The sequence below is a fragment of the Diorhabda sublineata genome, chromosome 2, assembly GCF_026230105.1.
Source record: "Diorhabda sublineata isolate icDioSubl1.1 chromosome 2, icDioSubl1.1, whole genome shotgun sequence".
NCBI lineage: Eukaryota > Metazoa > Arthropoda > Insecta > Coleoptera > Chrysomelidae > Diorhabda > Diorhabda sublineata.
Genome location: NC_079475.1, coordinates 13,529,188 through 14,682,620, shown reverse-complemented (window position 1 = coordinate 14,682,620; position 1,153,433 = coordinate 13,529,188). Strand labels below are relative to the sequence as shown.

The 1,153,433-nt window shown below is 32.4% G+C and overlaps 14 protein-coding genes and 3 long non-coding RNA genes across 22 annotated transcripts; 8 read left to right on the top strand and 9 right to left on the bottom strand.

Moving 5' to 3' along the window:
• The first annotated feature begins 1,678 nt into the window (after window positions 1–1,678).
• Window positions 1,679–10,193, top strand: LOC130453089 (polyadenylate-binding protein-interacting protein 1). Its single transcript, XM_056792682.1, has 6 exons — window positions 1,679–1,791; window positions 1,867–2,431; window positions 3,994–4,266; window positions 5,385–5,551; window positions 5,825–5,956; window positions 6,910–10,193. Exons 2-6 carry the CDS (start codon window positions 1,892–1,894, stop codon window positions 7,013–7,015), a joined length of 1,218 nt encoding a protein of 405 aa, XP_056648660.1. The 5' UTR covers window positions 1,679–1,791; window positions 1,867–1,891; the 3' UTR covers window positions 7,016–10,193.
• Window positions 10,194–14,901: 4,708 nt separating this feature from the next.
• Window positions 14,902–39,420, top strand: LOC130453468 (locomotion-related protein Hikaru genki). The gene is made up of 10 exons (XM_056793246.1): window positions 14,902–15,124; window positions 22,435–22,641; window positions 25,610–25,701; window positions 27,249–27,411; window positions 27,474–27,647; window positions 27,722–27,856; window positions 29,317–29,460; window positions 31,012–31,233; window positions 32,386–32,577; window positions 36,249–39,420. The coding sequence occupies exons 1-10, from the start codon at window positions 15,040–15,042 to the stop codon at window positions 36,473–36,475; spliced, it is 1,641 nt and encodes a 546-aa protein (XP_056649224.1). The 5' UTR covers window positions 14,902–15,039; the 3' UTR covers window positions 36,476–39,420.
• LOC130453469 (rhythmically expressed gene 2 protein-like) lies at window positions 39,197–42,189 on the bottom strand. The gene is made up of 2 exons (XM_056793247.1): window positions 41,636–42,189; window positions 39,197–41,531 (listed from the first exon to the last, which is right to left on the bottom strand). The coding sequence occupies exons 1-2, from the start codon at window positions 42,015–42,017 to the stop codon at window positions 41,152–41,154; spliced, it is 762 nt and encodes a 253-aa protein (XP_056649225.1). The 5' UTR covers window positions 42,018–42,189; the 3' UTR covers window positions 39,197–41,151.
• Window positions 42,190–46,136: 3,947 nt separating this feature from the next.
• Window positions 46,137–235,454, top strand: LOC130452677 (E3 ubiquitin-protein ligase MYCBP2). 2 transcript variants are annotated; one of them, XM_056792065.1, is made up of 55 exons: window positions 46,137–46,423; window positions 47,579–48,245; window positions 48,300–48,617; window positions 48,674–49,060; window positions 49,116–49,287; window positions 50,301–50,651; window positions 53,736–54,003; window positions 56,601–56,781; window positions 58,979–59,138; window positions 60,807–60,955; window positions 61,022–61,195; window positions 63,565–63,829; window positions 63,883–64,664; window positions 65,341–66,063; window positions 67,243–67,482; window positions 71,056–71,247; window positions 71,306–71,512; window positions 74,180–74,320; window positions 74,493–74,671; window positions 75,243–75,477; window positions 75,588–75,805; window positions 75,892–76,089; window positions 77,308–77,564; window positions 77,929–78,070; window positions 195,224–195,395; window positions 196,361–196,597; window positions 199,621–199,797; window positions 199,855–200,061; window positions 201,086–201,291; window positions 201,576–201,859; window positions 201,911–202,160; window positions 205,245–205,417; window positions 205,474–205,661; window positions 206,129–206,444; window positions 206,503–207,045; window positions 209,314–209,520; window positions 209,575–210,026; window positions 211,503–211,671; window positions 211,724–211,934; window positions 215,685–215,859; window positions 216,291–216,500; window positions 218,773–219,093; window positions 220,787–220,904; window positions 221,015–221,382; window positions 221,438–221,704; window positions 221,758–221,906; window positions 221,959–222,187; window positions 225,626–225,809; window positions 225,872–226,041; window positions 228,390–228,629; window positions 229,487–229,672; window positions 231,413–231,520; window positions 232,412–232,621; window positions 232,675–232,942; window positions 235,045–235,454. In XM_056792065.1, the coding sequence occupies exons 1-55, from the start codon at window positions 46,353–46,355 to the stop codon at window positions 235,158–235,160; spliced, it is 13,788 nt and encodes a 4,595-aa protein (XP_056648043.1). In that variant the 5' UTR covers window positions 46,137–46,352; the 3' UTR covers window positions 235,161–235,454. The 2 variants fall into 2 exon arrangements, with proteins under 2 accessions (XP_056648043.1, XP_056648044.1); XM_056792066.1 differs by having other exon boundaries at window positions 211,503–211,668; window positions 235,045–235,427.
• On the bottom strand, window positions 80,506–111,016 carry LOC130452679 (uncharacterized). 4 transcript variants are annotated; one of them, XM_056792069.1, is made up of 3 exons: window positions 110,752–111,016; window positions 85,285–85,505; window positions 80,506–81,752 (listed from the first exon to the last, which is right to left on the bottom strand). In XM_056792069.1, exons 2-3 carry the CDS (start codon window positions 85,441–85,443, stop codon window positions 80,547–80,549), a joined length of 1,365 nt encoding a protein of 454 aa, XP_056648047.1. In that variant the 5' UTR covers window positions 85,444–85,505; window positions 110,752–111,016; the 3' UTR covers window positions 80,506–80,546. The 4 variants fall into 4 exon arrangements, with proteins under 4 accessions (XP_056648047.1, XP_056648046.1, XP_056648049.1 ...); XM_056792068.1 differs by lacking the exon at window positions 110,752–111,016 and adding an exon at window positions 101,771–102,917; XM_056792071.1 differs by lacking the exon at window positions 110,752–111,016 and adding an exon at window positions 98,100–98,315.
• Window positions 114,227–185,999, bottom strand: LOC130452678 (uncharacterized). The gene is made up of 5 exons (XM_056792067.1): window positions 185,602–185,999; window positions 129,624–129,875; window positions 125,430–125,600; window positions 125,081–125,373; window positions 114,227–122,324 (listed from the first exon to the last, which is right to left on the bottom strand). Exons 1-5 carry the CDS (start codon window positions 185,767–185,769, stop codon window positions 121,073–121,075), a joined length of 2,136 nt encoding a protein of 711 aa, XP_056648045.1. The 5' UTR covers window positions 185,770–185,999; the 3' UTR covers window positions 114,227–121,072.
• A 9,111-nt stretch (window positions 235,455–244,565) lies between the features above and the next one.
• Window positions 244,566–293,019, top strand: LOC130453167 (carbonic anhydrase 2). Of its 2 annotated transcripts, none has more exons than XM_056792775.1 (7): window positions 244,566–244,846; window positions 255,541–255,575; window positions 284,518–284,709; window positions 286,920–287,038; window positions 288,096–288,191; window positions 289,800–290,021; window positions 292,068–293,019. In XM_056792775.1, the coding sequence occupies exons 1-7, from the start codon at window positions 244,812–244,814 to the stop codon at window positions 292,203–292,205; spliced, it is 837 nt and encodes a 278-aa protein (XP_056648753.1). In that variant the 5' UTR covers window positions 244,566–244,811; the 3' UTR covers window positions 292,206–293,019. The 2 variants fall into 2 exon arrangements, with proteins under 2 accessions (XP_056648753.1, XP_056648755.1); XM_056792777.1 differs by lacking the exon at window positions 244,566–244,846 and adding an exon at window positions 250,902–251,036 and having other exon boundaries at window positions 292,068–293,013.
• Window positions 293,020–392,355: 99,336 nt separating this feature from the next.
• On the top strand, window positions 392,356–944,283 carry LOC130452645 (roundabout homolog 2-like). The gene is made up of 7 exons (XM_056792003.1): window positions 392,356–392,657; window positions 852,144–852,452; window positions 928,629–928,910; window positions 936,793–937,059; window positions 938,370–938,647; window positions 938,790–939,006; window positions 942,286–944,283. The coding sequence occupies exons 1-7, from the start codon at window positions 392,591–392,593 to the stop codon at window positions 944,187–944,189; spliced, it is 3,324 nt and encodes a 1,107-aa protein (XP_056647981.1). The 5' UTR covers window positions 392,356–392,590; the 3' UTR covers window positions 944,190–944,283.
• Window positions 554,175–573,880, bottom strand: LOC130452646 (cytochrome P450 4C1-like). Its single transcript, XM_056792004.1, has 8 exons — window positions 573,682–573,880; window positions 572,055–572,164; window positions 567,736–567,826; window positions 564,082–564,261; window positions 558,959–559,329; window positions 556,221–556,289; window positions 555,437–555,785; window positions 554,175–554,357 (listed from the first exon to the last, which is right to left on the bottom strand). The coding sequence occupies exons 1-8, from the start codon at window positions 573,848–573,850 to the stop codon at window positions 554,191–554,193; spliced, it is 1,506 nt and encodes a 501-aa protein (XP_056647982.1). The 5' UTR covers window positions 573,851–573,880; the 3' UTR covers window positions 554,175–554,190.
• Window positions 591,347–669,515, bottom strand: LOC130452647 (uncharacterized). The gene is made up of 3 exons (XR_008910987.1): window positions 669,351–669,515; window positions 609,102–609,411; window positions 591,347–591,513 (listed from the first exon to the last, which is right to left on the bottom strand). It is a non-coding gene; the product is annotated as an uncharacterized LOC130452647 (long non-coding RNA).
• LOC130452648 (uncharacterized) lies at window positions 800,568–807,927 on the bottom strand. The gene is made up of 4 exons (XR_008910988.1): window positions 807,698–807,927; window positions 807,228–807,359; window positions 801,424–801,521; window positions 800,568–800,905 (listed from the first exon to the last, which is right to left on the bottom strand). It is a non-coding gene; the product is annotated as an uncharacterized LOC130452648 (long non-coding RNA).
• A 26,016-nt stretch (window positions 944,284–970,299) lies between the features above and the next one.
• Window positions 970,300–971,477, bottom strand: LOC130453074 (putative cyclin-dependent serine/threonine-protein kinase DDB_G0272797/DDB_G0274007). The gene has a single exon (XM_056792666.1). It carries the CDS (start codon window positions 971,456–971,458, stop codon window positions 970,391–970,393), a length of 1,068 nt encoding a protein of 355 aa, XP_056648644.1. The 5' UTR covers window positions 971,459–971,477; the 3' UTR covers window positions 970,300–970,390.
• Window positions 971,478–1,023,107: 51,630 nt separating this feature from the next.
• Window positions 1,023,108–1,057,550, top strand: LOC130452847 (unconventional myosin-Ia). Its single transcript, XM_056792325.1, has 7 exons — window positions 1,023,108–1,023,335; window positions 1,044,463–1,044,674; window positions 1,046,201–1,046,347; window positions 1,051,093–1,051,264; window positions 1,052,872–1,053,044; window positions 1,053,969–1,054,219; window positions 1,054,389–1,057,550. Exons 1-7 carry the CDS (start codon window positions 1,023,245–1,023,247, stop codon window positions 1,056,421–1,056,423), a joined length of 3,081 nt encoding a protein of 1,026 aa, XP_056648303.1. The 5' UTR covers window positions 1,023,108–1,023,244; the 3' UTR covers window positions 1,056,424–1,057,550.
• A 622-nt stretch (window positions 1,057,551–1,058,172) lies between these two features.
• LOC130440605 (uncharacterized) lies at window positions 1,058,173–1,111,808 on the bottom strand. The gene is made up of 27 exons (XM_056773866.1): window positions 1,111,464–1,111,808; window positions 1,107,580–1,107,816; window positions 1,103,698–1,103,825; window positions 1,102,286–1,102,428; window positions 1,100,232–1,100,398; window positions 1,099,773–1,099,997; window positions 1,097,806–1,097,948; window positions 1,095,513–1,095,691; window positions 1,094,858–1,094,915; window positions 1,090,699–1,090,819; window positions 1,088,768–1,089,007; window positions 1,087,708–1,087,967; window positions 1,079,271–1,079,407; window positions 1,076,615–1,076,781; window positions 1,076,301–1,076,522; window positions 1,074,221–1,074,366; window positions 1,072,397–1,072,575; window positions 1,069,517–1,069,643; window positions 1,069,019–1,069,145; window positions 1,066,766–1,066,912; window positions 1,066,552–1,066,686; window positions 1,066,120–1,066,271; window positions 1,062,837–1,063,037; window positions 1,061,428–1,061,582; window positions 1,060,865–1,061,028; window positions 1,059,960–1,060,232; window positions 1,058,173–1,058,535 (listed from the first exon to the last, which is right to left on the bottom strand). Exons 1-27 carry the CDS (start codon window positions 1,111,576–1,111,578, stop codon window positions 1,058,195–1,058,197), a joined length of 4,689 nt encoding a protein of 1,562 aa, XP_056629844.1. The 5' UTR covers window positions 1,111,579–1,111,808; the 3' UTR covers window positions 1,058,173–1,058,194.
• On the bottom strand, window positions 1,066,032–1,069,736 carry LOC130440581 (uncharacterized). Its single transcript, XR_008909553.1, has 2 exons — window positions 1,069,517–1,069,736; window positions 1,066,032–1,066,926 (listed from the first exon to the last, which is right to left on the bottom strand). It is a non-coding gene; the product is annotated as an uncharacterized LOC130440581 (long non-coding RNA).
• Window positions 1,111,809–1,117,835: 6,027 nt separating the features above from the next.
• LOC130440580 (zinc finger protein 143-like) lies at window positions 1,117,836–1,128,744 on the top strand. The gene is made up of 8 exons (XM_056773834.1): window positions 1,117,836–1,117,981; window positions 1,118,282–1,118,690; window positions 1,120,721–1,120,813; window positions 1,121,805–1,121,914; window positions 1,123,646–1,123,803; window positions 1,125,630–1,125,838; window positions 1,125,898–1,126,074; window positions 1,127,681–1,128,744. The coding sequence occupies exons 2-8, from the start codon at window positions 1,118,372–1,118,374 to the stop codon at window positions 1,127,770–1,127,772; spliced, it is 1,158 nt and encodes a 385-aa protein (XP_056629812.1). The 5' UTR covers window positions 1,117,836–1,117,981; window positions 1,118,282–1,118,371; the 3' UTR covers window positions 1,127,773–1,128,744.
• A 9,749-nt stretch (window positions 1,128,745–1,138,493) lies between these two features.
• LOC130440603 (zinc finger protein 836-like) lies at window positions 1,138,494–1,152,316 on the top strand. The gene is made up of 10 exons (XM_056773865.1): window positions 1,138,494–1,138,558; window positions 1,142,205–1,142,503; window positions 1,145,763–1,145,855; window positions 1,146,034–1,146,216; window positions 1,146,353–1,146,462; window positions 1,148,636–1,148,775; window positions 1,150,096–1,150,320; window positions 1,150,368–1,150,591; window positions 1,151,438–1,151,637; window positions 1,152,305–1,152,316. The coding sequence occupies exons 1-10, from the start codon at window positions 1,138,494–1,138,496 to the stop codon at window positions 1,152,314–1,152,316; spliced, it is 1,551 nt and encodes a 516-aa protein (XP_056629843.1).
• The last annotated feature ends 1,117 nt before the right edge of the window (window positions 1,152,317–1,153,433 follow it).

Sequence of the window (1,153,433 nt, the reverse complement as noted above, 5' to 3'; positions counted from 1 at the left end):
AATTATTTGAAAATCTGATAGCGTACGAGATGTGACCAAAAAATATTATTTTATTAAAACAAAGTGAAAAAGGTAAAATTAATCTCTTTCAAAATATTGCCCTTTGCTAATAGTTTATTTATCCCAGGGTTTAATCAATGACTGGAAGCAACTCTAGGTTTGTTTTTGCAATGACTCTCATCTATTTTGTCATGGCCATAACAATGTATATCGTTCTTACCACTGGTAAACTATCTTCAGTTACTCCATTATCACCATACACATTCCCCGAGCTTCTTTATTAATGTTGTAATTGTAATTCTCCAATAAGATTTTATTATATATTTATTCAAGTGGAGTACAATTACCATTTTTGTTATTTTGTCGACCACTAGGAAGTGCTTCATATATTTGCCGAGTTCTAATGAAATTTCTAAAAATTAAATTTTGTTATTCATATTAATTATTATGTATTATTCAAAAACCCTTCTATTTCAACATAATAAATTTACTTCATTTCACTCACTATTTTTGAAACTATATATAACTATAAATTTTCTTTTCTTTTATAATAAACAATTCTTCAATTTTTCATACATAAGCCTATATCAATTGGTTTTTTTAGAGATATTTTTAAGCATCATGAAAATCATAATTGTGTTTATCGATATTAAGTGAAGTTGTTTCTTTTCCTTAAGATAACTATAAGTGAGTTAAGAATATAATCTCAATTTTAGAATATTTCCTCAGGATGATTGAACACAAATGCATTAGGTATACATATTTCTATGAATTTAAATCTATTTTAATCTCGTTAACTTTTTACGAAAAATTCAACGAAATTAAAATAGTTACTTAAGTCATTTTATGTACAGTGTTTTTAGCTTAGGAGCAAGTATGTTATAATACTACTGTCAACAAATGAAAATATATTACTACTTTAACATGTTTGTTTCATTTATCATTTTCCTCCTTCAAATGAAAATATATTACTATTCTAACATGTTTGTTTCATTTATCACTCTTCTCCTCCAAATGAATCTGAATTCTTACCAATAATAAATGAAGTGAGGATTAAAGAATAATAATTAGTATTACCCTAGAAAATTCTAATCAGAAAAAACGAATCAAATCAAATTCTTGATTATCGGCAAAAAAACAATAGTTACCATTTTGCAAATTATTTATTTCCAATTCATATTAAAAAATCAATACATCGTTTTACATAAAATACAATAAGAACAAACTCAAATCACTACACTGAGAAAACTGAACATTTTTATTCGTTTTTATTTCAAATAAAGTATGAGAGTGAATTTATATATTGTTTAGACCTATTTATTCAGGTAATTTAGTCGATTTTCTTAATGTTAAACAGAAAATTAGGTATTTCCTGTTATCTCATGCTTGAGTTACAAATATACGAATATAAATGTTTTTTTTTTCAGTTAGGATGTTTCTGTAGCTCTCTATCAATGATACCAACAGATTGAAAATCTACCAAATTCGTTTTTTTTATTGATTATATGAAATGGAATGACTAGTGCCTAAAAAAACTTATTAAATGATACTGATAATTATTAAAATCTAATGATTTTGCTAATCACTACATAATTACTGAATTCGAATAAACATACTACGTTTGTTCATCTGATGTCAATAAAATGTAGTGTCAACCCTGATACATGTCAATGTGTAGATTTTAGGTTACCATCTTGAGGTATTGCTTGCAGATAGGTATAAAACAGACTTGAGTTTGTATCATGTTAAATTAGTTGTCATTGTCAACAGCGTTGTTGGTAGGAAGTACAGGTATTTTGTTTATTTCCTTTTTGTGATAAATGTGATATTCTAAACTTTTCAGACATATGTATGAAAATTTTATAGGAAAGGTCTCGCGGTCTATTTAACAATGAGTGAAAAACCAGTATTATGGGAAGAATCTGATAGTAATGCTCCGTCAAAGTTAAGACCACCTAAATTTTTATCCGTACCTAACAATTCTTCGCATCAGTCCACGCAAACAAATTCTACAGTTGTAAATAAAAGCTATTCAAGTAATGCACCATTGCAACAAAATGCTATAGATATTGATGAAATAGTGGCAAAGTCGAAATTAAGTGCTACAGCTAATGAATGGTATCCTAAAAACATGGAACCTATTATGTGTCCTACTAATTCAGTGGGGCAGGTCACTAGTAGCATACAAAATCGTTTGAAAGCTCACAAAGTTCAGCCAGAACCAGTCCCAGTAAGTAATGTATATAACGCAGATGTAAATAATGAATTTCCTTCTGATTTGCATCGAATAAAAAAAGTAATTTCCACACTAACTAAAGATCCTGGACAGTTTCATAATTTATTAGATTTATTTATGGAAACTCTCGAACCTTACCTTATGGAAGAAGATCTAATTGTTTCATCACAAGTTGCAGAGATAATTGTAGAGCAGGTAATGCAATTTAAATATACTAGTGTTTATTACTAGTTTTTTTATATATTTGATGATATATAGAATGTACTTCACAATACTTCTACACTTTTGCATCTATATAGTTTGTATAAGGTCTTTTTAGTACTTGGTTGATAGCAAGAACTGTGCATAGCCAGATATTGTGCAGAAAATATCATTTAAATGCTTCCAAGAATGATTCAGACTAGCAGGTTGGAACAAAACAGTAAATTAAATTCAAAATTTTATTTTTATAATTTTATACTGTTTGCTTGACTTTAATAAAATATGTGTCAAGCTATAGTCTACAAATACATGCAGTGTTGAATATTTTCGTCAGATAGGGACATGTTGGGTACATTTTAAAACCTGTGCACTGTTAATAAAAATGTATGTTTGTATATTTTGGTATTTTCCTATGTTTGGTTTCATCAGTTTTCATTTCGAGGATTTCTTGTCCTAATCACTGCTCAGTTTGTAAAAGTAATTTTTGACATTAGTTATAACTTATTATTTATTATTATCACTACACCAATATTTTCAACTACACTGCTTTGCGCCAGTTTTGGCAATTTTGAATTGATTTTTGTCAATTTAAAAACAACTTCAGATACACATATAGACAAGTCTCTTGGTATTAGTTAATATATGACTTGTTATGAAGAAACCCAGCATGGTTTCAGAATGATAGATTTGTCTTTTTTTCTGGTTAGTATGAGTAAATGCTCAGCTTTGATAGGTTTTTATACGGTATTTCATAATTTTTCAAGCATCTGACAATAAAGGTGGAATCTTCTTTCTTCTTCTTAACACCAAAATGGCAAGACATGACAATTAATATTGACAAAAAATTACCACTTTGAAATTAATATATTTTGAATTAAGTTGATTGATGCATGTTTTAAATATTTATACTGCTAATGACATCAGTGTTACCAAATACCAATTGTATCAGATCTATTTTAAATACACTGCTGAGTATAAAATTAGAGTCACCCCTTTAATTGAAGTTATTTGAAAAATTTTCGTTTCTCGGGGTTTTGAGGTGTATTGAAAGTAATGGAAACTAATAATTTTAATTTATGCTAAATAATGAAAATGAAATTTTCGTTGAAATAAAAAAAAGTTTAATGCCTCCAGTAGCAAGTGTTTCCTTCTCTGGTACTGATAACAGCTTCCAAAGGACGAGGCATGCTTTGGATAAGATTTTGGATCACATTCTGCTGAAGACTGTCCCATACTTGCAAATTTTATGCTCGGCAGTGTAGTTTGAAGTAATTGCTTTTTCTAGAATAGATTTTGTGTTGTAGTGCTAGAGATTACATCTGATGTTTATCAGAATTATAGTTTAAGATGTTGATTTGAAAATAGGCTTCCTAAACTATTTTTATGTAGATTGAGGAAGTTCCATTTTCTTGTGATTTAGAAATGTAGATTGATTAATCCTTGTTGATTTTAGTTACATTGTTTGGTTTGTTCTATTATCATCTCACATTATTAAAACAATCATCTTTTCTATCATGAGTTGACATAATTGTTTCAAAAATTTACTTTACTTGTAGGCTATAAACCACCCAAACTTCAGATATACTGGAGCACGATTATGTTGGTGTATAGAACAAGGCAGTCCAACATTCAGAGCAGAATTACACTTGCGATGTAAAAAACAGATAGAAGAGAATCCAGATACAAAGAACGTGGTACCTCTAATTGCCGAATTATATACACAACTGCCTCATCTCACTGTTTATGGCTCGTTATTAATTGAGGCCTTTAACAAGTTGCTAGAACTTGGTGGCAATGAAAATATTAAATGTATATGTCAATCATTGAAGGTAAGAAAAATTTATGAATAAAAACAACTTTTTGTTCAGAGTAATATCTAAATTCAAGGTATCCAGCTGTACTAATTTGTTGAGTTTTTTCAGAATGTCAAAGTAGCAGTTAGTAATTTGAAAATGGTTTGTTGCTCATTTTATTTTTTATATTCAAAAAAGTTCGACCAAAAAACATTAATTTTAAGAAATTCAGAGTACAGAGATCAACCTTAAGTCCGAAAATATTTTTGTTCTAACATTTCAAATAATGTTATTGTTTAACAGATATTGGTATAAAATATATGCTAAAAAATATTGATTCTTTGGTTTTTCTTGTTTATGATTATTATCTCCTTTTCTTTTTATCATTGATCTTGTCTTTGTCATTTTGTAGAAATAAAAAAGGTTTACGCCTCTTTCCTTCATAAATTTTCTTCTGATTCATTTTTTTTAATCTCTTCCTGTCAACCTCATTTTGAATACTCTGTTATATGTACTCACAAGTTGAGTGTTAGTGATAACTAAACCAATCCAACTAAAGAAAAGAATGTTTTTAAAGAAGAAAATGACAATATAGGTAATAAAATAATTCGAATAATTTCGAAGTTTTTCTATGTAATTTTCAAGTTTTTATAGCTAATTTTTGTGTTTTATAGCCTTTTTATGAGTGTTTCTAGCTAATTTTTGAGATTTTCGAACTACTTGAGTGGTGTGCTTTTTAAATGAAAAAAAAAACACCCCTTATGAACACACACCCGATATGGGTGGCATATACAGCGTGATCTAAAAATAACTAAATTTTTGGTTTTGGAACCAAAAAATAATTTTTCACTGAAAGATTTGTTGATTCTTTTCTTTTAATTTTTCATAATGATCTATTATCATGTTGTTTCTTTCAGGTCCTGAAATTCAGGATTTAGAAATGGTATTATTTTGATAACAAAGCATACTTACAAAAATAATAAAAAAATGACAGCTGATTTCAAAGTAATTTTGTTTGATAAAACGTTTTTATTTTATTGGCATTAATACAATTTAATCACATTAATATTCAAACCAGTCATTTATAATGTTTTAATTTTATTCACGTAATACTAAAAATAACTCGACTTTTTAAATAATTGATCGAATTGCAGTTGACAGGATATTCATTGGAGCAAAGCAACAAACAAAATTTAGATCAAGTTTTCCATCATCTCAAGTCATTGAAAGGAAGAATAGGTGGATCTGCTGCAATTTTATTAGACTCAATATTCCAGTTACGAGCTTCAAATTGGGGTCATTCTACTGAAGAACTCTCAGAGTAAGCACATAAATAATTCATATAAAACATTATTGGAAAGTAGGAATGAAAATAACTAAAGATTAGAATAATAATAAATAAATATTTTGTATCATTTTTCTAGGAAACTAGATCTAATTCAATAAAGTCATTCATTAATTCATCTTCATTGTAAAATATACTTTCGTTTAATATTTTTAAAGTATATATAACAAAAATCAATAATAAAATAATTATATTTTTGCTTAATAATAATTGTTGATTAAATATTAAATTATTATCATGTGACTTTAGTTCAGATCAAGATAACGATGTATTTGATGGATTACCAACTAAAGTTATGTACGACATTGATGGAGGTTCATTAACAACTGAAGAAAGTGAATTTATTGCGTCCCATATCAACTCGAATGAAGATTATGATACGTAAGTATCATATTTACATGGTAAAACTTTTAAGACTGTACTAAAACAGTTATATATAAAGAAAGGATTAATTTGTAGCCACCCTGAATAAATAAGAGTATCACCTACATTAAATACAATACTATTGGTCATATTTTCAATGCTTCTAAATGCTAAATATTTCTGTAATACTAATTATTAAAAAATAACGTAACTTCGTCAATAAACTCTTTTAGAAGTTAGAAAGAGCTTGGATTGGAAACTGCAATAGAAACTGAAGTGTAATCAATATTTTTTAAAAAATTTTTCTTAACTAACTCTACATAACTATTTTAAGCTTTTTTGTAATAATTCCATAAAATTATTAACTAATTGAAGTCAGTGGTATTTTTTTACTAGCTAATTCTACAAAACCATTAACTGGTTGAAACCAGTGGCATTTTCATAATAGCTGAATTTACAAAACTGCTAACTGATTGAAATATGTGGTATTTTTCAATAGCTAATTCTAAAAAGCCATTAACTGATTTAAGTCAATGGTATTTTTTAATAGCAAATTCTGTAAAACCGTTAACTGATTGTAGTCAGTGGAATTTTTTTAATAGCTAATTAACCATTTGCTGGGGAATGTAGTTTAATGCATAATGTTATCATTTCCATTTTTTGAATTCATTTTTGAATTTGAAGTAAAATAATATCACTGCGTATTTGAACCAATTCCATCTCACCCATATTTTTTGAAATAAAAATATATCGTGATTATGGGCCTTTTAAAACCAATATTTATCATTCGTTTTATTCGGAAACTTACTAAATTCTATGAAAATAATATGAAACATTTTATCCAAACTTCAATTACACTTAATGTAAAAGCTTTAACTTTAAACTTAGTTGAATGGTTTCACAGATGGCTTATAAGTAGTTTCGAATGATTTATTTATTTTTTTTATCTAATATTTTTATTCATTTTTTAGAGACGATTTCGATCCTGACGAATTATGTGATCCCGAACCAGAAATGGACGAAGAAATACAAGAGGCTTTCAAGGAATTCCTTAGATTTAGTAGTGGTAAACATTAGTGTGTAATGTTGGCATAGTCTTGTAAAAAATTTGTCTCTGAGTTGTGATTTCATGTTTTTTTTAGAAAGCGTCAATATGCATGTAAGCTGTGAATTTTTTTACTGATACCTACTTATTATTTATAAGTCTATACCTAAATTGATGTATACATCACAATCCCAATAAAATGTTTTTATTTTAAATTGAGATTTATCGAACTAAAACAAAGTTTTAATAATAGTTGCTACAATTTTCTACACTATTATTCGAATATCAATAAAAGATATTTTTATTTTAAATTTGAAGTGGATATTACCTTGAGTAACATCAAGTGATCGCATCATACTTTATACTGAAGTAAATATATATGTTACAGTTAAAAATCATTTTTTGTTAGAACTCGTTTTCCCTGGTTAAAACTAGTTTTTACCTAATGTCTGTTAAAACTCGAAATACCCATTTTAAACTAGAATTTACTACTGATCTACTTGAGTTTCAGATAAAACTAATTGTCACATCGAGTTGTAGTTAAAACTAGCACTAGAAAAATTAATTTGGGATAAAAAACAAGATATAGTTTTTGATATATTTATTGAAAATATTTAAGACACAGAACCAAATAATCTAACACTGGAGGAACATTTTAGGGAACATCGACTTAACCCTTAAAGGACGGAGTTTTTTGTTTATAAATAATGAATATTTGGCAGTTTCGTTTAATATAACCCAAAAAAACCTTAAGATAACAAAATAAATCTTTAGTTTCTTTAAACCAGATGTTACCACATGGCAATGCTAAATTTGATATTTGTCCAATGTAATATTAGAAATATTATTTCTTTGTAAGACAGAAACACAGAAAGTTTAAAATTGGGAAATTAAAATTAATATTACAATTTAAGTAGAGACCTACATTGCATTTAATGCAGATACGCATTATTGAATTCTTTCACTCTTTTAAAGAACTCAATGCACTTCCTAGCATCAGAGTGTTTGAATTTCAGTTTTCATTTTTTGCGATTTCATTCATCTGATGTATTGTTTTCCCTTGTTGTCCCCCTTCCTGTGCTATTTGTTGTAGCCAAGTTTTCATGGGTCTCACTTTCCATCTTTAATTATATCTTTTTGCTTATGTCACTTTTCTTATTATATTTTTGGTGTTTACCTCCTTTTTTATCCTATCCATCCTTCTTGTCCCTGCTATTTTCCTTAGCTGCTTCATCTCCATATGCAAAAGTGGTCACTCTATCTATTCTTTGTCCTTTCATTATAACTACCATTGTTTTGCATTCTCGATATTTACTACCATTCCCAGGTCTTCTATTGTTTTTAGCCATATGTTTACTGTTTTTTCCATTTTCTTGAATGTATCAGCTATGATTACTATATCGTCTGCATATACTAATCCTAGTCTATTTCTACCGGTTCTAGGTTTCTGTAGCTAATTATTGTAACGGTTTTCTAATTTCCGAATTTATTTAAACTATTTTTCAACAATTTGTTCTAAAAAAATAGTTGCTGTTTATAAAAAGCATACTTCAAAGGCAATATCAAAGACGCCGCCGCATTCGCCAAATTTTATAATTCCATTATAGTTTTACTCAACACACTATTTACACTACTATTACATAACAGTCACAATTACACTGTCTAACGCGCGTTTCGATAAGCAACTTAACGTCCTCAGATAATAGTTTTTTGCGTGAACTCACTGCACTGGGGAGATTTATGGGTATATTATATAAAAAGTGCAAACTTAAAAAAGGATTGTTCTATATTGTTAAGAATGTATTTTCTTATTTATTCAGTGAGGTAATTATTTAAACTTTGTTTTAATTTTAATGAACAAACTTGAGGAAGTGATCAGTAATTGTGTATTTTGTCAAGTACCAATATAATTTGTAATTTTGAAAATGGTTTGGATATTTTTCAAATCTCTTAGAACCTCTTAGATATTTGTAAAAAAAATCAAATCAAGTTTAACCACCACCGTTAACAAACCAGTTGATATTGGATTGTTTTTTCGCGTATGCAGACAAAATGAAATGATATTTTGAATTTCTTTGATCTGTTGAGACAAAACGAGGGGGGCCACGACCTCCCCCTGGAGCAGCGAAAATAAAACTTAAATTTGTAAATAAAAAATTAGGGCGAGTGATAATGTTTTTATTAAAAATGAACTAAAAACGTGAATGTAAAGTTTGTTTTATTAGTACATACACAACGGCTTATTGATTCTGTAATGTTGTTCTTATTCATATATACTGGTTCTATTCATATGGTGAATTCATAAACACTGTCTCTGACGTAATTTATTTAAACACTTTACACTACACTTAACTAATTTGAATAATTTAAATTCTACTTTGCTATTGCATTCTGTTCACTATGACTATTTATTATAAACTAAACTAACTGAGTTAAACGAACTTGTTTATATATCCAAATGAAGTGCTCAATATTCTAGAAAAAAAAAGAAACAAGCAAATAAATAAATAGACCTTCCTAGAAATTAGTTCAAAAAAAAACAATGTAAACAGATTGCCTGCTATGATAAACAACTGATATTAAAAACAAACATCAGATGAATTCCGGATATATCAAACGTGTAGTGTGTTCGCCGAATTTTGGAATTCCACTACAACCAGACAGCACCGGCTCCAGGGTTTATATCGCGGACTTGTTCATAACAATGCTAATACTATAAACTATACTGAAATGTATGTATGTAATTTTTTAATTAAATAGCACAAAATTAGTCGCCTTGAAGGATTTTACATTAGTCTAGTTTATATACTGTATGTGGTATTGAATATGAGTTTATTTCAATGATATTTGTTCCAACTTCACATCAATACAAACAGAAAAAGAACAAGTGAAGGTCCAAGAAAAAAAATGGACGTTATAACTAATATAAAAAGGGTGTGATAGAAAATGGTGAAAGAAACTAAGAACAATGATGAAATAAATGAAAATTCACATAAGTCTTAGGTAGAAAGAAATGTGTACTTTATAAAAAATAGAATTTTTTGAGAATTATGTTGGTACCTTATAATGTATTGGTTTTAGTACTTGTTATATTTTTTTTTGTTAATAATTATTTATAATGATTTTTAAATAGATATTAAACACTATTATCGTAATTTGATACTGGACACTGAATATAGATTTACAAAAGTATTTGTGTTTTTTTTTGAAGAAATCCTACTTGCTGTTGAAATTTCCTTCTACCAAATTTTCCAGAAAGATTTAATCACCTCGTTACCATATATATTGAACACAGAATATCGAAGATTTCTACTATGTACCAAAAATTACTCAGAACCATTATAGTGCAGCTTCGAACATAAGAGTTGATTAAAAAATATCAGAAAATTATTTGCAAACTTATGATACAGTAATAAAATAGGAGTGTGGAAGATAAAATAATCATCCCCCGAGTTTGTGGGATATAGAATGTGCAGTAAAGACCTTAAAGATCACAAGGCACCTGGTGGGGACCTGATAACTATTGAAGTATGGGGGAGAGCAGGTCACGCGGTGCGTGCATGATCTCGTGCAGAAAATGTGGCAGCAGGAGCAGATGTCGAGTGAATGGAAGATGGCACTGATTTGCTTTATACATAAAAGAGCGTCAAAGATGGACGGTGCAAGTTACAGGGGGAATGTTCAGTGTGACTTATAATAGCCCTGGGATATTACCAGTGCAGATTCAGGAGAGGTAGATCAACAACTGTTAAAATTTTTACTATTCCTATTCCTTCATAGATTATAGACAAGATTATGACAGTGTTATTCGATCTTACCTCTACAGCACCCTGTGTCTCTTTGGCATTTCTCCAAAACTTATTCGCCCGCTGCGGATGGAGTTGGCTAAGACCAAGAGCAAAGTGAAGATAGCGGGGGAGACCCCACGAGAATTACAAATAGGACGAGGTCTCAGGTAAGAAGACACTCTCTCGTGTACCCTCTCCAACCTGACAGCGGAACGAGTCATCAGAAATAATGAAGTTAATAGACAGAACAGTGCAGTACCTGGCCTACGCTGATGACATTGATCTACTCAGTCGAAAGAAGCGAGAACTGAAAGAAAGCTTTGAGAAGCTGGAGGAGGAATCCTGTAGAGCAAGGATTGTCATTAACGATTACAAAATAAAAACAGAAGAACTCCCTCGGGGGCTTTCGAAGTGAGATTGTATAAGAAATAAGAGAACGCGTTAAAGCGGGAAATAGAGCATACTTCAGTCTCCAACGACTACTAAAGTCACGTTTACTTAATTGGATAACGAAAAAGTGGATTTACCGCACGAGAGTGGGAACGAAAGATCTTATGGCGAATATAAGGCCTAGTATGTGAGCAGAGCGTGTGGCGCAGCCGTACAAACCGAGCTCTGCCGGCTCTATGAAGACCCCAGCCTGGTGACAGAGTGCCAGACTCAGATGGCTAGGCCACTTGAAACCTATGCTTGAGGAGCGGGGGTGCGTAAAGGTAGTCACGCACTTATCGTCATCGGACGGAGCACAGGCACGCATCGGACGGATTTTCCGAGTGTGATTAAAAACGTTGATTTAAATGGATTTACGCGCACAAATTCGTATGTGAATAAATATTTTTAATCACACTCGGAAAATCCGATCCGTCCGATGATGACAAGTGCATGACTACCTTAAAGCGTACCGGCAGAAGTTTGAGGGCCGGCGAATGCCTGGGCGACCGCGCAAACGATGTCTGGATGAGACCAACGCGCTTTGGTGGCCGTAGTGTTCCGGGACTTGATGCAAAAAATTCTGGAGTGAGCAGATGACTTGAAAATAATGGTGTGACGTAAAAAAATTTCTTACTCGACCCCTCGTTTCTGAGTTTAGACTTTCAAAAATTCGAAATCAGAACATCATATCTCGGAACCCCATGTATATTTAGTTTACTTGATTGTTCCTTTTCGTAATAAAAATTTTGCTATCATCAATTTAAGTGTACCCCGAACTAATCAATTTCCTCTATTATATTGTTTATTAATCTACATTAGTTTCCGATACAAATGCTGCCGTTTATTCCAATAATCTCTGCAGCTCAATGAATTATATTAGAATAGTTTACACCCTCTGTTTTATCTCATACTGGTGCTAAGGGATAACAGTATACAGTAAACATTCGATCACAAACAAATCCACCCTCTAGTGACCTATTTATTCAAAACGGTGTGTGTGGAATTACAATTTCTAGTTCGGTTTGTAGGATATTGTTGTCATTTAAATACGTCACGTTAATATGAAAAAAAAAAATTAGAGAATCTAAGATAAATAATTTGAGCTTATCATCTAAGTCCGTGCCCAGGTACCTGACATTTCTTTAACTTGTTGTTCTCTAGTCCATACTACTGTGTTATCATTTACAGTTTGATCAAATTTAACCTGGTACTTTTAAATTGCGCGCGTAAATCGAATTAGTAACTTTTTTCCCTTAAATTAGTACAACTTTTTTTGATGTTCGTGTGAAGTTTGAGCGCCGTGTCTCCATTAGCATGTTTATCTGCTATTTATTTATGAAGCGAAAAGTTTGTTTGGTGATATTGAGTATGGAAAAAGAGTTGAGCAACCAGTTTGCTTGAAATTTGGTATTTCCAATTAAATTTCGGCTATAGAATCGTTGAAATTGTTGCTGAATGGCTTCGTCTACTGTATCGTGAACGAATTTATTTTAGTAGCACAAAGGATTCGGTGAAGATGGTGTAGTAGTCATGCCAGTGGCATATCCACCTTTGTTAACGAAGATAACAGCCAAAAAGTTGTTAGAATCGCGCCAAAAAGATGTGAATCAAGAAGAGGTCGCAAAAGAAATGGTTTACAACGTAGTTAAGGACATCTTATGTATCATTACTGGTGACGAGACGTAGCTTTATGGATTTGACGTCGAAACTACTTAGAGCCAAAACCGGAGAAACTCCGTTAAAGTCGGTTGAAAATCAAAGTGATTTTTATCGTTTTTTTGGATTACCGTGTTATGGGTGTTACTTGAATTGGTTCCAGACAGTCAAACGTCAGTAAGGGGTACTAATTGGTCGTTTTGAGGTGTCCATGTGAAGCAATTCTTCGTAAACGAACAAATATCTGGACAGACAATTCATGGATTTTTAGACCAAGATCAACTAAGAACATTTGATTACTCGAAACCGCCGTATATCTTCATCACCATAGAAAAACCAAAAGGAATTTGTAGCTGTGAAACGTTTAAACGAACAAACCATTGTTACAAAAAAGGAAAAAGTTTTGGTTTCAATCTGACGATGGCCAAGAATCAGGCAGATGTAGACGTTTTTCAAAGTGCAGTTTTCTATTTACAGTCATTTTATGACAACATTTGCCACTATTGAGATATGAATATTGATTTCAACGGCGATAACCTTTTAAAGAAAATATCTTGTCTATCCATGACAGAGGATATCTCTTGTGAAAGCCTCTTAGAAGCTGCCATTGAACTATGTATTGAGAAAATAATCCCTGTACATCATCTATTCAATAATCATCCAACCAGCTTTTTTCTGAATATAGCAAGCGCTTAACTTTGACAGTTTAGAAGAAATGGGGTCAGTTTTTCGTTAGTGCCAAAGATGCGAATTTGAGCGCACTACGTCGAGAGGGTATTGGATGAAATTATTTGAGTAGCACAAAGGATTCGGTGAAGATGGTGAAGTAGTCGAAAACTTACCTCTGTTAACAACGATAACAGCCAAAAAGATGTGAATCAAGAAGAGGTCGCAAAAGAGATGGTTTACAACGTAGCTGATGTCTTACCTCATGACGTCGAAACTACCTAAAAAAGAGCCAAAACCGGAGAAACTACGTTAAAGTCAGTTGAAAATCAAAGTGATTTTTATCGTTTTTTTGGATTGCCCCATTATGGGTGTTAGTTGAATTGGTTCCAGACAGTCAAACGTCAGTAAGGGGTACTAATTGGTCGTTTTGAGGTGTCTATGTGAAGCAATTCTTCGTAAACGAACAGATTTCTGGACAGGCAATTCATGGATTTTTTACCACCATCCCTCACAACAATTGTATGTAAACTCGGATTAAGGCGAAAATAAATATTCCTATTAAATTACGTAAAAACGTTTTTTTGGTCAGTCCAGGTTAAATTTGATGACAGTATGTTTGCCCTATTAGCGCCAAAACCATGAAAATTTCGCAATTCGAAAAGAAGATTATATCGAGTTAATGAAAAATAAACATTTGGATAAAATAAGGTTTCATTATCAAACCGGTTTTTTTGTACTTTTATTTTTTGTGTCCAATACAAGAGATATGATCGAATCGGAATCATCCTTGCCAGATTTTAATATACCATTTGCTATCAAAGCTAATGTTTTAGACAACTTTACCTTGATAGCTTTTTTATTATCAACTAAGCAAGTTCTCACTTAACCAAAGCGTGGCACGATGTCTTTCGTACAACCTGAATCTTGATTGTAATTTGTACTTTTAAGATCCTATTTCAATATCTGATAGTACGAAGCTTCCATAATATATTCAAAACTTTCCTGGATTTAAAATGTTTAGGCAAAAGCAAGATATAATAAGAAATATTCTGCGTGAAAGATCAAGTTGAAAAATTGAAACAAACAATAACCGGAATAATTTTTTTCATTTAATATAATCTTTTTTACTATGTAAGCTTTTATCCCTTTTTAAGAGATAATGTATTAAGAAGAAGGATCATCAGAAGTGGAAATGCGTGTCGATGGCAGGATAATAAAGCACTAGATCGACCGGCCTGTTTTATTTGCCGAGTTATCCTCTCGTTCCTGATCCTGCAGGAAAAAGAAATTACGCTAAGTCGGCGTAAACGCTTGCGTCAATTCGAATCAGCTGTTTAGATACATAGCCTAATGCGATTTCGAGCAAATCAACCCTCCGAAGCAATTCAGAAGTGTGGGCTCGAATATATAGCAGTTCGTAAATGAGAGTTTAGCATCTATTCTGTTTACAGTTGTGATGTATTTACAAATTGAGTGGCTCAAAACGATAGAAAACCGTTGGGGTGTTTGTGATGCGGTTGGTGAAGAATATTTTTTTTATTTGTATTATTTTCAAAATATCCGTATTGCCGGCCTCAACAAAGTTACCTCAAGATGGTGAGTAAATTTCATTGTTTATTACTACATGTGAAAGTTAGTGTGAATGTTAATGTTTACTTTTACATAAAACTATCCGTCGTTAAATCATATCACTAATTAACACTAAATGCCAAATACTTTTCAAAATAGTATATAATTTTTTATTAATAAAGAAATTTCAAAATATACGAAGGCGATTCGGAAACTAAACGCTTTCTGAATCGTACGGCCGGTTCACAAAGCGCTCAATCAAATTTACGAGCAACATGTGAGTGACTAAGTTTCTCATCGGCAAGTGAGGGCATAGTAGGGTCAAATGTTTGATAGTTGTACTCAAAATAAGAGACACAGTAGATATTTGAGGTACGTGAAATTATAAGATTTCTTTGTATAAAAAAACTGTCGTGATTTGTGAGCCTTACACACGACAAACATTGTGATAGTAGAACATGACGAATTATAAAGAGAAAGAAGTGATAATCTCATTAAATAAATCAATGAAAAAAATTCATTTGTGGCGTAATTTCACAATTTCCAAACTTTTAGACTTATTTAGAAATATTTTGTGATATAGTCAAAGAGAAATTAGCCTACCAAAGTTCTGTGCCCGATACTATACTATTGGGAAGGATTGTGAACAGATAAGTGGATAGTGGAAGAACTTGAGAGCATACCAATTCTCGAATCTGACCGAGGAAAGTCTGTGGAACTTTGTCTGCTGAAGGAAGCTGATGGTTATCGTCTTCAGAGATACTCAAGGAATATTTATTATCGAATTCATGATGGGTGGAACGACTTTCTCTCCTGATGTTTACTGTCCGAAAATTGGAGAGGAGAAGTTTTGTACAAATTAAAAATGGTTGTTTCGGAAACAGTATTTTTCTGACGATGTACAAACTTAAAAATGCTGTGCCACTTTGATTGAAATACGGCCATTTTTTATTGAGAGAATTGGTAAAATGATACGACGATAAGAGGGGAGACTGTTGAAAAATCGAGAAGTGTTGTACCTTTTGTATGACATTCATTTTTGCCTATGTACTGAATTGTGTTCTACATTGATCGGAGGCTACTTTTTCTACTTGTTCTCGAATTAGCTGCGATCAAAAAATCGAAAACAACGACGTAATTCCCAACATGAGATGTGAAGTCTTGGTCTAACATTTGCAAAAATCTTACTTTGGCAAACGATAACAGGAAATCAATATTGATATAATAGCAGAAAACTATTATCTAGCGATAAAACAAATTTCGTAATTTGACAAAACTTCGCAAATAAAATCTCAAAATTCACAAATAGTGGGAAAACGGTTGTGGAGATTTTTAAGCGGCAATATAAAAGAACTTTTCGTTATAGTTAATAGTAAGAAGTGGCCATAGATTCCTGGAGGAAAGTACGAGGATGGTCCCAGATGTACCCGGCACAACAAATAAAACACAAAAACTTTTCCTAGCGATATTCAAAAAGTTCCATACCTTTTTTTTTTAAGAATTGACAAGCTCCTCAAAATAGTCAATAACTGTCGATATCACCTCTTCATTGATGGAACATCTTCCACCAACGAGCTATTTTTTCAAGTCTGGGATCAGAAGAAAATCCAACGGGGCTGAAACTGACGAATAGGTTGCAAGAAGCCATTGCAATGATGGATGTATGAGCTGGTGCTTGATTTCTTCGCTAAAACGTTGTATTGATGAAACAACACTTTCTTCTTATCCAAATGCATCCGTTTATCTTTGATTTCTACGCTCAAACTTTGCAATAAGTTCGCATAATACTCGCTACTGATAAAAACCGAGGCCATAACCTTGCCTGCAAATCGAACGGTCATGTCTTCTTTGGAGCCGGCTCTCCCTTTTCACTCCATTGTTTTGATTGTTCCTTTATTTTCGGGCGTGAAGTGATGGATCTACGTTTCATCCATGGTTATGAAAATTTTGTTAAACAAACCAAACATCTTCACGACGTGGTTTTTGTTTCATTGTCTGCAAACGCGCACAGCTTTCTCATGTCCAAATTTTTAGTTAATATACGATGTACCGCACTTTCTGAAATGCCTATTATGTCTACTAACTCGCGCGTTTCCAGTTGACGATTATCCAGTACCGCTTTGTGGATTTTTCTCAACCTTTCTGGAGTCGTTACCTAATTGGTCGACCACTTCAATGCTGGTCTTCGCAGGTTCTAAGGCTTAAAGTCTGCTACTATATTTGATTTTTGATAACGAAGGAGCACTCTCACCCAGAGTAAAATCTTGTTCAGCTTTTATATTGATTGGGCTAATGCCTTTCAAATAAAAGAATTGTATCACATAACGATGACCGAATTTTTACCAAACTCACTAAAAACGTTCACTATTGGCCACCAAACAAATATTAAACAACGTGGCGTCTTCAAATTTGAAACATATGCTATATAGATTGTGTATATTCTAATATTGTGGTACTTTTCAAGCAACTACCGTCATCTCTAAATCAGACGAGGTACTTCTGGAACAATCCTCGTAGCGTGATTTTGCTTAATAAAAAATTTGAGATGATTATGTTGCAATTGAGGCAGAATTAGTGATAAATATCAAAGTACATCGAGAAAATTGCATGCTCGACTGAATAAACGGCTCGTAGATATAATTTTAATTTCGATTACCTTCGACTCACTACGAGCTTTATCGTGTAGAAATTATTTGTAAAAGTGTAGAGCTATTTGGTGTATTACATTGTAATAGTTAAAATTACACACACGGAACGTTTGCTTTTAATTAGGTACTTTGAATAATTTCTTTACCATAAACAGTTTGTGTTAGTGAAATATCAAACATAGTTGGTAATTACTGTCTACCTTCAATTCCAGAAAACGTTAACTTGGTTATAGAAACGTTCGTTAGACAGTGTGATTTGGGTGTTTAGAGGTAGAGTAAAAAGTGTGTTCACTACGAAGATCACCAACGAATACAGAAATTCCAACTTAAGAGCAGAAATTTAAATTTAAAAAAGAAACAAAAGTTTTAGTAATTTTTATACGTATCAATAATGATTAATTTCATTTTGAAATCAATAATTTGAAACTTTAGTTCATATTGTTACGAAATCGTTCACAATATGGACCGTGAAACCTGCCCTGTTTGATTATTTTAATATAATCGAAAATTTGATGGATACGCCGGGTACAAACCTCGTGAATATAGAGCTTTGATATAGTTTTCTTATGACTTATTTACAGGGCCCTTTATTTGTTTGTTTACTTTCTAGAACCGAATGATCTAGAAACTGTTTTTGTATGAATAGACGCTTGTTTATCAGCGAAAAAGTTAGTAAATAATCTGATGTCATCTCAAACACATCGGGATAGACCAGTAGACCAGTGTGTTTAAATAAATTAATATATTAAAAATTATATAAGTGTTTAGTAATAAGTCTTAGTGCATAGTTTAGTAAATAGTGTATTAAGTGTGAAAAGTATAAATAAATTAAATGAGTATGTAATAAATAAACATTGGGTATAAATTAACTCCAGTTTAAATAAATTAGAAACAAAACATTACGATATACAATATATTTTTGAAAGAGAAAATCAATTTATTAAAAAAATTGTAATATTTTTTGTATAGCTAAGGAGTTAGATTAGTCAAGCGAGCGAAAAGTATAAACTAGATTATTTAAATAAAAAGGGCGCTCATCTCTATTTACCCTCGAGCGCGGTTAGTGCAATATTGTGGAAATTTCTGGATCATTTGGAAACGTATATGTGAAATTCGTTTACCACATCAAAGATAAGTTTTAAATTTATGCTTTTGAGTAATCGATATTAGATGGGAAAGCTGGAAAGTTTTGATATCATTAACATACTTTATTATTATTTTTGCCGAGATAATGCATCCTTCTAAATTCCCTTTTAATATCTAAAGTGCATCTATTTCAGTTTTAATCACACTTCATATATATAATCTCGTGGACTTCCAATACCGCGCTTAACAATGCTATGCCCCCGTTATTGCAGTCTGTTATGTCTCTTTTTTTAAATTGTACCTACTTTCCAATGTGTCGGAATTTTTTCTTCCACCCACATATCTGTAGTATTTTTGTTAGCATTTGTTTACTCCTTTCTCCGAAATTTTTTAGGATTTCTGATATTGTCGTAGTCCGATACGATACTCCAACGAAAACTTGACCCTCCCCCCCAAATAGTTTGACTATGAATAAGTCAATACTGCTACTCCTGTAGCTACACGTACGACCGCCAAATTATCTATAACTGTAGGTGACCAAATTATTAGAGCTATTACTTGGATTTTTGCTTTTTTAACAAGTTTACTTGAAGAAAGTATATATCCGCGACTGTTGTTTAATGTACCCATTATAAGTCTGTTTGCTCGACTTTAATAATACCCGTTAACCACGACAGTCATAAATGAAATATTAATCACTACTGTCACAAGCTTTCTTTTCTTATACCAGATTCGAGCCCGGGACCTTGAAGTTGTAAGATATATCTGTTTCTTAACCAAGTTTTTCGCAACAATTTAGAAATAAACCATTAACAAGATTTAGGATCAGCTTTTTTTAATGTGCCACAAATCAAATACTAATACCATGTAGGAGCCCCAGACTTTAACGACAGGGTTTAGCTCGGGAAACCCGGCCTTGGCAAACCAATAATGGTCCAAGCCTAGTTGAAGTCTGGGAAACTTAGCCCTGGCCATTATATAGCCAGCCAAGCCAAGCCATATTCACCCAATCCTGGCTGAAAGAGTCACACCAAGTATGGACCAATAACGGCTGCCAAGCTAGGGCCAGTGTTGTCCATACTTTGCCCAAGTTTGCGCCTATATTGGACCCATCGTAAAATCCTATACGGATAACTTTGTAACCAGTAACACATTTTTTTTCAAATTACCAAACTAGTAACAAAATTTTCCATCAAAAAAACTTCAACAGAAATATTCAGTAGTCGTGAATAAAGTGTAGTGTTCTATACGAGTATAATGAGTTATTGTTCTCGATAAATTTCACCTGGTGAATAATAACTTTCATTAAACACTCGTGAAGAATATACTATTATTTGTGTATAAAAGTAAGATATACATCAACATAAATCTAATAAACTTATTGTTAATATTTAGTTCTGCTACAATTACAGCTTCTACACGAAGCATACTTTACACAGTTTTGCATGTGGTTGAAGTTTCATGTCTTAATTCTATTTTCTAACGAGAGCTTCAATTAACAGTTGCTTGGTGTTGGTCAATTCCCATAGGTCGTTTAGTAATCTCAAACAGGTTCTCTATGGTTTCATATCAGTGAAGCTCCCCGGTTAGGGTAAAACAATTCGATTAATTAAATTGTTCATTGAATTTTCTGTCACATTATACATAGAAGCTGATCATTTTCTATCGATTATATTCAAAAAGGTAAAACAATATCAGGGCAACGCACCATATCACATTTCTTTCAACGTCATGGATAAAATTCACGAATTGCAATTAGAATTAGTTAACCATTCACCAAATTCACCAAATCTGGCCCCCAGCGACTTTTTCCTGTTTCCTAACTTCAAAGTTTTATTTGCGGGAGGAAGATTTTCATCAGATGAATCCATTTTGTGTAAGATTTTTAAGTTTGAAAAGGGTTTTAGGTGTTTAAGTACCTCCAAGTTCGAATTAAGATTTTGAAATAAAATTTTCTTAACTCAAACTTTTTGATTGACATAAAGTTGAACAGGCGAGGAGCATTCGTGTATCATTAAGAGAGATCCCGCCGATATTTTGCAGTTTCGTTTCATACTTAAGTAATAATATATACGAGGTGTGATCTAAAAATGCAATAAAATCTGAATTAATTTCATTAAAAATACTACGTTTGATCAACAATATCTCAATATTAATATTCCTAGAAATCATTCATATGAATGGTTTCTAGGAATGAAACTATTTCTAGAAAGCATTTATCTTGTAATTCAAGGTCTTCTCAATAGTGTGGAAACTTTTCTATTCGAGCACATTTTTTCTTTTCCTGCAAGAAGTCACACGGTGATTGAGTGGATATGGACAGACAAGAAAACTTTAGAGTCCAAAATAGGGTGGACAACTCCGGGCAACAGAAATCCAGGACACTGAATCCACGCTCTTATCAAATCCACGCTACCGTGGTTTCTGGGGTTATTGGATTTCGTCTTTTTGAATAGAAGATCTACGGAGATTATTTTCTCAATACATAGTTCAATGGCAGCTTCTAAAAGGCTTTCACAAGAGATATCCTCTGTCATGGATAGACAAGATATTTTCTTTAAAAGGTTATCGTCGTTGAAATCAATATTCATATCTCAATACTGGTAAATGTTGTCATAAAATGACTGTAAATAGAAAACTGCACTTTGAAAAACGTCTACATCTGCCTGATTCTTGGCCATCGTCAGATCGAAACCAAAACTTTTTCCTTTTTTCTAACAATGGTTTCTCCGTTTAAACGTTTTTCTATGGTGGCGCATATATTAGCATGAAAATGAAGATGTACGGCGGTTTCGAGTAATCAAATGTTCTGGTTGATCTTGGTCCAAAGGCTGGCAGTTGTTTCAACGCATTTGGACAATAATCTTCCAAAGAAAGAAAATATAAAACCAGCTTTTGCCATTGTATTTCGGCTTCCTCCTTTAAACTTTCGTTCCTGAGGGCAGATTGTTGAAAATAATTTCGATTTAGTAGCAAAGAATCAACTATTCTGTTACATTTTCAAAGCTTAACTCCCAAACACGGGATAGTCCGTGTCCCGGGGGCAGACAAGTGGAACACATACACAAGCGAAAGGAAATCGGGACTGTCCCGGGAAATCTGGAACGGTTAGCAACTGTGATTAAAAAGTTCATTGCAATCTAGTTTTTGCATTTTGTGAGGTTCTTCGGCAACTTTTTCGATTTGAAAAGATGCAAACTTGTTCAAATTTCATGTTTCTCTAGAGATATTGTTGAATAATATTTTATTTAAGCGGCTATATTAGCAGATCGATAAGCCTGAGCAGGTTTAAACTTGTCACTGCTTGTTTCATCATATGGGGGTAAATATTTGTAAAAAAAATCACTTGTTATCGGTGGAGATTGAATAGGAAGGTAGTTTTTTGTGTAAAATAAAAATTTTGATTTTCAGAGTTTTTAAGCGATAAAATAAATGATAAAAAGGGCTATCATAACAAGGGAAATGAACGATAGATAAAGTGAAATTTAATTGTTCATTGTTAAGTTCATAGATGTAGGCTAGCAATTTATTCGTGAAGAACGCAGCTTATACGACCAATTATTGTATTTAAAATAGTTTCTAAAACAAAGAGTTTTTTTTCAGATTTTTCATTTGATTCTTGTTCTCCTCCGCAATTGGCAGTAAATGGTTCGGAAACCGAAGCGGGAGAAACCCGTATTAAAAAAGAATATTCACATGTTAGAGAAGTCAAATTTTCCGGATCTATTGGACCGTTAGGCGAACAACGATTATGTAAGATCAAATGTATCGCCGGTCAATGGGTCGGCCCTTTGTGTATTGATCAAACAGGTCAGCTATTATTTTTTCTATTGAAATTATTTTTACTCAAATTTCGTTGTGACAAAACTAAGGCTGTTTTTGTTCCGTTGTGAGCCAACGCGGCACCGATCTTACCCACAGCTTTCTCACGTCGAAATTTTCTTTTAATGTGCGATGTAACTCACTTTTCGAAATGCCTACTAAGTCGGCTAGCTCTCGGATGTCCAGTCGACGATCAGCCAGTACCGCTTTGATTTTCTTCAGAATTTCTGGAGTCGTAACCTTATTAAGTCGACTATTGCGATGTTGGTGTTCGAAGGTCGTACGGCCTTGTTTAAACTCTGCTACCCAGCAGTCTCATCCAGAGTAGAATCTAGTTCAGCTTTTAAATTAGTTGGGCTAATTCACTTAAAACATTCACTATTGACCACCAACCAAATACTAAATAACGTGGCGTCTTCAGACTTGAAACTTCCATTTTTGTGGAAGAAGTAATCACCTGGAGCACTAATGCGGAGTACGTGATTCATTTTGAACTAAAGACTTACATTCAAGGACTACTTAGACGATTCAGTGGATAAGGAGAGGAAGGCAAGGAAAAAACTGGCGAGACTCATCGGAAGACGAACAAAGCTGAATCTGAAGAAGAAGATGTACTTGATAGGACCCATCCTCAACTTCTTAATGCTGTATATATACTGCCATGAGTTATCGAAAAAAGCCCCAGCAAAAAATTAGCCTGTTGATCTAGTTGATCTACCGAAAGATGGCTCAAAAGAAAATATGAGAAATTGCAAAGAAAACTACCAGAAGAAGATTTATATAGCTGTCGGAGTCAGCATCCAATGCTTTTCCTATGGCATTACCCTAAAGAAATCCGAACTCTTCCATTAAAATTAAGTCAGTAGAAAGAATAGCGATCAGTAGAGAAGACTGATGATCCAATCGGACGACATGAGGGGAGTTGATGGATTGAATATATCGTTTTATGACGGCAGTATTTTGAGAAGGTGTTGAAGGTGATTGCATTTTTGGAAAAAGTTTCATTTTCAAAAGACTACCAGACGTATCTATCACAGTACTGAACCAGAGTTTCAGCGAGGCCGTATGAGCTGCGAAGACCAGCATTGAAATGATCGACCAAATGAGGTGACGACTCCAGAAATGTTGAAGAAAATCCACAAAGCGGTATTGGATGATAGTCGACTGAAAGTGTGCGAGTTAACAGACATAATACATTGCAAATTAACTGAAAATTTGGACATGAGAAAGCTGTGCACCAGATGGGAGCTGCGTTCGCTCGCAATAGAACAAAAACAGCGTCGTGAAGATCTTTCCATCGATTTTTGGCAATATTTCGCAGAAATGAAGCCAAACTTTGGCGCCGTTTCAAAACCATGGATTAAACGTGAGTCCATCACTTCACACCCGAAAAAAAAAAAAAAAGAATCAAAACAATGGACTGAAAAGAGAGAGCCGGCTCCAAAGAAGATATGACCGTTCGATCTGCAGTCAGGTCAGGTCGGTTTTTATCAGTAGCGAGTATTATGCGAACTTATTGTAAAGTTTGAGCGAAGAAATCAAAGAAAAAAGGCCGCGTTTGGCTAAGAAAAAAGTGTTTCATGAAGACAATGCAACAAGCTTACATATCCGTTATTGCTTCGGTCCAAATTAATGAATTGAAGTTTTAATTGCTACCTCATGGTCCCTATTCACCAGATTTTCCAACAATGAAGAGATTATATCGGCAGTTAATGACTATTTTGAGAAGCTTGTTGACGATTCTTATTATAATAAGGGCATAGAACCTCGCTGGAAGAAGTGTATGGAGATAAAAGAAGATTACGTTGAAAATCAACATATTATTTTCCAAAATTTTTGTGTTACTTTCTTCAATAAAATGGTTCCAAAGAACGTTTGGATTGGTGAGCTGTATACAGATGGGGATTTTCCAATTTTATTCAATATTATGTGAATAAAATTTTATCTGAAGCACATTTTCCCACCTTAGCCCCTAGCGGTTATGACGGAAACTTTTTTTCTGTACGTTAACAAATAATTTCCCTGTCAAGGTATATAAGTAACTCTCTGAATAAATAAGATGTAACTATGTCAAATTAGGTTCAATCTGATGTAAAAGAGCGATGATATTTGTAATAACTTTGGGAAAGAGAATATAGAAAAAAAATTTGTAACTTTTATGGAAGTTCTTGACTTTTCTTCGTAACTTTTCAAACGTTTTTCACTACTTTCATGTTCGTATAATACGTATCGAGGTAAACTATTTTAAAAAAAATATAAAACACTATAAATTGCAAGCACTGCATCAACTAACGGTATAATACAATAATAATTAAAGTGGTAAAGACATGTGATTCCAGTTCAAATAAAAATCGTATTCAACAATATCGAATAACTTAAACCCAAGAATGGAATAAAAAACCATTATATAGACAATTTATTCAACTAGTGAGTTAAATAACACTACGGGAGCTTTTTAATCTTGGAAAGTTGGTAAGAAAAAATACCAATATTTTTAGAACCAGTATGGCTATGGTACTAACTAGTTTTGTTTAGTACTTAGTCACTGGTTTCCTTTTGCACTAAAATTGTGTATGTTGCATATCAAAATACGCTTGGTAAAAACTCCAGTTAAAGGTTGTATATAGAAATTTTTGTCACTCTTTGCTCTTTATTATAATTTATACACCATAGTGATGTAGTGACTAATATTGCAAAAAAGTTTCTTCGTTTTTTCTATAATGCTTCAAAAAACGACTTATGTCTTTTCAAGTTTACTGGCGTGCATTGGTTAACATCGTAACGACAATTTTTTCAAGTTCAGTTCAGCTTTAAGTAAACTTATAGTACTGATAGTTGAAGATCGATAAATTACGTATAGAGCTTTGTTAAGATTCTTTATTTTTTAATCAAAAATAATTTATATCTTTCTCGAACTCATTAAGGCTTCGAAATATATTGTGTAATTATTTTGCAGATAATGGGAGATTCCAGCCCTTATTTAGAAACTGCAAGCTCGAATATATTAACCCTCATTTGTTAGTGACGTTTAGGAATGTGTCCATACATGTAAGTTATATTTCTTAATAGTTACCGAGCTTAACTTCTACTCTGAGGCAGTATTCAGCGGAACCCTTGAGAAATAAAGATCAATGGAAACATTATAAACAATCTTCGTAACGCAGATGATACCGTGGAAGTGGCCAGTGGCTAAAACTTCAATTTCTTATGGAAGTTATTGTGGAATATAGCGAGCAATTCGGCCTTTATATGAATACGTCCAAGACAAAACTATTGGTTTTTTCAAAAATACAAAGAAACTCCATGGAGAGATAATTGAACAAGTGTCATCTCTAAGATTCCCGAGAACGCTCTTCAACCAATAATGCGACCCAAAACTCGAAATCAGAATTGAGCAAACACGGAAAACTCTGAACAACATAAGGACACTTCTTGCAAATCGCAACCTGAACCTGGAACTCTGGATCAGAATGCTTCGCTGTTACATCTCCCCTTTTCTTCTGTAAGGATGCGAGAATTGGATCGTGGATTCGGCCACAGACAAGAAAATTGATGCGTTCGAAATGTACTGCGGATATCTTGGACGGAACATAAGACAAACAAAGAGGTCCTAAAGCAAATGAGTAACTTCTCACGACAATCAAGGAGAGAAAGTTGAAGTACTTAGGACATATGATGAGGAACGAGCGATATGAGATAATAGGAGGGAAGATCGAAGGAAAATGGTCGGTCGGCCTTAGACAAAATTCATGGCTGAAAGACTTGCGCAAACGGCTCAGACAGAAGTAGGGTGATAGCATCGTAAGAAGAAAACCGCGTTTAATCCTACACCTTTTTTGGTGTTGGAGTTGATTATTGTGTAGACTCCTTTCTCTTTATTTTCTGTCATTTCAATGCCTATGCTTGTAATCCAAATGTCAATATGATTACTTTTTTACAAATTTAGTTTTTTATTTGCTTTTGTATTTTTTTTGTGCTAGACACTGTGCCTTAATTGCGTTGAATAATCTTTTAGTTGCTACAGTCCTCCTTGAGTTAATGTCATGCCAAGATATTTAAACCTTTTGATCTGCTCTATGTTTGATTCTTCTAGTTTTATCTTATAGGTTTTCTGCTTATTATCATCGTCTTAGTTTTCTTCTTCTTCTTCTTAATCTTTCAATAGGAGCAGGTCGTGTTCAATCCTGTACGTTTGGGTCTCTTCTTGGATCTTCCTGAGAGGCTGAACTCCAGCTCTCGTACCACCTCTTTGGTGTATTCGGTCTCTGAGTTTTAGGCCACTTTGCCCATCTCTCTTCTGGTATTCTTTCTACTTGATGCCTCCAGAATCTTTTTCGGTTTATCTGATGAATACCAAGCGCGCTTCCCTGTGGTGCCTCTGATGCAATTGTGAAATAATCGAACGATTATTCAGTTACTTTTCTCTATTGGTTAGCTAGGATTCCAAAATAACGAGTTGTTTTTAATTTCGTATTTTTCATATGCGTCAGTATTTTTGTTTTCGTGTATGAACGGTATCGAGCGGTAGGTAACTTATCTAAAGACAGTTTTGATGTTGTATTAAATTCAATTTCTTATACCACATGCTTTTTTAGAATCCAGGTTGGACATTTCCGCATGGCGCGAAATTACACACTCGATGTAGTGAACTGGGTTTGTATAAGTTATTGGGTACTCCTACGCCGCAATGTCAAAATGGACAATGGTCTTCAAGACTTCCATCTTGTGTACCAACAACAATTTTAACAAACTTCACTGGTAAGATTATTTTTTCTTATCTTCTACATCTCATCCAAACATTTTTTCTCATTTTTTTATAGAAGATGCTCCTCCTTCTATCTTAATTAGAATTCCGTCGGGATCGGCTTCAGCTGAACCTGGCGGAGAACTGGCTGTATTTCCAGGATCAACGCTGCATTTTGAATGCATATTTTCACGCAGATTGGGTTCTCCAGATTGGACTTGGACATCACCACTGGGTCAATATCTTACAGGTAATTATATCCGCAATTACACTTCATTTTGTCTCTCTAAAAAACTTAATTTATTTTTTTATTTGTTTTTAAAGGATGGGCAATTGCTCCCGAAGAACGTGAATGGAAATATAGGTTATCAATATATTATGCGAAACCACAAGATACAGGAACGTTCACATGCGCTACACCTCGAGGAATCACTAATAGTATAAACCTTGTTGTAATAGGTAAGACAAGCTCTAAAGAAGTGGTTCATAGGTATTTTTAACATATCTTCCACCACTGACAATCAATTAAGTGTTGTTTTAACATTATATCTTCTCAATTAATTTTTTTACATATTAACATGGCAACTTCCAGTTCTCATTCCTGAATCGTCTTGGTTAGCAGACAGAGAACCATTTTTCTCGACAACGATGCCAAATTAACAATATGAGATAAATACTTGTCGGTCAGAAGTTGTTTAGAATTCAGTTGAATATAATATAATTGAATATTCGACTTTTTTGCATTAGATGTTCATTAATGCCAAATATGTTTCTTCAAGTTCAGATCAACAGCATTAGAAAACAACATGCACTGGGAGGAGTGGAAGCATATCCATGTCAGACAATCGAAAATTTCTATCGAGCAGCCTTGGTCGACCATCCAATAACATTTGAAGCAGACTGGAAAAAAATAGACTTGGTCAATAATCCGTCCGCAAAGAACAAAGGCGACCCATTACATGCAACATATTGCTTCAATATCTTCACATACAAGCATTTTTTTATCCCTTTGAACGCAAAAGGCTGTGGCTCTCTTCAACTGAATTTCCACGAAGGTCTCCGAAGAAGGCTTTACATGACAAAAACATTTTCTTTGTATATGCGGAATTATTGATAATTGTAATGAAATTGGCAAATGAAATGAGTAATGAAATCTGGATAACTGTTAAAGAAGTTAAATTGGATCGACTGAACCAATCTTTACTTGATAATTGGTGATTGGTGATCTGGTGATTTACAACAGAAAAGGTGTTATTCTGCAGCATGACAATATAGGGCCACACTGTGCAAGAGAAACCGTAGAAAAAATCAATAAATTTGGGTGGGAGATATTACTTCATTCAACACACTCTTCCGATATCGCACATTAGGATTTCCATTTATTTCGATCATTACAAAGTTTTTTTATAGCAAAAAATTTGGAACTTAGTATGTTGCCCAAAATTTCGAGATGTTCTACACAAAATCAATGCATTTTTTAAGTCCAGCATTGAAAATGTTCTCCCCTGGTAGCAAAATGCTGTTAATTAAAAACTTAACTACTTTTTTGACACTTTTTGATGTCAAAAAATTTGAAAATTGAAAAGTTGCCCAAAATCTCGAGATGTCCTACTGAAAATCAATTGATTTTTTAAGCAAAGCATTGAAAATTTGCTCACTTGGTGGCAAAATGTCGTTAATTACGAAGTTGAATACATTGTTGATACTTTTTTAAACTTCATTCGTTGTAATGTTATTTAAAAGAACATTACTTTTCGTTGTTCCTTTTTAATTTAAAGCATGTAATTAAGCAGTTCCTTTTAACCTAGTGACAACAGATATAATTCCAGGAATATATTAGGCTAAAAATCTATTTATTTATCTATTTTTTACTAGAGCCGATAAAAAAATCAGGTGCTATCAGCAATATTTATTTCCAGCCGTTCATTGTGAACCAATCTCAGTGTCGAGAATGCATCTCAGCGTTAGAGTAGAAGGAACAAGATTAGGACATAAAGCCACATTCCAATGCCCCATAGGATTTGTAGTTTCTGGCGAAGCTAATTTAACATGTCAAGCATCAGGTGAGTACTGTATCAATTTAATTTTTTGTTTTTTCTATTTCTTATGTAGCCAAATAGAAAACAAGAAAGTCTAAACAAAATACTAAACTAGTTTGAACACATGAATTCTTTACGATATTAAGTCCAGCTCAAACGTGTAACTTCTGGCTTCAAAGATGGCATACGACCAATTAATACAAGTATATAATTTTTTGTAGCTACAAAGTTTGTGATTATAAAAAATGAAAACGCAATGGATGGTATGTTAGATGCTTTTGAGCAATATATCTCGACAACGAATGAACTTCGCTTGGATAGAAGAAGTTGGTTCTGATGTTTCAAATCGAGTTTGAATATTTACTTCATGTAGTTGCAACATTAAAAATAAAAAAAAAAAATAAATAATTGGAAGTAATTTGACGACTCATAATCACAGAAAACATCCACCATCGACATGGTGAACCATGCACTAATGGTGAATTTATATTTTTTCTCCGTAATTCAGTAGTGATAAATTTTTTGCCTCTCTTTTTGAAAGGAATGACTAAGAACTTAAAACACACAGTACATTTATGTTAGTGCTGTACTTTGCGGTTTGTCACGTGATACTGGTCACATTGACGTAACTTTAGAAGCAAGTAGTGCATGATAACAGAGAACACGTGTCAGAATTGGTATAAAAAATTCCGTTCTGGAGATTCTCCCCTCAAACATAAGCAACACTCTGGTCGGCCTTCTGAAGACCAAATCAAAGTCATAACTGAAGAGTATCATCATATAACTGTTCGAGAGGTTGCGAAGAGGCTACTACATGTATCGTACACAACAATTGGAATGTCTTGGGCTAGTTAAGAAACTTGATATTTGTGTACCTTACGAATTGAAAGAAATTCATTTAATAAAAAGAATCATCACTGCTGATGAAAAATGGGTCCTGTACAGTAACATAGTTCGAAAACGATCATGGAGCAAACACTATGAACCCGCAAAAACCACATCCAAAGTTGAAAAATAACAAAAAAAGCTTATGCTGTCACTTTGGTGGGATTACAAAGATGTTATGTTTTTTGAGCTGCTTCCATGGAACCAAACGATCAATTCTGATATTTACTATCAACAATTAATGAAACTGGATGGAGCAATCAATGAAAAACAACGAGAATTGTTAAATTAGAAAGGCTCATATCTTTGTCAACTGGTGGGAAACTATTGGAGCTTGGCTGGGAAGTGATGCCACATCCCTCATACAGCCCTGATCTGGCAGCATCTGATTACCATTTATTTAGAAGTTTGCAGAATTCTTTGAATGGTCAAACTTTTAGAAATGACGATGATCTTCAATCGCACTTGGTTCAGTTTTTTTGCTGGTAAAAGGTCATCGAGTATTTTATTTTATACTATAAACCAGAAATAACTTTGTCCCATAATATATAGATAATTGCTTAGACAAGGAATCACTGCATGCTACTCTCACAAAAGTGAGATATTTATATGGAAAATTTATGCAAATTTATAACTATTATTTTTTTGTACGTTTATGGCGAAGTCCTACGATTTTATCTTATTTCCAAGGTAAATGGTCTGCTCCTGTTCCGAAATGTGAGCTTGTGAAATGTCCATCTCTAGATTTGCCTGAGCAACTAGGGGAACCCCATTTGCAAATCGAAGAACACGACAATAATTATGGAGGAAAAGCGATATTCAGTTGCGCGTGGGGATATAAATTGATTGGCCCACCGGGAATCGAATGTGAGCTTAGTGGTAATTGGTCCGGGTCTCTACCGAAATGCGTTCGTAAGTAATCTTATTTCCATGGTACCAAAAATCCATTATACGTAGTTAATAATCTTGATACGTGTATTCTAGACACAGAAAGGTAGTGCTGAGGAAGCATCTCAATGTAAATGAAAATTAATATACTGCATTTGGTCTATGTTGAAAATTCTGGAAACCTTGGTTATATTAATAATGAACAAACTGTTTAAGATAACTTGGTTATCGAACGCACATCAGAAATTCTAATAATGACTGTTGTTGTGATAGTGTTGACTGTGTGTTCAGGATGCATTTGGTTTTATTATTCAAATCATGATACTTTTGAAATACTCTTAGGTGAAATCAAAGTTTATTGTTAATTAGAAGTTGAGATCTATAGTAATCGTTGGAAACTTGTGTTAGAGCTGCAAGTGAAGTGTTCTTCTAATAGGAAGTATACGTGTTGCGCCATAAATTAGTTGCATTATTAATAGCGTAGAGGATACTGACTTCTACGTTAGAAAACGTAGTGCAAAAAGGAGGATCAAAATGCAAGAAATGAACATTAAGTCGCTACTACTACAAATATCGGAATTTCTGTAATAACTGCCAGGAGCTAACCACTAGTTGACACTAGATGATCCAGCTTTGGATAACGAATTGCCATACATCATATGGATTAATATGATAAACATAGGAGCATGACGTAGATCCCGAGAAAAGTTCTCTATTTTTGAAAAGTAACCATTTTGTGCTGAGCTAAAGAGAAAAAAATGTATATTGATTCATGTCTAGGATATGGATGCAACTTTATACCTGAAAAACATTGTATAACCTTTTCTATGTTCTAATAGCATACAATTAACAATTCTCTATGATATACCTGATATACGTCTAAGAAACAATCAAGATAACTATGTCTTTCTACCTTCCGCACTGTTTCATAGTACTCCCTCCTATTCCTCAGTTAAACGAATCCAGGTAAGACGTTTTGGAATCGAAGTATTGAGGTTACACTTCCACGGGATTCCAAATTAAATCGCTCTCGAATTCCTAGTCGCCTCTAGCGGAGATACGTTGCTCCTAGAGATTAGGCACGCTCGACTCAGTTTATTTTTACGTTTCGTGTATATATTTTTTTGATATATGTAAGTTTTAAGTAAGTTAACATCAGTTTATAATCCGTTCTAGCAATACAATGTTCGCCACCGGTTTTACCTGCGAATGGTCACTTGATACAATCCGAAGCGCCCGGTATGGATGGTGGTAGATACGCAGTAGGAAGTTTGGTACAATTTGCATGTATTGGAGCCCATCTCTTAGAAGGAGAAGCCAGTATAATTTGTACTGAAACTGGAAACTGGTCACATCCGCCACCATTTTGTAAGTTTTCAGATTCATAAAGTTTGATGACATATATTTATCCATTTAATTGCTATTTCAACCTAAACGCAACTCTTTTCTAAAAGAATAATTTGGTTTAGTTGAAAAAATATGAGAGAAAAATATTATTTAATAAACCATAGTCTTCAAAATTCGTGGGGCAACGCAATCAAGGTATTGACAAATTAGCTTAACACTTCGAAAGAGTTTCAATTGATACTCTGACATAGGAGAACAAATTCTGTCTGGTCTAAGCACTTGATATCAAAGAAACAAATAAGCATTGTTTGGTTGAATGGACGACATTTTTTTTGTATTCTGGGCTATAACTATGGTACCATGACTAATTAACAGTAACAACCTTTGATATAAAATCTAGATCAGCTTTAAGTTTTTCTTTCAAAGTATGACATTTTAAATTACCCATGTAGGAGCCCTCAGACTTGAACGACGGGACTTAGCTTGGGCCAATGTTGGGAAACCTGTTGCCTTGTATAATGGCCCAAGCCTGGTTGAAGTCTGGGTAACTTCCGACCTCGGGCATCCTATAGTCAGCAGGCAGAACTTTGATTAACTATATAAAGTTTTTTCTAATATCTTATCCATAATAGATATCTTTACATTAAAAGTAATAATTTTTTCTACATAAAAGACAATAAAAAAGATTTGTCACAAAACTATAATTTCATTAACAAATATATTAAAAATCTATTTTTACAAGCCACCAGCATGGTCCGGGGTTGAAAGACCAGTCTTGGGTTTATCTAGGCAACCAGGCCTGGTTCAGGCTTGCATACCAAGCAAGGAACATTGTTATCATTCCAGCATCCCACCAACGGCTTCCAAGCTAGGGTCGGAGTTGTACATACTTGACCCAAGTCTGGGCCCATCGTCTGTACGGGTAGATGTTGTCGGTCAGACATTGTATGCATGTCCATATCTTCCGTTAAAATTCTTTGACAAAGCTCCAGGGTAACCCACAACTTACTGAAAGTTTACAATTGTCGCCTAACACAGATGGCACTTTTGTGCATGCCATGAGGACAGTTGGCATATATATCGGTCAGAAAAAAATGATAACTGGCACTAATTTTATAACACCTTTCATTGCATTTTGATACATTAGAAAAACCGGTTACAACAAAACTATATCAAGGTATAAAAAAACTTTCTCAATATTTTTCTTTAGTATGAAAGATTTTGAAACATGGAACAATACACAAACCCACGTTACATTCTTGACACATATATCTGGAGACCTTTCTTTTTCTTTCCTTCTCTTTTGTATGTGAACATACAACACATCTTCTGGAAGCGTTTTTTGTCTTTGCAGTTGCTGGAACCAACGTAGGAAAATGCCTTTCCACTAATCTTGATGTATCGACATTAGTTTGCTGGTTCCGTTTTCGTATCAAAAATTAAAATAAACGCAGTAAAAAGTCATGGGTACTTTCTCAAACAATGCATGTGAATAATCCCCAAAAAAGAAAAACTACCTTCTGAAGATCTGAAGAGCCAATTGAAACTTGCAAGCGATACCGGTGTAGTTTGTTTTATACAAAACATAGCATGGGTATTTAGCACACAGATATCTACTGTGTGGAAAAATACTTTTTTATACCATATACAATCGATGCTACTTATCATCATGTCTGTCCGGCCCACAGCTCCCATTTGTTTATTATACTCAGTCACACATCCGGGTTTTTGTATGGGCTCTTTGGTAATACGATCAATTTTGTCAAGAGTAACCATTCCATTGCAATTCATTGTGGTTATCATCATGACATCTCGTCTATCTTTCCACTTTAGGACCAAACATAAATCAGAACTTCTCCAGTCCACCTCACCTTTCTTAAGTTTTTCTTGTAAAGAAGGCATGTGAATCCTCTTGGCTCTAACAGTCCCTCACGAATTAGTTTTATTATAAAAGAGGAAATTTGACAAGATTGGGCTACTATATAAATTATCTCTAAAACGGGGAATGACCTTTGTTTAGATATGGTTTGATTAGCTGAGCCACAATATTTCCAGTTGCTCTCAATCCTGCAATGTTCTCTTCCCAATATAAACAATAAAGTCTAAGATAAAACCAGTCTCACAGTCACATATGAAGTAAAGTTTTATACCAAAACGGTGACGTTTGGTTCTTATGTATTGTTTAAAAACAAGTCTTCCTTTAAACAAAATCATGCTCTCATCAATAACAAGATTTACGAAAGGATAGAATTGTGACTGAAATCTTTGCTTGATTTTTGTCAAACCTCCTTCACTTTATTCAATCGTTCACCAGTTTTTGCTTCATCTTTATTAGAAAAATGCAAATTTCTAAGAACTTGTGAGTATCTGTCTCGCTACATTTTTTTTAAGGTTGGAGAATATAACAGTGAATTTGTTGACCAATTTTCCTTTATATCGAGTTTTTTGTTTCTGGGCATGATCATTGTCAATCCAAGAAATGTAAAAAATTCTGATAAATTTAATTCTTTCCATTTTTGAACATTTTACTGTGTAGCATACCAAGATTATGTATTGGGCTGTATCTTATGCAAAAAGACTTAAAAAAATCTACTGCCGGGGAATCTTCCGTCAATGCAGCATTCTTTACTCCACTCTTACTATAATCAAATATATGTATCTTTGGTATGAATTCATTTGTTGTTCAGTTGATATGTACATCACTGTAATCTTTTTTTACTATCATTGTGACTATTGTCAGTTAAGTTTTCATTCTGCTCTAAGCTTATATCTTCATCTTCGTCAATTTCTTCTGAAGCGTCGCTCTCTCCATCACTATCTCCACTTGGCAAATATTCCACTATCAAGAAATGGGTCCTCTTCATCGTCCATTAATTTTTGCATAGTCTCTACTTCCCGTGGGGTTAATCCACAATAGTTATTTTTATTTTTGTCGTCCAACTTCACTTTTTTTGTGCAAAGGCCCGGGCTCTTCTCTGCATGACCTTATGAATGCTACTGAAACACGTTGCAACTTGCAATTACACACACAACTTTTTATCTATGCATCAGCAAGTACCGCATGCGTATCATGTTCTCGGCGACTGATATCTTGGACATCGGGCCAAGTTAATAAGTCACGACTTATCTGCCAGTCGCCCTCCTGCCAATTTCATTTTTAAAGAGTGGCATATATATTTTACACTAGTCTCTAGACACTGATAAACCTGGTTGGTGGGTTAACAGCCTGTGAGCACAAGATCTTCAACATTTTCGTCGATTCGGTCAATTGATGGGCGTCAACAATGAGGTTTGTGAGTAATCGGCATGTCGCCATTTTGAAACAGTGTAAAGAACTCATATAAATGAGTATTTTCATAGCGTTATCTTTGTAAACTGTATCTAACAGCAAAATTTTCACCAAGTAGAATATAAAATATCACAGCTGCACGTTGTTTATCTAAACTCAGCAGCATAAAAACGAAACAAGAAGAAAGTAACGCTAGCAGAAAAATCACTGCCTTCGAACAGAACCAACCACATGGATATCGAAGACGACACTAAACTGGCAATGAGTTGCGACATCTGACGTCTCTACCAAGTTCTTCACACGACGATGGTAATCCAGTTATTTTGAGTCCTCGTGGCATACACGTTAATTATGCTGAGAGAGATTATTAATCACAATTAACAAAGATATTTTTTTATTTTAGGTAGACCGAAATGCTCTTATGCTGGAGAACCCGAAAACGGCTTTACCTCTCCTACAAAATTCGCATACGACCCAGGAGATGAATTGCAGATTATTTGCAATGAAGGATTTGCAACGGACTCCGATATAATTCTTACCTGTTTACCAGATGGTAAATGGTCGTCTTCTCTTCCTTCATGCCAAAATATAACATTTACAGAAGATATAATGGAATCTACTAAAGAATGAACAAAATGTTTTATTGAGAGTTTTTATAAGTTGTTTTTGCAGAATTTGATATCTGTATATTATTGCTGCCAGTATTTCATATCAAAAAAAGAGATGGTTTCAAAATGTCTTCGCATATTTTTCGCATATCTATGATTATTATATGATGTGTCTCATAAATAATGGGATAATCGACAAATGCAGATTATCAAGCTAAGTTTTGGATGGATATTTCTCTTAATGTGACTGTTTGTATTCCTATTATCTGATTTTGCATGAGAAATGTACGGGATTAAATCAAAAGTATTTAGCCCCCGATGGCGCCAAAATTTGTCAGAAAATTTATATAGGGTGCTCAGAAATTAGCGTCTTTTTCGGTGCAATTCAAAAATGGTGTGGCTGACTTTGCACATAACAACTTCATTTTTTTCCTTTCTAAAAATATGAGGAATTTATTATTACGATACTATACATTCAAGAAACTCTGTTTTCCCATGGAGATTTTATCTGAATCACCATAAGATATGTAACATAGTAGGCATATATAAACCACGAGATTAAAGTAACGCTTTCCTTCAATTTATACAGGATATTCAGAAACTCTTCTGTCAGATATTAACTACAAATATTAACCTTATAACAAATTATTATTATTAACCGTCAATTATTTTCAAAAGAGCTAGCGCGCTTTAAAGATGGTACTCTCCAGTGTAGAGTACAGGGTGAATCGTGAGGAACTTTATCATATGTTGGGCTTCTGAGGGAGGATATCATATGGCTACTAAAAAGTGTCAACTCTTCTTTTTTATTAATTTACACGGTGATTTGTGAAATTGGCCACAGTGTTTACATATATCATTTGATTTTTTCATGATGGTGAAATACACTACTATCAATTTAGGGATACGTATTGAATATTACACCCTGTATAATATTTTTTTATACATAACCATAACGACGTATCACGTGCGTAGCCAATGGGAGGGTTTTGGGAGTTCAACCCCTCCCCCCGAAATAAGCAAAATATGACCTAATATTATACCGAAAAAATACGAGGAATTAAGAGAGTTAAATTATTACATTTGAATATTTATAGTAACGCCTAGCGCCATCTTTTGACCAGAGACAGACGCAGTTGCAGCCGAACTAGTGGACGTTGCGCACAGTAACGCCATCCCTAGTCGAGTTTCTATGGAAACTTTGCGCTGTTTCTCGATTATTCGCCACACTCCTCGGTCGGAATGAGCGGAGCTTCGTGGAAGTTACTGGATGGCGACTGGGCTGCTATATAAGCGGCGCGTAACCGCGCTTACGGTAGTATTGTTCCATGCGAACTCAAAGCGAATAAAAGTGAAAAATGGTGAACGAATAGTGAAGACAATTAAGTGTAACGTGTAAGTGAGTAATTTTAGTGCAGTGTTATTCGGTGACCGTATTAAGGATAGATACGTGAATCATATTACTGTCGAAAAATGAAGGGGAAAAAGGAAGGATGCAAACCTAAAGATGTGGATTACTTCAAACCAAACCCCCCAAAACTAAACTAAAACCTGAAGCTGAAACCCATAGATTGGAATTTGGTAGATGGATTAACAATCATCGATTAACGCTGTAGACGAGACTATTTATAGATGAAGCCCAATTTACAAGAGACGGGATAATTAATTCACATGTGGGGACAGAAGAAACCCCCATGCTATTCGAGAATGTCGTTCCCAGTTGAGATTTTCGGTGGAATGGTGTCATATATGACCAATTAGTATGTACTCACTTTTTTATGACCGTTTAATTTTCAGCATGGTGGGGCATTCACCCATTTCTTAACTGGCAGTGAGGTAACATCTAAAAAATGTTTATGACAAAAGGTGGATAGGACTTGACCTTTCTAATTAATGGTCTTCAAGTTCTATGTTTCACAAGATTTGATTTGATCGTCGTTTTCGTCTTGACTCACCCTGTAAAAACAATCAATTTAATGTTTACTACAAGTCAGCGTTTCTATTGCCGTTACAAGCGGGGCAACAGATAATTTTACTAAAATGTTTCATGCAACATATTCCAGCAATTTATGTTTCCTCCAAAGCTGCGTACTGACCTGAGCATCCATGCTGTGCCCGTAAACTTGCTCGGGTGAGTACAATGATGTTATACGTGCCTTGTCGGTTTTTCTTGAAACATCTAAAACCTTAATCGCTCATTCTATTTTATTTATACAACTAAACAGTTATGCTCGTAAAAATGGATACGACAAACAGCGGGGTGGCATTACAACTTATTATTAATACGAAAATCTTTCCATATGGTGTAATGTTAAACGCCCACAGCATTTCAAAAGAAACAAAAAGTTAATGTTTGGGATAGCATTGCCTATAACTCAAAAAAGGCGAAGCAGAAACTAAATAGTTTTCTGGGATCTTCCAGAAGACTAGAAAAATAAAGTGCCGGCAATAGAACGAATAGATTTATTTCAAAAATTATGTGGACAATTTTATTGAGGTGTAGTTCAAAATCAATTAATCACATACGAATAAAATCTTGAAAATATCCACTGGCTTCTTGCATTTTGGGATTCGTCGTTAGTTGGACGCTTAACTTCGATAAAGTAACTGATCCACCGTCGCTTCACCTGCTTTTTGTTTGTTTAACAACATTTATTGCCCCCATTTGTATAACATATTGTAATGCTTTTTTTTTTAATTTATTCATACAATTTTTATCAGTGGGGTAAATGTATACACTGTCTCTTACTTACTTAATTTATTTAAACACTAACACTACACTTAACTAACTTATACATACAATAATTAATTATTCACTAATAAATATATAATTTATTTAAATTCTTCGGTTATTTTTGTACTTCGTTCCATTCACTACGACTATTTATTATAAACTAACTTCACTAAACATATAAAAGAATACACATTTCTAGAATTTCATAAAGTAAACAAAAAGAAACAAATAAATGAAAAGACCTTCCTAAAAATTAGTTCAAAAATAAACAATGTAAACTAATCTGCTATGATAAAAACATATAAAAATAAACGAATTTCGCTGTATATCAAACGGGCCGTGGCTTCGCCAAATATTAGAATTTCATTATGACCGGACAGGATCGGCTTCACAGCCTATGTATTGGACATGTTCGTAACAATACTGACTATAAATTTGTAAGAACAACTGGATTGATGATTTTCGCGCACGAACTAGTGTGTTGTGTGTTTTATTTCCCTTTAACACATGAATGCTGAGGTCAGTACACACCTTAAAACTTTTGGATAAAATTACATTAGGTTAGATGGATATAAAATCACATCTAGTACCTGTAATTTGTGTTTTTGGTCATCCTGTATAGAAACTCTCGTTCTGTGCTCATAATAAGGTAGAGGACAAAAATTGGTAGCAGAGCTACGCAAATTGGTGTCTAGAATGAAAACAAATGGGAACGAAGATATTGTAAATGTTATTTTGAATTTAGTATATTAAGACATTTGTAAATTTATGCAATTTTATTGGAATTCCTATCAGGACTCAATTGGTTTGTGAATATTTCTCTGATCAATTAACAAGATTTATGTAGGAAATAATATAAAAAAATTTTTTTTTCAATATAAGCAGGACCAGAAGTTCTATAAATAAAAAACTTTCGATTTTCTCTCTTCTTGTATGAATAAATTTGTGGAGTTGTTGTTGCAACAAAAATGTAGTAGAAGTTGTAAATGTTCAATTACAACGAATTTTTTTATGAATAAAATTAGTACTTTGAAATCGTTATTGTTATAAAATTTTTCATAGTTTTGATTATATTTGTAACTACCTAATAGTTGATTAAATATGTAAACAGTACAGTGCGTTTTTTATTTTGATTACTTCTATCAAAATGATAGAGGCTCATACTTCCCTCATAAAGTGAACAAACCTGCTACATATCTCAGAACAAAATACCGAACAAGTTCAGATTTGAGAAAAAATTTACCTAAAAGCTGAGTTGCAGAAGTAAATGGATTCAAAATCTAATCTAATTAGAATATACAGAGGGTTGTATGTAACACACCCCTTTTTGTAAAAAATCGAATAGTCCAAGCTTTTCCCAACACTCTCCCATTCATTTATTAACGATTTTATTTGACTGTTCCACACTATATATACATACATATAAAATATTGACAATACTATTTTTTCCATAATTTTTTTTTGTGAATGAGAATTTAGTTTGTGTCCATGGAAAAATATCTAATAATGTCAATTTGCCACAATCTTATTAAACAAAGAAACCTCAGTTCCTTATTGAACTTAAAAAAAAGTCCAAAAATGTATGTACAGGTCACTCTACAAGGTATCGGCTAATACATTAGCTAAAAACATCTCTCAAGTTGAAAATTGGCGATTTTCCCATTTTAATGTCTTTCGATGGAGCCAGTTATTGCGTGTTGAATCATTAGTCACATGATATAGGTTTTGAAGACAAGACAATAAATCATGAGCTCCAGTTTTCACAACTATTACACACTATTCTTCCCCGGTGACTTACACTAAATTTTCAACACCCTTATGAACTAGCCAAGAAGGCAAAATACACAACCAACAATTCCCTAATTAGAAATAATAATAGTTTATTTCACTGGAAGTATAGTCCCGAATCAATATTACAATAAAAACTGGATAACTTTATAAGTAAAACAATATATTGATTTGATTTAAAATTTTTGAGAAGATAAAGGTTCCTTAGATGTTTCCATAAAATGTAAATGTAAATCAAATAAACTATTAAATATACAGTTATCACTAATATCAGGATATTTCTTTTTATCGGCATTTATTAAAATAGCGTTCCATCCACATTTTCTTGCTCCATCATAGTCTAAGCATTTTTGATCACCTATATGTAAACATTCTATTGGCTGTAATCCTCTAATATTGGCTTTTGCCATTGCTTCTAGGAAAATATTGGGATCGGGTTTTTCAAATCCTATTTCATAAGAAGTTAATACAAATTGAAAATAATGCCTTAATTTTGTATTAGTTAGTGTAGAGCTTAGTCTAGGATCATAGTTTGATATCACTCCCATAGGTATTCCTAAAACATGTAGCAATTTAAAAAACATTGATTTGGACGATAATACTCACCTAAAAATGAGGGAAAATATTGTTCGTATTTAAAACATGAATTTGTTTACTTACCTTTACTTCTGATATAAGATAAGAGTCCATTTGCTCCATCAGTCAGTTGCCATACTTTGGAAGTTTTGTACATATTAATGAGATGAGATGCAACATCATCTAACTTTTTATCTTCAATATTTAGATCACAGCTTTTAAAAGATTCCTTAACTAATATTTTCCACCAATTCTCCCAACCTAAGCCAGTATTTCGTCCGTACATTGGATGTTCTTTACTCATTTTATAAAAATTATTTTTGAAATTATTTGCCAAAGTCTTATGGTTACAAGAAATTCCATACAAAGCACCAATCTCCCCATATTGTTGTCCAGGTCCTATTTTAAATTTCAACAAAGTATTAGTAAAATCAAAAGTAATTAGACGAAACTGCGATATTAACATATTATATTTCAGAATATATAATGATAAAACATTAGGAACATTTAAGTCTAAAATTTGGTTTGTTTATATTTCAGTATTAATCCATAATTTTTTAGGTTGGGAGTATTTGACATTTCTAATCTAAATCTGATTTGATTTGACATACATTGAACAGATGTACACAGACATTCTCGAAAAACCATTAAGGGGTGCATTCCACTAAGCATTTACGGCGCCTCTTTTGGGTGTTCCACATAGCAACTACGATCGTTCTGATCGACGATCCTCGTCAAGAGATGGGTCGATGTGAGCGTTGAAAGAATTAGCGGTATTTTCAAAATTAAGGCAACGCAGATTGCAACCATGAAAATCTATCTCAAAAATTGATGTGGTATGGGATATTATAAGTAATTTTGAAGTACTCCGCGCACTACCAAATATTTTATTATCATCGCAGAAGATATTTTGATCAGTGTAAATTAGCTGAACACTCCACTAAAAAATTCAATAACTTACAAATTATAACATAATATCTTAAAGCTTTCGCTTTATTTTTTCTGCTTTGTCATTTCTTAAAGATTGATCTCAACGCTCAAAACGTCTCGGAATCCATTCCACTTGGGTTTACGACTAACGCTCTGGACTAAGTGGAACGGGAAAGATCGTAGTTGGGAACGTAATTGCCGTGGGTGCTTAGTGGAATGTACTCTAAGGCAATATAAGAAAATAGCTGATCTACGTCAAACTGGTGGCCGTGGGGTAAATCATGGATTTTTTCGTATATACGCTTGTAAGCTTTTCTTGTTTTTTTCCGATAGTCAGAATTATTTTATGTTGTGGAAAGAAGTCCATAGATAATTTTTTTAGGCAGCCTGCAATTATTTACAAAATTTAGGACATTTTGCATTTGTTTTGTATCTAAATTACTGGAGATTTTTAGACATTAATTTCCATTGTGGCATTCAAGTTTATCTTAAATGAGTAAGTGATAACCCAGTGGCAGCTGAAAGGTACAAGGACAAAGTTAAAGGTTTTGGTAGAGCTCACTTCTTTTCATTAGATGAGCTTTAGTCAGAATCCTGCTCATTTTCTACAGGTTTCCAATATTGTTGTGTTTTAAATTATAATGACCGCTTGTCTACACTGAGCAAAAGACTGCGTAATGGAAAAAATCAACAAAGCCATGTGTCTGAGATGAAATTTCGCACTTCTTTCACAAGCAACTCTCAAGCATTTGTTTACCCCACATCAGCTGATTATGACAATTCGTTAGATTGCTCAATTATAGAGTCGTAGACAATGAAAGAAGAGTCTTTCTTTGTCTCAGCTATGAGTAAGTCAGATGACGTTCACTATCTTTAGGAAACGAAGTAATTCAGATCAGCTAAAGAATGGCTTAGTTTGTTTTTTGAACTTTGAAAGTTATTTCCTACGAATAATTGTACTATAAATAATGAACAACGTGATTTATACATTACTGAGGCTTTTATTTTTTATACTTTTTGACATATTAGTTCTAAAATTTCGTGTAATAATCGCCTGTGCTGATAAACTACTCAATAATAATTATTAAAACCCTTAAGATCCATTACATAACTGAATGAAGGTATATAAATTATGTTTTAGTGGGTTATTATTCATTCGAAATTTGTATTTGAATATAGAGCACAATAAAAACGAAATAACACTAAAAATAGCTGCGAACTCTTCTCGTTCACAAATAACTGTGAGTCTTGTCTTTTTTTCAAGAGGTGGATAACATTTTACTAATCAACTACCAGATTATCAGAAATTTTTTAACAATCTCTAAATTTCTTATGTTAAATAGGTTAGATATCACCAGGTGTTCAGTGAAAGAGAATCTTATTGGTATTCGTTGAATAATAGTATTGCAAATTTCTAATTCTTCCCATTTTTGAGGATATACTATCAATTCGGCGTTTTTTAAGTCTATTGCAATATCCTATGTGAAAATTACGACCCCAATTCTTCAATTATATTATCAATTTATTGTGAATTGTTTTTTTATATTTTTCAAAATTTCCTAAATACTGTTTAGCCTTGATTATATTTTTAGCGCATAACCTCAAATGATATGAATTGACGTAAATCGGCATCAATCAACGTTAATAGGCATTAACCTCAAATGACAATATACGTCAATTGGCTTCAGTGGACGTCTATTCATTTCATAAACCAATTATTATGAGAATTGTCAAGAAAAAATTTTTAAATAGAGGAAATTATTCATATTTTTCTTGTTTTATTTTCATGGAAACTTCGTTTTATAAATTAAGATGATTGCTAAAAACGGTAAAAAATGCGACGAGAGTGCGACGATTTTTTTACTTATTTATATTCTATCGAGATGAGGCATAATTTGTGAGAAATTGTCAACTAAAATATGTGTTTATATTCCGAAAACCTTAAAGAAGCCACAAGGAAACAAATTGGATATTTAAATTTTTAGAACAAATATGAATTTTCTAATGCCGATTACAGCGACTGATAATGAGGTTTTTCTCGATTAAAATACATAAAAACAGTTTCACATCTGATAGAAAAATATGACCAGGGAACTCTAAACTATGAATATTATATTTTTAATTAGACTATTTCTTTATGAAGACCTGATTTCGTATCTAAATAACTTAATAGGGCGGTTAGTTGCAGGCAAGTTTCTTGAAATAACTCCTATTTATAAAATAGACATTTTCAAAAAGAACGTCAATAGTTTGTTCTGCAACCTTAAAAAAGTGCCATATATCGATTGAGAGTATGCCGCAAGAGAGGCTTTAAAAAAATTCATTGAGGTCAAAGATAAGGACATGTTGGTCTTTCTTAAGGATTGTGAACACTGTTCGATGCTGGGAAAATGAGCATACAATTTGTAGCGGAAGAAAATAATCCCCCAAATGTTACCGCAGCTCTAGAACTGATGGACTTACAGCTCACAACTTTTTATGATTTGCAATACTACGGTTTCAGGGGAACACCTCTCGCATGGCTTAAGTCATACCTCACCAACAGAAGTCAGCTTGTAAGGGTTAATACAATGATGTCTTTCTGTAAGCCAATATAACGTCGAGTGCCCCAAGGCTCAGTACTAGGCCCTATTTTGTTTATTCTGTTTATAAACGGCATCGCCTATCTAGACATCAGTGGTAAAATATGTCTATTTGCAGACGATACTAGTATCTCTTGGAGTAACCCTGATCTCACGGCATTTCTTGGTATCTGCACTGGCAGAACTAGTTCAGGAAGTGTACACTAAACGTTCTTTGTAACAGAACCAGTACTAGTGTCGCTGTTTTTAGTTGCAGTGCAAGAGAACTAGTTCACCTAGTTTAGTGTACTGCTTGCAATGTAAAATATCAATAATACTAAATAGTTTTCCATTATTGTTAATACTACAAGGCCTGAATCACATCAAATAACCTCAAATACAACAATATACATTCATGAACTGGCCTGCACTGATCCAGTTCAGTACAGTTCCAGTGCAGCTACCAAGAACAATTCTCCAGTGTATATTGACATTTTATTTTATTTATATCTTTATTTAGTTATTTTTATGTTTGTCTTTTAGTTTTTACAAGCTTTTGCTTACAAATTGTAACAATTTTTTGACAATATAGTATTTCCTTCTCTCTCTTTGGATATTCTTGTCGGGAGCGTTCATAAGCCACTTGGTTATATTATAGTCATTTTAGGACCTCCAATTGTGTGCCAAATAAAATCTTTTTTATCAAAATTTCATCTGAAAAACACTAAGAAGCTTTACTCTTACTTCCTCCCCATGGCTCAACGTAGTATTTGCTCAGCTACAAGGTTTATGGACGTCTCCGTACATATTATTTTTATTATCAAAATAGGATAGTTATACAAAAACTTTTACTTTGTTTTTGAAATCGCTCCAATGATTTGCTCTTTTCGGAAACTTCTTTACTCACAATATAAAGCTTTACTATTGATTGTCTACAGTACGATTGTTCAAATTTGTTCACCCTATATATAAATGCAGTAAAATTCACCCCTGACATAAGATATCGATCCAAATACTCGGAAAGGGGATGAAATATGAATCATTCATGGAATACACGGAACCTAATGTAAGATTGCCGGTTGTTGGTGTACATTTCAAAAATTTTAAACAAAGTAAATCATTAAATTATCAATGAATGATATTAAATTTTCATATATTTGAAATATTTACGTGAGAATTGTTATTACGTGGATTAATTCTGTTTTATCGATTTTATGACAGAAGGAAACTCTTAGTGATACATACGTTCGTAGTTTTCATGAAAATCAATACCTACTGTTATCGAATTGATATAAAACATTTTTTGGAGAATGTTACCGGATTCAGAAGATTTTCATATTATTTTTCACGAGGCATATAAAGTTCTTCCAGAGCATTCCAAGTAAGTTAACATTTTTTTATTACGAGATTGTCGAATGTCTGTTTATAAATACCTCTTTGACATTGACATTGTGTTTATGTAAAATATTTCCCACTTCGATTTAAAAGGTATTTTATCACACATATGTCTTTATTATTATATCATTTAAAGAAATATATACGGTTGCATTTGATGTTTATTAAAGTTTCGTAAAGTTCTGCTTACAAATTCTGCTTTTTAAAAAATGAAAATTGGACTTCAACTAAAAATTTAGTTTTGCGAATAAAACACTCGTGAGTAAAAAATCGATTTAGGGAGATACTCCTGCAATCGCAAGTCACTGGCAAAAAAAATAGTTCCTCCAGTAACTTCCCTTTATATATGCTAGTTTACAATAATGCTAATTAGGGTTATCTCACCCTTATAAACGGTTATCTACCTGACCCACCATAATCAGTTAGCCATAAAACGTCAACCAATACACATTAACAACAAATAACAATTCTACCTGAAAATGGACACAACAAGTGATAAAAATGCTCAAGTGGTCAACCTATTTTGACAAGGTCATAGTCAACATGAATCAGAATGCTGTTTCCAGAATTTAGCGCCGTTATCAAGAGACTAGTAACTTGGAGACGTGGTTCCGTACGAAAAATGTGCACATCCCATAGAGATAACCGATTCAATGTCAGCACAACGCTGAGAAATTTTGCCCTCACTCCTCGTTAACTCCAACAAGAGCTTAGAGAAGCCGGAAGAGTGACTGTAACTACCTGAACAGTCAGATACAGATTTAAGGCAGTTAACCTTGAGCTAAAAAAGCCAGTTATCGGTCCCAAATTAACCCCAGCCCTGTTCTCTCCTCAAACGAAAGCAAAGTATTTGTGCATGGTAGCGGAAGAAGAGGACGAGTCTATAGAAGACCTGGAGAAAGATTCGCACAGTGTTACAGAAAAAAGGCTTTTGGAGGAGATTTATTGATGATTTTGACGATCATTTCAGTGGAAACAAAAACCGCGTTGGCTTTCATTGCAAGTAATCAACTTGCTTCACTTATAACTATCCATTTATTTTTTGTTATAATTTCATTCTTAAAAAGCACAACTGACTTCATAGATCCAATCCTCTTCTTTCAAAATCCCAGAAAAATTGTAAATGAATGAAATATTTTAGGAAACGCCTGGAATGGAAACGTTTGAAGAAGAAATCATCCAAAGCTCGTTACAAACAGAAAAGCAAGTTAGATTCGCCCTGCGAAAACGATCTACAATCGGCGCCAGAAATAGAGCTACCAGGGAATGCATCAGCGTTCGCTGTATTTGCTTCAATCCGTTTAGCTGTTCTAGACAGATGGATGAAACAAGCCAGCCAGGAATACTTGAACAGCAGTTGTAGTGCACCCAGTCAAGATCAGAGCGAAATAGAAAGTGATACTGAGGATAATTCACAAAGCACGTGCTTTACAGCTATTAAAGTCTCAAAAATAGTTGGTTTAGGTTTAAGATCAGTGTTTGAATTGATAAAGGAAAGTCGAATAACACATCCGATGTTATGTACGAAAGCTTTGACTGCTTTGTTAGATGTTTTGCAAGGACAGGTTCCAGAAGCTCTGAAATGCGAACCACCAGATGTAATAGATTCTTTATTTGAGCTGTTATTGGATCTGGCGACTTTGCACGGACCTGAAAGCTCGGTAGCTAATGACGGAAGCCATTTTACAGCTGTAGCTTGTGCTTGTTTGTTATCACTCGTTGTTGTAAAAGGGGATACTGGAAAATATCTATCAGCTTCTGCAGCTCTGTTGATGTGTCCAAGAGCTCTGTCAACACAAAATATCCAGGTGAGTTATGTGTGGAGTTAATAGAGTACTGAGGACTCAATTTTTTATATTTAGATGCCGGCTGTTTTATCAGCTCTTCAAAAAAGTGTACACGGAGTATTATTGGGTAAAACTATAAGACCAGACTGGATAACACATGGTGTTTCAAACGCGGCAAAGATTAATTGTTTTCACATCAAATTTCCTACTGAACTTAACACTAATCTGTTAAAAGTGAAATCATTAGCTTACGATGGTCAATATCTATATCTTTTTACATCTAAAGGTTTGTTTAAAGTTGGTAGTGGCTACGGAGGGACATTAAAAGGTTATGTTGTGCTTTGGAAACCAGATTTTTATCCAAATGAAAACGGTAGTTTGGTATTTTGTAACGTAAGTGGTAAATTGTACGAGTTAATTGAATATTCTTCAGAGCGTGATTTTTCTAGGGAAATTTGTATTTGAAATTATGTGGACGTAGAGGAGGTGAATTTTTGATAGTTGAAAGAACAAATCTTTTGATATCTGGTTCGGTGCCTTTACACAATAGAGATTCTTCGTCCAATGTAGTTTTTTCTGATGGTGATTATTTAGGAGTCATATCACCAGCTAAAGACGATGGATTTGTTGTGAGAATGTTGAATCAGAACATGTCACCAGCGGCATTAGTAAGCGAACTACCGCTAAAATTAGCAAGAAAATGTGTAGATGCGTTTGGGGTGTCTTCATTCGACGAAGAAAATGGTACTTACACAGTTAATACAGGTGGAGAAGAAGAAATTGCTACCATTTGCACGGGAAAAGAGTTTGGTTTAATTCGAACTATTTCTGGAAAGGTACGCAAAGATAAATTTTTATTTCTGACGGTAGACATATTGATTTATTGTTCAGGTTCTGTATTGTGGAAAATCATCAGCACTTGGAATCAAACAGGCCGGAATTAGGACTGGAAAATGGTCCGAATTGATTATAACTAAGGCACCAAAAATTAATCAGATTGCTATTGGACATGACGGACTACACGCAGTGTTATTAACAGATGAGGGATCGGTATTCTTCACAGGTTTGTGTATTTTTGTTAAATTGATTCAAATTTTTTTCAGTAATGAAATACGTGTTAAAGTAGAATCATAACTTTATTTATACAATTACTCATGTATTACAAAATGGTCTTCCTCAAAGTAGTCTCCTTGAGACAAGATGCACTGCTGCCAACATTATTGGAACTCTTCAGTTGTCATGCTGTTCAATTACCATGTCTTTTCTATCTTGATGACTTCCATATCTTCCAAGCGCCGCCCTCGAGGGAGAAGTAACAAGGGGATATATCGGGTAAATAAGCTGGATGGCGATCGAGTTTCTGGCCAGCAACTCACGCTTAACGAGCGACGTGGAAGCGGGCGCATTGTCATGATGAAGGATCCGCCTCTCCTCTTGTACCAAATCCGGTCTTATTTGAGTTCTGAGACGTCTAAAAACTCTTTAGACGAAAGCAAAAAAAAAACAATTAACGTTGTCTTCATATTGGACCTTGATTTTAGCGACATTTTTGTTCTTGGTTATCTTGTTAGCTTCTATACCTTGCTTTGAGATTTGAACCAAAAATAGAATTCCCTCAGTTGAAAAATTTTTGTATCAGAATTTCATGAACGATTGTTTTTGTAATTGACGTATTTAAGAGCACAAGTCCGAATTCGTTTAACATTAGGCGAGAGTCTCCTTCCACTTCTTCTCGGACTTCTCGAAACCTTGTTCGCGGTTGGTTCCTTCAGAGAATTGTCCCCGTAAACTTGTTTCAAACTCTTAAAAATCTCACGTCAATTCTTGCTTACCTCTGCAAAAAACTTGATGTTGATGCGCTGCTCCTCACCAACAGCACATGTAGCCGTTGCTCTGACTCAAACTCAGCATTGATGGGGCTGGCTACAGCAGCAGTGCAACTTGGTCTGCAGCCTGTAAAATGAAGTTATAATTCAACTTCTATATGTATTTTCCGTACCAACCTTTTCCATTGATTCATGATTAATATACGATACGATTTGTTGGTGCTAGTTTTTTACAAATATGTAATTTTAGGTACAGCTCGTCGAGGAGAAGACGGCGATCAAAATAAAATCCGACGTCAACCGAAACCTGTTAAACCGAAGAAAATGATAAAAGTAGACGGACAACATATAGTTTATGTTGCTTGTAATAACGGCACTACGGCTTTAATAAATAAAGAAGGCGAACTTCTTATGTTTGGGAAGGATACAACGCATGCTGATCCGATAACGGGAATCGTCGGACATTTGAAAGGAGAATTCGTAACGCAAGTGTCCTTAGGAAAAGCACACGCTGTATCTTTAACTAATAAAGGACATATTTATACGTTTGGCATTAATAACAAGTTTCAGTGCGGGAGAGAATTTAATATGGCAAAAGAAGGTAAGAAAGAATTACACTGGTCGACAAAAAAAGTTTTTTTTGTAGTAACACAAGAATGAATAGAATATTGTGATGAAATGGACCTATACAAATACGAAAATATAAAAAAATAATTACGTAAAGTTTTTATGTTACATTTATAGAAACATATTCATTGGTAAAATATCTAATATTTATTAAAATTATAATTTCACGTTTTTTCCATCGTATTTATTGACAAAAGTTTGAAAAAAATCACTTTAAATATCAATTAGCTCTACTTTTCCTTTTATTAGCGGTTACACTTTCTCTTTGTAAAAACCAACAGAAATTACTCATCATGGCCGAGTCCCATCGTCCTTGATACCGAATTTCCATTGTTTTCATGTCTTGGTGGAAACTTTCACCCTGCTCATCACTGAGAGCTCCATTTTCGGGAGAAAATGTCAGATGGGAATGGAGGAAATGAATTTTCAATGACATTCGAGCACCAAGGGATTTGTAGACGTATATCAACTAACTGTTGGTAGTTTGGAATCAAATTGTTGCCCAAAAATCCCCTCACTACACTAACAAATTCCTTCCAAGCTCTAAACTCCTTTCTAGTGAGCTTTTTCGCAAAATTGTCATCATTCAGCAATTTTCTTATTATTATTTTATATATTTTTATCATTATCAAGTTCCTTCAATACATCATCAATATCCGTACACGCATACACAAAGAATTTTCTATACTGTAGAATGAAGAAAATGTAGTTTTTCTTTTTCTAAAGGTTGTAATTTTTGTTTCATTCTTTAAGACGGGGAGCAAGAAATTCTGACTATTCCTTTGATAACCCCAAATTACGTGCTAAATCATTTAACTTGAACAATCAAATGTGGTTCGCCGAAACTGGTACTTGGAGTAAAAATTGGGTCGGCGCATTGTTCTTCGGAGCTTCCTGATGATACGTTGTGAGGAATAGGTCATATAGCAGACGGCAAATTTGGATACTCGTGTTTTCCTTTCTTAGAATAACCCTCTGTCTTTGTTAGAGAAAATAGCAGTCGTCAAAATGATTAGTAGGTTCCCACCATGCCATTGGAATTGCAAAAGGCATGCTAAAACTAACACAGCACGCATGAGAGGCCCACTTCTTGTCTTCGTCTCCAATTAAAGTACCAAAATATTTGAAATAGGCTTTTTTCACTTTTTCGGAAAATGGCCTAGTTTGCGTTTCACCATAAATTCGCCACAAATATAGGAAAATTTGTCAGGAGAAGTTTTGAAACTACGGCGCATTTGATTCAACATTTTCGTCTTTATAATCACTTTTTGCTCTACGAAGAGAGAACCAATTACTATGAAACTCAACAGACGACAAATTTTTAATGTTATTTTTATGTTTATTATTCTGAATAATACAGTTCAGGTATTTTTCCGGCCATAAAATTTACCGATATTAACCGCCACTACCTACCTACCTGCTAATGTAAATAGGGATAATTAAGCTATTAAAAAGTGGTACGTGTTTGATCTTAATAAATATTTTTTCTATTATTGACCGGGTATTTCCGTTTTAAAAATAAAGGTCTCGCCCGTTTATGAAAATCTTGTCGGCCACTGTCATTTAAGGTATGGAACGCTTTTAATTGCAAAAAATATTTTTTTGGTTTGTTTGAGGATAACAATTTTAGAGCATCAAAGCAAAAGTTTCGCTCAAATCCAAGGTCAAAATCGATAAAAATTTGAATACCATTAAAGTGGATTATTGGATTTACGAAATTGAATATGCTTCGAAAATATATATTTTTAGAGGCTGATTAAATAAGGTTTAGATCAATTAACGATTTAGATTTAACATCGCCACATAATTTCGATATAACATCGGCTGCAAAGCTCTGTTATATTTATTTACATCGATTTAATGGACCGTCTCGTCTTCGACACCTGCTGGATCAAAGAAGTAGCCAGTGCAGAATGGAAAACATTATATCTTCTTCCAAATGAACAGCAATTTTTGAGATCGAATCATTTCTTATACTTCAAGTAATCATTTGATGAAAAATAATTTTTCAATTCTCGATTTAACGGTTTTATCTTTAACTAATACCATCAATTCTTTCATTAGAGAGCAAACTGCTGGTAATGATGCTCGACTAGATAATGTTTATCGTATCTAACAGTCTCGAGTGGTGCCTTTCCTTAGCCTTAGTGCTCTAAGCAATCGTCGAACGTTATTTGGAACAGGGTGGTTATTGATATTTCTTTTCTATTTTGGTACCATAGTCATTGATGCACCAGGATGCACCAAAGCGAAGGGAAATGAAATAGCTGATAAGCTCGTTAAAGCAGGGGTAGACAAGCCCTTCGTGAGATCTAAACTCTTCTGTGATATCAGCTACAGAGCAATGGAAAAAGCACTGAAAAAGAAGGTAGATCAAAATCAATTATTGAGACAACCTACAGGGGCTGAGACAGGCAAAGATTCTTTTGGGGAGTAAGAACAACTTACTAATACTAACAGGACTTCTATAGGGGCACTGTTGCCTCAACATCTGCCTGAAGACGCTAGGCCTAGTAGATAATGCGTGCAGATTTTGTTGCACAGAGGACGAAACCTCTATCCACATTCTTTCGAAGTGTGGAACTCCAGAGCACTACACCTGGGAGCGTATGAAATAGAAGACGAAGATCTCTGGCAATTAAAGTCATCCCACACTCTACACTTTTTGAAAGGAGTGGGATTGATGGCTGTAAACATAGGGTTCTCCAGTATCGCAGCCAGAAATGGGGACAATGTATACGAGACCCCAAATCCATATATACAGCAGCTTCTGTCAACCCAATAATAGATTTTTTATAGAACCAGTTGCCTCATGAGTAGTTTCCGTGTAGAAATAACATCCCTAATTGTTTCTTAAATATTTAGGAACGAGGAATTTTTATTGACTCACCTCCTCATAACATTAGAAAAATTTTTATAATAAATGAATATTTTCAGTTTCTTTGTTTAATTACAAGTATTATTTGTAGAATCTTTTAGAAGGGATCATATACAGTTAGTGTTCTATATCTTCCTCATTTTATTGTTTTATTAATAATTGTCCCAATAATCATTTTAGAGAATTTGGCTAACGTAGTTGCTATGGATACGTGCGGAGTTCAGGAAGAACAAGACTTGATCGATGAAATGCAATCTGAAAATCAGAAAGAAACTGAAAACATACCTGGTGTGTCTGATGTGAATATGGGTGATTCCCATAATATTTGCCCACCAGGAATGCATGCCTGGCACGACGACATGTGTATGATTTGTACAGTTTGTAGAGAATGTACTGGATATTCCATTAGTTGTTTATCGTCCATTAGCGTCGATCGCAATCCTGGACAGTAAGTAGTTTCTTATTTTTTAACCTTTCCACTGCTAGTATTAATTTATCGATAATTTCTGAGATCCATTAGAATGCGTTTACTGGACTATTTTAGTCAGATGCGGCAATCAGATGCAGAAAATCTTGCGCCCTACTTTAAGGGTGGTCCGCAAGCACGGAACTTTCGTCTAGACCTTCTAAAATAGGGCAAAGCCGGAAAACTTCAAAGGCCCGACAATAAAAGGGCGTCGCACTCAAAAGGTTAGAATAGTCATTAGGGTGATTATTGATTCAATTATAATCAATGATCCGATTCCGTGGTCTCAATCTGCCTACATACTAACATAAAATGATTTAAAAAATGAAAGGTAATAAGCTTACCATAGAGAGCACCGTGGACACTTGCACTATCACTGCTGGTCTTGAGCTACCAGTCGGTTATGGGAAAGTGATGAATCAAGCAGAAACAAAACAATCAAGAAATATAGCCAGGGAGCTTTTAAATATCGGGACCCAATGAAGTGGGAGGCAGATAGTAGATAAGCTTGCAAAAAGTGGGAAGATAGTAGGAGAATGTCGTAGAGACCGTTACTGTGCTGCTAGCGATAGAATTGTTGAAAGATGCTATTGACATAAGAATCAGTACCAAACATCAGGATAAATGGTCGAATAGAAGTTATTATAAACAAAATTCACGTAACATTCAATCTAGTATACCAATAAAGTGATCAATGGATATTGTACTGTTGGCACAAGTCTGTAGAAATGGAAAATAACAACGGACAACAATCGCGAAGAGTTTAACGGAGAAGTAGAGAAGACCGTGGCCTGATTTGATTGAAAAATGACGTCAGATGTTGGGATACGACACCGCATATTAAAAGAAATAATAGAATTACAAATAAATTTAATGAAAAACTCCATTTCGAGTTGGTAGTTCTTAAAAATTAGCTAATAAAGGGAAAAAGATATGTAACACAATGGGCTTCGGACCTTCAAGTGAACTATGACTAATCTAGTTCGAAGTTGCCCTAAACCATTGTAACCATGACTTTATTCATCGAAATAAACGGTGTTTGCCCTCTGGGGAGCTCGTTTCTTGGATAGGGTATTTTGTTTCTAATGTATTTGTGATTCTGGTGCTTAATGATGTACCAAAGTTTCATCTGATGTAACATATCGATAGGAAAAGTACGTTTGTGTAATAAAGAAATATGTGAGAACTATAGAGCCATCACCCTGCTAAATATCACCTACAAAATACTGGCAAATTTAATAAATAAAAGGTTGAAGGAATTAGCAACTAGGGGATTATCAAAACGGTTTTACACAGGAAATTCAACTATAGACACAATCCACACTATAGACTTCAGAAGTGCTTTCGACTCAATAAAAAGAGAGAAAATAACAGAGGACTTAGAAAGACAAGGATATCCAAAAAAATTGAGAAAATTCATAGAAATAATACTAAATAAGAGTGACATTAAAATGAGATTCCAAGGTACAACATCAGATAAAACGCACACAAATAAGGGTGTTAAGCAGGGACACACAATGTCACCAATGCTATTCAATATAATTTTGGAAGGCATCGTGAGAAACGCAGGACTACAAAATAAGAACATTATAACAGATGCAATACAGACAGTAGCAAACGCAGATGATGTAACGATCATAGCAAATGGACAGAGGGAATTAATGAAATCGATCAACAAATTAGAAGAAGAAGCAAGAAATTACGGACTGAAAATTCAATTTTGAAACAGTATCGACCTTTAACTATCTAGGAAAAACGTTGGGACAAACAACTAGAGAGAGGATAAAGGATAGGATACGAAAGGGCTATCAAGTCTATGGAAGAAACAAAAACCTATTAAAAAACAAAAACATAACCAAACAAAACAAAATAAAAATGTACAAAACCCTAATAAGACCAGTAATCACATATGCGATGGAAACAACAGTAATAAACAAAAGAGAAGAAGAAGAACTTAGGAGAGCCGAAAGAAAGATAATGAGAACTATAATAGGCCCAAACATAACACGGGAAGGAGAAAGAAGAGCAAAGAAAAACGAAGAAATAGAGAGAGAACCGAGAAAGGAGAATATAGATACATAAAAGCACAAAGGCTCAACTGGGCCGGGCAAATAATGCGAAGAAAACCAATTGAAATGATCAAAAGAATAACGCATTGGCCCATTGTGGTCAAGGAGAAGGGGCAGGCCGAGAAAAACTTGGAGAAATGAAATAGAGGAGGACATAAGAGCACTCAATATAGAACACTCGAGAGCAAAATGTCACATCCGAAAAGAATGGAAAATAATAACAAAAGGATTTAAGGCGCTAAAAACGATAGTTATAATTCACATGAAATTGAAAGGGTTGATGATGATGATGATGATGATGATGATGATGATGATGATGATGATGATGATGACCCAAAGACGAAAACAACATTTGTATTAAAACTAAATTATCTGTGCGATTTTGACGGATTATATCGAAAATATGGTGGAAAGTAATAATATGATCAACGTAGAGAAAATAATGTCAATGTCTAAAAATTTACTACTTTTGAGTACATTCTTAATATATCATACGTGACGGTTTTTTAGAGAATGTGGTTGTGGAGAAGGGGATAGTGGTTGTAGTATATGTGGTTGCTGTAGAATTTGTGCCAGAGAGGTAGTCGACAATTCAGAATTGGCGGATCTCGCTGGTATGATGCGTTTAGATCTTATATTCAGAGAAAAATCTGTAATACCACCCAGACAAAGAACCAAGCTACAAGAACAGGTAATAACTAATCCAATATTCTTTTAATAATTTGTTCTATAATGAAAAATAGTAACAATTGGAACTGTAGAATATTTGCATACTATACAATATTGAGGTTTTTTTATGAATGTCCTATAAACGCCTACTAGTTAACAATCATTTTAGAATATAATACCCTTCTTAAAAACGTAAAATTACAAATGGAGCATAGAGTTAATATCAAAGATAGAGAGGGCCAGGTATGAGATCTTGGAAAGACAAAGAACATCGGTATACCTTTCTGTATCTCTTTATACCTAAGTATCAGAAATCATTGTAATAGAAATATATCACTATAATAACTTTATTTTATTGTTTGGTTAGTATTATCGATTTTTAAAAATTACTACATACAATGTTACTTCTAGTACCTCCCAGAATATGTGTACAAAGTTTCATTATTATTCGTCAGGTTGTTTTTGCGTGAAAGCATAACAAACATCCACGCTTTCATATTTATAATATTAGTAAGGATGGTCTTAGTACGCGAAATTAGCAAAAACAGTATTAACATATTCAAATAATCAAAACTTTACTCGAATATTTTGCAAAAAACTTAATCTTAACTGCTGAAAAAATTCAGATTCTAAAACATGCACTTGATGTGAGTAATTTATGAAAGATTTTATTTTGTACTGAACATACTGTTTACACTACCACTACACCAAAACTCACAATTACACTATCTGACGCGCGCTTCGATAATCATCTTCAGAGACCGAAGATTTATCCAAGTTATCGTGAAGATAAACCTTCTGTCTCTGAAGACGATACCTTGGTTGTCGAAACGCGGGTCATATAGGGAAATTTTGAGTGTTGGTGTAGTGGTGGTGTAAACAATGTGTTCAATATGAATATCACCAACGGTTAGAGAAACTCGAACTTTTAGATTTTATTTTGGTTTTAATGGTTTAACTATTAGCCTTACAAGGGCATGTCGTTGGGATGAACTCACTCAAAACTTAAAAACTGATGACATAGAAGATTTAAATACGGTCCTTTTCATAAAATTATTCGATTACCAAAGCTCTTGGAAATTTCACAGTCATAGAAGAATTCTACCAAAAAATATGCGAAGCTTCGTCTAGCACGGACGAGAGCTGTTTCTTCTTACATAACTTAAATAAAAAACGTACAAAACAACCCATGAGGATGAATAGTTTTTTCAATTATCTAATCTGGAATTATATATTGCTCCCGAAGTTGATCTACGACTATTTCATTTAATGCAGGAGCAGATTATTCAACTCTAAGACGCCATGAGGGCTAGAAATCCAGCAATACGAAATGTTAAATAACCAAATTAGTGATATAAAATATTTTATTTTGATATTATGTAAATTAAATTATTATCACCTTCAACACATACCTCTCGTATATTCCTACATCATTTCATACCAATCTAAACAGTGCAGAAGGACTTTTTCTGTTTGTTCCTTCAGGACGCGCGCCGCTTTTTCTTTCACAGTTTCAACAGACTCAAATCTTGTTCCTTTTAATGCAAATTTGACTTTAGGAAAGAAGTAGAAGACGTACAGTGCAAGATCTGGTGAATAAGGTGGGTGGTCTAACAGTGTTGTACTAGAAACCTCTTGACGGACATTGCAGAATGAGCCACCAGTTTTACATAATTATATTTCCGCATATAAATATTTTTTAGTAAAATTTCCCGCACACATTTTTTGTCTCAATTCCTATAGATTACACAATCGCACGAATACTTAGCCGAGGGTCTCTAGCAATTCGATTTAGACCGAGAGTTGACTAGAAACTTGGACAGCTTAGAGAGCAGAAGAAATTTTTTCTGTTTTACCTAGAGCAGTATTTGCAAGACCTACTCGACAGGTAGACGCGGCTCATGAGCACTGCAGACGGCTAGAACGTCAGGACTTCTTTATTTGGAGAACTGCAGGCCTGCGAAATCATCTACCACTCGAAGACTATAACCTACAGAAGCTCAAGATCATATCCAAACGGCAGGCACCACTCGAACTACTCCAGCGAAATAGGGTTTATCCTCTTGTGCTTACTTTTTACATAAAAATATTTTTATACATGTGTTTTTGGAAATATGGTCAGATAATACATTAATTAATTATCTTTTGTATCAACTTTATTTCACTTATCATTGGTTCTTATTATTATTATCGAATTATAATGAGTTTTATGTATTTAGTTACAGACTCGCTTGGAAGAAAGGAAAAATAAAAGTAAAAAATCTCTCCAGGGTTGTAGCAAACAACTTCTCAAATCAAAATCTTTAAGACCCACCATCAACACGTCATCAACGCATAGACTCAATAATAGTACAAGGCAAAATAATGTCTTAGCAGCAGGTATATACCATTATATTTCTTTGTTCTATTAAATTAAATTAATTAATTAATAATTAAATTAAATTAAAAATTATTTGTAATCCTGGATGGATACTAATGATGGCAAAGTTAAAAGTATTGTCAATATTAGAAAATCATTTTTTTTGCCATATTTTTTACTGTTTTACCAAAAACCTTGTAGTTTGTAGAAAATAAAAAATTATGCTAATTGGCTGAAGCGGTTAAATCCAATAGTGGCTTAGCTCATCAAAACACTCGATTTCCTGTTTTGTTCAAAAAACCTTCATACGGCTTTCGTAGAAAATCAAATTCTGTACAGAAATATCTCGTTGACCGAAGACTGTAGGACCACTAGTTTCGAAGTTAGCCTGTCATTGAAAAGGTACACATTAAATTCAATTTAATTTTCAATTTATTACTCCCTTTAGCTATGCGACGTAATTTTTCATTTTCTATAAACTACCAGATTTTCTGGTAAAGCAGTAAAAACCATATTACCTGAAAATGACACATCATAGTGAATATATAGATGCAGAAATGTAGAGGAAAGTTGGTCATTTAGTAACTTTTACTTCAAATAATAACTAGTCTTGGGAATCAAGTTGATAGGGCTGGTTATTAGAATATAGAGAACGGTTGAAGTCATTTGTATTGAAAGAGGAAAATGCAACGTTAAAATTAACACTCTGTGTACACTACCACTACACCAACACTCACAACTACACTGTTTGATGTGCATTTCGATAACCAAAATATCATCTTCAGCGACTGAAGATAAACTAAAATCTAATAACTTGACTCACTTGTTTTGTACTGAATTTTCCACCAATAAACCTACTCCCTCGAAAATAAATAGCAGCGGAAAAACCTCCTTGGCGGAAATTTTCATATTGATTACTGAACTATAGAGGAAGCGATAAGGAATTGGCCCTTTGTCCATATTTAAGTTTTTTTCAGATTAAGCAATTTCAATCCTTTCAAATGCATCCAACAATTTACTATTGGATACAATTTTTAAAAATTTTATATCATGATTAGGACAGCGTGATCGGCAATACTCGACCTGTCAAGACCAGAATCGCAGTGGTCGACCAAATGAGCTGAAGACTCCAGGAATATTGAAGAAAATCTGAATGATCGTAGACTGGAAGTCCGAAAGCTAGCAAACATAGTACGCATTTCAAAAAGCGCATATCAACTGAAAATTTTGGCATGAGAACGTGGGTTGACCACTTCATACCTGAAACAAAAGAACAATCAAAACAATGGACTGAAAAGGGAGAACTGGCTCCAAAGAAGCCATGACCATCTACAGATAAGGTCATGGCGTCAATTTTTTGGGATGCGCGAGGGATAATTTTCATTGACTATCTTGAGAAAGAAAAAAGCTATTAACGGCTATTATAATGTGAACTAATTTCAATGTATGAGCGAAAAAATCAAGCAAAAGCAGTCGCTTTTGGCTAAGAAGAAAGTGTAAATGTAAATTGCTAGCTCATGCACTCTATTTATCAGATTTAGCTCTCTCGGATTATTGTATGTTTCCATACTTTAGAAAAATGTATCAATGATCAAGGTAATGTCGACAGTTAATGCCTTTTGGATTTTCTGTATTGGGTTAGATACTTCTGGAACCATCCTCTTACTAATATAATGATTATTTTTCAGTCAAAGAGCAACAAGGCTCCGATGTGGAAAGAGATGCTGCAAGAATTTCATGTTTACCCCCTGCAAAACTGAATTTACCAAGTGACAGTCCAGTGACACAAATTTCGTGTGGATTACACCATAGCATAGTGCTCCTACAAAACGGTCAGGTATGAATACTAATCACACACTATTCTCATCATATCATCGAATATATTTGTGGATGTTAATTACAGGTTTACACATTTGGTTCAAACTTGAATGGACAACTTGGTTGTGGTGATATATTAACTAAAAGTAGTGTGCAACTTGTCAGACTTCCTTGTAGTGCTGTTCAAGTGGCAGCAGGAAGTAATCACTCCGTTGTATTGACGTCAAAGGGGGAAGTTTATACTTTTGGAAATGCTCAGGTGAGAAATACATTAAAGAATATACTTTTATTTTTTTTTTCGGAGTAATTATGCATGGGACAGATAAATAATCAACAAGTCAGTGCGTGTAGTTGTTTCCCAGGAAGATCTCCTGTTAAAGAGAAAATAACCAATATCATCTTCGCTAACTTTGTTACCTTGTAACGTTGCAAATTACTAGAATCCCTAGTACCCTCAAAACTAGTAGAAACCGGAAGATTTTGGATGCAATGGGCTTTCTATATTCAATGGATCTATATAGCCCTCGGCTACCGACGTAATATTTGGTTCTGATTCTGCTAACAAAGAACAGAAGGATCTACGAAAACAATCTGCATATTGCTATAGTACTGACAGTTTAAGAAATTCGACAACAATAGTGGGAATTTTATCAAATGTGTTTATACTATCTGTTTTGGCAGTGCATTTTTTATTCATGTATTCCAGGAAAAACGACGATGTTTGATAACAGAATGACTGTCTTTCGTTTTTGTGTTTGAAAGTTGTATGACCAATGATTTATTTGTTATTTTGATATCTTCTACTAACAAATCACACAATTATTTACGCCGACAGGCTCCAAATAATCCGAAAATAGTTGCAACCTCAACCATCATGGCTGAAATGTTCATTGGGTAGGGCATACTCTTATCTCCTTGGTGCCTTTTTTCTGTGTATTAAGAAATCAGCTGTGTCACACTCTTGTTTACTTACTGCAACCTGTTGATTTGATAACCTATTGTTCTTTTATTATTTGAATGTGTAATTAAGTTGAAAAGAAATTTGAAATGAGTTTCAAATGTTACAAAGAAATCATTTATTTCCATAATGCACTTAATGTATGTTCATTAGTACGAGAAAGATAACATCAAACCAGAGAAGAAATGGGTCTATTCCAAAATGTTTAATGAATACTTATCTTTCCTTTTGCCAGTCAATGACACTTGCGATGTTTGTGACGAACTGGACTGCCAAATTAAAAGTGAAAAAAATGATGCAAAACTTAATAAGCTCAAATTACAAAAAGGAAATCCCCCGAAAGAAGCTTCACTTAGGTATGAACTAAAGAGAGAAGACTAGTGCTACTGAAGACTTTAGAGTTGTTATTTCTGATCTCCAAAAGGGCCTTCCAACTCCAATTTGAATTCCCAAAGCTTTTATTCAAGAAAATTTTGGAGATTAAATAGTACCACCGTGGATAAAACTTGGTGTTTGATCTGAGATGAAATTACAGTCGGTTGAGGAGGAACTGAAATTGCATCATGTTTATTTACTTGGTCAAAATGAAGAACTTAGAAATCCTTATGTATTTATGGCTGCCGGAAAAGGTTCCGGTTCCTGAAAGAAGTCCACCAAGCATGGTGTGATCGAAAGAGTGAAAAAAAAAATTAAAAACCTCACTATCTTTACTACAAATGACTGGGCTAATTTTATTGCTTCATGCTTTAAAAAGAACCCATTTGTTGTGAGATGATGCTTCTCAAAGTCTTTATAATAATTTATAATAATATTTATTTAAAGGAAGAAATATACCGACAATGAGTCATTTTTAATATCACATGCAGTCTGGTTACAGCTTCGTAAAGGAGATATTAAGCTGTATTACAAAACCAGCTTCACTGAGGATATCTTCCAATCTGTTGATCTTAAAAGAAAGCGGAGGGGAAAAGGGATTTTATTACCAGTTTAGATCGCACCAATCAGATTAACTAAAAGTACAGAGACCTCATTAACTTACTGCAATGGGTTCCTGAAGAAGACAGATCGTTCTTTGAAAATATTCCACATAAGGAAAAAGAAGGGAACTTTCCTGAGGATGACTCAACTGCGCTAGATTAAAAGTTTGGTTATCTATGGAATGTAAGCCTTTTAGACCAAAAAACATTTTGTATATTTAATTTTTTAAAAGATTTATTTGAATAAATATTGAAAAGTATGATGTGTGGTATTTATAAACATACCTTGTAATGTAAAGTCCTAAAACGATTTTAAGTACAGTTAAAAAAACTTCCAGTCCTAATTAAATAAGTCGTTGATTCTAAACGAAATACCTATGAATGGGTTAAGTATATACAAATTTAATAATTCCAATAATTATTTTAGTGTGACTTACAGAAGCCAATTACGAGATAAGTCGTAACACCTTTTTTTAAAACAACACACATTTTTTATGCTTTTTATGATAACTATGCACTAGAATTTGAGTTTTTAATAATATAATTTAATTAAATGAAATTCTGAACCTTGCCCTGGCAGCCAACGTGTTAAGAAATGAAAAAAAAATTACAGAAGAAAAATTCGTATCTGTATTTATTCAAACAGTACTTATTAGTATAAATATTAATTAGGTTAATTTTTATAATTTAAAGAAAGGGCAGTTGGGTAGAAGTCCCAACAACTCAATTTCCCAAGACGTAACCCAGCCAGGAAATAGTTCTTCTTTTCGTTTTTCTAATCCGAGAACACCTTGGTTCAGCTTTCCTGGACCAATTCCGAATATAGGCCCCAGACACGGTCGCAGAGCGACTTGGGTAGGAGCTTCAGGAGATCAAACTTTCCTCAAATTGGATGAGAGTTTGATAAATTCCGTCAGTATTGCAAAATCTACAGTAACTGCGAATAAAAATTCCATAGGTGAGTTTGTAGAAGTTTCGGTAGTACTTTGTGCATGAATAATTTGTTTGCAGTACTACTTCCAAACGAAGAAGAAGCCGCGAAGAACTTTAAATGCCTGGTTATCAATAAGCGAGATGGAAACTGCAATTCTTTCAAATCTGCAGATCAAGTCGATTTTAGCAATAGAATAGTTTGTATGGATCCAATTTATAACGTCCTTTGGTCGTACAGCGTCATGAATAACGAATTTACTGCTTATAATGTCATAGCCAGTGAACTACAGACATTAAAAAATGTCAATAGAGCCGAGAAATTCCTTGCTGATATACGACTTACGAAAGATATTAACATCAACGATAAATACTTGCAGCTAAGCTCCATTCTTTCACCAGAATTATCTTTACCCGTCACTACAAACTGTTATGTGACAAGATTCCAAGCTGCTATTAACCTCCTCTGTTGTTTGGATATTTTAACTATTTCACACGATCTACAAATTACTGCTGTTAATGAGGCAATCGATGAAAGATGCCACACATCTGGGAAACAATATTCAAAAGAAGATTTTCAGTCCGTCAATAGGTTCGAGAGTCATGGCGGAGGCTGGGGATATTCCGGACACAGTATCGAAGCTATAAGATTCATGGCGGATACAGATATTCTTCTTGGTGGGTTTGGTTTATTCGGGGGTAGAGGAGAGTACACTGCTAAATTGAAATTATTGGATATTGGACCGGAAGGAGGGGAACAGGAAATAGATGGAGATTTGCTAGCTGAAACCGAAGAAATACCTTACGAATGCGGTCCCAGGCAGAAGTTTCCTATATTGTTTGATGAACCAGTATTGTTGCAGGTGGATAACATTTTCATGAAGTATAAAACTAGTTTATATACAGGGTCTTTCCGAGTTATATCACTGCATTAAGCGAAAAAAATCGATTAAAAATCACCAAACAATCACATGTCTATAACGCATAGATTAATCGCAAATTAACAATAAATTTTAAGAAAATCAAAGCTTGTGGTACGTTTAAGTTCCTCTCTATCGAGCGGTCGAAAGAACTATAAAAGTATTTAGCTGCTGCCGCATATTTGAACTCACATTTGTTACTAAAACGTAATCGAAAGTTTTTCGGCGCATATTATTATCCATCGTTGAGCTGCTGCGCGCGAACAGTGGCAATTCAGTATGAAATGAAAAATAATCTCTAAGACAAATTTATTTGAAAACCCTTTCATTTAAAAAATTCTAAAACATTTATTCTAAGTATTTACATTCAATAATGGCCATTTTATTTTTTACAGGTAAGTTCAAAAATGCGGCAGCAACTAAATACTTTTATGGCTCTCTCCACTGCTCTATAGGGAGGAACTTAAACGTTCCACAAACTTTGATTGGCTAAACCTTATTGTTAATTTGCGATTAATCTATGCGTTATAGACATGTGATTGTGTGGTGATTTTTAATTGATTTTTTTCGCTTAATGCAGTGGGACGTTTTGAAAGACCCTGCATATTTGTTTTTATAGGCGCATCGTTGGTACGTGGCTTGGTGTCGTATAAGCGGTCCCAGTAGTGATTGTGGTTCATCTGGACAAACGATGGTTACCACTGAAGATCAAATTTTATTCTACTTCAAATCATCAAAAAAATCTAATAACGGCACAGACGTTAACGCTGGACAAATTCCGCAATTACTCTATAAAATAATAACACCGGAAAATCAGTCGTCGCCTAGACAGAACGACATCATCGAACCCGTTTATATTCTATCGAAGGATTTCTCCCGCACTGTAACTAAAGAATGTTTTCAGAGTTTATTATCGCTCCTCCAATGGTCGTGGAATACTTTCAAATGGGGCATAATGGAAGGACAAACTCACAAAGTATCTTACACCAGTCTTGAATTGGAACGTCTCGTTTATATAAGCAGAGCTAGTTTGAGGTTAATATGTACTTATACGAATGAAATATATCCCAGACATATAAATAAAAAGATCTCACTGGAAAATGTTCAATTAGCCGAATGTATAGGAGATGTGAGAACATTATTGAAACAGATCTTATCTGATAATATACCTATTGTGATGCAAAATAAGAAGTCTTGTAGAAGCAATAGCATCAGTATCGGTTTAATGAACCAAGTTTTAGATGAGTCCCATAATACTTTCGTATCATGTTTCCACGCCTTTTATCCCACTGCTCATTTGAAATGGACCTGCCTATGTGATTTGCTTAGCGAATGTAATAAGGTAAGAACAGTTTTATTCTTCATAAGACAAACAAAATATATTGGGCTAACAAAGGCCCATTGAACACCTTCTATCTTTAAGAATGATGGCCAACTGATTCTTTTCCGGGTTGGACAGTAATCAGCCAAGCTAGGTCTACTTTAACCTTTGGCCCTTGAGATACGAGAATAGTCTCAGAAGTACCTGACCCAACAATGAAAACACAAAAATTTTGGAAAAAATATGTTTATTATTTCTACGTAATCTTCTTTTGGCTCAATACACTTTTTCCAGCGACATTCAATAAGTTCGATACCATTTTTATAATAAGAATAACATGAAATAATCCGAGGGGGCTAAATCTGGCGAATATAGTGCATGAACTAGCAATTCAAACTTTTATTCATTAATTTTTGCAATTGGAATAACGGATGTGTTAGCTGGTGCATTGTCTTGATGAAACAACACTTTCTTCTTAGCCACTTGTGGCGCCATGACCTTGCCCGCAGATGGAACGGTATTTGCCTTCTTTGGAGCCGGTTCTCCCTTTTCCGTCCATTGTTTTGATTGTTCTTTTGTTTCCGATGTGAGGTGACGGATCCACGTCTCATTCATGGTTATAAAATGGCACAAAAATTCGCCGTCATTTCTGTGAAACATTGCCAAATACTTAATGAAAACATCTACAACCGCGGTACCCATCTTGCGGACTGCTTTCACATGTCCAAATTTTTAGTTAATATGTACCGTACTTTCTGAAATGCCCACTATGTATGCTAGTTCGCGCACTTTCAGTGAACGATCATCCAGTTTTTGGATTGGTTAACATTTCTAGAATCTCCACCTCATTTGGTCGACCACTAGGATATAGGTCTTCGCAGGTCGTACGGCCTTGTTTAAATTCTTTTAAAATCTGCTTACCAATATTTTACTGTTTATAATGAAAGAGCTTTCTCACCCAGAATAGAAATCTAATTCAGCTTTTATATTGGTTGCGCAAAGGCATATCAAATAAATACTGAACAACACGGCGTCTTCAAATTTGAAGTATATGCTGTATAGATTGTGTAACAAATTAAAAATATAGAAAGATATTTGAACTATTTTTGGTCATGACAATGTGCAGGTGCTTTATTCCTTTCATGTATTCCGCAAATTACTGTACAGTGATAAACTTAATGTTTGTTATTTTGTTTGTAGGATGATGGTCAATTTATATACAACAACAGTCAGCGATTATTAAGTGCCGTTCTTTGCGCACTTTGCGCATCAAATGTACGATTAAGAAGTACTTTTCCATTAATCGGTCAAAGCGTTTGTTCTGAGAGCGCTTTGCTGAGAGGATTGAGTCCTTCTGATAACACTGGGTTACCCATGATGAGTACCTCGGATTCGCATCATTATCCAGTTTTAGTTGAACAAATGAGTTATAAGAGTCAAGTTAGTATGAATTTGAATTCATTATTTATTCTAAATGAAATCAACGTTTGAGGGTTATGTTTGGTGGAAACTATTTTAGGTTTTCCTAAACTAAGTCATTTTATTTGAACACTATAACTTTTACTGTAAAGTAAATATGGGAGCTGTACTACTAGAAACTTCAGATTCATATGGCGCCAAGAAATAACAACTATTATTATAACTTGTTCTACACGGTCCAGCTAGTTATACATAACATATAATCTAGGAGAGTTGTATGAGAAGCTTCCGACTTCCAATATGAAGATGTGAGCACTAGGGGTAAAAAATTATTACCCACCCCGTAATCCATTCATTAACTTTCAAAAAAATACACCAACAAATTTGTATTTCATATTATTAAGAGAAGGTTGAAACGTCGTCTTACAAATCAAAAAATCTGTATCCGTTGTTTACTTTATACGATTAGTGTTTAATGTTAATGAGTGCGACACGTTAAAACTTGCAAATACCGACCAAGCCATCTATTTGTGTATACTAATTGTTTTCGTTCTCTCAAGCTAACAGGTTTTAATTTTAAAATGAGTAAACCAAGAAACTATCGGTTGAAACTTGCGCATTAATCGTAAGTGTTCATAGTCTAGGTAGAACGTGGACTACAACGTGAAAAAATATGCATCCACCAGCAGCATTGGCCATAGAAAACGTTCAGCTCGATCTGGAGAAACCACAACCACCGAAGATAAACTTACTATATTGATAAATATGATCAACGACTCAGCGGTCCAGAGATAACAACTCAGTTCAACGAATATGGGAGAACTTCTAAATCTCTAAAGGAGATTGAGAGAAGCTGGCCTTTTTGGAAGGATGATAGTGAAGGAACCTCTTTTAAGACGTCAAAATAAAATTGAGAGGTTGTAGTGGGCCAAAGAGCATATAAATTAGACGCTTGAAGAGTAGGAGAGAGTTGTATAGAGTGATAAGTCAAAGTTTGAAGTTTTTGGGTCTAAGAGAAGAATGTCAATGGAAAAACGGATGTTAAATCTATGTGTAATCCCGATAAGGGCGACTACAGGAAAATTAAGTGTGTTCCGGCCAGGGCTTGATCATCGAAACATTTATCTTGACTGACTTCAACCTTATTAAGATGTTGTGAGGCAAATTTGAGAGGAAAGTTAGAAAGTAGTGTCTTATTTCTACTTCAAATCTTTAGAGTTTTCTTGGAAACCAAATGGAACTATATAGTCGATGATTATTAGTCGAAATTGTAACAGGGAATGTCAAAATTGTGCATGGGAATAATAAAAGCGGAAGATGGTTACATCGAAACTATAGGGTGGATAAAAACTCACTTATTTTTGTTTGACAATCGTATAAGTGAGTAGTTGTGAAGATTTTCAATAATGGCCATCAGAATACAGTTTATAGGAGTCAGATGAGATCAGGGATGAATCGGAAGTAGGTGAAGTAAATGATTATCTCAGCATGAATATGGCAAACATCAACAGTGATAATAACGCGCGAATACCAGAAGATATTGGTAATGGAAACTGGCATCAGGTGGATAGTTCTTCCCTTTATTTGGACATTATGTGCACGGGATCAGAATAGCATATTTACCATCAATGCATATATCGTTAGCATCTAAATGATCACTGATCTTTATCAACGTTTTTTAGATGAGGTAATTGTTGATTGTATAGTTTTGGAGGCAAATAGAAAGGTGATTCAGACCTAGCAAAATATTAGAAGTAAATCACGTTTAATTAAAATTATTCTCACAAATAAGAAATAGATAAAAAAGTTTTCTGGTTTAGTTATAATTAGGGTCTTAGTAAAATATCCGGAAATTTCTGGTTATTTGCGAAACCGCATTTTTCACTTATCCACTTTGCAGATAATGAGACTGTGAACCCGAATGGCAAACTATACAGGGTGTCCCACGACGCGTTAAAACTATCTGTATATGAAAAAATACTTATAGTAAAATATGAAATTGTTTACGTTCGGGTCTTCGGATACGATCTTTATATCTAAAATATTTTCAAAGATAGCCAGCTTTCGGTTCTACCGGAAGTCGGCTAAATAAGTTTGTTATTTTGAATAGAACGCACTGTATACTAATACATTTTTGAAATCTACGTGAAATTTTAGTATACTTTTGTCTAAAAACTTTTTTTGATAAATGCATACTTTTTGAGTTATTAATTTTTTTGTAAAAAATTTAACCGCTGCAGACGCTTATAAATTATTTTTTTACGAGAATACCCTTAAAGATATGAAAATGGTTTTTATTCGGTTGCTTTTAGCAAGATCAGATGTATTTGAATCTATGTTGAAAAATGTTTCATTTTATACAGGGTGTGTATAAAAAGTGTTCAAAGTTTAACTTTATAAATATCAAATTTCTTGTTTTTTTTTAAATAGAATCACTCGGTTTTTTCTACTTTAATGCATTCAGGGATAAAAAATAAGGCAAATTCATGTATACTTTTCTATACCTAAACCTAACCGTCTTCAAGATATTAAATGTTTTTAGAGATGCACGTGTAGTCTAAATTTTATTTAGACCAGTTGATACAAGCACTAAGAAATAAAAAAGTATTTTTCTTTATCTTGTCAATGTATGTAAAAAATAATCATATCAAACTGTGTTTACTAATTCTATTCCAACTTTTATTCGTTTCCGAGATATTTGAGGTTATTGTATTTTTTAACAAGTTTTCATTTTTTATGTATACTTTTAGTAGGCTTTGTAATAAATGACACTTATTAAACTGTCATTACGTTGTAGTGTACATATTCTTGTAACAACTTAGTCACATTCACCATGTATTAAAAGCAAATTGACATAATCTTCCTTATCAAATTGAGAACGAGCCATTTGAACGATTTTCGAAAGTATTAACAATTGACTAATGACAGTTAGATCTAGAACAGGTGGAACCGGAAATAGGCCATCTTTGAAAATATTTCAGTTAAAAAGATCGTATCCGAAAACCCAAACGTAGAAATTTTCATGATTTTACTATAAATATTTTGCCATATATAGATAGATAGTTTTAATTCGTCGTGGGACACCCTGTATAGTTAAGAATATATTAAAGTGTCAGCTGTAACTCCCTCATGAAGTTATTTAGTTATTTCTGGAGCAATTTTAGCTCAACGAAGACAATGATCCTATTCCCAGGTCGTTTCGTCTTCAGGTTATAAGATATTTCAAATAAACGCCATCTGTTACATCTTGATTGGAGAAGAAATACGATAGAAAATTGTGCAAGAATGTCAATTACTTATATCGGAGGTATTTGCGAATATAAGGAAACATATTGTATCATTTTATTGTGTCTTTTCTAATATTTTGTTCATTAATTTGTGTTGAATAAATTACCTTTCAAATGATATGTCACTAGACCAGTGAATTTCTGGGTGCAATCAAATTGTCTTTGAAACACCGTTTATATGATAGGAATATGATTAAAACTCGAGTCGAGAAACTCAGCTTGAAACTTTTGTTGCAAGTAAATCTAAAATCGTTTTTATTAGGAACAATCACTTAACATTTTTGATACTATATGGAAATATTTCCAGATTGAATCACTTTCAAATATTTCATGGCAATGGAGTGACGTTTTGGAATGCTTGATCAATCTAGCATCCAATTCGGTGGTTAGATGTTTGCAAAAGAGTACGATATCTTATTCATCAGACCTGTCTAAATTTTGTTGTCATTTACTTGCGAGAGTTTTAGCTGAGCTTGTGCATCAATGTAGTTCGTCTGAGGTAAGTCTTTATTTTAATGTTGAAATTGATGGTACATTCTATTGATGGTCGTTTTTAGGAAGACCTGCAAGGTACATATGGCCGGACATTACACATGACTCCTTCTCGTTTTACAAGAACAAATCAATCAAGAACTTGGAATACTGGAAACGGCTCCCCCGACGCGATTAGTTTCCAAGTTGACCGGCCAGGAATTTCCATACTTGGAGTTGGGGTTTACGGAGGTATTGGCCATTATGAGTATGAACTGGAACTCTTGGAAGATGTGAGTGAATTTTCAAAAACGTATGTAGTACAAATAACGATAAATTTCACCAGAAAAAGTTTTTGCAGATTTCAAAAAACTCACATTTTTGCCCACATATATTGTGATGTTATGAAGCACTATTTTTATGTGAGGTTTTTTTTTGTAATATTAGATTGATTGCTGAAAAATTATTTCGAAAAAAATATAATATTGTCCAGACGGGATCCAATTATTTTGGAACGAAACTCAAAAGAAATTTTTTTACATAAGTTTTCTCAAATGTTCTGATTCGATGAATGCCTGTACTAAGATAAGATTCATACAAAAGAGCGAAATTTTTACTAAATCACCGAGGAAAACAAAAATGGATATTGCTGGTGTAGATCTTAGAAAAACGAGTTGCAAAAAGAAACAAAGTAAAAGACAGTAAATGCAAAGCGTACTCCAAGGTACACTCAACTGTTGTTAATGATCATGATTTAGATGTAATAAAACGGTCGAGCAGATCGTGGATCCGTTCCTCCAAATACCTTGCAACCTCCTCCAAATTCATTAACTGTTCCCAGCACATCTTTAATGTGAATCAACGTAAACAACTTGGTTTTAGTATGTGATAGAATAGGAGTTTTAGAGAGAGCTGCAGAAGTATTGTCAATGCTCTGGGATAATTACTCAAGAGGAAAAGATCAAAATTATAGAGAGAAGTAATAAGATAAAAATATCAAAACAACTAAGTCAGAAATGATATTGATTGAATTTGTTTTGATTATCGGAAAGAATAAAACCATTACATATGAGACTATTGAATAAAAAAGATGTGATGTAATGTGATTAAGAAGCAAAATATTCAGGACACGTTTATCCAAGAGCTGGAACCTCTGGATATATTATATTATTATTATCTGATTATTTTCCTGGTAGTTATTATTGACTATTTTGAATATAAGACGACAAACCGGAGTAATAGCGCAGCTTGTAAGTAAGTTTTTAGATCATTCAGAAACAGAGCTAAGAGATTTTTCTGGAGAAATTGAAAACCTATTAGAAACATATGAAATATAGCTGGCGGTTAGTTTTCATCCTATAGAATTAGAATCACTTCATGTTGCTTAATCGAGTACCGATCAAATGTATTTATACTAAGAATGCAATGAAATATCTTCTGGGCATTTCTCACTCGATTTATCAAAAAGAAATCCAGGACACTTGGCCCATTCTAGATAAATTACTTGTGCTAATCGAGTTTTGAGTTTGTATGCAGCAACCTTCCATAAATATCAGAAAATCATTTTGTATTAAAATGAAACCATCTTGCTTAAATGGCTCTAATCATTTATTAGGAATGGCTCAGGTATCTAGTTTTTCCAGATAATAGAAAGAAATGGATATTTCTTACACCTGAAGATACAAATTACGCATAAAAGAATTTACTATACCTAAAATACATTTGTTTAATTTTTTATATCTTATTTCTTAAACCTTTTAATATGTTTATGTTTATTATTGATTAGGTACTGCTACATATTGAGATGTAAGGACTAAGGAAAAATTAATTTTTCTTATTAGAACAAAGTTCTAGTTTCATTTTATTCCTATTTCGATATTCATGACGAATGTGATCTATTGATTAATATAAATAAAAAATTGTCAGTGTCTATATCATATTTTGGTAGACTTAAAATTAGTCGAAAATTTTTAGCTATCTTGTAAAAATTATCAAAAAAACTGATTTTGAAACAGAAGAGACTTAAAATCAAGAGCATTTAGAAACTTAAAATAAATTTTGTAGTTACCACATATGATGATTGATTGACAGAATTTTGAATTAAGTGAATAGCCCATTTTAGCAAGCACACAAACGATGTTCAATATGGATTCTGTTTCCATGTCATACACAAGCTATAGAGAGAATGATAGAGAAAGTGTCTTAGGCATCACCTGCTTTTACAGGCAAAATTGAAATCTTCTTCAAAATTTAATGGAGCCATTTAAATGATTTGAGATGGTTAGAGGGGTGATGAAATGTAGAGGGTTCTGGGTAGATCACTATTTCTGTAAATGTTGCGAACTACCAAAAGTTTGATACAATTTAACCGATTTTGAAATGCAAATGACTTACTCTATCGATGTAACTATAAGAAGTAGTGTTTATGAATGGCACATTTTGGTTCGTGGAACATTTTTTCCGTTCTACCCTAGCATATAAGCTGTTGAAATACGCCTTATAAGTACGCTTGGCAAAGCAGGTTTTAGTTTAGTTGATTAAACTCCATTAAAAACTAGAAATGTTCTTATGATAATATCCTTAAGTTATAATCCAACAAATATTTGGGCAGCTATTGGAAAAGAGACGTTGCGCAGCTTCGAGCGTAAACTTTTCACATGCGAACCAAAAATACAAATTTAGATTTGTGCTGGGCATAATTTCAATCTGCGTTCTATGCAAAGTGTACAGACGTTTAAATAGAAACATAGAACGAACAAACAAAACATAGTACCGATAAAATACATACCTTCTCATCTTGACTTATGAAAAAAGTTCTTTTTGAGTTGCGATTGATCAGATAGTGTTTAGAATAATAAGTATAATTCACAAAAAAGCATGGAAATATAAATGAAATATTAATTTCTTGACTATCTCTACCTTAGATGGAAATTCAAAGTGATAATTCATGTTATTTTCAGACAACATCCCTCAATACCGTAGACAGCCATGCTCATTCTCATCGATGGAATAGCTTGGAAATTACCAGGGGATCATTTGGTCCTGAGGATTTTCCTCCAGATATTATTGAAATTAAATTTGATCGCGCCATAGCTATTAAGGTTAGTTACAAATAAACAATTAATATGGATCATTCTGAAACTAAAAATCTTTTGTATTCTAATTCATTCTCGTCTTTTTATCATGAAATGATCAAAATAAAACGTGAATCTAGTTTCTAATATAATGTATAAGTTGTTTTCTTTTGTTATTTTCGATGGTTTTTCCATATAGGAAAATATTAAATATGCTGTCAGACTTAGAAACCATGGTGGAAGAACAAACAATGGAGACGGAGGATTGAATTCAGTGAAAGGATCTGATAATACAATTTTCACATTTTCTACTTGTTCTTTGAGTTTTAATGGCACTACACTCACCAGAGGACAGATTCCCATCATTTTATATTATAGGTAAGTTGAAATCAGTTTATAACTAATTTCGTTTTGAAATTATGTTCCAAAGAAAGTATCATGGTATAGCGTACTCCAAGAAATGCTACGATGCGACAATAAAAGTTATGAATAAAATTAAATTAGAAAAGACAAGAAGAGAGTAGAAGGTGTAGCTTGTATAAATATTTATAACGAAAGGAAAATGCAAAAAGTATAAAAGTCTTCTTAGAAATCGAATAACAGTATTAAGCAAGAGATTTGTCCACTTAGTAAAACAGCTCTCAGAAGTATTGTTACAATTGAGGATGATATTTATTCAGATTTTTCCAAGGCTTTGATCGCTTGGATCATAGCATTTTTCTCACTAAGCTATCCAACATTGTTTTAACCGATTCATTTATCAATTTTTTTATGTCATACTACACGGATAGAAAACAGTTACTTACCTTGGTTTTAAGTTCGTAGCAATTAACGCAACTCCTGGAGTGCTCCAGGGCTCAGCTCTTGGGGCATTATATTTTCAATATTTTCATCTTATTATTATCAATTCTTGTTATAATCCACTCTATAACTATTATTTATTTTTTAGTAATCCTCTCGAAAGTGGGAGAGCTGCTACAACAAAGCTAGAACAGCAGGCACGTGTAGCAGCATTATCGATGACTAGTGCGATCATCCAAAAGGCAAGCAATTTACTTGTAACAGCGAGAGAGAAAGTAGAGGAAGTCCCTTCTGCAGACATTCTTAGTAAATCTTGTATAGTAACTACCTTACTTCCTTTAGTATTGGCACATATAAGTCCCTTGGTAACCAGCGATTCAAAAGTGAGTTATATCTGATTCCTAATCAATTTTTAATAAAACAATCTTAAATTATATTTATTCCGCATAGCAGTGTCGTAATAGTTGAGTAAAAATTACATGTTTCGTTTCAGAGTGCAGTACATATATTGAATTTGATACAAGAGCTGCTTCCCCACGTAGCAGCACTTAATTTGATGGGAACTTCAAGTGTTACAATGAAGTCTGCGTCGACTTTAAGTTCGTCTTCAAATCACGATAGTTTAGACCACAAAATCGAAACTACTAGCCATCATTACACTCTCGTTGAAAGCGAACATCCTTACAAACCAGCTACTGTATCTAATTACAGGTAAATACGATAGTTTGAATATGTACGCTTAATAAAACGTTGACGCATAATTTAGATGTTAAATTTATTGATGATCAAATTTTTAGAGTACTGTTTCCGGATAGCGTTAAATGGATGAGCTTAGAATTCGATCCAGCTTGTTCCACCGTTCAACCCGAAGATTCTCTGCAATTGTTCGTACCTGCTCTGGACTTTCAGAAGGATAAAAATCAAGTTATGTATGTGGAAGACGGTGATTCGCCACCTATGCCGTATTGGCCCGTCCTACATAAGTTCAGTGGAAGGTAAAATTGAAATTACATACTGTAATGTTCATTTATTTTTCTACGTATTCTTTTATAATACATATTTACAATACTACTAGGTGTCCCAAAACCAAGTTCACGATCAAAAAACAATTTTAAGAAAAGAGTTCATTGAAAAAGTTTCCTCGAGAGGTATTCTCCGTGATGACTGCTAATCCGTGACGGATATTTTCTTTCAATTGTGCCAGGAAAGTCGGTTTGTTAGCGTTAACCTTAGATTTGGCATAAATCTACCGAAAAAAGTCCATTGGTGTTAAATTTGGAGTGCGCGGAGACCAATTTGTGTCACCTCTTCTGGAGGTCAATTTGCCAGAACTCGTAGCAGAGATCTAGTGGTGTGCGAAGTTGTTCCGTCATACTCGAATCAAGATCTATATGTCTAGTTTTGCAGTTCAAGCATGAAAAAATCGTCTAGTGACTGTACATCCACTTTCATTTTCAAGAAAGTAAGGCATTACAACTCCTTGCTCTGACATCGCAAACGGTTACTCTTGGTGAACGTAGGGATTTTTGATGTTTGTGTTTCGGATGGGTTGCACTCCAGTACCGGAAACTTTGTTTGTTGACGTGTCCATTAAGATGAAAATGAGCTTCATCCGAAAACAAGATGTTGGTAAACGTTGTAAAGCGCTCAATTATCTGGCTTGCGAAGTCCAGCATTTGAACAGCAAACTGAGGTTTGTACCAATTGAATGTTGTGAAGGTGCAACTCAAAATATTTGTGTAAAATGCACGTTTAGAACCACAGCATGCTTCCGAATAGACAAGTCAGGCTCGTCACGACCACAGGATACGAAAAATGGGGTACCTGACTGCAACAAACAGGTGCAGAATAGAAAGAAATGTAGAATAATAATTGAAGTTACAAAAACATGCCAAAAATTGTGGCGATGAAATGTGTTTTGACCTTCCACAAAATACAGCCTCAAAGTATCCCAATTTGAGCAGCTACAATCAAAAATATACCTTTCAAAAAAGTTGGAGCGAATCTTTGACTATTAGAATCAAGTAAGTTCTTCTATGACCGAAATTTGAATTTTACAAATTAAGTTAATCAAAATGAAGCTTGAAGAAACATTTTAAAACGAAAATCTTCTCAAGAAATGTATTTTCGTAAATTTTTTCGGTATTTCTATGATTTTAAATCAATCCATATTGTTTCTTGATTATAAATATTCACAAGATATTTTGTTTTAGATTGCAGTGGCCTACAAATTCCGTCATACTTCCTGGACACGAAGTCATCTTTTCTCTAGAAACTGCTTCTGATTATCTGAAAGATGAACGTCTGTCTGCTTATGGCTTCAAATGTTTGGTGATCGGTTACGAATGGCACCAGGATAGTAATCAATCCCAGAATGATTTGAAACATTTGGAAGCTGAATTGGCGTTTCTGGGTGGAATGTGTGCTGCCAGTTTGATGAAAAAAGATATTTTGTTTCCCATTAATGGCGGTATGTTGTTGTATTATCTAAAAAAATTTTCATTTTGTGTGGCATTCAGTATTTAAAGATACACAATTTTCAATAGAAGTTCATGTTTTTCCCAATATAATCGCCCTTATTTCTGGATAAAAAATATACTACAATTTCATTCATCTTGTCTTCAATTTTAGAACTTTTTCTGTTTTATAAATATAACAGAAACTGGTAATTTGTGAACGATTTCTTCAGTATTTGCACTTTTATTGAATACGGCGTGTTTCTTCTTCTTTTTCTTCTTCTTCTTCTCTCGTGCCGTATCAAGGGCTGCATCGTTTATATGCATAGCAGTCCACGGTATCTTGAGTATGTCCTAGTGATTAAAATAATTTTACAGACGAAGCTGATGTCGACATAGAGGCAGCAGAAAATGTAGCGATGGAAATATTCTCGCGCCACGGACCATTACTTTCGAAAGGTCTTGCCCTTACTTCGCCACCTACAGTACAACAAGCTTTAGATGGATTGCTGCCATATAGGTAAGTTTTTGAACTATTTTTTTGGGTTTTTTTGTTCTTATGTACATAAACAGTGTATGGTTGGAATGCGCAGAAGTTTTTGACGTGACGTGGCGAAGCAACTCAGCAGATGTTTACAAATGATCTGAAGAAGACTTCCTATATTAAAACAGAGAGTAGGTACGTAATAGAAGAAAAGATAAGATCTTCAACTCTGTATTGAGTTAACCAGACGTATATTACTGTTGCGTACAAAATATCCGTGTATAGTAACCCCAAATTAAACAAGTTCTGAGTTATTCTCACGTTAGCTGTGTTCATCTAAGTTTAAAAAATTATTATATTCCATTTGAATAAACACTGTTGTACAAATCATTTAATCTTAAGCATCCAACGAAAAATGATTTCTTTGGTAATTGGCAAATATTTTTGCAAACTATTCCGCTCGTACCAAAAATAAATTGTGTAATAATTTTGGTGTTTTCAACAACGTAACTACGAATATGATCAGTTAGATAGAGTGACAATTATAAGTTGCGAAGGAGAGATTTTGAAATACTTTGTATTCAATATTAAAAAAATCAATGGTAGTGATTATAAGCAGCGTGTTGTTGAATCTACATTGAACAACACTGCCAAATTTGACCTTCAGAATACAGAATTATGTTTTTGCAATAATTAGAAGACACTCCAGAGAAACTCCAAAAGAAAATTTTTCATATAGTTGCGGTATAGCTTGAAGATGTAGTTTGTTCCATCTTATATTTTTTTAAGGAAAATAGTATGGAACGAATATTATGATCATAATCATTCCTTTTTTATCCTTGCTTCTTCATGACGAAGCTTTGTATTAATTTTCAAAATAGATTGAAATTTATAGAAAATTTGGTCACTACATCAGATATCAGAGGCCGTACACTGTTTCTCATTGTTTAAAAATGATAAAACTTTCTTGAAGAATGTGATGAAAAAAGAAATTTTGTGTGCTTTGTGATTTTCATATGACGATAATAATTATAGTGGAGTTACATTAAAAATTCTAAAGTATTTTATGTTTGGCAGCCCATGACTCAAGATTCGTTCAATGATTGGTGATTTTTTTTGTATTTTGTCTATTTTGTATAAGAAAAATGCAGACTAAACATCTTTTAGAGATGACAAAAACATTGACTTGTTTTGAAATTCGATTAAAGAAGATTATCTACTTTGGGAATGCTGCCTGCTTATAACACACTTTCTTAATATATAGAGTGTCCCATAAATAACTTCGTGTTCTAATGTTCATTTTGTAGTAAATAATCGTACATAAAGAAAGCCTTAATATTCAGCGTTCATCGGTATTGATAGTTTGTTAATCTGAAATGATTTAGAAGTACCCTAAACCTTAATAATTTCACAAGACAAATAAAATTTTCCCCTCGAATCGATCTCTGTTTGTGACGGGCTATGATAATTGTCCTTTGTTTAATCGTCACAAGTAACACTACGTCTAATGAAACGACCATCTTTCGGCGGTGCAAGGAGCTATTTACATACCTTTTCTCGACGTTTCCATTGAATCTTGATTGATTCGTGTGGCTTTTCTTGTAACTTCAATATTCTACGCATTAAGACTATTAGGGTCTTCCCCTTCAATTTCATATATTTGACTTACTGCAACGGCTTCTTTTAATTTCTGTTTCCAATAATTAGTCAACAAATACACGAATTTCATATTTATCGCACTCCATACTATTTATTATAAAAACGTACTGCATTGTCAATTAACAAAAAAAAAAAAAGAATAATTAGAAGAAAGTAAAACTGTTTTACTCTTTATAGAATCAAAAACTTGTCTTAAGTTACAACATGTTTATATTGAGGCGTGAGTAAGAAAAAAGTTGTGATTTTTATGTTTATATGATTATACTTTTGTATAATAATAGGTGAATTGCTTTTTTTAGTGATATTTATTCAGTAAATGTTTCAGACACAACAAAAAATAAAATCATATCAATATATATATGTCAGTTTGTTAACACCACTTTCTCTTAAAATACCGGATCGCCACTAGTCTTAAGTCCTCGCCTCTAGTCCCAAGTCCTTCTTTTCTTAGGATGAAGTATACTTTAGTTATCCAAAACGACCCTTATCACAGTGTAGCACCATTATCAACGACTTATTTATTACTCCGAACTCTAACCTCATTAATCAAGTTTATCATCATTATAAATTGTCTGTATTTCATATTTCTGTCAGTTTTATAGATTGCCAATTTTAACCCCATTAAGGTGTCATCTTTAATTATGTATTATTTAATTATTATTAATTTGACTGATACTTCGTTCATAGTTTTATATTCGCAAAGGACGCCAATCAGATTATTCAAACTAAAATTGTAATTTTAAAAGGCCATTTTAAGTAGGGTTCAGTGCAAAAATTTCTTTCAAGCAATGAGATAATTAAGAAAATAAAAATAGTTGATAATATTTTAATAAATAAATATAATAATGAATATTTACAAATCAGTTGTAAGGAGATCAGTTCTTTCAACAATAACGTGCAATTCTGTTTCTCTATACGTTCTACCATCTGGTACGATAAGACTTAAAGGTCCTTTTTTGGAACTATTCTTATTTCCGTATTTCCTAGTCCTGTAAACGAACTTGTAATACAGTAACAAGCCAGAAACGACGACTATAAGCAAACAACCGATAACGGAAACGATAATTATCATAACAAAATAGTTGCTGACAACCGAGCACATGTGGACTTTGAAATATTCCACCGTCGTATATTGACCGTCGTTCAGACATTGAAGTTCCGCGTAATACTCACTCTCTTTAATTTTTTCTTCGACACCTAAACAATCACAGCTTTCACCGAGATAAATATTTTTAAATTGAACGCCTGGTTCGAATGTTTGCAAAGCAGAACTACTCAAATTTGATAATCTATTGGAATCGAATATAAAAGTCGGATCGCCGGGATGAGTATCTTTTCTTATTTTTACACCAAGAAAAGCACCGTCATCGACAAATCCAAAATCGTTATCTCGAAACAGGACGAAACCTCTCGAAATTACTTTGAAAGCTTCACCGCTTAAATGTTGCACTTTATTGTTCGTAACTTGTAATACTTTCGGATTGTAAATTGTGAATCCTCCGGAACGGATTGTATTGAATACACAATTGTGGATGGTAACGTTTTGGTAAACGGTGATATTAGAAATAGCCCTGCTGGGTAATAAATCGGCTGTGACACTGATTAGTTCGAAATGTTCCGTAGAAAATTTCTTGAAAGCTTGTACTCCCACATTTATCAAAACCGTATTTCTTAGTGATATTTTTTCGGTTTGTAACAAATTAACGAAAGCCAACGGTTCTAAATTTACTATATTCAAATCTTCTAAAGTGATCTCGCTGATACGTCCAGCAAAAGCGTGACTAGATATTCGGGATATGTTGCTTGCGTAAACGTGTATTTTCAAAGATGGGACTGATATGTCGAATCTTTCTTCTTCTAATCGTCCGCTGTAGTCTTTGTATCCATACCAATTGATACTGTCGCTAGAAAAATCTATAGATCCTACGTTACTAAGAGCCAAAGTTCTCAGGTTTCTCATTTGCGATATTGCGTTCGCTTCTATTCTGATCGATTTACAGCCGTTTATGAGGATTTCCGAAGTAGAATAGGAGTCGATAGAGTTGGGTTTTAGGATCATCTGAAACAATAAAATAGGCTAATATTATACCGAACATAATGTTCACAAATATTTATAAAAAACTTTGATTATGAAAAATTGTACTAAAAAATAATAGTAATTTGTCCCATAAGTCTTTTGAAATTTGAACTTCGAATTAAATGCAAACGGTGTAGCAGAGACTGCAGATGCTCAAAACGTCAATTTATCGGGACTTCTTCTTTTAGAGTAGTGTAATCAGCTACCAAGGCACGTTTTCCCCAAAGACTACCAGCTACAGAAGTTCAAGATTAATATCGACAGGCATCTCCACTCGGCAGGCAATCAGCAACTAAGGCACGTCTTTCCAGAAGACTACCAGTTACAAAAGTTCAAGATCAATATCGATAGGCATCTCCACTCGTCAGGCACCACTCGAATTAAGTGTAAAAGGGTTTTCCTCTTGTGCTTGCCTTTTTAATAAATAAATATAAATAATATGAAAACTGTTATTTTAGTAGAGCGACTCACTAAACTGTTGAAATGTGTTGTGATCAGATTGAAAACAAAATAACCTTAGTCCATTGCAACCTTTGAAAGGCAGGTGATTCGGTTTGCCAGCGAATCAACAGATCGAGTTTCTTTAAGCTAGTTGCCAACGCGTTGCCGACTGGTTGACATCCAGTTGCACTGTCTATAATTCCTCAAATAAAAGTTGTTACTATTACAAGTGCAGTGATTTGCGTCAGAAATGAGCTTCTCCGAGTTCATCCGTGTGTATTCGGCCTTAGTGTGCGTAAATTTTTCCGCAACCATGATTCGGCAACCGTTGCGCGGCGTAAGCATCTCAATTCACGCAGATTTAATGACTGCCTTATTGTTCAAACGATTTGGAACTCGACTACCCACTAGAATTAAGATTTCCAATGAAAATATTAATTTCCTGCAGCATCTTGAAATTGCCGGCACTGCACTGGTATGATGTCGGTGAAACTAGTGACGTTAGAAAATAAACACAAAGCAATTCATTAAAATAAAATTCTACAAAAGTATAAATTAAAGTGATGCAATATTTTATGAATGTTTATGATACCTAGTTAAATAATTTTGAAATATGGTTGAATAGTTGAAATATTTTATATATTCGATGAAACTATATCTTGTTTTTATATTCTATACAGTTGGTCAAAACTTTAGGAATTTCTGTAATACGTAGGTATATCTGAGAAGGTAGTAGTTCAATGTCTATTCAGAATTATATTAAAAAAATGATTATTTAAAAAGAAAAGGGTTATTTAGATTTAGAACTACTTGACACCATCATTTTTTAAAAAAATATGAAACTGAATATCATAATGATTTAACGATAGTTGTTTTTTGAAATTATCTGAATCATTGCCCATATTTTCAATTAAAACGTTTAATTTTTCTGTCTTTTTCAAGACGTGTTCCATAATATTCCACATTATGGATTTGTAAAGCTGAATATTTTACTTTTAAATCGCAGTTAACTGATATCAATTACAAATACAATTAGAGAATAGGTCATAGTTCAATTTTTATAAAAAGTTGTCAAACTTCGAAGAAAAAACATTTCTTTGAAGATTGATAACAGCGAAAACCCTGAGGTGGACCGGATGTTTGTATATAGATAAAATAGAAAAAAAAACAGCTTTTAGAAAATGGAGCATTAACCGATGAGTCATCGAAAAGGAAAGACCGAACTTTTAGTAGAAGTAAGAACTTAATTATAACAAAAAATTGTGAAATAGATGTTCGTTTTTGTTGTCTAAACTAGTACATTGGATATTTTGGTATAATATTTCGTGATTTTAGTTAACATAAAAGCATCTCTAACTTTATATCCTGATACTGCTAGTGCGGCTTCGGAGACAATTTTGACACATCTCTCAATCGCCTGGGAATGACAGGGATATCGTGGAAAATCTGTGTCATCCCCTGTCTGAATCATCTTCTTAATTTCTCCATCAATCAATCGTGACTAGATTGGAGATTCAGTGCATTTGCAATCATTTCAATTTATTCAATCTATATATTCAGATGGATCAAAACTAAGAAGAGATACTTCAAAGCACCTAATACTTTCATTAGGTCTTGATCTAGCCGCCATTATCGTTTTAAACCGAAGTTTCCCAATATGCTCCTAGAGTCAGTTATCCTTGCTAGAAGAAATGCATTTTTTTGAATAACTGGATTAACGACTTCTGTTTTGCTTCATCCTTTTATAACGTTTCACTTTGAAGTTGAACCACATTCGACTAAACCTTAATAACAGATTCGGCAAGAACTTCCAGATTTCGAGAAGGAATTTGACATGAGACATATAAATGTAAAATACTATTTGCAACTAACGAGAATGAGCAACGTTTCCTGGTTATCTTTCTGCTAAGTCTTCGGACAATACATCGGTTTATACTGCATGACAAATGTCAATCAATACTTCTGGTCAGCAGTTAAGTCTTCCCAATCAATTTCTGGCAAATTCATTTCAATTTTTTCACAATTTGGAATTGGTAGTTCTTCGCAATTTACCTATTGGGCTAGAAAATCCTCTAGGACCCGTAGTGTGTACATCAAGGTATTGAAATAGGTGCCCCAAAAGAAGTTCATTTGCATGTAGTAGACAAATGATCCATTGCAAGGGTCTTCTCGGCCTAATTTTCAATATTTCGACTACTCCAAGGTCAAACAATTAGGCTGTCTGCCTTCTAAAAATAGAACAATATACTTTGGGAAATGCCTCGAAATATATGGTGAGAATTGACAATAAACTCCGCTGCACAACTTGATTTTATGTTGAAATTGAAACAAAAATATTTTCTTTATATAGATGAAAAAACGACCAAAATTTCCACTATTACAAAACAATATTCGAGATTTCGTTTTCAAGCTCTACCCGTATGCAGTACTCTAAGCAAAGCGCAGAACTCAAGTTAAGCTCCTATATTTGATGCTGAAGATGACAACATATATTGAGGACATGAAAAAAAGATAAACGCCGGGAAAATAAATCTCAAATAAAGGATCAAACACATTAAAATAAGACATGATGAGTTAAGAAGAAGCCAAAAGATATATAGAGACAACGTAAAGAAATAAAAGAGAAATTGAGAAAACATGATATGGAACAAGAAAAAGTGATGAAACCAGGTAATGTAATATAACTGGTTTCAATATTTGTTAAATCTGAAGAGTAGTGAGAATAATATAAATTGAAAAATCTTGAAAATGGGATAATTTATGGATAGGAAAAATAAAGATGAAAGATGGAGAAGAAAGAAGAAATTGCTCAAGAATATCTAGTCTCCCTGTGTAACGAAATATTTTAAAATATGCTATTCTAATATTCCATTAAACGAACTACAATAAAATGCAAATGGTTCAGATTTACTTTATAACCCAACGTTCTTCATTAAATATACAGGGTGTTTCTAAATTCATGTGATTTCTTGTTTAATGGATCCTCCTACCTATAATCAAATTAAAAATTTGTTTTCAGTTACGTTGCTATTTTTATAATTAAGAAAAAATTCTGGAATAAAAATGTTTTTACCTCAGCCCAAGGCTCACAATTGCAAGATAGTTTTGCTACGGAACCTCCATGCCATGTGCAGCCATATTTTCTATCATCGGGTATGCTTTGCGAATATGTCGGACTGTACAGTGCGATAGACAAGAAACTGAGGAGATGGAAATGTTTAAAAATTGTCATTGTCACGTTCCATTTCAGCTACATACTGTTTTCTGGATAATGCCTTTTGTTCCGAAGAAAAACTGCAACAAAATATTAATAATTATCATTTTCATATGTACAATGAAACTAAAACTGTAATACTTATAATAATGGAGCTTCTGCAAATAATGAAAATGATAAAAAAAGTAGTAAATTAATTACTTCAAATTAGCGTCAGAACAGAGCCGCTTGCATTCAGCGCGCGGTGATCGAGGCTTGTCGCCACGGGCTGCAACGTTGAGAAAGCACTTAAAATGTTAATCGCCATAAGTGCCAAACGCCTGATCTGCACTAATATGGAAGTATACCAATTTGTAGAGTAAGGTTCAAAAAACAATTCAATTTTAAAAAATGTTCAGGTGGCCAAATGTTATTAACATCTAAAGTTAGTAAGATTCCTTGATTTTTCGACTTTCAAAAATTAATAAATTTTCAAATATGCATTATACGGAAAAATGACAAGAAACCTTATATTCTTAAAATAGGCCATATTTGCATAAAAAAATTGTCCGAACCGAAAAAACCATTTGTTCATAATTTGTTGAAACAATTGCGTTTTAAACAAAAATAACCAGTTTTTCGCAATAACGCCGGATATATTTGGCCCTATGATTGCACACGGCAGTATTGACCGCTCCGGACTATAAAAGCTTAATATTAAGCCTGATGAGTATTAATTTGTAGGAGAAATATTTATTTTCACGTGAAAACTATAATGTTTATGTTAATTATTTTTGTCAATCAAAATAGTAAACTAAAGTTAAAATAAATGTGAGTTGAGCTATTTGAATATCTTAAAATTCACATCAAAATTGTGACGCAAGATTGCAGAATAATCACGAGGGAGCAAACAACGGAGCAAAGTGAAAAAAATGTGAAAAACGAAATCAGACTCAAGCTAAATAAAATAAAAATCTTCTTTTTATAAATAAATCTATTATATGGAAAATATAGCTGAATAGTAAGGAATCTATAAATATTTTATCGGGTGATACAACTAAAATGTCTACCCCTAAATACCGAGATTTGATCATATTTTGAAGATCGATTCTTACTCTAATTCTTGTTTCAAAATTTTTTTAACGCTCAAAAACACCATAAACCTTAAATTACAAGGGGTATAATATATTCTGAAACTGATATTTTCGATGCAATTCTGATTGATTTTGGAAAAAAAACGAAATTGTGATGTTTCTTGTTATGGATGGACTAAACCAAACATATTGTTTTCAGTTCTTCAAATAACAAAAAAGATTTGAAGGTGGTAGAAAATAAAATTCTCACCGTTCTTATTAATCAATAACATGTTTATTGTTAAAATCACAATTTTTTTTAATTGCAAATTTACAATCTACTCAAAAAAATATAGAGTAACGAGTAAATTATACGGGCGGGCATCATCCACTGATGGATCTCCGTAGATCCCTCTATGAGGTCTTCTGGTCAGCACCTTTCAATCTTCCCTGTTCCATTGGATCAGTGTAAAGCTTGGATATTAATGCATTTTGGTGGTGTGGAATTTTAGATTGAAAAGTTTGCAGTATCTTGGTGTTGGATGGCTTACTGCAACCCCATAGCTCTATGCCATATTGATTTTTGGATTATTTTATACATAAGTAACTTATTTTTCATTGTTAACTGTTTCGTCTGCCGATTAGCCAGTTCATATTTTGAAGTTTTAGCTTTAGTACCGGACCTAATAGATATTGCAGAAACTAAGGGCTTATCAGATATACACTTTCATATTGAAAGCGATTTAAGTCTAGATTCAGATCACACAGCTATTTTAATAACACTAAGTACAAACGTTATCTGGAAAATACCGCTTCCAAAATTATATGGCAAGAGAACTAACTGGGAGCAATTTCAACACATAATAAACACCAATATAAACCTAAAGTACAAAATATATTATTATTATACAAGAAGCAACCTGGAAATCAACGCCAATAATTCAAAATGAAATACACAATATCCCCCTGTAAATGAGGAAACTAGTTAGTGAGAAAAGGAAAACCAGAAGAAAATTGCAAGCAACCAGGGGATAAGACAGTTCTGAACAGATTAATCCACCATATCAAGAATGCCTTAAGTTGAAACAGAAACGATAATTTTAACTACTATATCTCTAACTTATCACCACAAGATAATACACTATGGAAAGCTACCAGAAAATTCAAGAGGCTCACTGTGTCAATCCTCCCTTCAAGAAAACCAGATGGAAACTGGGTTCGCACAAATGATGAAAAAAGCAACACGTTTGCAGAACACTTAGCTAAAGTTTTCACCCCACTTCCATCAAATAATCCAATAATAGATTTCGAGATAGAAACCTACTTAGAATCTGCCAACCAACTATCACCTCCCCTAAGAGCAATCACCCCATCAGAAGTGTACAGAGAAATTCAGTTGTTAAGCCCACACAAAGCTCCAGGATATGCAAGGAAAGCCAACGTACAAACCACCACAATATTCAATAGAATACTACAAATTAATCATTATCCAATACAATGGAAGTATGCACAGATAATCATGTTAGCGAAATTATACTTAAAGAAGAGCTGTTTCCAACGCATCAATTTGGATTCAGGGAGCAACACTCGACAATCCAACAGTATAGATTAGTGAACAGATTATTGTACATGAAAAAAAATTGAAATAACACTGTACTATAAAAATAACGTGTTTAGTGTCACTGTTAGATTAATCAATATACAATATATAGAACATTGAGTTAACTGTTAAAAAGTGGTAAATAAATTAAAAAATTTGAAGAAAATGAAAATTTCAAACAAGGAAACGTCACGAACGGCCTATTAGATAACATGGAGAAAGATCGCTCAAGTTGATGCGAACCGCCGTTTACAGTTTTCCGAAAATATTCCTTAGCAGTCGAATAATTACTCAGTTTTTATTGCTGAATATTTGACCAACTACAAATACTCAAACTTTGTAGAGGACCTTATTGACCATCCAATAAAAAAATCAAGATCACCAAGAAGCTAAATTTTTTGTTCAACCAGATAAAGGGTCCCCATATATTTTCATTGTTTTACCTAATGGATAATCCGAAATCTTGGACAAAGAATCATGGCAGACTATTTATTTAAACTAAACTAGGAATGTGAGAACATGGAGAAGCTTTTAGTAGATGTTGAACCATAACATGGAAATTGGGGTACTTTCCATAGTAATTTAATTCCTTATTTACTGTTTTTTTTTATAATAATATCAGCAATTTTCATAAAATTAGTTGCTTGCAAAAAAATGAGGTTGTATGGTTTGAAACACTTGAAAAATTGATACTCCTCTAATTAAAAATCGACCAATTTAGCATTTGGCACAAATCTGAACATAATCTGATATATTGGAAGGTGCAATAAAATAAACATAGACCAAGAGAATTTTTCATTTTGTTGGACTCTAAATTGAAGGATTTATATCTTGCGCTTCTCATCACTCGATTTTCTGTGTATTACTGTGTATAATTTGTATGAATTATTGTTGGCAAAGTAAAGGACAATCAAAGCAAATACAAAAATTAATAACTGGTTTAAAGAAAAAATAATGATAATAATAACGAATCTAAAACCTTCATAGAATTATAGAGTTAAACTCTGCCACTGTATAGAAAATTACAAGCGTCAATATCTTTGAATCTAAGACCTCCAAACCTTGAATTTAAAACAAAATATAATTAAGAATGTAGTAATTAAACTGCTCAGCTCTTGCTTGAGATCTCCAAAATATCAAAATATATAAAAAGTGTTCTAATCAAATGAGAAAGTTCCAGCCCCTACATGTTATGATAGAGACGTAGAAACAAGAGTTATACAGCTTTCGAGTGAGTACTAAAAGAGGCTGCAATCAAAAAGACATTAATGGATAGTGGCATGTGTATTATAGAAGAGAGAAGACATATAGAAAAAGAACATAACAAAATAAAACAGTTGACCCTAACAAAATGGCAAAAAAGATGAGACAGTAATGAAAGCAAAGACAAAAGGACTAACGAGCTCATTTCCAGAATGGAAGTATTGACCAACTGCGCTGAGCGTAGTCTGGATTGTTTCATGTTTCAAGCATTCACAGGACACGGATCTTTTGCCACATATACTTAAAAAATTGGAAAGGACCACTGCATCTATTGCGGAAAAAGAGGCACACCTAACCTAACCCAACCTTATCCCAATTTCATAATTGAAATAAGATTAGAGAAATGGGAAAACAAAAATAGAAACAACGCTAAATAAAGAAAACTTAATCTTAAACGAAAGGTAAACAAAGACTTCCTGCAGCTGAGGGAGGGTCCACGAGGGCGATCCAGAAAAGTAAAAAAGGGGGCTTTTAGCTGGTAGGTATTGGGACAATTGGATGAATTCAGGACGCCAGGGACCTCTTCACAGGTAGTCTTTTCGAAGATTTTCTCTTTTCACAAAAAAAAGAGGCGTATGTAGACTGCATTGCACTAAATGCAGGAACTACAAGACTAGAAGACGTAAAACTCAGGATGATATGAGAAACTAAGAGAAAAAAACTACAAACCACTAAGAAAATATGAAATAGGGAAAGTGAAGTCTTTTAATTAGTGAACACCATAGTAAATGAAAAGAATGACAGATGAGAAGATGTAGAAGACCGCATCAAATCAAAAAATAAAGTATATTGGAATTTAATAGATTTATGAGAGACAAGACCTCAAGTACTAAAAAATCAAGTTATAAATCTTCAATAGACTTGTTGTCACCTATGCCGCAGAAAATCTCTCGAAGAAAGAAGAAGAAAACTTATTATTCGAATATTCGAAGGGAAAGTACAAAGAAGAATATTAGGAGAGAAAAACATAGATGAGAAAAAATATTGAAGACAAAGAAATTAAAAAAGATAATGGAAGGATAAAATATAGTAAAAAATTGGGAAAAATGGAATAAGTTCGAAAGATCAGGTGAGAGAAGAGGTAAAATTAAATTGAATCTTTAAAACGTTATGCAGAAAATCAACAATACGAGAGAATTAACCAGAATAATTGAAGAACCAACATCTAAAAAAATGTATGAAGTCCCAATGAAAAAGATGAAGTCCCTAAGAAGAGGAGTGAAAAATCGAATGGATATAAGAAATGAGGCGGGCAAATTGTTTATTACTAAATACCTACACATGTATTTGCAAAATTATGTTTACATAGTTCCGAACAATAATTAGTCTTAATTGATTGATATAAAAACTAAATTTGATTTCTAAATTTGATTTGATTATATTTTTATGGCGAGTTTATGTGAGTGATGACAGCCAAATCAATAAAACAAGTAGTGACTAAACAACTAAACGCGATAATTTTCTAAAATTAATCATCAGAAAACATAAATTCATCATGATGTTTCATAAAATGATTAAAATAAAATATTTGCGTTTGGGTATTTTACAATTAGACATGTTAATTGAATCAAGATTAATCAGATTGTCTCAAAAGGTCACAAATATTTCAAAGTATCGTTAAATTATAGATCTCATCATTAAAAACGAATCACAATTTCACAGCAATTATTGTTGATACAAATTTTCACCCGCATTATAAAAATATATTAAAAAAATAGACTAATTCAATACGTTACTGTTAGTAGTAACAGAAATATTACACTATCTATTGTTCATTTAATTACGTACCCAGAATAAATTGATAACTAAGCAAACAAGACAAGAAAAATGTGAGTGACACACCATCAATCAATAATTGTTACATATCGCTTCAATCATAAGACACTTCGTTTGAAAACACACCTTGTACTAAGTTTATTCACTTTTTAAACATTTACCACGACTCTATTTGTCGAATTGGATGATCGAAATGGAACCAGGTGAATTTGTGTACGATAAGATAGATGATTAAATTCTATATACGAGGGATAATGATTTAAATCATAATTATAGTTATATTAGAGGAACTACGAAAACGTTTCGAGGTTATACCAAACACTAGAATATCCCAACCAGGGGTTAAGTTATCTTCGTTAGAGTATGAATCTTTTATTGTTAAAAAATTTATGTAGGACAAAAATTCATAGTTAAGTTAATAGGCATTTAATGTCGATGTCCTTGGAAAAGCTTACCAGAAACGTAGGTTTGAATCTTGATGAACTGTAAAGCTGTGCACAGAATGAACGTGAACATGATGCGCTCTAGACGTTCATAAATTTCAAAGATACAAACCTGTACAGAATGAGCTCGAATATGACGCTGGTTCGCTAGTAAACATAACCTTAAAGATGTATGTATATAAAGAAATTTGAACGATGATGAACAGTCTTGAATTATTTCTAATGTATTATATACTTCGATACTGTATAAAATGTATAGAGAAATATATACAAAGCGACATTTGACACAGCATTAGTGGTTGAGACCCCATCAATTTAAATATCTACAGTTACTAATACAACATATTTTAAAATGAACGTGATCCAGATAAATATTATGATCAATTTTTGAACTTATTGAGGAGAAATTTGACAAAACATTAAGAAAACTCGATTGTCGAGTAAGGTGATATCAGACATAATGATCACTATAGTGAATGTTCTCTTTTTTTACATTCCAGGCTCACAAGACACACACAAAATGAACTTTATTCGCTCATTTCCTCGAATATGTCGTCTGCTGAAGTGAACGTTCTCTTCGTGTTCATACGTTTCATTTTTCGTTCATTCGGATTGCGAATGATTGATGCCGAATGCCGAAATTCAACATCGCTGGATTGGTTCACTAATAAATTCAATTATCACTTTTAATTCATTTAATGCCTAGACGTTTCATTCTTAATGAAATATGATGAATGAAAGATAGAAATGAATAAAAAGTGAGCCGTCTCATATCACCTTTAGATCATGAAGTTTGTCACAAGTCACAAATTTTGTTTTCTTGCCTTCAGTCGACTCGATTCTTTGTTATATAAATACTCAATACTCATAAATCAGCCTTTGATTCAGAGAAGTCATTTGTCAGGGTATCTGGTACTACAAACTGCACTAGAAAAGTGAGGGTAACTTTTGAATGTCCAGCTTCGATCAGCGCGTAAAAAATAGAAAGTTTGTTAAATTCGACGCCAAGAACGCGTACAAGCGCGATCATTGTGTGCGTTATCACAGTTTCTCAACAAGTTGAACTATGTTTGACATTTATGAACGTCTAGAGAACATTATGATCGCGTTTATTTTTTGTACCACCAACAAGTGTTTTATGGTTACTCATAGAAGGACGTAGTCTACAGTTTCTAAGATGGCCATGGCCATGGAAACTTAGATGACCGTGTCTGCTTAAAAGCTCACTCACTAGGCGTACTTCGCGCCTATTTTCAAATAGAATAGTTGATTAGTAAGACAAAAAGAAAGCCCCTAATATATGCCTCAGTTTGTCTCTTACCAGGTATTTCCATCTACATCTGCAGAGTTTGTTTTGCGAGCAGATGTGATAGCTACACATTTAATTACAGGACAATGATCCCTGGGCTCAATGGTTTGCCGATCTAGCGCGCAATTCAGCTGGGTCATTTTTCTTATTTTACAAGTCACGAGCTGGAACTTGCAGCTATAGTTCATCAGTTTATGTAAATATTTTTGCAAGGAAAACCTCGACATAAAATTTACAAAACTCTTGGTTAGACGATATGGTTCAATTGAATGATTATTAGATTAATTCCGTTGGAGATAATTACAAGATAAGTGTAATCCAATCTGAGAAAGAGAATTAGAGTGAAATCAAATCCTTGTAATATATCAATTTGACATTTCCAACGTCAGCTGGGTTAATTCGACCTTTAATAGCACAAAAAAGTATTTTTTAGCTGATCCAAATCCTGCGCGTGATTTAGCTCTATCGTTATCCTTAGTGCGTGAGTGATAAGGTACCTAAACGAGTTGGGCCTTGCTGCTATAGCTCATTAGTTCATGCAGGGCTTTCTCTCGATGAAATATTTATAATTGATGTATTGAATAATACGGTACAATTTAACGGTTAAGAAGATACCAATTACATTACGTTTGTTGGGAATATTTGTAAGACAAGTTTTATTTTCAAGTAGAAGATTAAAGATATTTCCAAGATCAATTATAATAATTCGCCTGTCAATAGCACTAAAAAGTATGTTCCAAAGGGAAAGAAAGGAAAAGAAGATGCGGGGAGACTATTTCATATTTCACAAGATTTTCAACACTTGATATAACTTTACATATGGAGAAAACTTGGGCAGGGATTCAGCTTATTGTATTTTATTGGATATAAATGGGTCGAACATAAGATCAGTTCTCGTGTTTCAGTATTTTTTCACCATCCATTCCAACGGATGGACGACTGCGTGATTGATAGTGTCTTTGATCGTTGATCATTCTTATCATGTATTTTCATACAAATTTGTTTATTGAAAATGTTTTCCATAGATCAATTAATGTAAAAACTGCTTTAATAATTTATATGCTAATACAAAATCGTAGGTCTAATGTCAGTAAGTTAGTGAAAAGTTTAACGAAACTGATGCAGTAAAATTCAATATGGCAGCCATTGGTGAGGAATCGAAGACCGTGCCGGCACGCTCTCCGTATTGAATACGTTTGTGTTATTGTAGAATGATTAGAAAGCCATAATTCTGTTACACCTTTTGATCGTTTTGAAATTTACGTAAACTTAAAAATACACACCAAATTTCTTATCAAGTTGAACCCTTTAAAGGGAATTTTTATGCTGCTTATAGCATAAATATCATTCAAACCCCGTAGTTATATTAGTTTCCACCTTCGCGCAAATCTACTTCTGTTTATTTTATGTTTGCGATAAGAAAGATCTCGATAATTATGACGAATAGAATAAACAATATGATGCAATACGTGAATTGTACAAATAAAATTATGATGTTATGTTATTTCCATCATATTTTTAGCAATCAATGTCTACAGTGTGAGTTTTGAAACGTTGAAATATTCTGAGTGATGTTTAGATAAAAATATGGGGATGGATATCATATTTTTTACTGTGTAATGTTTAAAAATTGGAAAAAACATTTAACACCTCCAACTAAACTAACATGGGTAAATATTTAGAAGTGAAGCTCCGCCCCAAACTTACTCCAACATTTTTTTACTGCATTTCAGTTCCTTTTAGGAGATAAAATATGTTATATCAAGTTGGAGGAGATATTTTTTATTTTCAACATAATTTTAGTTGACTGTTTCATGATTTCTTTATACATCAATAAATATTTATTTGTATGCCAAAGACTGAAAGTACTACTTTGTTGGACGAATCTGACGAGTTCAATAAAGTAGTATTTCAGCCACGGCGAACACAACATTTTTTAGACGACGCATAAGATCCAAAACTTTTTCAATTACACTCAGGAAAGAAAATAAATAATAGAGAATTATAAACATCGAGAATCTAGACCATAAAGTAGAACTTTTCCAGATTTTAGATTTTTCTGAAAAAATAAGCGAGCACTACGTTTCCGTTGGGTTTTTCGCCTTTTTCTGGTGACACCACTTCACAAAGAGCTCGTACTGTTTTTCGGCCGCATTGCTTTCTTCGGTGAGATCAGATGGCGTGGATTCGAGTAACTCTACATCGCTGACGTTTTCTTTTTCATCATCATTCATTGTTATTCATTAATTTAAAAAAAACTTCTGATAAAACAAATAATTTCAGAAAATTAAAAATTCAAGGTTATGCAAAATTATCGAAGTGAAACTGTCAACTGTCAACATTGAAGTGGCCAGAGTCACATTTAAGGAAGTTAAAGTTGTCTACTCCAGAGCGTTCCGAAAGTGTTTTGCAGTATGGAACTGTCACTTTTACTACATGGAACACTCAAAACGCAACTTCCGGTATGTAAATGAATTCAGAACGAACCACTTTCAGATTGCGACGTCTAAAAAAGTTATTTTATTTCTTATTACGAATTTTCAACAATTGCAAAATAATTAAAAATAACATTTAATATAAAAAATGCGAATCGCTGTAGCCAACGCATGCAAACAATTAATGTGGTTACCATAATGGCATCTAAAATGAAATTTCGCGATGGCGGCCATATATACATATTTTCATATATTGAAAAGAAATTGAAACAGTAGTTGATTCAATATAAGTAACACTGATACAAAAGCATATCATGAAAAAAATATGTTAACACTAAGAAATTTGTGATGAAATAAAACTGGAACACTGGAACACTGGAACTACAACGGATTGGTAATATCCAAAATAAGATCAATATTAGAAACTTACAGCGAATTGCAAAAGAATAGGGTGTGGCTAGTATTTGATATATAAACTATAGAGGAACCTACCTGTGGTAGCAGGTAAAAATATCTACGAAATAAATAAACTGAAACAGAGCTGAAGTAGCATACTCACAAACTTAACTCAAACAAACATCTTACACCTATAAAAGTACTGTACTAGTTCTATTAATAGTAAGCAACTAAGAAAAAATTGACTTTTAGAGAAGAAATATTAACTAAATTTGACAACCATCCAATTTATTGATTATCTTCTGCATTTGTTACTTGATCAAAAGATCCCATTTCCTCTGATTTTAACTGATTTTAGCATATCACACTTCTGGAACTGTTGATACATACTCTGCATCAAAATGTTCTTCAACGTATATATCTAAAAATTTGCTTTCGCGACAAGTTTAAGTTGAATGATAAAATTTAGTAAATTTTAAAAAAAAGAGAGAAAGTCATGAATCTTGCAAAATACACTGCCAAATTAAGGGTTAATGTGCACATAAGATGAAGTTTTATATCAACTAAGGATTGCAATGAAGATACAGAAGCAACTAGGAACAGAGATACATGAAGAGGGTTAGGGTTGATCCTTGTAATCACTACATAATGTCACCTCAAAGGATCGAAGAGAAAGATCCACTCGATCCGATACTTGCGTTGATTCATTCTCAAATATTTGCATATTTATTTATTATTTGTTTATAAGCTATAATAAAGTTTCCGAAAAGATCATTTTGAATAGTCTGATCGCTTAATTAACTATTTGTTTACCAACTTTTCATTATTTGAAAAAGTATCTGGCTTTTAACTACGAACACGGTTTACACTTCGAGTTTCGCGAAGAACCACTATACGGAAAATGTTGGAATATGTTATTTTCCTATAAAAATTTACGTATTTGCTTAACGTAAACCAAACAACAGCTGATACTACATCTTTCCATTAAAGTTTACTCGATTGATTTCAAACAGGAATCTTAGTATTTAACGATATTTGGTAGTTTCTTAGTCTAAACATAATAAATTGTAGTTTATCCTTCGGCTTCATACCTTTTAAAGGACTTTCACTTACGTCGCGCGCTTTATTCATTACAGGTGTATTGACTATTATTCTTAACTGGAGTCTTTAATCATTGTTATTTTTAACAAAGGATTTGAATCAGTAGCGGCTCGTAAATTCAACTCTTCTCTGTATTACCCTTTTCATTATTTTAATAGCAAGGATTTTCCAATAACAACAGTAATAGCAAAAAGAATAAGAATTAGATTTGTGATATTTCGAGTAATGTGCAAATTTTTGCCGTATTTGTACTCTAAAAAAAATTTAGGATTAAGAAACAGGAAAAAGTCATTGAAAGCCAGATCTGTTGAATACGAAGGGTGATCAACCAATTTGAAGCGGAATTCCTGAATAAAGGGCCTGACGATCACCGAAGTGTGAAAAGATGCGTTGTCCTTATAAATAAGCACCAAGGTCGCCATCACTTTTCCTGCCGATAAAACCGTCATTCCTTTTTTCACAGCAGAATCGCCCTTTACAGTCCACTGGCATTTTGAAAGAGGTCTATGAAACAATAAACTTTGGGAACCTGTAATCTAAAGTAACGAATGTTCATATTTAGTTGACACTTCAGTCCAATATGTTTCACTATGCGTTCAGGAATCTGTTGGACTCGAGAGCTCATATTAGATCCATAACTTCAAGTCTCACGCACACTGTATACACGGATTTTTTGCCTTTTGTTCACTATCTTATTTCCCCGTTTGGTTTTCCGGTCATTATCCATACTTTCAATTTTTTATTTACTTTTGATAACTACAACTTTTTTTCCGCCTTTTACATAATTTCCAAACGATGGTCACTTTTTAAAATTATGTTAGTTTCTAGCAATTTACAGTTAGACTAATATAGTTTAAATAGTTTATACTAATAAAATGAGAATTATATGTAATTGTTTCTACTGCCTGTCGGTAGGGAGATAAGCCTACATTGCCGCTAGTTGAATATGTTTTTAGTTGAAATTAAAAATTATTTTATCGGACTCAATTAATTACTTAATATGATAAACTAACCATAACCTATAACTTTAATCACTGAATAACTTATCAATATGCGAAATCATAGTTTCATTTAGGTTTGTTAACTTTTTATTAATAGTATCAATCGCTCGTAGAATATTTTTCCAAAAATAAGGTTTCCCTCCTAGAGTAACTTACTATTGACACCTCGTATACTCATAGTTAATAAAGGCCATCAAGTGTTTAAGACTATTTCTTTAGGAACTTGTAATTACATTCGACTTTCAAGAAAATTTCCTACTAAGTCCATAAAAACTGAAATTAGTATCTAGTTACTTGCCTTTTAAGAAAAGTCTGTTTCACATTTCACTCTTTTTCCGCTAGATAAATAAAACAAATACCTACACACGCGTTACTTCTACTAGAAAAAAGCAAGACTAAAACTAAACGTTTACGAATGTACGTTACTTTAAAATCTTACAAAATGAATGTGTCAGCAATTAAAGCTTCCCGGTCTCAACTCACCTCTACCTCAGTATAGGTTAAATGCATCTGTACTGTTGTGCATGAGTGTATGCTTCAATTTTCCAGAAATTCATTGTTTTATTTACGTTATGAGTTATATACGTAAGATATTGGAATCGGTTTTGTTTTCGTTTAACCTCCTGTTAAATGTATTAGATAAACGATTTATTGTAAATATCGTGATTCGCATAATTTCTACGAAAACTTCCTCTTTCGACAGACGTTTCGAAACCCAAACAATATAATATCGGCAGACATCTCAGTATTTAGAAAATAGACTAAAATGTCATCAATATAATAAAAAAAATAAAACTGCATTAAATTAAATTATAAAAATTCTTGGAACGGAATCTAATACACGAAAAAGAATTTTTAGAAGTGGTTCACATTCATAAGAATGAAAAACTATAAATGATAAATAATAATGAATAATTTAAGTAAAAGCTAAAGCTCTATTTTGTAACTTCTATTACAACTACTAACAATTTAATAATTGATGGGAAATCTAAGGAAAAATTTATCTTTTTTGTTGAAAAAAAACTTTTCTATATTGATTTTATTCTTATTTTGATATTCATGATTTTGAGATAATCTATTGATTAATATAAATACGCAAATTATCAGTGTCAATATCATATTTTGATAAAGACTAAGAGAAGTCGAAACGTCAATTTTTATCTGTTTTCAAAAAATTAAAAAGAACTAATTCTAAAACTAGTCAGAGGTCCCACGTGCAAAAAATGATTACCAGCAAGCTGTAACTTTCCACATAGTTTACGTTTGACGAGCCCCCCAAAATTTCACTATTAGGAAAATTCAGCAGTGGAAACTTTTCCGGCAATTTTCAGGGAAACATGTCAATTTGACGTCAACGTGAAGTATTATGACCAGCAACTTTCTTTCAACTTTCAACAAGGAAAGATTTATTTCTTTTAAACACTCGAAAAAATTTGTCCGGCAAAAAATATGGTATTTTTAGCGTGTCCCCCATTCTAAATATGTTGATTGGGTGACGTTGTGTTTGGTGACTACCAGCCGGCTGATTTTTCTGGGAGAGTTTGGTATTACGGTTTGAAAAAAAATTACCGTATAGTCCGACAAATATTTCGAGAAGTTTTCACATTATTTTCGATGTAAAATTTCTCGCTGAATATGATCCTTTGACAAAAAAAATCCGAAAAAGCATGGAAAGACGAAAATGGGAAAAACTTCGAAATTCTTCAAAAATCGAGATCTCAAAAATACCATTATTTTTATCTTTAACACTAATTAGTAAACAAAGTGCATTATTAATACAGAGGAGACCTAAAATCAAGAACATTTATATAATATCGAGTTGATAACTGAAAAAATTTTACTGAATTTTGTGTTTAGTCCAGATAAAAAAAATTAGAGAGCATTAACAATTTATTTTACAGTAGAATTTAGATTCTATCAATTGCATTTATTAAGGCCGCTTGACACGACGCAACGTGCAATGTAATGCAAGACGCAATATTTCTTGATCAAAAGCATGCGCAGATCAATTTCAGCTGATTGTTTCATGCAATATCTCATGCAACTTGCAACATCATCGGTGCGGTGACATTTTTATTGCGTGCAATTGTAGGGAGAAATCTAGTTACTAGCACCAAACCTATGTGATCAGTGATCCACTGACCACTTTTTCACTTCGTTACTTACTTACTTAGTTTTCTTATCGTTATCATTGTTAAACCGGTCACAAAATAATGAATCAAATTTTACGTAAGGTATTTTAACTTTAACTTATTCAGTTTCTATTAGGGGTAGCCATGATGCAAGAGACACGCGACGTGCGATATTCATCCATGCAATATTTCGACCCTGCAAGAAATTGCGTCAAGAATATTAAAATTCTATGTGTAGGTATCTGATTCTTAAAAAAATACGAACGACTTATATATGCCAAATTATGAGACATTTCGATGGAATTTTATTTTTTGCAAGGTCAAAATATTGAATACTGAATCATGCACTTTTTTGACACTATGTAAGGCTATTGTCATTGAATTATGCTGCCACTAACCAAAACTAACGCTTTTCTCTTTCCTGTGGCTGTCAATCCTCCACAAGTAAACGTGAACACTTCTTTTCTTCTTCTATCTTTTCAGGAATTCGCTTCTCCCGTAATTGGTTTGTATTCCAAATCCCTATCACCAATTCTTCATGTTTATTTTTTATTATCTTGCTGCCACGACTTTTTTATTCGATCCTCCTTTTCCTTCCTTTTATTGTGTTTCTTCTGGTATTACTATTATTTTTATTCTCCTTAATACTAAAATTTATGCTTTTATCAACATCAATATTTCATTTATGATTCATCACTTATTCTATTCCTTTAAACATTTTTATCGTATCTACTTCTTGTGAATATTAGCTTCTTGTTCTTTCTTCCATACCCCGTATTTACTTGTAATCCTTTTCTTCATTCTTTCCGTGCTCTTGCTCTTATGATCTTCTACTTCACCTTTGTCAGATCAAATACCATTTGGTCCATAATTTTGTTCAATACGATTTTATTTTGCATTTTCTTACTTTTATCTATTAATCTTTATCTAGGCATGCAGATATTACCAGTTTCTGTCCTGTTTTTATTACTTCTTCTACGTGCTTCTTGATAAGGGTTTCATGATTTCTTATTTCTCTATCATTTTTATATATTTCTAAGCCGTGGACTATAATATTATTCACTAGCCCATCTTTATCTAGTACTTCTAGTTTATCCATTACTCTATGAAGTTTTTTCATGATTATACCATTTTCTATTCTATTTCTTCTTTTGCTTCTTTGATTCTTGTATTTCCATCTATTATTTTGTTAATCTATTGTTCAACTTCTTATCTTCCTTCGCATTTGTCTGTTTTTTCTCTCCTTGATGTCCTCTATATTCCCTAATAACTTTTGTAAGATTCAAGTTCTGAAATGCCGAAAGTATAATAACCTTAGTAATCTATCAATGACGCTGCTCATGAGAATTGATAGTAGACAAGTATTGAAGGGAAATAATAACTTTTAAGGTTAAAAAAAACCATATACAAATGAAACAACCCTTCAGCTGATTCATTTACCCATCGGTCTACCAGGGTAGAACGGATCATAACATATGACAGCAACCCCGATGCACTCGATCAGTTTTCGAACAACAATGAACGTGATCTGAGTTATTTTCCGAACATTCTGATCATGATCGAGGTTAAACCGATCATAGCTTCTGAAAAGTCCTTATGATAAAAAAAAATGTGAGTATTTAATTAAATAATTGTGAGTGAGATCTCCAATTTCTACTGATACTTTTAATAATGTATTTTGAATATTTTCTGGACGAACGAATTATGAATATTTAAAACTAGCTCCGAAAATAAATTGTAAATATAATTACGTAGAAAACCACAAAGGTTAGAGGTTATTTCGTAGTAAATATCACAAAAAGGATGAATGCACATGCGCTAGATCACAAATCCTTACCCATTGGACGTATTCAGAACATGTTTGGACGTAGAAATCTGTACTGCAGAACACAGGATGTTTTATTAGCACCGCGAACGCACGATTTCACTCTGCGCATAATTTGGTGACAGAACATGTTCAGGATATCTACCACGAGCAAAGCTAATAATACATTGTATATACATCCAGAAAAAAAGAGGAATCTGCTTATTTTTAATTGCATACTAATGAAACGAAAAATTTTCTAGTATTATTTATAGATTTTTCCATTTTGGAAACTTGATAATGGTTGAATCATTATATTTGATGGTCCCTAAAATAACAGTTCAGAATTGAATGAATCGCTCGGTATAAAAGTAACGAATATGTCTTTCATTAGCATTATTTATTTTTTAAATAATCAAACTAATGTATTAAATCACGATTTCAGCTAACAGAACATCAAACATTTTATTTTCTTTGTTTAATGCGATTGAAATGAAGTTGGCAAGATGAACGTACTCGTAAACTTTGCAGCATATATACAAGTCATGACCTATTAACTAGTTTACCAATTTCATTACGTGACCATACAACACGGACTATCGTATTTCTATATTGTGTTCTGTTTTTAATCCAGAGATATATGGCAATGTCGGAACAACTATTTAAAATTATTATTTATCATTAAAATATTTGTTAAATGTATGTCGTTAATATCTTATTCAAGATTTTATGGAATGTAAAAAAATTATGAGCACATCGAAAAGTATATGATTAAATGAATTTTTTTAGTGAAGAATCAATTTAACCGCAAAATATAAAATAGTAAGAGGGACTGATACTTCATAACTACATTTTAAAAAATACCACATACTTGTCTTTTTCATCTGTTTACAAGAAATTCGGGAAAAACTGCAAACAAGCTGAGGATTTCTCGTAAACTATGATTGTTGATCGGAAACTGATCTCGAGTTAATCAGGTCGATGACATTTTCATATAATGCAATATTTCTCGACGAAAAGTTTGTTTCAGATGATGATTGTTTCATGCAAAATCTCGCCCTTGCAACTAGGGCCATCGATGTTTTTTTATTTAGTGAACATCGATAGCTGATAATCATCGGAAGAAAATCATCGAAGTTTTGAAACATCGATGTTTTCCTAAAAGAATAAAAAAGGAATAAAAAAACAATTAAGATCATATTTTCATGAAAATATGAAAGAAACGTTGTAAATTTTGATTTTTCTGTTTGTAAATTAACTGATTTTCCGTAAGGGCTGATAGTTAAATACAAGTTTTTGTTTCTCTAAAATTCATTGGTAAAGAAAATCCTGAAATTAATTTTTAAAGTTTAAAACGAAACCCAGTTATTTTTACTGTATATTTAGCTGTATTACTTAATTAAAAATCATCTGTAATTTTTCACTCATTATTACACAAAAATAATTAGGAGAGAAACAAGGTTATGAGCTTCAAAACAAACTTTATTAAAAAGAAATAAATTTTACAATTTAAGTTGTAATAATAATTAGAACCAAAAAAAAACAAGATAGAACAATTGATCAATTAATATTAGAAAGATAAAAATTTTGAAATGAAAATATTGGGTATTAAATTTCCCAAAATTTATCATCTAGTTTCGCAGCCATATCCTCTGAGAGGCGATTTCTGAGAGAGTTCAAAATTAGACCTGCTTGGGAGAATAGACGCTCAGATTGTGGCGACTACAGGCATATTTTTGAATATTACTTGAAAAATAGTAGGGTAAGTGTCCTTCATAATTTTTCAGAAAGCCAGAGGGTTCTGCTGAATCTTCTCGTTTGGGCAATTTAAGTATAACACAAATTCTTCAGGCTTTGATTTATCTAACGATTGTTTCTTTTTTTGCCATACGCTCTGAATTCACTCAAAACGTACATCCGTGTTCTACAACCTTCTTTTTTCATGGGAGGGGATTCAAATAATGAAATAATTAGACTTGGCTAATTTGAAATTTATTAATTGGAAAAGCTTTTCAACAACTACGAATTATTGAAATTACCAAAACATCGATGTTTATTTAAAACCATCGATAACTGCAAAAACTTAGAATTGCAAGTTGCAATTCTAAGAAGAAATGAGTTTCGAATCTGCTAATATTAAGTCTCTCGCTTAAGATTTCTTAGTTATCTTATACTTGAGAGTTTTTCAAATGTTTATTCATCTATTCTAAACTAATTTTTATATATTTTCTCGTCTATTTCTGTAGCTTAACTCATGTTTTCCCGTGATTTATCCAGCCTGTGCTTGGCCCACCATCGCCTGAGTGCTCTTCTCAGACTACAAAAGTAAGACTGCAGTTGACCACTGCACTGCACTGATTACTTCACTGACCTTCGTTATATTCATTTTTGTACCGTCCACAATATATAAAATAAAATTTGAGGTTAGGAAATTGTTTACGTTTTCCTACGGATTTTTGATTGGCAACAGACTTGCGTAATGTCAAGCAACGTGCGATATTCGTTTAAGTGATATTTGCATGTAATTTCTTGCAGGTTATCTTGCATCATGTCCAGCGGTTTTTATAGTATCCACTACGTTGAAAGATGGGTTCATCTGGATTATTTCACTTGTCTTTGGTTTCTTGAACTATAAAAATTATTTTTTCCGATTTAATGACTGTTTATTATTAATTAACATAATCACAGCGTAATTCCCGCATAAAAATAGTTTATTATTATCACATTTGCAGCTCAGTGCGAGTAACTATTACGAAGCGTTATTGGAGCGTTTGAAAGAAGAAATCGCAGGAAAATATCTCAATTTGAAAAAGAAAAACTGCTGTTTCAATAAGTCAGTACACTGTGAAATAAATTGATGTCAAAATTGCATTAAATAGTCTTCGAATTCCTTCCGCATTAACTTTATTCTCCATATCTGTATACAGCGATTTTTTCCTGTCATCAAACCTCAAGAAAATGCTCCCTGGGTAAAAATTTTACTCCGATGAGAAGGTTATCGCCGAAATTGAAGCCCATTTTGAGATTAAAAAGAATTTTAGTATGAAAAAGTATAAAAAAATAATTGTATGACCCCTGTAATCGTTGTAATATAATAAAAAAGCCTACGAACATTTCAGCCCACCTATTAGAGTAAGTTCGGGAGCAGTGGGATAAAATATAAAAAAAACACCCACACTTCATTATATCACTATGTACAATTACTAATAACTATTTTTTCACACATTACAAATATTTCGTAATAATTTTTCATATATTCACAATATAGTTAATTATTCTTGAAGACCAATTGTTCGAATGTTCGCCTCAAAAGTTTTTTTTTTAAAACGAACAGAAAATGAACAGAAAAAATTCTATCAGTGAGACTCATATTTTGATAAACTTTAAAAGTGTGTCGAGAATCTTGTAACTCTCTACGTCCATTACTGGAGACAAAAAGAAAATTGAATTAATGCATTTCTAGACGTTAAGCCGGAGCACTTATCATTATAGATTCGTTAAGAGTCATTTAAAGTATTTCGAGGGTTAGACCGCACAAACTATTTTTTTGAAGGATACATTTGAAAATTGTGGAGTTTAACTTTTATATGTTGTTTATATAGAGACGCATATAAATTCAATATGTATATGTTAGAACTACAACATGTACCTTCCGCTTCATTTGTAGAAGACTCAAAAATCATTGAAATAAACCTGGAGAAATCCAGGTTTATCCAGCTAACAACCAATAGAGCATATTTCTGATGTAATTGATGGTCTCATAAGGGCTTCTTTATTAAATCCACCTTACAAAACTCGAAAAATATCCAATTATGAAGATTTCGTCTATTTCAATTTCTTACTCATTTATTTTATTATTATTATTTCGGTGCATTATCTATAACAGTTTCGACAAATAATCGTTGTCTATTTGGTTCCATTCCATTCATACTTCAATTTATTTTAACATATTTATAGTTTTCTTTCTTCAAAATCCTTTCAATTTTCACCAGATCTCCTGTCGTCCTCCAAAACATTACCGATAAACCTCAAATTTTGACTCATCACTCTCTCCCACTCTTCATGAGTCTAATTTCCATGTTCTACTTTCCACTTCATCTCTTAATTTTATTATGATGTGCTAAAATAAGTTTGTGCACTGCCACCCTTCCAAAAATAGGAGTTTCTATCAATCTCCTGTACACTGTAGAAGTACTCAAATGTAGATTTCTAGATTCATTGGTATGAGCTACTATCTCTGAGCACTTGAGTCGGTTATCTTCAGCGGTTGTGGTTTTTTTAGACAACCCTGAACGTTTTATATTGCCAAAGCTACTGGTGGATACATATTTTTTCACGTTGTAGTCCACGGAACGTCGAGGTATTTTTAATTCGGCGGCGATTGTACGATTAATTTTGCCTAGACTATGAAGACTTGCGATTAATGTACGAGTTTCAACCGATAGTTCCTTGGTTTTACCTCATTTTATAACTTACAAGTCTGAATTTGCTAGTACGAAAACAATTCGTATACGAACTTCACAAATAGATATCTTGATTCAAAAAGTCTAAATCACAGCACGTTCTTGCGTCTCATTGGGACTAAACTACAATCATAACCACCGGAGAAATTATTCACAGTTAAAGAATAATTAACAAATCAGCCAGTGTATTATTTTGAAATTTGAAAAACTTTTGATCAATAGTGTATGCTTTAGTACGATAGAAACAGTTTCTGAAATTTTTTCCAACGTTTTGTTGAGTTTCATATTATTGTACCTGTTCACCCCGTTTTGTGTACGTCTATGTTACTGTGAAGATCTCATATGTACACAGTAGTCTTCTTATTTTTTTAATACTACAAAGTTTGCATAAGTTTAACCTTCAAATATTTAACAGCAACAATTATTATCTTTCATACAATATTGCCTAACGACCTAAAATCTATTTTTATTATTAACTATATTACGTAATATTTAGTTACGAATTTTATGTTTTCACCTTGAAAATTTCGAATGAGGAGCGTGCCAAATGAAAACTAAAATCCATTAGCTAAATTAACTATTAATATTATTGTTGTGTGCACTTTTTTAATTTCTGAAATTCGTAATCATATATATTTATAACATTCAAGAGGCGGCAATGCGTTTACTCAAATACAGCCACAATAGAAATGGTTTCTACAAATTAATACTCGTATTAATAAAATATCAATTTAAAAAAACATTTGTGGGTTACAATTGAAGGAAACAATCTCGGTAACGACAATTGTTGTATGGGTTAGTTGTCAATTTTGACGAAAATGTTATTTCTCTATTTCAAGTATAATGGTTCCAAAGGTAAAAGGAAAAGGGGCACTGAATAAGTATATTATTTCGTAGTAACTCATTAAATTTCATCGGAATTAGTTTGTCCAACCTCCTAATGTCTTCATTCAATATAATCTTGACTTCTGATATTAAATCAATTATATTAATCATAATATGCTTTCAACAAAATAGGTCACTGCTCTAATTGATTGCATCTTGATATTATTACTAGGGTCATTTACAATTAGTGATAAAATCAACAGTGCGTTATGAAAATATTTAATATCGTAAACAGTATCTCAGCGATATTTGAGACGTGAAAGATGAGAATGAATTTATGATACATGGTGGACATTTCCACAACACTAGTTTTGGTTGTTATAACCTTTTTTCTGTAAAAGAGAAAAGCTTATAAGTTTGATGAATTTTGGTAGTATGAAGTTATTATTATCATAAACAATGATGATAACGACTGCTATATAATTTCTTCTCTGTGGTGGTGACGAAACCCTTTTTATTGTGGTATAGATTAACATTCTCTTCAGTGGATTGGGAGGGTTGATTTTAGTCACCATCTTGTGCATTTCGATAACATGGACTCTTTTTTTGGCGGGGAATGATGTCATATCTTCGAAACATGCATTATTCAACACAGACGTCTAATATATCAGTGGGTAAATGCGAACAAAAAACATATTTTTTGAGTAAATCACTAATAACTGCTCAATAACAATTATTATACAACTAGAATCTATCATACAACTGAATACAAATCTATAAATAACTATAGTTAAATAAACTGAAAAATGTGTGATGTGTGATGAAAATCTGGATGAGGATCTTGGACCATACAGTTGTTGCATGGAGTATTATTCCTTCTATCATATACAGCAAAAACAGTGGCTGTACACTAACAGTAACTAGTGGAAATTATTTTCGATTCGTTTTGCTATAAACAGGACATCAATTTGAAAAGCATCCATTCAAATTCACGTACCCTCGCTCATTTTCCGTTTCAATTATCAAAAGAGAACAGAAACATTGCTTTTTAATATTTTTTAGGAATCAATATTCGATTTCGATTCCTTGAAAACCATCCATTGAAAACGCTTTTCGAGTCTTTTAGAATTATTGAAAGGATCTACATACTAGATCGTTTTGACGTTAATCCTTTGAGATGTTTTGCCACGGCCAAACCAGCAGTCTATTTAAATGTATAGTCTAAGTTTAGGATCCGCAAACAGATGATAGTTAATTTATCTAATCCAGGATCGTAGGTTTGAAAAGCTCTGTCTTAACGATATAAGAGAATCTGGAAATTTTGCTTAATACAAAAAGTGGGCATCGAATACAACAAGCATCATAGTAGTTTAAAGTTTTGTTTTTTATTTTATCATAATTTCGGATGTTGAATATTTATTATTATTCAAGTTTAGCTGTTAAAATTTTCTATCGCGCGTTGGTAAACTTAACCGATCCTAACTAATTCAACCCTTTCGTTTATGTTAATAATCTGACTGTATATGATGTTTGACATTTGACATTTCAGATACTTGACTCTACATCAAAGTTTCTAGTGGTACATTCAAATGCGGTAGGCCTCAATGACAGTTTTCTCTAGAATATAACGGAGGCTTTGACTTTGCACAAACTCTAATCTGAAAATTCTAATATCTCCTCAATCGTAAATTTTATCATAAAACTACAGTACGTTTTTATTAATAAGTGAATTCATAAATTTATTATTGAAACTCATATATTAAATAGGTTATAACCGTTAAAGGAAGTACATATAACGATAAAATTATATAGTTCCAATAGAACAACGCAAGATTGGATATTGAATAAATAAAAATAACAGATACAGATGGTGGGATTTATCTTGCAGCAGTTGATTTAGAGAAAGACTTCGATAGTATAAACTGAGAAAATATATGGGAAATAGAGAGATATAAACTTAATTTATGAACAAAGCGACACAATTAGATATAACTATAACATCTTACTTCATACTAAATTGAATTAGTCACTCTATTGAGTCTATGGTAGATTGTGGAATTATGCAATGCACATTTTTTTACAGTGTGAACGGGATTTCAACCCACTACAAGTCCGGAGGTTGACGCCTCAGCTCGCTTGACTTACTAACGTAATTAAAGTAGTGGGATATACTAACAGTAATAAGCCATTTACTCATAAACACACATATAGGTGAAGCTAATATAAGCGTGTTAAAACGTTGAGCCCCGGTGCAGTTCATAGGCCCGCAACTAAACTCTCCCCACAGCCCAGGGTGGTCCTATGGACTGCACGACATATTTTATTCCAAACTCACTCCACGGTCCAATGGACAGTATTTAATGTTTTTCACAGTTTTATTAGACCGTCCTGGGTCCTTGAAACATTACCCCATATGATTTTTTTTCATAATCTTCAGCTCCATTTTTGTTTTCTTCAACATAATTCAAATGATATTTGTTTATAATTTTTGATTTGTGCTACCTTTACATTACCTTGATCTTACCTAGATTATTTTTCAAAACAAATCGTATACTTTTATATACTTCATATAAAAGTAAAAATTATCGTTCAAAGGATAAAAAGAAAACAAAATTTTGTTTTTCCATTCTGCAAGTAGGATGTACCTATAGGAAATGAGAAGATTTATTTCGAATAAAATGTATGTTTTCTATGTACTGTCCATAGGACCTCTCCGGGCCCTGTAGGAAGTGCTAAACTTTACCTCGAGCCCAGAGGGAGCCTTTGGACCACACACAAAGAATATCATTTTCTCGTACTTTTTCTTTCAAATAAATTTTCCCTTGGATCCACATCCCATATGGAGTGTAAAAAAAAATTGGGCCCAGCGGAAAGTTTATCAATTTTGGTTGGGGCCCAACTTGTTAAATCAAGCACTAAACATAAATAGAAAATAATAAGAAAAGAAAATAATAATAAGAAATAATTATAATATGAGTTACAGCATTGTGAATTATTAGTGTCCACAGTCGAAACCAAACAAGATATGTTTTCTAATCTAAATAATGAGGGGGCTTTTTTGAAATTAATAACCGGCTTTTTATCACAACACTCGCATTTTTTGGCGGTTTTATTTATGAGAAAACTAGTACAATTCACTACTTTTGTTGTGCAATGCATATTAAAAAGTTTCTCAAATATTCTATTTTTCAAATAAAACTACAATAAACCACGCAATATGCCATTAAATAGTAGCACAAATTATCATGAATTTAATCTAGAAGTAAAATTTATTGTATGTTTATAGCGGGATACAGATCACCATTCGCAGAGGAAACCAAAAAATTTATCAGCGGATTAAAGATTGCTAAATATCAGCAAGACCAATAGAGATTAAAAAGTATTGGGAATTGTCACATATATTAGAACATTAATATAAGATTAATAAGATGTCGTAGATAATAACAGAGTCTACGAGTTAAAAATTGCTGTTGCCACACGCTCTTAAGAAAAAAATCCTCGGGATTATAACGGTGCTTTCCATTTTATTATTCTTAAATAAAAATAATTCATTCTTAAAGCTTTGCCTGTATATATATATATATATATATATATATATATATATATATATATATATATATATATATATATGGATTTTAGTTAAAAAAATTACACGACCTTGGCTTATACTATAAATTATTATTAAAAGAATAGCCGGAGAATTATATGAACGCAATTTTTACTTGCCTATATATCTTAACAGCTTTTTCCTTTCTCATATTCACTAAAGAATAAACTGCATTATAATGCTATAATCAGTTATATTGAATTAAAAAGATAAGACACAATTCATTTAGAATAATAACAATTACAATCCGAATTAGATGCGCAATCACAGATAAACGCACACGACGTTTCTAGCAAGCACCACAATTTTCTACTAATGTGTCATTGAATAAGCGCTAATGTTTTTTTTTCGTAGCCGGTGATCGTCAACTTATTTGATGAGTGTACGGCGACGACGTTAGTAGTTTGGACGCCGTTTCCATAGGGATAGTATTGGCGTCGACGATAGAGGGAAAAACTTCCGCAATGTTTTTGTTCTTGTGGAAACTGCACAATAATTTTCCGTGACCTATTTCGTATTTGTACCTGCGCCGAACGATATAAATTCTTTGACCCCTTCGATGTTTGTACGGAGCGAACGAGTTTAATAAATTTTATGCAAAACACTTGAACCTTGAGACTGACTTGGAACTTCGTGAAGTTATTTCTAGTATTTGCCGTAATTTTGTTGTAGTAATATACAGAAATTAATATGCCTTTGTCTGCTGTTTTCTTGAACTTGATATCAATTACGGGTTTACTCACACGAAGTTTCTTTCATTATACAAGGCACCAATTTGAAAACGTACTCGTACCGCCCCCTATTTTTCGATCCGATACGGAATTTAAAAATATGCAGAACGATGTCATGCATATTTCTAATGCGAACAATTTTCAGCTTTTTAATTAAATTACACCGACCCCCTACCAGTGTCGAACTCTGTGCTTGTATATGTAAAATACTCAATAAGTAGTGAGACTAACTAAGAAAAACACTATTTCTCCCAAAAATCCATCATCCATCAATATAATCTTCTTCAAGAGCAATATAATCATTCCAACGATTCTGTAACTTTCAGCAGTTGTTTCTTAGTCTTAGTCACTGGAGGAGCAGATCTGGACTATATTGTGGATGAAGAACCAATTCGTGAAACAGTGGTTTTTTCTTCGACATATGAGGCCGTTTTTCTTTTCTTTTTGCATTTAAGCGATCCAATAACTCTATGTAATATTCGCTATTGATTGTGTCTCCCTTTTGAAGATAGTCGATGAATAATATTCCATGCGAATCCCAAAATAATGAAGCCATAACTTTCCCAGCCGACTGTTGTGCCTATTGGACGCTTCGGATGTGGCTCACCGACTGCAGTCCACTCAGATGATAATCGTTTTGATTCCGGAGTGAAGTGATGGATCCATCCTCACAAATCGATGCAAAAAATCTAATTTATTACTTGGAAACATAGCCAAACATTGCTCTGAATCATCAACACGTTGTTTTTCATCGACTGTGAGTAAACGCGGCACTCACTTTGAAAAGAGCTCTTTCATGGTGAAATGTACATGCATAATTGTGAACACACTGTCTTCTGATATCTTCACGGCCTCAGCTCTCTCACGATTAGATAAAACTAATTTGTAGAATTTTTTATGTTTTTTGGAGTAACCACCTCAATTGGACGATCAGAACGTTCACCATCATCGGTGTGTGTAGAACCACATTTAAATTCAGCAAACCAATAACAAATGATTCTTTTGGATTATGGAGCAGAATCTGGAGAAAACTTTTGAAGCCATTGGTGAGCTTGTATAATATTTTTTTTATCAAGAAGTAATGATGAATTAACACACGAAATTGTTTTGAAAATAACAAAAGTAGCTTCACTTAAATGGATGTAACTTTTATCTACCCAATTAAGATGTCATAAAATTTTACACATAGCCCCTTGAAAGTTGGTACTTCATAAATTCCATAAACATATAGATTTGACAATTAGCTGCGGCACTGGGGATGTTCGGTGTTTATAATTCCTTCATCTACAATTTCATATGCTTCCAGATGTAATGCTCTATAATTATCTAGTCCCTCACACTTCGCGAGAATGTAGAGACTTCATCCTCTACGTAACAAAAAAAGTTCCATGCTCTACCTATCGTCTTCAGATATTCATTGAGATGGGAATGCCCCGACAAGATACTTCTACTACTACAAGGAGAATACTTCTTGGTACAGCACTGGTAGATTGGTCTAAAAACTGATTTTTCCCTGTCAACACCCATTTTTATTCTTTTTCTTTTGTCCTGTATCCAATTCCACTGAAAGGCTCAGATCCTAGGTAGGATATATCCACCCCTACTATGACAAATCTGTCTACTATTCATTTCCCTCCACTTCAGTGTGTCTCGGAACACATTCTTTATTTATTCTTCTTGTTTAGCTCAATTAACATGTTTGAATTTTCTCAATCAAACTTGGATCTAATGACATTGCACAAGCTTTCAGAGTGTTTAGTTCTGTTCCCGTATACTCCTCTTCCAGTTTAATCTCTCCAGCTTTAGAGCAATTTAATCTAATAGTTTTAAGTATCAAATAAATAACAAAATAATAAATCAGCAGTTGGAAATATTAGAGGTTATAATGTAGAAAAAGACTCAGTTAATTTGTCTTGCGACTTTTAATTCATTATTGTTGTAATAACAATTATTTTATTGTCCAAAAACAAATATCCATTCACAAGAAAAATCTTTTCTTTGTCTATTAATCTCTCATTAATGTATTTTATTAACAAACCTAATTGAAAATCATTTCTAGTTCCAGCCTTAAATTGTTCTTTGCTTTTACTTTATAAATACTATTTTAAAATGACAAAAATGGAAAAATCGGTTAACGACAAAATTCATACAATAAATTGAACCGATGATGAGTTTTTCAAATTAAATTTGACCTTGGGGCTAGTGGTATCGTTTTTTATGAAAATATAAATCTTCCTGTACAGTGGGTCGAGGGACAGTATGGCAGTTTGTGTATAAAACTTAAATCGAAATAACCCAGAGTAGTTTTAACGCTAAATAAGCCAAATAACCAATCATAGAGAACTCAAAAGTTATAATTTTTTAATGTTTATGTAAAAACGTGTACCATATGTTATTTATTTAAAAATAATCATGCAGATTTTGGCATATAAATTGTCTAATCAGAAAATTTTTTTATTCAGAGAATTTGAAGTAGTCTTATAAAATGAAATAATAAAATGATAATTCGTGTGAAGTTGTTTTAATATTGGATATAAAAAATTTAAGATAACATAGTACAGTATCATTATATTTTCATTTTTAACCTCTCATAAAGCAGCCGAATCTCCAGGAGTCCAGTTAGGATCTTTTCCACCAAGTTGAACACAATTTATTCTCCACAATTCCCTTCTCTAAGTAGCATATCTTCAAACTAACTCCATTCTAATTGTTATATCCAGGAGCATAACACTGTATCTTTAAGCACCATCTGTGAGTGAGATTTTAAATACTACATTATTACATATAATGGTTTTAAAGGAGATAAGATTGTTGATAGATTACAGGTTTTTTAGACAGGTTATTATTGATTAATAAAACAAGATTGTAGTTACAACTTTTATTTAAAAAAATTATGTAGAATCGATAGATAAAATACAAAATATACAACTAACACAACATTATCACAGCAAGGCAAGACGATTCTTGCGATAATTTTAGATGACATTTAAACTTATAAGGAAAATATCCTCATACATATAAATTTTAAGTAACAAATTTATTACATATATTTTTTAAATATATAATATATGCTTAAACTATTACCTAAGCTTGAAGAAGTTTTTTTATATTTGAAGAGACTACCAACATACCCTAATAAGACAGATTTAAGTCTAATAGACAAGTTTTTAAACAATGTGGATTCTAGAATTAATATTAAACAGAACCTGTGGTTAAAATTTTAGTCAAATTCGATATTATTAAAAAACGTATAGCAATTTCGGCAATTTCTTGTTCAAATGAAGCTTCTTATAAAAAAAATAAATATTTCACCAAGTTATGCATACATTATTTAATTATTTTTTATTTAGTGAATTTGCTTATTAATTCTTACATATAGATACATTAATTTAAAACTATATACAGAATAAAAAGGTAGATTAGTTCATTCATTGCATTCTATTTATGAGGATGGATAAAAATAAAGTAATTAGTTGTTGGTCAAAATGCACTAGCAGTACAAAATATTTTGTTAATGATATGTCAATGCTAAATTTGAGACTATGTCGTTAAAAGAATAAGAAGACTGTTTTTATATGAAGATATTTGATTAGAAATAGAAAATATATTAACAATATTGACTTGTAGTCCGGTTAAATTAGACCAAAAAATAAGAGTGAAGCTACATAAATGCTTACCAAGTTGAAAAAATCATTATAATTGTTTAAAATATAATTAAAAATGAGTTTCTCATCATTCCCGTGTATGGAAAAAAAATTATTCATTGTCAAAGGTCAAAAAAAAGGGTTTTTCGCGATTTTAAGCAAAACGGTAATGTTTGTCATAAAAATACATCAGACAAAAATTATAGATCATAAAATTATCTACAAAAAATATATCAATACTCTTTTTCCTACGAGCCACGGTTTCTGAAATAAAATTATTCAAAAAGTTATAATCGCCATAATATGCATGAATACGCCACGGATATGCATCTCTTAGAGTTATAATTTACGAGTATGTTAAAATATTTTGTATCTATCATTTTAACTTATACTTAAAATATACATAAGTTGTAATTATAAGAATATCAGGTAAAATGGTAAAAGTTTACTGTCGAAAATATATTGGTAAAACAAATTAATAAAGATGCTGATTACTGAAACAGCAAGAGAGCAATTCAATTTAACAAATACAACTATTGCTGTTGGTGAAGATGAAGACTTACTCATATCACTTATTGCTTGAACTGAAACTGAAAAAACTATTTTTCTCTTAAAACCAGAAAAAAACACAAAATAAATCGGAAATCTATTCATCAAAAAGTTTATCTACTTTTACAAAGTGTCAAAGTCATCACTATTTTTACGCGTAATAACAGAGAAGTAAAATAACAGTTTTCAAAATGTTTGAAAATCAAAATTTAGTTCAATGTGCTGAAGTTTTTGAAAACAATAATTCAACTCGACAAGGAAGTTATTATCAACGGCATTCGCTTTCTTCTTTCTATGTACGGAGCTCCTAAAAAAACTACCTTTTTAGATAAGTATCGATATGCGTGTTTAGTTAATACTAACAGTAAAAAACAATTTCAATTGGCTTGTCTTCCTTCAACCTCAATTGCTGCTCATCATCTTTTTCGGGTATATTAACAAGTTCAAGTGTAGCTTGGTTATCAGCTAGACCCTACAGACTGGGATTAGAAGTTGGTTAACAATACATTAGAACTCGTTTAAACTTTACTCCTATTTTTTAAAAAAGGGATGCAGTGACAAATGTGGTTGTAAAAAAGTCGGACTGTTTTGTTCTTTGGTATTTAAACCTTGTCAAGGCCGGTCGTGTTGTAATATTTAATCTCCAACAGTGGAGGATCGGTTTGATTCCAACAGGCGACATGCGATACATCGCTAGTGACGCACTCAGAATGAAGATAAAAAAGAAGAAGAACAAGAAAAGGAATTTGAAAATTACGACTCGAACGATTAAATTTCACAATTTTTTTAGTTAAATCGCTTTCATTTTTCAATCTCTGGTAATTTACACCATTTAGTAATAGTTCTAAATTAGTATGATCACAACAGACCTGTTTAAAAGGCCTACTGGAGACACCACGTAAAAAAAATCGCTAAGTACACTACCTTATAGGTGGCATGGAAACGTGTGCATATTCTGACGATTACAACTTTTTGAATCATTATATCTCAAAAACAAGAAAATAATTATCGATCAGTATTTTTATGATAAACCTTACCGTTTTGCCAAACATCGCGAAAATCTCATTTTTTTGACCTTTGAGCTTGATTAATACTTTTCTATACACGGGAATGATGAAAAATTTCCAAATTTTATTTATAATTATGTTTTAAACAATGTTACTGATGTTCAGCTTGGTGGGAATTTACGTAAATTCGAATGTCTAAATTGACCGGACTATTGTATGTTACAAATATTGTTGGATAAAAAAATGGCAAACTTTTTCTACCTCTAATTATAGAATTGATTGGCAAAAAAAATCAACATGTTAAATGGAATGGAATTAAAAATTTTATATTTATTGTTGTAATATATAACAACAGAAAAAAACTCTTGGAGTGTATCAACCGTTTTGACATACAATGAATTGTGGCTTCAAAGGCAATCATACATACATCTTCTCAGAGTTTCTCATTATTTCTTAAACATATATTTCAAAATTCGTTCAATATTATTTTCTTTCCAAGCATTTAAATCATTTATTCCCTTTGTATATTATATTATTCCCTTATTGTTTTAAATATACGAAGTAATTGAATTACATAAGAATAGGTATATAAAATATATAAAAAAAGTCCCTTACTTCTTATATAGGGCACCGTTAAGAACAACAGAACATAACTAAATTTGAGTATTTCAAAAAATTTAATTTGAGTTTTATGAGATTAATTCAAAATAATGGAGAGAAAGGTTTAATAACGTTATTAAAATAAACAATGAATATTCTCAATGAGAAGTACAGAAATATATTTTATAATCCATGTTTTTTATTTAGTCAACACCACCTATTGTTTAAAATTTGAGTTAAATATAGTCATAAATGAGCAGCCTAGATGGCGCGTGCTGTGGTGAAAAAAATTTGCATTGGCTGAAAATAGTAGCAGTTCGTCATTCTTGTGATTATTTCGGATATCATCATAAATAAATTCGTCATTAAAAGAATCAACGTATCAATGTATTCTCGTTTTGTGGAGTGTTGAAAAATGTATATCGATGATGTTTTTCATTCCTTTCTCAACTAACCATGAAAAGAAATATTTGGTCATTTGATTTGGTAATTTGATGAATTAATAGGTTTTCTAAACTATAGTCAAAATGAGTAGTGAAAATTTTCACCAATATTAAATCAAACCCACAGACTTTTGCTTAATACATGCAGAATTGCTTAATCTGAATAGAAAAATCACACAATTCAATTTTGGAACAATTTTTGGTAAATTTTCCATAGAACTATATTTAAAAAAAAAGCTGATGTACTTTTAAAAACTCGTGGTGATTATTTTTTCATTTTGTTTGCTGAATACGAATTATTTATTATGAAATGTTATTACTGGCAGATAATTTGAAAATCTAAAATAACATTGACGAAATTTCACTTGATCATGTGCCAATCATTCATTGTTAATAGCCTTCCCATAAAAGCATTTTATTGGACACCATTCAATGTTTTTCATCTAGTATTACATAATCAGCCCGGTATAAAAATATTCATTATCCAAAAACTTGTTTAACTTTTAAATATGCCTAATGAATATTATATAGAATTATTCAAATTAAAAATATAAAAGTAATATATTTTCATATTAAAATTGTTTTAATTATTGATTTATATTTGATTCAAATTTCGATTTTGAACAATTTTATATAGGTGTGGAGGCCCCAAAGCGAACATTGTGATAGAACGAGGAAGAGGACTGCAGAAAGATTGGCCCTATGTAAAATTAAAAAACAAAATTTCTCGTGTTACTAAGAAAAAAACGACAATATAAACTTACTTGCAGAATATTTTGTTTGTGGCTATGATTTCCTGCCCTTGATTGACAGAAACCAATTAGTATTCTTCAAATACCCTCTAGCTATTGAGCTTTTAAAGTTTATATTAACTACACCTGTCTCAGAGGTTATTTGTGAAAGTTGGGGCTCAGTAATGGCTTCTATAATGCTGAAACGACCAGCAGCCAGAGACACCTCTGACCTAGAGGAGGTAGGCACTACTGACAAACTAGCTTATGTCATGATCAATGAACCTCCAGCTAGCTATAAAGGTAACAAAATATTTTTAAAGTTGGCTTTATGCAGCAAATATGGTACTAGGTTTTATAAAAACTTTGAGCCAGCATATAAACATAAGCAAATGTCAGAAATAGTTACCTCCAATGTTATTGGAAGAATTCAGAATGAGTTGAGTGACACAACCTTGCCAAGTTTTTCATATGTTGCTTGTTATAGTCTAATTTAATCTATTTAATTTTTATGTTACATTCCAATTCGTTTGTAGGCTAAGACCATACATTAAGTATTTGTTTTATGATCATTAAATATTACTTATTTAATTTTATATATGTATTTTTATTTTTTTCCTAATTAATATGTCTTTTAAATGCCTACAAACTTTGGGGAAAAGCCGCAAATCCACAAATAATGCTCAAAAAATAATTTTAATTCCTGCAGAAAGTTTTTAAGGTAGTTTGGGTCTGTCGCAAAAAAACCAAGAACATTTGCTTTGGGGTGAGGAGGGTTATTATCTAAAAATAATCAAGGTAATAATTGGTGTCTAATATACTATTCGCTTTGTTTTATAATTCTTGTAAATATCATGAAACTTTGTACAAATAATAACACTTGAATAATTGCAGAAAATTGTTTGAAAAGGTGGAAAATCTGTAGAACAAAAAACCGTTAGGAAGTTAAAATCTTTTCAGAGCTGATTTATTAGTATGATCTTTAGTTATTACCCCCTCTTTCTTATGAGTGTTTATTGAAACAGAATATTGTATTATCTTGCTTTTTTTCTTTACCGGTTTGATTATATTATAACTGTGCTTTCTTTGAGATAGGTGGAAATATCAATTTTGTCAGTTTAAATTCGATGTGGAATACTATCATAAGATAAAAAAATAAGAAAATTATTGAAAGTGGTGATTGGTAACAATAAATGAGAAATAAGTTATTATTAAATAGTAATAATGTTTATTTGCTATTGCTATTGCAGATTTTGAATTTTTGATTAATTTGATAGAAAAATCATCTTTCTAAGCAGGAAATGTGTGGTATAACTGTTAGAATATGTATGCTGAAATAATTAAGAAGAGCTGAATATTGCGGGATATAACCACAATACGATTTATTTTATATCCATTTCTTCCACACTTAATAGAAGTATAACTTCTAATGAATACTTTATGTATTCAAAAAAGTACATTCACCTTCATCACGCTATCATACAAACGATACTTCAAGACAAAGTTGTCCTAAGTATATTTGACCTTTCCCACTGATTGAGGAATATTTTCATTGCCATTTTTTTATTTTCGCGATGATATATTGGGACTTCTAGTATCATCGTTTTCCTTATTATAATCTACTGAAAACAAAAATAACGATGCGATGTCTGACAATTAATTAATGATTTGTCATTTTTATAATAACTCTGGAATAGGAAAACTTTTACCACTTAATGTAATAACCTTGCTCTAGTCATACATATTTTTCCATCTTCGTGCTCGTCACAAAAAATTGGAAAATCGAAAAATCTACGAGTCAAAAGTTTATGCGAAATTTGACGATTCTGCAACTGAAACTTACGATGAATTATTTTGTTTTGTTGATATAAAAGGAAGGTCATTAAAACGAAGTTCGTGTCGAGGTGCGCACTAACTAAATTGCACCATGTACACTTATGACAATATCGTCTGTTAAAGCTATGAGCCGAAGCAGAAAAATAAATATCAGCCGTGAAACTATCAGGCAGATTATAATTCTAGATTTCGCGATGAGAAAGCTTTGTACAAAAATAGTTCTGCAACAAACTTTCAGAAGGACACCAACGACGTCGATTGTCGATCGTAGACGACAATTATACTGTTATAGGTGAAAACGATACTTATCTGCTTCTTTAACAGCCAAGGGATGGTACATAAGAAGTTAGTTCTTCCTGAAAAGATTATGAATCATGTATTCTGGAGCGATGTATTTCGAGAAAGGGTTAGCGCGCACATCCATCACGAATAACAACTGCATCGTATCAATGCGTGTGGAGGAATTCGCAGTTTTTAGCTTCTAAAAAGGGTCTAGTGTCACCAAAACAGTCGACAGATCTATTGTCCCGTGATTTCTTTCTTTTCCCTACAATCAAAAATGTCGTAAAGGGAACGAACGTTGGAGGTTCCACTGAAATAATAAATTGCTGATACTATACTATTATTGTGGAAGGGATTTACTTTAAAAGGGATCATGTAATTTTTACATAATCCGTTTTGTTATTGTCAGATCTCGTAATACATATTTTGATGAGAAATAATTCGTTTCAGCAGAAAAAGTATAGTTTTGGTTCTATCAACATTTTTAGAAAAGTTATCAAATTAAAAACACGTGAATATTTTCATAATATTAAAATATAATAAAAAGACTAATAAAAATATTTACAACATAAAAATTTACTAATAGAAAAGTTTTTTGAATCACAAGATTAAAATTATTATAATTTAGTTGATGGTCCTGGTTTGGAAAGCCAATCATTTTTCGAATTATTTAATGATTCGTTTGATTTTAAACAGTCTGTACTACCTTTGTTATCTGATTTTTCACCTTTATTTTTTAATTCTGAATAAAGATGTACAGCCGCGTCTGTTGGTTCCGAATAATCACTCATTACGGGTGGTTTTCCATTACCATTATTTACATCTACCTGTTGGGAAAATTTTTCCTCCATTAATTTTAAAATACTTCTCGCTCCTGCTGCCGATTCTCTATCTTCTTCATAAGGTGGAGGTGGGATTTGTAGATTCAAATTTCCAAGTTCTTCATATAGGTGCGCTTCTTCTTCTTGTCTGTTATTGTTTTCGTAACCATCTTCGATTATGAACATCTCATACAATCTTTCAATCATTTCTGAAGCGTCTTGGTGAGTTGCAGGGTCATCTAATCTTTTTGATAGAATTTGAAGGAATTCCAAAGTTAGTTCATCTGGAATTTCTAATTTTTCGTTTTCATCTACTGTGACTACAGTACCTTCTTCTATACTCAAATCATTGTTATTGTAATGGACATTCCTGAAATAACCTTTATCTTTCAACCATCTACCACCTCGTATTAATAATATTATAAAAGTGACAACTATGGCTACTATAAAGAGACTTATGATGGTAATCATGAAAATTAACCAGCTCTGCTTAGCAGAATCGTCTTCTTCTACGAATATTTTACTTGTAGTATCTACTATTCTCGTTTTTCCTTCATAGGGTTCACAAACTGTTAAATTTTTACAAGATTTTTCTGTAAAATTTTGTATATTGATTATACCGATTGGAAGAGAAAAGCAGTTCGATAAATATGCATTAACTGTACAAAAACTGGTTCCTTTAATTAATTTAAGCTGATTGCTATTGGCTATTTTCTCTATCCAAGCATCGATAAAACAATCACATGTTTGATTGAAAAAATTATCGTCAAATGTTAAAATATTAGTATCTACGTTCGATAAGAAACCTAAAGCCGTTTCGTCCATGTTATAAATTTCATTTCCTTTAAATGAAAGCTTCTCGTTATCAGCTCCTTTTAACGGTAATAAGAAGTTAGCATAAAGATGTTTTATTATATTGTTTTCCATATCAATGACGTTCCAATTATTTATAACAATAGCTGTTGGATGGATATTGAATATTTCATTATTGCAGATCTCACTTCTTGCAACTGTAGCGTTTATGGCACCCGATTCTATATCTGTAACACTGAAAACATACTTATTGTTACTTGCAGTAAAAATTAATAGTATATTACTTAATGAACGGTAATGTAGGTCATAACTCACGCAAGCTACTTTAGACATAATAAAGGGATGGAAGGGAGGAAGCAAGAATAGTTGTTTAAATTATGCATACTGATTAGGTACAACATAAAAAGATGTCCACACATATATGCACACACACATACACACACACAACTCACTCAAGTTTGTAGCACAAGACGAAGAAGAGTACTGTGATTCATCTAGCGGGTTATGACCATTACCGCAAGTTGAATTCTAAATTTTATCTACGACAAGTACAGAGAAAAAACTTTATTCACAAATTTTCATAGTTACCTAATACAATCCTACAAGAATTTTAGTTGTGAATACTCATTTTATTTATTAATAAAATTAACTGTAAAATTTGAACAATCATTAAATTGTATATATCAGATTGAATTATACAAGTTTAGTGTTTCTTTATGTGTTTGTTGCCTTAAAAATATGGATTATCAAAATTACTAGAAATGTTCGGTGGTGATTCTATGAACTGGGCACAATTGTTTCGTTTGCCATGATCGTTGATTAACAGTTTGAATGATAGTAGACGAGCTGATTATCAATCGCAAAGCCACGAGGCAAATTTTAACTAAAATTTTGTGCAAATATGATTTAGAAAAACCAGATAAGCAAAAATCACTTTTAATGTTTATCGCGTTTGAAATAAATATGATTCTGGTGGCCTTTACCAAATGATACAATTCGAAAATGATGCTCGGGGCTGATCTATAAAGAGTTCCACCTGGATAGACCACGAATCAAGTGAGGTACTCGATAGACTTTGAAAAAGAGGCAATTCGCATAGATTTCCCGAACAACTAGGTTTTGTATCACGACAATGTACCCTGCCCGTGACTAGAGACACACTTTTCCAAGCGATGTTCAATAAGTTCGATATATTTTTAGAATAAGAATCGTTAAGCTCCTCAAAATAGCCATTAATTGCCAGCATCACCTCTTCTTTTTTCTATAATGAGATTCTTCAATCACCGAACCATTTTTTCAAGTCTGGGAGCAGAAAATAATCCGAGGGGACTGAATCTGATATAAGGCAGCAATTCAAAATTTTACTAATTAATTTTGGCCATTGCAATAACGGATGTGTGAGCTGATATATTGTCTTAATGAAACAATACTTTCTTCTTATCCAGGTGCGGTCGTTTTTGCTTGATTTGTTCGATCAGACGTTATGATACGTTCGCATAATACTCGCGTTCATAGTTTTTCCTTTTTCAAGATAATCAATGAAAATTATCTCACTCGCCTCCCAAAAACAAAACGACGCCATGACGTTGCCTTCAGATGGAACACTCTTTGCATTCTTTGGAGGCTGTTCTTCCATTGTAGTCCATTATTTCGATTGTTCTTTTGTTTCGTCAAACACTCGATGGAAACATCTTCACGAAGCTGTTTTTGATCCATTGTGAACAAACACGGCACTCATCTTGCTTGCACTGTTTTCTCCATGTCCATTTCCAAATTTTCAGTTACTATGCGCATAACAGCGCTTTTTGAAATGCCTACTATGTCTGCTAGCTCGCGCAATTTAAGTACCGCTTTGTGGATTTTCTTCAACATTTATGGAGTCGTCACCTTATTTGGTCTACTACTGCGATGCTGGTCATTGCAGGTCCTACGGTCTAGTTTAAACTCTGCTACCCAATATTTTACTGTTGAAAACGAAAGAGCAGTCCAACCCAGAGTAGAACCATGTTCTGTCTTTTATATAGGTTAGGCTAAGACCTCTGAAATAAAAGTATTGTATCACGATGACCAATTTGTTCCGTATTTCCAAATTCACTGATGGCCAAACAAATTCTAAACAGTGTGGTGTCTTCAAAGTTGAGGTATTTTTCAAGCAACTACCGCCATCTTTAGGTTAGCCAGGTATTACTTCTTACCTCTATTTTAAAATTATTTGTTATGTATCATTTTCTATTTTACGGTATGTCATACGAGGTGTGGCTATTAAATAACGAGACTATCTACCGTGTCTGTAGATAAACCAGTGTAGCCGTTGCCTACAAGCAACGAATTTTTGTCATATTTTACATGAACAACTGAAACTTATATTGTATGGCAATGTTAGTTTGACTAATCCACGTGTTTTTGAGTGGTTTGGACGTTTTCAAGATGGTCAAGAAGAAGTTTAGGTCGCCTTTTCACGTCAAAAACAGATGAATGTAACGAAAATGTTGATAATCTTGTTGGATCTGACCTATGTCGGTTAGGTATTCGTGAGATTGCTGAATCTATAGGAAGAGACAAAAGATTTTTGCGGCAAAATTTACTTGAAAATTCTTACAGGCAAAAAGTGAGATCTTACACCGTGCGACTTCTACCTATTTCCTTAAGTCAAATCTGCATTCAAACGACAATATATGAATCTGTTGAAGCTACGTTAAAGAAAACGACGCGCGTCCTGAGAGAACTGACTGAAAAAGACTCAAGGAAAGAGGGTTAAATAAATATACATAATATCACCAGTCTCGTTACTTAATAGCCACACCTCGTATTGTTCAATTTCTTCAGTCCTCCATTTATCTGAGTCAGTCGATTCGCATTCTTCATTCTATTCTATTTCATTCAACTTTTATTGCATATAAATATATAATCATCCCTGCCTATTCTCCTCTACTGCACTTGTTCCTTTATAACCTATTTATTTAAATAAAATTAGTGATTATTGTTACTCACATGGAATGGCTCAAGGAAAAGTTGCCGACTGCTGCAAGAATGGCGTTCGAATGTAATGTAGATACACTGCAATTGGTAATTTTGAAATCGCAAATGAGAGTTCTTCCAGTAAAAGCTCCTTCGTGGACGTTTTCTATGGTTGTAGCATCCATAATAATTGAAGATATTTGGAATCCCTTGAAAGCATCTTGTAATATCTCGCCAATTTTACAATTATGGAATGAAACACTTGCCAACGGTGTTAAGAATACTTCTGAAGGTATTTTTTGAATTTCGACATTTTCGAATATTATCTAAAAACCAATGAAAACTACAATACGTGGGCAATCTTGATGCGTCTAATACTTACGACAGATACAGGTCCTGTAGCTGCTTTATTTCTTTCGTTTTTGAAGTCAAATGCTCTTTCTTGTAATTTCAATAATCTCACATTTTTAAAAGTACTGTTATATAGTTGACAGAAAGCAGCTGATTCAATGCTTGCAAAATTTACATCAAAAACTTCTGTAGAGACAGAACTCTGAAAAAACAAATAACAAATAAATAGTAACGCATCTAAATGTTCTTGATTTCAGGTCTCTTCTGTTTTAATATTAAATTAAAATTTTTTTTTGATAATTTTTAAAGAAAGATAAATTTTGACGTTTCGACTTATCATATTTTGATAAAGGTTTAAAGAAAAAAAAATTTAAATTTTAAAACAGAAGAGACCTGAAATCAAGAACATTTAGATGCATCGTACAATTGTCTTGCTGTGGTCAACCTTAGACGCACCATGGGCTGCAATTTACTTGTGTTATTGGTAGGTACAAATCTAAGAATCTTTCGTTTTCACGACCTCATATCGCCGTTTTTTTTAACCCACTTGCAAATAAATCAGAAGTCATCAATGTCTTTCTGATCTTTTGATAATTAATACGAAACGTTCTGTACACGTGTCACCCGAACTGTACATAATTTGGGACCATTGCAAGACTGACCTTTGAAAGTAAATGTTTTATTCGGTAGAATACATCATCGTGAATCGTGTAATAAAACTGGAAGGTTCTTAATCCCCTCTTCACATTCGTTATTGTCCTCAGAACTTTCTAGAGCTATAAAGATTCATTTCTGGAATCTTCTAAAGTTAAAGAAACTAAAATGTTTGTAAAAAACTTGTCGAAACCCGTCCTAACATGATAAAGAAATAGAGAAGAAATCTGAGAAATCAAATCTCGTGTAATCAGATCAAAAGTAATTGGTTGAAATATAGAGGAACCTTATTGGAATTCTCAATAATAGATATTTCTCACTCATCCAGATCCCACTGAATTATTCTTTATTTAGCTATAATGAATTTTTGTTTGTTTATGAATGCTGTCGGTAGCTTTTAAGAATTGAAAGAAATATGATTAACATAATAATGCCAGTTTATATTGTACTAATGAAAGAACTTAGTAACCACAAAATGGTGTCCAAGCAAAAATACGTGCTTGTGGTTAATTAGCATTTTCATTAAACATGATTTTCGTACCGCAGAGAAAATAATGTTTTAATAAATACACAATAAAAAAATTAATGCATTCATTTATGACAATGTACTTAAGAAAGAAAGTTATCAAAGCTTATCAGTGCATCGGAGACTATTAATGCCTGCGATTAGCCATATTGTCAACAATGGTTGCTAGAAAATAATAGATAATATATCACAGCACTGGTAATATTGGCATAACTTTGAACTTTCAGTGACAATTTAAATTTTACCCAATCTTTGAAGGGTCTAACAAATGCCCTTCAAGTTCTACTGGATATTGCAGCTTTGAACCTAAAGATAAATTCGCAGCTATGATAATGACCTTAACGAATTACAGATTGTAGTAACTGAATCTGAACGTAGACTGAAAGTGAATACCCAAATATTTTATTGGCAGTGACCAAATATCGCCTGAGATTGTTAATAATAAAGACTTGGAGGCACACATTACAAACAGAGAACAGTGGACGAATCCGCAATACTGAAAAAGCCAATAGTTACACGGTTGCTCCAGGATTCTTAGCTTAGTTGAAGCAGGCTTTTGCGGAAGACATCTCATAGTAAACACTTTCAGCTTATGACTGCAGTGCAAATAAAATCTACAGGAACTGGCGACTCCAAATCTAGCTCGTTCGAGTGTGCGGTCTTACAGGCAATGACGATGCTGGTTTGTTTGTCAGAATGGTAGCATCAAAACCATCCATTGTAGGTGTAGGCAAAAGTATAGCTCTCACATATCTGAGTAGACTGCTCGTAAGACAACCTCTGTGGGGTTGGATGGAATCACATGTTATCTTTGGAGTACCGCTGGAGCAAGAAATTACAGACCATTTCGGCAAGCCTTACATTGAATAGGTTTAAACCAACTTGTCTGAATTTTCGATTAAAAATGCCTAATTGACCACTCGGCTCAGGTCGCAAGCTCGAGGTCAAAAGTCTCTAGCAAAAAGTCTGTAGTTTCTTTCCATTTCTTTCTGATTTTAGCATCTCAAAGCCATTGGTCTTAGTTTTATAATAAGTACTGGAACTGCGTCATAGATGACAGTTATCAGTCTCTTGGTAACGAGGCTCTTTCTCACTGACTTTGGCCTTGTCACAATAGGGTAATCGCTTGAGTAACTTTATCACTTGTTGTGTTCATTTTTAGGTAGAATTCTTGTTTGTTGTTCACGGAGATGTGTATCGATTGACGTTTGATGGCTAACTTTACAATTAGCAATATTGTAAACAATCATAAAAAGGGTGGACTCTGAGAGCAATAAACATTATTTTATATCATTCTGAAGCTGATGCCATTAGCTTCAAGATTTTACTGGGGAAAATACAATGTCATGTATAGTTTTGTTGTCAGTGACTTGCGATTTCAGGAATATCGCCTTAGTCGATTTTTATGTCCACAATATATATTTGGACAAAGATTTAAAGAAAAATTGAAACGTTAAATTTTATCTTCCAAAAATTATTAAAAAAACTAATTTTAAAACAGAGAGACCGAAAATGAAGAACATTTAGTTGAATTAATACATAGAAAATATATGTAATTTGACCATTCAACTATTTTTATAAAAATGTAGGATATTTTGTTTTGAGTTGACACTTATTTCATGCAGTATATGGAATTTTATCATTATTGGGAATTTTATTAGTCTAATACTGTTTATTTCTTTAAATATTTAGAGCGCAGTCTTTTGCACGTTTTAATTTAAAATATTTAAAATACAGTTGGAAACTATTATTAATCACCGCACGTTTTCTCATATCTCAGTTAAAATCGTTTTGAAGCAGAGCATTTTCTTCATTAACATTGATACACAAAGTGTATATTCAAGTCTAAGTGTAGTTTCTTTATTGTTTTTATGTTACTTCCTGGATAAGCAATTTTCGAGATTAAAACTCATCGTCTTCAATAAAAAGCTTATGTTTATTAAATTGAAATCTTGTCGATAAATCAAACGAGCTTGTAGCGATTACGTTTTTAATTGGAAAACTTAATAATCATTGTTATAAAAATCTCTTAATTGGAAAACTGTTCTGGTAAATGCCTTGTCATAAATATATTTAAAATCGTGAATTGGCATTAATTGACATTAATTAGTAGTATGTAGTTATTAAATTAACTCATCACGGGCAGGTTTATTCACCCTACTACAATTAGGGATAGATGATCCATTTTTTGCAATTTAATTTCTCAGGAGAACATATTTTCTTTAACAAAAGTTATCAAATCGAACAAAAAACATATACTTTCAGTTGATTTACGTATTAATTTCAACTTTCTAATTGTTTGCAGTCCGATAAATACTAAGCCTCAATGCTGCGCTATCATAAAAGTAATTTGCTGTCATGTTGTACATTCTTCTAGGATGAAAATGTCGAATTTTTAGCTTTATAGGACTTGTAGTTTTGTTTTGACCACTTATAGAAACAAGCGTGTGCGCGAAATTTAGATGGTGATTTTGGATTAATTTGGATGCGGTGTAGGTGACTTCTTTTCTTTGGTACAAAAATTGGTTTCAACGTTGTTTATTGAGGTGACCCTGAATACGGCCACCACGGATGATAATGTGACAAAATATGAACACGTATTGTAAACCGCAGATTGAGGTAACGCGAGAAAGAGACAGTAGTTCATATCCTGCACGAAATTTTCGGTTTGACAAAGCTGTCGAAGAAAGAGTAAGATAATGAAAACGAAACACAGCTCTGTATTGAACCTAATGGAAGTTTCACAGTTTGCAATCACGTATCAGCCACATATTCAATCAAATAACTCACAAAAGCTAGAAAATAAATAATCTCAAACGATTAGAATTGATATAAGGCGAAAATATGTTTCACGTGTTTATGAATGTTTAAGTCTGACTATTTTTCTTTTACGTCTTCTGACTTGTTTCCTACAGCCTGTTTTTAGCGCTTTTTATAGATAACATGAAAATTTCATGATTTCTATTCAAGACGAAGAGAGTCATTGCGGGTCTATTTTTTAATAACTATTGAAAAGAGAGCAATTTCTTCATCACTGTTTCTTACCTGTAAATAATCGAAAGCACCAGTCTTAATAATTAACTCATCACAGTTTTTTATTTGAATTAGTAGACTAGAAGAGGTAATGTGATAAAATGATTTATTTTCCATAACTATCTTTTGAGTTCCATCTATATAAATTAAAGACAGTCCACGGATTCCGTTGAAAGTTTTCGAGGCAAATGTGATTTCTCGTCCACCTGTGACATAAATTTCGACTGCTTCATTTGGAACTTTGGCGTTTTCAAAGTTTACTATCTGGAAAGAAAATATCATCATTAGATTTTCACATTATTAAGAATAATAAATAATAAATATAATCAAAAACAATATTTATTCTTAAGTAATCATTAGCGGCTTGTGGCATAAAACTATTAAATTTCAAATTTTTGTATGACTGTCAGATGTTTTCGATTAGTCACAAGAAGTGGTCACAAGAATTTGATCCAAATTCTGTACTAAATTTTCGAAATGTGATTGATAATAATTTTTCAGAAGTTGATACCACTTCCGTTACGGTATTCTTTACCTTGAAAAGTAGCTCTATCACTACGGATGATGCTAAATGTCTAGGACCATCATTCACTGTAAATACATACTTCAAAAATGGTACATTAAATCCGTGTCATTAACAATCATCAAATGAAAGTATGTGTACATAAGACAACAGAACGAAATATGTTCCAAAAAAGCTACCTGGTGGGTGCCGCGATTACTTAATGCTGATTATAGTCTCGTTCGTTTTCAAAATCATTTGTTCATATCGTAATATTGGTAGACAACATTTTTTATTTTATATATTTGTATAATTGATGAAATGAAAAGTATATTTTTTATGCACATCTTTTGCTTTATACACAGGGTGTCTCGCATAAGAAACGACTCAGAGCAGAGGCGTATAGAGGCCCCCAACATATGATGATGGTACACTGTATGAGACTGTTAACGACGTTGAGTAATGATAAGTAGAAGGCAATCGAACCATTCTGAGGGTTTAATTAGCGGTATCCTAACGTTTTTTATCTGTCAGTTGATTCGAAACAAATTGATTTCTTACTAATGATAATTTAATTCTAAAACTATTTTTACTCTTGTAATCACTCATAAAACTTTGTCAGTTTCCGAAAATGTTATTTGAAAAGTTACAAAGAAAAATAGTTGGCTATGTTCAAATGGGTGTGCGAGATGAAGAACTTATTTTAGGTACTATTGACGATCAACGCCAAAATAACACTAGAACTTTATCTTGATATATTAGCATATCTATCTAGATCATCTCTACATCGAAATACTTGACTCCATCGATATCACCCCAAAAAATATAAGACTTGGTTCAGCGAGTGAATTTCTTTTACGATATCCACTTTGAAATGAAAATTTGCGTAGTAATTAATACGTTTTAAGCTTAAGGCTCTACTTCGAGGCTCTATAACTCTTCTGGGATTCAGCTTGGTATAGTATAGTTAATTGCCCCCATCCGTCATATTCTGTGCTTCCCTATACGTCTCCGATTGTGTCGATTCTTAAGCGGGACACCCTGTATATAAAAGTGAATGGAGGATATGAATTTTTAATGACATTCGGTCAATAGACAATTGGTATAGATGATTTCAAATTTCTATATTTTTGATATCGATTTTCTGCATGAAACGAATATACATAACCTATTTTCCATATTGTAGAATGTGGTAAACGCGTTTATTTCTCTAAAGGTTGTAATTTTCATTTCTTTGGCAATTTTTTCTAGTATGTGACACTTTATTAGCAGTTCACTACCATCTGTGGTATCGACGTGGCTTGTTACTTTCATTGTTTTTTGCTAATACTACTTGGTTTTGTTTAGTATTTATGATGCTACGCTCTAAACATGCCACTATAACTGTTTTGAAGTTGAAAACAGCTCACAAATATGACGGCAATCAAATTCGATATCTTGTACCTACAGACTGTCAAGTGACAATTGATCAACTGTCAGTATTGGAATTCTCTTTAGATAATTTTAAGAAAAATTATGGTAATGAAAAGAGTTACTGCAAAGTTTGTTCCTCGGGCTCTGACTAATAATGATAAAAAAAAAATCGAATTGGAATATGCCTTGTTTTGAAAAAATAGTTCGAACTGGTCCAGATCTTCTGTCAATGGTCAGTTATATTGAGGTCATGGTAGCTATGGTTTTGACCCAGAATCGAAGCACCCATGGAAGATCCCATCATTAATATTTTTATGCCAAGGCCATAGTTCATACAGAGTTTGTTCCACCAGCTCAGAGCGTCAATCAATCTGCAACGGTGTTCGAAAAAAAGACCCGATTTGAGGTCGACACGAGATTGATTCTTCCACTATGTCTATGCACTTGCACACAGTTATCTCTATTTTTGACTAATAGTGTCATTATTATGCTGCCTTACGGCACCTTGTTCTTCTGATTGAATAAAACGAGGAATGAGCTATCAACCATTTTTACAGATAAGTACAAAAAGTGTAGTGGGAATATTGGTGGAAGAATTTTGTTAATTGTAAGAATATTCTGAAGGGGATGAGGTTGTTTTCTGATAAATTTGATATTTCTTTTGTGTCCAGCTTAGTAAACTACTTGTATCGGAGCTCTCTGTATATTATATCGTTCTCAGTATAGGAGGTCTGGCTATTACTACTATATACTACTATATAACAACGAGACTGGTTAAGAAAAAAGATTTTATTATAAAAATTATTCTACATTCGAATGCTCCTCTTCAATATACTCCCCTCCCCACGCCACACACATTTCCATACGTTTTTTCCATTGATCGAAGCAGTGCTGGAAGTCTTCTTTGGGGAGTGCCTTTAGGAGGTCTGCCGATTTTTGCTTTACCGCTTCCATCGACTCAAACCCTTTCAAAGCAGATTTTATCTTCGGAAACGAAATAAAATCGCACGGTGCGAAATCTGATGAGTTCCGCGGGTGTTCGAGCACTGGAGTGCGCTTATTTGCCAAATACTGTTTCACAGATAGCGCGTTATTTGCAGGTGAGTTGTCCTAGTGCAAAATCGGGCCGTTTTTGTTGTTGTTGTTGTCAAAACTGATAAATAGTAAGTCTGGTTGACAGTCTGACCCTCTGGAACGAATTCAGTCAACACGATACCGTTAAAGTCGAAAAAACTATCAGCATTGCTTTGAATTTTGATTTTCTCTCTCGGCTCTCACTAAAGAGCTTACACCACTCAAAAACACTCAATTTAACGAGAAATTTGAAATTGATACGTTGCTCTCCTGTTTTTCGTCAAACAATGTTTTTGACACGTTCGTTTCAAACCACTTCTGCACGAATACTATAATAGTGACGGAAACATGTTTTGGGACGTGCAAAGACAAGATATCTAGATACCCAACGCACTCCTCGTTTTTTACCCCACCCGTCTAGGGCGCCCTCTAGGCGCGCAGTCTCGTTATTTAATAACCAGACCTCGTACTATCATATTATTAATTATTTAAGGAAAAGTCAAGTGCATTGGCTCTCCAGCGAGCGATAAAATCTCGCTTCGAAAACTGCCAGTTGTAACTGTTACAAATTTCATGGCAAACCAGTTTGACGACAACACGTTTTTATCGCACACGCACTTTAATGCTCTACTGGCATTAAAATATGACTCTTGAAATAAAGTATTACGGATATTGGATTCGTTTTGCAATATGCGACTAAAACCAGAAAGAGTTACGTTTCGATACGTTATTCATTTATATTAACTGTGAAATACGATTCAGTTTGTCAACTTGATTTTACAGTTGCAATAATCTTCGAATGATTCGTTACAGTAAATGCCAATTCTTCCATGACTGCAGTGAGATAAAATGAAGAATTTATCGCTGCATTAACGTTTTCTCCCAATATACGAGTTGTTCTTAACAAACATTTTGAATGAATTTTTATAGCAGAAATTATTTACACTACATCTATTTCAACCATTATGTCGTATATGTAAAGCCATGGAATGTTTCAACCAATTTCGACTGGTTAGTTTGCTACTAGATCTACTTTAGTGGGATCGTGTTTGTAGTATCCATCCTGACAAATAGAATTTGAACAACCCATTGAGGTAAAGCCAAGTCACTGTTCGACCTCGAACATACTGACATCGCCAAAATTCTTTTCGTCGAAAATTTTCAAACGAAATATTTATAATGATGCCTTTTTCATCGTTAGGACTCAACTAAAAATGTTTACAGTTTAATTTGTCATAATTATATATACCAATATTCAAAAAGTGTTTATTGCATGATAAAGGTCTGTCGAATCATCGAATTCCCGCGCACCATTTATCCGATAAAAGTTTTTGCATCAAAAAACTAACAGCTTCAATGGAGACGAGGAACTGGACGTCCTTGGGTAATTCATTCAAGAGAGGATCGGTATGTAGCAGGTTATGTACGTCCGAATCAAACCATGTGGCTTGGTGGAACAAATTTGCGATCTAGGAGACCACTAAGAATTCTAAGGGTGCTTCCCAGATACGAAGTGTATCCACAATATAAGTTCAGTTCTGTTTCTATTTCTGAGCATACGCAGTCGCCACTCTGATACAAGCAGAAGAAATGTGCTCTATTTTCAGATTGCAGCTGCCGACGTGTTCTTTGTAATGCTTCTTTGCGATCTCAACGAGAACCAATTGAAATTTATAATCAAATCTGCGAGGCTTACGTACAGAATTCTATGGGTAAATTTATTATTAAAAGATGGGTCAAACAGTTCAGTAAAGGATGTAATCGAGGGCACGATGAAGAACGATCTTTGGTTACTGGAAACTGGAAGTGCTTAAGCAAATGCGTAAGTTTATAAGTTTGTAATTAGTGCTCTTGCTATCCAAAATTCATATTGAACAACGCAAAAAACAACATATGGACAGTGCACTTCAGTTTTCGACAAGCTACTATGAAAACTGTGATGATTTTCTTTCTTTGATAGTCGCGAAGGATGAAATTTGAGTATCTTACGGCATCCCAGAAACGGCAATCCATGGAATATAGGCACATTTCGTCTCCAACGAAAGTTAAGGTGTTTTGTTGAATAATTTCTTACCACAAACCCAAACAATCAACGCACATGTTTACTTCGAGACCATTGCAATACAGAACAACCTCCGAGGATTACTATTGGTATGTGTGGTTTTTTCTATGATATCGCCCGACTTAAGACTGCGAACGTGATAAAAAACGCCCAGGAATTTGGTAGGCCCGTATTTGTTAATCCACCGTACAGCCCAGTCCACAAATATCATCTCTATTTAAACCTAAAATCTTTCCTTGGTGGTTAACACTTCAACGATAATAACAAGCTGAAAGAACACGTTGGTACATAGTTAAAAGCAGAGGCACTTTCTATGAAGAAGGCCACGCTATAAGAATTGCCTAAAAAATTTCGAAATTTTTGTTTGAAATTAGTTTATTGGTTGTAGATTTTTGTACAGTTAATATTTTTTTCTGCAGCTGTACACATTTTTTGTATATAACCGAGAGGACTTATTTTGTGGATAAACCTTGTAAACCAGATTTGGTTTAGTTGGTGATGTTAGTGAGAAAGATTTTTGAAAAGGTTATGGTGATCAAAACCGTAATATTTCAGGAGGGCATAATGCATAGTCGTCGTACTTTCATTTTCATTCCAGAATACTATCCCGGGGCCTAGATATCTTTGAAAAATTATTGAATCCATAATTTTCAATGTCAAAAATGCTCGAGAGATCCAGATTATTCAAATATCGCCGTCGTTTTCTTATTATTTTTATTATTTTGAAGTTATCGTTTGTAGTTTAAAATATTGTGGATTATCCAGAAATTAAGTGGAATATGGAATAAAACTTTGAAGCGGAATAAAACTTGTCTATGTGTCTGTCTATGCAGCACAAAGTTTAATTGATTATGATAGAGTTTTTACGTAAGTCACAATCAGCTTGAATAATCAAACACGTAATAACTAAAATAAATATATCAAATTTAACATCATTGACTTCGAAGTATCTCAAGGAGATGATTTAATGTTCTCAATTATTTAGTGAGCAGTTAATAAAGGGACGCCTATGAAAACGTCTGTTTATATCGTCTAATTTGTGTGAAAGGTTAACGAGCGTTAACATCAAAAGTAATGACCATCAGTATGTTTCAATTATTCTGAATGAGAAGGTAGGGATAGTGTTATGAGGCTCCTTCTACATGACCTCATCAAATCAAGTATAAATAAATACAATGGTATGTTAAATAACTTAAAACACAACGTTGAAAAAATATTTACTAACATAAAATATAAATAAATAAAGAGGTTGCAATAATCTGACTACTGTTCTCGTTGGATGTCAAGACTATATATAGAACACACTATGAATGTTTATGCTTTTTTAAATACTAATACTATTGTATACAAAACCTATAACTAATTATATTTATGGTCGTCAGAGTCACATCAATACAAAAATAAGGTTAAGTAATTTGAGAAGTGTCTAAGGGACATATGGAACTGCTTAAGTTAGACGTTGAGGACGGTTTACAATAAATTTTAACGAATACAATAGTAAGTAGATAGATTCATGATTCAATATACAACAAAAATTAGTTAATTCGAAACGATACGTTAATGGAGCATAAAATAAGAGACATATTGCTTAACTTGATATATGGTTAACAGATTTGAAATGATTCCAATCAGGAGTGGCGAGATAATTAGTGTGTGGTTGAATTTTGTGTCTGAGATATGTTTATTTATTAATTAATAATGAATTCATGGTTCTCGCTTAAACATGAAATGCATATAACTATTTCATTTATTATCATTTATGACTTATTATACTACATATTGTACAGTTAGTATTTTTACTGCAATATGTAACAGAGTAACTGCTCACCATAACAGCCACCATAATGTTTTTAGCATGGATTGCCCATATAACCACACATTTTTGCAAATGTTCTATCTAGTGCTAAAGTGTGATCATTTGTAAAAATTTCTTTAATAAGATTATGGACTATTGAAATTCACCTACTTACGCCCCAAATTTTGTAAAGTGAAAACCGGATTACTATAATTTGTTCTCACCTTAGAGCATTTTCTTACTTACTTAATCCTGAAGCCTTTCCACCTTTTCATTTTATTCATTCGTCGTTACGTGGACACCCTTTACCACAGCAGTTTCCTTTCTTTCCTATCTATCTATTTAATTTCTTCTGTCCAGTTCTTCCTCGGTCATCCTTTCTTGTTTTTGCAAGTTCGCGCTTCAGATATTTTCCTTATTAATCGTTCTCCTCCCAATCTTATAACATAGCCAAACTAACTGTATTTCCTTCGTCGATTTTGTTTTGAATTGATTCTAGATTCAAATTTTCTTATTTCTTCTTTTGTCGTATTTTGATTTATTCTCAATTTTTCTTAGAAATATCATTTCAGTACTTTATATTGTACTTTTTTTATTTCTGAGTGTCCGTGTCTCTGATAAATAAATCAATGCTACTTTTTATTACATATTTCTGTTTTATTTGTTTGAGTATTACCAATGTGGCTAGAAACTGTGTCTTAATTACGTTGAATAATCTTCCAGCTGCTCCAGTTTTCTCGTTTATCTCATTCCATCTTGTGTTAATGTTATACCAAGGTATTTAAGGATTTTGACCTGCTCTATATTTGATTATTCTTATTTCATCTTGTGTGGCTTCTCCTTTCGGCTTATTATCATCGACTTAGTTTTGGCTGCAGACTATCATTTTATATTTTTAAGTTTGAGTTCAAGGTTTTCTCATCTTCTGTAATTATAACCATGTCATCTGCATATAGTATCTCCGATATTTCAATGTCTTCCATTTTCCAATGTCCAACGTTATCTTTTTAATTTGTCTTTTCACTCTTTTTATTCCTTAATGTAACACTACGGTACCATGCTTTACTCCTTTTGTTGTTTCGAAACTATTTAATATCACTTGCCTAACTTTGGCGTAATTTTTCGTCTGTTTATATACAACATTCACTCCGTTTATTAGTTTTTCTTCTAGACCTCTGTATTCTAGGATTTTTCATACACCATTCCTATTGACTCTGTCGAATGTTTTTCAAAGTCTATAAAACACAGGTATATTTCTGTGTTTAATTATGAAATATTCATCTGTTGTTTCTTTGTTTGTTCTAAATCCTTCTTTGGTTCTTTCTAGATTGTCCTTATTGTGATTACTCTATAATTGTTATAATTCCTTGTTTCTACTTTATTGCATATTGGTGTAATTAAGCTTGCCAATATTTTGGCGTTTCTCCTGTGTCATATATTTTGTTCTGTATGATTTTTAGTTTCTCTGTTATTTCATTTTTTGTCGCTTTTATCATGTCTGTCGTTATTTGGTCGATTTCTGGTGCGGTCTTCAGTTTTATTTTCTGTATTTCCTGTATTTGAATTTCTTTCTTTGCTTGTAAAAGGTCTCTAAAATATTATCTCTATCTTTCCATAATATTATCGTTATTTATTATATCTCCTTTTGTATCTTTTATGTTGATAAGTGAATTCTTATTAATATTATATGTTTTTCTAGTGTTTTTCATGGCTCCAAAGAATAGTTTTTCCTTGTAGGTGTTAGTCTCGGGAGGTCTCGTGGGTCCGTACCCGTTTTAAGGGTCACTTGACGGGCCAGAGATATCTGGAAAGGCTCGAAGTTTATATTGGAAAAGTGGATAAATGAAACACTCGCAAATATCCATAATTTCGTATGCGGGATACCTTATTGTTCATTTTGGAGAATAGATAGGCAGACGAGGATTCGTTGAGTGGCCCATACGGTCAAGTGACCTGACACCCTGTGATTTTTTTCTGTGGCGTTTTTGCAAGAGGACCACGCACCCTTGTCGACCTCCGAAGTGTAATTGAAGGAAAATTTGAAACTCCTCGCGGACATCTTGTCATGCATTGATCAAGATGGCGTCAATTTCAACACCAGTAGAAAATACATGAAAATATGTATTCAGAATGTTTCGGATTTTAAAAAAAACATCTACATATTGTGCTGTATCCTTATTTATTTTCGGTGCCTCGTATCCAAATAAACGATTGTTCTTTTTAAGCAGTGTTGCTATATCTGGAATGTATATACACACATAAGACGTCAGGCAACAGCTGAAAGATAGAATTTAATATGAAATAAGAACAGTATGAACAGATGCTCGGTAAAACGATTGTGTATAATATGTAGTATTACTACGTAAATGGAAGCGGAAGTATGTGTGTATATACAGGGTGTTTCTAAATTCATGCGACAAAATTCAGAAGGTGATTGCTTTCCTATAACAAAATTTCTTCTGCCCAACCCATTCCGAGATATAATCCCTAAAAGATGGTGACTAAAATTGATTTTCCTTTTTATTTCTAAATTCTAAATTTGGGTGTTTGAGATTTTTAGTGCTTTCGGAAAGGGCTAGTCACGGGTATTTTTTCGATATTTACATTAAGCAGAGGTAAAACTAACAACCCTTAATTCATTTTTTATCAAAATATTTTTTTGAGATGGAGTTTTACAAAATAAAATTATAACTTGAAATCTTTGTTTTACTTAAAATATCTTTTATTAAATATTAAATTTTTTCCCAAAACCGATACTTGCAGAGAAAAGAATAAACACCATAAGTCATAATTTTTTCAATAAATTGAGTGAAAAACCACCTCTAGCCAAAATACATGAACTTCTCATGGATTGCCATACACGTTCAAAGATTTGAGGTGTATTTCTTATCATACGTTATTAGAGTAGGACTCATCAAATTGTTGATATCAACTATGGCTGTCGTGTAGACTAATCATTTGAGGTAAGCCCATTAACAGCAATCAGAAGGATTTAACTCTGGAGATCGAGGTAGCTAAAGTTAGGGCCCTCCTCGACCAATCCAATGGTTGGGACTTGTTGCATCTAAATATTGCCTAGCAGTCCGACTGAAGTGTACTGGAGCAGTATCGTGCATAAACCACATCTTTTGTCTGATATGGAAAGCGATGTTTTCAAGCAGTTCAAAGGGATTATTTTCAAGAAAACTGGTGTAAGAAATTCCATTTAATGGCTGAGTTATCCCCTACAATACCAATCCATACTTTCACTGAAAAAACAATATGGAAATTGTGCTGTATAATCTCATGGGAATTCTCGTCTGCCCATACGAGATTGTAATGGAAATTTATGATATATACTCTTTAAAAATGTGCCTCCTCTGTAAATAATAATTATTCGAAAATTTAGTAATTTGTCGCATTTCGTGTGTTAACAATTCACCAAATCTAACTTTTTCAGGAAAATCTCTAGGTAAAAGAGCTTGAACCCGTTGGATGTGTTAAGGATATAACTGCTGCTCTCTTGAAACTCGCCACACAGATGTTCGGCTGATGTTTAGGGCAATTTTTCTAGTGCTAGTTTCCGGGTGTACATAATATTCATCTAAAATTGCTTGTTCTACCATTACATTTAAAACTATTCGGAAACGACCAGTATTGAAAGTAATTTCGGATAAGCGGTTGTGATTACATGCAACTACCGAATGATAAGGCGTCATTCATTGCGGATATTTTCCAGTATAAAGACGTCTAGCTTATAGTGAATTACCAATTACTCAATATTTCTACTAACGTCAATTTGAATATTGAATTTTGAAGCCTATGAATTTGAAATTTTTACAAGAATCAATACGATTCAAAACCACCGAAAATCTTAATTAATTATTGTAAGCAGAAATTTTATTATTATTTTTAAAGATTTCTTACATAGTATTTGACCATAATTTCAGTTCCAGAGAGTTGCTGTTCGTTAGTCTCGCTTAAACTCGAGAACGGCTAGACCGATTTGGTTAATTTTGGTCTTGAATTATTTGTGGAAGTCCAGAGAAGGTTTCAATGGTGATTAAATATGAAAATGCTCAGAATTAAATAAAAACAAATTAAATTGCTGAACGCAACAATAACATTTGACATTTAACAACCAACTAATATGTCGATCCTTTCTCTATGTCGATCGATACCTCAGACAAAGAGCTTATACTTCTATCCTTGTGACTGACGATTACCACTACTGCGCGAAAACTTTCTTTACTTCGGTGATCCTTTGTGATAGTGGCATTTCAAGTTATGTATATGAGAAGACGACATAACTTAGGTAGTTGCAGTCAATCAAATTTGCGTGCCAACCGCACTGATGACCAGAGAGAAACAGATAGTCGTATTGCTATGTCAGAATTGCAAACAATTATAAAGGGAAGATACAAACGAGAGGATGTCTTGATGCCGCGTATACCGATATACCGATATAATTCCAACGGATTTACCATTCGATTTTAAACGGTACGTCTGGCATTTGCGATGACCATAAATAAATCGCAAGGCGAATCGTTGGAAGTTTGCGAAATTAACTTGAAGTTTCCCTGTTACGCTGAGGAAATTTTGTTATAGAAAAGACACATCTTAATTTCATACGAGCAATCACCTCCTGAATTTTATCGCATGATTTTAGAAAACCATGTATGTAAGGATGAAAATTGTGTGCCCGATTGTTGATTTTTGTTTACTTTATAACACCCACTAAATTAAATACTTATAAATTGAAAGGGAAAGTTCCATAACATTCTCACAGTTACACTATAGAAAGTAATAAATTTATGATAACATCAGTGATCTAGTACAAAAAATTTTGTTTTCTTGTTCTATTGATACAATAATCGAACAATTATTACTGTAATTTTAATTATTTATACTATTAAATTTACAATGATTAATATGGTACATTCCCAGAATGTGATTAATCAATTCTTATTAAAAATTTTAATGTGAGTAAACAATAAAATTTCAATAATAAAAACAAACATATGATAAAATAAATATTACTAAGTTCTTTTTTTTTCAACCTGTTCAATATTTCAAATTTTTGAATTTACTGGGTACATTAATGTATAAAACGTAAGATATACAGTGTGTAAATAAACATAGGGCGCTTTCTTTTAAATTGAAGTACGCACGATACAAACATAAATTAATATTTACGCAATTATAGTAAAATGGACAATTTTCACTTTTGTAATCCTCCATCGCACCTTGCGAATCTTCCATTGTTCGAAATAGAGCAGGAAGCCTTTTTTGGTCAGTTCCTTCAAGATGCGCGCAGCTTTCTCTTTCACAGCTTCAACATACCTGTATCTTTTTCCTTTTAATAAATACTTGATACATTACACGTTAACACCTTTTCTAATAAGTTTGAGTCATCTTCTTGTTGTTCAAATATAAAGATTTTGGGCACACTTTTCGTATGTTACAATTTCCATGTAAAATTTGGCGCACACTTTGTTTGTCAATTTCTATAATTAGTGTCAACAATCGCACGAACGTGAATCATCTTCTACATCTTCTCGGCCATCATAAAAACGATTAAATCACTTAAAAGCACGTGGACGCGACAAACAGTTATTGATATTAATAAATTATGAGTTTCAGCTGTATTTTGTCAAAATTTTTTTCAAATTTCACAACAATCCGTTGCTGTTTTCCCCTCGATCATTCTTACGGCAAATTAAAAAAAATCAATCCCTATACAAACGAAGGCTACGGATAAACTGGTTTGTCTACAAACACGGTAGACATTGCATCTGAAAGAGTATGTTATTTAGGCTGACAGTTGTAATCTTCACGCGCATCTGCGCTTTTTCTCTAGCAGCGCTTTGTCTTTACTTAATAGCCATACATCGTACAACTCAGGTTATTGTTTATACTGCGACTTAAATGTTTTATTGGATCTCCTTTTCATAATGTGGTACTAGAGATACTCAATTTTACAGTTAATCTACTAATCTCACTTCTTTGACGAAGTTCGGGAAGTGGAATGGCTGTAGCGATCTGCATTTTTTCTTTCATAAGCCCCAGGTGTATAGCTTAGATATCTATATTTCTCTTATATTTCGAGATAATATGGAAATTCCTTTTTTACGTCGCTTTCTTCGCAAAAACTACCTTCCTTAGGTGTATATCAAGCAAGTTAATACTGAAGAGTAAGAGAAAGCAACATCTAAGTGACAAAGAGTATTCCTTTACCACTAACTTTCTTTCACTCGCATCTAATTGGTGTTTTTTGAATATAAGTAATATTAGAGATCCAATCAAAATGAAGTAGAGAGAGATAAGAGGGTGGTAAACTGATATTCTTTCTCTTCCTATCATCAGTTGGGGCTTGAACTATCTTAATATTAATTCTATGATATTTAGATAGCAATGGCAAATTTTTTTACGTTGATATATCCAGTTTTCTGTCCTGTGGTCGATTATACAGAGGGGTTTGAGTCCAGCAAACAATTTATCCGCTCCTACTTTAGCAAGTCTGAATAATATTTCATTTTCCTCCACTCCAGTGTGTTCAGAAACTCATTAGAGGATAACTTCATTCTTTTTTTATCATTATCATTCATTTATCTAGGTATTACTCAACCAGTTTGGATCTTGCGATTCCTTTCTTTCCAAATTGAAATGGTCAAAATTTTCGATAGCATATATTTCTGCTTGAAGATATCCAGCTTATTGCTGGATATACCAAATTCATCTACGCAACTTACGTCTTAAACGTATATTAAAGTTTGGAGTAAAATATTTCGTACATCCATGGGGTCTACCATGTTAGTTAGCCATTTTGCATATAGTTTCTGAGATAATCTTACAAAAAAATTCGAACTGTGTAAGGTTTGGGGATCTAGATGGCTACTCGTTATTACATCTTCCTACAATGCATTTGTTTTGTACGCTACGACTTAGACCTGTGTTTGCATCAATGGTTGTCTAGCTGCAGCTGCGATGATGAAGACAAGCTTTCATACCATCTTGTAGGTGATCGGGATGTATTCGGTTTGCAATCTTTGCTAGCTTGTCATCTAACATTCTGTCCATGTGGTCTCTCCATTCTGACTTTGCTCTTGGTAGTCACAAATCTACGCCAAATTACATCTGTCAGGTACCCTGATATTAATAACGCCTTTGTTGTTTGAGCTTTCAGTTCATTCTTTAGATTTCTGTTACTTGTTATGTTCGCTCCTAGATATTTGATTGACATCACTTGTTCTACACTCTTATCGTATATTGCGAGTTTACATCTTCTCGGTTCTCTGGATATTGATTTCAACTCTATTCAGTTTATTCATCAATCTTTCCACGGTCTAGACTCTAGATCAACTTCTGCTTGCTTGACATTGAAATTTCTGCGAAATTGAGAGACAATTTCACATTATCTTCATCGGCAAGCGATTTTCTTTGTTTGAAGTATCCATGTTCTCTGATGCATTTTAGAAATCTCGTTTAATATTAGATGACTTGGGTGGCTTTCACATAATATATTCGATTAGAATCAAGTCAATGTTTGTAATTGGATGTAATATAATGTATTTTTCAATCTTTTTCTTCGATATCGTCTCTTGTTTAGAGTTTTTATTTCGAAATCCTATAAAAATTATGGAGTTTGATAATGTTTTTCTAAGTAAAATTTCTTGTTTCACATTAAACTCATTTCATCCATAGATATTTTGTATAATGGATCATAAAAATCAGTAATTTTTTCATGATAAAATGTCCCTGGCGGTTTAGCTCTTTCTACTAATTATCTCTCATTGAATGGTTGTTTATTTATAGCTATAACAAATTAAATACTTTATTAATTATACATTAATTTGTTATGCGAATATAATTATTTTAAAACAATTATGGGAGTTTAATAATTGTATCAAGACAATAAACGATAGGACGTGGGTGTGTATATCCGTTAGAGAAACGCACTTATTTTATTTCTGTTGCACAATGTAATCAAGGTTTGAGCTCGATACTGTTATATAATAATTTTACTTTCTTTTCACTATGGATTAGATTATTAACATTTAATTGTTGGGTAGTGTACTCACAAAAGTTGAAGCTAATTTCATGAAACTAGGACTGAAGGAACTTTCCGGTAATTATTTAGTTTAGATTGCAAACGCCTGATTTCCTCGAAATTTTAGTATGTTGTGGAGAAAATTATGCTAATTGATATATATATATATATATATATATATATATATAATATATATGAATGATTATTGTTAGAAATTAATTTGTGTCATTACATTAGTTGTAACTAATTATAATTAATGTTGGAGAGGATTGGAGGCGGGAAGGAAGGTGTTAAATGATAGTCTAAATGTTCGATAGATCCCTCCCCCCGCCCCTAAACCTCCCCAACATCAAGTATTTGCAAAATATCAACTGTCTAAGATAACGAACATTTTCCAATGTTTGAACCTTAAAAACTATATGAAGGAATGTTTTCCGCGCCAAATAATCGAGCGTATGCAACCTAAATAATTACCAACTTTCCCATTAATTGCACAGAATGGCAAACGTTCTTCTTCTTTCAGTATCTTCTTGCGAATGTTGGCTATTAAATATTTTTATTTTGTTTCCTGCGTTTATAAACAGATGGCACTCCAACCCCTGGCGTAGATTGTGTGGCCATAAATTCCGTCTTCTTGCTGTTCTTCTCTTACTATCCACTTTGTCTTAGACAAGACTTTTCCTTCTCTTTTCCTAGTCTCTGCATAACTTCCATGTTGGTGATATGCTTAGTCCAGGATATTTTCAAAATACGCCGATATATCCACATACCGAAAAATTCCAATCTTTTTCGGTTGTGGTCCATAGAAAAAACCAGAAAATGTGCAGCCTAAGAACCACCTATTTTTTCGAAGCAAAAAAGGATAAGTTATCAACTTTGAATAAATATAAATAATAGTTTAAGAAAGTAAAAACACGCTGCAGTAATGAACAAAATTAGAAATTAGAAAATATTTTGTTCCAACATTTCAAATAATTAATAAAAAAAGATATAATTTTGATATATAAAAACGCTGGGTGCTTTCTAAGATAATGTTATAATGACTTTACGTATCTATCAACATGAAGATAATCAATAAAACACTGATGATGTACAGAAACTTCGCAGAGAAGAATTAGAGCTTAAACCCGAAAATCCTGCTTTTACGTAAACGGCTATAGTGAGACCAATCGTCACATATGGTGTCCAAGAACTTGTCTAAATACCACGAAAATTTCTCTACCGAAGTTGCAAAGATTGGAGTGTATATCTACAATTGGGTCCATTAGAACATGCCCAACTGCTACATAGGAGTGATTCTAAATCTCGCACATATACCACACATAATCATATATGAATCAAAACTGTGGCAGAAAATATTTCACTCAGAATAGTTAGAGGAAGAGTCATCAGGGAAGTGATCAAATTTGGGACATGCCTAAGAATGAAATACCCAAATAATTTGTTTTAAGATAAATAGATAATGAAAGGAAATTAAGCACCCCACTTTTATCAATAACTATACCCTTATTTGGGCTTTATAAAGTTGTTCTATAATTTTTAATTTGGTTTGTAATTAAGGTATGTTATCAATTATCTACCTAAATGCGTTATTACATGCACCAGCTGTTAGGAATTAGGAAGATTATTCAATAATTATTCAATCATAAATTCCATATGTTGCATAAATTTTAGATACTTCAAGAAAATACTAAACAGATCCGACTACCAGATCATATTACGATATCATCCCCCGCTGATATCGAGGAATGCAGGCTGTTGGTACGAAAATTAATAAAAACTATCATAAACTGGCATGTGTATTAAGTCAGTATTTGTAATAAAATATCAAAGATTGTTTGGAATATATAAGACATGCTGGTTCACTCTTTAACGTATAAACAAGTTCAACGTTTTGTTTATATATTTTTTTAAGTTAAAACCTCCAAAATTTCTTAATGTTCTCACGTTATTTCAACGTCATTGTTACATTCTTATACTCACATATAATTATAAACTCGTGGCCATAAAACCCGCACCACCCTTTATTTCAATATCGAAACCTAAAAAGTTAATCTTTTGAGTTAAAGTTAAAGTATCTTAAATATATTTCTTATCAGCAAATAACTGTTTTTGCGGTTTTCAAAAATTTTAATTTGATACATATTTCAATGTTTCTTTCATTCTATTGTTATACCAACTTGTGGACAGCAGTAATTTAAGTCAATCAAGTCAATGTGTTAAAGTCGAGACTAGTTAAACAAAAAATGGATAGAGTTAGGCAGTTAAGTGAACGCGAAGCTGAAAGAATAGCCGAGTTAGTTGGACAGGGACAAAGTTATCGTGAAGTGGAAAATCTGTTTGGCATACACCACACAACCATTGGCAGATTGATGCAAAGATTTCGAGAGGCCGGTTCACATTCTAGGAGGCTTGGACAAGGACGTTCTTCAGTTTTAACTCCTCGAGATGACCGTTTTTTACAATCAAATTCATTAAGAAATGGGTCAATGACAAGTATCGAGCTGAACAGCCTTTTACAAAATGTAAATATCTCTGATAGATCAATAAGACGACACCTTCAGCATGCTGGTCTACACAGCAGAAGAGCTCTCCAAGCACCTTTGCTAACCAGGCATCATCGTGTTGCTAGACTAAGATTTGCAAGGCAACATTTAGATTGGAATTTAGAAAATTAGTGCCAAGTTTTATTTACTGATGAGACAAGAATCAGTCTAAGAGGTCCAGATGGACGTAATCCAGTTCGATGACGGCGAGAAGAAAAATTTGCGCAGTCTTCTATCTTCCAAGGAGGGTCTATCATGTTTTGGAAAGTAATGTGTTTTGATGCCCGCATAGAATTAGTGTCTCTTCCTAGACCCGCCAAGATAAAGATACATAACTGACATTCTTGAAAAACACGTCGATCCGTTTGGGCCATTTATTGGTGATGATTTTCGTTTGATGGATGATAATGCTAGACCACACGTTGCGGCAGATGTTCTGAATTGTCTTAACGAAGTAGGAATTCATACCCTGGACTGGCCACCAAGAAGTCCAGATAAGAATACCATCGAGCATGTCTGGGACATTTTAAAACGCCGCATTCGTCGTCGAAATCCATCTCCTCAAAATTTAAATGAGCTTGAGCAAACGGTATTAGACGAATGGGAGAACATACCTCAAAAAGTGATACAGTACCTAATTAGCAATAATTACAGCCAGAGGCGGAAATACATGGTACTGGCGTTTTAAAAAAAGGAACATTACTGTTTAGAATGCAAGTTTTCTTTTCAAAAAAATTTGGTTTTATTGAAAGGTTTTTATTTTCATTTTTTTACTCATTAAAAATCACTACTAAAAAATTACTACACATTTCTTATTATTGCGTAAAATGATTGAAAAGAAGTTTAATAATAGCAATATTAGTTTTAATTTATTAAACAAAAAAATATTTTCAAAAAGCGGGGTGGTGCGTTATTTTTCACCACAAGTGTACATAACATAATTATTGTTGAGAGTTTGCAGTTATATTTTATTGATAAATAGATTTGGCTTGCGTCCTATTACGAGTATACTGCGACTTTTTCAGATCTATTGTGGTCCTCCAAATCTAGATGGCATCCTCCAGTCTCATTCTTCTAGTGAAACCTATCCACCCAGAGACTGAATCAATTATATAGTTCATTGCTATTAGCTTTTCATAGTTCTTAGTAAATCACGTTTGATAAACCACAATTACTATTAACAGTTCTGGCCTTTTTTAGTCTGTCGCTAATGTTGTCGCATGTTTTAATACAAACTATTTCGCTTGTCTATGACCTGAAGATTTCTTTTTAGTTATTGGTTTTGCATTAACCAGAAAGGTTGTAGCAAAAGCAATAACTAAAAACTAACTGTTGTCATTTTGACCCCACCTTGATTTTATCACGTTCATCGAGAGTTTTTAGAACACAGAGACAATTCCATACTACAGAAATGAGAACCGTCAGTGCTGCTTAGCTGTATGTGAAAATAACAGGAGAAGGTTATGTTATATCCTGCCATTTACTTTATTCCATCCAGCAGTGAAGCGCAGTCTTTAACGTCTGGAAAATTACGGCGTCTTCGGTAAGGCTTACCGAGAAAGCTATCTTTATACACTAAGCTGCAATTTTCTCTCTATTTCCGCTACCTGGTGTTATTAAGCTATATATCGTGATTATGGACTGGCCAACATATCACGATTAGCCTCTGCTTTTGGCTTATGGATTGTAGATAATGTAAGTATTAATCTGTGCATTGGCCTCTCCTTGAATGGACATGTGTAGAGGCGATAGATTTAGCAAGATGGCCAGTTTTGTTTCTTAAAACTAATCCCCAGCGCTCGTGAGTTTGTTCCAGATTGTCAAGACAATCGCCAGCTCACTATCTTTAAAACAACTTAACCTTCATGTAAACTTTCAACGACTCTGTTGTAGAGTTTCAACGTTCTGTATCATTTATTAAATTGGGAAACGTGTGAATCCTACCCTTGACGATTCATAAAAGAGTTTATGTACACTATTGGTCAAAAGTTTTTGCCCATCCCATAATCCATTCATTAAATTTCAAAATTATACACTAAACAAATTTCTTTTCCATATTGTCAAGACAAGGTCCAAACGGTGTCTTACGAACCAAAAATTTATATTCTGTCTATGATCTGATCCGACTACGATCATACAGAACGAAGTTTGTCTGAGAGGGAAATCTTACTAGAGTTTGAACAGCGTAGTCCACACCTTCCTGACACGTGTCTGATTCCACTCCTAGACGACTCTTATCATGCATACGATCCGTGCAAACTATTCGTTTATCGTCTGCAGGACGCGTGTCTGTTGGAATTTATATACATGGAGTGTATGAAATCCCCTGCTTCTATATTGGCCAGACAAATCGACACATTTTCGTCAGAACTTGTTGTCTGTCACTAATTCCGATATTTCCTTGCCCAACATATTTGTGTCAATACCGGACACAAAATCGTTTTCAATAGAACCAAGCCCAGGATTATTCGAGAAGCTATCGAAATAGAGAAACGTTCAAACTCTCTGAACACAATTGCCGGCAACTTGGAAACACCTGCTTCATCCATTTCGTGGACATTTTTTTACTAAATTAGTAAAAATGGGGGATGTAAAGCCGGAAAAGCTTATTGAAGAAGTAAGGAAGTAGCCAGTACTGTATGACCAGAAAAACGAGCAGTACCGAAACGCCGACTACAAAGACTTGATCTGGAAAAAGTTGCAAAGGTATACCACGGTTAAAATATTATCCCTACTTATTACATACAAAGTAAAAACACAAACAAAATTAATTAAAAAAGGGATGAACAATTTTACTAAATAGGATCAGGTAATTAAATAATAAAATGGAAATGTAACCAAAATCTGGATTTTCCTCTGGTCTCCATGAAATGTCTCTGGTTTTCTTCATATTCCTCTTCTGAAATCATGCCACCATGACTATATCGGAGTTGTTGAAATTTTTGCGCACACAAAATTTCGCTATTTTAATTGAATTGAGACGGGAGAGTGGCGATTGTATCGAGCTGGAGCTGGAAATCGAAAGCTTATGTGAACATGTGTGTGCTCGTCCTTTCCAATTTGGCACTGATCCGTTCTTTGGAACAAAATCAGACCGGAGTGGTATATGACAAGTGTGAGCCGGCCTTTAAAAATACCCCAACGTCATCACCAGGAACTTTAGCGATAAAAACATTCAGGGCAGCACCCAAAAACCACAACCGCAATATTTAGTTTAATGTAGCGAAATAAGTTTCTTTTTTAATGTAACTTTTTGTAATTATTCTGTAAATAGTTGAAGATATTGTACATGAATTGTGTCTAGAAGTAAGAATCCAAAAGTTAACTATTGCACATGGGGTTGCGTTTCAAATAAGAAAGTTTTTGGTAACAAAAATACAAATCTACGTGTCTAAGCGTATTTCCCGATTTATTTATTGTATTCGGCTGTTCCATACCGTATTTATGTAGACAAAACCTCATAATGTGTAATAAAAGAAACAAATATACGCAAACTAGATTTCAACTCGAATGTTAGAAAATATTCAGCTGTTGACGATACAAGTACATTTATTTTTAGGCCAGTAGTTTATTACGTTCACTTCTTGTTGAAACGAAATAAAAAATGAAACGCCTTTCTAAAAATATTAGTTCTTCAAACCCATATGACACACGGTTCTTGGTATATACTAGTAAACTAGACATTCTAACAAAGGTATATGACGTTTGGAAAGCGATATGGACAATCAACTTTAACGAACAGTTTAATTTATTTTATCAGGCAGTCGAAATCAGCGTTGCCAGTTTTTTTGTCAAGTTGGAATATTGGAATTTTTTGAGTGCGGGATTCGTTCGTCAAAGGAGGAAAAATTAAAAAAAACGTATATAATAAGAAGTTTTCATTTTTATTTGAATTAAAATTACGTTTACGTGGCAATATATAGTAAAAGTAGCCATAGAAAATGTATTTTAATAAAAATATAATAATTTAAATGGTAAAAAAGTTGAGTCTTATTCGTCTTCAGAATAAACAAAAAGAAATCAAAATCAAAAAAGTTTTATCGAAACTTACAATAAGATAATAATTATTTATAAAAATTACTTATTCATGATTTTGCTGTGAAGATTTAATTTCTTCAATAGTTTTCTTTTTCTCTTTATTAAAGACAAAAAACTCTTCACAGAATAGCTGTAGATTAAACTGGATGAGTAATTCTGATTTCATTAAATTTACCGAGCATTTATTCCTTGCATCCTACCATTTTAAATTCGTCTGCGAAAAAACGCGATCAGGAAAGCAGTTTTATGTTGGAAAACTTAATATGAAAGACACCAGTTTAAACATATTCCTGGTATAATTTTTTGGAAACTGTTGAAACAGCTGGTGCGGTGGTGGCAGTGATGTCTTTGCAATTTCTCATCCGCCGACGTTTTCTAATCACGCTGCACGCACAGTCCAGTTAATCCCGAAAAGCAGGACTTAGTCTGTTCCCCTTATTTGGAATATTTAATTTTGATTTAAAAATCGGGACGTCTCGCCAAAATCGGACGTCTAGCAACGCTAGTCGAAACGCTTCAGGAATTTCCAACAAAAGAGAAAGGAGCTTTTTAAGATTATAAAAGAAAAAAAAACGAAACTAGGAAGCACTATCACGAGAAATAGGATTAACCAAGAAATAAATGAAGGAAAACAGACAAAACATGGAGAAATTTACCAAGGACAAGGAGCAAAACCTGGATTACAAAAGAGTGTGAATTGCTAGGTAGATTTAAAAAGATTTAAAAAAGATCGTACGTATAAATGATATTGCAGCACATAATGATTTATATTTATCCTATAATATAAATCAAGGATTAGCAGAAAATATACTGTTCACTATATATACTATACTATAATGTTTTTTTGTCCACTTTTTATTAATTAATCCTATTTTTTCTTAAAGTTCAACGGTATAGAACGCTCTAGAAAACTCGATTTACGACGAAAAGCGTAAAAGTATGCACAAAGCTGATGTTATAAAGGAAAGAAGAAGAAGGTAGCCAAATGAACAACATATCAAGCTTTATTACAATACCCTCTTCCTAGAACCAATATTTTTGTTTAATGACCACTTATTAAACTCATTCATTTTCATCTCAACCTCATTGCACTCACCCTCTTTTTCCCTTGGAACTCCAACAACATAATTGACCTTGTCTATCCTTTTTTTAACTGCTGATTGGCTCAATGCGAAAACCAGTTTTCTGTCTTCATTGATACTATCGATCTCAACTTGTTTTCTTTTTTTTTCTGTATTTTGCCATCAACTCATTGATAGACAACCTTGCGTCTTGAAAACAACTTAGGCATAAGACACAAAGAGGATTAAAAGGAATCGAAGTTTAGAACTATCTTTTTTTAACGTTTTCCTAAATACTTGTTTGCCATTTTTTATTTTAAAGTAATGCTCAGATGACTATTTAATACAAGATCTCGCACTTGTAATACTACGGAGAATGAGTTGCTGATCTGATATAACGTCTTTCGTCAAAGATTTCTTAGTTATGTTTTATATTCCTTAGGATTTTTCAAATGTGTCTTCATCCATCATAAAATATAATTTTCTTTGTTCCATGATACAATTGCAAGAGTAATGTGAAGCGACGTACAATATTCGTCTATGCATTATGTAGATCTTGCAATGTTGTCTTGCACCATTCAAACTGCCTTTAGAGATAAGACACAGAGAGGATTTAGACAATCGACGTTTAGAACTATTTTTTTGACGTTATCCTAAATAATTATCCTTTGTTTACTTTCTTTTAAATGCTTTTCTCTTACAAATTGTCGTAGGTTTTTTTCAGTGTTTTGCCATCAACAATTCATTGATAGAAAACCTTGCGCTTTGAAAACAACTTAGACATAAGATGGGTTCTTTGAACAATAGTGAATGTAATATAGAATGCATACGACGAATTTTTGATAACTGTATTATCATACAAGACAGGGTTACAGGGAAAAGAAGAATAAACTAACCGAATAATCTATCTAGCTTTGTTGCAATGTCTCTCAAGAATAATGGAACCAGCACTATTACACATTTCACCTTAATTCTGATTAATTATCAAATTTTAAAAATCAGTATTTGATTTCGTCTCAAAAACTTGCATTTTTATATTTGAACATTACGATTTCAAATTTTCTTTGATTTTTTTATCATGTATTGTAATAATTCCTGGCAATAATTCAAACTTTTAGTTAGTTTATTGATATCATCTGTATTGTCTCAACATTGCACTTAATATAGTTGGCATCAACTCTAAAGAAAATCATTCTAGTTTGGATTTCACAGACCTTCAATTAAAAGAATTTTCTGTCCTGTAGATCAAAACAATCACGAAACCCAAGAAGTATTTGATAGCTTTAACTACATCATCTGGCTAAGTTACGAAATTGTCTATTTTTAAAACAAATGTGATAGTTTATTTTGAATATCATAAAAAAAGGAGATTCTTATCTAAAAATAAATTAATACCACTGGTGAATGGCAGTGTATATTTATAAAATAAATTTCATTAACAATGTCAACAAAAATTTTTAAAATATAAATAATTATTAACGCAAAAAGTTATAAGGAACATTAGAATCGATATTATTAGTTTTACAATGGTTTACACGATATAATTTTCATCAAAAATTTCTTGTTTTGGAGTGGTTTTATTCATACCACACTTTATTTAACCCCGTTCCGTTTCATTCACCTTCTATATAAATTTAAGTTTCTTTAAGTTTTTATTTCTAGGACCTCTTATATATGTTTATGTTTTTAGATCGTTTTGATTTTAGGTGTCTTCGGTTAAAAAAAATTAATTTTAAAACAGAAGAGACTTAAAATCAAGACGAATTAGAAACTTGAAAATATTTCTTTAATATCTTATTTCTTAGACCTTTTAAAATATTGATGCATCTAAATGTTCTTGATTGAAGGTGTTTAGAATTTTTCTATATTTATTGTTGTTTTTTTCAGTCATTATGAATGCAGTATAAAAAAATTTTAATTTTTTAGGTTAGATGCTGTTCTTTGTTTTATATCTTCGTTTTTGGTTTCAATTTTTACTTTGTTCTTTTTTTAAAATGTTTCGAAAGCGGAAATTTGATCTAACAAAAAATGGACTGGACGATTTTCGACTGAAAGTGCGGGAGCTAGCAGACAAAGTGCGGTACATCGCAAATTAACCGATAATTTGAACATGAGAAAGCTGTGCACAAGATGCGTTTGCTCACATTGGAACAAAAACAGCACCGTGAAGATTTTTCCATCGAGTGTTTCACAGAATAAAGCCTAATTTTTGCTACTTTTTATAGCCATGAATAAAAAGTGGGTCCATCACTTCACAAACGAAACAAAAGAATAATCAAAACAATGGACTGAAAAGGGACAACCAACTCCAAAGAAGGCAAAGACTGTTCCATCTGTAGGCAAGGTTTTGGCGTCGGTGTTTAGGGAAGCGCGTGGGTTAATTTTGAAAAAGGAAACGCCATCACCGGGTAGTATTATGCAAACTTATTGCAACGTTTGAGAGAAGAAATCAAGCGAAAACGGCCGCAGTTGGTGATGGCGGAAGAGGTGCTGTCGGCAGTTAATCGCTATTTTAAGGAGCTTGACAATACTCTGAAAAAGTTTATGGAGCTAAAAGGAAATTACATGGAAAATGAATATATTTTTTTGGTTTTCTTTGTTGGGCCAGGTACTTCTGAAACCATCTTCGTATGTTGCATGCTCATTTACAAAAATTTAAAACTAACAAGGGAGTATTCAGAGGAGCAAGGATATTTTGAGTTAGTTTCCACATTTTTGACCATTATTTCGATAATAAAACTAAATAAAAATTATAGACATATTTATTCGAATGGTTTTATTTTTAATTAAAATGACAGATTTTTAAAAACTCGTTCAATCTGTTTCCAAAGTACAAAATCAAATGTTGTTGGTCCATGTAATTGTAATTAACATCCTACTTCTCATAAACTATTTGACTACAGTAAGATTATACAAATACAAGAAATTTTCCTTTCCCAGGATAAATTTCATCTCCCTGGTCTGTAGTATATCACGTTGTGCAAAATGATCTACCAACGTCGGTAGACGGAAACTAAAATTAAACTTGCTGTGAAATGCGACCAAATTCCAAAACTACAAAACACACGCCAGAGTTTGTTTTTATTACGAATGTATTTTTGTGACGAAGAAAATATACAGAACTTTGGTTAGCTTCTAAGTACTATAATTAAATAACTCAATTCACCAACTTGCTTCTTAAAAACAATTTATTTAGGAAACACTATTATGACTGGCGTACTAGACGAATATCAAAGTGAATGAACCCCGTATTAGTTTTACAGGTTTCTTTATATATTAGTTCTTATCTTATACAATAATAATTATAAAATTAGATAAATATATTTATAGTTCATTATATTCACACGAATAATAACTAAATAATAAATAATTGAATACCTTAATGGGGTTGAATTTGAGTCTATGAAACTAACAGAAATAGTAAACACAGAAAATTTATAGTAATAATAACTTAATGAGGTTAATAATAAATAAGTAATTGATGATGATGAGCCGTTGTGAAAAAGGTTGTTTTGGACTACTTAACTCTATCATCAAAAATCCTTATTTTCAGAATAATTTAGGATATGGTAATTTCCAGATATTCACAATATTCGTTTATGACGAAGTTCTTTATTTTTAACAGATTCCTTGTTAATGATTTAAATACATCACGTTTAAAATAATGCGTTCAAAACAAATATTTTGTGTTGGATGAATGAATTTCAAGTTCATTCCAATCCACTACACAAAGATAAATCTAAATAATTAAATCAGTTTGTTGTGACGCACAAGTAGTTCCATCTATGACTAGATGTCACACAAGTCATACATTATCTTATTATCTTATCATCAACATTGATTCAAATATTGAGTATTAATTGGTGCCAAGAAAAATGTCTCTTGGACTGAAAACACCCCTTAAATATACAGAGTGTTCCACGACGAGTTAAAACTATCTGTATATGGCAAAATACTTATAATAAATTCATGAAAATTTCTACATTAAGGTTTTCAAATACGATCTTTTTAAATAAAATATTTTCAGAGATGGCCGACTTCCCGTTCTACCGGAAGTCGCCTGTAACTTTCTTATTTTGAATAGAACACCCTGTACATTAATACATTTTTGAAACCTATGTACAATTTTAGTATACTTTTGGCAAAGAACGTTTTTCGAAAAATACATACTTTTTGAGTTATCAATATTTTTGTAAAAAATTTTTTTATGAGGGTACCCTTAAAGAAATGAATATGGTTTATTATCGGTTGCTTTTAACAAAGTCCGAAGTATTTGAATCTATGTCGAAAAATTTTTAATTTTATACAGGGTGCGTAAAAAAAGTATTCAAAATTTAACTTCATAAACCTCAAAATTCTTCATTTTTTTAAATAGAATCCCTAGTTTTTTTCTATTTTAATGCATTCAGGGGTAAAAATAAGGCAAATTCATGTATACTTTCCTATATCTTACCGTTATTATATATATTCCAATTGCATTTATTTTTGAATCTAAAATCATTTCTTTAAACAAACTTTTGGCATCCCGCGTCCGCCAATATTTTTATGAGGCTTTGAAACACTTCCGAAACAAACAGAATTATAGTAGTTCATTGAAATGTTACCGGATATTGCATTTTTTAGAGGACGCAATTTTATTTTTGGAACATGTGTGGGGGGTAATAGAAGCTTTACCTCAAGTTTGCGGGGTCGCCGCCCTTGTACCCCAGCCGCCATCTTGGAAACACCTTTTTCGCGATATCTCGGAAATATCTTTGTAAATGCATAATTTGTTACAAATTGTTTTGCCTACAAATAAGTTTATATAACTTTTTGCCCTATATTTGCTCTATAACTTTTTCTATACATTTTACAAAAAAATTACTTCAAACCAATCTTGTAGATGATCTTTTGAGGAAAATTTTTCTCTGTAATTTTCTTAAATTTCATTCATTTAAAACGCTGTTACGGTGTCCAAAGTTTACCGGGTTCGTCGATGCTCATGAGAATCCGGTCAAAACGAAATGTTCAACTTATTTTTGATTTTTTTTATTGTCAATATATTCTTAAAAAATTTTTGTTAAATTCGTACCACTCTAAAACTAATATAAATTTATTAGTCGTAAATAAAGAATCTATTCATCCAAAATAATTTGCTAAATAGGAAATATTGAATTATTAATGGCGTGTTCGAGAAAGTGAAATCATTTTGAGAATCGTAATTTCATTAATTACAATTTTATACTACCGCAAAGGAAGTTTTTACGATGTCTTTCGGTCTTTTCCGTTATACCGTGTTTGTTTTGAGTTGTTTAAGGTTACTGTACTCGGAATTAATGTTTTAAAAACGATTTCATATCTTCTCTATATGGAAAAATAAGGAAACTTCAATTCAATACAGTATCCTCATGATACATTATTCATGTACATTTTACAGTCTCTTGTCTACTTAACTTTGTATAATTTATTCTATTGTAAATTTTTCGATGCGTAGTAAATGTTTCCTTTCAAAAATTATCTCAAAGGTTCGTAGAAGTTACTGAGCAGTTAATCATTTATTCTCCAAATTATATAGTGCGATCATAAACTAACGTTAACTAATAATAAATTGGTTTCTATGGGGTTTTTTCTAATAATACAATTTTAATAATCAAGACCATCTGCAAAAATAGATTAAATACATATAGGGTGTACCATTACTCCAAAATAATTATCAAGACCACATATCCCTAAATTTAATAATTCCAAAGTAACAATTAGTTTTAAATTATTAAAAAATTTTTTTATATCAAAAAGGAAATAGGTTTTTTGTCACCAATTGGATTTAAATTTAAATGAAATACGCCAGGTCAGTGGAGAACGGTGAAAGATTGAGAACAATTGATGATTTCATCGGAGGAGGAGGTCATCAACATTGTCTTGAGGTTGGATAATACATTTTGGTTCAGAGGTAAGGAGACGATGATGGAATCTCCAACGACTTCCATCCGTTTTGTTTTCTGATCGCAAGAAATCGGGAACAGATGTTCCTCTCACCCAAATCTTCACGGATGATGGTTTGAACCGTTTTAACATTGTCTTGAATTTGGACGATACTTATTGACTTGGAGAGAAGAAGACCGTGATAGCCGTTTGGTATCCGAATCGAACTGGTATCATCAGATATCATCCCCGGTGACGATGGTGACGAAAGAACAGAACATCATTGCTTTTGCTACCAACTAAGATCTTTGGGATACTCTAAGGACCTACCTGAGCTCACGGGAGGTGGCCCTGCTTGCAAACGGTATAGAAAAGCTGGTCTTTCTTTATGAGGTATACCTTAATTTCGTGGTGACTATAAAAATCTCTAATCTAATCTAGTTTTATTTGTATAAATCTCTTATTTAATCCCTTTCTTATTATACATCCCTCGTAACTCGTTCTCTAAATTAATTTAGTACATATTCAAATATTAAATGGAAGTTGCTATCCTTGGTATTAATCGCTGGTAAAATTTAATTGTTCAATCTCTAACATTCTTGCAAGATTTTACAAAAGATATACTGCTTAAGTTTACTATGATCGTTATTTCCCGAGAACCGATATGAATAATCAGTTCTTGGAATGAAACGTTTGCTTTTATTACATGACTGACCTGTGATTATATTGAAAAATAAGGAAACAACTTTTACTTCATTTAAATTATTAACTATATCAAGCGCAATAATGTTTAAATAACTTTCTGCACATAAGTAATTTCATAAATTTCTTAAATGTCAAATTTGACCCGAATTGAACGCAAGAAACAAAATTTTTACGTATTTATCACAAATATTTATGATAGACTTCAAAATAGGCTTCTTTCCAGCTAATGCCAAGCATGTAAAAACGTAATCAAATTTTTCATTAACTTGTAGGCCTTGGATGAGAAGACTTTCAGTACCTTAAGTGAATTGTTTATTATGGCTTCATGAACTCATGCAGCGTTCCCCAAAGCGGATTTTCTAGTTTCAAAAGGAGAAAAAAAAAAAAAAATACAGAGCGCCAAATCTGGCGAATACAATCATGCAGGGATATGACGGCGCATTATTGTAGTGAAACATTCTTGAATTGTCTACCCACAAATCTGATCGTTTAAGATGTATTGCTTCACATAAACGCCTCAAAATAGCAAAAAAGTATTTCTTATTCACCGTTTGAACCTACATAATGAATTCATGGTGAACCACAGCACGGTAATTGTGGAAAACGTGGTGTATTCGGCGTTGTTTTTGCAAAAGATTCACATTTTTCAGTACATGTCTAGCATTGACAGGTGTCATATCCTAATCTTTTATACCGAAGGGATGGTAAGTTTCAAAACGAACGATACCCGTCAGCGCTCACACCTAAATTTGTTTGGCATGAAAAAAAATAATTGCATCAAAATGTTTGGCAAATGTTTTCTAATTAGATTAAATGTGTAATAATTAAATATTGTTTTATAATTTTTAATTCACTTAATCTTCAGTTTTTGCTAATAAAATTATTTAGCCTGTTATAATGTCATTATACGTCTCCAGTTTGGCTTATAATATGTCACACAACGTTTGCAAGTATATTAGGTTTTGATTTGTAAGGATTTGTTTGGTGTTCATTTAAAATTTCATTAGGATCTGAAGGTATATCCGCTCTGTCACGTTTTAGTTTTTCATCCTATTCTTTTCTAATTTGCTGCTTCCTTTATTCCGTCAATTTATTTCTGCAATTATTTGAGTTGTTGTCAAAAAAATTGAGGCAACATTCGAATTTACCAAAATTTTCACAAAAAATTCTTGGCAATCACCACGAAAGATCAATTTGGTAATTAAGCAAGGTTGTTGGAATGTTAGATATTTCAAATAGTGTTTCAACTACAGGAAAACTGGATAATTTGAAGAAACTAAGCTCATTAACGAAATTCGGCGACTTAAACAAGAATTAGGAGCTCTCTTAAGCGTTTACAATACATCTGGTTTTATATGAATATAAAATCATCTTACAACTGAAACCTAATAACCTTGCATGGTAAAGAAAATTATTAGGATAGATTATTGAGCATCAATACGTGAGGGCTCGTTTTTTTCGAGCAAAATCATCTTTAGCGATGGAACCAATATTGATATATTTGGGTTTCGAAGAAAAACGAAGACAAACAAATATATCCATCAAGTGTGCCTGTTTGATGATGTTTTCAGACTTGATCGATATGATACTAGTTTAGCAGTTACTGTTACTAGTGTTCAACCAGTAAAATTATTAATAGTGGTTTTATCAAAACGCGCCACATACTAGTAATTACATGAAACATTTTCTGGTTGTGTATCATCTCGCGGTTGGTGATCAGAACTGTACTGATGCTGTGATTTAGAACCATTAGATTGTTTTTCATACGCATCAAGATAATAGGAACTTCAGTAATAATTATGCAAATTGGTTTTGAAAAATTTTCACAAAAAAGTGCGTATGTACTAGCTAAGAGTTTTTACAAGTAAATCTATTCTACTCATTTCATGATTGTGATGTTCATTCAATTAGAGTTTTGTTCTAATATTGAAACACCGTTTATTTATTCTTTTGATGTTTTTTTTTTCAATTAAATGTTGATTCAACCTATTCGGGAGCTCCTGTTCTTTACAACCATGTTCTAATTTTCTTATAACCATAATAAGTCCAATAATTCAACATTATTAAATCATAAAGTCTAAATGGTAGCATTGGAACCAATTAACCCTCATTATTCTTTAATGACATCGTTGAATAATAAGAACTACGAGCGTTGCTTGTAATCACAATTAAGTTGTACAGGCTACTCTCTTACCATTGTTAAATAGCCATGAATGGAAATTCTGCGGTATAATTCTCTCAGGATTATTTTACGTGAATTATATTAGAAAATTACAAGTCATGGTCAATTTTGGAGTAAACAATGGAAGTAAAAACACGAAATTAAGGCGCGAAAAAATATTGCACTCATTTTCTAATTGAATAACATAAAATATTTGTATGTGTATGTGTCTTGATGAATGACTGGTTTCAAATAGACTACTCAACAATATTGGTGGTAGTTAAGCAAGTTTTTTTTCCTATAGAAAATATTTCTCTTATTCTCATCAAATTATTTACTCGTATATGGTAAAGAATTCTTACTTGACGAATCAAAAATACGGTCAAAGTAAAAAAATAACAAATTTCTCAACTGCGATCCATTGTTAAAATAACTAAATTGTATTGTGATTAGGGTTGCCAACCGTCCTATTTTCCCAGGACATGTCCTAAATTTTATAGTGTCCTGGGACGTCCTGAATAGTTTTTAAGCAGCGTCCTGAGTTTTCAAATTTTAAAATTCGCGCGCATCTTCTCAAATCATGCATGAGACATACAGAGCTAGCTATCCAATCAGATATTATAGTTATATTCTATAACTTACCAAAATTTTGAAAAATTTGTTACAAACTAAAGTGTTTGTTTCATATTTTTATAACTATTTTTCAACTTGTATAAATTTATTCAAATATTTTTATTAAAAAGTGTTATTACTTGCCTTTTATTTCACCTGTTTTCACTAGATATTCAACTATTGCAACTCTATTAATGCGTCCTGTTTTTAAACTGAATGGTCCTGGTTTTTCTAACTTCAAATCCTAGTTTTTTAAATTTGAGGTTGACAACCCTAATTGTGATAGACAACATTTTTTTTTGATTAATTACGCAATTTGGAGAAAAAGTTTTTGCCCATAACAAGGGGGATGCTTTAGTAGAGATTTTATTGAATAACTTTTACACTACAAGTTGGTACTTTTAGAGTTATTAAGGATTGAAACTGGTCATAAGTCATGGAAGAATCGCATATTTTTTACCGTTTTTTTATAAATAACTAAACATTTTATCAGCAAAATCATTAGGATCAATAATGAAACCCCAAAATTGAAAACCTTTAACTCCAAATAACTTGAAATTGATGACATTTTTGGAAAAAACTCAGAAGATATTTTTCAAAGCACAAAGAAAAACGAGCCCAGTTTTTCGCACAAGAGTTGACTTATTTATAACAAAAATAAAGTTTCTTCTTTTTTGAAAAAATGTAATAATTATACCCTCGCCATTACCACCCTAATTGAAATTAATCGTAATCCACTTGCAATTAACTTTATTCATGTATTCTTGACTTGACCGGTTTTGAATACTTATTTTAGAAAGAATAATTGATTAGATTGAACACTGCATTTCCTTGATCTTGAAAAAATCAATTTTTTTTAAATAATTCAAAAACTATTCATGTTATGAGAAAATGTTTCGAATATTAATTGTAGAGTTTTTCTTGTCAAAAATTCTGAGTTTGTTAAAATCAATTTATCATAAAAATTGAACGAGATACATTAGTTGAAAGTTTGTACCAAATGTGGCTTTGAGCTGCACCCTTTTCGAAACTGGAGGGTTGAAAAAATTTTGTTAAATATAACGTTCAATCACTTGAAATCGCTTACAACATGTTGTTTATAAAAGTTTTTAGTTTGAAAATTGAGCGAGTTATTGTCGAAAAACCAACTGCTTTTTTAGTATTGGATGATGCCAGCAGTTTTGAACAGTGACCAGTGACCTGCGTTTATCGAAAAAATTAGTATATAGTAAAGCCTCAATCAAATTTTCATAAAAATCGACGTTGATTAACAAAATTCCACAGTTTTAACATTTTTTACCGCTGGTTCCTGGCTTATATAGCACACATTAGTCAATTGAATCTCATTAAGCACCGGTTGTATCACTAGAATTAAAAACATCGCTATGTTTCTTAAAGTCAAGTTAATGAGAATGGTACTTTTTATCTTTTCTAACCGGACTTCGTAGTGAATGTATAGAAATAGAACAGGTTCTTGGTACTGACTAATTATGATGGTCATGACCCTTCTCTTTATACGCATGACGACTTCTCAAAAGAAATCTATGGTCACTTGTGGGTACTTTTCCTACCTGCTCGAGATGCATTTTTATCTCGAGATGTTAAGTTAGTTATACAGGTTCATTTAGATAATCATCTCGGATAAGGGAGAAAAAAGTCACGACTGAATACTTTTCTAATGATTTAGTAAACTACGAGTTTCTCAGCATATAACAAGAGGTATTTTTTCAGTTAAACAAGTCTTAACAAATGTTTTGAAATATAGTCGGGATAAAAATATACAGTTTTAAAAAGCTAAGAAGAGTAAATGCCATAAAACTTGTGTTACAATATGTCAACTCCTGATCGTGGTTGTTATGCAGATTAGACTACTTGTGACGAAAGATTATGCAGCTCGGGATTTTAATTATATAATGAGTGTATTTCAATGGAAAATATTTTACATTCTAAACATATAACAAAAATTACTTGGACACTATTTAAAAGTACCATCCATTTAAAGTATTGTTGAGTTTTTAAAACAATTTAAATTTATTTCAGATCCACTTTACAAAGTGAATTGGGTACTCAATTCCAGAAAATAATCTTAATGAATCTATCACGAGTTGTATTATGTACTCGGTTCGTTTACTTGAAATATCCCAGTTTCGAGTTAGCACATCATTATCTCTGCGGATTAAAAATCGTCACGAGCTGTAGTGCACCCGTACGTTATTAAAAAACAGTCTGAAATATGTCAAATTCTAATTTCAATTCTTCGGTGGTACTGTTGTTTAGATTCCAATATCCGCGTTGAAGTGAATATAATCAATTTAGAGTTGACGGTATTTTCACGATAGCCTATATTGATTTTTGGAATGACCATTATTGCTAGACCATTTTTAGGAATTGGTCTTTCACCTTACAAATGTTGGAGTAAAAGATTTAATTTTTTTATTTCGTTTTAATGGATATAAAGAGTAAAATATAGAAAATGTGACTAAATTTGGGCTCGGCACAACTTTTAGTAGCCGAAAAACCTCGAAATCTTCGGACATTTTTCAGTTTTTTCGCAATATCTCGAAAAGAAGTGGTTCTAGCGAAAAACAATCCCTATTCAAAGTTGTAGAGCATTAAAGTCCCTACAAATTTCATTTAATTTTTTCTTGTATAACCAATAAGGATCGAGCTACAGCATCAAAAATGGACCATTTTCCTCAAAATGGTAAAAAAGCCAAGTAATGCCTTCTTTTGTGTGTGTTATTGCGACCATGCATTCTTTGATTTTATTTTTGTCGAATAAGGTTCTCCGGACTCCCCCTTCTCCAACCCCCCTGCCCCCCCCCAAGTTGATAACTGACGAAGAATGAGTAGACATATCAATATTCTCATAGTCCAATGCAATGTGAGAAAAAGCACTTCAACCTATTCGCCGAGCTTTCGCATTGCTTTGAAGCTGCATCTGGGCCTAAAGTAAATACAGTGAAATAAAACTATGGTGCTTAGCACAAAATTCGAAATAGGCGTTATTGTTATGAAAATGAAGTAGAATGATCTATAACTTTTCTGTGAGCCCCCCATCATAAAATTAATCACCAACTCTGGAGAACCTTATTCGACAAAAATTTAATTCAAAAATAGAATCACAGAATGCATGGGTTGCAATAACACACACAAAAGAAGGCGTTACTTGGCTTTTTTACCATTTTGAGAAAAATGGTCCGTTTTTAAGATGCTGTAGCTCGCTCCCTATTGGTCGTAGAAGAAAAAGTTAAGTATGAAATTTGTAAGTAATATAATGCTCTATAGGGATTGCTTTTCGCTAGTATCATTCCTTTTCGAGATATTGCGAAAAAAACCGAAAAATGTTCGAAAATTTCGAGGTTTTTCGGCTACCGAAAGTTGTGCTAAGCCCAGATTTAGTTAAATTTTTTATATTTTACTCTTTATATCCATTAAAACGAAATAAAAATGAATAAAGATAAAAACCTTCTACCCCACATTTTGTAAGGTGAAGCCCTTTTTTAGTCTCTGGGAAATGGATTATACGGCGTTAACACTGTCATGTGCTCATTGAGAAGGTTTCCAAAAACTCTTAGTTTAGGTTGTTTGGTGAAAATAAGCAAAGACCTGTGACAAAGCAGCACATTTCAACAGCCCCTAAGGAAATCTCGCTGTTTCGTCTCGGGAATTTTATTATTCAAATTCTCAAATAATCGGTGGCTTGGACTTATGTTGTGTAAATTATTTGTTATGTTTATTTCATTATTTTCAAATTTTGTTGTGAGCACTACCACCCAACAGCGCTAATTGATTCAAGGAAAATAGGGTGAAAATTTTTATCCTAAATAAGATATTGATCATTTATTGGACATTTAATAAATTGGAATTCAAAACATAAAAAAATACGAAACTCAAATTGGCAAACAAAATTTTATGTTACAAATTTCCACCGAAGAAGAGAGTAAATTATTTTTCTGAAAACATTTGCTAAACGCCTCTCCGAATTTTTCTAGCCTACCTACTCACCCATTTATTTTGTTATCTTTTTGAATATATTCGGAAACGTATTTTAAGATCAATGCAAAACGACATTGATCCAAATTATAAGCAGATTATGCCCAGCTGTCATTTTTATTGCAATACTAATAAGAAGCCTAGTTACTTTTGATTCAATCACGAACCAAATATCACTCAGTTTGGTTGATTGAATGAAGGGTGTCGCAAAGATGGCTTGCAGCTGGAATTTACGTACAAGTTGATGTTAAACGAGGGTGAGACAGGGCCTGATCTATGAGGCAGCAGAATTTGATGTCATCCTCGTCAAACACCAACCAGACACGCAATCTTGGCTAAATTACAGCTGTATACAGTTATGTGGTTAAATCAACCTCCTTGTTGATTCCTACTTCTAGTTGCTTGCATTTATTTGGAAGCTCCTATCTGTTTTCTTGTATTACGGACAAGAGTGAATAAATAACTTTGCAAAATTTGAGTAGCACATGACAAGAATGTTATTTTTGCTCATTAACAAATATACAATATTTTAACTTTGCGAGTTGTTTTGCTTTATATCCAGCGGTCTTAACTGATTACGACCATCCGTATCAATAATTAGTACAATAAAAAATCTACTAATATATTAATGTATGTGAGATACATTTTTCTTTCTACGTATACATAATTCTATAACATGAAAATTCTTAGAGAACGCCACTGACATGGTAAATATACCTAGTAAATCCCGTACCGTAAATCACAAACGAAAACTTGTTTGAGCTTGCACGACCCGAGGAAGATATTTTTATCTACCTACTTTTACATATTTACGTGTATTATGATGGTAAACAGACGTGTAGACCTAGTTTTTTGTTCAAAAGATTAAATGATATGTCGATATGTAAAATTTATGACCGAATAATAAATATATTGTTATAATAATAATGTGGTTTTATAGTTCAAATACAAAACCCCAAAACCTGTTCTACAAATGTTGTGGTAAAACTTTTCACTGAGTACCAGGGTACATCGCGAATTTTGTTATTTTTGCCTTTTTTTAGTATTACTAATAAATTTTCAAGCATTCAAGTGTAAGTAAAAACTGTGGTCTATACCAGGCTACAAAATATGTTGATTTTGGTTTTATGAAATGAAATCAACAGCTTTGAAGATAAAATTGAAAATTTGGAAAATATCTATGACTTCAAACTTGTAAACTTATTAAGATCATGTAATACAATCATCTTTAACGCAACAAATTTTAATGTGCTAACCTCCAGTGGTTAATAGTAAATTATCTCACTACTTCTGATGGGAACCATTAATCATCAGGTTAACCGATACAAAGTGTCCCTCCTTTAACATATCGTCTCGGATTACCTGATAATTTTTGTCTTATATTAATGTGACTGTGAAGTGAAATCTACCTACCTAACCTCTAGTTACTATTGCATTCATTGAGATTTGTTGTACACTGATCGCTCCTAAGGGGAGCCAACGGCATAGTTAAGTGATTCCAAATGTCCCTTTAGACACTTAAAGTTCCATTAACGTATCAAATTACTTACCCCAACTTACAATATTTAAGAGAGAATACTCTCAATGGTATTTTCTCTCTAATAATCAGGCATTACAGTATTGGGATTTTAGTTTTCATTCTCTTTTTAGCCATTTTTTTTCACTCTTTCCGATTCTTTGCTACTTCCTACGCTGTCTTGATGCCTCTCCCCTTACTGTGCTACTTGTTGTTGCCGAGTTTATCTAGGTCTTCATTTATATATCTTTTCGCTTCTGTCACCTTTGGGCTTTGTGGTGTTTCTCTTTTTATTGTGTCCGTACCAGTTTCAACAATTTTTAATTATTTTGTTTCTCCTATTGGATTCTGTTTGAGCTTTTCTAAAATTACTTCATTTCTTATCTCATCCAACCTCGTTGTCCCGATTTAGTGATTACAATTCGGAATTAGTTCAATTGCAGTCCACTTTTGGTTCTCTAACAGTAGGCGACCTATGATTTCAATCTCAATTTCAAGAATCTCTGGAGACGCCCGCGAGATGGCAGGAGAGGAGAATGAGTCGACTGAATAAAGTTATTTTATATTCTTTCAAAAAAAAAATAAAAGGCGAATTACTACAACCACCACATCGTATTTACACTCGTTTTTTCTTCTACTATTTTCATCAGTTCCTTCATCTCCTCTGCTACTATTCTACTATGTTATTTTTTTGTTCATTATTCGAATTTCTCTTCCAAATTTTAACGTGGTTTCAGTTATCGAGTTGTACACTTTTGTTTTTATTTCTTCTCCTATTTCTTTGTCCCGAAAATTGTCTTAATAAGAGCATAGTATATTTTATTTGTTTTGCTGACTCTGTCCGTTATCTCTATATCAATTTCTCCATGTTCTGTGTGACTCCCAGATATTCTAAATGGTCACTCTATCTAATCTTTATCCTTTCGTTATTCAATCTTCCCCATGTCCTCTAATTAGATTTACTAACATTCTCAGGTCTTCTATTGACTTTATTCTTATGTCTACTTTTTCTTCCATCTTCTTAAATGTATCAGCTATGATTACTATATCGTTTGCATACACTAATCCGTCTATATTTACCAGTGCTAGGTTTCTTCGAAAAATTCTTTTCGTGCCTCTTATATATTTCCGTGTTTCCTTTTATATTGTTACTTTCATCTCTTATTTTTATATTACCTTCCGTTTTCTTCATCTTATTTTGTTTCAAAACCTTCTGTTATTGTTTTTATAATCATTTGATAATAGCATAGATCTTTTCAAGGCTGACCGGTTCCGAGGTAGCCATGCTGCTGAAATTATCGTTGCTGTTGACCAAGATGTCGAAGAGAACCCGGAACACCAAAAAAACGACGTACCATGCAATTGAACATAAGCCTGCGTATAAATTTGGTGATAGATCCAGCAGAAAGTGCCAACAGTGTATGAGCTAATAGCTATTGATTGCCAATCTCTTGTAACCTATGGTTGAGCCATCTTGGGTTTACGTTAACAATCCTCAAAGTATTGAAGCTCTTATGGAGAATATGTGCTAAAAATGCGAGAGCCTGTAGCCCGAAGTTCTAGAGAAAGTGATGCAAAAAGCTATAAAACCAGCACGTACGATCATAAGCTCTGGCTACTTACTATCCGTAACAATCACTTCATTTCAATCTCTTTCCAAGTATGAATGCAAAAATAAATATAAAAAGGGAGAAAAAGCTGACGGTTAAGTCAAAAAATTTTGAAAATGTGATCTAATTATTAGAATCCTCGTAATCATTTATGATTCCCAGTATCCCCAAGAGTTTTTTCAAAACAAATCCTTAGCCTGTTTAAGACCAATCCAATTAGTCATAGCGAAGTGTCATCTGCAACTTTGTAATATAGAATAATTTTCTTTATTTTAATATTAGTTGCTGATTAATTGATTGAGTAAACAACAAAATATATGTGCTGTTTCAATGAGAACCTTTCATCTATTTTCTTCAAACTATTACATATTATATTAAAATAGTACGCAATCTCGGTAGAAGGGCATCAACTAACCGGAGGCCCAAAAGGTTGTGAAACTGCGAACTAAATACCCTTTCATACCTCGAAAATATTGTTCAAATAATTGATCAAACAATCACTAAGCGTAAAAAATCAGATTATTTGAATTAGAAATGGTTAAGACATGTTCCAATTGTTTATATAGGACCGAACAAACAACGTATGTTTACAGTTAGGGATTGAAAATGACAAACACCATGTGCGTTTGTTTGAAATACAATCGATATATGAATATTTACTTATCCCAAGGAATAAACCGTATCTAGAAATAGTAATAAGTTTAATAAAGAATGAAGTGGCCACATCGTTCATTCAATACATTATCATCGTGGTTTCCAAAATTAATTTGCCGAATAATAGCTATTGGTGTTATTCGATAGACAAAAGATGTTTGGTTTCGATGGTTCTTGCTTTGGAAAAGCCCAAGTGGGGATAAAGCTAAAGTAAGCTTAACCCTCGAAGCGACCACCAAGATTTACAAATCAGCATATGGTTGGAGCTGTCACAAGAAATTTATCGAGCTTAGAAATAAGTTAGACTATTATATCCGTTGTCATTTGAGTTGGTACTTTTCGCTGGGACATATCACAACAAGACAAAACAATTAACATACAACCAATATGGTGATAACTTTAATAAGGTAATATTATGTCTCTAAGGGTGATTTAGTACTATATACGGTTCCAAATGCATTTTGCTTCAAATTCAACTTATGATTCGCAGGGAAAACTACCACACAGCCTGCCTGGAGTTGGTTCATCGATGCCAGAAATAAGAACTTCGACACCGAGACGCAAAATCACCAATCGTATTGGCAAAATGCGCAGCTAAACTAACAATTTCTGTAGATTGGGAACTTGCTTAGGTACAACCCATACCAGAAAAAGGGGGGAAAAAGCTGTTGCGAACAACTACCTTCCGATTTATTTAGTCTCAGACATTACCAAGGTCATGAAGAAAGTCGTTTACCAGCAAATATTGATCCTGCAAACATCATCAGTAACTATCAATATGGCTTTTGTAAACATAGATTAACCGGGAATCTCCTGGCCTATGTCTCCAGCGTATGGACTGAAGCTATAGAGAAATATGGGGGATACAGAGCAATCGCACTAGACATATCGAATGCTTTTGGCAGGGTTTGGCATGCCAACCTTCTAAATGAATTAAGATCCTGCAGTTTATCGTCCTCATCATCCAGGTCGTTGGACATACCTCAGAAAGGTTAAAGGTCAACGCTGGTGTTCCTCAGAGATGCATCTCGTCAGCTTTTCACGTATATATCAACGATCTTCGCCGACAATAGTACACAGTTGTCGTTCAAATAAACCCCCAATTAACTCGGCAAACACCTAAAACTGTAGGCAGTAACAGATCACCACCATCAATACTGATCTTGAAAGCATTCTGGAGTGGGGTAGAAGCAATCTGATGGAGTTTATTGCAGCAAAGTCCCAGGATGCGGTTTTTACAAAGAAGAGTGATACGGTGGCTCAGAATTTGGTTCTGTCTGGCCGAACTAGCTAAGACAGTTTCATAAAAACTTGGCGCCCTCTTTAAGACCAAAATCGTATATACATCCGCTACAGCTTGTAATCCTCTAAAAGGCCAAAATTCGTTCATATCTGGAGTATTGCTCGCACCTTTGGAGTCCGGCTCCCAAACATACTCTGAGTTTGCTCGATTCAATGGAAGAGAGTAATTCGACTTATAAACGATCCAGAGTTGACCACCAGAAACTTGGATAGATTAGAGCATAGAAGAAAGGTCTCTGACCTCAATCTGTTTCACCGATACAACTACGGCAGATGCTCTTCCGACCTGTCCAACATAATTTCAACAAGAGCAGTATTTACAAGACCTACTCAAGAGGGAGATGTGAACAACGAGTTCGCCTGCAGACGCCCAATACGTTGGTTTATCAGGGACACCTTTCTTTGGAAAAGTAAAAGCCTGTGGAATCAGTTACCAAGGCGCGTATTTCGCCTTGGTACACAACCAACAACCAACAGAAGTTCAAGATTGATGTCCACAGGAATCTCCACACGAATGGTGTTTGCTTTTTACATAAAAAAGCGAGCATAGCTTTTCCCTCAATAGAATAATGTGACACGGGACATGCAACGTTTGACATAACATCTTTAGCACATCTTTAAATTTTCTAGAGTATTGGTGGTTAAAAATGTTAGGTGCTCTGCAATATTGCAACGTCTTTACTACTTTATTTTTGTTTTCATAAAGGAAATTCGGAATGTTTCAATTTTCAGAAATGTTAACACCAAGACCAGTCTCGCTCATTACTACCAAACAATACACGTGCCTATTTTGTTAAATTTAACTGGTAGGTAGAGCAATGTACATAGTGAACAAAAGGATACTTATTTCAATTAATGCTTGTACGCCTGCATATTGAACGATCATCACCATTGTTGCATCATATCTTAGTGCCATCAGTTTGTTAGGTAAATTTTTATTTGGCTGCAGGTATTTAGCACTGAATCAGAGTATTTTAAATATGATTCGTGATTTATTGTGTTTACTTTCCAATATATGATTCACTTCATCTACTAGACCTGTTGCTATTCAATCTATAAAATTTAAGAGGCTGCTATTTTAGTCATATTGATAAAATAATAACAATTATAACATGTACTCGATTGACTCATTATATTTCGAACTAATATATATGATATTTACTTTATAAGTTATTCTAATTATTTGTTCAATTATATTACTACAAATAGTTGATTTATTTCAATAATTAATTCATATCAATGTGGGTTTACATCTGGAAGATCAATCATAGACTACAAGGCAAACGCAAATAATGGAGTATGAATACGATCTGCCAGTTTTCTTAGTCTTCAAAAAGCTTATGATACTGTGAACAGAAACCATTTGTACAGCATTATGAAACTCGATCATACAACAACGCAGTTAAGCAAATCAAAGAATATCAAAATTTTTTCCAGAGCAACATAGGATTAAAACAGGATCCTTTATCTACTATGTTGTTTAATATAGTTTGTTTGTTTTAATATAGTTTGAATAACGCAACTACTGGCATACGCATACATGTAGTAATCCTTTCAACATCGGAAAACGAGCTTAAGGAAACCTGCAGAGCCTTTATAGAAATGAAAGAGATAGTAAATCTACGAGTTAACGAAGATAAATTGAAGTTCATGATAATGTCAACACCAAAAAGGAAAAGAGCGATGAGAAGTTTGTCAATACTGAACGAAGTTTAAAGTTATATATATCTTGGACGACGGTGACGAGGGAGAAAATCTGGAAGCGAGGATGACGAGGGGAAGTAAACAGTTGGGAGCACTGAATACGATAATTCCAGAAAGGCGAAGCTACATCTACACAAAACAATAATAAGACCAACAGTGAGCCGAAACGTGGATTCTTAACAAATCGAAGGAAGAGAAGTTAGATATATGGGAAAGAAAAATACTTACTGGGACACTAGGCGGTGAAAAGGACAGAGATCTATGGCTGAGGAGAATAAAAAATGAAATAAGGAGTCTATTTTGAGAAGAAGAACCAAGCAAAATAATAAGATCCAAAAGAACACAGTCGCTAGGTACAAGGAAGACGAAGGAACAGATGGTATGCAGAGGTGATGGAAGACGTAAGAGAGAAAGGAATTCAGGAATTCAGGACTGAAAATCGAAACCAAAAAATAGGAAAGAGTGGAAGGGAATCATAAAAGGCCTGCATGAAGTACCTGTACATATATATATATATATATATATATATATATATATATATATATATATATAATATATATATACATATATATATATATATATATATATATATATATATATATATATATATATATATATATAAATTTTCTCTCAACTATACTGCAACATTGAAATTTAAATTGTTGAACTAATGACTTATTTAAGTCTAAATATCGTTGGACGATAATAATAAGCATTTGTTTACTCTTTAAATTTCCACTGATAACTAAACTGTGATTGTGTTAACAGATGATAAACAACGATTATATTTTCTACAACTTGTTTTAAATTATACAATAACAAAGTACACATTCTCCCAATTACTTATTATTTTGAACTTCCGGCCTTTGTATGTCAAAATAGAAGATGAAAAATTAAAATAATTATTAACATCTTCAACTAAAGTACACACCAAAATTTTATAACTGCTTTTATCTTTCGACTGCAGTTCTGTGATGAATAATAAAATCGTTTCCGTTTATTTGGGATTCATAATTTCCAGGCAGCTAATAGTCCGGGAAATTTTTTGAAGACGAAAAATATAATGTTCCTAATCAAAATTAATGCACCCCAATCATTTTTCTTTATTTTCTCCGACGAAGTTTGCAACACAGCAAAATAAAAAAGATTTCAGCGTAGTAGGGAAAAAATTTTAAATTAAAATTCTAGAACTAATTCTATGCATTTTTTATTTCACAAGGTTACGTCTATCTCTTTATACAAGACGTGGGGGAGAGTGGGAACCTTGTTATAAAAAACATGACTGTAGATCCGATCCGGTTCTCTTTAACCGATTTTTATAAAATTGATGTTGTTCGAACGAGCTTTTGTCTAGCAAAACAAAATATATAAATTTTAAGAAATTAATTTTAGTTAATGGTAGAGGGCGTTGTTTAATATTTTTCAGATATTGTGATTTCTCTTGGTAAAAGTTTCAGAAGTTCTTTTAAAAGTAAACTAGATTATATTAAGAAGTAATATAATCCGTTTCTGAGGTATGATCGATGGTCGTTTTTAGTTGACCACCCGGTAAAACTTAAGAGCTGTGGAAATGTGAATCTTTTACGCTGAAATCTCTTTCATACTTAAAAATCTGTATCCACGGGTACAACTTGCAAATTGGCTTCAACAACCTAAAAAATTGGAGTCAGTACCTAGCTGGTTTTCATTCTCGTTATCTCTCCTTCTAATGATCGTATTACAAAATTATTTTAATCGAAATATATGGTTTTTAAAGACCTATTTTTTGATGATCTAGAAGAGATGTTGAATTTAAATTTTGAGCAACAAATTTAGAATCTAATTTTTTTTGTTTTGCGTTGACAAAATGTAAATAAAATTTTTATCTATATTTTCTATCAAAATATAACTGTTTCTCTGTGTATTGCAATAAAAAGCATCTCGAAATTCGTATTATTTATGAAATGAACAAATATAAATTCATTCGGACATTACAAATTTTTAAAATTTGAAAGCACCAACTTTCCTCTAGATCCCCAATTTCATTTTATATCATTTGATAAACAAATTCTCAAGTTTCAACGGTTGAAATTTTTTTTGGAAATTGAGTTCTATCATATGTCTACAATGTTTTTGTGAGAGAAAAAATTAATGAGATATCAGCGTAAAAGACTCAAATTTCCAGTGTCTTAAGCTGTGTTTGCAACCTGCTTGGCAAGCTTGTGAGGAATTTATTTGAGAATTCTAGAAAATGATTGGGAATCGATATATTTTTAATCAGAGACAAGACATCCTATCTGCGAAAAAATTTAAAGTTTATTTTTCGATGTTAATTTCCTGGACTATAAACACACAAATGAATAATTCATATAATGTTTTGTCTAGTGCTGGTTAGTTATCGGAGTGAATAAAGCAATTATAAAGATTCAATACATATTACTCACTAAAAATATACTGTAATCAAAATAAAAAGTCTTCTCTTAATGTATCTGTGACAGATAGTGAATACTGTCAAATTATGACAAAAACAATTCCGACACCCTCTTTTAATTCAACTGCCTTTTAAGCGGACAAGTGTTATCTAAGACGCCATCTCCATATTATAGATTTCACGGTCAATTCGGGATGCCGTTGATGCGTCATAGGTCAGTGCCCAGCATACACTTTCGTCTAGTAATGTTGAAAGGTTAGAACCAAGGTGCCTAATTAGCTTTTCAAACGACATCAATCTTTGGTAGTGAGACCAGAAGGTCTATGTCCTCACTGTCTACTAACCTAATTATGAACTGAGGTGATCAGCGTGTCTGCTGTCAAGAAATAGATGGGCATCAAGCATCAAGCTTTGAGAAAAAAATCACCCCAAAACTTATATGTATATGTGAACGGGATCAAACACCATATATTCTATCAAATGGTTCCAGAACGGCAGGTACACATTCTATCGAAGTTTGGGAAACTGCGGAGCTCTAATGTAACATATCTTGGGATTTGAGGAATAGAAAATGAAGATCTTTGGCGGCTAGAGCCATTCGACTTCTTTCACGTTTAGAACAGTGTGGTATTGATGGATCAGCTGTAAATACTGAGCATCATCAGTGCCCCAGCCAGCAGAATGGAAACTACAGGCCTATTGGGTCTCAATGTACATGACATCTTAAACTAGACATACATACATAAACCATAAAATTGTTTGGCATCGACTTATTCGGCTTGGTTTAGCCGCTCACACGGAAAGTGAATTACTATTTGACCCAGAGTAGTTCGGCAGTACTTAGAAGAGGTCGAGATACCCAACCTAAATTAACCTGCACATAGCCCGGACTTTAACCCAACTTTTGGTCCTCTGGAGATTAAACTGATATAAAATAAATGTCGCAAAAGGCGTATCTATTGGTGTTTTAATTAATAATAATAATAAAATTCGAAATACAGGCAACACATTTAAAATATTTAAAAAATAATGAGTGATGCGATAATTTTTGCGGGGTGTGTATTTTCTTCAAATTATTTAACAGTTTTAACAGATTCTATTAGACATTTTTCTTCTAAATTGCTTTTACCCCTTACTACAAAACTGTAGTGCTTTTTGCTAAAAGTTATTTGATTTGCAAATGCAGCTTTGTTACAATATTTTGTGCTTAGCAATAGCAGTACTGTCTTCAGCTTCAAACTCTAGAAGCAATTCCTTCATTGCTACCATAAGATTGCTACAATCGGAAATCTTTTATGCTAGTCATACGAACTAAATTCGAATAAATTATTTCAAGTTGTTGCCCAACATTAACTATGTAAAGGGCGGCATCTCATACCATAAGTAAACTTTTTTCAGTAGGAACTACAGTAAATGCAAATTCATACAACATTCATTTACAGATATTGAAATCCGCATCTATTGAACAAAAGAGTTGGAAATTCCCAATTCACTACCTGGAATATTTTATCCCGTTGAGGTGTAAAGCAGCGCAAACTAGCCTGTAATGAGTTGCATTAAGACAACCATATTTTGTGAAGAATTAAGAAAATCTAGTACAAATTTAGTCAGTTTGACACAAATTTGTTCTGCAAGTCTTTTAGAAATATGCGAAAAATTGATAAAATGCTAAATATGCTTGCAAGATACATTCAGGAAAAGAAGGTAGATACGAGCAAAACAAATTATTGAGACAACCTGCAAGTGCTGAGACATGCAGAGACTCTTCAGGGAAGCTATAACCAGAGTAGATTTGAAGAATGTATCAATCTAAGTAAAAACAATCTACGAGTACTAATAGGAGTTCTATCGGGGCACTGTTGCCTCAACAAACACCTGAAGACGCTAGACCTAGCAGATAATGCGACGTGCAGATTTTGTTGCACAGAGAACAAAACCTCTATCCACATTCTCTTGAAGTGTGAAACACTAAGGAACTGAGCACTACACCTGGGAGCGCTTGGAATAGAAAACCTCCGGCAATTGAAGCCATCTCACATTCTAGGCTTTTTAAAACGAGGGGGAGTAATAGATCAGCTGTAAACACTGGGTCCTCCAGTATCGCAGCAAGAAAGGGGGACACAATAGATTCTTTGGGTCGCACTGTATATGAGACCCCAAATCCATACATACAATATATATTCAACATTGAATCTAGTAATAGTCAGTGCTTTTTAATAAAAATATGTTTTTAAATATGAAATCTGCACGCTATTGAAATTTTAATTCATTTAACATATTTTTTGTACAAACTTCAGTACTAATAACTAACTCTCTATTTTGTTAAAATATTTATAAATATGGTGGGTTTGTGTTTAAACCGTTATTCCATTTAAATAACTAATAATATCTATAATTGTGTATATATTAAGGACAAGTCGTTCACTTTGCATATTACAATAATACACACTAATTTATCATGAGATAACCTCAAATTGAACCCAAGTTTATATGGATATGACAACACAATGTTCTAGAATATCTACATAAATATAAAATAAGGAAAAAATGTAATTAATAACACTTGTCAACAAAATTTCTACTATGGTCACCAAACAATAATATATCAATGGGAAAAAATTCATACATCAGGTTTATTTGTGACATCCAGACTTATCTTTTTATAAAAAGTACAAATATCACTAGCCCTTGAATGATTTTCGAGAATGTTTGGCTTCTGGTAGGTCCAACAGTAATCTGCTAGCATTCCTGGACTGTTTTCCCTTGATAGCGCTTTTCTATTAAGGAAATGTCGTGATGAAATATTTCGCCTTTTTCGTCACTCACAGCACCCATATTCTCGGGGAAGAAGTCCAGATTAGACTGCAGGATACGTATTTTTAAAGACATATTACTTCCAAAAGCTTTGCATGATTAGCTCATTGCTTAAGTCTTGTAATTTTCCGCTTTATAATTTCCTAGGAAATTTTGGATAACATTAACATAAATTTCCAGGTCTCGCTGGGTTTGGGAAATTTCTCTTTCAGGTATAAGAATCCACCGTCACCTTTAGGCATAACTTTTACAAAATTTTTCAAAAGGCCGAGCTTTATATACAACGGTGGTGAAAATAGTGCCATCAGGGTTCGCCAAAGGATCATTTTTAACATTATTCTGCCCTGGATTGAATGATCCACGCTTGGGTCATACTTTCTATCTCTGCTGTACCATTCGCAAATGAAACAGCAATATTTTGTGTAATCAAGCTGTAGCCCAAGCAAAAGAGAAATTACTTTAAAATCTTCACAAATGTTCCAAGCATGTTCACTGAATCTAATTTTTTCAATAGGGAACATAAAGTTCCCGTAAGTCTCTTTCCTATAAGAACAATGGACAACGGGTATTTGTTTCCGTTGTATAGCTTTCTAGCTAGTTTTTGAGAAGTTAATGAACAATAGCCAGAGATTTGGATCATATTCAAAATTAAATGAATTCATCACTACAGGAATGTTATTACAAAAGAATAAATCATCTGCTTTAGAAAACTGAATTTTCATTTCATCGTCGCGATGTCGAAAATAAGAAATTTTCGTACCAGGAGAAAATAAATTCCAGTCGTTCAATCTAGACCCAAAAAGCTCAGCTGATTTTTCAGACAAATTCAAATTAAGGACAAATTTCGGACTAGAAACAGAATCCTGAGTTTCTGCTTGATTTGGGGGATTTGGCATAAGCAGTTAGGCATGGGTCTGTTGACGGATAAGTTTGTGCACTGGATGGACTTGGTTGTGACGCCTTTCGTTTGATTCAAACAAAAATAACAATCACTTACATAGTTACAAAACTACAAGTCACTTACAAAACAAAGTTCAAGTTTGACAAAAACAATGTTTACCAGTATATTTGTTTGGTTTCTTCACTACTCAGTAGAAAAGACAGATTTTTAAATTAATGAAATATTGAAAATATAAAAACTATAATATGAACCAAAGAGAACGAGTTCCAAGACAAAACTAAGATTTATTTTACGCTTTTCTTAAATGTTTCTTGTAACAAACACATACCTGTGTATGAATTTTTGCATTGTGTGGGATATTTGTTTAATAAACAATCGCGGATAATGGTTTTCTCTTAGGGTGGTCTATTTTACACGTGCATCGAAGCACTATAGTAGTGAGACATGCTTGAAACTTAAGTCTTGTTGTATTTTTATCAAAGGAAGTAGTAACTTCCTTTTCATACTAAATTACTTTTATGGAGAGGAACGATTCTCAAAAGTGTTTTCGAGACCTCAAAGAATTTTTGAAATAGTTCATCATTTATATCTGTTAAAAGTTTGAGCCCACCCCATAATCCATTCATTAAATTTCAAAAGAGTACACTTCAATTAATTCCTCTCTAATATTTTCAAGCGAAGGTCGAAATGGTGTCATACAAACTAAACATAATAGTGACCCTTATTTGTTTAATTTATACGAGCCCATGTTTATATTTTGTGGATGAGTGCTACAAGTTAAAACTTGCAAGTACCGACTGATTAGTTTATTATTTTTTAACGGTGGATTATTTCTTCAGTGTTTATGATCGTAGTTTAGTCCCAGTGAGCCCTGTGATACGCAAGAACATGCTAAGGTTCAAACTGTTTGCAACAAGACATCTTTTTGTGAAGTTCGTTTACGAATTGTTCTGATTCATGCAAATTAAGATTTAAAATGGGTAAAACCAAGTAACCACAAGAAACACGTGTATTCAAGTCTTTATAGTCTAGGAAAAAGTAATAGTATCATTAGCGCCAAATTAAAAAAACCTCGTGGACTACATTGTGAAAAATATCTATCCACCAGCTTGAAAAACCACAACTACTGAAGATAAACGTATTGTATTTAACAGAAAACGTGATCGACGACTCACAGGCCCAGAGATAACAGCTCAATGAATCTAGAGATCTGCCTATAGTGAAAAGGAGATTGAGAGAAGCTGGTTGTTTTGGGTGGCAGTCAAAGTCCCTTTTAAGACGTCAAAATACAAATAGGAGATTGCAGTAGGCTACAGAACCTAAAAATTGGATGCATGAAGAGTTGGAGATCTAGATTCATGTACAATCTCGACTGTAAAATACGGCGGAGACTCAGTGATGGTTTGTCGATGTTTTGGAGAAGGAAGAGGTGATATATTATTGATTGGGAAAAGCAAGAAGTTGTAAGATGTGGATTAGGTGTGCTAAATGAGTATTGACAAATTACAAACGCCTGCGACAACCACAGAAGGAAAAAAAATAAGAAACAGTGAAAACTATGGAGTTATCAGATAATGAAACAGTTACCAGTGAGAATGAAGACATTAAGATGAATACAATGATTAAATAAAATTACATTTTTCTAGAATAAACTAATCCTAATTTCAAATATTGTGTGTCACCCTAAATATGTACCAGTTCATATAAGGAAATGAACACTATTGATAATTATTAGTTATTTAAAGTCTTTTTTTCTTCCCCGTGATGATCGAATCCATTTAAAAAATTGAACATTACCTCTTCTGAAATCTACGCCACTGAATTTGCATAAGAAACTACCTGAATGAAAATGAAATATATTTATATATAGTATTTTGATTAATTTCCTGGTGAATTTATAAATCTGTTATTTTGTGGGTACATTAACAGTAGAACTATAAAATGAAAATTAAACTTTGACATGTATGTGCTGGGAGGGAATATTGGACAGTTTCATTATGTGAATGATTCCGTAATATTATTATTTGGACAAAATATTGATATTTATAATCTGTTACTCAAGGTCATCTTTACGTAATTTATTAAAAGTTTCAGAAGCTATAAGTAATTCTATTAAATTTTCTTACCATATTGTAAATATTTTATTCATAATTACGTGTTCCAACGACTTTTATCAATTTTTTTGTAATTTAAGTGGAATGGTGACGATCCACATATCCTTTCATTTGTGCCCAAATAAGATCGACCGAATTCAATTTGTGACTCATATGAGGGTAATAAAAACAATTTGACGTTGTTTGGCTACATTCTCAATAGCGTAGTGTTCAAAGTTGCCTATTCAACATTAAAAGTTTTTTCTCAATAAACTACTTTTAGTAGTATAGTTCTTCCAATATCAATTGCAGATTATAGAAGCCCTTGCCGTCAATTTTGTTTGATCTACCATATGCGTAGATACCTCATTTTATAAATTTATTATTTTTATAAATACTTTTAAAAATATGTATGTAATTATTTTATTATATAAAAAAAACCATTATTATACCTCGCTACAACTGAATATTAAATTGCAAAACGTAAATAGAAGAGTGAAATGTGCCTGCATGTAAGGAAGTTTGGTTTAAACAGGGTACCAGACGTGAACTGGGCCCTTTTTGAATCCCATTCTGGGCCCATTAGAATTTCGGTAGTCTTTTATCTGACGCAAATAATCTTGTCGCCATCAAACTATCCTAGACGATTATTGCCATCCGTTTATTCAGTTTTTTGTGTTTGAAATCAAATGCTGACAAAACGCAATGTTTCTGTTGTTCTTTACATGTTTTTCGGTTCTCTGTATTCACTCTTATTAATTCAACAATTCTTATTATGATTGCATTATGAGATTGCTGAATATTTTCCTTTTTTAAACATTCGAATATATTTAAAATAACTTGCTGTGTTTGTATATCTAAATCTTTATTATTAAATTCATACCTGTCTTTATTCTCACTACACTGTGCAATTTCATTGTCTTTATTCGCTCATGGTCTAAAGAACGCCATATTTCTATTTATGTAATGAAATTTATGAATTAAATAAATCTTACCTAGCCACGCCACTGCTTACCGCAGACTGTCTAGCAGGGATATTTCAAAGAAATTGTTTACATACGCCTTCCGATAGCTTCGGCCAATAGAAATGCATTTATGTTTACGATTCCATGTTTTCATTGGTTAATAGTAGAGATGATGAGTCCATGTGGACTGACTGTTTGGTAGATGTTTACCAACTTTTATAGGGAATAAACATTATTTTTCATTTTTTAATTTGGTATGAGTGCCGTGCACATTTATGAAATATTGATTGATGCTCGCATAACTGTCTTCTGCAATTGATATTGGAAGAACTATAATTAATTTTCAATTAACTAGACACATAAGCTAGGACGGATTTATTAACATATGATAGAAATACTCTCCAAAAACATTGACAATCATTTTGTCGAGTTAATCTTCGATAGTGACAAACGAGGGTTTTAAGTTATAATTTCACTCAATAAAACTACATCTAGAAAAAAGTTTTGTTATGAAATAAAGTTAGGGCTGCCAATTTCACCCCCGTATAATGTAAAGAAATCATAATACTGGGAGACCTAAATGCTAGAACTGGCAAAGAAACGAAGCATGAGATAATAGGGCCCTACGGTGAAAATACCAGGAATGATAATGGCTCCAGGTTGATAGATGTCTGTCAACATAACTTACTAAGAATAATGAATGGGTATTTTAAACATAAGGAAATACACACATATACATGGACGCAAATAACTAGAAATCTAAGATCAATAATCGACTATCTTATAATGAAACAAAAAACGAAGATAAAAGTGCACAATGTCAGAGTATATCGATCCGCAGAATGTGGAAGTGACCATCATCTGATAAAAGCTAAGTTAATAATGCCAATAATCAAAGACAACAAACAAAAGAATCAACTGCAAAACAGTAAAGATTTAACAGATATAGATATACCAAACTATAATATAGAAAGCCTTATGAACGAGAGCACAAAATTATTATACCAACAAAGACTGGACCAAAACCTTCCACAGGAGTACGAACAAGAACCAACAGACAATCTTACCAAAGTAGTAATTGACAGCATACGAAAAAGAAATGAAAAAGAGAACACGAAATTATTGGTGGACTGAACAACTGCAAAATTTAAAAGAACAAAAACAACGATTGTATCATACCTGGCTAAGCACTAAAAAAGCAGAACATAAGGAACAATATAGTGAAGCTGTATCAAAATTTAAAACCGCTGCGATAGAGGCCAAAAACCTCAGCTGGGAAAATAAATGCAAGGAATTGGATACCTATTTAGGAGGACGCCAATCCAGGGAATCGTGGAGATTTATAGATAATGTTAGATCTGGCAGAAAAGAAAATATCCCAATAGGCACCATATCACCAAATAAATGGCAAGACTATTACCGCTCATTACTCAGAGAACAGAGATCTGAATATAGTAACATGCCGGCTGAAGACATACGGATTACAGGTGAACCAATAAAAATCAACGTAGAAAAAACAAAGAAAGCTATAACACTACTTAAAAATGGGCGCGCTCCTGGTCCAGAGGGAATACCTGCAGAATTAATAAAAGCAGGAACAAATAGGCTGTTTAATATCCTAACAGAAATTATCAATAGACATCTAAATGGAGAACCAATACCGCAAACGTGGAAAGAAGGATGGATCACGTCCATATACAAGAAAGGAAATAAGGAAGACTGCAATAATTATAGGGGCATTACAGTGACTAGTACGCTCAGTAGGTTATACGGAAAAATAATAAAGGAGATCATTTGTGAAGAATATCACCCATACGAATCCGAGGAACAAAACGGCTTCAGAGCAGGTCGATCGACGATAGATAGTATTTTCTGTCTATCACAAATAATCGAAAAGAGAACCGTAAGATCACAAGAAGTGCACCTACTATTGGTAGACTTGAAAAAAGCGTATGACACAGTACCTGTCTCAAAATTATGGGAGGTCCTGGAAAGAACGAGCATAAATACCACTCTAATAAAGGCTATAAAAGAACTATACAGAGACACAACAGCAAAAATAAAAATAGGTAACAAGGTGACAGACGGCTTCAAAACAACCAAAGGCTTGCGACAAGGGTGTTGTTTATCCCCAACTCTGTTCATCATATACATAGATGAAGCCCTAAGAGTTTGGAAAAAAAAAATGTAAAGGAATGGGACTAACTATTGGGGAGAGCACCTTGTATACACTGCACTATGCCGATGACCAGGTAGTGGTAGCACAGGAAAAAGAAGATCTGGAGTACATGTCTAGAAAACTTATAGAAGAATACCAAAAGTGGGGTCTACAGGTTAACACGGAGAAGACACAATACATATGTATAGGATCAGAAGATTCACCTGGGAATTTAGATCTAGAGGGAAAAATAATTAAAAACTGTAAGGAATGCATATACCTAGGTGTAAAACTAACAACAACAGGACGAAACGAGGAAACAATTAGGGACAGAATAACCAAAGGAAGAAAAGTAATAAGAGCCCTGAACTCAGTGCTGTGGCAAAAGAATATTAGACCAGAAACAAAAAAGAGAATATACAACGCCATTTTACAACCAATAATTACATATAGCTCCGAGGTTTGGCAACTTACAGAAAAGCAAAAAAATAACTTAAATGCAGTGGAAATGGATTTCTGGAGGAGAGCAGCAAGAATATCTAGAACGGAACATATAAGAAACGAGGAAATAAGAAGACAATTGAAAGTAGAAAGAACTTTAGTAGAAGATATAGAAAAGAAACAGTTGATTTGGTACGGACATGTTAAGAGAATGGGAAGAGAACGACTACCAAGAATAATATTAGAATGGACCCCCAAAGAAAAAAGAAAGAGGGGAAGACCACCTAGAACATGGCTACAAGGAATCACTAGAGCAATGTCCGAAAGGAACCTAGCAGTCGACGACTGGCAAGATAGACAGGCCTGGAGATTAGGAACCCAAAGGCGTATAACGCTATAAAAGGGGATATATATATATAATGTAAAGAAATATTAAACAAATACCCGTAGTTAGTTCTATGCAAGTGCATGAAAATGACATAGTTTCAAGTTTCTGAAACTGAAATTTTAGAAAAAAAATGAAAACTCAATTTCAGTCACAATCTTTTAAGGGTGATATCTTGGATAAGGGTGGGTTCAGGAATAAACTATGTTGGTAAAAGTTACCGATTAAAGATAAATAGTAGCAGGACAAATATTATCAGAATAGGTAGTCGTAAAGTGCCGTATATGCACAACTCTTGGCACAAGGTGATTCATTGGAGCGAGTTATACGCTACAAGTATCTCGGAAGTTGTTCCAACGAGGACTAGAAGAATGAAAAAGAGGAAAGTGAGAATTGGCCCGCAATTATTTTCACAAATTCAAAAATTTCCTCACCAACAAAGCTATTAACTTGAAACTGAGAATGTGATTCACTGAATCAGAACTTTTTTTCCTCGTAAACCACATTCAAAATACTTATCACTAGTTTTAGTTGATATATTTACACTAGGCAAAAAATCAGTTCTATGGAAATTCAAGTACACTCCCCAGCAGATCTAAGATTAACTTGGTTTTTTGTTTCTGATAAAAGGGCGTAAGTAGGAATATGTAAAAGTACGAATTATTTTACATCGTGGATAAAAGGAGCCAATACCCCCAAATATTTCGAATATCTGGATCCCCCATTGTATGAAAACAATGCTTGAAAATTCAGAGATCGATAAATTGGAAACATTAGAAATGTGGACCTTCATCGCTCCCAATATGAGCACTAATTAACCTGTTGATGAACCTTCAAATTCAGGATTATGGTTTATTGATTAACCTTATTTTATTGCTTTCAATTAAGTAAAATTGTTAAATCAAAATTCGATATTTTGGAATTGCTGTTGATTCCAAAGCGAGAAAAATCAATATATTTAATTTTTTTTGTCATTTAAACAGAAAGTAATTTTGAATAGGTGACTTCTGAAATTAAAATAAGTTCCTTCACCAGTTCTTACTTTTGTCGTTTGGAATGGTAACAGATATTTAATTATAGCACTATTATAGAGTTCGGGAAATATTTTTCATAATCAAATAACGAAAAAATTGAACACTTGCCTGTCCTTCATGTAAACTGCAATTAACAATTTTCCAAGAAGCTGCTTTAATTGTGCAGTGACACTGTTGGATGTCGCACATGGTGAACTCTTGAGCCGTTACAGATATAAATCTGAGAGTACAGACACAAAAAAACATCCACAACAAGAAAAACCATCGCACACCCATTTTCTTTCATTCTCGCTACCGTAACCCTATTTTAACGACAGAAATTAATGGAATTCAGACGAAATTTCACATTTAAAAAGATCGTTCTCGTTGGTACATGATTTCGTAATTTTTCTATTCGACGACGGATGTTGATTGTTGATACTGAGCCCGTTTGGGAGCGATATAGACACAATAACACAAACACACAATATACCGAACTTGCACAGACTGAGCTTATCTAGTGGACTAAGCCGCTGCCGCTTCCAATCTTTGAATCATAGGCATGACCGACTCATTATACTGAGTACAGAGCCGCATCGGCTGTTAAACCACAAAAATTTATAATATACAAATAAAAAATGAAATAATTGTTAAAACATATCCCATAAGTAAAAATAGCAGCCTGAGAACATTAAACTCAATCAGATTGCTTCCACCCTATTCCAGAATGTATTGATGGTGGTGATCTGTTGCTACCCACGGATTTGTGTAGTAGCCAAGTTTATTGGGGCGGTTGATTTGAACACCAGTGTGCTATGACAGACAACAGAAAGCGGATGAGACAAAAGGCATCCTTTGCCAATTGTAGAATACACTGAAGCGCATATTTAACACTTTGGCTCATTATTGATACAAACCAATTCAAGGAAACGCCTTTTTAATGATGATAATAATTGATGTAATGTTCCATTATGTCTAATGTTAAGTGGATCAAAAATAAAGACCCAAATATTCAATTTATGTGTCTTTTACTTTAATACCTTTCTGTGATCTTACTAAAAAAATAATATATCTTCCTTCGCAGAAAATTTTTGCCTTGCATCCCACCGAATAATTTAATCGATAAAAGTAATCGAAAACATAACAAAATTGATATTTTCTTTTATCTAAATATTTGGAGGAAACTAAGATATTTGTCTATTAAATATAAACCATCAGGGAGAGTACGATTTCCGTGGCGCCATGATTTAACGCTTAATTAGGACAAAAAAAAATCGAATATGAAGAATTAAGTTTTTTAATATCTCGCTTCGTTTTCGAGATATCGATACTTAAAGTTATAATCAAATGTTAGTTCAAAATTCGCTTTAATGAAAAGATGGCGTTCAATACTTCATTTCAAATGAATATTTTATCACTTCAAATTAAATATGAATCTTGTAATTAAATAAACAAAAGATTTTTTATTCAATTTTCATACTATTTACCATGATACTCCAAAATTATATAGAAAAAACAGATTTTTATAACAAAATGAGCCATTTTTGATAACTTTCATCATTCTGTGTTTTTCATTACTTATAAAATAAAAAAAAATTAATAAGTTTGGAGCTCCCGTGGGGCGAGGGGGCGAACCCCCCCCTTAAGAAAAAAAAATAATAATAAAATAAAACTAAAATAGCCCTCACGCGAAGAAAATTTTTGTTTAGACAATTTTGGCTGTAAAAAATTAACGATTTTTGAACTTTTCACACTCAAAGTGCACCACGAGAAGGTTAGGTTAAGATAGGTTGATATATACAAATATTAAATAAAAAGAAATTTTTCCAACTTCAAGTATCGATATCTCAAAAACGAAACAAGATATCGAAAAATCTATATAGTCAAATCTAGGCGCCACGAAAATCGTATTCGTGCCAAAGTATTTTTAAATGTAATGTTTTGTTTATCCATGCTAAAACACCTAGACTCAATAATATACACGTATTTCGTTAGGCGAACTCACTGAGCCTGACGTGTTGTTTTTAGATTTGATTTTGCGCGAAAATTTCTCACAGATGTTCTATTCTGGACAAGTACAGTGATATTCACAGTTTTAATAATAGTAATGCTGCTGGTTTTGAAATGATATTAATCCTAAAAATATTAACCACTCACGAAATCTTCTAAATCTCTAGTTTCAGCTTTATCCTTACGGGTAATTTTTAATGTAAACAATATTTAAATGACGTTTCAAAGATTGGAAATATTGTTCGTCATAGTTCTTCCAATATCAATTGCAGAAGACAGTTATGTGAGGATCAATCAATATTTCATAAATACGCTCGGCACTCATACCAAATTAAGAAATGAAAAATAATGTTTACTCCCCGTACAAAATTCGGTAAATATCTAACAAACCGTCAGTCCACTTGGACTCTGTTTACCAATGAAAACATCGAATCGTAAACATAAATGCATTTATATTGGCTAGAGCTCCACGTAGGACTACATTTAAATGCATCTGTCTAAATAACGAATACATATTTTTAAAAGTATTCATAAAATTAATAAATTTGTAAATATAAGGTATCTGCGCCCATGGTAGGTCAAACAAAATTGTCGTCAAGGGTTTTTATAATCTGCAACTGATATTGGAAGAACTATACATTATATTAGCTTGTTGTTTTGAGATTTTTAAGGTTTTAAATAACATTTTCCGTACGTAATTATTAAAAAAAGTATATAACCTTTTTCGTAGAGCTTTTTGTCTAGATCCAAAATGTTTGGAGATTTTGGTAAAATTATTTTAGCTTTGAAGGGGGCTGAGAGGGCAAATCGAGCTTTCTCGGTAAAAATTCCCTCAGGGACGATCTACTATAAAATGGGGTGCGAGAAGCACACGTGCATCGAGCGCAGAGACACAATTTATAAAAGATTTCGTGCATCCAGCGCACACTGACTGTATCAAATCCGAAATATCGTTCGACGAGCGCACAAAAAAATTTGATCTGCCGTGAGTCTTAGAGATGCGCAAACATATGAACAATAATTATTTCCATTAAGAAAAAACGAAAAACCATCATCAACATCTAAAATTTTCCATAATCAGCAAATTTTCAATATTATATAGAAAATAAAACAAAAATTTATAGAAAAAATTATTTTTTCTAAGAATAAGTGGATTTTTGGTATAAGATTCCAAGTGTGAATACGGTCCTGTCTATTGTGGTGCACTAGCAGTCTATCTTACTCTGATAAACATCGTTCTCGCGTCCTCTCATCATTCTTTGTTATGAGAAAGGGAAGTGCTGCTGTCCTATGCGACTAAAGAAAATAAGTTCAACGTTACAGAAGACCGAAAAAACAAATCACACCCAATGATGGTTAAACCCATCAGACACTTTCTCATTCATAATTATTTCGGTTGTAAACGACACGTCGGTTGTCTAAAAAATTGCCTAATAAATATTTTATTGGTGTGATTCAAATTTACAGAGAGTTTTGAAATTAGATGCAGGAGAGAAGGTGGAGCATGTCTATAAATAGTTTATATGTAACGCATTCCTTTAATATATGTATGTATAATCAAAAAGGTTACATTTTGTAAATAAAGATTATATTATAGTCTCCTCTAGGTCAGTGCACCCCGGCTCTGTTACTTTTGTGAGAAATATTTTTGTGAAAAGAAAATTAAAAATGTTTACGTTAGATGTAGATCAATACTACTAATTTGGTATGACTGAAAATATACTGTGGGATCCAAGGTTTTTATTTCAAGAAAAATTTTGAATGTATGTACAGTAATTTTCTACAATATTTTGTTATAGCTGGTTCTCAATGAACCCATTTCACCATTGATGATCTAACAATGTTAATTAAGAATAATATCAAATAATTCAATTTGGATAAATTTCCGATTATGCTGGAATTTTTGTTCTCGATTGTACAAGATATTCTTTAAGAGAAATTTACGGATAATTTCGCGCGTGCCGAATCTCTAGTAGATCTAAACCTATTCTTTTGGCCGCAGTGGCTCAAAATATTGGAGTGTAATTGACTAACCTAACCTAACCTAATCTCTTCAAAGTTTGTAAGCGAGGTTTAGGCACGCGTCGCTCCACACAAAAAAATAGTTCATTTAATTCTTGTAGTGATATTTTAGTAGTCATCAGCATAGGTTTATGTAAAAAAAGTAGTTGGAGATTTTGGTAAAATTATTCTAGCTTTGAAGATGGCTGAGGGAGCAAATAGAGCTTTCTCGGTAAAAATTCCTTCAGGGACTATCTATTATAAAATGGGGTGCGAGAAGCGCACGTGCATCGAGCGCAGAGGCACATTTAGAAAAGATTTCGTGCATCCAGCGCACACTGACTGTATCAAATCCAATATATCGTTCGAGGAGCGCACAAAAAAATTTGATCTGCCGTGAGTCTTAGAGATGCGCAAACATACGAACTTTTCAATAATTATTTCCATTAAGACAAAACGAAAAACCATCATCATCTAAAATTTTTCATAATCGGCAAATTTTCAATATTATATAGAAAATAAAACAAAAATTTATAGAAAAAATTATTTTTTCCAAGAATAAGTGGATTTTTGGTATAAGATAACATATTATTAAGAAATGTCGTATTTTGAAATATCCACAAAAAAGCCTTTTAATATAAGAATGGTAAGGTTCGGTTACGTTAGGTTAGGTTACGTTAGGTTGGGTTATGCTAGGTTAGGTTAAGAGACTATGACTATAATTGCATATAAGAAAGTAGTAACTCTTTCTTACTCTGTTGTTAACTCTTTTATAATTTTTCTTCTTTTATTTACTTTATTCATTCCTTCTATAATCAAGGACAAACTTTGGCATACATTTTAGTAAAATCGGGGCCACTTTTTCGGAATTACACCCTTTACTTTTACTTCAAAGAAACACTAAACTTCACGTAAAATTGTAAAGGTACAATGTAAAACTATATTTTTTTACTAAATTGGATGTTTGCTTAGTTCCAGCCTCCAGAGTGGAAGGGTGTACTTCGATTTTTCAGCAATGAGGTACCTTAAGCTATATTTCCATTTTAACTTCCATAACGCAATTTCCCGGTGACAGCATAAGTAATATGCTAATAATATAATATAATAATAATTGGAACTATTATTAATAGAACAAGGAAAGATAATTTTGAGAACTCAAAAAATGTTAAAATCCGTTCAGTCAACCCGGAGTAATTTATGTTTAAAGGAAAATGCTTAAAGCTTACACATTTCTTAAGAAATCTCGTAATACGAAAAAGATATCGACATGCGGTTTTCTCTATTCTGTTGCTAATTTGATCTACTTTTATATTCCTCAATTAACACTGCATGTTTCCTTTCTAGCGTATACGTTACTCATTAGGTTGTTTCGAAATTATAACTATTACATTGGTAGAAAGGAGCTCTTTACAAAAAGACTAAGTTTGCATAGATAGATTAAGTAGAACTGGACTTACAGGCGTTTTTTCATAATAAAGTTCCCGCTTCCTCCCACCTCTTATTTGAAGAGATAGACTAAAACTTGTAAAATCAAATATACGCTGAATTTCTTGAAGAATACGATAATCATAAATTAAATGCATCTTAATTAGGCAAAATTTGTAAATTATTCATTTTATAATTTTTGGTATTTAATTACGCCCTCTGGCGGTGGACTTACAACTCTGTAAATAATTTCCAGGTTTTTCTCTAAGTCATTTTTGTTATAAATTTTTTTCCCGAAACTGTACTATAAACGATTCCCGAGATATAGCCGAGAGCCATTCTTATTGGGACACCCAGTACAGTTATTGGACAGTTAAAAGTATGTGAAGATTGTTCGTAATCGCATAATTTTGGTATCAGAAACAGAAATGAACGTACAAAAAGTTTTAACACTAAATGCGTACGCTATTCCAGTTTTTAAATTCACTTAAACTGATTCCATAATATTCGTTTAAGAAACCACAATACTGCGGCTACTCTAATTAATATTTTTTAGTTACTCTATCGGGTTTTTTTCGTGTCATTCAAACACTTAAGCAGCCAATAAAGAAGTCTGGTATGTTAAATGAAATAAGTATATGCTGTGATTTATTTGTTGACGATAAGACACTCTTCCATTTTTAAATGTCATAAGCCTGTAATATATTTCAAATAATATTTTTCTTATTTATAACAGCTTGCGAAATTTCCTCATTTATCCCTGTATAGATATTTTAAAATTGGTTTGAACGTTGTTAAAACAATAAATGAATATGTTTCTTGTAAGAGAATTTTTCTTACAAGGGGCTATAACTCAATTTGTGCGATTTGATAAGAGATGGCGTAACTTGTATAATATTACATCGTTCCAATATTCCGAACTTGCGTTGGAAAGCTGCTGTTATTGTACAGCTTTTCGGCATATGTCGTTCATTTGTGGCGTTAAAAACAATCATTTCTTTTCACTCAAATATGTCGAACTTTGTTTCTGAAAAAGGGTTTTTGCTGGGAGTTCTTCTTCATTACTTTAATATGAAGAAATATGCTGCCGAAAGTCATCGTATTTTTGTGGAAGTTTAAGATGAACATGCTCTAGCTAAGCGAAAGTGCCAAAAGTGGTTTGCACGATTTAAAAGTGGCGATTTTGGCTTGGAAGACGATGAACGTCCTGGGCGGCCAAAAAAGCTAGCAAGCCGAGAAACGTCGAAAAGCGGTTTTGCATATCCAAAATGCTGCTAGAAAGCCACAGAAGGAAGTCATTTTTGGATCAGATTGTTACTGGTTATAAAAAATGGATCGATTTCCACAATCCCAAGGGCAAATAATCATATGTGGAATCCGACCAACAAGCCAATTCAACGGCAAAGCCGAATATTCATGGCGCCAAGGTAATGCTCTCTATTTGGTAAGATCAGAGGGTGTGCTGTATTATGAGCTGCTAAATTCGGGTGAAGTCATCAATGGAGAATGCTACCGAATATAATTAACACGAGGCAATAATTTTCCATTATGACAACGCTCGGCCTCACGTTGCTATTCCGGTTAATAACTATTTGGAAAGCAGTGGATGAGAAGTTTTACCTCACCCGCCTTATAGCCAGACCTTGCCCCTTCTGACTACTATTTGTTTTGGTCGATGCAGAATCCCCTCACTGGAATGCGGTTCACATCAGAGTAAGATATCAAAAATTGGCTTGATTCATTCTTGGCTGCCAAACCGGCGCAGTTGGTGATGGATACATGTTTTTCTAAAATAAACGTTAAAATTTTGAAAAAAGAAAAAAAACCGCACGAATTAAGCTATAGACCACCACAATACATCGATGGTATAGGTATCGGTATTGAGAATCGATATTTTGGTATCGACACATCTCTTCTAATTTATTATTAACCAATAACCTTTGATGGTGTTTTATTAGGTAAACCTAATTTATTTTTACTCTTTATTCATATATTATATTATCAATTATAAATGTTCTAGATTCCATATTTTTCATGGAAGTATGGAAGGAGGGAACAAGCACTTGAATCGCAGAAAGAGGCTTGAAGTATGGTTAACTTTTAGTCCTTTACATCAGGGCTCATTGGTATTGATCACGTATTCGTACAGATCAAATCAATACGTTTCCATATCTTATAAAACTTTCATAAGGTGATCAATGCACATTGCACAGATAGCTTGTTTTCTGATAAAATCAATTCAAGCCTTTTTTTAATATGGATTTCATTCCTTTGAAACATCTCTTAAATTGTTGTATAGGAAATATATAAAGATATATAAATTAACAAACAATTTAATACCAAACTTTTTCTATTTGCACATTAGATTTGGATATTGTTTCTATTTTGTAAATTCGTAAATTAGATTACTTTCCTGATACGAATCACATATCTGGTCTAATGAAAAATCTAAAATCTAAAAACGCATATTAGATATTGAATTCCATTTTCCATTTGAATTTGAAGCAGAAAACGGTTTTATTACAAAATAATTATCTCTAAGGTACATTGGAATTTGGAAGCTTATTTATTTGATATGTCGATGAAAATAAAATAAATGTATTAAAAGTCAGTTCTTATTCTTTATTGAATAATATTGAAAATTCGGTGGACTAATATTCTATCGTGATGTCAAATCTGCTACCTACAAAATCAAAAGAAAAGTATAATATTACATACAAGAATTTTATCTATATTCATTATTTCACAATTCTATTTATTATGAATCACTTCAAAAACTAGAAATTTTTCAATTTTATTCGAAAAATTGCTTTCTATGTAATCAAAAAAGTGTCGATGTCAACAAGTCGAAATCTAAATTGAAGACAAAGACCACTCATTACAACAAGAAAGTTTAACGTAGTTTTGGACTTGCATGAACTATATAAATATGTTCAAATGAAAATAAATGTAGAAAATTATATAAGTGATATTTTTTAGCAGCTACAATTTTTAAAATCAACTCTCCAGTTCCTAATGACCGCTTATGTATAATACTACATCACTTAATAAGTCGTGTGACTGACACACAGATGGCGCTGTCATTGTCAAATCCGTTTGACGTTTATGAAGTACCAACTTTCAAAAGACTATGTGTAAAATTTCATGACATTTCAATTATTTAGAAAAAAGTGACAGCGATTTAAGTGAAGCGAATTTCGTGTTAATTTATCATTGCTTTTTGATGAAAAAAAAACTCTACAAGTTCATCAATGGCTTCAAAAGTGTTATCCGGACTCTGTTCCATCGAAAAGAACAAATTTGTTATTGGTTTGCTGAATTTAAACGTGGTCATATAGATACCGATGATGGTAGTCCAATTAAGGTAGTTACTCCAGAAAACATAAAAAAACTCCACAAATTGGTTATATATTATCGTAAATTGAAATTGTGCGAGATAGCTGAGGCCGTAAATGTATCAGGAGTAGTGTGTTTACAAATATGCATGAACATTTGACCACGAGAAAGCTTTTTTCAAATTGGGTGCCGCGTTTATCATCATCATCAACACCATCAATCATCAACAACAATGTTGATGATTCAGAGAAGTTTTTGGCCATGTTTGCACATAATAAATCAGTTTTTTGCGTCGATATGTGACAATGATTGAAACATGGATCAATCACTTAACTCCGGAATCAAAACGATCATCATCTGGGTGGACAGCAGCCGGTGAACCACGTCCACAACGTCCAAATGCACAACAGTCATTTGGGAAAGTTATGGCTTATAATATTTTGGAATGCACACGGAATATTATTCATAGACTATCTCCAAAATCAAGGAAAATCGTCCTCATATGTCGAAGAAAATACCACTGTTTCACCAAGACAACGCACCGATTCATAATTCGATAGCAACGACGGTTAGATTGAACGAATTACACATCGAATTGTTTTCCCATCTACCGTATAGACTAGATCTGGCCCTCAGTGACTACTGGCTATTCGCTGATCTCAAGAAACTGCTCGACGGTGAGAAATTCAGCCCAAACGAAGAAGCATTTGCTGAAGCCTATTTTGAGGCAAAAAACAAATCCTTCTACAAGCACGGCATCGGGGAGTTAGAGAAGCGTTGGAATAATTATATTGTTCACATTCATGAATAAAATATATTTTTGGCTAAAAATGTGTTTTTCTTAGTTAGTCACTTAATTTATATAGTGATATGTTAGATATATGAGGTATTTTTCTTGTATTTCTACAACCTCAAATAGTTATTAAAGAATGGAGCTTATTTATTGAACAAATGATAAAAATTATTTTATTTGTTATAGTGTCCATTCCAACGAAAAACTTTTCCTGAGGGACTTCGTCAACTGTGTAGCTGGATCAAGTGGTGGTCGTTTGGCTCAGTGGTTGCAACCAGGTAGTAGAGTAGATCCTACAAAATGTCAAGTGGTATATTCCAGAGAAGATTTACGATGTGGTTGGCCAGCGATAATCATGGTATGCCATTTTTCAACATTAAGAAAGTAGAAAACACAGATCTGCACTAAAATTATTTAGTGTTATTTCTATATTATATACCAAAATTCCAGCTTCCATACATAAAATATAAAGAGTAATAATAACAGCTAAGAAACTATGATTTCTGTCAAAATTTGAATATGTAAAAAAAATACTCAAAGTGTAGTTTACTTTTTGAAACTTTTTACCATCGCCCAAGTAATTTCTCACTTGAACAACCTGTCAGTTCATCCATTCTGCTTTGTTTTGTAGTCGGGATCCTTAATATTTCCCCTAAAACTTCAACATAACATTCTTTAAACATGGTCCTAGTTGTTGTTTTCTCTTCATCTATATTTTCCATAACGAGGATGTCAGATAAAAGTCAAATTACTCTATATCTACGTATAAACATGCAACTTACTTAATCTGTTTGTTTGAATTGTTGTTTTGAATAACGGAAATTATTAGGGATGTGAAGCAGAAAAGAAGATCTGAAGCTTGTAAGTAAGATGGACAAAGAAGTAAGATCTCAATTTTTTTGATGAGACATCAGAATTAGGAAGAAAATAAAGGTCTGGTAAATGGATCAAAAAATCATCAACTATTTACAAATTGTAGCAACAGCTTTGGAAACAATATGGTTCTATGTTTGAACAATTTATACTTATAGGAATTTTTTCTCATGTTTCAGAACTTATACGTTATCCTAAATTACTATGGTGAGAAGATAATAATATATAGGATTTACATCTTTGACATATGATTCAAATTCTTTATAATCAATTTTCGTTATTTCTGCCAATCTAATTTGTTCCTATACTCCAGGTCAAATTTTATCTATCTTTTAAAAGTTAGTCCTAAAATCAAGAACATCTAGAAACATAAACATATCTAAAGGTTTTAAAAATAAGAAATTAAAGAAGTTAATAATTTTTATACAATATAAATAAATCATTCAATAGGTACTTACCAGGGATCAATACGGTGATATGGTTTTTGTACCTAATATGAAAGTGGAAGTGAAAGCAATGCCGATAGATAAAAAAGAAATAGGAGATGGTGATGTTGGTAGAAAAATGAGAAGAATAAGCCAGCCAGATTTATTAACATTTGGAGGATTGCCACCACCTCCTTTACATCTTCCATACGAACCGACTATTAGGGACAAAATGTGTTTCCACTCGATTACAGTTATGAAGGTATGTATCCAACAGATAATCGATTATTGAAAATATTTATAGAAAAATTACAGATTTATTTCGATTCAACCTCAATCGCCTTCTAATCAGGGGGTACTTTTTTTCTTCTTCTGTTGAATTCTTTATGCACTTTCCAACTTCATAGTATTGGGATTTTAATTTTAATTCTCCTGTTATCTGTTTTTTCTACTCTTCTCGATATTTTGGTACTTCATTCATATGATTTATAGTTTTCCCTTGTCTTCCCCTTTCCTGTGCTACTTGTTATATCTAAGTTTCCCTGGGTCTTCCTTCTCTTTTTTTATTTTAATCTTTTTGCCTCTGTCACATTTACCATTAGGTTTTATAGTGTTCATTATAAGGTACATTCTCCAATTCTTGGGTAGTAAGGGCTTGTGAACTCTTTGAACCCTTTGTTTGCGAGAATAGTTTCAAGTAGTTGGTGGTCTTCATGTAAGTTTTTTTCTTGTTTTGTTGACTCATGAACTTTCTTGATCCGTCTCTTATTATTTATTCGTTTTGGGTCGCTGAACCTGTTCAATTATTCCTAGTATCCTAGTATCTACTATACTTATTATTTTGTAGACTTTCATATACCCATATTTGCCTTTATAGATCGTCGCTTTTTTCAATAGATGTTTTTTGTTATTATGGTCTGCATCTCTGTATTCTAGCATTTATTTTGCTTTCCTCATTTCCTCTTCAATTCATGTCTACTCTAAAGTATTTAAAATTATCAACCTGATTTAGTGCATCCTTTTTCAGATTAATGTTGACAACCTCATTGGTTTTCCTTATTACTATTATCTTCTTTATTACTATTTCAAGATTTTTGGTCAGTTCCTTTTCGCTTCTATCTAGTAGCAGTACAGCACCATTACCCAAAGCAAATTATGAAAGATGGTTCCGGTTCTTATACCTAACGTACAGTTTTTTTGATAAATTTTTGATTTGTAACTCTACCTCGCCTATTTCTACGGTACTTGGTTGAAAGCTCTTTTTATATCTATAAATGCTTGCTACACTTTGACTTCTGTCTCCTTAGTATTGTATATTATTGTGAAAATGTAGTTTTCTATGTTTCTTCCTTTCATAAACCTTCTCTAAGATTCTTTTAGCTATGTTTCTATTTCTCGTATCAAGATTACTGACTGGCGTCTTCTAAAGAAAACATTTTGGTCAATCTTTTACTTGTGCGCAGTATCTGGTATCCCAAAGTAGGTCAAGACAATTTGAATACTCACTGTTCACTGCTGTCATTATTCCAATAGCCATTTCTGTAATCAAATTATTGTCTATTGTCTATTGTCAGAGAACGATGGCTAGGGTTAGTTTGGTCATCATTAGATGCGACTACACCAATTCTTGAGATGTATAAAAACGTTTGTCACTAGCCCTTAGACTAATGTTATAAACGTCTTTCCAAAGGATTAAATTATAAATAGACAACCCCGTTTATCGTAAACTTATCGATACGTATGGTATTATTTCCTGTAAAGGAGGCGTCAAAACCCACCTACGTTATACCCGATCGAAGATAGGACAGTTATAAAAACACTTCTCTCTCATACGACCCCTCGTTTCTGAGCTATAGGCCTTTAAAGTTGCGAAATCAGAAATTATATTTAAGTATATTTTCTAAATTATACATTCGAACATTATGAATTTTTAAATGAATTTTTAATGGTTGATTACGTATTTCCATGTGTGTTTGACGGAATAAAGAATTCTACACTACTATTTGAAGTTCAGGGGCGCTTCATGCCCAATAGTTAACAATCCGTAATTTTTGCACAGACAACCTGTACAATGTAAAGATAGTAAAATGTAAATGTCATAAAGACATTCTGAAAATTATTATAAATTTTAAGTATTTATTGAACATACTTAAACGAGATATTAAAACACAATCAAACATTTTTAATTGAACTGCATACTGTTGAACATCATGTTACTTAGATAAGGAAAAATCGAAATGTAGTTTAGTTTAGTTTAGTTGCTCCTCATATAAATCGAATTGTAGTTCTCATTTCTACACTAGATCAATATTGTAATGAATTTGAAATTTGAGTGGTACTGAACCGTCTTATCCCTCGTACTTTGTAAATAACTTTTTTATTAAATATTCTATCTGCTACCATTTTGTTGTTTATATGTATAATATACCTCTCAAATTTAAATTACAGTCGTTTCTTAAGAGTACCTTGTATTTTTTGAGTGTAAATTACCCAATACCATCATTAGAACTCATAAGGTCAAATTTACGGAAAAAACGTTTTTTCCATTTTTGGTTATTTGAGGATTGTGAGAGAACCATAAGGCCTAAAGACGTACGGTTTAGCTTAAATAAAAACTAATCAAATTTGATATAACTTCTATTTGTATAACTCCCTTCGTAGAATATGTATTTCCCAGATTTTTAGGTCCAAAGTTGACCAAAAATTTCAATTTCACTTTTTTGGGATAAATTTGAAATTTTTAAAAGGCTATATCTCAAACAATATTAGACCTACAGAGCTACACTTGGTCTCGTTTTGTAGCAAATTTTATCTACTTTAAATAAGTATAGAATATATTTTCACGCCAAATGCATAATTTCAAAGTAATAGCGAGAAAACCAGTATAAAGGCAAAAATTTCGAGGTTTATGGAGTACTACAAAAGAAGCACAAGGTTTTTATTTCTGAAAAATTGGATTTAGACTTCCCTAATAATCCCAAACAATATACCAAAAAATCAGAACTAGCAGTTCACTGGTGATTTTAGGCCTATTTTATATACTATTTTACTGGCCTCCCTGAAAATCCGTACATTACAAGAAGCGCCAACTCTTAGCAATACAAATTCACTTCACAATCTATAGTTTTCAAAAGTAGCGATTAGTAAGTTTTTCTTTGAGAGAAGCAGTAAAATATATATTTCATTTATAAAGTTTTGGAAAAATTAAAACAAATGATAGAACTCAAGTTAGAAATTTATATTTCTGTGGAAGATGTGAAAAAATTATGTTTTTGTTCATTATAGGCATTTCAGAACTATTCATTTGAAGAACTTCGATACACGTCGCCTCCTATTAAACGGTCAGGTGAAAATATGTTGGTAAGATCGAATGCGGATGGTTCTTATAGTGCTACATGGACTCCTGCGTCAGTTGGATGCTATTCTATTCTTGTTAATATAGATGGGTATGATATGGAAGAAGTAGGTTATTTTTCCTCAAAACAAGAATTCAGAATAAGAATAAATTTTTTGTTGCAGATATTTAAAGTTGAAGCTAAAGAACCGCCGCAGGGTATGACACCTCCGAATCAAAATATGTCGAAGAAATCTCAGCATCAGCCGAGCAAATTGAGAAAATTTGTAGCAAAAAATTCAGCTGGATTAAGAATTCGAGCCCATCCATCTTTACAAAGCGAACAAATTGGTATAGTTCACGTCAACGGAACTATTGCTTTTATTGACGAGGTAGAAAAAATGTTTTAAAATTATTGCAATTTCAGATATTAACCAAAAATTTCCCCCCTTTTCTCTTTGGTTCATCTCTTTCCCTCTTCCTGTTTTTTTGACGTCAGTTCATCTCTTTATTTTTTAAGCGGATTATGAAAACTCTGTTGTCGAAAAACAAATTCATCCACAATGTGTCACTATTTGATGTGAATTTTCGGGGGGCTGAGGGCCATTGAAATCGAGGCTGGTCAAGCAGGTGACTGATATGCTACATACCGAATACACTGTTTACATCACCACTACACCAACACTCACAATTACACTGTCTGTCACGCGTTTCGTGACATAACCAAGTTATCGTATTCAGACACTGAAAGTAAGGTTTACCCACATTGGATTTTGTAAAGGGAACTATAGAAATATCGAAGAAGGTTTCTTAATCGCGTGGTTCCTCATAGAAAAACATTTTTTAATGTTGAAGGATTAGTTCGGGAAAGAAGAATGTTTTATAATTTTAATTGACAACGTTCTGTTTAAACGTGTGTGCAAAACTCCATCCATATCGTGCCCAAAAATTTTAAGAGATTTTACCTCAACGATTGGATTTCTGTCGATTTCTTTCAGGCAGGATATTCACTTTTTAAAGAAAATTTAGTCGACTTTTCCATGGAAATTACAAGAGTAAAGAAAGTTTTAGAATCCAATTGTCCCTCATATGAAAATTAACCCCAAAAATTAACCCCCAGAATTTTTCGATTGCCTTGTACCTCAACAGTCTCATACAATATGTACCAATTTTTGTATTTTTAAGTTAAACGATTGCAAAGAAATGAACTTTTTTCAAAATTTTGGATCCTACTTATCCTCAGAGATACAATTTTATATCCTTGAAGATAAATATCTTTCAATTTTCATATTTTGGGCTGATCTACACGCCATTGCTCCATATCAATTCTTAAGCTATATTATTCTCATCAAATACTTATTGATGGCTCTATTTTTTGTCAACATGCAGTAGTCATCAGTATATTTATTGTTCTAGATACATAACGATGATGGGGTGTGGTTGAGGTTGTCCGTGGAAACAATAAAGCAGTATTGCAATTTAACTATAACAGAGGCATGGTGTTTACAATATAATCAACATCTAGGAAAGACCCTACTTCTTCCTGTAGAAGAACCAAAAACTATTCTTGATCAAGTTATTAACGACACGATATTAAGAAAATCTCCAGAAACACAAGAAAGGTAATCAATCAGAATGCAATACAGTTTCTACTTATGAGTTGCTCTCGTCGTAATAAAGGAATTGTTATATCCATTTCAATAATGGTGCTATTTTACATTTGAAATTATTATATTTCAGCTAAAGTAATTGTCAGAAGTGTTAGCATAAATAAACATCAATATAATTTGCTTTGCTTTTTCTACATTAATGTTTTATTAAATAGTCAGCTCCCCATAACATTTTCAGTTCTTCCGCGTACATAAGACTTAAGATAAAACATTTACTTTGGATTCATTTTCTACAGACATAAAACTCCAAACTTCAATATAAATTATCAAGTTATAAAATGTGGTGCTTCTGGACACAACGTACGTAGTCGACCGAGTTTTAAAGCCCCACCTGTTGGAATGCTTGCTTTGGGGAACAAAGTAGGCATTTCCGAATATACGGTTAATTCCGATGGATGTTGGGTCAAACTGGACAGAGCCACCAAAGAAAAATATTGCTTTAGTCCCGAAACAGATGCCTGGTCGTTGGCCGTTGGTCACAATAACGTTCTCTACCTCGGAAATGTCAATGAAGCGGAAGGTAAGCATGATAATTTGGTCTGTCTGTTTATTTTTCATTTATTAATTTCAGGAAGTCCCAAATTAGTTGATGATGGATCACGTAAACAAAAAAGAGGATTCAATTTTTCTCTTAAATCCAACGAAGCAAATTTTTTATTCTCTGCGTCAGGCTCTATAGAATCGGAAGAGCTTCTGCCAACCAACCCTTTCGTTTTCGGAGAAGGTGCTCAACCAGAATACACCAAAACGCCAAAGAAGGAGAAAAAAGATAATAAACTGAGTAGTTTACCTAAATGGTTTAAAGGAGAAGATTCGAAAAGGTGAAATTCCAATTTCTTTATTAAATGGATGATTTTAATCAATAGCAAGACATATGGAGATGCTATCAACCTAGACTGCTTTTGATAATATGGTTTTTCATCAATTTCTTGTTAACCCGGTCTGTTTTGAAACAAATATATTTGTTATCCTTACTATATAATAAAATTGAAACAAATTAAAAATCTAATACGTAGTTAAAATCAGCTTAAATATGTTTTTAAAATTTGAATTAGTAGGGGTTAATACAGTCAAAACATATAGGAACCATAGTATTTGGAAGTATATAATTAGAACATAAAAAAAACAAGAACTAGCGCTTATATGGAGCGAATCATATAAAAAATAGTGAAATGGAAGCTGAACAACGAAAGCTAAAAATGTAAATTAAACAACAAGACGAGGTAATTATTGAATGAGAGAGTGTGGATAGTTTTATACTATAGTATTCTTTCTTCTTCTTCCTGCTCAGTCACCTGGGAGGTTGTCACTCCATCTTTTCCTAGGTCTTCCAATGCTTCTTTGTCCTGCTGGTGATATTATAGTATTAAAATAAAAAAAAAAAGAAAAAATGGCACCAACCCAAAAACTGGAGTGTACGAATATTTATATTGACGAATATTAACCCAGAAAAGTGTAAGAACAATGAAGGCCAATTCTAGTACCGTATGGAAAGACTGGATATTGTATTGACAAACAGGATGTGGCAAGGTAATGAAATGAGCAAGATCTAAATGAGTAACAAGTTAGGAAAAGAATGGATCACAACCATAAAGATTAAGGTATAAATACGTGGAATGCTAGGATAATGTTAATAAAAAGCAAAATGATATAATAGAGAGATGAGTTCAAAAAAAGGAAACAGAGTTGGCTGCAATACACGAAAGTCGTTGAATGAGATACGCAACATTTCGTACTTTAGTATTCAGAAGTCGGAAAACAAGTAAGTAGTAAGTTAAGCGATGAGTAAGAGAATAGGATATATAAAAATTGATAATTTTCTAATAATTGTGAAAAATTCGACTGGAGATTTTCAAAGCATAATACGAGTAGAAAACGATAAAAACACAGTAACGACAAACATGATAGTAAGTTCAACAACAATAAAACTTCCCCAAATGTACAAAGTAACTTGGCCTATATTTGATCAAAGTAGAATCAACTTGATTAAAATCTAATCATAAAAGGAAAACAATCCACAATAAAAGTAAGGAAATTCAAACGAGCGTGTGCAGAGAATATCATTTCAGCAACAACAACAACATCCCTAAATATAAATAAAGACCTAATAAATAGAGATAAGACGAGTTATATAAAGGAAGAACTGGGTACCATGAAAAACAACATTATCTCTGCGACGACATAACCTGAAGATAAATTATAAAACATAACTAGACAAGATTGGAAAATGACAAGTACAAAGAGTAACAGCAGAAAAGAATCGAACTCATATCAAATGTATAAGGACAATCAAAGTAGAAGATAGAGAAAAATATGAAAAAAATTAGTAAATATTCAAAGAACAAAAATATTCAATAATGGGCAAAATATCATATACAAAGGGAGACCGGTAGGTACGATGATGCGTTGATATCTAGTTAACCTAGACCAGTTCCATGTATAAACAAAATATTGCGTTACATTAGAGTATCGAGCCATCATCAACTATCTGTATTTAAGAAGGTTAAGAGGTAAGCGATTTAGGAAATGGTCAATACCCTAGGTGATCAATGTCCTTCGTATGCGATCGTGAAAAATTGGACTGCGAGCTTCAAATGAGGTAAATTTTCCATTGAAGATGATGAACTATCAGGAAGGCCAGTTTCTGTGTCAGTTCCCGAAAATATCGATGTAGTTAATGACATATTTGTAGCACTGAGTATTTCATACGAACGTGTTCATCATATAGTTCTCGTCAATTTGGACATGAGAAAAATTGCTGCAAAATGGATCCCCAAATACTATGAATGAGGTACATTTCCACGATCCAGAAACAAAGCAACAATCGATGGAATGACGACATTCTGATTCTCCAAGATCTAAGAACTTTCCTGTCCAAAAATCTGCTGGAAAAGTTCTTGCTTCAGTTTTTTGGTATTGCCATGGAGTAATCATGATTGATTTTTTGGATAAGGGTAGAACAATAACTGGAGATTACTATTTGACATTACTAACTACTCTAAGGGATAAAATTAAAGGGAAAAGCTATACAAAGGTGTTTTGTTTTTGCCATGCAAAAAAATCATGATTTAGGGTTTCAATAACAAGAAGACTCCCCTTATTCACTAGATTTGGCTCGGTCGACTATGATCTCTTTCCTCAACTGAAAAAAAGTATAAGAGGTCGTAAATTTTCTTCCAACGAGGAGATAATAAAAGCTGTAGAAGTCTGGTTTACAGAGCAAGAAGAAACATTTTTTTTTGAAAGGTCTAGAGACGTTGCAGGTTCGCTGTAATAATTGTATCTCCAATTAAGAGGAAAATATGTTGAGTAATAAAATATTTTGTCATTGAAATTTTGCTTGGATCTATAATGGGCTAAGAATTTTTCAATATCTTCCTAATATCTCTTTTTAAAATAAATTTTTGACAATACTTCGTTATCCAAATCTTTTCAATTAATGTACCGAAAAAAACAAATACAATTCCGCGTATAATCTACCAAATATAATAAATCGCCTTCTGGGATGTAAATCTGGTTTTGCAGTACTCCGTAGTGATTCATTTGGAGACATCCACTACCTTTTGCGTTTTGGATTATCACATAGAACCCAATTTTAGGCTCCAATAAACAAGCAATAAGTTGCATTCGATGGATCAGCTGGTTTTGGTCTCTTCAGATAGGTTATGGAGGGTCCAAACAACGAATCTCATCGTTTTTTCAATATCTTAAAATGTTCTTGTCGAACGAGATTGGTTGAGTTTCAAGAGTTTACCCAATTGTCTGTCATTGTTGATCTTCCTAGTCGCAGAACCCATTACATTAGTGATGTGATAGTACTTTAACAGATTAATTAAAGAGCTGAGAAATAGGCGTAGGCAATGCATTCACATTTCAATTATTACAAATTTCAAAATTATTTATAGTGACATTTCGGAACAGTCGATTGGCCAATCATCTGTGAAACCACATAGTGAAAGTAGCGTAAATGGCAATGGAATTACCCCTCCAGATACTCCAAAGAGATCTCAAAGTCCGAGAGGTGTTATCTCGACCTCGAAACTATCGAGTCGTAGTTTGAGTCCAGTAGCCGCATCAGGTGGGTGCATTTTAATTTTTACAAATTGAATCCCACAAATTTTTTGTTGTTTACAGCCAGCGTAACAATATACGAATCCAGCACCAGACGAGGTTCTAATCAATCTGATACAAGTAGTATACCCAGAGACTTATCACAGTCACCGAGTCAAGCTACACAACAAAGAGAAACGTCACCAACTCCTAGCAGTAGTTCTCTGCATACTAGATCAGGATCTACTCTATCACAACCGAAGGAGTGTTCTGTAAGGCTTTTATAGTTATAGTCAGAAAATTTTGAAAAACGAGTATCAGCTGTTTCGAAATAGAATTAAGAGATAAAGCGCTTAAGTAGTATGATGAACAAATTCGTTACTACATTTAAACCATGTTAGATGCAATTGCCAATTTTAATATATTTTGCTTCATTTTTTCATCCAGATGAACTTACAGATTCTATTTTTCATATTATTAAACATCCCCAAAGCTCAGATATTTGTCGAGCGATAAACCCTTGGTCTTACATTTTAAACTATACAAGTGACAAGCAGCATTCTTGTCATTTGTTCCTTGTCACTTAGTTGGTAAGGATGTTCTTTCATATAATAGCTTAACTGTTTCCTTAAGTTCTACAATAATATTTTTCGTTTTCAATAATCGTATATAAGTATACTATACATGCAATTACCTTTTAACTTTGCATGATAATCGATCTACTAATTTTCATTGATAGGATGGGGAAAAAAGTCCTAAAAAGTTAACACAAACTGGTACCCAAACTTCCCCAGAAAACGATAGCACTGCATCAATGAAAACCAATTTTTCCATTGGTGCAATGGGAAAAGAAGAAAAATTATCACCGAAGATGGCTAGAAAAGACAGAAACATTGCTAAGATAAGACCAAAACGAGCAATTTCACCCGCTAATATACAGCAGTTACCATCTGGTACAAAACCAAGTTATGCTTATGAAAATGTGAAGCAAGCTATGAGTCCGTCGGTGGCAGAATCACTTCGGGCAGTGTTTGCTGCTTTTTTGTGGCACGAAGGTGATTTTTTTTCTTAAAAATATTCTGATTATACTTTTTATTCGGAATTTTATTGCAGGCATAGTTCATGATGCGATGGCATGTGCTTCATTTTTGAAATTCCATCCGACGCTTCCTAAACAAGGTGCTTTAGTAGTAACTCGCCATCAAGATTTTCCCGTTGATAAACGTCAGAAAGAACTGAGCAAAGAAGAAAAAGCTAGACAAAGACATTCCGTGGAAGTTAGCAACGCTGGAAATTATCTGCACATCCAGCCTTCTACTTTGGAATCTCTGACTAGATCTGCAGCTAACGCCAGTGCAAATAGGAATCGAAAAAAAATTAATGAAGAAGTGATTAAAGAAGGAGAAAAATATCCTACCGATAGTTATAGATATCAGACTATTTCCGTTTTACCACCTGCTCTTAAAGCGTTAGTATATTTATGGGAGGAGCTCACTACGAATTGCTTGAAGGCAATGAGTCAACAAATCGATACCGTAAGCCCCACGAAGAATAAAGAGAAAAAGGATATCAAAAGTGAGAGGGAGAAGAATATTCATCTGGAAAAAGAGATAAAAAAGTATAGGAGAAAAAAGATACCACCTAGAAACTACTTAGGTAAAAAATATGTTACAAACTAATCTAAAATCTCAGTTTGTGGTTCTGAAGTTCCTCTTAGTTCAATTTTAATTTATGTATTTTTATTTTCACTTTGAAAAAATTCGTTTTCTAATATTTTTATCGAAATAATTAATTTTCAATTATGAAAAAATAAACTTTCATCGTCATATTATTTTTGTGATAGATTTAGGCGACGATTTATTACATTTGCACAATTGCGGGAAATACTTTTCATATCTTTTCATATATATTACGAATGTTTTCTGAAAAGTTTCGTATCTCAAAATGGTCAGCACTTATCAATATACATTGAGAAATATATATGCGCATGCGTTGAGACATTCTCACTAAAATTCCTGCCATTTTATATGTTTAATTTTTTTCCTCAAAGAGTGAAACGATAAAAGGAGTGTATAATGCATTATTGCTTTATAACGTAAAAAGAGACAGATTTGAAGAGAAAAATTTACAAATTGCATTTCGAATTGATTGACCAATTACCAGATCTTGGTCTCCAGCAACTCTAATCTCAAAGTTACACTTGTGCAAGATATCGTTATCATATAAATAAATAATTGTTATGAAACTGAAATGTGTGTTTTTATGGAAAATTTTTCAGGCACACCTGAGAGATGCACCCAGTGAATATGTGAAGTAAAGAGAGCCTCTAGTATCTCTGCTGGATTTAGGAAAATAGTTTCTAAAATTAGAAAACGAGGTGTGACTATTAAATAACGAGATTGATGATATAAAACATTTTATTTTGATATTCACTTTCAATATATACCTCTCCTCTATCCCTACAGTGCAGAAAATCTTTTTCTGTCAGTTCTCTCAGGATGCGCGACTCTATTTTTTCACAACTCAAACAGACTCAAATCTTATATTGAAGGTTTGATTCGTCGCACGTTATTATCTTATCAAATAAATTCGATTCGTTTTCAATCGCATTCAAAGTGTTAATATAAATATTTTTGCGAGCTTTTTGTTCTAATCTTCAAATGTAAGTACCAGTTTTGTACACACTTTTCTCACGTTAAAAGTTTCGTGTAAAAATTGCAACATACGTTTTCTCGGTCATTTTGAAAACCGTTGCTAAATTTTCACATCGGTTATTTTTACGACAAAAAACAGAGCATTTATTCAAACAAAGGCTACGACTACAGACACAGTAGACATCGCATTCCAAAGAGAAGGCTTCAGGCTTAAAACTTCTAGAGTTGAAAGGAAATTCATTTACTTTAACTTCTTTCAAGATCATTCGAGCTGTATTTCGTTTGATTAATTATATAAAAATTCATGACATATTCATGGTATTTTCTGATTTGTTATGAACAAATAAATTTATGTTTTCAATTCTATTTCTATAAATTCTTAAAAACAGATATTTGTTACTCAGACGAATAGCTAGGAATAACAGCTCTTAGCAATCTCAGCTTCACATCAACGGACAAACCAAGTAATATCCCAAAGTACCTAGGGTATACAAAACAAGTACAAAAAGCTAATCTCTGATTTGTTAATACAATAAACTTTCCACACAAAACCAACTACTTATATACAAACAAATCACAATATCCATTTTAACATACGCAGCCCCAATTTATCACACAGAAACACAATGTCCTGCAGGTGATACAAAACAGTCTCTGTCCGGTTATATCTTCTTTCCAAAACTTCCAAAAACCTTGTGGTTACATGATATAGCCAACACACCCACTGTTAGAGACAATTAACTAACTTCTACAATTAGTGTCTACCAAAAGATCTTCGTGATAAATTCAAGACCTTCAATTGCGCAGGAGATATCGACGATCGTGGATGTAGGCTTCTGCATAGTTCGCAATTCCAAATCTAACATTAAATTATAACTCCTACATACAAATATGAAATATAATCAACCTCTGCCCTGTAGCTTTCTCGAAAACCAAAACCCTGAACGATATTTGGACCCCTGGTTTTCAGCTGCTTTTCAGCTGAAAGATTCTAGGAGCCACATCTATATACCGGGGAAAAAGTTATTTTACTCTCAAGTACATTTCCTGATATACACAAAACATCTAAGGAGCGCTTGAAAACCGGACAACAATACTGTTATGTATACCTTTAGATGATTTGTGATTAGATTGTCCTGAAGTCTCCACTTTAAAATGTTTGATTCTATTTTCTTTAGAATAATTAAGTGTTGACTTAGTTTGAATTTATTTCCATTTAATTTTTAACAATACTCGCAGAATATTAATGTTTTTCTAATTTATGTAATAGAAGATTTAGGAGGCTTGTCCAGTTACTTGCAGTCATCTGGAGCTGAAACGCTTTGCGAACTTTGCGGAGAAAACTTTCCACATCCCGTCACTTATCACATGCATCAGTTGCATCCAGGGTGTGGAGAACATGCAGGTGGGAAAGGGTATAATTCTGGAGGTAGCTACTGTCTCGGATGGGCAGGAAATTGTGGTGATGGAGGTGTCCGTATGTACTTGAATATTATATTTAATTATGTCATAACCATGATGTAATTTTTAGCTGGAAGTTCGTGGTATTTACTCTGCGAAAGTTGTCGAGACAAATACATGAAATTGGGAAAATCTGGAAAGCAAACCAATTGTCGTCACAGATCAGTTGACAATCGAAAAAATATTCCGACAAAATCTTTCACACCTCCATTAGCATCAGCGAACTTAGAACCTCATATTATCATGAAAAATAACGCGATGTTTCTATTGGATTTAGCAAGTTCGGCAGAAACATCTATAACCCATCAAAGACGACCTTCTTCCAGTATTATGCCCTCGGTATCAGAGAACATATCACCTCCAGAATGCTGTGGTCCTTTTCGGGCACCTCCATCATTTCAATGTCTAAGTTCGTTTGGTGCCAATTTTATTTTTGACGAACCAAGGTTTTATAAAGAAATGTTTTATAAACAAGAGTGTCCAGAGAGTTTTTTTCAAGGATCGTCCACTTCCGGCCAAAGGGTAAGTATATTGTAAGGGTGTGCTCAGTTCTATGAACAAAAATTAAGATCTGAAGAAATCGTTTACGGTTAATCACTTTGTAAGAATGGGAATAGGCAGGTATTCCGATTGAAAGAAGGTCAAGATCAGTTAGTAAAGCAAAATAAACTGCCTAAAAAGAAGAGGGAAGCTTTAGTTGCAGCGGCTTATGAAAAACTGGGAGTCAGTTTGAGAAAAGTAGGCAGAAAATACAAAATATATAAGAAATATGTAAGCAACACTCTAAAGGCATAGAATTTAGTAAAAAAATCGAGGAAATCGCACCCAAATATTCTAAAAAGTGAGTTCAGAAGTGTATTTCAAAAGACACAAACAGTTCAAGTCGATAGTGTTGGTATGGTTGGCGATATCTTTTCGTGGTTGTTTCTTAGCATATTTTTGTCCTTCTGGAAATTCTGTAGCCGCCAAAATCTAGCATATAAAGAGTCCTAAAGAAAATTTTGTGTTTTGGTTAGATATTGCCACTGTTCATTATATAAAGGACGTTATAGGGGCTTACGTTAATTGAAAAGTTTAGGAATGTCAAATACCAGACTCAGTGCAATATATAAACCGAAAAATTAGGAAAGCGAGCCGACAGATTTGACCATCTGGAAAATCTATAACCGCCTTAATCTAGCATATAAAGGATCCTGAAGAAAATTTTGTGTTTTGATTAGAAATGGCTACTGTTCATTATGTAAAGCACGTTGTGGGGGATTCCTTTTATTGAAAAGCTTAGGAATGTCAAATGCCAGATTCAGTGCAATATATAAACCGAAAAATTAGGAAAGCGAGCCGACAGATTTGTCCTTCTGGAAAATCTGTAACCGCCAAAATCTAGCATATAAACAATCCTGAAGAAAATTTTGTGTTTTGGTTAGAAATGGTCACTGTTTATTATGTATAGGACGTTGTGGGGCGTTTTTCCCCTGCTATCTATAGACAATAGAGTCGATGTCACTAACAAGTTTTGTGATGAAAGAGTTCTAATATATACAGAGATATATGATACCAGAATTAGTTGTTCATTTAAATAATGCCAGACAAAGCTTGACCCAAATAAGAGAAATTTAAAAAATTAAAATTTACAGTATCCACAGATTTTTTATTACCTACGCCAGCTATTCACGTAAGTGCATATTTGAAAGGTATACTTGCACATTTATATTGTACAAATATACTACTGCTAGAGGACACTTGCACAAGTATTCGAAGAAATTTTCTACTGTATACGCGCAAACGTGACATAGTGAGATGACAACCGATATAGAAAGAAGAATTTATGTGGTGACTGAAGACGAATATATAGATGGGTCACAAATTAACCAACTATACAATGTCGCCGATCAGTTGCACTTGCGCATGTAATTGCGCAAGTATATCATTGAATTGTGCAGTTACTCAAATAGCTGTCTCAAAATTAAATATATTTATCTATTATTTGTTTTTATCAAGCCCCTTTCGGAAATATCGATTAATGACGAAATGGACAATACAAAAGGTATGAGATTTCATCGATCTGTATCCATGGGAACCAACGGAATCCCATGGTCAAAAGCAGGTTATGATGGGAGAATTATCATGATGAGAAAAAGGAATAATAGTAGCTGCGAAATTGCAAGTGGTAAGTATAGAACGAATTGGGTATAATATAAAAATGTCTGTTGAATTTCCAGAAGGAGGTTCTTCATTGTTGTGTAATCCATCAAATGCTCTCCAGAAGTTGATTCCAAAAAGGGATAATCCAGCTTCAGCGATCGTAAGAAATGATACTAACAATGACGTTAATAACGAAGGATTGGCGTTATTAGAAAGACCTGTACTACAATTTTTATTACAGCAACATGACTTGGAATCATTGCATCTGTCAATGAAACAAGCACTAAGGTGAATAATATTCATGATTTATATTTTATTCAAGGTCTCAGTAAACAGTAGATGGAATTGTAAGAGCATGCCGTTTCATTATAAAACGGTTTTGATTGATTTGATTTGGCCAATAAAATTTCAAAGATGATATTCGAGTTGTGTTGGTAATCTGTCTATAAAAAGCTTCTCATACTACGGTTTGTGTTTTGTGTGTTCGTTGACTACTGATTTTAAACTTATGTGGAATGTGAGTTTCATTTGTATTGATGGATGCAATTTAACAGTATGAAGTAGCACTATCTTTATATTAATATGAATATTCTATCGACAATAATAATTGGACTATCCGCAGCTTTTGTACCGCTTCTTATTTACGTAATTAATATATACCCGGGTTGCTATTCATATTTCTGATGTAGAAGTAGAAAAATAATGTCCTGCGTACAAATTAATAACATAAAATAATAGCAATAAGTTTTGAATGATTTTCGAAGCTCTTTTTCTGCTCCGAATGATTTTTGAAAGCATAAACATTTCCACGGATTTTATTTCTGAAGCTCCGGAATAGTGAAAAAATCATTGGACGCCAAAGCAGTCACATCTTGGTCATGTCGTGGCTCATTTCCATTATTTAACAAGTTTAAAATTCAATTTTTTATGTACCGACATGAGAGTTGCATTTTCTTTTTTTGATATTGATTGATGACTTGGAAGTTTTTGAAAAAATTAACTTTTTTCGTCAAACGATAATCTAAAATGAATTCTCTTTCTCCTCAGTGTTCAAGGACTTCCAGAGAAAATTGATTGTACAGACACGTACAGATATTTAATTTTTGTAAAATATACATGGAACAAGAAACGAGTATAACCATCTGACTTCTGCTCATCAACATTTGTAAATCGCGTAGCGTGACATGTGGATATACGAGGGCCATTTTTTTTCAACCTCCGATCGCTCCGTGTAGTCGCTACGCGGGTATAATAAAGCAGTCATGCGCTGTAGGCTCTCGTACTACACACATCGCCATTATTGACATTCAGGTGTCAGTCGGCGTTGTGCTACAGTCACGTAAACATGTCCGCTTTTATTGATGCTCCCACTGAGCGTGAATTGCGAAGTGTGATTCGTTTTCTACCGGCTGAAGGCCATAGTGCTGCAGAAATCCATCGGAAAAAGAGTCGCGTGTATGGGGAAAACTTCATGAGTGATGGTGTGGTGCGTGAATGGTATCGAGAGTTTAAAGATGGCCGTAATGATGAAGGGGACCAAGGACGCAAATCTGTCGGTTTAGATGACCTGGTTCAACAGAATGGTAAAGGAAAAACGCAGTTTCACTAATTTGTCTACGGAATTTCCAGAAGTTTCGAGGTCTGTTTTGTACTCTGAACGATTAGGCTACATACGTGGGAACTTCATTTGAAGAGGGTATTGAAATGCTTGTCCACAGTTATGTCAAATGAGTCAATCTCTTCGGTGATTATGTCGAAAAGTAAGCGTAATTGTACCAATCTTTTGTTGATAAAATTATTATTTTATATGAATTTTTCTTTTATTAATGGCCTATCGAAGGTTGAAAAAAAACGGCAATCGTTGAACAGTAGGATTATCGTTTTTACCAGCGTGTACTAAGACCAGTTTTGCTCGAGTGTTCAATTGAAAGCTATAGATGAGGATTCGTATGCTATTGATAAAAAATCTTTTATTCATATAATGGTTAAGGAAAAAAAATAAAACAATTAATCATTTACTCACAATTCTAGCTTCAATAACAAACAATTGGGCAAACAAAGTGAATGGGAGCGTTGGCTTTGCATGGTTTTAGAAACTTTGGATAAATTTGGTCCATAAGTTTCAAACATGAGACTAAATTTTCATTTGTTAGTTTCTCGCACAAATATATCGATACGAAGATAGTCAGTACTCCAAATGGCAACTTGTTCATATCATTGTAGAAATCTGGCAGATTATCCCATACGTCGATTATAAGAGCCTCAGATTGCGGCATATCTTTCAGAGCTGTTCACTTTTGTTCAATTCAATTCAATATTAGCAGTCTTAGGAGTGTGTTTACGTTTCATGCATTGTCTCTATTTGTATTGAATGTTTGTTTTGTCTTTGTCCGACATCATATAGTCGCTACTACATATGTTGTTTTACTTGTTGTGTTACTTACGTGGATTTCTGGACCTAAAACTCTTCATTCAGCTCTGTAAATCTTCCTCTCCACAGAACTTCACTTTTTACATGGATCAATTACATTTGTAGAGATCCAGTTTCAATGTTGTTTTGTTGGTTTTGCTCAAATCTGTCAGCAAATTCATCTTTAATTCGAGTTAATAGTTACCCTAATTGCAAAATGAAATAATTCACCGCTCTGAATATCTCCGGCATAAAAGTGTAATTTTTCTTCAAAACCAATTCTACTATCAAAACATACCCTGGATTTTCCTTCCCTTTCAATTTTATATTTAGTTCATTTAATATCGCTGTGATATTCACTATGAAGTAAAATTTTCGCAACCATTTGTCGCTCTTTAATTCAAGCTGATTAATGCCTCTTTTATTTAGAAATCTATTTATTTCTTTCAAGCATAAAGCATAACGTTCTAAAAACTTACCTTGGTGAAAGCCATCGCACTTTATTATGAAGAAGGAGCTCGGAATACTGAGTCTCCATTTCGTTTAACAATTAATCAAACTGGCGATAATAGAGTGCTTTTGACAAGATGATGTGAACAATTTTGATTACCAAATTTATAAACTTAACTATTTCGGCCGAAAATGTTTGGGCACAAAGCGCTTTTTGGTGTAGTATGCAGTGAAACTTGCTGAATTTCATAGTTTATTGCTCTATGAAGAATCGTTGTTGCCCCTAGATTTTTCCCTATCATATTTCTGGCTCCTCCAGTGGCCATTGAAACGATTTTATTCAAATTGATCCCATTATCTTCATTGTTTACACGGCTTTCGCTATATCTTTCCTTCTAGATTGTTTCGAAAACGGTAGCAATCCTAGAGGTTCTTTTTTTGGACTTGGAAAAGATACATATCTGACAAAAAGAGCAACTTGTGCCGTGTCTTCTGTCACATAACTCATCGATAGCAAATGTTACATTTGAATATATTTTAGCTATTCTATATTGTGCTATTTTATAGGATAATGGAAAATCTTTAATTCAGTTCAAAATTTTTTGGTTTGTTTTTGAAATCACAAAACAACTCTTCAGATTAAAGTATGGAGTAATCATTGTCGTATGTCACGGGGGAAGAGGCGAAAAAAAGAGAGTACAAATTGCTGAGAGGTAGAATCTAGTCCTCGTTAATAGATTCAGAACGATTTTTGAATATATTTTGTTTGATAAAATATTTGCGTATGGAAGCAAGAGTCGCAGCTTCAAATCCAAAGAGCCGCATGTAGATCACGAGCCGCAGGTTATCGACCCTTCTTCTAAAGTTAATAAGGAACACATTTGGATAAATTGTACTACTTTTCATTGGTACACTTTTGATGAGAAATAATTGGGTGAATCCTATTTTTTAATAGAGACTGCACTTTTCAATTTTACTGCAAACAATTCCAATCACACTTATTGACAAAATATTGTGTTTGAGGTTATAATCGAGAATGTAAAGTTTTTACAGTGATATTCAATCTTGTTAAAGCCAAAAGTACAAACAGGTACCGTCGTATTGCAATATTTCGGTTGAAATAGAATTGAAAATTGTTGATATAAAGATGAATATTTTATAGATCGATTTTATTCCAGAAAAGCAATGTGCAGAGTATATGCCATGCAAGCATTAAATTGGCTCCTACGATCCGTAACTCAACCGATTTGCATACATGATTTGTTATGGTGGTTTGTTACGTCATTAACACCCGTCGAAATTGAAACTGAACAAGAAGATGATAATCATTTACCAAAAAAGGATGATGAGTTGGTAAGCCTCACTAGTCAATTTCGTTATTCACTTTCGATATTTACATTCAAAATTACTTTTAATGGAGACAATAATCAGCTGTCCTATTTCTAATTTGTGTGCTTTTGAATTTGAACAACAACAAATTCTCTAAGAAATTTGTTTGTATAAAACTATCATCTCATAAGTCTATCTGCAGGTTTTCAAGTTGTTACCAAACTCAAATCATGCACTTATTCCTTCAGATAATAAAAAGTAACTCCGGAACCGTAATAAAATAATTCTAAATATAATCGATGCTTCAGAAAAGAATTTTCCTAACGACTTACTTATTATTATCAAGCAACAGCCACTGTAGGGCATTAAATTAATAGAGAATGTTGCGTCTTTTACGATAAAGAAGGTTGTTTTACAGATGAAACCGATTTTCAGCTGAAAATATAATTTTTTAGGAATTGAATATTTGCGAACATCCTTTATCAGATATAACAATTGCTGGTGAAGCTGTTCACCCACTACCGAGCATATTCCACGCTCTTCTACAAACAATCGCCGATCTAATGATTTTACTACCTATGAATTCGTCGCTCCAGCAAATAGCGGTCAAATGTTGGGGTATTAGATTTGCTTCTACGGATCATTCATTTCTTCATCGATCCCAGGTAATATATTTTTTACTAAATTTCCAGTGTGTTACAATCTATCTATACAAACCAAACAATGTTATTGACGTGTCGCAATTTAAAAAGGAAGAAATCCCTTTTAAAGGGATGTCTCCACAGAATGAAGCATTTTAAGAGGGAGAGATGAGATATTCGAAGGGTATTTTTGAGTAGAAAAGGGAAATTTTTTTATATAGGAAACTTTGTTGGAGTTTGCCTTCATATAGGAGCTGCTCCTCTACAGGGCTGAGATTGTGGTGATTGCATTATGGTTGTGGCTGTTCTGGATGAAAAAAGGAGAAAAAATGGACGACCTATGGCTAGAAGAAGACGAAAAGAGAGCTCCAGTCTAGGTAAAAAAGGTTTCCCTCAGTTTGGGGATATATTTAATTTAAATGGTGGCGGGCGGGTACAGCTGCAGCTGCATTATTCTCTATAGTCGGCTATTTGGCTGGTAAACCAACCGGTTCACCAGGTTACAGGAAAACCTCAGAAAAACCGCAATATCGCCGATATGGACTATTTTGGACATAGGGCGTTTTTATGTATTTTTAGCACTAAATAACTAAATCTAACGAGACCTTTAGATTCCACGAAAATACGCGTGGTTTTTCTGAACACATTTGAATGCACTTTTACGATTTTTGTCTGTTTTTCACATACTTCTTTATTTCTTCTTTGACATACGATAGAGTTACTTCCTAAAGAATGGCTTCACTGGCTATGAATGGGACTCCCAGTTTCATTTTTAGGATGTTTGACTGAAATCTCTGTATAATTTTAATATTTGTATTTGTAGGTGTTTCCCATAATTCTAATGTTAAAACTGATTGTGGTTTTGTGAATGAATATTTTATTTTTTCAATTGATAATTCTGATTCCTGAAATAATGGCCTATTTGTTTTTTTATTTGAATTGGGCTTCGTCATCTAGTGGGATTTTTTTGTCTTTCAACTTTACAGGTGGACATGTTTCCTTAATTTTATAAATAATGATTTGTTCTCAATTATTTTTATTCTCCATTATGTCATCCATTGTTTTATTTTGGGCAAGCTCTTTTGCAGAAATTCGAAAGTTATCTTGGAATGTTTATCAGATGCAAGGATTGCATGTGACGAATGTGGTCGTTGCCAAGTTTGTATCTGTTGGTACATCTGCTGTGAATATTATACATAATATGGAGCCCAAATTTGCTGAATGGTTGTGTACTCATTGTTTGTTTTTATCTGGAAGTATCTTTTATTGATACAGGATTCCAAGATTTTATATTAATTTGTTGGAAAGATCTGTTCAGTTTACAAAGAAGGACTTCATGTCAAGAAAGCCGGTTTAAAAATACTGCAGAGTATTATTTCTTACTTTCAAAGTTTTCATTGTTGAAATGCTGGGCTTAAATCCAAATAAATATGATTTTCTTGTTTTCTAGTATGAGCATTGGTTTGCTATGTATCTTCTTCTCGAAAACCTTGGAAATCACTGGAAGAAGAAATTTAGGTCGATGGGACTTCACGCTTTCAGTTCCTTTCTCTCTCTATGACATAGTTGTTATTTGTGATTATTTCCAGTTTTATGGGAAGTAGCGTCAGGACTTGGAAACCTTTTCTGGAACTTTATTAATAAATATAAGTTGAATTCTGTACCTTTTTTGTGTTATTTGATATTCTTGTAATTCTTTTTCTCTGGCGGTTCCAGCTGCTACGGCTGAACAAGTATAGTATAACTGCTTCTTGTAGTGGATTATCCCCAGTATAGGTCTTAAGCACATCTTTCAAATATGTTGCAAAAGTTTATGCTTTTTCTAAAGGACTCTTAGCGCATTTTTCTGTTTCAGTTTTCACAGGTGGTTCTGAATAGTTTGACCCTCATAAGATATCTTTACTGCCTTTCATAATGAGTACTACATTGGCTTTAGTTGCATCCAGTATTCCGGAAAATGTTTTTGTTAATTGCTGTTGTTTTCTGAGCCTTTTATTCTCAATTATTTTTCAATATATATTTATTATTCATGCGTGAGATAAAATAGATAAATAATAATAAAAAGCTTATTGTACTTAACTGAAAATGTTGGTTGTTTATTTTCGTTAACTTCAGATAATCAGTCCAAACTGACTTAAAAGGCTGGACTGAAAGATTAGTGCAAATGCTGCTTATAGAATTACAAAGTATATAATGCTATTTGATTGACTTTGCAAATAATTTGATAAACATAGTTAAAAATAGAAAGAATCACTTTTGTTTTAAAGGAGCTACTAATATTTATATCATATTTCAGGTATTCAGTAATATTAGTAAGATCTTGTCGAGAAGCGAAGAGTTGGAGGATTTTACGGTATCAATGCATGAAAGTCATCAAAGTGTCGTTCACTTAGAGACATCTGTAGTTGAATGTTTAAAAGATTTAACGCCTACTGTAGAAATTAAAGCTTCGAGCAGACAAGCTATGGTTGGAAGTTTAACTGACAATTCGACTGAAACTTTCTGGGAATCTGGAGATGAAGATCGAAATAAAACTAAGAATTTAACTATTCTCTTTCCTCAGGGACATCACCCAGTTTTGATATGTATACATATCGATAATTGTAGGGATTTAGGGGTAAAGTTATATTTTATGAAAAGATTTATTAAATTAGTGGAATACAAACATTTAGGGTGTGAAAATGGTCGATAACTTATAAAGATTACTCAAAAAAGTTATTAACTTAAGTTGTAAATAATTGTAAGTAGTTAATTAAAGTAACATTTTACGTATTTATTTACATTCTTTCTATTAGTGGGATGAATTAATAAACACTGTCTTTTTCGTTAATTTATCTACACACTATACACTATTTATAATAATTCACTTATAAATTTCACTTAAATAATTTCTGCGAATACTAATTCGTTCTACTCACTACGACTGTTTATTTAAAACTAACTTACTAACTGCGCTTACATAATTCAATTATATACCTAAATAAAATTGTAGAAAGTTCTAGAACAAAAAGAAATAAATAAATAGACTTTCCTATTTAGTAGGAATAATAGAAAGTTCTAGAAGAAAACATCAAAGACGCATCCGACATTTAAAAAAAGCAGATGAAAGGCGTCGCGCTAATTCGCTGAATTTTAGAATTCCATTGTAACTAGACAGAGCCGGCTTATATACCTATTTAGTGAACTTTTTTTTGTAGCATCAGGTTGAAGTGTTTGGAATCGTTGATGATATTCATACTGAACACACTACACTCACAATTACACTGTCTGACGCGACCCACTTATAGTCTTCAGAGACTAAAGGTAAACTAAAACCTAATAACTTGACCTACCTGTTTTATACTGAATTTTCCTACCAATAAACCTTCTCCTTCTAAATTTGAAGATTCTCCTCTGGAATTAATTTCCGCGGGAGAAGGTTCATTGGTGGGGAAATTCAATATAAAACAGGTAGGTCAAGTTAATAGGTTTTAGTTTCCCTTCAGTCTCTGTTCAATTATATTTAGAGCGGCCCATGAGCTCTTGGTATAAGAAATGTTTGATTGAAAGAGAAATATGTTGGTAATACTTTCTGATACTTACATAAAATACAGAGATATTCATTTAAAAATATCGAGAAAATAATGTAAATTTCTTTAATTTCTTATTTCTTAGACCTTTTGATATGTTTATGTTTCTAAATGTTCTTGATTTTAGGTCTCTTATGTTTCAAAATTAGTTTTTTTTTAATAATTTCATCCATCTTTTAAAAATTTACATTTAGAAAATAATGTATTAGTATTTTGATTCACCGTGTATCAGATTCAATGGATATTAAAGAAATAAATAATTTTCCAAAAACTTCTACCACTATTCGAATGCTTTGGCCTCAACAGATGTTCATTCTTGAATTTCTCTTACATTGTACAGGGTATTGAACTTGTTACGTTTTTTACGGAAAATTGGTTATAACTTTTTAAATACTCCACAGAACACATCCCAACCTTATATAATGGAATTAGAGAAGTTAAACTGATTTCAATTATGGTATAAAATATAAAGTGTTTTTTTAAATAATTGAAAAATGTGAAGAATAAAGAAATGAAATGAAATTTTCAAATCAATCACCATGTAAATGAATTTAAAAAGTAGAATGTAGATTTATTTTGTCACGAACTATAGATATTGCCATATTTTCCAGATAAGGAACATGTCGTTGCGCACAATTTATATTAATGACTATTTAGTACTCTATAATAAGGGAAAAATCGACCGTCGTCACAATAAAAACTCACTCTTTAATGTGTGTAACTTATGAATAAAATTTTCAGAACAAGATATCATTAATAACTTTTTACTCGGGACAACATACTGATGAATTAATAAAACTACGAACTGTGGAAGTTGAAACTAGGTTGTTAGGTGGATGGGTGAGTTGCCCGTTAACAGGTGAGTATTATCCACAAAAGTTACATAAATAAACCCATCACAGTGTAATAAGTATGTTGAAAATATAACAACCACTGGACATACTTCTTATCTAATGTTGTAAATTGCAGACTACACTAATAATGTAGTGAAATTGGAGCTGAAAGGTCCTGATAATTCAGTTCGAGTACGTCAGATACAAGTGCTCGGTAATGTTGAAGGTGAATCCTTGAAAGTAGGGAAGCAATACACATCAAGTACTCTACAACAGAAATATTGTGAAGCAGAAACTCTACGAGTATTCAGATTAATAACGTCCCAGGTGTTCGGAAAATTATTACAAGGTGAAGATGGTCAAAGTATGATTTGTGGAGATTCAAACAGTGGATCGGGTTCACTTAGTGAGAGCGCTGATCCAAATGAAGAAAGTAATGATCTTCGGGAACACGTGGTTGGAATTTTGTTTAGTAGAAGCAAATTAACTCATCTTCAAAAACAGGTTAGTTTTAAAATAAATTAAAATAAGTTAAATATTGATTTGAATTTTTTTTTAGGTGATTGTTCATATTGTCCAAGCTATTAGAAAAGAAACGGAAAGAGTGCATGATGAATGGGAATCGAATTTATGTACTTCATCAGGTTTTTCGAATCAAAGTCAAGATGGGAATAAAAATTCTGATACTTATTGCTTCGAAATGTTATCAATGGTTTTAGCATTATCGGGTAGTTCAGTTGGAAGAAAATATTTGTCGCACCAAGCAGATCTCTTGGGGGATATATTAACATTGTTGCATGCTGGAAGTGCGAGAGTTCAGAGACAGGTAGGTCATAATTCAAGAGATGAATGTGTCTAACCAACATTTATCATCATTAGGTTACATCGCTCTTACGGAGAATTCTTCCTGAAATAACTCCAGAAGCATTCGCTAGAGTTGTGGGCGTTAAAAAGTTACCAGCCAAAGATTTCAGTATAGTGCACGTCTTAAATAAAGAATCAATTAGCAGTAATTTTGATGTGAACCAGTAAGTTGTTTTATTGTGTTTGTTCTGGGTACATCAGTTATAAATATTGTAGGCTTGGGATATTGGATATATTTTTAAGTATTGTAGCAAAAGCATTAACGCTGCAAGTGAAAGTAAGAGGTAAATCAGGTAATGGTGGAGCTCCAAAAGAAGTTACGACTGTTACTTTAGCCACATCCATACAACCAAGGGACGTACTTGGTGCTAGGTGGTGGTTGAGAGGTTCTGTTAGTAAGAAATTATCTGAAGTTATCATCAATCTCATCAAAGATATGGCAGCTGTGAGTATTGGCATTTTTGTTTCTCCAATATCTAGTATAATATTGTTGAAGTTTTCTACCATTTCAATTGTATAATATCCAAATAGTAAGGCAAGTCTCTCTTTTACATATTGGTCGTTTTCAAAGTCTGTTTCCTATGTTTTAGGTTGTTTAGAACTTATCCTCTTCATTTTTGATTCCTGTTTAAATATTTATGCAAAGTCTTTTGTAATATCGTCTTTTTCTGTCTTAGTTTTTTAGTACGCATTCTTTTTTTATTGATCAATTACTGCCAATTTTTCAAATTAAGTTTCTGCTTGCCGTTGTCGTTGCTAACTACCTGTATTTCCCTCAATAGAAAACAGTGAAATTCTCTGAAGATTTCAAAAATACCTTTGCCATTGTCGTGGAAGCTTGAGTTCTACATAAATAAAGATTGTTTATTATCGTCGGCCGTTTGTAGCAATTGGACTACTATTTTTTGGTATAATTTGACCGGACTACATGAGCAGAAGATTTTGGATCACATCAAGTTAAATACTCAGCAGTACGGCGTAGAATTTAAAGTTTATGAAACATCTCTTTTGACAGAAAATTAGTTTCAAAAAAAGCAGATAAAATCTTGATGTTTCGACCTATTTTGATCGTTAATGTTTACTTGTTTTTTTGAAACTAATTTTCACGATGATTTATTAAAAGAAGCTTATAAAAAGGTCTAAGAAAGTGAAAAGTCTAGAAGTTTATGATATGTAGATTATTGTATCTAAGTCAGTTGTGGCATAGCCGGGGGGATGAACAGCGGAGAAAAAATAAATAAATTCAGTAATTTCCACTCAGCTGAAAATTTGCCAAATTGTATTTAACCTAATATCACGAATAAAGAAAACAATCAGCTGACTATATATGGTGGATTACTCCTCGTTTTCTATTTTTGTTTTCTTTATAGTTTATCGTTTGTCTTGGCTGCTTTTGTTATTATTTCCTTTTCCTTTCGGTTCCTGTACTTTGTTCTCCAGTTCTCTATATTAAATGTTCTTATGTCCACTTCTTCTATTTATTTTCTCTTATGTCCACTTCTATTTATTTTCTCTAAGTCTTTCTCGGCCTGCCTCTTCTCCTTATCCACAATTGGGTGCATTGCGTTATTCTTTTGATCATTTCAGTTGGTTTTCTTCTCATTATATTCCCATCACGGATGAGTCTTTGTGCTAATTATCTTTCTCTTGGTTCTTTTACAATCTTTTTCTTCCCTTTCGTTGATTAATTCAGTTGGGTTAATCTATGGAATACGGAATTATTTCATCTCAACACTCATATTGGAGCAAAATGCCAAATAATTAAGGATAACTCACTTCCTCCCAGATAAAAATTTGTGAGTAAATTGTTAATAAACTGCTGCGATGAATAAGAAGAGCTGCAGTTAAATCATGCTTCATCCAAATCATTCATTACCATAGTACAAAGAATCTTAAATTTTTTAGAATATTACTTTCAAATACAGGTATAAAATAAAAATAATATTCTGAAATTAAATGATAAAAATGTCTAGACTAGATTGCAAATTGTTTTTGATTGCCATAATAATAAAAACGAAGGATGTAATCATGCGAATAACCTTCTTCAACACTAACAATTGGATAAGCATCTTGCAGGTCATTTGTTTTTTTCTCGATCTCTCGATCAGTCGTTGCGTGAAGGTCAAAGTCACACTACACGCTGTTTTTCTGCTTAAAAATCGCGCGTTTGACGAAAAAATAAATACAAATACACCCTCCCTCCCTCTTTGTGCTATTTTCGTGATTTTTCTCAAACTCCTCCACCCTTTTCAAGCCTCACGTGATTAATGGACAATTCCACACTTCCGAATTTTTGTTGTAGATTCGTTTCGCTATTTTATTAAACGACTACTTTCCATTACTGCTTTCTTTTATATTTACTATTTTATACCTAAAATCATGTTTTTTAAAAATCACTCCGAATATATATGGTTAATTGGTTAATGGTTTCACTATTATTTTTTCAGCATTAAACTTTTCTTACAACATTGAAATTAACCGATACTTATTGTGAGTATTTGTAAGAAATTTCTGTTGACTTTTTGGAACTGTCATAAGTCCATCAAATAAATGATCAATTGACGAAGATGTTGCTAAAGTTGTTGTTCTTCAGTTTTGGTATTTCTCGTGACATCATTATAGCCATTAAATACGACAGTAACATTTTGAATTTTACAACTTTTTGAATCGTTATATCTCAGAAACGGTGGCTCGTAGGAAAAAAAGTGTTGGTCATTATTTGTAGATAATTATATGATTTACAATTTTTGTTAAAGGTATTTTTATGATAAAACTTTTGCTGATAATCGTGAAAAAACCATTTTTTGACAGTTGATCTTTTTTCTTGAAATTGTTTCTATACACGGAAATAATGGGGAACATTCAAATTTTACTTTTAACTGTATTTGAAACAATTTCACTGATTTTTAGCGTGATGAGAATTAATGTAGCTTCACTCTTATTTTTTGGTTGGTTTTTTTTTCGATTAGCAACAATTTTACAAATTTTTAACTGATAGGAAATAAGGAAATAAGTGTATTTATTTATTTTTTTTTTCGTTCATGAAGGGATATTGCCACTCATCCCTCCGTTGAGACGCAGTTGACTTTCATATGGCCAAGAAGAAGTAATCAACCAAATTTTTACCTAGAATGGCTGACGGTAGCATACGGAAAGTCTTTTACGAATCGAATCGACCGTTAGTTTTTTGAATAGTTTAGACTATTTTCAAATTTTTCTGTCTATCTAATCTGTTGTGGTCTCTTTTTTCTAATCGTTCCAAGTTTTGTTTGTACTTTCTTGTAGGTGTCACTTTTTGTTGTCCCATTTCTGATTTCTCTACTCATTGATCATAAACTTGTGTCAGCTCTTACATTTTCCTATGAAAGATGTTTTGTTAAGTCCAATAGAAGCTACGTAATTGTTGACTGTTAAAAGAACTTCTCTTACTTCTATCTGTCAAATTCCATTTCTATTAATAACGAATACTCATTATTGTTTGTAGTACTCTCGTGGAAATTTCATTCCGTTTTTTGCACTAAAATTCCCACTACTTTTCTTTTAACTATTCTGATATGGAACGGCCCTTATCCTTTTCCCGTTTAAGCAGTTTTTCCCCTACGAATTCTTTCCGTTACTACCAGATTTATTTTTACATAAAAAAATTGATTCTATGAATAAAGAACTATTGGCCCATTGTAAAGATCGAAGTCATCATTATCCTATTGAGTATGCAGTTTATCGGATCCTCGACATCCAATTCATCCTTTTTATACATATCTATGTTGATATAAATATATTCACTGCCCTATGTCATTTGAATTTCGTTGATCAACTGTATCGTTTTTGTATCGTAACTAATCTATGAATATGTGAAAGAGTTGTCAACAAAATAAGTTTTTAGGGTAAAATGTCGGAATCTTGGGCAAATATAACGAAAGGTGCGATTGCTGAAAACATTCTCCACTTAACTTATTTATCTGAAGAACAGAGAATCCCTTCGGCATGTTTGCGAACGCCTACTCTGTGGCTAGCTTTGGCATCGCTTTGTGTCCTAGACGAAGATCACGTGGAAAGGCTAACATCAGGTAAAAATAGTTAATGATATAGTTGAAATGTATATCGGTTCCAAGTCCTCTTCGTCTTTTAGGACAATGGAATCAACAAGATGGTCAAACAATGCAACCAAGACCAACTTGTTGTAATCACGATGACGGAGAAACTGTTGCTGTGATTCAATGTAATCCTTGTGGAAATTTATGTGCTGATTGTGACAGATATTTGCATTTACATAGAAAAACTAGAAACCATCAGAGACAGGTTTTGATGTTTTTTATAATAATAGGTTATCCAAAAAGTATTTTCTGATATTTACAGTAGATCTTGTTGGTATATCGAGAACCACTTTTACGATTCAGTCCTCTTGATGCACGTTTCACAAGTAAAATTTTGGAAATGGGTAGAATAATGGTACTCTGTCAATATAAAAATGACTATAATGTATTAGAAACTGATCGAGATTCATCAATATTCAAGGTATCAAAATATAGTTGATGTATTGGATAGCAATCATCAAACAGTTTGGAGTTATTCGAAAATGGCTCGATACACAAAAATACCCTATGCGTCGTAATGAAATATGTTATACTTTATTGAAACTTAACGAAATAAAGTCATAACTCTAGAAATCGATGATTGGCGATGAAAAATAAGTAGAATATGAGAATGTGAAATGCCAACGATCTTGATTGAAATGAACTGAAGATCACGAGTTGGCGGCCCTTAAGGGAATTACATTCTGGAACATAGTCAAACGGTGAATTTGGTATTATATTGCCACCAATTGTTCAGATTACAAAAAAGAATTCAAATGACTTACTAGGATATTAATATAATAGCCCCAACCAGAAAATTAGGTTCTGAAAAAAACGTATGGGAAAAGGTATTTTTTTAATATGTTCAGGGGTGTCCCCTGAATGTAAATCCAAGTGATCCTCATGGGGGGGCTTCACTTATTTTATTAAATATCTGGCGAACCGCGCATTGTACGACAAAAATTGTGGAAATCATTATTGTAGATAATAATATTAACAATCTGTTTTATTTGAAACTTTTTCTGTATAACGCATATTATTCCGCTCCAAGCTTTTTTCAACATGGTTTTTGATAAATATTTAGTTAATAGTCAATGATAAATTAAAAATGGTGGTAATTGAATTGTGTAGCATAAAATTTTCTATAAATTTCATTGGAAACTTTTACCCGTAGCATTTATAGTTTAGGAGCTATGTAAATGAGATTATAACGAGATTATAATGCTTCGCTACAAATGCTTCGGGAAATTGGCGAGTAAAACTAAGTTGGATTTGTCTCTTCTACCTCCAACACGAGATACATCACGCTACCATTCTTTCAGAGTCTACCACCAGGTTCAAACTTGGATTGGATTTTATCACGATGCTGAAAAATGGGGTTGCGAGTGAACTGCACAAGGACTTGAACCGATTCGAACTCCTATGGCCCCCGCACTGTCGAGTTTGTTGCAAATAATATCGTGTAAATACACCAAAAATTGCCGAGCTGCCTGCGGATGCCCAAAAACTGGTCTGAAATTATTTGCTCCAATTGCAGTGACAAAACATGCGACAACGTGCCAGACATATTAGATGCCATATTAGATTAGGAAACGAAATCGAAGAAGACCCAACCTTCGATTCGTCTCCTTCGGATATGGCGGAAGCAAAAGAGACAGATTCACACGGCGATGAGTGTCTTTCCGTAAAATAATGCGCTACTTTTAATATTATAACTAATGTCTGAGTCCGTTTTTATAATAACATTCGTTATTCTTTTTCGACATCAATTTTAGACAGAGAAAATAAAGTGCAGACGAATATACACAGTATTTTACAAAATTTGCAACAATTGAAACGGTTTAGCGATTTTTCGAAAAACTCAGAATCACATTAAATTTAAAAAAATAAGAAATTCAAATTGAATACCAACTTTCATATTCTTCTATTAAAAAAGAAATCATTTTTAATATTATAATATACAATATAAAATAATACTGTACAATAAAAAATAGCATAATACAAGCAAAACTAAATATTTAGCAAAAACCATATTGAAGAAAAGTTTGGAACGCTATAATTAAAAAACTATGCATTATACAAAAAAAAGTTTCAAATAAAAAAGATGACAAATATTGTTATCTATAATAATGATTTCCACAATTTTTGTCATACGATGCATGGTTCACAAGATATTTAACAAAACGTGTTCTTCAAGATAGCGGCTGAAGTGAAGCCCCCCCCCCATGACGTCCACTTGGATTTACATTCAGGGGGCACTCCTGAGCATATTAAAAAAATATCAGTTCCTGTATGTTTTTTATAAAAAAAAACGGGTTTTGGCCTATATAATGGATGTTGTTTCATCATTGACTGAATTTGATTGGAAAGTTTTAATGAACCCAGTGTAGATCGCTTATTGTGACGTCTGACTATTTTTTGATTCGGTCTTCAAAATTTTCTTGATGAAACAACAGTTGGACAAATTTTTGTTTTCACATCAGGTAGAAATTGGTAAATACTTTTTATTCGACCATATATTAGCTCCTTTCCTATTAAATTCGATGTATTTTCTATAATATTTTCCATCTTTAGGTATGTAAAGAAGAAGAAGAAGCCATTAAGGTAGAATTACACGAAGGTTGCGGTAGAACAAAGTTATTCTGGCTTCTAGCGTTAGCTGATCCTAGAACTTTGAAAGCTCTAATTGAATTTAGAGAAGGTGGAACAAGAACCAAAGTAATAGGCCTGAGCGGAGTTTGTAGATTTTGTGGAACTACCGGCAATTCCGGGCTTCTTGCTATCGGTAACGTTTGTGCTGATCACGAGTGCCAAGTAAGACTCTCTCGTCATATTTGCTTTTTAATAGAGGGACCGGAAAGTAGTATCTCTGCTTGTCGATATTTGTCATTTCCTATTTAAGATAATATAAGCATTGTATATTTTTAAAATTTTACTTGGATCTTAACAGTAATCAGACGTTATAAATTGCCAAAGCTCAGATTGGGTAATTTTCATCTCTCTGATTCATATTGATCAGAAAAACCAACAATAAAGAAAGACAGGGCAACAAATCTGTGCCAGACAACTCTTAAACATCTTTGCTCTACTAGAAACATTGGCAGTGGATTGGAAAAAATAAGCGGAGCAGATATTTGGATGTCCCATAATTTATTTGAAAATAAAAATGTCAATCGGTTCTTCATAGGCTTCAACAGTATCATTCATAATCGTTGTTTGAAGACAATGATGATAATCCTAAACTAAAAAGTCAGTGGATTTCTCCAAATCAATCTGCACCAAGTGCTGCGAATTCTCATAAAACTTCTTCTGTATGTTTGGTGGTGGTGATGATATACAGTCATTTTGCAGTGATAAAGCCAAGCGAAACTGTTATTGCAGATGTTGATGGTAAAGTATACGCCGATTGTCAACAAAAAGAACTTTGGAAAACATTAATGAATTATGATGATAGAAACTGCATCATACTCGTTCTACATCACACCCTTGGATTTCCTTCAACATTTTCTTGAGAGTTAAAAATTTTCAATCAAGTCGAAAATACTATCAAGAGATATTTTATTCTTGATTAAAACCAAAAATTTATTCATACAAATTCAATTTAAGGAAACGAAAATTCTTTCCGGTTTCCTCTTTGTATTTCTGTTCGGTTTGTAATTTTTGATTTCTAGGAATACGGACGAAATGCATGCAGTAAAATATTGAGCTGCGGACATATGTGTGGAGGTGTTATTGGTGAAACTAAATGTCTACCATGTTTACATGGATGTTCAGGAGACACTTCTCTAAGACAAGATTCTGACGATATGTGTATGATCTGCTTTACCGAAGCATTATCTTGTGCTCCAGCAATTCAAGTAAGACAATAGATTTATTATGTGTTTCCTATTCTATGTATACGTTTCATTCTACTTGTTATATCTGGTCCATCTTGACGTCATTTTCTATTTAACTCAATTAAAATATACCATCATTTTGACAGGATATGTGTCATTAAACAAATCGAATGGTTACGAACTCTATGAAGGTTTGGTGGTTTATTTTATAATCAAAAGGTTTGATTCAAATTATTCGATGATTTAATTGTATCATTGTATAAACTAGTGATTCTCAAAGTGGTCCAGGTGCACCCCTAGGGGCCTACAGAAAGCTCTTCAACAGGAATGTACTTTAATTTCCATAATAATAATGGAATGGAATTGAATTAAGAACGGCTACAGCTGCGCTGTATTATTTGTTTCCTGTTGTCGATAATTTGGCTAATTAATAAGTTCCCAGGCTACAGGGAAACATTAATAAACCCAAAGGTTATAGGGGAATCACAGATGATGTCTAGGAAATGTGGTCTTAACTTTGATATAAGCAAGGCAAAACTAATTCCTTTACAAACAGCTTATATTAAATTACCAAGAGATAGAGTAAAGAGCAGCAAGTATTTAGTCACCAATCAAAATGAACAACAGAGAAATGATAAAAAATCTCATAGAGTAAGCTAGAGAATCCTTTACTCAAAATGAATATGGTTTTGGAGATTCGTGATCCGATAACAGAAAATACATTCTCTACGCCGTTATGTGTCTTTGGTTACACACATTAAAGCGTTGATGATGAAACTGGAAGTCTCTAAGATATGGTGTTATAGGTATATATTGAGAATGTCATGGTAGGACATGATTACCAATTCCGAAGTTCTACAATAACTGCAATAATAAATCATGTGAAATCAATAACAACGTTCAAAAACAAAAATTGGAATATTAGGGTCCACTGCAAATTGATATGGCTTGCTGAAGCTACTTATTTCGTTCCAAATATAGGCACTTACATCAACAGTACCTGACGATTGACATTGTTAGCAAATATAATACCTATAATAAGGTGATTGGTGATTGGGTAAGGTGTAGGAGGCGTTTGCTCTATATTCGATTATGGGTCGGATGTTTGTTATTTTACGTGTGAAGTTAAATTGAGGAGTGAGTTCATCATTTGAGGATCTTCATGAGATTTTTTTTGTGGGTGGGAAAATCTTCGGAAGGCTCCTGGGAAGTGACCTCGAGGACTTCTCCCTCAGCAGCTCTTTTCTCCCTTTTGTTTCCTACTTGATTTTTTGTCGTATACTTTCTTCCTTTTTATTTGTTTTCATATCTTTACTTAACAAAAGGTTTTCTTTATTTATCGTTGTTCCTATTTTTGTTTCTGTTATTTTACTGATTTTATTTCATTTATGATATTGGAATAACGTGTGCTCTGATGTCCTTTGCCTTTCCAATTTTTTTAGTATATAAGGCAAAAGATCTAGACTACGGTGAGGGCGATGAGACTAATTCGGTTCTACGGTTTTCGAAACGCTCTTCTCAAAGTGGCAGGAAAAAATCTCGTGGTTCATGACGATAACTTTCTAGATATTGACAGTTGTACACGTTTAATCCAGAGGTTTTTACATCAAATTACAATTTTGTTGTTGTTGTCGACCACTATTTACAAAATTAAAAACATTCACAATATATCAGACAATAATATATATTTATTTTTTTGTATCGTATTGTTATTTTTCCCATTATTCTGTTTTTTAATAAAAATGTTTGTTAATTTTCCAGCTCGGTTGTGGACACGTCTTTCATTTACATTGTTGTAAAACGGTAATGATGAAGAGATGGGCAGGACCAAGAATTACATTTTCATTTATCCTCTGTCCTATATGCAAAGTAAGTAACTTTATAAAGAATCGTTATCAAATAATAAATGATTCGTTTATTTTCAATAATACGTTAGTTTTGTGACAAAGAAATATGGAAATCTGTTCCACAGTGAAACACTTTTTTAATTTTATTATCCAAAAAGTTTAGTTTATTAAAAATTATAGTTAATTATACATTTATTTTAAAAATTAAATATCAAAAGTGAGTTAAAACATGATGTTTTTGTGGAGCATTTTTTCAAGAAATGTTTTTTGTTTCACTGTGGAACACTTATGTGGTAAAATGAAACAGCATAAGCTAACCATTTTTAAAAAATGGGTTTTCATCTATCATAAAATCAAAAAATAACAAAATGCAATATAAAAACTCACAAACTAGAACTCGAAAAGTATCAATACTCTTAAAAAATATAGCGTTTAGTTGGTAAACGAAACTAAAACCTATTTAATTAAAAAATAAACGCTAATTGCCAATTGACACTACACCTTTTTTTAAACTAACGTTTGTGAAAGATTCCACATTTTCTGAAACCTAATATTATGTTACTTGGCGTAATTGAGTGATTGAAGGCAGTTTCAACGCATTCTGTATTTTGGTAAATGGTTATGGTCCAAAATCGAGAGCGTTTTTGACACTCAATTATTTATCCGATATTGAATGTATGCGAGTGGAACTAATGCCCATGTATGCCACAATCTCACGGTATGCCACACGACGATCCCACAATATCCGATTTTGGACACTTTCACGAAATTCTTCCTGTATCGAAATGCGACCACAATTGAATTCGGAAAACCAGCGTAACATAACTTTGTATAGATCCAAATGAGAAGCTCTAAAAAATATTGATTAAAAAAATTATAAAAAATGATTTTAATTGCTAATTTTAAATTTTAGGAAGAGATGAAGCACGAAATGTTAATTGACATTTTGACACCTATCTTGGATTTATATAGAGATGTTCGTAGAAAAGCCCTTATGAGATTAGAATATGAAGGATTACATACAGCAGAAGCTGTTGTAGCACCAGGAGCAAGATTCTATAGCGATCCAGCCTCTTACGCGATGGATAGATACGCCTATTATGTTTGTTACAAATGCAAAAAGGTACAAAAATGAAAATTTAATAATAATTTGATGTTATTTCGAATATTTTTTAGGCTTATTATGGTGGAGAGGCAAGATGCGATGCAGAAATGGGTGAAAACTATGATCCAAAAGAGCTTGTATGCGGTGCTTGTTCAGATGTAGCTAGAGCTCAGATGTGTCCAAAACATGGAACTGATTTTCTAGAATATAAATGCAGATATTGCTGTTCAGTCGCTGTATTTTTCTGTTTTGGAACAACACATTTTTGTAATCCATGTCATGATGACTTCCAACGAGTTACTAATTTACCAAAGAATGAATTACCCATTTGTCCGGCTGGTAAGATTTTCAAATTCAATGATGGCATTGATTTGTCTGTGTATACTTTTAATTTAAATACTACTTAGAGTTTTTCAAAAAGACTGGTGCGTGAGCTCACGAAAAAAGGTTGTTTAAGTTTCATTTATAAGTATAGTTATTTTGAAAATAATCAACGATAACCAATACTCGTAGATGCTACCTGCCAATTAATACATTCATTAAAATTTCTGATACAACATTCTTCTTCGAAAGTCTCGTTTTTAGTTATACCATAAATGGATATAGTCTAAAGAACAAAGTTTGAAGTTCCTGGGAAACTATGAATCATCATCTGTTACAAACCAGTTGAACTGCAACTTATAAAACTCATTCCATGTAAATGTAATAGAACGTGTGAGGCCACTTGCTATTATAGAGAAGGAATTAATTGTTCTGTTGTTTACCTGCATTATTATTATAGTTAAAATATAGTAATATCGCCAGAGTCGATATTCTATTCATCGACAACGACGACGATGATAATTTTTTGACTATCCTATTAGTATTTACTTTGATTCGACAGCCTCCACAACTTTAAAACTGTAATTTTAACTTTCCTGTTTAGACATTCTTTCTCAGGAAGCTGAAGTTGTTGAGTTCTAAGTTGTTGGAGATGATATTGTTTAGTGGTGCTCCTGATGGTTCCTTGATTGCAGTTAAACTTCATTATGGCAACTGTAGAACTACGGAAAAAATAAAATAAGGAAGGGAATGGGAATACATCAGAAAATAACTAAAGAAGGAATAAGTAGGTAGAAAAGATCTGGATAAAACGTACATTATGTTCTAACATCAACAATCTGCTCTTTTCTATTTGTTTTATTCGCCAAATAGAAAAAAAATTACACTGAAATAAGTATACAAAATTTGATTTAAATGATTTTCAAGGAAATTATAAAAGATAAGAGAGATTTTGTGAAAACTATATATGGAAAGGAAAGTTATGAAGATAAATGATAAAAAATTACAAACGAATATAAGAAATAGTGTCACCACAAATTAACCTTTGGTAGGCGTTCTAGATAGATGACGTTTTGGAATCTACACTGAGATTTTCTTTAATGGAATGGGAGGTCAAAACTAAATAATTTCTTCAAAAACATGAGCTAGCATGGAATTATTTTCTTATTCGAGAATTTTTAGCCCTATTTTTTCTATGCAATAACAATACATGTATTAGACGTATTATTTAAAATAGATATTCTAACTTTACTAGCTCGGGCACTTTCAGTCGACGATCATACAGACGGCTTTTTCAATTTTTTTCAGCATTTCTGGAGTCGTCATCTCATTTCGTCTACCTATGCGATGCTGGTTTTCGCATGTCGTATGGCCTCGTTTAAATCCTGCTACCCAATAGTTTATTGTTGATAACGAGGTAGCAATCTCTCCCAGAGTAGAATCTAATTCAGCTTTTATATTGGTTGCGCTAAGGACTTGCAAATAATCACATTTTTACAAATTCACTGAAAACGTTCATTATTGATGGCTGTCAAACAAATACTAAACAACTTGGCGTCTTCAGACCTGAAGCATAAACTGTATACTAAGTTGGGATTTCTGGAACCGTTGGTGATATTCATATTGAACACACTGTTTACACCAACAATTACACTGTCTGACTCGCGTTACGAAAACCAAGTTATCGTCTTCGGACATTAAAGGTAAGGTTTACCTCTATTGGATTTTGTGAAGGAAACTATAGAAGAAACGTGGACAAATATCGAAGAAGGGTTCTTAATTGCGAGACTTCTCATAGAAAAACATTTTCTAATGTTCTAAGTTATCGTATTATCTTTGAAGACGAAGAAGATTGTGAGTATTGGTGTAGTGGTGATATAAACAGGGTATTAAATATGCTGTATAGATTGTGTACTTTGTCTTCAGTTTCTTTCCATTATTCGACATTGAAATTGTGTATTAGTGGACTCTTCTTCTATTTACGTATAAACATATTTTATTTTGAACAAACTATAAAGTGAAACAATTATCTCTCTAAATAGGTTCAAATTTGTTATTCTGAAAGCACGTGAAAATATCTGCTTTCTATTTCGACATATTTATACATTCGTTTGTTTCAGGTCCCAGAGCTAAACAGCTGGAAGGTGATGAATGTCCGTTACATGTAAAACATCCTCCTACAGGCGAAGAATTTGCTTTGGGTTGTGGAGTATGCAGGAATGCACATACATTTTAAAAAATTACTATTTATTTTAGTGATTCTACGGATAATATATTCAAACACATTTTGGTGCAATATTTATTTATTTATATTTTTCATATAATCGAACAGCAAAAACATATGTTGCATATATGTCTTCGTCACTTAACAATGAACATTAATAACTGGTTAGATTAATTGAAAATCAAATATTTTCAAATGTCTGAGCGTCCATAAAATAAATGTAATAAATATATCGAATCAGGTTAGCTTCGTAATTGTGCTTTTCAACTGAATATATATGAGAAATAAAGTATGTCTTTAAAAAAATGAATTTTTTTATTAAATGATACCAAATCTATAAAAAATGCTCAAAGTCGACTCCATTTAGGTTTATGCTTTCCACATTCGAAAGAAATATATTTGACATCTTTCTTAGGAGTGTTTGATTGATTAATAGCCTATTAAATGAGTAGAAATACCCAAAAAATGACTGTATTACCGTATTTTTTAATGCTTTCTACTTATACTCGTATTTACATCAATTGCATACTATTTCAATCGAAAAACTCTCCGATGGTTAACCTATTTACGATGGAATTGATTAGAACATAAATTTTTGAAGAAAATGAATTGATTGAATTTTTTCTACTGCTTAAAAAAAGTATATTCATAAATTTGACCTTTTATTTATAGTCCACCTCTAGATTTTCGATCGCCGTTCTTCGTCTATACACATAAAACTATAACTAACAATTGTTATTTATGTTAAAAGGTGTATCTAAAGATAGTTCTCCTTTGCATTGCTTATTGCGTAATTAACGTGTCTCGACAACTAAGATCATTAACACATGATGCAGTTATGATACAATTATTAGCTACGAATTATGGCTATTAAATAACGAGACTGCGCGCCTAGAGGGCGCCCTAGACGCATGCGATTAGTGCGTTGGGTACATAGATACCTTGTCTTTTCAATCCCAAAACACGTCTCCGTCACTATTATAGTATTAATGCAGTAGCGGTTTGAAACGAACGTGTTTTTTTCTCGTTCCGAACACCATCTGTGGTGTAAGCGCTTTAGTGAGTGCCGAGAAAACACTGAGGATGATCAGCGCCCAGATCGCCCTGTGACTCCGGAACGGTGACCAAAATCAATCAAATTGTGCGTGTAGATGATTGCCTAGGGTGTAAACACCGATAAAGAAACGGTTAGAGACATTTTACTCGAGGAATTACACATGAAAAAAGTCTGTGCGAAGTTGGTGCCAAAAAATCTGACTCCTGACCAAAAGCTCTTACTTCAACGGGTCTGCTCAGACTTCTTGGAAGGTTAGGAAAATATGTGAAACGGACCTGATTTGAGCAAAGCAAAAAGCGGCACAGCTCCTAAAGGCACTCACCAAAGAAGACTTATAGCACTGCTTCTATCAATGGAAAAAACGTATGGAAAGTTGTGTGGCGAGAGGAGGGCAGTATATTGAAGGGGAGCATTCGAATGTAGAATAGTTTTTATGATAAAACCCTTTTTCCTAACCAGTCTCGTTATTTAATAGCCAATAACTACGATACCTTGAGATTAACATTAACAAACTGTTTGTATATAGATAAATGTCTTTTAAATAATGGACTAGACGTGGTAACTATTTAACGATATTTAAACTTTCTTGGAGCGAGCTTCCTAGCTGGTGGCTACGGCGAGCTTATTAGGCAACTTGTTAGTATGCGGTCGACTGTCTCTACGACTCATGGGAGGTAGGTTTCTAAAGTCGATGGACCGTAACTTAGTGTTGCAGCTTACTCATTGGTTTGCCCATCAGTTGCGTATAGAACCTCTTATGCTAGCTATGACATCATTTTGGATTTGTGTCTAGTCGCTGTGGACGTTAACATTAAAATTAAATCATTTTCTTCCAATTTTTGTACTAATTGTATTTTAGAGAGATGCAGTTTTGAGTCCAACTTCAGTATCGGACCCAAAATTGTTTGTGGTATCGCAAAAGCACTTACATCATCCCACCCAGACTTTACTTGCTCCACGCTTACCTCCGTGTAGTCTTATCAGTTTTTCATTATTAGTTGGTTATTTTCAAGGTTATAAACCATGATGTCATTAAATTGGACACTGTTGAATATTGATTTATTGGTAATACCATCGAAATAGATGGTGAAATAATGATGTAAGAATATATGTTTATGTAAAATTGTTTTACACAGAATGAGCGCGGTTTTTTCTTGAAGTAATCCATTGTAACAAAGTGAGGAACTACGCGAAAGCAGTCCTAATTTCTCCCTTCCGAATGGTTTCTACGCTAAACTAGTTAAAAAAGTTGAAGATGAATGTATTTGAATATCATTGTAATATATAATCACCATCTAGCGATCAGCAAGCTAAAGCAGTTTTAATATTCGAGATGTATAAAAAATGGCGGATTTATTTTAAATTCGACAGATCACTTCAAACAATGTATACTACTTACTGATGATAAATTACCTAACCGCTAGATGTCAGACGTAGTTTAAAAAGAAATATTACTTGAATTTAGTAAAAATAAAGTTTAAAATAGACAAAAAATAATTTATTACTAACAATATATATATATATATATATATATATATATATATATATATATATATATATATTTTATCGAAACATAACATCAATAAAAGTCATAGATCACACAACATATTATCACCTCTATTCACTACACTAAAAAACAAAACTAAAGACACTAAGAAATTAAATGTTATATATTCCATACCATGTCTGAATTGTCTTAAAAATTATATAGAAATGACTACACAATACTTGGAGAACAGAAAAAAAGGTCACAAATTCACCAAAAATGTATCAACTGCTCTAGATAAATATGAAAAAAATCAAGAATTTGATTTTAAAAAAACAAAAATTTTAGCTCAAGATACTACCAATTACCAAAAATTATTAATCAAAGAAATGATATACATAAAACAAGATAAATGTTCTGTGAAAGAAAGACAAGATATAAAAAACCTCAGCTAAATTTACCATAAATTGGTCAATTAGTTTATTTTGATCTACTTGGTATAATATTGTTTTATTCAAATTTTGATGTAAATACATTGATTCTAATACTATGTTTCCAATGATGTTTTTAAGATGCTCCCAAAAAAGGAGCGAAGCGTTAAGTTATATATATCTAAATTAAAAATATGAGTCAGTTTTGAATGAATATCGATTTATTCAACAACGGGTGCAGTTACATAAACTGCACGCCATTGAGTAAGTTGTTTCGTCCAGGCACAGCTCAGGTACCGTTCAGGCGCTGGCTTGACTTATTAGATAATCTAAGATTATTAAGGCATTGAGAATTTTTTCACCACGGATTTATACGAGCAAAATGCGTCTACCCTTGATCTTTTCCATTATCTCAAGATGAGGACTATGATTCCTGAAGAAATATCGTTTCTGAGAATGTTATTGTGTTTTTAGTGATGAAATCCATTTCTATCGCGTATGTGAATGTACCATTTGGATGACACCAATCCTCGAAAGTTGCATGAGAGGCATTTGTATTTACCTAAAGTCTCAGTGTTGTGTACAATTTCCACCTATTGGTGGCTGGTCCTTTTCCCTGGAGGAAAATGTAGTCACAGTGTCTGTAAATTCTGGCCGGTTTGTAAACATGATATAGTAGTTTTCTCCCACATATAAATTAGTTGAAATGGGGGACGCTGCACACCTCAAGAGCATCGATGGCTGTCCAAAATAGGCAGTTTGCAGAACACCTCCATCTCATTCGGGGTCGATTCGATCTCCCTATTTGTATTTTTCTAGTTTTATTGGGTTTTTGAAAATCCTGTTATATGAATAGTCCAAAGCCCAAAAATTTTGAGAACAGCATAAGGGCTCCCACGTTTGGAAGAGTCATAACAAACAAATTGGTAAATGTATTGGCAACGGATCGAGACGTCAACTATATGATTTATTCTTCAAAACCATGTAAAACAAAATTTTTATTTATTATTTATCTACACTGCCACAAATATTTTCAATTCCTTTCTAATGTACTATACTCATTTTTTTGGACGATTGGATATGAATTAATTCCAAATTATATGAGACATATGAATGACGAAATTTGTGCGGAATTCTATTTCAAAACTCTACTTGGTAAACATTTAAATCTGTCTGATAATAAATTATTTTATGATAAACACTAGTAATGAGCAATCCATCAAACATTATTTAAATTTTACAGGAACTAATCCATTAATCCTTCAAAAAAGTATGATATATATTTGCCAGATTTTATATAATTGATTTCACTACAACATACGAGGGCTATTCATAAGGCAAGGGACGTGTTGATTACAAAGAACAATCGCCGAACGTTGTTTCAATGTTCAAATCCGGCCATTGAAAGGTGTGATTTAGGAAAAGTTTTTATTCGCATAATACCTGAACCCTAAGAAAATTCATTCACATGTGGAGTGCACAGTAACAACGTAATAAAAGTCCTTAGGGTGAACGAAACGCCAAACGCCACAAGATGCGTGAAAAAGGGTTTCATAACATTGTTTGAAATTATCGCACACAAGTAGGTTACAACAAATTATGTACAAGATGGGTGCCCCACCCATAGATGAATCATTCATTGGATCGTGCAATATTCATCTATGCAATATTTTGACCTTGCAAAAAAATGAAAAGTTTCTTCGAAGAAAATTACGAAGTAAAAACATATTTAAATCAATTGAACGATGTTTTCGAGAAACTTGGAATTGGTGTGATTAGAATCCACATATTAACAGGGTATCCCATTACTAACACTCATTTAAAGTTACGAAAATTTTTTAACTGAGCATACCCCAAATATTTTCCAGTTTTCTATCTGTCCTAAGGACGGGATCAACTTTTTTTTAAACACCCTGTATAGATATAATCAGTAGACAATTGATTATTTGACCACAAGAGAAATTATGAAATAAGCTAGATATGTGACATCCAGGATGTAGTGAGATGGGCGAGAAATCGGCGAAGGAAATGGAGAGACCACGTGGACAGAATGTCAGATGACAGGTTGGCAAATATTGCAAAGGAAGAAAAATCGAATACCACTAGGACGACCACCTACAAGATGGTATGAAAACTGGTCTTCATCATCCTTGCAGCTACCGTTTCCATGTTCATATTTAGCTGAATGTACAATTAGTTCTGTAAATGGTAAAAGAAGAAACACAGGGTACAGCACTGGAATGTGACATTTTAACACGCCACTGCCTGATACGTAAATGGGTGGGGAAGTTCTGTTTATGACTGATGTGTTTGTTATTGTATGCAGTTTAGTAGCTATGGAGAATCAACGCGTGTTCGCCGTAACTGCTTACATTGAAACGAAGTCTGTTATTACGGTCCAAAGACGATGTCGGTCTGAGTTTAATATCCCAAGACATGGTTGCATTCCATCGCGGAACATTATTTGGCAATGGCTTAAGAAGTGGAAAGCGCATGGAACTGTCTGTGATAGGTTTGCTACTTCTTCCAGTTCTGTGCGAACGCCTGAAAATATTCGAAGAGTTGAAGTAGCAGTAACAGCCAGTCTAACACGTTCAGCGAATAAACATGCAGGGGCTCTAAACTTATCAGATCGTACAGTGCGCCGTATTTTGCATGATGATCTTAAGTTTCATCTGTATAAAATACAGATTGTGCATAAATTATCCCCACAAGATGCACCTAGCAGACTTGCATTTTGCAGGGAATTCATAAGATTGTTGGGCGAAAGAGAAGATCTGATGAATAATTCAATTATGTCGGATGAAGCTCATTTTTATTTATCGGGTTTTGTTGATAAAGAAAACTTTCGATATTGGTGTGCAGAACAACCAATACAGTTGCATGAGAAACCTTTATATGACGGAAAAACTACGGTTTAGTGCGGTATTGCAACCCTTGGGATTATTGGACCGTATTTTTTTGAAGAGAACAATCGACCGTTAACTTCGAAACGTTATTTGCAAATGCTACAAACATTTCTTACTGCAAATTACGCAGATTGAGAATTGATGTTCACGAAATATGTTTTCAACAGGATAGAGCAACTAGTCATACCGTTAGACTAGTTATGCAGTTTTTAAGGAATAAGTTACCTGGGAGATTAATTTCCCGAAATGGAGACCTTGCCTGGCCAGCAGGTTCTTCTGACTTAACGCCTCCAGATTGTTTCTTATGGGCCTACTTAAATTCTAAAGTGTATCTAAGCAAGCTTCGTACACTGGATGAGCTAAAGAACAACATAACTTAGAAGATAAGAAGAATTGATGGAAGACTTCGAGGCGCAATTATGAACCATGAAAATATTGAAAAATGTTTAATGGTGGACACTTAAAACCTTTAAAATTTTTGATGCTCTTAAAAACTGCATTCAATGAGTATTATTTTTCAGAGATTTTACCTCTTTTACAACAAAATTTCTAATCACTACAGTGTAGCAAAAAACGTCACATTCCACTGCCGGACCCTGTATAACACAACGCGAAGACTTCAGATTAAGTAACCAAATTGGAACCTAATATAAAATCTCTATGCAGCAATTATTGAGCATAAGAATCTCAGTAAACTGAAATAATAAGTCAATATATAGGCATTAAATTTCCTTAATTTCTTAGACCTTAATCAAACATTAAAAAAACTAATTTTAAAACAGAAAAGACCCAAAATCAAGAAGATTTAGAAATATAAATATATAGGCATTTCTATTAAAATTATTTGGAATTTGAATTCCAGTTTTTCATGAAATATGGTTGGGAAATAATGATTCTACTGAGGCAATCTTGAATTGATAAAAATATCTTTTCAAAAAACGGCCTAATAACGCGGTCCGCGACTAAGTATTTTGGCAACATTACTTTAGAAATCGCATCTGAAGTTTCGAGACCACCACCGGGTGTGTTAGTTGAAATATTAAAAATTTACTTAATATAAAACGTAATGCAATCCTGAATCAACAGTATCCGGTAAATGTCGTTATTAAAAATATTAAGTGATGTGGAAAACGTGCCATGGATGTAAACAATTTGTAATATTGACGACTTGAAAGTAATGAGTAGAGTTTCTTACAGTGATTGTGACGTGCTCTAACAAATGAGTGAAATAATTTTTTTTTTGTATTAATAATTTATCTAATACTACATTACATTTTATTGATCTTTATACAGCTTAATGTACATATGAATTTACAATTATCGTTGCGAAATTATTTCGATAATCTCCAGCAGTTTGATATAAGTTTATGAATATAATAGTTATTAAATTTATCAGTGAAGAGAATTAACAATAGAAATTACTAGACTGGTGGAGAACAATTCGTCGTTAATTCAGTAACAGGTACACAATTAATAGCCCCACGACGCCACAACCAGCAAGGTCACCAGACCTCAAGGCTGTAGATTTTTACTTATCAAAAATTGAAACTTTATTTCTTGGAATACGGTCAACTAGATAATCTGGAAATATGAAATATAGAATTCGGCGGTTCAAAATAAATAACTAAGTGAAAATCAAAGTAGATTTGATCATTTTTAGGCTCAGTTTAGACAAGACGATTTCAATCCATCTAAGATATGCATACTTTTATAATAACATCAAATCTTGATTTGTTTGAAATGCGAGAAACATGGTAATAAGAAGAAGGAGTATTTTATCGAAGATACAAAAGGAAATAGGGCGTGTGGATTATTGGAAAAATGTATCAGAAACACCACCAAATTCATCGACATACGGCTCCAAAAGTAGTGGGCCCAACAAAGAATACACAAAAATTTTATGATAAGAATCGTCAAGCTCCTCAAAATTGCCATTAACTGCCTACATTACCCCTTCATTGTTGGAAAATCTTTGACCACCGAGTCATTTTTTCAAGTCTAGGAACAGAAAATAATTCGAGGTGGCTAAATCTGGCTATGAGACAGCAATTTATTAATTTTCAGCATTGCAATAACGGATGTGTGAGCTGGTGTATTGTCTTGATGAAACAACAACTTCTTCTTAGTCAAATATGGTCGTTTTTCTTTGAGTTCCTCACTCAAACTTTGCAATAAGTTCGTATAATACTCGCCTCTGGTAGTTTTTCCTTTTTCAACATACTCAATGAAAAGGATTCCAAAAGCATCCCAAAAAACCGACGCCATGACCTTGCCTGCAGATAGAACGATCTCTGCCTTCTTTGGCGGAGCAAAAAATCGGCTTTTTTTGCTGTGAAAAATTGCTAAATATTAGATGGATGCCACTGTAAGCAAATGCGGCATACAGCTTCCGCACAGTTCGTGTCCAAATATGTCTATATGCGATATAATGCACTTTTTGAAATACCTACTATTTCTACTAACTCGTGCACATTCAGTCGACGATCATCCATTACCGCTTTGTGGATTTTCTTCAACATTTCTGGAGTAGTCAGCTCATTTGGTCGACCTCCACGATGCTGGTCTTCGCAGACTGTACGGCCTCGTTTAAATAAAAGTATTTATTATATCACATAACCATAAAAATTTTTTTCAATGTTTACAAATTCACTGAAAACGTACAATATTGATGACTGCCAACCAAATATCTAATAACGTGGCGTCTTCAAATTTGGAACAAATACTGTATAGGTTGTTTACTTTTTAATACAGTGGTATTTTTCCAGCAACTACCGCCATCTCTAGGTGAGGCCAGGAACTTCTGGGACCATTATCGTATCATATTGAATTGAATCATAGTAGGGAAGCAAAAGTGGGGATTTCGGAATTTACTGAAGCGCGGCAGATTAATATACAGGAAGACACCTTGTAACCGGTTAAGTACCTCCACCAAATATAAACCTCATATGAAATGTCACCCTCAAGAATAAATGATCATATTAGTAAAATAAAATGATTATCAGTAATTCTCGAGCGCTGCAAATTAAGTTAGGGTGAACTAATTACATGATAAAACGTGTCTATTCCACTATTCTGACAATTTGAGAGTGAAAAATTCAAGGATAACGAAAAAATTAGGACAATATATGCGTTTCACTATCAGTGTGAATGTAAAGATCTTGACTTTCTGAAAGATTCATTCTGCAAGAAGCTTCATTTTGTGTTACATCATTGTCTCCATATATAAGAATTTCTTATTCTTCTATTTTTCACTCAACTCAAACCAATTATCGGCCGTGATATTTCTCCATGATCCATATATCGAATCTGGATCGCCTTTCTAAAAGAACGTGTCTATTAATCGATACGAATACACGTTTTTTAACCTTCACCTATTTCACGGTTCAACAACCGTAACAAAAATTCTAAATAATATAAGATGTGATGAAAATATTATATATTTTGATACACCTCGTATATCACCACATATATATATATATATATATATATATATATATATATATATATATATATATACAATGATAAAAAAACAATGAACATAATCATGTGGTATTACAACGAAACCCAGTATTGTATATGGCGTATCCGTGATATGTGACATTTCTTAACTAAATTAAATAATCAAAAAAGTAAGAGGCATTAGTTTATCTGATTTGTAATAAATTTCTAAGCTTTGATTAGTGATAAGAGAACATGTGAAAAACAGTTAATAAAAAATATCAACAGGCATCGTTGGGAGTTTAAGTTACCGTAACGTTTTGTTATTCCCAGTATCAACAAATGTCAACGATGGGACCAATCGGAAAAAATTTCTAGTAAGTTACTTTATAAAGTTTCCATTGTGGAGAAATCTGCAGCTGTAGGAAAATATGTGAAATTGAAAAATATTTCTCGTTCGTTTTATTTATTTAATCGTTTTTAATTTTTACTACCAAAAAAATCTGTCATTAAATGTAATGCAAAAACTAAAGTTTGTTGTAGATAATAAAATGTACATTCTAAGGTCGTAGCGTTTGCGCACAACAACAAAAAAATTGAAAAAAGTTCGCGCTTTCACTACGTTATCACATTTTTCTATAGAGAAATGAATTAATCTTTCATTAACAGGTTATTTAATCGGAAATATATTTTTGTTTAGATAATGCGTTCAGACAACAATTTAAATTCAATTTTTTTATCAAAAACGCTACTATTTTTCTCAGTATTATTTTATAAATCTTATAAACCACTAGCAGAACCGGCCACGCGTTGCTGTGGATGAGTGACTTGATTTGAAATAATGCTAATGACAATATAATTGCTCTCTCTTCTGTTTGTTTAATGAAATCGTATTGGCATCGAGTTGTTATACGTTCTTCACAATTGCCCATAAAATAGATCTGAAGTAATTTTGGATCTTCATTTGACATTGGCATCAATTTTATGATATATATAATTATGATATTATAATTTTATTATATTATGATATTATGGAATTTTGAATGTTGTCTCAAAATTACGACCATCATATGATAAATTACAATCTTTGGATGCTCCAAACGACGTCATTTGGAAGCAAGAATGAAATTTTGGTGTCTTACGCAAAAAAAAATTTTATTCATTTGAAATGCCAGAAAGAAGAAATTTCAAAGGTCCAGGTGGAGTAGGAACTGGTGACAATACAACTTTTCCTAATGCGCAACACATGCCAGGTGTTTCATTGCGAAATATTAACGCCTGACAATTGCATATAATTAAATGCAAGACGAACACAAATGATCCACGTGTTAATGCGCGGTTGGTTCGATGATTTTCTCGGTTTTGTTCTCTATATGAATGTATGTGTGTGCCACCATGGTTCTTAATGCATTTTCTTGTCGACGATTATCACACTGTTCTCGTGATTCTCGTGCAAGAATTTCAGCTGTGGGAATTCTTTGAGCTGTATTTCTATTTTTTGGGTGGCATTTTACTAAAGATAAAAATAATAATGAATGAATGAACTTTGCTGTTCTCTGAGTTTGTAGATTATATATTTGGCTGTATTTATATAACTGTAAGTTAGAAGTAAAAGAAATATTCGAAGTGATCTACGAAGACAAAATGAAAAATTATTTGAAAGAAGCGACTTAAGTGGTAGTCTAGTGTGTAATCTAAGAAAATATATCACATTAAAGTGTGGCGCCATCTATGAGGTGCAAAGGACAACGTTTTACAGTTCTCTGTAAAGAAATTCGCCATCTGTTCCAGACATATGGAAACTACGATTAATAATAACAATCAACGTTGATGATCAGTTTGTTATAAATTATTAATTTAAATAATAACTAAAAAATAATAACTATCTCATCATTTGAGTTGGACCAACTTTCATAAATATCAGTTGACTTGTTTTTGATTTCATTCGGAACATTCACACGGACACTGATTTTTTTTATATTAAGATATCATAAATTGAATTTCAGTTATGAAACGCATGTTTGATTTATATATATAATGATTATATTACGTTTTTATCCTCACGAATTAATTCCTATATCATGAAAATCCCATATTAGTCCTATTTTTTGGTATATGATAGAAGTAATTAAGGTCCATACAGACGGTTGCTTAGACCAACGCGGAAACCTCCTTTTTCGATTCACTGCCAAAATCATCAATTAGTACGCTTGATCGATGTAAAATTTTCTCGCGAAAGAAGGACAATATATAATACACATCACCTTATCTATACTTTGATGCTAGGAGCAGCATCAAAAACTGGTCGGAATTAGGCCAAGTCTGCAGAATCCAATTTTTTTTTCTTTTTTCCTGATTGGTTACAGAATTTACACGAAAGAAACAATTCGAAGAAGTCGCTATGGAATTGAAGTATAAAAAGTGGAAATAGCAAATTTTTTAAGTTATTGCTATATTATTTGACCTGTATGAAAATTTTGTCACTTTTTGAGTTTATGGGACAGCCATGCCAGGGTACTTCACTGCAGACAAAGGCTTGCACCGCAGTCACAAGCATTGTATTGTCCACTTCACCGTACAGCAAATATAAAAAAAAAATGTTGGAAATATAAACTTTTTGAAGATGAACATGACAAGAACATTCTTAAATCTGTTGAGAAGTTATCTAGATATTCTTCTGCCAAAAATGCAAAAACTTCCATGGAAATCATAAGACAAAAGACTATGAAAAATCTTCTGCAGTGCTACGAGTGATAGAGTTGTAACATGTCTTCAAAGTTTCACTACTTATATTAACACTTGAATTCTTTAATAAAGATGTGGTGCACTTAGTGAAAAACATGACGTATGTTTCTTCCATAAAAAAATTTCGGATCTGGAAGTAAAATTTTAAGGAAACTGAAGTAAATCAGAGTTAGAAGATCATTTCTAGATATTCATCAGGGAATCAGCAGCAGCTATAGATATATCAGAATTCATAATATGAACCAAAGTTAAAACGACACTTCGGTTTAGCTATGATTTGAATAATTTTCACGTCTCGGTACAAAGCTTATGATGATGAGGAAAGATCAGAAAACAAATAAATTCATCAAATTGTTTTGTGAGGTTTCCTCCTTAGTATGCGCTATCATTGATATACTGTCATGTGATCTACACATATTCGTCACTGGTATGAACATTACCAGTCAAAATTTTTGGCCACTCTATAATCCATTCTTTAAATTTCAAAACAGAGCACTTCAACCAATTCTTCTCTCATATTATCAAGCGAAAATCAAAATGGAGTATTATAAATAATAGTGTATGTTATTTGTTTACTTTATATTTTGTCGGTGACTGCGACAAGTTAAAACTTGTAAGTACTGGCTGATTTGTTTAGTATTCTTTACCTATTTTATTATTTCTTTGGTTTTTATGATTTTAGTTTAGTCTTTATACCTTTATACCTAGTGAAGTTCGTTTCTGAATTGTTTTCGCTCTTGTAAATTCACACTTGTAAGTTTAAAGATGGGTAAAACCAAGGAATTATCGGTTATACTCAGGTACGCATGGATGGTCGTGTTTTTTATTGCAAATATTTTAATGATCTGCAAATAATTATTACCACTAAATAATCTAAGGAAATTCCGTTCAGTTCAGTTTTGAACCCAATACTGGATGTTTTGAATTGTGTCCACCAGAACATAGTTTAAAGTTGGTATTACTGCTATTTTCATAATAATACAAACTTTGGATTGAAACGTATAAAATTGATTGCAATATTTTTCTCAATTCGTTTCCAAAAACTTTAGCTAATGGAAATGTACTCGGATTTGTTAAAATCATCCGCCGGAATGTAACAAATTTTGTTAATTCAATGTGTAAATAATAGGAATAATAATAATGAATATAAACGGCAAATAATCTAAATAGCTTTCTAAATAATACGTCAACTACTAATTGAACTGTTTGTAGGTAAATATTATGCATAGATATATTTGTACATTTTAAAGCTTCAATTTGATATACCATCCAGCAGATGGGAGATAATTTAGAATTTTTCACATTCACACTATTCATAATATCATCGAGGGAAATTGTAGATGCTAATTGAAAAAAATGGTACTAATTTTTTATATAGTCAGAAATAGTTCTTTGTTTCTGTTATAAGTTTGTTAACAATAACTTTGCTATATTATTAGTTTTAACTCAAAAGTTTTTCTAATATATATATGCGAATGCGTTGAGGCATTTTCACTAAAATTCCAGCCATTTGGACGCTCGGTTTCTGATTAAAAATCGTATTAGTGATTCGTTGTGATTTTTAATTCATATTTTATCCAATTTATATCATATTTCTCAATTATTTTCATTATAATTCTTTTGATAATGTTTATAATGAGCAGCTAAACCTTAAGAAAATAGGTCTCTATAGTCAAGATAAGTCAACTAAAGTAGTGTTTTCGTAGCAAAATTAATCACTAAAGTGTACTAACTCTAATATATTTCTCTATGCATCGTCTAGGACTGAAAATATGGTCAAATATAAAATAAAAATATAGGTATATAAAGGTATAACAATAAAAAAAAATATTTACATTAGTTATTTAAGAATTGTGTTGTAAAAAGTAATAGATTCATCAAGTACTACAGAGACAACCTGAATGGTTCAAACAATTTTTGCTTAACACGATAAAATTTATGGCTTAGGAGATATGTTGATTTTTAGATTGTTGTACATACCAAGGAACTGTTCGTCATAAAGAGATATTCTGAAAAAAATTATCATAAATTGTAATTATTTATTGAAAATACTTACAGGAGGTACTAAAATACAATCAAACATTTCTAATTGTCTAATTGAATTGCATACTGTCGAACATCGTGTTACTTAAATAAAGAAAAATTTGAAATTGAAAAATTTAGTTGGTTAGCCTACAACTTTTTCTGTTAATGTGTGGACAGGAATAGTGTTAATGTGTGGGTTGGAATAGTGGTTAATAATTTAATAGATCCATTTTTTTTCTTCATAAAAAACCTGATAATTGAGCAATACTTAGAATTTCTTCATACTTTTCCCGCCCATGTTGTGTGATATTCCTCTAAACATTCGCAGAGATATGTGGTTCATGTACGATGTAAAAAATCATCTTTATATAATTTTTTCTAATAGGTGGATTGATCAGGGAGGTCCGTTGGCAAGGCCACTACGTTCATCTGAATTAAATACAGTGAGATTTCATAAATTGTAGGCTAACCAACAAAGTTTTCTTAAATTCCGATTTTTTCTTATGGAAGTAGCTCGATGTTCGACAGCAGTTCAATTAGAAATGATTGATTGTGTTTCAAAACCTACTGTAAGTATGTGCAATAAATAATTACAATTTAGGATAATTTTCTTTGGAATGTTTCGTTATCGTGAACAGTTTCCTTGTCATGTACAACGATTTAAATATCTATATATCTTCTAAAGCATTAATTTTTTTGAGTTAAACAAACAGTACCTTTTTGTTAGAAAATAGATAGAAAAAATCATTTTTGCTATCTTTAGATTATACTGTTTGTGAAAGTCACGGATTGTTAACAATTAAGCTTGTGCCGTCCCTGTATTTCAGAAAGTAGTTTAGAATTATTTATTCCGTCAAATACTCTAAATGGACATATGTAGTCATCCATCAAAAATTTATCATTTTCGATAGTATAATTTAGAAAATATACTCAAATATAAGATCTGATATCGCAAATTCAAAGGACTATAACTCACAAAAGGAGGGTCATATGAGAAATTTTTTGATGTCACATTATTTTCACGTCATTTACTCACTCTCGAGGTCCCGAAACACCATTTACTATTCAATTATTTTCTCATACATCACACATTAAACAGATCAAAGATTGACTTCTCAAGTTATGTTGAACGATTTTTCAAATTTTTCAGATCATAGTTGATTTTGTTAAGCATCCAGATTATACTGATTTTCCTCGTACTTAATCGAAATTCGTTATTTTCAATCTATTTCATTTATTTTAAAGTGAATGAGAGGAAACGATAAAGCTCGCAATATTCTAAATCAAAATACATATATATTTTAATATCATATATAAAGTAATTATCCGGTTGTTTATAAATCGAATAATCATTTCCAGATTATGTCTTCCTAATTTATTGTTATCGTCATCCTGGCCGTATATACTTCCACAGATAAATTGACAGTTCCGCCGCAACGAGCGGTTAATAACAGCGACGAAAATTACAATATTACAAAACCGTTTCTCTCATTATACAATACTATCAAGTTAAATGAAACTGAGTGCTAGGTACCTCTTATTTCCCCGACTCTTAAGTGATTGTTTTTTTTATATATATATGTGTATATAAGCGAGATATTTCGCGAGAAAGACGCGTTAACTCGTAAATAAAAGTGGGGGGAATAAATTGGTCAGTCCGATAACAAGTAACACACTTTGGAGTTCGATGATATTTTTAAATTTCATCTTCAGCCGGTCAGACATAGAATTGAAGTGCTGTTGCACCTGTCGTTGAAGTCTTCTTGTATAAAAGTGATTTTTTTTCGTGATTGAAAGGTATGTTGATTATTTAATTTCTCTAATTAACCATGTGTTGGAGATATAATTAGAAAAATAATATTATTGAAAGAAACTTTTCCAAATTATTATGTATAAATAATTTCATCAATTATTAAAATTTATTTTTACGAAGCGTACCGGTCATTAAACAGGCATGCGGGGGTAGTTTGGGATAAAAATAAGGATTTAATAATATTATAATGAATAAATAAATAAAAAAAATTAATGCAATAACTATTTGTTCATAAATATATAAAATTCTAAAATAAATATTTTTAAACTAGTAATCATTAATGAAAATAATGGAATTTGGCTACAAGACAAAGGCCTTGGAAAAGTCACTCAAAATTTTGAAAGAATCAGATAAAATATTTAGCAAAATTAAAAAAATTAATAAGTACTATTGAGATTGAAGTTGAGATCAATCCTATCAAAAAAATTAATGAAATAATAATAAAAAACTGAATAATTGAAAACGGACACGAGATATATTTATGAGCCCTTCTACCACTCATTGATGTAGGGCAGTGGTCGGTAAATTTATAGCCAAAGAGCCAAATGTGCAAATTAAAACGATTGAAAAAAAATGAGAGCCAAATCTGTTTGTAAATATAATAAACATTCATTAAATTATGGGTACATTGAATAAAACTTGATTTCTTCTTTAATATGGACTTTATTCATTGATAAAAAATAATATGATATCTAGTAAAGCATCCATATAAATACTACTTAATGCGAAGAATGTTCTTGCATCTTCTTTGAAAGTTTGCTCAAGTCCGGTTTGTAGGTTGTTTTCAATTTTAGGCACATATCCAGGTTCTTATCTATAAGAGGACTTCTTTGTTTGCTTTCAATAAGATTCATACTGGAAAAAGATTGTTAGTATGAATACGTTGAGCCGAAAAGGGAAAGAACAGCAAACGCGAGTTTTTTTAGCTGATCATAAGCATCCGGAATACTATTCCAGGCGTTGGAAATGATCATGTCTTCTTTCTCCAGGTTTTTTAAAGCAATAAATTATTATTGCAAATCATAAAATGAATGCTATATTTTATACTGTTTCGATTAATATGAATAATAATCTATATCAAAACCTTTGGATAGCTTTCCGCGTCTTTTCTCTTTAATTTCTTTTCGTAGAGTAGTCAGTAATGTCGAATAGTAATCTCCAGTGATTGTTCTACCCTTATACAAAAAATTAATCATGATTACTCCATGGCAATCCCATAAAACTGCAGCAAGAACTTTTCCAGCAGATTTTTGGAAAGGAAAGTTCTTAGGTCTTGGAGAACCAGAGTGTCGCCTTTTCATTGATTGTTGCTTTGTTTCTGGATCGTAGAAATGTACCCAAGTCTCATCCATAGTAACAATTCGGTTTAAGAAGTCTACATCGTTTTCAAACCGAGCACAGATCGAACGCGATGCTTCTACCCTTGCACGCTTTTGGTCAACATTCAAACATTTGGGGATAATTTCTCTTAACCCTTTTAAATACAGGTACTTGATGATGGCTCGATACTTCAATTTTTCGATTTTCACAATTTCGGTGGACATCTTTTTTTTTAATTCATTGCGTAGCTCTGGTTTACTTTTTTGACGTCAAACTTTACACTGACACTTCCAATAAGTTATTGTTCGTTGCTATGGTAACGCAATATTTTGTTTATGCATGGAACTGGTCTAGGATAACTAGATATAAATACATCCTTGTAGAAGACGATTCTTATTGCTTTCGATACAATAAAACCGCCATCACATTCCGTTGTCAGCTCGCTGACTAAGTACATTTTCTTTTGAGGTCATTAGTTGGAAAACTTATGCAATAAATTATGATAAAGGGATAAATAATTTCAATTTGCGTGAGTGTGTTAGCTTTTCAAAATCTCAATATATATAAGTTCTATTAGTTTATTGGTTGCTATCCATAAAAACAATGAATTTAAACTCATATCGAATTATCTTATATTGAATACTGCCAGAGAAATGTGTCAAACAAATCGAAGAGAACATAATGTGAAATAACATAGTGGTGGTCGAGAAAAAAAAAGATATAAAACAAAAAAGATGGAGGAAAATAATCAAAGAGCTTCTCAAAGCATCAAAGAATAAAGAATGGCGAAAATTTAGAGAAATAATTTAAGAAGACTCTAAAGTAAATCGAAAAGTCTCCTACCAAACATAAAAAAATATGAGAGCAGGAAACATATTTTGTTGTTAAGAATGGAGTAATATTAAAAAAAAGAGGGAATCAAACAAAGGTAGAAATAATATTATCAATAACTACTTATTAATGAGGCAGAACATAAAAAAAATTGTGCAAAATTACATAATGGATGAATCAAAAATAAATATTGATAAAGAAGAAATAGGACATGCAATCATAGAACTGATGAGCGGATATGACCAAAGTAATTCCAGAAATGATAAAAAATATTGAACAAGATGAAAAAAATCTGGTGTTCTATATTTTCAATAAAGTTATAGATGATGAAACACTGATTAGTACAAGAATGAAAATGATGAAAACAATATTAGAGAAAAGAAACTTGAACAATCTCAGAGTGTATTTCTAATGGGAAGAAACACCTAAGATCATGTATTTACTTTAAAACAGACGAGAGAAAAATCAATAGAAGAAAAGAAAAAAAAAAGTACCTGGCCTTTTTCGAATTGAAAAAGCCTTTGATATAATACCCAGAGAGAAAATATGGAATATATAGATCGAAAAAAGAGTAAACGTGAAAATTATAACGATAATAAAAAATATTCATTGAAACAATACGAATGCAGTAATAAGAAGTAACCAAATATCAAGAGGCTTCACTACAAATATGGGATTAAGACAAGGGGGAAGCGTAAGTCCAATCCTTTTCATCATATTCATAGATGAGATGCACTGTGTCAAGGAAAAAATATGTGTGGCACATTCGCAACTACAAGAATTAACATAAGTGAACAAACATTTGCAGATGATGTTATACTAATAGCAAAGAACCAATCAGGGCTACAAGAGAACATCTAGGTATGGAAAAAAGTAATAATAGACATGGGCAAGAACAAGACAAAAGTAATGGTGACAGGAGAATAAATGACAAAGAAAAATATAAGAATCGATTACGCCATGAATACTCAATTCATAAAAGTTAAATAAATATCTAAAGTCACCAAACCTAGAACAATCAAAATATGAGACCAATTCTAGCACTTGGATGTGTGTCTTGGGTATTGACAGAAAGACAAAAAAGTAAAATTAAAGCCATAGAGATTAAATTTAAAGAAAAAGAGTTACAAGTTACATTTGGATGTGAATTTGGGACAGAACGACAAGAAAGTAATATCAGGCGACATTGATTAAATATTTTGATAAAAACTGAAAGAACAAGAAACGTCAAATTTTATGTTTTTCAAAAATTATATACAAAACTAATTTTGAAACAAAAGAGACCTAAAATCAAAACGTAGTAAAATTGTGGCAAAAAATTAAACACCAAAGTTTACTAACTCTAATACATTCCCGAGCTTTTAAATACTTTGGCTTTCATCATCTGGGAATTAATTACTTAATAATATATCGAATTGTCTTTCTTTTTTCGTCCTTTTATAAATATTATCTAAACAAATATGCCGACTTCTATGTACGTTTATTTATAATTTTGTAACAAAGAAAGAAATTAAACTACAACAATCATCTGATAAACATCTGGATTGATATACCGCTAAAGATACTGTCAGTGTCATCTTCACATAAATTTGACCGCGTTTGACATAGTCTTTCCGGTGGAAAGACGTCATTACAAAATATGGATTCGTATGCGTATCTCATATTCGATGCCTTTCATGAATATGTGATGAGCAGCGACCTTGCATATAATTCAGTTTTCTGGGCACCAGCCTTGCAGAACGCATTCAACGCATAGAAAATGGTAAAAGTCATCATTGTATACCAATTAAAGCATTCTGAGAATTATTTTTTTTTTATTACATATTTTCATTTTCAATTGAAAGATTGTTTGATGATCGGTCAAAATTAGGAGACAGTTATACCTCTTCTCGACCTCATTCCAACGTACTACAACATTGAGACATTAAAATAAATTCAAATTCAAACTCCATATTATATATAGTATCACAGTATACTAAGGATACTTTGTTATATCTATTATAACTGTATATATGACACATGATTTTTCTTGTACATAAACGAGTACATAGTGGTAAAAATATGTTCCAATGATATATCTAGAGAATATATCGTCCATGTTTTAGCGTTGAAATGATTGACCTTGTGGGAATTAATTTCGAAAGTTCACTGTTTAAATTCGATTGTTTTCATTTTATAATCAATTCGATTAGATTTATCCATGCCGGTAAAATGTTTTGTACACTTATATTTCTAAACACCCTTAAAAGTAATGTTTGGAAGGTTTAAGTTCATTCAATTGATGTTCAGTAATTAAAATTTCTATGAAGGCTTAATTCTGTTTTTATTTCATTCTAGCATGTCACTAGATTGGGGATACTGCGAGGTAAACGGTGAGTAAAAATTTTAATTGTAATAAACGTCAAATTATCAAAGTATTTTGTTACGAGATACCATTTTTAATAAACTTTAACTTACTTGATATGAAAAGGAAAGTTAAAAAGATATTTAAAAACGGATATAAAGGATAATATCACCAAAAGTTTCACTCAATTTGATTATATTTATAAATTAACAGTTAGAATATTATTAGATCAGTAATTTCAAAGTTGTACGTTTGAAAAAAGCAACTTCTCATTATCATATTTGCTTTTTTTCCACTGTTCTTTTTTCCTTTTTCTTTCGTATTCGTTTAGTCTCTACAATTCGTGAGCACTATAATATTTTCTTGTTTCTTATCACCATAATCTATTGATTTGGCCTATTATCTTAGACTGATAGAGAGCGATTTAAAATACTGAGGTTCCTCGAATGGAGTGGTCGATAACAAACTAATTTCTTCAAAAACTCGAATGAAATAATTAAAATAGAAGTGAATATTGAGCCAAAATACGTGAACAAATGAAAATTTTGAATATTTGAAGGAACGCCGATTGGCATGTTACGTAATATTATTTATTGTTGCTGTTTAATTTTGAAATTATCACGTACAATGTTCCGTCTACAGCCGTAAAATTCCCAAATAATCTGCACTTTGATGTCTACTATACAATTTATATTTGAACTGTCATTGGAGTCAGTTTCTTAGTTAATATTGTTGGAATTTTCTAATCAAATATCAACTAAATATTATTCGACATTTACTAATAGATCGCACAACAAAAAACACATTTCTAATTTCACCAATAGGATGCGTTTCTAATTTAAAACTGAAAAATAAATTATATTGATAGCCATGGTTGGATTTAAACATTTAGTGACTGTATTTATGTCATTTTATGATAGTTTTTTTTATATGAACCTTTAGCCCAGTGAGGTTTTAAAAAATACGAAATGGATTAATGATTACTCTACACGACTTATGGTTGGTAGATCGAATTTCATTACGGACTTGAATGAAGAAACCTTGGGTTCATATAGCCAAGATTAGAAGTTTATTTTTTTGACAAGGGTGTTCACCATTAAGACAAATGCTTTGGAATAGTTATCAATTTTTACTCCCCATTTCTAGTTTTGTCCCAACAATTCAATCTCCAGTGATGACTCCAATGGTCTTCTGGAATGAGTGTCCCGTAAATTTTATTATCTTTTTTGTATTCTTTATTCACTAATATTTGGTAAAATCGATCTGGATATCCTTTGTTTGAACTGCTTATATGTCTCGGAGTTCCTTTCCATTACATTTTGTCCAGATTCCAGAAGAGGCTTATTGTAGTATCACGAATCCAGGACAGTGAAAAAGTCCATTTTTCTTAAGAAAATTACCAATTTTACCATCTGAATATTTTATATATCACACAACTGTTTGATAATCCAATTTCGCCATAATTTATGTTAGTATCGTGAAAGTGGATTTATTTAATAGCGGATTTTTCAGCTAATTATTCCTATATGAATAGTTCACCATTACATTTCTACCTATTGTTCACAATTTACTTCTTCAAGTGTGATTTTTGAAAATATTTTTTCTATTATATAAATTTTATACCCAACAAAAATTTGAGTATTCGCTTATTAATACATCACTCAAGTTCGAAGCATCTAAAGACACAACAGCGGGGAAGGTTATCGCTTCAGTATTTTGAGAAGCGCATGGACTATTGTTTGATTGACTATCTCCAAAAGGGAGAGACAATCAATAGAAAATATTACATAGAATTGGATCGTTTGAATACAAACATCAAGGAAATACGGCCTCATATGACGGAGAAGAAACCACTGTTTCACCAAGATAATGTACTGATCCACAAGTTGATCGGCATCGATTCCTCATCCACCGTATAGTGCAGATCTGACACCTAGTGACTACTGGCTATTCGCTGATCCAAAATAATGCTCACTGGTAAGAAAATTAGTTCAAATGAATAAGCAATTACTGAATCTGAAGCCTATTTTGAGGCAAAAAACAAATTCTTCCACAACTACGGAATTAAGAAGCGTATGTATGATTGTATTGATCTTGAGGGAGATTATATTGATGAATAAAACGTGTTTCTCACACGATTTATTGAGTGAAGTGTTATATTTAGCAAATATAGTTCTTCGAGTGGATTCAATTAATTAAAATGAATGACTAGAATAAGACTTCGAAGACAAATAAATAAAATTTGTATTTACATGGATGACAGACAGACTTAGAAAGATCAGCAAGGCAAAGAAAATAATTCTGAAAATACTCCTTTCCAATGATTTTCAAAAAACTATATTTTATTATGATATACACCTAGATAATGTAAATTGAAAATAACACTAACTTGTTTTGCAGAGTAATATGCTTTGTAGTACGTCAACAACAATAATGTTTTGATTGGTTTTGTCACGTGACTTAATGCCTATTTTCATCGATAATTTTTATTAAGAAAAGACTATTTTTTTATCTACGTCCCTTCATTTATAATTAGAAACTATAAACCGAGAAATTCGTTAATAGTGGACAACTGGTCTTCCAGAATATTCGATGAACTAATTATTTTTAATAAGACGATACTAGAAGACATATCGTTGTAACGCTAGAAATTTTATCTAATAAAAGCAAGAAATTATTCAATGAAGGAAAAGACAAATAGAATATGGAAACTATAATAACAATGAAAATGATTAAAACTAATCTAGAATTTCGTTGTGAAACCTGATAAGATGATAATAACAAAAAAAGAAAAACAGTGTAGTATAAAAATAAACTAAAAAATGAAAAGAGATGAAGAGAAAAAGGAAATGAAGTGGAAATGGAAAGAAGCTGCGAATAAAATAGAAATAAGCAATATTATCATATTTTTCTATTATTATGCACCATGACGAATAGTTTTGTTGCTTCCAATAAATGCTTTATTCTGTATTGTCTCTTTTATGACGTAAATACAGTTATATATATAGCGAAAATCCTTAATTTTTTGTCAGGTACATCATCATTCAAGTCGTATAGTATATGATATTAATTTTGTTATTTATTACATCAAACAATTTATATTTGATTTTGAATTATTAAGTACGCACGTGACAGACGTAATTTCGTTTGTTTTTTAAAGAAATCTATATAACTGGGATTTCATGGTATTTAAGTTATAAACTTCAAAAGATCAGCTTATTTATTGTAGATATTATAAGCGGCAAATATAAATAAATAAAGATACTGGTATTTTGAATATTTTAATTTATATCAGTCTTTAAAATTTAATCCGTATTGTAGAATCTTTACAACCCACTCATAATCCATTTACTCAACTATAAAGAAAAAATATTGATCTGGAATGTCAGAATATGATTCAATTCTAATTACTGATAAGTATTTTATTGGAATTTTTTTCAAAAATGCATTTTATTAGAATATAAAACGTTTATACTTTATGGTGTTATTTTCATTTTAACTATGATTGCAAGCTCTATCAAAGTGGCAGCGTCAAATCGGCAAAATCCAATAAAAAATTATGCAAAATTTGCAGTTATTTAGTTGCTAAAACCGCAGTTTTGTTGTTTGAGCCGTTCACAAACAATCGCAACTATTACTGCTGGATTCATATGAAGCTAGCATGAAATTTCAATAAAGCAATGAATCTCGAGTTAACTATTGAACCAAAATTTTTTGCTAATTTTTTTGCTTCAAGTAGGTAATAGCAAAAATTAAAAAAAAAACCGGACGAATTTTTGCTCCTAGCAATGATTTTCTTAACACATGCTAGCTTGAACTCGACTTGCTAACCAAAAAATTTGTTACTACAATGTTCGAATGAATCTAAAGAATGAGCTACAGAATAGAAAATAAAAATCGCCTGAACATCACGGTCAGTCACGATTTTTTTTCTCCACATACTAGCTTGAACTTGACTAGCTGCACAATAAATGCTGAAGAAAGTTTATTACTAAAAAGTAATAATCGGCCGCTCCTCACGGTCGCTAACAAATTTTTTCTGCACATGCTAGCTTGAACTTGATTTGCTGCTTAACAAGAAACACTGAATTCAAGTTCAAGCTATCATGGGTAGAAAAAATTTTTGGCCTATTTGAACATTGTTCTATGTAGCAATAAACTTTCTTCAGCATTTATTGTTTAGCAACAAGTCAAGTTCAAGCTAGTATGTATAGATAAAATAGTGACTGACCGTGATGATAAGGCAATTTTAATTTTCTATTCTGTTGTTCATTTTTAGGCTCATTCACACATTGTTCAATGTAGCAACAAACTTTCTTCACAATTTTTTGTTCAGCAAGTCGAGTTCAAGCTCCGTGTGTTAAGAAAATCATTGCTAGAAGCAAAAATTCGTCCGGTCTTAAATTTTTAGTAGTACCTACTGGCAGTAGCTAGCGAACGACTCAATCAACAAAATTGTGGTTTTAGCTACTTCAGAACAACAAACAAAGCTGCGGATTTTACATAATTTTTTATTGAATTTTTCCGATTTGACACTGTTACCTTGATAGAGGTTTGCACACATCACAACCCATTTTTAATAATTCTATCTCTATCACAATATAGGTTAGTATCCATAACTTTACTCAATAGCGGTTTTTTATTTGATTACTGGGAAGAATAAGTTCCTCTATGGTCAACGTTCTTTCACATTTCTATACCTATATTTTCACAATATCCTTTTTCAACTTTGTTATTATCATGGTCAATTATATTGCATGATTCTTGAAAGACTAATTATACCAACATTTATGCGCTATAATATAATTTTTAATTTTCTGTGTAATTTAAACTGAAGTATTTTTCTAAATTAGTGATCTTATTCTTATGAGATCATAAATATTTTTGGCAATTTTATATTTTCGCAGTCCCCTTGTTTTTTGATTCTAGAAAATCGAAAAATCATCCGATTTCGATGATTTTTTTTTAAATTTTCGTTTTTACGGCGGATTTACGAAAAAAATTATGGGGATAAAAAAAGAAAACTTGAAAAAAAAAACATGAAAATGCACTCATTCAGGTATAATTGTTGATAACTTTTTTCCAAATAATCGAATGAATGTGTTATATTTTTTTGTCATATTTTACACAGAAAACGAACAAACTAAAAAAACATTATACAAAAATGTTGATTTATCATGTTTTTACAAATAAAAATAATAACAATTTCTCTTAAAATTGACCTTTTCTCACATATAATCGTTTGTACCTTTTTTCCTTCTTTCATTCTTAAAATCACTTATTGTAATCAAGTGTACAATATTAAGAGTTAACTTTGAAAAATTGAAAATTTTCACCATTAAAAAAATGGTATCTTAGTAAGGTTGACCTAACTAAGGTTGACTGGTAAAGAGAATTGGGAGTAGGGTGAGGGGCAGGGTGGTGTTTGGAAAGCATTTGAACTAATGGTTTATGATTTCAAATATTTTTTCTGGATTTTTTTAACAAAAATTCATTTGTACTTACTGTTCTGTACAATTTATCAAATTATTTATAAATATTTCAGGGTTCAAACATTATTGACCCGTTTTTTATTTTATTAAAAAAATTTTTTCAAGATAATATGAGTAATTAATTTTATTTTTTTAATATAATACACAGTTAGCTTCCTTTATTTTGGTAATTTCAAGATAATTCAATGAAAATTTCATCTATTTCTTGCTTAAAATATAAATAAATTATATTTTTTTGCTATTAAACATGAAAATATTAAATTTTTTCAAAGTCATAAATATTATTTTAAGTTACTTAACATTCAAGAATCATCAGTTGTACATAATTTTTTTGTAAGTATTCATTTTTCTTTGTGTAGACCAAAGAAATAAGTATAATTTGACTATGTACATAAATTTTATTTACCATTATTAACGATAAAAGTTGATTTTGTGAAAAATTAATAAATAAACATTATTATTTGATTCTTATTTTCCAAAATATTCGTTTTTTTTTGTAGATTTACAAAAAAACATATGAACTTCGTTTGATGCTTGGCACAGAACTTATGAACGATTATATCTCAAGAAGAGCATTTATGACCACATTGAAAGTCATAAAACTATATTAAATCTTTAAGTGAGATATTTCCTAAATTTTTATTCCTAAAAAAATTCATCGAAATCGGATGATTTTTCGATTTTCTAGACCGAAAGTATGAAATTACCATATTTTTGGATTGTAGAGTTTTTTTTAATAAATTCATTCTTCTAACTACCATAGAAATGTTAGCCTCACTCACTAAATTTGTTACCTCATATGGCGAAAGGATCGTATAAATGATTTTTAAAAAAAAATTGTTATGAAAACCCGTTCATTCAATTGAAAATACTATTAAACATTTCTCTGTGTAACTTGAGCCCAGGACCATTTGACCTAACCTAACCTAACCACGCAACCGCACTTTCTGTAATAAATTGATGAGCGAGGAAGTTGACATATGAAAACACAGTTAATTCAAAAGATAATAATCAACACACAATAAAAATTAGAATGGATTCAATGCTATTAATATGACTAATCTTTTCATCGTTCCCTTTTCTTGATAAATATAACATTAAAATGAGAAAAGCCACCTTTTGGTCAAATTTTAAATCTTTGTTTTTTCTATCGCCATCTATTGGTGAAATTTTTAAAATTGATTTATAAAGTTCTATAATATTCTGTTTCATATAAAAATTAAGTCAATCTTGAGATATCATTCGATATTTATCATTTTCTTATTGAATCAAATATAAAGTATGTGAAATATATTAACTATTAATAGAAAAGTTGAGACTTTTTGTACACCGTTGGAAAGGTGGCGTCTGAGAGACTTCATTTTGAATATACACCCTCCTCTATATCTTACTAGTATTTCGTCTCTTGTCATTTATTCAAAATAAATGAATTGAAGTTGCAAGTAGATCTAGAATAGGAAAAGAATTTTTGGCACATCATAGCTCAAAACATATCACGTCCGTAAAAATTAATATCCCTAGAAACGCTTTTAGATTTACCATATCACAATCTCTTACATTATTCGTATCCTTTTCACACTTTAGCTGGTCTTGACAAGACCAAGACCAGTCTCGTTCATCGCTACCTATCACTTTTCTGCTATTAATCTCTCTATTTCGAGTGGGAAATTTTTTTTGTTTCACGTTAGCTGTAGCTATTTGGATTAACAGCTAAAATTGAGAGCTAAATAGCTCTGTTGTCCTTTCGATTTGGAATAATAGTAATTGAGTTATAAAACCAAAAATGGATCAAATTTAATTACTTGTAAGTAATCTGTAAAAAGTAAAACATTCATATATTTATATTTCTTTGATAAATAACAATATTGGTAATTTTGTTGATTTATTTCCGGCAATATTCTACAAAAATAAACTAGCTTTAAATTAAACCGATTCGTTACAAATTTATTAAAATTGTATTTATTTACGTATCCAAAGTGCAATTTCACAGATGACATTGTTTTAGTTCATCTAATGTAAACAAAATTACCATAATTTATGGAAACTTATCTCAAATCGCTTAGAATAATTGAAGTGGTTGCGTAAGCCTTTTGCTTAAAGTATTAAAAACACGTGGAGGCTGTTAGAAGACTTGTTATACCGCCATGAGAATACGTGTGGTTTTGTTAATATTTGTAAGTAGGTGTAGTACATAATTTCGTTAAGGAAGTGTCTACGACACACATCCACGTTTTTTTTGTGTTTATTGAAAGCTAATACTAAGAAATGACGAGACATGAGGAAAGATGTCTATGCCTGTTTCATAGACTACGAGAAAACTTTCGATTGAGTTAATCTCCTGACAATACTGCAGGAAAAAGGGGTAAACAAAAAAGACAGCTTATTATAAATCTTTATTCGAACCAAGAAACAACAGTTATAAATGGACAAACGACAGCAGAATCCGTTTGTATAGAAAAGGAGGTACGACAAGGTTGTGTTTTGTCGCCAATATGTACTCTTAGCAAATGATGACGAGGATAGAATAAAAATTAACGGCAGGAAATTAAACAACACACGTTATGCAGACGAAACGGGTAAAAGTAATGGCCATAACAAGACTTCCAAACCCATAACTGACTGACGTTGAAGTCAGTATAGAACAAACCATCTTCCTAAAGGTGAAAGCCCTATTATGTAACGCAATCTTGAACTTACGTACGTGCACTCAGTTTTCTTTTATGTAGCAGAAAAATTGACATTAAAAGTGGATACCATGAACAGACTGGAAGCTTTTGAAATGTGGATCTTCAGTAGACTGTTAAAAATATCATGTACTCAACATATACCAAATGTAGAAGTGCTTAGAGGTATGGGATAGGAAAGAGAGTTATTTACAACAATAAAAAGAAGAAAGACAGCTTATCTGAGCCACATATACCGTGACAAGCATGATATACTAAAATTAATAATAGGAGGAAACATCGAACGAAAACGTGAACAGAAAACATCCATGGTTAAAAAACATACGCGATTGGACATCAACTTTGATTCGCACCACTCAAGAACGCAATAAGTGTGCCGAAATTGTCGCCAACCTTCATTAAATGGAGATGGTAACTGAAAAAGAAGAATAATGTTGACGCCAGTTATAAATAATGCCCACTTCAACCTTATCTTCAACGCAGATTTTAATTTAAACTAGGTATGGAGTGAGTAGTATCATGCGTAATTACACTCGTAACTAGGGACTATTTATTCTGTTGCTATGACAAATTGTTAATTGCTGTCATTAGTATTGCTACATCAAACCTTAATAAATAATTATTAATGTCATAAAAAGTGAAATTAATAACGTACTTTCGACCGGCTATGAAGAAAAATCTTATACATTACACGGGCCGAAAGCCAAAATCTCGATCCAGATCATCATGATGCTTCGCCTCAGGCATCATGACAAGCAGGGCCGAAAATTCAATTTTCGGCATTTGTAGTGTAATATACTAATTACTTAAAACCGGTAGAAATTATAGTATATAGATAAAAGTACCAATATTACATAGAAATAATTAAAACGTATCGTCAAACTAATTAACGTGATCAGAACATTAACCAGAAAGGTATAAACTATTGGAAATGTGGTGTCTGAGAGACTACTATTGTTAGGTGCTAGGACAATAACTACATTTTTGAATGACGATTATGTATATCATAATTTCCATGGCTTCCTGGGCATGAATATTTTAAATCTACACACTCATCTAACTAGTATTTCTTCTATTGTCTCCGATTGTCCCAATCCATATACATTTTGTCCAATTCTCTTATATTATTCGTATCATTTTCATACCTCAGGATTATTTGAATGACCTTGTGGTGTGTCCAGCGCAATAATTCAAGTAAAATCTCTTGAGAAAGTAAAAAACTTCAAACGGAAAGCGGCGGTCACGTGATTTATCTCTGAAAATCGGATTAAGGACGAACTTCCGTTCTTACCATCTAAGTTTGTTTGTGCCATACACGTACATACAGCAGGCTCCTTTCTATTTGTGCTCACAGTGCTCTCTCTTTGTGACATTTCGCATTTTCCTTTTCCATATATTTCGTGGTCCAGGTTTCCACTAGCAGAGTCTTTTTCCTCGTTTTCTAAAATTTCATAGGCAATGTCAATTGCAAATATTCATTTTTCACGATTTCGTATGCATTATTTACGTTAATAACTGTATCACAATTTATTCAATGCTCTAATCTACATAATATACCCTTTTTATGATGGTCCAGCAATTATTTATAATCTGAAAAAACTCGAAAATGGAGGATAAAGAAGCAGCCTAATCACTTAAGGATTACATGGTGTAACTGGGCTCAGATTAAGTATATTTGGTCCAAATAATCATCTTGTATCAATTTTTAACAAAACGTATTGTAATCATTATGAAAATAAATTTCCGTAGCTCCTTCATAGATTTTATATAAATCTTATTGATAAAAATAATAATTTGTGACATTTCTGTCAATGGTAGTTATATTTATTTATTAATGACGGTATACCGCAGTCTAATTTTGTTCAAGTAACCTTGAAAAACTTCCTATACACTCGGCGAAGTATGAAATCTCCTAGAAATACAATTATACGTTGTAGCTCACCATAAAAATCAAAATAAATTGATAATAAAATTGTACGAATTTTTTTTTGAAAAACCACACTTCATTATAAATGTACGAAGCAAAAAAAAATAATTCTTGGTACAATTGGTAATAATGATTTTTAAATAATAGTTCTTGATGACGATGGAGTTCGAAAAGTATGTGGAGAGTACATAAATATAAAGAATAATTGGTTATATGGACATAGATAATAACATACAAAACGATAACACTTTTAAGCTTATTAAATGACTTTTAAAAAAAAATCATCTAAAACTAATTAACAACTAGATTTGAACCCCCAGGTTCAATATATTTCTCTGTATAAGTTGAGAAAATTGATTAATTATCAGAATAAGGCCTTTTTTATTTGTCTTCATAATTCAGGGTTGTAAGCCGCGCTCACGAATTGCAGGTTGGAGTAACTAGTCCTGAAAAAATCTGGACGCAAGCAAAGGGTGAATATCCAATCGTTTTGATGGGTAATAACAATATTGTACCACCTGGTATACGTATGGCTTGCAAATAAATGACTTGACCCGAACAGGCTTTTGCGGAAAATATCTCAAAATGAGTGAATTCCTTTAGCTTGGGGAATATCCTACCGTCTTTCAAATGTGCACTGGCGAACGACGCCATAGAAAGACATCTCTAACTGTGTGTGCTCTAGGCTTGTGCTTGAGTGCAAAGAAGTTCTACGAGAACTGGCGTGATGGCTTCAGTTTTGTGCAAGTTTGGGTGTCTGGTTCGTTGGCAGACTAGGATTAGGGAACCCCCCATTAAATAACGCAATGGACCCCATTATGGCCAAGGATTAGAGGAAGGCCGAGAAAGACTTGGAGAAATGAAATAGAGAAGGACATAAGAGCACTCAATATAGAGAACTGGAGGGCAAAATTCCGGAACCGAAAGGAATGGAAAATAATAACAAAAGGAGCCAACACAAACGATAAACTATAAAGAAGACAAAAATAGAAAACAAGGAGTAATCCATAACAAGAAAAGATTTTAAAGCGCCATAAGTGATAGCCATAATCGAAAGGATTGAAAGGCTAGATGATGATGATGATGATGATGATGATGATGATGATGAGGCAGTCACATACCAGGAAGTGGAAACTGATCATCTTATTGTGAATACTATGAAAAGAATCAGGTGGGATATATCTGAACGTAGCGTTGTTTTTTCCTAAATGTATCAAATTCTAGCGTTGTTGTTAGATACTGAAGTATCTAAAAATGATTTCATAAGAAAACTTTATGGAACATTTCGAATTGAGTTTCAAAATGAAATCTTCTACATTGTTTATAATTGTGATTGTTGGTGTATTAATAATGTAAACAGTTTGTTCAGTATGAAAATAAAATGACTGCGACGGCATCAATGCAAACTGTTTAATTTACGAGTCATGAACAATTTTATTTTAACTTATTTCCACACTGTATAAACAGGAAATTACAGAGAATTTTATTGAGACGACAATTACTTTTCACTTAAAAGTAACGGTGCATTATTTGAGGTTGACATTTTGTAATAATTAATTTATCAGGTATTCAATACGTTTTTTCAAATAATTTATCGCTTCTCGCGCAACATTAGAATCTAATAAACCTTATCCGATTGTGAATTAGTTTTGCAATCTATTCAAAAATATATACAGAGTGTATATATTAATGTAGATAATATATACTTACTTATACCAAGTTAATTAATCCTTATAGGTTTAAGGGATCTTTTCGTAAAACTATCTTTTTTCAAAATCAAAGGGACAATAGGATAAATTTGTTATGGTATCCTCAATATCCTCAACATGGTAATTTTGAAATTAGTTCATTAATCCAACAAAACATTAAAATAGGTAAATCCATAGATAAACTAATAGATTTTTGAATGAATAGAATTTACGAAATTATATGAAACGATTGTGACAAGATGTATGTTGGTTAGTCTTTTAATGTCCGTTTTCAAAAGAACGTAACTTATTTTAATTATGGACGGACACAAAAATTAGATATTGTTTAGCAAGCTGTCAAACATAATTATTATGATTACAAAAATTGCTATTCTCAATAAAAAATTTAGTATTGTTGAAAGAATGCAGAGTGGGTTGTACTTTTGTATATGAATTAAGTATGGAAATTTCTACCTCGTATTAGTAATTATTTTATATTCTGAAGATTTTTCCCGTTTTATAGGAGTTTTTGTGGAAATATGTATGTAAATTAAGTGATTTTAATGCATATTCGACAGTTTAATTCTGAGTGTTCATGTGATAGAAATATGAATATCAGCAACGGTTTCAGAAATTCCATCATCGTGTTGATATCGTAGGTCAAAAGACAAGTTGGGATTTTAGTTAATATCTCAGGATAATAGGCAGTTGGCTGATGGCGCGCCATGCATGCCTATTTTCCCGGAGTATTAGTTAAATGCCGGACAATAGATTATTCGTCGAAAAATGACCAAGCGTTTGTCTATCCTCCTGGGACTTTAACTAAAATTCGGATAACAGACTATTGGGTTTACAGAATAAGATAAAAAAAAAAGGATTTTTTGCATGTCAATCAATCATTTATTGCAACACGTGGAGGCTTGGTGACACTGTGATTTACATTTTATTTTATTTTTAAAACAGGAAAACCGGTTTGTTCCACATTTTTTATAAAACCTAACCTAACCAGTCTGAGCATGAGCTTCTAAAATTTTCTCATAATAATCTTCTACAGGTACCCAGTAAATAACAACATCTGTTATTTTTATTTTGTAATAGTAATATTAAAAATACAACTGTGGATCTTTGAGAAGAAGAAGCTACATTACTATTTGTACTTGAATTGTGATAGTGAACATTTACAATGTTGCTTGAAGTCGAATTAGTTGTCACAAATAACAGTAAATCGACGTTGAACAAGAGTGTTTGTATCAGGTACTGTGATAATTAAAACATTTTTGGTATTATTAATATCGTTATGCTTCTTTTTATTTAATTCCTAGCTCCGCAGAGCTCCTGCGATTCCGAATACTAAAGCAACCCGAAAGTTGTAACAAACTATATCTAAACTTACATTAAAATTTTTTGCTATCATACCTAATGCATGAGATAATGATCGTTCGGAACTTGCAACAGAAACTTATTAATTTATTCACGGGTAAATGTTTTAGATCTTTTAGGTCTATAGCCAAATGATTTATTTTTCAAATATACAATGAATTTCGAGTATTTACTGATGTTTACGTCGTTTTTACCATTAGAGAGCCTTTCAGTTTTGAATAAGTCAACCAAAGTGTTGAAGACTTCCCACAGCTGTTAATGCCCTTTTTAGTACACCCTTCCATAAATTAATTAAATTCCTATAAATATTGTTCCCTGGATTTCGAGGGAGAAGATTCATAGTCGCTGCAGTTGCCGATTCAACAACATCTTCTAATGTGCACAAGACCCAAAACGGATTTTCTTGAACGAATTAACATGAGAAAGAAAGCGTACGCAGCCCACCATTTTGATAAAACAATTTTATAATTGTGTTAAAAAATGATATAGCATTTTTTTAATGCAAAAGCGTACTTTTTACCACGCTTTTTGGCCGATGCAGAAATTATATTCTATATAAATGAATAAAAAAACGTGAATATTATAACGGACGTAGAAAAATATCATTATTCGTTCGATTTTAAAATAAGAAAGATAATACCGATCGCTTTTCGTATATTAGCCTCAATCTTCTTAATTTATTGTCAAAAGTCAATACTTTTATGTATATATTAATGATGATTTGTAATTAAAGAATAAAACAGTAAGTAAATATATTTTTAGAATATTGTCAGAAGTTACAGAATGAATCTCCCTAATAAATCTCTCTGTTAATTTTCAGTAAACATCTAAGTATAGTTATTGTATAATTTTAGGATTGATTTCACCGATTCTTAGATGAAATGACTTTGAAATCATGTTTTTTTTCTCCATCCGAGTATTATCTTTAATTTATTGCTTGTAGCCGGAGGTTGAATTGTTTCTCTTATACTTAATTATCATTGTTTTGGATATTTTACGGATGGAAAAAAGTACCTTGAGATTTTACCTCAATTTAAACACAAAGACAAACACAAAAAAAAATCCAAATTCTTTGGCAAAGATGACGGAATGCAGATTATTTGCCTTTTTATACAACAGTTTCTAAATCATGTAAATAAATTCGGGATATAATTATAGACAATAGTAAAATTCCCTTTATAAATAATATATTTTTTAACTGTAAGTCATAAAAACGTTTTTACTAGCCATTTTTATATGATGGTATTAATTTCAATAAGATTTTAGTGGAAACATATTATGTAACTTTATGCGTTGTATCAGTGAAAAAATATCAAATCAAGGATGATACGAATTCCTTGAACAATATATTTAGATCTTAAATTTGACCACAGTATTGTCAAGGTACTCCAAAGTGATGTTTACCAAATGTGAAATCTAAATCCGTTATAAATGTATTGACGATCCAAATAAACAATGTCACATGTATATTTCAACTTTGATTTACGACGAGTAGTCAGGTTTTATTTATATTTAGTTTATATTAAAATAATACACAATTGAATATAAATGATTGAACACATATTTTAACGACGTTTTCATAAATGAGCAGTCGTATTTCAAGTATCAAAATAAACGAAAATCATAAATTCAATATTTTTAGAAAATTTTTGACAACCTTTCACAAATATACTCGTTGACATTAGAAATGACCAGGAAGGAATCATTTATCGACCTTGATTTGTTAATAATGTGATAGACATCCAAAAATTAAATGAGATCATATTTCATCAACATATATCCAAAATTAATAATACACCACTCCCTAGCAGTATAAAAACCGTTACACGTCTATGCATCAAGAAAAGTAAGCATTCGATGTCTGCTTATGCCACAAGAAATTTCATGAATAACTGCGTCAGAGTTTGTGACAAATATCTTCATATCCCACACATGTTTAATTGCATTCTAACCTAATCACCGACATGCCAACGGCTAAACATCTTGCTGAAAGCGGACTCATGGATAATCATTGGGATAACATAAATACTACCATGAATAGAAGTGCTACAAGATATGTACATATGTTTCTCAGCAGCAACTCAAACATTTACGACAGTGGTCTGCAGTATAAGGAAGCATTAATCGTGGACTATATGAAATGAGACCAGAGTCTCAAATATCATAACAACTCATAGCAACAAGTCAAGCAATTTGATGTAGCCGCTGGGCTAGTTGCCTGACACTAACTTGACACTAAATGGTACGACTCATTTGACTTACTTATGACCAAATATGTGACCTTCAGCATAGGCCTCGGCGAAATTGTTAACATGGTGATAAGTTTGATGTCTTTGAGTTTGAGGCATAATTTTACGTTTACAAGTAAATAGCTTTACATCAACTAACAACATCTATACTATTATATACAGACTTCTTGGAGGAAATATGTTTTGATGAACAGTCTCTATTAGGACTAATACATTTGTCACTGTCGTTGTGCGCGCAATTTTCACATTCACATTTCCAAATAAAAGGTTTGCTAGAGGCTTTGACCTGGTAGAACAAACTATGCATGAACGCCCTTGGCAACAAGAAAGCTAATTTTTATGTTTGAATTGATTGGAGGACATATTTCGGACAAGGTGATGATGGAGTCTTCCATTGACTTAATTGTTGCTTTGATTCTGTCTCATGATACATAACTATTATTGACATTTGAAGGAACGGATCAGATTCAAGCCGTTTATTTCTTAGTGAAAATAATTTGTACAGAACTCCAAGTTATCCACTACTAACTGATAAATTTTCAGAGAATCGAACACATCAAACCATGTAAACCATTTGTTTACATAGAACTCGATATACTTACAGCAGTTGTTTTGGCGGATTTTGGCTAGGAGTTTTTTTTATTATCCAAGCTACAGTCCTGATCTAAATCACAGCGATTTTTACTTTTGTGCACCTCAAGAAATTACTGTTCCTTCTCCTGGTCCTTTTAGTGTTTTAGTCTACCACACGTTTGTTCCATTTACAAGCTCTACGAAAGAGGTACGAAAGTTGTTTTCACGATACGATAGAGTAGCCGAATCCTTGTTGTATTTGTTACCAATAAATATGAAATGAAAGTATGAAATTCTTATTTAATTTTAAATTAATAGTTCTGGGCGTATCTTGTAATTTCACGTTATTTTCAAGGTATAAAAAGCTAAGATCCAAAAATCTTATCAAAACATTTAACTTGATATGGCTCTGGCCGACTTCTAAGTTTATGTTATCATATATATTTGTTTCAAATACCGAATTTACAAATTAAAAGATCTTACTTATCTCATATTGCCAAAAAGGAAAATTAGTCTTTAAATTTACTGTACACTTTCGAAAAATAAATGGACAGATACAACTGTAAATTTTTTCTGCTTATGGGCTTTGCATTTCCCTAATAGTCGATGAACATACACTGTGTTTATTCTAAAATGCAGAGGCCATAACGACCGACTGTAGCGTGTTAGTTCACTTCGGATAACTTTCGCTGGGTTCATTGCACTTATATGCTTGTTTTTTTATTCAGGCGTCTAATATTACAAAAAACTTCAAAATACTTGGTCGAAAATACTACAAACTGTGTCCTTTTGCCACTTTTTGACATCTTGATCGTTGAACATCATGCTTTTCCTGAAGAGTTGCCACAATAGCTGAAAGGCAAGCCTTCACTTCAATGATTCTGTCATTTAAGATATGGCGCCTCAAGTAAATATTTAAATTGTGATCATATTTATCCATTAGACCGGTGGCTTATGGATCGATGTAATAATATATTATCTCTTCATCGCTATTTACAGGTAATAAAATAACAATGGAAGAAACTATAATAAAATATAAAATATTTTATATTGTTAATGCTAAACACGTAGTATTTTTTTAAGATATTATAGAGGTACTTCCTTATACAGAGTTGTTTATTCAACTAGCAATGAAATGTATCCTTTTATGATACGTCATTTAAATCCATTATATAAAAAAATTATTGTATGTGGTGGATGTTGAAATTGTTTTGCATACTTTCATGCTTTACTAATTCATTTACCATTGTTGTTACACCAAAGGACGTCGAGGAGGGGAAGAATACTATGAATTTTACAATTTTATCACAATAATTAACACATTTTATACTTAGTATTCATATTTCAGTTCAGTGGTGACAAATTTGTTGGATTTTAGTTGTTAGATCTGTTATATAAGGGATGGTCCCTTTGCTCATCTCCAGATTCTCGTATAAAGAAAAAATTAAAGATACCTATAGCAAACATATGACTAAGTGCGTTATCCTGATGTTTGATAAAACTTCAGGAAGTTTTTCCTGGCGTTTTTCTTTGATAGCCACGTGAAAACTTGAAACCAAATTGGTTTAATCAGCACATATTTGCAGATAATGTACTAAAAATACACCTCCAACATTTCAATGTAAGGTTATCCCGACCTTCACCATCACCACTAATTTTTTTCGGCGGTGGTGAACCTCGATGTTTCTATCCCTCATGTGTATTTTCACGTATACATCATAATGATGGATTTTGCTAAAAAAATTCTTTGTTGTCTCTTTACTGCATTGAAGAAATGAAAAATCCATCAATATTATGAAACTGTAGGGTATCTTCTATCACATTTTCGAAATGGAAACTTATAGATCTGATTCTCAGTCCAGTCAGTTCCCTTTCCATTATGTCTACGCACTCTATTAGTAAAATTATTCTTAAATACGCTTTACGCTAAAAATTTTATTTTATAATTTGTTTGTATATTCTAAAAATATATGATGTGATAGTCATTTTGAAGTGACATTCGTTTTTCTCACTAATGAATAATTAATACATAACTCGTTGGTAAGTGACTTGAAAAAATAGTTTTTTCAAAACATTATCATCCGTAATTGCTGATAATGATTGGATAATAATAACTGATTTAAATTGTTGAAATTAAACTTGAAGACGTCAAATTCACTCCATGTAAAGTTCGACATTTCCAAGTAAACAAAAATTGAATGATAGCTCTGAAGATCTGTCTCGGTATGACAATCAGCTTTTCACTTTATGTATCTAGCATATAATCTGGTTCAATGAATATTTCTTAGTATACGTTTAATTGATGACAGCTATCATAATTATCTGTATATACCTACATGTGTACATACAAATGCATAAAATTGTCATTTTCTCTTAGTATAATTATTGATACAGGTATTGCAGGTTTCATATACGAATCCATGTTAGCAACCATTTTCAGTATAAGATTTTGAAATTTATTTTTTAATTGCTATTGAAATGCCTGGCTGTTATGAAAAGATTTACAACTGCGTTTTTCCGTATTTACTCAGATATTTTCAGTTTTCACAAAGGGCAGGCCAAGGGACATACTACGAGGTCGCAGAAGTACCTGGTATAACAAATAAAAAGAGTTCGATACGCTTTTTATAATAAGAATCATTTATTATTGGAAAATCTTTGACCACCGAGTCATTTCTTCAAGTCTGGAAACAGAAAATAATCTGGGAGAGCTACATCTAGCGATGAGGTAGCAAATCAAACTTTAATTCATTAATTTTGGCCATTGCAAAAACGGATATGTGAGGTGGTACATTTTCTTAATGAAATAACACTTCCTTCTTAGCCAAATGTGGCCTTTTCTGCTTGATATCTTCGCTCAAAAATCTCAATAAGCTCGCATAATACTCGCCCTTTTTCAAGCTAGTTTATGAAAATGATCTTGCCTGCAAATGGAACTGTCTTTGCCTTATTTGGAATCGGTTCTCTCCTTTCCAGTTCATTGTTCTGATGGTTCTTTTATTTCGAGTGTGAAGTGATGAACCTACGTATCATCCATGGTTATGGAAAGGCTTTGTTTATATAAAATATTGGCAAATACTCGATGGAAAAATCTTGCGCATAGCTTTCGCATGTCCAAATTATCAGTTAATATCCGATGCACCACACATTTTGAAATGCCCACTATGTTTGCTAGCTCGAGCACTGTCAGTCGACAATTATACAGTATCGCTTTTTGGATTTTTTTTCAGCATTTTTAGAATCGTCCCTTCATTTTGTCGACGACTTCGATGCTGGTCTTCGCAGGTCGTACGGCTTCGTTATTATTGATAACGAAGAAGCAGTTTCACCTAGAGTAGATCTAGATCAATTTTTAAATTGATTTTTCTAATGCTTTTTGAATAAAAGTATTGTATCACACAACGATGATTAATTTTTTCAATGTTTACAAAATCACTTTTGACGGCTGCCAGACAAATACTAAACAAACATATGTTAAATAGATTGTGTACTTTCTAAAGCAACTACCGCCATATCTAGGTCTGGCCAGGTACTTCAGGACGGTTAGTATAACTTCTATAACTAAAATGATACCCGAGTTTTTTTAAGAATTCCACAAAAATGCGATTATTCATTTTAAGATATATTTTAGATAAAGCTCTCTCAAGTTTCTTTAGTCCTAGACATTTAAGTATCTGTAGCAGGGCAATAAAGACTATTGTTTTGTCGTTTTATTTCGCTTCCTTTTTGAATGTATCTTGTTACTCGTTTTTTTTACTTGGATAGTATTTTCCCTTAAAACTAGTTTCGATTATTTGTTCGGGACGACAAAAAACTGCGAAAACCACCGATATCACTGAGCAAGTTGATCAAATCGTACACGAGGCAATTGGATATACTCACTGTTATACATGCTTAAGGTAATCGCGACTTGTGTGCTTTATTTGCTCAAGTTGGCCAATAGCACATTCGAATGAAGATATTTAAGGTGTTCACGCGAATCAAATGTTTTTATGGTTTAACCACTACATTCTTGAATCGAAACAAAAGTCATGAGATTCGAAGGCGTAAAGGCAATATAACGAAAAATATTATGATAGTCACGCATTATATTATATTTGGTATAGTCGAATAGAATGACAAAATAACATTAAAGTCGTATACAGAATTTAGCCGCGATGTTAAACAGGCTTCTCACAAAATACACTGTTTACCCCACCACTACACCAACACTCACAATTACACTGTCTGACGCGCGTTTCGATAACCAAGTTAACTTCTTCAGAGACTAAAAAAGTTTAGTTTTCCTTCAGTCTCCGAAGACGTTAACTTGGTTATTATAAACTTTGTTTACCTTCAGTCTTTGAAGACGATATTCAGTCTGAATTCAGTATGAATATTTCCAACGGTTCCAGAATTTCCAACTTAGGCTTCACACAATAAATATATAGGGTGTTCCAAAATTATCTTTACAACTTTAAAAATTGCAAGTATTTCTGCAAATAAAGTTTTTTTTAGTACACTTCAAAATGCGCACCATTGGTGGCCCTAAGCAGTTCCACTCTGTAATCAATTTCAAGCCAGGTAGGCTATAATATGTCGCCTGTGTTTGTAGTAAAAGCTTGTGTAATGCGGCGTTTCAAGTCATCAATGCGATTAACCGGGTTCTGGTATTCAATGTCCTTTGAATAACCCCACAAGAAGAAATCGAAGTGTTATGTCGGGAGACCTTGATAGCAAAGGAATTGGTCCATCCCGTCCAATCCATGGGTTGAGAAAAGTCTCGTTGAGTTGTTCCCGAACTGCTTTCAACCAGTGTGATGGTGTACCATCCTATTGGATGGATGCAACTGTTTATGAAGAACCCTGTGGGTTGTGGTTGTAGGCATTTGGAGTTGCCTTGAAGCCTGACGAATTGAAGTTTTCGGATTATGTTGGAATGTTTGCTGTATTCGCTCCACATTTTCTGGACATGTGCGCCATGCACGGATGAAGGGTCTGGATCATTGAGCTTTCTGTTGTGGTATCCACATCCTCACTTATAACTGTTCAGCCTATTGAAAAAAAACTTTATTAGTTGCAGTAATACATGCAAAAAAAATATAAATATCTTGTTTATGTTCGAAGTTATGAATTTATGAAGTTGTAAAGATAATTTTGGAACACCCTGTATTTACATGATACATCATGCATGGTCGTAGATCGATATTTGGATAGTACTATACAAACAGGATGATCATCCAAAATAATAGAAATCTAATTATATATGCATAAAATTTTTTTGTGAAATTGGAAAGTCAAATGTTTGAAAAATTATATGAACTAAATTATATTTGCCCTAAAAATTTAGCTGTGAGTAAATAGAATCATTCTGTGTACGCACGATAATAGAAATCTAAATATTGTGGTAAAATTATATTAGTTGTTATAATATTGACCTCCAAGTTGTCAAATATTGAGTTATTAATAGTAAAGAGTTTTTCTTTGGTGTGATAAATGGAATTATCAATATCAGATACAATATACTCAAGAATTTTTAATTGACAATAAATTAAGAAACGTAGCAGGTGTGCCAATAACTAATATTTCTTATCAGTCATTTGACTTGTTCTTCTTTCGTGTTATCTATCTTCCACATTTAGGTCTATGTGATTTTCGAACGTTGACCGCATATGTTCTTATTTTTCATCATAATGTTTCCAATATATCAAATAAAAAGGTTTTTGAAATACATTACAGTTGTCTTTGGTTCAATTAGTGGCATATTCATAGTTGGAAAGAATGTTACGCACATACGCCTTCCGATAAGTCCATCGTGCTCCACAACATTACCAAAAACCGATGTCCTATAAGAAGCCGATAAGGCGCATTGGCTAGAATCTTGGGATGTCATAAGACAAGCTCTAACGCTTGCCTAAGTGTTTCAGCCGCGTTCACAGTGATCTGCAGTTTAAAAATTAATACTCTTTCTCCTTGGCCGATCAATATCCCTTCTACCGCCACTTTACTGTGAAAATTTTAAAATTAGAAACTCTCCATACCCCATATAACTCCAGACTTGATGATTATCATCAATTTTACTTCGCATATACAGTTGCAATCCAAACTACTGACAGGGTATGTGCAGACGTGAACAATAAAGGCCACACAGAAACAACTTCAGCATAGCCAATACCTTAAAGTATTCCAAGATCTCTCATAAACATGGATTTTCTTTGCTGAATCGATATGATCAACCACTCGATCGAATAAAACCAAATTATCGCAAATGCAATATATAAATACTTTGTCTCACTTCATTTACTTGTTCGAGAAAATGAAAAAAAAAATCACAAGGACAGACGGTCGTGTTTCGATAGGAAACTAATTATATCATGAGCAAAACGAGAACAGAAGACTATCATTTATGAAACTACGCAAGTTGAAATTGGAAGTAAAACCCTGGTCGCAGTCAATCGGCGAAATATGCCTTGACTAAAATTAAATTAAAATATTACCATTCTTTTTGAGCTACTTCTGAATTACCTACACGGCGCGGCGATAACAATTAATGTTTATTATTTCTATGGTTTATTTAAAACAAAAACATGCGATACCTTTTATGACGTTATGATGTGAAAATTATTTTTGACGATACACTTGAAGGGTACGTTAAATAATTTGTACATTGTATATTATCACCTTTGGTGAAAAGAAATCGATACCATTACATAGTTGGTGTTAATTGTTACCATATTTTTTACCAGGTGTTTAAGAGTTTAACACTTTTTATTAATAGTACTATTTAGTACTTAGACAATATCTGTTATATATACAATACACATGGAGTTAGACTGAATTATGAGTAAAAAATAAACATTCGTCAACACAAGCCAACGTCCATGAATAAACCGTTGTTAAATTAGTTATGACCGTATTATTTAGTACTTTATAAGTAATTGCGATGGGTGTGGTGTGTGAATATGCGGAAAAATATAATAATGATCCTCTTTTTGTTATATTTGTGAGGAATAACTTTTGAAAAACAAAGATTAAGTTGTAATGTAATCTCGAAAAAGGGTCAGCCTAGACCAGTGCCATGCATAAACAAAATATTACGTTACCATAGTAACGAACAATAACTTATTAGAAGTGTCAGTGTAAAGTTTGATGTCACATTTAAGGAAGTTGAAGTTGTCTACATCAGAACTTCCCGAAAGTGTTTTGCAGTACGGAACTGCCATTTTCACTACATGGAGTATTCAAAACGCAACTTTCGGTATGAAATGAATACAGAACGAACAACTTTCCTAAACCACAACTATCAGTACCAAATTAAAGTGAAAATAAAATATTAATTACTTCTAACCAGAAAAAACGCAACCATTGGTAGTGATATATGTATTTACAAATTATAATCAGTCAGTGCTAGGTAAGAAGTACAGTTTAGTCTTTGCAACAAATTTTGAATGTTATGGATCAACGCTGCAACGCGAGCATTATGAACAAATTCCTAACCTCAAATTTTGTTTAATATTTTGTATTCAGTTTGAAAATGAGAATAACAGAAGGTTTCTTTAGATTTTTCGCTAGAATTGCAGCTTGCGCGCAATAAAAATGTCATCAAACCGATAATATTCCAAGTACGAAATCTTGTACGAAATAATTAGCTCCAAAAGTTTGTGCTCAAGCTGCAACGTCTGTAGTTGTTCAAATGATACTGCAGAAAGTGTGATTTTCGTTGGTTAATTTATTCTTCGTTCTCCAATATTCGAGAATATGGTATATCAACCATAATCGTGACCATTTTTTTTGTAATAATCTAATTCAACTTTTCTTGGATTTTCGAATTAAAACATTTTGTTCAAAACTGGAACTTGACGACTCCCATCGTATATAGTATCTAATTTAGTTTTAACTACTTAAACGTAGTTCAAGGTTTTCTAATAGTTTTTATATGTACAGAGTGTTCCGAGAATTGATGCAAAAAAATTTGCAGTGGGTAGATGACGTGGAAATAATGCTGTGACATAAAAAATTTTTCTCATACGACCCATCGATTCTGAACTTATATATATTTAAGTTTATTTTCTTTATATTATTATACACTCGAACATCCGTTTTTGACGGAATAAATAATTCTACACTACTATTGAAGGCCAGAGACGGTCCATGTCCAATGGCTAACAATCCGTAACTAACTAACAGTACAATTTAGAAAAAACAAAATTGAATTTTTCGATCGACTCTTTTACAAAAAGGTACTCTTTGTAGGTACTCTATAGATGTTATTGATTAAAAACACAATCAAATATTTCTTGCAGAACTAATGAATAAATGAATGCATGATAGAGCTTATTCCCACTTCCTAAATGATGTAAAGTAAAAAATAATCTTATAGATATTTTTCCTGATAGGTGGATTGGTTGGGGAGGTTCTTTTGCATGGCCACCACGTTCCCCTTACTTGAATACGATGGATTACTTTTTTTGGGTATTTGAAACACTGATAAATACAAGGAACGAAATGATCGATAGGATAAACTTCCATTATGACGCTATAAAGTAGAATCTTGGAATGCTGTTTCAAGTTCAAAGTAACATCATCTGTCTACTTTGAATATTTATTATAATTTATTTTTATTTGGTAAGTTGTAGGCTAACAAACTAGATTTTTCTACATTTCAATTTTTTCCTTATGTAAGTAACACGATGTTCGACAGTATGCAGTTCAATTAGAAATGTTTGATTGTTTTAATATCTCGTATTCCAATAAATAATCACAATTTATGATAATTTTTTTCAGAATATCTTTTTATGGCGAACGGATTCTTAGGCATGTACAACTATTTAAAAATCAACATTTCTCCTAAACCATAAATTTTATCGAGTTAAGCAAAGATTGTCTTTTTATTAAAAAATTCATTAGATTGTACAGGTTGTCCCTATAAAAGTTACTGATTGTTAACTATTGGACATGAGCCGCCTCTGACGTTCAGATAGTAGTATAGAATTATTATATTCCGTCAAACATGGACATACGTAGTATAATATAAGTATAATTTAGAAAATATTCTTAAATATCATTTCTTATTTTGAGGCTTTAGAAGGGTTATTACTGTTAAAAAAAATTTTCAATGTCACAGCATTACTTTCCCGTCATCTACTCACCGAATTTTTTGCTTCAAGTTTCGGAATACCCTGTATAGAGATATAAAAACATCACTAGTAGTTTATCACGTGACTGTGTCATAGTTGAATATCGTAATTTGCACGTGATATTGCGATTAGCGTACTAGTGATAACATAATTAGCGGAGGTAATTCTGCGATTCTTATTTCATAGTTCAATAGATTTGACTATGGGCATAGGCGTACCAAGCAAGTGGTAAAGGTGGGCAGCTTCATGTACTTATTTCCTTTAATTGTAGGTAAAATCATTCTATGACTGATGAATAAAGTTATATTATTATTATTTGAACACAAATACAGAAGCTCCTAATGAAATAGTTTACCAAGGAAGGAAAATAAGGAGTTCTTGTTAACGAAATTTCATCACCAGAGTCGAATACATAAGTTTTAAATAGAGAGCTCCGAGCACAGCATGTTGAAAAGTTTAAGAATAATTTGAGGCTATTCAGAAAATACACTTTTGGGAATTCAATAAAAGAAGTTACTTTCCATTAATTCTGATTAGAAACCAATCTACAAAATAAATGTCCTCTTAAAGTATTGATTGGGATATTTCTTAATTTTTCATTGAGGCTGAAATATAGGCAGTATATATCGCTACAAAGCGAGTTATCATCCAAAAATTGGACAAAAAGGTGATCAAATCAGTTTTTATATCAAATGAATAAAAAAATCATGAAAACTAATCTAAGAACTGTTACAAAGCTCAAAAAACAATCACAAATATCATGAGAACTAACCTAAGAGTTGCTACAAAATCCACCCTATTCGCCGGACCTAGTACCCTTCAATACCCGACTTTTCCGAAAAAATCGTAATAACTGATGTCGAAGCGTATTTCAAGAATTGTTCAGCTCCTCACCACGAATATTAAATTAATTGATTAGAGCATAACTGTAGCAAATGCATTGAAATTCGGAGAGGGTAGAAAAAATGATAAAATCTTTTTCAAACCACAAAATTGTGTATTTCTTATTCGAAAACAACAATCTATTACTATTTCTAATACTATTGATTGTGATTACTAATGATTCATCCTATATAATATGAAATATATGTTTATATGTGAAATTTCTCGCGAATAAATCAATTTTAGAAAATATTTTCATGTCAAGGACTTGTAAACTGAAAAACGTAGAATTCACTATCATCTTAGTTCTTCATTTGAATAAATATGCCTCACCACAAGTCTTAAAAAACTTATAAAAAGAGAAGTACTTGTCTTTGAAAGTTGATGAGGATACAAATATTCTATTTAAGATATATTAAACGAAGTCATTGAAACAAACAATATTTAACTTTCTTAATTAGCGCACTTAATTAGCGTATTCCACATGACAAAAAACACTGATTATGAAAATTAAAACAAACAATAATTCTTTATTTAAAGTAATTAATTCACAATCGTTACTACTGAAGTTGTTTCCCTGCATTTATAATTATAATTAATAACCTTTGAGTTGATATTTTGCATTTATTGATGATTCATTGAAATAATTATGTTTATTTCATTTGATATTGATCGTTCAAGTTATAAGATATACTTTAATACATTTTTTGTTTTGACTTTTTGAGTGATTTCGATACAAGTTTCCTTTTGAATCAAATTTTACTCATATTCTTTCAGTCAAAATTTGTCTTTTTTATTATGATTTATATTGCTTCAATAAATATTTCTTCATTTTGATATGCTACTCAATTCCCGTTGTCTCCATTTTTACTCATCTACCATTATTTTTCTTGATGTTTCTCATAGTACCTCCTAAATCAGTCTTCTGTTTAAACAAAGGGTCACTGTGTATACTTCAATATTTCACGAAACTAGAAGAGTTAGGTATCGCTGCATTTTAAATATCGTCACTGCTATCACAAATTAGATAAGGGAACAAATGATACACCATCGAAATATGAATTTGTTAAGAATGCATGCTTTGTCTCATGCTTTCGGTTCGTTTGTAATTAATTTTCTTCATTTATTTAATATTAGACATATTTGGAGCAGTAATTCCCGGAGTGGTTCAGGTGCACTTCCAGGGATCCACGGGAAGCTCTACAATAGGAATGTACTTGAATTTCCATCGTTAGATCTGATTTTTTTACTAGTCGGTAATATGGTGTGAATGTATCAACTAAATTGCCCAATTGCATTCCTTCCCACATTATGGAAGATCATAGAAAGATCGGTCAAATTGGTTATCAAGAGGCTTCTATCATTTCTGTTTAAAAATAAAATGATTTAAATGATACCTTAACAACAAAAGACAGCTTGTTGATACGACGATGTCTTTTTGCAAACCGATAGAATGTGAAGTGCTCCAAGGCTCAGTACTAGGCCTATATTGTTTCTCCTAGACATCAGTGGTAAAATATGTCTATTTGCAGACGACACTAGCTTCTCTTGGAGCAACCCTGATCTTACGGCACTTCATACTTCAAATCATGGTACGATTCTAATCTTGTCTGACACCGTCATTGACGTAAAATTCTCATGGCTTGTTATGGACAATTGCTTGAAATGGGAGTTACATATTACCGTGTTATCTAAAAAATTAAGTTCATCCTGTTTTGCGCTGAGATCAGTTTCAAAAGAACTGAGCTCATCCACCTATTTAACAGTTTACCCTTCTGGGGTACGTGTGGTGCTACTCAATTTGAGCGAATCTTTAAACTACAAAAGAGAGCTATTATATTTTTACTCTGACTATACATCATGGCTCTCTTCAGGAATTTCTGACTCTTCCTTCCTTATTTATCTTTGAATCCGTTTGCTTAATTCGTAAGCACGCTTCTCTAATTTCAGAAAGGTCATTGCACGGCTATCCATTTAGAAATGCAGAGCACGACCTTTACCTACCTACTTCACGTTCAGAATTAGTGTAGGGCTCTATATTTAATAATAAAACAAAAATGCACAATCACTTGCCAATTGAGATCAAATCGATATCATCTTTTCCCGCATTCAGCAATAATTTGAGAGCATATTTACTGGAAAGTGCCTTCTATTCTGTAAATGACTTCTATTCTAATAATAATATTTAGTTTCGGGCAAACTGCGTACTGGTTTAATTTTTACTGTGGACTTATAATATGCGAATTATTACCTATAATTTTGTTACTCATTGCGGGCTTCTTCTGTATATTGAAATTTTAGTTTATTTAGTTATTTTTAGGTTTGCTTTGAGTTTTTACAAGCTTTTGTCTACAAATTGTAACAATTTTTTGGCAATAAAGTATTTCTCTGTTAAACTAGTAATAAGTATTTTGAAATTGGTTTACGGGGAAAAAAGTTTTGCAGCTTCTAATTTAGAGAGTTAGACGTATGATTGAAGAAGAACCAGATTGCTTGGGAAAATTTGTTACTCTCTTTAAGTGTCATATATGTTTAAAAATTATAAAATAAGAGCACTGGAAACGTTAGAAATGTTGAATAATGGTAAATATCGAATTTTTACGAAAAGTAAAACTCTACTAGTGAAAGCAATTGATACTGAAGATTAATGTACAGTGGCAACAAACTGAATAAATATTTACTTGAAAACTTGAGTTATAAAGGAATTTTGAACATGAATGAAAATCATCCTAAAAATCACCTATATTATTGTTGTTTATAGAATTTCTTCTTTATTGGTGTTTTGATGTTCTATTCCTATGTCTATCTCTAGTTTCTTATTATCTCTGTTCACTATTACGTAATCCATTACGCATATTTTTTCTCTAATCTGGTGTCTATAGAATGTACTAATTTCACGACAAAGTTCGATATATGTGTTATTTTGGAAAGCGTCAATTTTGTATATGATGGAATAGTATGCAGGTTTTTTTGTTTCAGGACCTCATTCTTGGGTATCCAATTTTCCGGATGCTGCTGGTGAACGGCAAAGTCCAATTGACATCTCACCTGTTAATGTAATGAAAATAACTAGCGATGAAAGATTACAATGGAAATACAAACCGGAATCTTCGACTAAATTACAAAATACTGGATCTGCATGGAAAGTGACAGTAAAAGGAAATGGGTCAAGTAAGATTTATTTTTAATTTGATTTAGGAGTATTGCCAATTTTATTTATGCCTGTTATTTGACCTACACATTTATCTATGGCATCTTTCGAAAATATTTTTCACGGTGTGTTGATAAAGTAATGTAATTAGTTAATATTTCGATTTCTCTTTCACGAAACAAATGTATTTTTTGAAATGGGCACCCTTTATGAATTGCAAATACTCTATCAAAAAAATAAACCTGCTCTTTTTGTAGTTAGTATATTTATAAACAAAAATATTTTAAAGAGTAGGTTATTTATTCTCTTATTCAGTTAATATTTGAGTTTTAATCTGAATGGTTCTGAATGGTCTTACAGGCTGCAGCAAAATTCCTGACAAGTTTTGTTACATTTGTGAAGAATTTTTGGTGAAATCACAACTGAAACCACCTTTTGATAATGTGAAAAAGACTTATCTCATGAATTTTGGTGTTGTAATTTAAGTACAAGACAAACAATGGGCTCCCCATAAGAGTCAGATGTAGCATGTCATTGGTTTAACAGAGAAAAGAAGTAATATGCCTTTTGCAGTTCAAATGATATGATGGGAACCCAATAACCATTTTGATGATGACAATTTTATATGACATATACATAACAAATTCCAAAAAAGACAAGTGTCAGATTGGATAACCAAATTTGCAATCTTTCATCAGACCTTTTCCTCACAATGGACACTTACCAGTATCGATGGCGCCTTTGGATTATCAATATATTGTTTTATGTGAAGAATTGAGATTATAACGGACAGGGAGCTCCGAGAAACTGTATATTAACTCCACGTTCTTCTCTTTGATTGCTTAAAAATAATTAGATGATTTGGTACGTGATCTAAGTGACTGATAATTTTTAGTAAAAGAAATGCTACTTTTTGTACATTTCACAATGTGGACAATTTATTATGTGATTTTTTCATAACGATGACTTGAAGCAGAAAATCGAAGTGAAATTTCAAATTTCCATCTATGCCAGTTGCAAATTCAATGACAATGAAAGAAACCTACAAAACTATAGTTTTTTTGCTAAAAGTGGCAGGAATGTGGTGATTTGAAAGTAATCGCAGTTTCAGTAAGACTAAGTGGGTTTACGATCGCTGTTTTATTTGTTTGTAAAAGCGTCGTATATTGCATGAATACTACGTGGGTCAAATTAGGCCGAAAAGGTCCTATGTTCAACCAGGATTTCAAAATGTTAAATACGTCCCTCTTTTAGAATCAAAAATTTCATTTTACCTCCACTTCACATTGAACAAGGACTGATGAATAACTTCGTGGAGGCTATGTATGAAAAAAGTTAAGAAGACACAAGTCTTTCTCTAATTAAGTGGCGCCAAGTTGAAGAAGGGCGATATTGATTGTATAGATTTATAGAAACGCTTACCATGTCGCTTGAAACTCATTAGTCAGTTTCGCGAGAGGATTTTTGGGCAAGAATAAAAGCAAACTAGAAACATTTAGCTAATGAACTTTTAGATTCCTATGAATTTCGTAGCTGCTCAATATAATTGAAACTTCGTATTCTTCATTTCTATTTAGCGCATTTTTATGAAAATTTGAGGTGTCAGTAACAATCAGGGTGAAAGATTCCATCAAGATATCAGAACAATGGAAATTCGGTACCAAGGGCGATGGGATCCAATCCTTTATGTGTAATTACTGCATTTTTTTAAGAGGAAAGAAATGACCTACTCATACAAGAAAAAAATGAAATGGGTCATAAAGAAATATATTGGATTTGTTGAATTTTATTTTTTCCCTGTATAACTGAGGCCTAAGGCCTTTGTTTGCCATTTTGGGTGTTCGCTACAAGCTTACATCCCTGGTCTTAGTTCGCTAAACTACTAATTCTTCCGATAATTATCAATGTTAATCCTAATGATACAATTCTAACGGTGTAGAAATATGGCTTGTATTTAAAAACTCGATTGCATCTGTTTGGTATTTTCAATATATTAATAAAAAAAACATGAATTATTGTTATTATTTCAATAATTTTCAAAACCAAACATTTTTCGAAACCAAAACAAGTCGCTTAGTCGTCTTGGTTCTAAAATAGATTTTGAATTTATTTAGAATCTGTTTTATTGAGAATATAAATCCGGTAAAATGTATTCTAAAATTATGATCATTAATTTCGACCGACTACGCTATTATAGTCTACAGTGTGATCAATCAAATATTTTTTTTAGTTTTGAAAGGTGGACCTCTTCAAGCAGAATACGTTTTGGACCAATTTCATTGTCACTGGGGTGAAACAAATGAGAAGGGATCTGAACATACTATCAACGGTGAACATTTTGCAGCTGAAGTAAGTTTGTGAGAAGGTTTTAGAAATTACTTTTTTCCCCAGGAACAAAATGAGTACCGTTTTATCGGTGCAACTAGCATTTTTTAAGCCAGTAGCACCCTGCGAGACCACGATGCATGGTCGTGGCACGTGCTAGCGGTAAGGTGAATATTTTTTAATCCTCCCCCTAGTAAATATTTATACCATATTCTTCGGCCATACTTCTACAACATTCTAAAGTATTGCTTGCTGCAGCAACAAATCTTCTTTCATTTCTTGGTTACTTTTCTTTTCAAGGCAATTCCTGACATTAGACAACTTCTGTCAAATAATCTTAGTCCTTGTGTATGTTCCGATTGAACTCAAAAAAAGTCAACTGATATTCATGAAAGCTGGCATTTGTTTGTAATTTGGTCCAACTTAAATGTTAGGATAGTTATTGTTTAAATTAATGGTCTCAATAATTAATAATTAGTTATGAACTGATCATCAACGTTGATTGTTGTTATTAATCGTATTTTCCATAAGTCTGGAACAGATGGGGCCTTAAGCGAATTTCTTTACAGAGAACTGTAAATTTTTGTCCTTTGCACCTCATAGATGTCGCCACACTTTAATGTGATATATTTTCTTAGACAACACACTATATATCCTTTTTAATCACTCAGCCACAGCAACGCGTGGCCGGGTCTGCAAGTAGTTTATATATTTTAACTATAGCTCTTCCTTTTTGCTAAAATCTAAACACATTAAAAATATTATATAACAAGTTGCAGAAATAAAAAAATTCAGTTTCTGACTTAATGAACTGATAGATTGTACTACAAATATGTATAATAAGAAAATAATTGTTTACTTTCCTGAATATGACAATGTATCTTCATTTGTTTTGAGTTTTTTTGTATTTATTTGTATAGTAAATCAAAACAACTATTTAGGTGCCTTCTTAATTTGCTTATTCACATTACAGTTATACTTAGTTATTATATTAACCTGTGATTGAAGTTGTTTTTATTTTCATTATTAAATATTAGTTTTTTACTTATATGACTCAACTAAATCCAAAATTTCATTATAGTTACATTTGGTTCATTGGAATTCAACGAAATATTCCAGTATTCAAGAAGCGGCCAATGACCCTGATGGCCTTTGTGTACTGGGAGTGTTTTTTAAGGTGAGTACATTTATCGATCAAATTACAGAAAGAGTAATAAGTTACCAGCAAAAATTACCATTTAAATTAATTTCAGATAAATCGAAAAGTTAACTATTAGCATTATTCCAAATTAGCATACAAGGTGGCTGAAAATCGATCTAAATATGGAGTTCAAGATAATAATTAGTTAAACAGAAACTGGAAAATGTGATAATGAAATTTTATATAAACCTATAAGTTTGAGTGGTTACTAAATTCAAATTTGGCCAGCTTCGTTCAAACTTAAACTCATCTGTCTTAACATAATATTTTAATACTACGAGTTGACACAACCATTTTTAACTTCGTTTTCCTCAACCCAACAACAACTCTCAACATATTCTTACAACTTCATCTCATTTGTGGATTTCGGGGTCAAGAATGATACTTTGTTTTCTAATAAATACGAGGATTGATTCTTAAGTTTTGATATAATATTTATGATTGAATATGGCTTCATTTTTTTTCCAAAATATTACCCATTAAGATCAATACAACTTTTCTTGCGCTTGAACCAATTGTCGAAGCATTTTTTCCATTCCGATTGAGGTACCTCCAAAACAAGTGATTTAGACGCTTCTTCAGGTGTAGAAAAACGTTGATCTCGCAAAGAATGAATCATTGGGTGCCAAACAAGAACTGTACGGCCATCAATTCGTCTGTTCAAAAACGTTTTTGTTTGAACTGATGTCGCCGCGAATAATGATTCCTCTTTTGCGATTATTTTCCCTGATTTTTTGCGAATAATTCTGGCAAACAAATACTTTTGTACCATTCAGTATTGACCGTTCTACGTTGCTCTAATGTCCAAATATTGCGAAAAAACAGACGACATGTTTCGTGCGCGAACATTTTTTCTTGGATTTACCTCATCTTGAAAGTCGCGTAGAGTTGATTGTTGTTTAGTTTCATGTTTATATGCAAAGATCTATGATTCGTCGTCTATCACGATCTTATAGATGTCACGTCCTTCGACACACCGCGATTGAATTTTTTCATCATTTCTTTTTGTTAGAGTTATTATCAAATTATGCGGTATCCTACGCGAACAAATCTTTTTGATAGTCACATTTTCATGCAATAATGAATTTGTGGAGTGGAACTAATGCGCAAGTATGCCTCAAATTCATAGTATGTCGTATTACGATCTTGATATGTGCACAGCATGTAAGTTTTCTGACCCAACAGCCGATTTCAAAAGAGCTTCACGAAATTCATCCTGTAGTAAAGCACTACCACGATTGAATTCGATAAACAAGCGAAACACGGCGACTCGTGATGGTGCTTCATCACCAAAAGTCGAAAGACATAGAAAATCATCATACGAAAAGCTCGCGACCTCGCGTCCTGAGTACGTTAACCATTAAAAATGTCAAACTTTATGATGGCAATGTCAGATTTGACATATTCACATCAGTGTTGCCATATGTCAAAACCGGATCTATGAGTTACGAAATATTATATTTCGTAACTCTAACGATCATTACCAATTATTTTCTCCATGCGAATTTGATCTTGCCGCTAATAAATGTTCCTATCCATCTATTAGTAGTTTTGAGAATCAATAAAGTTTATTTCTAATTACAGGTGGGAAAAAAGAACGATGAACTAGAAAAAGTTACAAAATATCTGGAACAAGTGCAACATAAAAACGATACTGTTATAATACCAGAAGCTATTGATCCTCAACTTTTTCTTCCTAAAGAAAACGCTTACTACACATACCACGGATCTCTTACTACACCTCCTTGTTCGGAATGTGTCGTTTGGATTGTATTCAAAGAACCTTTGGAAGTTTCTGAAGAACAAGTAAGTGTATCATTTAAAATATTAACTTACTCTACACAAGTGATTTAGAGTGCACGAAAGAGAGAAATTTCAAAAAAAAAAATGAAAACAAACATATAAATAACTAAATAAAGATACAAATGACATAAAATCTAAGTATTAAGTATACACAAGAAAACCACAATGAATAACGTGAAAACTTTCTAAAATATAATTGTGGAAATTTTTATATTTAATATAATATTATAGTACTTCAAGAAGCGGCAGAATTAGTTCAAGTACAAGTAAAATTCAACTATTATACTGAACAATTTCAATTTCCCCTGTATACTATCCTTTTTTTAAGCCCATATTTTCATAACGTCTGGCGGTACCTGCAGGTTTTTATGTGAACTATAATGTACACGTAATTATCTGCGGTATATTGATTTCTCTGTTTCTATTTCTACTACTCTCCAATAGATGATGTTACTACATATATTCACTCGCGTTCGAAATATATATTATATTTAATAATATGAATATAATTGAATAATTGTTTCAAGATGTTAAATCTACATTTTATACAAGGGGTTGAGATATAATCTCGACAATTATTATATCAATAGTAAACAAGTAGTTTTTAAATTTGTTTCTCAGTTTTTGCAAGTGGAGCACGTTTTACGTTTGTCAATATCAAGAATTCAACCGATACATTTCTATTATTTCCCAGTTTCCAACAGAATAGGCTGTCTATTTAAAAGTAATTGAAATTTTTATGGGTAGAGTTTATATTAGATATACGAGGTCTGGCTATTAAATAACGAGACTGCGTGTCTAGAGGGCGCCCTATACGGGTAAGGTAAAAAACGAGTAGTGCGTTGGGTATCTAGATATCTTGTCTACGAACGGGTCTTTTTTCTCGTGCCGAAAACCATGTGTGACGGAAAACAGAAGCAACGCTTCAATCTCAAATTTCTCGTCGAAAAAACTCCGACTGAGCACCATAAATTGTTGCAAAAGGCTTATGGGGACAATTTTCTACCTCGTGCGGGTGTTATTGAGTGATGTAAGAGCTTTAGTGAGGGCCGAGAGAGCACTGAAGATGACCAGCGCCCAGGTCGCACAGTGACTGTTACAACTCCTGAAACAGTGACCAAAATCAACCAAATTGTGCGTGCAGATTCGAATGAGCATCCAGATGTTTGCCTAGGCTTTAAACGTCGATAAAGAAACGGTTAGAAAAATTTTACACGAGGAATTACATTACACATGACAAAAGTCTGTGCGAAATTGGTGCCAAAAAATCTGACTCCCGACCAAAAACTCTTGTGTCAACGGGTCTGCTTAGATTTCCTTGAAAAGTTAGAAAAAGTTCTGCGTCGAAAAGGACCCAATTTGAGTGTCGATAAAAGCCGTAAAAAACGGCAGAGCTCCTAAAGGTCCTCACCAAAGAAGTCTTCCAGCACTGCTTTGATCAATGGAAAAAACGTTTGGAAAGGTGTGTGGCGATCTAGAATCTAAAATAATTTTTATAATAAAAACCTTTTTCGTAACCAGTCTCGTTATTTAATAGCCAAACCTCGTAATTATGGTTCTTTTTGTACTTTGTTTGGTTTACATGCATTTGTAAATAAAATGTGGCATCAACATATTGTTATTTAATCAATTGGAAGATTTGATCTGATTCAAAGAAAACAAAACACAGTTTAGCATAAACGAAGGTTATAAGAAACGTTTCCTACCAATGACTACGCAAATGAAAGAGAAGCTAAACACTGTGTACGGAAATTCTGGATAAACATTATGCTAATACTAATCTAACTAAGTCTCGAAACTGCGCCGTCAACCAAACAAAGGTTGCCCATACCTGCGTTATTTTGTTATCTAGTGATTTTACGTACATTTTCAACATATTAAAAGCTATGTAAACTGTATTGAATCAGTGCATATTCACCGAAAACTGATTGTTCATAAGAGGAAATAACATATTTCATTTTTCTCTACATCTTAAGTAGTTTTTAGTACAAGAAATCATTTTCTAGATATGATAGAATATCACTAACCTCTTTTATTCTTCATTTTCAGTTACACGCTTTTAGACAAATTAAGAAATTTAATAAGGAAGATGGTAAATGTTGTGTCGAAGAATGCGATGGATATATAAAGAAGAACTTCAGACCTACAGTACCATTGGGTCTAAGACAGGTGAAAGAATACCGCTAAGCAGAAATTCAATGAAAGTATGGCAACAAAAGAATATTTCACAAATATTTGAAATATAATAAGAGAAGCAGTAAGCTATGCCTACGAGGATATATATGTATAAGTTTTTTGTTGCTTTTACCATCAAGAAACTTCATTATACAACCTTTTTAAAGAAACACTTGTGTTAGCTGGCGAAGATTGTAGATACTTTGTTCTAATTTGGATTGTCAACAATTTTGGATTTCTACGAATCAAACTTTTTAAAATGGATAAAAAAGTAATAAAATTCTAAATTCAAATTACATCCATGTCAAATATATGTGAAATAACTGGTTTGTATTGTAGCACCGTTTTATATTCTAATTTCGACAATAAATATATATACAAAGTGGTCACTCGACTAACATTTTAGATTTGTGATTGAACAAGATTAAAGAACAGAAAAACACTTTGAGATAGATTTGAATAAATCTTTTGTAGTAACTTTGTATAAGTAGAGATCGAATTTTGCTTATTGTAAGCTATTTATGTAACGAAATGTCTAATAGTGCACTTTGCCTTATGTAATATTGATTTTAATCAGAGATGCAATAAATATATTTATATATCATAGAATTATATTTGGAATAAACAATGTCATTTGTGCTTACTTAAATTAACAAGACTGGATTTACAAAATTTTAAATTATTTGTCAAATAGATTTGCATTAATGACGTTGTTGCTATTGATATTAGGGTGAATTATGAATATTTCATGATATTATCACCAAAAATTGTTATCCTTCTTGTGAAGATTATATAGAAAATTAATAATAAAAATATGAGATTATTATATGACTTTTAATTTGTTCCGGATCCGCATATCTCCTGTTAAAAAAATGTTAGAAATGCAATAATAATATTTCTATGTAATACAATCTCAAAAATAAAAAAAAACGGAAAGTCGTACGCTTCAGTTCATAAAAGAAGATACAAGCTGAATTTTGTCAAAATCAATATTTAGTACTCCCTTCCCTGACCCAAATAGCTTCCAATGACTTTTTCATGGATCGAAAAAGTTTCTTTACTCGCCGTTTTTAGGTAGGATTTCGTGGTTGGTGCAGGATTTCTACAACGAACTTTTCTCTTTAATTCATATTATAAATGCTGGATGGGATTTAATTCCGGACTAGGCGCTGGCCAACACTTAGCGGCAATTTTGACATTCTGTAAATTCTGCCATACAGAACCAAAAATATATGGACGGGTATTGCCCTGAATTATGATGAATTGACGGAGGGAATGACGTGATCCCCAAAATTTGTTCGTCGATCCTCCCGCTCCACGGCCACCACTCAATGAAAACCAATTCAGTTTTCTACTACAATTGAGATCCCTTCCCTACTAATCCAGGAACATCCTCCACAAGCCACTTTTTCTTTTATGCAGCATCACGCAAATATTCCTCAAGGTCTTTTGTAGGATCCTCCTCTTCTATCGCTACCATGCAAACACACTTTGCTTTCGTTTGAGAAGATAAAGGAGCCCCATTGTTCTGTATTCTAATAAACGTGTTCTTTGGTAACTCGTAAATAGGCTGCTTGGTGGGCTGAGAATAATTTGGGTGAGTATCTGGATTTTTTGACTGCCTAAAGTCTTCTTCTTACTGTACAGCCATTCCTCTCATTTCTTTGAGCTCTTGTTGGTAATCTCTTTTCGATGTGCATATTTTTCTTCCGGAACTGTGTCTTCGAGAGAATGAGGAAGAATTTGGTGAATTAAAGAAAAATTATGATAGGGGAGTTTGCTGGAGTGCGCCGTGATATATGAATTGCTCCTCTGGAGGGCTGGGGTTGTGATGGTTGCTAGGGGATGTGTTTACTTATTTTTTTGGAGGAGGAAAAGCGGAAATTTAGGATTTTTTGCTAGAAGAAAATGAAAAGAGAGCTTGCAAGTAAAAACGGCTCTTTTCATTTTGAGGTTTCGGCAGAAAACCTGCAACAACGACGATTGACGAAGTGTGTAGAGTTTTATCTGATGGATATGTGAGAATTATCAAGAAAGAATGAGAAATACCAGTCTCTTGGTAACGATGGTAAACTATGGAAACAACAGACTGACTCATGTTCAGCACATTATCCACTTCTCGCTGACTTTGGCCTTGTTGCAATAGAATTCTTGTTTTTTGTTAACACAGATGTGTATTGGTTTACGCTTGATGGCTAACTGATAGTGGTGGGTCAGATATATAATCTTTTATAAGAGTCAGTTATCCCTAGTTAGAACTTTTGTCATAAAAATGTTGGTTACCAATCTTAACATCAGCTATTTGTAGTGACCGGTCGAAAACAAAAAAGCTCTTGTCTCTTGTTAGAATCTTTCAAGCAACGATATATTCCATTTGAACCTGCGCAGAATAGGGAATTAACCAAAATCACAGAGAAAAATGCATCTATATCTGCTGCGATAGCTAACAAGCCCTCGAGTCTCTTGGAACTAAATATGTCCATTTTGTGTGGGCTCCTTGATGCGAGAATGTCCAAAAAAATGAAATGAAAGAGGAGAATACCGTTTTCTGAACAGGTATCTAGAAACCACTGGCATGTGAAAAACCAAAACTCTCTTTGAAGGGGATCCAAGGTATTGGCATGGCATGGTATTGTATACAGCAAAGTATCTCAAGCATCACGCTCAATGTCCGAGTATAAAGGCGAGAAGGAAATTCTAGTGTTCAACCACGCTCTTCTTCGGTGTGCTCGAGGGGATACCTTAGAAAAAAGTGCGAAATCAAGGAGACATATATCTATAGACTTATTCGCTAAGCACTCGAAGTAAATTATAATTTGTACTCCTCGCTGAGTGCCCCGAGAAATTGATTCCAATTCCTATTTATCGATTAGCAATATAAATGAAGGACCAATCCCATTATATAATACTTTAGTTTCTAAACAAGGAGATTTTCCAGCGTGTTGGTTATGTTTTTGTAATTTAGCGATACTGAAATATATGGAGGCAACTATATAAATGAGTTGTTTAGAAACACCTATTCGAATTTCCGAAACTCAAACAGAAATTCCAGCAGAAAATATATTATAAGCAAGTTAAAACGTTAAACTAACCAATTAATTCATTTAGTTAGACACAACAAAGGAAACAACCTACTTTAATAAAACAATTTAAATATTCACGTGAAGCGCTTCAAGATAAGACGCCTGTATAAAATCTTCGAGGCGTCTGAAGGAAATTACATTTTCGCTGCGACCCTCGGTAATGCAATTTCCATCACTTGATGGCTTACGCCTCAGTCTTCGCGATCCTGATACACTTTCTAGGAAATAGAAATCTGCATTTCGAGATTTCGTTTTTATACAATAGATAACCTACTCCGAAGTTGAAGTTATTGCTGCAGCGGGTCATGAAGTTATCTCCAAAATCCACGGTCTAAAAAAATTGCAAAAATAAATGCAAGAGAAAACGAAAATGAATTTTAAAATAATAGAAATTGAATATAAAAATATATTTTATGACTATATTACATACATGCTTTTCGTGTGATTTCCTGACAGGCAAATGTGTTGTCAAAGCTTCCGGTATATCCTGGAAGGCGCATATCACGAAGAAAAATGCTTTATTTAAAAAAAATATTCACAATTTTTAGAAAGTGTTTTGATGACTTCAGTAATCTGACGCAGAGCATTTTTAGTTGTTTTCTTCTTCATATTCTTTGTTCAATTATTATTATCTCCTTTTCGATGGTTTTTAGAGAGAAAAAGGTTAAAATAGATCTGAACGATCAGATTAAACCCCATACTCACTTTATAATTTTTGTATGGAAGTTCCTTGAGCCCTCTTTATCTATAGAGTTATTCATCTGGTGCTAGACTGCTTAAGGTGATCTTTACCTTTCCAGCAAATAACGAAGATTCATCTTCATTCAATCCTGCATAATTGTTAACCATCTGTACCAGGCGATTTGTACGGTAGTAGTCTATTGTTCATTCCAACCCCTATATTGTGATTTTTTTAGCAATGTTTAAGACCTCCTTGGTGTTGTTAGTTCATCAGAAGTAATGTAGATAAAGTGCTTCAAATTTCTACTATACTTAGTAGTTAGTTGTTTAAATACGCTACGAATAATTATAATGAGTTGACAAATGATTATTTATTAATTTCCAATTCATGAGAACTGGTTTCAGAAGTGCTGTTAGTACCATCGACAACGACCACACGCTCAGTGATAATAGAACAAAAGAATACAAGCCTCTATTCGCACTAGTTTTTGAGATAGCATCAAAATGTATGCAGAAACTCTGGCCACCGTTTATAAAGAGACTAGGTACATGGAACCCCAGAATTTGTCACAAGCAGAGAAATTGAAATGGAACAAAGCAGGTCTAAAAGTAAATGTAGAATATCTGAGCCATCGAAGATTTACTGACGAAATTGTACTAATTACAAACAGCCCTGGAAAATTAGTACTTCTCCTAAATAATAGAACGTTCGATGAGTTGATATTGCCATCACGTAAATCTGTAAATCCTGAAAATTGAATCTTGAGTTCATAAAGAAGCTCCACGCTAGACAAAACAAATATATATCGTCATCGTGACTTTACTCTGAGAGTATTTATTGTGAGAGATCCCCTGGCCATATTTTCTTCAATCTTCTCTTTGCTAGGACCTGGTTGAATAGATTACTAATTACTTCATTGTTCTTGTCATTGGGTCTATTTTTGTATCCCGTGGAAGAGTTCTTTATTACATCTTTGATTAGTTGGATGTTCAGATCGTTATGAATTGTTTGGTTAGTTAGGTACAGGGGGCTTCACTCAACATACGGAATGTTTTGGATTGGAATGTTTGGAGTATCTTTGTATTTGAAGGCTTACTGCAGCCCCATAGTTCTATTCCATACTACCAGATTGGTATGAGTATATATTTGTAGATTAATGAGCTATTTTCAAGTCTTAGTTAAGTCCTTTTGTTCAGTAGCCAGTGAATATTTTTTAATTTCAACTCTAACTGTTTTCTCTTGTTTTTGTTTTGTGTTTTCCATGTAGGTTTTCCGTACAAATGCAACCTCAAGTACTTTTAACGGAATGGTGATATTATTGATGAACAGTTGTGGAGAAACAAATTTTCTTGTTGTAATTATTATTTGCTCTGATTTACTGGCATTGACGATAATTTTCCACTGAGGAGCCAGTTTTGTTTTGTACTTTTTCTGCAGCTACAGTTGAGTCTACAGTTATTGCAATAATTGCCGAGTCGTCTGTAAAGGTTACTAGGAAGTTTATGGAACGTCTGCTGTGAATATCAGGTACAGAAATGGGTGTAGTACGCTACCCTGAGGTACTCCAGATCCTATCGTATGGTAATTTGAGTATATATCTATGTTTCTTTAAGTTTGTAGAGGAGACCATGATGCCAAACTCTGTCGAACGCCTGTTGTATATCGAGAAATACTCCAGCACACACTTTTTTCTTCTAGGGTTGTTTTAATTATGTTAACTATTCTGTGGCATTGTTGAATTGTGGAGTGTTCCCATCTGAAACCGAATTGGTGCTGTTGTATGAGTTCGTTTATGGGAACAACTGTTTGGATTTTCTAGTACTTTTGATAATATCGGAAGATAGAGCGATATGAACTAGCTTCTGTTGCGGGTTTGCTAGGTTTTGGAATCGTAATAACCTATGCGTACTTCTATTATATTGGATAGTATCGGAGGCGTAATATACTATTGCAGATTACTGTTAACAGCCCCACTGTTTTTCATGGTAGCTCCTGTAGTAGTTCCCCTGTTATTGGATCATACCCAGGAGCTTTCTTGGGATTTAGAAATGTTATTTGTTGTTGAACCTCTGACGGGGTAATGTCATCAATGGTAGAGGTATTTGGCATGGTGATTCAAGATAACTTTTTATATTTTCATCGTTATTATTATTTGGAGCCGAGAATAAATTTGATTCGTGTTCTGCAAAAACTGTGGCTTTTTCTAAGTTTGTATGAGCCCATGTGATATCTGATTTAAGTATTGGTGAATTGCTTATTGTGATAATGAGCACGGCATCTACCACGAACGACCAATAAGCAATAACAGACAGGCGTAAAGACAGATGTAAGAGGGAATCATTATATCAGGAAAAAAGCAAGAAAGAATTGGTATTAAACTACTAAATAACGCAATGCAGCCATGGAAGAGAGTCAATTTTTTAAATGAATTACTTTGAATTTCATTTATATTCCACTTAGTGGATTCTGATATGTTCAAATTTATTTCAGTTGTTGATTAAAATCAATTCATTACATCTTGATTCTATTCATGCCTAATTGAACTGTACTGATTGGATTTTTGTAAAACCCATGAAATTATTCCCTAATTAAACTAATTGGCTAAATTGCCATTGGCAATTTTATACCTTAGGAATAATTATTCTTTAATTAAAGATGGTTAATTGGAAATTAACGTCCAGTTATTAAGATAAATAAGTGACTTGAAATAAATTCAATACAATGTGAAAAAAATTATTTAGCTCGTTATAAAATGTTTTTATTTATTCAGCTTACATTCGTCAACATCGTTTCGTCCTACTTATATTTTATACCAGAGGCAGGAACTTAAAATTGCAACAAAACTAGCTCAACGAAGAAGGTACAACATAAGAGAACGACGTTTCCCGATAGGATTATGTTCGAAACGAGGCTCATCTCCAGCTTGATGAAAATCCCGTGTGCTCGTTAGAGATTGATCTCCTGCTGCTAGGCAACAACAACGGAATGAAAATTAAAAACATTTCTTTGATGTAGCGATTCCAAGACGTCACTTTAATTAGGTCGTCATCAAATAAACTACGATAAATATCGCGAAATAAATTGATGGCGTTGAGCACAGTATCACTTTTATGATTAACTTAATACATTATTAGAATAAAATGTTTAACATTAGAATCTTCCTAAATCGCCATGTGGTTCAACCAGAATGTTATTATTTATGATCATTAGCTGATATAAAATAAAAGTAAATATAATAAAATAAAAATAAGAGTTTGTACAAAGAAAATCTTTGACCACTAATCCATTTTTTCAACTCCGGGAACAGAAAATAATCTGGCGAATGCGGTGAATAAGGTAGCAATTCAAACTTGAATTACTTAATTTTGGCCATTGCAATAACGGATGTGTGAGCTGGTGCATTGACTCAATGAAACAACACTTTCTTCTTATCCAAAAGCGGCCGTTTTTGTTTGATTTCTTCGCTCAAACGTTGTAATAAGTTCGCATAATACTCGCCGTTGATAGTTTTTCCTTTTTCGGAATGCAAATTATCCCAAGCGCATCCCAGAAAACCGATGCCGTGGCATTGGCTGCAGATGGAATGGTCTTTTTCATTTTTGGAAATGCCTTCGAGACGCTACTTTTGTTCTATTGTGAGTAAATGAATTTTGCGTATAGCTTTCTCATTTTCAGTTAATATGCGATGTAGTGCACTTACTACTTATGGATTTTCTTCAACATTTTTGGAGTCGTCACCTCATTTGGCCAACAACTATGATGCTGGTCTTACGGCCTGCAACTATCACCATCGCTAGCTTAGGCCCAGTACTTAAGGACCCATTCTCGTTCGCTTGGAGACAGCCAAATTTCTTAAAAAATTTATAGTCAAAATAGTTTAAAAAGTGAATCAATTTAATTTTTTTTGCCGCAGTAATACGTTTGGAAGAAGTTTTCGGCATGCTGTTAAGAGCGGAAAGATGAATGTTTCAAAGACTTATAAAGAACATTTAGAAGGTATTCTTAAAGACATGAGTTATGATAACGATGTTTTCGCGGAGATTCTTTTGTAACACCAAAATTACAATATGAAAATAGATTTCGTTCTAGAGGATATCAAGAGTAAAAAAATCCAGCTCTACAATTCTGACAACTGAAATGATCAGCAAGATTATGGAAAACTATGATAGAAACTCACTTCATGGCTTACAGAAAAAGTTCTTCTGTCGAGCTTGGATAACATGGCAACGAAGCAACCTCATGCCTTTTAGATATTTTCAAATACGAAGTCGAAATGTATGTCCAACATACTCTATCATTCTCTATTGAATAAAAGACAATATTTTACATATATCGAAAAAAAAATTGCATTCAAATGGTTAATTCGAAAAAGATTGTCCAGACAATATGTTAAAGAAACGAACATCGAATATTAGAATGAATCGATTTCACTTAACTCTAAACCCGTATTGGAAGAGTACAGGAATTTGGTACAAAAATTGTCCAATAGGGGATAACCGGTTTAGTGAATGGACACGTATAGGGGCGCAGAGTACTGGGTTTGATGTCAAGAAGGCCTAAATAACCAATAATTCCAATCGCTCGTCCTCTGCTGTAAATAAATGGACAAATCTTGATCCAATTTATGAGAAATTATTGAAATAACTTGTCATTCTTCAACTGAGTGCTTCAGTCAATACCTAAGGTAGTAAATATCGTTAAAAAAACTACCAAAAAATAAAATAAGCTCTAATAAATGCGTATTATGAAAATTCAAAGATGTAGCTTTTATAACTAGTCGAATCGCAGCCACTTAAAGCGTGTAATGTTTGCAAAATACGACAAATATTTTCGCAACGGCATTGAGTAGCGAAATAACATCCTGTAATTTGATCGTCGAAACATAGACGTTAACGACAACAAAAATAAATTCCTAGGATGAAAGCATCCGTATCAGGGTTGAGGATTATGATGTGAGCAATTTAACATTTCTCTTCATCGTATATGTGACAAAATATCTTTATATAAGCTTCTAAATTAGATGAATACTAGTATTTCATGCGGTTAATGCGTTCAAATTACATATTTTGGAGGTACCTCAATTGGTTCAAACGCATGCAAACGTGTATCGATCTTAATGAAGGATACTTTGAAATACAATAAAGCCATATCCGATCATAAATATTTGTTTATAATAAACTTAAGTAGCAATCCTTGTAATAATAATCCAACGTTAGAAGAAAAAATCATAAAAACACTGTATATCCAACGTCAATTTTGAACATCCAATAGAAAAGAATTAGTCATCTAAACTATATTGGGTAGTGACCAAAATACCTAATGACCTGGAAAACGAAGTTGTAGCAATTGCGAGTTGAACAAATTAAAAAAAAAAGAATCCTTTTGTCCCTTTTACGTCAGTAGATAATTTTCAGTGTGTCTGGCAGAGAAAATGACATAGAAAACATCTTATCCAATAAATCAAGGGCTTTGTTTTTCCGCACGTCCAGTTCCAATTTCTCCATCGATGCTTCCGGTGACGGCAATCTCCAGTTTGGCTCCGTGATCGGCCTCCAGAGGACCATGAGATATATTCTAGAAATACTATTTCAGACAACGAGGTTTCTGACGATGTCTCGAAGTAGAATAAAGGAGAAGAGTTATATTTAAAGCAATCTCGAAGATTTACGAGTTTAACAAATGTTTCAAATAAAACGACAAACTCAACATCATTACTAATAATGTTATTATACATGGGATATTTTAGGATTACGAAAAAAGTTTTATCATTATTATTTTCTGAACATTATTAAGGAGGAAATAATTTTTCACGGTGGATTTTACTGTATTGCAAAGTATTGATGCGTTTGTAGCTGATCATTATTATCTATGTACTTTGAGACTAGTTTGAGGGTTCAATAAAATGTAGTGCGTCGTATATGTCTACAGATATTTTTATTTTGAAACTGCTTGTACTTCTACATTTTCTTGCATATACAGTAAATGCGAGTTTTCTTACATTTTCTGTTGAAGCACTTTCAATTTTTAGAAGAACTTTTCATCTTTTCCAATTTTTTTAATTTTAAACTCTATTGAAAAGCTGGTAGCGTTCAGCTTTATTTCGAATGAAGTTGCCGGTTGAGGACTCAAAATAATACTGTCTAAGAGTTTTTTGTAGTGCCAACGCTCACTTTAATATCAATTGTTCACTTTATTTGAATACCAGTTGAATATACTTGAGGTCTAATACCAATTCCTGAGGATGTCTCCAGCCGAGGGAGCTACAACTTTGAAAAACTGATATTTCCAAAATTGTCATTTTTTTATCAACGTGAGAATTTAATCATTCCATTTTTTAAATTAGTTATCGATCAAATTTGCTGAAGGTATGATATATTTATTTACTAATAAGCCTTAAAAGCATGGAATCTTATTCGTTTATCAATCTACGAGTGCGCGTTTATGAGCCGTTCGCTCTGTGCATATACCTCCTGTCCGATGTCCGATGTCTTTGGAAAAACTAATTAGGCACCTTGGCTTAAATCTTTTAACGTACTGTGCAATCTCTTACGTGAAAGTACTGGAGTTTCACCTATTGCGTAGTCCACCGCTTTTACTCCATGCACAAGTGGCATTTGTAGATCATCTGTGATACCCTATAGCATGGAGATGATAATCGAATTTGGTGAAAATGCTAGTCACTAGTTGTAAGTGGAGCAAGCGGAAGGCCTATCTATGTGTACCTTAGTTTATCACACCAGGTATTTCCACCTACATCCGTAGAAACTGTTAGGTGTTAGCTACAAATTGGGATGCAACAAGAATGGAAATTCGGTTCATTGTGGATTTCACTGATATCACTCGGGCGAGCGAATCAACCTCGTAGTTGCGCTATTTGACCGAGTGACCAGACATCATCTACAAGAGTTTTTTACTCCAGTATAAACCTAGAGAACATAATTTAAGGCGTTTAGAACAGCTCTTATGTTTGATTAGATCCAAATTGCTTTCTTTCTATGCTGCAGGCATAAATATCAACCGGTAAAAGTGGTTAGCGTGCTTCACAAGATAATAAGTATGCTTATTGTGGGATGTCATCCTAAAAACCTGTTCTAACCCTGTCTTTATCCAGGGACACATGTGTACCAGACGTATATTATTTAGTATTGCGCATCCGTGCTTCTGATAGTAATGTATGGCTTCAAGCCCTTATTATTGTAGATCGTGGACGCCGTTTAGCTACTGCCATTAAAATGATATTCACCTACAGCTTATGTAGATGTTTTTGCATTACCAGCATATTCAGCCTGCAAGCAATTAAAGATATACAGCTTACATACTATTTTCATAGCTTCGATTCTATCCTGAGATCCAAAGACGGAAGATTCAGTAAGACCTGAAGGATCCTTGCTTGGTCCATATGTAATGAACCTGTGATACCAAGACACGCGAGAAGCTGAGCTCTGTACCGTTGCACTACTTTTTCCATTCAGGAGCAACCCACGAAGGTTCCTTATGTGAGAAGAGGTTTAATAACCGACGTGTATATCCACTAAAGATAAAGTGCTAATATAGCGCCTTCTAATAAAAAGAAAGTGGATGGTTCTTTTAGGGTTTACCTTAAAAATAGAACCATAAGAGTACAAGTCAAAAGACTTTTGATATGGGACCTCGAAGAAGAGCAGCGGCCTTTTCCAAAATAACCAAATCGTCATCATTCAGATTTGAAGTTGAATAGTCAACGATTAGACACTACAGGACAGTCTATAGAACCTCGTGAGCAAACTTTGATAACCGCTGTCTCGACAACTTTTCTAGTTAAATCGCACTGACTGAGCATTACCCCTATCCATCTTATTAGACATAACTCAGTGCCACATTTTTGGTGTGTACGGCAAAATGAGTTTTGTTAAATGCTTCTCTAATGTCAATAAATGACGATAGACCAGCCTTTCCATTAGCTAAGGGCCCCGCAACCATTCTAGTTTGAGAAATTGAATAAGCTGATCAAATGGAAGGGCGATTTTATAGCACCACAATGTTGGGGGTTCTATGGAGTTCTGTTTTCAACCTATTTTAGTCGCCGTATGTACAAAGTGAGCGAATCACGTTTTGTTATTGTTAATAGTTAATAGCAAGGACAAAATGAATGTTACTGGTTATAGTGTAGTAGACAGACATCTTCCGTTCTCCATTTCTAACATCGGACTTAACTTCTGTCGTCAGAGTTCGAATTGCACTGTGGACAAACGTTCTAAGACCCTAGATCTGAAATAATCGAAAAGATGTCTTTTTTATTTTACCAATTGGACCTTTCATGAAGCGGAACCGAGTTTAGGAGAGTTAATGGTTTGCTAACTGGACACTGTTCAGGGCATTACCACCTTAACAGAAACGGTAAAATTCACGACAGCTCTTGTTGTTTTTGCATGAAAAAAAAGTAAATAACCGAGCAGCTCCGATGTGAATGCGATGCTGTTCAGCTACGATACTGACATTCACTGTTCTTAAAACCAGAGGAGGTAAGCCCCAGGTAGGTAGCTGACTTTGAAGAATCGTTTTTACCTGATTGGTAAATAGCAACCCATTCAATACATCAAAGTGTAAGTAAAGTCGATCCTTAGACTTCATATACTAGCTCATATAAATCTAAAACAAAATAATTAACCGAAATACGAAATTAAGAGATCCGCGGAACATAATTAGAAATATGGTGAATTCAAAATACACTTCGACTGGTATCTCATGACTTGAAAACGAAATTAGATATACGAAACCACAGTCTTGTTTTCTTTCATTAAATTAAATTGGAAGCTTTCATAATGAGAATATCGTTGTCTTTTCAAGTAATGTTTCCAAGCATAGTTTATGAGAACGAAAAGAGATTCTCTTTGCAATCAGGTGATAAGCATTGACACGGTATAAAATACTAACAAAACGTTAAAGTAATTGAAAGTTCTTATTAGAAAGTAAGATGTCGCTAACGTTTCTGTAATCACCGTGGAAAATGTATTCTTTGTTGCGGAAAATAAGTATTCACGGTTCGGTGCGCACGAACCTTTTGTAATTGGCTACCAGAAAAGGAAAGACTGGAAAACTTCTAGGTATGAGTTTTTCCTGGAAAATGAAATTATGTTTGCTATTTTTCAAATGGAAACGTCTCGAAACGTAAATCAAAACGTGAAATTTACGTATAAAATCGAGAATTTATAGAGAAGAGAAAAATATTGTTTTTAACAATTGATCTTGATGGGTGGGATGAATTTAAATGCACAGTATATTCTCGTACCTTCAATTTATTGATGTTTTGAAAAATTTGAAAATGAGGAAGTTATATTAAAACACACAGACATTTATTGAAACGTAATCGCTACAAATATTGTTGTTATTATTATGAGCAACTTCAAATTTGATGTGTGTATGATATGATTCAATTATCCCGATTTTTTTCGTCTAAATTGCAGATACTGGAACAAGGATGACTGAAGGTCATACTCAATACTATCAGAAAATAAATGTTTGCTTTTGCTATATTTAATGACATAATTATAATTCCTCATTTACTGAAGGAGATCGTACAGGAAAATGTTATTTGCAATTCTGCCGATAGAAGTTATACCAGCTCTTCCAAATATGTTTCCAACCGCAAAGTAAGTGACCAGATGAAAATACATGGTTGAAACAAAGCTGTGCATCTCCACATTAATCCAACAAGAAAAGTTTAGGATCTCAATTATTTTTGTTTGTTATTTGAATATCTAGAATATTTTGTTTTGTCTACAAGTCCTTTTTCAGCAAGAGAACGGACATTCACATGCTTCAGGTTGAATGGAGATTCACCAAGTCCGTAAAGTTAATGCTGTATCCACCTCGGTCATCATATTACAATTCAATTGCTAATGAATGGTATATAATGGAGATGAGACTGTCCAATTTGTGTAGTTAAAGATGCTTTAAAATAGGTACAAATTTTTTGTGGTGAAAAAATTTTGCGCTATTCTCTTTTCTGCAATATTTGACTACGTAGCACTGAGACATTGACATTTCATACTCATAACGACCCAACTCCTTTAGTTGGAAAAAATGCATTATACCTACTTATTTTTGTACTTATGTATTTATTAGTATGAATGAGAAAGATGAGAAACCAAATTTCATACTTTTTAATCACGACATTGCTTAAATGACGGCCATCACGTTGACGGCACTCCTCAAATCGTTTGCGTACATTTTCAAAAACTTTTTGGAGAAGTGATCGAGGAATAGTTCTGATCTTTTTTTCTATATTGTTTCTCAAATCTGTTATATTTCGTGGATTATTTTCATAGACCACGCTCTTAAAATAACCCCATAAGATCAGGTGAGGTCAAGTCAAGGCTCTGAGTCGTCCATTCAATATCACCTCTTCGTGATATCATCTTTTTCAACCCGTACATCCAGTTAAAGAGTTGTTAATGGTATGCAATGTGGCCCCATCCTGTTGGAACCATGTCAGCCGGTTATGATGCTCATATTGTTACAGTTGAGGCTCGAACAAACTGGATATAAAGACGGGATAGCGTGCAGAAGTTACAGTTGTTATCTTCATAAAAGTATGGCCCGATAACGCAGTTCCCCGACATAGCGACCACACGGTGACTTTTGGACTATGCAAAGGGCGTTTATGTAAAGTCTCTGGATTCTTTTCTCCCCAAAAACGACAATTTTGGCGATTTACGCATCCATCCAAATGAAAAATTTCCTCATTGCTAAAGAATATGTTTCTGAAATTTCAAATCTCTCTAACATTACTTATATAACGTAATCATTTTCATGTAGAGCTTGCACAATTATGGACCTTTAGATGTAAATGTCGCTCTTGATAATCCCAATTGACACTCACGCTTTCTGACGCTGAGTCAAGGCTTATAGAATCTGTTACTGACTGAATGTTTCCAGACATTTTTGCTGTCCTTGGCCGGTGATGAATTTAACCAATGGTGTTTGCAGTAGGATTGAATGTCTATATCCAAACTAAATTGTTGCATTGCTTGGAGCTTCCGAAATGTTGCGTAATTGTTAATTTCATCGATACAACCGTCGAGCTCGAATAAGTGATCGATTGTTCTAGAAATGCGCCCGCACGGAAAATTAAAGTTGCATTCCAGTGTAAGGCATGTTGTCGTTTTGAGTCGTTTTGAGACACCCGTTATTAGATTATGTTTTACTATATAACAAGTGAATGAACTGACAAATTTCACATTAGTGTGAAAGAAAGTTTTGCAATGCGGAATAAAAAAATTCAAGTATGAAAATGAAAAAGTTAATTTTTATATGTTTTATATATTTATATGTTAATTTTTATATGTATTTTTATATGTATTTTTCTTAGAAACACCACCAGCAACACTTATTTTTCTAAAAATTGGCTTATAGTTTAGTACAAAATGGTTTGATAGAGCTTTTCCTTATATATGATAAAACGTTATTCACCATACGTATCCGGAAAATATGGTGACAGTTAACTTCTTCTTTACATTCCAAAATCAACATCCAGCTTAGTAGAAAGCAATTTGAGATGGATTCCTACACGCACTTCATCTCAATAATATTTTATTAATTATTTTGTTTGTGTTTACAAATTTTCAAAATAAAAATATTCTAATAATTAGGTATGAAAGATCCCCATTTTCTTCTTGGCCATAGTTAAATTAGGTGAGATGAAATTTTCTTTTAGGTATTGGTGAAACGAAATGTTGAACTGATTTTTTTTTATTAATAGTTATTTATATGCCAAGGACTGGAAGTGCAACTTTATTGGACGACATTTTTTAGACGTCGCATAAGATCCAAAACTAAATTCTAAAAAAAACTAAGATCCAAAATTAAATAATTTCAAAAAATTAAAAATTTAAGGTTAAGCAAAATCATCGAAGTAAAACTGTCAACTGTCAACATTGAAGTGGCTAGAGTCACATTTAAGGAAGTTAAAGTTGTCTACTCCAGAGCGTCCCGAAAGTGTATTGCAGTACGGAACTGTCACTTTCACTACATGGAACATTCAAAACGCAACTTTCGGTATGTAAATGAATACAGAACGAACAGCTTTCAGATGGCGTCATCTAATTGCCAGTTTAATTTTATGTCTATTTCTTTGGTTTAAAATTTGACTTTATAATTTTAACGTCAACCATTTGTCTATGAGTAATTTATGTATAGAGTGGTCCTCTGTAGTTATAGGTCTTGCTCTAAACTTTTTCCGTATCTTCTTCATTTACAAACTTTCTCAACCAGTTTCTCACTCTTCACAGGTCTTCACTAATAATAATCTACTACGAAAATCGATCGCATATATGAAATTTCAAATTATAGCTGCAAATATACCAAAAACAGGGTACACGCATTTAGAATGTTGTCGTTTATATATTTTGAAACTTAAATCAGTTTCTGAAACCTTGAAAAAGCTTGGCCACAAAAATAACTTCTCTTATTGGATGCCCCAAAAACGTAGTTTCAAATTGTTTTGTTTATATTATTTAGAGAAACTAATCACGGTAAAAAGCACGCGAAACTATGCGTTATTTTAAGTTTGTCAGGCTGCAGGTATAAGCAGAGTTGCCAATTCCGGGAGTCGGAAATATGGGGCAGTATAAAGCTCTCATCAAATCGACGCTGCAGTGGTTTCTGGATTTCCTCTGATACTCTGTATGCAGTTCACAACGGTTTTTAGCGCGTCCAAATGTTCTTTTTTTGGCATTCACAATTGAATGATTATTGACTAGATGCTCCACGGAGATAGTTTCCTCAATGTCCAGTGCAGTGGCAGCTTCTAGATGGGGTATCCTCTGTGGTGTAGTAGATGGAAACCCAAAAATATTTTTTCTTGCTAACAATAATTTGTTCCTTTAAACGTTTCATGGTTGAGTTTCCTCCGGTAGCGAATATATTAGCATGAAAATAAAGATATACAGCGGTTTTGAGTGATCAAACGTTTCTGGTTGATTTTGGACGAAATCTTGTAAGCGCGGTAGTTCTTTTAACGCATTTACGTAATCATCTTCCAAAGAACAAGATCAGGATAAAATTTCAAACCTTTTCAAGGATCCAATGACAACCACTTGATTGGTAAATCTTTGAGAAGCTCTTTTGATTGTATTTCGGTTTCCTCCATGACCTCTTTCAAACACGCCCTCTAGAGGGTTGATTGTTCAAAATTATTTCGATTTTTCTGCCCCGGGGGCAAACAAGGTGGGACACGAGACAAGCAAATGTTAATCGGGTATAAGTGAGGTTATGTGAAATGCATCGTGTTCATGTGTAGTCGTCGGAAATAGATACAGGATGTTTTTATATTCGACAGACAATGCTCTATCATAGAGAAATCTCATTGTAGAAACACCCTGTATAATATACTTAACTTTCGCAGACAAATTCTCATTTCCACTAAAACGAAGTGACAAAAGTGTTATTATTTCCGACGCGACCCTAAATCGTTCAATAAATACCAACTCGACACTTTGAAGAATATCTCGAGAATCATTAATTTCAAACATCACAAAAATTACGAAATAAAAAGGCAACAATGCCCTATCTGGACGAATCTCGTCGCCTTTTTTTATTATCTCCAAACAAAAGTGTTGTACCCATAGAATAAATAAATGCCAACACAAGAGATTCGGGATCCGGACATGACAATCCAGGTCTCTGGAGTCTGGGGAAAGTGGAGAGTAACCATAGCAACACCTTCGCTTAGTGCATAGCATTATTCCTACTGCAACTCTCACTCGATGTGCGTATATAACCGAGGCCGTTTCAGACCGTTTTAATCTGTTTTAACATCCCCATTTTAGATAGATAATGAAAAATCAAAGTAGGTAATTTGGTAGTAAATCCGGTGAAATTGAGTTTTCAATATCTTCAACATTTTGCCGTTCGATATGTACCTACAAATTTTTCACGTTTAATTCAAAAAACGACAATAAGCAACTTGTCGATCGATATTAGTCAACTACTTACTTCAAGTTTTAATCAAATTTTGTAAAGTTTCTTACCGACGAAAAGATCTCGTCTCACTATTTCTAGTTCAATAAATTTTTACATATTATTTCATTTATGAGACTAGATATATCTAATATAATAGTGGTCTATTTTTCATAGACAACATTAGAAGTTTATTTTAATTTCTTATTTCTTAGACCTTTTATATATGTTTATGCTTCTTTTTAAAATTTTTGAAAGGCTGAAAGTAGTTGGAGCGTCAAGATTCAACCAACATTTATTGGAATAAATAAGAACTGATAATACCATTACAAATAGATTAATGAGAAATGATGTAAGTATATACCAAATGAATGTAGCAGTACAAAAAAAGAAAATCTTTAAATATGTTGAGGAAGACGGCAAATAGGAAGCGGAATTCGGAGAAAGTGGACGGAAATATTGCATTACTCGATGAGGGATTCCAGAAATTAAAAACCTCTGCAGATGTTAAAAAATAATTTTAAATCGTACTATTGGATGTTTTAATAATTTCTCTAAAACAGAGCAGCATTTTTTAATAACGGTACTTTCCTGTATACTCAAAAACTCAAAGAGTAATAAAATATGTTTATATTCTCTACAAACTTATCCGTCCCTCGGCTTCGAGATCTCTTCAGCTCTTTCCACGAGGATGTATTGATATCTAGTTAGCCTTGACCAGTTTCATGCATAAACAAAATATTGCGTTACCATAGCAACGAACAATAAATTATTAGAAGTGTCAGTGTGAAGTTTGACGTCAAAAAAGTAAACGAGAATTACGCAATAAAATGAAAGAAACAAAATGTCCACCAAAATTGTGAAAATCAAAAAAATCAAAAGTACCTGTAGTAAAAAGGGTAATAAGTAAGCAGATATACGAAGATATGCTTTGGTGATCAATGTCCTTCGTATGCGACCGTGAAAAATTGGACTGCAAGCTTCAAAGACTTGGTTACATTTCTACGATTTCCATGCAAAAAATTCGTGATCTAGGGTTTGAATTACTAGAACACCCTTTTATTCAACAGATTTGGCTCCGTCCTGTTTCCTCAACTGGGAAAAAGTTTAAAAGGTCATAAATTTTCTTCCAACGAGGAGGTAATGATAGCTGTGGAAGTCTGGTTTGCAGAGCAAAAAGAAACATTTTTTTTGAAAGGTCTAGAGACGTTGCAGGTTCGCTGTAATAAATGTATTCATTTAAAAGGAGAATATGTTGAGTAATAAAATTTTTTTACATTGAAATTTTGTTTGGTTCTAGAGTAGGCTAAGATTTTTTCAATAGATCCTCGTATTTTTGTGCCTCATTTTGCTAGTTTCTCACTTCCAGTGTTCTCGAATACTCTCTTTACTACCACCAATTATTTCTTCTTGTCCTTTCCTTCTTTTTTCCAATCTTCTCTACCTTTAATACTCGTTTCACTCACATATCTTCTGCTCTATCATCTCGCTCTCTCTGCTTTATATGGGTTATACTTGGGTGCTTACACAATTATTTGTTTATTCTTCTTCTTTATATTCCATATTCATCAATTTCTAAATCTCTCTGAGCGTTGTACGTTACCATATTTCTAGTTTTTTTTTGTTCATTGTTCAGGTGTCATATGCGTAGGTAACTTATTATTGTTAAGAACGTTCAAGATCATGTATTTACATTGAGGCAGATAATAGAAAACAATAGCAAGGGTAATTAGGTTAAGTGTATAAGAAAACGGCGAATTAGCCTTTCCTGATGAAGGTCCTGTAAAGTTAATATAAGGGCGTCGAACCATTATAAACAGTCATGGGAATGTGAAGTGATTTACCGAATATCCACAAATTAATTGTAGCATTTCATGATAATAATCAATCTGATTTCAATAAAAAGTGTTAGAAAACAGGAACTTCTAAGAAATAACTTTCAAAATCACAGTAATATTAAGACATTTTCAGATATCCTAAACTTAATATATTTGGTCCATTTTGTAATGTTGACTTCGATAGTTGTGGAAAGCTTCAGGATTTTCTAGGTTGTCAGTATGTTCAAGCCTTTAATTTGCATTTGTTTTTTTCTATAATAACTCACTATTATTCACCATGTCGTTCTTTCTTTCTTCCAGTTTCGTACGAGTATGCTATGGTCGATATATTTTATTTACATACATTTTTGTTGTCGAACACAGTTTCAATCATCAATAAAATATGCCATTTGGAAAGAGCAATTCAATGAATACGATCTGTGTAATCAACATAATCTGAAATATTGTATAAAAATCCCTGACTTGCCAATAAATCTGCATTCTTTGAATCACCGTTGTGAGTCGAACCCATTATATTAGAAAGAACTCGCTCGAGTGTGGCCCGGAAATAGCAATCGCAAATCTGATCGCAAATTTAAATTCAAAATTGAATTTCGTAAAATACATGAGTAAAATGGTATATCGAAGAAATTGAGTGAGATTTCAATGATCCTAAGTTAATGAAATGTGTCTCAAACAGAAATTCAGATGCGCACTTGAATACCGTCACTTACTCGACCGTTCTTTTTAATATTTACTGATTTAGGCCCGTTCCAGAATTTCATCCACAGCTATTTGAAGCGGAGGTAAAAAGAAAACAAACGTTTCAGTTACACTGTAGAGAGAATAAGTTGCGGATGTCAAATGATAATACGAGGCCTTCTACATTCGAATGCTCCCCTTCGATATACTCTTTCCACGCCACATATCTTTCCATACGTTATTTCCATTATTCGAAGCAGTACTGGAAGTCTTCTTTGGTAAGTGCCTTTAGAAGCTCTACCGTTTTTTGCTTTACCGCTTGCATCGACTCAAATCAAAGCAGCTTTTATCTTCGGAAACAATAAAAATCGCACAGTACCCAATCTGGTGAGTAAGGGGGGTGTTAGAGAACTGGATTGCGCTCACTGGCCAAATACTGCTTCACAGATAGATTTTTATGAGCGTGTGCGTTGTCTTGAATGACAAATAGTAAGTCTGGTTGACAGTGTGACCCTCTGGAACCCATTCAGTCATCACAATACCGTTAATGTCGAAAAAAACGATAAACATTGCCTTGAATTTTGATTTGTTCCCTCGGCACTCACTAAAATACTTACACCACTCAATAACACGCGCAATATATAGAGAATGGTCCCCATAGATCTCTTGCAACAATTTATAGCACTCATTCGGAGTTTTTTTCAATTTAACGAGTAATTTGAGATTGATACGTTGGACCTGTTTTTCGTCGTACATGGTTTTCGCCACGAGAAAAGAAACACGTTCGTTTTAAACCTCTACCGTACATCATAGCGTTACTAAAATAGTAATGGAAACGTGTTTTGGGACGAACATAGATAAGATATCTAGATACCTAACTCACTATTTGTTTCATACCCCACCCGTCTAGGCCGGCCTCTATACAAGAGGTGTCGTTATTTAATAGCCAGACCTCGTATGAAACTAAAGTGAGGACAAAATGGAAGTAAAGTATCGAGTAACGAATTATTTTAAAAATTGAAATGACATGCTAAAAACAGAAAGATAATACAAACATTTGAAATACTTAGTTGAGAGGGCTGGATTTACTTGTGAATCAGAAAAATGATGCTATAAAATTGTGAGTGGATCTTCATAATGAATATTGAAAAAATTTTAAAGACTACAGAAATGAAAATAATTTCTGAACAAGGAAGCAGTCAGGGATGCAAAAAATATCCAGAAATTGGTATATTATAAAATAATCATAATCATAATCCCAGTAAAACTGAAATTTATATAACTATCTCATTATCTGGCAAGTAGCATTAGTACAAAGAGACTTCAATTCGAACATGCGATAAAATAAAAATAATGGCATCAAAAATGTATTTTGCAAAGCAGCAGTGGCGCATTTAAATATGCTATAAAATCAATATGCTGACGGTGTTGTATTAGTCTGAATATAAGTGTATTCGCGATAAAAAAAATTGTATGAAAAATACATTTTCATTAAAAATTTGTTAAAATCGTTCATTAAATCAATAGAAACTTGTATCTTTGATGGACGTTGTCAATTTGTACTGTTTTCGAGAATGAGATAATATTCTGAGAAACTCTGAAAAGATCAATTGCCAATTGAAACCAAATCTATAATATTTTTATCAGCATTTCGCAAGAATTTTAAGGTTGGAAATTGTCTTCCACGCTGTGAACGACTTTTATTGTGATACTAATATTCACTTCTGACCATTATATACATTGGTTTAACATTAATATCAATTTCTGATACAAATCTTACATATTTTAGGATTGTCGATTATCCATATTATCTAGTTTACACACATAATTAAATTCGTTTTATTCTGAATACACTGTTTACACCAACACTGACGATCACACTGTCTGACACGCGTTTCGATAACCAAGTTATCGTCTTCAGAGACTGAAGTTTATCCAGTTGTGTGTCGGTATGAATTCTCCCAGATAAATAATGATACGGAAACAATTTTTTTATAGAAGAATGAAGTGTTGTTATTAGCAGTTCTTAAGCATTAAGTACCTTTACTAGCCTCATTAGTTTGAGTGGATTTCTATTCCAATTGAGATACCTTCTTTAATTGTATAAAAACGTTGACCTCGCAATTATTTTTAATGTGCCGGAATAAGAATAAATCATTGGGTGCCAAACTAGGTCTGTACTTGATTGTTCAAAAAAGTTTTTATATCAATTGTGTGGGAGATCTCGCATTGTCTTGGTGGAGAATGATTCTTCTTCTGGGGTTGGTTTCCCTGATTTTTTCGAACAGTTCCGGCAAACAAATACTGGTGTATTATTCAGAGTTGACTGTTCTACGTTGTTCGGATGGACCGATTTCCAGTTATTTGTCACGATCTTGTTAGAGTTATTGTCAAATTAAGCGATTGAGTTCCTAAAACCAGCCAAACCTGATGGCTCAAGATGGTGTTTTATCACTAATAGCCGAAGAGAATTGATCGGCAAACTACTTTTTATTTGATCAATGTAATAGAAAATCGTATGGAAAAATGAAGAGTGATACAACAAAAAAAAAGGAATTTGAAGTTCTGCTAGCTCTTACGAAGAATCCCCACATTGATACTACTGAAATATTGAGCAAAAATGATATTATAGTGAACAATCAGTGAAAATCCTCTACAAATATCAAATGCTTTCGTTATATATTCGATAAAATCGATCATCAACTTCTTCTTCTTATGCGGATCTTCTCATTGAAGGTTAGCGACAATTTTTTTTAAATGCGTCTCTGTCTGTCTGATTTATTCTTCTTCCTTTCCCTCTATTCTGCCTTACATTATGTTCTGTAGCAGTAGGTATTTGTCGTTGCGTAAGATGTGTCCCATGTAAGATGTTTTTCTTATCTTAATAGTTGTCAACAGCTTTCTTTTGTAACCAATGCGTCTTAGAACTTTTGTCAGTCCAGGATAGTATCTTCAGGATACTTTTATAGAGCCACAACTCAAATGCCTCAAGTTTTTTGATCATTTGAGCTTTCAAATTTCAAGTTTCCATTCCGTACAGCAGAAGTGACCACATGGAACATTCCATGATTCCTATTCTGACGTGGAGGTTTAGATTTCTGTTTACAATGAGGTGTACTTGACAAATGCCTTTCGAACCATTTCAATTATTATCATCATTAATAGACAATGATAATTCTAACAGGTTAGCTATTTGTGAATGGGCTTAACTCCAAATCTGTACTGATAGATTTTTTTGTTTTCGTGTTTTTCACGTCAATACCACGTTTTACAAAAATGAAACGTTGAGCAGATTAAATTTTTATTATTACTCAACAATAATTTGTTCTCAGCGTTTAGCTGAACATAATACTCCAAGAAAAGTTTTGCAAAACGAATACTTCATCTTGACCCGCATATGTATTTAACTTAATTAGTTTTGACTGGCCTAGTATATTTTCCCGAATTTGATTTATTTTTCATTAGGACGGCGTCGGCGGCGCTTATTTCGTAAAGAGAACGAATGGAATACTGATCTCCACCTTGCATTATTATTTCGCAGCTTTTGTTGGAATTTATGAATGTTTTATTGAGAAGAAATGCTATGATATTCAAATTGGAGTTGATTAGTGTCTGCGATCAGTTTGATTAGCTTCCTAATTATACTTTTCAGACAACCGTTAATTGTTTGGAAGCAACTTGGCGGATAAATAGAGGCAGCGGATTGTTGCTGAGCTGATAGCACGAATAAAACTTGGGTAATAAAAGGGATTGTCAATTTAGCTTTGTTTCTTTCAGGTAAACAGATAAAATACTATAAATTCAATATTAGGCTAGTAGATATTGAGAAAATAGATAAAATAGCAGAAAAATATGAAAGAAAGAAAGATGAAATTTTATTTTATACTATTGACTACAAAGAGTATGTCTTACTGTCCATTGAGTCTAATGTGAAGATAAAATTACTTAGACACGACCAAATTTTACTACAACAAATGAGGTGTTGCTATGAAGTTCCATGAATTTATAAATAACAAAGTAAGGTAGACGATAGTCTTCATCCTAATGCTCAAAACGCTAACATAGAATTGTCCAGTCACTATTTGGCCGACAGATGTTAATTCATAAGGAACGATGCTGTGGATATAGAACGAAATGATGAATATTGCGTTCAGTTGTGACTTGAGCATATTCGTCATACTGAAAGCGACACGAGCTTTTAGATCGCTTTTCGCACTTGTTTTGTACAGAGGTGGGAACCATTTGTATATAAATCTTGCAGGTTTAAATCATCGTAAAACGTCGCAGAAGGCTCCTTTTTCGATATTCAACTCATCGGAGTCTACCTTGGCTTTGGTAGGAGTGGCAGTGGAAGCTCCTGCACGTGGATCATATTTTACTGAGCTGCACGTGTTTTCGATATTCTTCATAAGCCAACTACCATTCGCGAAGGAATACCATTGTATCCATAGACTTTTTTAGAAATACGAATAACTAATTTTGACGACACGACTCAAACCCTTTCTTTACAAAAAATAGGCATAAAACAACAAACATGCTATCGACTTTAAGCTTGAAGTAAAACGAAAAGAAAGAATCCTTTTGCTAGGCTGATGTGAATGAAGTGGAAGATTGTTTGATACCAAACTATGACTCAATTACTAACAAAAAGTCTTCTGAATATTCAACTATAAACCAACAGCGCTCTATAGGAATAAATAATGGAAATTTGTTAATATTGATAGCTAATTGATACATTTAGAACTCTGAGTTGGAAAAAATGTTTTATCTATGGGTGATATAAGAATTTACCCTTTTCCCACCGCGTTTGCTTTATTGGAACAATCAATTCCTCTAGAAATTCTTCTCATCATTCTGATTTAAACACTTGAGGGTAGATAAGTAGAGGAAGATTTAGAATACATTCCGAGGTTTTATTGTATTTCTCGATTGGAGTAGGAGGTCGATAGGAAATTAGTTTTTTCATGAGCAGGAATGTTAAAATTAAAATAGAAGTGACTACTGAACTACAATACGTAATCAAAGGAATATTCAAAATATTTGAAGAAAAACTTAACAAGCCTATCGACATGTTACATTGTTACTGAGCTTGAAGAAAAAAACTGGTAAATTCTTATATTATATGATCTTATATTGCATTATGCTTAGACTAGATGAGATCAGATCTAATGAACCTGTATTTTTTCAATTAATTCTCTATTTCTCTCGCCTTAGTCACCCTGTAAGAATATTTTATTTTATCGTTTTAGCATTCAAATAATTTTTACGGTTAAATAAATATATTTGCTTACCTAAGAAACCACTCAATAAACGCAAATAACGTCCTGCTTTTTGTTATTTCTGTTTATGTTTTCAAACAACCACACAATCGGTGTACTCCAGAAACTTCTTGATAAAATCTATTAATCGTTTATAAATGCAGCTAGGAGCGCTGTGAATGACCACTTATCTCTAGTGGCGACCTCTTCAGTCTTTTGTCTTGGCACAGCTGCCGAGCAATTATAACATAACCAGGAGGCTTCAGAGACCTCTAATGATATGAACTCTATAAGAAAAGTACATTCTGAACAATGTTACAGAAGTAGTTGTATAACTGAGTTGGTAACGGTTCAGATATATTGCGGTAGTACATTGTGAAATTTTTATTAAAATCGAACGCTAAGGGCGGTTGTTTCTCTATTTATTTTCGATTAAAATTGAGATGTTATCTTTTGTTTATTAATACTTGACATGCAATTGTTATTTTTTGTTTAAATAATATTATTTATCTATTTCTATAAAAGTATATATATATGTTAAATATTCAACTGCTTTTGAGTGTTTAATAATAGCTACACTGGCAAGCAATTATTAAGATCACCATAAAATTTTATTTTCTTTGAAATTTTACGTTTTCAGATAGTATTTGCAAACTGTACATCATTGCATGTGCTTTTGTAAGCTGAATGTGATAATCTATACTAAAGAAAAATGCATTTTGGGCGAAATTCAACATTTTATTGTTAGGGAAGATTTGGAATGAACAAAATAAAAAAACTTGACACTAATAACATGTATTCCCTTCTTGTGCATTGATGACTGCTTGAAGTCGACGCGGCATATTTTGAATTAAATTGCGGATCACAATTTGGTGCTGGTATATGTCTGCGGATCAGTCGTCCTAATTCGTTTTAGACATGTTCTATGGGATTCATGTCTGGGCTGGCCAGTCAAACCGCCTAATTTTTACCTCATCCAGATACTCCCTGACAATTCTGGCTGTATGTGGTCTCGAATTATTTTGCATAAAAATACCACTTTTCCCTATAGTCACCATGAAAGGTATAATATGATCTTCTATCACCTCCGTAATGTACCTGCGAGAGGTTAGGAAGCCATTTTCTATGAAGACCAACTTGTGCAGTGATTCCCGCCCAAACCATAACTGCCCCACCACCAAACGTGATCTCTGGCAAATGACAATCTTGCAGTCCGATGCTGGCGTTGCAACGGGGGACTTGTAGCCATTCTTCTGCATGACAGTCCAGCAGCATGAAGTCTTCTTCTAACGGTCCATTCACTAACGTTGACATTTCTCAATTCCTTCAACTGATTTCGCAATGAAACCGCAGTAGCTGTCCGATTCCGCAAAACTTGTAGACATCAAAAAATGGTCATCTCGTTGAGTGGTAACTCTTTTTCGCCCAGACCCTGGTCTTCTAGTGATCAGGGCTTTGCACACCACAAAGACTAGCACCCACAATTCTTGCAGTTTCACGTTGTCCCCAGTCATCTTGTAACAGCTCAACAATTCTTGCCACAAAAATCAGATCTAAAGGCATTATGGGCCTGTTAAATCACTACACTTTGCAATCGTTAGGTTTTACACAAAGAATTAACAGTAAACTGGACAACAGGCAAGGGAAATGTGAATGTTCAATTAGCGCAAAGGTACATTTTTCATCAAAGTCGTACTCTAATACATCGAATGACAGCTAATGACAGCTGTCAAGTCTCGGAAAAAATTTGCTTTGTAGTCACTTGACTTATTTTGAAGCTTTCATATTAATACCTTATTATGTGAATTTTGTGCTAAAAAAAACTAGTTCAATCTACACTTTACTTAAGCGATTTAAATAGTTTATTTATTTTTTTCAAACGATTCTATGTACCTTGTAGAAATACGAGAAATATCAACAAATGGAAATGTCACAATAGGTTCAGAAAAAAATATACAAATGACGCGAAATTAACAGGGAAGAAAAGGAATAAGAGACAGTCTTGAGAGCATGTATGCATGTATGACTATCATGTAACTAAAATGTTGAAGCGAGAAAGTAACCATACACACCATTATGTGAAATTTGAACCCAGGAGAATGATCCGCTGAATAAGAGAAATTGATAATAAATTGCAGTAGGGAACCGGCGAGTCTCCCAAAAAAAGAAGAGGAATAAAATCCGCTTTTTTTCCATTAACAAGAATATGAAGATATATTGTCTTAGATTCACAAACCTCAATCTATATATTCTCTTGAGCTCACCTCAAAAAATGTGCTTTTCTCATAGCTGACTAGTATAACATGGGCTTGTTACTTATTGTAAAGCAATAATCACTTCTAGTTAGCCAATCTATTCGAGAAATTTAATGAAATCACAGTCTCGATTTTAAATTGCTTACCTTATCTACAATTTTTTGCTGATCTGCAACTGCCGGGCTGAAGTATGATCAAAGAGGAAAATAATTGTTCAAATTCTACCATATTACAACACCATCATCTCTACAACTTGGACCACAGTTGAGGAATACTACCATCATGGTATGCTATATATAAATTCCAGTCCTTATCTTTGCCATATTACAAATATGAGTCTTGTTCAAAATGAGAATATTTTGACGAGACCGCAGCCAATTTGGATGCCCGATCACTCTGGCAACGAGAGCCACGACGAGGCTGATTCGTTCGTTAGAATGAGACCAGTGAAACAACTAGTGTGCCCAGAATCGATTCCTCTTTCTTGATGTAATTATCTACCAAATCGCTAATAAGCTCGCTCAAGAATCAGTCTCTTTGGTGGAGAATGGAAATATCGCATAGAACTAAGCACCTCATACGACTGGTTATTGGTATTTTATTTTTTAAACGGACAAGGTAATCAAGACGCCATATAAAAAATATAAGCACCACGGATGATCTATGATATCATTTGTATTTTGATGAGGAAGAAAATGTAGACCACGTCATCGGTAAGTGCTTAGCATCAGTAGAGTATGTTTCTAGTATCTATTTTTTGAACAATTGTTTTATTTCGTTTGGATTAGACTGTTTGAGTCCTTTACACCCGTTCTGTACCTGTACCTCAAAAGCTATCTTGAACATGACTCTGCCTTTGAAAATATGAAAAGTCCTCTCAAAAGAAACTATTATTGTCTTATTTCCTAATGTGTTGGCAGTAATTTCTCGAAGTAACTAAGTCATTTGCTGAAATGCTTGGTAAATTCATAGAATAGATGCGCTGTAGTCTCCATGTCTTGCTCACAGAGTTGGTAGTTGTTGTCCTTTACCATATCTATCATTTTAAGGTAGTATTGTATAGGACAGTACCTGCCAGAATTAAAACTACTGGATTAATGTCATTTCTGAACATCTTGAGAGGTTCCACAGACTTTTTAGCGGATACGTGATATCTCATGAGACAAGAATAGTAATCTGAGCTAATATATAGAATCGTTCCCCTTATTATGGCAAAGTTATCTGCTTCCTTATTGTCTGCTGTATCTTGGAGGCCTGGTAGCTACATTAAGGTTACTTTATTTCTAATGCTTTTGGTTAACACTGTCACGTTAGCTTAGATGTGCACGCAATAGCCATCAGTGCCTTAAAGGCGGATATTTATTTTCGAAAACTCAATTACTAGGAGCTCCGTCTGAAATGTAGTGAGTGCTATTCCAAGTAGTATGGAAAGCTTGTATTTTAGTACAAGCATACTCAAACCAGCTCCTTGTCTAGATTGTTGTTCAAAGGATATCTTTGGTACTTTCTTCCATTGGAATATATCAGCTAAGTTCTGCCAAGGGTAGGTGGACTCCTTGTAAGTGAGTCCAGTATTGTTTTAGCGGGATTGTAGAAAATTGCTCTTAATTATCCCAATTTTGAAGTGTATTTAGCTCTCTTTGCATCACAACAGGGTTTATGCTTTCATGCTCATCCCTTACTATCAGTAGCAGATTATTGGCGTAGTCCAGCACTGTAATCCCACAGTCAACTTCTAATTCAGTTCACTGGCAGTAACTACAGAAAGGGTGATACCCTATTATGTCACATATTTTCTTCTTTTATTTCTGGCAGTGTTTTGATTCCTTTTCCTTCATTTTCGTCTTCAATTTTCACATTTTTTCTTATTTAATCTTCCACTTTTTGTACAATATCTCGTCCGTACTTCCACCACTGATGTTTATTGCGTACAAAAAACGATGTTTGCAGTTACTTCAATTTCCATATAATTATCATCTTATATTTTTATAAAGCTAAAAAAGCAATTTTCCGTAACCTGCGAAAGAGATATGAATAGTTATGAGAATTAGAATAAACAGACGTCTGTTTCTACCAGAGCCGTCTGTACAATAGTCATACTATTCCCTAATTCAAATATAATAACATTCCCATTAGCGAAAGCAATATCAGCATCGGAGTCAGATATTATCGTAACCCGGGCATCATCAAAATTCACCTATTTGCTATAGCAACAATAGCCAGCTGTTACTACCTTGATCCTGGAATAAATAGGTTCGCATCCTTCCTTAGTTTCTCTCAAACTTCCTGTTCCAGCCCCATTCCGAATGCGATCCCTTATCACGGCTTGATTTACGTTTCGGATGTACCTGCGTAATGATCATATACAGGATGTGTTCACAAAAGCCCGAATAGTAAATACTATTATCAAGACTACGTTCTATTGCAAAAAAGAAATATGATAAGTTTTGTTTTCTTTGTATGTTTTCCAACAATCTCCCTAATAGTATCAATGAAAGCTTCTTACTCGCTTTATTCTTGGAGACTGTCCCAATCTATATTTTTCAGTTGCTCTTTCAATTTCTTGTGATGTACATAAATTTTAAATGTATGATGTCTGTTTTTTGTTTTGTTTTGTTTAGAGGTAAATCAAGAATAGTTGCCGATTGATCCATTACGTTTAAATCAAATATTAATCAAGTAGATATCAAGAAGTTCATCTGAATGTTTTTGGAAGGATATGATCAAGACAACTGCTGTTTATTCCTTACATTTGTTTATTATTGGGACATAGTTATGTTCATTAAGTATATTTGTGAAGGTATTGACATTTTGTAATATATTAATTGCAAAAATACGTAGGTTTGATTTATTGTTTTTTATACGTTCAAAATAAGTCGGAAGGTTTAGTATAAACGTTTCTGGGTTTGTTGACGAAGGTCTGTATACAGAAGAAATGAGCATGGGTTTTCTGTTATTTATTGTTATTTTGACTTCCGTAAAGTTATAGATTCCAATAAGTACTATATGATATTGAGATTCCAGGTTTTTTTTCTCATAAAAAGTACTACTCCATCATTTCTATTTATTTTATCCTCATTATACACAGAATAATAAAAATTCCTGTTAGAATTATGCATTCGAAGTTAGTATTTATTTGCTCAAGTAGAATGTTCTTTTCATCAAAATTTTTTTTCATTGAGTCATTGAGTTGTTTTATGCTTTCGACTTCAACAGTGTTAAAGGGTGTAAATTCAGAATCGTACAAATACATAAATATGTCCACATATACAGAAATACATATATTTGCCTTCGTTCTTTTTTATACAGTTAAGGCCGCCTGACATGAGCAATACAACGTGCAATGCAATGCAAGACGCAATATTTCTTGATCAAAAGCATTCGCTGATGAGTTCATCTGATTGTTTCATGCAAGATCTTGACATTAACGGTTTTTCGTGCAAGTTGCAATCTAGTTACTTTTTGCTTTACAGATCTGCTGACTTTCGTAAAACTTTGTTATGTTCATTGTAAAATTAGATACTAAATATTAGATAAAATCTAAGGTTAGGAATTTGTTTATTTCTTGCAGGTTGTATGTCAAGCGGCTTTCAGAAATATATTTCTAGTTCAAGTAAATTAAATAGAAATATATGGAACATATATTATAATATTATTTTTTGTTATACTCATTAATACATAGTTGGTCATGGCCCAATTCGGGAAATACTGAGATGGTTTTACTGAGGTGTTTGAAAAGTGAAAATTATTGTGTCAAAAATATAGCCTATACTATCTTAGAGGTGCTCATATTTATAAAGGAGTTGCGAGATAATTTTTTGAGTTCACCAAATACAAAATAATATAGGCGAACCAACTGGAATTGGTTCGCTTTGGTATTTTAATAGTCCTTCAAAGGAGAATCAATGAAATATACCATTAACACACTAAAATATACAGTTTATAGAGAACTAAAGATCGCATGCATTTAGAAAAATATGTACGAATAGAGCACATTAAGCGGTAGAAGCTTTGTTGTATTAATATCGCCAAAGAAGCGGCAAAAACAGTTCCGTCACTTAATTATCAGACCTCGTAACTCATATATATTAACAATAAAAATTTTTAGCATAGTTTTTTTGTCGCATAGTAGGCCAATAAAATTGATTTAATTTGATGGAATAATTTCCATCAAACTGGAAATGATTTTAAAACCTCTATTTGGTCCTTATTGCGTGTAATCTGAGTTTGCACTATTCTACGTGGTGACCTTACCTTTTGGTAGCCAAATTTTTACTTTATTTTAAGTTTTTTGTTTATAGTTGGGAAAAGGTGCGTTAAACGAAACATATCATTGCATTCAAAAATACAGAGAACTAAATTCTGAGTTGATTGATATCAAACTCCGAATTAGGTTAAGCGATATAGCCGAAATCGAGGTTAAAACGAAAAAAAAAATTGCATTTTGAGGCTTTCCAAAACCACATATTATCTTGAAACTCCTATTGAAAAAACACGTGGAAGAAAAAGTTTAGAGAATAAAATTCTGTAAATTTTGGAACATTGGAGTGTGCATCAATTTAAAGTCTGTTTTTTGTTGTTGATTATACGGCGTGTTCAATATCTAGAAAAATGAATGATCCGAAGTGTTCAATTTGTGATAAATTATTACATGATGATATCTCAACTACAAAATAAAAAGATAAAGGAACATTGATAAAAAGAAGTATAGCAAGGAAGAATGAGAAGCATCTTCAACTTCAAGATCTTGCTCCAATTTTGAATCACGAAAGATGCAGGAAAATATATTCGAAGGAGAAGAGATGAGACGAAGAAAACCCCAAGAGGCGTTGAGAAAGGCTTCCAACTTTTGATTATTAATTGTACTACTTGAATTTCTATTCAGGTTATGTATATTGTAAAACAATAAGAACTGATATTTTGCCACATTTCGAATTTTAAACGTATTCATTTGATATCTTGGTTATTTATGTATCGTGTATTTTCAAATAGTATGACTTTTACCGACCGTCTCAGCGTTTTCCAGCTACAAACAGAAAACCGGGAAGAGTGCAATAATTTGGCGGTTTTTTTTTTGGCTACCAAAAGGTAAGCAAACCACCTGGAATGGCACAAATTGAGATTACACGAATAGAGAGGTTTTAAAATGATTTCCAGATTGCTGGAAACTAAATCCTGAAAACAAATTTCATATATTCAATTCTATTGGCATATTAGGCAAATAACACTGATCATGAAAAGAAAGAGAAAGTTTGTTGGAGTAGCATTTACAAGTGTGTTATAACTAGTTAATCTGGAGTTATCAGAAAATTTAGAAGGAAACTTTTATTGGAAGATCAATCAGATTTTTCATTACCCTAAAGATATTATTGAATTACTGTGAAATTCCATTTTATAGTTTCAATAATACTTCACACTTCCAGTTCTTAATCAAATGAAGACTTAATTTAAATTCGAGGTGTCAAACTTCAAAATTAGTTCCATTAAATCGTAAACTTCATTTGAGTGAATTATAAAGTCTAATGAGACTATGTTATACGGTAGGAATAATGAATTACTTTAGTTTAAAACATTTGCATTGCATTTGCATGAGAAATCGGTAAAGAGGCGATTAGTTATTCAATTCCTTTTCTTTTGGAGCATACAATTCGATTTTTTCTGAATTTGTCAACAAAAGTAACAGTTCACAAATTGAAAGTGTCATTTTATTATATAATACTGAACTATTAGACACAAGGAATAAGTTGAAAATGGGAAAGCATCAAGATATTGCAATGACGCTAAATTACATTGTCAGTTGAAACAGTGAGTTGCTATCTAACGTAGCTCAAAAGCTAAGTATTCAAAAGGAAAACGCCCGAGACCTGGACTTTGAAAATTATTGTTTTAATTTATAAAGAGCGAAATAATGAAGGAGATCACTACACACTGACTGGAACGGTGTTTTAAGTTTGCGCTTGAATTATGGAGAAATAAATGATTTAAGAAATTGTGCAAACACAAGGCTTAGTCTTAAGAGAATAGCAATTGATAGAATTTTTAATCGTCAGACCACCAAAAAAAGGAGTCAAAAATTGAGACATAAATATGCACAGCTTCAAGAAACTTTCGACTAAGCAGCGAGAGCTTTCGTAAGTAGGGTTCTAGAATTAGAACAAATAATATAAAAATATTTTAGTGTGAGTTAGGTATTGATGTACATAGATAGCTTCTCTAGCGGTTCAAAATGCACACAACTTTTATTTCTGAAAAACATAATAGTACTAGTATAACAAAATTTGGTCAATTCTAATAAGAAAATGGATATAAACTTTGAAAAACAAAAATTTGAGAATGATCAGTAACACCATCACCTTCCGGTAGTGATTGCCATTGGAAAATTACTTAGGTATGCTCAATACTTGCCTTTTGTTGTCAATTTTTCTACACTTTCAACAGAAGCCACCAGCCTACCCTCCTCTTTGTCTGTGTATAGTTTTTTCCTCACCCGACGCATAAATGCCAAAATCTTCGGTTACACTTTTAATCACAATTAATTCTTCATCTTCAATGCATGGAAATTACATTTTTCATTTCTTTATTATCTTGTACCCTTTTTTATATTTTTTTGCACCTTTTTTGTTTTCAGCCCATTTCTCTTTCTCTTGGGCCGTTCTGGAGAAGTTAAAATAATCGCTACTTGTCTATCTCATTTTCTAACTGCATTTATTTTTTCTGTCGTAGATGGCGACAATCTTTTCTATGTGTTTGAATTATTATTTATGGTTTCAGAAAATTATAGCTATACTTTCAAATTACCGTTTGGTTGGTTTGTAATGTCTGCAGTTTTTTAAGGAAACAGGCAGAATGTCCGTCACTTTTGAAGCTAGACGCTTTTATTGATTTAAAAAAGCTTATGTGGTGTGGTTGTGCTAGCCTAATATGATGATGTCATTAGATTCTGCAAACTACAACATTTAGACAGAATTTATATTAGAAGAATGATCGTAGATCGTAGGGTACGAATAAGATGTTTCCTAGGTACAAAATGTTAACGCATCTACTGACAAAAAATAGTGACATTGATGTAGGCAAATTATTGTACCATAACATTTTTTCCTCCATTATTACTGCGTTAATTAGAAAGTTCCTGTCAACATTGCAGCAAACTACCAAACTGTCTGTTTCTCTCTTTTCGGTGAATGTTACCGTCGACACAGCTTTGGACCCCTTTCTGGGAAGCACTTCGCCCGGTTTACTGTTGAGTTTGAGACCTACTTCATCATTATTGAATACGTTTGCAGATTCATCAAATAATGCTTTAGTTTTTTAAAGAAAATCAAAACAGTCTCCCATTTTCTTTCGGTTCTAGCTATAGAGATACCTTCTGATAACAAATTAAGCCGTTCGTAACCAGCTTTTCCAATTATATTATTTGTTGTTTTATTCTTAGCTGTTCTAGGCAGACTATGTTATGATAGCCGATCGTCATTATCTCTTCCAAAGGCGCTGCTAAAGCACATGCTTCCTTTTTGACAATTTTATCTTGTGAACACGTACCAAGTTTACAAAAACTCACCATTTATTTAGAGGTTAATTATGGTCATCCTTCCTCTAAAAAAGGATGCCATCTCTCCCGATTGTCAGGTGGAGATGGCCACAGCGACTTTCATAACCCCACGTTTTGAATAGAAACGTTATATGAGGTTATGTAGAATCCGCATAATTGCAATAACCAATCCGTAGGTTTTAAAAACACAATAGAAGATTATAAAATTTAATTTGAAGAATACTCCACAAATATTACCTGTTGTGGAATCTCATAAAATTTGATAGCTGATTTAATCATAAACTCATATGAACAAAGATTTTGCAAAATTGCAATAAATCTGGGGTTTGCCGCAATCATAAGGAAAAATGAAAAAAAACTGAATTCAAAAGATAATTGAAGGAAACACAAAGAATGGCACATGGAGTGCAAATGAAAATTGGATACTACAAATATGTGAATACTCGACATCAATATGGAAACAAAAAGATATGAAGCAGAATGCATGAGATTCATGAACAAAATACAAGAATAATTGAATCAAACATTGATTGTTGTGTTCCATACAATAAAATGCGGAACGAAGTCTCAAGGTAAAAAGAGATATAATGTGGAAATATGGAAAAGAAATGCAAGAGAATAATGCGATAATATGAAGTAGGATATAAATGCGAAATGAGTGGAAAAGGTAAAATACTCAGGAGAGATAAATGATTCTTAAGGTACATCAACGTTGTATTAGATGGTAGATACTGAATTATTCGCTTTGAAAATTATGAAATACATCCAACGCATTCTAGGAGAGGCTGACATTAACAATTTTTTTGGTAATTCAATAAAACCGTTTTTCAGAAAGTGATAACTGAGAGGGATGAAAAACGAGTCACTACAACCGCTGGGTTTTGTCTGTTTTGTCGGATTATAAAGGGAGAGGTGAAGGAGAGGTGAAGAAAGATTCATGACTAGATGAAACTTTGCGAATTACTCATATCCTTTAGTTATGTTACAGATTCTACAATAAATCGATTCATCGTCATATGTTATATTTAGAGATAAAATGGTGGTAGATAATTTACATAGATAAATATTGAGATATAAATGCTTCTAAATGCTAAATGCTTCTGTTTTGAATTAATAATTTTTTAAAGGCAGATGAAAAGTTGACGTTTCGCCTTAATTTTTGATCTGTTTCAAGTCGAAACGTTAAATTTTTAACAATTTTTAAAAAATTATAGAAGAAACTAATATTAAAACAGAAGAGACCTAAAATCATGAGCATTTATAAGCATTTATTAATCAAAAAGTCTTAGAAATAAGAAATTAAACAAATATTGATATATTTACAACTTCTTCATATATTTTTTCATGCAATATTTCAATATATTCTCTATTTTTATATAAAATTTCCAAATTAATATCAACTCAGAAAGTACAGTTCTCAATCTTCAGAATTTTAGTGAAGAAATAATAAAGAAATAGGCTGGTCATACTTCCCGTTGATTTAGGCTTCTGGGGTTGTCTCATCGGTTTACGTAAAGTCCTGTTTTTGTGCCAGTAATAGGAAAATTTGAATTATTCAAGTTTTATAAAATAAGTGAAAACTGTTCCATGTTGATAGTCAAAGTGAATTTCGATAATTTTTTATTTTTTAGCCTAATTTTTTTATTTGCAATCTGTAAAATTTTATAATGAGCAAATAGAAGCAATATAAACAGTCTTGGAGAATCACCCAGTGGCAGTCTCCCTTCATTAAAAAAATCATTTCATTGAGGGATAACCACACACATCACTAAAATCAGGCAAGTCACACGGAAGATGCCTTCTAAACCTTCGCTGGGTGGGAGGTCTCATTAGAAACCCATCCCAATGTGTAGGGATGGGTTTCCATACGGTAAGAATATGTTTGGAAGATATTTCTTCTTTAACTAATTTGGAGGTCACAAGCGATAACCTTGTTGCAGTGCCGGATTAAGCTAGGGGCTTGGGGGGCTATAGCCCCGGGCCCCAGGTCCAAGAGGGTCCCATCATTTGGAAATCATTCTGTATTTTTTGATGTGTTGATACGAGAAATCTACCGTATTGATATTATTTTGTGAATTTTTCCGGGTTTTCGAATTCCTTAAGGGGGCCCCGTCATTATTTTAGCCCCGGGCCTTATAAATCTTAATCCGACCCAGCGTTGTTGGGTACATACCATGTTTTTCAGGGAGTTCTTCTTTATTACTTTATATGAAAAAAATGCTGCCGAAAGTCATCGTATTTTGTTGGAAGTTTATGGTGAACATGCTCTAGCTGAGCGAACGTGCCAAAAGTAGTTTGCTCGATTTAAAAGTGGTGATTTTGGCTTGGAAGACGATGAACGTCCTGGGCAGCCAAAAAAGTTTGAAGTTAAAGAACTGGAAGAATTGCTCGATGAAGATTGTTGCCAAACACAAGAAGAGCTAACAGAATCTTTGGGTGTCACTCAAGCAGCCATTTTAAAACGTTTAGAAGCAGCTGGATATATCAACAGCAAGGAAAGTGGGTTCCACATGAACTCAAGCCGAGAGACGTCGAAAGGAGGTTTTGCATGTCCGAAATGTTGCTGGAACGCTACTGAAAGTGATTTTTGCATCGTATTGTTACTTGTGATGAAAAATGGATCCATTACGACCACCCCAAGCGCAAAAAATCATATGTGAAATCCGGCCTACCAGCCAATTCAACGGCAAAGCCGAATATCCATGTCGCGAAGGTAATGCTCTTTATTTGATTGGATCAAAAGGGTGTACTGTATTATGAGCTGTTGAATCCGGGTGAAACCATCAATGGAGAACGCTACCGAACACAATTAATCCGTTTGAAGAGAGCGGTAGCCGAAAAACGCCCGGAATATGGAATAATTTTCCATCATGAATCGACATCGGCCCCACGTTGCTATTCCGGTTAAGAACTATTTGGAAAACAGTGGATGGGAAGTTTTACCTCACCCGCCTTATAGCCCAGACCTTACCCCTTCTGACTACCATTTGTTTCGGTCGATGCAGAACCCCCTCACTGGAATATGGCTCACATCAGAGCAATATATCATAAATTGGCTTGATTCATTCTTGGCTGTCAAACCGGCGCAGTTCTTTTGGGACGGGATCCACAAATTGTCAGGGAAAAGGTCAAAGCTTCAAATAACCAAAACTTTGAATAATACTATTGTACATGTTTTTCTTAAATATCTTAAAACTTTTTAGCATAAAACCTCATCCTTATGATGAATTTTACGAACTGCTCGTGACAAACAAACGTGTATTGAAAAAAATAAGAAATATTTTTGCAACAAAGAAAAAGAAACTACACAAAAAACAGGACAATCAAGTACAAATGTTGATTGAAGAGAGTTTGTTTTATTTTAAGAAACAAATTTTGTGAAAGCATTTTTTGAAATTTGTAAATAAAATTTCATAAACATAATGAGTGTTTTGCATAAACATGCTCAACTACGATTTTCATTTTGTTTTAGTTTAGGCCAGTATTAAACAAGGCTTTGAAATTTAAATGCAAAATAAATGTTGGAATTTCCGGTACATTTGAGTTCTTTCCTATACCCTATACCTCAACCGCAAAAATAATCTGACTGTCCCGTTTTTGAACGAAGTTTTTATGGCTCGCCTACTTAAACATCAATAGCCAGATAAAAAGGTTCAATTTCTACGAAAACTCACATAAATTATATAATGGCTGCCTCCCTTAGCTTGGCTTTTAAATTAGTTTCATTAAATCCAAGTCCCTGCTTAGCTACATTATCAGTTCGAAGAGATATTTTCGGAGCAGACTACTAACAACTTCATAAAATCGCACAGGAGTGGGGTTGCTCGAGATTCGTGGTGTATTTTTCTAGAGAGAATTTTTTATTGTTCGTATCAAGTTGCCCAATTGAGGCGGCTAAGAGACAGCCGTTAACTAATAAATATCGTCACATGAATATCATACTGTTAATAACAGACTGATTAATAATCTGTTCTATTTCTATTTCAATTATACACATAGAATTTGTAATTCTTTTTATTTTTTTTGTTTGACGAATATTATTAATATGGTAGTGAAATATTTTATTGTGAAAATTGGTACAAGAGCTTCAATGGAATGTTCGCTTCTAAACCTCAATGTATAAATGGTGAGGTGACGATTCATCATGACCATAATTATCTATTTCGCTTCATCCTCCACGAAGTTTGGGAATACTGTCTCTGGAACTAATAGTTCTTCTGTTCCTGATCCTCTATGTTCAGTTTCCGGTTCAGAATTCTGTGAATAGACGTTTCGTTTAATCATACACAAAGCCTACAGTTTACTTTCTTCACCAATCAAATTTTTTTTACAGAACTGTCCTTTATTCTGGCACATTTACTCTTCTAATCTTTTTTGTAGTTTCCCAGTAGCCTCTTCGCTTATCTCAGCTCTACTGTACTGTCTTATTATTCTGTTTTCTCTCAATTTCTTCCAATACTCAATCAGTACTGATACCACGGAAGAACTCCCAATGTTATTTGGTCCCTTTTTTCCAATTCCTGTAGTTCATTTTATCCTGACACCAACAAAATTATGTTAGTCTTGCCTAGTTCGTTGAGTTTATTTAACCATTCTCAAATAGTTTTTGAAGTGATTACGTACTGATTTAGTATCTTATTGCTTATTTAATATAGTTATTATCCTCTGAATTCAGTACTTCTTATTTCTATTGAGCTGACTACATTTCTTGATGGCGTAAATTACCGCTGGAAGTTTTTTCCAAACTTTCATAGTGTTCAGTTTCAGGCCTATAATATGCTCTTATCCCAGTATTGTTCTTTGTTTTCGAACCGTAATTTAATTTGATTTCAAATGCCATGATGTGATAAAAACATCACTAGATAAATCGATGTTTTTGTTGAACTTGATGAATTGAATTGATCGGCTTGAACAGACTTGCCCTAATACGCCGAAATGGATGGATCTGAACGTAAATAATATGGGCTGCTTAGGACGTAGAAAGAGTTAAAAGCTTAGAAAGGATAGATCCTGTTAAGGTATTTTAAGAAAATTTTTGATAACGATGTTTTTTCTTTAATTTCTAAGACTGATATTAGAGTTTTATTGGGAATTCTGCTAATCTTTGGATCTCATAAGTTGTCCCGAGAAAGGATATGTTGAATGAAACCTTGTTCAAGATCTTCATCTTCCACTTGTTTCTAAATTAAGGTCAAGGAATACATTTTAAATATAGAGAGTACATCCATAACATAATTTCTAGCAATGGAGGATTTTCCAGGACAAGCTGTAGATTAGTGGAGCAATGGTCTCTAACAATTTATAAAAAGTAAGTTGACCGCTCGGATGTTGTACGAGGATATATTGAAAAATTCTTAGCCTACTATAGAACCAAACAAAATTTCAATGTCAAAATATTTTATTACTCAACATATTCTCCTCTTGATTGGATACATTTTATTACAGCGAACCTGCAACATCTCTAGACCTTTCAAAAAAAAATGTTTCTTCTTGCTCTGCAAACCAGATCTCCACAGCTTTTATTACCTCCTCGTTGGAAGAAAATTTACGACCTTTTGAACTTTTTTTCAATTAAGGAAGGAGATAATAGTCAGACTGAGCCAAATCTGGCGAATAAGGAGAGTGTTCTAGTAATTCAAACCCTGAATCACGAATTTTTTGCATGGCAATATGAGATTTGTGTACAGGGGTATTTTCCTGCAAAAATAAAACAACTTTGGATAACTGTCCGCGTCTTTTCTCTCAATTTTTTTCCCTTAGAGTGGTCAGTAATGTCGAATAGTAATCTCCAGTGATTGTTCTATCCTTATCCAAAAAATCAATCATGATTACTTCTTGGCAATCCCAAAAAACTTAAGCAAGAACTTTTCCAGTAGATTTTTGAACACGAAGCTAGGTCTTGGAGAACCAGAATGTCGCCATTTCATCGATTGTTCCTTTGTTTCAGGATTCGTAGATATGTACCCAAGTCTCATCCATAGTAACAATTCGGTTTAAGAAGTCTACATTCAAACATTTGGGGATCCATTTTGCAGCAATTTTTCTCATGTCCAAACTGACGTGAACTATATGATGAACGCATTCGTTTGAAATATTCAGTGCTTCAGATATCCGTTTTAGCCCACTGCATCGATATTATCGGGGACTGACACAGAAACTGGCCTTCACAATCGGTCATCATCTTCAATGGAAAATTTACCTCTTTCGAAGCTTGCAGTCCAATTTTTCACGGTCGCATACGAAGGACATTGACCAATGGTATTAAGCATATCTTTGTGAATCTACTTATCTCTTAACCCTTTTATATTCAGGTACTTGACGATGGCTCAATACTCCAATTTTTCGATTTTCACAATTTCGGTGGACATCTGTTTTTCTAATTTATTGCGTAACTCTGGTTTACTTTTTTGACGTGAAACTTTACACTGACACTTCTAATAAGTTATTTTTCGTTGCTATGGTAACGCAATATTTTGTTTATGCATGAAACTGGTCTAGGCTAACTAGATATCAATACATTCTCGTACACCGCTTCCAGTCACTGCCGCTGGTACAGTCATAATTGGGGAATTGAAGTCTTTGTATTTGAAGTTTAATATCCTTCTACTAGATGGCCTTGTAGTGTTTTCGGATCGAAATGATTTCTTTGACACATTTTTCACCAGTTATGAATTATTGTTTCTTTCTCACTGGATAAAATAAGAAGGTGGTTCTCATGGAATAAAATAAGATGACAACTGCAAACTACTATTTGTTTCTTGAAAATATAAAGTTGTCGATACTATAGGGCCTGATTGTGATAAGGTAGAGCATTTGGGAAAGGTAAAATGTTAAGCTAGAGCATTGGTAATATACTAAACACATTGTTTTACACAACCACTACATCAACACTCACAACTACTCTGTCTGACGGGTGTTTAGATAACCAATTTATAGTCTTCAGAGACTGGAGGTAAACTAACACTTATTTACCTGACTTACATATTTTATACTAGTGGGAAAATTTAGTATAATCACTTTATATGGGGCTAATACGATATAACGTCAGGTAGCAGAAACCGACAAAATAAGAAATGTAGAAATATGATACTGCAATGATATGATCACGTTCAAAAGATCCCAGAACAAAGATGGCCAAGACAAATACTGAAGTGGAAGCATCTAGGGAGAAAACGTAGAGGACGACCAACTCTAAGATGGGAAACATACGATGAACTTTTAAAGGAAAATGTCGGATAGCACAGAGAAAATTTTACGTTATATCTAATCCTAACCACAAAAATCTGAAATTTTAAATTTTGAATTTTTTGAGCAGCTGGAATGATAGGGAAAGAACTACGTAAGAGAAAATGACGAGTGAGAAGAAAAAATTCAACTACAATGAAATTTATTAGCAAATTTAAGTTTATTTTTTCTATGGTTAAGAAAGACATTAGAGAAAATGACGTAGAAGGAAAAATTGCACTACAGGGAAATTTTGAGTCAATCATACGTTTTTTTTTACCTCAACTATCTAAAGAATGAAAAGCTCTAGAATCTTATCGTAGAACATTGATTCATAGACCCTACAACGGAGGTAGTATACGAGGTTTGTGAGAAAGGATCGGTATCTATCTCCCAGTTTCCTCTACGTATAGCTTAAACGTTATTGATAATAGTTTCATTAGTTGTTTTTGCTTATTAAGACGATCAAAGAAGATCAAAGTGCTGCTAAACTGATAGGTAGGTTCAAAAGCAAACGAGTTTTAGTCCAGAAAGTGGATTTTTTGGTCAATATATTACAGCAGATGAAAACTTGGTTATACCATTATCTTTAGAATTCAAAACAGTCGAAATAATCAACTTCAACTGAGAAATGTGAAAAAAACCAGATTTTCGGCCAATAAGTTCATGGCCACAATTGGAATTGGAGATTATTGATGCTTTTTTGTATCAGAAAAATTTCAATCAGGAATAAGTCAAAAAGTATTGATTTTTCGAAAAATCTTCCCAGACTAATTTATGCTTAGAATCCGGTTTTCTATCATGTTCTTTGATTAGCTTTAATAAAAACATTACCATCCCTTGGTCGTGGTGGTATTCAGTCCCAGGGTTAAAGCACATATCAGCATAGGGTAGACTTTTCTTTTTAATGTATTTACCAGCTAATGTTATAATTCCAAGCAAATCGATGCGTCTTTATGGAAATCTGAGGTAAAATCCTTCGTTCACTGGACTAATAATCGATTAAAGAACATAAAATCTTTCTTTATAGTGAAGTATATGCTCATTAAAAAGTTACTTTCACGTCAAACTTTCCTTGTATCTCGTTTAATTATAAACATAATCGGCTTCGTCACAGATGTTGTACACATTTACAAATTTGCAGTTTTAATTTGTTCCTATTGTTATTTTCATGAATAATTATCAAATACTGTAAATCTGTATCGTAATTCTCTTGCGAGTTACCACATTTCCTCAATATATTTCACTAGACCATTTTCTCAGTATCAAATGACCCGTAGTGTGAAGAAATGGATTTCCTTTTTCTTGTAGTAGTTTTTAACTCGCCTATAGCGGTTCTAGGAAAATAGGAAGTAGGTCGAAACGACCGGATCGTTTCTAGGGAATTCTTTTTCTAGCTGACACATCCTTTATTTTTACTCTTGTGTGATATTGTGCATAATCAAAAAGTTCTTGTAACAGTAGAAGGACTTTTTTAACCAAAGAATATATCTGATACTTTATTATGTATTCGAAACGAATTCCATTTTGAGAACCTTTTTTTTTGGAGTCAAGTACTATTGGAATGAAATATTGTTCCATCTCTACAAAATATTAGATTGTCTTAAAAATCTTATTAAGTAAAATATTCAGCAATAAAGTGAAAAGATAAAAATGGATCAAGATGATATGAATTAATTAACTACAAGTGATATCTTTGAGCTCCAATGTAATAATATCCATATTGGTTTTGGACAAAAAGGTTAAGCTAAATGAGCTAGGAAAAACATTAATGTTTCCCTCTAATGAGTTACGAGACTGGACTGGAGAGAAATGAAAAAGCAGATAGTTATGCCAAAGCAGAGGCGGAAAACCTTTCATAAGACCTGAACGTTTAGATGAATTTAGCTACGGGGCAAAAAAATACCTAAAAAAAAGGTAGGTAAGGAAATAACCTGTTTGTAGAATAGTTTACAGGAGTTGAGACAGACGACGATACTCCTGGTAAGCTATAACTGAAGAAGATCTGTTGAATTGATCAATCTAAAACAGCAATTCATGAATAATAATGGACACCTGAACATGGTAGGTTCACCAGAGAATGCAGCATGCAGATCCTGCAACGTAGAGGAGAGAATCTATATCTTTATTAAGGCAATTATTAAATGTGATCAGCTTCTACAAATATTACGTAGTGTAGGTATATTTATGAGTTGTAGATATAGAAGCAAAGTTGAAACTAAAGGGACCAAGTTATATGAATTTAATTAATAAACTAAATATCTTGAATCTAAAATGACCTTTGTCGAATTTCTGTTGATTTGAAAAGTGATATCGAAAAAGAAAACTTGTTTTATAGTAAAAGTTAGATAGGGTTCCTTCCAGGATAATAAACACAGAAAAGTTTTATATAATAAAAGGACCGTGAAGCTTTCTCTAACTTTTGAAATTCCTTGTCATCCTGTCGATATTGCCCAATTTATCTGGAAACTTTTATATTATCAAATTATTTGGAAGAGAATAAAATATAACGAAGTTGTTTTTTTGTCACATCATAAATATTGTCTTTTGACGAGTTGTTAAGAAACAAATCCGAGAAAGTTATAATTGAGTAACTCAACTGAATGGTTTGGTTAATAGAACCAACATTTTCATTATAAATACGCCCGTGGGTGCTATAATTATTTTATATTGATGAATAATACTCGACGACGTCTTATTTTGAAGAAACTTCGTTGTGTATATAATAAATTTGATTTTATAGCTGCGGGATTGTTTGAGAACATTTCCCTAAATTGAAATAAACCTGAAAACTCTAGATAAGTTTTTCCCTATGCGCGTTATATAATCTAATTAGATTATTATAGTTTCAACAAAGATAACGGGAGCCACGAATTACCATTATTATTTATAATTCCTTAAAAGATATATATTTTTTATGTCTTACTTAATTTTTGGATTAAATTAAGTTTCTATGGTCAAGAGTGTTCTTTCGAGGTCTGACTCATTATTTTAAATAGAACACCCTGTATATTAATATGTTTTTGAAATCTACGTAAAAATTTAGTATACTTTTGATCAAGAACTTTTTTCCGGAAAATGCATACTTTTTGAGTAATTAATTTTTTTGTAAAAAATTTGGCCGTTGCAGACCCTTATAAATTAATTTTTTACGAGAGTACCCTTAAAGATATGGAAATGGTTTCTGTTCGATTGCTTTAAGCAAGGTTAGACGTATTTGAAACTATGTTGAAAAAATTTTCATTTTGTACAGGGTGTGTATAAAAAGTGTTCAAATTTAATTTAATAAATATCAAATTTCTTAATTTTTTTAAATAGAACCACTCAGTTTTTTTATTTTAATGCATTCAGGGGTAAAAAATAAGACAAATTCATGTATACTTTCCTATACCTAAGCCTCACTGTTTTCCGAAAATTTTTATACAAGACAAAATGTTATTTCGACCCATTGATACAAGACTAAGAAATAAAAAAGTATTTTTCTTTAATTTGTCAAGGTCTGTGAAAAAAATCAAATCAAATTGTATTTATTTCCTCCTACTCCAACTTTTAGTCGTTTCCGAGATATTTGAGGTTTTAAATTATTATTGAATTTTTTAACAAGTTTCAATTTTTTACGAATACTTTTAGTAGGCTTTGTAATAAATTATTTAACTGTCATTAGTCAACTCAAAAAGTATGCATTTTTCGAAAAAAGTTTTTCGACAAAACCATACTAAAATTTTACGTATATTTCAAAAATGTATTAATATACAGGATGCTATATTTAAAATAACAAACTTACAGTCGACTTCCGGTAGAACCGGGAGTAAGCCATCTTTGAAAATATTTTAGTTAAAAATACCGTATCCGAAAACCCAAACGTAGAAATTTTCATGATTTTACTATAAGTATTTTGCCATATACATAATATGGTTTTAACTCGTCGTGGGACACCCTGTATAGCTAAAAGTTCCAACTAGTAATTTTTAATGGAATGTAGAATTTATCATATTGTTTACCTGGTACCTGGCAAGTTTGTTTGCAAATACATTTTTGGTTTAGTTCATTATGTAATTTTGAAGCCCCCAATTTTTGAGATATCATAAGGGGGTTTACGGAAAACTCCATTAGAATGTAGAAGATAACTAGTATTATACATTGAAAAAATATAGTGCTCATATGAGGGTTGCTACCCAATTGAGATATGGCAACACTGATTTGAATATGTCAAATCTGACATTGCCATCATGAAGATTTTTCTTTTTATTATTTATTTAAAATGGTGAACGTGACGTTGGAAACGTCAATGCAGCAATTTGTTGAATGTTGAAGTAAAAAATTTTGTATCGAATCTAGTTTGAATTAATCGTGAATAATTTTTCGGTAGAGAAATTTCACGATAAATTTTCAAAACGTTCGTACAATTTTTGAATGTGATCTCTGTCTGCGAAATAATTAATGTTAGAGTCATTTTTCGACTTTATTTTCCCCAACAATACATAGTAATCAAAAATTCGGTATGGAAATTTGAAATAAAAAAGCAGGACATATTTTCCGAATCACTTATTTCCACGAAACCAAACAAAATTTACATTATTCATTCACCCACCTTTTTTTACCAAATTTCAACTGAAAACAACTCTTCGAAATCTATGATTAGAAGTGGCTGGAGTTTTCACATATCGTGAAAATAAATCAGCAATTCAACCAACAACGGGAAACTTTCCAGATTGATCGTTTACGTAAAAGGCTCCTTTACTGACATCGGTAAATAATGAGTCGTTTTCTGAATCGCAATTCAGATCTTCTAAAGAAATCTTTGAAAGAGGGAAACTCTTTGAGCGTGTCTTACATACGCAATAATTTAAACTAGTTCGAATCTGGATATTTGCATGGAATGCTCGTAGCAGTTTGGTTTTCTTTTTGTTTTGAGACTGTTTTACCGAGTATCCACGTTACTTTTATTGCTAAGAGTTCATGAGAGATACATACCTAACTTTTAAATTACCTTTATAGTTAAAAACAGGCCCGAACAGAGATAATTAGGGTCTCAGCTAAAATTTCTACCCCAAAAAGTTCTGCAGATCAAAAATATATTGCGAGGTTAACGATCTTCTACATCTGAAGAAACGGTTGATGCGTTCATATCGCATGTACTCATTGGGAATGCTAAGACAATTGGTTTTATTGACACATCGATTTAATTTAATATCTAAAATATCGGAATCACTCCTTTCGAAGTCTATATAAATTTGACAGCTCCTCTCAAGAGAGGGAGTTTTGAGATTAAGAGAATGAGTTTTCATGTAGAAAATGATTTTACCCAGTTGGGTAACATAAAAATTACAAAAAGCAAAAACTGTATTGGAAGAACATAAATATCCGGAAAAAATGATGAACAACATAATAAAGAAAAGGATGAACAGATACCACAATCGATTTAAAAACAAAACAGAAACGAAATATCAAAGTATAAAACATTTTTCCTTATTATGAGTACAAGAATTTTTACAACAACTATTGAATTATTCCATTATTTCTGTCTATATAGGGCAAACATTTCAATATTCAGAAAATAGACTAAAAGGTCATCAATACAATAAGTATTTCAAAAATTATGAAAAAAAGCTAATTTTAAAACAGAAGAGACCTAAAATCAAGAACATTTAGAAACATATATATCTTCTTTTTTAAGAGTAATTGATCATTTTCAATGTTCGCATTGGAATATAAAACCAATTTAAATGAACCCAGCTGAGAATGTAACGGCGGCTATAAAAGCAAATGCTTAACGAGATGTTTACGAATAGAACAGAATAGAGAAAACTCACACTGCATTCTGTACTTCGTTCATCTTAATTTTCAAAAGGCACATAAAAAAAATCACACAAATATCTTTCACCCATTATTGCCATTATCTCATCACTATCTTCGCCATAAGATGTTGAAGTTTTTGGCAGAGTTGTTTATCCCGGTTTAGTAAGAAAAATGGTCATTGGAAGACTTTTATTTTTTTCTAGATGTATGAATATCGTCGTTTACGGCTTAAGAAGATCAAAGCGATTTTGCATCCCACAAAGGAAAATGTTTCATAAATTGAACCGTATTTTTAAATTGCTTTGTCTATTTTGACAAAACAACGATAATTTTAAATATCGTTCTAAATTATCACATTTTATCATGCTTGATAGCATAATATTAATTAAAAAAAAATTTGATATAAGTATATAACATGATTAATTTCTCAAATTTAAATAAATCGAAAAAAAGATATAATGACACTGAATCAATTAAGATTTAAAAAATATCAATTGGCTAAAATCTTTTATATTGGAAAATGTCCCATCCACAGAAAGGGGAGCAAAACAATAAATTATTTTGGGCATTTTAACAGCTTTAAACTTGGTTGTGTAACGATCTGATAGCAACAATTCCAGAAATATTGCTGAAAACTATTTGAAACTGTGAAACTGAATGTTCAAAGTTTAAAATGTGTTTGCCAAAAACATGGTTTATAATGCATTTTATGCTCAAAATCAAATTGAAATTTGATCATTTCTGAAAAATGATCCAATATGATAGAAAAAATCTACAAGGAAGTTGATGATTAAGATGAAATTGTGGATGAAGAGCCAATACAAACTGGAAATAATATTGAAAATGAAGAAAATGCTGGTCTTGAAAATCCGAAGAACTAATAAAATCGGGAAGGTTTGTCGAATCTAATGATGATGGAACGCTATCAAAGAGACAAAAACTGATGGAGAAGATATTTATTAATAACAATATTAATATATTTTAATATAGAATAATGCATAACGTGGACATTCAGTAGCACGATGTAAATGTATAATTATCTATTATGACATAAATTAGATAATAATTCAATTACCTAATCAAATTTTTTTTCAAAAAATGCAACAGTCACATTTTTTAAATTGTATATAATGATTGAAACGAATTTCGGATTGGAATTTTTTTCGTTTCTTTGCATTTACTATAGTAATATATTTTTCCTTTTTCCCATTAGAAAGAAGATATATCAACAAACCAAAATGCCGAATACTTCGTAAAAGAAGCTAATAATTTGACGATTGAAAACTAGAATGGTTTACGATATTCTGTTAAAAATAAGACTAACAAATCAACTGAATTTCAATGTATTTGGGTGAATTTTTAGTCAATTTTGTGAAAAAAGTTAAAAATAAAAATCTAAATTTGTTTATTTAAATTTTTCACATGCATTGTGAGTTTAAGTGAGAAAAGTGTAAAAACAAAAGATGTAGATTTTTTTATTGGCTACAGTTTTGTTTTTTAAAACTTTTCTATAGGATTTTTAGTTTTACTTAAAATCGTTTTTTACCCTTAAAAACACTTCCCAACCTCAGATGGCTCAAAATTAATTTTTCTTCCATTTTTATCATATTCTCTTCCTTGTCCCACTATATTCACTTCTTACCCTTTTTAAAGACTTCAGCCCTGGTCTAATCTGATTACTTAACCAAGGCTATACAAAAAACTGTAATTCTCCAAACTTGCCAATTAACAAGAAAATTTTTGAATGTTTTGAGATCAGATGAATTTTTCCTTGCTATTAGAAACTATACCAAAAAAACAGACCGAACTTTGAAATTTCAGCTGACTTTGGATATATTTTCAACCCATAATTTTAACGCACTGTATATACTTCTAAGGTAGCTATAGTGAATAATTTTGATATGCATGAAATAGAACAAGAATAACTCATAAAAAAGCAAATATTCTAAATTATTCCAAGAACATAGTAAATTCAAATTAGATTTTGTTTTTGAATCTAGTTCATTTAGAACATTACCATAAGTTAATCATTTCTTAACAATACTTCTAACGATTTATCATAACTTTGACACATTACTGTTTGTCGAGTTAAGAATCTGATTAAGATTAATGCGTTGTTTTTCATTCATACGAGACATTTTCATATTTGTACTCGAGTTTTTCATACAGAGTAATTGGTAGTTAAATAAGTGATGAATTACCATCACAAAAGACGATGAGATGACAAATATTAATAGGATGGTGAGAGGCAAGAAATTACAGAATTGTCATCCGTATCAGTTATGATGAGAACTACTTAAACACTTTCAATATAGCAGAAAAAACTCACTAGAAAAGAAGACGTTTATATGAGGATGGTCCCAGAAGTCTCTTTTACGCACTTTTCTCAGCGATACTCTTTTAATAATAAGAATCGTCAAGCTCCTCAAAATAGCCATCAACTGCCGACAACACCTCTTCATTGTTGGAAAATCTTTGACCACCCATTCATTTTGGTAAGTCTGAGAATAGAAAATGGTTCAAGAGAGATAAATCTGAGGAATGGGGTACATAAGATGCCAATACAAACTTTAATTCATTGATTTTGGTCATTGCAATAACGGATGTATGAACCGGTGCATTATCTTGATGAAACAACACTTTCTTTTCATCCGTTTTTGCTTGATTACTTTGCTCAAACGTTGCAATAAGTTCGCATAATACTCGCCGTTAATAATTTTTTCTTTTTCAAGATATTCAATGGAAATTATCCCACGCGTATATTAAAAAACCGACACCATGATCTTACCTGCAAATGGAACGGTCTTTGCATTCTTTAAAGCTTGTACTTTCTAATACTGTGGTATTTTTCAAACAATTACCGCCATCTCTATGTCAGGCCATGTACATCAGGAACCATCCACGTATTCTTCATGTTGTGTGATAATAATAAAGAGGTTACACTCCATATTAGCTATACAGCTGGAATTAGTAGTATAAAGGCAATAGCTGAAGATTCTGTATAAGACAAGCATCCGTATTGTCCAAGCTAAGTTGACAACAATTATTTTATGAGACATGAGACAATACCATGAGGAAGGTCTAGTTATCATCTAAGTGGACGAAACGTCATCAAAAAGTTTGGTTTGATAACAGTAAGGAACGGCTACAAAATGAATGTCGAAGGGGCAAAGGTTTTTATTAGTAATGCTAAAATGGATTGAAACCAAATATTCAGTTTTAAGTCAAAATATTTGTCTGGTGATCGCATTAAGAGAATATAGAATGTAACAGTAATCAAAGTATAAGAATATCTCATTTTCAGATGATATGAAAAAAAATTTTCTGTAATATAAGAAAGTTTTAGCTAAGATTCAAGAAATATGGAGTTGTTAAAATTCAAATGCAACATATAACTGTTAACTTATCATCCTGATCTTAATCTTAATTTCTGAACTCATTTCGGGGTCTCTTAAACAATACATTGCAAATTCGAATACCACATTAGATGATGAAAATAATATGCAAAGAATTTCCCCACAATTTTTAACAATTGTAATGGCAAAGGCACTGCTTTCAAATATGAAAAAGATTTTTTTAAATTGCACCGAGCTGTTTATACATAGCAATAAATCAAATTATTAATCTTGAAGGAGATGGCATTTTTATTCATCATGCATTGGTTGAGATTATGTACAATAAAGTTTTCATTTTGGTTCAATCCATTGATTTTTTTTTTATTTTGCAATCATAATTATTCAAAAAAAAAATAGACATCGTCGCCGAGGAATGCATTTTCTTGAAACATGTCTTTGGATATAGTCGGTCGACTGATTGTCTCGGAAAATTTCCCGCCTGAAATGCACGCAATCCGTCGAGAATGTATAAATCTTAAGGGCGATTGTGTGCGAGGGTCGCGGTTTCCTTGGTAACGAAGTTATTTCCGCTTGCACCACGCCGGCATCGGACGTCCCGTACGGTTCTTCAATATTATCAGTCGACTCGGCAGGTGCCGCAAAAGATATCTATTTATGTTTTATCGATTATTATAAAGCATTTACTATCGAATTAACATAAACTTCTTCAATTTTTTATTTCTTAGCCCTTTTGATATGTTTATGTTTCTAAATGTTCTTGATTTTAGGTCTCTTCTGTTTCAAAATTAGTTTTTTTTAATAATAAAATTGACGTTTCGACTTTTCTTTAAGTCTTTTTCAAAATATGATATTGACACTGACAATTTGCATATTTATATTGATCAATAGATCACCTTCATCATGAATATCAAAATAAGAATAAAATCAAACTAGAACTTTGTTCTAATAAGAGAAATTTATTTTTCCGTAGTCCTTATATCTCAAATATGTGGCATTAGTCAATTAAATTATTTGTAGTTTTTTTAGAATTAACAAAATAGAGCTTTAAATTTTACTTGAATTATTTTGGTTTGTTTAATCATTTATAGCTTTTTCGTTCTTATGAATGTGAACCATTTCTAAAAATGTTTTTTTTCATGTATTCCGTTTCAAGATTTTTGAATCTTTATAAGTGAATTTATGTTTTTTTGATTTTTCGTGGTTTGTTAATACAGTTCTATTTTTTTATCGTATTGATGACCTCTTAGTCTATTTTCTAAATACTGAGTTGTTTGCCCTATGTAGACAGCGTCTCAATTAGTACAAGGCACTTGATATATAACATTACTTAGTTAAATATTTGGAAAATGTATTATGTCCTTTATGACTTATACTAATATCATATTTATTGAAACAATTGGATAATTGTTGGGAAAGTCCTTGTACATATGGTAAGGAAAAATGTTTTATGTTTTGATGTTTCGTGTCTGTTTTGTTTTTCATTTGATTTTAGTATTTGTTTATCCTTTTATTGAATATATTTTTTATCATTTCTTCAATGTAGTTTTTCCTTTTTGATTAGCTAAGCATCTAAATTCAGGATCTGATAGTTGTAGCTGTAAATAGATCTCTCAGTCAAACTTATTATCACTGATCTTTTTTGTGACATAGGATGACACGAATTGAAGTTTAAAAATCTGGAGGACCAAATTGATCAATATAAATACTTAACTTGTCAGGGTCAATATAATATTTCAATCATAGTCAAGAAGATTTAGGTTTAGATTAACATTATGATGAGAAACAAAACCGTGATAAGAATAGCATATAAGGCAACATTGAAGTAAAAAGAGTTTTATCTGTTTAATCAACTAGATGAAACCTTTGTCGCCAGATATTTCTAATCAGGAGCTCCGTTTATGAAATTATGTTCTGGTGGAAAAGTTTTCGCCTTTTCAGCTACTTTTTTCTCTGATTGATATTTAATAAACGGACGTAAGTGTTAACTTTCAGTTCTGAAATTTATCTTTTTATTTGTTTTTGAATTTTTCGAGCAATAATTTCTGTATGGTAATATAAGCTACTTGTCTTTTTTTAAGAGGTGTAAATAATAATTAATCTCACTATATAAATTTATCTTTTCTAGTACAAAATTCACGTACAAATCAATTTAGGTATTATTTTAAAAACGTCAAAATTATTACACCCCCTAATTAACAATGATGTAGTGTTTCTCTCCGACCAATCGATTTGTACCAAAGCATACTTGACATTCTCTTGATTAATAATTAATATATAATTTAACACACAGATGATTTTGAATATACTCAGAGCATCACCTATTTTTTTTTTTCGAAAAATAGTTTTTTTGGTTAAAATAAGTACCAGTCAGCATCTTCAAGAGCAATTTTGATTGTTTTTACTGCAAAATATCGAGTGTCTGTTATTAAAGTCCCTAAACATTAAAATTTTGTGTGTTCAAGGACACACGACTGCTATTGAAGACATGTATAGTATTGTAATGTTTTTCTTCTTCATTAGTACGATTTCGTGGGGTTAATTAATAAACACTATCTCCTTCGTTCTTAATTTATTTAAATACTGTACACTACACTTAACAAACTTATAATAATTCACTTACACTATGTAAACTGCCCGACAAAACTCCTTACATATCATTATAAAGTACCCCAAAATAATTCTCCAAACTTCGAGAACATGAAGAAACAAAACAAAGAAATTAATAGACTTTCCTAGAAATTATATGAAAGAAACAATGTATGAAAAAAATGAGATCAAACGAATTCCACAATATATAAAAAATATGCACCTTCGCCGAAATTTAAAATTACATGGTAGCACCGTAGCAGAAAAGCTACGGACGTTTTTATAATTCTTTTCATAGAACTTATAATGTAAATAAATAAGGTACATTTTCTTTGAAAATCTTAAGACATACAATCCAAATAAAACGTCAACTAATACAGAAAGAAATAACCTGACAAAAACTATTTACGAGGAAAAATTTGCAAAGCAAGTTGCAACGCATAACGGTGGCTTAATTTCGTATGCAAAACACTGCCATGATGTCTGTTTCCTTTTTGCGTTTCTTGAGCATTGGTGACATTCCAAAAAGTAACTTTTCATGTTGTAACCTTCAGGCAAGGAAATTTTCTCCAAAACAAGATTGGCTAAGATGAGGGATGGTTCCGACCTTTTTCGGGGATTTTTTCCGCCCCCCTTCTATCTTCTATCTTCTATTTCGCCCATCTTTTATATTTGGTAAAATTTCAAGTAGACCCTTTTTGGACAGCCTATCAAAAACTAAGGAGGCTCATTTTCGATTGAGTAATTTCCTGATAAAGAACGAAACTGTTGACATCTATCAAATGAAATTTTATTTTCTTGTACCAGCTAATCGATTTTCATGGAAAGCGGTAATAAGAAGTCAACTGGTCACCTCTGTCGACCCCGGCCATGTTTAGGTTGTATTCAGAGACATCTATTGATTTAAATTTAGTGTGATTATAAAAATTAATCGTCTGAATCAAACTCGCTCTGCATACGGTTCGGGGCGGCTAACTGTTTTCACAGACGTGACGCGTACAGTGCGAAAGTAAGGGGGGCACCACAGGTGTCTGAAGGTCAATCAAATTCATTCATGGGACACCTCCCTGATAACAAACTCGATATATTACTTATGGGCATTGCGACTGCTATACCAAACGGGGAATTTTTGGTTGTTTAGAAGCTTCCGCAATCCTGTCTCTCCGCATGTACATGTTTCTGTGCTATACGTCCATCAATATGTTAATAGAAGTAAATAAAAATAAGTTTCTTCTATTTTAATTTCCCCTATTCAATATTTTCTAATAGTTAAATTTTGCGTTACCTTTTGTAGCATTGCATGAATTCAACAAATAATTCTAACAGCGAAGACGTTGGCCGACGAGGTGATCAACCGAGGATTAGACCTGTAGGTACAACTACGGAATTGTCACCGGATAATTGACCAGAACGTTGACGAAAGTCAATAAGGGAAACGTTATAAATGGTAGTGGCGTGTTGCTGGACCCAAAATAAGATTAGACTTAGTCGTCCGTTTCTGTTTTCTCTCTGTTTGTAAGATGATGAAGCTAACCATATACTATTAACTAATTATATAGAGAAAGTAATTTGTGGCGGTCAATTGAATAAATAACTTAATTTAATATATATGGAGTTTAGTACTATTTCCATTCGATATCATAATAACAATACAAGGTGTATGAAATAAGTTATGAGACTAAAGTAATGTGGCTACTAGCATAAGCTATAGTAGTTTATTTATCTCTTCTGTAACGCTTCTAGAGAAACTAGTATCGTCCGCAACGAGACATATTTTTTTATTGTTGTGTGTATAGGCAATGTCATTTATAAACAGAAAAAATAAAATAGGGCCTAGTACTGAGCCTTGGAATCCTCGACATTCTATTGGCTTGAAGTAAGGAATCGTTGTATCAACCCTTATCAGCTGACTGTTGGTGAGGTATGACTTAAGCTATGCAAGAGGTGTTCCCTTGAAGGACGTCATTATTTATCTCAGAATAGCAGTTCAAAGACTGTAACCGACCAGTCAAAACAATACCAGTTGAGCAATTTCTGCAACGAAGAGTGGAAACATCGATTCATAGTATGCGCGCCATTGAAGGCAGCTATCAACTTAGTCTTCCTACCATGATATGATTAATCAAGGTCATCCTTTTGAGGCCCTCCTGAGCATCTAACAGAGATAAATAATAAAATGGGTTTCATCTATTCTAATCTAAACACGGAATCGAAACTTATCCTGGGATGCTAAAAGGTAGATCTGTTTAACCACTGACAGGACTCGATTCTGTCATGAAAATCCGTTATTCATTTATCAAATAACACCTTAAGCTGTGGGAAGACTCTGGCAGATTTAATCACAGGACATATGGATACTGGTTAACCTAGTTGAATAATCTGGCTTCCAAGTCCACAACTTCTGGTGGATTTTCTAATTCTACAGAGTATACATGGAGACTGTAAACAGTCTACCCAAAATATTTGCACTGAGAAATCCCCATGCTTAGTCTAGTCTTAGTCAGTGAAATTTCGTGATTGGATTGAAATTATAATCAGACTATTTTATTTAGATAGAAATTATCTAAAAATTCTCAAGTTGTCCTTTTTTTATAATCAGCAAAGGTCTTCTTTTGTGTTACTTAAGGGGGGCAATTTAAAAATGGATTCGATACGAGTGTAACCCTTTTGCTCCGGACCAATCATGCAAAGCTAAATTTCGGTCCCAAGTTTGAATAAATTGATGAATAAGTGAATTCAGAAATTATTATGTGCATTGATTTATCCATGGGAAAAACTTTGTAGCTAAACACATCTCGTCTGTTCTAAATACGTCTTCAGGTTTCAGGTTATTTTGTGAAAAAGAAAATGGAGACCATGTTGGTCTTTTACTTTCTACTAAAGGAAGATTGTTATTGGAACGGTAAGGATTTGAAAATATGGAACTTTCAGACGGTTTTCAAGCAACAAACCTGAAATGAAACATTTGTTAAAAATTATTTAAGATAAAAGGAACGAAGGCATAGCTTTATGAAGAAACAGAAATCACATACCCAAATTAATTCAAGCGACTTTTTAATAAGAAAAATTATGAATATTACATAAGGGAGACATAAGAATCTCAGAAAGGTTAAGGTGGGGCATCGCACTAAAAAGTTTAGAAAACTCTGCTCTAAATGGTTCGAATGATAGCAACCGAACTAAATATCCAGCGAATGTGTAAATCGGTTTCGAACTGAAGAGGCTTTCTAAAAAATTGATTCCAAAAAACATTTCAGCAGAGTAGAAACTTCATCGAATTTCAATCGTATAAGACCGTAATGAACAGGCTGCTGCTGCTCGATCGCTTCATTATTGGTGATCGCAGTTGGTTTTTTCAGTTCAAAACGAAGCGACTATTATCTAAGATCAAACAGAACTTGCATACAAATAGAACGTGAGAACGTTTTGCTTGAACAGAGTGTGAATAAAATATTATATACTTACGTACTTGATAGATTTCGGAGTCGGAGGAATTACAATCGGAAATAATTGGGTGCTGGCTGCATCATGACAATGCAAAGATCCGAACCTCAATCTAAATAACAAGTTAATATCAAGAGCCATCGGAATTTTTTTTCTTGAAGATATAATATGGTATAAAACGTGATATATAACTCGTGATGTATGCGAATCTGCATTTAATATACGACTATTTTTTAATTTGAAAATAGTTGAAACAAATATATTATCCAAAACAATGCATTTAACTGTGAGTTTATCATTTTAATAGTCTGTTCATTTCCTAGAAAACCTCTTTCAAAATAAACCACTGTCGTTGCCAATACAGAAAAAGTCTCGAATAACACATAAACTTTGTAAGAGTATCGCCCATTTATTTATTTCTTTTCGTTTCCAATTTCATTATTAGAGTTTAAAAAGGGCCTTTGTTAATACTAACGAACGAACTAATGTCGGCCCCCGATGTGTAACTGATATATTCAACATTGCTCATAGCCAGAGAGAAAGTGAGTGGTTCAAAATGTGACAGGGAAGTCGTGTTTTTATTTACTTAGGGTATTTGTTTAAGAGAGACCTTTCGAAAGTGTATATTTATAAATATTTAAAGTGAATCATACCGGCATATAGCGAGAAAGTGAAATATGAAAAATTTTTATCTTCTTATAAGTTAAAATATAAGGTTGGCAACTAAGTACTTTCGCTTTTAAATGATTTTTACATTGACGTAACTTTAAAAGCAAGTAGTGCATGATTTTTATTAGAGCTATTAGTGGTGGGTTAATATCGAATTGAGTGCAGAAACGGACATTTTAATTTTTTATTTCCGTAACGGAAAGAAAGCTGCCAAGGGTCACAAAATAATATGTGAAGTTTATGGTGATGATACTTAAAAGAGCACACATATCAAATTCTGTTCTGGAGATTTTTCCCTCAAAGAAGAATAACGTTATGGTCGGCCTACTAAAGTTTATGATGACCAAATCAAAGTCATAATTGAAGAGGATCATCATATAATATATATATATATATATATATATATATATATATATATATATATATATATATATATATATATATACAATTGAAAAACACTTAAAATATCTTTGCCTATTTGGGTACGAAAGCTGGAAAACAACAAAAAAAGCTTATGCTGTCAGTTTAGTGAGATTTCAAAGGTGTTGTGGTGCTTCCAATGAACCAAATGATCAATTCTGATGTTTACTGTCAACAATTAATGAAGCTGGATAACGCAATCAAAGACATACGACAAGAATTGTCAAATCGGAAAGGTTTAGTTTTCCAACATGATAATACAAGGCCTCATACATCTTTGACAACTCGTGGGAAACTATTGGAGCTTGGCTGGGCTGGTATCATCTGATTATCGTTTATTTCGAAGTTTGCAGAATCGTCAAACAAATGACTCTGACCTTCAATCGCATCTGGTTCAGCTTTTTGCTGATAAGGATCAGAAATTTTATGAGCGCGGTATCATGAAGCTGATAAGAAGATGGAAAAGTTCATTGAGCAAAATAGAAATTATATAATTGATTAAAAACTATTCTTTGTTAAAATAAAGTGTAAAACAAAACCGAAATTACTTCATCACCAACCGAAAACATTTTCAAAAATTTAATTACATAATTTAGACTCGAAAATTATATTTTATAAATAGAAATAGGTAAATGCATATTTATAAATTTTTATACTGTTCTCATTCTCGTTTGTACAGGATGAGTCACCTGTATTTATAAGGAGTATACGGCTACAACTAAAATTTTTTTCTGCCATTAAATAGGTCCCAAGAGCAGATCAACAAATCACAACTACAATTTTTTAAATGGAACGTTATCTATTTCATCACATTTGATTTCATATTCAACATTAGATCAGCTTTTTTGTGTAAATGGAGAGTTGGCGTAGAAGTTGAAAATTTTTTTGTTAATAGATAATAATATTTCAATCAATCCAACTAATTTAGATAAGTGAAGTTTATAGGATACCTCAAAATATCAATCGTGATATTTGTTGGCGTTAAAACAAAGGAGATCAAATCCAAACAACAGATATTCCATTAGTAACAAATATTGTAATAGACGAGTCGAAAGCAATATCATTTCAGCACTTTTAATGCTGCAAGTAAGAGTGAAAGCAACGATTTCTTCTGTGTATAGCTCCCAAGAAGACTAGTCTGAAGAAGTCTGTTAATATCATGTTTCGGCTACGGCGGACCATCACAAGTAGCTGGATCTTCAGTCCTTCTACCATGAAATCGATATTGGAACTTGCCCTTAAATTCAGACGATGTCTGTTAGATCTCTACAGATCATAGGAGTGCAGGTGAACCCTCGGGTAGAAGATGTATACAGTATAAAACTGTCATGGCGCTCTGGGCTAGAAAAACGGAATGCGGAGGAAATGCCACTCCATGACAATATAATGGGATTAATATGTTGATGTTGGTATTGATAAAGAGGTGAATGAACATCACGATCTTCGGAGGAGAAGTAATTCAATATTCGTCGAGGCTTTAGCCAGGAAAGTAGTTGTCTTCTCGTTTGAAGAACGGCAGATTATATTCTCGAAATATTAAATTTCGAAATAATTTTCAGTGTTGAATTATAGAAATCATATATTTTGATTTATATATTTGACACACCTCGTAAACCATCAAACTGTAATCTACGTTATCGGCGGTTACACTTGATTTTTTACCTGACCGGTGATTCGCAGGGGAATGTTTAACTACTTGAACCAAATAGCGGCGCTCCCTGATTATGTCTTCAGTCCGAGTCTCTATTTAGGACGAGAGATAATTCTAATGAGACGTAATAATGTCGAAACTAGTCAGTGGTTACAAAATTCTCTCATTAAATATGTTGATATAAGCGAAGAGGTACAAGATTTATGTACTATACGCCAGGAACTATACGTATATGCGCAGCTCATTGCGCAAAAGTCAACTTCAATGCAACTATATTTATTCTATTAGAAAGCAGAGGAGCTCTACAAACACAAGACTTTTGTCAAATAAACAACATAATTACTATGAGAACAAGCCCATCACTTAGCTAATAAGGGAGAAGGATTTCCTTTTATAGGACCGCACTAGTTTCTCAAATAATAATCAAGCCATGATCATAAAAAGTGGAAAATAAGAGAAAATGAGAAACAGTAGGAGTCAAAATGTGAAAAAACATTCTTATTCTACATGTGGTCCCAAAAAGTCCTTTCAGTAAGCAAAAAAGAAATAAGGAGGGTTAGTGGTATGCTTACTGGTCACTGTTTGGTAAATTACCACCCAAAGAACATCAAAAACACTCCCTATAGCTCTTGTCATTCCTGAAAAGAAACAAAGAGGACCATCGAGCTTCTTCTCTAGAAATCGACAAAGGCTTCGGTACTTTCAATGACTATTATCTAAACCAGAAGAAGTAAGGCTTTCAGGCTACAGATAGCTCACTTTGTGAAGTCGTTGATTCCTGATTGGTTAACAGTCAGAAATAAATAATAAATAAATAAGTCAAAGTGTTAACAAGATCCGGTTTCCGGCCTTTACGTCATAGGTCATATAATTAAGTTTAATCTACGTACCATCGCACTGCAAGACGCCACTGGTTTGAACTGATAGAGTTAAACCACTATAGTAGACTACAATTCGCTACTTTTGTTGTTTCGTTATCACTAACACCTGAAGCAAGTTCCAGGTAATCTTATCAACAACGGAAACATAGCCAGTAATGCTTTTTTATTCAAAATTGTTGTGGTTTGAAAGATATACATATATGTTATTGAGAAGTAAATTAGCAAAGAACTAAAAACGTTAAAGCAAGGTTTTCATATCTCATTCGTAACTCAACGTCATCATCGTAACTTCAGAGTTTTGTTTGTTTGTACTTAGAATTTCAAATAGTTGATAATGATATTAATATTATTATGTAATTAACGAACGAAACAGATTTTGCACATAAAAATGTGAATCAGAATGCATAATAGAGGATATAATAAATTATCAAAGTGGTTTTGTAATCTTAAGTCATCTTTTCTGGTCTCTCTTGATCCCATCTCTTCTAATCTTTTCTCTTTCTCTTCAGATATTACTCCGAAACTTCATTCACATAAAGTGTGACTCGCTTGAATAGAAAACGCACATATGAAACTTAAGTAGTCGTGTGGTAAGTTGTACAAAGTTGAGGAAATATTCAATGAAATTACAATTATTGTTCAGCGACTATGGTGTTTGGGAAGTTGTTACTTAGTCTTTCGTTTTTGTACTTTTGACAATTCAACAATAAGTGTTTCACGTTGTTCCGTACGATTTTTGAAGCTGTTTTTCCATGGTTGGACGGATGGTTTTATAGATTTTAATATCGACTGCGATCTGTTCCACTCATTTTGCCACTGGCACTGTACTTCTGTTTTGATTGTCCCTGTATAGTGGTTTGCTATAACTTCCCCTACAATTGTTGATTCGTTGTTATCCGCTGCTTCTTTGGCACATATGTCTGTAAGTCTGGAGTCTGTAATTATAGGTATTCTATTGTATTGATTTCTTCTAGCGACGATTAGTGACTGTAATATGGTAAAGAGTTCTCCAGTGTGAATGTTGTTATCTGAAGATAGTTTAAATGTTTGTATTTCGTTTTCCATTACTACTGCAGCTGCTAGGCTATTAGGTGTTTTGGAAGCGACGGTGTACAGAAAATGGTATTCTTTGAAGCTTTTCTCCGAAAAACTACGAAACGATTGTGTTATTGTAGAGAACGGTTTGTTTCTTCTTTTTTAAAGGAGTTCATGTTGTCGTTGATGTTCAAGGGTTCCTTAAGGTCACGTTATATCTTCCTTTATTTAAGTAATCAAATACTATATCAAATTTCATCTTATTTTGGGTATATTAAATTTGATATGTCCAGGATAACCAGGTGGACTACCGAGATAAGTAGCGCAAGCATAACATTAAAGAGAAGACAATATCTCTAACTCTATCTATGCAGCCAGTCTTCATGGATCTTTCCTTTATCATAGATGGAGTGAAGTCATAATATCGTATGTTTCGTAGATTAATTTCAATATTTTATCCTGTATGTTATCACGACGCTGTTTTTTGTCGTGCTGTCTTTACCTCGAATCTTAGAATTGAAGGCCGAGTGACGCTATCTTCGTGTGTGTATTTATTGGTACGTTCATTTTCAAACAGTTGTTCTGTGTAAGTCTTTCACATCTTTATAAGCTCTGTGCTTTCGGATATTAGGTTTTCATTGGCGTTCAGCAAGCCTGAATGTAGGTCATTAAGTTTTGGTAATCGTAGCTTCCTTTATGTTCGATTTCGTTGAATTTCATCGACATCCAATTTTCCTTGGTCGCCTTTATTTTTCTTCATAAATTATTATGGATTTCTTTATACTTTATTTCATCTTTGATTTTGTAACTACTTATAGAAAATGATAATTATTCAAGCGCTCTGATGGCCCATCAAAATGACTAATTAACATTACTGTTATAATTATATAAAAATGTTTCCTCATTACGTGTTATAAAAAATTGATTGAGATGATGATCTCAATTTACATACCTCTTATTGAAAATGTTTATTCAGTACAATATGAGTAAAAATTCATGTTTATCAAGTGAACAGTTGGGTGCAACTTCCTGATCCAATATAAAGATAATTTACTATCGATTTTAAATTTCAAATGCTTTGTATCTTTATGTAAATTGTCTTTAAAGCTTTAAGATTTCTATCTTCGAATATATAGAGGTTAATAATAGCATTAACCACTGAATTTTTTAGTTTTCTTGTTGTGACATTCATAAAATTAATACTATCATTCAACCATTTCATTAATTAAATCATTACTGGAATTCACTTTCGCTTCTACAGTTAGATATATATATATATATATATATATATATATATATATATATATATATATATATATATATATATATGGGACGTAAAATAAAGCGGGAATGCGCTGTAGGCGACTGCGAAGCTCAAGCACTACACACTCCGCCATTTTTGAAATTCACGCTTCAGTCGGCGTTGTGCTGCAGCCATGTAAACATTTGGAGCTCAGCATACCCTGCTCGACTCAATACAGAAGAGAGCAATTTGACTTACAGGCAATCTGGAGATGACCAAAAACTGAGATGACAGCATAGAGCATAGAAGAAAGGTCGCCGATCCCACTTAGAGCAATATTTGCAAGATCTATTCGATAGTCAGACGTGGCTCAGGAACACCGAGTTCGTCTGCAGACGCCCAGAACCCTCAATTTATTGGGACTTATTTCTTTGGAAAAGTGTGAACCTATGGAATCAGCTACCAAGACACTTTTTTCCCGAGTACTACAATCTACAGAAACTCAAGATCAATATCCACACGTACGGCACCACTTAAATTATTCGTTTTTTAAAAGGTTCACCCACTTGAGCTTACTTTTTACATAAAAAACAACATGGATGAAAACAACAGAAGATCCAAGAATGGAATGTAACCAAATTCCAATGGATATGTGGAAGTAAAACCTGTATAATGAATAAAAAGATAGAGAGTGTAACAACAGAAGCAAAAAAAATAACAGGGGAAATAAGAATGGACATAATGTGAGGGGTAATAGAATAGGAATTAATACAGAAAAAGTTGAAACTTGTTCAAGCTGGTACGAACACATAAAGAGAAGAGCACTACAAAGTTCAATAAAAAAAAGTACTAGAAGCCAAAAGTCGTGGGGACAAAAGGAATGGAAGACCTAGAAAAACTTGGGTAGAATAAGTAACCAAGAAAGAGGATGAAATCGAAAACCAATACGGCGAATTAAGGAAGTAGCAAAGGACCGGAAAAACTTGTGAAAATGAATATATGGAATATTATAACGCTTGAAACGGCATAAACGAAGAAGGAACCGATTTTTATTTAATGTTTCTTAACATTTTAACTTTTGATGTGTAGGAAATTGACCATGTCGTTGAGTCCCAATGGAAATTATAGATCAATCTAACAAACCCACCACGGGGTAACGAAATGCATTTTCACTAACAGGAATAATCTCTTAAATGCATTCATGTACCTGAGCAATGCTTTCTCAGTGCATTTGACCTTCTACCGCGTCTAAAGGAGTGTTAGACCCTTCGGATAGGTCTAGCCTTTTGAATAATGAATAGTCATTTGAACACTCTGTGTAAATTTCAGCTTCTATAATTTAACGTGAGAGAGCTCAGGTACTACGCACCTTGATTACCTTATACCTACCGAAGGCACCGTTACTCAAGGTTTGTAACCACTAACCATTGTTCCCTACACCAGTGAGAATACACAAAAAAAATTTCAGTTTTTATACTTTAACGTATGTCTAGCAGGTACTGGCTCTCACTGTATAAGTTTTTGTGTGGTTTGTGAACTTATTTGTTCGATTTTAGACCTTATCATTTCCAGTTTTATTGCGAAATTACTTCTTAAAGAATTGATACTAAAATAAGTGCAATATTTTCTCCTGGAAACGTGACTTACTCGTCTTTTTTCCTCTATGCATTTTTTTAAATGTAGGTGAATGAAGTATGTTGGATTCTTGTGGAAAATGAGAAGGATTTTGATTCATTATTTTCATCTAATGAAAACGGTTAATTCCAACTTAATTTGTTTTAACTGTCACTGTGTTGATTGTTGTTGGAACCTTAAAAAATATTCACTTATGTTTGATAAACATGAACCCAACAGTTTAAGTAAATGTCCTAAATTATTTAAATTGCTTGAAGAGATTACTTGCCAACCGAGTAAAAAACCTGCAAAAATACTCAGCTTCAGTTGTCTAAGTTTCACTGAAACAGATCTAAATAGTATGCAGTCTTTTTAACACCTTGAAACAAAAACAATTTAAAACAACTAATACTAGCGGAAAAATAGAGAAAAGCTAACAAACATACATTCATAGGAGAAACTCAATTGTCGGCATTGATCCCAATCACCTCGCAAATCATCTGTCATATATATACAGCCGCTAATATTCTGTTTTCAAATTTCATTAATTTATGTTCAACTTTTCGATTGATATAAGCAAAAAGGTAACTTATAAGGAGAATTGTAAATCTTCTATATTCATATAAGAAAAATATTGCGTCGTCTACTGTTTTTATTTATGTGCGTCCTGCAAATTATTACGTTAGGAGCATTTTATTGTTCACGAGAAAATAATAACTGTCCCGTAATTTACAGCATTCTGAAAAATGTGTTCACATTAACACTATACTCGTATAATATAAAGAAAGGCGCTCTAGGCCCACTCTTACACCCTCAACAAAAGTTTAACAGTAGCGTAGAACCGAATAAAATCTCAATGACCAATTTATTCTTTGTAAAATATGAAATTGGTACATGCAGCGAAAATTAAAACTAAATTAAAATTAACATCAAACTAAACTTTCTTGGCGTTAATTTTTTGGTTTATGCAGGGAATTGAGGCATTTTGTTTTCTCATTTTATTTTCGTGAAATGGATACTTTTTGTCATACAAATGTGGAAAGCTCCTTACACTGTCTATCGGTGTCTAAAAGTCATTTCTAACTTTCATACCTTAGAGAAAGGATGATTTAAAGAATAAATACCACCAATAAGACTGACTGTACTCATAACCTCACAAAATTAAGGTATCAGTTAAAAGTTGTCGAACTTTTAGTATAATTTTAACCTAAATTCAGAGTAAATTTTCTGCAGGTACCGTTTCAGCGTATCTGAATTAGTGATTTAATTAGTTAGCTTAATGTTAATTTTCAATTTCGGTTGCATAAACCAAGCTTTAAGTGGCCCCTAGACAATCAATTTTATTGCGCAATATTACGAATTGTGCAATATTATTGACCGTTTAGGGTTAATATTGAAGATTGCACAATGATTGAACAAAAGTAAGTTTAATTCTGAATGCACCATATTTTTCCATTGCATTTTGTAGGGTCAGTAATGCACAATATTTTTTAGTCTGTGTTTCGTCTTGACGAGGAGTGCCACCTGAGCAACTGCCAAATAATCAGCAGTACTTCCAACAAGATAATCACCAGAACATGAACAATTTTCAACATGAAAATGATGCTAATTATTCAGTGGCAAACGAACATTCATTATCTCAATATATACTTATATACATAATTTAATAAAGAAATGAAAGTGTTTATTTATCTTGATTAATTCCTCAAAACTTGTATTATTGCATCACAGGTTTCCATAATTATTAAAGAAATACTTTGTGGGGAAATAGCAAAATAGCATTATGTAACTTCGAATCTTCCAAAGTATTTCTAGTCGCTGGATACTGTAATGTTATTGAAAGCCGCTGAAAAGTGGTATTGCTTCCCTCATGATGTATTTTTTTTCTCAATCAATAGCGTGACCAATTCTAGTAGATTTTGAAACTGTTCCAGATTCAGTGGTACAAAATTTTTGAAGTATGCTTCCTCAGATATCATCAAATCTTCTAAAAGATTTTCGTGAGTGTATTTTTGCCTTTCCTTGTACCAATCTTTCAACCACCGACGTGTTCGTTTATGTTTACGTTTAGCCACAAGCAACACAACTAAAGCAGCAGCCTAGGATACGCCTTAGAGTCAGAATAATGCAATATGTGCAACAACTTATGAATGCTGCGTTACTAGTGTAGTTTTAGAAATCCAATCCAATAGCTTTCTTTCTTCTTTCTCAAGTTTCTGGTATTCACGGCTAAATAATAGAAATGATGGAAACGGTTTAGTGAGTTTTCGATGCTCTTCATAAAGAAATAGAGTCGTGAGTATTGAGTAAAATGGAAAAGTATTAATCGTATGTTAAATTAATAAATCAGTTGGTTTTTAAATTCGGATTTAAAGGTTTTTCATACTCAATTTTTACATTCTTCTCACTTATTATGTGATCATAATTTTTTATATTTGACTTGAATAGAAATTTGGTAGATCTAACATCAAAAATGACGAATTTGAAGATGAAAATTCCAAAAATACTTTTATTGGAAGATTTCGTTGAATAAAGAAACTCTTGTCCAAATATCATGGTAGTAGTTGGTCAGCAAGTCAGTCCTAATATATTCTTTTGTATATTTAGATAATTTAGAAATAATTCATTATTTATTTAGCTCGTATGAATGTGGTAAAAAGCTTGTAAAATGTGTAGAATACAAGTTTTTGAACTAAATTTTATATACGAGGATTTATTGAAAACTTCTTAGCCCCCTATAGAACCAAACAAAATTTCAATGTCAAATATTTTATTACTCAACATATTCTCCTCTTAATTGGATAAATTTATTACAGCGAACCTGCAACGTCTCTAGACCTTTCAAAATAAAAATGTTTCTTCTTGGTCTGCAAACCAGACTTCCACAGCTTTCATTACCTCCTCGTTGGAAGAAAATTTATGATCTTTTAAACTTGAGGACAGAGATGATAGTTGGACGGAGCCAAATCTGGTGAATAAGGGGGGTGTTCTAGTAACTCAAACCCTATATCAAGAAAACATGAGATGTATGTGCAAGGGCGTTATCCTTGGTCAGTAATGTCGAACAGTAATCTCCAGTTATTGTTGTACCCTTATGCAAAAAATCAATTATGATTAGGTACTCCATGGCAATCCCAAAAAACAACAGATTTTTGGACTCGAAATTTCTTAAGTCTTGGAGAACCATAGTGTCGCCATTCCATCGATTGCTGCTTTGTTTCTGGATCGTAGAAATGTACCCAAGTCTCATCCATAGTACCAATTCGGATTAAGAAGTCCACATCATCTCCCAATCGAGCACGGATCGAACGCGATGCTTATACCCTTGCACGCTTTTGGTCAACATTCAAACATTTGGGGACTTTTGAAGCTTTCATGGGGGACTTTTTATATTATCATTGATTGTGTCTTGTTGGCTGAGATGCTCATATTAAATTTTTCGGCAGAAATTCTCATTTTATATAGTAAACCTTGTAAGTCGTCTTCATTTTCTGCTACGGAAATACCATAGTCTGAATAAAACAATACCTTTAAGGAGCAGTGACCCAGTATGTATCCTGCATTGACTTTATTGACTTTATTGACTTCCTCGATAATTTGATCCATTATAATGTAGAATAGTGTTGGGCTAAGACTGTCTCCCTGCCAAACATCAGTATTAATTTGATCTTCTTCAGAGAGTCCTACCTTAGTTTTAATTCTTGTTCTGATTCCGGTATAAAGTTCTTTGATAACTCGTTGGTACTTAAAGTCTATGTTGTTTTTCTCAACACTCTCAAGACTTAATGTATTTTGATTCAACTAATTCACTGTTGTTGATTTCTTAGACTTAGACTTAGTTAATTCAAGTAGCAGTCCAAAGTTTATTGATTATTGCAATTGTTTGTTGAACAGCATTTTTGGTTCTTAGTGAACCGTATCGTTTGTTACTTCCATAATATCATGATTATCGCCTATTTTTCACTTATATACACCTAAATAACTTTAAAAGAATCGTACTTTTTTGAGGTTATGTTATTGTTCACGTGCAAATGTGAAATTACCTCGTTCGTGTGTTTTGACAACCTGATATACGGCAAATTGTAAAATGCTCGAAACTGAGTAAACATCGTTTTTATATTTCCAATAGCGAACCAAGATTACAAGTGGGAACCACATATAATATCTGAAGAATTCTGCACTAAAATAGCTTACTGTAAATAACGTATATCTTCCATTTAGTCGATAATGTTATGGAAAGAACTCAACAATCATGATTTTAGGTACAGTCATGAGATCTTTCATATCCAATTTGTTCCTTAAATTTCGGTGTTGATCTAGTTCCTATAACTTTACTATTAATCTTCATCCGGGCGCTTCCCTCATTGAAGGCATCTGACGTTTACCGACTCGTAAATAATTAAATTGTTTACATCATTTGGTGCGTCTAGTGATATTGAGTAAAACCGAAAATATATACTAATGAAGTACGTGAACCAAAAGTACAAAATATAATACATAATTATAATGTAGAATAAAGTGTAACCTTCAAATAACAAAACCTACATTCAAAAATTAATAATAGTTTATACAAACGAGAAACCAAAAGTAATCCAAAAAGTATGAGCAGTCACTTCAATCTAATAATTTTTGTTTTCGTCTTCTTTCTCGTCTCTTATATAGATTGATACTGCGCATTTGCCACATATATGTTTTTGACAAACGCTATTATCACGAGATTGACAAGATTCACAAATGAAGCAAAAACGATTTATTTGGAAGGACCTTGGTACTGCTTCTTATGTATTTTTTTAGGTATGAGGATGTATTGATATCTAGTTAGCCTAGACCAGGTCCATGTATGAACAAAATATTGCGTTACCATAGCAACGAACAATAACTTATTAGAAGTGTCAGTGTAAAGTTTGACGTCAAAAAAGTAAACCAGAGCTACGCAATAAATTAAAAGATAAAAGATGTCCACCGGAAGTTGTGAAAATCGAAAAATTTGAGTATCGAGCCATCATCAAGTACCTGAATTTAAAAGGGTTAAGAGGTAAGCAGATTCACGAAAATATGCTTAATACCCTTGGTGATCAATGTTCGTCGTATGCGACCGTGAAAAATTGGACTGCAAGCTTCGAAAGAGGTAAATTTTCCATTGAAGATGAAGACCGATCAGAAGCACTGAATATTTCATGAGAATGCGTTCATCATATAGTTAACGTTAATTTGGACAATTTCTGCAAAATGGATCCCCAAATGTTTGAATGTTGACAAAAAGCGTGCAAGGATAGACGCAGCGCGTTCGATCTGTGCTCGATTTGAAAACGATGTAGACTTCTTAAACCGAATTGTTACTATGGATGAGACTTGGGTACATTTCTACGATCCAGAAACAAATCGACAATCGATGGAATGGCGACCCTCTGATTCTCCAAGACCTAAGAAGTTTCGTGTCCAAAAATCTGCTGGAAAAGTTTTTGCTAGAGTTTACTAATCGACTACTCTACGGGAAAAAATTAAATAGAAAAGATCCGGAAAGCTATCCAAAGGTGTTTTGTTTTTGCAGGACAACGCCCCTACACACAAATCTCAAGTTGCCATGCAAAAAATTCGTGATTAAGGGTTTGAATTACTAGAACAGCCCCCTTATTCACCAGATTTGGCTTCATCTAACTACAATCTTTCTGCTTAGATGGAAAAAAAGTTTAGAAGGTCGTAAATATTCTTCCAACGAATAGGTAATAAAAACTGTGGAGGTCTGGTTTGCAGATTTCTCAAGAAAATTGTAATTGGCCACCTATTACATTTTTTGAAAGTGGACTTTTTCTGATAAAAATTATTTATTACTTGTAAAAACTAGGGTTTTCTCACTAATTTTCACATCTTCTAAAATATTGATACGATCACCCGATTTTTAGACACTAAGTCAGTTTGGATAGCTATACTCTTTAGCATCTTATTAGCGTGAATTTCATCCAGATAGAAAAAGTTGTACTAATTCCTTTTAATCCTTTGTCAAATACAATTTTTGTTCGTAAAATTAAAATATTGCTCACAGTGCCCAATGAAAGTCCTTAAGATCTTACTTGAGTAATCGACGGTCTTGCAAGCACACCTTCTATATTTTTACCATTGTGTTTTCTGGGATAGATGCAGTTTCCATGGATCGTCTTTTATATTCTCAAACTGAAAATTTGGTTTCACCAGTTATAGAATTTTTTCTTATATAATAATATAAATGAGCTGACCTATCTAGATAGAACTCAACACTTATCCAAAAAGATGGTGTCAAACGGAATGTATATTATGCTACGCATCTTCACCAAACTCTATTTTTGAATTATGTCGTAATAAAAGTAGTTTTATAATGAAAAAAAATAATTGAGCTTAAGACATACAATAATATGGACTAAAATTCTTCAATAAGACTTTTATTCAAATATTATTATGTTTTTCCATTTTTTCCTGTTCTAGCGTAGAAGCAACTAAGAATTGTTCTTTGCTTTTCTCCATAATGTGAAGGACACATTTGGTACATACCCTTACTACGAGAATACGAAGTGGCGTCTAGATCCAATTGATGATAGTTGCAGCTGCAAATGTGATCGCTGCTGATGAGGTTCACGCATTATGAAAAAGGCCTAAAACGATGAACGCGCCATCTCTCATTAAATAGCCTCCGGTCCATTTTCGTGGTTTTTTAAAGATTAGTGTCCAGAATTTTCCATTTCATTATGGTTAGAACGAATACTGCAAATTTATTGAGAGTATGAGAATTTAGGGGATACAATAGGAATAACATAAAACCGAAAGTTCAGCCATGGTATCGAATAATCATACAGTAGAGTTACATTCGTGACAAGTAAACGGAAATGTTCGATCTTCCCTGACGTTACGCTTCTGATGGAAACCCCCACGTATTTTAAAAGGGTGCACGAAATACACGCGACACGCGAAGATAAGACCGTTCCGAAAGATTGATATCTAGACACTCTCCGCTTTGTATGGGTTGGTTAACGTGAAAATATCAACTAGTCTGTATCTTGTTACGATTTTTGCTAACTTGATATGGAAAGCTAGTAAATTTTATTTAAACGTTTGTCGACATTATATCGTAAAACAGTACAATTGTGATTTTAAATGATACTTAAGTTAAATTATTCGATTGTATCCAAGGAATTATACGGGATGATTATACGAAAATGGAGAAACACTATCTGAAAGGTGAAACCCGATTATTATAATTTAACTTTTTGATTTTCTGTTCCTCTTCATGGTGCTAATCCTTGGAACACAAAAACAGAATGAGTGCTGTAGAACAACAACGGTTACGGTGGGTTTATCAAGACCATTCCAAACAATTTACGAAGTTTGACCATTAAGTAATAAAACTAACATTGTAAAATAGTCTATTTTAAATTCACTCATTTTTAAATTGAATACATACGAGGATGATCAAAGAAGTACCTGGTCTGACTTAGAGATTAAAAAATACCACTTTTTATAAAGTACACAACATATACAAAATATATTTCAAGTTTGAAGATGTCACGTTGCTCAGTATTTGCTTGGCAGTCAATATTGTCGGCCGTTATATAATAATGGATGAAACATGGGTACATCACTTCTCACTCGAAGCAAAAGAACAATCAAAACAATGGACTGAAAACGAAGAACTAGCTCCAAAGAAAACAAAAAGCGTTCCATCTGCAGGCAAGATCGTGGCGTTGGTTTTTCGGGATGTACGTGTGATAATTTTAATTGACTATCTTGAAACGGGGAAAACTATCAACGGCGAGTATTGAGCAAGTTAAATGAAATGTTTAATCGAAGAAATAAAGCAAAAACGGCCGCATTTGGCTAAGAAGAAAGTGTTGTTTCATCAAGATAATGCACCAGCTCACACTTCCGTTATTGCATGTTCGTGATTTAGGGTTTGAATTACTAGAACACCCCCCTTATTCACCAGATTTGGCTCCGTCCGACTATCATCTCTTTCCTCAAGCGGTAAAATTTTCTTCCAACGAGGAGTTCTGGCAAGAAGAAACATTTTTTTTTGAAAGGTCTAGAGACGTTGCAGGTTCGCTGTAATAAATGTATCCAATTAAGAGGAGAATATGTTGAGTAATAAAATATTTTGATGGAAATTTTATTTGGTTCTATAGTAGGCTAAGAATTTTTCAATATATCCTAATATTGTTAGTAGAGAAACAAACTCTATATTTTTACTTAACAAATGGATCAGGAAACGTGTACATATCATTCATCATCATCATCCTCAATGATTTCTTAATAGTTCTTCATTAATACAAACAGTACTTTCTCATTATTTTATCTATTTTGTTATGGCGAATTGATTGGTAAATACGCTGGTTAAGTGGACGGCTTGTATTTGTTAAAAACAGATCAAAAATAAAAATAATAAGACAGGGATCGAATGAGGGAATGATTGATAAGCTTGATTACAATCAAGAATGCCACAATAACTATAGATACAACGGATCTCTCTCACTAGATACCTTGTAGCTCCTGCGACTTTGAGGAATGCCAAACAAAATTGGTGGTAGACGACTGTCGTATTTTCTGTGTTAACCTCTAGGAATTGGCACCCTGAGCGACCAAAGTTGATTGATGTGTCGCTTCAGCACACGTCCAGCATCTAGTTACACCATGTAATCGCACGTACTAAGACTCAGCTACCACGCCAAATTGCCAAGTCTCTTTATTATTGATGTAATGGCGCACCTGATAAGGAACGTTCAGGCATTGTAGCTGATGAGGATTTTGACTCCTTCGTCGGAAAAATAGCATTCAGTTCGGTTCGTAATTTCCTACTAAGAAAAGATTCGGCTGGAGAAATTCCAAACGCAGTGGAGGTGGATTTAGAACAGAATGCAACTTTCCTGACCTCCTCAGCTAGTGAAAATTTGTATGCAGACATCGCCACCAACTTTTCCCTGATCGTTTGGAAGCCGTTGATAACTGGGTACAGTAGTATATACATAGTAGAACCAGAACTCGGCGAATCCTTCAGCATCCTCACCTCCAGCCATTTAGATTTTGCAACAATAACAATAAGAAAATAGTTATCTTCAAACGGTCCAGCATAATTCGTTTCCAATTAGCGGCAGGGATATCCCAGAATAATTGTAGATTCATCGTTTTATTGATACTGGCTGTGTATAGATTTTATCAGATTGCGATCGATTTGAGTTCCAATAAATATGAGATTTATACATTCTTTTAGCTATTTCTTACTCATTTTTATTTATACGTCTGTGAATATTGAAATGAATCGATAAACTCTTCTTTTTACCAATCATCAACTTTGACTGACCGAAAATCGTATCGAATAAGAAATAATCCATCACCCCATCAGGGGTCTTTGAACAAGAAACGTTACCTCCAAGAGTCCAGTCATGTTTTAATCAATTATGTCAATAGCATAATTCTTCAGCTTCATACTTAATTGGTTGGGCTTTGAAGATCAAAGAAAGTCTGTATTGAAATGTCAGGGTTGGTCTGGTGAATAATTCGAGAATCAATTTTTTATTTATAATCAATTTAGAACGATTGGATTGTACGTGATTTTTCAATCGCCATTTCGAAGAATAATTCGGTTAAACGAATATTAGTAGTGGAAATCAGAAATTATTGACAATTCAAATAATATGAGATTATGTTTATATCTGAGAAAAGAAAGAAGAGAATGTGAAAGGAAAAATATTATTGCACCAAAGTCTACTTTGTTTAATATACATTCATTCCGAGCTTTCGAATACTTATGCATCCATCATCGGGGATACGGTAATAAAATGAGCAGATTTAATGTCATTATAATATTGGCACTCAAATTGATTATAGATCGACTGCATCTCAAAAAGAAGATTCATTTGAGACTCCTTACCGAATAATGAGCTCTCATTAAATCGTAAACGTTGTCCAAGTGTTACTTAAAGGTAAAAAATTTATACGCAGCCTATGATATAATTCTGAATGATGGTAGAAATAAAAATTTTGGTAGATTATCATATTATTTTCGCGATAATCATTTTTGTACTTGTTCAGGACTAGCCAATTCTCGGGAAAGTTGTCATTGATGCTGAGGAAGGTTAGTAACAGCATAAAAAATTTATTTAATTATTTTCTAGATGAATAGTTGACTTTGTTCACATTCAACGGAGGCTCGTCTTGTTGGAAAATATCTGATAAATTTGGGTGAAAGAATGATCTTTAACATTTCATAAACAATATTGGCAATCGAGAAAAAATAACAACGTTTTCGAATATTATATTATTCACAGCCTCAGTAGCAAACAAAGCGATTGTAGCTTCTTTTCTGGACGCTTACAGTACTCCTAATATTTTACTTTCTTTCTTAACTCTCTGACTTTGTTATCTTCAAATCTTCAGAGTTATTTAGGGTTATTATCTATGGGATATTTTGTGTGTGCCGCCCTTTCAATATTTCTACTATATACATTCTGAAATTGTGGTTTTTGTTTCGATCAAAATCCGTGAGAGTATGTTCAGGAATGCAAACTTTCGTGCTGTATTCTTCTGAACTTTCATTCATAGTAAAAAGCATATTGTTCAATTCATTCTATTTCTCTTAGCGCTAGTGTTCTACATTCTCCATCTTTATTAACAAATTGAGAGCTCATATTATCAGTTCACATAAAGTAGCTCTTGTCTAAAGCACAACCTGCAGAAAACAGAAATTTTATCTATGGACCATAAAGACTTAATCTTATGGACCCCAATTTTTTGTCACGCCCAACGGTAGATCCCCGTCGAGTCTCCCGTGAAGCCCTAGTGGTTCACCTCGATCTCTTTGGGAATCATAGGGCTGAGGTATACAAAATTTAAATATAGTTACTTGATAAAACGTGAAGAAAACCCAATATTGTGATCTATGTGAATGTACCACATCGAAAGAAACTGTGAACAATTTAACAAATTTGGAGGGCTATTTCAAGATAATAATTATCATAAACTGATAATGCTTTTAAAAATGTATTTAATTAGGGTATTAATGTATTTAATTAATTCTGTGGTTTATGCGACTTTTTTATAAATAAAAAAAAGATATTTTACCACCACTTTTCGTCTATTTCACTGATAATAAAAAATATAGGATCAATATCTATTAAATGTGCTGTTTCATTTTATCCAAATGTTCCATTAGATTTTCAGTACAGCTCTGTATAACCTGCTGAATCGACGAGTTCGCCCAAGGACCTATTCCCTTGTTCAAATAGAAAATAAACGTAGAAAACAAAGAAAGTCTTGTTATTTCAAATTCCAATTACTTATTTATCGATCGTGAAATTAAAACAGTGTTTCTACTAATCCATAGATTGATATAAACTATGAATAAAAAAAGTAGAATGTGGTTGTTTCTGATTGCGCAGGTACTCGTAATTTTTTTCTCATTTCTGATGAACTTTTGGATGCAAAATCCGAAGTAACATATAGGTTATAAAACAAAAAACAACTTTTGAGTCAAAAAATTCATCAACATACATCGAAAACCATACAATCATTCCAATGAGATTGATATTTCTTTCTTTTGTAATCTAAAAAAATCCAGTAATTATTGAACTACATCTGGTGAATACGATGAGTGATAATTCATAATAAAACGGATTCGATACATCCGATCATCATTTTTATCGACATGAATAGGCTCTAGTCCTAGGGTCGAGGATAGTGAAGAGGTAACAGAATAATCAAAGCTCGACGATTACTCAAATTCAATATATACACAAAAAGTAAAATTAAATTCAGTTGTGCGTGCCTACTCTCTAGGAGCAGCGTAGCTCCGGTAAGATCTTCGAGAGGTGTTCACTTCGTTGTCACAAGAAAGATTGAAGTTCCCTTCGATCCAAAACATCTCGAGTGGATTCATGTAAAAAAGGGAAAGAAGGAGGACCATGAAACAATGTAGAAGGAAAGGATTGAGTTAATTGCATGGTATTAGGACGTTTAGGAGGTTGTAAGAGAAAGTTAACTTAACCGGGGTTCAAAGATTATTGTTTTATTGAAGAAGTTGCTCACGGATTCCGGTCGAATGGTGAAATATGTCGTGAATATATTATGTATTGTTAAATGCGAAGGCGTGATCACCACAAGTTGTTTTGTGATTTTACATATTTAATTGACCACGTTTTTTGAGTACTATAGTAGTATTTCTAAAACATTTTCTCTCTAGTTTACTATACTTGAACTTGAACAATAATTAACAACTTTTTGGGTCATGAAAACTGCGTAAATTAGTATTATAGGCCTTATTTGAGGACTATAAAATTTACCGACTTTCATTATTTCTGTGCTAATTAGACAAAATTTACACAATTTTCATCTCTGTTCGAAGCTTCCATAAATTGCTTCATCAGACCCAATTTATTATGCGAAGTAATATTATTCATCTCGCAAGCAAAGCTTCGTTGATTACGTTTTGTTTTTCTGGAATCATGACAGTTTCCATTAATATTCGTTTTCATGCTGTCGCAAAGGCATGAGAATCGAGGAAATTTTGTATATTCATTCATCCTAAGGTGGGAATGGGTAATTTGATTTTTTTCGATACTAGTATATATGAATTGGAACGAAGTCAACCAGATAGTTTATGAGCGTTTTCGTAGTGGGATTGTGGCAACATTAAACACCGAAATGTACCAATTATAATATATTTTCGAGCTTTCGAATATACGATATAATGTATTCATCGTCTGGGACTAAAATGATGATTTAATACAAAAAATATTTTTATAAACACCGCAATAGATCGAAACGTCAAATGTTTACATGATTATAATTTTCTTCAGAGTTTTACTTCTTGGATCTTTTCATATGTTCTTCGTGATAATTTGTCTTTTCTATAAAAATCAATTTGAAATAGCATGAAAAAATCGACTTACCTCGGTCTTTATCAAAATACTTCAATAGGACACCGATCATACAATCCCGACCTAGCACCTAGTGATTTTCATTTTTTCCCGAACCGTAGCAGTGGTTTGGAGAACAGCGCTTCCAAACTCATGTGAAGATCAAAGACACCGGCACAACTTACTTCCAATCATTGGCATTTTATGAAGAAGGTAATGCTAAGCTTTTTCTGATATTACAAATGCCCCAATCATCAAGGTGATTGACCCGTCTTTTCTTTACATTACCAATCTCAGGGCCATTCTGAGGTTTCTCAGCCAAGCATCAACCGATGGATGTTAAGAAAAGGGATAAAACATAGATTTGATCCTGTTAAATGATTTTGGAGCAATTTCGAACTATCTCTTGGAGTGATGAAACCCATTTTCGTTTGAATGGAAGTTTGAGCAAGCAAAATTGTCGTTATTGGTCCCCTAAAAGATAAAACGCCCGCTTGAAACATTAACAGCCACTGCACAGACGGTTTGGTATGCGTTGTCAAGCAAGGGAATAATTGGACCCTATTTTTTTGAAAATCGCAACTTTGTTGATTTTAAATAGCTATTTTTATTTTGACTTAATATCGAAAATCGTCACGTCAAAATGTCTCCTCTTTTCAAGTTTGATAAAAAGTCAAAATAAAATAAAAAATATTTTAAATTAAAAATATTACAGTGGGTAATGTAAGTTTTCACCGAATTTTTCACAAAAAATTTGTTTTCAAAAATGTAAATACTAAAGTGGTGGATCTTTTTATTTCTTACAACTTCTCCTCAAGATTTTACCGCAAATCTTGATAAACCCTTCCTCTTCCAGTTCCCGACTCCCGACAAATTTCCCGTAATTTATTTTTTTCCTCCATTTTTGTTATATTATTTTCCTTTTCCAATGGGTTTCATCTTTCTACTATTAAAAATTATTGACTGGCCTATAGGAAGCATACATACCGCAAATTGTTTACCTTTTTGTTCATTTGTAAATATATTGATGTATTGAATTCTTACGATTCTGAAAGTCAGATGTATATATTTTTTGATTGTTTTATAAATCAAACTAACTTACTTACTTCCATGTTTTTATTAAATAAATTAATTTATAAATGTATAATTATTATTTTTGTTCCCGTTTACCAATTTCCCCGGTATATTGGGCACGTATTGGAAGAGGAAGTTTCAAAATTTCTAATAAACAGCAATAAATAATAAAAATTTCCATAAAAATTCCACGAGATTTTTTTTAAGGTAAGTTTTGATATCGTATTTTCAAAAATAAACAACGTTGATTTATTAAACTAATTTTGCACATCTCAATGAGTTTTAATGATTTCACATGAGCTATTTGACATAACTAACTAACTGCTCTACTGAGAGCGCCTCATATATACTTTTTTAATAATTCCAGAGCATTGTAGACACTTCTAGTTACAAGCTAAATAGTTTAACAGATAATAGATGGAGGCGCCCACCACTTTATGTAGTTTCCACTGCATTAAATTACTACCACCTCCATTAAAAAGGGTGCGACTATGTATTTGTTGCAGTATAATTTCAACTACTTCAAGCTATGACATGCGCCGTCAGATGGCGTGAGGTTGTGTACCTGTTACAATATTCACATTAACATCAAGATTGGTATCAGGTTCTAAATTAATACACAAAAATATCCTAAGAAGATAACTTAGTTGTTATTCAGTGGAAATAACATGTCGGATTGCCTATACCAGTGCCCTCTATGGTAGGTAACATAACAAAACTATTTTCGCGGTTCATTTAAATTTACAATCCAGTTTCATGAATCCACAATAAAAAACAGTAGTTAATAGAGAAATGAATAAACAATATTAATTTTTCACAGTTGAAATAAAAGCTTGTAGAGACTTCTTTTGTACATAGAAGGAACAAAAGTTTTATCCTGTATAGTCTATCGTTTTGCTGTACCTTGTCTATGAATATTTCGTAACTGTAATTAATTAATTCTTTCGTTATATTCACTTATATATTTCAATTTTAAACATTTATTCTTCACACTGTTTTTCAATTTTGATATTTGAACTGCTGCAATTTTCGTCGACGGTGTTGCTTATAGGCGAATGCTTAACCAACTATTTTCACTTCACGGACATGCCACGCCACACACTGCTAGGGAGACCATGGGGCTGCTTCGTGACTTCTTCTCTAGCAAATTGATAAGCCGTTTCGGTAACTTCCTTGGTCACCCAGGTCCCCGGATCTTATCCTCATGGATTTTTTCAAAAGTAAAGTGTACGAAACAATCTCTGGAATGAAAGAAAATATCGTTCGTGAAGTCAATAGCATCTCGGCGGCACTTCTCCAACTAATGGCAAGAAATACCGAAGCCAAGATCCAAAAATGTGTCGATGTGCTTTTAAAAAAATAAAACCCGCATTTGTCTACCTTATATTGATTAAAACTATAAACGCATATGCTCTGTAGTTTTTTTGGTATATAGATTTTGAATTCTAATTTTGCCACCGTACCTTTTGTGGATGGTATATTTATATATTTGTTTGAATAATATAATTTTCAAAATCGTCTAAACTTATAATACATTAATATATCTCGACACGCCAATTTAAATTTGGATGACAAGTCTGATTATTATATAACAATTTATATCAAATCCTTTAGGATGATGATAAATTCAGAGAAAGTACATTGTACGTACAGAACGTTCTAAAATGCTAGTAATCCAAAGGATTAATAGTCTTACAAGTTATTCAAACTATTCAGATTTGGCTGATTTGGGCGAATTAAAACCGGTTCAGTGAATGTGTGATATGGTGGTTAAAACGGTGAATATATTGAATGAATTTCCTGTTCCGCAATGATTGTGGCGCAGACATTTCAACAGAAGATGATATAATGAGGTCTACTATTATAACAATGTAGTATCTGCACTTCCCTATTGTTGAATCGTTAATTTTGGTATATATTATACAAAGTGAATTCTAAAACTGAAGTTTGTTCAATCGTCCATGAATAAACAAAACATGAAGTTTCTATAGATAGTAAAAATGAACTGTGGACACATTGGAAGAAGATAAAATGCTTGATATAATAATTTGTGATAGAGAACATGAATTGTACTTAAATTTGATTCGGTTAGAACATCTTCTTCTTTTTATTTTTCCTTTTCTCGTTTCTAGTACTCCATATCTTTCTGACGTGTACTAGTATCATCATTTGATTCATTGTCTGATGCCTTCATTTTCGTAATTCTGCTATGTGTTTATTCTATGTGTCTTATCCTTCTTTCTTCTTGCTTTCCATATTCGTTTTGTTGTTTTATTTATCCATCCTAGTTTCTTGATTGCGATTCTTCTTATTGAACACTGTTTTAATCAATATTTTTGTTGCTTTTTTATTCTGTTTGTAACCTTCGCTCCTATTTTGTTGTCATCTATTATTACTGTTCTAAGATATTCTAAATGTGTGACTTGTTCTATTTGTTCTTTCTTTATCACGCTGACTGTGTTTCCGTTATTATCGTTCATTATTATTGTTTTGTATTTTTCTATGTTAATTTCTTTTTGCAATTTGTCTATCTAAATTTTGGTCAGTGCTTCCATCTTTCTGTGATTTGCTGCCATAATTACGATGTCGTCTGCCTTCTAAATTTATTGGGATTATGTTGAGGTATCCTATGTTCCTTTGTATGTAAGGAGTATTTTCCACATATATATATATATATATATATATATATATATATATATATACAAAGTTTCCAATACTCCAATACTTATCTGAAAATTCAGTTTCTAGCATTGGGAAGAGTTTAGTGTACAAAGCACATGAAAAATCAGTCAGATCAGATTACACAACGGAACTCTTACTAAATGGAACAAATTTGGAAAGTGTATAAACTATTAGTAAAGTAAGCGGAGAAATAGTAAAAAGAGAAGATCGAGAATAGCACAAAATAAACAAAGAAGAAAAACAAGCTGCAAAAAATGAAAACAAGAACGAGAAGAGTTTATAGAGAAGATGGTTTTACTTCAAGAATGATCAAATGTAGAGATAGAGGCAGAATTAATAAATGTACTACATACCAAACAGGAGCATACTAGAAATATTCACAGAGAAATGAAGATCCGCAAAACGATAACGAAATGGGCTGAATTTAGAAATTAAATAACTATTAAATAGCTAATAGTAAGAAAAATAAAATCAGAGAGATTTACAAGAAAAATCATGGAAGTAAGTTTTTTCAAGAAAAGAAAGTTGATAGACCAAATGAAGGAGGTAGAAGATAGGGAAGTAAAAATCCTGGAATCCTCCTTCGATCCCTGAAAACTAGGAAGAAACAAAGAAGAAGAATACAAAAATATAATTGAAAATGATTAGGTTTCAGATAAATTGTCACAACTTAGAACATAGAACAGTAAAAAACTGACATAATGAATTTATACGTGGCCTATACAAAACAAACCAAATATGTGTCAAAATGTCTAACAGATCGTATAGAGGTGAATGGATGCGGGTAGATTTGACATTTCAGTGTGCATATATGAGACTTAGTTTTTCATTATTCAATTAAATAGTAACTGGAACTGAGACTTTCGATTCCATCAAACTTTCCAAAAAATAGAGTAGGAGACACGAGCTCCTCCCACAACACAAAAAAAACAAGAAGATTAAATAGTGCTTCTGATGAATTTTCCGAGCGTGCTGCTTCAAATTCGGAAAGGGATTGTTAAGCTTTTAAAAATTTCTGAGAAGCATTTTAATCCTAAAATTCAATCGAATGGGACCTTATTATTCCGATTTTGTATCTAGTGTTTTTCACCTATTCCCACGTATCTAGTACTGGCTTAGTGCTTTTTCGATGACAAGCTTCTGGTACCACTGAGTATCTGAACTCGTAGATAGTAGAACTTTATGACCAAGGAAATATTTTCTCGTTTTTATACTTACTTAAACTTAGCCCACTTGCAGAACAACCATTAAGGAATAAAACAAGATTCTTTATCTAACAAATTGTATTGGCAATTATTCTCCATATTCACGCCATAAAGAAAATGGATATCGGATAGGTTGTATTGAGATATTAGAGCCATAATTTTCAAGATTCCCTTACGGAAGAGTTAAAAAGCATCATTTATAAGAAGAGCTGAATTATTAAGAGCTATTTAGGTGAATGAAAACAACCCTGCCTCTGTCTAAGAAACACAAACAATTCTCTCAATTCTTATAAATGATTAGGTCAGTTTCCTTGGCGGCCGATTTTAATTTCAGGAAGGACTTTCTCAAAATGAATAAATTATTGAGACACTCCTGTTATTTCTCCAATAGATATGCTTCCAGAATGCTTTTTATTGCTACTTGTTTTCAATCAAAGTAAAAGTCTCCGAAATACCGGTTTCCTTTGTTTCCACGTTTAAATCTAAATAAGAAATAAATTAGCATAAATATTTTCTTGCAGGAATTCGTTTAGGGGAAAATGTTTTTCATTCGAATTGAACTCAGATTTTGGATGTTTTCTTTATGTCTATATATATAACCTCGAATCTATACTGTAAGAAAAAATGGACTGTAACTATTTTTAGTCCCAGAAAATTCGGAAGGATGATATAAAAAAGGCGAGAAAAAAATCCAAATATCTTACTTTATTTTTTTATTAGAATTATTGACACATGGTACAGATAAAATTATTAATTACGACACGATTAGGCGTGGTAACTGTTCAGCGTTATTTCAATTTTCTTGGAGTGAATTCCCTAGCTAGTGTTTACGGTGTTTATTGGAGTATTCAGTCTCCACGACTCATGAGAGGTAGAAGGTCATTCATCCATGTTGTATCTAAATATAATAGATTTCTTCTTGGGTTTCTAATTTCTGTTATAGTCCTTGGGTAATTTCTTCTTCCTACTATAATATCGTTTCTTTCTATTAAAATAGACATTCTGGAATGCATTTCTTTCAGAAGATTTCATTGTGGGATGCGTTACAACTCGTGTCGATTTTTAATCCGTTGATATAAAGATACGCCAACTTAGAACGGGGATATTCCAGGTAAATGAAAAGGTAATCCGAGTACATAATATAACTCGTGAAGGATTCATTGAGAGCATTATCTGGAATTTAATACCTAATCCACTTTGTAAAGCTGAAAAATCCAAAAATTGAAACCTAGAATTTCTAAATCCTCTAAATTGCATCATTACTTCGGGAAGGCAGTAAACAATGTATAAAAGAGAAATTTTCGGGTGCCGTAATTTGTAAACTTCCATATAACATAATAATGCACAATTGCGATTGGTTACGTTAGGTAATTCAAATAAAATAACTGAATACGAATTTGGGAAACAGGAAAATATTTTTAACTGAGATATACTATAAATATATATTTGATTTTTGTTTCTATTTTATTAAAATGTTCAGCTGCTTATTATTCCGTCGTTGTTTAATCTTCATGACAACCACGATTATGTTGGCACATTGTAACAGAAGCTAGAATTTTAATGCGGGTATTGAAATAACGAATTGGCGAATGCCTTCAAAGAACTACAGTTTACCAGTCTACATTCGGAAATTATTTTCTGAAGAAGAGCGCATGTACTTTCCCTCTAGTTTTTCTTTCAAATGATTTTTTATTAGAAATTTTGGTTTTCCACACTACAATTCACAATAAACTGCACTTTTCAAGTTACAACTAAACTATTAAGAATCAAGTTTTCGATAAGTAAGTAGGTTTTATTGCTTTCCATTATTTAAAAATTTTAACTTCAGCGCACTGTAGTATATAGTAGATTTTTCACCTAATTACCATTTATTAGCTCGTATATTAACTTTTTATTTAGAAGTTTCTAGTGAATTTTAAATAAAATGTGTTTGGTAGAGCTCACTTAATTTTTTTATTTTTGGTTTCAAACTTTAATTTATTCATATTTTGAAAAAAGCTGGTGGTTTTCGAGCCAATGAGTTTGTGGAAGGTGACCATTATGTGAATAATTTAGTTTTCGTGTTGAAACGAATCAGATGGTAATAAAAATTTGGCATCTTGATATTTTGCAAAACAGGTATTAAAGATAAAATCTTGGAATTATAGGGTGAAAATTATAGAACGTCAAGGCGATAATTCTTTCAAATGTGCTGTTAAAAATGACTGGACTCAAGGAAACATAAAATTTATGATTTAATCACTATTGGAGATAATATAAGGTTAAGATGAAAAGTTGTAGTTCAGATACATTTGAAAAATATAAAACCATCAGTAACTTTTTACATTACCTAAAAAATTGGAAACTTTTTTGGTATCGTCCTCATCTCAGTTTCACGAGACCGTACGAAATATTTTTAAATATTCCTTAGATTATATTAAGTGTCTGAACTGTCTTTATAATATCTTTATCAGAGATATAAAATTGTTAGTTCTATAGGTACTTCCAATAGATGATATAATGATGCAACTCTCTTGAGATTGTTTAGGATGTGGAATGACTTTAGCTCTCAAAGATATTCTATTTCAAACGCTCCCAGGTATGAGAGTGTGTTCTAGGAGTGGTGTAATCTTTTAAGATTACAGTGTACATCCTCGTTAGATGTCTTCTTTACGCTCTTAAACACATGGATGAATTGTGCGGAAGACGAAGAAACATCGTACAAGGATGTTTTGATATCTAATTAGCCTAGACCAGTTCCATGGATAATCAAAATATTGCGTTACTATAGCAACGAACAATAACTTATTAGAAGTGTCAGTGTAAAGTAAACCAGAGTTACACAATAAATTTAAAAAAAAAGTTGTCCACCGAAATTGTGAAAATCGAAAAATTGGAGTATCGAGCCATCATCAAGTACCTGTATTTAAAAGGGTTAAGAGATAAGCAGATTTACGAAGATATGCTTAATACCCTTGATAATCAATGTCCTTCGCATGCGACCGTGAAAAATTGGATTGCAAACTTCAAAAGAGGTAAATTTTCCATTGAAGATTATGACCGATCGGGAAGGCCAGTTTCTGTGTCAGCCCCCGAAAATATCGATGCAGCTCATGATATGATTTTATCAGACCGTGGAATTGGGCTGAAACGGATATCTGAAGCATTAAAATATCTCATACGCGAGCGTTAATCATATAGTTCACATCAATTTTGACATGAGAAAAATTTCTGCAAAATGGATTCCCAAATGTTTGAATGTTGACCGGCAAGGGTAGAAGCATAGCGTTCGATCTGTGCTCGATTTGAAAACGATGTAGACTTTTGGTGTCCAAATATCTGCTGAAAAACTTCTTGCTTCAGTTTTTTGGGATTGCCATGAAGTAATCATCATTGATTTTTTGAATAAGGGTAGAACAATAACTGGCGATTACTATTCGACATTACTGACCACTCTACGAGAAATAATTAAAGAGAAAAGATACGGAAAGCAATCCACCGTCCGACTATCTTCTCTTTGCTCAACTGAAACAAAGTTTAAAAGGTCGTTAATTTTCTTCCAACGAGGAGATAATAAAAGCTGTAGAGGTCTGGTTTGCAGAGCAAGAAGAAACATTTTTTTGAAAGATCTAGAGATGTTGCAGGTTCGTTGTAATAAGTGTATTCAATCAAGAGGAGAATATGTTGAGTAATAAAATATTTTGACATTGGTTCTATAATAGTCTAAGAATTTTTCAATATATTCTCGTATGTCTCTAATCAATTCGTACCACTTAAGGACTGTTTTATATCAGTACCACCTTCAATGACAGAAACTGAAGAGTCAAAATTAAACAACCACCTTATTTTCATGTTATAGTCCTAGTGGCTTTTCCTCATCTCTAAACCAAATCACTTACTTACTCACTTGAGTTTCTTTTTTCATGAAGCCTTTTTTCCAAAATTCTTTTCATTTCTTTTATTCTTTTGTTTGCGGTAGCACCTCATGTAGATTCTTGTCTCTGTTCTCTATCGCTTTGTTGATTTCGTTTATCCAGATCGTCCGTTATTTCTCACTTTTACTGATCTGGCTTCTCGTATTTTTCTAGTAACTTTTTCTCATCGATCTTTGCAAATTTCCTAACTATCTTAGTTGGGTTTCTTGTCTCTTCGGTCGTTGTCGATGTTTCGCTATAGATTTCCACTCTTATTTCCTAGAGGTATTTCAAATAAGATATCCTTTTGCTGTACTTTCTGTTATTTCTTTCTCCAATTTTCTATCTCCAGCTATCACTGAGCCGAAGTATTTGAAATGTTCTATTGGTCTATTCAGATGGGCAATTCGAGATTTTGGCTTAGTGTTTTTTCATCTTTTGCAAATATCACCACGTCATTAGCGTAGCATATTTCTTGTAACTTTGCCCAATTTCCAAAGCTCTAAATTAAAGCTGTTTAGATTATTCTGGATAGCAGTGGACTTAATATGCAACCTTGTCTTACTTAATTGTTCGAATATTCTTGATTTCTGATGTTGCACTCTGACGTAATTCTTGGTGTTGCTATACAAACTTCTAATGCGTGTAATTAGGTTTTGGTTGACTCCTCTCCGTTCTGTATTTTCCATAGGTCTTCTCTATTTATTGTATCGAAAGCTTTCTCAAGATTGATGAAACTCAAGTGTATTTTCTTTTTTTTATTGCTTCCTCCGCTGTTTATCTAAGTATGGATATCACCTCTTGTGTCGGAATCCAAATTGAGGTTGTTTAAAGTTCTCCCCATAATTCCTTTTCTATAATTCTAGCAAAAATTTTAGTGAAAAATTTAATATTTTGTTCCACGTAAAATTTCAATTTATTGCCTCAATCATTTATTTGGTTTTCCGCATCCCATAATACATTCCTTTAACTAAACCATCGTGAAAAAACATCTTGTGTGGCATATTTGATATCCATTTCTTCGACATAAATTGCTCAAAGTTTATTACTACAGTTAAACAGAATCGAAGTTCGTCTTAAATCTCTCAATCTCGCCCTGAGATAGTGTGAAGCCGAATGTGCCGAATAATTAAAGATTTAATGGGATACCAAAGGGGGTAACGGTCATGGGCTATCAATTTGCTAATAGTCGGTGCTCTCACAGGTATATAATACAGGTAGTGACTGTGAGTCCATCAGTCGGATGGTTAATTTTGTGATTGTTAAATCAATTTCAACTATAATCATTTGTTTTCTTCTTTACATGATTTACAAACAGTAAATGGAAAATCATTTTTTAAAAATAATTATGTTTAATCAATAATGTAATCATCTTTGTTAACAACAAAATTTAGTCATTTAATGTGCAAATTTTCTATGCCAGTTTGTTAAAAATCAAGTGATTTTGAGTAATATACCTCGAGAGGGCATTGTAGACCAATTTTTTTGCCTCAAAGCAATGATATATAATAATAATTGTGCAGTTTAAAGGTAGTGGAAATCGAGCAGAGCTATGAAGAATACTGACGCAGAACACAATTTTACGTTTGAAATAAGATCCTACTAATAACTTGACGTGCTCTCGTTCCGTCTAAGAATATTCCAATACTGCGGTGATATTCGTTTCGTTTTAGTCAATTTTGATATTTTTAGTAATCATTACTTTTGTCAATTTGATTCAGTGAACTTTTGTAGAATAATTTTTGAAAATATTTTGTGTAGGCATTGGATCGCCCCTAACAAGAATTATTACATAAGAAAAGTTTACTGGCAATAGATTCTTTTTGGGGTTTGGTAGAAAATGAAATTCATGTGGAAAAAAGCTAACAGTTTCAATATAGATATAAAATCACAAAGAATTGAAAATACAAAAAAGGATGTAGCCAATTACATAAACCGATTAAACCTATATTCACAGTTCGTATAAGGTACCAAAAGCATGGGACGATTGCAAAAATTAATGCTTAAAAGCACCTTTTGCAAAGGTCTAAGGCTTATTTATTTTACACTTTTTAAATCACGGCGACATGAACAATACTAATTTCGTTGAGTGATTGAAAGAAAAATTCATTCCCAATGCTCAAAAAAATGCATTTTCGTATTAGACAAAGCATCTTATCACAATGCACATTTATACTGTAATTGTTATAATTTTTGAGCTTTTTTCCTTTTTAAATATATTTGATTTTTGATTTTGTACGCCATTTTGTATTTTGAGGGATTTTCTATGCATTAAATAGATAAAAATTTATTGATTATTTACAATATAATTGTGACTACGGCTAGATCCTTGTTCAGTCTTCAGTTCAGTTCAGTTTTGAGTTCTGGATTCAACAATGGTTAATTTTTTTTTATAAATTAAGTGCATTTGATTAATACATTTGAATTATACTTATTATAATGAAATTTCCTAAATCTGGATATTTTTGTTATACTAATTTTAATTAATTAAATTATTTAAATGTGAAGATTTACATATTTTACCAATGCCTTGACTATATACTTCTAAACTGATGATAATGAATTAAATTTTAACATTGAAATGATATACAGTGGTTCAATCTAAATCAAAATTTTAAGGTAGTTATCACACATACTTCATATGTACCAAAGTCCACTAACCTTTAGTTCATTTTTCTTTTTTAATTGTAGAATTGGTAAATCCCCCGTTTTTCCTTTTATGAAAACAAACACACAAACTGCACAAAATACGTAAGAGGACGTCAGAGAACGTAATCAGAAAATTCCAAGTTTTTTTTGTAAATATAAGTATTTTGGAATTACTGTCTATTTCAATAGTTCATGTTAATTTGACTATATTCTAAATATTCCTTTGATTCATAATTTATTATTTTTTCTACGTCCATGTCTGTAAACGTCAAAAATCGCACTGTCAACATTCCTTGTAAATAACATTCAACAATAACATTCACGTAATGAGATCTCACAAAGTACACGTGCGTTTTGAGGAGAAAACTTAAATTTCTTGGTTTAATTATATTACAATCAAATTTTTTTCTACGTAAGACTTTATTTGGTCTATTTACAAGAATTTAGTCAATTGAAAAACATAAAAACTTTTAGCATTAGCGAGATATATTTAAGATTGAAAGAGTGATGCCCCTAAATGTACGCAGCACATTATGCAAAATAGGACACGTACAAGTAGCATACATGAATGGGCGTAGAAAAAGTATAGTACGTTACGCGCGGCTTCGGGCATAAAATTTTTCACTTCGTGTGTAATGGGTTACTCTTGTTACGTAATATACTATTAACTAACTCATAGTCTATGATACTTGTGAATTTTAACACCAGCTTTAAATCTATTTTTACAACCTAAATTCTAAATTTAACATATGTAATCCTACATGTTTATATTTTTTAAACTGAATTTACTGTGAATAAACTCCTTTTTAATTATTTTCTTTGAAATAATAAAAATGTCTTATTCTATAACCATTTGAAATGTATACAGGCTTCTTAACGTCAGTTCTCTATTCCTATAATTCCAAGATATTCTATAAATATTTCTATCCAATATTCCCTTTTCCCAAAATTTTGAATATTTTTTACTGATTTTTATAGATATAGTGTAATATTGGTGCTAAAGTTTTTTGGGTAAATAAAACAATGTTTAAAATTTTTAAATAATTTTTAATCAACTTCTCCTCGGTTATGTGAAACTAACCCATTTTATGGTTCTACCATCAAACGGATTTTTCCATGTCTCACTTTAATAATTCTGAGAATCGTAGCCGTTTAGTTCTATGTAAATATTTTCAAGGTCATAGCTCAAGACGTTTTCCGCAACTTCTACAGTGAGATATTTTGCCATGAGAACGGCATAAATTGCTAACTGCGTGAAAAATTATCTGTTTTGAACGTATGAAAGCGATAAGAAACATTTTGTATAATCCATATCAAAAAAAATTTTGTTATTCAACTTTTTTTGCAAATAAAGATATCCAACACGACTTAGTTTTGTATTTCAATTGTATTTGATATATTTAGAATCCTCCAGTTGTAGCCATAGTCACTACTATGAATTTATATCTAGCCTGGTGTTGGTTTCGGGAGTTGGCGTTAAAGGTGTGGTCTCCGGGGTAAGGCAACCCACGTGGAACCTCCCGCAGTGCTCATTTATACTCCATTTAAAAGTTTTACTTAAAATATAGAGAAAAGGTCGGAAAGTTTATGCGAAAACAGTAGTGGCAGCCACTATTCTATGGTAATGAGAACAATTATTTCCTATCTTGTTAGGTAGCGTTGCCTCGTTTTCATAATGTGTAGGCATAGCGCGTGTTTATGAATTTTCTTTTATTCCCCACTTTCCTAAAAGCGGAATAATATTTTATGTAATTCATCACTGATCAATTGTGTGATATTTGTACGTGTTGTCCTTGGTGCAGCTTAAGCCGGTACTACACGATACGTCCAACGTTTCCGCTAACCACAACGTTTCAACGTATGGCTGAACATTGGACGAATGCTGCAGACAAGCGTGAAAAATTATATAGTATGTGTGAGTTGCCGATATTGATCTCGCGTTTCTCCTATATCTAATAAACTAGCAAAAACTAGTAACAAATAGTTTTTTATATAAAACACATAGTATTCACGCGTAAGAGGACAAAAAATGTATGTAGTTGTACCACAAGTGTTGGTTCAAGCTTCGTTTCAGTATTGGGTTGACTTTTTCAAAAGAACCGACTTTCCATAGCCAAGATTGGAAGCAAAACATTCATCGAATGACATGCGGACTACGACCACACTTGTAATCTCACTACTTTCTTTATTTACTTTTGAGTTGAATGGAGTATGAGATGAAATAAGAGAAGTTAATAAAACCAACACTCAAGAACTTATAATTATCGTTAATTTTATTGGATGGCTAGCAAATCGATCCTCTAAAGCAAATTCCGAAGACAAAAAGTTGTTAATCGAAAATTTAGCTAGAATGGAGATCTAGAGACTGAACGAAAACCTATGGCTATGAACATATGAGCTAAGAATTATATTTAATGGTGTGACCTATTGAAAATATTGCTAATACATTTTCTGCAAAATTACATCTTCTTCATTAAATTTGAATTTTAATTAACAAAATACACTTTCTATAATGTCTGACTACAGCTTCGTACGCCGCCTCTTTAATTTCATCGTCGCTGTTAAATCTTTTATCCCTTAACTCAGCCTTCAACTTTGCGAACAAAAAATAGTAGGAAGGAGTCAGATTTATGCTATATGGTGATTATTTAAAGTAAGTAAGTTTGTAAAGCCACATTCATGTACAGCAGCCTTGGATAGCGAAGTATTGTGGTCAGAAGCATTATCACGAAGCAAGCGCATACCTCGGCTGATTTTGTCGCATTTGTCTCGATACTTTTTGAAGAAACTGCCTTAGTAAGTCAGAGAGATATGCTGTTTTCAAGCTTGCATTTGATTCCTTATTGTAGCAATTACTTTATTGGTACGTTTCGTGACCTTTGCTTTTTTTGGTACGGGCTGGGCTGTCCTTTCCGATGCCACTTCATGGAATCTCTTTTAGATCATAGTAAAAGACAATTGTTCCTTCACCTTGCACTAATTTACGTCATATTTAATTGCTGATGTAGGATCCTTGAAGCACTTGTTTTAGAAATTCCGGTCTGTGCTGCAATTTCTCTTGTTTTAAGGCATCGGACACTTCTTATACTAATTCGATGTTTTCTGGAGTAGTCACCATCACAGACTCTCGCGTACGTGGGTCATCTTCTAATGATTCTCGTCCCCAACAAAACAACTAACACCAATTTTTAATTGTCGAAAATGATAGGCACTACAATTAACAAAAATTTAAAAGTTAACAGCACGAAACTCAATTTGAGACATTTTTCAAAATTCAACTCGGTTGTCGTTCGAGCTCTACTAAATAATAATGGATCAAAGCAGCAAGTTTTGTTTGGAGTTTGTTGAGACTTGTCACTGATGCATGCATAAAGATAGGCAGAAAAATATGAAAGCCGCTGTTCTCTACACCTAGTATCAGTTCACATTGGCGACGCCTAAGCAGTGAGCGTCGAACGATTCCGCTTTTGCGATGTTGTCCTGTTCAAATTGGTTAAGCGTCGTTTTAGTTACTTTCTAGCTTTCGAACCAAAAGTATTTAGTGAATTTGGTATTCAAACGATTATAACTTATAGAAAATACACGATTGCGAAGGCTAATTTTGAAGAAAAGCAAGAAATACAAGGCGTTCATGAATATTTTTTCAGATTTTAAGAATGTCAGTGGAAACGTTTGATTACATTCTGGGAAAAATCAAGCATCGACTTCAAAAGAAAACAACTAATTTTAAAAAGCCTATTTCTCCGCCAGAGAGGTTCTATTTTATATTAAGGTAAGAGTTATGCATTTTTATTTGCATGTTTATGATACGTTTATAGTAAATACAATAAAACGAAAAAAAAGAATTATATATATATGTATATTCTTGTTGGTTTTGTTGAGAATTTGTTCTTAAAGCATATCGTGGAGACACTGAATACCCTTGCTGGTTTTGTTGAGGACCAATATTTCCCTGTTTTTTTTTTTGGAGAGCATCCATAATAACATTTTGAAGACGTGCCCTCACTTGAAGCTTTTCTAAGTAACAAGCTCACCAGAAAATGATAATCCGGATTATTCATTAAATCGTCATTTTTATGTTGATCATTCTTTAATAGTTCCAATTTTTCTTTTTCAATTTCTAAGTAAGTTTCGATTTCAGTTTGTTCTTTGTTTGTTCTCTAACCTAACCAATGTTTTGGGAAGAAGAACGTGAACATGTAGGTTCCGTATTTCGAAAAGTTGTAGAAGAATCCGCAGGGGAAACTGCTGATGTAAGAGTAACATCAGTATCAGTTTCTGTATAGTTGTTTTCAGTTGCTAGCGCTGAATTATCCAAATTTCCCTGCATAATATTTGGAGCTAAAACCCCATATATCTTGCATGATAATAACGAGCATACTGAAAATTAATTTACTTTAGATTAAAGTGACAAAAATTATGTTTTAAAATTTATCAACTATATTTAAAAAAGTTGATTTTTGAGAAAGTTTATGGTAGTTATAACAAATAGGACCAAAAACAGAATGAGCGGTCTTTTTGTTGACCAGTTGAAGAAATCACACAGTATTTAGTTATTTTAAATATAATGGGTATGCCATACAACAAAACGTTTAGGTAATATAAATATATTTTTAATGCATCCGAATTTTCTTGATTTTAGGTCTCGTCTGTTTTGAAAATTAGTTTTTTTTTATAGTTTTTAAAAGAAACCTAAATTTTGACGTTTCGTCTTTATCAAAATATGATAGACTCATAGTAGTCATTTTCATCTTCATCTTCCTTTTGAAAACTATAAAAAAAAACTAATTTGAAAACAGAAGAGACCTAAAATCAAGAACATTTAGAAACATAAATATATAAATATGTCTAAGAAATATGAAATTGACGAAATATATTTTTATTTACCTGGAACTCCTACAATTTGTGATACTTCATTCCATAATTTTGCTACCATTTTCCTGTCTTTGTAGGAACGGTATCTATCGTTCCAAAGGGCTGGTCTGGTTTGAATTTCCGATATTAATAACTCACGATCAATAATCTCATTTTGCGACGTATACATTGATCGCACTTCGACTCCATACTGAGTAAAAATATAAAAATGAGCGCACCACAAAGCCGCTCAAAAAAACGAACAAGATCGAAGCTCGAGAGTTGCATCGTACGACGTTGAGCGGTGGTCTTTTGCAATGGGAACAGCGGCATCGCTCGACGCTCACCGCTTGAGCGTTGCCAAAGTGAACGCACACCTAGAGTCTCCGCTGCATTCACTGAAATATGGTACCTCTTTTTTGTGTCTTCATATTGTATACACTCAATTAGTATATATTTAACACTTAAGTTCTACATCACAGGTTTCGTATTTTGGTAACAAGCCCGTGTTAGAACATTTTTGCACTTAAGCACTTAGAATTAATTTGACATTTCATGTCTTAAAAAGAAACTTTGTCTATTTGGATTGTATCTGCATTTTTGCTCTGATATATTTTTCTAAAAAAACTATATAAATCGACATTTATTACGAGAGATAGAATTAATATAAAATTATTACTGCCTTCTTCATGATTTATGTAGATAATCAAGAAAAGTATGAAGATACAAAAATAAAAGCCGTAATTTCCAGCCTTCCTTTTACAATATGAATAAAGTCATACTCGTGGTAGCTACAAGGCATAACTGCTGCTTTTTCCTGCACATAAAACCGTGTAAAATTCAGTTCGAAGGATAGACAGCCACAAAACCAAAAAGACTATGGGGATACACTTCAATGCGGATGTAATCTTGAAAACTGTGAAAGTAATTTATCTATAGTGCCAGTTTTCGTTATCGTAGTAAATACGAGGGCAGAAAATTAAATTCTTTATTGTTCAATCAATTACTACATATATAACATTTCTCAATTTATTATATAAAACTTCTTTATTATAAAGTAATGATAAATTGTTTACGATTAACTGTCTTTACTGCAATCAATAGTACTTATATAATTCTTCCGGATATCTTATTAATTCCCATATAATAACAACTGAAATTCTTGTCGCGTCGATCAAAGCTCAAAGAAAACTACTGAAGAAACTGGAATAAAATACATACAAGGTATAATTTTTTAGTGACTTTCGAATCGCAATAGATTTATATAGATATATATTTTGATCAAATATTGTTTACATTGTGTGTAAAACTGACAAGAAAATCTTTTTGGACTGTTTCTAGCAATGGAAGATTCACCTGCAGCGATGTAGGGATAGGGGAGGAGTGTATATTGAAGGTAATAATAAATCAATATACCGAATATCAAAATAAAATACTTTATACATATCACCAATCGCTTTATTCAATAGTAGCTTGTTGTTATAGTTCAATATCAATTGCAGAAGTTATACGTTCGGCACTCATACCAAATTAAGAAATGAAAAATAATGGTTACTCCCCGTATAAAATTCGATAACAATCTAACAAACCGTCGGTCCACATGGACTTATCATCTCAACTTTTTCCCAATGAAAACATCGAATCGTAAATATAAATCGATTTCTATTGAACGAAGCTGTCGGATGGGGTATGTACAAAATTTCTTCGAAATATTTCTACCAGAGACCGTCTGCCATAAACAGTGGCGTAGCTAGGTGAGATTTAGTCAATTCATAAATTTATTTAAATAAATATAAATTTGGAGTTCTTAGTTCTCTAGGTGGATGAAGCCAATGAAATTGTACAGTGTAGTGAGAGTAAAGACAGGTATGAATTTAGATTCACCCACCAGTGGTTCTAGGGGTGCAAGTGGGTAATACGAGTTATGAGGACTGCTACTTTATATTGAGATAGTCAAATAGAATCAAAAATTTTTAGTTGGATATGGATTTATGTATTTCATCACCAAACGTCGAAACGAGTTGATCGGCATACTGGTTTAATCTACGTCGAAAAACATAAAAAATCATCGCACTAAATGGTTCACGATGTAATACCATTTTTTGACCAAGATGAATGTTTCAAGTATCTGTACGCAACTCAAATGGCACTCGTACACGTTCTGAATACGTTCACCATTAAAAATGTCAAACTTTATGAGGATAATGTTAGATTTGACATATTCATATCAGTGTTGCCATATCTCAAAACTTTATTAGCAATCCTCATACGAATAATTGTATGTTCTGTGATGTGAGAATTGTTTCACTTTCCAATTTTTTTTGTTACATATAAATGACGGAAAAATGTGTCATATGTAAAAGAAAAGGATATTTAATATCCCTGCCAAGAATGAATCTTTGTCTCTTTTTTTAAATACTGTATTTTTGTCTCTTTGTTAGTTTACGTTTCACATGAACTTCCTTTCTTCTCCTGGACAGGTGTGTATTATTGAATAGTTATTCAAACATACACCTTTTTATTCAATAATAATAATATACTAATAATTCTTAAATAATAATATGAAAACATTATTCAAACACCCTTTCGATTTTTCGAATAACAAAAGTCATCGTAATTGATATAATGGTCTATTTACAACTTTAAATAGCATTCCCACACCATCAAAAATTCAAAAAGTCATTCTACAGATGTCTAAAAGGACTTAATGTTTTTATTGTCCTTTCCTAAATATACCTGTGAAGATGAGGGTTGTAAATATTTACAAACCTTTAAAATAGTGTAGGTGTCGATGAATATAACTGATTTATTTCTAAATGGATATATCTAGAGAATAAAAAAAAACGAATTATTCTCAGACACTGAAAAGAAAAAAAAATAATAGGATTTAACTAAACAAGCCTTGATAACACGTAATTATTTGTTCCGGGGCTTGATGCGAAAATGTCGGGAGTACGTATACGATATGAAAATAATGGTGGACATAGAAAAAATTCTCATACGACCCCTCGTTTCTGAGTTATAGGCATTTAAAGTTAGTTAAGTTAAAGATAGGAAATCACAAGTGATGTTTCTAAATTATACATTCGAATATTATGAATTACGTACGAGTATGTCCATTTTGTGTGTTGACGGAATATAATAATTCTAATCTACTACCTGAAGGACAGGAGCGGCTCAAGCCCAATGGTTTATCAATACTTTTACAGCGACAGCCTAGCTTGTACAATCTAAAGATAGCTAAAATTAATTTTTCAATCGATTTTTTAACAAAAGGATACTCTTCGTTTAACTTGATCAAATTTATTGTTTACGAGATATGTAGATTTTTAGATCGTTGTACATTTAAAGGAGTCCGATAATCTATACTAATATTATAAAGATGAAGAGTTTGATAGTTCCTTTGTTTGAAGGCGCTAATCTCAGTAACTACTGTTTCGAATTGAAAAATTCTTTATGTGTTGTATAGTTCATTTATAGAGGAAGGCTAAAGGCTATATAACATCACGCTGCGACCTATATGAGCGAAGCATCAATGAAAAATGTTGCAAAAACGGGGAATATCTTAACGATATATATAGTTAACGAACTTCTCCGAAACGGCTTGACGGATTATTATGAAATTTATATACATATTCAGTAGGTCTGAAAATCGGTCATCTTTTTTTCATACTCCTCATTGTTAAGGGTGGTAAACCCCTTGATTTTTATTTTCCAAAAAGAGATATTTTTGGTTTTCATGTAAACATATATTTTACACTCCTGCGATCACCCTTATTATTTATTTGATAATTATAAATTTTTCATTCATATTTCTCTTACTTTTTCGTCCTTTTATGATCGACCCTCATTTTTCCAACGGGATTTTCACTTTTTTTAATTTCATCTACAGATCGACAAAAGGCGTTTTTTTTTCTCAATTTAATTTGATATTTCACTCTCGCCGGTCGATAACTGATCAACTATCAATCGATCTCCACTAGATGTCTACCTTTCTTACCTCTCATCCAGCAAACCTCATGGAATAGGGATGAAAACGAAGCCGGTCTTCTGTCTTACTCACTATACAGTTTTCAGCCATTTTTTTAGTTTTATTTGTCTATAGATCATTATAGTGTTTGTTATACGTATCATTTTGATTTTTATGTGCAACTCTCATGTTAATTTTACTCTCATCATAAATTTATCATAAAACAATTATTTATTCACAAATTAATAACTCTAATGTGAATAAACACGTGTTGTAAGCTACCGCCAACAACGGCCATTATCGTACCTGTACATATTGTACTTAACATTTATTTATTGGTTATATGTACAGTCAGCAATGCCAGCAAGATTTAAAGGGACCAATTTGAGTCGTCGAACCATCAAATCTAAATTCATACAAGATATAAGAGCACGAAGATCAGGCGAGTTACGTGAATCACAATTGCAAGAGGCACGAGATGGACAAAATCAACAGAGACAATTAGAACGAAGGGAAACACGCAGATTCATAGTCAACAGACGTTGAGGAATTGATCACCAACACCAATAAGTTTTTCCAGCATTTCCATCAGATTTATTTCTACGACTAGCATTCCAGTATGAGCCTGATGTTACATTACAAAGTGGACAACTATAGGTGGCATGTTGTCGCATAATTATTAGTAAATATTTGAATAATTATAAAATAATTATAAAAAAGTCAATAGTCAATTCTTTAGATGGTAAAAGGCAGTTTCCAGTAAATTTGCCCTCAAATTATTTCGGAACGTCGAAAAAGATTATATCGATTTGATTTCAATCGGCAAGTGATTGTGCATTTTTTTGCATCGTAAAATATTGAGCCCTTTACTAATTCTGAACGTGAACGAATTAGGCAAATGGATTCAAAGATGAATAAGGTAGGAAGACTCAGAATTTTTAATCTTTTAAAGAAGTCGTGAACAGTGAGCTCTGTTGTCTAGTCCGAGTAAATATCTAACAGCTCTCCATTGTAGTTTGAGGATTCGCTTAAGTTGAGTCGCACCACACGTACCCCAGAAGGGAAGGACATATCGGAGATGAGACTGGGGGCATAATGAACTGTTAACTTCAAATATTTGGAAACTGATCTCAGCGCAAAACAGGAGAAACTTAATTTTTTAGATAAGGCGGCAATATGTAACTCGAATTTCGAGAAATTGTCTACAAGCCCTAAGAATTTTACAGATTCAGACAGATTAGAATTGTACCACGATTTAAGGGTGATTAGGTCACTAGTTTTGGTCCTATGAAGTGCCGTGAGATTAGGATTGCTTCAAGAAAAACTCGTATCGTCTGCAAAAAGACGTATTCTGAACTATTAAAATATTTCCTAGATATAATTTATATGGCAAACCAACACATGTCGGGTCAGCTAGTATTGAATATCGAAAGAACACATCATCCTGCGAAAACTTTTATTCAGTGTTTCAAAGATAAAAAAGCATTTATTTGTAACAAACAATTCAATGATTTTTGATGGCACTAAATAAATAATGTTTTATGTAGTGATTGTTAACCCTCGTGGACTAATCAAATTCATTTGAAAACATTTAAATGAATTCCAGTTACCCGATAAATATAAATAAATCAGAACCAGTTGATATTTTTCTTTTGAACTAGATTTCATCCTACGGCCTATCGGCCGTACAAGAGAATATTCAACTGCGCTGCAGCGCGAGTGGGACAGATGGCTCGAGAGACTCAAGTTCACTCAGTTGTATGTTAACTTTTCGATGCAGGGAGTCGTTGCGTTTGTGTACGGGAAAACATCGTCGATTCATTGAATTTTAGCGGTGTGATTTCAAATATATACAATACACGAATATCGATAAGGATTATATGTAAATGTGTTAAAAGTGACAATTTTTTTAGTGTGAAGTGGATGAATTTATTCTTTGAGTGAAAGAATTTTGAAAATGTGTTGTGCTTAGTGGTAATATAATTGGAGATGGCACATATGGATTTTATACATTTTATTCTACTGGTTTCGTTTACCGCATATTCTTCTGTTAAAGGTAAATTAATTATATATTTATTATTATGAATGGAATGATTTCTGGGATTGGAATAATTTTTGGTAATAGAATATATATTTAGTTCAATTTTGCAACATCTTTTCAAATTAATTATTGTACATTCATATATTCTTTGTTTCTATCATATCGTTAGAAGTCCTCTATCTTTTCGATACATTCCTATCTGCAATAGTTTAACGTGGATTTTATCGGATGCATGACATTCCAAAACACCCACATTTCAAACTTACTACCAAATACTTTTTACATTTCCACGGGTCAGGACAAGAAATATTAGTTTCTATTCCTGAGCGTGATAATAAAATTATTTGATTGATACTCAATGAATTAGAGCTGATAAAACAAAAATAAATAAGGAAAATAAATTTTTTGCCAAAAATCGATTTTATTCATCAATGTATTCTCTTTCAACAGCAATACAATAATTCCAACGCTTCTCCAACTTATCGATGCCGTGCTTGTAGGAGGATTTGTCTTTAGCCTCATAATAAATGAAATAATCTTTAGTTTCACCAATTGCTGAACCGACGACCATTTTTTTGAGATCCGCAAACAGCCAGAAGTCACTGAGGCCAAATCTAGACTATACTGTGGATCGGAAACAATTCGAGGTGTAATTGGTTCAATTTCACTATCGTTGCTATATTGAATTGGTGAATTTTATTGCGTTTTTTTTTTCGAAATTTGAGGCCTTTTTCAATAATTTTTTCATTCTAACAATCCAACATGTCTATATAGTATTCGCTATTGATTGTCTGTCCCTTTATTACCCAAAATATTGAAGCCATAACTTTCCCAGCTGACTGTTGTTCCTTTGGACGCTTCGTACATAGTTCACCGGCTGCAGTCCACTCAGATCATAATTGTTTTGATTCCGAAGTTTCATCCATTGTCACATATCGAGGCAAAAAATCTGATTTATTACTTGTAAACATAGCCAAATACTGCTCTGAATCATCAACACGTTGTTGTTTTGATCGACTGTTAGTAAACGCGGCACCTACTTTGAAAAAAGCTTTCTCGTGTTCAAATGTTCATGCATAATTGTAAACACACTGCCTTCTGATACCTTTACAGCCTCAGCTATCTCACGTATTCACTAATTTGTGGACTACTCATGTTTTCTGAAGTAACCACATCCATTGGACGACCAGAATGTTCATCACCATCGGTGTCACAACTTTTAAATTCGGCAAACCAATGACAAATGGTTCTTTTGGATGGAAAAGAGCCCGGATAACACTTTTGAAGCCATTACTAAGCTGGTACACAATTTTTTGTTACATCAAGAAGCAATAATAAATTAACACACATTGCTTTGAAAATAACAAAGGTAGCTTCACTTAAATTGCTGTCACTTTTTTCTAACTAATCGAAATTTCATGAAGTTGGTACTTCATAACCGTCATATGGATTTGATAATGACAGTGCCATCTTTGTGTCAGTCATACGACTTATTGAATGATGTAATATCTGAATACTTCGGAACTATTTCAAAAACGAATTATATAGATCTTAATCTAAAATGAGAAAGCTGTTATTGGAATATTTGTTGTGTATTACAATAAACGAATGACCAATTTAAAATAAACCAAATGAAATGTGTAAACATTATAATGGTACATTTGATAATAAATGGTTGTATTAACTTGATAATAATAAACAGAGATAGCTTTGGCAAATGATAATGACCGATCATATAAAAATCTTGATAATAAATAGCTCTTTTTGTTATAAAAAAGTAGATTTGTTCTCATTTGATGTTTTCATAGGGCAACTGGCTCGAATTTTCATATATAGGTTTTTCCTGCTATTAACAACCTTAATAATAGAGGAAATATAGAATTTAAATTGTTTGCATTCACATTTTGTTTAACGCGTTAAGTACATCACTTTATTGCTTTAAATTAAAGTGGCAAGCGCTCATTAAGCGATAAGTTTCATATATATAATTTCTTTTTCACACTATACTTTATTATATAGGAGGACCGTTTTTTTCAACCTCCAATAGGCTATAAATAAGAAACAAGTTCATATAAAACAATAATTTTACTACCAATTAGTACACTTACGTTTACTTTTTGACACAATCACCGAAGAGATTAGGAAATGGGTGTAGCAAAACGCCGACTGATGCCTGAATATCAACAATGGCGGAGTATTTAGAGTATTTAGTGCAAGAGCTTCGCAGTCGCCTACAGCGCATGCCCGTTCCTTCTGCTCTCGTAGCATCTGCGCGGAGCGATCGGAGTAAATCGGAGTAAAAAAATGGCCCTCGTAGATCTTTTCTACATATTAAAAATAAAAGCAAACCAACCTATTAATGTGGAAAGCAAGACTCTTGGGAACTGGAATCGTCAAGATTTGTGATAAATATTTTTCATTTTACTACTTCATTATTTGTTCAACATAAAGTTTCATACACTAAAAGTCAAAAGTGTTGACCCACCCTATACACAATCTATAATTGTTACATATTCAAAATTTTGATGCATCTATGTAACCGCATTTTGCTTTTATTATTTCGGCAAATAATCGTCTTTTGATATCTCTAGATATAACATCCGTTTTTCATTTCAACCTGCGCAAAAACACTCTTCTCTTGGTCTAAAAAAAAACTCATTCAAAAACTTTGACTCATTCCTGTATAAAACTCTCTCTCAATATTCAAGCGTTCAATTTTACTTAGCCCACTGCAAATCTTAATTTTATTTTGACATCTTGAATGAAGTTTCTTCACTGCCAGTTTTCCAGAAAGGCAGCTTCTCTCAATCTCCTTTTTACTGTAAAAGTACTGAGAGGCAGATCACTAGATTCATTGATTTGACCTGCTATCTCTGGGTCTGCGAATCGTCGATCACGTTTACTGATCAATAGATTACGTTTATCTTCAGTGGTTGTAGTTTTCCGTTTTCTATCTCCACGTCGATATATTTTTGAATGCTTCTAAATGTTCTTGATTTTAGATCTCTTCTGTTTTAAAATTAGTTTTTTTGATAATTTTAAACGACGAAACGTCAAGTTTTCATTAATCTTTCTAAAATTATTGAAAAAAACTAATTTTAAAATAGAAGATACCTAAAATTAAGAACATTTAGAAGCATTAATGTATCAAAAGGTCTAAGAAATAAGAAATTAAAGAAATTTATAATTTGGAACAGGCATAAATGGAAATTTGAAAACTTACAAGTCTGAATTTGCGGAAACGAAAACAAATCGTATACAAAAAATGTTTTGGTCCAAAAAGTATAAATAATAGGACGTTGTCGCGTCTCGAAGGCTAACTAGGACTAAACTACAATCATCAAAATATCAAAAAAATAATTCATATTTAAAGAATGATGAACAAATCAGCCGGTACTTGCAAGTTTTAACTTGTTTTCAATTACTAGCTCACTTGAACAACTACATTGGCGTATTTTTCCTTCTAATATACTCAATACCATTTCTATGCTATAAATAACGTACATATAGTTCATTGCTCAATCCATTTAATAATAGACTGATCTTCATGTTGTCGTCTTAGGCACTGAAACATTTAAAATAACCCTTTTATATTGGACGTCTACATCTTTATGTCCAAATTCTCGACTTACTTTCTCATTTTTCGACCTTGTATCGTCTACCTCAAATGACAGCCAAGAAGTGAATTTAAATAATTGATAAAAAGAAACACAAAACAATGTAATAAATACAAAAACCGTCAACTAAACTTACATCTAAAAAATTATTTAGAATAGTTGTTATTTTGGTGGTGTTCTTTAGCGAGATACTTTCTTACCGAGTTTATTAAGAATAAAAAATTAGTGAAATTTACAGCCTTTGTCTTGCGGATGGATATTATCAGCGCTTCTTTAAAACTGGATTCAAGCATCGAGCTTGATCGAATTTATTTAGCTCGAAATGTTTATTACCGTAAATAAAAGAAGAAAAATTATAAAAGAGTTAACAACAGAGTAAGAAAGAGTTAATACTTTCTTATCAATGCGATCGTAGTCATAGTCTCCTAACCTAACGTAACCTACCTATTCTAAAATTAAAAGGCTCGTCGAACGATCTTTTGGATTCGACACAGGCTCGTTGTACGTGCGATCCTCGCACCCCACCTTAAAACTCATCCTGGTCGGAAATCGTTGATACTTTTCACAGTAATTTATTCAGATAATATTGAATAATTATAGCCGTAAACCGTTATATTTTTTTATCTATTCTTCTTCCTTTCCCCAAGTAAGCCAAAGATTAAATGTGCCCAAAAATCGTCAAAAAGTTTAACAAAAATAAAAAGTATTCAATAATCTCTACAATTTGTAGTAGCAAAGCTATAAGAATTTGATGAAAATTTTTCTAAATAATAAGATTGCTGCCAGAGTAATCAAATTAGATAAACATCAACGTTGAGTTATCACAATAGTGGTACGGTCAATTTATACATTCGAAGTTACATAAATTTCCGTGAAGCTGAAAATCAGTAAAATTGTTTAAAATACAATTGAACATAGAATTTGAAGGTCACAGGTGAAAAAAATTAGTTTTATCATAACAATACCCCAAACGAAAAATGTAGATTATAAAATTATCTACAAAAAACGTAACAATACTTTTTTTCCTACGAGCCACTGTTTCTGAGATATAATGATGTCGTACTTAATGGTTTCACCAATATATTTTCAGCAGTAAACTTTTCTTATAACATTCCAATCAACCGTGAGTATTTGTAAGAAATTTCTGTTAACTGGTGGGAACCGTCATAAGTTCATCAAATAAATAATAAATTGACGCTTGTGGCTAAAGTACGACGATGTTGTTCTACAGCTTTGGGATTTCTTGTGCAATATAGCCATTAAATACGACAGTAACTCTGAAACATTATAATTTTTAAACTTTTTGAATGGTTATATCTCAGAAAAGATGGCGCGTAGGTAAAGAAGTATTGATACTTTTTTTGTAGATAATTTTATGATCTACAATTTTTGTCTGAGGTATTTTTATGATAGAATTTACCGTTCTGCTAATAAAACTCACCATTTTGCTGAATATTGCGAAAAACCCAAACTTTGACCTGGAATATAATTTTTTCCATACACGGAAATGATGGAGAACATTCAAATTTTATTTTCAATTGTATTTTAACAATTTTACTGATTTTCAGCTTGATGGGAATTTATGTAACTTCTCTTATTTTTTGGTCCAATTTGACTTTAGAATTAATTAAGCTGCAGTAACAGTACCTACTGTACTGTACTGCTAGATTGAATAATTATTAGTAAAGTAATCAAGAAAAATATCCAAATAATTTCTGATTTTACACCAATTTATAATGTTATAACTCTTGTCGAGTATAAATGATCTGCATATATTAGATTACCAATTATTATGGATTTCAAGCTGCTATATTTATTGTATTAACAATACCCACAATTTCAAAGAATAGAAACAGTAGTGAACTTTGTTTAATTGGCATATTCCTAACCGATTTCCTTATCTATATCCGTTTATTTTAATTTTTTCTCTAGGTATTGCATAAACATATGAATTATATCACTTTGCCCTAACCCTCGAAAATTGCTTTTGAATGTTCAAATTTAAGAGATATTTATTCACTATTTTATCTCCCCACTAGTTTTCTCAGGGTGAACATTTTGTGTCTGAGCGATATACATAATATTGTTTCTTATATTATTAATAGTTTTGAACTATTTTTTTGGTAAATTAATGTCTAGTGTTTCTACATGAGATTTAAATAAGATTATTTTCTTTTTATTTAACGTTAACGCCTGATGTTGAAGAATTTTTAACGTTTGGTATTGATACTGAAAAAACTATTTACATATAATTATTAACGACAATGTTTGTTATCAAATAACATATTAATAATACCGTCCAAAATGATTGTTTGCAATATTCATCAACATTAATGAACGTATTTATTATGATTTCTTTCAATCTTAAAATTTTATCGCACTGTTTAGATATTATAATTAATTCAGCTTCCAATATTTTGTGAGATATTCATTGTTTATTCAACTGGTTTAAAATTTGGTATGGGTAGAGGTTACACCATGAAGATAATTGAGAGAGTTGTGAAGTAACAGCTGTAGTCAGGTAGACAAGACCCTAATATATTAGCTAAAATATCAATAACAAGGGACAAAAACTGACAATATTGATTAACAAGCAGGATATTCAAGAATAGAACTGAAACATATATAGAAGGGCTATGGAATAACTGCGAACCTTTTTAATGATGAAAAAAACCTGAAACTGAAGGGTAATATCAGAAAAATTTATATTTTATGTAATATTTTTTTGTCCATTATTTTCAGATGTTTTACTCAATTAATTATCGTTTGTTCGTTTCATAGAGTTTCTGTGATTTTGGGTATATAATATTTTTTTTTGGGATGTCTGGGTTACCAAGTTTTCATTTTTTTTTTACTCCGCCATTTCTAGTGTTGACCTCTATTTTCTTCTAAGCGTTTCTTTAATAGCTATATATTTCAAATTATATGAGTTACAACTTCTATTACTTTGTCTCAATTAATTTTCTCTTGTTGTGTTATGTCTATTCTCAATCATTTCTAAAAACATATCATCTCAATTTTGTACTTGTTGTTACCGTTATTTTGTTAATATTCCGTTTTCAACCTCTTTGAACTCTTGGTGTATCACAATCATATTTTTACTATGTTCGTAGGAGCACAACATTTTATAGGTCTCACAAAAATTGTGAAAAAAATAAGAAATCAAGAACATGAAGTAACACCTCATATCTGAAACAAATGAATAGATTTTTTTCTTATTCTATCAACTGATTCCGAAAGGCAATTTCAGAAGTGTAATTAGTATACTTACTACCCAGTGAATTACCTTCTAAAGAAGAGAAAGAGAGAAACTCCCGACAGCTCTGGTCAATTTTTGAAAAGAATCAAAGGAAATAGTCGAGCACCTCCTCTGTGAATACGAGGCTACCCATAGACAAAGGGTATGGTACTTACATTCAAGTTTCTGGAAATCAGAAGATGTAAGCTTCCAGATACTCAGTAAAATCTTCGATTTTTGACTGTTTATCAGCTGGAAGTACACGAGGTACAGTTTTAGCGGAGTATATTTACGTTCTTCATGCTCTAGTTCATCTAATCTAATCACATTTTCATTTTATACGAATTTTATTTATATACTAAGGTTCCCCAAAAATATGCTCATGTTAACTTTACGAACAAATGAAACCAAAATATCCTAGTGGCAATAAACAGTGCTTAAATTCCTTATACTAATAACGGAAAGTATTTGGAGAATACACTTCGCTAGAGAGTACACGTTAAAATAAAACGCGAAGAGTTAGGTATAAAATATAAAAAGTTGTTTGGATTCCAAGAAGGAACTTCAAATTGTGCACACACTGTTTCTCTACAAACAGATATTGAAACCTGTCTGAACATAAAACACACAACTTTTTGGCCTGTGCCAGAAAAGTTACATTCAAGTCATACAACGTTTACAAAATAAAGTATTAAGGTACATCGTTAATACATCTTGGTACTGCCGTAATAGTAGGGACCTCAATTAGAAACTGTTAAAACCAGACAATAAGCAAATTAGCCAGTAGCCATCAACAACGGAACGTTGAGGCGATGCAGTTTCTCAACAATACCAATTTAGTGAGGCTTAATAGAATCAAGCCGAGCTAGTTCGAAAAATTACTTGATCTTGATCAGATTTGTAATGACCCTATTCATTTTTCCGATTCTTTTCCCATCAGAATAATTATTCAATTTTATTTCAATTCATTATTTTTATTTTCGACACATGCACGGATCACACAAATTTTGTTATTAAAAATAACCAATTTGTTAAGTATTTATTTAGTAAATTGTGATTATATGACTCACACTTTTAGCTGCTTCGTCATCCTTGACTGTTGGAATCGTTGCAATTATCTAAAATACTATAATCAACACGTTCTCGCTTGTGTAGTACATCGTAATTTTTGGTTCAATTCATAAAACTAAAATGCATGTAAAGAAAATTACTAGTTATAACATAGAAATTAATCATAAAAACATCTTGATTTGTTATAACGAAATGTGGGTAGATTATTTTGAGAATAACCAATTCAATTATTGTAAAATAACTATTTTTGGAATCTATGCGAACCGTATCAGTACAGCAATCAGTGTGGTAGTTTAAACATATGCGAATGCACATGTTTCGGAACTTATTTCTTAGAATACCAGTTGTTGCTTACTGGAAGTTAGTACATGGTTCTTGAGGTATTTTACGACTTTGATTCGTAAAAAAAAGAAGAAGAAAAGATCACATTCACTTACAGGTATCATAAAAACAACTATAATGAAATTAAGGCGAATAAAAATGATTAAAGAACCTGATAAAAATTCTGTAAGGGCAACGTGAATTTCAATAGGAGATTTTTTGAACAATAATTATTTATTTAAGCAGACTAACTGGGGTAGGTTTATACACATAGTGTATCTTAAATAGCTGATATACACATACAATAAATTATTCATATTCCATTAAACTATGCTCTAAGATTTATTACTAAGCACTTATCTAATTATCAACATACTAATTTATTTGAATACACCGTTCACGTTTTAGTGTTTCGATGTATTCACTACGACATCTGATTATTTACTGACTACTGCAGCTGTTAGAGACTTGTTTTTATATGCTATGATCTCTAAGTTGTCGCAACCCAATAAAAATGCATGCTTGGAAATTGTCTTTATACAAACGGCCACAACATATTGTGAACATTATAAAAAACAATATAAATAAACTGTCACCGAATATAAAATAAAACATAATGTACATGGAATTGTATCCGGCGCATCCGCCAAACTCTAGATTGTATTAACATAAGATGACAGGACCGGTTTCACGGTCTATGTCAGTGGATGAAGTTTTAACATTAAATTCATATTTTTTCAATTGAGATCATACTTGCAATAAAATATAAGCTCTTGATGTGGACTAATAAACAATTTTAATTATTTTAAGAAAAGAGCATTTGGGTAGTTTTGACTAAGCAGAAGTGCGTGGAGCTCTGCGGCTGTATTAATCCTTACCGTCGGCTTCATAAGCCCACACGAAAACCACGGAAAATTTGTCACCTCAACAAAAAGGAAAGTTCGACGACGAAATTTTAGTAAATGAATGGTTTCTATGATTGGTTTCCCTGATTTTATCGAACACTTCTGGCAAACAAATGTTGATGTACCATTCAGAGGTGACTGCTCTAATGGAGAGGTGATGACATGTCAATTTATTAGAAAGAAATAAGCGACCATTTGCTTCGTGCGCAAACAATTGTTGTAGAATTATCCATGATCCATAATTTGTTTCCTGTAGGGATCTCATAGACGTCTTTTGATACAGCGGGATTGGATTTTTTCAACATTTCTTTGCACCAATCGACACGAGCTTTTTTTAAGCAATTGTCAAGTTATGCGGTATCCAATGGGAACAAATCTTTTTGACAGCCAAATGTTCATGCATTATATGGGAGTGGAACTAACGCCCAAGCATGCCTTAATCTCACGGTAGGTGACTAGACTATCATGCGATATCAGTTTACGCACATTATCGATGTTTTCTGGCACAACAGCAGATTTTGGACGACCTACACGAAATTCATCCACGAAAATATTCACGAATTAATTCCATTTTTTAATCAAGATGAATGTATCAAGTATCTGTAAACAACAATAGCTTAACTTTATTATGCAAATTTATTTTTGATCTCGTCTATTATCTATTGTATAGCAAAAACCTTTAAGTTCAATGCTGGCAACGTTTCATTCGGCATTGAATGCTTTACCGCCTAAAAATAAATTTCTTTAGTTCAAAAATGATTGGTCTACAAAATCGCTCTATTATATGAGTCATTATCTACAATTGTGGAATTCAACTAAACAGATGTGTTTCTTCTTAATCCTCGTTCAATGTTCGAAATTAATAAAACATTTTGTTGTCCACTTAGTTCGTTTGTATTCAAAAAATATTTCATACGTAAACGTTTTCATACTTTTGGGACCTTTGGGCAAGCGAAATCATTTTTATTAGCGAACTTATGAATAATTTTAGAATTTTTCCCATTGTTACACAAACTAATTGGCTTCAACCGTCATACTATATTCCATTTGCTTTGTAAAATTTATGTTTTTATTGAAATGTTATTACAAACATGCGCGTATCATTTTAAAAGTCATTAACTCGATATCGATGTGGAAAGTTCAAAAACCCGTGAATAAAATAATACGAACGTACTTGTTTCGCTAGATACGTTTTAAATTGGATCACAATTACCTAACCGGCGTTGCACCCAAAAATTTGAATAACAAAAATTTCTATGTCAATTTCAAACTGACCAAAGTTGATCTGAAAAGACAGGTTTAAATGAGGCTTCACTAGGGCGTGAACTTATTAAATGTAACCATTTAATGTAGTGATTTTTTAAATAAATTTGTAATAAGATTCTTGGAAGTGGATTAGATAATTTCTTATCTAGTCTAGTTAACAAGTTCAAAAACGTGAAAAATGGAGATAAAGGTCTTAAAAATATGAGCGATAGCTCATTCAATTTGGAATCACCTCGAGAAAAATGTTTTTGAAGGATTTTTGGTGCAGGTCAAAAATTGTTATCAACAAAATCAAATGAAAAAAATGGTTAGACACCCGAAAATCTATCTCAATCATCCAAAATTCTAATTTGACGTTGAAAATAGGGCTCCGCGAGAGAGTTCTTCAGATAAAATGATGTTTTCATAACATAAAATGGCAATTTGAAAATTTGAAAAAATTTTTGTACCTTTCTAAAACTTTACAAAACTTATGCAATTGAATCCATCGACTGCAAACATTTTTTTTTAATATCTCATTTCTTTCTCAACAAATTTATTACAAAAAAAGCTAATACAGGTTGAAAGGTTAAAAAAATTGAATATAATTTTATACAATCAAAGAATAAAAAAGCAATACTATTGAAATATAAATAATCATTTATAGCATTATTTTTGCATACAATCCACATGTATTCGAACATTACACTTTTGGCACTATTTTCTTGCATTTTTTTTACATACATTTTCTTTGCTTGCCCCCTTCAGTTCTTTCAATAAAATGTCCATCGCGGATATATTCCGGCACACGTTTACTGGTTATTTTATGAACGCTTGGTCTGCCTAACCTCTTAGGATCAGAAACTGAAGACGTTGGCAAATAGGTTCTTGCTTTGGCCATCTTGAAGTCAAGGAATGGGATACTCCCATTAGCTATTTCATAAAGTACATGGGCGTTTACAGCAATAATGTCTATCAAATTTGTTATAAGAGGAAAATACAGTTTCTCACCTCGAATTTCTATTCTATATTTGTTCATCAACCTATCTAGTTTATCCACACCGCCCGATTGGATCAAGTCCTTGATGATTTGATAATACTTCGACTATATTATTGTCTTTCCAAGTTACTGCAAATATATCATTGTTTTTATCAAATCTATAATTAAATGTGCCTCGAATTTCTTTTTTCATTTCTGCATCCTTATTGAATGGGTAGTTTTTGATTCTGTTGTAACGAATCGTTCCTTTAGTTCTGATTTTCTTTTCTCCTAAAGTTTACATTGGTGAAAAAATTATCAAAATAAAAAACATGTGCTTTAGAATAACAGAGGCTCCAAGACCTTCAACTGGGAAAGCTTGGCTCTGCTTTTCCTCATGAAGTTCTGCATGAAAACAGAATCCGGTTTCAGCACAGTACATTGTCCATTACTTGAATCCCAACCGCGTATAAATTGCTTCAAAAAGTAATGCCTTTAATAAGTGATCAAAAATTTTTCAATCGTTATATTTTTGGTGCAAAAACCAATCTGTGAGAACTGATTGTTCATTTTTTCTAACAAAGGAGGAATTTTGAAACTTTTTTGGCTGGTTTCTATTTTCGAATTATCTTCAGTTGTAGATTTCTCTTTATTTCTAAATACCTGTTTAAACAAGGTAAATTTATGTCTTCATCCTCGCACCAATACATTTGCTCCTGTAGGAGAGAATTGTATCCAGTCCACCGACAATGTGAATGAGTGGAGATTATTTTGGGTAGCATACGGGACACTTTGCTTAACATATAACATAATGTCTCAAATCCATCCCCCAAGACTTTAGTGAAATCACGTTTGGTTTTCTCCCAACTTAATACAAGTTCTTTCTTGGAACTGGTTTGAGGAGCTTGAGGACTTGAAGGACCTGTTTTGTTCATGTCTTCTTCCAAGAGATTGGACTGAATCTCAAGAGTTCCAGGAACATCTGAGGTATTGTGTATTCCAATTCGTTTTCATCGAAATCTTCTTCATCGAAAACGACATCGACTTTGTCGATATATATATATATATATATATATATATATATATATATATATATATATATATATATAATAAAAAAATGAATAGAAATAATAATAAAATTGATAAAATAAATCAATAATAATATTTGTACCTATACCTTCCGTAATCCCCAAATGGGGATCGTCAAAGAAACGTCTGTTATACCACTAGAAATATTTATTTGAAATCGAAAATTATTTGAATTGGAAGGTAAAAGTATATAGAAAATTGGGTGAAAAAATGAAACTCCCAACAAAATAAAAAATAACATTTTTTAAATTATGAATATTATTGCATAAATTGTATTCACTTATTTCGGACTTGAAGATTTCAAAATTGAATATCAAATATTCACAGTAAAAAAGTAGAATCATCAGATACACTAACTCTTCACAAACTGTGTTTTAATTAATGAGAGGTTACTGTAACCGAATAAACAATGCTGCCAACTGCCAATTCAAAGGTTTTGAATTCTTTCACCCAACTAAAAATATCAACTATTTTAGCAATTTTGAAAATATGTATTTATTTTTTTAATAAATCTATCTATCTATAAAACGTTTTTGTCCAATGTTATTTTCAGTCTTAGTTTCACTATACAAAACGATTCCCCCAAATTTATTTCAACAAAATTCAAGATAACAAACTGTGGTCTAGTTCAAAGTTGATTGTGGTACTCATGGAAGATTAAATTATAAATCGTGAACGCACAAACGCAGGAAAACATTCTGATATGAATATTCATCAACCTTCCATTCAACTAACAACTTTTAAAATTATTACCCCAATTTGATAATTCAAGCAGCGTCGACTTTCCAGTTTCATAGCTTCTCATCGTTGTTATACGAATGGCAGTTCCTAGTAAGAATTTCTTATTGAATTAACTATTCATACCTTCTTTTTCTTTAAATAAATTTTCTCAACTACTACGTTCAACAGTATATAATGTCTCACTGATTTCACTTTATTATTTATGATTATTGTTGATTATATTTCAATCTAAGAATAATAGTAAATGAATCTAGTATTAATTGATAATAGAATAACTCAAATACGAATTGAGAATTTGTTTTTGCTGCAAAAGCAACTCAACCTGCATCGAAGAGGATAATCTCGTGACTACTGACACTCACCATGTTCGATGTTCGACCGGCTCGTAAGATTTTCCAATTATTCTTAGTGTCTTGCACTTCTAGATTACAAAGGTTACTGTTTAGAGCAAGAATTCTCTGTAAATAAGTATATATTTATTCAAGTAATACAAAGAAAAATAAAAAAAAACGAATTCATTATAACTATTGTGAAAGAAATATTTGACGAAAACAATAAAATCAACTCAATAATATGAAATAGAAATATAACTCACTACTGGGAGATAAAAGAGACTCTGCGGATGCTGCCTTATTCGGCTGGTTGAAGGGAACAAATAATGACTTAATGCTTCCTCGTCCTCCTCTAACGTTGCCAACTTATCTAAAACTGGATCCATATTCCACGTGGATACGTACTTGGGTAAGCTAGGTCTTATCTTTAAAGATCCTTTGATGAATCAACGTATCAGTTGATTATTTGTAATATCCTCCATTGTTATTGACGACAGTGCCGCTTTCGCAAAATTGGCATACTATATCCAACACCATCAACAAATCTTCCCGAAAGAAACTTCAAAAACTGTTCCGCCGACACAACATATTCCTTATTCCATTCATACCATCGCCACCAGAATTTTAGAGTCCCATTATAATTTTTCAATGTTAACTCTGTTAAAAAAACGATTAAATCATCAATTTCTTCTCTAGTTGTACCATTTACCAATAATGCTTGGCAGATAACTTGGCCATAACCAGGATAAGCTCTTTTCCTACAGGATGCTGGTGTGATCTAAAAAGAGAAACCAATATGTTGGGATCTGCTTCAAACAGAACCCACTTTACTACGGATAATTTTTGGAAGGTTCTGAACCAGACCTGAGTGGACCAGTGAGGTACCGCCAGTACCTCTTTGGCCTTGTCATCCTTATCCTAGTTCTTATTACCCGGGTTATAAGAGAAATAGGAGGAAAGACGTAAAACATCCTATCAGATTAACTGATTGTGATTGCATCGAAAGGAAATGTCCCTACTTTTGTTTATTGCTTGGATCCGCTTTTCCAAATAATCTGCGATGTAAAGAGCAGTATTCAACTGCTAGAGAATAAGCTACTAATGACCCAACAACTTTCGCACAATCATTTATTTTCGTACGCTCTTTCTTCTTAAAAATATCAATCTGGCTTAGGTTTTTTTTGTGGAAGGTCTACCTTCATAGAAACCGAAAAATACCCCAACTACTCACATTACCTTTTTTATACCAATATGAACATTTCATAATTTATAATAAATTTTAATTTTTCCAGCAAGATAATAGTTTGAGTCAAATTTTTGATGAATTTCAAAAACTTGCAATGTGGTCTCCATACAGGAATCAGGGAGAAAACGTCTTTTAAATAAATCATTCCCATAGAAATACCTTTTTCTAGAAGGTCTAAGATCCTCAAGTTTCAAATTCCTTGCAACAATAAAAGTATTTGCCTTTTTCAAATTCAGGATTGATCTCTACTGAGCATCTGATTCAGGAACTAATAAGAAATTGACCTGGAACTTCCTCAGCCACAATCGCTCCTATTGAAAGTAGTCTGTCAATTTCTAATTGAATGTATGCTGATTCTTCCTTCGACCAATTTCAGGACAGTGGAGGATTTGAAAGGGGGTTTAATCAAAAGTCTTTCACAGTCTGGCGTGTGGTTTCTCTTTCACCAAAAAAAAACAAGAAAACATAAGAGTATCATAGTAACTTAGAAGCGCTTGCGTTTTATTTTTTAGCTCTGAACTCTTCGTGAATTACATAGAAGTAGTGATAATACGTTTGTTATCTCAAAGTGAGCTATACGAAGAATAATTTCTATGAATTATTCAAATAACAGCAAAAGAAATAAACACTTCTACATGTTACGATGGTTAATTTAGAGAAAAAATGACTGAAATTCAAACAAAATGCACATTACACATTGCAAGAATCTTCTAATACAGTTATATCTCGAGAATTTCTTTTAATAGTTGTCTTTATCGTTTGACTATTAAGACAACGCGCTAGGCTATGTTCGTGGAATAACAACACGCCAAATCTATAGCTTCTTAAGAGAGAATCGCTGTTAGAAGATGAAAAACATGAAACGGCTCTCCTTTATCTCGGAAATAATAAAATACTAGTTTCGTCCATGGATATACAACTTCTCACAAAAATTCCAATACCGTCGTCTTGAAACTTCTATTATAGATATTTTTTATATAATATAATTATATTGATTACAATAATCGATTTTGCTTTCATTAAATTTCAAGTAAATGATGTTTTCGACATTATTGAATACTATTTTTGATTTTTATTGAATTGCTTAGTTAACATAAAAATGATAGAACGAGAACTGATTTGAATATTAAAAAGTTATCGTAAGCAAACAGGAATGACAAAGAAGAAAATAACACCATAAAAAATGAATTTTTGAACATTATTTTCTTTCGATACTACAGTTAAATTAATTAACTTTGCTTATTTTTTATTGATTACGCAGATCAACATGATTTTGACATGAATTCTTACTGGAATCATAAGTGAGTATGAAATATAAAAGATCAATCGATATATATATATATATATATATATATATATATATATATATATATATATGCTGAAAAATTTGCTTTTGTATCCAAGAGAATGGTCGATCAATATTTTAGAAAATTTATAGTTTAAATGTTTGTAATTAATTATGCAGGTGTAACTTTTTTGGCAGTTTTTTATATCTTATCAAATTTTAAAATAGTAGAAAAAAATTTAAAAGTGACTCTATTACATTTTTTTTCACGTTCATAGGAAGTTTGTATCACGAAACGTATTCCCCCATAATATTTTCGTTGTATTGGTCCTGAAAACGGCGTTCGAAGTCCATGATGTCTTCTCTTTGTTCTTCCGAATAAAATCCGTAACTTTCACAAGGACAACCTGTACAAACTAAAGATACCAAAAATTGATTTTCCAATCGAATTTTCAACAAGAATTTACTCTTTGTTTAACGCGATAAAATTTATGCTTCTGAAGATGTATAGATATTTAGATCGTTCTACATGACAAGGAAACTGTTCACGATAACGAAACATTCTGAAGAAAATTATCATAAATTTTAATTATTCATTGAAAATGTTCACAGAATGTATTAAAACACAATAAACCTTCGTGTTAATACGTGGACAGTGATGATGGGTAATAATTTATTAGTAGTCCTGGAACACCCTGTATAATAATGTGTAGTGAATGTTTGAGGTTAGCGGTTGAAGCACATACAAAAAAAAAGGATTTTATTGTGGACCAACAAAAATTCCAGCTTCAATCATTGCTTCTGAAAACTTTGGAATGAAGTTTGTTAAAAATGTAAAAAAAAAACTTTTATATAGAGTTTTAACTAATTGCTTTATAAGGCCTAACTAGATGTGTAAAGGTATTTCAACTATAAAAATCGAATTAAAACAATATTTTCTAATTGTATTCTCTTTTTGGCAGCTAATAAACAATCTCTACTTTTTGGAAAGATTGAAATAATCGCTGATTCTTCTAAAATAATTGGAATGGTATCCAAAATCGAATCGGAAAAGCTTCGATTCATTAAAAGAAACTAAGAAAATATAGAATGTTTCATAGTCGTGCAGTATCGTTTTGACTTTGGTCCTTATAGATGTGTCACTTTCTTGTTGAAAATAGTTAATACCTGTAAGATATTGAAGATATTATTTAGTTTGAAAAAGAAATTACCTCGAATTGATACTTGAAGTCATTAGTGTATTGGTGGTAGAAGAAGGTTATTTTTTCGAGTATATTATTCAATAAATTTCTATACATTACATGTTAACTTGATCTGTTTCCTGTATTATTTTTTGAGATAGTACTAAATACATGATTGGTTTTTTGGTCCTGATATTTCCATAATATTTTTACCGATTATATTCTTCATTCAGCTTTTATTACCAAGAAAATTATAATTCATTGAAAATGAATTATATACGCATGATGTTGAAATAATTTCCAATATAATTTCATTACCACTTATGCATAATGCATCATACATTTATTAAATAATAGATCCTAGCGTTAACAACACGCAACATTTCTTAAACATTTCCTTTTCAGGCCTATAAATATATCTGTTAGCATCATTATTTTATGAATCAACATACAAACACAGTTTACGACTATGTAGATAACGTTGTTATTTTTGAAAACAAGAGATCAAAGATATTCTTTCAAGTTATTTTTACTACGTATACATAAATGTTCGTAGGTATTCAAGGGATTGCTAATAAGTCTATAGCGGAATTATCTATGTTAATATTAGTGAATACTGCTTGTTCTACGTCTCTTTTTAATAATCATATTCAAATTAAATTTTCACAAAGTCTACATAGGCCAGTCATTTTAGGTAGATTTAGGCAAGAATTTTGGAAAATCGAGTAACCAAGCTATAAAGTCGTTTAGACTTGTTCATTTGACATCCTAAAACTCCTCTCTAAACTCATATATAATTCCATGTGAGCAACTTTAAAAATCGGGGGTCAAAAGTAAAAAAATCGATTTTTTGCAAATTCTTTACAAAAAACTCGTTTCCTTTCAGAAATTGTTAGATGCGGTGAATCGTTTCTGAGATAGAGGGCAGAGCGCGGGCGGCCAGAGTTCAAATTTTTAAACGAAATGTTGTACTAAATTATTTTCTATTTAAAATGTAATTAGCATGAACGAGACTACAATTAAAATGTATTTAAAGTATCTCCCTTAGTGATTGTTCAATGACAGAAATAAATTACAAGTATTTTTAAATTCATAGATAAGTTCATTACTGAAAAACATATTTAAATATAATATAATTGTCAATGAAAATTGAAAATTATTTATAATTATATATTTAGCAATAATTTATAAACTATAAAAATAAAAGATTATTTTGATCGGGACTACCAGTTGATTTCAAACTGGATTCTAACCGCATGCTTTCTGCCCTCTATCTCAGAAACGATTCACCGTATGAAAAAATTTTTCAAACAAAAGTTGTACAAAATTTAATACTCTACAATATTGATAATAGATACCAATAGCGTAAAACCTATAGGAAACGAGTTATTTGCAAACAATCGATTTTTTTTAATTTCGACCACCGATTTTTAAAGTTGTTCACATCGAATTATATGTGAGTTTTGAGCGGGGTTAAATGAACAAGTTTAAACGACTCTATACCTGGGTATCTCGATTTTCCTGGGTGAACTAACTCAAATGACTGGACTAACAGTAAAACTTTAAGATTTGAAGACCCTACTGCAAATAATAGTTGCTATTTTTTTAGTACACAAATAAATTGGATTGAATTTTATGGCCTGAAAATTAGAAAAGTAAACCAGAAAAACCTTTCTCAGAATTATTATTTACGATGAACCATAATCGTAATATGTATATAAAATTATTTATTTAGCAATATTTTGTATATTTTGAACATTAAAAGTATATATAATCAATTTTTTTCCGTTTTATATTATAATAGCAAAGTCTTCTGGAATAAAAAGAAGTTGTCCCTGGATATTGTCATATTTTTTATGTGATAGCTTTGCATTTCTAAATGTGTACTAAAAAACCTCAGTTTTGAGAGGAGACCTGATTATCTTTCCGTTTTTCCTTATGTCAATAATATCCCAAGCCTAAGCCACATCAGATGAATATTGGTTTTCCCAAATTTTTCAACTTGAAGTCACCGAACTTCTCTGAATTGTACATTTCCCCTCTTTCCCTTTTATCGAGTTAGTTTTCTTCATAATTTCATTACTTAATGTCAATAAAGATTAGTCAAGAGGTTCAGTATATTCTCAGGGTATGGTACATAAAAAGGCAAATTTAAAGGATTTCCTTTTGAAGCTTAATTCAAAATAATGGATACATGAGTGATTGAGAATTTCATGTAAAACATCACTCAATAAGTCGTATGACTAACTAAAATCTCAAAATAGGCTTTAGTTTCAGCAATTGTTTCTTCATTTGAGCTCAATTTCTTACCGGCGAGCATTTTTTGAGATCAGCGAATAGCCAGTAGTCACTGGGGGCCAGATCTGGACTATACGGTGGATGAAGAAGCAATTCGTTGAATTAAACCATCGTTGCCATCGACTTGTGAATCGGTACACTGTCTTAGCGAAACAGTGGTTTTATCTTCTATAAATGAGGCGTTTTTTTCTTGATTTTTGTGTTAAAACGATCCAACAACTCTATGTAGTATTCGCTATTGATTATCTTTCCCTTTTTGATACAGACGATGAACAATATTCCATGTGTATCCCAAAATACTGAAACCATAACTTTTCCAACTGACTGTTGTGACTTTGGACGCTTTGGACGTGGTTCTCCGGCTGCAGTTCACTTAGATGATGATGGTTTTGATTCCAGAGTAAAGTGATGGATCCATGTTTCTTACATTGACACATATTGATGCAAAAAATCTGATTTATTACGTGTAAACATGGTCCAACACTGCTCTGTATTATTACACGTTGTTGGTTTTGATCGGATGTGATTAAACGCGGCACCGAATTTTATAAAAGCTTTCTCATTATCAAATGTTTGCGCATAATTGTAAACACACTGCCATCTGATATCTTTACGGCGTCAGCCATCTCTCGCAATTCCAATTTACGATTAGATATAACCAATTTGTGGACTTTTTTGATGTTTTCAAGTAACCACCTCAATTGGTCGACCAGAACGTTCACCCTCGACCACTTTTAAATTCAGCAAACCAATGAGAATTGGTCCTTTTCGATGGAGCAGACTCCGGATAATACTTTTGAAGCCATTACCAAGCTAGGAATTTTTTGTTATATCAAGAAGCAATGACAAATTAATACACATTGCTTTGAAAATAACAAAAGTAGCTTCACTTAAATGGCTGTCTGTTGTCTGACCAATCAAAATGTCATGAAATTTCACACTAACAGCGCCATCTGTGTGTCATTCACACGACTTACTGAGTGATGTTATATTTAGCTTTTTTACTGTTCGAAAACAGGCGTGAAAGTTGCAATTCCATGCAAGAATACGAAAGTAGACGTCGAGTATCATAAATTTTATAGGAAGGTTGAAAATAGATATGGAAAACAATGGGAAAATGTGTAATTCCTCGATAAAACTTGAAAAGGTTGAGGAAAAACAGATTTTTGGGGGTTTTCCAAGAAGTAAGTGAAAATAGAAATGTTGTGCGACGTAACTAAATACGAAAATATCTATTTACAAAATAAAAGATGTTTAGTTAGGATGGTATTAAATGCCTGTGTATTATTTGTTAAGTTTCCCGACGTAATAAATATAGATAATCTGAAAGGTACTGAAAAGGTGAGAAAACTAGAGAGTATTTATATTTATTAATAGCAAATAAGTTGTATCAATATTTAACAACAAAATTTTTCGGGTATTGTTAAAATTTCCATCTCTGGTCATAAACTTGGTGCTCATTCAACAAAAGTGTTTAGATTTCATGTAAAGATAAATTATCTCAACAGAAAGTCTGGGTACCTGGGCAAATAAACATATTTTCTGTCTCTGTAAATTAGCTTCTCGTATTTCTTAATAAGCGTACATTTTTAAACAAACCATAGATGAATATCTAAATTATGGTTTAAAAATGTGTACTTTCTAATGTTTATCTTCATTTCAAAATCTATGTCCGTACAAATTTTTTTTAAATTTTTCAGCGGACTCTATATTTTTCAAAATAATATAGTCATTATCATCGAATTCACTTTTAGGACCTCTATCGATTTTAAGACACGAAACTCTTTTGAGCGGCTTGGTTGGCTGAACCTTCTGATATCCAGGAAACTGGAAAAGCAGACGAGAGGATGGAAAATGCTTTCCACTAGTAAGAAAATGCTCTCTTCAATTTCTGTAACTGATGGTTTCATCTTTCTGAACAGGTGACTGTAAACAACCGGCATGTACCACATCAAATCTCTCTTCAAGGTACTGGGAGACAATCTCATCAGACTCGAAAGATATCAACTAATCATCGATGTAACTACTGAACAATAATATGCGGCAAAGCACATCAAGCATCGTGCAAGATATTCAATGTTCTAGTTGAAAAGGTGGAAAAGAAACTCCTGTCCATTGTGTTTAAGAGAGCATCTTATGAAGGAGTGTGGGAGAATACATAGAGGAGACAGATATGTGCAGACTTCTTTAATTAACACACGAAGTAGATCTCTATTATCTGCAGTGAAACCCATGAATTATCCTCCATAGGATCAATGCAAAAATTGCTAAGCGCTCAGCTCAATCAGAAATTATTCTCTGTATCAAACCAGAACTGGTGCTTTGCACTACTAATTAGAGATTCGGAATAAAAGGTATCCAGGGTCGTGTAAGGGCAATACGGTGATAATTAGGAATAATTCTTGATAGCTTCAATCAAAACTATACACGCGCAATTCAATAATTAAAAAAAATTTAATCAGTATTTGGAAATACTCAAGAATAGCTGATAAAAATGAGCCCAGTAGAAAAATAAGTTTAGAGTTAATATTGTTAACATAGTTATATTAATACTTTCATTCTTTTAATCAAATTTTTCATTGTATTAACAGTATGCTTTATTTGATTCCAAACTCGTTGTTTGTAACGAAATTCTTTTTTTATTCGTTTTATCCTTGGTATAATCCCCAATGATTACTGTTTTTTCTATCTGCTTTATTTTTGGGTTTTCTCATTACATATTTTAAATATAGTTTGTCTCTTCCCCAATGCTTTAATTTCTTTAAAATATTCGTTTTCAAAACATCTTTTTGTCTAAACAAACTTAGATTTTTCGTTTTCATAATTTAGATATTTTCTCCCTATATAATTTTTATATTTCGCTGGATTAAATAAAATTACTTCGTTTTATCAATTCTCTTATTTATTTCATCATCTAAAATAGTGTTAATAAACTTTACAGATACAGATATTGAATTTCTATCTTTTTTACCTATTTCTTGTTCATACATCGACTGCTTAAAAATATATTTATCTTAATTGATATTTCCATTTTACAAAATAACTCTTCATAGTTCTTAATATGAGAACTGGCAGTGCCCCCGCCAAGGAGAGCAAAAAAAGCGGCACGGCCGTACCATCCTTTTTTCAAAGCAGTTCAGACCATTTTCGTCTCCCTATAATTTTGTTGTGGAATAAAGTAGAAGCCTGTATTTCCAATAACCAAGCAAGCATTGTATAAACACAGTATATTTCAAATTTTATTCAATTTGAACTAATAGTTTAAGAATTATAACTAGTAAAAGTTTTTAATTTTGTCACTCACTGTCTGACCTATCCTCAAAACTCTAAGGTACATAGGCATAGAAGATTCAAATTTTGAATACAATTATTGTTTGATGTATACGAGGTCTGGCTATGAAAAAACGAGCCTGCGCGCCTAGAGGGCGCTTTAGACAGGTGGGGTAAAAAACGAGTAGTGCGTCTCAAATTTCTAGTTAAATTGAAAAAACTTCAACTGGCGGCTATAAATCTCTATGCTCTTTCTCGTGCGCGTGTTTTTGAGTGGTGTAAGCGCTTTAGTGAGTGCTGAGAGAGCACTGAAGATTACCAATGCTCAGGTTGCCCTGTGACTGTTTCAACTCCAGAAACAGTTAACAAAACTAACCAAATTGTGCGTGCATATCATTGAATGAACATCCGAATGATTGCCGATGCTGTAAACGCCTATAAAGAAACGGTTAGAACAATTTTACACGAGGAATTACACATGACAAAAGTCTGTGCATAGTTGGTGGTGAAAAATCTGACTCCTTACCAAAAGCTCTTGCGTCAACGGGTCTGCTCAGATTTCCTTGAAAGGTTAGAAAAAGATTTGCTTTGAAAGGGACCCGATTTGAGTCACTTGCCAAAGAAGACTACTTCGATCAATCAATTTTCGTAACCAGTCTCGTTATAATAGCCAGACGAAGATGTTGTTAGATTAGCGAATTATGTAGTAACTCAAGATAGAAGTCCCTTAAGAAGAGAATGAGTTAATCAACCGATTTGGTATTATATGAATCCTACAACTGTTTACGGTAGAAGAACCGAGTTGCGAGACTTGGTTTTGTATTTGATGGCATCATTCTTTCAGCTTTGTTCATCAGTTCATCCATTTATAATAACTAATTCGACTGAACAAATGATTTAAATATTTCGTATTTTTATTTATATTTTATTTATACTCTGTGGTATGAATAAAATCGAAGTACTTACTAATACTAAAAGTATTAGCATGTTCTACTACGTTATAAGTAGGTATCTATATTTTCTCCGGAAGCTACTACACCATGGAGCACTCTCGTAAAATGTCGTTTCATACAGAAATTGTAGTATTTGCATGTTGTTAGCGGAGTGGGTCTTATAGAAGCTTCACTGAGCATTCTATGGTTGGTTTTGTTGAAAATGGATGGAATACGTAAAAGAGAAATCACAGAGCAAGACGGCATATCAGTAATTATAATTTGTATTCAGAAAGGTAACTGAAAATGAGTTATAACATCATGTTTTAATTTCATGATATACTGTGTTCGATAAAAAAAAGTTTCCTTCCTAGATGATACTTGATAATGATAAAAATTATCAAATTTCTTCAATATCACAGGAGAACAGTATCTGACTGACTGCATGGGTATCAAAATTGCCCATTAGATGAAAATTAGAATTAGATGGACAAATAATATTACAGAGAATGAAATACAAGTACCATGTGTAAGCATTTTTGAATTTATTCTGGCCATCCAAGAAAAATGTTTACACATGGAATTGACATAACCAGTTATGGAGACGTAGAAAACAAGGTAAGAGGACAAGTATCTAGAGCGAATAAGATCGCAGGATGTCTTCAGAACGTTTTGTGGTAGAACAAATACCTAACAAAAAAAACAAAGAAAATAATTTATAAAGCGACAATCAGACCTATACATCAGAAATAAGACTAGAAAAATCAAAACCGAAACAACTCATGGAGACCACAGTAATAAAAAATTGTCATTGAAACACTATTAGACCAAGAAAGTAGCACTAACGACTAGGTGACGTAGATAACATTAATGAATGGGTATCACAGAGAAAAAAATAATTGAATCAACATATAAATATAAATAAGTGGATAAAGAGATAAATCTTTAATTGGAACACGAAAGAAGTGAAGTGAGAATCTAGAGCCAGGATGTGGAAAGATACCGAAGAAGGAACCGGCGCTAGATCTATTACGGAAGAAAGAAGAAGAAGATATTAACATACGGTATTTTCAGTTATTTAATTATATTATTTGATTATATTTTTTGTTTATCTAATGTGGTATCCATATGTCTCCCAATTTTCCTGTCAAATATCGAAATAAATTATATTGATTGACTCACTCTGTAGATATTTCACACCTGTATAGAATTCCTCCAACAGTTCGTGATGCGTTTTCCATTATAATTTTATCAATACCATTATTTTTACAATGGCGCTGTTTATATAACAACAAAAAAATTCCAAGTATCTAAACGAAAGCAAAACAAAGCAGGACTCTATCACGACTCGTAAGCTTTTTAAAGTGGTATCTTTTACTTTACAAGTAAATTATATTTTTTATGCTACCCTGCCGAGTACCTGTTCCATTGTTCTACTAACTGATCTTATCTCGCAGTATCTGTTCATGTATCTCTTGTAGCTTAAGTGAACTACAATTTCAGCGAATATCCTGATTGTTTCTTAAGGGTATCAACCAATCACATTTATCTCTATAACATATCTTGATTAAATGTAACGAATTATATTTACGCTAAAAGGAATGTTTTCATTAAAAAAAATATGCGATTGATATCGTGATTTTATTCCCTATAGTTTATATTCACACTGTATGCATCCAACAATCAACGACACACATCGATCTTTCTGATCTCATTGAACGCATTAGTTTAATCATCACATTTGCTGGTTGAGTTACTTGATCAACCATCGTTATTAATATTGCACGAGATCAACCAGTCTTTTATGTAGCCGAGTATGCGAACATCTGCAGCGGATTGAATCTGATGGATTTGTGTTGTTGGTACCGAAATTTATTTGTTCCCTTTATGCAGAAACGGTTTAATGTAGAGTGGGTATGGATTTATTCATTTGCCGCAACTCTCTTAACGTAAACTCCGAATAAAACTAAATAAGTATTTGAGGAAAAAAACAATGAAACATGACTACGGAATATAATAATTTGTGCATAGTTGTGGCTAATGAAATTTTTGTTGTCAATGACATGCTTCTGAAATTTTTTTTTTACTTAGCGAAATAAAACTGAATTATTTTAAATAAAAAAAAAATTGAAATTTTGCGTATTTTCTCCCTTTTAATAACTATACAGCCTGTTCTGGGTATTTCTGAGTTATAGGCGTTTAAAGTTGTCAAGTCAGAACTCATATTTAAGTATATTTTCTAAATTATACATTCGATCATTATGAATTTTTAATGGATAATTACGTATGTCTATCTGGTGTGTTTGATGGAATAAATAATTTTACACTACTATCTGAATGCCAGGAGCGGCTCATACCCAATGGTTGAGAATCCGTAACATTTACAGGGACAACCTGTACAATCTAAAGATTGATTATTCAATCAATTTTTCATTAGAAACGTACTCTTTGTTTAACTTGATAAAATTTATGGTTTGGGAGGTATATCAAAAATTGTAATTATTCATTGAAAATACTTACAGGACATATTGAAACACAATCAAACATTTCTATTTAAATTGTATACTGTCTAATATCATGATAATTAAATAAGGAAAAAATTGAAATGTAGAAAAATTATGTTGGTTAGCCTACAACTAATCAGATAAAAACAAAAAAAATTGATAAACGTTGGAAATAGGCACCTTGGAGTGCACAGAGGATATTTCTTTGAACTTGAAAGAGCATTCCAAGATTCTGCCTAAATGCGTCACAATGGAAGTTTATTCTATCGATTATTTCATTTTTTCTATTTGCCAGAGTTGCATATACCAAAAAAAATGAATCAATTTTATTCAATTAAGGGGAACATGATGTCTATACAAATGGAAAAATGTTATTAACATAATTTTTTACATCATTTAGTGAGTGTGGAGGGAGAGGAATATCACATTAAAAAGGGTGGGAAATCATTTTGGAGAAACTCCAAGTATCGCTGACCATTCATGTTATTATTAAAAAAATATGGATCTAAATATTTATTCACTATTCCTGTCCACACATTAACACAAAATCGACCTTAATTCTTTGTTTGATTTGAACCGTGAAGATTTTCATCTGCTCATGAATGTAAATTATGGCTATTAATAAATCAGTTTCGTGTGAAACCAGCTTCATCAGTAAACAGTAGTTTTCCAACAATTATATTATCAACTCGTTATTTATCTAGAAACCAATGAACGTAGGCCAGTCTTGATGGATAATCCTCCACTTCCAAGGCGTGCTCTTTCTGGATGTGAAAGGGGTGAAGAAGTTGCTCTTGTAGAATCGTTGTCGTTGATACGTTAACTTGTAGTGAAATTTTTCTCTAAAGCTGGTGTTCGTATAGTTTGTTGTTGCCCTTCGCCATCTTTTTTGGTAGGAAACTTCCTAAAATATCATTTTACGGAAAATAACGGAAACTATTTTACATCATTTATGTAGATAAACCTGTTTCTGGTAAGCTGTGATCAACTCTAGTAAAAATTCTACAGTCGGGGAGAAATATTTAACAATATCGCGCCAACTTGATTTTTGTTTGAAAGATTATTCCATTACTCATGTTTTTCATTTTATAATATTATTTTCAATTGACTTAACTAGATTTTTAAAATGTCTTAACGATTATTGTGGAACGAATCATTCATAATCATTCATTTTTGAGTATAATGCTCATATGGGAGGCATCGATTTTTGCGATCCATCACTATCCACATATAGGATTGAAATAAGATCCAAAAAATGGTAGTGGTTCTTATTGTTCCTGGACCACTATTGCTTTAATGATCCAAGAATGGTTATTGCATAGGCGGTTAGTGTCAAACATAAATCTTCTGCAATTCCAGGAGGAATGTGTTCTGTACATTTTGCTGCATTATGGAATAAAATCATCTGGTCTCGGACCATGCCCAGCTCGTTCAGGCAAAGATGAGCGTCGCTTGGATCGTTTAGATCATTTCATAGTAAAAGGGGTTTTTTGACGTTTACAGAAAAATTAGGTGGATTATATTAATAAAAAGCTTGGTATGTGATTCATAGTGTAGATTAATATTTTGTTAATAACATTTTTGATGAATAAACATAATTTATTCAATACTATTTGAAACTAATTTAAATCCTCATTGAACTAAATTTGTTTGGCCGAGACTGCTTAGTAGGAGTGATTCCTCAACTTGGACGTAACTCCATATTGATAATGATGGAATTTTCATTTTTATTCCTTCAAGTAATATTAACTAACAAATAGTTGATTTTATTAGAAGGTAGCAGTCCTTATCTGACCAACTTTCTCAACATATGTATACCTATTATCTTTATCAGTATCTAATTCAAAGTAAAGACTAATCGTATCAATATTTAAGCCTAGAATTTTATCTTGAATGCGTTTTGAATAAAGTGTGTTGTTTTAAAAATCATTTCACTCAATGCTTTTTGAAATATTTTCCTAGTATATAATGTTATTTTAATTTTTTAAATATTCTTCCAATTTTTCATAACAAAAATAACTCTGTGCAGATATATTATATAATTCTATAATCATGTTGTGAATAAGAGGTTCAAAATACTCAAGACTATAATTTGCTGTATACGATAAACAACAATATAAGTAAAGCTTATAAACAAAAAAATATTATTTAGTGAAGATATAAAGTATTTTTGAATATAAGAATATTGTCTCTTTGAACATTTCTACACGGAATTTTTGATAAATTCATTCGAAAATATTTCCATAAGAATATTTATTTCCATAAGAGTGATTTTTATATGAAATGGAAAAATTAAAATTAACATATTTTTTGATCTCAAAGATTTAAACATCCATAAAGTCTGTTTATAAAATCCAAATAAACAATTTGAATTTTTTAAAATTATTGTAAAACTTCTATTCCTCAATACTGGATACGGTCCTGCCCAGAATTAAACAGTGTTGTTCAATTCACCCTCATAGTTCAATAATTTGTGCATTTGCTTAAATAAGTTAATTATGGAATAGATAACGGGTTTTATCAGTTTTGACTTCAGAAAAATAAAATATCTCCGACCTAAGTAAACATATTTTGTGCTATGACTGAAACCACAAATCAATGGAATATTATTTATAAACAATTTAATTTTAGTTACACTAATTCTCCCCTGACTATAAGTTCATATCTCAATGCATCATTGTATTATGAAATTCCGGCAAACTATTAACTTTGATATTCTGGTTCGATTGTTTGAAGAGGGTTGCTACTTGAGTTTTAAGATAGACAGATACAAACAAATATTTATGATTGTAATGACCCATTAAATCAATGTTCATTCTAAACGGAGGCGACATATCCAGTTCTTCCGAACATTTGCTCGGTGCGAAGAACTTGGATTTGTTGGATTTGGCTCGTCTTGAAAGACTCGATCTTGCAATCTCAGTTTACGTACAGCATCGATGTTTTCTGGCATAACAGACGATTTTGGACGACCTTCACGAAATTTATTCTGTAGCTAAGTATGATCATGATTGAATTCGGACAATTAGCGAATCACGGTGGTTTGATATGGCTGTTGTTCATTTGATCCACGTCTAAAATCATAGAAAATTTGAATTCAATACTTTTTTTTGCACTGATAAATGTTTAAGTATCTAAAAAAACTCAAATAGCACTCGTATGACAACACGTACTGAATACGTTTACCATTAAAAATGTCAAACTTTATGAAAGTAATGTCAGATTTGACATATTCACATTATGTTGTATGCTGTATCTCGCAACTTAAGTAACAACCCTCGTATTTGCATAAAACTTGTATTTCTAATAAAATTAGTAGAGAACATTTCGAGCTAAAGTAAATGTAATTTATATCAAAAACAATTGCTTTTCTACGTTGTGTGGCAGGGTTATTTATTTTTTATTTGAACCATCGCTTTGTATGTGTTTTCTCGTTTCATCTTTCCTTTATACAATCGCCCTAGGTAACATCCATAGTTCTTTTATGAGGATTGTAAAATCTTGTTTAGTTAACTTATAAAACGATCTTTGACCAATAAATTTTGGTGTATGCCTAAGGGATTAGACTTGTAAGGTTACGCTCTTTGTTGTACCGATGAAGCTTTTGTATTTTATAATTGAATATGAATATACAACTTCCAATAGTAATATATCAGATACAATTTTTTGTCATTTATTTAAAGTAAATAGTATACAGGGTATATAGTAGCAATATCAATTGCAGATTATAAAAACCGTTGCCGACAATTTTGTTTGATCTACCATAGGCGTAGATACCTCATTTTTTAAATTTATTATTTTTATAAATACTTTCGAAAATGTGTCTATCTTATACGAGCAATTATTCAGTCCTACTTGGAACTGGAAGTACTGGAAAAAATTATTACTTTACCTCTTTAACTTGCTACAATTGAATATTAAATTGTAAAACGTAAATAGACAAGTAAAATGAACCTGCCTTTAAAGGAGTTTGGTTTAAAAAGGGGTACCAGATGTGAACTGAGCCATTTTTATACCCCATTCTTCTATAGGAACATTTAAACCGCATGCTGACAAAACATGACACGATGTTTCTAAACTGGTATAATCGTATTCTGGATAATCTGCCACCTTTTGCTGTATTATTTCTAAATTGTCCTATGTATAAAATCTTGAGTAGCTTTGTCAACTGATTTCAGTTTTTCTTTACATGTTTTTCGATTCTGTGAATGATCTACAACAACCCCTTTCGTGACTACTCAATAAATAGAAAATTTATTTACTCTAGTTAATTCAGCAATCCTTATTATGATTGCATTATCAGATTGCTGATTATTTTCCTTTTTTAAACATTCAAATATAATCAAAATAGCTCGCTGTGTTTTTATACTAAATCTTTATTATTAAATTCATTCCTGTCTTTATTCTCACTACACTGTGCAATTTCATTGTCTCCATTTGCCATGGTCTAAAGAACGCCATGTTTCTATTTATTTAAAGGAATTTACCCATTCAATAAATCTCATCTAGCCACACCACTGCTTATCGCAGACTGTCTAGTAGGGATATTTCAAAGAAATTGTGTACATACGCCTTCCGATAGCTTCGTTCAATAGAAATGCATTTATGTTTACGATTCGATGTTTTCATTGGTAAACAGTGGAGATGATGAGTCCACGTGAACTGACGGATTATTAGATGTTGTAAAAATAATTTTTCATTTCCGTTAATTTCATTTGGTATGAGTGCCGTGAGTATTTATGAAATATTGATTTTTCCTCGCATAACTGTCTTCTGCAATCTGATATTGGAAGAACTATAATTTATCAGGTACAATTTTTTGTCGTTTATTCAAAGTAAATAGTATACAGCGTGTACCATTTTTAGAACAAATTTTAATGAGGCAGAAGGCATCATAATGTTTCAAATTTGACAGCTAGTAATTCTGCTTTCTGCTTGTCTATATTTTTTGTACATGTCACTGTCACTGTCACAGGGGTTAGGAAGACCCCATCAATTTTTTGCAGCCGAGATTTCATGTCTCCTTGTCATTTTCCTGAATTTCCATGAAGATTGAGACGCAGCTTGGAAGTAAGCTTATGCCACTAGAAATTTGAAGATTTACGTTGATATCTTTATATTATATTTTTGCTCGTATAAAAAATTATAAATGTCAAAATTATAACAAATTTTGTGCTCTATGACAAGATATATTCCGAAATTTGACCTTACTTTTTCGAAAATTGTTTATGTCTGCGGCAAGTATAAGAAAAATAACAAAATTGAAAAGTGTCCACAAAAAGGGTTTTTTCAAATTTTGTAAATCAAAATGGCGGCCATGGGATCTGAATTTATATATATATTTTCAATCGCTGTTCACGGATGCGGTTTGCTGCAATCTACAGAAGAAGAGTTATAGTTTGATGGACAATATCAAAATTTTTTTAAAAATTTTCCAATTTTTAATCAACTCTCGAAAAATTGGGGGTTATAAATATAGAAGATAAAATTTTCCACAACTTTCATTATTACTTTTTGTACGATCAAAAACGGATTTTATTGGAGAATTTAGGGGTCATATGGTTGTCTATAAAATAAGATTCCCAAGAGCTACAGACGCTAGGACTTCCAGCTCCCGCCCTGGTGAACGTTCATTCCCAACTTTGTGAGGGCTATGGAAAAGAGTGTGCAACATGTGGAAAAATGGTGCTATGAAATCTAAGACGGACGTAAAGACGTCTATGATGAACAACGTTCTGGCCGGGCATAATTTTCGGACAAAATAATTTCGAAAGTGGAAGTAGCAATGCTGGAAGATCGAAAGGTGGCTGTTTGGGTCCTCAGCAAGATGTTTCCTGATGTCAGCAAGTCCTACATTCAGAAAATTTTGAGAGTAATAGCTTATGAACTATTTTCGCGGCGCGGCGGCAGATTTCTATGACTCAGGTATAAAGAAGATGGTACACCACAAAATATAGGGATGTCTAAGCTTTCCAACATATATTATTCACTGCCAGGGACACACTGTGTAAATTATGCGTCAGGGTAATAAATCTTACTGACTCTTGCATAATTTAAACAGGATGAATCAGTAATATCAACAATTACCGTGAATTTTTTAAGGACTTTCATATTACCAATGGATTCGAAATTAAGTTTTTATGGAAATAAGTGACGTAGGCTGAAAATGCAATAATGGTTTTGAATAGTAATTGATTGGTCTTTTTTTAGTTTATTTTATGTAAGCAACTTGATACGCCAAATTTTTATTTCGATATTGAACATCAACTTATATTGAGTAATAGTTAAACTTAAACGTAAACGAAACGCGGATTCTTAAATTTTAACTATATTACAAAAAAGTCACAATTTGAATGACTCATTTATTTAATATGATAGTACAAAGATGGTTTGCAAATATGCAAAGTTTATAAATGATTCTATTATGACGCAAGTAGTAATAACAATGAGTAACAAAATAAATTCTCAATAGAAATAGTTGCTTAAGTAATATGATCTTAATAAGGTACTGAAAAGGTTAATCTATATTAAGAGGAACAATTATTGAGGTTAATAACAACTGGTTGAATAACACTTGTGCGCAAAAAAATCGACTCAGGCGATTCCTCTGCAAACGCAAGTCACTGGCCTAACAACTGAACACAAAACTGTATTTTTTAAATGCAATTTCAAAGCTAACAGTATTAGCTTCAAAATGATATAAATATTGTAATATATTATGATCAGTAACCACAATTTTCATGCTCAATAATAACATACAACATTTTATAGCTAAGACAATGACTTTGAAATGCTGAAATCAGAAAAACAATGAAAGCTACAAATTTTTTGCTAGAGACTTTTTACCGCGAGCGATATTTTTGGTCACAGTGTAGTTCATCACATTGCCTTTATCGTCCACATAGACGATTTTTCTATGATGACATACTCGAAACATTTCATAGAGTTGTCGCTTGTCATGTCATCCATAGTTTCAGATCCCAATAGAACGGTAGCAGTCAAAATACAACTGTACCACGAAAAATTAGCATTTTGTCTACATGATACCTTCCAAATCTATCTTCATTGATCTTTATATTTTTGGAATTTACGCCAAGTACTTCTTGGTGTTTCATTTAAACTTGAATTACGACTTGCGAAATACAAATCCTCCCTTGAAAACTCACTTTTTTTAAACTACGAGTTAATAAAATTAGGAATCTCTTTATTCTAAAATCTAATGTAAAGAAATACTGATATATTCCTTCTTAAAGAGGTTCATAACTTGCGTAATTCACGACATTTATGGTATTTTCATGAATAAGATATAATATAAACTTTAATCCGTAGGTTTAAAACAAATATCAGTGGTCCACCATGAACAAAACCCGAATTTCTGAAATAGAATGAAATTTCTCTTATCATTCTTGAATTCAAATTAAATAAGTAATGAAATGTAGTTAATTTATATATTCACGCGTGAATTGAAGTTACCAATTCCTCGGTTATTGACAGTAAATTAATCCATGGAATGTGATCTCGATGAGTACTAAACCGATATAGATTAGTTCTAGCCAATATGAACAATCAAATTCCATTTGCTTCGTGTAGATATAGATTGAACAAATTTCTAATTATTTTTGAAATATCTTGACAACCTAATAAAATATAATAACTGCAATTACAAGGAAACGCAATTTAAGTATCTGTTTAGATTGATATTCTGTTGTCGCAATAGAACTGGTTTTTTAAGTATGTGTTAGAGTTATTCAATTGGAATATATCCGAAAAATATAATCTTCATTTCCAAATATAGAATCTCTAACTGTTTAGTTAATAGTATGCTTTTATGTAGTTAATACATTTTTAGATAGTTTCTTCATTGCACATTCTACAGTGGAATCAATGCGGATATGATTATTATTCAATTAAATTAAAAAAGAAAGAATCTTTCAGATCATATTAATTATTACATTTACACAACGTCGGTTTTAATTTGTAATAAACTCAATTCTACAAATCTGTACATATAGTGATTTCAATTACAATCTTTCTCATACGATAGTAACATTAATAGAGTGTTCCAATTTAGGAATTGCAGATTTGTAAATTATTTTGAGAATCGTTTTGTTTTTCCACCCGCTCCGCATCTATACATAAATCGATTTTTTGTGCTTGATTATGCATCTCCAAATTCTCCTTTCAGAGGAAGCTTTTCTTCAGGTTGTGGCGACCACTTCATGTTACCTTGCATTTAAAAATACTTAATACATTTCTTCGAATAAATTTTCTCTATAAAACGATAATCCGTCCACACCTGACTAACCGACACCCGACCCATAAATTCCAAATCTAAATGTCCAAATAGCATACAATAAAATTAATCCTTCCCCACATAGCTAGCCTAATACCGGCTACATGCTTATTGGTCCAAACTCACAAGAACCCAGGCGAGGAGTTTGGAATCGAGTAGAAATTCATTCTGGATCGAGATCTGGAGCGATCGGATCTAGAAGGTCGAGATCGCAGCGGTGCTGATCCGTTTCCAAAGTCTTATATCGCTCGACGTAGTTTAATTATTCGTTATTTATAGTTTTGTTGATGTATGATAATGAGTTTAAATTATCGAACTTTGTTTATTGCGCAATCTCTCTACTATCATCTACACTAGGATCAGCGCCCATAATGTTTTTTGTTCCATTTCCAAAATGTTAAAATACTTCTTTGAGGTACTTAAGCCTTTCGCTGAAATGGTCAAGGCATTCCCAGAATATAATATACTTTGCTGTTTCTTCAGCTTGCTTGCAGAATCTGTAGCTGTTGTTCTCTGTCATGCCTTTCGCATTAAGGTGGTATTTTTGTTCCATTTTCTAAGGTGTCATTACTCAGTTGGGGTACCAAAGCATTTTGATGAAATTGGCAGGGCATTTGTAGAGTAGCTTCTTCGCAGAGATGGCATTTTTGTTCTTTGTCTATCGCTTTATGATGGTATTTTACATTACAGTGTTCTGCAACAGACCACCAGGTAACTGTCGTCTTTGGAAGTCTCGAGTTCCTCATAATCCAGTGTATTTAGATAAAGCGGCCTCCAAAAGTCTACATGTAGTATTTTCGCTGTTTTGTGAAAATTATATTCTGGTGCAATAAAAGCAGTTTTTAGTTACATAATTCCTACAACAATAAACGGAAAAGTCGCTACAAATCATTTCTAGGGGATTTTCGGATATTTTGAATCCAAATTTGGTATTGAAATGTCTGCTTGGTGATTACAAATTATTATATATATGTAAAAGTTCAATCTTGAAATTTTAATATAAAATTAGATTCTAGAAAGAGCTACTGTAAGTTTTCATGTTGATCAATGCATTTACGGCAAAGTTTTTCGACGGAGTGGCTGGTCGGGCGAAGCATGTCAATATGTCCGCGAAGAGTTTCATATTCTTCTTCAACTGCACTGCGGAAGTCGATAAAGATGCGTGGTACTCTTGCAAAAACGCGGAGAAGGACCCACTGGAAGAAATTAAAGGGTGTCAGATCACATTAACGTGCGGGCCATCTGCCTATTCATTCTCCAAAATGAACCATAAGTAACTATGAGCAATTTGTAATTTGTATTAGTAATTTTTATCATGAACTATACGTGGTATAAATATCAAGTAACGAGACTAGTGCTGCTATAGAAAAAGTAAGCAAAGGTTAGCGTCTGTCAACTGCTTAGCCCGAATGCTGTGTCTGGTGAGAAACCAATGTAGCCGTAGTTTGTATATTTGTTTTGAAATTTCACATGAAAATTGGAAAAACTACAACAGAAATTTTTTATAATTTATCGAAACAAGTGTATTGCAATAAATATTTGTCGTGTGGTTTAAGCCTTTTCAGGATGGCTGAGATGTTGAATTTATAGAAATTGACTAAGAATGTGTGGCGCAAATTTTACATTGAAATTTTAACATGCAAATAGTGTGTGCAATCTGGTGCCTTATTCCACATTGTACTTCAAGATATTTCTAGTTGAGTACAATCACCCACCTTATTGGCCGAATCTTGCACCGTGCGACTTCTACTTCTTTTCTATGTCCAAATGTACATTAAAAGGAACAAGATTTGAGTCCGTTGAAGATGTGAACGAAAAAGCGACGCGTATCCTGAATGCTCTTGCAACGTTTCGAAAAATGAAAGATTATTCCGTAATTGATAGAATAGCCAGTAATTATCGACTGATATAAATTCTTCATAATAAAATATTTCTACATAAAAAACCATCTACGTTTATAGTAATTGAATGCTAAATATTTTAGTATATTATGATTTATTACTTTACGTAAGTGAAGCAAGAAAAAACGTCAAGGGTTTTAGTCGGTTAAATATCAATTTCCGAAACAAAAATGGTATTGAATTCTGCTTCCGTTGAAATTGAACCACCCACACAATCCGTTTCAGCTTAAACAATGGACACAGGCTACCGTTTATATTATTCACTAGCCGGTAATCCAATATGGTCGTATCTTTGATCTGCTCCGCTCCGTTTTCCATATAACTCGCCGTCTCCATAATTAATTAGTGCTTTAGTTGTATAGTCGATAAGTATAATACTCGGTATACTGCAGGTACAACAAGCCTTTGTTTCTCAGACTCGAGAACTTGATATCAGTACAGTTTAGAAGCTTTAAAGCCAAGTTAACAATACTTACATGTATAGAAGAGAGTAAACATAAACTTATGGTTTTGTGTGCCCGTTGGGGGCAAAAATATGACAACGGGACTCAAGTACTATAAAGTTTTATTTAAAAGATCATAACTTTGTTATTTCAACAAAAAACATCATTTCTAATTGCTCTATTTCCAACACGAACCATACAGCTTTTCAATAAAGGCGAGATGTATACAGCTCTAACGAAATTAAAGATATTTCTTATTCTTCAGAACTAAATCGGTCTATTTGAAGTTATTAATTGAAATTTGCTTTTGTTAGAGAAAAAATTATAAATACTTATTTGTATGAATATATTGAACGGCTGTACAAAATTTTTAAACAATTTGGTTAATTTTCATAATACTCAAATGAAACTTAACTTTCTAATAGTTTTTTTTTGGTCTGTTGGATTGGTCGAGGCGAGTTCAACCTTGACAGAAGTGTCATTTCGAAGATTCTGAATCGGTTCTAGGACACTACGTTTATTGTCGCAAGACTAGGAGCTGCAAGAACCAGTGTAACAACTGCCATTGATCTTCATGATACCATCTGAATCTTGATAACCACAGTTTTCAATGATAGAGGTGATTTTATATCGATCTTAACAGAGAAAACAACGGCAGGCCACTTTTAAAGAAAATATCATCGATACTTGCGCATAGGCAACAGTTTTCATACTGTTAAGCTGCTTTATGTCCTCCAGTTCATCTTTACTGATGATAACGCCATACCAAGATGCGGTGGTTTTAGAAGAAATAAAAAACTAACTTTATAATCCACCATGTTATTATCAGATGACTTCGTTTGAGCTTCAAAATGTTAATTTAAATATAATCTAACCAATTTTGAAATTGTAGTAAATGGCTAAAACTTTTTTCTTCATACGTGAGAGGCTGTCACTGCCCGCCCCACCCTCGGAGTCTCAGCTGATGGTCGTAGGTATTAATAGTAAAAGTCCAAAATACAATTCCAAGTTTCGCTCGAGAATAAATGATTGACCGAACTTTTACTTGTGCATTCTGTTGATTGTTTTTAATCCAGCTAGCGTTTCTATTTTTGATAGGTGGATTCTGGATGATCGCTCTCTTAAATAGTCGCCTTCCATAGATTTGGGTCGTGAAGATGTTTCGATCTATTGTTTGGCTATGTTTCACAAGAATAAAGCCGAATTTCGCATCCTTTTTAATAAACATGGATGAAACGTTAATCCACCACTTCACGCTCCAAACAAAAGAATAATCAAAACAATTGATTGAAGAGGGTCAACCGACTCCAAACATGGTAAAGACGATTCTATTTGCAGGCAAAGTCGTGGCGACGGTTTTTCGGCGACGGGATATTCATGGAATAATATTATTGAAAAAGTAAAAACTATCAACGAAAATGACCGCATTTGTCTAAGAAGAAAGTGTTGTTTCATCAAGACAATGCCACTAGCTCAAAAATCCGTTATTGCAATGGCCAAAATTAATGAATTGAGTTTGAGTTGCTACCTCATATATCCTATTGGCCAGATTTAGCTCCCTTGGATTATTTCCTGTTCCCAGGCTTTAAAAAATGGCTTGTTGTTTGAAGATTTTCCAGGTATGAAGGGATAATGTCAGCAGTTAATGGCTTGAGTCTTCTTTTTTGGCCAGGTTCATCTGGGACCATCCTCGTATGTGCGTTTTGTTGATTGTTTTTAATCCAGTTACCGTTTCCATTTTTGCTAGGTGGATTCTGGATGATATTTCAATGTTTCTATGTTGATGATACTTTCCACAAAAACATTTTCATTATTTTTGAACTATTACCCAACTATAAAAGTTGTATAACGTTCCATTCTATAAATCAAAAGCAATTAACAACATGATATTTTTAGTTGGTTGCCTGTATTTGTGGCAATTTCAAGTATTGCGTTGTCTTTCAAAAGTTTTCAATGCAAAGGTTCACCAATACGTACCAAAAATTATGAACATTGTTTGTATTTCGTCTAAAAGGAATCCCAGTAATTGTTTATATTGCTAAATTATGTGCGCTTTCATGTTTATTCGTCTAAACACGCTTGTTGTATTCAGATTAAGTAGCAATAAACCCAAAAAACTTGTAGTTTCGTAAATGTGGGAATAATTTAAATTAGAAGTGGTCGTAAAAACGGTCGTTAAAAAGATTTGTTCCATCTGATTTGTTGGTGCGTTCCTACCGCGTTTCTCTTTGACTATCCGAGCAGCAGCTTCTTATTGCGTATATAATTCAAGATTGTTATTTATATGTGTGATTACTACATGTAAGGATCATAAAATTTCTAATTTAGTAACAAATTTAGGTACATAAATATGTGTTTGTTCAATTTAATGCAATATTATATGAAATTATTTATTTACAGTTCACGAGTTGAATTTTTAGTTGTTTTTATAATTAAAGAAATCAAAACACGTGTCTGAATGATTCAAATTATTATTTTAAGTAGAATATCCTTTTATAAATATCTTAGTTTACAGATTGATAAAAAAAAATGAATGAGGGAAAATTTCATAATAGGTGCAGAATGCAAAAAGATGGAAAAAGCGCAAGCCTAAATGAGAAAATGAGATATAATCGAATGATAAACAAGTTAAAAATGTATGTCGAAGCACTATTAGGAGTTAACGAAGAAGAGCAACACGAAAAGTTCGAATAAGAGAGGGAAAAGAAGGAAATGAAGAATTGTCACCAGGATTGAATAGAATGATTGGAGAATTATCAAAATACTGAGAGAACCACATGTAGAGTTAACTCAGCAGCTGAAAAAAAGATGCCAATGAAGAGGTTAATCGTAATAGATGTGACAAAGTTCAAGATTCATAGGAAAAGTAGCCTCAAAAATGCCGCGAGAACACATTTCAATCTTTACCAGACATTGTCTTGTAATTTAGATTGGATGTTTTTGCCTTTATAGAAGGTTTTTCGACCGACGACGAATTAGGACATCTACAAAACCGGTTTCCACACTTGAATCCCAATTTCGCATACAATTTAACCGTGTCGCTTCACTACGTCTATAGCGAACACCCCTAACACACATATTACACAAAAGAAAACTAACCATCCTAAGTAGCTGGACGTGGGCTAAATAATCGACTTTCTCGTTTGTGTTAGCTTCTCTTAATTTTTTCCTGTAGTTCGGTTGTCTTATTTTGATGTTAATAAGACTCCATAGATACTTTTCGTAACTCTTTCAGTGAAATTAATATAGCTAAAACGAAGTTTTGCTGTCTTTCGGGTCAGTAAGCTTTCAAAATTTAGAATACATTTTTTAAATTCCAAAGTTGCGTCCAAGTTTATCAAACATGAGTGAGAACTTTTTACGGCTGTAAAGTGATAATCTAGTAGCAGCTTAAAGGTACAAGGATGAACTTGAATCTTTTAGTACAGTTTTCATTAAATAAAAAGAAATTTAGTCAGAATTCTGCTTGTTTCCTGTCAGTTTTCAATAGACTTGCTTTCAGACTATATTTATCGCTTATCTACACTAAGTACAACACTGCATAGTAAAAAAACAACCAAACCACGTTTCAAGGAGGAAATTTCGAACTTCTTTATGTAGCAACTCTTCAAAGAGACATTTCGCAATCAATCTGGTAATAATAAGGTTTTAAATCGAACAAAAAGTTCACAAACCATATAGAAACTTCGAAAAATATGGTTGTTTACCCCACGGTAGCCATTTTCAATAGACAGAATTTCGACAAATCGTTAGATTGCTCAATGTACAGATAGAGCAACGCTGGGGTTTCGATTGTATCTCTCTTATCTCTAAAACCTGCAAAAGTTACAACAACAAGCAACGATGCATAAAATGAAGGTACTGATGATGTTTCTACCAATCAATGTTTGTGTGAAAGATTCGGATTTGCGTTTTAAGAAAGCAACTATTAGAACTTTCAGTTTAAACGAAGTAGAAGTTTCTTTACAAATGAACTAGATCTTATACATAAGATTAAATTCAATAGTATGAAAAGTATGATAAATCAATTCAGAGAACAGAGCTAAAATCAATTTTTCTAGCTAGGCAAATATACTTAATTTAAAAGATTTCTCAACTTCACGGTTCGTGATTCATTCGTCTAAAGACCAAAATGTATAATATCATCCTTCATACATGATAATGGTAATAATTTCAACTGAAACTAACTTAGTAATGAAGTCGTTACAAACATAAACAACAAGATACCCCGAGAAATATTTATATTTATTGGAAAAATTATTCTAGAATTAGAAATCGTGCAGTGACTTTACTTTTTCAAGAATCCCGAAGTGATCGTGTTTTATCCTTCCCTAGTCGTTTAAATGAGCCTTACCAAATGGGGCAATGCATGCTCTGAATGAGGCGATGCGAGCTATCTGGTCGACAATAGAAAAAAAAAAAAAAATTGGTCTGTAAAATAAGAAAATCGTTATTTGAAAACAATGGTTTCTTAATATGGGTTATGGAAAAGAGAAAAAGGAATTTCATGATTCTACAATCGCAAGAGTTTGGAATTAAATTAACCAAAAATGTTGCTTTCGATTGTTTTTCACTCTAATATAAAACCTATTCAATTATTAACAAAACAAAATTTGAGTTATTTCAATAAATGCCAATTAAAATCTGGTCTAGTATAGTCTATTTTTGGTCTATTAATGACAGAGTAATAAAATTATGAAGCATTCGTTATCCATAGGCGCAGTCTTTTAGTGGACAGTTCGTATGATATTTGTAATAATTTTTAAAGGTTTAAAAGTACATTTTTTTGCAAAAAGTTTTATTTTTTCAAACAGTATATTAAGAATATTGTATCATACTGGTTATATAGGTATAAGAGTTCAAAATTTCACTTTTAAACAAAGTTATGTTCATAAAGAATAATTTTAATAAAAGAAGTTGAACTGTAGCAACCAATATTCACAATAATTTTTCAGTGATATTGTCCAACGTTCACAATTTCTCTTCTTTAATCCGCGGAAGTCTACCAAAAATATTTTTTCAATAAAATAAACTAAACTTTTGCGAAAAAATGTTAGTAGAGGAAACATATGATGACAGAAACTTAACGTTTAAGTGCTTTCGCGTATCGTTCGCTTTTAAATCGAAACCCCAAGATTTTGTCAACTTTTTTCAACTAATAGAAAATGCACTTAAATATCGAATAAAACTCCTTATCCAATGGTGTGGGTTATCTGCTACAACAATATTTAGATATCTAGTGACAGTGCGAAACGCTAAAATTGCTACATCATGCACCCTATTCCCCAGATTTAGCCCCCTCGTATTATTTTCTTGACGATTCTTATTATAAAAGGGTATCGAACTTATTGAACATCACTGGGAAATGTGTATGGAGGTAAAAGGAGATTAAGTTGAAAGATAAATATATTTTTCCAAAATTCTAGAGTTTTGGACCAGATACTTCTGGGACTATCCTCGTATATCGATTATTCTCACCATCTGATAGCCTCAATATGGCAAAAGCAATTATTTACTATCGTGTAGTATTCTCATAGACTTTGGAAACTCCAGCCGAAACAGGCATTAGTTTCGACCACATATAGAAGCGGACAGAAGCGGAGAAAGATAAATATCTGTCGATGATTTGATATTTCATTCTGGAAAATACATCTTGCAGTTGAATCAAACACCGTTTTGATGCTGTGTTTTGTTACTTTTCGATGGTGACCGTCAAAATTTGATCAAACGGCCACCAAGGATGATAGTGATACAAAAATCCACGATATCGTATTGGAAGACCGTTGATTGATGATGCGCGAAATAGCTGAGACATTAGGGATTTCAGAAGATCGTGCCGGTCATATTCTAGTCTATTTTTGGCTGTCGATGTGTTGGATGCGTCGTTTGTTAGTTCCGAACAACAAGCACATCCGTGAAACCACTTCAGAGCAGGGTTTGCTCTGTTTAAGCGCCTTCTGAAGGAATTTCTGCATCGTGTCGTGATAATGGATGGATGGATTCACTAGTATTCATCAAAAAGTAAGTAATAGTGGATTTCCCCAGATAAACGTACTTAAGAGAAGAGAACAGAAGAGAAGAGAAAGAAGAGAAAGAAGAAGAGAAGAGAAGAGAAGAGAAGAGAAGAAAAGAAAAGAAAAGAAAAGAAAAGAGAAGAGAAGAGAAGAGAAGAGAAGAGAAGAGAAGAGAAGAGAAGAGAAGAGAAGAGAAGAGAAGAGAAGAGAAGAGAAGAGAAGAGAAGAGAAGAGAAGAGAAGAGAAGAGAAGAGAAGAGAAGAGAAGAGAAGAGAAGAGAAGAGAAAAGAAGAGAAGAGAAGAGAAGAGAAAAGAAAAGAAAAGAAAAGAAGAGAAGAGAAGAAAAGAAAAGAAAAGAAAAGAAAAGAAAAGAAAAGAGAAGAGAAGAGAAGAGAAGAGAAGAGAAGAGAAGAGAAGAGAAGAGAAGAGAAGAGAAGAGAAGAGAAGAGAAGAGAGAGAAGAGAAGAGAAGAGAAGAGAAGAGAAGAGAAGAGAAGAGAAGAGAAGAGAAGAGAAGAGAAGAGAAGAGAAGAGAAGAGAAGAGAAGTCTGTCTTATCTGGTGGGTAGTTGATAAATACATTTTGTGGAATTCCCAAAATGTGATCATCGACTACCTGGAGAAGAGCAAAATTGTTATAGAACTGTAATATGTCTAGTAATTGGACAGATTCGAGACTCTAAATTAAATTGGAACTTTCTTTTCTCTTATAGTTTTTTAAAATATCAAATACCTACTTTGCTATTTTTTCTTCTAGGTGTAGATGAAGAACATTTTCCCTTCATATTTCGACTCAAGAATTTCTACCCTAGAATTAAGAGCAATGTATGAACAAATGGAAATTGTGAAAAAAAAGTCTTCTACTGCTCAGTCTTGGTCTTTCGCATGTTAAGTTGGTCTTGGTCTGTGTGTTTTTGCAAGACTAAGAGCAGTGGCGCTCATCACTAGCGATATGAAAATGTAAATGATTCAGCTCAAGATATATATTCATTGACTTTAAAAAACAAATAAATTATTGAAAATGCAGAAGCTTATCCATTCCAACAGAATATTTCGAAAGAAGCTTTTCAGAAATGCTTGTAGAATGATAGTAAGATTAAAAAATGTGTAGAAAATATTCGAAAAATTAACTGCGGTGTTTACAAGCAGGGCCCCCGCTACAATATGTGCAAAGTGTGCAATGCACATGGCGCCATCTTTTAGCGGCGTCAGAACCTAGGGCCCAAAAAACATTTGAAAAAAAAAACAAAAATAATTCTAAAATAAAAGTTGAGAAATTGAATAGGATTAGGTATAAGTACACACGAAATTTTATTAGTATATCATCCAGTTACTGTTGATTTCTATGTTGCGAGATTATGTCAGGTTTTGTTGTATAATACAAAATTTTGTTAACTACATTTTTTCTAATAAATTAAGTGCTGAATACCTTGTGGCTGAAATTTCAACGGTTTCATAAAATGGTAGTGTTCCCTACTTTAAAACGTTGTTCTGTTCTTGAAGAACGACTGACAAATCAGGATAATAAGGATATAGACTCCAATGATTTGTTTTAAATTAAAGCGTTAAAGTTGTTTTCATTACCTTATGATACTTATCGTGATCTAACCTCCACCCTTCTAAACGTAAGCTCCTTCCAAACGTAAGCATTTCACTAAGAATTCTTCTGACATTGCCGGTATCTGTAGCTTCTGGCGAGCGATTTTTTTCAAAATTAAAAATTATTAAACATTGTTTAAGGTCAACAATGCTTCAAAAAATATTGTCTGGGCTAGCAATATTAGCAATTGAACAAGAAATTTTTCATGATATTAATATTAGCGATGTAATTAACGAATTTGCCACAGTAAAGTCTCGGAAAATATCGCTTCACTAGCGAGATTATTGTAGTAACGACGCTACTACAACTGTTATTTTGCTATTATACCTAGATATCATTTTTAATTTTACAACGAAGTTACCTAGGCATTGGTTATTAGAAGTATCTGCATATTTTTTAAAATAATATAGTATAAGTAGCATGGTGCAAATACATTAAAAAAATGTTCGATGACAACCGCGCAGACAGGCAGGATGTGGATGAGCTGGAGGGCTCAGAAATTATTATGTCAGAACTTAACAATGCACTACGTCTGACCAAAAAAGGAAAGCTACTGGTTCAGATGATCTCCACATAGAATTTAAAAAACTTATTCATGATGAACATTTTACATTACTTCTCAGAATCTTAAACAAAATATACGAGACTGGTAATATTCTCGAAGAATGGCTTTTATCACCCTACCCAAGAAGTCAAATTCAAAACGTTGTAATGAATATCGCCTTATAAGTCTCATGTGTCACGTGTTAAAGGCATTTTTGAGGATTATACACACCCGTATATGAAGAAGATTGGATGCTAATATTGGCGAAACTCAGTTTGGATTTAGGAATGGCTTCGGGATACGTGAGGCCCTTTTTGCAGTACAAGTCTTAATACATATCTAGATCATCAGACAACCATAATAGCTTGCTTCATAGATTACGAAAGGGCTTTTGACAATGTGAAACATGATATCCTGATTAACTTATTAAACGAACTGGGACTCGATAGTAGAGACATCACTATAATTGAACAACTGTATTGGAATCAAGTGGCCCAGATAAAGTGCGATAACCGTCTCCCAGAAAAAATCAAAATTAAAATTAATGGGAAAATCTTAAACAATATTAGGTTTGCAGATGACACTGTAATACTAGTCCACACCATTCAAGATATTCAACAGCTATTAGTGAGAATTACGGACTTAAAATGAACTACTTTAAAACGAAATTCATGGTAATATCGAAAACTAGTATAAATAATGTGTCGCTATTAATAACCAACCCATAGAGAGAGTACACCGTTTTAATTATTTGGGAAGCTAGCTGAATGACGAGTGGGACCCAGATGAAGAAATTAAGACAAGGAGCACGTTTTTTAAATTAAAGTCGCTTCTTACAAATAATGACCTTAACCTGAGAATACGCTGGAGAATAACACAATGCTATGTTTTGACTATCCTACTTTATGGTGTTGAGAGTTGTGTGAGAACAAGAACTATTAACCATTGTAAAGAGAAGGAAGGAAGCTTCCTACTTTTTGGCCACATTTCTAGAAATCAAAAATATGCCTTGTCACAGCTGATCATGGAAGGAAAGATAGAAAGCAGGCGCGGCCTGGATAGAAAAAGATTTTCATGGTTGAAAAAGGATGATTGCCAACCTTCATTATAATGAAGCAGGCACTTGAAGAAGAAGAACTATAAGTAGAAAGTAGTACTTACATACGTGTTAATGAAAAAGCGCGAAACCTAAGACAACCCAACTTATTTTTATTATAAAAGAATTAGGAATATTATTTTGATTCAAATTTAATCCCTATTTTTTATTAGTGGAATCGATTCTACTCACGATTCTGAACAAACTAATTTCTCTTTCGCTTTCTCTATATATAGACATGAGGCAATATTTCTGTTATTTGTTCCTAAAAAATGTGATACTTAGTTTCCCAATATTTTCTATTATTTATGAACAACGTTCAGTACCCAATTAATTAACTAAATGCTTTAAAATTAGTGTGGAGAAGAATTTATTATCATTATTTCATTTTGATATTTTAGTCTACAAATAAATATGACTTTTAAAGTTCAGTTCTTTGCTTTATTTCAAGCACATCCCTACTATTAAAAAAGATAATTCTATGTGCTTAAGGGGCGCCAAAATCCTTTTTTGCACACAGGCGCCAGTAGCCCTTACGGGGGCCCTGTTTACAAAGCTACTAAAAAGTTGTTGATTAGGTATATGTTATCATGGACTATACTCGCAAATTAGAAAAACTAGAAATATCAAATTATGTACAAAAAGGGCGTTGCACTATTTATTGAAAGTTGGTTCTATCTATCAAAGATGAAATTAGTTAAATTTATATGGTTTCAAAATTGTTCAGTACGTTTACATCGAATCACAGCTCTTTGAAATTAATGTTTCAAAAAGATTTGCATGAATCAACTTATAGTTCCGCTATATTCGTTAGTGAATGTACTTTTATTTAAAATACTAACGATAATTGACAAACTCTATTAACATAACATGTGATGTATCTCAATAAATGTGCTTATCTTACCATGTTAGCAGCATATTTACATCCGTTATAACCATTAACTCCAATGGTTATACACTTACAGCTTTCGAATCATAATTTTGTATCTTTAAAGCTCAAAACAGTTTATCCAACATTATCCATAAAATAGAACTTATAATTAACATTCTCTTTAATACATTTAAGCAGAAGTATTATTATGTATAGTTATTTCATCAATCATCGGCGACAGAAGAAAAAATTCAGAAATCGTGTTATTAAGTTTATGAGTGGAGATTTTCATAATAAGTATTTTGAAGGAAGTTGTTCACAGTTAGTGTTGATATATGTAGAACTAGGAGCATAAACATTAGCCTTAAGCAACAATGTGTTAGGAAGAGGTAGACATAATTCTAATGAACGTCATGTCGTAATGGGAATTTTTTCATGGCTTTATATGTCGACTCTATTTAACTCAAAAATATATGAGGATGAAAACAATTTTAAAAATAAATGAAACGCTGAATGTCATCTTTTACATTCTGTAATATTTTGTGTGGAAGTGAGTGTAGATGTAATAATCGCACAACTCACGAAACAAAATTCTCCTTCAAGTAGATTCAACTTAAGGCGGTGTTAATGTAACAAAAGACCAATTATACAAACAATGTATATTGATAAAATAATAGTCATCAGGTAAAAATTAATTACTTCCAGAATTTTACTTCTTTGTTATAACTTGTTATTTATGTTATCATCGATAAACCATCGCCAACTGTCTTTGTTTTGGTGACGTAAAAATTGACTATTGGAGCTGCGATCTAATCTTCTATGAACATATTCAATTTTCATGGGATGTGCGGCTCATTAAACACCAATAAAATATTTCAAAATTAGTTTTTGTGCCAGTGTGAGAATGAAAAAACAATACGATACCGAAGACACAGGCGACGGTTTTAAAGAAGATAATAAAGTATGATTGCACAACCCGACGAGGAGAAAGGGATTTTCTCCAAAACAACGTAAATCCTGAGAAGTTGAATGATGTCATCTATCGCAAAGATTTCCAAGAAAAAATCGAGAGTAGTCCATAAAATGGATACAATGAAAATAATCAGCTGGGATGTATCTGCACGTAGCGGTATTTTTTTTAAATACATCAAATTGTAACCTATTACTATTCTTAATTACTAAAGTATCTAAAAATGGTAACTGTGCATTATTTTTCATTTCATAGATGAACTTTATAGATGAATATTTTGAATTAAGTCCCAAAATGAGCCCGTATTGAATATGGCGAAAATATCATCCACATAACTGTATCATACCCTGAGAAAATACTGAAACTCTTGACTGATTTGCTTTTCAAAATGACTTGCTTGTAGAATTCGTTATTGTACTGGAAATAGTTCTGTTCCATACATATTTTTGTTAATTGTAAATATTCTTCTATTACATCAGCTCCCAAATTATTAGATCTCAGTAAGTCCTCAAGGTACTCGAAGGTCTGCGGGATCTGCACGCTGGGAAATAATAGACTTACCACAAAGGAGAATTTTCAATTTCTGTAGTCTTCACTTTATTGATAAACTTTAACGAATTCTTCACTTAAAAACTCTTAGAGGTAAGCAAAGTTATTAGAGTTTAGTTTACCTTCAGTCTCTGAAGACGATAACTTGGTTTGTTATTATAATAATTTCATTTGTTTAATAATTTTATCGTCATTATTTCTTGGCAATTCTGATAATAACTGCTTCAAGAAATGAAAAATATGATTCATAAATAAAAATTTCAATTTCGTGTGTCTTAATTTTACTAAGACTCCATCGATTGTTGTGTTTGCGTTTGTTGCAGCTTCTATTGAAGATACTAAATAGATATTATACGTTGCTTTCAAGAAATTTTCAAATTCAGTGGATATTGAAAGATTTTGTTTGAGAAAAATCACATTTTGGTTAATTTCATTTATTTATTATGAAATTTGATTTTGAAATTAGTAGACTATGTTGTACTTATAGCAACAATTAGATCTGAGTCGCTAAGGAAACTTTCAAAATAGTCAAAGAGCTGTCAATTTAAGTTAGTGATTTGATTAAAGAATTGTGAATCAAAATTTCCCCATATTCAATTTCTGTAGTATTCAATTTGTTGATAAATTCTAACGAATTCTACACTGTAAAACTCTTAGAGGTAAGTCAAGTTATTAGATTTCAGTTTACCTCAGTCTTTGAAGACGATAACTCGGTTATCGAATCGCGCGTCAGACAGTGTAATTATGAGTGTTGGTGTAATGGTGGTGTTTATGCTTGCTTTATCGATTACGAGAAAGCATTTGACACTATTAAACACGACGAACTTATAGAACTATTATATCGTTCAGGAATCGACATCAAAGATATTCAGATTATGAAAAATATATATTGGAATCAAACAACACATAACCAATATGGGGAGATGAAAAGTCAGGACATAGGCATTGCTAGGGGGTTAGGCAGGGTTGCATTCTATCGCCGTTGCTGTTCAACTTGTACTCGGAGCAAATATTTATAAAGGCACTGGAATAATGTGATAGAGACACCAAAATTAGTACTGTACCTATCAATAATCTCCGCTATGCAGATGATATTGTCTTATTGATAGGTAACGTCGAAGATCTATAGATGATTCTCAATAGAGCAACTACAATAGGCGACAAAGCTGGTCTTGATATCAACAAAAAGAAAACCAAAATTATGGTGATTAGTAAGAGAAAAATACAAAATGTAGATCTGTTCATAGAAACGGATCCCATTAAGAGAGTAAATCGCTTCAAATACTTGGGATATACAATAAATGATTGATGGAACCCTGATTTAGCAACCGCAACCTGAGCATTGGTATCCGATAGCGAACCACGAAATGTTAAGCTCTCTTCACGGTGCTTTACGGTGTGGAAGGGTGGACACTAAAAGTAACAACAATGCGAAAATTAGAAACTTTTAAAATGTGGCTGTATAGACGCATTTTAATAATACCTTCAACTCATAGAGTAACCAATAAGAAGGTATTGAGAAAAATGACTAAAGATTTAGAATTGCTTGCAACTACATATTAAAATAAAAGAAAGCGTCCTATTTAGGCCATATGGTTTCATACAGCTTATCGTGGAAAGCAAGATAGCAGGTAAGAGAGTGTTAAGTAGAAAGAAAAAATCCTGTATGTGAAACCAACGCGAATGGTTCCAGATACTAGAAGCTTCGAATATAAATCATGCGGCGCAAAATAGAGAAGTCGATCAAATGATGGTAGCAACCATCGGTAGAAGACGGCACTGAGAAGAAGAACACATTGATCTCAAGCAAATAAAAAAAGTAAATGTGCGTTTTGTTCGAAATTAATCTGTAATTCATGATGGACGTTGTACATCCTTACCTGGCGCACAATTTCATTGTTCATTATCTTTTAATCACCACAATACCGCAAGTGATTCTCGTTGACCTTCGGTAAAGTGTAAGACGGTAATTTCACAAACACTTGAATGTATCCATGGAATATTCATTTGATCATCCCACTTCAGCAATCCAGTAGGTATGATTTGTTGCTTAATAATCGCTCATAATAAATACTTTGTAATGTAACAGCTTCTGAAAATTTTAGTAACGGTTTACATCATTATACAGAGTAGCTCGTAAATATCATTAAAGTTGCCTCAATTACAACAAATTACACGAATTTTTCGTATATCGGCTTCGACATCATGCAAATGACACAGCAGTGTCGGTGATTTTCATGCAAAATAATATCCAGTAGAAATAAAATTAACGATTATGCGTTGAATGTGTTACGAAAAAGAAGGTTTACATATTTTAAAGCAATTAATTTCGACTTTTCCGCATGCATCATGCAAAATATGTAAATGGTTGATAAATGGGTTATTAATTATATGGTTCGGCATATGAAGGCGGTAGTAAATGGTACATGACATTTTTTGTAATTACCCATAGGATATTCACAAGAGCTTTGATCTTCTCAGTCAAAGAGAAAATTAAAAATTGAGGCAAATAGTTTTCTTCAAAACTATAAGTGCAAAATACAACACTTTTCAATGTATTCAATGAAGAATGTACCAAATAATCGAAATTTATTCATAGTTTTCGAATACAAAATCGAGTTTCATTAAACTGTTAACAAGTCAAACCTTAAATCGTTACTTTTTAGTAACATTTTTGGTATAGTGTCTCGATGAAACATCAATTTCTTTTTAGCCACAAGCGACCGTTTCTGCTTCATTCCTTTTTCAAGAATGTTAAAGGAGAAAGCCATGTCTGCAGATGGAACGATCCTCAAGTTCTTTAAAGCCGATTTTCTTTTTGATCGCTCTTTCTTCTCAAGTAAGAAGTGATAGATCCATGTTTCATAGTTATAAAATGACGTCTGAATACCCATAGGGTATTCACAAGAGCTTTGATCTTTTGAGTCATCGAGGAAATTGAAAATTGAGGCAAATAGTTCTCTTCAAAACTATTCAGATATTCATTCACAAATAGTAGTGCAAAATACAACATTTTTCAATGTATTCAATAAAGAATGTACCAAATAATCGAAATCTTTTCATAGTTCATCAATACAAAATAGAGTTTGATTACACTGTTAGCAAGTGAAACCTTAAATCGTTACTTTTTAGTAACATTTCTGGTATAGTGTCCCGATGAGACAGCAATTTCTTTTTAGCCAAAAGCGACTGTTTCTGCTTCATTCCTTTTTCAAGAATGTTAAAGGAGAAAACCATGTTTGCAGATGGAACGATCATCAAGTTCTTTAAAGCCGATTCTCTTTTTGATAGCTCTTTCATCTTAAGTCAGAAGTGATAGACTCATGTTACATAGTTATAAAATGACCTCTTATTACTTCTTTGTTGTTGTGAAACTTAGCTAAATACTGAATTGAAATATACATTATTGTTGTTCTTGTTTAATAATTTCTATTACACCCAGTTTTTACACAGACCGTAAGGAGGTATTTTCAGAAAATAATTTCCGTGAGCTAAATAAAAAAAATACAATTGAAATTAATTATAAGAAGAAACAACTATTTATCTATTACACTTTTTTGAAAACATAAAGTCTATTTCATTCGAAATTTCATTCTTTAGAACTAAAAATGTTGAAGCAAACGTTGCCCTTTCAGAGTGAACAAATCAGCGTCACTTTGCACTAACATAGTTGCCGAAGAAAGCTTTAGCCCATGTCCGGTTTATTCTTCGGGACTTTTCAGGTTTCAGGTATTTCGCAACCAATTTCGGAACAGCTCTGATAGTGTGGCATCCAACATTTGAGCACAATACCTACGATTTTGGTGCGCATGTACATCCCTCAGTGGTAATAATAAAACTTCTTGATATTATATGTTTTTTTTTCATCTCGAAAAAATACAACAATGAAACGCTGATTATCTTCCACATCGTTTAAACGTATTAAATCAACTCCAAGACATGCGCTAAAGATCCCAAAAACTAAAAGCTTTCAATAAAAATGTGATTAATTTTTCTGCCGTTAGTACACTGGATTTTTTTGGTATACAGCCCACAGCCTGACGCTTTAACAAAGCAATAGTTTTTGAATATTTTGTGTTGCCTGAAATTTATTTTATAGCTAAACAACCATTGAGATTGATTGAGAACCGTACCATATTTTTTTGAGATCTCGCCATTCCATAGAATTGATGTTAATTACTTTTTTGATTTTAAAAGTTTATTTTTAAAATACAAACTTATTTGAAAGTGAAAAATTACAAAATGGGCCCTCTATATCGGATTCACTACTACAGACTTAACTTTTACTTTATTTCTTTTTTCTAATTATTTTCTGTGATACTTAAATTTAAAACTATTGAACTATCTGCTAAAAGGTCACTGGGATTGGGAGCAGAAGAATCTGAGGAAAATGCAAAATATGAAGATCAATTGAATTCTTCATTGCTGGGAAAGATGAACGTTTAGTGTTGTCCTTCCAGGAAGAATTCGTCGAACAATCTGGAAGATTAGCCTATCACCAGGAATACTTTTGACTTTTTTTCACTTCTTCTCACTGAAGTTTTGATCGCGAATTAATGTTTCAAAACGATTACGCGGACTTTTTCACGATACTACTGACTGCGCCAAATACGTCTTTGATTTTTAGAAGCGGAAATTTATTTAAAAGTGAAAAGGTGACCTCTATATCAGATTTAATACTAAAGACTTAACTTTTAGTATACTTTGTTCGCGGTAGATATCTTATGTCGCCAGATTCATGCGCAGTTTGAAATTATACGGTTCGTAGTGCTTATAAAACATGTTCAAGGTTTAAATACTTATTTTCGTGAATTATTTCTAATTCCGACCATGCTCTGAATACGTCCAATGTATCCTGGGACATGGTGAGGATTTCCAATCTGGCGCATGTGCATTCATCTACCACGAAACAACCTCTTACCTAGGTTTTTACAAAACAGGGTAGTTGCGTTCTAAATAAATATCACTAATTACGTATTAAATAAATATAATAAAAATATTATAATGTAATTTGTTCATATTCCAACCTGGATCTTGCTGGTAAGAAATCAGCACTGGCTTATGCTGATAGCTCTGATATATTTTTAGGAATATCTGGATTTTCTCCCAAGTAAATTTTTTTAAATTAACATGAATTAAACTGACAAAGAATAAAACAATGTCGATAATGAATATATTGTTGCTATGGAAATGTTAATCATGTTTGATGATATTACTATGATTACTTTGAAAATAAAATGTTCGAAATTTAATTCTTATATTTTCGCGTTGTTTTCAGATAAGTATAATGAAAATTATTGTTCATTACACGTCCAGAAATGGATTTTTTTGTGCTTGTATGACTTTCCGAGAATTGTAGTATTGTTTTAATACGCGATGAATATTAGCTATATAAAGTAGGTTGATTTTACTAGTTTATGATATTTTAATCTCAGTTCTGAATCTTTTTCTATACTAACCGATTAAACTAGCATCTCATTTCATTTTAAAAACTTTTTAGCACATAACGAACTCCAGTTTTGCAATTAAAACTTTGTCTTTACCGTAGTAGTTTTGTACCCTTTCAAGCGGAAGCAATTGCAGTAGACAACTTGCTTTTTATATTGCTTATGAAATAAAAATCCATTCTCAAAGTTTTCCGCTCATAACTTATAGTTTTTTTCTGAGAGTATTGGAATCCAAAAGTTTCACAAATTATGATGCCAATGAATGTTTTTTTCTTATTCTTGTACTTTTATGTGGCTTTGAAATTAAATCTAAACTTGAACTTTGGAATTTTCTAGGAAATAGGAAAGTTGACTAGAGTTTTATGTTAATACTTTCCGTTTCGTTGAACTGAATCAAGATTTAATTTTGGATTTTACGGTGTCTCATGCTACCCAACGAATTAATTTTAACTTTGAACTGAATTTAGATGACAAGAAGACTTTGAATGCATTCAATCAGGTGAATTGAGGTATAAAAAAAACTGTAATTTATATAGATATAAAATGGAGGTACTTTCAAGTATACTACAAACGAGGTTGAGATGATAATTACTAGCTTATGGAAATTTATATTAATCTATGGATATGGATTGGGAACGAGAATTCTATTTACTATAAGATGTACGTTTTAGTAAAAAGTAACGAGAATGATAAAGATTACATAGAAATAGTCTTAAATAAGAGTTTTCTAGAGTGCTTCAAAATTAACACATAAATTAGTGGTTGTGAATTGTGATGGTAGCATGTTAAATTTTTTCTTCTTTAGATTTTTGTATGTGTTTGAATTCCCTATAAGTAGTACCGTATTTTTTAACGGTGTTTCATAATTCTTCTTCTATTATGATTGCTGAAATCTTCTTCTGGTAGGTAAAACTATATGGAACCGAATGAGGTAGAGAAAAGGAAATAACAACATAAAGAAGAAGTAATAGTGGTATTGAGAAAATGTGTAACAGTGTATGGTAACTAGACTCGGCAGATAATCATCTTGGAGAGTTTAAATAAGTATTTGTCATTCATTTCATGCCCTAGATTATCAACAATAACTTAAACCCAGTGAAAAATTGTGTCTAAGCTGGAATTTCTGGAACCGTTGGTGATATTAGTACTAAACATAGTGTTAACAATACTTCTAAACCAACACTCATAATTACACTGTATGAAACGCATTTCGATAACGAACCTGTCGTCTTCAGAGACTGTTTTATACTGAATTTTCCCACCAATAAACCTTCTCCCGCAAAAAATTCCAGTAGGAAAATTCTTTGCCAGAAATTTTCGCATTCATTCCTTGAGTACTAAGCCATAGTGTGGGCTGTAAGGAATTGGCAATTTCACTGCCTTCAAATGCATCCAATAATTTATTATTGGGTACATTTTTTAAAACAATTTTACATTATTAATATTTATGTTATGATTATGATAGACAATACTCGTTTTTCTGGTCTGTGCATATTTTAAATTAGCTATGTGCTCTTTGAATCGGACAATAACGGATCTTTTAGTCTACCCAATATACTTTCCGTCACTATCACATAGCTAATTCCATAATACCTGTCTTTTCCAAATTTGATATTTCATCCTTAGGATTACCCAACAATTGTTTGTGAGATTTATAAACCAATTTAAAACCCACTCTGTTAAATATTCCTCCCAATTCCTTTGTATAAACACGATTGAAAGGTACCAAAGCAAATTTTTCTTGTTTTTCATTTCGAATTACAGAAAAAATTGTTTCCCTTAGAGATTTCTTAAGACTGTGACGGTTAAATAACCTATTTACAAATCTTTTATCATAACCGTTGAGTTAAGTTAGATGAGTGGAAAGTTAATTTAATTTACCCGGAAATGGTAACTGGACATCTTATACAATGAAAGCAATCAGCCGGGATGTACCTGCACGTAGCGGTGTTTTTCTAAATACATCAAATCCTAGCCTATCATTATTCTTGTTTATAGAAGTATCTAAAAATGGCAACTGTACATTATTTTCCATTTCATAGGTGACGGATACTTTGAATTGAGTTCCATAATGAATTCATTTGCGTTTCAAAATTACTCATGAAGAGCTTAGCCATAAACGGTGATAGGCAATTCGTTATTGTACTAAAAATAGTTTTGCTCCACACATATTTTTGTTAACTGTAAATATTTTTTGATTGCATCAGCTCCCAAATTATTAGATCTCATTAAGTCCCCAAGATACTACAACTTACATCGAAGGAGATTAAAATTTCCCCATCTTCAATTTCTCTAGTTGCCACTTCTTCGTTAACCATCAGGAAATTTTATAACTAGGTGTACAATGTGATGAAACAATAGGTCTAATCGCCTTCCCAGGTTTGTGAATTTCGGGAAGGCAACAGAGCTTTGACTATGTTGGGTTACTTACGAATAACTTGATTGCACCGGTGGCAAGGTTCTTACAAATTTACAAAGTGTTTATTCCACATTTGTGATTATTTTATTTTGTACATTTTGTAAAGAGTGGTATATTTGAAATTAGCTCTGGTGATTGCGACGGGAAGCATATTGGACAGACTAAAAGATCCGTTAATATCTGATAAAGAGCCCATGACATAAATATTAATAACGTAAAGTTGTTCAAAAGTGTATCCAATAATGAATTATTGGATGCATTTTGAAGCATTGAAATTGTTAAATGTAAGAACAGCTTGAATAGTGACATAAGGCTAATTCCTTACAGCCCACTCTATAGTTTACTAGTCAAGGAATAAATCTGAAGATTCTCGCTAAACAGGTTTTTCCGCTGGAATCAATTTTCGCGGGTGTAGGTTTATTGGTAGGAAAATATAGTATCAAACAGGTTACCAAGTTAATAGGTTTAAGTGTACCTTCAGTGCCTGAAGACGATAAATTGGTTGTCGAAACGCGCGTTAGAGAGTGTAATTGCGAATATTGCTGTAGTGGTAGTGTAAACAGTATGTTCAGTATAAAAAATTGTTAAATGGATAAAAAAGGAGGATATATGAAAACTGAACCTCGACCATATTGCTTACTTGTTTCATTTCATGTTGACAGAATATTTACTAATTTTGTTTTGGGATTTAAATTCGATTGGAATTAAATGGATAAAAGTTGATTAATTGTGGCTCAGCAAGACATGCATTCTCAATAAAATTCCAATTATCGAACCACACACATCACACACCTAAAATTTTTAGGGAGAATAAAAGGTCATTTTTTGACGTTTCGATTCATTCGCTATAAAAGTTCCCCCTATTCGATTTCACCCTCATTGATGCTTTGGTGCCGAAAGTCACGCAATAATTTATCCAAAAGACAATAAAAACTAGAATCTACCGGATATATTTTGGATATTTTATAGCCTAAAGCATTAGTCCGCCCTCCTTTCTATGATTTGTAGTCCATTAAACGATTTTCATTTTCAGTTTGAAAGTGTTTTACTGCATTATATTTCTTCTTCAATCTTCTTCAAGGACTTAAAAATGAGTAACTGCTCAAGACTGATATCAGATTATCAGTTCGGCATCAAAAAAATTATTCAACCATCTAATAAATACAAATTATGAGGGATCTTACATTTTCTGTTCAGCAATTTCGCCAACTCACTCTTATCCCTCGAATAAATATCGATAAGGCAATTTGAGGCACCCGTAAAAACGTTGTATCACTAGAAATCAATTGAAAAAATATTACAAAATCCAACATAATTCAATTTTAACTGTTGCTAATGCGTCATCGACAATAATCAATACAATATTTTGTGATTATTCAAAAGAATCAAGCTATTTGAGTTTGTGTAATAATTATTTTGTGAGTGAACGTTATGATATTAAAATAAAAAAACTGAATAGGATATCAGATACTAATAAATAGAGCAACATCGAAGTTAGTCTTACAGAATAGTTCTAATATGTAACTAAATAATTTTAGTGTCTTCTATCATTGTGTGAACGCAGTTAATTCAGTTTATAATAAATAGACGTAGAGAACAGAACGAATTAGCAAAGTAGTCAAAGTAGTCACAGAGTTCAAATAAATCACTTAAGTGATAATGACTAGTGTATTTTTTTAAGTATGTGTTGAAAATTATATTAGTAATAATAAAAACGAATTTTTCAATTTCAGAACTACGTACCATGAGAAAATTCTACTGCTTTTTTTGGTACCCTCGTTTAGTTTTCTTTTAGAAATATTGTAATACAAAGTTATAATGTTCAAGTTGAAGTAACAGAAATGTCATTAGAAATCGGAAGATTCATTCCGCACTTTTCTGTCCAATATTACGTCATTTAAAGGAGCTATACGTGACAGCTGACATGAACAGATGATGGATGACACATGACATGAAATATATATATATATATATATATATATATATATATATATATATATATACATAGAAACATAGAACACTAGGTAATTGACAGATGACACAGAACACGTGAAAGATGATTTGGACCGCGTGGCAGTTAACATCGAAACCGTGACAGATAATATATAGTACATGTTAGTTTGCGCCGGACAGATGATATTTACAGCGCTCCAAATTCGATGTATGAGCACAGTAAAAGTGTTTCAAATGGTCCTTATATTCATGAAAATTCAATTTACATTGATGGAGGATATATAAGATTTATCTGAACAATTTGAATCACTGGCTTTGTTCGAAATTTATATCTAATCCTTGCGACAACTTTTGAAATACAAAAGATGAATAATTAAATTTTATTTATCACGTCCGATGAATAATTTCCTTCCTGAATAGTAATTTGGTAACATGTACGTGCACATAGAGTAAATTGCGATGAATTTGTATTGTTGTACATACAATATATATTCAATGACATAAGAAATGTTTGGCAATATCATGACTATATAAGAAGGAAGCTTCGATAATATCATCGTTTTTATCATCATCATCGTTGTTAACCGTGTTTAAAAAAAACCAAATCAAATATTATACATAGTATGAGCTATTGCGATTTCGCTTACATGTGTTAAGAGTAACAAAATTCCACAAAATATTGACATTATCACCATATTAGCAACTTTAATAGAGGTAGAAGAAGCCTATGAAGGTTTATTCTGTAGCTAAACTTCTTGTGAATTATTTACCTAAAAGACACCCTGTATTCATTAGGTTGCAACTTCAAACATAGGAAAAACTTTTATGTCATCAGCAATAACTAACAATGATCTATAAAAAGTAACAATACAATTTTTAGAACTATGAATATTAGTTACAAAATTTGAATAAATGTTTTGCGGTAGCAATCTTTGTTTGGTCCTATTTTTGAACTATTGATATCTGCTTATTTTTCTATATCCATTCGGCTGTTATAGATACCAATTAATAATTTTATAATAATAATAAACTGTTAGCTTGACGTTGATGATGAAATAACAATACATGTGATGCTATAGAAACAGGTCTGGTGAAAAGTATTAAATCAAATTCTAACTCGAGCGCAAAGTAGTTCTTTACTAGTAAATTTTACTTAATCCTCATATATATTATAAATAAATAATTGAATGTCCTATTCCCGTTTGTCACAAACGTCAAAAAATTCAAGTCATGGTACAATATTTTAGGAAATTCAGGTTTCCAGAATTTGTTGTACATTCAACAAAATTTGAACAGTCCAAGTTGTTCAATTGTACAAGGGTAACTTCGATAATCACACAAGTGTGTGTTTTATAATGAATTATCAAATACCTGTTTATTTTATAGGTGATTACACATCATTACTTCGTTCTGAGAGTTATTGTACTGTATGGAAACCCAAGGACAACTGTCTATAATCATTTTTTTAAGCATTCCATGCATCTTTTCACAAAAGCTTATATAATTTAAGTTCGTTACAAATACAGTGTCTCCCGCTACACTTACCAAATCAGTTTAGCAATAGCTTTGATCCTTATCAAAGTTTTGTGTTCCACTGGAAAAATATACAACCACGAATTGTTACTAAATTTTATGTTTAATTTGAATAAGCCGAAATTGATTACATACTTCATTGAATCAAGTGTGAAGCATTGAATATTTATGGCGAGCACGTGTTTTTCAATGGCTTAACTATTTCAGAGGTAGCAGTCAAGACGTTCTAAATAATTTGCATCCAGACCGTCCTTTTACGTCAATAACGAATCACAATATCTGATTGGTTGATTATAAGTGATTGCTGAAGAAATTGATAAGTTTGTATAGATAGATCAGTTATGGGGTCTCAACCAAGACAACCTGCAGATTTTTTTCTGTGGAATGATATTTCTGATTCAAAGTGTCATTTTTGCGCCATACGCATTGTTCGTCGAATTTTACTCCCTGTGATTTCTATCTGTTTCCTAAGATAAAATACACTGAAAAAAATTATAAGATGTCGGTAAATTGAAACTGTGAAAAAGAAAGCAGCAAAAGTCTTCAAGGAGCTAACAGAAACCAGTACTATTTGAAATAATGCAAAAAATGTGGGTGAAGTGACAAATAAGACAAATAGTCAAACGAGGCGTACATTCGAGCATCAAGATAGGCGCTACATGCACCTAGCTTTGAGAGATCGTTTTGCTACTATACATCAAATTTCTGATCAATAGTTTGAAGAAGAATGTAGACCTGTTACTTGGCATACATTGTATAAAAGATTGGTGCTTTTTTCAATTCCACATACGTTGTGAACGAAAAATATTGTTTCCATACGCGGATAATGAACGTAGATCGGCAATATTCGTGGATAGTGACTGAATATTTCGTCTGCTATTTAAAGGCATGTGACTGATATAATAATTTTGTGGGCTATTGCCTATATTCGCCTATAATTACATCTATATTGGCGTACACAATTTCCAGTGTCTGTCCAAGAAATTTGTGTTCACCCCAGTCCTCAAATTCAAATTCTATTGAACGGACTTTGATTGCAGTTGACTAACCAAATTGAGGTAGCTTGGACTGATATCTCACGAGTAGACACCGCTAACCTCCTTTGGTCAATGCTTAAACGTGTACAGGTGTGTATTTAGCTAGTCGCAAATCACATACTATTTTATTTTTATGATTTCATTTTGATTTGTCAAATGAAATATAAAATATATGAAACAACGCACTCTAGCATTCACGTTGGGTGAGGTCTGAACTATCTACACATCACTAAGAATTACATCTATCTCTAAATTTTTGAATCATAAAATTTCAAGCAATTACTTTCAATTTATTCCCATCCACCAAAACGGTTAATTAGAATTCAATATTTAAATATCTATAATTAGTGGGTCTTCGGAACGCTATTCATATACGACCCGGATTAAAATTTGATCGCCAGTTATAACTCGTATGTAACCGGGGCTACTTTTATCACAATTTTTTCCCCTGAAGCTGAATTATAATCCGTTCCTGAGATATGTTTTACGAACTTTCTTGGTTGCCTACCCGGTAAATAACAACAGTTCTATAATAAGAAATAATTTTGCTACAATTATTTAAACTTTCTTTTTTGTTTGGAACCATAAAGAAATTTTGTTACTTAATTGAATTGATTAATTTTCTTTACTTAAAGAACTTGCTTTCGAAGCGCGCCCAACCTAATGATTTATAAATAATGAAGGTGCACGTCTAGGAATTGCTAGCAATTCCTAGCCTTCAGCAATTTTTTTCTTCTTCAACCATCACAAATGTTTAAACTTCATCATCTATAAGCGAAAAACCAAACACTATTCTTTTAAGTTTTTTTTTTTATTTATACTTTTTGTAGTCTCTAACGAGCCGGTTAACTTTTTAGAATATATCATTTCGGTTCGAATGAGCCAATCCAAATAATTTTTGCTATAATATTTTGAATCAACATTTGTTTCCAGATTAAACGATTTAATCCCAAAAACTGCATGTGATCAATCAACAATAATGACATTATTAATTATTGCATCTTGGTACATTTGAAATATTTTTGTGACAAGTTGAACTTTCCTATATTTTCGAATATGAGTCATCATTTATCGCTATAAATAGCTAAATATACAAAACTACTACTTCATATTATTAAAAAAAAGGTTCTATCCCACAATTATCACCAAATGACGTATATTAAAGCCATCATTATATATTTGATTACGTTTAATTCTAACTCTTGTCTCCGTTAAACCCATCATTAATTTAGGAACTGAAATTTAGAGACTTGATATATAATTAAGGGTGTAATAAAAACACCCTCATAGCTCGTTATATTCTACTCGTTTAATAAACTAACTGATAATCTCATGATTAATGATAATTTTCTATTTTGTTCTAGGTAAGTTCAACTTTTTCATAAATTGTTTTGGGTAAGTTTTATTTGTTCAAATTCTCTGTCTCTCTTTTCGAATATTGAAACTTACGTTACAAGGAAATAGTATGTTGTATTGAATCGAAGTTTTAACACGTGTTCCATCCGATATTTTATCGACAACCACAAAAAAACAGTTAGTATTAATTTTTTCATATAAAGTTTAAGGTTGTTGACGGTTGTTGACCATTTTATGTTTACAATTAATACAAAATGTTGAATTTTATGTGTATCGGATTCACAATTCTTCCCTGGTGCTGCAAGTGTGGTTTTACAAAATGGGAGCAGTTGGATTGGGGGAGATACATCAGAGGATCCTACAGCTTCTACAATATGTTTAGAGATTTTTTTCTTCTTACTGATCGAATCGTTCACATAAGCTTCAGCTGTTACGTTGGATTTCCATCCACCATGGCGTTTTAGAGCTTTAGTGATTACCTGTTTTGTTGGTGGTAATTACTGAGTTCTTCTGTACGAGTACCATGTGTAAGTTTAGAGGTTAGAAAGCTTCAAAAACTTAGCAATGTCTAGAACCAATCTAGTATTTATTGATGCATAAAAATTGCTTTATTAAATTTTCCTTTTCATTAGTTGATGAATAATTATTATAATCTTTCATCTCCATCAGATATATCGTGGATTGATATATTTTTCACAAATGGTTGAGGTTTTATGGTTTTAGTAGAAGGAACATCGACAATTAATGCTGATATCACTAAAAATAAGAGCGGTCCTAAAATTCTAATTAGAAGAATTGAAGTTGCATGTCATGTTTACAAACATTTGTTATCAGAAGCTGTTTCAAGAAATGTTGTCACTGATTTTTGCGATGTAATTAACTGATTTTTTTTACAAAAGAGATCTTAATTTGTTATAAGTAGCAATGTTAACAATATGTTTTGTTATTAGCATTCCCCGGAGTATACCGCAGGGCACTGGATTTGTATTTGGTACAGAACTCGCAAAAATGAGTAAAATATTCTTAAATGAGTTAATATCATTCCCTCGACATCTCCACTAATTTGTGTGGCTTTTTCTACTATTTTAGGGGGAGTTAGGTTCACCTGGTCGAAATCCATTCTTTTGGAACTTTCCAAATTTGACAGCAATGGATTAATATGTTTAATTATTCAAAATATAAGTTACTATATCTCAACTTACAAAAAATCCTATAATTATCTCGAATTCGGTCTGTATCTTGCCAAATCAAATTTAAAATGACATTCGGCAACGCATTCTAACTGTGGACAAAGTAATTATGTGAGGAAATGGAGACATCGATAATAATTATTGACCTGTGTAAAAAATAAAAAACCACAGTGTCGAGTCAATCAGATTTCCCAAATTATTCACAGTGGTATGATGTTCGTTCGTTTCCGTGTAGAAATTGTTTGCAAAACAATTATTATTAGAACAAATATCGATCGAGTAATGATGATTTTGATGGTCTATAACTCAATTCGTGCGTTTTTTTTTTAAAATTTTAACGTTTATTTAAGAAAAACATGTGAAATAGTATTATTGAAAGTATTGCCCATCTGAAGCTATGACCTTTTCCCATCTTTCTGGCAATTTGTGGATCTCATCCCAAAAGAACTGCGCCGGCTTGTCAGCCAAGAATGAATCTAGCCAATTCTTGATATCTTGTTATTATTGCCTCGTGTTTTTCGGCTACTGCTCTTTTCAAATGGATTAATTGTGTTTGGTAGCGTTCTTCATTGATGGCTTCACCCGGACTTAGCAGCTCATAATACAGCACACCTTTCTGATCCCACCAAATAGAGAGCATTACCTTCGCGCCATGGATATCCGGCTTTGCCGTTGAATTAGCTGATTGGCCGTATTTTACATATGATTTTTTGGGCTAGGGATTGTCGTAATGGAGCCATTTTTCATCACCAGTAACAATCCGATGCAAAAATGACTCCCTTCTGTTGCTTTCCAGCAGCATTTAGGACATGCAAAACCGCCTTTCGACGTCTCTCGGTTAATGTGGAACCCAATTTCCTTGCTTTTGAATGTATCCAGGTGCTTTTAAATGGCTTTTTGAAATGGCTATTTGAGTGACACCCAAAGATTCTGTGAGCTTTTCTTGTGTTTGGCAACAATCTTCATGGTGTAATGCTTCCTGTTCTTCATCTTCAAACTTTTTAGAGCATGTTTACCATAAACTTCCACCAAAATACGATGACTTTCGGCATCATTTTTTGTTCGATATATTTGAGTGAAAAAAAATTATTGTTGTTAACGCTTCAAATGAATGACATGTACTGAAAAGACGTACAATAACAGTAGCTTTCCAACGCAGGTTCGGAATATTGGAACGATGTAATATTATATAATTTGCCATCTCTTATCAAACCGCACGAATTAAGTTATAGACATAGATAAATATGAAAATTTGTCTGAAAAATGCTTTTATATCAGATTTAAACAATCCCGCAGTAAAATCGGAAGAGTGGCTTCACGGTCCATATCGTGGACGAGTTTCTAACAATATGTACTTGTTACTGAAAATTTTAATATTTTATAATTTATGACTTTAACGATTGTTTTCTCGAGGTCAATAAAACCTACTTTGGTGTACATGAAGACAACTATGCATACGTACATTTAAATTAGAATAGAATAAAATGGAGATAACCTTACTGTCCCAAATATTTTTCTTTTCTCCCTTTCAATTTTCTAAGATAATATCATTTTTCATATATCATGATAAATTTGGTCTAAAGACTTGGAAATATTGTGATATATCTTGTATATTCAAGAAATGTTTGCCTAAGTAAAGAAGCTAATCTATGATTTGTCAAGACCGATAAGATATATCCAAAGTTTCAACCCACATCAGATTTTCCGAAAAGAAATACTTCTTACCCGCACTAATATTTCACAAATTTAATTTCTACCATTCGCCCATAAAGACGTGACGTGGGCGCTTACAGAACCGGGATCGTTTGAAAAAAAATGTTATATAATAAAATTTCCCATTGTTCGAATGGTACAACAAAACTTTGAAAGCTGTAGGGCTTGATTTATTTGAGAAGTAATGTGTGGAACATAGTGTCATAAGTTTTGTACGGTCCAAACGGCGCGTGAATAAGTTGTGACCTTTGTTGACCCGGTCGGTCGACCACAGAAGTTTTCTGAACCGTTGGTTGTTAGTCGGTGATCTCGTGTTTTTATTCCTATTCGTTCAATTAATTATAAAAATTTATGTGACGTGTGGCGAATTGACTATATAGTATAACATGAAATAAGTATTAACTAATATAGAATCAACTTTAATTAACCGAATGTAAAATAATATAATATTTTTTTAATTAAAGTTTTTTAATAACTAAATATCAAAACTTTTATTGATACTATCTTTGCTATGTTTATTTTTGACTATAGCGCATTTTTTATTTTTAGCAATCAGTAAATATTAACAAAAATATTAATTATTAATATAATTAATATTAAGTTATTTGATGTTGATCGATGTCTCATGATTAATGTCGAATCACGTCAATTCTCCCCATTTGGCCAATGGGATCACATTTTGGTTTATTTAATTAATTTTGTCCTAATAATTTCTTTCGCTTTGGCATATCTACAACTACACAGAAATTAAATGCAAAGCAACCCGAGCTCCTTGGATAATTCCTGCTACAGACAGATGGACGAACGATCAAGACGACAGTACAAGGATTGCTAGTTACGTTTTGAGTATGCCGAATAAAACCAAATATTTATAATTGGATATGGCTTCATTGTTTTCTAATTTAGTATACGTTTGAAGCAATTGTCGAAGCGGATTGGAAAAAATGTGATTTGAACGCATTTTTCAGGTGTAAAAAAACGTATTAAGAAGTAAGAAGAAGAATCATTGGGTGAAAACCAAGGAATGTACCGTGTGTGATCCATCAATTCGATGTTTTGACTATTCAAAAACATTTTTGTTTGAAGTGACGTGTGAGAGCTTGCATTGTCGTGGTGGAGAATGATTCGTCTTCTGAAATTAAATTCCCGGATTTTTTCGAATATTTTTAGCAAATAGGCTTTTCGTGCGCGAACCACTTTTGTTGGATTTGGCTCGTCTTGGAGACCCACCCAATCAACACGAGCTTTTTTGAGCGATTGTTCTATTTTGCGGAATCCAACGCGAAGAAATATTTTTGACAACCAAATTTTCATGGAATATTGAGTATATGCGAGTGGAATTAATGCCCAAGTATGCCTTAAAATCACGGTATTTCACATGATGATCTTGCAATATCAGTTTACGCACAGCATCGATGTTTTCTAGCACATCAGCCGTTTTGGACGATCTTAACGAAATATATCCTGTAGCAAAGTGCGACCACGATTGATTGATACCAAGTAAGGTTTGTATGATGGATAGCCCATCGACTCAATCTTCTAGGTTAAAAATTTGTTTGAGAAACCATGTAACTGCTTGTATTGACAGAATGAGGAATAATTCGTTTCTTATTTGGAGTTTTCTGAATTCTCCTAACGACTTCTGGCTAACAAATGGTGCTATGTCTTTTTAATTTGACCATATTACGAGGATATAATGCCATGATTGATAGTACCACATAACCAGCAACCAATTATCGAGAACCGTTTTTTTTTTTGGATTTTGCTCGTCGAAAGTACTGTAAAGGTTTTAATGTGGTTTGCCTAGAGATGCAAATGACTCGTTTTCTGTAAAGATATTTCATTGCATTTTCAAGTTGATATGAAGCACAGATATGCTGGTTTGTTATATTCTACATATTTCTCAACTGCTTGTCTCAATAACAAAATTAAAAAATGAATTTGCTCCAGTGGCGTAAAAATAGGGAGATAAAAGTGACAATTAACCCTGACAGCGCGACACTGGTTAAAGTTTGATAATGTCAATATTTTACTTTATTAAGGAGTATGTTGGTCACCAAATTTGAAAAAAAAATTTAGAGGCGTTCTTGATTTATGGCAAATTTTTGGTTTTGATTTAAAATTTTGAACACCCTATATATCAGCAACTAGGCCCCGTTAGGGGTTCGTATTCCTATATCAAAATGAATCATTTATTGAAATCCCTCTGTGGTAGAGCGTTGTCGGTCGAATATAGAAACACCCTGTATGAGTATTTTCATTTTAATGTTTATAAAATATTCTTGTGCTATAATTTCAATTATATTCGATTCTTAATTTTATCTTGTGTTTTAATATCTTTCAATTTAAATGGTAACTGTTAATGTAAATTCCTACCTGTAACATTTTATCGATATGATATTTTAGATTTAATTGTTGTGTAAATATGCCACAATCAGATAGTGTTTGTAAAATATTTTTATTTCTTCTAGCTAGACAACTTTACGATATTATAAATAACACTTAATGACCAATTTAAAATACCTATATACATACATATATAGCATTTGTTTTTATATTTATATATGAATAAGAAAAGAAACCACCCCAAGAAATACAAGGCTCATTTATGTGTATTTATTACTATGAAAATCCTCCTACTCACCTTACCGACGCGATAATAATTCAAGAAATTTATTTATAGAGCCAGAAACAGAAAACAAAAGCAATTCAGTTGCGAACCTACCGGTGCCACGAGAAAGAATTTATGTATTTCTTTGGTGTTTCCACCTACTTTCTTCTCCTTTATATTCGAAATTATTCTAGTGGAATATTATAATTTGTTTGTTACATATGAAGGGTCTATTCATTGTAAACGATGCTTCAACCGGTAAGGAACTAAATATATTATTATTTTTATTAGTAAAAAAATTTCTACATCCTTCATTATCCTCTGGAAACAATTTCTAGTCGTAGCTACTTCAGAGTAGCTTAATAATCCGGTAAATTTAGACATTATAAGTTACATAAATTCCTATCAAGCTAAAAATTAGTTTAAAATACAATTGAAGATAGAATTTGAATTTTGCTCATCATTTCCCTGTGCGGAAAAAATGTTATTCAAGGTCAAATGTGAAAAAATTATCTACACAAAAAAGTATCAATGCGTTTCTTGTAAATAATTTTATTATCTACAATTTTTGTCCGAGGTTTTTTCATGATTAAACGTACCATCTTGCTGATAATCGCGTAAAACTAATTTTTTTCACCTTTGACCGTGAATAAAATTTTTTCCATACACGGAAATGATGGGGAACATTGAAATTTTATTTTCAATTGTATTTCAAACAATTTTACTGATTTTCGGCTTGATGGGGATTTATGTAGCTTCACTCTTATTTTTTATTCTAATTTGACCGGACTATAAGTAGAATGTAATGTTTATAACTATGCACTAAACTGAGATAATGAAATCCAATGATTTTGTTAACGAATTTTTGAATAGCTAAATTTAAAAAATATGATAGAAGAAATCTTAGAATGTGTAGACCTGCTAACCCAAATTCTTAGGAGAAAAATAAAATTTAATAAATTTGAATTTTGAAGTTTTAGGTTAAAACCAAAAATATATTTGGTGTATTTTTAGATATTTAGACATTATTAGAAACTAATTACATAGTAATTTTTTATTTTGTTAATAAGTTATAAGTGTTTTTATGACTAAGCAAGTTTTTTTTGGGAGCACTCGCTTTATTTTCCGGACTTTTCACTAAAGATATTAAGAGTAAGTGAAATGACTTCAATTATTTCGTTGATCAGTCTATTTATTTCTTATAATCATCACAGTAACATATTTGGCTAATTATTTAATAAACTAATCTGTATTTTGATAAAAATCTTTGACAAAAAAAAATGGAACAGAAAACAACATAAACATCTTAAATCCTCTTTTTATAAAATTATAAGTAAGTTTAAAATCACTATTATTCTTCTTTTCTTTAAAATTAATTAATTATTTATTATTAATAATTTATTTTAAGTTTTAATCATGAGGTAAGTTGTGGTAGTGAAAGCGATAATGTTCAGGTAGGGTATTTTTTAAATATTTTAGGTTTTCGAACTTTATCGCGGTAATTTTTGACCTGCTACTGTATACATTTTGTAGAGCAGTAAATGGCACAGGTGTCACTAATGAAGATTTTCTTTGTGGAACAATGGCTTTGCAGAGAAAACTGAAGACTTCTTCCACTACGCTAGAACAGTTGTGTTCCTCAGGAGGTTATCACTTAAAAGCATTACTGCAGATAATAGAACACATCAGTCAAGTATTCTTGTATACAAATACAGAGTTAAAACGAGCTATTTTAATTTTGGTAGGAAATTAATTTCTCGAACACCAATTCTATTTGTACTTTGACCACAATTATACTTTTTAATAATATAGACATTTTTTGAACAATGTAAAAGGTGAATATAATTTATTTTTCTGACATATTGGAAGAAAAGAATGTTTAAAAATTCATTTTCATATGTAGTTATTACAAAGAATATAGTACAAATGGTATAAATTCTATATTTCACGTTTTTTAGAAAAAAAATAGTAGTTTCAAAGACTTATTAACCATTCAGAAGTCACGCCGTAAAATTACAAATTATGACCACCTATTGTTTGAATGCTTCGGTGATTCTTTACGATTTGTACTATTATTAAATATGTTATGACTCGAAAGCGGAAGATTTATTATAGTATACACTATGTTTACAATATTAATATTTCTTTATTTGTCTTGTGCAGGAATCATCAACATGAATTCTTTTAAGAATTCAAATGACAGAGATACAAGTATGGTCGAGAATTGTATATGTAACCCGTAGGTGTTTACCAGGTAAATGGAATACCACCACAAAAAATTAATTTTAAAAATCTTTTTCTTTCAACACGTTGTTACAAAATTTATTGATTATTGTATATTATTTACTAATTTACCCCGATATACAGATCTTCGTGTTAATTAAACTATAAATAGAACGTAAATGTACTGAACACATTGTTTAAATCACTAACACTCACAACCACACTGTGTTGACATTTCGAGCCTTTACGAAGAAAATAATCTAAACTTCCCAGGCAATTCCACCATCTCCATGAGGAAACTCTTTTCTGAATTCCACCTCATCGATCGTCGATGTTGCAGATCATCTGCGGTTTTTCTGTAACCTGCAGGTGAACTAATTCACCAGCTAAGTAATGCTGTTGCAACTGTACCCGCCCACCCAATTACTCCCATACCTAAACAAACAAAAAGAATACAAACAATAGAATAGATACAAAAACAAGATAGAAAAGAACAGAAGAAAACCACAAAATAATAGTAAAGTATAAATAATAGTAAAGTATAGCTGAAAAGTAGTATGAAACAAATAAATCAAAATAATTATTTATCATTACGTCATATTGCAATTTATTCTATACAGACTCACACTAAAAATATGTCTGAACCTATTGAAGCCTGAATTCTAGAGGGTCACATCTCGAGTGTTTTATTTAGATAATAAATAATTTTCGATGCGATTGTTCTATTTTTTGGATATTACTTTAAAAAAAACGACAGAAGATAAATCTAATGAACTAGCTAATATAAGTTTGTGGAATACGGAATTCCAATTTGGATGAAATATTGAGTTTCTTCCGTTTGCCTAGAGCTCCCTTGTTGAACTCCTAACCTTGCAGCTTTTTTCCTGCAGTTCTACAGCTGCCAGATTGGGGGTTCAACGAAAGATTTAATCGGTGCACCATCACAAGCAACAAATACATCAGCTGTAGCATCTGGGAATCCAGTTGAGGGTTGCCACCATCCGGGATTTCCTTTGTTAAAACTCCCAACATGGCAGCTGTAGAACTGCGGGAAAAAATAAAATTAGGAAAGAAACGGGATGTCGAATAAATCATCGTTTCTAAGCACTTACTATTTTCCTTCAAATTTATTGTCGGGACAGTATTATATTGCAGTTTTTTTGTACTCAACTTGCTTCAGGGAAATTTAACTCGCACACCATTAATTTATAACTAAATTATTCAGGGGTTATATTGGTACAAATATGACTGTTTATAAATCCCAAAGCCTACTATATTAGTTACAACTTCACCTCTGGATGGTCACACCATTTTCTTGCAATAGAAAACTTAAAACACCGAGTGAACGATTAGTTTAGTTTGAAAAAGAATTGTTATCTGCAAGTAAGGACAAACGGTGTATTTATGCACTTTACGAAACGATGTATTAATGCATGGTGAGTGATCGAAAAAGAGTTAATTTTCGATGATTGAAAGCAGTATATCAGTCATAATAAAAATTTAAATATAAATAAGCAAGTTTAATGATTTAGGACCAAAACCAAAGATACCTTATTATTTCTTCCCGTAAATCGATAAAAATTTGAGTGTGGTTCTTGAAATATTTTTTCTATCAAACACAATCTATCAATCAATATTATTTATAATGCAAACAATATTATTTATAATGCAAAACCATCCTGTAGGGTCGTTTTAAACAGCAATTTATCATTGTTTTTTGTCATGAAATATTCAAAATATTCTCCGTAAATAATAAAACGGTATCCTTCTCGTAATAGAAAGGTGGCGAAAACACCCCTATTTGTACAGGTCGTTGTAAATAACGGGAGTCTATAAAGAATTGAAGAGTCTTCCCGCAACAGAATACGTGCCTTGACTTTGATGTCTACAATCTATGAATATGATAATGTAGTGTTTTCAACTGATGTCGTACGGCAATGGCGTATCGGGAGGAATTGAATAGGATCATATTTAATTTATGGAAAAAGTTCTTTGAACAAAATTGGTGAGGAACTGTAAACGTATAAAATGAAATAGTGAGTCTAGTTGACTTGAAATTTTAAAAATTTCAATTTATATTCCAATTTTGAGGTGTTTTATAGAATTATCTACAGTATTTTTCCGTTTGTTCACACTATATATATACAGGATGTCCCACGACGAGTTAAAACTATTTTTATATGGCAAATTAATACTTATAGTAAAATCTTGAAAATTTCTACGTTTGGATTTTCGGATACGATCTTTTTTAACTAAAATATTTTTAAAGATTGCCACCTTACGACTATACCTTTGTTATTCTAGATGGAACACCCTATATATTGATACTTTTTTAAAATTTAGACCACACCTGCATCTCTAAAAATTTACAGAAAACATTTAATATCTGGATAGCGGTAAGGTTCAGTATACATAAATTTAAATTAAATTTAAAATAGAAAAAACCGGGTAGTTTAATTTAAAAAAAATGAAGAAATTTGATATTTATGAAGTTAAACTTTGAACATTTTTTATACAAACCCTGTATAAAATGAAAATTATTTCAACATAGTTTCAAATATTTCTGACCTTGCTAAAAGCAACCTAATAAAAACCATTTTCATATCTTTAAGGGTATTTTCGTAAAAAAATAATTCAAAAGGGTCTGTAAGGGTCAAATTTTTCGAAAAAAGTTTCTTGACAAAAGTATACTAAAATTTCACGGAGATTTAAAAAATGTATGAATATACAGAGTGTTCTATTTAAAATAACAAAGTTACAGTCGATTTTCGGTAGAATCGGAACCATTTTTGAAAATATTTTAGTAAAAAATACCGTATCCGAAAACCCGAACGTAAAAATTTTCATTATTTTGCTATAAGTATTTTGTCATATACAGATAGTTTTAAGTCGTCGTGGGACATCCTGTATAATATATTTATATAATACACACAGAATTCTTATTTTTACTGAGTTATTTTTTCTTATAGTAGTTGATTTCTATGGATTAATGTGTGATTTGATCTACCTTCAATATACGATGGAGTAGATATACCAGAGCTCAAACGTCAAGCGGATGGAAATCGTCGATAGTAGCGGAAGGATACGTAGAGCAATCACTTGCAAAGAAATGTTACAAAATAAATATTTCAAGCTGAAGAAAATGACAATGTATACGAAGTCCTAGTACATTTAGAGAAATCACAAATCAAGAAGTAGAATTAAAAAATAATTAACTAAGAAATATTATCATTGATTCTACATTAACTTTTATTATTAATGGTACAAATAATGTTTAAGTTAAATTATTCCTAATTACTAATTCCTAACTTTCAAAATGTTAACCGATAAGGTTAATTAATTATTGAATTGCTTTTTATTTTTTTACACCTGAATGAAAATTTTTTTTCATGAAGGTAGAAATAATATTGTATGTAACTCGTCAAAAAGTGTTTATTGCACTCGACGTGTCAAACTCGGCCTCGTTAGACAAATTCACGTCGCGTGCGATAAATACTTACTTTTTGCACTTGTTGCATAAATAACTAAGTGTAATAATTTCTCATATTTATTCAAAAAAAATCAACCTCAAACGTGCCATACATGATGTTGAAAGATCAGATTGTCCTAAAAAGAAGGTGACACCTGAACCATTTTAAATGAAAAAGATAGTTTCCAAATGGATGCCCCAATTACCTTACAATTCTAGCCCAAAATTTTTTCATCAATATGTTGGATTGAATCTTGATATATCTGAGTGAATTGGAAAGGGCGAAAGTCATCAGAAACGAACGCAAATATGACTTAACACTAAATATTATTGTACATTACAGAAGGCATGGAAGAAGAAACTGCCCCACATGTAAATTAGAATGTTGGCCAAAAATTAACTTACCATATTCTCTAGATTTTGCCCCTAGTGATTCGTAGGTGTTTTCAGACCTGATAGAAATGCTCAAAGAAATACCAATCAAATGATCAATTTATTGCGCAAACAAAAGGAGATCAATTGAAATAATTATATGAAATAAGAATTACAAAGGTTTTTTATGGCTCTGGAATTATGCATCAATATTAGAACTAACGCTTTTCTGTCAAAGATATTAAATCCATTCAAATTTGTTTATATATAAACAACTTATGCTACTACCTACATCTTGTTGATAATGCAAATTTCGTTTGCTGATAGTAGATGATATTGCAACTCCAAAGAGGCAGTGAATTCTCCTCGGTATTATGTTTTTTTTCATTTTCCACCTTCTTACTCATTACCTGTTTAATCCATTATTTCTTTTTCTGTGTGAATTCTTTCCAAATTTTCTTAGTTACGTCTCTGAACACAAGGTATTTAAACCAAAGATGGTTTTTATGTTTATTTTTTTGTTTGATCTACAGCAGACCGACTTTCAATTATGTATAATTTTGCATTTTTTAGCATGTCATTCACACACTTTCCTTCCACAGGATTTGTAACTGGACGATTTGCATTATTCGAAGGCCAATTTTTTTTACAAAACTCTTGCTTGTCGCTGGTCACGACAGTTGCCCCTTTTGTTTGTTCCTACAATAGTTCTTTATGTTTTTTTCCGTATCGAAATAGGAATGTTACTTTCATACTTGTTATGGTGTGTATCATTATGCTTATAAGGTGTTATCTATACAGGGTGTCCCACAACGAGTTAAAACTGTCTGAATATGGCAAAATACTTATAGTAAAATCATGAAAATTTTTACGTTTGAGTTTTCGGATACGATCTTCTTAAGTGAATTATTTTCAAAGATGGCAGACTTCCGGTTCTATCAGAAGTTAACTGTAACTTTGTTATTTTAAATAAAACACCCTGTATATCAATACATTTTTGAAATCTTCGTGAAATTTTGGTGTACTTGTGTTTAAAAACTTGTCACGAAAAATGCATACTTTTTGAGTTATTAATTTTTTTGTTAAAAATTTTACCATTATAAATACCCTTATAAATTATTTTTTTACGAAGATACCCTTAAAGATATGAAAATGGTTTCTGTTCGGTTGCGTTTAGCAAGGTTAGACTTGTTTGAATCTATGTTCAAAAATTTTTAATTTTATACAGGGTGTGTATAAAAAGTGTTCAAAGTTTAACTTTTAACGATTTTCAAAAGTATCAACATTTGACTAATGAAAGTTAAATAGGTGTCATTTATTACTAAGCCTACTAAAAATATACATAAAAAAATGAAACTTGTTAAAAAATACAATAATAATTTAAAACCTCAAATATCTCGGAAACGACTAAATGTTGGAATAGGATTAGTAAATACAATTTGATTTGATTTTTTTTTTAAGACATTGACAAGATAAATAAAAATACTTTTTTATTTCTTAGTGCTTGTATCAACGGGTCAAAATAAAATTTAGACCACTCCTACATCTCTAAAAATTTTCAGAAAACATTTAATATCTGGATAACGATAAGAATTAGGTATAAGAAAGTATACATGAATGTTCCTTATTTTTTATCCCTAAATGCATTAAAACAGAAAAAAACGTGTGGTTCCATTTAAAAAAATAAAGAAATTTGATTTTTATGAAGTTAAACTTTGAAAACATACCCTGGATAAAATGGAAAAATTTTCAACGTAGATTCAAATACGTCTGACTTGCTAAAAGCAACCGAATAGAAAACATTTTCATATCTTTAAGGGTGTCCTCGTAAAAAAATAATTTATAAGGGTCTGCAACGGTCAAATTTTTTACAAAAAAGTTAATAACTCAAAAATTATGCATTTTTAGAAAAAATTTTCTAGACAAAAGTATACTAAAATTTTACGTAGATTTCAAAAATGTATCAATATACACGGTGTTCTATTCAAAATAACAAAGTTACAGTCGATTTCGGTAAGAACCGAAAGTCTGCCATTTTTAAAAATATTCTAGTTAAAAATACCGTATCCGAAAACCCAAACTTAAAAATTTTCATGATTTTACTATAAATATTTTCTCATATACAGTCGTGGGACTGTATAGAGAGTAAATAAGGAAAAATTATAATAATTCCATAAAAATGAATATGTCGTGATTTTAACATAATTAATTAGAAAACACAAAATGCTTCAAGTTCCTGGATATAGACGCCATAGTGAATAATCTCAGTGAAATGCATGTCGAATTAACTTAAGTCTAATCTGAAAAATTATTCTCTCTTCTCTTTTTTATCTGTACCTACTATGAACAATCCACTTTGAGTTTTGGAAAAATCGAGTATATACAAAATATTTCAATAGCTTTCATAACGCCCTATCCTAATAGGTCAAAAAATCTAACTGAATTCTAAAGCATATTATTCAATGAGGTGTTATGACACATGTAGGTCATAACTCACGCAAATAAAGTAGAATAAACTGTAAAATTTCAACAAATAGTGAACTGAATATCTGGGATGGAATTATGTTATAAGTTAATTGTTTCTTCTAGTGTTTGTTATATTCATTACATAGTTTGCTTGATACACGAAAAAGAGACAAATAAAAACAATGCGATTGATGTTGATATTCATATTTCGAAATACATATAAAGATGAGAGTATAGTAATAATAAAACTGTAAATATTCACGTATTTGAATTTTTGAATCATCGATGTAATTTCCTTTAACTTTCTTTATTTCGATGCAAAATTTTGGCATTATCTCTCACAATTTCGACAAATACTTGTCCTCTATCGGGTTCTATTCGTTTATCAGGATATTCCTTTTGAATTCCATTCCCAATTTATCCCATAACGACTCAATCGGGTTAAAGTTGGACGATTGTGATGGGCGAATCATTACTTTACGTTTCTATAGCCGACTGCAACCTCTTAATCATTTTTTAACGTCTCAAAAGAGGTGTCGACTTACAGCAGCTCCTATATTCATTCTATGTAAAAGCTAAAACCTTTAACAAGCAAGTATCCACCGCAAAAACTGAAACCCTAATGTTATTTGACTACTAAGGCATACAAATTTTGAAGTTGAAATATACAAAACCTGCGTTAAACCCATATTGACATATACTATAGAAACAAGAGCGGACAATAAAAGAACTAAAAACATCATTCGAACAACAGAAATGAAAATACTCAGAAACTAACCTAACCTAACTCAGAAAGATATACGGATACACACTAAGAGACAGAAAAAGAAACACAGACATAAGACACGAATGTGAAGTGGAAGACATAGTCAGATAGGGACGTAAACGTGGACAGGATAACCAGAGAAATATTAGCAAAGTTCACACGAGACGGTAAACCAGGGACACGACGACCTCCAAAAAGATGGATGGATTCATGGATATCAACATCTCAAGGATGACAAGTTGGAAACTACAGGCATAAGGCCTATAATACGTTGAAGAAGAAGAAAAGAGGTGTTCTTACTGCCACCATTACAAAGAGGCCATTTTCTCTCAATCTCCTATTCACTGTAAAAGTACTTAAGGCAGATCCCTAGATGCATTGATCGGAGCTGCTATTTTCAGCAGTTGTGATTTTTCGATGCCGCTCTGAATCTTTTCTATCAGCAAAGATGCATATTTTTTCACGTTGGCGCCTACTACGGTATGTCAAAGTATTTTCAATTCGACGACAATAGTACTCTTACCTTTGCGTAGACTATGAAGACTTGCAATTAATGTACGAGTTTCAATCCATAGTTCCATGCTTTTACCCATTTGAAATCTTATATCTATAAGTATACGAAAAAGCGAGTTTACACGTTCCTAGCTGTTCTCTACACTTCGTTTATTCTAAAATCCCTTTTTATATTCGAAATACCCCGGTGATTGATAAAAATCAATTTACGATTAATGTATAAATTAATAGAAGATAAAACTATTTATTTTAATCTGGATTGAAATCGATTGACAAAAAATATTCAATACAACAATATTCACAGCGCATCTGCTGATGTCAAAAAACTGCATTACAGAAACTACAATTCAAACTACCCGTACGACGGAGACCTTTATCAGTAGACTTTTTGCCCTACTGCATAAACACCCCGGGCGCCATTATAGTAATCAAATTGTTTAACGAATTCGGAGGGTCCATGCCATCGCCGTCGACTCAAAAGAACCACACAGTACGATAAAACTTCTCATGACGAAATTGATCTAGAGATATCTTCGAATAGTCCTGGAAACAGAGTTCTCTTAAAAGAAATTGATGCATATAATTTTTTTTTCCAATTTTACCTATAAGATCATTTCCAAAGCATACTATTATTTTGAAGCTTTTTATTTCTCGTAATTAGCTATATGGTAACTGTTGTTATGATGAAAGGTTAATTTGAAAATACAATATCTACATATATAAATAGTACCGGAAAGTAATATCGTTTCGGCATGTGATATTTGACTTTGACAGCTTAGTGTCTACTTCGTCGTATCAAATATATTATAAATAGTTTTTATCCAACAAGTGAATGAAGTGACACTTTTATTCACGAGAAGGACGGTTTGACCAGCAATTCCTACGAGTGAAAAAAAGTTACTTTGTTCACGAGTTTCATACAAAATTTTTTCTATATCCGTAGACTTTAAAAAATCGACAAAACTTTTATTAATTTTTATTTTGTAATAGTAATATTAGAAGTACAACTGTGAGCGTCATTAATTTAAGGTTACATTAATATTGGTACGTGATTTGGCAACATTTAACGAGTTCAAAGAAAAAACATCGTTTATAGTTGTATTAGTACTTATTGCTTTGGATGTTGGACTGGTCTATTACGAAATATAGAGAATAGCCGGGACCGCGTAACTTCGCTTTTTAGTGTACTTATAGCCATAATTGAGAAGGATATACCAGTGTTAAAAATTACTCGAGCGATTCGGGGATGAGTGCCTCTCCGAGACTTGAGTATATGAATGGTGTTCGGCTTTCCGAAAAGGCAAACTTTCCACATGCGAGTCGGCCCAAAACAAGTGTTACCGTTGAAAACGTTAGCGCTGTAGAAAAACTCATTTTGGAAAATCGAGGCAGTACTGTACGCAATATGACTGAAAAATTGGGCATTAGCGTAGCAAATAAATCATGAACTGCTCAGTTATCGCCAAATTTTAGCCAGATTTTATCCAGATGTGTGCCTGACTTTTAAGCAAAAATTTACACGCTGGGAAGTTTGCACCCATCTCCTGCAGCGGTATAGATTTATTGTATCGGATATTCACCACATACGAGACTTGGGTAAACCACTAAAGGTTTTTTTACCATTAGGCATTAGAAGTTAGTAAATGTCAAAGATTGTTTGTTCTCAAATAGAAAAATAACTTATTTTAGTTCTTTTATGTTTCAACTAAATTTGAGAACCGGCAACGCCGCTTACTTTTCAACCAGCGCTTCGTTGTGATAAAAACAACTCCCCGATATAGAAAGTTATGCTAAGGTTTTTAAAAGGTTGATCAGTGAAGAAAAAAAAATGGTTCCTATAAAATAATATTTGAAAACGCAAAATGCAGTAGCTATTTCCACATTATTCACCAAACACAGAGACAAAGCAGGACTTTCATATTAATAATGCTCTTTTTTATTATATTCACTTATTATTCATCACAAACAGTTGTGCACCTAAAGTATGATCCTTGTTAGTAATTTTTTTAATTGCCGGCAACATTGCAAGTGACGAGCGTAACCACTTGAATCAAGTATACCTGATGGACTGTTGTTTTGAAAAAGCTTAGATATTGAGCATAATATGTAATATTCAGTATAATAAAAATAATTATTATAAAATTCCCTGAACTAAAAATCCCTGATTTTACTGATAAGAGATCTGAGAGATTTTTTATTATAGTATCTTCCTTGTTTTTCATACAATGGATATTTATTTACATCGTACTTTAAAGAAAAAAAAATTTAAAAATCGATTCGTCAGGTTACGATTCAAATCGATTTAAAAATCGATCTTCCTTGGATCGTAAGATTTTCGGCCTAGAGATAATGAAGTTGACATTTAAACATTACTCCCATACAAAGCAAATATTTCCCACTTGAAAATGTCGCTTGGACCGAAATAATTAATGTTTTTAATGAATTTTCATATGAAATTAATGAAATATAATAATTGTTAACAAGTTATTTCTACCCCCTATCACTTACGGCCTCCAGATGTATATTCTAAATATACGGTGGTGGTTCAACTGCGAGTCGATATGAATGAGTCAGGGAAATGAATAAAACAATAAACAAAAAGTTGATACTTGATTTTAAAGTCTTATCACCACGCAATTATAGATTCTCATTTTTGCGTTTTGATAATATTTACTGGACTAAAACGTAACGATATCTGTGAGCACGGGTGAGAGATAACGTAACAAAACCGGAAATGAGAAAGTGATAAGACGTAGATCCACCACCACAGCAAATGGACCATAGATTAAATTACGCAGGGGTTAGTTGTGTCTGCCAAATGAGAAGGATGTTACCCTAATCGCGTCTTGTCTTCTTACGAGAATGTGTTGACTATGGCATTTTTTTATTTGTCAAACACAGCGGCCATTTAATTAAATAGAACGTTAAAATGTTTACTTTTGACATCACTGCATTTACCTTTTTTTTCCTGTTTCACGAATATATGCATTTGGAAACTTTGTCTATTTCCTGAAATGTATATAATTTAATTCAATAACGATTTGTCAAAGGTTTCCATAGGATCTTATTGTAACAAAACCAGCTCTTCTAATCTTTAACTGTGTATTAGAAATTGAGAATATCGTAGGCAAATTTGTTTCTCAATTCAGTATTTTTAACATATAAGCTTTTTGAAATTTATTCCTCACCTTTTTCTATTTTGAAATTAAAAAACTCAGATAATAATTGCTTCTAAAAGTTCTTGATATTAGATATTTTCTGTTTTAAATTTAGTTTTTTTTTAATAATTTTTGAAAGATTGATCAAAAATTGACGTATTTATATTAATCAATAGATCATCTACATCATCTAAATCAAAATAGAAATTTGTTCTAATGAGAAAAATTGATTTTTCCTCAGTCCTTACATCTCAAATTTGTAGCAGTACTTAATCAATTAGATTATTTGTAGTTTTATTAGAATTTGGGAAATAGAGCTTTAAATTGAATTATTCAGATCTTTTTATCATTTATAGCTTTTTCATTCTTATGAATTTCTAAAAATTCTCTTTTTCGTATATCCCGTTCCAAGAATTTTTGAATAATTAATTTCATTAATTTTTGATATTTCATGGTTCGTTAACGCAGTTTTATTTTTTTTTATCGTATTGATGACCTTTTAGTCTATTTTCTAAATACTGAGATGTCTGCCCTATGTAGACAGCATCACAATTAGTACAAAGCACTTTATATACAATATTAATTCTTTTATGTTTTGATGTTTTAGATTTTATTTTAGTGAAATATTTGGATAACGTATTATGTCCTTTATGACTCATACTAATATCATATTTATTAAAATAATTCGATAGTTGTTCTTTGGAAAATTCTTGTACATATGGTAAGGAAAAATGTTTTATGTTTTGTTTTTTAATTGATTGTAGTAGTTTATCATTTTTTGGGGATCATTATGTTCTTTTAATGCGATTTTTGCATTTTGAAAAGCCAAACACCTAAATTCAGGATATGGTAACCTTACCCTCTAAAATATATGTCTTACCAAAGAGTGACATTCCCCTTCGACCGATTGTTTCAGGTATTCGAATTTCTCTTACCCCATTCACTATTTATTTGAAAAACTCACATTTACAACAACGTACTTTAAATATGAAAATGGAATATACAAACAAATTGTTGGTTGTGCTAGTTCAAAACCCTTATCACGATCAAAATTTGAGCATATACCTAGACAAATTAAATCTACAATATGGAATATTTATTGAACTAATTCGAATTAATTCGAACGTTAATTATACTTTATTTCCGGCTGTCTACATTTACTGTCAGTGCCGAATCTCTTGCACTTGAGAAAATCATGACCTAAGCCCTCTGCTGACATATTTGCGGCAGTTCGTATAGAAATTTTCATGTTATTATTGCGAAATGAAATACAAATCAGCTTGAAGAAGCTCATTTCTGAAAAATAATCGGTTTAGCGACCCATTTTCAGTGTTCAATATGTATACTCGTCATTATTGATTTTGGTTACGATGACCAATTCATTTTTTAGAATAACGCGGCCTCTATTAACATCTGGAATTTAAACTGAGATATTAGTACCTTTTGACAAAGGACACAAACGTTCATTTGATTCCTGTAACATTTTAGTAGCTTCAATTTCCATCTTTTTATACGATTCTTGCCAGTAATTCAAAATTCTGCTGCTTTGTGGATATTTCGCACTATCCATAAAGCGCTTATGCTCTTTGCTATCGTACTCAAAACACTATGTAAGAAGTGCGTTCCGGTCAATAGCCCAAATAATGCTGATAAATTTACCCATATTGCGATCTGAGTATATAGCTCGTTCTGAATATTAATTGCGGCCATTGGACGAATTCGCAGATTGACTTATGAACATATGCCAACAAAAACATATATATAAAACGTAATTTTGAACTTGCCGCGCGTGTTTAATCTCTAGGAGCAACGTAGCTCCGCTAGAGGTGACTAGACGTTTGAGATCTGCTTGATCTACCGTCCCGAGAAAGAATGGCCTTAAAACTTTGATTCAAAACGTCTCATGTGGGTTCGTATGCGTAACGAATAGAAAGGGGTATTATTGAACAGTGTGGAAAGTAGAAGGACATTGCTATCTTGGTTTATATTAAAACGTGCTACCAGGTATATTAGAGAGGATTACATTAATTGCATGCTGTTAGGACATAAGGAAGGTTATATATAAAACGTTGTGAAATGTACCTGCTTTATGTATTTTTAAATGCGACGGCTTATAGTGTAATCTTCACAGATGCCAAAATAGAAGTCAACTCTTCGAGCAGCAGATTTCAACTCCTTCAGCCTTTCCAGCAATCTCATAGATTTCTACATTCCTTTCCTGGAAACTGTAGCTAAAAAAACTTACTTACAGTTGCAAGGAAACGAAATATAATATTATACCTTCTAATTAGCTTCTAAGTTATAGAGTTTTGTAATTATTATGCGGCTTGTTATATGTCACACAAATCTAAACCATCGAAGGGAACTATAATATGTTCTACAAGCATATTTTCAGTGTATTTATCCTTCGTTTCTGTTCAGCTTTCCCTTCTAGACATTCAACGCCCCTTACGTTAATGCCTGTTGGTAAAAGTCCAGCTGTTGCTGATTGGCACGTGTTATGAAGGGACAAATTGTTCGCTACCTGGTGATGAGAGAATCACACCCCCATATATATATATATCGATTTGTCATTCGGTTTCTGAACCGTATCACTTTCATCTGTGCAATGTTGTTTCTGTTGAATTCGCCAGTTGGCGGGTATTAATTTCCTTGAATATTCAATCGAGCTGGAAAGGAACGACGGTATAATAAATAACCCGTTATTCCAAGTAGACAGAAAGGAGGGAGATTTTTATAATTTATGCTTATAAAATTTGTATTTAATAAATAGGGTAAAGGAATTCTTGAAGTATGGGGTATGGATGAGATGTGATGTTAAACGTTTAAATCGATATTAATAGCTATTAATATTTCAAAATGGAAATAATTGAAGAATACAAAAGTAAAAACTAATTTACTTGTGTCATTGAATCGAAAAACTGCACATAAGGACTATTATTAACCTAGGGCAACCCTAGGGCACGCGGATTCTGAATCCGCAATAAAAAAAAACTTTTTAATTAAAAAAGGTAGCAGATAACTTTATTAATAATAATAAACTCATATAAAGTAAAATTATAAATAAACCATTTTAGTGCACAAAACAGACAAATTTCTTACAATTTACACAATAAAATCATATTTGTCCATTTTTCTTCCTGTCACAAAAGGCACAGTATCCACGTATCCTGTATCGGAGGACGAGGAGGTGCTTGTAGTTCTAAGACTCGCCTAATTTGTTGGTTTATATACATTTAGTATATTCTCAGTAATCCGACGTTGAAGATAATCTTCAATTAGTTGAAATCCCAGTCTGTAAAAACTTCCTTCTTCGAATATTCCAGATGTATTTGTTTGTTGCATTGACATCAACAGTGTAAATGCCACCAACGTTAACCAACTAATAAAAAATTATCATTAAGTATCTGCGATTTTTACTTGACACATCATATGCCGCCTACAGTTTATTAACACATCAACTCCTCTTTTGGTCTCATTTTAAGCTATAATTGTTTGTTTTTCATTGAGATTGTCATTGTAATTAATACCAGATACTAGTAGAACATTCCTGCCTTTCTTTGGTACATATGATACTAACATAGCACTTTATTGATAAGCAAACATGCTAGACAGTGAAGGTCGATTTGTTGGTCGAGAAAATTCAATAGGTAACTTTGTTTTTTCTTTTTGTACATAGAAGAGTTAGATTAAAATTTGTTTCCAGATTATCAGGTAGCTGCGTACTAGTAAACCAATCGTCGAACGTAATTTATTTTTCTTCCAGAGTTACGTAATGGTTCACAAAATCTGGTAACGACGTCTGAGTTGCTTACTGAGATAGGGCCATCGGGCTATTTGCTAAAGTATACCTCCAAATTAACGATATAAAATGTCTTTGCGTCCACCAATGCAAACACCAGTAGGATAATTTGGTAGAGTATGGTTGATTCAGCAGTGAACATCGTCTCTACAACTAATACGTATATGGTCTAAAAGAACAGACTTAAACCGCTATTCTCATAGCAAACCACATCAAGAAGTTGCTCAATAGAGCGCTTCTACTTTATCAACATAAAATCACATACCACAAATGAAAGTGCAAGAAAGTGTTTCTAAAACTACAGTCAAAAGAAAAATTGATTCCACAAATATGGATTAAGAATTAAAAAATAAAAAAAATTTCCCGGCAGGAATACCATTGATTAAAAGATTTGAGTGCCTTATGGACAACAACAGTCAAGGTGATGGTGAAGAAGACATTCCTTAAACAAATGAAACAATTGATGCAACTACAACTTCAACCAAGAAGAACAAAGTCCTACCAATAGTTGTTGACATAACAACTATTGATCTGAATTACACGCAAGCTTTAATTCAAAAAGTGTCAGAATTAATGTCAGAGACACATATGAAGTGTACACCAACACAACTCACACTCTACACAAAAAAAAATAATGATTATCAAGCACTTATTAATCACTTGAATAAAAATAGAATCTGTTATCATAGTAGTAGTAAAGAAGAACTGGATAAAAAATTTGTCATCAAAGGCTTCCACCAGTTGATATAGAAGAATTTACTGACACCACAGAAGGCTTTGCTACATAATACCTAGCCCACCAGAAGCAAAAACACCCAGCATCTTTAATATCAAATACCTTTGTGGACTGAAAATCAAAAACAGGTTACGCAATATTATATTATAATTGCCAGAGATTTGGTCATGCCACTGCAAATTGTCACCTACCACCATCGATGTGTCAAATGTGCTAGAAATCATTCAACAAAAGACTGTACAAAGAAGACAGAAGACAAACCCAAATGTGCCAACTGTCAAGGTGTACATACAGCCAATTCTCGCAATGTGTATCATACCTGAAGCAGCTGAATAACATTGAAATGCAACGACATAAGAATACATCTAAGAAGTCACCACCGCTAGAGGTCAACGATAAGAGCTTCCCACGTCTACCAGAGAGATCTCGTCCTAGCAACGAGCATCAACGAGGCCGTTCAGCACCATCAGTAACGCGAACTACGGTAATTTGAACTTTAGTTCTAAGTTAAAAAATGCATCAGATATAAACCAGTTTAAAGAAAATATTCAAGACACCAATGATCTTATGGATAAAGTTAATAAACTCAATGTGATGTACAACATTAAAACTATATTAGCAATGATGAGAAATCTTAATGATCTAATGAAAGATAAAAAAAGTCTTTCAGAACGATCCTTAGCATTATTTAGCTTCTTAGAAACAATTAACAATGACAAACAAAAATAATCCTTTATAAATTACCCCATTACCCCATAATTTACCTGTAGAATACTTGTACATAGCTTTAATTAGATATGAGTTGTATATATGAGGTTTTAAGTAGCTGTAAGAAAATATCTAAAGGGTTTTTTATCTCTAATTTTTTACCCAGAAAACAATACAAAAATACACATCAATATATAAACTAGATAATATAAATAAAAATTATACTGCGTAAATTGTTATTGAACAAATTGATACAGAAAAAGATAAATGTAACACACATGTAACTATTTATTTGTAAAACTGAGAGATAAATAAAGAGACTTTCAAAATCAATCAAATTAATGCAAACACCTTTTTACCATATTCAACAGTTTTGCTTGGAAAATATTGTTTCTAGTTTCTAGTTTTTAGTCTATGGTTAGGTACTCAAAAGAAAGGTATGCATAGCATGCGTTCTTGGCGTGATGTCAAACCTTTTTGTTCTAAAGTTTATCAAGATTGAGCCGATTAAATTTTAGAACACCTGCTAAATATAGAAGACCAATCCCAGCTTTGGTTTCAAGTAAATTCGTGGTTTTGGCATCTCTTTCTCTCTGATAATTTTCCTGTTTCGCTTGTATGTGTTGATTAATTTATGTAACAATAATATTTGAAAAAGTACCTGGAAAAAAGTAGGCCCAAATATCTAATTCTTTTGTTAAATTTTTGCTGGAGGAAAATATTTGTAATAATTTTTTGGTGTTCTGCACGTTTGGGAATTTTATATTCAGACCAAGTTCTTTGGTTCGCCAAACCGATATTAGGTTAAGTTTTATCTGCATCGTCTACATTATCTTCTGTATCATCCGAATCAACATCATCAAAATCAGAACCCTTATCTGTTTCATCATTAGCTCATCTAAGTATCTTAAGAACTAATAATTTTAGGTATAGGGTATAAAAAAGTATGTTGGTACTACTTTTTGATACATCAAAAACAGGATGATTCCTTTGAGGAACCCGAAAAAATAACGTATTATGATTCACCCTGTATCAAATTCAAATATATTAACGAAATAAATCATTTTCCAGAATTTGTACTACTATTTTAATGCTTTTTTCCGCAACAGATCTTCATTCCTGAATTTCTTTTTCATTATACATGATATTGAACTCATTACGATTTTCATGGAAAATTGATAATAACTTTTGAATTACCTCGTCGAGTACGTAACAACCCTACATCATTGTAATGGGGAAGTCAAGATGATTCCGAATATGTAACTTTGATATGGCACAGCAATTTGAACGACCCTGTGAGATTGTAAATAATATTAAAATGTGAAAACTAATAATGGTTATAATCCCTCAAATTTGCAAATTGACATCTCAAAGGATAAACTTTATCACACTAATTAATCACCGTATATAACGTTTCTGTCGTGTTTCTTATTTATTTGTTTCACATATTTTTTGGTGAACTTTATAATATTGAAGCTGCATTTGTTTTCCCAATATCATTTTCGTATCGTGGTAATTCGTTTCTTGTTGCCTATTCAATTGATATTACCTGCAAATAATTCCAAATATTTGTGTAGTTGAGTTTTCTTTACAGTTATATCACCTATACGTTCAATGATACTAATTAGTTTTGGATTATATCTGAAGCATTAAACCAAAGTGTTTCATAATATTCTCTTCCTCTGAGGAGTTTGCCTTTCCAGTGAGAATTTTCATTTTGCTTCTATGAAACGATTCTATCTAACCCACCTACCCGTTCGACCTTATTCGTCCTGATTTAATATTGGAGGGAAAATTAATCGCAAAATTAATAGTCCGCAACTGTTGAACTACGAAATTTCAACTATTTGCTCGTTCATACATTTATTGAGAAAGTTATATGGAGCTTTTCAGCTCATTTTCTACACATAACTTATTGTAATAAAGCACGTTATATCATATAATTTCATCATTTCAGATATTTCTTCAAAGTTCTAAACTAATTTTGAAATAAATATATGTCACACGGTATTTTGACGATATAATTTTTCTGCAATGGTTCACATACTATGTTTGAAGCGGCAGCTATAATGCATATTTATTAAAAAGTTTAGAAACAAATGATAATATATTTGTTATCTATTCTGCATTAATTTTGGTAAAAACTTTTCATTCTTGCAAAATATATTGAAGGAATATTTTGAACCGATAAATTATGCTCTTTTGAAACAAAAGGAATATGTACTACCAAGCATAAAATCAGGATCAACCTTTTTTGTTCAGTTGTACCATAGTTTCCTAATTGTTTCCTTGAACCGAGAAAAAATTTTTGTTGTTTTCATTAACATTTGTCAAAAAAGATCCGTCATCTAGATTTCTAAAAACCATGAGCATAAATTGTTGAAGCAGCTTTAGAAGATGGCCCCGGTCAATGCGAAACGGCGAGAAACATTGATGCGAAGATCTGGTCCTGGACGAAACAGAACTACAACAACTAGAGACGACCGCTTTCTAGTTTCTAGTGCTATGAGAAACCAAATGATCAAGACAGTTTTCCTTCGAAATAATCTGCAAGAACTGAGAAATGTAAACATAAGTGAGTGGACTAATTACAGCTGGTGAATCGCCGCTTACTAGTGATCATTGGATTGGCAGGTTTAATATTGCACGAGTCGCTTCCGATGAATCGCGATTCTGTCTTACGGGATGAGATAGACATGTAAGAGTGTAGCGACGATAAAGCAAGAGATATGCTCAAGCGTGTGGGAAGGCATATCTTTTGACGCTCGCACGAAGTTAGTTTTTATCGAGATTGTGACGTTGACTGTACACAGTTTCCTTACAGATGTTCTAGAATACAATGCTGTACCATTTATGGTTATTCTTGGAGTCGACTAGTGTCTTGATGAGGTTCAAATCATGAAATATGTTTGGATAACTTCTAGTCTAGGCTTAAATCCCATTGAACAAATTTGCGATAAGATGGGGAGATATTCTGTCCTTCAGAAATTCCAGAGAGCTTCTCGACATACTGGGGCAGGAATGGGACAGTCTTTCGCAGTAAATGATACAAAATCTCATCCATAGTATGCTGGAGGCATGCAAGAGAAAATACTAATTTTTATTCTATTCTCATCACGTGAACAAATCCAAATCCACATGTCATGGTACACCATGTATACATATACATATTTTAGACTTGCGAGTTGCAGTTTTTCAATTCCATAGCCTCAACTATTTTGGTGGGAAACTTTCAAAATTTTGATAAAGGGGTGAGGTTGTAACTATTTTGAAACATTCCATTGAGTTTGTTTAAAATTTCACTTCAATATTTTCACTAACAAGTGAATGACTTTGATATGCATTATTGTTATGTCAATAGAAATAACAAATAATAAAGCATGCGTGCATCGAGCGCATCTGAGTCGAGTGCACGGTGGTTCGAGCGCACATTTGCAGGTATAAAGACGGTATCTTCAATCCCTGTATTTAGCTTGAAATGTTTATTACCATAAATAAACGAAGAAAAATCATAACCAACAAAGTAACAAAGAGTTAATGCTTTCTCATCAATGCGATTATAGTCCTAACCTAACCTAACCATTTTTAAATTAAAAGGCTTTTCTGTGGTAAATTGAAAATACGAAATTTTAAAATTATTTTATTAATATCAAAAATACACTCAATTTGCTCATTTTGGCAAATCTTAGATGTTGCCGATGGTTTTTCGTTTTGTCTTAATGATAATATTTATTCAAAAGCTGGTATGTTTGCCCATCTCTAAGACTCACTTCGGCAGATAAAATTTTCTTATGCGCTCGTCGAACAATCTTCTGGATTCTATACAGCAGATGCACGAAGTGTTTTCTAAATGTGACTGTGCGCTATTCGCAACCCACCATAAGAAATATTATAGATTTATCAATAAATTATATATATCTAGCAGAATGCATATTAATTGTTTTTTCAACAAGATGAAGATCCACTGAACTATGCGGCACCATCGGGAAATTTCTAAACGACATTTTTAGGAGACGCTGAATTTGTGGAGAATCTGTTCTGTTCTTTTTACTCTAGATGCACTACCACCCTACCTTCTTACCTACCATTCTATTAGTTTCTATTATATCTAATATCATTATCTTTTTTTTGTATAGAGTGTGTAACTAGCACCATTTACCTTGATCTGTTGTTGCTTTTCCACTCGCTTTTCCTATTTTTGTGTTCTGTATGACCTTTTTACTTCTTCTCTCGTCTATTTCATGTAGTAGTAGTTTCTTCTGAATTTACATGTAGAGATTTCTACGTAGTAGTATTTCCGTATGCATATTTCTTCTTCTACTCTCTACTCTACTTCTTCTACTCTACTTGTAGATTTTTTTTATGTTAATCATATGTATTTCGGTTTCTTTCATTTTTGTCCTAGTTCGTTCTTATTCTAATTTTCTAGTTTCTAACGAGTGATTTTTTTGCTGGTATTTTTTTGTCAAACTTGTTCAGTTTCAGTTTCAGTGTCAAGCAACGCTTACAAATTATTGAATTTTACAATGAAAATTCATGCTCGGTTAAGTGCATCGCGCACTTCTTCCAATTTATGGGCCTGTTTGGTCGGCCTACTGAGGGAACTATTCGGAAGCTTGTGACTAAATTTCGAACCCAGTTTACACAATTGGACATTAAACCACTAACACGCTAACGTACAGTGTGGACCGAAGAAAATATTGCGGTTGTATCCGCCTGATGACCGTGAAATGTCGATTCACAGCCGTTCGCAGCAATTGGATCTCTGTTACTCTACTACGTGGAAAATTTCGCGAGGATTGTAAAAGAGTATAAAGATACGGCTAATGCAACATTTGGTGAATGGGCGCTTTTTTATAGAAAAAGCAAAATTGCTGCATCTGGAGTGAAGACCAGCCAGAAGCATTGCAATGCATCTCGAAAAAGTCACTGTTTGGTGTGGATTATGGGCCGGTGGAATCATCGTACTTCCTCAAAAGCGACGATGTCCGGAACATTACTACGAGCGCTACTGTGTGATGATTGACGAAATTTTTTGATCCAAATAGAAGAATTGGATATGCCTTACATGTGGTTTCAACAATACGGTGCCACATGCCACACGGCATGCAAAAAAATGGCCAAATTGAAAGCCGCCTTCGGTGCACAGTTCATCTCACGTTTGGGGCCCGTCAATTGGCCACCTAGATCGTGTGATTTAACGCCTTTGGACTATTTCTTGTCAGGCCATGTTAAGGGATATGCTAATGTCTTTAGGGATAAACCAGCAACGATTGATGCACTGGAAGCCAATATTGAAGCATTTATTCGTGAAATACGGGCCGATATGTTGGAGAAATTGTGCTAAAATCGGACCTTGCACATGGACTATTTAAACCGGAGCCACGGCCAACATTGCAAATCATCTTCAAATATTAAGTTATTCTGATCGTTCTATCGATTCCAATAAAGATTTCATCAGTATTTCCAATTTTTTTTGTGTTTTGTTTTTTAAATCAAATCCTATACCTCTTAAAAAAATCACTGATTATATTCGGTCACTTTCCTGGTTATATTACTATGAAAAAGTTTCAGATTTCTTCATTTTATCTGATCCTATTTGTACTTTTATTAACCATACTTAAATTTCTTGTGTTTACAGTTATTGCAGCCACTTTTTTGGATATCGATACAAATTTATTTGTTTTGTTTCCGGCCGCTAAACTTTGACAAACAATATTTGTTTAAGATAGCGATATTCCTAGTCAGCAATTGAACAAACAGCGGTTTCCTATACAGTTTTCTTTTTGAACTAACAATATAAAATGTTCACAAAGGATTTTCTTGAATGTAACGTATAAACCGAGTTGCACAACCAAATCTATTAAACCAATTAAGAGGTCTTCTAGACATACAGTCGCGGTACATTAGATTAGCTTTAGTGTTCTGTTTACTGTTGTCGACACCACTGCCGTGCCTCTGCGTAATAAAACTTTACAGTACTATTGCACTTTAGCACACCGCCGGCAACTTAACGGCTGGATTTTATGTTTTATATTCTCTTTTTATATCGGGGTTATTTAGAAAACAAAATAAGCAATCCTCTCAACGCTGTGTAAACTATCTTAATTTGAATTCAATTTAATAGCCTCGTTTATAACACCAATAAACTAAATTTATTAAAAAATGGTATAATACATATATTGAGTGAACCAAAGAAAACAATCCGACATATCCGGCAGTAGTAATTTGTTAACCCTAGAAAACAAATTACAATTTATAGACAAAGAACAGGTTTTTTTTTGAAAAACGTACAGGAACGGGTATATTTTTTTAATATGTTCAGGGGTGTCCCCTGAATGTAAATGCAAGTGGTCGTCATGGGAGGAGGGCTTCACTTCATCCGCCACCTTGAAAAACATGTTTTATTAAATATCTCGCGAACCGCGCATCGTATGACAAAAATTCTGGAGAACATTATTGTGGATAATAATATTTTCCATCTTTTTTATCTGAAACTTTTTTGTATAATGCATAGGTTTTTAATTATAGCGCTCCAAACTTTTTTCAATATGGTTTTTGCTAAATATTTAGTTACATAAGTAAGAATTGTTATTCTCAATATTATTATTATTGATTAACGTTATGCTGGTATTATGCTATTCTATATTGTACAGTATCATTTTATGTATATTATAATATATTGTAATATTAATAGAAAAATATGAAGGTTGGTATTCAATTTCTATTTTTTTAAATTTAGCGAAAAATCGATAAACCGTTTCAATTGTTGCAAATTTTGTAAAATACTGTTTATATTCGTCTGCACTTTATTTTCTCTGTCTAAAATTGTTGTCGAAATCACTAAAAGAAAAAGAATTTTACGAATATTACTCCAAAAAACGGACACGGACATTTGTTATAATATAAAAAGTTCTAATTCTAAAAATAATTCTACGGAGCAAATCTTATTTTTTCAATGTTGACGGAAGATAATCATCGCCTTACCACCATTTTTATAGCAAATATTATTATTTACAATAATGATCTTCTCATTTTTTGTCGTACGATGCGCAGTTCGTGAGATATTTAATAGAACGTGTTTTTCAAGAAGGCGGCTGAAGTGAAGCACCCCCTCCCCATGATCCACTTGCATTTACATTCAAGGAACACCCCTGAACATATTCAAAAAATATTTGTGTAGATTTAAACGGCAACGATGCAATGACAAATTTATTTCTTTATTAACTTAAATCTTATAGTTAAAATAGGGAGTAACTACTCAGTCACAAGTTATAAATGGAGAAGTATTTCAACGTATAGTTCTTCCAATATCAATTGCAAAAGACAGTTATGCGAAGAACAATCAATATTTCATAAATACGCACGGCGTTCATACCAAATTAATAAATGAAAAGTAATGTTTACTCCCCATATAAAATTCGCTGAATATCTAACAAACTGTCTGTCCACGTGGACTCATCATCTCTACTGTTTACCAATGAAAACATCGAATCATAAACATAAATACATTTCTATTGGCCGAAGTTGTATGTATGTACACAATTTCTTTGAAATATTCCTGCTAGACAGTCTGCGATAAGCAGTAACGTGGCTATGTGAGATTTATTCAATTCGTAAATTTCTTTAAATAAATGAGTGTAATGAGAATAAAGCCAGGTATGAATTTAATAATGAAGAATTAGATATACAGACATAGCAAGTTATTTTAAATATATTCAAATATTTTAAAAAGGAAATATCCAGCAATCTGATAATAATCAATAAAAATTAACTAGAGTAAATAAATTTTTCATTTACCGAGTAGTCACGAAAGGGGTTGCTGTGGATCATTCACAGAAACGAAGAACATGAAAAATTGAAATCAGTAACTCAAGATTTTATACGTAGGACAATTTATACTTTATATAAGGAGAGTTGCTACATTAGAAGTAACACAGTAAAAGGTAGCAGATTATCCAGAATACAATTATACCAGTTTAGAAACATTGCATCAAGTTTTGTCAGCATGTGGTTTTGAACACAAAAACTTGAATAAACGGATGGCAATAGCCGTTGCTGTTTGAATGGGCCATGTTCTAAAGGGAAATGCATTATAATAGTACACGCTGGAAGCAAGGACTGTTTCATGTCTATTGCTTTATTAATATCTGTTAAAAAAATTGAAAACTGTGCAGCTGATTATCATGAAGATATGACTGCAGAATTATTCGAAAAGTGGTTTATTGAACAGCTTTTACCTAACATTCATCGTTATGGACAACGCATCCTACCACTCGCGGGAACTCCTGAAGATACCAAATAATAGTATTATCAAAGATAAAATTTTAGCATTTATGTATGAGAAAAATTTTCTTATTTCTGTCAGCGATCGTGAGAAAAGCCCAACAGATAATGAATTGCTTACTGTTATTAAAGATCTAAAGTTAGAGGTAATTTATTATGTTGACAAGCTGTGCAAAGAACAAAAACAACGACAACAAGACAAAAACAACAAAAACAATAAATTTATAAAATGAGGTATCTACGCCTATGGTAGATCAAACAAAATTATCGGCAGGGATTTTTGTAATCTGCAATTGATATTGGAAGCACTATAACAAGCCGCATGGTTACAAGTATCTGTTGTTTCTGTCATTCTTTCAATAAACAAAACATGTTCTATTAGGAAAATAGATTCTCACCATACCAAATTAAATTCAATATAATTCATAAAAAACAATGGTTTCAAAATTTGAACAGAATACCTTCTAAAATCAAATCATATACAAAAAATCATCGTCTCAAATGAGGTTTTTGAAAACTGTTTATATTTAGAAATTTACTATTCGGGACTTGATGCAAAACATTCGGGAGTAAGTAGATGACGTAGAAGTAATGCTTGAAGAAAATTTTCTCGTACGACCTCTCGTTTCTTGTTTATTTAAGTATATTTTCTAGATCGAATTATCAATTTTAAATTGATGATTACGTATATCCATTTTGTGTGTTTAAAGGAAAAATAATTCTCATGGTTAAGAATAAACCGCTGATGCCAAATGGTTAATAATAAAACATTTACAGGGACAAACTGTACAATCTAAAGATAACAAAAATGAATTTCTCAATTGATTTTTTAACAAGAAGTTTGTTTAACTCGCTAGAATTTATGGTTTAGAAGATATGTAGATTTTTAAATCGTTGTACCCGAGAGACATTCTGAAGAAAATAATAATCGTAATCAACTAATAAAAATTCATTTTGTTCGAAAGTATGATTTAGAAAATATTAGATCTGATTTCCCCTATAACCGGGGGTCGTATGAGATTTTTTTTTATGTCACAGCATTATTTTCACGTCATCTAGTCACTCCCGAACTCCCTGAACACCAATTTTTGTTTGACGTGGAAGATACTTTCAAATAGCTCCCGTATATAATATCCAAGTTTCCCTTTTTATTGGTTCTCGATAAGATATCAAGCTATAACAGTTTTTTTGGATTTGCGGACACAATGCCATTCAATATAATAAGTTCAATTGCTTTATGCTGAAATCGCTGTCTGGAAGTTTTCGAAATTGCACGCGATCAAGCTAAGTAAGTGTTATATAGGTGGAATGGATATTGGATGAAAGTCGATTCTTAATAAATCCAACAGCATTTCCGTTTACGTTTACCGTTAAAATAAAAGTATATCGTTATTCACATTATACAGTGTGTAAGAACCAAATGGAACAAATTAATTATTTTGATTATTATACATATTTATGTAAGAAGCCAAATTAAAATTATAAAATGAGATTCGTGTGAATACGATCGCTACCTTTAACCCCTTTCAACGAGTGGTATAACTCCAAATGTTTTAAATGGGAAGTGATATATCGTTTGAAGGATTTTTTTCCTAAAACTGCGAATGAGAATGCTGAAATTTGTATACACATAGTTTTGAGTGTACTGAATACGAAAAAAGAAATCAATTCTGAGGGTTGACCGTGAAAACTAACCCTAAAATTTTAAATCAATTTTTATGAGTTCTTGTGTGATTTTTTTTTTAAAATAACCATGCCAAATTTTGGTTTTGATTTTCAAAAATTGTTATTTTTAGACGAACTTTTTCGCTTTTAACTCTTGCGTATTTAATGAATAGTTAATACTAAAAATTATACAAAATTTCATTTTCTCGCCGGCAAGAAAAAATTATATAAATTTATACCACTTCGGGGTACCGTGCTCCACATTTCTCTTATTCCCATATCTAAAACTTACCTTGAAAATTACTACAGCAATTTCGCGATCTAACAGGGCTACTCCAGAAATGTCAAAATGTATTTCATTTTTATATAAAATTGATTTATAGTCCCAATTTGTAAATGTAAGTGTTTAAATTCTGGTGCAAAGTAGACTATAGGCTGCTGTTACTTTGCACAGGTAGATAGGGAACTGATTTTCTACAATCAAAATCCGTTTGGAATAAACTAAACCCACACCATAGTAAATTTGAAGCAATTATCGTTCTTTTGATCTAATTTTTTTGATTTTCTAGTAAATTTGATGTAAATTATAACCTTTTTCAATATTGTAGTCGTTTATTCCTTACAAAATATATAAACGTTAATAATAACCTTGAACCTCTTCTTGAAAAAATTAGTCTTCAAAGTTATTTAAGTTTGAAAAATGAATTCCACCACAGTTCTCGTTCGGTATAAAAGCCACGTTTTCTCATCTGCTTCGGTGGGTCTATTGAACTAAGTATTTGATCCCATGTGTACCAAATTTCATCACGTATGAAGGCCACTTCCAAAATTTTAATGCTCTGACCATTTTAAATGTTACTAACATTTCTAAGTTCATATTCTTTAATTTTCTGAAGCAGTGGTTTTACTCAAGTAGTCAAAGTTTAGTTGTTTGTTAGAATCATTATCTTCCTCCTTTTCTCTTATTTCATCTATGTCGTCATCAGACTCTCCGAATGTCAGAAGTGAACCAGAAAGCGGCCAGTCTTCTTCAGAAACATAGTCAGTGGCTTGGTCCTTTTCTTTTGAAGTTCCGGAAATTCCCGCAGACAGGCCAGTGGAACTTATTTTGCTGTGTGCAATACTTTTTCAAGCTGGAACTATCAACTTTTTTTTCTTGTTCCTTGTTTGAAACTGTGTAGCAGTCTGCCTTTTTCTTTCTAAAAAGGTAATAAATGAATTTTCAATTTCGTTTTTATTCTTATCATTTTCATTCCCAGGTTTGTTCAAATGGCAAGCACATATTTTTTGTCATTTCTGACAAACTCCTCTGCCTGTCCTCTTTTCATCTCTGAATCTTTTTTGAAAACGCATCCTTTCATTCTGTTGGACATTATCGTCCCTGTACCTTCTACTTTTAACTCCAATAAATTATGAAGCAAAGGTAATTTTGAAAAGTATCTATCAAAAAAAAACTGAGCTTCCTTGTGGCAAAGTTTTTACTAAACGCAAAACGACTGATGGCCCTAAACCAAGCTCTTTGTTTTCCAATGGTGTCAAGGACCTTTGATAAATCTCAAAATCTAGTATCAGATCATGCGATGTTGTTAGAACAAAGTTTTCAATGCCAACAGGTCTTGGCTTATTCTTTACAAACTGCCGCACTGGACAGCGTCCTAAAAATGGGATCATTTGCTAATCAATTTATAAAGATTCCCCAATTGGCCTGTCAATATCATTACTTGTGTATCTGACTCGATTAATCATCGGTTATCTACTACATGAAAATTTGTAAGTTTATAGAATCTGTCCCGATTCAATACGCATCGGCAATAATTGGTAGCCGATACTTAATGCTCCAGTAAAGATGAATTCTAGGAAATTTAAAACACTCCATGATAGTATGCATGCCAAAAAATTGTTTGATCTCTTCTAGAGTAATTTTTGGTTTCAACTTTCTGCCAAATTTTTTGCTCCAAATTCGGAAAAATCGTCATTTAAATATTTGCTGAAGTAACTCCAAGGACTTAAAACATCGGCTACATTGTCATTTGTGATATTTTTTGGCAGGTGTTGGAGGTTCACAAATATCGTCATCCTCATCACTGTAGACCTCAAAATCGGATCCAATTTCGTCAAACAGATCACAGATTTTATCTGGATCTGCAGAAAACTCATCCAAGCTGATATTTTCTTAGTTCCTGTAATGAAAGAAAACATACCAGCGTTAGGTACTCTCATTTTCCTCCACTTTGTATTTGTTAACTCCTTGACGTTACAAATATGACACTCATTCCAAATAACAACATTAAAATCTCAGAGAGTTTTTAGCATTTTTATTGTAAAATCTTTAGTACTCTGCCCATTTTAAATAATTATGCATGCAAAGCTTCATTTAATAACATTTGGACAAATACTTACGATTTTTTGCCATTGTGAGACTCAAACATTGAGAAGAGAACTAAATTCGTTACTACAACCTTCAATCACAAGACAAAAACGCCGCCAAATACAAACTTTTCGTTTTAACCAGTTAAAATGGGTGTAGCACAGATGTGTCGCATGGAAATCAACAGAGTAAAAACTGTTTATTTTCAAACATTTTCGTGGTCGTTTTTTGCCGATGTGAATTTTCAATTCTTAAAGATGATTTAGGCTCAATCAATTTGGTTACAAAAGAGCTTTTATATAGGTGGGGATTACCTCAAATATAAATAAAATCCTTTTCCTAAAAAGACTTGTCTTTTTGTCCTCAAGTATTTTTTAATTTGTATGGCTCATTCTTTTCCTATTATTCATTCCTTCACCTTCAATTCTTGACTGTTATTTATCTTCGCCAATTTCCTGTACGGCTTTTCATTTATATATTTCTGCATCTCTAAATTTGTACTGGTTGTCTTTTCTCCCTTTATTCAAAAGCTTTATCCCAATATCCTAAGATCGCTCTTTAATTCTTTCTAATATTGTATACCTTATGTTTACCTGCATTCGTTTATTTTTCCAGAGAATGAGTACAAGTTTCAAACTTCGCGTACGTAACAGCATTGATTAAAATCAATGTTGAAACGATGAATTCTGTCTATAAAATATGAAGAACGAAAGCCTTCCTTTATTACCTGAGCAGTTGATTTAATAGTATCGATTCCTTTTAAAAAAATAATGACCGAGTATCTCACGCACTGTCTCGCTGCACTGTTGCCAAATAAAAAAAATAACATTAAATGTTTATGATTATTGAAAATAAACTCAAAAAATTTCTCAGAAACTAGAAATATTATAAATGTTATAAATTTAGTCTTAGCGGTAAATGAAGTTTAAAATCTTATGCTTTTTTTTAATCTAGGCCATAAAAACTGAGAAAACCAATCATCAAATGTCTGGGCTTCAAACCACTCTAATTACTAGGGATCCCAGTGTTGACAGCTGACCTATTAATCAAGACCTCTCAGAAATTTAGAAATTTCTTAATTTGTAATGGCTCTAGCTGATCTAAGTCTTCTATTTCATACTCTCCCAGGTGTACTGGATTCTGGAGTTCCTTAATGTTTCACACTCCGAGAGAATGTGTATAGAGGTTTCGTCCTTTCCACAGCAGAGTCTGCGGGCTGTATTCTTTGCATTCTAGCTTGAACTAAACAAATTTTTAATTCCATATATTTCTTCTTGATAAATCTTCGTGTTTCTCCAGGCTTTCTGAGTGTTTGGGTCCTATACTCCTATTCCAATTCTGTCTACTGCTTTAGACTAATCCGTGTACCATTTGATGGTAGTGATAGTTTAAAATCTTATGCTTTCTTCTTTCTTTTGCTTTAATAGTTTATGAGTCACTGTTTTCAATTGTTTCATGCATCGATATATGAAACAGGTTTAACTTGCTACAAAAACCGGCAACAATGTTTTACAGTTTAATAATTAATGTCTATCGCGTGAGCGTGGTCAACATATTAGACCGAGAGGGACAAAGTCTCATACACTCCTAATGTGTACTAATGCTTCTATAATCAGCAGGCTACTACTTTTATTGGAAGCGTAATTAAGATGAGAGATAAGCATATTGTTCTGTATTAAAACACGTTTTTTCAACCAACGATATACCAATTTTTACTTCGTTTCAGGAGACGTTGTAGTGATTTTCCACATGCTATTGACCAAACATGTATAAAAACGGAACACGCTAAGTCATGGTATATATTTCGAAAGTTTCAGACTTGAGCGAGGTTTACATCAGAAGGGAGAATTTGTTTGTAAGAAAGTTTTCTAATTATGGTCAGAAAAGAGCAATTTATATGGAAATTGTTTATTTTTTTTCGTAAAAGGTTCATTGTTCTCACAAATTGAATTAGTTAAGTGAAAAACTTCCGCCAGATCATACATTTTAGAGGAAAACAACACCTCTCTTATAATTATAAGATATAGGGGAGACTGCGGGCACCTTTGAATTTTTTAACAAGTCACTTCTATTTGAAAATTAAATTCTCAAGTACCTGTGACTGAAATAAATATTAATCAAAGCTATCAATCACTTTCAGGTGGTCGAAGTTTTAATTTATAATAAAGCTTACACTGTGTCAAAATGTCTCTCGTCATTTTCAACAACTTCAAATATAGCAAGGAAATCAAATTTATTTTATTATCAACATATCAAGAAATTACTATATCTTTTCAAATTATAAAATAAGAAAACACATTTCATTAGGTTTTTACGTCGTACGCTACATAATTTTTTTCTTGAATTGAAGACTAATCCACTGGAAATGTCATGGCAGAAAAGGCCCGAGCAGTGATTTTTGGTTGGGGAACTTTTTCTTGCAATAACGTTGATGTCTTCATTTTCAAAAAAGTAAAATTTTCGTAAATCATCATTTTCTCTTAATAACTTCACAGTGCAATCTTCTTCTTCAACTTATTCTATTTGTCTCTCGTATATAACAACTTCTCCTTTCTCCTACCCTTATCTCCTAGTTTTATCTTCTCCATTTTTGTCTGATTTTTGCGCTGTTTAGACTTCTGTAATAGAGACTTCCTTTCTTGTAATTGGAAAACTTTCTACGTAGTTTTCAAGAAGTTGATCTGATAATTTCTCAGATTTATGTGATTTATAGAAAAATAGTAGATCGTTATCACTAAAAGCAAGGCGATTAAAGTGCTAAGCACCGATTTTTTCAAACGCTATAATGATTTTTTTGTAAGTGAACGATGTAACGTTTACGGTATTCGTCAGTGCAGCAAGATTGTGGATATTGACTGTTTTAACTGGGTTTGAAATCATCCAGTCATTCTGAGCTAGTTTTAGCTTTGACTGGAGGACCCCAATATCCAAAGGCTGAAGCCTATGTGAGCAAAGTGGTCGAAATTCTCCTTGGCATACACTACAGTATCAAGTAAACGTTCATCGCGCTTTCAGAACCTCCAAGACCTTTGAGGCTGCGATTACCTGCTCATTCGAGTCAAATTTTTGCCCAGCAAGTGATTTTCCAAAGTTTCGGAACAAAAATAATTAGGAATGGGCCAAATCTGGAGAATACGGTGGATGGGGAAGCAGTTTGATTCAATACACTCGACATAGCGATGATACAACTCCTTAAACCTATCTGAAAATATATTTTCTTGTCGTTTAAAAAGTAGACATTCGTGGCAGCGATGACCTGCTCATTCGAGTCAAATTTATGCCCAGCAAGTGATTTTTCCAAGTTTCGGAACAAAAATAATTAGCAATGGGCCAAATCTGGAGAATACGGTGGATGGGGAAGCAGTTTGATTCAATACACTCGACATAGCGATGATACAACTCCTTAAACCTATCTGAAAATATATTTTCTTGTCGTTTAAAAAGTAGACATTCGTGGCAGCGATGACCTGCTCATTCGAGTCAAATTTATGCCCAGCAAGTGATTTTTCCAAGTTTCGGAACAAAAATAATTAGCAATGGGCCAAATCTGGAGAATACGGTGGATGGGGAAGCAGTTTGTAGCCCAACTAGACTCATTCAACCGTAACGATGATGGAGGTGTTATTCGGTGCGATGTAATGATGGAAAAACATATTTTTCCTCGCCAAATGATATCGTTTATAGTTACTGTAGGTAATAGATGTAGATCACATTTTAATCGATCGGATTCTACTGTATCGAGTGTTTCTGGGTTTTTGAATGAATCAAACGATGCAGAAACTACTTCAGATTACGCTTAGACAGCGTCATACACTGTTCCTGAGAGGTCTTACGGTTAGTGAACGTCCGGAGTAAGCAGTAAGAGTATCCATAGCGCTGGCACTTTTCTGTTTTATGCAGGGAATGACCATCTCGATCTTTCGATATTCCTACTGTCTCAGCTATCTCGCGCATCTTCAATCGGAGGTCTGCCTACAAGAAATCGTGGATATATGTCACTTTATTTTCCGTGGTAGCCTTTTCCGCGGCACTTAGATGAGGATAATCAAATACTACGTGCGACCACAATGAAACTCGTTAAACATATTTTTCTAAGAAGATGAATCATGAATATCATCATACATAGCATCCCAACGATCATAATTTTTTTCTCTAAAAAGAACAATAAGTTTTCATAAAATCAGTGCAATGCACTCTAAAACATATTTACCGGTCCAATCCGGCTGAAATTTCGACATTAGCCGTCTACGAGATTATCCTAAACGATAGTAAATTGATTTTGCGAAACAGGTGACATCAGGCGGTGAGGCTAAGTACTTATCGGAATGCTCTTCATTTCATTATTACTATCTATAATCCTAACCCTCTAAACTTTGTTGTATACTTTCCTCCAATTCCTTTAATCAAATAAACTTCTGGTTTATCAATTCATAGACTATTGGAATCAATTCTTGACAAAAAAAGAATTTAATAACAAGTGAATTAGTCATAATGTATCGATTTGTATTTCTTACAGCAGTAAAAAATAAATCAGTTGGTTATTAATTAGATTAACTGCATAATAAATATCTATTGAAGCAATTTATGTCTGTAGAAGAATAATTCAAGTAATTATTTTTGAAATACAAAGAAATATACGGAAAACAAAGTAGAAACCATGCCAATAATCAGTGAATATAAAATTAGTTGCTCGTAGTTTTTCACATTCATCCGCCAAACAAATTTCTTTTGAAGTCGCCTTGAAATTTACTGCCGTTCTTGTCATCTTATTCGCTTTGTCGTCGTTACCAATATGTTGGTAGTGACAAAATAATTGATAGCTATTTTACTGTCCATAAAGTGCCAACAAATATATGACAACGAGCGGAAGACACAGTTGTGGATATCTATTAAAATATTTCTAAGGATGCCACCCCAGGATCGTATCGGCGCTTTGGATGTCATCCGATTTGTGTGGTATTCTTTGAAATTTTTAAAAATAATATTGAATATATTTTTATTCTTGATATTTACTATACACAGTTGTTTAAAATAGCTTCGTATATACAATCAAATGATACAGGGTTAGTTAAATATGTGGAAATATCATACAATGAAACAAAGTGTAAGATAGATTATGTTCAAACAGAAAACCTTTTACGAGTTGACAGTATCCAAGACTTTGAAATTGAGTCAACACAATGTTACCTATCATTCCTAAATAAATATTAGCTGACTGTGTCATTTATTTAATATCTAATCACTTCAAACAATAGATTGAGTATTCAAGCGATTTAATTCAATTTTTGAAGTTTTGTTGGTGATAGGACTTTGAAATTTGGGTACTAGTAAATATATCTTATATCTTATTCATCATTCGAGCTTAATTGATACTTTTATAGACCTTCAAGTGCGAATGAATAGAGTTTGAACGTATTTTTACTGAAATTGATTTTTGCCATGTTATTAACACTTTTATTGGATCAGCGACATCATGCATATTCTAATTTTTATCGTCATTAACAGCTTCAGTCAGTCGATTGAAGATGTGCGAGATAACTGAGCCAGTAGGAATATCGAAAGATCGCTAGCGCTATAGATACAGCGTTTGCTTACTACGGACGTTCGCTAACCGTAACACCACTCAGGAACATTGTCTGACGCTGTTTAAGCGCATTCTGAAGTAGTTTCTGTATCGTTTCGTGACAATAGATACATTGATTCACTAAAAGACCCAGAAACACTAAATACAGTAGAATCCGATCGACCAAAAAGATGTGATCAACATCTATTACCTACAGTAACAATAAACGATTTCATTTGGCGAGGAAAAATGTGTTTTTCCATAATAACATCGCACCGAATTACATCTTCATAATCGTTACGGCTAAATGAGTGGCTACATACTGCTACCCTCGGGGGCTCAATGTACATTGACGATAGTGTAACATCCATAACTAACATAGAACAAGTTCATTCGTTCCATATTTTTTTATCCGGAAACAATATTTCATTATATGAATCTACGGTGCTTTGGCGAATATGTTTGATATTCAGATAGAATGTAAATAATCAGATAATAGATTTTCATATAACCTCATGGCACAATTTAGAAAACTTTGGTACAAAGTAAGGCTCTACAAACAGATTTGAATGAATCAATTGAGCATTTTTGTGAAAAAATGTCAAATTATACTTTAATCTTCTACTGTAGCTTTTGATTAGTTATTCTTCTTCTTCTTCTTCTTCTTCTTATTATTATTATTATTATTATTATTATTATTATTATTATTATTATTATTATTATTATTATTATTATTATTACTATTAATCATTATTATTCTTATTTTATGCCCATTTTATTTTCCACGACTACTTCGTAATATGTGTTAAATGGTTTCTATATGTTTCTATTCCTTAGATCTTCGTTAGTATAGAATTTAAACACATAATACCCCATCAATCAATGCAGTCACTACGCTTTTCAAGACTATCCTTTATGTTTGGTTTTAACGGAAAAATATACTCCAATAGCAACCATGCAACATTTTTTGAATACCTTTTTGTTTTGTGTGACATTCAAATATTTCCATAATTTGAACCCTAATATTAAATTTAATCTTGGAACAGCTGCATAAACGCAATTCAAGGTTTAGTGGCTACAAAGTTGTTTTGTTATTTTCTTTAGCATTATCTATCTCTTAATATTTCTTCTTAAAGAATATCGAGTATAGTTCGAAGACAAAAACAACTGAAAAAAAAACAGTATCTACTACGTAAATCTAGTACGAATCAGGTCAAAATTGGATGATCATATCGATTGTAAGACGGACCAGTTTGTACCAATCTTATCTGGTTTATTTTGTTGCTATAATTTTTTATAGAAGTTAATTTCTGTTTTAAAAATAATTTATCTTAAAAATTCGTACATTTTTTGATTCCGTCTAATTCATCTCTGTTCTGCTCAGAAACTCAATATTTGAATACATTTGTATTTGTCATTTTTACAAAAATGATTGCGGATGAATTCGGTATCTGAATTCAACCGGAATGTAGATGTCAACGTAACACTGATAGGTTAGATGAAATATTTGGGTCTTTAATTTTGGATATCTGACACTCCGAAAAGAGTTTTGTTGGTGGTTTTTTGCGTTAGGGTGGCATGCGCTCAACATTGAATCGAGTCGTTCTTTGATGTAATACGATCCGAGTTTCTACGCCACATGCGAAACATTTGATTCGTTATTTCCCGTTGTTAGAAAGTACAGGATAATTCCCAAAGTACTAAGGCATTATATATTTTGAATAATATTCATTTGGATATCAATTATATCATCTAAAAAAATTCTTAGTGCAACACTGGATTTATTTTTGCAGTGGACTTTCTAAGGATTTAGTACTCTACCACAAAATCTTCACCTTGTTCTTAATATGAAATTTTATGATAGAACAATGATATGTTATTTATTTAAAATTTTCAAAAATCACTTTGAAAACGAATATAACAAATTTCGGTAAAACTCCGCCAAAGCAGATAAATAAAATAAACATATATCCCGCACGTGCTTCAAGTTTTGAATTCTTATCACGAAACTAAGCTCAATAAGTAAATAAAAATGGACACATTTCCGTCTTTTGTACATCAGTATCTATAAATCGCATTCACAGATGAACCTAAATCAACCCATTCAATTTTTAAATGAGTTATCCACTGGAAAATGAAACTAACTGATACCAACTATGAAAATTTTTATTTTACATTAACAGTTTATAGAAACCGAAAAGTTTTGACTCTGTTCAAAGCAAGAATGTAATTTTTCTTACAATATTTTCGTTTGTTTCTTCCTGTATCTTAATTGACCTCTATTTTTTGTTTTTAATTCGAATATTTTTTTATTTCGAGATGTAGGTTAAGTTTGTCAAACTCCCCAAGTCTACTAATATTTCATCACTTAATAAGTCGTGTAAGTTACAAGCAAGTGGCGCTGCCATTATGAAGTATGAACTTTTAAAAGACTATGTGTAAAATTTCATGACATTTCGATTGGTCATAAAAAAGTGACAGACATTTAAGTGAAGCTAATTTTGTTATTTTCAAAACAATGAATTAAAAACAATTTCGTATGTTCATTTATTTATCATTGCTTCTTGATGAAAAAAAAAGCAATGGCTTCAAAAGTGTTATCCGGATTTTGCTTCATCGAAAAGAACCATTTGTCATGGGTTTGCTGAATTTAAACGTGGTCGTATAGACACCGATGATAGTGAACGTTCTGATCGTCCAATTGAGGTGGCTCCAAAAAACATCAAAAAAGTCCATAAATTGCTTATATCACTATCGTAAATTGAATTTGCGGGAGATAGCTGAGGCTGTAAAGTTATCAGAAATTCAGCTCAAATGTAGAAGCAACTGCTGAAACTGAAGCCTATTTTGAAGGAAAAAACAAATTATTCTACAAACACACGAGAACAGTTGGTATGATTGTATTGAAGGAGATTACATTGATGAATAAAATCGACTTCTTGCAAAAAATTTTTCTTAGTTGTATTGATTCATGTGTTATATCATTTTAGGAGTTTAAAACTGACATCTTATTGAGATTTCCTTATCTATTTATATATTTAACCGAATATTCAGAATCCAATCTTCCAATTATCGATTCTTCACAAGTTTGTATTGTATTCCTAATTTATATAATTCTCATATTTTTGTTTTCTCTTCAATGATCTGTTTGCTATATCGTATGCTTATACATTTCTCATTTAATATTGTGTTCAAGAGCAATTATAAAGATTTTTTTATTGTTTCGCCTTCTCGTATTTCTTCAAACAAAACTACATTCACATTTCGTTCCTATACTTTTCTATATCATCTATTCGCACTGTTTTTCTTTGTTTCTTATGTCCGAGTCACACGATGCTACGAATTCTCCCAACTTTGGAGGTTGATAGTTCTTTGAATCATATAGATGATTTTCGATTGTACGAAGTATACAACTTTTCCAGTTACACACCTTCCTCTTCCACCTAATAGATTTAAATACATATTCCTTCCATTATATTAATATTAATTACTATCAAGTTTTTTATACTTATTTTGCTTCTAGTCTTAATCTTACCTGTATTTTCCCGCATATTGTTAATTGTTCATCCAATTATGTATTTCATTTTTTTGAAAATTAATTAAAATTGCTTGGAAAGTGATCCCAGCAATTGGAAGCGGATTTTCATTCAATCATCACTTCTCTAAACCCTTTTTTCGAATGTCTACTGTAAACAGGTTTTCTTAAAATAAACGTTCTTAATAATTTCTTATGCGCTCGGCAATTATTTTTAGTAAGTGACATGACGTATGTTCTGTATCTGAAAGAGGAAATATCGAAAAAGTAAACAGTTCGGACAAACAAACACCGAAACCCCTCTGTTTACATTGGCCATTTGCTCTTTATTTCGACTAATAAAGTCCTTTGTAATGAGTTAAATATTTACTCTTATGAAAGGAAAATATTACTTAATATTGGAAATTACATGAGTTCGTTCAACTTAATATTATTGTTATCATATGATTCTTTATTACGTATCATAAACACGATTAAAATAACTTTCATTCACGAAAAAAACTGTATTCGGGATCATTCTTATGAAATATTATGTATGTAATGTACATTTTCTCATTATTTTGCACGAAAAAACTATGCTAACTCTTTATAAACATATAAAAAGGTAATCAATAAAAAAAACTGATTATTTCCGAAACGCCTGACTAAAGCTTCTATGTCTATAAAAATATGAAGCATCTTTAGTTTCCAAATGTTCGTACACCGCTTGTTTAATCACATCATAGCTGTTAAATCTTCTACCGCTTAACTCGATCTTCAACTTTAGGAATAAAAAATAGTCTGATGGAGCCATATCAGCTCTATGGGGTGGATATTCAACTTCTGTGAAGCCATATTCGTTTACAGTTGTCTTGGAAAGCGAAGTAGTAGTGACTTGAAGCAAGCAAACACCTTCGCAGATTTTGCTACGCATTTTTTCCATAATGTTTTGACGTAACTGCCTCAGCAAACTCTAAGGAAGTGTTCAGTACACCCCTCAAATATCTGAGAAATTCAGAATTTTCGCAATTTTGCTTGGAATTGAAAAAACATAATACTCAAGCATTTTTCATTTTGATATCCAAAAAAAAGTGAGTATTTAAATTGTATAAAAATAAAGAAACAAAACAAACAAATGAACCTTCCGGTCCGGCACCAGGACCTATATCCTTGTTCGTACCAGTAATTTCGAACTACTTTGAAATAACAAACCTTTTTGTTAGGAAGTTGGGATTAACTAGATTAATAATAATGACTTCATGTTGATTCAATATTGTCCATTTTTATTGCACATATTTCACTAGAACGGCACTATCCATCAATTCCCATTATCTATACAGTTTTCATCATTAATCAAATATCATCGGGGGCTTCGAACAGGAAATTATTTACGTCTTCCCTGTTGAACAAATTATATTTTTTGTTGCTGCCAATGTAGCCTAACCGTTCAGAATACAAAACAGACCTCGAAACTTCTGGAATTTCCGTAGACAAAGCAGTAATGGTGAATCTACGGTTTTCTTCAACAATTTGCGTCCTTGGCCCCCTTCATCATGCACATCATTACGGCCATCTTTAAACTTTCGACAACATTCACACACAACACCATCACTCATGAAGTTTTCCCCATACACACGACTCATTCTCCGATGTACTTCTACAGCACTATGGCCTTCAACCAACGAATCACATTTCACAATTCTCACTCGTCGGGAGCATCAACAATTGCGGACACGTTTACTTGGCTGTAGCACAACGCCGACTGACGCCAACAATGGCGGATTGTGTAGTGCGAGAGCTTCGCAGTCACCTACAGCACATGTCCCCTTCCTTTTGCACCCGTAGAGTCTCCACGGAGCGATCGGAGATTGAAAAAAAAAACGGCCCTCATATATCTCATTTTATTGGAAAAGTTTGACTTTAACGTTGCTCTGTAAAATGTTTTGCAATGCTTAAATGTTTGACCCATGAACCCCATCATTCAAGTTCAATACATGTTTTATTTCAATTAAATGATGTCAAACTTGTATGTTGATAATATCAAGGAAAATTTCTGAATGTATTTATTTAATTGACCACTATTTATTGCAACTATCTCCTATTGCTGTATTATCACTATAACACCCACATTCGTTTGATTAGATAAATCACGACATAAATTTCTCCTTAACTCAAAGGCTTGCAAGGTATATATGGATAAGACATGAAGACTCGAAAGTAGTCTTTTATAATTTCATTTATCATATATGGGTTAGATATTCTGATCATTTATATTGCAACAAAATCGGTAGTTGTTTGAAAACTACCACTGTATTAAAAAGTACACAATCTATACAGCATATGTTTCAAGTTTGAAGACGCCGCGTTGTTTAATATTTGTTTGGCAGCCATCAATAATGAACGTGCATATTAACTGAAAATTTGAACATGAGGAAGTTGTGGGTGCTGCGTTTGCTCACAATGGAAAAAAACACCGTCATGAAAATATAACCATCGAGTGTTTGGCAATGTTTTTCAAAAATCACTTAACACCAGAAATAAAAAAAAAAACAATCAGAACAATGAATTGGAAAGGGAGAACTGGCTCCAAAGAAGGCAAAGATTGTTCTATCTGCAGGCGACGTCATGTTTTCGGTTTTTTGGGATGCCCTTGGGATAATTTCCATTGATTATCTTGAAAAAAGAAAAACTATCTACTGCGAGAATTAGGTGAACTCATTGCAACGTTTGAGCAAATGAATCAAGCAAAATAAACGGCATTTAGCTAAGAATAAAAAGTTGTTTCATCAAGACAATGCATCAGCTCACACATTCGTTAATGCAATTGTCAAAAGTAATGAATTAAAGTTCGCATTGCAACCCGTTCAGATTATGTTTTCCCAGACTTGAGAAAAGGGTTCTGTGGTCAAAGATTTCCCAAGAATGAAGAGGTGATGTAGTATTTAATGGCTTTTTGAGGAGCTAAGCAGTGTATGAAGATAAAAGGAGATTACGTTGAGATATAATTATATTTTTTACAAAACTTCTATCTTCTATGTTGGTACATGTACTTTTGGAACCATCCTCCTAATATATGTAACAAAGTGTCAAAGAAGTTAAGACGATAACAATTTTCATTTCAAAAATTATGACCTGCAAAATGTTCATTTCTAATTAAAAATGACACAATTCCAAAACTTAGTAAGAATCTATTCTTGCCCTGTAATTTACCACATTAAAATCCATTTCGTTTCTAATACCATGATTCATTAAATGTTTGGGTCACATGCAACGGAATTCAAACTAATAGTACAAACATTATTGCCAGCCTATTACAATGGGAGACACATTTTTGCCTGATAAAATTGTATTGTAAAATTTGCTAAACCGATATTTTTTCAAATTTCTCAATACCAGCAGTAGCAATTATATTCATCCGATTGTAAAATCGAAATACATTACGATTTTTTCTTCTTCTCATCCAACTTAAAAACTCTTGAAATACTAAAAAACACGTGCACGAAATAAAAATTTACTAAAGTACAATTCTTCAAATGAATTATAAATTTCAGTTGAGGTCTTTTCAGATTTCACGTGAAATGTCATAAAACTGTTACACTCAACATTTATCCGGTGAAAATAAGGATGCGGCTATACTGATTTGCTTATAGTAGTGAGAGGCACTGCATCGGTAGCAGAAGGTTACACACGTGTCCGCTTCTTCTCTAGCCCTGTCTTTATCATTATTCAATAACTATTCTGCGTATTTTTGCATGCTTTTGTCCTTTATGTAAATGTAAATTTATTTTTCAACATGAATATATATATACCAATAGTTTACTAATTAACATAACTTTATGATAATATTGATACAAGTATAATATTTGAACATTTTATTAGTAAAAAATCAAAAACCGGTCACGCATTCTCCGCTTAACTTTAGATAAAATATTTGCGTAAGTCTACTTTGTAGTCTACTGAATAAATTTGCATGAATAATATTTATGATATGGTATAACTGATCGATGTATTCTGTAGAAAGTTATATTTGTCAGCAGATGTCTTAACCACTCTTTCTCAAGACCCGAACCGAGATATAGTTCTGAAGATAATGGCTTCTGTCTCGACTTGTGTGGATTGTATTAATCCTACGCAAAATGTCATTTATGCACTTACGATCCAACATAAATATTCCTTCAAGATAGAGTAAAAATGTGGATTGTTTCTAAACATCTGTTGCATGCCAAATATTATATATAGATATTTTTCACCAAAACTACAATTATGAGATAAATAAAAATTTTAAAATATCTCAATATCGAATCATTGAAACTTTTCCTATTCATTTCTAACAGAATATCCATTGTTTTCACATTTACAAGGAATTGGATACATTTTAGTTTTGTTCAACCGAAGTTTCAAAGAGATCGTTTTTCCAATTTCAATTGAAAAAGACAGTTATGCGAGGAACAATCAATTTTTCACAAATACGCACGACACTCATATCAAATTAAGAAATGAAAAATAGTGTTCACTCCCCGTACAAAATTCGGTGAATATCTAAACAAACCGTCAGTCCACGTTGGCTCATCATCTTCACTGTTCACCAATGAAAACATAAATGCATTTTTATTGGCCGAAGCTGTCGGAAGGCGTATGTACACAATTTCTTTGAAACATTCCTGTCAAACAGCTTGCGATAAGTATTGGCGTTCATAAATTTCTTGAAATAAATAGAAATATGTCGTTTTTTATACCATGGGCGAATGAGAACAATGAAATTACAAAGTGTAGTGAATTGCAATTCATTTAAACTCCCGTAACCCCATTTCACGATTTTTACGCAACTGAATAATTTATTTCACGGTTATGATAGAAGCATTCTTGTCATTTAGTTATGGTTTAACAAAAAGTAGAGAAATAAGTGGAACTCAAACCATGAAATAACAAGAGTGCACGACCCTTCCAAGAACATTTGAGAAACTAAAATGCTCATAATTTATCGAGAAAATTAAAATAAATAAAAAATTACTAATATCTACAAACTGAAAACTTTTGTTACCACCAGTTTTAAACATTCTTATAAAAATGAAAAAAACTTTATGTTGAAATTGAAATTAAGACAGGCGTTAATTCAACCATTTATTCCGAATCCTATGAAGGATAATTCATAGGATGCAGGGCACCTAATTCGTGTGTGAAGCAAAGAATCTGCATATCAGCGTTGCGTCTCGAACTTTGACTCTATTGTGTGATGCCCATGATTTTTAGATGCTTTTTAGAAACTTGCCAACGGTTCCCAGTCACTCGTTCAGAAACCTGTCTCCAGTTTATCTATTCATTAGATCAGGGATGGGGAAACTTTTTTCTTCGCGTGCCAATTTTTGTTAACGAAATATATAGCGGACCAAGTTGTAGCATTACATTATTGACTAATAGAAAAGTATTATTTCAATTTTTCTGAACTAATTTATTGTGCAATATTAAAAAATAACATTTTTAATTGCAATTAATTGAACTCAAGTTAGTCGCGAAGTAAAAGGTTGAGGAGCGCTGGTCTTTGTGGGAACTTGTGACATGTGGAACTGTTTTTGTTTCTGCATGACTTCATCATAAGCCGGCCCCATTGTGATGCTGAATTGCTAACAAAGAAAAAATGAGGTCATCCGAAAGCCTATTATGAAGACAATTTTTTCTTAGTTTCATTATTGAAAACGTATGTCCGCACAAATAGCTTTCACCAAACATAGCTATTATTTTCTGGACGTGGGCAACTATATGTGGGTATTGTGTCCTAGATAAGGACTTATAAAATTCCAATTTGCTGGTGTTCAGAAATAGTTGCTTCAAATGGATAGTGCGTTCGACGACAGACGCACCTACTCGAGCTTCATTTTCGGTTTTCGCTCATATCCCCGTCCGCGCTCGCACATGTTGTTTTATGTGCGACGAGCTCTGCCATTACTGCCAATTGATAATAATGTAATTTTTGTTTGATGGTCGCAGGCCGGATTTCAACACTTTGGGGCCGGAGACGGCCCGCGGGCCATAGTTTCCCTATCCCTGCATTAGACTGCTAGGACGACCAGTAGATTTTCCCCTAATATGCCTATCCGGTCATTTTTCTAGAGTTTTTTCTAGTGTTCAGGACTCACACACAGTTATTCATCGAGAGCTCCTCAAGCAGTTCAATACAATCTTGTATCACCCTAGATGTGATAGACGCTGCCATGACTGGAGAAATTGTCGGTTATGGCAGCTTTTTTTAAATGTGAATTGTTTGAATCTCAGGATAAAATATTGTGGTTTTATTGTATGAGCTATTCTGAACAAGTCGTTACAAAAACTGCTAATAATACTAATTGGGTTTTAGATCTAAATATGTACCGAACAGGTCATTTTACGTATGGAAAATTCCGAAGGACAACTTCCCAATTAATCTAGAAAGAAGACTCCAAATTTCGTTCCGAAACTGTAGCAGATGAGACGATGGTTATATCCTAATGTTAGAACCTTTCTGAGCTGTTTTTTAGTTTAGTAGCATGTGGGTTATTTCAATTGCCCTCTGTAATGCGGACCAACTATAGTGATAGACCTTAACAACAGCTTTGAACATCACAACTGGTTTTAGGCTCCACTTCTTGGCCCATTCTTCTGCAAGTCCAGAAAGTGGCAGTTGCTTTTCGGACCTGATTGAAAATTGTTATTTATTAGATAAAAAATTGTTTTCAATAAAAATCTCTACATACTATGAAAATCAAACCAGTTTCCAAATGATGAAAGGTGAAAGGTGAAATAAAAATAACATCGGCTGATCTTTGAAGGTTCTTGGAATCCAATTAGCCATCGATTAAAGCTTGCGTGCACTTATTGTATTTCTATTTTGTAAAACGTTTTTGACCGCATGTCCTATGTATGTTTTGGCCATACACTAAAATTTTGTTCGTAGTTCGAAATCCGGAAATTTTTAAGAGATAACAAATTGTTTATTCGAATGTTATATACAAGGTGTTGAATTATTTTATTTTGATATTATGTTTATGTATAATTATTTATTATCACCTTCCTCTATCTTTACATCCATCCATGTGAATATTCCATTGTTGCAAACACTAAGTCTTTTTCTGTCAGTACCATCAGTATGCGCGCTGCTTATTTTTCGCAGCTTCAATTCTTCAAATCTTGACGTAGACTTGTTGCAATGAAGTTTCATTTGCAGTTTTTCCAAGTTTCATGTGAAATTTCACAAAATCTTTCGCTATATTTTTATGTAGATCAATTTTACGACAAAACAGAAAAAAACAGTCTATATAAAAAAAGGACACGGATATACTGATTTGTCTACAGAAACGGAAGGCATCGCATTCGAAAGAGTAGGTTTTAGGCTAAACAACTGGCAGACACTAACCTTTGTGGCATGTATACTTTTTCTGTAGCAGCGCTAGTCTCGATACTCATAGCCACACCTCGTATGTATTAAAAATAATTGAAAAATGGAAACTCATTTCTTTAGATTAATGAAATTCACGTATAAGAAAATGAAAAGAAATTCTTCCAGGAATGAATCTCTAGTAACAGTTCCTTTGGAGGGTGTATATTGAAAATCTCAGGAATATCTGGATCTGAGTAGAAATACAACCCTTCTTTGTTTTTCTAATAGTAAACTGTTTTATAAAGCAATTGAAAGGTTCTTTTCAACCCATCAAAAAACCGACCTTGGTACGGTGACGACTCTGCCCAATAGAGATTACGTGTTCCAACCGGGCGGTTACCGTTATACGAACGATTCTTAAATGTACTCCAATCGACTTAGGTATCCTTTGTGAAACGTTTCCGGGACGGTCTTTTCGATATTTGGTTGATAGCAAGTACTGTCACAAGAACCGTGCATGGCTAGAGAATGCGCAGAAAATATATATAAACGCTTCCAATAACCATTCGAAGAACGGTCTAGACTAGCAGGTTGGAACAAACCCAATGAGACTAGATCCAGCTGGTCATGGGGAATGCTGGTTTTGAGCGGTGAAACACCAAGTTACCCTGCCACCTCCAGTCATTATAGAAAATGGTGGTTGTTGTGTTACCATTTTATTTCCTTATCTCCAAAAAAAATAAAATCTTCATTTGTTGTAATTGCCCTTAAAATAGCCATGACTACTACTTCCAGAACTTAGTTATTTGAAATTTGGTGCATCTGTCATCTGACAATTGGCAGAAAACTGGATTCTGATCGATTAATTGCTATTTGGTTATTGTGTATTTCTTCAGCTACTTTTGTAATTAAAATATTTGGTGAGTTACCTATTATATTGAACTTAACTGATAATCATCATTAATTAAAAATAATTTAATAATAGTAACCCATCCCTGAATTTGAAGATTTTTATTTAAAGTAGGTCCTCGCATTTAAAATCGATCTAATTCAGGATTTTTCTAAAGAGTAAATATTTTGTATTGGGATTATGAATTAGATGACGGAGTATTTATAAAAAAAATCTTAAATACCTCATCAATCGGAACAATAATTCATTTCTATTAGAGTTTCGGAGCTATGTCCTTACAATGTTGAGGATCGGAGAGAACCAACTACTTACTACTTAACCTAACGTAAAGTTTAATATCTATAAGGATTTTTGCATTCAATATTCACACATTTTGCATAATAATTAATTTGTTCTGTTCTTTATATAGGTCTATATAGAAGCTTGGTAATACCGAAAGGAAATACAAGACTTTGAAACAAAAAAACTTCTTAACCCTAAATAATTTTCTATTAGAGACGCATATATATCGCGTAGTCTCAAATATAATCGGGGAAGTAGCATTTTGTGCTGATTATACTAGAAACAGTTTTTACGACTCTTTTGTACGTCTAATAAAGATATTTTCAGACTAGAAAAAACGTTAGTATGTCTGTTATGGAAACATTTCTGTTTTTATTGTCTACCTGCAGCCATATTTTTAAATTAAAAGAAATGGAAATGGAAACAAGTTTGCGAGACAACTTTAATCAAATGATATGTCGGAGCCTTCGGTAAACGGAAATATGAACTAGAAATCTAATTTAATGTCCTTGGTATACAGAACAATACGATGATTGTATTTATTAATAACAACATTCATACCTTTCTTATTAGTCTGGTCAAATTAGGCTGAAAAGTAATGGTCTGAAAATCAAAATTCTCATGTAGCTGAATTATGGTAAAGACTGGATTTAAATTCAGAAATGAGTCAGTTAATTATTCAAGATTAAAGTTAAAATTTTATGGTAAACAGCGAGTTTTATGAAGTGTAGATCAGAGAATTATCTACACAACTGTCTATATTCTTTTTTTGCTAACAATTACCATTTCTGTGATATCACAAATAAAATTAATAACAATATATTGGAGATGAGTTCGGAAGCTGTGGAATAAGCTTCCGAAAATAATTTTCAACGATATAAATTCCATTTAATATATGAGATGCAATAGAATAGACTCTAACAGAGTCCCAGCGCCTTTATCTGTGTTAGTTCATTTCCAGTCATGAAACAATGTCTATTATAAAGTTAGGCAGTATCTTAAAATGTGCCCGTTAAGGTAAAAATGATAGTTTACTTTTGAACGAGCCTTCAGCTTTAATGAGAATCTCTGAAATTATCGTTTGGAAAGTTGTGAATAATTCGATAGCTCCTCGGAAAAGACGAGGAGACAAAGCTTTGTGGCGTACTCTATGTCCAGGTCTGGCAACGGTTTTCGTTCTTTAATTAAATAATATTAGACAACAATTAAGAAAAATTTAAACCGATCCAGTACTTACTGCTAATGTAAGAAATTTTCTAACCTCAAACTTTATTTAATATTTTTTGGGCAGTTTGAAAATGGAAATAACAAAACTATAAAAAAGTAGTCAATGTATTACTGGTAATAATTATATCTGCTCCTACCTTTATTTTTAGTGTCCGATGGACAGTTTAGGCGAAAAATTGGATGGGAAAACATAGAAAAATTACTAGAGAATGGATGAGGAAACATATAACAAATAGCAAAATACAACGTAATATCTGAGAAGAAGACCGCTTTACAGATGCAATAAAACGTGCAATGCCATGCAAGACGCAATATTTCTTGATTTAAAGCATGCGGAGAGAAGTTCAACTGATTGTTTCATGCAAGATATCCAATTTGCAACATTATTGGTTTGTGCAATTTTTATTATAAGCTGAAATTTTGGGGAGAAAATAAGTTTCTGATCCACTGGTATTATGTATCTCGCCAAAGATTTCGAAGTTATCTTATGTTTCAGTTTCCTTAGGAGTGTTTCAAATGTTTCTTCATCAGTTCTTGAATTATTTTTGATTTTTTCTCGTTTAATTCATAGCTAAAATTATGTTTTCCTTGTTCTATCTAGCCAGAGCCTGGCCTACTATCGCCTGGGTGCTATTTGCTACTCATTAGACACCAAAAGCAAGGCAGCAACAGATATAATTATTGCTAGTGATGTAGTGACCTCTTTTTTCTCTTTCTCTCTTTGAGAACCTCTTTGAGGTTAGGAAAATGTTTGCTTTGACACATAAGGAGTTTTGATTAATGGCAAGAGAGTTGCATAATGTCAAGCAACGTGCAATATTCCTCTTAATTATATTTTGATCTTGCAAGAAATTGTATTATAAATAATTATATTTCTTAGACATTTTGATAAGTTCACGTTTCTAAATCTTCTCGATTTTAGGTCTCTAATTTCAAATTTCATTGATGAAAAATTGAAGTTTCGAAATATTTTGACTTAAAGAAGGTCTAAACGTCAATTTTATGTTTCTTTCAAAAATTATTAAAAAGTCTAGACTAGACTTAAAATCGAGAATATTTAGAGACCTAAAAATAATTATATTTATATTATATAAATAATAAATTTTGAATTATAGATAATGGGAAATTCTTCATCAGATTTTTATATACTGAAATCTTGACAGGCAATGTTATTAGATAATTTTCTTCATTAATACTTGGCACATTGGAAATATTTTTGTTATTTTTGATATTAATCATAAACAGATTTATTTATCCCCTTAAATATATGCGAGAAGGAAGTACCTGGTTGGTTTAACTCAACACCCTCTTTTGTAAACAATAGTTATATATTTTTATATCAAATTACCTCGTTGACATTATGTGTATATTTATGATACATTGTGTATATTAATTTTTTTAACATATATATAACGTATTGCGTTGAGAGTTAATTTACCTTATCATGATACAAAACTAACCACATGGCTTAAAATGAAAGCGTGATTGATACAATGAGGACCTAATAAAAATATATATTTTTTCTTTTCATTTTCCAAAATCGCGGAAACACAGTTGGTTATTAGCGATATAAAATTACACGTCTCACCAAAAGTTTCAGTTAAATTCGAAGGTAAATTATATTCCAGATTATATAGGACAGTTAATCGTTAAACGTGTAACAGTTAATTTTGTAATATACGGTGGATGGCCAAATTAATAGCAACTCATATTTTTGTATTTTCAAAGCTAAAAAAATTATTGGTTATCGACACCTTCTAGTATTTTTTTATTTGTAAGAGTATACGTATAAAACTAAAATATAAATTGACACAAATTCAATAAAACTATTCTTAATACAATCGAAACTTTTAGGAATCGAGGCGCTATTCTATGCATGTTATTGGAGTTCCAAGTTGTTATATCTTTCTCTGAGAGTTTGAACTATTGCTTTGAACTTTGAACTAAACTTTTAGGCGTCGAAGCAAAGCTCTTCTAAGCTTATTATTGGAGCTCCAAGTTGTTATATCTTTCTCTGAGAGTTTGAACTATTGCTTGGTGCTGATCAACCCCATTAACTCGACTTCCACAGATTCTCTACAGGGTTCTTAGAAGGGGACTTCCCCCGGATAGAGATAATTATCTGAGTACTGAAAAAGCTACTGTGACATCGCCTGTTTTTCACAGATGCCTTATTTATCCTTTCAACAATATTTTCCCCCTCAAGTTCTTCTTTATTTCATAATTCATACATTGTCTGTATTTTCATTTCATGGTTTGGTTCTCATATTGTTCTCATTATATTTTCGCTACTCTCAACCATTTGTTCCTTTTGTCATTGTTTCTGCTTCGAACATTAGTATCATTTTTCTCATTGTTTTGTGAATATTCATTTCACGCTTTTTATTTACTATTTTGCTTTTCAATATGTTCTTATCTGCGTTATATGCTCAATGACGTAAATAGGGTGGTGCCCAGGCACAGGGCGTAGACTCTGGGGGGCGCAAGAATGGCCAGACTAGGCAGGACTATTATTTTTTTGGTTTGTTTTTGAGTATCATCATCATTATCATCATCATCATCATCATCATCATCATCATCGAAAACGTCTGTTAAATTCGACAAACCATCGCGCTCATTTTTTTTGGCAGCGCACGAGCGTGTTTTTGTTTAATATTTATCGGAGTTAAGCGGTGCGAGTTTATGCGGATACACCCACCCGCGGACATCGATCCGCACACGATTGTTAGTGGATGTTTAGATCAAATATCTGTGTGACGGCTTTCTTAAGTAGCTAAAGATAATGAGCACCTTAGTTATAGGGTTTAAGTACCATTCTATGTTGTAATAATCTTATAGTTTTCACTTAAGAACAGCATTCTACATAAAAAAGACGTCAACGGAAAATTAATTCGAAATGTAAAAAGAACTGCCAAAATTCTACTTGCTGTTGATGCGTAAAACAAAGTCTTTTTGAAAATTTACTATCTTCTATGTAATCAAAATACATAATTTAGTTTTAATCACAAACCACTAATAGTTTGATTACATTATCTACATCGTATGCCGTCAATTTGACGGTCGTGGACTTTGGAGATATGACATCCTCACCCACCCTTCTAGTGTTAATAAATATTCACTATCTGAACTGATTCGTTTGTGGTCTCATTCATTTATGTATTATGTGAATAATCTTTGCAAATACCTAAACGCAATTCATATTATGCTTCCTTCCTTATTCAAAACTACCATAACAAGCAGGGAGTTATTTTATGATAGACGTGTGAAGACCAAAGTGGCCCAAAAATTAAATCTTAAGCATCAGGGTGGGTAACGCATTTGCACTAGTGAACTTGCGTTTGAGTTTTAGTGTTTGAGATTCAGTAGGTGGTATAAGAAGCGGAGGGTTCACTTAAATAGCTCGACTGCTTGTTTGCTCACATCAGTTCTGGTTCTTTGAAAAAAAAATAGATATTTCTTCCAAAATATTAGATAATTGGTCCACCAACATCAAGGTCCTTTGGCTTTATTTTATCACCCTGAATGAAATAAGGCCTATACATAGCATTGCTCTAGCTAGGGACCTATAATTTCTAACAAAATAAGGGCGCACTTATAGAAGCTCGCACAGGGCATAGAAACGGTAATTTACGACACTGTATATGCTCTGATCTTCTTCTCTCATTTCTAAATCATTATTCTTAAATATTTAAATGTTGCTTCGTATTCAAATTCATATTTTTTATTGTTTCCTTTTTAGATTGTTTGACATACCTCATCATTATTGTTATAATTTCATTTATTCAACCACATTTTTCCTTTCTCTGTTGTCAGTTTGTTAGTAATTAGAATTATGTCGTCTGCAAATGCTATTACTTTCTTCCTTCACTTTCCTTAGTATGTGATATAGAGGCATTGTCGCCTCAATGGACACCTGAAGATCCTAGATTTAGCGGAGAATCAAACCTGCAGTTTCTGTTATGCAGACGACGAAACCTCGAAGTGCGAGAAACTACGGAACTCCTTGGAGGGTATAAAATCGAAGACCAAGATATCTGGTGGTCACACCCAAATTCTGAATTTTCCAAGAAGTAGTTTCCCAGTTTTAGAGCAATAGATCCTTTGGGTTGTGGTGTACATGGTACATATATTACATACATACTATATTATTGTCGATAATGACCCTTGTTTTATTGCTTTATATATAAGGAATTCTTCAGCTTCTCCTCTTTATAGTCAATACGATAATTCGTCTTAATTTCGTCCCTAATCCTCGATCTTTCAGAACCTTCATCATCTTTTTTATTGATTGAGTTAAACGCTTGTTAGAAATCTTTGATATCTATATATTTCTGTTTCCTTAGGGCTGTTGGCTTGTTTTGCTTTGTTTCCTACACTCGCTGGTTATTTAGGGTAATTAGAAAGAGAGAAATTCAAGATAACGTGCTAAACAAGATAACTATCGAATGGGTTCAATGGGATTCAATCTAGATTCCAAATATGTAACATCCAAAAATCAAAATATTTTTTTCTAAGTAGGTGAATTCGTTTAGGCGTTGTGGTTAACCATAATGGTTACCACTGAGCTATAAAAATTTCACACCCCTCAAAATTCGAGATACTGGTCATCTACTTTCAATTTATGGTCGATCGGTCGATTTTAAATTCCTTGGATGCACAAGGTAGTACGAGAATTGAAATTCGTCATCGGCTTTATTGGATTTATAGACCGAAAAGGCTGTTATTGAGCTTGGGCGTCGGCGAATAGGGGAGAACTGTCGCTTCAAAATTATGGAGGTAAACAAACAAAAATCCTGACACCCGAACACAAAATTCTTAGGCTAAGCTTAAGAGCAGGAAGCGTATAGTGCGAATATGTTTATAAAACAAGCACGGGAATTTCTATTAGTTTGAAAACAAACAGTATCCTTGAAATTAGATATATTAAAACTGTGAATTCTGTCATTAAAATCGTTTCAAATTTAGAAAGAACTCACTATTGAAAAACTCAAATCAAAATTTCTTCAAACGAGAAAAATTTCAATTGTTTTGATCTTAAATGTAACCCACCATATAATTGGTAAATAGACAAATAATCTAAATTGTTAGCTCTATTCAATTTAAAAGTTCTTTATGAAAAATGCTTGTTATTTCATCGCACAACCATTTTATTTTTGTACGCAGCAATTTGTTTGTAGATAAATTACTCTGTTTGAATGTACAAAATCATTTTACGATTGAAAGTATTCCCTTTGACCTGACTGATGGTCATAAATGGAACAATGTATGTTATTTGCATTGACCTTTTTCCAAATAAAAACATCTGCTTCAAATAACCGTATACGAACACAACAATTTTATATTGTATTGGGCCTGTATGTATAGGGTGCGCATAAAAGTATTTTTTTATGTTTAAAACCTAATAAAAAACCTTTATGAGATGAAATGAATAATATGATTGTTAGTATACAATCAGAATATATTTTTGACGTGGAAAATATTCAATATAACTGTTTTTCACTCCTGTAAGCAAATTCAAAGTGATCAAATCAAATATTTAGTCATTGGTTCCTATAATGGAAACCTATTATACAAATAATGGTTATAAGAGTGGTAATCGATACATCGTAATAAGTAAAAATTATGTCATCAAGACCCACTTTTCCATAACAGACTGTTTTCTAATTATTTCGACATAAATCATATCGGTTGAAATATTGAACCAATATAAGCACACTAAATTTTAACAGTGTGTTCACAAAGTAACATAATTCGATAATATTATCATTTCTATTATGTTCTTTCAAAAATAGATAAGAATAATTTCTTTTCAATAATCCTGACCATCTTCGTAAGTAGTTTAGAAGGATACAGATGCACCATTCACCACAACTCTACATGACGATTCCAAAGTTGCTGGGATTATCCCGTTTAGATCCACTATGATGAGTCATTTGGAAACGAAAAGTCGTATAAGACAATATGTAGGGTTCTATAGGGAGGGCGCTTTATCAATGGAATTAATTTTTGCAAAAAACATTTGCACATTGAGTGTCCTTATCCTTTCCAAGACATTGACATAGGAATATCCAGTTATTGTTTATCCGGTAGGAAGATAAGAATATAATCACTAGTAACAATGATATGAATATAGAGAAAAAAAGCAGCAATATGTGCAGTCTCGACATGAACGCTTGTTAGAAGTTTCCCACCAATTTTCAGAACTATTTAGCTTGGTTACGGTTTTCGGGGTTATACCCAAGCAGGTCTAATCTCCAGTGATTTTCTGATTCACTAGCTCCTATTATCCTTTTGAATGCAGCGGATGACCTTTAAAATACGTTTCTATTAAAGTGACTTTTGGCACCATATTGAGCATGTTCAAAACATCTTGTAAAATCTTGCGGAACTAGCTAGATTCGTTCAGCGCGCAGTCGACATACTTGTCTTCATACATATATTACAATTTGTGAATACTTTAGAAGGTTTTTTTATCAGGTTTCACTAAAAATATAAACACGACACGTTGGTTGTAATAATAAGTAAACCATTTTAACGAAATACTCTAATTATAACTAAATTTTTGTACCTTCTGCCCAGAAAACCAACTAATACTTATTTACATAACCTCTACAAGAAAACTTCGTGGTATAATTTCCAATAAATTTATAGAGATCATTGGATGTTGTATGCCCATAACATATCAGTCCTTGTGCAATTCGTAGCGAAAAGTTATTACATATTTTTCTTCATCTTAAGAATGCCCTTATGTCTACCTCCCGACGTGATTAGTAAATTCGGGTTCAAAACTTCCTACGACGTTGTCCGATGTCTAATTGCCATTACTGTCGCTGCAAATTTTATCCTTCAAATTCCGTAAACAATTTATTCTACAATTACAATTTATTTTCCACGTTTCCGTTCCGATCCATATCAACGTTATCAACTATATTGTGTCTTTTCTACGTTCATCTGTAGTCCCAATTTTTCGTATTCTTCCTTTAGCTTTCGTAACAGTTATTCTAAGTCATCTCTATCGTTTGCACATATTACCTGACCATCTGCAAATTGGAGGTGTTATCGTCATCGTGTATTTCTTCTTCCAAATTGTTAGTACTTTTGAAACATATATTTCGAGCAGTATTGGTGATCTGTAGCAACCTTGCTTCAGGTCTCTGTTAACTTTGAAGGATTCCGATTTATACTGCTGTAAATAAAAAAAAGATCTCAGTGATTTTCTCATTTATCCATAATTGTGTTGCCGTCTTGCAAATTCTAAGCTTAAGTAGGTGTGGTCAGTAGATTGATTCTAGCTGGACCAGATGAAGAATATTAGGTACGAAATTGTTCATCTCCGTCTGCCTACGAAAAGATATTTTCCTATTTATAGCGTTCGTAATCTCGTTTTTATTTTTATCATAATCATTAACTGTATCATAATCATTCGCAATTATTTCGGCATCCGAAAAATCCTCGTAAGTATCCAGGTCAGTCAAAGGTTTCTTCTGATTATTCATATTTGCCATAACGTTCAAATACTTAACGATATTATCATTAACGGTTTTGTAAAGTCAAATGTGATCCTATTACTAAAGTTTAAACTGTATAAGTCGAATCACGCAGCTCAGGCGACTAAATTAAATGCTGTCGGTATTAAGGATTGATAGGATACGGCGATGGCATATGTACGAGATTGTTTATGATTGAAATTTAATTTTTATAGGATTAATATTGACCCAGTCATATGACTTCATGTTTCAATATTCGACTTCTTTACATTGTACATTTCAACAGAATTCAGCTCTAACAAAACTTTTGTTCATACTCTTAAGAAACGTACAGTTTCTCAGTTGCAATGTTTATTCTACTATGCAAAATGACCTTAAGTTGTACAATTTGCATGATGGAAAGTTCTTTTAGAATATCCTCTAATGGAATGATTTTTGTGGAACAAGAGTATAGAGGAACATAAAATACATGACGCATAGATCCTTTTATGCAAGTTAATAAAACCTTAATATCACAAATGTCACTTTACTTGTTTAGTCAATAATATAAGTCATGTATCTTTGCTGGAACATATTTCCGTAACTGTTTTGTAATCAGTGGTGACATCTGGTTTTGTGTATCTTCAAAACGGCTTCAGATATACGAATAAGCTTTTTATCTCCACGAAAAGATTCAGCAACTCAGTCATTCATCTGTTGTTCTATAGTTAGGATGATCCTCATTTTTTTAATAAAACTCTGGTAGTACTGAACAAAATATTATAAATCTTTTTCCATCAAAATCTGTTTCCTCAATTTCTTCTTAATTTGTTCGTTATTTGAACTGCCAAAGCATCAACTTCGTCCATATCGATTGAACGCGCGAACTCTATTTTGTACACAATTTTGAAATGGAGCTAAAGGAAGTTCCCACGTGTTTAATCGCCGCGATTCACAAGTACAAAATTGCGCATGAATGTTGAATGAATTTTCATACTAATATTGACAGAAGTATAAATTTTTTTGTTATGTATTCTTTTAGGAACATATCAAATGATACTTACCATTCGAAAGTCTCTTTCATTTTGTTATACGACGAAATAATGAACAATTCCAAAATAGTTTTGGCTTGAAGCAAAATAAATCATATTACTTCTAACAAAGAATCCACCGGTATTGGCGTGGAATTAGTTCAAGCAAATTACAATGCTTTTATCGACCACCAGATGACAAAACAAAATATTTTCATGTCTCGTTCAATGTAACGAAAAAGGAATAAAATGGTTTATTGATCGGACATAAATTTTTTGTATTCGTTTGTCGCTATGTTTTGTTCCCACTAGAAATTTAAATAGCCGAGAGAAGTGGGTAAATCATAGATTTTACTCTCGTACAGACAACTTAAAATGTATGATTTTAGAATTAATGATATATTGAACGGTTTGTTACGGCCATTGGAAGTCGATTTTTTTACAAATATAAGATATAAATCAGTAAATATGAAAATGTATTTTATATTTTTGTAAATATTTTTGTATTTAATTTAATTGCCAATTTACAATCTATACAAAAAAATACAAAGTAATAAGTAAATGAGAGAACAAACCATACTCGGCAATCAAAACAAAACTATTACCAATCTTATCGAAGATAATCGAAAAACTAATGAAAAACCATCTATTACCTTCACTTTTTTAAATATAAAATCTAGGAAACTCAGGAAAGTCTATCTACCCATCTATTTATCATTTTAAAAGTTGTTTTTTGATTTTTTTTATTGCTACAACAATCAACTGTCACCTGGAATAAATTTCTGTTTTAAAAAGAATTGTGATGATTTTTTTCGACTGAAATCCTACTAGTTACGAGGATGTATTGATATCTAGTTAGCCCAGAACAGTTCCATGCATAAACAAAATATTGCGTTACCATAGCAACGAACAATAACTTATTAGAAGTGTCTGTGTAAATTTTGACGTCAAATAAGTAAACCAGAGTTACGAAATAAATTAAAAGAAAAAATATGTCCACCGAAATTGTGAAAATCGAAAAATTGGAGTATCGAGCTATCATCAAGTACCTGTATTTAAAAGGGTTAAGAGGTAAGCACATTTTCGAAGATATGCTTAATACCCTTAGTGATCAATGTCCTTTGTATGAGACTGTGAAAAATTGGACTGCAAGCATCAAAAGAGGTAAATTTTCTATTGAAGATGATGACCGATCGGGATGGCCAGTTTCTGTGTCAGTCTCCGAAAATATCGAGGCAGTTCATGACATGATTTTATCAGACCATCGAATTGGGCTGAAACGAATATCTGAAGCATTAAATATTTCATACACGCGCGTTCAATCTGTGCTGGATTTGAAAATGATGTAGACTTCTTAAACCGAATTGTTACTATGGAATCGCGACACTCTGGTTCTCGAAGTCTTAAGAAGTTTCGTTTTCAAAAATTTGCTGCTCTTGCTTCAACCCTATTATTCACCAGATCTGGCTCCATCCGACTATCATCTCTTTCCTCAACTGAAAAAAAGTTTAAAAGGTCGTAAATTTTCTTCCAACGAGGAGGTAATAAAAGATGTGGAGGTCTGGTTTGCAGAGCAAGAAGAAACATTTTTTTAAAGGTCTAGAGACGTTGCAGGTTCGCTGTAATAAATGTATCCAATTAAGAGGAGAATATGTTGAGTAATAGAATATTTTGACATTGAAATTTTGTTTGTTTCTATAGTAGGCTAAGTATTTTTCAGTATATCCTCGTAACATCGATATTCGATCTTAAATTTTTTGTGCAATAAGCTAATTCCTAAATAGGTTGCAAAACGATCCGAATCCTATCCAAAATTTTGAATTTTTTCTTCCTGCACCTTCCTCCAAATTCTATAATGGCGTTTCAAAGCCTACTACCATAGTGAAACATGTACAACAAGAGATTTGGATCCTATTTGAATGTGCGACACACACTCTTATGGTGCAACCAAACGACATATTTTCAAAATCATTTCACAATTAATATACGATAGTAAGCCTATCATTTTGGATTGAAAAAAAATTAATTGGCATTATTGACGAATATTTTAATAAATTACTGGTATTTTTAGATCTATTCTGATCTCACCCCATTAATTTGCCTATCAGAGGTAATTGGATTTCTATCTATGTTCCAAACATTTCTTGTGTTGTTTTTCCAGATGCCCACATCCACCCTTGTTACTTTGTATTTCTAACAATATCTTCTTGCCATTTTACCAAAGATATTCTATTAATTCCATTGCAGTTTATAACAATTTTAAAAATATATCATTTCACGGTACCGAATATTATTTAGTTGTTTTCTCATAATATTTGCTTATTTTGAAGAAGTATTTGAACGTATAACTCCCGCTAACATTTAAGATTTCAGGAGCTGAATCTACTCCCGTAGAAGAGTGCTTTGATTGAAAACCAATCTCAAAATGTAATGTAGCCTCGCATGTTTTCAAATTGACACCTAATAGAATAATGCAAATGGACTGAAAAAATAGTTCAATCTGATAAATAGAAATATAATCAACTTATTGAAGTATATCGATTGTATTTTCTAATCGAGCACGACATTCATAACTTTTTTCAAACTCAAAAACGTTCCATTGTTCTCATCATGCTTTCAAGTTTCAATTATAATATGAACTCCCCCGTGCACTTTTATAAAATTAAATATGTTAATGAAATTACATATATGAAACCGTTGAAATACTGTTATTGTATTAGAGTACATTGTAATCGTATAATTCACTGAATCATGCTTTTATAATTTATTATTAATATACTGTTACCTCGAAATAAATTTGCAAAATTATTGTATAGTGAAACAGTTGGAAAAAACATTTGATTTTCCGCTTCATCATAAAAGAAAACAAACGTTCATCATACTGTCTTTGACTCTCATTGACATTGTAAACTGTAAAAATATTTGGGTACAAACCACATCGAAAGCTGGAAAACAACAAAAAAGCTAATGCTATCAGTTTGGTGGTATTCCAAAGGTGATGTGATTTTGGAGCTGCTTTGATAGTTACTATCAACAATTAATGAAACTGGATGAAGTAATCAAAGAAAAACGGCCAGAATTATCAAATCTGAAAGGTTTAATCTTTCAACATAATAATGCAAGGCCTCACACATCTGTGGGAACTCGTGAGAAGCTATCGAAGCTTGACTGGGAAGCCACATTCATAATCTGATTAACATTCAATTCGAAGTTTGCAGAATTTTTCGAATGGATGACATTGAATCACACCTGGTTTAGTTTCTTGCTAATAAAGACCAGAAATTTTATGAGCACGGAATCAGGAAGCTGAAAGAAAGAGGATGAAGGTCATTGAGCTAAATGAAAAATATATAATTAATTAAAAACTATTCTTGAAAAAAAAGTATTTTATTTTATACTTCAAAACCAAATTACTTTGTCGCTAAACTCAATAATAAATTTTCACTAACAATTTTAGCATGCATCCATATAATACAAATTTGATATATTTTCCTTTCAAATCCCAGTGGTCAACTTCCTCACTTAAAATTTATTCACAATATATAATGAATTATTCCAAAAATAATGGAAAAGCGAACTATTTCGAAATCTCTCATCCAACTGTTTAATTAGTTAAAAATAAATTTTACATCTGTTTTTATAGAGAAATAACAAAATAACATTTGATGATAATTAGTCTATTTCGTTTAGATATAAAGCCGGCGTCGTCTTTGTACATACTTAAACTGTTAGTTTTACATAGAATTGTTATCCTCAATCAGAATCTCTCGCTTCTTAAACCGGAAATTCACCTCAAAACAACACATCCGTTCCAACATTTTAATTGAAGCATGTAGCACAAGACGACGCAGTGTTAAATATATAAATAAACTCGCTGTATACAACATTTCATACTTAGCCACACCTGTTGCAATATATATTCAGTATGTGTGTTTTTTTGTTCTTATCTCGCGACCAACGCTAGGACTTCAAAACTATTTGCAGAGGATATGTATGTAATTAAACAGTATTCGAAATCGTTAATTTTCCGCAAATAAATAACCAAACAACCGTCATAAAAAGTCAATATAAAATAAGCAAATTTTCCTCTTATTTTTAGTATAGAGATCTGAATTTATATTTAAACTGCTTCAATAATGGCTTAAAACGGATATCTCTATATTTTTAAATTATAAATCTACATAAAAATGTCTAAAACATAGAACAAGTAGTTTCCAATTTTGTGTTTCAGTAGTGAAGCTATACATACCTTATCTCCAAAACTTAATTTCTGCTTCAATTATTTTTTTTAATTCCTTCAGTAGACATAAATAGAAAAAATCTTGAGGAACTGTCTCAAGTAAACATTTCCGCTATATAGATGACTGCATTCCCTATTTATCAAAAAATGAAATTGAAAACATAAATCAAAATTTCAATTCATACCATGAAAACCGAAATTGAACAAAATCATAAAATTAATTTTCTTAGTCTCACACAATTAATAAAATGAACATTAACGTAAAAACAGAATGGTTTAATAAATCAATTTTGACCTCGAAAGTAATCTCAACCTTTGTTTAGTTCACCTTCAGTCTTTGAAAAACAATTCACCTTCAGTGTCTGAAGACGATCACTTGGTTACCTTCAGTCTCTGAAGATTAGTTCCCCTCAGTCTCTGAAGACGATTACTTGGTTATAGAAACGCGCGTCAGAGAGTGTAATTGTGAGTTTTAGTGTAGTGGCAGTGAATTCATTAAGAATATCACCAACGGTATTAAAAAGTCCATCTTGTATCTCATCCTGTGGCACAAAAAAACAATGGTTATAGCTTTTATTTTATATTGGAACTTCTCAAAATGATTTTAAACATTATTTCACTTTCACTCCTTTCTTTGTTACCAATTCCTTCCTGAAAATGATGAAAGAGATAGAGATAGGCCGACAGACATATAAGATTATTCAGATGAACCAATGATATCACACTGAAGAGCTTTGATACAAACAAGCGAAATCTTTCATAGTTTACAACATGTATTCTGATCAAAATAATGACCTCAGCTTTCTTTGCGAAAATCAGGAACTCTAGGTTGTGTTCTAAAAGTGGAAACTCTGAAATGTTCATGATGTATGGTCAGAAATTTTTTAAAATCGATCAGCTGCGAATACCTAAAGCAATTATTTCGATTTCTTTACCTTCTTAACTTGACTTTCTGATCTGCAACGAACATAGGTACTCAAAAATACTTATTTGATGTTCTTATTACTATAACACGTACTTTAATTAAGTAACCTCATAAAAAAAACTGACTTATTTTTTTTATGTTGAATTATAGAGTTTTCTACAATTTTTTCATGAAATTCTTGTATATTGAGTCAATCCAATAATTAATATCTACTACTAATATCGTTTATGTTATAAAAATATTTCCCACTATATAGTTAAAGTAATTTGAAACGAAACGATTTCGAAACCGTTATTCTAAAATCGCTAATTATACATAATGACATGAAAGCTTCTGGTTTATATTAAGTTGTCATTTAGTCGATGGTTCTCCTCCTCTAATATGGCATTCGAAGTTCGGAGGCCGATGAGTAATACTGGCGTCTGGTGACCGACTAAGATAGTGTCAAGTTGTTTTATGGGTACAGATAGCAAACAGAAACGATTCATTAATTTACCTCTTTAATTATATTACCAGAGAAAAAACAGGGATTTTTTTCGTGTTGTTTTCTCAAAGGATCGATTTATTATTGGCGGTTCCGTTTTGGGGTTTCTAAACTTCGGTGTACGAATTGATTCAGTTTAAAAGATACATTTATAGAGCACTAAAGCACTATGTTTAATTTGTTTGATATTTATTATTTCACTAAAAAAAATTTTTTTTGCAAGCAGTTCGCATCTACCACTGGGTAATTAGAGACATAAATTATAGGAGGGCTATATTTGTATTAATTTATTTTATATTATTACTAATACTACTATTACTACTACTACTACTTTGATCACTGAAATACAGTTGATTTTTGACCTCGCCTACAAGTCTCCTTACATCTTCACCTACTTGGTCATTCCATCTTGCTCTTGGATTTCCCAAAGGGTACTTCCCTTCTGGATAAGCTTTTCGCACTCTTCTTTATGTCATCTCTACTTCTTACATGGCCCAGCTCCCTAATTCTTCTACTTCTTATCACAGCCACAATATCTGGTCGTCTGTACCGGTTCCTGAGTTCTCTGTTTTTCAGTATTCTCTTTCGAAAACTGGTCCATATATCCTCCTTAATATTTTATTTTCAAATGTTAACTTCTTCTGGATGTGTTTTTTCTTAGTGTCCACACCTCACATCCATACAATAAAACTGGCTGTTTGCTTTTACGTAATTTCGGCATCAAAAACATCTACTGGCTGTATTTAACCTCATCTGTATTGCTTCTTCTATTTTATTGCTGCTGTTTATAGTAAATCCTAGGCACTTGAATTCTTCAGTAATCTTAAATCTGTATTCCATACCGTCCAGCGTTAATTGATACCACTTTCATATATTCAGTCTTATCTTCATTTACCTCCAATCCTACTTTCCGTGCTTCTTCTAAAAAGATTTGTGACAGTATTTTCAGAACTCTTACTGTCCGCTGTTAAAGCTACATCATCAACATAAGCTAAAAGATTTATTTTCGCTCCAATATTTGCTCCTCTTGGAACAGCTTCAATTGCTTTCCAAGCTTTTTCTAGAGCAAGATTGAATAGAAGGGAGGACAACCCGTCTCTTTGTGTTTTGTGTTACTCCTGTGGTGTATCGAAGGTATCTGTGTATTTTCCCTTCTAAGCCTTCAACACACATCTTGCAAATCTTATTTTTTCTTCTTTGAGCACATCCCATATTTTTGATCTTATTAGGCTATCATAAGCCTTTCTAAAGTCAATAAATAGTATATATATATATATATATATATATATATATATATATATATTCCCAGTATTTTGAGGTATAAATACAGTTCAGTAGAGATATCCCCTTGTAGTTTGAGCATTCTAATTCCTCTTTTTCAACAATGGAGACTATCACTGCTTCATACTATATTCTTTGAGCATAATTTCCAGGTTCCAGACCCTAACTTTATGTTATGTCGTAAATATTGTCGATATTACAATTTTTGCCAAGTGTTCGTTCTATAATGTTATTATGGTTAGTGTCTTGCATAGTTCATATTGAGGGGTTTCACTTTTAGTAATATATAAATAACTATAGGTAAACTTTGTGTGGCCTACTATCAACCTAATTAATTTAACTTGGAGTGATCTTTCGCTGATTGACGGCGAGGATTTCACACCGTGTAGCTTCGGTTTCGATGCCACAGTTTTTGCAATTTTGAGCTATTTTGTAATTTTATATCTTTGTAAACTATAGTATGCAATTCACGTTCGCGTTTGAGATGTATTGAACGTTGACGTTGTGCCAGACGTCTATCAGAACGTTTACGCTCAATTCGGACACCGCATAGAATTTGATATGAGACAGAAACCTAAGAACCTCACGATTCTGTTCTAAGTAAAACAAAAAAGCTAGCCACTACACAAAATATTGAAATACTTTAAATAGAAAAGAACCAGATTAAGGGAGTCGTCTCCTACAAGTTGATTCAACCAACTAAAATAGCATGAATTAACCTGCACGCGGTATAATGATTAGAAATATTCAAAATAGTCCGAGAGCCGGCATTCTCAAAAGACCCGTGACCGCGGAATTGAATTTTTTTTATATAAATCGACAGCTATTAATTAGAGGAACAAAATGCACTCGGTAAGCATCGATTTATTTGGCCGAAAGTATGAAAAAAAAATAATTATTTAAAAAAAAGCAAAAATGTTTCGCCGTCATCGCGGATATCGATAAAAAACGGTCTATTCGATAGGAAATTTTGTGAAGTAATTTGGCTTACCTATTTAAAGGGTGTGATTGGGGGATAAAATTTCCCTATCATTCCGGAAAACTTTTTTAATTTGCTTATTTTTATGGAAATTTTAAGAATATCATGATATTCGTGCTTAAAAATGGCCGGAAATATGACGCATACCAATTTTATTGTATACGGACCCGATTCTCATCAATAGCAATAAGCCTTCAATTAGATCATTTCACTTTGTATAAGCGTCCATATAACAATAAAAAATGTTATTTATATCTTAAATTTAAAGTTGTAAAAGGACAAATAGAATTGAAGGAAATTTAGGAAATTTCAGTTGATTAAAATATTGTAATCAATTTATTAATTTAAGAGAATGTAATAAACAATTGTTTATACTAAAACAGAACATAATTATTATCATTCATCTAAACTGTCATCATCACAATTATAATATTTTTCATCCTCTGATTCAGTATTTTCATGTTGACTCAATATTTCTTCAACTTTTAATGGGGGCGCTGGGCCGTTATACCACAATGGTTCGAGTTTATGATTTTGCCAGCCACATTCGGTTAGATCATATGAACCATAAAATTTATTGATACAAAATGAAGAGTATCAAAATATATTTATTATTCCGCGATCACGGGTCTTTTGTGAGTGTCTACAGTCAAGAAGACACCAAGAAAACTATTTATTAGATTATAAATATTTCTCGGATAAGAATGCTTGGTAACCCCTCCGATTTCGTTAAAATTTTAGTATGTTATAGAAAAAATTATGCTGAAAAATTTGATTATTGGTAGATTTACTAATCATAGTGGTATGTAAACAATCTAGACTAAATTCTCTGCAAATTTTTTGATATAAGAGTCATCATTAAGTAATGAAGACATGCGAAGCTAAACTATGATGTATAAATGATTTTTCTTTCAAAGTTGAAAAACTATGTGAAGGGATGATTTCCGCGCCCTACATATATATCAAAATATTCAGCATAATTTTCTGTTAAACATTCTAAAAATTCCTCCGAAATCGGAGGGGGGGGGGGTGTCACCTAATCTAGTTAATTACCGAATGTTTTTTAATTCTCAAAAAGTATGTGGAAAAGTACATCTTAATAAATTTATTTATTTTTTGTAGGTAATAAATTCAACTTATGCTATATATATATATATATATATATATATATATATATATATATATATATATATATATATATATATATATATATATATATATATATATGTACATTACTGTGAATCGTGGTACTTCAACGAAAATGACGAACTGTTAATTTTTTTATTAGACAGTATCTAATTTAAATATTATCTTTGTCAGAAAGTTTTTTGTATCTTTTCTTTATACTCGGCTTGTGTTTAAGAAAAAACTCAATTTATTCAGTGAAACTCCTTTAAGTTTCTTGAAGTAACTGAAGCTTCTCCCAATTCCTCTCCTAACACGATGTAAATTTATCTCAGTCGGAAGAGGTTCTTATCTCGGAATACTTTATTAATGTAAAACAAAGTGGAATATCAACGAATATACAGTGACGTGATGATCCTTTTTTTATACGAGGGTGTCACTTAAGTTTTAATATAGACAAACAAAAACAAATAATCCAAATTTGAGATGGCTTTATTGTTTTCAAAATATTTTCTATTAAGTTCAATGCGTCTGAAGCAATTGTCAAAGCATACTTTCCTTTCCGATCGAGATATTTTCAAAACATGTGATTTTAATGCATCAACCACTACTTCAGGTGAGAAATACGTTGACCTTGCAACTTATTTTTGATCTGCGGAAATTAGAAGAAATCACTGGATGTCAAACAAGGATTGTACCGCGGATGGCACATCAATGTTTTGACTGTTCAAAAATGTTTTGGTTGGAAATGATGTGTGAGAGCTCTTATTGTCGTACAGGAGAGTGATTCGTCTTCAAGGGATTAGTCGCACAAAAATGTATTTTATTTAATTCCATTTTTGACCAATATGAATGTTCTATAAGTATCTATGAACAACTCAAATAGCACTCTTATAACAATACGTTCTGATTGCGTTCCTCATTAAAAATGTCAGACTTTATGATGAAAAGGTCAGATTTGACATATTCGCATTAGTATTGTCATATCTCAATACTTTATTAAAAACCCTCGTATTGCTTATAATTAATACGTAGAAGTAGACAGTAAGTCGGGTGTTTCTGCTTTTATTCTTATGTGGATATAATCTTGATCCATTAATTTATTGTAGCTTGCTGATACAATGTATGGTGAATATGAAATGTAAATTGTGGATAATCGAAATCATACAAAGAAATGGATAGGATAAACGAAGAGCCCAAGAAATGCAAAAAATTAAAGAATCTGGAGACGAGATCTGGATTTTAGAATTCAGATAAGTTATATCAAAAATTTTTAAGAGTAAATATTACCCAGAAAATATCTACAAAAAAAATTTGTTCCTCGTCCTTTTACGGTTAATTATACAGAACAACAAAAATAAAATACTTTCTTTTGGGAATAAAGTTTGTTTTTCTGATAGTAGTAACAATATTTAGTTTCAAATCTTTCAATGATGTTTATAAATTCTAATATACTCAAATACAGCGCATGATTTCAGGGGGCTCTTTTATTGCAGTCATTGAAGCGTTATTGCTTCGAATTTTGTTACTGTGAACCGATTTGAATTATTGATTTGACAATTGACAATTGTGAATTCGGAATTTTTTCACGTTCTTCATCGGTTTTCTGCAAATATCTCCAAATTATGCAATTTAACGAAAATTTTAATATGAAATAAATGTGTGTAGTGTTCTAAGTACAATATTAAGCGAGATATGAAAGTTTAAAGCCGTTTTTCATTTTATCTGAAATTTAATCGATGTATTCAATGTCATCTAGCGGCGAGCAGATACATCTTATGCATTCTATTGAAATAGAGTTTTGTAGTGCCTGAAATAAGCTTCAAAATGACCACTGTTAAAAGTCATTTGCACGTAAAATGAGTGAGCTGAAATGCAAACAAGAGGAACGAACATCTAATAGTTTTTTCATTAAAATCAATGGGTTTCATAAGTGCCATTTCCACCAAAATTAAAATTAATCGTATTTCGTCTAAAATTAACTTTAATATAAATAGTTTGATGAAGCAGTTTGGCTGCTTTAGGACACATATTTTTGAAAAAAATCACGATTTTAAGAAAAAAAATTCCATTTTTCATAGAAACCACAACCTTTTCATAATATCTCAGAAATGATGAAATTTACGTATAAAAGTATGATGAAAAATGTAGATATTTTCTTACAAAAACTTTGTTTTTTTTTCTGTTACACAAAAAATTGAGGGAAATATGTAAGTGTGATAGGATGACAGCAAAATGAGCCTAATTCCAAAATTTCATGTAAATCTCGCTTCATAGTAAAAATATTCAGATGTAAGACCCTGTTTTTCGCTTCAATTACTGCACTATTTATGTTCTCTGTGAATCCTACGCATATTTTAAACATCACGATAAGCCATAGACTCCACAAATTGCTTGTAATTTTTGTGATAGATGCTTGAAAGGGAAGCAATTTTTAATTGAGCATTAAATCAATAATAATAGACAAATTAATATGTATTTCTGTATTTTCGATTGGTACGAAATTAACAAAATCAAGGATTGGGCATAAACCAAAAGACTATATCAATAAACGCTACTTTTGCATTGTGAATATTAATGAAATATGCACAAGTAAAAATGCAAAATTATTCCCTTATTCACTGAAAAAAGTATCACCAAAAAGTGGCAGTCGCAATAAAAGTAATTCCGATAAGAAATTTTGATCTATACCAACCACAACACTTATTACAACAGATTTATTCATCATCATCATCAAGCCTTCCAAGTCTTTCAATCCTTTGGATTATAGCTATCACTTATAGCGCTTTAAAATCCTTTTTTTTAGGTGGATTACTCCTCGTTTTCTGTTTTTGTTTTTTTTTATATTTTGTCATTTATCTTGGCTGCTTTCTAATCCGGCATTTTGCCATCCAGTTCTCTATGTTATGTACTCTTATGTCCTCCTCTATTTCGGTTCTCCTAGACTTTCTCGGCTTGGTTCTTCTCTTTGGCCACAATGGGGTTCATTGCGTTATTCTTTTGATCATTTCAATTGGTTTTTTTCTCATTATATGCCCATCACGGTTGAGCTTTTTCTCTATTTCTTCGTTTTTCTTTGCTCTTCCTCCTGTGTTATATTTGGATCTGTCATAGTTCTCATTATCTTTCTCTAGGTTCTTTTAACGATTTGAAACAAGATTTAAATTTGCTGAAAGATAAAGCATCGCGTTTAGACATTGAGATACCCAATATGTTCTCACTTCTTTCCCTGTCCAGTAGGGTTTGCGGCTATCCTGCATATCACTTTCATCTCTTCTGTTTCCAGCATTCTTTTGGTTATCGCATTATATTCAACGCTTATAATTGCTTATAATTTGTGAGACGAAACGTAAAATTTGATAGGATTGTTGAAACGGAGAAACTCCAGAAGCTTTTGGTTGCTTGATAAAGCATTTTCCGAAGATACCAAAAGCAAAAGTTTGTACTCAAAGCGAATTGGGACAATTTCAAACCAGTAGTGTCTGGATTTTTAGGAAATAACAAAGCTTAAAATGAGAATTAGTTTGGGAAATGCTAAAAAATTTCAAGAACATGGGCTACATAATGTTATAAAATTACAAATGCTACATGCTCATTTAGACAAATTAGGAACGTATTCATAAAAACGTTTTCATCAAGACATTATAGCTGCGAACAACTTAATAAGTGCCAATAGAATGAAAATATAATGAGAGACGATATTCGGGATTTTAAGTCTTGAGAGGACATACAACAAAAAGTAAAAATCTACTATATTTAATTATTTTCCACGTTTTTGTTTAAATAAATTGGAATTATTGGAACCATTGGTGACATTAATACAGAAAAAACTGTTCACACTACCACCACACCAACATTCAAAATTTCACTGTCTGATGCATGTTTCGATAACCAACTTATCGTCTTCAGAGACAGAAGGTACACAGTTTACATTCAATCTCTGAAGACTATAAATTGGTTATCTTTTATGTTCGAAATAATAAATATATTTCATTTTCAATTAAAAATTAAAATCACAGATTTATCAAATTTTGTATTGACAAATAATTAAAAATTGAAATTCAGGGTAAAAAAGTCGTATTAAAAATTTCATTTCTTATCAATTGGATTTTATTATATTTTTCTCTCTTTAAAATTTAAATAAAATTTAATTCAAATATCCTCGAACTAGAAATGTTTCACTGTAAGCAAAATTTGTTTATTTTAGAATGTATCCTTAAGGTATTGTAAACATTACATGAATTATTCAAAATAGGTCACGAACCGAAGCTGAACTGTGCTGACGTTCGTTGGTATTGACTGTTAGAGATGGGCTGAAATATTATCATTCGATCAAAAAACTATTCACGTATTTGGTTCAAGTTTTTGTTAACATCTCTTTCGGCTTTTCTCAATCTCTTTGTCTGTTTATATGTCAGTTTTCTTTGTGTAAAAGATCAATCGATCTATTTGTACAGGAGATTTCAATATTTCCATACTTTTTTCAATATCAAATAAATGTTTATGTTTATTATAGGAAGAGATGGTCGGTTATTTATCAGCAGTGTCTACTCATTTTTTGATTTAAATATATTAGACCAATTGAACAATTATTACTCGTATGTCGATTATTCGTATAAATGCGGTGCAATATGTAAATACATACATTTTCTATGACCTTATGAACGTTTACACCACAAGTAGATGAAAAAATCTACACTTTATTCTGAGCTACTTTGGTTTGTATTTCTTATCCCTATATGACTTATAATTCTTTTCTTAGAAGTCTCATCATTAATGTAATTATTCTGGTTTAATTTCTTCCTGATATCATCCATTATTTGTTGTCATATATGATAATCTGGTAAATTATTTAGTTTAGGTTGCATACGCCCGATTTCCTTGAAATTCTAGTATGTTATACAGTTTTTTTATGCTGAAAAAGATGATATATCTTGAATAGTTTATACTTTGCAAAAACTTGATACTGGAGAGGATTAGGGGCGGGAGGTGGGGTCTGTTAAAAATCTTTTAACAAACACCCTCAATCCTCCCCAACAATAAATATAATTAGTTACGCCTAATGTAATGATACAAATCAATTTCTAACAATAGTCATTTACATTGTCATTTCACGTACAAATAATCATCACTTTCTTTTGGATACAGTCGTGACATTTCTTCAATAAATGATTCAATTCTATTTGAATATGAATAATGTCTTTTAAATAGAAATTCCCCATAATACTGACGATATTGAGATCTAGTTCTCACATAACGAGGTATGTTATCATGAATATCTCTCCAAAGTCGCCCAATATTTTGAGTATGAGCCTAACCTAACATTACCTAACTTAACCTAACCTAACCTAACCTATCCTAAACTAACCTAACCTAACCTAACCTAACCTAACCTAACCTAACCTAACCTAACCTAACCTAACCTAGCCTAACCTAACCTAACCTAACCTAACGTATCTATTTTCATTAATTCTGTTTGTATTGTCCACTGTTCTTAGGAATTTTGACTATCTATTCTTTGTTCATTCTTGTTTTCATTTTTTCTTCAATTTTTGATACACTCTTATGTTTGTCACTAATAATCGAAATCTTACATCTGTTGATATTATCTCGTTTATTTCAATGTGTTTCCTTCTTTATGTATGAGTATGGTCCCATAAGTACCTGGCCTGACCTAGAGATGTCAATAGTTGCTTGAAAAATACCACTATATTAGAAAGTAGAATTTTATAGCCATGGACGGAACGTGGATCCATCACTTCACATCCGAAACAAAAAAACAATCAAAACAATGGAGCAGAAATAGATTACGTTGGAAAATAAATGTATTTTTGCCCAAAATTTTTGTGGTTTCTTTGTTGGGCCAGGTACTTCTAGAACCATCCAAGTATGTTACCAGTATTATATTGTTTGCTGAATCTTGTTCAGAGTCAAGTGTAGAATCTGGAATTTTTTTAGAGCTACAAATAATTCTCCAGCCTTCACAAGAAGTAACCTGTTTCTATAATAATAGGTCTGAAAACATAATCCCTTTCAAAGTAATTTCCTTCAGCACTAATATTCAGACTCCAGCGATTTTTGCGGTGTTAGTGATTGTAAAAGTTTTTGTCTTGAACCCCCGACAACACCTTCTTCGCAGCTGTTTGGGCGTCCTCAATCATTTTATAATACTTTTTTACGACTGTTAGTTTTGGTGAAAAAAAATAAGTCGCAGATTGATCCAGTAAATAGATTGGTGTCCAAATTGTTTTTGGAAGCTATAAAATGCGTCACACTCGCATTATCTTATTTCAGAACCACTATATTTACCCTTTTTTCAGGTTTTTCAAGTTTGTCAGGTACTTCGCGATAGAAAACTTGTTTCACCATTTGTTTAAATGAAAATAGCTCTTCAAGCATCCCCTCTTGGTTCTCAAAGATTCAAGTTATTATCATTATTATTTTCTTCATGCTCTGACGTTACTTTTGGGGGTGATATTAAAAAAAATTATTTTTCTTAATAATGCGATCGAGCATTAGCATCGAAGGATAACTTTGGAGAAGAAACTCGGTAGTAAGAGACTGATATGTCTCATTCCAACGATGGGGAAGATACTATGCAAACTCACCGCAAAACGACACAAGAATTTCTTGAAAATTATTGGTCAGATCTTTATTGCTGAAAGTAATCAACTGAATTTTTTTGATAGTTTTTCCAAACTTTTATATTAATTGTAGCACTTGACATTTATTTGCTGACAATATTGATATAAGATGAAACGTCATACCAAATAATAATTCCATAAAAAAAATTTGTACATACGTTAAAAGGGAACTCGCTTTATATTTTGCATCAATGTGAAAGATATATTCAGCTACTTCTTAAAGTTTTTCGTAAACCTTTTTTTTTCTTATAACATGAGACCTTTTTCTGGATGAATGATATAACTCTTCCACGACATTAAAGAAGTTTATTGTAGCATCTGACACCTTAGAAACGTCATTTACTGTTAAGTTCAAAGTATGAACTGCACAAGGTATAAAAAGGGCTCGCGGATTCGCATCAAGAATGCATTTTTTAAGCCTCTTCATGTTGATCCCATTGTAATAACCATGCATCACTTTTATAGCACTCCAGGCATTATTCAAGTCTGAAAAAATTAAGAAACTACCGTATGACATTCTCAATTATATCTAATCCTATTCATCCTATTTAGTTTTTAAAAATACATTTTTGATTTTTGTTTTTTTTTTGCAAATTTTGCATATGCCCTGACCATAGGCATTTACATAACTACAAAAGACTACAAGAGATTTCAATAAAAAATAAAAAGTAGAGACGACTCTAGATATATATCATACAGATTCTGATTCTGATTCGGATCCACAACCCAAACGACATCATTGCAATGAAAACCAAGACAGATATAAAAAAAAACATGAGGACAGAGACAAAATGGTGGCCTGGCAGAAGAAATGGGACAACGATATGAAAGAGAGGAAAAGATATGGATTGATAAAGAGAGTACGAAGTATTGAAACAAGAAAGTCATGGAAAACGACTCAGTTAACAACGGGAGACGGATACATGAATGAATACTACAGAAGATAAACTATGTTTCATAATTCTATTTTTCTTTTTTTTTCCCCTTTGTTTGTAGTGCCTTGAGATTTTGATAGAATTATAATATTTTGTATTATTCCTTAGCTTTATAAATGTATATTCTCTGTTAATTTATATTAGATTAAAAGGAAGGGTGTGTTTCTCCGTTACTTTTTAAAGTGTTGCTATAGGGATGGGTTATTCTTGGCAGTGGTCTCGTTAAATATTGTATAGCTACCAACAACTACATACGAGACTTCACACTGTTAACGCAAGATAAAGTGGACAAAGAACTTTCACTCCTGTTCCAAAAAGTCCATGGAAGATTTGAACTAAGAAATACTAACGCAAAATACAATGAATGCAAACTGACGGAAGACTGAAGATACATAATTAACGGATGTATCTGCCATAAAGACAAACTGCTGCAATAATATTAATAAATAGATACCATACCCACCTAGAAACATTGACATAACTGATATAAAACTGATAGTGTGACTTGACGAATGAGGTGAAAAAATTTTTTCATCCCTATCTTTCATTACTTAGATATTCTTCAATAGTATATTGTCATAATTTCATCTATTTCTTCTTGTTTTTGTTACCTTCCTCAGAATTGTACATTCAATATTTTTCTTCGGAATCTCAACTTAACGACCTTTATAATGTTAAGGAATGTTGTAGAAACCATACATTTTTAACGTATCTTTCTATTTCGGATCAAAACTCTTTAGTTGAACAGTAGATTATAATTTCCAATTGAAAAAGTTCAAGTTTTAATTTCAATTCAACTGAATTTTAATGAAAACTAACACAAACCGAATGGTCTCGTATCTACTTAAACCGAACATATCACAGTCCAGCAATCTCATTAATGTAATTAATCAAAATGTGGAAATAACCGTTTTCTATCTCTTCTGAATAGGCATTAAATTTTATACAGGGTTATTCTTCAATATTTACGCAATACTATTTAAAATTATATATAGGACAAGATCGTATGTGTGCAAAATTGAATGTATTTTTCAGAGTACTAAATCACCGAGAAAATCTAGAGGTTTTTATTTTGGCCTCCGCGCAGACACAGAAATTTGCTTTCTCTGCCAATGACAAGATGTGAAAAAGGGTCTTGTTTACTTGGTACTATAGATAAATCCAAAAAAAATAATACTATGTGGTTAATTAATAAATAATTAAACCAGTAGTTCGACTATTCTTTTACCTAAAGTTTTTTTGAGTAAATTAAAAGTTGAAATCACATTTTATTAAGATTAATGCAAGATACCTGGAAAAATTTCTGATTATATCACTATATCGTTTATCATTAAACTTCTGAACATTATCGTTATTGAAGACATGGCCCATAAAAAATGTTTTGTAGACAGTACTAAGTGACTAATTCATACCTAGCTGTTTTTAAGGGTTACTTAGTCTAGTTTGATTCTGGGTTGAATTTTCCATAGTCCTCACACTCACAACAGAAGTAGATCAAGTATAGAGTAATGTTTCGTAGACCTCAGATGGTCCAACCAAATTATAAAACACATACTATTGGGCCGTGTAAGTTTGAAATTTGTTAATATGAATAACTTCACTCGTTCACCTAATTTGTGATGCAAAAGGTTTTAATTGTTAAATGTCGAACGAAAATAAACAAAAAGCAACTATCAGTTGTTGACTGGGTTGTCAAATTGTATTACGTTGTGAAAGTCCAAAAAAATTACGTTGTTTAATATCAATTCCGTAAGTATGATAGAAAAATATCCAATATTGTTGAATAAATCAATTTATATCCCCGTATTTTAAAAACGGTATATATTAAGTGCTTTAAGTCCTGTATATTTCAAACTTACAATTTTCTATGTCTAATATATTTACAATTATGAACGAATCACCCAGTAGAAACATTATACTGATACTAATACATGGGCTCATGCGTTTCAAAAGCAATTTTCCGGTTAAATGATGGGATATAATATACTTTCGAATTTAGCCATTCCCCATATCAACCAACACATTTTTCCACTTAACACTTGCAGTTAAATAAACGATTCCAAGTCCCACATCTGTATTACTAAATAATGTATAACTATCTCTATCGGCGAAGGAATAAAAGAATTTATTTTTTTTTAAATGTTTATTTACATTGTTTGGTGATTGGAGCGTTTTACGGGTTTATATAACTCTTTCGTTCAAAGTATATATTTTTCATTTTAAACATTAGAACCAAAAATATTCTCAATTTTTTTCTCTCAAATATGTAAAAGCTAAGAATATTGAACTGATATTACCAGTGGCGTCTCATGGTAAAAATTCTAGGTTTTCCAACTAAAACTCATAAGGTAAGAAAAATATGAAAAAGGCATAATCAACTAGAGCTTAAAGCTGTATTTTCAGTAACTATGTTGAGAGATTGCTTACTAAATCAATATATACTTCGAAACTCAAGATACAATATATGTAGCGATGTTTTTTATATAAATAGATATATTTTTCGTTCTTTTATGTCACCGAATGTCTAAGAGATGTTTTGATTCGATTTACCGTTGAAAAAAACATTTTCTCCACTCTGTTGTCTCTCAGTATATTAGCTAGATGGTTTTTCATTGCAAATTTTGAAAGCGTTGGTGCTTCATTCAAAGCCCTGTAATCATTTCTTGAATAAATTACAGGTATATTAGTCCGTATTTATTCATAAACAAGTATGGAATTCTAGGAGCATGCAAAATTGAGTTCATTCACGGAAAAATGGTCTTCAAAGTATTTCGAATAGTGATACAGCTACTAGATGCTGTTCAAAATTGAATCCAGTTGAAACTTAGATAACTTCCTCTTCTATCGTTTAATTAGTTTTCTATTTGACAACAAAAAAGTATTTCACAAAAATATTAACATATAATAAAGTCTAACTGGCAACTGTGCTGCCAATTCAGATAATATTTTGTATTTAAGTTCAAAATCAGTTTCTAATAAGCAACAATCAAAATATGCCGGATTTTTTGGTACATGTTGGAAATTTTTTAGCTGGGAGCGTTGGCAGGCATTAACAACGAAGCAAACTGATAATTTTTATATAGAATGGGCAATTTATTTGTGTCTAATTGTATAATTACGATCTGACTTCTTTGAGAAGAATTATTCTGTTAAATAATACACAATTATCAACAAGTACTTTAACAACGAAGCATTTATTGATTCAACTAATGTATTAAAAGAATGTAAAAATTCATTTCTATATGGTAGCAGCATTTGTAGAAAGAGAAGAGTCTCTAGAACAAGAATAATGCTATGTGCAATTTCCATGCAAAAAAATCAGTAACTAAATTGAAATTTGCTTTATCACTTGACCTATTCTCGAAATTTAGCGCTTCAGTGACTATTTTTCGTTTCCAAACAGCGGAAATAAATAAAATAATAAACATACAATAACAAACACAAACAATAAATAAAACAAAAATTTGATTTTGATGAACATGACAAAAATTTGGAGTTACAAAATTGAAAAAACGTTGGATGTGTTGTATAGAGATCAAAGGAAACTACAAGCGAAAATTGAATCATTTTTTATTGAAAAACAAGCAAATTTTTGAAACTAAGTTGAAGTTTGAGGTACTTGAATATTTCAGCGTATATATTTTTTTAAAAATATGTAAAACTTTTCTGGTTGAGAATAGTTTTAACTAATAATTGGGGTTTTTGGGCAATAAGAAATCAATATTTGAAAAACATTTTGAAATATATTAGATATATTAGCTTTTCCTGTGGAGGCTTTGCCCAATATTAATTTTTCAATATTATTAGATTATTAGATTATCTAGAACGTTTTTATCCAAATCCTTTGAACAATTTATACATAGAAATAGAAAAGAATATATAAAAAATAAAAAAAATCCTATATGTTGTTCCAGATCATATATAATTGCATAGATTCATTTAAATCAGTTCAGCCGTTTAAGCGTGATTGAGTCCCAAACATCCAAACATTCAAACCTCCCCACTGCTACGCGACGAACTAAAATAAATTTGAAGGAAAGTCACTAAAAAAATATTCAATTCTTTCTGAGTAAATTCATTAATTTTGTTCTTTCGAAAAAATTGTGACATTGCAGCGTTTCGTTTCTATTCGATTTTAATTGCTGCGGGATACACATTATTTCCTGTTTTTACATCTGGTACGTTAACTAATAAATCAGATAGTTTTCCTACGCGGGAGCAGACCACATAAAGCTACCATGTGAGAAGCATGGATTTAATCCTTGCAATTATTGTCCTTGCGCTTTGTTGATAGTCACTGCGAAAGCGATTCAAGAACTTCAAACGTTTGAATGTTAATGGCATATCTGCCAAGATCATTGGAATTCGGGGAAACGGTACGTCTTCACCTTTGAATTTTCCAGTCAAAATCGTTACCTCGATTGTTTATTGTTCATCATTTTCTTGACTGGAATTTAGCATAGGTTATGTTTCGAAATTGTCGTACCCATCATTCTTTTTCGAAACATAAATACACCTTCGCTGGCTTTTGTACAACACCTTTGTTCACATCACACGGTCAAATGTATCGTTTACGGTTTTATAAAAGACAGACAAAGATTTATTTCCATATATACAGATATAGGTTTCTTCATAACAAATATCAGAGTACTTAGTGATAGTTGAGGTACATTTCTTAAGAATAAATCAAAATTTCGGCGTTACAGTTCACATGTGAATAATTTAGTCACGGACCGTTAGCACTTTATATTCTTATATGTTATTTATCTTTGGTAACTTCTCAACGCTTCAAGAAAGTACTAAATTTTGCTTAAATATGGTGATATCTATACGACTGGAATGTAAAGTAACATCTGCGCCTTGCAACTTTTCGTGAGCATTTGGTAAGGTGATAATTTATATCAACTTAACTGTCATCGCTTCAGGCAGTTTACATGTTTTCTTCATGAGCGTTATATCGGCACTCCTGCGTCTAAAAATAGAGCGACAAATTATTTCACTTTTAAAACTAAAAGCTTTCGTTTTGCATTAAGGAAATATTCCTTATGAGAGGTATTTCTGGAGCCAAATGTGTATCTGTCGAAAGTCTTTTTTGTTTTGTCTGGCAAATGAAAGAATTCGGTCTCGTTTTCTGTTAAAGAGACTGTTTGTTGTCTGTGTTAAGAATAAATAATTAGACGATTATTCTGTTTTTAAAAATTAACTAATCTAGAAGATCAAACAGAGCTTATGTTTTTTTAAAACTTATTTTTTCGTTTAATGAAAAACAAAGAGTGTTATAATGAGTGAAAGTGAATATCTATGTGAATATAAATGATTTTTTTGATAATTATCTTCAAACTAAATTGGTATTTTGTTTTGTAATAGTGTGATAAAACATACGTTTCCAAATTTAATGGTGCTTTGTGCGCTTGTCTACCTATATCTCAGGAATAAAGTCGATTTTATTAAAATCTCCATTCCGATAATTCCCTAATAATTAGCTCATGGCTCTGCTTGAAAGATTTGAATACCAGAAAAGAAGAAAAGAGGACGCTAAAACAAATCTTCACAAAAACAATTGCTGAAATTTGAAGAGAAAAAAGAATAACATGGAGAGAGGCCATAAGGAAAGCTAGAAAAAGAAAAGAGAGGCGGAAATTTGTTCTTGATTAAAAAGACACACACCCCACATTGACAGTGCCTAACTTCATTTATAACGAATATAAACTGTTCACCTTCCGTCTCTGAAGACGATAAATTGTTTATCGAAACGAGCGTCAGATAGACTGAATTTAATAGGTGAGGAATTGAATAAATTGATGCCATATTATTAAATATTTCAATAACAGGTTTTTAAAAATTAGTGAAACTTTCTAATTAAAGACAAACATGACGTTACTTGCTTTGAGAATACCACTATATTAGAAAGTACACAATTTATACAACTTATGTTTGAATACGCCAGTTTAGTATTTGTTTGGCAGCCATCAATATTGAATATTTTTAGTGAAACCATAGAAAACATTGATGTTATGTGATACAATACAATGTTGAAGAAAATCCACAAAGCGGTACCGGATGATTCTCGACTGGAAGTGCACGAGCTAGCAGATATATTAGGCATTTCAAAAAATGCGGTACATCGTTTATTAAATAAAAATTTGGATATGAAAAAGCTGTGCGCAAGATGAGCGCCGCGTTTGCTCACAATGGAATAAAAACAACGTCGTGAAGATATTTCTATCGATTGTTTGGGCTGAAAAGGGACAACCAACTCCAAAGAAGGCAAAGACTGTTCCATCTGCAGGCAAGGTCATGGAGTCGTATTTTTGAGATACTCGGGGAATAATTTCCGGCGTATATTACGCAAAATTAATGCAATGTTTAAACAAAGAAATCTTGCATTTGGCTAAGAAGAAAGTATTTAATCAGAACAATGCACACATCCGTTATTGCAATGGAAAAAATTAACGAATTTAAGTTTGAATTGCAACCTCATGCACCCTATTCACCAGATTTAGCTGCTTCGCATTATTTTCTGTTACCAAACTTGAAGAAATGTCTTGGAATTCAAATATTTTCCAACAGGGATGAACTGATTACTTGCCAACTTAGTAGATGATATCTTCGAGATCTTTGTGATCAGGAGAAAAATTACAAAAAAATATGGAAAAATATACAGGGTATTCATTTACTAAGAGATCTAGCAATTCATATTTTCCCGAATCTGCATACCCATTACATTTAACTTTCCAGAATTTTTTGTATCTTTTTCAGTTTAATAAGTAACGAGGCAGTTCAAATTATAATGCAAAACCCGGTAGGTATAATGAAACTGAAACAATACCCAATTTTACCCTGATTAAACGATAGGGAGTGGACGTCTCTATACTTTCTTAACAACATGTAGATTAGATATCTCCTAATTATATGTAAAACGTTAATAAAAAAGTAGAAGATAACCTACAAAGATAAACGTATATTACACAGTGCTCATTCTATTCAAACATGTAGTAAGCCGTGTAACCGTAATTGCAGCTTTATCTTTTTTCATATTAATATGTCCGTTTTGTTTGAATACATCATAGATATGTATTATTCAGTTTATTTGCATAATCAATCATATATAATAGAGTAACTAATAAAAAACTTAGATGGGTATTCAAGATAGATATACTGTACTTAAGTAGCAACTGGATTATTTTTATTATATTGAATGTATCAATTATTACATGTCTAACTGGTTTTCAGGATTTGATATCAATTTTTGAAACTAAATCTTCGAGCTTAGTAGTGGTTGACTGGTGGGATTCTTGTGCCTACGGTAAAGTTTGATTTTGATTTATTTGTTCATGCTTTCCTTGAATATTACATTTGAACAAATTCAGAAAAAATCTTAATTAATATACGAAATTGAACTAAAGAAAAATTCATATTTTACCTCAAGTGAGCACAGAAGTTTGTAAGACGAGTGCAGCAATTTAAGTGGAAGAGAAAAATGATATTTCCTCACGTATTATACATTATACTTTTTTTTCGGATGCCTAGCTTTAACACATTTTTTGTGAGTAGCCATCTCATTCTTCCACCTTCAAAATACGTAGATTCCAAAATTTTACTGGGGTTTTTACGACCACTACCCAAAGTGTTCATACAAGGGTCACTTCTAAAGTTTTCTTCTTCTATATTTGTGAATATTTCTATAAGTCTACAATTAGTTTTCAGAATTTCGTCATGAATGTGCGTTCGTCAGTGATGCATTTCAAGAAAGTCGGCCAAAATCGGTTGTTCAAGAAACATCGTTGCCGTCCGTAACATAATTAAAGAAGATCAGCATGTGACTTACTGACAGATACAGGCGCCTCTTAGAATATGGCAAATTGCAATTCAATAGATTTCGCATGAATATTTAGGTGTGACAAAGATATGGATTCTGCAAGCCAGTTCCCACCCCTAAAGCAGAATTTTTGAGGAAGCGATTTTCATCAGCTTAAGAGGTTGTTGTAAACTTTCCAAACCATGCTTCTATATCAGCTTCAGAGTGCATAAATGTTTTCAGAATTGGTTTGAGCGTGTGCAAAAATGTGTAGACCTTAAGGGCGAGTATGTCGAAAAACTGTTCCTTTCTGTTTCAGTTTTTGTCAAAACTTAAAAAGCAACCCTATTATTTCCATAGCATTCACATACAAACAAATAAAACTAAGGAAATAAAAGAATGTAAAAATATGAAAAAATTATTAAACATAGTTAAAAACTTTGAACCACGAATTATAATTATTATAAGTTAACTATATCCCTTAAGTAAGATTATTTTAACGAACTCGTTCTCGAAATGGGCCGTGAAGCTATTCCTGTTCGGTTATAATGGAATTCTAAAATTTCCATACGCAGCGGCGAGTTGCCGTATAGAACCAATTTCTAGGAAGTTCTTTTTATTTATTTGTGTTTATTTTCCAGAATTTTTGAGAAATTCGTTTTGTGTATATAAAGGAGTTTGTTTAGCGGAGTTAGTTATTTTATAATAGTCATAGATAATGGAGTGAAATAGAAAACTAACCGGTGACACAAAATAAATGATATAAGTTTGTCAAGTATTAGTGAATAATTGATGACTATATAAGTAAGTTAAGTCTAGTGTAAATGTTTGAATAAATTAAGTACGTAAAAGACAGTGTATAGAAATATTATAAATAAGTAAGAAAAACATTACAGTATGGAGCCCCATTTTCCCAGCTTTTATTTTGTATGAATTATAATTTTTTATTAAAACTCATTTAATTATTAGTTTGTATGTTTTTAATAAAAAATAATTCAATCTACAAGTCTCGTGTTATAAACCACTTCATTACTAACACATCAAAACTTTACGAATCTCATTAAAAGTTTCGTTTCAATTCTCATTTTAAACTGGTTCTATTTAGATATTAGATTATGAAGTCTATTATTATAGAGGCCCATTTCTGCTTTTAGTTCGTAGAATTTGATATCCCAAAGTAACTTTATATTCAAAATATTTGATAGATTTCTGTATAATAGTCAATTTAATTTATTGGTGAACCAAAACACACATTCTTAAGGCTGCTTCAAGAGTTTCATATAATCAAAAATTTACATAGAAACGAGAAAATATAGTGAAAACTATTTTATATTGGTACTATATATACTGTTATAATGGATTATTCGTCTAAGCTTACTCGTGAACAGTTGATGAATATCTTTTTTGCGACATCTTATTCCATGGACCTTCTGTCTGCCATCGATGAGCTATCATTGTGTGAGAAGAAGGCTCTAAAAACTTTCTATTGATTGTATTATACATAGATACTCAATTGTAGAGATAAATTTGTGTAAAGTAGAAATAGTGCAAGGTTTGTTGTTCCATAAATGGCCGAGAGTGGACTAGAGGAAGTGCCTCGAGGTACATAATAAGATTCCAATATTCTGAATTCGATTTCTTGGATGAGCGGACTGGAATAAGTAAAAAAAATCTGTTCCATCCTTAAACATTTCCAAATGCACTTCCTTGTTCTCCAAACCCATGAGTGGCTACTGCCCTTGTTGATGAAATCCGAATTCTTACATTGGTAATTTGTATTTCTTTCAAATCTAAGTTAGTAAAAACAGTAAACTATTATGAGTTTCTTCTCCTTCTTTTCTAGTGATCATATAGTCCCTTTATTTGAGCTATCCTTATTCTTGTAACTCCTATTTCACCCATCTATCTGCATCCTCTTCTACCATGGCTGTAGAAGTGCAAGATAGTTAGTGCCTAGCCCACAAAAATTATAGAAAAAAATATATTTATTTCATGTATAGCTCGATATCTTTTTATAATAAAAATCGTCAAGCTTCTCAAAATAGCCATTAACTTCCGATATCAGAACAAAATAAAATCTAATGCCGTTAAATCTGGCGAATACGTAGGAATTTAATTTTAGCCATTGTATAAAGGATGTGTGAGCTGGTGCATTGATTTCTTAGTGAAATACTTCCTTTTTTACTTGATTACTTTGCTCAAACGTTGCAATAAGTTTTCATTTTACTCGCTGTTGATAGTTTTTCCTTTTTCAAGATAGTCAATGGAAATTATCCAAAGCGCATCCCGAAAAACCGACATCACGACCTTGCCTTTAGATGGAACGGTCTTTGACTTCTTTGGAGCCGGTTCTCCCTTTCCAGTCCATTGTTTTGATTGTTATTTTGTTTCGGATGTGACATTTACAAATTCATTGAAAACGTTCACTATTGATGACTGCCAAACAAATACTAAACAACATGGCGTCTTCAAACTGGAAGCAAATGCTGCAGAGATTTTGTACTTTCCAAGCCACCTCCATCTCTAGGTCAACCCAGGTACTTCTGGGACCATTCCAGTATATAAGCTGCAGTCTCAGTATTGCTTCTGGTGCGGCTTATGCAGTACTTCACATAGATCTGGTGATTTCTCGTGCTGATAGCCTCTGAACTTTCGTGAATTTCTTATTGTTTATTTTTCTTTCTACAGATTTCTATCATACTACTGAATCGAAGATTATAATAATATGCAACTAATAGCACTCAAATTCTAATCCTTTATTGAGACTATTATTATAAATATGCATTAGATATAAACTCATTGAATGTATTTCTGTTTACCTACTAATTTATTTTAAATCAATAATGAGTCATATTATAGAATGTGGGAAACAAAATGAAGTACTCAAAGGGTTTAAATTACTAAATTAATTGAAGTAACATGAGAGTTGGGATACATTAGTATCCATTTGGAATTAACCCATCCTCTATTATCATTCATGAATCATCAAAAAGAAGAATTAATTTAGATAGTGCTTTCAAAATCAATATTGGCTATAACACGTGTAGACTTCAGAATAAAAAAGATCAGCTTGAAGCAGCATTAAGAAACGAAGTGAACGAAGAGATAAAAATGTTTGAACTGAACATGGATCAAGACCATACGAATTCTTTACAATAAGATAACAAACCAAGTAATTTTGAAGATTTATCAAAAACTTTGACAGACACTATGCGTTTTGAACATGATGACAAATATATTATTAATGAAAATATGATGAAACACAACGAAAAATCTATTAATATAAATGTTGTTGATATTAGTTAATATTAATAATAAATGATATACAATTGATGATAAAATTAAATCATTATACTTCACACCCCTAGTGGAGGTACTTTGTACTTCAATCATAAAGTCAATTAGTTTGTTTGAGGTTTAGAGTGAAATAAAACCCTCAATGAGAATAGAAGTAAAGTTTTAGATGTACTCATTTGAATTCGAAATTTAAAAAACCAATCAGGCGCTAACTTGAGCTCATGCAAGAAATGATTTTTTATAGCTTCTGGATTTTTAGATTTCCTCTGAAAATTGTTTTCTAATTGAAAATTTCCTGTTCCAGAAACTTTGTGAAAAGAAAGTTCGGGTTTACATTTTGATTTTCTCGCAAAAATTCTAAATTGTAATTGGTGAATTTTTTCTCAGATAATAAAAAATTATTTGCCTTTCTACTGTATAAAACGCTCAAAGAATAAGTAATCGGAATAAGTAATCGATTATATTAGCTTTCCATTGTTTGAATATTTATGATTGTAACTTAAAAACTGGACAGATTACAACCAAATGATAAAAAGCCATATAGGAGAATATGAATCCGTCCTAGAAATTGTATTGAATCTTGTAGCTTGCAAATAATTTTCACCTACTATTTAATAAATATTTCTAGCAAATATGGAAAATATTCCTCATCTATTTGTAAAATATTACGCGGAAGTAATGAGAGTAACAGCGTTTGAATGGAAATATGTAACGAAACAACGTGCGTTTGTTGCTTCTTGAAATTAAAGACTCCAAAGAAACCATATGCGACTGATTCGATGCTAAACCTAAACCCAAATGTGACAATTGCAAGATAACCATAGAAGTCTCGGAACTTTTAGACAATATAACCAACCTCAAAAATTACCTCAATGTATTTGAACTGAAAGGTGTAACTAAAATAATAATGCAATAAAAACATCACCACCTTCAAAAAATATCAAAATGTTTCTACCCTCCAAAAAGGACTGAACTGACCGCTTCAATACCTATCGAACTTGCGATTATTTTGTGTAATTCGATGAGAACATTCTAATTTAACAGACGCCACGAGCATTTCGATAGAGATCTTCAAAAACCATTTTTTCCGCAATTAGCAGTACAAAAGTTCTGATTTAATCACCTTACATGGTTTTTCTGAGAATCCGTGAAGAGATTTAGAATGTTTTGCGAATATTTGCGTGTATCCGGCTCTGTACAAAGGCGTGTAGGAAGATATTATTGTGTGTAGGAATAATATTATTTTCTGAACTATTTTACATGGTTAAATTTTTCATCAACCGAGTAATAATTTATTTCTAGTAAGGAATCCTTTCCGGGCAACCTGTATGAGATTTATCATCAAAAGGTGGTGCTCTCATCATTTGAAATCAGGATTATAAACACCAGGGAGTAATTGTAAATTTCTGATATGTGGACTCACGTTCAAGAGCTTGAGGAACTGAGTGCTTGCGAGCTTGAAGAATGAGAGAATACGAATGTGCGCCAGGAAAGATTTAATACAGATGAATTTTGAAATTATGATTTTTGAATTGAAGTACGTGCGATACTTAACAATGTAATTGCAACATATATTGTACATTTTGCACATCAATTGAGAAGTATGTTTTCATCTGTTTTTACAGAGACGTGAAGGAAGATCTTCGATTTTTTTCCGTGCACTAAATAAAATGATACAATTAAAAACAATTATTTATTTATAACACTTTTCTGAGAACAACAACAACAACATAATTTGTATATTTAGAAATTATTGATATCAATAGTATCATTTATTGTATCTTCGATATTTCCTTCTTAAGAATTAATGATGCTAGAGCAGACGGTGTGCAGATGTTTTGATTTTCCTGATTAAATGTCGCAATTTGTCTTTGTAGGGATTCTTCTATGTATCCTTCTGCTACATTGAAAGAACGTCATCTTCTGTGTCTTTTCAGAGTGCGCAAATTAGCGTCGCTATCCACCAACATGATTGCCGAAGAAAGCCTTAACCTATGTGTATGCTTTGGGATTTTCCAGTTTCAGGTATTTGGCCAGAAGTTTTCGGAAAACTTTGATGGTAGTGCATCCAACATGGTGGGCATAATTACGATTTCGCTATGAAACAAATAATCTAGTGCTGTTCATATTTTTATGCCATAGATCTGCATATTTACGCTAAAGTGTTCAAAGCTAAAATGTATATCTTTCATTGGTAGGTAATGGTAAAATTGCTTGGCGTATGATTTGTCTTATCTCACAAAAACACAATGAATCCCCTAGAGAAGTATGATAAAATATAGTTCAGTACAAGTCCAGAAATAGACGTGTTTTTACGACATGTTGAGAAAAATTCTCATTTCCAGATTATATACATATTTTTCCAAGCTTATCACTTCCAAATTTCCACAACTTTAATTGATGAGTTATTTATGATACAAAAGTCATATTCTGTGGAAAAAACTAGACCCAAAATGATTTTTTACGACCCTAGAACAAAACGATGTTGTTCTAAAACAGTTGATTAATAGAAAACCAAATAAAAATTGCATCAAATCAATTCGACGAATTGTGTATCATTTGTATGTGCGGATTACATGAGCGAAAAGAAACGCGAGAAATCATCAACCATGCTTGATAACTGAGAAGGGGCGGTAACCGCAAACGAAGATAACGTTCGGTAAAGATATTTATGACTTGGGGCTCTTGCAAACTTAATTTGAACGTCCGTTGTTTCACATTCAATCTCATTTTAAAACCAAATCAGGACCCAGATTAAGTTAGAATATGTACAAAAAGAAGGGATCTGTTTGGTATTTCGCTATACATCGGGTTACAGTAGATAAAAGGATTAAAAAACAGCTTGTAGGGTAATTTTTAAGTCGTATATTTTATTACCTATCTGATTATACAGTTTTACTTGACGTCAGATTATCAGAAACATGGGTTGTATACAAAAGATTTAAAAAAGTGAGAGATTTTATATAATTTTTGACATTCGGTTTATGTAACGAAGAAAATTGTGTTTCTCTGCCACGTGGACATATGCATTATAGTTTGAAATTTGTACTCACTTAGAACGAACAAGGAAAACCTTTACGACTTCAACGTCTTCAACATAGATATAGGATTAAGTAAAATTCTTAATGATTATTTATAGGGTTCACGCCAGCATGGCGACATAGCGACAATTGTCGCCAAATCATCAAGAAATGTCGCCAAAATCATACTACACATCGACGAAAAATTTGTCGCCCAAAATATTTTAAAAAAAAACTATGTTTTATATTTACTGTGCTGTTTTTGCATAAAAGAATTTATATATGCCGTAAAAATATGTATAAAAGCGTGTGTAGCATGCATATGTTAATTTTTTTACTTTTGTCTACCACGTTATATTTTTGGACCACTTAATCATAACTTGGGTGGTCCTTTTGGACCACTAAATTTTCATTGCTGGTGTGAACCCTAATTATTTATCTACGTTTGTGAGCCAATTGGGGTTTAACTAAGTGAGCACATCTGTGATAAAATTTTTGCTATTTGATGTCCGCCATTGATTCTCTCACTGGATTCTCTCTTTCATCTTGTAGAGGAAAGCCATTGATCAATTTCTGGTGGTCATTCAAAAGTCACTAAAGTTTCTCAAGTAAATCCTCTTTACGTACTGAAAAAGTGGCTTTTCATTTTCAGTAGGTGTAGAGGATTTACTATAGAAAGTTTCGTAGCTTTTGATATGACCTAAAATTGGTCACTGGCTCTTGGTCTATTGCCACTACCTTACTAGCAGTTTGGAATTACCTACGGCTTGGTGCTTACAGGTGTTGAGAAGTATGACCTACAAATATCTTCTTCCAATAATCATATCACTTTCTACTCCGTTCGTTGCACTAATATTTATTTTAAATAATAAAATACTGACTATAAATGGCACTGGATTCATATTTTTGATCTATTTCAATAATTTTTGTTGTTGTTTTAACGCAGTAAATCCTGGGAATACGCCCAATCCACTACAATCTTAATATTCGACACTATTTCCTTTTTGATTATTTTATTCGTGACATTTCAATGAATTGTTACCTAAAGAATGTTCCAAAAAAAAAATTCTAGTTATTTTTAACAAGAGAAGAAATCGTTCTCTTCAACATATGATTTAATGTTTGTACCGTATTGATTATAACTTTAAAAAATTGAAAAAAACTGTTATATTCCTTTTTTTGTTACAGGTGGGTGCAAGAAGTATTTATTTTTATTTACACTTTCGAAACTGGTGAGTTTGACAAAATGATTGTTCGTTAGTTGTAGTTTATCCAAAAAACACAATTACGGTGTTTCTAAATTTATGAGATAAAATTTATTAGGTGATTGCTCGTTTGACATTAAGATGGGTTTTTCCTATAACAAAAGTTCCTCAGCTCATGCACTTCCGAGATAACACCCTCAAGGTTTGGTTTTTATTTATTTCTAAAAATTCAGTAATGCTAGGAACTTGAAATCCTGTTTTTTGCACTCGTTAATGACGAACTACGCGGTAAAATTAACAACCCGTATTTTATTTCATATCACAACTATTTTTTAAGATTTAGTCTTTGTCCTTGTTTTACTTAGGCATATCAAAAAAAAAACGCGGAGGTGGTTATTTCCAGCATTTATTATAAATCGTATTACTTTTTACATCTTTACTATTTTCTATCTAATTAATATTAAAATTATAAATTATGTTGTGCATTTTTTTTCTCTGGAGCTATTGGCTTTGGGGAAAAAGTTTAAGTATAAAAAAAATTTTTAAATAAAACAAAGATTCCAAGTTATAATTTTAATTCATGAAACTTCATCTTAAAAAACTTTTGGTATAAAATAAGCTAAGGGTTGCTTGTATAATGTAAAAGAAATGTAGAAACATACCCGTAGTTAATCCTTCGATCTAGTTTTAGAAAAAATAAATAAATAAAAACTTAATTTTAGTCCCCATTTTTTGAGGGTGATATCTGGGAGAAGGGTGAGCTGAGGAAATTTTGTTATAGGAAAGACCCATCTCAATTTCATACGAGCAATCGACTGAACTTTGTCCTATGAATTTAGAATCACCCTCACTTTGTTTATATTGTTTGCCTGCATTATATTTAAAAGACAATTTTGTTTTGAAAACAAAAATTGCATAAACCAGCATCTCTACTAAACCAGCTTCACGAATTAATTCCTAAGGCTATGGTCTCCTATAAACGCCGTCGGCCGCGTACAGCGTTACACCGTACGCCGCGTCTCTAGTTATTTAGAACCATTTCCGCGTAAACGTCGTATCTGGCGTTAGCACAAAATGTCGAAATTCGATAAATAAAAAGACGAGTTATTGATTGAATCAGTCCAATTGTGCATTTGACAATAAGTGACAAGCAACTTTTTCATCATATCATCATCATGATATGAGCTTAGGATGCCATTTTGATGGCAGTTTTATTATATATTCCCGCACAAGTTCCACATTATGTTTGAATAATTTTTGATTGACACGAAAAAATTCAATAAATACAATATTGTTATCTTTTAAGTGTATCATTATCAAGATCTGGAAACATCTTTCTTTTTCTTTATAAATAATCTGTGACTTGTTGCCTTCGTATACGGTCCTCTTGTGCATCCTCTTCAATTGACATAAGTATCGCCAAAAATGTCAAATTTATATCCATTTTATATCATACGCTAACACCGTTTGTCGATTACTGTTGATTGCTGTCGCCGTGCATAGCGTTCAGACGTCGATCGGTACGTTTACGCTCAATCGGACGCCGCATACAGCCTTTAATAGAAGATCGAGTTCCAACTGAATTTCAACAAGCATCATAATGAATATATTTCAAAATGAATGAATGAAAAATCTTATTTTCAGATATAAAATGAATTATAAAATGCTAAATATGATCGGAGGATTGTTAAGGAATTCATTTTGTTTATCTAGTTTATCTACCGATGTTATGAAATGTTCAACTATTCTCAGTGTTTCCATACCTTCAAGACGATGTCAACTTTCCGTATTATTGTGAAAAAAGTGTCTAGATGTACGAGAAATATGGATCAAAGCGCCCTAAGCAATACTAGTATTTTTTATTCATAATTGTTTTAGACTTATTTTAAAAATTATTTCTGACTTTCTAGTTTGTTGGGCTTTAAAAGCTTTAGTTTGATGAATTATCAAAAATATTCATTTTACGATCTAGTTATTAGTTAATATCCAACAAAGGATGTAAAGGATGTGCAAGGATGTAAAATTCTTCTCAAACAACCTAATAAAATTCAATTTGTTAAGTAAGTAATACTGATGCAGATAGTACAGTAAACCTCCGACATAGAATTTTTTTCCAGCATGAACGGGATTTGAGCCCACGACCGGCGACGTTCACGCCTTAACCCACTCGGCTAACGAACGACATTAAAGTAGTGGGATATACTAACAGTAATAAGTCACAAAAGAGAATTACAAGCAAACATATCGCTTAACTCCCGGAGGAATTCAGGAATTTCCTAAAGATGAAGATATGTTCAAAAAATATTTTATTAATTTAATTTCGGGCTGTATTTGTTATTATTACAAGTCATGCCGTTGTGAGTACCCTTGAAAATTGAAAATTGATGACATAGGAGACCGATATTAAAACCAAAGTTTATAGAAATGTTTAATCCACAAAAGAACTAACCTAATCAAATTAGAAAATATTTTACAAAAGTTCGAACACGAATGACCGTGATATGCTTTTTTCAAATTACCATTTACATATACCAATTTGGCACGAAAGCAAAAGATATAGTTGGAAACAGTCCCCTGTTTCCAAAGGTCATCTGCGACTACTCACTTAATGCTTAGGCTATCTCTTAAATCTACAGTACCATGGGTTTTTGAAATGCAGTAATGTTACTAAAACTTTATGGGTAAAAAATGAAAATATCTAAAAGTAGATTAGACTCGATTCAACTTCCAACGCCCCTGAAACCTGTATATCAAAATAGCGTGGAAGCTCAATATTTCGGTTTAAAACCGTTTTCCGATTTTCAACCATCTATATCTGTCTTGCCATATTAGATCTCTCTATCTTATCTACCATATCGATACTCTCCCTCCAGCTTCTTCATGGTATCCCTCTTCTTCTATTCCTTGTGATGTCTACTTTAGAATCTGTTGTTGGTTTCTTCTCTGTTGTTTGGTATTCTTTGTACAAGACCGTAGCAGATTAGTTGTTTGGTTTTGATGTCAGATATTGATGTGTATTTGACTACTATTCTATACTACCACCTGAATTTGCTCGCTACTCTTGCGATCGTTATTAGCATCTTCTCCGTTTTTGTTTGTTTCATCCACCACATTTCGTCACCATATGCTACAATGCTTTTCAGGATACTGTTATATATTCGTTGGTTGTCGGCTTTTTCAATTTTGTACGTTTTCTGTCCTTTCCTTCTTTGATTGCTGTGTCGAGTGTTATTTTCATTCTTCAGTACTTGTATTCCTCTCAGTGTTTTATTTGCGTTCCGTAAGTATGTACGTTTGCTCCGAAGCACATACATTTAGTTATTTTACGTTTACTTCAAGACCTTATTTCTTGTATTCTTCTATTAGTTTTCTATTCATATATCTCAAATCGTCATGATCCTATGTTATTACTAATTGATTGTTTGCGAAGCAAAGCGTGTATAGCGTTGTCACTTGTGTTTCCATCCCTCAGTGTTTCCGCTTCCACATTTTGAGCGCTTGCTCCAAGTACTCGTAGATCTTAAATAGAGTTAGGGACAGGATCTTTCAGGAAGTACTTGATTCATATAATATTAATATAAAAAATTAGAGTTTAATAATTACAAAACAACTCTAGTTTTATAAAAAACGTAATATATTGAAATAGGTTATAGATTTAAATGTTTTAGTACAAAACATGTTGTGAAAGTGGGTTTGTCGTACATTTTGTTTAAGTTCACATGTAAATAAACAAAATAAGAAAACTTTGTCACGTATCACGCATAATTTCATCCTAAATCAGACTTGATCCATCAACTTACATAAAATAAATTGCATACACTCATCAAGGAGCTTTTTGGATGGCTTTCTAGACTCTCAAATATTCTGTTTGAAATAGATACTATGATTTTTTAAATTCATCAAATAAAAGTAGAGAATACATTAACAAAACTTGTGTAAGTAATCATTTATTCATTTTTTCTTTGTGTAAATATCAAATTAATCTGATTCGCAGGTCTTAATACCATATCGGTCAATATGTCAACTTTATCATCTTTATTTGCAGCTTCTAAAGTGAAATTCCTCAAAATTTGACAAAGAACTGCCTTTATTTCCAACATCGCAAATTTCTGACCTAAAATATATATTAATAGTAATATTGATATTAGAATTTCCTCTCAGACATAACAAAAATAAATTTTATATCAGAAGTAGTCATAAGGCCAGCAAAAATACGTGAAACACATTAAATATCACCAGAAATGAAAATAAATGGAATGGAAAAACCTTATTTACAAACAAACTTTTATTATTTGTTATAGAATCAACTAAATATTTGAAAATAAACTAATTGTAATAAGAACTATGGCACTTTAAACTTTATAATTGTATATTTTCAAACTAAAACTTCACGCCTTGATTATTGGTTCTTCCATTTATTATCAAGCAAGCCCGTACTCAATGTGATTGCGTCGGAGTTCCTACGGCAATCTTTCTTATCATAAGATACTGGTTACCATCTAGTAAGAAAGTACTCGACAAGAAGAATCCAGTAAGCCCAAACTCGATGAAGTTGCGTCGTTTATTCAATTACGGATTTCCTATGACAATTTTCCCCATCATAAGATCCTGGTTAACATCTTATAACAAATTATTCGACATGACGAATCCAATAAGCCCAAACATGATGGACTTGCATCGTTTATTTAATGAAAGAGCTCCTGGCACTCTTCCCCATAATAAAACTCGGAAGTGAATCAAATTTAACTTGCAAGATTTGATTACACACAGCGGGACAGGTAAAACTAAATAAAAGCTTGTAAAAAGGGGGGATTAGAAAATATAATAAACCTGACGGTAGAAGCGATTAAGATGAATTGCATAAAAAGCATAACTTAGTAGTGAGAATAAATTTAACAATACATTTGTAAAGAAATAATATAAATATGAAGAACAGGAGCTTTGGAACCATAAAGGATAAATCAAGGATGTATAAGTGTTTGTAAAAAGCGATCATTACAATGATGATATCTAAAGAATCCTGGATCAATGAAAATGAAAGATCTAGTAAAGTGAGAATATAAACTTTTAGCATAATTCCAGATTACAGCAGAAGGAATGAAGTGTTGTAGTGTGGTATAAGAAAATCAACACCACAGAATAAATTGATATAACAAGGACCAAACCGCTAGACTACGCTACGTTGATACGTACCAATACAATTTCTGGGTCCAGCGCTGAAAGGAACATAAGCAAAGGGGTGTCTGTTGACACAATTTTCCGGCAAAAACCTATCAGGATCAAACTTTTCCGGGTCAGTCCAATATTTTGGATTTCTATGTATGTCGTAAATCCAAATGTCTATTGATGCTTCTTTTGGAACTGTGTATCCGTTAAGTACTACGTCTTCGTCTAAAAATCTGGATATAACTGGTACACTTGGGTATAAGCGTAATGTTTCTTTTATGAACCTTTCTAAAATTTTCAGTTCATTGAGATCTTGAAGTTCTGGTTGTTTTCCATCCTCACCAAGAACCTCAATAATTTCTTGATATAATATATCCTAAAAATGATTAATCGCAAGGATTTTGACACAACTAAATACAGCAGTTGTTTAGTAGATACAATTTAGGAATAGGCTCTAAATGAGGAAGCGCCAATCTCTAAAGATGTACTACTTCTAGTATAAAACTAGAAAACTATATATATATATATATATATATATATATATATATATATATATATATATATATATATATATATATATATATAAAGGAACATAATACGCAGAAACGATAAAAACACCTAAAATAATGACTATAGGTAAGGTTAGGTGGATTCGGACAAACATCATGGATTTCTAGGAGGTCTGATGCCTTTTGAATTACCATGATTTCTTATTAAATATTCGAACCGATAACTTTTTGACTGACATTTATTGGTACAACTTCATGAATAAATTAGATGATTAAAAATTTGGTTAAAATATGTATATTACCTGATATTGGGAGTATATTGTTAATTGCCGCAATATCCATGAGATAGCTGTAGCTGTGGTGTCGTGCCCCTAAAGAATAATCAAATTTTAGAGATTATTCATTTAATTCATTTGTAGTATTATTGTTTCCGATATCAAATAGTGTATACCAAAGTTGGGTTGATTAACTTAAGCTGCCTGAACAAATAACTATGTAGATTGACCAAATTATTGATGGAATTATTATTTAGAAAACGGAAATATTTCTGCTAAAACTAAAAACCAACCGATTTTGTATTACAAAATTACAATATTCTACTTTCCATTTCATATGGATTATACCACAAATTATGATGCTATTCACTTAATGTTTGATTTTTAAATAGAAATATGATATGATATACCATTTTGAAAGAGTTTTGACCAATGGAAAACTTCTTTCTTGAGTAAAAACTTGGCTTCACTTAGTGAAAATGAGATTTTGTGTCGTACTGAATTTAAATACTATAAGTAAGTAGTTGAGGACAAATAATTTTTTCTCCTGAAGATATAATTTCTTTTTTACATTCAATTGTCCTATAACTCAAATACACAATAGAAACAGTCAAAAATATTATTTTTATACCGATAAATATGAAGGCTAAATCTAGAGGAATTGGATTGATGAAGTCCTGGAATGTTCGGATTGGCTGCGATTGCCTATTGAGGAAATGAAATCATCTGGCTTCCCATTTTTATTGTTTCTTTGTTGGTTATCTTTGTCGTGTCTATAATAATTTTTCAACAAGTCAAAATGTTAATTCAGTGTGTGCAGACTAAGTTAATAACTTCTTTTAACTGGCAGATTATCATGTTAAAGTTGTTGTTCCGTGGTGGATAGACAATCCAAGGTGTATCTAATCTCTTAAATAATGATTTAAGTATTGACACTTGATGACAAGTAGGAGTAGCTTTTAGGTCCAATATTGGAATTTCGCACGGATTTTCATCATTAATTTTCTCCAGACTGGTTTCGTCACAAATATATTCTGGCATAATCGTTATCATGCATGATTTTCTTCAAGTTTCTGGTATAATGTTTCTAAAAGTAATAACACATATTTCTTATTTATTATACTGGATTGCGTGGTAACCACTTTCTCTAAATAAATTATCATTATTTCGTATTCAGTACTTCTTCATTGATAGGAGGGTTGCTACTTAATTTTTGAGATATGGCAACATTGATGTGATTATGTCAAATCTAACGTTGCCATCATAAACTTTTTGTGCGGTGATTTTTTATGACGTTTGACTTGGGTTAACTGCCACCGTTTCATTGAAGCAACTTAGAACGCTCAATTCCGGATGGCACAGCAGCATTTGCTTGCTGGATGTGTTCGAAAAAAGAAGGGAAACTACGATGTGAGCTCTCACATATTAATTGAAACAAAAACGTTTTTGAACAGTCAAAACATTGAATTGATAGGTCATCCTTCGTACGGCCCTTGTTTGGCATCCATTGATTTCTTTGTTATTACAAATTAACTTCCACCTGATACCAACCTGATAAAGCGGTTCATGCGGTCAAATCACATGTTCTGGAGGTATCTCAATCTGAATGGAATCGACAAGTATATTCATATTAATGGAAAATATTTTGAAAAAGAATAAAGCCATATCCAATTATTTATATTTGTTTTTATTTGTCGTCTTTCTCAAAACTTAAAAAGCAACCCTCGTATAACTCTTATTTTAGTCAAAATAAATATACTTTTGATATTGCTTTTGTTTTCTAATAATCTTCCGTTATTATTTTTTGGATAGATCGAATTGAATTGTCGATTGAAGAAACAGCTATGGTGTTTTATGTTCTGGCTGTGTATGGTGAAAAATTTTGACTTTGTTGCATTAACATGAGTTTCTCACAACTTTCGCCATCATTGACGTTAACAGCGTTGAAGTATGAATAAAACTCAATGATTAAATAATGCTCTGTTCACCTTTGATTCTAATATTGTTTTACTTTTGTGTTGACTTAGTTGGTGTTATCTTGAATATTCTGTAGAGTAACATTTTTTGAAATCCGAAAATTCCTAGTACTAATATAATTAATACTAATTTGATCATGATTCTTATATTATAAGGAACAGTTAATCTCTCAGAATTCAGACAAAGTGATTACTAATTTTTTAGAATTGGAATGAAATGGATCTGTTGCACTATGTCAAAAATATAGCACTTCAATGTACACAGGCTGTTGATATAGCTCAGAATATTTCTTTGTATTGGTAAATTGTTTAAACAAATATCGGTTGTTGAAACACACGTCCTGAACAACCCTTCTAAATGTGTCAAGTGGGTTACTGCTTATTTAGTCAGTTTTTGTTAGAACGTCATCTTTTTCTGAAAAATTTTTTAACGTCAGGATGACATAAGTGTTGAAACTATTAAGACGAAGACTTAAGAAATTTTGAAACGAATTTATTACAAAATAAATGTTTAAAATGATATGATTTGTTTTTTTAATATTCTGCATTGTTGTGACTTTCAAAATTTCAAAGTTGACACTTATTTCATATTACCAATGAAAAATATCCAATCCATTCTCGGGTTTTTATCGCTGGAAAGTAGTTAATTCAAAACAATTGTATAAAGAACTGAGACCTCCGAGTTAGTGATTAGGAAATATCAACTTACTTCAGAGTTTTTGATACTATACAACAATTTTTATATTATACAAGTATTATTGACGATCTCGACGAAACCAATAAACTTACCTCAAACATAAAAGTATTAACTTCATCTTTAATTCCTTCATCATCAATAAGATTTTTGGTAATTTTCGCATTGAGAAGTATATCTAAAAATGCTAACTTTTTTCTTTTCGACACATCATCGTTTCTATTTACTTCAAATGTTTCGAAATGCCGTTCACGTTTTGCTATAATACGATTAGTGAAATTTTTCAAAATATCAATTGTATTGCTATATTGTACACTTTTAAATGAAAGCAAATTGAATAATATCGATTTGTGAAGCCACGGTCTAATTATCCGATATACAAGCAGTTGGCCCATTTCGTGTATGGCGGATACATAACTTTTATCGGCTTTATTTTCCATATCCAATTTCGTACCAAAAGAAGTTTCTAGAATTAAATATTTGAATCTTATTAGAAATATGCAGCACATTTAGTATTTGTATCATAGAAGAAAATTGATGGCCAGAGGCGGTTCTTGTCTAATAGCTAACAATCCGTAACTTTTACAGGGACAGCCTGTACTATCTAAAGTAGCAAAAATAAATTTTCCAATCTATTTTCTAACAAAAAGATACTCCTTTTTTAACTCGATAAAATTTATGGTTTAGAAGATATATAGATTTTTAAATCGTTGTACATGCCAAGTATACCGTTCGCCATAAAGAGACATTGTTAAGAAAATTATCATAAACTGTAATAATTATTTATTGAAAATTAACATTAGCGTTATTTTCATAAGGAAAAAAAATATAAAAATTTTTCGAAGTGGATACCTTGTATATCTATACAATTCCAGAGTCAACGGAGGAAATTTCTTTGCATTTGGAAGAGCATTCCAAGACTCTACCTTATAGCGTCACAAGTTTATTCTATCGATCATTTCGTACCTTACTTCAAGATGTTCTTAGAAGAAAAATCAATTGTATTTCAGGAGAACGTGATGGGCGTGCAAATGGTCCTCCCGTACCAATCCACATATTAGAAAAAATGTTATTAAGATGTTTTTTCACATCATTTATGAAGTGGAAAGGGGCTCCATCGTGCACGAACCACATGTCTCTGCGAATGGTTAGAAGAATATCACATAACATTTATGGAAAATCGTTTATCCAGAAACCAACGAGGACAAACCTCTACTTCCATGGCACGCACTTTCTGTCGTTGATAGGTTAAATTGTAGTGACATTTTGGGTACGCTAGTTGTAGAATCAAATGCATCTAAAACATTTTGCTTCAAAGCTGGTGTTCGTATGGTTCGTTGTTGACCTTCGCCACCTTTTTTTAATAGGACACTTCCTAAAATATCATTTTATGTAAAGTAATGGAAACTAGTTCACTCAATTTATGTAGACAAACCTATTTATTGTCTATTGCGATTAACCCTAACAAGTCGGGTATAATTCTGCCTGGAATGCATTCAGTATACAACCTTCCGGTTTCTAAAGAGTTACCAGAAACCAAATAATACATCAAATGCATCATCTATTCATTCCAATTTTTAATTGAATATCATATCAACTTATTTGACAGTGGCGTACTAGAAGAAATATAATTATTAATTTATTTCCTTATGCCAGTAATATGATTTTAGAGAGTATATAGTACGAATGTTTATTTATTTATTCATTAATTCTCCAAAAAAGAATTTTCGATAAATATTTACAATGTCTATTTATGGCGAACGGTATCCTTATCATCTGAAACGATCTAAAAATCTACATATCCCCCATACCATCAAAAAATGGATATGGAAATTTATTTTTTGCTATCTTTAGATTGTACAGTTTGTCCCTGTAAAAGTTACGGATTGTTAACCATTGGGCATGAGCCGCCCCTGGCCTTGAGATAGTAGTGTAGAATGATTTATTCCGTCAAACGCACTACATGGACATACAATCATCCATTAAAAATGTATAATGTTCGAATGAATAATTTAGAAAACGAAAGGTCATAAGTATAAAATTTTCAACAAGCATTACTTTCACGTCATATACTTACTGAATTTTTTACCGAAATATTCGTATAGGTATGGATAGTTATGTTTATCTGATATTTGGGGATAATTTGCCCATAAGTCAATAGAAAACCAAACTGTTTTGAAATTGAAAATTCACTCACGCATGTAAAATTATCAATATTTATATTGAGAACCGCGATTGAAAGACAGTGCCTAGAGAATATTGAAATTGAATGAATAAGAGGAAATGAAAAATTGAGGCTTAAGGCGATGGAATGACGAGAATATCATAAATAAAAAAGAAAAAAAGTGCACAAATTTTGATATAAATTGATGAAGATAGGAATTTTATGAAAACATTTGCAGGAAAATTAGAGAAAAAAAATTCAAGAGAGCATCTAAGACACTAATAGTTCATTTATATAGAACAATATGTTCATATGGTACAGAAGTTACAACAGAAATGAGATATTATGGAGATCAAATACTAATTATTATTTGACACGTTGTAGACATGATATATACAGAGTGTCTCAACTTAGGGATAGGATTTCATAGTTGATTTTGTTGAAAGGTAATACTGTGAGAAGTACAGAGAGAGAAATTAATTTGAAGAATCTCATATCTTGATAACTGAATAAATTGTATATATTCTCATTATTTCTGGTCGAATAATTTGTTGCCCACTCTTGATATCTACAAATATATGTTTTTATATTTACTATGGAAAAATTGCACTATTAGGTACCAAATCAAAAGTTGCTTAAACAAAATTTGATACAAAATAAGTGATAAATGAAAATTTTTAGTAGGGTGTTCCAACAATAAATTTGGCTTCATTTTCAGTTACAATTGTATGATATTTAGCTATTGGTAGTACCAGTATAACGAAAAACAAACATTGTTATGATTTTTTGGGATGGGATTGAGAAACAAAATTTTTTATTAACTAATCACCTAAAAATTTTGACCATATTTTCTAAAATAGTTGTCCGTTTTGCACTTAATTTTATAGATCTCTATAAACCCGATTTTCGACCACTGCCCCACTCATTATCTCATAATTTTCACTTTTTAGTCTGTTGAACTAACAGAAGAAATACATATGAATTACCAATACTAGCAGAAAAGGTAGTGGGGATTCGAGTAAATGGAGTCCCAATTAGTAGGATGATATGCTGAAGACACTGCGACTGAAGAGTCAGCGAGCAGTATGGTACACATGAATTTACGAGGATATATTGAAAAAGTCTTAGCCTACCATGAAACCAAACAAAATTTCAAGGTCAAAATATTTTATCACTCTACACATTCTCCTCGTAATTGGGTACATTTATTACAGCGAACTTGCAACGTCTCTAGACCTTTCAAAAGAAATGTTTCTTCTTAGTCTGCAAAGCCGACCTCCACAGCTTTTATTACCTCCTCGTTGAATGAAAATTTACTACCTTTTAAACTTTTTTTCAGTTGAGGAAAGAGACGATAGTCGGACGGAGCCAAATCAGGTGAATAAGGGGGGTGTTGAATGACAATATGAGATTTGTGTGCAGAGGCGTTGTCCTGCAAAAACAAAACATCTTTGGATAGCTTTCCACGTCTTTTCTCTTTAATTTTTTCCCGTAGAGTGGTCAGTAATGTTGAATAGTAATCTCCAGTTATTGTTCTACCTTTATCCAAAAAATCAAACATGATCACTTCATGGCAATCCCAAAAAACTGAAGCAAGAACTTTTCCAGCAGATTTTTGGACGCGAAACTTCTTAGTTCTTGGAGAACCAGAGTGTCGCCATTCCATCGATTGTTGCTTTGTTTCTGGATCGTAGAAATGTACCCAAGTCTCATCCATAGTAACAATTCGGTTTAAGAGGTCCACATCGTTTTGAAATCGAGCACAGATCGAACGCGATGCTTGTACCCTTGCACGCTTTTGAAGCATGCAGTCCATTTTTTCACGATCGCATACGAAGGACATTGATCACCAAGGGTATTAAGCATATCTTCGTAAATCTGCTTACCTCTTAACCCTCTTAAATACAGGTACTTGATGATGGCTCCATACTCCAATTTCGATTTCGATTTTCACAATTTCGGTGGACATCTTTTTTCTTTTAATTTATTGCGTAACTCTGATTCACTTTTTTGACATCAAAATTTACACTGACACTTCTAATAAGTTATTGTTCATTGCTATGGTAACGCAATATTTTGTTTTGCGTGGAACTGGTCTAGGCTAACTAGATATCAATACATCCTCGTAAATAAAACTAAATACATGCACTTCTTGAGAATACAAGATTAGAATGCGCAGTTACAAATTGGAAATAACCACATTGAAAAGGTACAGGAATACAAATATCTAGGGAGTTGGATTAATTCGAGAAATGACAGCATTGAAGAGATAAAAGTAAGAATGGAAATTGCTCGTAATGCATTTTACAAAATGAAAAACTTCTTTCGATGTGAAAACTTGAATTGAAATAGAGAATGATAAAATGTTACATATACTCGATCCTTCTTTACGGAATGGAGGCACCTACTTTAAACAAAGCAATAATGAAAAAACTGGAAGCCTTTGAAGAGTGGATATCGAGAAGAATACTATGAATGTCATGGACAGATAGAATCGAAAATGAAGTCCGCGAATTAGAGTACTTCGATCATGTAATGAGGGGACAACGATACGAATTCCATAAATTAATTATGCTGCGAAACTTAAGGGGAGTGGTTTAACTGTACAACAAAACAATTGTTTAGAGCTGCTGTGAATAAAATACAAATAGTCATGATCGTCGCCAACCTGTGTCCGAAGATGGCACTTTAAGAAGAAGAAGTTTTTTGAACTATGGAAGCGTGTTCTTTAGTAGTTTTTTAACAATAATTTATTAGTTTTTTGCTAAACCTACCCTTGAATAAACCAAATGAAGTCATAAATTGATTTATTTCTAAAAGGTACAGAAATCTAATCCGTCGTAGCTTACATGTTATACGCATCATGTATTTGTAGAGTTTATGCGTATCATTATTAATAACATAATTATTTGTATATATATGATATAAATAATATTACGTTAATTGACCTCTCCAATTTTTACGCAAACTGCAAAAATGTCAAAGGTCAAACCAAAAATTTGAAATATGAATAAATATTAGATGAGTCAAAGTATAATAAGAAAACATAATGACCTGCTATAATAGCCAGAGTTGAATGAGATATTAGAGGCACAATGTTCACAGGTTTGGTAGATGTTTTCAATGTATTCACAAGTGCTTCTGTTTCCTTGTTAAACACTTTGATAAACTCTTGTAAGATGGTAAAGTGGAAGGCTGGTGTAAGAATTTTTCTACGTTGTTGCCATTGTTCACCTGAAAGAAAATAGTCGTAAAAATTAATTTCACAGAAATGGTTTTCCCCGTTACCGTTGATGTTATCAAAATAATTAATGAATCTAGATAAGGAATATAAATATTCCATTGGAAATTAATGACGAAATTTACCATAACATAACAACAGTAATTTCAATTAGCGGTTGTTGATATGATGTTTTATGCATGAATGAATATTCCTGAAAGATTTTCATTCTTTTGTCCTTTACATAAACTATTGAGAAAAATTGAGAAATTATCTCGGCTGAGCTAATGTGATTGAATTTTTGGTCTATTTCAAGTCAGTCTTAAGTAAAATTTGAGATTAAATAATTTAGTTGCACTAAACTCGTGGCCATAAATAACGCACCACTCTTTATTTCAATATCAAAACCGAAAATATTAATCTTTTGGGTTTCTTTTTTTCTGGTTTTATGGTTATTTACAATTTTAATTTTATGCTTATTTTAATATTTCTTATATATTATATTGTTGTACCAACTTGTGGACAGCAGTAATTTAAGTCAATCAAGTGTGTTAAAGTCGAGACTATTTAAACAAAAAATGAATGAAGTGAACGCGAAGCTGAAAGAATAGCCGAGTTAGTTGGACAGGGACAAGGACAGGGAAGTTATCGTGAAGTGGCAAATCTGTTTGGCGTACACCACACAAATTGGCAGATTGATGCGAAGATTTCGAGAGACCAGTTCACATTCTAGGAGGCCTGGACATGACCGTTTTTTGCAATTAAATTCATTAAGAAAGTGTCGAGTTCAGCAGCCTATTACGAGAAGACGAAATGTAAATATCTCTGATAGATCAATAAGACGACACCTTCAGAATGCTGGTCTAAACAGTAGAAGAGCTCTCCAGGCACCTTCGCTAACCAGGCAGCATCGTGTTGCTAGATTAAAATTTGCAAGGCAACATTTAGATTGGAATTTAGAAAATTGGTGCCAAGTTTTATTTACTGATGAAACAAGAATCAGTCTTAGAGGTCCACATTGACGTAATCAAATTCGAAGACTGCGAGGAGTAAGATTAGTGCAGTCTTGTATCATCCCCAGCGAGTCGTTCCAAATAGATCTATCATGTTTTGTTCTGATGTCCGGACAGATTTAGTGTCTCTTCCTAGATCCGCCCTTAATGCAGCAGGATACATAACTGACATTCTTGAAAATCACGTCGTTGCGTTTGGGCCATTTATTGGTGATGATTTTCGTTTAATGCATGATAATGCTAGACTACACGTTGCGGCGGATGTTCTGAATTACTCAAACGAAGTAGGAATTCATACCTTGGACTGGCTACCAAGAAGTCCAGATATGAATCCTATCGAGCATATCTGGGACATTTTAAAACGCCGCATTCGTCGTCGAAATCCATCTCCTCAAAATTTAAATGAGCTTGAGCAAGCGGCATTAGAGGAATAGGAGAACATACCTCAAAAAATGATACAGCACGTAATTGAAAGTATGCCCAGGAGAATGTTAGCAACAATTACATCCAGAGGCACTACTAGCGTTTTAAAAAAAGGAACAATTTTTATTTTTAAGAAAATTTGGTTTTATTTTTATTTTTTTACTCAGTAAAAATCACTCAAAATAACTACACATTTCTTATTATTGCGTCAAAATGATTGAAAAGAAGTTAAGCAACAGCAATATCAATTTATATTAATTAAACAAAAAAATATTTTCAGAAATCGGGGTGGTAGGCTATTTTTTACCACTAGGGTATCTGGATTAAAGATCTAAACCTTTTCTGTATCACTGTCACTTTTTAAATTTAGCACACAGTGAGAAAAATCCATAATCCATAATCCATGCATACTTCATTTCAAATTTATAAATTGATATGGTTTTTTCCAAGTTGACGACGAAACGCTGACGATTAGCACGTAATATAATCTGTTACGAACTCGTCCGCGACCTGCACCGTGAAACAGGTGAAGCTGGTCCTCTTCGGTTATTAACGAGACTCTAAATTGTGGAGGATGCGGATGTTATTGGAAATTTTTGATATCGTTCTTGACGTCAGCGGCAATGTCAGTATTCAATGATAAAAAATCGGTAGAAATATCGTTTTTCAAAGTTGAAATCTTCTCGTTCATGATAGCCGTAATATAGTTGTCTAATGTTGGAATATCGTCCTTCATGGTGGAAATCTTCTCGTCCATATAAACCAAAATATCGTTCTTAAAATTCGACAAACCATTTTTCATGGTAAAAATAACATCCTTCATGGTAGAAATCGAAGATATTAAGGTGGAAATCTTGTTTTTGAATAGAAATGTATCTGGATTGAATCTGTCACTTATCAGTTTCCACCTCGCGATTTTCTAATTCCGATTCAAGCTCCGTCATTTTCTGGTCACTTGGCATCTTAGCCACTTTTATTTATTTAAACAACCCCACACCAGACACCAAAGTAACATTTTTCATCTAGTTAATTCAAATTTACCTGCTAGACCACTCACTATTTATAATAATTATACACTAATATTTAACTATTCATCAACTTATATAATTCATTCTTTCTTGTTGTACCAGTATTTGAACCAAAAAGAATTATGAAGAGTTATCAAAAAAAAAAAAATTGAAATGTTCAACATAATGGTTCAAGCTGCGCATTTTTGAATCGAAAAAACATTTCAAAATAGTAAAAAACTTAACTCATAAAGCAATTCTAACATAAAAGTATTTGCTGATAAAATATGTTTGCAAAATAAACATACACGTGCCATGATCGAAAATCGAAAATTGACGACATGAAAAATTCAATTCGGCCTTACAATGTAATTATCCACAACTAAAACCAACAATTCGATTACATAAATAAATTTGGCAACGGAGAAACGCAAATACCAAATCCCGAATCAAATAGGGGTCATCTGCAACTACTTTAGTTAATGTAGAAACAAATTTTTTGCTTCTTAATGCCATTGGGGTTGGAAATAGCTAATAAAATAAGATATCAAAAAGTGTTAAAGAATCGGATACGTCTTTATCACCAATAAAACCTCGGCTGATATTTCAATTACCAATTTTTTTTAATATTGTTTGAAAAAACTGTGAGTAATATAATTTTAATAGTAAAAGAGTAGAAATGAGATTAAGCATTATAATTATGAACCTCAACCGTTGACGTATTGATTTGCTGGACAAAATAAGTCATTTTAAATAAATATTCATCCAATCAAAAATTCATCAGAAATGGTGGTAATTAGAGCATTAATGAATTGATGAAGAATCCATCCATGATGAATTGGGTACTTAACTTCAATCTAAATCTTATGAAACAAACACTAATTGATCAGAATTTCTAAATAATTGTTAAATCTAAATCCCTTTCTGATGATATGCCATACATGGTGTATTCCTTATTTAATAATAAGATAAATTTTTTACAGTATTTCCTTAAACTTTGCGGACTGATGTTAAATATGTTTTCTTTTATTTGAAATGAATTTACCTGAACTAGTCAATAATCCTTTACCCAACCATGGTTCTATTAGTCCATAGTTTAAACCTTTCTGAAGATGCTTTGTTCCAGAGGAGATTATCTGTAACGATAAATTGCTTTTAGAATAAATAAGTAGAAATTTTTTTAAAACATTGGATTAATATATAGATCAATTTATTTTTTTTTTATCTAATCTTTCGAATAGATTATAAAGCATAAAGCAGTGCTAGACAAAAAGTTATAATTTACGTCAATACGTCTTCATAGACTTTACAAAAACATGCCAGAGTTGAAGAATTTTCTAAACCAGTATATCAATAAAATCCATATCTGCACATGTAACTAAACTAAAAATTCATCATATACATGACAAATTAATTTAAAGTTGAGAGAATTGTGGACGTTTGGTTGAAGAGAAACTATAGAATGACCACCACGATCACCCGACTTGGTTCTACTAGATTACTATCTAAGCTCATAAAACTAGAGGTTAAGATTCAGACATTTCAAATTTCCAAGAAAACGTTTTATGGTATTATAGGTAGTAGTTTAGTACAAAATTTTGGCAATTTAATGAGACATAAGTTTGTCTATACAGTGGATGAAGTATTTCCATTATTCCACTTAACTTCATAAAAGTATTTGTAATATAGTTTAACGACCCACAAAGTAAGATATCAGCTACAACTTCCATTTGAGATTATAAGGGTCGTAATCACACCTTGATAGAAAACCATACCAAGTATGACGTGTCTTTTTTATATGCTAATTTTGGATCAACAATCCACATATGGTGGGTGGTATTTTTCAAATTCTCACCCTGTACGAAACTTTTGCACACATACATGTTTCCATGTCTTCAAACGAAGAATTTCTTAGAGACCCAGCAGGAATTACTTTTCAAAATTGTTCAAATAGAACTGTACAAAATGATATTTCAATATCTTACTAAAGAAATTAACGTTTCCTCTAAATTCTCTATATCCTTGATTCATAGTAATACACTGCTCAAATGTTTAAAGGGGTGCGCTTCAACTTGTGACGATTTTTAATTCGTTGAGATAATGATGTGTCTATATCTTCAAAACGAAGAATTTCTTAGAGACCTAGCGGGAATTACCTTCCAAAATTGTTCAAATAGAACTGTACAAGATGATATTACAATATTATACAAAAGAAATTAACGTTTGCTCGAAATTCTCTATATCAATGATTCATAGTAATAAGACTGTTTAAATGTTCAAAGGGGTGCGCTTCAACTCGTGACGATTTTTAATTCGTTCAGATGAGGATGCGCCAACTCGCGACGGGGATATTTCAGATAAATAAAAAATTAATCCGAGTATTCAATACAACTCGTGACGGATTTATTAATAGTATTACCTAGAATTTCGTATCCAATCCACTTTGTAAATTTGAAAAATCCAAAAATTGAAACCTAGAATTTCTAAATCCTTTCAGTTGCATTTTTAAGTTAGGTGGGTACTCGATATATATAATAGAAAAATGAATTTTTGAAATTGGCTGAAGCCATATAACTTAATAATAATAACATAACAATTGGTTAAAATTCTACCCCCAATATTGTCACCACCCTTTGTCAAATTAAAATAATAAATTTGTTGCCCCGTTCTTCATTCTTCAAATAGATAACATAGTGTGGGTGTTTGTGACAAGTTCGAATGGTATTAGTAGTAAATTTCATGATATGTCTAAGGGGTGGAACCAAATACTTGTGATTAATGATTTTGCATTTAAAAAACAGAGATTACAAAAAAGTGACGAGGTCAGGTTAGTTGAAATACACTGTAAATTTATATTTTATTTTTGTTTTTTATTCCATAATCAAAATCTTCAGCTGCACAACTTTCCGTCAGGAGTTGTCTAATCTTCATGACAGCCACGATCACGAGTTGGCGCATTGTAATAGAAGTTACACAAAAAATTTTATGGAGGGTATTGAAATCACACATTGACGTATGCCCATTTAAAGGAATGTTTTTGATATTATCGTTTAATTTACAATTGAAGAGCTTAGTGGATGAACATGTTAAGTGACATTTTTGAGGAAATCGAGATTTTCATGTGGATGAACATGTTATTCTCTCCTTTAAACATAGCATGTTTCCCCTTTTCGCTAACCCTTCTACTAAAGCTATTTTCAGTGGATGAAGTTGTTATGTGCACAGGTCGATGCCAAGTTGGTAATGAAAGAACATGCTATGGGTACAAGACATCTTCTTCCACTTTAAAAGTTACGACCTTGAGTATCATGGCATGTTCTTCCACTAACGAACATGAGGTCTTAGTTGCATGGATAACCTCTAGGTAGTTTATAAATATCTTCTCTAATGTGTAACGTGTTTCTTGATAGTTTCTTTCTCAAAAAATAATATTCAGAAAATAGTTTTAATAACTACAATGGAATCAAGAGGAAAACGTATGGTTAGAGAAGCTCTTAAGAGATTGAAAAGTGATTCTTGTGACAACAGGAACTCAAGCGGTGAGTGCAAACAAATTAAATTTGATAAACAAAATTAAATATATGAAATTGTATGCAACAGGTTATACTTTGTGTTTATTAGTTAATAATAGAGTACATCCTTGCTTTTCCTAACTAGTAATTTCAATCAATCGGTTTACAGTCGGATTACCGGTAACGTAAATTAAAATAACATTAGTTTACAAATGAAGTTTTTATGAAAAGTGTTTTAGTTCTAACAAAACAACTACTTAAAATAGTGTAAGATTATCTTATTTAATTAGATAGAAACATTTTTTAGAGAATAATCTTTGGTATTGTTCTTTTGCCAATATCGGATTCCCGCAAGATAACGTAGAAGGTACTTTTTCAACGTTTTCTTTTGAGAATATAGGGGAGCTTCCAGACCACAACACTTGTCGGCTTTTCGGTTTGTTTGAGGGTATTAGATATTATACAGAACAGTGGAAGAAACAACCATGTTACTGATATGACTTCTCACTTCAGAAATTTTAAAAACCTCCCGAAACAACTGAAGCTCATCAATCGAAAAAAGAACATTCTCACTGAAAAAGTAGCTTTCAAAGATGAGGTAAAATGGATAAGAGTTAAAGAATTTGGCTCATACCTATACAAGGATTGCTATGATCTGTATACTCTTTTCAAAAAAGTCAACTTGTTGAAACAGAATCGTTGTTGAAGAAGTTGACTTGGAAAGGACCACTGAAACCGGAGCTAGCTTGACTTCAGAAAAAATTCAAAACTTACAACAGCAACTTCCTTACATCAAAAATGAATATAAATATTTTTACGAATCGGTGATCAATAAGGAAAATGAAAAAAATCTCTTGCCATGATTATAATTTTGCATTAATTTTTTTGTCATGTTTTTACAGATCTGTTCAATAAATATTTTTCTTATATTTGTTTGATTTCAATAAATCTATTCCTATTCCTTAAATGTAAATTATTTAGTTTAATGTTGATGTTGAACATGGACAAGTTTTTCAACTAATACGTATTCATGTCTTGGAAATATGTAGGTGAAAGAAGATGTCATGTGCTATAAATTTTGAAAATTCTCTTTTATTTGAAAAGTTACAACTAAGTCAATAAGGCACAAATATTTTGAATAATCAAACTACAACAACATGCAAAAAAACTGCGGATTGTGTTATGTAGAGAAAAAGAGCAGGTTAAAAACTTTAAAGCTGATTATCTCGAATCCACTTATTTGCCTCATAACATCTTCATCCACTAAGCTCTTCAATTATTTCTATAAGTTATATAAAAAACTTCATACATATTTCTTGTTCTTTTTTAACGAATATGATCGAAACTAGTTATTTATGTATCAAGGCATTAAAGTCATACTTAAACATATTATATTTTTTTCGAAATTCTGCAGATTCAAAAATACTTGGAATTGTGGCGAGCAAAATAGGTTAAGACTTCCGCGTTTAGTTATACAGCTGAATAATACGATTATTTTTCAAAAATTGGTATGCAAATCTTATTTTTTTTTTTTTCATTTATTTAGATTAATGTCTAGTATCACTTTGTCTTGAACAAAAAGCGGATGATAGTTCTGTTACTTCAATGCCTAGGCACTAAAAACTGATTTCATTGCTGATTTCTATCCACCAATCGGCATTAATGTTTCACTTTTTTGCCGATTTATATGTCAATGATAAATGACAATAACATATATCTTTAAAATAATATAAATTGCTACAGAATAAAAAAAAATTAAAAATCGAAGAGTTTTTATGGGCTCCCGAATATTGCACGAATGCTACCAAAATAATATAAAAAGTCCAAATTTTAACATTTGAATTGTATTCACCTCAAATTCTTCTGGTCCAGATATCACAACTACGGGAACTCCTAAAACTACAAATGAATAAACTGATCCATATTTTCGACACCATTCTCGAAATTTTTCAAAAAGTTGCACTGAAAAAAATATTTTAATACAATATTGTTAAAGTAGATGGTGAAACGTAAATTAGCTCTGGCAATCCAAATATATTGTCTGGTATAAGGAAATAAAAATGAATACATAATTGGTTTGTTCTAATCACTATTATCTAGTAGGTAGTAGACCTTGATAGAATTGACTAAATTACTACTAAATATACGAGTACATATCAATGAAGCTCATTAGCGATTAAAATTAATTTTATGTTAATGGTTAAACGTTGTACAAAAAATTATAATAACGCTGTATATATTTCAAGAATATTCATTACAAAGTTACATTATTCTACAATTATTACTCAATTACAAGTAAAAGAATAGTAGATTGTTTAACGAGCAGATCATTTCCTACGAGAATTATACGAAAGAGTTATATACTATATTTTTTCTACGGCTTTAATAGATAATACCGAAATGATGTCATTCGAAATTTCCATTTAGATGCAATGAAATATCAAACAACGAATAACGAAGAAACGGTACTGTGATTCTTTTTTGAAAATTTAACATTCATTTTCCTTGCTCATTGTGGGATTTTTTTCCAACGTTTCACAACTACACAATTATAAGTAAATACATCTGTCATTGCTTGAAATTTGACATTCCATAGCAGACCTGATTTATTGTGTGGTAATAACTCCAACTGCGTTCTAGTTAGAAGTTGTACTACCGACAGTTTTATTAAGGTTTACCAACGATTTTAATTCTAATATGTATCTTCGAACCGATTCTGATGATCTGATCTGATGATCCGTGAATGATCTGTGGGAATAAGAAGAAATCATTGGGTGCCAAACAAGAACAGATGACCCATCAATCCGATGTTTTGACTGCTAACAAACGTTACAGTTTGAACTGATGCGTGAGAACTCGCATTGTCGTGGTGAAGAACGCTTGATTTCAATGATTTTTTCCAACACTTCTGGCAAACATATAATGGCCTACTATTCAGAACTGACCGTACTACTTTGTTCTAATGGAAACGTGACGACATGTCCAGTCTTTCCAAAATAACAGACGACCAAGTGCTTTGTACGAAAACAACTTTTGTTTGATTTGGCTCGTCTTGGAAGACCCATACAGTCGTTTATTGTTGTTTTAGGTTTATATGCATAGATCCATGATTTGTCGTCTGCCAGGGTCTCAAAGACGTCTTTTTCAGCATTTATTTCCACAAATCAACACGAGACTTTTTTGAACGATTTTCGAATTATGCTGGTGGCGTAAGCAAGCGATAGCCGCGTTGCAAAAAGAAATGAGGTCGATATAAAAATATTACACGTCTAAAAATTTATATCAGCTCTATTATAATTTGCCCAATTATCTAAAAATTTAAACCCGACATCGTTTTCAAATTCATTATACTACATTAAATTATTGCACTATGATTTTCGTCTATATAAAATAAATCAGTTCCATGTAGTATGCCATAATAATCGAAAAATAAAACTTGTCACCTTATATAATATAAAGCATATCATTAAAATATTTACCTGAATCACATTTCAATATCTCTACTAAATTTCCTACAAGGGGAAGTCGTGTGGGTCCAGGTATTTTGTTCACTCTCTGTATAACTCTGTAATGTTTTAAAGCTACATTTGAAATAAAAATTACGACAGCAGTTATCAACACTGAGAGTAATGTCAAAAATAAATCCATCACTTTATATAAAATTATACTCACTTAACATACAGACCAGTTCCAAATTTATAGGAAATAATTCGATAACTGCACACAACGTTGCCAAACTTAAAATATCGCATTTTGTTGAATTTAAATAATAATAAATATCAATTGAAATTTATCTGTGAGATGAAGTCTTAAGATTCAGTTATTGAAATCTGGGTTTATCGACATCGAGATAACATTTATTAGTTTTTAAAATTTTTAGTTATGGCTTAATTTTAACTAACACTTAAATCAGATCTAAAGTTCACATACAATTGAACAGAAATTTAAGGACTGGCATCTGATTCCGAATATTATGTTCTGTGAATTATATTTGGCTCTCGTGTTACTTTCTTTTGAGAGTGAGATTATTATGAAAAAAAATCGAGAGTACTAATACTGTATTGTGTAATGTAAATTTATGATATAAATTCCTTTTCTTTTTTATTCTAGTTTTTATAATGAATCTGAAAACACTAAATACTTCCGAAACAGTTTAAGATATGTACATGAATTACGTCTAGAATTTTCTGAAAAATCCAATAAATAAATAATATACAGGGAGCTTCATTTGAAACAAGAAAGTTGGTATTGGCAACTGTCACATGATAAATCCTGCAAATATTTTTTTGAAAAAAATGCGCATTTAAATATAAATCTCGACGTATTCAAAGCGTTGTTTCCAATATGCCCTCATTTATGCATCAATAAATTAATTCCATTTGACTGATCCACACCGTATTTGTTTTACTTTTTCCTTTGATCTCTTGTCATGAAGCCTCAACACAATTAAAAATAATAAATTGATGATATTTGATTGAGATATTCAATTCAGAAGACTAATTTTCTATGAATTGAGATATGTAGATCATTATGAATATAATTGCGTCACCTTAGAAGTTTTTCTTTCACTATTTTCAAAGAAATAGCTAACGTATTACCTCAAGCAGTTTGTCTCAAATTATATTTTTCATCTTGTCTCACCAAATGAAAAGTTTTAATGTTAGTTATTTGTATATATACACTCAGCATATCCTCAGAATATATCTAACGAGATTACATAATAACTAAGATATACATATTATTTTTTGTACCAGTCGAACTGTGTGTTAACAATGCCCGACAATCAGATTCGAGAGATACGACGATGTTTATTGGCAATATACGTAATGTGGGTAATTTCAACGAAAAGGTACCATTTTTGACTTTGAAGGTAGTCATTTTGTTGAGAAACATCAGTTCATACATAGTGATTCGAAAAATGGTTTTTTGGAAATATTGATGATAAATATTGATAATATAATGATTATTTTCTGTTGACAACAGAATATTTTTCGATTAAAGATTAAAGATTGGTTGATTGGACTGCACCAAAGACACATATTTTTAAATTTAAATCCAGCTTTGCAATAATTAATAAAGACGGTTAGTACATTATTAGAGTATATAATAGTTTACAAGATATTTTCTGATATTTGGAAGATCGTACCACCTCTCTTAGCAACTTTCGATCCATTTTACAGATACTTGCAACCGAGCAAATCATCTGGCAACTTTTTTATATCCAAAATTGTGTAATTACAAATATACCCGACAGCCAGTTTTGTGAAGATCATTTTTTCAAATAAAAAACAGTGGATATTGTTGCAACCGCGCTAACCCTGCCAGAAATTGATTTTTCTAGTTTAAATATATTAAATATAAAAAGTTTCAGCTTTATGAAAGTACTTTAGTCGAAATGCGACTAGCTCTTAGACTATTTTATTTGGAGAGAGTCACTGCTCTTTGCGTTTTGGATTATCACGTTGAATCCACGCTTTTATTAGCTTCACCTGTATGTGGGTTTGGTTGTTTGTCCGTGAGCTTGTTTGGTTGTAACTCTCTTTTGGACCGAAGATGGATTTAAACTCTTAAGATCGCGCCAGCGCTGACGCTCTTGTTGGCGTTACGTTCGACTTGGCTAGGTGTTGGAACGCGAGCGCAGGCATTTGTGATTACATATAAATCATATTCCGTAATCTGTTTAATGCGAACGAGGGCACCAACGTGGGCGCGAACTTAAAAATTTATAAATTGACTTTTAGAACAAGTGGCGTATTTAATGAGAATTTCGTCGACAGAGTACTCGAACCTTCGATATCCATGTTGGAATTTAAGCATATTAAGCACGAAAACGTCACTATCAACCTCGTTACGGGTCGATACAAGTTTCGACGAGATTTTGGTATATAAGCAGCAAAACCGTTACGCAAGGGTGATATTGAATAAAAAACTAAAAATAAAAAATATAGTTTAAAAGAACATCGAGCGCCCGACACTTTTTTCACAATAATACCAGCATTTTTTATTTATTATTGTTCTAAGCTTATTCTAAAAATTATTATCAAGTTTTTAGTTTGATGTGCTTTATTTTTGTCTATAATCATCAAGCGATGATAGACGACGTACGCGAAAGCCCTGTAACATCGAAAGAAAATTTTACGATGTACTAATTTCAGGTTATTTTGCTGGCTATTACTCTAAACCAGAGAAAAAAAAGCGAAAACTAGGAAGGAATTAATAATATAGGCGAGGAAATTGCCTTCATCCTCTTAATATTTAAACATATATTGCTTGATATTTCTTTGAGAGTGATATGGAACTGCTATAATAATAAAACTATTCATGCTACTGCTAATTCCCAATAAAAATTCTTTTTCATTTACTTCGATATTTTCAATCGCATAGACAAACACTTTTTTGGTATGAGAAGCAAATCCTTTTACCCTCGAGTGCCTGCCGTGTGAGGATGCTGTGGATATTGAACTTCTATAGGATGTAGTGCTCGGAAAAGACGTGCCTTGGTAGCTGATTACACAAAACTTGAAAGGAGTCCTGATAAATTGGAGTTCTGGGCGACTACAAGCGAACTCGGTGTTCATGAGCCACGTCTGCCTGGCGAGTAGGTCATGTAAAAACTGCTGTAAGCGGGATTATGTCTAACTGCTTTCTTCTGTATTGAGTCGAGCATCTTTAGGGTATGCTTGGGGGGCTATCTCCAAATGTGGAAGCAATATTCTAAAAATGGATAAACCTGGGTCCTGTAGACGACTAGAAGCTGCTGGTATACAGCTTTTTGGTTTTATACAGAGCTCTTAGTTTTTGCTAATCCGGCCACGTAAATATGCCAGGACAAATTTCTTCAAATCTCAACATCCAGCAAGGTAATGGTAATATTTTATGTGCAGACCGGACCAAATCCTGAACTGCAGTTGTGAAAATAGCAGCCTTGGTCTTTGCTACATTAAACAATCTGATTGCTTCCACTCCATTACAGAATATTTTTAAGATCGGGATTGATGGTCCTGATCTATCGCTGCCTGCTGATTTTGGTAGTAGCTGATATTCATTGACATCACTTAAGATCCTTTGGCGTGAGATGAGTTCTGAGATCTTCTAATTTCTCTATTTCAATATAGCTTCGATAAGGTAGATGCGCAATTTCACTGGGATATCTTATATCAATATCAAACTGTAGTGTTAAGTTTTGTCTAATTACGAAAGAGATATTCGGCTGGATCCCTCAATAGTTTCCAAATTTTAAATAATAAAATTCCGGCAACATTATTCGATTGTTAATAATTCATTGTGAAGTAATTCTCATTTTACGGTAACCAGAATTTACAGTTACAAATATAAATTAATACTCTTTAAACCTTATACATAATTTAATGGTTCGATCATTTCACTGATTAGTAGTAACCTTTCTTTTATCTAAAGATAAAAGGAAAACAAATATTTTGAGATAACTCGAACACTTGAAAGATTATTACATCTTTAATTTCGAAAATTGCTAGCATTATCTTTGATAACAAAGCGATGTTGTCAAACTTACAGTGTTACATTAATTGAATGATTTATGTGGGATTTTGAGTGAGTCATATTATTACAGTTTTGAGTTAACCATCGTTATTTAAGCAAGTGTCATTGTTGTCATTCTTTGATATGGATGGTTGGTGTAGGAAGGACTTAAATCAATTCAGTAGAGGTTGTGTAGTCTATTATTTTCTTTCGTCTCAATTCAATTTTAAATTGGGTAAAAGAAGTTAAAATAACGAAACCGGCGCTACAGACGTTGTGGATAATATCAACTAAGTATTGTATCAACTTACTCTGCAAGTTTTTTGATAATCTAGCAATTTTGCCAATTCTCTAGGAATTCACTAACCAGGTGATGATACAGAATGATAAGGTTCATACACTCATTTTGTAACCATTAAACAAAATGAGATCAAAATCTGCTAGAATGCATTGCTTATCCTACACGTTTTGAGAAAATACAAGTAAAAAAGCGCATTTTTTTACTTTTGCAATCAGTAAATATTAACAAAAATCTTAATTTAGTAAAGAAAGCATCCATGAAAAATTAAACAAGAAAAATATCTATAATTTCATTTATTTAATAAAATTATTGCTTGATTAATCTCATAATAATTGATGTTTGAAATGAGAAATGACCTAAAATCACATGAATTGAGGTCAATAGACGTCTACTGTCATTTGATGTTGATCGATGTCTATTGATAGCGATTCACGTCAATTCATGTTATTTGAGGTCATTTGGAAAATAGGATCAGTGATTTAATATTTTGATCAAATTAATCAATCTTTTCCTCATAATGCCCAAAATTTCTTTCGTTTTGGTACATCTACAACTCTATAGGAGTTAAATGCAAAAAACCTGAGCTCGCTACATACTTCCTGTGAGGAGATATCGCTGCTACTTTAAAGGTACTAATAAAAAGCTAGTACCTAAAGTAGAGTTTATACGAAGCCAGTACTGCACACAAACCAGAGTTGGCCTGGCCCCTGTTTTTAGACGAGGTCATTTATTCACAAATTTTTTCCAATATATACACGTTTGAAGTTAAAAATTAATCGTTTCGTGGCAAAGTCTGTTGAAAAAGAAATGTTTAAAGAACATTTCTACACAATTCCGGAAATAGTTGATTGATATATTAGAAAAAAAAGCGCAACGACTTTGAATAAGGAAATGTTTAAGAGATACATCAATTCCAAAGCTCTGTTCTCGCCAGCGTTGGCAGCCAATACTGGCTTGGCTTGATAAACTATTTACTTGAGACAAATACCAAGCCAGCGCCGACTGAGAGTAAGACCAGCAGCTAGCGATGGCCTGGTGTAAACTATGCTTAATTAGGATCTGTTGTAAGAAAATGTAGCTTTTACAGATAAACAAGATACTAATTCGGAACCTACGATATCAGAACACCAAAATATTCTTATTCATGAAGACATTTCGCAGTATAACTGAATCATTACTCTGGTAAAGAGTACAACTACTTAGATTCTAGATTAAACGCGTAAAAATAATTACTACTAATTTTTTTGTGAAAGTTTTGATTTAAAATTCGGGCAGCCTCAGGTTGATAGAAATGAACTAAATTTGAAGAGTTTTGTCTGTGTGGAGAAAGCTGGTATTGCTTATAGAAGGCAAATAATATAATATATACAAATAATTTGGTACCACCCTGAATGAAACTTATTACGCGACGAGGATTGTTTTACATTGACCTTTGATTATATACATAATCTTTAACTACTAGATATTCTCGTGTGCAAAAAGTATGTACAAAACATTACGTTACACCTTTTTTTTTATTTAGTAAAAAGTTACCATTACCCCTGCAAGAATGAAGTTCATTCGTCATTTTTCACAGTTCCGCGTTCTTCTCATTAGTTTAATGTTGTGTCTGTGCGATATTTTTTTTGGGCTCAGATTTTAAATTGCAGCTCCGATGATTGTATTCATTTAAAAAAAATTTTATGAAGCCTATAGCTATCTAACAACTTGGTATTGAATAGTATTTCTCAGTTAATTGAATTACTGAAACTTTTAAACGTCAAAAGTGTGATGAGTCACATTTGAGTAGAGAGGATGACTGTGCCATCAACAAAAGTTCCTGTTATTGTATACTATGGTATACAACTTTCTAGTATATCTGATGTATACAGTATGTAAAATAGCGGGCCTAGTACGCTACCCTGTGGCACCCCTGCTGCTATAGTGAAATCTTCGGACTTTTCCTCTTTAACTATTGTTTGGAAAGTTCTGTTGGTTAAGTAATATTTCAGAAATTGGTAGTAGTTTGGTGGAAAAGTTCTTTTAATTTTGTATAGCAGTCCTGATATCAAGGGAAACAGCAGAGCAGTATTCATTGTTTTCCAGGGCTTTATTTATTTTATGCGTGAGTAGGTGGACTTGTGGCACTGTCGAATGTTCATGTCGGAATCCAAATTGATGGCATTCCTGTGGAGCTAAGTCTTCACTTATTCTATGAAGGAGTAATTTTTCATGATAAAGAGAAGTGAAAGAAATTATAAATAGAATAAAGAAGTTTGTCGTCGTATGCTTATTGTATGAAACCACGGTGTCAATAAACCTACCAACACTCTTCTTACTTTCTATCTTTTAAATTTTTAAACAATCAATTCAAGTTTTCTAACACGGTAATAGCTTTAAATAATTCAGATATACATTCGCGCTTAAAGATTTTAAGTAGGCTTTATTTATACAAAAGGGACTAAAAATCGTTGAAAAGGGTTAACATTAACAATTATTGGTACTTTCCTTTTATACTCAACATCACCTAAGTTTCTAAAGCTTTCTCTACCTTTACACGCAACATAAAATATTCGTTAGGAATCCACAAGAGAAAATCTCGAGATTCGCATTTTCTTTATTTAGAACGCTTCGGTAGTTTGAATTTTTTAACAGCTTCAATTATTGATAACCATGAATAGGTCCTTGTGCTACTGAAAAAAATTGAATGAGGATCAGACACGATAACATGAATGTAATTCATATGAAAAAAGAAATCAAGATGACACTTATATCTTATAATCGAAAATTGTCATTATATAATTTCCAAAATACTTTCCATTGGTTGTTACAGTTTTGGAAGACTTTTTCTCTGCTTAACTTTTTCAAAGCTTTTCTTTGATATCTTCAACAACCTCTTTTTATATAATCGACGATGAGATCAAACCAGATTACCGATTTTTTGGACATTGTCATCTCCTCTTCACGTGTAATGGTGAACATTTTATAAAACATTTTATCTTGAAAATGCTTTAAAACTAAAAAACATGTACACGGGATATATTTCCACCGCCAAACTGTTCTTTCAATAAATTACAAGTTTCAGTTGATGTTTTTTTAAGTTCAGGGAAATAAAAATCTGTGGCTATACTGATTTAATTTACAAGAACGAGATGCAGTGCATTAACAAAGGTTTTATGGTAGTTTCTGTTAGATGCTGACTTTTAGCGCTTACACATTACTCGTATAGCCTATGAGTCTTCTTATTTAATGGTCAGGCACGTATGTTATATATAGTGTGTTCAGGAAAAGTGGGTTTAGAACTAGTGGCAAAATTAGTGGGTAATAATTTTGTAGGTCCATATTTTTTCAATAATTGTATGGTTATAAATACTTCATATTTTTCAGTTGAATTTATTCATATAACCGATCACAAATTGAAGTTGATTCATTATTTAACTGTATTTACATAGAACTGGCAATTCTGGAAGGGTACGCTGAAAGGTAATTTTCCTGCAGCAAAGGTTGACTGTAGTATTAATAAGTCTATGAAGGTTCTATAATCCTTTTGAGGATTACCTGTCCATCCTTTATTGATTGTAATATTCTTCTATCTTTTATGATGCTTCATGTCACTCATACTTGCTCTAAAGTCTGCTAAAATTTACCGTTGTTCATCGTAAAAAGTGACCAGTATACTTTTCGAAGTTATTCAAATGCAAATATTCTGCATTAATACAGAAAATTTTCTCAAAAGTGCACTGGTCTGGTTTGTAGGTTAAACAAAGTCTCTTTTTCTGAGCAAAGGAAAATAATGATTTTCGAAAAAGTTCTTGTCGACAACATCCACAAAATATATCAAATACTAATGCGACCGTGATCATTGACATCGTTACGTGTGCTGCTTTATGAATAAATTTCCTCACTGATTTTTTTTAGTTGATACTTTGACTTTTGCCAAAAATACTAACAAATTGCAAATATTAATATTCTTCTTTATCATTAACGTCTTCCTTATCATCAAATGTTCAGCCTACAGAGAATTTTTGGGATAGATAACTATTACAATAGGAAACTTTTGTTAATATTTTCTGATATCTTTTAAAAGATATTCTGGGCAACCGGTTTTGTGTTAACTTTTCAGCAGTTTTTGTAACGTCGAAAATTTCAAGACCTTCGGAACATTAAATGTTCCCCAGACAACATTCAAGGATGGATACTAAGCAATACATTTCACCACTCCCTGTCATTTCGTTCTTGGTCTTCCCTAGTTCTGTAGGAGATTCCAGGAGGACTCCGATGGGTATACACACTTGTCGTAGTCCTTCACCTTCTCTAGAACTGTCTCTCTACTTGCTTATGAAATATGGATCGGGGGGAGTCCTCTTATAGGTTGACTTCAGTCCTGGATCTTTGATTTTCCTACTTTTGAGTTTTTATAGGTGTATTCTTTGTGATAAAAAAAATTCCTCCAACCTAACTCAACCTATCGATCCTATAGTATTTCCTGTAGTCTTCTCTGGTGTACTTCGTAAGCTCTCACTATTCCTGCTTCGGATGTAAATGTGGCAGGTGGAAATAAAAAATTGTAAAATCAAATTATATTTAACAAAAATATCTGTCATTGAAAAGGAACTGGTATGAAATTAATTTTTCTCTTAAATATATATTCCTACTGAATTTGAAGATTCGATCTCCAATCTTTCAAATTTCTTCTTCTTAGTAAAAACAAGCTTCCTCTGAAGTTTTGTCAACCAAAAGCATTAATGTATACCTTCAGGAACTTGATGTACGTATTCAATTACTGAAATTAGTTTTCCATTCCATTCATTATTTCGACCTCTATGTTTTGAATGCAATCTTTAGTAGCTAATCGTTCTTTCCAGAATTTCTAAAGAACATCATCAAAATAACAAATTACTTAATAGTTGAAGAAATTGTATCAAAATTTAGTATATGGTAGGAAGGAAGTATACAGTCTTACCAAAAAGGAAGCAATGACTCCATGTTTAGGTTCAGAGCCCTGCTGTGGCCTCATGAAATGCAACATCAATAAAAAACTGATCGTATGACTGAACAAATATCTAGAGATTTATAACCATATCAGCTAAGAAGTCTAAAGAACTTCTCGCGTGACTAGAAACGATATCAAACTGGGAGTGGGTTTTCTGACAGGTCAATGCCCTGTCATATAACACCTTAATATGATAGGTATAGATGAGAACGGTAGCTACAGATTCTGCTAGTCTACGTATTTTAGAATCAGAAAAATGAGATGTAGAGTTTTCTACAAAATATCTTCTAAGTAAAGATGCTAAAAAGCCATCACCAAAATTTTATTACAATTTACAATCTAGTCTATAGTATATTTCGATCAATATGTTCCTAGTCTCATGGACTCATCACATTTTCATATTTTTTACATTTGTATCATGAGCTCCTTTCACCCTACCTCAAATTTTTTTAATCAATAGAATGACAGAATTTCCTGTATTCATTGAGAATATTTTTTATGAATTCAAAGAATTACTATGAAGCAATTCAGTAAACATCGATTGACAAGTATTTTTGGGATACGCACGACAAATTTTTATCTAATATTTGAGAAAGGAAATCACCAATAAGAAGCCCATATAGAAGAACAATTTATCTTTCAAAAATAATGAGAACAATGTTCAGATTAAATTAGTTCAACTTTGAATTGCTTCCTCGTCAACCATATTCCATAAATCTGGATACCAGCCGTTATTGACCCTAAGATAGATTCAAGACAAGTAATAACAATCATATATAGAAGTCATCGCTGCAGCTGAAACATTTTTGAGCACAATGGAATATTGTTCTATAGAAATGATATAAAAATGTTGGAAGAGTGTTAAATTGATCATTAACATTTCAATTATCTCATCGGAATAGAATGAAAATTATCAAAAAAATGTTGCAAATGAATGGTACTACGTTTTATAATTGTATAATTTATCTTCAAACTACAAAAAATATTGTTGCAACTGAACATTCCTTGATGCCAATCATTCAATCTTATATTTCTCGATGAATAGTTATAAGGAAACTGCTCTCGGTTCATATAACAAAGATGAATGTTGTGGATTTTAGAATATTGGGTATATTCGTGCGTTTACCAATATATAATCGTAAAGCCGCTATCCTACATCAAAGAGAGTAATTAATTACAGTAACATATTAGATGAATAGCGCCGGTTAACGAAGATTTACAGACTAACCGGTTGAACGATGAGGCAGGAACGAAATTGAAATTGTTCAGTGCACGCTCTGGAGATTATTCCATTTTGGTTTTAACGCGAGGTTGTCGAATACTTGGCCCAAGGAAGCAGATAAACATAAATCAAACAACAAACAATTCTAGGCCTCATGGTTTTAGCTACGAGATAATCCTGCTAAAACCCATCGGTCATAGCATTATTCCGTGTAAATAGTATTTAGTGGTAATGAATCAATATTGAGGCATCTCCTGTTTGACTGAGTCGGTCTGAAATAGATCATATGTCAGGAAATAATTTTGATTTAATACATATTAATGTGGAATTTGGTGAAAATTATTCTATGCGTAAATTAATGAGATAAACTAGAACCGAATCTACTAATAAGAAAATATTCAATAGGATCTATTGTTCTTGTATACTTTCCATATTATTGATAATAAACTATACTTTTTTTTAAAGTTTTTCCGTCTCTCGTAATTAAATATGCTTTTGGGACCTGTCATATTGACATGCGTTTTAATAGTATGTCTCTTTTCAGACTGTCGAAAGCTTGTTTAAAGTCTATAAAATATATGTGGATATTCATATTTTTGATTTTCGGGGTCTAAATCTATATTGATATTCTTCAAGATGAGTTTTCGTATTTAGTAGGGTGCCAGATCTGTAATTTGAGCACATTTTTGGATTTCCTTTTTCGAATATATGCTATATTGCTCCAAAATTCCAACCGTCTAGCGTTTGTTTGTTTCTGATTCAATCCGCTCCTCCTGCTTTGTTCAGTTTCCGTTTTTAACACGTTCAGCACCATCCAAAAATAATAAATTTTTCTCTGTACTAAGTTTTCTTATGTCTTTATACTCCATATGGAGTGTGGATCCTAGGAAAAATAAATTTAAAATCCAATTGAAATAAAAACTGTAAAATTTTCTATGTTTATTTTGTGTTGAAACATTTAGAAATAAGAGACTCCGACAAAACACATGTTTTACCTTGGCGAGAAGGTTTGGAATAAAATACGTCGTGTGGTCTGTTTTAGGCTGTGGGGAAACTTCAGTTGCGGACCTACGCAACTGGGGCTCAACCTGTTAATGGTATCATCTTCATCATCATCATCATCATCGTCATCATCATCATCATCATCATCATCATCTACATGGTTGTTCTTCTCCGCTAAATACGTTTACAAGAACCCTTTCTGTATTCAAATCATTTTCTCCTAATACATTTTTAATATTGTTTCCACGCCCCGCTATCTGCCAGAACTATAGCTGTTTTCCTATTATAATATTCAATGTATTGGTAATCGTATTATTTCTATTGTCTCTTCTTCTTTCTTGCTTTTGTGCAATTTCTCGCCTTCAGTTCTATATTTTTTATATCTTTTTTTGTCACTAGCTACTTATAGTTTATAAATATACTTAATTTCATTCTCTTGAACAAAACATTATTTTGCTTTCTAGTGTTGATGAAATAATTAATCCAAACTCAATTAAAATCTAAACTGCCTCAAGTTAGAGTCGCTATAACGATGTTTCTACTAGTAAAAAATTGAGACATCCAGTAATAGAATGCAAAGACGTCTTTATATACAATCACCCGAGGGAATTACTCAGTTTCAACAAAATAACGGTTGGAGAACTACGGGGGATAATTTTAAGACACGGGTTTGCATTTCCGGTGTGTTACTTTGTTGGACCGTCGGGATTTTGAATTTTATGTTGAGGAAAATCAGTTTATTTAAATAATGTAGAAAATATGACGGGAAGAAAGTAATGCATTTATTTATTATAGAATACTATTAGATAATAAATAATGGTACACCGAGGGAACTGAGCGAATTTGCATAATACGGATTTAACAAGAACACGGAACATTGTAGGTAAAATGTAACATCTCAAAAACAGGGTTATTATACTACTAAGATTTTACAGAGTTCTTATCCCTAAGTGGCGAACACTAAAGTTTTGTTTATAACACCGTTTTTTTCCTCTGATTGATATCCTCCACTCTTGCCCCGCTCTATGTTTGAGCAAATTAGCCACGTCAATATCTTCGTTCATATTCTGCTGCAATATTTTCAATTATTTCCAATTCTATTCACTCACAAACAATATAAGTTGCTCGCATCTTTACTTCCTTTGACCTCACCAATTCCTCTGCTTTTTTTACCTTCTTGAACCAAAGATATTCCTACAATCAACATCTTATACACCCTCTTAAAAAGTAAAGTAAAAGTATTATAAAACTCCTTCATAAAAAATCCTTCAACCTTTACATTGATTTCTCTTAAACTGACTTCGTTGTTGGATGCGCAGCCTCTGTAAACTACAAAATGTGATTATCATTTTTGAAAACATTCTCCATTGAGATCAATACATTGAGGCGTCTCCACAACTTGTGAGTTGGATGCATCAACCTCTTCATTAGGTGTCAAACAAGGACTGTAGGGCATCAATTCAATGTTTTGACTGTTCAAAAACATTTTCATTTGAATTTTTGTGGTGCAGAGTGATTGGTTTCACTTATTTTTTGGCAAACAACTGTTGATGTACCACTAAAAGTCGATTAAATCAACGGCACACTGTACACACTCCTTGTAGAAAATCGTAGAAAAAGATCACAAGAAAATGTTTGTCATTTGATTCCATTTTTTTACAAAGATGAATGTTTCAAGTATTTGTAAGCAATTTAAATCGCATTCATATAACACACGTACAGAGTACGTTCACCATTAAAAATGTCAAAATTTATAATGACAATGTCAGATTTTGCATATTCACATCAGCGTTGCCACATCTTTAAACTCGCCCTCGTATTCACCCAAAAACTGCACGGTACTAAAAATCCAATTAAAAAATTCTAATTGTGGATTCTATTGATTAAATTACAGTGAAAATTTGGAGCCTATGATGTGAAATTTGATTCAAAACTCATTATTCACGTCTCAAAGCAAAACGTGCTAAAAATAGTCTTAGAAAAAAAACTTTCCTGCGGCATCGTCTTATTATTCTCATTCCTTGCTTTTGTTGCGTTCCTATATCAATGTGTCGTAAAAAATTGCGGTAGATTCGTAGAATTATCAAGGTTAAACAGGTGCCTTCAACATTAATATATTAGTTGATTGATCTATACATGTATTCAGTCACACAATTTCCATATGATTTCGATAAATTTATCTGATTAAATCAATAATATTTCAGTATCTCTTTCTGTACGTTTCCTTAGTTATGACGGTATTAACCTCTTTGGAAAGTCTCTATTCCATATTTTCTTAACTTTAGCCTGGTATTACGATATGTGAAGTGGTTGGCCTGTGGCTTGTTTGATTTGATCAGATCATCCCATAAGATATAATATTTTCCAAAATGAGCAAAAAAGCGTTTTAATTTAAGAACTACCGTGCGCTCGCCTCACATGCGCTCGATGCGTGCATTCCAAATGAAATATTTGGCTTTTATGGCGATACAAATCTTTGAGTTAAATTTCAAATTAAATTTATCAAATTCATTAATAATAGTCAGTCAGTTCTCAACTGTCTCAAACCTTCTAATATAGTTATTAAAATTTCTTCATGCTTTTCTTTATTGTTAAAATTCATGCTGCGTATGCAGGTGTCCATGTCAAACTGACAAATAATATTCAGGATTTTATTACCCTTTCCGTGTACAAAGTAGACTGTTACGAATTCGCGTCAAGTGATTATTAATCGGTATGAACTAGATGTAAAACTTGACATCAAGGTTGGCACCAATCTATGTAAATTAAAAGGGAAATAATAAAAAAGTGCATAAAATTATACTGATCGTGTGTCTAGATCTTTTACATCTTGTAATATTTAAAATAGGTGTGGGCTTAATAACTGCGAGACCACCCAAAACTCGAATGTGTTTCAGATGTGTGTTCAGTGTGAATTTTTTACTTTTTCGTTTACTAGAACGAGATCTGTGTTCGGCAAATTGTTGATGGGTTTTAAATTACCTGGTGTGGCTAGTTGTCTGTTGCCCTGTAATTTTTTTACGTGGCGTATAAATGTTAAATAATATACATTAGCAAACTGTTAAAACAAAACAAACTAAACTTAAGAATACTTTCACCTAAATATTTATTCTCTTTAACAAATATTTCAAAAGGGTGGTTTGATAGTTAGTTTTGATATAATAATTAATGTTCAACATATTGTAAAACATTTACGCATTTATATCTTTTGATCTAGGATAATTTAATTTTATCGATATTATCGGCAGTTTATTAGCACCTTTTAAAATTTAGAATCGGTAAAAGTGAACACGAAAGTTTGCGTTATGATGTTTCTATTATGACTGTTGAAAAAATTGGATAAGAATCTGTCAAATTACATTTTGACAAAGATTGGAATGAGTTTAAACGTCCATAATATTTTCTATTAGAAAATAAATTATTCATTAAAAAAGATCTATCACTGTTCGACAAAAAAACATGTAAGGTTTAAATTTTATATTTATAGAACCATATTTTTTGATAAAATAATTAATATTTATTAAAAAAATAATTCCACGTTTTTTATATCGTTTAAATTGTCAATATTTATAAGTTTACATCTAATAAATATGCCTCACATCTAGTGAAAACGAAAACTTGAAAAAAATCCCTTTTAATGTTAATTAGCTCTACTTTTTCCTTTTATGAGGGGGTGCAATTTCTCTTTTTAAAAACCAACAGTAATCACCCATCATGGCCGAATCCCAACGTCTTTGATATCTAATTTCCATTGTTCTAATATCTTGGTGAAATTTTTCACCCTGCTCATCACTAACAGCTCTCAAATTTTCGGGAAAAACTGTCAGATGGGAATGAAGGAAATGAATTTTCTATGACATGCGAGCATCAAAGGATTTATAGGCGTCTAGAAGTTCATTAACTAACTGTTGGTAATTTGAATCCATATTGTTGCCCAAAAATCCCCTCACTACACTAACAAATGCCTTCCATGCTCTAAGTTCCTGTCTGGTGAGTTTTTTTCGTAAAATGGACATCGTCCAGAAATTTTCTTATTTGTGGCCCAATAAAAATACCTTCCTCTAATTTGACATCACTCAACGTGAGAAAGACTTCTCTAAGGTATTTGAATCCATCACCCTCTTTATCCATAACCTTTACAAAGTTCTTTATCAATCCAAGTTTAAGGGGGGCAAAAGGACATTTTTGGGATCTACAAGAGGTATGAACTTTTACAATTTACAATTTTTTTACATGGTGTTGATCTACTTCCCGACTGTCCAATAAACAAAGAAAACAGCAATGTTTCGTTAACCCCTCCCTGAAGTACCATTAAAAATCTAATCACCTTCAGATCCCCACATATCTGCTACTTATACTTGTTGTGGTTAATTTTGTTTAAAAGCAAGGGAATATTTTCTCAAGTTTCTTTCATTTTCACAGAATGAGCAACTGATATAGACGGTTTTGAATTTCCATTTTGTAATAACACTGCTTTCAAACTGTATTTAGACTCTCACTGGATTAAGCTCAATATCAAGTTCCTTCATTAGACCATCAATATCCGTATATGTACACAACGAATTTTCCATACTGTACAATGCAGAAATGTAGCATTTCTTTTTCTAAATGTTGTGATTTATGTCTCTTTGACTAACAAGTTCCATTCTTTAAGACGGGATGCAAGAAGTTCAGACTGTTGCTTTGATAACCCCAAATCACGTGCTTTGAACAATAAAATGTGACTCACCGGAACTATTAACTGATACTTGGAGAAAAAATAGGGTCGGTGCATTGTTCTTCGGAGCGTCCTGATGATCCGTTGTCTCCGGTATCTTCTAAAATTATATTTTGCGGATCTAAAAGCAAAATCGGTACTGGTAAATCTTCGTTATGGGGAACAGGTCGTATAGCAAACGGCAAATTTGGATACTCGATCTTGTGCTTTCCTTTCTTAGAATAACCTTCAGTCTTTGTTAGACAAAATAGCAGTCGTCAAAATGGTTAGTAGGTTCCCGCCGTACCATTAGAATTGCAAAAGGCATGCTTTTTTCTTTCCATTCATCCACTGCACCAATGACACGCTACAACTAACACAGCACGCGTGGGGGGGCACTGCTTGTCTTGGTCTCTAAAATATTTGAAATAGACTTTTTTCACTTTTTCAGAAAATGGCCTGGCTTGCGTTTCACCATAAATTCTATACAAATATAGTAAAATTTTGAAACAGGAGAGACCTAAAATCAAGAACATTTAGAAACATAAAATGACTATCAGTGTATTAACCATCCTGCTAAAACTAGAGGTCATTAGAATTGCTCTCAACTGATAAATCTGATTCCTGAACAAAAGTAGGTAACTTTGATCAAATTGCATCATACAAAGAATGATTTAGTTGTGTCTACAAGGGTTGTTTGGAATATATTTGAGAATTCATTAAGACATTCTCACAGAAATTTCAGTGATTTCAGATGTTTAGTTTCTGTTTGACAATTTTGTGAGTCGGTTTGAGAATTTTCCTAAAAATGGAAAATATCGAATATAGACCCCCCATTAGATATTTGGTATTAAAAGGTCAAAAGCATAACCAAATGAAACAGGAGGTTAATTGTCCTTCAAAGCTCTGATTGTTTATTATTATTTTTTAATTAAAAAATTCAAAGTTTACTAGTAACTTACAACTTTATACATAAAAAAACCCAATAAAAAGTCAATATCGTCAGTAATAAAAATAAACTATGACCTTATATCTCTACATTTGTACACACTGTATACAGTGTTTTGAAGCGAAAAATAACGATTGTAAATATTAAACAGTTCAATAGAAATTATTTCAATGATTTATTTGAAGTACTAAAATAAATTACGGGCTTGATGTGAATTTTTCAGTAGCGAAAAACTTGAAACCAACATCAAAATCACATTAAAGAGTCACTAAAAATTAGTTGAAACGCAAAGCGTTATATTATGTTTTAATTCATCTCTAAAACCTTAATTAATTAAGAGAATTTGGAGCGTGCAAGAAGACTAAAGAGAAGTCAATAGGATGTATAATTAATTTTACTTTATTCTGACAGATTCTCTAACAAAAAGGTCTCTTTTCGGACGTATATTAAATTCACTCAGATTACTATTAACTTAAGACATGAAGAATTGAATAAAACAACAAGATTTTATTTGAACCATTTATTCATTCCAAAAGTGGAGTTAAAAATAATAGTTTCTTACAAATTTAGTCAGATAAATGACGTTGTTTTATCCAAACGAAACAATATTGATAATTGCTTCTTTTTCCTTGCAGGTGAGTTGAAAAAATTCCATTTCCAAACTGGTAAGTTCTAAAAAAGTCTTTAGTGTTATGTTTTCATCACAGAATTAAATACTTCTAAAGTATTCACTTGAATACATGTACCGTAATGAATTAAACTAATTTTTATTTGTACGAATAATTAAATTTTATTTTCACATTATTTTCTTCACTTCTTATAGTCTAGTCCTCACTTTTCTTAATTGTTTTTTGTAAGTGGATTCGCATTCTAGCGACATAATTTTGATTTAAATTTTTTTTACTTACAAACTTGAGAATTTTATCCATGGCAAACGTCAAAATATGTGAAGATGCGTTGTTCTGATGAGAAAGCAATTCCTTATGCTTCAAATGCGGTAGTTTCCATCGTCATCACTTTCCCTGGCCGATGAAATTGTCTTGCCTTCTTAGGAGCAGATTCGCCTACTATTGTTAACTATTTTTTCGTTTCAGTAGTTTAATTGTGAATCCAGAATTCATCATCAGTTATAAACTACCCATACAGGAAACCCCAGAGTTGATAAAGGGGCCAAGCCCGGGCCAGTCCTAGGAAGCCTAGCTTTGGCGTACCTTGATTTTCCCATGCACGGGCCAGGCTACTTAACTCAGCTTCGGCCATACCCATACCATACCCATAATAACCCAAGCTCGGGCCAAGGATGGGATACACAGATGGCGTGCATTGAATAGAGAAAAAAAATTGTGATCGGCCATAGCTTGAACAATTTAAGTGTGAACATCAGCTTTGTGAGTGAGGTTAACGATAGTGGTACAGACTTGTGCAATCTTCAAGCGTTTAATAATTATAATTTGGATAATGATGATAATAATATTAATGATTATATAAATTCTAGTGTTAGCGATTTTGACAGCAGGAGTAATAATAATTTCGAAAGTAATAGCAGTAATCATATTGAATAAGAAATAAATAAAAAAATAAAATAAAGATAAAGAAGAAAAAGTTTTGTAATTAACAAGTCTTGATATTTAACCTTGGCATTTAAGCATGGCCCAGTCTTGGCGACCAAGCTTGACCTACAGTTCTACATAGTTGGGCCAAGCCCGGGCCAAGCTTGGGTCCTTGGAACTTTCCTTTATGGATAATATTGCTTAATGGCAAGTGAAACTGTGAAATTTTCATTGATAATTTCCTCTCAAAATCAAATATTTAATGTTGGCTCAATAATAAATTTCTGCATTTACAGAAAGATCTCAACAACTTATATACGTCAAACAGAAACTGAGCGTCCAAACTGTCGGTGAGAATTTCTCGATACTTGGGTTCGTTCGATATATTAATTTCATCACTCCACTATTCTGTTTTGTAGCTCTTCTTTTGTGTTGTGAATGATATTATTAGAGAGATGGTCGGGGAGCTTAGTTCTCCACTTTCGATCAAATAAAACCGTCTCGGTGCATACAGAAATTAAGTGTTCAGATATTTTCCATTCTCAACAGAACCTGCAGTAGCCGGAAATTTGACTGCGGCTTTATAGTTTTTTTGGCTCTAATTTCATTTATTTTCTCCTTGGAAAACAGGGAGGTTAGGTCCACGTTTGTCAGATTACATTACATTACATACATTGTCTTCGTTTTCCAGTTCATTTAATGTTTCTAAATATTTCATGATAAATGATGAGATAATCTTTTTTTAGACGCTTAACTGTCGTAGATGATTCATATATCTTTTTTCCGATGTTACTTTTCAAATTGTCCATAACTATCGCTTGGAAGGTGCTAGGATGGGTTCCTATTGGTTCGGAGTATTTTGTTATGGTTGTTATAGTACGATTTTTGATGGAGTGAATCGTCTTTGCCAATCTTTTTAACAAACAATAATACTGAGAACTTCTTTTTTCGCCTGTTTTAAGCAATTGCACGAATTGCCGAAATCAAACCAACTAAAATAAATATACAGAAGTTGATTTAAATAAAGAAAGATGTTTCTATAAATGTGATAGTTAGTTATTTATACCTTACCTAACTTTTTTGCCACCGTTTTCGTCTGGTAAATTATACTTACATTTCTTAATAGTATAAATTATTACACTAATAAAAATAGTGCAGACAACCTTCATAAATGTCTTTTGGGATGTCAAAATTTGGTATTTTTGGTTTCGCTGTTTCAGACTATTTTTGATTCACTCGCTTGGTACCGCAATGCTTTCAATCTCTCAAATTTCTGGAGAAACTTCTTCAGTTTGTATTGTTAATGATAACAAACTATATGACAAACTGGAAATTTGGATATTACCAACGTTCCAGATAAGAGACCATCGAATAATAGTTTTCAGAAACAACAAATTTCTACTTTTAGTCAATAAATGAGGGTTAAATTTCCCTCAAACATTACGTAACTCTCTACTAAGAAAACTTAAACTGCATTCAATATGAATATTTAATGAATACAAACGAAATCAGGATAATTACTAACAAATTTTAAAATTCCTATATGTCAAAAATTTTCATGAAAAATATATTCTTAAACAAAATGTTCCTTTCAGAAATATTCAGATTCAAATTAGATTTTCTTTTATTTAGTTTTTCTGAAATCCTCAACTTCTTATTTTCTTAATAATATGAAAATGTTTCTTTCATATACTTACATATTATAGTCCGTCTAGACTTCGTATTGCCTCCCTGGCACCACGAATGTTCAATATTCAAACACGTTATAAAGATCTACTTCAGCAGAAAATCGGCTTTCACCGCTAGACCTGGTATTACCATAATAGGCCAGTAGTAATAATAGCCACGTACGCAACATGAAGTGATTCGGAACTAAATAATAGTAAGCAAGTTTATTTACATTACATTTCTTTCTGTTTTTTCAATTACATTCCTTGAGTTGATGTTGATGATTGTAAAATTCTGATAATCATATTATTTTCACTTACTTAGATCAGCAGTAAGAATACTATACTTGCTAATCATTTACAGAATAAATGATGTGATTAGGATCTTCTACTAAAGTTTTCCAGTCATTAGCTTGTTTTTGGTTTCCTACCATGTCTTATCACCGGATAAATGGTAAACCATCACTCAATAACTCGTTTTACTAACTAAGAGAAGCATTTTTTTGCCAAAAATCGATTCTATTCATTAATGTAATCTCCTCCAAGAGCAATACAATCATTCCAACGATTCTCCAACTTCTCAATGCCGTGCTTGTAGAAGGATTTGTCTTTTTTCTCAAAATAAGCTTCAGTTTCAGCAATTGCTTCTTCATTTGCACTGAATTCTTACCGACTAGCATTTTCATGTCGTTTCTAGTAATCACAAGAAGTTCTTCGGACTTTTTGGTTGATCTAGTTATGAATCTTTTATCTTAGGCATGACATTTTTCTCCAGTAAGATCATTCTTTGTTACTGATGTGGCATCTTGTGAAGCAACAGTAGATCCAAGTACTTTGTTTTTGTTAGTTCGTGCTTCAAGATTTTCTTTGAACTCGCACACAAGTTTGGATTCAATAGCTTTCAGGACCTTCAAGCCGCTTAGCTATATGAGAGAATGTAGTTTTGTTTTTTAGATAAGTTTCTATCCAAACCTAGATATGTACAAAATACCCGGTAATACCCCTTTGTTAGCTTCTAATCGTCTGTGTATCAGAAATATACATTCAGAGCTTACAGAAGATCACCACTTCGATCGGGCTATCTTTGTCCAACATGTTATGCATTTGGTCCATTGGTTTATCACGGCTTTCTAGCTTTATTAACACTAAAGTTCTAAGGAGATCTACCAGTTTGTCGGGCTTCAGTTTTACTGTCTGTATTAGCCTGTGAGAGTCGCTAAATATCTTTTCCTTCGCTATGAGATGAAGAGGAGACACGTTCAGTAGTGCTTCTAAGGCTGTGGTAGGGTAGGTTGACATTGCTTCAAATTATCCTTAGAATATTGTTTAGTTTCTTTGTGTTGTTGTTTTTCGACCACCAAACCAGCGTTGCGTAGGTGATCATGGGATTGATGATAGTTTGGTATATTCTGAATACCAGAATGTCTTGCCAACAAGCTTGCGACAGATTCATACTGTCGCAATAGCTTTAGCAATTACCTTGTCGAGGTGATTGTTCCAACTAAGTTTTTTATCCAAGATGTTTCTTAGATAATTTGCTTTATTGATATGTATTAATTTAGTTCCATTAAGTATATTTACGCTTTTATTTGCATTCCTCCTTGTAAATTGTACTAGTTATGTTTTACTGTGGTTTTGTAACCATTAATTGCAGTAAGTTTACTGTGAATGCTTCATGTTGTATATTAGAAATATTTTATGCTGAAATTTTTTTGATTTCCATATAATTCTATCGTTTAGGACAAATATGAAAGAATAGTGGAATTGAAATGTATTTTCTCCTGGCCTAATAGTCGGTTTAAACGAAAATGAACTCAAAATCCAACAAAATTATATAAAGGTGACCGGAAGCCAGTCCCATAAATTAGACTGCGGCTTGTTATTACTACTTTTTCAGCAAATTTCAAAGCCATCGTATTTTTCTCGAATCATTTACTCTAGAGATGGAAGCCTACTTTTTGTTCCTTTTGTTGGTTATCAAATTGTGTGCATTTATGTATATACAGTAGCAAACAAAATATTAAAAAAAACAATGTCTTTATCCAAGTACTTTACATAGAAATGCAATATTTTAAAAATTTCATTATAAAGGTTGTTGAATGATGCATGTTCAGCTACAGATGTAGTTAATTTTAGTGATGCAGTATGCATGACTACCTAGGATAATTGGGATGAGATGTACAGAAAAATAACAATGACAAATTTATTAAGCACAATTCACACTCAAATGATTTGCTTTTTATATTATTCCTAGAATTTTTTTTTGTGATTCATTGCTCGAGATACTGTGAAGTAATTTTTTTAATCATAAATTTTGAGTATCAAATAAATCCAACGGCCAAAATCATCCTCGCTGACTATTAGATTTGAATTTTAAATTAGATATTTCCAGTGTCCAGCCGACATCAAAATAACGAGGGAATTTTCATTTGTGAAAGAGATCTCAGTATTTATTTATCTATCTTCTTGTTTCCCTTAATCTTTTTATAAAAATTGTCAAAATAGATTTTTATTGGTATGGACTGACTTACCTTTCATGATTTTTGAAGCTCGGAGATGGGTCATCCAGTTAGGACTAAAATTTCAGACTGGCTTCTGTGGATGGCCAAATATTTAGAATAAAAAATTTGGACAGCTGTGATTTAATGAGTGGGTGTTATGGAGATTTGAGTTTTTTCCGTGTAAAGAGGATAAAACGAACTACAGTATCTTTAACTACGGTAATTTGCCAAAATTTCACATTAATCCGATGAATAAGCCAGATTCCATATTTGTAAAAATAAATAAGAATTTAGGATTCCTTGAGTTGTTAATGCTGATGACTGTTATTTTCACTATCTGCTTTCATATTTTCAAATTAGTTCGATTTCTCTTCTACAATAAAAGTATGAAAAAGTTTCGTACATTGTAGAAGAATCATCAGTTTTAAATATTATAACAATTTAGTCTTTCCCATCTCTAAAAGACAGCTTGCAGACAGTTTCTTTTTATATAAATGTGAGATTTGCTTCTCACTTGGACAGAATGAAATATATGTTACAGTCGGATTACACGACTTAACTGTCAAATACGGCGTTATTCTTTCGTTTTTGTTGAGATTTAGTTGAAACTCGACCAAAAATTCTTTTCTTTGTATTCATTTTCAGTGGTCGGGCCCTAAAAATATCTTGTATCTTATTGCACAGTCTATTTTTTGTTAATGGAGTTAAAAGCAGTTTATATTTGTGGTCTTATCTTATAGGCGACTACCTGCCTATTGTTAAGCTAATAAACTATGTTTTGTTTCGAGACTATTATAAATAATATAAATAATGTATTAAGCAACAATATATATTTCCGATTCTTGTGAAAAATATATTTAAATATGTTTTTTCTATTAATAGCCCAACGTCACAAGTTACAATCAAACCATCTCTAATTCCACAAACTTGCAGCGTTCATACAAGCAGATTGCAATATGTACAGACTCACTCGCTTCAATTTCATCTATTAAAAATATATTTACTAATCACCATATTGTCCGATCTATACATGACTCCAATCAATCTCTCACATTCCAAAAAATAACAGTTACCATCATTTGGATACCTTCCCACGTTGGAATCGTAGGTAATGAAGTAGCAGACCCACAAGCAAAAAGTGTTTCAATTCATACTATCACCGACAATATAACTATCAATAAACCAGAACAACGTGACAGCAAAACTTGAACACTTTATACATCACCCTCAACCAACTAACTTCACAGGCTTCTCCAGAGAAGACTTAGCCATTGTAAGAAGGATAACAATCGGAGACTCAAGACTGACCCATGGTTATCTAATGTCTTCTACCGTCAGATCCTTTTACATCATCTGTAGTTCCAATTTGACGGTAAAACACATGTCACAAATATGCTACCCAACGATTGCAGTTCCAGCTCAAGACCAATAGCTAATCTTCTGCAGAACTTTTATATCTGATAAAGTGATCGATATACCACGAAACATTTCTTTTTTAAATCGATCTTATGCTGAACTGTAAGAATTTTAAAAAGTAATAATGAAAATAATAATGAAATAATATGAAATTTAATATTTCGAAAAAAGAGAGAACAACTACTTTCCTGGCTAATGCCTTGACGCATATTGAATTACATCTCCTCTGAAGAGCGTGATGTCAATATTAACATCCCCAACGGCTCGCAGTTGCAAAGAGGGGTTTGCAACCACTGACTAGTTTCGACTTCTCATCAACCTTAACAACCCTCGTTCGTGCTTGAGACCCGAACTGAAGACAACGCTGTTTGATTCATATAGTTAAACAAATCTTATTTGTGTCTTTATCATAATATTTTGATAAAGGCTTAAATAAGTCAAAACATCAATTTTTATCTGTCTATAAAACAAGAAGAGACCTACCTACATTTTGGTGTTTAATTTTGCCACAATCCCACTTCAAAAACGCTCATAAATTAGCTGGAAATGAAATACTGACCCATTCTGTTTTGTTGTGTTTCAGTTTGTTGATTGAGTCATTACATTCCACTTTCGTCGGGTTTTCTGCATTTTCTAGTATTTTACCATTATCATCTTCTTCTTACTCACCTGTCTTCTTTCGTTAATAATTTTTTGAAATACTGACTTCATTTCTTTTCCTTAATATTTGTTGTAATTCATTTTCTATTTTGTTTTTTTTTTCATATGTTGATATAATTCCACATTATTTTTATTATCGTTTTCCAAATTGTCCATACTGTCATTAAATCATTTGATTCTCTTTGTTTTTATTATCTTTGTGCTCTCGTTTCTTATTTTTCTATAATTAACATAATCATCTTATTTCTTAGTACGTGTAGATCTCAACCTAGCTTCTTTCTCTGCAATATTTGTTGTTTTATTTATTTAACAGTTTACTTGAGGTCAATTTTTAAATTTTTACGCTCATGCTGACGTTGGCGCCCTCGTTCGCGTCCAACAAAAACTCAAAATATTGTTGAGTAATCATGAGTGTGTGATTTATTAACACAAACATCCGCGCTTTAATTTCTTCCCATTGCTCATCAATAGTATCTTCTTCATTGCTATTTGATATGAACCAATTAACTAATTTCTGATTTATTAAAAAATAATCTATTCTCATATCTTTATTTTCAGTCCAAATAGTTTTTTAGTTGTTTTTTATTGTGGCTGCGGCCTCTCTAATTGTAATCTTCAATGATTAGTATTCCGGTCAATAACAACCAAAAATACAGAAAACAGTTCACGAGACTATATCAAAAGAATATATCGGTGCCGTTATCGCATTTTATGGAATTTACACTGGCATCTTCCACTTGATCGGATGAGTTTGCACATTTTTTTGGTACCTACATGTTAACAAAGCTCCATTTCAGGTTCTCCTCGGGCAGACCAAATATAGAATACATTAAAAAAAAGTAGCAGAGAGCTTAAGCTTTTGAAAACCAGTCGAGTCTAATCATTATGCAATTAGAGTTAGATTTATTAACACACCGTCGTTTTCAGAGACGTACTCAGAAACTTTCATATCTTATTTTCAGAATCATCTTATTTTGCATTCTTTTTTCTTCACTAATTCCCACAATAATTAATTTTCCCGTTGCATCATTTTCTCATTTGTTGTGAAAATTTACACGTAGAGAATGAACAGCACCGAGTTAATTAGATTGAAAGATTCCAAAAAGAAAAAAAAAACAATAGAATTCTCTTTCCGTGGAAATATTTTCAATCTTTCGAAACATCGTGTTGGATGTTTTCTGTTGGCATCAGTAATGTTTTTCACGTCATCTGTCAAAATTTCATATAAATCAGTTTTAATACTTAAGTTGAATTTATACGTGCTAGACACTCTCGATCGTGTTATGTTTATGAAACTATTTATGAAGTTTTTGAGTTTGAATTCTAGTTGAAGAAAAGTCATTTCACATAACCACAAAATGTGTTTCGTATTTAGACATTTCATATGTATGGTAGAAGTATAATCTTTGTTCTTCAATTTGTATCAAAATTCGTAATTTTGAATAATTATTTATAATATTATTAATTTCTCTTCTCTTTAGAGAAGGGCACATTATAATTTCAAAATATTAAACCATCCATTCATTTGAGGTTATTTCTTCAATATGGATTTGTATATTTTGTTCATATTTCAGGATTACATTTACTTGGTCTAAATCTCACAGGGGCACGAACTCAATACCAAAAATCGTTGTTCTAATACCGAAACAGAGAAAATATATTTTTCGCTCCATTCTTTGGTCAACTCGTCCTCATACAAACTAATTATTGGACATGTATAGACTCTCATTGTTGATCTTTGGGGCTGTGCCAATTAGTCCAAGAGCCCAACCAAAAAAGTAGGTTCTGAATGAAACGTATGGGAACAGGTATTTTTTTAATATGTTCAGGGGGCCCCCTGAATGTAAATCCAAGTGGGCGTCATGGGATGGGCTTCACTTCAGCTGCCATCTTGAAAAACACGTTTTATTAAATAGCTGAAAGGGACATCCCTGAACATACATACTAAAAAATACCCGTTCTCGTACGTTTTTTACAAAAAAAAACGGCCTAAATAGAAGCAACATTATTTACATTTTCCAAGTCAAACTACAGAAAATATCGTTAATGATCATACAATACCTGCAGCATATCAACAACATGAACATTCAGTTTCTAAAAATCATTATTTGAACACTGAATGCCATTTATTTTAGATCACATTGGGGATATTGCACCACGGCGTAGGTTGATTTTAGGATTTATTATGAGTAAAATATCCAAGGTCCAAAATTAGATTGAATTTAAATTCCAGAGAACCCCAAATTATTTAAGAGTGATAAGTTAACTTTCATATTTTATATATTGAAGTCTGTTTGCTACGAACATCATTATTAATATAAACTGTTAAAGATTTTAACAAAATCAGAGAAAAAAAGACAAAACAATTGACTTTAAAATTCGAAATAAATAGTACGAGCTGATACGTCTGATTGAAGACATTAAGTTTTTATTACGATTGAAAATGATAATATATCCCCACGGGGTCAAAGGAATAGCTTAATACGAACCTGTTTCCTCGAAGCCTGCTTGTAGGGCACGCCCGGAGTACTACTGTTGTATTTATTGACAAATGAAATCGATTTTATAATTAATCAGTTAAATTAATAATATGAAATATGCTGTAGCGTTCTTGTTTGATAGCAGATAATTATCCATATAATTAATTATTCCGTTCAGAACAACTCGTATTAAACACAATAAAAGAAATCTTGGGCTATAATGATGCCAGTATAAGTGGTATATTAGTATTTAATAATGCATTTTTTCATTTTCCAATTATTTTTAGAACTAGTAGTCTTAGTAACGCCTTATTTTGCAACGATTTTGCAATTTGACTGTTAATTTCTTTCACATAAAACAACTTGACGATTTTGAACAATTCAGAGGATATTTCCGAATCTGTGCCTAATAAATAGTGTGTCCCCAGATAGGTCAAACGAATCTTGAAAGATACAAAAGTTTCGAGGTTAAGGTCTACTAGACAAAAGACCAATTTTCTTACATAATAATAAGTATGTCTCGGAAATTTTCCAAAAAACTTAGTTTTCTTCAGAATAAAGTCTTTCATCTATTTATCTATAATTTTCAATTTTAATTATGAAGAAAATTCAAACTAGGCAGTAATTTAGTTCATTGCACTATTCGGATACCTTTCACCGAACTAAGCAATCACCATATTTGTCGATCTTTCACTAATCTTTAACACTGAATCATATTAACTTTTTCCTCTAATGTTAAAATTGTTTTCGTAAATATTGATATATATGTTACGGACCATTTAAAAAAAAGACCATATAAAAGGACTTGTCGGTATAGAAAAGGACTAAGGATATTAGTCTATATGTGTAAAAAGCTTGTCTTTTTTAATGCACTGTCTAGTCTGTTTGTCTTTTTATATACGGCCTAGCTGTACAATTTTTTTATTTATTATAGAAATGAGTTATACATAAAAATACGCGCGTAAAGAATATAAATCAGGACATCTCATTTTTTTTTATTTGCTTGTACAACTTAAGCTATTATGGCGTTTAGACTTAAATAATACAATACGTCTTCGACAAACATATTTCTTTGATTGAGATTTACCCTTACAATTACATTTTTAAAAACATTGCCCATGTTATGTCGATTGAGCAGTAGCCACCGATCTAAAAGGGATTTCCCTGTCTATGGAAACTTCTTCAATTTTCAAAATATTTGCAGCTTACGTACTAAATTTTAAACGGGTATAGTATTTTGAAATCACTTACAGTTGATCCGATTTTCGGTTTTGGATGGGTGCTATCTGATATTACTTCCATTCGTTTTGCCTGTAGCTGTAATCCATCATGAGCAGCTTTTCTTGCCATTGCTATGTCTCTGCATATCGAACATGAAATTTCTTGACTATTATCATGATTTTCCGCTAATACTCCTTCCAGCTGTTCTTCTATGACCTCTTCCGATTTTGTAACAATTTCTTTCTCCGATTGATGCGATTGCTCGGTTTCTGCATTGCCAGCAATGTCAGCATGAATGGAATTAATCACATTTTCCAAGTCTTCTTCAGTTGTTAACTCGTTGAAATATCACAAATCGGGTTATGTTCAGATAAAATACTCTGTAAACAATAGCAAAAAAGCGGTGAATTGTCCACGTGCTTGGAAACACTGCCATCGAGTATACGTCCTGAATCACAATAGTCCGTATATAAATGGTCTATGAAATACCATATTTTTTACATACTGTCTGCACAATTTATGCCGTATGTTTACGACCTAGGCCATATACATACGGTCTCTGATTTTATATGTGGTCTGTAACATACATAATGATAATTGTACATTTTCAACTTCTCAAATTTTTTATAATTAAAATTTACACGTTTTTTCATATGAGACTTCCAAAAAAGATATCAGTTTTAAGTAGTAATAACTTAAGGACGTTGTAATTGTTCGAAAAAGCTTTATAACAGATTTCTAAAGATGATTGCTGGGAAACAGACCGATCCCGGAGGAGTATTTCTTCAAATGGTTTTATTATCTTACCAGTGATAATTTTCGAATTTCCAGTGACGATTAATTGTTAAGTATAATCAGTTTATTTCAATATTTGTGCGCTACATCGCATATTAGCTTAAAATTTGTACAAGAGGAAGTTGTGCGCCAGATTGGTGCCGCGTTTGCTCACAATGGATGTGGGGATGTTTCCATCGAGTGTTTGGCAATGTTTCACAGAATTATTGCACCGTTTCATAACCATGGATGAAACGTTGGTCAATCACTTCACACCCGATACAAAAGAACAATGAAAACAATAGACTGAAAAGGGGGAACCAAAGAAGGCAAAGATCGTTCCATCTGCAGGCAAGGTCATGGCGTCGTTTTCTTTTTAATGCGCATAGAATAGTTTGTATTAAATATCTTGAAAAAGGAAAAACGGCGGAAGAAGTATTATGCAATCATGTAAAAACGGCTGGTTTGGATAGGAAAAAAATGTTTTATCAAGACAATGCACCAAAAGACACATCCGTTATTGCAATTATCAAAATTAATGAATTTGAATTGCTACCTCATGCACCCTATTCGCTAAATTTAACACCTCAGATTATTTTTTGTTCCCAGACTTGAAATAATGACTCGAAGGTGAAAGGTTTTCCAACAATGAAGAGGTGATGTCGGCAATTAATTGGTATTTTGAGGATTGAGGATTCTAATTATGAAACGGGCATCGATACCGCTCAGAAAAGTGTATGGCGCTAAAAGAGGAAAATAAATATATTTTTTTCCAAAATTTTCGTGCTTTCTTTGGTAGTCCAGGTACTTCTGGGATCATCCTCGTATTATACATGCATCTCAAGTGAAGTCCTGAGTAGATGTTTATGTGAAGTACTCATCCATTCATTTTTTATTTTCCATATCCTCGGTTAATTTTATCTGTTTTTCTATATAAATATTCAAATTAATAATCAATAATACCAATTTCAAAATTATTCAGTTATTTTCATAGTGTATATTTTTTCAAGTCAGAAATAATTTATAACCCACTCGCGCTGGCTTTTCTACTGTAAATTCAATTGGTAGAGACAACGTTGATACGTTGATATCAGTATTGTATCCAATTTCAGTCATAAATTAGTCGAACTACATGCAGTATCTACATAAATTGTTTCTAAACACATTTGTATGGTAACATGAAGTTGAGCATCCAGTGGTAGCGTCAATTTCCAAATTAAACACTAAATTCATGAAATTCTGAAATAAGAAAAATATTTTAATCTCATTATGATCTTTTCTTATCGCCTTCACATACTTCTACTTAAGTTGGAACCACATGGAAAACTTTTTTATTAGTGGTTTTCAAAAAAAAAGTTATTCTTGATAAAACGTTTGTTAAATAATTTGACTTTAGTGTAGAGAGTAGAGTAAAGTATCTTTATTCAGAAAAATGTTATAAAGGAAAGTTCTCTTGATTTAAAAGTTATATTTTTAATAATAAAAACAGTAGGCATTCAACAGTTACAAAAATTTTAAATAAATTTAAACGGGTTGCAAGTGAAGACACTGAATTTGAAGTAATACTTTCTGTCGTAGACCCAACAAGTCATTAATAAAAAGGGCTTCTGCAGTCCAAATTTCTTCAGTAAATAAAGATAGAGTGACAAATATTTTAATAAATATAATGCATACAAACTGCAATTTGTTCACACGTTACTACCAAGGGATTACGATATTCGTTTTGAATTCTACGCTCTGATCGAAGGAAGGTTGGATGAACACCCGTTTTTACAAAAACTCTAATATTTTCCATTTTCTTCAAACGGAACCGTCTCATCACAAAATTGTCGCTGTGTAGTGTGTACAAAAATAAATTAGTTGAACCTTTTTTTTTTCTTAAATTTCACACAATACTTACAGTCATTAGAAAATCAAGTAGGTGATTTTTTGCATGACTTTTCGTAGAGCGTATGACAATTTGGTTCCAACAAGACGGTGCTTCCATCCATAATACATTAAACGTTAGAGTACTCCTTGGAAATATGTTCAATGCTGATTTGACTCCCCTTGATTTTTTTATGGGGTTACATAAAACAGCAACCTTGTATACTGCTTTAAATATTGATATCTATTGATCTATCTATTGATGATATTGAACCATGCAAAACTTTTTATCAAGAATAACTTCTTTTTATAAAACTACTATTAAAAAAGGGTAATTATCTAAATTAGGTTACACCCCTCCGATTTCGTAAGTTAAAATTTTAGTAAGTTATAGAGAAAATATATATATATATATATATATATATATATATATATATATATATATTCTTGTTCAACGTAATTTTCTTTATAACAAACTAAAATTTTAACGAAATCGAAGGGGTGTAACCTAATCAAGAGAATTACCTAAAAAAGTTTTCCATATGGTTCCAACTTAAGTAGACACACTGTATATTATGAATTCTAAAAGATTGATTTTTTTATTTTCATTTATTTTATGTCAACAGGATAGGAGATTAAGATGTAGAATCTATGTCTTTGTCAACTTTTTTCTATTTTAGATGCAAGATAAAGATCATTGCTCAAATGATCAATAGTTGATAATAAACATTCTACTGAGGTACGATTATACCTATTTTAAATAACAAATCTGGAAATTGATTTTATTGATAGAGTAGAGTACAGGACAGAGTAGAGGGAAGGAAAGGCATCGGCAGTAAAAAGAAATTATGGTACATAAGGGAATAAACAAATCTCAGCGTCGAAGAACTGTTTCATGTCTTGAGGGACAGAGACGCATTTAAAAACGTGGTCGTCAAGCTTCAATGAGAAGATAGCATGAGAAAAATATAATTTGTATTTTCATTGTTCTCTTCTATGAATTCGTCCAGTTAATTTCCAATTTTTTTATTTATTATATTGCCAAGTTATACTTTTGATATATATTCAATTCTGATTACTACTTGCTCTTAATTGGATTTATGAGAGCGTTCTTTGCCGACTCATTATTTCTGCTTGCTTTACATCTATTTTGTTGACAAATTATGATTTCCGCTTTGATGGACATACAACTACCAAGGGCTTGATATTATTTAATCCATATTATCAAAATTTTAATTCCTTGGAGGATGCAGATAGAGATAGTGAATGCATTAACAGGAAACGTTACTTCAAAGAAACGTGAAAGTTTAGCAACGAATACGTCATTCGAGGAAATTGTCAAAGAGATTAGCATTATTTGGACTCGATATGCACACGTAACCACATTACGATTCGATGCTTTACATGTTCTTCTTTCTGAAATTCATGCTTTGTTTCCATAAGTTTATAGACTTTTCAAAATTTTATGTTTGTGGTAATACTCCAAGTAGTCGGAATTTTATGTAAGAACGGAATTATCTGAGTTCGTATAAGCAATAAAAGTGTCTTTGTCACGTATATACATTGGTATGTTAGGATTATCTATCAATTTTTGCTATTACTGTTATTATAACATCCTCAGTTATTGTCTTTCTCAGTTATTTTATACGTTTTCACTATGTCAAGAAATGTGATCCTCTTTATACTCTTATAAAGTTTTGTTATTTCTGATTAACATTCGTTAAGTATTATCCTTCATATTAGTAATCATTCGTTTGCATAAAATATTCCTCCAGAGGTATTTTCCCACCTTGAAGTCAGTATTCGCATTATCCTCATAGTTTACGATACATCATTTTCAACCGTGTTTTGTCATCACATCGGTGTCCTTTGTGCGGCATTTTTCAGTTAAGATGGAGCAAAAAAGTCATCGATGTATGATTGGAGAAGCGTATGTTCTGGTAATTTGTTATATTTTTGTTTTCGATGAATAGCTAATCACCGTTTGTTCTAAGATGTATATGTCCAATATCACGTTTTCCATTATTTTGTTATCCTCATAGCATACGATAAATCAATTTCAACCGTCTTTTGTCATCATACTGGTGTCCTTTGAGCGGAATTTTTAAGTTAAGATGAAGCTAAATATGTCAGCGATGTACAATTGGGATGATTTGGGAATAGTTTTGTGTTCGATGAACACGTGATGATGCAGCTAATCACCGTTTGTTCTAAGATGTAACCGTTTTCTTCTGATTGGTGTTCAATAGAAACTGAATTTAAATTCAATGATGACCCAAGAATATTAAAGCTTAGTTGTATGCTATTATTAATTTTGAAATATTTTTTTCGTAAAAATTATTATTAAATTTAGGAGAAACGAAAGGTTTCTTAATGAAATGAATCCTAAACATTTGATATATATCAAATGTGAAAGTCTTGATATGTATCAAGCCTTAAAAGTATGTACTTTTACAAGCATGTCAAAAGTAGGCGTGCAAGTCTGTAGCGCATTTTTTGCCGTTACCAATCAGTAAATATTAAAAAGTTTTCATGAAAAATGTGACGTTTCGACCTGTGGTCTTTATCAAAATATTACTCGACACTGACAACTTATAAAATCATATTGATTAATAGATCATTTTCAACATGAATATCAATGCAACTACAAAAATTCCATTGATGGCTTACTTATTTTTGAAAAATAAGAACTGAAAACAAAAGAAGAAAAAGTCATTATGGTCAAAACAGATTTTTATGTTGATATTCATATTGTAGGTGATCTATTAATCAATATAATTTTGCAAGGTATCTATGTCAAGTAATATTTTGATAGAACAATTCGAAACGTGGGTTTTTTACTTGTCTTTAAAATCATATTTTGTTCAATTTAATAAATTTGTCCAAAATTTCTTCCGTTCCAGTTTAACTACAGTTGTACAGAAATTAAATGCAAAAAAAAACAAGTTCACTATATGCCTCGTTGAAGTCTGGGTAACTTAGCCCTGGCCATCCCATATTCACCCAAGTCGGGCTGAACTCTGGGTAACCCGACCTCGGCTCGGGTTGCAGACCAGTCTTGGGTTTATCTAGGCAATCAGGCCTGATCGAGGGCTGCAAACCAAGCGAGGAACATTGTTATCCTCCCAGTGTCTAACCAAGTTTGGGCAATAACGACTTCCAAGCTAAGACCAGAGTGGTACATACTTGGTCCAAGTATGTACCACTCAGGCCGTTTACTGGGCCCATCGTAAAATCCTATATGGGATCGCTGCTACAGATAGAAGGTCGGACAATACGCTAGTAGTAGCGCATTTTTTGTAAACAATGCTCAGAAAATATTTCATTTCCACATGGAAATTATAGTGTTTAATTTGATTGATCATTGTCGCTGAAGTGAACTTGTGAAATTTCGCGGATTCACTTACAAACAAATCAACAACGCCGCTGGTTACGATTACCTTGAGTTTCTGAAAGCCAATACCGAAGCTAAGTGAAGAAAAGAATGTGAAAAGCGTAATACTTCTAAAATATTTAATTTATTCTAATTTCTATAGAATAGGACAAAGCGGGGTCACTTTTTGTTCAAATCATTATGAGGCGCTTTAAAAAGAATAATAACAAAAAAAATTCAAATCAGTTGTTTACTTATTGACCGTTATATTGAGACAAAACAAAACTTTAACAAATTCTTCATTTACTATAATATATTTACTTTATATTGAAAACAGTCTCATTAGACCCCACAGACGGGGTATTTTGTATCACAATACGGGGTCACTAGAGCCATTGGGTTATTATACAAACTTTATCACATTATAACATATAAAACATAGAAACAAAAACATAGTCAAGATTCCTTTTAAAAACAAAAACAAACATGAATATCGTATCGAAAAAAATTAACTCTAGTTAACTTAACTTAGTTACTGCCACAGTTCATGCAAACATAAAATGCATTGACACCACAAGTGCACTTATTATGAGGTGAATCTTGGCAACTAGTGATCTATTTGTATTAAAATAGTGTTTAAACTTCTTCCGAGGAAATATAAACATCAAAGGAACCGAGTTTACAGTTGCTAATTCGACCTTAATTAACAGAATCAACGAATCAACAGTATGCTTTCCTTCAGCTGCTATTACCTGATTTTAAGACTATTGGAACATCAGTTTCGTCGATATTTCATATTCTGGTAGCTGGGAATTGATACATGTCCATAACTGGACCCAGATTGTGATAAAACAAAAAAAAGGTAGTCTTTTAATGTTTTTTCTTGTTCAAACTTGGCGTGTGTTTGAGCACATCAGATTTAGGGTTAGCTTTCAACTGATTAACATACCTTGAAACAGTATTTCTATCTTTTTTGTTATCTTCAGGAATCTTTGCGGATGTTTTAACCTTTAAGGACTTGTAATATTAACACGTTCCCCCTTTGATTAGTGAATTGGCATCCTAAAATGAAAACAACATTAATGTAAAAACATTCAAGCGTAGCGTGACTGAATATTAGGGGTTATTTGAAATTGGATCATTCAACCCCAAATGTTTTGTTTCAAATGCCCCTTCCCTGAATTCCATCTAATATATTAAATAATTGAAAAGTTATTCGAAATAATTTGTTTATGAAACTTAAAACATTAACAGTAATCATGCTAACGTCAAAATACTTTTACTTGATGACCGTATGTTTTTAAACAAACTTGCTGTTAGTCAAAACGAACGCCGGCGACTAATGCAACATTAGCGCGGGTCCCTCAACCCCCTTTCGTCTTATACCACCCTCTCGTAGATATACACCGTGGGCCAAAAACTATATGTGGAGTATTAGACCGCCTGTCTCAAGGTTCGAAAACTATGAGTCTATAATTTTCTTTTGGGCGATTTTTAATTCAAAATACCTTTGAAAGAGCATATTTTCGCCATTCAAAACATCCCTTTTGACATTATTGATTTATTACGTCGTATTCAGTTTTGGAAATAAGTCAATGTTATTCAAAGTTGCAAAAATTCTCGTTATAATTATGTTTATTCAGGTGACGGTTAGATCTCCGACACTGATCTCCCTTTCTCACTAAATCCCGTCGGTTCCGGTGGTAATAAAGAGGACCAACCTTTTTATAGTTAGTCATGATGACCACCATTTCATTTATGGCTTCGAAAACAATTTGGAAGTGTGTATGTATAAATGAAGATAACCACTCGACTATCGCCCTAAAAGTCGAGCCGAAAGCTATTTCTTTCACATGGTTTAACTATTAAGGGTGTTTTAAATTGGTGGATGGAACGACATCTGCGATAAGTGTTGAATTAATTTATTTTATGGTACAATTTCTGGAATTTACGATTATAATAGAATCAAATATAGTGAATTATTGAGAAAAAATTGTTTTATTTTTAAATATTAAGAATATTATTTTGGCGCTGGTATCATTTGAAAAGAAATTTCTTTGTTAAACGTCACAATGGAGATGTTTGTGTTATTCGTTCCAAGTTACCAACTGTAGCTTACAAAATCTCTTGAACAGCATATGAATAACATCTGATGGTTGTATAAAACAATACTCCACACTAGTTAGATATATGTTAATATGTATAAAAACCGCTTTTCAAATTGGTTGTGTGATGATCAACTAGTAGTAGATGGGAGAAACAAGCAGGCAGAGTCGTATTACGACTTAGTTTATATTGCCACCATTTTGTCAGAAATAGCACTTCATAGACAATAATCATTTCTTTTGTCAACACTATTTAAATATAGCTTCACAACTAAGGCACTGAACACTACACTACACTACAACACTAACACTCACAATTACACTGCCTGAAACAGTTCAATTTGAATCGAATTAACTTGTATAGAATCTGTATAAATCAAAGTATTTGCACAATTTATTAGAATTTGTACTACTCAAACATTATGTATAAGGCAAATTTATATTATAGGGAAAATATTGAAAATAGAAAGAACGAGTTCAAGTAGATCCGAACGGCTGCTAGAGAGAGAAAGAACATCGGTATACCACTTTCTACTTCTCTCAATTATGATTGGATCGAAATGACGTCAAAGTTTCGAGAGATAGTAATGGCAAAAGAGTAAAATAACAAGTTTTGAATTTATTAGTGATTAGAGGTAGATAGAAAGTGGTACACCGATGTTCTTTCTCTCTCATCCAATAATACAATTCCATATATATTGCACTCTCTCTATCTTTATTAATATTTTCTTTATTATCTATAAGGATGAATTGAATCCATATAAATGGAATTACTATCAATCGAATCCATAACAATCGATTATACATCTTCATTACTGGTATCAATACGAATCCAAAAAATACGAATGGATTAATTCGATCGAATCTATTTGAATCGAGTTGGAATGAATATATATGGATTGAGTCTACTCTAAATCGATTTCAAATTTTTCGATTCTCATGAAACGAATTAAGGACAATTGCATATATATACATAAGCATCGGATCTCTATGAATGAAATCTTTATATATAGAGAGAATCGATTTAAACAGAATCGACCCGACCTCCTCAATTCAAATGGATTAAATATTTCAGTTACAAAAATCAAAGCGTTTTGATTTATATAGATTCGATTCATGAATATTTAATTCATATTGATTTAATTATCAATCAAAATAATTTAAGTAGTCGTTTTGAATCGAAATTCATTGGCTTGTACAAGTTAACATCTGTTTAATATAATAATTAATATTTTTAAATATTGCTTGAGAGGAGAATGTCTGCATTGTTAAGAAATTCTTTGCAATGGCAATACTGTTATCTATCGCTATGCATTTATGCTAATTGTAAAAGGAAGATAATTGTAATGTAATATTTATCTACAATATTTTTATATGAATTTCAAATAGATACATACATACCTAGGCGTGGTATATCAAGAGATAATAGTACAAGTTAACACGAATACAGACAATGCCTTGTTACAAACAACTGTACTATCTATAACAAGAATTTAACACCATATGTTGCTCACAATTATAATTTTTGTAAATAAGTAGATAAGTGAGTTTCATTAAACTGATCATTTGTATCAGCAATTAACTTACAAGAAGAATATACAGAAAACCCAACAAGTTACTGTGATAAGTCAAATATTGCGGAATTGTGAAAACTTCTTTAGTGGTAGTAGAGGCTCAAATGAGATGGATTGTTAGTATCTGCAAACAGATTGACTACTCCCCTTCAAAGTAATACTAATACATGGACATCATCCTAAATTAATTCAAAATGCCTTCTTTTTTATTCTGGAAAAGAGAAAAAGTAGCAGAGGACTAAATAAAGATAAAATATACAGAAGAAAGCAACAATAAATAAGAGAATTTTAGGTAATAATTAGTATATAAGTCTACAGCAAAACGAAACCAGTATGCAGCATGCACGAAATTATGATTAGATAGAAGTCGTTTACAGAGTTGAAGGAAGTTTCCTGTAAATATGCCCTCAAATTATTGTAGAATGCGGGAAAAGATGATATCGATTTGATTTCAACTGGCAAGTGATTGTGCATTTTTTTTAATTGTAAAATATTGAGCCTTTAACTGATTCTGAACGTAGAGTAGGTTGGTAAAGGTCGTACTCCGCGATCCGTGCAAGGACCTTTCTGAAATTGGAGAAGCGTGCTTACGAATTAGGCAAACAGATTCTTAGATTAATAAGGAAGGAAGAGTCAGAAGGCATTGAGCCTAGCTGTTAAGTTCGAGTAAATATCTAACAGCTCTCTTGTAGTTTGAGATTCGATTAAATTGAGTTGCATCATACGTACCCCAAGAGGGAAAGGGCATATTGAAGATGCGACTAAATAAGGGCATAATAAACTGTTAAGAAGGTAGATAAGTTCAGGACTCCAAAACAGAAAGAATTTTTTACATAAGGTGGCAAATTTCAAGGAAGTGTCCACAACAAGTCCCGAGAATTGACGTAAATGACGTCAATGGTGGTGTGGTTCAATAAAATAGGCGGCAATGTATTTTTATATGATAAAATTTTTAGAAACTTTGAGAAGAGCAGAAGCAGTTTTTACTTTCGACTTACACATGTACACTTTTTTTGGTTTTAAGTCCACTATTGAATTCCCTAGCCTCACGACAGTAGGAAGGCTAGCTTAAAAAGAACTTTTACAAGAATATACAGCAATGTAAAAAAAGGTTATAAGTTTACTTATTCACATTGAACGTGAACAGATGGTTTAAATGTTACTTCTATGTTTTTTGTAGTTACTGTAATTTTGAATGATTTTTATTTATACTCTCAATTCGTATCTTTACTCACTTTATATATGAGGTGTATTCAATATATACAGTTGATGATTTTCTATAATAGCATGCTGAAAAATGCATTTACATTAAGTTTTGTTTTTAGTCGAAAAATTGTTCAAAGAAGCTTATGAAATGTTAAAATCTGTCTATACTATCAGACTGTTTATTTATGATATGACTTATTCAAAAGTGGAAATAAGTCAGTTGGAGACCGAGACATTCTGAATCTTGACTTGGTTATTGGTGAATCTTGACATGGTTAATATTGATAGGTCATGTTTATTCCTTAAAACTTGGAAATTCAAGTGAACACTACGATAAATCTCACCAAGAAGTAGAAATCCTAATAGTGCCCTAATTTTATGTCCATCCTTCTTAAAGGCTGCTCGTTTCCTTTTAAAGTTCAATCACTTCATTGGTATCATCAATTTCATCAATGTTTTTATATTCGGATTTCACCCCTGGAAATTTTGTCTTCTATTCGTGTGCGGGGAAATGAGTAAACAGGATCTTTATACCATTAAATTTGTTCGTCCTTCGATAAAAAATAATTTTGCATACCAGGTGTGGTTTCATATTGATCATTACTTTCCGCCCTTAAAGTAAAATTACTCTCGTGGTCACTTTGATGAACTACGTCCGTCTTTTCTTTCTTTCTCCAATATATTTCTCTTCTTCTCATTTTTGCCTCTCGAAATTCGCCAATATTTACTCACGAGTACAAAATAATTCAAATTTAGCCAATTTCTTCAATACCTAGTATAACTTTGAATTTAGTTTCACAGAAACATTTATTATTACGGATGATATAGATGAGACAGGTAGAAGATCTCGTCCCATTATAATTATATCAACTGCTACTAAAAGATGAATTATTTCATTCATTTGCTGAATAACAACAAAATTTATTTGCAATCATCAAATTTGATGTAAAACGTATCTAATGATGTAAAATCGACTACGCAAAGGAATAATCAGTTAATGGATTCATATCGTAGCACGTGTCTCTAATTGTTTAAAAATTGATGACTCATAATTACACTCAGTATTACCATAATTTGAAGCTGCCTATAGACCGAAAACTACATCGACCAATTTTGAATTGATGTAAAGATAAACCGGATCACCATAACAGATTACAGAAAGAAAACAAAACAAGAATAAACCACCATCGTAAAATTATACCGTAAAGATGACTATCAAAACATGACAAAGCAAACATTTGTTTCAATTAATTACCAAATGCCCTTCATACATGATATCTCTTTTACAAATCGAAAAAAAAACTGTTGGATTGTAACTAAATCGCGAGTGAGTTTCTGAAAGGGAGACGAAATCCCTAAATACCAAATTGTATTTGAACTGTGGAGTAATCTTAAATGCGTTAAGCCAAGTCAATATAATGTATGCACCCCGCGTTTCTAGTTTAAATATTCAAAATGGCGACGAGTTTACAACTATCTCGGTCTTTGTACACCAGAAATGATAAAGTAATTTCTGCACAATCACTATGAACCAGTCTTAACAATGGAATATCATCACGTTTGCTGTTTTATGTTAACAAGTTAATTAGTTGTAGCTTGTTAACTGAATTAAGGGTACATAAAACTAACGATTTTTTGAAATTGTTTCCAAAGTTTTATTGAATTAATCAGTTATTTAAAAAGGTTTTTTTCGCATTTAAATTGTCGTCTATAACTTTAGAAGCATAGCTATTGCAAATCATTTTGCAATAGCTCTATATATCTATGGCACTTTACAAAATACGAGGATGGTTCCAGGAGTAGTACATGGCCTGACCTAAAGATGGCGGTCATTGCTTGAAAAATACCATTGTATTAGAAAGTACACAATCTATACTGAACACAATTTAGAAATCATAAGATATGATATGCTTAAGTTATGTCGATTTATTAACAACATTTAAACATTTTTGTATCCTTCATCACAGTTTTAAATGACATAATTAGCTGAATATTTCCAAAACTATTTCATTTGTAAACCATGCGTAATACTCTCCAGTTATTATTTTACTTTTTTGAACGAAGCCGATTAACGCAATACCATGACTAACCCAAAACAACGTTCGCCATAACTTTTTTAGTCTTTGCCTTTTTTGGAGTAGATTCGCACTTGGCAAACGAATGTTTTGACTGTTTTTCCGATTTAAAAGTATAGTGGTGGATCTGTGTTTCATCTACAGTTGAAAATTGATGCAAAAAATCCAATTCAGGTTGCTCAAACCGTATCAATAAGGCCTGGGATTCACTTATATCATTGTCAAACAGAAACTAAGCGTCCCAACTCATATTCAAAACTTATCAGCAGTTGAGGTCAAAAGCTTTTCAGACAACCCTCGTACTATTTTCAAAGGTCGTTATTTGCAGTTGACGGTATGTAGTTTAATATAACCCTTCAATAGTTAATTTCACCTATCACAGAATTTCATTTTATTTGTTCGAAATCAAATTATTAATATCAATGAAAATAGAAAATCGTTTTTTCATTATACTTGCTTTATATCGAATTTATTTTTTTAAACCAATCAATCATCAAATATTATGATATGTAAATTGGTTTTGGATATATTTGGAAATATGATTTTAATTTCGTATTTTATGCATGTAATTATATTAATAATTAATCGATTATAAAATTATATACGAACAGATGAATTTTATGTTCTAAACAACGTTTATATTGAGCTGAGTTGCATGGTACAGGAAAAACGGGAAAACGCCGAATTTTTGTTAAATATATTGATATTAAAACAAAGCATATCAAAAATGTTACCAAAAACACCCAAAGGGTGTTGGGTATTCTATATCCATCCCTAAGAGTACTGACGTTGTATTTGCAACCAACTAGAGCCTCGTGAGATGCGAATGCAGATACATTCCTATTCCAAGACCTTATCAAACTTTCACTATTCACATTCAGTTGACTTGGGATTGGTATGAGTCGTATATCTATTGGTTTAGAAACCTCTTCTTGCGAAACAATCTTGTGAAATCCCCAACAATCCCATGTGTGGTAAAGTCAAGTTAACAAAAATACTTTTTCGCAATTGTCAGCAAACTTATAAGTTTTATCATAAAAATAACTTCAAACAAAAATTATAGATCATAAAATTATCTGTGAAAAATGTATTTGTACTTTTTTTCTACATGCTACCGTTTCTAAGATGATTCAGAAAATTTTAAAAATTATAATCCTTATCATAAGCATGTATTTCTTCACTGCTCGAACTCCAAATCAAAAACTATTTATTTCTTAAAACGGGAGCTCAACATCAATCGGAAATACATTTTTCAAAATCTACTTTCGCAAAAAGTCAAAGCCATGTACATTTTACACGCAATAACTCTCTGTGATACAGCATCTGGATTCTATAGGACAACTAAAGCAACAGTTTTCGAATTGATGGAAAAAAACTAATAAGTTCAAGGTGTTCAAGTTTTTAAAAACAGTAATTAGACTTAACAAGAAGTCATCACCAACGACATTCGCTTTCCTCTGTAAATCTACTTGAAAAAATTACCTGCTTAGATAAGTATCGATATACATGCTGTGATCGGTTGGGTTAAACGTCAATCCGAACAACAATTTCCTTCACTAAGAAGAAAAAACTCAACAATCTAGAGGGATAAAAAATCGAGTGGAAAACAGATGGGAAGTATTTGGGACTCACACTAAATAGTAAACTTCTCTGGAACAAACATGGAAAAGAGATAATCTCAAAAGCCACAAAAGCCCTGATGGCGTGCAGAAATTGGGGTTGTAACCCAAAGATCCAACGGTGGATGTATATGGCAATTGAGAAACGAATCATAACATTTGGGGTAATAGTTTTGGGTACTAGAACTAGTCTGAATACCACGAGGAACAAAGGTACAAAGACTGGCTTGCTTGTGTGCAACAGGGGACATGAAATCGTGCTCACCAGCTACACTTGAAAAAGCACTGGAAAAGAAGGTAGGTAGGAGCAAAACAAATAATTGGAACTACCTAGAAGAGCTGAGACAGGCAAAGACTCTTTTGGGAAACCATAACCAGAGAAGATCTGCTGAATGTATCAACCTAAGTAAGAACAATCTTCGAATACTTACAGGAGTTCTATAGGGGCACTGTCGCCTTAAGAAACACCTGAAGATGCTAGACCTAGAATATAATGCGGCGTGCAGGTTTTGTTGCACAGGGGACGAAACCTCTATCCACATTCCCTCGATGTGTGAAGTACTACACCTGTTAGCGTATGAAATAGAAGACGGAGATCTCTGACAATTAAAGCTATCCCACATTCTAGACTTTTTAAAAGTAGTGGGTTCTATAGTATCGCAGCAAGGAGTTCAATTATTTCATCTTCTTCCAATCTTAGTTGCTGGTCATTAACACCTTTTTCGTGAATATTACTAAAAGTGCTTTGGTTATCAGCTAGACCCTACAGAGTGAGGCTGGAAGTTGATTATTAGTTATTAATATCAATAGAAACTATTCCGTTTATTTCTTAGAATGACACTACACACATACGGTCTAAAGAACATACTGATGAGGATAAGCAAGCCTCTAAGAAAAAAAACGCAGTTGAAAGTACACACTATCCAAAGAAAATCTCCAACGTTCAAACAAGTACAAAGAAACATTAGATAGTCAAAAATCATCATAATAAATGAAGTTTTGTGAATGTTAAGTTTAAGTTGTGGCCTTTCAAAGTCATTGTAGATAAAGAGGACGTTTTGAAATCGAAAATAAGATTTCATTAAAATTTGCGAATGGACTGAGAGACAACAAGTTAATTTCATTTAGGATTTGGGAGTTACTATAAAACATGACTACAAGACGAAATAGGAAAATTATTTGACGACAAACTCAACATACCTATGGCATGTTGTAATAAAAATATAACTTTTACATTGAAATTGTACACTATAGTCTAACGTCGATGCCAAAATTGATAAATTACTTCACATCAATTTTCCTGATATCGGATGAACTTGATTTGCATAAAGACCGTGTTGACCATCGAAAGGGCACATGTATAGTTACGTCTATATGAAGCAATTATTGCATTTGGGCATTACGTGATCTGTGTATGTGAAATTAAACGATCCAGATGGATCGATATACCAGAATATTATGTAAATATCCCATTGTTATTTCAGTCTATACCGTTTCCAATTACGACAGAGACAAACTTTTTAATATTAAAATGATATATGGGTAACTAGATTATTTGATTTACATGCTGCTGTTGACCTAAGACAATTTCAATCATCACTATTTTCATATTCGACTGCCAAATCGTTTGAGAAATTTATTTTTTTATTCATTCATTTACAAATTTCTCAGTATTAGAGCTATAATACTCGCAGAAATATCTCATATAATTAATGAATATGATACTGAACACTTTTCAGACTACCACTACACCAACACTCACGATTATAGTATCTGACGCGCGTTTCGATAACCAAGTTATCGTCTTCAGAGACTTCAGTCAGTTGGTTATCGAAACGCGCGTCAGACATTATAGTCGTGAGTGTTAGTGTAATGATGGGGTGAATAGTGTGTTCACTATGAATATTACCAACGGTTCCAGAAATTTCAACTTAGTAATTGATATGAGAAATTACGTGACATTAATGGGAAACATTCAAAACTAGTTTACTGCGTTAAAGTGACAAAAAGTACAATAATAATGTATACAGGATGAACCATTATAGAGATATATCATCGTCGATTTTGTTAAATTGTAACACTCTTTTTGTATTTTTATATAGTAGTAAAGATATACAGGGTGGGCAACTAAGAACGACCGTCGGCAATATCTCAGGAATGGGTCATATTACAGCTTCAAGTAATAAAAAAATTATAACAAAAGCTGCACCAAGAAACACGTGGAAACTATTTTCAGAATTTTTGGGTCCACCACTAGAGGGCGTATTACAAATTTCAGAATTAAGAACGCAATTTTTTTAAAATTTCACCCAATTAAGTGAAATGTAAGAATTTTTTAACCAGATTAGCTTTTTATTTCCGTTTGTGTCAACCTAACCTTGTGGACGTTTGGAAAAAATTCCCGCGTTTTACACATTTCTCAAGATATCTCGGGACAGGACAAAGATATCGACATGCGGGTTTCACTATTTCAATGTTAATTTAGTTTAGTTTTAAAAAACCTGTTGTAACTTTCATGATTCTATTTAAATTTTTCAAATGAAATCACAATAAAATAAATGAAACAACGCCCTCTCTCATTCGCTTTGCTAATGAATTGCCTTAGAATTTAAATATTTTGTTTAACTGGATCAAAGTATTTAAAACAAAAGATAAGAAACATAAACATAATCTTTCATAGAAAAACTGTACGATTAGGTCAAAATCTGTTAAGCATTCAGTGAAGTGCGAATAATTATATAAAATGATTTTACTTTCTAATTTATGTAACAAGCCACGTACATACTGAACACCCTGTTTACACTACCACTACATCAACACTCACGATTTCACTCTCTGACGCCCGTTTCGATAATCAAGTAATCTTCCTCAGAGATAGTTTACCTTCACTCTCTGAAGACGATAATTTGGTTACCGAAACTGCGTTAGTCAATGTAATTGTGAGTGTTGGTGTAGTGGTAATTTAAACAGGGTGTTCGGTATTAATGTCACCAAAGGTTCCAAAAATCCCAACTTAGTAAGCCACGTACAACATTTTTTCATCCGTCCAAATCTTCTATTATAATATTGGAAATATACTTTAACTATTAGTTGTAATTAGGTATTAGCTAGTAACTTCAATGGGTACGTCTTAAATATTTTTTATTCTCCTATGCCACTACTCTTTTATATCCTTGGCATTACCTAACCTTCTCCTTATTGACTTCTCTTCTTTTATTATCATTTTTGTTCGAAGTAACACCTGTGGCATTTTGCATTGTATCGGAATTCTTTATCTACCTTATTCATTGGCCTTGGGGTATCGTAGTCACTTGTTACTCTTTTTCAATTCGTTATTTAGCCTGTAGATAATCAAAGTTGATTCTTGGACGATAGTGACATCATAAGTGAGACGTGGCGCCCGCTAACTGTCACTAGAGTCAATTATGACCAAGTCATTTGATCTATTATGTATTTTAAGATCTTAGGTGAGTCATCTGCCTCAACCATCTGCGTCAACCATGTCATAAGTATTGACGTGACATATGAAATTAAATTAAATTAAAATTCTATTTGATTGGAAATTTAAACGCTAGTCTTTTATATTTGGTAGATATTATCGTTATTTTTTTATTTAATAATTTGTTTTCAATATTTTTTTCTGTTATTGTTCGATATTTCTCTTCACTCTCAATCTGAGACAGGCAAAGACTATTGTGGGGAACTATAACCAGAATAGACCTGCGGAATGTATCAACCCAAGTAAGAACAATCTACGAATACTTACGGGAGTTCTATCGGGGCACGTTCGCCTCAATGGACACCTGAAGACGCAAGACCTAGAAGAATATGTGGCATGCAAGCTTTGTTGCACAGAGGACGAAATCTCTATCCACATTCTCTTGAAGTGTGAAATACTAAGGAACTCCACTAAGGAACTGGGAGGGTATGAAATAGAAGACGAAGATATCTGGCAATTAAAGCCATATTCTAGACTTGTTAAAAGGATTGGGATTGATGGATCAGCTGTAAACACAGGATTCTTCAGTATCGGAACAAGAAAGGGGGTCAAAATAGATCCTTTGGGTTGCAGTGTATAGACGTTAGACTCCAAATCCATATATACGAGGATATATTGAAAAATTCTTAGCCTACTGTAGAAACAAAATTTCAAAATATTTTATTACTCAACATATTCTCCTCTTAATTGGATAAATTTATTACAGCAAACCTGCAACGTCTCTAGACCTTTCAAAAAAAATGTTTCTCCTTGCTCTGCAAACCAGACCTCCACAGCTATTATTACTTGTTGGGCGGAGCCAAATCTGGTGAATAAGGAGGGTGTTATATCACGAATTTTTTGCATGGCAACATGAGATTGGTGCGCAGGGGCGTTGTCCTGCAAAAAAAAAACACCTTTTCTCTTTAATTTTTTCCCGTAGAGTGGCCAGTAATGTCGAATAGTAATCTCCAGTTATTGTTCTACCTTTATCCAAAATATCAATCATGATTACTCCATGGCAATCCCAAAAAACTGAAGCAAGAACTTTTACAGCAGACACGAAACTTCTTAGGTCTTGGAGAACCAGAGTGTCGCCATTCCATAAATTGTTGCTTTTTTTCTGAATTGTAGAAATGTACCAAGTCTAATCCATAGTAACAATTCGGTTTAAGAAGTCTACATTGTTTTCAAATCGAGCACAGATCGAACGCGATGCTTCTATTCTTGCATGTTTTTAGTCAACATTCAAACATTTGGGGATCCATTTTGCGGCAATATTTCTCATGCCCAAATTGACGTGAATTATATGATGAACGCGTTCGTATATATTCATCGCTTCAGATATCCGTTTTAGCCCAATTCGACGGTCTGATAAAATCATGTCATGAACTGCATCGATATTTTCGGAGGTTCACAGGAACTGGCATTCCAGATCGATCTTCATCTTCAATAAAAAATTCACCTCATTTGAAGCTTGCAGTCCAATTTTTCACGGTCGCATACGAAGGACATTGATCACCAATGGTATTAACCATATCTTCGTAAATCTGCTTACCTCTTTACCCTTTTAAATATGTACTTGATGATGGTTGGCTACTCCAATTTTTCGATTTTCACAATTTCGGTGGAGATCTTTTTTCTTTTAATTTATTGCGTGGCTCTGGTTTACTTTTTTCACGATACATCAATACATCCTCGTACATACATGTTTAAAATTTTGTTTTTCCTATTATAACCTATTTTTAATTTAAAATAAGATCGGATAGACTCATAGAAGATCCTACCAAAGGATCAAAACTTGAAATAACTAAAATATTTATTCATCGTATTTCTTACGATTCAAAATAAAAAATTTCTCCCATATCTACAAGATGGAAAGTTACAGAGAATTTATCATTATCTTTATTAATGACATTCATTTCTTTTTTAATAAAACTACTTCATATTTTGGATGCGTTTCATATATTTATTGCTAATCTTAGTAGACTCTGCATATTGTTGTTTATTTCGACATTAAGCTTTTCTTTTGATTTTATATGCGAAAAGACGTATATCTATCATCAGAAAGAGACTACTCAAATTCAAAAATTTATCAAAAAATGCCTTTGGCTTTTGTTTTCGAATGTAGAGCGATTCTGTTTAGTGGAAGAACGCTTTATATATATATATATATATATATATATATATATATATATATATATATATATATATATATATATATATATATATAAAATGATTGCTTGGTCTTTCATGGAGAATTTATGCGTTACTGAAAGAGATTTCTTTATCAAAAAGATTCGTCCCCTTTATATATGTCCAATTAACTTTATGGAAGTAATATGAAGAATTGTTGAATATCAAATTTTTCCCTCACTACGTTCAAACTTATACCGGAAAAAGAAGTTTAATTAAAAAATATATTCCACCAAATATAAGCTAAAACGAGGGTTTTCAACAACGAAACATTCCAATATTTATCATCAAGTCAATTTCAATGTAAGTTTTATGTTGCATACGGATTAATTACCAGGTGGCAAATTTTGAACACGTCGAATCTGATACTATTGACGATAAAACATTGAGAACTGTTTTTGTTAATTTTCCCTAGATATTTGTCAATTAAACTAGTTTACACATTTTAACTTTTTTCATACACCCCAAAACAAATGTTTATATAGGGTAAGTCCGGGACAGATGGCCCAACGTGTAAGATGACCCATTCCAATATTTCCGCAAATTTTAACTTTACGTTTAGCGTTACTTTAGCCACCTTCTAATATTCATGTCGTGCATACCGTGCTCCATTTTTGAATAAATTTAGTGAGTTTTTGGGTAAGTTATTACAAAAATTTTATTTTGCATGCCTTAAAAATAATTAAGGTCCGTTTTAAGAATAATTGTTAACTCCAACATAGTTTTTTTCCGACTTATTTATGGCAAATCTTAAGTTTGGGATTGTTTGAGGTTATGTTAAGATGACGAAAGTTTCTTCATATCCTAGCACATGCGAGATATAAAGTGGGCCATCACTCCCATGCATTTGGGACAGATGGCCCAATGGACATTCGGGTTAGTTGGCTCACGGGCCATCTATCCCGAAGTGTGTAGGTACTTATTACAGTGCTTATAATTTATTGCAGATTTTAGAATCATGCCAACAAAATATATTAGAAAAGGGACAGTGCAAAGGGGAAAATGGACTGAAGCCGACCTACTCCGGGCTGCAGAAGCAGTTAAAAACGGTGTGATGGGCTTGAGAGAAGCATGCCGCACTTTCAACAACATTCCTCCTCCAACACTTAGAAGGCGACTTAAAAATAATGACTTTATCAAAAGAACTCTTGCACCGCCTTGTGTCCTTGGCATCCAGAATGAATTAAAAATTAGGTTTCATATACAAAAGCTACAAAAACACGGTTTTGCGCCAACTCGTGAAAATGTCAGAGCAATGGCGTTTCACCTGGCAGATCAGCTTAAAATTAAACACCCTTTTAATAGAGACAGTAAACTTGCTGGTTATGACTGGTTACATATGTTTTTACAACGACATCCAGACTTGAGTGTTAGAAAAGCTGAGGGTGTATCACTAGCCCGATGCAACGTACTTTAATCTGTTAGAAACAACATTAATGGAGGCCGGTTTAGTAAACAAGCCTGGTCATATATTTAATATGGATGAGACGGGTCTCCTCCAACTTAATAATAAGCCAGGTTATGTTATTGCTCAGAAAGGCTCAAAAAACGTTGCCGCAATAACATCATCAGAAAAGGGAGAAACAATTACAGTAATCTCATGTTGTAATGCAGGTTTTTACATACCACCAGCTTGCATTTTTAATGACAAAAATAAAAAAAAACCGAGTTTGAGGATGGTATGCCTCCGGGTTCTGTGGTTTACATGAACGAAAAATCCGCTTATATTAATACGGATTTGATGTTTACCTGGTTAAAAGAACATTTTGTTCCACGTAAACCAGACGGAAAAATTCTACTTTTACTGGATGGTCATGCCAGTCATTGTAATTCGGTAGAAATGCTGGAATATGCCGATGAACATAAGTTATTCTGTTTTGTCTACCTGGTCATACTACTCAGTTCCTTCAACTCTTGGACAGGTGTTTCTTTAAAAGGCTGAAAGCCTTTTGGAATAAATCTTGCAATACATTTGTGAAAGCAAATCCTGGTAGGAAAATTTCTCCTATGCAATTTGGTCAATTGTTGTCGTAGGCGTGGTCAAAAGCAGCAACTGTTAATAACGCTGTGTCGGCTTTTAAATCTACAGGAATCTGCCCATTTAATCCTGGTGCTATACCAGAGTATGCCTACTTGGATTCTGAAGATGAAAAATTAGATCCCAATACTTCTGCAGGTTAGTGTAAATTTAGAGATCTCTCTTTAAACAAATTTTTTACCTTTTAGTTTACGCTACTGAATCTAATAATACCACTCAAACAAAAGACGATAAAATGCCCTCTACTTCAGCCTTAGAGTCAGAACCTGAACCGGAGCTGATAAATACCGGTAAAAACACTCCCGAAACACTTCTTAACAAATTCTTTCCGGTGCCCAGCTCCTCATCAGCTAGCATTCAGAAAGTACGAAAGAAGGCAGAGCAAGTGGCAGCCGTTTTAACATCCCCAAGTCACATTGATAAAAAAAAGATCTGCTTTTAAACAGAAGAAGATCAGAGAAAAACATCAAAGAGGAAGGCTCTGCATGAAAAAAAGAATAAAAGAAAAAATCAAAAAATTGGGCAAGGTATCTTATCTCCAGCATTATACCCATGATCAAGAAGTAATGTAGGGTTATACCTCTTCAATTTGAAAAAATATGTCTCGACTTCCAACACATTTTCATCTGTTTTTGATATCGAAGTAATATTAGTCATCATCAACTGTCCAATTTAAAGTCGCGTACATCACATGTCAACAGTTTTTAAAAGTAACTACGTTATAGCCATAGAATTTTAATATTTTATGAATTTCTATATATAATAAGTGTCCCTCCTCTACATAGAGTTCAAGTAAAGTTGAGACGATGAACTTCGTTTGTCAATATCACATCTGTCTGTTATAAAATCTTTGACATTAGTTGTAGCACCTATATAAAATAGAGAATCCAAAATACAATTTTTCAGAGTAACTACATTATCACCAAAGACAAATTCTAATAATTTATGAATTTACTTGGCTCTTGTTTGTATAAGTATTTGCTTCTATAAAATTTAAGTCACTTTTCTTATCAAATCTCTTATAGTCTCAACTGCGCTTTATTAAAACACTCATATAACAAATACTAAAACTTAACCTCTAATCTACAGATGTATTTGTTTTTAATTAGGTGAGTATAACTGATTCTTCAGTTTTTGTTGAAATTTGTATACTATTATTCCACATATTATGAATTCAATGATCACTTAATCAAATAATCCATTTATTAGTATAAGGATTCATATTAACATTCAAAATTGAAATGTTTCATGGTACATATCGTAGAGTATCGAAATGTAAACTCAACATGGTTATCTTAAAATTCAAATTACTATTTGTGTTAGCTTATACCGATTTCTAGTTTCTACTGCAAATAGGATTTGTTGAATTTAATTCGTTCATGTTACTGACTTTCAAATATATATTAATCAATTTCACTGTTCTCAGTCTAATTTCCGATATTTCTAATGGAACAGTGACGGTTATAGTGTGGCGAACTTCAAATGGATTCGAATTTCAATTCATAGATATGAGACAGTGGTACCATAAAAAATTAAAACGATTATAATTGGAGTTGGATGTATTCCGAGCTTTCGAATACATTTGCATTCATCATCGGCGAGTTCACCCGTGTGAAGTTATCCATATTTTTTTTCAAAATATACTAAACTTCTTCGAAAAATGTCTGTACACGAGACATATAAAAACATTATAATTTTACTACAAAACATTAAAGATTAAGTGGATATAACATTTTAAGCAAGCACTTTTGAACATATTTCACGATTGTGAACCGAAAGCCCAAAATTTTTTCAAATTATATTTAATAATTGCAAAGAACACTAAATAAGGAATCTATTAACAAAAAATTGTGTGGTGAGTATTTTTTATAACGTCAAAAACATCATAAAGTTTACTTTTGAACGCTGACGCGAATAATAATTTTTGGTATGGAAACCCCAAACTTTTTTCAAAATTTATTCAACTATTGCAGAGGATAATAAATAAGATCTACGGATAAATAAAACCCAGAAATGGAATTTTATGTACATATTGCAAAGGATACTTAATAAGGAACCTATTAACAAAAAATTATGATGTGAGTATTTTTTATAACTTTAAAAACATCATAAAGTTTACGTTTGAGCGCTGACGTGACTAATAATTTTTGGTATGGAAACCCCAAACTTTTTTCAAAGTTTATTCAACTATTGCAGAGGATACTAAATAAGATCTACGGATAAATAAAACCCAGAAATGGAATTTTATGTACATATTGCAAAGGATACTTAATAAGGAACCTATTAACAAAAAATTATGATGTGAGTATTTTTTATAACTTTAAAAACATCATAAAGTTTACGTTTGAGCGCTGACGTGACTAATAATTTTTGGTATGGAAACCCCAAACTTTTTTCAAAGTTTATTCAACTATTGCAGAGGATACTAAATAAGATCTACGGATAAATAAAACCCAGAAATGGAATTTTATGTACATATTGCAAAGGATACTTAATAAGGAACCTATTAACAAAAAATTATGATGTGAGTATTTTTTATAACTTTAAAAACATCATAAAGTTTACGTTTGAGCGCTGACGTGAATAATTATTTTTGATATGTAAACCCCAAATTTTTTTCAAAATTTATTCAACTATTGCAGAGGATACTAAATACGATCTACGGATAAATACAACCTACAGATGGAATTTTATGTACCTATTGCAAAGGGCACTTAATAAGGAACCTATTAACAAAAACTTATGATGTGAGTAATTTTTAAAACGTAAAAAAGTTGATAAAGTTTACGTTTGAGCGCTGACGCGCATCGTTCGTTTCGATATTGAAGCCCCAAAATTTTTCTAGCTACAAGGCTATATATATATATATATATATATATATATATATATATATATATATATATATATATATAGAAGAGAATGTGGTTAATTTTTTTGATCCTTTGGTCAATTGCAGTAGAAAGGCAAAATATTACTTTGAAAGGATAATAACACATATTCGACGGATATATCAATTTAGAAGTAATACATTTTAATTATATTATTCACAAAGACGCCTGGAATTTTAGAGTATATTCACGCGGATATTATTATTAATAACATTAATGTAGATATGGATTTTAGCTTGATTGATTACCGTCAATACTTTGAATATATCATTAATTTGACAAAAGAAGATATATCAAAGAAAATACGTATAGAGTGGGGAAACAAAACAAAGAAATCAAATGTTTCTTGTAACAGGTATAATTACAACATATGTGGTAATATCAAAGACAAGACGTTGTGTACACATATATGTGAATTATGTAATGCTTACATCACATTTTTTTGTTAATCGGTGCTGCTATTGGCAATCTCCATGGAAATTTCCGTATTTTTAAGTCATACCGCGTGATCGGAAATCGCCACCCTCCACGGAAAAATCCGTGGACATCATTTTAACCTCATAAATCCGGAAATTATTAAAAAAACGGATCAGAATGAAGATTTTTTCTGTGTCTTTAAATCTTACCATATGATCCACAATCACCACCCTCCACGGCAAAAAACCGTGGTCTAAGAAACACGGAAATTTTATAACTAACCTAACCTAACCCAACCTAGATCAATCAAACCTAACCTAATCTAACCTCGCCTAACCTAACCTAATCATCCAATTGCCACGGATATTAGTCACCGATGTGCAGTATCAGCAAGTTTACAATAAGAGTCAGAGGATAAATTACGAGATATACATAGCACCATCATCAATAAATTTTTTGTATAATTTGTTTTAAATAAATGAAAAAAATATACTGAGACTAGAAATGGCATATATGTCTGATTTATCCGTGGTTGATGTTTGTCCGTGGATGGTATTTATCCGTGGACAGTATTTATCAGTTATGTTCATGGCTGAAATTAGAGACACGGATAAACCTTTATTCTGCTCTTTTCTTTAAAAATGTCCGTGTCTCTATGGTTGAAATTAGAGGTGCGGATTTTTCCTTCGGTTGTTAATAGGTTCCTTATTAGGGATCGTTTGCAATAAATTAAATTATATAATTAAATAAAACTTGAAAGAAATTTGGGGCTTCGATACTAAAACGACCGATACCCATCACCGCTCTAACGTAAAATTTATGAATTTTTTTTGACGCTATAAAAAATAATCACATCACAAGTTTTTATTAATAGGTTCCTTATGAATTGTCCTTTGCAATAGTTAAATGAAATTTGAAAAAATTGTGGGACTTCGGTTCACAGTTGTGAAATATGTTCTAAAACGCATGTTTCGAAATGTTTTATCCACTCAATCTTTAATTTTTTCCAGTAAAATTATGTCACCTTATGTCTCCCCTATTGACATATTATTATATGTAATAAATGCATGGAAATTTATACATTTGTTATTATCAAATTGTGAAGTTGATCATAAATTTTAATTGGCTATAATGTGTTAAGCTCATTTTATTTTTCAAATTTGTTTATGATGGATAGTTCACTATTATCAACAATTCGACTGGTAAGCTAAACATAGAAATTCCAGGACCGGCTTTAGAAAAATCAAATTAGGGATCCGTTTCGAATATTGCACCCTTTATAATATTTATATCTTATTTGTTATAATATCGATTGTATTTTTCGTTTTTATATCATCTACCATAATAACAAGCGTTTCTATAGATTTATCAATTTTTGTATGCAAATTAATTACAATTGTCGTACATATTAACAATTTGAGTCTTTCTGTTTGACTAGTACTACACCTTATTGCAGTTTCTGTGGAATTCTGTTGCGCAATCATTAGTAAACTTGTTCCACATCAAATTACTATCAATTGTCAGTTACAGCTGCATAAATCACATTGTTCATAGTTACAGTGTTTAATTTTACAAACTGAATTATTCATACACGTCACTTACCACAAGTATTAGATGTTAAATGATTAATATACTTGTACCCATCAGTCATTGTTATGCGATAGCTTGTTAATTGAAAAAGTAGAAACACATAATTACGGTGGTGTTCAAATTATTTGCTGACATTACGATGATAGTCCACATAATCAAATAATGTTATTGGTTTAGACTGGAATAGAAGATTGGTATTTTGAAATTAGAATACGATCGAAATATATCGATCTAGTAGTTTGAAAGTTCCAAATCTATTCAGTATGTATTACGTATGCAAACTCAATTCCATTTTAATCTTTAATAACATGTTATACGATCAAAAGAAGAAGGATCAAATATCGAGAAGGTAACCCTAGTTGTTGAGTGGTTCTTTCGACTACAGTTGTAAAGAAGTTCAAAATTCGTTTCAGAATTAAAAGAAATAGTAGAAGATCTACAACTACATGAATTTTATGTCATTATTTCATATTTATACAATACCCAAATTACTTCACGCATGCTTGTTGTTACTTATCATATATTTTCCTAGTAACTTTATGTTTTTGTTGCCTCTAATCATCTTTGACGATAAATATTTCTCCTATTCATTTATCTTTCTAATTATGTCCTGTAAATCCATCGATCCATCCTATTTTTGTAAAACTTGTTCTTGGCTTTATAAAGGTCAATAATTCAGTCTCCTTAACATCAATTTATATTATTTTCCAACCCTTGATAATCGTAATCATACACCATTAGATGAGTAGGCTGTAGCCTAAAGCGGCAGATTTCGAGGGGCAACAAGTTTTGTTAGAAAATTTCTCATTTCGATTTACAAATTTAGAAAAAATCTTGTACACAAGGAAAAGGCGAGTTTTGGAATTTTGGAACTGAAAGTAATTTAATAAAAATTTAAATATGTGCAGTTTACTAGTACTTATAAGTATTATAATTGAAATTGATAATTACTCCATAAATATTATTAAATCTACCCACACAATCCATTCATCATTCAATATCGATGTCCTAATTAGCAAATCATCAAATTCGATTTATATTTTTTTATTCGTGCTTAATAAAGAAAAAATGTGAATGTTCAAATTCAAACCAGTCCGTGAATATTTCATAGTTCATCGGAAGAATGTTAGTCCAGTGAACAACGATTTTTACTCAGATTTCTATCTGGATACTATCTAGATAGTAAATACCATAAAAAGTTAAGTCCATTCTTATATGTGCTTTCCTTTAGTCTGAGGGGAATACCCTAATTAGGAGGTGGTAATTTTTATGTTGAAACTAACCATAGAAATCTACAGGAAAAAACATTCTAAGCACAAATTATTCTATGGAGTTTTTTCAAAAAATCAATACTTTTTGACTTATTCGTGAATGAAATTTTGAATTTTTGATCTATTTTTTACAAATAACTCAAATGTTTGCGATTTTTCCGAATAAACTGTTAAGAGATTGAATGTACCTCTAAAAAATAAGAAGGATGTTATAGATCTAATACAAAGTTAAGATTTTGAAAAATTGAAAATTGAATAAGTAGAAAACTTTAAAAAACCATTCAAATGAGACTTTATAAGACTTTCTTATACATAAAATAAGGAAGTTACGACGAAAATAAGATAGAATCCCTTCATTTCATGAAAATAAACTTCATTTCTACCCTTGATATTGCCACCCTAATTAAAATAAAATTATGAATTTGCAAATCCCTTTAAGTGAATAAAATTAATAGTATCAAGAAGTTTGAATGGTGTATAGAGCTTGATTCTAAAAAGAATATGGTTACAATGGAGAAACCATTTTTTTAATTGTTTAACAAAATTGTCTTGGATATGCACATGGATATAATTTGGGTTGGAATACATTGATTAAGGGTAGAAAAACATAAATAGTATCCTGAAACATCATGTGATCTTTATTTTAATTTTACAAATGTTTTTTCAACTTTCTAAATGCTGTAACTTTTATATGATAGAGTTTTGACAATAAGGAGTAGTTTTCACTCTTTACAATAATTTGCACTAATTAGTATGGGGTAGATTTTAAAACGAAGTGAAGAGAACTAAACTATTTTAAGTATTTCGATGAGAATGAGATGAAATGAAGTGGATCGAAAAAATTTACTATAGAAATGTAAGAAAGACAACCAAAAAAATGAAGAAGATTTGAGAAATACCTGATGACGATATTAGAATAGCCGCAAGTGATTGATCAAACACGTTTCTAGTTCTCATGGATATAGCAACAGGCCTTTAACAGATGTAGCAAGAAATGTGTTACAAAATTGAATTCCGCCCTTCTAGTTGTTCCAGAGTAATTACGTCACCACTGGATATTCCAGATCTTTCAATAGCAGTTAACTTATTCATTCCAACTTTTTGTATGGTGCAATTACCAATATACTGATCTAAAAATAAAGAGTCAAACTCCATAAAATCTACTTGACATTATATAATTGTCTTCTGACTATAAGGGTTCCGTTGTAATCTCCCATATTGTAAATATCATGAAATGTAATTCGTTCTTGATGCTGGCTTTCTATGAATCCATGATTAATGCAAATTTATTCAGTTCCTGTCATTACTCGTCAATATTCTCTTGGTAATCCATAGATTATGTGATAGTTGTAAATAAAGTTTATTATTTCAACCACATAAAGCCATTTCTCAGTTCACATTTATGTGTCTTTTTGTCTTTGATACGTATTCTACTTGAGACCTCACGGTTTCAGCGACTACAATCCAGTTAGATTAAAGCAATGTCGTTTCATCCGACCCAGAAACCACAAATTCACCCTCTCTTAAATTACAACACAGTTGTGCCCCTATACTGTCTGTTTTAATGACAGGATGATACTTGAAAGCGACTGAACTTTCTCTAAATTGGAAATTCGGAACTTACGAGGAGTAGCAAACGATAATTTGCAGTTGGGATATTAGTTTCGAATCTTGATGATATGATAAGATTTAATGTAGCAACTACTCATTTTAGTTTCATTTATTCATGTTGAATTTACAAAATAGCGGGTTAATGAGAGGTACAGTATCATAATTTACCTCCAGTTAATGACATTATTGAACACAACACAAAAGGGACTAGCAATCGAAACGTAAATATCAAAGCATATTCATGAGGGTAGATAACACGTTGTTGGAATAGCATATTATGACATCGAAATAGAAATATTATTTTTTGTATCAAACTTTGCCGAGAATTACACTTATGAAAGGACGAAAGGAAAAATTCGTAAGCTGAGGAAATTCATTATGTTTAACATATGCATTAGCTCTAATGAGGAAAACTGTTTTCGTTGTTGGATAGCTGTGGATTCTCAGTTAAACTTTGAACAAGAAACCGAGAGAAATGTTTGTAAATATTATCCTAGAAGCATCCGTTCCATGGAATGATTTGTGACCGTTTTTTGCTTCTAAAGTGCCCGATATTTTGATGTCTAGATGAATTTGGTGGAAAACTTCAAGAAGTTACTTCACAGAGTGAAGACAGTGTATCAAATGCTAGCCATTGACCACCAAAAACTATACACAATTTTATAGATCATCGTTTTCAAAATTTCGTCTTAATCTGTAAATGGAGACAACTGAATTTTTCCCCAAAATTATCTTTATTATTAATTACATGAGAATATCCCACCAAAACATTTGGTGGTTCATATATGAACTCTTTTTTTTGAAATTTCTTGTTTGGACGTCCTCGTTTCCTCTTTTTCATTTCTCTAACTTATCAAATCCTTTTTGTGGAACTATTATTTTCCATTATTTGGATGATCAAAGTTAAGATGTTTTTTATTTGTCTGATTTACAGGTTCTATGTATCTTATTGTTTTTTTCTCATTAGATCCTTTCTGGTGACACTTCTGACTCTCAAAAGTACCTCATTTCTGCTGCTTGAATTTTGCTTTTGAGTGAGTTTGTAAGTACCCAGCTGTTTTCATACTATGAGAAACTATTGAATCATTTACATCCATTTTTGTTATATATTTTTTTCCAGAAAATTTCTGTTTAACCCATAAAAAAATTTATTCACCTTTCCTTCTTAATTTATATCGCTCTATGTATCGATGCGACACCTAAATACTTGGAACTCTTCACTTAATATACAGGGTTATTCTAAATGATGGACTAATTCTTGAAAATTCGTATTTATTAAAGTACAAATGCTACATGAATAATTTTTATACCAATGAAAGAAGCAAGTTTCAAAGTTTTCTATCCGTTTGACACACGCGGTCGGCCTATGCTTCTTCCTTTACACACACTTCCAGTCTCTTTAAATTGATTAAATGCCCGCTGCACTACAATTTACGAACACAGAACCCCTTGTGCTCCACAGTCGCCATCTTACTTACAATTGGCAGTGACAGGAAATGGCGGCCTATTGCTGCGAGAACTCTAGCGGACGCTTCTGTAACCATCACCTCCTGCTTACACTTGTAATACATAAAAAAAATTAAACTTCCCTTTTTCATTGGTATAAAAATTATTCATGTAGCATTTGTAATTTAATAAATATGAATTTTAAAAAATGGGTCCTTCATATATAATAACCCTGTAATATCGTTCAATTCCTTTTCATTTTTAAAGAATAGTACTAAATCGTCGGGAAAATACATTCAGAGATTCCAATTATTTCCATATTTTTGTATTTGTATTTGTTTCTCTTTCACTTGTATTTTCAGTTCTTTTTCTAACCTCGTTCGTTGTTGTTTTATGTATTCATTTGATATTGGTTCTCAATGTGATTGAAACTCCTTTTTTTGTGTGAACTTTTCCATACTTTTTTCCTTCTGACTCTTTCAAATACTTTTCAAACCTCTATGAAACCGAGCTATATTGTTGATTCCGTTTCAAACTTTTCTCCATTATCTGTCTCAATGTAATGCTCTGGGGTACTGCTCCTAAATCCGCTTTGCCATTTCTCTATTTAGTTGTCTATCAAAATTTTCTCAGTCTGTTCCATAAACTACTTTTGTTTCTCCCAAATTTTGTAACATTTCTGATGTAATATCATCTTCTTTGTGTTCTCACCATTTTGTAGTAAGATACCAACTGTTGCAAAGGTCCTGGACAGTGGACACAGTTTCCATATTTATATTGTGATATTTGGTTTTGGAACTACCTTAAATCAGTAATATAAACACTATTACTTGATATTAGCAATTTGAAGAATCGTATTCGTATAAGAAATAAGCCTCAAATATTGGAATGTGTTTGATATTTGATGAGACGTTCACTACTTTATGTATCTTGTTTACAGGCTGACATTTCAAAAATTTTTCTTCATCCTTCATCTTCACTTTAGCTACTCGCAGTATGAATTTTACCAGCACTCGCCAATCTTTAGAAAAAGAAATAAATCGTTTCTCATTTATTAATTTTATGGAGAATTTCATATATTTATTTTTTATATTATCATACAATACTCGTAATTAATTTTCCGAATTTAACATTACATGGAATTGGTTAAATCCTTCAGTAACATATTTATACCAATAATTACAGCAGCGTCTTATGTAAACACAGTATAAGTTGATTATTTTCTCCTTTCAACGAAGCTGAAATCTTCAAAGAATTTTTCATTCTCGTATTCATTAAATTGAATGAACAAGACAGCACAGGAAAAATGAAAATTTAAAAAGGAAAATACACAAACATTTACTAACGTAAGTGGATTAGTCTGTGCCAACATTTTTACTTTAATGGTTGTCATAAAATGTAGATTCGTTCATTTCCTCTCATAAAACGCAGTATAATCAGATTACTTTTTATCTCTGTATTACAGTAATTAATTTCAGGTAATTTTTATGTTGTGATTCAACTAACATTTCAGAGAGTCGTTACAAGCGTCCCCTCTTTGATTCATAATTGAATATTAGTAAAATTGAGTTGACGTTGAAGTTGAATGCTTTCTTTCGTTTACTTTCCAACGAAATAAATTTGTTCAACTTCGTGGCTTTGCTTATTTGATGAAAGAACGATGTTTTTGATCTTTTCAGTCACTATATTCGTCATTTTTAGTATTAATTAGGAAGTGTTTGCTCATATAAGACCATAAAGCTATATGGGTATGAGTAGTAAATAAACAAGTCTGACTTGAATGTCGTTGTTTGGGCTTTAACTTGAATTTTCGACTAATCTAGGAGAGACCAATTTGAAAAAGTAAGCTTATGAGGATGATACCTGGCCTTACCTAGAGATGGCGGTAGTTGCTTTAAATTTCACCAGAGTATACACATTGTATATGTATAAAGTTTGAAGATGCTGAAGAAACATTGGTAAACTTTATGTGATGAAATACTTTTATTTGAAAGGCTTTAGACCAACCAATATAAAAGCTGAACTAGATTCTACTCTGCTTCTTCGTTACCAACAGTGAAATATTTCCAAGCAGATTTTAAACGAGGCCGTACGACCTGTAAATACCAGGATCGTAGTGGTACACCAAATGATGTGACGACTCAAGAAATGTGGTACTGGATGACAGTACGTGGAAGGACTCCAAATGATAAAATTATTTACTTTTTAATACCTAGAAAAGGTCAACTGCAATCAACAATATATTCATCACAAAGTCTGACTGCATATCCGAAATTTCAAGCTCATATTTTATTTTTACATGCAATAACTGGTTGCGATACTAGATACATCAGCAATTTTTAAAAGAGGTAAATCATCAGTATTTAAATTGTTTGAGAAACGTAATGATTTAATTCATTGAGCAGAAGTTACGAATGGAATTCGTTTCCTTTTTGCAATATATAATTTTTTGCCGAAGTAGGATCGAAGGGGACTTTTGACATTTCATTTATAATGATGTATTCAACGTCTTTGCCAATTTTCAGCTCTATGCGAATGTTGGCTAAGTTATGACTTATTTTTATCTATTATGACTGGATTATAACTCCAAATTCACCCAACATAGTTTCCTTTTTGGATATTAAAAATAATCTGTGATATTTAGGTTAAATTCTGATATATGACATCAAAGAAATGAAAAAACAAAAAATATATCACACGTAGGGAAAGTGTTGTCAACATCTGAAAAGTCGAACCACCTTAGTGTAATATTGATGTCATTTGTTATTGATATACGTAATAAATTTTGTGAGAACGTTTTAAGTACGTAGACGACAATTTATATGGTTGAAAAAATGATAAAATATAATTTACAGTCATGAATTTCATAAAAGAACTTAATATAATAATTTATTTGCTATTAACTAGTAGTTATAAATAATATTCCGTTTATGTGTCTCATCAACATCGCTGTACGAGTATTTTTTACATCTTAAACATTATCAGAATGAACAAAAGTTTTATTGATAAGTGTAGTTCTACTGAAACTTACAAAAAGTTTTTATTCCCATACAAAAGTGGCATTTCGACCCTCATCAGCTCGACTGGACATTAGCGGCATCGTCTTTGGTGAGAAACCAAAAATTAATTCGATGTTATGCCAAAAGGGAAGACCCGTATGTAACGGCATTTATTAATGGGTTGTATTATAACAGATACCCATGAAAAGGCGTTTTAAATTATTAATTTCTTTGTTATATCCACAAAACAATGGATAGATTCATTGTTGGAAAAACTTTTGTGTGGTGATATATGAAATCAAATGTTATCTGTATAATTTTTCATTATCGTTTTTACATACTAAAAACTGTCAAATATATTGTATATTGTATTGTATAGTTCACATTTTTATACAATGTTCTAGATTTCAATAATTCACTTAATTTTTCATGTGGTAGGAAGAGGAACACGATATTATTAAAAAAAATCTTCTTTGAGAAATCTAATGAAGCAGCTATTTCACGATAATGTAGAGATTAAATCATATTTGACTTTTTAATATAAATATTTGTCAAATATTGACATCAATATTTCCTGATTTGAATATAGGATATTTGATGTGAAAATTTTTCGAATCTCGATACCGATACCATCGATGTATAATAGTCCCTTGTAAAAAAAATCCCTTACTAGAAACATATTCATAATTTGTTTGAAATGAAGCAATTTCGCGAATAAAGAACAAACATTGGTTTAATTAACATGCAAAGTATATTGATCTCAATGTAGAATATTTTGGTAAACAATAAATCCATATCCAATTATAAATATTTGTTTTCATTCGTCTATCTAAAAACTTAAATAACAACCCTCCTATAACTCACAACACAGATTTTTCAGGCTTAAGTCTTTCAGTTATTGTTTTATCTTCGAAAGAAATAAAAGAAAAATGTATCAAAATTCTTATTTTTACACAGATTATTATATTCACGAGCTGCAAGTGCACTGATTTCGTGTGCACCCCAATATAAACTTCGTACTATACTGCAGCAGTGTTGGGTCAGGGGATTAACCAATCCTATTTGCAGGGTACAAGATATCACGATTTACGCCTGGCAAAGCGAACAGCTGCAGTTCTCACTTTACTCATAATAAACGAATTGCGATTCTGTTTTTTGTTCACGAAAGTATCAATCATGTTTTGAATATATAGAATTATTAAAATTATGACAGAACATAATTTGATTGGTGTTTTTTTTTTGTTTCAAAATGGGGCAATAAGTTTGGGAGTGGGAGTGCAGATGTGCACTTATTAGGAAGCTATTTATTATAAGGTTTAGAGTAGTGCTAAGTAGACTTGTATCTATACAATTTGTAAGTAAATTCTCATCTTCCTTTTTTACTTGTAAGGATAATGTTAGCTGTTATGCTAGACCTCCATATTTGATTAATTCCTTCAGTATGCAATCTTATTCATTGCACTTTTTATTCTTTATCTGTATTTAAATCCGTCAATTTGTTTGCTACTTTTTGGAGGGTATTCAATTTGACCATAAATAATTCTAATCCATATAAATTCTCTAAGATAATTCACCCAGGTTTTCTTTGATATCTGATTTGTCTGGGAAAGCTTAAAGTAAATAAATATATAACGAAACACGCTTAGATAAAACTGATTTAATTACAGAATTATATGTATACTTTCGGTATACTCGTAAAATTTATTGATGGCGAGTAAACCGGTAATTATCTTTCATTAAGTAGGCACATATGGATACATTAATCGTTCCTTGAACAAATTATTAATTAAGTAATGATGGACGCGTATAGTCACGCGGATGTAGTTATACATTTTTGGGTAATGCTTTGTAGGCCAGGTACCAGCCGATTCGCCGTCGAATTTTGATAAACAAGCTCGATTTCCTAACTTCAATTTCCCCGGCCTAAGAATCTTCCTCAGGAAGTGGTATTCGGCCTCAGTTAAAGTATATAAAAACTGGTACTCAGATGGGATGAACAATTAATATTGAATTGGACGCCACCAGCTTTTTAATGAACACTTTATGAATTAAATTGAAAATAAATTCCAAAACTGAATTTTACTCAAATACATTTTAAAATCAAAGATTTTAAAATTTTTACGATGAGGGGTAGTTTTATGTCTAAAAAATGACACAAGGCACAGGGTAGATTTTGAATAAGGGGGTAAGTGGACTTAAATCCTAAATTTTATAAATTTCGACACTGATTTACAAAATTCCATATTTTCAACGTTTATTACCGCTAGTTCCTGGCCTATAGAAAAATTTTCACGAAATGATTTACGGTTGGTAATAAAACAATAATGGTGGCAACAAATAGGTACTCCAAACAACATTATACGAATTTTACGTTTGTCTATGATAAATGCCATATTAAAAATTACCCTACGCAATAATGTGAACATCTTTACAATTTTACGATCAATGAACACTAATTATTATTATGTGTATTCATTTAATAAATCATTCATTTTCATGTGTATAATAAAATTAATATTCTGAGAGGTTGATCTCCTCCAGAAATAAAGGGTAGACTGTCTCGTATTTTCTCTGAGATAAGTCAAAAGGCATAAATAGCGATTCAGTGTAGAGGCCATTCAACTTCTCAAAAATATATTAGTTTAAACTCTTAAAAAAACCAAAACGTGTGAGTTTAGTATTCGTACCAAAGCACAGTTACGTATACAAAAATTAAACTACATATTTCGTGAAAGTGTCAAAATTTTTTAGACGTAATTTCAATTGGATTTCAATTTATCAAACAAAAACTAACAATTTTTTTTATTATGAACCCAAAATTTGAAAGATTGTTTAGTTTATAGTTATCATTAACTATTTTGAAACGATTCGATCCCTTGCAAAATTATACCATACAACAACAATATCTATTATCAAACATCCAGTTTCTCCTCTTCATTTAAATGTTCATATAATTTGTCAAAAAGCAGTTCGGTTTAGGAAAGTGTTATTGCTTTTGCTTCAATTCATATGAAAGTTTTTTTTTCTAGAAACTTTTTGTTTTATAAGTTGAAAAATTAAAGATATTGATTGAATTCGATTGTAAAAGCTAGAACAAAAAATTGGTGTTATTTCTCACAAACTCCCGAGAAACTATATTTTGATTATTTCAACCTAGGTGAAAACAATTCACTAACAAAGGTCTTGTTAAGGTATCGGTTCAATGGATATCTAAAGATGCTAAGTTTAGCAGAGAAATGCAACGTGTGTTTTCTGTTGTGTAGAAGAGACTACGGAACTCCAAATCACTACACCTTAGAGCGTATGGAATAGAAGACATGGTGGCAGCTGGAGCCATTCAACGTACTGAACATCCTAAAAGGAATGCGATGAATAAATGAGTATCAGGGGCGCAATAGATTATTTGCATCTCAGTGTATATGACACACCTCGTACATTAAATTATATTAAGTGCTAATATAGAATAATGAAAAAAATCATCAAGGAATTTAGGATAAAAGAATGTTTGAACAACATCCAATTTGAACGTATCAGAGCAGCACATCGTTTGGTTCCAATTATGATCGTCGCTGGCTTTTTGTAACTAATCTTTATGGGATTCAGATCAGGCGACCTAGATTGAAACACTACATGAAGAAATTGGCGGTTTAATATTTCCCCTAAAATTACCGCGGCTCAATGTAGTTTCATATTATCGTGAATAAAAATGATCTGGACGCCTATTAAGTTATGACAGTGGTTTGACTATCAATTGATCCCTATATACTTGTACAGTTTCCATCCATTACCATACACATCTGTGAATATCCTGCTTCTACATTCATTATACTAGTGTTGTTGGTCCAATTCCCAAGTTAATCTTTGTATGACTAAAACACCTATAAATCACTTCTACTGCTTTAAGAAACCGAACGATCATAGCAGTTCTCCTTCATCTACAAGAAGTGAAAATGTAAACATAAGTGAGTGGACAGTTAGGAGGCGACTTCATACTGCTGGTTTACGTTCTCGAAGTAGAGTTACTGGACAGTCGCTTTCCCTTGAACACCTGATTATCAGGTTGAATTATACATGCGAACACCTTACTTGGACAATAGATATTAGTATGTCATAATATAAATGACATAATACATTATAGAAATATTATACTGAACTAAAATCTAAAACTCCCATATCAAGTATATGCTCTCTACATAGGACAGACATGTCGGTATTTGGAAAATAGATTAAAATGTCACTTATACGATAAAAAACAAAACTGCATTATCGAACCACGGTATATCAAAAAACATACATTCAATTATGAAGATTCAAACATTCTTGAATTGAGATCATATACACATCTATTGATTAATATAATTAAGAAAATTATCAGTGTGAAGTTATTTTGATGAAGACGTAAATTTTTACATATTATTTTAAACTGATTTTCATAGAAAAAAGATCTAAAATCAAGAGAAATTATCCCAAAAATTATCTTAACTATTAAGCTTATTCTCATGTACACTATATCATTAACATTACATCTGAGTATATTATTGCTTATGTATACTATCAAACTCAGTTCAGTTGTTAACTTTATGTATGTATTTCTCACCCATCAATTGGCCCTTGAGCCTAAATAAATAAATAAAGATTTATAGTGTTTGCCATCAAATATTACTTTGCAATTATCACCTCCGTGAATAAATGGAGCACTGTACCCAAACTAAATAACAGATGACCACCAAAATCATAATATAGAGAAAACTGGCTTCCATATACATTCACGCATTAACCATTCATTTTCAACTCCTGTTTCTTCATTGGTCACGACCTTAGAGTGTAAAACATTTCTATAAACTTTATTGATTTAATTTTCGCTAAAAAGAGGGACACAGGAAATAATAAATAATTCAGAAAAATTATTTATTCTGTGATTTATAGAAAGTCTGGTATTTTCACAGGTTTGTAGAAATATTGATTTTATATCTGTATGTTGTTGGAGAATTGTTATGACTGAAAGATATTGTTCGATTACACTGTTCGATATAGAATAATATAATGTGTGAATGACTTTTTTCGACAAAAGTAAGTAATAGGAGAGTTAAACATTTGTTGCCACCGCACCGGTCTTGATTCATAATTTGACTGCTTTCCTCTGCGAGTATCTTCACTATAGAGCTATCCTACGAGCTCCGTCTCTAGTATTCTTTCCTTAAAAAATTTTTTCCCGTGCCTCTCAACCTTCATCTCTCGTAAATGGTTGTACCAACTCAATTTTTCCTAGTATGTTTGGTGTTTAGCCACTTTCTTTTAACTCATTTGCGTATTTTTGCAACTCCAAGGATTTTTTTTAGTGCTCCATTTCCGCTACTTTATTTGACAATAAAAAGCTAGGATCGGTCCGTACACCCTTCATTGATTTTAAAGATCTTACATAAACCTACCTCTTCAATAAAAATGTATTTTTGATACTGTTATTCACTAGCTGTCTTTTATATCCGAAGCTTTTAACTTGTTCCAGTGAATGACTAATGTTGAGTTAATTCAAGTTAATCAATTGGCACAGGCGGTTCAATTCAAGAAGCATCAGTAAAAATCACATGAGATTTCTGTATTTTATCCTTTCTCTTATAAGTGACATTCGAGAAGTTCCTACAGTGTTAATCTGTAACTATCCTTCAAACCATAGTAAGATTTGGGAGGCCTTTGTATTTTCTTTTTTTGTGTTTGTGTTTTCTTTGTCGAACACTAAACCTCTCCTATTTGACTATTTTGGCCATTTTTCTTTGATTGCTTCATCCAATTTCATTGATTGTTTGTAGTAAACATCGGAATTGGGAACACTTCAAAAGCAAGACCCATTATTAATCATCAGTTATGATTGTCGGTTTCATTTCGTTTAAAGTGCATATCACAAATGTTGATTCTTTTTGTTAAATGGATTTCTTTCAATTCGTGAGGTACCCAAATATCAAGCTACTTAACTAGCCCAAGACATTTGAAGTGTTTTTCAATTGTTGTGTACATGTAGCCTCTTCGCAACCTCTGGAACAGTTAAATGACTATCCTCTTCAATTATGACTTGAATGTAGTCGTCATCAACTTCAGTAGGCCTACCAGAACGTTGCTCATCTTTGAGGGAAAAATCTCCACAATGGATACCAATTCTAACACTTGGGTTATATCAAGCAATCAGCACCATAAACTTCACATATTTCTTTGTAAGCCGCAACAGCTTCCTTTCCTTTACGAAAATAAAAGAGTAACAAACGGCAAAGTAAGGCACTATCATAAGTTATTCAAAAAATAAAGCATCGCTCTCTGTCAGTAAAAAGCGGAAGTACTTAGTTGCCAACCTTAAGTTTTAATAGTCGCCTCTGTTAGAAAGAAATATTCTTCTATTATTTTTTATTAAATGGCAAGCAAAAATTCATCAAATTTTATGTTTGTAGCTCTGAAACAATTTGTAACTAAAATCGTTTCACCCCCAAAGTGACAACTAGCTCAAACTGCAATAAATTCTAATTAGTTCGATCTGACATCAATTGAATTTCATGACTCCTTTTATCCCTTAAAACCGCAGGCCTTACATAGACCCTCGAAGTATTAAAAGGGAATGTCAAATGATTTATTAATGCTATATATATATATATATATATATATATATATATATATATATATATATATATATATAGTTAGTATGATTTGCTCAGATTTATCATAATATAAGATGTAGTGTTCTCAGCTCACACCCAGATGTAATAACTTCTTAGTCTGGTTAAAGAAACTACCTTATTTTTATTAAAATTTATTTGACTTACTCTGTTAGTTTGTCTATATATTCAGATGTAATTTTCTAATAAAATTTTCAGTTTTTATTACTAGTAACTTTATTCTTTATTCTTCATTAAGAATAAACAAGGAAATGGACACAACAAGTGATAAAGCTGATCAGGCGGTCATCCTATTGCTGCAAGGCCAGGGTAAGCGAGAAGTATGCAGTGCGCTAAACATTAGTCGGTCTACTGTTTCCCAAATTTACCGTCGTTACCAAGAGAGTGATAACATTAATCGACGACGCTGTTCCGGAAGAAAAAAAAAAGAGATGACCCATTCATTGTAAGCACATCGCTGATTAATCGGGCTCACATGTGCTCGCGTCCAACAAGACTTCAAAAAACGCTAGTAGTAGCTGTGAGTGGCTTTACAGAACTTGAGGCGTTTAGCTGTGAGCTAAAAAGCTCAGCAGCTGGTCCAAAACTAACCTCAGCCCACCGAGTAGCCCGTCTACCATTGACGAAAAATGAAGAAGACAAGTCCACAGCAGACTTTAACAAAGATTTGCGCGATGTTGCATAAAATAAAACGTGGCTATTGGAGGAGGAAGAAGCTAAAACTAAGTTGGTTTCTATTGAATCTAGTGGTGGAGCATGAGGAACAAGGGCGACCTGATACATAAAAGAAATTTTAGGAGTTCACGTCGTTCTCTACACCAGTTTCGTTATCAGAAACTTCATCCTAATACAGGATAATGCCAGTCCACATTATGTAGATTCCGAACGGCAATGTTTACAGGAAGGTGAAATTGCCGCTATGGATTAGCCAGCGAGCAGCCCGGACTTAAATCCTATAGATTATTTATGGCATGATGAGTTCGGACTACAAAACCTGAACCAAAATGGCGCTCACTGAAGAATGCTATAACATAGAACAAGATCGAAAAATGAAACTTATTTGATCCCTAAAAAGAATGAAAACTACAGATTTTTTGCTAGACTTTTGACCGCCAGCGTAGCTAGATACGGAAAATTAGTCATTTAGAAACCATTACGTTTTTTATTTTTCCATTGCATTATTCACACCTGTCTTTAGAAGTCCCAGTTCTGTAACAAAGTCTTGAGGATTCTTTAGAATGTATTATCCAATCAAAACACCTTATACAAGAATTTCTAAACCTGGTATTGAACACTCAGTTAACCTTTATTGAGTGCATTTCAATGAGTTCACTTTATATTCATTGGTGATAACAGAATGTTGTTGGTGACATTTTTGTATATCGTCATCATATTGCTCTAGTGATTATCCCAATTCTTGAATTGCTTTTCCTTGTACTTATAATCTAAAAAAAGATAAGTTATAAAATCGGCACGTTATTTCATGTAAAAATTATAATTTACTAGATAATATAAAGATAATTAGCATATTGAATGACTAGCGAATAATATAGTTTCTTACCCACCAGAAAAGGCTTGAAAATCAATCGGATTGAATTTTATATAAGATGTAACACATTCCAAATATCTAATAACAAACCGTGGGAGTCACATTTACATCTTACAAACAGAAAGATTTTAAGCATTGTTTAGTAACTATGGGAACTATTGAAACATTTCACGTCTCACGATTTTACGGTCCAGATAAATGTCAAGTAGAATGGTAATTATTGATAACTTATGTTTTAGATTAGATTCTAAAATCGAATTAATTCAATTGAATCTCCTATTAAGAAGTTAGGATATAACAAAAATGCAAAATTTAAGTTTTCAAGACAGACCTGAATCTGCAATCCGACGACCTAACAAAGCTCTCATCGACAGATTCTCATTTTAAAACGTTCAGCAACAAAATTCACTGAAGCGAATCAGGAACCATCCAAAAGTATTTATTGTGGAAGATCTTCTGACCATATTCTCTTTAATTTTATCATTGCTAGTGACTGGTTGATTAGATTATTAATTAATTCATTGTTCTTGTCATTGGATCGATTTTGTATCTTGTGGAAAAGTTTTTCCCACATCTTTGATTAGTGGTATCTTCAGATCGTTATGAATTGTTTGGTTATTAACGTACCAGGGGGCTCTACTCAACATACGGAGTGTTTTGAATTGGAATATTTGACGTTTTTTCGTTTTTGAAGATTTACTGCAGCCCCATAGTTCTATTCCATATGATCAGATTGGTATGAAAATAGCTTTTAAATGTTACACAGCTAATTTCATTAATAAGATCAATCAGTTAATATGAATTTTAACTGAGCTAATGCTTTTGATATAATTATTTTTTCATCGTTTCCATTTTCGTTCGTTTGAAATTGGTAACGGTATTTTTTGGTGAAATTATATAATCTCCTTCGTTTCTTTTAGCAAATTGATTAGAAAGCCATCGGTTGGTCTGCCTGTGGGTTGTGTAACTAATCAACATTTATATAATTATAACGACCTTGTATGTTGTTATAATAATAAACAATTTCTATTCTTTATCTTCTCCTATTTTCCAAAGTTAATATTCTCCAGGAAATACGATAGTTGTACGACAAGACTTACTGGGTTCGTCATCAAATATTATTCCTCAATTATCATCTTCGTGAATCAATAGAGTACAGTACACAAACTAAATTATAGATAAGTGATTAAAATATAAATTGATTGTAATGTGTTACTTTCTATGGCATAGGCTTTCGTCTTGTCCTATTGGTTTACTCGTATTCCTGCTAAGAGACTCCAACTTATCAAAAATATTTCCTCAGTCTTACGACTTTTTATTCCATAACGTGAAACCATCAGTATGCATAATGAGCCCGATACACTGTCCAAAAGTGTTCAGAAATGCCTCAAAATTTGCGAATTATGCAAAAGGGATTTGGATCCATAACGGAATGCAAACAAATATACATAAGGTCGACCACTATTTTTATACTGAATACTCAAAAAACCATACACAAACGAAACAACCAGTCAGTTGATCTCATTTACCCACTGATCTACTAGGAAAGGAAGGATCGTATCGTATGACTACGACCCTATCAAGTCGTGATCAGGGTTAGTTACCGAACATTCAGATCATGATCGGGTTAACCTGATCTTAGTTTCCCTATTGACAAGTATAGTTGAAATAAGATCCTAGGCGCGTTTATTATCATAAGACTAATAGTGCAATTGTTGTTTTATCACCGCAAATGTTTTTGTTATTTTCATTTCATGATAGCAACTTTAATTTTAAATGTGGTATTTATTTTCGTATATATATATAAGAAAAATAATAAAGAATTGTTTACTTGATGGTTACTGATACAGAATTAAAATATATCTACCATTACAATTTAATTATCCTAGAATATAAAACAGCCACCAAGAAAGGATTATTTCAAAATATGGCCGCAATTATGGCAATTAAATAACCCTCATGAGCACAAATTGCAAATGAGGTCGCTCAAGTGGGCGGAAGGATTTCAGTAATTGATACAATTGGTTCTTCTGTTTAATTGACCGCAACTGGTACGGTACAGGGTGGATTTTTTAACATCTCCTTTTATGTGGTATTCGTGAAGCTTAATTGTTCATGTAATTGAATAGTAGTTGTTGATAAATATCAGAGGTGTTCTGAGATAACACGACTTTTGTAAGACTGCTTCTACAATTGCTTTCGTGACTTCTAAATAATTTGAAAATATTTATAAAGCCCCAATAATTCTCAGTATATTCTCTTTCTTCGCAAGTAGTAATTTTTATGAGAGCTTGCATTCATATGCGGATAGATTTCACAGAGTGGTTTATTCATTTTCTTATTCAGTTCACATTTATGGTTCTCTGTAGTTGAAAAAATAACCAAATAAATAGCAGTACTTTCTTTATTCATCATCAAATATGGGAGGGGGAATATGGAACAAAGCGCCCCCCAAAATACTAGCATTTTTCATTCATCATTATTTGGTTTAAACAAAAACAAATACTTTTTAGTTTGATGTGACTTGAAAGCGTGTTTTTCAGTTTCTTTAAACTATATTTCCACTTTTTTGGTTGATTAGTCATTAGTATTGTGAATTTACAACAGATGATTAAAAATAATTCTCGAACAACATAATAAAGTTTAACGTATTGAATAGTAATACTGACGCTGGTAGTATAGTAAATCTCCAACAGAGTGCAGACAGTTTTAAAATTTGTTTCGATGTAAAGAGAAAAATTTGCAGTGATTATTCCGAAAAAAAAATTGCGTTAAAACAAATTTTTCTGACAACGTGAAAGGGATTTGAACCCACGACCGGCAAATTCGGGGGTTGACGCTTTAGCCCGCTCGGCTAACGAACACAATTAAAGTTATGTGTTATACTAACACAAACAAACTCTCATACAGATGAAACTAAATCGTGTTTAAAAAGTTCATTTATTTAGAAACATTTCTTAATTTAAAGTTTTCTCTAGAACCAATAGATTTGGAGACAAAATGAGCGAAATATCTATAGATAACTGCTTACAATTCTCAATTTAACATTTGAAAAAGACAAAGATTGAAAACTTACTTTGAAATAAAAAAAATATTTTTGGAAAATGCAGGCCAATATTTTATCAAAAAAATTATTTAATAATAAAAGAAGGATCGTTCATTTTACTCCCTCATGATGTAACGAGAATATTGGAATAAATACCAGTAGATAGTCCTTTGGGAGTGCACGAAAGTTACAGAATTCCAAAGTTTTAGCTTTACTGAAATTTACGAAAATAGAAACGAATACTCAATTCTTCTAACCACCTTTCTCCGAAAAAGTTGGGTTGAAAAAACTTTATTACGTGACATAATCTTACTTGAATGTATTTTTGTAGCAATAGCTGCATTAGAAATAATTATAAATATCTCACCACTCCACACAGTTCTGGAAAGCGTGGCATTGAAAACATCACTTATAATGTTCAGAGACGGAATCATCAAAGAAAACCCATACCTAGATAATGATGAACCCTGGGACATACCTCAGAACGAGAAATCTAAAAAATTTAGCAAATTGGAATAAAAATATCCAAATGTCCTGCAAAGGTTCATAAGTAAAGGAAAAAACTTAAATTTGGGAAAGTCACTGGAATTTTCATCCCGTTCTAGTGTATAATTTTGAAAACCAACCATTACTCTCCCAATTAATAAACGGAAATCACTAATACAACAAAAGATAGGTTCAAAATTCTATTGGTCATTGGTTTGGGTTATTGCCAAATAGAGGAGAGCTTTGGTTTAGGAAAAGTGCTGCTTGACAGGAGTTGCGGGTATCATTTTTCAAAGTTTACAAAAATTTTAACACATTTCTTGTATTACTTAAAAATTAATTCAATACTTTTAATGATACGGTCTTCCCCACATTGCGATTGAGTAACATCTGGATCTAAAAATGTGACAAAACTAAAAGTTTGGGAAAGTTTCGGAATGAAGACATCAGTAACTTTTACAAATTTGGTGAAATAGTCTCTTAAATCATCAGTTGTCAAATCTTCCGTGCACCTACCAATAAATACTCTGCGTGGGAGTTCCTGAATACCTCTCTCCTGTAATAACAACATCTGTTATAACAAAAATATGAAATTCCTTCCAAATCTGTTCCATTGCATGTCCTATGTTCCTTGAGAGGAATAACAAATCGATTTTCAGCCCAGTTTTTTAATAATAATATTGTAGGGCACATAGATATGAAGATATAACCACCATTCGTAGAAAATCTTCATTTTTAAACAAGAAAAACATCGGGTACACTATACAGAACAACACATCAAAAACCTTTCAAACTTAAAGCACTTGTTACATTCAACTCTTTATATTTACCCAAACTTTTGAAACAAAAAGGTGAATAATATAATGAACTTAAATTGAATAGATCTATGAAGAGAAATATTATTAAATGGTATACGAATGGATCAAAAACAGTAGATGGGTGTAAGGGCCCAGAACCAAGCTCTCTGAAAGTTTGGGCAGGGCAACAAGAATTTTTCAAGCAGAAATTTATTCAATTGAAAAAGGTGTTTGGGGTTCAATCTAGAGAGGAACTATCGCAAACAGGAGATCATCATTCTGTCCGATAGTCAAACAGATCTAAGCTCCAATATCATAAGATCCGAACTCGTTTAGGATTGCATAGAAAACTTAAACGATCAAGGCAAGAAAAATGAAATTAACCTATTATGGATTCCAGGACACACTGGAGCGAAAGAAAACGAAATAGCTGATAAGCTCGCTAAAGCGAGGGCAGACAAGCTCTTCATGGGATCTGAACCCATCTAAGGCATCAGCTACAGAGCAATGGAAAAAGCACTGGAAAAGAAGGTAGATAGGAGCCAAACCAATTATTGGGACTGATGACAATACAGGGACTGAGACAGGCAAACACTCTCCTGAGAAACTATAATACGAGTAGATCTACTGAATGTATTAACCTAAGTAAGAACAATCTATGAACACTAACACCTGAAGACGCTAGGCCTAGGTCCTTGGGTTCGAGACCCCAAATCCATATATACATATATGTTTGTCGCATATATTCAAAAATAGTGCATACGAGCAGTACCTTTGAAAGCCACTGTATTTACAAAAAAAAATCCAGTAATGTTTCTCAAGCTCCTCCCCAGTTCTAAATAAATAATTGATAAGATATAAATTAACTGCAGTTGCTACCAGGAATATTCATAAAAAATGAAGGAAGTTGAGCTAAACTTTGTCCAAAGTAAGATGAGACAAATTATGTACCATTAAGGAGTTTAGTTTGATATAAATGATGTTGGTTCAAAAGTTCTAAAAACACATTAAATTAACCATGATTATTTATATTTAAATATGATTTTAAATTAAGTTTTGTTTTATTAACTTTGAATGTAAAAAGATATATGTCATACGTTTTATTGTTAATGAATAATAAAATCAGTACATTTTGCCATATAGTGTGCAAATTTATAATAAGGAAGTATGTAAGCATTTAAATTTATTTTTAAATTTTCAATATTAATGTCCCGAGTGCATGTCAAATTGTCGATAATTTAATTTTCTCGAGTGCGCGAATGCGCACGAGAGGAAATTATGAGACAATTTGACATGCACGAGAGGGCATTTTGGCAGACTATTTCCTGAGAAAAATTTAATTTAAAATAAACAATAATTGTTCCTTTTCTTAAAATATAAAATTAAAACCAAATGATGTTTATTAATCCTAGACGAAAATTTGGCACTAGTGCAAATTATCGATAATTTGCACTAGTGCAGTATTATCGCTGAAATTTGATCGTTGCTAGGTAAACATAAAATATTACAGCTTTTTGGTTGGCTTAAATTTTTCGAAGGAAATAGTCATTATTATCAACGTCAAGCTGACAGTTTCTTAACACTAATTAAGAGAAATCAAAATTATTCATTTCTCTGACAGCCAGGATATGAAAAAATCAGCAAATATTGCTTTTCTGTTGATGATGCTAGAGATATTCGGAGTAGAGGTATGAAGCAACGTATTAACACTTGAAAATATGGTTTCAAACAAAAACCGCTACTGTAGTTACAAAATCCGTGTAAAATCTATTATATTAGAGTCTTCATCAAGCTTATAATGTAAACATTCCATGCCAAACTCCTCTCTTCTCATGAAATAAAAAAATTTATTGGCATAGCATTTTGGATATGATTCAAATTCTCATTTTGTCGTTATCACATCGGATAATCCGAGGGTAGGATATAGGACCAGTATGTGAGGCAGTACTTCCAAACCTAATTAATTGATTGTTTAACAAACAAAAAGAACAATTTCAGATATAAACCACCAAACACACAAAGGAATATAAATCAGTACTTCGTGGTGATTAAGTTGAATAGCCATCGTCCATCGCGATTTAGATATAGAACCAATTTTTCATCTACAGTTACTACAATTTAAGTTTCCTAAAAACTCTACAGTAATCAAAGTTACTCAGTTAAATAAAAGTTCATAATTATTTTCTTGTTATGGCCCAAAGTGTCTCAACCAACGTCAAAATAAGATATGGACATGATTAGACATGAACATTTAGGGTGCTAGAGGCAGCTTTACCAATCGAACCAATTCCTTACATGCACTCAATAATAAAAAATGAAAATATAGTTTTTTGTATAGGTCCTCACTAGTGTACCATGTTTTCTTATGAATAGCAGAGATATAATGATTTTAACGGAACCTGAAGAAGTCTATTGCCAAACTTATCTCCTTCGAAAGTGAAAATTTATAATGGAAAATATTGGAGTCCATGTTTTTGCCATTAATTCAGAAAAGTACTCATTTGGAGGTATATTTATGTCATACACCAAAATTAAGGAATGCTTTTTCTAAAAAATACGTATGAAAGTTGAATAATAACTATATTTTTAGATTTATTCAGGTATTACAATATGAAATTCTTCAAATAAGTCTTCAGTTATGATGCTGTTCAGTTCTGCTTTGATGGCTTCCACATCTCCCAAGTCCGCCCCTCCCCAAGCATCATTTTGCATTTCAGGAATAAGAAATCCCAATGGTCTAAATTGGGTGGTCTGTCTTAGAGATTGAGCTTTAGGTAAACAACGAGTGAGTGTGCGCGGGCGCATTGTAATTATGGAGATTCTGCCCCCCGGTCGAACTCTGACCACACGAGCTCTGAAACGTATCAAAACTTCCATTCATTCTCTGGCTAAAACAGACAAATTCCTTGTGAACAACGTCCCTAGAATCAAAGAAAACAATCAACATTGTCTTCACATTATACCTTAATTTTTTCGACTTTTTGCTCTCGGTTTTTTAGTAGCTTCCATTCTTTGCTTTGAGATTTGAGCTCCACATCGAATTTGTAAAACCAGGACCCGTCTCCAGTGATGACTCGCTTGAGTAAGTCTCCTCTTTCCTCTGCTTCAAACCAATGTTCACAAGAATCTATGCTCTCTGTTCTGGAATCAAAAGCAGAAAATTTCATGTTTTTGTTTCGCAATTTCGAGAACGATTGTTTCGGCGATTGACAGCCATCATCTTGACCATCAATCTACGGTCTTTAAGAACACAATTCGATCAATATTATGATCACAAATTGATGTCGATGGGCGCCTTTCCGGAACCTCAATCTCTTTTTTACTGTTGGATCCTTTAGAGAATTGTTTCCGTATTCACTCAAATATCTTACGACTATTCTTGCCTAGTTTTGCAAGAAACTTGACGTTGATATGCTTGTAGTCAAAAAAAAAGTTCTCCACGCCGAAAGCTGGTAAAGAAGTGCATCCGCTCACTCCTATTCACACGATTATTTAATAGTGCAACAATTAAAAAAACGTACAACTTGATGCCTTTCATTTGTTATAGAACATCCTGCCACCAATCAGAACATAATTATTTGATAGTATATTCGTGACAACTTTAACACATCTACGGAGTATTCAATGACCTTACAACTGCCAATTGACTATCGACATGCACAGCAAAGACATTCCATAAAATTATTTTTCTTGCTTTGAAAAGTATTTTCATTTCATGTGAATACACTCCAATTCAATAAGTTGCGGTATGCGCTTAGCGCTAACTATCTAATTACTTTTTAAATACGAATGTGGAGAAACCAAAGTAAATAAAGTTTTAAATGAATCACTGCTCGCGACAAGGTTCTTAAACACTTTAGTAAATTGCGTTGTCATCTTTACTCTTCCATAAAATTAATAACCATTGATAAATATAAGGTTATCGTAATTCTACCATAAATTTCAACTGGTTGTAAGAATATTTTACAAGCGCAATATATCGCAACAAAACCTATCAGTATGAACTTGTCCATTCCAATAATTTATGCAAATAGAAAATAAACAACTAAATTGAGAACAAATATATTTGGTATGGAACTCGCTGGATAATCTAAAAAGCAATTTATTTGTTATACCAATTTTCATATAACACGCCCACGGTGAAGAAATGAACGGTATTTTCATCAGAACCGGGTTTAGAGAATTGGAAGAAGAAATCATAATCTTTCTTTGCAACATCAAATTACATATAGAAATTCTCTGTCATCAAATCATTCTTTCGAAATGTGGGAAAAGATGTTATCAATTTGATTTTAATTGGCAAATGATTATGCATTTTTTTCGCATTGTACAAGATTGATCCTTTAACGGGGAACGGGGAGTAGGTAGATTAAGATAGTGCTTCAAGTTGATAGTTGTGCAGTGAACTTTGCTTGTTTACGTGCGAGGCAAACGTAAGCAAATACAAATAAGAAAGAAATATTTTGTGGTCTTTTAAAGAAGTCCTGGCAGTGAGTCTTACTGTTTAGTTTCAATAAGTAACTAACATTATTCTTGTACAGTAACAGTACAAAAGACTGTAACGTATATGACAAGACTTAGAAATGTTCGTAAAAGGACTTATTTTACTGCTGATGTATAAGTAGGTGTCGTTGTCAAACAGAAAAAAGAGAATACAGCCTAGTACTGAGCCTTAGGCACTCCACAAAAAGATATCCATCGAAATTGTGAAAATCGAAAAATTGGAGTATCGAGCCATCGTCAAGTACCTGTATTTAAAAGGTATGCCGATACTCTGGTTCTCCTAGATCTAAGAAATTTCATGTTCAAAAATCTGCTGGAAGAGTTCTTGCTAATTTTTTTTGGGATTGCCATGGAGTAATCGTGATTTATTTTTTGGATAAGGGTAGAACAATAACTGGAGATTACTATTCGACATTATTGACCACTCTACGGGGAAAAATTAAAGAGAAGACACGCGGAAAGCTATCCAAAGGTGTTTTGTTTTTGCAGGACAAAGCTCCTGCTCATAAATCTCATATTGCCATGCAAAAAATTCGTGATTTAAGGTTTGAATTACTAGAATACCCCCCTTATTCACCAGATCTGGCTTCGTCCGACTATCACCTTTTTCCTCAACTGAGGAAATCTGGTTTGCAGAGCAAAAAAAATATTTTGTAATCAATGTATTATTAATTAATTAAGAGGAGAATATGTTGATCAATAAAATATTTTGACATTGAAATTTTGTTTGGTTCTATAGTAGGCTAAGAATTTTTCAATATATCCTCGTACGAGGAAGAATATAGCGAGATTTGTGCCTTATCTCAAAATCCAAATCGGTATTTTATCTGTCTGCGTCTTTCCTTCCATATTATTAAAATAAAATCAAAAAACGTAAAAGCGTGTCAACACGTGTCCAGACATCATTTTATGACAGATTTAATAGGAGTTTCAGTTTATTTTCTATAGATTTTATAATGCAGTATCAGCAGGTTCATCGACTAAAATTGACCAACGTTGCCTTCGAGACTCGATATAGCAAAATATCACCAACTGAACCTAGTCACAACGAATCTCGATTTAAAATAATCCTCGATATAAATTTTGTTTCGATTCCTTGAGATTTGTTATATCGATGTTTGGCTGTATATGACACCTTCCATGACTTTCCTGACAACTCTAGTTCTGAGCTTTAGGCACTACACGTTCTAATTGGTGAGTAAGTATTTTCTATTTAAAAAGAAATGATAAAAGCCTTTTTTTCACCAATTTTTCAATAATCTTAGATTATTCTTCTTCTTCTTCTATGAGCATTTGACCGGGTTCAGTTAGAGGATGTTGTACATTTACTCTACGACAGACCATATCTTAAACAAGGTTATAGTGAATCCAAGTCAAGATCGATGGATAGCTCACTGAACCAATCCCTGTGGAAAGAGGAATACGACAGGGCGATTCACTGAGTCCACTCCTTTTCAACATAATTATTGATGAAATAATAAAGCAAGTACGCAGATTGAACTGATACAAAATGGTTGACCGCAATATTACAATCCTGTGCTATGCTGAAGATGCTGTGCTGGTTGCAGTAAACGAAGATGACCTCCAAAGGCTGCTATATCGCTTCAATTGCTCAGCAAAATATCTAAATATGATGGTTTCTGCCTCCAAAAAAAAGTCTGACAACATCAAAAATACCTCTTGGATACAAGCTGGTCGTAGACGACAAAATAATCCAGCAAGAATTGAAATTCAAATATCTGGGTATAGAACTATCCAGATATGGCGATATTGAGACAGAGGTAAGGCAGCAAACAATAAAAGCAGCAATAGCAGCGATACTATATGGAAAAACAAATACATAAGTATTGAGGCCAAATCAAGAACCTACAAAACTGTAATCAAACCCATAATGACAACGTACACAGCAGAAACTCGGCCTGATACAGCAAAAACAAATGGAAGTGGAAAATATTAACGAATGGGTACTAAGCAGAAAGCGCGAATGGAAGGAATACATAAGTAGAATGCGCGAGGAAAGAATATTAAGGATAGCAAGAGACAACTCACCACTGGGGAGAAGAAGTATGAGAAGGCCACGAAAAAGATGGCGTGATAATCTTACCATCAATTGAGGCAATAGGCATGCTGCGAAGAATGAACAGGCAATCTGCCTAAAATGGAGTAGGAAGAAGAAGAGGAAGGAAGAACGTGGAATAGGTACTGATAAAAAATAATTTTTTCTTATTGTAGATGTCCAATTTCCCTTTAGACTAGCGAATGAATGCACAAATTTCTTATTTTTCAAGTACTGGCTGTAATTTGTTCATTATTTTGAGTCAACGCATGAAATACATTTAGTTCCTATATAATAATATATGCAGATCATTCATTGTCTAAAGAACTAATTTCTGACCACTTACGAAACATAAATTTGTCACTTTATTTATATTTATAAACAAATATGACACTCTAGTTATCTAGTATTAAAAACTAGTCACATATTCAAACACCCGTCAATTAATTTGAATTATAGTGTGACACTCGCGACCATTAATTTGTCATTCAGTTTATTTTATGCACCGGTTAAACATTTTAGCTCACCCGTTTCTTAAAACGTTTCCTAGCGATATCTAAAGGCGCGTCATAAAAATGTCATAATTCAACGAAGACAAAAAAAAAATAAATTAATTACTGTTTCCAGAATGATGAATAATAGAATATATATCGCACCTTACCTACTGTCAACTCTATCTTATTGCCGCACTTCATTTTATTAGATCAATAATTACAATATAATTATTAAGAAATGTTGGTAAACGTGAAAAGTCAAAAAACAAATATGCTAGTTCAAAAATCAATTTCGTCTATCATGTAAAGATGAATTTGGGACTGCAGACTTTTAATTGCAAGTCCAAATGGAAATGGAAGTTCGTTATTCATCGCAGATTTATATCATACTGAACTGCTACATAAGTAAAAAATTAGAGCAGCTATGAAACCTAATCATTCACCTCACATTTCATTCCTCACCACAAGCATAAAAAAACTTTTCGTAAAAATTACTTCCCATTCACCCAAATACGATTTTTATTAATATATTTGTGTCGTAGTGGAACCAGAAAAACGTTAAGTGAATGTCTATGACATACGAGTATTTATTTAACATCTCCTTATTTCCGAAAATTCTTAAACAATTACAATTGCTGTGTGTGTGTGCCAAAAAACATGTTTTAATGAGCGAAACGTGTTTAAAATATCGATCCACGTGAGGGAGCTCCCGTTACCACTCTTTAAATAACCGAAAGAGTTGCTAAAAGTTCTCATCCATAAATTAAAACAATGTCGAGAATCGGCCTGTAAGAAAATAATGTGACTTATCCAGAACTGATTGAGTAAAGGTGTCCAAGTCGCGACTGAAAGCAATGTTGATTGTTTTTTTTCCAGTATCCATCCCTCATCCATTGTAGTGATATTGGTGAGAAATATATTTCGAGGAACTCATCGCGTAGAGGACAAGCTGTAACTATAATTCTAAGCGTCCTTACTTCAGAGCCAGTGATCCCCAGGGGTCCACGAGGAAGATCTACAACAGGAGTGTACTAGAATTTCCATAGTTAGATCTTTTTTTTTCTTTTTTTTTGCCCAGAGGTGGAAGCTTATGCCTTCCTCACAACGGACGGGTGCAAATGCTGTGAGTTTGTGTGGGACTCTCACCCACTAAACCACCCTCCTCAATCCTCGGGAGTGTCGTACGCCGGGAGGACAACGAATTGTCATTGCATCAGCGTACAACACTCAATCCTTTGGATTTTTGAGCTGTTTCTTAGCTTCACTCCTCTCCAGCAGTCCATCAAGACGGCACAAGAAGAGACAAAGTTACTGAGCCACTCCACCAACTTCAAGGTCTTACAGCTCCCAGGAGTTGAACCATAGTTAGATCTGATTTTTTGACGAGTTGATAATATGGTGTAAACTATAAACTAAAACTAGTAATAAGTATTTTGAAAGTGGTTGACGAGGTAACAAAGTTTGGAAATTCTGCTTCAGACGATTACAAAGGATTGAAAGAAACGAATAATTGCGTAGAGTTGAGTTGAATGAAGACTATCCTTCTACAAAACAGAAAAATGCTATAAATAAAGATGATCCTTTTTAACTGTTCCTTGTAGCTATGGTGAATACTGATGTACAATTTGTAGATAAGAGCTTGTGAATTACTATAAACAAAAACATATTCGCAAAACAAAACAAATTCAACGATGTGAATAAAGGAGATAATAAAATTAAATAAACGGCAGTTTTAAAATTTAAAAATTTGTGTTAAAAATTAATATTAATTTCAAATCAGTCGACCACAGCACTTTCCAGTAAATTTACTCTCAAATTTTTGCCGAATGCGGGAAAAGATGTGAAAGATTTGATTTAAATTGGAAAATGTTTATGCACTTTTTTCGCATTGTACAAAATTGAACCATTGATCAATTCTGATAGATAAAGTCCCGGTAGTCAATTTTACTGATTAGAGATATCCAACAGCTCCCTTTTGTAGTTTGAAGATTCCCTCAATTTGAGTCGCACCACACGTACCCCAGAAGGGAAAGGCATATCGGAGATGCGACTCAAAAAGGACATAATTAACTGTTACAGAGGTTGATAAGAGTAGTTCCTTGGGCAAAAGCGCAAAATAAAGCCACGAAATGTAACCCAAATTATCCACAACAAGCCCAAAGAATTCTATAGATTCAGCGGCATCAATGTTGGTGATATTTAGTACGAAAGGCTGTAAGGTATTTTTATATGATAAAACTAGTTTTAGAAACGTTGACGTACAGAAAATTGGAATCACACCATATTTTAACGGTGATTGGGTCACTAGATATGCTCCTATGAAGATCCGTGACATCTATGTTGTTCTAAGAGAAACTAGTATGGTCTTCAAAGAGATAGACAATGCCGTTGATAAACAGAAGAAACAAAATATGGCCTAGTATCGAGCCTTCAGGCACTCCACATGCTATTGGCTTGCAAGAAGACATCGTTGTACCTTACAAGCTGACTTCTGTTGGTAAGGTATGACTTGAATCATCCGAGAGGAGTTGCCCTGAAACTGTAGTACTGCAATTTGATAATTGAAATATTAACAATTTGTTAGTTAAAAACTGATTGGTAGTATTTTATATTTAAACACAACTGATAAAAGCCTCTTTTTCTTTGATCTTGGATAACGTGGGAGGAGTGCAATTGTGTGATAAATCAAAGCCTGATCTTTTTTTGCAAAGGTTAAATTATTGCCGTCTTAAGTCAATTTGGAATAGAGCCAATTTGTATCAAAATTATTATTGAAGAGGTAAGGTAATTTAATTTCGGTAGACTTATTTTTTTTGAGTATTTGAAGCATGGCATAGTTATTTCATGATTGTTTCGTAGAATCTCGTCTCAGTGATCGTTTTATCTATACTTTTTGCAGAATGACCTTTGCTGTGATTGTCTCTGCAGAAATAACATTTAATGAATCAAAAATTCTTGACACTCTTTGTAATATGTTCCCTTCCATTAGTTGAAGGTTGTGAAATATGTGGATTTTATTATGAAGACAATCTTGCCTTGGATGCCAGTGGAGAATAAAATGCTGACACGATTTATTATCGAAGTTGAGAAGAAAAGTAATCAAGCAGTTTCCTAGAACTAACTAAAATAAGTCGCAATCCCCACAGATCGGTAGGAAGATTCAATGATTACTTGCAATGAAAATTATTGTTTTCTATTTTTCTTTATATTGTAATAAATAGTTACAATTTTAATTATAGGTTTCATGGCATGGTCCATTTTTAAATGTTTGAATGCCAATGATTCCTGATGAATTATACAGTGAAATCCCATAAAATTCCCTGATGTTTTCTGTTTTAATTTAGATACAACGTGCGAATGTTTGCCAGCCATGGCTGGAGCACCCTCCGTAGTTGTACTGCTAAGTCGAATTTATATTCCGCTATCAAATTCTCAATTGAAGAATAAATATCATTTGCTGTTGTACTACCTGTCAATGGTACGCACTTTAATAGTTCTTCAGTTATTTCAAAGTTACTGTTAATGCCTCGTATAACAACAGCAATTTGAGCTGTATCAACAGTATCAGTGCTCTCATCAACAGCCAGTGAAAAGTTTGTAAATTCTATGACTATCTGTCGATAATTTTTTCAATGTAACAATCGAATTTTGACTTAGTGTCTCTTCAAATTAAACTCCTTACAAACAGCAACTGTTCGATTACAAATCAAACACAGTGGTTTACCTTTCGATTCTATGAAAAAATATGCAAATTCCCATTTAGACTGAAAAATTCTACATTCACTATCAACGTGACATTATGCCAAAATCACGTAGTGCCAACGCACTCGTTTTCTATGTTTAAGGAAGGTTCTAGTCTAGACTCGAATCACGTGGAAGATTCTATCGTTCTCGACAAAAATAATAGGATATTTCCGCTTGCTGTTGATAGATGGCGATACCGTTTTTTCCCTCGCTTTTCTAGGCAAGCGCCGCCCTTTAAATTGATAAACATCCGTAGACTTGAGAGTACGAGTATTTAAAACATCTGTAGAAGAATCGAATGAAGTCTAAAGCTCTAAAACATATGATTCTTCTTTGTGTGCCATATTGCGGTCGCGGGCCTTATTGATACGGCCCAGGGGCCGAAAGCGGCCCACGGGCTGTATCTTTGACATGACTGCCGTAGATAGTAGCCTGCTTTTCTATTATTCCTTCTACTACATAAAATTGAAAACCCCAGTAACTGAATTATTTTCAACTCATGAATCCATGAAGCAAATTATCAGTTGAAGATTTACGACACCGAAAATATTCTTGTTATATCCGATCGAAACCAATATTCTTCATGAATCATATCGCTTTGTGTGTCGTATATGGTAGTGGCAAGCAGTGCGCAAACAAATGGATTAAAATTTACAGTTCGAGTCCGTTGCTTTTAGCCCACACGTGTTGTATGGAAATTAGTAAGCATCGTTCACTCTCATTTCTATTTTATTCTACACCCAAGGGTTTTAATCTCTGTTTTTTTAGCTAAATTGAATCCATACGAGGTGTGATCAATAAGTACGGCGAGATAAGCGTGACAAGTTTGAAGCCATTCTGTCTGCTATAATAGCCGTCTTTGTAAGAACAATTTAAAAATAGAAATGTCTCTACCTCAAAAATTGAAAATTTGAAAACACTTGTTCATTCAAACCAATTCACAACGTAAAAGTCTGTACGAAGCACTTGATTTTTAATTAAATGTGAGTGCCAAGTTTGTTACAACAATTTTAAATAACGAGCAAAAAGATAATTATATTTAACTTGCAGTTCCAGATTTTATTGCCATAATTATTAGTCAAACAGACAAAAACTCCGAGTTCTAAATTAGTGACTTACCTTCCTCTAAAAAGGCCAATCACTCAAAGTCGAAAATCACGGTAATATTTTCGATTGTATGAACGATCAAATTTCAAAGTGGAACAACAGTGTCCTCCGAAAATACTGAAATGTTTGTATAACAGTATACGTCTTGTCAGTGCGCTATACTACAAGTCGCTTCTGATTTGCAAGTGTCGACTGTGGAAACTTTTCCTGCCCATGAACACCTGGTTATTTATTTATCACTGAGCTAAATACATTGCTAGACAATGCCGTAATCTTATGAAGTTCATCGCTGGTGAATTTTGCACTAAAATCTACAGTTGTACTCTATTCAGCCAATGATGGTACTTTAAAGAAGATTAATACAATTTTCTTGTCATATTTCCACTTTATTAAGTATATAATATTCCATTTATAACGGCTAAAGTAATCAGTTAAATCATTACGTCAGTTGGTTGAATTAAATGATAAATTACTTGTTGGGTAATCCTAAGGATTAAATATAAAATTTTTAAAAAAATGATATTTATGAAATCAGGTGTATTGATTATGACAGAAAGTATATTGGACAGACAAAGAGATCCGTTATTGTCAGTTTCAAAGAGCACATACTTCATTTAAAATATGGACTGACCGAAAAATCGAGTAAAATTGTGAAATGCATTTGATGTATCTGAAAGCATTTAGATTGTTGAATGTAAGAACAGTTCAAATATGGGCAAGGGGCTTATTCCATTCAGCCCACTCTACAGTTTAGTTGCTAAGGAATGAATATGAAATTTGCCGCCGAAGAGCCTTTCCCGCTGGAATGATTTTTCGCGAGTGGCTGCTCATTGGTGAGAAATTAAGTAGGTCATGTTAATAGACTCTATTTTACCTTCAGTCTCTGAAGACTATAACTTGTTTATGGGAACGCACGTGTAATTTGAGTATTGATAAAATGGTACAGGAAGCAGTGTGTTCAGAATGAATATCACCCACGGTCCCACAAAGAATATCACCAACGTTTCCACAAATTGCAACTTAGTGTTTATTATAAAAGAAAATCTAGTCAAGATAATAATTATCTCCTATACAAACTAAAATATCAGATAATAAGTATGCAATAACATAGTAATTGCGCAATTTATATAAAAATTATTATCAATCTGTTTCTTTTCAGTTTCGTAGTCAGAAGAAAGTAGATTGAATTTAGTGTGATTAAAGTGAGATTTTTTAATATAAATGAAATATTAAGAACAAAAATGATATCCATTTTAATTAAATGTTTTCAGTTTGAAAAGGATTTGAGGTATCCAATTACATTAAAATCCAAATAAAAATTGTATCACGAGATTGCGAATTCCCTCAGAAACAAACAAACAACGAAGCAAAGTAAACAAACGAGTGTAAAAAATAATGCAACTAAGGAACCACAATACAAATACTACTAGTGTTTGAAAAACTGGAGAGTGATATTGGGAAAACCTCGAAAATTTTTCTTTCTGTTTAAAAAATCGTAGTGAATTGTAGAAGATTCAATGGAAATTAGGTTTTGTTCGATTTTTCTGATACTTGGCACGATGATAGTTTGAAGCAAACTTTGAATGGGAACGAAACTCCAAAACCCCCCAACCACCTCGAAACTACCCCTGAAGTGTTTGAAGGTCTCCGGAAGGAATTGGTTTTGGCCAATTGGTTTGAAACTTGAATCAAAGTTTTTATGGGCTCGAGACCTCAAAACCTCCCCAACGCACTTAAATCGTACCTCTGATGTGTCCGAGCTTACCCTGGAAGGACGGGTATTGATACTGGTACATTTTTTTGGAAATTTGACACAATAATTCAATGAAAGCTGTCTTAAAATTCTTAAAAGGCGCCAAGCTCCGAAACCACATCCCACTATAGAAAATAAGACAATGAGGTACACAAGTTAAAGTGGCAGCACTAGTGATAATAATAAATTCAATTTGCTTAGATTTTTGACATTTTTTTGATAAATTAGTTGATTATTAAAAATAGCGAATCGCTTAGGTATTTGTCTATTAAAGCGATTCGCCACAAAAAACGACGAATTGATGGTGACTAAAATATTGAGATATTGTCCTATTTAGGGGTAGTTTTGAGGTTTCGCGCTCAAGAAATGAGCAGAATCTTTTGGAGATTGGTTTTTATATCATCGACATACAACTACTTAGTTTATTCAGTGTCATCTGCTTCGTGAAGGCGGTTTTTATAGTTTTCCTGAGCCACGAAGAAACTGTAGCAACTCCGAGAACAATAAAAAAGGGCTTTTTAAAATTTTTATATCTGTTACAATATAATTACTGATTTGACACTGATAGAATTGTATCGTTCGCTGTCAATAATTAGAAAACTATTTCTTTTTAATTCTTCAATTTTGTTTTAGTAATTTTATAATATCTAATTATCAAATGCATAGCTCAAATTTGAAATTTATAGAAGAATCGGTCAACTTTTTCAATATTAACGGTAACATTCACCTAATAAGCTGAAATGTACTCATGAAGATTAATTACACGCATACGGGATACAACAATAACATCACCATTACTCTTTCTGTTTCATTAAGGTTGACGTTCATAAAAATAATTAAATATTAATTTATTCAGTTAGTAGACCTTTGAACAACGTGCCTCCGTTGACGCGACGTCAGAAAAATATAAAGAAATATTTATTTCCCCTTCAAAAGTTTATCTCATAAATAAAAAACAAAATAGAGATAATTAAAATTATTATTAATTGAAAAGTGAATAGTTTCTCATCAATATTAAATAGAAAATGTTGATTTCATGACGGATTTATGGAACGAATGGGTTTCATCTACTGTATCATTCCCTTCTAAATATAAAAAATGTAGAAGTATGGCCTTTTATAACTTTTTTGTTTTCTAGAGAACACACTAATCTGGTGAGAGTGGATGAAAACATATAGAACAAGACTTTAGTCATCATAAAGAAGAAACCTATTTACCCATTTTTGATACATTTGCTTTCCTCTTCTACGGAATATTTAGTGGACTTTTCTCTCGTATCAATGGATAGAAGAAACAAATATATAAATACATATAAATTTTGGAATAAACAGTGCCCTCTCATAGTTAATTTTACACACTTATGGTTGCGATACCTTCACCATCAAGGGCGTTTGAATTGGAATGTTTTTATGTACCAATGATGTAGCAGACTCATTTTTTTTTAGCTTTTTACATCTAATACGATCTCACTTACTCCTTGGTACTTCGAGATCTTAACCTCTTTTATCACACAGCTCTCTTTGTTCAAATACCTGCCCTCCTAATTTTTAAACTTTATTCATTCGAAGTCTTGCTGCTCTTAGACTCCTATTTAATATATTGTTCACAAGAATGTGATTTTAACTACAACAAACGTTTTGTTGGTAATTCTATTAGAATAGACTCTATGGAAGATAGAGAAAGTATAAATATGGCATTTACAGCTTTGATATTTTAGGTGAATTGTTCTTATTTGAAATTGGTATATATGTAAAAAAAGTTTCACTGCGTAAAATGTACTAAGATATAAGATATTAATTTAGCATTTTTGAGTACACATATTAGTCCCAAACGAGGTCCTACGACCTGCGATGACCAGCATCGTAGTGGTCGATCAAATCATAAACGTTAAAGAAAATTCACAAAGCAGTAATGCTTCATAAAAATAGAGCCGAATTTGAAATGAAACATGGATCCATCATTTCAAACTCGAAACAAAAGAACAATCAGAACAATGGACTGAAAAGGAATAAACGCCTCCAAACAAGGCGTTCTAAGAATAGGCAAGGTCATAGCGTCGATTTTTTAGGATATGAGTTTTCATTGACTATCTTAGAAAAGTTGAAACTATCAACGGCGAGTATTATGCGAACTTATTGCAACCTTTGATCGAAGAAATTAAGCAAAACGGCTGAATTTGGCTAAGATGAAAGTGTTGTTTCATTAAGACAATGCATCAGATCACATATCCGTTATAGCAATGGCTAAAATTACTGAATTAAAGTTTGAATTGCTACCTTATGCACTCTATTCGCCAGATTCAGCCCACTTGGATTCTTTTGTGATCCTAAACTTCAAAAAATGACTCAGTCGACAAAGATTTTCCAACAATGAAGAGGTGATGTCGGCAGTTAATGGCTGATTTGAGGAACTTGACGATTCTTTTTTCCAAAATTTTTGGAATACACTTCAAAATTTTTCTTTCAAAAATAAGTATGTTTGCTGATTATGGAATTACACTGTAGTAATAATACTAAATACGAAATAATAAATACTCTGAACAGGTAAATGAATTTAACGATGATGTATAAACGTTCTTTTTTGTGTAATTATTTGAAACATCTTTATCTTCTAATCTAAAAGAATGGGAATGTAGGAACAAACATACATTCTTTTATCTATCATTGTAAAGTAATTATAATCGACTAATTATGAATGAATAATGACTTGTTAAACTGACAGCAACATCGTTATATCGGAGGGTATCAGCAGTCTTAGAGGTGCCAATGATGGTTCTTCTTTGTTATTATACTAGTGGAGTGGGTGGTAACATTTACGAGCTTATATACTTGGAACTACATGAAAATTTACATGAAGTTCAAAATATATGAATTAATTAGTTCTCACGGCTTCTACAAGAAAGTCTTTTTATTATCCTCACTATGAAAATTGATTGGAAGACGACGTCAATAGTAAATAAACCTCCAAACCAACATTAAAACCGAAAGCTCATTTAAAAAGCATTATGTAAAAATAAAGTTATCTAGAATTTTTTTCGTATTTATGTTTGGACAGATTCCTTCTGCTTCTGTGTCATATCCATGATGAGACGTGGAAAACCTTTCACTATGTTCTGCTTTCCATTTACCACAGACACTTACTATCAGAAGGTGGTTAGGGCATAACGTTACGTGAAAGAAGAATTGAGATATATTTTGGAACGGATATGAGGGTAGTTAGAATACTGAAGAGAATCGCACAATGATACAACATCAACTCTGTTGAAATTGGCAAAATAAAAATATTCGTGAATTTTTCAGTTAAATCTCGCAAATGAAACTATAAAATTAGTAAATTAAAGATCGCAGATATAGTGAACACAGAATGTTGTTGTTGGTTTCAAACGCTTCTCTCCAATTTCTCCCTCTACCCTATTAAACAAAGAAGCTCAGTACTCTCATGGTATTGTGGTGGTTTTTCTACAGTAGGTTCTCCCTTTGCAATTCACTTTGCAATTAACTGTTTTTCCGTTTTAGGAGTATAATGGTGGATCCAGGTTTCATCTATAGTTATGAATCGACGCAGAAAATCCGACTTTTTGCATAAATCACGTAAATTAGGAAACTTTCTTTCGAATACGGTTTTGACACAAAATGAACAAATGCGAAACTTAATGCTCGGATAACTTCGGCATTCATAATTCTTCAATTAGTATATGGTAAATGGTTCTTTTGATTCCAAGAGCCTCTTTTATCTCTCTAACTTTAATCCGACGGTCGTTCAGTACCATTTGGTGTACTTTTTTGATTATAACTCAGGTTTTTAGCCGTCGAAAATGCTCGTCGTTAGTGAAGCTGATACAGCACGTTTGGATTCTGCTGTTGATTATTTTACGATCGTATATGATCGTGCAATGTCTGTGTTTGATCCTCTTTTGTTTGCATATACGTATTGACTTTCAAAAACAAATATTCAATTCTCATTACTCAATTCTCTTCATTTTCAGAAAAATCATTACAACGACTCATTTATACGATTAGGGTAAAACAGGCAAATGTGCCCCACTATTCGAAAAATCGAAATAAAAATCATTTTTTGTTTAGAACATGTTTATTAAAGTAATCAGTCTTAACCTCTGACTTAATTGGCATAAAAAAACTAAAAAATCTTCTAAAATATAATTGAATATAACTGAGATCAACAATTTTGTGAAACTTAGGGTGGGGCACATTACAAGGATAGATCCGTCTTATGTGCCCCAGCAAAACCTCTCATTTAGAGGTTCTTTTTCCTTTCCCTTTTCCTTTTTCTTTGGTACCGCAGTTATTGCATTTCTCTCTATAACTTGTACAGTCTTCATGTAACCAGCCAGAACACTGCAAACATCGAATCCATTCGCTCTTCTTCTTGGTACGGTAGTAATTCTCGTGACATTCTACACATGTGTTTTCATTTTCATCAGAACATTCTTCGCTAGATTCACTAAGCTGCAACTCTACTTCACTTTCTGATGACTATGATAAATCCCTCACAACAGTTTTCTTACGTTTTTTCTCCTGTTTTTTTTGTCTTCAAACAGTTTACGAGTTGTCAAATGAATTTTTGATGTCAAAACCTTAACAGATTGCTTCCTTTAACTTACTTTTTGTTGAATAATAGGCAATGGACTAATTATTTGTAAGGTCTTAGATGGTGTTAATTCTTTTGCAGTCTCAGAAGATTCTGATGTAGACATTTGAATGGCTTGATTATTATTATTACTAATCAGAGATGTGGATGTACTTGGCAAGGAAAGAGCAATAATGTTCTGAGTTTGCTGTGAATGATTATTAATTGCTTGCGAATCATCATTATTCTGAATACTTCCCATTGATGCATCAGAAATTCTGAAGAAATATTCAGGCACAGCATTGGGATCATAAATCCCTGTCGCTTTAAATCCTGAAACGCCTAGCCAATTGCTGGTATAGCGGACTTGAACCAGGCATCACCAATCATTTTTGAAATGTGGTATCGATTGAAAGGTCGGCCTTTTTTGTTGATAAACCAAGTGGAAACTTCTTTAGACAAGTAACACTTTTGAATGGCTTAAAAAAACTTCTATCCAATGGTTGAAGAGCCTGAGTAGTATGACTTGGTAGACAGAGGATAATCACATCGTTTTCAGATGCCAATTGTAGCATTTCATATGAATTGGAATGCGAAGAATGCCCATCCAAAATCAGAAGAACCTTGCCATCTTGCTTGTAAGATGATTTCTGATTCATGTATACATTTGAGCCAGGTGGTAGACCCTCACAAAATTCCGGTTTTTTGTATTTACCCTTCAGTATCAAAATAGGCGGAAGGAAAGTACCTTCCGCATTGCAGCACGCAATCAAAGATATATTTTCACCTTTTTCGGTACTGGTTACAGTATTTACACATTTCGCACCCTTGCTAGCAATTACGTGTCCATTTTTATTGCTAACTTGTATTCCGCTTTCGTCCATGTTGTAGATTCTTTCTGGTTTACTAATCAAATTGTTATCAGTCAATACCTTCAACAACATTTCAAAATATTTATCGACATCCTATCTATTCATACCACTAGCTCTTGCCAATGACAGGCCTTCTGCTTTACGTTTACTCTGGTCTGGATGACGCTTCATAAATCCTTGAAACCAATCCCAGCCTGCTGACTTCTTCTCATTATTGAATCGATGTGGCAATCGAAGATTTTCAGCAAAGTCGTAAGCTATAGACTGCAGTCTCGATGGCTCCAAGGGAAATCCGATGGATTCAAGCTTTTTAATGTGAGCTACAAGTTTTAGCTCGTTCTCATATCCCAATTCAGAAGGTCTTCCAATTCTCTGCTTAGACCTCCAACCCTTGAGGATGTGTCTTCGCAATGTGCGCGAAGGTATTTCATATAAACGACTCGCTTCATTTACTCCCATTTTCTTATTTATTACATCCTCCACCGCCTTCCGCATATTTTTTTCCGTCCATTTTCTTGGATCAACAGCTTTAACCTTTCCCATTATTAACCTTTCCCAATATTAAAAAGTAATCAAAATAAGAATTCAGGAATTATCTCCAAATGGGGCACATTAGCCGAAAAAAATCGGGGCGCATTAGACGATGTACAGTGTAATGTGCCCCACTTAAATAATTCTGATGTTTGTTACGAAAAACGGAACGTAATTATAGGCAAATAAAAGTTAAATGAGGTTAGTTTTCGATAAAAACTTTAAAAACACGAAATAATATGGAGCAAATACTTTTAATCAACGTGAAAATAGATATAAAACTAATTTATGTAGTCATACAAACCTTTTAATCACTTTTTCTCACTAAAACTAAATAAAAACCAGCACAGTGTTGTTTACATCGCGGCCATACTTGGAACACTGACCAGCTAGGATCAAGTAAGCGCCAAATTTAAAATGTTTCACTGAGTTTCGCGAGTGGGGCACATATCCGACTGGGGCACGTTTGCCTGGTTTACCCTATCGAACAGCAACTAAGCATTCAAAATAGATGACATTTTAGTGAAAACCCCTCAATATTAATCCTAGCTAATATTGGTGAGTGCCGACACCTTAAGATATACTGTATTCCATCTATTAACTATTATTATTGATTTATTATCTATATACATATTATCATAATGTATTTCGGAGAAAATTCTTGCAATAAATCAAATAAAAATCTTTGTTCTTATTGCTGCTTCGATGTGATGTTGAATTAATGAAAACATTGTCACTTAATATCTCCCACAAATAATAATTCGTGATACCTAAAATCATTTCTGGAAGAATCACCACTGTCATTGTTGATGTATAAATTAAATAAATTCATCATCTACATTTTTTATCATATGTTGAAGTAATAAATCCGTGATTTTTTATTGGTCAGCAAACTTAAATACTTGCCCACGTATTTAAACCTCGCCCCTTTGAAGTTCTGAGTATTCACCGATGACATGGTCTACAACCCCTCCCTCTTTCATGCACCTGCGATATTTCGGATTGTTCGTGTTGTTATAGCATGAAGATGACATCTTAAATGACAAGTTACCGGTGGTATTATGAGATATATCAAAAATCTCTTCAATTAGATTAAAGGCCAAAATGATTCACGTTTTCCAATGTCAATTTGTTGTTAACTACGTTGTTGTTTACATTGTCACATAGTTTAAAGCGTGATATTTAAAGTGGTAAAGAGTTATTTGATAAATAAAGACCAAGTCTAAAAGACATATACGTTTATTACATAAGATACCCAAAAAAGAAGTGCGGTTCATGAGTTTTTACTTAAGGTTATCAATAAAAAACTGATTCTACCGTCAGTCTGTTTAATTTCAGCATTGCGAACAAAAAACAGTCAGACGAGACCAGATTATGGTTATATGGTGGGTTTTTAATCTCTATAAGACCACATTAATGTACAGTAGTTTTGGAAAGAGAAGGAGTGTGTTAAAATGATAACCTAGTAGTCCCAAAATATTAGAATCGTTAAACACTTGCTGACTCCTGTACGTGGGTCATCTTATCATACTCGTCCCCACCGAAACAACTTAGAAAACGATGGACACATATCTATGGTCCTTCTGTTAGTTAATTTTTTACGCGAAACTCAATTTGAGACATTTTTCAAAATGATCTTTCAAGCTCTACTATAATAAAATGGATCGAAGTAGCAAGTTGGAATTTTTTGTAAATATTATTGAGGCTTGTCATTCACGTGTTCATAAACATTTTTGCGAGAACATTCTATTCACTATATGATATATATGTTTCAACTTTTTTTATTATGAGAACATTTCTGTCATCGGAATTTTAGTTGCTGTTTTCTCAATCGCTGCAAAGAACTGTATAATTGTAGAGTCGATAATTCATGTTTTTATGATTTCTGAACCAAAAAAGTTGTTATATAAAATACAAAAAGCACATTTTGATTACACTGTTAACACCACCACTAAACCAACACTCCCAATTACACTATCTGACACACCAAGTTATCGTCTCTAGAGACTGAAAATTAACAGTTTGTTAAGTACATATTAACATCCTCAACCTTTCTAGAAATTTCAGCTTATTTACAAAGTACGTGACTGAATAATAAGTCATTTCTCAAATTCACGTATCTAATAATGGATTATATTTCTTGAATTTCTTATTTCTTAGACCTCATGATATATTAATGCATCTAAATGCTCTTAATTTTAGGTCTCTTCTGTCTCAAAACTAGTTTTTTTAATAATTTTTGGAACATAAAATTTGACGTTCCGACTTTTCTTAAGTCTTTATTAAAATATGATATTAACACTGACAATTTGTGTATTTATATTAATTATTAATAATGGATTATCTGAATATCCACAGTTTGGGACACAATTTTGTGCACACGTTTTCAATGATTATACATATATTAGCTATGTCTAGTTTAAAATTCTGAATTTATATTGTACTATTTTCCCCTGAATAAAAAAAAAAAAACATTCAATTATCATAATATCGAAAAATAATACACCAAACCTTCGACAGTAACGAATTTAATAATATACTTCACCACTGAAGATGGGTTTTAAACTAGAAATAATTTTTGTGTAAATATATATTACCATTGCCTTAAGTCCAGTATTTCCCAACTTTTTTTGTGTCATGCTCTACCCAACCCTTTATAAAAGTATTGTGCCCCCCTATGTAACATATACCTAATTTTTAATATCAAGAAATAACTAGAAAATTGTTAACGGAATACAGTAAGTAAATTTTCAAAACAAAGAATGAAAAACTAAAATTTAAATTCGAAATAATTTTAATAAAGATTTAAATTAAAAGCAAAATCTACTGTTTCAATCTCGTAAAAATGATAACATTAATTAAAAAACACAGGCTAAATTAATCCAAAATCTACGACTAAATACACACGTGGCTGTGAAGAAAAAAAATGCTTCTCAGACTAAGTTGGCGTCGGTCATCAGACCCGCGATGTTTGACACTGATCCTTGCCTACAATGCTACATGTTTGACTCAACTACTTCCTAGTCGGGTAGTGCTTTTATTTTGCTATGCTTGATATCATCAAACTAGATTTTTTATTAGTTGCTGCTTATCTTGATAAATTGAAATTCTTTTATTCGGGTGCCAACAACTGCGTTGTTTAAAGAGATAAAGCGTCTGGGGATCCACGTGAAGCCTGCCGTCTACCACAGGGAGGTTAACTCGACACCAAAAACCCATTTCATATTTTGGTCTCGCCAAAAGAATTTATATAATATTTATTGGTCGCAATTATTTACAATTTCATTTTTTCTTCTTCTCATTTTCTAATATTGCATTCAAATCACCCAGAGCTGAGGCGTTAAACTCGTATCTAGTCCATTTTCGAATTGTCCCTCTTTATAATCGAATTGCCCCCTTGTGAGGCGTGGGAGTCACGTTGGGAAGTACGGCTTTAAACAGTTTAAATTAAACGTAGACCAATTAGTCTTACTTAATGCATATTCTTCAGTAGATAATATTTAAATTCCACTTTAACTAAGTAAACCTGATTCTACTCTAATCAAGTATCGATGAAATATTCAATAAACCGCATGAGGCGTAGTTAAAATATTAACCGAAATTGCTACTTCATCCAACCCACAACATATCGATAAAGACATAAAAAATTAATCCGATCAATTTATTATACTTTATGAACTTCTTTAATTAACTCGGAGGTGAACATGTGTTTTCGCAGCAGTATAACCTTTTTAGCTGTCGCCTGCTCTATCGTAAAATGGCGTTCAGGTGACATCTTATCGCCCTCTCTACTCGCATTGACAGGTTTTATGAATACTTCAAGATAAAATCTTGCAGAGAATGTAGATAAGAATGAGTGCCGTTGAATTATTTTCGAGATTACTAACCAGTATGATGAGTTATTTTCACGTGGAGTATCTCATAAAAATTCAGTCAGTCTTCTTAAAATGCAATAAGAGATGTTTCTATAGGATTTCTCAATATTAGCGTAATGAATTATTTCGAATTTAAAGTTTTTAGGAAAGTTGAGTGTGACATATTACTATAATGTTAGAAAATTTAGGAGTAAATTGAATTTAAAAAAAAAAGTATTGCATGAAGTAAGGAATCCAGGACTTGCTCGAAGATGAAAAGTTGATTATGATAATCGACATCATCCCCCGAAATTTTACAGTAATGATTCATCTGATACTCTGGTTACTATCTTTCCTTTACAATTCATCTTTTTGAATCTATATAATATTGGAACTACACGTGGAAACTTCAAACAAAACTATACTTTGACTGACACACTTTCCCCGACAAATGTCAGTTCAATCAAATTTTTCAGCTTAAAGCTCCGATTTGTCAACGGATGGTTATAATACCGAACCGATGCTAACCATCGCTGGAGTTTCGACTGGCTCTTAAATAACGTCCGGCCTTAAATAACAAAACTTTTATATTTTAAATATATTATAAGCACAGAATTTTATTATTTATATTGTGTTGCTACCAGTTTTGGAGGGTGATCTGTAGACGAATAATAAAAACTTATTACATCACAATACATCACAAACTAATTTTTAAAGAATTTTTAAAGAAGGTTATCCATCCATTTTAAAATTAATGAAAGTCGTGTGCAAACGACTGTCATTCAAAGAAATGATCATCAGAAATAATATATTCATTCGAAATTCCAAAAGCTGAAGGGGAAAAAAATTAATAAATAAAGTATATTACATAAAATATTCAGTAGCGATACCTCTTCCAAACATTGCTCACAGTTTCTAAATTACGCTGGATTTCACTGATTGCTACCTTGATATAGTGTGCATAGTATAGATTTACAGTCTTGTAAGCATACAAAACACATTTTCTTTTGTATTCGTGTTCATAATTTCATGGAATCTATCAAATCTATATTGAATTCAGAAACTCTACTAAACTTTCCTATTTCTTGAACCGTAACTCACACACAAAACTTCTTAAGCTTTTGAGCATGAAGTTTTCAACTCGAGAGAAAGTTGGAAGTGTGTTGTAAGTACGTTTTAATATTCATAATAACTCCTTTTCTCTATGTAGTACAGAAGTGGAAAAAATTACGGCGGAGAGCTAAAATTAAGTAATTATATCCAAAATTACTTTTATTTTGTCGACGTACCTTGATTGAAGATATTTCATATTTTATCAATATTTTCTTGTTACAATAAACAAATATATGTTTCAAAAAATACTTGAGAATGTACGAGTTATGAAAATTAAGTAAGGAGACTGATGCTGTGAAAATTATTCGTTGAAGAAATACACTTTTTACAGTAATACATTGTTTACAGCGATTCTGAGGAGGATTTTAATAAAAACTTTAAAAACAGACTCAAGATTCTTCTTCTTCATTGTGGTATCATCAAAAGTGACTAAAGCAAATATTGATTTGAGAACATTTTGTAAATGTTACATACTAGGATGCGTTATAACTTATTTCTCCCCATATTATTCGTTTAGGGTTGACGATTTTCTGAGATGAACTGCTCATCTAGAGAATAATTCTTCTCTGATTTGTATTCGCTGTATATGTGACGAAGTGAGGATTTCGGTGCTTACAATAAGATCTTGATGATCGCGAACCACTCGACACACACCTTTCACTCAGTGAAGTGGGAACCCCTTTCAAAAGTTCCTTCTATTTTGTGCTGAGATCAGTTTCCAAAGAACTGGACTTATTTACCTACTTAACAGTTTATTATGGCCTTATTGAGTCGCATCTCAATTTGAGCAAACCTTCAACCTAGAAAAGAGAGCTGTTAAATATTTGCTCGGACTAAACAGCAGGGCTCACTGCAGGTACGTATTTAAAAGATTCAAAATTCTGACTCTTTCTTCCTTATTTATCTTTGAATCCGTTTGCCTAATTCGTAAGCACACTTCTCCAATTTCAGAAAGGTCGTTTCACGGCTAGCCACTTAGGAACGTAGAGCACGACCTTTACTTACCTACTCCACGTTCACAATTAGTTAAGGATTCAAAAATTTACAATGCGAATGAAATGCACAATCACTTTCCAATTGAAATCAAATCGATATCATCTTTTTCCGCATTTCGCAATAATTTGAGGGCATATTTACTGGAAAGTGCTTTCAACTCTGTAATCGACTTCTATCTAATTATAATAGTTAATTCGGGGCATGTTGCATGATGGTTTAATTTTTGCTATAGACTTATATACTAATTATTACATATAATTTTGTTACTCATTGTGGTTGTCTTCTGTGTATTGAATTTTTTTTTATTTGCACTTTTATTTTCTTATTATTATGTTTGCTTTATAGTTTTTAAAAGTTTTTGTCTAAAAATTGTTACAATAAAACATTTATATCTCTCTACCTTCACATCACTCTATAATCAATTCAAACGATTTCGTTGCATTTGTATATGAAATTCAAGAATTGAAACATTGACAATTCTGAAATTAGAACTTCATCCAAATTAAACAGAATGATAATAATCATTCTCTTTAGGTTGCGCACTATAATTGTTGTAGAAAAAATACGAGGTACACAGCACTGTTTTACCAAGATGAACCTCTAACGATGAAGACAAATCTAATTTTATACTTTATTCCCATGAATCCCTTATTTCATAGTTTGAATTATATATCGATATCCACGAGTTAATAGTAAAAATCGTAACAAACACATCATAAATAGTTCAACAAAATACAAAAAGGGTTATTGCTTGCTCTATGTATTGTATTATAGTACAAATATTGATTATCGCCTTTAAAATATATTCCGTTCGAATCTATACATGCAAGATAACTTTTGATTTAAATTCCATACACTTGTTGTAAGCCTCGTCTGAAATCGCTTCCAGTACCTTAAGCGTCTAACCTTAAAGTAATATTATATATGCCTTGTACTAATTGTGACGCTGTCTACATAGGGCAAACATCTCAGTATTTAGAAAATAGACTAAAGGGTCATCAATACGATAAAAAAATAAAACTTCGTTAACGAACCATGAAATATCAAAAAAACATAAATTAAATTATAAATATTCAAAAAGTGAGGAAAAATTAATCGAAGGCCACAATACATGAACACAGAAATATCGGAAATGTTTGAAGAAAAACGCCGAATGGCGTTTATGGCATCAACATACCCATGGCACGTTTCCCGAAGTGGTTTTTGACGAAAAAAAGTTACTTGGAGCCAAATATGATGAATACTCTTAAGCCATTTCGTGTTTGACTTAAAAATAAATTAAAGTCATGCTGAAATGTGCCTACAAATCTGGTCCCTAGCGACGAATTGCTTGACGTAGTTATCTCTAAATGATGATCAAGTACTAATATTATCATATTCATAAACCTGATTGATGTGTTTGATGAATGTATGGTCCTCGCCTACGATACCAAGCATCTCTTTTACGACTTTTATTTGACGTAATTTTTTCAGAAGTTTCTGGCCTTTCTGGTACGAGCCTAGTATTGACACGCCTCATATCCAAAGTATTTCCCAAAATATGTTCGATCAGCAAGCTATTTCTCGGAAGCTGACAGGACAATATACGAGAAGCCTTTCCTAAAATTTTGATATTATCGTCGTTAACAGAGGTCGACAGGAGACTCGCATAACGCAAGTTTCCGATGACTTCTCGACTCTAACTCAAATATTTCGTGATAAACTAGATGCCTCAAAACACTTCTGCAACATAATCAACCTTTCCGTAGCCATAATTACATGTGAAACACTATATTTCAAATACATCCGTTGAACTGTTTTTTCCAGAGTCATAACTTTTGCACCGTGAACAAACAACTGACATAATGTTTTCTTGAGCTTTTTTACTTTATCCGTTGTTCTCTTTCAAAAATATAGTCTTCAATAGTTTGAATTCTATGGTTTTGGTTCTACAGTATTTCATTCTTATATATAGTTTTACTCAATATTGAATCAGTCTATTTCTTGTACAGCCTTTGTCATAATTTGAGTCCGACTCACCGAAAACTGATGATTCTCACTCATCATCCATTTCAAATATAAATGGTTTATTTCTGTCTCTAGCTCTTTAGTAATCAAGGAATTGTGTTGAAATATTCGACTATCGAAATATAACGATATTGTAGTGAGAGAAATTAGCTGAATTTACACGACGTTGCCAGCTGGTTTCAGAAATATGAAAATTGGTTAATGCTATTTTGAAACTATCGGCTGCCTGTGATAATTGCGTTCTGAATGGGTGGCGGCCTTGCTTGCGACATTCAGTGCTGTCAGTAACTTATTTCTACTTCACATATTCCGATTCGCTTGTATTTGAGTATTCAAAACTCTATAAGAACATAAATCGTATCGGTATGAGTTCATTAATTAGATTAGAACATGATAATAACATCAGATCCCAGTGTGAATAGAGAGAGTTATAACACAAATGAATCGATTTCAACAAAATAAATGAACAATACATATTACTGAAGGAATGATTATTTCATATTTGAATGGAAGCAAATTGAAAAGATGCAATCACCATTAAAATCAGATATACGTTATATTAGAGGTAGTTTCCGTAAATCATCATTGGAATTTTCAAAGTTTTCACCTAATTTAATGCATTACTCTCCTCCTATAGAATGAATTGACAGCCTAAGCGATTCCAAAAAAGTTTAAAATTTCATTTATGAAAAAGGAGTTTTCTCGCAAACTTGTAAAATATGTTCCTCATGATGAGCCATCGTTTTCTTGGGTTATTCTCAAATTTTTCAGGCTTAAATTACGCCGAATTCAACTGAAAATTTATCCTCTTGAATAATAGGGAATATGATTTTTTTAAATGATATCATTCCGGTCCAAACACGGGTAAAGTAAATGTAATTTTTTGTCTTGATAAATGTCTTTGTTTGTGAGATTGGATATTAGTAATGAAAATGGCAAATTTAAATTGATGCCAGAAATGAATTGAACAGAAATTTACACCTTAAAATGAACGTTAAGTTGTATATATGTATGTATATACATGGATATTGGGGTAGCATATACACTGCGACTCAAAGGATCCATTTAGTCCCCCTTTCTTGCTGCGGTGCTGGGGAACACAGTATTTAAAGCTGATCTGTCAATTCCACTCCTTTTAAAAAGTCTAGAATGTGGGATGGATTTCATTGCTAGAGATCTTCGTCTTCTATTTTATAGGCACTCAGGTGTAATGCTCTGGAGTTTGGGTTTCATACTTCGAGAGAATGTGAATAGAGGTTTGCTATTTGCAGCGTCTTCAGGTGTCCATTGAGGCAACAGTGCCCCGATAGAATTCCTGTTGGTATTCTTAGATTGTTCTTACTTAGATTAATACATACTCCAGTTATAGTTTCTCAGAAGAGTATTTGTCTGTCTACTCCCCTGTAGGTTGTCCCATTAATTGATTTTGCTCGTATCTACTTTCTTTTCCTGAGCTTTTTCCATTGTTTTGTAGCTGATAACACAGAAGTGTTTAGGGCCCTTAAAGGGCTTGTCTGCCACCACATCCTTGTTTTATTGTGTTCATAAGGATATGGTTTCCATATTTTCATAAAATAGTGATTACTCAAAGATATAATTGCTATACTTTAAACTACACCAAAAAGGATGTTCACATTGTTTCGATATCACCTCCAGACTGCTGTGTTTTAAATCTAAACGAATTAATTTAGTTCCAACTAAAAAGAGAGACAAGTACCAATAATATTTCACCCAAAAATTCTTCCTTCGCTTGTGGATCTGAGAAAGAATGTTCACACATTAACAGCGAGATCTGGAGAAATATGCGATCTTGAAATTGATTCAAACGATAGTGATCCTGAGGAAGATGAATGTGATGCAAGTAATTAAGAATAATTGTATTGTAATATATGTTTTATGAATGCACATCACAGTGGAAAACTAGGTAAGTCACAAGATTATAATTTTCCAGGAAATTGACATAGCTACGAAGTTAAAAAGTTATTACACAGTATGATTCTACTGTTATAAAATAATCACATTAGTGTTCATGCCGTTACTTTACATATTACCTCTAGTTTGTTACATGAATTTTTAATTGTTTCTTATAAAAACAATTTCTGCGAATGTAAATGTAGAAATTATATCAATTTTTGCACCAGCTGCACACATTTTATACAAAAAATCAAGCTATTTCTGGTATCTCGGAGCTAGGTAATTTTTATATAGTCGACATACCAGAAGCAAATCTTTCAATCGATAACAAAAGATATTGCTCTCAGGTAAATACTTACCTTAATGGAAGCCATTTTCGTAAGAGTTAATAACACCATTTGTGAAAGACAACAAAGACTCGATACCTATAAGGATGTTAAACATTCTTATAATACTATAGAAGAAATACGCTGTACACGCAACATTTCAAGTATGTTTTTCAAACGCGATAATGGTATATATTAATTATTTTCATCTGCGTTAGTTATAGTTAATTATAATTAGCTATGTACTTTCACTTTCTTTACGTATCGGAAGAGGAGAATACATTTGCAAACAATAGGAGAATAAATCAATGCCTTAAAAGGATAACAAGTCTTTTTATGAACAGTGGAATATTGATGCATAGGATTTTTAGACGATTTCGTAATATTTTTTTGGAATTAAGTACCTTTGTCTTTATACAACACAAATTTTTTAGAATTCGTTATGTCGTCTGACTAATCGAATAAAACAAAAATGAAATAAAAAAAGAACAAAGCAGATGGATGAATTGTGACTATTTAACATAATGAAAATTATCTAAAATGCCATCTTCGGACATGACTATTCGTATTTTATTCACAACTGTTCTAAACAATTTGTTTCATGTGCAGTTAAACCACTTCCTTAAGCTTCGAAGCCATTATATTCTTCGTCGTCCTATTCCTCTGTTTCCCTCTATCTTTCCCCGCATAATCAATCTATCTAATTCGTATCGTTGTCCCCTCATTAAATGAGTGAAGTACTTTAATTTACGGACTTATATAATAGTCAATTGGTGTTGCCATTTTGCGTAAAATTTCTTCATTCGCGATTTCATCTTTCATGATATTTGTAGTATTCTTCTCAATATACACACTTCAAAGGCTTCCAGTTTCTTCATTATTGCTTTGTTTAAACTAGCTACTTCCATTCCGTACAGAAGGATCAAGTTCTTTCTCTATATTCATCTTGGCTGTCTCGTTATGATAAAGTATTTCTATCATTTTGAGGTCTCTGTAATCTATTCGTTTTTCTTTCAGTATCTGTATCAATTCTTCCTGCCTGACTCTATCAAAAGCTTTTCCGTAATCAATAAAGCTCGTATTAACTTCTCTGTTAACATCATGGCAGCGTTGGATTAATACATTAAAACTGAAAAGGGTATTCCGCATTTTCGAGCATTTGTCTTCTCGGGGATTGTTATGAAAACGGATATTAGACTAACTGATGGAATAGCGCCTGTTTTATAAATAGTATTGAATATATTTACGAGTATTTGTAATTGGTCTTCCTCAAACAGTTTATGTAGTTCTATTGGTACTTCATTAGTTCATCATCCACTTTCCAAATTCCTTGTTTCTGATGTTGATCTTGCTACTCCGTTTTCATCAAAAAGTTGTATATATTTTGTCCATCTTTCTAATTTCCTTTGAGTGTCTATGATTATTTTGCCAACTTTATCAACTAATAAGCTGTTCGATCTTTGCTTCATAATTCCTACTATTTCTCCAACTTTCTTATGAATGTTGAAATTGTCATATTTTCGTTCTAATTCTTCTATCTCTACACATTACTCATTGAGCCATTTGTTGCCTCTATAATTTTCTTTCATATTGTTGTACTTGTTTCGATAGACACTCTTGAATTATCTTCTCTCATTCATCAAATTAAATCTAGGACCAATAAAAGTTATATAAATATACTTATATTAGTATGGTTTTAAGAATTATTATTTTCTTATCGGTCTTCAATTGCTGTTACAATTTCACAGGTTGTGATTATGAACTTTTGAACTCCAATTCAGTACTACATTACTAATATCTTCCAACACTTCATCCAACCATTTTACTTTGTTCTTCCTCTTCTTCTCTTACCTCCATACCCTTATTCAGTTTTTGATTAATTCATGCCCTCGAAAGTCTTTCATTTGTTTTTATTTTCCCAAATATTTTCCTCAACACTTTCATTTTCCCTATAAAGAGTTTTGTTTGTTGTGCCTTTGTTAAAACCCATATTTCACTTCAGTATGTTACAGTTTGGTAATATAATATTTCAATATATTTTTATTCTGACTGCTTTACATCCTGTGATATTATTAACTTAGTTCATAATCCTACATCTTTCCCCACTTTCGCTATTCTTCTATTTATCACAGCTCTTCTTCTCTTCTTTCATTTGCCTTGTCCGATCTTCCTCCCGTTAGAGATCACCATGACAAAAGTTTTACGGTCTTCTGCCAAGCGAAAAAGTACACCAGCCCTTCTTATGCCGATCCAGTCTCGTATATCTCTGACTTAGTATGTTCTGTAATGGACGTTATTCATCACCTACCATAAAAAAATCAAGATATTATGTCCTTCGACATTCTACGAAGCATTCTTCTGTGAAATCATAGTCCGATGGCTCCGGATGGTTCATGTAGTTACCTTTAAAATCTTTATTTTCTAATCCGTACAGTATTTTCGACCATACATAGCATTTAATCATGCGTTGATGAGGATCTCAGATTATTAAAAGTTGCCCGAACAATCTCTATTTGGCACTTTACCTCGCAGCCAGGGTTTAGATCTTTTGTAATAATACCAACTCGCAAGGTATTTAAACTTAGAGACCCTATCAATTTGATGGAGGCCATTAAGCTCTAAGGTAGTGCCAATTCCTGCTGAATATCACATACAGGGTTATTCTAAATGATGGACCCATTTTTACAAATTCGTATTTATTAAAGTACCAATGCTCCATGAATAAATTTTATACCAATGAAAAGGGGAAGTTTCAAAGTTTTTTTGTAAGTATTACAAGTGTGGGCAGGCGGTGATGGTTCCAGAAGCAGCCGCTAGAGTTCTCGCAGCAATAGACCGCCATTCTCTGTCACTGCCAGTTGTGGGTGAGATGGCGACTGTGAAGCACAAGGTGTTCTGTGTTATTGAGTTTCAAATTATAGTGTAGCGGGCATTTCGTGCTGAATTTGTTATGGAATCACCACATTGAAAAAGCATTACTCGTTGATTTAATCAGTTTGAGGAGACTGGAAATGTGTGTAAAGTAAAAATCACAGGCCGATCGCGTGTGTCAGAAGATGATGTCAGACGAATAGAAGAGAACTTGGTATAACCCAACAAACTGTATGGAAAGTTCTGAGACGGCGTTTGCTGTACAAGTCCTACCGTTTTGAACTAGTGCAGGCTCTCAACCCTAATGACAAAGAGAAGTGTCGGTCGAATTTTGCGGTAATGTGCTAGAAGTTATGGAGGATGATGCATTTCTACAACGTATCATTTTTAGCGATGAAGCAACTTTCCACTCCAGTGGAAATGTCAGCAGACACATTGTTCGCATATGGGGTTTGCAAAATCCACATACAACATTGCAACACGAAAGAGACTCACCGAAGATAAACGTGATCTGTGCCTTATCGCGTACAAAGGTTTATGGACCATTTTTTTACGGAAAGAACTTTGACTGTAATAACCTATCTAGACTTGTTGGAACAATGGCTCACCCGATGGGACTATTTCTTATGGGGTTGTGTTAAGTAAGCTATTTTCGTCCCGCCTCCAACAACAACTCTGCACGATCTGCGGAATTGTATCTCTGATGCCGTGCACTCAGTAAAAGCAGATACACTTGATCGTGCGTGGGATGAGTTTGGCTACCGCGTAGATATTTACCGTACAGCAGCTGGTGACCACATTGAACACATTGAAACTTCCTTTCATTAGTATAAAATTATTATAAATGGGCTCATAATTTAGAATAACCCTGTATTTTGTTCCTGCTTTATTGATTTTTAGACCTTGTGTCTCTTTTAGGTCACCGATTTTGCTTTTACCCAACTGTAGTCCCTCGATTGTGTTCGTTAAAATCAATGAGCATATCTAATTGCTGATATTGATTCTCCATGTATCGATGCTGAGATGTCTTTTTCTTCTAATGTTTCCTTAAATCATGATATAGGTTGAAAAGAAAAGGTAACAGTATTGAACTGTCTTATTCCATCAATATTACAAGTTCCTGTAATATATCAATCAGTTTGTCATGATGTATGTGGCCAAAAGTTTTTTTGTATTCGATGAAGTATGAAAAAACATCTTTTCGCTGATCGCGACATTATTGGAGGAGAAGGTTCATTTCAAAAAGTGATTCACGTACTTCAAAACTGTTTCTGAATCATCAAGATCTTCCTCACATCTAATGCGAGGATGTATGATTCGTAAGAATGTTTTAAGTACGTGGGAAACGAGACTGATTAAGCGGTTATCGCCATATTTTTTTGACTGATGTTATTAAACAGTATAACTAACAAGCCAATATTTTCCTGTGTCGAAATTAAGAATAGTTGATTCCGTACCCTCATGCACATATACCATATTCTGGATCAGCTCCATACACTTTGTTTTCTCTTAGTTCATTCTTAGTCTATAATTTTTGCAGCTTCCTCTATTTTACAGAATTCTTTTTATATTTCTTTCTTTGTTCGGTTTATCCAAGTTAAATCATCTGCGTATGAAATTAATTGCTGTTTATGGTGATAAATAAGCCCTGTTGTTTGTATCTTACTATTTTGTATGAGTTTCTTCAAACGTAGATTAAAAGCCACTGTGGATATAAGATATATGTTTTGTCATATTTTGATTTCTAAATTTCTCTGAAATAGTTGTTTTGACTGACTCCATAACTTCATTTGTAGTAGTTTAATGTAAAATACATTTTATATTTATCCACGAGAATATATTGAAAAATTCTTGTTCTGCAAACCAAACCTTCACAGCTTTTATTACCTTACGACCTTTTAAACTTTTTCCTAGTTCACGAAAGACATAAGGGGAGTGTTCTAGTAATTCAAACCGTAAATCACAAATCTTTTGCTTGACAAGATGAGATTTGTGTGCAGGGGCCTTGTCCTGGAAAAACAAAACACCTTTGGATAGCTTTCCGCGTCTGTTCTTTTCAATTTTTTCCCGTAGGGGGTCAGTAATGTCGAATAGTAATCTCCAGTTATTGTTCGATCCTAGCAGATTTTAGGACTCGAAATTTCTTAGGTCTTGGAGGACCAGAGTGTCGGCATTCCATCGATTGTTGCTTTGTTTCTGGATCATAGAAATGTACCCAAGTCTCACTTCAATTTAATATGATATGTTAAGGATTAATTTGTTTTGGTTCCCACCTTTTTACACTAATTTCGATTAATTTTTTTTTATTACAAAAACTGTTTGAAAACTCATTTTCATATAGTGTTATTTTTAAACAGAAACATTGTTCTATTTCAACATTTTTAATGATCTAGAAAAGAAATGAAAAGGAAGAATCCCCGCGGCCTTGTTTCTCGCCACACCGAAAATCATTTGTCGTTTCGGTTTGTCTCGTTAGCAGTAATAGTTGTAAAAATAACCGGGAACTGACATCTCCTCATTTTTAACGATCGCACGGCTAATAACTAAGTCATATTTTTGAGGAAATCATACATCATTCGCGATTTTTCCACAAACAGATGTTCTGACTGTACCTTCGCCACCTCGCTATTTATTACTTCGAGATAGTAAATGAATTACTAAGCAAAGCAACTAATATATTTTCTCACGCACATACCGCCGTATTCCTTTCATGTTTTCCAGTTCTTCTAACTATAGGCCAGGCATTGGAAAATGCTCATAATACTGGTAATTTGATATATGAGTTGAAATAAACTCAAAATCGTCGATTATTGTTCCCCATCTCCATTTTTTCATACAATCATACATGTCTAGAGATATATCGATATTTTTCAAATGAAAACACTCATTTTGGTTGCTAGTTTTGTAGTAGAATATCTAGAATAGGCTAGTTGACAAAACTTGGAAATTAGCTTAAAACTATAGCTTAGTATCCATTCCACCAAAATAATATATTATTTTTTAAAAAATTCGTCTTTAACATTATTATTTTGAGTTTTTAGGAATGGAAATTGACCGCGAAAAAGGCCAAGACTGTCATGGCGTCTTGAATGATGTCAGTGAATTGTTTTTTTTAATAAATAATGATTTCCTCGTATTATAAATACTGTATAGTGCCACAATGTAAAAGTACAACAATAAAAACGCCAAAAAACTATTCATATATGTTCCAAACAAAAATGGCAATGAGACAAGATGCTCTTACTTCATCACCTGATTCCACAATTTATTTCTGTGATCATTTTGATGTAATAATCAAACACAACTTGTATCTATTTATAAATGTATAGAATAAAAAAATGAATTTTGTTAAATCTACCATAATATACCACACTTAACCTATAAAATTTTATGACTCAAGTTAAAGTTATTAAAACTTTGTATTCGCTAACCTCAAAATCAGTTAATTCCACAGTAGGTGAATGCGACTCTCTGACTGGTAACTGCTAATTAGATGAGACTTTGTTCTTCACATAATACTTACATATGAGTTTTAACATTGGGGAATTCCGATGAACAAAAGTCGGTGTTAATGCAAAAAGTATTTTGAGCAAATTACTTCTGTTTGCTATGTTAAATCCAGATTCCATAGCAAATTATACCTTTCAAAACATAAACTTAAAACAAACTTAACAATAATCGCTGAAAGCTCGTAATAACCTGTTCACGAAAATGACAGCTACAACATGGCGGTTTGCGAGGTGTGACGTAATGCATCAACGCTTCTCTGATTGGTGTTTAATATTACGTGATGAAACGTCTCATTTTTTGGATTCTATTTTTCAAAAATATTATCAATCTTTTATTATTTTAATAGAAAATTTGTTTCTTTGTTTTTACTAATTATCATTGTCAATCATTGGAAACTCTAAGCCATCCTATTTATTCTTAGTGGAAACATTTGAAACTATGAAATTGCTGAAAACTCGAAATAACCGGTTCACTTCATACGAAAATGACAGCTACAATATGGCATTTCTTGAGGTGTGACGTCACGCTTTCACGCGCTTTTCTGATTGTTGTATAATATTACGTTATTAAACGTCTCATTTTCAAGATTTTATTTTTGAAAAATATTATCAATCTTTTAAAATTTTAATAAAAAAGTTTTGTTTTTACGAATTATCATTGGATTAGCATTAGAAACTTTAAAACATCCGATTTATTCTTAGTGGAAACAAGCCTATTGTGAAATTTTTATTCCTTTACAATTCCAATCAATGAAAAATAAAATTGAAATATCACTTTTAATTGTAGATGGAGATATTACAAGAACACTCATATAGCAAGATACTAGGTAAAACACAAATACAGTTTTATCCTGTATTATCTAAGACGTACGATTGTTACTACATAAGTTTTTAGATATGGCAACACTGCTGCGAATATGTCTAATCTGCAATTGCCATCATAAACTTTGGCATTTTTATTGGTTGACGTACTCAGAACCTGCTGTCGTCCAAGTGCTATTTGAGTTGTTTACAGATTCTTGAAACATTCATCCTGGTCAAAAAATGAATTCAAATAGCGGCTTTTGACGTGAATTAAACCTACAGCAGGGTGCCGATCAACTCGCCGAGATTTTTGGTGATGAAGCACCATCTTTGCATATACTGATATTGCAAGATCGTCATGTGATATACGTAGAGATTGAGACATACTTGCACATTAATTCCACTCACATACATCCAATATTGTTTGAACATTTGGATGTGGTCGATCAAATCGATTTCTCCCATATAAAGTAGAGTCATTTGAATCCAGATTATTCTTAAAATATCTTTTCGCAGATTTTGAGACCCTAAAACACAATTTATCAAAACTGTAACATCAGACCATATCAAATTTCCCACTGGAAATTATTTGGAATCTACTTCTCAAGAAAAAAAATTTTTATTCTGTAGAGATAGTTTTCTATAATTTCCATGTAATGTACCTATTGAAACAGGACTTTCTTTTTCACTACTTTAGTGGTAGAATTGATTTCGGCCTGTAAATAATAGAAATATAACAAAATACACAAAAATTTTTCAGGTTTTCCTGAGCAGTAACTTAGTTTGCATCAAAATTTTATCATAATTTTTCTACTATAATATTAGAAATGGTTTATGGATATAAAAAAAATATATTTGTTGAAAAGAAAATAAATTTTTTCCACAAAAAAGTTTAACAGGTAACTGGCAAAAAAAGAGATCAACCAATTGATCAATTTTTACTTTTACCCTTAAAAGTTCCTCTTAAAGCTGAAAATTTTTTATTAGAAAATCGTCATGCAACTTTAGTTCCAGTTGGTCACTAATGAGTTAAAATTCTACCAAATGATAATTTCATAGTATAAATGAAGCAAAAATCATACATAAATAAAAATATGAACAACTGATGATGAATTTAAAAGTAAATGAGATATAAAAGAACATGTCATAAAATACTAAAAAATATCAAATGTTAAGAATTATAAAACAGAAATAATTTTAAAATATTATTGTCTTTTTAGAAAAAAGAAAACAATGGAATGTTCGATGATAGAAATGAAGATTTTGAAAAGAAATGTGATTAAGTTGACTTTTCCAATCTAATTTTCTCCATTCGCAAGCAGAATACTTCTTCTCTAGTCGCTTTATGACATAAAATCACCCGACATAAATATTGATAGTCTCAACTTATGACATATTCCTCCATCCATTCTAAAAATTAAATAATTATAATAACTTATATATGAGAAATCTTCATTATTTCATTATATTATCTACGAATCATGCTTCGTCCGCGACAAATTAGCTCCAACATCTGCAATATTTTATGTACGATTCACACAGTTGGCCCATACTATGGTTATCGCTTATACTAAAGTTCAGCTATAAATTTTGTTGTTGATGAAATTCTTAATTCGCAAATCCATTTTCTCCCATCTGAAGGTCGTAAATTCCCAGACTAAATTGTATTTACAGCAATAAAGTGACATTATGGATTGATATCTATATCGATAAAATAATTTATTTGTAATATAACTTTTACTTCTTTTTTAAATGTTCGCATCTTTGTATATAATTTAATTGCATAAAAGTCTATTAAATGTGATTTTTTAAATGACGAGATTCGCAACAAAAAGCGTTGTTAAGAAATATTATCTATGTCATGTGTCCCTTTTTTCTGTAATTAACTGTTTACATTATTTCATATTTTTTTTGTTCATTTCACATCTCATAATATATCTGTCATTTTTTGGCTCTATATGCTGTCTGGGTATCATCTATTGTGTTATCTACTTCCTGCCTCTAATTATTGCAATCGTTATAATTTCTTTTTTTGTCCATAGATCCTAAGTACTTTTACATTTCCATCTTTATTTCATCTATACTCTGTGCTTTACCTATTTTTAGTTTTTCTATCGCCTTTATTAACTCGCTCCTTCTTTTTTATCTCTGGTCCTGGCTCTACACATATTGCGCTTGCTCCTATTGTATATTCGTCTTCTCGACTGTTTTTCTTCTCTTTCAGCTTCTATATGTCTCTCATCTTCGAAGTGTTCCTTCCATCTGTCTAATTTTCATTTAAATCAATTATTATTACCATTTGTAGTTTTTGGGTTGTTTATTGGATGTTCCTAATCTTTTCTGATTGATATCAGTATATGATACAGAATTTTTGCATTTACATCTGCGTTTTTTTCCATCTTTTCTTCAAACTCCTTCCAAAACATAGCCTTACCTTCTTTTAGTAGGTTTTTCACTTTGTCTCACCATTTTTTGTCTTATTATTTAATTCATGCTTTCTGTATTATCCACATTTCATGTTATAATCACAATCTATTCTATTATTAGCCGGTATCTGCTTTTCAGTTTATAGTGCGTGAATGGTTAATGTCCTCATCAGTTCAATCATTACTATTATGAACAATGTAGTACTCGAAATACTATTTTTATTGCTCTGTATATATTATATGTGTTACGACCCAATACCAAAAAGGGACAATGGCCGTTTTAAACAACCACAGCGTTTCGTGGATCTTTCTCAACATCCACAACGCTACGTGGCCATTAGTGAAGAGCCACAACGCGTTCTGAGAGTTCAATATTTGCCTGAATTCGGTGTAACTGTTTTAGAAGAATCTCGAGACGAATTATATGAATTGAAATTGGCATAAAATATTAGCTACTACCTAATCTGACCAATTGTCAATAATTTCAATCCATAAATTCTTGGTGTGGTTTTCCTAAGACAGTTACACCAGATTCTGGCGAATATTAAACGGTCAGAATGCATTGTGGCTATTACATAACGACCACGACGCAACGTGGTCATTCAGGTCGCGTTGTAGATGTTCTGAAAGATCCACAAGCCGTTTTCGATCTTCAGTAGTAACATTTATACATCACCAATTACCTCTACTAATCTACTCGGTACATTCATTTCCTTCCAACGATTTCGATTAGATATTCCATATCAATTCAGTTAACTGCTCCTCTAAACTGTCAATATCATCTAGCTCAAAAATAAACGAAAATTTCTACAATTTTCTCTTCAAAATACTCCTCTTTACAATGAACGACAGATTCTTCTATGTCTCTTATGATGCGGAGAAATATGAAAAAGTCATCTTAACAATCCTATTATAGCCAACAACTGTTCGATGGAGATAGCTTTGTGTGTAGGTACCTTATTATCATAAAAGAACTAGTCTCAAAAATAGGTTTTTTTTTCGATGAACAATCTTCTTAACGTTTCCAAATCAAAGACTCAGAGGGTACTATGACCTGGGGAAACAAATTCTGTATGAACTACGCCCTCGGTATCAAAAAAGCAGATCAGCATTGTTGTGATGTTTGATTTGGTTAGACGCAATTGTTTTGGGCTGGGTGACGATGACATCATTTATTGACTTAAATGTTACTTTGATTTTACGTCATAACTACAGCAAAATGACTTATCACCAGTAATTACCTTCACAATAGAAGTTACGAACTACTCTTCCAAAGCACCACATGTTTTAACTCGATCTTTTCTCTGATAGTGAGTCATATCTCGAGGAATTAGCTTCGCAGCAACGTTTTGCATTTTCAAATTTCGTGATCTGACTGTATGATCGTAGTCGGATCGATTTTTCGATAGCACTGAGCATTGCTTCACGGAGTGTTCCACTTCACGAAACTTGTATAACGACATTACTTATTCTATCTTCTTAGAACTAAATGATCATTTTCTTTTTTCCTGAATAGAATTCATCTCAATAATTTGTTTAATACCTCTTCATATTCTTTTACCTCGTTTGGGTACAGAAATTCTTCCAAATTCAGACTTCCACTTCCTCATTCGATCAACAAATATTGATTGTAGATACTTTCAATTCCACATTCTTTCATGTTAGTATTTGTAAAAATGTCTTTCTCCAAATATCCAAGCTTCTTATCAGTTTTCTAACTGTTTCATTCACTTTCCTTACAATATTTGTAGTATTATTTCATTCTGCTTTATTTTTTGGCTTCTTCTGTTTATCGGAAGCTATAGGATTGTTGATATGGAGAAGTTAAAATGAATTTTTACATAAAATTTCTTTGAAAACTACTGACATTCGTTATAAAATTGTTGTAATATCCTGTTAACTTCAATTACCAACTAAATATTCATTTTATTCTCATTTGAATGGTTTTAACAGCAATGGATGGTTACATAATATAACTTAATTTTTTATTGAACTATGTAATAAAGTATTATATAAACTGGCCTACGATCGTATTCGTTTCGAGTTGTGAGGTCCCTATAATAACGCGATGTGCATTCTAAATGGGCTCCTACAATCGGACATACGAGATATTCGTAGTCTTCAGAGGTTTTATTTGTTGATCTAATAAATCTCAACAGAAACCGTTGGTTTTCCAACATACAACATTGGTGACAATATTTGAATGAAAAAATTGGCGCTCACTTACAAAACTTGTTTATATAAGTATAAGTCGTTTATTTTAAAAGTGGCCTAAATCCATTTTTCTTCAAATCGAGATATTGAAGGGTGTGCCTTTCAATGAATTTAAACATATATTCATAGGATACAAATAAGTCATACTGCTTTAGGGTATCTAAGGATGTTAAATTAAAATAAGATTTATTCTAGAATTTGAAAGTGCGCAAGTCCATTTAACATCAAAATAATGCTGAATTTAGTTTACATACCATTAAAACACTTGGAAAAGATAATGCGATTCAAAACATTTTCTGTCTACATAAACGTACAAAGTTACAAACAATTTATGTTTTAGATCAGGATGTAGTTAGTTTCTATTAAGATTAGAAGCAAACTGGAACTTTTCCGATTTTAAAATTCAATAAAAATCTGTCCAACACCTTTTTCATTTGTTGAACATTTTGCGCTCAACAGCTTCGTATAGCAACTTATTTTGTTTGTTAAAATCTACCAAGACTTAAAAATTCTCAAAAATTTCATTCTTTCTTCTTCGTAGAAATTTTTTGAGCAAGCACTCCGACAACCGCAAATTTTGTTTAAAAAATTTTCCTGGTACTATATATTAAATTTTTATTTGTATCTTCATTTAGTTGTTTTTATGTTGTATTGTAATCATTTTTTGATAATAAAGCATTTCTCTCTAGAACCTACGGTTTTTTTCTTAAATTCCGCTTCATTTTTCCCACTTTTTTGTATGTATGATTCATCGATCTAGTCAGACTAATATTTTTCAATAATTCTTTATCATTTCGATTTTTTCATCAATCATTGGTTACTATTTTTTCTTCACTATCTGAAAATCTGAACCAAATTCTGTTCTTATTCTGTTCTTGTACATGGGTGAAATTATTAGCAAATTTTAATTTTTTCCTATAAGCAAAAAAATATCATATCAGTGATGATTTTCGCATTTCCAGTAACGGTTTATTCTTAGGATTGTTGATTAAGATTCTTTGAATAAATTTTTTAAATAATCTGACAGGACAAACGTTGCTGTCGATGTTTTCTATTAAATATTTGCTTTCATAAAACATTATTGATCCACCTCGGCATGTCTTGGTGAATACAATGTTATATTCAACTCAATCTGTTACAAAACCATCGGTTTTCGATTCGATACAAGAAAAGTTAAGAAAAGTCAAGCAAGCAGCAGATTCCCCACCTCGCGTAGCCATGTTATAGAATTTCCATTACAGCATTTCAGGGGTATTTTCATTCAATAAATTTATCATTTTCGTATGGAATTCGTATTTGTATGGAACTTGATTCTGTCGAAACTCTGTACCGTTATTTCATGTTATGTTCACGGCCCAATCCTTCAAAATGAAAGCCAATTCTTACACCGTCCGATTTTCAACTAATTAATACTTGTAGTTTTTAAATGTTTTCCATACAAATTGTTTATTGTAAACGGTATTTTTTGGTATGTTTGATTCTATAATTTTATTATTAATTTCATCAGTATTGCAACCAAATCGTGACATTTTGAAATATTAAATATTTGAAAAGTAAAAATTGAAATAAATCGATATATATATATATATATATATATATATATATATATATATATATATATATATACATATTTAGATGACTTCAAATTAATTGATCCCATTGGGTTTCTACTAGAGCAAAGGATTTTCATCATTTATTTTTACAATCATACTGATTTTTCTCTCACTTTAAAAATATCTTTCAGCACAAGCTTCGCGAAAATATTCCGAACTTTTCTTCCTTATTATTGGTGCAATTACTACGCTTCGTCTATTTTTATATTTTTCTCAATCATTTTTTGAAGTAAAAATTGGAAATTAATTTACGTATAATTAAATGCATATAATTTTATATTCAAAGCGTATGGTGGAACATAGTTACGGACAGTTTCATATTTGAACAGAAAAATGGAAACGGTTTCCAGGGACACCGGAAAATATGCAGATTGACCAGACGTATTCAATTTTGTATGGAAGTGTCTAGTTACAGTTTTAGAATGCCTTTCAAGTTTCTGTGTATCTGACAATTCGAGTTGAATATTTATTTCGCTAGAGAGTCATTGTACAGGTGAAATTTGAGATGGAAACTTAAATTTTTCATGCTAAACATAAAAAACTAGGAAGAGGAACATTTTCTGTAAAATAAAAAATTACAGACATTAGTCAATTAACACAGAGTCGTATTTTAATTATACTGAGATAAAAAACAGTTAGGACTTGAATTTGAATTAATACGAAGATTGTCTCTAAAGTTATGAAATTAGCAACAACGAGTGTATTTCCGACAGTCGTCCGAAATTTCCGGTGAAAATTTTACTTTATTCAACACCATTTCAACCATAATACTAACGAACAATGGAAATGCTTCCTGTACATCTGGAGCAATCACTTTTACTATAGTTCAAATCTGTCTTCAAGTGTGAGAACAACAGATCTTTATGTGAGAAAAGGTGAAATTTAAGTTTTTTTGATCATTAATATAACCATCATTAAGAAGAGACTACATTCAGCCGCAATATTCTAAAAAGGCTCGCGTGTACTGGTGCTTTGAAATCCTAGAGAAATTGCTATAAATAAATCAAAATCTGTGTATGGATTAAGAAGCAATAATCTACGCTTATGACCCGGAATTACTAGTAGTAGTACTTAACTATATGAGTATTTAAAGACGATAACGCTGATTGTTTCTTTGATATTACCCGTCAAATAACATTTTTGATAGAAACTGTTGAGACTACCACGTGGTTACTACGGAATAGCCACGTAGATATAACGAAATTGTACTTTTTGGGTGGCCACCATCTTCCAATCGCTTCTTAGGTACTTATAACATAATGATACAGCCATGTATCACCCACGTAGCTGAAATGTGGCAGAAGGTATCAGTGTCAGCCATTTAGTGTAACAACGTTGTCATTTTCTCGTTCGATCTCCATCTTTATAATTGATAATAATGAATCTGCCGTTTTCATTAACCATTCTGTCAACTCGTTGAAATGACACATTTGCGACCTTGACCACCTTCATCATGCACATCATACGGCCATCTTCAAACTTTCGACACTATTCAACATCACTCATGAAGTTTTCCCCATACACACGACTCATTCTCCGATGGATTTCTACAGACTGTATAAAACGAATCACTCTTCGCAATTCACACTTAGCGGAAGCATCAATAATGGCGGACATGTTTACGTGGCCTTAGCACAACGCCGACTGATGCCTGAATGTCAAAAATGGCGGAGTGTGTAGTGCGCGAGCTTTGCAGGCGTCTACAGCGCATCCCCGTTTTCTTCTGCCCGCATAGCGTCTGCAATGAGCCATCACATCCCTCGTATTTGACTTAACTAAATACAGCTTATTAATTGAGAGAAAATTTAGGACGGTCAACCTTTGTTCCTTTACAACCATTTATTGGTTATTGTGTTTATTTAGAATTCGAGTATTTGCATTTAATTTCCTTAAATTACTTCCTTATTCTCAAATCCTACCTTCAATATCCGTATTTCATGGTTAAGTACCAAAACAAATATTCAACCATTCATGTAATGAACGCAGGTTTTCAAAAATTACAAAAAGAAAATAATATTTATCCATAGCTATAATTTATCGAACTTTTCACATCGAAAATCTTGGTTTTTGTTTAGTTTTCGTAGGAAATATACGTAATACTCTTAAAAAACTGAGTTTTAATTAAAGATTCTTCTGATTCCAAACCATCATTTCACAACCATATCGTTGTTAAGTGTTAATTATTTTATACTCATGACCCAACAGCTCAACATTCCGTAAGAAACACTGTCGAACACAAAAAACTTCTTGTTTTGTTTCAGGTGAGTTTTGATGCTGTTTAAAGAACGTGATGTCTGCCACTTTCTGCAAATTGTAAGTACAGACTAAGTTTCAACCTTATGTTGGTATGTTCATAATGGTATTTTCGTTTTTTACTCAACAGAGACGTACTTTGTTAACATCCCAACACAAAAATGACATCTGAGTGACTCATCAGATTAATTATTTACACTATACCATTCGAATATTCGATTCTGTCTGAAATTACTCAAAGAAAAGTGAAAGTTTAATGTTTGAGTATCAAACAACGAAACTCATGCTGCGAAATATTTTAATCTCAATGAATACGTGGCTGATTCAATATGTACTCCGCATCTATTACTACAACGCTTCACACGAATCTGCCATTATTTGAAACAGTACTGGAAATCTTCTTCTGTAAGTTCATTTATTCTAAATCTCCAAGTTATATAGGGTGCAACTTTGCAACACGATCGCCCAGAATGCAGCATAGAATAAATTCTGTTATAGACTAGATGATAAAACCGGTTGGATTATTGTGAGATATAATTTATCTAATCTATATATTTACCTAATTTATCACTTCACTTCACATCAGTGGCTTCGTTTTTGCAATTGCTGGCTTTTTAGTTGAATTTTTGGTTAGAAACATACGTTATTTTATATAATTCTTCCTATTGAGGTGGTGGAAGCAATTTGATTGAGTTTAATTCAGCAGACTCATGCTGCAGTTTTAGTTTTTACAAAGAAGGCTGATATTGCAGCTTAGGTTCTAGGTCCTGTCTAGACATAAAATATCACCGTTACCGCAAATTTGTTTATAGGATGTTGAGGTTGACCCAATTAGCTAAGGCAATTCCGGAAAAACTTCTTCTTTAAGACCAAAAAGCTATATACTCTGCAAAGGCTTCCAATCCTTTAGAAGGTCCAGATTTGTCAGAGTATTCCGCGCACATTTAGAGCTCGGTTCCCAAACATACCCTTAGGATGCTCGGCTCAAAACAGAAGAGAGCAGTTAGACTTATAGGCGATACAGAGTTGACTGGATACTTGGATAGCTTAGAGCATAGAGAAAAGGTCTCATACCAGATTGTGCAACATAATTGCGCTTGGAGCAGTTTTTACAAGACTTGCTCGACGGGCAGACGTGGTTCATGAACAACGAGTTCGCCCACAGACTTCCAGAACGTCAATTTATCGGGATTCATCTTTTGGAGGAGTGCAAACTTGTGGAATCATCAACCAAGGCACACAGGTATCACTCGAACAACTCGAGTGTAATAGAGTTCACCCTCTTATGCTTACATTTTACATTAAAAAAAAATGATTTCATATTGACTGTGGTTTTTAGCATGGAGTACAAATCCATGGAGACGAAAATCTTTTTGGTGTTACTTTAGTTAAAATATGCTAAAAGTACAACGTTCGTACTACTACCAATTATGAAAATTTCTACACCTCTTCATATTTTCATGCACAATTCTGTTCAGTAACATATGTTATTTGTCTTATTCTTGGATGTATTCATTGAGAAAGGGCCTCCGTGGTGGTAACGATTTCTCCATTCCACTCAAATTTCTTTCTTTCTTTCCGAAGTTTATGAATCTAGAAAATACGGTGGATTGTGCAGTAATTCGACCATTTATCGTGACAAGATCAGGGGATAAGCTGGTACGTTATCATGGTTAGGTTAGTTCATCGACTGTTACGAAACGACGTCGAAACTTCTTTGGATTGCATCAAATCAACACCAACTACGGGTTAGAAATAGCATAATTTGCCTTTGTTGTCCGGAATCAGTAAACGCGACAATCATCGCCTCGATAACTTTCTTATACTCAAAATTGACGCAGGGTATAAATCATGAAATCTTCTGAAAAGCCTACAATCTCAACTATCTCACGCACATTCAGTCGGAGGTCTGTCAATACGAGATCATATACATTTCTAACGTTATCCACCGTGGTAACCGTTTTCTGGACACGTGGCTAATCAAACATTAACTTCTGATGGTCATCATCGAAGATTCACCATACACAGCTTTCAAAAGTTCTTTGATTTATTTGATTTCGCTGCGAGACTCCTCTTTCAAAACAAGAATCAGATCAATTTATTGCTCAAAGGCAGTTGAATAATCATTATATAAATTATTAGTAGTATTCAAATAATAAATTTATTTAAATGAGGTACTTCAGAAATGCGTCGTTCTCCAGGTAATTTGATTATTTTTTTTATTCTTCATACAAATTCTACTCACAAATAGAGACCACTAGTCGCATTAATTAGTAGGCCACATCAAACAAGAGGTTAATTTGGATTACGAGTGTATAATTCAATGGCGCTTCTATTTTAACTTGGCAACATTTGCAGCTTTTTATAATGAATGATACGAATAGTATTGATTTTAACGTCAAGCGGGAACAAGATTTATTTCCAGTTAAAATTGTAGGATTTTGCAAGCTGGTGTTTCCCTGGCATATAATAAATTCATTAGGCTCATAATAATTTTTTATTATCATTACTAAAGTGTCAAATATTGAGTTTGAGAAATGTTCTTCTTTTATATAACTAATTCGTTTGGACAAAAACTGTAAATAACTAATTGAGGATTAGAATCAGGAAGGTTTTTTAATCGATATATGATTTACATCTGTTTTACCACAGGTAAACATGTTTTTCATGAAAGATTTTGCAAAGTGAGGTAACGGATCAAAACTACTAATTAAAGTTCCAGTGAAAATGTTTTTATATATGGTTGGGAAAGCTGAGTTCTCAATAAATTACTCATGAGTAAACTATAGCAATGGAAAGATACCAAATTTGTCTAAGTGTAGGACGAAACATAGACAAATTAACACAAACATAATATAAAAGGCTTATTGTCATTCAGTGATTTGTAACATTAGTCTTTAGAAAATGAGAGATTATGGAGAAAACCTCGAATGCCTGAGAAGTATTTTGAATCTTTATACATCATATACTAATTTGCAAAGATGTAAGAACTGAGAACAGTACAATCGTCTACCATATGGATATGGTAAGATTTGTTCAAAAAATAATACAAATTTGTTATCCTTGGTTATCATATCACAAAAAAGAGGCAATCTCCAATTCAAATTATTCATAGTTATATTAAAATTTATTGAAGAAAATTCTAAATTTCACTTAAATTGTTCAGGTCTTTTATCATTGATACCTTCCTCTTTTCTATATATAGTGGCTATCAAATAACGGAATTATGAAGTATTTGATTTTAATATTTATATATAATCACCTTCAATATATATCCTTGGTCTATTCCTACATCGATTTCCATGATTCTAAACAGTGCAAGAAGTTTTTTTCTGTCAGCTCATTCAGGACTCTCGTCGCTTTTCCTTTCACAGCTTCAACAGACTCGAATTTTGCTCCTTTTAATACAGATTTAATTACCTTTCCTAATAAGTTTGAATCGGATTCAATACAAATATATTCACGAATGTCTTGTTGTTCAATTGTGAGGATTAAGCTGTAGTTTTGCACACATTCTCATGTCAATTCCTATACATTCAGCAATCGCATGAATCATCTTCAACATCTCCTCGGCCATGTTGAAAACGCTTAAGCCACTCTAAATCACGTGGACGCTACAAACATTCATCGCCACAAACTCGATTCAATAAATTTTATTTGAAGTTTTGATTATATTATAATAATATGAGGTCCGTGTAATGGTTATGATGCTGTGTACATAGGACAAACATTTCCATATTCAAAAAATAGGTTAAAAAATCATCCCTACGATAAAAAATTAAAACTGAATTAAAAAAACCATGAATTATTGGAAAATATACATTTGAAAATCTTTGAAGCAAAGACAAACACAAAAAAGAAACTTTTTAGGAAATCAGGAAGCTACTTAATAGTGAAAAATATCTAAATAATTTGTGTGAGGTAATTTCCATTTTATAAATTTCAATGTAATTGTAAATAATTTGTATAGAGGGTTATGATGTAACAACAAAGAAAATCATATCATCATATATCATTTATCAGCAAAAAATTTAGAAATTTTTGTAGAGATTGTTACTAAAGTGAAAACTACATTTTCAAATATCGATAGAGAGAATTATTAATCAATTTTTTTTCGCAGTTTGAAATAAAAAAGTTCCACATCTTCAAAATACTGCTATGTCATTGTATATATTCGCCGTCTACCATTGTTGTTCAAGTATTTTTCATTTTGACAAAACAAATCCTCCACAGCTTAGACTAGTATAAACATGACAAACAAAACATGAAACGTACTGAATCACACAAAGTAGAGTGCATTTTAGTCTCTGGTGTTCTTTGGTGAAAGCAAATACTTTGCGAACGAACGATGTAGCCTGTGTATATGTTAGAATTTTCTCGTTGTCGAGCTAAAATAGCCAAGAAAGACGAGAGGCTGTCATCACTCGGGCAGCAAAGTAAATATATTCATTTGAACAATGAGATCAAACTCTAATACGAAATTCATTTTTTCTGTCGTTGTTTATAGTATTTGTCGTATTTTTATTTGAATTGCAAATGGCTTCTTAAAAATCACGACTAGCTACAAATTTTAGATGTGCTGTTGAAAAATGTGTGTATCTATAAATAATCTGTTTGTAGAACGAAGATAAAAAGAAATCAACGTTATATTGAGCAAATAGATATATACGAGGATGGCTCCGAACAACAAAAATTTTGGAAGAAAATATATTTTTCAACGTAATCTCCTTTTATTTCCATACACTTTTCTCATCGACTTTCAATAAATTTGATACCCTCTTTATAATAATAGGAACCGTCAATGTCAAAATAGCCATTAACTGCCTTTATCATCTCTTCATTGTTGGAAAATATTTGACCACCGAATCATTTTGTCAAGTTTGGGACAGAAAATGATCCGAGGGGACTTAAATCTGGCGAATAGGGTGTATGGGGTAGCAATTCAAACTTTAATTCATTAATTTTGGTCATCGCAATAGCGAATGTGTGAGCTGGTGCATTCTTTTGATAAAACAAAACTTTCTTCTTAGCCAAATGCGACCGGTTTTGCTCGATTTCTTCGCTCAAACATTGCAATAAGTTCGCATAATACCTGCCGTTGATGGTTTTCCATTTTCAAGGTAGACAATGAATATTATCCCGCGCGCAACCCAAAACAGCGACCTCTGAAAGGTGCCTGCAGATGAAACGGTCTTTGACTTCATTGAAGTCGGTTCTTCCTTTTCAGTCCAATGTTTTGATTTTTTTTTGTTTTTAGGTGTGATGATCAGAAAGCTTTAAATTGATTAACAGGCTGTATCATAGCTGTGTGTTTATTTTATACAAAAGTCTTTTATTTATCGATTTTAGCAGTACGAAGTCTGCTTGGTCAGTTAGTCTAATTTAAAATTGTGTCTCTCTGTTCATAAAATTGTTCAATTTTTTCTTATGACAATAGAACTTATCTCTCTATCCCTTTCTGTTTCCATGAATGGAAGTAAAACAGGTCCAGATCAGGTAAATAAGATGCGTAAATCCAATAATGTTATACGGAAGTGGCTGTATCTGGCTATCTACTACAAATCCAAACTGTTTTGGCCAACTACTCACGGTCATGTGATGAATTGTCATTCGATGGTCTGTTAGCTAGCATAAGATCTCGAATTTTTTGTCATTAATTGACAAGTCAAGTCGCCTTTTCAAAACCGTGTAAACTATTCATGCACATGAATTTTTTCTTCATCATCATTTTTCATTTCATTTTTTCATTTCTGTGAGAGAGAGAGTCATTGGTCATTGGAAAATTTTTTCAATTTTATGGATATAATTACATATTACATAATAGAAAAATACAAAATAATGATTGAAATCAATAGTAGTAATTATAATGTATATAATATCTTACATCACAAATTGAATTATGCCAGTCTCTGGAGTCTATGGTAAATTGGTAGAATTCAGCCACAGAATACTAAGATCTTTCAAGCAGAAATGCCTTTGTCAAACCTCGAAATTTATCAAAAGTTTTGGCCCAACAAAAAAACTACAAGCCACGTCAAATAACACAAACAGTAAATGGAACGCTCTTCTGGTTAATAAAACTTTTTAGTCTTTTGCTTATCAACGTTTTCAGTTTATGATATGAATAATATTCCGATTGATGATTTAAATTTATAAAGTTAGTATCACCTACACACGTAAATAATTATTCTTAATGTTAACATAAAAGCTTTGAGCGCTATTTTAGCTACGGCCACGGTCGACTCCGATTGCAAATCTTCTCAGATTACGTTTCCTTATACATCTTTAATTGTATTTAATTCCATTCATTTGCAATTCTTATGAACGTCTCTCCCTTGATGGTATAATTAGAAGTTGTGGACAAACGCCACAGCAAGACAGGCTATCCCATTTACTTATTTGGGAACATCATTTTCAACGAGAATGACTCATTCTGCAACTGCCCCAGTGGTATTACAAACTTCTCTCAATAATAGGAGAGTCAATATTCTGAACTGAAATAATAGAAAGTGTGAATTTGCGTGGAAAATCATGAGAAAATAACTGTTATTTTTTACTTTAATCATTTATTTTAAAGGGACTTCACTGTAATATAATTAATAATCTTAGAATCACTGTACTCAATAGTTTGAAATATTTAAACATGTAGGTGTGTAGGGTTTAACAACCTTACAAATATTAAATATAAAAAAATCAATACAGCTGTTCTTATGTCGGCATTTACTTTTTAACTTTTATAGTTTCATAAAAACTGGATATTTATTAGTTATTAGATGATAGTGAAGTATTTTTATTTTCAAATAATATTTATTTTGGATTTTCTCTGTTTTTTCATTGGATATTCAATTTTCAAGTCCACTTATCTTAAATTACAACAAATCAAACCGTGAGGCTAAATTGAATAAAAAGATTTTTTTAAGTCAATTGTATTTTCATGAAAGCAATACCTTAGATTTGACTTTGTTAAATCCCATCTCAGAAATAAATTTGCTGAATTATATTCATATAATATAAGAATCCCATAGGGGTTGCTATTTTTTGCAAAATTGCTGTTGGAAAATTCACTATACCCAACCTGCAGAATCTAATTGATCCAAATCGAACCATATATACCCGTAGAATTCAAATACATCCTTATACAAGCCCTGCAGTGGTAGCAAATCGAATTTAGTAGTAAAATTATCATTCCACCTTACTTTTTCAACATATTGAAGTTTTTTTTCGAAGACAATGTTCTATTCTCCTCTCTTTCTCAATCTTAGAGGAAATCATCTTGTCAAATGTTATACGAGCCCTTGACAAGGTGAATGAGCTAGACAAAAACAATGAAGTCACCCTCCAATAGTTTCCACTACTTGAGGGAAGGAAACTGAAACGGCAGACAGATTACTATTCACCACTACTGGAGTAACGACGCATAAACCGTTTGAAGGTTACCCCTGGGAACCTATAAATAAGAGAATCCATTAAATGTATCAACCTAACTATGAACAATCTACAAATATCAACAGAAGACGCTAGATCTAGCAGATAATGCGAAGTGCAGAACTCCAGTGCACTACACCAGGAGGCGTAGGATATTTAAGATAAAGATTTTTAGCAGTTAAACATACATCGTATTATTTCAGCTCCCACTGTTGTACAAAGAGAATTTCTGCCAAGATTCTGCCTGTTTGTCCTAAGCTACAGGTCGTAGAAATGAAATAATTACATATGTATAATTAGTATAAAAAAATGGTTCACAAAAACGTTTTGGTCAATGGCAGTTCTGATTAATAGAACTTCCAGATTGGAATTTCAGTATTTATGAGGTCTTCAATACCTAAAACCGATTAAACTTCAAAAACCGAGCGAAAAGAACTGTCACATAACAATGTGACTACTTCTAGTTCTAGAGATAATGAAGACAAATCTTTTTCAAATTAAGTCTCTTTCGTAAATTTTCAATAATCACTAAGTCAAGGCTTGGTGAAATCGTTAGTGGTTGATAAATGATAAAATTGATAAAAGGTGTCTCCCTAATAATTCATCAAAAAATAAAGCTCCAATGTCTGGTTTGAATTGGTATAAAATGAATATAGACACCATCGTAAAGGAAAGGTTTCCACAATATTAAGAATCCATCAAGTTGTTTCAAATTTGACTCCTATTGATCCTTTTCCATAGTTACCTGCAAGTTATCTGTTTCCAGTAACGCCATTTGAAGGAATGATCATTCACAAGCTAATGCGATTCATTTGGGCTCCTCAAATCATGTCAACTACTAAATGTTGCAAATCCAAGAACACAAATAGTCGACTTGATTTAATTGAGATTAAGATTCAAAAACTGCCAATGCTATATTCGTAAAACCAATCGAAGATTTATACAAGGAGTTTTCGCGTCAAAGTAACAGACGCCATCAATCTATTCCAACAGCAACAACTAGATGGATAATTGACCACAATTTTCTACAAACACATGTTGATGTTGATATTTTTCTAATCGAATTGAATTGAATCTTGATTTTATGTGAGAAGCTCCACTTCGACACTATTCCCCAACCGCTTCTATCAATAGGAAAGTAGATCAATTAGCATTTCTAGATTTACAGTCAACTCTACTCATTTTATTTCAGTTTCATGCAGTTCAAATTACTCTTTCTTCTAGTAGGACTAGGTGACGTATTCATTAAACTTTCAAAGAGAAATTGGGTGATTTCAACGTTGATTTCGTAAACTTAGAACTGTGCCAACAAGATTGTGAATTATTAATAACGAACGATCTTATCCTAAGTATTCCGTTCCAACATTCTTGCAAAGATGATATCTTTACTAACTGGAGACCACAGATCTATGACAAGTTATCACAAAGCCATTTGAATGAAAGTTCATCTTGATCCATAGTGAATATTTTGAAACATGTATAAATTGTAACCAATTTATACGTTGTAATGTGTAAATTCATCCCTTTTTCCGTACATCATACAGGACAGCTTCTAAAACTAATTTTTTGATAATCGATGTTTAAAAACTTCCATAGTGAATATTATATTCTATGTTGTCATTTAAAAAAGTCCATGGCAACGAGTTGTGGTAAGTTTGACATTTATGTATAAGGCGTCTCATGCACATTCACGAAATAATTGATAAATCGATTTTCGTCTGAAAGGTCTGACATGTATCTTTTATAACTTATACGTCGATTTGTCAATTAGGCTTTATTCATCATCAGTAAACCGGTATTATTAGCCCAGGAGATTAAATCGGCAAATAATTCCGATTTCCTTTGGAATCATTATTGAGTATTGTCGATTTGGTATGACAATAGCAGGCATTTTAATTCATTCATCATTAATTTGAGAAAATTTATTCTTTGCAAAAGTTTTCAACAAAAAATTCAAAATATGGTATCCATGAACGATAAATATTTTAAGTAAGAAATAATCTCCCGGCTAGGGCTAGTTTGGACATAGGTAAACTTGCATTTTGATAAGCTGCTTCATCTTATCAAGAAACCGTCTATCGTATTAAATGTAGATAAAGACGAAGACGTACCACCGACTGTGAAGATAGATGATCAAGGAACTACTTCTGCGAGAGCGTTTATCAAACGTAAATTACACAGAAGCTCAAACAATTGAAATATTCTCACTTTATTTGAAGAATAATGAAACAAGGAAGAAAATGTAAAACATTAAATATTTACAACCGTTTGAAAGTATCTAGAAGTTTTGCGAGAAAGCGTAGTGTCCTCGGGAATGAAAATCAAAAACATTACATTTAAAGATAATAAAATGTTGAGAATTGAACGTTATTTTATTTCAATACCACCTCAAAATTCCACGAACATTTTTGTGAATAATTCGAAAAATGATTTCAAGAAAGTTGTGAACTTGTTCAAGGTTCCACTTACATGAAACTGAAAATGATAATTGGGGGATTTATTCAGTTTCATAATGTGGACACAAACTATATTGTTTCCCATACCAAAAATATTCAAATGAAATAAGAAATTATTATTATTTAATAGTTCAATATAATCAATCTTGAGATGAAATTACGAGCATTTAAAGTGTTTTACTGAGTTTGTCTCACTGGGATTTACTAGGTGTTGTTTTGTCCTGGCTATTTCACTACACAACAAGTATTATGGCCTTCTTTTTTTTCACTACACTAACTATTTCTTCTCACTATTCCATATGTTTATAAAACCGTTCTCCATGCTTCGTTTGCTATTATTTCAATTCCTGGATCTCTATGGAGATCGACGATTCTTACATACAAATTGGCGTTAACAATACGTTGGAATCTTTGTATGATTTCTATCTTGATTGAACTGTCAAAGACCCAAAGTTGTATGTCGTAAATTCACACTCTTTGTATAAATCATCAACTTTTAGAATTGATAGTTTAGAGTTTTCACTTCTATAGTTTTCTATATTTGAAATTTAGTTCCTCCCTTTTCATCTGGATATATTCTTTCCATGGTTTGCATATGTGATAATAGAATTATTAATGATTGTAAGTGTTTATCAATTGAGTTTATTTGTAAGATGTACTCACACTGAATTATTAACTTGATCTATCACCTGTAGTGTTACATTATCCTTGTATTCAGTTCCAACAGTACAAATGTATCGTTTACAAATTTTGCTACTGTAGTTTATTCTATTTTAGAAAGTATCAGTAGTAACAGAGGTGTCAGTCTGTAGGATATGACCCAATTCATACGTTAAGTAATAGTTATTATCCAGTATCGAGGCCCGAATTTTAGTCTAAAAATTGTATTAGGTTGCATACAGCTGGAATTTAGCGAAGATTCCGTACCAGCTTGGTGTGGTGACAAGTGTGACAGGTGAAGAAAACGTACACCACCAAGAATCACACCGAACTATTGATTAGAAACATTTGACGTAAACAAAAAATCAGTTCCAACTAATTGTATATAACTAACTAACTATATTAAGTAGTATAACTAACAACTAATACTTATACTAGTTATAACTTTAAATAATGTATAGCTCCCAAATCTTGTTAAATCAAAATAGTATTACGAACAAGTCCGCGAAATGTCCGGCCCTGTCCAACTACTTAAAAATTTTGAAATTCGGGAATTCGCGCGGCGCCTTTTCATCTGCTTTTCATAAATGGACGCGCCTTTGATGCTTCCTTTTAGAACTTGTGATTATAGTAGGCGGTTCATTTACAGTATTTCTCTTAAATAATTTATAGAAAAGTCTATTTATTTGGTTGTTGTGTTTTTTATTTGTTCTAGAAGTTTGTAAAATTCTACTTAGGATATATAAGAAGTTGTGTAAGCGCAGTTTGTTCAGTTTATAATAAATACTCGTAGTGATAGAACGAATTAGTAAAAGAAATGGCAGAAATTATTTAAGTGATATTTATAAGTAAATTATTATAAATTGAGTGTATTGTATTGTGTGTAAATAAATAAAGAACGTAAGAAACAGTATGGCGGGCTGTAAACAAGATTTGCTGAATTCCAGCTGTACGCAATTTGTGTGTATTCATTTGACTTTATTTAGTCTGCTAGTTTCTTCGGTGTTAATTTTTCTATTCTTTTTTCTGTGATGGGAAGAAAGTTTGACATTCTATCTCTATTGACAGTTAACAAAATGTGTCTTTTCTGGATTTTTTCTCAGAGAAAAAATTTAGTAATTTTACCTTGATTTGTTGCAATTAATTTCTTCTTGCCATCACAATAAATATACTTAGTCGCAAATACGGTACTATTCAAGTAATACCACACATATTCAACACTTTATTAGCTATTTCTGTCCTGTGTGTTACCGATTCATAAACATACCTTTCAGCGACCGTTGATAACTTCCAACCGCCATGTTTCTTCAATGTCATGAAGTCTCCCCCAGATTAAACTGAAAGTGTAGCAGATGATCTTTAGAATAAATGTTATGACTTAGCAAGTTGAAGACCTTATTATTTTATCCATAACCTGAATGATACATTTTCCATTGTGATGTGAATAAAACAGGCGGCGATCCTTTGCAGCTGCTGGACGAAGGGCTATGTACATTCGATGAAATTTGACATACGTTTCGGTAACTACAAATCTCCCGTTTACCTTCTTGTTTGTTTTCTTTGATTTCACAATTCCCAAATTTTCATTATCATCTAATGTTACTTCTACTTGGCGGATTTCACAAATTTCTGCAATCCCAAATACAACGAAGGATTAAATAAACTTTATCGGGATCATAAACAAATTTGTGTACTTTCGAAACTTTCCCATTTTATTTCAGAAATGTAATTAGTTGTTTTGAAACGTCTACATCATTATTGAATCGTAATATACTCAATTCGTCCACACTGTCGATGACTTTTGTTGTGCCAATTTCGAAAAATAAGCTAATAACACCGTCTCTGAGAGAAAACTGCATATTTCTCTCACCTTCCTTTTCATGATTTTCCGCAATTTAATTGTTAACTTCTCCTAATTCCATTAGAGTCAAAGGAAACTCGTAATCAGACATTTTTTACTTCAAAGTATTGAAAATAGTTTCTAAACAATCAATTTTCTATAATGAAATCAAAATATAATTAAATTGACGCTGGGCATCGGGAGTCACAACCTCTAGCTAAAATCTAATACTTTTTTCCTTGGTGGGTTAGTTTATTTATTATTAGTAAGATTTTGACATTTTCTATTGCATTTGAATTAAAATTATTCTCGAAATGACCATGAAATTGCTTCTTTTTGATTACTCCTAGCCCATTTTATTTCCTAAAATGCATATTATCTGTTTTTAAGCACTTTCTTCCTTTTGCGGCATTCCTTAGAGAATAATCAGTAGCTTTATCATAAGAAAGCTTCTAAAGGAAAAAATTTATTGTTTAATCTTTTTTTTTATTTTTTCTTTTCTTATAGTTTGAGTGTATGCTCCATTTTTATTTATTGATGTTTTATTTATTGTCGTTGTCTTCTCACCACGCTCGATTACCACATTTAGCCCTATAAGAGTTATACAAACATGAAATTAAAAGTAAATAAATCAATAAATCCACTAATTACATGTACTGTAAATATTTCTAGCAATAGATCGAATCAAACGAAAAAAAAAGTATAAATAAAGATAAATTCCTCCCTTAATTGCCCATCAAAATGTTTTTTACACCTAATTAACTTTAAACTATTTAATTAGGCGAATGTCAGCATGGTAAGATAAGGCGTGGAGAAAAAGCGACACAGCTTGCGGGGGTATGCAAATGAACTGTAATGAACAACTATTATATTCTAATGATCAACTATCGTTAACTAGAATCATCGTGCATGTGGCGTCTAATAAGTTTTCAATATAATGTGGCAATTGCCAGTTACTTATTTGTAGATAATTTCATATTGCCGAAGCTGTGAAACGTGCAAATAAAATTTTTATACAATGCTGCACATATGTATGGAATAAATTCAATTTTATTGTTATTTTGTAAATAAAAAAACCTGAAACAAGGCGCGATTTGTATCTTTAAATTTACAATTTAGAGTATGAAAATATTATCCCTCTCCATCACCCCCTCTGAATTATAAGGAGGTCCTGTGGCAACTTGTTGGAAAGAGATTTTAATCCCCTGTTCAACAATATAAGATTTTTTCAAATTTTTTGCAATCATAACTGAGATAATTAATTTTTGAGATGTAAAACTTGTACAACATTTTTTATGACCTCAAGGGTTATTTTGTTAATTTTTTCCGTTACCCTAACTTCTAAATCAGCAATATTGTCTGGTCTATTGAAATATACTTTAGATTTCAAATAATCCCAAAAGAAGTAATCGAGAGGAGTCAAATTCGGAGGTCTAGCCGGTCATTCGATCGTTCCACGTCTTCCAATCCACCTATTAGGAAAAGCCTCATTCAAATAATTTCTAACTGTACGTGCAAAAAGCGGTTGAGTTCCGTCTTGTTGGTAGTATCGATCTCATTTGTATAATTAACACCAGAAAAAAATCTTTGTAATGTAGGCAATAAAAAGTTAATTAGAAAATTTAGATAAACCTCATTATTAAATGTGCCCTGAAAAAATGAGAGCCAATAATTTTATTGTTAATGATAATGAGTGTTAATGATAATGAGTGTTAATGTTAATGAGTGTTAGCCTCTGCTTAAATGGAATTTCGCTTCATCACAAAAAGTTTTGTGATAGAGAATTTATCAAAGTTTTACATCTTTTCATTAACATTAATTTTTTCAGTTAAGATTGCGCCAAATTTAAAAAACTTTATATTGGTTTTAAGAATATCAGACCATCGCCAAATCAGCTTCTTTTTGAGATAAATCTATTCCTACAGGAAGCAAAAGGTCAATAATTGGAACCCCTTCTGTCTTGTCGTCCGTATTTTTTTTAAATACTCAGGTTATTATAGAGAAAGATGAAAGGCTCAAAACATTCAACCTGCCAACTGATTGTGATTACATCAGAAGCAAATACCCTAAAGTATCTTTTCCATGAGCAATAGACTGCGCACTTAGTGTTAATTGACGACAAGAATGACTTGGGGAACCTATAAAGAGTCCTCGATCCAGTTATGAGTTAGTAATACCCTCAAGAGTAGAGTTTGTAAGAAACGGATGTCCTTTGAACCAGTTTTGATAAATTATCCAATCAAATCTCAAATCTCAAGCCGTTTATTTGTGATCTTGTTGACAATGATTATTATAACAGTCAGAACTCAATACTCCAAATTAAAAATCTACATTACTATAATAAAATCTGTGAACATGTATCGAGAAAAAACAATAAAAATATCAGAAAAGGGGGGAAGAACTAATGCTAGTTGAACTACAATTCTTGTGTTAATAAAAATGGATAATGTATTTGGAGAGAATTTAACGGTACTGATAAAGTGATAAGTATAGAGGGACAATATATAAAATGGAGAATGTAAGGAGAAACCAATAACGCGAAATCGTTCATACAGTAAGAAACAGGAGCTAAGAAAAGACGAGAAACACCTAATTCTAAGTAGCTGAAAGATGCAGAGGGGTAGATAAGAATGATAGTAATTGTTAGATGGAAAGAAAAAAATGAGGACATGGAAAATGGGCAAAGAAATATTTGATCTAGAAAGCACCGACTAAAAAATTACTACGCCTTTAGAATAGCATAATTTGACATCGGAACCTGCGTCCAGAATAAATATATTTAACTAAATTTATTCAATATTCTGATGACTTGATTTTACTTCTTTACCCAAAGATATATAAGTCTTTCAGTATTCTTTCACAAAGTGATTTGATGGTTAATCTTCGTGAGCGTTTTCCAATGGTCGTTCCTTTCAATTGCCTCAGAATATATTCATATTTTTCTTTGCGCTCTCAACTACCGGTCGGGAAAAAAGAAAACTCTCTCTATGTATATCTATTGAGTCAATGCACATTAAATATGGGACCAAAAAGAAACAGAAAACTGGAACATAGAATAGTATCTAAAAAAATATATGCAAATAATACCGGTATAAAATTATTTCTCCAATTTTGAACGAATCAATTAATATTTCAATTCGTTACTTAGTTTTTATTTTACTAGTATTAGCATATTATATGTTTCATTTCATTTAGTAGAATTAATTTTTGACCGTTAATAAACAACTGCAATGGAAGCAACAAAAACTAGATGTGAGCAAAAATGTACTCCAGCGTATCTAAAAGTATTTTCAAATTGTTAACGTTCGTTCGTTACAGAATTATAATTGTGGATGTGAAAATATGTTACGCTTTAGAAATTCAGAGCTGCCAGAACAGGTAAAACATCAAAAACACTCGCGACAATGTAATATTTCAACTGAACGAGTTCGTTGAAAAAGTTTAAATTTAAATCTGAGTTTGGCGCTGGTTCATCAGGACAGAATGTTTCAAAATGAACCATTGATTTGGTTTATGTTAATGACATTTGAAATTATTAGTAATTTGAATATAAATATTGTCCATTCCAATTAATTTTTATAATTTGTCATATTTTTATTACATGAGAAGAAAAAATTATAAAATTGCAAGAAAAAAAAACATTGAAAGTTTGCAATAAAAAATCTATAGAATCCATTCTTTTTTCAATTTTAGTATCTCAAATCCTTCACTGTTGCCTCCACTGGCCCTAATAACAGCTTCCAATCGCTTTTTCATGGATGGACTTAGTTTTTTTCACTTCTTCTTATTCTATGCTATCCCATTCTTCAATGAGCGCCAAATAATCCCATAAATGCTCGCGAGTATTAAGTCTGCACCAATTAATGAGGCAATTTCGACATCCTGCTAATATTTCCGTACGGAACCTGTATTATATGGAAAGGCATTGTTCTGCATTATGATTAAGTTTTTGCCGATGAAACTGGTAGAGAGAACGACGTGATCGCCAGTTTCAATAAAAACCGGCTCGGTTTCTGCCGGTTGGAATGTCCGCCCAAATTATCCAAGAATCTCCTTCAAAAGCCACTTTTTTATGCAGCACTGCGCGAATCTTTCTTCAGATCTCCTGTAGACTGGTCTTCTTCTGCGGCTTACTATGCAGGCACATTCGCAGTCCAATTAACGTGTTTTCTGGTAAATTTCAGATGGGCTGGGGCCAGTAGCTGACACTTTTGGCTCAAAGTTAGCTGCCTAAAGTCCTTTTCTGACTGCCCAGGCATCCATAGTCACTCCCTTTTTCTATGACCTCTTGTTTGCCTTGGATATCAGTGAGGGACTGTTTAGGCTCTTAGAAACAACCTGAGTTTACTTAAGAAATTTCTGGAATTTTCAACTGCGAATTGAAATAAATCGCTGAAAATTATTGCTATAACAATATAAAAACACAAATTTTCACTATCCTATATATTTTAAATTTGACCAAAATTATTTTTTCATGGAGAATGTATAGTTTTCCAGTCATGATTGAAAAAAGTTTGAAAACTATTTATTTTTTGGAGATTTATTATTGAATATTGACGTACCATTGGCATATAAAATTTTTAGCTATAAATTGACGAATTCCGAGGTTTTATTAATTGCATTGCATTTATTAATTTTCACTTCAAGAAAACTGAACTTTTGCGAAAAAATGTCAAATGGGGCTGATATAATAAGCTACATAATTTTACCAACAAAAATTGAAGAGTAATTGGAAAAAATGTGTTTTTGTACATATTTCTGTACGATTCTGAACGACCCAAAGAAAAGAAAAATTATTTAACTATTACAAAGTTCATCTAATTAGAAAACAATTGACCAAAAATTGTAATGTAAGTTTCTTTAAAACGCCCTAAAATATTCATCAAATTACGTTTAAGTGTTGACGCACATTGTTCGTTTTGAAATCGAAGGCCCAAAACTTTTCCAAATTTCCTTCAACTATTGCAAAGGATATTTAATAATGAGCCTATTAACAAAAAAAGTGATGTATTGATCATACACTTTTTAAAATTCTTGATTTAACAAAAATTCGACAAATCAGTGTCTAATTGTTTATCTGTAATTAATTGCGAAGTAACAGGTTTATTTACGAAAAAAATATCTACGAAATATCTTTCTATGAGGATATTAAAATCTTAATAGGACTATCAGTGTATTATCATTGAAAATTATCAGGAATATTTGTTTCAATAAATTCATTATATGAGAAAACTTTTTGATATCATGTTTAAAATTACCTTTGAAATTATAAATTGAAAAAATTAATGATGAAAAGTTGAACCTCTTTGAACGTATTAATTTCTTGGTCGTGTTTATTAAAATTTTGTTGAAAGATAAATTCCCAACTTCCTCAATTTTCAATCTGAAGAAGCGCCAGGTGAATATTAACATCCTGAAAATATTTGATCTTTATACTCTGGTGCGGCTTAAACATCAAACCGTTTACCGGCTTCTAAGTTTAACTTTCATGTTTTAGATCAATTTCTCGGGAAAATTCAAAACTTGTTATAAACGAGAGTATTGCCTATCACTTCAATATCTACTTTGATAACTGATTTTCATAAAGTATTACCTATTTATTGGTAATATCACTTTTACATAAAAAGAAACATAGAAATCGAAAAAGAAATCAAAAACAAAGCGCATAGATTATACTAAGGAACAGAAACCTGGAAAACAAGCAGATATACATTTAACCAAAAGTATAGAAACAAACTCTGTGACGACCCAGTCACTCTGAGTGGTGGTTATCACCTGGTAGATAGTACAGAGGTTTATCAAGTGCCATCAAAATCTATCTAAGAATAACTATGTGAAGCTTGTGTTGATCCCTGGACATTCTGATATCCGCAAAAACGAAAGGGCATAAGGCTTAGCAAAAAATACTGTCACAAGTAAGCTGCAAGTTTCTTCAATTTCGAATTTAAAGAATAGAAAAGCGGCAAACCTTGTTCAAAAGAAGAGGAAACAGACTTCCTGGAAAATAGCGCGGGAAGGTGACAGTTGACTTTTTCGTTCAGTATAATTGGAATAAACTAAATTCTCCGTTTTGGTCTCTCTCAAACATGATAAAATAGTAATCATCAAAGTAATAAGAGAGTAATCTTTCTATTCGAGAAAGGATAAGAAAAACTTCGTAAATACCACATTATTTCGAATACTGTATTCATATTTTCAACTTAAACAACAGCATATAATGTTTTTTGTAACAATCCATCTTCATCATTAATAATTTGTATTGAAATGCAGTTACTGGATGTGCCTCCATATTTCTGTCTTCTTAATATAACTAAGTTTTGATAAAACAACGAAAAATAAAAAATGTCTGTGATCAATCAAGGCGATTAATACGAAAAAGAACGATATGAAGAAGATAAATATACACTAGGAAACTTTCTTATATCTCCTCTTATTATTGACTAACTATCGAAAAACTAAAAGCGCAGATCGTGAGGTATTTTCTGTGATGAAAATATTAGTCCTAGTCACCTAGGTTCACCAACGCATGATAGATAGTCTGAAGAATATTTTTAGAAATTATTAAGTTGTTTTCAAAAGAATTTTCTCCCATTTCATTTCATTCGTAAAAGTCTCTAAGCACGATATTCTAAAACGAAAGTTGTAGCCAAAGGTTTGAAAGATAACATTTAATTTTATTGTCACTAACTATGTCAAGTTACTGATTGATTGTTAGTAATTTTGAAGCACCTTGGTATGTATCATAGTTTATCATATAATAATGTATTAAAACTTCAGAAGATATTTCGAGAGTTTGCTGATCTGTTTGTACTCCAAAACCAAGTTCGACGTGAATAATTTCACTCATAAAATGAGATAACATTCTCTTTCCGTTTTATCGTTTACGAAATGAAAGTCCATTGACTCGAACATATTTTCTTAGATGTTTATTGCTCTATTGCATCCAATAAAATCACTCTGTCATATTTACGATTGGTGGTGGATCCAAAACCAACAACTCAAAGATATTTTATGTTATTCCTCTTCATGATTCGTATACGTAATGCCTCAGTTATATTCCCAAATTATTCATGAATATTTTAGATAAAACAAACTGCTGTTGGAAAATAGGCCAGTTCATGGTTTTTATAGCAACAAATGTCTTTATCATTTAAGAGACATTTTCTTTATTCTTCTATTTATTGTGGCAATCAATATATTTTTGCAGAAAAGAACAATTTATGTTAGATTGCGTTTGAATCAATTCGAAAATAATTTCAACATAAGACTTACTTATGTATAATCGCTAAGTGTGCATTCGAATGTCAAAATTAGTAAAAATCCTAGGAAAATAAGGTCGAAAAATAGATCCTAGGCTCTGTACAGGATGCAGCAAAGTTGACCATTTTCTCATCTTAAGGCTAAGTTTAGGTTAAATTAGGTCATAAAATTTCAAACAATTACCAAGAATATATCTCCATCCATGGTAGTAATCCCAACATGAGAGAAGGTGATATGATTAATAAGCTGGTAATATCTATTTTACTTAATCCTCAGGTAAGAAAATGGTTAACCAGAATCATTATTTAGATATTGATAATTCTAGGAATGATAATTAGTATTCAGTACCATGTTTTTTGGAAGGTCTTTGGGACGCAATTCATATGTGACCCTTACAGTAACCCGGATTAAAATTTGACCACGGGACGCAACTAGTATGCAATCATTCCAGGGTATCGGCCGCCCACTGCAAGGGCTGCGCTCTCGAGAATATTCGTAATACTGACTATTGACATAAACTCATTTACCCGTCCAACAACAAAGTAAAATATTAGTCAAAATGCAAATAACATATGAAAACGAAATAGTTATTAATTATACAATTTCATAAACGATTTATATTTGGTCGCAAAATTTTTTAGATCATGACGAGCGCAGCGAAGATGTGAAGTACCGAGTGCCATATAGTTAGTTGTCTTATAAAATAAAACAAGTGTGATACAAAATTCTTTAAGTAATTGTTTACTTACCTAAACTTTCTAAGCCATAGGCTACATAGACATATAAAGTTAAAATATTCTCAATGCCAGAGAAAAACATTTTTTAATAATCAGTAATTTTTTAAGATATATAGGATTTGATTTTGAAAAAAACCACCAAAAATTTGAAAAAAATTATGAAAATTTTTATTGGAATAGATAGAACGATCAGTATAATTTGATGTTTGAAGATAATTTCATACAAATGTTGGTCCTCCGCGGCTTCGCTCTAGATAGCTCATACGCAATTTTGGCTCACTCTCTCCAATATATCGGCCGGTATTTCACGAATAAATGCTTCAATATTGGCTTCCAGTACGTCAATCATTGCTAGTTTATCCCTGTAGACATTGACCTTAACATCGCTCCACAAGAAATAGTCCAAAGGCGTTAAATCAGACGATCTATGCGGCCAAACTGTTCACTTAAGGCGGCTCTCAATTTGGCCATTGTTTCGCGTGTCGTGTGGCATGTAGCACCGTCTAGCATGTCCAATTCTTCCATTTTGGGTAAAAAAAAATCGTCAACCATCACGGTAGCGCTCGCCATACACAGTAACGTTTGGGCCATCGTCGCTTGTGAAGAAATACGGCTCGATGATGCTATAGGCCCATAATCCACACCAAGCAGTGACTTTTTCGGGATACATTGGTAGCTTTTACAAAGCTTCTTGCTGGTCTTCACTCTAGATGTGAAAATTTTGCTTTCAACCAGAAATGAGTTTTGTCGCTGAACACAATTTTTCGATAAAAAAGTGGATTATGATTAAATTATAGACCAATCTGAAGAAGTTTATCGATTCATGCGTTGTCTGTCAGTTAGTAGAGAATTGATTATTACTCAGATTTATTATCTGAGTTTCAAATGAAAAGAAGAAAGTAGTCTTGTACTGTTGAGAGAAACATGAAACTAGTTTAACATAATCACATGAATCGGTCTTTTTCTTAAACTTGGGGGAAGGTGGGAAATTCAGAATAAATTCCTAAATCTCTATATAGTGTTGTTGCTGATTTGTCAAATTTCCAAATTATCATCAGATCTTCCGGATTCTAAAAGATTATATAAGTCCTTTGAAGCGTTTTACTTAAGATATCAATATTTGACCATAACTTATACCAATTTTGAACTTAACTCAAAAATTTGAACTTTTCTAGATTCCTAATTAATGATTTAGCACCCATTTTGGTGTTTGCGTCTCTGATGGTTCTGCTCTTGCTTGTATAATAGTTTTTATAAAACTTTCCTATGGGGTTCAAAGTTTTCCCACGTGTTTGTTGTGAATCCCATCGATATAGGAACGCAGATAAATCATTATAAATCAGAAATTTCTCCAATTGAGTTGGTAACGTCATTAACGATATTTATTGTATAATCTGCACACTGCATATATATAATTCTCTAGGAGTGATATCATTAGTGCGCTTTGATATAATGTTTGTAAAGAGTAGGCAATTTTGCACTACACTATATATTTTTTGAACTATGTTGTCGAAAAAATAGAAGTTGGGTATTTTGATTTTTCAATAACTATTAAGAATATTCGATGTAAGTAATTTTCTTTTTGCTTGATTGATAATCAATTCGACTTAATTTATGGGCTTTAATGAGTAATAGTGGTTTTCCAATAGAAAGATAGTAATCACTGGATTCTTGTCGATCATGCCGAATGAATTGTATTACACAATTTACCTGCAATCATAATTATTACAGATTGCAAATAAATCTGTTCTAGGCATTCGTAGTCCATTGTTCAACTTTCTATATATTTGTAGGATAAATTAATTTCGTATTATGATTATTCATTGTCATGCGATTCAAAAGGATATCAAAGAACCAAGTTTTCGCCTTCTCTTCCAATAATTACATCATAACCACACATTTGGGGAATATTTAGTACGTGCTATTCCTCAGTCTGTCCAGTAGTGTTCGTTATTTTGTATGAACTTCATATTCCAATGGGAGTATTTCGTATAGGGATAATTCCGCACAGCTAGGACCCGTTTGCAGGGAATTGCTTCTGTTACGAATTTATTTCATTAGAAGACCGCATCGCTTCACGTTTAGTCCACTATCTATGCATTCATTATCATAGATGGTACACTGTAAAATTTCAATACAAAATTCGGTCTGCTATTTGTCGAAATATAATGATCCTGTAAAGGGTTGAATTTTGAAGTTTTATGAGAAAATTGTATTACTAAAGTTTCACTGTAAGTAAGTAAGACTCCTAAAATATCATAATTGGACCCAATTATATAAAGATTTCATATTCACCAGCCACAAAGGAAAATAATGCGGTAATGATAATAAAAAAATGATAAATCTTTTAGGATATGAAAATAAGAAATAGGTAAAAATGGAGATCAATAGCTAACGAATCGGAAGTACAAGAAAATCTCCTACAGAGGAAGTGAAAATTTGGTTTGATCTCTCAATTAAATCAGAACCATTTCAATAAATATATAGAATATAGAATATTAGAACCCAATGATAGAATCCGAAAGATTCTGAAGTGCTAGTTATGTTCAGTAAGCCTAGAAAAAATGACTTATTAGCGGGACATGTCTTCAACGTTATATCAAACATATCTGTATGTCTTACAAATTTTGTTTATAGAGTATTATAAGTAGTATACAGAATAGTATCACCAATTACTTAGTAGCTCAATTGAGTTATTAAACTCGACTAGAGAAACTTCTAATCAGAATTGTTTCGACAGTTAATCACTGGCATATCCTCAATAAATATTTGTCGAAAAAATATTGAGTGCGCACAAAAGATCTAAAATAATTCCAAGTAATGGTTTTTAGAGATTGTTTTCATCTGTATCAAACCAACCGAAAACCTCTGCTGCTAATAAATTTTTTAGTGATAGCGAAACATTCACTTTCTTTAAACTGCACGGGATTGTGTGTACCTTTTACTGACTAAAAAAAAAACAGAAAATAAACATTTTTCCTTACCATATGCACAAAAACTTTTGAAAGAACTATCAAAATAATTCTATAAATATGATACTAGTGAAAGTCGCAAAGGACATAATACTTTAACCAAATATTTCACTAAAATAAAATTTGAAACACTCAAATAAAAATAAGTATTATATAGTAATAATAATAGGACAAACATCTCAATCTTTTGAATATAGACTAAAGGCTCATCAATGTGATAACTGCATCAGCGAAACACGAAATATTAAAAAAAACATACACTAAATTATAAAGAGTCAAAAATTCTTGAGACGGAATGACATATATAGAAAGGAGAATTTTTAGAATTAGTTCACATACATGAATACGAGAAATGATAGAAAATAGTTTAAGTAAAAGTTATATTCTGAAATGAAATGCAACTACGAATAATTTGATATATGTCTGCTACATATTTTTGATATGTAAAAACCAAGGAAAAATAAATTTTTGTTTTTAAAACATATCTCTATTTTGACTTTTTTTAAATTTATGATGTATATATGTAGGTGATCAATTGATTAATAGAAATATGCAAATTGCCGGTGTCAAATCATATTGTGATAAAGTCTGAAATTAGTCGAAACGTCAATATTATATGCTTTTGATTGATCAAAAAAACCATAATAAAGGAGTCTAACAAACTAGAAATTTACCAAATTTATATATCTTTATATATATAAGAGTTTTCTTGGTGGGATTGTGACAAAATTGTATACTAAAGTGTACTGACTCTAATATATTTCCGGGCTTCCCAATATTTACGTATTCATCATCGAGGAATTTATTAGTTAACAATTGCGGTTTGTCAAATTATGCGATATCTTTTAAAAAACATAAGATAGCTTAAAAGAAAATAGAAAAGTAGATCAGATAGCCCGATCAGCAACAAACAACTTCGGATTCTATCAAAATAGACAAAGTTTCTTTTCATTGCATGGAATGTGAAATTAAGTCTATGCAGTTGAGTGGAAAATGTATGAAGTGCAATACCATATAATCTCAAAAAAATCAACAGCCATAATCAACATCAAATAGTATACAATAATTAAGAATATCGAGTGTACGACGCCATAGGAATTTAAACTATAAAAATATCATCACACGAACTATGTTACCAAAATACTAAGTGCTCAGAATATGAGTCACGAGAAAATACGTGCAACTTTTCAGTGAATATAGCGGATGAAAACATAAACCTAGAAAATATATTTGATTATTTAAAGGGCACCGGTATGTGAAATATACCGTGTGACTTTTGTCGCTATTGACAGAAATAATTAAAACTTATTTAATCATAGTAATAAAAAACAGCTTCAGTTTTCAATATATAATATGTTGAATATACACAAATGTATTGAATAATTGTTTCTATATTCATATATTATACAAAATCTATTGAGCTTTTTGACCGAATATATATCGGAAACCTATTGTTACATTGGGACATACCAAACCGAACAGTAATTTTCTTAAGCTTAATTTAGGAAAAAACTCTTTCAACAGTTTCAAATTAGAATCCAATATTGTAATTGTTGTACCAAAAGACTCGAAATTCTTTATATTTAATTCAAATCTTGAATGAAATGAAGTTTTTATCAATAGAACAACACATTATTCCGCAATGTCTATTAAATTATATGATATTACCAACATAATTTTTTCTCGGGTTTTCTATAAACTAGAAATCAAAATGTTAGTCTTTGAGAGAAAAATTGGGGGGCGGAGGCAACAATTAAAAAAATGTCGTGGTCGTATGAGGTTTTTAGATCACAATGCAGGCCTTGCCTTAATTTTTCTTTCGCCAAATATATTTATTTCGTTTTGTAAATATCCGTATGTTCGGAAAATCCAAGATTCGATAAAATGAATATTCGAATGTTTCCAAAATATTTATAGTGTACCGTTGCGTCGGTCGCCATATTAATGTCTGGTGGTAACAAGAAGTACGCGAGAGAGAAAGACATGGTGAGTTCTAGGTAACGACTCAACTTGTAACTAGAACTACAGATTATTAATCCGGAGAGGCTCATTTGGATAGAACCATTGTTGTAGAGTTGAGAAAATCGTGAAATGTGAAGAGTCGCTACTCATTTGTCTGGAATTTCAAAGAGCAGCTGCAACTATTCCTATAATCTGGATTAGAGGGATAATTCAATTAAATTGGAGTCAACCCATGGTGTAGAAGATAATAATTATAGTATTTCCTTGTAAATCAGATACAAATACTGAGTTTTTTACAAAATTGTATATAGTAAATACAGCAAATATAATAAAGTCAACAAAAAAAGTTGTATTTCGATACTTTATATAATTTGGAACAGTGAATTTTTGTAAATAGACCTTTTTTCCTATATGCTTGAAAGCGAACTACCTCCAAGAGAAATAAGGGTTTTTTCTACATTCATGCGACAAAATTCAGGATGTAATTGTTCGCTGGAAAGTAAGAAAGATCTTTCCTATAAAAAATTTCTCAGCCCACCCCTTTGCAAGTTATCAACCCTAAAAGTGGTGAGTAAAATTGAGTGTTTCTTCTAAAATTTCAGTAATGCTAGAAGAAGACATCGCACTCAGACACAACATTATGGAGGGTAGAGGTAAGGAGAACCATCTCTGTGCTACAGAAAGTGTCCATCAAATCCTTTACGTTATGAAGGCGCTACTATAGCATGAGTGTAAATCGATATTATAATTACTTGCAAAAATTCTTACAAATTTACTACAATTAATTAACATTAAGCGTTATCTCACAATAACTTTTCCAGGTTATGTTTACAAAATTATTTTAGACTACGTGAATAGTTTAGATTTTGTGTACCAATATTCATTTAAGGACTCTAGTCATTTGAAATGCTAAATTTTCTAAAATAACCAAGTTCATATGATATCTCGTCCGACAGGAGCGCCAATCTGGTCCAATTTTGAATTATAGTTTACCGTCTACAAGCGGACAGTTTTTAAGTTAAGCCCCCATATGAGATGTTCCTCCGTATCTCTATCCTCCATACAAAACATGTGGTTCATGCACGATGGTGCTCCAGTACAATTCAGTCAAATACTAGCCAACATTTAGATGTAACGTCTCCCAATCGTTGGATTAGTCGAGGAGGACCCCAGCATTCCTTTGAATTCCTTTGAAAGTAGCTAGCAACCCAATGTTTAATTCATGACTGGAAGCATTTCATTCCCTTATCGCGGTTTTCTCAATATCAGGGGGTGGGATGAGGAAATTTTGTTATAAGAAAGGCTCATCACAATTTCATAGGGGCAATCACCTCCTGAATTATGAAACAACCTTTAAGTTTTTTATGTATTAAATGGAGTAGCTAAGATCGCATCCGTTTCAGGTGGTTTCGAGATTTGCGACGATTTATTTTTGTTGAAACTGAAAATATAACATAAAATTTCAAATAATTCCTTCGAAAGTAATTAGGAACCCACTGTTTAGTTCATTACTGGAACTTATCGTGGTCTTCTGAATATCAAGGGGCGGGATGAAGAAATAGAATAATTCAAAGAAATTGTATACACACGCCTTCCGACAGATTCGGCCAATATAAATGCATTTATGATTACGATTCGATGTTTTCATTGGTAAATAGTGGAGATGATGAGTCCACGTGGACTGACGGTTTGTTAGATGTGTACTGAATTTTATACAGTAAACATTCTTTTTCATTCCTTAATGTGGTTAATGAGTGCCGTTTGTGTCCGTAATGGTGACCGACTACTACTCTGCTAATTGATACAGTTTTCATCAATTAGTCCAGTCTGCGATCAGAACACTGTTTATTCATTTTATTGGATATATATTTATTATTTTTAATTCATTTGTTCAAGTTAATGGATTAATCAATAGTTTTTTCTTGAAAAGACAAAGGTCTTTATTAAATGTTTTTGTTGAAAACTGAAAAATCTGAATAGATTCAACATGTTTGATCTGAAAATTTCGAGATGCATAAGATTAGTATTAACAAACTTACAAAGTTTAGAAGTTTGAATATATTTTATACCGCAAGAGATCCGTTCCAAATATGTATTATGCCTGTTTGACAAAATGCTAAATGCTTTTTTGACGATAAAGAATTAACTTTTTGTTAATAATTTAGTAGGGGATCTTTAGACAATTTGTACTTGATAAAACAATATCCCTTTTACTGTTCCTTTCCATTTCACACCATTTTTTCGGTCATTTCCTCCCTAAGGGATGGTTGAATAAACCTTATTTGGTGCACTGGTGTTGCTACATTTTGGAACAATACAATATTTATAACGAACCTTTGTCAATGTAAGTTTTGACATCGTAACAAAAAATACAACTAATACGACGAGATGGGATGGTAAACAAAAAAACGTTGTGTGGATGCTGCTGTAGCCTTGTCGGCGCTGGTGACGTAAGCAAGTGATTGGCGCGTTACAATAAGGGATGAGGGCGGAGTAAGAATATTACACTTTTAAAAATTTATATTAGCCCTATTTTGCGTGCTAGAAATGACAAAATTCATGTTACGGCGTCCCAATTATTTAAAAATTTCAACCCGACATCTTTTTCAGACCCAATATAATTTCTTAATACTACTTTTTTCAACCATGATGTACAGTTTATACCACAACTACACCGACACTCACGATTACACTGTCTGTCGCGCGTCTCTATAACCAAGTTATCGTCTTCAGAGACTGAAGGTAAACTAAAATCTAAGGCATCCAATAATAAATTGTTGGATTCATTTTAAAGCGTTGAAATTACTAGATGAAAGAGTAGATTAAATAGAGACAAAGGGCCAGTTCCTTACAGCCCACTCTATAGTTTAGTAGTCAAAGATTGAATGTGAGGATTCCCGCCAAAGTTTTCCTGCTGGAATTAATAATTTTAGCGGGAGAAATTATACTGGTAGGAAAATTTGGTATAAAATAGTTATGTCAAGCATAGATTTCAGTTTAACTTTGGTCTCTAAAGACGATAACTTGGTTATCGAAATGCGCGTCTCTCAAGGTAAACTCAGTCTCCGAAGACGATAACTTGGTTATTAAAACGCGCGTCCCTTAAGATAAACTCAGTTTCTGAAGACGGTAACTTGGTTATCGACATGCGCGTCTCTTAAGGTAAACTCAGTCTCCGAAGCCGATAACTTGGTTATCCATACGCGCGTCCCTTAATATAAACTCAGTTTCTGAAGACGATAACTTGGTTATCGACATGCGCGTCAGACAGTGTATTTGTGAGTGTTGGTGTGGTAGTGGTGTAAACAGTGTATTTATAAATCTATAATTTTATACTAGACGTTAAACAGCGGAATATAAGTTTCAATATAAATAATAAATTTAATAGAAAAAAAATTCGTTTCGCTTCCATATTTCTGTGATAGAAAATTCCATCTTAATTCCAAATAATGTCTAAATGATGCTATTTAAACATGAGCGTAGAAATAAAAATGAAATATTATCGGAATGGGATTGAAAAGGTTCCGTCTACTTTACGGAAGTTCCCATTTGAATACATCTCATTTCAAAAAAATTATTATTCCCGCATTGAAATATCTGAATATAAATGATGGAAAATTGAGATGAGAATGAATTGAAAAGAGGATTAAAGAGCAAAAATGAGACTGGAAATGTCAAAATGATTTCCCAACTTAGAAAGATGAATTAGAAATTCAAAATAAGTAAGTTTAGAAACTTCTAAGTATATTAATGAGCTGGCATCTTAACTTTACATGAATTACCTCAAAATTTAGGGTTAGTAGAAAATCTGTTTTAAATGACGTCTGAATGTGTATAATTGTAAATTCTTAGATCGAAAATGGTTTTTCAAATTCTTTAATGTACGAGGTGTGTCTTTTGTGTAACAAGACTAGCGTTGCTACAGAAAAAGTACGCTTACGTCGAAGGTTAACGACAGTCAGCTGTCAACTCTTTCGAATGTGATGCCTATGGGTCTGCAGACAAACCAGTGTAGCCGTTGCCTTCGTTTGTATAGGGGCTGTTTTATTTACCAAAACGAGTGTATGATAATTAATATTTGTTGCGTATACGTCAAAAAAGGTGTGTGTTGTGATGATTGTTTTTCTTTTGATATTCATAGAATGATATACCTTTACTGGGTTCACGAAGGTGAAACTTTTCATAGACATTATTATCTTCACGTTTTTACTGAACTCTCTGAACGAATAAGAAAAAAACGACCCTAATGATGGTAAGAGTAGTCATGGTTTCCCATAAAATGTTCAAGAATTAAAACGTTACTGAAATTTACGTTACCTAATCTAGACAGTGGAAATATTAATGTTTCATAAGAGTTGAAGTAGAAAAGAAACCGTCATTTCTAATTCTCCTGCTTTTTTGTTTTGAAAAAATTAATTTTCTCTTTTATAAAGTAGAAATACGAAGAGATGGTTTTCAAGCCTGGCAGTTTTAATATACAGTTACCAGACGCAGCTGCGAAGTATTGATAAAATCATCCAGTTCTAATCCACAAATTAATTTTCGTATAAACGAGGACTATAATCCAGTAACTTGAGCTCCGATAACAATGAATTCAAAACAAAAATCAAATTTTTGTATTGGGTATCCATAAATGGATTATGATTATATGTGTAACTTTAATAATATTGTTTTTATGGAATTCCAAAAAAAAAAAAACTTATTAATAGTGTTCAGAAATACACGAATTTCTAAATTGAAACAATAGATTGTAACATAATTTAGCTAATTTAGCATTGTCATGATAGAACATATTCATGTCTTCAAAAATGATGCCGTTTTTTCAGGACGTGCCCACTGTGAGATCTTTTGACCCTGTAGTTTTGTGAGTGGTCAACATATCACATATTTTTGAAGCATGCATTATTGTTCTATTCATTCATTATTCTATCCATTTTTCTCTGTCCTACATCTCTTTGTTCCAGTCGCGTACTCCCAGATTTTTCATATCTTGCACAATCTGATCTCCTCATCTATTTGTTGGTTTCCAACTTTCACTGGTCCATGAATTTTTCTAATTATTCTCCTTTCATCTCCAATAGAAGTGAGCTTGATGTGTTGATACAAAGATGTCTTCTTGTAAGCCAATAGAATGTGGAGTGCTCCAAGGCTCAGTACTATGCCCTATTTTGTTTCTTCTGTTTATAAGTGGAAAAAATATGTCTATTTGCAATCTTGGAGCAGCCCTGATCTCAGGGCACTACATAGGACCATATCTAGTCACTTAAACACCTTCGAATCATGTTACGATTCTCTGTCTTAACGTTTCTAAAACCAAAGTTCTATCGTATAAAAATATATTGAGCCATTTTAATTAAATACTACCACCACTGATGTCAATGAATTTCTACAATTCTTAGGGATTTTTGTAGACAATTCCTTGAAATGCTTACATACTGCCGCCTTATCTATTTAAATCCAGATACGGTTGTCGAAAATTCTTGTCATGGTGCGAAAATTATTTATTGTTGTTTTGCTGTTTTATACATTTCCCATTTTGGTAATTTAAAAAAAAAGCGTGTCTAACTTTATATATTTTTTGTAAATTTTGTATATTTCTTCTGTGACTGTGAAATCCTTCCAATCTTAATTTCTTATTTTTTCTTCTCTGAATTTAATAAATTGGAATATATTTCTAAGATTTCCGTTCAAAAAATGCATAGAGTCCTCGTATTTCGCTATATCATCATAGTTTTTATTAATTTTGATTCTTGATTCACTCCTCAAAATTAGCTAACAAAGTATTTTCAGAAAAGAAATCCCCCTCAGCTTGCATTCTTCTTTAATAAATTACTGTAAGCTATTTCATATTTTGTGTTGTTGAATTGCCTGCAATTTATTACAAACATTAAACAAAATCTGTAGGTGTATTCATACAAACTCTGAATGGTATTCCACAATAAGAATTATTCCTGTTTGGAAAGTTGACGCCAATAATAACTTCGCCGGGTATTGATGGGTTGTGAAAAATGCTTTCCTGACTTAAATAAATATTGAGCCCTTATCATCGGCGTTTAGTTACCAACATGCAAAACGTGCCGTATCAATTTGAAATGTAACAATTTATGGTTGACTCATAACAGAGAAAAATTATTTCCCACACCGAAAAAAAGTATTAAAATTTGATTTCCTGAAACGAATGTACGAATGAAATGAAATGAAAGAAACGAAGTAATCATATTAGCCAAGTATTTAGAATTATCTGGATTATTTGTTCTCGAATTTTTATGTTCGCATAAGTTTTATTCAAATTCAAGAGTTATTGTAGATGAGTGTATATAGCGTCGGAGTTATGAGGCACCTTTAGCGTCGAATACGTCGCGTGTTAACCATTTCCTTGTCCCGGGAAAAACATAAATCAGACTATATCTCGCTGTTATCTTTATACAAATAATAAACAGTTCTATAACCGAGGGCTATGAATTTTCAACGTTCATTTTGACAAAAAACCTACGAAACGGTTATATCGTGTTATAAATTGTATAATTTCATTAAACATGGTTACTTAAGATACGAGATGCGTGACTGACTGAATACAATGATTATGATATTATGGTAGCTGCTTATCGAGAAGTTTATGGTAAGTACATTATTTTTCTAGGACGTTTATTACCACAGGTCGATATTCAAAATATTTCCTTATTAATAAACTCGTTTATGACCGTAATTATATTGAAATATTAGTATCAGAATCATCATCAAAATTTGATATGATTGTGACTTAACGGTTATTATATAGCAGTTTTATAGCATGTGACTACACTCTAGGTCAAAAGTTTGAGTCCTCATTAATTAAGAATAGTAAGAAAATCAAATAAAACTCTAGTAGAATATTAATTAGACTATTAAATTTTCAAATGAAACACTTTTTGACAATCAGTATACTTGAAAAGCGTGAAGGAATTTTTAAAATCCATGCTAAAAAAGGCTAAACCGATTTTTCTTGAAAAAATCTTCGTCGGCATATGGGTTATCAATTTTTTTGACAGTGTTTTGTATAAAGCATATCACATCTTTTCTCGCGAGGATGGACTACAATTACGGACGTTTCTATCAAGCTATTCCTACAAAAGTTCAATGGGATTAAAATCCGCGCTCTGTTGAAGCCATATATCTTCTGCATAAGTTGTAATTATGATTCGGATCATTGTCCTGTAGGAAAATGAATCTATTTCCAATAAATGAAAACACGGATGAATTAGATTTTGTTCTTAAATTTTTTGGTACTGCTCCTTTTCTATAATTCCGTAAATTTTGATCACATCGTCAGTTTGAAGGTAAATTTTATCCCCACAAACCTATTTGTTATTGTCTGCCAAAACATTTTCGTGGAAAACTCATAGCCACAAATCACGCGCGAGATATCCACGACAGTGGGTGTAGACTCTTGGTTCGCTGATTGATTTCTGAAACAGTGTTTTTCAGCTACCTTCCAGGGGCAACTCAGCCGAAAGATTCAGGGAGTCACAACAATATAACGAGGGTAGAGTTATTGTTAACTTGTGGATAATGCCCCATACGCAAGAAGCCACAAGATCATCTATAGATATACGCAAATCATCGCCAAAATACCGGCCTATAATACTAGTCTGTATATCTACTAGTTAATTTGTTATTAGTGAATAAAACAGCGAATAAAGACATTTGTTGATATAATAAGTTTGACTTCAGTCTCTGAAGACGATAACTTGGTTATCGAAACGCGCGTCAGACAGTGTAATTATGAGTGTGGTGTAGTGTTGGTGTAAACAGTGTATTCAGTACTTCAATCCTGTACCATTTTCATATGTTCTGCAGAGATAACATTTCCTGAATCACCAAATACATTGTAACAAACATTTCCTCTGTTGACCAACAGGTTTTTTTCTCGGCTTTCTTCACTCCATACTCGGACGCATAAATTCGTTGGTGTAGGCATGCGTATCAACGGTAAATTTTTGCTCAACAAACCTATTTGTTATTGTCTGTCAAAAGATTTTCCACGACAGTGGGTGTAGACTTCAGGTTCGCTGATTGATTTTTGAGCTGCCTTCCAGGGGCAACTCAGCCGAAAGTTTCAGGGAGTCACAACTATATAACGAGGGTAAAGTTATTGTAAACTTGTGGATAATGCCCCATACTCAAAGAGCCACAAGATCATCTATAGATACACGCAAATCATCGCCAAAATATCGGCCTATAATACTAGTCGGTATATCTACTAGTTAATTTGTTATTAGTGAATAAAACAGTGAATAAAGACATTTGTTGATATAATAATAATAACTTGGTTATCAAAATGCGCGGAAGACAGTGTAATTATGAGTGTTGGTGTAAACAATGTATTCAGTATATGTGATGTAATTACTGTTGAGAAAAACCTGTAGCATTTTCATATGTTCTACAGAGATAAAATTTCCTGAATCACCACATACATTGTAAAAAACGTACGAGCCAATTATATTACTCTGCCCAAGTCGTCACTTTTGAAGAATATAAAGATCTTTGATGTTTTTTTCTACAATTTTATTTCTTGACATGGCCATTTAAATGAAATTATGCTCCTTTCGAAAAGAAAATGTTATTAAAGTTGTCAAAAAGCTCTAACATCGTATCGGAAAAAAATTAGCTTGAAATTAAATAATTTTCCTCGCGTTTCATGCAATACTTTCATATGTAAAGACTGTAATGTTATTTGGGATATTGCCAAAGCATTTGAAAGTTTGTGCATAGACAATCTTGTATCGTCCCGCGCAGACTCGTTTACTTTCGTCACATCTTTTCGCTTCTTCTATGAGACGATCAAAACAGAAACTGTAAAAAATTATTCTATTTTTATTTACTTATTATTTATTTATTATTTATTACTTATCTAGTATTAGAAATATAAGATAGTAGTCTGTGTAAGCTAATTTTTTCATTTCATATATTGTTGTTTTGAGACAATATTCTTATTATGAGTTGTTTTTAATGAAAACAAGTATCATAATTTCAATAATAGACTAATTTCCAATAACGCGGAGTTCTGAGCAAAGCTTTTCACAAGAATCGAGAAGAAGAAATAAGTTTACAAGGGTTAAACGCAGTTTTAACGGTAGTGGGTCCTGAGGGATGATTCTAAGTAAAGTATTATGGCTAATACTGCTCCAAGTAATGGAAATAGCCTTTGCGAACAGAATACTCTTTCCACTTCTTTGTATTTTCGTGTGGGAATAAATGGATGCAAACAGGACATCAATCTGATGCGGGTTACTTAACATCGAGTAACTTATTAAATATCATTAAAGTAAGATTGCATTTTATGAACGTTTTATATTTTTCACACCACTTTTTATAAAGAGGTGTATGATTTATACAGTAAAAAGTTTGATCTGATACAGAATTTAATTCGATAAAAAGCAATAATCGGCTCCCTCGTTGCAAAAACAAATTATAGAATAAAAATCATAATTACAGATACTTTAACCCAAATTTTCTTTATCAATTTTCATTGACACATTGACATTCCTTTCTGTCTGATAAACATAGAGGAAAATCACAATATAACGTAGCACATAAAATATAGGAGACTAGCGAAACTTTTTTATTTCATCTATCGGAACTGAAAATTACCTTGTTTGCTATCGTAAAAGAGATGCGACCTTCCTAAAACCCCAAATAAGTTGAAAAATTTTTAAACAAACATACCAAACGGCACGTTTAACTTTATTATGGAAACCAACTCTCCCTATGCTAAATGAACATTCGGTCAGTCTCCGGTGGATCGGTTAATTAATTGGTATGCCGTAGGAGTGACATTATACGACTCTATATCGTACAAAATGTGTGCTATAAAAATTTAATTATTTTTAAGAGTTCAAATAAAAGTACCTTCTTCATTGTATGCTTCAATTTTAATAGAAAAATTAATCACACAATGTACCAGGTAACGAAGACTGACTATTTTATGTTGTTCGGGATTTTCCAATAGGGACTTGACAATTTTGAATTTAGTTTGTGAACGCACCTTTTCCCTAAACATCGAACTGTCACTGTCAGTTTATTCACTAGACATAAACTTTTCATCATGGTGAAGTACACGAACAAACAACGTCTGTAAATCTTAAAAATTTACTGCAGAAATATCGGAGTCCGTGGCCGCTACTTTAAGAGAGTTAACTCCGATTGTCGGTCGTAATTCTCGACCTAATAGACAGTCAGTAACAAGTTTAGTGAAAAAGTTTGAGCCTACATATTCGTTGTGTAATGTTGCCGTGCGAGTGATACTACGGGTTGGTCAAAGTGTCGAAAATATCGCTGCCGTTGAAACGTCCGTAGGAAATGATCCAAATCAGCAACTCCATGGCGTGCTCAAGAGTTGGGCATCGCCAAGACCACTTTATGGCTAGTTTTGCGTAAGGCTCTTACTTTACACCCATACAGGATCAGGCTCACATCAAGCCGATGGACCATTCGAAGCGACGTACTTTCTCCGATTGGGCTATGGAAAAGATGCGCCAAGATGATCAATTTCATCCCAAAATCATCTTCAGTGACGAAGCTCATTTCTGGCCCAATGGGTTTGTCAATAAAAAAAATATGCGATATGGGGCGGATGAAAATCCACATTTGCTTAATAAAAACATTTTATCCATAAAAGATAACTGTTTGGTGCGGCTTGCATGCCCGCGGCGTCATAGGGCCATATTTTTTCGTCGACGATATTAGTCGCTACGTTACTGTGAATGATGATCGTTATCGCGCCATGATTATCGATTATTTTCGGCCCGAATTGGAATATATGGACTTGGACATTCTGTATTTTCTACAGGACGGCGCCACAAGCCACACAGCACACGTTACAATCGATTTATTGAAGAGCGTGTTATCTTAAGAAATGGACCAATCGATTGGCCGCCTCGTTTGTGCGTTTTAAGTTTTTTTCTTTGGTCTATGCCAATAAGCCGACGACGTTGAAAGGGCTCAAAGCCAATATTGAAATAGCTGCCGTTTTGGGCCGAAATGTGTGACCGAGTCATGGAAAATTGGCATCCAACGAATCAACTGTTGCAAGCGTGCCCGCGGTGGCCATATGAGCGAAGTTGAGTACCATTCATAAATGTTTTGAATGGTACTCGATAATAAAGTTATATCTCAAATGGTTTTCATTTTACTTTGAAAAAAGTCCTTATTGGAAAACTTTATATAACGAAAAAACAACAGAGCTATAATAATAATGAACAATGGAAACATTTGAAGAAAACCATATAAGATGGCGGCAAGTAAAATAACACCACAGAAAATGAAGCAGGGAAAAAGGAACGAATAGTTCTATGCCAAATGTAAAGAAGGAATTGAGAAGATGAAAGGAGCTAAACAAAAAAATTAATATAAAAAACTGTATGAAGAGCAAAGAAGAACAACGAAGAAGATATATAGAGCAAAGAAACGCAAAGGAATGGAGGTCATAATTAGACGCATTGAAACAAGTTTTCTAAACAAAGAAATGAGGAATTTCTATAAAGAAATAAAATACTATAAAGGGAAAGCTTAGCAAAACACGGTTTATGTAAAAAATAAGAAAGGGGACATAATACTACATGAGACCGAAATGATCGAAGGATGGGAAGAGTATTTCAAAGAAACATTAAAATGAAGGTGGACAATGGGAGGAGCTACAACCCAAAATTGAAATAATATCGATAATATATTGCCACCAACAAAGGAGGAAATACTAGGAATAATTCAGGTGCCAGAAAAAGGTAAGTCCTCGGGTGAAGACGAAATAGAGCGAGAAATAATCAACTGAACACGACAATATATCATTTAATAAGCAGTATATGGTAACAAGAGACCATACTAGAAACGTAACAATACACAAGAAAAGAAAAAGAAATAAATGCAGAAAGTACAGAGGTATAGAGCGCTACTAGGTACAACCTACAAAATTTTTACTAAGGCCATAGATAAAAGTTTGAGATTGTATGGAGAAAACTTGTTCAGAGATCACCAATGCGGGTTTAGATCTGGTAGGTCAGTCACTGACCACATTTTCACCCTGAGGCAAACGCAAAGAATAAGGTATGAATACGATTTACCAATTGACTCAGTCTTTAGAGATTTCCTAAAAGTTTACGTTATTGTGGACAGAAACCATTTGTATAGCATTATGAATTATCTTAGTATTCCAAAAAAGTCTTACGAAAATGACACTCGAACATACAAAATGAAGGTAAGGCAAAAAATATCAAAATATTTCAAGAGCAACACAGAACTTAAACAGGGAGATCCTTTATCCACTACGCTTTTCAATATGGTATTAGAGTAGATAGTACGTGAAATCGGTTTGATTAGAACAGGGACACTAAAAACAAAAACAACGCAACTTTTAGCATACGCAGATGATTAGTAATCCTTTCATCATCGGAAAACGAACTTAAGGAAACCTGCAGAGCATTCATATAGACAGTGAATGTTACAGTCAACGAAGATAAATCGAAGTTTGTTGTGTGGGTGTCTGCTAGTGTTCCTTGTCCATTAGTCTCTTCGTTTTCCGCCTCGTTTCTATCCTTTCCTTCTGAAATATATATATCGATTATTGTATCCACAATTCCATGATATCGTCTTCGATTGTTACTTTATAATGTTTTGCGTCTTTTATGTTCATGAGCGAGTTATTATTATTATTACTTGTTTTTTCTCGCGTTTTTTCAACAGAAGTTTATTGTGCTTCGAAAACAATTAGTTTTATTTAAATGAAATTATTTCAAAAGTGTCTTACCAAAAATAATAACAACCCAAACCGGTTGATTTGCTTTGCTGAAAGCAAACTCATGAATATTTTTGTATTATTATATAAATTATTTCTACACATATAAATTATATCCTGAGGTATATTTCAAACACACGACTTCTCCACTAACTGACACAGAGTTTTAAAGAAAATAAAACGTCTAGACAACTTACCTTTAGGGCTAAGAAGAAGTTGGGAACAAAAATAATAATATGAAAGCGCGGAGATAAAACTTGGAACAAAAAATTTTTAAATTTATAAATATATACAGGTGATCGTAAAAGTACTTAATAATGTGGTTTTTGAATGATACCTATCCAAATCACAACCAAATTATTAAAACTGCAGTGTAAAAGTTTGTGGAACTTTAGGCGGAAGTGATCTAAAAAAAAATCAATGTTAGCGTTGTCAGTTAGTCAGTCTTCTTCAGAAAGCCCCGTTAAAATCAGTTATTCGTTACAATTGTAGATATCCGATCAATTATATTTTGAAATAAACAGGGTACACATAAAATTGACACCAATGATATTCGATCATTTTGTATCAGAAGATAATAGACAAACCTCAGTAGTCAGAACTCAGAACTCATTTAGTGAAAATTCTAATCTCTCTTCCACTTCAATATTTGTTTTAGTTAGTGTTCTATTTCGTCAAAATAAACGATTCCTACTATTTAGCACATTTAATATTTCGAATATTAAAATTCTGCTATTCTCCAAAGAAAAAAACAACTATTCGACCTGATTGTCTATATTGACAACCCCGATGACTAGTTTCGACGTTATTACGTGTCACCAGAGTGGTTTAACAGCCTTCGTTCGGGCTTGAGGCACGAACTGAAGACAAACTCAAAGATCGTTGCTATTTGGTTGATGTAGTTGAAAATTCCCCAACGAACGCTAACTGGTGCCCTCCTCACTTCCAACTGAGATCCACTGGTAGAAATCTAGCGTAGTAGAATATATTTTAGAAATATTAAATTTCGAAATTATTTCAGATGTGTATAGTACGAATCGTATCACTTCTTATCAATGAACAAATAACCCATCTTTCTCTTGATGATGGCTAAGCTTGATAAGCCATTATCAAGAGAGTGCTGTGTTATTCGTTCATTGGTAACAAGTGATACGATCACCTCTTTGATTGATTCCAAAGTTTCCATCTGCCTACTTCTTGGAATGTCTCTGAGGAAATAACAAGCTGAAATAAAAAAATATAAAATGATGAAAATAGAAATAATACGCTTACCATCAAGAACACTATGACTGCTAACTATCTTGACCTAACTGGTGAGCTAGCTCCCTGAACCTTCTAATTATAGGAAATCTATTGGCGGTTGATAAATTTGTGGAATCATATCAATTGAGTCTAACTCGTGATTTTCATTCTATATTGTAGTTTTGTATGGATTCTCCAAAGTTTGCTGCAATCTCCAAAATTCTAGCTCTTGGTCTAACTAGTCAGCTATGACTTCTTGTCTTGGTATATCTATGCATCAAAATCAGCTGGTTGCATACAGACCAATTTGAACCTAGTATTTTTTATCTCCAATTTTTATTGTATATTCCTGTATATTTTGTACCAATAACTTCCAGAGCTGAATTTACAACACTTTTCTCAAACTCTTCAGATTGCTTAACAATAGCTTTTCTGTATTCGTTCACACTCCGTTTTCAGCTTCTGCACATTCTATTTTCTACTTTTCATCGTTTGTCCACTATATTTATCTTTTATTCATTATATTTTTATTTTATTTTACTTGTTGTATAATCTGTGATCTCACATGGTTGTCCTTGGTACCATCCACGTTATTTTATGATTTCTCTCATTAGTACTACTAATATACATGTTGATCCTTGGCTAAATTACATATTCGCTCACCATTAATTTCTCCACCACTATTAAGTATTTTCTTTCTCCTATTTTTGAGTATCTCCAATGATAATCACAGCATTATACCTGGCGACTTCCTGGTATGCCTTAACCTTAAATTAATGAAATTCATCGTTGTCATATTTGCTATACTATTTTTAGTCTTAGTTTATTTTTGTCTTTGTTTCTGTTTTGTATTCTATTCTCATTTCTTTTAAATTTTTCTGAATTATCCTTTTACAACGAAAATTTAAATTCCGTTTATTAGAATATAATACTTTCTGTCGAATATTTTTGTGATATATTGGATTTATTTTTTTCAGGTAAGAAACGTGGCATTTCACTTAAATGACTTAAAACAGTAAGTAGAATCAATTAACAATTAATTTCCTTAAGAGTGCTATTAGGTGTAATAGGTTTTGCTCAGTCCAAATCTCTCTGATATCTCATCTAAATCCATTGAACAATGAACGATAATAACAAGAATATAAAAAAGGGCGTCGATATAGCAACAACCAATTTGTATTACCATAAAAACCTTCGAGTCCATTTATCACAGCGTGAGACGCAATTAGTCTTTTTGGAGGAAATTAAAGAATTTTTCGGAGGAGAAAAAAGCTGAAAAGAATCCCTTGGTAGAGGGAAACGCGAAACGTATTTTAAGAGGTGCCAAGAGCATTAGAGAAGATAAATAATAGCTCAGTGCTAATCTACTTTGTACGTGTCTGCAAGAGGGACTAGTGATTCACTGCTAAGGTAATGTTATTTTTTTGAAATTTCCTCGAAACATTTGTCTGGCATTTTGTCTCCGTCCGGAAATCGGAATTTTAATCCCTTATGAAAAAACTACCTTCTAATATTATTTGAATATTCTAAAAGGCTTATGAAAATATTTGAGTTAAAAAACCAAATTCAGAAATTGAAATAAACATATCGGTGGTGTATAAACTTTCATAATATTTATTGCTACATATTCTATCCAGAACATTTGAGTGACATGTGCCAAAACTTCCTGACGTGTAGATTGAACGTTAGAATAGTCATTTTACTTGGTTTAAAACAAAATAAAAGAGGATTGCTTTTGTGGAACGGCAACGCTTTCAATGAGATAAATACTTTTCACAATACGCTGTTTAAACGTTAAGTTGTTGGGAATACGACCACTCGCAGAAAATAAAAAAGGTTCATGGACGATTAAAAAGGGTTTAAAACAATTTCGATGGAACAAACAAGATTTCCGTAAATCCTGGTGTCACTTAACAAAAAATATATATCCTACACTAAACGCCGAGATTAGCACTTATGTGCTTAACCTTTAGAAAACTAATAAAATCAAAAGTTAAACGTTGATGATTTTCGTATTTTGATATGCGCAATATTGGATCAAACGAAAAATGAAGATATAACGTCTGAAAAGTAAAAAATTGTAACAAGTCAAGTGGGCTACGATAAACCCCAATCAACACAATATTATTCAAAAAGCAAACAAAAAAACATTTTGTGTTAAAAAAAGTTTACTCAAAAAGATTTTTATTCTCTTCAAACATTACTAATTAATATCAACACAAAAAGCATGGGATTTAGAATTTGCAAAAACTCAGTTTTCTTTTTCAATAAGAAAATTTGGGATTATTTTCTGTTAAAAGTACTATCAATGGCCAGTGTAAGGAACGTAAAACAAGGTAGACCTGCAATGATAAGTTTGTCAGATATTAAACTGAAATAACGTCTGTAAAGTGAAAAATTGTTACAAGAATAGTCGAGTGAGGTACGATAAACCTCAATCAACACAATATTATTCAAAAAGCAAATAAAAAAAAACCATTTTGTTTTTAGAAAAATGACAGATATTAAATACAACTGAAGGTAACAGTTGACATTCAATCTCTGAAGACGATAACTTTATCATCGAAACGTGGGTCATATACTGTAACTGTGAGTAACTGTGTAGTGATAGTTAAACTGGAATGATTATAAAAATAACTGTATAAATACAATATTACTCATCTAAAAATTCAATCTCTATCTAAAGCGTCAACAGCTACATTTAGTTGATTATAAAATGCATGAAAGGCGGACAGAATATGTTCATACATTTCTTTTACTGCAATTTTTAGGTGTATTTAGTATGAATATTATCAACGCAACGGTTCCAGAAATTCCAACTCAGTTTAGTTTTGGCAAAAAATAACAGTTGCTAATATTTTTCTCTTGTTGACATTATATACTAATAAAATTTCACATATGTTGAAATTTTATACAGCTTTTTTCAAAACTTTAAACTGAAATATCACAACTTTTGGATTTTGAAGTTCATCATTGTATCGCTCTAAGGTCTTCATATATAAAACAAGTTAATTAGTGTTGTAAAGTGTCTCGGTTAACGTTCTTGGATAAACTTTTACAAACTAATTCTCACTCAGAAGTTTATTACAATCGCACGGTCCTTTTAGCACTTTAATAACTGACATGTCATCCCATCATCGCCCGGATTGTTCATGTTTTCAATATTCAACTAACTGAACTTCTATGAGCTCCTGTCTTATATATACTTTTGCAATTATTCATCGTAAAACTTTCTACGTTTCCAGTCATATTCAACGTAGGGCTTTCTATATCTCACACTATAGTTCCCACTACATTAAAATATAAGCGGCATCTTTAAAAGGCGTGCGGCTGTGTAATCGTCACCGTATTATTTAGATTGATTTTTTGAACGAAAGGAATAATACATATATGTAAACGATCAAATTTAGAAGTTATTTTTGGTGAAAACTAACCATGACATGCTAAAATAATAAGTAATTATAATATTTTATGACATATGGGTAGCTTCGCATGTATCGCATATTTGATTGACTGTTTCTCGCATACAAATCTGTGGTACATTGTAAAAATCCATGCGCTCCTTACTCCTTGAACAAATGTGTTATCTTCGACTGTAAGTGCAATTATTTCAGTAACTTTGTAACCATATTACACCTAGTATACCTTCAATTTCACTAGTCGTAAAACCACGTACACTCGTTTATTGCTTACCAGAAATGGACTTTTAGGAAGCTGTCCTACGTACACCTATAAATTTAAAATAGAAAACGTTTTTGTATCTAAAAGGACGAAATTTTATTATGGTATTTTGCCGGTTTACTTGGTACGTTGTGGCGTAAACTAAATTACCACTAAAATCTCATTTTTCAGTGTCAAATATTATGATAGATCATAATCTAATTGGTACTTCTATTAAGCCTGCCATCTGTAGTGGCTTTATGGTTGGATCTCAAACATCAAAGCAAAAATTTGGAGATAGTCGTAGAAGTAACCCTCCCGAAAAAGTCGTAATGATTCAAAACACTGGCCTATTCTATCCCGTTTTAGATGGAGTAATTACAATTAACCAAGACTTCTCTCTTGAACGTTGACTGATATTTTAAGCTCTAATGACGGAAAAGTAATTTGGCTTCTTCAAGATTAATATGAACTGGAAAACTTTTCAATTTATTTTAATGAATGTTGATATGGCGAAAACGCTCTTATATATCAACTTCATCTTTATTAAATTGCGAAAACAAATTTCAACGTCAAACTTCATTTGATCTTATTGTTTCTAAATCATAACTTTCACGTCAGTTGAAAACTGACTTTTGATTTTCTTTGAAATTCGAAAACTTCTCAAACATTTCTCAATTCTTGAATGTGTGATTTTCATTTGAAATAATTTCTCAAAATTCATTTCGTTTATCGCAATTGTCCCCTACGTGAATCAATGTTTCAACGTCAACAGAAATATCTAACAATATAGTCTTTATTCCGTTTAACTGTCGTAATAGCAGGTCAAAAATATTGAAAAATGTGTTATTTATAGTCGGCAATTATATATGGGATTCAATATCAGATAAATATCCGCCTCTATCAGCCTCACAAATGCAAGCCCTTTTGAGCACAATTTTCTTTAAATTTTCACACATTTCACGCGGTATTTCATTAATTTCATCACAATTATTTTGTTTGAGTTGCTCCAGCGTTTCTGGTTTGTTTGCTTAAACATTGCTTTTCAGATATCCCCACAAAAAGAAGCTCGGAGCAGTCAAATCAAGCGACCGTGGATGCCAATCAATATCACCATTTCCTGAAATAACTTGTTGTGGAAAGAGGTCTCGCAGTACTTCCATTATAATCCTGACTGTATGCGATGTGGCACTGTCTTGTTGATACCACATGTTAATCAAGCCTAAAGCTTTTATTTTCAAAGAAGTAAGGTCCAATGATTCCTCCTGACCAAATTACACTCCAGACAGTCACTTTTAATGGATGCGAAGGTGAATGATGTATAATTTGAGGATTCAAATGAAATGTGCCTCATCACACATTACGATTCATGAAAATGGTATTCTGGAAGAAGCTCTTGTATCAACTGAATCTTAAATGGAAACAAATGCAAATCCTCGTGCAAAATTGTGGCCAAAGTTGTTCTTTGAAGACCAAGCTCCTGAGCACGGCGTCGAATTGAGCTTAATGCATTGTTTTGAACACTTTCTTGAACAGCAGATCTTTCAGTATGTTGTGGTCCATGCTTGGGCCTATCAGCTACAGTTCCTCTTTCCTCGAAATCATTCACTACACGATAAATAGTGCGTCTTATTGGCACGTTGTTTCACATAACTTTCTCATCGTCACAGTAATCGATGATTGATTTTGATAAAATGTTTTAACGATTAAAACACGTTGGTTTACCGAATAGTTTTCCATAATAAATTTGCCACGTCTCTACTTCACGACTACTAAATATGAACTGTCAGCACTAATGTTCAGCAAAACGGCGGCAGAACAAAGTACTATACATTCGCGGCGGACACCTTGTATATGTCTAATATTAAATAGATGAGTTGTTACTTCCAACGTTTATATTAATATCTAATCATCATTTGAAAGTTATTGACCACCCTAATAAATTTATGAACCCCTTTCGAACCACCAACAACTTCCGTGCCATAAACTTTACTAAACTTTATCGATCTCATTCAGAACGTTGTAAAATCAAAATGTATTTGATGAAGTTATAAAATTGAATCAAGCAATAAAACAGAATGTATATTCCAATCATAAAACTACAAAGTATTGATATGTTATTTTGATTAAGACATCTAGTGGCGAAATAAAATAATTTGAGTTTTATACGTAAACGACTTTATAATTTAAAATAAATTATATAAATACAAATAAAAAGTTAATGAGCACATTTTTATGTTCGTAGTTTTATAAAAATGTGACAGTTACGAATGAATTTCAACGTAGTCGTTTAGCCACGGATTGTTTTCACATGAAACTTAGAAAAACTACAAATGAAACTTATAATTTATTGAAAGAAATGTATGACAATGAATGTTTGTCGTCTATATGCGTTTTCAAGATGACCGAGAAGATGTTGAAAATGATTCACGTTCGGGTCACATCAAAAACGGATGAAAAGATCTAAAAAGTCTGTATCTTATTCGATCTGACTATCGGTTAAGTATTTCTGACATTGCTGAATCTATAGGATATGACAAAGAATGTGTGCGGCAAGTTTGAAATGGAAATTTTAACATGCGAAAAGTGTGTGCAAGAGATGGGCCTAAAATCCTCACATTTGTACAAGAAGCTCACAAATTTTTTTTTTCTTGGTACTTTTAATTCGAAAATGACGAGTATAACTTGCATTATAAGGTGCAAGACTTAAGTTTGAAGAGGCGCGCGTTTCGAAGGAACAGGCAGAAATAGACTTGTTTTGAACAGTGGAAGATTGACATGGAGCTATGTACGAATAGAGAAGGAGTAAATATTGAGAGTTATAATAAATAAATATACACAATATCGAAATAAAATATTTTTTGTTGATAAATTACCTTCAATTTAGGTCTCTATCAATTAAAACTTCGTTCAAAAGCTTATAATATTTTGATAAAGACTGAAAGTAGTCGTAACGTCAGTATTATATGCTTTTAAATGAAATTTTAATTGATAGAAACCTGAAATCAAGATAATTTAGCAAAAAAAAACATATAAAGGAATTGTGAGAAATTAAAGATATTAAATATTTTAAATCACCAGTCACGTTATTCATATAGTCACATTCGTATACATATTTATACTTTGACCTAAAAATATTTCCTGTTTAATTTCGCGTCACTGATTTTGGAAGACCACCTTTTGGACCAATTTTTCTCAAACAAATGATTTTCTATATCCACTGTCCCATTTATAAATAAAATAGTGGAACTTTGTATTCCCAAGTTGCAATCCTAGAAGAATAGCAACTTTTAAATGTCCAAAAATTCTCATAGATGTTTTTATTATTATATATTATAGTTTATAACTATTCTCATACGATACTTTCATTTTAGCAGCGTCAACTATCGGTAATGGATAGAGTTAGATTACGATTTGCGTAGACTTGTTTGATTTAATCCTAAAATATCTCCAACAACTGAAGAAATAATAATTACAAATGTTAAAAACTGCATCATTTTTAAGTTATACATATATACATATACTAAAATTATCGGGGGTTAATTTAAAACTTCTATTACTTCAGGAAACCAGGACTGAAAGGGAGCTGATCCTAGTATAGTTAATAATGCTTATAATTATTATCAAGCAGGTATCGGAATTACTGGGGATATAATCTGAAGAAATTAATGGTATAATTACAACAAATAAAATAATAGTAAGCTGAATTCTGAGTAATAAAGTATCCTAGGGATGCTTTCTATTTTTCTAATATTTCTAAGCCAATTCATATATTAAAAATCATGAATAAGCTGAAATTGATAAGAAGGTTTCAGTCAGTATTGAATTGAAAAATATGATTTTATTATTAGAAAGGAACGAAACCTTTATAAATGGGGTATGAACCCAGTAGCTAAAATTTGGTCCACCCTTATTTCACTTTAATACAAGATGTACATCAATTTGTTAAAAGAATGTTAAAAGAAATAGTTCAATCTATCAAGTGTAATTTTAGGGGAAAGTTAATAAAGGTGGATAACGCATAGTTAATTATATCAAACATCCATGAATAAATTCCATCCTATTAATCTAGACTCCAATAGTTTTTCCTGTTGTTTCGACAATCATAAAATTAACTGAATCATTTAGATCTCCTTGAGACAGTAGGTGTGTTTTTTCTTCTTCATTAAGACAAATCTACTAATGAATATCCGAATTGATACTGGCTTTACCTGTATCATCTAATTTGTCTAATAGAGTAAAACTTTCATTCAACGCAAATAATAGTACGGTTTGTGTGAAATAACCAGACCTCTTTTCCTTTCTTTGCATGGGGTACTCATAAACGTAAACTAGTAGAATTTAAGAATAGATAAAGTGATGCCTAGAATCAAAGTCCGCCTCAAGAAATTTTCGGAAAAGTGGAAAAAACTGTCAAAAACAAACCAATCCTAAGAAATTATGAATTTTTTTTATGAAAGAATCAATAATTTTCACTTTATAATGGAGATAATGTATGATCGATATCCCCAAAATAGTATAAATATTTAGAAAAATTTGAAAACAATATTTGGACTCGTCTGATTTTTAAACTAAGATTGGGATTAGTTAGGATTTGAAAGAAAAATGAGCTTAGGCTGCAAAGGGGCAAATTATAGTAATTGTATTTTTTCTTCATACTTTAATTACGTATAGGCTTAGTAGACCAAATTTTTAGTAAAAAATCTTGACTTTAATTATTGCAAAAATTGCAAAGTATCATAAAATAAAATTTTTTATTTTGTAAAAAGTCTTGATTGTTATACTACATCACACAACATCTGTATCAATTTCCTCATCAATAATAATCTTTTTCATTATTGACATCTTCGGCTTATTCGGTTTACCAAATCTCGATAAAATTTTAGCGTCTCGTGGTTTCTTTACCCTTGTCCAAAGTGCTTTGTTTCACAATATCCTTTATTTTTGCAGTATTAAAGCTAACCCACTTGTTGATGGCTTTTGGAGTTATGTGAGACATATTAAACTTTTGTGACATATTCTGCTTGACAAGTTTCAGTTCTATAAAAGACTTAACCCTGGACTAGAATGCTATTTTTCTTCCTTTTCTTTTTAATCATAATCCTTTTAGATGGATTGAACTTGAATTGTCACGAGTTCGGTTCATTTTTGCACTTTTTCAGATTCAGACTTCCAGTCTTTAACCGGGACAGTGTCTCTAACATGATGAACGGTTCCATGTTTCCCCAGAACTTCTTCATACTCTTCTGGCTTAAGAATAATGTCTTTATTCCACCCTGTGGTGGCAGAGAATCATAGGTTTGAGTTTGAAACTGAAAATGGCGTAACCGCTTATGGACTTAACGGATATTGCAACTAAACCTCAACTCTGACCTCAAGATACACTAGGATGTGGTGGGATTTGCTACAAAATAAGAATTGTAATGAAATCAGCTTCGGAAAATCTATAAGAAACAATATCAAACTCGACTTATGGACTTTGCGATTTTTGATTCTAGACACCTCAAGTATGAGTATTTTGTTGTTACAAAAATTTTGCTGTATAGTCAACGTTATAACCAAAAATTGATCAAGAAATGTAAATGAATAGAAATCAATCAGAAGAGTATTTAAATGGATGTCAAAACTTTCGACTATTCCATTATTTTACAGAGCCGTTGTATATAAATCAAATTCCTAAACCATTAACTAATTCGAGCGGTAATTTTATTATAAACTCAATGCATTATTCACTGTTTATTTACACTTTTATGACGCTATTAATAGTTGAAAGATTATTGTGTTATTGACACATTGACCGTAAAGCAAATTAAATTGTTGAATGGTATGGGACATTTATGGTTTAATAACTTGATTGTTGTGTTATTGAGTGAAAAAGGAATGTCGTTTTGTTAAACAATATCCAGATAAGAGTTGTTGTGATATGTTGGAATTGACAGTGATTAAAAATATTAACTGTTTCAGTCTTTTTATACTGGCATAGTTGCGCATCTAGCCTGAAGATGATTGGACTCCGTATATCTTGAAAACGCGAACACGACTAGAAAATTGAATGTTTAAAAAGCAAAAGTAGTCATCCCTACGTTAATATCACTTATTTTCATAATGATACTGATTATTTTCAATACAAATTTTTACCAAAATAAAATGAAAATATAAAGAAGAAGCTCGTTTTTCAGAACATAGAATTTCCTATATAGTCAGTTTGTGGACATACGAAAAGTTGGTTTTGATTCCAGTCTCCACAAAGTAAAAAAATGCAAATCAAGTAATACGCGTATCTATTTTTGGTAATTTTATACTTTCAAATTTATGAAAAAAAATATCGGTATCATCCAATACTAAAAATGCTTCTTACAGTTTATGCCATATCTTTTCGGAAAAAAAAATTCAAAACTTCAAGCACCGTTGTCAAACAACTGGAACATGCTCTCGAGTGATGTGGACTTTGAATTTTCTAGATTCATAAAAACTATCCAATTATTTTCTCCTTGGGAGTATTAAAAATAAGCAAAATAAACCCTGGTCCACTAAAGGTTTATATATATCTGCGATCTTTATATCATCTAGGATAGTGTCTTTTTCAAAAATTACGAGAAACTATACAGAAACATTCATCATAAGACAATAAAAGCTGCCAAACATTTTAATTATAATAGGAGACTCGCCAATGCTGGTGCAGTTTCTAAAGAAACAAGCTCCATTGTGGATGAACTAAGAAATAATCCTTCTTCATCTCTATTTCACCTGATGACCTCAATAATTACTTTGTGAATAGATTGAAACAGTCTGAAGCAGACTCTTTATTTTTAGTAAAATGCTTTGCTTTGTATTGATGAAACTGAATTGAACAACTGAACCAACTAATTTTCAACAACCCTCTTTCTCAATGTTTACGAGTCACTTATGTATATAAGGTCTTTGGTTGTCGTGATGGAAGAAAATACTTTTCCGGTCGATCATTTTTTAACCCTCCAAACTCATAAGCTTCATTCGCAACTGTTTGTGAAGCTTTTGCATACTTTAACCACGAATTATGTAGCACATGATTAAGGTACGTGATCTACATCTCATCATTGTAATCATTTGTGTGAAAAATTGCTCGATTTCGTTTCGTTTTTATACTAAAAAATTTTAAACTATGATCACAACGATTAAGAATCACTATCGTTCATTTGATAATGCATGATAGTACAATTTATGTGTCGGAAGAGGTGAAGAACATATAACATCTTAAAGCAGTGAAATTTCTGTTCTTTCCTCCTCAAATTTCTTCGGAATTGCCATTATTTTCATTGATTATAGGACCCAAATCTATTTTACAGTCACACATTCTGTGCTTCTGTTATTTTTTTTTCTCATTTTAATGTACATATTTACAGGCGTCTGCGAAGCTCTCGCACTACACACTCCGCCATAGTTGATGTCAGCCGGCGTTGTGCTACAGCAACGTAAACATGTCCTCCATTAATGATGCTCCCGCCAAGTGTGATTCGTTTTCTACAGGCTGAAAGCTATAGAGATGCAGAAATCCATTGGATAATGAGTTGTATTTATGTGGAAAACTTCATAAGCTATGTAGTTGTGCGTGAATGGTGTCGAAAGTTTAAAGATGGCCGTGCATGATGGGGACCAAGGACGCAAATCTGTCGTTACAGAGGACCGGGTTCAACGAGTTGACAGAATGGTTCAAGAAAACCGCAGATTCGCCATTACTACTTTGTCTATGGAGTCTAAGAAGTTTTAATGTCTGTTTTGTACTCTGTTGTCACTGAACGGTTAAGCTACATTTGCGGCAACTGTCTTTGAAGAGGTTATTGAAAAGCTTGTCCACATATATGACAAATTTATCAATCTCTTCGGTTATTGTGTCGAAAAGGAACCGTAAGTGTACCAAGCTTTTGGTAATAAAATTATTCTGTTTTATGACCTGGTCTTTTATTTATAGTCTATCGGATTAACTACTAGAAGTTTTGATATTCCAACTACTGATTGTTGCTAATATTTAGGATGTCTGGATAACGAAATCCCTACAAACATTATATATAACTAGATAAGCAACCAATCGGCTCGTTTTCCTAATTTTTAAATGCTGCTTTAAATTAGGAAATACTGAATCTACCGTTTGCCAAAGCTTGTTCAAAACTCTCTTTAATTCGTAATTTATGCGTATTTGCTCAAAACCTTCAGAATATACGTTTCGTTTCAAATTTCGCAAAAAACGTTCAATTGGCCTCAGTTGAGGTACATTAGAACGTTTCTAGATTTTTTAATAAAAAAAATATTCAACTCAGGAAAAGCTGCCACAAAGTCCTTGGCAAATTTCCTTTGGAATGATTTACATTAATCTAGATCTAACACATTCTTTTCCATATATATTTCTGTTGGTTACAGAAAATGCAGTGGAACTTCATTTTTGTATTATTTTGTTGCTTCTCAAAATATTCGAGTGCAGACTTTTTTGTTTTTAGAACTACATTCTAATCCTGTAGAATGCTGCTTACATATTTCTGATAGATTTTCGCAAACCGAATCAGAGTTTTACGCTTTAACCACTTTCCTCTTCTTTTATGGCATATTTTGCTTTTCGGTCTGATTCTGACTTTCTTTATATCGGAATACCTGTTTCAATACGCCGACAACTAGCTTTTGAATATGATTTATTATCGGTTTACTTGATAAAGAGATGAACTTCAAAATTTGTTCAACTAACTTCGAAAATATGTTTGACAAGCTTGCTTTTTTATGTCTTCACATTGACTTTAGATAAACTATATTAGATATGGAGAGAAGTATTCCAGTTACGTTATGTGAACGAAAAATTCTATTTCAAGTTCAATATATATAATTAATAATAAAAATGTGTCAAAATTTGCATCAAAATTTATTTTCATATATTCATAAATACGAATTGTTCAAACTCCATCTTGCGTTCACGTTCCATAAAGTTGATAAGCTCAGTCATCTCGAATTACAAATTATTCCGGCAATAAAAGTTTCATCCACACCTTCATACAATATTATCTGGTATCTTTACATTCCTCTTCTGTTAAACCTGTTAAGTTTCCAAACCTGCCGTTCCGCCGTAAAAATATATATCATTTCGTCCGTCGTAAAATTCCCCCCATTTCCTGATAATATCCGAATAAAGTAAAACACTAGAAAGCGGATACATTTTGTATACTGTAAATAATTTTATTTTGATGCAAATAAAAAATTTCTAAGTATCATCGTGAGAATGATGAGGATTTGAAAATGGTCTGAAAAAAATTCCATTTTGAAGTTTGCTCATTGCAAACAGATTTCTGAAATTTATAATATACGCATAAAGCTTAATATAAAAGATATTTCGAATCCATTTATGACTTCACAAATAAATGAAATCGATTTAAAACCGAAGAAATATTCCCGAAGACATTTTTTTTCTTACCTAATACCTAACAGTTATTGTGCTGTTCCCAATTCTCTGATTGTATCGAACAGCAAGGGGAGGAAGAATTATAACTGTCCCGTGAGTACAATGAGCCCTTGGCGTGTACCTACCTGCGTGAAAATAAATTAAAAGTCACCCTTGCGGAGTTCGCGACCGGAGGGCTTATTTCAGGCGTACACGCGCTGCAGAAAAGCGCCCATTCGCTTTGAACGCAACTTAGAAGGTATATTTTCTACATTTAATTCCACTTTTATGGAAATGAAGTGCAAAGCCCAAACAAAATGATGCAATTCAATGCTCTACGTAATATATTTAATTGTGATGTAGATACCGCTTCTCCAAAGACGTTTCGTGGTATCACAAAGAAATATTAAATAAGAAAGAACTCAGCCTTTATGAGAAAAAAATTCTCAAAAGGGAATATTACAAAACTTGTTTCATTAAAAAGTGGATTAATTTGTTGATAAAAATATTTTTCTCGTGTTATAAGTATACAGAATTTGATTTATCTCACAATAATTAATACATTTCATCGATTCACTATTTTTTTGAGGAGTATATTTTTCTGGGTATGTGTGGCTTCCTAATTTGTAAAAAACTGATAACTTCGATTAGAGTAAGTAATAAAGAAAATGTCTGTAATGTATTCGTTGATTATTTTGTTGATTGAACACTTAAAACTTGCTTATTTGTCTTTTTCAAGAGCTTCCGATGTGTTACATCCAAATTTCTTTCATGTACGCACTAAAAATTACAAAGATTATTTTGAATCAAAACATTCTAAATATCAATTCAGTTATTTTTTAGTACCCATAAATGCTATTTCGAAATATTTATTTTACTTCTGTACAAGTGGAAATTGAGCAGAGGAAAAATAAATTGAAATCTGAAAGAAGCATCTGAATCGATTTTGAGAATTCACAATTCTTTGTTGAAGGAAATACTACGAGCTAAAGTTAGCTTTGATATTAATTTATAATAAATGAAACAATATTTCAGCACATACAAATTTTTTCACAAGATGGACAAGTTCGTAGAATTTTTTAATTTTTTAAACGACGCATATTACAATTACACTGAGGAAAGAAAATAAATAATAGAGAATTATAAACATTTTATTTATTGAAGAATATAATATACTTAATGATATTTGCAATGTCAATATTAATATATTAATTATTTGCAAAAAGTAATGTTGATTGTACCTACAGGACAATTACTAATATTTATTGGATTGGATGCAGATGGAATATACATATTCCATCTCTACTAGATGTTGATGGAATCTCTGTAGATGTATTTGTGATTTCAATACAATTTGTAGATGTGTCTGTGTCTTCGATAGAATTTGTTGATTGATATGTATTCGTGGTGAAAGAAAGTATTCTGTTAGCAATTTCAATCTTTGTTATTGAGTTATCTATATAAGCTTCCATTACGGAGGAATAAGTCCACCCACCATACCTTTTTAAGGTCTGCGCCAATATCAGCTAAAAGATCTAAAACTGGCTCGTATAATCTTCTGGATAATGTAAATGTAGATATTTAGCAATATTATATGGTATCTGACTAAAAGTATGAAATACCACAACTTCAGTTGAACACTTGCCTTTATGATAGTTGAGAAAGAAACTTCAATGATTTGTGTGTGGAGGTCTTAATACTAAATATTTACGAAACAATTCGATGGGATTTATACCAAGACAAATTTTGTTTGTTACAGTAAAGAATACGTTGTTTGCCAGTTTTGGTTTCTGGTAATGTTATAATTAAAACATCATTTTTATCTTGAATATCATACAATTTTAATTTTCCTAATTAATCCCGTCGTAATTTACCTGTCACAGCTATTATTAGACAAGTTTTTGATTTTTTTGCAGTGTTTTCTTCAGGAAATTGATGAGTTTTGAGTATTTGTTGATGTGAACATCTTGTTTTATTGCGATAGTACTTTTAATTATCAAGAATGTAGACCATAAAGTAGAACTTTTCCAGATTTTACATTTTTTTGAAAAATAAGCGAGACCTACGTTATCCGTTGAGTTTTTCACCTTTTTCTGGTGACACCACTTCATAAAGAGCTCGTATTGTTTTTCGTACCTTGCACGAGATTTATCCGGCAATGAATGAAGAACGGCCGCATTGCTTTCTTCGGTGAGATTGGAGTGGATTCGAGTAACTCTTCGTCGCTGATGTTTTCTTTTTCAACATCTTTCATTTTTATTCATTAATTTAGACAAAACTTCGGATAAAACAAATAATTTCAGAAAATTAAAAATTTAAGGTTATGCAAAATCATTGAATTTAAAATGTCAACTGTCAACATTGAAGTGGTTAGAGTCACATTCAAGGAAGTTAAAGTTGTCTATTCCAGAGCGTCCCGAAAGTGTTTTACAGTACGGAACTGTCACTTTCACAACATGGAACACTCAAAACGAACTTATGTATGTAAATGAATACAGAACGAACAGCTTTCAGATGGCGTCGTCTTAAAACATATTTGTATCATAGTTAGTTAGTATTTATTAAACCCTAATCGTATAAAGACGTATAAATTACGAGAACCGTTTTTTCTTCAACCTCCGATAGGCTATCAATAAAAGAAAAATTCATATAAAACAATAATTTTATTACCAAAAAATTGGTACCTTTAAGGAAACTTTACGACACAATCACCAAAGAGATTGATACAATTGCCATATCTGTGAACAAGCTTTTCAATACTCTCTTCAAAGAAAGTTTCCACCAATGTACCCTAAACGTTTAGAGTACAAAACAGACCTCTAAACTTCTGGAAAATCCGTAGTAATGGTAAACCTGCGGTTTTCTTCAACCATTCTGTCAACTCGTTGCACCAGGTCATCTGAAACGACAGAGTTGCGTCCTTGTCTCCCTTCATCAAGCACCATCTTTAAACTTTCGACAGCATTCAGGCACAACACCATCGCTCATGAAGTTTTCCCCATACACACGATTCATTCTCCGATGGATTTCTACACTATGGCTTTCATTCAAAAATGGATTAACTCCACAAATCAAAAAAGTTTCTCTTTATATTTCTTTGTATTGAAAGGTAACATTTAAGTTGAATTTCCATTTTTTTTATAATCTAGGTCTCAAATAATATCACAGCTCACAATTTCGGTATTTTAAAATCAATGGAGCATGTTTTTTATACTTTCGTGTCTTACTACGTTCAAAAGGAACATAATTCATGTTGGAACTCTAGGATATTTGAAGAAATGTACACATCATTTGAATTACCAACTAAAAGATTGTAAAAATAGCGGAACATTGACCGTAACGATACATTACTTGACCCTACAAGTAATGAAACAGACAAAAAGCATCCGAGTTTAGAAAAAGAAAAGGTTGTCGTAGTGGAATGCTTTTAGTAGCGAACATAAAATAATGTGCCATCTCAAATACCCATTCTAACAGAGGAAAATGTGAAATTGCGCTTTTATTTATGGTTGTTCAGGTGTATAGTTAGACTCATATGGCATACGTACATTTATACGCTTTCTAAAATTAGATTCACAAAAATGTTAATTCTTTTGTTATTTGTAAATGAGGAGAATGAATGAAATAACGTGAGATACACTGTTAAACATTGATGTCTAATATTATACGATAGTTAAATGAAATTATTGGTTTTGCTGTTTTATGTTACACTTGTTGTATAAGGGCTATTCGGGAAGAAAGGATCATTTAGAAGTTGAAAAAAATACCGAGGACAACAAAAATATACGAGCTGAAAAATTTTACTTTTCTACATAGTCACCGAACAACTTGGGGCACGCAATTACTGCTGGCAGTTATAAAAAATTCAAGAGTTGGCTTCGAATTTATACATCAAATTTGATAATTTGATACTGTTTTTATGAGTGAAAAAGTGGGTTATTGTGACTCCTTCAACGCTCTCAAAAGCAACTAATTGATGTTCAGTGAGCGGGAAGGCAAATATTGAGGACAATTATTCTCTCGTCCACTTATTAAGATATTGGTGGTTTAATACGTCTCTTACATTGGCACTCAAATTTGGTATTATTCCCTCACAATTAAATGCTCTAATTTGAAATAGTCCAGTAGCTATCAATCTAAGAAGTCCTCTCATACAGTGCATGTAATTTTTTTTATTAAAAATTATAGTTCAAAACTATAGGAATTGGAAACGCGAGATTTGCGTGGATTTTCGAAGCTGCAAAAATTAATTATTTAAAAATTTCATAAATGTTTCTCTGTCATTGTATGAAATGGTTTGCCTGAAGTGTATTCGATAAAAAATTTCAGGCTCTCCAAAAAACAAATTACGCAAAATTTTTTTGGCTGGTAGAGTCAGTCAACCTTTTTTTTAAAATTTGCAATGTGAGAAGAAATTTTTCCCTCTTTACGTAACATGAATTGTTTCATTTTTTTCATTTTTATGTCTACTTAAAGATTATCTTGGTTTGCGGGCTCAGATATGGCCGGATATATCCAGCAAACTAACTTAAAATCCATTGACTCCGAACTCATTTTCGTTAAATAGAATTGAGGCCGCAAGCGCAGAAGTGACCTAAACTAGAAGATAATGATGTGGAAAAATTAATATATCATAAAATACCATCTTTTAAACTTACTTGTCCAATTACTTACTAACTTTAAGATTATTTTAGAAACAAAAAGTGTAATATTTATTTACTTATTGTGAATTGGAGGCACTTTAGGATTATGGTTTATGATATCTCTATTATTATTATTTATAAGGTTAGGTAATTTTTGCCAGGAATAAAAATCAATATTACCATTAATATCTTAATTTTCATTACACCATACATCAATAAAAATTGAAAAACAATTATTCATTTTGGTCATAGAGGTTGTCAAAGAAAATCCCATCAATAGCTGTTGGGAATGTTTTCAAATTGCTGTGAAAATTATGATGAATTAGGAGTATGTAAGACAATAACTCCATTAAACCTTTTTTTTTCTTTTCACTGACTGGGTGAGTAGTAGGATAAAAAATTTCCATTGATAATAGAACTCCTCTTTTTAACGTCAACTTCTCGGAAAAGAACATCATTATTATTTATATATATATATATATATATATATATATATATATATATATATATATTTGAAATAAAATTTAAAAGGATGCACTTCACAAAACATTAGCCATTACATCTTTAACCATTCAACTTTGCCTATATATCCACATAGTTTACGATTCGTAATATTTTTTCTAGATATTTGCAAGAAAAAAATGAATCTGTTGCCATAGGAATTATTTTGAAAGGTTTAATCTTTATAGCCGCTAAAATTACTTGCTTCCAGTCTTCAGGCACATAGATGTTTTTGAAGAAATCTGGCGACATCTATTTGCGGTTTATTATCTTATAAATGGAGTAATGTCACTGTCAACCTATCCCGCCAAATTACAGAGTTGCCGCTTTTGCGTTTTTTTCACAAGATGTTACTGCTATAGAAAAAGATATTTAGTGGCGCTATCTCTTAGTTACATGAGAAACTGAGATTACGCCATTTTTGCATCGAAATATTGACACTACTGAATTAGTTTATGTACTGAACTTCAATATAGGGAAATTGTTGGTTAAGCTACTTTTGTATGGTTCCATAATGATTATAATTTTTACTATTGGTTTGCGCCCAAGACTCAGATTTTTCTCGATTATGAATTTTTAGATTGACATCTCCAGGAGTAAAATGTAATGGCCACTTGTCAAATAAATCCATCAAATAATGATTCATAACCGACCCAAACATGTTAAAATCACGTTGGAAATGTCATGACAATTGCAAATGCATTTTTAAATAACCCCACGATTAAAGCAAGCATTATCAATAAAAATAATTTTCTTTTGAAAGTGAATATTGAATTGAATAATCTGAAATGAAAGGAATTCATGTCCAAAGGACACTTTTACGCTGCTAAATCGGCAACTGGCAACTACCTACCTCTGGACTTCTTTCTCAGTTACTCATTGACAAGTACTTTCCGTGACAATTCTTTTGAACTACTCTCCTAGTGTTGAGTTTCACAGTACTACTCATAATTTATTGTGCCACAATATTCGAGAAAATCAAAAATTTTCTGAATTTGTTCTATATTTAGAGAACTTGTGAGATCCATGCCGTAAACTGTAATTTTTTCTCATATTCCACGTTTCATCACCCGTCACTACTCGATCTAGTGATGAATCACAATGTTTGTTAGAACTAGAATTATCAACGCTTTCCTTTATAGTGATCTATGAGCAATTTTTTCAACCATACTCTAAAACAATTGTCATAGTTTGTAATTAGTTTCACAATTTGTAACAAGAAATCCGTAAAAAAGTCTCTTAGGAACGGCAGTTTTAACGTATCATTCCATCAATTTCATAGGACAGTTTCTCAGTAACAGTGAACGTTAGTTGAATCATTTTTAATCTAAAACCACAATTTCCAGAGGGAATTTTCTTTCAACGCGTATATATCCAACACTTGTTGATGAATTTTTCGAAATTTTAATTTTTGTCTAACAGCAACTACCGCAACATGTTAGCACACATTGTTTTCAGATTAAAAATAAATTTCAATTGTTGAAAATGATGAAGTCATCGTTAACAAACTCTATTCTGTTCTAGATTTTTGTTGTTGTTAATCCTTCTTTAGTAAAACACTCTATAACATCTATCTATAACAATTTAAACTTGAGACAAATTATTGGAAAATGAAACTTCTTTATTTTTTAAATTTATACATAATAGGTATTCACGTGTGCGATAACTTCCTCTCCTGATGAAAATATTCCTCTTATAAGTGAAATTTAGATGTAACAAAACAGGTAGTCACTAGAGACCATATCTGCTGAATACAATGGATGGTGAACCAATTCGTAAATTTTAGCTGAAGCGATTACCAGAGTTTAATAAGGACTTTATTACTTTATCTTTTTGAAGATATTCGGCCATATGACTATCCAAAAAAAACGGTAGTCATCATTTTCTCAGCCGATAAAATCGATTTTTTTTTTATTTCAGGAGTGTAGTGATGGATTCAGATTTCATCTACTTTAATTGCATTGCGGATCACTTACGCATAAGATGAGAAGATAGAATATTCGTTCTTATGATATGGCGATAGCTTCTTCTATCTCTACTGCCACGTTTTAATTCAGCTGCCCATAATTTCATGATCGTGATAGTGCAAAATCTTGTCTAACTCCTCATTTATTTAAAAGCAATCTCTTTTCAGAAAAATCTTCACGTCGACTCAATTATAAAATTGTCAAACAGAAACTAAGTAACAAAAATAACTGAAATTTAAGTGAGAAACTTTAAACGCATGCTGTTATATATTTTCTAACAGCATTTATAAGATTTGACATCTTCAAATGAAGGTCGGAAGCTTTTCAGACCATCTTCGTACGTTATAGATTTGATCACATCCGATCTTGTGTGTGTGTTAATTGTGAATATGTCCCAAAATCTTCCATAAAACCGTTCGAAGTAAAAGCATGGGTATCGAGGAATCAGATAATTTCAATTTTAATAGAATAGAATGTTGGAAAGAGGAAATCCATCCATGACACTCTAGAACTCTTTTGGTAGAATGCGGATACAACATATTTTAAAATACTTTCATATGCTTAGATGTTTTATCAAGTTTAATAGAAAAACTTCGAATGGTCTTAATTTTTATATTTTTTCTTAAAACACCCTGTAATTTATAGCAGATAACATATTTTATTAAGTTTTTTTGTCTTAAATCGTCGCTTGGAAAAGTTTTCAAACAATTCCTTTCATTTTTAGTACCCGATGTGTATCAACCTAACCACCGAATATAAACTATTAATAAATTACAGTCAGAAACTAAACTCGTTACTCCACAGAAGCCATTAATTGCCGACATATCAATATGTCATCTTGGTATGTACTAATTTCCATGAAAATAGTCGACTAATTCGAGTTTGTTTGACCAGCTGAGCACACTTCTTAGCGTAAATACCAACCAGCACGTCTCTCGGTGTGTGCTTTCGACTATTCTATGTCAACAACGTCTGATATAAACACAGCTGAACCGCTACATTATGTTCTAATAGTTTCCACAATTCCGTCTATCCGTAAAATCGTTTTGTCTCTATTATTACCACATAAATTTACGGTTTGGTATTTGGGAGTTTCAACGCTTCTGTCAACTACCAAAACAAAAAATTCACCATCCGATGATTTAATAAAAAATATTAATTTCATTGTAGTAGAAAATATTGAAGGTGGTCAGATACTCTTGGATATTAATTTTTTTCTATTATATTCACAAATTATTCACATTGGTGATTAATTGCATTTAGTCACTTTACTATTGAAAATTCTCATTTTTTAAAGAACAAACTCATGCTATTTAGCAGCCAAATGGTGCGGTAAATGTACAATTAATACAACGAGACACTCGCGGACGTGTCTAACGTTCGCTGGCAAACCGATTTTGATTCTTGTCAGTTTTTCACATATTGATAGCTTTTTATTCAGTTTATTCAAAATCCATGAACTTAACGAGTGTTACATTATGTGATAGTACTTTGTCTAGTTCCTTTTTAATGAATTGTGATATTTTCCCAGCACTCACCCACTTTTATATGTATAGAGAACGGACCTTGAAATTATAATACCATTAGGATGTTCGACTCGATACAGAAGAGAGGAATATAGGCGACCCAGAGTTGACCAGAATCTTAAACAGTTTATAAAATAGAAGAAAGGTCGTTGACATGACTTTGTTTTACTGTTACTGCTACGGTAGATGATTTCAGCATAATCACATCTAGAGTAGTATTTGCAAGACCTACTTGTTAGGCAAAGGCGGCTCATGAACACCGAGCTTGCTTTCAGACATCAGAACGACAATTTATTTTAACTTCTTTCGTTGGAGAAGTGTAAGTGTTAATCTATTGTGAATACAAAGTCAGATGAATATTTATGTGTAAAAGTCTCCAAGAGAAAACTAAAAACTTAATCATTCTTAGAAGAGTATAATCAATAATCCGCGACGCAAGATACCGATCCAAAAAAAGCAGAAGATGTTGACCTTCCTTAGCTGCTCCCCACGGAAGCTGAAACCACAGGATGGAGGAATTATTGCACCCATTTTCAACCTCATATAAAAGAAGCTGACGACACTATAAAATTTCGTTTAATAAAACGTAAATTTTATTGTCGGGAAGTGTACAAGAAAAAGTGAAGCAAAAAAGTTATGAACGTAGTGATGACCAAACTCTGGCACACCACAAAATGTTTACATGCAATTCTTCTGTAATTCAAAGCAAACATAATGTAAAGATCATGAAACATCCACCTTATTCGCGTGATTTGGCCATGTGTGATTTGTGATTATTCTTTAACCTAGAGAAACGTTTAGATTTTCGATGTTCCTCGACAGAATATGAGATGGATATCATTTTTTCGGGTGAATTCTAAAATATACATGCTTTCAAGTTTTTTCCAAAAAAAAAATTGTGATTTTTTTGTGTAACAAAATATATAGCGTCAACTAATTATTTAAAAATGCCTGACATATGTTCAATTTCACGAAATATTGTGTCTAAACAAATCATTGTTGGTACTCGTTAGATAAATATGTATGTTAGTCGTTAGTATTTACATAAGATTCGGTTTTATCCATAAATCAAACATTGTGTCTTCTTGACAAGACGCAGATTACAATCGCAACTGTATTTCATGTGATTTCTCTTTATTCGGTTCACAAGAAAATAAATAGAGTTTGAAGTAGTAATATTTCCAAATATCATATTTTCATCATAATTAATAGTTTCTTCGAACTGAGCATCATTCCACCTAAAGCTTTTACTTTCAAATATCTAATTTGTTTTACTTCTTCTTTAGATATATCCATTATGAACATCAACAAGAAGAAGTTGATTGTACTTAAGGTCTATATAACAACCTACCAGATGATATAAAATAAGAAAATACGCTCAAAAAATTCAAGACTGAACTAAAAAATTATGCAAGGAATAAACTTAAAAAAGATATTCATGAATCGATTGGCAGTCTTGATGTAAAATTAACTTAAACGATAATGTTTTTATGTTTTATGACATAACTTTTTTGTTTCATTTCTTATAAGTTTAGGAATGAGTACTTAATTGCTTTTAAATATATTCATTTAGTTTTTATTAAATGAATTGTCCCACCACGTACTTACTATAGTACAAATAGTTTCTCTGGTTACTTATGTGTTTAATGAGTTGACCATTTCTTTATCTACAGGATAAGGTTACGTTAGATCATAAAATTGCAACAAATTACTTTAAATTTATTCCCATACATGCTAGTTATTCCAACATGAGAGGGTGTGTTATGATTAATAAGTTTGTAATATATATTTTACTTACCAGGTAAGAAAATAGTTGAACAGAATTCAATATTTAGATATGGATAATCCTGGGAAGTATGATTAGTTTACAGAAGTATTCAGTACAACATTTCTTTGAAGGTCTTAGGGACGCAATTTATGTACGACTTAAAATTTGACCCCTAGGCGCAACCCGTTTGCAATCAGTAGATTACAATTGTTGCCAGTTATTAGTTTTGTTGTTGATAGTTAATTGTAACAGTTAACAAAAGTCCAGTATTGTTTGTCATTTGATAGTTATAATCTATTCAGAAATGAATTGACGCCTAGGCCCGCGAGGCCTGGCTTTAGACCTGCATGTTTTGAGGGACGGTAAAATTTTTGAAATTTCAAAGTCTTAGAAACGGAAAAAATCTTATTTTTTGTAAAGAATTTTCTATAACTATATCCATCACTTGTTGGGAACTCTTGTAGCGCACAACTGTATTAATTGATTCACTGGAATTTATTGCATAGATGAGGAACCGACTAAACGATCTGAAGCTACGGGATTGCGGCGAAAGTTGCATCATTTAGAAACAGCAATTCTAGTCTTTGTTTGGAATGTGATTTTAGATTGATTTAATGTTGCTAGTAATAAGCTTCAAAAATCTCAAGCTAATTTATCATCTGTTGTGCAGATTTATGGTTCTCTGGCTCTATTCGTTAAGACATGAGAGACCGATAAAAAATTTTAATTTCTGGAAAAAATCTTGTAAAAACTCAAAAACAAACATAAAAATAACTGAATAAAGATATAAATGAAATAAAATTTCAGTATACAGAAAAAAATCACAATAAGTAACAAAATTAAACCAATATGCAACATGTCCGGAATTAGATATTATTATTAGAATAAAAGTCGTTTACAGACGGGCAAAGATAATATCGATTTGATTTCAATTGGCAAGTCATTGTGCATTTTTTTGCATTGTAAAATATAGAGCCCTTACCTAATTCTGAACGTGGAGTAGGTAGGTAATGGTCATGCTCAGCGTTCCTAAATAAATAGCCGTGCAAGATCCTTTCTGAAATTAGGGAATTCAATCTATCACGGCGATTGTTGATATCTCTGTATATTCCATATTATCTCAATTGCAATAAGTTCCGGATACATAAAAAGTACACGGTAAAAAAAAATCCATGAAATCGTTTTGACTCACTATAAAGTAGAATTAGATGACAATACAGGGTTGTAGGTGACAGCAGTTACTTAAAAACGTCTTCAAATTTATTTTTATTATCACTTAACAGTTTTTCTGATCAACTTCTCCATAAAAATCCACTTTTAGTGTAATTATCGCTATAGAAACTAAAATGTGTTAAGCGAGCCGTAACGATAGACAGGCTCTTGTAAATAAGCATAATAAAATAATAGTCAATTTAGTTCTAAGTGCCGTTCGTAATAGTTTCTCCTATTATTACGTGAACACAAAGGCACCGCATTTGAAGAGTCACATTAAAAACTTTAATGAATGCCGTTTTGCGTTTTGTTCACTCATCATTTGCGTATGAATATTTTCAAGCGATATAATCTTGATAATGTATAAAGATAAAGTATATTCACTATATCAGAAATCGGGCAATCAAACATCCAAAATCAACTAAGTCCCGGGACTAGAATATGGATGATACCGTCAGTGCGATGTCACTTTCTTAATTTTATGTAGTGTGAAGCTCTGAAAGATTCCTATAAAAATTTAGTAACATATGGATTGAGATTTTGAAGGTGAAGTAACCAATATGAAAATGACTTTCGGGTATCAATTGAACACATTTTCTGACGAGGAAAGGTACTCTAATAACAAAGCAATGGCTCTATAGGCATCACCTGTTAAAACGTGATATGTTGAATTGTGATAAATAAACTATCGACGATTCTAAACACCCTATTCCACAGAAAATACAGAAAAGCTCGCAAAATTGTTTTTACAAATAGCAAATTGTGTAAGAGAGAGTTATAGAAAATCTTTTTGAGTACATATAGCCATCAGCGAGAAGGATAGACTATTGTCTGTTGCGCTTTATTGGTCATTGATATAAAATCTTTCCTCTGTAAGTCTTAAGTGGATGAATGTTGTTCCGCTTCCCGAAACGGCAAAGAAGTGGTGTCAAACTTGCCAAATGTGCGACGTATTACCGATGAGAACGAAAGGGCAATATGAAGAATTAATCGGCTTGGATACCACTGAATTTCAGCTGGATGCGTGTCAAGAATTTTGGGGAAAATTTCAAAAGCGCCTCCTGTAGCGGTATAAAGAAGAAGGAGAAAATATATTGCACCGAATATTCACCACAAAACGATAGCTAGATACAGCTTTATATTCTAGAAAAATGCGCCTTTACGGAGTGGAGAATTAAAGACGAAGGCGCGCTAAATAAAGTAGGGAATCTGATGTGTACCGTGTTGTTCGAGGAGTAATTGCGTTTGATTTTCTCACTGAACAACGACCTTTGAATGCGTAGTACCATCGTAGCCTCCTAAAAAAACACGATGAAACCTGTCTGCAAATCAAAATAACGCAATATTCCATTACGTAGTGCGATATTGCTGCAAGACAACGCCAAATTTCATACATAATCCAGTCATCTTAGGCCAAATTAGGTGAATATCTCCATATCACCTAATTTGGCATCACATATCCAGTATATTAGCACGTGAAAACTTTTATTTTGGCATCCTACAACTATTCTCATAATTCACATATAATTGGATGATTGCAAGATTGAAAATCAGGGGTCAAAGGTCACAACAATAGATTTTTTTACATTTTTTGCAAATATGTCGTATTCTATGGGTTTTACGCTATTATCAATGTTGTAGAGAATTTAATTTTCTACAAGTTTTGTATTCAACATTTTCTTATACCTTGAACAGTTTTCTCTTCTTCTTTTTCTCGATCTTAATCATTTTCTTCTTCTTCGTCGTTATCGTCCCTCTGACGCAGAATTTCAAGTTTCTCTTCTTCTTTTTCATCGACATTTGTCTCCAAGTCATTCATGATTTCTGGGTTAAAGATTCTATGATCATTAATATCGGTCTGATATAGTACAGCATTGAAACGAGCTTGTCCATTACACTGGTCGCAAGCCAAAGAGCACTGTAACCCACCTATCCTGCATCCACATCTTGAGTGACAGCCACTTTTGGAATTAGAGAATATTTTATTCAGTAATTCATCTAGTGCAGGTGGTAAAATAGTCATGGTAGGTTCCAGGAATTCGTTACGCATTGTCCAAACCCATTTCTGGGGTTCTGAATCATGCCCGAACAAAGTTTGAATTTGATAATAAACGCGATTGAAATATAGATGAACTGCTTCACTCGTTGGTGGAATATTTGATAACTGAACTTGAGGTATCGATACTTTCCACAGATTTCGGAGCATTATAAACTGCTAATAAGATTTGCAATCCACTTTCAAATAATCTTCGAACTGAACAATTTTCTTCTTTAAACGTTGCAGGAAGTTTACTGATTTTCAATAAGATGTATTTAATTATCTTCTACTTTAAATACTATTAGTGTAAATGAGAATATAATTATATTGTAATAAAGTATATCCCTTTCAGTAATTTTTCAATTACAGAAAAATTTCGAATTATTTGAAAGAAAGATTGAATTTAATCTAAAATTTAATGAAATTATACATTAAGCAAGTAATTATAACATTAATATTTGTTTTTAATCGGGACTACCAGTTGACCTTAGGTAGGTTCAAGTTTTTACGTGGTAATATACTGGGTATGTTGAAAGAATTGGGTTGGGAAACATAGTACCTCCGTTGCAATGCGGAGGTGTATTTATTTTCACAAAAAAAGTATCCGTAAGATTCCGTAAAAGTGGCAAAAATATGTAAAGTTTGATGGAGACTATCTAGCTCTGTAACTTGAGAATAAAATTTTTTAAGGCAATATTTCAGTTTATTTTTGAACTCGTATCTCGTATCAAGATACAAACAAACAGGCACATTGGTCTCTATGTATACAAAAGAAGTAAACCACAAAAAAACTACCAACATCAAAAAGAATAGACTGGAACTTTGAAGTAAACAAAAAAAATGTTCTTATATCCAATAGGAAGCTATTAATAAATCAATTTAATCTAATCAGAATAAAATAAATGAAATCAAATTTTAAAATGCAAAATCTAAAACGTGAGTCTTTTGCTAGAAAAACAAAGAATCAAATGATACACATATATATGAATCTAGTACTGGTAGGTATTTCAATTCCTATGAAATTTATATCAACCAAACTAGATATAATACAAATTTTTTGATTGCATAAATTCCGTTACAATATTTTTATAATCTGCTAAACAAACTAAACTTGTTTCCTTTCTAAAAATCAAGAGAGTTCCCCAACCCTATGAAGCAATAAAAAATCCCGAAAGTCGGAAGCCGTATCTCTATATATTTTTAGAGTTTCCAGTAGAAGCAACGCCCTTATGTACATATATTTCCTAAAATATTATTGACGTATTTGAATAAATGCAGCCCCTGTCGAATAAATTGCCTCTCAACAGAACGTCTATCCAAAAATATAACTTTTCCTCTCCATAAACTCCATAAGTTATCAATATTTTCCCGTTTCCGAGATGTTAGGGCTATCGCATTATGCATATCCGGTCTGAAAATATGAAAAATTCGAATTTTATTTAGCAAATTTCATTCGATTGCCTAATATACATACATTTATATATATATATATATATATATATATATATATATATATATATATATATATATATCAGATAACGTGGAAAATATCTTATACTTTCCAAATAGCAAAGTAGTTTATGCTGGAAAGTTTTCTTGTTTTGCAAACAACGATATTCAAAGTCACAAATATGTGGAACGTGAAATCTTGGAGACATTCACAACCAGAAATGTTTCAAATAAGATACCGAATTCTTAGTTGGAACGGAACATATCTACTTACGCTTCATTTATGTCTGATTTACCACGCATATAAATAAAAATATTCGAGGTAACTACATGCATAACTACAATGCTTGAACACTGTGAAAACTTTATGTAAAATCACCATTGTTTAAACATAAGAATAATTACTAAATCAATGTGTACGAATTCAAATTATACAAGTGAATTTTTGTGAGGTCCCAACCTCACTGACATGGATCTGATGCAGAGGTTCACACAAGCAATGATTATTCATAAGTACATTCTATTAATCATAGAAACTCAATCTACCATATAAATTTAATTTGAAAAATTCATATCACTACAAACATTTAATAACGCAATAAACATCACTTTGATAACATTTTGAGATAAACATAATAAACAAATCTTAAACACTGTATTTTTTTCCAAAATTTCAATTTATAAAGTTGTAAGCTTACCAACTAAATTTTTCTATACGATGTTGTGTTTCAATAACTTAATTTCGTGCGGTTTGATAAGAGATGGCGTAACTTGTATAATATTATATCGTTCCAATATTCCGAACCTGCGCATTCATTTGAAGCATTTACAGCAATAATATTTTGTCACTCAAATATGTCAAACTTTGTTCCTGAAAAAGTGTTTTTGAGGGGAGTTCTTTACTTTTATATGAATAAAAATGCTGCCGAAAGTCATCCTATTTTGGTGTAAGTTTATGGTGAGCATGCTCTAGTTGAGCGTACGTGCCAAAAGTGGTTTGCATGATTTAAAAGTGATGATTTTGGCGTGGAAGACGATGAACGTCCTGGGTAGCCAAAAAAATTTGAAGAAGAAGAACTGGAAGCATTACTAGATGAAGATTGTTGCCAAACAAAGGAAGAGCTCGTATAATCTTTGGGTGTCACTCAGTCAGCCATTTGAAAACATTTAAAAGCATATGGATATATTCAAAAGCAAGGAAATTAGGTTCCACCTGAACTGAAGCCGAGAGACGTCGAAAAGCGGTTTTGCATGTCCGAAATGCTGCTGCAACGCGACAGAAGGAAGTCATTTTTGCATCGGATTGTTACTGATGATGGAAAATGGATCCATTACAATAACCCTAAGGGCAAAAAATCATATGTGAAATCCGGCCAATCAGCCAATTCAACGGAAAAGCCGAGTATCCTTGGGGCGAAGGTAATGCTCTCTATTTTGTGGGATTAGAAGGGTGTGCGGTATTATGAGCTGCTCAATCCGGGTGAAACCATCAATGGAGAATGCTACGTAATACAATTAATACGTTTGAAGAGAGTAGTAGCCGAAAAACGCCCGGAATATGCGACCAGACAAGAGGCAATAATTTCCCATCATGACAACGCTTGGCCCCACGTTGCTATTCCAGTTAAGAACTATTTGGAAAACAGTGGATGGAAAGCTTTACCTCATCCGCCTTATAGCCTAGATCTTGCCCCTTCTGATTATTATTTGTTCGGGTCGATGCAGAACGCCCTCAAAGGAAAACGGTTCACATTAGAGCAAGATAACAAAAATTGGCTTGATTCATTCTTGACTGCCAAGCCGGCGCAGTTCTTTTGGGATGGGATCCACAAATTGCCAGAGAGATGGGAAAAGGTCATAGCATGAGAAATACTTAATACTGAATAATACTATTGTATATGTTTTTTTTTAATAAACTTTCCAATTTTGGAAAAAACCACACGAATTGAGTTATAGACCTTATCAATAAGGTGATCCTGACCGAACCTAACCTAAGCTAATGTGATCGTAGTGTGGATCTCGTCAGGATAACCTGATAAGGAATATTTTACTTATCAATAAGGTGATCCTGAAAGGTTCCTTATATGGACATGATTAGGGAAACGAGATGTATAATTAATTTATTTTAAATAGAGTTATCCTGATGCGCTCCTAGCGTGGACCTCGTTAGGTTTTCCCTAATAATTCCCTAATGTTTCAAGAAAATGAGGAAAAAATTCTAGGCGGAAAGTTGAGGTGTCCTTTTACGATCTTTATAAATAAATACTATAAATCTTAATTGGATCGTAATTATAAAGAAGTGTTTAGAATTTTTCAATAACAATCTTTAATATTTACAAAAACTCTTAGAATTTGGATTCACTCTATTTTTTATAAAAGTATTAAAAACATTGTGATTTGACTAAATTTAAATTGAATAGATGGCACTAGCTACGCCGTTTACATTAAGTCTCTTAAGTTTTAAATAAATTTGGTGAAATTTTACTTCAGAGAGATAAGGGAAAAATGAAACTGAAATGAATCACAACAAGATCGTTTAACTTAAAACATAATAGCTTACAGAGAACGATACTTTTTCCATTATTTTGACAAAACCTACCCCTTTCAATGAAAAGAAAAACTGGGAAATCTTCATACAATCACTATAAAACAATATTAATGTAAAAGTACCATTGCAAACACCAAAACAGATTGACAGTTTTATTAAATAAGAATAAGCTGCACTAAAATAAGAAAGAAAAAACAACAAATAGATCTTCCCCAGTAATTGAAGATGAAATAGCAGAGGAAAGAAGTAGCAGAAAACTTTGATAAACTACACAATCTCCATAACATAGAAAATTACTTAATAAAGTAACTAAAGAGCTTGAAAAAATCATGAACGAGCTAGGGATTGAACAATTTAGTTAGATTATGTTACTCATTCGTTTACCGTCGTAACTTCACTGGTGTTCAAGTCCAACAAAAGCTTAGAGAGACACGAGGAGAGGATGTGAGTGAGGAGAAGACTTAATGGAACCAAGCTTGAGCCAAAAAGCCCAGCTCCTAGCCCCAAATTATCACCAGTCCTCCGAGTAACCCGTCCACAATTTGCGAGAGAACATGTTAATTGGACCTCCGATCTTTTCTAAACGAAAATATAGTGTACCTGTTTGTAAAGAAAACGTGGATTTTGCCGGAGGAGGAGGAGAAGAAGCAAAATCAAGATGGCTTTTACTGAAACTAACGTTAGAGCAGTGGGATTAACATCTGATATATAGAAGATGTTATAGCATAACTTAACAGAAAAGTTCATGGCTAAATCGGACCCCAAAATGGTGTCACTGAAGAATGGGATAGCATTGAACGAAATTACTTTTATTAGGAACAGTGGAGGTAATCTATTATTAGGACGAATTTAAGCTTGTATTTTCTTTACTGTTTATTATAATCCTTTTTCATTGTTGAAGATTGCTTCTCGTTGATATTTTTTCTTCACCAAATAAATAACCAAATAATAACATAGACCACTCATCATTAAGCTAAATCTAATGGTCTTCTTCTCCTTCTTCTTCTTCTTCAAGGTATTGTAGGTCTTAGGTCCTAAAGGTCGTCGTACCCCTGGTTTACCGTCTTGTGCGATCTTTGCTAATCTTTCCCTGGTCATCCTGCCCAAGTGTTCGTTCCAAGCTCTTCTGAGTTTACGTGAGGTTGGTCAGGTGAGGCCAGCAACATTCCGGACGTAAAAAGAATTTATCTGCTCACAGATCCAATGATAAGCCTCTGAATAATGGATTTGAGATGCTAAAATCGGAAAAAGATTGGAAGCTATAGATTTTTTACAAAACACTTTTGACGACATGAGTCGATATTGTGCTCACGAGTGTAGTTTAGATTTTGTGCGTGCAGAGATAAAAAAAATATGAAAAATAGTGTCTACAGTGTCTACCCTTAAAATTTTATCATTTTTTGCTACTAGTATTTTGTTTGCTATAATAAATTACGTGGGAAAATTCCTTTCTCATGTTTCCATATTTTTTTTTTCTATAAATAAACATAATTTACAGGACTAAATAAAATATTTCGTTTTAGCTGTTAACTGAAATAAATAGGTGTATTCAACATATTGAAAGTTCAAAAGTTTCAGCAATCTGATCTTCAAGTGAGCCGTTATCTCAACCGATATATTACACACGCTGGATACGATTTATTATCAATTTCCGATTCAATTGAACACTGTTTCAATGCTATTCAAATAGTATAGTATAGGTGCGGCTTTATTTCAATACCGCATTTCCATAGGGTTGACGTTTCGCCACTGATGTATTAATTCAGGAAATACGAGCTTACAATAGAGACCGGGTGATAGTTTGAAATAAATTTTCGTACGAAAAGTACTTTGAGAACGTGAATAAATCTAATATACCAAGTTGTATGTACTATTTGGAAACTTTGTGTTCTATAAGTATAACTATGAGATGTGCATATTAAAAAGAAGAGATACCATGATTTTGTATATCATATCTAGTCCAAACTAAGCAAACAGAAATTAACATGATTTTGATATAAGAACACGACAAAAAATGTAGGTATATGGACTCGACAAACAATAATAGGACGCTTTTTAGGAAAATGGTTTCATTGAATTTTAAAAAGAACGGAAACTTCCACAACTTGGAAGCTGGAAGTCAGTCATCTTTTGGTAACCTCTCAGTAAATTGATGAATAATTTGTTAGGAAAACGGTTTCATTGAATTTAGAAAACAACCGAAGCTTCCACAGCTTGAAGTAAATCATCTTTTGGAAAGTTCTCAGTAAAACAATGATGAATTACTTTTTAGGAGAAGCTTAGACAGCTTAAACACTTCAAGTCAGTCATCTTTTGCAAAGCTCTACTGACATTCCTGAATTACTGACATTCTAGAAATTTTATTTCGACATCATCCGTCCTTTCAACATGAAAATTTACGTATTAATATCTATATCCATCACATTTTTTATTCTGCAATTATTTTCCAGAACAATATTCGTGGTCTCTTCACCAATGTAGAGATATTATGACCCATATTTGATTTCTGAATAATGTAGAACATTTTATTTTAGATATTCTCCACCAATTATAATGAAGTTTACGATCTGGGTAATAAAAATTTTGTTATCACTCATTTTCCAATAGTAAATCTCTCCGGATAAGTTCTGTACGTCACTCTGCAAACATGTTGAAACTATCTTGTATCCGTCATATTTCAAATTTTATTTGTATTTGTTCTTCGAAAAGGGACATTCTTAGAAGGTTTTTATGATCAGAGCGTGACAAACTCCAGTCTAAAGTGGGTAATTAATAGTACGCTGACCGTTAACTCAACATGGAGTTTGTAATGTAAATTATTTTTGCTGCTGAATCCTCTTATACTCATTATGTGAACCCATTAAATATGGTAAAGTCTTCATGAATTTCTCATTAATTAACAACAAGGCAACGGGACCTGAGGAACGTATTAGATTAGTCATTTTACGATGTCTTAATCCATATTAGGAACAAATTACTCTAATTGTACCATTTTTCAACACATAAAATACAAGATTTTCCATTTTATTGGTTTTAAGACTTCAAGTAAGGATATAAATTCAATAATTTATATTTTGTTGTATATGGCTATGGGCTTTTGAAGAAAATTTATGCAATAATGAGGCGAAGAAATATTTATTACATTCTTTAGCAACACCATCGATTCTTTTAAGGTTATACAAAGTGAATTTTAAGTATTGGATACTTTAAATACCTCGGAAACAGCTAAACATGTTTTATAAATTTCGATTTGTGCGGCGGGGTCTTCGTATTATCGTCGATTAAAATGATGTTTACATTGTTATTTCAATCCATTCCAATTTTTGTTATATTGAAAGTTGAAATAATACATTAAGATGACGAGGGCACCTCAATAAAATTTAGATGTTTATCAACAATGTATATCCTAACCGAAATTGGAAACTGAAAATAAGCGTGAAATTATTGCATCTAGTGAAAACAATGTTTTTGTGATGTTAGAAAATTCACACTTATGTATGAGTTCCGACCTATTCCAATTGGTGAAGCTCTAACTTACTAAACTCAAAAATCATATTCATAAGTTTTTATCATTTTCAACAAGCATTATTAGTAATTAAATATAAATAATTTTACAACGCACAATCTTGTAAAAATATTAACTCAACGTTTCCATTGCTTTCCATCACCTTTAAATTTGATATTGGTATGGAGACTCTTGGGCTTTAAATTAAGAAGTTCTTTGACGTCAATACATGCCCGGCCTTAAATTATCTCACTGATATTGCAAGAGATGCGCGTATGGTATGCTCTAGGTCTACTTGAGACACATTTTGAAAATGAAATCATTTTCATGCTGGTTTTGACGCATGTCAAGCTTATTAGTCTTGATTATGAAATCAAATCTTTCCCCGAGTTCAAAATTCGTTCTAATGAGAGTAACAAATATTCATCAAAAGCGATAAATATTTTTCGTATTTAGAATATCATGAAGTGTCGGATACACATGGTCTGGACGAACGTCCATATTTTTCCCGAATTCTGAAAACATTTTCAATGCTAAACACCCGACCCCGACCAACGCCTCTAGTACTAGGTTCCAATTAAGCAGCAATAGTCTATCAACTTTTTTTTAAAACTAGCTATTTTTTGTTTACTTTGCTATCGAACGAAAAAAAGGCGGTTAAGAAGTATTTGGATTCATCCTATTTTAGAAAGACGACAGACAACTTCATGGCACATTCTCTTAATTATTATTTTTAGTGTTGCAGAAGGATAATAATAAGGTTTTCAACTATACTGGAATGTCTGTGGTGCCATTGGACGAACTTCTGCAGAAAACAAAGGTACACATTCAAAGTCGAAATGATTTCTTTGAGTAGAATACTGAGTTTGTAAATTCATTTTAAACAACTTAAAAGGCATTAATATATTAAGTTGTCCATAAAAAAAACATCTCAATTTTAAACGGTTCATTCTTAAACTAACATAATGTACGCTTATGGAATTTGACAAATTTTTATATTTATCGATCTACTTTACAAATATAATTATTGGAATTCAATTCCACCAATTTCCTTGTTCACAATTTTTGTTATTAATATAACTAATTAGATTTTACCATCACATAAAATGTCTGCTAATAAAAGTCACGTAATGTTTTATTTCTTATTTTAATTTTTATGCTTTTTAAGAATTGATAAGACATTTTTACATATGAGAGAAATACGTGAGTTCTCTACCTATGGTGAAACTAATCCATCAATAAAGAACATAGATGAGGAAACTCAGAATATTCAAAAAGTTGGATAAATCATGGTGACATGAGGAAATATGGTTCTGAAATGGCCTATGTGTAAATGGTATGTGTTGTATTGTGAGCGGGTCGCTCGTAAAATATGAGATACATTTCTCATTTCTTAGGGAAATGTAAATCACATGAAAATATTTGACAGTGTGCTTTTTCTGTCAATACAAATAAAATGGCCTTTATGATTATTTTGATTTCTTTTCTAGATTTGTGAAATATCAAAATCATTTTCGCATAAATTGATAATACAACATCGGGTGTTTTAAACCAATAGCCAGAAATCGAAGAAAAGTGAACTTAACTATTAAATTATCAAAACGCAGCCAATATATAGAGTGAGTTTTATGTATACCTCAATTATCTCAGAAACGGATGGTACGATTTTCATGAATCTTTGTTTGCAACTCTGTGTATGGTGATAAAACATACCAAATCTTAATTCTGTTCCAGAGAAAAATCGAACAAAATCGAATGGGTTGAGAAGTTCAATTAAATGAGAGTAACGGTAACGCTGATAAAGAGAAATACATAAAAGAATAATGGAAGATCGTAGAGCCGTAGGTAGTCCAAATAAATTGGCGTAGTCGAATAGGATGTGCAAAGCTCTAGAAAATTTATAGAACTACAATTGGTTGGAAGTACTAAAAAACGGATTAATAAATTGAAAGACATGGATTGGTGTTACTTCGTGATCCATTAGTTCTAATTAACAAAATGATAACAAATAGTTTGGAAAGTTAATGGTCTTTGATTCAAATAAAAAATTTGTTTAGAATGCCATAAAAATAGAAAATAAATTTCATGGTGTGATCTTGAGACAATTGTCTTTTGAAACTATATTGTAAACGTATATGTGAAGAGATATATTGGAAAATTGGGGCGCGCTACAACTGGTGACGAGGATATTTCATTATTTTATATTAATTGCCTGAAAAATATCTTACTGACTTAAGTAAAAATTCATTGTCATGAATATTAACGTATAATAAAATAAAATTAAAAATATAAAAAAAATTGGTATTGGTATTCTGAATTTTATCCCACTGCTTGCTAACTCATTCTATACATCAAACGCCCACACTTTATGGTGGTATCATCATTATCACAATACAACCATTTTTAAATGTTTTTAATTTTATATTATTGAACCTAAATATCTATTTCTTCACATATATAACTATTTTTGTATATTTTCAACTTCATCACATTGTATATATTTTATGCTTATGGAGTTCAATTCACCATCCGTGAAACGCATTTTTGTTATAAATATATCAATAGTGTAAACGAAATAAAATAATCGTACAATATTTTCAAATATTTCAATCTCTACGTATCAACTCTTTCTCTATAGTATTGAAGTGTTTCGTGGATCAAGTTAAGAATGTTTCGCCATTCTTAAGCATCAACCTCGTCGCAATTTTCTTCTTGTATTTTATGAATTCTTTTTCCTCCTCAACTAGTTTGTTTGGGCAATTTGGTAGTTATAATCCCTTGTCTTCACGAATGTTCGTTTCTTCGTTGAAATTGTATTTGCCTCAAATAGAAATTTTTGCTCCTCCTTCAGTAAGAGCAGGTTAAGCTGAGTGCTCCATCGCTATTATGGACGTGCAGTGTGGTTTCCTTGATTCTAATTTTGTTTAATTTACTCTTATTTTTTGCTTCTCTTGGGTCTTTTATGCGAGGTTTGTTGAATGCTCCACCTTTGATTCTTCAAAGTAAGCCGTCGTGTCGTATTCGATCTAAAGCTTTATTTATATGGAATAAACTTATTTTCATCATTTAAGATTGTTCCATTAGAATCCTTGGCTATAATTATTTATCAGCATGATTACATCCGCTTGTTTACATCTTTTTGGTGAGTTTATCATCCTTATCATGCCATTTATGATGTTTGTTGGTATGTTATATATTTGTTTCGGCACTCTGTATGCTGTTGGATGCAGCATATAAAAAATTCATTGAAATACAACTCCGTAAAGTGATTTTAATATCTGATAAAACTGATCATGACACAAAATACTTTTCTAAAATGCGCTGTAATTCAATGAACACGAATAATTATCTATTGTGTTATTGTCAGCCTGAAGGTCTGTTTAACTTGGTAAATTACCAGAGGAAATGAAACATACATATATAATGGATGATGGTAGTATTTGTTTTTAAAGTTAGCTAAAATTGTGTATTGTTTTCAAACTCTGGTGAATATTTAAATAGTGTAATTCCAGGTAGTGTTGTAATACATCCAATACATCCAACTTTTTTAATTAAAAACAAATACGGAGATATTAATATAATATTGAATTCAATGAGGTTACACGTTATTAATGTTATATAATCTACTGAAATATCATTTCTTAATTAGTAAAAGTAGATCGAATGGTGCCTACCGTACGTAGATGCCTGAGGTTACTGATCTTGAGCTTCTTTTTATATTCTGGAAAGACGTGCCTTGGTAACTGATTCCATAGACTTTTCCAAATAAAGTCCAATTAAATTCAGCTTCTGGATGTCTGCAATCGAACTCAGTATACATAAAACACGTCTGCCTGTCTAGTAGATCTTGCAAATATTGCGATTATGTTGGACAGCTCGGAAGAAAATCTATCGTGGTAATATTTATAAAACAGAGGCAGATCAGCGACCTTTCTTCTATACTCTGAGCTTAGTTTCTGATGTACTCTGGATCTCCTTTAAGTCGAATTGCTATCTTCTTCATCTGTCGAGAATCCTCAGGATGTGCTTGAGAACCGAGCTCCAAATGTGCGATTAATACTGCAAAGGACGAATCTATGCTTTTAGTGGATCAGATGCTTTCTGGTCATGAAGAGAGCTCCAAGTTTATGTGAAGCTGCATCAGCTAATTCGGTCAGGATGCCAGGACATATTGCTCTAAACCTCAATACCCAACAAACGAATTTGCTGTGATGGTGGTTTTTATGTCCAGACAGGGTCCAATCCTGAGTAGCAATGTTAGTCTTCTTTATAAAAACAACAACCTGGGTATTTGCTGCATTAAACTCAATCAATTTGCTTTCACTCTACTTCACTCTTTCAAGACCCGCATCTGTTGCTGCCTAAAGATTTGTGGGACGGTGATAAGATGCATCACTGGGGAACACCAGCATTGACCTCAAATCTTCCTAAGGTGTGACCATCGAAGGCGACCTGGATGAAATATTGTTTGAGAAAGTTACTTAACCAGTCGATAAGTGGGGATGTAAAACCGTACGATCAAAATTAATGAGTTTGTTGGCATGCCAAATCCTTTCAAAAACCTTCGATATGTCCTGTTTAATTGTTCGGGATTTCTCATATTTCTCTATATCTTCAGTCCATACGTTGGTGACTTTACTAACTTTCTAACTGTCTAACTACTAACTTCAATTCCTAAGTGCAAAAACTCCAAATGTGGAGGTGCTTATTCTTTTGCTTTTGTTGGAAACGTTGCTCTACTGAAGAATTACAAAAAAGCTACAAGTATATAAAAGAAATGATGATTTTGTTTAAATTGTACGATTAGTCTAAAGGTAATTTTTCTTTTTCATCTTCCACTTAAAGAATGTTGTTTCTCCATTGCAAGTAGTTCAACTTGTTCAGGATTAAAAATATATGAGATACATTTTCTGCGATAAAGAAAAATCTAAATTCTTTCAATTCTTGAGCATATTTATTGACCCTGCTTTGATAATTCATAAATAAGACTGCGAACATGTTCCCATAGACCACTAGGCTGCTCTATGCTCCAGAAAAGCTTAAAATTCATTTGTCATCTCCGTCTGTATTGCGTCATATCGATTTTGTAACAGTTTTCTATGATAATTATCTTATGTGCTAGTCAAAATGTTACTTAGCTACTAAAAAACACTACAATAGTACTTTGTACTTGTACCGCATTCTAACCAAAACGCAAAAACTTTTTTTTAATATCTATCGTTATTCGCTGATGTGATTGAAACATCTTTTCAAAACTTTCTACCTCAAAAGTTTCTCTTGGAGCAACCCTGATCTCACGCCACTAAGATCATATCTAGTGACCTAATCACTATTAAATCATGGTGCGATTCTAATCTTCTCTGTCTCAACGTTTCTAAAACCAAAGTTTTATCATATGAAAATATATTGCTGACTTTTTTATTAAATAACACCACCATTGACGTCGTTGAATTTATAAAATTCTTAGGGCTTAGTGTGGACAATACCTTGAAATAGGAGTTACATATTGCCGCCTTATGTAAAGAATTGTTAAAAGTTCATTATGCCCTTATTGAGTCGCATATCCGATATGCTCTTCCCTTCTAGGGTACGTGCAGTGCGACTCAATTTGAGCGAATCTTCAAAATACAAATTAAAGCTGGGCTCACTGCAGGGACTTCTTTAAAGATTAAAAATTCTGATTTACCCTTCCTTATTGAATTTTGAATTCGTTTGCCTAATTCGTAAGCACGCTTCTCCTATTTTAGAAAGTTCGTTACACGAAACGTGGAGCACGACCTTTACCTACCTACTCTACGTTCAGAATTAGTTAAGGGCTCTATATTTTACAATGCAAAAAAATACACAATCACTTGCCAATTGAAATCAAATCGATATCATTTCTTCCCGCATTTCGCAATAATTTGAGGGCATATTCATTGGAATGTGCCTTCTTTAATAATAGTAATATTTAATTCCGGACATACTGCACACTGGTTTAATTTTGCTATGGACTTATATACTAATTATTACCTATAATTTTGTTATTCATTGTGGTTTTCCTCTGAATATTGAAATCTTATTTTATTTGAATCTTTCCAAAGTTATTTTTTTGTTCGTTTTTTAATTTTTACACGTCTTCATATTGTAACAATTTTTTGACAATAAAGCATTTCTGTCTCTTCTATCTCTTAAAAGAGAATACTCAATGAGTGTTGAAGTTGATTACTAAAAATATTGACGAATTGGATAAGCGCATTACTCTAAAAAAGCCCTTTTTAAGGACGATACAATGCATTTGTATGAATAATACATATTCTGTGTTCATTGACTCATTTCCGACTCTTCTTTAATTACTAATGCATTTGAATAATTCATTGGTTTACTTGAAAGCGAATAAGTTGATTACAAATTATACGCTTCACAAATTTACATGTTTAAATTGTCGGTATGCGGTAATTTTTCATTACAGTTTTTAAAAGAGATCAAAAACTGTATATTTAATTTACTATTTGATGTTTCTCCTCGTAATGAACCAAACTTGATGCGGTATTAGTCATTCAGTGATACATTTCCAGCTTTTAAATCCTTGCCAAAAAAATGTGGAAAAATCCCCGTACCGAAGGCACTTACTCTCGAATTTCGAATGGATGGGTATTCTAAAAGGAAAGGCAGAAAGCGCCGTATTTTTATATGAAATTAATGAAAATGGGGGAGGTAGGAATAGGGATATTAAATTTAAAAAGGGTATTTTCGTTATGTAGCTTTGCTCATTAAAACAAACTGAATGTTTTCCAAGGAAATCTTGTTTTAATAAAGGATGTAACATTTCGAAACTGGAAATCTCGTAATCTCCAGCTGAAATACTCGAGAGCTCTTTATAAGAATTTCTGTTAGATTTTTCAACAAATTCATTTATAAAATTGTACTTTGAGTACATTACTGGCAAATATAAACAAATCTAAGGAAATGATATCAAATTGAGATATACTTGAATATAATTTCTTTTGAAAGGCGCCTCGTAGTACTCTGAGAAAATCCATCGGAAATCATTTTGCACAATTGATCCTTAATTTATCAAATGTCTAATCTAACGTCGATACTACTATACTAGGTGTATGAATATTAGAGAATCTCCCTTGTAGTCTAACGAATAAGAACCATCGATTCTGAAGCTTCTAACGCTAAAAATAAGTATACGAGCACAGGTCAAATAGTTGCGATCATTTACGATCTGAACAGGTTCGCCACTTGCAATCCTCTGTAGTTTTATATCAGAAGTATAGTGGTGCATTCTAGTTTCATCTGTATTTATGAATCGACGCAAAAAAATGTGACTCATTTTGCCCAAACCGTGTCAAGTTAAGGGCTGGCAAATGTTCATTCGAATGCGCTTTCGGTTCAATGTGAGCAAACACGGCGCGGATAGCTACGCATGCAGAAATCTGCACTCAGCACTTGGCAAATGCGTTCTTGATATACCGATATCCTTTTCTATTTATATAACCTCAATCCGACGGTCCCTCAGTACCATTACGTGAATTTTTTCGATTGTCTTAAATGCTCTTCGTCAATCGACGTTTGGACACAACTGCTCATAATATAACGATGATAAGTGATGATGCAGAATATTCACAACGACTCATTTATACGAACAGAAACTAATGGCTGAATGTTTTTTGAGAATTTCAACGCGTATGCAAATATATTTCCCAACTTTATTGATAAGTGCTGAAATCTTCAGGTTGAGATCGGAAACTTTTCAGACAACCCTCGTACGATTAGACATGTGAAGACGGCTACTTGAACGATCTCTGATAAAAATTATAAAAACAAAATTCATATTTGCTAGTAACGAGGAAGATTAAATAAAATTGGAGGTACAAGAAATTCACGAATATCGATTTTCCTTACACAATGTCCTTCGAATTTTATGTACTTGTTTTTTACTTGAACCTAACCATCAAACTGATACAGCGAGCTAAAACTTGAAAGCACTAGTCATCCAATATAAAACTTTTCCCATGTATAATCCCATTTTTGATATATGCGTTATATTTCTACATTTGCTATATGTATATACCGAAGTTCCTTGAAGAATAAAGTATTTCTTTATAAATGTGCAATATGGGGAATTTTCTTTAGCTTTGACGTACTTGATACTTCAAAATGAACATGTTATGTTGGAATATCAGTTTGATTGGCGTTTTATATCGTTCCCTCACGCAAAGAATAATATAAGGTATCAGTTTGAAAACTTACTACTTATATTTCAGCCTCTAAGGAATATTAAAGTAAAACATCCTACTACAGACAACTGCGGACTTAATCACTGAAATTTTAAATGGAAAGATAGGTTGACTTATACCTTATAAGGAAAGTCATGTAAGTAATGACTAAAATGTTATACGATTCGAACCCGCGATCATTTGATTGCAAGGCAACGACCTAACCACGCGACCATCAATGATTTTGTTATAAATCTTTGAATAACAAATAAAAAATTATATTTGAATCAACCAATGATATTCAGCAATTCAAATCGAATTATCGTTATTAATATAATTAATTCTTCTTATCCTTTTCATTTTATTAATAAATATTACTTGGGAATTAGAAACGCCATCTCCTGGTGAGATTATATAATTTGCATTTGCATTGTTCTTTGTAGTGTCATCTATTAGTGAAATAGTGAATAGTAAAATTAATTTAAAAACTTCGTAATTCCATATAAAAAATTGATCAACTGGTTCACGTCAAACTTACTTAATCCTGAAGCCTTCCTACCTTTTCATGTGTAACGAATGCTGGAATTGAGTCATTCTTTCATTCAGTTTCTATTCTTTCTTATCCTATGTCTTTTATTTTATTTCCTGACATATTATTTTTTATTTTGAGTTTGTGTTGTGATTTATACTCTATCACCATGTGACCATGTTTCTGATCCGTATGTCAAGGTAGGCGTTGACAACTTTTCTCATATATTTGGTGTTTTCTTTTTGGCTAGGAAACTATGTCTTAATTGCATTGTATACTATTTCAGTTGCTCCAGTTCTCTCGTTTATCTCTTGATCCAATCTTCCATCATGTTTGGTGTCATGCCAAGGTATTTGAAGTTTTTCACTATATATTTGATCCTCCTAATTTTATCTCATCTGTCTTCGACTTATTATCATCAACGTAGTCTAGGTTTCGTTTCATTTTCATATTCATTACTTGTAAATCTATCTCTATGATAAATTAATAATAATGGACTTTATGCTTTACTTTTTTTGTTGTTTCGAACCCATTTGACACCTCTTGCCTACCTGTGTCATAGTTTTTTGTCAGTTTTTTTAAAGAATTTTTCCGTGTATCAGAGTTTTTTAGATACCTCTGTATTCTAGGATTCTTCACATAATTACGTAATTTCTATTTCTGTCAAAGGCTTTTTCAGCATCTATAAAACATAGATGTCTCTTTGCTCTGTTGCTCCTCTGTTTGTTCTGAATCCTTTTTAGTCTGTTTTCTTTAATAATTACATTAAAGTAAGTAAATTTCAAAACAATTTTCATTATTTCATGTGTTAAGGTTAATCTACTTTGAAACAAATTAATAATAAAATAAGCAATTATAGTAAGTTTTATAGCTCTTAATCTATAATATAAACAAATACTAATTTTAAATAAACTCGTTAAAATGTAAATGATTCGACAGTTCCTTGAAATTCTACAAGTGTTTGTTTTTATTGCAATTCAACGATTTCTAGTGCGTGTGGTCGTTTAATAAAATTATGTTATTCAGAAAGAAATATAGATCGCATATCTAACCTTAAAAAAAATGGTCCAGATGTGCATGATGGAAGATTGAACATGTCGCCGTTTGTTTAGACTATTCAAAACGAACACGTGTTCGTGGAGTGAGACGTTCATATTATATGCCTAAAAACGGATACTCAACTCCCTTTTTCGTTCAAGTTTACAAATAAATATACAAGTTAGGAACAGCATATATTTTGCGGTCAGAGTTAACTAGAGGATGAGGTAGAGGTTCTCTCTTAAACTATTCCACATCAAAAGATTTTTTATTACCATGTACCGGGTGGGCTCCACGGTTACTTGTACTTGTGAAAAATCAGACATTTTGAATTTCTTGTTGCATTAAAACAAAGAATATGTTATACATTATTAAATTCTTCAATCCAAAATAGTACTAGCATTATAATTGTTGTTTTGTCAGAATAATAATTTTTTTCTTCATTTGTTTTAGTTTGTCTTATTATCTTATTATCAACTCTATCATTTTTATTGTCTTCATTATGTTTAATTCTCTCTACAAAACGTGACATTTGTTTTCTCCCAAATTACACAACCATGAACCTAACTTACCGTAATGAATTTTCTAGTGCAACTACACTTTTTATTTTACTAACAAGATGATGAGAAACAGTCATATACAGGGTATTTGTAACAATTGAAGATTAAAATTTTTCTTCGAGATATATCTATAAGTAAGTTCAGCTTGGTCATTTATAAAAATGTGTACACATAAAGAAAAAAATATTTATTGTACAAAAAACTACAACTGTTGAACTAATTTTTTACATAGATTCCGAAATGTTTCTTGCATTTTTCATTGTTCAGTTCAGTTTTGTATTAATACAGCCAAATTAGACGATTTTGAGTTAAAGCTTTAAATTAAATTGGGCTGCTTCAATTTTCTACATTCTGGGAGGTTTTGGGAGTCTACCAACTCTTAACATAATAACGGGCACGGATTTTCGAAATTTTGGGACTTGAAACTCAAAAATATTTTGAATCACGAATAACTCGAAAACTACGAGGAATTCGAAAAAAAAGTGCTGAGGAAAAAAATGTACACCACAGAATTTTCTACCGATTGGTGTTAAAGCATTTTTTCCTAAACTCAAAATTTTGACCGTAAAATGGGTTCATGTACTCAAAAACATTTTGAGCTGCGGATAACTCGAAAACTATGAGGATTTCGGCAGAAATTGCCGGGACAAAGAATATGGAGCAGAACGTTCTGTACAAAAAAGATTTTCGAAAAAAATTACTGAAGATTTTTTTGTGCTCTACATTTTCTGTTCGAATTCTTCTTAGTTTTCGAGTTATTTGCGTTTCAAATTTTTTGCTAGGCTTATTCAGAAATCGAAAACACTGAGAATCTAGAAAATCAGAAGCGCCCAATTTAATTTCGGATTTAATCCTATTTCACTTTTCTATATGTCTTCTACAAATAAGATTTCCCCCTCTATTTTCAAACCAAATTTTTTCTGCTCGTCATCAACGCTGAAATGTTGACAACGACAAAAAGATTCTAGGTGTAAGAACAGATGAGAGTCACTAGGAGCGAGGTTGTGGCTGTACGGAAGATGATCAAAGACGTTCTAGCCAAATACCTGTGAGAGTTACAAAGTTTTCGAAATTTCAGCTTTTTAGTAACAATTTCATTAAGTAGAGATAGTGAAATTTGCGGCACTACAAAGAACACGTTGATCCGATACTTAATTTGCAGCGCTGCCGCTAATAGAAATGGAAACGGAACTTACATTATAATAATAAAAAGCTAAATAACATGTAATTGGAAAGAAGAATTGAATAAACTGAAAAAAATATATATATATACAAAATTCTTCTTTGGTGAGTACAAACTAGAAATATCAACTAATAAAAAAAGCTTTATGATGCCTGCAAAAGGATTTTCTTAATCTGATGTTACAAATGTGGTTGGGAAACAAGCAACAAACCAATGGTTTGGATTAATGAACGCATTTCATTATGTGTTTTTCAAATGTAATTTTGGTTAAATTTACACGTAATAGATAGCTAGCTAAAAGTGATCTAATATTACCAGTGGATTCTGGTTCTGGTAGGTCTGATAACTATTCCACGGTTTTGAAAAAATAGCTGTACCCTGTAATAGAGCTAAATTTTTGGGAAGACCTTGGAAACATCAGACAAAACTTTCGAATCTTCTAAATTTTTCTCAAAACCGGTAAGTTTTAACAAATATCATCTATCTATCATAAAATAATCTACTATAAGTGAAATGAGTTGCATTCTACATAATACGCATACTTTCCACACCACATGTGAGGAGGTACTTCAAATTGTAGTTTTTAATATAATATTTTGATCCCACGCATATTCTTCAAGTACAACTTTGACTGTCGTATCTTCTTCGAACTAATCTTCTTCTTCTTTCCACTGGAAGTGCATAAATTCTACTGAGAATGAGTCTACTATATCTTCATCGACGTCACAAAAATCTTCATCTATAGAATTCAATTGAACATTCAAAACAGACTGACCTTGGCAAATAGTAAACGCGTATGACAACCTTCAAACGATAGTTTGAATCAATTTCAAAATATTGTCAGTTAGTTTCGAATCCCAGTATACGGGATTTATTTTATTGCATAGCCATGTAATATTCTGTACAAGTAATGATTTACTGAAGCCAATTTTGGAAAAAGATAATATAGTACGTTTTTTTTGTTCAATGTACTTTATTATAAAAGCTAACTATCGATAACTGTGATTATCGACTGATAAAGTTGATAAATTTCTGCCATTACTTTAGCGTGAACAATTGAATCCTTTATTTCAAATAATTTTAACACTGATTTCTACCTTTTCTGAACTATTAAAAAAGTACTAAAAAATCAGCATTTCCATCAACCACAACTATTGTATTTCTGGCATGGAGTGCAGTTCTTTTCGAATGTGTATCTTCAAAATTGTATGGTTTGAAAATAAAAGAGATGCAAATACATGCATACATTTTTGCTTATATTATTATTCGACCATGGAAAAGGTTGAGTGACAACCTAGAGGCAGGATGAAGAAAGGTATTGAAGAAAGGACAGGCGATAAACCTATGGTGATATTTAGGAAAGATAATATTAAGAACTTTTCATTTTCGAGAAAAATTAGAAAATTTCGACTTTTACTTTCATTATTTTGTTAGCTTAAATAGGATCATTGATATTCAACACTTCATTTCTACCGATGTACGCAAGAAAATTCAACTCTGTTTTTGGTATTTAATCACTAGAAGTATGTGGAATCTGACCGAAAAACATCTGGTTCGTGATTTAAAAGATGTTAACTAATTATATGGTTAACACCTGCCAAAATCAGACGACTGTGTATATGAGTACTGATTTCATATTCTAAGATCACCATGCATGAAATCAATCCATTGATCCAAGTTGATGTACTGTAATGTAGTGATTACGGTTATTTAAGAATTGAACCGTGTTATCTGATGAATAAATAAATCACAAACACTAGTCTACTTCTTAAGACGTTATGTAATAATATGAATCAATGTCTTGTATGAAATTATTTATGTGAACTTACCCTTCCGACGTTAGATACCCATTAATGTCTCGTAGTGTCATAAGTCTTTCTTAATAATCTGAAAATGTCAGTAGCTTGGTCTCTTAATACGATTCGAGATTGTACACAACTATAATATGTCGTGTTTTATGAGGCTTTTACTGACTTTTCCACATCTTTCTTAGGCCCTTACCATGTCACGAAAAGCTATGAAATACGTTATGGCTAGACTTTTAGAGGCATGTATGTTAAACTGTAGACACGCATGACAAAAATTCCAAGTTTTAACAGAATTAGTAGAAATCAGCATATAATCACAATACACTACACTTCATACTTCAACTTTTGACTAAGTAAATTTAATTGAGGGAGATTACTGGATGTGAATTTTCCGTAGGATTAATTCGAGCGTTTGATTCATGTTGATCAAACTAAAACCTTATGCTAAATATTGCTCCAGCTAAATAGGCATGAAATCAGGCTAGTAACCGAACCCTACCATCTAAGACGTCACTTCCACACCATGGGCATCAAGGATGATCCGGAGTGTCGTTGGTACATGGAGGAGGACGAAACTGCATACGACGTTATCTGTAAGTGCCCTGCACTCACACCTGGGCAAAACCCACAACCTGCCTAACGGCATCAAAGGATTCAAGCCAAAGCGCTTGAACAGCTTCTCAAAGGACATCGGTTTCACGGCTGCCCACAACTATGAACTATGAACATCAGATATTAAATTCCTAACAAAAGCCACAATCCTTATTAGGATTTTTTGTCTATAATTGGTAACAGGACATTATTGATGAATGAATTGATGAATGTCAAGATAAGTTCATGAAAAGTATTCTGAGCTTTGAGCTATAACTCTAGATATTGCTACTGTTCCTTAATCTACTGAAAGGGAACATAATTATTTCTATTATATCGGAGCGACTTATTCTGCAGAACGTGTCAGAAAAAATGATTAACTATAAATTATGAAAAATTTTACGGAAAAATTGAGATATCACGGTCATAATTGCCTATGGACACCTTTACAGACAATACCAAAAATTAAATTGTTAATTTAATCAAAGCAAATAAGAATCTCGCCAGAGAACGAGGAACATATCAAGATGATTTTTTATTCGGCTTACACGGCCATTTTTTCGAATCTGGGAAAAGAAAATAATCAGAGGGGGTCAAATCTGGCGCGTAGAGTGCATGAGGTAGCAATTCAAACTTTAATTCATTAATTTTGGCCCTAGCAATACCGGATATGTGAGCTGGTGCATTTTCTTGATAAAACAACACTGTTTTCTTATCCAAATCCAAACATTTCTGGAGTCGTCTCCTGATTTTATTGACCTCTACGATGCTGGTCTTCGCAGGTCGTAAGGCCTCGTTTAAACTTTGCTACCCAATATTTTACTATAGATTACGAAACAGCAATCTCTCCCAGATTAGAATCTAGTGGAGCTTGTATATTGGTAGGGCTAAAGCATTTCGAATAAAAGTATTGTATCGCATAACGATGACCATTTTTTTCGTGTTTACAAATTCACTGAAAACGTTCACTATTGATATCTGCCAAACAAATATTAAACATCGTGGCGTCTTGAAACTTCAAGCTAAAGCTGCATAGATTGTCTACTTTCTAATGCAGTCTTATTTTTCGATCAACTACCGCCATCTCTTCGGCAACGCCAGATACTTCTGGGACCATCCTCGTATTTAGATGTAACAAACAAGAATTTAGTTGTTAATGTAACAGAGCTTTAAGTAATTTTTGTATTGGATATTTAAACCAAGAGTAAATAAAATAATTATGGACTTCTAGGTAGAAAGAAACATTGCCAAGCCATTGCTGTAATTTCAGTTTCTTCCAATTCTTTTCAATCACCCAATTAATTATTAAACTGAAAAACACAATGCTAGATTTTGCTTATTATGAGGATTACAAAGTATCCCATCCAATTTATTCTCCAACGTTTTATAACTTCATTCTCAGTTATAAAATCAACTCATCATTTTGTTGGAATTGCTATATTTGTTCACGACTAGACTTTGAAATGAAGTTTAAATAGAATTATGTAGTTTTAACGATGTGCTTCATAATACTTCATCATAAATTTAAAAAATTACGACTATGGGGAATTTTCAGTTTTCAGATAAAGTACTATACTTTAATATTAATAATTACATATAGCGCCCCGAGATCCGAGTCGAGTCTTTACTTATACTCTCAATTGAATAGACGGTTTAGTTGGAGACAACTTTGGACCTCATACTTATAAACTATACATCCTAATCATGAGAGAATGAAAAGCAAGCGTCTGCTGTACCATTCACAATCATCTTCTAAAAAGGATCTTACCTTCCAAGCAGTGAATCTGATACTACTTTTGAACCAGATGCATGTATACTTCTATGATAGAAAAGGTCTCATATAGTCCTAACACCTACCTCACATTTAAGGTTGACAATAATATTTTGGACATATTTTCTCGTATTATCCAATATCTATTAATTGGAAAATTGTTGTTCCTACCCCTAACAGAATTGACATATCTAAGTTATATCATAACCATGAATTAGGTGCTCATTTGGACATATCTTAAACCATTTCTCGTGTCTTTGAATTTTACTATTGACCAAAACTCAGTAGTTCTAAATATCGCTACCTGAACAAAGGAATATTCAAAATGTGAAAAAAACGTAACGCCTCCTTTTTTTGATGCAATTCAAACAAGCCCCAAACCTTATAAAAACATTGATAAATAGCAGTAATTCAAATAGATCTTCGTTGTTCATCCCTAACAAACTCGATAGAAAAAATTCCAACTTAATTTCACAGTCGCGTGATTTCACACCGTTACCGGGATATTAAAGTCTCATATAATGTAAATTTAGCAGCTGCAAACAGCAGTGGACCTGTTCTGGACTAATTAAGTCATCGACTCGTAAATTCATTACGAACTAACGCGCTCAATAGACCATACAATAGTAATGAGAGATAAGCAGTAACTGAAGTACTATGTAAATATCCAAACTATTAGTCATTTAGTTTCAATAGGGGTTTATGTGCTACAAACGTTATTCAAGTTACACAATTCGATACACTTTATATCGAATTGATTCGATTTTTTTATTTTTTAGAATCGAAATCACGCTTATTTGTTTTTATATTGAGTGAAAACGAGCCCAAAGACACAATCAACATGAAAATTTTTATACCAAATCTTGAATTAATGCGTACATTAGTTTAGGAGGACGCATCGAGCGCGCTTTTTCGGGTATAAAGACTTGAAATGTTTATTACCGTAAATAAAAGTAGAGAAATTATAAAAGAGTTAACAAAAAGGAACAAAGAGTTAATACTTTCTCATCAATGCGATTACAGTCATAGTCTCCTAGCCTAACCTAACCTAACCTAACCTAACCTAACCTAACCTTACTTAACCTAACCTAACCTAACTTGACTTAACTTAACCTAACTCAACCTAACCATTCTAAAATTAAAAGGCTTTTTTGTGGAAAATTCAATATACTCATTTTTCTAATTATTTTGAACCCGATACCACTCATTTGAGAAAAAATTATTTTTTGCTTATTTTGAGAAATCTTAGATGTTGCTAATGGTTTTTAGTTTTGTCTTTGTAAATAATTATTCACAAGTTCGTATGTTTGCCATATAATTTTTGAAAATAAAAATGGAATTCAAAGAATTAGCTTTATTATTTATCCTGATAAGCATTGCACCACCAGCGCCCTCTTAACTGTTAATAAATTTTATACAAAAAAAGGTGAAGTATATAATAAAATAACAATTTTTTCAAATAACCATTTATTTAGAATTTGACTTTTCTAACATTTCTCTTTAATTAAGATATATCAAACTCAATATTTTCAGGGATTACATTTTTAATTAACAACTTCACTTGTTTGCGATTGCTCGATCTCCTTTCTATCTACATTTCTGAATTTACTTCTTGTTATATTTTTTCTTCTCCCGACATGTTGCCTTTACATATTTCCGCCTTATTAAGTTTCTCCTGCTTTGCGCTGAGATCAGTTTCCTAAGAACTCAACTTATTCACCTCCTCAACATTTTATTCTGCTCTTATTGAATCGTATCTCCGATATGCCCTTCCCTTCTCGGGTACGTGTGGTGCCATACGAATCTTCAAGCTACAAAAGAGAACTAAATACTCGGACTAAATAGCAGGACTCACTGCAAGGACTTTAAAAAATTCAAAATTCTGACTCTTTCTTCCTTATTCATCTTCGTTGCACTTAGGAACGCGGAGCACGACTTTTATCTACCTACTCCTCGTTCAGAATTAGTTAAGTGCTGAATAGTTTACAACCCAAGAAAAATCCACAATCACTTGCCAATTGAAATCAAATCGATATCATCTTTTCCCGAATTCCGCAATAATTAGAGGGCATATTTACTGTGAAGTGCCTTCTACTCTGTGAACAACTTCTATTCGAATAATATTTAATTCCGGGCATGCTGCATACTGGTTTAATTTTGCTATGGACTTATATACTAATTATTACCTATTATTTTGTGATTTTCTTCTGTATATTGAAATTTTATTTTATTTGCATCTTTATTTAGTTTTTTTTAATGTTTGTTTTTTAGTTTTCACAAGCTTTTGTCTACAAATTGTAATAATTATTTGACAATAAAGCATTTTTCTCTGAATCTATTTTCATTTAAAGTTTTATTCCTAACTAAACTTAAAATATCATTAGGGTGCTCAAATTTATTAAAATTTTGAGCTGTTCACACTTTCAATTATATCTAATTCGTTCAAATATTTATTAACTCGCTGAAGATTCTCTCCTCGCTCTTTAAGTTCTTTCCTAATGTTACTCTTTTATTTTACAACAATTTCTGCCAATTCTTTAAATTCCGAAGTGAAGAGACTTTTAGGTAGTCCACACCATCTTCTCATATCTCCACTGGGTACTATTATTACATTAGGTAAATAATTTTTTTCGAACACTTCATTTCCTCCCTATGTTCTCTATTTGTAACATATCAGATACCTCATATTCTTAGTACACAGTTGAGCCCTCTATTTTCCTTGAAAAGTACCAAAAGTTTTTTGGAAAAGTGTTCATAGGTAATCAACTTGAAGATTACTGCCCAATATTGAATTTAAATAAAATATTTAAATAAAAACGATGATGTATTGGAGTATCGAGCCATTACAAAGATATGCTTAATACCTTTGGTGATCAATGTCCTTCGCATGCGACCGTGAAAAATTGAACTGCAAGCTTCAAAAGAGGTAAATTTTTCCATTGAACATGATGACCGATCGGGAAAGCCAGTTTCTGTGTCAGTCCCGGAAAATATCGATGCAGTTCAAGAAATGATTTTATCAGACCGTCGAATTGGGCTAAAACAGATATCTGAAGCAATGAATATTTCATACGAAAGCGTTCATCATATAGTTCACGTCAATTTGGACATGAGAAAAATGGATCCCCAAATGTTTGAATGTTGACCAAAAGCGTGCAAGGGTAGAAGCATCGCGTTCTATCTGTGCTCGATTTGAAAACGATGTAGACTTCTTAAACCGAATTGTTAATATGGATGAGACTTGGGTACATTTCTACTATCCAGAAACAAAGCAACAATCGATGGAATGGCGACACTCTGGTTCTCCAAGACCTAAGAAATTTCGTGTCTAAAAATCGACATTACTAACCACTCTACGGGAGAAAATTGAAGAGAAAAGACGCGGAACGCTATCAAAAGGTGTTTTGTTTTAACAGGACAACGCCGCTGCAGACAAATCTCATATTACTATGCAAAATTCGTGATTTAGAGTTTGAATTACTAGAACATCCACGTTAATCACCAGATTTGTCTCCGTCCGACCATGATCTCTTTCCTTAACGGAAAAAAAGTTTAAAAGGTCGTAAATTTTCTTCCAACGAGGAGGTAATGATAGCTGTGGAGGTCTGGTTTGCAGAACAAGAAGAAACATTTTTTTTGAAAGTTCTAGAGACGTTGCAGGTTCGCTGTAATAAATGTATCCAATTAAGAATATGTTGAGCAATAAAATAAAATATTTTGACATCCAAATTTTATTTGATTCTATAGTAGGCTAAGAATTTTTCAATATATCCTCGTAATTATCAAGATGATATTTTTTGTAATAATATATCTGTATAAGTTCCATATGTTCTACCGGTGTCCGTTTATTTCATGAAATTCGATCATACGAAAATAACTAAGGGAGGAATTGCTCAAAATCTCAATTTATTTGTTGGCAATATGTTCTTGAACTTCATTATTCTTCTACGTTTTCGTTAAAAACCCAATTTCGATACTCCAAGATTATCTATACGAGCAAATCGATCAACGAACGTATTATTATTTTTCTGATTAAATTCTTATATCTAAAACGTATCAGATAAGGCGATGGAAAGGCAACGAGATTTATGATATCCAATCTATAGGGTTCATTCGTCTTGAAAATTTAGATAAACATGGGCGATTTTCATCTTCTATCCCATGCCAAACGATCCCATATAGAATCATTTATCATCAACGTGGGATAACACATGAAATTTCATTTCTTTACTGAAATAACCAGAGACAGACAAATAATGCCCCGTTTATTGTTGACATTATTAATGTGTTTTTTTTTCTCCATTTTCGCTCTTCTTATGTTCATTTGGCGCGATATGCTATTCACATGATTCATCAAACTTTCGGATAAACCATAGATAAGTTGAAATTGATTGAATACTGGCATTAATATAAAATGTATTACATTCCACTGGAGCAATTTACATATATAAGTAACGATTTGTTATTTTCGTTCCACAAATTTTATAAACTAATTCATTTTATCATATGTAAGTATTTGTGAAGTGTATTTGAACTGAACTGAAAAATGAAGAAAGAATCCAATAGTAATCGTACAAAAGCCGAAAAAAATGTTCGGCGAGGAATGTGCAAACATTGGAAAAGCGGTTTAGAGAAGGTCGTGGGTCTGTAAAAGATTACACAGCAGCCTGATCTATGACACGGCTGGATTATTAATTACGACAACAAATCAGCGCATTCCTTATAAAGAGCTCAGCATTTTTTGGCTAGTAGACACTACATCATCCAGATATAGCACCAGCGTACTTCTGGCGATTCCCTAAATTGAATGCCCGAATGAGACAGAATTGGTATATGTCGATCGAGTCCATTCACCAGCACACGACAGCAGCTTTAGGAATGTTCACTTCAATAGACTTCCCGACTTGCTAATAGAAATGATGAGAACTATGGAGAAAATCGTTCTGTAAATACAACGTTAATAAAAAATGCTAGTTATTTAATTTCTTTGCTTCGTACAGCATTAGATATCATCTTAAAAGAGGCTGCAACCCTTTTATTGTAGATTTTAGATTTATTACCGCCCGATAAATCTCACTTCCTGGTTTTTAAAAACTATGGAGAATACCGTCTTACAAGCATAGCACTCACAAAAATGTCTTTTCACATTAAAAAATTCACTTATCAAAAAGGCAAGTCCACAACAACTGCACAACATTTCCTAGCTGAAGACATAGAAAAGGTTAACGACAGCAAAGATGTTTCTCTAGCATCCTTCATCGACATATATTGAGTTTTTGACAACACTTCACGTTAGAAGAACGGGAATCGGAAATCCATATTCTAAATTAGACCGAGGCGATGCTACAACATCGTATAGTAACCATAGATTTAAACGGAAACACTTCCACTATAACTACAGTGGAGGGCTGACCGTAAGGCGAAATCCCATCACCCCTACTATGGTCACTAAACATATCAGCGCTAGATTAACAGTTCTAGGCTACGCGGAGAATCTGCTGGGGATGGTAAGAATCAAATATGAAGGCATAATCTCTGCCAGGGTGCAAAAAGCCCTAAGCGCAGTTAAAAACTGGGGTGATGACGAAGAGCTCTCGATCAACCCCAGTAGAACAACATTAGTCCCATTTACAAGGACAATAATTTATTAGTTGCGGCTATATGAACTTGTCGCAAGCTTGTAAACAAGGTATGGAGATTTAAGCCTAAGATAGGTATCAATCCCCGACGCATCGCTTGTTTGGTGGTCGAAAACTAAACCTACAATAGCTTAAAAAACTGAACAATGTTTAAATGGTGAGGCATTTAGCAAGACAGAATAATTAAAGCCGGGATATGACCACCCAAGAATTCTAGAATTGATAAAGCTAGATAGCAGTGACAAATCATTCAACCAAGTGCACAGTATTATGGACATAGATATCTCATTCAAAAGGGTAACCAATAACCACTAATTATGGGTCAATAAAGGACTCGAAATGTATATTTATGGTACACAGATGGTTCGAAGCTAGCTCAAGGAGCTCGATTGGGCAATAGTCCAAGTTGCGAGCTCTCCCTATCATCAGGAAAATAACTCAAACTTTTCATACCCTAATACTCTCCCAGTTAGCCAAGCATCCTTGAAGATGCTGAAAGCTTTTGCGTGGGAGTGCAAAGTAAGTTTAAAATGCCACCAGGGTTTATCAGGAAATGAGGAAATAGAGAGCCTTGCTAGAAAGGGAGCAACAAGTAAATACTTAGAAGCAGAGCCGTACTGTAGCCTCATGAAAAGCCATATGAATAACGAACTGGACGGATAGCTAAATAATTGGATGGAAGAAGAACTGATGACCAGAAAGGACATCAAACTTGTGATAAATCTACTTTGCGAATGTCCTGCTCATTGAACAATGACTCAAATACACTCATACAGTCCAATCGTAAAACACCCCAATACTATAACACGTGCACGAGTGTATGTGTGTAAGTTTTGCGGTTCAGTGGCCCTGCACACATGCGCACCGGTGTAGTTGTAGTGGAGTAATGCTTGAGTGGTGTCAGAGTGCTCAAACATTGTTGTTCAGTTGAATTTATTGCGTGTTTGAGTTTTTATATGTCACAGTTTTTGGTTGCTTAGTGATTGCACTACAACCATATCATTCTAACCTCAACGATAACCCTAACATTCAAACATCCAACTACCCATACAATCAAAACTCAAACCATTCAACACTTAAACATTTAGTTTACTAACACGAATTTTAACTTTGTTATTAACATTGGAGTTACTGTTTATTTGTACTATTGAACGTAGTTCAATTTTTAATTTTTACGTATGATACTTTCCAACAGAGGAATAAGTGAAAAAATTCTTGAGATTCTGTAAGTAATGAGAACAGATAGTGAAAACAGTAGGTATATGGAGAAAAATAAATGATAGAAGATGTGCGATAAAGATATTCGATAAAATGAATGAATCAAAGAAAAACGAAATAAATATAGTAGGATTTAAGTCATCATTATCTATAGACAGAAAATTATAAAACATTCTGTATTTATTAATAACTTTCAACTTTCAGTGATAGAGAATATTAAAACTTAATTCACTTTTGATCGTTTCCCTTTTTATATGCTGTACTTGAAATTTAATTCTCATTAATTCAATAAATCACAAAATATGAAAGTTTTCATCTCATATTCTCATAAAAGTCTCTAATAATTAATTCAACTCTAATTACAACGAAAGGAAACATTTAAACTTGAACTTTTTCTAATTCCCTCACTGTCCTCGGGTTACGAAGCGACTCACGGTTCCGAAACTCCAAAATGATTTATTTACTTTCATTAGGGAAGTTACTTATTTTGTACTTCAACAGAAGTGAATTAAGATCAGTTCAAAAGTACGAAAAGTGACTTTTAAACTACTAAATTTTAAATATATGCAGGTAGAAGCCTAATTGTAAGGTATTTTCGTATGTTTTTTCTGTTTAAATAGTCACCACGTATCTAAATTTTGATTACTCTCGATTGTAATTTATTTTCATATTTCCTATTATAATAAATTTTTGAATATTATGATAACCCAAATATAGCTATAGCTTCGGAATTATGGCATTCAGGTATAAGGAACATTTCGAAAAGTGAAAAATATACAGGGTATTCTATTTCAAATAACAAAGTTCATTATTTTTCCGGGAAAAGGGAAGATCTGACAACAATGTAAATATCATCATAATTCCGAGATAATTGAGGCGTTCCGTACATAAAACTCACTCTGTATATGTCAAAGCTAGTAACATGGAATTTCGTTGTACTCAAATCAAATCGACATCGACTATCTCACCATAACGGATTCCGGAAAATTAAAGTTTTCTTACAGACAATAAAAAAAGATAATTGTCGCATTTTAAACGATTGGAGTGGAATTCAAAAGTTTAGTGAGAGATCTAAAGGAAACGTGAAGGGACTCGTATATCCAAAAAACAATAAACTGTTTCAAAACATTATGCATATCGTGTTTTTATTGAGATCAGGCGTCATAACATCTAAAAACTTCTAATATATGGAATAAAGAAATAGGACAACAATGGCAAAATAAAAACCTGTGGATAGTTAATTACATAGTGAACTAAAAAGTGGAGTCGTCCAGACAAAAATATAAAACGATTAAGTTTATAAGAATGTGAATTTTTTGAGAAGGTATGTTAATGTTTTCTACGTAAACGAAGAATAACTAATTCAATTTTTTACAAGAAGTTATCAACGGAAATTGAACGAATATTGAGACGCAAATCTAAATGCATAATTTATACTTTCAGGAAATTGGTATGGAAACTTGTCTCGAATATCCTGTATACTAGATACTAAATAAATTGTCACCGTCGTATAGTCATTTCCGTGATTGATGTTGTCGTCCTATATTCGTTTTCTTTGAGCCTATTTTTTTCGCACTCGAACTCTATCTCTTTCCTAACAGAAATATGAATAATTATGTACCCTTAGGATATAGAGGTGTATCGTTATTTTAATGTGTTATCTTGTAGGGTGAAATAAACATCCTATTGAAATGAAAATGATTTCGGCCATCATGAAATGATTCAAATGGAAAAACAGAATTGAGTGATTGTGCAATCAGTACTAATAATTTAGAAATTGGAAAATTATGATGCCCAATAAAAACAACAAAAATGAAAGTGATACTTGTTGATGAATTTGACGTGCATATATGCATCATCCATGATTTATAGTGAAGTTTGATGATTTGGTACCTAAGGTAATAATAAAACTAAAAAGCTCAGATTATAAGAAGAAAAAAAATTATACCTTTTCATCGGTGGGAGGAATGGCTGTAGATTTTCAAATATGTAAGGATCATTGACATATCTTTTATAATGTCCAAAGAAATCTCTATTTTGGAATAAACAAGATAAATATGGTTTGTATTTATGTCCTAGACGTGCTCTCACATAATTTGACGCTTATCTGGAGGCATTCACCGAATTTGACCAATAACATTATTTTTAATTCTTTAAATCATTCAACTTCATTAATTGAATAGCTCGCAGATAAAAAATTGTATGTTTTTTAAGTAGAATAGTTGTATTTATGGGAAAATAATTTTAAAAGAATACTCTAAAAAAATTTAATTTTTCATCATCTTCTTCAGTAGAATAAATTTTCTCTTCGGCTAGATTTCATCCTCAGATTCTGGAACACCCTCAAGAATATCCGTGTTCTGACTATATCTTCATACGATTTCAGTCTTTTTTTCCTTTCATAGTCCGTTGTTAGAAGATCGATAATTTGTGCAGATAATGAAGGGAATATACAGGGTCCTTCACGACGAGCTGAATCGATACGCATATGGGAAAGTACTGAGACTAGTGTTCTGAAAATTTGCTTGCATGGGTTTTCCGAAATGCTCGTTTTAGCTAAAATAATTTCAGTTTTCTGAAACTTCCGGTTATACCGGAAGTGGATCCAAACTTCGTTATTTGAAAAGAAATGCCATGGTTTTTATAAAATGTTTTGAATCTACACAAAAAGTAAAAATGAGTCAGGTCTAAAATTTTTGGGATATGGACCAATAACACTTACAGTTTTCAAAATATGTGAAAACCTTGACAAAAATTTCAGTGTTCAGAAACTGGTGCCGAATTTCGCTATGGCAACCCTCCTTTTTCTCTTTACCATTGGATTCTACGCTTCAAATTGAGGGAAAATTTATATAGTTTTTGGATAGTAAATTCGGCACCAATTTCTGAACACTCAATTTTTGTCAAGGTTTTCACAGATTTTGAAAGCTGTAAGTGTTATTTCTCCAAATCCCAAAAATATTAGACCTAACTCATTTAAAAATTATTTTTTTAGTGGTGGGCTGCATGTGGGGTCCCAGGACCTAGTACATCACGTAGTTGCACCCATTGATTTTATCAAATTTCTGTTAATTAGTTATCCTTAAATTATTTTCTTCAAAATAGAGCTTGAAAATGTCGAAATGACGTTTTTCTTACTACTTAGTTGCCCTTCCTTTCTTTATATCGATCTCAAATTTTCAGATTTATGGAATTTACACTTTTTAGCATGTAATTAACTCACCCTACCATAATTTGGCGCGCTCTGGAATTTCTGATGATCAATTTTTTATAATAATCTGATCTTTTGATCTTGACGAGCGGCCTTATATATGGGGATCAAATTTGATAAACGCACTTAACCGGGTTCAAGGTATCCCCCTGTATATTAATCTGCCGCGATTTATTAAATCCCGAGATCTAAATTTGAACTTTCCTACCATAAGTAGATGATTATGACTTTCTGATACAGTGATTTCGTTTATAATTATCATTTATCTGCTCATTGTTTACCTTGAAGTGGCGTCAAAGACATTTGAAGGTCCACTTCTGAATAACTAAATCAAATACCAGTAGTGCATACCCGGCATTTTATGTGTTTTGTATTTCGAGATTTACGAAGTTTATCCAGTCAATCAGACGTTCTTAAATGCCAAGGATGGTTCTCTAATGTGAGATCCAGTAATTTTGCTCATTCTCAATCAAATCTAGTCTGTTTATTTTTACTGGACTACTTTAATATATTTCGTTCTCAAAGAACCCTTTCATATTAAACTACTAAACTATATATATATATGAATATCTCAACAGTTGTCAGTACTAACTCTATTTTTGTTGGATTAAAAAATATTTTTGTTAATATAAGTTTATTTATCATAAATTTATTGGTATTTGGATTATACAAACCATCATCTCTAACTCCTATGTATTTTCTGGTAACATGCAATCCCAAGCATCGTTTAATGTGTTCCATGTCAATCATCTTAATGATATTTCGGAGAACCCTTTTCATTTGGCAGCTCGTCTGACGACGTAGCGCGAACGCGACTATGGCGCCGGCTGTTTCCATTCATATATGAAAACTTCCCCTTCGTTTTTCTCTTCTCTCAAAAAACCGTTCATAAACGACACGACAAAAAAAGATTGACACATAGACAGTTCTTCATAGGAGGCAGTCGGTAAATTTTTCACAGTAAAATTTTTAATCACTTATCTAATATTAAAAAAAAAGTATATCATGAATAATTTGATATTTTACATGAATAATAAATTTGGTAGCTCGAATCAACTTTTTAAAAACATTAAATACCAAAATTATGAAAAATTTAGAAACAAATACAAACAAGAATGTGTTATCGATTTAAAAGCTTGTATAAGACTAAATTTTTATATTACTACTCTTGAGAACATCGGCAATCTTGCTTTCTGAATTGGTTCAGAAAAATCGACTGTCAGATGTATGCCATCAGCATCTTCTTATCGCAACATATATTAACGACATAATTCATTTTACAAAGTTTTATTAAGGAACAATTATTCAAGATGAAACGACTTTATTTTTTAGTTTATCTAATCATCTTGTTATAATAATAACAAAAAAACACTTTGTACTAAAAATTTTCCAATATACCTTTCAGATTATATGATTGATTCTCATGAAGTAGTTTAGTACGTAAAATCATTTAATTACACTGGCTCATGCTCATAATGATTAAAGACAATTTGTAAAAAGACTAAGTGATCATAAATAATTGTACAAACGTTTTGTCTCATTTTGTGAAACAAAATATTTTAAGATATTATTCCATATTATTCACATATTTACCTAAACTTTTGATTGACACATATTTATATATCAAGAATACATCGAAAGTCAAAAGGGTCATAACCAAACAATCTCATAAGAAACTGGCAAAAATTTGAGACCCAGATCATGAATTCTGATTCAACCTCTTTTGCCAGAAATTTAGCTATCAGTGAAATTCCAATCTTATGTAAATATTTCCAAAAAAAATATAATATTTTGTTATTTTTTTAATGAAGGATGAATCTTTTTCAACATAACTACTACAACACCAGCAAAACATATATATAAACAGTAATATGTCGAATATTTCGAATATGTTAACAGTATACTGTTAAAATATTCGATATCTTAGCGTAGTGTCTTTTAACTTTTTGGCGATTTGTTTGTAAATGTTGCATCTGACAGTTGATAGTGCGTATTTATATTTAGGTACTTTATATTCATCAGGTACATTACTTTTTCACGAAATCATAATCAACCACCTTAGAAAGACTTTGTAAAAGACTTTAGTTGTTAGAAGTTGTTAGAAGTTATATTGTACTCTAGAGATTTTTCTTCTGGTTATTTTAGTATAGACATCGCGTCAGAGTACCTCGGAACTCCTCGGGAGTAAAATTAAAAGCTCCGAGTTCCTTGAAGCTGAAGTGAACTGATCAAGCCTTATCGGACAGAGCATAGAAGCTTTCCGAAATTTTAGAATACCTCAGGCGTCATTGCCTTTGAAGCAAGGCTTTTTCACTAATTCCAATACCATCTTCTTTCTACATGAAAATGGCAGACGATATGTATTATAGTCTCGTCCTCCATTTCATAGAACCGGCCATTACAATATTGAATCTACCCTTTCTGCACTGCACCTCAAAGCCATCTCACATTCGAGACTTTTTAAGAAGACTGGGATTAATGGATCAGCTGTAAACACTGGGTTCTAGATCCTTTGGTTCGCAGTGTATACGAGACCCCAAATTTTCACCGTCCGGTGTTTGTCTCTCATTTGAAGGTTTTGTCCTATTTACTTCCATAAGAATGTAAGAACTAAAACGTATTCACATTAGCTGTCACTCAAAGAAATAGAGTCAGGGGATGTTTCAAAGACACAATTGAGAGTTAAAGATAATGCTCCAGCTGGATAGAATGAGTCTGGACAGACTGGCAATAATCACAAGAACTATCAAACTTCACGAACGCAAATACAAGTTCACGTTTCAAGAAATATTTTTTTGTTAGTCATATCTGTGTTCGATGCGAGTTACGAAACTATGTTTAACGAATTTCAACAATAATTTTTGAACTCGACGCTACTACATCGATCAACAATGTGGATAATGTATCAGAAAAACGGGCTCTGTTGCCGACGCGCCACATTTTGGTCGACCTGTATCTGTAACAATCAACGAAATTATGGGAACAGTGGCGCTGGCGATGGTTGAGCAGCCATACTAATCTGCAATGAGGCTATCGAGAGAACATCAAATATTGATCGTTCTTTACGACGCACTTAACGAGGATGATTCTGATGGTACGATCAATCGGCATAAATGCCTGTGCTAGAACGACCAGACTCCTCACGTCTTCATCGAAGAAGAATTAAACCTGCCAGACAGGTACTCATGCGGAAGGTCTCATGGGATCGTACTTTTGTAATGGTGTCACGTTGTCGTAAATGCATTAAACTGGATGGGCATCAATTTGAACATTTATATCCCTCTTTCGAATCCCTTTAATAATTTCATTTAATTAATTAATTTTGACGCTGCATTTGTGCCTGACTCAAGCAATCAACATTCTTAGAAACATATCTAAAATTGATCTGAATATATTTGCAATAATATTAGACAAATTTATCTGTTGCTATTTTTCCCACGATTTTTTTATTTGAAAAAAGAACTTCGTATGAAACGTCACTGAAAATATTAACGTGGTAAAAACCAACGATGTCTCATATCAAAAACAGTTTTTCCTCGACGGCTTTCGCTTTCCCAAGATCAAAAGCTACATTAAATGTAACGCTGATGGAATATTTTTTTGAAAGATTCTTACCATTACTTTAACGAGATATGCAATTTGAACCTCTTCCATTAGCCGAATGAAAGAGATTAATGGACAAATACCACCAACTTTTCAACTGAAAGAATATTGGAAACTTTTTTCAATATACACTAAAAGATGTTTAAAGCTATATCAGTATCTCAGAAATTTCCGCAGCATACAATTTAAAACATTCTTCAACGGACCAGATAAACCGAAACAATCTAATATTTCGAAAAGAGTATCCGTCTAAAGCTGTAATTAATTATCTCTCACTCAATCCCTCGAAACATCCAACTGTATTATATTCTCGGCCTAATTACAATACAAAATCTAATTTGTACCAGGGATCCCCACAACGTAGTCACAGTAAAGACCCCAACAAATTACAATTTCAGGAAGGGCGGAAACAATTTAAGATTACTCTCTTTCCGTACTGGAACTTCCGGTTATGGACAAATAGCATTGTAGAAATAACAATCAATTTAGTAGAAGGGATAGTTGAACATTTTTTATTTAAAAGTTATAATGTAAACAATTCGAAAGGAAGAAACTTTCCATTTAACTTCTAATGGATTAAATAAAATTGTAAGATGCATGCAAGTTCTCCAAGTAGAAAGACTCCATGAATGTTTTATTTACTGACAACATAGATATTCAAGCTCTTCGAATAGACGTCAACTTGGAGTATTTGCGAGACATCGTACAATTTTCAGATTAATTGAATTCTTAAATTTGAAATCAAGTTGTTGCTAGAGAACATTGGAGGAATAATGGGGCTCCGTTCTCTTTTGACACAAAAGCAGAACGTGTCTACATTGTAGTTTACAAATGACCTGGAGAAATATTTATGCAGTGTTGCATAAAAGTAAGCGGACCTTTTGGAGAATATTCCTGGATGTTTAAGACGGATAGTACAATGGAAAGAAGAACTGGTTTTTATTGAAACTGGAGGTGGGGTGGTGGGATTAACGGCGAACCAATACTTTATTTTATGAGTCACGTCGTTGCCTACGTTAGTTTCATCGGTGAAACCTTCATCCTAATATAGGACAATGCACGCCCGCAAACTGCGACAGTATTAACAGGATGTCAAAATTGCCGCTATGGATTCGTCAGCGCGTAGTCCGGACTCAAATCCTATCGAGCATTTATGAGATGAATTTAAAAGAAAAGGTACCAGCCACGAAATCGAACTTTAAAATGGCGCTCACTGAAGATCACTGAAGATTGGGAGAGCATCAAACAAATAATTTATTATTTAGATGAAGTCGCGCTTGTATTTTCTGTTAATTTGGCTTTGAGATGCTAAAATTAGAAAAAAAATGGAAGCAACATATTTATTACTAGAGAATCTTTACCACAAACGTGCCACTGTTCATAATTCTTTCGTGGATGGATCTCTCATACTACAATTTGGTGGGTAAATGAATGTAAATATTCATTGGGTCGTGGGTAAACGGCCACGTGTCATGTGAATAACTAAGTAAAGTATATACAATACACCCCAAATATATTAGACCTTTTGTCTGACACGATGTTAATAGCTACACAAGCTGACGTATCTTATTGATGGTCCTAATTAAGGAACTACCGCCTAACTATTCTCAAAGGGCTATTAAAAGTCTAGAATTGATTATTTACACTTAAAAATGGAACAGCTGATGGAAACCACAATCATTTAATTTTCATTTTTAGTTAGAAATATCTTTTTTATAATTTTATATACTTTAGAAACAATTTTTTCATAACTATACTATTTAAAAATAGAAACCAAGCTAAAGCTAGAGCTAATTTTGTATCAAGAATAAAGCTAAAGATCAATTGTGAAAAATTGCGAGCGAGGAAAATCTGAAAATAAATGCAGTGGTAACTAGTCCTAAGCGGGAAAAACATGATGGATTAAAATTTAAAAATCGGAATAAAAAAATCCAAATAACCAACACAATGTGTACAATATATCATTTAAATATTAAATTTCCAGTTTTCATGCAGATGCATTTGCTTACATCTGCCCTATGACATGACATATTTATGTGTGGTTTTCATTACGTAAGCAATCGATGTCTATAATAGAAATTCACACTAGACTTTTCCATCTTTTTCGCAAATGTAACCTATATTAGTCCTAAAACTGGTGTTTTTAGATATAGTAGTCTCAATTAATGTCCGCATATGTTTCTTCATTGTGTCCATCTTGTTTATACCAATTTATACCAACAATATTTGGGTAGATATACATTCTTCTTAACACTGCACACACAATTATATCGTCTCCATATTTTAGGCAGTAAAAATTATCCGTGAATAATTTTATGAAGCTCGAACAAAAAATCTACTTTACAGTTTCTAATTGTGGACACTTGTTTTTGCTTTGCTGGTGTCTTCAGCCTCTATTCATATCCAAAAAAAAAACAGTAGATGAGCTTTGTTTACTTATAGCGTTAATCTTTGAAATATTGAGAGCTCCTTCAACACACATGTACGTGACGTTGTCCACTTTCTTGTCTACTATTAACTCCACGATAATTCTCTTTAGATCGACCAGTGCAGTAGGTTTACCTAGTTTGTTTGTTAGGTGATTAGCAGGTAGTGTTCAAGAATCTTATCACTAATATACATTACCAGTCAAATATTTTTGCGACATACCTAATAAATAAAAATAATACGATTGATTTTATATTTATATTTAGAAGAATGTATATAGATAAGGATACAGTTATAATGAAAGTACACTCTGTAATTATTATATATTTAAATTATTAATTTATTGATATAACCCTCTTCTGCTTTTATTATTTTAATGCACATTGTTTTTCTGACTTCCCTGTTTAATTTGTACCACAACAACTCAAACGGGTTGAGGTCAGGCGACTACAACGATCAAATAATTACTTTCACCACATCCTTCCTTTCCAATTCTTTCAAATACTCTTTGCACTGCTTCGGATGAATACTTGGGATCGTTGTCATACTGGAAAAGATAAATTTTCTGCCGATCAATCGCCCTTCCTCCAAAACATGCCATAATCATCATTGAGCCTCCACCATGTGTTCTGCTTTTGACCTGCGAACATATACTCTTAGAATCAAAAACTTCAAACATCACTCAATTTTTATGTAGAAGTACTCAAAGCAGATACTTAGATTTATTGATCTAAGCTTCTATCTCTAGAATCGTGAGTAGTCGATCACGTTTACTGATACGTTGTGGTTGTGGGTTTCCGAAGCCGCTCTGAACATTTTCTATCGCTAAAGCTCCTGGTGGATGCATTTTAGCCCGTGATACATCGAGGTATTTCTTATTCACTGGGTTACTTTTGCTTAGACCATAAAGACTAAAGATTATTGCACCAGCTTCTTGGAACCCATTTTAAAACTTACAAGTCTGAATTGGAGGGAGAACGGAATCAATTCCTGTACAAATACTACAAAAATAAGTCTCCAAAAAGTGACATCAGTTCGTTATTGAGGGTGTTTGTAAGTGGACTGTAATTATTGAAACGAAACGAAATGACTCACTCACTATATTATTATTAAATATTAGAATTGTACAAATTATAAAATTGTCACATGTTTACTCACCAAACTGAAAAACGAATGTCACCTCTCAACCGTTCTCAACGCAAATCTTAAACTCTGGTTGTTCGTAAGCTAGAGTGTGGATAGCAGGAGGCTGTAATCTGAATTAATACTCAGAACAGGGGTTGACAGAGTTAACTGGGACTAAACTACAATCATTATTACCGAACAAATAATTCACACACAATTGAAGAAAAATGAAAAAATCATCCTTAGTAGTAGACAAATAACGTACAATATTATTTTTAATTTGTAAGACATCGATCTTAGCTTGACAATATGAAAGGGAAATTTATTTCAAAATGTACTAATAAAAAACTTAGTAGAATGTTACATGCAGTTTCAACCTCATTTTAAATGTTGATTATTGTTTTAATAGTTACAAATACGATGGACTTTCTATCATGCCTGTATATATTCAAATAATATAGAAAAACTGTTTTCTATAAAATACCATATATTATTCTAAAACATACAATAACTATGAATTTCAATTTTCGTACCTCAATTACAATTTTTGATTAGATATTTGGCTAGAACAAATTATTTTCACGAGACCGCCTTTTTTATTTCTTCAATTAATAAGGGATGTTGTAGAATTAACAGTGAATATCGAACAGCTTCCCTTTATTCTTTATACAAATTTAGTTTGTAATTACTTGCCTTTTTCAAAACAGATTGCAACTTCAAAGGAATTTCTGTATGGTATGAATGAGGGGAAAATTCAATATAAAACAGCAGCTGAACTTTGTTTACAATACGGTATGTATCACGAATACAGGTCTCAATTTCTCCTCATTTCAATTTTAAAATACGCCGTATTTCAACCATACATTTCAATTCCATATTTTCTTTTACACTTTACACGTATAGAAAATAAAATACTACACTGTTTCCGAATAAAGCTCAAAGCTACCAAATGGTAATTTTTAAAACATTGTCAGTAGATTTCAAGAAAAAGTTTTGATAAAACATAACAGTGTAAACGAAAAGCATTCTCAATATTATATTTCAAATGTGAGATAAGCTTCAATATTTCATATACATTGTAAATTTTTTTTGGAAAATAACCTTTGAGTTGCAAAACATATGATGGCTAAAATTACTAATCAGTGTGTGTGAGTTCAAATTATAATACAATTTGAGTAATTTCCTTGGATAATAGAGAAAATTTACTGAGACATTTTATGATTTTTTTGTATACATCTTACTTGGAAAGTAATTATACTTAACTGTTTATTATTTTCAATAACAATGTTTGAAGTTTAAAGATTATAGATTTTGATTTACTATGTTTTATTTTCGAATTACCAAACATTTGATAGATGGTCGTTTGCATTTATGCTTTTATCTAAAATACTTAATCCTATTATTATCAAATAAATTTTATCAGTTTCTTATTTAGAAGAAGACGCGGATTTCATGTAAAAATAAAACTTGGAGAGAGAGAGATTCGTTGTACAAAATTTGGCAGGATAAGTTCCTCCTCTGCAGGGCTGGGGTTGTAGTAGTTGCGTGGGGTTGTGTTTTTTGAAGAGGAAAAGCGGAGATTTTGGCCAGAAGAAAAAGGGAGCTTGCAAGCAAAACTATTCTTCTCGAATTGTTTTCTTTCTATTTTTGAAAAAAGTTTAAAAAGGAACGGGCGGGTACAGCTACAGCTGCGTTATCGTGGGCCATTTGGCTCAGCCACCAGTTCACCAGCTTGCAGGAAAACCACTGAAGACCAGCAACACCGACGATCACCGAAGAGTGATTTATCTGATTGACATGAAAGAATTATCAAGGAAGTTTAGGTGTATTTTAGAGAGGTCATCGTACGCTGTTGCTAGCATTCGAAGAGGAGGATAAGGGAGTTTTCTGTTGACGTTTGAGGGGCCGCATATTGTTGACCAAGGGGATTACAAGGTTTTCTTTTGCAGTGGAATTGATTGATTCGATAACAAAGCGGGCCTGAAGGTCATTGAGGTGGCTTGAAATGAGAGTTATGTTGCTATTGACATAAACCATGGTGCTAGGTCTGAAACTTGTATTGGCGTTATCTGAGAATGGACTGCTCGGAGGTCAGGAGTTTTTTGAGAATATATTCGGGTGAAGTGTTGAAGACGTTTTTATATGTGTGAAGTTGGGTGAGAGGGTGGTAAGCCCTTGATGAGACAGACTTGTTTCCGTACTCTGCTCAAATTTTTATAAATGAAACCTGGAATAAATCACAACTATATCAATAATAACTTTTCAAAAACAGATTGTTTGTTGTATAGTGATTAGAAAATATTATTTGTTTTCAAACTAAGCTCAAGTTAATTGAGTGATACAGTTACAACACTGAATAGTAAATTTACTGAGTATCATTATGAAAAATCTTCGATTGAAATTACAAAATTATATAGTAAAACTGCTAATCAAATTTTATATTACCGCTTAGTAAATTTTATAGAATGTTATTTTTTAACTTCGAATTGAATTATTTTGTTTTGTAAATTTACGAAATTTTTGAGTGTTAAAATTTCCCGCACATTTTCGTAAAATTAAAACTGAAAAAATGAATTGAAGCAACATTATTAGAACAGCAAATCGAATAATTGATATTAAACATTCTTTTTACTCCACAGTTTCACTTATTCTTATTCATATTCAAATTCTTAAGTCGACATAATGAGAAAAAGTTAATTTTTTTGTTGTTTTGTTACTCAAAATTGTAGTCACTTTCTTCAATTTCTTATTTTGTATCTAAATGTTCTTGATTTTAGGTCTCGTCTGTTTTAAAATTAGTTTTTTTGTTAGTTTTTGAAAGAAAGATAAATTTTGACGTTTGATTTTTTTTCAATCAAGAACATTTAGTTGCATTAATTGTAGTCAATAGAAAGTGAAATACTGTGAGGGCTAAGAACTTTTTTTGATCTATATACTCCCAAATTGAATTGCCCCGGAACACACTGTATAAAATATTTTCTGTTCTCATCTATCAAAACTTTTGAAATATTAAATTAAACATTTTAATTTACTGAAGTGTCAAAACAATATATTAGCTATTTCACCACTGTAGGAACGTGATAGTTTCGTTTGTACTAAAATTAAATAACTCAATTCAACAACTTCCTTTTTTAAAAACAATTTTTTTAGCAAACTGAGGATTCAATAATTTAAAGTTACAAGTGGTTACACTAATCTGACTAGCGTACTAGACGAATATCAAATTGAATTAATTCAGTATTAGTTTTACAGGCTCCTTTATATAGTAGTTCTTATCTTATACAATAATAATTATAAAATTAGATAAATATATTTATAGTTCATTATATTCATATTAATAATAACTAAATAATAAATAATTGTATACCTTAATGGGATTGAAGTTGAATATATAAATCTGACAAAAATACTAAACACAGAAAATTTATAGTAACGATAACTTAATGAGGCTAGAGTTCATAATAACGAATAAGTAATATATGATGATGCGCCGTTGTGAAAAGGATTGTTTTGGATTACATTTAACTCTAGCATAGTTATAGCATAGTTTCTTAATTATTAATTAATTAGTTATATTATGAAAGATATTATCCATTGTGAAATTTTTTCAGAATAAATGAATTGAGACCATACATGCATCTCATTTTTATTGTTTCTATTTACAGGTCTAATTTGCAATTAAATATTAACCTACATTTATTGATATCCACATTCCCCTAATTTATTTACGGTTAATGTCTCCTTTTAATAATTCTTCAACATCACCATCTGTGTCTTTCGATCTTATTCTTTCTACACACACCAGTTTTGTAAATCTTGGTGTTTATTGATCTGATTCTCGGAACATCAAATATTAAATTTCCTTCCGCTATCATTTCCTATGATGGTAGTTAAATTAAATATTTGATGTCTACTATTTATTCTTCCACATTTACTATAAGCGTTGGTGTAGTCTTATTAAGTTATATTTTGATATAAACACACGCGGCTGAATTATGTTTCATAATACCACCTTCAAAACATGTGTAAATATTACCTTATTTTTAACTGATTTTGGAATGAAACAGAATAAAAAAATCCTCAAAAGAATATCTTCAGTTGCTAAAGACCTATTTCCGAAACAAGTTTCCGGAGTAAGAAAAAACACTATCCCGGTGGTGTGGGAATGTCAAAATTGTCTAGATTAACGGTCTTGAACGTAGTTGAAAAAAATGTCTACGAGACTCACTCAAGCCACAATTTTTTGTGACTATCAGTGGTATCACAGTTGTCACTTTGTGTTTACGTTTTTCACACATGACACGTGAATCAGTCATAGGGGTTAAAATGTGTCGAGAAGATCGTATTAGAATTATATAAGAAATTGATTAGAATATTTAGTCTAAGAATATTTCATTAAAGGAAAGAAATTAAAAAAATTTTATAGTCTTTTTTTATATTATCGAACTTTTTGATATTTTTCTTATCATTGAATGGTTTTTTGTCATAATTAATGTTTGTCATAGAGGGTTCATTTTAAATATTTGCGTTCAAGGGATGAAATAAAACACGTCTCAATTAATTCACGTTTCTCCATATAATCTCTTGATATTTAAATATTTGTTATGAAATTAATATACAAGTTAAAGAGAAGGCGTTGAAACATAGTTATACAAAAAAACGATAATATGATATTGAAACATTAATTTTGTCATTTTCAATATTATAAGGTACAAAATGTCTGATTCAGAGATTTCTTTAGCTGCACCGAAAAGTAGCCAAAGTAGCGTCACAAAAATTATTACCAGCTAATTTGCGGAAAATTTACGAAACCGCGTATTTGAGATTCGTGGAATGGAAGACAGAAAAACATGCAGTTCTATCTAATCAACAGTGTTGTCGATTTATTCAATGACTAAAAATATTGCAACGTTTTGCGTATTTATTTACACTCTTTCTATTCGTGGGGTGAATTTATAAACACTGTCTCTTACAATCTCAATTAATTTACACACTATACGATTCATTTAACTTATAATACTTTACTAATAAAAATCATTTACTAATTCGTTCTATTCACTACGTCTATTCATTTGAAACTAAACTTAATGCGCTACATAAACTTATTTATATACCACAAATAGATTTTTACAAAATTCTAGAAAAAAAGAAACATAGGCAATAAATAAATAGAATTTCCTAGAGATTATTTAAAAGAAATAATGTCATAAACCGCCTTCTATAATGAAAAGTCCGCTATTTATAAAAAACATATTAAAGGCGCCGCGCGAATTCGCCGAATTTTAAATTTCCATAGTAGCTGGATAGGGCCGGCCTAGGGACCCATTTCGCGAGCTTGTTCGTAACAACATATTACTTTTCAATAATTATTTAAGGTACTAATTTAGATCGTGTTGTTTAGGGTATTATTTATTATAAATAACGATATTAAGTTTACAGAAAAAGAAATAACAATGAAAATATAAAAGTAACGAAATAAAATAATGGTTTATCCACACTTCCTAGCCTGTAATTTAATCCGTCGTCGTCGTCGATCCGTCGTCTTTACGTCGTTTAAGTCATTAAATGAGATAACACATTCTGGAAACCGTAAGCCTTTCGGATGCACAAAATATCGTAAACAGTCAGTGCTCAAGTCTTCTAAGAAACTATCTAACTGTCTCGCATTTTTCGTCTAATCATTATATTAAGTCTCACCTCTTAAAAATGACACAAAAACTACTTTGGTACTTAGTTAAAGTTAAAGATTAGAGTTGGGAAAAAAACTAAAAGCGATAATTGTATGAAAAAGCAACGAAACTAGACATTTAAAATATTTGGATAAAAGATGTAATTACCTACAATAATGTAGACATTCCAAAATATTCCAAACTAATTCTGATTGCAGGAGCTTGTTGAATTTGTGAATTCAGTCAGGTAAAACGTTAGATGATGATCTTGAAGAATTAGAAATGTTATTAATTGTGGAACTAAAAGACACAAAGAAAGATGTAAACAGGAGATTTGTAGTTACTGAAAAATATGTTTAATCCTACCGAATATTACAAGGGAAAACTTAAAATGCTAACTAATATACAGGTATCATTTGTAAAATCGTCTGCTACACTTTTAGTTGAATCTAAGGGAGACTTAATGTCACTAGAGACAACATGGCGGCTGGAGGCAAGTAAAAAAATAATTTCAATACAAGGAAATTCGACGTGTGTATCGAATAGCTTAAGGAACGTGTCACTCATGAAATGTACTTTTGATATAAAGGAATTGCAACTTTATTGAATAACCAAATATTCTTAAATTAAATATTTACCTTTGCTTATTCGTACACACTGCTCACGTCGTCTGGTCTTTTTCCTGGCATTTTGTCTTTCATATTCTCTTGAACTTCCTTGAACATTTTATATACTTTAGTGGAAGTTCAATTACTATTTTTTTCCAAATATAGTGGAATATAAAATTCACTGAACGTTCTATTACAACAGAATAAACCAAACAAGTTCATTTACATGCTACACTAACGAAAATATATTTTTTATGGATAAAATTAATTGAAGTCTAGACTATATAAGCTGCAATAAATGGGTTTGTTGATTATTCACGATGCCTTAATGACGAGGAAAATTGCGGTTTGCGTGAAAGTTACGATTTAATCTAAAGTGATTGACATTATTTATTTATGTATACAGTTTAATGGTAATCCCTAGAATGTGTATGTTTGTATCGAATCTTGATTTTATTTATGGCATTATTAACGCTTGCCAATGTTTTTTAACCATAAAATTAACTATTTATGAAAATGCAACTATATTGATACTCGTTATATATAAAATTATGTCTAAATATAACCATGCAACGATTACCATTTTAATAAGTTGTTATTAAAAAACTTATAACACATTAAAGAGTTATTGGAAATATTGATAGCACTTAAATATTTATATTTATTCCAAACCTACTGAGATACACGTTAACTACTTTCTGAATCCACTTACGAAGATATATTGCAAATATTTATCTCATTTTTTTCTAAAAAGTCCGACTTCTTCCAACAATTAAGTCACTTTCAAAAGCTACACATGTCTATATGTCTTTTACAACAATTTATCTTTATTTTAAAAATAGATTCAAACAGCAGCAATCACTTCTTAATCTGACTCAATATCTCTCATTTCAATTTGATTAGAGATACGCCATGAGCCTCACTTCATTAAGTTTGACCATGGTATTCGTCTATTTGTGATACCAATCATTATCTTGAAGAAATATAATTTTCTTGCTAATGCATTTCAGGACGTTTTTTACTTTTTTGTGACTAAATGGTTTTACCTCTAACAAAACCAACTCACGACCAAAATATGCTTATTGTAACTTCAATCAATTGATTTATAAAATTAGAAATACAGCGATGAATACATGTTACATCAATTATCTCATATCTTCGCAAACATTCCTGACTATTCCGTTCGAACAGCTTCAAATAGCGCTTGTGTTCTTATTCTCACACAACGGCGAGCAAGCGTCGCATTTATTTCGAGTAAATATTTTTTGTAGACAAATACATCATTATACTTTTAAGTCCAGTACCATCCCACGCAACTCAACTGTCGCTCAAAACCGTTTTGAGGCTTTCATATCTTCTCAAGCGATTGGGACATTCAGGCCATCACAACTCAGATAAAATAATTTTCGAGAAAAAAAGAAATGGGAGAAGACATAAAAACAAAATTATTCAATTCGATAACTTTAGCAGCTGAGGAGAAATGCAGGGAAAAAGAGGATGGTTAGGTTAAAATATGAGGTAATATCAGAAAAAGCTTCACAGGAAAGAAACCAACAACAGAAAACTAAATAGTTAGAAGATGTTCAAACTGGTACGTACTGAATACACTTTACATCACCATTACACCAACACGCGCGTTTCGAAAACCAAATTATCGTCTTCAGAGACTAAAGGTTCCAGAAATTTCAATTTTGATACCCTCGTCCGGATACCTAAAGAAAGGAAGCTTAATAAAAGAAGTGACAGAAGCTAAACGATGGGTATAAGAAAGGAAGACCCTGGAAAACTTACAACAAGTATCATAGGAGGGGGAAGACAAAGGAAAACGTTACAATACATGAAAGAAATAGCAAATGTTCAAAAAGATAGGAAATTAATGAAAGTAAAATGGAAAAAAATCCCAATATTCTGACGTTATAAAGGGCACAAAGGGTTACAGAGATGGAGAAGTTTTTTTTTTCGCCTCTCGTGTCAGCTCCATCCGAAAATTTCTTGAAATTATAGTATTGGTCTCTCCCTCATTTGCAGTTTATTCTTTGTCAATTCTTCGTCTGTAATACCAAAATTCACACAACTTTTTCTAATTTCTAATCACAGAAAAACTAAACCCCTCACCTCACTTTACTAAGGAAAAAAACGCAAACACCAAAGAAATTGAAGTCCGTTTCCTCATTCATTCAACGGAGTACTTTTTACGCACACCACAACTTGCACACCGTTTATTATTATAATTATAATCATCATTATTTCGTTCAATCTCTTGGATCATCATTGGGGTTCTTTGTTATAGTTTTTCATTGGTCCAGGCTTCGTTTGTCAGCTTTCTGCATTCTTTTCTGTTTACGCATTTTGCTTTCCAGTCTTCTATTTGTAAGCTGGTATCTTTTCCACTTTGGTTTCTCCAGGTATTTCTTGGTCAGCCGCTGCTTCTTGAACATAAAATCCAATTTAGTCTTTGTGCTTTTATATATCTTTCCTATTCAATTTCTTTATTTTTATCACTAGTCTTATTGATGTTTATATATTTTTATTTTGTACTTTTCACTAATATTCTAGCTTTTGGTTAACTTATTCTTTCTTTAGACGTGTGTCCTTTAATAAGTCCTAGATAATTGAAAAAGTTAAAGTTTCAAATATATATTCCTGTGTCCTTAGATAGTCCATTTCTCTTTTGTCTTGTTTTTCTTTCTTGATGTATTTGTTTCTTTTTGGTTTATTTCTAGACCGACTTTTTCTGTTTCTACTTTCAGTTTGTTGATTGCCTTTATTAGTTCTTCTCCTATATTATCCAATATTGTTACATAGTCTGAGTCTGCTACAGCGTGTACTTGATTCGCTATAATATTTTCATTATTCAATTTTCCTTTTCCCATTCATTATAATTATATTACTGATAATGAAAAATTTATATTACTGATAAAGAAAAACTGAAACTGCTTGTTGAAAAAGATAAAAATAGAAAATCTTAATAAAGATTGTCACACAATCATAAATTTTCAATTATTTGGTTGATGATAATAGACCTTATTTACTTTATTCAATAAAAAACTATGTATTTCAGTGATTGGATGGTAATATGTCATTATATTCTATTTAGTATATACACTGCTCATCTAATTCCAATGCAATTACCATAATCTGTATACAACAACATTATACATTTTAGATGTGTATCTACCAGAACATTAAATTGCTTTGTAGTTGTTTATGTAACAAAACAAACCCGCAATACAGTCTCGTTACAATATAATTTAATAACATTTCTGCTAGAGATGAAATCATGCAAGAAAGATATTAAAACATTTTGTAATTACTTTCTTTATAATTGTTCGTGTTGTCGTTTTAATAATATTTCCAATATTTCACGTCAAGGATTAATTTTCTGTAAACACTCTTCTTAACCGAAATCAAACATGATCTCGTTATTGATTATCGTTTAATGGTACAATAAATGAGTACATACTTATTTTTTTTTGTTTTTGAAGGCATTTGATGTGGATAATTTTCCTCCCAAACTGACACTTTTTTTTTGAAATCACTAAAATTCGTAATTTGAGAAAATAATGGAAATTGTGACTATACAGGGTGTCGCACGACGAGTTAAAACTATCTGTATCTGTAAAATCATGAATATTTCTACGAGTTTGGGTTTTCGGATATTTTTAACTAAAATATTGTCTACCGGAAGTCGACTGTAACTTTGTTATTTTAAATGGAACACCCTCTATATTAATACGTCGTTGAAATCAACGTAAAACTTTTGTATAATTGATTTGACTGATATTCCAGCCTTTTATGAATTAGTTATTAAAAAAGAAACTTATTTAGTTGTTTGTATTTTATTTATATGAATACCATCGACATATTTAGCAAAACTCTTGAAGAAAAATTGATCTAAAGTTAATAAAGAAATTAAATTAGTTTATGTTTATATTAGAAAGACTTTTTTTGTAATAAAATATAGGTCTTGAATAGAAGATTTCTGCTCAGCTGGAAAATAAAACGTTTTGATAAATATATTGCGATCGTCAGGGTAACCCACAAATAAAAATATCCATAACAGACGTCTGATATAAAATTAACACACATGTAAGCACTAGAAACCGAAACATCACAGACGAACTTCTAGCTGGAAGTCTTTTATATCTAAGTAGTACCTGGTAGTTTACAGCAGCATAAATTAGTAAAAATTCACAGATAATACTCAACTTTTTTTATATCAGATATTTAGTATTGCTTTTTGGGTTCCCTTGGGTAGATCCTCTGCTTTTAGTTTTAATCGTGGTATGCGACTCAGTGATGCTGGAAAAGTTGGATTTTCCTTACTTTTTTTCACGGAACATACCGTTGCCACTCTCCTGAATATTTGATAAAAATAGAAATATTCTCAAATAGATAAACAAATAGATAAAAACTTTAGTATAATAGATCCTGAACAGATGAAAGAGGCTGAAAAGGTACGCCGTTATTTTTTCATCTCAAAATATCTCATAATTTTTTATAACAAATTCCCGTGCTTATGTCTGCCATTTTCTGAAAATAATCTGGAGTATAATCTGGCACTTGATCCAGGAAAATACTATTAACACTAATAAATAGTAAATAAGCATTGTAATTAATTTTCACGTTTCCCTGGATTTTAAATATTATAAAATGTCAAACGTCCACAAGTTTTTATTATTCGTACTTACCTATGTAAAATTATATAAAAAGTCAAATTAATTCTTACAACAACTGATTTTAACAATAAATACACGTTAAAGCCAAAAATTCGCTAAAAACATGACAGTAAACAAAGCTTACCTTAAATTATTCATTATTCATTAAATTATTATCATTATCATCATATTCATTAAATTATTCATTATTCACGTTACGTCAATTGTATCGTTGTCTCTTTTCACGATTTCTACTATCAATTAAAAAAATCTATAACGTATATCTTGTAGTTGGTCTTGTGAAGAACATAATCGATTTTATCGATTATTATGAATGATATTTATTAATAGAACCAGATAGATTGTAGAAAATATGTATTCGATAAATCGTAGCCGTTTCTTCCTTACATAATACGAAGAAATGAGAAGGAAACAATATTCGAAAGAAAAATTCTGAGAACATTATTGGGGCTAAAAAAGAGAGAAAAATTAATATATAAGACCAATGGAGTAAAGAATGAAATAACAAAACGACAACAGGGATAAAGCAGTCGAACGTAGACCAAGAATAAGTTGAGAAAAATGGTAACACCATTATTTTTACATATTGGTTATGCATGTGAATTCCGTTTTAATATAAATTGTAATGTAATTTATTTTATCTTCATAATCCATTTCTATTCACCCAATGGATCACTATGAATTAAAGTATGTTACAAATTATCGAAACTAGATAAGAGCTTCAAGATCTTTACTTAATTCTGTTCATTTTTGAAATTATTTATTATTCATCAATTTTTTATTTCTTTCTTTGCTTCGAGTAAGGTTTCATTCGATAGTTTTTCATTTTTCAATGGAAATGCTGTGTACTAAAAATATCACTCTAAATCTTAATCATACAAAAATATATTGAGAAATCATTCGTAAGAATTTATATGTGAGCATTAGCGGAAAGATAAAGCACTTCAATTTCTTTGTCTAAAATTGAAAACGTTATCTTCGCCTTGGAGTCATATTTCTTTTTGTTTGTGACTATAAGGTCACATCGTTAAATTTGTTCTCTAAAAAAACCGGGTGAAATATGGTGTCAATTTATTTATTTGAACCAATTTTGTTAGAAAGTTCACGTCATAAACATATGCGAACAACTTAATACGAGGGTTGCTACTTAAGTTTTGAAATGGAAAAATAAAAAGAAATAGTGGGATATGGCTTTAATGTTTTTCAAAATATTTTCCATTTTTCTATTCCAATTGAGGTATAGATTCTTCAGATGTAGGTAAACGTTGATCTCGCAATAAGAAGAAATCATCAATTTGATGTTTTGACTATTCAAAAGACAAATAGACAGAAAGAAAGATAGAAAGAAATATAGAAAGAAAGATAGAAAGAAAGATAGAAAGAAAGATGGAAAGAAAGATAGAAAGAAAGATAGAAAGAAAGATAGAAAGAAAGATAGAAAGAAAGATAGAAAGAAAGATAGAAAGAAAGATAGAAAGAAAGACAGAAAGAAAGATAGAATGAAATATAGAAAGAAAGATAGAATGAAAGATAGAAAGAAAGATAGAAAGAAAGATAGAAAGAAAGAAAAATAGAAAGATCTTGAAAGATACAGTCGATTGTTGTTGAGTTTCGAATTCAAATACGTAGATCTATGATTTGTTACTCATCACGATATTATGAATCATTTTTTGAACGATTTTCATGTAATCTTGAATGTATGTGAGTGGAACTAATGCCCAATTATGCTTCAAATTCACATCATATTTCTTTTGAAAAGCAATAAGCCTCAAGAATTAAAAGAGGAGAATACTGTGTACTGAAACTCTCCAACGTTATGACTGTAAAATTTCAGGCAGCTGCAAGCGGTTAAATCAAAATCAGTCAAATGAAACCTGCATCCACTATTTAACTCCTGAAACGAAAAAACAATCAAGATAGCAGATTGAAAAGGGCGAATCTGCTTTGATAAAGGTAAAAACGGTTTCATCCGCTCGAAAAGCGAAGCGAGAGTCAAGAGATTGTTATCATCGGCCATAATCGAAAAGGTAGAACAGTTTCATGCATCATTTCTTGATAAAATTAATGGATGAAGTGAAAAAACTGACCGCATTCGAAGAAAAATATTGTGCTTTTCATGCCAGCTAATTGAAGTGCGAAAAAGTTTTTAATAATATTTTCATACCATTTACCATTTACATTTTATCGTTATTGAAAACACTTGAACCAATGACCTCGCCAGCGCAAAAAGTACACCAAAAAATAAATTTGTTCACTATGGTCGTACGGCTTTAATTTCTGCACAAGTTAAATCTTGTAACCAGATATTCTCGTAAAAGCTTACATAAAGCTGAATGCAACGAATTGATTGATTTGAATGTTCTTCAATACTTTCCTGTACAAAAACTACAGTTTCTACACTGTGTACTGCTCTGCATCTCACGGGATGCATTATTACTGAAAGTAAACGTGAAGGAGGATGATTTTGACGAACTGAACCATTATTTTGACAAAATATTTCAATTCAATTCAAATAAGAATTGATTGGGTTATCAAATTAAGCAATGCTGCCAATTTAAAGTTGCGTACCTCTAAAAATAACCTTATATATGAACTTTAGTGTTGAGCGGCACAGATATTTTCATTCTACGGCAAATACAATAAAATATTCATAAATGTTCTTGAACCTATTTATTAAACTAATTTCTATGCAGAATAAAGATCGCTTTGTAAACTAAACGAAAATTAAATAAAACTTAATTATACCGTAATTGGGTCATTATAATGCGAGTATAATATCAACATCAACCCTCCTGTGTGAGTTTCGTACCAACCAGTATCACGCGTAACATTTTGTTAATGATACAGGCAACAATCTTAATAAGGGGGAAGTCGACGGGGATCGTTATTATTGCTGCGTATAATTATCCATTGTCTTAAGGTGAACAGTGGGGAGTACCACATTTTATACATACCAGCATTCTGGGATTATTCGATCTGACAAATCTTATCTCAACAAATAAACATATAAATGTGGGTTTCTCGGAATCATTTGGGGAATTGTGATTTCTTTAGTTGATAATAGATATGTTAATGAGACAATTAAAAAAGCAAACCAAAAGCCTTTATTTCCACATAATCGAATTGTCTATATGTGTTCTATCCCCTTATGACAAATTAATATACTAATACTAAGCACCAAACACTTAAGTGCTTATATGCGAATGCATTTATATGTATTGATGTTTCTATAGCATTTTCGTGATCTTCATCTTGAATAAGTGTCAAATAAACTAATAATTATTTTATTGATTTACCGAAATTTTCAAATGATTGCCCACTTGATAATATATCTACAGATTTTTTGATTATAGACCAAGGCATTTTCGAAATTACGTGACAAAATTAATAGTAGGATAAAAACAACGCCATCGTCTTCTAGGGGTTGAATAAAAGTTATGTGCATAAAATTCAACAATTTTTGTCTATGCGCTATTTTTTTAAATAATAAAAACTCCAAAAAATCAGTACAAATTTTGTTTTTTGCGTTTTGCGCTGAACTTATGCAAGATTCGTCTTTGTTACTATGGGCAATATTGTAGAGAATTGAAAAATCTTCAAAATAAGTTTGAATATTGATAATTTGTTGCTTAGATAATTTAACCGAAAGGAGAAAAGTTTAAATTTTCAAAATTGTTTATAATTTTTTAATTTTAAATATAAAGGTTTCTTATTTATTGAAAACCGAGATCTCGATGTACTCAATCAAGGCTCTAAAGATGAGTCCTGTGGCCTTTTTGCAACATGACAATTGAACCATAGGAGTTCCTTTTCTTCAAAGGGCCATTCTTGCTCACGACATGTCCCTTTCATCATTTGTAAAGTCGCGTTGGAAAGAAGAAGAGTTCAACCAGAAATCTCTCATCTCAGTTTCTTGAATTTTTTTTTGACCTCAAAAAAGTGTATTTTTAAATTTTTTTCTATGAAACCTATAAATGCGTAAAAGCAGTAAATACGAAATATTTTCCCATAAAATTAGTATAATCACCTAAAATGCAAAATGTTTTATGCCACTATGAATAACTGTTTATTTAATTAGTAAATAAATCTTACAAAAAATTGGAAAATTTTGAGAAAATTATTAATTTTAGCAAAAAACTAATGTGACAGCTAATTTTAGCTGAACGAGTTAGTCCAGTTTAAAAAAAAAAGATCAAAATCGGCCCTATAGTTACTGAGATAATTAATACTTTTCATCACTCCGCAGAGTCTATCGGAGCATTTTTGAGCGCGCCGTCTTTGCTTCTTTTCATTATTCCCTCTTCTCCGCTGTCGCGGAGCAGCGGAGAAAAACAGTGTCTCTCAAACTGTTACTAAATCCACATTTTCAACAATAGATTATCGAAACTTTTATTGACAAAAATTTCAAGCTTCCCCTACAAAATGACACAAAAAACATTCCTTAATATTGAAAACCAAAGCCGCAGTGAATTTAAACTGCCAGCTTTCCGAATATGATATTGGTATCACGATATTTTCATAAAATGTTTAAAAAACAATAAATTGTTTACAATTTTTTCCCCCATTTTTTGGACACTTTTTTGGGGTAAAAAAAAATCAAAAAACTGAGATGAGGGATTTTTAGTTCAACTCTTCTTTTTTCCAACGCGACTTTACAAATGATGATAGGACTATCCACTGAGCAAGAATGGCCCTTTGAAAAAAGGGTCTCCTATGGTTTAATTGCCATTTTGCAAAAAGTATTGGGGCCACAGGACCCATCTTCAGAGCATTGATTAAGTACATCGAGATCTTGGTTTTCAGTGAATAAGAAACCTCTATATTTAAAATTAAGCAAATTATAAACAATTTAAAAAATTAAAAATTTCTCCTTTCGGTGAAATTATCTAAGCAACAAATTATCGAAATTTAATTTATAAGAGCTTATTTTGAAGATTTTTCAATTCTCTACAATACTGCCCGAGTAACAAAGACGAATCTTGCATAGGTTTAGCGCAAAACAAAAAATTTGTACCGATTTTTTGGTATTTTTATTGTCTAAAAAAATAACGCATAAACAAAAAATGCTGAATTTTATGCACATAACTTCATAATTCAATTTTCAAAACAGAGCTATCAAATAGTTAAAACTTAATAAACTGAAGAAGATTCTGAAGACTTATGGATAGGTATTTTTTTATAAACAAAAAAGAGAGAGAGATTGGTTGGAAGTTGCGTGGGGTTGTGATTGCTGTCCTGGTTGGAAGGAGGAAAGGCGAACGACCATTGGCAAGAAGAAATCGAAAAGAGAATTCTAGTGACTAAAAACGGATCTTCTCGGATTGGGAATTTTATCGTCTGCCATTTGGCTGGTGAACCGATTCTCCAGGTTACAGGGAATCAAAAGAAAACCTGCAACACCGACGCTCGATAAAGTGATGAGAAAGGGTTTTATTTTATGGATATGAGGGAGTTGCCAAGGAAATAGAGGTAGATTTCAGGGAGTTCTTCGTGTGCTGTCGATAGCAGCCGAAGCCGAGCCGAGGAACCCACAATACGGAACCAGGGTTGATGGTACGTACGTGAAAAGTACAAATGATAAGAAGGCAGTGATTTGGGAGAAATTTAAATTTCTAGAAGATTGTGGTCCTTAGAAACACTAGTAGTAGATATTCAATTTCTAATATTTAAATTTCAATATATCTATGAACAAGTGTAAAAGAAATATCTCCACCGTTTAATCTTCTCAATGTTGGCTTTGCATTGATCTCTTTTTCTCCATTGTAGACACTTTCACTAAATCTAATTCAAAATTGCCGTAATAAATTTATATAAAATACCTCACTGGATTACATTCTTGACATTTCTCGAAATCAACAAAACAAATTACGATTTATCTACGTATCAGAGAAGTTATTATGTAATATACCGGTTAATATCATAATGCCAGTAATATTAGTACAAATGTTCTAGAATCTTCGAATGGGAAGCTTACCGCAGTCTACGTGGTATTTAGTAATCTCTTAAATAAGCTCTGGAGTTGCTGGTTACGAGTTGCGTTCGCAAATAAACTTCAAAACTTAAGGCAGATGTTTACTAAATTCGAATCGTGGATAATGTTTCACTAAATAAGTTTTTTGCATGTTGCTTTTTTAGTACAGTAGATGAGTTTCACCAAAACCTTTCGATTATTTCAATTCAACATCTCAACTGATTTATGAAACAAAGTTTTTGTCTAAGAGAAATTTGATGTATACAGTGGAACAGTGAATTCGTGTGTAGTGGGAAAAACGATGAAATTTACACACTTTGTCATATTTTTTTTTCATTTTAACTATTTTTCCACATGTCACAACCATTTTTAAGCAATTTTTACTCACATGATACTTTAGTATCACTCACTAGTGATTTTTTATCATATTTCGTATATAAAAAACTTTCCCTTACATTTCTTCACCTATATATTTATTATTTACTTTTTAACATTTCCATCATTAGCATTATTATCTAGATATCTTATAAAGACCAAGATTTACACTAAAACTCAAATTTTTCATTATTAAATAGTTTTTTAATTTTAAATATTAAATAATATCAATATTAATAGCCGAAAGTAGTAACTAAACGTTTATGGCTCTGAGATCAAAACGTACACATCTTCTTACATCATTTTACTTTCTCAAAGTTTTTCTTGTAACCAATGTTATCAATAGCTTGGCATTTTTTGTTTTTGTGCCCAGTCCTTTCATGTGGTCCACCAATTTCTTGGTTTTCCCTTGTTTACTATCAACCCAGAGAAAGTCAAAAAGCACTGCAGTCACAAGATATGAATCAAAATCTGATCTAGAACATGTCTCGCTGTATCACCATAATATTACTATTACATTGTAGTTCAACGAAACATCACAAAAACAATGTTTCTTATTTGCTTCTTGCGAATACAGTACATGGCGAAGCAGAACTAATTCTCCAATAAGACAAGAAAACGAAGGAAAAACATCAATATAAAATTAGATAGGTTTCTTCTGAAAGCAAATTCTAACTGGAGAAAACGCAAACATACTCAACTGGTACAGAATTAGAGATTTTCAATTCATTCTTATCCAGCTACTGTTGTTCCAAAATTGGTTAAAGCAGGTGTATCAGTACTTAGCTGAATATGAGTACATCATACAAATTCAATCATATTTCTATTGAATCCTAGCTACAATCACAACATAAAAACTCAAATTTTAAAAACCCGGTTTGTTTAAGTAATGACTCCTTCAGTGTTACCAGTACTTCAATGGGCAGTAACGACGTTTTCAGCGCAAGAAAATTCTTCACACAAGGCGAGTTATAATCTGAGGTATATTCCACAGGTTTTCAATCAATTTGCTTGCAATGACATTCCCCTATTGAAGATAGTCAGATCGGGTGAATATGGAGGAATGAATTTACTTGAAAATTTACATTTGAATTTTCAACGCAATCATATTTTTGATCAGAGATATTAATTGTGGCATTCATCTATTATATATTTTTCAAATATTACTTATTTCTTCAATAGCTTTCTCACGTAGTTTTGGTCGATGATTACTGAGTACTTAACACATCCCAATAAACATTTTTTTTTATATAACAGTTGCCGTAAATATTATATCACCTCATTAAATAACTTAAATGTATATATGGTAGTAACCGTAATATTTCTGTTACTCGTATAAACCCCATAAAGAGCTTAAATGGGAAGTATATAAAGGTTACGGAAAACTTAGGTTAGTAACGCCATATAAACTTAGGTGTTTTAACCAAAAGTAACGAAAACATTTTGGCAACCACTATATAACTACTTAAAAATCCACGGTTGGAGCCTTTTAGTGGTCAAATATAGCTTTATATATGTTACTGTTACCCTTATAAACATTGCCTATAATGGTTTTGATAATATTTCTGTTAGCAATTTCTGTTACTCTTCTCCCTATCAAATATATGTTTTCTCTCACTTGGACACACATTTTCATTGTTAACTTTATTACATCGCTCTTTTTCTTATTGCGTTATGTTCGATTATTATCAGCAAAATTAAAATTTATAAGATGACAGATAAATATATATATATATATATATATATATATATATATATATATATATATACACGTTACCTACAATGCCGTATAACATTTATCTTAATTAGGCGTTTTTTGCATTGCAGTGACTTAAATTTCAGGAGGGAAACGGTTTTACTGCTAACATGGACAAGATGCCTTGAAAAAACGCACGGGCCTTTCAAATATCCAACAATAAATAATTTTATTTCATAAAAAAATTATTTTTTATTTTATTTTTAACATCGACGCTAAATAATGTGGCCAAAGATATTCGTATAACCACTATTTAACAGGGTGATATTAATTTTGGATTCCATGTTGTTCAAATAAGTTTAATTTTCGTTTTTTGAATGCATAATGAATCGTCCTTTTTCATTTGAGTAAACAATCATGGCGAAATCATTGTATAGTAATTTTATAAATAATGGAAACCTAAAAATCACTTTTTGTGATCTTGTATAACCAATAGTAATGATATATAACTTTGTGGGTTATATAGTAGTGTTTAGAGTTACTAGTAGTGTTAAAATAAAACTTAAAGCCTCCAAGGATTTGGTATATAATTAAAAGTAACATACGTTACTGAAAGTGTTGTTATATACTTAAAGTTAGGCAACCCGCGCATCCGTTTTCAATAACTGACGTGCAAGCAGCTGAGTTTTAAAGAACATTTCAAGTTTGACAATGGTTTAACACATGTTTGATATAAAACATAACCTTAATTTAACTAAAAATAAAACGTTTGCTATTAAGAGTATTAAGTATAAGTTTTAAATATTTTAAAAGACATTCAAATGTCTTTTAAAATTGTGCAAACTAAAGAGCCGGGGCACAAGTTGCCATCTTTAACAATTGTGCCTGCAGCTTGGTAAAAGGATGGCACTCTTTTCTGGCCCCCTGTCCAAAAGAAAAGGCTTATTCCCAAATTAATATGTGATGGCAATTCGAGGCCCCAATCAGATTGGGTGCCTCAGCCCTGTATCAGAAAAAGGAATTTCAGTAATGTTGAATAAAATGGGCCAAAATTCGTCCCTTGAACTTTTGTAAATTGTCAAACCATTCATACTTAAGTTGATTGAAATATCTGAAAAAGTCTCTGATAACACTGCTTGGTTAAACAATATTCAAGACCTTGATGCCAGTAGTAACCATCGCCCACTGGTTGTAGTAGAATATTTGTAGGAGTCTCCAGTAATGTTCTCGGATCCACCGGTAAAATGTTTGGTAAACGATTATTAATTATTCTTATCACTTCCTTCAAAACAAAGATGTTTTATGTTAAATTCGCAACCCCATTTTTTTAAATCATATCTTAACTGTTCATTTTTTGTGCATTCTAAATCCTCCTCGGAGAGAGGAGACAAATCATCATCCTCAGCAAGTTCTGTCAACCACTTATTAAGTCTGCATTTGGCGGTAGTGCAGTCATTCAAGGGCCGAAGATCATTTTCTGCCGTCGTTGGCTTTGGACTGCTATCATTTTGTTCTGTAATTTGAGGAATATCTGGTGGCGGGAAAAATTCATTATTTATCTGTCTAACAGTAGCAGTAACCGGTACACAATCTACGATTCGTTTAAAATTTTTTGTCACTTTCCGCCGAAACGCAGAGCTGTGCTTTATTTTTTTCCAATTTCGTAACATAGCGATATTTTACAATAATAAATTAATGTTTATTACACTGCTGCTGCTCACTGCTCACAAACAACTGGTGTTAGTACTGTTAGTATTAACTTTGTATCTTAATAATATATTCTTCAATTGATTTTACTTAAGGTAAAACCGATGTATATAAAAGAAATGGTTGTCCCTAACTTGGTTACCAAAAGTTGTTTAATAGGATATACAAACACTAATAATCCCCAATTTTTTTAATTGTGTTTAGAAACACTATTATATAACTCAGAGTCTATATAGTTATATAATTTAGGTAAAGGAAAACCTTATATAAATTTGTTTTAAACACATTGGTAACAGTTACTACATGTTTTATTAAATGGTGATGGAAACAGTTATACCACTTCTTTATATACCCACAAGTTACAGAAATTTTATAAAACCGTAATATAACTGTTTTACTAAAAGGTGATCTTACAAAACTTTGTAACTTTTTTATATAATTTCATTACCTTTATATAGTCTTTATATAACTAGGAATCACCATAAGTTACAAAAAATGTTTATTGGGACAAGAGGGCGATTTATATTATTAATTTCTGGGACTTTCCAAAGCAAATAGTCACTTACAGATCTATTCCTGGAATCGACCTCTTTGAGGATGATATTTGGGTAACTTTTACTGGGTTTTTGTACGCGAAGACGATATTTAGTTCTTTCTACATCTTATTTACACAAGAAAGAAAACAGCATCTTCATTCGTCATCTGTTAGATTGATGGGAAACAGGAAGAGCAGAAAAGTCTAGCTATCCTAGGTTATAAGAAGTTTGTTCCAACATACCTTTTTGTATGTTGTATTTCGTTAGCAGGCTAAAAAATTGCAGGGTTTCGTTTCCGTTAGGTAAAAACGTGTTGAAGCGGATTTTGAACCAGTCTCATGCATCGAAATGTGTCGTCATAACCTGATGGTTGGTAAGTTTTTTAAATGGAAAGTAATAAGTCACGTACTAATAAATATAATTCTTATAAATATTCCAAGAAACCAATTGAAACATTTTAAAAGGATACTCAATGACTGAAGTTTGCAACTGACAAGAAATGAGGTAATATGCAAAAGATACAAATAAATTTTAATAGTACATACTTCGACGAAGAATCGAAATGACCGTTTTGGCGATTAATTCTTGGATTATCTCTATCATGTTGGAAAGGCGCGACGTCCGATAAACCGTCGCCAGTTCTAGGGAGAAAAAATCTACCTGCGATTAGCAATATTTGTACAAAACGTACCAGCGATTAGCAACAACCAATGAAAGACCTTAATTTATAGCCTATTGCTAATCAATGGTAGATTCTGCCTAAATGCGTACCAGACAGGGCAATGATCATCTCATTTTGAGTATTAGGAATGTATGCGAAATCATAGAGCCTCAAACTATTATTGAAGTTTTATGAGTACATTCTTATTCTCGCCTGATTGGAGCAAATTATTCATATAACGAGAACTTCATGACATCTTAGTTTATTAAATAAGTTTTATTGGGCGTTCTACTGAAAAAAATATTGAAAAATAACGGAGATGCCAAAAAAAATGAAATTCTCAACCAATCAAAAAGATCGTAGGTCTTGTATAGTAGATCGGTCAGTTTCTCTTTGAGTTATGATGTCGCGTATAAAGTTTCGACTATCTATTTGTGCTAGATACAATTTCTTACACATGATATTTTTGAAACTATCGATAAGCCAAAAAAATTGGTTTTTTAAAACTGTCACAACGGTATAGCGTCTGAAATAATAATTTTCATGTCAAATCAAAAGATTATGGTGTAGTACTATACTATGATTACTAATAATTCCAGCTGTCATTGTTTTTTGATTGGTTGGATAATGTGAACATTTTTATATGAATCCAACTAGTCTCGGTTAGTTTTTTTTGTATTATTAGTTTCGTGACTTTTTCTATTTAGATGTTTTGTATAGATTGTTTTTCTTCCTTTTCAGGACAGTCTATCAATATTTCTAATAATTATTCTTTTATGTAAACAACCTAAGAACTTATTTGCTGAACTTGATGAAAGTTCGAAATTTTCCATCATAGATGCATGGATCTGTACATTTCTCTTAAATTCTTTTGTAAATTTAATCTCTCCTAATATCTATGTTAAAAATCTCGGAAGTTACAATTGTCGCATAAATTTAAACGTATTAGGATTACTTTGAGAGTATAGTTAAACTCGTTATAAATATTTATCTATTTTAAACTTCTAGTAAAGTATTTTCGTGAGACTCGAGTAGCGGCGGCGACGTCTGGATTCTGTCTTGGACTGATGCCTGTAATTCGACGAATGTTTTATCGTTCAAATCGTATATTTATGCTCGGTAGAGATTCTATCTGAACATTTATCTTCGGCCTGCCAAACTGTAAAAGACGGTTGCACATCCATCAATTACTTCCTCGTTGGAACTGAATCAAAATGTTTTGCTGGTGAAGATAATTTTTTATAAGCTATGTATCTAAAAGTTCGAGTTTCATGGTTCTGCAGAAATCTTAGGTCAATTATACTTGGGTATAGACATAATTAATTTCCATAAAAAGGAGATAATGTTGAATAGTTATAGCGAGGATAAACGCAGGGAATGTTGATGAAAATCAATTGAAATAATTTCCATTCTAATATTTTTATCCAGATTATGATTTTTGTCCTTCAATATATTTTTTTATTTGCATTAATCCGATATTCTTGAATGGGTCTTGAATATAATCTATCTATGAATCACTTTTGATCAAATTTCTAGTAAGTAAATAACCAGTGATTTTCTATTATTTCACTCGTTGACTCATGATCTATATTGAATCTTATAAGTCAATGAGTTTTATATTCATTATACAAAAGAAATGTAACGCTTTTTCGTCCCCACGTGACAGTTTTGACGCCAAAGCGTATCGGATTACCTCGGACGCCAGTTTTTTATAATTCTATACTCCACTTGCTTCGGTCAGCGTCACTGAAGAAAATAAAATTCTCCAGGGGTCAGTATGGTGATGTTATACACGCTGAAGCCAGTTGAACAGATTTTACTAGCCCTCATGGATTTTTAACCTGGGTATTTGCTGCTAAAGTTATTTACGAAGCTTTTGAAATACGGCTGTTGGTTCTTCGAGAACTGTCTTTTATCTTCCAAATATTTAGACAACTACCGGTACTTCGTTTCTACCATTTTGCTGGACCTCTGCGAATACCATATGGGACTTAGAAGAGTATTTCTACTTACAACGGTATTCCTTGGTTGGGATCTTGCTATGAACGACATCTCTTTTCGACAGAGATATGATGGTGAGGAATGGTGGAATTGGCCGTGATATAGGAGCTGCGCCTCTGTAGAACTTGGGTTCTGGTTATTTGTTTGTGATCGCACTGTTTCAAGCCGAAATAAGAACAAAAACGAACAAACAAACAGGGTTTGAAGAAAGAAGAAAAAAAAAGGAAAAAAGGAAACCTCTAGCGTTGCAAAAAAAGAAAAACGATTCTTTCCACGATTAGGGATATATTTTTGAATTTTAATTCTTCTAAATGTTCTTGATTTTAGGAATCTTCTGAAATTTCGACTTCAGTCGTTATCAAAACTTAAGTCGAAATGTCAATTTTTTATCAATTTTTCAAAAATTATTTAAAAAATACTAATTTTAAAACACAATAGACCTAAAATCAAGAACATTTAGATCCATTAATATATCAAAAGGTGTAAGAAATAAGAAATTATAGAAATTTATACCGGCATGGATGAAATAATACTTACCATCATATTTTCATAAAGACTGAAGTTAAGTCGAAACAACAATTTTTTATCAATCTCTCAAAAGGTCTAAGAAATTAGGGAAATTTTGCTTTTTAATTTATGAACCATTTCACTAGGTCTTGTTTCGACTTCAATTTCTGTAAGCACTGCCCTTTCTCTAACGATTCGAAAAGTAGAGTCGTCTTACTTCTTGAGTTCCGGATCGCGAGGAGAATACAACCCTTGTAATTTTTGTAGTTATATTCAAAAAAGAATTATATTTACTAGAAAATAATAACGCCTTGTTCAATCAAATTCAATTTTAATCGATAATATAATCACCAGCAGTTTCAAACATTTTCAAAAAAATCTCGAGAAGGCATTTTGTATGATGGATGACCAATACTTCCCATTAATTTTTCTATTAACTCGTTAAATTTTCCCAAGGTTTGTCTTGCACGGTGCGATCTTGTGTTCTCGATTTACGGAATAACGTTTTTCCTGTTAACAGTCGCCGGATACGTTCGAATGATTGATTCACTCGATTCTTATTGATAGGAAAGTTCTGTATTATCAGTTTCACAGGTTCTTCAAAATGCACAATACGTATACTCCAGAAAAAATTCTTATACTCCAGCAAACTCACAGAAACACCTTTTAAGGACGTCAATTTGCCTTTTTAATACCTCGTTAAGACTCATTTGGTTAAAGCCACTGATTTTTGCATTTTGGCAGTGATCGACCAATAAGCTGCACGTGATGCATTGGTTAGTTTTGTTATCTTCGGATAGATTATGGGGACGCACATCTGCTCAGTTTATTTTTCTATGAGTACGTTAATTGGAACGAAATGTTTGCCAGCTAGATTAGGAGAGTTTTCGTAGTAGGATTGTGACAAAATTAAACATCGGTGTGTACTAACTCTAATATATTTCAGAGCTTTCGAATACTAATGTATTTATAGTTTGGGAATTGGATATTTAGGAATTGCGGCGTTTTAAATTTCTTTGATTTTTTAAATGAAATATTTATCGATTTCAAATCAACAAAACCCCCGTATTATTTGTCTCTTTCGCATATATTTTAATAATACAATGTCCAACATTAAGTTTTTCTCAATATATTTCAAACTCTTATTTATGTCTTTTACGTGTTAAAAGGCGTTATTGTATTAGTTTCCTGAGACAGTTGATGTGGGCTTTATGATTCCACTACTATTGTTATCTCTTAAGTGATGAACATTATTTATCTGTTGGGTGTTTATTTTCATGTACTTCCGTGATTAATGATTTTGTTATTAAAAACATGCCTAGCTGCGCGCAAATGGATATTTTTTGTTGTTCGACTGGAACACACAAGACGATAACGTTGCTAAGTAGGCAATTTATAAAACAACAAATGTATTTAGAAATTATATTGAATAAATTGTAAGTAAAGAGAAATAGACAGAATTGATTTACTCCTATAATAAAAATTCATAATCACAGATTCAATTATTATCGAATAAGACTAGGAAGTCGTCTTAATGAGCAGCTTTGGAATATGAAATGAAAATAATGACATAGATATCTGAACACGAACATATTCACATTTTTACATTTGTTTATGAGCTGAGAGAACTTGAATGATAGATCTTTGGGCAGTAAGCAGCATGAATATCGTAAGTTTGAGGTTATGGTATGATGTGCTTTTGTTGATAACTCTAGGACACCTTCGAGATCACTGCTTAAAGTTATCAGATTGGAGAGGCGGTATTCCGTAGAATATGGATCTTAAGAATGTGAAGTGAAGATCAGAGAATTTTAATTTTCATCATACCAGCTTCAGCTGGCGTTACTTTGACTTTTATGGCGCCAACAACGACTAGCCTGGAATTATTTATGCAATAAAAATGTCTTCAGCTTATATATGAATGAAAATCGAGTGAGGATGTGAAGGAAACGAGAAGAATGGCAGTTTTGTATGTTTGGGGTTATGGCATGGCGTGCTTATGTTCATGACTCGAGGAAACCTTTATCAGTGAATGAATGCACATCTATATAAATATTGGAATACTAACTAATTCCTTACTGCCAGATTCTTGCACAAGATCCACGGATTGGTTTCTAATTGAATAGATTCAGGGGATAAATGGTAGAAGCTTAAGAAATTCACAACTTCCTCCTCAAACTCTTGTAGTTCTTCAACATTAGATAAAAGTGGCATTGAATGAGTTATTCCAATAAATTATTCATGACCTTATTATGAATATATTTGGATGTAGGAAGTGTTAAATCATGGGGCCTTAAACCAACATTGAAGTTTATTGACCACATCCTTATTCTTGCCCGATTAGAGCAAATTTCTAAATATTTAGATAACGGGAACTCCCTGACAACTTAGCTTATGACATTAGTTTTATTGGGTGTTCCTATATCTTTTTGCGTACGATGATATTAATGAAATGTGCCCATATTAGTTTATTAAACAACTAGCTAATCAATAATATAAACAAACCTAAGGTGTAATTCATTTGAGAATATCATAAGCTTACTAAATAGGGAATTCCATTATGTCAGAATGAGCTATGAAAGGTTCGACATGCTAGAAGCTAGACAAATATGCATCATAATTTCATTCCATTGTACACAAAATTATAATATGAGACCCAAAGAATATAAAAGATATTATTGAAGTTCATGAAATTACGATTATACGAGGTTTGGTAGTTAAGTTTTTATTCTAATAGGGAACGATTCATCTTCCGTGATTAGTTTCTCTGATATTTCCGAACACTTATGGCAAACAATTAATTCCGAAAAAACAGGTGACGATTTGTTTTGTGCGCTAACAACTTTTGTTGGAATTGGATCGTCTTGAAAGAACCAGATTGTTGTTCAGTTTCGGGATAATATACATAGATCCATGATTCGTTGCCTGTAAGGATCTCATAGACATCTTTTGAAATACCGTGGTGGAATTTTTTTATCATTTCTTTCTATCAATCGACAGGAGCTTTTTAGAGACTGTCATATTATACGGTATACAACGCAGACTTCCAAATTTTTATGCTAGATTGGAGGTATGCAAGTGGAACTAATGACCAAGTATACCTCAATGTCAAATGACGATCTTGCAATATTAGTTTACGCTCAGAATCGGCGTTTTCGGACATACAAGAGAAGATTTGGACGACCTTCAAGAAATTTATCCTATAACGAAGTGCGACTACGATTGAATCCACGTAAAGTCATGAAAAATCATCGCACGAGAATGTTTAATTCAATCTTTTCACCAAGATGAATGTTCCAAGTATTTGAGGACAACTCAAATGGCACTCGTACGAAAACATGTTCTGAGTAGGTGTCAAACTTTATGTTGGCAATATTAGATTGGACATATCCACAATAGTGTCACATTTCAAATCTATAGAAGCAAACCTCATATTTGTTGAAAAATTCTGAAACAAAATTTTAACTGTAAATTAACATTAACATATTTAAATTGTGGCCGTACATCGATAATAAACTTGATTATTATAATTTGACTGTATTTTCGTTCTAAAAAATATTTTTTCGTTCTTCTTGGGAATTTCTATACCTTCAAAATTCTGAAAAATCTTGTAACTTGAAATAATTTATGGACATTTTAGGAGCTTCTGACCACATTTTAACCGAAAACTTTTTATGTACATTTGGTACTCTATTCAAATAATTAATATTGTTACAACCAATTGTGAATCTACATGTATCTGTCCGAAAAAAAATTCTGAGTCACCATGGATCATCAAAATAGAAATGCAATAATTAAGGCTGATGTCCATTCTTTTAGATGGATCAGTTCTGTACTTCTGTGTTGTGAAAATGATATTCATTTTTCGTATTAATGAAAGACCATTAACTTTGCTGATAAACGAAGATGTTGGATATTCATATTATGCAGGTCTTCAAATATTTCATCACAATCATCACAATAATCTGCTGTCCGGTACCCATGGGTTTTGAATCTTTTTCTGATATATTTGTGAGAATTCAATTCCTATCTTTTGTTCTATACATGAATGGTATATCTCAATATTTACTATTCGTGAGTTTCGTACATTTGATAAGCAAAGTATAAATACTTTTATCAAACTAAAAAATGAAAATCAAATATCCTTTTTCATTATACACCCACATATAAATTTCAGTCTTACTAATCTACGTTCTGTTACATGAGCATACATTATCAGTTTTAATCATCAAGCTTCATTTCATTGCTGGGATGATTGATTGAAAGTGTTGTTTTCTAGTCATAAAGACCTATAAAAACGGGAGTTTTCCTCCAAGGCAAATTAAATGACCCGTGAAGATAGTATCATTTAAAAAAAAGTCATAATTCATGCTTGGTAAACAAAAATATACGTATTTTTTAATGGTGTCGTTAGAGAAAGTCTTTATCACTAAAATTATGACATCTATCACTTCTGACTGTTGTGTTAAGCTCGGATGAAATAAGATTTCAAAAATGAATAGAATTTATTTTCCCAAATTAGTTGGTGATTAGTAGAGTCTGTTAAAAAATACTTACGTAAAATCACATATAAAATTATACAAGATATCGCTTCCCACATGTACAGGGGATGTCAAGTAAAAATAGAAACTAGATACCGTTCATTTCATATAAATAAACTTACTTCTTGTTATTATTTCTATTCTTTATTAAGATTTATTGATATTATAGAAAAATTTGGAACATTTTTCAACATAACTTCACATGGTTGAGTGAGATTTTTAATGGTGAACGTTCTCAGACCATGTTGTCATACGAGGGCTATTTCAGTTATTTACTTGGAATTAAATTTTCGTGCGATGATTTTCTATGAGTTTCAACGCATGCCAAATTATATTGATCTCATTAGAGAATATTTAGAAAAACAATAAAGCCATATCTAATTATGAATTTTTGGTTTTTTCGTCTATTTCAAAATTTAAATAGCAACCCTCGTATTTAAAAACATTTTAGTTCTCAGATGATTTATGTCTGTATACTCTTAATTAAAAGAAATGTTAAAATGTTGTTGTATTGTCATTTGAGGCCTCACAATAACGTTTTTGATCAGTCAAAACATCGAATTGATACCGTACAGTCCTTGTTTGCCACCCATTGACATCTTTTTATTCCCGCAAATCAAAAATAAATTGCGAGGTCAACGTCTACACTTGGAGTAGCAATCTGAATGGAAAAGATACTTCGACAATTGATTCAAACGCATGGAAAAATTATATTGATCTTAATAGAGAATATTTTGAAAAATTATAAAGCCATATCCAATTAGAGATATTTGTTTTATTCGTCTATTTCAAAACCCTCGTATTTAAAAACATTTTTGTTCTTAGATGATTTATATCTGTATACTCTTAATTGGATGAAATATTATTGGTGTACTGTCATTTGAAAAAAATGTAGTTGCAGTTTTGTTATAGCCTTGAGTGAATTTATACACTTTTTAGATTTTTTATTTAACTTTTAATTGTAAATTCCTTGGCCGGAGGATGAAACACTGAAATGAAAAAAGTGGAAACGCCCGAAACACCTTCGAAATTGTTGAATTATTTAACATAAAATGAAACAATCCCAAATATTGTACTCCAAATTGATAAAAATTGCAGTAAACAGATAAAAAAAGTGTTAGCAATTAAATAAATTTAATCAAAAGATAATAAAATTAGAATTAACTCTATATCAAGAGAAGTACATCGAATACAATACAGTTATAAATATAAAATATCTCAAACTTAAAATAACTTGTAATAAAATGAGGAAGTTCCAACTAAATAAAACAAAAGAACATTAAAAATTAACAAAATTAAAATTCAGTCAAGTAGCGTTTCAAGTAATTTGTTAAAGATATTCGATTTTTTTCATTCAAAAACCAAAATAAATGTAATTTCCTAGCGTTTAATAAAATAACATTAAGAAGATGAAAAATTATCAACAAAAGAAATTGTTATTTAATATATGAACATTGAAATACAGGTAGAAAGACTGACCCGAAAAGGTCGGCGGTCGACCGCCCCCCGGAGCGAAAAGGGTCTGGGCTCGCTGGAAGGCGATCTGGAATTAACATGGAGTTTAATGGGATTTCCTATGGCCGGTTTCTTCAGAAACATATGGTATAGGTCAGATATAAAAACTAGAACTTAAGAAAAACCGGGATGCTTGCAGCCCTCTGCTGGTTTCCAAGTTATGAAGATAACTTATTTGGTGTTGTGGTGGTGTAGAAGAAATTGGAAGCTTTGTTTTCTGCTTTGTGTACCCTCCTAGTTAGCAGATGCTAACATATATTGAAATTAAAGTTGTACCTTTAGCATTGTAGATAAAGGGAGTTTTGAAATTAAGACATTTTTATTATACTTTTCGAATGAAGTGGAAAGTCAACAACAAATTAGCTTCTTTAAAGTAGCAGTAACACAGGATCAAGTACTGCACCACCTTTTTGTTAGATTAAAACTGAAAGTTGATCTGAAAAAACTAGTTATAGTTATAATTAAGAACACATAATCCTAATTATGTATTATTATAATGTTAATATTTTGATATTATGAAACATATATACATGCATAATGATACAATTTTTCATAAACTTTTCTCGTGGCAATGCACATAAATCATTTATCTATTTTTGAGTAATTATCTTGAATAATTAAGCTTTCAACAGGTGCTGAATAGACAATGACATAATTATTTGACTATAGAAGCCGTAGTATTCGACACGTTCTACTTTTTCAGTCTCAATTACTGTTTGAAATACAAATTGGAAGCTCCATGCACAGAACAAATGAATAATATATACTCAAATTTCATTGCGATGTTTCTGACATTGATTAATTTATTCCTTCGATAGTCACATTCACGAACAAGCTTTTCAACCTCTTCAATCTTTTTTTTCCTTTTTTTTCCTCATTTGTTATTTAAAAGTCAAGAACATTTCACCAATCTGACAATGTTCATTTGAACAGTTGATCTAGTAACATTTAACACTTTGTTATTAAGTTTGTGCTGCTATCCTGAATATTTTTAGTAGAAAGCAACTAAGTGAGATAAGACTGATGTACAGAGAAAACGTCTTGTTTGTGGTACAAAATTTGGAAACATAACACATTCCTTTCTTTCTGATTTGTGTTTTGGATATAACAATGAGTGAAAACTCCTAATTTCTCGATTTTATTGATAGGTATTCGAAAATATATCAAACAACAGCCCATAAGTCTTCCTTACAGAAGCCAATAGTGCATATGTGATGCAATACATTAAATTACAATTAAGCACTAAAAAAATAATAGCGAAACGCTGGCCAACATTGTTCTGTAAAGTCGAGAAGTCGAATAATCTACTTACTTTCCGATTCACGCGGTTGCAGCATAACCACTGTCGCTTGATTTATGATATAGACCCAGTGACATAAATCGTGACGTATTTAACTGGGGTAGTTCGCTGCATTTTTTCCAGCGCAACGCTTGCTGACTAAATAGCTTTTTCGCGATATTCTGAATTTTCTAGGTCAATTTGAAATGATTAACAATATAGTATAAAAGAGTGTGAAATATGGAAGTAGGCTTATCATAATACCAAGACATTTTATAAATATTCCTACTAGTAGAATATGGAAATAATGAGGAAAGGTTGAGAATATATTCACATTATAAACTACAAGTTGTACAAACAAAATAACTATATATATCCGTAATCAATTATAAATGGTGAAAAAAAATAAGTTTTGGTCGCTAGTACTTTAGGTACTATCGGTTCGAGGTTTTGGAAAATATAGGATGTTTATTACCTAAAATCGATTTAGCTCTAAAAACGAAACATCAGATTACTTTTGCTGAGCTCTTAAACATTTTAGTAGTTTTATTACTTTTGATTAAAAATTTGTTGGAAAGTGCTCTCCAATTAATTATCTGAACATAGAAGTAGGATATTTTAAGTACCTTGGCTAGTTCCTAGCTTTTACCGGAAATGTATGAAATCTAGGAATTTAGGAAATGTAAAATATTGTTTCAAAACTATTTAATACATAAATGTCCTAGGGAATGGAATGTGCACAATTCCTAGGAATTGTATATAATTCCAATAACGTATTAGGAAATGTATAAAAATAATTCTTTCTGTAATAAAACACGTTGTTGAAATGAGAATAATAATTTTTATTAAAGAACTCGTTGAGACAACAACGTTCAGGTAACAGTCAAATCGTAAAATATAATAATTTTCATATTAAAGCTTCGAAAATCAAGTATCTAGGAACTTTTAAAATGTATTTATCTCAAAATCAATATTTTTTGGTAAGTAATCAGTCTGTTAATTAAGTAATTATAAAAGTCACAATATCAAAGAAAGTCTTTATTATGTTAAATGTAAACGAGTCAGTCCATACGGCTATTTATTTTTGCAGGGTAAGACGGAAGTACACAATAATTACTGTAGTATAGTTTCTATTGCAAAGGCACTTTTTAAATCCCTGGCCGTTTCCAGTAGATTGTAGGTTAACAACTGACCGTACTGCCATCTCAAATATTTACATTTAAGATTGCTAATTAGACAATGCATAGATTTCCTAGGAAATGTGTCTAATATAATTTATTTTACACATTTTCGTGCGAAGTTTTGTTCATTAATAGACTTAAAATTTAAAAGCCGATCCTGTTCTATGAGTCAACGACTACCAGTCGGCTATCGCCACCAATGTTAATATTTTCAAAGCGATTTGGGGATATGGGAGCCTTCAATATCAATACTTGCCGGTAGAATAATTAATTTACATTCAGTGGTCATTAAATACAGTCTACAATTATTATTTACAAACTATACATTACTTTGATAACTTCAATAATAGTCCGGTTCCCAGAGTATTTCACGTTACAAAAGGTGGGTAGAAAATTTTATTTTTTATTTCATTTAAAAAGTAAAACATATCAAAAATGTGACTAAATCTGGGCTTTGCTCAACTTTTGGCAGCCTGAAAACCTCGATATTTTCGGATATTTTTCGATTTTCTCGCAATATCTCCCAATTATAAATTGGGGGGAGGGGGATATTTGGAGAGTTTGGGTCTTTATTCGACAAAAATCAAAGTCAAAAACAGAATCAAAGAGTGCATGTGTCGCAATAACACACACAAAAGAAAGCGTTACTTGGCTTTTTTACCATTTTAAGAAAAATGGTCCATTTTGAGATGATGTAACTAGCGCCCTATTAGTCATAGGAGAAAAAGTTGAGTATGAAATTTATAGGCAATTTAATTCTCTACCACTTTGTAAAATGACTGTTTTTGCTAGAATCACTCCTTTTCGAGATATTGCGAAAAAACCGAAAAATGTCCGAAAATTTCGAAGTTTTCCGGCTACGAAAAGTTGTATCAAGCCCATATTTAGTCACATTTTTTATATTTACTCTTTATATCCATTGAAACGAAATAAAACCTTCTACCCAACTGAGTGAGATAAACCTCTTTTTTGGTCTCTGGGAACTGGACTATACTAAGAATGAATCTGCTTTAGTAAGAGGAGGAAACCTCTATTCACATTCCCTCGAAGTGGAACATTTCGGAACTTTAGAGCATTAGACTTGGGAATATATGGAATGGAAGACGAAAATCTACAGCTACCCCATATACAGAACTTACTAAAAGCTCCCTAAAGGTATTGTTTTATGCAGACGATGATTGCCGTAGCAGAAAATGAAGACGACTTACAACGTCTTCTATATAAAATGAAAATTTCTGCAGAAAAATTTAACATGGGCATCTTAGTCAACAAGACACAATCAATGGTAATATAAAAAAATCCTATTAGATGCAAAATGTGCAGTCGATAGCGGAATAATACAGCAGGTAACAAGATTCAATTACCTCAGGCTGTCTGAGAGATATAGTGTGTAGAAACAAAGCGATGAGCTCACAGAGCAAGACCAGAATCTATAAAACGGGTGTGAGACCTATTCTCACATATGCCTCATCAACAACGAAAAGAATAATGAGAACTACAGATATGAAAATACTGCGAACCATCAAGGGAGTCACCTTCAGGGACCGAATAAGGAGTGATGACATAAGAGAAGATTTGGGCGTACAGGATGTGGTCAGATGGATTAGGGCACGAAAAAGATTCTGGAGGGATCACGTAGGAAGAATGCCAGAACACAGATGGGCAAATTGAGGGTCAAACGTACAGGATTTAACAGGACCTGATCCTATTGAAAGAGGAAGAGTAAGAAGACTACTAAAAGGAGTGGGATTGATCAGCCGTAAATACCAGGCTCTCCAGTATCGTTCAAAGAAAAGGGACTAAATAGATTCTTTGGGTCACGGTGTACATGGTATCCCAATATACTTGGTACACTCAATGTCTCCATCAAAATTCAGCTCTGTAGGAATATTTTTTCACCCCTATTTTTTGGTCTAATTAGACCGGACTTTAGAACTTTATTTTTAGTAACTGTACACATGATAAATATAAATATTGTGTATATAATACACGAGGCAAGATCGCCATTATTCAAACCTGATTATTTAAAAAAATATATTGTTAGTTACTAGCACAAGCCATATTCTACATGGTATTGTTTCTTCTATTAAATCAATTCTATCAACAATACAGTTACGTCATATTTGCTTGTCCAATCTATGCGGTTGAATGGAGCATTTCAAGATAACATTTACATAACTTTTTCTCGGTTTCTTGAATTTAAACTAGTCTTTTTGTGCAGAATTTTGACAGGGCGGAAACTATAATTATAATCAGTAAAAGTATCCTTAATATTCGGTAAGTCAATCAAAAAGCTTTCGTGTATTTAATAATTAATGTTTCAACTTTTTGTTAATGGAAAAAATAAGTGTAATGGTAAACAGATACATCAGATTGCTTTCATTCGGTATTCTATAATCACATTCTCTTGTCATGTTTCCCACTGACCGCACACGGAATAATCAATTACAGATTGTGCGTCGAGGATTTCGGAGTCCGGCGACAACTTGTAAATCATTAATTTATATTTCAAATAAGACTTTATTGAACAATGCTCTTATTTGTATTTCTATACGTATTCTGACAGTTAAGAGTTCGATTATTCAGAAGAAACATTATAACATAAAAATATTTCGCAAACTGTCTATTAAGGCTACAAGGCTATTCTTATTATGTTTCTAAACAGATCAAGAGGTGACAAATTAAACCACTGAAGTAGTTTGTGCAACCATGAATTCCGTCTTCTCCCTGGTCTCATCTTACTGCCCACATTGACTTGGGCAATCAATTTTAAAGGACGATATTTGTCATGTCTTAGTATGTGGCTAAAATACTCCAGTTTCCGTTTTTTTTTTACTGCAAAGACGACTTTTTTCTCTTTCCCTAGTCTCTGCATAGGTCCGTCCACGATATTTTCAAAATACAATAATGTATCCACATTTTTGAAACTTTTTAAAGTAGCCCCAGTTGTGGTCCAAGCGTCTATACCAGTCGTCGTCACAATTTTTTGGTTAAGAACCACATAGGACAATGTGAAGTATCGCTGCGGGCCATGGATTTTTAGAGTGTTCACTTGACTATCAGTCAATGGACAGATGTAATATGAAGTATCAAAAAGCCATTCTATCATAGATAAATCAATTATAATTATTATTTATGCAAAGTAAGTAGCATAATAATTAGGAATAGATATTAAAATATATCTGTAATGAAAAAGATTGTAGAAATATTATATCAGAATTTTTATTTTTTAACATAAACAAACATGTCATTAATATTTAGGTATTTTGTACAACAAGGGCCTACACGCTATTTTCATTGTGTCTTCTAAATGACTGGAAAGGCGATTGGATGTTTATTTTTCAAGAAGTTCATTTTGGGAAATGAAGCTTCACGCTTCATTCATCAACTTCGTTTTATAAAATCGAAACTTAGTTAATGTAATCATATCTTTGTTTTCAAAATGCCGAGATCTTCTACAAAGGATTAAATATCACAGAACGGGAAGATTTGTGGTTATTCCTTATAAAACTCAAGCCAAATATTATTTATTGATATTTCTGTGAAGCCATCAAGTACATCCCTTTCCATAAACCTTAATTTTTTTAATTAATTACCATTGTAAAAGTTATATTACGTTATAAGTGTTTCATTTTAATTGTATTACAATTCCTAATGGGTTTTTCAAGTTTTTTAAATAAAATTTGTTGGGGTCTTGGGCTGTGGGTCAGTGTAGATTTGTTGGATAGAGTCACGTTTTCGATTGGCCAGCTTTGCTTCTTTGATATCCACTCACAACACAATCAATTAAAATTGATTTGGAAATTTGTCCACCGTATTCAGCAAAATTGGTTGTTGAAAGTGGTTAATGAAACAAAAAGTTCAAGAACCAATGCTCTAACTTTTTCCTCGAACGGTGCTGACTTATAGACCTGGAAATTTTTATAGAAACAGATCAGAATGAAGCTTTTTTCCGTGTCTCTAAATCTTACCATATGATCCAAAATCAGCACCCTCCAAATTTGAAAACTAACCTAACCCAACCTAATCTAACCTCACCTAACCCAACCTAATCATCCGTATCCAATTGCCACGGATATTAGCAAGCTTAGAATGAGAGTCAGAGAATAAATTACGAGATATACGAGTTATTCTTACAATCAAATTATTTATTAATAATTTTTTTGTATAATTCCTTCTAAATGAATAAAAAAAATTTATTGGGATTAGAAATGACATATATGTCAGATTTCATCTGTATTGGTGGTATTTATCCGTGGATGATATTTGTCCGTGGATGGTATTTATCCGTGGACAGTATTCATCCGCGGACAGTATTTATCGGCTGAAATTAGAGACACGGATAAAGCTTCATTCGGCTCATTTCTTTAAAAATGTCCGTGTCTCTATGGTTGAAATTAGAGTCACGGATTTTTCCATGGAGAGTGTCAATAAACTCATCGTTCCTCAAAATAGACATTTGCGCAAGTAAAAGTTTAATGTGAGGAAAGAGGAAAAAGCTGCTGTATATGGGCTTTTACAAGTTAGTATTTAATGAAATACTGACAATAGTAGAATTATGCGAAACTATAGATTGTTTTTAAGGAAACTAAAGTTATATTTAGTTGGAAAGAAATCATTTATGTGATTTTCTCGATTACTGTGAAATAATTCTCCAGAAATAAATGGTATTTTCAAAAAAACATCTATTGTCAAGTCGTTTGTGGATGTTGAACAATTGTCTGTATACATAAAAAATTCTATAACACCAATGAAAAAATGTGTCAACCTTGATAGACACTAAATTGTTATTTCCTGATTTCAGTATAAGGTGCAGATACAAATTAAATCAAGTGGTGAATGAAATTTACATCACAATGATTTATCAAAACTTAACATAATGTTAAAAATCAATAAATAAACCCACAATACGGATCTGATTCAAGAGGAATAATTTACTTCATTTGAATCTACTTGGGTAACTTTTTAATTCGGTCAATTTGGACATTGGAAAAATAAGTTTTCCGCAATTTTCAGCAGAACGGTGAGTTTGATCATAAAAATACCTCAAACGAAAATTGTAGATCATAAAATTATCTACACAAAACGTATTATTACTTTTTTTCTACAAGCCACTGTTTCTGAGATATAATGATTCAAAAAGTTGTCGTATTTAATGGTTTCACCAATATATTTTAGCACTAAACTTTTCTTACAGCATTGAAATGAACCGAGACTTGTGAGTATTTGTAAGAAATTTCTGTTGATTGGTTGGAACTGTCATAAAATCATCAAATAAATTATCAATTAACGAAGATGTTGCTAAAGTTCGACGATGTTGTTCTGCAGCTTTGTTATTCCTCGTGCAATCATTATAGCCATTAAATACTACAGTAAGTCTGAGAACGTTATAACTCTTAGAACGTTTTGAATCGTTATATCTCAGAAACGGTGGCTCGTAGGAAAAAAAATATTGATACGTTTTTTGTAGATAATTTTATGATCTACAATTTTTGTATTTTCATGATAAAACGTACTGTCTTGCTGATAATCGCGTAAAACTAAGTTTTTTGACCTTGAATAAAATTTTTTCCATACACGGAAATGATGGGGGACATTAAAATTTTATTTTCAATTGTATTTTAAAAAATTTTACAGATTTTTAGCTTGATGGGAATTTATGTAGCTTCACTCTTATTTTTCGGGCTAATTGGATCGAACTATTTACCACAAATTTATTTTATTTGGTTAGTTTGTTCAGATGTAATTTTTTGATAAAATTCTTACACCTTCGAATCAACTTATTAATTTTAAATTTCGTATACGTTCTCGCTTTGGATGACAATACACTATTCGATAAAAAGGTGTTAAAATATTTAATAATATTGAGTGATTTAATTCACTCCATTTTCATGTGATTTCATGTTAATATCGAGTTGTTAGGTAGTTCATCATAAATGCAAACAACGCAATGGGAAATATTAAACTTGCATAATTAGTTTACTAATTATTCAAACTTCATAATTAATTTTATTAATAAACAAATTTTTGTAATATGGTCAGTCGTGGATAAAGTACAGTATTCAACTGGCGGTAATATCCATAACTTACTTGATGAATTACAACATTCGCTGTTTGACTCTTGCTGCAAACTTTATTTGCGTGAGTTATGACCCACATTACCACTCGTTAATTAATATACTATCATTTCTTTTCATTATAATCTCTCTAATTTTGAAATATAATAGATAAGTAGTTTGATTATCTCAAGATTATGGTTCTGATTTGTTGCGCGTTCTTATTTTTAAAAAGTTACGTCGATCTACCCTGTAGCTACAATTCCGACTAACGGGAATATATTTAGACCAAGAAGAAAAAGTTCGAATAGCTACCAAGAATAGAAAAATAAAACAAAAATAAATGTTGATCACGACAAAGCACCCAAAGGGCATTTCTTATACATAGAAATATTTATAGTCCACTTAATTTCCTATTGTTTACTAGAGAAACAACGCTTCAGTAAGCTTTTGGAGAGAGAAACGTTGTTTTCTGAAGGTATGATTTGTTTTCTGCGAACAATAATATTTGTAATAAGAAGTTTACACCAACAATTGTTGTTCGCATCTGCTGTTTCGAATTCTTAATTGTTCGCGACTTGGACTTGGTTTTGATGTGTCGTAACTTTTACTTTAACACTTAGCACTTTGTTTATCTCCTCAAAAGTTTTCTATGAATATCCTTGAAGTACATACCGAAAGTATTTAGTATATTTCGTCTTTTTGAACGAGAAATATTATTTCAATGTAGGAATCGAAGCACTTTATGCCTCTTTATGATGTCCTAACCCAGGATAAGTCGTAACTAACTTCACAACAAAGCTCCATCGCTTTCGAACTGTCTCAGTGTTCATTATTTCATTGTTGTGTAGGGATTTAAACGAGTTTTTTGTCGTTCATTTCCGAAGGTAAAGCACTGCATATGTATTAGATAATTGCAGATTTCATATTGTGATGACTCGAGGTTCCTTGCCATCCAACATTATTATCACCAGGATATTTCGATTGCAGGTGGCATGTATACAGCTTCCAACTTCCCTAGTTTTTATTTAAGTGTCCCTGCTGGAAACTATATCTCAAGAGCAGGCAATGTCTTATTAAGGAAGGACATTTTCCCAAACCGATCCATCGTCAAACCTTCGTCGTTAATATTGATTTGCTCCCAGAATCCGCTTGGTAGTATTGTCAATGTTTTAGACATACTCCCAGATTAGCACTGCTTCTGTGACAGGATTAATTTTAGGACTAAATATCAACCGACTTCTTTTGGCGCTCATCGAATCACCTCGTACTGATATTTTGTCAGAATAGCCACCTTATCGATGTAGTATTTGCGTTAATTAGGCTTTGTTGAAACGATGCTTCAAAGCTGCGTATTTTATTCTTCTTTCTTCTTTCACCACATTCATCAATATCTTCACTTGGTCTCCCAACAACTCCTGTGGATATCCGTTCTGGTAAGCATGTTGAATATATTGATGGGTACAAAGTAATTTAGTTTTTGTAGTAAAATATAAAACAATCAATAGTTTTTAATCAATCACATATTTTCCATTTTGCTCAATGACCTTTTGCAATCTTTCTTTCAGCTTTATGATTCCGCGCTCATAAAATTTCTGGTCCTTATCAGCAATAAACTTAACCAGGTGCGATTGAAGGCCATCGTCATTTTCGAAGGTATGACCATTCAAAGAATTCTGCAAACTACCAAATTAATGGTAATCAGATGGCACCAAATCAGATCTGTATAGGGGATGTGGTATCACTTCCCAGCCAAGCTCCAATAGTTTCCCACGCGTTGCCAAAGATGTGTGAGGCCTCTTATTATCATAGTGGAACACTAAACCTTCCCGATTTAACAATTCTGGCCGTTTTTCTATGATTGCTTCATCCAGTTAAAATTAATTGTTGACAGTAAACATCAGAATTGATCGTTTGGTTCCTTGGAAGCAGCTTAAAAATCACAACACTTTTGTAATTCAACCAAACTGACAGCATGAGCTGGTTTTCAGGTTTCAATGCGGTTTGTGTAGGTTCATCGTGTTAATCGCATCGCTCCATGATCGTTTTCGAACTATGTTACTGTACAGGACCCATTTTTCATCATCAATGTTAATTGATTTGGTCATCAACTTCAGTAGACCGACGAAAACGTCGCTCATCTTTGAGGGAAAAATCTCCAGAACGGAATTTTTTGTACGAATTCTGACACGTGTGGTCTGCTAAGTTACGTCATTGTGACCAGTATCACGTGACAAACGGCAAAGTAAAGCACTAAGTTATTGAAAAACGCAACGCTCGGTAACAGTGAAAAGCGAAAGTACTTTTTTGCTAACTTTTTATATTCATTTGCCATCCTCTAGCTGAATATTTTATAAAACCTCGCCTGTTCCTGATTTACCTTATCTGTTTCTTAATATAATGAAAGAAACTCTTCAATTCGTAAATTTCAGGATGATATGTTAACAAATTGTTCCAACCTAATGATTAATTACAATATTAAGTAAACTATATGAATGATTTAAAATAATGTATTGAGCATTTTAATGTTGAACCTCGTTCTGGACACATATAAAAAACACATCCGTAGGAAAAATAAAGTAAACGACACGTAATAAAATAACATATTTCTCTCTTGACTCGCACTAGGTAGGAATATTATTGTACAATATGTTACTGCTCTAAATTGTTTTATATATTTTGTACATTCTAGTTTATTTAATGTTTTCCACTTTCCTAGTTGTATCCTTTGGTATACTTTTCTTTGTTACTGCTTCACACCACTTGTAAGTTTATTAAAAGTTTCTCTGCTCCTTAGTACTCGTTCTGGTACCATGCATTCGCCCCAACATTTTCTATTCGTGCTATGCGTCGTATTCTCCACAAGAACTTCTGTTCATTGTTCAACTTTCGCAATGGTACTAGTGCATGTTAAACTTGTAGTAGTTGACTTTCCTCATGACTTTGTATATTGTTTGGTCACGAGGTACAGATTTACATGACAGGAGTTGTAACTAAGTAGAATATGCATTACTGGTTTCATGGAAACAGTCACAATTTTATGTGTTTTTAACAGTAAAGGTTTAATTGATCCTTATGTCTTTGTATAGACCTACATTACAATCAATTCTTTCTGTAATTGCAACAAAATAATTTTGATTGTGGTTTTGGAAGGATAGGAGCTTACTAGGAGGTTTATCCGTTGGTGTGGTGCAATTCCATGGCCCGCTCATTTACCGGATTCAACTTTTCGTCAGGCTACTTCCCGATTGACGTATTTTAGCATTGACTCATGGAATCCTTAAAATGGAATTTGAAGAACGTAAAAACCATCTCACGGTAATGATTTTACATGTGAAACAGCGTATTGGAATACTAAAATTAATTTAGTAAACTCAACTTCCAGCTGTACCTTTTTGACGCCGCAATAACTCGTTCAAACATTTGTGCCTGACTCACCCAGTATTTTATTTTGTGATCTCGTTGGTTGAGTATCAGTTGCACCTACATCATTCAATTCCATCTGACTAATTTACCATTAGGAATTGAATTTCCTGCTGAGCACGCGGAATATCGAAAATAAGTTTCGTTCCCGGTCCTTTCGTTGATTCCTTATACTAAAGTTTGTCTATTATTTGTTTTATGTCGTTACGTATTTGGAGCATATTTTCATTGAATATTCGATATCAAAAAGATTTGATTTGAGAATATTATCGACCGATTGATATTTGTCAACATTAACTAGGGTTAAATTGATATCATATTCAAAGAGAGAAAAATTGTTTGGGACAAATATAAAATACATTTTAAAAAAATACATTGAGGTCACGACATAGATAACATTAATGAATGGGTATCCCATCGTAAAAATTAAGAGAACCAACATAAAAGTCGAATGACAGCCCATAGATTGGTAAAAATAGCAGGGGATAAATCTCCAGTTGGAGGAGTGCTAGACGACGAAAGAGGTGAAGAAGAAATCTGGAGCCAGAACGAGGAAAGATATCGAAAAAGGAACAGGTGTTAGACGTATTATGTGAGAAAGAAGAAGTACCTAGCTTGCGGATTTCTTGCGCCATTTTGCATCGCGCAAACCGGAAAATATTTGTATGGACATAAAAGGAGATACCATGCAAAGAATAAAAATTTGTCTTGTTGTTTTGTTATATCGGAAACTTTTCAGATAATCCTGGTATATATCTTATAAATAATATTTTTTTGGTGAATTTCAAGTGGAGTGTAGTTTATTGAGGATTTTTCTACTTAATTTTTTGTTTTTCATCTCTAATCTAACCTAAACTACCCCTGTGAGTTCAAGTCTTTTATTGAAGACAAACAAATAAAAATTTGGACCAAAATCTACTATTAATTATTGTTTGAATAATGAAAATGTTTCACAGAGTAAAATACGAAATAAGCAGTACACAATCTTCTCCAGAACCAATTAATTTGGATTTGCTACTGCAAACGAGATCATTAATTATAAATGTAAATTTAAATCATTAGTAACTTGTATATTGAACAATTCAGTGAATCCACGATATCTGAAAATCAGATGTTGTTCGTATAAATGTTATAGGGAAGCGTATATGTTGATAACATATAAATTGGTATATTTAGTAATTTGATAAATGATATTCACGAGGGTTGATGTACATAAATATAGAATACAATGAAAAATCAAATAATTTCTTTGGAATAGATTGTTTTCTGAATATATTCGTTTGTGAAACATTTCAGAACATTTTATTATGGAAGTAACAATGCACCTAATCTTACAATTAACCGACATTTTATATTTACTCTAATCTTCTAAGTATTTTACTGCCGTGGGTATTCTCAATGGTTCACCTAAGAAACTAACGTTTAAGCGCATCACACTTTTCTGGCCACTTAAGACCAATTTTACAACCAATTAGAAATTAAACTAAAGCTTAAACTATGGTTTGACCTCTAGTTTAAACAAACGTTCCTCTACAAGTTGTCATAAACACAACCCATATTTGTTTCAAAGTTAAATTGTTTGAGAAAGTTTCATGAAGAAAGAAAAATCGTGTAATTTCTATTCGGTGCTTTTGGCTAACCTTGTGAAGAACTATGAAGAAACATTCGAATTAAAAAAAAAGTGATACGGTAATTTGGAAAAGAAAAGGAAAAAATTGGGAGGAGTTGGCTAGAGAAGTTAATGATGAAAATAACAAAAACGGACATGTTTTCAATAGAAATACAAGAAATTTAAAAAATGTGAGACAATTTAGAGATTCGCTCTACCACAAATAACAAAATTGATAATTTCTTCATCATCATCGTCGATTTCATCAAATATAGAGTGCAGATCTTGCAACACCCTTTATAATATTGTAATAATGCGAACAATTTGTAAAAGTGAGGTTAGGATCCTCTTTCATGTTGAACTTAAGTTTAAACTACCTCCAAGACCGCCGGTAACCCTAAACCGAAGTTTATCAGTAAACACCATCAGTAGTTTAAACCGGCAATTAAACTTCAATCTTCACTTGTAAAATTAGGCTGTATTGAGTTTTAACTATCACTATTCAGAAAAGTTTCGTTCGGTTCTTTTGAGCTTGCTCAAACAATATTTCATTGTTTCCATTGTTGTGGAGTTAATGTTCGTAATCTTCTTTCTGTTTTCTCCGACTTTCTAATATGGAGCTCCTTTCCCGGTATAGATCTTTGTTGTAGACATACCACAGAATGTTACCTAAATTCCTCTGTATTCTTTTTTGTACACTTTGAAGGTAAACATTGATACAATTTCGTAGTTATGAACAATACCTGCTTGAGTCGTGAGCCAATATAGTCTTTTATATTCAAGTTTCAGTTGTTTCGTTTCCTTTTTGATAGGTTCCTATCGCTTTAGTTGACTATCCATTGATTACATCTGAAATATTGTTCATCTTTTTTTAAATAAAGTTGATATAGACAAATTTTGATATGCCATTTGTTAGTCTAGATATCTATTTAGTCGCGACTCCAATTGATTTTCTTATAGCTGTTATTTCAGTGTTATCTGATAATGTAACCATATTAACAACGCAGGAAAGATATTATATAATAGGTACAGTGATGGCGCCCAATCACTGTTTGGAGAGACCCCTACTGTAATCAAATAGTTTGAGTTTCAGTTTAACTCTAAATCTAACTATTTTCTGTTCCAACTTATCACTGTATCGATTGGCATTACCTTAAAGATGTGCCATGATAGAATTTAGAATCACTGCTAAATTAAATATTTTTTGATATGCTGTCAAGATCACAAAGTTCATTATTTACTTATATTATATGAAGTTTTTCAATAAGTTATGGTGTACCTATATCAGGATAAAGTCTACTGATTCAGTTAATCTCGTTGCATCCATCCTGGCACTAGTCAATCCTGATGGATTCCCTTTAGATCTTCAATAATACGATAATTGACCTCGAGATCTTTTCAAAGCTTTCCATCGACTTTAGCAGTATATTTATATGGATTGTAACAAAACACCTGGGAAATTGTCACCTTATCTCAATACAGAACAAGTGTCTGAGTTCAAGACATGTCCAACTAAATATCCACCGGGTTTTCCATAGTAGTTCCAATGCTTCTTACATCCGACAAAGAAACAGTCAGGCTTCAGTGTCAAATCAACCGAATATTTTTCCTGAAACCGTCAACACTGTTGTTTCTCATCAAACAGTCTTCATCGTAAACTCTACCAATAGAGCTTGAAAAGTGACGTCTTTACTGTGCATCCAGTAATTATCCAAGCAGTTGTCGGTGTTGATCGCTAACTTCGGTCAATAATTAATAGATGACCAACTATTTGTTTATATTTTTATATTTCTTGGCTCTTTTCAGAGTTCTGCCATAAACCGCGTAATCATAGAAAGAAAAGTTGATTATGTTAGTTAAAATTTCCGATATTCGAAGCGTGTAACACATTTGAGCACGTTAAAATACAATAAAATGTTTGACGTTGCTAAATATTGTATTTATTGAAACTTTCAAAAGGTAATTGATTGAAATTAGTTATTACATTTTACATGAAAACATCCATTAGCGAGTTTGTATGAACAACTGCATTGGCCAGGTACAAACATTTTCGCTAATTAAAATGATTTGTTGAACACATTCATTATGTTATAAAAAGTGTTTGTTCAATGAAATAGTAAATGTGAAAGCCAATCAATTTGCTTATTGATTCTGAACTAAAATTTATTCAACGAAAAACATGTATAAATATAGAAAAATAGATGTAACTAATTTTTTTCTATTTCTATGTTACAAACAATCTGCATAAGCCGATTAGAAGTAAACTGGATGCAAATCCACAAATTTAGGGGGGAAACTGTGGTAGGGGATGTTTTTACGGGTTATATAGTGTTTTAAACAGTGTCGTCGTGAAAATATGAGTATTAGTGGAACATTGTCTCAAGAAAAAGTTTATGGGGAAAGTGCAAGTGTAAATTTTGTAATTTGCAACAAATTGACAAGAGAAAAACTGATAGATAAAACTCTAACTTGCAAAGATGATAAATGTCATTGTAGAAAGCATAGCAAAGAACTTTTAACAATTTTACTTGCTGCAAAAATGATAGTTACACAAAAACTCTCGTATGTACTTATCGAGGAATCAAAAAAACCTCGCTGTTTTTCAAAATGTAAATCGCTGCCATTAAAATATGAAGCAAATACTAAAACATTGATGACGTTTCGAATGAACTCATGGACATCCATAAAAAATGACTGAAGATTGATAATTTTACGGTACACAACGCCAACGATTTACCATCAATAAAATCAATAAAACCACATCAAAATTCTAAATATTTCGTTGTCGATGGCATAAGGTTATTCCTGGGAAAATTGGCGGTGAAACAAGACTGGATTGGTGATCCTAGTTTTTCCTGTAACGTGTGATTATATTACTATGCAGTTAGCAAACATTCTGGAGGGTTCTTAAGTATTGTTCATTATTCCGAAATTATTCTGAATAACGTCTGAGCTGAATTGGCACCAAAAGACAAGCAATACTTGCTGATTCTTCTATATCCATTTGTATGTCAGTTTATTGATAAAATAACAATGCTTATGATGCTATAGAAACTGGTTGAAACTGTCCATAATTTCATGCGCAAAGCATTGAATCATATTAATAAAAATCCAAAAATAAATTCTGTGGATAGAAAAAAATCTTTTTATTTCTCACAATTAAGTTACAGAGGTGAAAATACAGTTTTTCTGGATAGTTTCCGTCACACTCTACATACTTTTGTTACCTCTCCTAAAGCTTTCGGATCATAAAAATCTCTCGACTTGTCACGTAACCTTCTGAACAGAAAGGATTCTACATCTGCATTGCTTTCGAATCGCATTATAGCAAGTGCATGTTCCAATCAATCACATAAATGATTCTCATGGCGACAAATCGGGAGTATAAGGAGGACGTTACATAGGTCACACTATAAGTACATTAAAAAGCGGGGTGACGAGGTCTCGTCTATTCTCTACGTTTCGTAACAGACCCGTCTAACATCCATCTTACGACACTAAATTTTCGGCGCGTTTATTCGAAAATTCCGGTTCACATTTGAACTACCCTCGTACTAATCTTGAACTTTATGAACAGATGTCTTGTGGTATAAATAACTATTAAGTACAATCACCGATGGTCGTGAACAGTTTGGTGAGAACGATACGATTTCTATCGAAAACCATTACTACACCCTTTGTACCGAAAATTAGTAATTGTTGCAAGAGAAAATACGACAACGGCCATTTTAATGATAAACTATACAAATGATTGACTTCCATCAAGGTTCGCTTATTAAACGCTAAAGACGGATTAATCTGAAAGGTGAAAGAAAATTGTTGATGGTGCTATTAATGCATCAAAAGACTCCTGAAAATTACTTTTTGATAAGGAGTGCAAATGCTTTAATCGGAGTTTGTTAATACGGGAGCATGAATGAGGATGATATATACATGTTGACAGACTGTTAATGAGATATTTATCTATATGAAAAAAATTACGTATGGTAAAACCGGTTAACAATAAAGTAGTTAAATTAAAGTGGTGTGGATCGGTCTAAAATATTTTTATTATATAATTTCAAAGAAAACATGAATAAATAATAGTACAGAGTTAATTATTTATTGTATAAATGTTCAAAGCACACGTGTAACTTACAACGTTTTATCCAGAATCACTCTTATTATGAATCTCATCCTAGTTACATTACGTTAGAGTTAAGTAATCCAAATCAACCCTTTACATAGCGGCGCATCATCAATTACTTATTTATTGAGTTATCGTTGCTATAAATTGTCTGTGTTTACTATTTCTGTCAGTTTTAGAGATTCAACTTCAACCCCATAAGGGTATCGACTTCAATTATTTATTATTTAATTATTATTAATGTGACTATAATCAGCCATAAATATATTTATCTAATTTTATAATTATTATTGTAAAAGATAACAGCTAATATATAAAGAAGCCTGTAAAACTAATCCTGGATTCATTCAATTTGATATTCGTCTTTAAATTATTAAATCCTCAGTTTGCTAAATTAATTGTTTTTAAAAAGCAAGTTGGTGAATTGAGTTATTTAATTTTAGTACGAGCCTAGATTGGTTGTGGTTCACTGACTTTGATACATATTTTCTCAATAGTAGTTCTATGTCCTTGATTCTTGGTTATTCTTGATTAATCCGAGTGCGTCTTTTAGGTACACATAATTCCATAATCTACAGGTATAGAAATGCTTCTATTGCTGTTTGTGTAGTACTCTGTGAGCCCCAGTTCTGTAATTCTTCCGATGTTCGTGATATTCTTTTAGTTTGCTTTCTATCTTATGTGGAAACTGATTTGACATTTTTTTTGGACCGAAAAGCACCCAACGATTGCACTTATTCAATTCATGCTATTAATTTCATATAAAACCTCCATGATATTGAAGTTAAAGAAAAATAAATATTCTCTGCTGTCAATCCAACTGACATGCTATCAATTTCGATTTAATAATTTGTAAGAGCCATTTACATATTTTTTAAGAGAACTTTTGCTGAAAATCGAAAACAAGTCCATCATTTCTTTGTTGGCATTGTTATCACTGTTGCTTAACAGCAAATAATGAGAAAATTCTAATAAGTAATCGACTATGAGGTGAGCTGAGAAGTTGGTAGATTGATACATAGATGACACTACTAGTATTAAATCCATATAATTTTCAGTTAACCGTAGCATTGTATATTCCTTATACAATGATCGTAGACATGTGTACAAATTTAACCGCTGTGGTACTATTAGATTTTGAGTGAGCATTTTGATTTAAGCAAATTTTATTGGCTTAAAAAATTGGTGAAAAAGAATTTCCTTTTGTTAATAAAGCATCGCTTTTTTGACAAAAAATTTTTTCGAAGCGAAGACTTGACGCAAACATTACTTGGACTTTATCCGGCTCCAAAGCTCAATATTTCAAGATTTAGATGATATAATATTAATTAACTCCCTTAAAACAACCCCATTTTAAGAAGAAGAAAGTGCTACTTCATCAATACAATGCAAAATGTCACATATCAATGAAAACTAAAGCAAAATTGGGATTCGAGCTGCTTTCGCTTCCAATAAATTTTCCAGATCTTGTCCCCAGTTACTTCTTTTTTCTGTTCTCATAGTTTAAGAAGATGCTGGCAGGACAGAATTTTCACGCCGATCAACAGATAGTCTTTGAAACGGAAGCTTATTTTAGGGTAAAAACAAATCGTACTCTAAAAATGGAATCGAAAAATGGTATGACAGCTTTAATTATTGTATCGCCCTGTTGGCAGGTGGATCGATCAGTAAAGTAAAAAAATTATTTTTTTGATAATAACCTACCAAATTTTCTGTTATATGTACAGCAGATAAGCAATCACCAGCAATCTAGCGCTAAGCTTGCCACTAGTATAAGAAAAGCTGCAGGGAAATGACACTCTACTGAAAGCAGCGCTAGATCCTGATTCATCAATTGCCATGTTGAATATCTATCTTTCTAAGAATAGAAAGACTGTTAGAACTAGCCCATGGATGCTCTCAAGGATTGGAAAATTCTCTTTCAATAGTACCTCCTTTCGTAGTTAATAAGACTTCGACTTATATCCTTGATCATATGCTTTTTTATCCTGTATCAAAACAAATATCAAAATCAATAAATTGAAACTTGAATAAAATTAAATAAAAAAGCATTCCACTATTAGATCAATATATTCAGAAGAATTCTATAACACATTGATAGGAATTTTCTTGACGAAATTGACTTCCTTTCTCAAATCCTCACGGACAACTTTGGAATATTCTATACACTTCAAACGATTAAAATGCCGGATATTGGGTGATAAGGGGATCGCTAAAAAAGGCCCGAAAAACCTGAAAAAAGGAAAACAGGGTTATTGATGTAGGAAAAGGGAATGTGAGAATTGATATCTTGTCAATTCCTTTGTTGGTAAAAGGATTCTCTTTGAGTAGGGTAATGAGATGTATACGAAGTTTGAATGTTGAAATCGTTCGGTGCTGGAGATGTGTACGCTTCGGGCAATTCTTTTCCAAATTTTTATAGCGTACATAAACGGACAAGAGAATTGAATATATATTGACAATGACTTCTGGTATCGTTCGAGAAATCGGATAAAAATATTTCTTTTACGTGTAGAAATAAATAACTATACAATTTGCCATGTAAAAAATATTATATTTTCAATTTTCTTACAGAATTAAATTTGTTAATTATGATAAATGTTTTTTTTTCAGGACAATTTCGATCTCCACGTATCACGGAACACCCCTCGGACATAATTGTGGCTAAAAATGAGCCGGTGACCTTAAATTGCAAAGCCGAAGGTCGACCGGAACCGACCATAGAATGGTACAAGGATGGCGAGCTCGTTAAAACATCCCCTACTGATAATAAATCGCACAGAGTGCTCTTGCCGGCGGGATCGTTATTTTTTCTCAGGACGATGAACAGTAAAAAAGAACAGGACGCCGGAGTCTATTGGTGTGTTGCTAGAAATGTAGCCGGTGTTGCTAACAGCAGAAATGCAACGTTGCAAGTAGCTGGTGAGTATCATTTTTTCAATTAATTTAGACCAAATTACCGTTTGTAGTGGTTTTAAAAACAATTAAAAGATAGAGAAGAATAGGGTGAAAATTAGACTAATCAAAATAAATGAATTGTTGAAAACAGTAATTTAAATTTTTTATCCCCAGAGAATAGCCACGTGTTCCTTGTTTAAACTGAACTTGCAGTTATAACTACGACTGTCGGTTTTTACTATGGGTTCGTTTGATTCTATTATTGTTCCCTTTTGTTGGTTGTCGAAGAAGCGTTAATTATGAAATTTATTCCATTATTGGAATTAGGATTTCTAGGAAAATCATTTTTTTGATTGGAGGAAAGGGAGCACTCCATTATTGATATGAAGAAAATGCCACTTGAATAATTTTAACGCGTGGCTGAGTGTTACATAGATGGTTCCCAAAACAATGAGATATTAGAAGTAAAGCGTGAAGTTCTATAAAATAATAAACTCAATAACATATGGAACAATCAAACATAAACTATAAACTTATACAGCAAAAGCAAAATATTCACCAAATAGTTAAGCTGGGTATGTAACCCCTTGAAGCTGGAGTTGTACTTGTTTGTAATTTATTCACACGAATTGAGCTGCAAAGTAGAAAATATAGTAGCAAGAAGCCATATTTGCAGTAATAAATTGTCAAAATTAAAAGTAGAAATGAGGAAACTTTTGAGGATCCTTCGGTAACTGACAGTTGGACATCTCCAAACTTACAAAGTACAATTGAGAGACGAGGAATTCAAAAACATTCTATCATTCTGCAACATCTTCACCACTACTAATCAAGCAGATGCACTACAAACGAAATGATGGCTGAAAATGAGCTAATATCAACTGGTAACATATCAGACACTTTCCAGGTAGCGTACCAATAAATACTTGTGGAACTATCTCCGATCCATTCCATTTACATCAAGAGGGACGTGGTCGGAGAAGTAATAAATGTGAATAAACTCAAATTTTTCAAGTAATGTCCCGAGGTTGAGAACTACGCTAGCACCATACCCAGAATCCTCATTAAAATTTTCAGTGGATTGAAAATCTCACTGTCCAACAAAAAACTATGCGTAAAAATTTAGAAAAAGGTACAAATTTCTAAGTTTGAAAAATTCCGTTACGAAAAATTAACTTTTTAAAATTATCTTATAAAAAACATAATTACTTCCCATGTATTCAGTTTGCAAGTCTCTATGAACAGCCTAGCTCCGCAGAAGGAGACTAGACACTTGAAAAATGCTCACCATGCTGACCCAATGGAGAGTTTCCTTAACACTTTGATACAAAACGTCTTGCCTGGGTTCGTGTGAATAAACAATAGGAGGTGGTGGCATGAAACCGTATGGAAGGTATAGAGATGTACGTATGCTGGTTTTTCTTGCAACGTACTACCAGGTATATAGGAGAGGATTAAGTTAATTGCATGTTGTTAGAACCTTAAGAAAGTTAGATCCTTTTAGAGGCGCACTATCCACACTCTCGCATTCTCATTCCCTCGTGCAGCCTCTTGGAGAGACTGGATCGGGTTTTACAGTTACTTTCATATAAAAGCTAAGTAATTACAATTAAATGTTTTTCATAGCATTGTAGTAGCTACGAAAATTTATATCTTCAATTTTCAATCAATGCAAACCAGAATCATAAACTGAATAGACACAACATCAATAACAAAATAGATGAAATGGTTAAATTAGCAAATTGATTAGTACTATTCAGGTGGCATAATTTTTAGACTAATTACGAGTATATATCAAAAAATTAATCAACTTATTGATATTTTTTTTATAAATTTATTGTCGCATCAACTTTAATGATACAGTTGGGTATCTTTTAGATATTTGGTTAAGTTTATGGTATTGCAATAATTGTTAAGTAGAGAAATTATGGTGTTTGGAAAGTCGTTAGTTAGTTTTTCGTTTAAAAAGTTTAACATATTAGTGGGTTTTCTCGATTAGATAGATATGAGTGTGTCACTTTAGTATGCATTAAATTTATTTGATCAGTACGATTTTGAAAACTGGTTTCCCATGGTTGGACGGATGGTTTTATATATTTTGATATCGACTTTCCCACTGGCACTGAACTTCTGTTTTGATTGTCCCTTTATAGTCGTTTGCTATTACTTCCCGTACAATTGTTGCTTCGTTGTTATCTGCTGCTTCTTTGGCCCATTCGTTTGCTTTTTCGTTTTCTGGGATGCTAGTGTGTAAAGGGACCCAAATCATCGATACGTTTGCCTTGGATTAGTGGATAAGGTTTAATTGGATTTTAATAAGGATACCTATTGGGTGTTTGTTGTTGTTGAATGGGTTAGTATTGAGCTGGAATTATGGCTGTTTTATTATATTGATGTTTTATATCGATTATTAGGGCCTGTAATATAGCATAGAGTTCTCCAGTGTTAATGTTATTATGTGAATATAGTTTAAATGTAAGAATTTCGTTTTTCTAGTACTACTGTAGGTTATAGGCCATTAATTGTTTTGGATGCGTCGGTGTAGAAATTGATATTCTTTTAAATATACCTCCGTAAGAGTAAGGAACAATTAGACAACGGTTCGTTTCTTCTTTTTTAACCTTTTCACTGCGATGGCTACCTATAGTCGGGCCAATGAACTTTTTCGGCCTTGCTCCATTTTAGTAGGTCTAGACGAAGTTTCCGTGATTGCCCACCACCCCTGAAACTGGGCTCAAGACTTTTAACTGCTGCAACCGTCTAAAATAGGCCCACACGGATTTTAATAAATTTCAGATATTATCGATAAAATGATATTAGCAGTGAAAAGGTTAAATGTTGACGTTGATGGTGGGAATAGGGATTAACTTATCAATATGATTAAACTCAAAAACAATTTTCCAGAATTAGTTTGTCTTAGTAATAAATAAGCACTTAAAGCAAGTTATGAATCTCTTTAATAATATAGAATATATTAGTATCTCTTTACGTTAAAATGAAAAAATTATATCGGATGCTATCTTTGCTAACTCGGCAATTAAAAAAAATATTATTAGAGTACATTAAACTAAACAAATTACATCTAATCATAATCAAAAAACATTCATGACCGATTCTTCAATATTTTTTATAAAAATTAACGAAACCAAAATTAGATAACTTAGTTTGACTTTAGTCTAAGTTTCGTCGTATTGTTAATTGTGGGTACTTTCAAATTTCTTGTAAAATTCGTAGTTAAATCTTTATAAAAAAGTGAGTTATCAAGAAACGATTCATATTTAGCATAAAAAAGATTGAGTCAACTAATATCAACGAATTCATAAACTCACACATGTGACATTAACCCAAACACGTTTTTCAACAGATGAATTTTTCTACATTTGCCATCCGAATATTGAATTCCGCTTGGCAAAATATGGACCGAACACGTATTAATGCCCGTTAACAATTTATCGATATTAAATTAATAGTTCGAAGCTCAGAAGTATATATGCCTGATCTTGGTGCTTCTATTGATAGCAGGTAATCGATGGCGTGCCTTGCATTTATCACTATCTGTCAGAATATGATCGAGGAGTTTGCCGACATAAACCGTGTTTACCGGCTATTGTTAGACTGTTATATTGATGGATGGTTACGAGGAATTTCAAAAAGTAAAATCAGATTTAAAAGAAGACTCTCCACGAATCTCGAACTATTGAATAAGGAAAATTAATGGTCTTGCGAATTAATGGTTATAAAATTTATAATCAATTCTGTTTATATATAGATACAGTATTAATCATAAAACAGTTTCTGCTTATCATTATTAATAAAAATATATAAAAACCAAGAGCATAATCTAAATAAACCGATAATGTTTTTATTGTGAATCCGTACATTCAGGTGCTAGACCAGATCTCCAATTTTACCGGCCAAAATTGAATTCTAAAATACAGAGTGAGTTTTATGTATGGAACGCTTCAGTTATCTCGGAAACGGCTTGTACGATGTTTAGAAATTTTTGTTCGCAAAGGTCTTGTGATACGCCTGGTATTATGGTGGTATTTACATTGTTGTTGGATCTTCCCGTTTTCATCTAATGTTCCCTATATCTAAATACCATAATTTCGGAGTTATAACAACATTTGTGTTATGTCCGCCGTAGTTAAAATAATACATTTAGGTGGTTATGACTGCTACAATAATACTTTTGACGTTTCAATAAATTGTTATTGTTGAAGTTTATTAAAAATCACAATGGATCGGTCAACAAGAAACGAGTAATATCTATAATAAGTATATCCTAATTGAAATTACATAACAAGATCAACTGTCAGTAAATTAGTAAAAAAGTTTAAAGAAATTGGTACAATAAAAGATTTATACACTTGAGTACTAGACAAATCCAGGGAACTTGATATTTCGCAAACATTCGTAATGAAAATTTTATGTGATTATGATGGAAGTCTTCATTGAATCCTAATTAATTGCTACAGTATGCAATTTTTTGTTAACTTTAGTAAAAGAATAGTGGAGCAATGCAAATTAAATGATTTTGAAAATTCTTTGTCAATGATAGTGTCCTGCAGAGAGAACTCGGAAACAGTCATTTTTCTTTCGTTAACGTCTAAAAAAATTCATTTTTTTCGCAGCAATTAATTAGCATTAGTCTATTATACAGACCAAAACGAGGCCACGCGAGTTTATAAGTTTTCATCTTTTCTGCGGAATTTGCAAGAATAGGGAAGTTTTTGCTTACAAAAAATGTCTTCCTATCATTGAAAAACGGAGCATTTAATCATCATTAAATTATGAAAACATTCTACTCCAATTATTTAGTGATTTTGCACATTTAACGTACATTGCTTTGCTGAAGTTAGCAAAACAACCAATTTCTCAAAAACTTTTACATCGGAAAATTTAGTAATATAGCACTTGATTAGCATTTAATCAATGCTCAATTTTCCGCTTATGGTTTTTTTCTATCTTCTCACATTTCTCTTCTAAACTTAGTGATATCAAAAATTTTCTATTGTCACCTGTTTGTACATATTCACAATAAACAAAATATCAATTTATTTAGATGATGTTCATTATTTATGTAGATGGAAACAATTAAATAGTAGTCTTTATTTATTTTATCGTGCTCTTAGTCTTTATATATTTTTTAAATTTCTTTAATAATGTTAATCAGGAGCTGATTTATAATCAATTCAAGTACAGAACTTGATTAATATTCACATCTATATGATGTCATAGATATTTAGAACTGCTTGAAGCAAATTTGGAGCCAGTTTAGATTAAGTTGCAACATGTTTGTGACAGATGTAGGATCACTGTGGAATGATATTATAGCAGTGTCATCAGCGAGTGTTACCCCTGTTGTTACTTTAGTTTCTGGTAAATCAGTTGTGAAGATTAAGTACAGAACTTAATTCAGTACACATCTTTGGTAAATGTTTACACAAATTTCTACTGAAAACAAATTGTTCTGATTACTAATTATATTATACACATTTTTTTTAATAAACGACTGAACAAAATCAGATTTTATGCGTTTAGTTCGTAATTTGTTGAAAGTGTTTATTATTCTGTAGATATATGTTTTTTTTTTTCAATATTCTGGTCGTTTATGTATAGACAATGCGTAGGGGCAATTAAAACTAATATTTTATTTTCAATACTCTACCAGCATTCATAATCAAGTGTTGAAAAATCAATGATATTCATAATGTAAATAGAAACTGGCGTCAAAATAGTTAAACGTCAAAAAAAACCGTTAGTGTGCATATAATTTTATTAACTATAGTTAATAATTATTGTTTAAGGTTTTAAATTTACCCATGTCCAATTTCCTCGACGCCATTAAATTATTATAGTTTTAAAAGATATTCATTCGCCTCAGGAATCTATAATTATCTTTTAGGTTTGTAAATTGGAAAAAAAATTGACAAATTTATTGGTTTTTATGAACAAACGAAGGAGTTTTTAATTGTGGGAAAGATGTTTACTTAGCAAATTTCGAGAAAAAAGTATTAGAAAGGATTTTTAAATCTTTTCATTGAGAGATGAGTGTGGATACATTTTTTGAAATCCTGTTGATGATTCTGTATTATTAATAAGAATAACTTTGGTCATACGACGAAATAAATTGCTATTCAAGTGATTAATCCCCTATTCAAACTAAAACATCAGGCATTTACATATTCGATATAATGAAATGCTCTAATTATTGTAAACTTAATTATTTTATTTTAGTGTACAGCTTAAACTGGTAGCAATTTTACCAGGAAGACAAGAAAACTGTGCATTTTCTGTTATTATTTTCAATAAGAAATATTTTTTGCTTATTTATTGGAAAACAAAGGTATTTAAGTGATAATAGTGTTTTATTTAATTAATGTTGCTAGAGTGAGCATTTTTTATAAAATAGTATATTACGAACAAAAACTATATTCATACAAATCAAAATTATGTCGCGTGCTTGCAGCTTCGCTTACAAAAACGAACAATGATGTAAAGTGAGGAAAATAATGTGATGGTAGGTAAACTAAGAAAATGGACTTGGTCAACGAGACAATTGGATATTACCCGCGCAGAGGTTCGAAGATTGTTCCAGCGTCATGAAGAGACTGAATTCTTTCATAGGCGACTTTTGCATCTCATTGAACGTTTGAAATTCGAAGATCAAGAGAACGATTTACAGATTTCGGCTTTGAAGAGTGGAGGTACCTCCTGCACGAATTGGTGTGCAAATTCTATAGGAACACGCACCGACTCGTATGCATTTGTAGGGGTGTTCATGGTAGAAGAGGTTCAACGGCTGATAGATATATCAAGGAGATTTTAGAAATTCATACCTTTATGCATGACACTCCAAGGTCGCATACCGCCAGAATCGTGCAAAATTACATTGCAGAAATCGGTTTTCGGGTTATGGAGTGGCCAGCATATAGTCCTCACCTAAATCCTATATAAAATTTATGGTATGAGATAAAAAGAAGAATTCGAGCTGGACTTCCTACCCCTAACTCGATGCCAGCTTATTGTTGAAGTAGAAGAAAAATGGCTTAACATCCTACAAGAAACAATTGCTAAGTTGATTAGATAGATCTATGCCGAATCGTATGAGAAATGTTATTAATGCAAAAAGAGGTAATACCCATTATAAAGAAATTAATCGTTTAGCTTTAAATTGATATTGAAATCTTATTTATGTTAATAATAAAAAAGCTAAATTTGCTTAATGCATTACTATCTTAAACATAGTCGAAATAAATTTTCATAAATTTATACTCACATTAAAACCTATTACATTGTGTTTCTAACGGCATATTCTTTCGATATAACGAATTATTTAAAAAAATAAATAGTTAAATTCCAAAATTCACAGTGAACTGATTTCTAAGCACCCAAGTATATGTGTGAAGACTATATTTTATGAAGTGTACTATTTTTGTATGATTCCTAATCATTATGAGCCTTATTGAGGCAAATAAAAATTAATTATTATTCTAAAAATTGCTCTTCTCATATTTTGTTTACTTGCACCATATATTTCGAACAAAATTTTGGTGTTCGATAGTTGTAAAACACATTTCTTCCAAAAACAGATCTACAACTTTGAAAAAAGTTTTGGAGAAAAACAAATTGGTATATGTTAATATTACGAAAGAAGAAGAAGAACAATCACAAAATGTGATAGAAGGTTTCCCAAGAAACTGTATTCGTAATAAAATTTATTTTATATCCAATGTGTCCGTTTTGTCTAGACTCCTGCTGATATTTCCATTTCAGTGAGGATTTTCTTCTCTTATATCCTATTTCATTCAATTGGTCTATCCACTTTATTCTCGATCTACCTTTTCTACTCTCCTGCTTCATACAATTTTTCTTATAATTCTTATTTCAATATGAGGATATGTCTATACCATCTTAACTATTTTCTGAGTAATTTTCTCATTATTGTCAGTAATTCTATTATTTCTTTCATTTCCTCATTTCTACATTTGTCTAACTTCAATATAACCTCCACTATTAGGGGATACGTAGTGCGGTCATTGAAACCTTGGCCTCATATAATAAATAAAGCTCAATACAAGCTTAACACATGCTGCTTCGATTGGTCTCAATATCTCAAATTGAGCAATGTTAAGAAATTTTTGATCATAGAAGGATTAACACCAACACAAATCCAAAACAGTGTCAATTATATATTGATAATTCGCTGTGTTCTCGTCCCAATTATTATTGGTAATGATAAAACTTTCAAATTTTGTTAGACTTAATTGATATATCCAAAATAGAATAGAGGCCGCTTACGATGTCCTTCATTATCAATAATTGAATTGGTCGTTAACTTGTTTCCCTTAGAATGAGAATCATTAGGTGATGACCCACGTGCGGAAGGTCTTGCGACAGTGACCACTCCAGAAAAAATTGATTTAGTGGACGAAATTGTAAGTGAGTAGCACCGAAAAATAGAAAAAATTGCACCACAAAGCGGTATTTCCTAAACAAGCGTACTAAGGATTCTAAATAAGCTTTTAAATAAATATAACAAAATGTATGGTGTATGGAGGGTGCCTCGAATTCTAAGCACACTGTAAAAGCAGCGTCGAGTGGAATGTTATGAGCGATTTTTAGAACTTTACGCGAGGACCACAAAAGGTTAATCCAATCAATTCTAATGGGTGATGAAAAGAGATACCATGGAGTGTTATCGGTAAAGAAAGGCCGTGCCAAAAAAAAACAAAGATCACTTTTGAATGAATTGAATCAATATGAATCTAATCAATAGTAAACGCAGCCTATTATACTCTGAAACACTAAGGCTTGTTTGCTTGTTTCAAAACAGTGCTCCAGATCATACTGCTTGACTTTCTAGTACTACAGTACACGAATGTAACTTCAGAAAGAATGATCACCCAACATATAGCCCTGATCTGGCCCCGTGCAACTACTTCTTGTTTGAAAAGGTCTAAAAGAGTAATAGATTTAACAGCGACGGTGAAATTAAACAGGTGTACGAACATTTTGACTTTAAATAGGCATCAAATGTTTATCGTGGCATTAAAGCATTAGACAGACCTTCTGAAAAGTATGTGGAAACATAGGAAGAAAATATCGGAAAATAATTACAGTTTTAATTTCGATAATTGATAGTATTCGAACTATCCGTACATAAAAATCGAGTGAATTTTGATTAAACCTCACTGGTCACTTCGTAACGTTGTTATACATTGAGTTCGTCGTTTCAATTTCAGTTATAATTTCCGCGGGGTGATAGAACATTTAGGATGAATGTGCTGAACAGAATTTAACCCATGCAAAATTAATGAAGGTATTTGTCATCCCTTCGAGGGCTTATCTTATTAGCGAACAATTCATTATTCTCATTAATCATCCCAGTTTTGCAATACCCTATTATAAATTGTCCGGGAAAATCGAGCGCCACGAGAACAATCGATAGGCACTAACAGGTATTGTCTGCATAATGAAATTTGGAAATGGAGGCGAATTTGTAATACTGCAGAAGAAAGTTACAGTTCATTTTGTAGGCCAGTAATCAAATCTAATGTCTGTAATCTGTATGCTCTCTTGGAAAATTGAAAACTATCATTTCAATGATAAGAATTTTCACTCAACTTTGATATTATCCCTGCCGAAAAGTGCCTTGAGTTACTTTTTCCCAATCATTGCAAAGGTAAAAATCACTAGCTTAAGTAAAAATAAATATTCGCTCGGAAGATTACCATACAGGAGATTAAAAATATCTTCTCGCTATTATTTAAAGAAATTCACATAACATGGCAAGGTTGTCATATAATATTCTCACGAATATTCTATTGATATAACACTATATGCCAGGATCGCCTTCGGAGGGGTGACAATTATATGTTGATAATTATTATTTATCATTACCAATTATTATTGGTAATGATAAAACTTTCACATTTGATATTATTGTATAGACTAAATTGATATGTAGAACAAAATGTAACAGTATTGAAAAGGTTTAATCCCATTTATAAAAGTAGCTTCATATTTGGATGTGTTGTCAAATTCTTTATTGCAAATAAGATCCCCTGTAGTTATTCATCAAAAAGTTTGCTCTTTCCTAAACATCCATATCAAAAAAAATGTCCCTATCCAATGCACATAGCACTTCTCGGAAATATCAACATTACACCACTTTTTTAAATGTTTTTGTAAAAATCAATTACAGTTTTTTGAAAGGATTTCTATCAACAACTTTGAACTTTCTTGGCCTATTTTTATAGATATGGAGCTTTCCAAATATAACAAAACCTCTTTACTGCAAATTGAGTTCAATAGAAAATAAAAATATCTCTAATGGATTTAATAAATAAAACTTTAGAACAAATCCAAATAAAATTACAATACCTAAAAGTCATAAAACTATATGGTAATATTTAGTTAATATTAGGTAAAAACAACTTAGTATATACAAGGGTTGTTTTTTTCAACTTTCGATGGATTGTAAAGAAAAGACGGTGAATGTACAGAAGATATTTTATCACCAAAAGTAAGGTACAATACAGATCATACCACTAGATGATTACCTTGTACAATTAAAGGATTTGTCAATCTGCGAACAAGCTTTGCAACTCCCACACATAAAATGTAGACGCTAATAATTGGTGCGAAGGGAATTGTGACGGTTTTTTGATCTCAACGTCAGTTTGGAAGCGCCGCCCTCCAATACACTGCTATGCAGCAATGACTCGGTGCAATGCGGGACTGTATGGTGTGTTATCCCATGAAGGGTTAATTGAGCGCTGTGAGGACGTAAGCGCTGCAAAGTTTCATAATATGAATCTGAATTAATTGTTTTCCAGACTTCGTACACTCCATAAGCAGCATACATTTTTGCTTCCAATATGTGTTGAATAGGCTGTTGAAGATTGGTTTAACACGTTGAGACCTGGTGCAGTCCATAGGCCCGTAACTGAACTCTCCCCACAACCCAGAACGATTCTGTGGACCGTACGACATATTTTATTCCAAATCTCCTTCAAGACCCAAGGGACCATATTTAAATATATTTTACAGTTATTTGCACCGTCCTGTGTCCTTGGAACATAACCCTATACTTGGTTCATTTAATTTTGTGTTAGTTTTCATATTTTTTTTTTGTTTTCTTCGACATAATTCAAATAATATTTGATCACATTTTGTAACTTGTGGTAGGCTTCACATTACCTGTACTTATTTTTGTTAATTTTGTTTTTAAGGGTATGAAAAACATGATGAAAATCATATTACAATATAAATATTACATTAAAAAAATTGTATTATTTACCTTTTTCGCAAAACAATGATTACAATAATGTAGTTATCCAAAACAAAAACTGCAGTAAGTAATCACTTTTTTACTTTGAATTTCACAATATTTTTTTTCACTGTACCCTTCACCATCTCTTCTCATATTAGACATTCTTTATTCCCTAAGTAACGGGATGTTTTGGTTTTGGCGTCTTCATCAGCAAAACATCTCTAGTTTCTTTCTTCGATAACTTCTTTGCTACACTGATACAAAAATCAGTAATAGCTATATTTTTTTGTTATTCTGTTATAAAGTATATGGGCATTTACCAATGCTGTACCAAATAACAGCTCAATAGCAATTTTCCTACACTACATCATCGTCCTTCTTAAAAAAGTGTTGTAACTTGCCATTAGGTCAGATAGATGTATAGGAGATTTGCCTAGTCGACCACGGTTTGAGGTTTTACAACCACTCTTGATCGTCTGTCAATGCTTACTGTCCTAGCATCTTTTGTAGAAAGCATCAACATCTCGCACTCTGGGCCGTGGGGTAAACTATACTTCGGGCCCAAAGCGGGGCCTATGAACCGTGCACAAAAAACATCATGTTTTCGCACTTCCAAATAAATTTCTTCTCTATTTTCCCATGGATCTACACCGCATATGGAGTGTGCAAACACAAAAGAATTTTTTGGGCCTATAGAAAAGTTTATCAATTCTGGTTGGGACAAAACGTGTTAAATTTAGTGGGATTTCTTGGAGAATTTGTGTGCTACCATTGTTTCAATTTTCGTTTCATTTCAGGCGTGTCATACAGAATCTATATTTCAAAGTTGGTATTTCGGAAAGCTTGGTATATATTTCTTGATGTTTCCTATTTTTCATGAATTAAACCACTCTTCCAGATCTAAATTTATTTCCAAATAGTTCTTTATACACACAGTGTATTTTGTTTACGTATTGCTCATTATCACTTTGTCACTAAATACAAAAAAAGTTTCAAGTCCAATGAAAATGTATACGATTACACTGGTTTATTTTCTTTAGGAATGAGCTCCAATTCATTCGTCAATATTATGTGCCAATTCTATTTATTCCAGTGAATTATTTTAAGACGGAGTGAGAATACGTTATTTTCGTCAGGTGCTAAAAAGAGCTTAAAGACAAGATTAAATTCAAGATGTTCGTATTCGAAGAGATTTGGGATTTCCTTCGGAGCATTTGGGGTTGAAAAGGCAGTGAGAGATAACCAGCTGGACAGTTTTCGACATGAGATTTCAAATCCATTTATTTTTAAAATCTTATATCTAAACTATCGGATTACATAAGGTAGAAATTTCATTATTTATGAAATATTCTATGAAAAAATGTATAATTAAGAATTATGTAAATTGTCAAAATTTTGCTGAAGCTCCAAAAAGCTTAAAACTGATAAATTAACATTTAATTTGATTAGGATCAGAATGAAAAATGGCGAGGTTCTGAGAGAATAGAAATGATAACAACGAATTAATATCTCGAGGAAATAAGGATGAGAAAGTTTGGGAACAAAATTTACTGCATCGTTGCATTTAAAATATGCCGCATAGAAACTCTCAAATTTTGTGATGAAAAAAACAAGTAACGATGTCTAAAATTTTTGTTACATTCAAAATGAGGAGTACACTCAACGTCAATCCATTCACATTTCCCCTCGCGGTTCCGGATGTTATTCAAATGATTGGTTGCATTTTAATACAAATTAAACTAATACCGAGCTCTTCTTTTGGCAACTTTGGAATAGCCAACGAATTGTAGGCAAATAAAAACCTAATTTATACGTCTCCAGTATTTAGTTCAGTGTTTGCTTTCAATACTTTGTTTTAAGGATGCTATTGGAAGGATACGCATCGAAAACACATCTGATAGTTGCATGAAATCATGCTCGATAGTATAACGTACAGGTATGTTAGATCCGTTTAAAAACTAATAAATTTATATGTACTACCAAACACTGTGATCTTATTTTTAAAGTTCAAAGAGTTATTATGATGTACAAAGAAAATATAAAGAATGTTACGAATTCGTCCACTGACCTAGACCGTGAAGTTACGTTGGTATAAATGAAAATAATAGTTAACTTAGTGGATTTTTCAGCTAATTATTAGGAACTAATAGTTCCTCTATGACCAGCTTTGTCATTTACTATGTCATCAACATTATTTATTATTTAATACTAATTTTCCAAGAATCATGCCAAATGCTTTGTATTTTTCAGTGCATTATAAATAGATGAAACAAACAAACATTTTGTTCTTGATAATCATTTAATTCTTCGTCTATAACAAATATTTTTTAAGGTTGATTAATGTTAGTTGTTATTATTGTAACAATGTATTGATATTTAGTGATGTTCGACAACATAATAATCCTAAAAATCGAGATCCGGAAATTGATACATAATAACTTGCATTGCAGAAACGCTAGGTCATCTAAAACACAATTAAGCGATCGCTAATGTCTTTCATAATATTCCCAAAATCCTAAATACTTTCCTGGAAAATATTTATTTATCGAACTAGAATCGATTTAAATTCATTTAATTCCAATTTTATCTTGTTTCATTCCATTATCCCAATTTTATCATGATTGATTCAATCCTTCCTTAATCTAATCTTTCAATAGTCCAGTATGAAGTCTATCAATGATTTCCAATCAATTTACTCCACTTATTCCTGTCTTGATGCAATCTATTTAATTGCCAAAAAACGTCGATCGTTGTGTTTGGTAATATTGATGTTGAATAGGATACACTCGCAAAAAATGGTTCGATTAATTTCCTTTCAGCATCGGCTAAAATATTTTCTACTAAATTTTCAAAATAAAACTGAGAATAATACTTATGAATAAAATAAAAGGAAACGTAATAAAAAACTCATGCACTACTCAGCTTAGAGCTGGTATCATTCACCTATCCCACATAGGAAGGATCAAAAGGATTAGGCTCAGTCCACATATTTAACTTGCGCATGGTGTTGCAAGGATTCAATATCACAGTTCTATGGATATCGGAGAAGATGTCTCTTGGTAATCTCAGTTTGGCGATACCATCGTGCAGTGTATGACAGATTACTGACAGAATAACTGAGACTCTTTCCACATTGTCACTGTGCCATATCTAAATTCACTCTTCTATCAATCACCACGATGCCAGATCTGTTATTCCGCACCTATCTATCGGCGTAGTACAGTGTTAAGAATTAAGAAGACCGAACTTACTGGCTAGGTTTTAGTGAATGATGTTGCGCACTTCAAGCAGATGTTATATGTTATGTTTGTTAACATTTTCTGCATTACATCCTTCCTGTAGTTGTTAATGTTGATGACTTGCTCCTGGATAGCTACCATAAAACCTATAGTGGTAGTAAGTCAACTGTTTGAAGTTTCTTTATTAATATGGGGCTGGTTGAGGACTATGTATCGCCTTTTGTCACTATTGTTCCAGCTTATCTGTGTCTAACTGGAAGTCAGATTCGGGTGATACGAGGTTCAGGGATGGTTAATCATTATCTGTCTTGGTCATAATCCGATAAAGGGGGCTCAGGTTTCTGATTTTCTATAAGAGAAATCACGTGGTTGTTGCCGGACTTCATTACTTCAGTGATTTTACTCTTTTTGTATATTGAGTTTAGATTCTACTTTTTTTGCTTGTGGTCCTGCTAAATGTTTAGTTATTTGTAGCTATTTTCGTATGTAGTTCACTAGAAGTTTTTATGAGTACTTAATGATCTCGTTGAAATTGTGTGTGAAAGTTCTTTATTTGTTTCTTTAAAGTTAAACAGCTTTCCATTATGACATCAAACGTATTCTAAAATATATGGAGAAACTTTTGAGATCCCACAAACAGTTGCCCCTTTGTTGTGGATCAGAAGTAACATGACGAAATTGTCCAGATCGCATGCGTCAATGGCAATACTTGACAACGTTGCGATGACGTAACATGCTCCATGTTGTCAATTGTCTCATTGGTGTAGTTCCGGCTTTATTCTTGTTATGTGATATACCATAATTTTGGTTTGTCTTCATCAGTTGCCGTATTTCTAACAATTTATCGTGACTAAACTCTCTTCTGAAAGTAGACTTGTATAAACCTTTTTGCCTCGATTTTTTTGCTTAATCACTCCGACTTGGGACAGATTTCAAAGTTTCGATTAGAATCCTTTTGCTTTAGAATGAAGTTTCTGACGGTTGTACAGTTTATGGGCCTCAATATAATCAACTTTCTAGCAGGAACACAACTCCTAAAGTCTCATATGGAAATGGAGCTCAAGGAATAACCACATGAGTATATGATATATATATATTTTATATAAAATATTAATAAAAAGTAATGTTTCTTTGGTTAAATATTCGAAATATTGTTCTTTGTTTTATAAAAAGTGACATTTTGGTCTAAAACTCCTCTATAACATTTTGAAAAAGCTCTGACTGGAGTTTATTACATTTTAGATGTCTAGTTTGTCTCTACTATCATGTAGCTATCAAATATATGGGAAAAATTGATGTGCTAGAGCTAGATTTTGTTGAAAGTGTATAAGACTTTCTTGGCATCGTATGAATCTGATTTTCCAAAATAGTTGTTGATAAGAGGTCGATTATATTTTTATCAAATTCTTAATTTCCTTGTTTGTTTTAGAGATAATACGCAGTTTCACGTTACAATTTTGGTTTTTGATATTAAGCCTGTTACATTTCATATAAATCAATTGTTTACGGTTAATTTTACCATTTTCCATTTTCTTTTGACTGCGAAAAAAATATTTCAGAATAAATAACAAAAACAAACAACAAATTTTTCAAAAAGTTCAATTAATTAAGTTTTAATACAAAAGTGAAATCAGTTTTTAATTTAATCACTAAGTGGAATGTGTAATAGTGAAAATTAATGAAAATTTGTGTATTTTTAATAATACGTTATAAAAAAAATTAAATATATTTAAAAAAAATTCAATTGAAGCGCACCTGCTAGATTCTCTTGTTTGGCAAAAATCAATATTTTAAAAATCGTCCTTAAAAACCTGTTTAACAATTTAGTTATCTTGACTGTTTCAACTCCGGAAACAGTGCCCAAAATTAACCCAATTGTGTGTGCAGATTCTTTCAAGGCACGATGACAATTTCTTTTCTTTTACTTTTGCTAAACTAATAATATTAGTCAATAAATCGTATTCTATCTTCTAATAATCATAAGAAGCAGCAAAAAATACGGCAGATTGAATCCAATTTGAAAAAATTCTTAAGAATAATGTATTGCGATCTATATTAAGAACTATCAATTACAACACAAAGCTCAAGACGTTAATCAATGTTCCGAAGCAACTGGAAAATACTGTTAGCTGACGGTGGCAGTTTTAGGAAAGAATTCTTTGATTTATTTTGGATCATACTGAACCGAATAAACTTCTGTTATACGTTAAGAGATCGAACTGAATTGATTATGGGGGTTTGCGGGTTGGATGCTACCAATTAATTACATAGTTATTTGGAAGGGTCAAAACCAAAATCGGATATGCTTACACAACTTCATCCCTTCGAGTCTTCCCTTGACAACGTTATTAATTGTTTGTAATTTTGAAACAAAACTAGGTCGATGAAGTTCACTTCCATGACAACATGAGAAAGTAACTGTGAATATACTCAAGTTTTTATGTTGTATTTTCAATTAGATTTTGAGAAATTTAATTGGTAATAATTTCAAGTTTATTATTCTCGACAATTTCCTACATGTATTTTCAAAAGAAATCTGTTAAAAATGTAGTTGAATTTCTAAAAACACATTTATGAAAAATTCAGAACAAATTAAGTGGCTTTGTATTTTATATAATGTATATTATATAATGTATATTATATAATGAGATAGCATGTTTATGAATGAAACCATAATCTAGTATGTACAAATCAACTAATTTCCTAAAACAGATTTTATTGTGCAAGATACATTAACTGGCGCAGTCAATAAGATCGCTGCGACGAAATTAATTCAGCAAGTAAAGTAGTTGTCTAAAATATAGTACTCAGGGTTTCAATGTCATTTCATCAGTTTTTTATCAACTTATCTCACAGTATCATACTTTTACTATTATTTAATCACATGCGAGTTATTCTGAAACGTTTATCCTTTGTACGTCTCTATGGTTTTCTCATCAATAATATTTGTACTTGTATTATCTCCAAAATATATATCATATGTGCTCCTTCCAATCCATTATCCTGTGTCAGTCATAGTATTTGCGAATTTTCCTCTTCTTATACGGAATTATACATGTTATATTAATAGTACCTAAACGCTGATAAGGTGATATTTGTTGTTTCATGACTTGATAATAAGTATCCATAAAACCTTAACTGCAGTCATAAAACTGAAATTTACTATTCCTGTGGGAATTACAATGTACCGCCATAAACTATAATTGCTACTCTGATATTTGATATATCAAAATATGATTATTCTTCTATGTATGGGGAAAATAAATTGCAGAGTTCAATATTACAATTTTATTGTAATCAAATTCAAGATATCAAGTATGGGTCTCATCATTCAAATTAATCCCGATTCCTTTGGAAACACGTGCTCAGTAGTGTACACTAGTTCCTGAAGAGGTCCTGACGATCAGTTTTCGATATTACGTTCAATGTAATTTTCATATTAATTTATGTTATCAAACCGGTATTCCTAAAATAACTATTTTGATCTGGGAAATAATCAGCAGTCGCACAGAATTAACTGGTGGCTATAAAAGGCTGACCAATTTGGACGACGTGAGTTTTGTTAAACATTACTGCATAAGGTTCAATGAATTCATTGGCGTATTCTCATGATAGGGTAACCAATAAGTTATAACATTATCCTTCATGCCCCCATCACCTAACAAATCTAATATTTGATAGTTTTTACCTTGCATTTTGCTGGTTTTTGGATTTGGATACCCAAAAAAAATTGTTCTGCACGCGAGCGGCTACGGAAACTGGGAAAAATTAGTATTTTGTCAATAACATAGAAAGGGTAAAAATTTAAATACAATGTATATGAACGAACTCATAGAAGGTAAAAATCTGCACAAAAAAGGTCTCCACATATTTTAGCGAGATCATGAACTCGTAATACTATTAGACTTGCCGTGACGATCGACTAAAATCTCTACAACTCTCTTCTTTTTGGGTGAAAAGTTTCAAACTAAACGGGTTTTTGGAGGAAAATCCTTCAACAATTGTTTACAGTTGACAAGTACCGTCATATGTGCTTTCTATTTATTATTTGAAGCTAAAATAATTTTGTTCAATGAAGAAATAATGTAATTTTACTAATTTTTAATATTTTTCTACTGAAAAAGTTTCGACTAGGAGAGTTTGTTCCAAGACTCACTGGCTCAAAATTGGAGAAAATTAGATGTAACATTAATTATTACCTTGTATTTTGCCAAATCTGATCATATTTTCCTAAACACGTTGTTTTATAGTTTATTCATGTTTTTTGGTCGATTTCTTTACGATTAACTTAAAATATCAAAGTTCGGATTCCTTAAAAAGACTCATTCCAGTTCCAAAACCCTGATCTTTCAGGATATGCGTCTAAATGGTACGATATGAAAGTTTCCATTGGTGGTTTCTTTGAACTTTCCGGAAATTTTCCAACACACATGGAAATTCTTCTGATAAGGCTAGTAAGTCTATCTTATCGACTATAGTTTTATCAATGTAAGAATCTGAATTTCAGAACCTGTTCTTTTGTGCAGTGACCATCATTTTTTTCTTAATAATCTCAGGTTTTATTTTAAAACCCCAAGCAACGATGTCTCACACGGTGAACGGGTAGAAAGGAAAATCCGCGGGGGCCTCTTTGAATAATTGAATAAAAAAGATGTACTTCAGATGATTACTTACCTTAATTTAATAAATGAACACATTTTCAGTTATTCTGGTTTGTACTAGTAATTTTTTTCCTTCTTTTCCACTTATTCCAGTTCGAATATTCCAATTTATTACTCGATTCTTTACCCGATCTATATGATTTCATCGTTTTTACCACTTTCAAGAAATTGATATTAATTGATGTGGAACTATAGATAATAAAAGATTATGCTGCAGTCGATCTGTCAAAGCTGTTTTCAGAATCGGAGAGCGAATCCACAAATATCAATCGTGTATAACCGACCAATCAACTTTATAACAATTATTTTGAGCATCTGATTTCAGTTTAGTTAAATCATGAATCTATACAGTTACAGCCCAATTAATTTGAGGATGCGCGTCATAACTCTCGCACCAGGGATCCTTTAGTGAAAAACAACACTTCAAGGCTCTGCACATCTCTACATGCTCCTACATTCCCTTGGGTGCTTTTAATGACTTCTAAATATTGGAGATACATTTTCAATGCTCCTGGGGGTCGATTTTTTCACAAAAATTGAAATTAATTTCTCTAAGAATCAAAAATGATTGATATATTTTTCAAATAATCAAGATCGAGAATTGATTCCTCAAACAAATAATCGAAAACGTTTCAATTATCTCTGGAATAAGAATGCATGAATTGGAATCGAATTCAATTCCCGTTACATAGACTTTAAATTAAAAATCGTCACTTGTCGAGGTTTTGACACCTTCTTTATGGTGGGAAAAATAGGAGTAGCAGTCCATGTAACTGCATTGGTTTAAATGGCATCAATTCTTTATTCGTATACCACTTGCACATGATAGAAATAGCAGCCACTGTATAATTTTGCAATAGCGAGCTCTTGCATGAAACAATTAGCTGAACTTCATTTGCTCATGCTTTTGATCAAGAAATATTGCGTCTTGCATTGCACTTTGTCTTGCGTCATGTTAAGCAACCTTTAGGTTACATTTCCAAAAAAAAAGGGTTGAAACTGATCAGGATAATGGAACGAAATTATTATATTGTCATAAATCCTTGATAAGTTATAGGATTCCGTAATGTACTAGCCTAGTAAATCTGCAAGCAAAATGACAAGAGTTTATCAAATTATTTCATTGTCATAGTGAAAGTAAACAGTTTCCTACCCTCAGATTTAATTTATAGACAAAGCGCATCACTCGCATTGATTATATCTGTTGCTGCCTTGCTTTCTCAATATCATGGACAGAAATAGCACTGACGCGATGGTAGGATAAGCTCTGGAGTTAGTAGATGAGAAAAAATAAAAAATTTTTCGAGAATGGATGAAGAAACATTCGATAAAACTCCTAATGAAAATGAAACATAAGATAACTAAGAAATAATTGCCTTGAGACGTAATATCAGCAGATTAGAAAGACATTTTTATCTAAAATTCCAACTTGCACGTGTTAAAAACGGCACCCACCGGATAATGTTGCTAAGCTTCATCTGCACATGCTTTTGATCAAGAAGTTTTGTGTCTTACATTGAATTGCCTTTAGATTGCATTTCGGAAAAAAAACTTGTTGAAACTGATAAGGATAATGGAACGAAATTATTAAGTTATTATATTATCATGAATCCTTGATAAGTTATACGATTCCATAATATACTAGCCTAGTAAAGCTGCAAGCAAAATCTCATAGAGTTTCGAGAAGTATGTAAATTCCAAATGTAAGTTTCCAATTAGTAATTATTATCTTGGTTATCCATAGAAAATGGATATGAATAGTAGTGGTAATTTTCATAACAGAATTATAAATATTCCTAAGTATGAATAATAGTGTGTTATGCACATGTCCAAAAAGAAAACAATGTTCTTGGAAATATTTTCTCTGTGTAACGGACATATCATTAAATATGTTGTCTACAACTGCATTTGCCAATAGTTACGGCCGGAAAAAGGAAAATTTAACAACATTTTCGGTTGAAAGCGTTGTACTATAATGGCCTATTAGGAACATTGCCAATGGAACGGCAGCCAGTAGACTGTTAATTTTATTTATCGTTTTACACTTTTATCAATAAATTTTATCTACGTTCACTGCATTAGAGTGCTCCTGTTAATTGAAAACAAATTAACACTATTTTTAAAATTTAATTAACAATTATTTACTCATACGTACAATTATTTTTCTTTCCGTAACAAAGCTTAGAAATTGTATTAAATTATTTATAACGGGTGTATTTTCAAGAGAACACAAATATCACTTGTAGACGCAAAAAAAATTGTGGTATAACATATTGTAGTAGGAAGAAAGAAAATGGTTAAAAACAGGATTTTTTGTTACAACCACAGTACAGTTATTCTTAATATCTAATTAAGAATAACTTTACAGTTTTTGAAATGTCGAGGAACAACTTGATTTATAGAATTGTTATTGGACTAGAGTTCCGAAAACCAAAATCATCTGCAATTTCACATATACAGCTAAATATATGTAACATAAATGTGTCTGAAAGAATTTTTGCTATCTTGCAATGGCTATAACTATTTTTCAGTACTTTTTTTACTACTTTTTTCTTTTATAGACAAAATAAATAAACTATATAGGTTCGTTCCAGCCCATCAAAAAACCGTCCTTGGTACGGTGACGATTCTGTGCAATAAAGATTACGTGTTCCAACCGGGCGGTTACCATTATACGAACGATTCTGTTTTGTGTTCCAGCCGATTTGTTAACCGTTTCCGGGACGGTCTTTTCGATAATGGGTTGATAGCAAGTACTGTTACAAGAGCCGTGCATGGTTGGAGATTGCGCAGAAAATATCATTTAAACGCTTCCAATAACCGTTCCAAGAACGGTCCAGACTAGCAGGTTGGAACAAACCTTCTAAAAACAACACAAAATAATAAAAGTCATACAAAAAACGACTTAATGGAATACAAAGTATATCATTTCGGTTAGAAACAACAATTTCGAGCAATTTATTTCCAAAATTAATAGAATTATGTACAGTAATCCCGAAATCCAAGAATTTTGTTTATATAAACCAGTATCCAGTAAGAGAGGATCATTACTATAATCTCTAAATAACCTTAATAATGTTAGAAAGGCATCTGTGAACCTACAATGCCAAATTTTGGTTGGTATTATCAATACCAGATGTTTCACTTTGGTCACAATGAAACTAATTATACCTGAAATTTGATAGAAATAATAAAAACCGTGTGTCTACCCAAATGATTATTTGGTTCTGAACTTTATGATGATATCTATCTTATCACCCCTTCCACTTCTCATTTTGTCCTAACCCTATTAGTGTCCCATTCATGATGAAAAAATTAAGGATTCGTAATACCGACAATTGAACTATAATGATAAAATTATTTAATTTTGCAAAAAGGCATAGATAAAGGTTGCAAATAAAACAAATTTGATTTTTGTAGTTGAATATTTATGTGTCATACAAAATATTATTTGTATACATTTTTTTAAAGCGTTAACATTATCTAGTGTGTGATCGTAACTCCTGCTTGATATTGAACTACCATATATAACAGATCAAAAATATTTATCCATATTCATCTCATACTTTTCCTCCTCCTAGCGCCCTTGCTACCTATTTTTTATTGTTTCAATATCTGTCATTTTCTCGGAAAAAAATGATAAATGGTAATGGAGGAAATTAACTTTTAATAACATTTGGCAGCCAAGCGATTTATAGGAATTTAAAACATTAACAAGTTGTTCGTAGTTTGCATCTAAATTATTGCCCAAAAATCCTCTCATAACACTTACGAATAAGTTCCAAGGTTCAAGCTCATGCGAGGAAAGCTTTCCTGTAAAATGAAAATCGCCCAGCAACTTTCTAATTTGTGTCTCAATTAAAAGAGCCTTCTTCAACTTTGCTTGTTAAAAAGGAAGAAATTTACGATAAAGAGTTATAACTCTCGGAACTCCATTTCCATTATCTTTAATTTGGCGGCTACATTTTGGTATCTCTTTTGTTATAAAATTAGGTTTTCTTATAATTTCTTAAAGACAAATAAAAATTTACTTTCAGTCTTAAGAACACAAACTTATACAAGAGGTCTAAAAAATAACAAATTAAATAAATATATTGGGGTTGCAGCAATTTGAGAAATGAACTATTATTGAACTAATTCCAAACTTTCTGAAAGTGTTGTTCCCATCATCAGGGAAACTACAATATAAGTGGAAAAGTAAAAAGTAAGTTGAAAAATCAAACCAAGTGTGAAAAACTTTTCTTTTAGTTTCTAATACTTACTGACTTTTAATAATAATGCAAATGTGTTTGATGGACCTTAGGTGAGGAATTTTATGCTCTTCGAAATGGCTTTAGAGTTTTTTTTGTGTAACTTCACTGGTTAACCAATAGGAGAAAAATTTTTTCCCCACAAGGTCAATCAAGCTAATTTGCATTTTTGTAAAAGTGAGTGAGGATCAGAAATTTAAAAAAATAATGTTTATATTCATTTTAAATGGTAAAACTTTATATTTAAATCATATGTACTTAAAATTGATATGACAGTAATTAACACAGGTTATGAATTTTTCACGTAATTGGTCAAAATCATGTCAATTCCAATTTTTAATTGCTTAAAATCAATTTTCTTACACTTTGATTGTTCAAATTCAAAGTTTTTGGGAAGTAATTAAAAATCATAACTAATACTTTTAAATAGTATAAAAATGTTAGTGAACTTAGATGTAAAGCTATGGATAATTATAATTATTCCTAATAATTATTAAAAACGTTGTTTAAATTAGTCTCAAGTTGTTGTAATAAAAGTTCAAATCTACATGCGATCTATTATTCGCCTACGCTACATAATAAGAATTTTATTATTTTCTTTCCCATTTCATAACAGTATATTCCTAATTAATTTTACAAATAAATCAATTTTTAGTCAAATGTGACGTTGAAAATAGTTATTTAATTATTTCCCTATCAATTAAATTTAACAATATTAATCATTTTCTCCCCATTAAATTACTAAAATGAATAAAAGACGATAAATAATATAAGTGTTATATCAAATAGCGACGCATCCAAATTAAGCGTACAAAATAATTCATTTCTATGCCGTAATATATTGCTGTACTTAATCGGCTTCTTACGAATGTTGAAGACCACACATGGACATTTTTATATTAACTCACTGAAAAAAATTGTTTACTTAGATAAAATAATATCACATCATAATTATTGAACCAGTTTACATGGGTCTAATACTTCAGTGGAAAGCTATTTATATTTCGGTAATAACAAGAAAAAATAATAAAAAATTTCTGTCATATCTGGTTTCATAAATACTTTGTTATTTAGCTGAAACTTGGTTAACTTTTGGCCACCTTTTCATAGTTTCAGATGTGACTGCAGGAAATGAATCTTCAAAAATATTCATTTCGCAAAAATTCTTCGACAACCTCTTTGTATGACATCAGCCTGATATTAACAGATGAGAGACTCTCCATCTGAAGATCTCAAATATTTCCTCCTATAGCCCCTCTTGTGTTATGTTGGGAAATATTGTTTGCAAATACCAAAATGCTTCACAATTTTTTATACAAAGACTGACTTGCATATGTGCAACCGGGGCGATGAGATCATGTCCAACAGTTGCATTAGAAATGATTCTAAATCTCCCTCAGATAATACTGGAAAACGTGGAGAGAAAAACGAATTAACAAGGAAAAAGCGTCCTTAAAAAATAGCCACATCTGGGACTTACTCCATGACGAAATGCCGAAAAAGTTTAGCATTGAGAAATACTAAGCTGCGAAAGCAATTGGAATCAAAATAACATATGAGAAATAAACACACCAAGCATTATACAAGTAGAAATATACGAAATTGAAAAGTGTGTCCAATTCATTCTAAAAAGGAATGATCTCAAACAGGAGATCATCCTGTCCGATAATCAAGCAGTTATTCTGCATTTGATTCCAGGTCACACTGAAATAAAGGAACACGATGTTTTTGTTCTATTGTGAGCAAACGTGGCACCCGTCTTGCATACAGCGAAATGCACACTAGGTCTGCTAGCTTGCGCACTTCCAGTAGACGTCATCCACTATCGCTTTATGGATTTTCTTTATTTCTGGAGTCATCGCCCGAATTGGTCGACCACTGCGATTCTGGTCTTCGCAGGACGTATGAGCTCTTTTAAAATCTGCTACCATATTGTTCAGCTTTTATATTAGTTCGCCTTATGCCTTTCAAATACAACAAATCTCAAATTTCTAGTTCTAGTTCTAGAAAAAACTCGACTGAATGCTATAAATTGTTGCAAGAGGCCTATGGGGACAATTCTCTATCTCGTGCGCTTGTTTTTGAGTGGAGTAAGCGGTTTAGTGAGGGCCGAGAGAGTACTGAAGATGACCAGCGCCCAGGTCGCACTGTGACTGTTTCAACCCCGGAAACAGTGACCAAAATCAACCAAATGCGTGCAGATATTCGAATGAGCATCCGGATGATTGCTGAGGCTGTAAAAGCCGATAAAGAAATGGTTAGAAAAATTTTACACATTTCCTTGAAAGGTTAGAAAAATATCTGCTTAGAAAGGGACCTGATTTGAGTCGATGGAACCGGTAAAGCAAAAAACGGCAGAGCTCCTAAAGTCTCTCACCAAAATAAACTTTCAGCACTGCATCGATCAATGGAAAAAACGCATGGGAAGTTGTGTGGTGAGGGATGAGAAGTATATTGAAGGGAGAATTCGAATTTAGAATAATTGTTATAATAAATTGTCGGTGAATCCAAAATCTAATATATATAAAAACATAAATCAAATGGAAATTGATGTTCGACAAACTCTAGTTATAACAATGAACATTAGAGCATGTAAACCATTTTTTTCTCGCTGAGGAACGTCACTATCCCTTATTTATATTGCAGGTATGACATGTAAAGTAATGTCGAACTATTTTTATAATTTCGTAGTTTTGTCACTATGAGAAAAACACAATTACATGTATTCATTGATTATATCTAGTAATTATCTCAGGCAATTCCTAAAACTAATTGCTACCAATAAATAACAAAACAATATGATATGTAACAATATCCAGAGAAAATTCAAAATCCAGCACACGTGTTACACTGGATATTAAAATATTATTCAATAACGAAACCCGATAATGTAACAACCAGATGCTTCCACTATAAATTTTGACCCATGACAGGTCGGTCCTTTTTACGTGAATCGTTTTACCCCTTCGCTAATAATAAAGGTGACGCAAGCCCTTGCCCAATTCGTTACACCAAAATCCATTGTTTCGATGTAAAAAATTGAGTCGATTTTTATCCAGTCAACCCTACATCGGATCTGAAACATGCTATATTTGGAAACGGCGAACCGAGAAATCAATTTTAAACTTGTCCATCAGATATTCAACAAATTTGAAACTCACTATTTTTTGCTGTATCACTTTGTCGTTTTAAATCAGTAAGAGAGTTTTATTTTTTGGAAACACATTGACCATTTCGATTTGGTACTTTATAATTTCTTTTGTTCATTGATACAAATTAAATATTTTCCTACAGTATTTATTCAGGACTATCGTATAGTACCATGGAAGTAGAAGGTGTTATTCATATTTGGTGCATTCTCGGATTCTCAAAGACGGCTGCTATCCAAATAACAGGCGAATTGCAATTTTAATTTTGTTTTTTCCGTGTGTGAAAAGAGCTTTTCTACCATCAAATAATTGGTTTGAAGAGTTTCAACTGTGGCGACGATGCCACGTTACCTCGCATCTGAAAAATTCAATACAGATAGATATATATTTCAACAACTTCCCTCAATAAAACGATAATCCTTCCACACCTGACTGACCGAAATCTAACCTAAGGAATTCCAAGTAACTTACTCAATGTCTAAATAGCATACAATTAAATCAATTCCCCCCAATATACCCGATTTAGGTTAAAATACTTGTTTGTCCCTCGATCTTTAACAAAAAGTCGGCGCGAGATTCGGTTGTTGTCCACCGCCATAAATGACACCCGTGTACGTTACCTGTAAACTTGCAAAGTACGTTCTGGCTTTGGCCTCTTTTATGCTCGCGTTTTTTGTCGCGGGGCGACAAGAAACGCGGCGTTATTTTATGAAACAATATCAAAGCGTTTCTTGTAGCGTGCCGCTTTCAAATTTGTGTTGAAAGAGGCAGTGATTAAAAGTGGATATGTGTGTTCACAACATTGTCGCTCGGCGGTTTTTGGTACACAAAATCGGCTACCACGGAGGATAAAGTGACGAAAATTTGCATCTCGTATTGGTATACCGCCGATTGGAAATGAACGAGATAACTGAGACACTAAGCATGTCAACAGATCGCTTTCATCATAACCTGCATAAAATTTTTGAATTGAGGAGTGTGTGAGATCACTTGATGCAGTTTAAGCACAATACAAAATAATTCCAATACATAGATCGATTGATACATATCAGAGTCATAAAAAGAATCGAAACCGTCTGAACGTTTTCCAAAAATGACCAATGTCCTATCGCTATCGGCTCGCAAGGTGATGTCACCATTTTCTGAGATATATAAGATCTATATCGACTATCTAGAGAGGCAAAACGATCCACTTTCTTCCCTTTCCACCTAGTATTTCTGCTATATTTTCGACTCATGTTTGCTTAAGTTTTCATCTCATCGTAACGTTCTTTATTCTAAAACAATTTTCATTATAGTTTTTGGAAATAATTCATCTCCATTGAATTGATCTTACTTTGTTATCTTTTATTTAATTTCGTAAATTTCAAGATTACTCTGTATAGACTTTTCATGGAGGTTTATTTTCTATTTTAGCCTTTTATGTCTGCAATATTCATACAATTCAAATATTTCTATTTGTTGTATATTTATATATCTGTTATTGTCATTATTGACTGTCGTTCTCTGGTCTTCTCGTAATTGACTTCGTACTTCCGGATTGTAAATACATAATAATGAATTTAATTTAATTTAATTTAATAACTGAAAAATATATAAAATTTGTGTTCAAAAATAAAAAAAGTATTTGTTGTAACAATTATCTTCAAGTGTCTTTCCCAGAAACCCGATCGCCGAACAAGTATCATACTTCTCTCAATTAAAAGTATTATTTCAATTGAAACATCCGACAAGGCAATCGTTTTAATTGAATAATCAGTCGCTACAGCTACCAATCAACTTTGTCTCTAATAAAATCATTATCTCAGATGAAAAACGAATTCCTGTAAAATAGTTAATCATCTAAGCGATTGCAAAACAAATAACTTTAATGGAATACACATTTTCTAAACTTCGATTTACTATAATTATCATTTAATATCGAGTTTCTTTAGCGGTGTTGATAAAAAACTCTACATAGTGGATAATAGAGGATTTCATCAAAATGGAATGAGTTTGTTTAAAATGCTATAACCTTTTTTATTAATGCAAAACTACAAGATTTTGCGACCGTTTTAAGAGGTAAAGTTTGCGAAATAACATAATTTATATTAAGACATGAAAGGAAAATACACGAAAATACATCGATTCCTAAAGTAAGTCATCAATTTCCTATCACAATAAACACAAAAATATGAAAAAATAACACAGTGAAGTGAAAAAACAAATATTGAAGAAAGAATCACCAAAAAATTATATGACATCGCATTATATGAGTACGCTATCAGAAACATATGAAAATATATTATCCAGTCAAATTAGTCCTTAAAATAGAAGTAAGGTTACAAAAATTCCCATAGTGCTAATAATTGGTATGAATATTCAGAATACTATTATAAATGAAAAGTCCCCATCAATCCCCCTTGTGCAAAAAATTTTATTGATAGTGAAAGTTTACAAAAGGTTTTTCGTATTTTTCAGCTGAACGGTGAGTTTTACAGCAAAAATAGTTCAGACAAAAATTGTAGATCATCTGATTCTCAACAAAAAATGTATCCACACTTTTTTTATAAGTATTGCTATTTCTGTGATATAGCGGTTAAAAGAATTGAAAAAAACATCCTATTCATAATATTCACACGTTTCCACACCACATATGAGTGTCCTTGGTGCTTTTTTTTAACGTGGTTTCCCTGGTAGGCCTATTCCACAATCTATTGTGATCCTATTGAATTCAAAGTAGTATAGAAAATGATGAAAGTCGTGTAAATTATGTAATATATAAATGAAAAAATAATTTGAAAAAATTATTCGTCGGATTCATAATAATCCGATGGAACTTCTAGTGAACTGTCTTCGTTTTAATGGTTCTGTTTTCTATTGTTGATTTTTTACAAATACTTTTCAATTCGTCTAATGTGAATTGACAATCATCGTTATTTTCAATATACTTAAATATTTCTCTAATCGCAATATTTGTAGCTTTATCTTGAGGACCACCGACTTTACCCCCAGTGGTCGTTTTCAAAAAAGAATTGTAGCAATCGTTAGGATACTTAACCTTGGAGGCGACTAAATCATACTCAAATTCAATTCGAGCAGCAACAGCTTTGGCTACATCATCACAACGAATTTTAGCTGGACGGGATTCTATTTGTAACAACGAGGTGTTAGAATTGTTTTCTACGTTGTATATTTGATCAAAATGTCAGTTCTTGTAAACCTTCTTGCCTCGTCCTATACATCGCATCTAAACATTGAATTCTAGCCTGGAGTTCGGCCAATTGTTGAACTAAGATTTCCTACGAAGTCATATCTGTAAAATGAAGAAACGGTACAATGAAGTGGCCTAGATTCAAAACGGGCTAAATTCATTCGTCCAAATCCAAATCCAAAAAAACTAAAAAAACTTTTCGAAAAGCTCAATATCGTTCATATTACTGCTTATGCTATACTAGAGATATATGAGAAGTTACTGGAGGTTATTGATATTATTTATAACCGAGAATTCAATTCAAAATTAAACAAAATAGAAGCTTTCTTCGACGAAAATACCGAATAATTGTCATTGGCGGGCGATAAACGATAATTTTAAAAAAGCGCATGCTATATGAGGATGAGATTCAGCTATGGTTGGATCTGGTGTAAAGTTCCGACTTGGTTCTTGTAGATGGAGTTTCTATGTCACAAGCAAAGTACATAACAACCATTGACGCACCGTATAAATTGGTTAGCTTCTAGGCCCGACCTGGATTCAATTCGAGTGAAAACAACATATTGAGTTTTGTGCGATGCTTCAGTTAATTTGGAGCGAATCAGCTTCATTTATTCTTGACTATCACAAAACCAAGACGTATTCATGATGTCATAAAGATCCTTATCAATAAATAGAATAGAAGACATTTAAGTAAAGAAATAATGAGCAGTAAAAACATATCTAACGTTGAAATATTGAAATGCTCGCCTAAACCGTCCAGAAACCTCCTCCAAAAGCCACGTTCTCTTTAATGAAAACCTACGCGAATCTTTCTTCAGGTCATCCGTAGACTCGTCCACTTCTATAGCTACCAGAAAGACAGACTCTGCTTTCGTATAAGAGAACGAAGCCCCATTGTTCATTAGTCGAAATAACGTGTGATAAATTGGGGTCAGTAGCTGGTCATTATTCGGCTCAAGGTTAGCTGTCTTCTTGTGACTGCCCAGCCATTCCTCGCTTCTTGTCGAACTTTAACACCAGTAAGGGACCGATTTCTTAGCGATGTGCTGACAGTGAATCTTCTGGAACCGCGTTTTTGAAGACTCTTGATAACAACAGTAAATTCTGTAAACAGCTCAAACCTTGTCGCAATGTAGTGACCGTTTGTGTAGATTTGTCACTTGTGTCCATTTTCAGGTAGAACTCTTGTTTTTTGTTAACGGAGATATGTATCGGTTGAAGTTTGATAGCGAACTCATAGTGGTGCAAGCATAAAAAGGGTAGTTACCTATCATAATATATTGTTGTGAGAGCCAGAAAAATTTTTCTAAGAAAACTACAATTTCGTGATCCATTTTTTTTATCAGAAACTTAAGCATATTTGCGAGAAATCATATAGAAATAGAAATATATCCACATAGGTCACCATAAAATGGAAATATTAAGAACAATGAAGACCAGAATTCACTACAGAATATAATAAGTCTATTAATAGGTGATATAGGTCTTACTGAAATTGAACATGTCGCTTGAACACACTGTCATAATCACAAGTCCTTTTTGTCAGGACTCGTAAGATTAAAACACGTAGAAAAATTTCGAAAATTCTAAAATCAAATTTAAATTACTGACAAAATTGTCTACATTCCATTTTTTACTTATAGTAAACTGTTGTAATAATTGTTTTAGACTACACATTTCCAGCTTCATCAGGGTTGCATCAATTTCTTTTTATATGCGTCATAACAAGAGAACATCTCAAAAGTTGATATATTACATTCCCACGTGTATATTTTATCACAGAGGTGCTTCGTTCTACTCAAAATATTGTAAGCACTACGAACAATAAACTACGAATTTTCTGTTGGTTGTAAAACAGGTATGAAAAATTTATTGTTGAAAAACACGTCAGGAAAATAATATCAACATTTTTTCCTTTAGAGCATATTTAGGCCAGAACAAGATTTGGGATAGAAATAAAAAAAGTAAAAAAAAGTTAATTTATCTGAAAATGTCAGTTATTATCAAATTGATACCTTCTTATCCCATATGGGATAGAGGAACCCTCAATTTTCTTGGTTGCTCTGTGAAACTAGAAAGAAAAGCCATTCCAGTGCATCTTTGGTTCGTAAATAGGTTTTATTCCTTCACAAAATTTTTTTTAGAAGAATTTGTTCCTATTCGTATCAATGAAACGAGATTTACTTATTCCTAAATAAGAATCACAAATTAATGTTTCTATTTCCTTTTTACAATAATTGAAATACAAAAAAATGGGAATGCATGAATTGGAATTTTCAAAAATTAAATTCCCGTTTTTATTGAAATCGAAAATCCCCACTGGTTGAGGTTAGTCCTAATAGATATTTCTCTGATGTTGATAGGCAGTAAGTCATGTAATTATACCATGGATTAAGATAATAGAGATCTTTAGATCTGTTATATTCTTTTCTCTTCATTTTACATATTAGAATATTTTTCACTTCATTCTATTATTATTGCCATTTATTATCACAACAGTGATGCTTTTGTTAGAATAAATTCCAACGTTCTCCTTCATGCAGATGATCTGAAGATACATCATTCCATAATGAATATTCGTTCTTTTCACTTCGACTATTTAATTAAATACTAACTGACTGCGTTTACACAAATCATTTATATAACTAAATGAAAATCTACAAAGTTCTAGAACAAAAAGAAACAAAGGAATAAATGAAAAGGCTTTCCTAGAAATTATTTCGAAGAAATACTGTAACTAAACGGCCTGCTACTAAAAAAATTATATACAAATAAACATCAAAGGAGTTTATTATTAGCCATTTATAAAAAATGTGAAAGACGCCGCCCGAAAATCGACACGCGAATTCGCCGAATTTTTAAAATTCAATAGTAGGTGGACAGGGCCGGCTTAAGGAACCATTTTGCGAGCTTGTTCGTAAAAATACATTATTTTTCACCTACTCATTCTAATTATCGCAAAGATATTGGTGTTAAATTTGATAGTAAATTAAATTAAGTTGAACTCATTAATATTATTCTTGGTGGAGCCTCTAGAAACCTTGGTTTCGTACTGAAAAAATCTAAGGATTTCACCGAACTCATGACGATATTTCCACTTTTCAATGCATTCGCTTATTAAACTATATTCTTTTATATGGGACCCATGTTACCAGCTTCATATTAATAAAATAAATAATATTCACAGTAATTTCATATATAAGGGGTTCAAGTCTAACAATATGTATTGGAATACATCAAAAAATAAAGCTAGCTGTCCAGAATTGCTAAGAATATATTCTTCGAAATATTACTCGATTCCACTTTTCCAGTTGTTAGAATTAATGTGCTCAAGTTTTCCCCTTTATATAGAATGAATCAATATCCCTGTCATATGCAAAATTTCTTCCAGCGTTATTCCTAACATGAAAAGAAAAATTTTTACCGCTCTATAATTTCCTCATTATTTGTATTCGACAAATTTAGAAATTTTAGAACCGTTTTACTTACTTTTTTTTCCTATCTTTCTGTGTATATTAACATGTCATCTAAATATACTTCTATTTATTTGTGCTAATCAACTTTGATTGTTCCATTATTAAATCTTAGTAGAGTGAATAAATAAATAAATAAAAAATATATAAATTTACTAACATTGGAATTTCAACGTTTCAATGCTGGATAAAGCGTTTTATATTTAATTTTCTCCTAGTTTTATTTAAAAAAAAAATTCAATGGTGAATCGAGTCAGTTTATAATACCATCATGACTTTAAATATTTTAGGTAAGCATTTTTTGACACCGTATATTTGTCAACTTTTGTAAAACTATTCATATTAAGCACTATGGTCTCCAGCCTTTAGAAAACAAATCAGAATCACAGTTCGCATTTCACGCTTGGCGAGAGCATCAATAATCGCAGACATGTTTACGTGGCTGTAGCACAACGCCGACTGGAGCCTGAATGTCAACAATGTGGAGTGTGTAGTACGAGAGCTTCTTTCCTTTGCCTGCGTAGCGTCTGCACGGAGCGATCGGAGGTTGGAAAAAACGGCTCCCAAATCAATTTGTATTCATGGCAACCTGATAAAGTGAATACATCCCATTGTATCTGTCAATTAATCGATTTCTTTGAATTTCAACTGTAGCAAAATATTTTCATTAAAAATATATAAATTACTAGCTCAGATTTTTCAAGCATTGAGCAATTCGTCGTGAAGACATTCTAACAAATAAAGTTCTTCCACTTCAAACATAAATTCCAACGAAAACACTGGCCTAAAATAAGAAAAAACATGGCACACTCAGCTTGTTTCATCCCCTTGGATATTTTTTCAGTGAAAGTATAACCTGTTCGGCATAACAATCACGCGCCGCGGCTACAGGAGTTCATAAACTTGATCGGCAATTTTATTGATTTTGTCATGATGTAGATAAAAGTGGGATATGATAAAAATCGTCGAAAGCATAATATTATAGATTGCTGTCATTTCTAGTAAAACAGTCCCATCTTTTTATGTAACGTTTCATTTCGTAGAGTGCATGTCAACGGTATAAACTCTAAACCGAGCTAATGAAAATGGCGGTGGTCTGTTTTTACTCGTACCTGAAATATTAGAGATGATACGTTTTGTTATTGGTGTTTTTTATTCTGTAATTCCATTACAGCAGACTTTAATCTGTTTTTAACATGCCTCACTATCTTTATCCATAACAGAAATACGAGAAATAACGAGATTGGTAATGTAAAAGTTGAAGTAGTGAATGAGTCGCATGCGAAAAAAGTCGAAAAAAGGCCTCTACACACGAATTACATAAAATATTACTTTTACTATCGGAAATTTTATCGAAAAACAGAAGTTTAATAGCAATTCTCTTTACGTACTACTGCCTATTTATTAATATATTAATATTTATTTTGATAAAGGATAAAATAAGTCGAAACGTCAAATTTTCATATGTCTTTAAAAAAATTATAAAATAAACTAATATTTATTCAGAAGAAACCTAAAATCAAGAACATTTACAAGCGTAAACATATCAAAAGGTCTAAGAAAAACGAAATTGAGGAAATTTATTAATATATTGAACATTTTAATCAAGAATTGGAACAAATTAACAAAACATCAGATAAATTCAGTTAGTAACTATACTAAAATTAAAGGTGCACTTTATGCAGTTATTAAATTTGTCATTTTTTCTCTTCGGCATGCATAAATGCCACCTAAAATAATTATTACTAGATAAGTAGAAAAATAAAACAGTGGACTTGAACCTGGGACCTCACATATGTAAGTCTCATACTGTATCCCTTACATCGCTCCGTGCGAACCTACCATTGTTCTAAGAAGTGCAGAAATCCATAAAACCTCTCAATGTACAAATCATTCTATATCCAATCGGTAAAATTATTAGGGAGATTACCTAGTGGCAATTTCATTTCAGTTATTACTGTGATTGAAATATTCTATTCATTTAACCGAAACATCACTATAATATCACCAAACGAAAAAGTTACAATTTTGAATGTTTCTACAATAATATCATATAATTTTGTCACAAAATATGTTGGAAACTTAGCATGTAACATTTCAACATTCTCATATCATAATTATTTTTTGGTGTAATAGTCCAGTTATATTAGGTAGAGTTAGGCAAGAATTTCGGAAAATCGAGATACCCAGCTATAAAGTCGTTTTAACTTGTTCATTTGACATTCCAAAACTCCTCTCAAAACTCATATATAATTCTATGTGAGCAACTTGAAAAATTGGGGCTAAAAAGTCTAAAAAAATCGATTTCTTGGACATTTTTTTGCAAATAACTCGTTTTCCATGAGTTTTACGCTATTCGTATTTAGCATCAATATTATAGAGTTTTAAATTTTCTACAACTTTATCATTACCATAATTAAGATTTGAATTATAATATCATTAAAATTTTTCTCTCTACGATTTTGAAATTACAAGGACAGGTAAGTGCTATTAAATGATTTTGTACTTGATTGGAAATAAATAATTAAGCAAAAAATATATAAATATAATGTAATTGTTGAAAAAAAAAAGAAATTATATATTTAGCAATAATTTATAAACTTTATAAGAGATTATTTTGATCGGGACTATCAGTTAATTTCAAACGGGATTCTAACCGCACACGCTCTGCCCTCTATCCATCACGATTCACCGTATGAAAAAATTTTTCTAAACAGAAGCTATAGAGAATTTAATTTTCCACAATATTGTTAAGAAATACAAATAGCGTAAAACCAATAGAAAACGAGTTATTTGCAAAAAATCGAATTTTTTTAATTTTGACCCCCGATTTTTAAAGTTGCTCACATCTAATTATATGTGAGTTTTGAAAGGAGTTTTAGGATGTCAAATGAACAAATTTAAGCAAATTTATAGCTGGGTATCTCGATTTTCCTAAGTGAACTACCTTAAATGACTGGACTATAATGTCTCTATCTGTAGTCGACTCGTGCTGATGATAAACCTTAAAATTTTGTGATACAATTCATTCTATTCTCGTTTATTACCACTAATAAGTTCTTTCACCTTTCTTTTTGTCGTGAATTAATTATGCCTATAACTCTCTTTTTAGATATTTTGTATCATTTTTCCTCGGTTTGAGGTATGCGCCTTAAGCAGGGAGCAGTTGTGATTATTTTTACAATGCTCTAAATATAGAGCATTGTTTTTCGAGATTACTTAGGCAGGGTAAACTTAGAAACAACCATTTGACAAAGATTATTCATCTATCGAATTGATAGGAAATAAATATTAGATGTAAAAACATATGAAATTTATGTAATGAAAAAAATTTTTCATGCTAATTTTGCGTATTGTATCTTCCAACTGAATGTTATCATATTTATATTTTCGTAAGCTCCTGTAATAAGGAATTGATTTCAAAATAATTTCAAGAAACATCTGAAAGAAAATTTTTAACCATAGATCTTTGATTTGAAAGACCAACTAGAAGCAAACAGAAACAATTTGAAGCGATAAGAAACAAACAATAAAAACTATTATCTGGAGATTAGAGACACCTAGGTCCGAAAAGAATGAAAAATTCGCATTTACAACTGAAACTAGATAAAAAATAAATACAAAATATCGAAATAAGAAGAAGGAGTAGTGAATGAATGCAATAAGAAATGAGGCAGGAATAAAATTGAAATATTAATTAAGACATTAATATCTTCAAAGAAGCTGAACGACTGAGAGAATTGCAAAACAATAGGCACATAAATTCCATACAATGGATATGGATAATAGACGAAAGGTATAATAGAGAAGAATAAGTACGGAAAACATTTTCAATAGTAATTCAATCCAAAAATTTATCAGTGAATACTACAATAACTCATGAAATATTTCTTGCAGAAACAGGTGAAAATGACATAAAAGTTTTCAAAATAAAATACATAATGCTTAATTATATGGGGATGTAAGTATGGAAAAGCATTCAATATCGTAAATTGCCCCACGAAAATAAATCAGGGATAAGCCATGTGAAAATTTGCTAGAATGCATATGCAATTGAACCTTACCGGACCTGGAAAGTCAAGAAATTCATTAGTGCAACGATTAACTATTGAAATTTGTTTACGTTGAATATCATACCATTTTTAATATGGTGTAATATCCATTGTGATAATCTCGATGATGTAATTGTTGATATACCTACGAAAAAGTACCCAGCTCCTGTAGAATACTTTGAAATAAAGGTTTTGGTGAACCGATTATCTCTTTACTTGCCTCTGTCTGTTAAAAAACATGTTGGCTCACCACCCGTCATTATTTTTCATTTACACGTTGATACTAGATTTTCAAACTATTATCATTGAAACTATACTACACCACTGTACTCTACAAAACACCATTTTAATAAATTGGGATCTTAACGTTAACTTAACAGGCCTTTACTAGCTAATTGGTTACGATACGATGGGGAATTTGAGAGGTATACCTATAACTGCGGTCTATAGAGATGATAGTATATTCCTTACGTTGCATGAGATGAATCAGTTGACCTTATTTCTTTTTAACAGATTATGGAGAACCCAAACACCTGCTATAATTATTTTCATCAGTTGCAAATGCTCTTGGATGGTCGACCGAGGATGATTTAGAGTTTCTCGATTGCCTCACGTGTCTCACTACTGTCGCTAGCATGTCGTTGTCTAATATTGTTGGTCTTCCTTATCGCCAGTATCCAATTGAGTAAATATCGCAAAAAATTTTGATCACAACTGTTTTGCTACTATTTTTAGAAATTTATATAGCATACAATACCGGATATGTTCTTCTGGTATCTAATTATACAAAAGTTAACGAATATAAGTATCAATAAATAATTTTGTTTATTAATAAACATAACATTTGCAGTATCGTCCTCATTCTTTTCTAAATCATTAACGTAACTCTACATCTGCTAAGAAAGTTGCCGACGAGTGGTGGGAACAAGGCCCTGTTTATAAGTCACAGTATGTTAATTTTAAAGACTTAATAAGATTTTTCTTCTTTGCTCCACATTTATTAATATCAATTATTTGTTAGTGTTGTTTCATAAAGACAATGCTTCAGTTCACACGTCCGTTATTGCAATGGCCAAAATTAATGATCTAAACTGCTACCTCGTGCACCTCATTCGCCAGATGTATCCCTCTCGAATAATTTTTTTCCCTAGATTTGAAAAAATGGCTCGGTGAACATATGTTTTTCAACAAGGTAGAGGTGATGTCTTATTTATAAGGCATAAATTCACCTTCTCGAATTGTACCAGACTATTATTTTGTTTAGTGCCACATTCTTTGAATTAAGCCGCCCCTTGTATCGATGCGACGAAACTACACATTTTTATATCTGCTACTTCATCTAGATGAAATTTCTTGATACAAATACAGTCACACGAAAGAGCATCTTTATTCATTGACGTAGTTTACAAGGGACAACAATGATATGGCCACTACTTTGTAATAATATACGATGTATCTCCTTAGATAGGAAATTGTCGTTTGTTCTTCTAAAGGTTTTATTTTTATATCAATTATAAACGGATGAAAATACTTTTAATCGTTGCTACAAGATGATTCATCACATCCATCATGTATATTTATTTCCATGTTTTCAACCTATAACCTGAAATTCATTCGGTAATTTTCATATGATTTTAGTACTAATTTTTTTATTCTTCAATAACTTTCATATTATGTCTGTCTATTCTTTTCTCTATCTACTACTTTTCTTTTGACCAGTTTCCTTTTATTCTTCAGTATTCCCGTTTTTCTAAAGTTCTCCCTACCTATATCAACTTTCCTCTCAATTCTTCCTAAATAAATATATATACTGTTTATTGGCATAAAAATACATTGTATAATTGATTAGATTGACTTGAAATATTTAAATATACATTTACTTCAATATACACATGAATAACCACAGAAACTATCTGTACGTTGTGGGATATTTCGTTAAATAAAAACTAAATAAATACATAAGAGCCATTTAATACCTATTCTTAAACTTATTCAAGTTAACTGTTACATATAAGAAATGAAAAAAATATATACGTGTTATTCTTGTTCAGGAGTAATTTCAAAAATTTTATTTTGCGAAACTTCTAATGCCTTATAGTGTGTTTTTGAAACAGCTCCCAGTCCATGATTTCCATAAATTAAATGCGTTTCTACTAAACTCTGATAAACCATAGTTCTCTTTTATATTCAAAAATTCGACAATTTTTTTAAAAATTATTCCCATATAGTTAATTGCATTTGCTGGTTTTATTGTGAATTTTGTATTTTTATATCAAATTTTGGAAGAGATGTCTCGAGGCTACTGAATGGTAGATGAACTGTTTTTTTGAAATTCACCGATAATCTATAGTCCAACCAAATTTTAATGTCCTCAAAATCCCTTTCAATTTAAAGTAGTACTAATTTGTGCCTTTATATACGATAAGCAAAGCTGATGATTTTTCCCATGTTTTCCAATAAAAATATATTTTTCACGTAAATAGTGAATAACAATGGGCCCAAGACCGTTCCTTGAGGCACTCTACAAGTCACTTTTTTTGTTATGATTACTTTGTCTTTTATTTTGACCTGTTGTTTTCGATTTTCCAGATAACTAACAGATTCTAAAAAACTATATGCTGGATCTCTTATTCCAAGGTTCTCTAAGATTTCTAGTAAAATGGAGTTATTTACGATATCGAAAGCCTTTGCAAAGTCAAGAAATATCCCTATTAATGGTTTATCTTTATCTACGCATTCGTAAATAGTGTTTGTTAATAAGTGTATTGCCTCTTGAGTTGACTTATGATTTCTGAATCCAAATTGAGTAGTACTAATTTGTGCCTTTATATACGATCTCAATATCATTAGCAAAGCTGATGATTTTTCCCATGTTCTCCAATAAAAATATATTATTTATATTGAGGCACTCGACATGTCACTTCTTTTTTATGCTTACTTTGCCCTTTATTTTGACCTGTTGTTTTCGATTTTCCAGATAACTAACAGATTAAAAAAACTATATGCTGGATCTCTTATTCCTAGATCCTCTAAGATTTCTAGTGAAATAGAGTGATTTACGGTATCGAAAGCCTTTGCCAAATCAAGAAAAATCCCTATTACTGGTTTATCTTTATCTACGCATTCGTAAATTCGTAAAAATTGAGAATTTGAAATTAGATTTTTCCAAGAATTTGTTTACTCTAATTTTTACGATCTTTTCTAATACTTTGGCTAAGCTTGTTATCATTGAGATTGGACGATAATTTGCCACATCAAAACTGTCTCCAGATGCAAAAAATTGATAATACAACACTGCTTTTGAATGCTTTTGGAAAGTGCCCTGTTTCTAGTGAACTGTTAATTATTACAGTGAGTGGATCACTTATATAATCTACTATCAGCGTTTCAGCACTGATATCATCATAATCAGATGTTACTTTGGGGTTTAAGTCATTATTAATTATTTATTTTACCTCACTCTCAGTTGCTGGATACAGATATAACGAGTGGCAACCAACAATCTTCTTTTCTTTATATTTAATAAGATAAAATACTTATTGAATATATTGGCCATTTGTTCAATGTCATGGATTATTTGGTTATTGTCTCTGATACTTTGAATCTCTTTTCTTTCTGTTTCAATACAACTTCATGGAATAGTTACCTATTCTATAATAGTTGTATTATAATTTTTTTTTGTTTTCTTTAACAATCTTTCTGTTTCATTTGTACAATCCAAATATTTTTTTATTCATATTGTTGTTAGGATCTTTTTCAATTCTAAATATAATTTATTTTTTTTGTTATCAGTTTTCACCAGTGAAGAAGTATTTCATGCTTTTTTTAAATTATTGTTCTTGTGTCTATTCTACTGCTTCTATTTTTTTTCACTCAATATTCTGATATAAGTTGCAGTGCTCATTAGTTTATACTACGGAATGTGTGTAGTTACTCTAAAAATGAATCGAACTAAATAATCAAGTTTGGTAGAGCTCTATTTTATTTTTTGATGACTACAAATAGCTTTATTTTAATAAAAATGGCTAATTTAAAACCAATTCAAATCTCTTATTGATGAAATGAACTCTGCGTTTCTTGAGACTTCTTTTTAAAATTCTCATGTGCTGTTACTTTGTTAAATTTTATTTTCCATTCCATTCTAATCTTTATCATTCACTCTTACCAACTTGTCTGATTTAAATGCTGCAAGGTTATTCTATTTTTTTTTAATTTCCTGTTGCTTTTTGAAAAAAGTAGTTTTGTTATACAAAGAAATAAGTCTGACAATTATCTCACTCTTTAACTTTAAATTCTATTCCTAACACATTACACGCGGCACTGTTTCACATGTCGAGCTTCTTGTGAATTCGAGGAAAATAGCTGTTCATGAATTTGTAACTAAATGTACTAATTAGAAGGTCTACAGGCAGTAAAACTTGTGTAACTGCAAAACTTACTCTCTAAAATAACAGTCTCAACTTTGTTTATTGTTTTTTGAAGTGGTTTTCGTTTGTCGAATTGGTTTGTTTGTATAACATTATCGAATATTTTCGTACAATGTTGCATTTAGTAATAAACTTCGTATTGAATTTCTGTTTTACTGCTTATTTACTATAGTCCTGGTTCTAATATTACATTTCTGCGTTGCGTGGGTAGAGTTTTGATATGATATTGAATTAAATATTTTTATTAGGAGTTGTTTACAGAGTAGAAGGCACTTTCCAGTAAATATGCCCTCAAATTGATTTCTAATTGATTTCAATTGGCAAGTGATTGTGCATTTTTTTGGATTGTAAAATATCGAGCCCTTAACTAATTCTGAACGTGGAGTTAGTAGGTAAAGGTCGTGTTCCGCGTTTCTAAGTGGATAGCAGTGCAAAACCTTCATTTAATTGAACAATCTTAATCTGAAAATTACCAAACTTTTTATTTGCAACAATAGTTTTTATCTACACACTAATGACTACATTTATTCCACACATATTAGAGTGATTGAATTAAAAAACATACACAGTAAAGTTAAATTCAATAGAAAAATTGCTTCCAGTAGTTTATGTTCTTTTTCATTCAGTACATTCTCATTCCCTGCTAACATTAAACGATGTTCCTTACACATTGCAGCCTTACAAGATAAACAGCGAAATTTTGATTTGTATCGTTTCCTCGAGGACACGAAGAGCAACGCCGTTTCCCTGGTGGCTCGTCGCCAACTGGACTGTCTGCAGAAATTTGCTGATTAGATTTTAGCGAGCATATGCAAATACCTTCTTTTAGAGACTTTTCTCCATTGAATGAGAAAAGTCTCACTGGCTAACGCTTTGTTCTCCTACAGACGCTGTATCCATGGCGCACTTTATGGTACCTCCTTTGGTAGAGTTATGAAAGAGGACATAGACATATCTTAAGTCTATGTAATGTGGATAGTATTATGATATCTCTAGCATCTTTCCATTTAAATACAACTATCCCATCATTAGTTTTTGTCCAATGTATTCATGTTTTCCGTCGTGACATCTTTTGGTAGGTGTTCTTGATCGTATAAGCCTACTTATCAAATGTGTACTTTTGGTGAGAAAAATCTTAGCTAATGGGCAACTTTTGTCCACGTTGTCCACGTAGTGGGTTCTGCCTTCATCCAATAATCTTTCAGTTAATACCAGTACGACAGTTTCGCCTATTCTATTCTATTCTATTCTAAGTCCTGCAGGGCTCTGTTCCTCAGTCCGTCCAGTATATATTTGGCATTCCCATGTATAGCCTCCTGGACTGCACATCTCTTCTTCGGATAGGGTTTCCTCTTCTTCTTGAGACAGGGGCTTTCTCAAATTCCACTTCCAATGAAAAAAATGTGAACACACCAACAAAATATAATCAGAAAAAACAAATGTAAATAAAAAGTTACGTGTAGGTCTACGCTGTGTCAGTTGTTTTTGCAAACACTTGGTATGCATGATTCGATGAATTTCTGTACCTTTGGCACCGAAAAAAGATCAACAGACATTTTAGGTTCAATGTTTGGAGTCCCTATACTCATGCTAGTTCTCTATTCATAATCTTTCTACATCTTCTCTACATGATTTTATCCATTTTTTTTTCCATGAACTCCCTGTTTTTCTCTCTGTTGCTTTTCTACTTGATAAGAATCTGTCCTACCAACTATCTTTGTCCATTCTGGCTATATACCTCATACAAGGGAATCTTTTTGCTCTGACCACATTTCCAATCTCAGATTGACCATAAAATGATTTAATCTCTGGGTTATTTGTTCTCCTTCACTCGTTTTGCTTCCACACTTCTTAGTGCCTTTCTCTCCCATATATTTATTTTGTTTTCTTCAAATGCGTAACTTAGCTGGCCCTGAAATATAGTTTGATGTTGATAGTCCTCTTAGGGCTACAAATGTTTTGTTCCATCTCGCCAGACTTTTGTTTTGATTTTCCTGGTTTCATCTTCTGCTTTTGTCACTGCGACTCCAAGGTATTCGAACTCCTGGAGTTTATCAAATTTATACTTTATCGTCACTTTTAACTTCACTCTCGTCAGTCCACCCAATATTAGGGCATACATACTACAATTCCACTTGCAGGTAGCAAATTATAATCGAGATTACCTTGTATAACTTTGAAGCTTCGATTGCAATATATCTAATTCACTTCTCCATCAAAACTTTTATCACAAAACATATTTTCGCAATATCCAATCGACTAAAATAACGTAGAATCCACTTAGAGTTTTTATATTTCATTTTAAACTTTTGGGAATTTTCTTTTCTCGAAAGTTTCCAACGATTTTTTTATCGGATCGAGAGCGAGAAAGGAAAGTATAAAACGCGAATTAGCGTCATTGGTTTTGACAGAAAAACATGATTTACGGACCAACCACTTTCAGAGATCAAAAAGTAATTAATACGGGTTATAGTGGATTTTGGGAAAAAGCGATCGCGGTCAAAACCGATTTACTATGACATTGCAATAAATATCGATCAATTGGGTTAAGAGCGAATAGTGAAGTGTTCATTCACTGTAACACGAATTATTCCACATTAATACATCTTTTTTTATATAATTATTTTGTATAATGTTGAGATCATTTCAATTAATCAGTTACATAAATTATAGTCCCCTCAAAGTGAAATTAATCAAAAACAAATGAGGGTTGTCTGAAAAGTTTCGGACCCACAAAACACAAGATATTTTTTTCCTTAATCATTTTTATTTTCAATATGGTCTCCTTTTAAGTCAATACACTTATCTTATAACATCAGCGATGCTCTCAAAATGGGCATTTACGTTTACGGTAGCATCCTTGTCTGATAAAAATCTTCAAGGTTAGAAACCAAGAAAAACACACTAGGGGCCAGATCTGGTAAATAGATAGTTGGGTAAATTTCAAACAACTCTTGATATATTAAGTGTCAAATGTCATTTTCACGTAGAAATTAGTGCCTAATTTAATAATTTATTGAGGTTAATAACAATCAATTATGATTGTATTAGAAATAATAAAGCTGTCGGCTGATATTGCGACGTTGATGTTTACGTTTATATATTGTTGAACAAGTTTTTTGATTTCGATGAATTTCGACTGATAATTATTTTACCGCCGTAAATGTCTTTTAACATTATTTGTGATAGCCTGAATCATAAAGTTCACTGGATAAAATGATGGACTTGTATTCCAGTTTGTGATACTTCTGAATACTCTTTTATAGTTTCATCGGTTTCATCCGTTTTTTTCGTGGCACAATACACATCCATTTCATTTGATATAATGCTTTAAGAGAATATCAACACGTCGGAACATCCCTAACAACACTATTCGTAACATCTTTCTTAAACTTTCTTAGAAGAGATCATTATAATTTCCAATATCTTCTGGTCTCTTTCAAGGGTTTATCTGCAAAAGAACAATTAGTCTTCATTGTGCATCTATCTACTGTCTGCTGTCAAAGCAAGTGTACAATCAACTGGATGAATCATTTTTGAAATATTCATCTGCAGGAGATGCAAATCGTGATGTTACTGGTGATAATTAGCAGGGTGCCTCACATCAAACAATTTGATTCCTATGAATAGAAAATTTAGGACGCGCTGAACTAATACATTTTACATTCACTTCAATATAAGTCAAATAGAAATAAACTTTTTACACTTATGGACTAATACTTCAACACAAACTTATAAATTCCTCATTAATAAATTGAAATCATAAATAAACTTTTGAAATTTTAATCTTGAATCTTTGAATCACGTGCAATAAAATTTCTTGGCTCATCAATAAGATTTGTAGTCCATTGAAATATTACAATGTAAGGACCGAATATTCCATTTTTTAGAAAACGCATTTTATTTTTGGGACATATGTGGGGGTCAATAGAAGCTTATCATCAAGTTTGTGGGGTCGTCCCCATCGTCTCCTGGCCTTTTTCGCGATATCTCGGGAACTATGCGTCTTACAAAAAATTCGTAGAAACATAATTTCTTGTAAATTGTTCTGTCTACAAATATGTTCATAGAACTTTTTGCCCTCAATTTAAAATTGAAGAAGTTATAAGTAAAAAAGTGAGAAAATTGTTATAAAAATAACTTTTTTTTATACATTTTACAAAAAAATTACCTCAGTCAAATTCCTTGTACAGTTTTATTTGTATTTTGATCAGAATTATCCAGTTAAATAAAACAGAAATCCCAATAAATTTTGTAACAATATAGAAGTCGAATTGAACCTATTGAAAGAAAATTAATTTTTATATATCCTAAGACAAAAGGAAACTGAACCGAAACTAAAAAAGATTAGTTACTACTTGAAAATTAAGAAGAAAATGTACAGGCAAACTACATCATAAGCTTCAATAAACCCAACCACATTAATTTTCCCACCCCTTGCTCAATACTTTCTGATAAGAACCCACAAAATTCTAGGATTTTACGCTTGTGTTATAGACACGTGGGTGGTTTTTGTTCGAATATCTTCGCATTCTAGCCACGTGCATATAAATCGTGTGTAAAATGCTAGTCTTTAGATATCGATGAATGATGGGTCCCTCGGTAGCTATTACAAGAGTATTAGAGCGGCATCACGATACGACAGCTATCTATTACTTTGACAAATGTCCTAAGTCTGGTGGGTGGATTAAATTAATACTAACAAGGGTATATTATTGTATACAGCTATTAAAAGCTGAAGCTCCGATGTAGTGTATTTCGATTCAGATTTTCGGACAAATCAATAAACGAAATAGATTCATGAAATAATTAATCGATAAACCAATGCTAAACGTAAAATTTGGAGACAAATAACTAACCAATCAACTGATTCGTTCGTACGATGCTAACAACAATAGATATAACACGCTCAAGTCCATGACCCAGTAACTTATTTACGTGACCATGTTTCTCTTAAATGGTAATTAGTAGAATGAATAAGGAAGTTGTATAATTAGGGGTAACCAGCCATTTGACAGACCACTATCAGTTAGCCATCAAAGTCAACAGATACACATCTCCGTTAACAAAAAAAAGGACACAACAAATGATAAAGCAACTCAAGCGGTCACCCTACTTCAACAAAGCTAGAAGTGAGTAGTGAGCTCAACATTCAGCCTGCCGTTTCCAGAGATTATCGTGATTACCAAGAAACTAGTAACTTTTATCGAAGACTCGGCTAAAGAAGAAAAAGGTTCACATCCGAAACAGAAGTCTGATCATCACTGGTGTTCAACTTCAACAAGAGATCTCACAGAAACGCAGATAATCTTGAGCTAAAAAGGTCAACTACTGGCTCCAAATTAACCCCGGCAGCTCGTCTACTATATCCGAGTGTACTTGCATGGAAGCCACAGAAGAGGTCGAGACTGCAGGAGAAGATTCTCGCTGTGATGCATAAGGTAAACGTGGCTTTTGGAGGAAGTTCCTGGATGGTTTGGGTGGTCAAAAAACGAGATGGTTGTTATTGAAACTAGTGGTGGAGCGAGGGAATTAACGGCGAATCGATAGATAGAGAAATTTTAGGGGATCACGTCATTCCCTACGCCATCGATAAAAACTTCTAGAGCTGGACAATACTCATCTACATACGATAGGTTCTGTACGGCTGTATTAACAGGATATCAGAGTTACCGCTATGGATTGGTTAACGCGTAGCCGGGCTTAAATCGAGTATTTATGGGATGAACTTAAGAGGCTGGAAATCCTGCACCAGCCCAGAAATCTAATCGGGGATGGGATAGCATCGAACGAGATCTAGTAAACAAACGTCGATCCATGAATAAGCAATCGGAAGCTATTGGAATATTGAAAGGTCAATTTGAAATACATTATTATTTTGATTTGATTCTCGTATTTTCTTTATTGTTAATTATAACCATATTTCATTGTTTAAGATTGTTATTCGTTTAATATTTTTTCTTTATCAAAAAAATAACTCAACAAAAACATATACCACTCATTTTGAAGCTAAGACTAATGACTTTGAGAAGGTAAAATAAAAAAGAAAAATGGAAGCTACGGATTTATTGCTAGAAACTTTTAATGTTAGTAGATTTTTTGATTACGAGTGTATTACAATAAGTTAATAAATATATACTCAATAATATGGTGTTTGTTTATAATCAGAAAGTCGTTCTCATATCCTTTTGGAAGTACTCTACTCAGTTTTTATCACTAGTGTTGTATAGAGTTATAAAATATATATCCACTATTTTTTTTGTGTAAATTTTCATTTCTCCGTAAACCCAACAAATTCCAAAAACTTTATACGCTTCGCCTGTTTCTGTAACGATAAATTTATTTTGATATGTTACTGTTTCACGAGAATACTGTTATTTGAATCGTGTAATTAAATCAGTTGAACAAAAACAGCATGTAAATTGCGGATTTGTTGGGAAATAGAAATAGCTCACTAAGTAATTATAACGGGAAAGGTAAACATTACTCAGAAAGTTAACGTCTAAATTAATGAGAAAGTTGACAAACCTAATTATGTTCTGGATAATTTTGGAATTTGCAAATAAGAATTTTGTACAGTGTGGAATAAAATTCTATTTTCCTATTTTATAGAGAATCATAAAAAATGTTTGTCGCAACTACAACATACGGGGGTAGTATTAATTTATTGAAACATTATGGATATATTATATACATATTTAATTCAGAAGCTCTTTAAAAACTAACTTAAAGGACATATATACTATATAACAAAAGGAGAAAATAATAAGTTATACATGACGCTTCAAAAATATTACTTTAGGGAAATTCACGAAAATAATAATAACATTATTCATTTATTTATTAGACTTTTATTTCATTTTGCTAGTGGAGTTGAAAGGAGGAAGTTGCTGAATTTTACTCTTAAAAATCTTAATGCAAACCGGTTTCATCTGCATTGAAAATGTTTTCAGGCTTGTGGTCACGTAAAAACCTACCAGTTTCTAGCATGTTCATTTGTTGCAAGATTTTCACTTGCACTTTCCCCACAAACCTTACTGGAAATAAAACTTTTCCAGCCGTCCATTGCTTGCTCTAAAATCATAAAGTCCTAAAGACTTTTCATAACGACACTGTTGAAACCACTTTAAAAAGCTCTCTTCCAAGCCAGGATACTGGGAAATTCGTCCTCTTTTAAAAAAAGTGATGTAAATTACCGTAAATCTCAACCAAGACTTAATTTTACAGAAAACTTGAAATCAGCTACAAATTCAATTACCATTCCATAGAATTGATAATCCAAATGAGATACTTATATACGGTAATTATTTTATATTCAATAAAGAGAGTTCCGCGTTAGAGAGAAAAAAAACGTTTCAAGTTTTTGATGCTTGAATGGGAAAGATAAGAAGAAATATTTCTTCGATTTTAGGTTGGGCTAGGTTTTGCACTTATCGAGGTTCGACGTACGGAGGTTATATTATATTAACACTATTTAGAGAAGTATACAAGAAAAATTATTGGAAGTGGCGCAATCAGTCGGATCAAATTGGGTTAAAAAAAAATTGTTTTCGAAAAAGAGAGCTTTATCAAGCATGAAGTTTCTTCTTTTCTACTACCTACGTAAATGATTAAACATGTACTTTAAAGTAATTTGTCAAATATTCTTGGCAATCAAACAGTCTTCTATGCAATCCTTCTTAAACGTTGTTCAAAGTTTGAAATTCAATATTTCGGATTTCTCTACCTATTTTTTTTTAATGTGCTGCATACACTTTGTTCGTGGGATAAACTCGCAGAAAATAATCCAACGGCGTAAGGTCTGATGAAACAGCCATCTTTTTTAGTACTTCTTACAATCTCCGATCTACTTGAACGAGACATTCTGATTGGATGACTACGGATCTTTTTGCTGGATTTTAGGTTTCACCAACTGGGGGAAAACTAAATCTGACAGAAGACAATATACCCCATTAAATGTAAGCAAATTCAACAATTCATATAATTCTTACAAAATAAAGAGATATTAAAAAGTTTTATAACATTATGACTTTCATCAGTATAAATGATAATTCTAAAGAAGACGACACCCCATTATATTTACTTAAATAGGTTAGTTCTCTTCAAGATAATTCCAATTAAGACGATACCCCATTGAAAGTAAGCAAATTCTTTCAAAAGAGAAGTTTTTATGACATTAATGAGACTGGTGCTTTAAAAATTGATTAATATAAAATAATTTGGTGACATGATCCCCTACAAAGTAGCTTTCTATCTTACCATTATACCAATTTCAACTATATTCTTTTGTAGAAAATCTTTAACTGAATCCTTCGTGAGTAACCACGTTACAGTTATTTGGTTACTCTCAATTAAACCGAAATACCTATCATTTACTACGCTTTTTATTTGAGTGTGATAGATTTGGCGAATAATTTGGATGAGGTAATATTAGAATTAAAGCTTAGTGGCAGGATGTATTGTAGTGATACAACACTCAATTGTTGGGCGTAATCTGTTGATCATTTTTGGAAGTCTATCGAATACTTGATTCAAGATTTTTTCAGCTGGGATGAACTTCTTATGGACCCAACCCGCAGTTGACAAGACTTTCCATGTGTCCATACGAACTTTGTTTGTTCTTTGATCATCATCATAGATTCTGGCACTTTTGAGATCACACTGAAAATAGCAACTTTCATCATATGTAATAATTCGATTAAAGGATGATTTCCTGTATCATTTTAGAAGGGACCAATATGGTGCTAAACGCAGGCCTTTTAAGTCCATAGCATGGAAGTGATTACTATCTAGGGTTCCCTATTTTTGCTTATGTTTTCCAGTCCTGAATTTATCTCTTTTTTAGTGATTCCATCACCTCTGTGTACCATCTTTTCCTTGGTTTTCCTTTTTTTTGTGATTTCTGCCTGTTCAATGTCAATCATTTTCTTAGTTGCTCTGCTTCTACAAATGGAATCCGTGAAATCCTCCCGAGTATTTTCCTTCCCCATATATCTAACTTCTTTTTCTCTGCTTTGTTAAGAAACCACGCTTCGATTCCGTACCTCAATATAGGTCTTATTAATGGTTTGAATGGATGTAGCTTCGTCTTTCTGGAGTTGTTTACTTTCCTTCATCATCTTTGCTCGTCGTTACCGTTATCATTGATAATCATCCCAAGATATACATAACTTTGAACTTGTTCTAAGGTCGTTAGATAATAGATAATCAAGAGATAATAGGTAATAGATAATAGGAGATTCATACAAGTACAAGTTTAATCCAAAACAATGAATTTTGTCAATGCTGTATTAGTTACACATTTTTATACTGGAATGACTTGGATCTTTTTATGGTTTATTCCATTCAACATCTAAGACAGTCTAATTTTACAAATCAAAATTTTTCCTGTCACCTTTTTGAGTATTCATCTTTGTTTAGAGTCGAATTGTTGTAGGGAAATAAGTCAACCCTAATTAAACTTTAAACTCCAAAGACCCACTTCAGTACTGTTCGTTAAATCACACCCATCTTTCTTCACTAGTGATTCTAAATTTAATTTCTCTGAAATAAAACGGTTGAAGGCATTCCTTTTATAACTGATTAGTAATTTTTATTTAATTATTAGAATTTTTCATATCTCTCTAAATAAAATTTAATAATGCAAAATGTGAAAATTGTTATTTGTACCTACTTGTGGTAAAAATCAAAATACAATTCATCGATTTTCAAAATATAAATAAAATACTCCCTATGATTTTCCTTATGATTTTAGATATGTTTTTCAGTTATAATTACAGCATATCTTTGAGAAAATGTTGATGTTTGAAACGTTTGTAATATCTCTAATAAAACGTCCATCTAACAAAACTAGACTAACTAACTTAAATTTTCTATTCACTTTTTCCTGAAAGATGGTATTTAATAAAAAATCTAAATAAGGAGTCATACATGATAATGAAATTTAATGCAAAATAAAAGAAAATGTATATAATTGTGTAGCTCCACCGTATACGGAAAAACGAATTAGTACTTTTAACTTAATGAAAGGAAAATTTTACAACTATATACTAGTGAAATTTAAAAGAACTACATATACGAGGACTTTCTCATTAATTTCTGACCTCAACTTGATGATGTCAGCACACATAATATGTTTTGAGAAATATATTTTCTCATGTATTAAGAGATACTTCCTACAATTCTAGCCATTTTATGACGTTTATTATCTATTTGAAAATTGTATGAATATTTTTTTGAAAACGGAAAAAAATTAGTATCGAACTGTCATTAATTTGTTTTTGAAAGAAAATTTGCAAATGAGATAACCAATTGTATCCGGAGAATCAGTTTAATCGTTTATGACTGTAAAATTTTGTGCAGCCAAATTCTAACTTGATTGTATCGCTTGACTCTCTCAACGAGTGTTCGGAATGACCAAAAATTGTGACAACACGCGATATCATTGAAAAGGTGCACAAAATGGTACAGAACATCGACTGATGGAAGAGGCTATCGGCATGCCAAAAAAAACGGTTTTGTCCTTTACTAACTGCAGAATTGTGCTCATTTTGGACTAAAAGTGAAGTAAGTGAAAACTGTTCCGAAAAAAGTAAAGATGGTTACATGGGTCGGAAAAGTAATGGCGAACTTTTTTTGGAATCTTCATAAGATGGTGTTCGTTGCCTCAAAAAGTAAATACAATAATAGGACAGTATTTTAAGCATTTTGCTTAATAAATTAAAGTGGGAAATTGCAAAAAAGCGACTGATTTTAACAAAAAAAAAATGCTGCTCCATCAGGACAACGCATGTTCCACACTTCTGTGATCGACATGGTAGAAATTCTAGCATTGCCCTTTGAATTGGTTAACCACACATCCTATACTAAGTTTATCGTTTTTGGTTTACGAAAGAAATGTCTCTTTTTTAGAGAAATAAACTTTCCAGAGAGCTCTCGTATAAAATAGGGTTCATAAAAACTTGCTCAAGATAGTTACTTTCATGAACTCATGATTAAATCTTAACATAAATAAAAACTAAAGTACTCTGAGAAATGAAGAGATTAAACAACACATTATCCTCCAATCATTCATAAAAACCACAGTCATTCGGTATAGCAAAAAAATTGGAAAATCCTCTTCTGATAAAGAGAAGGACAACTCGTAAAAAGGGAAGCGTATTTCAAGAGTAATCAGTCAGAAGAGAAGCCTCTTATTAACTAATTCCGGCAACCGCCAAGAAACGAGTCAGAATAAAAATAATACCAACAATTAGGTGGTTCTCCAATAAGAGATGGCGAAACATGCCGAAATTAGAGTCCTTTTTAATCTCTAATAAAGTTTTCGAATAAAATTTTCCACAAAATATCCGTTATTTAGTCTAGATTACTTCGTTCATAAGGATGGCTTACTCCTCTTTCAAAAAACGCCACAATGCACAAAACATTCCACATATAAGACGAAAAAAAAAGTTTTTCTAATCCTTTTTTCGACAGAGAATTACCAACAACAAATAACACCAATGTCTACCTCCAAGCTATGTAAGAAGTAAACACTATTTTTTTTAATTTTCATGCGATGTATCCGGACTACACCATGTTCTTTCCAAGCCCTACTACTCCTAATTTGTTATATATCAATAATGTGTACGTATTTGAGGAAAGTCAAATGAGAATCGAAAATAAAAAAGATTAAACATCCTACTCTGTGAATATAAAGATACACTTCATCACTCATTTTCCAAATATTTAAACGAATAAAACATCAAAAATTCCAAATTCCAAATTAGAGCAAATGGATGTTAACTGAAAGAATGGCTTATTAAATACCTTCACGTCTAAACTCCGATGGGGTCAAAAGAGCTCTCAAAATAATAATTAGTAAATTACTCGAAAATATGAGTTTGATATATTTAGTATTTATAAAAATATGTAGAGATATATTACATGTTCTATGTCGAATGAATAGTTTCCACTACATCATTTGCATGTCGACCCTTGTTCAATAATAATACCAAGGAATTCCTTTTAATTATGTTAATGTCCTAGTATAGTCATTATATATTCCCGAGAAAATGCCTGCACACCATTTGATAATTTGATTTAATACTAGACCCGGTCACAACAGAAGGCTTTCGTTGATCAAGGAGTCGATAAATTTATCGCGTGTTAATTAGACTATGTTGTTATCTTGAGGATTAGAGAGGAATGAGAAGTATTTATAAAAAGGATTATGTTCTAAATCTGACTTAAAGCTATGAAGTCTTTGTTGTGATAATATTTAATGATAAAGAAAACGCTGTTATATTCACGGAAAAAGGGATTTTGTTGTAAGTTATGAGATAAAAAATTAAAAAGTTTTGTTCACTAATTTTTGATTTATTGATAGGATATTGTCAAAGTTAACAGACATGGATTCATAATTCCAAAATGGAAAGTTCATAGATAAAAACCGATTTGTTGAAATCGCAATAACATACTGATGTGAATAGAATTTTTTTATAAAGATAGGCAACGGAGACAACTGATTTTTGTTATAGAAATAGTCACAATTGTTAATGAAACCTTATGCTGCCTAACAATCAAACTTTTTTCTGAATCACTAATCCAATTCTAAGCCCTTCCTTTTTTAATATAAGGTCCGGCTATTAAATTATGAGAATGACGCTGTAAAATATTTTATACATTGATTTTGGAATTCTCGTACAACATTTTATATGACCTCAGAGATCATTTTGTTAATTAACTCACTTGGCGACGGGTTAGCAACGTTGCCACTTTGTTAACATAGTCACGGTGACTATAGATCAACCACATTCTTCATATATAATCAACTCTAGTTTCAACGCCATCTCTTGGTTCATTAGTAGTACTAACGTACATGGAAACAACATTTCCCTTCCTACTTTGACGGTATATTCCAAATTAAAATCTTTCGTCCAGTTGTTTTTCGAAATAATTCAATGAAGTTATAAGTATCAATCAAAACGATCAGGACACTTTTTCACATCCATTTCAGTTGTTAAAATAACACTGTAAACGCTTCTTTCCGACTGAACACGTGCTACAATGAGATCAAAGTTGTTGTTGGTAGGCATCCGCCCCAGTTGAACTACGCATCACTATATTACGTCAAATGTCAATGTTGTTCTGTGATTGGCTGGACATCGTAGTCCCTTGATCTACCTACCGTCAAATCTATAAACGTATTAGTTATACTAATGAACTAAGAGGATGCGCTACGTTTAATTTCTCCCTCCCGTACATTGCTGGCGACCTGGCGACGTCACCAGTAAAATGTACAAGAGAAAAATGCGTATCACTCACTCAATGTCCAACCGACCGCCAAGACGGACGCATAATGAGTGTAGATATAGAAAGATATAGATGTTCATAATCGACTATATGTTTATGGGATACCACAATGAAAGATTATTCTGTTGTCATTAATTGAAACATTTAAAAAAGTCCCTTAACTCCAAAATTAAAATTATGTTTGTTCTCGATGCACTTTGCCCACTGATGATACACGAAACTACTGGTCGTAACCACCAAATCGAAACTATAATAACGTGTATTCCAAGAGTAGCGAACGTTCAGAAAATCTATTCACCATGAGCTACGATGTAGTATCCGACTTCAAGTCATGAACCACAGTCTCGCAGCTACTGCCATAGATATTCCACTCGTAGAGGACAATCTGAAATTCCATCCATGGACTATGTCGAATCACAAATATATTTTTTTTTTGGACTTTCTTAAAGCTATATCTTAATTTGTCAGACTTAGAAGGATGTTTTCATCAATATTCATTTATTTTAGGAAAAATATCATTTTGGCTTCGGTCTGATACGAAAGAATGGAATTTTTTTTAACTTTTACTGACACACATAATAAATAAGTAGGATTTCTCCTATGCATAACGCGTCTATCCTCGATACGAGGACTGACAGAACTGACTGACAGATGGTCTCCTCTGGCTATTCCATTTGGCTACCGTAGGCTACATAACTGGCCAAGTCGCTATAGCATCTCAGTGAGCTATGGCCCTAAATCTCACGAATTGATTAAATTACATAGAATATGTATATGCAGTGTCAATTTGATGAATATGCACGTTTACTCTTTATACTTATATTTATATAAAAACATTGATTGAATTCAAGTTTTCTAAGATTATTAGTAAATATTTTGTGGAAAAAATAATAAATCTGCTCCGCCAAATGTACAAAACTAATTCCATCACATCCTAAATAGGATAACCTCAGTTTTTTACGAACCTAGAACGTCGGATAGTGATAAACAATGTGTTTATTTTATTTCTTCAAGTTATATGAGCATGAATTGCACAATTTGTATCTTCTGCAGTTACCGCAAATCTCAATAAACAATATGTAATGTCCAGTGCTTTAAAAAAAAACAACCGCTTGAATACAGATGAATTTTGGGAGCATGATTATTGCTAATACAGCGTGACTTTCATGTATGGAAAACTTTGTTATTTTAAATGGACCACCCTGTTTATTTTTCGCTTATCGAAATCCTTAAGAAATGCTTGTTATTTTTTATCTAATGTTCCCTATACCTAACGCCGAAGTTAAAATAACACATTTAGGGGTTGTGGCTGCTCTAATAACAAATTTAACGTTTCAATAAATTATTATTGTTGTATATTAGGATATAGTGATAGGCGTAGAAGTCAACAAGAAACGTGTAATATCTTTAATAATTTATATCCTAATCGAAATCCCCTAAGAAGATCTACTATCAGTAAATTAATAAAAAAGTTTAACGAAACTGGTACAATAAAAGATTTATACATATCAGGGCGCAGAAAAACTATATCAACTGAAAACAAATCTTTAGATGATTGTGTTCTGCTAGAAGACAATCCACATTTGATTACTAGAGAAATATCCAACTTCGCGCACATCCGCAATGAAAATTTTACGTGATTATAAATTTCATCCATACAAAGTAACGTTGTTTCAAGAGTTGCCAGATGACGATTTTGATAGACGTGAAGAGTTTACAGACCTAATGATGGAAAAATGTTAAAATCGGCATAATTGTAGATACTTGTCACGTAACAATCCTTGATGGATACGTGAATCCCACACCCAATATCCCAAAAAACTGAATGTATGGGCTGGAATAATAGGCGACAAAATAATTAAATTATGGCAACTAAATGGTCCGGCGAATTTAGATTTATTGGAAAATAGTATTATACCTGACAATATTTGGCTACAACAAGATGGTACTCTACCTCACTATGCATGTATGGTGAGGCAATACCTAAATAATGTGTTTCCCAGAAGATGGATTGGAAGGTGTGGTTTTATCGAATGGCCCCTGCGATCACCCGAAATGAATCCTTAATACTATTTCCTGTGGAGTCACTTAAAAAACATCGCTTACAAAACAAAACCTGCCAACATTCAGGAATTAAAATATAAGATTACCACACAGATCAGAAGAATTGAGCAGTTAGGGATGTTGCAAAATGTATTGCAGAGTCGCATATCTTGTTGTATTGAAGTAAATGGACAACATTTTAGGTATCTGCTGTAATCGCCTTTACTGTATGTTTTCTAAAATTCCCAACACAAAATTTATTTGAAAATTTATCTTCCGTTGTTTTCTGCGCCATGAATTGGATAAATATTTTACAGCAACAGTTTCGTTAAACTTCTTACTATCTTTCTGACACTAGACCTTGTTACGACATTTGTATTAGCCCATAATTTATTAAAGAATATTCAAATTAAACGAATTTATTCAATGTAACTGTGAATGTAGCTTTAACCCTGAAATTATGACATTTAGGTATAGATAGGGTGATTCATTTGAAATAACAAGTTCATTATTTTTCCGGAAAAAGAAAAGATCTGACAATAATGTAGATACCACCATAATAGCGGCCGTATCACAAGACTTTTGTATACAAGCCGTTTCCGAGATAATTGAGAAGTTCCATACATAAAACTCACTCTGTATAAGTATTCATGATTTTAAAATAGGTGCTAATAAAAAAAATAGCGTTGTTCATTGAAACTCTAGCTCTATTTAGAAAATTCGCACATATTTCTAAAAATAAATTGATACTTTCACATCCTATTTTCCCTATCTGATTTGGTTTTGAAGGATAAGTGACATTGCAGCTTTTGATTACTCCAAAAATGTGATTTTCATAGTGTACTTGATTCATACTTGAAATATTTCCTTAATAAGCATTAAAATATTAAAACGGGTATTTCATGTATTTCAATTAAACATGCAAATATATATTATGTTCCGTCTTTATTGTGTGGCACAGCGGTAAACTATAATTTTCTTGGTGGAACATGTTTAATAACAATCTGTTGTTGAAACATTTTAGAATAATGTCAGCTTAGAAGCAGTAAAACTGAAAATAAAACTTTATGATGTACTAAAGTTGCACTTTCGTGTAATTTCTTTTAGTATCTGAATTTACGATTCGGAATAAAAACGACAATTATAATTCCAAGTTTTTTTTAGACAAATAAACCGTGAAGTTAATATAGTTTTTTTGAAAAGCGTAACTTATTGTTAATAGAAAACAAATCGGAAATAAAAAGGAAACGTCGTAAAAAACTTTATTGGAAGATCATGCTAAAGCACATGGATTGTGGCTATAAATAAGAAAAAACAATGGTATCTATATTATTACACATGAAAAAATTATTCATATAAAAGCAGGAAAATATGAGTTTTTCTCTGAAAATTTACAGATTTTCCTTGGTGTTCATCTAAAACACCGTTTTTAAATCTGAAGTAAGAACTTGAATTCTTTTGTTCAAATGTTCTTGAACTCATTTTCCTTTTTGTTTCTTTTCTTTTTTGTCGTGGTCACAATATGAAATGTTTTCTTCTCAAAATTCTCAGTGGAATTGTTGGTCGCATACAGAAACACTCTGTATTTTGAAACACAAAGAAAGCTTAGATCATTATTGATCATAAATCATAAGATTTGTAGATATTTTTGTAGAATTCCTTCATCTAGAGGTCTTGGTAAGGGCTGGTTTTTTCAGCATAGTCGTCAGGGGACTTATAAAGGGAGTCCATGGCCATGGGACTTTTTGTATTCATTCATATATCTTGTAACATTTTGGAACTATTATCACTTTCGAAATAGTTGCCGCGATTTCACATTGGCAATGGAATTCTGACAGTTCTTAGTAAAGAACGTTACTGTAGATTCAACAAAATGTTATATCGATTTAGAAAAATTCGAAAGTGACGGATAGATCAATTTCATACACGCATAAGTGAAATAATACCAACACTCCACATTTAAAAAAATTGATTCAAACCAACAAACAAACAAACAAACAGAAATGAAACCTAAAAATATATAGAATTTTTTGAACGCCTTTGGTAAAAGTTAATAAATTTGGTTGTGTTAAAATAGTTATTTGTATGCCAAGGACTGAAAGTGCTACTTTGTTGGACGAGTCTGAAAATTGCGAGACGAGCAAAGCGAGACGAGCAGCAGACAAGTCCAACAAAGTAGTATTTCAGACGCAACTTTCGGTATGTAAATGAATACAGAACCAACAACTTTCAGATAGCGTCGTCTAAAAAAGTTTTTTGCAGAATTTTGATATTTTTTTGTCTTTTAATTTCGCGAGTTGCGAGAGGAATTAGTATAGTATTATTTTTTCAGAATTTTATATCCAATAGCAATTCAATGTGGTGAAAGAATGAGGAAATATATGTTTAAAATTCATCATATCCTGTTCGTGTTTTTCATCACAAACATTCCCATGGATATTTATAATTTGTTTCACTTGATAGCAATTTGACGGTTATTTGTAGAACAAACAATCCTTCATAATCTTCTTAACGTTTAAAACAAACACAAAATAAAATTGTTTTGGCGGATTTGATTTTCGCTTTAGTACGATTATTCAACGTCTCTCTTGAATTTTATGGAAATACTCCCTGTTGTTTATTGTTAGCTTACTGGAGACGTACAATTCTAGGAACACACGTAAATATTATTTCAAGGATTACTTTTTCACTTTTTTATAATAATCTCCCTTTTCATTAAAAATTCAAACCGGTTTTGTGTTTGGACGACTATTTTCAAATTTTCGAGATGCGAATTGTTGTGTATGTGAAAATTTCGAATATAAACATATGTTGATAGAGCGGAAATGGATTAAATCAAAATTTGCAAATTCAGAGAAAATTAAATATCACTATTAGTACTTCTGGTTAATTTGATACAAATAGGAAAAAAAGCTTGACGTATAGTAAAGACAATGTAACCAAACTAAAGAAGAAAAGCTACCAAAGAACGATTGCTCAGTACGATAAAGTTAGGCAGCTGGTTGAGAAGTTCAAATCCAAAAATTAAAGTTTGGCTCAATAATAAACACAAATTTACAAATTAACACGCGACACAACTATTCACAGGGTACAGATGATTCATGAATTAGGAGCTTACTATACCTAGAAAATATTTTTCACAAGATGATAGCTAGCGAGAAACCCTATCTGATACGTTGACAAAAATGGTATTAGATCCAAAATGATATAAAACATTGTAATTTTTCTTGCTCTCATAGTCCAATATTATGTTATGGACGGTAAAAACCGTTTTTACGCATGCTTACAATTGCATATAAGCATAACCTTATAAAATGTTAATTACCTGACCTACCACTATCAGTTTACCATCACTCGTCAATCCATACAAATCTTCGTTTACAACAAATGAAAATTCTACCTAAAAATGGACAGAACAAGTGATAAAGCAGCCAAGCTTACAAGAAACTGGTAACTTTCATGGAATATGCGAATCCGAAAGAAAGAAAGACTTATCGCTGAGAAATCGTGCTCTCACTGGTGTTCAAGTCAAACCAGAGAAACTCAGTGAAACGCGAGGAATAGCAATTAGTGGATGGACAGTCAAAAGAACACTTAAGGCAGCTAACCTTGAGCCAAAAAGGCCAGCTACTGGCCCCAAATTAATTCCACCGCACCGACCAGTTCTTCTACGATTTGCCAGACAAGAAGTTGATTGGACTGACCAACAATGGACATCATTTCTTTTCTTAGACGAAAACAGAGTGTGCCTGCATGGAAGCAATAGAAGAAATCGAGTCGAGTGTAGAAGAAGAAAAATATTCACGCAGTTTTGCGTAGGAGTAGGATTTTGTATGGTTTAGGCGAAAATTTCAATGGAAGCTAAAACAGAGTGGGTTTTTTTAAAACTGGCGGAGGAGAGTGGTTTAACGGGGAACCGATACATAGAAAAAATTCAGAGGATCAATTTCATCGGCGTGAACTTCATCCTAATGCAGGACAATGCCCGTATACATACTGCAGGTTCCGTACGGCAGTATTAACAATGAGGAGGTTGAGAAGAGGAAAGCATTGAAAGTCTGATGAATAGTTTATAGAATTACTGTTCTTCCATTGTTTGGAACCATTTTATAGTTCGAACAAAGGCTATTGTGGCACGATTTTGAGTACTATTAAAAAACTAATCATTGGGGATAAAACTAGACGTCTATCAAGTTGATATCAGACGGTTCACTTTTTATTCATTTCTGTGTTTCATTCAGCATTAAGAATGAAACGTCTAGCTATTAAATGAATAAAAAGTGATTATTGAACTTATTAGTGAACCAATCCAGCGATGTTGGATTTCGGCATTCGGCATCAATCACTCGCACTCCAAATGAACGGAAAATGAAACGTATGAATACGAAGAGAACGTTCACTCGAGTTCGTTCGTCGACATATTTGAGAAAATGAGCGAATAAAGTTCATTTTTTGTCATTTTGTGGGTGTCTTGTGAGCGTGAAGTGAAAAAAAGAGAACAGTCACTTGAGTGATCATTCATTGGAATGAACTGAAAAGTGAACCGTCTGATATCACCTTTAGGATGGATGAAACATTTGAATTTCTAGAAAATAGCAATGATTGGTAGTTTACATGGGATGAACAAAAGAATATGTGCAACAATTGAATCACTATAATTTTTTCATCTCAATAATATGAATGTAGTAAAGAAATATTAACCGTTAAGCTCCTGCGAGAACTGATAATATGTCTTTTTCTATAAAACTTTGACTTTAAGTAGCTTTCTTAGTACACATCTGATCGGTTGAGACTTTTGAAAACTTATTTCTAATAGTATACGCAAAGTCTTTACCTAATTTAGGTCTGTGAATTTAAATATGTATTTTGGTCGAACATTATATTAAACATGATAATTATTTCAAGTAAGGCATCTAAAATAACAAAGTAATGTTAAATAATTTACATTCTTTTACATTCTATTACATTCTTCAATTATAAAAAAACCAAAGTTGAATCAGCTTTATTCAATTTCTTGCTCGAAAAGTTCATACTGACATTGGTAAATGAATCTAAATTTGTGGATTTAGATGGTGAGTTTTAGTGAAAAACTTTTGTGGTCATGGAGACATTGTGTTTCATCATTAGACAAACATTCCTGATATTTCACGGTATTCACTGTACAAGATTATGACCATCGAACTACGATACAGATAGGTAACTGTTCGGTTGTTCGGTCTTATGAACAAAATGAAGCGAATGGCGTCAGCGTTGATGTTTTTTAGACATCAATGAGAGAAACACTCTCTTAACTACTATTGGTACTAAGTTTGAAACTTGCAATGATCCAGAGATCAAAGAACAGTTAAAGATAGATAGATAGATGCAAATGCACTCCAACAACAACAAATTCAAACTGAATTTGATTAAAAGGAAAAAAATGGGCCCTTTCAGATCCTACTTCGTCTCTGGATAGCGATACAAAATGATTGCAATCAAAATTCTAAGCAATAATTTCTAAATATCTACATAGCTGTAAATAGGTTAGTATCAAACTGTTACATTATAAAAACCAAATTTTAGGCAACTATCTTCAAGCTCTTACATTATTAAAAATTCTCAAAGCGCACATAATATGTAGTTCAGAATTGCGAAAATGTTATACAAGGGCTGCTAATTAAATTTTGAAATATACAAATAAAAACGAATATTTATAATTGAATATGGCTTTATTGTTTTTCAAAATATTCTCCATTAAGATTAACATTTTCGAACCGTTCTACGTTGCTCTAATTTTGTTAGATTAGACCCATACAGTCGATTGTTGTTTAGATCCATGATTCGTCGCCTTCAACGATCTTAAAGACTTAAAGTCTTTTGAAGCACCCCAATTGAATATTTTCAGCATTTTTTGCATCAATCCACACGAGCTTTTTAAGAAGGATTGTATCCAACAGGAATAAATCTTTTCGACGGCTAAATATTCATGCAATTCTGATGGTATCCAAGTGGAACTAATGCTCAAGTATGCCTCAATCTCACTGTATGTCATATGACGATATTTCAATATCAGTTTAGGCAAAGCATCGTTGTTTTCTGGTAAACATCCGATTTTGGACGACAGTAAGGAAATTCATTCTGCAGTGAAGTACCACCACGATTGAATTCGGAAAATCAGCTAAATTCTGTAGCGCTTTATTATCAAATATCGAGGCGAGTGGATGGACGGTTAAAAGCAAAATATCGACAAAACTGTTTGATATTTAATTCCATTTTTTGAGCAAAATTAATATTTGAAGTTTTTATAATACAACTCAAATACCCCTCGTGTGACAAAGATCTGTGTACATTCACTTTTAAAAACGTCAAACTTCATGAGATGTCAATGGCATATTTGATATATTCATATCAGTGTTGCCATATCTCAAAAGTAGCAAGTCTCGTAATAATGAAATCATTTTATCAATCCATCATTTTATACTTGTATGTTTTTTTTCAGCTGAGTCACGAATTATATGTGGTATTATTCTCAAATACCAAACACAATAACCATATATAGAGGAGAGTAGTAAGAGGAGAGAGATATTACATTGATGTATGGGGTGGTATTATGGCATTAAACTCTCAAATCACCGAAATTCATTTCACTAAAATCGCTTTAGGGGCTCAACTATATTAAAGCACTATTATTATGACTATGTTCGATATTGCCGTATCAATACGAGTGTTTTTATTGTTTGGGGTAGAAAATATACCAGGGATTTAGAATATATAAAATGGGAAAAGCAAATGGGAATTATTTTAGTGTTTGATTTGGAAAGCTCCAAGTGTTGATACGATTCTTATTATTTTATCTAATACACTTTTCATAATTTGATGATGAAAATCCTTACTAATATTATAAATATGAAAGCATGAATGTTTGTTACGCTTTTACCCTAAAACTACTTAGCATAGTATACATTTTATTAAAAAAAAATATTTTTTACAACAGTAAAAATAATTTGTCAACAAATATCAACATTTTGCTACTTCAGCGTCATCTAACATACAGTTATGAAGCTCAAGCCCTAAATACTATATTATTGACGTACGATATTACCGACGATCAAGTCAACATCTATTTAATCTATACATCCAATTCAATTGACTATAGTTTCAGCTGTTTGGAAGTTTTGAGGCAAGGTATAATGATACTGTCACCGAAAGCGTATGTCTAAAAAATGCATCGGAAGCGTAAATCTACATTATCTAAAAATTCGTCACGGGCCCGTGAAGCAAAAGTTGCACGAAATCAAGAAACTTCGGTTCATGCAGAGCTGAAAAGACAACTGCAAGCAAGGCGACAAAGTGATATGAGAGCTGCTGAAACGCCTTATCAGACCTAACGTCGTTTAGAAAGACTTGCTCAGCAGCGGGTAGCTAGAAGAGCGATAGAAACGCCAGAGCAATCACAGGCTAGGAGAATTGTTCGAGAAGAAATAGATACGACGCGCCGTCGAAATTTTATGTGTAAGGAGTGGTCCCTATTTAATGATATTGCATTTCAATATTACCCTACAATGGAATATCACAATCATCCTCTAATTGTTATAAATAAAAAATGTCAATATTGCAATGCACTCAAATGGAACGATGAAACTCCTGGAATTTGCTGTTCCAGTGGTAAAGTTTCACTACCATTGCTTGGTGAAGCAGAAGAACCGTTGAAAACTTTGTTGTTTTGAATAAAATTAGAAGATACAACTCTTGCTTTCAAATGACATCCTTTGGAGTGGATAAAGTTTTAAGAATGCCCGGGTTTTCACCAATTTTTACAGTTCAAGGACAAATATATCATCAAATTGGATCACTTTTTCCGGGTGATAATGAACAGCATTAATTTTTACAGGTTTATTTTATGGGTGACGAATAAAATGATGTAAACCGTCGTTGTCATACTGTATTGAAAATTCCACGAATGTTACTCAGCTACAATTTGTTGGTGAAGATCTTAACCAAGTAATAAAATAAAGTTATCATATTGATATATTTCTATTATAATTATTTCTGATACTTATTTAATGGATTCGAGGCGAGCGAAGCCGCGGGTAAAATCTGGTTAGATATAGTAGCAAAAACTAGTAATTTTGAAAAACTACTTCCGTTTTCGATTGTCACATGAATATAAAAAAATTCTTTGAGCCACATCTCAACAAGAATCTGATGTCATAATTGCTTCATCAAGTCCCAGTTTTTGTTAATACGGAAAATGTAAAAAACGGTTTTTTCGTGGTTTTTAATGTACTTGTGAATTCACCACAATCGTCATTCCTGCAGCTCTCTATCTCGAAGAAACTAGACTGCTAGAGTGTATGAAGCTACAAAAAGAATTATGAGAAGTAGTGGTCTATCATTACGTATGTTAGAAAAAAATTCTTCTCTCGTTTACGAAGATTGTGTAGTAGGTGAATTACGTAGATTCATATATGATCATAGTTTCACTCATTCGGAATCATATAATCTAAATAGATTTGCAATTATTGTCCTTTGGAGCTGGATCCTTGGAACAGGAAATTTGTTGTTATTTCAATAAAATAGTAGCAACTGGATTCAATAAAAACAAATAAATCAATTATTAAATATGCATTCTATGATGAACAAAAGGAAGCTTGTTGTTCTCCAGATAACGGACCCCCTTCCTTATCAAATAATATATACCATATTTTTCAAATTTATGCATGTATTTAAAAATAATTGAGAGAAAGCAGCTATTTTAATTTTTTTCTTATACTTTCATTCAATAATCTAATCAAATCAACATACAATTTTCTAGATAACAAAAAAATGCAAACCTCTAGTTAAAATAATAAATCCCTAATTTAATTGTTACAATTCTGTGATACGTTTTTCAAAACAGCAAATATGTTTACTATAATTAGCAAATTGAAATTTTCCGATTTTTACGGTGATATTTTTCCATTTAAAGAAAACCTTTAAGTGTTAAGTGGAATTTGATATAGAATTCGAATTCAGTAACTAAAAATATGTGGAAAAAACATATTTCGGTTCCATAATCTGTTGGTGATTTTAGTACATTTTCAGCCAATTTCTATAATTTAAACAAAATGGTGGGTGAAGGAGCAATTCTAATGCTAGATGGTTGCATGGTTGGTGACGGAATAATTTCGGTTTGTAGTAAAAAATAAGACACTTTTTAATAAAGAATAGTTTTTATTCAATTATATCTTTTATATTTTGCTCAATAACCTTTTGCCATCTATCTTTCAGCTTCATGAATCTGCGCTCATAAAATTTCTGGTCTATGTCAACAAAAAACTGAGCCAGATGCGATTGAAAGTCATTGTCATTTTTGAAAGTATGACCAAAGAATTCTGCAAACCTCAAAATTAATAGTAATCAGTATTGGACGTCAGAGCATTCGCTTGCATTCAATTAACAGGATAGCAGGAGATGTGAACTCAAAATGTTCGACCGAGAGTTGCCGAATGGATCTCAAACACAAAATATATAAGAAAATTATATTTATTTAGCACTTAATATAAATAAATGTTTCAAATTTCAATTATGTTCCTTGTTGATTTCTTTAAAAACTTCATGTATGTCTAATAATTACATGGAAATTGTAGTTCTTAAATTTAGATGAAGTGTGGAACTACATAAGAAAAAAATGAGGTTGCTATTTGGAGAAAGTAAGCTACAAATGATTCTTTCAAACACTTTTCAGTTTTGAGGTGCTCAAAACTAGAAACCTTTGAATATATGAATTGAGTCATATTGAAATTCAACAATTCAACAAACAAAAAATTACAAACAAAATAAATTTTAAATTAGCTTTTGACAAAGTAATTTCGGTTTTATAGTATGAAATAAGAATATATTTTTAATATAGAATAGTTTTTATTCAATTATATATTTTATATTTTGCTCAATGCCCTTTTGCCATCTTTCTTTCAGCTTCATGATTCCGCGCTCATAAAATTTCTGGTCCTTATCAACAAAAAACTGAACCAGGTGCGATTGAAGGTCATCGTCATTTGACCATTCAAAGAATTCTGCAAATATCGAAATAAATGATAATCAGATGGTGCCAGATCAGGGCTGTATGGGGGATGTGGCATCACTTCCCAGATAAGCTCCAATAGTTGCCAAAGATATATGAAACCTTGCATTATCATGGTGGAACACAAAATTTTTACGATTTGATAATTCTGGTCGTTTTTCGTTGATTGCTTCATCCAGTTGCATTTATTGTTAATAGTAAACATCAGAATTGATCGTTTGGTTCGTTGGAAGCAGCTCAAAAAACATACCACCTTTGTGGTTTGTGCTGGTTCATCGTGTTTCACTTTCGAACTGCGTGACTGATCAACGTCTTGTCTTTAATTTAGAATGGCTTTAATACATTATTATTGTATGTGAAAAATCGCATCGAAACCTTTTTTTCTATGAAAATCTATATATTGAAACATAATATTGGTTGAAATTTGTGGTTTGTATTTGTATTTTCCCTAACTTTAAATAATGTCAGTCAAATTATTGAAAAATTGTTCTGTTAGTATTGGTACTTCCCCCGTATTTAAAAAATCCTATCAAAGTATAATGAGATTACAAAAGAATAAATTGATTTTGGATTCATGGCCTCATAAAAAATAATCTAAATGTGAATTCAAATAATGCTGGAATTCATGTTAACTGGATTAACACGGTCTGTTGATATAGATATAACCGTAAAAATATACTGATAAAAGTATAATGGTTTCCCTAACACATTTTTTTATAAGGCGTAGCTAATTAACGCACTAGTCAAGTGGCCATTTGGTGATTTTCTCTTACTTTTCGTTTCTTAGACATGATGTTCGTTAACATTGTTTAGACAACTTCTTAATTTTGTTTGCCCTCAATCACAGTTTCTATAAGACTATCAGGTGTTATCACGCGATTTAGTTCTCGGCATCCTTCATTTCTGTTCCTTTCCCACTTTCTTCAATTGAAGATATAATGTAATCCACGGTGTTTATTAATCGGCAGAATATACAGTTTTCTGTCTCGCTTTTTCCAAATCTTTTGTTATATACGCGGAACACTCCATGGAGTTTCTAACTTCTTAAAATAACAAAGTGTAGTGTCAGTGGGAGGTATATTGATCGACCATGAAGGAAGATATTTAATTCTGTTGGGAAGGAAGTTTGACCATTCAATTTGGAGTTCTGCAAAAATTTGACTGGCTCTTTTTGATATGAAATGAAGAGGAACTGGTTTCACATTTCAAGCTTTTTAATGGTCTGAAACGGAATGCTCTTGTTGCTTTTCTTAGTGCTGTTTTGGTTCTTGTTGGTTTAAGTTGGTTTTCTTGGCAATTGCATATACTATAGAGCCGAAGTCTTTCTTTGAGCGAATAAGTGCTTTATATATGTGCATTAAACACTTATAGTCTAGATGGATCGTAATCCATCTAGAAGCTATTTGGTTATGTTTATATCTTCGGTGTTTTTCTAAATTTTATCAAATAAATCGATTTATACAATAAATTTTATGATATTTTTGGCTAATGTCAAGTTTGGAGACTCTGAATAAGGTAAATTGGATAACCGATAGCAATTCCTTCTAATTGTAGTGTACAGGAAAATCATATGAAGAAGTGATTTTGGTTTCCAGATTTGGTTTCGCCAAATATATAAAGAATATTAACTGGAAGTACTGATTTTTATCAAAACAGAAAAGAAAACTATCTTAATAATTGAATAAAACTTCTATAATATGACAGATGTGATAACTTTGTATATAAAGCTGAACAGTAACCAATTAAATATCTGTCGAATTTTGTTGATTTTCCATATAAATGTATGTGTGAAGTACGTATCAAGCTTTTAATATGAAGTAAGCTACTTTTCAAAGTTGTAGAAAGAATACGTTTTGACACGTGCAGAAAAATTTCTGCACGAGACTGAGATGTTATGTTTTGTAAGGATGCGAGTCGTGTGAAATTTTTATGTAACGAATTTATATGATTAGATTATTCCAGAATCATTATTATCATTATTATTATTATCGATTTAAACCTTAAGAGACTTTTTGATTTTACCTCATTTACACCAAAATTGAACGGATGTTTAACTAATCGTATCAACTTAATTTATGAAGTGAAACGAAACTTGAACTTTCACATCATCTTTTTCAATTTATGTTTGGCTATCATAGTTAATTAATTCATATTTTTTCTAATCGTAATCTTATCTTTGAGCGTGTAAACGATACTTTGTCATTAATAAAAACAAAAATACGATAATGGGTTTAACTAAACCGATGGATATAGTGACGGGGTATTAAATATCTTCAGTATGTGCAACATAGATGCCAATTACACAGACAACGTTCGCAACATAATGACCATTGCATCTGGCATTTGTAGTAATGGGAGTGACTGCCAGACCAGATAGTACGTCTAATAGTGCTAATACAGAGGGTTTTGAGGGATAAAGGATAGGGCGTTCAGCCCTACGACCACCCTAAGGACGTGTAAGCTCTATTTGCTAACACTGCATGCCCTAATATTGTCCTAAGGGATTTAGCGAACATTTTATCTAATATATTACCGGCAGAAGTAAATGTATCATAAATAATTTGTGCGGTGCATTTACGAAGTCTCGAACTGATAAGAGAAAGAGAAAATATTTTCTTGGGCGAAGGGAAAAAAATAGCCTATAATAATTTTATATGGTTTGTGAGTCAACTTTCTATTAAAACATATAGTGTGTTGTTAAACTATTATTGTTTATCATTATATTTTTTAACAAGATTCAATTTCCAACAAACATTTATTAAAAATGTTATTGATCAAACATGACTCTTGATCTTTGACGATACTGGACAGTAAGTGAAACCCTCTTGTGAATAAATCTTATTATTAAACATTATAAGAACTACATATAATTGATATGTTTTTGTTTTTGAGAATGAATTAATTTAAATGTTTCCTTTTACGTAATGTGGTCCATGAATTTTTAGCTTAACATAGAAAGAAAGGTCATAAAAATAAAAAAAAACTGTGATTATTTTTCAATATATCCTCCCTTTATTTCCACACACATTTTATAATGTCTGACTGGAGCTTCTAACTAGAGCTTCTGTGTCAATTCTAAATATGATGCGTCTTTAGCGTCAACATGTTCGTACATCGCCTTTTTAATTTCATCGTCGCTGTTAAATACTTTATCCCTAAATTCGACCTTCAGCTTTGCGAACAAAAAGTAGTCGAACGTCAGATCCGGGCTATATGATGGGTATTCAATGTCTGTGAAACCACATTCGTGTACCTTGTAACCTTGGAAAGCGAAGTAGTGTGGACAGAAGCATTATCATGAAACAAGCTCACACGTGAGCTGATTTTGCCGTACCTTTTTTCGATAATCATTTGATACAATTGCCTAAGTAAGTCAGAGGTCACAATCAAAAGAATACTCCAGCAATCCCAATAATCGTTGCTCTAATTTTTTGGTGCTTTTGATGATCAAAATTACTGCTAGACGTTTGATCAAGAGATTCATTACAAAAAGAAATATATTATAAGAAAAAGATACAAAAACTTGTGACGAAAATTATGCAGGTACTTAATTTACTCTACATTCAATAGATCCCAAAATGACATGTATCTACAAACATAATTAAAACTCATTTACAGAGAATATAGACAGCATGAAAGTTATCAAAACAATGTTAAAATTTATCACACTTTAGAAGAAGGTGATGAAGCAAGACGGTTGTAGCTATATCTTGCTCATTATATACAACTGACTTCGAAATATGGTATATGGGCCTAGATTTTAACACTTTATTTTACAGAAAAATTGACATTTCCAATGAATACTCCATTTTTCAAAACTTAAACGAATGTTATTCAATAGTCCTTCCATTCTCCGTATATAAAAAGGATCAGTCTGCTTCATTTTTGTAGACTAAGGAAAATTAATTTAATTCAGTGGGAAAAAAGGTAAAGTAAAATAAATCATGTACATATGATATATTTTTAGTGTCAGATGTAAGAAGCTTATTATCAAGCCTCAAAACTACGTATTTGTGCAAAAAACATTTAATTTCTCGACGAAATTAAAGTGAACTTATTTGATAGAAATTTGATACTAGGAACACAAAATAATTTTCGTTTTAAGTAATTTGTTTAAGTTTGTAAACGATTAAGATGTTTAAGTATTTTAACAAGTAAATCAAAACTGTTGCGCAGGATTGCAAATTCACTGACAAATAATGAATAAAATGAAAAAACCAATGCAATAAGAGAACCCAACACTATACAATTTGATGCAAATTCCCAGTAAGCGATACATTTAACTTAATTCTTCGTCTCGCGGATTTGCGGTTAACACACTGAAAAGAACAGGTAAAAAAACTGGGAGACAAGTCCAAGCAATATTCTTGATGCAAACTTCTCATAATTCTTATTCATGCGCTCGTAAAATCTCATAACTATTAATATTATTTTCTTGAAAACATTCACTACCATCGAAAGCACTTCAGACAAATGCTTGGGCAATATTACTAAAAGATAAACGACGCGATTTCGTGGAGAAGTACGACTTACCGCACGTTAGAAGAATGTTCTTTAAAAAAGGAAAGTCTTGAATTTTTCTAGCGGAACTTTCGTTTCGATGTACAAACAGACAATATATTAAAATTATTGAAGTATTTGCTATTAAAAAAAACCGTAGATTCCAGATTGTTTGGAGAGTCGTTTTGGCTTCACAACTACTCTACACTTATACCTACATGACTCTATATCTCATTGTTCTACTTTTAAAATACCTAGACTCCTCCCAAAGGAGGCTATTTTTAGGGTCTTAGTGTCCCACTAGTACTACTCCATCAAGGTACAAGACCGACAACCAGTTTAATATCGTTTCTGGTGATCACGACAAAATCATGCTTCTTAGCTTTTGGATTGTCTTAGGCTTGAAGTGTTTTACCAGTGAGATTTCAACTGATTCTTTAGCAATCCAATGATGTAGTATCTGGCCCTAGGTATGGAGTCATTGCTCCTTTTTTGGCAAGATTGTACTGCTTCCGTTTATTACCGATGTCGTAGCTATACGATTGCCACTCCTCTTTCTTATTATGTCCTTTTGATGTGAAATGTTGTCAAAAGCTCCTTATATGTCGATGAAGGTTGTTAGAGCACTATCTCTGCTGACAAGACTCCTTTTTATATCTTTAGCTAGGTAATGAAGGGCACTTTTGGTTGACTTGCCTTTTAATAAGCAAATTTTTTAATGTGAAGAGGTTTACTACGTAGTTTTTTAAAACAACGAGGTGAGGTATATAGGAGTTTTGTTGAACTTCTGGTTTACTGCATGTTTTTGGTATGAACACTACTTTTACCTCTCGCCATATTTTGGCTATGTAGCCTAGAATCAGAATGGCTTCAAAACGCTTATTAATAAATAAGACTTTCTGTCACAAAGCCTGCAAAACGCTGTCTTTGTCAAGTAATTTGTATCCTTTTATTCAACGTAGAATATGCTCTACAATGAAATTGTGTTCTACTTTCCTCTAATTTAGGTAGACTTACTATACTCTTAAACAAATTTGCAGTAACATAGATATTCATCACTTTCTATATGATTTTTGGAAAATCCTTCCTATTTTATCTTGATTTATTAATTACTTGTTAAAACTTTATTCTATAAACTGAGTGACTTAAATTTAATTTTACCGAGAAAAGTTTCAAAGTAAATATTATTTCGTGCAACCAACTACTATTCTAACTACAAAATCTTAATTCAATTTATTAAATGGTACGTGAACATTAAACAGATTCAACATAGCTACCAGAAATGCACAAAACTTTCTTATTTTTAACTCGAGCGCGGAGAATAATTTTTCTTAATTCCAACTTCTTTCTATTGAAATAATGCTATTAGTGGAATTTATCTCATCAAAAGTTAGTGCGTCAACTTTCATTTGAAAAAACTTCATTATACCTATTTATTAATTTAACAAAAGCAAATATTATAACATTCCAAAATAAATTACCATCCTTCGTGTGAAACCAAATGGATCAAGTTCTAATTTAGAATATTGAACATGAAAGTATGGTGTATGGTTACGTTGAAGGATAACGCTTACGTCTTACATCGACATGGGAGATTAAAGTAAAGACTTACCCAATCAGGAATACAGGGTGGAAAATAAACGACATCTTCTTAATCACCTGGTATACAATTACACACTAAATAACAATTTTCGGTCAAGTTCAATACGTAAAAACATATTAAACAAAATTATCAACTATATACGTTACTTCTATATACAACTTTATATAAAACTATACTATTATTTTACATTATGAATAAATAAGTATCTGTATATATTTTCTTTCATTGCATCTGTCTGACACTAGTAATAAACAATTTACGATTTGTTTAGTTATACATATTGTTTGTTTACATGAATTCTCAAACTAACTTGTAAATTTTGAAGTAATTTTAGGTTTCTATCAACCTTGTCCTCACCAAGGTTCAACTTACTTCATATTGACTTTTTATTACCTTCGGGGTCAATAATCACCACATCACACTCTCTTGTAAGAAAAAATTACATGTTTCGGATTTGTCATTTATATCCAGATTAAGTTCCCAATTTACCTCATCTGTTTTTATGTTTGGAAATGGACCTAAAAATTCGCGTTTCGTCCCATCCTCTCTTTAATAAATTCTACAATTTACTATAGAATCAATAAAATGTAATAATTCAATTTAGTATAAAGTAAGATATTATATGTATTATTATTATTATTATTATTATTATTATTATTATTATTATTATTAAACCAAACTTTTATTTAATACTATCTTATATAAAATTGTGCCGATTTGTTTATAAAATTGTGGAATTTTCTGTTAACAATAAAGCTTATCTCTCTCTCTTTTTAGTACCCAACTTAAAGTCATACGTTAAGGGGGTGGAAGTGGTCCTAAAATTCGTGACGTCATATTTCAAAATCTATTATAATCTAAATGTTGAAACACGAACTTTAAACTATTACCACAAACCACAAAAACTATATGTGTGTAAATATAAGATACCAATTGTTTTATCAACCACTCGCCACAATAGTGTTACTTGTCGACCGCCTAAATGCCCTTTGATAGATTCCGTAAATTATATTTTGCATCATAAAATCACTAATCATCACAGGCAATTACATAAGAGACAACAAGAATTTTTACCTATCGCGAAGTTTCGTCCTGCTGCTAGACGTACCAGGAAACTTATTTGTGTATATGATGACGATGATGCCGTATGGTTGAATGAAAAAGATTTTGACACACCTAATGTTTCTGACATTTACAACCCAAACGAACACCAGTTAGCTGCTATGCTAGTTATAAATGATTTAAACGAGTAGATTCAAAGTTCATGGTCTCAAGATTATTAAGTTTATATCTTTAACTGATATAATTCTATTAATATTTTTTGTTTTGTTAATTTCTTCAATTAATATAATCAATCGCTTTTTGTTTTGTTAATTGTTTGATTTGATATTAATTTTATTAAGAAATAATTTAAATAGAAATAGAATTGATTTCGGAACCGCTGTTTTCAGTCAATAATTTCTAAATGTAATTTGGAAAATATGTTATCTAGGGAGGGAGAAAGTCTCACAAATGTGAATAGCTGTGACAAAGACAGGGGTAGGGTCAAAAAATCATGAAATTAGTAGATGAACCCTTATGCTTTGGTAAAAACTGTCTATCATGGATCTGTGCATATTGGAGTTTGTACTTTAATTCGTTTTGATACATCTCAAAGTTTTATTTTTATTATCATATTAAACTATTCTGAGTAAGCAAAAATTCTAGCATATTCGCATCCATCGTTTCATTTATAATTTTTTTAGAATACTAGTTAAATGTTCTGAATTTTTTCTCAACTCCTATCGATTCTGTAATTTTTTCATAATTTTGTTTTTTATTCCGATCCCTGGTCCATTTTTATCTCTTTCTTCAAACCATATGTTGGTATGAAACATACTCTGTGAACTCACATAATATCGTTATAAGATTTTCTTTACTACTCTCAATAAACGGTTCTAATGTGTGTCTATAATATCAGATGTTGTTATGACCGTGTCCGTTATGACAAATTTTTCTTTATCGCCTGACTTCGCTTTGTTTACCACGTCGTTTTCCATGTTTCTCCAACTTAAGCTCGCTCCAACTTTCTTCAGCAATCTACGTAACCTCCAAACATATGGTCATTATGGTTTTTATCAAAGATTCCTCTCTTGATACGTTGCAAACACATATTTGTCTATTTTTTAAAACTTTGTCACATTCTTTAATAAATTCTCTTAAAACTCTGATCATTTCCATATATCTTCATTCATTTTACTTCGTTTTGTACCGTCAGTTTATCTAACCTATTCAACGTTCGTCCAAAGTCGAAGTTTTTTAGTTCGGTATCAAGTTTTACTAAATTTTGATCTGAAAGCTCATCCTTAGTGAGACACGGTTAACATTAAAATGTAAAATTGGTAATTAACGAACCTCTAAATTATTCAAAACTGCCCGGTAACTCAAGACATATGGTTTTTTATGTGGAAAACTATAATTCTCAAAGAAATGTAGTGGAAAATTTTCCTATTTCACCTATTGTTGAATCCAGAACTTTCCTCTATTAACATTTCGCTTGCTTTTAATTTCATTATCAGACTTTATATGATCTTCCTAGACCATGAATTATAGATGAAACAAAAGTTATTGCGCGAGGTCGTCATAAGGAATCAATTTTTCATGATGAAACAACACTTTTTGGGTAGACTACGACAGAAACTTCAGCAAAACTGTGTTTCCTGTGTATATTCTTTCGTTTCTTGCGCTCTATCTTTGGGTGTCTGTGTTCTTGGAATTGCTAAAATGTGCATATTATCTATGTATAAATAGTTGTGTCGTCCTATCGATATTTTTGAAACACTATCTGCATAATTGGACTTTCCTTATTCTCGTAAGTTCCAAATTTGGATCTGTCATTGTAAATAAAAGCGTTGAAGCTTTGTGGTTGATTTCTACTATGAATTGTGGAGTGCCGTATAAATAACATTAAACATAGATTTCCGACAAATAAAGTTTCATTTCTTATTTCAGTTCTTCGCGACGAATTCAAGATAATGCCAACAGATACTCATGTAGCAGCAGGAGAAACGGCCTTACTTCAATGTGGTGCTCCAAGAGGCCATCCGGAACCTACTCTTATTTGGAAGAAAGACGGTAAAAACTTGGACACAGATGGTAGAAGAATCCGAATAGTAGATGGAGGGAATCTCATGATATCTGATGTGAGACAACACGACGAGGGAAGATATCAATGCGTAGCTCATAATTTGGTAGGATCTAGAGAAACACCTGTGGCAACGTTGAAAGTACATGGTGAGTAGTCTTCCGCAACTTTATAGTTAATTTTTCAAAGTTTAGTACATGATTATTATTGAGTCTCTAAAGTCACTTATCGCTTTATTTTGAAATAATTGCACACTTTCCATTGAAGAGGAAGATAAATGGACTGAGACTAGCAGCGATAAAGCTGCTTGAAAAACATTTGGAGACATTTAAAGACCATGGATGGATCCAGTGGAAAACAGTGATGTTGAAATTACCTACAATCTCCTTCCAGATAGAACTTTCTGTTTGAAAAATTTATAAAACAAGTTACTAATTCTATCTGGACAAAGATAAATCTACGTGAATCCGCAGGATATGATTTTATATCAGCTAGAATAATACAAGAGTTGAGTTTCAAAGTTATAATAAACCCAATTTATAGCTATAAAGCTACCTTACCAAAAATTTTTGGAAAATCAGTACCAGAACTTTTTTCTTTTCTTTTAAAAGATTTCAAGTGAAGCTAACGGGTCATCTTTTCAACAAAACATTTAAAAAGAATTTTAGATGATGCTGGAATATCTTATGATGAAACAGCTCTCAATTGAACACACCACAAGATATACCACTATACCAACACGCACAATTACTCTGTCTGACATACTTTTCGATAACAAAGTTATCGTCTTCAGAACTGTTCTCATGCCTTCATGTTCTGTTCCCTGTGTGCCTTTATTGCTTCACTTCCTATGAAGGTTTTTCAAAGGAAGCAATTCTAGAATGCCTTATAGTGCCGCCGTGAAACATGACCGTATCGCACATGTTATCACCCTTTGCAACTCAATTAGAGTTGTTTCCCCAATTTTGGTTTTTGTTCTTGACCACCATATGAAAGCTACATAGCTTATGATAGGTCGCAGCACAACCAGTTGATAATTTTGGTTTCTATGCCCCATGTTCTTCCAATCATTCTGCAGCAGTTGTATGAAGTACTTCGGGCCTTTGGCTTACTGCTTGAAATCACCACGAGATATTAATTATGTGACTTAAGAACTAGCTCAACCCCGTATATTATGAGGGGTTTTGGAACATATTTATTCATAGTTTTAATGAATCTAGTGAAACGCCATTTGTCACCATATTTTCTAGTATTTTTTATTACAATTTCGCGTTTCAATAAATCTCTACTACGTACCCTATACGTTCAAATTTTTCTGTCAACACGAAAATATCTAAAAGTTTCCAATGGGTATTCGCTTTCAATTTAATTACACATATACTTCACCATCCGAGGTTGATCGTAAGAGGGAGACGTAATTTGAGATACTCTAATTAACTGTCGTAGACACCTGCGGTTTTACTGATCTATTAGTTCCTATTCTATTTCGATGCACATTGTAGTAAATTTGTCACGCACGACTAAATAATACTGATACAGAAAGATATTATGTTCATTGATAATGAAAACCAATCAGTCAGTGATCAATCGATTGTATTTATATTTTTTAAATGAATTTTATCAACAAATTCTTGTTTATTAATAATTTATTTCGTCAAATATACGTTGAATTTCAAAAAGAATATAATTGATAAACAATTCTTATAATATCTTTCCGATCAAATAAATCTCATTGTGAAAATGAAATAAATAGTATTGTTTGGGACTTTTACGACTACTTGAAGTACATAAATAAAAACCAATATAAAAAATACAATTGTCACAAAACATTTTTTACATTCCGATTGAGTTACCTCCAATTCATGTGTAGAAAAACGTTTATTTTTGATCCGCGGTAATGAAAGGAAACCATTGGGTACCAAACAAGACCTGTACTGATGTGCGAGAATGATGGAGAATGATTTGTCTTTGCGATTAGATTTTTTCAAACACTTCTGGCAAACAAATGCTGATGTACCAGAATTGATTGTCTACATGGCTCTAATGGAACTTTTACGACATGTCCAATTATTCCAAAAAAAGAGGCGACCATTTGCTTCGAAGTGCTTCGTGCGCGAACGGCTTTTGTTGGATTTGGTTTATCTTGGAAGACCCATACAGTCGATTGATGTAAAGTTTCGGATTCATGTTAACTGTCCTCATCTTATAGTCATCTTTTGAAGCATCGCGATTGATTTTGGTTTAATCCACGTCGGCAGTGATAGAAAATTATCGCACTAAACTGTTTGCGATTATATTCAATTTTTTGACCAAAATGAATGTTTCTAGTATTAATAAACTCAAATAGCACTCGTGTCACAACACGTTCAGAGTACAGTCACCATTAAAAATATCAATAATCAGTGTTGCCATATCTCAAAACTTCAGTAGCAACCCTCGTACAACTCTTATTGCAGGTGAGCTAAACAAGTGACGAAGGAAACAAAATACCCAGTAGAAATAAATATATTTTATTTATTTGCTGTAAATGTCCATGAAAAAAAAATATAGAAAGTTAAGATTAATAAATTTCTTTTATTTCCCAATTGCCAATTCAAGTACCAATAGTAATAAAACTTCTTCTTCACTTCAAATTGATAATGCTCACAGTTGTACTTTCAATATTACTATTACAAAATAAAAGTTTTGTGGAATTTTTTCAAGTCTACGGACGTAGAAAAAATTTTGTATGAAATTCCTGAGTGAAGTAACTTTTTTAACTCGTAAACTCGTGCGTTCAAACCGTCAAAAAAGTATTACTTTACTCACTTGTTGCAAAAATAACTATTAATCTATTGTTTTCAATCACTAATTGTCAAGTAATAATAGAAATAAATACATTAATCATATAAAAACTAAACTCCCTATAAAAAATAGAATAGCGATGTGTGCAGGAAACCCAACATAGTGCACGACGAAACTTTCATTCACGTATTTCACGGAAGGCTAAATACTGAATTTTCTGATTTTTCTTCATGCTAAAATGTACGAAATAAAATCAATATTTTTTGTATAATTTTTTTTTAACTTCCAGACCAACTATGTAATTAATACACGATAAAATAACAAACAGATCTTTTATCGAGAAAGCGCCAAAAGGTTTTTGATGACATGCAGATGTCACCATTTTTTACCCGGTAATATTTTTTCAGTGCGTTCTCCCGGTAAACGTAGAAGCCATGATTTGCTAGATCCTAAAACCGCACTTTTATTTTCGTCTTTTCATATTTACGTTTCGATGGGTCTGAACAAACGGTTTCTATGCCTAATATAAGTCACTTTCAGATGTTTCAGACACTGACGGTGACTTTTATTTTTTTTTTTCGGGGAAAAATTTATCTGCCGATTGCTGACAGCAATATGCTACATGACGCCATTCGTCAATTGTCTACCACGAATCTGTTGGTTTTTGTGGAATCGTTATGCGGCATTCGTTGTCACAGATTAAAAATTCCGATTTAGCTTTTACAAATTTGCATATCTGTATGAGCATATGTACACTGCAAAAAATACAACCATAAATTTGATTTGAGATTAATAATTATAACAAATATAAATAAAAATATTCAGATACATAATATATAAAAAGTATGAAAGTATACGAGGTTTGACAAGGAAACTTATACCTCATAATGAAATAATTCTGCTTTAAGTGTAGAGAAGCAAAATCTCAAACAACGCGCCGCCCTCAAATTTTGTGGGAAATTGGATTATTCGTTTGAGTTAAACTTTGCGTTGAGTGTGACGCAGTTCTTCACTTCCAGAAAGATTTCAGTGCTACCACAGCCACTCTATTTGCCAGATCTATCACGTGGAGACTTCTCTTTCTTCCCCACAATAAGAAACGTCCTAAAAGAAGCTGTTGAATTGATCGAGAATCTGGAGGATACTAGATGGGACGAAGATTAATAAAAATATACGCTGACGACACAATTTTCATAGCCGATTACGAAGTTGATCTGCAGCGTTTGCTCTATCGGTTCCAAACAACAGCCGAAAATCTTGATATGCAGATATCTGCATAATTCTCAGAAGAGGCGACTGTGACCGACAACCCCATTCATCAGTGTATGTATATACTTATATACATTATATATACGATAGTAGAAGCATTTACAAAACAATCGTGATACCTATTACTTACATATGCAGGGTAAACTCGAGTGGACCCAACAAAAACGAAGAACATGATTAGGGTATAGTGAACCTAAGAGATAAAATAAGACGAAAAACTATTAGAGAAAATATAAAAAATCCGGATATAGTACGATTCACGAGATCAGGACGACGATATTGGAGAGACCACCTCAACAGATTGGTATAAAATCGATGGTCTAAATGGGCCAAGAATGAAAACCAGCGTATCTTCCAAGAGATGACGTGAAAGATTAACAAGTACTTCTCGAGAGATTGAATAATAAAAGAAACAAGACTAAGTCTTAAGATAAGAAAAAGAAGAAGAAGAATTACTACAACGGTTGAAAAAAGAGCTGATGTATTGGTGCGGAATAGAACCATGTTATAACCAAATAATTTTATTATAAATGAGTTTCACATCAGTTATTCTGCTTAATTCTCTTAACACAGGTGTACCATTATCTATCATTTATAGTATTGTACGTTAGAAAGACTAATGTGAGGAGATTAGGGTACCGCAAATACATCTAAGAGGACAAATGAATAAAAAATTTTATGTGATTAAGAAGAGAGAACATCAAATAATTTTTTATATTCAAAGGTAACGACATAAGACCTAAAACCAAGCGCAAACATTTGCACAAATTCTACTTCATCTTTATTGAGCATAACAGGTAATAGACATGATAGAAAGACAGGAAATAATCGTCTGGAGTTTGAAAAAATTCACTATTGAACGAGATTTGGTTAAATTCAACGAGATTAAAAACTACTATCCCAAGCAAGTGAAAAGGTGTTCATGGTTTATAGCCAGGGTATTTATAGAAGAAAAATCCAAATATTCTTTATTAAACTAGACCCAATTGAATACTAGATATGCAAAATTATAGGCTGGCAGAACTATCCTAAACAGTCTGTTATTGGTTTATCGACAGAATTTCAAACGTTAACAGGCGCCTAAAATAGTTAGAAAGTACCTCAAACCAGACTAAACCACAACTTCTCGATAGCTTATTTGCATTAATTCATCAATGAACTACTATAGACTAGAGATAATATCAAATTTTGGTTTTATTCTGACTTATGAACATGCCACACATCTCTATAATTCATTTCGCAACGTTGAAATGGCATTCAAACTAGTACATAACCACAACTAAATGTTATACAGGGTCTTTCACGACGAACTGAATCGATATGTATATGAGAAAGTACAGCGACTAGTATTCTGAAAAATTGCTTGCATTGGTTTTCTAAAATGCTCGTTTCAGCTAGAATAATTTCAGTTTTCCGAAATTTCCAGTTATTCCCAAACTCCGTTACTCTAAACGGAATGCTATGGTTTTTATTGAATATTTGGAATCTACGCAAAATTTCAATATAACTTTATATAGGGCATCCTACGTCTAAAGTCCACCATTTTCTAATTATTTCACATTTTCGAAATTTTTGGACACATGCAGCGCTCCACTAAAAAACATATATTTCTTAGTTTAAGTGAGCCAGGTCTAATATTTTTGAGATTTGGACAAATAATACTTACAGCTTTCAAAATCTCTGAAAACCCTTAACAAAAATTGATATAGGTTGTTCAGAAAATGGTGGCGAATTTCGCTATATAAAAACTTCGAAAAATTAGTTTTTTCAAAAGCAGCCTCCATTTTTCCCTTTACCATTGGATTCTACGCTTTAAATTAGGGGGACTTTGTTAGTAAATTCACATATCTCAAATTAACGGTTTTTGTAGAAACTTGAAAAAAATGAAATCTTCATTGTTTTCAATTGTCGGCTGCCGATGGCGAACAACGTATGACAAAAGTTATCGTATGAAAAATTAACATGCTCTAGTCAATTGAAAAATATTTAAAAACACTACACTAAGAGAAGAAGGAACAACTCTGCACGAATTTTTAAGAAGAATCCATAAATATTTGGAAGTTGGGGGCAACCATTTCGTTTAATTTTTTAGTTTTGTTCGTCTCCCCTTAGTGTAGTGTTTTTAAGCATTTTTTAATTGACTAATTCTAATTTTTGATACGTTAACTTTTGTTATTCGTTGTTCGCCATCGGCAGGTGACAATTAAAAACAATGAAAATTTCAGTTTTTTTCAATTTTCTACAAAAATCGTTAATTTAAGATTTGTCAATTTACATACGAAGTCCCTTAATTTAAAGCGTAGAATCCAATGGTATAGAGAAAAATGCTATTTGAAAAAATTAAGTTTTTAGATAACGAAATTTGACACCATTTTCTGAACACCCTATATAAATATTTCACACAGGTTTTCACAGATTTTAAAAGCTGTAAGTGTTATTTGTCCAAATCTCAAAAATATTACACCCGACTCTCTCAAACTTAGAAATATTATTTTTTTGGTGGAGCATATGTTCAAAAATTTTAAAAATGTGAAATAATTGAAAAATGGGAGACTATAGGCATACGACGCCTTATAAAAAGTTATATAGAAATTTCGCGTAGATTCCAGAAATTCAATAAAAACCATAGCATTCTGTTGAAAATAACGAAGTTTGGGTATAACCGGAAGTTTCAGAAAACTGAAATTATTTTAGCTGAAATGAGCATTTTAGAAACCGATGCAAGCAAATTTTCAGAAAACTAGTCCCAGTACTTTCCCATATGCATATCGATTCAGCTCGTCGTAAAGGACCCCGTACATCCAGACCACATTATATGGTTTAATTTCAAAGCGATATAAATTATGCATACAGTTAAAATTTAGTAATGCAAATCGATAATTGCAAATACGAAAAAACGCGTTTCTAGAAAAGAAACAATATGTTAAAAATTGTAGAAACATTTTAACTAATCAATTCACAATTTTGCTTATATAGTCCTCCTCTTCTAGTCAAGATCAATTTACATTTCATAGAAGATGTTTCAAAACACAATGTCCTGAAGATTTTCTACGATTTGGGCTGTTTTATGTTACGTCAGCCAGGTTTTCAGTTGATTTTTATATATGTTAGTAGCTTATAATTGCATCATGATATATCAGCTTTCTATTACTACAATAAACACTGTTAGTTTGTCAGTTTGTGATGAAAATATTCAAATTTTCATTAACTTACTGAATCAACTTATTGACTTGGAATTCAACCAAAACATTCAATTTACTCGATGTTTAACAGAGTGTATTAGACGTCCGTAGATCCTTAGTATGGTTCTTAAGTTCAGATACGATGATTTTGATTTCTCTGACTCCTATAGATCAAGTAGACCAACAACATTATACAACGACATGTTAAGTGAAACAAATGCATGTCAGACAATCAACCAACCTTGGTCGGCCATCGAAGGACATTTGCAGCAAATTGTAAAATTAAGCAGAGCATTTGATTGGGTCCTTTCATTTTGATGTACTTAAACCTAGAGAAATTGTGGATACAAAACTTTATCGTGAACAATTGGATCGACGGGATCAATCTTTAATCTAAAAGGACACGATGAATGTCATCCAAGTAGAATTATTCTGCAAAATAACAAGACTGTACTGACCAAGACGAACCTTGTAAACCATAGCACCTTCAAATTTTCATTTATTTCAAATCATTATAACATTTTCTCATTAGCAAATATTATAAAATTTATAGGAAGTCCAACATAACATTACTTTCCTGTGCCCTTTTTAAATACATATATCACAATTACTCCTTATGTCCAAATCATGATTTTCACGATTTAAATTGCCAATAAAAAAGTTAATACACACAAATATTCGTGGAATTTCAATATTTGATATCACTCAAATTTTAATTGTATACGGGATATCCCTATATACAAGATAAATGTCTCGTTATTTACACACATGTCTGACAAATCATTTTTTTTTTCAGTAAAACCCCTATTTAATAAGGAACCTCAGGATATAGTGGCTTTAACCGGTCAAAAGGTGATATTTGAATGCACAGTCGAAGGGGATCCGACCCCAAACGTATTGTGGCGCAGAGAAGATGGAAAAATGCCTATAGGAAGAGCAAGGATTATGGATGACAAATCTCTGCTTATCGACAACGTACAAACAAGCGACGAAGGGCTGTACATTTGCGATGCCGAGAATTTAGTTGGAGCAATATCTGCCAGAGCGTCTTTGGTTGTCAATTGTGAGTATATCATATGGACATAATGAAATTTTGGTATTATATATCTTATATAAAAAAAAGTTATCTTTTAAGCGAAATTACGTAAAAAATTTGTCGATAGTTTTCATATTTCAAACTCAAGGAGTAAATAGATATCAAACAGTTAAAAAATTGATAGTAATATTTTTTAACCCTTACGTAGTCGCACCCTGTTTTTAGCCAGGTATGATCGCGCTGGGTACGATAGTATTTTTGAGTAATTTTAAGCAAAAATCAAGTGCAAAGTTAATTGGTAAATCAAAAAACATATTGTTACTATTTATCTAAATATAAAATACAGACAAAACACAGATAACACGAAACAACATCAAAAAACAGTCTGGATTAATCTGTATCTTTAAAAAATTTAATATTATACCTACAGTATAGCTTAGTTTTATTATGTGAACAAAAAGATTCTTGACGTCGCTTTCGTTTACTAGGTACAGGAAGTCCATGTTCTTCACAAATATTTAGAGCATGTTGTCGACGCTTTCTTATTACACGTGTAACATTTTTTAATGTTTCACTGTGACTCTAATAATGAGCTCACGCGATTACCAAATCTTACCAAATCTATGTTTCCATTTTTTACTGAAAAAATATAATACTTTAATAGGCTAGCGTCTGGTATTTCTCCCACAATTTTAAATAACTGCTTTCCTAGCTTCCTCATCAACTCTTTGCTTGTTTCCATTCTAGAAAGTTACGATACAAGGTTTGGTTTTCTATTTCGTGACTGAATCTATTTCGTCATCATGGTACATTCTTGGAATCACATTTTTATTCTTTCTTGGTACACAGAACACCATTTTCTTTTGTTTTTAATGCCAAGAAGCATCAGTATATAATCTAGAAACAAAACATCCACGAATTCGCAGCTGGTAAACCGGTTATCAGTCGTAATATGTCTTCCCGTTTCAGAAACAGGTTAATCATTTGTAGGGCTAGGTTGAAATTTCTGGAACCGCGATATTCATACTGAATACACTGTTTACACTACGCTGAAGGTGAACTGTTTATCTTTAGTCTCTGAAGACGATAACTTGGTTATCGAAACGAGCGTCAGACAATGTTATTGTGGATGTTGGTGTAGTGGTAGTGTAAACAGTGTATTCAGTATTCATAGGACGATACTCCTTATGTCATTACTTGGCCAGTAGGGACCCTCGAGTTGTTGTCCCTTAAAATGGGACAGCGTACGGTCAAATTAGCCCTGAAGTAATTTGACAGCTTCCTGCCGTTACAACTAGATTTATCACTAATTTCCATCATATATTCGATTTTTTTAGCTCCCCCGACGTTTGTGGATCGACCCAAAGATCAGAAAGTCAGCTTGAATGGTGTAGTAGAATTCCATTGTTCTGCTACTGGAAATCCTCCACCTTCGGTATTTTGGAGCAAAGAGGGCTCCCAAATTTTAATGTTCTCAGATAATTCGAATGGACATATGCACGTTAACGCCCACGGGACCCTAAGGATCCAAGGTGTTCAAAGAGAAGATGCCGGATTTCTTGTTTGTAATGCTCTTAGTGTAGCTGGATCAAATAGTGTCAGAGCATTCCTTCAGGTGAGTACAACCATTACTTTCTTATCTATATGATAGTTATTGAAAAATAAATTTGGCATGATTTCACATTTAACTACACTCTAACCTCTCTTTTAGGTAATAGTATTTAATTTTCTTGATCATTAATTATGATCAATTCTAGGTAACATCGGTTGCTGATTTGCCGCCTCCTATCATACAGATCGGACCAGCTAACCAAACTTTACCTTTGCACAGTATGGTAACCCTACATTGTAGAGCATCAAATCCAGAGGGCGATCCGCCTAAAATTCGCTGGCTTAAAGACGGAGAAACATTAGTTCCACATTCATCACCCAGTAGATATATGTTTAGTGACAAAGGAACGCTAGATATTGATGGTAAGTGTATTTTTATGTATTTAGTAATAGTCTAACCAAACTATAACTTCCAGTTTTAAGTATTTGACTTGTTCAAATCCGTTTTTACAAGCGATTTCAAATGTTTAAACTCGAACTTTCATTTGATGTAAGAGGAACTTTTAAACCCTCTTGAAACACTGAACTTCTCTTTGTTTCATTGTTGAAACATTTTAAATTTTAATAACCTTTAAACATAGTAGTGACTCTCGTGTCAAAATGTCAAACCAAACAACAAAACTGACACAACTGCAACATCTATGTCCGCCATGTTTGCTTGTACACATTAACGCACTTGCGCAATTGAAAGCGTGTAAATGTCGTCGCATTTGTGAAGTCAAAGTGTGTAAAATTAGCTTTATAAACTAATGCAAAGTTGTATTCATTTCCGCCGAAGATAATTCCAAGAGATACCACCCCTTTAATTGCGAAACCTCGTCTCACTTTCGAGTTAACGTGAGTGTAAATTACAAGTAAATACTTTGTTAAAAAAAACAATGTTTTTTATTCGTCATTATCTTCGCATATCATTATCTAATATGCAAATTTACAAATCTTGTTTGAATTCCATGTTAACAAACGCTTATTAAATCATAAACGGCTGGACGCAAAATAGTGTGTTTCTTTTTTTACTAGCTTTATGTTTCACTTACCAATACCATTTGAATAATTACAAGCACGTTTCCACGCAAGTTAGTCTAGTCATATATTATATGTAAAGCCAATAACACACAATGCCTTCAATGCTACCAACTTTATACGCTGATATGATCGTGTGGTCATTGTGCGCATGTCAATCGACGAATGTTTTGCTTTCGTTGAAACTAACTAACCTAACCTAACTTTTCATGATTGACAATAATATCATGATAAAATTTTTTCATTGGATTTCTCTGCAGAAAAATTACTTTGCAAATTAAGAAAAATGTTGTGTGCTCATAACTCGATTTGTGATAAAAGAATGGAATAATTTAAATTTTTAATAAGAAGTGTCTGGAATTCCAATTTGAGTATTTTTTTTCTTCATAATAATCTTTGATTGAAAGGGAAGATAGAATTTTAAATCCTCGAATCCACATTATATTTCACTCATTTCGTCCAATAATTAAAACAACTGTTCCATTTTGTATCCTCTAACTCAAATGATCGCCAAAAAGCCATTACCCTCAAGGGATTAGAATAGTTAATAGCAATAGAAATCCAAACATTAAAATTATATACAGGAATTGCAACTGCGCATCGTCAATGTTAACAGTTTTTTTTTTTTTTTTTCTAAACGCTTCCAAGCACTCGAAGCTCTTGGCGGCATTTTTATTTCTTACCATGCATTTATAGATCCTAGGGACAATTAGAAAATTAGAAAATGATATACGACCCCTCGTTTCTGACTAAAGGCTTTTAAAGTTGCGAGATCAGAACTCATATTTAAGTATATTTTCTAAATTATACATTCGAACATAATGAATTTTTGATGGATAATTACGTATGTGCCTGTAGTATGTTTGACAGAATAAAAGATTCGACACTATTATCTAAGGGCCAGGGGCGGCTCATACCTATAATATGTATGTAATAGAAATGTTTATTTGTTTTATTTTTCTTCAGAATGTCTCTTTATGGCGAACGGTTTCCCTGTAAAAGTTACGGATTGTTAACCATTGGGCATGGGACGGTTGAGCTAGCGACATCCTGGATTTTTTCCTCTTATATCTTATCATTATTAAGACTTCTCTAGAATTTCAGCTTATTGCTGCAATTATTTTGGTAGATATGATGTTTTGAACATGGGTATGATTTACATACCCATACATACGATATTTGTTGATACGTAATTTCAATACCGGATGAGCTGGCATTCAGATAGTAGTGTAGAATCATTTATAAACACTACATGGACTGCACTGTTTGAAAAGTACAGGGTTATTTTAAATGATGGACCCATTTTTAAAAATTCGTATTTATTAAAGTACAAATGCTACATAAATAATTTTTTTACCAATGAAAAGAGAAAGTTTCAAAGTTTTTTTAATGTATTACAAGTGTTCAATGTGGCCTCCAGTTGCTGCACGGCAAACATCTACGCGTCATATATATATGTGTGTGTGTGTGTGTGTGTGTCATCCTCCATTATTTCTAGCACGTTACCGCAAAATTCGAGACGCTTCTCTTTGTCATTAGGGTTTAGAACCTGCACGACTTCTAAACGGTAGCAAACGCTGTCTTAGAACTTTCCATACAATCGGTTGGGTTATACAAAGTTCTCTACTAGTTCTATTGGTAGACTTACTTGGGCTGCGAATAAAACTGTCTTGTATACGTCGAAATCATCTTCTGACACACGCGATCGGTCTGTGCTTTTTGTTTTACACACATTTCCAGTTTCTTTAAATTGATTAAACCAACGAGTAATGCTTTTTTTAGTTGGCGGTTTAATAACAAATTCGGCACGAAATGCCCGCTGCACTACATTTTGCGAACTCAATAACACAGAACACCTTGTGCTCCACAGTCACCATCTTACAACTGGCAGTGACAGAGATGGCGGTCTATTTCCGCGAGAGCTCTAGCGGCCGCTTCTGGAAACATCACTGTCTGCTTACACTTGTAATACGTTTAAAAACACTTTGAAACTTCCCCTTTTTCATTGATATAAAAATTATTCATGAAGCATTTGAACTTTCATAAACATTAAAAATGGTTCCATATTTTAGAATAACCCTGTATTATATACAGTGCAGATTTTACCTCTACGTATCATGTTTTGCCCCATTGATTTTTTAAATTAACTTCTTGCTACCATAAGAAATTGAGATTTACTTTAAATTTCGCTTGGTAAAAAAATATATTCATCTGTCAAAATAAAGACAAACAATTACATGACAATTTTATTTATAATTTGAATTATTCAAAAAAATTTAATAGATTGATCTATATCAATATATTAATGTCGTAATTAATATATAAAATATTCAGCTGAAGCGGTTTCATTACATTGTTATATTCATACAAGTTCATTTGAAAACAAAGTAGATCTAAATTATTCACATTCGAACATAAATTTGACTAATGCTCTAGGGTGTTTGCGATAATAATCTCATAACTGCAGTTAAAATGAGTATATATGTTTCCAGGACGCTAATCGAAACTTGTGGAATAATTTGCATTGTTATAAGCATCATACATTATAAAACTAATAAACAAATAATGTTATTTGAGCATATGATTATATATATTAAAGTTTTCATTTAATTTTTTTTACAGATTTGCAGTTTGATGATTCCGGACAGTACACGTGTTCTGCAACCTCAGAAAGCGGAGAAAGTTCCTGGTCAGCGTCTCTCAACGTCGTCGAAGGTACATCGGTACCGTTGCATCGAAGTCCAGACCCTTCAACTTTCCCGAAAGCTCCTAGCGCTCCGAGAATTCTAAACTCCACCGAATCTAGTATAAGTCTTTCATGGGATAGCGATGAAGATGAAAATAGTTTAGTCGGATACACTGTCGAATATTGGAGTCCAGATTTACAAACCGGCTGGGTGATAGCAGCACATCGAATCCAAAATCCTTACATGGTAGTGCACGAGTTGAAACCAGATAGTTCATATGTTTTTATAGTTAGAGCGGAAAATGCTCATGGACTATCTCCTGCTAGTCCTGTGTCGAAAATTGCAAGAACTTTAGCTAACTCACGAGCTCTACCAAGCTCTGAACTAGATACCGCTCGAGCAATTTTGAGTACCAAGCTAATAGAACTGAAAGAAGCTAAACCGCAATCATCTAGTTCGGTTAAATTGATTTGGAATTTTTCTGATAACGATTACGTAGAAGGTCATTATATTAGGTTTAGAGAACTCTCTGGAGGATCGCATAATTATAATATATTAACTGTATTAGATGTAGATGCCAAATCTTATGTGGTAACAAATTTGAAAAAATTCACAAAATATGAATTTTTCATCTCACCTTTTTATAAATCAGTAGAAGGTCAGCCTTCAAATTCTAGAATAGCTCAAACTTTGGAAGATGTACCTTCAGCTCCTCCCGATAGTATAACTGCAGGTGTTTTTAATGAAACTGCAGGCTGGGTAAGATGGTCACCACCGCCGCCACAACATTGTAACGGCATAATAACTGGGTATAAGATCCAAATAAAAGGCAACATAATTCGATCAATGACTATGAACGCCACAACTACTTCTATTTTAATAAGTAATCTTACAGCTGGAGGTTCTTACACTGCTAAAGTAGCGGCACTTACAATTGCCGGACAAGGTCCATACTCCAGCCCAGTACCTTTACTCACATCTCCAAGAGCTCAAAGTCCTAGAACTCTAGGACCAATAGTACCTTTAGTACGACAAACTTGGTTTGTAATTTTACTAGCAGTAATTGTATTATTATTACTAGCAGGTATAGGAGGATTGTTATACTTGAAAAGAAGACAATCATTAAGCAAACAGCTGGGACATTTGAACGTACCAGTTGTTAATGCTTCCCAGTTGAATGCCAAGGAAAGTTTATGGATAGATCGAGGCTGGAAAGCTACCGATTGTGATAAAGATTCATCAATACCATTAGCACAACCAGCTGATTACGCTGAAGTTGATACTAAAAATTTATCTACCTTCTACAATTGTAAAAAGAATTTAGAAAGTCCCACACCTTATGCTACTACTATGATATTACCGCCACCTAACTGGTCTGAGATTATTCCTCCTCCACCTGATCATCCCCCACCAGACTGTCCTCGTGAAAATCCCCCAGTACCTCCACCGAGAAGCGGCGGTAGTACTTGTGGAAGTGCTGGGGGGTATGGTTGTTATTCAGTCCACGTCCCGACTCAATGTGGGAAAATGCATACCAGAGCACGATCTTGTACTAACTGCGACGCTCACTGTTCCCTAGCTAGTGGTAGCTCAGGTAATAGATCCGGAAGTAGAGGATACTGTAATAACGTCCCACACAATTGCGATACGAAAATTTGGTTCAATCAACACAATTGGGATAATGAAGATGCTGATTGCGAAGATAGGCATTCTTGTACCAGTAGTCACGATACCACGTGTTCTTGTAGTGAGTCTTCTTGTTTATATGCCGAAGCTGGACCTTCCAATAACCCAAGACCATTGACTCATAATCCGCAAATGAGTAAACGGGTGAAGTGAGGGTACGCCGACTTTAGCCTTTATTTTTAGTTATTCGAGCATATCGTTATGTCAAAATGACGCGTGTGTAATTCATATCATTATCAATGCTTCATTTACTAGTCTTAGTTTTAGAAATTGACATGCTCAGAAGGTGTATGGTCATAATAGTAAACATTTTTTTAATAAATAGACACTCGCATTTTCTCCATCAAGTATAATTCGGGAAGATCTAGTAAAATATTGTAATAGATGGATGGATTATACTATTGTATGTTTTAATACTAATATGAAAATAAAATCTGACTGTTTGAAGAAAAAAACAATTCCTTTCCTGACTATATGCTTCGACGAATATTGAATCACATCTTTCTCAAAAAACGTCACGCCGATCAATTTAGATTTGGGACGAATTTCATGTGGTGTCTTAAGGCCAAACAGGAAAGACACTTTGTTCTATTAGTTTCAAAGCATACGACCATTTTGACTCTGGATATGATGAATTGATGATACACACGTATTTTCTGACTGTTTTCATTACTTGCTTTCCATCAAAAGGTCCATACAACTATTAAACATATATGGCTGGAGGTCTAACATCATTCATCTCCAAGGTGCCTAACAGCTACAAAAATGTGTATATCTCCTAATAACACATAATTCAAATATTGTAATATGGTACTTTTATTTACATTATCCTCCATGTACCCATAACATGAAGCTGATTATGTAACTGCGGATTTTTCAAGCCTTCTAGGCTCTCAGAATAAGTTCAACTTGCATTTTTTTGGGATTTAAATGACCGCATTTTTGTTTACCAACAATTTCTTAACAGGAATTTACTGTTTGTTAAAATAAGTTCAATGCTTTCAACTTACTAGTTGATCATTAAAAGATATCAAATGTTATTATTTCCTGAGCAAATCAGTGACCAAGAATATCAGTTTTGGTCTCAAACGTCGAGGAATTCGTCCACAAAATAACACAATTTATAAATACTGTATTGAAGAAATATTATCATGAATACCTTTCTCACAATTCATATGAATCATTGAAATATACTAGTAACCATTTATAAACAATGTCACGCTGAATTATTTTAGTCTTAGGATTCTTCTCTAAATGCTAAAAAATGTCTAAAAATTGGCATTCATCATCTTGTTTACCAATATTAATTCCGTTGACGTAATCTTCATCCGTATATTCACTTTACATTGTCTAATTCACCTTTCATTCACTAGTACATAGTAGCTACAATATGACCTATTTTATGTATGTCCCTTATATTTTTAAGATGATCCACATGGATGGTACAGATTGAAATATTTGATTTCTCACTTTCTAAACATACGTTATATGAACCTTAAGAGACGTTCTAGAGCTGTGTACAATGCTCTTGGGTATGAAATATTATTTCCCATAGAGTTAACTAGTTTTATAGATTTTCTTCTACAATTTTCATCTGTTTTATAATGTATTTTAGTTAAAAATGTTTAATAATTTTCATTTTTTCATAAAAATATATATGAGGGTGATATATATTTCATTGTCATCCTTTTAAATAATATTTTTGAAGCTTGAAGAGAAGCCCGCAGTAGAACTGAAATTAGAATCTTTTTAATATTATGCAATGGAAAAAATTCAAGTTAAACACTTATCATTATACTTAACTCATCACTCAACAAGTCATGTGACTAACTAACAAATTTTTTTGACAATAATCGATTCTATTCATCAATTTAATCTCCTTCAAGAGCAATACAATCATTACAACGCTCATTTAACTTCTCGATACCGTGCTTGTAGAAGGATATGTCTTTTGCTTAAATATAGGCTTCAGTAATTACTTTTTCATTTGCGTTACATTTCTTACCAGTGAGCATTTGTTTGATATCAGCGAATGGCCAGTAGTCACTGGGAGCCAGATATGTGGTGGATTTGGAAGCAACTCGAAGTGTAACTCGTTCAATTTAACCATCGTCGCTATTGACTTGTTTTGGTGAAACATTGGTTTTTTTCTTCGACATCTGAGGCTGTTTGTCCTTGATTCTTGCATTAAAACGAGCCAACAACTCTATGTAGTATTCGCTATTGATTGCCTCTCTCTTTTAGAGATAATCGATGCACAATATTTCATGCACATCCCAAAATACTGAAGCTATAACCTTCTCAGCTGACTGTTCACCAGCTACAGTCCAATCAGATAATGATCTATATCTTTACGGCCTCGGGTATCTCCCGCAATACAATTTATGATTATATATAACCAATTTGTAGACTTTTTTCATGATTTCTGGAGTAACCACCCCAATTGGACGACCAGAACGTTCATCATAATCGGTGTCTATACGACCACGCTCAAATTTTCATTTGGTTGGTTCTTCATAAACGTCATATGGATTTGACAGTGGTAGCGCCATCTGTGTGTCAGTCACACGACTTATTGAGTAATGTAATATTTAACTCACCTATACAATCAATACAATACGTAATAAAAATTTATGTACAAAACTATGTGAAAAAAACTGTAACATCTATTTTTGTGCTTACTCTATGAACATAAAAATTTAAAATTTGTTTTTAAAACTACATATAAAAATACATAAGTTCATTGACTAATAATTTTATACATTTGAACTTTCAGAAATATGAATACATTTCACCTAATAGTTAAGTAGTAAATAGACTAAGTCTTCCTACTTCTCTTTTTGATTGGCACACCTAACCGCATGGAGAAAAAGTTTTAAAACTAAAAAATCAGAGTTAATCAGGTAGAAAACGTCCCTGAAGACCATTAGACACTTTTCTAATACTGACCTGATATAGAACTATTTTTATTTTAAACTGTTTCCATAATGATATTTGTTGCCAGCTGGAAAGAAAATTTACTAGTGTCTAGATATAGAAAATGTGTAATAACCTATGAAAAATCATATTTTCTTTTCAATGGTGCTTTTTGATCTCATATTATAACTTTCAGTTACATGTACAAGTTTTTTCCTTTAGTTTTTTATATACAAATGTCATTTATAAAAATAATATGAAATTGCATCAAAGGATTTGGTTTTTCAAACTTATATCAAGTGATCTGTAATAATCACAGTATAGGTGGAAGTCATTTGAGTATTGAACAATAAATATCAACAGCAGTAAAAATGTTGGCTTCTCGTAAATCTTAGTAAAATTTCCATCAACGATTATTTCTGAACTACATACCCAATGCACTTATAGTCAATACCTTCCTTCTAATTGAATATCTGAAACTTATTTCTGTTAATATATTCCTTGTTATATTAAAAAGGTCTAAAAATTGAAAAAGCAACGAAATTTATTCTTATAGTGTGAGGATTTATCTAAATTATTGTAAAGCAATAATGTCCTGGAAGGATTATTTTCTTACTTATTGAAAATACTCTCTACTTTAAATTTGTTTACTATTGCCATTCAAAAATTGAAGGAAGTAAGGGCTTGCGTGTGTATAGTGATAAAATCATCCATATAATATAATTAATCGGAAGTGTCCACAATTTTTCATTAAACTATATTTTTTTCACATATTGTGAGAATGATATGCCACGGTTATGTATAGAAAGGCATCGAAGTAGAATAATTGTATTATCAGTGTGTTTTATAATTTTTTAAAACTTGTAAAAATAATGGTAGAATAATAATTGATTGTGATCAAATGACGATAGATTTTCATCTCTTATCAGTTTTGTTAAAACAATAAAATGCTGAGTGTTGTACATAATGATCAATGTTAACTTTTTATTGTACTATTTCAATTGTATTACTAGCTTTCAGTATTTGTATCAAAAAGCTGGTTGTAAAGAAGGATGTAAATCATTTAAGGGTTCACTAAAGACAATATAGACCACTTTAAATGATTTAGGGCCGGTTTTTTCACATTATAACAAAGTGACAAATAATTATTAGCCACATAAATTTAGTAGAAACTTCTAATTGTCTAATAAATGTTTACCGTTTCTTTACCCTAGTTGGTTTAACTCCGAACTAACTAATAAGTATTTGTACGTATTATGTACCCAACAAATAGTCCACTGTTGATAACACTATGAAATATTTCGAAAAATGAACTAATCAAATATAGGTATGATCATATATGTAATGAATGTAAGGAAGACAGAATGGCAATGATTTCTCTAACCTCCGAGGTTCCAGCTCGGTTCTGCGCCTTTTCAAGCACGCGCAGTATAAATAAAATGTTTCTAACTTTTTGTCCCATACCAACTGTCCATATAGGAAAATTACATATATGACTAATCTCTTTAATTGACAGTTGTGCCTGCCTAATAAATTATTTGGCAAATAACTCGATTTGTTCGGAGGTTTTATTTATTAGAAGGTGAAGAAACCGAATTTTCGGTTATTCGCTACATAATAGTTAGTAGGGACTTTATTAGGAAGTGAAGAAACCCGGCCTTAGAAGAATAATTATCCTGAAATATGATAATGCATATAGTCCAGTCAATGTAGCTGTTTTTTCAATAAAAACTCTCATTATTCCGAGCGCTAGTCAAGACCATAAGTTTCCATATATTTTGAGATGCTCTTTTCAATGGAATAAAAATAGGACTCTCCAATAAAGTGCCCAAAGTAAAAAAAATGGTCATTTTCGTCAGAAAATCGCAAACTAACGGGAGAAAAGGATTCTTATATATTGCTATTAATGCTTTAAAAAAATACAGGCTGTTCTCATACGCAAAAGCAAGAACGTATGTAACGTATAAAAAAGACTGACGCTGAAGATTTGACCCTCTTAGGCTTGTCACAAGTAAATAAAATTTTAGGAGAGTTTAACCAATATAAGTGATTCACAAAGAGTGAATTTTCAGTCTAAAGTATCGAAAATTGTGAAGTGAAAACTATGAAACTGGCTATGGCCACTTTTAATCTTTAATATCACTACGCACGAGCGAAAAAATCGAAATTATGCACAATGTCGTATGCGCTCGAAACAAAATGAGGGAAAAAAGCATATATTGACTGGAAAATACTAAAAACGCACAATCGAGACTCAAATAGGTATGTTAATCAGCAGTTTTGTCATAGGTATAGATTAGTTGAAATATCAATTTATTTACAAATTGGCAAATAAAAGATACTTACAAATAGTGCGAAATTTTATATTTATCAACTTTTGCATAAATTTTATATATAGTATCCAAAGTAAGGAACACAAAAATAAAATAAATATTGTTTTTCATATAAATCAGCGAAATTTGTATAAGTATGGTTCAGATAGTCCAACAGCTGATGACGATATTTAAGAAGGTTCTTTGGGCAGGTTGAATTGGCAAATAATTACAATTTCTTCAATTGGCGAACTCAATCCTGGGAGTCTTTTAGCGATTATTACTCCACAGCATAAAACGTTTACAAAAAAATTCAAAAAAATATATTTTAGACAATTTGTTTTTTTTTTTTCTTGTTAATTATTATTCCTAGAATTTGAGAAAATTCCCAAAAAATATCTTCTAGGTAATCTGAAATTTATATAATGTATTTATTAAGTAATTTCAATAATACCTGTATATTGCCATATGATTTTGCCAGTTATAAATAATTCCCAGACGAAATTTTAAGGTTATGTACAGATTAATTACGATGAATAAAACCAATTTAAAATAATTTATTTGTAAAAAAGGTATTACAAAGATCATTGCTTTTAGTGACGACACATTTCAGAATGTAAAAAACTTTTAAAAATTCACCTAAACAAAATTTACAATATAGTGATATGGAATTTCCAGAAAATGTAACTCAAACAGATGGTTATCATTTGCAATGTTATACGCGTTTTTAAGAATTTAAAATAAATAATTTTGAAGTCGCCTGGAAATACTTAATAACCGACAAAAATGTCTTGGATTTTTTTCATTCTAGAAATAATAAATTAGAAGATAAAACAAATTCAAGTTGCCTTAAACAGATACTTGCATAGAAATCGACCCACTGTAAACTTTTGATTTTTTAATTAATAGATAAATTTCTTTCGACTTCCTATATTTAACATAGTAAAATTAATGCTTTAAGCAAATCAAGCTTTTTTATTATTAAAATAAATAGGGATTTTGACAATTTAAAACTTGACACTTGATTTCTTAGTAATAGGTATGACCTCCTCTTGCATCTCTTCTACAATTGAGCATAGTTAGAATCAACTCAGCTATTGTTTCTTGTGGGATGTTGAGCAACTTTGTTGCAGCAATAACCTCATTCTATAAATGTTCTATCGTACTTGCTGAAATTAGGATAGAATACAGGATCGATTCGTACTCTTATAGAAATTGCATCCCAAATCACGCAGGAACCGCCTCCATAAGAACTCCGCTCTTCAAAGTAACAATCGGCAAATCGCTCTTTTGGTCATTGGTACGCTTGCCTTTTTCTGCCGCTACAATGGACAAGAGAACAGATTAGATGCCCATTGTTTCAGCGTCCAATTCAGATAATCTTGTGCAAAACCCAAGCGAGCTTGTCGATGATCTGTGAAAAGTTTTGGACCAATCGCAGGTGTTTTAGACTTTAGGTTATTTCCTAGCAGTCTTCTTCTTACTGTTCACTGACTAATAGTCACTTATCGCATCTCATGAAGCTGTCGTTTCACTTGCAAAAGGGGACGATTTCTTAATATTGTTGACATAATAAAGCGGTTATCGCGAGCGGTTTTAAATCGGCTCCTGCCTGTTATAGGAAGCCTATGAAAGGATCTAGTTTCCTCATAATGCTGGAACAATCTGGATAGCTACGCATCGGTGTATTTTATAGCACATTTAAGCATTTAAAAAAAGTTCACAGTAGGCCGATTATTATGCACGCAAGTCCCATTATTGGATTCGCCAATTGACGAAATTGCAATTTTTCGCAATTTCTGCTTGCCTAAAGAAATATAAATAAAATTTATGAATTGTTTGATTCAAATATATTCTTAGCATTAGCCTTTTTATATTTTACTCCAACAAGTTCCAGTTGGTCATATCTGACTATGACTAATTGAACCTATGCCAAAAATATATTGAGCTAAATAATTATGTTATTCATCTACCAATATGTTATAAATGTATCTTGTTGCTTCCTATACCGAATTTGTTTTATTGTAATATATGTACAGTGTAGAGATATTAATAAGATTTTTTTGATAGTATTGAAAGCAGTATGTAGCATTCCTATTTTACACTAATGATTTTATAAATTTGAGTATATGACATTGATGTTACATAAACTTTTGAAACTAACAGAAAAAATGCATTTAGCCAATTGCAATCGTGTCTTTTGGGTTAATACATGACTTTCTGGTTTAAATCAACATCACTATTCCTGATTGTTATGAAATTATAATTTCAGACACATTTGAGGTATATTTTAATAACCTATAACTCTATTTTAAGATAATATTTCTTTTAATTAGTACCAACATTTTTTATTCAATACCTACAGAATGAAAATATAATTACATACATATACATCTCTTCAATAGAACATCTTACATAGAACTGACTTGTTAAGGTGCGCATGAGCTCTTCCACACATATAAGAGATCATGCGCTCACCGTACAACGATATATAGGTGTACAATTATAAATGTAATACCCTCAAATCCTCACATCGCTTAATTTTTAACTTTCTTTTTTTATTTATGCTATAAAACTATTTTTTTTCTCATTCGTATCTCTATAAAATATAATTTCATGTAATCAACTTTATCAATAACGAAAAAGACACGTTTCTATTGGACTGAATCTAGATATTAATATGTTTTTAAAGGCTATAAGAAAACCATGTGTATATATTGTATTTTTAGACTGAGTACCTTTGGTTGTTGTATTTAAGACGAAGGTAATAACTTAATAAGACTTTCTGTACTTCATTGTTAATTGTTTCTAATATTGTGATACTGAATATTATCAAAATACTAATATTCCCACTCTTTTGCTTTAATTCATTGATTCCCAGATTGGTCCAAGTGCACCTCCAGGAATCCACGGGGAGCTCTACAACTGAAATGTAGTTGAATTTCCATAGTTAGATCTGATTTTTTTATTTAGTAATACGGAGTAAATGTGTTTTCATATTGATGAGTTTTTCAATCAATTTCACTGGTCGTCTTTTCTCGAAATGGTTCGGAAAGTTCAGGTGCACAAAGTACGACAAACTGTACAGTGAACTACTATTTTTTTATTGGTATATCTGCCTCATTCTGGAAATAAAAACGTTTGATAAACTGTTTGCTTTATTGGGATTAACTTACTACCAAAACATATACTTATGACAAAAAAATGTCATGTGGTTCACTGAGTGTGAACTGTGGACACACTCATCCTAGTATTATATAACTAAAGAAAGAATTTTTCGAAATATGAATTAGCTAAGATCAACATACGTTGTTGGAAGATATACCAATTGAATTGAAAACATAAGTTTCAGTTTACAGTACTTCCCTTGACATTAATTTGAGTTTGAGATAAAAAAACATAATCCGAAAACTTTTTTCTTAAAAGGGATACGGAAAATTCGTTAACATTTCCCTTGAGTTCTTTAGTCACGTAATAGACAAATGATTTATTTGTACTAAATTCTATCATTACATAATTTCCAGGTTCCGGATGTCTCTTTACTTTGGAAACGAAACCTCATTGACCTTGCTTTCTAATACATCACTCACTTCATCTAGAATACAATAAAACTTTCGGTCTAAATAGATTGTAGGGCAATTCGTAGGGTCTTATTTGGGACACAGTTTTTCTGCGCTTCTTTTTTTATAGCCAGATGATTTTTTCTAAGACTTTGCTGGGATCTGCTTACAAGTCTTTCCTCTATAAAGTTTTCTGATTAATTAATATCCTCTACTGTAGCATCCATCAGAGTATCATCATTATTGGAACAATTTTTGGATGTACTCGTATTATCAAATAATATATACAAAGTTTATTCCTCTGGATTTTTTCTGTACGTGATGGAACTTGACAAAAAGTTAGTTTCTATCAGAAATATATAATATCCCCGACATCTCGTGGCCAGTGGAGGGATTGGTAAATATGGTCACGTGATTGTCGAGAAGTTATAGTCTATGATTTTCTTTGGACAATGAAGAGTTCTTACCAAAATGTCTCATTACATCAACAAAATTTTCTGCATTCATCCAGCACCAGGGGGCAGCAAAGCCTAACGTTCCAGATGATACCCTGCTTAACATATAAACCTTAAAAACTAAAGAGGGAGGTAAACTTTGTCTATTTTGTTCACTCCTTTTTTACTGCTTGCAATTTTCCATAGGCATCTAATGTACTTAGTAACAAGAACATGTTGATAGCGTTGCAGCGTTGTCGTGAAAGTTTCGTCGAGATTGAATATGAGACAGCAAAAGATGAATGCCTCTGCAAAAAAATGCTTCCATATTAGCACGATTAAATGAAGTTGCTCTTGCTAAGCTACAAAGTCTAGTAGGAAATGATATCAGGAAAGAAATGGGGATCTTAATATTATTCTTGGCATTTTCGCATTTGCGCACATCGAACTGTGTAATTAATTAAGGACATTTCCTTCCTTTTTTTACTAAGCTAAGCAAGATCCGTCCTTTGCGCTCCTTTCCTTAAACTGAGACCATTACATGTTAGATCAAGCGCATCTCTCATTTGTTCCTTGGAACTATACTGAAATAATAGAAAAAATATGATAATCAAAGTAGTAAGTACTGAACAAGTACACAATAAACCAGTTAACCAGTTCGAGGTGTACTAGTTCAATGCGGAATAGTTTACCCTACTTATAAGTATCCTTAGAGATGAAGATGAGCTCTGTGTCTTAATCAGAATTGATTATAGCTCTATAGCAAACACGCAAAATTGAATTCTATTCTTTTTTTTATTTAATTAAGAAAGTGAATTAGACTTTAGTCCTAATAGATGTTTTGTTATTTCCCTTTTGCTTGGGAAAAGAATAATACCAAAAATATTTTTCATAAAGGCCTATACTTTCTACCAAATCTTCAAATACAGTTAATTAGGGGAGTATTTATTTAGAAATTTATATTTGAAAACTTATTGGGTATAAAATGATTGTAGAGTGTAGAATAAACATCATAAAAAGTTTCCAATTGACGCAAGCATCTTTATAATAATGCCCTATATAATAACTTCATTATCGAAAACATTTGCTCTGAAATATTTATGGATTTTGTAAATATTTAATCAAAAATCTTGATAGATACACCGTCCAGGAATATTTCTATAACATATATGAAAGTGCTTGTTTTAACAATCAACAATGAAAAATGAATGGTCGATTTGTCAATATAGACTATTCGGTTTTTATATTATTATTAGACTGAAATGACTGAATCCTACCCTCTTAGCAATACTTTTAACTTGTATTGAGTAGATGTTTAAACATTGTGATTTGTTAAAAATTACTTGAAATTGTAAATAGTGGTGTAAACTTGTAAATAATTTGTTATATATATACTGCGTATCAGTAAAGTTTTTGTAGAAATGATTCTCTGTAAAAATTGATGTAGATATTTATTATTTCCCTCTGTTATTTATCGATAAATAAACAGTACTTATATTGTAACATGTTGTTTTTTGTCAACTAATTATTTCAACTCAAACAAAAAAACTCTATTTAAAAAAAAATAACTAAGAGGGATTTGATATCTAGTTAGCCTAGACTAGTTCCATGCATAAACAAAATATTGCGTTACCATAGCAACGAACAATAACTTATTGAAAGTGTCAGTGTGAATTTTGACGTCAAAAAAGTGAACCAGAACGCAATAAATTAAAAGAAAAAACAGATCCACCGAAATTGTGAAAATCTAAAAATTGGAGTATTGAACAATCATCAAGTACTTGTATTTAAAAGAGTTAAGAGGTAAGCAGACTTACGAAGATATGCTTAATATCCTTGGAAAATATCGATGCAGTTCATGACATGATTTTATCAGACCGTCTAATTGGGCTAAAACGGATATTTAAAGCACTGAATATTTCATACGAACGCGTTCATCATATAGTTCACGTCAATTTGGACATGAGAAAAATAGCTGCAAAATGGATCCCCAAATGTTTGAATGTTGACCAAAAGCGTGCAAGGGTAGAATCGTCGCATTCGATCTGTGCTCGATTTGAAAACGATGTAGACTTCTTAAACCGAATTGTTAATATGGATGAGACTTGGGTACATTTCTACGATCCAGAAACAAAACAACAATCGATGAAATGGCGACACTCTGGTTCTCCAAGAACTAAGAAGTTTCGTGTCCCAAAAGCTGCGGTAAAAGTTCTTGTTTTAGTTTTTTGGGATTGCCATGGATTAATCGTGACTGATTTTTTGGATAAGGGTAGAACAATAACTGGAGATTACTATTCGACATCACTGATCACTCTTTCATTGTCGTGTTATAAAATAACACCTTCTCAGTTAACAATCGTCGAATACTTTTCGAATAACGATTGGTTCACTCGATCCAATTGTTCACAATAAAAATCTTTATTAACAGATTGACAAAGTTTTAGGACTTTTCATTTGGGGACAGCCATTTTGTTTTGAGTTTTAAATTATCATTAACTACTAATGTTTCATCTCCAGTAATTAAACAATGAAAAAAAAACTGTTCTGTAATGTGCTGTCAAAACAAACAAGTTGAAACTGATGAATCTATTGACTGTACGGACAGTTTATAATTATTTTTCCAATATGTCCGACATGGATTTTCACCTACTTCTGTTCTTAGCACGTCGTTAGCGTTCCTTATTGATAAGTATAAGATATATGAGATAAACATGCTTTTCGTTGCAACAGGTACTTTACTATCCTTGTCAAACTCAAAAAGGATACGACGTCGCTTATGCTCTTTTGGTATTTGGCTGTTCATTTCATGGCAAAATGCAAAAAAGTCTAAAATAGTTAGAAGCAAAAAATTCACAACAAACTTAAAATGTTCTTGACACGACGTAGTATACAATGGTCTGAATATGACAATGAAAGATCGATATGCGTAGAAACGACGTATAGATTATGAGTTACATTGCATTGCAACTTGTTTATTACACATATATGGCTCACCTTCCAGTTCCAAAGTTCTAATTAGCTCAAGTATCTGTGTTGGCTACAAGGTAGTAAGATCTACATGGTTCCTATCAGAAGCATTCTATACACATTCTTATAGAAGAAAATTCTTCCTGAGGTGACAATACTAAAGAAGATGGCTCAGGGACATGTAAATAATCATTTGTAAGTATATGTGTGTATGGCAGTGCAAAGAACGTTTTACTGTTTTAATGTGTTCGAAGGTATAAAAAAATTGGAGGAATGGAAAAAAAATTAATCCTACTTATACGTATAGAAAGGGTAGTTATTATACAACTACAATCCTAATATGGAATCCTAATATTATATGAAAGTTGAAAAAGGTCAAGGATAAAAATGGTTCATTCGTAAGTATGTACTACGGTGACTCAATAATAACTGGAATAGAAAAATTCTCACAAGGGGGACTTTTATAGCACGTATGTCTTCCACAAGACCTTAAATATCGCAGTTCATTTGTCGTCGGCGCTGAAGTTTTTCTGCGGTTTGCTTGTAACCTAATGAACTGGTTCACCAGCCAAATGGCCGATGATAGGCAATAATACAGCTGCAGCAGAACGCTCCCGCCCCCCAATTATCCTCTTTTCTATTAAATAATTGAAGAAAATGGAAACATCATAAAAAAACAAAGGAACAAACAAAAAACTACAACAAAAGCGACAATAAGCAAAAAACTTACAGAAGATATGCTCACACCTTGAAAGAAGTTGTTATAAGTCCAATTATATAACTGTTCTGCTCAATTTCAATTTTTGGAAATTTGGGGCAACTCATTTCTTGCGTATAGTTTTTCTAAACTACCAGTTGTACCAAGTTGATACAAATCCTCATTCTCTGATAATGTAACAGTCAAAACATTACGAGGAGCCAAACGTCCTCTATCTACATCAGGAATTTTTACCAAAACGTTCTGTCCAGTTTCAATTTTTGGAAATTTGGAGCAACTTTGTTGTAACATTTCCGCTGCCTGCTTTTTTTAAGCTGTGAACACCTTCAGAGCGATGCTGATTTATTGCTTTTAAGCGAGTTTCATTCTCTTTAAACTAGAAAATTTTATTATTGAGGGCATAAGGGGTAAGTATTCAGTATTACAGCCTTTTGGATGTCGGCGAAAGTGTTTTTTGGTAATCCCAGTTTGGCGATGCTATCGTGCAGGGTCTTAGGCACGACGCCAGTCGCTGACATAATAACTGGGACTATTTCCACATTTTCGCTGTGCCACATCTGTTTAATCTCAATTGCGAGATCCGCCTATTTGGCCAGCTTCTCCTGGTGTTTGTTGATAACGTTATGAGTGTTCTGTATAGCTATATCGACAAGAAGGACTGAATTGACACTTCTATCAACCACCACGATGTCAGGTCTGTTATTCTGTCATTTTCGAGCACTTTCTGTGGGTGGTACTTGTAATACGGTGTATACGTATTGAGAAGACCGAAATTGTTGGCCAATTTCTGGTGGATTATGCTGCACACTTGGTTATGCCGGTGTAGATAGTCAGTATTAGCTAACACACTACAAGCAGATGTTATATGTTGTATGGTCTCTGATGTTTGTTGGCACTTGTCTGCATTTGTCAGATTGAGTGTTCAGATCCTTAATAATATTTTTCTTGTAGTTATTGGTATTAATAACTTGATCTTGGATAGCCACCATGAAGCCTTCAGTCTCTGGAAAGAGATTGCCGCTAGTAAGCCCTCTGTTTAAAGCCTCCTTGTCAACATGCTATATTTAAGTCAGATTCTGGCGATGCGAGGTTGAGAGCTGAATAATTCTTATCCGCTTTGGATATAATCCGGTGCAGAGTTGAGACTTCCGATTTAATATGAAAGAATTCACGTAGTAGGTATCAACCTGTCGAGTGCAGGTTGATAAGGTCGATCAAGCCCCTTCTACCCTCCTTTCGGGGTAATGTTGTTCTAACAGTGGATAACTTCGGGTGGAGGTTGTTGTTCTTCGTCATCTTTGTTCGTGAACAACCTCTGAATACCCTCTAGCTCTGTTTTCCACTTCAGGATTCCAAAAGAGTACGTTAAAACAGGTATGGCATAGGTGTTGATGGCCTGGACTAAGTTGCCTGCATTTAATTCGGATTGCATAAGTGACTTCACTCTTTTGGTGTATTGATCCTGGATTCTAGCTTTTGCCTGCTTGTGGTCCAGCAACTGAGCCTATTGAAATCCTAGGTATTTGTAGGTTTCTCCATTTTCCATTGCCTATACGATATCTCCAATGGGAAGTTGCACATCTCCGTTCAAGATAATCCTTTCTCGATATGTAGAGTCTTGCACTTAGACAGTCCAAACTCCATAGGTATATCGGTGGAGAATCGATGTGTTATACATATCTAGAAGGTGATTGATTTGATGCTTATTTGCTGCGTATAGCTAGATATCGTCCATATAGAGAAAATGGGAGATAATACAATTGGTGTATCTGTTCGCTTTAATGTTGAATCCGTACTTTGTATCATTGAGCATGGTAGAGAGGGGATTCATTGCAAGGCAGAACCACAACGGACTCGGGGAGTCGCCCTAGTATATTCCCCTACGAATGGGTATTTCGTCAGTACTGAGGAAATTTGTACCGATTTGAAGATGTAGATTCGTTCGCCATTTCCTCATCGTTGTTGAAAGGAAGCTCACAATAGTTGGGTGAACTTTGTAAATCCGCAAGACCTCCACAAGCCAGGAACGAGGTACACTATCAAACGTTTTCTTATAGTCCTCGAAAGCAGTGTGTATATTCCGGTGATCTTTCTGTGCTTGCGGAAGTATTACAGAGTCCATGATAAGCTGTTCTTTGCATCCTTGATGATCTCTTCTGCAACCTTTCTGTTCCTCGGCTAAGATGTTATATTCCTTGACGTGCCTATAAATTCTGTTAGTGATACAAGCTGTGAGTATTTTATATAAAGTGGGTAGGCATGTGATAGGTCTGTACTGAGTGGGGTCATCCGTCTGGGAGCCCTTTGGAAGCAAATGAGTGGAACCCAGTGCTAAAAACATTGGAATATCTTCTGGGTTATGTAGGAGGTGAGAACATTTCTTCGCTAATTCCTTGTGTACGCTTGGGAATTTCTTATACCAGAAGTTTTGGATATTATCAACTCCCGGTACTTTCCAGTTGTTAGTATTTTGGATTACGTCAGTGATTTCTTTCAGTGTGAAATCATCAAACTGTATCGGAGCAATATTTAATCACATCTCTTCGGCTGCTATACAGTCGGCATTTCTTTTGTGGATTTTGGAAGTTGACCACAATGAGAACCAATACTTTTCCAATGTCGGTTTCGATGGTAGCTATAAGTTTCCTGTAAAATACTTTTGGGTTGCTATGGAAAGCATTATTCTGTAGCTTCTTCTTTGTACACTTATTGTATCTTGATAAACGTTTCGACTTCGCTTTCAACTTCTGCTGAAGCAGATCAATATACTCACTCAAATGATGTTGATGTTCTGGATGCTGTGTTTGAGTACTTATTTTCTTGAATATTTCTCTGATATGGTTACTCAAGCGTTTAGAGGGCTGTGCATAATTCTTGTACTCCGTTAGGTGTCCTAGCTCACTTCTAATGGTATCGATGGAACGTTCCAGGCGGCGTTGCCACCAGGGTTTTTTGGTGGTGTTATTGGTACGGATATTTGTCACGTATATTTGCTGATTTTGTAGACGAAGTAAATACGTGAATGAATCCGCTCGAGCGTATTATACTCGGCGCAGATGCCTCCCATTAATGAATCGACTCCTGCAATGATGTTCTTAGAGTTTTTGTTGTTATTATTGTTATTATTATTATTATTATTATTATTATTATTATTATGCGAAACAATTATGCACTACTCAGCTTAGAACCGGTGTTATTTAGCCAGGTACAAAGTACCAAAAGGATTAGGTTCCATTCACTTAATGAACTTGCGCATTGTTTGGCAAGTATTCAATATTACAGCCTTTTTGATGTCGGCGAAGGCGTTTTTTGGTAATCCCAGTTTGGCGATGCTAATCAACGGCATATTCAATGGACCATATTACCATATTAAGTTAGTCATAAAGCGAATTTCTGCATCTGGCATCGGCATATGTCCAATTATTTCGGCCGCGGGCCGAATTCGCCATCTGCCTCCAATGAAAAAAATCGTCTTGAAAGCTTAATAACAAAGCAGTTTACTCAACTCATTGCAGTTTTTCCTAACAAGTCATAAAATCTTGACTATTTTGTTAAAATTGTGTAAAACAAGAAAATTGAGGTTTTCGTTATAAATTCTAGCTGGATGATTTGTATAAACAACTTTGTTATTTAATTGCGAAATATTCATCAATTATCTGTAGTTTTAATTTAATTATGTGAACAGAACAATATTCTTTTGATCGCATACCATTTTTTTTAATTCACCATTCATAAATATTGATTTTTCAAATAAAACAGAATGGTTCAGTTACCTCCACAATCCAATCGTAATTATATGTTAGCGTATAAAATGCGCCCTTATTGATGTGTAAAATCTTGACCAAACTTGACAAAACTATAGTCAGGGAGTCATAAGGAACTGATTCATATAAATGCTTGTCAGTTTTTCATCAACCCAAGTTTAATGTGAAGGTGGGGCAGAAGGACATTTTTGCGATCTACGAGGGGTATTATAAACTTAACATTTTGAGATCCCTGATAAAACTCACTTCTTGCTTGCCATTTGGTTTACATAGTGTTGATCTGCTACCCGACTGTCCCATAGACAAAGGAAACAGCAATGATTCGTAAACCCTTCATGAAGTCCCATTAAAATTCTAATCACCTTCAGGTCCCCACATATCTTCCGCTTGTACTTGTAGTTAATTTTGTCTAAAATATTTACATAAGTTTCTTTCATCTTCATAGAATGGGCAACTGGTATAGATGGTTTTAAATTTCCGTTGTGTAATAAAATTACTATTAAACTGTATTTAGACGAGTCAATAAATAGGCGCCACTCAATAGAATTATGCTCAATATCAAGTTCCTTCATTAGACCATCAATATCCGTACAAGCACACATCGAATTTTCCATACTGTAGTATGGAGAAAACGTAGCATTGCTTTTTCTAAATATCGTAATTTTTGTTTCTTTGGCTAACAAGTTCCATTCCTTAAGACGGGAAGCAAGAAGTTCAGACTGTTGCTTTCATAATCCCAAATCACGTGCTAAATCATTCAACTCTCTTTGAACAATCAAATTTGGTTCGCCCGAACTAGTAATTGGAGTAAAAATAGGGTCGGTGAATTATTCTTCGGAGCTTCCTGATGATACGTTGTTTCCAGTATCTTCTAAAACAATATTTTGCGGATCCAAAAGCAGAATCGGCACTGGTATGTCTTTGTTATGGGGAATAAGTCGTATAGCAGACGGCAAATTTGGATACTCGATCTTGAGCTTTCCTTTTTTAGAACTACCTTCTGTCTTTGTTAGACAGTCGTCAAAATGATTAGTAGGTTCCCGTCATACCATTGGAATTGCAAAAGGCATGCTTTTTTCTTCCCATTCATCCACTGCACTAACTAAACTGCTACAACTAAAACAGCACGCATGGGGGGCCCACTGCTTGTCTTGGTCTCCAGTTAAAGTAACAAAATATTTGAAATAGGATTTTTTCACATTTTCGGAAAATGGTCTATCTTCCAATTTCACCATAAACTCTCCACAGATATAGCAAAATTTGTCAGGAGAAGTTTTGCAGCCGTAGCGCGTTTAACTGGACATTTTCGTCTTTATAATCACTTTTTGCACTATGAAGAGACAACCACTTACTATAAAACTCAACAGAATACTAATTTTTGAATGCTATTTTCATGTTTATTATTCTAAATAATACTGTTCAGGTATTTTTTCCGCCATAAAATTTACAGATATTAACCGCCCCTTTATAAAATTACCTACATGCTAGGGATAATTAAGCTATTGAAAAGTGGTACGTGCTAGGACTTGATAAATAATATTAACAAATAAAGGTCTCACCTGTGTTACGAAAATCTTGTCGGTCAGTGTAATTGGCGTCGGATTAGTAATTTTGATAGTACGTTTGATGTATTTACAATGTTGTAAGCGCCAAAGAATGGATTGTCCAGGTGAAGTATAAAATAGTTTTGTTAGGTTAGGTTTTGTTTGCTTTTAACATAATAATATATTGGAAATGGATTACTTAAAATCTGTCAAGGTCAGGTCAGATTTTCGAGCATTGTTTTATGTACCCTTCAAAAATAATCTTAGATAACGCAAGATCTCAGAATATTGGCCAAATTTCTCTTTGAGCATTTGGACGCTGTTTATGGTGTATCCGTACACCACCCCGTGACAAAAATTCACAATCCCAAGACCGCCGCCGCCATTGGAAAGTACGCGAGATAGTTGCGACATAAGTCATTTAAATAAGTTACGTGTACTATAACTTTCACGAAATTTTGGGCATGAGAAAGTTGTTGAAACATAAACGTAACCGTAAGAACATTTTAGAGCACTGTTTGACGCTATTTATGTACAAATTGATTGAATTTTTGCGCAATTTCTGGACAGTAGACGAAACATGGACCCACTGGTACAGATCAAGGAACAGTTAAAACTGTAGACTTTTTCAGGTGAATATACTCCAAAGAAAACGCAGCCAGAATGGTAATGAACACCTTTTTCTGGGATTCATAAGCTGTAGGCTACATAAACACCTACAGAAGGACAAATGGTCACACGGCTGTACATTGATCATTTATTGGGCAAGAAACTCACCCTATTTGACAAATAAATAAGTGATCTTTCTTTTTGGTAGCTCCCCAGCTAAATCAATTGGTCCGTATATCTTATTTTATAGATTTGATCCGTGCGTTTCACCAAGCGTGGATTTCAATCGTATAAAGACGATATCGCCACCAGGGAGGTCTATTTTGCAAGCGACAAAGCGTATTTTTTAGACGAGTTAAAGAAATTGGAGCAGCGCTAGATTAAATGTATCCAACTAAAAGGAAGCTACAGTTCAACATTTCCAGTCTTCTCATTTTTAATTTGTAGTACTTATCGGATCACCCCAAGTGAAGAAACAGAAATAATGGGAATCCCGTGTTTAGTGGTGGACGACTTGAGTCTAAATGAATATCAAATAATATGGTAACAATTATCAATACGTGCCCACGTACTAATACTATTGCAGAGATGTTGCTTTCGTTCCGCGGGTCTATAAAGTGTAGAGAAGACTCGAGTTCTCACACAGGTATGGGGGCGTGCAACTACACGCCGTGCTTGACCCAAGTAATTAGAGCCCTATGTACCTGCGCCTCGGAGGTCAACAACGATTCACATGTCTATTGCCTAATTACCGAACAGAATCTCGGCGGATAAGTTTACTTAGTTTCACGTCAGTACACAATACATTACTTGTTCAATTATATTTTAATAACGAATAGAGAGTACGTCACTACCAATCAGCTTTATGAAATTATAGAATGTTGAATCCAATTATAAAGTATTATTTAGAAAAATAGTACCCACTCATTTGTAGATTTGTATAAAATTATTGAAAGAATGCATGTAATGGAATGTTTGTATGAGAAGATAAACTACTCTAGTTTATCAACTTGAATTAGTGTTAAAGTACAGATGAATATCTATGGAAAATCTTAGAGTATTACACTGTGTCAATGCTTCCATAATCCCCACTTTGGCTGTACAGAAGTCTTTCTCAATGTAGACGATACGCCGGCTGTTCAGGAAAGGAGGAAATAAATAAATGAATAGCGTTTGCCTGGTATAAGATAGCGATTGTGGATTTGTAAGTTCATTTGATTATATGTAATAAGTTTAAGATGTCATTAACGGTCATTAAAAATAAATGAATAAGTTGAGGAATTATAAAATGATGAAAAAATATTATTTCCAATGCGTTATTTTGCATTTGATCGGTTAATGTGTTATTAATTTCTCAGATAATTCATTCGCATACCATACAATTCAATATTGAATTGAGTTAGTTCATGTTTTATTCAAATGATATTATTATAAATACTTATTTCTTCTTCTGCTTCTTTTTTTCATAAAGATACGAACTTTTGCGACGATCTGTTAAGGTAAAGATTGGCCCAAAAGTATCTGGCACAACAAAGAAAACACAACAGTTTTGAAAAAAAAATATATTTATTTTTCAAGGTAATTTCCTTTTAGCTCCATACACTTTTCCAACAATCTTCAATAAGTTTGGTACCTTTAATAAGAAACGTCAAGCCAGTCAATAGCCATTAACTGTCGACAAAAAATAATCCGAAGGGCCTGAATCTGGTGAATAGGGTACATGAGGTAGCAATCCAAACTTTAATTCATTAATTTTGACCGATGCAATGAAATTTTTGTACTATTTTCTGTATTATGTAATACAACACAATTGAAGAAAAAAAAATCGATTTATACTAACGTCATTTTTCATTTTGGTACAGCTGAGCTGGTAGCAATTTATATTTCTCTTTTCCTTAAACATAGTTGGTGTCGAAATTTGGAGTCTGGTTATTAAGTTAATTAACGACGGACGATGCGTGGCACTCGCTTGTTATCTCTGAGGCATGCGCGTACGTATCGTAACTGTCATTGAAAAGAAATGAATAAGTTGAAGAATTATAAAATTTTGAAAAAATATTATTTTGAATTTGGTCAGGTAATGTGTTGTTGAGTTCTAAAATAATTCATTCGCATACCATACATTTCAATACTGAATTGAGTTAGTTCATGTTTTGTTCAAATGATATTATTATGACTACTTATTTCATCTTCTGCTTCTTTTTTTCATGAAGGCACGGACTTTTGAGACGATACGTTGTCCTTGACTATGAATAAACAGACCCTTCTTTCCAACTTTTTGCGTTGTGGTCTTAAAAAATGGTGAATCAATTTAAATACATTCAAAATAATGTATATTGTACAGAGAAATCCGATCCAGAAGTGTCTGGCCCAACAAAGAAAAACAACAGTTTGGAAAAAAAATTTCAACGTAATTACCTTTTAGCTCCTTACACTTTTCTAGCGATCTTCAATAATTTCGTTAGCTTTAATAAGAAACGTCAAGCCAGTCAATAGCCATTAACTGTCGACAAAAAATAATCCGAAGGGCCTAAATCTGGCGAATAGGAGGCATGAGGTAGCAATTAAAGTTTTAATTTATTAATTTTGACCGATGCAATGAAATTTTGTACTATTTTCTGTATAATGCAATAAAACGTATAAAAATTTAATGTTTTGAACCTGTAGTTATAATCCTTCATGATCTAGCCACCTAAACTTTGTAAGTATTAATTATAGCGAAAAAAATCCTCAACAAATGTTAGGTTAGGTTTGTTAAGGTTAGGTTCGGTTAGGTGTATTTCGAAAAGTTCAAATTAACTTATATTGAAAATTCAGGTACAATAATTCGCAATTGATGAAATATTTTTTTGGACTAATTTGGCTTCATTTAAATTCTATATCTATAATCAAAATTTTTGGAACTTTTATGCTCATTAAATCTTCGGATCTAAATGGATGAATTGAATTATATTTTATATATTTCTACCACGTTTTGTACCTGTTTTATCCGTTCAACTTCCTCAATTTATGAAGTAATACTAGCAGCTGTTTACACAATCCTTTTTTGTTAACTTAGTCCTAACTTGATTGAATGAAAGCCGAAAAACAAGTTAAGCATTATAAAGTTTGATTTGGCCGTTTTTTTAAACTGCATTTTGCCAAGACGTTTTTGTCTGTAAAGGTAGCTAACCAGCTAAATTAGGAAAAAATAAGTATGGACTTCCTATACATATATGTATCAATGATCAGAAATCCAACTTCGATTTGTATCATGCACTCATAAAAATAATATCTTAGCAAAACGGACTGATCAGAAAATTAACAATACAGCTAGAAATGGACTTACTCTTTTTTATTTTTGGTAATCACAAATAAATTGATGACTGAAACATTTGTTTTTATTAATATACGAAATTAGTTTATAAGAGCGATTCTAAAACTTCGGCATTAAGAATTGTTCAAACAAGTATAGCCTCAAATGGAATCATTGAAGAATAGGACAAATAAGAATAAAAGTTCTCCTAGCTTAGTCCTCGGAATATATGTTAACGAGGATAGTCCCAGAAGTATCTGGTCCAACAAAAAAACACAAACTCTTCAAATTAACCATTAACTGCCGACACGACCTCTTCTTTCTTTGATCACCGAGTAAGGGAACAGAAAATGATCAGATGGGGCTAAACCTGCTGAATAGGGTGCATATAGGGTTTGTGAGGAGGTTTATTGTCTCGATGAAACAACACTCGCATAATACTCGCCGTTAATAGTTTTTATTTTTGATCTTGCCTGCAGATGGAACGGTCTTTGTCTTCTTTGCAGCCGGTTCTCCTTTTCCAGTCCATTGTTTTGATTGTTCTTTTGTTTCAGATGTGGAGTGATGAAGCTTCATCCATGGTTATGAAACGACGCAAAAATCGGCTCTATTTTTGTAAAACATTGCCAAACACTCGATGAAAACATCTTCATGGTGCTGTTTTTGTTCTAATGTCAGCAAACGCGGCACCCATCGTTAGCACAGCTCTCTCATGAACAAATTCTCAGTTAATATGTACTTTTTCAAATGCGTGCTAAGTCAAGCACTTCAAGCCGACGATCATCCACTATCCAGTACTAGGTTTTCTTCAACATTTCTAAAGTCGTTACCTCATTAGATTTTGCGGTTTTACACAGGTCGTACGCTTTCGTTTGAACTTTGCTACCCAATATTTTACTGTTGATAATGAAGTAGCAGTCTCACCAGAAGAAGAATGTAGTTTAGCTTTTATAATGGTTGTGCTGAAGCCTTTCAAATAAAAGTAATGTATCAAATAATGATGACCCATATTTTCCATGTTTACAAATTCACTGAAACTATTGAAGACTGTTAAACAAACACTAAACAACGTGGTTACTTCAAACTTGAAAAATATGCTGTACAGATTGTGTACTTACTAATAGTGGTATTTTTCAAGAAACTACTGCCATCTCTAGTTCAGGCCAGGTAGTACCATCCTTATATATGTATTTTCAAGGAAACAGGACGTACATAAATCCTACATATCTTTCAAGCAGTAATTTACGCAATAGAGAGGCCTGCCAAACTGGAGAAATGGTATCAAATAGAATCATAATTTACACAATTGATCAGACTGTCTAAAAAATTATAATTCCAAAAACAACACTGACACTACAGTGAGCCTCTGCTGGGTGAAAAGAAAAACTAGAGCATTTAGGTTTGCAAAATTCGAGACGAGGGAAGAACATACCGTGGAAACAGCTACAGTGCTATCATAAGATTTAAGCAACGATTAATCCAGAAGACCAATGAAGTAATTACTGTTGGCACAAAACTCAAATTGGAACAGACATGTATTGTAAGGATTCCGCAGACACCCAGTACATCAATTTATCGGGATTAATTTCTTTAGAGAAGTTCAAGCCTGGTGGAATCAGCTACCAAGGCACGTCTTTTCCGAGCACTACAACAAACAGAAATTCAAGATCAATATCCACAGGCATCTTTTGGTCTCAAAGAAGGCTCCTACTTTTTGCGAAGCTGCCTCGGTCATGTAACTATTCCAGGATACATTTCTTCTAACCTCAACACCCAACTGATACTTTATGTCCAGACAGGACTCAATCCTAAGCTGCACTGCTAGCCTTTGTAAAAACAGAATCCTGGGTATTGTCAATAAGACAAGATTTGAGAATTTAGATTGGACTGAACAATAAAATAAATCATTAATCTGAACAATATATAATAATGCATCTAAATGTTCCTGATTTTAGATGTCTTCTGTTTTAAAATTAGTTTTTTGTTTATAATTTTTGGAAGATAAAATTTGACATTTCGACTTTTCTTTGTCTTTATCAAGGATGATGAGGAAATAGAAAAAAGTCAAGGAAGAATAAGATAAGATCTCCCGAATGATTGTTCTATATAATTCGATGACAACGATAAACTAGGAACACTTAACACGTGTACAACATATGGATTCAAATATTATGTTGGTTTTTTTATGAATAGAAAATAGTAGGTTTTATGGCAGTGATGAATTTCCTGTATATTTCACTAATAGATACATTTGGAAGAAAACGCGATGAAAACAGAGATTAATTTACTATTGACTAGGAACGTATACTTAACAAGATAATAATCTATTATTTAGTCGCGATAAATTATTTTTATGTGTGTATTAATGTCAAAATTGCCAATGAGCCGTCGAGCACCTACCGCGTGCTCTTTCTCAACAAAACGCATGCGTTCAAGAACACGTTGCTTTTGAATTCTTCAATTCTTCGTCGTTCTTCTTCACTAGACGCACATGTCGACTCCTGGTGATATAAGGTGAATCTCGATTGTGATGTGACAGTAACGTTGGATTTGAAGTGAACGAACGTGACAATTTTTTGTGCATGTGTCAATCTTTATAAAAAAAGGATTTCGTTCGCGGGATATTATTAAATTTGCAGGTATTTCAAATATAAATTGTATATCAACTTATATTGAATCTTTAATAATTTTTATCAAGTTTCTTTGTCGATTTTTATATAACTGCTACAATGAAACACCAAGCTGGACTAACTTTAATATATTTTCCGAGCTTTCGAATACTTACGCATTCATCGTCTGGAAAATAATTAATTGAGATTTTCGGTGGTTTTGTATCGTATTCTTGTGAAAAATTTTAAAATTCATAGGTTTCAAAATCAATATTCAAATTGACGTTGATAGAATAAATGTGTTGTCCAGTATTTAACGGTACCTTCTCCAAACGCGTATAAATTGCTCCATTTAATTTATTTGGTAAAATGTAAGGCCCCATTAAGCAATCTCTAACCATAACCATCCACACATCAACCGAATATTAGCCGAATATTTTCTTCACCCCAAACGCGACTATTTCTGGAGTTGAAAATTCTTTCCATAGTAAATCTAACCTTGTCCGTATACAATAGATATTTTGGAAAATTTCGACTTTCACGACACTTTTATAAATACAAGTTTGAAAATTCCATAAGCACTTGAAAATCTCTAGGTTCTAATGCTTGAGCACTGGCCAATTTGTTTGGATGTTTTAAAACTTTCCATATATTAGAATGGTCCACTCTTAAAGCGCGACCTACAGTTCAAGAGTTCAAGTACTTGAAGATGGCCTTTCAAAAATATTTTTTAATATTTCTTCTTCCAGATACACAGTCCTTGTTGTACGTGGATTTACAGCATTGTTTCTTTCAATTAACAAGTTTCCGGTTTCATTCAACCTTCTTTCAATACTTGCAAATGTAGAATGATGTAGAATTCGACGATTGCGAAATATTTATTGGTATAAACGAACTGTAGTCTACCATTTTTTCGAGCTTCCCCGTAAATCATTAACATATCGGTCAACTCTTCAAACGAAAAATTCATTTCATAACAACAAAATAATGTAAAAACTAATTTAAAATTCTATGATTTTAATCTACCAAGATCGTGTCAAATACATAAAGTGTCACGAACTATCAAAAATATGACACATGTCTACTGATTATAGTTTCGTTCATTTCAGCTCCATAAAAGGTTATTCGTTTTTTAACTAAAAATTTAAAACAAAATTTAAAAAAAAATTTGCACCAGTGGCGTAAAAAATAGGGGTATAAAAGTGATAACTAACCCTGACAGCGCGCCACTGGTTGAATTTTTCCAATGTTTGTTTATCTCAAATTATTACCTTATTAAGTAGTATATTAGTCACCAAATTTGAAAAGAAAATTTTAGGGCGTTCTTGATTTATGGCAAATTTTTTATTTTGATTTAAAATTTTGAACACCCTATACCTCAGCAACTAGGCCACGTAAGGGTTCGTATTCTCATATCAAAATGAATCATTTATTGAGATCTCTTTGTGGTAGAGCGTTGTGAGTCGAATATAGAAACACCCTGTATTACAGTTATTTGTTTCTAAAAATGAGTTTGTTGTTTATATAATGAATAACTATTTCAATACTCAATTTATTAATAAATCGTGAAAAATATAATCAACATCGTAGCATATGATCAATCTAATGGCAAAAAATCAAATTTCAATAATCGACATATCGACGGTTTCCGAATATATCGGTAAATCTATTGGAATCATGCCAGAATTGACGATCAACATCTCTTGGAACCGCTGATTGCCTATAGTCGTTTACGTGTCCAGGATGATAGGTATTTTCATATTCCTGTTGCCTTTCACGTGTCGCTGGGTGTTCTTGTTGTCGTTGAGAATATTCATGATTCCGTTCTTCCTTAGATGGTTCTCTTTGATGTTCCAATGAATGATCCCTATCACTTTCATGACTATGTTGCATATGTTGCCTCTCCCATGGATACTGTTCAAATTGCAGCTGATGTAGTGCTTGAACCAAATTATTGAATTCTTCATGTGTCAGATTATTCTCTTCAAAATGTCTTTTAATAAAATATCTGATGTTTTCATGACTCAAGGTTGAAGATTCATGGCGTTCCAAATCTCTCAGCATATCATTCAAAACTTGCTTAAAACTATCCATTGATCTTTGCTCCAAGAAATGTTCTGGAAGATAAGTCTGCATGATACGATGTAAAGATTCATCTTGATGTACTTGATAATCTTCGACTTTTCTTTGGAGCCATTTTACGCGATCAATGGGAGTTCTTGCTCTTTCTTCTCCTTCTTCTTGGCGTCTATTATCTCGAGTACTCTCGTTATCAATGAGTATTTCTTGGTCTACATGTTCTGAAAAAAGATGATGATCTAAAAATTGTAAGATGCTATGAGCTTTTGGATGTATAGCTCCAGCGCGGTATAACATATGCACTTCTTCAGATAATCTCCTGTAAGTTTTTTCTTCCATTAGATTCTCATATTTCGAGAATAATTGAATAAACGTATTCATTTCATCGGCATTCACTTGTAAAACCACGTGTTTTTGGAACATACCATATGGATAACTCAAAATTACATCGTACTTGTTCAAATCTTGTCTATTTCTGTGCACTGTTATCTGTCTCCCATTTTCTCCTTGGATTGTAATTGTTCCGTCTATATCAACGCTACATTTTCTGGTCAAATACGTTGGAAACGAATAGCAAACGGTAACCAACGAGATGAGAAGTAAAAGCTTCATCTTGGCTGTACTTGAAGTGAATCTGATTGCTGTGAATCCATCTTTCTCTTTTATATGAAAATAATCAACAGTTATCTTCCTTGGTAACATTCCTTTTGCACAATTATAGATGTTTTTGTTGTTGAATCAAAAAATTAAATTAAATTTAATCTGGATAATAACATTTGTATACATTATTTTTTTAATTCATTATAAACAATTTCAGAATGTCGCAATAATTATCGGAGTATTTGTGGAATATCCGGTTATTGTTAAATGGAAATTAACGTATATGATTCTAAAATTCAATCAAAATATTAAAATAAAGTCTTAAAAATATTATAACATCATATCATTAATACTTATACTCATTTATACAAAATTAGATCCGAAAGTCGCAAATTTTTGCTATTTATTGTGAGGACATTGTGCAGAGTCGCACTATTTTAGTTTAACACCTTATTTTTTCCTTACTGTAAGTTTTTTTACGGTTTTTTGCATACATATGTATATGAGTTCTCTATTTTTTTTCAAATGTTGAATACAGTATCTACAATTTTCAGTGATTAAATTTTTAACTTTCTGCCGTATCAACCCGATCGGATTAAAAATTCAATAATATGTTGGAAGCCGAAATTCCAATTCTCAAACGTATTTCTTTTAAAAGTTATAACTTTTCACAGTTTCTAAAAATTGTTGAACATCATAACTGAAAAATATATGTCACGTTCGCACAAAAAGTCTTTTATTTCACTTTTTCTATTACTGTAACCTGGTATCTTATTGTTTTAGCGACTATGGTAGAATGAATTATCCATCGATATTTTTGTAAACTATCAACCCATCCTTTAATGGTTTCATCATGGGTGTTGTACCAAGTCTCATCTAGATGGATTCTCGTTTGGGTTTCCCATTTAGCTTTATTTATTTGTTCGAGATACTTTATACTGAGTTTGTGCAAGCGCTGTTACTCTAATATAACTTCCCTTTTGTCTATTATGTGAAATAAACGACGTAGAGTACACCATAAAGTTGTAGTGGAACAATTATCCTCAACAGTAGTTTCCTTGAATACTCTTAGTGAAAGTGACGATATTTTTTGATATACATATATCCCATTCCATTCCAGATTGCGAAAGAAAGAAAAAAAAACAATGCATATCGGTACACCATTGTCTTCTAGTGTTCTTCAGGTACTATTCCAAACTTCACTTCTCTTTCAATGAAAAGTATTTATGGTGTCCTCAGGCAAACCTTTGCACTGATTGGTAGGCACTTTCAAAGACCCTATACACTGTTTTATTGATCGAAATGAACTGACACAGGCAAAAGCGTTGATACCATATATAATTCGGCTCTTTTGGAGTCAGTCATAAATATAAGGGTAACATTCACTCTATTGCTTTTGATATTTTAACTGGAGGCTAGTCACTTTCTTAGATCGTGTGAAATTCTATAAACTATATTAGGGACAAAAACGTATACACTTGACTGACAAATGTCGGTTATACGATACCAGACAGTGTTATTAGCGAAGGAAAGAAAAAACCCCCACAGGGAAAGAGTCGACCTCCATTCGAATAAATGATTCTTACATGTAGATCATCAAAAGTTGATATAACTCTCCTGAAAAAGTTGAAAAACTTATAATAATCGTTTTGCACATAAAGAAGAACGCCCCAACCTCTCATCTCAATTGATTGATTGGATGGAACCAGAGAATTCTGTTTTCTCCTCATCTTCAACCGCCTGTACAGTATCATTAACGCTTTAAACTTATTGCGACCCATCACTCAACACGAATCTGTACCGAATTAATCTGGTATCACTAAATCGATAAGCGATATCCAGGTGAATTGAATATATTATTTATATAAATTATAATAACACTGAATGGCTCTGATTTTTCGAAATATTGTAAATTGTAAAGAGAGCTATGAATCAATGCATACGTTAAGGAAATTGATAAAGTAAAAAGTGCGTCAATGGAAATTGTACAATGACTGTTAACTAATAATCAGTTTGTTATTGGGTTTACAAAGTGGGTCTACCAAATATTCTGTGGAGAAGTAGATCATAAGAGCATCATTATACAAGAAAAGAATTACTTTTCCCAAATGAACTGGGCGCAATGAATAACAAATATAAGTAGTCCATAAAACATTATTTTACCCTCTTAATACATTATACCGGGAATTGCGGAAAACTTCGTGAAGACGCTAAACAAAAGTATTCCGATAGTTGAAAAAAGCATTTGTTGGCCTAGAGATCCTCAGTTTGATAACGTTTTTTATGTCAATGTTCATTAAGTAATTCAAGAATATTGGTGAAAAAATTTTCGGAAAGAAAAATAGTAAAAATTATGAAGATGAATTTGAATTATTTCCCTAACAACTTGGGAGGTATGAGTAATAACAAGGAGAAAGTTATTCATTAAGATTAAAAGGTTTTTGCAGAACGTTGTTAGGGATTTTTAGATGAAAATAATATGGATAAGTTAAAAATTTGTCATTTTCAATTATTTTATTATTGTTTATACTAAGTAACCAAATTATGAAAGGGATGAAGTAGTTATAAAACAAGATGTGAAGGTATAATATTTAATAACCAAAACAAATCAAATCGACATCCAGGTGAATTGAATATATTATTTATATAAATTATAATAACACTGAATGGCTTTGATTCTCGAAATACAGTCTGAAAGCTATTTTATTGCACTATATTGTACTCAATTTTTTGTTTGTCGATAATTTTTGAAACCAAAAAAATAGTAGGATGAAACTCATTGGAAAGGAGAAGAATTTAATAAAAACGGAATGTGGCGTGGAAGGGAAAGGGGGCGAGTTTTTAAGAAAACGGTTTATCTCGACTTCCGGCAAATTTTAAAATCCCAAAGTTCTTTCAAATAACATCGAAATTCATGTAAAAAATTGAAACCAAGTCCTTGGTTTTTTGTTTTTATCCTTTTACATTATTTTTCACGAAATTCGGGAAATACTTCCTTTTTATGCCCCAAATGTGATTTATTTGATTTGAAATATAAATTATTGAGCCTTATTTTGACTTAATATCGAAAACGCACCTTAATGATCATAAAAAATTCTCCCCTTAAAATATCAGTTTTTTTAAGAAAATCGATTAGTTTTTTGTTTTTTTGAAGTCTCTACTTTCCGATGGCGTGAAAAAATTATAACCAGCATCATGGTAAATTTTTTTAGAAACGACAAAAAAAAATGAAAAAAAATCGCATCCAACAATTACACATAATGCTTAAAAGAATTTTCGGATGCGAGTTTTATTACTGCTTTTTTAGCCTCTTCTGAGAAAATCTACCATAATAATGGCGATATTTTCTCAAATCATCAGAAAGGAAAGATTCCAAATAACAAAAAAATCACCCACTTTCTTGCAAAAGGTGATATTTTGAAGGACGAATTATTGATTGAAAATTAGGGTGCTTTTTATGGTAGTATTTAGGACAAAAAAATTTTTCTAAGAGATATAAATAAAATCCAAAAACTGGATTAATCAGTTTTTTACTTAAATTTTAGGGTTACTTAAAAAATGTGAATATAGAAGTTGTTGTTCAGCTTTGCACTTAAAATTCTCTCTTGTAATTTTGCTGGAATTCAGGATAAACCATTTTGTACCCTTAAAAACTCACCACCTTCCATTCCATACCTCAGATCGTCCTAAATTATTTTTTATTTCATTTTTATCTTGTTCTCCTCCTTTTTCAATAAGTTTAATCCTACTAATATTCTTTTTTTCTCTTTTCATCATTTTTAAAGGTATCTCCCCTGGTCTACTGAAATTCCATTCTAATATTACTTGTAGCCCCATCTATAAGTGTAATTATAGTTTTATTTAGTTGTAAAGCATTCTGTTCAATTTCTCTATTTTATGTTAATTACTTCACGCTATATAATTGACTATTTCATTAATTTTTTATTGAATAATATATTGTTATAGAGAGCTACAAAATATGCAAAATATCAAGTCAAGAGGTTATTTAAAAGTTAATTAAAATTTGATTAGAAAATTCCATCTTAACAGACAAACAGAGTAAGTTAAATAAATTGTAGTGAAAAACGAGGAATATGAAACGTAGATGAAATATATTGTTTAAAAATATGTTTAATTTTCCAAACATTTGTTGCGGTTTTAAAATGTGTTACCATGACTTCCAATTTATTTTAAAATTAACAACAACCTTTTTTAGAAGTATCAACGATCTTTTTGTTTCAGACTTAAAAACTGGATGTAAGTTTAATATTTTTACTGTCGTATTAGGTATAATTACAACTTCGATGTGATATTTTACAATTTAATAGTCATTTTATTGAAGCAAATGGATAAATAAATTAATGTAATCGTAACAAATTACTTAAGAGCATGTGGCATTCTAGGGATAAAGCAATTAGCAACAACAAGTCCCATAAATTAAAATGTGATACCAGAATAGTTAACGAGTTCGATGTCAATAAAATATGTTATATCTTTTGCTTTTAATTTATGGAATCGCTAATTTGTATAATAGTTTTATATTTCAAATGTAAAATTTATTGTTACCTTTTGCTAATAATTGACAAATAAACAAAGATTTATCACGAGATGGATATGCGTTTTTTTTTCAATAATGTGATACCCACTTATTATTCGAAGATGGTCCCAGAAGTACCGGGCCTCACCTAGAGATGGCGGTAGATAGTACACATTAATAATGAACAATTTCAATGAATTTGAAAACTAAACTAGATTCTACTCTGGGTGAGACTGCTCCGTCGTTATTAACAGTAAAATATTGGGTATCAGAATTTAAATGAGGCCGTACGACCTGCGGCACTGGATAATCGTAGATTGAAAGTGAGTGAGCTAGCAGACATAGTAGGCATTTCAAAAAGTAAGGTACACCGTTTATTTACTGAAAATTTGGACATAAGCAAGCTGTGCGAAGGATAGTTGCTGCGTTTGCTCAAAATGAATCCAAAACAGTGTCTAGAGTCTATCACTTCGCATTGGAAACAAAAGAACATTCAAATTAATGGACTGAAAAGGAAGAATCGGCTCCAAAGACGACTGTTCCGTTTGCAGCAAGGTCATGGCGTCGATTTTTTGGGATGCGCGTGGAGTAATTTCCATTGACTATCTTAAAAATGAAAAACTATCAATGGCTACTATTATGCGAACTTATTGCCACGTTTCAGCGATGAAATCTAACATTTGGCTAAGAAGAAAGTGTTGTTTCATCAAAACTATGCACCAGTTTACACATCCGTTATTGACGTGGCCAAAGTTAATAAATTAAAGTTTGAATTGCTACCTAATGTACCATATTTGCCAGATTTAGCCCCCTTGGATTATTTCATTTTCCCAGACTTGAAAAAATGACTCGGGGGGCAAAAATATTCCAACAATGAAGAAGTTATGTCGGCAGTTAAAGGCTATTTCGTTAGGCCAGGTATAACTCACCAATTTGGGTGACGTCTTTTGAGTAGAGTAGAAAATTGGAATAATTTAAATATATGAAAATATTAAAATATTCACGTATACCGGCATTTTCTTAATCTATGATCCCTATGATCGGGTTAAATTTTATGACGAGGAATGGCAAGATCAAGATCAGATTAGTCTTTGTGATTAGGTCAGGATCAAGCAATGTAAAAAATAGTCTTTGTCTGGTAGGATCTAGTCTTTCTAATGGTCTTGGTTTTGCATCAAAAGTCTTGCAATTCTTGAACTTTTATGGTACATTTCTATTAAAGGAAATTTGAAAATAAATGCTTTTCGAGTAATTCTAAGTAAATAATCAAGTAAGAAGAAATAGACAATATATGTCAACACGGAAATTTTCGTTTGCAAACATTAGGTATTCTAGATTCATAAATTCAGAGTAGTGGTTTTAGGGTTTTGATGAGAATAAGAAAATAAGAAAAATAACTGGCACAAAACGTGAATGTCATAAATGAAATTTGAACAATCTCCATAATGAAAAAACACGAAATGAATATATAGAGAGTTTACAATATACGAGTACGAGTATAAAGAAGTTTGCACACTACCTTAACAATCCTCTGGGTGGAACAAAGAAAAGAATGGTTCAATGAGTGTAGTAGAAATAAAAGTCGAAGTAAGAGTAAAATGGATGAAAACGAACCGAATTGAAGACAGAAAATGATACGAACTAATTTGAATGGTTAGTAATAAGATGGAAAAGAAAAGTAAAGAAAATATTGGTACAGAAATAGAAATTAAGAGATAGAATAGAAATACAGAGAGTTCCTACAAAAAAGTATACGAATCTAATAAAACAAACAAAGATAATATCAAAAGAATAAAGAAGACAAGAAGACAGAAGAAGACCATCATTATAAACAAATATGGGTAAATTCTCTTAAGAATTTACTTACCGAATCAAGCACAGAAGAGGAAGAGGAATAGAAGGAGACTGATCAAAGAGCTATATCCGAAGAAATCCTCAAAAAAAATGTACTAATAAGGAAAATATGGTTTGCGTCAAAAGAATAGGAAATCGGAAAAATTATCATTATACACAAAAATGATGATCAACACCAATGCAGTAATTATAAAGGGATTTCCGTGAAGAACGTTGCATATAAGATTCTATTAACAGTAATCCAAACACTGCCATCTATTAACAGCACTAAAATAAAAGGGTGTTAGTGCAAAAATGCGCAGATTAATTGAGATGACAATGAGTAAAACTATTTTCCCATTTTTTTATCTAGCTAACGATCTGTTTGAGCGTTTATAAGTTACTATTCACTATCTGTGAACTTGTTTTTAGACTGTTTTATTTTTTAATTTTCAGAATATAACAATGCCTGCACCATGCTGTTACCCGATGAAACCTATGAGCAAAATGCTGTATTCACCGGTCACATTTTGGCGATTCTTAGGATGTACGACGATTTTCTTTCACATTACAGGATACGGCCTGATTTTTTTTGCAGGTACTTATTCATATATTACGATCTAAATAATTATCCTCCTCTATACTGAGTAAGGAAATTCCTATTCTCAAAAAAATAAGTAACCTACGTCTCAAAACAAACAAACAAACATTTTTTGCTCATATATTCTGGATTCCATAAATAAGTGTTTCTTGACAAAAATATCTTTTACTCGATTTGATAAAAAGCTTTGACAATATTTCGATTAACACCATTTTAAAGAGAAACCTTACAAATATTAATTATTCCATTCAATTAGAGACTCTAATTGATATTTTTCTTTTCAGATATCGGGAGAAGCAGGCGTTACAAAAAAAACTGACCAGAGTCTTATTTGCTACACAATCTAAGCCAACCCATCGAACTTTCAAACTGAAAGGTTAGTAACTAGTGAACTAAAGTCTAAAAGAAGTAAAAATGAAATTAGTCAGATACATTATCTTTACCTATCTAAAATTCGAATTGAAGCACCTACGGAAGACAGATCGTTACTACAGTAACACCCCATTTTACGTGAATTCCGAGATTCGCGGTTTTTCATTATGATTGCCGCGCGCATCGACTTCTCGCTCCGCCCTCTTAGTGTTCATATTGCGACAGGTTTAAACGTGTTCTGCGTGGAATTGTTTTACGTGCGCAGTGCGTTTTACTTATAATCTCTAATAATGTCATCTAAAAAAACAAAAAATGAGTCATTTGAGCCTAACAAGAAATGAAAAGCATTGTCTTTGAAGTTTAAACTGAATATAATCAAAGACTTTGAAGCAAAAATTAAAATTTGTGAATTAGTAAAGAAATTTGACCTACCGGAATCAACAGTCGGAACAGTTATAAAAGTTAAAGAAAAAATTATCGATGGTGTGAAAGACTCCAATCTTTGAATTCAAGTATCATCCGTAAGCGTCACGGTATTATCGCACAGATGGAAACAATGCTACAGTCATGATGTGATAATCAAGTAAGGGTGAAAAATTGTCCTGTTGATCAAAATACATGGTGCTTTCAAACAAAGCAGATTTTTGGAAAACTAAAAGAAGAAGCTGGGGAGGCGGTTTAAAATGAAGTGTTTAAAGCTAATAACGGCTGGTTCAGTCAATTTAAGAGTCGTTGTAATTGACATAGCATCGCAAAGAGTGGAGAAGCGACAAGCGCTGATAAAGAAGCTGCATCTTTCTATACAGAAAAACTCAAAACAATTATTGATGAAGGTGGCTACACTAGCCAAACAATTTAAACGTAGATGAAACTGGTCTTTTTTGGAAGAAAATGCCTAAAAGAACTTTTATTGCGCGTGAAGAGAAAACTTTTCCAGGTTTTAAAGCCGCTAAGGATCGATTGACAGTAGTGGTTGGTGCGAATGCAGCTGGAGATTGTAAATTGAAACCTCTCTTAGTTTATCGCTCATAAAATCCAAGAACCTTAAAAAATAAATCCAAAGCTGATTTGCCTGTCATTTGGAAGTCTAATGCGAAAGCTTGGGTGATAGCTTCTCTGTTTGAAGACTGGTTTGGCCATCATTTTATTCCCGAAGTCGAACTTTACTGCCAATTGAAATAGATCTCATTTAAAGTGATGCTACTAATTGACAATGCACCAGGTCATCCTCCCGCAACACTAATTAATTTTGATCAACGCGTGGAAATTATATTTTTGCCCCCAAACACTACCAGCTTGCTTCAACCAATAGACCAGGGAGTCATTAAAACATTTAAAGCTTACTACACAAGACGACCATTTGCACATCTACATGAAGGTATGAGATAAAACGATGAGCTTTCTGTTAAAGACTTTTTGAAGCAATTCAATGTTTTACATGCTGTAAGAATTATTGAATAATCTTGGAATGGGGTTTCACAGAAAACTCTCCATGGTGACTTGAAAAACTGTGTTTTTTTACTACTGAAACCCAAGGAGAATCAGTTTCAGATCCTGAAGAAATAGATAGAATATTAGAAGAAGTGGTCTATTACGCCAAATAATAAATTTAGAGGTCGATAATGATGACGTTCAAAAATTGTTAGATTCACGCAATCAATAGTTAACAATTAACGAGAGGTTATAGAAATACGTAAGTCTGAGCAAGACATTGACAAACTGATTCGCTAGAACCAGTTGAATCGGTAAATCAAAGGACAATTGCAAACTTAACAGAATTCAATTGAAAAGGTGTTACAAATTTTGTAATGTAGAACGTGTTTCTACTACAAAACGATGAATAAAAAAATTACTGGTACGTTACGAGGAAATTTTGCGTGAGAAGAAGAAAAACTTAACTCGTCAGGCAACATTGTTAGATTATATGAAGCCTTCAACATCAAAATAACTTTACTTTATTCATAACAACGTAAATTTTTTTATTATATTATATTTTATTTTTAAATTATTGTTTTCTTTAAACTCTGGTCCCGATTAAATATACTTTATATGTATTTATATGCAAAGTTAAACCCCGAGAATTCGACTTACACGGCAATCGCTTGGACCCACCTACCGCGTAAATTCGGGGCTTTACTGTATTAGTATTTATTATAAACTACAAAAGATCTATTCGTTTATGATTCATTAATATTTTAATATGAGTTGTTTGAGTTTTATTAGCTTATTGTTTGAGTTTTATAAGCTTAAATCTAATTCCTATAACGAGAAAAAAAAACAATAATTATATTTTTCCTCCTATTTATATTGTTAGCAACACATTTTTTGAATGTTTTGATTTCCGAAACTACAGTAGCAATCTTTGTTCGATACAATTTCTTGAAACATTGCTGCGTTGCTTCAAACCTCTCCTTCGATTTTTTTCACAGCAGCGCTATACAAAAGATATATTTGCTTAGTCTTTTTCACGTCAATATTTAGACAATCTTATACGTCATATGTAGGAAAAAATTATGTCCTGGTGACCTAAAAATAACGTGAACATGTTCCAGCGAAGCGACGTCATTTTTCAACGTTCTATTGACATGGATGATTACATATATCCATGTAGTATGTTTGACGAAATATATAATTCTGAAGGCCAGAGGGGACTTACCCAATGGTTAACAATCCGTAACTACAGTGACAACCTGTACAATCTACAGATAGCAAAAATGAATTTTTCAATCGATTTTTCAACAATAAGTTACTCTTTGTTTAACACGATAAAAATTATGGTTTAGGAGATATGTAGATTTTTAGATCGTTGTAGAAGGAAACTGTTCATCATAAAGAGACATTCTGAAGTAAATTATAATTATTTATTAGAAATAGGAAATACCACATCGGTTATTTTTCCCTTAACTCTGAGACAAAAATAGCTCACAACTTCCAGCACCTGAACTTCCTACAAAATTGTATGAACCAAGCTCATCTTAGTGTTTGATTGAAAACATTGAGGATGAAGAGTTTATACTGTCACAAGAACCACCAAAGCCTCATTTTCTTACTTAATAAGACATTTGAATTTGCATAATAATGAGGCAGAGCTTGTGGGTTCCCATCCCATGAAATTCGCTTATTAATGTGAAAATAACAGTCCAAAGAAGTCGGCATGAAATGTTTTGTACGTTCTTCACTAAAGAAGATTGACTTTGTTGATGTAACTACGTAATACGTTTGTTTGAAGTGTTTCCAGTGAGTAGTGTTTATTTGTTGACACATCGACAAAAACTTGAAAGCAGCTTTATCACATAACGGTGATGAATATCCATCTCTTCCAGTCCTTCATTCTGTACATCTGGAAAAAATAGAAAAATCTCTTGACGGGGCTACGGATGGATCTACAAAAGATCCGTGTTATCTCTGTATAGTAGAGCGGATGCTCAATACTATATTGAACGATCATGGTCACTAAGAAGTGAATTTGGTATTCAGAAACAAAATGTTAAATGTAAACTTATTGTCGAATCTGAAAACGTATAAATGCAGCCTTTACTCATTAAGTTAAGCCACACAGTTCGAAAGAAAACTAGGTGAACTGGAATTTTCATATTTTAAGAAAAAAACTGTTTTTCAAAATTGTCGAAAGCAAAAATTTAAGCTCGAAATTTTGTTGGTTGAAAAAAAATTTTTGCTAATGAATAATTTCCAAAAGTACTTACTTACTTACAGTGGTCAACAAAAAGAAAGTTTGAAGAAGTAGTTTCTGGAATTTTAGGAAATAAAAAAGTTCAAAATTACCGAGAAGTAGTTGATTTTGAAACTATGGGCTGCAGAATGTCAGAATACCTCATGCTTATTTAAATAAATTGTGAAACAACATGGAGGCATATTTTGAAGAACTTATTCATTATGACATCATGGATACCGTTATCTGTGGCAAATTATGTTGGAAGATTATTTGGAGTTCATTGAGACAAAGTTCCAGTGGTGGATTTACCAGTTAGCTGACTAGGCTGTAGCCTAAAGCGGCAATTTTGAAGAGGCGGCAAAGTTTGGTACAAAAATTTTTAATTTCGACTTCCCATACAGGAAACCCCAGGGTTGACAAAGGGGCCAAGCCTGGGCCAGTCCTGGGAAGCCTAGCTTTGGCGTACCTTGATTGGCCCATGCGTGGGTCAGGCTACTTAAGTCAGCTTCGGCCATATCAATGATTATCCAAGCTCGGTCCAAGGCTGGGAAACCCAGGCCGGGCTAAGGTTGGTTGACCCAGCCTTGGCCATCACAATTTATTGTCAACCCAGCCTTGGCCATACGAATGATTACCCAAGCTTGAAAACCCAGGCTTGGACAAAGGTTGGACAAATCCTGGTTAACCCAGCCTTGGCCATTCATTGGGAACTCAAGTTTCGGCTGTTCGGTCACATACGGCGTGGTTCGAGTATTTTCGCTCACCCTCACCCCGTCGGCAGCCATACTTTTTTTTATTATTACTAAAAGTAAGCTTGTCTCATGCGTATGTTGCAGTTCAAAGATGGCGTGCATTAAATAGAGAAAAAAACTGACTAAATTGTTAACGGGCAAAGCTTAAATAATTTTATTTTGAATATCAGCTCTGTGAGTTAAGTTTTACGATGGTGGTACAAACTTGTGCAATCTACAAGCGTTTGATAATCATAATTTGGATAATTATGATAATAATATTATTATTATGTTGTTAATTAGAGTAATAGAAGGATTAAATATAAAAATTTTTGTTTGTTTATTTTTAAAATCAAAAAAGTCGTAATGAATGAAAAATAAATAGAAAAGTGAAATAAAGGTAAAGAAGAAAAAGTTATGTAATGAATAAGTCTTGGTATTTAACTTTGGCCCGGTCCTGGCATTTAAGCGTGGCCCAGCTTTAAAAATTCTCCAGAAAAAGTGAATTAATAAAAATTGAAATAAAGTATTATATACATTATACTAAATACTTAAACGTCTCTAATTGTAAAATATGGTATTGGACTTCTTCAGATGCAAAAGATGAATAGCGACAAATCTGTAAATCTGCCACTACAAACTCCGTATGAACATGAAATAAAAAGTAAAGAGGGTTGATTTTCAACCTTTTTTCTATTATTTTATAATTTGATATGATTAGAAAAGGTGGTGTATATATATATATATATATATATATATATATATATATATATATATATATATATATATATATATATGCACTGAGTAGTTGAAAACGAGATAACTGAAATCTAAGTGACACACCTTATAAAACAAGCCGTGTAAATATTCAAATACCCTGTTATTTCTAATCAATAAAAATCATCGAAATCGACAAACACCGCGACTGATGTGGAAAGACAAGTTCCGATTTAAGTCGAGAATTATTCCATGGAATTGGCTGGCGTGCAGATAAAACCAAATTGATAAAAATCAACGAGTACAAGCCATTCAAGAAAATTATTTTTTTTATGTATATGATAAAGATGATTTATGAAAATGATTTACAACTGTCACCTTTCTAAGTGCATTTTTGATGATAGTACGTAAGTTTGGAATAATATTATAATATGTCTTAATATGTACTCAAGATGAATACTTTTTATCACAAGAAGACATCGTTAAAGGCATTGAAATTATTAACAGGCAAACTGAAGAAGAGAGAAATAGCTTGTTTACGTTTTCTCGAGAAAATATTTGGACTATAGAATTACTATCTAATTGACTTTTCACTCTGCGGCGCCTTATTTATGAATTAGAAGGTTTTGTACAAAGAAATAGTCTTGGATTCAGTTTGCAAGTATTTCTATCTAGTATGTTTCTTACATTAGCAATGTACTGCAACTGTATTGTATATTTTAATTATTGATGTTCACAGTACATAGCTACTCTTCTCTCCAATTCAAGTCACAGAGAAAAAACAGAAAGTCTGAAAATTTTCCCGACATATTCTACTCAGAAAGCTTTTGAAGATCGCATATATTATTGTATGGAAGTAAACAGTGGTCACTTTGAACATTTAATAAAATAGTTATCTAAAGTTTTTAATTCTTTCTTATTTTTTGTGAGTTATATTTGTATAATTTGTTTATTTTGAGTTTTTTACATACCTTAATTATTTTATTACAGTTTTGATAGGTATAAAATTTTTGGTTTGATTTTGTCACAAAACACTAGAAGTATTTTGAACGTCACATTCAGTGTTTACTTGTTAAAAAGGTGAATATTTTTAAATCATTAACTAAGAATGCAATTTTCTTAAAAACAGTCAATTTTAGAGTTACCAGACATAATTTGAAGGGATAAAATAGTTTCATAAAATGGTAAAATAATATGCAGGATGTTTCATTTAAGAAAATTAAGTTTTACCAACAATGAATTTCCTTAAAGCCCACTCTCTGTCTTATGAGATTTTCTTATTTTTGTGGGTAGTCTTTTCCTCTTTTTCTTTTCCGGTACCACTTCTTGAGCTTCAACTACAGTTTATCCCAAAGGCCACTCCCTGTCTCTATGGGTAATTTTTGGAGGCTTTGTACGGGATCCTTCACGACGAGCTGAATCGATATGTATATGGGAAAGTACTGGCACTACTGTTGTGAAATTTTGAAGTTTTCCAAAATGCTCGTTTTAGCTAAAATAATTTCAGTTTTCTGAAACTTCCGGTTATACCTAAAGTGGACCCAAAATTCGTTATTTTTTCACGGCATTTAACGTTTGCCTAAAGTCCACCATTTTTTAATTATTTCACATTTTCGAAATTTTTGATCACATGCAGCTCTCCACTAAAAAAATTATATTTCTAAGTTTAAGTGAGTCAGGTCTAATATTTTTGGGATTTGGACAAATAACACAACTTTTAAAATCTGTGAAAACCTTGACAAACATTTATATAGGGTGTTCAGAAAATGGTGTCGAATTTCTCTATCTAAAAACTTCGAAAACTTATTTTTTTTCAAATGACTACCCCCAATTGGCTTCCCAATCGTTCATCGTAAATTCACATATCTCAAATTAACGGTTTTTGTAGACACTTGAAAAAACTGGAATCTTCATGATTTTTAATTGTCGTTTGTCTGGAGCGACCGAAAACAAACTAACATATCAACAAACGAACAAACGTTTAAGCGTTGCAAATTTAATTTTTGATAAGTTACCTTTTGTTATTCGTTGTATACCATCGGCAGGTGACAATTAAAAATAATGAAAATTTAAATTTTTTCAAGTTTCTACAAAAATCGTTAATTACATGATTTAATAACAATGTCTCCTTGATATAAAGCGTAGAATCCAATGGTAAAGAGAAAAATGGGGGTTGCCATTTGAAAAAATTGAGTTTTCGAAGTTTTTAGATAGATTCGGTACCATTTTCTGAACACCCTATATAAATTTTGACAAGGTTTTCACAGATTTTGAAAGCTGTAAGTGTTATTTGTCCAAATCTCAAAAATATTAGACCTAACTCACGTAAAATTAGAATTATAATTTCGAAAATGTGAAATAATTAAAATATGGTGGACTTTAAGAATACGATGCTTTATAAAGTTATGTTGAAATTTTGCGTAAATTCCAAAAACTTAATAAAAACAGTAGCATTTCGTTTAAAATAATGAAGTTTGGGTTTACTTCCGGTATAACCGGAAGTTTTAGAAAATTGAAAATATTTTAGCTGAAACGAGCATTTCGAAAAACTAATGCCAGCAAATTTTCAGAACACTAGTCGCAGTACTTTCAGTATACATATCGATTCAGTTCGTCGTGAAGGATCCCGTATATACAAATTAAGGATTCCTTCGCTTTAATACTTCCAAAGTTGACATTAATTAAATGTAACCCGCCCAGACTTGTAACTCTTGAAAGTGCCACGTGACCGGATGTGAATACAGGAGATCCGGATCCATCAACGCATTATTGAGACTCAAGCTTTGACTTTGGTGTATAGTTATAGCATATGCTATACATAGGGGAAACTTTTCGTGATGAACATAAGCTCTATTAATAATTTTAAATTCAGTTTTCACCACACCAAGCTCGTAAACATGTTCTTTATTAATTGTATTGTATATTTTCTTAATTATTTTTTACTTTTCCGGATCAACCTTTACTCTTTACATTATATCGTTAGAACCATTAACATTTAACAATTAATTTTATTTGTTGATATATCATATGTGATTACGAAGCTATTTATGCATTATTTACACAGTAAGCACTAACTGTATTTGAAATTTGAAGCTTCTATGTCTACTAGAAGTGCCTTAGAGTTTTGATTGACTTGAATTGAATAAAATTTGAAATATACAGTTTTTATGATTGCTTGGTTACTAGAAAAACAGGCTTCTAGTTTAATCTATAAAGTAATAAGGGGTGGAAAATGGCCTTAACTGCTTCGAGAAAAGGATGGTACGGCCGTGCCGCGTTTGTTTTGCTCCACTTGGCTGGGGCATCTTTTTACGTTAAAATAAACAAATTATATTAGATGGTGTCTTTGTCAATTTGTCAATTATTTCTAATGCTGTTATTTTTAATGCAGCAAAATGAAAGATCTATCGATAGACAAAACTTTCAATGCAACGTTGGGTTTTTACCTGCGGCAAAGGAGTACTCAACATTGGAACGAAGCTGGAACCAACATTTTTGGTACAACAACACACACTTTTGGTCTTCTTGTGCGTTTTGTATGAAGTACCAGTTTGTTCAATCAACGTTGGAAGGTAAATGTTGGCGCACACGTTGGACGCATCGTGTGGTACCGGCTTTAGTTTTGTTATATTGTTAATTTTCTATATTTTAACATTTCATTGCATTCGTTAAAAAAGAATGTTTTATTCAATAATCGATAATAATTTGAGCTAGCTATGATTGAATGAAAGGTAACGCTTTTCACAACTAATAGTTTCGGATGTATCAAATTAACTTTTACAACTCGTCAAAATATTTATGAAAGAGAATTAATCATCCGTCTATGTAGAGACAAGAAACTAGTCTCAAAGTAAACATGGTCCCTTCAAGTTTATCATCATTAAGTTGATTTTTTATACAAACTAATACTAAGGTTACATAATAATGTCTCTATTAAAATTATGATGGGTACTGTTAACACAATTTTAATTTGAGTCAGAAGTTTGATTAGGGTGAGGAATTTGAAAGAAATCGTTTGGAAACTTTTGATTGAAATAATGAAATAAACTTTTCCAATTATTTTTTGTTTAAGTAGACAAGATTTCTTGCGGCCTTTGTGAATTATTTACTTCATAAATTTTTTACATATCACTAAAATATTGATTGGCGACAAAGTAATTTCGGTTTTGTAGTATAAAATCACAGATTATCTTGCAAACATCTTTTTTTTTTTTAATCTGATAAGTAATTAAAAAATTTCTATTTACGCAAACTTGAATAAATCCGAAGGAAACTTCAATCTCTCGATTTGGTATGCTTCACTATATTGTTAACAATTCTATGATTGTTAATGTACTGTTTCAATAATCTGGGAAATATTTCACGCTTCTCTTATTATATATTTCTTTTTGTAGGTTTCCTCGTATTTTTTCTGTAATACGTAATGCAGTTCATGAGTTCTTGGTCTGATATAGCAGAGCGCGTTCGCAAAGTCTTCATGCAAGCGTCAGTGACAAGTCTCTATAAGCATACAACCGTAACCCGACTTACTAAGACAATTGCTTTAAAAAATTATCGAAAAAAGGCGGTCGTCCATACTGCTTCGCTTTCCAAGGCTACTATACACGTTTGTGAATTCACAGAAATTGAGCATCCACCATATAGCCCTGATCTGGCCCATCCGACTATTTTTTGTTGGCAAAGACGAACGTTTTGACTATAAAGATGGATCATATCTTTATAGTTGCATAAAAGCTTCTAGTCCAGTCATTTAAGGTAGTTCACCTAGGAAAATCGAGATACCCAGCTATAAAGTCGTTTAAACTTGTTTATTTGACATCCTAAAACTCCTCTCAAAACTCACACATAATTCCATGTGATGAAATTTAAAAATTGGGGGTCAAAACTCAAAAAAATCGATTTTTTGCAATTTTTTGCAAATAACACACTTCTTTTAATAAAGAATACTTTTTAATCAATTATATATTTTCCATTCTGCTTAATGACTTTTCGCCACCTTACTTTCAGCTTCATGATTCCGTACTTATGAAATTTCTGGTCCTTATCAGCAAAAAACTGAACCGGGTGCGATTAAAGGTCATCGTGAATTGTGAAAGTTTGATCATTCGAAGAGTTCTGCAAACTTCGAAATTAATGGTAGTCAGATCATACCAGATTAGGTATGTGGCATCACTTCCCAATTAAGCACCAAAAGTTTCTCACTATTTGCTAAAGATGGGTGAGGCCTTGTTGTTGATAGTAAATATCAGCATTGATCGTTTGGTTCCTTGGAAGCGGATCAAAAAACACAACACCTTTGGAATCCCACCAAACTGATAGCATGAGCTTTTTTATTGTTTTTCAGCTTTCGATGTGGTTTGTGCAGGTTCATCGTGTTTGCTCCATGATTGTTTTTAAACTATGTTCCCGTTTATCATCACCAGAATGATTCTTTACAAGAAAGGGTCAGTTTCATTTCTTTTAAGGTGCATATCGTTAATGTGTTTCTTTCAATTCGTGAGGTAACCGAATATGTAGCTTTTCTACTAGCCCAAGGTATTTAAAGTGTTTTTCAATTGTTTATATGACGATCCTCTTAATTTATGACATTGATTTGGTCAGAACGTTGCTAATCTTTGGGGGAAAAATATCCAGAACGGTGATTATTTGGTGCTTGCTTCCAGCTACCAGCTACCAGCATGCTTGTATTCCACTTCCTAGAAAATCTCTTCTCCATCTAAAGGATGTCTTAATGGATCCGTTCCCCGTGTTCATCGCAGACCGCTTCTAAATTTTCAGGGAAGAAGTCCAGTTGAGGTCTCGGGCTCGGCTGTACCATTAACAAAGGAAGTAGCGATATTTTGTGAATCCTGATTACAGACCTATAACTAGAGCAACAAGTTTTAAGTAACTTCCTTCGCGGACCTGTGCGCGTGTGGTATTGAGAGCGCCAACGTGCAGTAAATATGTATATCTGTTTCTTCGTATTTTAATTAATGTTCATAAATATTTTATTATAGATCATATATACTTTTAAATATATAGGTAACAATACAATTTACTATACATTTTATTACTAGCTTTCTGTAAGAAGTTGAAACATGGAAAATATGTAGGGAATGTCCCGCACAAACGAAAGAATGATGGAAAATTTAGGTCATTCAATTTAGGATGTATTCAGATAATTTTACTAGAATAATAATACCAGAAAAATATTGTTTTGTTTGTTTTCTGTTAATAAATATTCGATAAAAAAACATTCAACTCTGTTATGCCGCTGAGGGTAATGATTTCAAACGAAACAGAAAGTTTAATAATCTCGAAATCAAAATAACTATTATCCGCTTCCTTTAATAAAAATATGAGTGATAATCACCTATTTCTTCATACAAACGAAGAAAATGAAATGAGAAAAGTTATGTTTTATAGCCAATCATCAACCAAGAAATAAATCTCTAAAATTTATTTCAAATATTGAATGAAGAAATGAAGGTTATTGTTCATCTAGCATATATAAATGAATATAATTAGAGAATCGCTTTATGTTTAATTTGATAGAAGGTCAGTTTAATTTGGTCTGAAATTAGCTTCTACAAGTAGAATTTAATCAAAAAGAAACTTCACTAATGACCACTTGCACCATAATCTCTAATCTACTGTTAAAAATAACAGTCTGCTGAAATTCAAACAGCGGTTTTTATTACGTTAAGTTAAAGTAATGTTATCTGGGAAGATTTTCTTAAAAATTAAATGAATTGGGTCAAACATCTATCTTCAAATCATACATTTTAAGGATATACAGGAAGTTTTTTCGTGTTTCGAGTTACTTCTGAAATTTCTTCTGATGAAAAAAAAAATCTAATTAATATCATAGGAGAATTCAAAACATTATCGAAAACAAAGAAACATATAAATAAAGAAAAAAACTTGTCACAGGAGACTTCACTTTCTAAACACACCTTGGCAGAAGTAGAACTCACAACATAAACCAAAGAAGAAAAACAAAAAACCCACATAATCTAGGCAAATTATAAGAAATAAGATTAATTTTCAACTATTTTTCATATAGGTTATTTTATTCTATTTTTTGCTGCATAAACCCAGAATGAGCCTCCCTTATACAGTTTTTCGACGATAATATCCAATGCAAACTTACAAGTCCTTAAGAAACTCGAGACTATCTTTAATTAGTTCTAAAACGTTAATAACTATTGGCTTCAAAGTTCTGAACCTTATACAAAGGTAAAATGATCCATATTTGCAAAATGGTGAGCTCTATTATACCCTATCCTGGAAAATTCCATAACTAAAATCTCCACAAAATCAAGATCATCTTCATATATGTCGCCTGCAGCTTAGCTTAGCTTAGCTTGTGCCAACGCTGAGAAATCCGGCCTTGGCAAACCAATAATGGCCTATGTCTGGTTGAAGTCTAGATAACTTAGCCCCAGTCATTTCATAGTCAGCCATGCCTGGATGAACTCTGGGTAACGCGACCTCGGCCATCCTATAGTCAGCCAGGCCTGGCAGAACTCAAAATCTTATATATAAAATTCTCGTGTCACAATGTTAGTTACCATACCTCCGAAACGGCTCGATCGATGTTTATCAAATTTTATATGCAGATTTAGTAGATCTGAGAATCGGCTACTATCTATTTTTCATACCCCTTACATTTTATTTTTATTTTTTGGAGAAAATTTTAATTTTCAATTATTTTATAATGTGCCATTGAAAAATACATACAACCCTAAATTTTCACCTTTCTATCACCAACCCCTATTTTTTACTAGTAATATTAGTAATTTAATCATTTTTCATCCCGCTTTCATCAATTATCACTAGCGGGGATAACTTACGCTCAACAGCTATCACTAAATATTCAAAATAACCCTGACGCAGTGTGCAACATAAAAAACAATCATCCATGGCCACAGTGCTGAAACAGTGTAAAATTATCATCTGGGATGAATGTGCTATGGCACACACACATTTGAGGCGTTGAACAGGACATTGAAAGATATTAAAAATAACGACAAACTATTTGGCGACACACTGTTAGTCCTTTTAGATGATTGCCGACAAACACTTCCCACTTGCTTAAAATTACCGCCTTTGTGGCGTAATGTTGAAAAAGTTCAGCTGAAAGTAAATATGCGCGTTCAAATGCTTCAAGTTCCGTCCGCTGAAACATTCTCAAAACAACCCTTAGATATCGGTGATGGAAAAGTTACTATAGATGAATCTGCAGTTTTAGCGGCAAAAAATGTGGACGTTGACGATTTAAATCTGAAGATACAACAGTTGTTCCCAGGGAACTTGGTTTCATACAAATCTACTGATACAGTTTGCGATGTCAGCGAAGCTGTACATTTTCCAACAGAATTTTTGAACTCACTGGAATTGTTAGTCATGCCACCGCATAATTTACAATTGAAGGTTGGATCTCCGATTATTTTGCTTCGTAATTTGAATCCGCCCCGGCTGTGCAACGGTATGCGATTGGTCATTCAAAAATTAATCAAAAACGTTATCGAAGCCACATTTTAAATGGCAAGTTCCAAGGTGAAAATATATTAATACCACGATTGTCTATTATACCTACAGATGTGCCAATTCAATTTAAACGTATTCAGCTTCCGATTAGGTTGGCATTTGCAATGACTATCAATAAGTCCCAAGGCCAAACAATGTCTGTTTGTGGCATAGATTTGAGCACAAGTTACAAGGAGAAAATTCCAGAAGATTATTTAAATAAAACGCTATGGGATTAAATATCATAAACACTTTGTCAGCAATTATTTTATTATAACTATTTTATTGTAACTATGATTGTAAACAACTATGAATATATGTATCGTTCTTGAATATATAGTTCATTCAATAAATTATAGTTGATTCGCTTGTGAAGTTAATTGTAATTTTGAGTTAAATAAATTTTTAAAAACATATTTTCGGCCAACCAAAATATAATTCACACCATGTTTATCACACGGACAATTATACGTGGCATGCTCTCGAGTGGGTAAACCATCCTGTTTGTTTGTGTTAGCTAAAGATGGGATAACAAAAGATATTATTCATGCTATAGCATTAAGAGATTGATATTGTTTGTTAGTGTTACTGTCATAATTAATTAATGATATATATATATATATATATATATATATATATATATATATAATTTTAAGGAATAAATTATAAAAAATGTTACGTGTTTTATTATTTTTATATTAGGTAACTCATCGCTCACAGCGCTCCATGCCTCTTTCACTCAATATACCACATCCTTACACACTTACAATAGGTTAGTTATTTTTTTTCTATACTAGAAATTCCCTAGAAATAATTTATGTGGCAAAAGAACGTTTGCCGGGTCACCTAGTAACTATATAAAGTTTTGTGCTAATATCTTATCCTTGATTGATATCTTAACATTAAAAGTAATAATTTTTAATGAATAAAATTCTTTTATGCATAAAAAACAATAAAGCATGGATAATAAAAAATAGTATCATTTCTTTATATGTTTAATCATTTAACTGAAACTTTTATGTACATTAATATGTAGAATGCATTAAAAGAAATCTATAGTTTTAACAATTATTATTAACAATATATTTTTACAATTAACCAGCCTGTCCCACGGCTGTAGATCAGTCATGGGTTTATCTGGACAACCAGGCCTGGTCCAGGCTTGCAAACCAAGCTAGGTACATTGTTATCATCCCAGAGTCCCACCAAGTCTGGGCCAATAACGGCTTACAAGCTATGGCCAGAGTTGTCCTAAGTCTGGGCTTATAATGGGCCCATCGTAAAGTCCTATATGGGCTATTGTAAATCTGTTTGATCAAGAATTGACTTTCATTTAATTTAAGAATTGTAATTTTGTCAGAAATCAATTTTTTGAATTCAAGTTGATAAAAAACTAGTTTCCTTATACCACTTTGATGAAAAATGTTGGTATATATCAAATCGGCTTTAAAAAGTCTTAAAAAACCTGAAAATTCCGCGTACGTTTTACGAGTCATAATTTAATAACTGTTTCATTTTAATGCACACATATTTTTTAATATCGCATGTTAATAGATTTTTAGTCTTCCTTCGCTCTTTCACGGCATTTTAAGATCATTTAAATACAAAAGTCTTGCGTGAAAGAACGTCTTTATTGTTGCAGCTCGATAAGGACTATGCTTAATGCATCGCTATAGAATTGGTATTTTAATTGATTTCTTTTTTCAGTAAGTAGGTACACTAAAGTGACGCTCAATTCAATTTATCTCATCTCATGATTTATGTTTGTATATACAGACCATTATTATGAAAAATACACCGTCAACATTAAAGCCCCCAACATAATACACAATTAAGAATAACAAACCATTAAATTTTTAGGTTGTACAGTAACGATAGGGAATCTATCTACTGATCAATATAAAAAAATAACTAAACCTAAATAGCATCCGGATAAACCCCGTATATTGAGATAGAACTAAATGGATTCAATAATTTTCTCAACCACCTCTGGATATATAATAGTAGATGATAATCAAGTCGAAGAAAAAATGCGGTGACTTGATTCAAGTAGAGAACATCTGTCACAATGGGTACGAAATGACAGAATCTTCTCATTACCGAGCATTGACGAATCACGATAGGAAAATGCGGCTTGCAGGCAGATGTCCGATCGAAAACAGTGAATACTTGACAGCAAAAAACAGTAAAAATGTGATGCGGTTCAGTATTACATCGTAGTTGCACTATTAAAGTATTTATATTCTTCGTTACCAACTACAGGGTCGTTCATTTCGATTTGATATTAAAAAAATGATAAACTGCAATCATTCGAAAGAGTTCGTGCCTCTACACAACTTCAGTGATGACATCATATCACCAATTTCATTGATCGATGATTAATGATCAAATTATCCTTAAAAAGAGGCTCTATTTATCGCTCACTTTTAAAAATACCATAATTCTAAGTATCGGAAGGCAATTTTAGTGCTAATTACTTGTTCAATGATGGTAGTAGCCTCATCATTGAACAATTCTTCGAGCGTCAATAGCTTTGAAGCAAGGCTCTGCCATTTGATAGAATCTTAGTATTTTATTTCATCTGTAAATGAGAGGTTTTCCCCTTTATTTCATGAAATGTTCATTCTGGATCAGCAGTTCTGTCGGTGTTGTATTTATCATAGCTTTACCTCTACATAGTTGCAGGATTTTCGCTGCTAGTCTGAAGGATTTTGTGAAAATTTTGACCTATCTGCAACATTTGACTGGAATCACGCCCCTTTGTTTTTCTCTTTCCAACTGCCTAAAATAATTAATCGAGTAAGGGATTTCCACCAAAAATTCGGGCCGTGTAGAGGATATAGTGCCTTCAAGCTCATCGGCAATTTCATTACCATCAAGTTGGGATCAATTACAACTCTACAGTCTCTTTCCCAGCCATTCAGTGCCTTGTACCATTGCAGAAATACCTTTGATTCGGTTGTCATGCTTTCCATTACTATCAGTGCCGCTACGCTTTCTATGCAGATGAATATAATTATTCAGTTGTCATTGTTATCAGCAATCAGGGCCTTCGCGAAAATGGGCACTAGCTCTGAATGATTAACAAACGCGTATTTAGGGAAAGAATGTACTCTTCACCTTGCTCTGGCCAGCTCGCCTTTTTTGGATCTATCCATTCAGTAATTGTCACCATCTGAGGGCAGGCTTTGGTTGTATTCCTCCCAGCTGAAAGGCTTGAGTGTGAAATAACTGTAAATAAGCAGTATACTACCACAGTACGTTTCTTTCCTATACATGTTATAACTGTCTCTTCTATACCCATTTGTTCCTTAATTCCCCCATTATTCCCTCTTTCCAATCTTCATGTCCCGTATACCCTTATCATTGTGTCCATTTCTTTAGCTTGAAGTAAATGGTGATACCACATACTCATCTTCTTCTTTGATAACATGTTCAACACAGTTTCTCGAAAGCTCTTCGCGGTCTGCTGCTAGAACTTTCTTTCCGAGTTCTATTAGACTGATTACATTTTCGTAATTCTGATTTTACGTTTGCCCATATTAACTCTATATGTTTAAATATGCAATAGTAAGGAGGTAGTCTGAGAAAAGTATGAGTATTGCACAGCTTGTCAATATAATAAACTTTAGACCTTTAATAACAGTAAGCAATTCTTTGTTTGTTGGCCTCTTTTTTACGATCGCTGACAAGAATAGGAATATTTTTTCAGACTTAAAGAAATTTTGTACATACACGGTCCACAGCTTCGTCCAATAAAAATGCATTTATGCTTACGATTCGATGTTTTCATTGGTAAACAGTGGAGATGTTGAATCCACGTGGACTGACCTTTGATAATAGTAAGCAATTCTTTTTTTGTTGGGCCTTTTTTACGACAGGAATAGTAATATTTTTTTCAGACATAAATGATAAAATTTGAGATTTGGTACTACTTCTATTTGGTATCTTAAAGAGTTGCCGCAAGTGGTATGATGCGTTGTCCATAACTATTACTGATTGTAGTGGAATGTTAGGTGAAAGCTGTCCATTAAATCACTTTTCAAATAATTCTGCTGTCATATCTTCATGATAATTAGCTGCACATTTTTTAAATTTATTAGCAGATATTAATAAAGCATTAGACAAGAAACCGTCTTTGCTTCCAGCGTGTAATTATAAGGCGTTTCCCTTTAGAACATGACCAATTCTAACAGCAATTTGTACTATTGTCAACCCAACCGAAATTTACTACATCGTGACTGTCAAACCATATTTTATCTATATAAAATGTTCATAAGAACTTCGGTAGTCTTTTATCTGACGCAAATAATCTTGTCGCCATCGAACGATCTTTTAGGATTCGGTTATTGCCATCCGTTTATTCAGTTTTTTTGTTTAAAACCACATAATGACAAAACTTGACGCAAAGTTTCTGAACTGGTATAATGGTATTCTGGATAATCTGCTACTTTTTGCTGTATTACTTCTATTATCACAACTCCTCATATAAACTATAATTTGTCCCACGTATAAAATCTTGAGTAGCTTTGTCAACTGATTTCAGTTTTTCTTTACATGTTTTGCGGTTCTGTGAATAATCTACAGCAACTCCTTTCGTGACTAATACATAAATGAAAAATTTATTCACTAAAGTTAACTCAGCAATTCTCAGTTATTTAAAATAACTCGCTGTGTTTGTATATAGAAATTCAAGAATAAGGAAACAGAAGACGGTTGCCGGCCGACATGCTTAATCAGCAGATGAGTTATTATAAAATAACAAAACACATGTTTTTCACGACTTTTTTATAGTAAGATCTTTATTGTAACCTTTGTTGTAGTAAAATCTATTTAAGTACTATTCAAAATCCAAAGAGTTTGTAATAAGTTTTTTTTTTTTGAAAATAAAATATTTTTAAAAAGAGACAAGTGCTGCAAACGACATTTCTATACCTAAACCTTTATTATCAAATTCTGTATTCTCTCTACACAATTTCATTGTCTTCATTAGACCATATGATATTTCGAAATTTCTATTCATTTAAAGAAATTTATTAATTAAATAAATCTCACCAAGCGACGTCACTGGAGATGATGAATTTTAACACACATTCGTCAAGTCCACGTGGACTGACGGTTTGTTATTTTATACGGGGAATAAACATTATTTTTCATTGTTTCATTTGGTATGAGTGCCGTGCGTATATATGAAATATTGATTGTTTATTGATATTGATATATTATTGATTATATTGATATTGTTGACTGTCTTCTGCAATTGATATTGGAAAAACTATATGAAGTTATAGCTGCTTCTTATCACACTTACTACAACCTTATCAACAGTTTTGAAAAATATATCACTATATTTTAGTCATTGGGTGAAACTACGTTTTTTTGTTAATATCGGTGTCAATTCGTCTGATAGTATTTAAAGTACAAATGGCTTCACATATTTGTTTCAATGTAAAAGCTATTGAATATTTTCTTGCTAGCTATGTCTTCATTGATGCGTAATGGTAACACAAAAAGATGAACCCTTTGGTAAACAAAAATAATCGAATCCCTCACTTGTTGTTAATTAATTAATTTTTTATTTTTTCTCTCACACACACATAATCACGTTACTCATGTTTATGATCTCTGTGTCTAGAAGTCTGAAAATATGATCATTAGCATAATTCGTCACACCAAGAATATTAGTTGCAAAAACATTTTATTACTAGAAGAAATGAATAGAGTTTTCCTTTTACTGGGATTTCAACCACATTTACTACCACTCACGTAGCGGGAAATTTCATTATTACATACGATAAAAAACGATGTACACTGTACAAATAATTAACTGTTGTGTATAGAGCTCAATCCGCTTGTATGTAAAATGCGTTATTGGATATTTTGGAATCAGCTTGAAAAGTAAATCGTCCACTTTATATTGTTACATCACAAATTAGTCCATAAAATATCTTAAAACACTGATAGTTAATTTAGATTTCAATTTTTTCAAGAATAAATAACTACAGAAGTAATTATCACCAATGAGACAATGCTGCAACACCTAATCTTGCTGAATCCGTTTGTCAATTTCTTCGTTAATTAATTTGAAGAACAATAATTATGGTTAGACCGATCCCTAGATACTGTAGATTTATTTCTGCGGGGACATTTTAAAACGAAGGTATTTGCAACCCAATTTTGTACCCTTAAACTCAGCGATGGAAAATTTCCTCGGGAGGTGATATTTGGCATCAGTTAAAGATTATATAAATAATCAGATGGAGTGAACAATTAACATTAAATTTAATTTGGATGTCACCAGAAAAAGCTGGAAACACTCTCGAAATAATTGAATTGGTTAAAACGAAATAAAATAATAATAAAACACGATTCTCAAATTGGTTTTCGTATTCGAATATACTTCACCCTGGCAGTTTGAAAGCTGTGAGAAAAAAATAAACGAATATGTAGAATAGAAAACAGCTTTTTCTGGGGTGGGGGTGGTCAATTTAGAAATAGACCATAAATTGAAAAAAATAACTAACGATGTAAGATAACTTGGTACCAAATAGACAGTTACACACATACACTATTAGTCAAAATTTTTTGCCCAGCCCAGCCTTTTTTAATTGCAAAATAATACAATAATAAATTTCTCTTTCATATTGTCAAATGAAGGTCGAAACGGTGACTTACAAATTTTAGTGTCCGTTATTTGTTTAATTTAAGGCTGTCGGACATAGTGCAAGACAACGCACAAGAAATTGCATGCAAAATATTGCATAGATGAATATTTCTCGTCGTTTTACATTATGACATTGCATCATGGTTGCCACTAATCAACATTTCATAAGGAAAAGCAGTAAAAATCCAGTAGTAAAAGTAAGCAAATTCCTAACCTCAATTTTTTAGTTTAATATTTTGTGTCCAATTTAAAAAAGAAAATAACAAAACTAAGTAAGTAACGGAGTGAAAAGGTGGTCACTGGATTACTGTGAATAATTATATATGTTACTACCTTACTTTTGAAGTCCTAATGTTAGTAAACTAAAAGTAATTAGATTCCTCCCTAAAATTGCAGCTTGTACGCAACAAAAATAGCACCAAATTGAGAATGTTGCCAGTGAGAGATCTTGCTGGAAACAACCAACTGAACTTCATCTGCCCAAGCTTTTCATCATTTATATCTTGTCGGTAGGTGTGACAAGTTAAAACTTGCAAGTATCGGTTGATTTGTTTATTATTCTTTAGCTGTGAATGATTTGTTTAGTTGGTCCTACGAGATACGAGAACGTGCTGTAATTTATACTTTTTGGAACAAGACAGTGGAGTTTGTATACGAATTGTTTTCGTTCTCGCAAATTCAGACTTGCAAGTCTTCATAGTCTAGGGAAAAGTAATCTTACCATTGTGGCCGAATTACAAATACCTTAACATGCCGTGGACTACAATATGAAAAAGCTTCAGGGATAGAAAACGCTCAGGCCGTGTTAGAAAAATCACAACCACTGAAGATAAACTTATTGTATGGAACAGTTAATGTAATCGACGACTTACGGGCCCAGAGATAGCAGCTCAATGAATCTAGGGATCTGCCATTGAGTACTTCTACAGTGAAAAGCAAATTAAGAGAAGCTGGTGTGTTTGGAAGGGCGCAAGTGACGAAACCTCTTTTAAAACATCATAATAAAGTTAAGAGGTTTCAGTGGATTAAAGAACCAAAAAATTGGACGTATGAAGAGTGGGAGTGACTTTTATGGAGTGATGAGTTAAAGTTTAAAAATTTTGGTTCTGAGATGAATTTGTGCGCAGGTCAAAGGAAGAACGGAAGGTACATCCATGTGTAAAACCGATTGTAAAACTTGGCGAAGACTCGGTGATGGATTTTGTGGAAGGGCTACTGGAAACTTTATAAAAATTGAAGGAATATTTAAAAAAATGTAGTACATTCTAGCCAGCACTTGATTTGCAAAAAATTTATCTTCCAGAATGACAACCATTCCAAGTATTCCTCGAAGCGTATTTGAAAGAATTGAAAATTAAAATTGTACCTACTGCCAGAAACTGTATTTATTCGCTTAGAAAATATTTAGAATTTGTCAATATCAGCCTATTGTTGAAATTAACAAGATCATTAATTAACTTAGATGTCGGATTTTTGTGGGAGCTCTCTCATCAATCAAGGAAATGAAGAGGCTGACATACACGCAAAAGACGCTGCGGTTTACAGTGATGTACATAATATAATGAATAGTGCGGTATATAGTGACGTGCATAAATAAAAGCATAAATCAAAATGACAATTACATCTACAGTGGCAATCTGAGTGCTAAAGATAATTTTAAAAACTAATACAAATAAAGGAAAGTGTTGAACAATGGCCGCGAATATGAAGTATTCCCATGAACCTGCATCGCTTTGCATGAAAATGTGGAATTAAGCTTGACTTACCCTTCTCTTCAAAAACTACCTTATGCCGAAATGTGCTTATTACTCTTGGGGTTGAAAACTACCCCTTATTTCAAAAAATCGATAAAATTATGAGTAAAAGCATTTAATCAATAGAAAAAACTGCTGCTTATTTAATTACTTTTTGGTAGCTTATTTATATTAAGTGACTATTTTTGTTTGGGTTTGTTTGTGTGTGTGTTTGTGTTTCAACTCAAATATGTTTCATCCCAAATCTTCAACCCTTATGAATCAATCCTTATTTCGAAACCTATAACCCCTATAAATCATTCCCTATTTCCAAAAAAATTGAAAAAAATATCTACAGACGTACTTATACAATTGATACATTTATTTCAAATTGACATTTTTTATCTCTTTTTATATTTATTTAAAAGTTTCTACCTGTATAGACACAAAAATTAAAAAATTAACAAGATTAGCACAATATCATACTTATACATCCCTTAGGAATTATGTGTAATGGGGACAAATTTAATTACACTGGAAATTTGTTGAATTTAAAAGGAAAATTAGATTGTATTTATTTTTTTGGTCATATCTCCGTTAATTTTCATGGAAATTAGTTAATCAAAACGTAGATTTATAGAGAATTTCATAGCCTATAAATTTATCAACGTTTTAAATTTCTTTATCCCTTTATTTTTACAAGGGTAACGTTTAAAAGGCTCAAAAATTGTATCAGTCATACATTAGAGTACGATTTGTAAGGTCATAACTCAGTTATTTTAGAAGTTATAAAAAATTTGAGGAAAGAAAAATATTTGATAGAAAAAATACTAACTTTTTATTTCTTATCAATTTTTATTTATATCCTATATTCTTTAAAATTTTGAAAAATAAGAGAAATTTTTAAAAATTTCAGAATTGATTTTTCAACTTTAGACATAATTTTTTTCGAAACTATTCATTCTAAATCGTTGAAACGTCCAAAAATTATTATTAATACGTGAATGAAATAAATCATCACTGGATTATATTTTTATTGCAATTTGGATACTAGTGGTAAAGTTAACATTGGGTTTTTTTTTCTACAATAAAAATATAAATCGATTTTTTATAGCTATAACTTTCTTAGTTTTCATGCTAACGAGTTTGACTAACTCTCAGTTCAAAGCATTTTGAAAGTACTTTGAAAAAGATTATATGCAGTTACTTCGAAAAATTGACCGTTTTTACGTTACTCCACGTTGAATTTTAAAACATTGTCGTTCAATAAAAATATTTTAATTTTCAATAAATCATAACTCGATTTGTATTATGCCTGAAGCAAATTTAAAGAAAATCTTTGCTGTAAGCTCTATTTTTGGTTTTGGTTTTTCTGATAAAATCAGAAGTATTTGAGTTATTCATGAAAAATCGATAAAATACATGGTTTTTTCAAGAAAAAATTTTCAAAGTTTTCAATCGCGCATAACTAAAAAACTATGTATTTTTGTAAAATAATGGTAAGAACATTTTTTGCTTAAAATTTAATCTTCTTTTAATTTCCGTGGTTATTTTTAAAATAAAAATTTTCACCTAGGTTGGGGTGGAATTCTAGTGCAAAAGCACACATATCTATAAGTATTTGTTAAATACGTTTTTAATTAACAACTTGTGACTATATTACCAAATCCATCGTTAATAATTAACATGGTTGATGCGAAATACTTGAAAAAAAAAACATTAATTTAACTGTAAATGTTATTACATTTGAAATCATCCACATTTATTTGTAAACTACTTTGTAGATGCTCCATATAACATAAAAATGGACTTGCAAAAATTTCAGTTTAGTAGAAACCTTTTTAAAGTCACCAAATATATCGCTGAAGTGATTTTCTTTGGTTCAATGGATTTTTAAATGGAAATTAATTTCTGCTTCTGCCACTGCCTTTGCACAATTCGGAAAAAGTTTAAATTTATTTTTGTGGATTTTTTCCTTGAAGATTTTCATCTTCATTTGAAATATGTTAAAGTTAATAAACATATCGGATTTATTCCATTGATTATAGTATCAAACTTTATCCATTAGTTAGGCAACTACAATAACGAATATAGAACAACTATAATAATCGACAGATTTCTCGAATCGAAGTTTGTGCGTACTTGAATAGATGGCGCGCATAGTGTTCTCATGAAATATTTGCTATATATAACTTTTGGAAAATTCTACAATTAATTTCATTGAAATACATAGAATGGACAAAACTTGAATAATCTCTACAAGAATATTTCATCAAGGTAAGTATAGTTGTGGGTTTCCAAAATACCCCAATTGCCTTTTGGATGATTTTTGGGATTCTCACTTTTCGTGTGGTAGTCGCTAACCGTGTGTATAATACCAACAAACAGTAAGTTCTGGTTTAGAAATAGGTTTCACCTAATAGCAATAGGGTAATTATAGTTATAAGGGAGTTATATTTCTGGTAATAAAGTCGAATTCGATTTCCAGAAATTAGGATCTTCAGTTGAAGTGAAGACAGCTTGTTAATAAATAATTTATTAGTCTACTCTCGCTGTTTCATCACTACTTGTATAGTTCTTCCAATATTAATTGCAGATTATAAAAACTATTGCCTTCAATTTAGTTTGATCTACCATCAGCGAGAAAGTATTCTTGAAAAGGCAATCGAATCATTATAAATGAGACGGTGATGCACTTAATTTTAGTCCTACTTGGAACTTAGGAAAAATTTACTTGCTACAACTAAACATTAAATTATAAAACGTGAATAGACGAGTAAAATATACCTGCTTGTAAAGGCGTTTGGTTTAAACTGGGTACCAGACTTGAACTGAGCCGATTTTGAGCTCCATTCGTTTTTTTCTGGTAAACGAAATTTCAAAGCAAAAACCATAAAGGAAAATAAATTCTCTACAAATAGAACAAAAGGAGAAAAACATTTCAATTCCAAAGTATCTTTATACATAATAATGGTAGTCAGAATTGTCTCAACTAGATTCATCATTTAATTGCATTATGAAGGGTTGTGAAGAGGGTGAACACATACTCATCTTCTTCTAAATAACATGTTCAGTTTTTCTAAAGTTCTTGATGGTATGCTGCTAAAACTTTATTTACGAGTTCTATTCTATTCGCCTATGGTCGAAAAATGCCATATATCTATTTTTTAAGAGAAATTTATGAATTAAATGAATTTCACCAAACTTCCACTGCTTATCGCAGACTATCTGCCAGGAATATTTCGAAGAAATTGTGTACATACACCTTCCGACAGCTTCGTCCAATAGAAATGAATTTATGTTTATGATTCGATGTTTTCATTGGTAAAAAGTGGAGTCCACGTGGACTGACGGTTTGTTAAATGTTTACCGAATTATATACGAGGAGTAAACATGATGCGGTGCGTATTTATGAAATATTGATTGATCCTCGCATAAAGATCTTCTGCAATTGATATTGTAAGAACTACAACAGCTCTAAAACGACTATATCACAATATTGAAAAATTTGGAATATTGGAATGCTGATGTACACCAAAATTACTAGGCTTAAATTTATAATAAAGTGCTTTACATAGAACGATCATTGAATTAATTATTGATATTATTAATAAATATAAATCATTATTAGAATTTTGATTACTACGGTAAATATTGAGAGAGCTCAATTGCTTAATATTTTTAGTTCTATGTCTATTCAAGAACCTCAAATTGACCAACAGTGACATACGATAAGTTAATGAAAAATCTCTGATGATGATAATTTTTACCCTTTTGTATCATAAACTATAAATTAGAGCTTAAGCTCACGCATCCAATGAAGCGGTATAAACAGCTAAGTGTTCATTCTTTCTCTAAGATATACCGGCATGAAATTATTTATTAACTCAGATTTCTTCAGACCAGTCGCATTAATCCACGCGTTCACGTCCTCGAGAATTTCCAAGAATCTCACCCATCGACAAATAAATATTTATTTAATGTGGCTATTCTACGCCCCTTATATATCATGTAAATTAAAGTTTACTTAACATTTCTCACGCTTTTAGAGAAATCTTTAGACAAAACAAGGTAATGCAACGGTTTTGTAATAATATCAGGGGGACCTGAAAGTAATGTAAAAGTTTATTGTGACTAGATAACTAATAGTGAAACTAAATAATTGAATATTAAATTATTTTGCGATTTGGTGTAAACTGGCCAGCCAAATCTACGAGAAGCATATTCAACATTTTCGGTATTGTGCTCTTCTAGTTTCGCAAGGGCAGTAATGCAACAGTTGGAAACAAAAACATTTTTGATATTTCTTCAAGTACATTGAACGATAGTTCTCTCTGACTTCTATCAAAAAAATCAACAACAGTGAAGACTAAGACCAGCTAAAGGCTTGAAAGATCAAGACTAAGACCAAGTGCGCTAGACTTATTTAAGATCAAGACTTGCTTTTTCTACATTTATTCAATAATATTACAAATTTTGAATACGTATAGCTAATCAAATGAATGTACCGTTCTAAAACGAAGATCTGAAATGAAGGGCTGCCGATTGATTTATGGGGTGGAATTGAGAGATAAATTTTATGTATCATATTAAGACATGATTTTTGATTTAAATAAAAATTGTTGAGTTGCGGTTTTTTGACAATATGTACCTCATTATTAGAGTTTTCTGGTATGGTTTATGCGACAAAAATATGAAAAATAACATCAATTTCTCACAAACGGAACTTTCTGAATATAACCTATGACCTATTTTATGATAAATCAGAAACTAATTTCACCATAGATTCCAGCGAGATTCGACTACGAATAAAAATGTTTTTGATTTCATTTCAAAAACAGTTTTCCTTTTATGAAAAATCAGTTACCTGCCATTCCAAAAATACATATTTCACATCCCGTACGGACGCCATTGATGCAGATTCTAGTTTCTAGTTCTAGATTTTGATATATTTCAAACTGCTTTTATGAGATGGTTTTGTATACTTTTGTATACTCTTTAGGACCAATTACAAAATACATGACTTGCAAGACTCTTGCAGCAAGACCAAGACCAAAACCGGACTTTGCAAGACCAAGATCAAGACCATATATCACGCGGCACGGGCAAGACCAAGACCACAAGAGGCTGCAGGACTAGACTGGTCTTGGTCTTGCATTTGCTCATCAAAACATTGAGCAACAACATGCTAAAGGTAGAATAGGAAACAAATCCATGTCAGATAATCAAGAAATTCCTTAATTCTTAACCAACCGCGGGCAACTATCCAAAACCATTTGCAGCTGATTGGGAGAATAATCAGAGCTGTTGTTTGGGTGGTTGATTATTGCGCGCTTGATCACTGGAGATGAATAACAAGTCCTATAAGATAACCCAAAACGTAGAAGGAGGAATATCTCTCCATAGTGATCACCACAAATTATTGCGAAGCAGTGTTTACATCCGAAAAAAAGCTACTGCGTGTTTGGTGGATTAGGCTCTCAATTGTTTATTTCAAAGTGCTCATACATACACAAACTGTTAATACAAATCTTTATTTCGAACAATTGGATTGAGTGAACCAATCTTTGATTGGAACTATAATGATAAACTATTTTTTTGAGTTTCATAATACTAACTTTCGCTTGGACTGTTGTTGATCGCATCTTCACATAGCCCTTATTCACAACCACTTATAATTATCCAGGAAAGTGGATAGACAGAGAATCATCAATTTCATCAAAGATACGATAATAGTTTTAATAGAATTAACATACAAATATCAAGACTGACTGGCTTTGACGACAGAGTAGGTTTTTGCTTGTAGGATTTTGATCGAGTTGGAGAGGAAGAAGAATTTTCAAAATTTATTTTATTCAAAGACGAATCTATTTTCCAAACTAGTGAATAGACATAACTTTCTTTATAATGATATTGAAAATATGCACTATTTGCATACTGGAGACCGTCAGAACCGATGGATGGATAAATAAATTTGTTTGGTGGAGAATCACAAAATAAGTTAACTCTAAAAGCACGAACTAACAAAAGCAAAGTAACTCTAATGTGGCTTCCAGGCCAGCAGGATATACCAGGAAATGAGGAAGCAGACAGACTTGCTAAAAATCGGGCAACGATTCCATACCTTGAACCAGAAATCTATTGTGGTCTCCACATCAATAACGAACTGAACGAATGGCTGAAGAATTACATGTCACAGGGGTTGAATAAAATTTTGTGATTGATTACCATACTAATTATCCTGATTAACTAGAATTCAAGTATATTTATAATATCTGGACATAAAGCACCTTGATGGACATTAATAATTGAAAAAATACATTATTTTTGTTTATGTTTATAACTTTAGTACGATTGGAAATAGTTGTATGCGAACCTCATACTCGGAGTGATATTCAATCTTCGAATTTGACCAAAGTGACCTTCAATAATTAAACAATTCATAACGGAACAAAAAAATCACTATTGGTATTTCAAGTCCCAAATCACTGTTGGAAATTCCAAATTTGTTAATTAGATGGATTCATCGGGATTAAATACTCTTCATTTCCATCGAAAATGAAATAAACCTACCCAGAATACGTGTTTTTATATGACTTTTCCTTTTTTTTTGATTGGTATTGAAAAAAAATTTTATATTTTACGATCACGCACAACTTTAGAAACCCTATAAAATAAAAATATAGTAAATTTTATGTAACCACTTTTGTTTGGAAATCGTCGGCAGCTCTTGAATGGAGCTGAAGAAGAAAATAACGAAGGGTATAAAGAGAGGCGAGAAGAATGGCGTGTATGGTGTTAGGTCAATGGCTGCTTTAAGATTAAAATTCAATGTGGGTCGAATATCAGTGGCGTGTTCAATATATCTGTTCGCAAATACAAACAAAAACGTGTTCTCACAAGTTTGAAAACCGAACTCATAATAGAAAATATTCTATATATTTTTATTCATATACAGATATATTTGATTAATTCACTAGACCTCCAAGTCTGTTTTTAATGCTTATCTTCTATCTTTAGTTATCATTCATCATTTGCAACATAGCAAATAATATTGATAATAAAGATGTCCAATTGTCACTTCGCTTTCTCTGATATTCTTCTTCATCAGATTTTTTCCAAAACTTTCACCTGGCCTAACCTAGAGATGGCAGTAAATTCTTTAAAAATACCACTGTATTAGAAAGTCTATACAAGTTTGAAGACGCCACGTTGTTTAATATTTGTTTGGCAGCCATCAATACAGAACGTTTTCAATTAATTTGTAAACATAGAAAAACTTGGTCACCGTTATTTGACAAAATACTTTTATTTGAAAGGCATTAGCCCAACCAATATAAAAGCTGAACTAGATTCTACTCTATATGAGACTGCTTCTTCCTTATCAACAGTAAAATATTGGGTAGCAGAGTTTAAACAAGGTCATACGACCAGCGAAGACCAGCATCACAGTGGTCGACCAAATGAAGTGACGATTCTAGAAATATTGAAGAAACTCAACAAAGTGGTACTGGATTATCGTCGACTGGAAGTACATGAGCTAGCAAACATAGTAGACATTTCAAAAAGTTCTATACATCGAAAATTTGTACATGAGGAAGCTGTGCATGAGTTGGGTGCTGCGTTTGCTCACAATGGAAATAAACATTGTCGTGGGTCCATCACTTCACATCCAAAACAAAATAACAATAAAAAAAATGAACTGAAAAGCGAGAACTGGCTCCAAAGAAGTAGACAAGGTCATGGCGTCGAGATATTAGAAAAATCGCCCGAATTTTGATGAATCTATCGTTTTTAATTAGCTGAGAAAGAATTAATTTTTATCACTTCTTGTACTTCCTTTTATGAAACCACAAAGCTGATATTCATAGTTCGTGTTTCGAAGTAGGTTAAGAGCTTTATACTATTATGTTTTTAGAGTAGAATTCACCAGGCGTCTGACTTAAGTGCTCAAAAAGTGTCCACAAATCGACAAGACTAACTAATGCCTTTGGATGTTGTACATCTGTTCATCTCAGTAGTTTGAAGACTATGGAAAGATGACTGATATGCGTATATTAGTAGTATATCGTCAAATACTTTCTTTTTAATTTCTTATCATTTGCTTTGATTTAGAGAAAATTCCAATGGAATCAGGTACACCAAGGCAATGTTATGCTACATATTACCAAGTGAACCTATAGCCTTTATCGATCATCATTTGTTTACCGTGTACCTAATTGAACATATTTTAGGTATGATTGGTAGCAGACTATTGAAGTTTCATACTTTAGCAACGCTTTTTCATGAAACTGAAGTGGGTTCGAATTGAATACCTCGAAAAAATATGGAACATCTTATTAGTAGTGATAACATATTTATCAGCTAGTTTTGTCATTAAGCTCTCCAAGAAATATGACAATCATATGATTTAAGTGAGAAGCATATTTCTATGAAAAATTTAATGAGAAATGAGAATTTTTTTTCCTCCAAATCTCAAAACAAGTTTGGCGATTTCTTAAAGAGTACAATAAACATTATAATTTGCAGCTGTAGCCACTTAACATCTAATTAACCTATAAACATAGTATTGGTAATAAAATCTATTGAAATATATAAAGAAGTAACTAGTTTGCCCAATTAAGTCAAAATTTATTACGGATTTGGAGATTTTGATTGACCTTAAATGGAAGACTCTTAAGAACAGAAATATTAGTTTCAATTATTTTGCACGATACATAGATTTTTCAAAATAATTTCATGTAAATGAATGTATAACATACTATCAGTTTCTAATTTATTAGAATCTCCACTGCACTACACATTGATATACAGGGTATTCCGAGACTTGATGCTAAAAATTCGAGAGTGAGTAAATGCTATGACATAACAAAACTTTTCCTATGACATGACCCCTTGTTTCTGAATTATAGATGTAGATTTTCAGAGCGTTGAACATTCCAAAGAAACCGTTCGCGATAAAGAGAGATTCTGAAGAAAATTATCATAAATTGTAATTATCTATTGAAAATATTTACTGGAGGTATTGAAACAGAATCAAAATTTTCTGGAGAACTAATGAATAAATAAATATGTACTACATACTATCGAAGATCATATTACTGGCATAAGAAAAAGCTTAAAAGAGATTAATAATTGTTTTTCATCCAGTAAGCTACTGTCAAATAAGCTATTACATGATATTCAATTAAATATTCCAAAAGACTTGTTCATGTCAATACGAATTCCAACTTTAGAGCAAGATGCATTAGATGCAGTTGATCCCACAACTAATGTAGGTACCCAAAATGTCACTACAATTTAACTTAACTATTCATAAGATTCTCCAAGAGACAACTTACCTTTTTCACATGTAGAAGGTGCATTCCATGGATGTAGAGGATTATCCAGCAAAACTAGCTCGTTGATTTCTAAATAAATAATGAGTTGATAATACATTTGTTGAAACAGTAGTATTTACTGATAGTTTTAGGCTAACCAACTAAATTTTTCTACGTTTCAATTGTTTCCTTAAGTAAAAAACACGATGTTCGACAGTAGACGAGGATATATTGATATCTAGTTAGCCTAGACCAGTTCCATGCATAAACAAAATATTGCGTTACCATAGCAACGAACAATAATTTATTAGAAGTGTGAGTGTAAAGTTTGACGTCAAAGAAGTAAACCAGAGTTACGCAATTAATTAAAACAAATAGATGTGCACCGAAATTGTGAAAATCGAAAAATTGGAGTATCGGGCCATCATCAAGTACCTGTATTTAAAAGAGTTAAGAGGTAAGCAGATTTACAAAGATATGCTTAATACCCTTGGTGATCAATGCCCTTCGTATGCGACCGTGAAAAATTGGACTGCAAGCTTCAAAAGAGGTCAATTTTCCATTGAAGATGATGACCGATCGGCAAGGCGGCCAGTTTTTGTGAAAATCCCCGAAAATATCGATGCAGTTCATGACATGATTATATCAGACTGTCGAATTGGCTTAAAGCGGATAAATGAAGCACTGAATATTTCATACCAACGCGTTCATCATATAGTTCACGTCAAATTGGACATGAGAAAAATTGCTGAAAAACGGATCCCCAAATGTTTGAATGTTGACAAAAAACGTGCAAGGGTAGAAGCATCGCGTTCGATCTGTGCTCGATATGAAAACGAAGACTTCTTAAACCGAATTGTTACTATGGATTGGACTTGGTTACATTTCTACGATCCAGAAACAAATCAACAATCGATGGAATGGCGATAGTCTGGTTTTCCAAAACCTAAGAAGTTTCGTGTCTACTGGAAGAATTCTTGCTTCATTTTTCTGGGAGTGCCATGGAATAATCATGATTGATTTCTTGGATAGGGGTAGAACAATCACTGGAGATTACTATTCGACATTACTGACCACTCTACGAGAAAATTGAATAAAAAAGACGCAGAAAGCTATCCAAAGGTGTTTTGTTTTTGCCCCTGTGCACAAATCTCATGTTGCCATGCAAAAAATTTAGGGTTTGAATTACTAAAACACCCCCCTTATTCACCAGATTTGGCTCCGTCTGACTATCATTTCTTTTCTCGACTGGAAAAAAGTTTATAAGGTCGTAAATTTTCTACCAACGAGGAGGTAATAGAAGCTGTGGAAATCTGGTTTGCAGAGCTAGAAGAAACCTTTTTTTTGAAAGCTCTAGAGACGTCGCAGGTTCGCTGTAATAAATGTATCCAATTAAGAGGAGAATATGTTGAGTAATAGAATATTTTATTTGGTTCTATAGTAGGTTAAGAATTTTTCAATATAACCTCGTATAGTTCAATTGGAAATGTTTGATTGCGTTTTTATACCGCCTGTAAGGTACAAATAATTGCAATTTATGATAATTTTCTTTAGAATGTCTCTTTATGGCGAACTCTAAAAATCCACATATCTCCTAAACCATAAATTTTATCGAGTTAAGTAAAGAGTATTTATTTGTCGAAAAATCGATGGAAAAATTCATTTTTGCTATCTTTAAATTGTACAGTTTGCCCCTGTAAAAGCTACAAATTGTTAACCATTGTTCTGATTTCGCAACTTTCAAGGCCTATAACTCAGAAACGAGGGGTCGTATGAGAAATTTTGTGTATTCGAAATTCTCTTTTCAAGTACGAAATACAATTCCTATTATTCTATCGTAGAACAAAATAATCTTTTATTGAATGTATAATAAATTGTATAATTTCTTCATTAATGAAACAAAACAAGTCAAGTTTTAATATAAATGAAGACAGAAGAGACCACACACACAGAGATAATATATTCGTACGTTTTTAACCAGCAGCTATCAAGCATGTTTCTTTTTGTAGCAATATCTAAAGGAACTTTATCTCGATAGTGTAAATTGCTCTCCGAACACGTATATCAGCCTTACTATTATAATAATATATTTCTCGATTGTTACAGTTATGTAATATGTACGAGGGCAAATCAACTTTTCAAAGGTTGAAAATACATTCAGTATTGTGATTCTATTTTTATTTTTTACATAAGTTCTAAAGATGGATTAGATTTAATAATCATGTTTTTTATACGTTATCAAAACAATGGATTGAAAAGAACCGGCTCCAAAGAAGACAAAGACCGTTCCATCAACAGGCAAGGTCATGGCTTCAGTTTTTTAAGATGCGGGTGGGATAGTTTCCATTGACTATCTTGAAAAAGGAAAAACTATCAACTGCGAACTTATTACAACGTTTGAGCGCAGAAATCTAGCAAAAACGGCCATATTTTGCTCATACATCCGTTATTGCAATGGCCAAAATTAATGAATTAAAGTTTGAATCGCTACCTCATACACCTTTTGCCAGATTTAGGTTTAATTCTGTTTCCAGACTTGGTGGTCAAAGATTTTGGTGATATCGGCAGTTAATGGCTATATAGAGGATCTTGAAGATTCGTATTATAAAAAGGTTATCGAACTTATTGAACATCGTTGGGAAAAGTGTATGGAGCTAAAAGAAGATTACGTTTATTTTTTCCAAACTTTTTATGTCTTTTTTGTTGGTATTAATTAAGCAAAAAATCACGATTGTAAAATTTATAATAATTCATAATAACATAAAAAAAATTCAATTAGAGTAGGTGTTCAAAATTTCTTCCGTTTTCAGGAATACACAAGTAATCCATTAATCTTCTAAATGGTTGGGAGTGACATTGAATTCTGTCTTACAATTCTTGAGGTGAATTTACCTCTGTAATATAAACTTTTTCTTTGAGATACGACCAAACTATGCAATCCAAGGGATTAAAATCGCATGACCGAGGAGGTCAATGAATCTGAGCTTCTGCACCTCTAGTAATCCATCGATTCGGAAAATGGTTACTCAACTAATTACGAAACCTATCAAAGTACAATCGTGCATAAAAACTAGAGATCTTCATTTGATTAGTGTTAAATCTTCTAAATGATTGTTAGTAATGTTATAACCTTGACATGTAGATTCTCATCACACCAGTAAAAAGAATACATTTAAGAAAATTTCGATTGAGGGCTGTCCTTTCTTGTAATGTTTGCCAAAAATCCACTCTACCCTGTAGATTGTTTGACAAGAGCTCTTGGACTTGTCTGTGATGATAAGGATGTAGCTATTGCTCTTTAAGTATCCTCCAAGGCTTGAAGAAGACGTATTTGTTTCTCTTGTCACCACTATTGGATTTTGATCAACTACATTTAAAATCATATTTTCTTTATTAATGGTTCTTGTTGTTCTTGGCCTACTGGAATTTATTTTTTTAGGTCTCACTTTCCCAGTTTCTCGAGAACGTCGTTTAATGACTCGAAATGTATTTTCATTTGGTAAGTTTCTTAGAGGAAACTTTTCTGCATAACGCGTAACAGCCGCACTAGAGTTTTCTAAACACTCGCCTAAGGTTAATAACATGTCAGTGTATTCAAAATTTGAGTACATTTTTATTAACAATATATTTTAGTTAACAAATAACAAGGTTTCATAAATGTATGAATGACAATTTTCCAAACAACAGTTTGAGTTCCAGAACCGCAATACATGGTCATCGAATTGTTGTTTGGTTGATACTAAGGTCATCAATAGCTTAGTGCCCATACTTATTTAACTTTGAAAAACAAGATCCAATACTGATTAGACTGGATTTTTGTGACACGTTACAAGCAACGAAAGACCTAAGTCCCAATTTTTTAAGTGTATCCGTTTTATGGGATCTCTTTATGCGAAAAAATATTCATATCACATAATGCTTACTAATTAATAATAATAATAATAATAATTAATAACTTTATCAATACTTTATACCAGCATCGGTTATTACTCTCGAATTTTATCAAAAGTACCTCATTGATGTAAAATTAAACGATATGAAAGTTCACTCGAAATTTTGCTTAATAAATCTAATATTGAAAAAATTATGTTGAATACTACGAACCATATAACTAGCGCCATCTATGAGAGTGAGACATAAAAACAATTTCATAGTATATATCAATTTCCAAAAGATATTTGTACCAAATTTCATACTTTTGCGGTCCTCTCGTTTTTTGGCTCTAGAAAATCGAAAAATCATCCGATTTCCATGAATTTTTTGCTTAATATCTTCTTTTGTACGGCGGATTTATGGAAAATATCTCAACTGGGGATTTCATATAGTTTTATGACTTTAAATTTGATCATGAACGAACTTCTTCGCATATAATCGTTCATAACTTTTTTACAGAGCATCAAACGCAGTTCATATATTTTTTTTTGTTAATCTACACAAAACAAAACGAAAATTTTGGGAAAAAAAGTTGAAAAATGTTTGTTTATTCATTTTTTATCTCTAACAGTCAACATTAGTAAGATACCATTTTTTTAATGGTGAAAATTTTCAATTTTTCAATGTTAACTCTCAATATTGTACACTTGATTACAATAAGTGATTTTAAGAATATTTTTCATTTCATATAACTTTAATTATTAGTTAATAAAAAAGGTACAAACGATTATATGTGAGGAAAGGTCAATTTTAAGAGAAATTGTTATTATTTTTAATTATAAATCAACATTTTTGTTTAAGTTTTTTTCAATTTGTTCGTTTTTTTTGTAGATTACGAAAAAAATATATCAAATTCATTTGAGTATTTGGAAAAAAGTTATCAACAATTATACGTGAATGAGTGAATTTCCATTTAAAGCTCTGAAACCAATATAAGTTTTCATTTTTTTTTTATTCCCATATTTTTTTTCGTAAATCCACCGTAAAAACGAAGATTTAAAAAAACATTCATCGAAATAAACGAGGGGACCGCAAAAGTACAAAATTACCAAAATTTCAATACAGTGTTGCCAGTAGTTGTGGCAAAATCGTGAAAAATGTGTATAATTGTTTTTTCTTCAACACCTTTAACTTCAATAAATATGGCTTTACGATAGTTTTTTACTGAGTAAATCCCAAATATTTTTCAGTTTTCTATCTATTCTAGAGATGGGATCACCTTTTTTTGAAACACCTTGTTTAATATTTTTGAATAGTCGTAATTTTTCAGAATGAAATTCCATCCAAATGGCTTCGTTATAACTATTCGAAACCGGAAGTGTCAAATCTTATTTTTCCTGAACGAGCTTTTTATGATGAGTTTTATTATGTCCTGTCCTGTGACTTTTACTTTCAGTACTTTAAGCTGTGGATATAATCATTGCGTAACCTCTTTTTCCTGTAAAATAAGAATAAATGCGTAGATTTGTATCAAATGTATTATTTCAAATAATATATTCTTACACATAAATTACTCAACTTTACTGAAACAGTTATACGAGACACATACTAAAAATATGAGCACAAACAAATGTAGTTTTTATTTATTCTTTTTGTATATCGTTAAAATATTCACATCTCATTTTTATTTAGTGTTTTCGTACATGTAAATGGCAACTATAATGTTTGCCTACCTATACGCACACGATACCAGTATCTTTTAACGGCCACTGATATAATCAAATAGTTTTATTAAGCCGGTTTCTTGCTGTACCTTTCCTGGAATACCGAGTTGTTGACCACTCAGTTGGATGAATATATTAGATATGTAGGTACAATACTTAATATCCTGCAACTTAACGACCGTCAAAAGTACGTGACAAGACTATCACATTCAAAATAATAATAATTATTATTATATAAATACTGCATTTATTATTAAAAAATTTCGAAATACTCGTACATACGAGGTCTGGCTAATAAATAACGAAGCTGCGCGCCTAGAGGGCGCACTAGTCGGATGGCGTGAAAAACGAGTACTGCGTTGGGTATCAAGATATCTTCTCTATGCACGTACCAAAACGTTTGACCGTCACTATTATAGAATTTGTGCAGTAGCGGTTTGAAACGAACGTGTTTTTTTTCTCGTGCCGAAAACCGCGTGTGACGAAAAACAGGAGCAACGTATCAATATCAAATTTCGCGTTAAATTGAAAAAAACTCCGACTTAGTACTATAAATTGTTGCAAAAGGCCTATGGGGACAATTCTCTTTCTCGTGCGCGTGTTTTTGAGTGGAGTAAGCGCTTTAGTGAGGGCCGAGAGAGCAAATCAAAATTCAAGGCAGTTTTTATCGTTTTTTTCGACAATAACGGTATCGTGATGACTGAATGACTTACTATTTGTCAGTTTTGGCAGCTTGGGACAACGAGTTCGTAAAAAACGACCCGAGTTGTGGAAGTACAACTCGTGGATTTTGCACCAGGACAACGCACCTGCCCATAAAACGCTATCTGAGAAGCAGTACGTGTATTTGATCAGTAAGCGCACTTCAGAGCTCGAACACTCTCCGTACTCATCAGATTTGGCACCGTGCGACTTTTTTTTGTTTCAGAAGACAAAAACTGCTTCGAAAGGGACTCGATTTGAGTCGATGGAAGGGTTATAATAAAACCCTTCTTCGTAACCAGTCACGTTATTTAATATCCAGACCTCGTATACGTCACTCATGATTTGTTATTTTCTAAAACTTATAAGCAACTGTAGAGATTCTTTACTTCAATTACTTGTTTGTTTTATATTAGCTGTGTAGTCAAATTTTGAATCATTTTAAAATCATTTTGTTTCTGCTCAACTTTTTTGGGGCCCAGCAAACAGTTTTCGGTATCCTAGTTCGATAGACTGGAAATTTTCTGTTCTAATTGTAAATCTTACGGTACAAGTACGCTACATATTCGCATGATTGACCAACGTCGTCATGGACATCTCTTCGGCCTTCGTCAATTCCTTCACCATTATCACTCAGACAGTGTTAACTGTCTAACGCAATCATTGTACGATGAATGTGAATAGAATTGCATACTTCAGCTTGTAAATAACAAATATATCTTCATAATCAAAAATTAGAGCGGAATTCAATTGTTATTTGCCCATAATCCCACAGTTGAGGCTAAGGCATTTGAGACAGCACTCGCAACAGTTGTAGCAAGTAAGTATCGTGCAACGCGCAGATCCGCTTCCTGTTGCAACACGGCTGATTGCTGTCGTTCATCATCGGAAAAACCGCTGTTTCAATGCATAAGAAAATTGAAACTATGTATGATATTTGATAAAATATTTATATAAAATCTCTGTGATTTCATACATCGTGTAAAATAATGTAGAAATTGTGTTACTGAATAAAACAATGATATAAGTATTGCGAACTGTTCGAGATAATAGGTTTGGTTGCAGGATGAAATTCCGAATCAGTTTAGGAACGATCGCATGCGCACTTAAAATTATCGTCCCGAACGAGAATTTTCAAATTGCGCATGCGATCGATCCTAAACTGATTCAGAATTGTTTTTAGAATAGTTTCTCCATTTTCGAGATATAAGCAAAATTAAAACAGTAATCTATTAATTAACTTTTTAATGCATCTAAATGCTCTGAATTATAAGTCTCTTCTGTTTTAAAATTAGTTTTTTCAATAATTTTTGGAAGATAAAATCAAAATATTTTGATAAAGACTTAAAGAAAAGTCGAAAAGTCAAACTTTATCTCCCAAAAATTATTAAAAAACTAATTTCAAGACAGAAGAGACCTAAAATTAAGAACATTTAGATGCATTAATATATCAAAAGGTGTAAGAAATAAGAAATTAACTTTTTCACGACCATACCCACGACATTCCTAAAAGTGGGAATTTTCTTAACAATTTTTATAATAATTGGTTTATGAATTGGGCAATGACCTCAAATTACATGAATTGACTTATTTCTTATGATGTCTATTGATGTGGATTCAAGTCAAATAATTTCATCTGAGATCATTTGGCCAATGGGATCAATGGAATCACATTTTAGTTAATTTAATAAATTTTTTTCTAATCGGTCCCAAAATTTCTTTCGTTTCTACACATCTATAGCTATACAGGGATTAAACGCAAAAACCCTCGCTACATGCTTCCTGTGAGGAGATATCGCTGCTACTTCAAACGTACGGATAACATTTCCTTCTAAATAAATATGTTCACAGTAAAATCAAATCACGTGATTCACTTTATTTCAAACAGTGCTTCCGAACTTCCGCAAAAAACTCTGTAAGCGAGGCCACATATTTATCTTTAGAATTACTCGTATATATTACTGCAACTCCTTTGCTCGTGTTATTTGCATTTAAATTTCAGTTTGTCAACGTTTCGTTTTCATAATAATTATCTCAAACTATGGTTGAAATTGTACAAATCAGAAATTAGATTGTAGATAGTTTTGCGGAAACGATATTTTGAACAAGACTCTACATCTTATTATTGTCGTCCTTTACCATTCCCATCATCTTAAGATGGTATTTGTCAGGACAATGACCTATCAATGGTCATCCCGAGAAGTTCTTCAGACTTAACTGATATGGTTATTAATCTTTTGGAGTTTCTTAGGTTTGGAGTGTTTTTCCAGTAAAACTCCATCTGATTCTTCAGCCATGCCAAGGTATGGAACCGTTGCCCGTTTTTTGGTAAGGCTGTCTACCTCCTTATTTTCTGGTATACCCTGGTGGTCTGGAAGCCACATTAGGGTTATTTTGTTTTTGTTAGTTAGTGGAGGAATTGAAATTTACGTTGAGAGAATAAAATAAAACAAAATTCAAATGAAAATATCAACCTTCTAGCTCAAGGAGTAAATAAAAAAAACTATATCCAAAAGGTTGAAGGAAACAATTAAATTTATAATATCTAGTTATGGGTATTTTGTCTATTTTGAACTCTAGACTCGAATGAGGTAAAACATATTTTGATTTTTAATACCAGATTTGATACATATGTATAAGTACGATAAACCGTTATAGCCGCTTCAACAGGTGTGAGATTAGAACCCGTAGAAAACTAAATTTCAATGTTAACTGGAAAATACCAATAAAACAAGTAGATTTGAAATTATCAAATCACTTTCAATTAATTTCTCCTGTTACCATCAAGGATAATATAGACCACATTCTCAAGGACCGGGCCAGACGATCAAAATATAAATACGAAACGAGAATTTTAGTCTGAGCTGTTCACCTAGAGATGGACGATTCCAGTTCTTTAAATTCAAACTTTATAGCGGTTATCTTTTATTACATCATTTAACCGTTATATATTTTTGTAGATTTAAAACGAACCGTATGATTGGTTTTCTTTCATTGGAGAACCAAATATAGGAACTAAAGAATTTTAACAACCACATCCACTATGGTTTTCAATAAATATTTTCAACAAAAGAATTCAATAACGTATTATTCAAACAATCTAGAATTCGGCAACTACTTTAAGTCCCATTGAAATATTGTTAAGATTATTGAATCAAAATTTGAAAACGAGATGAGTATTTGGAATTGAAAGTATTGAAACTTCAACGCAAACAATTCTTGGATCAAAACTTCTGACAGAACAGAGATAGACATGTTATAAAAGATTTTGCAGTGCGTTATGATAGCTTTCTTGGCAAATAGATTGGGCATATTGAAAGTTTCATTCATTTTCTCTGATACTAAGGTAATCCTCGTGAGGCATGCAGAAGTCAGACATCAAATATATGTCTAATATGGGCGAAAATTTGCCATTAAAGGAAAAATATTTGTTGCTTGTATTCCAAAGGCCGATTAAAATTATAAGGACTGTATTTAATTTTTATCTATAACTATAACCAGAGTAAAACTAGCACAAGTTTTATTAGCTCAACAAACACCTGAAGACGCTAGTCCTAGCAAATAATACGGCGTGCAGATATTGTTGCAAAGAGGACAAAGCCTCTATCCACATACACCAGGAAGGGTTTGAAATAAAAGATATCTGGCAATGACGGCTATCCCATTTTTCAGACTTTTTAAAAGGAGTGGGATTAATGGATCAGCTGTAAACACGGGATTCTCCAGTATCGCAGCAAGAAAGAGGGGCACAAGGGATCCTTTGGGTCAAAGTATATACGACTATTATACATATATATCTAAGGGTAGGAGATGCAATCCCCACTTGTTATATACTCGTATTACAAACGGCAAACGGAAAATCAAGTTTATTAATCGGCTTCAAAAAAAAAACGTTATCTGTTAGTAATTTAAAAATGTCAAAGTTCTTTTGCCCTCAATAAATACTAAAAATTTAGAGGGGGGTAAAATAAAAAAAAAGCAAAAATATCACGATAACAAAAAGCAGTACACACGTCAAAGAGAATGTTAACGTCAAGTTTATGAATAGGGTCAATAGACGTCAAACGGCAATGGTCATCTGCAAACGGCAAACGGAAAGTCAAATTTATGAATCGGTCTTAAAGGAAACGTTATCTGTTAGTAACTTAGGAAAGTCAAATTTCTTTTGATCTCATGAAATTTGAAAGAGAATCAGACGAATTGTTTCAAAAATTTGTACATCTAATTATAATATTTAAAATTGTTCATTAAGGGAATTTGAGAATGACCCATCAACTAGATAGTTTTTTAATGAAGAATCCTTTAGAATTTATTGGTAAACTGACGATTACAGGAATTGCAAGTGGAAATATTCAAATTTTCAATATTTCTTAGCACACCTTGAGAACTTACTTAACATATATACGTATAGGCAAACACTATTGCCAATAAAAAAAGTTTACCAATAAGTTGAAGGCACAGCTATAGGTAATTTGAATCACTTTGAGGATCAGCAGATGATGATGATGATTTAATTTCAGACATCAATCTATTTGTAAAATTTACTTATTCAATTGAAAATAATGGACAGTTACCATTTTTTGTTACCTTACCAATTAAAAATAAGAATTATTATTTCCGTTGTATCTAAAATAAAATGGGCCGTGTCCATTTCGTAGTAGCTCGTTTTATTAATCCTCCCACTAAACATAAAAAGAAAAAGACATGGTTATGGATGTAGTTCGACTCAATAGAAAGTTATAGAAAAGATAATTAATCGTAAAATTTTTCATGTCTCTACCAGACCAGACGAAAAACAGCAATAAATATTTCTAATAACTCTCAATCTTGTTTATATAACATCACTCAAAAAGTCGTGGGAGTCACACACAGATGGCGCTGCCATGGTCAAATACATATGACGTTTATGAAGTACCAGCTTTTAAAAGACTGTGTGAAATTTCATGACATTTTGATTAGTCAGAAAAAAGAAAAGAAAGAAAGAAGTGAGAGCCATTTAAGTGAAGCTACTTTTGTTATTTTCAAAACAATTTCGTGTGTTCATTTATCATCGCTTCTCGATGGGAAAAAAACTGTACAAGCGCAGTGATGGCTGCAAAAGTGTTACCCGGACTCTGCTCCATCGAAAAGAACCATTTGTTTTTGGTTTGATGAGTTTAAACGTGGTCGTAAAGACACCGATGACGATGAACGTTCTGGTGGTCCAATAGAGGTAGTTATTCCAGTAAACATAAAAAAGTCCACAAATTGGTTATATCTAATCGTAAATTGAAATTGTGTCCAATCGCAGAAACCGTAAAGATATCAGAATACAGAATGTTTACAATTATGCATTAACATTTGACCATGAGAAACCCTTTTCCAAAGTGGGTACTGGGTTTACTCACAGTTGATCAAAAACAACAACTTGTTGATAATTTAGAGCCATGTTTAAACGTGATATATCAGATTTTTTACGTCGATATGTGACAATGGATGAAACATTGATCCACCACTATGGAATCAAAACGATCATCATCTGTGTGGACTGCAGCCGGTGAACCACGTCCGAAGCGTCTAAACGCACAACAGTCAGCTTGTATTTGAATCGTTTGAATGCAAAAATCAAGGAAAAACGGTCACATTTGTCGAAGAAAAAACCATGGTTTTCCCACGACAGAGCACCGCTTCACAAGTCGATGGCAACGATGATTGAATTGAACGAATTACACTTCGAATTGCTTCATCATCTACTGTATAGTCCGGACCTGGCTTCCAGTGAGTACTGGCTATTCGCTGATCTCAAAAAAAGCTCACCGGTAAGAAATTAAGCTCAGATGAAAAAGCAATTGCTGAAACTGAAGCATATAAAATATGAAGAGACAGAAAAATAGGATATTGCTGATCATGCTAGTCAAAATCATGTAATAACAAATTCAACAAGAGATTGTCTGGTCTTCACTTTCTGAATTCATCGTTTGCAACACAAAATTTACAACAATTAGATGTTAAAACGGACCGTAAAGCCGATCTTGTCCGGTAATAATAAAAGTCTAAAATTTGGCAAAAGCAGAATCCGTTTGAGGTTTGTTTTTATATATGTTTTTATCATAGCGGTGAATTTTTTACTTTTTTTTCAACTAATTTCTTCATATTAATTTGTTTATTTTCGAGAATTTTTCAGAAATTCGCTTTGGGTATTTAAACGAGTTTGTTTAACGTAGATTAGTTAGTATATAACTTGTTTATAAATTCACTCCATAAATAGGAATAGTATAAATAAATAAGAAAAACAATAGAGTGAGTTATACTAGTGAATTATACCAAAGTCAATTTGTTTGTCTACTGATATTAATTGTTCGAATGTAATTTAATAATTAATATATAAATCAATAAGAGTGTAGATAAAGTGTATCTTTGGAGCTCATATTTATTGATGAGTGATCCATAACTTGAAACTGTAATTTCTTTGTGGATTTATTATTATTATTATATTTTTATTATTATTATTATATTTAATTTTCGGTTAAAAAAATAGTTACAGTTACATTACAATAAGCAGGATTGTCCCAACTCCACAATCCTATGATATCCCGAATTTTCTACTCTACGGCCGCACAGGTGTAGTACAGGTGAGAGCGGGGAGGGTCACATGACCGGGTCGCAGGTAGAGCCGCCTTACAGAGTCAGTGCGTCTTAAGCCATCGTTAAGTGATTATTATAAGTTCGTCGTTTTCACGTTCGTTTGAGATTAGTGTTGTTTGTGTTCTGTGATATGTCCGGAATATGGCCACCGGTCATCCCTACGGGTGTTGACACTGTAACATGGCTACCCTAGGCCTATCGAAAGTCTTCATTTTAGACAAGTACTTCACGGAATTGCAAAAGTTCTGGGAGACCGAGAAGAAGCTGCAAGGTGTGTTGTCTTATTATAAGCCTTTGTTTAGGTACAAGTCGTCTGGCGACCACCGAGATTTTGCGGGTTGTATACCGATCGATGAATAAATTACTTCTACATTGTTTGGCTATTGATATCTTGTAGTCATTAAAAAAGAAAATGAGTTCTTGCAACGCTTTCTATAGTTTCTTAAGATATTACGACCAACAACAACTTTTAAGGTAAAATTATGAATCAGTTCAGTTCTATTAGGGTGGCCGTCTGCCTAATTTTTTTTAAAATAACAGTTTGGTTATTTACTTAAGTAGAAATAGAGAACAAATATTTCTATTCATATTTTTTAGCACGTTTTAGGGTATAATCCAAAAAAAATTAACTGCTATCTTAAAACTCAATACAAAATGAAATTTTTAGCTCTTTTAGACATCAGAGAAAAGGTTCAAGTTTATGAAATCAAGTCGAAAATTATCAAGCTAATCTATTAGTATCAAACCTTTGTACGTCTCATAAGTAGAAGCACTTTTGGAAAAAGGTAGTAATATACTTTAAAAATTAACCATGAAAATAATTCTGGTCTATTAAATTAACTGATGTAAAGCAATAAACAATCCAGTGCGATCGTCGTTCCGTATCTTAATGAATAACTTCCATAAGCGGATGTAAAAGAAAGCTGAAATGTTTTAATCTAGGATCTTGCTGTAAAACCCTTGCTGTCATAAAGTATGTAATTACTGAATTATTAAAAGCAGATATAATAAAGGCACATTTTGATCACACACTCAGTTTATTTTCAGTCTCTGAAGACGATAACTTGGTTATCGAAACGCACGTCAAACAGTGTAATCATGAGTGTTGGTGAAATGGTGATGTAAACAGTGTATTCAGTATTTGGCCTCTAAATCACTTCATCAGCCAAATTGTTCAAGAAATAAATAACTTCTCAAATTAACGAAATAAACTGTTAATTGTTATGATCGGCAAACCAATGAAAAATATTACTTCTGGCACTAATAACAACGTAACATGTTGTTTCCTGTATTTAATTTCTCTTCGTCTTACTAGAACCTGGTAAACCTCGATAATGACCTAAAATATATGTTGACATGTGCGAACCCAAATGTTAATTTATTAAAAACATTTTTGCTCGTCTCGAACTACTACTGAAAAAGTTCATTTTGTTACTGGAACGTGAAACTTTTTGTTCGTTATTTGGAAATGAACTGTTGGAATGCAATTTTCATATCAAATAGTTCCGAACACATTGCTGGAACAAACCTTGTAAGTTGCACGGATTTGACCAGGCCGAAACATTGCGAATAAACGTAAAATTTGTTTCTCTAAGCATATATTTCATAATGACAGCGATTTTCACGAGTCGTGTCGGTAATTTGAATTAGAAAATTTTGATATATCAAAATAAAAGCTATAATTTCATTAAGTTTGGACTAAATAGACTAACATGCATAAATGTAAAAAGCAATTGGATTTTTATGTATCGCAATCATATGCATGCATATGCCTCATTCGTTTTATTGTGGTCGAAATAGATAAATCCAATCCACCAATAAATACAGAGGTTTCAATATTGTTCTGAGTGAAAAAACTGGTTTTACTGGAAATAGGAAATTAAGAACTCCAACAAGAAATTATAGTATTAAAATATCGTTTGTCTGAAGCAAATATACAACTATTTACAATTTAAAACTTACAAAATGCACCGGACAGCGCGTTCACGGAATGCCAATAAGTTTTGATTATAAGGTGTACTAACTGGTTTTCTGATGATATAGTCAGAGCCGCAACCAAGCGTATTATATCATGTAAGGTACCGAATTTGTGAAAAAGTCTTTCCTCTAAGGAAATCGAAGTCAATTTACTGAGCCTAGACATAAATGTAAATATTATTATAACATTGAATTTATCTGTTGAATTATATATAACTTTGCTGCTAAATTTAGGTCCCTAATGATTGAAAATTGGATTATAAAACTGACATTTCACTTAATTTATTTCCTATATACTGAGGTTTATATCCTATGTTGGATTTTAGTTCAGTGAAATATTTCCATTACGTGTCTAAAACGTCGTATAAGTCAAATAAAAATTTCCGACAATTCAGTAGAAATCAGGGCTTGGTGTTCAGACTAGTACGTTGGGGAATATTTCTCATATCGACTAAGAAACCTCCTCCACCTCTTGCGTTTGTTTCCTCGCTGTTAATGTTAGGTATACAGTTCTTTCACCGATTTCTCAATTCCTCTTACTCCTTTTTTATCTTTAGAACTAAATATCTTCAGCGCGAATTTGCCAGTTGCTGTCAGCAAGTCTCTATTCACAGCGGAAATTCCAACATACTACCAGGTATTAGGGATTTCCCAAAAAACTTTCGTATCCTGAATCTCAAGGATAATGATAAATGATTTTTTTCACGATTAATTGTCTTGATGCTAGGTTCCCTTTATATAAAAATTAATTTAAAATAGCAAGGTAAAATTTAACGTTTCGATATACTTCAGTCTTTATCAAAATATGTAGGTCGAAATGTCGAATTTTACATATTATTTTATACTTATTTTCATAGCAAAGAGATCTAAAGTCAAGATAAATCATCACGAAAAATATATAAAAAGGTGTAAGAACTAAAAAGTTTAAGAAAATGAAAATTGATTTATATTCAATATTGAAAATAGGGTCCCTGGCAAACGTTACATATTAGATTTTTTACTACGGAAAAATTGCAAGTTAAGCTGAGATGATTGTGCAAATTTTGTTTAAAAAATTTTTTTTGTAATGTCTTCCTGCAAATTATCAAAAACTTTTGATGTATTTTAAGTTTCGATTCTCTGATATTTAACTATTTCAATTTCCAGTTGAATGTCGATTATTTTGGAACAGATTGAACAAATTTAGCAACAAATTTTGTGTTTTTTTTACTTCTAAACCATTTTTATGTCCAATTTTATAGAGCTTATGTGTACTTTACGATATAATCAAACATGTTTTGAAGAAAGATCTCCTCAATTTTCTAAGAGAATCGACGTATTCCACCCTATCAAACAATAGTTCCATCATTTATGTGGTTCTATCTTGGTTCAATGATCACGATCTTGTATTTTGTTTAATAAAACTCATTTAGTCATATCCTGTCAATATTTTAAGTTATGAAATTGTTACATAATGGTAAATATCTGCTATTATTACCAACTTTAAATCAATACTTTTATTAGATCGTGTTCCCACGTATTAATTGCAGCTCTACTGATAAGTATCTAGAAAAATTCTGTACATTTTACAATAACAGAGTGCACTCATGTATGAATCAACAAGTATTGTATACAGCGAATGCTATTTATATCTTCTTGTTTAACGGAATCGATTAGTTTCACTCCGGTTTTGTTCAAATCTCACAATTAATTTCTTGTGAACAATGGAAAGGTACTTGACTTCATAACGTATAATCTGAATGAAATGTTACCGATTCACGAAAAATCGATTAGCAACTAGCGATAGATTCAAAAATCTACAGTTCATCTACAACATATAATTGAGTAATTTACTGTAAAAATCCTAAATAAAGTTGACTAAAATTGGTGTAATCTCGTAATCTTTCGTTAGCAGATTGATAAATAACTGTACAAATTTTCAAAATAATCAAAGTTAAAGTTAAAAAAATAAATACAACATGAAGGGAGGATCCAAAAATAAACGAAATTATGTTTACAACATAGATAATTCCATATTTTCCACAATAAGCTTATAACTAAGTTAGAGTAACTATTATTTTTACTCAATAACTGTTTAACATAGATGTGGTATGTGTGCTAAAAATCCGATCTTTTCTGACCAACACCACTGCTCAATATTTTCGACATTTGATTGACGCTCTTACTTGGAGAATAAACTCTGTTTGCAGCAAATCAGCATTGATTTGATGTTTGATTTAACTTGACGACATTTTTTTAACGATAGCATGTTTCATTGACATGACAGTTGGTTTTATTCTGATTACAATCATAGCACTATGAATAATCACTAGTTCCGACCTTCTAGAGAAAATTCGTATCAGATTCAATCTGTTTTTTCAAAGCCTCATATCTCAATATTTTTTCTCATTGACAGTTATTCCCAAATCTTCTGTTAAAATTTTCTGATAGAGGTCCAAGATAACCTAGTACTCACAGTTAAAAAATAATTAATCAACAAAATGTGAACGTAAGATCTTGAAATTTCGTCGATTCGAAGAGTTGAAAAGGGTCAAGAACGATCAACATAACCTAACCTAACTAAACAACGAGGTTAGGTCATTTCCAAATCGCGCAAACCATTCGTATTCTCATATCATCATCTATGTAAGTTATTTTCAGTGACAGTGACACTATTTATTGTATCTCGGAAGAAAGGTGTCATACTACAAACGCTCCGCCCACGGCAATGCTATTCCGGTTACTATTGAGTCTCCGTAGTATTTGTTCTTTTGATATTGTAGTATTATAGAAATAATATCATTCAAATACCCGCCGACATTAAATATTAATATAAATATTATTTATTTGGTGTATTACGACTTCCGGTACATGTTGTAATTAATTCCCTCTCTGCACGTCAAATAGCACACATTCTTGACTTTATGCGGAACCAGTAACATTGGAATCACGTGGTCGAAGACATCACCGATCTATTTGAAAACATTAATGAAACAATTATCAATTGACGTTGCCTCACTTTATGAGCTGAACTCACTGGTTACTAAAGTTTATCTAATATCAGTTGCAGTTTATAAAATAGACAAGTAAAATATACCAGCCTGTAAGGGAGTTTGGTTTAAACAGTGTACCATACGTTACTGAGCCCTTTTTGTACCATATCTGACGCAAATAATCTTGTCGCCATCGAAAAATCCTTCACGATTCGGTTAATGCCATCCGTTTATTCAGTTTTTTTTGTTTAAAACCATATACTGACAAAACTGACATGCTACATTTTGCTGTATTATTTCTAATGGCGCAACCCAGATCTCCTTATATAAACTATAATTTTCCTACGGATAAAATCTTGAGTAGCATTGTCAATTGATTTCAGTTTTTCATTACATGTTTTTCACCTCAGTGAATGATCCACAGCAATCCCTTTCGTGACTACTCGATAAATAGAAAATGTATTTACTCTAGTTAATGCATCAATCCTTATCATCAGATTGCTGAATATTTTCCTTTTTAAGCATTAAAATTATTTTAAATAACTTTAAATAACTGTGTTTGTATATCTAAATCTTTATTATTAAATTCATCTCGCTACACTGTGCAATTTCATTGTCTTCATTCGCATATGGTCTAAATAATACTCATATTTATATTTATTTAAAGAAATTTATGAATTAAATAAATCTCATCTAGCCATGTCACTGCTTATAGCAGACTATCTAGTAGGAATATTTCAAAAAAATTGTGTACACATGCCTTCCGACAACTTCAACCAATAGAAATGGAAAACAGTTGAGATGATGAGTCCACGTGGACTGACGGTTTGTTAGATGTTTACCGAATTTTATACGGGGAGTAAACATTATTTTTCATTTCTTAATTTGGTATGAGCGCCGTGCGTATTTATGAAATATTGATTGCTCCATGCATAACTGTCTTCTGCAATTGATATGCACACACCGATAATCAAATTAAACTGTCTAATGTGCGTTTTTATAACCAAATTTTCGTCTTCAGCGACCGAGAAGAGGCGTTGGTGTATATTTTGGAAATTTCTTGTCTAATTTTACTGTTAGTTTAAGGCCGCTTAATATGATGCAATGCAATATTTCTTGATGAAAAGTATACGTAGATGAAGTTCAACTGATTATTTCATGCAAGATCTCGCACTCGCGCCATTTTTATAGCGTGCAAGTTGCATTTCTAGGAAGAAATGAGTTTTTGATCTGCTCTGATATCACGTTTCTTGCTAGGGATTTTTTATTATGTTATATTTTATTTTTCTTGGCAGTTTGTCAAATGTTTCTTCATGTAATGTTTTGTATATTTTTTCGTCTAATTCCATAGATAAATTCATGTTTTTCATTATTTTCTCTTGGCTTGGCTCGCCATCGCCTAGTTGCTGTTTTCTGCCCTTTAGACTCCAAAAGCAAGGCAGCAGCCTATAAACCTACCACAAAATATAAATTAAAATTTGAGGTTTATTTTTTTATGGAATTTTGATTAGTGGCCACTATGATGCAATGGAAATATTTTGATCTTTCAAGAAATTGTATGCAATTTCTTGTACGTTGTCTTGCCTCATGTCAAGCGGCCTTTATCGATTCGATGTTTTTTTTATTGCGTGCAAGTTGCAGTTCTACGGAGAATTCTAGTTACTTTTCGCGTAACAACCAACAGCAGTAATTCACTGACCACTTTTTTCTTTTCTTTTCACTTAGTTTTGTTATTTCCATTTCTAAATAGGTTCCAAAATATTAAAACAATTTTGTTTAATTTACTTGAAATATTTATTGGGGCAGCCATGATGCAGTGGTAAGAGATTTGCATAATATCAAACGATGTGCAATATTAAATTCATGCAATTTCTTGCACGTTGTCTTGCACCATGCAAAGATGTTGACATTGTTTTATATAATCACGATGTGATTGTAGTTGTCCCTGAAAAAGTTACTAATTGTTACTTTGGTATATCAGAAACTTGTTTTATTTCCCCAAAATATTGACACTCAATATTTTATCTATTTGTAATTTCACGTTACTAGTAAATATTTTCACGCGCTTATTGAATCGTTTTTCTAAAAGTCCAAGAAAGTAAACTTTCGGAAAACTAAGAAAAACTATTTAAATCATAATATTTCACCTAAAATATTTATAAAAAATGTCAACATGAAATTCAATTCACAACAAGATTCAAAATTTTGCACTTGTATATTTATCCATAATTTAGTTATATAGCTCTAAAAATGTGGAACTATCCCCCCTTTAAGTTGCAAGGAGATAAAAAAAACCATTAAATTTCAAGTACATCAATTTTTACAAGTTACTAAAAAGATAGCAAAATTACTTAAATGAGTTTAAAAGAGGAAAAAAATCAAAGATATAGATTTGAGGCCATATTTCTGATATATGGTTCATCGTTGGGTTCTTCAACCTGGAAATCGCTGGTAATTTCTTGAGATCTATCATCAGTTGGCCAGTTACAAATTTCTTTGGAAAATCCCCGATGCCATATCCTCCGTATTTGCAGTTTTTATTGGCACTCGACCTTGGAAGTCCTTAAAAGAAGGTGGGGTGAGAGTATCTGCTCTTGTCTTAGCCAGTAAAAAGTTGTGGTGAATAATACTATTCATTGTAGGGTAGGTTTTAACACATCCTTTTAACTTAGACTCACAAACGAACATAAAGAGAGTATTACTGTATACTATTTTGCCATTTCTTGAAATCTGAAATTATGTCAGATGATAAAACCTCATAAACAATGAATGTATTAAACCGTGATGAGTTTTGCAAAATTATGTCAGTTATTTCGTGAACATCAAAAATGCAGTCATGTATCTTTAAAGCCTTAGATATTATTCCGAAATTAAAATGCTGATTTCACCCATTTACATTCGTAATAAAATCTCTTTTTTAACAAAAATCGATGTATTCTGATATTTAAACTACAAAACTTGAAAATCGAAAAAAAATGGACGTTTGAAAATACTGATTCAATTTTGATAAATAATGCAAAACTTAATTTACGGGTATTCGTGAAAATTATGTTTTCAACCAAGTGTCTTGTACTTATGAAACATCATGTATAATATGAGATTAGTTCTACCTATTGGTACAAACTTTATTGTATTGTAGGATCAGCATTTCAATATAAATTTTCAACGTAAAATTATGTCACGTATCTGCAGGTTATAAGTAACTGTTTTATTCTCAAAATTTCGTAGAAGTAATTATGAATATTAATGTTTTCGATCTATGTTATTCATGATAATTTACGATTTAAATATTTTTTGTCCAACCATTTATTAAATTAATAACAGGTTGTTCAATAACAAGCCTAAATCAAATTTTGCATTAATTTTCTGATAATGTGTACCTTGTCCATAACATGAATTGAGTGATTCAAAGCTCGCTTTAACAACTAGATTGAGTGCACTGCTAATGCACAAGATGGTATTCTATCGATATTAATTGTGAAACTCAATAATGTATTGAAGTAAAAGTGTGTGTTGTCGCTAATGAGTTCAATGAATTACTTTCCTCGAGATATTATGTGAAATTGATCCGAACAAAATCATTTTCGTCACAAGAAAGCTGCTGATTAGAACAATGAAAATATTTTTTAAAAATCAACAATCATTACTCATGCCCTTATTGATTATATAAATAGAAACAAAAATAAAACACGCTTCGAAAACACATGAAACTAAAAATTTGAAAATATTTTTTCTTAAATTAAACTTAAAACAATAATAAATTAAAAATACTATTATTGTCAAAAAAGCGTCGGGGACTCGATGTAGGAGAAATATGAGACAAATTGTCCTATATTTATCTACTTATTTTTCAGTTTTTAGTTTCATATGCTATAAAATCATGTTTTTTTTTTGTTATTGAAACCATATTGATATTGATATTGATACTTTCTCCGAATAATTGCTTATCTGCTTATATATCTACATCTCGTCGAAACTTTTATTGAACCTCAAGTGCTTAATTTCCAACATGGAGAACTGAGGTTCGAATCTTCTCTCCAATGAAATTTTTATTAAATAAGCAATAAGCAAGCATTTTTATATGATAATATTTTATTGTAAATATCACCAAGATACAAAGAATCTGAATGGTATGGGATGTTTCACATTATGTACGTATACAATAATAGACCCAAAAGTCAACATAAATCTTATTCGGAGTAAAAAGTGCTGAAACATTTGTATAATCGTACGCGAATCGAGCAGTGACATCGAAATAAGGTAAATTGCCAAACTATACCGAACAGTCATGAGTCATCCGAACGCAGCAAATCTTAAAACTTGATATAAATAACGTTGTATATAAGTCAAATAAAAAATCACTCCAAATGACTTTTGACTTATCATTCGAAAGGTAACTTTGACATCTGACAATTGGCGGATGATTTTTTACTCAGTCACTGTTCTTTTGTCTCCTCTGTAGATTCCAAATAATAGTTTCTCTTTGTAGTCAGATATTTTAGAGTTAATTTTAGATCAAACAGTTACTTTTAGGAAATATAAGATGGCACTAAGTAACGTTAAATAGTGGAGATTTTTTATTGGTGTTAACGCTGTGTTCCATATTTCCATAACGCTGTACAGTTCGTCAAATATAGGAGTGACAAACGTAAGAGAGTTAAAATGACCTGCTTGAGGGACCGTACTAATCCCTACTACCATACTCTAGTCATTCACATTCATTCCTGTATTTGTCAAAGTGTAGTTAGTAAGGTTATCGAAGTGCTTAATTTCCTTTCAACATGGAAATCGGAGGTTCGAATCCTCTGAGGAACGAAATTTTTCTTTAATAAGTCACTTGCTGTTAGTCCAAAGGAGAGTTTCAAATAAACAAACCCTATTGTCAACAAAGGCAATGCAGGACACATAATGGGTCACCGCTCCCTAAAGGTATTGTTTTATACAGAAAATGAAGACGACTTACAACGTCTACTATATAAAATGAAAATTTCTGCCGAAAAATTTAATATGAGCATCTCAGTCAACAAGACACAATCAATGGTAATATCAAAAGATCCCATTAGATGCAAATTGGCAGACGATAGCGGAATAATACGGCAGGTATCAAGATTCAATTACCTGGGAATGAATATATCTAGTGAAAGAAACCTGACAGACAAAGTCGGCGGCTGTCTGAGAGATATAGTGTGGAGAAACAAAGCGATTAGCTCACAAAACAAGACCAGAATCTATAAAACGTGTGTGAGACCTATTCTCACATATACCTTAGAATCCCGAGCCGAGACGTCAACAGCAAAAATAATAATGAGAACCATAGAGATGAAAATAATGCGAACCATCAAGAATAAGAAAAGAATTGGGCGTACAGGATGTGGTGACATGGGTCAGGACACGAAAAACATTCTGGAGGGATCACATAGAAAGAATGCCAGAAGACAGATGGGCAAACACACGATGACCTGTAGGCAGACCACTAAAGAGGTGGTACTAGAGCAGGAGTTCAGCTTTCCAGGAAGATCCAGAAAGAGGGCTAAACGTACAGGATTGAATAGGACCTGGTCCTATTGAAAGAGGAAGAAAAAGAAGAAGAAGAAACCCTATTGCTGGAACCTTATTCTTTTGGCGAGTATGGTAGGATGTATTTTCCATGCTAACGTTGCCTGACTTATGCCCATTTCTTTATGTTGAAATAGACGAAAAATTCATTGAATAAATTATAAATCTTGATAGAAAAAAAAGTTTTTTTGTTCAAATCTTTGACTGGTTTAGAAACACCTGTAAAATATGATAAAGTTCGCATTAAATGACACTTTATCCAGTCATAATATTTTTCCCAGTTGGTGCGTACTATATATATATATATATATATATATATATTGTGAGTCAGTCGCTAAAAACATTGGGCCATAATAGCATGAACAGTAAATTTTCACATTCATAACCTTTTTCAATGTATGATAAATAGCTTCTCATGAAAAATCATTTTTTTTTAAAAACTCCAATGTATATAAATGATTTTTCAAAAAATAATGGTACCTAAAAATGCCTTCGAATATATAACAGCATATCTTTTGTTCAGACTGAAAGAAACCTTGGTCAACAATTCTTTCAGATAAATACTTTACAATGTAAACTATATATATACCACTTCTTGTGGGATCACTATACATATTGATATTCTCTTTCCACACAAACATTTGGTCTTTTTATATCACCGAAACTACCTGCATGTAAGCGGAACCTGTTACAGGTAATTTTTATCAGTTTTGACATTTTTTAAGGACCCTGAACTCAATCCTTGGAATTCGAGGCAGTTAAATAGTGTTACTGTGTTGAAAAATATATTATAATATAGAAAGATATGATTTTTACACTTTGTTTCAAGATGACAACGCTCTACCACAACTCAATAAATGATTCATTTTGATATAGGAATACGAACCCTTACGGGGCCTAGTTGCTGAGATATAGGATGTTTTGAATCAAAATCAAACATTTACCATAAATCAAGAACGACTTTATTTTTTTTTCAAATTTAGTGACTAATATGCTCCTTAATAAAGTAACATTTTGACATAAAAAAACTTTAACCAGTGGTGCGCTGTCTGGGTTAGTTGTCACTTTTATCGCCCTATTTTTTACACCACTGAAGCAAAATAATGATTTAAATGGATGTCGGGGTAGACCCAATTGTTGGCCTCCTTAAATCTTATAGATTTTTTATATGGGGCTATCTGAACAAAAATTCAAGATGCGGCAGAAATCATTCAATCCCATCCAGATTTATTCTCAAAGACACGTTTTTCAATTACAAAACGGTTTAATAAGTGTATTGAAGTAAGCCGCCAACAGTTTGAAAACTTGAGATTATGAATAATTTTTATTTGTTTTGAACTAATTACGCTTAATCATTATTCGAAATTAAATGAATAATTGATTAATTCGTAATTACTTACGTGCTTGCAGACTTTTTAGATGCAAATTTCTAAAACACCGCTCATTTTAGCTCCATAAAAGGTTATTAGTTTTTCAACTAAAAATAATCAGGCAATTTAAAACAAAACTAAAAAAAGAATTTGCTCCAGTGGTGTAAAAAATAGCGGGATAAAAGTGACAACTAACCCCGAGAGCGCGCCACTGGTTAAATTTTTCCAAAGTTTGTTTATGTCATTATATTACTTTATTAACGAGCGTATTGGTAACCAAAGTTGAAAAAAAAAATTTGAAGACGTTCTTGATTTATGGCAAATTTTTGATTTTGATTTAAAATTTTGAACACCCTATATCTCAGCAACTAGGCCTCGTGAGGGTTCACAACTGGTAGGTTTCTGTTTTCTAAGAAATACGTTCAAACAACACGAAGAAGAACTCAATCAGAACAAGAGATGAAAGCGATGCTTAAGAACCGTCGTTTTAAAAATAAACGCCGGAGGCTTGGGTGGATCAATTGTTCGTTATACAAAATGAGCTACAGGAACCAGATTAAAGTTATAGGGAGGGTCAGAAATAATTATTATCTCTTACAGAAACTAAAGCAAAAAAAATCAATAATTAACATAACAGTACTAGACTTACTTCTTTCCATTTATACATCATGTGCCTAATCTTACGTTGAGTCATTAAGTAAAAAATCTTTTAAACCGTCCAAAAACCTATTCGGGAATATTTTCAGTCACTTTGAAATGTAATATTGGTGATGATGTAGGAGGTCTCTTCTGAATGTATTTGGGCAAACCAAATTCTCATTGGGAATCAATATAATATTTGAATTCTTTCTAAGTTCATTATCCAGTGTTATTTTCATCACAAATTAATCTTAGAGTATATAGAGTATGAAACACAATCGATCAGTTTTATTTTAAAAATTTTAATCCTGAAGTATCATATTTATGCAAAAATACAAAATACGACCTGAAGAAAAACATGAGGAGTTAATAGAAAAGATAAAGTGAGAAATACAGAAATCAGAGAAGAATAAGAAATATAACCTACTAAAACTAAGCTTGTGGCAATATAAGCAAAAATTTGATGTACAATTGGACAGTTGTGGCATGATAGACAATGTCAATGATGAATATAGTCAAATAAATATAAATTTCAAAAACTAGACAAAACGTTAGTATGAAAAATTCGTCACTTTTGGGTATAAAAATATATGATTATATTGTGGTTTGGAAGGAAGACTTCTTATTGGAATCAATTGGATAGTGTCCTTTCCATTAGATTCAAATTAGTAAAAAAATTGATCAGAACTTTGAATGAATTGTCTAGAAAATTGGCGCACAACTGGACGTGATTCAACTGACCGCATTAGCTACTTTATGTGCCTTGAGTTTATATCTCGAAACTAAAAAAGAAAGACAAAACAAAGAAGTTGATGGATTGTTCTCCACAAGAAGTAGTGCCTATATTTAATCCTTCACTTATCAGATCCTATGAGGCATACACTTTATTTTTATCCTTGTGTTAAGAATTTTTTTAATTCCAAATGATTCATACCGAAAAACCGCGGTGAAGCGGATCATATTCGTATTTCCTTATGTAGCCTCGTGAAAAGTTTGGAGTGGCCATAATACCTATATAATATAATCGGTTGTACACTCTAATAGGAATAATAACCGCTTAATCAGCTCTTTGACTCATTTTAAGTGGTTTCTAACATGATTTGGCTTTCGTTATTTTTCTCAATTTAACCTGTCCTGGGTATTATTCCAAGATCCGCCGACTCTTCAGATTATTTACTCAACTTTCCCATTTGCTTTTTGCTGTTCCTTTGATTCAGTTTCCTAAGGGATTCCATTCTATTATTTTTTCAACTCCACTATTTTGTTTTATGCGTCCTCACCACCGTATAAATCTAGTAATAGTCTCTTCACTTAAGATTTCTCTAATTTCATCTTTGGTCATATTCTTCTCATCAGTTTTCTTTCGAAGCTGTTAAGTTTTTCTTCATCAGCTTTCGTTTGATTCATCGTTTCTCATCAATAGGTTATTGTTGATCTTATTGCTGTTTGTAGATTATCATTTCGGTACGTCTACTGATTTTTTTGCATAACATAAGAGGCTGGAATTTATGGTAAGCCCGGTGGTCTGCCTGGATCGTTTGAGTAATTTCCTCTCTTCGCTCATTTTGGTTGTTAACTGTTATTCCCGATTATTTTAAATTGTTAACCGAATACATTCTGTTTTCTTTTCTACTCCATATACTTAGTCTTCTCTTCATTTAGTTCTATACCCCATTCACCAGTTTCCTGCTCGATCTTAAAGAATGTTTCCTTTAAGTTCCTTATAGCTTTCGTTATTATCGCCAGATTATCTGCTTGAACTTATATTTAGACATCTTTGTATATCTTGTTCGATATAATTGGAACAAATGAAAAAACTCATTTTTCTCTAAAACCTCAGCTTTCATTCATAATTTACTATAGTCTGATTAAAGAATGTATATATTAGTATAAAGTATGTCCCTCTCGAGCAAAAATGATCTCAACAACACATCTTGGTATTGATTCAACTAATTTAGCGAACATATTTTGACTTCATCATCGTGAAATCACACTTTTCAAAATTTTTTCCTATTTAGTGCAATACATCTTAGCTACTCGTTGAGTTATGAATTGGGTTTAGATCTGGTGAATTACCAAGCCAATCAAGCAGTTTTATTTTATATTTCCGCATAAAAGTCACGCCAATTTCGTAATATGACAAGAGGCAAAGTTAAATTAAAAAAAAAAGGAATAAACATTTGTTTATAGTGGTATTTGTCAGTCTGTTGGATACGATCTAGTCACTTAACTTCTACTAACAACATTGATACACATTTTTGACCCATGCCAAGTACTTGTCACCATTTCCTTAATAAGAAATTGTTTTTTCCTTGGTTCTATGGCTTCTCGATATAGTTGATGTATTCACTTTAACATCATAACCAAGCAGGTCGTTATTTCTTAGAAAAATTTTATCAATTCATGTAGTTTTTCTCCGTTTGCAACCACATCTATCTATTACTTTGTGATACAATGATCCAAATCATTGGAAAGTTTCATAGTTATATGAAGCACTAGATTTTCTCACTATTAACTATTTCTTGTATAAGTGTTCATCAAAAGTTATTATTTAAACAGGCTTTTTAGGAGAAATATCTATCTTGTAAATAAGCAAAAGTGGCAGTTGTTACATGGAAAACATTCTAACCATAAACCGATACGATGATACAATTAATAATCAAATATCGACATTGTAAAATGGCAAACGAATTTTTAATTTTCAAAATTTATTCTGAATACTGTCTTTAATTATATAAAACCGATTTGACGCGGTTTAGGACGTAATCGTCAGCTAAAACAGACACCAGATAAACATGTTTTGTCCCAATAAATTTGGATAAACACGTTTAGGAATAATGTATTAATTTCAAACAAATGTTATAAACATAAATACTGACAATTCGAGCTCAATACGATACTGCTTCCATTTTAGAAATTCTTAGAATGTTCTTTAATTTTTTCACCAATCATTATGCGATATTTCTATACGATAACCACGTGCTGTCGATTGCAGAATGGTTATTGTTGGATTATTGCTGCAAATTAACAGTAACACGTCGATTTGATTTAGATTTATCACAGTTAATCAACTGCTTACAACTTGAATAACTCGTTTTTCCAAGTGAATATTCACAACAATCTATAGATTGTCAATATGAGTACCGGAATTTTCCCAAATTCGGTTACATCAATTTTCGACATGGAAAATATTCGAAATTTTACAACAAAAATAAGAAAGTTGCATTGTATTTATCTTGCGATATGTCAGGAAGTTGAAATATTGTTCTGTTAATTTGGTATACTATCTCTGTTTTTTTGAAGGGGCAGAAAATTCGGTCAAATATAACAAAAAGACTCCGCCGCCTTCATCTCATTGTTGGAAAGTTTCGATATAGTAAATAAAAATATTTTAATAGAATTTTTATAACGCTTCAAGAAAGGGTCCTACGACCCAAAGATCCTTTGGGTCGTGTTGTATATGACTACATACACAAATATTACACATTAATTTCGTATATAAAATTTCTGTTTCACAACATAATCTAATATAAAGAGATAGAGACCGAGAGAAATGCTTTATTGTCAAAACATTGTTACAATATGTAGACAAAAGCTTGTAAAAATTCAAAAACAAAAAGATTTGATTTCAATTGGCAAATGATTCTGCATTTTTTTACATTGTAAAGTATTGAGCCCTCAACTAATTCTGAACGTGGCGTAGGTAGATAAAGATCGTGCTACGCGTTCTGAAATTAGAGCAGCGTGGTTACGAATTGGGCAAACTGATTCAAAGATGAATAAGGAAGGAATAGTCAGAATCTTTCTCCAGAAGGTCATAATAAACTGTTAACGAGGTGGATAAGTTCATTTCTTCGGAAACTGATCACAGCGCAAAACAGGAGGAAATTAATTCCTTAGATAAGGCGGCAATATGTAAGTTCCATTTCAAGAAATTGTCCACAATAAGCCTTAAGAATTTTACAGATTTAACGAAGTCAATGGTGTTGAGATACAGAAAATTAGAATCGTACCATGATTGAAGGTTGATTAGGTCAGAAATGGTCCCATGGACATATTTTACAACTAATGTCTAGATAGGCGATGTCGTTAATAAACATAAGAAACAAAATAGGGATTAGTATTGAGCCTTGGGGCACTCCACATTCTATTGGCTTGCGGGAAGACATCGTTGTATCAATCCTTTCAAACAGTAGGTCGAGATGATTTCTTCAATGAGATAAAATACGTGGCAAATGAATTACTGAATTGACTACACCAAAGATAATATGGAAAAACAAATGCCAGACGGATGGAATAGTGGAGCCGTATATTGCATATTCAAAAAAGGAAACCCAAAAACGTGCTCTATGCACTCTACTAAATATGCCAGTAAAAGTAAAGAACTAAATGGTGGCGCTAATCATAAGAATGAAGCGATAGGTATATATACCCGAGGAAGTTAACAATTTTAAATACCTGGCAATAATAATTAACAAACATAATGAACGAGGAGAGGAAATTACTCAAAGGATCTAAGCAGGCTGTCGAGTATATAATAAGTTACTATGGATGAGGAACGATGAATCTAACAAAAACTGATGAAGAAGAACTTAAAAGTCAAATAACAAATGATCTGAAGAAAATGGGAGTCAGCAAATGGTGGTGGAATATTGCCAAAACAAGCAAGAAACTTAAAAAAAATGGTTGGAATGGGGATTGACTACCCCAGAAGAAATAAGTCAAAGAAAACTTAATCTCTTACTACTCCTAAAGGAATGTACAACCGATTATATATAGGTATTATGGCCACTCTAAACTTTTCATTATACGACACGAGAAAATGCGATTACGATTCGCTTCACGTCGGTTTTCCGGATGCGAGTCACAGAAAGCGAGACGAGATAATCTACCAAACTCGTGCGCGCTCACTTATTTTTTTACTGCTGCTTAGTAAGAACTCCCTACAAGAAATGAGTTGAAGAGCTATTGATTGGGCGGTTACTATTCCTATTCCTATTGGAATGTACAACTGATTATATATATTTTCTATAATGCATCAATGATATGCAGTTGATTTTATTTGAAAATAAATTCGAGGTCATTCACTATCAAGATCTGCAGCTTCTCATCAAAAATTTATGTATGTCTATTTAATTCAATGCTGTTAGAGGCATGAAATTGCGTGAAACTAATTTATACAATTTCTCGTTTTTCATCTTGACACTGAATTAGTTAGTTTTAATTAAGATCCATTTAATACAAAGTTATTTATAATTTGCGTATGTTTGCAATGTTTTTATGAATTTAAACTGGTTTAATATATAAATCATGACATTGAAAATACAATTTTTTTTCTCTTTCAACTACCTTTTAAATGTTAATTTCCTTAATTCAATAATTTTATTGGAAAGTAAGGAATGTCAATCAATTTAAAAAGGAGAGTACAGAATAATACCTTAGAATTTTTTTCAAGAATTAGATTTGTAAGAACGTGTGGTTGGACCAAATATATATTCATTCTGTCTTTGACCTAAAATATTTAACATTCTAGCATGAGCTCAACACTATACTCTTTCGATAATACTGTTATCTTCCATTTTATACCCATAATATCATGGTACTTATTCATTATTATATTCAATATTTCCTTTTTTTAACATATTTGATTCAACTAATTTATATTTTTTAGTTTTGTTTTTCCTTTTTGTTCCTATGACTCCGAAAAGTAATTTCATACCACCATTAAAAACGTTATTAAGATGTAATGATTAACGGGACCAGGATATTCTTTGTAAAAATAACAACAAATTTGATCATAACGCATTCTCCAAGATCTCGACTTTCTATGGTCCTTACTTGGATTTTTCGATCTTGATCAATTCATACATTCATATTCAGTAATTTGGGAATTCCAATCAGAATTTCACCCTGTAACTTTATATTCAGATCAGTCAAGTGTTCATTCATATCTACCAAAAAGGCACAATCAATCAACAAGTCATAATCAATTGGTTTGCCTTTTTTTAACATGAAAGCTTGAATTGAGTCACGTACTGCAAAAAAACTGTCTAAATCTACTCCTCGATTGAGCCAACGAACTTCGATGAAATAAGAAAAAACTTTTCGTCTAAATCTTGTAAAAATTGCCTGAACTATCGGTGATTTAGTCCTCTGATCCTCTTAAAATTTACAATTTTAATTATAGGTTGCATGACATGGTCTATTTTTAAATATTTGGATGCCAATGATTCCTGATGAATTATACAGTGAAATCTCACAAAATTCTCTGATGATTTCTGTTTTAATTCGGTTACAACGCCCGAATGTTTACCAGCCATGGAAGGAACGCCATCCGTAGTTGTGTTCCTAAGTATATTCCAGTCGAATTCATATTATGCTGTCAAACGGTCAATTACATAATAAATAAAATTTGCTGTTGTAGTACCTGTCAATGGAACGCACTTTAATAGTTCTTCAGTTATTTTATAGTTGCTGTTAATGCCTGGTGTAAAAACAGCAAGTTGAGCTGTTTCAACAGTATCAGTGCTCTCGTCAACAGCCAGTGAGAAGTTTGAAAAATTCCTTAATTTTCTACTTCATTTGAAGAACCAAATTTTGGGATAATCAATTTATTCTTGAAGCAACAGTGTTTCTTTAGAACTGAATATTTTGAATTATTGACTTTTGAGATGGAAATGAAATATCGGCAATTTTCAATATACAGTCTTTAATAAAATCACCATCAGTAAAAAGTTTTGATCTTTTCGCGATTTATAATGCAATAATAAAACATGGCATCTTCGCTCGCTGTATTAGCTTTAGTAAACATCGATTGTTGATCTTGAAGTTTAGATTTTAAAGATGACAATGTGTCGTTTAAACTCCTTACAATCAGCAACTGTTCGATTACAAATCAAACATTTAGGCTGAAAAACTCTGCACTCACTATCAACTTTTGTGACATTCTACCAAAAATCGTAACAATTATGGAACTCGACACAACAATAAAGGATAGCACACGCGCACGACACAATCAACTGCACAATACCTTCACAATCACTACTTGGCAGTACAATTAAAATCCTTCTCCAGCCGTATCGCTTCGATTACTCGACTCAACTGACTCACGTTGCACCGACGCAATCGTTTTATATGATTGAGGAAGGCTATAGTCTAGACTCGAAGCGCAAAGATTCTATCGTTCTCGACAAAAATAATAGGATATATCCGCTTGCTGCTAAAAGATGGCGATACAGTTTCTTTCCCTTGCTTGTCTAGACACGCGCTGCCTTTGAAATTATTTATAAACATCCGTAGAGACATCAATGAAGTCTAAAAGCTCTAAAAAACATGATTCTTCTTTCTGTGACACATTGCTATCACGGGCATTATTGATACCGCCCAGGATCTGGAAGCGGACCGTGGGCCGTATCTTTGACGTGACTGACGACGTAATGGATTCATTTTCTGGGGGTCATTAACGAAACTAAGTTGAATGAAATGATCGTTGATATTATTTTAAGAATACTCCGTCATCCAAACGCTGTTTGCGTTTCCACTTGGTTTGCTTGTTTACTTTCGTTAATTTCTGTATACTTTCCAAACGATTATGCTTATAACTGGGAAATTATCTTGACTGTCACCATTTTACATAACGATATATAAATATACCTACACGATCTAGAACAATAATATAGTTAAGCCTACGATTTCACCTTAATGCGTTGGAGTAAGTGTTGCTTTCAATCAATATTACCAACAACAAAAATAGTCGAAAGACTCAATTTCATTTCATAGTATACTCCATTCAAAACTGGTTTTCTAACCGATAATTTACTTAAATCACCTTATGGATTTATTCACAATTTCAATGGAATAGAATAAATAGAGAAGTACAAGAAATATACTCGGTCAAATCATTTCTTATTTTCAGTTGCAGAGAGGAAACAACAATAATATCAGTTTTATTTTTTCTCGTAGAGCAAAATATGATTTCTTGTTTATACCTGTTATTATTAAATCAATAATAAATGTGTACTCTATATCAAGAAAATGAGTTCTACGATCTTGAATACATAGATATCTATAGGTTAAGGAACTAAATTGATTTTAGATTTGTATGTGTTGAAAAAGTTACTTAAAGGTCAACTTTACCCTCAGTGGTCGATTTTAGGAAGACTTTGTAACAATTTTCATTATATTTAACATCAGCAGCAACTGGACCGTACTCAAATCTCGGCCTTTGTGGTGTAATATTATGTAGCATACTCCACCGAACGTTTTTATTTTTATGTTGTTAGACAGAAGCAACCATCGTAACACAATCAAACATTTCTTGGAGAACATATTTGCAGAATAATTAACTAAATTTCTCTACATTTCATTCTTTTCCTTATGTAAGTAACACGATATTCCACAGTATACAGTTTAATTAGAAATATTCGATTGTGGTTTCAATGAATAATTACAATTTATGATAATTTTTTCAAAATGTCCATGGCGAACGGTTTCCTTGGCATGTACAACGATCTAAAAATCCACATATCTGCTAAACCTTAAATTTGATCGAGTTAAACAAAGAGTAACTTTTTATTAAAAAATCGATTGAAAATTACTTTTTGATATTATTAGATTGTACAGGTTGTCCCTGTAGAAGTTATGGATTGTTAACCATTGGGCACGAGTCAAAACATCAAAAACACTACATGGACATACGTGATCATCCTTTAAAAATTGTTCGAATGTTCAATTTAGAAGATGTACTTAAATATTAAGTTCTGATTTCTAATTCAGAAACGGGGGATCGTAAGTGAAAGTCACAGCATTATTATCACTCCTGAATTTTTTTGCATCAAGTCCCGAAACACCAATTATTGTTGATTAAAGTTTATTTGATTTTCAGATGCATCATCCTCGAATGAGGCTGTTCATCTTCAGCAGCGCCTTCGAAGTCTAAGCACTGAACTTGTAACGCTAAGAAATCGCCTCCATGTCCAAGGAGGACAATCGACCACCCTAAAAGGTGGAGGTGGATCTGTTCCTTTAGTACCTGTTGCTGCAACTCCCCAACCTGTCGTTCCGCCGAGATCTGCGCTTAATGTACCTGCACCATTGGTAAGATATAAGAATTATCATAATTTTCTTCATTCCTAACCTAAAAAATAGATTAGGAAAAAACCAGTGGAAGAATACGAATCATAGTTGCCAACGAGATGAGAAAATATTGAATGAATTTGTCGAATTGGAAAATGGCTAGATTATATACTAATCTGGAAAAACATTTTAATATTTTTGTAATTTTTCGATGCCTTACATAAAATTACATTTCGATTGGGAGTCATTTGCATCTATGAGTATAATCTAAGCATCAGAACCAAAAATTTGTGAGACTTTTTTTCCTCCAATTGGAGAGTTGCGGTAAAAAATGAAAGGAGTAGGGGGATCTGGATTTTAGTGAAAGGTCTAATACAAAATAATTCCTTTTTGAACTTGTTAGTGGATAATAAAACAACAGTGACTCTCATAATATTTTAATCAGCAAAATGCAGTACTAAGGTTTCAGGGGAACACCTCTCGCATGGTTCAAGTCATACCTTACCAACAGAAATCAGCTTGTAAGGATTGATGCAACGAAGTCATCTTGTAAACCAATAGAATGTGGAGTCCCCCAAGGCTCAGTACTAGGCCCTATTTTGTTTCTTCTGTTTATAAACGACATCGCCTATCTAGACATCAGTGTTAAAATATGTCCACTGGACCACATCTAGTGACCTAATCACCCTTCTGTGTCTCAACGTTTCTAAAACCAAAGTTTTATCATATAAAAATACATTGCAAACCTTTTTAAATAACACCTCTTGACGTCGTTGAATCTGTAAAATTTTTAGGGCTTGTTGTAATCAATTTCCATCTTATATATCTCGTTAACAGTTTATTATGCCCTTATTGAGTCCCATCTTCAATATGTCCTCCCTTTTGGGGTACGTGCGGTACGACTCAATTTGAGCGAATGTTCAAACTACAACAGAGAGGTGTTAGATATTTACTCGGAATAAACAGTGGGTCTCACGGCAGGGATTTCTTTAAAAGATTAAAAATTCTGACTTTTTTTCTTGTTTATCTTTGCCTAATTCGTAAACACACTTCTCCAATTTCAGAAAGATCGTTTCACGGATGTCCACTTAGGAAGGTAGACCACAATTTTTACCTACCTACTCCACGATCAGAATTAGTTAAGGGCTCAATAGTTTACAATGCAATAAGATGCATAATCACTTGCCAATTGAAATCAAATCGATATTATCTTGTCCCGCATTCCGCAATAATTTGAGGGCATATTTACTGGAAAGTGACTTCTACTCTGTAAACGAAAATTCTAATAATATTTCATTCCGCGCATGCTGTATACTGATTTATTTTATTCTTATCTTCATTTAGTTAGTTTTATGTTTGATTTTTCAGTTTTTACAAGCTTTTGTGTAGAAGTTGTAACAATTTTTAACAATAAAGCATCTCCCTCTCTCTCTAATAATGATAGTGTGAATTATGTAAACATGCTCAAAATTTATCAGTTAAGTTTTGCTCAAACTTGTCATAATTTTGATTTAGTGAGAAATTACAACCTATTTACATATGCATAGGGTACCGTAACACAGCAACAACGACCGCAAGCGCCCACTACAGGGTCTTCGTCCAACCTCGAGGATCTAATTCATCTTCATGGACCGCTTACCGAAGATGCAGTCATGAAATGTTTACAGGCGCGATTTCAAGCGTCCAACTTTTACGTGAGTACTCACTTTATTTCCACTAGTTATTGGTCATTGAACACGACTGACCTTAGGGGACACCTGCCTCAACGCCTAAGGCCGACTCTGAATTCTATCGATGATATCGCGCTGTTGCCAGTTATATATTTAAATGAATTTTTATATCCTTACGAATCTATTCCTTTTTTAGTATAACAAATACGTACTTTATAAGAATAAGAAAGTTTTAAAGACTATAATGGAAATAATAATAGGTTATACTGGTTGTTTAACTGTAAACTTTCGGTTCCTTATGCGTAACTTACACTTACAGAACTTTGAAATGTAAGTCAATATTCTGAAGTTGTCAGAATACTACAAAATAGTTACCAAGCAGTTTCCTAGAAAACCTTGAATTAAAATGGGTAGTAATGTTTCTAGTTTTTAAGAATTGTTTTTAAAAAAGCAACTGACTAAACTTTTCCATTGTTCATTTTACTTTAAGATAGAACAAAAATGAGTTCTCCGGCAACGCAAAATTAGCTAAACTGTTATTTTCTGATGCCATTCAGATGATGACATGAGAATAAAGGCAAACATTTCCGTTGTTACATTTGGGTTGCTAATGAAACTACTTTTATATAACATTATCTAATATATTAGAAAATAAATGGGTACTAATGATTTTTTTCTGCTCCACACAACGCATTTTGACAGTGTTTTGAGGGACGTGAGGTATCAACTGTCCTTGGCAACAAATTCCAATTCATAGAAAATAAGTATCAGTATATATCAAAATCATATGTTTACAAAAACAGTTAAGAGACACTCCACCTCGTATTGAATAGTAAACAATTTGTCCAGGTCCGCACTACAATATTTGATTTTCAAAATCAGTGAATCATTTAAAAGTATAGATAAACAACATTACACAAAAAACAATACCTTGAAATTCTTAAATAAAGCCAGTTTCTTAATCGAAAAATAGTGAGATTGATAACTTATGTAGTAGAGAAGAATCGCAATTAATGTGCGAAAAACACAAAATACAACAGGTACAGATTGAGCTAATTATACATGCTTACCTACAGAATATATGAAAAACACCACTCAGCCCAAAAAATAAACGAGTCGATAAAAAATCTTCTAAATGTAAAGGGAAGGACAGTTTGTGGAAGATTTTAATTGATGTAATTATATGACATTATATTTCAGGAGCTGTCATTCTAAAAGTTCAGTTCAAAACTATAGGAATTGAATTGCAAAGCCGAAAAAATATATTATAAAAAAAAAATCGATAAATATTTCTCCTTCATATGGTTTGTGTAACATTTTGCCAGCATTGAAAATCCACGCATACTTTGCGTTTTCAATTCCTATATTTTTGAACTATCAATTTTTATAAAAAAAATACATCCACGGTATTAGGGAACTTATAAGTTGAAGTTTAGGCCCCTGGATTATTACGTATTCATGTTTGAAGTTTTATATTTGACTATTGTAATACAAATTTTGCAAATTACGCATATATAGCATAAAAGAAGAAAGTAGTGGGTTTGTTGACGCAGTACTTATCATTATGTTCTCAAAAGATATCAATCTTCTGCAAATTAAATTCGCCACTATTATGTCGAGATAGGACTAAAATCTTCAGATGTAACGTTGAAGACAATATAAGTAATAAGAATAAATTTTCAATAATCATTGGAAGTACCATTACAGATACTACAACTTCATTGAGTAACAAAAATTCAAAAAACAAAGTATAAATAGTATCAACTGTACTTTTCACATTTATTCAAAAAATTATTATTGAATATTTGAAAGTTTTTGGAACATCTGTTTATAATATTATTTGAAAGCTGAACTACACACGCTGCTATGCAGTACTATAATTTTCAAAATAAATGACTAATAAAATAACTATTTACAAAATAACCGATGGAATCGTTAAAATATTTTGTATGAAATTATAATATTTATAATCAAGCAATTTTCAATAACCAGGTAGTACGAAATACTTTTATTTCAAAATATAAAAATCAGCTGAAGAAATATTTGAAGAAGCAATTATTAAGTCGAGAAAGTAACTTTTGAATATATAAATGAAAATATTGATGATTACTTATTACTAAAATTTTTTTTGTTGATAATTAACAAACAAAAATTATCTTTAAGATGGTAACATATTTATATTTAGTTGATAATTAATGAAACTCATTCTTTTAAGAACCTCCAAGCGGAACAACTGTTTTGAGTGACACTTGGCAACAATGTAATTATACACCAAATAGGTTACCAGTAGAAGGTAGAAGAGTAACTGTTCAAAAGAATTTTAATTTCATTTTAATTTATTTTTAATAGAGTTTGAAAAGGATAGATGATTTTAAATGGATTTTTTAATGTGAATATTCAGGTGCTGTATAAAAAAGTATTACTCGGTTCGTTTTTTCCCCTTTCTTCACGAATCAAGCATAATACCGGTCCCATAGTATCCACCAATATACAATGCGGTCCATATATATGAAATAAATTCAATTTTTGCGTACTATGTGAAAAAAACCTACAACCCTCGACTTTTATGGTTAAATTGACAATTTTCAGTATCAAAATATAAGCACCCCCTCAAAAATTTTAACTCAGAAAGAGGGTCGTGTGGCACCTGGGCTGGTATCACTTCCAATAAAATTATCGGCTTTTATTTTTTTGAGGGTACAGTTAATGATGAGGTTTATCTAGATAGATCGACCTATTTACCAACAAGACGGAGCTCCACCGCAATTTGCACGAACAGTTATAAATTATTTGAACGAGATTTTTCCAAATAGGTGGATTGGAAGAGATGGAACGATGAAATGACCAGCTAGATCCCCTGGTTTAACTGCTCTCGATTACTTCGTATGGGATTATCAAAAATCCAAAGTATAAGTATATTTTAATAGAACATACAATATTGTTGATTTTAAACTTAAGATAACGGAAGAAATTAACAACATAACCCCTAACACAAAATGTTGTAAGAGAATTCCAAAATCGCCTTTTGTCAAGAAGTGATTCAGGATTATTTTTAAAATTTAATTTAATTGTAAAGTACATTGAACAATAAATTCTAAATATTATAAATATATTATATTATATATAATATATTATAAATTATAGAGACATTATTAGAATTTTACCTTTTAAAAATTAATTTTCTCAGTTATGATTGCCTCATATTCAAAAAATTAAAATATCTTTCCAACAAGGTGCCACCCCTTTCTTACACAAAATTTTCGAGGGGGTCAAGGAGGTGCGCGTTTTTTAACGTTGTGTCCCGTACTACAGTTAATAACAGGTTTGCTCAAAGTTCCTAATATTTAATTACATAGATCAAATGAGCGCTAGAAATGCCTTAACACGAAACTGAATTTGAAATCGAAACTCTAAAGAATGGACAGTTATAACGATGAATCAGTTATATATACTCGGTTATAGTGCATCATCTTAATTCAATGCGATCCAAGAATAAGCTAAGGGTTCCAAGATCTCGCAAGAGTCTTTACAACTAACATGAGAATATCAGGTTACGGTAAGAGCAGCAAAATTCTGACATGTGCTTTGGATTTAAAAAAATACAGGTACTGTTTCTCTCAACAACTTCCAAAGATCGTAAAGCGCGAAAAACTCAGTGGGCTTACAATAGTCGATGGTTTCGATTTTCAAAAGTTGCTGTAAGCTTTCTTCCAGCGATGGATCAAACATAATATCGTCCACTTTGTCATAGTATATCGGGTCTAGTACCACGATTGTATAACTGAATTTCTCTATTTTTGTCGCTGCATACAATGTAACGATCAAAGAAAAAAAATATACAGTGCCAAATTTGTATTTGTAATTTTAGACTGTCCACTTCACAAGACGAAGTTAATCCGTCGTTTAAGTCAATCGCAGGAAGAAAACATACCACAACTTTTGGAAATAGAAACTATCAGCGATCGAAATATTTCTCTGTTTTTGCGCAGCTTACGATGGAAGCCTAGATGAACGTACTGTCGTGAAGGTGGGTCTTAACAAAAAAAAACACATAAATATTTCTGAAAGGATGATATTAAGGAAAATATTTGTTCCGAAATATGTGAATAAAGCATGGAGATCGAGGTATAATCATGAGTTATATCAAAAATGATTTGTAAGAGTACAGATATTGCGATGAGCTGGCCATATAGTGCAAATGGTGGATGAACAGAGAATACCATGAAAAGTACTTGAATCCAATTTTGAAGCGGCGTAAACCAACTGGAAGACCTGAGCTGGAGAAGTTGGCAGGAAAAATAGCGAAGATGTAATCAGTTTTCCAAGGATACGTAACTGAAAGAGAGCAGCTTTAGACAGAAACCATTGGGAGAAAAAAATAAGGGAGTCCATGGCTTGCAGCAGCCTATAGCATCATAGAAAAATAATTAAGATTATACACTATAGACATATGTCCACAATGTTTTATCTAAACTTCAATTGCTACATTAATAACAAGAAACAGGTTCTTTTGGTACGTGAAAAATTTTTATGTTTGTGAACTTCTGATAGGATTTTTTCTAATGCTTAATTTCATTTATTTCTTCAGAAAAAATTAAATATTTGCGACCGGTAATCTCTTGAGGAACTAGGTGACCCATTGTGTTTGATGATTCGCAATAGGTTGTTCGAAAAATAACCTACGTATATAAAATACCAGAGTCAAAATGGAACAAAATTGTTATTATAAGCTGGTAAATTTTTAATTGAACTTTTCTTCTTTTTTCCAGACTAACGTGGGTCCAATTTTACTCTGCGTGAACCCATATAGAGATGTAGGAAATCCTTTAACTTTGAGTAGCACGCGGGGTATAGCGCTAAGTCCACAGCTAAATAAAGTAGTACAGGAGGCAGTTCGGCAACAATCTGAAACTGGATACCCTCAAGCCATAATATTATCGGGTAGGTTTTAATTTTAAGTTTTAGACCACAATATACCTGAGTCTGTTGGTAACACCTAAGGAATTACATTGATATTTTCAAAATTAAAACAATCACGAACACTTGGGTTCAAACGAGACTAATATTGATTTTTAAATTGTTTTTTACTATCACCTTGGCACGAGGAATTAAGACGAGTAAAAATAATAATACAAAATTCGAAACTTTGAGCCCTTCCTTTAATGATCGTCGCCCAATTGTTTGGCCACCTAGAGAACCTACCCTTAAATTAGGGTCCATCCGTCAATCGTGAATCAAAATTTACGTCTCGTTTGCTTCTGAAAAACGCTGTTAGTATTTATTTTTAGTTACTAGAATTTTAAAAATAAATTGATGCTTGTAGACGGTTGTTGACTATTTTATGTTCCTCAGTTGATAGAAAATTTTGATTATATGCTCATCAGAATGACATTTCTTTTCTGGTGGCGGCGGTTGGATTGGGGAAGATACATGAAAGGATTCTACAGCTTCTACATTATGTGTGTAGATTTCTATATATTAATGCATCTAAATGTTCTTGATTTAAGATCTCTTCTGTATTAAAATTAGTTTTTTTTATAATTTTTAAAAGAAAGATAGAATTAAAGTTTCGACTTTTCTTCAAGTCTTTATCAAAATATGATATTGACACTGACAATTTGCGTATCTTCTTATATATTAAAAAAATTGATGATTTACATTCCGAGTCCGTTCAGGCGTTCTACCCAACCGATTTGCTTAATTTTTTTTTCAATGAAAGGTATTGATGCACAGATCAGCCATGAACCATCGGATTTCATCTAATTTTCACCATTCTCAAGTTATACTCAAATGCGATTTCCCCCTGTACATTACTTATGGGAGTTTTTCACATACACACGTTCTATCCTCAATATCTCAGGTTCCATTCAGGATAGAGACATCGTTTTGGTTTAAGAACACTCGCTGAAACACCTTCTTTCTTTTGAGTTTTTGAACACTTAAATCGGTTGAGTTGGAGAGGAGCTAGGCGCGGACATTCAATGTGGAGTTATGGATTTTTGAAGGTTTTTGGCAATTTTTCCACATTTTCTATTATAATGATTTCTGATACTCATTTAATGGATTCAATGCGAGCGAAGCCGCGGGTAAAAGCTGGTATATATTAATTTGAGAGAGACGTAAATTCTAATTCACGATTGACAGATGGACCTTAATTTAAGGGTAGGTCCTCTAGCTCCTAAAAAAACTAATTTTTTAACAGAAGAGAACTAAAATCAAAAACATTTAGATGCATTAATATATCAAAAGGTCTAAGAAATAAGGAATTAAAGAGATTTCCATATATATAATGCTGAGTTCACGTCCTTTATTTCACCAAGTTTAACATTGTAAAGTTAACATCATGTTTTGCTACTAGCGTTTCACAAAGCATGTAATTACAACGTGGCAACTTCAAACTTGAAACTATGAAATATGCTGTATAGATTGTGTACTTTCTAATCTCTTGATTATGCCAGGTACTTCTGTGACCATCCTCGTATACTGAATTATCAAATCTTTCAATTGTTTTTTAATATACAACTATCTATTAATCATTCGTGCTTCAGGAACCAGTGGTTCGGGTAAAAGTCATGTTTCGATGCTTCTTCTTCGTCAACTTTTTGCCGTGGCCGGTGGAGGACCAGAAACTGATGCTTTCAAGCATTTAGCAGCCGCCTTTACAGTATTACGTTCTTTAGGTTCCGCTAAAACCATAACCAATTCGGAATCGAGTAGAATTGTGAGTATAATATGAAATACATTTAGTGATTTATTTGTCTTACTTTCAATTTATTTATTGTATTCTCGTTTAATTCTCTACTTAATCTAATTTTTAATTCTGAAAGATGTTTAATTACACCTGTTATACTCTGCACTTCATTTGACGTTGAATATCACGTGTCATAGCTCAAAAAAATAGAACATTACCTCAAAATATCTCTCTAATTGACTTGACTAAAATGAGTTTAAATTCTGTCTCTGAAGACGATAACTTGGTTATCGAAGCGCATATCAATTAGTGTTGGTGTAGTGGTAGAGTGAACAATGTTTTAACTATGAATATTACCAACGATTGCAGAAATTACAACCATAATCGATGAGAACTATTTTTATGTATTTCTCATTGAGCTGTTTTGCTCCGAACGACTGTCGCTAGAATCGTTCACGTGATCGTATATCTTGAATAGTCGTTCAGGAAACGATCGCTATTAAAAGCTTTGAAATCGGAAGATGTCGTGATCCAAGGTAAAGTAGCCCCCTTGGCGTTAGCTTGGATCAAACTTTCGTTGATGAAGGTTTTTTATCGAAAAATGTCTCTTACCATTAATCTTTATTACAACCCGATCGCAAAGAGCGTTACCTTGGAGCACATCATTATTATTGTATACTCGTAGTGTAAAGCTGCAACGGCGGCCTCAAAAAATGCTCCAAAGCAACGGGGCTTAGGTTAGAAAGTTGAGTTGATGTTCAAGGGCAGTACTTTAAGATTTCAAATAATGTTTTTACTTTGTTTTGGATAAAGTAATTCATCGAATAATTCACTTCGTTTGTAATGATAATCGTTTTTTCGGCTGCGAATCGAGAAAGTAATAGAAATAGTGTTATGACTGTAAATTCATCTAGAAGTATTTCATCAATTAAAATAAATGTATTTATTTTCAAGGGACAATTCATCGAAGTACAAGTAACTGATGGAGCTCTATACCGAACAAAGATCCATTGTTATTTTTTGGATCAAACGCGAGTGATAAGACCATTACCAGGTGAAAAAAATTACCACATATTTTACCAAATGCTTGCCGGATTATCGACGGAAGAAAGAACCAAATTAAATTTAGAAGCTCAAACAATAAATACGTTGAGATATCTTCAGTACGGCGATACGAGGCAAGATGCAACTGAAGATTCAAACAGGTAAAAATTGTTTAATATTCTCACGCAAATTGGAATTAAAATTTTTTTATGTCGACGAGAATAGGTCTCGACGTAAAAAAATAGTATTCTGACAATTTATAACATTACATTTGAACATGGAATTTTCTATATTTAATCATTGCTTATTTCTGATTCCCTGCTTTTATAGGTTTCAGGCATGGAAGAATTGCTTAGGAATTCTTGGTATACCATTCTTAGATGTAGTACGAGTTCTTGCAGCGGTTCTCCTACTGGGAAATGTGCAATTCATGGACAGTAAAGGACTGGACGTTGACGTTAAAGGCGAAGCCGAATTGAATGCTGTCGCAGGTCTACTGGGAGTATCCGGTGGAGCTCTTTTCCGTGGTCTCACTTCCCGTACCCACAACGCTCGTGGCCAGCTGGTGAAATCTGTGTGTGATGCAAATATGTCTAGTATGACGCGTGACTGTCTTGCTAAAGCTTTATATTGCCGTACTGTTGCTACCATAGTTCGTAGAGCTAATAGTCTTAAGAGATTAGGATCAACATTAGGTACTTTAAGTTCTGATTCGAATGAATCGGTACATAATCAAGCTGAAGTTACGAGTCAGCATGCTTCCACTATTGGAGGAAGTACTAACGCCGGAAGTAAATCGATGGCGGCTTTAAATAATGCTGTCAGACACGCGACCGATGGATTTATCGGGATTCTCGATATGTTTGGTTTCGAAGATCCAAAACCCAGTCAATTGGAACATCTTTGTATCAATTTATGTGCTGAAACGATGCAACATTTTTATAATACCCACATATTTAAATCTAGTATAGAATCTTGCAGAGATGAGGGAATCAATTGCGAAGTAGAGGTAGATTATGTCGACAATGTACCCTGTATCGATTTAGTGTCGTCTTTAAGAACTGGATTATTAAGTATGTTGGATGTCGAGTGTTCAATTAGAGGCACAGCTGATTCTTACGTGTCTAAAATCAAAGTACAACATAAAAATAATTCTAGACTTTTTGATCCTAAGCCGGTAGATCCGCGTCTGTTTGGTATACAACATTTCGCAGGGAGAGTTGTATATGACGCCACAGACTTTCTAGATACGAATAAAGATGTTATTCCTGATGACCTAGTTGCAGTATTTTATAAACACAGTTGTAATTTTGGTTTCGCTACTCATTTATTCGGTAGTGAACTTAAAGCTTTATATTCATCAGAAACAGTACCGAGAGGTGTTAGTTTCAGAATATCTCCAACATCTCATACGGATATTTTAAACGGCGACGAACCGGTTTCTACGTTAACTCAAGACTTTCACACTCGTTTGGACAATTTATTGAGAACATTAGTACACGCTCGTCCACATTTTGTTCGATGCATCTGTAGCAACTCTCAGGAAGCTGCTAATAGATTTGAAAGAGGAACAGTTGTACGACAAATAAGATCTTTGCAGGTACTAGAAACTGTTAATCTTATGGCAGGTGGATATCCTCACAGAATGCGTTTTAAAGCGTTCAATATGAGATACCGGTGTTTAGCACCTTTTGCTAAACTCAACAGAAGCGATGACAAAGTTACAGATGATTGTCATTTGATTTTACAACATGTAATGGATTCTATAGGTAAACAGCAAAGTTTTGTTTCAACGAGTTATGCTATGGGAAAGAGACATATATTTCTTAGCGAAGGTATCAGACAGCAATTGGAGAAGCTTAGAGCGAAGACGAGGACGAAAGCTGCAACGTTAATACAAGCTTCATGGAGGGGTTGGCATTGCAGGTATAGACTGTCGACTCTTCGAAGAGAAAAGAATTTAAATCCACCACCTGTATCTAGAACCGCTATAGGTGGCACAAGACCGAGACCTCAACCTATCGCCGGAACTCCACCACCGGATCCAAACGAAAAATGTGATGCAAAAATTATTCAGCAAACTTGTAATTTATTCGGATTAGATTTAGAAAGACCTCCACCTGTACCACCTAGTCGATCGTATACTGTCACGGGTAATACCAAATTGGGTTATCCACAAACAAGAGTTATGAAAATGACTTATCCTGAAGATAATAGCGGAGACGGTTCCGTATTACTCAAAGGAGAGACTGTATTAGTTGTAGGTGCTTCGCATCGCAGAGGTCATTTGATCGTTGAACATAAACATTGTACGCTTCATGTGCCGTTTCAATTTTTAGAATTAAAACAAAGTGTGAATATTTAATCTTGCCATCGTCTTCCACTGTTGATTACCAACAGGTACTGATATTTGCCTCTAAGGTTTATTTTTAGTTATAAGGCGGATGTAAATTTCCCTACCTACATGTACTGAACAGTATTTTTTATATACGAATTAAAATAAATTTTCCACCATCCACTTTTGTTGTAAAAAGTACATTCTCGGCCTATGATAAAGAGCAATCAGTGAGTTATTGATAAGAATCTAACTAATGTACGAATTATTTTAGAAAATTGAATATCACAGAGATAAAAACATTCTGAAAACAAAATCATGATAAAGTTCTTTTACTTTTTTCGAGACATGCTTCTATTTTGGTCTCAGCCTATTACCTAACACACGAAGGTGTAGCTTTCATATAATCTCTTTGGTGGTCTGTCTTGATTTTATTGATAAAAATGTCTTCGGTTATCCGATTCTGAAAGATTCTACCAACATAATCCCTCCAGTTTCTCTTTTTACCTTTGACCCATCTGACAACAATATTTCACTCGAGAAATTTGTCTTGTTATTGCTCCAGGTTATCCCGTAAGGTATGCCTGTCCATAATATTCTCATCCCAGCATAGTAAGAGTTTTAAAGTGCTTGTCTGGCTCATCCATCTTCTACTATAATAGGCTTTGTTATGGTAGATAATAAAATAAGAATGAAATAAGGTTAAAGTAGCGATTAACTAAACAAGTCACGTTGATATCACTGAACTGATAATAAGTTGCTCTATCAAATGTCTTTCGGAAGAAACCTGTACTGAAAAAACTCCTCCCACCGCAATGCTTATCGGCTTCCAGTAGTATATACTCAAGGCAGTGACTGTTTTTTTATTGTAAGTGATAACGGAATTGAGAATTTGAGGTATAAAATCAACCTCAAACGTATTAACATGACTTCGCGTTGTCCATTCGAGAATTACAGTTAATTATGACTATTTAGCCCGAATGTTCATAGAGCATTTCACGCATTTGAAACATTCAATACAAATTTTATTTTCTTTTCAAAATATACTGTTTCTTTATTATGCTATTATTTTAAGCAATATTATATTTTCAAGATACTGTATATATACAAATAATTCTTTGATTACGTTAAGTAATATATCTTGCCTACTGTAAAAATTGTTTTAATCTACATTTCATACCCGTCTTCTATTTTATCTGCCCACGATGGTTTATAAATGGATATATTTTCGGTCTCCATTGAGATCAATAACTTTTTGGTGCTTTTAAATCAATTGCCGAGGCATTTTTTCCATCTCGATTGAGGTACCTCCAAAAAATGGGATTTGAACACATCAACATCTTCTTCGAGGGTATAAAAACGTCGAACTCGAATTTATTTTTGAACTGCGAGAATAAAACGAAATCATCGGTTGAAGAATAAAAACTGTACGGCGGATAACCCATCAATTCGATGTTTGGAATGTTCAAAATTGAAAATCATCGAACGAAGATGTTTTGAGCAAGATAAATATTTCTAGTATCTCTAAACTCAAATAGCACTCATATGACATTGAAAATGTCAAACTTTATGACTGCAATGTCTGATATGACATATTCACATCATTATTGCCACATTTCAAAACTTAAGTAACAATCCTGGAACTAAACTTGGATATAAATGTTAATGGAAAAAAAAATTGTAAGATTATATTTGTTAAAAATGATTGTTTTTCCAAAGAAAAACTGGAAACATCGTCGATCAAACCAGTAGTACATTATGTGAAATACTATATAAGTCTTATGTATAAAACCTACTTATATTACAAAGCCCATACTCTAACATAATCCACTTTCAAATTAATATCATCGTTTTTAAGATTATTCCATGTTGATAACCACTGTTCTCTACCCTCCCAAAAATCTGTAGCAGCTTTCGGAGAGGTATTCGCCCACGGCTTTCCACCTGGTGTATTTGTAGCATCATCCGGGAAAAAGGAAACTCCACCAACGGCAACATTCAAAATTATGTAAAACTCTTGATCAAAAGGAGCCATTTTACTGTCTCTTTTCCATGGATTATCTAATCCGGTAGACGCTAAATTACCTAGTTCCCAGAATCCACCACCAGGAGGAGTAACTCTACCAATTTCCTCATCGTCAACTGTAATTTGAAATAAATAAGAGAGTTATTAAACTTACTTACTAATCCAAAACTAGAATAAATGTACCTGAGCTAGTACAGGTTTGACTGATCAAAAATACAAATGCTTCATCATTCTATTACTCTATATGATAGAAAAATACGCAGCAGGACAAAATGGAGATGGAAGATGACCTAGCTAGAGTAGCATAAACTGACTAGAAATGACAGGAAATGGGAAGTTGTGATGGGAAATAAGCAACAAGATGTAGACACGAACTATGAAGATTGATCCATGTCAAACAAGAGGATGTTTGCGGCGATTATAATGAAGGATGAGGTATTTTAGAATGTAAAACTTTCAATGTGCTGGGTAAAAACGGGGAAAAAAAAGGAGAGCATCAACGATATCGTCATAATATATGATGTTAACATTATCTGAAACCAAATTTCGATCATCAATTCAAGAGTGATATAGAGCTTAAACGTAAATAATATAATAAATTACGGTAGGATCAAAGTTTAATTCAAATAGGGATTTGATTTTCCAGCAAACATATCAGTTTCAAACTTTCCAGTTCAAACTAGATAGGAACTACCGCAAACACAAGATCGTCATGCTGTCTTAATAGTCACCTGAAGATAGTGAAAATTCTGTTAGACAGAGGATGAAACCTATGAAACGTATGAAATAGGAGACGAAAATCTGTAGCATCTATAACCATCCTACAATTTGGACTTTTTGAAAGGAGTGGGATTAATAGATCAGCTGATAACCCTGGGTTTTTCCAGTATTTCAGGAAGAAAGAAAGACACAATAGATCCTTTGAGTCGTGGTGTACATGGTACCCTAATATACACATAAGTACATACCCACTGCTCTACCAGTGTAGAAAGAATAAATAAGATCCGGGTTAGTTTCCAAGCATTCATATCGTAATCAGGTTAAACCGTTCATAGTTCTTATGTTTGTCACTAATGTGGACACTTTTCCCAGTACATTTTATGAGCCGAAGAACATCTGATTAATCGGAGACCTCAAAATCAATCATTTTTAAAAAGCTTTTCATAAAACATCTGAAAAATATTGCAAAAAAATAGCTTATGGTGTGTTGCTTCCAGAGAAGAATTTAATTTTTTTGTAACTGATCATTTCAACAATTGGCTGAAGGAATATAAATGAAACATGTTTCGGATATTTTCAAACACAAATCCAACAATAAGAAACCTCGTTTGAACGCGGCAAAGTCTATTGCACTGAATCGAAATGTCTGATCACAGTAGGAACGGTTCAGTATAATTAGGGAGGGACCAAAAACAAAAATTATGGAGAAAACAGCAAAATCTAGTCGTATCTTATATACTGGGGAGAATTCAACACCCAATTATAAGCAGGGTAGAAGGTAAAATGATACCTACAAGACAATGATAGAGGAAAATCTCACCAGCGAATTTTATGTATTCTGTTGTCCATTCCAGCTGATATCTATGGAAATCTACATCGAATCCCGTTGCTAGATTTTTTTCGTAATGTGTTAGGGAATATTTGTTATAATTATAGTTTGGACCCCAATGAAGAGTACTTCCTACTTGTTGCACTCCTATATTCACTCCATTGGTATTGACTAATTTTTTGTTGCCACGCGACTCCATTATATCTATTTCTCCAGATGATGGCCAACCAGAATATTGATTCCATCTGGGTAGTAACCAAATCGCTGAAATTAAGAGCTCATTGAAATATAAAAACTATGAATTAGTTGTAAAAAATTGGAAGTCAAGGAGCTATAATTTTTGACCCTGCGCGAAGTCAAGGATGTGATGACGCGCAGGATCGGGATTTCAAGACTTGGTCCGTGTAGTGTATACGATTTTTCTTCATAGCCGGTACTTTGGTCCGAGGTATGGAGAAAATAAACTTTCCTTGCGAGTTTTCAGAAAGATAAAAGGTGAAATACTGTTTTGCGTTTATTTAAATAAATATAAATCGTGAACGCGACTTGAATGGACACGAATTGAACGAAGTGAGTACTGTATAAACAATCGAACAACAACAGTTAAGACGGTTTGGACACCTAGAAAAAAAAAAGAACAGTTAAGGTGAAACTTGAACCAACCAAATGAAGAGAAGAGGCAGATCCAGGAAGAAATGGAATACAGAAATAACAGATAACCTAGAAAAGAGAGGACTACCTGGAGACGGGTTAAACAGGGAAAATATTACCTCTATACCTGGTAGAAGATATTGCGAAAAAGTATAAATTATAAAGCAGATATTGGTAACTATAAATTCTTACACTATTAAAATTCAATAAACTACAATTATAATATCTTTTTAGAAATACTTTACCTGGCCACAGCCAGTCTCCAGCGGGAATTTTAGCTCTAACTTCCACTTTACCGTATTTGAATGCAAATGAATCGATGGTACGCATTCGGGCACTTTTAATGGGATTTACTATGTTAGTTGGTGTGCCAGTACGTGAACATCCATACCATTGTGGATTTGTGCACCTATGGAAAAATTCAATATTAAAGAAATCTCTATAAACATTATTATTATATAAATAATATTGAGTCCTGAATCAAAAATATATCGACCAACCATCATTTTCCAAAATTTTCCAATACATTCCGCTGGAGGTTGAAACGTGGATTAAACTCAAAAATCTAAACTTTTACGCAAGTTCGTGATGGCCTGTTTAACGAAATAATTTGATACAAGGAAAATTTTTTCCGCTCTTCATGAAGTGAATTTATATTTGATGAATGGCGTTCAAACTGGATACGATTGGTGCAACTCGTTAGCGAAGTAAAAATATTTGGGATAATTGACAACTGGGCGTCAAGCTTCCCAAAGAAACCATATCTTCTGTAAACTAACTGCATCCTAACAAACGTATACGAACTTACTGATCTGCCGGAGAGCCCCCGTTAATATCTAGAGTACCAGAATATAAGAAGTCATTTCCAAATTCATCAGCAACAAGAGTAGGTCGTATATTTAGATAACCATTTTCAACGTAACTATTACTTCTGTTATTGGTGTACCATTGGAATTCCCAATTCTGAGAAAAGAAAACAACGATTTTAAATAATTCAAATGCCGAATGTATAATACAATTTACATATTCAACTCATTTTGCATTTCTTATTTTTCAATTTTTATATTGTAATACTGTAATTTATTAATCTTATATTGTGTTTAAATCCCTTTAAATTTTTTCTATTCATATTATATTCCCCCAAATTTGTTACGAAATTATTAGAATTAGTGCTAAAATTTGAACCCCTTTTGTTGTCTGGTCTCCTTATATAAACTATGAAGTGTCCTACGTATAAAATCTTGAATACCTTTGTCAACTGACTTCAGTTTTTCTTTACATGTTTTTCGGTTCTGTGAATGATCCAAAGCAACCACTTTCGTGACTACTCGATAAATGGAAAATTTATTCACTCTAGTTAATTTTTATTATTATTGCATTATCAGATTGCTGAATATTTTCCTTTTTTAAACATTCGAATATATTTAAAAGAACTTGTGTTTTTATTCCTAAATCATTATTATTAAATCCATACATGTCTTTATTCTCACTACACTGTGCAATTTCATTATGAATTAAATGAACTCTCACCAAACAACGCCACTGCTTATCGCAGACTGTCGCTGGCAGGAATATTTCGAAGAAATTGTGTACAGACAGCTTCGGCCAATAGAAATGCATTTATGTTCACGATTCGATGTTTTCATTGGTAAACAGTGGAGATAATGAGTCCACGTGGACTGACGGTTTGTTAGACTTTTACGGAATTTTATACATTCATCAACATACTTGATGACTTCCAACGTTATGTTTCTTTAATGTCATCAAGTCTTATCCTTATTCAACTAAAAGTATAGCAGACTATGTTTGAAATGAATAACCCGTATATGAGTTTGAATTTTCAACCCAACGGGAACCTTATTATTTTACTCCAACATTTTCTATTGTTATATGCATGAAACAGGTGTGGAATATTTACTGCTGCTGGACGAAGGACTATGTACACTATGTGTATCATCCACGGGAAATATACCACATTTTGGGATTTTTTTCTGAAACTTCAAGCTAAAATCTTTTTTCTTTGTCAATTCTCCAATCTTTTGTAGTACTTAATTTGTCGTTTAAAGCCTCCTCAAGTGTTTCTTTATAATCTGAGCAATAGATTGAATTTTAGTTATTGTATTGTATTAATTAGAAAGAAAATATATCAGATACAAATTTGACAATAATTTTTCTCAAAGTGCCTTTTTATTTATAATATTCGATTAAAGAACTTACCCCACCCCCTCCAAGTGTTTGCTCATGCTGCCATTTTGTCAAGTCTAGTTTACTGAAGTTATCTTCAAAAATCAAATCTCCAGAACAAACTGTAGCTGCAGCATGAGTTCCACTCACGGTTGTTATTGATTCCACGCAACTATGGACATTATATACTAACAAATTTATTATTAATGTAGTTAGAATCATTTTCGCTTGTACCTAAGTACTTGGCTTGGTTTTTACTGTGATAATAAATAACTCCCACCATCTATGTATCAGCGTCGGACTTAGGGAGGGTCTAAGGGGAGCTGAAGCCCTAGGTTCGGAGCCTGGGGCCCCGCAAAATTACTAATTTTATCATTTATTTTAGAAGCAATATTGGATATACAAAATTTAGTCCAAAAATTCTTTAGAAATTTTGATGAATGAATTAGTGTAATTTAACCCACACACTAATTTTTTACTCTAAATAATAATAAATTCTATATTCCATGATATACATCATGAATTATTTTGCGAATTATAGTAATTCATTCCTCTTATCAAACTTCAACACGAATTGATTAATAATTCAAATAATTTTTCAATACAATTGGAAATGTTTAATTAAATCGTTGAATCAGATATGATAGAAACTTTTACGATTGCTCGTGACGAAACCTGTAACGAATTGGTTCATACAACGATGTCATTTTACAAGCCAATAGAATGTGGAGTACCCCAAGGCTCAATATTAGACTCTATTTTGTTTCTTCTGTTTATAAACAGACATCATTGGTGTAAAATGTGTTTCTGCAGACAACATTAATTTCTCTTGGAGCAACCCTGATCTCAAGACACCTCATAGAAACTTATCTAGTAACTTAATCACCCTAAATCATGGTGCGATTCTAGTCTTCTTTGTCTGAGCGATTGTCGTCATTAACAGAACTATACATTGAATATAAGTTACAGAATATGAATTTTGTTAAGATTAATTGAAAATTTTGCCACAACTAAATCGTGAAAGACGTTTATTAAATATAAATTCTATATACTCGTAGATTTTGATTTCCTTAAGTGGGCCCCGGGTCGATTTTATCCCCGGGCCTTACTTCTTAATCCGACGCTGTTAAGTATTAACGATAATGCAAAAGTGAAGCATAAATAAACACTTAGGATTTCAATGTGATGATATAAAATTATGAAATACTCGATTGAAATGTGATGATATCATCCGATGGATATGGTGCAAAGATAGCGAGTGAATTAAGATAATTAGTATGATCAAATTAATTTTCTATAGATAATTACCAATAATAATATTTTTTTACATCGATATTTTAATAATTCTAAATCTTAAACATGTATATTTATTTTTTAAATATCCTTTTTCAATTTTTTAACTATTTAGACTATTGATGTTACATCAAATTTTAGATAACTCTTTTATAAAACGAGAAAACGCAAAAAAACAGATGATAGTAATTTAGTATAGCCACATACAATCCTTTTAATACAATGATAACAGTTTGCAACTTTTTACGAAACGGCTACTATCATCTTTCTGTCGAGTCGTTGAAAATAGGTCGACAGAGATTGACGAATCGGCTCATCTTCTCATTGACTTCCTTTTGTCCCTTCTCATTCCTCTGTTCATACTTCAGTTCTGTCTATGTTGTTTTAACACTTCTTTTCACTATCTGTGATGTGGATTTTTTTGAATGGCAGAACGGAAAGTTCAGAACTTACAAGATAAACTTGATTTGGAAAATGCTCTGAAAGGGAGCTCGATACCCCGCATGGATTGTTACCACAATTTTTTATTCAAGTTATCTCAACAGAAATTCAAAGCAGTAACGTCGAGGACTTAGGGAACCACAAGATGTAGAAGAAGCTTTACTAAAGTGGTTTCAAGATTAAAGGGTTCGGCCTCGTGAAAAATCATACTTTATGAAAAAACAGAAGAATTTGCAGAACATTTCGAAATTTAAAACTTTCCTGCAACGCAACGGTAGAGACATTCATTCTGTTGTTTTTATTTGATAAGAAGATAAATGCCACTGCTGGAATGGCGCTGATATAGGAAATCTTTTCTCCTGCTGGAAATGTGGTGGTTTGTAGAAAGGGTCTGTTTTGGTGTATTATCTGCATTGCACGTGTATCCGCATGTCATTAGGTAAAGGATATGAAAAAAAGTATTGGTGACAAAAAAGTAGTTCTACGAACCAAACAGCTTTTTTAAAGTGTATTAGTTTGTTATAATCGAGCGTGGGCACAGCTTCGGCTGTATTATTCACTGGCGATTTGACTGGTAAACAGTTTCACCAGGTTACAGGAAAACCGCAGAGAAAAACATGTAAGACCGACGATTGAAGTGGAGTGAACATTTTTGGTCTAATTTGGATGAAAGTGACGTTAAGGTTATTTGGAAAGATATTGGAAAGAGGTATTGAGTTCAATGGAATTTTTAGGTTATAGGTGTTGCTCCGGACGCACAAAATCTTTCTGATTTTCCAGACATTATATGGTGACTACTACTTGTGTTTGAAAGCATTTTTAAAATTGTAGAATGTGGTATTATAGAATACTAATATAAATAGACAACAGGCGCTTCTTCTACAACCAGTACAAGTAAAACAAAAGGTTCATGACTTGGTTTGGTGTGGAGTGGAGGGCAATTTCTTAATCGGATAGTGAATTTAACTCTTAAGCTCTTTACTTGAAGATATCCCCCAAGATCAATGCATCCAACGAAAAATATATACCAATGATTACATTTTCAGAGAAGAGAGATAAGACCTTCGCTTTTTATTGCTTACAAGAAGGAAGCGGAGGTGAATAAACATAATAAAAACCGCTTATGTGATACTTGAACGGTCTCTATGGACTTCTATTCTAGCAAAATGTAAGAAGACTGTACCTTTTATACCTGCTTCTTATTACTCTGACTTAAAGTATCCTTACTTCCGTTACCGCTCACACAAGTAAATCTTGTAACGAAAGAAACATCCGTTTCGAGGATCATCTGCAACTCAACATTTGGCGTTAGCGCGTACGGTGACATTTCAGCAGTAAGTAAATACAAAATATTTCTCATGTGACACATTTTTTATACATCATAAATGGATTAATATAATCGTTGCATATAAAAGATAGTATTCAACACGCGCATAATGGATATTACCAATAGCTATCTATCCTCATACGCTTGTTAAATTAAACACTCTCAGCTATTATTGATGTAATATTATTAGTACAATTCTATTATCAAACAAAAAAGTAAAAAGAGTTTTTTCAATTAAATCGCCCAAACTTTTACATAATCAATTTTGAAATGAGATTGTTCACTACTTAAATTCCAAGTAGGCTCCCATTGTTTTCTGCCCCACCAAAACTGGCTCATAGGATTAGGAGATGAATTCTGCCAAGGTTTCCAACCATATCCATCGGGAAAGAAATTACCTCCGATCGCTAGATTTAAAAGTAAGTGAAACTGTTCATCGAATGGTGCTATTTTAGTACCATTACTCCATGGATTAGATTATCCCGACTCCTCTAAATCTCCCAACTCCCAGAAACCACCATATGCTGGTACTGTTCTACCGATTTCTTCATCATCGATGAAAAATTTCAAATAATCAGCCGTCCATTCTAATTGATATCTATGAAAAGTCGCGTCGTAGCCTTCAGTATTTCGTTGCTCGTAGTGAGTGCTGATTCATCTCTGGATTGGGGCCCCAATGAAGCGTACTAGCTGCAAGGCAAGCTCCGATATCGTCATTTCCTCCAACTACTAAATGCTTGTTGCCTCTAGTTTCCATAATATCTATTTCACCTAAAGTCGGCCAGCTGCCGTATTTCCATTCACTTGGTAATAACCAAATAGCTAAAAAAAAGGTAATACTGATACTAAATTTATTCACAAAATTTATAGGAGAACTTAATTTTATAAAAGTTTCACAAACCAGGCCATAACCAATCTCCAGAAGGTGTTTGTGCTCGTACTTCTACTCTACCATCAAATGAGAACGCTTTCAAAGTTCTCATTCGAGCACTTTTGATTGGATTGAGGATATTGGTGGCATTTCTAGTCCGACGGTATCCGTTGTTGTCTGCATTTGTAGAACTGTAAAAGTAATGGATCATTTCAAAACATCACAGATATTTGAAAATGTTCGTGCTCCACCAACATGATGATCAATAAATGTATATTCATTGAATATGAGAAATTCCAGAATAAAGGAACTCTTCACCAAATTCATCAGCTACTAATGTTGGTTTGATATGCAGCATACCATTTTTGGTAAAACTGTTATCTGTTATCGTCGGTATACCACTCGAACTCATTATTCTGAAAGCGAAGTGAATATGAATAATTCAATCGGATTCACCAGCTATAGTAAATTTTTAATGGAAGTGTTGTTAAAATTATCTAAACCGAAGTGACAATAAATAATTTGTGGCTGAGAAACAAATACGTGTACAATGATACATTGATCCTAACCAATCAAGCAATGTGGAAAGGTACTCAATACTCAACCACCCAATGAAACGAAACTGGGGAAGACTGGAAAAGATGCATTTAATTTGCAAAAGACTCTCGTCAGACCAGCGGTACTATATGTGAAGCCTGGTCTCTAAAGTCAAAAAGCAAAAAAACGCAATTCTAGGGGGCTGTAATGGAAAACGGAAATCCAAATTTACGATGCAAGACACTCACTGTACGATGTTTCAGATATACTGACTGATCTGAGAGCCGAACGCGTCCAGTGGTTAGGCGCTGTGCACAGAAATGTCTGGTATGAGACACGAACCTCAACGAGTTAAGACACCTCCCAGGGAGGCCTAAGGGAAGATAAGCCGATCAAATTAGCGAAGACCGGCGACCCGTAGGCCTCACATATGATTCATGGAGAAGTGCAGAAAACAAAATGCAGTTGTAAGATTTTGTAAGAATGGCTAGAAGTCTCTAAAGGCTGATCGCAGTTAATTGGCAAATTTCTTTTTTCAACCTACCCACTGGACTACTGCATATTTTTGTCATATAGATAAAACGAAACAATTGGGCTATAAAGCTCGATATCGAAGAAACTTGAGCCTTATAACCATATCTATTCCATCTAATATGTCTCATACTCTATGTTAAGAGAAGAAATTACATTTTAAACGCATTTAAACATGGGATTTTGCCAGTATAGGATCTTCATTAAGTTCGTCTTTGCTTATCTTTAAAACATGAATTTTAAACACAAAAAAGTGCTAGAAAAATTTGAAATATATCTATGGTGATTTAATAGTAACTTGGACAACTGTTTTAGAAGATTCCAAGAGATTTAAAAATGGAAATTAATCAATAAAGGACGAGACGAGGAAGATCTCGTGACGTAATTCGCCTTCGAAATTATTTAAGAGCTTATGTATTGACTAAAATTTATTTTGGATACACACAAAGCATTCCAACAAAAAATGAGCTGAATGCAAATTTGCTACCAGTTTTCATACTCCAATCGAGACATCGCCATAAGAACGTTATTCTCAAAATTGAAAATAGAGATAAAAACTATAACTATCACAACAACGTTGACCATTGAAATGATGGTGAATGTTTCGATCGATTGTGAGAGCATATTGTCGTCGTTTCAATGAGAACAACTCTAAATCACAAACTTAACTAACGTTCACGAAATTAAGTATAAAGAAAAAGAAATGAAAAATGAGCGAATGACTTCCTCCTTTATCCAGAGTTCGATTTAGATTCTCGAGATTTTGGCTGCTGAAAGCCTGTGCCGCGATTTGTGGCTCTTTCCGAAAAAAATTTACCAAAAAAAACACATTATCATCATGCAGCATTCAGAAAGGAACCTTTAAAAAATTCTTGCTGCTATAGATTCAATTATAGGTTCAATTCAATTCAATTATTATAATTTGTCTTTATTATTATTATTGGGCTATTTATAATAATACTAAGAGAAATCAAGAGTAACTTAAACTTATTACATACTAGCTGTTACCCGCTTTCACCATTTTTAAAAGCTCTTCTGGTTCACAAAGTTATGAAAGTGAAACTTTACCACTGGAACATTCCAACAGTTTCATCTTTACATTTGAAAGCATCGCAATAGTGACATTTTTTATTCATTGTGCCAATAACAATCAAAGGTTGATTATGATATTAAACTGAAGGATCATATTGAAACTTAGTACCATTGAACATCTACCAATCCTCATGCATGAAATTCTTCTCGCCTGCGATTGTTCTGGGGTTTCTATGGCTATTCTAGCTGCCTGTAGCGTAGCTTGTCTTTCTAAAAGAGCTCTTACTTGAAGAGAAGTTTCAGGTACCCACTAAACAATTTTTCGCTATGTTTGCTGTTGTCTTCTCATCTCTGCGTGAAGCGAAGATTATTCATTTCGTGCAGTTTTTTGCCGCAAGGGGCTTTTGCTTCCGAAAATAATGAATAGTATGTAACCAACAAAATGACACCTAACCTCAAATAGTTGGTTGTATAGTGGAACGGTATTTCAGTATTCAGTGCAGGAACTCGATGCTAGATGGCGTTGAAGAAACTATATTTTGAGATTTTTGACAAAAAGTAACAAAGTATTCAAATACGAGCAACTACAAAGTGATTTTGTCAAAGTTAGCAAATAAACAAATGTAATATCAATAACTTGTTTGTTCATCCGGGTTGATGCGCTATTTTAAAAAGTCTTACCCCGCCTCCTCCAAGTGTTTGCTCGTGATCCCATTTACTCGAATCCAGTTTATCAAAATTATCTTGGAATATCAAATCACCGGAACATATTTTTTGCGGCGCAATTGGTCCACTTTCTGTTGTGATACTGATACATTCAGCATTTATATTTTGAACCCACAATAATATAAAACTTGCTATTATTCTCAGCATTATTATCAGTTATTAAATCTGAACATTCACAGCGAAAAACTTGAATAAATCTGATAGCCTAGTTGTTTTTTTAGAGTGTGGAATACCGACATATTTATGCAGTGTTTTACATGAATATTTTAATATTGATTGATTTGATAGGTTTTTTATCATTAAAAATAAAGTAGTTTCCATTCAAATATTTGGAAATATGGAAATTACAACAGAAGAATGTTAGAAATATGCTATTTATAATTTACAACTCTGATGTCCGTACATGGTACACTTCTTTTGAATTCTCATCTATTCCTATGCCATGCTTTATGATAGAGCATTTACATATGTTTTTCTTTTTTTTTTGTCAGATATGTTTTCACAAGTATACCTTTTCTTCTTTTAGTTGTCAATGTCAAAGTGATATCAATATCAATAAGGCCCGCGATCGCAATCTGTCACAGAAAGTAGAATCATGTTTTTTAAAGCTTCTAGACTTCATTCGATTCCTCTACGGACAAGCGAGAGAGAGAGAGAAAAATTATCGCCATCTATTAGCAGCATTCAGAAATATCCTACTATTTTTGTGGGGAACAATAGAATCTTCCACGCGCTGCGACTCCAGACAAGAACCTTCTTTAACCATATAAAACGAGTTCGTCGGTGCGACGTGAGTCAGTTGAGTCGAGTAATCGAAGCGATACGTGCGATATCCATAATTGTTGTGTTGAGTTCCATAATTTGCGTATTTTTTAATAGAATGGGAAGGTAAACCACTGTGTTTGATTTGTAATTGAACACTTGTTGTTTGTAGGGAGTTCAATTTGAAGAGACACTATGATACGAATCATAAAACAAAATTCGACAAAATGTCTTCCTTAAAATCTAAACTCGAAGGTCAACAATCGATGTTTACTATATCTAATACAAAGAGCGAAGATGTCCTGAAATAAAGTTTTATTATTGCATTAGAAATCGCGAAAAGATCAAAACCTTTCACTGATAGTGATTTTATTAAAGACTGTATGTTGAAAATATTTCGCTCTCAAGAAACACTGTTACTTCAAGAATAAATGATTTATCTTGGTTCTTCAACTGAATGAGAAACTTAATGAATTTACAAACTTTTCACAAGCTGTTGACGAGAGCACTGACACTGTTGATACAACTCAACTTTCTGTTTTTATACGAGGCATTAACAGTAACTTTAAAACAACTGAAGAACTATTAAAATGCGTTCCATTGACAGGAGCTACAACTACGGATTGCGCTCCTGCCATGGCTGGCAAATATTCGGGTGTTGTAAATAAATTAAAACAGAAAACATGAGAGAATTTCCATATCCAAGGTTTTATGCTACGCAAACCAATTGATTATGACAATGACTTATTGATTAATTGTGCCTTTTTGGTAGATATGAATAAACACTTGGCTTATCTGAATATAAAGTTATAGTGTAAAAATATGATTGCCATTAAAATGTATTCTTATATTCAAGTCTATGAAATAAAGTTGAGGCTGTGGGAAAATCAGGTAAAAAATCAAACTTTTGGACCATTTCCCTCATTATAAATATTGGGAACAGTGAACCAATAATATTGGATGAATATTTTCAACTTCTGCAAATTTTATTACGGAATTCAACAATCGTTTTGACTTCCACAGAAGTAATGAAATAGAATTCCCAATTTTCAACAATCAATTTACTTTTGAAGCTTCACAGACACCAGTTCATTTGCAAATGGAGTTGATAGATCTTCATTCGGACAGTATTTTTAAAGAAAAATTTAATGAAATAAACGCTCTTACATTTTATACACAATATTTCAAGAGTTTGGATATTCTCTGCATGTTTGGTAGCAGGTAGCACCTATTTATGTGAGTAGATGTTTTACGTCATGAAAATAAATAAGTACATACATCTAACAAGAATTACGAATGAACATCTCTAATCAGTTTTTAAAATAAATACAACGAATATGATATCTGACATAAATGAGCTTGTCAAAAACAAGAGACGTCAGGTATCTGGATCCTCGAGCCCAACATAATTACCTACCATCTTTTATAACTTTGATATGATTCTTAACAACCGTGTATTATAAACTTATATAATTTTATAAATAAAATGTTATATAATTCAGTACATTCTATTTTATTTTCAATCTGGCCCACTTACGAATTCAAAATTCAATATATGGCCCTCTGCAAAATTGACTTTGACATCTCTGGTTTAGCATAACAGCCTTCCGCGTTGTGTATATACCTACCTTGTGGAAAGTCTGAAGTCATAATGATTCTCAAACCAGGAAAATCACCAAACGTTAGTATTCTCAAACTCATTCTTTCAAAATTATTTTTTGTGTAATGAAACTTTTTAATGTGCAAGTTTCGTTTTTACTTTTATTGTACATGAAAAATATCAGCAAATGGAGTATATGAGAATGTTCCTCTTCTTCTCAAATATTTCTTCCTCCTGACCAAAGTACGAGTTTGTTGCGGGAAGGACAAAAATTAAGGAATTGGAAATAAAACAAATTTCACTGTATAAAAATATGTTTAGTTACAATTTATACCAAAAATAAATAGATGACATGACAATTATAAGTTCAAAAAATGTGAGTTTTATCTACAGTCCCGTAGTGAGATAATATTAAATAGAATACCAATTTCAATTGTTAAATATAAATGTTACAGATCTGTATTTATAGGGACCATACTTTAATAGATGTCACTAACAGCGCACTGTACTTGTTCCAAGTACTACTCCAGATAGGTTGTGCCATATGGAATTTTTTAGTACTCAAGCGTTCACCATTTTTCCAAGGTTTGGTACCGTCTGCTCTATCATCAAAAATAAATCCTCCTGCTCCTACTCCAACACTAATATACATCTGGAAATCATAATATTAGAAATAATCATAAAGTGGTTGAAAACTATGATAATATTAAAATTTATACAAAATAATTTTTGTCGGGTTTAAAAAAACGTTAAAAAAGGGTTTTTAAAACAAGTCGATTATTAGTGTACAAGTCATATTGTATCCAAAAAAACCTATCCAATATTCCATCATGTATGAAATTTTTAGTAGAACTGTCAAGACCGCATAATATTCTTTAATTATTGGCTAAAATTTCCTTTTCAGCATAATCAATATACACATTATGGTAAGATAATTGCAGAAATCGAAGTTTTGAAATTTTTGAAACATTTTTTCCTACGAAATTAAAAAAATTGCAAATTTTCATGCTTTCTAATGGTTTAAATTTCTTTCTTATATTCAAAAATAGGGAAAAAATTTTCAAACAAAAGTGTAGTCAAAAATCGTAGTTACAAATTTATGAATAGTTTTTCAAAACAGCATGTAATTTTGACCTTAAGTGTACAACTGCCTTTTCAGAGTCTTTATGTATATTGCCAATGATATTTTATTTAAAGTAAACAATAATTCAATTAAAAATACTACCAGTCACATTTCAATTGGCAATCTGGTACTTATATATTCTCCTAATCATAAACATACGTAAGAATTTTCAAAATACCTAATTACACTAAATAGATCACAGTAATTGTAAGTACTTGTGCCATTGTGTGGAGAATAAGCTTATACGAGTGCACATCCAAATTTACAGGGACGACGTGGAGCCTCCATGTTGGTATTTGCAAAGGTTACAGCGTTGTCAAGTGTCAATGATCAGATTTTCACAAAAATTATGTTAAGGCAGATATTTCATACCAAAAAGAACTTGTTTAATTTCTCTTGTTTACTAAATCGTGGTCACAAATTACGCAGTGTCAGTTAGTGAGTGGTGTAGTTGTCATTTTCTGTTTATTCAATGAGAACGATCCCGTTTTTGGTAAAAACATGTGAAAACACTAAAATTTTTAAAGTATTTCCTTTCACCAGTAAACATGCTTTTCCAATTTCAGAAATTTAGGGTTCTTTCCGATTTGCAGTTAAGGCTTGATACAGTTTGATCTCACAAAATGTTGAAAAATTTCGGCAACGGCGATTTAACCATAATGGCTTGTACAATTTCATTCAAAAAGCCTATAGATTTCGGCCGGGGCTAAGATCAAAATGGCAGCATACGGTATGTTTGACGTTAATAAACAAGAAGCCATTTAAATTACAATTTATGTAATTACGAGTTCGATTGAAGCTCACATCTTAGATAAAAACATAGTAAATAAGCAGATCTGGGATACATTTCTGGAATAAATTTTATGTTATCAAATATCTGCCAATGATTTTCTCGAATACAAGCAATTTTTTACTTTGTTCTTGAAATAATCTCAAAAAACACTCGTAGTTATAATTGTCTCATTGTCAAAATTAAACTCTTGGACATGCATGATTATTGCATAACTCGGTCTTCGTCTCGGTCTTGTGCGCTCGGTTTTGGTCTTGGTCTTGCAATAATTGCAAGACCAAGACAAGACAAAGACAAGATCAAGATCAATCTCGCTTATGACTAATAGGGAATAATTTATATGAAAAGTTGAAGAAATTGTATGTAATAATTAAAATTTCCTACCTCTTTATCGAAAGGTGCCAGCACTGATCCGTATTTCAATCGATCGCCATTTTTAATTTCCAACATTGAAGCTAGTGTTGAAAATCCACCAGCAGGGGGAACTATAGTCCCATAAATTTTGTCGTTTACCGTCAATATTATTTCATCTAAAACTCGATATTTTTTAAAATTGAGTTAGATTTAAGTTTTTTTTATTGATGTATAACTTTACAAAATGCCAAAAATCTTCGAGTTGACATTTATAAGGCTATCTAGATTAGCATGTGGAACTTTCTAATATAAGAAAACTTTTATTCTCGGAGTAGTAATAACCGGGCACGGGTGTCTGCTGTCCTGCTACATACAGAAATTATGTGTTCTCTTGAAAACCTATAGTTGTCGAGGCAACTATCACAAGAGATATTCATGTGGCAGTGTACAAACATACTGTATTCACTGTTTACACCACCACTACACCAACTCTCAAAACTACACTACACAGGTTATCGAAACGCTCGACAAACACGCGTTTTGATAACCAAGTTATCATCTTCAGAGAGGTTATCGAAACTCTCGTCAAACACGCGTTTCGATAACCAAGTTATCGTCTTCAGAGAGGTCATCGCAACGCTCGTCAGACAGTGTAATTGTGATTGTTGGTGTAGTGATGGTGTAAACAGGTATTCAATACGAATATCGGTTCCAGAAATTCCAAATTAGTGTACAGACAGACATATAATATGAAGATTATTTCTATTTAGTGTCCTGTCAGAAGCGAATGTGAAGATACATTCTCAATTCCACTCGAGTGTTCTCGGATGAGGTTTTATATTTTTTTCAGCTTTCAATTTTAATTCTGTAAAAGAAATGTTCGACAAATTTTTACTTTCAAGGGTGAACAAGGTAAGAGCCCCGAATACCCCTGGGTGATGCAGATTGTGAAAACGTTGTGGTCTTTTGTCTTGTTTATTGGAGTGTTCATAGACATTTCATTAACAACGAGTTTAATTTGTTAATCGCTTTTATGTCGGAAAGAATTTACAAATCTTTTTTCCCATGTTTCTTGTCCAAATTGAATTTTGCATATCTGCTGTTGACTATAGTTTCCTTCTGAAAGGTACTAGGAAGGGTTTTTATTCATTGGAAGCATGTGGTTCTTTGCCCATATACATTTGCCGTTCATATATGTGCGGATTAAAGATTCAATAAATTATAAATGAATGTTTAGGCACACGCAATGCAATTGATTTTTCCCGTCGATTTTCCACATCAAGAAACTTGGATACTTTAGAAAAAACAATGAACTTGCTCCCAAGAAAGTACGTATCATATTCTTTGGAAATCTTGATAACAACTTTAACGAAAAAGATTCATTGACTGGAAGGAATCATAATCATTTTTCAAGTTTGCGTAGCGTTAAAAATCAAATTATTCGAAAAGAAGGGAATGATCGCAAACAAGATATTATCATCTTGTCTGGTAGCCAAGCAGCCATTAATGCTCGGAGCTCCAATGTCATAAGATCCAAGCTGATTTGGTGATACTTGGGGTTAAATGAGTAAGAGAAAAAGAATAAAGTTGCCTTCTAATGAATTCCGGGACACACTAGAGTAGAGGAAACGAAAATATCATACAAACTATAAGTTGGGGCGGATAAAGCTGCCATAGGACCTGATACCTGCTATAGGACAATAGAAAAAAAAATACTACAAAAGGCGATAGGTAAGAGAAAACCACTCACAAAATATAGTCAACCGAAGAATCAAGGTTTAGCGGTGAGTGCAGATTCTATTTCGCAGAGGATGAGACCTCTATCCACATTAGTTGGAAGTGTAACTAAGGCAACACGTGATACCTAGGAGCGTATGAGGATATTTGGCATTCCACATCCTGAACTTCCTAAAAAGAATGGGTTGAAAAAATATTTCCCCAATTTGTATTCTAAACCAAAAATATAATAAAAAATGTCAGTATTGAAACTTGACATTCGATGATTTCATATCTTATTTTCAAAAATATTTTTTTATTGAACTTAAACGAATCATTAAACTAGATAGTAGAGGGATAAAACGATATTTTGAAGATAAAATATTGTTTTCACCTTCTTTCCAAGTTACTCCAAATCTATGGAACTCGTTAGACCACCCCATATTTCTAGTGGTTTGTCGCATACCATAATCTCGAGCACTGATAGTGGGACCCAAAACGACTCCTCCATACAAAAGTTCATTATAATTTTCATTTCCTGGACTGAAGGCTATCCTAATTTGACCCGACTCGTAATCAGGACCGTATTCTTCATAAACTGGATTGAGGGTCAATACTATAAAATAATTTCGATGGAAAAGCTAATGAAAATAAAATTGTACTAGAAATAATATACCGCTTAAGAATTAATTAATGAGGGTAACATACTTGGGTATAACCAATCTCCTTTCGGTAGTTTTGCTCTTACTTCTATCTTGCCGTATTTAAAGGAGAATTTATTAAGGGTAGTCATCTTTGCCGATAGTACCGGTGGCAGAATAAATCCGGCGTCAGGTTTATAACGACATTCTAAGCTTCCCACGATACCGGTACATCTGAAAATGGAAACAATCAAGTAGAATTTAATCCCTCACACTAAGACAGGTCTCATTCACAATAAGGCAGGAAAAGATTATGCAGTTTCACCAATTTCATTCAACCGAGAAATCATATGATAAACAGGGCATTTATTAATGTTATTATTTGAAGAGGATTCAGAGAGGTTGATTATCCGCTTTGGATCTCGTTATACCAAACATCTTCCTGTCGAGCACATCTTGCAAATACTACTCTAGAAGAGATGTTGGACAGCTCGGATGAGAATCAGTTAATTATGGATCACCTGGATGTGGAATTGCTCTTTTCTGTATTGAGTCGAGTATCCTCGGAATATTCTTAGAAGCTGAACTACAAAAGTATGTGCAATACTCCAAGGTTAGACCAATCTGGATCTTGTGAAGAATTGGAAGCTGTTTCGGAGTACACAGATTCTATAATCGTATTTTACCTGAAAATCTTTAACTCGTTCAACCTAAAAATCCTAAGACAAACAGGACATTTATAAATGTTATTATTTGAAAAGGATTCAGAGAGGTTGATTATCCGCTTTCGATCTCAATGGACCAGATATCTTCCTGTCGAGTACATCTTTCAAATACTACTCTAGAAGAGATTATGTTGGACAAATGGGATAAGTATCAGCAGTGGTAGTATTGATAAAAACTGCTCAGGTCAGCAGCTTGCTCTAAAGTTAATTCTGGATCACCTAGATGTGCAATTGCTCTTTTCTGTATTGAGTCGAGTTTCCTCGGAATATTCTTGGAAGCTGAACTCCAAAAGTGTGTGCCATACTCCAAGATTACACCAATCTGGATCTTGTGAAGAATTGGAAGCTGTTTCGGAGTATACAGATTCTACAATCGAATTTTACCTGAAAATCTTGAACTTTATTCTTATTTCTTAGAATATGTTTCTTTCGGAAATATGTTTTGAAAGACCCAGGCTGTAAACTAAACTGAAATGAATCAACGAAATCAAAAAAGCATGAAAGACCCCTAACTGCGACAATAAAGGAAGCTGATCGAGAAAGGGTAGTCCATAAATAAAGCTACCCCTGTCTTTAACATATCTACGTCCCAATAAATGGAGATTCCTCATAAATGGAGAATCCTCACAAGGTTAGTAAATATTGAAAGGATTTATGAGCCGTTACAAAATATTATTTGCCAGAAAAGGAAGTATTTGATTTTCCGAAGCAAATAAAACGACTATAAGTGAACAATTAAGGATACTGTTGTCCTTATAAGATTCATTTCTCCTGCGCTCACGATATTTGATGCAAATTGAATAGGCTGCAAGATTATAACCAATTCTCCCAATGTTGTAGCTAAAAATGGATAAAAACAAATCCGAATAGTAACATCAGGTGAAGTTAAATACCAACTTTGTCAACTACAAAGATGTTACGTTAATTAATGATCCACGATGTGGTTTTGGATTTGAATATATTTCTGGGCGTATGAATGCGGAATGTTTCTTAAAAACTCTTGAACATTTTATCGTTCATGTGAAGATCTATTGATCTATGTACAGTATAGGAAAAAAAGAACTAAATAATTGATAACTTGGTAAATTCAAATTGAGTGTATGGAAGAGAACATGGTTTTGAAGGTCATTCAAGGAGTTTACTTTCATTGAATTAGTTGCCAGATGCTTATGCCCCGGGCTACCTCAACATCCGTAGTGCTTTATTTTTGTCAGAAAAACACAACGAAGCAAATTTCAGTTGTGCTAGAAACTTGAAATTCTGTAATTTCCGTGCACTTGCAAAGGACTAACCACGGGTAGTGATTCAATACTACTGTTAAATTATACGGGAATGAAATTAGCAACCCGTACTTTATTTCATATCAAAGTTTAATGATATATAATTATAAATTGGAATCAATGTTTTATTTAAATATATTTTTTACTGCAATTCTGAAATTTTAGAAGAAATAAAATGAAAACTTAATTTCAGTCACCACCATTTAAGGGTGTTATCTCGAAAAGAGCTGGGCTGAGGAAATTTTGTTATAAGAAAGACTCATCTGAATTTCATTCGAGCAATCATCTCCTGAAATTTGTCACGTGAATTTCAAGTGGAAAAAGATGGAAATAATCAAAGTTATTACCTTCAATTATGTTAATTCACTATTGAAATTCAATGTTTGTTAACGGTTATTAGTTGAAAAGACAAGTTATTTGAAGAAACCATAATTACAAATAAAAAAATTTTGTTTGATTCGAATTATTATTATTAATAATATTGTTGGAATAAAATTTTAGTTAAATAGAGTTTAATGGATATTCATTGTATATCTATTGTTGAAAATTCATCAAGTTGTTTATTCAAGAACTGCTTTTTCAATATGAGATCCAATCCAACAAAAGTATATTTAGTAAAATCTACATTTTTAAATTATTCTTACGTAATCTTGAAGGTCAGCGTAGTCAAGCAGATAAATAAAATTATGAGTGACTACAACAATGTATAATAACTTACCGTTCTTTAAAATCAAAAGATTGCTCCACAAAATTTGGACCGTATACATCATCAGCTAATTCTGGCTTTATAACTAACGTATGATTAGCAACAAAAATTGTTTCTGGTCTATCAGAATAGATCACGAATTCATAATCCTAGAATATAATAAATATCATATACATATATAAATTATTTTATACGGCAGTTTTATTATTTGCCAAAATAGCAAGAAAAAAATAGTTTTTTTTTCTTTCAGCTCTTCAAATTATCATTGACATTGTGTACATACGGGAATATATTTTTTTGTTATTACATCATGAAACAAATGCGGAGCTTTATCAACGTGTACATAAAAAAATCATTATATACTGGGTGACATCACACGAAAACAGGCAGACGTCCGCTAACAGCATCTCGTTCCAAATAACTGTTATTTTGTAGATTAATTGAATCAGACTCAGTTGAGGATGGTACAAATTGGTCGGTGAGACATATAGTAACAAAAGTCTTGAAGAGCTAGTTTGTTTATTTTATTATAAGTATTTTATTCATTTTTTTATTTAACGTCTATCTTCTTGTGCCTATGCACGACACACACCATTATAGGATAAAGCAACAGCCACAATTCAAACTGTATTATTCGGCTTTTGTAAATAGAAAAACATAAAGATAAAACTTTGACATTCCTATTATGATAATGATTTGATGAAGAATCAAGGTCCATAAATTAGAAGAACGACATTTAAATAACGAACCCTACACTAAAGAAATATGAATATTTTTCATTAGATGTTGAGGTTTTCATAGATGTTGTACTAACAATACGATTGGTTGCTACTTGAATTATGAATTTGATAAATAAAAGCAAACCTTAATAATTGGATATAGTTACATTGTTTTTCAATACATTCTCCATTAAGATCAATACACTTTTGCATGCTTTTGAACCAATTTTCGAAGCATTTTTTTCCATTCCGATTGAGATACCTCCAAAACATGTGATTTGAACGAAATCATTGGGTTCCAAACAAAGACTGTAGCGTGAATGACCCATCAAATCGACGTTTTGACAGTCCAAAAACGTTTTTGTTTGATGTGTGAGAGTCTTCTGCGAATGATTTTAAAACACTTTGGGCAAACAAATGCTGGTGCACCATTTAGAATTGATAATTCTACGTTGCTTTAATAGAACGATGGCAACATGTCCAATTATTCCGAAAAATAGGCAACCATTTGCTTTAAAATGGTTCGAGGGCGAACAACTTTTGTTGGACTTGGCTTGTCTTAAAGACCCATACAGTCGTTGTTTCGTTTTGGGTCCATATACATAGAACCATTATTCGTCGTCTGTTGAGGCACCGCATTTCTTTGCACCAATGGACACGAGCTTTTTTTAAGGTATGTCAAATTAGGCGAACTCCAACACGAACAAATATTTTTAGCAACCCTCGTAGCTATCACAATTTATAAATTTTTTTGCCATTAATAAGTGCAGAACGCATTCAGATTCACTATTGAGAGATAGTTAGATACAGTAGTCTCAAATTCAATCTCAACATCCCCTCAATGTTAAATTCACCAGTTTACTAATAACCGTTGTTGTTAATTTCTTTATTGGGTGAGCTTGAAATGTATAATATAAATGTCACTGTATCCCATAGTGAACACACTGTTTATATTACCACTTCACCAATACTCACAATCACACTGCCTGACACGCGTTTAGATAACCAAGTTATAGTCTTCAGAGACCGAAGATTGCATCAATAATTATTTCATTAATTCTTCCCACCCAGACATTGTATTTCTAACGATGGATTAGTGAAAGCAGCCATAATTTATTTCTAAAAACTTTTTCCTGAAAATGTCATGTAATTAACTTAATACCAGGTGCGTAATCTAAAATATTGAACCTAAATAGCCCACTTTTACTAAATTTCAACAGTAGTAGCTAACTGAGACAAATTTTTCTTCTTTCCTTTGAAATAATAATTGATCAACTATAATATCACTGAATACAGCAATAAAACAACTTTCAATTGCTCGTTTCAATTGACAAAAATTAGAAATTAACGATCGCCATTTGAAATTAAAAATCGATTTTCTTATAAATAGTAATAGTTCAGTGATCACAGCTCCTGACCCATGAAAATTAGTTATGTCGCTGATTTTCTGGATTTAGCTATTTCTCAGGGTGCTTTATCGATACAGTGAAGAGATAAAAATGTAGTTCAAAAGATTTCCTACAAAAAAGCTTCCCTGTGATCTTTTCCTAATCTCAAAATTACTCTTACAAAAAACGAATTTCGTGTTACTGGATTGAACTTTGGACAGTTCATGGCTTCTGCGGAGTTTTGTTTTAGGAGGACTATATGAAAATGCAGGTTATTTGGGCATCATATCCGAGAAATTCAATTCACAATTTGGTCTTTTTAAAGTGTTTTTCCTACGAAACTCTGCGTGCCTGCCAAATGGAAGAGTTATTTTCGAAAAGAATTAGTGATGGTTCCCACCTCTCTTCTTAGTGGCTGCTATCAAGGTATCCAATCCTTTGGAACCGATATTAACTGATTCTGAGGAATGGATGCTGGAGTTACAGACCCAACAATTGGCATCTGAAGGTGTAAATCTATTATTAATCTAAAAATAAACAAGAATTATAAGGAAAATAAAAAAATTGACCATATTATATCTGATACTGAAACCGAAATTGATAATTTAAATGATGTAGCAAAATATTTTAATAGCTATTTTTGTGAGAAATTAAGTTACAAGATAAGAAATGTATATAATCATGAGGTCATAATGCCAAATTTGAATCAAAATAGTATTTTTATACATCCAACTAATATGGATGAAGTTAAAACTATAATATATAAACTAAAAGACAAAGCATGAGGAATTGATGGTATACATTCTAGAATATTAAAAACAATTTCTGATTATATTGATGAGCCCCTAGCATTCATTTTCAATCAATGTATGAAGTTATCCATTCGGCCAGATTCTCTAAAGATAGCTGAAGTTGTTCCAATATTTAAATCCAAAGATAGAATTAAAGTAGAAAATTATAGACCTATATCATTGATTTAAAATGTTGCAAAGATACTCTAAAAAATTGTGTATGATAGATTATTTAATTTTCTAAAAAAAAAATACTATTTTGTCCAAAAAACAGTTTGGTTTTATCAAAGGATTGTGAACCAAAGCTGCACCAGCATATATTACTGATGTGATATATAAACGTTTAGACAAAAGTAAACCAATTATAGTTACTTTTCTCGATTTAGCTAAAGCATTTGACGCTGTCAATCATAAAATCTTACTAGATAAATTATATAGTTATGGAATAAGAGGTAGTGCCCATGGTCTATTAAATAGCTATCTCTCTAATAGGATGCAAAGAATAAAAATTGATAATGTTTATAGTGATTATAAAGAAATCAAAACTGGGCCACTTTTATTTATTATTTACTTAAATGATCTCTAAATAAAACAGGCATAAATGTAAGCTTAAACGTAGAGGCAAGTGAAATAAGAAAAATAGGAAACTTTGCTGGAAATAAGAATAGACCTGTACTTGTAAAAATGAATAGAGGAGAAAGGAAAATGGAAATATTACAAAGCGCAAAAAAACTTGAGGGTACGAATATATGAATCAACGAGGACTATACCAAGAATGTACAACAAAGTAGGAAAGTACTAATACCCTACCTTAAGAAGGCGAGGCAAGAAGGAAAAAGAGCGCATATCAAATACGATAAGCTGCACGTGGAAGGAAATGTTTAAGATATGTATAGTTTTCAAAAAGATCAGATGGACATGGAAAGGAACCTACCAAAAAACAGTGGGAAAAGAGCGACAAGTGAACGATCACCTGGAATGGAGACAGCGCACTTAAATAAAATCTCAAGAGACGAAAAAAACAATACCGAAAATAGCAAAAAACAAGAATAAAATGGGAAATAGAACTAAAAATAAAAAAAATAAAAGAATAAATAAAAAAGGAAATTAAAATTAGTACATGGAATGTTAGAACTATGCTGGCTCCAGGAAAAATGGAAGAAATAGCAGCTGAACTAAGAAAATATGAGGTGGATGTAGCAGCCATACAAGAAATTAGATGGAAAGAACAGGGAATTATAAACAAAAAAGAATACACCCTCTTATACTCAGGAAACGAGAAACAAGGGCAAGGTGGGACAGGTTTTATAGTAAGCAAAAAACTAAAAGACAATATAATAGACTTTAGGGCGGTAAACGGGAGAATAGCGTATTTACGAATAAAAGCAACCTCCTTTAACCTATCAGTCTTAAACGTGTATGCACCAACAGAAAATGCTGAAGAAGAAGAAAAAGAAAAACTATATGAGAATCTGGAGAAGGAAATCGAAGGAATACCCAAGGAAGATACAACCATAGTACTGGGGGAATTTAACGCGCAGATAGGTCAAGAAGATTACATAAAACAAGTTGCAGGAAAACATACAGTACACAATGTAACAAATGATAATGGAACAAGATTGTGCAATTTAGCTATAAGTACGAATATGGTCATTAGCAGCACCAAATTCCAGCATCCGTACCACCACAAAGTGACTTGGAGTGCCCCGGACAACAAAACATTCACGCAAATAGACCGTATATTAATAACAAGAAGGAAACAAAGCTCTGTAAAGGATGTCCGAACATTTAGGGGAGCTTGCGCAGATACGGACCACTTTCTAGTTACAGCAACTATAAAGCAGAAGGTTAAAAGATGTAGAAGAGATGCTAAAAAAAGAAATGGAACATTGAAAAATTGAACCACACAAATGCAAGAAAAAAATACAGAGATACTTTAACAAAAAAAATTAAGAGAACAGACAAAGTCAAATGATATACAAACGGAGTGGGTACAAATCAAAGACTGTATAAAAGAAGCAGCAGCAGAACATGTCGGAAAAAAAGAGAAAACAACAAATAAAGGCTGGTATAATGAAAATTGTCATGAAATACTAAATAAAAAAAACGGGGCAAGACTAAAATGGGTCCAAACTGGCAAGCAACAGGACTTACAAAAATATAATGAGTTAAGAAAAGAATCAAAAAGCGTTAATACAAGAGCAAAAAGAAATTGGATAGACAGCAAAATAAAGGAAATAGAAAGGGAAAATATAAATATAAACTCGAAGAAGTTCTATAAGAGCATAAATGAACAAAATAAGGTAAATAAAGGGAAGATAAAAGGCATAAAGTATAGCAACGGAAAAGTTACGGAAGATGAACACCAGTACAAAATGACATGGACGAAATATTTTAAGGAAATACTTACAGATAAAGAAGTACTCCAAGATGAAGAATATCAACAAATAGAAGATCTAGAAAATGCAACCGAAAATACGGATGAACCAACAAGAGAGGAAATCTATGAAATAATCAATAAAAGCCGTAATGGAAAAGCACCTGGATTAGATGGCATTAATATGGAGCTAATAAAATATGGAGGCTTTGACCTCCAATATCGGCTATATGAATTGATCAAAAAGATATGGATCGAAGAAAAAATGCTTGAGGATTGGGAAACTGGTGAAATTATTACTATACACAAAAAAGGGGATCAACAGATATGTAAGAATTACAGAGGACTCACGCTGCTAAACACCGCATACAAAATACTGTCAACACTCATACAAAAAAGAATTTCAAAACAAACCAAAACCATAATTGGACAGTACCAAACCGGGTTTACATCTGGAAAATCTACAATAGATGCTATCCATACGGTCAAGCAGATAATGGAGAAAGCGCATGAGTATAAAATGGAAGTGGAAATACTCTTCATAGATTTTGAACAAGCGTTTGACTCGATAAAAAGAAGTAAGCTCATGGTGGCACTAAAAGAACTGGGAATACACCCCAAACTAAGAAAACTAATACAGTGTACAATGAAGAAAACAACAGTCACAGTAAGGACACAAGTGGGGAACACAGAAGAATTTGAAATAAATCAGGGTGTAAGACAGGGGGATGCTTTATCAACGACGCTGTTCAATTTGGCACTGGAATATGTGATGCGTAAAATAGACAAGAGAACAATAAAAACTAGAAGTGGACAAATAGTAGCATATGCAGACGACATAGCACTTATCACAAGAAGTCGAAACACAATGGAAGAAATGCTAAAGGAAATAGTACTAGAAGGAAGTAAAATGGGTCTCAAAATAAATGAAAAGAAAACAAAAATAATGAGGCTAGATAAACGTATTATAGGAGGTAAACAGAAAATAAAAATTGGAAATTTTGATTTTGAGGAAGTAGATACATTCAAGTACTTAGGAACAACCTTAAGTAGTGACGGAAATAAAGAGGCAGAAGTCAAAGAAAAAATAACAGCAGCTAACAGGGCATATTACGCTAACAAAAAACTACTGCAAAACAAAATACTAGGAAAAAGTACAAAAATGAGAATATATAAAACAGTTATTAGACCGGTTATGATGTATGCTGCAGAAACTATGACTATGACAAAAAAGCAAGAAGAAGACTTAATAATTGTTGAGAGAAAAATATTAAGAACAATATTAGGACCAGTAAAACTAACAGAAAATGAGTACCGAAGAAGAATGAACCATGAAATAGCACAAGAAATTGGGATGTGGAACTGGCAAGAAAAAACGAAAGATAGACGAGCCTAGCAGGATATGTGACACAAGATATAAACAGAAGAGAATGGGGACTGATCTACCCCGAAACAAAGAAAAAAAAAAGATCTAGAAAGCTCGTAAGAGCGGCGTTACCGCATCTGGGGTGTTTAGCCACCATATATATATATATATAAATGATCTTCTTACTAAAATAACTGATAACAGCTATGATACAGCTGCGATAGCTGAAAGAAAGACATGGGAAGAAACTATAAATAAAATGAATGAATTATTGGATAAAATAGATGTTTGGCTTACTGCTAACAAATTAACGTTAAATATTGACAAAACGGTCTATATTACTTTTGGAAATTATTATGATAGTGTTCCTATTTACTTGGAAATAAATATTAAAGAAAAACTACGAACTGGAGTTGAATGCTGTAAATACCTTGGAATTATAATTGATTCATTTAAAATGGAATAAGCATATTGAATATTTATTCAATAAAACTAAGTATCTCTCTTTTGTCTTCTATAATTTATCTAAATTTATGGAAAATAAAACTCTTATGGTAATTTATTAGGCATTTTTTCAAAGTATTATAGGTTAGGGAATCATTGCACGGGGTGGTGCGTATTCTAATAATTCAAATCTGATATAGACGCTTTCAACAAATAATTAAAAATTATTAACAAATACAATTTTACTAATAGCGCTTATCCATGAAATATGGAGCAATTATTTTGCTTGGAAGCTGTTGAATATTACTATAAAGAACTAAATAATAAATATGGGTCATCAACAAGTAAAACTAGAAGTAAAAGTATTCTAATACCAAAAATGTTTAAAACTGAATTGAAACTTGGGATTGTAAAAAATGTTTAAGCCAAAAGTACTATATTTTATTAATGTTAATTATTGTATACTAATTTTATTATCATTTTAATATACTGGGGTTGGGATGACACATTTCTTATTAAAAAGCATGTATTATCTGTTTTATTATTTTATTTTTAGTAAGTAATGCACCAGTTCCTACGTACAGGTATTGTATACCTCTGTAGGAATTATAAATTATTGTTAATGCTTGTAATTTTTTACTGGTTATAAATAAAAAATAAATAACATAAATAACTAATGTTCGTAGGTTTTGGCTCTAATTGGGCTGTGCCTACTCATTGGACTATAAATTAATCGTAAGATAGTTAACTTGTTTCATGATTTATCCGCTCTTGTATAGTTAGTTGCCTGGATCATACACTAAAGTTCGGTTATTACAATTTCATTTCATGTAATCACTATTTCAAGTGCTCTCATTTCCGCAAGTGCTGACGGCAAGCTTTACAGTTGTTCTCTCAAAAATATATTTTATGTCAAGGAAGACTACCAGATGGATCATACATTCAATTTCTTTCCAGATGATGTTATGATAACCATCACGATAAAAAGAAACACACAGGACCTTCTTGAAGACAATTATATTATATTATAAACTTGATGATCACTGTTTGGTTAACAAATAGTTTAACTCAGTATTGTGACAACAATGGAATAAGTAATTTAAGAATTCCATTTAAATTAAATTGATGAAAATCTACAACGTAAGATGGATTTATGAATTGAATGATATTATAGATAATAAAGAAGTGCCCACTGTTTCTTGACACCCCTTCAAATGGATATGCAAACAAACGAAAAACATTTAGTTTAAACGCATCTGATTTGCAACCCCCGATACAGGAAAAATAGTAACCACCACACGAAATAATGATTCTTGTTAGAGGACTAACACTATCATTAAATTAATAACCCATGAATAACTTACTGGTTTTCCTGCCAATCTATTTTCTATGTTCCAATATTTTGATGTGATCTGATTATTGAAAGGCTCATCAAAGATCAGTCTCTCTTTACATGTACTGAGTCCTCCATTTATAGTAGTAACTGTGGGCTCACAGATATCATTATTATCAGTAAGTTCTACATCTGGTAACGATGTAGTTGTTGTCGATGTTGAGCTTGATTTCGAAAATGCTGAACCACCACCTGGTATTCTATCTCTACCAGGAGGCTTATGAATTAGTTCTAAAAACATGAATTTCTATTTCCACAACTCATTTCAAAAATACAAGTGGGAAAGTAGGCAAGTTTTGTGACAATTTCATAGTGTTTGTATTCTAGAGATTCCTACAATATTCATGAAAGTAAATATGACGTATAATGTACGAGCATAGCATAGTATAGATACGAGGATATCAATTTCATGAAAAATTTTGTCAAAAGCCCTCCTCATGGCTGTAATGTAACTGAATAGCTGTTTTGGTACCTTATACAATAAAAACGCAGTTAAGTAGAATCAGTGACCGTCGAATGATGCCATTTTGTACCAATGTCGCGGTGGTTCGTATAACATAGATTTTCATATCGATAAAATCTCTTTTCAATGAAGCTTACATACAGAATTTTATTAGGAGCATAAAAGTTCAAAATCTGATTGCCACACGATACTTTCTTGGGTAATTACTAAAATTATTTTGCCATATAGAGATAGTTTTAACTCGTCGCGGGACACCCTCTATATTTGCGTACCATTTCATCATTATTTTCACCTTCACTATAATATTGAATAACCTGCCGGTGGGATGATTAGAACGAATGGTTTTGTACTTGTACAAAAAGGCCAATAACTATCCACTTTAATCGTACAACCCACATCGTAAAATGTAATAGCGAATATTATCACTTGACATGATGCATTGATAAGACATGCAATCGTTCGTAATTTAAAAACTAGTCTCGTACATAAAGAATTCCAATTATAGACCGGATAATATGTTTAGGGATTTAAAACTTTTTCTTTGCGTATTTCATATACAGAACCTTACCTGTTACAGTAAATATCTGATCGTCCTTGGGGTATCCCAGTTTGGACTGTCCGTTAAAATATTCAACGTAAGTCCAAAAATAAATTCGGTCTCCAATCTTCAGTTTCGTCGATGAATCACTAAAAGTCCAAAATCCATACTTAGGTTTCAAGATATCTCTAGAAAAAGTTCCTGCTTCTCTATAATTCATTTCTTGATTAATTTTTCCATGGAATGCAAACAGTTTTATACCTTCTTCATCTAAAATCCAATGGTAATATTATGGCGCTTAGAACGTTCGATCTATTTTAAAGCTAGGAGTTCAATAAAGAAATTTTCTGTGCGTACTTCTTACAAAATTTGATATTTTTATGAATAAGTAACGCGAGTTCATACGAGAAATATGCAAATGTCAATTCAATTCATATAAAATATATTTTAGAAACAGGAAGATATTGAAGTTTGCTGCAATTTGGATATCAGAATTCATGACTTATTTTTCTTCCTTCGATCTTAAGCTGCTTCTAAAATTGTTTTTCGCAGGTAGCGATTCTTGAAATTGTCCTTCAATTCGAATATATCTCTTTTATATTCAAATACCGGTACCATTTTTTTCTTTGGCCTCTTCTTTCTTCTACTTCTCCAGTCACTTTTTTTGTAAATCTATTTTCCGGCATCCTTTTAGTATACCCCACAAACTCTCACTCTTTGAGCTTTTATAGAACTTGTTATTGATGCGTATTTATACAGATTCATACAAATGAACTATTCTTTTATCCCCCCAGAGATGTTCTTCAACATTTTCGTTTTCCTTATAACCAGTTGTATTTCTTCTACGTTTGTTAACTCATATTTTACTTCCGTACGTAATGTTGATCGTATTATTGCTGAATATATTGTTATTTTGAGTGTTCCAGATAATTCCTATGATCTTATAAACTTAGATGAAGTGTTCTTATTCTCAAATTCTTTTAAACCTCAATATCTTGCTAGTTATAGTTCTAATTAGTCAACAACGACTACCCGTCTCTTAATATATTATATATAATTAGAAATATTGTGGAACTTTCTGTGTCTAGTTACACATAACTTCTTTTTCCAAGAGCTTCTAGAGCATAGAACGCCCACCCACCATCTTTTATAATTTTGATTACATTAAGTTATAACCAGCGTCATCAGAAGGCGTGCGGCTGTATACCCGTCACTGGAATCAATGAATTTATGTCTCAAAAATAAACCTGTTTGTCCACAGACTTCATGTTGGAACAAACAGGTCGTTGCAATTCCAAATAGAGCGGCACTGTATCAAGTATTTGTGGACTTGTTAATGGACAAGCTGTGGTGTCATGGAGGTAGAAGGTGACTCCGGATTTGCTTTAGCATAATTGCGGAAGTTTCACTCTATTCTACTAGGTACTATTAGCATAAAATTATATCTCCAGAGTACGGAATTACGAAAAATCATTCTTAATTATAAAGAAATGTGCACTTGTCACATGTTCATCTGTTGATTTTAAGTAGTAATAAACAATATTTACATGGTTACGGGATTTCAAAACACAAATCAAATGAATATAAACCGATTTCATTAAATTAATGTTCTCCTTTTTTAATAGTTTTTGATTTTTTTTCATCCAAATTTTTATCTCTGTAAAAGGTTTGTTGAACAACAAGTATAAATTATTAATTATTAATTATATGTATTCATTCAATCCAGACTGTTGATTTTTTTGTATGATAATATTTTAATGTGTCAAATTCCAAATTTCACAGTTTTCTATATGCTGATTAGTCCTCTCTTTCCAGCGCCTCAATTTTTATTTCATCAACAAACTGTTTTAATAACTCAATCAATACAATCCCCGACATATTCATACCAAATATACGAATATAATTCTTAGCCTATAATGAAAATCCAGTAGTCTAACCACAATTAAACAAAACAAACATACCTGGTATAGATACAGAAAAACCTTTGGGATGATAGGCTTCTACTATAGCTTCAGGCACTTCATATTGTGCCATCAGAAAACCAAAATTACAGAAAATCAAGAATATATATAACATTTCTATCTATTCACTTTATTTGTTGGATTAGAACATTCTATAATAATAGTTTGGTATACACTAAACCGGTTCTCTATTTATTAACTACTAAAATAAAAATTGTTAGCAAAATATTCTCAACTTATTATAATCAGTCTCCTGCGAGGTCGAGGTAATGAAAATACTACAAACCGGATTTTTATTATTTCTTATATTTTGGATTTAAACTATTTTCTGAAATCGTTGCCCTCAATTTTTAATAAATATTCCAATTATCACTTGTGTAGTCATTTTTATTTTTCAACATAGATTTAATCTAAATACTTTTCCAGTGATACTCCAAGTGAAACTTTTAAGTTAGGAATCAGGTAGAGGTCGCTGAAGGCAGATCTAATAAATACTGTAATTTTTTTCTTATTTATTTATACGATTTCTATTCGTGGGGTTAATCAATAAACATTCTCTCTTACGTTATTTCTTCAATTGAATCCTATACACTACACTTAACTAACTTACAATAATTCAGTTATCACTATCACTCAACTAACTTAAATAGTTTATTTAATTCTTCGATTATTTTGCTAATTCGTTCTGTTCACTACGACTATTTATTATTGAACTTCACTGCAATACAAAACTCCTTATATATAGCTAAAAAATATCCCAAAAGAATTCTCCAAACTTCTAGAGCATAAAGAAACAAAGTAAATAAATAAATAGACCTTACTAGAATTTATTCAAAAGAAACAATGTAGATAAACCGCTTGCTATAAAGAAACTTGAGATCATACGAATTTCATATTATCAAGCAATGATGTCTAATAATCTCCCGTCATTGTTTTACCATTTTAAATACAGTTGATGAACACAATCTCATGTCTTATCACAAAAAACGATAGCCATCAGTTTTCCAGTCGATGAAATCGTCTAGGTCTTCCTCGGAACTTTTGTTAGTTAATAAGCAAACGCGGTAGTCAGTGCTCGAATGATTCCGAGAGCCTCTTTTATCTCTCTAACCTCAATCCGACAGTCTTCTAGTACCAACTGGTGAATTGTTTCGATGACATCACTGATTGTCGTAGTTTTTGGCCACGTTTGAATTCAACCGCCCGAAATTTTATGTTCGTAAACGATTGTGCAGAGTCTCTGTACAGTGTCTAGCTGCTCCTCTTTCATTTGCCAGGCGTATTTGACTTTCAAATACAAATTTCTAATGACAGCTCGATACTGTCTATTTTCAAAAAAATTGTCAAACTAAAACTTCAAAATAGTTGAAATTTGAAAGAAAATCTTTCAACTCATAAGCGAATATATAGTTAAATTGATAAGCGCTGATATCTTTAGGTTGAGTTTCGAAACTTTTTTCATCACTTCGTCTATTCTAATGTACAATTTCCTTGTAAAATGTTTGATGCACAGTTAACTTGACGTTTTGGACCCCTGGCTCAAAGCCAGTGATATGTCCGCTGCTACCTATGTGGTAAGAGTAGTTCTATTTTGTGAATCCAAGAATTTGCGAAAAGTATTTACTTGTAACATGAAAATCGTATACCAAATATTTTTCATAACTCTCCTACTTTCATAATAGAAGAGATCAAAGTATTTGAATAAAATCTCATTTAGACGTTTTTCATCGTTTATTTTGTGACGTTTTCAAAATATCGCACGATCGCACTTGTTGGTGTTAGAGCACGTTGCATGGTGTAGAATGAAAACCATCGAAGGAAACTACTACAGAACTAGTATTTTAGACATATATGAGAGAAACTAAAATTATTTTCAAATAAAGTCAGTTTTCTAACAAAAAATCGAGTGCGCTGGTTAAAAATTGAGTAGACGTTGGTAATTATTCAAAGTGATGGCATTCTAGAGGACAAATGAAAGTTATAATTCTAAAAAAATTAACAGGTTAGTAAATGAGGTGCTAGATAGAAAATATTTCATTGCATATATTGCTACTATGTCGACGTAAAAAGTTGTGCAATTTATTAATTGATGATATCAAATCGATACATAAATTAATTGTTTAAAATTAATTAATTATTTAAAACCAAAATAAAAGCTTGTAAAAACTAAAAAACAAATATAAAAATAACTAAGTAAAGATATAATACAACAAAATATACAGAAGAAGCCCACGATGAATAACAAATTATAGGTAATAGTAATAGGTAATAATTAGAATAGAAGTCGTTTACAAAGTATAAGGCACTTTCCAGTAAATATGCCCTTTAATAATTGCGGAATGCGGGAAAAGATGATTGGTAAGTGATTGTGCACTTTTTTTGGATTGTAAAATATTGAGCACTTAACTAATTCTGAACATGGAGTAGGTAGATAAAGGTCATGCTCCGCGTTCCTAAGTGCAACGAAATTGGAGATGAGCGCTTACGAATTAGGCAAACGGATTCAAAGATGAATAAGGAAGGAAGAGAAAAAAGTTCCTGCTGTTTAGTCCGGAAAATATCTAACCGCTCTCTTTTGTAGTATTGTAGTGATGATTCGCTCAAATTGAGTCGCACCCCATAAGGGAAGGGCATATCAAAGATGTGACTCAATTAGGGCATAATGAACTGTTAAGGAGGTGGATAAGTTCAGTTCTTTAGAAACTGATATCAGCAGGAGAAACTTAATTTTTTAGATAAGGCTGCAATATGTAACTCTCATTTCAAGGATATTGATAAGGACGCTGAATTATGCCCTTCTGCTTTTATTCAATGATTTTTTATGAAATAATTGATTCGTAACTACACTGCGATTACAGTTGGTATAAATAGGTTTCAAAAAATTCTTTCCTGGGTAACTTATTTATTGAATTCATTCGTGCCAAAGCGTAGGTGATTACATCCCAAAAAAATAATGCTCTTTCAATTTTTTTTAACAAAACTTGCAGGAGAGTCGAAGAATCCCGTTCAATCAACCCCTTAGCCTCTTTTTTTATTCAGAATCATATTGTTAAACTTGAGACTTATCAATGATATGATTTTATAGAAGTGTATTGTCTTGAAATTACCTAATAAAGGGGCCGACAATAAATCTCGTGATGGCTTCTGAACCCCCTACCCCCTCACGGTTTTGTGTCACCCTCCTCCCCCCCTAAGTAGCACGTGATATTTCATCTTTTTAATTATTAGAGAATAACACATAATTAAGCCTCAAAACATTTTCTTAAAGGTAATGATAAAGAATAATGAATTTTTTAGAATGAAGTTCTTTATTATTACATACTAAGTAAATAAATATTTAATTTATTTTAATTTCTTATTGATCATCTTCAACCCATGTAGATTGCATGTTATTTTCAATGGTAACTAATGGTGCAACGCATTCATCTGCACTCGTAGTTTCGAATGTTTTTTCAAGGTCACATTCTATATCGTCATTTTCTTTGTCAATAGTTGGAGTCTTACTTTGTGTTGATTTTTTCACAATGTCAATGCGCTGATGTACCTTAACCGATTTTTTAGAACAAAAGTAAATTCCACAGTACTTACATGTTTTCAGTATTTATTTTTTAGTGAACAGAGATCTGATCCCGCAATGCTCTGAAATTCTCCTATTTGAATAAAAATATTGAAAATATAATAATATGAAATATCACGAGATTAGTTTGGTAATCCCCCCCTTCTCTCATGTGATTGACCAGAATGTTTGTATGCAAACCCCCATCTCTCACAGCCATCACGACATTTATGGACGTCCCCAGACCTAAGTAAATACTACATTTTGTTTCAAAAACATTTGATCAAAAAAGTATTTAATAATAATTGTATCAATTTAACACGTGTAGTTTATTCAAAAAAAAAATGATTATTTAAATTATAGTTCATGATTTGGAAAACAGTGTTCAGTTAGAGAAAAGTACGTGAAATAATTACTACTTCAGAAGAGTTTCAGCAATTGGAATATTATTTAGTTAATCTTGATTGTTTTTGCTTCGAATATGACCCTGAAAATAAGCAACAATCGAAGTAATTGAAGTTGAAATATGAGCAAAAATTCAAAATCGAGCTGAAAAGTTGTTGAGAACTTCCTATTCAAGTTAACATTATTCATGAGAATTACACTCAATTGTCCCGAAAATGTTCGAGGAAATTTGGTTCTGTTTTTCCATTCCAATCCACTACAAAACAAACCATTTTGGTTTAAATACCAAATGAAGAAACAGTGATATTCACCTTAAGATTTTAAAGACTATAGACAACCACACGCGGTTTTAAGGGAGGTCACGGGGATCATGACTCCCCTCATAACTATATTACTTTCAGGAAAAATTTTAGGGAAGCATCGAAGATATCTAAGCAGTCGCTTATAGAAAGTTCAGATCAGAAGCTGCAACCGCGCCTGTAAACAACTAATTGATTTTTTAAGCCTCGAATATTCTTTGCTTATAAAGAAACAATATGTAGATGACTGTACATTGCCATGGGAATTTTAGTTACTTCCTAAGGGGAGGTTTAGCAATCCATTTAATATGGAGGATTAGTCTATTAGAGTCTCTCATTGTGCATATAAATGTTATGCAATTAAGTTTTTCCTATCACTTTCTTTTTCGCTGATCGCTAGTCTCTCAACTTTTTTTGGTTTTTCCCTTGCTCTGTCTTCAACTACTTAAATATTTTTTCCAAAAATACAAACAAAAATTATCCCAAAATCTATTTGTTTCATGAAAAAGTCTTAAAAAACATTTTGGTTTCAATTATTCCTGAAAAATAGCTACAATGATATAATTTTGACGTAATCAATTTCTAATTTACTATTTTCTGTCCATGTAGGCTTCCAATCATTCACTTTGCAGTAAAAATTACTAAAACTGTATCTCTCTCCATTTTTCCATGGCTTCGAAGATCTGTCTTCAAAATTATACCCAGCAACACCTACACCCAATGTCAAGTACATCTAAAAATTAGAGAATTTTCATTTTAGAATTTAAAGGAAACTCATGTTTTATTATAAGCATATGATGTACTGAGAGTGCCAGGTTTAAAAATAACAAGCAGTTTTTTGAGTGACTGAGATACATTCTTATGACTCAGAAATTGTTTCAGATTTTGCTGAATTTTTGCGAAAGTTAATCGATCAAAGATAATCCTTCAAAGTATTCGTTTGTTCCTCAGCCCCTCAAATTTATAACAGCTTCACCATATGTCTCCTCTAGATAAAAGGAATTCAAACAGAAAATAAAGCTTATGAAAACCTCTACCAAAAAGGGTGAATATATTTTTAACCTTAACCTATTCTTGTAACTGTTATGTTCCCAAATAACTCGGAAGGAGTCAAATTATAGGAGGGAGGATGACTAATACTCGCTTACACACCTGGAGAGATTTGTGGGGAGCAATTTGACTCTTATCAAAATATTGTGAGTCATAACAGTCAAAAGAATAGGTTTATCAGAAAAGATTGAATACATTTTTTAACTAAATCTCTTCTTGTAGCTGTTATGATCCCAAATATCTTGGCAGGAGTCAAATTATAGGAGGGAGGATGACGAAAACTCGCTTACTCAAAAAAAATGTAGATAACCGTTTCTATGGAGCTTTTTATGAGCTTCATTTTTAGTTTGACAATTTTTCTCCAAAATCAATACTTTCAGAGGTATCTACTAAATTTTTCATAACTTTGGAGGAGACTGTAGGGCAAACGAAGCTTTCACAATTGCCTTCTACAAAGCATAATGCCTATTATACTTAACCAAACATTAATTTTTGAAGAAGTTTCTACGAGTATGTCTCTTAATTTTTTTAACAATATTACAGATGGGCCCTATATTCACCATTCACCATTTAACATAACATCGAAGGCTCTTTAATGGCTTTAAGGCTAACGACTTTCACTTGAACCTTCTTCTTCGACTGCAGTTTCGGTAGGCTAATTTGAATACGTACCATCAAATGAGTAAGCTTATCATAAGTTCTTTTATTTATAGGGATCTATAGGGATGATTCTCAGAAGGTATTTTTTCACAGGTGATTATGCTTCTAAGAACCGATATTGTTCACCACCTATAACAGCATTTAATGATAGCTTCGTGTCTAATGGAAGTTCAAAAATATCTCCAGTAGCTGTGGAGTGATATGAGGCAGTCGCTGAATAGAACAAGGACATCTTAAGTACCTTTTTTGCTTTTTTAAAGAAAATTATAGGTCTAGATGATGTGATTATATGATTGGAGACTGGTTCCGGGCAAAAAAAGTTCAACTTTATACATATTTTTTATTTATATATTGATATCAACCTAACCTTGAATAGCTGCTGACTCATGTCACAACAGTGTAAAGTTATCACTCAAACTAAGAGGCAAGGACTTTGTTGATATAAATCGAAAGTTAAACCTAACAAAGTAGTAGAAATTCCAATCACAATTTGAACTTTTAGAAATATGAATCATCTCAATATAACAAGACAAAGCTGAATCCAATACCCTCAATAAAATGGAGAGAAAATTTATAGTTAATTTCTTGAAGGCTATGTGTCATAAAGTCGGCATAACAAAACTTAAAAATGGAAGAGGACCTGATGGAATGATGGTTGAGAGAAGTTTCAATCATTGAGAAACAAAAATGTCAATTGATATTTTGGGAAAGTCTTCCCGATAATAACAATGCAGAAACTGTTAAAGATGGAGTTGATTTAAATGACATTATTCTTTTCATACGTGCACATACTGTTTATACCTACTTTAATAAATATTATGAATATTTTTTTTGTTTTCATGTACATTGTACATACATCGTACTAATGTAGTTTGATGAAGTCCTATTCCAATTAAAAATGTGGTTTCGGCTCTTGAATATAAAGCCACATGTTAGATAGAAAGGCGTCCCTGTCAAAAATATATTACCCCTTGTTTTGTTATGTACAAACTTTTGTAACATGAAAACGACTTTTTAATATTATCCTCTGAAAAAACATCGCATAATTGAGAAATCAAATAGGAAAATCGATTTATGTCCATAATACGATACTCCTAAGTTTATAGAACAACATCAATGACGATAAGAAATTTTTACCTCCTGATCAAATGGAGCAAATTTCGATCCTTCATTCCATTTTTGAGGTGGTAGTTTTAGTAGTTGTGTCAATGAAGCAAAACCGTTGGGTGGTGGATACACCGTTCCATAATTTCTTCCGTCCACACTAAACGTTATTTCACCTAAAATATAATAATTTGGGTACAATAATTCATTAGTTGTGATGAATTTACCAACAGGCTGAGTAGGCAGTAGCCTAGTGGGGCAAATTTCAAGGAGCGCCAAATTATTTGTCTTTAAAATAGTACCTTACACGAAATTATGAAAGCGAAGCTGTAGATGTAGACAATAGGATTTACGATGAGGGATCAATATTTTTAATCTCATCAATAAATCTGAGAAGTTATTTGAAAAAAATTCTGATAAACTTATTACATTTTTAAGTGAACTGAGTACCAATGAAATATACCAACGTTTCAATTATCATTTATTAGCTGATCTAGCAAACTTCGTACTACTTTTGTACGAAATAAACTTAAAAATTAACAAAAGAAATCGTTTTTTTTTTATTAAAACAAATAAAAAACAATGCTCGATGTGAATGAAGTTTTATTATTATTTTCGATTAATTACACAAAACCGGGTATTTCCTGAAATACTGGTTATTTATAAGGTTTCAACTTGATATTGACATACACTCACAGTTATAATACAGTCTGTGAATCAATTTAAATCTTTTAAATAAAATATATTTTTTGTTTTGTTTTGTAGTACGTAAACAAACAAAGATGACGGTTTTCCCACGCGACTTATAATTGTCCCGCGCAGGGAAACATATTGATTCTGCTAACCTCCAACGACTGGCCTCGCGATTTATTTATGGTCATCGCAAAGGCCAGACGTACCGGAAATTGTAAACGTTTAAAATCGAATGGTAAATCCGTTGAAATCATCGGTGTACGCGGGATCAAGACATCCTCTCCTCTGTATTTTTTATTCATTATTTTTGCCTCAATTCATCATCTTTTTCACAGCCGGTCTTGTTCCACTGCATAGTCGAGGTTGATTAAGGTTACGCAGCATGATGACAACTGTGGTGAGGTGGTAATCCAGGCAATTCCAGTGAATTTAAAAACTCCGTGGAATAGTTGACTACGTCATCCTTATTCATAACGGTGTCGACTGATTTGAAGGAAACCAACTGTCCCGGAAGAACATTCTGAATGGTCGCATTGAGATTCTCGACATCTTTATTTTTCGCCGCCGATATTGCTCGTTCACCCAGCTAATTATGGTTATTGAACTGGGACAACTCGCTGAATAAGCAAATAATTCAAGACCAAAATTAGCCAAATCGGATACTAACGAACAGTAATTTATTTTTATAGATATATAGATACTTGATTTTCGAAACTTTAATTAGTAAGAAATTCTTTAACTGTCGGTAAAGTAAATAAAATAATTAAACCCTTAGTAAGCACTAACAAAACCATTACATATCAAGTTAGGAATAACAAGGCAATTTGTCAAAGTGTTGAACAAAAGAAAAGATTGTTTTAAATACATTTGTAGAAAAATTCCGTAACGAAATTTGAAAAAAATGGAATCATTGATGGTCCTCAAATATGACAATTGATGAAAGATTCAGATTTTATCGAAGCTAAGAATGTTTTAGAAAATTGTTCCCTGAAACCCCTGAAAAATTAGAATAGAAAAGATTATAAAAGACATTTTATTGATATAGCACATATATATTGGAGATTTTCCTCTCTTTTATCCTAATTTTCAGAACAAAACTAGCATTATAGAAATATAATAAACTTCTGATTTCATATTATCCTATGTTCGTATTGCCGTATATGAAAACATCGGATTTGTATCAAAATTTTGGCTTCACGAATTATGACCATTAATATTTTCAAACTCTAAGCAATATTCCTTTAAGAAATTGCACTTTCACATTTAGTTAGGTTTGATTAGATTAGGTTAGAATAGTTTGTTCTTACTTGGTGTCCATTTTACACCGAATGTATGAAACTCATCGGACCAATGTCCGTTAGCTAATTGACTTGTTTTGTCTTCGTGTACTCTAGCTGCTAAAGTATTTCCCAGGATAACACCACCGTGAAGTACGGTATTCATGTCGGCGTTTCCCGGAGTAAACGCTATTCTAATTTGACCCGATTGATAATTTGGACCATACTTTTCTGTAGCAGGATTCAAATACAGTTCTGAAATCAAGAAATATGAAATGCGGTAGAACAAAATATATACGGGATCGAGTACAAGAAAAAGAGAATTTTTAGAAAGAAATTACACATCCATAATAAGGAAGTAACTTTTAATAATAAAAATAACCTGAATTAATGGTTCAGTTCACTGGTTAGAACGAATCATAGAAGTTTTCGAACACTAACAAGTGTTATATATAAAGTTGGAAAAACTTTTCTAGATCAAATACCAACCTGGATATATCCAATCACCTCTGGGGAGTTTAGCACGTATTTCAACTAATCCATATTTAAAAACAAGTTTATTTTTTGTAGTGATTCGAGAAGATAAAACTGGAGGTAAAATAAAGCCAGCATTGTATTTCCTCTTGCACAATTGTGATCCTTTCGTTGATGTACAACTAAAAGATTTATTCTTATTTATAACAAATGAAAAATATTTTTGCAGTAGACGAATTTCGTCTTTATAATGGAGTAAATTTCATTTTTACAAATACACGAAGATGATCTCAGAAGTACCTCGCCTGGCCTAAAGATGGCGGTAGGTTAAGGCGACGGTATTTTTGGAATTCACGAGTGATAATTTCCATTGACTACCTTGAAAAAGGAAAAACTATCAACGGCGAGTATCATACGAACTTTTACAACGTTTGAGAGAAGAAATGAAACCAAAACGGCCGCATTTGACTAAGAAGAAAGTGTGGTATCATCAAGACAATCCACCAGCTCATACATCCGTTATTGGTGTAGCCAAAATCAATGAATTAAAGTTGTAATTGCTATCTCATGCACTCTACTTGCCAGATTTAGCCCCCCTAGGATTATATTCTGTTCTTAGACTTGAAAAAAGGAGATTACATTGAAAAATAAAAACATTTTCTTCCAAAATTTTTGTGTTTTCTTTGTTAGGTCAGGTACTTTTGTGACAATCCTCATGATATTTAATATAGAGTAACACATAGTTGAGATCATAAACTTTTTTTTAAATTTAGTATATTTTACAGTTTAAATTGACCCTTATTTTTTGTTAAAATAGACATACTTGTCACAAATATGAATCAAACGATACTACAATTTAAATAAATGATATTCTAACGTAAAAATTTCTTTGAAAAGAATCGAGAACTTTTCTGGAGAAAGGATAAATTATTGAATTTACTTCTCGAAAAGTTTGAACCAAGTATTCTCCCACACAGGTATCGATTATCTAATTACAAATAATGCATCTAAATGTTCTTGATTTTAGGTCTCTTCTGTTTAAAAATTAGTTTTTTTATTTGAATTTTTATTTTCGTTTAAAAAAAAAAGATAAATTTTGACGTTTCGAGTTCTCTTTAAGAGACCTAAAATCAGGAACATTTAGATGGATTAATATATCAAAAGGTTCAAGAAATTAGAAATAATTTGGTATATTTTATCCTTTACTCGATGGAAACGACTCAATATTGCCAAAACTGTTGAAGAAAGAAAATAAATTCGAAATCAGTGTTTCTCATTAAAGAATTGAGAATAATTGTGAATTTCGAGAAAATTATACTTGAAATTTCATTGAAGGGTTGAATAGCGTTAAATATGGCAATAATAGTTGACTACATCAAAATTTTTTTTTCTAAATTAATATAGTCAAAGATTAACTTCTTGATTTAATTTGTCAAAAATACGATTCGCTCTGTTTATTTAATTTAATTTGGTCAATGGATGTTTTTCTTTACTATTTTGCTCAAAAACTGAAAGTTATTGACTTTTCTAGTTGAATATGAACACAAATTGGCTCTTACAGTTTTTTTGGTAATAATTTGACCAAAAATTTCTTGTTTTATGTTTAATTTGGTCAAAAATGGTCTTTTCTATATTTAACTCAACATTAGCTGTTATTTCGTTAGAATTTGACTTTTTTTGTTCAATATGACCAACAATTAACTTTCCTAACTTTTTCATCAAATATTTATTTTCCTCACTTCAATTTCTGAATGTGATTTCACAAAAAATTGTTCGAGCAGTCAAAAAAACGTCTTTTCCAAGTGCAATGTTTGTAACCCAGAACATCACAGACTTTTCGAATCAAGTATACTATTGGAAAGATATTGGAACGCCAATTCATCATATCTTAACATGTTACCTTAGTACCAACGAAAATTGAATTTATGACAACGTTGCTATTATAAATAAATAGGATGGCATTGTGAACCATATACTTTCCGAGTCTCCTCTGTATCATTTCAGCAAATGCGAAATTTTCACTTTTAGAATTTTTTTTACTTATACTTCCGCTCCGATGTCACACTCACTTATCTCCAAAATCGTATCCATCTGAAGATCTCACAAATCCTTCGCCAAAAATATCTTCGGAAAGAACTGGTTTGATTGTTAATTTACCATCGTTGATTTGCAAAGTTTCCGGTCGATTAACATATATCACAAACTCATAATCCTAAAATAAAACTTATTTTCATCCATACATGCAAAAATTTATCATATTTGTTTATATACAAACTAATTCGAATCATAATTATATAGTAACAAAATTATATAAGTAACAATTTAACTAAGAAAGGGAAGGTTCCTAAAAATTTTTTGGTCAGGTGAATTTACAATTTCTAAAGATGTAATGGAATAGTTCCTTATACAACCCTTATACAGGGTGCCCCAGGATTTGAAGTACGTTTAACGGAATAAATAATTCCAAACTACTATCTAAAGGCCTGTGATTTTTCACATCATTTAGGAAGTAGGAAGAGTCTCAATCTTACATGAACCACGTTCTATGCAAATGTTTAGAGAAATATAAGGTAACATGGATGGGAGAAATGCTAAATATCGCTGACCAAACAGGCTATTTTCAATAAAATATGCACCTAATAAGTTATTATTCAGTATTCCTGTCCACACATTAACACAAAATCGATGTTGATTCTTTGTTTATTTTGTACCATAAGAATTTTCATCTGTCCATAAATGTCAATTATGGGAATTAATAAAACCGTCTCGTGTGAAATCAACTTTATCAGTAAACAGTACTTTTCCAAAAAATGTATTATCAACTCGATGTTTATCTAGAAATCAACGTGCGCAGGCCAGTCTTGTTGGATAATCCTCTACTTAAACGGCATGCACTTTCTGGATGTGAAAGGAATAAATAAGTTGCTCCTAAAGAATCCTATGAATATTTGACATTTATACGTTAAATTGTTGTGACATTTTGCGTAAGCTAGTTGTGAGATTAGCATCAACTGCATCTAATGCTGTAAAGCTGGTTTTTTCATAATTTTATGAAAAATCATAGAAACATAGAGTATTTTCAATAAATAATTACAATTTATGATAATTTTCTTCAGAATGTGTCTTTATGGCGAACGGTTTCCTTGGCATGACGCACGTTTCGATAAGTTATCGTCTTCAGAGACTGAAGGTAAATTGAGATGGTTTGGACACATAGTGAGGACAGAACAGTTAAGGTAATATTGGACACTAAAGCAAAAAGGAAATGGAATGGATCATCTTATATTTCTTCTAATTTCAATGGATGGTTTTCAATATGGTTTTATAATTTTTAGTATTCTATTCCGAGTAGTTTATATAATTGCTGACATTATCTTCAGTGATTAGCTTTCAGATTCGAAACTAAAAACCTAGTGATTCAAACATTTCTCTCCTAATGCGCTAACAATATAGTGACTTACTTCACATAATGAATACTTACTGGTGCATCTGCATATTGTTGCTCGATTGTCCATATATTTGGTCTAAGTGTAATAGATGAAAAGTTTTCATGTAATAAAACTTTAGATTCTTCATTAGGTTTCAGTCTGACATCAATATCTGGAATCTCTTAAAACTGAATATATCAAAAGTATTGTTACAAAATACAATTTCAAAAATGGAAAACACATAAAAGATATAAACATCTTATGAAAAAGAGATAATCTCACATCATCTTGTTGAATTAATTATTAAATGATAATAATTTTTATGGTTTAGCAATTTAGAACCATAATATTGGTAGAAAACAGAGAGAAAGCTGTATATACATAACCCAAATATTTCACATTCCTGGGAACACCTTCACGTTCATAAACTTCCGAATAAAGTATTTTAAAAGAAAATGTCAAATGTGTCAATGACATTTTTCTCTTAGACCTACGGTTTTGGCGGAAAACTTGATTTTCCACCAAAAAACGTGATTTATTAAACTTGAATTTTGATTCAACATTAAATATTTCGAAAACCAAGCTTGGTTTCTACCATCGAATTTAAAGAAACAGTCAAAAAATGTTGCTTAGTGCCGAACTATGAAAGGTCTCTGGAAATCTCCACAAGGATTGCGAACATTAGTGATTTAATTGCCGCGGAAGCCAGTTACCACCACAGTTGCTTTAGAATATTTCTTCGAGATTATCCCTAAGATGATTCAAAATCAGACCGTCAACATACTAAATAGCTTAAAGTCAGTTGCGAAACATGGGCCTATACTCGACGAAAACTCCATCTTTTCAACCGATTAATGGCTACCGTTATAGATCAAAACGATGTAAAATCTTGTTTTTAATACGAGTTTTCCTTGTTTCCTCCATCGAGAATTGAGACAAACTACGAAATCCGAACTTATGGCTGTTTTTGACAAAATTTTATGTCCTGTCTCAATATTGCCATCCAGTTCAACACATTACCATTTTTATATTGACGGAGATTTACTTCTCCATCGTTTAGTGTAGAAAACGCTATGTAGCTAGAGTGACTTATTTCAGCAGTACTCACAATACCTGAAGAAACACTACGGCGAAAAAGTTGTTGTGATATTTGATGGCTACGGAAATATTACGACCAAGTCACTGACGCAACGGCGCAGAGGAATGGCCAGGTCTGTGGCAAATGACATAATTTTGAGTGATGAGGTGCATATTAGACAAGCCGAATTTTTACTTAATTCTAAAAATAAAGAAAAATTCATTTATCATTTGGAAATATACTTGAGAAGAAACGTTGTTGTATGTAAGCAAGCAGACGGTGACGCCGACTTATTACTAGTAAAAACTGCTCTCACTGGTCAAAAATCTGTAGGAGTGTCTGAAGACACTGATGTAATGGTCATATCCTTACATTACGTCAGCAGATATGACACTGATTTGTGGATATTGAGACCAGGGAAGAGTGGATCGGCAAACCGGTACACCAATGTTTGTAAATTAGCAAATGATTTGGGAGCGCGCGTTACTTCCTGTATTTTGAGATTCCATGCTCTCACTGGATGCCACACAACATCCGCATTTTATAAAATTTGATAAAAATCTGCATATAAGACCTTCGAAAAACATAATTTTTTTGAAAACTCATTAAAACATTTATACGAAGAGGGAAACGAAGAAGACGTTACCAAGGAAGGTGCGAAAATTATAATGGCACTCTATGGAGGAAAGTCCACTACATTAAACGATATGCGGTGAGTTATTAAAGTATTACATACTTTTCTATTTTGCCCATAAGTGTGTTATTTATTTTGAATTCTGAAATTATTTATAATTTTAGGTATGAGTTATACAGAAAAAAATAGCTCGCATGACAACATCTACTTAGTTTTATATAGCTAGTCTTCCACCAACAGAATCGGCTTGTAGGATGCTTATCCTTAGAGCATTTTTGCAAACCCAACAATGGAAAATCTCCTAATCCAGAAAGCTGGGGATGGTATAAATCGGAAGAAGATGGATTGTATCTCCCCAAAACTGGTATAAATCAACCGATTCAGACAAACTTTCCCAAAACCATTTTCTGTAATTGCAAAACAGGTCTGTGCCAATACAAATGATGCAAACCATAGCATAAACTAGTATTGTAATCGTAGTTTTACTAGTACTGTTTCAGGATGTGGATCTCTGTGTTCCTGTCGACGAAACGGTCTAAGGTGCACTGTGATTTGTGGAGAATGCATCGGAGAGCTATGTGAAAACACGATTGCTAGTGAAGCTAATTATAGTACAGATGATAGCGATGGAGAATTTCAGTATTGTTAGATTTTTTATCGAAAGATTTTTATTTTTTATCAAAAAAGCGCATAAAGCAACATTTTTTAACCATTCTTGTATTATTTAATAAGCATTTTAATAAACTGAATTTTTGTATATGGCGTTTTTAAGTAATAAATCGACACTCCTAAAATGAAAAAAATATGTATACATTCTAAAAGAAAAAAAAATGTATATATATATATATATATATATATATATATATATATATATATATAAACAATAAATAAATAAATTATTAAGAATCTTATGAAAAATACATACTAAGGAACCGAGTTCTGTACCTGTCTATGGACCAAGGTCGCGCTCGGCCCCGCTTTGATCAAGCGCTACACCCCCTCCAGTACGTCAAATGTTGTAAACCTATATATTTTTGGAAAGCTTAATAAATTTGCTAAATGTTTTATACTGGGTGATTTTTATTATTTTTAATTGGTTTTCGAAATATTTAATGTTGAATCAAAATTCAAGTTTAAAAAATCACGTTTTTTGATGGAAAATCAAGTTTTCCGCCAAAACCGTAGGTCTAAGAGAAAAATGTCATTGACACTTTTCAAAGAGCATAATCTAAGGAATGAAAAAAGCTTTAAAACATTTAATTTGGATGTACGGTTCTAGAGATGTGACGCGTCAAACACAAACGTAGGTTTTCCAATTTCAAGGTCGAAATTTTCCAAGATGTGAAATGGGGAAACTTTGGGGAAATTAAGGGCATACTCAGGGCGTATAGTACTATATGTTAAGACATATCTTTTGTCCCGCACTTTTTCTTTTTGGGTCTCTTTTTTCCTTAACTTAACTGAGCTATTAAGAAGGGTCACATCTAATCAATCTAATTGTTCTGTGAATCCGGTTTCGTCGTAGGGTTACCAAATAAGACGTATTATTTTGTTTAAAGAGTTAAAGGTTAGTTAGTTGCTCAGAAGACGTGAGCACTGATAATTTATAATATTCTGAGAAAACGTAAAGTCGCACGGTTTCTATAAAAGACGTATTTCTTTTCATAGACGTAAAGACGACGGATCGCTTAAATCCAAAAATTGTGTAGATAAGCCATTATTTTATTTTATTTCGTTTATATCTCTAGAGTTCTTTCAAACTTACATTGTTAACGTTTATTATATACATTTCTCAAATACCCTATACAACACAACCTGAATTAGAAGCCTACAATAACAACAATTATTTTGTTCGATTGTCAAAAATAAGTATAATAACTTTCTTTGATGCAAACCTCACCCATAGTGAAGAGAATATAACCAATTACTATTTGATAATCATATTTTCATAAATTAAAATTTTCAAATTCCTCCTAAAATTATTCATAGTAGCTTGTCCTCAACTAACTAGCTGATACTGCAAAAATTCTAAACATTTGAACATATTCATAATATTATTTTGCCTACAGAATATTCCTATCAAATCATCATCAACCAAATAAAGTGATGTATGAAATTATTACAAAAATTATCTCTAGAAATGCAAAAAAATGGCCCCCAATTCGCTAAATCGTACAAATATCGTTAATATTATAATGATGATTGAAGGATAATCATTTTTACCTGGAACACGATAGTCACCAAACCTTCTGTAACCAAGTGTTCTAATTCCATCGAAGAAATCCACGTACAGCCAATAATATATAATATCACCAGATTTGAGCTTAGTTTCCCTATCAACAAAAGACCATTGGCCATTTTTTGCTTGTAATATATCTCTCGCAAACGTTCCTGCTTCTAATCCGTCGAAATCTTGATTAATTTTTCCATGGAAAGCGAATAAACGGACACCCGGCTCATCTAGAAACAATTTATTATTGGAAAAATCACGTCAAGTTCCATAATGTTTTATTTGATAGGTATATCGAGAAAGAAAAATTTCCAAGCAGTTTTTACAGTAGTCAATCAAGTTTCGTACGAAAATCTAAAATAAAAAAAAATGCTGCTATAATCACATATCTCAAAGATACTTTCAAATTACCTCCTTCTAAATGGTCCAAAATATTGCATTGATTAGCGAGCAGCAAGAAATAACTGTACAATTACAAGATGTGGAAAAAATAGATAACAAAACGTACAAAAACGAGAAGCTACGAATCCGTACTGATACCAATGCTGATCTATGTTTGCAAATTCGGGGTGCTAACAAACAAATTGAAGCAAAAATAATAACATGTGAAATGAAGTTATGAGCATTTTACTCATTAGTGAGGTCTACAGAGAATGTATCAGTTTTTTATTTTGATTTTCTCGCATAGAACAAATACCTATTTGATTGTGCGTGGAAGATCAAATCAAAATATTCTTTTTCCCGCTTGAGATAGAACTTTGTCACTTTTCTAGATCTGTTATTATTTAACATAGAGGAATAAAAGCCAGTGAAAAACATAGAGAAATATAAACTGTGGTGTATTGTATAAAAACAAACATTTTTGGAAAAGAGTCAGTTAGAACCTTTTGAAACTGAAGTCTTTGCATCTTATACATTAAATCTAAGTCCTTTATTTAAAAACCCTCAATAATTTATTATTTCCTCAAAGTATTCCCTTTTGATTCCCTGAATAAATTTTTATTAAAAATATCCTCCACATAATATAAACGAAATAATAAACTTACTTCAACTTCTCCTAACCTCTATTAAATTTTCCAATAACCTGCTATAAACAGGCTGAGTAAGTTAAAGCCTAGAGCGGCGTATTTAAAGGGACAGAAATTTTTTTATTTTATTCTTTACACAAAAAATTGATTTAATAAAAATTGGAATTCAGTACACTGTTTATTGGTTGAGAGGAACTAGATATGATATGTATTCAGTCAAGAAAAGCTAAACGCGTTAGCTATAGCTCTAATTTTTTTAGACACCACTTTCAGTTGCTGAACTGCTAGAGAAAGCCGAAATTTTGGATATGGATGATTCTCAAATTCTTCCAGAAGGCATTTGAACATGATAGCGAAAACAAGGACTGCGCATGAATTAATTTATGAAGAGAGGAAAAACCAAGGTATGACTATAAAAAGTTAAGGCCTTGGAGAATGTGTTTTGCTCAAATTTGCTGATATTTTTCACAAATAATACCTTGGTTTACATTCTTCATTACATTTTAATAACTTTTTTACATCGATGAAGTTGATGTATGAACTTTGATGAATTTCGGAGCAACAGTTAGAGAGAACAGTGAAATGTAAATTAGTTGATTCAAAAATAATAAAAAAAGGGATGAGGGGCAGACAATTTCCATTTTAGATTTCACAGTATCTTCTAAAGAGATATTGAATAAAACGGGTAAAGCGCAGCTCATGTACCAGTGAGTTTTAGAGACTCCAACACATTCACAGTGTCCGTTAATGTCGAAGAAGAAGCTACAGCTACATTTTTCTTAACTTATGAAGAACGAAGTGGTTCTGAACATCCACCCTATAAAGTTGTTGATAATTTAAATGTAAAAGTAAGTTATAACAATCAAATTAAAAAAAGATGCAATACGAGGATGTATTTATATCTAGTTAGCCTAGACCAGTTCCGAGCATAAACAAAATATTGCGTTACCATAGCAACGAACAATAACTTATTAGAAGTGTCAGTGTAAATTTTCACGTCAAAAAAGTAAACCAGAGTTACGCGATAAATTAAAAGAAAAAAAGATGTCCACAGAAATTGTGAAAATAGAAAAATTGGAGTTTAAGGCCATCATCAAGTACCTGTATTTGAAAGGGTTAAGAGTTAAGCAGATTTACGAAGATATGCTTAATACCATTGGTGATCAATGACCTTCGTATGCGACCGTGAAAAATTGGACTGCAAGCTTCAAAAGAGGTAAATTTTCCATTGAAGAAGATGACCGATCGGGAAGGCGGCCAGTTTCTGTGACAATCCCCGAAAATATCGATGCAGTTCATGACATGATTTTATCAGACCGTCGAATTGGGCTAAAACGGATATCTGAAGCACTGTATATTTCATACGAAAGCGTTCATCATAAAGTTCACGTCAATGTGGACATGAGAAAATTGCTGCAAATGTTTGAATGTTGACCAAAAGCGTGCAAGGGTAGAAACATCGCGATCGATCTACGCTCGATTTGAAAACGATGTAGACTTCTAAACCGAATTGTTACTATGGATGAGACTTGGGTACATTTCTACGATCCAGAAACAAAGCAACAATCGATGGAATAGCGACACTATGGTTCTCCAAGACCTAAGAAGTTTCTGCTGGAAAAGTTCTTACTTCAGTTTTTCTTGATTGCCATGGAGTAATAATGATTGATTTTTTGGAAAAGGATAGAACAATAACTGGAAATTACTATTCAACAGTACTGACCACTTTACGGGAAAAAATTAAATAAAAAAGACGCAGAAAGCTAACCAAAGGTGTTTTGTTTTTGCAGAACAACGACCCTGCACACAAATCTCATGTTGCAATGCAAAAAATTCACCTTTATTCACCAGATTTGGCTCCGTCCGACTATCATCTCTTTCCTCAATTAAAAAAAAATTCAAAAAGTTGTAAATTTTCTTCCAACGAGGAGGTAATAAAAGCTGTGGAGGTCTGATTTGCAGAGCAAGAAGAAAATTTTTTTAAAGCTCTGCAGACGTTGCAGGTTCGCTGTAATAAATGTATTCAATTAAGAGGAGAATATAGTGAGTAATAGAATATTTTGACATTGAAATTGTTTTTGGTTCTATAGTAGGCTAAGAATTTTTCAATATATACTCGTATATACGTTTATTTGCTATGTTCTCATCAACGAAACGAGAGCTCTTCGTTTCGTTAGGACACCTTTGTTAAGATCTGAACCATTTCAAAATAATCCCATTGGATAATTTGCCGATAGACAAGAAGAAAATGCTCCCCGTGTGAGAATGAGAATTTAGAGAAAAAAATCTCTAAAAAGTTGTTTTCTAGTTTTACTACAAGATAAATGTTTTGGTGAATTTCATGAATTGTGCTTACAGTACATAGAATTAAATAAAAATAACATCATGTTATCTTTATTTTCTTTAAGTGCCCATAAACTCAAATCAAAGATTTTTTTAAACGTTTCTTTAGTTCGTACATTTTCGCTAATAATTTTAAAACAATTTCCTTCAGGGAATTTCTGGGTTAATAAGCAATATCCACAGATAATCAAGAAAAAATGTCAAAGAAATATGTATGAACGTTACTCGTTGTATAAGTTTAATCATATGAGAGAAAGTAGTACATCAATGAAATATTCTTTGCTTGAAATAATGTTTTTTAACCATTCTTAACAAAAAAATAATCAAGGATCTTACACGTGACCTTAGTTCTCAAATTATAATATTTTATTGATAGAAAATGTAATTTATATGATTGTGAGCGAATTGCAGTGGCGGCAAATATATAAAGAATGTTTCGGATACCACTTATATCAATATTGAAATCGAGCTCAGTTTAATTTCGACATAAAGTAATGTTAACGTACCTGGAATAGACACTTTAAATCCCCTTGGTCGAGATACTTCAACAATTGCCTCGGGAACTTCGTACTGGGCATTCACAAACACAAAACACGTAAAATAAAATAAAAGATATTTCATGTTAAATGCTCAACAGTTTCTTATTTACTGCTACTGTTGGGGTTTTTCTTGTTGAATATTATCTGTATTGAACATGGGCGGCGACAAATATTTCTACGAAGCACCAGGAATTATGTATAAAACACTGGAATCAAATTATTATATCACTCTCTGAATTTTTCATCATATGCCAAATTCAAATATATTTTGATCGTGGATAAGATTGCTCCAAGACTTTCAAATTAACAATGTCGTTAAGGTGTTATAACAAACTGAGAAGAAGCTGTTAGAATACTAAGAAATGTCATACTTCTAGAATCTTAACAATTTAATCGCATAATTTTTGATTGACAATCGTATAAATGAATTGTTTGAATTTTTTGCTGAAAATGGAAAAAACAAGGTATCGAGATGTCATTAACGATTTGTTTTTGAAAATCAATACACCCACGCAATCGAAAGAGGAGTTAGACACTAGGGAGACTCTACACGATAATTTACGACCGTAAAACTTTTAGTAACTGAATTCAAACGTGGCCTATTCATTTTTCATTATTTTTTGATTCCTGCATAAAAATTCAGTGCTGCCATTTTACTTCTACGTGTCGAATTACTTACCAATGGTTTGGAAAGAAAGATAGCCCTTACACTATATATTATATTTTAATCCCTTTACGATTAATGCTTTGTTCAACTACAGATTAATGTCGTCAACCTAGTATAACTACAGTAATCAGCAATGAAACGCGATTCTGTTTCTTTACACATGCTGACTGGAGAAGAGTAGGAGTTTTGAAAGACGTGCACAGAAGTAATGAATTAAGGGGCTAGGTTCTATGATAGCCCATCTCAGGCATTATGATGATGATGTTCCACAATCCACTTCACTGCTTCATCTTATCGGGCATCTACGAATCCTCATTTATCAAGACAACTAAGGTGCAAATATTTAACAAAGTTCTAGAGAATTTCTCCAAGATGTTGATATGAATTTTTTACTATAATCTCCAAGGATCACCAGATTCAAATCCCATCACACGTATATGGGATATGATGAGACTGTCCAGTTTGTATAGAGTCAAGTGCAATATTCATCCACGAAGATAAAAATGCTTAGATTGAGGTACCATAAATAGACATCGACCACTTCCTTTTATCGATACTTAAACGTTTTCAAAAGTGCTACGAGGTCGCACAAACACATTTTTTTATAATGTCATAGATATAATAATAGTGAAACGTACCCCTCAGATGGAGTGGCGAAAATTTTTCAGCGAAGTTGATGCTGATTCTGTCTTTCTTTCCTATGAAATGTACGGTGTTACTGAAAGATAGTTGAAAATTGATTAGAATACAGGGAAAAGCACAAATAAGTGTCCTGAGATTGTTAATAGAATGGGCAAAATACACTGAACTTGGTTGGAAAGTTTCAATACACTCACCGTATAGTCATATATTGACCCATATGTCTGTCATTTGTTTCGGTTTTTGCTAAACTTAAAAAAATTGGACAGTTATGAAGAGTTTAAATATCATATCGTCAGTTTTGAGAACAATACCACGAAAGCTCTACTCCAATTTTCTTATGAACTTACCACGAAAATGGTAGAGGTCGAGATTAATAAATGTGACATATCGACTTTAACGGCATCGAGTTTTAGTAAAGAAAAACTTTTTTAAAAATTAAGTAGGAATAGGAAAATACTTCTTTTGTACAGCCCCGTGTAAAATGACAAATTATTATATTCAAATGAAATTGTAAAGTTAACAAATAATGAGGATTATCATTTTAGGCTGTAGAGAAAAAATACTTTCTCCTCTTTGGGTGCCCTTTTCTAACGAAGATTGGCGATAACCCCAGCAAAGTCATTTCTGTCTCTGGCCCTTCTTATCAGCGTCTGAGAGTCTAAACCAGTCCAGTCAAAAATATTCTTCAGCCATAAAGCCTGCCGTTTGCCAGGACCACGTTTTCACTCGATTTTTCCTTCAATCAGAAGGTGGAAAAGTCTGTATTTGTCATTTCTATATATGTATACCAGATACGAGGTTTTTCGAGTTTTTATTAATTCTATAAGTTCCCTGTGCCTATTCTTTGCACTTTTCGTTACTGATATGAGGGGTCCAGTGAATTCTCAGCATCCTCCGAAAGACCGACATTTCGAAACTTTCTAAGCGCCTTAGTGAATGTACCTTAAAGGTGTTTCACCATCCGGTACCGGATTTTAAGGTCGAGTGCTCGGGATGTAAACAATTATCTCTTTTTTAGAAAGATATTTCTTGCTTACTCGATGCGTGATCTTATTTCTATATCTAATATAACTACTATACTATATACTAACAATTTTAATTAACTTTATCAATTTCCTACAATATTATGATAATTTTTCCACGGATATATAATACATAGGTATTTATATTTAACAAATCCTGAATTTATACATTGGTTACTGCTTCAATCAACATCAACTACTCTTCTAAATAATTCAGGCGGCGATTTGTTCTAGATGAAACGCCATGTAGGCTGGAAAAGCTTGAGGATATGTAAATTAGTAGCAAAATTGACATAGCTCAGTAGAATTTGGATTCATCGTGTCCATCTACATCAGTTGTTCAACCGAATTTTCAGTTTGCAAGAAATTTCTATTTTGTGTTCGCCGTGTCCATCTACATCGGTTGTTTAACCAAATTTTCAATCTTCACTAGAAGAAGAAATTTCTTTTGAATAAACAATCGTAATCATAGTGCTTTCACATTCAATCTTAATAAATAATATAACAGAGAAGTATCGTAAATCATAAAGCGCAATGCACAATTAGAGATAAAGTGAAATAAAAAACTAGTTAAATTATTAAAAAAGCGACTGTAGGAAAAATGATGTGTGTTTAACGTGCGCAAAGTAAATTCGCTGCTTGCAAAAGATCCCCAACATTCTCTCTCAAGCGGCAATTTGTTATTTTACGCTCTATATGTTCAAACTACATATAGATTACCCTATATATTCTCCAGATTTATAACCTAGTACCTATTTTTCGTTTCTTAAAGAAATAACTGGGCTATTCAGATATTTGAATCAATTGAAGTGATGATTACATGATAAGATTATATTTGGAATGCAAAATTGGGAAATATTGGAATAAGTATGTTTAGAAATAGATATATTCGCAATTATTAGCAATTATAAATAGGGATTTCCCATTTCATATTTCAATTTAACAATTGTGGCTAGACAATGTGAATTTCTACCATATACTCCTTTTTTTTTCATTTCATAAATGTTCGATAATTCGGTAAAGTTCGTTATATTTTTATCGAATTTATTTTTTTATTGTATTCCACATAAATATTATCGATTTGTACATTATATATGGAATAACCTTCGATCGCATGTTTTGAGAATGGGAAAACCGAAAGATAATTTTAAATTCAGAAATAATTTATTAAAAATTTTGTCGATGAATCACAGTAGCGTACCAAGCAAAAACAATTTTGTCTACAAAAAAACATTAATTTGGCAAAAAGTATGACCAAGTTAATCCGTTTTAAATTGGGTAGCACTAGCGACACCTTGGTACTTTATTTTTCTGAATTTTTAGCCTCCCGAACAAAATAATTCAAATGTGAAAACGACTTTAAACAGTTTTGTTTTGTTTGCAGATTAAACAATTTAAGATGAAAAAAATTATATATTATTAAATTCAGAACCTAAATAGAATATAGTATTTGAGAAGATTACGGTCTATAAGTAAACAAACTATATTTTTTTCCAAAATTTTTCAACTTGATATATTTTTTCAGCGATACTCCAACCATTCGCAAAATAGACTTTTACGTATACTATAACTTCCTCGAATTATGAAAATAAAGCAGTTGCATTATTTGGTTGGTAAACAAACAAACAAAAATCACTGGAAGAAGTATGAGGAAAATACGGTCCACGGTCGTCTAATTTGTGCAATGAGGACAACTGAAATGTGAGCATGTGCATTGTCCTGGGTCCTTGTTTGTTTCTCTTTATAGTTCTAATGAACAAAATGCTTCAGCAATGTCAAAAAAAAATAGTTATCATTACTTTCATGACCACAGCTTCACCCATTTCAATGTTCTAATTCGACTTTTCTGTCGTTTTGCTTAAGAAGTTTTAATGCACTCACCGGATACCGTGGATATCGCAGCGTCTCTGCAACTATTGTTAATGGACAATAAAGTATTTGGCCCCTAAACTTCAGACATTCTACATAGATGCAATTACGAAACTACTATGTTACGAAACATAGACGAATTACGACGGAACGTCAATATTCAGTGACCATCTGAGTCCACTCCACTCTACAGTGGAGGCGGCATTTGTAGAATATGTAATTCGAACTTTTGTTAACTTTCTCATAAACTGAATCCATTTGGGAATCTTCATGTTTGAGCCTGTCAAGTTATTTCCTGAAGAATCAATGCTTAGAGAGCATCTGCGTATAGTAGTTATACACTACACTTTGGAGGCAGATAATCCATGTATTTATCCGCCGGTCATTTCAACTTCCCTTTGTCGAGGCTTCTATATCATTTGCAAATAACTCATATTTTTTCTACATTCAACTTTCCTTAGTTCTACCAGGCTATATGTGAACGTGCCTCTCTGTAAAGGGACTTTGTTTCTTCCGCTAGTATTCCATCGGGCAGCATTCCGGTAAAACACATACCTTATCCTTGAATATTGTGCGGTCCACGCTGGTAACGTTCAGGACAATCAGCTGATAGATGGTTGTAACTTTCCGTCCCTACTTCCACAATCGCTCACGAAGTCTGCTTGTTGCTTAAAGTTTAATCTGTCAACGATCATAATTCCTAGATACTTAATGAACGGTCTATTGGTACTAAGCACCACCTCAGTTTCGTGTTTTGGTAGTTTCAGACGACTGAGTCTATCCACTTACTGTAAAATTGATCTCCTCTAGGAGGTCTAGTACTTAGCCTTGAGGTATGCCAAAAATTACTTTGTATTAAAAAGGTCGTTTTCTGTGTCATATTTAAGGGCTCTGTTGGAGACATAGCTACGCCTATCTTGTGAACAGTCTGTGTGAAGCAATGTCAAAGGCATTTTTTTATGTAAAGTGCCACCACCAGATGCTATTTTATATTTCCTCCTTCCCATTTGATATCCCTGAGATTATTTCCTTTGAGGTATTGGCACCCCGGAAAGCGTAGGTATTAGGTTTAGATTTGGATTGAATTCTTCATTATAACAAGTTTTTAACTGTTTGCCACTATTCGGTATAGCAATTTTTTTTGATGATTATAGCTGCACATTCCGCAACAGCCCAAATCAATCAAACCTTGAGAATGGTTGACTCGATACAAAAGAGAGCAATTCGACTCAAGGGCGATCCATTAACTAGAAACTTGGACAGCTTGGAGCATAGAACAAAGGTCGCTAACCTGACCGTGTGTTACCGATACCACTACGGCAGATGCTCTTCCGAGCTGTTCAACATAATACCACTTGGAACAGTATTTGCAAGACCTACTCGATAGGCGGCTACAAAGGCACGTCTTTCCCGAAATCTACAACCTACAGAAGTTCAAAATCAATATCCTCAGGCATCTCCACACTGAAGGAACCACTCGTACTACTCGACTGCTTGCTGCCTAAAAAAATCATTTTTCCCGTTTCTTTTACCTTTTGCCATACAATTGTTGAATATTTTAATTGAAGCCAACCTCCATTCATTTGGAATTGTACATTCAGTTTTCTTTGGTTCAATATTGCCTTGATTATTTCTCTGTCCTTTGACTATATCTGTTGATATGTATCCATTATTATAAAGTGTTATGAATGGAATTCTTCGGTAAGTATCAACTACCTTTATATAATATTTATTATTATCTATATATTTGAAAATATATTAATATGTTAGTAAAGACTACTGCAACTCTATTTTTCTATGTATTTGCCAGAAATCAATTATACATTCCTCCGATTTTTAATTAAACATTACTTTGAACTCAATAAATAACAGAATTCCTACTTATAAAACAACTATTCCTCATATTAAAAAATAGAGATACTGGTTGCAGAGCTACTAGGAAAATATTGGAATAATTTATGATAATTTTTCTTTAATTGATGATTATACCTATCAACTAACTTGATAACAATAGAATCAATAATTTTATTAGAAGAAAATTAAAGGAGTAATTATTGAAATATAGTACGTAATACAACTTCATATGTATAGGAGAGTTTAGTACAGTGAAGTATCATAGATGGCACTTCCATGTAACCTAAAGTTTAAAACTTATCGTTAATGTTATAGTTATACATGATCTGTGTTATTTGTATTTACAGTGTTATATTAATTTATTATTTTATCTAAAATTTATTATATATCCATAATAACCATACAAATTAATTGGTTCTTCTAAAATAACGGTGAATACTTTACTTATATTTTATTTCACTCGCTAACAACTTTATTGTGTTTGTATTCAATTAAGTTTTATCACCATTTTTGGACACATAGGCTTAGAAAAATGAATGTTGATTTACAAACTGAATTTTTGCCACTTTATAGATATTTTGAAATTATTATTATTCCAATAAATTCATTTTTGAAAATATAAATCATATATCATATAAAATATACAGATGAGATGTATCAGATTTATTAAAAAATTTAAGATATTCTTATTTGTATCTATATGAATACATTAAATTTATTTATGATTCCAGACTTGCATCATATAATAATTTATACAATTTGAAAGAAAAAATTGAAAAAAATGGGTGGAATTTGTTTTCAGTAGAGTTAAGGGCAGAAACATGGAAAAGAATAATGAATTTTTATTTTTTGACCAACATGATTATGTTCCTTACAATTTTGATACCAATACTCGTGGTTTGCCGATAAGTAAAGATGTGGATTTGCCTTCGAACTTATTGGAAACTTCCAACAACTTTTCACAGAATGAATGCAATTTACCAGTGATAATTCAAGATTTGGATTTGTCATTGAGTCTACTGGAAAAAGATGATAACAAAGTTAATAAAAATAAACTACATGGAGAAAATAGTTCTTTATTTAATATAAAATACATTATTGAAGATGAAAAATCTGTAAAATTATGGGAGTGTGGATTTTGTAAGTATATCTATTAGTTTATTACTATTATAAAAAAAAGTGACATGCACAATCACAATTATGATTATTTATTAATATTTTATTGCCATTTAGTTGTTGCTTACATTTAACGGCTTTGCTTCTATATAGATCTATTTTTTTATTTCTTTCATCTTTTATTTCAATTTTTTGTGTATTTTTCTTTTTTTCTGCTATTAATTATTCAACTACCAGAAAGTAGTATTTGGTATGCTGAACGGAAAATAGCAATTAACTAAGAGTGAAGAAAATAAACCAAAATATTCAACAAAGCAATTAAGCAGTAAAAAAATATCAGAAAATTAATAATCAACCACTTGAAGACTATCAAGTTTCATGATTCCCCTGGTAAACTCAAGTTATTCCTTGTGGAGAGCTACCAAAAATTTAAAAAGGGGTACAACTGACGTTTCCACCCCTGAAAGATTAAATAGGTAGATGGGCTTCAAATATTACTCAAAAATTAATAATCATTCATTTTAAGAATATATAGTATCATTATCCCCTTGCTAAATCCAAATTGATCCTTAGGGAAACTTAACAAAATTTTAAAAAGGGCTACAACTGAGATTTCCACCTGTGAACAATTCCACAGACAATGTAATTGTGAGTGTTGGTGTAAACATAGTGTTTGGTTTCTTTTTTCCCGAACATTGTCTTATTAAAGGCAGTCAATATTTAATTTGTTTTTTCACTCTGTTCGCTCTCTAAATCTATTTTTCCACCTTCTGCGAAAATTACTTCCAAGTTATGGCAAGAAATAACTGGATTAAAGGGGACTGATCCACCCCAATAAGATAATCTAGATAATATAATTGAGACGCAACCTCATTAGGGGTGTTGAGCTGTTATTATTATTGATATTATATAAATATTTTTATTAGTACTTTATCAATTTCAAGTACATTTTTTCAAGGTTTTTAACTGCTTTTGGATAATTTTTCTTGTATAGCTTAACTTAAGATATTTTAAAGATAACCAAACAAAAAAAAGGAATTTTCCAGCATGCATAGTTGCAGTATTTTCATAAAACTCTTCCTAGCATTTTATTCATATTTCAATCAATTTATACAGAGTCATGACAAATCATTTACACAGCGTTTCCTAATGAATCAGTGTATCTATTGGTGAAAACCTCACTAAAATTCATTTAGAGACACTGCAGAGGACTTCTTTATAATATGTAGTGAGTTTTTAAACAAGAATATGTTTTTAATTATTATTCGAACAAGTTTGAAGCCTCGTATATCCAATACCGTGATTCGAATCAACTTTCTGATTTTTTTCAACATACCTCCAACCTATAACAATACCTCTATAAAATTTAATTCCAATATTCCAATTATTTCGGCCTTAGTGATTTTTTGAACAAACATATGTTTTTGATTATTCGAACAAGTTTCAAGCCTTGTATAACCAATACTGTGACTCCAATCAACGTTCTGATTTTTTTCAACATACCTCCAACCTATAACAACACATTTGTAAAATTCCAGTCCAATATTCCAATTATTTCGGCTCGTAAAGCATAAAGTTCTTCAAAATATTTTTTTTTTTATACAACCCTGCATAAAGTACGTACTTTGGACATGCTTTAGAGTGCGTAAAACACACTATAAGTAGTAATACGTGAAGAAATTATTATTAATATCTCCGTAGCATAATTGCTAGAATACGAGACTCACATCCAGTAGGTCCCAGGCTCAAGTCGCGCTCATTTCACTTTTTATTTTATGTGGTAATAATTTTTTTTAGGCGGCATTTGTGCATACCGAAGAGAAAAGACGATATAAATATTATTGCCAATTGAATTCTTTTGTTATTTTGTTAATTTGTTCCAGTTTTAATTAAAATGTTCAAAATATTAATAAATACATAATATCTTTTATCAGGAATCGATGAAAGCGTTAAAGTTTCTTCTGACGAAAAATTGAACATTTTCGTCTCTTGTGATTGTAGCATTCGTCAAAAAAAGGCTACTTTACACACTGTTACATAAAAAACTTTTTTAGGTAAAAAAATGTTTCATTATCAATATATGTTAATGAGACATTTGCCAACACACACCAATGAAAGGAAGTTCCAATGCCTTACCTGTGGTAAAGGTATGATTATTTTTTAATATGAAAACATATTTTCATAAAATCCTTTGAAATATTCATGTATCCAATTTGTTTCGAAAATGATTCAAACCTAACGGGATACGAGCCCGAAATGTACTTGTTTCCTTTTCGAAATCAGTGTTTCAATTATTGATACCTCCTTCAAATCCTATTCCAACCCTTTTAGCTTTCCGACAGATGTCAACCCTTTCCCAACACAGAGCGATCCATTCTACCGAGCGACCGTACGTATGCGAATTTTGCAAAAAGAGTTATAATCGTAAATCCGCTTTGTTTTCCCATAGAAAAACACATACTGATCCCAAACCCCATAGATGTCATTTGTGTCCCAGAGCATTTCACATAAAAGGTAAGGGTGTCAATTCGCTGAAATATTTGTCATATTTCAACGATTTATTCAAAAATTTGAGGCAACAGACTCAACCCTTTGCACTCGTATGTTGTCATAGAGACGAAAGTCTCTAAAGACGATAATTAGGTTATCTAAACCCGCGTCCCTGAAGGTAAACTTAGTCTCCGAGGACGATAACATGGTTATCGAAACGCGCGTCACTGAAGGTAAACTCAGTCTCCGAATACGATAACTTGGTTATCGAAACGCGCGTCAGACAGTGTAGTGTTGGTGAGTGTTGGTGTAGTGGTTGTGTAAACAGTGTATTTAGTATGAATTCGACCAACAGTTCCAGAAATTCCAACGCAACTAAAAAAACTTTTTTGTCTTAATCTTTATTTTATCATTTTTTGTGTGATAAACAAGTTTTCTTGAAAACCCCGCCAAGAATTATATTTGTTCACTTCGACAAAAAGTGCGCCTTAGTTTTCGGTTATTATTGGGTCTTCGTAGTATATACGAGTGCAAAGGGTTTAATCTCCCTTATTTTATTCAAATATGAAGATTATTTTGGGCACATTTTATGATAAAGATTAATGTTATCTTCAAAATGTGTCTTAATTTTTTTTGTAACTCTTCTAGGCAACTTACAAGCTCATATTTATACTCATACCAATGAAATACGATACAAATGTGATGTATGTGGGAAAGGGTTTATCCAAATGTCAAATTTGATGCGTCACAGAGTTAAGGTAATTTTAATCAACATTTTTTACACACCCAGTATAATGGTTTTATCACTTTGTTACAAGCTTGTCAGTCTATAGTTTCTGTTTATTAATTTTCACCTAATGAATATAATCATAAAATTTTTTAGAGTTCCAATTTTTAAAAGAAGAATTTCTTTCCTAAAATATTAATAGCTGCAGGTCATCTGTTTCATAGTTTACTTTCTGTGTACTCATGTTGATTTCTGATGTTCTTAATTCATCAATTAACCAATTTTTACGTTTCGCGTTTTGATATTCAATTTACAGTCTTCAGAGATAAAAAAACTGCTGTATACTAAAACCTGGTTATCAAAACGCGAGTCAGATAGTGTCTTCCCGTACGGGGCTGTCAAAAAACCATTAGACGCGAGAGAGGTAGATAAGACAATTTCCAGATGAATGGCACAACTACTTTCCTATAAAACAGCAGAAATGAAAGTAGGACAAGATACCGTTTGCATCCTGTTGAGGATACGCCTACAACATAATAATCTACTCAAGAGGCAGCTTTAAGAATATACTCTGTGGCATGGTTCAAAGAGGATTCAACTATACTAAAAGATGGGGTGTCTAAATGCCAACCTAATTACCTTTACTGGGAAGAAAAAACTCAACCTCAAGCCCTGATATTACACAGAAACTTCGGGGCTGGGAAAAATTGGGGTTGTAATCCAATTGTAGATATACACGGCAATTGTGCGACCAATCATCACATATAGGGTACTCTGAATGCCACAAGGAACAATCTCTCGAATTTACAAAGACTGGCTTGCATATGTGCAACCAGGAACTTGATATTATATGTTTAGAGACGGAATCACCAAGGAAAAACCGTCGTTAAAAAATTATCAAACTATGAGGAGTGGGATTATTAGATCAGCTGTAAAAACTGCGCGCCTCAACGTTAGTAATAACGCAAGGCAATTTCTTATTTAAAAAAAGCAAAAGTCGTAACTACGATTATTTTACATAAATGTTGAAATTGAAATGTTTGGAGGAAGTTAAGGTATTAAGGTAATATTTTAACAACGAATTTTATCTTTAATTACGATAATATGGCAAGCAAAATGATTTAAAAATGTTGTTTCTGGTATTTTTTCTAATTATCATCGACTTCCTATCCAACATCCATTTCTTGGACAATAGGAGTGAACAATAAATAATTTTTACTCATTTTTATCATGATGAATAAGTGCATCATTTGATTTTCTTAATGCTCGTGGAGGACCCCAGAAACCAAAGTATCTGACTACTCCAGAGAGGTATAGCAGCTCAGTCTCGTCGAAAATAATTTTAATTTCCTCGTGGAAATTCTTTAATCGCAATTTAACGCCGTCAATCGGTTGTCCAGTTCGAGTTTTTGGGATGGTGTTCGGGATCCGGGGCTCGTGCTGTCTTTTAACAATAAATTACCCCGAGGAGCGCGAGCTCCTAACTATTTTGTCGCAGAGTTGCGTTTTTAGGCTGCCGCAGGTTCACACCTCCGAGGGGTTGTCGAGTTCGAGTCTTTGGGGTGATTTTTGGGTTATGGGACTCGTGTATCTTTTAGCGAATAATTAGCAGTAAACTATCGGGTTTCAATGGGTTTCACCGTTGTTGAAATAATGCATATGGTTGCCGTAACTTGATATACGTCTAATATTGCTTATATGTTTCAATTCAGGGAACATTTTGAAAAAAAATATAATCATAGACAAATATTTCATTTCCTAGATTCATCAAAGAACCGATAAATTCAATTCTGTATCTCAAGCTTGCGATGAATTGTTTCCAAAAATGGATATTTTGAAGCACCGCGAAGAATATGGCTACAAGTTGTTTACTCCATCGCTATCTCATTCACCAGATGAGCAGCTGATGGACAAAACGGAGTAAGTACAATTTCCATTCTCATTATCTACTTTGTATTATTCTCAACATAAATCTAATTGGTCATCAATCCTCTTGTGACTTGGGAAACAAATGAAAATAATGTTTTTTGTAATCGATTAATTTAGTGTCATGAAAAATTTCCATATGATCCTACAGCCGGTTCAGTTGCTAGAAATTGGATTCTGAATAAATAAATTTCGACTTCTTTCCAAAAATCGATGGGCAGAATATTGTAAAGTTGAAAGAAATTCCTCCTAAAGTCTAAGCAATCAAATATGAAATGAATAACAATTTGTTAAGTTGAACATGATCACATTATTGTCTTTATCAGGTTTTTGAAATATTAATTTGACAATTTTTCAACGGTTTCTCCAAGTGTTTTCTAATTTTTCATATTTCTTTGAGTAGTTTTCTTATTTTTGTGATTTGTCGCTGTTTTTTTCTCTTTTACACTGTGTCTGTCTTAATATTTTCAATTGTTTCAAATGTTTTTCAATTTCTTCCATTTAAGATTTCTGAAATTTTTTTTATTTTCATGGTTTTCTGTCAGCTTATTCCTCTTTTTGGCATTTCTTCCCAACATTTGTCTCCTTATTTTATTCTCCACTTCTCCGCAATTAGTATTTTCAGATTTGTGTATTTCTTAATATTTCCTGCCTTTCCTTTTTTAGACCAACCAGAATTTTCAAAATTTCCCTTCGTTGATTATCCTTTCCTCTCTCTTTCAAAACTCTTTCAATAATCTTAACGTATTTCGACAGTTACTTTAGTTAGAAATTTTTTGATATTTCCATTAATTATTCCAAATTTTGTTAATTCTGTCCACATATAACCCAAATATCCCTAAGTTTAACAATTCCTGTCAGCTTTCTTGTCATTCCTGTCATTTCTGTTGGTTTCTCCGTCTTTTCATATCTTGTTTCAATATTTTCAGATTTTTTATATTTCTCGATAATTTTCCCAAATTCATGACATTTTTTCATCAATATTTTCAAATCATTGAGATTTTACATGGGTTTTTATCATTTTTTCTCATTTTATGGCAGTTTCTTCAAACAGGTGACTATTTCTGTTTGGTTTTTCCAGCTTGATCTAATGTTTAGAGTTTCTTATCGGTTTCCTTTGGATTTTCTACCATTTTTTCTAAGCTTAGACACTATTTTGTCATTTTTTTTTCAAATTTTCCACAATTTTTTCTAATTTATGTCTTTTTTTACAATTTTCTACCATATTTTCACATTTTATGACAGTTTCTTCAAATATTTGCGTATTTCTGTTTGGATTTTCCAGTTTCATCTAATGTTTATAGTTTCTTATCGGGTTCCTTTCGGTTTTCCTCAATTTTTAACAAATTTTGTAATTTTTTGTCATTTTTTTCCAATTTTCCACAATTTTGTCTTTTTTTTTAAATATTCCACTATTTTTTCTAATTTATGTTATTTTTTTCAAATTTTCTACCATTTTTTGACATTTTATGACAATTTCTTCAAATATTTGACTATTTCTGTTTGGTGTTTCCAGTTTTATCTAAACATTTTCCTAATTTTTGTCATTTTCTCCCAATTTTCTCCATTTTTCCAGTTTTCAATATTCCCATCAGTTTGCTTCATTTTATAATTTATTATTTTTGTCACATTCTCTAACATCATCATTTCATTGACATACTTTATCAATATTTTACTAGGAATGTTAATTTCTCTCAGCATTATATTATTTTTCAAATATTTCAGTGCATATTTCATAGAAAATTTTTTATAAAAACTAATCCGAACCAATTTTAAAAATTTTCTTTACTTCATACCCATTAATTTTCTTTCGAATTTAGCCATAACGACGGTATTGTTATTGAACCAATCGAAACTGTAGCAATGCGGCGTGCCATTGAATCTAACCGAATTCCATATGCTCTTCTCCATCCCGCTAAAGGAGAACCTGTATTAGTGAAAATTTTACCTGCCGGCGATAAACAAATCTTAGTTCCTGTTATGGCCGACAATTTGAAGAAACACAGTCATATATCGGTTACATCTCAAGGTAACAAAAATATTAACGGTAAATTATTAATGAACCTTAATTGAAATTATTGAAAAAAGTTGGAGAAGATGGTAAACTAGTCGGTGAAACAGTAAAAATGAGGATACCTATAGTAGCGATTTTAAAACAGCAGAGTAACTCCGAAGATCCAATTACAATCTCAATTGCCGATAATGAACCGCACAGAGAACTTTCCGATGAAACTAGAGCCACCGACTTTGAATCAACTTCCTCAGGTTAGTATATTTCAGATGGTGATATAAATTTGCAACATTATTCTTACAGGTAGATATTGTAGTATAAAACTTACCTTAAATCCATTCTTAATAATATGTACCATTTTTATGGACAAGCTTAGCACCCCAACATCAAACATATATCTAACAGTACCATGTTTATATACACCAATGGAATTGATCTAACCTAATACATGGAAACAGCATGAATATTGGAAATTAAAATTATTCCTTGCCGAGGCCAAGGCAGGGCGACGCGAGTGCCATCTTGACAACAAGGCGTCGGCCATGTTGTTGATGCGTTTGGAGGAGACAGGTCATACCAGAGCGTAGCTAGTGATTATTGTTCGATAAAATGAACTATTACTTTTTTGAAAGGATATGTAATTACAAACGACTTGATTAAATATTGGACCAATTTCACCAAATTTCTTACGACGTTAATAATTGTAATTTAAAATTAACAATGTGCGAATTAATGCCGGGATATCACTTGCTCTACTTGTAATGCAAATGACCTCAATGTGGATCATAATTCATATATCTTAATTTATATCATGGCCTTCTCCATTACTACAACACACCTAGTAATTAATTCTCAAATTAAACTTTCCCTTATGATGGAGAAAACACTTTCCGAAACTTGGATTTATTATAGTTTAATGAAGTGTTCTCATTTTCCAATATTTGCTGCAATCTCCAATATATTGATTACTGGGATCACGGTTTAAACCGCGTTGGAATTTTGAAAATTCTCGACGATTCGTCTCACACTTTGAAGCCATTATCAAAAAACTGAACTGTGGTCTGAATCTGCCTACTTAACGCAACGAATCACCGAGGAAATAAAAATATGTTGGTCAAAGTGGTATTGGAAATAAGTGGATGAAGAAGGTGTTTCTAGGTTGACGGTAATCTCTGACTATCGTCTCTTGTGTTCATAAAGTTTGGCGGTTTCTCTATATCGATAACTTCTTGAATAATCCTGGACTATACTGATTTGGTTCCTTGGAAGCAGCTCAAAAAACACAACATCTTTGTAATCCCACCAAACTGACTGCATGAGCTTTTTTATTGTTTTTCAGCTTTTGATGTGGTTTGTGCAGGTTCATTGAGTTAGTTCCATGATTGTTTTCGAATTATGTTCCTGTACAGGACTCATTTATCATCACTAGTGATAATTCTTTTCAAGAAAGGGTCGGCTTAAGGTGCTTATCGCAAATGTTGATACTTTTTGCTTCTTCAATTCGTGGGGTACCCAAGTATCAAGCTCCTCAACTAGCCCCTAGACATTTTAAGGGTTTTCCAATTATATGCGAAACATGTGGCCTCTTCGCAACCTCTCCAAAAGTTATATGACGATCCTCTTCAATTATGACTTTGATTTGATCGTTATAAACTTCAGTAGGCCGACCAGAATTCTGACAGGTGCGCTTCGTTAAGCACTAGCAAGTTATTCAAAAAATAAAGCAACGCTCTCTATCAGTAAAAAGCGGTAGTACTCAGTTATAACCTTATAGAATAACCGGATTGTTTGTAAACAGTAATGTGCTATTAAATTGACTGACTTCCAAACACACTTTTCATTTTAACAATTTTTTTACAGGACCAACAATTGATGATGTATTTAATGAAAACGAAGATTTCTTCCCTGAAGGAAACTATATGATTACAAAACCGACGGAATTTCTAAATTGAAAATTTCGTAACTTTTTATGATCTAGAACAGGGATGGGGAAACTTTTTTCTTCGCGTGCCAATTTTTGCTAAGGAAATATATGGCGGATCAAGTTGAGGCTTTACATTATTTACTAAAATAAAAATAAGGCCATAATTTTTCTGCAATACTAATTTATTGTGCAATATTAGAAAATAACATTTTTAATAGCATTTAATTAATTGAACTTTAATTAGCTGCGAAGTAGAAGGTTGGTTTTTTTGGGAACATGTGACATGTGGAACTGTTTTTGTTTCTGCATGACTTCATCATAATCCGGCTCCATTTGTGATGCTGAAATTTTTAACAATGAAAGAAGGAGGTCATCTGAAAAGCTATTACGAAGACAATTTTTTCATTATTGAAAACGTTTGTTCGCACAAATAGCTTGTACCAAACGTAGCCATTATTTTCTTAGCGTGGGAAACTATATTTGGGTATTGTGTCCTAGATAAGGACTTATAAAATTCCAATTTACTGGTGTTCAAAAATAGTTGCTTCAAATGGGTAGTGCGTTCGACGACAGTCGGACTTACGGGTTTTATGCTCGACGTGTAATGCGTTTACTGCCAATTCATGAGAATGTAATTTCTGATAAAAAAAATTGTACTTAATTTTTGTTTGCTGGTCGCGGGCTAGATTTCAACGCTTTGCGTAGTTTCCCCATCCCTGATCTAGAAGAATACAATTTTAGTGTTTTTATATTCAATAGTTTTAACTCTAACAATATATACCTTGAATTATTTGACCTTATGTTTAAAATGTACTTTTAAATATAGTAACAACAAGAAAATTTTGTTCAGCTTCGCTTGAGAATTGAATGTTTTTTTTATGTTTTAAATATCACTTTTTGATACAGTACCAATGTAATCATTTATATTTATAGGAAAAAGTCGATTATAAAATATCTAATATTAAATTTGCTTTAACACTAGATATGGATGCTCCCACATCACAACCCTTAATTTTGTCATATATCAATCTTCAAATTTAAGGATGCACCAAGTGGGTTGAAGGTTTTTCTCTTTACATTGACATATCTTTAAAAAGAAGATTGTTGTTGTTTGTTCCTTATAAACAAAACTAAAAATTGCAATGCAAGAGTTATAGTTACTTAACTGCCTTAACTAGAAAATACGAGAACAACTAAATACAAATGTAACTGTCATAGAATCGGTTGGCGGGAAAAATGTATTTCCTATCGCGTGACGTCAAAACAATCGGTTGGCGGGAAAAATTCTTTAAGGGCCGTCGGTTGGCGGGAAAACGTCTGGTTTACGTGGCGGTAGGTTATAGAAAAATGCATGGTTCGAGTCACGTGGCCGTTCATCTATTAAAAGACTTTGTTGGTTGACATTGACAAGGCCAAAAATCGCCGAAGTTCCCCATATCTTCAACAAGACTCAACTCGTTGGAGAGCGATTGTATGGGTGACCTACGGGATGATATCAAAATGGAATTATTGTTTGGTTTTCCAAGTGATTACTCTGTTAAAAAGCGTCAAACATTCAATTCGAAGCAACTCTCAATGAAATTACTTAGAATTGACATCAAAATTCTCTTACAAAAACGTTAAAAACTCAACGAATTTATGATATAATAAATTTTGAAATGAAAATCTCGAAACACCCGCAAGATTCTGTGTGAAAAGCTAAACAACAAAACAAACGAATAAGTACAAATGAAGGAAAAATTAATAAAAATAATAGACAGTACTTGATACACATGTTATCAACGTGTCAACGTTAGATGTGTTGAATTCCGCGTGGTATAAATTTCCACACATTCCTCTAAATCGATATTTTCAACCGTATTAATGTCAGTTCTTAAGGTTCACGAGTCTCGGGTTACATTGTTTGCCCCTGTGACGCGAACGCTATTTAGCGGTCATGTACGACAACTGGGCATCGGCCATATGGTTGATGAGTTTGAAATCAAGTGAAAAGAAAGAAACACTATTCAGTTGTATATTGTTCCATAGCATGGAAAGATATAGGGACAAACATAAAATGATTTAGGATAATTGGAAGCAATGAAAATGGAAAAACATTAAGATAAAATGTAATAACAACACAATGGTGCAGCAAGCACAACAAATGGAATACAAACTTTGCCAAGCACTATCACACGTTCCCGTGGCAATACGAGGAGGAAATGCAAGGTTAGGAAGTAAGCAAATTGTGAGCTTCTAAATCCTTGTAATTCTTCATAGCTTCATGGCGGAAAACTAGGTACTCTAGTTTGTGTATTTCAGTCATGCGTAACCACTGGTCTTTATCTTCATCCGTATCTCCGTACCGCAGCTCAAACGGCCCACAACCACACTCCGGAACTTTCTCAATTTCTTACTAAATCCCCTCAAAAAAGCCATATTTCATCAAACAATAATCACTAGCTATGCTCCGGTACGTCCTCTCTTCACGAAACGTATCAACAACATGGCCGATACAATGTTGTCTTGACTGCTCAATAGATGGAGCCTGCGTCGCCTTGCCGAGACCTCGCGCATCCTAAGAATGGCCAGTATAGTTAAATATGATAAAGATTGTTGGAGCGTAGAATTCCTCAAATACTTTTTGATGCGGGTCAATACACTGAAAGATTGTTCTGCCGTTCCAGTGGACATAGGGATAGCCAAAAACAGTAACGGAAGCTTAAAAATTTTCAGATTTGAATTGAGAAACCGAATTCGGCACAAGATGACGAACACTTTATCAATTTGGTCTGAATCATACTTCAAACCAAACAAAAAACTCACAACAAAACATGCTTCTTTGATGCTGTCTTGTTCTTCATTGAAGCCGTCAACACTAATTTCATGTTGTAAAGTAGAGCCAACTGGTTTTTTTCAAACGTGACCTAATGTTTTCACTCAGTATATATAACAAAAGGTAGTACACCAGATTTAAAAAATACACTTTAGGTGAATCATATTCAGGATGGACATCTCTTCCTCCTATTTTATGTGGAAGTTTTATTTGTGCGCTCACCTGTTGGCAACGCAAAGCCGTGTTTTTCACAATAAACAAGTGCTCCAGTAAAAAACTTTTCGAACTCTTCTTCATTCCTAAAACTATTTATGTACTAGTTTCGACTTTTATACCATCTGAAATGTAAATGCAGAAACTAGTCTACAAGTGTATTTCATTTATTTTTATGTAGAAATAAATTGTTATTGTTAATTTTGTAGTTTTGTTTTTTTTAATCTATTTACACGAATTAACTACCGAAACGGTAAACCTCATGAACTTCGTTTTTTCTTTAGAGCTGAATTCACTCCACTCGCCCCTCTAGAAAAAGGGCCCCTCACCACTTCTAGATGGTTCTATGATACAAAAAGTAAATAATGTAATTATATTTTCTCCAGAAAGATGGGTGCGGTAGCCCCTGAACTTACCGTGTGTGCATTTGTTAATAAGGTAAAAATAAAACATGAAGAAAATAAACATATATTTTTGAACAAAATATGGCATACAAAAATAGCTAATTAAAATTTTACATTTTAAGTAATTATAACCGATTTTAATAAAATTCATCTCTTGAATTTCATAATACATCCCTTGCAGTTAGTTTAGTATTAATTATATCCTGCAGCCATCTATTAAAACATTTTGAGTCCTCATAGGTATTTGAGAACAAATGCATCACATTAATATATTTTCAAAGTTATATGAAACATTTATTGAAAGTAATTTTGAAAAATTAACCACAGCTAACACTATACATAATCAAAAGGACACAAAACCCCGAGCAGAACACCAAGGTTACTAGAATAATAGAAGGTTTGTGACATGCGCATGTTTTTCTAAACAAACGATCAGCTGCTAGAACACCACTACGTCATTATGTTTATATTTTAATGTCAAACAGAACCTCACTAACATTATGTTCGAGTTATAAAGATGTGTTATCTCTTGCTGATCTGGCTATACAAACGAATATATTTCTAACTAACGAATTTATTGAGACTGAATGGAAGAAGAACCTATTGAGACTGAATGGAAGAAGAACCGGTGACGTCACTTGTCTACTGCGCATCTTGTTATTGTCAGAAACCTTCTATTATTCTAGCAACCTTGCAGAATACAAAAAATCATCAAGAAAATCTGTGTAATGTATACCAACGTTAAATAATCCAGTTTTCTGGATTTCAGACTTTCAGTTCCATCTAGGGCTCTGAACTTGAATTACAAAAATGATTCAATCTTAGGCCAGCTGCGTTAAGCATCTATGAAGAAATATTTGTTTGGTACATAATTTGAAATTAAAATTTATAATTTTAAAATTAAAAAATGAAAATAAATTGCATACATCACAGAAATGAGTAATTATAATATTTCTTCATCTAATTAAAAACAACAACACACTACCATAACAGTTTTTAAAACCAAAACAAGTCTAGTGGCTTTCGGTCGAAAGTCATTTTGCCTTTGCACAGCGCATGCGCGTCGTTCTTTTTTACCGGCGTCTATAGAAGCTCGTCAGATAGTGTATTGCTCTCTCTTTCTCTCTTCCAAGTGTTTTAGTCATATATGTAATACTTCTATATTGGCAGTTCCAATAAATTAGAAGGTGTTTCGACTAAGTTAAACAAATAGTATATCGTTCCCTCTCTCCTTCGAGCGTTTACGTTAGTTCTGCGCATCTTTTGCGCACATGAAGCATGCGCAGTATAGATAAAGTGTCATGAACGAGAGAGAAAATGAATATTGTCTGCACCGTAACGTAGGGATTGCGTTTTCCCACACTACTATTACATATATGGTTTTAGTCAGTTATGAGCATCATTTGAGCGCATGAAGCAAAATAGCAAACTTCAAAGAGGTAGAACTGTATTTTGCTAAATTCAATAAATAAAAAATTTATTATTCAAGATTTATTATTAGCGTATTTTATAATAAATATTTACCTTTAGAATATTTATCAAAATGAAAAAATAACTTTTTAGAAAACAAATTTTGGAGTTGATTATAAGTCAAATCAAAGAAATTTCGTAAATAAATTTCAAAATTGTCTAATTTAAAAAAAACATTTCTTGACCTAAAAAATAATAAAAATTATGAATAAATGTTTTATTCGTACTATATCTTACAATTTTTTTTGCAAATATGTGATCTGTTCACTTTTTTCTATTCTCAATAAATAGTCCAGATAATGGTATCTTCGGCTGTGTTCTCGTATCAATATTGATTGGATATGTAAGATAAAAAAAAGTTAATTCATAAACTCTTACGCTCGTGTCCTCCTTCGCGTTCAATATAAATATATTACGTGTGATTTATAAACACAAACTTGTGTTCCAACGCCTAGCCAACGTGATACGTGAAGTCGAACGTAACGCCAACGAAAGCTTCAGCGCAAGCGTAGTAGAGTCTATAAATCTAACCGAAGTGTAGAAATCCTATTTCGTGTTATTGAAGATTTAATAGTTCTTCAACTTTAAAATATCTAGAACTAGTTCTCCTAATATTAATCGTTGGCCCACAAGCATTATACATGTGTCCAGATTTTTTAGAAATCCAAATTTGCTTAATTCTAAATATTTTTCTACACTTGAAGAACATGAGTTAAGTAATTGCTTATTGAAAATAAAATATTTATACGTTAAAAAACTACAAACTAAAAATCATCGTAATATTTTTTCAAATTATATTTATCAACAAATATTTAAATACAATTATAACCAGAAAATTATTCCCCAGATTATTTTCCCACTACTGATATTCTAGAAAATTCTCAAGCACGCACAGTATATATAAAGTGTCTCTAAAGAAATAAAATAAATATTCCGAACATTAACGGGTTAACCCGATTCTAATTTCCGAACAGAACTTCTGTTTAGAATTAGTAGGAACTCACATCTAGAATGAGTCAGTTATAAACAGAAATTTTAAATGGAGAATCAATTTACTTTTGTAACAAACGGGTTCAATTCAAATCCAAATCAAGCATACGCAGAAATAAAGTGGCTCGGAAGAGAAGGAAAATAAATATATCTCACGAAAACTTCAAGTTATAATTAATAAAAAATTTTTAAACACAATTATAACCACAAAATTATTCTCCAGATTATTTTCCCACTACTGATATTCTAGAAAATTCTCAAGCACGCACAGTATATATAAAGTGTCTCTAAAGAAATAAAATAAATATTCCGAACATTAACGGGTTAACCCGATTCTAATTTCCGAACAGAACTTCTGTTTAGAATTAGTAGGAACTCACATCTAGAATGAGTCAGTTATAAACAGAAATTTTAAATGGAGAATCAATTTACTTTTGTAACAAACGGGTTCAATTCAAATCCAAATCAAGCATACGCAGAAATAAAGTGGCTCGGAAGAGAAGGAAAATAAATATATCTCACGAAAACTTCAAGTTATAATTAATAAAAAATTTTTAAACACAATTATAACCACAAAATTATACTCCAGATTATTTTCCCACTACTGATATTCTAGAAAATTCTCAAGCACGCACAGTATATATAAAGTGTCTCTAAAGAAATAAAATAAATATTCCGAACATTAACGGGTTAACCCGATTCTAATTTCCGAACAGAACTTCTGTTTAGAATTAGTAGGAACTCACATCTAGAATGAGTCAGTTATAAACAGAAATTTTAAATGGAGAATCAATTTACTTTTGTAACAAACGGGTTCAATTCAAATCCAAATCAAGCATGCGCAGAAATAAAGTGGCTCGGAAGAGAAGGAAAATAAATATATCTCACGAAAACTTCAAGTTATAATTAATAAAAAATTTTTAAACACAATTATAACCACAAAATTATACTCCAGATTATTTTCCCACTACTGATATTCTAGAAAATTCTCAAGCACGCACAGTATATATAAAGTGTCTCTAAAGAAATAAAATAAATATTCCGAACATTAACGGGTTAACCCGATTCTAATTTCCGAACAGAACTTCTGTTTAGAATTAGTAGGAACTCACATCTAGAATGAGTCAGTTATAAACAGAAATTTTAAATGGAGAATCAATTTACTTTTGTAACAAACGGGTTCAATTCAAATCCAAATCAAGCATACGCAGAAATAAAGTGGCTCGGAAGAGAAGGAAAATAAATATATCTCATGAAAACTTCAAGTTATAATTAATAAAAAATTTTTAAACACAATTATAGCCACAAAATTATTCCCCAGATTATTTTCCCACTACTGATATTCTAGAAAATTCTCAAGCACGCACAGTATACATAAAGTGTCTCTAAAGAAATAAAATAAATATTCCGAACATTAACGGGTTAACCCGATTCTAATTTCCGAACAGAACTTTTGTTTAGAATTAGTAGGAACTCACATCTAGAATGAGTCAGTTATAAACAGAAATTTTAAATGGAGAATCAATTTACTTTTGTAACAAACGGGTTCAATTCAAATCCAAATCAAGCATACGCAGAAATAAAGTGGCTCGGAAGAGAAGGAAAATAAATATATCTCACGAAAACTTCAAGTTATAATTAATAAAAAATTTTTAAACACAATTATAACCACAAAATTATTCTCCAGATTATTTTCCCACTACTGATATTCTAGAAAATTCTCAAGCACGCACAGTATATATAAAGTGTCTCTAAAGAAATAAAATAAATATTCCGAACATTAACGGGTTAACCCGATTCTAATTTCCGAACAGAACTTCTGTTTAGAATTAGTAGGAACTCACATCTAGAATGAGTCAGTTATAAACAGAAATTTTAAATGGAGAATCAATTTACTTTTGTAACAAACGGGTTCAATTCAAATCCAAATCAAGCATACGCAGAAATAAAGTGGCTCGGAAGAGAAGGAAAATAAATATATCTCACGAAAACTTCAAGTTATAATTAATAAAAAATTTTTAAACACAATTATAACCACAAAATTATTCTCCAGATTATTTTCCCACTACTGATATTCTAGAAAATTCTCAAGCACGCACAGTATACATAAAGTGTCTCTAAAGAAATAAAATAAATATTCCGAACATTAACGGGTTAACCCGATTCTAATTTCCGAACAGAACTTTTGTTTAGAATTAGTAGGAACTCACATCTAGAATGAGTCAGTTATAAACAGAAATTTTAAATGGAGAATCAATTTACTTTTGTAACAAACGGGTTCAATTCAAATCCAAATCAAGCATACGCAGAAATAAAGTGGCTCGGAAGAGAAGGAAAATAAATATATCTCACGAAAACTTCAAGTTATAATTAATAAAAAATTTTTAAACACAATTATAACCACAAAATTATTCTCCAGATTATTTTCCCACTACTGATATTCTAGAAAATTCTCAAGCACGCACAGTATATATAAAGTGTCTCTAAAGAAATAAAATAAATATTCCGAACATTAACGGGTTAACCCGATTCTAATTTCCGAACAGAACTTCTGTTTAGAATTAGTAGGAACTCACATCTAGAATGAGTCAGTTATAAACAGAAATTTTAAATGGAGAATCAATTTACTTTTGTAACAAACGGGTTCAATTCAAATCCAAATCAAGCATACGCAGAAATAAAGTGGCTCGGAAGAGAAGGAAAATAAATATATCTCACGAAAACTTCAAGTTATAATTAATAAAAAATTTTTAAACACAATTATAACCACAAAATTATTCTCCAGATTATTTTCCCACTACTGATATTCTAGAAAATTCTCAAGCACGCACAGTATACATAAAGTGTCTCTAAAGAAATAAAATAAATATTCCGAACATTAACGGGTTAACCCGATTCTAATTTCCGAACAGAACTTTTGTTTAGAATTAGTAGGAACTCACATCTAGAATGAGTCAGTTATAAACAGAAATTTTAAATGGAGAATCAATTTACTTTTGTAACAAACGGGTTCAATTCAAATCCAAATCAAGCATACGCAGAAATAAAGTGGCTCGGAAGAGAAGGAAAATAAATATATCTCACGAAAACTTCAAGTTATAATTAATAAAAAATTTTTAAACACAATTATAACCACAAAATTATTCTCCAGATTATTTTCCCACTACTGATATTCTAGAAAATTCTCAAGCACGCACAGTATATATAAAGTGTCTCTAAAGAAATAAAATAAATATTCCGAACATTAACGGGTTAACCCGATTCTAATTTCCGAACAGAACTTCTGTTTAGAATTAGTAGGAACTCACATCTAGAATGAGTCAGTTATAAACAGAAATTTTAAATGGAGAATCAATTTACTTTTGTAACAAACGGGTTCAATTCAAATCCAAATCAAGCATACGCAGAAATAAAGTGGCTCGGAAGAGAAGGAAAATAAATATATCTCACGAAAACTTCAAGTTATAATTAATAAAAAATTTTTAAACACAATTATAACCACAAAATTATTCTCCAGATTATTTTCCCACTACTGATATTCTAGAAAATTCTCAAGCACGCACAGTATATATAAAGTGTCTCTAAAGAAATAAAATAAATATTCCGAACATTAACGGGTTAACCCGATTCTAATTTCCGAACAGAACTTCTGTTTAGAATTAGTAGGAACTCACATCTAGAATGAGTCAGTTATAAACAGAAATTTTAAATGGAGAATCAATTTACTTTTGTAACAAACGGGTTCAATTCAAATCCAAATCAAGCATGCGCAGAAATAAAGTGGCTCGGAAGAGAAGGAAAATAAATATATCTCACGAAAACTTCAAGTTATAATTAATAAAAAATTTTTAAACACAATTATAACCACAAAATTATACTCCAGATTATTTTCCCACTACTGATATTCTAGAAAATTCTCAAGCACGCACAGAAATAAAGTGGACATTATTTCCCATATATGTAATACTCCTATATGGTCAGTTGGTATGGGAAAAAACGTCTCTTCCTTATGGTGCTGACAATATTTTCTCTCTCATTTGAGATACGTCATCTATACTGCGCATGCTTTAGAATGCGCAGAACCGAGGTGAAACCTAGGAGGATAGAGGAATCGTTGCCATTCTGTTTTCCTTAGTCGAAATAGGTTCCACGTATACAAACTGTCGATATAGAAATATTATATATGTTATTTCCCATACTAAATGTCTATATATATATATATATATATATATATATATATATATACTGGGGTGAACAGAATCCTATGGTTATGACCCGATTATTTCGATTAATTTTCGAACGCGATCCGAATTACTTTCCGAACATTAACGGGTTAACCCGATCATAGTTTCCGTGAAGCCCTATTGAATAGAATTAGGAGGTACTCACATCTAGAATGAGTAAGTTAAAAATAGAAATTTTAAATTTACTTCAACTTCAATTTACTTTTAAAACTCAATTAAAATCAAATAAGAAAACTTAAAAAATACACGAAAATATATCCCGTGAAAATCAGTAGTTGGTGTCATCTATGGAGAAATATTTGAATTTAAAGTGTCTACTGTAATTTGGATAGAATGAATAATCTAAATAAAAACTTATATGATTTTTATTATTTTTAAATAATTATTGAAGTTTTAGTAGGAAATTTGAAATTAAAAAAGGTTGCCGTAAATCAAGTGACTCGGTTTTGATTTGACGTTTCGTAGTTTGACACGATTGCCAGTCACTCAATTTCCAGATCTTTCAATTTAAACAAAATCGAAAGGAGGATTTTGCTTTGTTTCTTTTGAAATATTAACATTTTGTTTTTGAAAATTTATTCGCTCAGCTATCGCGAATCGCATAGTATTTGAAATGGAAGATTATCTAGAACCGGGAGAGATAAATTTCCGAAATTTAATTAGAGAATCAACTGAGAGGTAAGTTTTATTGTTTTTATATAGTTCTACAAATAGGTGTAATGAAAACATTGTTTTCGATAGTAATATTAATTTAGGGTATCTTATAAGTTTCAGTATTTTCATATATTAAGTATGTACATACATTGATATACAAGGTAGTCTAGAATTACGTTAAATAATTTTTAAAGGAGTACGTTCAAATATAAGCGTACTACTTTATGTACACTAATAAGGGATATACAACACCATTTAACACTTCATTACACGCGTCCTTTGAATGTACATCAACACACGCTTTGTATCTGAGACGCACTAAACAAATTCTACAGTATTAATCATTCTATTTCAAGATTTTAAAATTAATAGATCAATAAAATTCTTGAAAATGAACTTTTTTCAAAATTACGAATATTAATACTATTTATTAGGAAGTCAACTTGATAATGGAACATTTTCTTTAGAATAAGAGTAACTCATGAATTTTAATATTTTTGTATAGATTCAAATATCAGAAATAATAGTTTCAGTGATTGTTGAGCCACAATGTTTTCGTCAATTAAACCTAATGAATTGTAAATTAAGAAAGACTAATAAAATCAAATAAGGCCTGTTTCATAGCTATAAAATCAACGTCAGAGCATAATTGAACCACCCCCATGTTTAATTGTTCGAACCATACTGTCTGGTATCATCCTTTCTTCGGAACAGCTCAAACTTGTAATCATCGGTCCAAAGAATTTTCTTAAAATCTTTTTCAGTCCAATTTTTATAGGCAAGGGCCCACAGCAAGAGTTTTTTCTTTTCTTTGTGACCTTTGCATCTCTCAGTCGCCGTTTCACTGCAGTCAATAATAAAGATTTAAGGGTTTTGTTTACTCTAACGCGAATTTCTGGTGATATTGAGCTTTCTGGTAACAACAATGGAATTATTCTCACTTGTAGTAGCTCTCGTTTTTTAAAAGCGTTGACGATTTTGATATTACCTGTAACGAGTTATTGTGGCATGAATAACAAGTCTTACGCGCGCTTTTCCCATTTTAAGTCATCTTCACTGCAGAAACCACATCTCCTTATTAGCGTGCCGTATCAAGTCCCCTTGACGTTGGCGATGAGCATGGCAAAACTCTTTCTATCTTGAGCTAGTCTAAATAACTGTTCTGCTTCTCTTATCCTAGTCCATTCTCGTAGAAACCACAAGTAATAATAAATCTATGCACGTGTTTTTAGAAGTTTAATGCTGCTTATTATTTATTGACCGATGGGAAACAAACGCGGAACAATTAATTTTATCTTCGTATGGAATTTTGTTTATTAGGTCTGGCTCTATGGATAAAAGAGCTGAAACTACGCTCAGTTTTTCAGACTTACTTCTGTATTCTTTTCAAGCGATAAAAGTTTCTTTCGTCTCAATGATTTGTTGCTAGAGTAGACAGAGCAATAGGAACTGCTGTATCAAAGTATCGATAAATGGGGTCATTTGAAAAAAGAAAGAAGCTCGCAAAAATATCTGTATTGATACTTTGAATGCTACTGGAAATGACTCAAAGGTAATGATGTGGAATCAATCAAGCGGCACACCTCTTGGAGGCAGAAAAAAATTTCCTGCACTATTTAGAACAATGGAAGATTCGCACAGAGTGATGTAGGGATAGAGGAGGGGTGATAATAAATAAATACGATTCATATTACCAGTCTCCTCATTTAATAACCACACCTCGTACACTTTTAATTGGGCGAGAATATTCAAATTCGAAATATGTATTTTGATTCGATTTACATAAAACGATCACGAGTCTTCAACATAATTTACTTAGAAAGATTATCTGATACACAATACTGGTGTAACTGGTTTACTCTAGGCTTGCAATGGAGTACAATAAAATCTCACAACAGGATAATGTTGGTTGCATTGTCCAGCTTGTTTGGGTGTCTGGTCGCTCAGGAAACACTTATGAGGTATGAGGCACACACCTGTCAACTGCTTAGCTTTAACAGCCACGAAATATGATTGGTGACTGGTGTTTTAGCATCACGTATGATTGAGAATACTGTTGGTTTATGGAGGAAAGTTTTCACACGTGCGAGGTTGAAGCATATGAGAAAGCGCTACAGGGTGACCAGTGACGTTAATTGAGCCAAAATCCTTGATTTAGCTTTTCCAAAACATCATTTCCAGTAATCAAAATCTAAACGGAATTTATTTTATCTAATATTCAAGTCACTCCTTGACATAAGGAAACGTCACATTGTTCATAACTTTCATGTATCAATTACAAAAAGTAGTTATGTGAAAAATTTACGTAAATGTTTAGGTTTCAAAGAATAATTTATTAATGTAACTGTAAAATCTGAAAATTATTTCATTATTCAAACTAAAAATGAATTCATTATTGCAATTCAATAGTTTTTAAAGATTTATAAACATTTTTGTAGCTGAATAATCTCTTGAACTTCTTGTCTAATGTTAATTTCATTGGAAGCTGTGATATCTACATGTGTGCCAGAGGCTTGGCCCAGAATGTTTTCTTTAATTTTTTAATGAATTCTCAACATATCCTTCGGATTTCCTTGGTGTTGAATTATTTTCAGAATGTCTGCTCCTGAGTCTGCCAGGAAACAACTTTCTGTGTATTCTTTAACATTAGATAGAACCAGGTACTGAGCAATCTTTGGTGGTAATGTTCCAATGGTATTCATTCCCATGGGTTGTATGCCATATTTTCCATTCCATATCGCACAAAAAATCTGTCTTGCCTAATAACAGGAGGTATAATATTTCTATACTTGTTGAGGATGTCAACAAGATTGATACAAGCAATATTTCCAGCAATGACTACAAATTCGAGAATAACGCGTGTTTTGCTTTTTGAAATTTGTATTTTTGAAAAAGTTGCTCTTATAAAATACGTCTCATTCTCGTAGAAATGAAGTTCAGCCTTCCTACAGGCTCCCTGCAATCCCTATTACCATTAGGACCTAAGGAACATATTTACTTAATAATAAATTATGAACATATCGTTCCAAATAGAAATATTTCGTCTTCAGCCTTTTTTATAAATATTTTTACATACTTCTTCGCCAAAAACTACGACTTTTTTGCATGGTATCCTGCTGACCGTCTCTTCAGCCAAGCCTAAATCATAGTGTACTTCTTGATCTCGATATTTCTGTGCACGGTGAGTTCAGATCTCAACATTGAATATATAGTCTACAGAATCGACGTCTCCAATGTTTTTAAATTTTCAAAATAAGCAAGCATTACCTTTTCCTTGATGTTCTTCATATTTTTCAAATCGCAAATTTTTGGTAAACCAGGGCGTACCTACTTCTTGATTAAACTACCTAATGCAGCATTTGTAGACTCTCTTACTTCATATGGAATGTCTGATTCGCTATCTGAAGACATTTCAAGTAATTACTCCTGACTTATTTCGAAAAATCGTTGTTTGCTTCTAACGCCATTTGATTCCACGATAAAATGTTGTACGTAAACACGTCATAACTAGTTACGTAACTAACTATTGTTGGGAGCCCGGACATTTAAAACATTCGCTATTACGTCAACACTAATGCGGCGTTTTGCTTTCATGACTTATGATTCCAGAGTCGTATTCAATCAGAATTTATACCAACTGAAATGAATTTAGTGTTTAATCGATTTTCAGTTCAGTTAAAAATGAAGAGTTGAAGGACGATTATGATCTCTCTTTGTTAGCTCAACTTGATAATATTACTTACAACTTGGCATCTGACACTAATGATTTACCAATGGTTCGAGACCTAGAATTACCTTCTCCCATATCAGAAACTTCTAATAACTCTTTACAAAATGGTATGAGCAACTTTAAAGAAAATGATTTGCCGGATCTGCAATTTTCACCAAATAAAGAACCCAGTAATGTACATTATGTAAAATACAAACTCCAAGATGGAAGACATGTGAAGATATGGGAATGTGGGATATGTAAGTATATTTTGGTAAAAGGTAGACTGAAGGAGAATTATATGAAACGTGTTGGCAGAGAAATGTCTAGTAACGAAAAGGTCCCAGTTATATGCAAACTAATTTAGAAGATTTTAGTTCAGTATTGCAAACAGTACTTCATTTTTACGAAATACAAATACAAAAAAGGTTTATATTTACCAATTTGATACTAATACTGAGAATGGGAATGTCTTGTCAGTCCTAACTGCATGGGTAATTTACAGGTTTGCATTCCCATTTGTCGCATTGAGAATCTCCAAAGCTAGAGAATCCTCAGGACATCTCTAGCAACGATTTTCTAATAAGCCAAATCCTAGGATTTTCCTCCCTGTCTTAATAAAAGCTGGTAGATTAGCTGACCTGCTCTGCCAGTACTGTATTTGTTGTATGTTGTCCTCTCTGCTTAGCTGCACTATTTATGCCTCAAATTTTGAGGGCATTGTTTTACCTATGAATGTTTTGGTCTACTCTAGTACAAAATATCGCAAATTTTTTGGTAACTAATATTAAATCAATGTCTACATTAAGTCCCAAACGGAAACGACAAGAGCTCTCGGGAGTTTTTCCGATTTTCTTCAGATGGTAATTTGTCAAACAGTGACCAATGAGAATACCAGTAACTCTCCTTAGCTTATCTGTGCTTTGGAATTGCTTTTTGGATTCAGTTTATAGAAGAGAGAAACCTCTTTGGACTTACTCTATATTTCTGTATCTCATTTCTGAACATGTCTTGATGACGTTTCCGAAAATATGTTGAACGTTGAGCGCATTTTATAAGTCATGTAGTTGGAGGACTGCTCTGCTGTCAGACAGGATACTTATCTTTTTCCAGCCTCGTAGGAACGCATTTGCCCATTTCTGTCGACTTGTTATATAATCAGGCGACATGTTCTGTTTTCTGTTCAGTTTCTTTAAAAGCCTCCAAAGGGTGTAAGTCCAAAATGACTTGTAGGAAATATCTAGGGTCGGTTTCCCAATTTTGTTTTTTTAGGTCTCATAATGGATCAGTTCATCATTTTCTCTCGACAATTCTACAGCATTTGTATAAAGTATTTAGCGTCCTAACAACTTGCAATTGCTCTAAGATAACCTCAAGTTATCTAACTTAATGGCTAATTCAAACTCATTTGTGTAGAGGGGCTTACTCGTTCCTCCTAGTTATTATAACTAAGTTGGTCTTTGAGGGGTTTATGCTCAGATCAGATCATTGATACCATCTCTGTGTGGTTGTTAGGACAGATTACATTTGATCCCATATGTATATTCAATTAACGAACATAAATAAGAGTGATGTTGAATATATTGAGGGAAAGCGATTGTTATGGTGTGGGCACGTAAGAAGATCAGAATATACTAGATGGTTAAAAAGAGTTACCGACTAGAGTCCCATGGGTAGAATGACCCAGAAAATCTTGATGAGAGTCATAAGCATATTGATAGATTTAATACCAGCGTTTGTTAGCTTTTTAAGCAGTTGCCTCGCCTTGTCGGAATCTCACTACATCATCTAAAATGATGTTTATAATGCGACTATCCAGGGTTCTCATAATCAAATCCGCCATGCTTGATTCGACTCCTCATCTTGCCAATGCTTTATGGATGGAGTGTCAATGTCTATAAAAGCTCATAGCGCCATGTCTTCATATTTTATAGCTTTTAACAGTTTTATTATTGTACTACGCAGAGCAGAACCAGTCGTCTATTTGGTTCCATTCGTTTTTCAGTATGTTCCAAAGAGGTGAAGTGGAAGTTGGTCACTGACTTTCCTTTCCAATTTTTCTCGCAGCAACTTAATGTGATTGAGGTCAAGATACTGTGACGGTTAAATCATTACTTTAAGTACATTCACCCCCTTTCCAATTCTTCATACACTCTTTTTTATAGCCTTCTTTCTTCGAAAGCAATCTTTACTTATGTCTATATGGTAGAAAGATCATATCATATGACTACGACTCTATTAACTCGATTAGTATCCGAACAACTATGAACGTGATCTGAGTTATTTTACGAATATGTAAGTAGATCATGATCGGGTTAAAGCGATCATAGTTTCCGATCAAGTTGAGACTATCGTTACGAGAATGTTCCTCATCATAAGCTACAGATAGCCAAAATTTAGGGTTTCAAACAAGCAAACAGACATGGGTCAATATTCAGATAATTTTTAATCGATGGGAATATGATTGCTAACAATGATAACGTTATTGATGAAATTGGTTCAAGATTTTTTCACGATATTGGTTGAATCTTTGTTATTTGCCATACGTTATAATGTTTAGGAATATACAAACCGTTAAAACGTTAATAAAAAACATTATACAGCGGTCGGCATAAGTCAGGCAACAAAGGTGGGCGGTCCTTGATAAGAAATCACAGGGTGTTAGGTCACATGACCGTGTAGGTAACTCAATGAAACCTCGTCTGCCTATCCATTCTCCAATTGTCCATATTAAGGTGCTCCCACACAAATAACGTGTGATGAAATGACGGATGTTCGCTAGTGTTGGATCTTTGTCCATTTGCCCACGTAAATCTTCGAGCATTCCCATAACTTTGGTATGACTCACAGAAAAGTACGGACCCGCAGAATTCCCGCATGGATATCTGCCCAAACACACACCGCAAGCTTTAATTGTTCTTCAATGAAGATGTGAGTATTCTGGTTGTTCCAGTAAACAGTTATGCCAATTGACCGTACCGTTCAGCTGGAAGGTTGTTTCATCCGACTATAAAATGGAATGCTGGAACTGCGAATCATCCTGACTGCATCCTAGTTATCACCCACAAAATTCCAATCTGCGAAATCGTCCTCGTGAAGGGCGAGGAGGAGACGCGAACTGTAAACTCGATAGTGCATCGGATATTCGAAGTTCTTCCGGTCATCCAGAAAGAGGCGCATCGGCAACAGAGCCCGTTTTTAAGAATTTCTGCTACGTCTTCCACATTCTTGAAAGATTTGGTAACACCAAATCGGAAACTGTTGTTGAAATTCGGTTAACATAATATCGTAATCTGCGATCGTACGCAGATACAACGTAACAAAAAAAACTTTTCTTGTAGCGTAAACCTGTGAACTGAAAACGCGTCTACTCGACGAGCACAACTTTTTTCGACAACGTTGCCAGATTTATGAGCGTTGCCGGACTTTTGCCGATTTTTCGAGAGCGTTGCCTGACTTATACCGACTTCTATGTATAAATAACATTTATCTTTTATCCAATTTTTTCCATACTTTTAGGTAAAAAAGTATTTGCTCATCAGTATACTTTAATGAGACATTTACCAACGCACACTGATGAAAGAAAGTACAAGTGTGTAACTTGTGGGAAAGGTACATCTTTTTTATATAAATATATAACTTTGATATAAAATAATTCCAATATCTTTCTATAAACGTCTTCATTAACACTTAATTCAACTGAAAAAAATTTATAATTTGATTTCTATCTATTTTTGAGTTGTCCCCTACCGAAAAACATTCCTATCAAATCCCATTCCCACACTTTTAGCATTCCGACAGATGTCAACCCTTTCCCAACACAGAGCGATCCATTCTACCGAACGACCTTATATATGTGAAGTTTGCAAAAAAACTTTCAATCGTGTTTCCACCTTGATTTCCCATAGAAAAACTCATACAGGTATCAAACCCCATAGATGCCATTTGTGTACGAAAGCATTCCACCAGAAAGGTAAGATTCCCAATTTGATATTTCTAATTATACTCTATATTTAATTGTCCACCTATGCAATGAAAAATTCACTTGTGTAGCTATTGTTCTTGATCCCATAATGTTTTTTCTACAAATATTGCTAAATTTTTTGTAGGAAATCTTCGTAATCACATTTTCACTCATACTAATGCAAGACCCTACAAATGCGATATCTGTGAAAAGGGATTCAATCAAATGTCAAATTTGATGTGTCATAAATTGAAGGTAAGTTTTGAAAACATAGTAACATTGCGATATCATGAATAGTAAAATAATCAACTACCACTTTCCTTCCTAATATCGCGAAGAAAAAGAACATCTTCGAATAACGTGACGTCCATCGATATCGATCGTTTTACGAAGTTATTGCGTCTCATCAGAGCGGTACAATAATCTCTCGTTCGCAGTATCCCATCTAAATTGAAGAAAAACCTCAGGTAGCGCTGCTATTTGGTTCTTGTAACTAAACTCTCCCCAGGAGATGCATTAGTCATCTCCTGGAGTCAAGTAAAAACGAACTGCAGCTACCGATGATATAGAATGAATTATGGTTGGTATTTGAGGTAACCTCTTACCGTTTTCCGAAGTTCTGCGTCTCATTAGAGTGATACAATAATTTCTCGTTTGGAGTATCCGATCTAAATTGAAGAAAAATTAAGTTAGCGCTGTTATTTTGATCTTGTAATTAAACTCTCTCCAGAAGATGCCCTCTGGCACCATCTTCACTTTCAATTGTAAACCATTAGTCAAGTAAAATCGAGCTGTAGTTGCCGATGAAATGAATAATTATTGTTGATATACTAGGTGTAAGCCAGAGTATCAAATTAAATTATTTCTAGTGTTTAATTTGGAAAATTATTTCGAATTTCACAAGGTCGACTGACATCTTGTTTTTTGGAGATGTAATTCAATAATCGTCGCGGTAATAGCTGGTGAAGTGGTTATTTTCTTATTTTGTGAAAAATCAGACCATATTTTTTCTATATTTTTTTACTTTTCAGTGGTAACTAGTAAAAATTATATATTTATATTTTTAATCGTTTTGATTTTAGATCTCTTTTGTTACAAAATTCACTTTTTTGGTATCAATCTATTTTATATCTAAAATTCTCCGGTTTTCCTGTTTTGCAACTTTGTGGAGGATATTTTCGTAATTTTCAGGTTTTCTTTGGCTTCAGTTTTCTATGCAAGTTCAATGTTACGGTAGGTAGACATTATTTAATCCCTGCCGGTATCATTTTCTTTAATTTCTTATTTCTTAGACTGTTTATATATGCTTTTATTTCTAAATTGTCTTTTTTTTATGTCTCTTCTGTTGTACAATTATTTTTTTTATAATTGTTGGAAGAAAATTTGACAAATTGTTATCTGTCTTTCAAAAATTATAAAAAAAAATAATTTTACAACAGAAGAGAGATAAAATCAAGACGATTTAGAAACATAAAAATATTGGAAAGATCTTAGAAATAAAAAATGGAACAAATTTATTTTCATGTTTATATATATATTTATCACGTCGACTAATGTTCTCTTTTTCTTTCTAACCTGTATCTTTCTGTTCCAGTTGTATACTCCTAAGTTTTTTATATCCTCACAGTTAAAAAATAGTCCCAAATGTCACTAAACTTTTCTCTATTTCCAATATCTTTTTTGACACCTAATAGATCTGTAACAAAATTTAGTTATCTTATTTTTACCAAAGAAAAATAGGAAGTCGCACGTGCTGAGTCTCTAAGAGTAGCGTAGCCCCTCTGAGATCTGCTCGCTGCGTTGCCCCGAGACGAGAGAATGATCTCTTAGTTCTCGCCTGGGTTCGTGTAAACTTATGGGTTTCGCATAAAGCGTGTAACAAGTATATCGGAGAGGATTAAATCGATTGCAGATATAAGGACATTAAGAAATTTAGACAGGAGAAGACAGGAGACTCGGAATTCCCCAAAAATATCTTGGAATTTCCTGTGTTAGGCATCGCTCAGTCAGAGGTGGAAAGATTATTGTTTTATCGAGGAAGTTGTTCTGGGATTCCGGTCGGAGCGTAAAATATGTCGTGAATGAAAATGTACCTGTATTAAATATTTTTAAATGCGAGGGCACATGACGTGGTCGCCACATATTATTGTCTGCTTCACTATCTGTATCGAAACCTTCTTCAAAGAATCGTTGTATTCCGATCCATTATTACTGACAACTTCATATGGAAACCTCAACCTCAAAAATCAATATTTGATTCATTGACAATGCAACTAACGTGTCGTTAATTATGTTATTGATCTAGTTCGTTTGGGCATTAGCACTGAAAAGTAAATATCATCGAGTAGAACAAACAAACAATCGGATGAGTACTTAGATTTGATTCTTAAACCAACTTATACACTATGTGTTTTGTTTTACTTTTTAGACTCACCAAAGGATCGAAAAACCTAATTATACCTGCCAAATTTGTGGTAAATGTTTCACAAAACGTTGTGTTTTAAGAGAACACGAACAAAACTCTCACAAAATAATAAATCCATCACAGTTTCTATCATCGGACGATCAGCTAATAGATCAATCCAAGTAAGTATAGTCACCGTTACTTTTTAATAGTTTCTATGTTAATTTTGATACACAAAATAAACTGTAATACTGAGAAAATAAACAGAATACCGGCACGACTTGACAACGTTGCAGTTCAATTTGAACCGACGAAATATATTTACTTTATACTGAAAATTTCTAAAAGAGAGCTTCTAGATAAGTGAAACCGGCTCTTCTCGGTTTGGGGATTTTTTTGTATTTTTTTTGAATATTTCAAATTAAATGGGGGTGCGGGCGCAGGTACAGCTGCAGCTGCGTTATCGTCAGCCATTTAGCTGGTTCATCAGGGATACTGCAGAAAACCTGCAGCACCGATGATAAATAGCCTTCAGGTATAAAGTAAACCTTTTGTACTCTTATTATAAGAAGAAAAACATCATAAAAAGTATGGACAAGGGCATAGGGGTAATGAAAAGCAGCTACTACTCTGGTTTCCGCTCTGCCAACTTTCAAACGCTCGGATACATCGTTACAAATACCATAATTTTTTCAAAACTATATGCCGGATCAATGTGAAATTTTCCGGCAATATTCTCAAATTTATTTACATTCAAAATATGTAATTTTTTCAAAATTACAAGTGGATATAACTTCTTAGTAATGAGGCTAACGCTGCTATAGAAAAAGTACCCATACGCAAATTGTTTAGCCTGAAATCTACTCTTTCGAACGCGATGTCTATCGTTTATGTAGACAAACCAGTGTAGCCGTTAAATTGTGAAATTATACATGAAATTTGGAAAAACTGCAACTGAAACTTAATAATTTATTAAAACAAATGTACGACCATGAATGTTTGTCACGTCTCCGTGATTTTGCGTGTCTTAAGCCTTTTCAAGGTGGCCGAGAAGATGTTGTAGATGATTCACGTTCGGGATGCCCTTCCACGTCAAAAACTAACGAAAATATAGAAAACTCGTAGGACAAGGAATGTATGGGACAAATTTTAAGCTGAGTGCAGAAACTGGTGCCTATAATCCTCCGCCTATAAGTTTGAACAACAAGAAGCTCGCTAGTACAACATCCCAATACTAGACCACACATTTTATTAGTCAGATTTATCACCGTGCGACTTTTACATCTTTTCTAAGGTCAAAATTGCGTTAGAAAGAACAATATTTGAGTCTGTTGAAGCTGTAAAAGAAGTGGCACGTGTCTTGAAGGAACAGAAAAAATGTCTTTTGCCGAATTTACCACAAGAAAATTTCATTTATCTGCTATCTGGCCGAATTCATTACCATCCATATAAGCTATAATAAAGTTTTTTTCTGTCTAATGTAGTCATCCTAATGCCGTTATTATCGATCCAATAAAAACTGAAGCAATGCGATGTGCAATCGAATCTAATCAAACTCCATATGCTCTTCTTCGTCCTGTCGGCGGAATACCTGTATTGGTGAGGGTATTACCTGCCGGCGATAAACAAATGTTAGTTCCAGCTTTGGCCGAGGATTTGAAAAAACATAGTCACATATCAATTGCCTCTAAAAGTGACACACCTGCTAACGGTGAGCTAACCACCAACTCTTCTTTGTCGTCTTCCAAAAATTGATTCAACTTGAAAATATTGCAGAAAATGGTAAACCGCTCGGTGAAACAGTAAAAATTCAGATACCAGTAGTTGCAACTGTAATACAGCAAAATGGCCCTGCAGGGGAAATATCTAAGCCAGTTGTTAATCCTGGACCGAGCAGAGAGCTGGACAATGAACTTGGAACGAAGAAACTTAATTTTATCACCACTCCCACGCTGACCAATTCTAATTCTACTACTGGAGGTTAGTATATTGTAATGTTATGGTAATTTATTTAAACTGTTTTGAATAAATTTGTAAATTATCAATAAATCAACACCAAATTCACGACACTTTTCACTATTCATTAAAACTTATTACTTTGAACTATTCACTATTCATTAACAATTATTACTTTGAAGTATTCACTATTTATTAACACTTATTACTTTGAACTATTCACTATTTAATAACACATTACTTTGAACTATTTACTATTTATTTACACTTATTACTTTGAACTTTTCACTATTTATTAACACATCACTTTGAACTATTCACTATTCATTAACAATTATTACTTTGAACTATTCACTATTTATTAACACTTATTACTTTGAACTATTCCCTATTTAATAGCACATTACTTTGAACTATTTACTATTTATTTACACTTATTACTTTGAACTTTTCACTATTTATTAACACTTATTACTTTGAACTATTCACTATTTAATAACACATTACTTTGAACTATTTACTATTTATTTACACTTATTACTTTGAACTTTTCACTATTTATTAACACTTATCATTTTGAACTATTCACTAGTACGTTTGATTTACTTTTTATTATTCCGATATGTTCTCTATGATATCAGATTATTTACTGGGTCTGGCTGATATTTCGGATTCTTAGATTTGTAGAATGCATTCTTAGAAATTGTCTCGATAATAACAGTCACATCATAACGTAAATAGATAACAAAAAATAGGTAAACAGATATAACAAATATAACAAGCGCATTCGCCAAACTTTAGGATAGATTAACATTATAGAACAGAACCGGCTTTTATTTATAACAATTTCTATTTTTATTGTTCCTGTAGCTGTAGATCTGAATTACAAAATTCAAAATAATAACTTTGGTTTGTTCTCTTCATTTTTAGAACAGAATAACCAAGAAATTAGCCTTCAAAATACTCCAATTATGACTGAAGGGTTTCCTCTAACTGAAAACATCCAAAATATCAATATACGGTTCGATGATGACTATAGTAGTAAAATTGGAGACGAATTTAATTACGCAGTAAGTATGTCAATTATATGTCGCTTTTGCGCATATCGATATTTATCATCTCATTGTTTACTTCGTAATCGTTTTAAAGATATTTTCTAAACTTATTGTGACTTATCAATAGTTGAATATTGGACTTTTTTTAAATTTAGGGGTGAAACGGTCACCGTTGGTGATATTTATACTGAACACACTGTTTACACTACCACTACACCAACACTCATAATTACACTGTCTGCGTGCGTTTCGATGGTAAACAGTTTACCTTCAGTCTTCCAAGACGGTTATCGAAACGTGCGTCAGACAGTGTAATTGTGAGTGTTGGTGGAGTGGTAGTGTAAACAGTGTGTTCAGCACATTATTGCAACGGAGAAAATTTATGAATCAATGAAGTTTGGTTATTTTGGCTATTTAGAGAAGCTTGACGATTTTTTTTTAAAAAGGTATCGAACTAATTAAACCTTGCTGGGATAAGTGTATGGAGCTAACAGGAGATTCCGTCGAAAAGAAAATGAATTTTTTCTCAAAATGTTTGTGATTTCTTTGTCGGGACAGCTACTTTCTTTATAGGATCTAAAGGGAAATTTCAGCACTCCAAGAATGATTTTAAAATTATAAAAAATAGTTTTTAATATAAAATTTTCAATCTACAATTTACTATAACGATGTTTTATTACAGGATCTATTATAAATAATGCTATTAATCAGATGATTCCGCTTCCTTAAGGTATACTGAGACTGAATAACTATGATGGATCATTAGTCTCAGTTACTATAAAAACGCACGTGATTTTATCGAACTTATTCATCATATTTCACTTTCTCTTTTGTTAGATGGTATATGAAGTGAAAAATCTAAATGAAATGAGCTTATTTGTTCGATTAGTGTAATCATAGAAATTAAATTTTGATTTATCTTTCGACTCCTAAATGACAGTACAACAACTAATATTTCGAAATATTTTTATGTTATACAGCATGTAAAAGCCAAATGGACTAAACTCGTTAATTAGATTACTGAACAAATCCTGAAACGCATCAAATAAAAATTATAATTTGACATTTTTTGTAATTAATTCCTTTCAAATAACAGCTACAACCCTCAATTATTTAAAAGAGTGTAGTACATCGTTTGTAGGGTCTCTTCATAACATTTTTCGATATAAGAACTACATACGAGAGCCGTTTTTTTTCAACCTCCGATCGCCTCGTGCAGAAGCTACGTGGGCAGAAGAAACTCTCGCCCTACACACTCCGCCATTGTTGACATTCAGGCGTCAGTCGGCGTTGTGCTATAGCCACGTAAACATGTCTGTCATTTTTGATTCTCCCGCCAAGTGTGATTCGTTTTCTACAGACTGAAGGCGATATTGATGCAGAAATACATTTGAGAATGAGTGGTGTGTATGAGGAAAACTTAATGAGTGATGGTGTGCGTGAATGGTGTCGAAAGTTTAAAGATGGCATGATGAAGAGGGCCAAGGACGCAAATCTATCGTTTCAGATGACCTGGTTCAACGAGTTGACAGAATGGTTGAAGAAAACTGCAGATTCAGCATTACTGCTTTGTCTACGGAATTTCCAGTAGTTTCAAGGTCTCTTTTGTACTTTACTTGAATCATTGGTGGCAACTTTCTTTAAAGAGGGTATTGCCATACATATGAAAAATATCTAAATCTCTTCGGTGATTATGTCCAAAAGTAACCGACGGTAATAAATTTATTGTTTTATATAAACTTGTCTTCTATTTATAGCCTATCGGAGGTTGAAAAAAAAGCAGACCTTGTATTACAAATCCGTATTTGAAA

What these genes read in the sequence shown, in the direction of transcription:
- LOC130453089 (XM_056792682.1), top strand. Translation starts at nt 1,892, where the DNA reads ATGAGTGAAAAACCAGTATTATGGGAAGAATCTGATAGTAATGCTCCG. An exon ending in CAGAGATAATTGTAGAGCAG is followed by an intron (nt 2,432 to 3,993) that starts GTAATGCAATTT and finishes CTTTACTTGTAG; the next exon opens with GCTATAAACCACCCAAACTT. An exon ending in TCGAATGAAGATTATGATAC is followed by an intron (nt 5,957 to 6,909) that starts GTAAGTATCATA and finishes TTCATTTTTTAG; the next exon opens with AGACGATTTCGATCCTGACG.
- LOC130453468 (XM_056793246.1), top strand. Translation starts at nt 15,040, where the DNA reads ATGCGGTTGGTGAAGAATATTTTTTTTATTTGTATTATTTTCAAAATA. An exon ending in AACAAAGTTACCTCAAGATG is followed by an intron (nt 15,125 to 22,434) that starts GTGAGTAAATTT and finishes GTTTTTTTTCAG; the next exon opens with ATTTTTCATTTGATTCTTGT. An exon ending in TTTGTGTATTGATCAAACAG is followed by an intron (nt 22,642 to 25,609) that starts GTCAGCTATTAT and finishes ATTATTTTGCAG; the next exon opens with ATAATGGGAGATTCCAGCCC.
- LOC130453469 (XM_056793247.1), bottom strand. Translation starts at nt 42,017, where the DNA reads ATGTTAATATCGCAGTTTCGTCTAATTACTTTTGATTTTACTAATACT. An exon ending in ATCTTATATCAGAAGTAAAG is followed by an intron (nt 41,532 to 41,635) that starts GTAAGTAAACAA and finishes TACATGTTTTAG; the next exon opens with GAATACCTATGGGAGTGATA.
- LOC130452677 (XM_056792065.1), top strand. Translation starts at nt 46,353, where the DNA reads ATGTTACCGGATTCAGAAGATTTTCATATTATTTTTCACGAGGCATAT. An exon ending in TGGTAACCAGCGATTCAAAA is followed by an intron (nt 75,478 to 75,587) that starts GTGAGTTATATC and finishes GTTTCGTTTCAG; the next exon opens with AGTGCAGTACATATATTGAA. An exon ending in GTTGGCCAGCGATAATCATG is followed by an intron (nt 195,396 to 196,360) that starts GTATGCCATTTT and finishes ATCATTCAATAG; the next exon opens with GTACTTACCAGGGATCAATA.
- LOC130452679 (XM_056792069.1), bottom strand. Translation starts at nt 85,443, where the DNA reads ATGACAATTTTTAAACATTTCCATCTCCTCAGTTTCTTGTCTATCGCA. An exon ending in ATTGTGAGCCTTGGGCTGAG is followed by an intron (nt 81,753 to 85,284) that starts GTAAAAACATTT and finishes TTATTGTTTCAG; the next exon opens with ATGATCCTAAAACCCAACTC.
- LOC130452678 (XM_056792067.1), bottom strand. Translation starts at nt 185,769, where the DNA reads ATGGGTGTGCGATGGTTTTTCTTGTTGTGGATGTTTTTTTGTGTCTGT. An exon ending in GCAGTTTACATGAAGGACAG is followed by an intron (nt 129,876 to 185,601) that starts GCAAGTGTTCAA and finishes TTTTCTTTCCAG; the next exon opens with ATAGTAAACTTTGAAAACGC. An exon ending in CTACAGGACCTGTATCTGTC is followed by an intron (nt 125,374 to 125,429) that starts GTAAGTATTAGA and finishes ATTGGTTTTTAG; the next exon opens with ATAATATTCGAAAATGTCGA.
- LOC130453167 (XM_056792775.1), top strand. Translation starts at nt 244,812, where the DNA reads ATGTCAACGATGGGACCAATCGGAAAAAATTTCTA. An exon ending in CCAATCGGAAAAAATTTCTA is followed by an intron (nt 244,847 to 255,540) that starts GTAAGTTACTTT and finishes ATTTCATTCTAG; the next exon opens with CATGTCACTAGATTGGGGAT. An exon ending in TACTGGGAGTGTTTTTTAAG is followed by an intron (nt 288,192 to 289,799) that starts GTGAGTACATTT and finishes TTCTAATTACAG; the next exon opens with GTGGGAAAAAAGAACGATGA.
- LOC130452645 (XM_056792003.1), top strand. Translation starts at nt 392,591, where the DNA reads ATGGCACATATGGATTTTATACATTTTATTCTACTGGTTTCGTTTACC. An exon ending in AGCGTCTTTGGTTGTCAATT is followed by an intron (nt 937,060 to 938,369) that starts GTGAGTATATCA and finishes CGATTTTTTTAG; the next exon opens with CTCCCCCGACGTTTGTGGAT. An exon ending in GTGTCAGAGCATTCCTTCAG is followed by an intron (nt 938,648 to 938,789) that starts GTGAGTACAACC and finishes GATCAATTCTAG; the next exon opens with GTAACATCGGTTGCTGATTT.
- LOC130452646 (XM_056792004.1), bottom strand. Translation starts at nt 573,850, where the DNA reads ATGGATTTATTTTTGACATTACTCTCAGTGTTGATAACTGCTGTCGTA. An exon ending in GATATTGAAATGTGATTCAG is followed by an intron (nt 572,165 to 573,681) that starts GTAAATATTTTA and finishes TATTTTTTTCAG; the next exon opens with TGCAACTTTTTGAAAAATTT. An exon ending in AACTCTGGCTATTATAGCAG is followed by an intron (nt 559,330 to 564,081) that starts GTCATTATGTTT and finishes ATTTAATTCTAG; the next exon opens with AAACTTCTTTTGGTACGAAA.
- LOC130453074 (XM_056792666.1), bottom strand. Translation starts at nt 971,458, where the DNA reads ATGAAGCTTTTACTTCTCATCTCGTTGGTTACCGTTTGCTATTCGTTT.
- LOC130452847 (XM_056792325.1), top strand. Translation starts at nt 1,023,245, where the DNA reads ATGGCTACCCTAGGCCTATCGAAAGTCTTCATTTTAGACAAGTACTTC. An exon ending in GACCGAGAAGAAGCTGCAAG is followed by an intron (nt 1,023,336 to 1,044,462) that starts GTGTGTTGTCTT and finishes TTTGATTTTCAG; the next exon opens with ATGCATCATCCTCGAATGAG. An exon ending in ATTCGGAATCGAGTAGAATT is followed by an intron (nt 1,053,045 to 1,053,968) that starts GTGAGTATAATA and finishes TTTATTTTCAAG; the next exon opens with GGACAATTCATCGAAGTACA.
- LOC130440605 (XM_056773866.1), bottom strand. Translation starts at nt 1,111,578, where the DNA reads ATGAAATATCTTTTATTTTATTTTACGTGTTTTGTGTTTGTGAATGCC. An exon ending in GGATACGATTTTGGAGATAA is followed by an intron (nt 1,100,399 to 1,102,285) that starts GTGAGTGTGACA and finishes TAAATCTTTTAG; the next exon opens with TTGTACATCAACGAAAGGAT. An exon ending in TGGAGATTGGTTATGGCCTG is followed by an intron (nt 1,066,687 to 1,066,765) that starts GTTTGTGAAACT and finishes CCTTTTTTTTAG; the next exon opens with CTATTTGGTTATTACCAAGT.
- LOC130440580 (XM_056773834.1), top strand. Translation starts at nt 1,118,372, where the DNA reads ATGGAAAAGAATAATGAATTTTTATTTTTTGACCAACATGATTATGTT. An exon ending in ATTATGGGAGTGTGGATTTT is followed by an intron (nt 1,118,691 to 1,120,720) that starts GTAAGTATATCT and finishes AAACTTTTTTAG; the next exon opens with GTAAAAAAATGTTTCATTAT. An exon ending in TGATGCGTCACAGAGTTAAG is followed by an intron (nt 1,121,915 to 1,123,645) that starts GTAATTTTAATC and finishes TTCATTTCCTAG; the next exon opens with ATTCATCAAAGAACCGATAA.
- LOC130440603 (XM_056773865.1), top strand. Translation starts at nt 1,138,494, where the DNA reads ATGGAAGATTATCTAGAACCGGGAGAGATAAATTTCCGAAATTTAATT. An exon ending in ATTAGAGAATCAACTGAGAG is followed by an intron (nt 1,138,559 to 1,142,204) that starts GTAAGTTTTATT and finishes ATCGATTTTCAG; the next exon opens with TTCAGTTAAAAATGAAGAGT. An exon ending in GTGTGTAACTTGTGGGAAAG is followed by an intron (nt 1,145,856 to 1,146,033) that starts GTACATCTTTTT and finishes CCACACTTTTAG; the next exon opens with CATTCCGACAGATGTCAACC.